The 1,153,433-nt window shown below is 44.3% G+C and overlaps 2 protein-coding genes across 3 annotated transcripts; both read left to right on the top strand.

The window, feature by feature from the left end:
• The first annotated feature begins 130,537 nt into the window (after positions 1 to 130,537).
• Positions 130,538 to 181,534, top strand: LOC146798103 (C5a anaphylatoxin chemotactic receptor 1-like). Of its 2 annotated transcripts, none has more exons than XM_085627922.1 (2): positions 130,538 to 130,670; positions 180,357 to 181,534. In XM_085627922.1, exon 2 carries the CDS (start codon positions 180,371 to 180,373, stop codon positions 181,442 to 181,444), a length of 1,074 nt encoding a protein of 357 aa, XP_085484048.1. In that variant the 5' UTR covers positions 130,538 to 130,670; positions 180,357 to 180,370; the 3' UTR covers positions 181,445 to 181,534. The 2 variants fall into 2 exon arrangements, with proteins under 2 accessions (XP_085484048.1, XP_085484047.1); XM_085627921.1 differs by having other exon boundaries at positions 130,601 to 130,730.
• Positions 181,535 to 517,166: 335,632 nt separating this feature from the next.
• On the top strand, positions 517,167 to 1,127,879 carry LOC146798102 (cytochrome P450 2G1-like). The gene is made up of 9 exons (XM_085625317.1): positions 517,167 to 517,679; positions 644,970 to 645,132; positions 648,476 to 648,628; positions 673,348 to 673,508; positions 696,074 to 696,250; positions 861,773 to 861,914; positions 1,075,133 to 1,075,320; positions 1,119,550 to 1,119,691; positions 1,127,551 to 1,127,879. The coding sequence occupies exons 1-9, from the start codon at positions 517,500 to 517,502 to the stop codon at positions 1,127,733 to 1,127,735; spliced, it is 1,491 nt and encodes a 496-aa protein (XP_085481443.1). The 5' UTR covers positions 517,167 to 517,499; the 3' UTR covers positions 1,127,736 to 1,127,879.
• Positions 1,127,880 to 1,153,433: the final 25,554 nt, after the last annotated feature.

Below are 1,153,433 nucleotides of genomic sequence, written 5' to 3'. Positions count from 1 at the left end.
GGTGAGCACAGCAATACAATGAAGTCATGCCACCTCTTGTTTACCCTGAAAGAAACAGTAGTGGTGCACCCAACGTAAACTGACACACCTCAATACTCAAGGTGTCACCACACTCAGAGACCTGTAAGTACTTTGGAACACAAAACGAAAAAATGTTGGTACCTTGGGACTCACAATACTTTACACAATCGACATGTTTGGAATGGGCCAATTTGCCATTTCGTGAAAAGAACACTCATGTGCCTGCATGAAATATGTCTCACAAGGCAGTGCACACAACACTACATTTACACTGTCATTGAAGAAGCTGGCATCTTTTCTAAGAAGCCACTGTTAGAAATGAATGGTGTTGCAGAAAGTACATATACATGGGCCCAGGGAGGTCTGGATGTCTTGAGACTTGTTAGTTTGTATCACCAACAACATAGGAGTCTCACAAAATCAAGACCACGTATATGGAGAATCTGCAACACCATTTTTATTCTAACAGTGGCTCGCACAGGTCAAAAGATAACACTTCATCACTCATCTGATTGCAACACAGAGGGGGTAATTTATGCTATCAAATGCCCATGTGGACTCGTATATGTAGGGAAAACCAGTCGAAAAATTAAAACAAGGATAATCGAACACAAAAGTAGAATTCGTAATAAAAACATGAGTTCTTCTTTAGTCGCACATTGGGCTAATGCAGCACACACAATCCCCCAATTGAGATTCACTATTCTTGAACGTATCCACATGTCCACGGGTACTGATGTGAACACAGTTCTAGCATGCAGAGAGACCCATTGGATCAAGTTCTTGGGAACTGTGATCCCTGGGGGTCTCAATGACCAATATGAATTGTTATGCTTTGTTTAAATTTGATACTGACTGTGGCATCTTTATCATCATTTGCTCTTTATTGAATTTGTACAGGATTTGCACTCACTATTTTCTTAGCATTTCTTAGCACTTCTCTCTGCTTTTATCTCATTTCATCGTAACTCTTTCACACACTTCGAAACACATCCTTTTCCCTTGTTTTAAATATTTTTCCTCTTTGTTTCATTTATTAATTTTCCTTTTTTTTAAAAGCGCAATCTTGTGTTTCTTCTTTTCGAACACCGGTATTTTTACAGACCGAGCCAATTCCATTACTCCTAGCGAGTCTGTTTTCCATTTCCTATTTCTGTTGCGTATAAACAACTCCCCGCCCATTGTTTAAACGCACGCAACTTCACGTATGCGGTCGTATGGGGTTTCCCACAGAGAATCTGGGCGTTTCACTATTCAGGTGAGACGCGGAGATGCCTTTCTGAATTACGAGTCTTTTACCATTGTTTGAACCTCATGAACCGTAGTTTGTGACACACTTTTGATGTACTTTCAGAGTACGAGGTGACTTTTGGTAAAGTTTGCAGATGAGGTTTCTGAATTTTGATCGGCTGATTGCACATGGTAAGCTGAGTTTAGATATTATTCTCTCACAACCTGCAGTGACCTTTTCAAAAGACTCAATGTTTCTCGAGTGCTTACCATTGTGTTTACTTTCAGACTGAAATACAACAGTTGAGTCTAGCATTTTTCTTTCGTTGGTAAGCCGACATTTATATTGGAAATGGAACACTCAATAGCATGTATCACATAGTTTGTTAAACACCTTAACTCGGATTCTTTAAATCAATGGGGCACACTAAAGCGTCTCGTTGTGGTTCACGGTTTTTCCTTAATGCTCCTTGGAGTGGAGATGATTTATTCAGTATTTAGATTGATACAATTTTCATTTTCTTGTAAACTCTTATCATCCATCACCTAAGGACACTTAACAGGATACACCACGTTGTTTCTTTATACATGAGCACAAACTGTTTTAAAGTGGACAATCGAGCACACTGATGTCTCCTACCGGGGCCTTTTGGGTCTTTTCTTTGAGTGCAAATCCTATAGGCAAGTTTTGTAAATTTGCATTTTTGTATTTTATTTTAATTTCTTCATGGATATTCATTAGATTTCTTGTTGTTGTAGCTCTTGAAGATGATTATTTGGAAACGACTACACACATTCAAATGATTAATGAGATTTACACACCCCCTGACAAAGGGTTCTGTAAAACCCGAAATGCATTGGGATTGTCCATCTTTTTATGTGTTCTGACCTTTAAGCAAGGCACAAATACAGAATTGCTAAATGAATAATGTGATGAGTAACATATTCATATGTTTATGTTTCAGTAAAATACATACAGTTTACATTCAAAGGCTTTGGCTTTTTGATATAAATATTTGATGACTATTGAGTTTCTATGCACATGATTGACTTTGAAAAAATACTGAGCAAATTGTGATTTTTTGGATTTACACTTGTTGAGACCTCTGCGTCCACGCGGTGCTTCACGCAGGTTAGGGTTTTTCCTTGACCTCTTTACACTAACTCATATTAATTAGGGATGCAGGCTCACATCCCCCACGTGTATGCACGCTAAAAAGAACCATTATCTAGCTTTATCATCTCTCACATTTCTGAATAATTTGTATACGCAAGGTGTGCAGGCTCACTCCCCCCTCTTTCTCATATGTACATTTGACATTCCATGTGACCTGTGCGTGTGCCTTGCAGTCAACTGTCTGGATGAGATGACATCCTTCCAATGCAGCTATGTGGATGTGTGTCACTCCGGTGATATCTCTGGCTGTTCACTCAGACTTGCCCCCAGCTCATTTCAGGGCCTATAATGTTGACTTGACAATCAGCAGGTGTATCTGGCTTTTCGTAGGAGTGCATGCAAGGTGGCATATGTGTCCTGGATGTATTGCACACACCAGACTCCATAGTTACCTGATGTGTAGTAGCAGTTTAGCATGTGCTATGTTCAATGACATTGATGTTGGCAGACTCTCAATCTTCATGATTCCTAACAATGTCTTGCAGGGCACCGCCTGTCCCCAGAACAATGCCAGACTTGGCTGCCATGAGGGAACGTGCCTGCATCCGACGTTACAGATTCACAGAACAGTTGATTGAGGACTTGACCGACAGGCTGGCACCACACCTCCAACCGCGACACAGGTATCCTACTGCGCTGACCCCAAAGATGAAGGTGATGGCAGCCCTACATTTTTTTGCCACAGGTACGTTTCAATTGACCATAGCTGATGTTGGTGGGATGTCACAGACAATGTTCAGCCGTGTCCTGCGTGATGTTTTGGCAGCCATGTTGGAGCACCTTGATGAATTCATCAAATTTCCTACTCCTCAGGAGTTGACAGATGTCAAGGGTGATTTCTATGTCCTGGGAGGGATGCCCCATGTCATTGGGTTCATTGATGGGACACATGTGGCTTTGGTACCACCACAGGCACAGGAGCAAGCCTATCGCAACCGTAAACATTACCACTCAATAAATGCCCTTGTGGTGTGTCTTGCTAACATGCTGCTTTCCCATGTCTGTGCTCGTTTTCCAGGATCAGCACACGATGCCTACATCATGAGGTGTAGCAGGGTGCCACAAATGATGCTGCGGCTGCACAACGAACGAGCATGTCTTGTTGGTGGGTATACTCTGTTGGTCCTGTGTGTTGCATTATCTTTGGCTCTGACGGCATCTCCTGACCCACTTATTTACATGATGTTTCCATGTAGGGGACTCTGGATATCCCAACATGCCATGGCTAATGACACCTCTCTGCAACCCAAGAACAGCTGCAGATCACAGGTACAACAATGCACACGGGCAGACCAGGCGAGTGATTGAGAGGACGTTTGGCCTCCTGAAGAGCCGATTCCGGTGCCTTGACAAGTCAGGCGGGTCCCTCCCATATGCACCAGAGAAGGTGTGCAAAATCTTCATTGTGTGATGCATGCTGCACAACATGGCCGTTGAGAAGGCAGTGCCACTCATCCTTGATCCTGATGAGGAGCAACACCCACCCGTGGAGGATCCAGGGCTTGGTCACGAGGCAAGTGATGAGGAGGAGGAGGATGATATCCGGAGTCAGCTCATACGCACCTTCTTCTCATAATGGTGAGTCACTGGGTATGAGTGTGCAAGCTTGTAGCATTGAGTGGCATGTGTTGCAATGTGTGTGTCCAGCTGACTGAATGCAAAGTGACTTTGATGTGTGTACTGATGTGCCACTCGAGTGATGATGTCATGCCACACAGTTTTGCGGAGAGACTTTCTTTGAAATTTGCATGTGTCCAACATTGTTCATGTTTTGTAAATGTCCATGTGTGCGGTGAGAATTGTTTTAGGTGACTTCTTGTGTGTCTGTCATTCCCAGGTATTTAGCGCCTGTGGTCTGCTTGTGTCATCGTTGTCCTCCTGCTATTCCTCATGAGGATTGCAACGTGTGCTGAATCAGCGTTCCATGCACGGACATTTGGAAATGTCAGTTTGGGTAAGGATTGCAGCAAGGCTTTTTGGTGTTGGTACGGGTTGGGAATGTGTGGGGACTGCTTCTGTGCATGTTGTGGTACCATGTATACATGTCTTCTCACCATGGAGCATATAACATGTAGCATCACTCCCATGACATGATAGTCACCCTTCTTGACAGTCATCTGTAGTGGAGTGTGGAGTCTGATGAAGGCATCAATGTGCGTAAACCTTGCCTCTGAAACATTGCTGATGCTACGGGTGGACATAGTGTGGGACATCACAACAACTGGCTCTATGGTGATTTGCAGCATCTCCGTGTGCAGCAGGATGTGTTTGGCTCATCCCCTTGACTTGTGTGCCAGTTCATTGGGATTTACAACATCCGTGTTGTGAAGGGGGGGTCCAGCGTATGTCTCACATGTTCTGTCAACTGACCTGTGGGTCTGTTCATATGGATGCATTTCCCTTTGTGTGAATTTGTGCAATAAAGGTGTTCTGCACAATCCAAAGTGCGTCATCTCTGTCACTGCAGATCTCTTGCCAGTTTGCATGCGTCATCTATGGCATAATTGTCAAAGATTGAGCATATGAGTGTATGTGTACTTCGGCAACATGCATGCATTTCTTCACGGCTAATAATCTCTATTGTGCATGAAGTACCTGGTGGTGTATGTATTTGTGCAGGTTGCTCCCCACAACGGGACGTCAACGCCTGCTGACGGTGTGTCTCCTGGGCGCAGCTCCGCATTTTGTTGCCTGATCCTGTGGCTGTCATTTTTGTTGATTCTTCATACATTTTCTCGGAGTGACCCATGACTAACCTGACACTCCTTCCTTTACATACACCTGTTGCACTGTGCCTTTCTGACCTCCTTGTCTTTGTGTGCTACTTTTTGCCATGTTTCTCACCCCTTCCGCCTGCTGCTGCCTCACCGGCGGCACCGCCCCACCGAGTGCCCTGATTCGGCAACCCACACGCCTACAAAATGCTCTTCCCTTCCCCCTCCACCCATTCTAAATGCAGGCAGCAGCTTGTCTGTGCCACCGTTGCACCAACGCCGTGCCAAAGGCAGGACCATCTGCGCCTGCAATGTGCACAGTGCACGACCTTCTGGTCCTTGCATGACCCACGTCACACAACAGGCTCATGCTGCAGCCACCCTCCAAGCAATGTCCTCCAGACAATCAACCACCTGCTATCAGGCAACCCCTAAGCGCACACACGACACCTTTGCATGCTGAGTGTGCAACTCCAACTGCCTACACAGCACTGCCCCGCCTACCAGACCCTGTCAGAAAAAACAGGTCATGTGCCTCCTACTCCACACCCGCTCCGTCCACAAGCACGCCATTGGACTCTGTTGCCTCCTCAACACAACGGCCCCACACATCACCTTCATGACAGTAACCTGGTCAAAAGCATCCTCAGCACACAACTTCTTCATTGCCATCTCAGACGGATACAAGATCACCCGCAGGGACGGCAACAACAATCCCGGAGGATGAATTGCAATTTATTCCCAAGTACATCCTCAGAGTCACAAATCCGGTTTTGCTCCAACCACCTGGCAACCCTCAGAGTAACACTCATCTACAAATCTCCAGGCCTACATCCACAATTCCACGAAGCCATCAACACGTACATCTGCATGCACACCCTCACCTCCACAGGTTACATGTGGCTGGGGGCCAGTAACTTCTTGCTGGAGGAGAACCACACCACCATCCAACATTGGTCCATCAACATTTGCATCCATGTCTCCGACAAGTAACACACTGCCCCACACCCCGCTACCAATCCCCCAAAGATGCTTGATGTAAGTCACGACAGACAAGCTGTGTGGGATACTCGAACCAACACCACCGCCACACCCTGCAACCTCACACACCAGATCAGCTACTGATCCAACAATCATGCCACATTTACGGACTTTCTTGTGAAGCACAACAACAGTTAAGCCACCTGGGACAAGGCAGACCTACTGGACTCATACAGATCGAGCCGGACTCTTGTGCAAACCTTGCAACACAAAGTACCTTCATTTACCTTACAGCCCTGGAAAACGCCACACACAGTCATCACCATATCATCAGCAAGGACAAGTGGAGATCCTTCAGATAGGGCCGAGGCACCAAAACACACGACATCAAGGAGCTCATCAGCATTGTGAGTGAACTGACAGCAGATCTCCATCCAAAAGACACCCCACCCTTGCAAGGCAGATCACATCCCTTGCAACTTTCTACCACTGCAAGCTCATGGCCATACACAACAGCCTTGGCACACAGAGGCAGACAGCACTATTATCCACGTGACAAACCCCCCTCAGGTTCTGGACTCCCGTCAGCAACAAATACACCACCTGGCTCATGTGCACCATCCACTCTGGCTCTCCATCAGGCCCCTTCCCACACAACATCTCAACCACATCATTCCCCATCCTTGAAGCCCACGTCCAGGGAGCCCTGAATGTCTCATTTGAGTTTGCCACATTCCATGGGTGCTGTAGGCATGCAGAGACCCAGGCCGTTCTTCAACAACGGATGGCAGTACCGCAGGATCTCCTGGAACATCACCCTGCTTCCCTACCCAGCAAATGTCATCAGGAAGACACTCAATGAGCGACTGACAAACTTCCTCCGCGCAAACAGCTCCAGACAACCGGCACCAGAACATCTTCCACAGTAATCACACCACTGCAACCGTCATCATTGCCACCACCAATGACAACTTAGCCCTACTCAACAATGGTGAGACCAACCCCCTTGACCTCTCAATGGCATTGTACACCATGTGCTACCACACTGTCAGCTCACACATCTCCAAAACTGGTATCCAGAGGAGGGCCCAGGATTAAATCACCAAGTAGCTCACCAGCAAGGCCCAGGGAGTCGGCCTCCACCCTGCAGCATGTAGTACACTGGGGTCATGTGGCCCATGCCCCAGGGCTAATCTCTCAGTGTGACAATCTTCAATGTCTCCATGACCCCCCTCTCCACCATCACATGCGCACACGACCTCATCATCATCTCGTATGCCATTGACACCCAGCTGCTCCTCAACCTCACCTAAAACCCAGCCATTGCCAGATCCAACCTTCAAGATGGCATGAGATCCGTTGACGAATGGCTGACCATCAGCCACCTGAGGCTGGACTTGGACAGGACTGAGGTCATCATCTGAGGATTGTCCCCTTACGGCTGGGTCAACTCCTTGTGTCCCACCGGCCTGGGCACCGCACCAGCACCCAGTGGCCACGCACGCAAGCTGGTGTGCATCATGGACTCATCGCTCACAATTACCATGCAACTCAACACCATCTGTGCCTCATGCTGCAACACCCTGCGCATGCTGCAAATGATCCACAGATAGATCCACTCCAAGGCAAGACAGACCGTCCCCCAGGTCCACAACACTAGCCGGGTCAACTACAGCAATGCCCTCTATGGAGGAACAACAGCAAAACTGCAGGAGTAGTTGTCCACATCCAGGGTGCATCCGCACACCTCATCTTCAACATCCCCTGACCCAGCCACATCACCGTCCACCTGAGATAGCTAGAATGGCTCACTGTCTGCTGCAGGATCACCTTCAGACTCCTGAACCACACTCAGGAGGCAGTCTACAACCCCAGACCCAAAACCGACCTTGGACGTCTGTCATCCAACACCCCGTTGGCCCAACTCCGTGCAGCCCACCTTGCCCTGGCCACCATTCATCACATACACACAACAACTGCATGCAGGAGATAGTTCTCCCACCTCGCAAAACAGACCTGGGACTCCCTCCCCGGGCACCTCAACATGACCCATGACCTCTACACCTTCATGATACTCTGGCAAATTGGTCTGCCTGAGCAGTATTGCAAGCCCCCACTCAGCAGCTTGAGGCCATCACGGGTGAGAATTGGGCTCCATGTCTGTAGTTGGTGATACATTGTGACCCATGTATGTCCTCGACCGGACTCAGATCCAAGTGTATGGATGGCTGGAGTTAGTCCCACACTCAGGCATACTTTGACATATGTTTACCACAAAAGAGCTGCTCCTAGTGTGATAACCCAAACGAGTTACAAGAACGTCGTGAGTGTGGGCATCTTACAAAAAGTTACGGACTGGTCTCACACACCACCTGGTGTCATGCTTCATCATTCACCAGTCCTCACCCTCTAAAACCTTCATTTGATAGAGGGCGGGCATACACTTGGCGACAAGGATGCACTTCTAAATAACTAAGTGGGGGCCCGTGAAATTGTGAATGAGGTTAAAAATCATTATAGTAATCAGGAGTGTTTTTAATGTGACTGAAAACTATATGATATTAAAAAATATATGTGACGGTGATTGGGGTATTTAGTGTCCCCTAACCGTCTTGTGAATGGTCCACATGGTTGACATATCCCCACACGTATGTTGTGGACTCATGCTAAAGGATTGCAACATAAAATTACAATTATAATTTTTTTTATTATAGGTCTGGGGCGTGATTTGTGCACAGAAAAAGGTGCAATACAGGGACCATAGAATCCAAAGTTCACAGGGGGAGATGGGATCCTTGGCATTTGAAGTCATCAGAGTCCAGGCCACACTGTTTGGCATCATTGGTCAGACTGTGACCAGCAAGTCCATGTGGCAGATGATGTCAGTCAATGAGGTGATGCTGTCGCACATGGAGGCCAGGTGGCCTGGGAGATGTGGATGGTCCGCTGCCTCTCACGGTCTTTTCCGTGGACGACCCACCTTCCTCCGGGGACCCTCAGATGCAGGCCTTGACGATGCCTGGGACGCTCCATCGGACGAATCCTCCTCCTCCTCCCTCCCTGTGGCTGGTGGTGGTCTTCGCCTGGTGGCACAGGGAGGGTTGCCCATGTTGTCGGCGATCCGACGGAGTGCCATCCGTCCTTGGTGTTCTTGTTGACTGGCGTGTTGCTCGGCCTGCTAGTTCTTCATCTCTCTGAGGGTCGCCACTACCAGGCTGAACCCCCTGGTGTCACGCCGGTATGCATCCATGATGTTGTCTATGTGTGACATACCGGTCCCTTCAGCTGGCTGGTCAGGTTCTCGCCTCCACCTGCCTCCACTCCCACCACCCCTGCCCACATGAGCCTGGGCTGCCGTTGTGGGCACATCGGGTCTACGGGACCCCTCAGGGATGGCAAATGCAGTGTTGTCTGCCTCCTCCTGGGTGCCCGGCGCACCTTGTTCCTCCTGGTCAGACTGGCTCAGGTTTTCACTGCGGGCAGGGCTCCTCGGTGTCTCCTGGGACGTGGCAGTGTTAGACCTAGGGTGGTCTTTCCCTGTGTTTTTGCCCTTGCCTCATTTTTTCCACCCTCTTTTTCATTGGCCTTAGGTCTCCGGGCGCCTTCCCATTGCTAATCAATGCTAAGGTGCAGGTGCTCTCTTCTCCCAATATGGCTGCCACAGGCCCCTGCTACTGCGGAGTGGTCTTTTTAGTAGCACCCTAGTTGCCAGGAGCTGGCTGGGATCCTACAACATTGTTGCGACATCAGCCCGCCTTTTTCTCCCATAGCTAGAGTAGGGAAGCTCCTGGAACCTGCTGGAACCTTCTAGAATAAGGGTGGGGTCTGCTTTTGCCGCCTTAGAGAGAGGTCACCTGACCTGGGGATACTTAAGGAAAGGAGGGAAACTTTTCAGTCAGTTGGGGCGACGCTGACCTGGGGGAACCTAGGCAGAAGATTGAGGCGGTAGGGCCTAGTCAGGGACCTATACCACTGGGAGTGACAGGGCTTAGGTGCTGCCTTCTATGCTGCGTAAGGAACACTGAACTTGCCCACTGATCTGGCCCGGCGTGAGGGGAGCCCAGGGACGACCTGCAGAGACTGACTAAACTATCTTCAGTCACCCACTCAAACTACCCCCCCCTCAAGAAACTAACTCCCAAGGGCGCAGGAACCAGCAAGCGCCGAAGAAAACCTAGTCCCTTCACCTAGAACTGCTGGGGGATTGACCAGGTACCAGCGCTGCATCACCCCTGCGCTCCCTGACTCTCCCCCCCCCTGGGGCCCCTGAACTGATCTGCCCCAGCGTGGGTGAACTGACCTGCCTGTAGTGGAGCTGCTGCTGCCGCGTGGCCTGCCCCCCTCCAGCCTGCACTGCCCCTGCCACAGGAATGTGTGTGGCCTGCTGGGCCCACCTGGGAGCGCTGTAGTAAACTCACCGCTGCAGCCCGGCTCGGCCACCATCTACTGGGCCCCAAGGGTGTGAGAGGCCCCCGCCATCGCGACCGGGGTGCCCCCCTGGTGTAGGCCCAGAGCCTGTCTGCCCCGCGGCGGTCTTCCGCAAGGAGAGGGCCGCTGGAATCCTGAAGAGGCCTCGCTGGGCCTGGAGGCCGTCGCCTCAGGTCACGTGACGGGGCGGACTGCGTAACGCCGCCCCCGCCGACTGCCGAGTGGTGTGGGAGGCCGCACCCCCACAGGCCGCGCTGCTGTTGGCGGCTGCGGGCGCGCCTCCACCACAACCTTCACCGCTGGTCCCCGGGTTCCAGGAGCCTTCAGAGGGCCCAGGACCGACCTCCACTCAGCACGGGGCCCACCGGCCGGCCCCGAGACCCGCCGGAGGCCCCACAGCTCTTCGCTTCCCCGACGCCCCCTCGTAGCCGGGCAACACCGGGAGGCGAGTACGGATACCGGCGGAGGAGGCTCAGAGGAGAGCGAGCCCCCGCCAACTGAAGACCGTCGCAAGGGCCCCGAGGAGGTCGAAACCACAGGTAACCCCCGGGGAGGAGGGCGGAAGGCCGGAGAAAGGCCCAGAGTTCCCCCCTCCCCCGGGGTAGTCTATCCTTGGGCCCTGTTGGCCCCCACTTGCCCCAGGACGGGGATATTACTGGCCAAGGGAGCTACTGTTTGTCCCTACCGCCCAGGCTGTGGATGAGGTGTACTCTTGCCGGACAGACAGTACTTCGTACATAAGGGGGTGACGATTGATTAATGCGATGCCATGCTCACCCCTAATGGAACGCTGATCCTTGCTTCCTGAACTGTTCATTTGAGCCTCAGGGGATATTGTGCTAATGCCTAATAGTTGAATGGTGGCCTAGTGGCCATGTTTCATGCTTTAATGGAATGCCATGCTTCACGAACTAATGAACTGCCCTACTGAAATGCTCTTCGGAAATGCCAAGTTTAAAGCCCTGAAGAAACGTCATGCTGGATGCTTTAATGAAATGCTATGTGTAATGCGCTAGTTAAAGGCTATGTGCAGCGCTTTGATTATCTGCCATGTTGAGCGCTTTGATTGTGTGCTATGTCTAGCGCTTTGATTATCTGCCATGTTTAGCGCTTTGATTGCATGCTATGTCTAGCGCTGTGATTATTTGCCCTGTGTAGCGCTTTGATTAATTGCCCTGCCTAGCGCTTTGATTAATGGCTATGTGTAGTGCTCCAATGTCAATGCCATGGTTCGTGCTCTGACTGACTGCTATGTTTAGCCCTAATGCTCATGCCGTATTTAGTCCTCTAATGAAATGTTTTGATGAGAACCTGACTCTGATCTAGATAAAGCAGTCTTGATTTTAACTCGACCTCACTGGTGTGGTGTCAGTCATTGCGTGCGTTTCCTGTCTCAGTGGATGTGTGTGCTGTATGGTCACTTTACACTTAAGCCTTTGGATGCCTACCTGCTCGCGCCAAGCTACCCCCAGAGGGACTGGTGACCCCAGTTCCTGCAGGCAGGAATGGGGGTGGTGGGTGGCACAGATGTTCCTGAACCAGGTGCTGCAAGGGCTTGGACACCAGAGGGTCCAGGTCGGTCAGGGTCATCCGCGAACTGTTGAGAGGCGTCGCTGCCGGTGGGATCAGGTTCCTCCCGAGCCTGGGACTGTGATCGTTCACCCCCATTGTTGGGGGGAGAATCATCACGTTGATCTGTGTGTGAGAGACAGACAATGTTAATGCTGTTTCATGCAACATCCATGTTTCATACACATTCAAGTTGGCAATGTTCCTCCAGGTAGTTGTATGTGCCTAGCATTCTCCTCAATGTTCACTTGTGGATGGGTATGTTGCGGGGGAAAGATTGATATGTTCTCCTGAGTCTTTGACATGTAGATTTTTGGCTTGGATGCTTCTTCGGCTATGTATTGGTGTTGTTGTGTTACATGTCTATTGTGACAGTGGGTAAATCCATTGCCTGTCCTGGGGGTGTCTGCTTGTGTAAGGGGTGTGTGTGACAGGGCCTTCTGGTGGGTGTAGTGTGATTTGGCACTGGGGCTCCCAGGTGATGTAGCAGTCCCCCCATGGAGCATGCTGCCATGACAGTGAGTGTGAGTTCCTGTCCTAGATATCTGACCTTGTTGTCTTGGTGTTTGTGTTTGCACTGGTCACAGGAGGGCCTTGTGCTGCCTACAACCGGGCCAAGCGTCAGCTATCTTGTCAGTACTTTCCCAATCCCTGTGCATTGTGCATGCTGCATGGGTATGTACCTGGGCCATATGGGATGAGGGCAATTGTGTCTGATTTGGAGTTCAACAATGCGTTTTGTGACACCCACCCTCCCAGCATACGGGACATCCATTCTTGGGTCGGTGCTTCGTGTAGCATGGGACATAGCATGGCCTTGCTTTCTCAATGGGGCATACACATGTTATTGGCATTAGAGTTGTTTTTGACTGTGGTTGTGCCCGGTGAGGGCTTGGGGGTGGTTGCGTGCATTTTGTGTAGTTGGGGTGTGGATGCCATTACCCCCATGTTACGTAAGTTGTTTGTGTACTCACCAGGCTCTAGAAGTCCTTGAAGTCCATGTACTCCCACCTACGGAAGCAGGGCCATCACCTTCTCCTCCCAGGGATGGAAATGTACTGGTCTGCGGGGCCCATCCCCTCCAGTGATGTTGCTCTGGGTGTAGTCATCATTCATTTTTCGCTTGACCGCCCTCCGCAGATCGTACCACCTAGCTTGACATTCAGTCCTGGTCCTTCTGATGGGTGCAACAACATTCATCCTATCTACGATCCTCTGCCACAGGCGTGATTTTTCGGCTATGCTGGTCTGTCTGACCAATGTTCCAAACAGCTGTGGCTCGACTCTGATGACTTCATTGACAAGGATCTCCAGTTCCTCCCTTGTGAACTTTGGATTCTTGTCTGTGGGCATGGTGTGGGGTGAGGGTGTGGATGGTTGTGGGTGTGTGGGTGTGAATGTGAAGTTGTGGGTCTGAATGTGAAGAGGGGGTATGTGTGAAGGAGGTCGTGTGAAGGTGTATATGTTAAGGTGGATAGGTGCAGCTGTTGGTGTGTGCTCTCTAGCCGTAGGGAGTCTGTTGCAAAGGCTCATGGTGTGTGTGTGTGGGCCCTTTTTATTGGTCTATTTGTGGGTGGGCCTCAGTTTGAATTTTTGGTGGGTGTGTTATAAGGGGTGGTTGTGAGTTTGCCCCTCTGTTTGCCTGTTTGGATGTGGCCAGGTCACTCATTTCCATGTGTTGTGCACTGTAGACGTGTTTTGTGGTGTTGTGCGAGTCGAATAGACCCTCCTAGTGCGGTTTTACATTGCCTATGTACGGTGCGTACATACGCAATGTTGTTGTGCTGTGCGTACATACGCGATTTTGGGGTACGCACCGTACATACACGTTGATATTGTTGTGAGGTGCGTACATACGTGATGATGTTGTTGTGGGGTGCATACATACGTGATGTTGGGGTACACACCGTACATACGCGATGATGTTGTTGTGAGGTGCGTACATACGTGAGGATGTTGTTGTGGGGTTCGTACATACGTGATGTTGGGGTACGCAACATACATACGCGATGATGTTGTGAGGTGCATACATACATGAGGATGTTGTTGTAGGGTGCATACATACGTGATGTTGGGGTACGCACCGTACATACGCGATGATGTTGTTGTGAGGTGCGTACATACGTGATGATGTTGTTGTGGGGTGCGAACATACGCGATGTTGGGGTACGCACCGTACATACGCGATGATGTTGTTGTGGGGTGCGTACATACGCAATGTTGGGGTACGCACCGTACATACGCGATGATGTTGTTGTGGGATGCATACATACGCGATGTTGGGGTACGCACCGTACATACACGATGATGTTGTTGTGGGATGCATACATACGCGATGTTGAGGTACGCACCGTACATACGCGATGATGTTGTTGTGAGGTGCGTACATACGCGATGTTCGTGTACGCACTGTACATACGCGATGATGTTGTTGTGGGGTGCGTACATACGCGATGTTGGGATACGCACCGTACATACGCGATGATGTTGTGATGTTGGGGTATGCACTGTACATACGCGATTATGTTGTTGTAAGGTGTGTACATACGCAATGTTGTTGTGAGGTGCATTCATATGCATAGGGGGGCCTGTACGACTCGCACCCCGGGAACTACTTTTCCTGGGATACGAGTCGTACAAAGTTTACTTTGTAGCGGGTAAAGCCATTCCCCGTGTACGGGACGTTTTCCATACGAACCCTAAATTGGAAAGCCGGTCCGGATCGTACTTGTACGGTTGGACTGTATTTTTAGGCTTCGTACGGAAAAGTGTCCGGGTCCGTCTCGTACAACTTTTCCCGATCGAATTCATACGGATCGGGCCGATCCGTATGTATTTTTCCCGTACGAATCGTACTTCACGGGTGGGATGGGACTTGTACGATTCGTACAGGAAAAATTACGGATGCGAGACGTACGGAAAAAAAAAAAATACAGGATCGGATTCGGCCCCTTGATTGTTACAGACAACATACAGCATCATGGGTTCAATTCTGATGCCTTTTAAAGATAAAACAATGATGTCTTCTTTTGCACATAGTTTTCATGTTGTATGAAAAACTTACATTATTACATATTTTTCTGATAAGTAAAGCAAAGAAAGCAAAACATCCAGAGATAATGTAATTGCCTTCATTACAGTTAATGGCAGTGGTTTAGCAAGAGTGCCAAGAGCTCTGGTACAAAAAAAGAACAAGAACCCCCTACCCATGGGTTTAGCCCTAGTAGCTCATGATTGGTGTGCAGCAGGTTATTTCGGCAGATTACAACATCAAGCAACATGCATTATTTGAATATGATTCAGTTTACTTCTTAATTATATATCTCCTCCAGGTACGTGCAGACAGCCAAATTTGCAAACTCAGTGTTCTCTACGTGCTTTATTGTATCTAGAGTTGCCTTCACTCTCGGAATGAAGTATTGAACTTATCAGACACAGCTTCAAGGGGTGAGCACTGTTGCCTGCATAAGAACAGTCTAGCCCTAATACATCAATGCATTTCTCCATAGACACAGAATGGATAAAACCCTTTGGAACATCAGGCCCAATGTTCTGTAAGTGCCTAATTCAGCACAGTGAATAAATATATCTTTAAAATAAGGGCTAGTCATATAAAGTGTTGTGCTCAATCAGCAACAATTCACAATAATGTTGTAATGCAGTTATCAAATGTGACACATGGTAGCTTCACAAGAACAATGCATTGTGGCGTGAGTCATTGAAGATAGAAAAACTCTGAGTGATCAACCACTAACCAGTATGTCATGTTCTTGTTTCTGAAAATGTGTTTGTTCCAAGCTTTTGGAGGAACTGTTGTAATATGAGTACAATCCATGCAACCCAAAATGTTGGGAAATAGTACAATGATGTAAAAGCCAGCCTTGGCTGCATGCGGACAAGCACTGTTCTTAGGGAAGTTTGTTTAATAAGTCATCATGTAGCCAATTATTTGTTTCAAATATTGTTAGCACTTAGGCAGGGGCGTAGATTCGGGGGGTGTTTGGGATGTGACAACTCTCATATTAATAAATTCTTCGCTTGGTCATTGGTTACGAAAAGTAATGCAATGCAATGGATTGTGCTGCTTTGCGCTTCTTTGCATCAGGTAAGCGGTACATTGGTGGCACATGGTCAGTCCTGTGCATTCACTCATATTTACAAAGAGTTGTAGACATGAGTTTGCACCAAAATGGTGTTCCTCCCTGGGCTGGTGTAACTAGTAGAAGTATCTTTATTTTGCCTTATTATTTCCTCTTTGCATGTGTACTTTATCATGCAACACACGAATAAAGAGCAAACAACCTGCAAGGATAGCTTTTTGTGCAGGAAGGTGCCCCTTTCTGCAACAAACACTATCATGACCATATCGCAGGTACCTTAGCACTATAGCGCAAGGGTGCCTGCTAGGTAGGCCAAAGTTCCCCAATGCATGGAGAGAGCAGGACTGCATGATGAGTTATTCTTGTATTTGTTGTTTTAAGTTCATATTTCTAAAGGCACAAAGTGTCGACTTTTACTGATTTTCACATACCGGTAAAATACCTGTCAGGTGGCAATCCTCTATGTGCAGCATCAGTAATCTGTGGTTTTTCAGGGGCAAGGGTGATTTTAGTTATTAGGCCTTTACTAGTTCCAAACAAAGGGAAAGAGATGCATTTTTTCTAAAATATATTTTAGTACAACGGGTACAAAACCCACATCTAAACACTGTTATAAACTGATACAATGAAAGAAATCTCTTATGTGTGATTAAGAATAGAAATGATCCATGTTTTTATTTGTGTTTTTTTTTAAACAAGTGAAAGGGACAGAAATGGCAAGAAAATGTGATATGTGCCACAAAATTACGACTAGTTGCACAAAAATGTAGCAACTAACAAATGTTAGTTGGATAACATAGAACACTTTCAGGCATACTTTACTTCCTCCAGGGCAGTCGACATTTAATATAGCTTTTAGAAGAATTCAAGAAAATACGAGGAGTATTTCAATTCATAACATTTGAAATCCTTTCCCGAACTTCGATTACAGAATTCCAACCTACCCCGAGTGGGGTATGCCTTTCAAGGCCATCTTGTGTTGAGAGTTTGCTTATTTAGTCAGCTATAACGTGCCAACAAGAGCTTGTTCAATTAAAAAAAAAATCCTCAGCCATCCTAACAGCCTTTTGGACCCACAACTGTGCAAGATTACATTGTTCGAGTCTTTTGGGTGCATCCTTGAAATACATTATTTGTAATGAAATATTGACTATTCTTGGCCACTAACAGACTACTTCGTTTCAACATCGAGTTCCAAAAAGCTAATGTTGTAGAACACTGCAAAGGCATGTGTCTGCACTTCCAACAAAGACTTGACTCCTGTATTTTCAACTTTACAACTTTGCCGGTGACCAAAGTAAGGGACAGATCATCAAGGCAGCGCTATAAAATTATCGCCGCTTTTGCATCCGTTTTCGGCCGAAAAGCAGCGATAAGTTTATCGCTTTATCAGCAAGGTCACGCTATCGCGTGAATCCTTGCCTTAGCACCCTTAACGCGCAGCTTTGCATCTCTAATGAATTGCAAAGTGGGCCTTCCTTCACAAAAGAACATGAGAAATATCGCTAACCGACATTTCTACTATTATCTAGCCTCACGCTAACCTGCAGAGCGATAAGAAAAGTAGCGCTAACCGCAGTTATCGCTACTTTGCTTACGCCTGCTATTCATCTGACTTAGCCATGATTTCCAATGGAAGGTGGATATCATGGCTGAGTCTGCCCTGCCCTATCAACAAGCTATCGCCAAATGTTGTGCGATTATCAATGGATTTCCAGCGATAATCGCACATTTGGCAGCTTGCGCCTAGCATTTTATCGCTGTTGAGATAAGCGTTGCTGATAGCAAGCTAGCTCAGCGATAAAATTCAGTGTTAGCCGGCAATAATTATCCTCGCGCTAAGCGCGCTGAGCGATAATTATCGCCGGGCCTTGCTGATATGCCCCTAAGTAACCAGAACGGAGATTTTGCTGACTTAACCCTCCCATCATATCCAGCTGTACTCTTAGGGTTGAACTTAAAAAACGTCCTATTTGTCCAAAATATCAATGTTCATCTCAATAGACAACACCTCACAAACACTCTCTTTGGAGTTTGCCTGAGACCTACTTAAGTATTAGATCAAACACAATCTTGTTACGCCTGTATTAACCTGCCTAGGACCTATCTGATCATTTTATCACAAAGGGCCATCCTGCACAGGACCAAACATTTTCACAGTACTCTTTCTGAGAATGCTGATCCCCCCTCCCCCCCATCCTCCCCGCTGACCCTGGCCCCCTATCACTTTGTGTGAGATCTGTGGAAGCGCTGGGGGCTGGATCACCAGCATGAATGATGGATGAGTGAATTCAACATTTATTTTGACACTTCCAAAGAAAATTAAAAATAAGTAGTATTAGGATGCTGGGTAATAGTATTAAATAATTACATTTACAGGTACATAGTGGCAAAACAGTGCCTCCGCAGGCGGGTGAGAGATGGCAGGCAGGTAGGTGGCATTTGCACAGATGTTGGAACATAAAAAAAGCTGGAACAGATGCACTACTCCGGTTGTAGCCTGACCAGTATTTTACTGGTCTGGGTGGAATTTTGAAGCCAATAGCTCTAAAAAACAGAAACAAAATCACAATTTGGTATTTTTTCACTCTATGATTTATATAAACCTAAAGCAAAAAATTCAAAATGGCAAACAAAAGTATTTTTCAGCTGTCTAATCTGTTCTTAAAATATTTTGAAACTAAACCGAGGCAGTATTTCTATATTAAAAACGATCAAAAAGGATAGTACTCAAATTGACTATTGTGTCCTGGCCCTTCTAGATCCCTAAAATAAGTACAAATGGTGGGTATTAACCTGTAAAAAAAGTGTCAACTCTGTATTCTACAGAAATAAAAAGAAAATTCTGACAAGTGGCAACAGACACAATGCTACCAAATGAGATATAGCCTTATTTAGAGTGGGGTGTGGCATACTGTCTCACAAACGTGGCATTTGTCCCATTCACCCTATTTCAACTGCATTATAGCCGATAGCATTTATAATACTGCAAGTGGCGAGTCCATCATGTTTTGATAGAGTTTTCATTAGGCCTTGACAAAATTCAAATTACGCTGTTGTAATTAAAATTATTTCAAGAATTTCGCATTAAGCTTGTTACGTGAAATTCCCCAAAAATGCAACTACACCACTTCACATATTTATTTGGGTTTACTGTAAAAATTCACAGTGAATTGTGCAATTTGCTGTAAAATCCTACAGCAAACAGACAGAACGCGAACAGCTGTGTTAAATGCAGCTCTTGTTAAATGCTTCCCTGTACCAAAATTGAAGCGCAAATGCATTTCACGCTAAAAAATAGTGTCAAATGACGAATTTACATTCTGCGGACCTATTTTTTTGTAATTTTGTCAATATTTTGAATATTTAAGAGAAAACAAATTACACAAATTTTGCACACTTCTAAATTACATCCACCAAACTCTAAATAAGCTTCATTGGCCCTGATTACGAACAGCCTTTTTAACTGTGATATGTGTCGTAACTTCTGTTACTGCGCATATCGCAATTATGAGTTTTCAGGTAACTATTAGTAGGTCAAAATCTGCTGATAATTATTGGGTGAAACTAGCCGTGGTCTTGCATGTGAATTAATGTAAAGTCTATTAGTGACAGAAAGAGTCCCAGTCAGGTGCCTTTTCTGTCACTTAGGTTTTCATGCAGTTATATTTGTGTTTGCATTTTAAAAACTCTGGTATCAAGAGAAGCGGGACTGGAAGAAGCCTATTTGAGGGTGGGCGGGTCCATAGCCAAGGACATCAGCACTGTAATGATAGTGCACCCCTGTTGCTAACTGAGTGAACATGGGAAAAAGTTTCAATTTAGATTTTTCAAGTCATAGACAGCACTGCAGAAATTTTGGTTACAACCCACTGCAACATAAATTATAATTAAAACCTTAGTTGGGAAATGGTTTGCCTCCCTGCTCCCAAATTTCTTTGTGGGAAAGTTCTGGAATCCATGTGGATCCACAAATTTCCTACCACCCAGCGTTCCCTCAGGTGTCCTGATAAAAATGATAACTCACTCGCGCGGGTGAGGCAAGTTCCTGCGTCAGGCAAGGGCCCAAAACGTATTGAGGAGACATCAAAATGACCTATCACAAAACAACCTCGTTTTGCGAGTGGAGTCACCTGGGTTTTTGGCCCCGGGTTTGGTGGCTATCTTGGAAAACTACCAAACCCACACATTTCTGTAAACTAGACACCCAGGGGAGCCCAGCGAGGTATGGCTTGCGCAGATCCCCTAACGTTTTCCTACGTAGAATGCCCTGCAAACCTAAAAATGGAGCTGAAGAAAACACATTTTCCTCATATTTTTGGATGGAATCAACGTGCTGGCACAAATGTCCTACCCCACAGCATTCCCCTCAGTCTCCCGAGTAAAATGCTACCTCACTTGTGTGGGTGGGGCAACGGCCTGTGACTGGGAAGACCCCAAAACACAGGGGGAAAGTGTATAACACCGAGAATTCTAAACGCTACATTTTTTAAAAAAAATACATTTTTAGTCAATTCTGCATTTGACATCCACACAAGTAAGGTACCATTTTACCCGAAACACTAAGGAGCACGCTGTGGGGTAGGACATTTGTGCCACCACGGTGATTCCACATAAAAATATGTTGAAAATGTGTTTTTTTGCAGGTAAATATGAGGTTTGCAGGGGATTCTGGGTCGGGAAACATTGGGAGATCCACGCAAGCCATACCTCAGTGGACTCCCCAGGGTGTCTAGTTTTCAGAAATGTGTGGGTTTGGTAGGTTTCCCTAGATGGCGGCGAGCCGGGGCCAATACCCCAAGTGCCACCCCAATACCAGGTAGTTTTGTTATAGGTAATTTTGAGGTCTACACAGTATGATTTGGGACATTTCCTGTTGCAGCCACTATGCCTACCCATACAAGTGAGGTACCATTTTTATCGGGAGACCTGGAGAAACGCTGGGTGGTAGGAAATTTGTGTCAGCCCAGTGATCCTACAACTTTCCCCCACAGAAATGTGGGAAAAATAGATTTTTTCAACAAAATATGAGGTTTGCAGGGGATTCTGGATAGGGAAATGTTGGGGGACCCACTCAAGCTATTCCTTGCTGGACTCCCCCGGGTGTCTAGTTTTCAGAAATGTGTGGGTTTGGTAAGTTTCCCTAGGTGGCCGCCGAGCCCAGGGCCAAAAACTCATGGAACCCCCTTGCAAAACTAGGTCGTTTAGTAATAGAGAATTTTGATGTCGCCTCAATAGGTTTTAGGCCCTTGCCTGTCGCGGGTACTTGACCCACCCACGTGAGTGATGTACCATTTTTATAGAGAGACCTGGGGAAATGCTCTGTAGAAGGAAATTTGTGGATCCACGCAGATTCCAGAACTTTCCCACACAGAAATTTGAGAAAAAAGTGATTATTTCAGCTAAATTTGATGTTTGCAGGGGATTCTGGGTAGGGCAATGTTGGGTAACCCACGCAACCATACGTTGCTGGACTCCCCCGGGACCCCCCTTGCAAAACCAGGTTGTTTTGTGATAGGTAATTTTGAAGTCGTCTCAATAGGTTTTGGGCCCTTGCTTTCGCTGGTACTTAACTCACCCACACAAGTGAGTATCAGTTTTCTCCGAAGACTTTGGGGAATGCAGGCTATGTGGAATTTTGTGAATCCACACAGATTCCAGAACTTTCCACCACAGAAATGTGAGGAAAATGTGTTTTTTTGGACAAATTTTGAGGTTTGCAAGGGAATCTGGGTAACAGAACCCGGTGAGAGCCAGACAAGTCACCCCATCCTAGATTCCCCTGGGTGTCTAGTTTTAAAAAATGTATAGGTTTGCTAGGTTTCCCTAGGTGCCAGCAGAGCTAGGATTCAAAATCTACAGCTAGGCTCTTTGCAAGAAAAGGGTCAGTTTTCACAGTGAAAATGTATTGTGTTCATGTTGCGTTTTGGGCTGTTTCCTGTCGTGGGCACGAGGCCCACACACACAAGTGAGTTACCATTTTTCTCTGAAGACTTTGGGCAATGGGGGGTGTGTGGAATCTTGTTGATCCACACAGATTCCAGAAGTTTCCACCACAGAAATATGAGGAAAATGTTTTCTTTGGACACATTTTGAGGTTTGCAAGGGATTCTGTGTAACAGAACCTGGTGAGAGCCAGAGAAGTCACCCCATCCTGGATTCCCCTGGGTGTCTAGTTTTCAAAAATGTATAGGTTTGCTGGGTTTCCCTAGGTGCCGGCAGAGTTAGGGATCAAAATCTACAGCTAGGCACTTTGCAAAAAAAGGGTCAGTTTTCACGGAGAAAATGTGGTGTGTCCACATTGCGTTTTGGGCCGTTTCCTGTCACAGGCATGAGGCCTACCCACAGAGGTGAGGTATCATTTTTCTTGGAAGACTTGGGGAATGCAGGGTGGGTTGAATTTTGTGGATCCACGCAGATCCCAAAACTTTCCATCACAGAAATAGGAGGATTTTCTTTTAACTGTTCCAGGTCTGCAAGGGTTTCTGGGTAACAGAACCTGGTGAGAGGCACACAAGTCACCCCATCCTGGATTCCCCAAGGTGTCTAGTTTAAAAAAATGTACAGGTTTGCTGGGTTTCCCTATGTGCCGGCTGCGCTAAGGCCCAAAATCCACAGGTAGGCACATTGCTAAAAATAAGTCGGTGCCTTGTGGGCTTTCTGCCGCCCTGGGGGGGGGGGGGGGGGGGGTTATCCCGATATGGCCCCAAGGGGGGCAGAAAAGACAGTGGCTATTTTTGGGGGAGGTGGGGGCATTGGTGTGCCCATGCATAAAAAAAGCCAGCGTATTCGCTGGCGCCTTGTGGGCTGTAAGCCCCCCCAGGGGGCAGATCAGGGGCCATTGCTCCCCCCGGGGGGCTGAAAGACTGGAATTTCTCTGGGGGGGTATTGTCATGCCCATTTTGGGCAGCCCCCACCCCGACATGAATACAAAATAAATCCTGGTTTGTAGTGGGCTTTCTGCCCCCGGAGGGCAGATTGGGGGCTACTGCCTCCATCTGTCCCCCAGGGGGTACAGAAAGACTGTAATTTGTTTGGGGGGAAGGGGGCATTGACATGCCCATTTTGGGCAGCCCCCACCCTGATTACATTTTTAGGGATAAAATCCCTTGTGCTAGTGGGCTTCCTGCCCCCCTGGGAGGGCAGATTAGGGGCTACTGCCACCATCTGCCCCCCGGGGGGGGCAGAAAGACTGGTGTGCCCAAAACACAATGGGGGAGCAAAGGCCCTTGCCCAAGGGGCCGCTACCCCCTCCCTGGTGCTAGTGGGTAGATCCCTGCTTGGGGATCACCCTCCTGGGATTATCCCCAAGCAGGGATCCAGTAGGGACCCATTTCCAACGAAACCTCTCCCAAGTGTTTCGGTGCTCTGGGGGCTGAGATAGCCCCACGAGCACTGAAACACTCAAACTGAAACTAAGTGTCATTTTTGTTTTCAATGTAATGACGACAGCGCACCACAAGCGTGATCGTCATTACTTTGAAAACCAGGGATTGGCCTCGGGAGGTTGGGAAAGCTCTTCTCCACCTCCTGAGGACCCAAAAAAATGGAAATCCCTCTGCTGTTTACAGTGGGTAGATCCCAAGCAGGGATCTACCCACTAGCACCAAGGAGGGGGGAGCGGCCCCTTGGGCAAGTGCCTTTGCTCTCCCCATTGTGTTTTGGGCACACCAGTCCTTCTGTTTACAGCAGAGGGATTTCCTGCCCATGTCCTCATGACGGAATGGTTCCGTCATGAGCACAGCAGCACCGGTGCTCATGACAGAACCATTCTGTCATGAACACCGAAGGGGTTACCATTAATACGCTGAATTACAGATGGTTATGATTAATGTTTATATTTACATATGAATGATGGTGTTTTTAACATGTGGTTTGTTCACCTTGAACTTTTGACCGAGCCAACAGACTTATCTTATATGCTTTCAGTGGTCAAATGTGATTAGGCAATGTCTTCTATGGTATTTTCAATCTGCCAAATCTACATATTTGTAAATTAATGCGTAGTATTTAGAAGTGAATGTGTAATGAATGTACTCTTACTATTCTAAAGAAATAGCACTGACTGGACAATCATTGATTGAGTATTATTTTTGCGTACCAGTGAACTGTGACTACTAGCCCACACCACCTCCCTTGAGTAGTCCTTGGACTGCTCTGCATCACTACTCTGAGAGAGTCAAGTGCTACAATGGGGTACTTGCTTCCCAGTAAGGGGAAATTGTGACCTATTACATGTGAAGGCCACATAACTAATAACCTATATATATGATATATTAGGATGTTTGAGCAGTGAGCTCTTAGCTGGTCCCAACAGGAGACAATCCCCTTCTGGTTGTACTGCTTACCTGAATACTAGTATCAGGCAACTAGGCTGTGGTGGCAAAGCAGTATTTCTAGGTTAGAGATAAGTTGTTTTGATGGAGCCAGAGATGGGCAAAGAGGTAGTTGCCTAGAACAAGCACCCTCCATGAGGCCATCTGGTGAAGTGATCAGGACATTCAGAAAACACTCCCTACTCTGTGTTTCAACCTCTTTCATTCTCTTTGCCTACCTCTACCTCTTAGTCTGTCACTCTCTAATCAACCCTACCTCACCACTATATAGCTTTCTATGTATCTCTCTTTCTCTACCATACCTATTGGTTGCTCTGTTATTTCTTTCGCTCTTCCTTCCTTACCCCCTTACCTTCTTGCCACTCTTTCTACTTCTCTGCCCATCTCCTTCTCTAACCTCCCACTACCTTGCCTTCCTATCTATGCCTTCCCCCCACTTTCTACCTCTCCTTTCTCTACATCACATTTTCTCTTGACCTCTCTAGCTTGTTGTATCTCATCTCTTTCTAATCTATTACTAATTTCTAGTCCTTCTCTCACTCTTATTTGTCTATTTACTTCTCTCTTGTGTAAAAAAAAAGCAGGATGGGCAATCAGCGAACAACATAACCTTAAGTATTGCCCGGCGGTAATCGCCTCTTATACCATTCGATGATTAACCAACAAAAGAGGCAGGCGCTGGAGACTGGAAGGCAGGAAACAAAGTTTTATTCTCTCCAGAGGAGAACACATCAGATCAGACCAACAGGGAATCTTCTCGAGGTGCTCTAACCACGTCTCTGAGGCCTGGCCTCTTATACACAGGTTTATTGCTTTATTACACGTGACACATTCTTGTTAAGACTTTGAGGTACGGAAAGACATCCTTGGAATCCCCATTTTAAGCTCGTTCCCACACATATCTACAGTAGAAGTCCCCACCCCACTCATTGTAAGAGATGGCTATCACACAGCTGGACATTCCGCCAATTCCCGGGGGGTGTGTGCGACGGGTCGGGTCTCAGGGGGTGGGGGCCTTGGTCTACTGTAATCCCTTTGATGTGAGGTGTTTTCCTTACAATAGGGGCAATAAACTGCATCCGCAGGGCTAGGTGATGGCCTGGGATCGGTTCGGGCAGTTGTGCGCAGAGGAAGGGAGTTATCAAAAGGGCGTATGACCATGTATGGGATGAAAAGGAGGTGTTGGTCAGGCGCGGGATGTGGTTCCATGGCAGGGTAGCGCAGAAGGAGAGGGTTTATGGCCCATGTATGAGAGAGCGGGGGTGGCCGGCGGGGGGGGGGTGTTTGCAGCGCCAAGGCAACGCGCAGGTGATCGGCGAAGGGGCAGAGGGGCCATGGCGCTTTCAAAATGGCTACTGCTTAAGAGAGCGTACGGGCCTGAGAGGGGACAAGGTGGCGCCGATTATGTTGACATCGCAAACAAAATTTTAACATCTTGCACTACAGCTGTTGTCTCAATCACCCACTTTCTGCCTCGGGTCTCTCTCCATCCTTCACCTCCCTTCTTTAATCCCACTCTCTTGCTTTTCATCTCTCTTTGTCTGCATCTCATTGTCCTTCTCCTATCCCTTTATTTCTACTTTATCTACCTCCTCTCTGTCTACCTCACCTCTCTACAGGGTCCGACTAGGATGGAAAATAGGACTGGAGCACCAAAATACAAGTGAGCCCCAATAGTGAATCACATAGCTAAAAATATTGCCCACCTTTGCATGTAAGAAAAGTATAAAACATCTTGTAAGGATAAGCTGTTGTTTTGCAAGGTATAGGAGACTGCACGAATTTGTGCTTGCTACATGCAATGTTTTAGCTAATAGAGAAGTCTACAGTAAAAACCAATCCACTAGACCATACAACAGGCCCAGAAACAGCCAAATTTATCAGCACATATGTGAATCTGTCAGAACAGCACTTCAGGCACTGCCACATTCCCTATAGACCAGGTTGACCCTGACTCTCTAACCACTGCGTTCTACCTCTCTCTCGTGACCTCATCATTACTTATACCAATCTCTGTACCTACCTCTAAATCTCCACCCTATTTCTGCCTCAGTTCTCTCTAACGTATGCCTCTCTCAGAACCTCTTTACTCTGTATTCACCTATAATTATTGTATCTTTTCTCAACCTACTTTACCCCTCCCTCAATATCATCTCTCTTTGCCTTTCCTCTCTGTTTCTCTCTGTACCTTGGCCTCACATCTATTTCTCTTATCTTCCTGCCTATCTCCACTCTTACGACCTCATTTCTCTAGCAGACATCCCTCTGACTACATTATCTCCCTCTAGCCTACCTAGCTGTCTCTGACCACCTAACTTCTCAATTTACCTCTCCATTTGTTCTCTACCTCACCTCTCCACACCCCCTCTTTCTTTTAACCTGTTCTGTTCTCTCTCTCGCATTTCTCACTAATATACTCCTTTTTGCTACCTCACTTTGTGTACCTCTTTTTATCAGTACCCTCACTCACTCATCTCTAGCAACTAACCTCTGTACCTCACCTCTCAATCTACTTCTGTTCTTTTAATCTTATCTCCAACTCCCTCACTATCTCACCAACCTCTCTCTATAACTGTGTCAACCTCACCTCTCTTTGTGTACCTCACATCGATTTCTGTACTTTTCCACTTTCATTCCACACCTCATCTTTGTTTCTACCCATTACAACCCCCGCTGTTCATTACTTTCTGCTTCACTACTCTTTACCTGACTGCTTTCCTGTGCAGCCACAAGGGTGTAGGACGTGAGAGAAGTATAGAAATGGCGATGTTGGTGCACACACTGTTTATAAAAAATGCACTCACCAACAAATTGTGGCATGCTTCCTCATCAGGCTTGCTAACAACCTCCCTGCACAGATCAACGCTTGGGATGGAGCATAGGGGTGGGGAAGACAATACAATCATTTAATAAAAGGCATCAAAGAAGTGCAGAAATTTAACATAAAACTGACTCAGGAATGTCCTCTCTATATTTTATTCCTGGATTCCCAGGTCAGGATTCAAAGATATTATATAGAATAGGGGTGAGGGGGCAAATTATTAGCCCGACATATCTCCTATCTACATGCTCCTCAACATGTTTAAGCCAATTTTCTAGCCCAAATTGGTCATCCAGCTTTCTACAGGACTGGAGATCCTGTGTAAACCCTACTCTCCTACCTTTCTTATTTGGTAGATCGAGGCCCGACCAAATCCGATCTAGTTACGTGTAACCACACTGCTCTCTCACTGAGTTTCAAGAGATCAATTGCTCGTATTAGAGTGCGAGTGGGAGCATCTCCCTATAGTCATACATTCGTCAAGGTGAGGCCGCCACCACTATGAACCTCACTGCACACCGCAAAGATATTCTATACCTTGCTTTTCATTTCTTATCTTCCTTGCATCTTTTTATACTTCTTTAACATCCTCTTGTTTGTCTAACTTAGCTCTCTTTCGACATTACATCTCTACTACTTCACCCCAAAGTAACTAACACTCCCTCTGCATTTCTTTCTCTCTATCTATAGCTCTCCCTGTCTTTCTACCTCACTCTAAAACCATACCTATCTAACAGTCCCTCTTCTTCTAAATACCACTTCCACTTTCTGCCTCTCTGTGTATTTCTTTCTGTTTACCTTAACTTTCTCTCTTTTCCTTATGTTTCTCCATAACTCAGCTCTTTCTATTCCTCAGCTCTCAATCTAGTTCCTTTATCCCTCTACTTCATCTCTCTCGCAATACCGTTCTCCTCACCTCTATGTCATTTCCCTGTTTTCTGTTTGCACTTGTGGCAGCATAGCACTAATGCAGGCATCCTTGTACAGTGTCCTGCAGGACACATCATTCAGAAGCCTCTCATTAGGGGCTTTGCTAACACCCACCTCTCACCCATCAAACGCAAGCGACACCAGTCAGGTGACCCTGCTAATAGAAGGGTCCAGTCGCAAGTACCCTGGGCCAGTTACCTACCCCTAATATAAGAATCTGTGTCTCCCTTGAATGCACCATGTGGGCCCAGGGCACACAACACCCCAACTTTGACCATGGTGCAAGGGTGGCTGCATTACAAACAGGATTGTTTTGTGCAAAAAGGGACACCTTCCTGCACAAACACTATTGTTTGTGGCATTTCGTCATTATAAGTGTGCTACTGAATGCAGCATGCATAGAAACAGAAAGTAATGAGGAGTAAAAATATATTTCTGCTTGTTATGCGTCGGTCGGGGTGGCTCATCATTTTGGCACAATTCCAGGTTTACTAACTTTTGTAAATCAGGGTTTGAGCACTAACCATTGGTGGATGAGTGGGAATGCCCACCCCCCACCTATGGAACACCTCTCTGCCGCAAGGTAACACAAGGCCGTAATATGTACTGTCTTCCATTACTTCTGATTTACTAAATCACGCAGTGTCATGCAAGGGGGATTTGCGTGGCTTAGTAAATACCCTTTAAGGACTTGCGTTGCTTTGCAAGGACTTGTGTCAAGCAAGGGGAAATCAAGCCATTATTAAACATACCCGTTCATGTTTAAAGAGAAGAGGAGGTGCAAGAAAGGAAAGAGAATTAAGGAGAACCTTCTCAGATTTTGCCTGAACGAATTGTGACTATCCATCAGCAGAGAAGGCTAGTTGTGAAGCAAAATTAATGTGCAATTACTAATATCCAGCAATGAATGCTGCAATTTCAAAAGCTATATGCCTACGTTATATTTTAATACTATGCGATGGTCCACTCTACAGCCACAAAGTCACCATTACCACTTCATTCCTGTGCTCGTAGGAATAGGCAGGCTAGATAGTGAATTCCATGTAAATTATTGTGGCAAGATTAAATAATCCAGACCCAGTTTCAAGAAGAACAAAGTGGAATGCTAACACTTCTGAATAATATAGTGTATCAAATTACATGATAAGCATTACAAATTCACATAATGAACACTTGCCGATTAGCTGTCATAATTGCACAAATAAATAAATTTATTAATGCTTGTTCAAGATTTTGTTTGATACGGACAGGCCAGTGGACTCCGGGCAGTTATTGTCGTGTGTCCTATATCTAAAGGTTTAACTATAATTCAATATTGTTTGGCATCGTGAAAGCTTGAATTAGCTAAAAGTGGGCAAAAACATAAGAATGGGGATCCCAAAGCATGTCTTACCCATGATGTCAAAAATCCTTCAGAGGGCCCAGAATGGAGGGGTTTTTGAGGTCTCTGTTTTGCATTGCAGAAGTACAGAGCGGAAGGACATATTCAGGACTATAACTCTGTCCACAGTCTTTTGAAAATGCCAGTTTGGGATCATCCCACTAAAGGCACAGGGGCACTGTTGAGAACGGTCAGTCCTTTCCCCTTCAAAGCGTGGCCAGAACCTCCAAGAACTGAGGGTACCTTCTCACACTGCCCACCAGTTTGAATTTTCCCTACTGGGGATCCAGAGGCAAAAAAGGAGCGCTACCCATTCAATCCGTGCATCCTCTGGTACAGGTAAAAAGAGAGAGGGGATATTTTAGAGGTGATGTAGAGAACACTGAAGAGGTATATTGGGAAGTTAGGGGCATATTATCAAGCCAGGCGATAAAATTATCGCCGCTTTAGCGGCACAAAACGGCCGCTAAAACGGCGATAATGGGCTTGATAATATGCTCTATGGAATTCCAATTGAAGCCCATGTTAGATGTGAAGGACATCTAACATGGGCTTCAATTGGAATTCCATAGAGCATATTATCAAGCCCATTATCGCCGTTTTAGCGGCCGTTTTCTGCCGCTAAAGCGGCGATAATTTTATCGCCTGCCTTGATAATATGCCCCTATGTTAGCAAGAGAGCGTAAGGCAAGCTATTGAAATATAATGTGGTAAGAGAGATGTGAGATAGAGAAATGAAAAAGAGGTAAGTTAGACAGAGGGATGAGAGGGATAAACGTGAGGCATAAGGAGATTGGGAGAGAGGTAGAGAAGCAAAGAGTTGATATATGGAGAAAAGGTACAAGAAAGTGAGATAGAAAGAGGATTGAGGTGCACAGAGAGAGAGGTAGGATAGAGCAAGTTGAGGCAGAAAAGAGGTAGTAAAGTAGAGATGTTGAGGTCGGCACAGAGAGTGGTAGAGAGAAAGGTGAGGTAATGAGAGAGAGGTGGTAAGGGGTGGGGTAGAGAGAGAAGTGAGGTAGACAGAATGGGGGTGACAGAGTAGTAAAAGAGGCATGAGTTGGGCACATGAAGCTGTAGAACAATAGACATGAAGCAGTCATTGGATCATAGAGGTGACAGAGGTAATTAGAGAGAGGAGTAGATAAAGAAATGGCGTAAAATGAAGGGCTGGAATTTAGTTATTAGATAGCGAGGGAGATGAGACACATCCATATATAGAAGCAGAGAGAAAGAGGCTAAGTAGAGAAATGTGAACCATATAGAGAGGGAAGAGGTACATAGAATGAGAAGCGAAGTATTCATAGCGAAGTAGGCAAAGAACTAGAAAGAGTGGTAAAGGGGGTGAGCAAGAAAGGGAGGGAAAGGTGATAAAGTCATGGGTAAGGCAGGGAAAGAGAGGAAAATGGAAAGGTATAGAATGGTGAGGTAAGGTTGGGTCCTGATCACTAGGCGGTTCCTTGGTAAGTGGGGGCCTTGGGCAATTATCCAATTTGCCATGCCTTAAAAAAGCCTGTGAGTGCTGTTCTATGCTACAAACACCATTGTTGCCATTTAACATACTTACAACAGGATTGACCACAAACAAGAAATAGAGCAACATAAGACGCGATGACCCCGATTACAGGTGGGGCTATCAGCGTCCTATCCCAGTCCGGGTACATTTAAATGATCATGCCACACACAGAGCTTGGTGTTACCCATCTTTAATAGCATGTACCTGTGAACTGAACATTCTGTATCATGAATTCTATGACCCACAACCACTCATTTATGTCAATTTTCTACGGAGCCCGTCAGGAACTAAAAAGGTCCTGTCATTTCTAAATCACTACACACTACAGGGCTAAACCGAGATTCCTGAGTTGAAATATAAATGACCACCTGCGTGCCCTTGGGGTACATAATAAGATACACAATGTCTTAAGACACACAAGGGTACAATCTGGTTGCTTAAAGAAGCTATGGATGAATGTGTACTTATACCCGAATGATTCCTCTGAGCGCTAGTTGGTAAAAAACACTTTTTTGGATCCACTCCTTGGCTAATTGGAACTACCCCTTAGAATTAGAAAACTACAAATATTTTCACCCAAAGTAGTTCCATCCTGATACTACTCAGACAAGGATGATCTGTGCCTTATAGCATTCTTATAGCCTTTGTGTGACAGCTATACCTGATTTGTGAAGTTGAGATCTATTTAGATCAGTCAACGAATCTCATGGCCCATTTCAACTTTTAGAAGGGGTAATATCATTATGCGCCCCAAGGAGTTTACTGTGCAAATAAATGGTGAAATCCTTGGCATATTCTGCTACTTGGCGAACATTTCTTGCAGTCAGTGGTAGAGCTAGGCACTTTGCTGCCCGTGGCGGTCTCTGTCTTTCTCGCCCCACAGCTGCGCTGAAGAGCCCCTGCTGCAATCTCATGTAAGAGCGGGGGGAGGAGCCGTCGCCCCAAAAATGTATGCCACCCGGGGCGAACCCCCCCCCCTTCCTACGCCACTGCTTGCAGTTGAGGGATCAGTTGGCGATGTTGCTTTTATAGTAGTGGGATTCACAACACATTCAAATAGAAAAAGGATACCCCTACCAAGCAGTAGAAACCCCCGACTCAGAGGAACAGAGTGAAAATGGAAAGAAGATAAAGAGTCTTGTTGCACGTGCCTATGAACCCCTATCATTATCTGATCCTAGCATAGTGGACAGACTCCCCTTCAACGAGGATAACCGCAGATGAGGCTGCCTTTCAGCTGGGCTTTACCTGTGCTGTGGATGTGCCTGACTGCATGAGGCTGCAGTGAGCAAGGCCTACCAGACTTGTCAAGTAATGCTCTGCCTTACCTGGCAAGGAGGCAATGGTGCTGCTCGATACGGGTTGGTACAAGAAGCCCCGACGCCCCAATTTGTCCTAGTGATGAAGGAGCGCGCCATGAAGGCATTTGGGGAGCATGTGGAAAAGAACCCCATATTATGTCCTTTCCCCTCAAAACCACAGATTTGAAGGAGTAGCTACTGGTAACCTCACAGCATTCAAGTGGTGCTAGGGTAAAATCTCTACTTCTAGTTAGAAAGCGTCAAAATGTCCCATCTAGTAATCCATGCTGACTGTTGGCAGTGATTGGGGCTGAAAACCAAAGGGCATCACACAATTTGCAACCCCTGATGTTCCAATAGAGCCCTGTTCCCTCCAAGGCACAGATGTTAATACGTACGAACAACGTGAACACATACTTACATTTATTTTTCCACCAAAAACCAGTAACCAGTAATTTTAATGAATTTGTGTCTTTCTCCTAGATTTAAAAAATCTAAGGCCAGATCACACTATATGCACTTGGTCAGTGTCACTTTTCACCATGCTTCTTGCTGTGGTTTTGCTCCATGCAGAGAGCAACGTCAGCATTATGCAGTTCTGCGCGTTCGCTGTGTGTAAATTGTTGTTGTTGTCATGCCTTACTCAACCTCCGGAACTTTGAGAAATAAGGAAGTGGCAGATAACAGAGCGTATTGCACAACCCACGTAAACTAGGGAGGGTGCTGGTATAAAGAACAGATTTTCGGAACAAAAAAATATTTTAATTGTTTTTGGCGATCTGGGGGGCTTCCAAGAGAGCCCGACAAGGAACGACGTTTTTTTTATAAGGTTTTGGTTATCTTTCGTTTATGTCGTCTAGTGTCAACAGTAAAACATGCGCGAGAGGAATGTACACAAGTAAAAGGTAGGTCGAGTGGGTAAACTCCATAGCTGATAGGAAGATGTGAGACTTTTACAGGTTTTTAGTTTCTTAAAGTACATTGAAAAGTACAATACTTCCGTGGCAAAACCAACGTATTCATGAAGTGTGCAAAGAAGCAAGGTATTATGAATACAAATTAGAAAATACGAAATTTCTAATGCCATGAAGCATGCAAACATATACTTTCTTTACCAAAAATGTATTTAAACAATTTTGTAGTACAGAGCCTGTACCGCTATATGACAAATTTAAAGTATAATATACAATCTGGAAGAATTTTCAGAAAGTATATGACACATATTTTTTATTCAATTTTCCGAAGATTATCCCTTTTTTCCTAGCCTCCTGCTTGACACTCAGGCCCAGATTTACAAATAATTCATGAAAAGCAGGACAGCAGGCAAAGTTGGTGCAATGAGTTGCGTGAACTGGAGAGAAACAAAGTTAGCCTATAAAGAAAGGGTGCAGTTCTGCTCTCTCCTCATGTTGGTAGACTTTGTGCAGGCTGGTGCCAATGCAGGCACCCCTACGCCATAGTGCAAGGGTATCAGCGTGGTGTTCAGGATAGTTTTTGTCCCGAAAAGGGGGGCCCTCTTGCCCAAAAACTATCCTTTGAGGCTATTTCCTCAATGTATGTGTGCTGCAGAATGTAGCATACACGTAAAGCGGGAAAAAATGATGAGAAATGAAAATATGTAAATGTTGTAAATGTTGTAGACTTGTAAAGCGCACAGCTGCCCCAGCAACGGGGCGTCCCGGCGCTGTAGACCGCTGGGGAACCCGTCCTGGCTATCCCTGTGAGATGGTCCCTTTCTGGGTATCTCCAAGGTGAAACCAGGCATCCCCGGCGTCTGTGGGGGGCCGTTGTAGAGATGAGGCAAGCTTAATGCCCAGAGTTGCCGAGTGTGTTCCTGGTTAGAGTAGGTACTGAGGCGAGAATTATCGAGTCCGTTTTGACCCTGGTCCACGACCCTGCCGCGTCGGGAATTGAACCCTGGTCCCTGGCCGATTCTCTGCTTACAGGTCTGCCGCCTCTAACCAGTGAGCCACACCTCTCCATGTCTCCTTGTTATGCTAGCCTCAGGCAGTCACAGGATTATGGCATAAATCCATGTCTTTACATTGTTGTAGATATGGATTTGCTTCAAAACCCATGCACCACCCATAGAGCACCCGCCGGAAGCAAAGTAATGCAAGGCAGTGAAATACATTGTGTTATGTTACGTTAGGTTAGAAACCAACGCAATCATTATTTGCATTAGTTAGTAAATACCACAAGAAAATTTTGTGTCAGTTCTGCCGCAAAAAATGTAACACAAACCAGACACAAAGAGTTTGTAAATATGTGCATTAATTTCTGGTTTTGATCTAATGACCGATGAATAGTTGAATGTACGGCTGTGTTCATCTGTTAGTAAAAGATTCGAAGTTGAGCTATGGAAGACTGCTGCCATGTGACTTGGGCCAGTTCTGTGGCTTCCTTCCTTCTTTATGAATGCGCGAAAGAGTGCGCAGATTCTTTCAAATTGTCCATTTCGCCAAAAGAAGAATCACTATGTCCTGCAAATCTTCCACAGTACCATGTGTTGGCTGAGGACGAAACTATTATCAAACAGAATTGACGAAATGACAGTTTAACTCATTGGATGGAATTTTATTGACCTTAATCAGTAAATGCAATATAATGCCACCCTGATCTACATGTGCATGCTTGCTTCCCATGATCTCCCAGGCTCTGTAGAGAGCCACCCGGGCTCTCCCGACAATCTATCATACATGTACTCCTTGGGGCGAGCTCGACCCGAGGAGATATAAAATAACTGGTGAGAGACCGCTCTGGGTCTTACCGTCAGCATAGAACATACTGTGTGGTGTGTCTTTACTCCAGCGCTGCGCAGGCCCCGTCACCCCGGGCCCCGCTACATTGGGGACGAGGCTGGTTGAACTTCGGTGCAAAGCTGTGCCCGCCCGCGACACTCCTTCATCCAAGAGACGGTGGAACACCACACACTTCATGTGCCTGCTGTCGGTGGCCTGGGCTTTGTTTCCTGTGCCCTGCGCTGCCATCCCGCTGTGTGGCACCTCGCCTCCGGCACGTCTGGTGCTGCCCTGTACTGGCCGCATTGAACACTGACCACGCAACACCTCAATCCAGCCGCGGCTCTGTGCCCTGCCCTGAGCGTCGCCCTCCGGCACGTCCCACACCCTGCCGGCACGATTCCCAAAAGGAGATGGGGAGCGTGCTCAAGGCGGCGGTGCGCGCCCGAGAGGAGATGCATCACTCACACTCTGGTGAGTCGGCCCAGCAGGCCTCAAGTGACTATTAATTCAAAGGAGGTCGCCCCACGTGGCCAGCGCCTCCCAATCTGTGCCACAGGGAGACAGTCAAGCACCACAGGGAGCCAGTCAGGCCCAGCAGGCCTCAAGTGTCTAGAAGTGCTCAGCACACCTTCAGCCCACACTAGGGGGAGCCCTCCAGGCCCATCCCTAGGCAAGACCACGCAAGGGGACACCCCCTTTTTCCACACAGCCTACCTGGCTGCAGAGCCACCTCACCCAGGAAAGAAGGCCCAGTACATCGTGCTTCCTTAGGCCCGCTAGTCACATGGCTACACGCCACCTCACACCAAGTTTCCAGGCCCCTAGTGGAGACACTGCGCCACCGAAACTGCGCCTAAGTGCACCAACGCCATGAGCACGCCATCCACAGCAGGTGCAGATGGCCAGCAGGCCGGAGCGAGCGGACCACACAGAGGTGATGATGCCCCATCACCGGGTCACAGCCATACGGTCATCTCCCCACTGCCGTCTTTCAGTGAGACCGCTGACCCTGCCACGGCTCCCCCACAATGGAAAGCGTGGATCGGATGTTTGAACCACTACTTTAGGGATACCAAGGAGACAGACGGCACTGTAAAAAGGTCGCTGCTCATATACTACGGCGGTGCTGAGATCTACAATCTGTTTGAAACATTGCCCAACACAGGGAAAGATGATGACTATGAAGCTGGTATCACCACGCTTAACAGGCACTTTGACCCCCAGCTCAACCCTGACTTCGAGTGTTTTAAGTTCAGACAAGTGTCACAGTCAGACACAGAGTCTGTGGACATGTTTTATGCGTGGCTGCATAGGCTGACAGGCATGTGTGCTTTCACAGACCAAAGGGAAGAAATACGTGGCCAAGGCATCCAAGGGTGTCGTTCAGCGATGCTACGGAAATTGATCCTTCGGCAACCTGGGATATCGCTGGACGAGATCCTCATTCTGGCCAGGTCTCACAAACTCTCAGATGCCCATGCAGACGAAATGGAAGGCGCCTTACACAGGACAACCGCAGCGCCGCATGCACTGAAATATGTACCCCCCAAAGAAGAAAGAGTCGAGGCCATACAATGGCGCCCAAGCACAGCTGCCCAGCCCAGCGGCCGTCAACAAGTAAGATGTCCGGCCACTGTGGGGTGGAACACCGGCCAACGGCAGTGTGCGGAGCAAAGGGTAAGACATGCTCCCGCTGTGGAAAGGTGAATCATTTTGCCAAGGTGTGTAGGAGCAGATGGTCTCGACAGACCTACAACAGGCCTCAGGGAATGAAGCAACATCTGCGCCAGGTGTCACTCGATGATGCACAATCGCAGGATGACGAAACAACATGTCGGCGCTGCATTGCGCTTGAAGAAGATGTCGATGAGGTGTTTGTCATATCCTTCGCCAGCAGGTCGGATAAACACCGAAGACTGCCGCCGATGTGCTCTGTCCTGGTAGGAGTGTCCGCTGTCCAGGTGCTCATTGAAACAGGCGCATCGGTCAACGTCATGGACTCAGAGCAGTATGAACAGCTGTCACCAAGACCCCCTCTTGCACCCACCAAGGCCAGGATCTACACCTATGGAGGTACGCACCCTCTACCCCTCAGAGGGGTAATTGAGGCAGAAGTCACCATTGACAAACATGTTACGAGGGCCCGATTCCACATCACAGAAGGGAAAAAAGGCACCCTTCTCTGTTGCCACACCGCAGAGGATCTCGGGCTGGTCTTTTTCACGCATCAGATCCATGACTCCCACGCTGACTCCATCCTGCAAGAATTCCTGGTGTTGTTCACAGGACTCGGCAAGCTGAAGGGGAAGCAGTTCAAGCTCCACATTGGCCCCACCATGAGGCCCACTGCCCTGAGACATCGAAGGGTGCCGTTCAACCTCCGACTGCAGGTGGAGGTGGAATTAAAGAAAATCGAAGATCTCGACGTCATCGAAAAGGTGTCAGGCCCAACTCTGTGGGTGTCCCCGTTGGTTGTGGCCTCCAAGCCAAAACAACCGGATGCCATACAGCTTTGTGTGGACATGAGGCGCCCAAATCTAGCAGTCAAAAGGGATCATCATCTTACCCCCACCATGGATGACATTGTGGCAGACATGAATGGAGCCAAATGGTTTTCCAAGTTGATCTGAACGTGGGGTACCACCAGCTGGAACTCGAGCCTGAGAGCAGGTACATCACCACGTTCTCTACCCACACCGGCCTCAGGAGGTACAAGAGACTGAGCTTCAGGGTGTCGTCTGCAGCCAAGGATTTACAGAATGCCATCCAGGAAGCACTGTCCAGCCTGCAGGGCATCATCAATCTGAGCGATGACATATTAGTATTCTCGAACACCTTGGAGGAGCATCACACCCACCTATGGGCCACCCTCCAGCAGTTCGAAGACTGCGGATTGACCCTTCATAGGGCCAAGTGCTCCTTCTACCAAGAATCAGTCAACTTCTTCGGGTACATCTTTACGAGAGAAGGTTTAAGGGTGAATCCCAAGAAAGCAATGGCCATCCGGGCAGCAAGCACCCCGAAGACTCCCACCGAAGTCTGCAGTTGCCTCGGCATGGCCACCTACTGTGGCAGGTTCATACTGAACCTGGCCTCTCTGTCGAAGCCACTCCGTGCCCTTACACGCAATGACCATCAGTGGGAATGGATAGTGGATACCAACACAGCGTTCAATACCATCAAGACAGTACTCATGGACAAGACGGTGATGGCCTACTTTCACCCGGGGCGACGCACAGAGTTGGTTGTAGATGCAAGCCCAGTAGGCCTAGGAGCAGTCCTCCTTCAGGAACATGACCAGGAAACGTGGAAGCCAGTCGTCTACGCCAGCCGGGCACTATCGGACACCAAAACCAGATATGCCCAAATCAGGAGGGAGGCCCTAGAAATAAAATGGGCTTGTCAGCACTTCCATCTCTATCTGTATGGGCAGGAGTTCCACGTGGTGACGGACCACAAGCCGCTGCTCCCACTCTTTGCAGAGTCATCAAGACTAGCACCTCCCAGAATCGAAAGGTGGGCCATTCAGCTGCAGGCGTGCAACTTCAAGGTTGTGTTCCGTCCGGGAGCACATAACCCAGCGGACATCCTCTCCCGGCACCCTAAGCCTTCAGCCGTTCGAGCTCCTCCTCCAGAAGTGGCGTACAAGACATTGGAGCATATTGGCCAAGCGACGGCCGATGACGAGACACTAGCTAGGGTGTAAGGCACCTTGCTGAACAACGATTGGACCCACTTCCTGGATGGGGCTCAGTCGCTCCGGGAGGAAGACAGCCATGCTCTGCAACAGCTCTGGCTGATTCGCCACGAGCTGAGCGAAGGAGAACAGGGAGTTGTCCTGAGAGGGCATGTCATTGTGATCCCCAAAACACTGCAAGACCACATCATCCAGCTGGCGCACGTGGGGCATCAATGGATGGTGAAAACCAAAGCTCACTACGAAACAAAGTCTGGTTCCTGGCGATGGATACCAGAGTTGAGAACATGGTGTGACAATGTCACTCAAGCACCATTATGGGCAGTGACCCGGCGCTGGTGCCATTCATCACAGAAGAGCCAAGTGAGCTCCCATGGTCCAAGGTCAGCATCGACTTGGGGAGTTTCCCCAATGACTGCCAAACGCTGGTTATCGTTGACTCATTCTCAAAGTTCCCAGTGGTAGAGGTGGTAGCATCAATGGCATTCATGCACTTCAGGAAAATCCTGGACAAGATCTTCACCCTCATAGGCCTGCTGGATGAAATCTGCTCAGACAACGGACCCCCGTTCCAAGGCCACGAGTTCCAAGAGTACCTGGAGAATAATATGATTCACCACAGGAAGATCACTCCTCTGTGGCAACAAGCCAATGGGGAGGGGGAATGTTTTATGTGAACCCTCAACCGTGTTCTGCAAAGCGCAGTGGATCGGGGGAAGATGTCGAGTCGGCACTCAACCAATTTCTAAATGCATACCGCCAAAAACCCCACAGCACCACCAGGTATGCTCCCGCCCAACTGCTTTTACAAAGAGCCCCGCGAGACAGCATTCCAACTGATTCAGCATGGAAACCTCCAGATAAAGACAACGTAGCCACACAGGCTGGGAGTACTGTGACCAACCAGAAGGCCAGTGCCACCAGAGGAGCAAAAGAACCACAGCTGAAATTAGGGGACAGCATTGTGGTTAAAGACAGACACCCTGGCTGGAAATTCAGAACGCTGTACAAACCGGAAGAAGGGACTGTTGCCAAGGTGCAAGGGACCATGGTCACAGCTCAAAGAGGACAGCAAATGGTCACCAGGAATGTATCTTGTTTCAAGAGGGCCCATGGGCTGGACACTGGCTCAGGGGAGACGGAAGATCTGGGTGAGGCTCCGTGTCACACGCCCGTCTGCTCGCCGGGGCCTGTGACCTCCCACCAAAACACCCGCAGACAGGAAGTGGAGAAGCTGTGACTGCCACTCAAAGGCCCAGCCAAGACATTGTGACTTAATACCCCCAAACACCCAGGCAGATGCAGTGGCCAGTTCCAACTCCCAGAGCCAGAGGTATGGTCTCCGGCCGAACCCTGCACCCAGCCAGAAGCTGAAGGACTTCATGTGCACATCCCCTAGGCATGCGGACTATGGTGGACAATCACTAAAGAAAGGAGGTATGTAGAGAGCCACCCGGACTGTCCCCGACAATGTATCATGCATGCACTCCTCGGGGTAGGCTCGACCCGAGCAGATATAAAATAAACGGCGAGAGACCGCTTGGGGACTTTTCGCCAGCGTAGAATGTACTGTGTGGTGTACCTTTATTCCAGCGCTGCGCAGGCCCCGCCACCCCGGTCCCCGCCGCGCTACAGGCTGCTCAGAGCATGGTAAGCGATAACAGTGGCCACTGCCCCCTAATATTAGGGAACTTACACTTATGACTGCATAGTTAAACCTTATTAGAGAAAGAAAAGTACTGATCATTAGTGTTGCTTCCCCCATTATGCCTGGGGCAACAACGATCGCAGGCTAGACGGGATGTAATGATGAATGCATTGAAATCAACAATTCATGGCTACCCTAAAGTAAAGATTTGAGGAACGCATGCCATACAACATCTTGTGTGGAGAGCACTGTACTGACAATAAATATTTCAAATGTTTTTTTTCTTTCTTGGCTGAAGTAAGAGTGACACTGCTGTGAAAAACAGTTGAGTGATAATTGAGCACAGTGGTTCAGCAACTATACACTTTTGTACTTAATATAGATAAATAAAAAGTATGTGAATCCAAATTGTGCTTGACTGAGGAACACTTAGGGGCATTATTGAAAGAAAATGTCAGAGCGCGGAGCTGTGTCAAATTTAGCAGTGCCTTGCTCTGAAATTTTCAAAATGCAGGGATGCACCATATTCACAAGAATAAGGCGCATCCCTGTGTTTCCCATAGCGCTGGCACAAAAAAGTCTGCCTAGCACCAGCGCAGGTGCCCTGCCTTGAAGTTGCAGTGGTGCCTGAGCTGCAAGGATTATTGTTTATGTGCAGGAAGGTACACTTTCCTGCACATAAACAATGAATAATGGAATTTTGCAGCTTCTATGTGTCCTGCAGAATGCAGCACACACGGAAAGAACAACAAACAAGGAGAAATTCATAATTTGTGCCATTCTAATGTCTGGTATTCCATGGCATTAGTTTTTGGCGCTGCCTCAGCCTTGTAAATCTGTCATAGCATCAAAAAGCAATGGGTGCTGCAGTGGAACGCCCACAGCCACACCCATTGGACGCCCCTTTGCTGCAGAGGACTGGGGTGGGAAGGGGCATATTTACAAGGTGACATCAAGCCATGTAAAGTGTCTTAGCGCCACCTTGTAAATATAGAAAATGGTTCTGTGCCACCGGAGCGTCAAAAAAGTGATGCTCTGGTGGCGTGGAGGACTTGTAAATATGTCCCTTAGTGTTGGGCATCATGAGAGAGGCGCCACCTCTGCAGTGACAGACTAAGACTAGAGGTTTTGCACCAATGTGCTTTGTTTTCCTGGATGTTTTATTTGCAGCTCAAACTTCACTGTTTTCATTTGCTTTTGGGTGTTTGTCACCTTGGTAATAATCATTTAGTTCAGTTATTGTTTAGTTCATGGTCCTGAAGGACATCAGTGCACTTTCTGGAGCAGGTAAATAATTTTATATTTGAGAGGTACATTAATTATAGACGTTGGGACAAGGAGAGCAGTACATTAATTTAGGGATTACAACATGGGGGAATATGATTTTCCTTGACAGTCTAATTTATCATGAAGTGATTAGACCATAGTGAAACATAAGCATTAAAAGTAAAGTTTGCTAAACGACAAAGCATCATAGTGCAAGTGTAGGCATCATAGAGGACAAAGGTTGCAGAAAGAACAGAACCAATTGGCTTCCATAGACAAGGGGCCGATTAAAGGCAAAGAGAATACAGAGCAAGTGTGTGAGAGGGGTTCACGGCATAGGAATACTGTGAGGCAACATGAATGTACCATCACTAGGGGTCAGACGCCAAAGGTATTTCGGGGGAAATGATGGACAAAAACCCCAACCAGCAGAACATCCTAATTTCATAGTGGACCTGCAGTTGGTTCTTAGGGGCTTCAGTTGTAGGTGCTCCTTGAGACAGGTTTTGAATGATAAAAACAAAGGTCTTGCCTAATACTGATGGAAATATTGCTCTAAATTATTGGAGGAAATCCAAATAAGGAGTAAGCTAGAGAGATGGACTTGTATCATATGGTTTCTAGGTGGAAAACACAGGTACTACTCGAGGTCTCCAACGTAGAAGAAGGTGTCCAGCAGGATGGCTGAGGATTGTGGAACCCATCAAGATACCCCCTACCAGTCCCACTGAGACAATCATCGAGGGGACCCTGCAACCAGAGAGGGTGGTGGAAATGTGTCTGTAATCAACGCCTTTAATCCATAAGGCACCAGCAAGAGTAAGTCATCTTCCCTTTATTTACCTAACATAACATAATATCAACTACATATATCATACTTCAGAGCAGAAATAACTCCATTGAGATGCTTCCCTCACCCTGGCAATGCATCATGGGAGTTGTAGTACACATCAGTTGCTTTCTGTACTGTCTGCTGATGATCACATCAAACATATCTATACAGCATCAACATTTCACAAACACATGAAGCACAGTTACAATATTGTGTAGGAACAGTAACCATTTATGAACACTAATTAAATGCATGCTTATCCACAGACCACAACCTGGACATGTCAGGAACTAGCGAAGCTGAAGGGCTACTGAGACTCATGCAGCAATTGAGGACACAACATCACCATCCACTCAGCCCATCACCCCAGCTCCAACTGCCAGAAGAGCAACCTGCTCACCACTGCGCAGGGACCCCACAACATAGGAGGGCAGGACACACAGACAGTGCAGGGGCCAAACATCAATAGTCCGCAATGATAAAGTTTCAGACAAAATGTCGGAGAGTTCTCCTTTGTATTGCGTCTTGGAGAGGTCCTTTTTCTCCGTACAGCCCCTGGAAACAAAACAAATATGTACTGTCAGTAGGGATCTACTAAGAATGTCTAGGTTGATGCAGAAATTAGAGAAATGGCAGGACCAGTGGCTAGCTGCAATGGAGAAGGAGCACCATGTGCAGATACTGAGTCAAAGGGAGTGCATGGCACGGTTTGATTTGTTCACCTGTTCCATCAACGGATTGGCAGTAGACACAACACTAGCAAGGTGGACTGTGAACATACAGGCTGACTAGGGGTACTGCTGTCAGGACGTTGCATGTAGCCTAATGTAAGTGACCACAGAGTTTGAAAATATACATACCCACATCCTCTGTATCCCCAACATCCTACCCCACATGAGAGTGAAAAGGGCTCTCGCCTCAGTAGCACATCCATTCAGGAGGCATGCAGATCCAGATGTACACGCCAACACACTTCTGGGACTGACATGTCAACAGACCCATAGCCTGGTGTTGATGACAAGGCACCCGACCCCGGATGCAGAATGATGCAAAGCACTGAACACTCAGAGGAACGAGTCGCCTTTGTTTTGTTTGGCATTACAAACCTTGTTGTTTATTTTTCACAATGTTACATCCACAAGAATACAGTTGATCCTTAAGTAAAATAATGTTGCAACCTGAATAAAAAGTGGTCTCTCAGTTATGCACCAATCATTATCATCACTTGTGATGTCTCATTATTAGATGTTTTAATTACTCTAACCTCAAAAATCGTTATGGATGATTGCTGTACATTGTGCTTGTTCCTCTGCTGTATGTGTAACCTCTTGCTGCAGCTGTAGTGGGGATGATTCATCATCAGACTCGGAATCAGGCTCTATGAGGATGTCGTGCACACCCTTCTTCATTGCGATATTGAGCATTTAGGCACATGTTGCGATGATCTTGCAGCACTTCTCTTGTCTGTACAGTAGTGTTCTGCTGGTCTTGTGTAGGCAGTGAAACCGGGATTTCAGGATCCCAAAGGTCCTCACTTTTATTGAATGAGTTGTCCTGTTTGCCCTGTAGTACTGCCTTTCACTTCTTCTCCTTCGAGTCAGGTATGTCGTGAATATCCAGGGATGTACAACATATACAGTGTCACCTTAAAAGCATGAAAAGGGAAACCATTAGGTCACATCACAGATACTGTCCTGACCACTGTATTTATTGAATCTGTGAATCTCTTGCCTAGTAGGAAACCATCACCAAATTCACCCTGGGACTGTCGGTTTTGTATTCTATGGTGTTGGAACAGGAATGAGGCATAGGTGCTGCCTGGAAATCTTGCCGCAAGGTCTGGTATGATACAGGAGACATCACACACTACCTTCACATTGAGTGAGTGTGAGCTTTTCCTGTTCCCGTATATGTATTCATTTGCTGAGGGGGGATACATGGCAATACGTTTGCCATCAACACAGCCAATGACATTGGAAAACTGTGCTACCTTGTAGAACATCAATTTAGTTTGTTGCAATAATTGGGGGGTATTGGGGAAAGATATATATTTTGGTTTGCTTTCCTAACCAAGATATTCAAGAACCTGTGAAAGAACCTAGAAAAGACACTCTGTGACATCACCCTGGCACTGCTATGACCTCCTGTTAACTGCCAGAAGCTAAGAGGTGTAGGCCGCACAACACCTGCACATGTGGTGGGATTGTGTTGCTTCTGATTGTTGAGGTCTGTAGCTGAGGTTGTAACTCTGCACTTAAATCAAGAATTACCTGACTACTGCTTCTGTACCCCTCATAAATCTCCTCTTCAGTCAGTTCACACAGGGTTACCATCCCCCTAAACATCCTCTCCTGTCTCCTCCCAGACAAAATCTTTATCCTCCACACCAGCACGTATAAAGCCGCCATTGCAAAAGGGCCTGAGGTATTTTGGGTGCCTTTTTATATTTTGCATCTGATTACCACCTGATCTGAATCAATGGTATTGCATTTCCTAAATAGCCATTCTGTGATTTGTCACAATTAGGAAATCTGTTGTACATGCTGTTAGCAATCGCAATTTGGACATCCCTATTTGCGATTTCCTATTTAGCGATTTCCAAAATGCGATTTCTACTAATGAGAAATCGCAAGTTCAAACAGGCACACTGTATTTTATATAGGGCACATGCTCTGTTTGACCTCATTAACATAATTCTGAGCAATACAGCTAACCCATTCCCATTACAATCTTATAAGGCATTTTAAGGGGTATGACAGTAAGTGGAAAAAAGTACTTTTGGTATGTTGAGACCAAATCTCTTCCAGAAATAAATCAACCTTGTAGTTTACTATATATGCACTACAGTTCAAGTATAGTATCACATTAACCATGTCAAGTTGAGAATCAATGACACAATCTGTTTAAACGTCCTCCTCTCTGCACTTAGTGACCATGTTTTCTGTGATGGAGCCTCATACTTATACAAGAGTAGAATTTATCAAGATTCTCTGGGCCCGAATCACAGAACTAACTTAAGACAAAATCCTAAACTTACTACCATTTTGGTATTCACAGAAGGCACTTACTCATTTTGGTATTTACAGAAGGCACTTACTCATTTCGGTAATCACAAAAGTTAGGAGTCCTAACGTAAGGACTCCTAAATGCCTTCTGTGAATACCGAAAGTCCTAAAATTAGGATTTTTCTCAGTTTAGTAGTAGTATAGTTAGGACTTCTAAATTTAGGACTCCTAAATGCCTTCTGTGAATACCGAAAGTCTTTAAATTAGGATTTTTCTCAATTTATTAGTAGTAAAGTTAGGGCTCGTAACTTTAGGACTCCTAAATGCCTTCTGTGAATACCGAAAGCCTTAAAATTAGGATTTTTCTCAGTTTAGTAGTAGTATAGTTAGGACTCCTAACTTTAGGACTCCTAAATGCCTTCTGTGAATACCGAAAGTCTTAAAATTAGGATTTTTCTCAATTTAGTAGTAGTAAAGTTAAGACTCCTAACTTTAGGACTCCTAAGTGCCTTCTGTGAATACCGAAAGACTTACAATTAGGATTTTTCTCAGTTTAGTAGTAGTAAAGTTAGGAGTCCTAACTTTAGGACTCCTAAACTGAGAAAAATCCTAATCTTAAGACTTTCGGTATTCACAGAAGGCATTTAGGAGTCCTAAAGTTAGGACTCCTAACATCTGTGAATACCGAAGTGAGCAAGTGTCTTCTGTGAATACCAAAATGAGTAAGTGCCTTCTGTGAATACGAAAATGGTAGTAAATTTAGGATTTTGTCTTAAGTTAGTTCTGTGAATCTGGCCCTCTGTTCCTTTACTACACTCACTTTGATAGACCTTCATGTTCTGCAGCTACTCTCATCACCAGTCTCACATAGTTCAGTCTTTCCTCACATTCTCTTACTCCGACCCTTGTGTCTTCTATAAAATAAGAGAAAAAATTAACAAACTATGTTACCTCACTGCTGCAAACACAAGGAATCTTGATGGGCATTAGTTACATCACCTCCTAACCTCCAGAGCTCAAACTGGGGAAAGGAGTGTGGATGATTAAAAAACAAGGTTTGTGTTCATGGGTCCTGGAGACATCTCCCAGAATAAACCTGAGTGGTGTCCAGGGTAAAATTATAATAGTTACTCACTAGCTACCTGTGTGATGCATCTCAAGGGTCATTGTAACACATATGTGGGTCCTGCCACTCCAAATCTTTTTAATTCTTCAAGCCCAGCTCCGGTCAGACTGACCTCCAACTTCCAACTGACAAGCATTGTCTTTGACATCAGCACCAGCTTCAGCATTCCAAAGATAGCAACTCAAGAGGCATCAGCTCTAGCTGGCACTGGAGCGTGCTGTGCAACAAAATACATACATGTGCATATTCTGCAGATAATCAATAGAGCCCTGGTGAAATGTGTTTTGAATCCTGTTCTGACTAAATGATACTATATTTGGAAAACAAGGCTTCCTAAAGCTCGAGTTTGCTTGTATCAGACATCAGGTAAGAGTGCTATAGGTTTCGATATCCCTCAAGAAACGTTTTGTTTACTAAGTTCTCTTATCTCTCTTACCTTAAAGGCATGCATGTCAGGCAACAGGCTGGCACATTGAAGATAATGAGGACTGGTCAGACAGACCAAGCCTCCTAATGTGTTAGTGATTTTTCGCAAACGAGAGAGAGCTACCAATTATGTATGGACAAGTAGAAGGCAAAATTGGTCTCTGGTTGGTTGGTAGACTACTGATTTCCATGCTGCTCAAAAAAATCGTTTATATGCCAGTGTACTGTTAGACCGGGCATCTTTTGCTGTGTTTCCCCTGTCTTTTTGCTTTCTGACTTCCTGGTTTTGACTCTGTTTTTGTTGGTTTAATATCTCTGCTCACTTTCTCACTGCAGCTCAGATTTAAAGTGCAAGTGCTCCTATTGTACATTGGATTTTGGATTGTTGTTTCCATGATTGCCATATTTGATTTACTGGTAAGTCCCTAGTAAAGTGCACTGAGAGTGCCAGGGCCCGTAAATTAAATGCTGCTAGTGGGCCTAGAGTACTGATTGTGCCACCCACATGAGCAGCCGTTCAAAGGCTTCCCAGACCTGCCACTGCAGTGTCTGCACTCAGTTTTTACTGCCATGTAGACTTGGCAAGTGCACACACTTGCCAAGCCCTAACCTTCCCTTTTATTACAAGTGAGTCAGCCCTAAGGTATTCCCAAGGCATCTCCATGGGCAGGGTGAAAAGTATTTGAAAGTTAGAACACGTACTTGTGTGTGCTACATGTCCTGATAGTGAAATACAGTACATTTCGTTTTTCACTGCTGAAAGTCTATATGTCCCAAAGGATCAAATGGAGAACACGTGGTAGCTTTTTACAAGTATAGCTTCCCATTGGGACAAGATAGAGAAATAACGTTTAGTTGGCCTGGACTCAGAATGTAGAAATTCATCTTTTAGTAAAGGTGATTTTAATGTTCTGTGCTTGAAAATGCCACTTTTAGAAAGTAGGTATTTTTTGCTTAGCGAGATGTGTTCTGCCTTTCCTGGATGAGTCAGGGCTGGGCTGAATTGTCCTGGGCTACATTTAGAGTAGTGGGAGCAGATTTCCTTGCACCTGAATGGGCCTGGTTTGCCTTGGACAATGCTGTCTTCACCTCCTGCCGGGAAGCTGGGCCAGAGAGGACACAACTGGTTTGGACTGAGCACAGACACTCTCTGCCCAAGAGAACTAAGAGAAACAAAGTATAAATATTGGGGCCCAGACCCCAGAACTTTAGAACTAGCTTGGATCAAGGAACCTGTCAAGAAGAAAAGCTGGAAGAACTGCCAGGAGGAGTACTGCCCCTTTGCTGTGTTGTTGCTTTGCTGAGTTGGCCTGCAGTTGCTGCTTCTGCCTTGGGCAGGGAAAGGACTGGACTGAACTTTCTTCACTTGTCACTGAATATCTCCAAGGGCTTGAAATAGAGCTCCTGTTAACGAAGTCTCAGGGACAGCAAAGTCGTCACTTAATTTTGAGGGTAATGCCTCTGGAACCATGGGTTTTACTTGCCACAGAGGGGGAAAGCAGCCAACACTGTCACCGCTGCGGGCTCTGTTTCTTAAAGGCACTGCAGAGGGAACTGCTACACTTCACACAGTAAACCTGGTCTCACCGATGACGACGACCGCTGCCACCACTGAGTCTCTGCATGCACCACGACCTGTAGACGCGCCACTCTGCAGTGCCTCGCTTCACTCCGCTGCCCTGGTCTCACCAACGACGTCACTGCCAGCTGACCTCAAAATCTGTGACTGCACTGTGGTTTGGGGACACCGCTCGTAAGTCACATGACGCACTGCCCTGTCCCACACTGCAGTCTGGGCCTACCGACACCAGCTCCCATCAACTGGCACTGTCTCTTGCACCGTGACCTGTCAGCATCGCCTCACTCCGCATCGCAGTCCTGGTCTCACTGGCGTCACTGAAAGACCATCGCCTGCACTGCAGCTTGCGGGCACCACTACGCTTCCCATCGAAACTGTGACGGTTGCCATGACCCGCCAGCCCCGACATGGTCAGATGGAATCAAAGTTACTGTTTACGAGTATGCTGACACTAACGCTGGTCCGCACCACAGAAGTTGTCTTGAACTTTTGGATTCTGATGTTTTCAGCACGGCTGTAGCCCCAATGGAGCTACATGCTTCAAAGAACTGTATTTCAAAGTTATTCTTGCAAAGTGCATATTTTTCATTGTTGGTCTTTTATCGTTTTGGTCTTGTTTGCACAGATAAATATTGTTATTTTTTCTAAAACTGGTGTGGTGTTCTTTTGTAGTGTTTTCACTATATTACTGTTGGTTATGTGCAAATGATTCACACACTGCATCTGAAATAAGCCTGACTGCTTGTGCAAAGCTACCAAGGGGGTGAGCAGGGGTTATTTCAGTAGTGTATCCCATGCACTCTTTGCAACACTTGTGCTTAAATTAAATACGCACACCCCCGCCTCCACACACACTATAAAAAACATATGTATCCACTCAGGTCTGCTATTAAAGCAATAGGGCCCATTTATGAAGAATTCCAAAATTGAGAGTCACATCATATCAGTCATCCATGAACCTCTGATTCAGAACAACAAGATCTATGCATGCACATTCCCAGAAAACATGAAGAATATATTTCATATCTAAATAATGCATTAATTCACATGTCATGAATCGGTTGAAACTTGCGCCAGCAGTGCTTAATTTGTATAAAAGTAAATGCCAGGGCCTAAGGGATTTTTCAAGTGGTCATTCAGCTTACACCTCCCACTGCCGTTGCCACATGCCAGTAAAAAAAAATAAACAATTGATGGACGAAATGCTGGACAATGCAAACATTCATCCACACTCACAAGGTTCTGGGTTTAATCCATCATTCTTTTTCTTACCACACCACCCCAGTTTGGACCCAGCCATATGCAAATCAGTCTTGATCCTGTTCCTTGTGGGAATAGTCCAGCCCGAACTGTCAAGCCAGGTCCTCCCTGGATCGGAAACAAGGATCCTGTGACCGGTTTCAGGGCATCACCCTTCATCATGCCACTGGAGTCAAGCTATCCTGGCTGATGAGGGGTGAATCTCCAAAACTGGTCCTAGGATGCTTGTTTCCAGTCCCGGGAGGACCTAGCCTGGCAGTTCAGACTAGACTGTTCCCATTGGGCGCAGGGTCAAGACTGTTTTGCATATGGCTGGGTTCAAACTTGAATGGCATGGTGAGAAAAATACAACGGATTTAGACCCAGATCTCTGTACTGGGGTGAATGTATGACATTGTTCTGCATTCTGTCCATCAATTGTATTTTTTGCACATGCCAGTACCAGCGCATCAACATCATCATGTCCCTACAAATTCAACAATTTGGCCCAGACATGCAGTTATTATTGATTTTTTCATGTATGTTTATTGTTAAAAACGCTGCTGATAAGCTTGGTTCAAACCTCAACAAACAAAAACCATTTGGTAAACTGTCATAAGAGCTGGGAAAACTCAGGGACTACTTTACAATGATTTGGCAGAGGACAGCGCTGCCCTACGCCAAAACAAAAGGGCAGTAATGCACCATTTTTACGAGATACGGTGCATTCCAGTCATTTCAGCCAGGGCCGGTGCACGACATGGTTCCTAGCGTCACCCTGGCACCTTAGTGCAAGGGTGTCTGCATTGTTGGCAGGATAGTTTGTGTGCAGGGAGGGCCACTTTCCTGCACAAAAACAATCCATGAAGGTGTTTTCCTCTTTCTATGTGTGCTGCTTCTTCTTCTAACTTCTTCTAAGAATGACAGATTTTTAAAAGCAAATTTTTGTGCCATTACATCCGCTGGACCCTTCTGGTTGTGGGGATATAAAGGACTTGAAGTTCACCTGGAACCCGAGGAACCCAGAGGCAGTAACTGAGCAGCGTCTTGCAATAGTTTTTCATGTGTACTGACTATATAGCAATTAATTTGGTAAAATATAAAGAGTGAAAAATAGGTATGAAAGACACCTATGTATTTCCAAAATGGGAATTAGAAACAGTAGCTATTTGCATATCGTGGAAAGTGTTCTTACCTATACTAGCATGTGAATTATAGGACATTTTTCAAAGTGACTTCTTTTTTACACATTGTCTTACATATGGAAGGCAGAAATGCATTGAAAGTCAATAGGTAATACTAGTTGCTCAACAAATCTGTGTTTGTCTAAGTCCCTCGATACAAATGGTGCCTCACTTGTGTGGGTAAGCCTAGTGCCCGTGACCGGAACCGGCCCAAAACGCAACATGAACGCTCCACATTTTTACAGTGAAAATAGACCCCTTTTTTGCAAAGTACCTACCTGTAGATTTTGAACCCTAGCTCAGCTGACACCTGGGAAATCTAGCACACCTATAAACATTTTTTAAACTAAACACTGATAGGAATCCAGGATGGAGTGATTTGAGTGGCTCTCACCAGGTTCTGTTACCCAGAATCCCTTGCAAACCTCAAACTTTGTAAAACAAAATCAAATTTTCCTCACATTTCTGTGATGGAAAGTTCTGGAATCTGTGTGGATCCACAAAATTTCACCCACACCGCATTTTCCCAAGTCTTCCGATAAAAATGTCACCTCAGTTGTGTGGGTAGGCCTAGTGCCCGCAAAAGGAAATGGGCCAAAACGCAACATGGACACAGCACATTCTTACAGTGAAAACTGACTCTTTTTTTTGAAAAGTGTCTAGCTGTAGATTTGGAACACTAGCTCTGCCGGCACCTAGAGAAACCTAGCAAACCTATATCTTTTTTAAAACTAGACACCCAGGGGAATCCAGGATGGGGTGACTTGTGTGGCTCTCACCAGGTTCTGTTACCCAGAATCCCTTGTAAACATCAAACTTTGTAAAATAAAACACATTTTCCTCACATTTCTGTACTGGAAAGTTCTGGAATCTGTGTGGATCCACAAAATTCCACCCACCCTGAATTCCTCTAAGTCTTCCGATAACATTTTTACCTCACTTGTGTGGGTAGGCCTAGTGCACGTGACAGGAAAAGGCCCAAAACGCAATGTGGACACACCACATTTTTACAGTGAAAACTGACCATTATTTTTGCAAAATGCCTAGCTGTAGATTTTGAACCCTAGCTCTGCTGGCACCTAGGGAAACCTAGCACATCTATGCATTTTAGAAAACTAGACACCCAGGAGAATCCAGGATGGGGTGACTTCTGTGGCTCTAACCAGGTTCAGTTACACAGAATCAATTTCAAACATCAAACTTCTGTGATGGAAAGTTCTTGAATTTGTGTGGATCCACAAAATTCCACCCACCCAGCATTTCCCAAAGTCTTCAGATATAAATGGTACCTCACTTGTGTTGATAGACCAAGTGCCCATGATAGGAAACGGCCAAAAATGCAACAAAGACACACCACATATTTATTGTGAAAACTGACTGTTTTTTTGCAAAGTGCCTAGCTGTAGATTTTGAACCCTAGTTCTGCCGGCACCTAGGGAAACCTAGCAAACTTCTAAATTGTTTAAACTAGACACCCAAGAGAATCCATGAGGGGGTGACTTGTGTGGCTCTCACCGGATTTTTGCTACTCAGAATACCTTGCATTTTTTTTTTTTTAAACACATTTTCCTCACATTTCTGTGATGAAAATATTGGAATCTGTGTGGATCCACACAATTCCACACACCCCACATTCCCCAAAGTCTTCTGATAAAAATGGTACTTCAATTGTGAGGGTAGGCCTAGTGCCCGTGAAAGAAAATGTCCCAAAACGCAACGTGGACACACCTCATGTTTACAGTGAAAACTGACCCTTTTTTTGCAAAGTGCCTAGCTGTAGATTTTGAACCCTAGCTCTGCTGGCAATGAGGGAAATGTTATACCTGCTGCTCAGCCAGTGTGAGTGTGTTGTGGAATGTTGGTGTACATGGTGATGTAATGGAATGTGAGGATGCCTGGATGTGGAGTTTCAGTTGGAGTATGGGCTGAGCAGCAGGAAGGCTGCTCCTGGTGGGGCCCTACTTGCGATCATCTTACTAGAATAAAATTACCTGCTTAATACATAGACTACCTGACATCTTCATTACTACATATTTTGGCGACAAGGGTTGGGCTAAACACAGATCTACTACTAAGACCATCCAAGAACTAAGGGGTTGATTATGTTGGCGGGCGGATCGCCACCCCCCATATGGAGGTGGCGATCCACCCACCAATGATCACTGCCCGCCTACCATTTCCCCCCCCGCATTACGATGGCGGGGGGGAACCTGGCAAACGGAAAGACCGTCCAGCGGTTTTCCACCAGTCGGACAGGCGACCGGGTGGAAAAGGGCTCACATGTGGTGGCAGTGGCTGCAAGACACCGCCATCCATTATATGATGTGCAGCGGTGCAGGGCTTTCCACGGCGGAGACCCTGCCATGGAAAGCCAGGTGGAGATCACTGTCGGGGGCCCGTTGAAGGCCCCCAGACTGTTGTGGGTTTGGGGGTGCACATGGGGGGTGCCTATGGTACCCCCCTGCATTTGCAGACACAAGGTGCTTTGCCTGCCATGTTGTGCATGCAAATGCACAACATGCCTTTTTTACATTGTGTGGCGGGCGCATCCTAATTTGAATTGCCGGACCGCCGCACATATGGCAGGCGGTCCCTTTTGCCGTTACTGTCGCCATCGTAATGGACCCCTAAGATCATTAAAACTTCATCTTTATTCTACATCTCGGCTACTGGACTTATTACATTACAACAGGGAACCTAGCAAACCTATAAATTTTTTAAAACTAGACACCCAGAGAAATCCAGGATGGGATGACTTGTGTGGCTCTCACCAGGTTCTGTTTCCCAGAACCCCTTGCAAACCTCAAACTTTGTAAAAAATAGCACATTTTTCTCACATTTTTGTCTTGAAAGTTCTGAGATCTGTGTGGATCCACAAAATTCTACCCACCCTGCATTCCCCAAAGTCTTCCGATAAAAATGATACCTCACTAGTGTGGGTAGGCTTAGTGCCCGTGAAAGGAAACGGCTGAAAACACACCGTGGACATACCACATTTTTTTTGTGAAAATTGACTCTTTTTTTGCAAAGTGCCCAGCTGTAGGTTTTGAACCTTAGCTCTGCCGGTACCAAGGGAAACCTAGCAAACCTTTACATTTTTTAAAGCTATACATGCAGGGAAATCCAGGAGGGGGTGATTTATTTGGCTCTCGCCAGGTTCTGTTACCCAGAATCCCTTCTAAACCTCAAACTTTGTGAAAAAACACATTTTCCTCACATTTCTATGATGGAAAGTTCTGGAATCTGTGTGGATCCACAAAATTCCACCCACCCCGCATTCCCCAAAGTCTTCTGATGAAAATGATACCTCACTTGTGTGGGTAGGCCCAGTGCCCGTGACAGGAAATGGCACAAAAAGCAACGTAGACATACCACATTTTCATAGTGAAAACTGACTTGTTTTTTGCAAAGTGCCCACCTGTATATTTTGAACCCTAGCTCTGCCGACACCTAGGCAAACCTAGCACACATAGAACATTTTTTAAACAAGACATCCAGGGAAATCCAGGAGGGGTGACTTGTGGGGTTCCCCCCAGAATCTTTTACTCAGAATCCCTTGCAAACTTGAAAAAAAAGACATTTTCCTCACATTTCTGGGATGGAAAGTTCTGGAATCTGTGTGGATCCACGAAATTCCACCCATCCCGCATTCCCCAAAGTCTTATGATAAAAATGGTACCTCACTTGTGTGGGTAGGCCTAGTGCCCTTGAAAGAAAATGGCCCAAAATGCAATTTGCAAAGACAATGTATCCCTGTGCACACAATGTAGACAATGTTTTTAAACATTCATTTCGGCGCTCCTTGTGACCCACGGAGTCCGACCGTGGCAAGAAATTGTAGAGAATGTGGTGGGGAGTGTCACCTTCCCACTGGAACAAGTGCGCTCTTTAAACAATGAAACACTACGGTTTCTTCTCACAGTTCGACAAATTTATTGAAACGAAGAAATTTGATCAATGAATTTTGGTTCAAATCCTCATTGAACACTTAAACATCGTGTCCATAATCCATTTCTTATAGAACGAACATAGTATTCAAAATGATATATCCACCCAATGCATTTCGGGTCACATAACTGACCCTTCTTCAGGGGTCTAAAATGAAATGAGAGAGGGACCATTAAGTTCACAACACTTAATCAGCTTTCAGAAAGCTTAAATTGCCAATAAACATGTATGTGTAATAAGAGCTCAAAAATCATCAAATAAAGGATGATAAACAAGTATATAAATCGCATAATAAGTGAAAAATACAGTACATGCACATTTTAGTTGAAGTGAATGGGAGATAATACCAAAGAAATACCGTAACGGAATCGAAAAGGCATAACAATGTTAAGCAGTACATAAAAGCGTGTGGGGGAACGGTCTTAGATGACAGAATGCAAGCAGCGCAAAAGTGGGTGCGAAGTGAAGCATGATGTAAACTGTGGGAAATATAAATGGATATCGTGCGCTAATAACCCTATAGTTACACTTACTGTGGACCGGCGGGTCTCGATTGCCGTGGAGATGCTGTAGTCAGAGTTGAATTTCGCGCTAGCGTATCTTACAGGGAATATAATAGGTCTAATGGTTTCATGACATCATGATCACCTGATGTGGGAGGAGGAACGTAATTGTGACGTGTGGATGAAGGGCCAATGAGAATGTATCTAGTGCGAACGTAAATGTCACATGATCGCGAGAGGATAAACTACGGCAAATGTCGCCGTAGTGGGTTAAATAAAGAATAGAAAAAAGTGTTGGGAGAATGAAGAATGCAAAAAATAATAATGGAAACAATAGAAAAAATAAGAAAGTTGAATTGTGCATGCTGTGGTGTAAAGTCAAGGCAAAATACAAATCATTATGCTGACAATCAAGTTGAATTCAACTGTTCAGGCCAGAATCTTCCTCATTACCAATGTCATATTATAAAAAACATGATAGTTCAATCCGATCATTCATCCCATGCGGATGGGAACTATTCAGTTTTTTGATCCAAAAGTATTCTGCTCTCAGTCTTTGTTTATGGGGATCCAGGTCTCGGCGTTGTGTGATCGTCTCAATGATAGTGAAGCGAAGTTGGGAAATTTGATGTTTGGCCTCAATCCAGTGGTTAGCTACAGAAGACTTCAAATTCATGAGTCGAATGTTACTCTTGTGTTCTGTGATGCGGATTTTTATTTTTCTTTCTGTTTGACCCACATATATTTTGCCACATGGGCATTTGATGATATAAATGCAATTGGCCGTGTCACAAGTGCTGGTATGATTAAGAGTTATGGGGTAACCTTTAGTTGGATGATTGATTTTATTCCCGACAATGACATTACTGCAGTGTGTACAGTTATGGCACTGTAGCATCCCATGCCATTTCTTCATGATTTTTTGTGGAGAATTCAATATTTCTTTCAAGTTTTTCGATCTTTGGAATGCAAAGGTAACACTCTCTTGATATAGATCTTTCAGATCAGGTTCCAATTGTATCATCCGCCAGTGCTTGTTGATTGCTTTTTTGATCTTAGATGACTCAGTTGAGTATTTCAAAACACATACAGTTTTGTTCTTAGGAATAATCGTTTTTTCTTTGAGTAGATCATCCCGTGCAAGTTTTGACACTTTGTCTAAAGGAGTCTTTAATACATTCTCAGGGTAGCCTCTTAGGCGATATTTCTCAGTTTGTTCATCAAGAGTTCGCTGTAAGTCTTCTTGCTTTGATGAGATTCGTTTCATTCTGATGTATTGAGACGTTGGTAAATGTTTCTTCAGAGCCTCAGGATGAAAACTTTGGAATAACAGGCAAGAATTTTTATCGGTTTGTTTAGTGTGGACTTGAGTGATGATTTGATTCTGATCGAATTTCACTTTCACATCTAGAAAAGCAATGGATTTCTCTTCAATAGTATGAGTGAACTTTATGCGGTCATTATAAGTATTTAAAGTGTAGATGTTATTTTCCAGTTCTTGACGAGATCCTTTCCATATTACGAATAAATCATCAATGTATCTTTTGTACATCACAATCCCCTTTGTCCATATAGGATTCTCGAGGATATGGTCCATCTCAAATTTATTCATAAAAATATTGGCGTACGAAGGAGCTCCTCCGAATCCCATGGATGTACCACTGGCTTGGTTATAAAACTTTCCTTGCCACTCAAAGTAACTGTGGTATAATGCGAATTGCATAAGTTCCATGATGAGTATTTTTTGTGACTCCTCCAGGTCGCTTTTCAGTAGAATCCATTCGAGTGCTTCCAACCCCTCGTTATGGGGGATCGATGTGTATAACGCTGTTACATCAATGGTGCACAGCGTGTAGGTCTCATCCGTTTTTAGTTCAATCGATTTCAGTAAGTTCAGAAATGCAGTTGTGTCTTTGATGTATGTTACGGTTTGTTGAACAATGGGTTGTAGAAATTTATCCACGAATTGTCCAATAGGTTCAGAAATCGACCCACAGGCCGAGACGATGGGTCTGAATGGAGGGTTGGTAATGTTTTTGTGAATTTTTGGCAGCATGTATAGCTGCGGTCTTCTGGGAAATTTAGTGACGAAAAACTGTTTGGTTTTGTCATCAATCCAGTTCATTTCATGTGCGTGTTCAATGATCTTGTGTAGAATTTCTTGATATGCATGAGTTGGGTCAGAATCCAAAGGAAGATAGATATCTTGGTTTAAAACATGATCATTCACACACTTTACATAGAATTCAGTATCCATTACGATGAGAGCTCCACCTTTATCTGCTTTTTGAAAGGTGAGTTGTTTGTTGTGGCTTAAATTTTTCAAAGTGTGCCATTCTTTCACTGATAAGTTCATCTTTTTTGGTTTAATGAACGGAATGTCGTGGACATCAGCTAGCACTGATCTTTCGAAGGCTTCAATGGTCTTATGTGAAAATGGCGCACAGAAGGTGCTCTTCGGTTTGAAAGCTTTATCCCAAGTTTCCTCGCAATAAGGTTTTTGTATGTCCTTAAAGAAGAATTTGAGTTTCAATGATCTGAAAAATTTGAAGAGCGCAATTTCAGTTTCGGCCAAGTTTGAGTGATAAGTCGGGACAAAGGTGGTACCTTTGCTTAGTAAGTTGATTTCGGATTTGGTAAGAGTCTTAGATGAAATATTCACTATGAGGTCACTTTCGACAGTTGGCTCCTGGTCCTTACCGCTATATTTTGGTCGGTTTCTTTTGCCCCTTCTTGTTGCTCTGTTGCGCTCGGTGGAGAGTTTGCTGCCGGACTGATATCTAAAAAAGCCGATTGTTGAGTAGTGCTTGTGGATGGTTTAGCAGTGGGTATGGTGGTCTTACTTATGGGGCCTCTTGATGCGGAGATGTCCGAATCTGATACAACGCTTTCCTGAGATGAAGATGACGGTACCTTTTGTGACTGTTGTTGTGGTTGCCATTTTCTTTGGTTATAGACTTCTGCCCAGGAGTACACTTCTTCCAATTTGTAATCCAATGTGTCTCTTCGATATTTACGGACTTTTCTCTCATTAACTTCTCTGGCGTATTTTTCTAGTTTTAAATTAATGTCTTCCAAGGTTTTTGTGAGGTCTGGATTTTTGTTGATTTCAGTTTGTAAAGTTTTTATTTCTTCTTCCAACTCAATCAGTACTTTGGATAGTTCTTCCACAATCAGTAAGATTAAATCAAGTGAACACTTGTTTAAAATCTGGTACCATTTTTCCACAAATTTTTTGCTGTTTTTACATAACATTGGCTTGAGGGCAATTCGAAGGCCCCTAGGAATACGTTTATTTTTATGGTAATGGATCAATGTGGTGGCATGCATCCTTTGGTTGATTTCTTTTTTGCTCATATATTCAAATTGTCTCAATAGCTGTGCTGTAGTTGTTTTGTGTGTGGTGAAATTTCTGGTCTCCTGAATCAGATCATAAATTTCCAAAGCGGCTTCTGGCGTGAAGCCCAGAGTTTCAGCCTTGTTGGTTGTGAGAGACGCTATATCGTCGAGTTGCATGATTGCTTTATGGTGCAAACGGGGATGAGGAGGACTGGTGTATCACATGCAAAGACAATGTATCCCTGTGCACACAATGTAGACAATGTTTTTAAACATTCATTTCGGCGCTCCTTGTGACCCACGGAGTCCGACCGTGGCAAGAAATTGTAGAGAATGTGGTGGGGAGTGTCACCTTCCCACTGGAACAAGTGCGCTCTTTAAACAATGAAACACTACGGTTTCTTCTCACAGTTCGACAAATTTATTGAAACGAAGAAATTTGATCAATGAATTTTGGTTCAAATCCTCATTGAACACTTAAACATCGTGTCCATGATCCATTTCTTATAGAACGAACATAGTATTCAAAATGATATATCCACCCAATGCATTTCGGGTCACATAACTGACCCTTCTTCAGGGGTCTAAAATGAAATGAGAGAGGGACCATTAAGTTCACAACACTTAATCAGCTTTCAGAAAGCTTAAATTGCCAATAAACATGTATGTGTAATAAGTAGGCCTGGGCAAAAATTTCGTTCCGTTCGCGGAAATTGCGATAATTTGACATTTTTTGCGTTCCGCGGAGAGCGCGAAAATGTCAAAAATTCCGGTTTCCGCAGCTTGGCGATAATTTGTTTCTTGCTCGTGCTGTAAAATGATACATTCTCGCGCGCGCGCGATCGCCTTACCTGAATCCCTGCGTTCGCCGACAAGTTTTCTTGATCCGGTCGCGTTCTCCATGAGATGTTGTATTGTTTTTAGCCATTTGCGCTGTCTCGCGACAGTTCGCGCCCGCAGTGACGTCATGCGTCGCGCGATCACGTCTTTCTTCTCGCGATCATGCACCGCGAGAACAACTCAAAACAAGATGGCCGCGCCCGCAAGCAACCACATGGGTAAGTTGGCGACCCGCAACCATGCAGAAAATCTCGCGAACATGCCGGAAAAAAACTTCCGCATCTTCGCGATATTTCTGCTTGTTTGCGATAATTTTAAACATTCTCGCGATAATTTGCGAAGGTTAATTCCGCAAATTCCGCCCACCCCTAGTAATAAGAGCTCAAAAATCATCAAATAAAGGATGATAAACAAGTATATAAATCGCATAATAAGTGAAAAATACAGTACATGCACATTTTAGTTGAAGTGAATGGGAGATAATACCAAAGAAATACCGTAACGGAATCGAAAAGGCATAACAATGTTAAGCAGTACATAAAAGCGTGTGGGGGAACGGTCTTAGATGACAGAATGCAAGCAGCGCAAAAGTGGGTGCGAAGTGAAGCATGATGTAAACTGTGGGAAATATAAATGGATATCGTGCGCTTATAACCCTATAGTTACACTTACTGTGGACCGGCGGGTCTCGATTGCCGTGGAGATGCTGTAGTCAGAGTTGAATTTCGCGCTAGCGTATCTTACAGGGAATATAATAGGTCTAATGGTTTCATGACATCATGATCACCTGATGTGGGAGGAGGAACGTAATTGTGACGTGTGGATGAAGGGCCAATGAGAATGTATCTAGTGCGAACGTAAATGTCACATGATCGCGAGAGGATAAACTACGGCAAATGTCGCCGTAGTGGGTTAAATAAAGAATAGAAAAAAGTGTTGGGAGAATGAAGAATGCAAAAAATAATAATGGAAACAATAGAAAAAATAAGAAAGTTGAATTGTGCATGCTGTGGTGTAAAGTCAAGGCAAAATACAAATCATTATGCTGACAATCAAGTTGAATTCAACTGTTCAGGCCAGAATCTTCCTCATTACCAATGTCATATTATAAAAAACATGATAGTTCAATCCGATCATTCATCCCATGCGGATGGGAACTATTCAGTTTTTTGATCCAAAAGTATTCTGCTCTCAGTCTTTGTTTATGGGGATCCAGGTCTCGGCGTTGTGTGATCGTCTCAATGATAGTGAAGCGAAGTTGGGAAATTTGATGTTTGGCCTCAATCCAGTGGTTAGCTACAGAAGACTTCAAATTCATGAGTCGAATGTTACTCTTGTGTTCTGTGATGCGGATTTTTATTTTTATTTCTGTTTGACCCACATATATTTTGCCACATGGGCATTTGATGATATAAATGCAATTGGCCGTGTCACAAGTGCTGGTATGATTAAGAGTTATGGGGTAACCTTTAGTTGGATGATTGATTTTATTCCCGACAATGACATTACTGCAGTGTGTACAGTTATGGCACTGTAGCATCCCATGCCATTTCTTCATGATTTTTTGTGGAGAATTCAATATTTCTTTCAAGTTTTTCGATCTTTGGAATGCAAAGGTAACACTCTCTTGATATAGATCTTTCAGATCAGGTTCCAATTGTATCATCCGCCAGTGCTTGTTGATTGCTTTTTTGATCTTAGATGACTCAGTTGAGTATTTCAAAACACATACAGTTTTGTTCTTAGGAATAATCGTTTTTTCTTTGAGTAGATCATCCCGTGCAAGTTTTGACACTTTGTCTAAAGAAGTCTTTAACCCCTTCGGTGCTCATGACGGAATGGTTCCGTCATGACCCACGGTTGAGCTGTGCTCATGACGGAACCATTCCGTCATGACCACACCCGCGCAAGATTCCGTCAGCACAGCGGCGGAATCTGCGCAGCATCGAAGGGGTTAATACATTCTCAGGGTAGCCTCTTAGGCGATATTTCTCAGTTTGTTCATCAAGAGTTCGCTGTAAGTCTTCTTGCTTTGATGAGATTCGTTTCATTCTGATGTATTGAGACGTTGGTAAATGTTTCTTCAGAGCCTCAGGATGAAAACTTTGGAATAACAGGCAAGAATTTTTATCGGTTTGTTTAGTGTGGACTTGAGTGATGATTTGATTCTGATCGAATTTCACTTTCACATCTAGAAAAGCAATGGATTTCTCTTCAATAGTATGAGTGAACTTTATGCGGTCATTATAAGTATTTAAAGTGTAGATGTTATTTTCCAGTTCTTGACGAGATCCTTTCCATATTACGAATAAATCATCAATGTATCTTTTGTACATCACAATCCCCTTTGTCCATATAGGATTCTCGAGGATATGGTCCATCTCAAATTTATTCATAAAAATATTGGCGTACGAAGGAGCTCCTCCGAATCCCATGGATGTACCACTGGCTTGGTTATAAAACTTTCCTTGCCACTCAAAGTAACTGTGGTATAATGCGAATTGCATAAGTTCCATGATGAGTATTTTTTGTGACTCCTCCAGGTCGCTTTTCAGTAGAATCCATTCGAGTGCTTCCAACCCCTCGTTATGGGGGATCGATGTGTATAACGCTGTTACATCAATGGTGCACAGCGTGTAGGTCTCATCCGTTTTTAGTTCAATCGAATTCAGTAAGTTCAGAAATGCAGTTGTGTCTTTGATGTATGTTACGGTTTGTTGAACAATGGGTTGTAGAAATTTATCCACGAATTGTCCAATAGGTTCAGAAATCGACCCACAGGCCGAGACGATGGGTCTGAATGGAGGGTTGGTAATGTTTTTGTGAATTTTTGGCAGCATGTATAGCTGCGGTCTTCTGGGAAATTTAGTGACGAAAAACTGTTTGGTTTTGTCATCAATCCAGTTCATTTCATGTGCGTGTTCAATGATCTTGTGTAGAATTTCTTGATATGCATGAGTTGGGTCAGAATCCAAAGGAAGATAGATATCTTGGTTTAAAACATGATCATTCACACACTTTACATAGAATTCAGTATCCATTACGATGAGAGCTCCACCTTTATCTGCTTTTTGAAAGGTGAGTTGTTTGTTGTGGCTTAAATTTTTCAAAGTGTGCCATTCTTTCACTGATAAGTTCATCTTTTTTGGTTTAATGAACGGAATGTCGTGGACATCAGCTAGCACTGATCTTTCGAAGGCTTCAATGGTCTTATGTGAAAATGGCGCACAGAAGGTGCTCTTCGGTTTGAAAGCTTTATCCCAAGTTTCCTCGCAATAAGGTTTTTGTATGTCCTTAAAGAAGAATTTGAGTTTCAATGATCTGAAAAATTTGAAGAGCGCAATTTCAGTTTCGGCCAAGTTTGAGTGATAAGTCGGGACAAAGGTGGTACCTTTGCTTAGTAAGTTGATTTCGGATTTGGTAAGAGTCTTAGATGAAATATTCACTATGAGGTCACTTTCGACAGTTGGCTCCTGGTCCTTACCGCTATATTTTGGTCGGTTTCTTTTGCCCCTTCTTGTTGCTCTGTTGCGCTCGGTGGAGAGTTTGCTGCCGGACTGATATCTAAAAAAGCCGATTGTTGAGTAGTGCTTGTGGATGGTTTAGCAGTGGGTATGGTGGTCTTACTTATGGGGCCTCTTGATGCGGAGATGTCCGAATCTGATACAACGCTTTCCTGAGATGAAACTCTGGGCTTCACGCCAGAAGCCGCTTTGGAAATTTATGATCTGATTCAGGAGACCAGAAATTTCACCACACACAAAACAACTACAGCACAGCTATTGAGACAATTTGAATATATGAGCAAAAAAGAAATCAACCAAAGGATGCATGCCACCACATTGATCCATTACCATAAAAATAAACGTATTCCTAGGGGCCTTCGAATTGCCCTCAAGCCAATGTTATGTAAAAACAGCAAAAAATTCGTGGAAAAATGGTACCAGATTTTAAACAAGTGTTCACTTGATTTAATCTTACTGATTGTGGAAGAACTATCCAAAGTACTGATTGAGTTGGAAGAAGAAATAAAAACTTTACAAACTGAAATCAACAAAAATCCAGACCTCACAAAAACCTTGGAAGACATTAATTTAAAACTAGAAAAATACGCCAGAGAAGTTAATGAGAGAAAAGTCCGTAAATATCGAAGAGACACATTGGATTACAAATTGGAAGAAGTGTACTCCTGGGCAGAAGTCTATAACCAAAGAAAATGGCAACCACAACAACAGTCACAAAAGGTACCGTCATCTTCATCTCAGGAAAGCGTTGTATCAGATTCGGACATCTCCGCATCAAGAGGCCCCATAAGTAAGACCACCATACCCACTGATAAACCATCCACAAGCACTACTCAACAATCGGCTTTTTTAGATATCAGTCCGGCAGCAAACTCTCCACCGAGCGCAACAGAGCAACAAGAAGGGGCAAAAGAAACCGACCAAAATATAGCGGTAAGGACCAGGAGCCAACTGTCGAAAGTGACCTCATAGTGAATATTTCATCTAAGACTCTTACCAAATCCGAAATCAACTTACTAAGCAAAGGTACCACCTTTGTCCCGACTTATCACTCAAACTTGGCCGAAACTGAAATTGCGCTCTTCAAATTTTTCAGATCATTGAAACTCAAATTCTTCTTTAAGGACATACAAAAACCTTATTGCGAGGAAACTTGGGATAAAGCTTTCAAACCGAAGAGCACCTTCTGTGCGCCATTTTCACATAAGACCATTGAAGCCTTCGAAAGATCAGTGCTAGCTGATGTCCACGACATTCCGTTCATTAAACCAAAAAAGATGAACTTATCAGTGAAAGAATGGCACACTGAAAAATTTAAGCCACAACAAACAACTCACCTTTCAAAAAGCAGATAAAGGTGGAGCTCTCATCGTAATGGATACTGAATTCTATATAAAGTGTGTGAATGATCATGTTTTAAACCAAGATATCTATCTTCCTTTGGATTCTGACCCAACTCATGCATATCAAGAAATTCTACACAAGATCATTGAACACGCACATGAAATGAACTGGATTGATGACAAAACCAAACAGTTTTTCGTCACTAAATTTCCCAGAAGACCGCAGCTATACATGCTGCCAAAAATTCACAAAAACATTACCAACCCTCCATTCAGACCCATCGTCTCGGCCTGTGGGTCGATTTCTGAACCTATTGGACAATTCGTGGATAAATTTCTACAACCCATTGTTCAACAAACCGTAACATACATCAAAGACACAACTGCATTTCTGAACTTACTGAAATCGATTGAACTAAAAACGGATGAGACCTACACGCTGTGCACCATTGATGTAACAGCGTTATACACATCGATCCCCCATAACGAGGGGTTGGAAGCACTCGAATGGATTCTACTGAAAAGCGACCTGGAGGAGTCACAAAAAATACTCATCATGGAACTTATGCAATTCGCATTATACCACAGTTACTTTGAGTGGCAAGGAAAGTTTTATAACCAAGCCAGTGGTACATCCATGGGATTCGGAGGAGCTCCTTCGTACGCCAATATTTTTATGAATAAATTTGAGATGGACCATATCCTCGAGAATCCTATATGGACAAAGGGGATTGTGATGTACAAAAGATACATTGATGATTTATTCGTAATATGGAAAGGATCTCGTCAAGAACTGGAAAATAACATCTACACTTTAAATACTTATAATGACCGCATAAAGTTCGCTCATACTATTGAAGAGAAATCCATTGCTTTTCTAGATGTGAAAGTGAAATTCGATCAGAATCAAATCATCACTCAAGTCCACACTAAACAAACCGATAAAAATTCTTGCCTGTTATTCCAAAGTTTTCATCCTGAGGCTCTGAAGAAACATTTACCAACGTCTCAATACATCAGAATGAAACGAATCTCATCAAAGCAAGAAGACTTACAGCGAACTCTTGATGAACAAACTGAGAAATATCGCCTAAGAGGCTACCCTGAGAATGTATTAAAGACTTCTTTAGACAAAGTGTCAAAACTTGCACGGGATGATCTACTCAAAGAAAAAACGATTATTCCTAAGAACAAAACTGTATGTGTTTTGAAATACTCAACTGAGTCATCTAAGATCAAAAAAGCAATCAACAAGCACTGGCGGATGATACAATTGGAACCTGATCTGAAAGATCTATATCAAGAGAGTGTTACCTTTGCATTCCAAAGATCGAAAAACTTGAAAGAAATATTGAATTCTCCACAAAAAATCATGAAGAAATGGCATGGGATGCTACAGTGCCATAACTGTACACACTGCAGTAATGTCATTGTCGGGAATAAAATCAATCATCCAACTAAAGGTTACCCCATAACTCTTAATCATACCAGCACTTGTGACACGGCCAATTGCATTTATATCATCAAATGCCCATGTGGCAAAATATATGTGGGTCAAACAGAAAGAAAAATAAAAATCCGCATCACAGAACACAAGAGTAACATTCGACTCATGAATTTGAAGTCTTCTGTAGCTAACCACTGGATTGAGGCCAAACATCAAATTTCCCAACTTCGCTTCACTATCATTGAGACGATCACACAACGCCGAGACCTGGATCCCCATAAACAAAGACTGAGAGCAGAATACTTTTGGATCAAAAAACTGAATAGTTCCCATCCGCATGGGATGAATGATCGGATTGAACTATCATGTTTTTTATAATATGACATTGGTAATGAGGAAGATTCTGGCCTGAACAGTTGAATTCAACTTGATTGTCAGCATAATGATTTGTATTTTGCCTTGACTTTACACCACAGCATGCACAATTCAACTTTCTTATATTTTCTATTGTTTCCATTATTATTTTTTGCATTCTTCATTCTCCCAACACTTTTTTCTATTCTTTATTTAACCCACTACGGCGACATTTGCCGTAGTTTATCCTCTCGCGATCATGTGACATTTACGTTCGCACTAGATACATTCTCATTGGCCCTTCATCCACACGTCACAATTACGTTCCTCCTCCCACATCAGGTGATCATGATGTCATGAAACCATTAGACCTATTATATTCCCTGTAAGATACGCTAGCGCGAAATTCAACTCTGACTACAGCATCTCCACGGCAATCGAGACCCGCCGGTCCACAGTAAGTGTAACTATAGGGTTATAAGCGCACGATATCCATTTATATTTCCCACAGTTTACATCATGCTTCACTTCGCACCCACTTTTGCGCTGCTTGCATTCTGTCATCTAAGACCATTCCCCCACACGCTTTTATGTACTGCTTAACATTGTTATGCCTTTTCGATTCCGTTACGGTATTTCTTTGGTATTATCTCCCATTCACTTCAACTAAAATGTGCATGTACTGTATTTTTCACTTATTATGCGATTTATATACTTGTTTATCATCCTTTATTTGATGATTTTTGAGCTCTTATTACACATACATGTTTATTGGCAATTTAAGCTTTCTGAAAGCTGATTAAGTGTTGTGAACTTAATGGTCCCTCTCTCATTTCATTTTAGACCCCTGAAGAAGGGTCAGTTATGTGACCCGAAATGCATTGGGTGGATATATCATTTTGAATACTATGTTCGTTCTATAAGAAATGGATTATGGACACGATGTTTAAGTGTTCAATGAGGATTTGAACCAAAATTCATTGATCAAATTTCTTCGTTTCAATAAATTTGTCGAACTGTGAGAAGAAACCGTAGTGTTTCATTGTTTAAAGAGCGCACTTGTTCCACCAAAATGCAATTTGGACACACCACACTTTTACACTAAAAACTGACACTTCTTTGCAATGTGTATAGCTGTAGATTTTGAACCCTAGCTCGGTTGGCACCAGGATGGGTGACTTGTGTGGCTCTTACCAGGTTGTGTTCCCCAGAACCCCATGCAAACCTCAACTTTGATTTTTCTTAGATTTATGCCTCGAAAGTTCTGGAATCTGTGTGGTTCCACAAAATTCTACCTTCCCCGCATTCCCCAAAGTTTTCTGACACAAATGGTACCTCACTTGTGTGGGTATGCCTGATGCCCGTGACAGGAAACTGCCCAAAACGCAACGTGGACACACCACATTTTTACAGTGAAAACTGACTCTTTTTTTTACAAAGTGCCTATCTGTAGATTTTGAACCTTAGCTCTGTTGGCACCTAGGGAAACCTAGCAAATAAATACATTTTTTTAAACTAGACACCCAGTGAAATCCAGGAGGGGCTGACTTGTCTGGCTCTCACCGGGTCTGTTACCCAGAATCCCTTCTAAACCTCAAACTTTGCAGAAGAAAACACATTTTCCTCACATTTCTGAGATGGAAAGTTCTGGAATCTGTCTGTATCCACAAAATTCCACCCACCCCGCATTCCCCAAAATCTTCAGATAAAAATGTATCTCAGTTGTGTGGGTAGGCCTAGTCCCTGCGACAGGAAACAGCCCAAATGCAATTTTTCTTAGATTTATGCCTCGAAAGTTCTGGAATCTGTGTGGTTCCACAAAATTCTACCTTCCCCGCATTCCCCAAAGTTTTCTGACACAAATGGTACCTCACTTGTGTGGGTATGACTGATGCCCGTGACAGGAAACTGCCCAAAACGCAACGTGGACACACCACATTTTTACAGTGAAAACTGACTCTTTTTTTTACAAAGTGCCTATCTGTAGATTTTGAACCTTAGCTCTGTTGGCACCTAGGGAAACCTAGCAAATAAATACATTTTTTTAAACTAGACACCCAGTGAAATCCAGGAGGGGCTGACTTGTCTGGCTCTCACCGGGTCTGTTACCCAGAATCCCTTCTAAACCTCAAACTTTGCAGAAGAAAACACATTTTCCTCACATTTCTGAGATGGAAAGTTCTGGAATCTGTCTGTATCCACAAAATTCCACCCACCCCGCATTCCCCAAAATCTTCAGATAAAAATGTATCTCAGTTGTGTGGGTAGGCCTAGTCCCTGCGACAGGAAACAGCCCAAAATGCAATGTGGACACACCACATTTTTACAGTGAAAATGGACCCTTTTTTTTTGCAAAGTGCCTAGCTGTGGATTTTGAACCCTAGCTCTGCCAGCACCTAGGAAAACCAAGCAAACGTATATATTTTTTTTAACTAGACAACCACGGAGATCCAGGATGGGGCGACTTGTGTGACTCTCACCACCTTTTGTTACCCAGAATCCCTTGCGAATCTCAAACTCCGCTGATTCGGGGTTTCTCACTTCCTGTTTTTTGCCGGTGTGCCAGCGAGAGACGCCATTTTGTTTTGGTCGGGCGCTCTCTAGTCTTCTGGCCACAGGAGCTACAAAAATGCACGCTGCGTGTTCACACAGCAGACGTGCCGCTGGCGCGCCGAAGGAGCGCCTAAGGCAAGCCCGTCTGCGCCCGTCAGCGTCCCGTTGGTGGCTAGGGCCAGTTATGCTGTCCCTCAGTCCATTTTCTGTGCCGGCTCGGCGGTGCTTCTTCAGTGAGTCTTTAAAACTGTTAAGGGTAGCTATTTGCAACCATCAGGCCTATCCTAATCTGTTGGGGAAGCATAATTTTGTGTGTTCGGTTTGTGGGTTTCGACTCATTTTTTGATTCAAATTCCATTAGTAGGTCTGCTAGGGTGCCTACTATTTCAGTGGCTCTGATAAACGCTCGCTCACTGAAGAAACACCATTCTGATGTGTTTGAGCTACTGTTTGATAACTCTCTGGATCTTCTGTTTATCACGGAGACTTGGTTGGATAGCTCCTCTGATCCAATTATCCCACTGGCTACTCCTGGGGGGTATAATATATGTAGATTGGACCGTCCGTTGAGGAGGGGGGTGGGGTGGCTATTATTTTTAAAGATAAGTGGGAGCTTTGCAAGTGTGACTTTAGTACCTGGGGCGGGTGCGAAGCCCTTGATTTTAGCATTCGCTTCTCGCCTCATTTCACGTTGGGGGGCTCTCTGATTTATCGTCCTCCAGGCCCGGCAAAATCTTTTCTTCAGGCCTGTGATGAGGCAGTGACCGCCCGGGCTCTGCGTTTTTCTCATTATCTGATACTAGGCAATTTTAATATACATCTGCATCAGAGAGATTCTAGGGACTCATTACAGTTCCTTGATACTCTTCAACTAGCTCATTTTTCTCAATGTGTCACTCAAGCGACCCATCAAGGGGGCCATATTCTTGATCCCATCTTTGCTAATTTCTCCATCAAAGCCAATGACCCCGTTCTAGTCTCGTTTTCGGAACATTTTTTTACCTTCTTTTCTTGGGAGGTGGCCTTTCCTAGTTCAATGGCCTCTGTCTCCCGTAAACCACCATTTAAAAGAATTGAGGCCGCCAAATTTGCTATGGCTTTATCGGCCGGTAGGCCGCTTCTCCCTCAGGACTTGGATGAGAGCCTCTTAGCTTTCTCTCATTGGATTCAGGATTCCTCGACTACTATCGCCATCCCCACTCCGACGAGGCGCTCTAGGGAGTCTTCCTCCAAACCGTGGTTCACAGTAGAGTTGAAACTTTTGAAGCAGGATTGTAAAAAATTGGAATGTTTCTGGCGCCTCAGTAAATACTGCTTGGTGGCAAAGGGTATGCTTAGGCAGAGCTAGAAAATCTATTATAAGGCTATCTCACAAGCTAAAAAGGATTACTAGGCTGTTCGTATCGACCAGGCGCATAATAACTCAAAGGAGATCTTTGCTATTGTACAGAGCTTTATGTCACCTATAGCTCAGATTAGCGCCCGGCCAGTGACGGATGCCTGGTGTGATATGCTATCTAATTTTTTGGGGGATAAAATTAGAGGGATTCAAGATAGTTTCATACTGTGTCTATCCAATCCCCTTCCATCCATTTCCGATTCTATTACCGCATCCATTTCTGATTCTATCTCCCCATGTCACTCTTTGGCTAATTTTTCCCCGGTCGACTTGTCTTGTACGTTGAGGATTATGAAGGGACTGAAATCTGGTTCACCTGTTGACCCCTGCTCTGCAAGACTATTGGTGTCAGTAGCGGAGGTTGTCAACTTCGAGGTGAACAGTATTATTAATCGTTCCTTGCTGGATGCATGTGTCCCTAGTGCTTGGAAGCAGGTAAAAATTCTTCCTCTATTGAAGAAACCTGCCCTCAATCCCTTGATTCCTGGGAATTATAGGCCCATTTCTCTTCTTCCTAGCCTTGCTAAGGTTTGTGAGAAGATAGTGAACAGACAACCGACTGAGTTTGTGGAGAGGGAGGGGATTCTGCATCCGGCTCAGTCTGGTTTTCGCTCCTCTTACAGTACGGAAGGGGCGTTGGTGGAAGTGACTGAGGCGATTCGAGAATGCCTCGATGCCGGCGGGAGAGCAGCCTTAGTGCTGCTCGACCTGTTGGCTGCATTTGATACGGTCCCCCATTCTTTATTACTTGACCGACTTGCGGAGATTGGCATCTCTAGATCAGCCTGGGGTTGGATTAAGTCCTTTTTGGAGAGCTGGGTTCAGCAAGTCTGGCTTCCTCCAGCTGCATCTTTACCTTGGTTGGTCTCCACGGTGGTGCCACAGGGATCATCCCTAGCCCCCTTTTGTTTAACATCTATCTTACTCCTATATTCACATTGGCAGAGGATTTGGGGGCTAAGGTGATCGCATATGCCGATGACACCCAGTTACTATTTACTTGGAATAAAAATGAGGAAGCCGTGGCCTCTGTTCAGTTCTGCCTGTCTTCGGTATTCAAGTGGCTTGTGAAGGCCCAATTAAAATGTAATGAAGATAAGTCAGAGATACTTTTGTACGGTAATTTCTCCCTTGGTTTTAGAGATATGATCTGGCCATCTGAGTCCCCGCCCCAATCGTCTAACAGCTGCGTGGCTAGAAACCTCGGAGTGTGGTTTGAAGATAATCTCTCTTTTGCAAATCAAGTTAAGAGACTCGCTGGATGCTGTTTTGGCCTCCTTAGAGTCCTGAGGAGATTTCTACCACTCCTTCCTCGGGTGGCGAAAGAGTCAGTGGTCCGTGCACTCATTCTCTCCTGCCTGGACTATGCCAATGCGCTGTACGTGGGGATCCCGGCATATTCCCTTAATAAACTTCAAGGGGGAACAACCTTTACAACGCAACTGTTACAACGCACTACACTTACAACACATTTTTTACAACGCATAATCCATTACAACGCACTACACTTACAACGCATGACACTACAACGCATTTTTAAAAACTACCTTTACAACGCATACCATTACAACGCCTACCATTACAATGCATAATATTACACTACACTATCCAACACTTACCCTACTGTTGCACCCCCTGGAGTTAGAATAGTAATTTTTACCCCCATACTATCCAACACTTACCCTACTGTTGCACCCCCTGGAGTTAGAATAGTAATTTTTACCCCTATACTATCCAACACTTACCCTACTGTTGCACCCCCTGGAGTTAGAATAGTAATTTTTAACCCTATACTATCCAACACTTACCCTACTGTTGCACCCCCTGGAGTTAGAATAATAATTTTTACCCCTATACTATCCAACACTTACCCTACTGTTGCACCCCCTGGAGCTAGAATAGTAATTTTTACCCCTATACTATCCAACACTTACCCTACTGTTGCACCCCCTGGAGTTAGAATAGTAATTTTTACCCCTATACTATCCAACACTTACCCTACTGTTGCACCCCCTGGAGTTAGAATAGTAATTTTTACCCCTATACTATCCAACACTTTCCCTACTGTTGCACCCCCTGGAGTTAGAATAGTAATTTTTACCCCTATACTATCCAACACTTACCCTACTGTTGCACCCCCTGGAGTTAGAATAGCAATTTTTACCCCTATACCATCCAACACTTTCCCTACTGTTGCACCCCCTGGAGTTAGAATAGCAATTTTTACCCCTATACTATCCAACACTTACCCTACTGTTGCACCCCCTGGAGTTAGAATAGTAATGTTTACCCCTATACTATCCAACACTTACCCTACTGTTGCACCCCCTGGAGTTAGAATAGTAATTTTTACCCCTATAGTATCCAACACTTACCCTACTGTTGCACCCCCTGGAGTTAGAATAGTAATTTTTACCCCAATACTATCCAACACTTACCCTACTGTTGCACCCCCTGGAGTTAGAATAGTAATTTTTACCCCTATACTATCCAACACTTACCCTACTGTTGCACCCCCTGGAGTTAGAAAAGTAATTTTTACCCCTATACTATCTAATACTTACCTTAAATGCAATTAAATATTATGCGTTGTAATGGTATGCGTTGTAATGGTAGTTTTTAAAAATGCGTTGTAGTGTCATGCGTTGTAAGTGTAGTGCGTTGTAATGGATTATGCGTTGTAAAAAATGCGTTGTAAGTGCATGCGTTGTAAAAGTGTGCGTTGTAACGTCATACATCCAACTTCAAGTGGTGTAGAATGCGGCTGCTCGCCTTTTGGGAGAGATTCCCTTAAGGAATAGCGTGCAAGGTTATGTACACTCTCTCCACTGGCTTCCTATGAAGGCTCGGGTGAAGTTTAAATCTCTCACTATTGCCCACCGTGCTCTTCACGGCCTGGGGCCACTCTATTTACAGAAACGGTTTTCCTTTTACGTTCCAGGGAGGCTACTGCGTTCCTCTGCTCTTAGGTTGGCAAAGGCTCCTCGCTTCCACCGGCACCGACTAGGTAGTGCTTCCCTTGCCGTTCTGGCGGCGCGGGCTTGGAATGCCCTACCGCTGGCGCTTCGCAGTGTGGAAGATCCGGTGGCCTTTAAAAAATTGTTAAAAACGCATCTTTTTGTCTGAGTTCTGTTATGCTTTCAGTTTCCCTATGCTCGCGCCGGGACACTCCTTGGAGTAGCTGTGCGCGTTAGAAGACCAATTAACATAACATAACAACACCTTTTGTTACCCAGAATCCCTTGCAAACCTCAAACTTTGTCAAAACACACACGTTTCATTAATGGAAAGTTGTGGAATCGGAGTGGGTCTACAAACTTCCACCTACTCGCATTCTCCCAAGATAAAATTTTTATCGAGAGACCTGGAGGAACGCTGGGTGGTACGAAATTTGTGTGTGCTCAGTGATCCCACGACTATCCCACACAGAAATTTGAGAACAATTTGATTTTTTCAGCTAAATTTGAGGTTTGCATGAGATTCTGGGTAGGAAAACGTTGGGGAATCCACGTAAGCCATACCTTGCTGGACTGTATAGTCTTCAGAAATGTGTGATAGGTTTTCTTAGATGGCCGCCGAGCCCGGGGCCAAAAACCCAGGTGACCTCCCTTGCAAAACCAGGTTGCTTTGTCATAGGTAATTTTGATGTCTCCTCAATACGTTTTGGGCCCTTGCCTGTCGCGGGTACTTGACCCACCCAAACGAGTGAGGTATCATTTTTATTGGGAGGCATAGGGGAGTGCTGGGTGGTAGGAAATGTGTGGATCCATGCAGATTCCAGTACTTTCCCACACAGAAATTTGAGAAAATTTAGATTTTTTCATCAAAATTTGAGGTTTGAAGAGGATTCTGGGTGGGATAACGATGGGGGATCCGCGAAAGCCATATCTCCCTGGACTCCACCGCATCTCTAGTTTTCAGAAATGTATGGGTTTGGTAGGTTTGCCTTGATGGCCGCCAAGCCGAGACCAAAATCTCATGTGACCCTCCCTTGCAAAAGCAGATCGTTTTGTGATAGGTAATTTTGATGTCTCCATAATAAGTTTTGGGCCCTTGCCTGTCGTGGGTACTTGACCCACCCACAAGAGTGAGGTACCATTTCTATCGGGATACCTAGGGAAATGCTGGGTGGTAGGACATTTTTGTCAGCCTGTTGATCCCACAACAGTCCCACACAGAAATTTGAGAAAAAGTAGATTTCTTCATCAAAATTTGAGTTTTGCAGAGGATTCTGGGTGGGATAACGATGGGGGATCCGCGAAAGCCATATCTCCCTGGACTCCCCCGGGTCTCTAGTTTGCAGAAATTTGTGAGTTTAGTAGGTTTCCCTAGATGGCCGCCAAGCCCTGGACCAAAAACTCATGTGACCCCCCTTGCAAAAGCAGATCGTTTACTGGTAGGTAATTTTGATGTCTCCACAATACGTTTTGAGTCCTTGCCTGTCGGGGGTACTTGACCCACCCAGTGAGTGAGGTAACATTTTTTTGGGAGGCCTGGGGGAATGCTGGGTGGTAGGAAATGTGTGGATCCATGGAGATTCTAGTACTTTCCCACACATAAATGTGAGAAAAATTAGATTTTTTCATCTAAATTTGAGGTTTGCAGGGGATTCTGGGTAGGAAACTGTTGGGGGGGTCCACGCAAGCCATACCTCGCTGGACTCCCCCTGGGTGTATAGTTTTCAAAAATGTGTGGGTTTGGTAGTTTCCCAAGGTGGAAGAAGAGCCCGGGGCCAAAAACCCAGGTGACCCCCTTGCAAAACCAGGTTGTTTTGTGTTTCGGTGCTCAGTTGGCTGAGATAGCCCCACAAGTACTTAAACTATGTTTCAGTTTTGTTTTAATTGTATTGATGACAGCGCACCATGCATGCAATCATAATTGCAATGAAAACCCCTAACAGATCTCGAGAGGTTGGGGAAACTCTACCTCACCTCCCAAGGCAAAAGAAAATATGGGAAATCTCTCTGCTGTCTGCAGCAGAGGGATTTTCCTAGCCTGTACTCATGACGGAATGGTTCCGTCATGAGCACAGGAGAACTTGTGCTCATGACGGAACCATTCCATCATGAGCATCCAAAGGGTTAAAGAAAATTCTGACCATACATTTTTTCGATGAAGCCTGTTTTATGATTAGGCTTCCATGATGGGCTTAGTGATAAAGACAGTGTTTCTTTAACACCCCCTCCCACCCTCCAGTTTTTTGGACCCCTATACACATGATGCTGACACCACCATAGGTCTCAGTATTTTATTTGTGTTTTATTTGTGTTATCAAATATAACTAAAGCAATACTTTCTGCAGACCAGCCTTCTCGATTAGTAAATCAATAATATATTTCTAATAGTTTCTTCTGTATTGTGAAAAACTAGTACTGACTCTGTATTAGCAGAGATATCAGTTGTATAAACTGCTTGGATAACCATGTGACCAATGCATCTCTATTTCTGTTTAATAAAGTATCTGACAACCTCCAGTATAAAGTCCAACAAAATATAATATCTTCTTATGTCCAATGTACAGGGATTCTGAATACTTTTAGAAGTGCCTTTAAATGCTGTTGCACTTTTAGCTGTCATGCACATGCTAGTATCAGTCACAACTTCTTGTTGATCTATCTCTTGTGATATGGCCTTGCAACTATCTGGTGAGCTGTTCTGTGGAGCCTGTGGATTATCTTTCTGCTGAGTTCCTTTCTGGTGCTTCTGATGAGCTCCTCCCTGGTACCTAATGATAAAGTAACTGCCAAGTTCCTCTCTGGCCCCTGTTTATAATTAAAATATAATGTAAACTCTGGGGCTTATTTACACGCACCTTTGGACCCTCAATGTGCCACTTTTTATATGATAAAAAGTGATGCACCGGTGGCACAAGGGGCTTGTTAATAAGCTCTTTTGGGTCTAGGTGCTATTGCATATATACAGATATCAGTAAAAAGCTTGCACATCCTAAATTATTGATGTGCCCAGGAACTGAAGTGTACACGTCTCATTTCAGTGGTAGATTACCCCACTCTACTCAAATGAGAATTTACAAAAAACTTGGGGCCAAATTTTCTAATATTTGACACAGCACAATGCAGCAAAACAACTTTTTGCTCTGTATCAAATGGTGAGAGCAGGTGTGAGCTATATTTTTTTAGATTTGGCACATTTCTGCTCTCTTTCTGTGCTAGCGCAACATGTGCAGCCTAGTGTCAATGCAGACACACTTGTGCCATGGTGTAAGGGTGCCTGCAAAACAGGCTGCATTGTCCTTTGCAGGAAGGGACACCTTCTAATTCGTTCCATATTAATTGACAGCTGCTGGGTAAAAGAAAGGCATTACCATCACCAGTCACATTGCAGTCCTGGAGTGTTTGTACCAAATATATCCTTTTAAGAATGCTGTTTAGTGGCATGACTGACAAAAAGTAAACAACTGTTTATTCCAAACTTTCAAAATATTGAACAGTTAGGCTTGCACAGATGGCCCCATAAAAACTACGACAGATAAATAATTATAAAATACAACATTTGTCACAAGAAAATTGCTGGGTTAGAGAGGAATTTGAGTTTATCAAACTAAGCCAGGCTGAAGAGGCTATATATGGAACCCGTTGTATGCTGGAGACACACAGCTGCTTTGGATTTGGTTGAGCTGACGGTTAATCAGATCATTCAGCCCTGTAAGAAGTCCTATGGTAGTTGTGAGGATGTGGGTGTATTAAATGGTATAACTGTGAAGCCTTAAAGTGGAATACACTCTCAAAAACTGTCTTGTGTCCAGTCAGGCTTGTTTGAACAACCTTAAGCTCAACCCTGGGTACCTGTGGCTTTCGATCAGCAAGACTTGAACAACGGAACTTCGTGTACACCATTTAACAGCACCAAACAACGAAATAAGAAAACCACACAGCAAGAAAGAAACTCTACTCCAATTTGTGAAAGTAGATTATATTTGTATTCATTTTTAGAGTACAAGATGAGCAATTTCCACAAGAAGGTGTTGACGATATGAATTTTTAAACGTTTTATCAATTTAAATTTCAGCCGTAAACTAGTAGTGGTCAACAAAAAATGTGAAACCTTTCAAACGTTTGTAAAATGTGGTTTGGCTACTCTGTCTCATCTTTGGTGACCAAATCTGACAGGATAAAGGTCTAGGGGGCTAATTGGGTAGATCTCGACAGTTACGTGGCCACCAGAGCGTTTTCCAGTCCAATTTCAAACTTTACAGCATGGCCGCCACAGACTTTAATGGAGAGGTCCTGATGCTAGGAATACAAGATGAAAAGATGCTCAAAGATCCTCTGATTGCAATGGGTGTGTTTTGTGGTGATTTGTCGGTCCACAAGTGATCTGGGGTGGCTTGGACCACAGAGGCGGGCCCCATAAAGTCCTCTACAAGACAGTAGAAGGCCAGCTGCTGCTCGGCTACTGGTCTCTGAGCACAGTGGTTCAAGTGACATTCTTTAGTGGAAACTAGGTTCCCTTTTGAGTGACCAATCCAGATTTGGAGACACTCCTGGGTCTAGCTGACTTAGGTGCAACCTTTGGACATCAAGGATCGGTCTCTTGGGGTGCCCAGCGGCAGTCCGTGTCGTATTTCTGGAAGTGGCTACCAACTTGCGGTTTGGGATACTTCAGCGCTTATGTCCATGGAGCTGATTCCAATTGGTCAGTCAACTGATCCTTGGAGTCTCTGCTTTGGTCTGAGGCTAGGGCATGATTTTTCCCCACACCGGGAGCCAAAGTAACAGTCCCCATTTTACTAGCCCAAAGTGCAGCAGGTGCAGTCGAGCAGATGGTGCAGCCTCTCTTAGTGAAGTCCAGGGGTCAGCAGGGCAGTCTTTCCTTAGTCCAGTTCTGACATGATCCGAATTTCAGGGTGCCAGGGGTGCCATATTTATCCCAGGAAATTGCCTAAAGGGGGCCTCACGGTCACTAGACAATGGGCTACTAGGTCCTCTTTCTTCCGGTGATGACATTCAGGCAATGTGTGGTACCTAACAATCCCAAAGTGCACTATTCTGCCTACTCCCAAGATGTCAGCACCCTTTCTCCACTGTTAGGAGCTTGGTTTCTCACCCTAGAGGTGTGGCTACCTGTGGGCTATACACCCACTGGTTATAACACTGGTATTCTCTCTCTGTCCATGTCTCCAGCCTGTCTACATAAACATAGGGCAACCCCTCTTGAGTGTTGTCTCAATTTGCTCAACAAGGCGGCTTCACCTTTGATGCTTGAATCATTTTGGGCTAACACCCTGAGTGGCTTCCTCCAAAGGGGAGGTGAACCTCTCCCTGCAGCGAGCTGCTGTTATTTCTAAGCCTGAAAGTTGTTCACACCACTCCCAAGGCATGCAGAAAACTGTCATGTTGACCTTGGTCAATCTGGGGCAACTTGACCAGCTGGGTCACAGAGTGGCAACTTACTAAAAGTTGCATTACTTTAATACTGATATTAAATTCGACCTGGGCATCAGGTTGGGTTCAATGCCACAATTAATGTGATGCCTTACAGTACCCAATTAAGTAGTCCCATTAGGAAGTTAGCCAGGCTGGGGTGAGAAGCGGGTATCCCTGGTTTAGCCAATTGGCCTACTAACTTTTCCACAGCAAAATGGCAATTTGGAGGTGTTTCTGCTAAGACGTATAAACATATATATCCTACTTATTAATAAACAGCTCCTTGTCATGGAGTTCTTGAGGCCTTCTGTAGGGGAAATTTACATGTAAAAGGGAACTGGTTTATTTGCCATTGGTTTGAATGGAAAAGTCAAATTAGCAATGTAAACACTGCTCTACCAGTCTGCAGTCGATGGCTGGGAGCCATTTTGTACTTTGTCACACACAGGTTAGCACAATCAGTGCTGCAGCCTTGGGCTGACACTCTTCCTGGTTCCCTGGGTGTCATATGCTAGGGACATATAAATGAACCCCAGGCGGAGCTGGCGGAGCAGGACTATGCGGAGGTCCACTGAGTTGGGAACAAACTCCGTGAAACTCCTCTCTGCTCTGCCACCCACCTCCACCACCTATTAAAAATGTATTATAAATTAATAAAATCAAGAAAATAAACACTTACCTGTACTGCGGCGTCCCCGGGCTGCCCTCCTCCTCTTCCTCACCGTCTCTCTCCTACTTGGGTCCATCATCTTGCAAAAATCTGTGCATGAGCACGCGCACGCGCATGCGCATTTCTTTACTTTAGGTTCTTTAATGGCAAGTTGTGTACTGATATGCCAAGAAGGGGCTTAAAAAGACGGGGCTCCCAAAAATGACTTTTCACATTTTAATTAGCATTGGATTCTTTGCTCATTGATGCAGAAAGAAAGCTAAACCGAATTTCGTTAAACTTACTCTGTTAACAGAATACTCATGGAAGTGTCTTTCTTGGAATAAATCCGTTAAGCAATTTTTGAGAAATTTGCATTTCAAAAGGCATGCTGGTTTGGGTATGAAGATATTAAACTTTAGAGATATCTGGACCACTAATTCATGGATACTCAAGAGAATTCTCAAATCCAATTGAAAAAATAAAGTCACACCTTAGGACTAGGAAGCTTGATCTTCCATCATACATTTGCAAATCCACTGTGATCTGATAGGCTGGCCACAACACACACAATTCTGCTGAGCCCACCATTGCCTACCAGGGGGCACTGTGCAGTTTGTTGGAAAATAAGCAAAGAAAAAGGGCATAAGGGGGCAGCATGAACCTATCTGAACCCAAGCTCCAAGTGGGGGGGTCCCAAAGTGACACCAAAGTCACCTTAGTAGATTAGATTACATCACTGCATTACCTCTACGTCCCTCGTCCTCGACCCAGTCATAACTAATGAGGTATTCCACATGACAGGAAACAAAACAGGAAACGCTTTTAGGCTCCACCCACCCTCCCGTCAGGGGCTATAAGTACATAGCCAACAGAAAGCACATCCTATTTTGTTTCCTGTAAGTGGACCTGATGGGGACGCTGGGGTAGGTGCTGGGCACTTACCTGCTTCATGGTGTCCTGTGGTTTCCTCCTCTGCTGGGCTTTGGGGGCACTCATGGACCTTCGTGGGAGTTCCTCGAGTCGGGCTGCTGGGCTTCCTGGACTCTTCAGGCTCCTGGATGCCGATTCTGCTGGGCTGCGCTGGCTTCCTGGGATCCTGCTGCTGCTACTGATGTCGGAGTGAGTCTGTCCCTGCTCTGTGTGTGAGCTTCATCCTGGCCTCCTGTTTGTGGTCTTGGGCTCTTGCTCTGTTGATTGGGGAGCCTCTGTCCCCGGCTAGTGGAGCACCCGGGGTGGGGTCCGGGCGCTCCGTAGGCGGACTGCCTGTGTGGTAGGAGCGCCCGGATTGGGTTCCGGGCGCTCCGTGTTGTTTTTCTCTTGGGAGCACTCGGGTTGCTCCGAGTGCTCCGCTTGTACTGTTGGCGGCTTTTGGTAGTAGAGCGCCCGGTTTGGGGTCCGGGCGCTCCGTGTGCAATTTCCTTGGAGCACTTGGTTTCCCTGAGTGATCCGTGTTCGCGCGCTCCGGGCGGGGCCTTTCTTGTGGAGCGCCCGGGGTGGGATCTGGGCGCTCCATGTGGAGCTGTGTCTAGGGAGCACTCGGGTTGGGTTCCGCGTGCTCCGCTTTCTCTGCTGCTGCTATGGATGTGCCCGGATGGGCTCCGGTTGAGCTTTACTTTCGTGTGCCGGTTGGTGCCTTCGGTGGCCGTGCACTGTGTTGATTTATTTTGGTGTTCGGGCCACGCGCCCTCCCGCCTAGCTTTCGTTTTCTTCTCAGCTGTGTGCTTGGGGGCGGTGTCCTGTTTCTTTTTTGTTTAAAAGCAAGGGGGGGTCACTTTCACTTCTGTTCTACCTGTGTTTGGATTGCTGGTTCCTGCCTTTGGTGTTGCTTCGTTTGCTGTTGGTTCTTGATGGAGAAGCATCACAGAAAGCGGAGGCATGGGTCTCCTGTTTCCTCTTCCTCTTCCCTTGCGGACAGTGGGGATTCTGTCCCTGCGGGGAAGCGCCCAAAGTTGGATGACGACAGGTTGAAGTGCCTGATTTTGGAGTCATTGTCGGACCTGAAGTCCTCCAAGAAATCTACTGGGAGTCGTTCTGGTGGGGGCGTTGCCCTCTATTCGGACATTTCTTCTTCCGATTCTTCTGGTGACACTTCCTTGGGGGCAGTGGATCTGAAAGGCAATTATATTAACTGTTGCCTGACTTGCTTTCTCATGTGCGTGAGAAAATGGAGTTTCCTGATGATGCTGTGGCTAGTACTTCCTCGGATGCTGTTTTGCCGCAATTTCGGAAGCCTGTTGCTACTTCTCTCCTATTCATCCCTTTGTGAAGGATGTCCTCTTGAATGAGTGGAAGGACCCGGAACACATTAAGTTGCCGCGCTTCATGTCGAAGCTTTATCCTTTGCAGGACATGGAGGAGTCCTTTCCTGAGTCTGTGCATCTGGATTCCATTGTCGAGAGTTTAGTTGGTGGTCCTTCGATGGCGGATGATAACATTATTCGTGATGGGGTGGATAAGAAGATTGACTCTGCATTGCGAAAGTCTTATGCTGGTTCTCACCCTGCCATCCGTTCTGGTGTCTATGGAGCTTATGTCACTCAATCTCTGTTGACTGACTTTAAGACTTTGTTTTCCACGATGCAGGAGGGTGGCTGTTGCCTGGACTTGCTGGAATCTATGGAGCGTCAGGCTGAATTCCTCTCGGATATTGCGTTCGATTTTGTGCGCGCTTCTGCCTTGTCCTGTGGTTCCTCTATCGCTGCTCGTCGGAGTCTGTTGTTGAAGGGTTGGAATACGGATGCCGCCCAGAGGTCCATGGCTTTGCGTTTGCCCTTTACTGGCCCTTGTCTCTTTGGGGACGCTCTTGAGGATAGGCTGCATAAGGTGTTCAAGGAGCGTAAACATTCCTTTTCCTTCCGTCGGCAGCCTTCTCGTAAGGATTTTTCCTTTTCTCAGGCCAAGACTTTTCGTCAGCCTTCCAGGTTTCAACAGTCCTCCTTTAAAGGCCTGAGGGGTGCTGGTAGAGGTTTCCCTCGGAAGTTCCAGAAGAAGCCTCCCCGTGATGCTGGACCGGGGCTGCAGCGTTCCTGACTATGCCACTCCGGTCGTGGGTCCCGCTGGTGTTGCGCCCGAGGTTGGTGGGAGGTTGCGGTTGTTCCTTCCCGCTTGGTGTCTAATGACCTCCGATCAGTGGGTTCTGGAGGTCCTGGAACGGGGGTATCGGATCGAGTTTCAGTCCCTTCCTCCTCCCTCGGGCATGGTGCGGACTCCGATTCCATTGTGCCGGTCCCATTGTCAGTCCTTGGTGGCCGGTGTTCAAGCTCTGTTCTTGAAGAGGGCGATTGTGCCCGTTCCTCGGTTGGAGTGGGGTCGGGGGACCTATTCGATTGTTTTCCTTGTTCCGAAGGTCACAGGGGGTTTCGGATTGTCATCCATCTTAGGTGTCTGAACTTGTTTGTGCGGAAGATCTCATTCAAGATGGAGACCTTGCAGTGAGTGGTTCCTTTGATTCAGGCCAGCTGGGTGTTTGCTAATCTGGATCTCCAGGACGCTTATCTTCATGTGCCCATGGCTCTGAAGGATCAGATGTTCCTGCAATTCTGCCTGGAGGGTCATCACTGGCAGTTCTGTGTCCTTCCGTTTGGTCTCAGGTCTGCTCCCCGAGTGTTCACCAAGGTGGTTGCTCCCTTGGTGGCCCATCTTCACCTCCGGGGAGTGTCTGTGTTCCCCTACCTCGACGATTGGCTGCTCCAGGCTCCTTCCCCGGGGCTCCTGTCTCAGCACCTGTCCTTGACCATCCTTACGCTAGAACAGCATGGGTTGCTTGTGAACTTTCCGAAATGCCAGCTCCTTCCTGCTACTCGGCGGACTTTCATAGGGGCCGTCTTCGATTTAGTCCTGGGCAAGGTGTTCCTGCCGGATTCAAAGATTCAGCGTGTTCAGTGCCTGTTGCGGAGGTTGTTGTCCCAGGCTGCGGCTCCCCTCCTTCAGTGGCTCGAGGTTCAGGGTCATATGGCTGCTACTGTCTTCACGGTGCCCTGGTCCAGGGTTCATCTTCGGCCTCTACTGTGGCATCTTCAGCGTTGGGTGCCGTTTCCGGTTCAGGACTATGCTCTCTCTGTGCCGGTGTCTCTGGAGGTGGTGTCCGCTCTCCAGTTTTGGCTGGATTCCTCAAATCTCTCCAGGGGGATGTCGATTCACCTGCCGCCTCCTTTGGTGTTGACGACGGATGCCAGTGCATCCGGTTGGGGGGCTACTCTGTGTCAGTGGTCTGTTCAGGCTCATTGGCTCCGGGTGGAGTCCCACCGCTCGTCCAATTGGAGGGAGCTGTCTGCTGTGGACCGTGCTCTTCATTTCTTCCAGGCCCCTCTGCTTGGGTGCAATGTCCTGGTGAGGTCCGACAACACCGTGACTGGGGCTTACATCAACCACCAGGGCAGTACTCGCAGTCCTTCATTGAATTTGGTGGCCTGTGCAATTGCGGGTTGGGCGGAGTGTCATCTTCTGGCCCTCTCTGCTCAGCATATCCGGGGTGTGGACAATGTGGTGGTGGACACCTTGAGTCGCAGGTTTCCATCTTCTCTGACCCTGTGTCTCTCCCCAGGATTTTCCAGTGGATCTGTCAGAGATTCGGGATTCCCCTGCTTGACTTGTTTGCCTCTCGGGCCGATGCCCAACTCCCCCTCTTTTGTTCTCGGACTCCGGAGTTGGGTGCTTGGGGGGTGGAGGTGTTGTCTCTCCAGTGGCCACCTTGGCTGCTGTATGCCTTCCCCCTGATTCCTGCCTTCTTGCTGAAGGTCCAGCGGGTGGGTGCCCGGGTGGTGGCGGTTTTGCCTCACTAGCCGCGGAGGTCCTGGTTCCTGTTGTTGTTGGCCTGGCAGTGGGCACTCTTTGGATTCTTCCCTGCTACCCGTCTCCCCTGAGGTCTCCATCCTGGTCCCTCTCACCCTGGCGGTCTGGAGGTTGAACGGATGTCTCTTGGAGTCCGGGGTTTGCCTGATCTCCTCATCACTGTGATGCAAGGATCCCGTAGGAGTTCCACTTTGTGCTCCTACTCTAAGCATTGGGCTTCTTTCTCCTCCTGGGGTTCGGGGCTTGGTCTCTCTCCTGTCTCTTGTCCTATCACTTCTATCCTTCAATTTTTCTTGGATGGGTTTCAGAAGAAGTATGCCTTGTCTACTCTGAAGGGGCAGTGGGCTGCTGTTCGGGCTTTCCGGGATCCGGCTTCGCTCCCGTCTTCGAATGGGTTGTTTGTTTCCCGGTTGTTCCGGAGTTTCTCTCTGTCATCTCCTTCTGCTCGTTCTCCGGTTCCTCCTTGGGATCTTTCTTTGGTCCTGGGTGCTCTGCAGTCCTCTCCTTTTGAGCCCTTGGAGACTGTGGACCTTAAATTCCTCTCTTTTAAGGTGGCTTTTTTGGTTGCTGTTACTTCTGCTCGGCGGTTGGGTGAGCTCACTGCCTTGCGTTGTTCTCCTCCCTTTTTGCGTTTCTTGGATGACGCGGTGGTCCTTTCTTTGGATCCTGGGTTTGTTCCAAAGATTTGTTCTCGTTTTCATTGCTCTCAGGAGTTGATTCTTCCTTCTTTCTGTCCTTCTCCTTCCTCGCCTGCTGAGTTGTTGCTTCACTCCCTGGATGTGAGACGTCCGTTGTCCGTTTATGTTGCCCGCTCTGCGGGGTTTCGCTCTTCGGACTCTCTCTTTGTGACCTTTGTCCTGGCTGGTCGGGGTAAGGCTGCCTCCCGTCTTACTCTGGGTCCCTGGATCAAGGCTGTCATTCCTCTGGCTTATCAGGGCTCTGGTTTGCCTTGCCCTTCTGGGGTTCAGGCCCATTCCACTAGGGGTGTTTCTGCTTCCTGGGCTGCTTTTCATGGGGTTTCCTTGATGAGATCTGTTGGGCTGGAACTTGGGCATCTGATTCTACTTTTGTACGGCACTATCGTCTGAATTGTGCTTTGTCTGACCGGACCAATTTTGGTTGTGGTGTGTTGCGTGCAGTGGGGGTTGTTACCCCCCCCCTGATTCTGTTTGTTTATTAAAGTTTTCACTTTCTGCACTCCATTTTTGTGTTCGGTCTCTGTTCTCTGTGTGGTTCACCAAAGGCCTGCTTGTGGGGTTGCTTTGGTATGCCTCATTAGTTATGACTGGGTCGAGGACGAGGGACGTAGAGGTAATGCTATGATTACTTACCGGTAATCCCCATTACTCTTAGTCCTACTCGTCCTCGACCCAGTCATACTTCCCACCCGCCCTCCCTGTTCAGGCCTTTGTTGCTTGGTATGTCAGGATGTGCTGTCTGTTGGCTATGTACTTATAGCCCCTGACGGGAGGGTGGGTGGAGCCTAAAAGCGTTTCCTGGTTTGTTTCCTGTCATGTGGAATGCCTCATTAGTTATGACTGGGTCAAGGACGAGTAGGACTAAGAGTAATGGGAATTACCGGTAAGTATAACAACATGAGCAACTATGAGTCTCGCCTATATGAAAAACTTGACACAATCGTAAGGGTAAAGCTAGTGTTGTGAGTTCATGTGTACATGTGTGCGTGTACGCATGTGTGGAGAAGTGTGGCTCAGGGGTTAGAGGCGGCAGACCCGGAAGCTGAGATCGGTCCTGGACCAGGGTTCAATTCCCGCCTCGGCGGGTCTTGGGCTAAAAATTCCACGGACTCGATAATTCTCGCCCCGGTGCCTCCTCGACTCACGGGTTCACACTCTGCAACTCTGGGCAATAGCTTGCTTAATCTCCACAACGGCCCCTCGCGGCGGGATGCCTGACTTTCACCTTGTGGATACCCTGCTATCTCACAGGGGAATACCAGGACGGGTTCCCTAAGCAAGCGCCGGGAAACCCACAGCGGGTAGCTGTGCGCTATATAAGCTCAACTACATTTACATTTACATTTACATTCCCATCATCCACCCGAAGTGGTTTGCTTCATCATCTGGGAATTGAGGACTAATTTAGAGAACCATCTTCTACTGAGCAAGTCGTAGATATTGGTCTCTTATTTGTCCCAACGTGGTGGAAACTAGTTTTGCTAGATGATGATTGGGTGTGATGGTCGCAGTGCTGGTGTGTGGTGATGGTGTATAAGTGCTGGTTAAAAATGTCTAACAAGGTACTAAAACAACTTTATTAGTAGCTACCTTGTTGACAAACTCTAAAAACAGTGCTCTAACAGTTTCAAATATAATAACTGTGTTGAAGAACGGTCAACATGTTTCTGCTAACGGATTTGAATCATCCTAGCTTTCGTCAGGACCTAGAAGCTACTGCGAAAAACTGTGTAAAATAATAAAGTGATTGATACAACCTGGACCCTGATAGGTGTCCAAGAAACTCCGTGGGCGGTAGTTTATATTCACTGACCTGCATAAATGGAAAGAAAAGATAAAAAGAACACAACATAGCAAAATACCCTTCACATAGTGTAATTCTCAAGATTTTACAAATAGCATCCGGCACAATGTCCGATAAACCAAATACTCTTGGATGTATTAAGACTGTGATAAGTCTAAGAACTCAAATCGAAATTAGACGACTTAAAGGCACTTACCCTATCTGTGATGGGTGTGCGCCTCACCTCACCTGGCTACTGCTCAGGTATAAGGAGGCCCCGCTCTGTAGAGAAAATCAGAGGGTTCAACAATGTTAAAACCTAGTGGTTGGTTAAAATTTAAACGCTTAAGCCCAGCCGCGTTATGTCAAGAAACGCCTAATTGCACCGGGAATCATCCGACCGCTACAACAATGGTCTCTGGAAAGCGCTCGATCTCGGTGATATTTTTAAAGATAATGGTTAAGGCCTAAGCAGAAGGCCGACTTGTACCACTAATGTGGTGCGTGTCACGTAGCATCAACTTATAGTAGAATGACAGCTCACCTGTCCGTCGGTACCTCTTGTCAGTACTGAGCTCGTAGGGGAGGCAACCTACGAGGTGTCCGAACACGGCAGAAATAGAGAATGCCGATCTAAGTTGTCATGGCAACTAGGGGAAACCGAGGCTGACGTGCGTGCGCAGATGTTGCGTCATCGCGTTCCGTGTTAGAGTCTGGGAAATGTAGTATTTGACTCAATATTTGTCAGGGGCTGCCGTAGTTAGAAAGCAGGCTCCAAACCACCGCTCGTATAGGATTAAGAGATGATGGATGTTTGTGGGTGATATTATAATAAAGTACCGTATATCATAACAAACAGATAAACTGATAATAACAGCGAAACACCTGGTGTTATGATATTAAAAGCATATGGTAAACAAGAAGGCCATTCCTTTGTAGAGCGGAACATTAAAGAATTCAGCGCCTCCTAGTACATCATTACCATACATATGGAGGGTACTAATAGATGTCTGCTCTTAGAGTGAGGCCCAAGGAATATCATCATTCAGCCCATTGCGATCACTCTGGAGTTTGAAGACCCATTTCTGTTCCTTGTGGAACAGAAAGTTAGTGATGTCTGTTATATGTGATGGAATGAATGGTTGTTCGAGGACTAACCACCTGATGTCTTCTGGTTTATGATTAAGTGAGAGAAAGTGGTTAGACATTTTTGTTGCTTGTTTCTTGCGTCTAATAGTACTCTTGTGCTCGCTTATTCTCACTTTGATTTTTCGGGTGGTCATCCCTACATATTTCAATGAGCAGGGACATGTAATCAGATAGATGACTTTCTCTGAATTACAGTTAGTGTGTTTGTTGAGAATCCAAGGTTTTGAGGTGCCAATGTCAACCGATTTAGTGGGTTCTGTTTGAGGACAAACCGAGCAAGAACCACAAGGATAGTGGCCTTGAACCGGTGGAAGGTGCCAGAGTGTAGATATGGCAGGATCCTTCTTTGCTTTGGGTCGTGTGTGTACCAAATTGTCCCTGAGGTTAGTACCTCTCTTGAACGAGAAAAGTGGAGGAGGGATTTCTTCATTGTTCAAATTGAGAATCCGCCAATGTTTTCGTACCACTTTTTGCACGTCATTTGACAGTGTGCTGAAGGTGTTTACAAATGTAAGTCTCTTAAGTGGTGGTTTGGGTGTAGCTGGCGCAATGAGAGCGTCCCTATTATTGTTAGCTGCTCTTTTTTTGGCTTGTCTGACCAAGTGTCTGGGGTATTTCTTGACCTGCAATTGCTGTGACAGATCGGCTGCATGCTTGTCAAAAGTCTCTTTCGTGGAACAGTTTCTGCGTATACGCAGGAACTGACCGACAGGCAAGTTGTTCCTAAGGGACTTAGGATGGTGGCTCTGGAAATTCAACAGAGAATTCTTCGCTTGGGGTTTCTTGTATAGTTCACTCCCCAAAGTCCCTTGTGAGGGATAAATGACGATGTCTAAGAAGGGCAATCTGCATTTGTCGTGTGTTACAGTAAATCTCAAGAAATTGTTTTGTGTGTTTAACCAAGCATGGAAATCAAGTAAGGTGGTCACACTGCCACGCCAAACCACAAGAATATCATCGATATACCTCTTCCATATGATAATTTTGTCACGGAAGGGATTCGTATTGGTCAAACTTTAGAGGGCCAAATCAAAGCCACCATCACTAGTGCTTTATTCAAAAGGAATCTTGAGGATACCAACAAAGCTAACAAAGAGCACAAAGACACCATCTTATTGACGAAGATAGAGAAATTTAAAAAAGATCTGGCTAAGTTCTCCTTCGAAAAAGTCTACCCATATACTAGCGACACTTACATCCCTCCAGAATATAACAAAAAGGGCAAGAGGTATGGCTCAAACTATTCTTCATCAGGGACAGACACCCCCTCATCAGACTCAGAGGGCTCCACCACAGGGACACCGTCGCAAAGACAAAACTACCAGCGTATACGCAGAAACTGTTCCACGAAAGAGACTTTTGACAAGCATGCAGCCGATCTGTCACAGCAATTGCAGGTCAAGAAATACCCCAGACACTTGGTCAGACAAGCCAAAAAAAGAGCAGCTAACAATAATAGGGACGCTCTCATTGCGCCAGCTACACCCAAACCACCACTTAAGAGACTTACATTTGTAAACACCTTCAGCACACTGTCAAATGACGTGCAAAAAGTGGTACGAAAACATTGGCGGATTCTCAATTTGAACAATGAAGAAATCCCTCCTCCACTTTTCTCGTTCAAGAGAGGTACTAACCTCAGGGACAATTTGGTACACACACGACCCAAAGCAAAGAAGGATCCTGCCATATCTACACTCTGGCACCTTCCACCGGTTCAAGGCCACTATCCTTGTGGTTCTTGCTCGGTTTGTCCTCAAACAGAACCCACTAAATCGGTTGACATTGGCACCTCAAAACCTTGGATTCTCAACAAACACACTAACTGTAATTCAGAGAAAGTCATCTATCTGATTACATGTCCCTGCTCATTGAAATATGTAGGGATGACCACCCGAAAAATCAAAGTGAGAATAAGCGAGCACAAGAGTACTATTAGACGCAAGAAACAAGCAACAAAAATGTCTAACCACTTTCTCTCACTTAATCATAAACCAGAAGACATCAGGTGGTTAGTCCTCGAACAACCATTCATTCCATCACATATAACAGACATCACTAACTTTCTGTTCCACAAGGAACAGAAATGGGTCTTCAAACTCCAGAGTGATCGCAATGGGCTGAATGATGATATTCCTTGGGCCTCACTCTAAGAGCAGACATCTATTAGTACCCTCCATATGTATGGTAATGATGTACTAGGAGGCGCTGAATTCTTTAATGTTCCGCTCTGCAAAGGAATGGCCTTCTTGTTTACCATATGCTTTTAATATCATAACACCAGGTGTTTCGCTGTTATTATCAGTTTATCTGTTTGTTATGATATACGGTACTTTATTATAACATCACCCACAAACATCCATCATCTCTTAATCCTATACGAGCGGTGGTTTGGAGCCTGCTTTCTAACTACGGCAGCCCCTGACAAATATTGAGTCAAATACTACATTTCCCAGACTCTAACACGGAACGCGATGACGCAACATCTGCGCACGCACGTCAGCCTCGGTTTCCCCTAGTTGCCATGACAACTTAGATCGGCATTCTCTATTTCTGCCGTGTTCGGACACCTCGTAGGTTGCCTCCCCTACGAGCTCAGTACTGACAAGAGGTACCGACGGACAGGTGAGCTGTCATTCTACTATAAGTTGATGCTACGTGACACGCACCACATTAGTGGTACAAGTCGGCCTTCTGCTTAGGCCTTAACCATTATCTTTAAAAATATCACCGAGATCGAGCGCTTTCCAGAGACCATTGTTGTAGCGGTCGGATGATTCCCGGTGCAATTAGGCGTTTCTTGACATAACGCGGCTGGGCTTAAGCGTTTAAATTTTAACCAACCACTAGGTTTTAACATTGTTGAACCCTCTGATTTTCTCTACAGAGCGGGGCCTCCTTATACCTGAGCAGTAGCCAGGTGAGGTGAGGCGCACACCCATCACAGATAGGGTAAGTGCCTTTAAGTCGTCTAATTTCGATTTGAGTTCTTAGACTTATCACAGTCTTAATACATCCAAGAGTATTTGGTTTATCGGACATTGTGCCGGATGCTATTTGTAAAATCTTGAGAATTACACTATGTGAAGGGTATTTTGCTATGTTGTGTTCTTTTTATCTTTTCTTTCCATTTATGCAGGTCAGTGAATATAAACTACCGCCCACGGAGTTTCTTGGACACCTATCAGGGTCCAGGTTGTATCAATCACTTTATTATTTTACACAGTTTTTCGCAGTAGCTTCTAGGTCCTGACGAAAGCTAGGATGATTCAAATCCGTTAGCAGAAACATGTTGACCGTTCTTCAACACAGTTATTATATTTGAAACTGTTAGAGCACTGTTTTTAGAGTTTGTCAACAAGGTAGCTACTAATAAAGTTGTTTTAGTACCTTGTTAGACATTTTTAACCAGCACTTATACACCATCACCACACACCAGCACTGCGACCATCACACCCAATCATCATCTAGCAAAACTAGTTTCCACCACGTTGGGACAAATAAGAGACCAATATCTACGACTTGCTCAGTAGAAGATGGTTCTCTAAATTAGTCCTCAATTCCCAGATGATGAAGCAAACCACTTCGGGTGGATGATGGGAATCTTACACTCATGCGTACACGCACACATGTACACATGAACTCACAACACTAGCTTTACCCTTACGATTGTGTCAAGTTTTTCATATAGGCGAGACTCATAGTTGCTCATGTTGTTATAGTTTGTGGATCTGGGGATTGCAACTATTTGAGTCCTTAAACTTTATCCCTAGGACCCCCACTCTTTTTCAGAGATATCTTTATTATAATTACCGGTAAGTAATCATAGCATTAATAACTATTGAAACGTTCCCACGCCTCTCATACCATGACAACATTGCCATAAGTAAATCAAAAGATGTTAGTTTCTCATGTGCACTCTATCTGTTGGCAATACGAGTCTGGCGGATGGAGCAACATTATCTTCTAAAAAAACATACAGAATTGAGACTCCACTGCAGCGCTTCCTGGCTCCAACCACTACTGATTTAACTCCATCTGTCCGGGAAACAACCATTACAATGCGGTCATTACAATGCACTATATTTATAACGCAATCATTACAATGCAACATCCTTTATATTGCATGCTATTACAACGCAGCCATTACAACGCATGTCACTACAACATATGCCATTACAACCCATGCCACTACAACGCATGCCATTACAACACATTATAAGGTGAGTAATGGGAAATAGTAATTTTTACCCCAACACTATCCAACACTTACCCTACTGTTGCACTCACTGGAGTGGGAATAGTAATTTTTACCCATACACTATCCAACACTCACACTACTGTTGTCCTAAAAGTATTATGCATTGTAATGGTATGCGTTGCAATGGTATGCATTGTAATGGAATGCGTTGAAAGTGTAGTTTCTAAAAATGCGTTGTGATGGCATGTGTTGTAAAATCATGCGTTGTAATGGATGTTGCGATGTAAAAACTGCATTGTAAAGGCATGCATTGTCAAAGTTTTCATTGTAGCGTGTTCTATTCATCTGTCCCCACCTCATTATAGGGTGGGGTAGGGTGGGCAATACTTGCTGATGCCATCCCATCCCACCCCACCCAGTGATGAGTTGCAAAAGGATTAGATGTCATGATTGCTTCAGTCAGTGATGAACAATGATAGCATGTAGCCCTGGCACTGCAGGGCTGAAGTGATCAGAGCTAACGTTATCCAAGATAGTCGTCCTTCAGCTCTGGGACAATGGCATTTCTAAGCTTATGACAACACAGACCGTAGGCCTGTAAGATCGCCAGTCAAGCAATGGCTCGTGTACTACTGGTTTGTGCATGTACAAAAATGCTTCTCTCCTCCGTTCACCCAGCAGGCTCCAGATAGGCAGCGTATGGCTGATATTTGCATCTTTTTAAATTGTATTATTATTTTCTGCAGAACAGTAAGCACTTCATAACCTCAATGCCCACATTCACCATCTTCCACCAGTTGCACGGACACATACCGTCTGTCACATTCAGTTGCACTTGCATGCCATAAAATGAAGAGGTTCCGTATGATATGGAACAGTCACTTGAAAAGCGCATATCTAACGCGTAGCATACGCAACTTAGAGCACTTTAGCTGTTAAACTGATTTTTTTTATTCTTTTAAGAATGACCCTTTTTGAGTCTGCACTTTACATGAAACACACACCCTTTCACTGTTACATATGTTAAGATGATTATTGTGTGCCTGTCTTTTGCCTCAATGGCTTCTTAGCCATGCAAATAGGAGAGTTTGTGTCCATAAGACTGTGTAAAGCATGTTCATTTAGTAGCCAATGTTTTTCACATATGATCAAGATAGACATTTATCTCTGATTAAAGTGCCCGCATCACATGATGGACATATCTCTTGTAAAACAGGTATGGCGTTGACAGATGGGCATATGTGGGAAAAACATTGGCTAAACCACCATTGGCTAAGCTACCTTAATTCGCGATTCACGCAAATATAGGCTTGCACTAATGTTGTTTGCATACGTTAGTACACTGAATCCAGACCTGTTGGCTTTGCATCAGCTAGTTTTAATTGTCCACTCTACTCTGGTTTGCACCACATAAGCAGTTCCCCTGTGTGAAGTGAAGAAGCACGCTATAATACGGTGTTATTGTGCTGCTGCGAAGCATCCACTGAAAGATTCAACCTCAGCGAAAGTAACAAGGCTTTATCAGGTAATGCCAAAATGGAAGATTTTGCTAAAATGTCTGCATTTTGACACAAATGTCACAGTTTCTCCATTTCTGCTCTTATATAAACCTTAACATTCCTAAGTATGGTAGTGCACTGCCCATGAGGGTAGACGCTCGTCTAGTCCTAGTGTAGTGCGAGCATAAAGGGGCTGATGAGTTTGTAAAGAGCAAAATTTTGTTTGCAAAGAGCATAATTCAAGTCTGAATTCAACATGCAAGGATGTTCCATCTGAGTAATTCTATTCCTATACGTTTGGAGTGGATGTTCCAGGACCTGCTTTACTCCTGCCAAAGGTAGGAGTAAACTTCTTTCGAATGTGTAAAGCAGATGGTACCACATCCGCATAATTGTGGGGTATACAGTAGGCCTGGGCCAAAATTCCGTTCTGCTCGCGGAAATTGCGATAATTTGGAATTTTCGCGTTCCGCGGAAAGCACGAAAATGACAAAATCTCCGCAATCCGCATCTTAGCCGTAATTTGTTTCTTGCTCGCGCTGTAAAAAAATACATTCTCGCGTGCGCGCGATCGCCTTACCTGAATCCCCGCGTTCGCCGACAAGTTTTCCCGACCCGGTCGCGTTCTCCACGAGATGTTGGATTGTTGGTAGCCATATTGCACTGTCTCGCGACAGTTCGCGCCCGCATTAACGTCATTTGTCGCGCGATCACGTCATTTGTCACGCGATCACGTCTTTCTTCTCGCAATCATGCACCGCAAGAGTATGAGAAGATTGAGATCTCAAACATGTCATTCTCCACCGCGAGCGAGAGCATGAGGACGCGGACACGTCTAATCGAATGCGAAAAGGAGAAAGAGACCCCGAACACGTCATATCCAACGCGACAGGGAGCGAGAGAACGCGATCAAGTCATTTTGGACACGCCATCGACATCCGGCGGAAGTAATGTGAAGCTCGAGAACTCGAACATGTAAATTTTTCAATTTGGAGAAGAATATCAGCTCTAGCAGCATGAAACCTTCTGCAAATGATGATTTTGGATGAAAACAACTCCTCAGATTGACATTAGGCTGTCCTTTTTTGTGCAAGGATTCCTTTTTTAAAAAGGTGGGGAGAGGGAGGAAGTGCCACAGAATCTCCAACTTCCTGTTCTTGTCCAGCAGGCTCCTTCCAGTGCTTTGTCCATCTCCTGCTCATTCTGCCTTTGGATTTTGAGCTGGAAAGATCACTCTTTTTATCTGCTGCATCATTGCAATTGGATTTGAGGATTTTTTATTCGGATATTTTACAAGTAAGTGGTTGTTGTGTCTGTTTGATTGTGGGCATTGCAGTTGTTGTAACTACAATTTATTTTTGCTAACTATCATCATTCCTTTTTTAAAAAATGTTGTGGGTAGTAGTAGTCAGTAGTAGGCCCGAGCTAGTCATGGCCTCATGGGTGTTTGCATGATGAAGCAAATGTTCCTTTGGTGTTTTTTTAATGTATTTCATTTTCAAGCATCATTCAGGGCCTGGATGGCATTGGAAATAGTTGGGAAATGTGTTTTCTTGGAGTGGGCTTTCTGATGTTGTTGGGCCTGGCCATGTGGCTGGTGGCCATTTGAATCCTAGGCCTGCAAGTTTGCATGGCCTTGTCTGCCAACAGGCCTGCTTTCATCCACTAGGATCAGAGCAGGTAGCCACAGCTTTATTAATCAAGTGTTTTCTGTGTGGTCTGTTGAATTTAGACATTATTTAGGGCATGGATGGCATTGGATTGAGTTGGGGAAGTGTGTTTTTTTGGGGTGGGCTTTCTGATGTTGTTGGGCCTGGCCATGTGGCTGGTGGCCATTTTGAAGCCTAGGCCTGCAAGCTTTCCTGGCCTTGTCTGCCAACAGGCCTGCTTTCATCCAGTAGGATGAGAGCAGGTAGCCACAGCTTTATTAATCAAGTGTTTTCTGTGTGATCTGTTGAATTTAGACATCATTTAGGGCATGGATGGCATTGGATTGAGTTGGGGAAGTGTGTTTTTTTGGGGTGGGCTTTCTGATGTTGTTAGGCCTGGCCATGTGGCTGGTGGCCATTTTGAAGACTAGGCCTGCAAGCTTGCCTGGCCTTGTCTGCCAACAGGCCTGCTTTCATCCAGTAGGATCAGAGCAGGTAGCCACAGCTATATTAATCAAGTGTTTTCTGTGTGGTCTGTTGAATTTAGACATCATTTAGGGCATGGATGGCATTGGATTGAGTTGGGGAAGTGTGTTTTTTTGGGGTGGGCTTTCTGATGTTGTTGGGCCTGGCCATATGGCTGGTGGCCATTTTGAAGCCCAGGCCTCCAAGCTTGCCTGGCCTTGTCTGCCAACAGGCCTGCTTTCATCCAGTAGGATCAGAGCAGGTAGCCACAGCTTTATTAATCAAGTGTTTTCTGTGTGGTCTGTTGAATTTAGACATAATTTAGGGCATGGATGGCATTGGATTGAGTTGGGGAAGTGTGTTTTTTTGGGGTGGGCTTTCTGATGTTGTTGGGCCTGGCCATGTGGCTGGTGGCCGCTTTGTAGCCTAGGCCTGCAAGCTTGCCTGGCCTTGTCTGCCAACAGTCCTGCTTTCATCCAGTAGGATCAGAGCAGGTAGCCACAGCTTTATTAATCAAGTGTTTTCTGTGTGGTCTGTTGAATTTAGACATCGTTTAGGGCATGGATGGCATTGGATTGAGTTGGGGAAGTGTGTTTTTTGGGGTGGGCTTTCTGATGTTGTTGGGCCTGGCCATGTGGCTGGTGGCCATTTTGAAGCCTAGGCCTGCAAGCTTGCCTGGCCTTGTCTGCCAACAGGCCTGCTTTCATCCAGTAGGATCATAGCAGGTAGCCACAGCTTTATTAATCAAGTGTTTTCTGTGTGGTCTGTTGAATTTAGACATCGTTTAGGGCATGGATGGCATTGGATTGAGTTGGGGAAGTGTGTTTTTTTGGGGTGGGCTTTCTGATGTTGTTGGGCCTGGCCATGTGGCTGGTGGCCATTTTGAAGCCCAGGCCTGCAAGCTTGCCTGGCCTTGTCTGCCAACAGGCCTGCTTTCATCCAGTAGGATCAGAGCAGGTAGCCACAGCTTTATTAATCAAGTGTTTTCTGTGTGGTCTGTTGAATTTAGACATCGTTTAGGGCATGGATGGCATTGGATTGAGTTGGGGAAGTGTGTTTTTTTGGGGTGGGCTTTCTGATGTTGTTGGGCCTGGCCATGTGGCTGGTGGCCATTTTGAAGCCTAGGCCTGCAAGCTTGCCTGGCCTTGTCTGCCAACAGGCCTGCTTTCATCCAGTAGGATCAGAGCAGGTAGCCACAGCTTTATTAATCAAGTGTTTTCTGTGTGGTCTGTTGAATTTAGACATCGTTTAGGGCATGGATGGCATTGGATTGAGTTGGGGAAGTGTGTTTTTTTGGGGTGGGCTTTCTGATGTTGTTGGGCCTGGCCATGTGGCTGGTGGCCATTTTGAAGCCTAGGCCTGCAAGCTTGCCTGGCCTTGTCTGCCAACAGGCCTGCTTTCATCCAGTAGGATCAGATCAGGTAGCCACCGCTTTATTAATCAAGTGTTTTCTGTGTGGTCTGTTGAATTTAGACTTCATTTACGGCATGGATGGCATTGGATTGAGTTGGGGAAGTGTGTTTTTTTGGGGTGGGCTTTCTGATGTTGTTGGGCCTGGCCATGTGGCTGGTGGCCATTTTGAAGCCCAGGCCTGCATGCTTGCCTGGCCTTGTCTGCCAACAGGCCTGCTTTCATCCAGTAGGATCAGAGAAGGCAGCCACAGCTTTATTAATCAAGTGTTTTCTGTGTGGTCTGTTGAATTTAGACATCATTTAGGGCATGGATGGCATTGGATTGAGTTGGGGAAGTGTGTTTTTTTGGGGTGGGCTTTCTGATGTTGGTTGTCTTACAGACATGTTTTTGTTGTGTGTGTCTGGTGTGTGTTGGTGTGCAATGCATGCACCCTGCAGACCTTTTTGAGGCCTGTGAATGTTCGTATTTGCATTTTGTTGCATTAAAAGGCAGAGCACTGTGCTTTATCATGCATCCTTTACCTGGCTTTTATAGGCCTTTGGTCAGCTCCTGGTGTTTCCCAGGCCCCCTGTTTGTTTGTGATTTGTGAGTGTCCATGTGACTGGTGGCCTTTTTTTGTGTTGGGAGTTATTAGTGTCCTGCTTTTGCCATATTGGTCTGCATGGTTTTCCTATTGGCTTACTGCTTCCATCCATCCACCCCCTTTGCCAGCAGCAGCTCCATGGAAGCTGAGATGCTCAAATAATTTAATGGCAAATAGGGTCCAGCCCACTTCCATTACATTTGTATTTTGGTCGTTCTTATTAACTTTCCTATCCTTCCTGAGAGTGTAGTGTGTCACTGACTGTACACAGTAGTATAACATAGCCCTTGTTAAAAAAAAATCATGAATGGCTAGACTATATCTTTTGTTTGCACTAGTACAGTAGTAAGTAACTGAACCACAACAACAAATGCAACATTTCACTGATGTTCTTCTCCTGGCTTATTTGCTTTTAGGCGCACAAAAAGCCAGAGGAGGAGGTGTCCTCAGCATCACCCGGCTACCCATTGAATTGCCAGCCAGACAGAAGTCCTGCTGCACACCACGTTCATGTGTGACCAGAACTTGTTGTGCATCTGCATCCTGCCTGACATCTGAAGAAGATGGCCCCAAAGAAAGGTACCAGGTCCAGTACCAAGAAAGTTGCAGCTGAGAAGAAGGAACAGAAAAAGGAAGTTCCATTAACCACGACTGGTGGTGTGCCGGTCAATGTTTTTTATGGCACTAAAAAAGTTACGCCTGCAGCAGCGTTGTCCGGGAACCAAGCTGGGAGCAGCACCTCAGCACCAGCGGTCTAACCCCACAAACCTAGGCCCAAGGGCTTTAGTTTCGCAGAGGTAGCCAGTCTACTAACGAGCAGTAATGTTGAAGAAATGTCATTATCGCAAAGTAGTACACAATCAACACAGGCGCAAACTCAGCAGATAAGTGTGCAGCCGCAACAAGAACAGCAGCAGCCGCAACAAGAACAGCAGCAGCCGCAACAAGAACAGCAGCGGCCGCAACAAGAACAGCAGCGGCCGCAACAAGAACAGCAGCGGCCGCAACAAGAACAGCAGCAGCCGCAACAAGAACAGCAGCAGCCGCAACAGTCCACCATAGTAGTTGTTGCTCCTGACGTAGGGGCATTTCAGGAACTCGAGCTACCTGCAGACAAAGTGGAGCAAAGTCAAACCACTGATTCAGAAGATCTATTGTCTTCTAGACCACCAGCAAGGAAAAGGAGGCTTAGTCCATCATCTTCTTCTTCAAGCCCCGCTTCTGATGATCGTAATGCCACTTGGCTCCTACCAGCTCAGTCTGAGAGTGATATACGCCACAAGACAATGCTTCTGAAAAGGAAGGTCCCAGAAAAACTTAGAGTTATGGAGGTAGATGTAGAAGAGGGGGGTGATGCTGATGTTGATGAAGACGAGCCAGTCATCACGCACATTACTCCCACACCAAAGGGATTGGAGACCAACATTCTCACCCTATGCAGAAAGGCTGCTACTGAGCGGGATGTAGCACAGATATCACCGACACAGGTTACACCACCCCTACCTCCATCTGCCATATTTTCCAAGGCCCGGCAGGGACCTACATCCAGCTCAACCATCTCAGTAGGTAGTGGTAGTAAAAGTCACAGTCTAGGTGCACAGGGTGACATTTCAAGCACACCCTCCAGTTCATCTGGTATTGAAAGTGGCACATCCAGCAGTGCCAGAAAGTTCTCCTCCCCAGTTTGGGACTTCTTTTCTGTTGGCACCAAGGAGGAGAACGTTGCTATATGCTCAATTTGTCGGCAAGGTGTTCGGCGGGGTAAGCTTGGTACAAACTATGGTACCAGAGGCCAAGCAAGTCATCTCAGAACACACCACACTATCGTGTGGGAGAATCACCTACTTCAGTTAAAAGAAAGTAGAAAAACTCAACCCATTGAAGTTGGTCAGGAAGAATCAGGGAGCGATATTATTGCGGTGGAAGGTGAAGAAGAGGGAGGCATTTCTAGCCCTGTCCCCAGTAGTGCAGTGGTACCGCCCACATCCTCCTCAGTAACATCTGAGTGGCACCGCAGTAAGAGCCATACTCAGAGTCAGGCTGAGACTCCAAGGCGACCGAGTACCGCAATGAAACAAACTGTGTCGTTGAGCCTAAGTGGGTTAATGAAAACAGCACCACAAAGGAAAGTAATCCAGCCTACCATTGAGAGCATGTTTAGGTTGGAGGGGCAGTTCCAACGCAACCACCCAACCGCACGGTTGTACAATGCGAAGTTGGCTAAAATGTTAACGCTGGACCTTCCTCCTTTTTCATTTGTGGAAGGAGTGGGTTTCCTTGAATTTGTGTCAGCCATCTGCCCTAAATGGAAGGTTCCCAGCCTATGTCGCAAGAATTGCTGTTCCGGCACTACATCATGATGTGCTGGAATTGGTTGGACAAGCTTTGCAGCAGAGTGCTGTTCACAATATCCACCTGACAACAGACATGTGGACCAGTTGCCAAGTCACAGATTACTTGTGCATCACTGCACACTGGGTCTCTTATGTGGGGGTTAGAGATAAGCTATCTGCACGAGGTGCTGTTGACACAGCTGCGATTTGTAAAGGTACTCGGAAACATGCAACTGTAGCCATGTTCGCCATGGAGAAATCTCATACGGCTGAAAACATTTTAGACGAGTTTCACAGCAAGGTTTTGGAATGGCTGCGGCCAAGAGGGCTTAGTATTGGTTTTGTTGCCACAGACAATGGCAGTAATGTACTTAAGGCCATGGAACTTGGTTCCTATTTCAGGGTTCCGTGTTTGGCGCACTGCATAAACATTACAGTTCAAGACATTCTGAAAGAAGAACCCATAGTCAGCAATTTACTGGCCATCTGCCGAAGAATATGCACTAATTTCAGCCATTCTTTTAAAGCTCGAAAGCAGCTGAGGTTCATCCAACGTGAACATAGGATGCCAGTCAAGGCACTTATCCAGGAGGTGGCAACACGTTGGAAATCAACGTATTACATGCTTGATCGTCTGTATGAGCAGTACAGGTCACTCCTTGAATATGTCTGGAAAAGAAGAGGGGATGCTACTGTTAAAGGCATGAACCTTGAGATGGAGCCTAATTAAATGCCTGACTGAGATGCTTTGTCCTTTTGAGGTCTTCACACGTGAAGTCAGCAAGGAGGACTGTACAATGGGCCAAGCTATCCCATTATTGCAAATGCTAGAGCATCAGCTGAAGAATGTGTCTGAATCATAAAAAGGTGTTGAGGACAAAAGGGAAGCCTATGACTTGGTGGGGAGCTTAGCCCGTCGCTTAGCTGAAAATGTAAGGATACAAAATAAAATTTTGTCACAAGAACATTACATTTGTGCCACAATTCTGGATCCACGTGCAAAATTTGGACTAAAGACATTCTTTGCTTTTTCCGAGATTGATGTTGCCCGCTACAAAACTTGTATAGCTGAAGCAGCCAGTAAGTTGGAAAACAAACGGCTGCTAATTAAAAGCCCACAAGATCAACCCACAATAAGTACTGCAGCAGGGCATGGAGGATCAAGTGCAACTTCGTCGGCTGAGGGCAGTGCGTTTGGATCACAACACTCACCATCACTATCGACAACAGCAACAATAACTGGATCATTAGGCCCAGTACAATCATTAGATGATTGGTATGTACAGTTAGGCATTAATAAGCACAGTGCTGATGCACAGAGAAAAGAGCACAAAAGCTTACCAGCAGCACCCCTGAACATTGAGCGGATGGTCCAGGCCTATCTGGACGACCCAACAGAGGTGTACATTGATCAAAAAAACCCATTGCAGTATTGGTATAGGAATAGGTCTGAATGGCCACTGCTCAGCAGGCTGGCGATAAGCTATCTGGCTTGCCCTGTCGCAAGTGTCTCTTCCGAACGTGTTTTCAGTATTGCTGGTTCCATTGTAACATTGAGAAGGACCAGTCTCTCGGACAAAAACGTGGAGAGGTTAACAATGATGAAAATGAATCAGCACTTCATACCACCGAATTACACAATACATGAAGCAATGGAGGAAGATGAGGACAGCGGCTCAGGTGACGGAAGTAGTGTGTCACATGATGATTACCTACTACCGGCTGACCCCCCCAGAGTTTGGGGACGAGCTATACTTCCCTGACAATTAGGCTTGCACTTATTGTCTTCCTCCCTTTTTTCCCCCTTTATTTGTGTGTCTGTCGTTCCGGTTACAAACTTGTGAATCACAACAAATCCATTACCACCGTCTTCTACTCTTCTTATTTCATATACAAGTTTCAGGTGTCTGCAATTTGACAGTACAGTCTTCCGAATCCAGCTCCTCCGCTCCATCATACTGAATCTCCCGCCCAAATCCATTGCCCTCATGAATGATGATTGGATGATGGTAAATACTAGAAGAACAAATTCAAACTTTCCTAGTCCTGCCAAAAGAAGTGGAGCATGAATCAGATGACTACTATAGCTATCCTCCTTTCAGTGCCGAGAGAGACTGCCCATTAACTGAAAATAAGATGGAACAGGTAATGATTGATGCCATGCATTGGACGCAGAGTCGCAGACTGAATGATTTTGTTGTGTTTGTTGTGCATGAAGTTATGTAATTGTGCACTAATCATCTTTCTACAGAACACACTAAACTTAACTCAAGGTGAATTCAATTTTCCCCTTTTTGCAAATGAGAAATTTGTACTTCTCCTGCAGCTTGGTGATACATTGCTTTTAATTAAATACAGGAAGGGGACTCACTCAATCTGCGCAATGAGTATGATTGAGACAACAGCACCGTCCATGATGATGATGGCGAAATAGACGGCCCGTTAACTTAAGATGAGAAGGAACAGGTAATGACAATTATTGGCATGCATTGGACACCTGACTCTGAGCGATTGGTGTTTGTGTTTTCGTTGTTTGTTTGTTGTGCACAAAGTGAAGTCAAAGTGTACTAGTAATCTATCTTTCTGTACACACTAAAGACTGACTCAAGTCAATAATATTTCTACTCTTGTTGTGTAATAACAATTTTACTTCTGCTGCAGGCCGAACTTCACAGTCAGTCAGTAAAAGTATCGGAGATGATGGTGAAGTCAGGAGGACGTTTCTTGAGTGGCATAAAAGAAAAACTTAAAAGCCTAAAGGTAAACACGTCAACAACAACCACAGCAGACCCAAATGTCTGTGTAGAAGTGGAATAGAGTGTAGCGGTGGGATGACTGCGGTGCATTGATTTACTAACTTAAACTGTAAAATGCTATGTTTGGAATGGATAATGTGCATTGCCTTTGTCCAACTCTTTAAAAAAAAAAAAAGTACTCTAAAGTCTAAACATAGGATGTGCTACTGCTAAGCAACGTGCCGTCAGGCCTGTCACTGTGGGCCTGCTCTCTCCTGTTATTGTTGAGGGTCAATGCTGGAAACAGACTAGAGTAGAGCTGATGCATACATGCCACCTCGGAAAGTGTTACTACACCATAACTTGTGCATTTGTTTCAACTTTGTTTCTCAATATCCCCTTTGGTTTTCCATCTACAATTACAGGCCGGGCCTTGCCCTGTACTTTGGAAAACATTACACTGCACACTTACCTTACCAATAAATCGGAAAAAAAAATCCAGCCGGGCAGTGGCGAGTGGCGACACTCCCAAGATTGATGGACGAGAGGACCAAGAGGAATGCCGAGATGCAAATCCAGTCCACATTTTTTACCAGGATAACACAGTAACAGTATCAACTTTTATCTTCTTTTAAATAATTTGAATAATTTTTTTGTATACAATCTTTACAACAGTGTGTTCTTGTTGTTGTTATTATCATCATTAGGTTTGCTCTCTGTTTACGATTCTTCCCTATCAATATTTAAAATTTCTATTTGCTATCTGTAAAAGTATTAAGGCCGGAACAACAGAACAAGAAGTGTATGTAATCCGGGTCTCTCATCATCATGCATGCATTTCCTTTTTCTCCCTTAACATATGGATATGTTAGTCTTCAAAGATTGTTGTTTGTTTGTCCATGCATACTGTTTTTCAATGTCAAACCTTTCCCAAAACCCCCTTCCCATCCATTCAACAAACCCTAACCCTCTTCCCCCGGGCTGTGTGACTTATTGTCGGTGTGACTAAATTAAATGTACACCAATACTTAATCACACACTTGCTGGGGCGGATGTGGCGAAAGCAACAGTACTTCAATTTCAAGGCAGAGCGATGATCTTCTTCTGCTTGCCCACCCATGAGTAGGATATTTTAGAGGTTATTTTATTTAACAAAGGAACATATACCTCAGCATTAATTGCCGGCATTGATTGGATTTGTTTGTTGTCATTCCTCATACACAGCACTAACTGTTAGGCTGTAGGCCTAGTAAAGTGACTCGAGTCGACACAACTATAGTTTGTAACTCTGTCTAGTAAGCTATCCCAACCACCATTATGTTTTGTTGTAAAATATTTTAGCATATTATTGTTGCTCGGTAAGTTCTGTACTGTAGTTCATTCTACTACTCCTCTAACAGTCTCTCAAAGGCGATTGACTGTCTCCTTTTCTTTTTTTGTAAAAGTTGCCGCCCTGCCAGTGTCTACTACTACTACTATACTACCACCACCACCACCCCAGTCATGGCATGTTAGAAAAAGGAAACCATCTTCACCATGCAGCCATTGCTGTGCCTAAGTTAAACATAAACATCAAGCACAGGTAAGAGAGAAGTTTGGGGGAGGCAGAATTAATAATGGACATGTTTTCAATGAATTCAATTTCACACACCAGTCCAGATAAAGAATGCATAGACTAGAGGACAGACTGAAAGTACTAGTAGGATAAGTCAATCAGTGAGGTGTGTCGCATCTATCTGTTTGTGTCTTACACAGTCAGCCAATTATTTAAATCAAACACAGGCTATGGGCAGCCCTGCACCAGCAAGGAAACAGTGTGATATAAAACAGTAACCCCACCTACAAAACATTAACAACATTGCATGTAACATAGAAAAATATATTTAATTTACCCTAACAAAAATAATCTAAAAACCCACAAAAGCTGACCCACCCCCCTCCCTAACCCCAACCAATGTCCGTAGGAAATTCGAGGAGAAAATATTAGTCCGAAAACCCAACGCCCAAACCAGTTCCCACCCACCCAAACAAGAATTAAAAAAGGGGCAGAACTTGAAGACAGGGACTAAGGTGTGGGCAGGACTGAAGGAGGACACGCATCTGCCCCTCTAAACGGGCGACACGGCATCTGAGGGCGCGGCAGTTGCAGCCACAGTGGGGGGGCACCAGAGTTGGCACTGCAGTGGGCAGCCACCAGACGGTGGCGCCGTACCGCTGGAGGGCGGTGACTGGGGCCCGGGGCACTGGAGGAGGCTTCAAGTGCTGCTACAGTCTCCTCCTCCTCCTCTGCCAAGACCACCAGCAGCCGGTATTCACGCTGGATTGCCTCCAGCTTCCGGCGCCGTGCCTTGGCGGCCAACTCCTTTCGATTGAGTTTCAGAGAAGCTGTTTTTCAAAAAGAAAAAAACAAGACAATTGTAAAATATACTCTTAGAAAAACAGTAAGACAAGTTAATTATTTATACACATAGTGGCATTGTAGAGTAGCACTATAAAGCACAGTAGTACATAACATTTTAAATCTCGCCCGTCCTTCTTCCTTCCACCCGTCTTTCACTTTTTAGTTGAACAGTGCACCGGGTGCTCTTCTCCATAAAACTTTCAAAGCGGAGTTGAAATCAGATAGATGAGGCCATTGGTTACTCAATACTCCCGCTCCTATGCCAATTAAATGGATTCTAGTCTTCTAGTTCACTCTAGTCTTCAAACGTTCACAACAACTCATACTTACTTAGGACATCAGATGGCGGGCAGACTTTGTCCGCCCTTCATCCTCACGCTAAAAAGGGTGGGGGTCCCATGGGGACAATTAATAAGGAGGATGCGCCCGGCACAGTGGCGGGCGCATCCTGTTTTTTTTTACATTCTGGTTGGCGGTGCCGAAAGCAATGCTAAAAATACATGTTGTGCTGCTTTTCCAAGCACAACATGACAGGCCCCGCGCGGAGCCTGTCACGTTTTGCTTTGAAAAGCCGGGGGGGTACCATAGCATAGGTACCCTCCATGGGGGCCCCCAAGCATACTCTGCAGTGTCTGCATGCCTTTCCGTGGCGGACGGCAATGCCGCCACACAAAGGCATTCCAAAATGCAGATTATATGGCTGGCGGTGTGTTCAGAGAGACACCACCACCATATTGGACCCTTTTCCGCCTGGTCGACATGTGGGGGGTCTGACTCTTTTCTACAGGGATGGTGGGAGGTTTGCCCCTGCGGTGTCGGCGGTGAATACTGCCGGCCCGGCGGGGCAATATGCCCGCCATCCTAATGGGGCCCTAAGTCTCAACAGTACAGTATACATACGTTACACCCTTGCAGTGAGTGTACTGTCAAGTTCAACAATAGTTAAGGACTATGAATCTAACTTACCACCGCCCGCCACTGGTGCTGCCACTCCCCCTACCGCTCCATCGTCTGTATCTGCAGCAACTGCCGCATTCTCTCCCTCCGCGTCGCCTTCACTGGCCCCGACAATGGTGGTCGGTAGTGCGCCTAGAAAACATTACACATTTATTAGGCGTCATATACACCTCCCCCTATTGATCAGTAGCAAGGTTGAAAAATGAGTTAATAGTATACTAACATACATCACTAGTACAAATCAGGTAGTAGTAGAGTAGACCTTAATAGTTATATATGGTCATTCTAGCCTTTGCTTAGTTAGCCCAGGCCATGCAACCATTTTACCTTTTTGTCTTTTATTTTTGCACATGTGACGTTACCTTGCAGCTTTTTGTATAAGACACCTTTGAGCCCACATGACCTGCCTCACACTGCTACTGTCTACGCGCTGCGTACAAGCGGTCAACAAAAACATTAACAAGCCACTTTTTTAAGGAGCACTGGTGTACTGTTAGTCCATATTGCTTATCCATAAATGCTACACTTGTTGGCACGGCTGAGAAATGCTTGCAAGTTGCAATATACTAACGCGCACCATTTAATTTTTCGCATTACAGATGGAAGATTCCCTTCTACGAACCAGAGCTTTGCAGAGCTTATGAATGATGCAATAACTACCAGTACTAGGTTCTTCTAAGGTGAGGGGTCCCTTCACTCAGATCTTCATTTGTAAATTTATATAAACCAAATTCCTAGGGGATGGTGGTGCTACCTTACACCACTGTTCAGTTATCATGATTTAATTCCTAACTGTAAGTAAGTGTAACAATGTTTATTGTTTTAATGTTACGGTTGGTGCTGCATTTTATAATAGAACAATGTACAGAGCTTCTCAATTCAAAATAAACATTTTGAACTTACATAGACTTGGTGGTATTTGGTGTGGACTAACTTACACGAGTGAGCAAATTAAAGTAAGGGTGTGCATGTGCATTGCTTCCACAACTGAGAGGTTGGGTGTGTTATGTTCTGGGTTGTCTACTTGTTGGGTATCTTGGGGGGAGGGTTCGGAGACCTAATAGTTATGACAAGACAGTACTATAGTCGAGCAGGGGATTGGGGTGGGTTCTGAATTTCTGATTGAGGTGTGTGAGGAAGGTCCAACCTACCATCACCAACATCCTATTTTCTTGTGCAAAGGCCTGTATGTGCACGATCTCTACAACAGTAGTAGTATGTCCTATAGGCTATCATATCAAAATAGTAATAAATCTGGTTGGGCATTTGTTGCTGTGAATTGTCAAAGACTCAAGATTAACAAAGACTCAAGATCAATAAGACTAGAAGTAGTACAAGAGGACGACCCAAAGGACTGGACTCAATGGCTAGAGCTACTGGTGAATCTGAGTTTTATTACAACCTTTCACATAAAGAGTGGCACTGGCCAACTGGGCAAGCTTAGCTACTACAGTACAGACAGACTGGTAGTAGTAGTAGTACTGAGAGTCATCATAGCAGAGGCGGATAACAAGATTTTTGAAACCGTACAGATCGAAGGATAATTGTTGGTAAAAAATAGCATTGGGAAACTGAAACAATAGTTCGTGAAAAATATGGTGCAGTAAAAGTTGTGGAATAAGAAATATTATTAAAAAACAAGAAGACTTACTGAGGCCAGCAGAGGAGCCCTCATTGGTGTCCTCCTGGTGGTGGTGTTCGGGCTGTTGTCCAGCCGACTGCCCACTCCCTGTCTGTCTGCCCCTGGGTGCTGATGAACAGGAAAGATATAAGAAAGAGGCAAACATTGATGGATGGTGTCAAACAAATACAATATTTTTAAAGAACGGTCAAAAAACACTTATGTAAACAACAATTGCAATAACTAAATTGACAGATCTCATCTGGTCAACAAGTAGTATCGGGGGATTCGCGGATCGACTACTTAAGTTACTATTTATCAACAGTAATCCAGTCTTCCATTCTGATTCCAGAATACTAAGTTACAACTAAGCCTAAGTATGACGTACCACCCGACCTAGCCCACCTATTCCAGGCATGCCAATTGTACATTAAGTATGCATTTCCACTTCTTTTATTCCTCAACAATGCATATGGTCAAATGGAGGACACATGACTACAGTTTTTGTATACACCAAATTTTGGGTTGATTGATTGATGCTAATGTTCTGCTAGTGCTAAGCCAATTACCACCACTCATTGAACTAACTAGAAAAGGTTCTAATAAAGACTGCCGTACTAGCAGCACATCACGTAACTGAGGGGGCATCACGCATACCACTTACAAATTAGAAACTCATACAAAGTACCTAAACTTAAGTATCAATCCATCCCTATCTCTTAGTGAGAGGACAAAGTTAGAAGTGGACTAGAGTCACTGTAGCATTACGTAACTTAATTTATCTAAAATAAACTCTTACAGAATCACGCTAAGCGAGCGCAAATGCAAAGTTGCAAACAAGTAAGATTAGTAGTAGCGCAGAAGAGCACCTGTGTCATAATCACAGAAGACTTTTAAACGTAATTAACCTGGAATGTAAGCAGCAACATTCTAGCTGGTTGGAAGAAAAAAAAGATATTCTCAATATATAACACAGAGCAGAAGAACAGACACAAAGTAGTAATAATTAAATAATTACTCACCAAGCCCCGGGACCTCCACTCCTAGCAGGTCAAGCAGGTCTTGCTCACGGTCCAGGATGTCAGACCACCGGTGCGTCAGCTGCGCCTGGGTGCGCCGGACCCCAGAGAAGCGCGACACTGCCCTGCGCACCTTCCCCCACTGCTACCGACGCTCCCGGAGGCCGGACCCGGACCCAGGCCTGACACCTGCTGCCAGGGTTGAGGGGAGGTGGCACTGCACAAAGAAAATGAGTGCATCCAACTCCACCTCCCCAAATAAGGCCCGTGCCTGCACCCCTTGTGTGCTTCGCCTACCTCAAGGAAGGCGGTCGCGGCTCTGGCTGCGACGACCAGCCCTACCCTTTAACATGGTTCTGGGACGGGGCGGGAAAGAAAAGGTAATAAAATTAAAGAAGTAAAGGAAATAAATAGCAGGCAATAGAAAGAGAGAAAAAGTAGCTAAAAAAAAAAAAAAGTAGACAAAAACCAAAAATATAGAAGCAGGAAAATAGTTAGAGAAATAATAAATAAGAAAGATAAAAAAAAAGTGCCTTTAAACAAAGGATTGAAAAGATGTAGGGAGGATTCAAAATCAGGCCTCAGAACCATGCAATAGAGTTAAAAACAAGATGGCCGCGCCCATTGCGACCACGTGCCCAGGTTCACGCGATATTTTCTCCCCGAGCAAGCTAAAAGCAACGCGATCAAGTAAAAGCGGCCGCAAACAGGAAATATCTACCGCGAACGGGCCAAACATGCATTGCGTGACCCGGAACAGGAAGTAAGCATCGCAAGAAGGCGGGACAAGTGAAAACAAGATGGCCGCGCCCGTGAGCAACCGCATTGGTAAGTTGGCGAGCCGCGATCACGCAAAAAATACCGCAAACAGGCGGGAAAAAAACGTCCACGTCTTCGCGATATTTCCGGCGTGTTTGCGGAGATTTTCAGCATTTTCGCCATAGTTTGAGAAAGTTAATTTCGCAAATTCCGCCCAACCCTAGTATACAGACAGGGGTTTCCCTTGGGGGAAATATATTTTTATTGTGGAGAAAAAAAAGTTTATTGGTGCATTTACACTTGCTCTATGTTTTTATGACAGTGCAAAAATATACTTCTGTATAATCTGACCTCTGAAAAAGACGTTCAAAAAAACGTTTTCAGGTGCTGTGACTGGAGCAAGTGACCAGGCGTAAGCTGAGAAAGCTGTATGAATTCCAAACAGTTGGACATCTACACCCATGAGAGGTTGGAAACGAGCAGGTGCAGATTACATACTGTTTTTAGGAACTGGCTCATGACAAAAAAATACATACAGGCTAGGAGAATTTTGATTGGACCACCACATATATTCTCCATCTCAATACTCCGAAAATAAAAAAAATTTGACTTTCCATAGTGTTACCCACAGCCTAACACCCAGCTAGGGCTAAAACAGCAAATGTCATATATGAAGTGTCCTAATGAGTATTGCACTTATTTACTGGACATCCCTCCATTAAGATGTTGAACCCTCACCCACCTAGCGGGCATGTTTCATCATCAGGTTCAGCTCCATGCTAGCTTGGTGCTGCACTGCCTAGTGACCCCCAGTGAGGCTGCAATCACTTTTGAGGGGAGATCTTTTCTATGCCTGTGCTTACAATATGTGCATCAAAAGTCACTAATTGAACCTGTGCTTAACCCTGGGTAGCCTGGCACAAAAGAAGTCAGGCTTAACTTAGAGGAAATGTGTAAAGTATTTATGCAGCACCCAAACAGTAATAAAGTGACAACACAACTGAAGAAGACCCCCACACTAATTTAGAAAATAGAGCAACTTTTAATAAATAATTTGAAAACAAAAATTTAATCAGGAGAACCAGAGTTCTGCATTTTTAAAGTTTTCAGTAAAATCTACCGCCTAAAAGATCAAAGTGACTACCGCAGACACCTAGTTGCGCGAAACCGGGACAAAGTAGGAATATATGGCCAACCGTGATGGAGCAATGGATTGGGCTGGGTCTGCACTTAGCTTGGTACTTGGAAGAAATTTTGATGACAAACTTCTGAGAAGATAAATTTCAGTGGGGCAAACTTGCAGGCGGTGTCTGAGGAGGAGGTGCCGTCATTGGGGAGCCATTGGCCGAACTTGTGTGAAGTTTTCTATGTTCAAACGTAATCTCTATTTTTGATGTTGTAAATCTCCAGCGGGATGAGGCTGTAGCCCACTATGGTTCCAGGAGGAGAATACTCCTTTGGCAAAGGCCTGCTGCACAAGATTTTCTGTTGCAGAGAGAACGTAGTTGGAGCTACCTCGAAGTCAGGCCGACCAGCGATACATTTTGGGCAGACAGACAAGCAGGTTGATCCCGGTCTTACTTCGGTTCTCAGAGTAATTTTTAGCCAAAAGTCCCAAGTTTGTGATGCTGGCTATCTGGGCACCTTTAACACCACTACTAAGAGTCCCGGGCTGCAAGGGCATCACATGGGGGTTCAGGACTCACTCGGGGTGGGTACAGGCTCATATTCAAGATAGTGGGAGCCTGTTATGTCCCAGTGGCACTGAACAGAAGGTCAGCAAACTATCCCTTGAAGTCACTCTGGTAGTCCTGGGTTCAAGTGATGAATCAGGGCTCAAGCAGCAGGGCAGGCCTCTGAGGGTTCAAGGCATGCTCCAGGCAGCAAAGCAGTACTTTCAGGTGCAGCAAAGCAGTCCTGTGGAGTACATTCAGTAGCAGGTAGCCATCTGAGAATCCTTCTGCAGGTCCAGAAAGTGAATTGAAGAGTGCGTCTAAGGATTCTATTTTCATACCTGGTGTCTTCTTAAAAGTAGGAGGAGTCTCTAGAGGTTTTTCTTCGAAGTGTTTGGATATTCCCAACTCCCCTGCCCTGAATCCAGGCTGACTGCAGGGAGAATGCAGTGGTGACAAACCCTTCATGGGAAGGCAGAGAACATACTTTTCAGTTGCAAGTGGGGCTGTGCCTAGCTCAGCCCCTCGACACTGCTAGCAGATGGCCCATTCAAACACACCTAATCCCTCTATTGTGTGATCATCTGGGAGGAATTCACAAAGTCCAACTGCCAACTACACCCTGTCATGTGCCCCAGGGAGGCTGCAGGCACCAAATGGCAAAGGGCGGGAGAATGCTAACTTTCAAAATAATAATCTAAAATTCAACTTTACTATTGAAGAGGGTATTTAATTACAATTACATAGATGCTTACCTGTTCCAAATCAAATGTTAGCACTTATTAAATGTAATAAAGCAATCCAATACTATACTATAAGGCAGGTAGGCCTTACAGTAGTGCCAACCAAATGTTTTAAGTTTTTCACAACCAGGATATGCAAAACCTAAAAGAACATGAACAAACTTTTAATTACAATGCACACTGCCCTATGGGCTACCTTAGGGGTTTAAGGTTTGACAAGGGGGTTAAATAGTCAAGTACGATTGGTAGCTTACAACTGGATTCAGGCTGCTGCAATGGCTGGCCTGGGACATGCTTTAAGGGGCTTCATAAGTGGGTGGCATAATAAGTGTTGCAGACCAACTAGTAACATTTAATTTACAGTGCCTGGGGTGAATGGAATATCACTCCACAAGGGACATATAAGTAAATTAAATGTGCCAATTAGTTTGAAGCTAATTTTACCATGTTTAGGAGAATTAGCACAAGCACTTTATCACTGGTTAGCAGTGGTAAAATGCACTGAGTCCTAAGGCAAAAAAAAAACGAATTTGAGCAAAAATGAAGGGAAAAAGGAAAAGGTTTGGTTGAAGACCATCCTAAGTCTGTCAGGTCTAACAGTGAACTAATAGTAGTCTTTAAAATTGACTTAGAAAACCTTCATGTAATCACTTTATTGGGAGTTGACTCATGCCAAGATTAAAAACAAAAACAAAAGGAACCAATAGAAACGTATTTGTTCAGTGGTTCCTCTTAATCAGTCTACAAGTTTCATGCTTCGGGGAGACCAAATGGGTCATGTGGCATTTCTTCAGAACATTCATGCGTACAGTAAGTGGCCCTTACCTTACTCAAAAAAAGACCAGGACCCCTGTTGAAGTCTAGTGGAGTCTGGCGACCACTTCCTGCAGAGTAGAGAAGTGTGGGTTGTAAGCTATAAGGTATGAGAAAAATAAGGTATGTCCCCCAGACACACAGTTACAGTGTAATACCCCATGTCCTGTGTCCTCAGAGCTGCTGATCCTGTTACCTACTCTTGTTCCCCAGTCCCGAATCGTGCCCTTTCAAAGTATTATAAGATGTTTTTCTTGTAGTACTTTCGATGTTCCAGTTTAGTTCATAGATCCACTAAGAGCATCTTTTATTTAACAACATGAACCCTTACCCAACTCGGTGGCATGCTTCATCATAGGCTTCTGCCCCATGCCAGGTGGGCTGTGCAGTGCCTAGCAGGCCCTTCAAAAGAAGTTCTTTTTTCTAGATATTTTCACTGCCTGTAATCAATGGAGGTGCATCATTGATAATAGTGGGAATCAAGGGCAAAGAACAGAAAACTTGATGTGAGAAGCTGGCCTAGTATATGGTGGACACTTATATAAGTGGGCACCCTGCACTAATCCACACAACCCTTGTGGTGATTTTAGTGGTCTTAAACAACCTTAGAAAGCTCTCTAAGTGGTAGCTGTGGACAGCAGCCTTCAGGTTTATTCCAGAAGGAGTGTAAAGCAGCTTGTTTTTTCAGAACATAATCTTACTGGTATAGATTAAGTGAAAAAGAACCGCACAATGTATTTATAAAAGTATGTATTTATTATAAGACACTCACTAACACATACAGATATCTCCTACCCAAAGATATACACAATGCACACAATACTTTGCAATAAAAATAGTTAAGAAGCACAAATACACAGTGGTTGCCACGGGAGACCAAACCATATGCTAAAAGGAACCACCCAAGGTAAATAACCAGAAACCCCATGGAAGCCTTGTGCAGAGTGGGAACATGACCGCAGGCTCAATACAAGTCAATTTGTAAGTCGCAATTGCTATTTTAAAGAAGAAAGACCCTTCCCAGTGGACCCTGAAAAAACCTTGTGGAAGACAGAAGGTTGGAGAGCCACCCCAGCCGTGGATACCCTAGGAACCAGGATACCTACACCAGGGAAGCCAGATGCATAGGTGTGAAGTGGCGTCGGAAACCGCCATTGAACTCAATGGATGACTTCAGGAAGATGCCGCTGCTGGAGAAGGCGAAAGTGTCCACTGGAACCCAAAGGTGTATTTAAGATGAGAAGTACCTGCAAGCAGAGGGGACAGAGTCTATGACACTCAGGAGTGACCAGGAGCCACGGAAGATGAATGCCCACAGATGTCGGATGTTGCAGGAGAGCTGACGGTGACTTTGGAGCTGCAGCTGTGCGGACCAGGCAACGCTGAGGAAGACCAGGAGCCATTCATGAGCTGTCCCACATTTGATGTCGAGAGTTGAGGGGTCGGTGTGGATCAGTAGCACCAACAAGCCTTGGCAAATGCAAACAATGTGAAAAGTGAAGAAGGTGCAGTGTTGGAACCAGCAAGATCCAGGTGACTCACCACAAGCAGGAGCAATCAGGGGAGCCCAAAAAATCCAGCGAGGTCCAGAGTGCACAGATGGTCGAAGAAGAAGTGGTGTCTTGATAAAAATCTTGTCCCACAACGAATCTAGTGACTCACCTACAGGTGAGCCCTTAAGTACCCTAAGGAAAGGGTTGGGACGATTTAGGGTTCCCTCCCAGGGGAGGTGTTAGATTTGGGGGTCTCTAGTTGGCAGAGGTAGGTACCTTTGACAAATAGGGACCCTTGCATCTAGTCAGGGTAAGGGGGATACAACCTATTAATAACCCCTGCTCACCCCCTTGGTAGCTTGGCACGAGCAGACAGGCTTATCCCCAAGGCAATGTGCAAAGTATTTGTACCAACACTCACAGTAATATAGCGAAACACCACAAATGGACACTACACCAGATATTTATAAAAATATAAATTACTTTATATAGATTAGGCAGATCAAAACATCATAAAAAGCACATACACAATCACTCTTGTCTTAGAAATGTTTCTCTGGAAAAATGTTCACTTCAGCAATGTTCTTTTATGGCAGAAACTCATTTAGGCAGTGTTATGGCAAAAAGAAATGTTCTTGGGGCAAAGGGTCACCGTAGCAATGTTGCAGGTATTCTGCTTATGCACAGAACTATGCACAGGAAACCAGGACCTCAGTGAATTGTGGAGTACCAAAAACTCACCTCAGAACCCAGAACCCCTTATCCGACCAGCATCAGTGTCCCATTTGTTATCCGAGTTTTGTCTCAGCGGTCCCAATGTATAGACAACCCAGAACAAGCGACTTAGGGTATTCTCAGGAATGGTGGGAATCAGAAATACCTGTTCGTAATTATTCTCATATCAGTCCACAACAGAATAAACAGAGACACGGTAAAGTTTAAAGAGTTTATTTTATAAACCTCGTGTCCTAAGATGCAGTAAATTCGCTAACATAAGCAGACAAATGATTAAGATCAAAACCATCAGCATAGTTACAATACCATAGAAAATGAAAGGAGTAATCATAATAAAATGACAGTGGATGACAGCCACCTTCCTTTTGCTAGTAAACTAATATTATTATTATTAGACTAATAAAAGGTCTCTAGGCTTGAATGGGGAACCCCATATCGTAAAGATCAGCTTAGTGGAATCACATCACAGGATCAGCTAGACTCTGCTCCTGGGAAAGCTCTTCTTCCGAATGTGTGTAAAACATGCAGCACTGCAATATTAAAAGCACTCGACATTCAGGTATTTGCAGCTGCTTGTGTGTTATGGCTAAATAGTGGGCCGATCAACCTGAACCCTACAACATGCACCGTCTAGCGACCCAGACTGTTTCTTTACACAATGTTCAGACCAAGGTCGCTGCTCACTGTTAGGGATGTGAACAACAGACAGTTCTCATGTGAAGCAAAGTTGAGCAAGCATTTCTCAATTAACAACATGTAACTACAGTGTCATGTGCAAAAGCAGCAAAAGTGGCAAGATGGCTTTCTAACATCTAACGCGGTTGTGCTAACTTAGCATTGTACGTATATAAATAGCAGTCTTCACTACACCCCCCCTTGATCGGACCACTAACCAGTAGGTGCGCACTTTCAAGAACGCAGAGTTCAAGTTTCATATAACGGAACAAAGGGCATAAATTGTGAGTCCATATAAGGTAAGTGAAAAGTTCGAAGAAAAAAAGGAGAGAAAAAAACCATTTAAAGGGGAAAAATTATATCATCGATGGATGTTCAACAAAATGAAGGGGGAGAAAGAATACAAAGTCATTCCACAGGAATTCTGGATCACCTCCAAGTTAATCCATCAAGTTATAAGCACAATACGTTGCAACAGCTTCCAAGAGGAAATCATTGGAACGTTCTGCAAAATTATCTGCCATCCAGTTTAGCAATGGGAAGGAACACACATGTTCCTCGACAACCAGAGCCTCTAGCACCATCAGAGGACAACTGGTGTGTTCTTCAAGATAACTTCTTGCTAAGAATTCAGCTGCAGCCAATCCGATGTCCCAATTCCCTAGGACTCCATGTGCTGCTCCACAGGCCATAATCCTGACACCAGAACAGTCCAACTCATGAGCCACTAAGGGGCTCATTAGCCGATCATAATCCGGGGCAGGAGACACCGAGTTCGACAAGCACAAATCCAGAGCCCATTGGAACGGACAGTCTAGGCAATGAAAGACAGGCTGCACACAAGTAAAGTAGGGAAACCGGAAAGACAATCCATAGGCTATGCTTAAAGTTGCCAGTGGTAAAGTGCCATAGTATTCAAGCATCCGGTTACGAAGATGGAGCAGCCGGGACATGCTGTCGTGTGACGCAAGTTGTGCATCCATAGCGTAGTACGCAGATCAACAAAAGCACCCCAGCTACGAGGGCGAGAATCGAAGAGAGACCTCCGAAGACGCTGGAAAAAATAGAATGAAAAAATGCCGGGATCACACCAAAAATAGTTTGAAAGGAGGTCACGAGGCCGGAGTCCACAATTTAAAAAAAATGTGCCAGGCCACTTGTTGACGAGGCATTAAAGAAAGTCTGAATCAGGGCCCCAAAATGAAGTGGGAGATCAGTATTCAAAAGCGCTTGCACCTCTGTGCGCGTATTTGCTACGTGAAGGACAAATGTTTCCCGGGACGAAGTCAACGCGACTTCTTTTTGAGACAATAGAGCCCTTATTCTGCTCATCTTGTTGAACTCTTCTTTCAAGGTTGGAATGGAAGGCCAGATGGATAAATCGAGCCGTCCATGCGGGGGTGGGAAAAGGACGTTATTACAGCAGACTACTCTCTGTGATACAGTCACTATGTAGGGAATTCCCACTAACATCCCACAGCAAGCTTCATTATTTAATAGCGAATAACTACCGTTAGCAAGCAGCGTAAAAGATGGTGTTATAACTGGCACCGGGATCCCTTTCAGGACGCAAGCTAAATTAGGAGCGTGCACATTACATGCACCATGCAATTGAATGTGCCTACACACCACAGAGTGATCTGGAGTGGAAGTGCACTCTTCACCTTTTAAGTAAACCTCTTTTCCGTCCCTCACGCATCTGTACATGAATGGGAGTGACAAACTTCATGCAGGAAGGCAGTACCCAGTTTTTCATATCTGCCAAGGGCATAATGTTTCATGCACGAACTGAACTTAAACAGGGGGAATCGTAATGTGATCAACCCGTGGATAAGCCACACAGCGGAGTTTAATTCGGCAACAGAGAACGGTAAAGGTTCAAACTTTTCAATGTGCAGCAATGAGTATGTTGCATCTTTCATGGACATGAACTGTTGTTTCGCAGTTAAATTAAAAGGTAGGAACAAAGATGAAGTTTTCATGTAATTCCAAGGGACTTTCCCAGCCTTTAACGTTTGCAACGTCCACGCAAACTGCATAATTGAACGCAACTGCTTTTGACCATGATACAAAACAGACAAATCATCCTGCACAATGTCCACCACAGATGAAACAATATTACCTAAGGTATAAATTCTGGAAGACAGGGTGTTAATGCTATTATCTATTACAGCCAATACCTTCTCCATATTGGCTTGATCAATAGCTCGTAATCTGGAAGCAGCTTCAATCTGTGATAGCTTCCAAACTTCGTTGTAAACAGCATATACCCATCTTTTGGACCTGCCAACTGCAGGACCCTTAACAAAATCATTCAAATCTATTTTGTCGTTCAATTATGATAAATGAAGTTTAACAGATGCTAAGGTGGAATGTTGCAGCCAAGACTGGCATAACTTCCCTACTGAGTATTTAGTTACCGTGTGAGAAGGTTCAAAACGGGGGTCTACACGAACTTGTGTATACCCCGGTGCCAAATCCAGAAACCGATGTTGACAGGAATCTGAGCTCGTTTGCCATACTAACCACCCTTCCGGATTTAATTCAGAAATATTGAAGGATGTGTTGGAAATGTATGACTGCAACGTAGCAAGGGACAGATCCGTATGATTATCCCAATTAGGATAAGCACCCAGACCCGGAGTGGAGGGAGAATTTAATTTTTTAGAAGTAGCCAATCCAAAACAGGTGGTCTAAAAAATTGCCGAATTCAAAAATAACATGTGGTTCGGGATGAGGCTGGCACGATGCAAAGCTTCTGTTCCCTGTACCTGCCACGGTTTAGAACCCCAAACCGATTTAAGATCGATAGTAGCTTTCCACAGATCATATCCTCTGATTGCCAACTCGTCCATAAAGGACTTGGAATACAACAATTTGGTGTGTGTCAGTCTAACTTTAGAAGCAGACTCAGCCTCAACCTTAAAATAAAAGGAGGCCGGATTCGACACACTGAAATCAGAAAAATATGTGAATTTGTCCACTAACGTGGTGGAGCTGCCCAGCCTAGAGGCTGGACAGTGTTCCCATTGTGTATAATTTACAAAATTTCTAAACGTATTTGCTTTGTGTAGGAAATGCGTGCCATAATGTTGATAGCAGAATTGCTCATCATAATTAGCAGTATCTAAATACATATCTTCAGCATCAAATGCAGCATAATATTTCAAATCAGAAAACAGTGCTTCTATTGCTTGTACATCCCTATCATCCGAGTGGATGTTCTGCTTAACCACATCACCCATAGAAACACAAAATACATTTGGCACATTGATAACTTCAGTGGGACCATGAATTTGAAATTTTACAGCATCCCAAGCGATCCCATCCAGTACCGGCCAGGCAGAAATGTTCACAAAAATCTGGTCCCTTTTCATAATATGTGATGAGGAGTGGGGGGCCAAAGTTCCATCAATTAGTCTAATTGTAGATATTTCTTTCAGGTAGTGTCCATTTATAAGTCTAAAAAACACTACCACAAAACCAATGGACATAAACAAAAAAATACATATGAGCACCAGCCAAATGTAAGTCCAAGGGGGAATTAAAAAATGTCTTTTGAACCAGGCAACAAAAATCGAAACTTTCGATGGGTGGAAGTCATTGAATTAGTGTCAAAGGAGTAACGCGACTGTGTAACTGTGGTGGATTGTAAAACAGGCAACGGGACATCCACAGGATAAGCATACTCAATATCTTCAGGTAGACCACCAGGTGTCGGTGGCAACAAAGGACCAGTAACCGTATGCATCTCGACGGCAACATCAGGCAAGGTGTTAGAAGCTGGGGCCACAACCCAATTTCTCAGCATTGAAGGGCAAGAAACCGCTGGTGTCATGCTAAGAAGAATCGGCCACTCGCTGTGGCTTGATATTGTCAATAGAGATGTACCTGTTATCCTTGCGACCAGGAACTGGAGGTAAAATGACTGTACGTGTACCCTGTACTCCAAGCACCGGAACTGGTGCACGATAAGAGGGGCCGAACTCCTTCTTGTTCTCCACCTTCTCACGGACCAGATCACCAACTCGAGGTAGCCAGACGACTACCGGAATCTGAAGCGCAGCATCAGATGTGGAGGGTACGTGTTCCTTCGCTAGACTGTCTCTGGCTTCTTGTAGATTCTGCAATACAGCACAGTGATCATCTACGTCAAAGGGTGATAGACCATCAAGTTCCGGGACAAACATTTGTATGCCAAAGAGCATCATGTATGGGGTCCGCCCACCCAGAGACCTTCTAGGGAGATTATTTAGTGCACGTTGTACGTCATACAAGTGGGCTAGCCAGTTCCGGCCAGTACCTAAAACCCTGGCTGTCAAAGATTGCTTTAAGTCACGGTTCATTCGCTCCACCACACTATTACCCTCAGGTCTGTATGGAGACGAAAATTTGACCTGGACCCCCAAATTTCTCATGGCTTCTTTGTACGCCTTAGAGGGGAATGCAGGGCCCTGATCAGAATGAAAGGTACCACATGCAAAACTTCCAACAAAGACACGCAAATCCTTGATGACAGTACGGGCATCAGCACTCGTTTGTGGCCACACCCACAGAAAACGTGTGTACGAATCCGCTGCAATCAAGATATATTTGTACGCAGTATCAGAGGTGAATGGACCGCAATGATCTAAATAAACACAACCCCGTGGTTTATTAGATATGTACAACTGAGTTTGTGGTGGGCGCGCCGCAGTTGAAGGTTTTATCTGCTGGCAAATGTCACAATTAAGAACATAAGTACAAGCTTGTTTATATAAACCACACCACCAGTAACGTTGTTGTAAAAGAGATACAGTAGCTGCAACGTTGGCATGCGCAGACGCCATGCCCTCGTGAGCCGCTAATATCAAAGATGGTCTGCAGTCCGCGTTGGGAATCAATCTGTCACCAACGTCGTTAATCCACACTAATGGGACGTTATCAGGACTTAAGCGATAATGGTAACGAGAAGGGAAACCTCACGGATATTTTGTTCCCTTCTCTGTAGCAGCAATAGCTGCCAGGATGTCATCATCGATCTTACTTTGTGATCTTGTAACTGCTGCTACTAAGTATGTTGCCACTGCTGTTTTTGCTGCCTCGTCAGCTAGGCTGTTGCCGACAGCATGGACACCAACTCGTTGGTGACCAAGAGTGTGAATAACATTCACGAGAAGCAGATGTTCTTTAAGTTCTGCCACTCAAACCCAAAGCGTTTTATGCTTAATTGTGCTACCTTTGGAATCACGATAGTCATTTTGAGACCAAAAATGTAGATTGCCGTTGTAAGTTGTACACAATAAAATGAATCACTCACTATAAGAGTAGTGACTCGAGGAACAGCAAACTCCAGTGCAAGCACCAGAGCACGAAGCTCCACCAACTGTGCGGTACAATCACCCAATGACTGCGTATGCACGACATCGGATTGGAATTCACCATTCACGAAAGTACCGACCACAATTGCGCAGGCCGCTGAATAGGCATGCTTCAATCCAGTAGCCGGTTGCACAGAACCGTCAGTGTAAATGACACAATGGTAATCCTCGAGCGGGCACAAGGACAGAGGAGCTGGATGAACAAATTCATACTGTAAGAACTCCTGAGTCTGTAGAGCCGCGTCAAAGATATATGTGACGTCGGGCGATGTCAAGGAAGTGGCCCATTGTATCCACCGTGGATGCAAAGCCTTAGAATTTGGTACACTCGCTTTCGTCACTGCCTCAAGGGCAGGATATGGTGTTACCACCAACATGCGCTTTCCTTGCGATAGCGCTCGTTCTTTCAGAATCGCCATCTGCACTGCCATCAGCACTTTCTCGACAGTGGAAAATCGCATTTCAGCGAATGTGTACAGGTGTGATTTGTAGGCAATGGGGACGGTGTCGCCCTCATTGAACGTTAAGTACGTGAAACCCACTGCGCCTGGCACAATTCTTATGACCAGGTTAGTGTGGTTGTCACGCATCAGTAAGTATTTTGAAGCAAGAAGATCAGCTTGCAACGATTGCAATATAGCTGAATGCTCCGGCAGCCAGCATGATTTGGAAAAAGTAGGTTGTACCAAGGCATAAAGCGACTTGATACGCTGGGCATAATCAGGAATGTACGTTCGACCGAAATTCAGAAAGCCCAGCAGAGATTGTAATTTCTTCAGTGTCGTAAAAGCACGTAGGCATGCGCATTTCTCTAGGAAGTGTGGAGCCAATCCTCGACCTTCAATGTTGAGTTCGTATCCCAAAAACAACACTGTATATTCCGCAATGTGAGACTTCGCAAAGTTGAATTTGTAACCGAAGTCTGCAAACAAAACAATAATGCGATCAACGCGACACAGATGCGGCCACAACTCGTCATCTGTGAGATAAATATCATCCACATACGAATATGCATCACGGTCTATGCTCTCTAACAGAGAGACTGCACGAGCGGCAAAGACACCAGGGCTGTTTTTATAGCCCATCGGTAATCTTTTAAAATGTTTTTGTTTGCCACCCGAGGTAAATGCCGTCCACTCACTACTAAGAGAGGACAGGTTATGGCTGTAAAAGCATGGTTTTAAACCATTTTCTCACGAGACTATCGACGAGAGCCGAACTGTGGGTATTCTGTACTGTGCATGTCCGGCAATGAGAGTTTAAATGCCGGTAATCCAAAACCAGGCGGTACGACCCATCAGGCTTCGTCACAGTAAATAAAGGATTATTCATTTGTGACACACATGTTTCAATTACACCTTGATATTCCAATTGTTCAAGGATAGCAGCGACGTGAGGTCTTGCTTTGCGACACATGGGATATTGGGGTTGTGGCTGGGGTGTGGACCGCAACGTAATCTCATGGCTGGGGGACAATTTATCCCAGCCTACCTAATTACGATACAAAGCAAGTGCAAGCACCAGAGCCCACTCCTCGGCGAACTTCTTAGCTTGATCCTTTGGCACAGTGTGCGCAAAGGACGGGAGGATCGTCTCCTCCCCTCTAGGAGCATCTAAAATGAAAGCCGGGGGCCAATCAGCCTCTGCCAATAGAATATCATAGGAAGAGGTCAGATTATCCCAAAAAATCCCTTGAATCGTGTGTTGTATGTCACCTTCAATTAAAAGGACTATATTATACAGTCTGTCAGGGGGAGCCACTCTAGTGTCAGCAGTTTCTACAGTTATGAACGTATCAGTTGCTGTCGCCACCAGATATGGACGCAGTGCTAGTCGCACTACTGTATTTTCCGCCGCGCTGTCGAGCAGCGTTAGTGCCCATGTCAGGTTCTGAAGCTGCGTCTGCACCATCTGTGGCCTACCTCGCTGTTAGCGCAGCAACTTTCTTCTTCTGAAACGGGGGTCGTTGACGTGCAGACTCATCCTGCTTGCCTTTGCCGTCAGCCTGACGGGGTTGCTCACGACTTTGGGCACCCCTTCCTTTCCCACGGTCTCTGCCACCGGATTGTGAAGCCGATGTTTCCTGTGAAGAACGAGGAGAGCGTTGTTCAGAAACCTGAAATCTATCAGGTGACTTAATACTAGATCGATCGCGCAGATCATATGTGCGTTCACTAGACGACTGTACGGGGGAGGCAGGATGAGACCCCTGTTTCTGTTGCTGCTTCCCCTATTTCTTTGCTCGCCAATTTTGTTTAGGAAAACTTGGGCGTTCGTCTTTAGTAGACGAGCTCACCTTAGTTTGCTGTACTATATCAGGAATTATTACAGTTGGTTTAACACCTAAGGCACTGCGGCCTATGGTCCTATAGGCTTCCGCAATTATCTTAGCGAACTCCTTAGGCCTGTCGAGTTCGTCCACGCGGTCCAGTTTATTAGCTACTTGGAACTGCATAGCATCGCCTTTGAGGTTGCCCATTACCATAGAAGCCACCACATGGAACACTCCGACAAGCCTCATTCCCAATTCAACAGCAGCCTCCGCTCCGTGATTCTCTTGAACACGTTTAATGACGGAGGGTAGTACAGACATAGACGGAGTGCCGAAGCACTTCGAGTAGGTTGCGGCAAAGACCTTGCCCCAGTTTGCGCAATCGGCCATATCTGGGACAAAGTCTTTTGGCAAACTAATGGTGAGAATCCTGTGTTTCTCCACAGGAGAGGTATGCGGAAAAACCGGCTCCAGTTGGTCAAATTTATCAGCAAGCCAATAAGGTAAATCATCCTTACTTTGGGGGCGCTTGCCCATCACCGATTTAACCATAACAGGACGAATAACCACCGCATGGTGGTCCGTTGGTTGTCCCGCAACAGCAGGTGCCCCCACCTTCACGTTGCGTGACACGTACTGCACTAAAGCCCTATGAACTGTAATCAGGGCTGTGTGTAGCACCCGCAACTCAGCCACCGCCACCGTGAGATAGCAGGGATGAGGCGTAAATCCGGCCAGCTCCGGCCATGTGGCCCCTGCAGTAGACATCGGGCCCATTCTAGCCGGTGCAACCGCATGGGGAAGGGCGCCATTAAGCCAAATGGTATGCTGCCAGGCAGAAATAGGAATTTCTTGTGTCCTATACGGCGTATAGATCGAAGGTAGCTGCGTGGGAGAATAGGAATGAAACGTATCATCATCTGCATCCACCACCGGAAAGGTCACCCAAGAGTAAAACAACTCTTAAGGTTAAGACGCATCAGCGCTCACCACAAAAATAACAGCCATCCCATCATCCGGCACCCCATACTTCGTCAAATGACGGTGCAGAGGAGCAAAACTATGTGCAGCTATGTCAACCGCCATAAGGACACACTAAAGAGTATCAACGATATCAACAGTAGCACTGGGGTTCAGTAAAAATAACCTTTTTAATGATCAAGCTTGAAAGAACCTATTACTCGAAACACAGGTAGGTTAAACCGTCACTCCCGTTAACCGGAAACCAGAGTGAGGGTGTTGTGGACTAATATAAGCACTACTAAGGCGTTTCAAATCAATCGACCAAACGTTAGGTGCGCCATGTTGCAGGGATTCTGCTTATGCACAGAACTATGCACAGGAAACCAGGACCTCAGTGAATTGTGGTGTACCAAAAACTCACCTCAGAACCCTGAACGCCTTATCCGACCAGCATCAGTGTCCCATTCGTTATCCGAGTTTTATCTCGGCGGTCCCAATGCATAGACAACCCAGAACAAGTGACTTAGGGTATTCTCAGGAATGGTGGGAATCAGAAATACCTGTTCGTAATTATTCTCATATCAGTCCACAACAGAATAAACAGAGACACAGTAAAGTTTAAAGAGTTTATTTTATAAACCTTGTGTCCTAAGATGCAGTACTTTGGCTAACATAAGCAGACAAATAATTAAGATCAAAACCATCAGCATAGTTACAATACCATAGAGAATGAAAGGAGTACTCACAATATAAAATGACAGTGGATGACAGCCACCTTCCTTTCTCTAGTAAACTTATATTATTTTTATTAGACTAATAAAAGGTGTCTAGGCTTGAATGGGGAACCCCATACCGTAACGATCAGCTTAGTGGAATCACATCCAAGGATCAGCTAGACTCTGCTCCTGGGAAAGCTCTTCTTCCGAATGTGTGTAAAACATGCAGCACTGCAATATTAAAAGCACTCGACTCTCAGGTGTTTGCAGTTGCGTGCGTGTTATGGCTAAATAGTGGGCCGAACAACCTGAACCCAACAACATGCACCGTCTAGCGACTCAGACTGTTTCTTTACACAATGTTCAGACCAAGGTCGCTGTTCACTGTTAGGGATGTGAACAACAGACAGTTCTCATGTGAAGCAAAGTCGAGCAAGCATTTCTCAATTAATAACATGTAACTACAGTGTTGTGTGCAAAAGCAGCAAAAGTGGCAAGATGGCTTTCTAACATCTAACGCGGTTTTGCTAACTTAGCATTGTACGTATATAAATAGCAGTCTTCACTACAGCAATGCTCTTGTGGTGAGAAAACAGTTTATTTTTATCTCCAACTGGTGCTCTTATACGTAGTCACCGCCGTAATGGTCTCTCTGCTCTACACGCCATAATGTTCTCTTTACTCTACATGCCATTCACTGTGTGCGCGTGCCGATCACCAGCAGCCCATACTCCTGCACAATTTCCCCCCACCGGGCCGGCTGGTTCTACTAATGCAGCCGGTTACCTTAATTTGCAGAACAGGACCGGGTTAGTCACCTCGCGCTGATCTCCGGTGGTGCAGCTCTCTCCTGCATCAGCGGTCCTTCTACTTCCAACGAAGCCCGGCTTCCGTGCATGAGCGTGAGGCAGCCCCGGTTGCTAGAGGACGCCTTGCGCTTCCAACGACGTGACGTGGTTCTGCCAGGACAAGCCCCTCGGTTGCTGGGAAACTCTCGGCGTGGGAGCCAATCCCAGCATGGCTCAGTGGTGACGCTTTTCCCTGCCTCCGGGCCCGCGGCGGTGAATACCGATCTCGAGCACTCACGTACCCCCGGGCTGGCGGCGGTGAGCAAAATGCCCGCAAATCCAAAAGAGTTGCAATGCAGGCAAAACGGGGGCCGCTGGAGATAAAGTACCAGCCCTCTGTATCTCACACTGGGCCAGTTAATTACCGTGCACGTCAGGCAGGCTGCACGAAGAGCCTCAGTGGTGTCCTGGGGTCACAGAGGTCAGCCCGTGACAGCAGGGACAACGGAGCACAATGTAGGGCGAGTTCTGTAGGAGTCCTTGAGCAAACTTTTATGTCCCTGAGTTTGAACAGGAGGCCAGCTCTTCCCAGGCCCTTGGAGATAGGTGGTCTTCAGAGGGGGGCAAAGCACTCATAACAGCTCCTCTTCAAGCAAGGGGGACACAGCACACAGCAGAGAGTCCCTTGGTCTGTCTTCCCAATTTTAACAGCAACTGCAGGTCAGCTTCCAGACACTCAGCAATGGCAGCACTTTTCCTCAGTATTCCTGGCTGTTCTTCTGGGGCAGGGATTTCTTCTTGATCACAAAGTTTCCTAATCTAATTTTACTGGGGTTCCAATCCTACTTTTATACCCCAAACTTCTTTGTTCTTCTTGTGTGAGGGGTCCTAGACCCAGTCTAAACAAGTTCTGGGTGCACTCTGCCAGTGCACCTCTTCTTCCTTTGTGAGTGTGGGCCAGGGCCATCAGACGCACCACAGGAGGTGGAGCCAGCATTTTGACAGGCAAGCACAGCCTTATTGAGACCCAGGTTCTACTCCTCCCCACCACTCTACATGCAGATGGGGCTATTCAGCCTAGTGCTGGCTCACCCAGCCTCCTGGAGCCACCCCCAGCCCCTGTCACTCACAAACCAGACAGTCAATACACAAAGAGGCAGAGGCACACAGAAAGGTTGAACAGGAAAATAGCCACTTTCTAAAAGTGCTATTTCCAAACTTAGAATTTAAAAACAATCTTTACTAAAGGATGTGTTATTAAATTCTGAGTTCAGGGATACCAGATTCCATATGTCTATCTTGCCGGGAAGATATGCAGGTAAACATAGTACACAGCTTTCCTATGTTATCCTAAGGGCAAGATAGCCTTTCAATAGTGAAAAACGAAATTGGCAATATTTCAATATCAGGACATGTTACCCACACTTGTACATGTCCTACCTTTCACATACACTGCACCCTGCCCAGGGGGGTACCTTGGGCCTACCATAGGGGTGTCCAATGTGTAAGAAAAGGGAAGGGTCAGGCCAGGACAACATAGCAGTTCACAGACTGCGCATAGTCACTGCAGTGGCAGACCTGAGACACCATTTTAGGGCTACTCATGTGGGTGGCACAATCAGTGCTGCAGGCCCACTAGTAGTATTTGAATTACCCGCTCTGGCACACTTAGTGCACATTACTAGGGACCTACTGGTAAAACAAATATGCCAACCATGGATAACCAATCACGGTAATACTTTAACCAGGGAGCACTTGCACTTTGACACTGATCAGCAGTGGCAAAGTGCCCAAAGCATCTAAACCAGCAAAACGAAATCCATCACAGTGTCAAAAACGTAGGAGATAGAGGCAAAAAGTCATGGGAAACCACGCCAAAGATGCCAGGTCCAACAGGAGGGGTCGGACAGTGGGAAGGATACTCCCATGTCTTTTGTCAAGTTTTGCGCCAGAGTGGGAGCCAACGGTTTCCTGAGCTAGTTTGAACTGGACTATCCAAGGAGGGCACCAAATGTGCTCCTCAAACAGACTGAGTGGCGCTGGCAAGCGCTCGCACATGGCCTCAATAACTAAACCCTGTCTGAGAGGTGGTCCCTTTTGAAGGAAAAAGGTAATAATATGTATATGCATTGGTATATATTTGTACATTTAGAGCGAAAAGGATTTTACCAGTTGACCATGCACTATCTTTATTGCCTCAAACAACAAGCACAGTGAGAGCTTACACACAAAAATGTAGACACATGCGATTCACTTGTGGCCTCAGCACTCTTTCTTTCTTAAAGTGTGGTTTACCATTATATCTTGCATAGTTGTTAATAAAGTGGGTGCAAACAAATCTAAATAAATGTGTGGGTCCCTATAGGAATACGGAAGAGCATGGCACTCAAGTCACTCAATAGCAAATAAGTTTAAAACCCTAGCAGAGTCAATCCTCTTTCTGAGAACTTTAAAAAGTCCCAGCGTCAGTTTTTCACCTGTGGGTCCTGAGCAGAGCACCATCATCATGTTTTTTGTTATCAGGAGAGAGGGCAGTTTGCAAGACAAAGAGTTGCTCTGCAACTCTCATACTACCTTCTTAATTGCCTTCCTATATAATTTGGGGATCAATTCTACAGTTATTGATAGATCCAGTGTAAGGCATAGTCATTGACATTACCTTCATGTGTCTTCTATTTTGAGGATTGCTCATCTTCATGGACGGCGATCATGTGGACTTTGTATGCCACTGCACTACTCTGGTGATGCCACCTATTGTTCTACCTTACCCTGCTCAAGCTTAATCATCATCAGGAGGGCAGAATCGTGTCTCTGGTCGGCAGCAGCCATGTTGTGCTGTCCGGGTCTAGAAGACTGGTACTGGGAGCACTGAGGGCAATCATACTTCCCACACCCTTTACGGTGTGGAGGTTTGATTTCAACATGTTTGATAGCAAACATGACAGGGTTGGTTACAGCCAGTTTAGAGATGGTCATTGCATAATAACACATGGCCACCCAATGTATCGTAATGGCTGATGCACTTACAACCCGGGAGAATTGACTTTGAAGGTTGCAGGGGTATCCTGCTCATGCAGTTGCACCCTCATACTTAGAACCAAACACCCTGCCTTCAGAATTGAAAGGCCTGCCTTAGGGGTGACTTATAGGTTTTAAGTGCAGTGACCTCAGATATAGGGAAACCTATATCTGTCATAAGTGGTGCTAGCACCAGATTACACAGGTTGCAATGGCAGGCCCGTAGTCACAATTTAAGTGGCCTCTCATTGGTGGCATAATACATTCTGCAGCCCATGGGAGACCCTTGGTGTACCTATGCCCTGGGTACCTCAGTACCATATACTAGGGACTTTTAAGGGTACACCAGTAGTCAATCTGGGATGTACCTAAGCACTCACCACAATCAATTTAGGGGAGAAAGCACAGAGACTGGGGTCCTGATTAGCAGGATCTCAGTCAGACTAGTCGGAAACAGCATAGCACCAGGCAAAAGGTGGGGGTAACAATAAAAGCAGATCCAGCTTCCCTACACTTGAGTTTTAAAACTATCTATGAACCGCTACAGTAAAACGTTTATTGACAAGGATTCATGACAAGGTTAAAAGGACTGTGAGGATCAATTGAAAGCAAGTCGATATGGGATCCCTCTACTTCGATCTACATGTTTCATGTTGAGCTACCTCCCAAGATCCACTGGCATTTCTTCAGGGCGAAATATTTCTCTCAAAGTTTGCTTTACCAGTATATCTTGCATAGTTGTTAATAAAGTGGGAGCAAACAAATCTAAATAAATGTGTGGGCCCCTATAGGAATACGGAAGAGCATGGCACTCAAGCCACTCAATAGCAAATAAGTTTAAAACACTAGCAGAGTCAATCCTCTTTCTGAGAACTTTAAAAAGTCCCAGCGTCAGTTTTTCACCAGGAGAAAGGGCAGTTTGCAAGACAAAGTGTTACTCTGCAACTCTCATACATCTCAAAAAATGGGGGCGGCGGAGATTCAAAGATTGTCGTTGGAGCCCACTGCGAGCTCTGTGGAATGTCGGGATTGCCAAATGCTAAGGCTGCCTGGACTTATTTCCACTGGCCCTCACTGTTCCCATTACGTCTTTATATCACTCTTGATCCTTTTTCTTCCCTGGTTTCCCCGTTAGTTACAGTTTTCCCATTGTCCTCTTCCTACTTCTTCTCCCCGTTTCTGTTATTCTTTTTCTTGCCCTGGGTCAAAGTTCGACGATAAAAAAACTTGGGGGCATATTATCAAGAAACGGCGTTAAAACGCCGTGTGTTGATAATATGCCCCACACTTTGTCCCAAAAAATGAACACAGGTGCCCGCTGGCAACAACCACCAGCACAGATAAAAACCTTCCCTCTATCTCTTGCGAAGGGGCACGTCAGAAAGGAAAACAACGAACCGTAAGCAGACACCACGGCCATCTTTCTACATTTTTCACAGAGGTCCCAGTGCAGTGGACGTCGTAACCTCGCCGAGCAAAACACAATGCGCAATACTATGAAGGAGCCAGAATTAAGGGCATTCACAATTAAGATGAAGGTGCTGTTGATTTCGGTAGAGCTCATTCCGTGGTGTGCTCGTGAGGCTTTGGGTGCATAGGGGGTGTGGGCGAGCAGATAGGGATCTGCTTTCCTCTTTCGGAGAGCTTTCTTACAAGTGACCTAGAGGAGAAAGTTCCAGGAAATGAATAACCGCAGGAAATTAATAACACAACTGAGGCAGAAATGGTTTCAGTTACCACAGAGTGACAACACATGCGTTGCCTCAGAGGCTCTGCTCTTGACGGGGAGCTGCTGTTGTGAGTTCTCCTCCTGCAAGACGGCAGGGTAAGTACTACCGCGCGTGCACCCGGACGCTGGGGGACCTTTCTTCAACCTGTTCACAAGGTAGGTTACCAGACATCTCTTACCCGAGGGCGTAATAGTGAGAATTTCTTCACCTGGAGAACTGATGACGTCACAATACCTGAACATAGTACATAAGGTTGCAATTAGATACTCTCTTCTTTATTTGAATAAGTTATGGATTTTAAAATCCGTCATTTACTTAACAATGCAGCAATCGCTTTACTTTGGCCAAGACGATGCTATTATGTGCTTCACTAGTGAGCAGCTGCCTCGAACTTAACAAATACGAACCCACATGCTCGAAAGCACAAAATGATTTGTACATTTATTGACCAGAGGCTGGCTGGACGCTCTAATAGCCAAAAAACAATAACAAACAATAACCAAGTGCACCACAATTCACAGAGAAGAAGGCTACTGATGTTTATTTAGTATAACCAATTTCAATACACCCATTTTTTCTACGTTGGGAGGAGGCATGGATTCCATTTGTGCATGTTTGCTTAATTGTTCGCGCATTACTTCAGGCATTATTATTTACAACCGTCAGGGGCACAGCCAAGCCTGGTTCTAGTGGTTGGGCTGGGTGGTCCAGGCCCACCCAAACATGAGCCTTGGGCGTTGGATTGGCAAGGCGGGCATTCGGCCGGTACCTGAGGCTCAGTGCCCGAGGCTTGATGTGAGCCGGTTTTTCGCCCACATCAGTGTTCGGGCTGGCTCTCCTGATCCGAATTCAAGAAGCTGCTGCAGCCTTCCTCGCAGCCCAGCACAGATTATCGCGGCCCATTGTCACATATAGAATGACAATGGGCCAAACCCAGCAGTCACAGCATGTGGTGGGAGCTCCCGCCCTGACCTTAGGGTATGACAGTGAGGCCTCACCACGGTAGATGCTGCTACTGCGGGCCAGAGTTTTCACTCCCCTTGGAACAGGAAGTGGTGGGGGCAATAAACAGGGTTCCGCTCCCTCCCTCCTCGCAGTGGATGGCTGGCCTGGCTCCAATGCATGCTGGTCAGGCATGGCATCCTCACTGCTCTACCAATCTCCCATATCAAACTCAGAATTTAACCAGAAACCTACCGCCGCCTTACCTGTCTCTTTGAGATGTGGCACTTATTTTAGAGGGTTTGTCAGCAGATGCCCTTGGCAGCGAGTTTCCTGTGCCTTAATGCTTTTAAATTACCCCAGTCAAAGGAGGGCCACCACAGAAACTGTTATGGTTTTTCTGAGAGACCAAATGTTTGAACATGTACTCCTTCATTGGAAAAAATATAAAGCCCTTTCAATCAAAACCAGCAAAACTGAAAACGTTTACACCTGTGGTTTATTTGTTCAGACAGCACAGTCATTAACTGCTGCCTGCTGGGGTGTATTAATATAACCAGGGCCACTAGAATTATGCAGCATTGGAGGGCCAAGTTATGTAGCAGGGTTGCAATTTAGAGCTGGCTCCCTTCCAGTTAAGGCATTTACAAGTAACTGGTCTCTAACTAAAGATGACAGATGCCATAACTATTTAGATTTGTGTGAATCTGTAGCCCATGTCCTTTTTGTATGCCCTCTCTATGCTGCCCCTCGTCGTAGGTGGCTTAGACCCATTTGTCTTAGGCTGGCAACTCTAAATTGTAAAGAGGCACTAAGGATATTGAGCTCTGATTGTTCACCCTATATAGCGGTGGCAGTGGCAAAGTTCCTAAGCTGGTCCTGGATAGTACGCACTCGAATTCTTACCCAATATGCTGTCAACTAGTATCTTTTATGAGATTAGATTCCTTTTAAGTTCAGTGAAATATTAGCTAATTGTATTGTTTTTATCACATTTTCGACAGAAATTAATTGGATTTAATGGATTTCTTAAAGTTTGTAAATAGTTTTATGATATTTATTGTGTTGCATTTTATGTACCAATGTGCTTTTAAGACATACTGTCGAATAAAGCTTTTTGAATTGAATTGTAGCAGGGTTGCGTAAATTATACTGCAAGAAAAGGAAAATTATGCAGTGTAATGCTGCAAATTTAATGATAGTATTACTTTAATATTTTCTCAATTTTACACTTGTTGATGGTCTGGGCATTGGTTGCACATTATTAGTACCAGTTTAACACTCAAATATAGAAATAAGCGACAGAAAGGTGACCAGCCCAGCTTTGCAAAGGGCCTTCTACTGCGCAGTCACACGTGCAGTTGCGGTTTAGATTACTTTTGAATCGTTTGAGCTGGGAACAAACTTTTTTTGTTAAAACTGCAGATTATGTGGCAGATGATGGATTATGTGGCAAATGCAACAAATCTACATGCAAAAAATGCTGCAGCCACACAATCACATAATTACAGTACACATTTATATAACCTGCAGCCTTCATTCTGGATAGTTCCAACCCAACTATTCCTCTTTCTGAAAAAAATGGATCATTGTATTAAAAACACCTGTTGAGTAGAGTGCTACAGAATGGCAGAAAATTCAGTGGAATGCACTATGTAACAACTCAAATTGTATGCACCTTTCCTTTTCTGCCTCTTTCAACAACGCTCTGCCTTTTGACTCAGTTCCACCAATGTCTGTAGCTCACTTTATTTGCCCTCAATGAACACATCACTGTTCTTTTATCACAACATCAACACACAGTGCTTAATTTGTGCAGATCGTTGGTAGCGGTTGGCACAAGCACTCATTTTAACATGAGATTTTGACCAGCGTAAGAGAAAGAAAGGCAGAAAATGAGGAGAACACAGTCATAGGAAACTACTGACAAAGGAAGAAAGGAGAGAAAAATGAACCTGCAATAGTGAAATAAAGAGACAGGAACAGTAGGATGGTGGAAGGAAGCGGGATAAGGTGAAGCCAAATTTTTGGTGGTTGCCTTGGTACTGAGCAGCACTTCATTCAACAATTCCGACCAAGAGCTCCTTAAAGAAAATCTGAGCACTGACACACAAATAAAGTGTGTGTGTGTGTGTGTGTGTTTGTGTGTATAAAACAACACATTTTGTTTGTGTTAGAGGTTTGCCTCTTCTACTACAGAGCTAATGGTGAGGGCCTACTTCCAGCCTTTTGTCCATGATGTCTCTTCCACAGAGCACTCACAATGAGAATCTCTCTCTTGCATTCCAAAGGCCATGGGCAGAGTTTGTCTTTTCTATCTTTTTGTCCATGGTAAGAGTCTTTGCTCTTTTTACATTAAAATTGGGCATCTCTTTGCATCTGAAGAGTATCTAGTCACTCTTCTTCAAATCGTATTTCAATATTGATAACACTCTCATCATTACTTCTCAACTGATGATTTCATGCTCACAATTTCAGATATATAAATATCTACCTTTACCCCCATTATTAAATTGAAGAGAATCATTGATATCACTGCATCTTTTTGCCCTATAATAACAAATACATTTCACACTAATTTTAAATAGTCACTGGCTATTTACATTTTCATCATCTTTTCCTATCAAATAAATACCATTTAGTACACAGCATATCTATGAAAATATTTAAATAAGTAAAATACTATTCCAGGCTCCTCTTCTCATGTACACATATCTACTGAATAAGTCCTGATAAGGGGAGACAAAAACACCAAGCAACATGAATTTCATCCAGTAGTTCCCTCTCCTTTCCAGACACTTTTTCAACAATTATTAACTTGTACACAACGTTTTGGCTCATCATCTGTTTCCTTCATCAGGGTGTATATGGATAATGGCCTAATAGACAGGAGGGGGCTCAGAGATATGAAGGGGAGCATGGGATATGGGTGATTCATGGACCTCATGATGAGCTTTAGGAGAATAGTGAGTGAGTTTCAGTGGAATAATGGACTTCGCAGTCCTGACCAATGTCACTGGCCAGGTAAACAATAGAAGGCTTACTTTACCATAACATTATCATAAAATTATCCCCCTCATACTAAAAAGTCAATGCTTCTCAAAAGGTTGCAATTCGCAAATGTGGGCCACTTTTTTATTGGGTGCCCGGGCCTATATCTGGTCCCAATCCGACTCTTGGCCCTCGCAGTGACGGCTTGAAGGCCAATAGAAAATGGCCACGTTAATTTGTTCCTGTTCTGGAAGTTGCATGATTGGGCTGTGTTGTGCAGGTACAATAGGGGCATGGTGATGGGGAAAAATTATTTCTTTTACACTGGCTGCCTGGATATTTCTTTTTCTGTTCTGTGCTGGAGAAAATAAGTTTGTTTATCCTAATTCACCTTTCGGGACCCCTGCAGCTGCTTATCAGATCTGACTGTGAGGCAGAATTCTATGTACCAAGTAGGAAAGACAATCTGTGACTATTTGTTCTTATTTTTAAAATCTTCAAAGGCCCAGCAAGACACATACTTTGTGTATGCTTCATTTAAATCGTTTTTATCATTATCATGACCATGGATGCAAGGCCAAAATAAAAATGTCCAGATAACTGGTGATTAATGATCCTGCTGGAGAGCAATCCTTTGATGGTAGCTTTGAAATGCAGATAAACTGTATTGTATGTGGATAGCTCAGTGGGTTACTGTCTTTGTCACAGTGATTCTTGTGGTACTTGCAGTTCAGAAGTTACAATCCTAACATAGGACAGTGACATATGAACTGTCATCAATGAGCTGCATACAAACCTGAATGGTTTAGTTAGGACTTCACATGTTTTTTGGTGTTGCGATATAGTTAGGCCTTCCTCAGTCTTTCATTATTCTAATGTTGCTAAAAAGAGTTAGCTTGGGCAGATATACATTTTTATTAGTAAAGCCAACCCACCAACCATTGGGGTATGCTTTAAATCCTGAGTTTGTGCTTCTCCAGACCACACCCTCTTAAAATATACTGCCCACCAGTATGGATGACATGAGTCCTACACCTTATAATCCTCATTGGTTTATGTGACATTCCCTATACACTGATTTACCTACTTGTATGATTCATTATCTCTGTATAATGTGTGCGTGATGTAAAGTACTGTGACACCCTATACTGATAGGAGTAGCGCTATACAACACATGAAATGCATATGAGAGAGGGGCTACAGAGAGATGAAGGGCACTGTTGGAGGGTGGTAGTAATGGTATCTACGGAGAAAGAGATCATTGGTGGGGCGCTAAACAAGACTTTCGCACTAGTGCTAATACCGGCCCTCTCATGCCCTTTCTGTTTTTTGTTTATTTAATTAGCAGTCAGGTCATGAGTGCACAAAGACTGTTTGGTCGGCCCTCTGGGGCCGCCCAAACAAGTCATTTCCACTCTGCTCTCCTTCATGCAGGCTGCATTGGCTGCAATGCAGCCTGCATGGAGAACATGGCCTCCACATAAGCCCCTGGCTGGGCGGCGTCCCGACCAATCACAACACTGCTTGCAGTGTTGTGATTGGCTTTGCGGAGGGAGCCTGGCTGCCTGCATCCTGTTCCTGCCAGAGGCAGGAGAGCAGGAGTCGATAAGACGTGGGACCCGGCCAGCGGAAAGGTAAGCTGCATTTAAAAAAAATGAATATTAATAAATTAAATCTACCGCGTGACCCCGCCTGCGTGAACCCCCTGCCCCCTCTCCCGGCGAGTCATGCCGGCAGCGACTGCCGCAGTGGCCCAACCGAATGCACCATTGGCCTACCCAAATAAAAATTCCTGGAGCCGGGCCTGGGCACAGCTATCAATAGTGCAGCTGATGCAGTGTCACCAGGGCCCAAGTATGTGAGGCGTCCACTGAACCCTAGGTACGGCTGTCTTTTACTATTCAGCAGGGGTATGGGGTGGCAGAATCCCCATGCTTGCATTTTGGCACACACCACCTTTGCCAGATACTGTCTACAATGATAACTCTGTCACATTTCATCAGGTGACAGAAACCTGAAGTTTTTTGAGTTACAGTGACTCGAATAGACTATGGGTAAATTAATGCGAAATCATATGTTTAAAGAATCCTGTGGTTTGTGGGCGTTAATGTTGCAAATCAATGTAATTAGCATACACAGTTTTTAAGTATATAAACTCATCCCATGCTGTTCCTGTAAAACTATAGAAGTAGAACATCCGACATCAGTTAAAGAACGTGCCTTGAACTGCCATTATTAAGCAGATCAAATATGACATTAGTTTACACGCCATGTCCTGAGTTGCCATGTTTCAGCTTTACTGTAATTCTACTGTCTTCATCAGGAACAGCTATTTCTAGAACAACATATTTCAAGATCATCCTTATTTCCATTTATGTGATCAGATCTTATACAAAGGATGCTGATGGGCCTGCAATGGAAAGGGACGTCACGAGGAGACTCGGCAGAAAATTGATGCAGCCTAGATCTGAATCTTCCACAATATCTATTGCCATTCAAGCCACAGTTTTGAACGTATACAAATCCACTGCCACTCATGCCACTGTAAGCTGTCAATTTTTTTCCAGGCACAACTCAGTTCTACCAATACTGGGACCATAAGTAACGCTCATAAAGCAGAATTTTATTGTAGTTTCTCTGCTAAGGAAAGCTTTGGCTTGATAGTGGGTCAAAGGTTCACAAAACAGTGATGCAGTACTAAATGCGAAGGGGTTCAGTGTAGGTGGCTTTATGTCAGCCTGCCAATTGGGCATTTGCCCATGAACAGTATTATCCTGTAGTGGATTATTTCTAATTTTGTTTAATTCTGCAGTTTTATATAGCGTCAACTTGAACCCAAGGTATTGGAGCACTTTACACGAGCAACAGTTACATTATGCAAAGACACATTAATTGGGTCTTGCGTCTAGCGTTGCAGTTTTCAGCACTGCTCGCGCTGCGAGAGACCTCTTGTACGGGGTTCAGAAATCGAGCCAGGAATCGCACACGCTTGTGCGTGTGTTTTTCCTTTTGTGGCCCGCTATTGGCCTTTGCGTGCGTCTTTTTATTAAAGACAGCAGGCAATTGGCCAAAGGCGGGTGCATTGCTCCTCCCATGGCCTATTGGTGTCTATTACGCGCACCAAAGGCCATGTGGTTTCAATTATCATGCCCAGACATGGGCGCGATTATTGAAACTACATGGCTCTCTGTGGTGTGCGTGCGCTCTCGCGCCTAGCGGTATTTTTTTTTTTAAATCTCCCAGTCAACGTGTGAATGTGCACATACCGTTGGAAGCGTTTTTAGGAGATGCCCGGAACAGTACTATCCTGACGGTGGACTAGGTAGAAAAGGTATGCATTTTTATTTAGATTATGTATTTGTGCTACACTTACTTAATAAAGTTTTTGGTGTGTGTTTTTGACATACTTGTTTTTTAGATCCAGTGACATTAATTTATTTGACTAGAATGACAGGCTGTTGAGCCAACGCGGAGACTCGAGCCTGGTTTCTCAAATCCAAAATCGGCAACTCTGGCCGTAACACCAATTTTAAGATATCACTTTCTGCTTCCCATTGCTTCTGTACACTGGCAGATGCCATCGTGCTACTTGTCATTAACTACTTTAAAAATATATCTTGCTGTTTAATGTTTCAATACTCCGGCAATGGATTGTCAATGCATGCCTAAACTTTAATGAATAAGTGATTCAATTTAATTTGAAAATACCACACTAATGACATCTTATTTTCCCCAAAATACCTTATTTGAGAAGTTGTGTTTTTTTCCGAGGGCCCATACAATAATCACTGTTCTATACTTCCCAATTCTGAGAATTGCTAAATGCATCTCATTGTTGCAATCTCACAATTCAATAATAAATTGAACAGGCCAGACCATCTTTTCTTTATGACATGCATTGCACATCTTTATCAACAGTTGCAATACTGGAGGCTTACATAAAGAAAGTTTCACACAGGCAGACAGCCAGACACAGTTAGAGACTGTAAAACATGTAGTGATACACCGGTACAGAGCCCACCCCTCACGGTCGCACACACTATTATTAAACAATGAAAGAGTCCCACACAAGCAGACAGTCATACTCCAATGAGTCTCACCAGACACATTTTCAGATAGAAACCAAGGGCCTGATTACGAGTTGATGCGTTATTGATCACCCCTGAGAAATACTGATACAACGGGGTGCGTTATTGATCGGCTGCGATAATTAACACCCTGATATGAGTTTTTGGGGAATAGCATGCGGTTTCTGGCATTTAACGCACATAAGTGCAAACAATTCCTGTGGTAAACAGGGATTTACACACAGGATGGAATTTAATGAGACACTCATAATTAATCCCCAAGTCTCATAACAGGCAGAACGTCTCACATAGGTGAAATCTTACCCAGAGAGCCTCAAACAAGTAGAGCCCTACAAAGGGAGTGAGCAACACATAGGGGCGTTTAACGCACATAAGTGCAAACAATTCCTGTGGTAAACAGGGATTTACACACAGGATGGAATTTAATGAGACACTCATAATTAATCCCCAAGTCTCATAACAGGCAGAACGTCTCACATAGGTGAAATCTTACCCAGATAGCCTCAAACAAGTAGAGAACTATAAAGGGAGTGAGCAACACATAGACCAAAGATCTTCAAACAGACAGGCGCTCGGCTATGGAGGCCCGGGAAGTTTCCAAGGGAGTGTACATCCCTCAGCAAAGTTGGTGCCTCAGCAAAGTTGGGCCAGAAAGTTTTTGGAGGTGTTGGAGGAAGGCGGGTGTGCCAATCCATTCAGTTCAAGATACCTTGGCTTGCAGCGATGTTTGTTATGTGAGTTTCTAGGCTGTCATCATTTACACAGACAGACCATCATTCAAAGTGTGCGGTGGAGATGAGCATGCTGGACTGGTGCACCAGGCTCACAGTGGTGTCATTCCAGAGCAAAGATGCCCAAAGCTCGACTCCTGGGGCATTTGGATTGATTACAAATGAATAGAGGAGACTCTTTGGGTTGAGGTTCATTGCTTTTGATTCCTTTTTTCTTTTACAAACAGACAAAGGTTATTGCGTGCTGGAGAACTCGCAGGAGGGGCCACAGGGGAGAGGATCAGATATGTGTGCATCTCTTAAGGAAGGAAAAGGAAAAGCAGCTCTTAAATCTGCATCTACTGTTCACCTGTGGATGCTGCCTACATCGTGGTGGGACTGTGATGGCCCGTGCTTGCGTTTATTTAAATTACACAGTGCAGGTTACCTCTGTGTGGTTATATTTCGGTCAGAGTTTCATAGGAAGAGCATTTTTTCTTTCACTAATAACTTTGGTGCCCATTGAAACTAATCCGCACCAAACTTCCCAAAAAGCAATATAAATCATCCACCTCGGTTACTTCCTTGAACGCACGGGATGATCCGCCAAGCGGGACTAAAAGAATTGTATGTCACATAACATTAATTTGCCATGTTAATTCTCATTGGAAACTCATGTTGCAGCTACAGGATAAACAACTTAATAGAATTACACGGAAATTGCAGAACTTTAGACGTTTACACAGAAAGTCTGCTTTTTGTGATTTGATGTAAACCTGTTCAGCCATAATTCAGGAATTAGCATTTAAAGAGGTGGTCGTGAAGGTTTTAAAAATTGTATATCTTTACTGTTAGTCCCGCAGGAGCTCTGCAGTTCACACATATAAAATGTAGTGATCTCTGATTGCCCAAGGATTTTTTTTTCCTGTCTGCCCTAAAGTACCACAGATTGATTGGCTAGCCCCAATCGAAACAAAATGTTTGTGGCAGCCATTAAAGGACTCGCAGAATAGGTCCCTGTTTCATAAATAATGTTTTGTAAAACTAGTATATGAGGGTAGAGTAGGGACATCATGTCTCCCTAGCACTTGTGTGTTTGGGACGCCCAGAGGGACTCCAACAGAGCCTAAAAATAAAATTTCAGCAAACACATATATATATGTGTTGAGGGAGGGTGGCAGTTGCAAAGTGATACCAGGCCACTAACTTCCTTTTTGCTCAACTGCACACTTTGATTTTCTGATGATTTCCTATGCTTATTGGTGTTTGTCCACCACGGTCATGCAATAAATATGGCACAGTAACAAGGATGGTTACTGTAAGATGAATGAACATGTAAAGCATAAATGTATAGTCATGTTTACAGTTACAAGGGTTTGGCTACAGGGAAGTGCACGCCTCTCCTTTGATCAGTGAAAGTTTAGTTAAGCTCTGATATTGGGTAAGTTGATGAACAAAAGGGTGAGTGATATGCATGTGATACACAAAGTCTGTGTACAGTGCTGTGTTCACGCATTACATCTTGCATTCAATACACGTGTGGATTTGCTGTGTTCACTTGAGGGTGTCCAGTTACACAAATCTGTAATGTGAAACTTATGATTTTTTCCCCACAGAAATTAGAATTGCTTTACATTTTTGTCACAAGTGGAAATTACCTGATCCAAGTACCAGGCAGGAGAGCTTTTTACCTCCATATATATGTTGTATGCCAGTGGGTGCTCATGTGTTCAGGATCCAGCCGCGGTCGGTAGTAGGAGTACCTGCAGGGCGGTGACGCGGGGAGGGGGAGTAAACTATGGATTACGGAGGTTTACAGGTAAGTAAACATATAAATTAATACAACAAATTTCGTTGCGTGCACTGCATCGCATTTGGGGATGCAGCGCACGCAACAAAATTCGTTTTATTAATTTATATGTTTATTTACCTGTAAACCTCCGTAATCCATAGTCATAGTTTACTACCCCCCACCCTGCCCCTTCCCCTCCCTATGTCACCGCCCTGCAGGTACTCCTACTACCGACCGCGGCTGTCCGGATCCTTCATCACAGAAGAACACTGCTGCGATGCCATAAATGACATATACATTATTTTCATTTTAAAATTCCTTCTTATCAGGTGTGTATGGAGAAAAGGAGACCACCATCTTGAAGCTCCTGCAACTGAGAAAATGCGATCTGAGATGAGATTCTATACTTCAGGAGATACTACAGAACCTAGGGACCCTGGCCCAGCAGGAATCCATCAGTGAAACACAGTGGAGTTGGGGGGGGGGGGTGATATTGCCATTGGAGTGGTAGCCAGTGCCCAGCACCCAGAGAGGCACCACATTGCTATGGAAGTTCAAACTTGAAGGGGAGGCCATGAGAGCAACTGGCTAGGTCCCACCCCTGAGACATAGCTAGAGGAGCCCTAGACAATGGGGCCACCAACAACTTGACGGAGTCTTGGCCTTGCCTACAAACATAGGAAAGAGAGTTGAGAAGCTCAAGACACTGGCCTGTGTTGACTGGAGTGACGGTTATACCCTCATATGTGGAAGAAACACGACGTAAGTGCCAAAACAACTCCAAGATAATGAGAGGCACATCTCAGTCCCCCTCAGGTGGTCTTTCAACCCAATATCAAATTGTGAGGATCGATACTCCTGCACGAGAGACATGTCAAATGGAAAGGGCAAGAAAGACCCCTCATTTAAAGTAATGTGGGTCAAACCAGGGTTGTGTAGTAACACCGCAGATGGAGACATTAGAACTAGAGGGGTTACAGTGGGTGCAGAAGCAGACAACATTCTAGAATGCACCCACAGAGAGATACCATGGAGCACCCAAACGTAGTTGCGTCTACAGATTCTTATGAAAGTGCTTTTCATGGAGAGCAAAGACCAAATTGTGCAGCATGTCAGGTTGAAAGATGTCATGATCCATAAGGGTTCCAATCTCCAATTATTCCATGCATGACCTCTCAGGAATCACATTGAGAACGTATAGAGACTTCCTGCCTGTCACAGACCATCACAGAGAACAACAAAATTATTACCAGTGGGATAATTCTTTATGCATACTGCTCCCAAGGGAAGGAAGGTTTAAGAGAGTCTGATCCAAAAGTAAGCAAAAGACATCCTGCAGCTAAAAGAAAATCAAGACAAGCAGAAGGCTAGAGCTGCTCCTCTGTCTGTCTGGCAGACGGTCAGGCACAACGGGAGTGCTAGAGTGATCCCCAGGGATTCAGCTGAAGCACAAGGGGTCCCCCAGAGAAAAGACGCAAGAGAAAAACTAGCGATTCACCAGAGGAAATTTGGTGAAACACTGACCCTCCAGTGCTAACACAACAGTGACCTTAAGTCTAGCTTCACTTTGAGGACTGGGATTCATTTGCAAGTTGGTGGGGACAGTCCAAAGGGACCCGTAGCAAATATTACTAGACACTATTCGAATGTGCACTTTGTGCTAATGTTTATCTCTAACAAGGGGAGGATTGTCACCTCGTGCGTTCAGCTATGGACAACTATGTCACTTGAACGAGAGATAAGGGTTGGGTTCGGATGCCCCTGGTTCAGTTTGATTTGGGGGCAGGTGGGGAGATTTCTCAGTTACCTGAAAGTTAGAGATGATGTAGAGTTTCCTAGGGCGGGTAGCGCAAGCTTGCAATAGCAACATACCATTTAATCTCTTATCCTTTAACAGCAAATGGTTACATTCCTCAAACAAAAGGAAACCGCTCTGGAGTTGCATCAGGAAAAGAGACCCATCTGCTATAAAGCGACCAATTCTGCATGCATCAAACTATGTCCCAATCAATTCTGGGCATCCTCTGACATGCAGTCATTGAGGATGGCAATTTTCACAAAACAGGAAACGGGATCAGGGTCAAAAGAGATAAGGAGGAATGCCATTTCAGACTTTCAACTCACACTCCACCACAGACCTTACATCTTCTTGAACCTTTACACTCATAAAACAACCTTTATATTAGGTCTGCTTGCAGAGGTTGAGGGCCACCTTATAATGGGAAACAACTTCATTCTGGAGTGGGATCTTGAACTTGAAAGAATCCACAACCCTTCGGACCAGGACTTTGTATGATAGATTTAAAAAAAGTGGTCAATGGACCTGGAAATAGTGGATGCTTGAAGAAAATTCCATCCTTAATCTTCTCCTTTTCTAATTATGTCCACTCCACATTCTCACACATTGATTATATCTTTGTGTCACTCTCCACTCTTACCTCCGTAGTTGGGACAGACATCTCACACTCCAATCTCACCCACACAGAATTATACTGAGGGGAAGCCTTAAGGGGTGGACAATGGCGTTTACAGGTTAACATCCTCAGGGAAGCTGATCTAAAGAATGGACTGGCAAAAGAAATAGGAGAATTCTCTCTGGCTAACACCCCACACAATGACGACGCAGTGATCACCTGGGACACCTAATTTGGCAACAGGTGTGGCTAAGAGGATAGTCAAGTACTAGCTCATAACGGAGCATAAAGAATTAGAAACACTTTACTAGAAAAATCAATCGTGGAAGATCCTGCCCTTCCTGACCATGATAACAGGCTAATTAGGGTTCACAGGGTGACTAGGAAAGAAGCAGTCCTCTTACCATCAGGCCAGATATTTTGTGGGGTCAGGGAAATAAAACGAGATACCTTCTTGTCAGAAAGAAGTGACATAAAAAGGCAAAAAAACACATAACCAAAATTAGGAGCCCTGATGGCTCTTGGGCAATCTGGGAAAGGGCTAAATATGCAGCTTTTAGGGAGTTATTTGAATCCTACCATGCTGCAGCCATGCAATGTGGTGAAGACGTTCAAGCCTACCTAGAGAGCAACACATGGCCAGCCCAGGCGAAAGAGCCTAGGGACTCCCTAGAGGTGCTCATAGGCATGGAAGGAATAAGGTAAGCCCTGAAAACCATGTATCTTAGTAGAAGACAGGACCCAACAGCTTCCCGGTACTCTTTAACATATCATGGCTTCATCATTTAGGCAGGCCTCTTTAATACCTCCATAGAGGCTTAATCCCTGATTCATACCATGTTTGGAGCTGATGTGTACCTTATGTCTACTCCTGAGATGCCTTTTGAGGAATGCTTCTCACATAGGCAAATAGCCCTCCTTTACTCTGACGCAAAAATATTTTGCAAAATCTTGACAAATAGATTACACAGGCTACTAACAGCCTTGATTGATCCAGATAAAGGCCCTCATTTACTATATTTTGATGAAAAGGAGTGCCGCAAGCTTTCCTGCTGTGCTACAGTGCATCAAAATAAAATAGCAAAACGGTGTAATTTCTACAAGATACGGTGCATTCCTGTCCTTCTCCCCTGTGCCGATGCAAAAACAGCAGCTGTGTGCCAAAGTAGACAACCGTGCCTAATTTTGTAAGGGTGCCTGTGTTGCTGAATGAATGTTTTTGTGCAGGCCGGGACACCTTCCTGCAAAAACAATAACTGATGACATTTTCCTCTTGCATAGCAAGAGGAAAAAGGAGGAGAATTCAATTTATTTCTCCTTGTTGCGCCACTTTCACGCCTTCCCTGGGGAGACGTAGGATTCTGATGCATTCTCAGCTTTACAAAACGTAATTCTGGAAATGTGTCATGTTTCATGAATGTTACGTAGGGTAACCACAGCAATACCCATGTAATGCCCTTCTCACACACAGTAATGCGTGAAAGAGGCCCATATTTCCAAGGCTACAAAAAGTCACGTACAGTGACTCTAGATGGCCTTGTAAATATGGGCAAGCCCATTGCACTGCCACTGCATCAAAAAAGAGGGATGCACTGGCGGTGCAATGGGGTTGTAAATGAGGCCCTAAGTTTGCTTCATAATACATAGACAGGGGACTGTCCATACCAGATAGGTGGCTGCCTAGTGCAGAAGGTAATTAGCAAGATATTTGTATCGCTGGATGCAGAGAGGGCACTGATGAGGTAGCTGGGGGTTTCTCAAAGCTGTCCTTGATCGAATCTGGCTAAGGATCAGGAAGAAAAACTGTATTCTTGCAGGTTATAAATGACATATAGCATCATTTCGAAATAAAGGCCAAAGATCACTCCTTTTCCCCTCCAGTGGTACCAGGCAAGGCTATCCACTCCCTCTTCTTCTGTTTGCTCTGATGGTGGAAACACTTACCATTACATATTGGAACAGAACAGCAATTAGGGCAATCTCTCTTACCAAAGAAGAATATTTGCATGCAGTGTTGGAGGAACCTAACCATTTTGAGAATGTATCGGCTTTAAAATTAGCAAGAAAAAAGCCGGTAATTCTCCTCTTGATAGTTCTACTAGAAATAGTATCCAGTCTACATCTACTCTCTGACTGGGGCATGCAAGTGTCCTCAAAATAAATATATTACCAAAAGTCGTATACCTGCTTCAGCCGCTCCAGTTAGTTTCTCAAAATCCAGTAAATAAGTCCTACAGAGGTGATTGATGGCCTTAATGTGGAGAGGCAGACATGCCACTGTCCCATAGAGGATACGGGTGGCTCCACAAGAAGGGGGAGGGGATTATGGGGGTGCTGGCCTGTCCCAACTACTTCAATACTAGTGGTTGGTCCACCTCTGCAACATCCTTAAATGGACAGCAAATGAAAGCTAGAAAAAATGGCTCTTTATGGACTGGGCAGTGGTTGGATTCTCACTTTGGGTTATGGCTGGGGTTTGGCGTAACTTGTGTAACGCTTTGTAGTGTAATTACTAGTAATTATAGAAAAATAACTCTTAATTATGCTTAATTATGTGAGAAGCATAATCCAGCATTTAGTGCTACTCTCCTAGTGCAAAATGCACCCTCGTGTCCAAAATGGGCCCAAGGATGCATTTTGCTCTAAGAAAATAGCACTAGATGCTACAGGAAAAGAAAAGCAGTACCCAGCAGTGCCTACTCTCTCTTATATGGTTGTTCCTGTGCTCAGGTTTTTGCCCCAAATTACTCATTATTAAAGCTGGCATAATTTAGGTAATTTTGCAGCCCCAGAGTAATGAGTAATTAGTGAAGTGACTCTTATTACTGCAGCGTAGTTGAGATTTCGCCCTGGCCTAGTTGAGGAGAGAGTACCTTGCAACTCCAGTTAAAATTATGCTAGAGGTGTTTGATCAAATAGCTGATAAAAGGGCCAAACGTCCTTTACCACTCCACAAACCCTGATTCACTCCAATGCAGATTTCTCCCTGACGTTAAGGGAAGTATTTTTTCAAAGGTGGGAAAAGGGGAGTGCTGGACCCTAACAGACGTCTTCTACTGAGAAAAATAGAACATTCCTATGGTGTAAAACATAGTATGGAATTCAGAAATCCAGCATGATCCAACTTTGCCCTCTTAGGCACTGGACTCTCTACTACTTATAAATGTTAGCAGACACCAGGGATCTTCCTCAGTTTGCAGCCTTTGACTGGCCTTGTCACAATTTGGCACTGCCAGATGGACCAGCTTGAAAGGGCCAGTGTGTGGGACGTTATGTTTGGTTCTGTCACTGCCCATAAGACCACAGAACCAGCCCACACACTTGCCCTTACAAACTGGCCCATCTGGCAGTGCTACGCTGTCAGACTGCCCAAAATGCCCTACTGAGAAGCTCACACTGATCCATAAGCCTTAATTCCAATGACATAGGAAACTACAAGCAAGTGGACAAAGGGAGAAATGGTTCTATCAGCTTGGATGGGTGGACCTCCCTCTTGTCAGCTATTCCTAAGACATAAAGAAGCATCCCCACAGAGAGTCAGCGTACATTTTAATGCGCCAATTATACATGACTCCAATAGGTCTTATCAAATCAACCAAAATGCATCCTCACTTTGTTGGTGGTGCCGAGAGGACGGGGTACCTTTCTCTATGTATTGTGGTTCTGCACTGCCATCCAGGTATTCCGAAAGAAAGTCAGAAGCCATATAAAAGCAGTACTTGAATTCCCGATCAAGACAGACCAGGGACTATCAATCAGGGCCTGCACTCAGAGACTCTTGAGGGATTAACTCATGTGACTGGTGTAGGGTCGTGAGACTATATGTGCTAGGACACTTGAGGTTCTGGGCGGACTCAACAGAGGAAGTACATAACTGGTTGGGAGGTTTTTAAAGTGTGATGATTAAAGGTTATGATGTAATTAGAGAACAGTGTGTTATTGCATGTGGAGGAGTAAAGACGTATAATGCAGAGCTGCATGTGTGGTGTAATCATTTGCATTTCCCAGGCTGGGGAGGACGCTACAACTGGGACTTGCTCTCCCCTATGCTGAGAATAGTTAGCAACTTATTGTCTCATTTTGGAAGAATGGAGAATCCCCATCCATTGCACTGTTGTTTGCTAAGCAGTGGCATGTCTTCGCCGTGAAGCAACTAATATGCTGCCCCAAGACACACCACTTCCCAAAGTTGAGAGCTCTTCAGTTGTTTCAACTGGATATTGGGGGTGGGGATTCAGTGGGGAACAACTGAATAGGTGGAACCCAGTGGAGGGTTCGTCCCTTGTCTCTTTTCATCTGAATAAACACTCAAACAAATGCATTGGAAACTGATGTAAAGCTTGGATATACTACAGTTTATTTCCAACCTTATTTCTACTGGCTACATGTACATGATACCTTTCGTAAAGTTATTGCATGATTAAGCACTATGGATGCTTGCTTTAAGTTCTACAGGTAACATACAAAAGCTTTGTACTCTAATTAAAATTCAACAATTAGAATTTGGCAAAAAGGGGCCAGCCTGTCTGTCAATGCATGTATACAGGTGTGTCATGTCACACTTGTCACATGAACACTGGCATAAAGACGCATGCATGCACATCGGTGGCCATCTTGGAATGAGTTTTCATTAATAGAAAAAGCATTACAGCTATGTGTGCTATGATGCACATGTTCCAATGCCAGTAAATAGAAATCAAAAAAATATTGAGAAAACCAATAACTAAGCCTTTTAGACCTGAGAGATATTGGTTCTTACCAATCCTTGTTTCACTATTGCTGCGCCTTTTCTGTATCCCATAGCCTCTCTTATGTTGTGTCAAAATGTGAATGTATCTAAATGAGCCTTCATTTCCATTTACTCTTGACTGGTTGCAGTTTCCTCTATTGCCTTTTGCACTATGTGTCGGTGAATCAAAATCTTTATTCGGCTGTATAACAGCCATAAAAGAATGCATCATAAATACATTTCAGGGAAAATGATACAATAAAATTAATAAAATACAAACTGTAAGTGATGATTCCATGACAATAAGAATTACAGATATCCAAATATCGGTCTCTTAGAGCAATTTGTCCACAGACAGGGAGCCATAATGCCTTGGCGCTGCAATATTTCAGTCAAAATTAAAAGATGGATAAAAAGGAGAGCATCTATATGCAAATTCCCTGTAAATAGTTGTCACTTTCAATTGTCAAAATTGATCATTGTAATATATTAGGTCATCCTAGGAAAATCTTAAGACCTAAGCACATAATCATAATAAACAGACATAGAATCATTTCCCAACAATATTCTGGAGCCGAACAGCAGAAGAAATATACTTTCAGACCATAAGGCAAATTAATTCATCTTTTAAAAGCAAAAAATAATTTAACACGGCCCAACACTTTCTTACATTTAGAACTCTTCACAGTGGTTTTAAAAAAGCATGTCTTGGGTTAATATAAAGTTTACAGAAAAACATAAAATGCAAGGTACTCTGGACTGACTCTGAATCACATGGGCACAAATCCAATTTGGCATCACAGTACACATAACGAGAATATGAAACCAGTAAGTGGGAGATGCCCATCCTGAAACTTATAAGATAAAATATTTTAACATGGGTAAATTAAAAAGAATGATAGGGCTCAGTGCCTAGAGAGCAAACTAGCAATGAGTGCTCAACAACCCTTTTCTTTACCATCTCTTCGTTGTTTCTCAAATAGGAGTGTGTTAAAAATTCTCTTTTCAGCTTCGCTCTTGATATTTTAGCTATGGTTCCGGGGCTGTCGAGACAATCCGACAGTCCCAGTATCTCCAGCTGATCATTTATATAGGTAATCCAGGGGATTTGTTTTACACAATCCAATTTTAAACAATCTAAAATGACAGCGCGATTCAGAACTGCTTCTTCTTTTGCCCAAATGTTGTGCCATAGTAATAAAGGTGCTAGTTGTATACGAAAGGACAGCAGGATGACACCAAGTTCGCTATGACAGATAGTGGCAGAAGTGGCTTTAGTGACTGTCAACAATCATTTCATAAACGTATTCTCAGCTCTCTGTAAGCACATGATATTACGAGAGCCCCTGACTTCAGCACCATACAAAGTAACAGCACGCGTACGGTGTTTATAGATATCTATGATGGCTTTTATGGGCCGGGAGCCTAATTTTTTAGTAAATCTGAAGATAGCCTCCATGTTTTGATTGAATCCCCTAGTTCTTGCCTCTACTAAATGGGACCAAGAACTTTCTTGGTCAAAGAGAATTCCTAAACAGGAAAAGGTAGGCACGTAGGACAGTTTTTCATTATTTACAAAACATATCTTTAAAATCTTGGGAGATTTACCCATCACCATGATGTGAGATTTCGCTACGTTAGTTTTTAAGCCAAGATCATTCATAAAATTATTAAAACTAGTTAAAAGCCTCTGCAACCCCACCTCAGTTCTAGATTTTAAAACACAATCATCTGCAAATAATAATGCTGGTAGGGGCCTGTGGTCTATCAAAGGAGCATCCACATTCCCGTTTTTAATATGGCTTTCTAGATCATTTATATATAAACAAAATAGGAAAGGGGCAAGAATGCAGCTCTGACGGACCCCGCGATCCAGCTTTATTAGGGCAGTGAGTTCACCACCAGCTCCGTATTGAACTCTTCCCGTCACTCCCTGGTGCATTGCTGATAAGAATTGCACCATAGGCAGTTCAATGCCCATGGTCAACATCTTCTCCCAGAGTCTTCCTCTCGGCACCCAGTGAAAAGCAGATGTCAAGTCCATGAACCCAAGATAGAGGGATCCAGGCTTGGCTAAAGTGTACTTGCTTATGACCAGGTGTAGATTGAGGCACTGTGTCATCTGGACTTTGAAAGAGCTGAGTTTCCACATTCTAGATTTGCACTAGAACCTCGAGTCGATGATATTTTTTTTCAGCATGAAAGCGTTGGGGGAGAGAAATCGTTAGAGAGGCAACCATTTAAATTCCAATTCATTATGACTCTTAAGAATCACAGACCACCAAATAAGCTTAGTTGGTTTATTACAAAGCCAAAAACAACAGAACGTACTTACACCTCAAGATGAGGGTGTAGAAATACATTGGGACTAATACAAAGCCAAATCTACGAATGAAATTAAGGCGGTGCAACATGCACAAAATGATTATTTCAAGGATCAGGATACAAAAGATTAAGGAACAAATGTCCAAGTTCCTCTGCATTGAATGTTTGTGGGAATAAAGCATTAGTCTGTCCCTACACTAGCAATAACGTCACATCCCTAAATAGGCACTTTAGCGGGCAGGATCAGTTAAGGTGTCAGCGTGTGAGGTCTTTCTTAGAAGTCTCCCCACATCAGTTGGGTCAAGCAGCATGAAGCTACTAAGACAGAGCCTCTCTCTCTCTCGGCAGAGTAGAAATTTGTGGGGCTCTTTCCCTAGTTACAATATATCAATAGCACATGTGGCTTCCCAGGATCCTTCATGAGCCACGCCACATCTTCATAGGTACTTTTCAATTGGGTAGTGATGCTCCCAAGCAGTGGTGAGATGACCTTGATTGCCAGGCTCTCTCTCCAGTGAGAAAGTACAGCAGTTCTCCATTATCAGTATCAATGCTCAATATATCCCCTTCTCTCCTTGCTTAACTCCTCAAACAAAGACATTATTCTAGCTAACAAGAATGATTCTTCCACCTGCAACAGAATTATGAGAAAGAACAGAATCCAATGCGCACATGAAATGTAATTATCAATTCTAATGCAAGAGCTTCCGGGAAAAATTAATTTCAGGCCTACAGAATTCAGCCTAAATAAGAAAAATGGAACATGAGCTTTATGTAGTTACATAGAAATTGAATCATGTACAGTTAATAATTTCGCCTACAAATAAAATAACACAATTAATAAGTACATCCAATAATAAAATGCATATCAATGGCACTACACGTGTGTTCAGTTAATATTCTCTGATAGTTACATTAATTTTCCACTTAATTTTCTACATGTATTCTACATTTTGGCCTAAATACATCACGTTCATGTTATCACGTTACAAGATTCTAACACTTAGGTTAACAGCCAAAGATTATATGCAGATGCAGTCTACACGTGTGATTATAATACACCCCTACAATGAAAAATTTATTTTTGCACTGCATCATCTTCTATAATGTAATTGCAGTTTTTAATTAATATAATATTAAAACAAAATGCATAACCCCAACTTTTTTCTAAAGTGCCCATCATTGGCTCTACTGAGTGCTTATGAACAATGCTGCCTAATCTTCAATCGCCCTCATGCCATTTTCTTCCCCTGCTCTGCACTTTCGGTCTCTGAATCTCACTCTTGCTTGTTCCTTTTCAAGTCTTCTCTCTCCTTATCTTTTTTCTGCATATCTCTTTCTAATTCTTCCTCTCTTTTCTTTCTTTCTCTGTCGCTTTGGTTCAAAGTCTTATGAGGACAAATATGCCCCTCTCCCCGAAACTGAGGGGTGTATTTACAAGCCACTAGTGCCACCAGAGTGTCACTTTTTTTGACCCTCCGGTGGTGCTCTATGCTAGCCCATATTTACAAGGTAGCGCTAAGCCACTTTGTGTGGCTTAACACAGCCTTACAAATATAGCCCTCTGCAACATACTTTTCTGCATTGAAGGGGCATGCAATGGGTGTTACTGTGGGTGTTACCAGCATAACCCATGGCTTTTGGCACTGCTACAGATTTACAAGGATACGTTAATCTGTGGAAGCGCCAGTAGTGCCTGCTACATGGCTGTAGTGAAGGGGCGGGTTTAAAAAAAAAAAAAAATCCACTTACCTGCCAGCCGCCGCCACTCTTCTGTATGATGCAGGAAACCAAAAGCACACAGGCTCTCAGACTACCCTAGCCAATCACAATGCTGCTGTCACCAGCATGACAGTAGTGTTATGATTGGTTTGAGCACCATGTGTCAGCGCTTAGAAATAGACTCGGAGCCTGTGCATCTTCTCCACCTAGGCTGTGCAAGACAGCTGGGTGGAGAACATGCTATTTTCACAAGGCGGTTTAGCTGGGCCAAGACTGCCACCCAAACCATCATGCGCACTTAGAAAGTACCAACCACTCCTCCCCTTTCTCTGTAGGCAGCCCAGCCCCACCCCACCACACCCCACCCGCACCTGAACAGAGCCACTTATGAAAAATAAAATGATATAACATGGTGTCATTGTTAGATCGGGGGTCTCTAGTTGGCAGAGGTAGGTACCACTGTCCAAATAGGGACCCTTGCTTCTAGTTAGGGTAAGGGGGACACACTCTTTAGCTAACCCCTGCTCACCACCTTGGTAGCTTGGCACGAGCAGACAGGCCTTTCAAAGGCAATGTGTTAAGTATTTGTACCAACACTCACAGTAACACAGTGATAACACCACAAATGGACTCCACACCAGTGTAGATAAATAAAGTACTTTTATATAAACTACACAAGACCAAAACGACAAAAATCCAACATACACAGTTCAAGAATATGGTTACAAAAGAGTTCTTAGCTTAGAGACAAAATAATACACATTAGCGTTGATTTTAGCCAACAGTACCTGGTGATGCGATAAAAGTTCCTAGCGGCGCTCAGGCATCGAAAAACAAGCAACAGCGTCAGTCCTGAGACCCTGGGGAGGCGATGGGACAACCCCGCTGTGCGCAGCGGGCGTGTGCGACGAATCCGGTCTGTATGGGGAGTGAGGCGATACTTGCATGGATTCCAAGGCATAGCTTCTCCAGTAGAAATTTACTCGCAAAGGCCCGATGTGATGATCTTCGATGGCTCTGCGCCGATGTTCGCAGCGACAAAATGCGGCCCGCTAACGAGCGGTGCGACGATCTTTGATGGCTCTGCGATGATGTTTGCAGCGACAAAATGCGGCCCGCTAACGAGCGGTGCGACGATCTTTGATGGCTCTGCGACGATGTTCGCAGCTACAAAATGCGGCCCGCTAACGAGCGGTGCGACGATCTCACTCAGCGGCGGCAGGCTCTGCGACGATGCTCGCAGCGACGGGAATCTTCCTGCTCCAGGGGCGATGCGCTCTGAAGACGAATGCGGCGTTGACTTTGCAGCGGCGACAGGCACTGCGACGATCTTCGCGGCAACGGAAATTTTCTTGCTAAGCCGCGGTGCGTGAAAAAGTTGCAGATCTTTTACTACTTTTCTCTTGGTCAGCTTCCCAACAGCAGGCGCAACTTCCAGAGGCCCCACAATTGAATCAAGCACTCTAGGAAGGGCAGAACTCACACAGCAGAGTTCAGGGTGCAGCTGGGGGTGAAGTCCTTTTGTTCCTGGGACTTCTTAACAGGAGGCCAGCTCTACTCAGGCCCTTGGAGATTCCTTCAAGCCAGGGGACACAGCACACAGCAAAGTCCTTCCCCTCTCCTTGGCAGCAAAGCAACTGCAGGTCAGCCTTACAGCAGGTCAGTCCTTCTTCTTCAGTCTTCCAGCTTTCTCCTTGGCAGAGGTTCCTTCTTGATTCCAGGATGATCTACTTTTATGTAGTCCGGGTCCCAATACTTATACCCCAAAATCCTTTGTCCTCGGAAGGCAGAGGGGCCTTGGCCTAGTCAGAACCAGTTCTGGCCAGTCCTGAAGCACTCTGTTTACTTGGTTTCTTCTTTCCTTTGAGAGAGAGGGGCAGGGTCGTCAGCCGCCCAGTAAGGGGTGGAGCCAGTATTGGGGAAGGCAGGCACATCCCTATTCAGACCCAGATTCTACTCCTCCCACCCATCTACAGGGGAATTTCCCTATTCAGCCCTGGGCTAACTCATTCAGCCTCTGGGAGCCACCCCTGTCCCTGTCACTCACAAACCAGACAGTCAATTCACAAACAGGCCAAGGCACACAGAAAGGGCAGAAAAGGAAACAGCCACTTTCTAAAAGTGCTGTTTTCACACACAGGATTTAAAAACATCTTTCCTAAAAGATGTGTTATTAAATTCTGAGTTCAGGGATACCAGACTTTAATTTTCTATCTTGCTCCTATGGGAAGATATGCAGGTAAAGATTATACTCAGCAATCCCCATTATAGCCTATGGGCAAGATAGCCTTTCAATAGTGAAAAACGAAAATGGCTGTAATTCACTAAAAGAGCATTTCACCTACACCAATACATGCTCTACGTTTCACATACACTGCACCCTGCCCAGGGGGGTACCTAGGGTGTCCAATGCGTACAGAAAGGGAAGGGTTAGGCCTGGCCAGTGTGGACACTGGTCAGGTCAGCATGGTAGTTAGCAACTGCACCCAGGCACTGCGGTGGCAGGCCTGTGACCCCATTTTAGGGCTACTCCTGTGGGTGGCACAATCAGTGCTGCAGGCCCACTAGTAGCATTTGAATCACCATCCCTGGCACACTCACTGCACTCTACTAGGGGCTAACAGGTAAAACAAATATACCAATCATGGATAACCAATCAATTTAACAATTTACCTAAGGAGCACTTGCACTTAGACACTGATCAGCAGTGGCAAAGTGCCCAAAGCATCTAAACCAGCAAAAACGAAATCCAGCACAGCATCAAAATACAGGAGGTAGAGGCAAAAAGTCAGGGGAAACCACGCCAAAGATGCCAGATTTAACAGTCATTGTCAGATTTTTCTTGTGGACCAAGGGTGCCTGCGTTGGCACTAGCAGCTTTTTTAGTGCAGGGGTGAGCAAAGGGATGCACCGTAATATGGCGCATCCCTGCATTTCGAAAATGACACAGATCGGCACAGCAAACTTGCTTGCGGCACTGCGCTGCGCCATTTCCATGTAAATATGGCCCTGAGTGTGCAGTGGTTTGCTCTCTGAGGTCTCGGTGAACTAGTACTCTACAAATACACACTAACTAATTTTTTTCCCTCTAGCAAGGTAACTGTTGATGCACTGTAGATCTTTATCACAAAACAGATGCACTGTAGATCTTTATCACAAATTGGAAAATTAACAAAACTCTGAGGAAGTAACTTCTTCTGTTTTTTAGTTTTCTCTTCCTTGCTAAAAAAAGAGAATGTAGTTATTGAAAAAATCGTGGCCACATTTGTTAACAAAACGGAAGGTATGAAAAATGATGACATTTCAGGGACTCCAGCTTGGTAACACGTGTGTGAGAAGTTGGCCTGATATATGCTGTCCACTAGTTATAGTGGGCACCCTGTATCGGTCCAAATAACCTCTTATGGTGATAGGTTAAAGACAACCTTTATTGAAAGCTTTCCTAGTGGTAGCTATGGAGAGAAGCCTTCAGGCTAAGTCTTGAAGGAATGTAAAGCAACTTGTTTTACCAGTCTATAATCTCTTGAATGATCAAATGAAAGGACAACCACACCAGGTATATATTTAAAATATATGTATTTAAGATAAAACACACCCCTCTAGTCCCTTTATGAGGCTAGAGTTCGAAGTACTTAAGTTACAATCAGTATTCAACAGTAAAAGCACAAATACACGTTTGGGCCCTAGGGGCATACCAAACCATGTACCAAAAAAGTGGTATAAGAACCACGACTGAACTAGACACAAGGCCTAGAGCCTGCAGAAGTGCTTGGACCACAAGGAATCACCCAAGGTAGTGACATAGGGGACCCATGGGGGACGCGTGCAGTGTGAGAACACAGCCGCAAATCGCAGTTAACTTCTATGGGGAAAGTCGCGGTTGGAAATTAAGAGTTTAAGGACACTTAGAGGATGTTTACCAGCAAACCCTTTTGGACTTAGAGGTGTCTAGGGCCAACACCCACGGGAGCACCAGAGTACTCGAGTTACCTCACCCAGGGAAGCCAGGTGCATAGGTGTCAAACGGTGTTGGGTCGCGGCTTTGTTTTCAATGGAAGCTGCTCAAGAAGTGCTGCTGCCGTGAAGAGGAGAAGTGTCCGAAGTGATCCAAGCCTGGATTGAGGATGGAAGGAACCTGAAAGGAGAGGGGACAGAGTCTGGATCACTAGCCAGTGACCAGGGGCACGATAGTCGAATGCCCACAGATGTCGGGTGCTTCAGGTGAGTTGACGGGTGTCTTGACTCTTCGGCCACGAGGTCAAGGAGGTGTTGATGATGACCAGGAGCTGGATTTGAGCTGTCCCACAAAGTTTGCCGAGTGCTGCAGTATCGGCGACCGGATTGGACCCAACAAGCCTTGGCAACGGCAAGTCACTTGGAAACAGAGAAATAACTTTGGTGCAGACCAGCAAGGTCTGTGGGACTCACCCAGCAAAGGTAAGTCAGGGCATGTCTGGAGCACCCAGGAAAGCCCAATCAGGAGAGGAGTTGCCTTCGTGGGTACCCACTAGCAGTGCTTAATTTGTAAAATATGAAGTGCAGGTGCTCACATTGTTTTAGGAGGCCACACCCACTTCCTCAGCTCCGCCCACAACCTCCAGTGGCCCCACCCACTTGCTTTATTGGCTCCAGCCACATCCACAAACCTAAACACATTAGAGCTACCTCCTCACTTCTTGAGGTCCGCAAGAAGCTGAAGACCTAGTTCTCCACATAAGCACCTCGAGGACCTCACACCTGCACACCTGCCCAAGGGCCTGGATACCCTCTAACATGACACACATGGCAAAAATCAGGAGCACCGTGACCCGTGCTACTGGGTTTGATGGAACAGGCGACACTGGGAAAGAAAACTGTAAAGTATTCCAAGAGTAACCGAGTAGGCGCCGCAGCAGTCACGCGACCGCGAGAGAAGCAGGTTCGCATCCATTTTGTCCTATGATCGCAAATCTGAGCAATTCCTCTGTGACTTAAAAATGAAAGAAATAACAGTGCTACGATCAGAAAACATTATTACATCAGTGCACTTTGAATCCCATTTGCATGCATGTGGCTTGTTAATTAAAAGCTCAATCAAGCTGAAAAAAAATCAGCTTGGAGTTCAGACAGAGCACGTATTGGAAACCAAGCCTTTGCATTTTGAAGACATCGGTTCGACTCTAAAGTTAAGGGAAGAAAATGTGTGCTGGATGCTTCAAAGTTAAAAGGTCAATACACAGGTTTTTAATAAACACTGACAAACCCCATAATAGGCCGAGCATGCGCGCTCATTTATACAGACAGTCAAATCCAAGCACATCAATTCTGAGAGTATATAGTTTTTATTGTAATATCCATTCTATCTGTATCACTCGAGTTTTCTTCGCCAATGCCACTTAACAGCCAGCTTTCGGAACCACGGAAGTATGGCCCACAGACAGAAACAAGATTCTGAACTGTGTAAATCATTGTTGTTCATCTCTGCGCTGCATCTGATCATTGATATACAATCAGAACAATGTAGAACAATCCAAACGTTAAATTAACAAAGGAAATCACGTTACCATTTTTCAATACAAAATCAGTGCTAAGTAAAAGAAGCAGTTGAACTGCAAAGGGGCTTTCTGGCTCCTTTGTGGGAAGGGTCCGGCCCCATAAAAGCACCAGGCAAAGTACAAGAGGCTCAGAGGCACAGCCCTAGTCCATGGTCCCTGGTTCTGCGTTAGTGTCAGAGGGGCCAGACGCCAGTGTTGTGATAGCACCAATGCACAACACTTGTGGCTGTTTTACTACCAAAGAGGGGATACAGGAGCCATTTTGCTTGCTTCCATTAGGGTCCATGGCACCCATAAAAACACTAATGCAAAGTGGGCCAGAGTTGTAAGACAGGGAGGGTACAGGCCCCAAGAATTTTAAGGAATTAAAAGCCCGGAGGAGGGAGGCTTGGGGTGCCATTATCATTAGTGCAGCAAGTGTGGCAGTAAATAGGCCAAGGAGTGTAACAGGCCCAACCGACCCCACTGAAGCTAGCCTTTTGTTAACCCATGACACCCTTGATGTGCCAGTGACCTCCTGAAATGCAGGCATTAACGGTACAATGTTCAAGACAGAAGCCAGAGGAAGATGCCGAACTTAGTGGTGGCAGCGCATTCTAGCTGATGGAGTGAACTTTGCCTCCCAGTGGCCGGATGTGCTGAATGAACCCGAAGCCCTTCAAAGCCCTACGTCAGTTGACTCAATAAACCCCCCCCCCCCAGGTCTGTCCCTCCAATTATCAACAACCTATACCCCCTTCCTAATAACAGTGTAATGGAAAAGGAGCTTAGTGGACGAGTAGGACAGCAAACCACAACAATTGCTTGTCCATAAGTAATCGATCTATGTGTAATTCCTCCCAACCTCAGAACTGACTGAAAGATAAAGCCCCATCATCACTTCTATCCACATCAGTGTCTCCAAAAATAGATCATCCATCACCTCTCTCTCTCACTCGATTTACCAACCCAGCCTGTCTCACCTCTAGAAAGTTGTATGCCACACCCACTGGTGTGAAGACTTCTGATGTCCATCGATTTGACCCCTGAGTTTCGGAAGATTACCGTCACCGGAATTACACCATTTTGAATATCAGATTATGTGTTCCCCTCTTTTTTCTGCTCTGCAATTTTTGGCTCTCACTTCACTGACCCATGGAATAATAAATATCACGTCAGGATAGCATACAATCTATGTGCCTGAATAAACGTTTGGGTGTACGTGTACCCATCAAAATGAAAAGTTCTTGGATTGCAGAGTCACCTTTGCAAAGGGTAGCACTCCCTTTAAGATATACGATAAACATGTTGGTGCTAATAAAGAAAATTACTTTGTCAGGGCAGACGAAACAGAGTGAGACAAGCCTGCAACAATCGCTAAAGTATTCTTTAATCTGCTTCATGATTAACGTTATTTGAAAAGCGGGAAAACAATGCATGATGAAAAAAAAAATAAGAAAATGCCGAGCATCAAGTGAACCAGCAACACTTACCCTGAGCCAAATTTATGACTGGGGCAGCCGCAGCTTGTGGGCCGAGGACAGATTGGAGGTTTAAATTAACAAAGGCTTGAGGTACTAGAATGCCGCCAGATGCACCAAGAAAGTGCAAGCGGTGCGCTTCCAGAAGCATCGGCAACCAATTCGAGCCTCCTCTGGATTCTAGTTCAGTTAAGAGTGACCCCCCTCCGCCGCAGATTTGTCGAACCAAATACAGCCTGAGCCCGGGCCGGCAACACCGGACTAACGGCCGCCACGACATTAACATAAATAGAATAGTCCGATTTGAGATTCATTCATGAATCTGTCTCCTCTTTGATCAGCCAGGGCAGGCCAGCCTGAGGCTCCCAGGTGCGCCCGCAACACACTTAGCTGGGAGTGAGTGGGATGGGACCAGACAGTACACATTGAGTGGGTCGTGGGACTGAGTGACTCACTCGGGACTCTATGCACTGCCTTAGGCTGCTGCGCACTTGCACAGCTTTATCTTAATTGATTAGGACTTACCAGGCCCTGTCTCACCTGGTGCAGCTGTTACCAGTACTGGCTGCTACTCAAGGCTCAACGCCAATGTCCGCCGGGTCGCGCTCAAATTTGAAGACAGTGAACGGTTGTTTGAACCACGATGTCTCGGTGGTCGGATGCGGCCGTGCTGGGGCGTGGCAATGAGGGGAATGCGTGCTCCAATCATCAATCTGAAAAACTCTGCGCACTCTGCCTGCTGCCACGCAGAGCTCTAACCCCTGCAGAGAACCAAAATCAGCCCAACTCAGTGTCCCGCGGACTGGGCCGGAAACACTGAAATAACAGCTGCCAGTGCCACTGCATCAAACATAGGAGAGGATCTGGTCTGTCGGCTTAAACTGCCGCCTCTGGTGCAGGAAACTAGGGTTCGAGCCTCGAGGTCGCATCCACATCCTGTGATTCTGGGCACATCACTTAATCTCCCCGTGCCTGAATGTGTTATGTAAATACGGTGCTCATGTACAGCGCTTCAATACCTTTGGATCGAGTTTGCGATATATCAATATGCAAAAGAATAGAAAAAAAACTTAGAGATCTCTGAGAAGTCAGACAGACTGACTCATGACTCGGAACTCGGGTCCGACGATGTCGACGAGCAGGCAGAAGACAGCACTACGGAGTCTGTGGACGAGAAGTAGTTGAACACTAGTTCAACAGTACCACTCTGTGCCAAGTCCCGTAGCGAAGACCCGGCCCTGATAATTAGGTGCCGGTGCTAAGCACCGGAAAGCACCGGCACAAATTAAGCACTGCCCACTAGCCAATGGGCTAGCGACCGCAAAGGAGCCTCAAGCAGTCGCACTGGAAACTGGCCCTGGGGTCATTCGTGGAGTGGAGGTCAGAGATCTTCTGTGCTATAGATGCCCAAGGGTGGGTCTACTGGGAGACCAAAGCACAACTTTGTGGAAGACCAGGAAGATGATGAATCGGCAAAAGATTACGGTGTCCAGGGGTCACGGTTGCATGTCATCCACGATAGCCATGTGCCTCAGCTTTGCTGTGGATTCAGGGTAGCCTCGGGGAAGTCTGGAAATCCACCTCTGGTGATGCAAAGACTTCGGCATCCGGCAGGAGCTTCAGCGATGCAGACCGGTCAGTTGCTTCTTTGGTGCCTGCCAAGCAGGGGAGTCACTCCTTGATCCCAAGGGAGATTTCTTCCGTCTTCTAGTCGAAATAGAAAGTTGAAGGTCCAGGATATATGTTGCAGAGTTTCGTCCAGGGTAATCTAAAGTCTCAAGGACTGGGTTCCCAAACTTATACTACGTTTGGGGGTTGGACATACTCTAGGGACCCACCTATGGGAGGGTTTGGAAAGAGGGGTGGTTAGACCCATTTCCTTTGTCCAGTTTCACGCCAGAGCAGGGGCAGGTAGCCCCTGCAACCGGTTTGAACTGGACTATGCACAGGGACACCAAGTGTGCCCCCAGTTCAGGACTTCAAAGCACTAGAGAGTGCTCCCGCCCAGCCCAAAAACACACCTGCCAGTCTGGGGAGGTGGTCACACCTCCCTGGGACAGGAAACCTATTGTTCAGGCCTCCCCTGCTGGAGTTTCGGTCAGCAGCAGGAGGCCAGACCCGCGTCTGTGGCAGTGGCCTCCATTTTGTGATGCCAGGGCTTTAGAAAGTCTTAACCGGGTAGACGAATGTGAACATGTCTCTCCCTCTAGAAGAGTGGAATGCTACCTCCGCCACCAGATCTGGCGGGGGGGGGGGGGTAGTATTCCAAAGCGTTTGACACCAAACACGACATGTTTCCGTGCAGCCAGTCCAAATTTAGCATTTACTGCGAGGTTATAATGCACTTAAGAGTATATGGTCAGGCTGCACCACAAACAGCATCAGAGGAGGTACTCCGAACGCTGCAGAGGGGCTCTGCTCATGCAGGGGCACCCTCTCACATAAAAACCAAGCACTCTGCCTTCAGGATTGTTAAGGCCTGCCATAGGAGTGACATACGTTTTATATGTGTGTGCAATGGTAGTGATATAGTAGCCTATACCACAGTAAGGGATGCAAGCACCACCTTACCCAGGCTGCAGTAGCAGACCTGTGGTGTCATTTTGGAGTGCCTCCCAGGGGTGGAATAATACATGCTTCAGCCCCTGGTAGGCCTCTGAGGTACCCATGCCCTAGGTACATAGTATACCATATACTAGGGGCTTATAAGGCACTCCAGAATCCAATTAGAGATGCACCTAATATACATGGAAACCATTTTAGAGAGGAAGCAGCTAGGCAGGGGTCCTGATTAGCAGGGCCACAGCCAGACTAAGGTCGAAAAACAGTGAAAAACCAGCAAAAAGTGGGGGTACCCATGTGAAGCAGATCCTACTCTCCTACGACGTGCTACTAATGCAATTCTGAAGGCTGGTGATGATAGATAGCCCATTATAATGAGAGGGCTTTCCAGGGCAGTGGAGTGGAGTGTGCCATGTAATCGGGGCAAACAAAAGCAACATTGTGTCAATGGGGTTTGAGTATAATGAGAAGGTGCAAATTGAGGGAGTACAATTGTTGGGACAATGAGCAGTAGAGAAAGTTTCTGCTTATCAGGGGAGTTGGGAGATCACAAGTTCTACTGAAAACGAGAAACTTGATTTTTCTCTAGGGGTTACTAAGAGCCCGTCCATATGAATGTATGGAAAGTGGTGAAGGTGGAGTGTTGTTTGTGAAGACAAGTGTATTCGGGTTGCAAAGTTAATACCATTGTTGAGCACTGCAAAGGCATTTGGGAGGCCAACAGTCTGATCCAATAATCTTACCTACCAAATTATAAGGGACTTATTAATGGCGGACTGTTCTAATATTCTTTATCAGATATCTAGCTAAAATGCCTTTCATGGAGATAAAGAAATCTAAGAATATGTAATGTCAAATATGACCCAAAGTTCCTTTAGTACATAGGAAGGTAGCAGTAATTTCAGGAGAAAAGAAAAGAAGGTTAATGAAGACACGAGGGATATGTTTGAGGAGGCCGAATATTAAATTAATGCCATTTTCACTTAATTGAAAATAAGGTCACACAGCTAGCCAGCTCCTTAGAGCAAGAAACTAGTTAATATATTTATGTATAGGGTTTAGGAGTGAGAGGAATATTGTATGTTCTTCCTAGAAGTGGTAGGTGAAGCAAAAAGAAGACCATGTCAGAGACAGGAGGAGTAGAGCAAGAATAGTAGAGGGTATAACACTGAGCCTTGTGGGAAACCTTTAGGAAAGGATGAGGAATGAGGCATGAGCTGAGCACATTGAAATAAAGAATAGAGAGGGTATGATTAGAGAAGGAGGAGCAGAATCATTGAAAGGCTGTGTCAGTAATGCCGGGAAAGTTAAGGGTTCTGAGTAAAACTAAGGAATTGATTTAGAGGTTGGAGGACAGGGTACTCCATGACTAATGTGATGGAGTACTCTCTCGGTCAGCCCACTTAATAATGAGTTGTAAGGATTTTCAGTTTTCTGACGGCGGTGCCTTTCTGGCTCTGCTATCAGACAACTTACTGCAATGGCCGGACAGAGTAGGAGTCATCAGAGTCAGGTCATGAGGTTCCCAGCCCCATTTAGAGTGGGCAGTCTGATGTAATTTATTTCTGCCAGACTCAAACAGAAAATAAAAATAATGAGCCCCCACACCCTGGGAGAAATCTACAAGGTGTAGTTGGCATTATATTTTTGTGTTTCAGAAATAAACTCCTGCTTTGGGAAATTGTTTCTGAAAACAAAAAACGTTTGCTGCCCAGTTGACTACAAAAAGTGGTGGTCACTCACCAAACTTTCAGGGCCTTCACAGGAGGCAACATGGCAATGAGCACAGGGATCACTACAGTGCTTGTGGTGATCTCGTAATTTGGCTGTCTGGGCTGGTGGTGGAGATTACCTCTGTCACCCTAATAGATGGTGGGCCTCTCAGCAGGGTCTAAAATCAGGACCTCAATCAAAAGTTGTAAATTAGGACAATATGGTTTAATTATAAAAATAAAACTACAAATAAGGGTGGAAGCTATTGAGGTTTTTTGCACTGATAAAGTTTTAGACATTGGAGAGAGAAGTGTCAGTTGAATGAACAGCACATGGTAGAGATAGGAGAGGAACAAGTTAGTTGTTAGCAGTGTTGTAAAGAGTGAACTTCTTGAACACCAAGCAAACAAGGCTTTTAGAAAAGAACAGCAGCTGGCAGAGAGGCAAATAATTAGAGGGCAACAAGGAGTTTTTTTTTTTAGAAGTGGTAGCAATGCAAGATAAGTAGATGTCGGTGGTATGTCAGAATGTTGAATAGTCTGGAAAAAAGATAAGGATACAGAAGTAGAGGGCTAGAGGTTTGATGATTTAATATTTGAATGCACACAAGTGTGTTAACTGGTTTGGGTAGAATGAACACATTCAGAATGTGGCAAAGAAGGAAGTGAAGGTATCTGGGTAAGTGAATGGAGACACATTGATAGCAAGCATTGGAAAAGCAAATATGTCTTGCTTTTTAATAGGAGTGCTAAGCTATTGAATTTGCCACAGTTTTTTTTAAAGCATTGTTAAAAAGCAGGAAAAAGAGAATGACGTTTGAAAAAACTGGAGAAATGTATAACTCAAAACTGAACATTGAATACAGTTTTCTCAATTTTTATAAGCACCATGTTTTATTTTAAAATGTAATCTGGGAAACTGAATCAAATGTAATTTGTCTGTTGCATGTGATCCGGCTTAAAAATAATATAAAGGACTAGTTTCAACTACTTCAATGAACATAACAGCTTTCTGAGAAAGTGTCAGACCCTATAAAAATGCTTGCCATTTACTTTGTAAATAAATTGGATCTGGAACAAATGCTCTGACCATTTAGTGCTCTGCAGCAGCCCATGGAGCAGATTCAATGGCATCTGCCACAATTGCCTTCTACTATCCAGTCATTCTAGGTAAACCTTCTACATCAAATGCAGTGCAACAACCTGCCCCTCCCTCAGCATCACAAATGCTAAATTTCTGTGCCAAGGCCTGGGCTTTCATGCATCAAGAAGAAGTCATGGGGTAAAAAAAAACTGATAAAGTCTGTTCTTTATTCAAGCATGGCAAAATACTTTTTGCTGTGAGTGTATGGATGAGCTGTGAGGGGTAATAAGCAACATGGGTAGTGTATGGGTGAAGAGGGGATGTAAATAGAAGATGGATCACCTCAGGAAAGAGCAAAAACAAATGTACTCCCATAGAGTGCTCAAAGATAAAGAAAAAAGTAGTTCCATAATATGAGCTGTGGAAGTATACAAGACATCAAGTCTATGTTCCAGGTGGACAAACACAAGAATAGGAAGGAGAGCTATTGAATAAGAAGGAAACAAAACATTTGTCAATAACCCAGCAAATGCTAAACAACGGCTTGACCCAAAGCCTATTCTAAGTTATGGTATTGTACTGCTACAGGACACCCTTGGGTATTAGTGCGCTCTACAAATTGATTTAACATAACATAGCATAACATAACAAAGTAGATCTTCAACAACAGATAGCCAAGCGTTGTTTGTAGGTAAAACCTAAAAAAGGACATGAGTAATGTAGTGGCAGGGACTGTAATATTTTCAGGATCTGAGAGCGGAACCTTTTGGTGAGGTCATTGGTCGACAGTTTAGAGTGGAGTGGGTGATTCTGCAGCAAGTGGGAGTAGTAGTGATGAGATGGATGGGGGCACATCTCTTGGGTGAAATCTGAAAGATGTGATAATAGCCTGGTAATAGATTGTATTGGCTTATTCGAGGGAAGTAGTGGGGGCATTAAGCACCTACTTTTATTTTGCTAGATCTTCTAGGGTTTAAGGCTTCCTAAGTTTGCAGAGGTGTAAATGCAACTTCGCTTTAGATATGTTGAAAATAATGGTTGGAAGTGGAAATTAGTGGGTAAACTGTGGGTGGGTAAATGGTTGTCCACTGATGCACATGCAGTGCTAAATCATTAAAGAAATTTGAGTTTTGCAGTGATCATTTTGGCAGTGGATGACATCTGTAAGCGTGTTAAAGCAAGCCATGTCTATCATAATCAGACATTCTAAAGAGGTTGGGGGAGGACCAGATAATATGAGAAGGCTAGTTCTGATGTGATCAGTGACTTGTTTAAAAGAAGGCGAACACTACTGCTCATGTGGGACCCACAAGAGAAAGAAAACAAATGTTGTAATCTTTGATATTGATTTAAGGCTCAGTGATGGCAGTGACAAGGAGTGAGGGTGACTGAGAGCCAAAATTGCCTGTCATGAAAGCTGATTTACATGAAATGTATCCCACAGTAGTATTTCTAGAATGAGAATGAAAGCTATGAAGTTTAGAACCTCCTCATCATCGTCAACTACTTTTTCAAGAAAATCTACCCAGCCTAGCAATATGCGTTACCCAAGTTACCCTTTAATTTGATCTGTTGTTAAAATGCCTGCTTTGAGTTATGGAAGCAAAAGACACACAATAGATGGGCGGGATGCAGAACAAATCAAAACATTCACCCGAACTGCCAAGTCATCAATTGTGTGTCTTTTGCTTTCTCGCCCTAAGTGCGCCAGGAATGCCCAGACGTGGGTCCTGGGCTCACTGTGCCACTGGAATCAAGCTATGCTGTCTAATGAGGGGTGAAACCCCAAAACCGGTCCTAGGATGCCTGTTTCCGGTCCAGGGAGGACATGGTTTGCCATGAAGCACAGGGTCACGACTGATTTGCATATGTCCAGGTCTAAACTGGGGTGGCATGGCGAGCAAAAAAATGATGGATTTAACCCAGATCTCTTGACTCTTGGGGGTGAATGTTTTGATTAGTTCTGCATTACATCCATCAATTGTGTGTCTTTTGCTTTCTCGCCCTCAGTGCGCCAGGTATGCCTAGACGTGGGTCCTGGGCTCATTTGAAATTGATTACCTTTATCTGTGTGTCAGGTATACATTTTCTCATTTTTGATCTTACTCAGTTTTTACTACTTGATGCTTAAATCTCAAACAGTGCCACTGGAATTTGTGGCTGCAGCCACCCAGTGTCAGACTCTTTGCTAATCTTAACTAGTCACCTTTCTTGTGCTGAATGCATTATTCTTGCAGTACAACATAGATGAAATAGAAGATTTAGGTAGGAAGTCTATAAAAGAGTGTTCAAATTGACTTATTACACCATGGGATCCTTGGTGAGACTTGAATTTGGCCTGGAGGGTATCGCATGGTCCACTATGGAGTCCTTTCTAAAGTACTTCTATAGATATGTCACTGCATCGCCAGGCACCATGAAATTTGTCCTGCAAAATATATTCAAACACAACAACAATCTGTGGTCCACCTACCTAACAACGACGGCAGCCTCCCTTCACATTGACTTGACCGTCTTGAACACCCCGCTACTCATGCACACTGCAGTAAAAAGCATATTGAAAAAACAGATCAAATTTCTCTCAAAGTCTGCGGACTTGGAAAACATTAAATCCACCCCGCCATTAAGGGCCCTGGCTCGATCATATAACCACGACAGCCAAGTCGGCCTTCAGGCTCAATCTTACCTCAATTGCACAATCGAGAAAGCTTGCCTGACCCAAATTCTGGCTGCAAGGATCCTGGCATTACACATTAAAGACTTCAACCCCAACTGGCCAATACTTTCCAAGATAGTCAAGTGCAGACTTTGTGGCTACAAATCTGAAACTTTTTTACATCTACTTTGTAGTTGTCCGATGCTGCTCAAGCTTCGGCGAACACTATTAAATCCACTTTTTTTTAATTTGCGGCATAAGAACGTGCAACAACACAATGAACTGGACTTTTAGTACCATGGTTCCACTTGAACTGGCAAGAAAAGGCAAATTTCTCAAAGTTGTGCAGGACCTTCTTAAAAACACACAACCAAGCATAAAGATGTTTGTGGATTGACAATCCCCAGCTTCTGAACTCTTTGACAGCAGTAGTAACCACTGAGGTTTCTACAAAAATACAATTATTTGATCTACATTTACACATTGCGCTTAGAGAGAGGTATATTATTCCTCTGTGCTACTTTATGATGTACTGCAGAGATAGTGCATGGGGGGAGTTTTGTTGGGTACATATTATTATTTTTTGTGAAAAATGTTTTTATTAAATGTCAATGCAACTTTTTGTACTTCAAACTGTAGCAGACAGCCTCTGAGTTACAGAATTCTGCATTATATTTGACACTGGACGCAATAAAAATTGTTTAAAAAAATGGGACTATACACAACTCAGATCTCTCTAACAGATAACATTAATCACCAGAGTTAAATTGACATTTTTATCATTGCCTGAAAATTGCTGACATACAAGGAACTTTGAAGTCCCTGCCTTTAACCCCATAAGATATTTCAAAAAGCATGAGAAGTGACATTACTGTTTTCCTGCCACAACCATCTATAAAAGAAGAAAACAAACAAGAAGACTTAATTTCCCATCTTCCATCTGCACAAGAAATGACATCACTAGATTTCCCATCAGCCACTTCTCAGAAAGTGACATCACTGGTTTCCCTGTCAAAAGATCTTCCAATGAAGAAGCCAAGCAAAATGATTTATTTTCTCATTATCCATTTGCACAGCAAGTGACATCACTGTATTTTTTATTATCCATCTGGACACACTTAAAGTGATACAGCATGTCACACAACAAACATGTTACATCCTCAAGCTTGTTTTCTCAACATCACCAACAATCCAATGCAATTACTCATTCTTTTGGACTAAACTGACCACTTTGTCATCTCTTTAGTGTCCTACCAACAAACCAATGTAAACACAAAAGACAAATTCAAACCTTCAAATGCTTCAAAGAATTCTTCATAGACAACATAATGCTAGAACTCATCTGTTGCCCTAACAACTCAATGTCCAATGGGATAAATCTTCTAAACAAATTTGATACTTTTTCGGATAACTATGTAACATCCATGCCTCAGTTCAAACACGCAAGTGCAAGCCAAAGCGTTCAGCACTCATACTCTAAATACCTTGCTGACAATGAACAATCCATCCACAGGCAGGAAAGACAATGGAAGAAAAAAAGACCTCTCAATGACTCCATGATGCTTAATTTCCTCTGTGCGACAGACAGACAGCTCATAACATCATCCAAATCAAAGCACTGTTCCAACATAATCATTGGACTATCAAACGCAGAATGCTTTCCCAGACAATCAAGCAATGCCATATATGGACCCACCTATTCCTCACACTACAGAAAAGGGCAATGCCATCAACCTCTTCTTCAGTGAAAAATCACAGAAGATCCAAGAGCACATTCACCACTTCGAGCCTGCTTAATCTCTTACATCTACCCGCTCTCAAAGAATTCTGCAATGGTCATCTTTCAAAACCCTATCTCTCGCAGATCCCACCAACACACTCAACTCCCTCAAAGCCACTATTTATGAAGATGAAGTCTTACTGTCATCTTCCATCAAAGCTCTTTCTAGTGACAGTCTGTAAGTCCTACCCACCACTGTCAATGCCTCTCTCACTGAAGGCTAATCCCCAGAAGATCAAAAGACAGGCCAGACACTGCCACTCCTAAAGAAATCTAGGCTAAACTCTGATGACCTCACCAACTACTAGACCATCACTCACCTTCCATGCATTTGCAAAATCATAAAAAAAAGCAGTCTAAATGAAACTCTACTATCACATCAGTGAAAACTAACTCCTGCACGACTGCCAGTCTGGCTTCAGATCTCTATGCTATACAGAGACCACTGCCTTACAAGTTGTAGACAATACCTCCCTGACCACAGACAAAGATGCCCTGTCACATGTTATTGCTGGACCTCTCTGCTGCTTTTGACACAGTGGACTATCCAACCCTGTTATCCACCCTGGAGACTTGAACGGGAATCACTGAGGCGCCTTTCACTGGTTCTCCTTCTTCCTTTCCAACTGACACCAGTTTGTTAACATGGGCACCACCAGATCCCAAAAGATCCCTATGACCTGCAAACCATACATTCTCCTGCAATATTCAGCCCTGATATCGAGTCATTAGGTGCTGTAATCACAGATAACAGCATTAAGAGTCACCAATATGTTGATGATACAAAACTCTACTTGAAAGTTTCCTTTGCTTAGGGTTCCAATGCCTCAAACACTGTCTGCATATCATTCAGGCATGGACTGGACATCGCTTTCCTGAATTTCAACTCAAATAAGACATAAATGCTGTTATTTGTCAAGCACAACTAACAAGAAACAGTACAAGCCTGGCTAGGTGTCATGAACCTTGACAGCTTTGAATCCTAACTTTCACTAAATGCCAAGTCACTTAGATGCACCCTGGACACCAATCTCACCCTCAAGGATGCATTACCAAAAAAACAAAGATAACCTACTGCTAGATCTCTAGTCTAGAAAAGGAATTTCAGCGATTACAGAATTGCTATTCAAGCCCTTGTTCTCTTGCAATAGATGGAGGGATGGGTGGTAAACTCTACTCTAATGGCGGAGCTTACAGTTTTGACACTCCATGCTCTACTTGGAGTACAGAGTTTAGCAAAGATTCCACCAACCCAGCATGGCGGACTTCACCGACATCCACCGTTACTATAACCACACCCAATGCCCCCCATCTACAGACTCACAAACGCACACACCATGTCATCAGACCCGAAACTGAAAGAACGTTTCAGTTCCTACAACAGGATAGATCACTAATCCTGTAGCAGCAGCAGGCGAGTGTGCTAGAATATTCACAGCAGTCCTTGCAGGAGACCTTCAGCGACAGCTACTCTGCAGCGCTAGGAAGAGTCAGCCAATCAGCCAATCAAGGATCATGATGGGAAATATGTGGCCAATCAGCGGTCTTTGTGATGGTGAGTTCCACTCCTTGAATGTAGTAGTTTCCAGCTAGATTACTAAAGCAACTGGAAGGGACTGTTGGACTACAGTTCCTGACATGCAAAGGGATGACAGATCGACACACCGACCTCCTCCTTGGCCTGAGTGGCCAGTGAATTCTACTTTAAGGTTACAGTGGCCTACTGAATGGTGCTGGCAGGCTAGGATTTGGAGGACACATCTGAAGTTGACCCCAGGTTCCTTTCTGTGACCATCAATGCCAGTCTGGCCGTAGACCCGAAGTGCATCACTTTCCTGGGGTAAGTGCTCTGCTTAAGCATACACTCCTTTCATTTTGCAAGGTTAGGGTCTGTTGTTTCGCTTCCCAGGCCCAACACATGACTTGCCAATTCCAAGCTCATCTCCGGCAAAGGCAAGATTTAGATTTAACTTCCACCGATTAACATTACATTGAGTTATTCATGGTGTTTCATTGCAGATCTAGTAATATGGAGAAAGGTTACAGACAGAGAAGCAGAACGTTGTACATTTTATTGACCGTTGTGCTGAAATTGAGCTGTCCTTGGATTGAATTTGCAGCACTCTTGGCGAGAGGAAGGGAAGAAATGGCTGGTGAATAAGTCATAAGAGTTAACTTGGAATGTGTTAATGCTTAATAACTGTATCTGGCGAGGCATAATAGAGCTGTACTGCACAGCGTATCTGAGGGTGCTCGGTGGGTATATTCCAGCTGATGGTAACTATAAGATTAGATGCTAAGCTTTTGTTAGGCAGTCTAGGCTTAGCCAGCGTTCATCAGGAGCATGACCCTTATGATAGCTCTGGCCATTAGCGGGTGGGGAAGAGGAAAGCTCAGCTGCCGATTCACAAATTGCAGCACTTATTGCTGGCTTAAATTGAACCCCTGATATTTATTGAAGTATTGAATGTAATTGTTTCATGGCGCTCCCTTCTGTGCTGCTGTATATTAGCCGATGGACCACATCACAACAATGTGTTAGGCTGATGCAAGCCCATTGTCTTTTGGGAGCAGCAGATAGCAATTTATGCTGCAGCATACTAGTTCTCTGTTTGCTGCCTATTGCGGAATAATCATGCAGGCAGATCAATTCACAGACTGACCACTGTCTGCTCAGTTCTTTATTAGCTCCAGATACAGATTTTCTGAAAGTTTCTAAAATTCTCACCACCACTTTGAGCCCATCTTGTCCAACAGTTAGTAGGCAAGTGGTAAGGCAGCAGAGACCCACTTCCTGGGATCTGGATTTACTCCTCTAGCACCCCATTCTAAGATATTGGCAGTTAGGCATCCACAAGTTGTCTTAACCCTAATGCGTTTTCCTAAGGCCCTCCTGATGAGGAGTCAAAACGCATGGAAACCATCCCCACAAACATGTTGTCCTCCACCTGCCATGATCTCAGATCTGTCAATAGTACTTGCTTGCGGGGGGCACTTGCATGTATTGTGGGACAGAGTGGCAGAATACTTGCCATCTGTCCCAGATGACACAAAGCCAACCATGCAACTTCTCATCATTGATGGCCAAGAGGCAGCAAAGTACTCTATTTCCTCAGGCCTGCATATAATCAAATATCTGGGTAGGGCAATTGGGACCGGTGTGTTGCTTCTAAGCCACACCTGGATTTGTTCCAAGGCCTTATCCTCAGACATCCATTAATCCTTGATGGACACAGCGTTTGACAGCTCTAGGCTGTTTGTAGCGATGCTGGACTTGCCCTTGGAAATGTTTAAGGAGAGCAAAGCCACTGCTTGCTCTGTAGGCCTAATTCAGCCGGTTCAGCAGGTCCCCCAGTGCTACCTTCTAACCAAGCCCAGGGAGTGTATGCTTGACAGGCAGTCACCCGCGAGTACATATGTACCTATAATGATTGCAGTTGGGCAGCCATTGTCCACTTTCTGGTGAGAGGTAAATGCAGATTTTTGGCAGTCTGAGATAGTATTTGTGGTCTCCTTTGGCCAACAGGCAACTTCCACGCAAGCAAGAGCAATAATGGTAGCTGAACAGACTGGCAGAGGTTGAGCAGGTCATTAGGGTAAACCGAGCCCAGGGGAAATGGAGAGAATTCAGTTGTAAGTACCCAGGGCATGGGTGGTAAAGGGGTCACCAGGGCCTGAAGCACTGTTTATGCCACACTGAGTGACCCAAGTAAAACATTGAAAGCAGGCCTGCCATTGCAGACTGCAAGAACAGTGCAAACTGCTCAAACTCAACTTTGCCCTCACCATGTGTGGCAAAGTCAATGCATTATTTTTAATACATGCCATAGGAAGAGATGGGAAAACTCTGTTTAGTCCACGATTCAAAAGGCATCCTTAGCCAAGGACGCCAAGTCCTTTTGGAAACAAGCGGCCTATTGGCTTAATGGTAGGGAACCAAAACTGGAGTATACAGTCCAACCTGAGGAATGGGTGACTCACTTTGGGAGGCTCTACGCTCAAGGTGACTGTGAGCAGGTGATACCACCAGGAGATTGGGGGGAAAACGAGGGTGAAGCAGTGGAGGACCTGGTGTTCTCCATGGAAGAAACCCAGGTGGCACTTTGTTCGAAGTATTGCAGCTAGAGACCCAGGACCTGATTGTATCCCAAATGATTTGTATAAAGAGGATCTAACTGCCCAAATCCCCTATAATAACATGATTACTAATGCAATATCAGCAGGAATGGACATTCCTCCCTCATGGATATAGCAGAGATTGTTCCAATTTTTAAAAAGGGTGTTGCAAGGAGTACAGGGGGGATCACGGAGCATCACATCTTGAGTCATCTACAAGCAGGTTTTCGTGCTAATATTAGCACGCTGGATCAGGTCTTTCGCTTCATGTGTATTTATTGGACGGAGGTTAACATTTGAGGAGGCAAACTATATATATGTAGATTTCATGAATTTATGAACTGCATTTGACCTGGTACCACGTGCAAAGCTGTGGAGAGTGTTGGTCGAAATGGGGCTGCCGCACCATTTATTAGAAATTTTAATTTGGCTTCACTCTTCAAACATTGCACAAGTTAGGTGAGGGGATAACATCCAACTCACTGAGCAATTCCCTGTCAACTCTGGAGTGAGACAAGGGTGCGTTTTAGCACCCACCCTATTTTCTCTTTTTATTAACGGTGTGATTGACTACCTAGACAATGATGGATGCGACGCACCAAAGGTAGGGGAGTGAAGAGTACCATCCCTACTCTTCGCAGATGATACTCTATTAATCTCCAAATCCCCCTTTGGTTTTCAAAAACTACTGAATAACTTTACTGATTTCTGTAAGGAGTATGGCCTGGTACTAAACGAGGCAAAAACCAAATATATGATTTTTTTGAAGGGGAACCCTAAGCAACCCAAGAGGCAGATGTATGTAGGAGCTAACCCCCTTGAACACGTTTTTGCATTTGATTATTTGGGTATCCACCTAACTTCAAATTTAAGTTGGGCATCACAAATTGAAAAATCCCAATTCTCATTAATTCAACAATCTGCCACCTAGGCAAGATACATAAAAAAACAGTTTCCAGGAGCGTGGCCCCAGCATTGGAATTATATAACACCAAAATATTGGGAGGAACCCCTATCGGGCTTAATTGTGGAGCACTGGAAACACCAACTTCCTTACTTGAGTAGAAAATAGGTTAATTCTATCAATGCTAAATCTCCCCACTAGCACTCCCCTGTTTTTAGACCTAGGTCAGACCATGTTACAGCATAAGATGGGCTATAAACAGTTAATGTTTTGGCACCGCCTGTGGTCGGTAAATTAACTTACTCCATATAGAGCAGACGACCGATCTACTAAAGCAACCCCAGGTCAACATTATCCCATGGTTTATCTGTATGAAGAATTTATTGAAGAGCCTTGGGATGGAGGAATACTGGTTTACCCCTTAAAACCTGAGTCATATCCCAAAATGTAGACTCAAAAAGACATATTGGGATACTATTATGGAGAAGGAGGCGAACAAACAGGTGGGTTCCCTGACCCACGATTTTAATAATTTTAAACTTGTCCCTTTTTAAGAGGAAAGTATTGATGAAATTATACCGCCGCTGGCACGGAAATTATTTATTCAATACCGTATTAAAACTTTGCCAACAAAAGTATTCTGCAAAAAGTGGTGTAGTAATCCCTCCGCTGACGATGAGCGCCCTGCATGCAACACTTCCCAGGTTCAATAGTCTACTTACTATTTTTTTGCACTTATTATAAAAACCTGCAGACTAAGTGGATTGTGCCATTATGTAGATTGGTAGGACCTGGTCACTATTTGAAGGTGATGAGAATCTTAGCCACTGATATGCGCAGGGTGGTGGTCTTTGGACAGGCCAGATTCTGCCATGCATTATGGATCAGGTGTTCCAAATGTATTGTACAGTTCTCCTAAATCTTTGTATAGGGCTACTTTTACTGACTTTTAACATTGTACTGTTTTTGGTTATTGCTGCATATTGCACCGTGCATATTATTTTTATTGTGTGTACTATCTTTTTTCTGTATGACACTTTGCACTTTATAAGATCTCTGTGATTGAAAATAAAGTATCTGAGGATGATGATGAATATATGCCAATCACACCTAAGGAAGGCCTTCTCAGCCCAGGTGGCAGGGTGCAATATTGTAAAGTTGTGAACATGTACGTGCAAGCTTATATGTCCCTAAAGTGGCCTTTACCATTAAAAGACACTATAAGTGATACACGGTCCATAGGATAACATTGTTTGGCACCTGGGCAGATCCGATGATGGCAGTTCGATTATGGTAGCAACTTAATATGTTGTGTTTGGTATCAAGTAATGTGCCTAAATCACCCCTGACATGAATCTGGTGTCAAGGACGATGTGCCGTGCACCCAGGGGGCTACCTTAGAGGTTACCCCAGCCTTTCCTGTGCTCTGGCTGCCATCTGGCACTTGCTGCTACCAGGACAGGTATTTGACCCCCTGCTAGGGGGTGTGAACTGTACCAGGAATCAGAAACAATAGATTGGACTGGAAGGAGGACACACCTCTCTCCCTGACAGGCTGACAGGCTGGCTGGAGAAATGTCACATCAAGGCTGTGAGCTTCAAAGGCTACACTGCCTGTGATATGGAACTAGGCTACCTTCCAAAGGAGGAAACAGCTCTGCACCAGTCACATTAGCACCCAGGCAGGCAGTAAAATTAGGTAGTCAGGAGGTGTACAGCCCCAGAAGGCTAGCCACACCTGTAGGTTTGGCTACCTGGTCTGTACTACTGAGGAAGACTTCTGCCATTTTTTAAAGTGGTAGAAAAGAGGTAGAATAGTGTATACTGGGTAGAAAAGATGGCCCACCCATGAATGTGGTCACCTCAGGGGCAGATTAGCTGCAGGGCTAGTAGCCCATCATCCACCTGCACTCACACCACTAGCACCCATAAATCTAGGATACAAGGGTCACCTCTGATACCAGAACCACAGTTCTGATCTGATTTGCAACAATGACAAAATAAGAGCCCCTTGTCTGCGACAACAGGAACTGCACAAATCAAAGGCGTGATACTATGCACCAGAGACAACATTCCCGGCACTGCACGAATAATGCTTGTCCTGGACCAAAAATCAGTTTGCCAAGACAGAGAGACCCTTTTGAGAGCCAAAGGCATCACCAGACTCCCCTGGACTAGTAGCACTAGTCCTCTGGAACTACAGGTAAAAACAAAATACGGGAATGGAAGAATCGCTGGCCATCCTTGGCCATAGGGCCCTCACAGGGATCGCCCAGAAGTAGATGTTCCTGTACATTGTTGGAAATGTAGTCCTCACCTCCTCAAAGTTTTCAGGAGGCTATTGTGTTATGTCCAGGACATCTTGACGTCAAATTAACTTTCTACTGGGCTTACCGGAGCCAATGCGTGTTGGTCGCTACTCCGGCAACCACCCCCTTTACTCGACGATCACTTCAACAGAACCCTGCTAAACCTTCTTCTGACATTAGGAGATGCTTTGTTGTCAACTTTTTGCACCCTGTTCTCCACCAGTGACTGTTTCACAGAGAGTAGTCTGCTGTAATAACGTCCTTTTCCCACCCCCGCATGGATGGCTCGATGTATCCATCTGGCCTTCCATTCCAACCTTGAAAGCAGAGTTCAACAAGATGAGCAGAATAAGGGCTCTATTCTCTCAAAAAGAAGTCGCGTTGACTTCTTCCCGGGAAACATTTGTCCTTCACGTAGCAAACACCCGCACTGAGGTGCAAGCGCTTTTGAATACTGATCTCCCACTTCATTTTGGGACCCTGATTCAGACTATCTTTAATGCCTCGTCAACAAGTGGCATAGCTCATTTTTTAAAAATTGGGGGCTCCGGCCTTGTGACCTCTTTTCAAACTATTTTTGGTGTGATCTCGGCCTTTTTTCATTCAATTTTTTCCAGCGTCTTCGGAGGTCTCCCTTTACTTCTCGCCCTCATAGCTGGAATACTTTTGTTGATCTGCGCCCTGCGCTATGGATGCACAACTTGCGTCACAAGACAACATGTCCCGGCTGCTCCATCTTCGAACCGGATGCTTGAATACTATGGCACTTTACCACTGGCTACTCTAAGCATAGCCTATGGATTGTCCTTCCGGTTTCCCTACTTTACTTGTGTGCAGCCCGTCTTTCATTGCCTAGATTGTCCGTTCCATTGGGCTCTGGATTTGTGTCTGTCGAACTCGGTTTCTCCTGCCCCGGATTATGATCGGCTGATGAGCCCCTTAGTGGCTCATGAGTTGGACTGTTCTGGCGTCGGGATTATGGCCTGTGGAGCAGCACACGGAGTCCTTGGGAATTGGGACATCGGAACGGCTGTGATTGACTTCTTAGCAGGAAGTTATCTTGAAGAACACGCCAGTTGTCCTCGTCTGGTACTGGAGGCTCCGGTGGTTGAGGAGCATGTATGTTCCTTCCCCGTCCTGAACTGGATGGCAGATAATTTTGCGGAACGTTCCAATGATTTCCTCTTGGAAGCTGTCGCAACTTATTGTGCTTATACATTGATGGATTGACTTTGCACTTTAATTTCGTCCTACATCTGTTAATGAGTTTTCTTTTTAATCCTTTACATGGGTTTTTTCACTCCTTTTAAATTTTTTCTTCTTTATTTTTTGTTCTTCGAACTTTTTCACTTACCTTATATGGACTTACAGTTCATGCCCTTGGTTCCGTTCTATCAAACTTGAACTCTGCGTTCTTGCAAGTGCGCCCCTACTGGTTAGTGGTCCAATCAAGGGGGGGTGTAGTGAAGATTGTTATCTACATATGTACAATGCTAAGTTAGCACAACCCCGTTAGATGTTAGAAAGCCATCTTGCCGCTTTTGCTGCTTTTGCACACGACACTGTAGTCACATGTTATTAAATTGAGAAATGCTTACTCGACTTCGCTTCACATGAGAACTGTCTGTTGTTAACATCCCAAACAGTGAGCTGCGACCTTGGTCTGTACACAGTGTAAAGAAACAGTCTGGGTCGCTAGACGGTGCATGTTGTTGAGTTCAGGTTGATCGGCCCACTAGTTTAGCCATAACACGTACGCAGCTGCAAATACCTGAAAGTTGGGTGCTTTTAATATTGCAGTGTTACATGTTTTCATTACATTCGGAAGAAGAGCTTTCCCAGGAGCAGAGCATAGCTGATCCTGTAATGTGAACTCACTGAGCTGATCTTTACGGTATGGGGTTCCCCATTCAAGCCTAGAGACCTTTTACTAGTCTAATAATAATATTATTAGTTTGCTAGAGAAAGGAAGGTGGCTAAGATCCACTATCATTTTATTATGATTACTCCTTTCATTTTCTATGGTATTGTAACTATACTGATGGTTTTGATTTTAATCGTTTGTCTGCTTATGTTAGCCAAACTGCTGCATCTTAGGACACGAGGTTTATAAAATAAACTCTTTAAACTTTTACCGTGTCTCTGTTTATTCTGTTGTGGACTGGTATGAGAATAATTACGAAAAGGTATTTCTGATTCCCACCATTCCTGAGAAATATACTAAGTCGCTTGTTCTGGGTTGTCTATACATTGGGACTGCCGAGCTAAACCTTGGATAACCAATGGGACACTGATGCTGGCCGGATAAGGGGTTCTGGGTTCTGAGGTGAGTTTTTGGTACACCACAACTCACTGAGGGCCTGGGTTCCTGCGCATAGTTCTGTGCATAAGCAGAATCCCTGCAACAGTAAGAGGTAAAACCAGCTGTCCCACAGCTCCTGCTTCAGCACCAAGGACAGCCAGGACAACTCTGCACCCAGGCTTCTCGAGCCAGGTAAAATTGAACTGATGGTCGTGGCTTGCTCCTGGGACCCGCAACATCCTTACCCTGCTTGGTCTCCACGCAACTCAACCTGCAAGTGATTGATTGTCACTACCACTATTTCCCATTGACCGCAATGCAAATGTTCTGCAGTGGTGAATTTCTGAAATTTATGTTTTCTTCAAAAATTCATAAATCTGTTTATATGTATTTGAACCCGTTCATTTTGGTGTCTAAATTAAGATAGGGATGTGCTTTATTTTAATAAATTGGTACTGGATTTCTTGCGAGTCATGTCAATTACTTATCGTCCATGTTGGTACTCTGAAATGTTTAACACATGTTCCTCTAGTAAAGCCTGACTGTGCCTTGCCACTCTGCGAGGACTGGGCTAAGGATTTATTATTGTGAATCCAGGGACTACTTCTGGGGTATTGTGAGAGTATTACATGGGGAAGCTTAACCAGCATCACTACATATTGCTCTTCCTTCCTACATTGCTACATTATATTAAGACTAAGGACTCTAACTTTGTTGCCTTACCTATCTACTATTCTAACTCTAACGGATCCACAATGAAGCATCCAGAATGCTACTTTCTACAAAACAACAACCAATAATACTTCAGCACAACATATCACATTAAATCAAAACAGAGCACTCAAGAAACAAAACACCTAAAAACAAAGGACCTCATTTAGAGTTTGGCAAAAACTGGATACCTGCCGTAAATCTGCAGATGTCCCTACCTGTCCACCTCACAGTTCGCTTGCCTCATTTAGGTGGTAAGATTGTTGGGTTCTGACCACAGAGCCCCATCCAGTTCCAACCTTGAAAATTCCAGCAATAATAACATGTATCATAAAATACCAGAAAAAAACTAATTGTTTGTAGTTTTTAACCTCAGCATTGGCTATATCTTCCTTAAAAAACAGGATGATTACATTTATCTAGCAAGAGTTAGGCTTAAACAAAAGTGATAGTTATATCGAGACTTAAGCTACTTCAACTCCAAGACATATGAAATAAAATCTATTCCCACTGTTATTACCAAGTACCCAATGAGATCCCAGATGGACAGGCCTAATAGACAATAGGGAGCAGTGTCTTTTAAAGGCCAGTGATGCTTTCAAATTTTTGATCGTGTACCAGGCTCTTTTTGAAATGCGACCATCTCTGTTCAAGCGCTAGTGGTGTTTGAGGGGCACATTTGTGGTGAAAATATCCAGAGATCCCTTTAAGTCTCTCCAGTTTACCAGTTATATTTCGTCGGTAGGATAATATTCATATTCAAAGATAAAGGTACAAATCTCAGGATGGACCTTGAGGGCTTTTTAGCAGGAAGAATCAATCTCTTTGGCTAATGCTCCCCTCATTCCCTTTCTCTCCAATTTGTTATGTATTTCTTTGTTTGAGACCAGCTGTAACCTGAAAAATTCTAAAATATGATATTTTCTTTTTCTGTGCAGGAAAGAAGTATACCATGGCATACGTTACCGAAGTCTATGACGACTATGAAAATTGGCTCCTCCATCAAAATGAAACTTTATCCAATGTTACTGCCATTAATCTTCCAAAAATAAGGTCTCAAATCCACCTTCCAGTGGTTTCCATTGTGCTTTACTGCCTCATCTTCTTTCTCGGGGTCCCCGGCAACTTAGCTGTTATCTGGATCATTGGATTCAAGGTGAAACGCACAGCAGGCAACATCTGGTTCCTCAATCTCTCTATTGCTGACCTCCTGTGTTGCCTGGCCTTACCATTCGTCATCACAAAGCACGCAATGGACCTCCACTGGCCCTTTGGAACCATGGCGTGCAAAGTAATCCCTTCCCTTGCCCTTCTAAATGCATATGCCAGCATCCTCATCTTGGCCATGATCAGCATTGATCGTTTGATTCTTGTTATGTGGCCTATCTGGTGTCAGAACAAGCGGACCATAACCAAAGCATCAGTGGCCTGTGTGGCAGTCTGGTCTGTGGCCCTCCTCCTGACCAGCCCTTCTTTCATCTTTCGTGGCCTTTCCTCTCATGTGTACAACGCCAAAGTGACGTGTGACCTTACGTATGGGCGCTGGCACAGTCTTGAAAGGTTTATTAGTATCTTTCGATTTGTGTTGGCATTTCTTATTCCTTTACTGTTCATTACCATCTGCAACTGTCTGATCTTTGTGAAAGTCCAAAGGAGTTGGCATTCACGCTCAAATAAGACGCTTAAGGTGATTCTCACTGTGGTATTTAGCTTTTTTGTGTGCTGGTTCCCTCATCAAGTCGTACTCCTCATCTTGGGACTATACCCTCCACGTTCTCACCTCTACGAGCAAACATACAAGTTACATTCCTTCGTGGTGGGACTGGCATACATCAACAGCTGCATCAATCCCATCATTTATGTCATAATGGGCCATGACTTCAAAGATCAGTTCAAAAAGTCCTTACGAAAAGGACTCATCCGAGTCTTGGCAGAGGACTACAGTCAAGTTAGGGCAAGTGATGCCAAAGTTAGATCAAAAGCACCATCTGGAGAGGAGAAGTCAGTAGATTCTTCTGCCTTGTGATTGAATAGTCTGATTTTTATTAATAAAGATTGAACATTTGGAGAAGTGTTTGCTGGTCGACAATTCCCTTGGCAAATGGAACAAATTGACAGAGTGTCAAGGAGTGGTGGATGGAGAGGAAATGGGGTAAACACTTCAAGCTGCAAATGGGGCCAAATTAGCACTTTTTCTATTAGTACTGCATCAGGATCTGTGCAGTCTCCACAGCGGGGGGAACAAATTACCAAAAGCGGTCACTTTTGTAGTCCTTACAAACAATAACAGCTAGGAGCTCACGTCATTTACTCTCCAAGGTACCACTGCAGAATTACCATCTTTAAAGGCAGCACTCTAGCAGTTGGAGCACCAATTTCCTTGCCCTCACTACCTGAAAAGCAAGGAAATCACTCTTTCAATTGCACTATGCCGTGGGTGCCCGAAGTGAACACGTCATTTGGGCACCATAGGCAAGTCCATCTATGTCCGTCCGAGTCTATATCGCACAAAGTGCTTCAGGGACCCTGGCTCCTCCCTCCCCCAGAACACCCATTGGAAGATATACTCCAGAGAGGAATTATTTACTATTTATCTGCAAGGCACACAGGGAAACTGTTTATCCCTTGATCCCAGTAGCATTACCAACGGCCAAATCTCACGCTGTCAAGATCGTAGGGCTTCGCTAATCTTCAATTAGAAATCTACTTCACTAACAAACGCCACCAACTGGGAGCATAACTCCAAAAACATCAGAATCTGCTGTGCCTTGGTCAATGCAAGGTCCTTAATTAAAAACACAGTAGAATTTGCTGACTTTATAGACAATGACAAAGTAGACCTGGCATTTGTAACCAAAATCTAGTTAGATGCCTTATCAAGCCCAGCTCTAGTATTAGCTATTCCCCCAGGATACTCCTTACTTAAACTGGGCCATCAAAGCAGGAGATGAGGGGGTTTAGCAACCATGCACCCAAAAACACAGACCAACCTCTTTTTTACCAATTCCTGCCCCAGACTGTGAAGCACCCTCATTCAAGACTGAATTCACAAAAGTCAATCCTTTAACGGGTTACTTCTTTATTGTCCTCCAGGCCAGATGGCCTCCTTTGAGAAAACTATTTGCAAAATGATGAAACTATACCTTCATTTGGCGAACGTTGCTGTTTTTATAATTTCAACTTCCACTTAGAAGTTTCTGATGACAAACACGCAAGCCATTTAATAGATTCCATGGCTAGTATGAGTCTAACCCAGCTCACTCGAGAACACACTCACAAAGCAGCCACACCCTGGAAGGTATCTTCTCGAATAATTGAGCTCTCTCGGTAACCACTACACTCCCCTTAATGTGTTCAGACCACAAGGTCGTCATGCTCAACCTATCATTCACTAACTTTCGGCCCGTAAACAAAATTTAAGGCACACACAAAAAACCTGAGCCTGGCATAGACTGGAACCATCTCAGCTCAACCAGTTTCTAGCCCTAATGTCCAGAAGGACTTAGACAACACTACATCTAACTACACCAACTGGGTGTTTTCAATGGTGGACAAATTGGTTCCCCAAAAATCATTAAACAGTCACAGAGATAAAACAGCAGCCCCTTAGTTTAAAAAAAACTCCAATTAAAACAAATCTGTTGCCAACCGGAACGTAGATGGTGAGACAAATATAACCCCAACATAAAACAAAAATACAAACAACTCATTTCAGTACATGAAAACATGATACAGGAAGAAACAACTTTGTATTTCTCTGTAAGAATAACATCTGTACAAAAAGTCAGGGATAACTCTTTTTCGAACAATTCTATCCCTAACTAATCCCAACAATACTGACCTGACAATAGGCAACCAATCATTCTGTGATGATAAATCAAATTCTTTTTAGCAGAACAAGGTAGCAAATGTCTACAATAAGTTTGCATCTAACAAGGATTGCAACCAAAACTCTAACAAATCTCCCCATGCACCTCCAATTAGCAATTCTCCCCTCTCACACCTGAACAAGTCAGCAAACTACTTGACTCAGTCAAATCCGGATCGCCCAATGACCCGTGCCTCCCAGCAACAGTACAGATGGCTTTAGAGACTGTAGTACCCTACCTCACAGAGATCTTTAGCAAGATGTTTAAGGTTGGATAAAAATCTGGAAAACTGCATCCATTTTACCCCTCCTTGAAACTAACAGCTACCGTCCAATATCCTGCCTCCCATTTCCATCCCAAGTGGTGGAGAAGTCTGTAAATAGGGAACTTATCTCCTTCCTGGAAAACAACTATGTAGTAGGACTTTACCCAGTTTGGTTTCAGAAGTGGGCATATTATGGAGACAGCTCTTATTGACAGCACAGAGAAAATTAGAACCTGCATCAATCAGGGAGGTAAAGCTGTCCAGATCCTTCTTGACTTATCAACAGAATTCAAAACTGTCATCCCCAAGGTCTTACTCAACCACCTAAACAATTTAGGAATAAAAGACATAGCTCTGGCTAAACTCCTATCATTTCTCTCTGGCAGAAAACAGCACATCTCCCTTAGTAGATATGTCTCTACCTCTTTCTCCATACCTTATGGTGTACCCTAGGGGTCATCTTTGAGACCAATGCTGTTTAAGATTTATATTACACCTCTTGCAAGTTTGATTAGATCATTTGGTTTCTCCCTGGTTTCGGATGCTGATGACACACAAATCATTATCTCGGTCTCCAGTGATATGCATGAAACAGCAGCAAGATTTGACAGTTGCTTGGAAGAGGTAGGGAGATAGATGAAACAAAATGACCTAAAGTTAAATTCAGGAAAAACCGAGGTCCTCCTTTTCGGCAACAAACCCACCTTTCGGTCCTCTATCTGTTGGCCACAGAATCTAGGGACCCTCCTGGCTCCGGTTAAGAAGGTCAGAAACCAGGGCATCATGTTTGATGACAAACTGACTTTCGGAGTACAGGTGAACATGCTCACTTCCTTCGCATTCAACATCCTCAGAACAATTTTAAAAAGGCTTTCTTTCGTTCCCCATGAGCTCCAAATATTTGTGGCCATTACCTTAGTCCAATCAGAAATCGGTATCTTTTATTTCAACATGCAACAAAGACTGCTAAGAAAGCTGCAAACACTACAGAACACAGCTGCTCGAATGCTGCTTGAGATTCCAAAGTTTCAGTCAGCTTCTCAGGCCCTCCACAAATTTCACTGGCTGCCCGCAAAAAAGAACATCACCGTAAAAGGCCCTATGTATTGCCAGAAGGCCCTATCAGTCAGGGCAATAGACCTAAATACTTTAAAAAGAACCGTCAATGGTACACCCCTACAAGAGCACTACACTCCTTCTTGACCAAAAGCACTGCAAGCTGGCAAATTGCGGTGGCAGGAGTTTAATTGGGCCCGCCTCCCTCTATACCTTAAATCACAGACCACCCTGCTCAAGTTCAGGAAGGACCTAAAGACTTGGCTCTTTACTAGCCAATCTTAACCCAGTCCTCCTCCTTCTTCCCCACAGAAATCCGTAAGCTCCATGATTTTTAGAGCCAAGATGCATTTGGTCATTTGTGCATTTGTGTGCTTTACAAAAATAAATCAACATTAGCAAGGTTTAAAGTAATTAACAAGTGAAGCAAATGTGGGAAACCTGACAGTAATACCAATACATTTAAATGAGTAAGTTAGTTGACTTCAATATCCCTATGGAGTAAGGGGCGTGACTTCCAGTGGTGCATCAGGTGCAGTGGCAGCAGGACCCAGAGGCCCAAGTAACCCACAGAACCCTGATTATTGCTGTACCTTATAATTCAAGCAGCAGCCAGGAGGTAATTTCCTTCCTTGTATTAGGGCCCATGACACTCAAGCTACATTACTGCTAAGGAGCATTTTGCACCCGCAGTGAATACACTTATGCTAGCTAGTGGTTAATACATTGTATACATGAGCAACATCTTTGAAGCCGAATCACAATGTGAAAAGGATCTTGGCAAGCATGCGCTAATTAAAAAAAATTGTGCTTGTGCGAACTCATATACATTTTTCTGCTACTTGTTTAATGAATGAGATCGAAATCTTGTGCTGTTGCTGATACAGATCAAAGGTTTATTAGGTATGATGTGTAATTACAGAGGCACATAAATAAATGTTGTATCCTAGCTGTATGGTAGTTTATGTCACCCATCGCTCCACCAGTGGAATTCTGTAAGAATGATGTAATACAGAATGTTTGTGTCTGGAAACAACAGTTGGAGAAGGGCTGAGCAGCTTGCTGGCTGCTCCTGGTGGGGCTAGTCCTGGACTTAACTACTGGGCATGTAACTACTTCAATAAATATACCTGAAACTCTACATCCAGCCTGGAGTCAGTTACTACAATTTTATGGCGACGAGTTGAAGCAAAGAATCTGCGTGTGCTACCTCTAAAGGCCTTCATTTTCAAGTCTGGAGTATCAGAGAACCTACTCTCAAGTTGAAACAACTCCTCAATCTACAGCTACGTGTATTCAACCAATTGGCACACCACAGCCCCCCCCCCAGTGACCTCCACATCGGTCGCCCTCTATGCTACAGTGCCAGCTCCTTTCTAAACTGCAGCTCAAGTCTGTTCCTGCTGTCCCTACAGTGTCTGTTTCAGCTACAGCCCAAGCCTGTCTCCATTACAGCTCTAGTCTCTGAATGCTGTTCTTACAGTGTCTCAAAAAGTCTGTTCAAGCTGTTCCTACAGCATCTCAAAAGGTCTGTTCTTGCTGTCCCTACAGTGTCTCAAGAACTCAGTTCCTGCTGTCTTTACAGAGTCTCTGCAACCAAGGTAATTGGTCTGCCTTTTGTGCAGAGTGAGTTGTTCCTGTCTACAGTACCTCAAGCTGTCTGAGTTTCTGCCTCCTCTGTGGAGTGAGATATTTCTGTTTTCAACAACCCTGCTTTTCTGTGAGTTCATTTACGTCTTCCTATTGTCTGGACGCTGCTCAGCGAGAGCTACTTCTGTATTTCAGTCCCTACAGCTTTCCAATGAATTCAAGTTAATATTTGTCTTTTATTGCTGGGTTTGTGTGAGAAACTATACATAACGATCTGCTGATTTATCGTGCTCTTCACTGGCGGTGTCTGGCAGAGTGAAGTCTCGAGGCTGTGCGTGTTTGTCACACAGCATAATTCACACGTGGCAAGGTGAGCCTTATTTTGTCATTAATTTATGGTCTACTTTGAGACCTGACTTTAACTGCCACTTTCAATTTCAAAATCCAACTCGGCATGGGGCAAGCATTGCTTGCGCATTTATGCGTGTCAAAGGTAGCTTGCGCCCACCTACCTCCTTCTTGATTCCATCTGAGGATCCTCTATGACGTTTTCCTTTTCGAACCACAGTTCACTACTGTGCAACGTTGGGCTGCACGTCTTTGCCGCAAGCCACCCAGCGCAGTCGTCCCTGCGTGCCGCCATCTTCTCTTGTCTTCACTCCGCTCTTTGCATCTCATCGGACGCTTCCCTGGGAAGATGACTCCTGCCACAGACTGCTTCAGAACATGGACACTCTTGGTGCCGTCTACCACGTATAACTGTTTGACGTTTGTCTACGCATAAATTTGTTTTCACACACAAGGTATATTTTTATTGCGTTGCCTTTGGTCTATGTTTATTTTGGAGATGACTTTGACCAAGCGTGTTTTAAAGACACTTTGTTCCTCAATATGGTCATTCTTCCGCCATGTGCTATTGCTTGTTTGTTTGGATTCTTAATATCTGGGCGCACAGAAGCTACATACACAGTATGTTTTCTCCTATGCTAAAATGACCGTTAGGCAGCACGGTCAGTGGCTTTTACATTACAGTTTACTTTGCAGGCTGTCATTGGTCTGCGCAAGTTGGGGTCTCTCACTCTGCTCATGTGAGGCTTTCGCTCACAACATGTCTTTACACTGAGGTCTCAGTCCTTACGTTTTGGAACACTGCTAGCGACCTTTGCCATGCTTATGTCTTACTGTTACCCTTCATAGGGTGTTGTGACGTTTCAAGTCACATCACTATAGTACTACGTTTTTGCCTCTACCAAGGATGTCTGTACACTTACCTCTCACTGTGCACAATGTCTGTTTACTACAGTGCATGTTTTTTTTGTTTGCTTCTAGGTTTGAGTCCTGATGGTTTTGCTGTCACCACAGTGCACAACAATGGACCTCCACATGGTCATCTTTTCTCGTTCTGTTAACCTACGACAACTTCGACGAAGACAACCAACACACTGAACGCTCACCAACCACCCCCGATACCCTGAAGCCAGCAATCAACAACTGGACAGCCCTCACCACTGAAGATGATGAAGTCAATCCACTCCGGGGCCCCCACGGACCCCTGCCCCCACCACATTTTCAACAGAGCCACCGACACCATCGCACCCATGCTCTGCCACACCATCAACTGCTCCCTGGCAACTGCCTCATTCCCTGATGACTGGAAACACGCTGAGATCAACCCCCTCCTGAAGAAACCCTCGGCGGACCCCACTGACCTCAAAACCTACAGACCCATCTCCCTGCTCCCGTTCCCAGCGAAAGTCATCGAGAAAGCCATCAACAACCAACTCACCACATTCTTCGAAGAGCACAACATCCTTGACTCCTCCCAATCCGGCTTCAGAAAAAAACACAGTACGGAAACCGCCCTCCTCGCTGCAACGGACGACATCCCTACCTTACTGGACAAAGGAGAAACAGCAGCCCTCATCCTCCTTGACCTCTCAGCGGCGTTTGACACGGTCTCTCACCGCACCCTAATACGCAGACTCCACGATGCAGGGATCCAAGACAAGGGCCTCGACTGGATCCGCTCCTTCCTCTCCGGCAGAACACAGCGGGTCAGACTCCCCCCTTTCCTCTCAGACCCTACACCTACCACCTGCGGATTCCCCCAGGGGTACTCCCTCAGCCCTACGCTCTTCAACATCTACATGGCTCCGCTCGCCCCCATCGTCAGAACCTACGGACTCAACATTGTGTCATACGCAGACGACACCCAACTCATCCTCTCCCTATCCAACGAACCCAACACCGCCAGATACATCTTTCGAGAAGGCATGGAAGCCATCGCCAAATGGATGAAAAACAGCTGCCTACAACTAAACACCAACAAAACGGAAGTACTCATCATGGGCCCAAACCCAGACGCCTGGAATGACACCTGGTGGTCCCCCACCCTCGGAAGCCCGCCTACCCCCACGGACCACGCACGCAACCTGGGAAACATCCTGGACTCAGAGCTCAAAATGGACCGCCAGATCAACTCCGTCTCGTCCTCCTGCTTCCACACCCTCCACCTCCTACGTAAGACCTTCAAATTGATCCCCCTCGAACACAGAAAGACCGTCACTCACGCCCTGGTCACCAGCAGGCTCGACTACAGCAATGCACTCTATGCCAGAATAAACAAAAACCTCACCCGCAAGCTACAGAACATCCAAAACGCCACCGCAAGACTGGTCCTCAACCTGCCAAGACACTGCCACATCTCCCAGCACCTGCGAACACTCCACTGGCTCCCCATCGAAGCAAGAGTCACCTTCAAGATGCTAACCCATGCTCACAAGCCCTCCACGACACCGGACCAGCATACCTGAACAGCCGACTCAAATTCCACACACCCAAAAGGACCCTACAAACCGCCCAGCTCTCCTACGCAGTGGTCCCCCGCACCAGAAAGACCAGATCGGGAGGCCGCTCATTCTCCTTCCTCGCAGCCAGAGCCTGGAACGACCTTCCGCTCCACCTCAGACAGATAACATCGCTCCCTGTCTTCGCAAGCAACCTCAAAACCTGGCTCTTCGACAGACCCCGTCCTTGATGGACTGGAACCTGTGAACCCCCGCCCCACACCCCCAGCGCCTTGAGACCCTTACGGGTGAGTAGTCGCGCTTAACAAACACCTGATTTGATTTGAGGGTGTGCCTTACGGGCATCACACCCATTGTTACAGTGCACAATGTTTTACCTCAAAGTACACGAGGTGTTTTGCGTGGACTGTAGTCTCGCTCTTACAATGCACAATTCTTGACCTCTCCATGAGGTGTGTCTGTTGGGTCTTCTCCCATCGTTAAGTGCATACCATTTGACCTCCACTAGAGGTGTCTCGCATGAGTCATTTTCCCATTGCTTAGTGCATGTTTTCTGTACCTTTCCACGAGGTATGTCCTTACACATGGTGCACAACATGTGACCTCAATTCGAGGTGTTTTCGCTCTTGTACTCACTCACATTCATTTATACCCTTTTCTCAAGTTTCTTAAGGTGTGTAGTGTGAGTTGTACTCTGTTTCTAATAGTGCACAACATATTAATCTCCACTTGAGATTGCCTTTGCAAATTCGAATTGTTACCCTTTTGGGTGTGAAGTTTGGGTTCTAGTCCCATTTCTACAGTGCATGGGTTATGCCACACTGGGTGTTTTATGCTTCTTGTCTCGTCTTTAACTTTTTAACCCAGTGCTCTTTACAATTTTGTGTTAATTTTTCCTATTTGTGATGGGGAAGTATGTGTAATCATTTGTATTTCTCTGCTTCTCTGTTTTCTTGTTTCCTCCTGCTTTGACTTGCTTTCGCATACCTTTCTGGCCAATGGGTGTGCAGGTCATAGTCATTGATGGTTTCTCCTTCCACTCTTTCTTTTCTTTGGTTATATAAGAAGGGAGGATGGGTAATGGTTCATCTTTATCTGTTTTGTTCTAAATTCTATTGTCTCCCACTTTCTATGGGAGGATGGGTAATAGGTTATCTGTATCTGTTTTGTTCTTAATTCTATTGTCTTCCACTGCTCTTCTTGTCCCTCTCTGATATCTCTACTCTTTTCCGTTCATTTAGCTTCTATTTTCTATCTAAGTCCACTACGGTGTTCTTTTCTTTTTTCCTTTTTGGAAGAAAAGAGGATAAGTTGTATCCTAGCTGTATGGTAGTTTATGTCACCCATCGCTCCACCAGTGGAACTCCACAGTTGGAGAAGGGCTGAGCAGCTTGCTGGCTGCTCCTGGTGGGGCTAGTCCTGGACTTAACTACTTCAATAAATATACCTGAAACTCTACATCCAGCCTGGAGTCAGTTACTACAATAAATGATGAGGAGCCATATCATGATGCAGTTTTCTTGCACAGCACAGAGCCAAGCTCCTGCTTCTTTGCTTTATTTTCAGATAGGAACGGATTCTGAGCTGTACTATCTGAAAATACAGCACTAACTCAAATAAATATTTGATTAAGTGAATTCACTTTCACTTTGCAGGCACATAACACAGGCAGTTGACTCTATGCTGCACTTAAAAAACAGATCATGATACGGCCCCCATATGTTTAAGCCTTGACCTTTGTTGCTTTTCTCCCCTGTAATTTCTCTTAAATGATCATAGACTGTGTAGCCCCTTTACAAACAATGATCCTTAATACCCTCTTATCTCAAGTACCAGGCCATGCAACTTCCAGTCCATTGTTATGTCTGGCGTTAGCCAAGGTCATTTGATTATACTGAAATAATAATTATAACATACTTATTTAGCTGGCTTTCAGCTGCCTCTCTTCACCCATTGGTCTGTTGTTGTGTCATTCCCATTGGGCTCCCGCCCACTACAGCATACAGCATGGGGGAAATGGGTGAGCCTACTTAAGCTTCTGGTTGATGCCAATTTTAGTGACTGCATTTTGCTCCTTCACATGGTGCATATCCACACACTAGGAGTTCCCTTTAGTTTCAGTGTTGCCTGATGCAATTGTAGGGCCCATTTGAAGTGAGCACAGGGCTCATTCCATATTTATCAGTTCTTATCTCCTTCCGAAGCTGTTATAAAGTCCTTTTGAAGTTGACTGCTGCTATTTCACAGTTTACCATATTTTGTTCCTAGACTTGGTTTTACCAAAGGTTCTTTGATAAGCTTTGCCCAGGAAGAAAACAAAACTTTATGGTGTTTAATTTGCAGCACACTTGTAAAAGATTGATCTAAACATAAATGCAGTGTAATTTGTGTTTTAGTATTCAAAATTTTAGAAAGGGAACTTTCTTTCTTTCTTTCTTTCTTTCTTTCTTTCTTTCTTTCTTTCTTTCTTTCTTTCTTTCTTTCTTTCTTTCTTTCTTTCTTTCTATCTTTTTTCTTCATCCCTTCTTTCTTTCTTTTCTTCTTACTTTTATGTCTACTTTCTATTTTTCTTTATTTCTTCTTTCTTTCCTTCTTCCTTTATTTTTGTACTTCTTTCCTTCTTACTTTTATTTTTGCCTGCGTCCTTCTGTCTGTTTTACCTATATTTTTTCATGCTTTCCTTCTTTTTGCTGTCTTTCTTCTTCTCTTTCTTGCCTTCTTTCCTTTTTTCTTTCTTTCCTTCTTTCCTTTTCAATCTCCCTTCCTCTCTTTCTTTCTTTCTTTCTTTCTTTCTTTCTTTCTTTCTTTCTTTCTTTCTTTCTTTCTTTCTTTCTTTCTTTCTTTCTTTCTTTCTTTCTTCCTTATCTTATTTCTTCATTTCTACATTCTTTCTTTTTGTCTTCTTTCCTTCTTCCCTCCTTGCTTCCTACTTGCCTTCTTTCCTTCCTTCCCATTTGTCTCCCTCCCTTCTGTTTTTTTGTGGCCAAACTTCCATCCTTTTTGGCCCTGCTTCCTTCCTTTTCAGTCTGCTTTCCTTTCTTTTTTCCTCGCTCCCTTCCCTTCTTTCTTGCCTTCTTTCTAATAGGCAAGGCTCGTAGCCAATGCCAGACCAATGCCTTTATTAAGTATGTGTTAGCAAAGTCCTTTTGATGTTACTAAAAGTATGTATAACATAGTTCCGCCAGAATTCATTCGTTAGCCTGTGATTGTGTCATTCACATTGTTCTTCTACCCACTCCAGCATGCATCAAAGTGAAATGTTAGCCCACTTTATCCTTAGACTGACTTCACTGTGAGTTATAGGATGCTGCCCTTTCACAAGGAGCACATCCACACACAAGTGCCGGAAGTACTATGGTAATGTATACTCTTTGGAAACCAGAAAAATACTTTTGCTTTTAGCGCTTCATTTTTTTTCTTTTATTTAATGAGGACCCGTCAGCTTTCTAAACATAAAGGTTTTGCAAAAAACATGACAAGCCAAAACAAGAATTGCCAAAACTCTGACAGTCTATGCCAAACCTATTGGCTTTGCCAATGCTTGTGAATAATGTTACCTTTTTTACTTGCATAACCTTTGCGTTTCCTGTTTTTTGTCTTGAGAGAACATCATGCCAAGAAAACACAATGAAGCTGCTTGTTCCACTCTATGCGCACCTAGAATACATGCAGTTTTCATTTTATGTCTACTAGACAAAAAAACAAAGGGGCATATGTACAAGCAAATTTTGCAGTGCCCCGCCATTTCTCAAATTCAGGGATGCAATGTATTTACAAGAACATGACGCACCCCTGTGTTTTTCCTACGCTGGTGCCAAAAATAGCTGCCTAGCACCAACACAGACACCCTTGCACCATAGTTCAAGTGTGCCTGCATTGCAGGGATGCTAGTTTATGTGCAGGAAGGTGTCCCTTTGTTTTTGTGCAGGAAGGGACACTCTCATGCACAATAATAATCATAAATGGCATTTTGCTTTTTCTATGAGTGCTGCAGAATGTTTGCTCCAAAAAGCAAAAAAAAAGGAGAATTAAAAGTATTTCTCCTCGTTGTTCCAATTTAGTGCTTGCCTTTGCATGGTGTTAATTTTTGGCACTGCTTCAGATCCTAGTAAATCTGAGGCAGCGTAAAAAAGCAGTAGGTGTTGTGGTGGAACATCCACAGCAGCACCCATTGCATGCCAATTTCACACAGATACCTGCATGAAAGAGTACCATATTTCCAAAGCAGTGTTAAGCCACAAAAAGTGGCTTAAATCCACTTTGCAGATATGGGGCAGGGCATTGCGACACCGGAACGTCTGTAAAAGTGATGGTCCGGTGTCAAAATCCCCTTGTACATATGCCCTAAAGTTTTTACACTACCACAATTATTAAAGATTTTGCTTACTTTCTTAAAACACTAAGTATGTCATACAACCTCTGATGTCTGTTCATGTTGTACTGGTCAAAACAGTGTAATCGCATTACTGGAGGACATTGATTGCTGATACTGTACCTGACCAAGTTGCGGTGAAAAACATTTTATATGATCAGCTTTGTGGGCATATCCAACAGATAAATACTGAAGAGCAGTGGAGCAAGAATGCATCCCCACAGGATCTCAAAAGTAATCAGAGTGACTCAAAAGGGGACAGCCTGAATGTACTATATTGTACACCAGGGTCCAGATTGTCAAAGAGCTGATGCAACTCAGGGCAGTGAGCAAAGTTGCTGTGCTGCATAAACCTGAGAGTACAGAAGTGCGTCATATCTAAAAAAAAGTGGAGCAGGTTCTGCTGTCTTCCTATGCTGGTTCACTTTCAGCAGCCATGCGCCAATGCAGGCAGCTGTGCACCATAGTGTGTTATTGTCAAAATCGTTTTTGTCCAGGAAGGGGTTCCTTCTTGCACAAAAACTATGCTGTAAGGCAATTTCCTCTTTCTCTGTGTGTTGCAGAATGCGGAACATAAGCAAAGAGGCAAAAACAAGAAGGAATACAAATATTTGTCATTGTTTCACAGCCTTTAGGGAGGTGCGTAATTTTGGCACACACCAATGTCTATAATGTGCAGATCAAGATTTGCATCAGAATCCATGGGTGGATGCATGGTGACTCCAATGCATGACCTATGCAACACTCCCTTGACACAAAGTAATGCAAGGCAGCGCATTGTGCTGTGTTGCATTAATTTTGGTTACAAACCAATGTAAATCGCCATTTGCATTGGTATCTAAATACTAATCAGGATTTTGCACCAGGTTTGTGTTAAAAAAGTAACACAAACCCAAAGCAAAATCTGAGTCCCTGTGTTTCTATACCAGTGCTTCACAAACCTTTTAGAACCATGAACTTTACAGGCAATGAGTTGGGCGATTTACAGAAAAGGTTTTATTGACATGGCCACTAAATTTGCACAGACATAGAGTTAAAACTATATTGCACACAAAAGATTAAGGGCCAGATGTACGACATGATTTTGCATGCGCGAACAGGTTTGCAAACCAGTTTGCGCATGCTAAATCACTGATGGCCATGTACAATTCCTAAATAGTGAGACATAGTTTATTTGTGAATCGCTATTTAGGAATTGCGAGTCACAATTAGGAAGGGGCGTTCCCTTCCTAATTGTGCCCGCAATGTTTTTTTACCTCAATTGCAGTAGCAAAACACTTGCACATTACCACCCTCTTGAAGAGGGTGGTAATGCATTTGCAATGGTCCTTCCACTTTGTGACTGTCTCTAAAATTATTTTTTAAGGGCAGGCAGTGGTCCTAGGGACCACTGCCTGCCCTTAAAAAATGAAACGAAAACATTTCATTTCATTTGTTTGTTTTTTTGCATCCCGTTTTCCTTTAAGGAAAAAGATCTGCTTTATTAAAAAGAAGTCCCAGACACGGTGGTCTGCTGAGCCCAACAGGTCACCATCCCTGGGAGGGCTGGCATTCCCAATGAGCTCGCAAGTTGCGAGAGGCTCATTAATATTAATAAGCCTCGCAATTTGTGACCCCATTGGGAATCGCACAACAGTGTAATGACACAACTGTACATTTAATTTAACGCCTCGCAATTTGCGCCTCGCAATAAGTCGCAAATTGTGAGGCGCTAAAGGGAAGGGTCGTACATCTGGCCCACTGTGAAGAGATCAGCTTTCAGTGCATATTCATAATTTGTGCATCACCAAGTAAAGTATCTTGATTTGTTTTCATCCTATTAAATTATTTGCATCCATCAAACTTCAGAATTACACAATATGCAATTCATTTTTGCTTTCCTATCTGCTGAAGGTGAACAGTTAATTTACAAGTCTTTACATCTTCCTGTGTTGCCTTTCCGTCTCACTCTCTGTACCCCAGCAAGATTGACACGTAATTCACTTTACTTTTCTTTCCCTGACTGTAAAGTGAGGAGTTTGTAAACACCAGTCCACCTGTTAAAAAAATATAAGCAGCAGTTTGTTCTATAGCTTAGTTTGACATTTGACCGATGTCTTTGAGTTCAGCAAATGTTCAAAGTTAAATACAGAGTTTAAAGATATCTTTGTGTATTGCTTGGACTTTCATGACACACCAAAAATCATCTCCAGTCCCACTAGTAGGTCATGACCCACAGTTTGGAAAACACTGCTCTATACTATTCTTTTCACACCATCAAAAACTGCCTCAAAATCCATGAATCAGCAGTGCAATCTATTTATCCTCCCTCCTTCTAGACCTACAATCCAAATGTTCTAGCACCAAACATTTATCAATAGTATGGTTTTGTGAGAAGCTGGCTTAGTACATGATGCACACTTGTCTAGGTGGGCACCCTGCACTAATCCAGACAACTCTGTGGTGATTTTAGGAATCCTGGACAACCTTAGAAAGCTCTCTAAGTGGTAGCTGTGGAGAACAGCCTTCAGGCATAGTCCAGAAGGAGTGTAGAGCAACTTGTTTTCCCAGAACATAATCGTATTGCTATAGATTAAGTGAAAAGGAACCACACAGTGTATTTATAAAAAATATTTGTTTATTATAAGACACTCACTAACATATACAGATATCTCCTACCCGGAGATATACACAATGCACACAATACTTTGCAATAAAAACAGGTAAGTAGCACAAATACATAGTGGTCACCAGGGGGAGACCAACCCATATACTAAAATGGTGGTATGCGAACGACGACTCAAGTCAAGTTTATACCCAGAAGACGAAGAAGTGCAGGGGACCCAATGAACCACTGGAGGTAAGTAACCAGGAACCCTACGGAGGCTGTGTGTAGAATGGGAACAGGACTGCGGGCTCAATATAAGTCAATGGGTAAATCGTGGTTGCAATTTTAAAGAAAAAAGGCCTTTTCCAGTGGATCCAGAAGAAATCCAATGGAAGACAGCAGGTTTGAGAGCCACCCCACCCGTGGATACCCTAGGAACCAGGATACCTACACAATGGAAGCCGGGTGCATATGTGTGAAGTCACGTCGGAAACCGCAGTCGAACTCAATGGAGGACTTCAGGAAGTTGCCGCTGCTGGAGAAGGCGAAAGTGTCCGGTGGAAACCAGAGGGGGATTCAAGATGAGAATGACCTGCAAGCAGAGGGGACAGAGTCTATGCCACTCAACAGTGACCAGAAGGCACGAAAGAAGAGGTGCTGGTTACCTTGGAGCTGCAAGTAAAAGTATATATTCCCGAGACGGTCGAAGAAGTGGTGTCTTGAAATGAATCTTGTTCCACAATGAATCTAAGGACCCACCCACAGGTAAGCCCTTAAGTACCATAAGGAAAGGGAGGGGTAGGACAGTGAAGAGGACAATCCCTTGTCCTTTGTCCAGTTTCACGCCAGAGCAACAGCCAACGGCTCCCTGAGTTAGTTTGAACTGGACTATGCAAGGAGGGCACCAAATGTGCCCCTCAAGTAGACTAAGTGGTACTGACATGAGCTCCCACCCATTCCCAATACACTAAACCCTGTCTGAGAGGTGGTCAAACATCCCTGCTACAGGATACCTATTGTTCTGCCTTCCCCTGCTGGAGCTAGGCTCAGCAGCATAAGGGCAGAATCGTGTCTCTGGTCAGCAGCAGCCATGTTGTGCTATCTGGATCTAGAAGACTGGTACCAGGAGCACTGAGGGCCTCCTGGAGGAGTTTTACAGAGCATGGAGTCATACCTTCCACACCATTTATGGTGTGGGGATATGATTCGCACATGTTTTATACCAAGCATGATAGGGTTAATTACAGCCAGTTTAGAGATGACCATTGGGTAATGGCGCATGGCTACTCTATGTATCTTAGTAGCTGATGCACTTACAACCCGGGAGAATGGACTCTGAAGGTTGAAGGGGTGTCCTGCTCATGCAGGGACACCCTCACACTTACAACCAAGGACCCTCCCTTCAGGATTGAAAGGCCTGCTTTAGGTTTGACTTATAGGTTTGAAGTGCAGTGACCTTAGATATAGGGAAACCTATATCTGTCGTAAGTGGTGCTAGCACCAGCTTACGCAGGCTTCAGCCCATGGGGGACCCCTGATGTACCTGTGCCCTGGGTACCTCAGCACCATATACTAGGGACTTGTAATGGTACACCAGTATCCAATCTGGGATGTACCTAAGCACTTACCATAACAAATTTAGCAGAGAAAGCACAGAGACTGGGGTCCTGAATAGGAGGATCCCAGTCAGACTAGTCAGAAACAGCATAGCACCAGGCAAAAAGTGGGGGTAACCATAAAATGAGATCCTACTTTCCTACAGGTGTGTAGTTCATTCCAGTCCAGATCAGTTTGTTTGACTCATAATAATGGTTTTAACAAAATAATCCTACAAAAGGTCTTTCCAGGATGATAAAGCAATGAGATCTGTGTTTAGGATTACTCATGGTTCAATTCAACCTTTTTCAAAATCAGAAATGCAGAGCTGCACTTCTGGGAATCTGGTACTGCTCTTCCCTCATGAAATTATTATGCAGTAACCTTGCCCATTGTTCAGCAGTGTCTTCAAATGTGCATTCAGTGTTCCACCTAGAACTCATTTTCCTTTAATAGTGGCAATTGACATTGACCCTCTTTCTCAATTTGCTCCGGATTTGGCTGAAGCAATCTATAATACAGGCAGAGTGTGTACAGCCACCTTAAAGTGCCTTATATTATTTTCTGGAAAAGGACATGGACATGTGTGTTCATCTAATACATTTTCTATAATTTTTTTATGATAACTAATTTGTCTATCTTTGCTAAAATAAGTGTATCATTTTCTTCCAAATAATTTATGAATTACAGACATGGCAAAAAAAATAATGACCATGAGTGTTCATGGTTATTGAGTGGACACACCACTATGACAATTGATACACACTACACCTGTCACCAAACCTCACACAATGAGCATTCATGGATTCTCCAAAATATTTGTGTTGTTCAATGGGAAACTACAGATTCCTAAGTAAGCACCATATATAGTTATGAAAAACCAAGCTCAGGAACAAACATACGGGCTAAATTAAATGTTGAATTAAAAAACATTACTCGTCCAGCTACCTGAAAAAACTGCAGCTCATGCTGTAACCACTCAAGAGTACACTATATAGCAATATGATTTCAGCAGGAACTCCTGTCAACCATCATGTGCCCCCATTGCAGAAGGTTTAACTACACTCTCTCTTTACAGCGAGTTCAGTTACACACACAATGATATTCAAACACACTACACCAATTCTACAGATGCCAATGGCTCCCCCTGTAGGTCAAATTAAAATTAAACGTTGCCTTCCGAACACACAAAGCTATACGCAAGAGTAGACTCAGCTACCTAGTCACATTCTTGACATTCTTGGAGGGCTCGAGTCTCCAGAACCAACAACACCAATCAGATCCTGTAGAAGTAGTGGAAAGAAGCCTATGAAACTCTCATCAAACAAACCTGAGACAGCAGCCAGGTCCACTCATCTTCTGAAGGAGGTGAAAAACATTCTTGTTCAAGAGACAAGACACTAAGATTTTCTAGCGTGTGGCTGAAGGGAAACATGGTGGCCGGCTGAAGTATGCCGGTCAGAAGCACATCAAGGGAGTGCTGCTAAATGCAGAGATATCAAACAGCACTTATGTCCACTCACCGCTCGATGCTGTTCCCTTTTTGCCCAGAGTAAATTTGATTCTGTCCTCCCCCGGTGAATGGTGGCAGCGGGAACACCGTCCTGGATCGCAGGGGTGCTGTGGGAGTTCGGAGCGGCCCAGCACGTAGTGCTGCTGTGAGGAAACGATGCGGCTGGTGGGGGCAGAGTCAGCACAAGTTGTGTGCATTGGGGGAAGGAGCTGGCAGGCCTGGAAGGTCTGGAGGGCCCATGGACGACAGCCATAGGTGAGCAGAAGGCTGTAACTGGTAAGGAGCTGAACCATGGAGAGCACAGCATCCAAGGTGTCCAGGTGGATATTAACAGCTAGCAGTTAGGCTTACAGAGTGATAGCCAAGAAGGGTGCAAGCAACTCAAGGTACAAATTATAGGAAGAGCACATGCATGAACGGGCAATCGCTACACACTAATATACCATAATTGCCCCCCCTGGGTAGTAGAAGACGATGGAATTGGTGGCAAAATATCCCCTCAGTCACCAGTAAAACTGGAAGCTACACAGAAAAAGCCCTGAGGCAACACTGGTACAGTTAAAGACTCCCCAAAAAAAAGTCCACGATAAATCTGGCAAACATAGTACCACTAAAGTTGAAAAAAAATAGCTTGGCCATAAAGGCTCAGAAAATTACCCCCTCAGATCATACTTTAAGGTTAGGACAGACACAATAATTTGCAAGGAAGTTGTGGAAGGTAGCAGGCCCACCCCTGAACAAAGATGTCCAGAGAGTAGAGTGAATGCACTGAATGAAATAAGGACACACATCCAGAAGACCCTGGCACTTCCTTAGTACACCCTGCGGTCCCAATACAAAATCCTTTTCTGGACCTGAAAGTGGAAGAACTAAACCTGTGGATAGTAGGAGCCACCATGGATGGGCATAGTAGTGTTGGTGGAACCCCAAGTACAGAGGGTGTGGGTATTGGTGCCAGTAACCCAAAAGGGTGGGATGTGGTGCTGGAGATGCTTGGCTGCCTAGCCCAAGAAATTAAAGAATGATTTACTACCCCTGAGGCAAATCAAAAAGAGATGCAAGTAACATGTTCTAGCCTGGAGGGTAAGATAGAAGATCTTACTCTGCAAACACAGGAGTTGGAAGGCAGAATGCAACATCTACAGATAAAAATTCAAAGAAATACTCAAGAGGTGGTACGTTTGAAGCAGAGCGAAAGGGTACTAACTGAAAAGCTTGAAAGGCTGGAAAATATTGCCAGGAGGAACAATATCAGTATTTTGGGAGTGGCAGAGTGGTTGGAAGGTTCCGAACTTAAGCCTTTCGAAAAATCTCCTTCCCACTGGAGGTTTCATCTTTAAATCTGGATATAGAGATTCAACGAGTACACAGAGATCCCTTTAAACTAAACCCAGGCCGGAAAAAACACAAAACATCCTAGAGAATGTTTTATCGTACTCTGTGAAAGAAAAAATGTTGGGGGTTAGCCTTAAAAGAAAAATCACTGTAAGCGTAGGGAGTAACCTATAGGATCAGGTCAGAGATATCCAAAGAAACAGCAGACAGACAATTAGAGTTGGGAAACAGAATGGATGAGTTGCAAAAGCTGGGGGCATCTGTACAAATGAGGTTTCTCGCTATTTTAAAGGTGATGTGGCAGAACAAAATGCAGAATTTTTTAGATGATGAAGAGGTGGATAAATTCATTGTGGAAGCAAAACAGGGGAATCCTGACAAGTGATAATTGATAAGCGGAGGAGGGAAAGACATTGTGGGCACTCCCAAAGATGAGCTCAGTAGGCAGTAGTGAGACCTAACAATTTAAATGGGAGGGTTTCTATGGGGGGTGCACTTGTGGAGGGTAGTGTGGGGTAAAAATAAAAACAAATCTTATCCTAAAGTCAAGAAAGAAAATTTAGAGAGAAAACATCTACTAAGAATGTAAGGTTAATGAGATGCGGAAAGAGAAGGATTAGGGAATATGAATAAGAAGGACATTCTGGCAATTTTATGTTGGAATGTGAATGGGTTACTAATATAAAAAAGGAGGAGAGTAATAATACAATATTTAAAAGATCATAATGCCCAAATATGCTTCAGGAAACGCATCTCCTGAGACAAGAATGTAAGGACCTCTTCTCAAAACAAAGATGGATATAGCGTTGGGTCTCCACAGATCAATTACACTGTACCAAAGGTATAGCTATATTACTGAGAGCAAAAGCAGGGGTAGAGTTACTTAGGTATAGAGCAGCCGAGGGTGGACGCTGGATAATTGCCGAAATAAAAGTACACCTCATTTGAATACACTAGTAAGCTATTATGGTCCAAATATAGATGATGTTACTTCACTGACGCAACTCTTTTCTACCCTGGTAGACTTTAAATCGGGTGGTCGGATTATGTTTTAGCATGCTTAAGAGCTTAAGGAAGATTCTTGACCTACTTCCAGTCAATGCCAGACAGACCCTTGTTCATGCTTTGGTCACCTCCAGACTTGACTATTCTAATCTTCTGTATCTGGGTGCCACAGAAAGAAGCCTAAATCGTCTTCAAGTACTTCAAAATGCCACAGCCCGGCTGGTACTAAGGCTTCCTAGAAGATCATCCTCTAAAGCTGCCTTGAAGTCCCTCCATTGGCTGCCGGTCAGGGAGAGGATTGTCTTCAAGGCACTCTGCATGTGTCATCGTATCATAATGAGCAGAGCGCCCTTACCTCTTTCTAATCTCATTACCCTCTATAGACCGAAGAGGAGGCTTCGATCTTCAGACACGGGACCTGTAGTTGTCCCCACAATTCGTAAAACTCGGATGGGAGGGAGATCTTTTAGATTTCTGGCAGCCAAGAATTGGAATTTGCTCCCCATGGAGCTGCGCCTCGAACCCTCAGAGACTACATTCCGAAAAAGATTAAAAACTCACCTTTTCCGCTCTGCACTGATGTGATTTCCCTGCACTGGCTGCCTCTCTTTTCTTCTCAGCGCGGGGATAGCCGGTGTGCGTAACCATGCGCTTTATAAACTTCCATAATAATAATAATAATAAAGCTCCTATTATTTTAGGTGGGGATTTCAATATTTTATAGGATAATGACCTTGACAGATCCTCAGTAAGGATCCAGATTACTTCCCCCCAAAGATGAGAGCATATTTATTGGACATGATGGAGAATTTTAATGTCTGTGATGTTTTTCGCAGAATGAAAGGGAACTGCAGGGATTATACCTTCCATAGTAAGAAGAATGGGCACTATTCTAGATTAGATTACCCTTTCATGGATAGGAAAGAAGTGGAGATCGTAGTGGGGATAGACCATCTTCCAAAACATCTGTCAGACCACACAGCACTACTTTTAAAAATTGAGATGAGGGACATTTGCAGTACTGAGAGGTGGACGGTTAAAAGAAGGATAATGTTGCAGACAGAGATAATGGCAAAAATACAGCATAGTAGAGAGAATTCTTTTGTCCTGGAACCTGTCGTCTGCTACCCTGCATTTGGTATGGGATGCATATAAGGCCTGGTTAAGGGGAGTCATTAAAAACCTGACAGTGAATTGGGCAAGAGAAGAGAAAAAATATTTTGCTAGCCTAGAGAAGGAAATAGTTAAAATGGAGGATTTATTAAAGGCTAAACTACTACAGGAAGAATAAAGGAAGGAGTGGTCAGAAAAGCTTTGAAGATATGCAACTGAAGTTTAGAAGTAAAATGTAAGTGAAAGTGATACAGTAATGGCAGGTTAGTAGAGCAAGGGACATCTTACAAGGGGAATGTTGCAGTAAACTATTGGCATGGAAGTCAAGGCGGAAAGGAATCAAAACTACGTAAGGAAGATCATAGATTGGAAGACTGGGCTGATGGTTGAAGAGAGCAACAAAATTAGAGCTTCAGGGGTTATATACAAAAGACTTAGTGGTCATAGAGGAAGAAGTAGAAGGTTGGCTCCAAGAAAAACACCTCCCCAAACTTACTGATGCTCAATCCCAATATTTGGGTCAAGAAATTAGTGGCAGTGAAATCTTGAATATAGTGAAAAAGCAAAAAAAAGGTAAGGCCGCTGGTCCAGATGGGATCCCGAGCTAGTTGTATTCTGTACTATGGGAGGAGATCATCCCTATCTGTGTTAAGTTATTTAACTCTATACTGATAAAAGTTATGTCAATCCCCTCAACATGGAATGAGGCTGTAATTTCCCGAATCCCGAAGCTAGGCAGGAACCCAGTACACTGTCAATCTTACCGTCCAATCTCCTTACTCAACTGTGACTATAAGATCTTCACCAGTGTACTTGCAGTTTGTTTGAACAAAGTGGTGGCAATCAAAAGGGTTTTATACCAGGGAGGAATATGAGAGAACTCAATTATACCCTGATAGGTTCTACAGACCTAGCTACAATGCAAGAGACTCCTCTCGTGATTGTGACTCTGGATGCGGCAAACGCTTTTGACCGTGTTAACTGGAGATATCTAAGGACCATCTTAGATCATTTCAGTCTAAGTAAAAATATGATAGATACAATGTTCAAAATTTATAGTACCCCAATGGCCAGGATCTTGGTGAATGACATTACCAGTAAGAATAGAGGGGGGACAAGACAAGGTTGCCCACTTTCTCCCATAATATTTGATCTTTGTATTGAGACCTTTGCTCAAAGTTTAAGATTAAATGAGGGGATCAAGCCTTTTGAAGTTGGTGCATATTGAAGGAAGATCTCCCTTTACGCAGATGAATTAATGGTTTATACGTCGAAATTAGCATTTGCTTTGCCACACCTTATGGTTGAGGTTAGGAAATTTGGTACATTGGCAGGATATGCAGCTAATGAAGAGAAATGGAAACAATGGTTTGGAACCAAAATGGTGGAGAGATAACAAGCATCCAGGAAATGAGCTATATGGGGAACAAAATAACTAAAGACATTGGAAACATCACAGCTGTTAATCTTGAGAGAACAGAAAAAGAGATAGGAGGGTTATTTAAAAGATGGCAGAACCTTCTACTTTCAATTTATGGCCGGGTTAATCTGGTGAAAATGTCTATCCTTCCCAAACTTCCCTTTCTCTTTGATAACATTCCAACACACTTCCAGAAAAGAACACTCATGAAACTGCAAGGGAAAATAACATATTTTATCTGGGCTAGTTGAGGAATATCCCTTTTATAGAAAAGGTTGAGACAGAAAGCCGAACTAGGAGGGTTGGGTGTTCCAGATTTGCAACTCTACTGCTGGACCTTCCAACATGAAAATAATAGAATGTTTCTTCTACTACCTGATGAGTCCTTATTAGGAGTTATTTTTAAGACTGTGTTGGTAGGCCTACCCGAGGAATGGTTTTCTTACAAATATGGGGCTTCATATTCTTTAAAAAGGTCAGACTGAAATGCTTCCAGAAGGCCGCAAGAACTTGGTATGAGATAAGATCAATCCTGGGTATAGCCCACAATGGCAGGTTGTCCCCTATATGGGACTCTCCAGTCACTCCAGAATGTCTACTTGACCATCTGGCAAAACCTCTGAAGCAGGGGATATCACTCATTGGGGTAGTTAGTGTACAATGGACAAAAGTTAACCTGGAGATTCTGGAACAATAAGACGAATGGTGCTATAGCTAGGTTTAAAATCTATCAACTAATGCATGGCTTAAAAGACAAAATTGGTTGGGAGCTGATTCTGGACAAATGGAACTGGATCTTCAGGATAAAGTGTCTAGGAAAAGAGAAGTGGCATATTGGTACAAATATCTACTGATGACAGAGGAGGACAAGATGAAAACTCCACATGCCGCATTGGATGGATACAGAAGCGAAGCTGGCTGAGTTATGGAAAGTATCGTGCACTACGCTTTATTTGGTGATTAAACCTGCTGCACTAAGAAAACATCCTTTTTTTTACCCTGCATATAATCTACTGGACCCTAATAATCTTGAGAAGATAAGGGGAAGTGACGACTTAAAGTGTAAGAGGTGCGGCAATTGCGAGGCATATGTTTGCCACTTGTCCAAGGTTAGAAGAATTTTGGTCAGCAGTGGGTAAGACTATCTCTCAGTCCGTGGGAGTTAACATAGAGGTAAGCACCGATTTAATTATGTTTGGGGTAACTCAGCAGAATGAACATATACGCAATTTGCCGGTAAACTGTCACTACATGATCTTTTTTTTAATATTAATAGCAAGAAGAGAAATTTGTAAGCTCTGGACTCAAGCAGGGGTCCCCTTGTGGCAGACCTGGAAGAGATCTGTGGTTTTCTTTAAGGAACTGGATGTAGGAGAGTAGGATCTACTTCACATGGTTACCCCCACTTTTTGCTGGGGTTTCACTGTTTTTCAACTTTAGTCTGGCTGGGTCCCTGCTATTCAGGGCCCCAGCCTAGCTGCTTCCTCTCTAAATTGATTCCATGTACACTAGGTTCATCACAGATTGGATTCTGAGGTGCCCTTATAAGTCCCTAGTATATGGTATACTATGTATCTAGGGAATAGGTCCCCCAGAGGCCTACCAGGGGCTAAAGCATGTATTATGCCACCCCTGGGAGGCCTTCCAAAATGACACCACAGGTCTGCTACTGCAGCCTGGGTAAGGTGGTGCATGCACCCCTTACTGAGGTGTAGGTTCACTATACCTCACCTATCACTGCACATAGAAACCTATCAGTCACCCCTATGGCAGGCCTTATCAATACTGAAGGCAGGATGCTTGGTTATAAGTGAGAGGGTACCCTGGCATGAGCTGAGCCCCTCTGCAGCCTTTGGAATCTCCTCTCCGGGGTTGTCAGTGGTGCAGCCTGACCATATACTCTTAAGTGCATTATAACCAAACGGTAAATGCTAACTTTGGACTGGCTGCACGGAAACATGTTGTGTTTGGTGTCAAACACCTTGGAATCATACTCCCACACCAGTAACTGGTGTGAGAGTATGATACCACCCTTCTAGAGGGAGAGACATGGCAGCACTGGTATACCCGGTAGAAACTTAACATAGCCCTGGCATCACAAAATTAATGCTGCAGCCACAGACACAGGTCTGGCCTCCGGCTGCTGACTGAAACTCTGGCAGGGGAGGCCTGGACAATAGGCTTCCTGTCACAGGGAGGTGTAACCACCTCCCAGACAGGCTGATGTGTATTGGGGCAGGGTGGGAGCACTTTCAGAGTACTTTGAAGTCCTGCACTAGGGGTATATTTGGTGTCCCTGTGCATAGTCCAGCACAAACCGGTTCAGGGGCTTCCAGCCCCTGCTCTGGCATGAAACTGGAGAAAGGAAATGGGTGTAGCCACCCCTCTTTCCAAATCCTCCCATAGGTGGGTCCCTAGAGCTAGACCAACCCCTTCCTTAGGTATAAGTAAGGAACCCCTGGCAACAGGATTTTAGATATCCCTGTATGAAACTCTGAAGCTGAATCCTGGAACTTCGATGCTCTACTCAAGACTAGAGGACTGATGAAATCTCCCTTGGGGTCAAGGAGTGACTCCCCTGCTTGGCAGGCACCAACGAAGCATTTTGCCGGTCGGCATCTACGAAGCTCCCGCCGGACTCCGAAGTAATTGCAGCCCAGGAAGAGGATTTCCAGACTTCTCTCAGGCCGACCCGAGTCCCCAGCAAGGCTGAGACCCACAGCCCTCGTGAGTAATGTGGAACAAGAACTCCTGGTCTCCGTGCACATTTGCAAGTGCATTGATGTCTTGACATCTCTTGAAGTCGTGCTTGGGGTTACTTGTAGCCCCCACCTCAAGCACCATCTGCACTGAAGATTGGGGGCCTACACTACACGAGTGTTCCGTGAGCCCACTTCTTGCATTTCAGCTCGAGACTCCTTCGCGATCCCTGGTCCATCGACTGGTGGGTCCCTGAGAAGGCAACTCTGATTTTCCTTGGGCTTCCATGGTTGCTGCAGACGTGCCCTGACTCCCCACCGCATGGTGAGTCCCTCAGACCTTGCTGGTCTGCACCAAAGCATCTTCCTCTTTTCTGCATTGGCTGCTGTTGCCAAGGCTTTTTGTGTCCAATCTGGGCACTGATGGTGCAACACTCGACATTCTTTGTGGGACAGCTCGAATCCAGCTCCTGGTCATCCTCGATGCCTCCTGGTCCTCGTGGCTGAAGAGTCAAGCTTCACCTTCTTCACCTGAAATCACCCGACTTCGGTGGGCATTCGCCTATCGGGCTCCTGGTCTCTGGCAAGTGACCCAGACTCTGTCCCCTCTGCTTTCAGGTTCTTCTTGACTTCGATCCAGGCTTGGATCTCTTCGGACACTTCGCATCTTCCTGGCAACAGCACTTCTTTGCCAGCTCCCATTGAAATCGACGACGCGACCCGACACCATTTGACACCTATGCACCCGGCTTCCCTGGGTGAGGTAACACGAGTACTCCGGTGCTCCTGTGGGTGTTGACCACCCTAGAACTTCCTAAATCCAAGAGGGTTTGGTCCTAAGTCATTTCTAAGTGCCCCTAATCTTTAAAAATCTAACTGCGACTTTCCCCATAGAAGCTAAAGGGGAGCTCGCGGCTGTGTTCTCACACTGCACACGGCCCCCATGGGTCCCCTGTGTCACTACCTTGGGTGGTTCCTTGGGGTCCCAGCGATTCTACAGGCTATAAGTGTAGTTAAGTCATGGTTCTTATACCACTATTTAAGTATATGGTTTGGCTCGCCCCAGGGCCTGACTTGTATTTGTGCTATTTTACTTTGATATTTGAAGTGTAACTTATGTGTTTTGACCTCTAGCCTCATAAAGAGACTAGTAGGGTGTGTTTAGAAATAAACACATATATTTTATCTGTATACCTGGGATGGTTGTCTTTCATTTAGCCATTCAAGAGATTATAGACTGGTAAAACAAGCTGCTTTACATTCCTTCATGACTTAGCCTGAAGGCTGCTCTCCATAGCTACCACTAGGATAGCTTTCAATAAAGGTTGTCTTTAACCTATCATCAATAAGGGGTTGTTTGGACTGGTACAGGGTGCCCACTATAACTAGTGGACAGCTTATACCCTCAGAAAGCAAGCTGATTATGAGGCTGCTGGGAATGCTAGTGGCACCAATAAAATGTATTGGGATGATGGACTTCTTTATTCAGAGTGTAGAGACCCCAAGCCTGGTGCTTCCAGGATGTTGGTTATACCTCTGAATTTTAGGGGCTTCCGATTGACACAAGCCCATGATATTCCCTTAGAAGGACACCTGGGCCAGAACAAGACTTGGGACATAAGTGTTTCTCACTTTCACTGGCCCCACATGTCTGAAGACACTAAGGAGTTTTGTCGCTCTTGTGTGACCTGCCAAGCCAGTGGCAAGGCAGGTGAAACCACAATGGCCCCCCTGAAACCACTACCTATGGTGAGGGTTCCCTTTGAGAGGGTAGGGATTGACATTGTTGGTCCCATGGATCTTCAAACTGCATCTGGGCACAGATTTATCCTGGTGGTGGTGGACCATGCCACTAGGTACCCAGAGGCCATTCCACTTAGGACCACTACAGAACCTGTGGTGGCAAGAGCTCTTTTGGGTGTATTCTCAAAAGTGGGCTTTCCTAAGGAGGTAGTATCTGACAGAGATGCAAACTTTATGTCAAGGTACTTAACTGCAATGTGTAAGGAGTGTGGAGTGAATTACAAATTTACCACACCCTATCACCCACAATGGTTTAGTTGAGAGATTCAACGAAACCTTAAAGGGCATGATCAAAGGTCTCCCAGAAAATCTTAGGCACAGATGGGACATCCTTTTGCCCTGCCTTTTGTTTGCCTACAGGGAGGTGCCATAAAAGGGGGTTGGTTACAGCCCTTTTGAACTTTTGTTTGGCCATCCTGTTTGGGGTCCTTTGTGTCTGGTGAAGAAGGGATGGGAGTTAGCGCTCAAACCCCCTAAACAGGACATAGTGGACTATGTACTTGGTCTCCACTCCAGGATGGCTGAATACATGAAAAAGGCAACTAAAAACCTTGAGGCTAGCCAGGAATTACAAAAGGCCTGGTATGACCAAAAGGCTGTACTGACTGTTTACCAGCCAGGACAGAAAGTGTGGGTGTTGGAGCCAGTGGCCACAGCAGCCCTCCAGGAAAAATGGAGTGGCCCCCATACAATTGTTGAACAGAAAGGGAAGGTCACCTACTTGATAGACCTTGGAACCCCTAGGAGTCCCCATAGGGTACTTCATGTCAACAGACTTAAACCATATGTTGACAGGGCAGACATGAGCTTGCTCATGGCTACAGATGAGGGAGAGGAGGAAGAGAGTGACCCAGTCTCTGACCTGCTCCCTCAGAACACTGATGATGGATCAGTAGATGGTATAGCCTTGGCAGGCAGCCTCACTGTCCAGCAACAAACTGACTGCAGAAAACTTCTCAGCCAGTTTAACATATGTTTTCTCTGACTCCAAGTCAGACCAACTGGTGCACTCATGAAGTGGACACTGGGGACAGTATGCCTGTGCATAATAAGATCTACAGGCAACCTGATCATGTCATGGACTGTATAAGGACAGAAGTCCAAACGTTGTTGTATTTGGGAGTCATTGAACCCTCAGATAGCCTTTGGGCTAGTCTAGTAGTCCTTGTACATAAACCTCACACCAAAGATGGCAAGAGAGAGATGAGGTTTTGTGTGGACTACAGGGGTCTCAATGCAATCATTAGGACTGATGCACATCCCATCCCAAGGGCAGATAAGCTAATAGATACTTTGGCCTCAGCCAAATTTCTAAACACATTTGACTTGCCAGCTGGCTAGCGGCAGATCTGACTAGCTGATGATGCAAAGCCAAAGACACCATTTTCTACCCCTAGTGGGCACTATCAATTTGTGGTAATGCCCTTTGGTTTGAAGAATGCACCTGCCACTTTCCAAAGGTTAGTGAATCAAGTCCTTACAGGCCTAGAAGACTATAGTGGAGCATATCTAGATGATATTGCTGTCTTTAGCTCCACCTGGGAGGATCACCTGGTCCACCTGAGGAATGTTCTGGAGGCCCTGCAAAAAGCAGGCCTGACTATCAAGGCTACTAAGTGCCAGATAGGGCAGAGTCAGGTTGTGTACCTGGGCCATCTTGTAGGTGGAGGCCAGGTTCAACCATTGCAGAGCAAAATCCAGACCATAATGGACTGGGTTGCTCCCACTACCCAGACTCAGGTGAGAGCCTACATAGGCCTGACTGGGTATTACAGAAGATTTGTCAAGGGGTATGGTTCAATAGTGACACCCCTGAATGACTTGACCTCTATGAAAATGCCCAAAAAGGTTCAGTGGACAGTTAGCTGCCAAAAAGCATTTGATGACCCGAAGCAGGCCATGTGCACTGCTCCCATTCTGCAAAGTCCTGATTACTCCAAAAGGTTCATTGTGCACACAGATGCATCTGAGTTGGGGGTAGGGGCTGTACTGTCCCAGTTGAATGATGAAGGTCAGGATCAACCAGTAGCTTTCATAAGCAGAAGGTTGAACCCCAGAGAGAAACGTTGGTCAGCCATTGAGAGGGAGGCCTTTGCTGTGGTTTGGGCTCTGAAGAAGTTGAGGCCATACTTGTTTGGTACTCACTTCATTGTTCAGACTGACCATAAGCCCCTCTTATGGCTCATACTGATGAAGGATGAAAACCCCAAACTTCTCAGGTGGTCCATTTCCCTACAGGGTATGGACTATACAGTGGAACATAGACCTGGGAGTAACCATACCAATGCAGATGGACTCTCCGGATATTTCCACTTAGAACATGAAGACTCAACTTGTCAAGGTTTATTCAATGTCCCTGCATTTGGGTGTGTGTTTAGGAGAGTAGGATCTGCTTCACATGGTTACCCCCACTTTTTGCTGGTGTTTCACTGTTTTTCGACTTTAGTCTGGCTGGGTCCCTGCTATTCAGGGCCCCAGTCTAGCTGCGTCCTCTCTAATTTGATTCCATGTACACTAGGTACATCACAGAGTGGATTCTGAGGTGCCCTTCTAAGTCCCTAGTATATGATATACTATGTACATAGGGCATAGGTACCCCAGAGGCCTACCAGGGGCTGAAGCATGTATTATGCCACCGCTGGGAAGCCTTCCAAAATGACACCACAGGTCTGCTACTGCAGACCGGGTAAGGTGGTGCATGCACCCCTTACTGAGGTATAGGTTCCATATACCTCACCTATCACTGCACATAGAAACCTATCAGTCACCCCTATGGCAGGCCTTATCAATCCTGAAGGCAGGGTGCTTGGTTATATGTGAGAGGGTGCCCTGGCATGACCTGAGCCCCTCTGCAGCCTTCAGAATCTCCTCTCCAGGGTTGTCAGTGGTGCAGCCTGACCATATAATCTTAAGTGCATTATAACCAAACGGTAAATGCTAACTTTGGTCTGGATGCACAGAAACATGTTGTGTTTGGTGTCAAACACCTTGGAATCATACCCCCACACCAGTAACTGTTGTGGGAGTATGAACCCAACCCTTCTAGAGGGAGAGACATGGCAGCACTGGTATACCCGGTAGAAACTTAACAGAGCCCTGGCATGACAAAATGGATGCTGCAGCCACAGACACGGGTCTGGCCTCCTTCTTCCGACCGAAACTCCGGCAGGGGAGGCCTGAACAATAGGATTCCTGTCACAGGGAGGTGTAACAGGCTGATGTGTATTGGGGCTGTGTGGGAACACGCTCAGAGTGATTTGAAGTCCTGCACTGGGGGCACATTTGGTGTCCCTGTGCATAGTCCAACTCAAACCGGTTCAGGGGCTTCCAGCCCCTGCTCTGGCTCGAAACTGGACAAAGGAAATGGGTGTAGCCACCCCTCTTTCCAAACCCTCCCATAGGTGGGTCCCCAGAGCTAGTCCAACCCCTTCCTTTGGTATAAGTAAGGAACCCCTGGCAACAGGACTTTAGATATCCCTGGACGAAACTCTGAAGCTGAATCCTGGAACTTCAACGCTCTACTCAAGACTAAAGGACTGAAGAAATCTCCCTTGGGGTCAAGGAGTGACTCCCCTGCTTGGCAGGCACCAATGAAGCATTTTGCTGGTATGCTTCTACGAAGCTCCCAATGGACTCTGAACTAATTGTAGCCCAGGAAGAGGATTTCCAGACTTCTCACAAGGCGTCCCGAGTCCTCAGCAAAGCTGAGACCTGCAGCCGTTGTGAGTAGTGTGGAACCAGAACTCCTGGTCACTCTGCACATTTGCAAGTGCATTGACTTCTCGACATCTCTTGAAGTCGTGCTTGGGGTTATTTGTAGCTCCCACCTCGAGCACCATCTGCACTGAAGATTGTGGGCCTGCACTCCACGAGTGTTCCGTGAGCCTGCTACTTGCATTTCAGCTTGAGGCTCCTTCTCGACCACCGGTATGTCAACTGGTGGGGCCCTAAGAAGACAACTCTGATTTTCCTTGGGCTTCCCTGGTTGCTCCAGACGTGCCCTGACTTCCCACCGCATGGTGAGTCCCTCAGACCTTGCTGTTCTGCACTGAAGCATCTTTCTCTTTTCTGCATGGGTTGCTGTTGCCAAGGCTTGTTGTGTCCAATCTGGGCACCGATGCTGCAGCACTTGACATCCTTTGTGGGACAGCTCGAATCCAGCTCCTGGTTGTCCTCGACGCCGCTTGGTCCTCGTGGCTGAAGAGTCAAGCTTCACCTTCTTCACCTGAAATCACCCTATCGGGCTCCTGGTCACTGGCAAGTGACCCAGACTCTGTCCCCTCTGCTTTCAGGTTCTTCTTGACTTCGATCCAGGCTTGGATCTCTTCAGACACTTCGCACCTTCCCGGCAGCAGCACTTCTTTGCCAGCTCCTATTGAAATCGACTACCCGACCCGACACCATTTGACACCTATGCTCCCGGCTTCCCTGGATGAGGTAACACGAGTACTCCGGTGCTCCCATGGGTGTTGACCCTAGAACTTCCTACGTCCAAGAGGGTTTGGTACTAAGTAATTTCTAAGTGCCCCTAATCTTTAAAAATCTAACAGCGATTTTCCCCATTGAAGCTAACGGGAGCTCGCGGCTCTCACACTGTACACGGCCCGGTGGGTCCCCTATGTCACTACCTTGGGTGTTTCCTTGGGGTCCCAGCGATTCTACAGGCTCTAGGCCTTATGTCTAGTTAAGTTGTTTTACTTATACCACTATTTTCGTATATGGTTTGGACTGCCCCTAGGGCCTGACGTGTGTTTGTGCTATTTTACTGTAATATTTGAAGTGTAACTTATGTGTTTTGACCTCTAGCCTCATAAAGAGACTAGTAGGGTGTGTTTAGGAATAAATACATATATTGTATATATATACCTGGTGTGGTTGTCTTTCATTTAGCCATTCAAGTAATTATTGACTGGTAAAACAAGCTGCTTTACATTCCTTCAAGACTTAGTCTGAAGGCTGCTCTCCATAGCTACCACCAGGATAGCTTTCAATAAAGGTTGTCTTTAACCTATCATCAATAAGGGGTTGTTTGGACTGGTACAGGGTGCCCACTTTAACTAGTGGACAGCATATACCTGGCCAACTCCTCACACTGGATAGAAGCAGTAACAATGAGAATGGAAAAGGAAGGTTTTGGGAATTGTTGACAATCTGATGATTCTTCTGTCCAATGATTACACCCTCTCAATTCAGTAAAGCTGGGGGGCTCTGCATACTTAATATAAACCCAGTAGATCTGATTGAACCAGAGCCAATATTGAGCACAAAGAAAGGGCGAGCCGGATTGGGGCCAACCGGTGATGATATGAGGACAAAAAAAAAAAGAGACAAGTCACTTTAACAAAGTACTATCCAGAATCTTTGCACATTTTACTGCTATTGAATCAACATACACCTATTGTTTCGAGCCACGTAATTAATCGATACACATAACCTTCTCAACAACCAAAGTTTCTGCCATTCACTTGCCTTGATGCAGGTATGATTTAGCACACATAGTTCCTTCTGCTGTTGTTAAAACTGTAAAGGAGCACTAATGTCTCTAGGTGCAGTTAGCGCTATATAAAAATGCCATCTAAATAAATAGTTGCAGTATCATCAATTTGATAGCTTTCATGAAAGCGACATTCTTATTGCCAATCTTTTTCTGTACTTTATCTTTTAAATATACTGTGGTACTTTTTTCAGTTTTCACACAGATTGTCTTTACAAAAAATGTGTTATTGATATTTTTGGTAAAAAGGAGGTGACTGTTTATTCATAAGAACAATGGTGTAAATTGGATTATAAAACTTGAATTGTATATGACTTGTCTATGGACAGTTCCTTTGGGCCTTCTGTGGTCTGTTGGAAATTACGTACGTCTGCCCAGAATTAAATCCAGCATTGATAAAGCCTGCAGGTTTAACAGTCAAACTCGAAGAATGAAAAAAAACTATAAAAAATGCCTTCTGCTGCACAAAATATTTTTAAACAAGCATTTGCAAAGCCACTAGGTCTGTTCTTTAGTGAAAATATTTGGTATTAGTTGGTGACTTTGCTTGTGTATCCCTCCATCTATTCTAGAAAGCAGTCCTCATGATGAAGTGACATTTTTGGCTTTAGCAATATGGAAGAAGGGAGTAGGCCCCATTTCCTCAACAAACTGCACTATTAAAAGTTACGCTTTGCCTCTAAAATAGGAGTGTTAAGAAAAGTAGTCAGAATATGAGTTTTGTGTTGTTAGAGATGACCTTAATAGGCACAAGCTGCACAGTATTACACAGTAGATATTTTAGGCAAACCCCTTACCGCCCTTTACCATGGCCGATCCCTAAACTCTAAAATTTCCCTTTCTTCCCATTACTGCTGCCCATCCCAAACCATAAAATTATCCCTACCTCCCCTTATCACTATCCTCCAAAACCCTAACATTTTCCTTAACTCCCTTTACCACTATCCATGCCTAAACCCTGTAAAAAATTACAAAATAATTATGTTATTTAAAAAAATATACTTATCTGCTTGATAAAGGCATGTGTTTTCATTTACTCACTACCACCACACCCCCTAAACACTAAAGTTAGTCATACTTCTGTTTACCACTACCCTCGCCTAAAATCAGTGTTTGGTCCTATTACCACTGCCCACTCCTAACCCTTAAAATTACCCTTACCTTCATTTACCACCACACGCCTCTAAACCCTAAAAATACCCTTACCTCACTTTACCACTACCCACCAATAAACCCTAAATGTTTCCTTACCTCCCTTTATCACTGCTCACCCCTAATCCCTAAAATTACCCTTAACTTCCTTTACTGCTACCCATCCCTGAACCCTAAAATTACCACTACCTCCCTTTAGAACTACCCACCTTAAAACTCTAAAATTACCTTTACCTCACTTTACAACCGACCCACAACTAAAATAATTATGTTATTTAAAACCTATGTGGTAAAGGCATGCGTGAAAAATACACAAATGCTTACCTGCTTGGTACTTACTTGCGTGGTAAAGGCTGCATTGTAAAGGCATTACATGGTAAAGATGCATTCTAAGGCTGTCTCTTTTGTGAATGCAACATCATGTTATCATGACAACAAAGTAATACAGGGACCATTACTGAAGAGCATTACGTCTTTTTAGTAAAAGACTTAACCAGCCAAACAAAAATGCTTCCTAACCAAAAAAAAGCCATAAAAGAGCTATATAAATGTCAATGTGTCACCAAAATAAATCCATAAGGGCCCATTAGGATGGTGGGTGGATCGCCCCCGTCGGGGCGGCGGTAGTCACCGCTAGCTCGGCGGGGGCGATCTGCCCGCCATCCACACTTCAAAGACCCCCCGCCATAATAGGATGGCTGGGGGGTCCGCGGCAGACGGAAAGACCGTCCGCCGCTTTTCCACCAGTCGACTTGTCGACCGGGCGGAAAACATGTTTAATATGGTGGTGGTGTCTGCAAGACACCACCATCCATATTAGGATATTGGCGGAGATCAGCCTTTCCATGGCGGCGTTGCCGCCATGGAAAGGCATGCGGTATTTGCCTTTGGGGGCCAGTAGCGGGCCCCGGGGTGTTGGGTGGGTAGGGGGTGAACATGGGGGATACCTATGGTACCCCCCTGCATTGGCATGGATAAAGCGACAGGCACCGCGCGGTGCTTGTCACCTTGTGCATGTCAATGCACAACATGCATTCCCAGAATTGTGGCAGGCGGTGCTGTGAGCTCCGCCTGCCACAATAATGGGAATGGGGGATGCCACCACCACGGTGGTGGTGGCATCCTAATTGCAGGTGCGGGACCGCCACACCCCTGGCGGACGGTCCCACATTCCATTACGGTGGTGGGCAAATAGACCCCATAGAGTGCACACTAGCTATTGTCCAACCAAAGGACTACTTTGAGCCCCCAACCTAATTGAAAAGCACATGCAGCAATGTAACCACTATGAAATGTCTTGGTCGTGATGGAAAGCCTATCCAAGCAATGACAAATCATGAAAACCTGAACATCAATGGCTGAAGGGGGCTTATCCATAGTGTACACTGTCTGTTTGCACTTGTTATTGTACATCTTTGAAGAATTGCTGATGCCATGAGGTCTTCCGCTCAGCTAAAGCAACAGTTACGAGCAGGTTTTCTTCTTGCTATACTGGTTTACAATTACAAAAATCGAGTGCCCACGTTTAGATGAGTGGCTGAATCTCTGCAAGTAACAGCGTATTAAATACACTCTAAAAGGCCTCCATTCTCTTACCAGTTCAAACAACGATCAACTCCAAAGTCTTTTGGATCATTCACAAAGCATACTGGAGCAAGAGTCCAAGTTATCTACAGAAGCTGGCTTCTCATTATACAATGGCCTGAAATCTCTACTCAGCAGCATCTGCAAATTTGATTAACCACTAATCTTACAATAATCTTACAATGGGATAGAACACAGAGGCAGATGCATAGGAGGTCAAGAGCCAATATTTTGATATGCTTTTGATCACAATCTGAGATCTGAACCTAACTGGATGAAGCTATTTAGATATGTTCTTAGCTCCAAGAAGAGAATCATACTTCTAATACAAGCGATAGGGGTCCTGAAGTTATTCACCACCTTAACCTTCTCCATATTCCCAGCTTCTGTGATCTTATCTTCATAAAACAATTTATTTTGCTTACCTTAACTGAGGCGTGATATTTTCTTGAAGTGGCCCAATAGGCCACATTATCAGCTTCTTGGTATCCCGTGCACCTCTACCTTTCTACTATTTTGCAAAGTTTCCTGTCAGTGGCAAGTGTTTTGGTGTACCAAGGTGCAGATGGTCTACATCTCCCAGATTTCCGTATCTTGATAGGGGCCACATCATTAATTGCTATGTGGATCAATTTATCCAACATAAAGGCGTCAGCTTCAATGTTTCCCACTAGCTTGAGAGAGTAGATTCTAGTAGGGAATCCACTCGATCTCCTTGCCTAACTTTTCTATAGGGACTGAATGAGAAGGGGGCCTCACCTACCTGTTCAGCCAGCTGTGCAGAATAAATCAAACATTCACACCCTTTTGCAGATCTGGGTATAATCCATTGTTTTCTTGCTCACCACACCACCCCAGTTTGGACCCAGCCATATGCAAATCAGTCTTCACCATGCTCCCCATGGAAGCAGTCCAGCCTGAACTGCCAGGTTAAGTCCTCCCTGGACTGCATCCAGAGACAGGTTTCAAGGTATTACCCATCTGCAGTCAGGCTAGCTTGAATCCAGTGGTATAGTGAGCACGTGGCCTAAGTCTGGGTATACCCTTCCCACTTAGGGCGACAAAGCAAAAGAACGCACAAATGATGGACAGATTGAAGAACAAATAAATCATACACCCCCTCAAGACTGATATGCTTATGGCTGGGTGGGGACTGGGGTGGCATGGTGAGCAAAAACACTAAGGAATTAATCCAGATCTGTTTCTTGGGTTGAATATTTGTTATTTTCAGCGTTCTGTCCATCATCTTGTTGTGTTGTTATGTTTGCATTAGACATTGATAATAAACATTTGTTATGCTGTTACTTGTGTCTGCACTTCTCAGGGTCACCATTTCTGAGTTTCTTCATTTAATCACCTGCAGTGCTAGTTTTCATACAAATGAGAGTAGGACAAGTTACACCTGTTTGTTTCCTCTTCTTATTGCTAGAGTGGTTGTCATATGTTTTTGAACTAGCCTCCTATCCTGGGGAGGCTAAGAAATGTATCCATGGGTTGCCCCCTCCAAATGGGGTTACTATGGTGTAGGGGCATCACAATTCTATCACAACAAAAGGCATTCATTTGGTAAAATTGATTACATTCTTGGTTGTTCACTTGGCAAAACTCACACTGAGATCCTAGCTGTAATCTTCCATACTTCCAAACATCAAAGCTTACTAGCCACTAATCTATCTTTGCTAAAGCTGATAACATCTTGAAACGTTAATAGGAAATTCCTTCAGTTTATATTACAGTCAACGTGTTTTCCAAGCAAATATACACTGTGATTCTAGTACTTTATAAGTCAACACCTGCTAGGTAGTGCATCAATCAAGGTAGTGGCCAAAGCTTTTTAAACTGTCAGTGATCTTGCAGGGATATGCACTTTCTCCCACCTAATTTTGTATTTATATTGAGTAGCTTGCTATATGTACCTCAAGGAAAATCCTTCTTAGATAAGCTTGCAGGCTGACGATCTCCTATTATGATAGAAGTGGGGGAATTTACTATTCCCACTCCATCTGTGCTACAGGATGGAAAGCTTTGGACACCGGAGGGGAAGAATTTACAATTCCCACTCCAGTCTATGCAGCCAACAGTACAGAAAGTGTTGGAATACAGAGGGGAAAATATACTATTCCTACTCCAGTCTGTGCAACAATAGGAAAAGTGTTGAACTCCGGAGGGGAAAAAACTTACTATTCCCATTCCAGTCTGTGCAACAGTAGGGAAAGCTTTGACCCCAGAGGGGTACAATTTACTATTCCAACTCTAGTCTGTGCAACACTAGGGAAAGAGTTGGACTAAGGAGGGTTGGAATTTACTATTCCCACTCCAGTCTGTACAACAGTAAAGAAAGCTTTGGATACCGGAGGGATATAATTTACCACTTCCACACCAGTCTGTGCAACAGTAGGGAAAGCAATGGACTCCAGAGGGGTAAAAAGTACTATTCCCACTCCAGTCTGTGCAGCCAGCTGTATGGAAAGTGTTGGATTACAGAGGGGGAAAAATGTACTATCCCCACCCCAGTCTGCGCAACAGTAGGGAAATCTATTCCTTGACCAAAAACATAAAACTATTAATATAAAACTTTTATATGTATGTTTAAAAAAATATAAATATTTATTAAAATAATTAATAATTATTTTAACATTTTAAATATTATAATTATTTGACCATTTATTTAACATTCCACATTATACTCCCACAAAGATAGCAACACCCAATTAAAATATAACTAAAATTAAGAAATAACATAATTAGCATATAAAGAAATATATAAAAAAATTATTATTAAATGATTACATTTTTGTTAATTGATTACAATTGATTAATTTCCCACCCTATTAACTTTAAAAATACAACAGCTACTAAACTTTTAAATAATTGACATAATTTTTAATAAAGTAAATGTAATTAAAACGTAATATTTCATTGATAATTATTACTTCATTAACCTCCCAACCTATACCCCTAGAAACCCAACAACCTGCACATAAAGAATAACATTACAAATAATGATTACACAATTATCAGTTACATATTTAATATTAAATTAATAATTCATAATGATCTAATATTACTTAATTAACTTCACACTCTATAATCCCTCCAAACTCCAAACCACACACACAAAATATCACTAAAAATATATAATAAAAATACAAATTTTACATCATTATTTATCAATTAACTAATTAATAATTGATCAATTATTACTTAATTAACTTCCCACACAAACAACCTAAACCTAAAATATCACTTACAAATATAATTACAGAACTTACATATTTAATTATCAATGAAATAATTATTATGAATCCAAATGTAATTATTAATTAATTATACTTAATTGCCTTCCTACCTGTACCCCTGCAAACCACACAACCCGCTACAACACTATCAATTATTATTAAAAAATTATACATAACTTAAAATTAAAAACTATAATTAAAAGTTATTAACAATGATTATACAAACAATATAGAACATATACAATTAAAATATGAATTAAAACACGTACAAATAATTAAAAAACAATATTTTTACAACAATATTATTGCAAACGATATTAAAATCACTGATATTCTTGTACATGATATTTCCTATCTGAAAATCGATATTTATGTCCATAATATTTCTGCATCATGAAATTATAGTGTCAAGATATTAAAAACTTGAAATTTCTGTACATAAATATGAATGATTTGATATTATGTCCAAATACCAATGAGGTGGATGACAGGAGCGCTTTTTTTTCAGCTTGTGTTATTTGGGAGGTTTAAGTAACCTAAGAGGGTGGTTGGGGCATGTTGGATGGAAGAGGCAATGAGGAGATCTGAGAATTCATCAATTAAGTACTTGCTTGCTGAGTTGCAGAAAGTTGGAAGTGTATATTAACAGCCTCATTTATGGTGTTACTTGCTTGCCTAGTGTGTAGGACGAGAAAGACTTCTGAATGACTGCAAGTCCTTCTCCCTTCATACGTGCACATTCCACACTATGGATGCTGCAGTCTGTGGGAACAAGGATGCCTAGGGTTTGGGAAGATTTAGGCATGAACCATGTCTCTGTGATGCAGAGGGGCGTCAAACTTGTGATAGGTGGTGGGATCTGTGATGTCTATTGTGAAGTACTGCAGAGTGAGTATTAATGAGCGATCATTGGAATGTGTGGTCTGTAGTTTGAGGATGTATGATGTGTGGTGGTTACTGGGATGTATATGAGGTTATGTCTGTGTGCTGTGTGAATGCTAAATGACTGTCTTGGTTGTCTACAAATAGGTGTGATTGCGGGGATTGGCAGAATGGGATTCTGTGTGATGTACATGATTATCTTGGAAGTTTCACTGGCTCAAGGGTTCCAGCCAACGGTCCTTCCTTTCTCTAACAGGTCCAAACATGCTGTGCCTGCCCCTGGGTTGGGGCGTCTACTTGTTTGGAGGCCAGAAGAGTTGATGGAAGAAGGGAGAAGGCAGGAGGTGATGCCCTTTTCTGTGCAGATGTATGATGGAAAATGCAGTGGTGTCACTTCCTGTGCAGATAAATGATGATACATGATGTCCTCTTTGTCTTTGGAATATGAGCTTGGCTTAAAAATAGTGATTTCGCTACCTGTGCAGACACATGATGGGAATTCCAGTGATGTTACTTCCTGTGCAGATGGATGATGGGAAATGCAGTGGCTCAACTTCCCACGCAGATGGATGATGGGAAATGGAGCCTCATTGCTTGGCTTTTTCTTTCAAAGGTGGTTTTGGAGGGAAAACAGTGATGCCAATTCCTGTGCGGATGTGTGATTGATTTATGTATGTATGTTCATAGACTGCTGTTTGAATTTTTTCCTCTTTTATCTATTTTGTACTACAATGCTCCTGAAGTTTAGTTTCTAAATGTAATTCCAATCGTATTTAAAAGTCAGGTGAAAGATTTAACGAGATTTATGCCACATGTGACCACATTTAAAACTTTATTTTTACATCTAAAATGACATCCTAAAACTCCAATTGGAAAAATACTATTGTCCCAGCTGTTTTTTTTAAATAACTTCTAAAAAATACATGTAGGTTTTGTCAATAAACAAATTTCTAACCTTATTGCGAAAAAAGGCACTTTAATTCCCTTTCTCAAATGAGAATCAAAGTAGGTAGACCAGTCGAAGTTTTTTGCAGGCAGTTTGCACATTTTTTTCTAAACCAGGATCACACCTTTAAACCAAAATCCACCCATTCTGCAAACTCTTTAGTAGACCATTTTAAGTTCAAAATGTATCACACCCCTTCATAAAATGTTGCTGTCATTTAGTTCACCCAATAAATAAGGCTTGTAAACATTGGTTGCTCTAAATTAGAGATGTTTTGAAAGAATGATTATTTTCCCTTCAACATATTGGTACAAATAGATTTATACCCAAGTTGAATATTGATTATCTTTGGCTCCAGTATATTGACTTTCAGACTTACCCAAAATAGTCAACTTTAAATCTTTTGCCTTCATTATTTCTTGTCTGCTATATGTTTTTCAAGCTCTAAGCTAACCAGAAATCACTTCCAATTTGTCAGTGGCTTGATGAAATCTGACAATGCATGTTCAATAATTTAACATCATATTTTGATGGCAAAGCACCAAGGCAATTATCAAACTCTTCAGTGCAATAGATTACTGTACTACCCTTTTAATAAGATTCAGATTTAATGAACTTTTATTGTTTCTATGAGGCTTAGGAATCTAATCAAAGTCAACTTCAGCCGTGTCTTCCAGTCTCCCTTTTCCACATTAGCTGCTTTGGGTGTTCTCTCTGTTTTTTACTTCTGATTCTCGTCTTTCTATTTTCCATTATTTTCCCCTATTTTCTCAATGGGCGCAAGCTAAGCCCTTGCATGTTCCATTTCCAATACTCACCTGCATAATTGAAAAATGTTTGGGGGTTCTGGGTATGCTGATTCGTTCTTTTGGTGAAGGTGGTGGTCTTTTGTCTCTGAACTATGGAGCATATTATTAGACCATATCCACAAACAATCAGTTTACATTCTCCAAATGTGGATATACTAATGATGATTCAGAAAAACATAACACCCCATGAAGATAATATACGTCCAGCACCCTAACTTGTGACCTGATAGGAAAACCCTATTTGGAATCTAAGCAACCTCTTTGACCTATTGTATGAGCTTCTGGAGCCTTGAGTTGGAAGCAACTTCTAAGTAGTCACACTCTGCTGAAACAAAGGAAGAGTGGCAGGATGATGTAATGCCTAGCACAGTGCAAGGTCCATCCTGGGATGTTGCAGAGTGAAGGACAGAGGGTTCACAGCTAAACCTCCAGGCAAGAACCCAGTCACTGTTCACAATAGGCTCACAGTAACAGCCCAACGGAAGAAGATTCAAGTAGTCTGAAGAAGGCTACTTCTCTGTCTACTGCGGTTTCTCCGCATTGGCCTATATGAGCAACAAGAACCAGATTACATAACAATGCCTAGATTAGATTCAGCCTCTACAGAGGGAATGTTGGCACTGCTCCTCTTTGAAAGTTGCCTCTGCACTGAATGCACTTTCTTGTGGATAGTACCTAGAAATGGGACTCTGTGTTCAATTCTACTCAGTTTTGCTTTGCAACCCCTTGTACTGGGTCAATGGGACTCAACATAAAATTCCTGACTTTTCTCATCACCTTTGCTGTTGCAGAGTTGCATTTCTACTAATTTGCGGTTATAGACCAAACCCGGGTGCTTCATACAGTATGTCATTTCTGAAAGATAAGCAGCTCTATCAAAGGTGCCCAATGTCAACCTCTCACATCCCAAAACCACAATTAAAACATGCAAACATTGGGCACTCCTGCTAGCAGGCTCGGCAGAGAGGCTAAAGATTGAATGTGTAAAAAGTCTAAACTAATTTCTAATTTACCAAGTTTGATGCTAGCTGTTAGGATTGTTGAGAAACTCTCTCTAGTCTGTAAGATTCTGAAATCCACTGCTTTGCAAGCAAAATCTTCAATATTCATGATTCTTCACTCAGTCTTCAGTGTGCATTAACAACAAAATGTGTTGTTCCACCACACACTCTGATCTGATATACCAGCCTGTTATATTCCGACTGAATCATTGAAAAGCTTCAGGTGCTGAAAATGGAAAAATATGAAGTTTGTACACACAATATCATGCAGTTGGGAGCCCAGGGCACACTAATAGGTCATAGTGACAGGTCGCTGATAATCTTCTTAAGTGAAGTACACTTCAGAATTCAATGAAGAAACTCACACTGTAATGATTTCACATGGCAACACAGCTTTAAATCTTACATTGCCATCATTTCTTGGTATTTCTGCTCTGGCAGTGATGTGCAATGTCAGTACCTCTCAGGAAGCAGATATCAGAAAAGTAAATGCACTATCCTCATACATTTTTTCAATGCTCAATCATAAACAAACACACACAAAGATTAGAAAGTACATGTACTTTATTTTTACAGTTCAATTTATAAGAGCAGAAGATATGCATAAACCTATTTTTCAAAACTAGACTTCATTTGAGAATACTTGATATCCCTTCATTGAAACACCAAGCACGTGGATTTAATGTATTAACTCATTTGGCAACTGCAGCATTCTAAGGAATATCTGTATATGTAGGACAGTGGATAATTTCTATTGTAATGATCAAAACTGATTACAATAAATATACGTAAAATGCAATGACTAAAGCAATAAGAGTGGATTATAAGAAGGTACAATTTAGTCATGAATAAAACCAGACAAACCGGCATAAGAAGATTCTTGATGGGCTAAACATTTAATATTTAGGTCTTAAAAGACTGTAAGCCAAGTCTAAAAATCATGTTAGTACATTATAAAATGTGGGCGCTTGATCAGGAAAGCAAAATCCAACTGCTTTCTTAATTGTTCTGACATTAGCCTCACTTAAACATGTTCATAGAGTAAACTTCCACTAGGTTACCGGTTTAGGACAGATACATAAGATATGGTCTATTGTTTTAAGTTTATAGCCACACAAATGACAAAAACTGTTATTCCTGAAGGTAGGATTCCATGATTTGTCAAATTGAGCCAAAGAGATATAGAGTAAACTCTGCTTCGCCGGCGGAGTTCGCAGAGAATTGCCCACTCCACTTGGAGTGTGGAGTTCAGCAAGAACTTCGCCAAGTGCCGCGCGGCAGAGTTTTTCTTGTGCGGTGCTCACCAACGCTACGTTGTCAAATGCGAGCAGAAAAAAACTAGCGCTAGACTGCCTTGCTTCGATCAAGATTTCTCAATGCAGGTGGTCATGGCAAGTCGTTACCGCTTGCTTTAAGAAAGTTTCCACTCGCATTGTGAAAGCTGCTGCTCGGGTATAAAATCTTCTCAATGGGTGAAAAAAAGCGGTGCCCTCTTTTGTGCCATGTGGTGCAGTTCATGATGACTTTACAGTGCAGGACAAGCTCCCAGAGCAAAATATCTGTGCAAGCAGCATGACTAACCGGAATTCTGCTGCTCGCGTAACTCAGTGAAATCTTGCTGAGTTTTTAGGTAACTCTGCAAGTTCCACCCATCCCTAATTCCAAGTTGGAAAGATGATATAGTTACTTGATGTTGAGGTGTGAATTCTAAAGTAAGTCATTGTTCTTGTACTTTGGCAGTGTCTTCGGATCCTCAGTGTCGTAATTCAGCTTCAGGTTTTTTTTAACCAAGTTCTTCCATTCAATTTGAGACATGGATAACAACGTTTGCAAATCTGGAAGGGTACTATGTTTATTTACTTTAATGACATCATCCAGTTTGAGTGTAAAGTCTTTTTTAACAGTTTTCTTTCAAATACTGAAAAATTTATCCATGTAACGTGAGCTACTAGCATTCGCACAGACACATATGTAATTTACTATTGAGAGGTTATGAAGACTATGCACAGGATTTATATGTGGTTCCAGGCTTAGTTTTCTTTGGGGGGGTCGAGATTTGTAAGTTGGAAAGTTGGTGAATGCTTTGCATATAGATTAGTTCCATTGGCATTCATGTTTTCTGATTGAATATGATGGATGCATATATATATGGTAGGAGAGGGGTAAGTTTTGATGTTAATGCTTTAAAATATTGACTTAGAGCTCTCCCTCTAGAGACTTTCCAAACCTTATCAAAGCATTTACAGTGTGAAGTGCTTTTTCTTCTTAGTTCTTAGATGAGTTAATCAGGAAAGCGCTGACTCAATGGTTATTCCCAAGTATACGTAGCTGTCTTGCTGCTCTGTAATTGTGTTTCACAGCTCCCAAACCATTGGTTTTACTTTTTATTCGAATGTTACTACTTTTGTTTTTGCAAAGTTGACATGCAACTCTATTTAAAAAATGTAAGCATTGAGCTTAGAAAGCTGGATCTTAAGGCCTTTTTCAGTTTGGGTGAGCAGGAAAATATCATCAGCATATGCAAAATGGGTGATACCATAATTATAAAGTTTTGGAGGCAGAGCCTCTCTGCAATCAAAATATTTTGGGAGGTCAGGGAGTGCAGCAACAATATCAGAGTAGTAGTAAATCCTAGGGCTTCTGTAGATACTGCAACCATACTCTTGCTCACCTTATCTACTTGCTTGAGCACACATAGCACTCACTTACATACACACTCACTCACTCACTTTTATTCTAGCTATGGCTTGCACCTAAAGCATAGACGCTAAGCACTTATCACAGGAATTAGGGAGAAGTACGACTGAACTTCTTCAGGATGCCCCACATGCCACACATTATCCCTTACTTCTCCGAAAATCTAAAGGCCCAGACAAGGTCAGTATACAGAAACATTCTCTAGTTTAAAATAATCCTGTCGACTGTTGCTCAATGAAATCCCCTTTGTTGTAATTACCACATTCTTGCTTGAATTTTCTAGGTCTGCCAACATGTTTTCGTCTGGCTTAAATGCCCACAAACTTTTTCAAGTTTAGTCCTTTATGAAAATAGATGTATTTGCTGGCATTGTTTTTGGAGTAGCATAATTTTAGCTCCATCCATCGATGTTTGGCTAGGACATATGTATATTACCTACTGGCGGTCACCGGTAGGTAGTTATAGTTAGGACCTATTTTCCATAGGAAATCTGCAACATTCTATTTGGTATAACTTTGGCGCCCGTTGACGAATCTTGGCGAAATTTTCAAAACTTTTGACCAGCTCCGGTCCACTCCTATCATGAAAGTCTCGGGATGATTTGTGTAGCGGGGGCTGAGAAAAAAAGGGGGTCCCAAAACGTGTTTTCCCCATGCAATTTCCCATAGGACCTTTAGCCGCAGCTACAGCCTGAACTGCTGAACGGAATTACACCAAATTTGGCAGAAAGGTAGACCTTGGTTCAGAGTCGTGCATTTTGCTTAAATGGTGTAAATCCGTTCATTAGATCCTGAGAAAATCAAAATCACATATATATCTGGGCGGAGCCTAACCACACATCTCATCGTGAGATCTGATTGGCTGTCAGTACTTCATCCAAGAAGTGTTGGCAGCCATCTTGGGACCAATATACATGATAGCACCTCATTAAGAAGCATTGCAGTTAATAGAAGGTTTTAAGACTTTACATTATAAATCATTTGTTGATGGAACCATACTCATTTTAGGAATTGTGGTGTGTTCTAAGGTGATTTTACCATGTGGAAAAGCCTTCTGCTGTGATATCATTTATCATGTTTGAGAGAAAACTATTTTCTCATGCTTTTCCCACAGAGGTTTGGAAGGTGATCTATAAGCTAACCTGAGAGCATATTTTCTGTAAATTCACATTATCTTTCTCAGTCATGTGAGAATGAAGTCTGACATTCTCAGTAAAACATGTACATCCAACAAGGGCAGAGACTGTCAGTTGATTCCTTTGTGTTCTACTGCAGCTTCCCAGAGTGTTCTAAAGAACAACTAGAGCGCTAACAGTCCTACTTATGAAAAACGTATTGTACACCTGAAGCCATCTTGATTGGAACAAAGTGTTAACTCTTAAAACATTTAATTTAAAAAGGAACAACATGAGGCGGTTCATTTTGCCATAGAAAGTATGATTAGTGCTGCAGAAAGAAAAATTAGGGCATATTTTGAGTGACTTCTCAAATCCTCCTCTATTTCATTCAAAAATTCCTACACGCAGACTGAAACATGCACTTTCAATACCAGCAGCAGACTTCCCTGGTGAGCAGTAGTTTTACTACAGTGATCTAATGAGCAACTACAGTGGTAACATTCAGAATTTATGGCAAATGTGTGACACATCTGAATGCCTTCTTGATGGAATCAAAGTAAAAAACTGAAAGAATTTCCTACTGAGGAGACTGTAGTAAATGAGGAAATTAGAAAACTTAATAACAAATAAGTCTCCCACGATGGCCACCAGAGACAAAAGAGCTCAAATGGAGCACAAATATCACCCAGATGTAGCCCAACTATAACCCAATGACAGAATGTCCCAGAGTGTTCTAATGAACAACTAGAGCGCTAATAGTCTTACTTATGACAAAAGTATGGCACACCTGAAGCCATCTTGATTGGAATAAAGTGGTAACACTTGAAACATTTAATTTGCAAAGGAACAAAATGAGGGGGTTCATTTTGCCATAAAAATTATGATTAGTGCTGCAGAAAGAAAAATTAGGGCATATTTTGACTTCTCAAATCCTCTTCTATTTCATACAAAAAGTCTGAAATGCAGACTGAAACGTGCACTTTGAATACCAGCAGCAGACTTCCCTGGTGAGCAGTAGCTTTACTACAGTGATCTAATGAGCATCTAGAGTGCTAACTTTCAGAATTTATAGCAAATGTGTGACACATCTGAATGCCTTCCTGATGGAGCCAAAGTAAAAAACTGAAAGTATTTCCTACTGAGGAGACTGCAGTAAATGAGGAAATTAGGAAACTTCATAACAAATAAGTCTCCCAAGATGGCCACCAGAGACAAAAGAGCCCAAATGTAGCCCAAATATCACCTAGATGTAGCCCAAGTATAGCCCAATGACAGAATGTCCCAGAGTGTTCTTAAGAACAACTAGAGCGCTTACTGTCTTACTTATGACAAAAGTATGGCACACTTGAAGCCATCTTGATTGGAATAAACTGGTAACACTTAAAACATTTACTTTAAAAAAGAACACAATGAGGGGGTTCATTTTGCCATAGAAATTATGATTAGTGCTGAAGAAAGAAAAACCAGGGCACATTTTGAGTGACTTTTCAAATCCTCTTCTATTTCATTAAAAAATTCTGACATGCAGACTGAAACATGCACTTTTAATACCGGCAGCAGACTTCCGTGGTGAGCAGTAGCTTTACTACAGTGATCTAATGAGCAACTAGAGTGCTAACATTCAGAATTTATGGCAAATGTGTGACATTTCTGAATACCTTCCTGATGGATTCAAAGTGAAAAACTGAAAGCATTTCCTACTGAGGAGACTGCAGTAAATGAGGAAATTAGGAAACTTCATAACAAATAAATCTCCCAAGATGGCCACCAGAGACAAAAGAGCCCAAATGCAGCACAAATATCACCCAGATGTAGCCCACATGTAGCCCAATGACAGAAGTGTGCAAAACACATATTTTTTGTGTTTTTGCAGCTTTATATAGTGCAGACTTGTCAGGTATTGGAGTGCTTTACGTGAACATTAGTTACATCACACAAGATAAAATTCATTTTGCTTGTAGACATGGAGAGATTAAGTGATTTGACCAGAATCACAGAATGTTGATCTGAAGCAGAAACTCCAACCTGGTTCCCCAGTTGCAAAGTCTGCAGCTCTGGAAGTAACACCACATCCTCTCCCCTAAGTGCAACATTTAATAAAGTGGCCAACTGGATAAGAAAACATAAAGATAAATAATTTAAAAGTGCTTTGTCGCTATTTGAAAACTCAGGAAATATGTCCTAATTTCAGTTTTTTAGAGCACTAACCATAATTTTGATGCAAACAAGACCCTCTCATATATGTAATTTCTAGGTATTACAGTTTTGATTACATCAAGATGACGTCAGGCGTTCCACACTTTTGTAATACATATAAAATGTTAGCAATCTAGTTGTTCATTAGGATACTGTTGAGAGGCAGAGGCCAGGGGCACGGACTCTGAAAATTGAAGGCAGGTAGGAGGGTGCAGAGGCAAAAAGTTGACCACACTGGGCAGGCAGGAAGGGCAGTGGCAGCACAACAGACTATGGAGGGCAGTGGAAAGGGGGGCAGGGAAACAAACCAACAATACAGGACTGGCAAGAGAGGCTGTGGCAATATGATAGACCATTGTGGGCAGAAGGAAGCGGCAGTGGTAGTACAATCATACATGCCAACAGACCCGATTCAGCACGGAAACGTCCAATGTTTTTAAGCTAAAATGGGCTTTATTTGATCTGTCTCCTGTTTACAATCTCCTCTTTTTCAATGTAACTCAAAGGAGAAAATCAATACCCCAGATTTTTTTCAAAATCTCCCTCTTACCAAGTTGAAAATGTTCGCAAGTATGGTACATTGGATCATGGAAGGCAGGAGGAATTGGGGTAGGGACATGGATTCGGATAACAGAGGACAGGAGAGACATGGAGAGGTACACCAAACTGACCCTACAGGGCAGGCATCAGGGTTTGCAGCAGCACAATACACCACACAGGACATGCGAGACAGGAGTGAAGCACAACAATCCATAGAAAGCAATAGGGAGGGGAAAGGACTATGAACATGGATAACAGACAACAGAGGGGAAAGAGGCAATGGTAGCTAGCTGACGATAATGGACAGACAGGAGAGAAAGCTGCAGCATAACAGACCATAAAGGGCAGAGGGACGGATCAGGGGCATTACAATGGAACAGACAAGCCAGGAGGGAGGGAATAGGGGTCTGCATATGGAAACAGAGGGCGGGGGTGAAGGAGGCAGGGTAGGAGCAGCAAGATGACCATAGAGGTCAGGCAGGATGGGCACTAGAAACAAGACACACCATGGAGAGCAACAGTGAGACTATGATGGCATACCCACAGATCATGGAGGGAAGGTGGGAGGGGGTCAGGGACAGCTAGCTGACCACACAGGGAAGGTGGGAGGGGCCATGGCAGCGCAGAAGACCATGCATGGCAAGTGGGAGGGGTGGTGGCAGCACAATGGCTATGATGGGCAAGAAGGAGGGTGCAGGGGCATGCACAAGGGACCATGGAGGATAGAAGGGAGGGTCAGGACCTGGGCACAGACAAGAGAGTTCAGGGGAAGGGGCCTCACAACAGACCGTGCATGGCAGACAGGAGGAGCAGTTGCAGCACAACAGACCAGGGAGGGCAGAAGGGTGTGGCAGTAAAATGGACCATGGAGGACAGGAGGAAGGGGATAGGGGCATGGCATGTGGACAGGCAGGGTGGAGGTGGCAGGGACAGGTTACAGTCATCTGACAATGCTAGGCAGGTGGGAGGGGAGTGGCAGCTCAACAGAACACTCAGAGTAGGTAGGAGTGGCAGGTCCATGGAACATGGTGGGCAAAAAGGATGGAGCAGGGGCATGCACAAAGAGTATCGGAGGGCAGGGGGAAGGAGAATAGGGGCAGCAAGCTAAGCACAGAGGCTAAGCAGGAGGTCAATGATAGGGCATGGAATTGGGCAATGGAGGGCAGGAGGAGTGGACTGGTACATCATGCTAAATGGAGGGCAGTGGCAGCACATCAGACCATGCATGGCAGGAGGGAGGTGGCTAGTCCATGGATTAAGACAACAGAGGATAGGGAGGAGGTGGATGGGGCAGCAAGCTAATGGTTCAGAGAAGGTGGGTATTAGGAACTTTATTGTTTTTAAAATGTGTGTCTGTGCGAACTACTTAAAATATGAACAAGTATGCAGCATAATCTCACTTTTATTCAGGAAGAAGAGGACGTTTGTTATTGTGACTCCGGGCTCACTTGGCGGAAACATCCCCTGACCCTCCACCCCATCGCAAAATCGCAAAATGTAATGCCCGTGAAAAGGGTAGGTGAACGCAGTGTTATATAGAACATAGTCCTGAGAGCACGATTGAAAATGAAAACTAGAAACAGTGTATGGTATAAACTATGCACCAAAAAATGTGATATAAGATGAACCGGGTGTGAGAAATATAATATGCAATATATTGTGGGCAATGACAGATTCATTGGTGAGCGCGAGATAGCACAGGCACTAGCGCGTGCTATGCGATATGCAATGGACTATTTATTAAGGGAACTGAATATATATTTTGTTGTTCATATCACTGATTTCTCTGGATGGGACCATGACCTTAAGGACATCATCTTCTTTATACCCTTCACTATCTATGGAGGCTCTTTGACTTTCGTATCTAACGGTAGGTATATATTCTACCAATTTGTTTTTTCTATCAAGCTATACCTTCTGCTTGATATGGCGTGAGCATGCCGTGGCCAGATACAATTATGATATCTCCTATATGTTGGCCTGGCTACCAAGAATGAATTAGACTCTATACAATGCAGAACAAGGTCCTTTCAAGCCTCAAGCATTCTCTCATGTCCTTAGGGAGCTCCCCATAAGGGACAGTTGTCTTTGAACTTCATTTATTATTTTCCACTCCTGTATCTCTGTCATCTCCCTTGCTCTCTTGTCTTACTTTTCTCTCTATCTCCTTTGCAGTTGCAACTTTGTGTTGTTGAAATAATTGTGATTCAATCAAACACTAACTCTTTTTAATTTTTGTCACCACAAGTACCTTAGAGTGAGTAGTAGGTAGTCACTAGTTAAATAAATAAAGTAACAAACAGAAATGATAAAATTAAATACTATGCCTTCTCCTGTTAGTCCCGAGAGGGACTGTTGGCCCCCATGAAATATATAAGAATTATTTTTTTTTGTAAAGTTTTTTAAAACATGGTGTTAGAGATCTTTCTGGAACATTGAATCTAGAAAAACTACAACTGTCCATCTGTCTCTAGGTTGTTGTATATGTGATGTACAATATAAAATGATAAGGTTTGGATCATCATGATATGATATTGCCTTTTAAAAACAATAGTTTCTGTTTGAAATTATTACCCTTACCAGTCTATGTTTCATGTTTTATAATTGTTGTAAGTGTTCTTATATATGTATGTATATGTGTCTTTAACAGCCCTGAAGAAGTCCTGTATCAGGACAAAACGCGTCAGCTGTGTTGTGTTTCTATTACCACATAACAAGAAAATGGAATAAAGAGATAATATCAAAGAACTCTCTCCTTTTTATTGACTGGATTTGGACTGTATAGCTATCCCAATTGGCCTGATTGATGTGGTATGGTGCACCTGTGCTTTTGTTTGAAATTATTGAGTTCCTAGAGGAAAAAGCATTGTTATCGTGGGTGCTGTTCGGTGTGCACATTCACCCTTGGAAGGAAAAAAAAAAAAGGGGATTGAAATTTGGGAGTAATAGTGGGTTAGGTGCTGGCAGTGAGAAGGTTCCACTGTTATTTTTGTTTGGACTTCTGTTGCTTCTTTATGCATTTCTTTATTTTTCTTTCTGTGCGTTTTTTCTTCTTTCTTCACATGTCCTATCTCTGTAGGTATAGTTAAAAATTAGCATATTGAAAAACTTTGAAATTCACTGAAAAAACCATAGGTTTCAGGCACGTTATAGTTAGGAACTAGCATTTAAAAAACCTTAGACATTCACTGAAAAAAACATAGGTTTCAGGGGCGTTACTTATAGTTAGCTGGACTTTTCACTCGTACAAAACCATTGAAATTCTCCCGTTATAGTTAGTTCAGCTAACTATAACTCGCGCGCCCGCAATGCACTGCTGATGACGTCACATATTGCATCACTCATGACATGGTCAGTGACATCACTCATGACATCACTGATGACATCTCAAATGACATCACTGATGACATCATCCTTGTGATAGAGTGGCAGACCTCCTCTCACCCTAATATAACCTTTGATACACACATTCAAAAATAGAAACTAACATTTTCAAAACAATGGACATAACAATACCAGTTACAACAACCTATTCAGTAATTCGAAGATCCACACACTCATCCACTCATTCACCAACAGTCCTATACAGTCACTCATACATGTACTCACTCCTTATATCTATTCATACACCTATACATCCTGTTACACAACGCCACTCATCCATAGATTTACTCACACACATAGTCACTCATGCTAATAAAGAATCAAACATCCATTTACTTGCACATACAGTTACACACACACCACCACACTTACTTATACAGAAACTTACACATACTTAGTCTTTTAAACAATCACTTATAGAAACACATACTTATTCATACAGGAACTCTTCCAATCTCTCACTCTCACATATACTCACTTATATACACCAATAGTCACATATACTAGTTTAAAACATATGTAGTTACTCATAAAGACACTATTGAGACAGTCATTCACTCACTAACACACCCATGCACACACTCATCTACCCATACAGTCCTGCACACATGCTGTCTTCAACACATACAAACAGTGAGTCACTCATTCATGCACCTATGCACTACGTAATACCCCCCACCGAACCATACAGACACTCAGACACTCATACTGATACTCAAAAAACCCAACTAATAACCTATATAGACACTCATGTAGCTACTCACCAACCCATGCAGCCACTTATACACAAAGTGAGAGACTGATGCAGGTATTTACATATTTAAACATTACTCACTAAGCCATGTATTCACTAAGATACACTTAATCAGTCAGTTATACAATCAATTTTTCAAAAACAAATCATCCATTTAGACACTTATATACCCATTTATTCTTCCATCGACCTTAAGATATACATACATAAAACATATTTATTTTTCAGAAGAACACACATTCACTGGATGATGTCATCAGTGATGTCATCAGTGATGTCATTTGAGATGTCATGAGTGATGTCACTGACCATGTCATGAGTGATGTAATATGTGACGTCATCAGCAGTACATAGCGGGCGCGCGAGTTATAGTTAGCTGAACTAACTATAACAGGGGAATTTCAATGGTTTTGTACGAGTGAAAAGTCCAGCTAACTATAACGCCCCTGAAACCTATGTTTTTTTCAGTGAATATATATATATTTCAATTTTATTGCTTTATTTCAGCAACTTGTGTCATAAAAGCTTCGTAAGATGTTTAACAAAGAATTTACAATAGAGCAAATTTGACTTAAAATACATAGTGAGGCAGACAATGTAAACAGTTGTTTTAAAAGGATACTCTAATACGCCACAATAGTACAGTTGTCGAAATTACAATTTAACATTTTTATAAAAAGATTGTGCGTAAAAAGAGATGTAAATAGTTATGTATAAAACATTTTAAAAACCATTTCAAAGATATGAACTCAACATCCTGCCTTGTGCAGTCATCATAAGAAACATGATGTGATATCCCAAGAAACATAAACACTGGTTGCTATTTAGAGCCATATTTCTAATGTTGGGTAGTCTAATATAAAGTGTCAGTGAGTAAAATGTGATCTTGTTCGTGGGTCGGACAATCATTGTGTGCTACGGGGATTACTTCACTGCATCGCTGTCACATGCCCAGTGGAGTTAAGCCTCTCTTTCAGTGCTTTTTGCCCAATTAACCAGGCATGGCCAAAGAATTTGGCCAAGCCGCACACAAAAAGTGCTCTTGAGTCCGACCTAAGAATACGCAAAGCTGCCCAATGGTCCAGTGTGCCCAATTGGCAGCAAATAGGTTTTAGCCATTTGGACCTTGGTGCTTTGTATGCTGGACAAAGAAAACATAACATGGGCGACACACTCTAATGGGACTCCACAACAAGGACAGTCTACTGGTGTCTGTTTCAAGGGGTGCCTTATGTATATATATATTTGCATTTGACTTTATGTACTCATGTGATGTAATAATATTGACGAGTTGTAGTGCACCAACTATATGGCAAGTGCCTTTATTGTGTGTTGATATATAAACGTGTGTGTATTAGCGTTTTCCTTTTCAGAAAACATCTTTGATAGGTTTAGATGGTAAGGTGGTGCGCTAAAATGCATTTAATGCAGTGCATTTGCCAGCGATTAGTGAAAAAGAATCATACATGTGTTCAATGCTTACTTTATAAATTCTGACCAGTTGTTACCGTTTAATAATACATGTATCAGTTATAGTGCACCATATAAGAGTAATGTAGAAGATGGTTTGATTTCCATATCAACGATTTCTGTTTTTGCAATATATGTAGGTTGCAGAATAAATCTGCATCCAAAGAGAAATGTTAATTTTGCATGATTGTGGGTTGAAGCTTACAGTTGGGACAAATAATACTAATGTGAAAGTTGTTTTTCTACATATTTTCTCCTCTGCAGGCGCAGACCAAAGGCATTCATTAATTAGTGAAAACCACTTTGCATTTCTGAGATAGTGAGGAAAAGAGGAACGGTCAAAGTTGAACAATTTAAATGAAGAACAAAGGGAGTGTACTAAGTCGTACTACAGATGATAGAAGAAATACACGGATGCCTTGGAATCGGAGACTAGAATATGGGAGTAGGGTTCAAGTCATCAAGTTCTTTCTTGGGAACAGAAAGATACTGATATGTGTATGAGGTCATTGATCACTGAGCTCTTCTATGAGTAATTCTGAGGGGGCGACCATCACACGGAAGGAGGGTTCGCCCGGCGTGTCTGCTGGTCACTATGACCTCTCACTAAACGTTTTTGTTACTGGCTGGAAGAGGAGCTTTCCTGCTTCCCGCGGTTTGCAGCGTGTCATTTTCAGGGCAGCAGTTAGAGCGGAGTAGAGCGGAGCTGTGGTCAGGATTGACCCGAGGCGAGAACAGGCGGCAAGAATTGGTGGGCAGAGGTACTGGGGGCTGAGCAGGCCTAGCAGAGCCAAATCGGGTAAGGTCGGGGGGTGGAGCGGCAGCCGCGCAATCTCCTGCTCCCCCGCTCCCCACTCGCTTCTCGTCCCCATGGCCCCCGCGGCTCCGGCGGCTCCCGTGGCTCCTGCGGCTCCGGCTCTGGCGGCTCCCATGGCTCCCACGGCTCCGGCTCTGGTGGCTCCTGCGGCTCCTGCGACTCCCTTGCTTCCTGCACTAAGCGCCAAATTGAGCTGGGCAAGCTGGTGACCCAAACCAAGCATGCGGAACCGGCGGAACTGGCGACACAATTATACATCACCGGCAAGCCTGATCAAAGGGCACCTCAACTGTTCTCACTGCCTGATTTTACTGCCTGGTGAACCTGATGAGGACCAGATGAGTGGCAGGTAACGGGCACGGAGGAAGAGCTAAGCAAAGCAGTAAGCATTGAGCATTAGACATTAAAGTTCATTAAAGTGCACTAAAGCGCATTAAAGCGCAGGCAGACAGGCACCACGAATTTCAACAGGCTAACAGGCATGCACATACGAAGTTCTATTGCAGGGTTCTTAAGCAGTGTAAAGTGTGAGCGTGAGTGCGTGAGCGAGACCTCCACTTGAGGTGGCTGCGGAGTGTTGTTCCCGGGAGTGCCTATAGAAGTGGGCCAACTAGGCTGGGTGCAGTTTTTGGCACCCCCAGTGAGCCCTGCTCCCGCACTTCCAGCACCTCCAGCACCCTCAGCTTCCCCTGCTCCTGGAACCCTACAGCCCAGGCCTGCAAGCCGGAAATACGTTCAGGAAAAACCAGAGGAGCACCTCTACCTAAACTAAAGCACAAGGTTAAGGAGAAACTTATGGCACCCACAACAGCCCTTCCCAGTAAGCTCCCCTTAGGACCCGGCCCATCAAGCAGCGAAGATCCGGACTTGCTGTGTGAGTCAGCAACCTTAATATTCCTAACAGCCACAGCTGACGCAAACCAACCCCAGGAAAGTGTTGAGTCAATAGTAACTCTGAAAAAACCTACAGCATCAACCCTGGACGCCAAGTGGAAAAGCGGTACCCCAGCTTCACGCACGACCCATACCAGGCCCCACTCAGTCCGAAACAGTAGCACATGGACCCTGATCACTGACTTTTTAAAAATCATCACTAAAACTACTTTAGAAAATCAAAACCTCAACGACCACAAGACTCCGAAAGCAAATATTTCAACTCACCCTACCACAGTCTCCGTTAGTGAGGCTCCCACGAGTCCCTCATGTGACAGAACCATCAGAAGAAGTGAGACTGACAGGAGCGGCCCTCTGACCAATGGCTGGGTAGCTACACCCAAAGCAACCACCGCAGTCCCAAGTCTCCAAACTCTATCATCAAAAGCACTCCATCCCCCGGATCTGCATCAATGGCCAAAATCCATAGTAATCGAGGCACAAATCCATCATCACTTCCAGGCCTTTCAGTCTCTTTCAGCCCCCCCTGCTTGCAGTCACCATTTTCACCTTCACTTTCATCAGGCTCCCACGACTCTAAAAGACTCAAGGATGGCGCCCCCAATCACCAACCGATTCAAACATCATGAGTCCATTTGGCAATTTGATCATGCTATCAGGAGGCCCACACCTCGAAGCGGAAAATCCTGCCAACCCTAAAACAAACAGCAGAGACAAGCCCGAACAATCTCCGTACAAGCTGGAAGCTACACAACACAAACGCCAGCACTTCAGCCAACCTGAATCACTGGAGGAGTCGTTCTTTCAGTTTGAAACATATAGACCCATCCCTGCGATGCCACCCCTTCCTGCACGTCCTCTGGATGTCAGAGCGATCAGCTTTCAGCCCTCATAAGCAATATGGAACACCAAGCTCAGGCTCCCTCCGGAGAATCCAGTTGTTCCCCAACATCTTTTGTCTGGCCACTCCTGCTCAATACCTTGGACACAATCGGCAAAGCCATGACCCTCCAAGCTGACAAGCTAGATACTCAAGTAGATCTCTTAAACATTCTAGCAATTCATGTCCAGGGGGTCGAACAAAAACTACACAGCTTCAATGAGATGATCACATACCAATCGTGCCACTGACGTTGTACTCAAATCATTGACAAACTAGCCATAGTTCCAACCTTATTGACAGACCACCTGGGTACCACCATGGAATACCTATTAAATACCTCTCCCAAAGCAGGGAAAGTTCACGAGGCCCCACAGGAAAAGGAAACGGCTTGCTCCAGGCCCACGGAAGGACAAATTACTGGTAGCATGGGTATTTCCACAACACCAATACAAGTAAATACATCTGCATCCATGGCCGCATGCGCCTATGATAACTCTAACATTTTGGCCTCCCAATCCTTCGACAACTGTGATCAGTCACCAGGAAGGCTGTCTAAAGAACACAAGCCATTAACCAAGCGGGAGAAAAAACGCCTCAGAAAAGCAAACAACTAAGACAGTCAATTAACGCAACTCCCATCAAACTTGAACAGGGAAGGATACAAAGTGAAAAAGACGAGGTCTCAAATGCTCTGGAAGCAATAAGCACCAAGGAATCTTCAACCGCCCCATCTGATTCCCCCACTACACTTAGTAGCCCAAACCACACCAAAAGGGAACAACCGTCGTCAGATAAACTATATAGTTTATTTAAACTTCCAACCAGGAAAGAGAAGCAACATCTTAACACCTCGGTCACACAAACAGGTAGACCCGTATCCCCACCCAGGATTGAAATGAAAGAAATAACCATAACGTGCCCTAGAGAGGCCAATACGACAAAGGACAATGCCTGGAATTACTGCCACAACCTGAGATAACCAACAAGTCAAGCCTGGGAAGCAATGACACCGCCACCATAAAGGTCCTCAAAATTCCCACTCAAAACAACATCAACGTCTCTCCGCATCCACTCTTGATGCACTCAGGGCCCAAAGGGGCCGCTACAACAATGAAAAAGGGTGCTGATCACGCGCTGCAGCTTGACACCTTTCTAAACAATAAAAAAACTGGACTTTATTCCCCACTATGTCTCAAGGGACAACCACGACAGCCTCAACAGAAGCGTTCTGTTAAAACTATTCAAAGCACTCCCTCCTTTGAGCCACATTAATTCGAGGGACATTGAAAGTATAGAGTTCAAACAGAACCAGATTTAGGGCTGGGATGGGCACTCTCATGAACATTTCTACAGTAACCCTCCTAGCTAATCAAGCCCTCGTAAAATCAAGGCCACTGTATGCATGTTTCATCGACCTTAAAGCGGCCTTTGACAAAGTCTCAAGAGCCAAGCTATGGGCAAACATGTACAATTGGGGGGTCCCAGCCAAGTTGCTGGAGGCCATAATCAACTTGTATTCTCAGACGTGGGTCCAGATCAGGAAAGGAGACGGGCTCAGCATAACTAAGAAGATCCACACTCTCAAGGGGTTAAAACAAGGGTGTGTGCTGGCGCCCTGCCTTTTTAACATTTACATCGCTGATCTGGACGAGCACCTTCGGTCAATTCAATCTGACCCTCCGAAACTTGGCACAATACATACATCTAGCCTTCAATATGCGGATGATATCATTTTACTAGCGCAAACGCCAGTTGGTTTGCAACGACTAATCACTGAACTTGGAGCTTATACCACCTCGGTCCAACTAACCATCAATCACCAAAAAACAAAGGTGATGCGCTTTATCAAACACCATAAAGCCGACCGTAAATTCACTTGGACCTTGGACAAGCGACCTTTAACAGAGGTGGATTCGTATACATACCTAGGCTTTCAAATTGACCGCAACCTTAACTTCAAGGCACATCCAGACCAAGGTCGCACGAAATTTAAACAGCTGCAGTTTGCCTATAAAATCCTAAAAAACAAGCTCGCAGGCAGCTCCACTGGTCACCTATTAAAGGTTATAGCAGCAAAATTCTTGCCCTCCATCTCATATGGTACAGAAATCTTGAACGACAAAGACGCCGCAGGTCTGAACCTAGCACAATCAACCCTTTTCAAGAAACTGTTTGCAATCCCCCTCCACATTTCGCAAGCTCAAATCCACCTTGAATATGGTCTAAGAAACCAGATCCCGATAGACAAGGTGCACTAGTCAAATACTATTGGAGGATGCGGGTTGCAGAGGATAACACAGTCGCCCATTATTGTTGGGTAGAAATTGAAAAGCAAGCCAGGCTTAAAAATTAAATCTTTGAAGTTTTGAAGGCTTTGCTCTCGGCACGGAACCTAGAGGAGGCCTGGCTCACTGCTCCTACCCGCCCTGGCTTTAAATCTGTGGTCAACAAAGCCATAAAACGGTATTCTTCATCATTAGATAAAACAGCCCAATCAAACAAATCCCACACCTGGACCGTGATACAGACATACCAGAGGTTGCAACCCCAACCTTATATGCTAGACTATTTACCGTATCAAAAAAAGCACTTCTTCAGGCTACTAAGGCTGGAGTTATATTCATCAAAGGACCTAACCCCGAAATGGAAATACCCATGGCAATAAAAGGAATCCCGCCTCTGCGGAGTAGGGGATGAGTCCTTACTGCATCTAATATGCATCGGTCCTGCTCTACTAGAAACACGCAAAACGGGCCTTCGGGAGGTCTTCAGGAAGGAACAAATAAGAACTTGTAGAGCAGCAGTGATTCATTGTCTCAGGGGCTCATCAATCCCACTGTCCCGCAGAGCTATAAACATTTTAGAAAAATGCGGCAAAAGAAATGCCAAAATAGAACCCACCAACCTACTCAAGTAGTGCTAGAACATTTGGCTCCGAAATCCTTCTACTGCCCTGCTTACATGTTAATACTTTTTAAAATTCCGCTTTTCTACATTTAATTATTTGTTTTTTTAAATAATTTTGCATGTTTTCCACCCTTTTATGATTTTTTATGAAATCAAATAAAAGTATATTTGACTTGACTTGAGGTCATGTTTCTCAAATGTTCTTTCTGAATTTTGATTAGTGAACTCACCTTGTGTATAGTCAGATGCCCCTTTAGAAATGGAGAGGTACAGACTCACTCTCACTTTTCATATTGTGTAGCTTCGTGCTATATAAGAGTATTTTCCTAAATAACTTCTAATGAGTTTCTAATGCAGGCACCTTTCTTGATTCCTTGATTCAATAGGGTTTCATCCATTGTTAGGTTTCTGGAGAGTTTGTTAGATGCTGCAAATCTTTCATATGTGTGGAGAGAAGGATTATAATCATTTGTTCAGTCAATAAGCTCTTTCCCTCAAATTTTGTCTTGCCGCAACAGAGGCACTTATATGCTCTTTGTTGTTGAAGACCAATATTGTAAGACATGAGAGCCTTCCTTTAAAAATCTTATATTTCTACTGTGTGACCCTAGACCTTCGGTCCAGGTCAGCACTCTCCCCAGGTGCTCCACGAGTAGCTCCACCTAGACTCAGTCCTTGAGCCCGCCCTGCTTGTGGGTTCGCGCCGGCAGCCCGCCCGCCCACCTCAGCTCTGTAACTGCTCCCTTGTCCTTGGGTGGCAGGTTAATCCTTGCAATAGTTGGGTAGTATAATTTTCACACTCTTCTCTGCTTTTGTGTTATTTTGTTGTGTTGTTGCATCTCACGCTTCTCTTGCGTTTTGTTATTGCTCAATTTCACGCTTAATTTGAGTTTCACCCTTCCTGCCGCTGCGGCCCCTCCCCCCACATAGCCCCGCCTCCCTACCCCAGTCCTGCCCCTCCCATACATAATAGCGGCCTCTGAGGGGGCCCGGGTGTGACCCTAGACCTTTGGTTCAGGCCAGCACTCTCCCCAGCAGCTCCGCAAGCAGCTCCACCTCGCCTCAGCCCTTGAGCCTCCCTGCTTGTGGGTTCGCGCGGGCAGCCCACCCGCCTGCCTCAGCTCTGTAACTGCTGCCTTGTCCTTGGGTGGCAGGTTAATCCTTGCGATATTTGGGTAATATAATTTTCACGCTCTTCTCTGCTTTTTTGTTATTTTATTGTGTTGTTGCATCTCACGCTTATCTTGCGTTTTGTTATTGCTCAATTTCACGTTTAATTTGTGTTTCAGCCTTCCCGCCATTGCTGCCCCTGTGACCCCTCCCCCGACACAGCCCCCGATCCCACCTCCCTATCCCAGTTCCACCAACCTTCCCAACATAATGGCGGCCGCTGCAGGAGGAGCGGTGTGACCCTAGACCTTCGGTCCAGGCCAGCGTTCTCCCCAGCAGCTCCGCGAGCAGGTCCACCTCGCCTAAGCCCTTGAGCTTGCCCTGCCTGTGGGTTAGCGCCGGCAGCCCGCACACCTCAGCTCTGTGACTGTTCCCTTGTCCTTGGGTGGGAGGTTAATCCTTGCGATATTTGGGTAGTATAATTTTCAGACTCTTCTCTGCTTTTGTGTTTTTCTATTGTGTTGTTCCATCTCACGCTTATCTTGTGTTTTGTTATTGCTCAATTTCACGCTTAATTTGCATTTCAGCCTTCCTGCTGCTGCTGCCCCTGTGGCCCCTCCCCAACACAGACCCCGCTCCCGCCTCCCTACGCCAGTCCGCCCCCTCCCCTACATAATGGCGGCCACTGCAGGGGAGCGCGTGTGACCCTAGACCTTCGGTCCTGGCCAGCACTCTCCCCAGAAGCTCCACGAGCAGCTCCACCTCGCCTCAACCCTTGAGCCCACCCTGACTGTGGGTTTGTGTCGGCATCCGACCCGCACGCCTCAGCTCTGTGACTGCTCTCTTGTCCTTGGGTGGCAGGTTAATCCTTGCGATATTTGGGTAGTATTATTTTCACACTCTTCTCTTGTGTTTTTTTATTGTGTTGTTGCATCTCACGCTTATCTTTCATTTTGTTATTGCTCAATTTCATGCTTCATTTGCGCTTCAGCCTTCCCACCGCTGCTGCCCCTGCAGCCCCCCCAACACAGCCCCTGCTCCCACCTCCTTACCCCAGTCCCGTCCCCCCTCCCCCACATAATGGCAGCCGCTGCGGGGGAGCGTATGTGACACTAGACCTTTGGTCCAGGCCAGCACTCTCCCCAGCAGCTCTGCAAGCAGCTCCACCTCACCTTTGCCCTTGAGCCCGCCCTGCTTGTGGGTTTGTGCCAGCAGCCCACCCGCCCGCCCGCCTCAGCTCTGTAACTGCTCCCTTGTCCTTGGGTGGCAGGTTAACCCTTGCGATATTTGGGTAGTATAATTTTCATACTCTTCTCTGCTTTTGTGTTATTTTATTGTGTTGTTGCATCTCACGCTTATCTTGAGTTTTGTTATTGCTCAATTTCACGCTAAATTTGCGTTTCACTCTTCCCGCCGCTGCTGCCCCTGCGGACCCTCTCCCGACACAGCCCCTGCTCCCGCATCCCTACCCCAGTCCTGCCCCCCTCCCCTACATAATGGCGGTCGCTGCGGGGGGAGCGTGTGTGACCCTAGAGCTTCGGTCCAGGCCAGCAGTCTCCCCAGCAGCTCTGCAAGCAGCTCCACCTCGCCTCAGCCCTTGAGCCTGCCCTGCTTGTGGGTTCGTGCCAGCAGAAGCTCTGTAACTGCTCCCTTGTCCTTGAGTGGCAGGTTAATCCTTTCGATATTTGGGTAGTATAATTTTCACGCTCTTCCCTGCTTTGTGGTATTTTATTGTGTTGTTGCTTCTCATGCTTATCTTGCATTTTGTTATTGCTCATTTTCACGCTTAATTTGTGTTTCAGCCTTTCTGCCGCTGCTGGCACTGTAGCCCCTCCCCCCAACACAGCCCCCGCACCCCTAACCCAGTCCAGACCCCTCCCCTACATAATGGTGGCCGCTGCAGGGAGCGCGTGTGACCCTAGACCTTCAGCCCAGGCCAGCACTCTCCCCAGCAGCTCTGCAAGCAGCTCCACCCCGCCTCAGCCATTGAGCCCACCCTGCTTGTGGGTTCGCGCCAGCAGCCCACCCGCCCACCTCAGCTCTGTAACTGCTCTCTTGTCCTTGGGTGGCAGGTTAATCCTTGTGATATTTGGGTAGTATAATTTCCACGCTCTTCTCTGCTTTTGTGTTATTTATTGTGTTGTTGCATCTCACGCTTATCTTGGGTTTTGTTATTGCTCAATTTCATGCTTAATTTGCGTTTTAGCCATCCTGCCGCTGCTGCCCCTGTGGCCCCTCCCCCGACACAACCCCCGCTCCCACCTCCCTACCTCAGTCCTGCCCCCATCTCCCTCCAAAATGGCAGCCGCTGAGGGGGAGCGTGTGTGACCCTAGACCTTTGGTCCAGGCCAGCACTCTCCCCAGCAGCTCCACGAGCAGCTCCACCTCGCCTCAGCCCTTGAGCCTGCCCTGCTTGTGGGTTTGCGCAGGCAGATGCTCTGTAACCGCTCCCTTGTCCTTGGGTGGCAGGTTAATCCTTGAAATATTTGGGTAGTACAAGTTTCACGCTCTTCTCTGCTTTGTGTTATTTTATTGTGTTGTTGCATCTCACGCTTATCTTGCGTTTTGTTATTGCTCAATTTCATGCTTAATTTGCGTTTCAGCCTTTCTGCCGCTGCTGCCCCTTTGGCCTCTCTCCCCGACACAGCCCCCTCTCCTGCCTCCCTACCCCAGTCCAGGTTCCCTCCCCTACATAATGGCGGCCGCTGCAGGAAGCGTGTGTGAAATTGGACCTTAGGTCCAGGCCAGCACTCTCCCCAGCAGCTCCGCAAGCAGCTCCACCTCGCCTAAGCCCTTAAGCCCGCCCTGCTTGTGGGTTCGTGCCGGCAGCCCACCCGCCCCAGTTCTGTAACTGCTCCCTTGCCCTTGGGTGGCAGGTTAATCCTTGCGATATTTGGGTAGTATAAGTTTCACGCTCTTCTCTGCTTTGTGTTATTTTATTGTGTTGATGCATCTCATGCTTATCTTCCCTTTTGTTATTGCTCAATTTCACGCTTAATTTGTTTTCAGCCTTCCCGCCGCTGCTGCCCCTGCTGCGTCTCCCCCTGACACAGCCTCCGCTCCCACCTCCCTACCCCAGTCCAGCCCACCTCCCCTTCATATTGGTGGCCACTGCGGGGAGAGCTTGTGACCCTAGACCTTCGGTCCAGGCCAGCATTCTCCCCAGCAGCTCCGCAAGCAGCTCCACCTCACCTCAGCCCTTGAGCCCACCTTGCTTGTGGGTCCGCGCCGGCAGCCTGCCCGCCCGCCTCAGATCTGTAACTGCTCCCTTGTCCTTGGCTGGCAGGTTAATCCTTGCAATATTTGGGTAGTATAATTTTCACGCTCTTCTCTGCTTTTGTGTTAGTTTATTGTGTTGTTGCATCTCATGCTTATCTTGTGTTTTGTTATTGCTCAATTTCACGCTTAATTTGCATTTCAGCCTTCCCGCCGCTGCTGCCCCTCCGGCCCCTCGCCGACACAGCCCCCGCTCCTGCCTCCCTACCCCAGTCCCAGCCCCCTCCCGTACATAATGGCGGCTTCTGCGCAGCCGCGCCAAAGGTGCATCTAAGGGAAGCCCGTCTGTGCTCGTCTGCTACCCGACCGTGACCTGGCTCTCCTAGGACCACCACTACGATTCCACTACCTTCCACGCACTCAATCCCGGAAGACACACTGACTGCGTAAGATCCTCGCCGGACACCATCAATGGACAGTTTTCGTGCAGACACTGCCGTAGATCCTTTACCATTGGCAGAGCCCCCACTACCACTGAAGGCCCGCCCGAGTCTCGCACCACCGAAACCCTGACATGCATCCTCCTCAGCATGCACTCCCTGCACCAACACGCCACAGAAATCTGGGACCTGATCAACACCCTCTCGCCCAACATCGCCTTCTTCACGGAAACCTGGACCAACGCCACCTCCGGCCCAGACATCACCACTGCCATCCCCGATGGCTACAAGATCCAGAGAAAGGATTGCACCCACCACCCAGGAGGAGGCCTCGCCATCGCACACAAGACCCTCCTCCGACTCTCCACATCCAACGAGAACAACCCCACTCCAACACAGAACACCTCCACTTCCAGATCCTGACCAGCCCCAGGACCATTCTACACGGCACGCTCATCTACAGACCACCGGGTCCTCGCACTCAGTCCACAAATAACATCCCCAGCCGTCGCACCCCACGCCATCACCTCCACAGACTACATTCTACTTGGGGACCTGAACTTCCACATCGACAACGACCCTGACTCCACCACTCTCCTCGACAACCTCGGCAACCTTGGGCTGAAGGAGCTGGTCAACACGGCCACTCACAGAGCAAGACATACCCTCGACCGAATCTTCACAGGAGGGACAAAAATCCGCTTCAGCCACACCACCCACCCCCTCTGGATGGATCACCACTGCATCCATTTTACCTTCAACACCACCACAGCACCCAAGCCCGCCCCGCGACTGCCATGAAGAAACTGGAGCAAGGTCACAGAGGAACACCTGAACACCACCCTCCTCCAAGACCCCCCCAGCGCCACGACCGACACCAACTCCGCAGCCAAAGAATTGCACCACTGGATCTCCTGCTGTGCCGACAAACTCGCACCCCTCCACCACCCCACCAAACAACGCCCTCTGAAGGCCACATGGTTCACCACCGAACTACAAGAAGCCAGGCACTTCTGCAGATGCCTAGAGAAAACCTGAAGGAATACCAACAGTGCATAAAAGACACCAAACGGACCTTCATAAGAGACAAAGTCCAGATCAATGTGACCAACGCCAAGGACATGTTGAGTGACATACAGCAATTCATCAAACCCCCCAGCGAAGCCACTGACATCACACCATCTCAGGAACTCTACGACAAGCTCAGCTCCTACTTTCATCAGAAGATCAAGGCCCTCTACAACAACTTCAGTGAACAGATGCCGGGACACCACCCTCCTCGGCACAGCGTCCGATAAGCCAACCATCAGGTCCTGGAATCCCGGCAGCGTCAAACACATCATCATGACCATGAAGAAAAACCCACTCAGGAGCCCCTATGGACCCCTGCCCACCACACATATTTCACAGGGCCGCAGCCGCCATCGCACCCTAACTAGGCCAGACCATCAACGCCTCCTTCAAATCTGGCATCTTCCCGGACGACTGGAAGCGAGTGGAGATTAAACCCATCCTCAAGAAACCAACGGCCGATCCAACGGGCCTGAAAAACTACCGACCCATCTCTCCTCCCCTTCTCGGCCAAAGTCACCGAGAGACTCGTGAACGCCCAGCTGACAGACTTCATCGAAGAGAACTCCACCCTAGATGCCTCCCAGTCTGGATTCCGCAGCAACCACGGCACCGAGACCACCCTCCTTGCCGCCACTGACGACATCCGCATTCTACTCAACCAGGGACACACTGCAGCCCTCATCCTCCTATACCTCTCCGCAGCCTTCGACACCGTTTCACATCGCACGCTTACAGCCAGACTCCATGACGCAGAACCTAGAGGATCGGACTCCCTCCCTTCCTCTCCAAACCCACCAATATCAACTGCGGAGTACCCCAAGGATCATCGCTCAGCTCCACTCTCTTCCACATCTACATGGCCCCCCTCGCCACCATCGTCAGACAGCATGGGCTCAGCATAGTATCGTACGCCGATGACACCCAGCTCATCCTCTCACTCACAAAGAATCCCGGAGACACCAGACTCTACTTCTATGAAGAAATGAAGAACATCGCAGCCTGGATGAAGGACAGTTACTTGAAGCTCAACTCAGAGAAGACCAAGGTCCTCATCCTCGGACCAAGCACCACTGCCTGGGACAACACCTGGATGCCCTCCACCCTCGGAAATCCACCCTCCCCCAGAGACAATGCACGAAACCTCAGCATCATCCTCGACTCCTCCCTCTCCATGAACTGGCACATCAATGCCATCGCCTCCACCAGTTTCAAATGCCTGCACATCCTACACAAGACCTTCAAATGGATCCTTCCCGATTGCAGAAGGACCGTCACCGACGCACTCATAACCAGCAGACTAGACTATGGCAACGCCCTATACACTGGAATCAATAGAACTCTTCTACACAAACTCCAAACCATCCAGAACGCCATAGCCAGACTCGTACTCGGGACACCGCATCAAGAACACATGACCCAACACCTACAAGACCTCCACTGGCTCTCTGTTGAGAAGAGTGTCACCTTAAAACTCCTCACCCACGCCTACAAATCTCTCAACAACATCTGACCTAAATACCTCAACGAGAGGGTCTCTTTCCCCGTACCCAAGAGGAACCTCTGCTCCACCGACCTCGCCCTGGCAGAGGTCCCCCGCATCCGCAGAACCAAAGCAGGCAGGAAAACTTTCTCCTACATCGCGGCCAAGACCTGGAACGAGCTCCCGGTTAACATCAGATGCTCCCCAACCCTGCACATGTTTAGGAAGGACCTCAAGACCTGGCTCTTCGACTGATCCGGAGCTGCCCCATGCGCCTTGAGACCCTCGCAGGTGATTAGAGCACTTTATAAACCCCTGATTGATTGATTGATTGATTGATTGATTGATTGATTGATTGATTGATTGATTGTATGTTTTTGAGATTGATTTATATTAGTCTGGCTTTGAGTTTGTAGTAAATCTTTAAACTTCAACTTACTGACTCAGAGTTTTATTGTTTGGGCCTTAATGATTACACAATACATGGAGATTCAAACTGCTGTTTACCCCTTTTCCTCTCAGGCTGCTAAAATGATCTATTGACCCGAGCTGAATTGGAAGAAAATGACCCAGAGAACTCTCATTTCGTATTTGTGAACTTCTACCTAGAATTTCCAGATGTGCTATTTACCTGTTCACTGGATACAGTATTTAGGCATATGGCACACACTTTTGAAATCTTCACTGACTGCATGTACATTTCCTTCCCCATTCACATTCATTTCTTTAATGCATTCTGCGGTATGCTCCACACTCTTAGCAATGTCAATTGCATTTTTCAAATCTGGGTTACCTACTAACAATTTCTCTTTTCTTGTTGTTGGTGCAACGCACCATTTGATCACGAATCACTGACTCTGTCAGTTCATTTCCTACTTTCTCATTCTTTCCTTGTACTCTTCCAAAATACTTATGCCTTTCTAAAACAACATTTATTTTGTCTGCAAATTGTAACTCTAACTTCCTGATGCTGTAATCATAAAGATCTCTTTCCTCAATTCCAATCTCTTCTTCATCTAAATCAGGAAGACTGTCGAAAACTTTCCTACCTTCCGTACCTACGTTAATTAGAAGTATGTGTTGCCTCCTTATAGCTGAGAATCCGCTTGCGCCTATGGCTATAAGATAAGATTCAAATCCCTTCCTCCAATCCTTCCATGGCACAACAGGTTCCCCTGCATCAGAAAGGAAAGGCGAGGGTTGACTAATGCTAGCTGCAGCCATTTTGATAAGGAGATATATATACTCTGAGAAGGAATGAGTAAGAACATTTTTAATATGTTTCACATGTACATTAATATCCAGAATCACTTAAGCCAGAATGTACTTGAATTCTTAATAACTGTTCAACTACTAAAATTACAGTTTGCAGTCTATGCATCAATTATCTTGCTGATTATGTATATGCATATACCATTCACTGGAAGTATAATTTAAAATTTTATACATGCTTCGGTTTTGGACAATTGTGCTGCTGTTAGTCACAACAATTCATTTTCTTCCGTTTCCATTTCAAATTATTCCACTCACCGCCTTCAATCCAAGTCCTCCTTACACTTGAGAGATTTCTGCACCAATTGCTGGTCAATTACTGCAGTAATGCATACAAAGCATACAATTTACCCACTGACAGAATTTTCCACTCTGTCTAAACTTCGCGCTGCCTTCCTGTTAGTTCTAAAAGACTGCTGACAGGAATTCTCCACTCTGGTGCGATTACCACGCAGTTGCGTACTAGTCTCTGTTAGTGCTGGGTGACTGGATTTCTTCACGCTGAGGCGATTTCCTTCTAGTTTGCTAATGACTTTCCTCTATAACGAGAGTAGCGTTGTTCTGCCTCAGCGCCAATCCGGATATGCTGATGGGCCGGTATGACACTTTTCCTCTTCGATGGCTCAGAAGTTCGAAGGTGCAGTGCGCTACTGCCAATATTCCTCTGAAATGTTCACATCACCTCAAACTTCAACCACGAACACTCCCGCTACTGTTCCTCCACAACCGCTGTCTACACGGATGAACAGTCGACAACTCTCTCTATGAAAAAGGCTCACAAGTAGGGGTGGGCGGAATTTGCGAAAGCGACTTTCGCAAATTATCGCGAAAATGTTAAAAATCTCCGCAAACAAGCGGAAATATCGCGAAGATAAGGACGTTTTTTTCCCGCCCGTTCGCGATATTTTTTGCATGGTTGCGGGTCGCTAACTTACCCCTGCGGTTGCTCGCGGGCGCTGCCATCTTGTTTTCAGTTGTCTCGCGGTGCATGATCGCGAGAAAAAAGACGTGATCGCGCGACGCATGACGTCACTGCGGACGCGAACTGTCGCGAGACAGCGCAAATGGCTAAAACAATACAACATCTCATGGAGAACGCGACCGGATCGGGAAAACTTGTCGGCGAACGCGGGGATTCAGGTAAGGCGATCGCGCGCGCGAGAATGTATTATTTTACAGCGCGAGCAAGAACCAAATTATCGCAAAGCTGCGGAATGCGGAAATTTTGACATTTCCGCGCTCTCCGCGGAACGCGGAAATGCCAAATTATCGCAAATTCCGCGAACGGAACGGAAATTTTGCCCAGGCCTACTCACAAGGACAGAATACAAGAATTTCACGGAGGACTCATAAATGGTGAAGCGGCAAGCTGCGTTCCACCAAACGATAAGTCTATCAGTAACTTTGAAGCACTCTCCTTTCCGCCATATAATATTCCGAAGATAGCTATTAACTTTCTCTATTCCACTGTTGTCCTTAATGTGATTCCCTGAACTCCTTCTCACTTACTACCAGTAATGTTTTCCAAGAATCCTATGTTCCTTTCATTAATTCACTTGCTCATCTCTCCTGGGTAACGTCTGGAGGGAATGTCGTAGCTTTGTCCTCCTCACAACTCTCGTCACCAGTGAAATAAGTACTCTTGCACTTGATGTACTCTAGAGTCTTTATTCGCATGGGTAAACCAATGACATCCATAACCCAGTGACAGAAAAGCGTTCTGTCCCCAGGAGTGCAGCATAGAATGTTCACAGCATTCTTAGGAAATACCAACTTGGTAGAGGGGGGGAAAGAAGGAACCAATTAAGGAAAGAAACTACAACACTGGCATTACCTATTTTTAGCTTTGGATTGACAGTGCAACTGTTACCTGATCTTTTAACATATGCCAATACTATTCTACAATTCTTTGCTTCCACACAGCTGCAGATCTGTTCGCATGATATTTACTTGTAATGCTTCACGTTACCATACAACATTTCTTTAAAGCCAGACATATTGTTATTGTCAATACTTGTTGTATTTGCATCCACAAAGACAGGTGTGTTTTCAAATTCAGCAATTTCTTGAATGCTAGTGATACAAGGTGTCTGCTTTGATAATAAACTAGTTCTAAATTAGTAGTTGGCAAATATGATGATCTTATTGCATAAATCTGTAAAAAATCTGAATTTTTCTCTTTTGGCTTCCCTTGCAAGCTTATGTTTCTGTAATGAAATTATTTTTTATATGGCAATGTATTAAGATTCTCTTGAAAAGATCATACTCAAGACAAGAATAGAAACTTAAAATGTAGTAATACGTGCAGGGTCGGACAGACCTTTTATTCTGTGGAACATTTCCCCTGTGTACTGGAGCCCTACAAGGCTAGTTTTAAAACCTCAGGTTCGCTCCTGATGACTCGGTCACTTTCCCCAGCTCCCCAAGGTTAACTGCTGCAAGTAGGAGAGAGAATGAGAGAGAGGGAAGGGGAAGGATGATGAGAAAGGTAGAAAAAAAACAATCAGAGAGGGAGAAGAGAATGAGAAGACAGTTCTGATTTTCCTATTTTCATCAAGAGGCACTATCTCTGAACATATCTGTTATCAAAGCTTAATGACCAAGGAAATCTTTACTATTAAATCTGGGCCACAGTGACAATGAAGATAGTCTTTCATTTGCCTGGGTGTAGTTTGCAGAGTTTTGCTATGCGGAAGTCCGCAAAGTTACAAAAAAACTCTGCCAAGTTCCGTGAGGGGCGGTGTGCATGGCGAACTACAGTTTGTGCTGGTATTCCTGCCGCTCGGGAATACATTCTACGCCCTACACTTTGGGTTTGGGGAGATAAGTGCTCTTACCCACACAGCAAAAACAGCTATTAATTATCCCCCCGTTGATATGTGCCTTGGTCTGCCGCTTGGACCCATAATTATGGGAGCAGGTACTTCACCTTCAGGTGTGGCAAATAGCAATTGTATTGGAAGTAATTGGCTTATATTATCTTTTGGTGGACAGTTTATATTTGTATGATTTCATTGTTAGTAGTGACCTGTTACCATTTTCTTTTTTCATTTTATTTTAGGAACTTGATAAAGCTTAAGCCCTACTCAAAAAAGAGCACAGTAGTTTTTTACACAGCATCGTTTATTTTTATAATTTAAAAGTTAATTATTTAATAGTTTCAAGCAAAAAATACTGTCAGAACCCCGTTCACAGGGCTAGAGGGCAAGCAGGAGCTACTAGACCCAACCATGGGGGTAGTGGCTCTTTACTCCTGATGTCTCTGAGCATGACTCATTATGAATCCTGAGCAACTGGGTCAAGTATCCCTTCAGCACTTGACTCTCAGTAGTAGCTCAGGTCTAACAGTCCTAGGCTTCTCGTGGGTGGAGATAGCCACAGGGGATAACACAGGAGCTCAACTCAAAATATGTTCAATAGCAGCAACTAATGACTGTCCAGTTAAATCATTACTTGTATGACAAAAAGATTATTTATCTACAACCACAAAGTGAAATACGGCATACCCAACCAATACACACAATCCCCTGAGGCAATGGCCCTAATATTTTAATAGCAGTTCCTGATCCCTCTCACTAGCAGTAGTAGTTATTCCATATTTACTTTACGGGACATTCAGGTTAGGCGACAGTAGCAGTCAGAGTCTCAGGAGTCCCATTCCAACTCTGTTAGAAAAGTAGAAAGAGTTTCAGGGCCGAAGTATTGCTGTCTAAAAAAACAAGTCCCCCTGGGGCCTATTGGCCCCTTCACTCTGTCTTTTCACATTAGCAGGGGTTGTCCGACCAGAGTCTCTGAGAGTGTCTCTCTTTCTGCACAGCGGCTGCTGTGGCTGCCTTGGAGGAGTATCACAAACACAGCTCTGCAAAGAATGCGGCTAGGTGCCTTCAATGCTCCTCCAACATAACTGTAAATTTTCTTCGTTCTTCCCCAGGAGAGGGTATTATAGTGGCTTCTGGTTCCAATCCCCAGTCAGGGCTCAGGTCCTCATGGATCACCACAGTGGCGTCTCTTCAGTATGATGGCATCCACCAGACTACAGTCCTTGTCTTCCTCTGGTGGCCCCCTCTGCCACATTTGGCCCGATCGGCACAGCAAGATGTCCTTCTTCACAGCCCTCCCGTCTGGCATATGGGGTTGGTGACATACACAGCACTCAAAGACGATGGCCAGATCAGCACAGCAATCTTGACAGCTGCCACCGCTGGCATACGGTGTCACCGACTTACACACCATACGAGGGTGATGGCCCAATTGGCATGGCAAACTTCATGGTGGCCCACTATGGCATAGAGGGTCACAGACTTACACATTTCATAAGAGCGGCAACCTGATTGCCATGACAAAATTAACTGTGGTCCCCTCTGGCATACATGATCACTGACTTGAACCTGCTCACAGACTATGACCCGGTTTGAGCAACAGCTGTCTCCTCACAGCTCGCTGCAGGGATCCCCTCGACAGCATCCTCCACTGGAACTCGCTCCCTCCAGCGCTCTCCTCTTCCTCACAGGGTTCGCTGGTCTTAGAAAGCAGGCGGGCACTGGGGCTTCAGGCCATAAGCACAGATGGTCTTGGATGTCCCTGCAGGATGTTCCCTCACCCAGATGGGAGACTGGCAGGCCTTCAGCACATCCAGAAGGCTTGCAGAGCTTTCCCTCCTTGAACAACTTGTCTGGCTGCTTTTCGGTTGCCATTTTTGGGTTCCTCAAGCTCCCCTTATAGTCCATTTAGACACCAAATGTTATTTAGGGTCTGAGTCTTTCAAATTTCTATTGGGACCCTGCTTTCTTTGTAACAGCCCTCTCCTCTGCAACTGGACCTCATGAATACCATATGATTAGTGAATCTTCGCTTGCCAGCAGAAACATCACAGTTATTAAATGCATATACGTTGATGGTGTGTGTAAGTAGTCAGAGATGACCTTAAGGAAACATAGGGATCCCAGTTTTGGCAAAAGCCCTGGAACCCTTTTGGGCAAAAGATATGGGCTGAAAGATGTTAACCACTTGAATGTAAGAGCAATAAATTCTCCTGCACATCTGTATGCTTTTAGCTTTCTCATTACCATCCACTATTAAAGAGGAAAACATACCTAGGGTAGATGAGTGCCATTTTTTATTCTTACTGTCTGTGTCCTCATTTCCATGAAAGTACCCTTGACACAGCTGTTGGCCCACCTGCCATTAGAGAACACTTTGGCGAGCTCGAGATGACCAATGATGAAGCAAGACCCTCAAAAGGGACATAGTTAAGTCTTCAGCAATAGGGTATTTACCCATATGGAGAACTCAGGAGATTTTTCTTTAGCTTCCTATTTGATATTTTGATTCTCTTATTCTCCTGACTCATTTAAGTTTAAGTGCCCATTTTTGCTAAGAGGTAATGAAAAGATCATCTAAAAAATTCACAGTCAGTTCAACACTGGTTAAATCACGACAGCATGCCATCCTATCTAACCTTTTATCCATTTTCAGAGAATGGGAAACAGTCATCAGTGATGTTCTTGAGGTTCGCTTGTGCATTTCCACTCAGCCTACATTGAAATTTGTCATTGTTTATATGACTCAGAAAACAGAATCTTTTATTGAAACAACGACAACTTAGACATGAAGTGCTATAGATAAAACAGAAGGGTGCGCAGGTCATGGTGAAATTAGGGAACAGAAAGCAGGTTGTGATGGGGAAGTGGTAGCTGCAACATGTGTTTGGGACTGTACTAGACAGCATAGCGTGTGGTCAATTGTAGAAGCTTCCATTACACATATGTGTTACACAATCCTAAATATATATAATTGAAATATAAAAAAAATAATGTGATTTTCCCAGAATCACATGATTTTTTTGGTCGATGTAAAACAGATTACAATCCAGGACTCTGGTTCTATAGTGAGTCCTCGGTATAATGGGTAGAGCAATTGCCAGTCTCATTTATTGCTAGTTCTCTGAAATTGCCAGTCAGTAATGGTGTCTTGTTGTCAAATCTTCCCATATACATGGAGCAGGGGGCGATGTCCTCCGGCTCCGTTGATGGTGTTAGACCATTCTTCTGAGATTGCCCATCTTTTTTAAGATTACACCCTCAAGGTAATTCCTCCAACGTTCTGGTGGTCTGTGGTGTCCCTAAGGAGACAATAGTGGCTCCCACAATTTTTAATGCCCACATCTTGACTGACCTTTCAGGATACGGGGAAAAAAACATTACAAGCTAGGGGTATGGGTCTGCTTTTTGAGCTTGATGAGTTGAGGGTGAGCAAAATTCAAGTAATTTGGCAAAATTATGTGAAATGCAAATCTGACATCTATATTTTACAATGAAATGCATCCTTTTGTTAGTTTCGTGTGAGGTTGCAGGTTGCGCTAAAAAAAACTGTAAAGAAACAAAAGCACCGCAGACAACATCTACTCCCGTTCTGTAGTTCCTGTGCATTTGCAGTACATTTTTACTGCGACTTACCTATTTGCAGTACATTTTTTATTGCAAATGAGATGCATTTGTTCGCCTTGGGGTAATGCTGTAATTTTTGGAAAATTCACATAACACGAGTGATGCTAAATTCCCAAAATGATATGATTTATGCCGTTGTCCTTTAATTTCACCCAAGCATAGCAGTGAGGTCTCTTCATTCCCGGTGGCCCGCTGAATTAGTAGGTAAGCCCACAGCATTATGTGCTGTTACTGAATTACAAGAAATTCATTCCTAACAGTTTGGCAGATCTGTATTATTTTCTGTATTTGCAGTTTTTCTAATATCATCTTTGTTCACTCTTACATTGTGATTGGTTTCATAATGACGTTGATGATATATACGGAATATTCTACATCATGTTAATAAAAATTAAAGGTGCAGTTTGGCAGCCCTTGCTAGTTATTTTTTTTTAGCAACAATCACTATTTTACTTACATGATGGGGGTCTCTAAGTACATTTTCATTCCTCTCTCAGATCCAGCTATCTAAGTGCTTTCCAATTGGAACATGGGAAGGTGAGATTATCACTCAGTTGTGTTGCCCTTGCGCCATTCAAGGGGGAGCAAGACGACTCAACTACTAAGTCAGATTTCTCAAACCACGAAAGGCCACCTTGCCTGGCCCTGCATGGCTTGATAAATCTAGAATAACATTATGCAGTGCTAATGATCCAGTTGCTACCAGAAACTGATCCAGCGGTAATTTCACGGTAATTTCTCAATGCAAAACCTCATTTACCTCTAGTTTACCGCTGTTAAGGTGATGGACCTTTGTCAGCGTGTATCAACTTCAGGAGACTTTACATAAACATGGAATATCAAAATGCAATTAATATTTAAGCCAATGAAGAGAGTTGTGAGTATTTTTAAAGAGTTTTATTTTCTAGTTAAAAGTTAAGGTTCTCTGACCCTTTATTCATCAGTCAAATATCAATCAGGTTACAGAATTGAAAATAGGAAAAATAGAATTAATGCAGAACATATTACAGACTGAATAAAAGGCAACTCTTTAAAGAATTTCAGGTAAAATATAATTCAAGAGTGAGTTTTGCAAGGCTAATCAATAATTAATAATTAGCAAAAATCTCCCATAAAGAGAAATAAATGCATAAGACAAAAACCTGTCCTGATCTCTCAGCTGTACTTTCTTCTCTGGTCTGTTTATCTGTCTCTCTCCCTCTCCATTGTCTGACAGAGAGGCTGCTCCTTGAAAATGCCCCTCCTTCACAAGAACTCAGAGGAATGTGATCTGCCTTGCCAAAAATATGACGTGCAAGGACTCTCTTAAAAAAATATGAGCAAGACCCCCACCTCCCTCTGTCTCTCCTCGGACGATATCTGCTCCTATGCTGCACCCGCCACGTTCCCTTACCTAACCCATATGATGTCTGTGTCAGAGCAGCTTCTTCTCCTCTCCTCCCTGTAAGACTTCTAAGGCTGACATGCCCCCTGTGGGGTCATTTTTATACTTTAATTCTTGGCTGACTATACTAATAATGTGGCAGTTTCAGTAGAAACTCGCACTGTGATTGGTTAGCATAAATGACATAAGGGTCTCACCATCCTGTTCTCATTGCAAATCCAACGCATACCAGTTCTGACAATAAGGGCTTAATGCTAAGAACAATATACATAACATGTATCAGTAAGAAAATGTCCTGCAACAAAATGTATCACTCAATTTCCTGTCTCTCTTACACATTGCAGACAGGGATGACACTTTCCCACAAGCACTGGTACATTGGCACAATGACAGTAGTTTACAGTGCATTGTGGCCTTGACCCATGTGTCTTTACTTGAGGCACTTGGCAGTTCATGCAGCTGGAAGAATCTTCTACGCATGCGTCTCTCATTCAGCACACTGCTAACAATTCTCAGCCATGCTGGATTCCCAGGCAGCCATTTTATGGTGGGCCCAAAAACAAAACAAACACAAAAGCGTATTAATTTATAAAATAAACCCATTGTGTTTACCTCCCCCATACTAGAACCCTGTATTAGTTATTACCTAGCAAAAGCTATTAGTTTAAAGCAGTTTTTCTAATATTTGTGCACATCATGCAAAAATGTGCAATGTACAACATAGCGTAAACATGCACTAGTTAACATTTTAAAAGCGCAAACAGTTAATACGTACTCATAGCAACATGCTCTAATGTTTTAGATAGCTTTTCATGCAAATTGCATTTGCCCCACGTGTAGTGTTGGTGCATGGTTGATTAATGGTTTAAAATGAAAGCATTTCAGACTGAAAGCATTTTGACCAGGCCTCCTTTCATGTCTTTCACTTTGCATGCACCAAAAGTGCCACTTTTAAAAACCTGATGACTAGGCCTCATTTCATGTTTCATATGCCATGTGTTTTCACTTGCACCAAAATCTGCGTGCCATTTTAAATGCAGTCTGTGAGAAACACAAGACAGAGCGAAGCTTAATCTTGATGAAATCTAGCTCCATAACTAATCACTATGTTACGTTACTCTGCCCCAGGTAGGTGTTCCACAGGTGGAGCGTGGGTGTTCCCACGCATCCACCCATAGATTTTGGCGCATTCCCATATTTATAATTAGTGGTAGACCTGGGAATGGGTCAAAATGCTACTCCTCCCCAGGTGAGATGTAACAAAGAGAAATTTCTTTATTTCTCCTCGTTTTTCTTCTTTCTATGTGTGCTGCAATCCAAACTGCAACGCAGGCACCCTTGCACCATGACACAAGTGTGCCTGCATCGGTGCTAAGCTGCACATTGTGCACCAGCCCGAACAAAGGACAGGAATATGATGTTATATATGGTGCATTCCTTTCCTTTTACGCAGTGGGGGTAAACAAGGTGGCTTGCTGCGCTTTGAGAAATACTGATAAATCTGCCTCAGGTGAGAATAGAATACAGTATCTTATTGAATTGCGCAAGACTGGTTACATTATGCTGGTAAAGACACTGACAGGCAGACATTTATAAAGTCTACTTTCTTAAGCTGCAGTAACTCATTACAACATTATAAGCTGACATTAGTTTCAAATGATTTGTCACACTTTGAATTTGGTTTCATCGTGCAGCTCAAATGAATGCTTTTTACTTTTGACAATGCAGAGTGTTAGAAATTAGATTTCTGGTTGGCTAAGGCATGCGCCAAAGCCAGGCAGAAACACCCACTCTAGTCAGGGCAATGGAGTTACACGCCGAAGATAACCCCTGCTCACCCCCTTGGTAGCTTGTCACGAGCATTCAGGCCTATCCCGGTGGCAATGTGAAAAGCTTTTGCGCAACACACACACAGCAACAACATACTAGACACACCACAAAAAGGACTCCACACAAGGTTATATCAAAAATAGCCTTTGTATTATCATAAAACACATTAGAATAGTACTCTCACAATATACACTGAGCCAACTGGCACTGGGCAATATTTACAGGGAATTATATACACATGACAGGGCCACTTGGACCACTGTCAGAACCATCACAAAGTGAACTTAGTAAATGTAGAACATATAATAAACGTAGAACACAACCAGTAATTACTGGCAAACACTGTACTCAACATAATCTCCTGCAACATAAATCATATTATGCAAGCAGCATCACATTTAGGCATGAAATACATTCTGCGCCAATCTCACCAGCATAAACACATTATGCAGTCAACTCATAAGTCTAAACACATTAGACCATAATCTCACAAGCATGAATACATTATGCAGTAGCACATAAACAGAACTTTTAGATTAGGGAATAACCTCCTAAACATAAATCATAGAATGCAAATCACCTCATAAACATAAACCACATTAGAGGCATAAATCATGGTGCATAACTCTCAGGACATGAATCACATTTTCTAGCACCACATAAATCACATCAGGGCCTGGCGCCCTATCAACCCCATAGTCCCCCTGGTCAACTGGCCTTCTCAGATAGCTCAAATGCCCTATGTCCCAAATGTCAGGGTAGCTACCAATGCAGTAGAATCCATGTGCGCAATTGCCCTGGGGCTGAGGAGTGCATCTCACTCCTATCTCACAAGAAATGCCCCAAAATAAGAACTGTTGGCCTTAATGCAGCAGCTGACGCTAATTGCCGTGTGGCTGGGAGCAGAACGTGGGCCTGGGCACTCACTGTGCCCTCTGAACAAATGAGCAAATATGCCAGAAACATTGCAGCTGCCTGTGCTGGTGCGGTGCAGCTGTGGACAAAGCAAATGGGCCCTGGCATGACTGTGCCCTCTGGGCCCCACTGGGCTCTCTAAATAACTCTGCCTCCATCGTTGCAGCTGCCTGCACTCTCACAGGACAGCTGGGATCAGCCATAAATCCACAGGCACCACTGTGCCTCTGGACCCCCACTGGGGCCCAACGAATAGATTATGCCCAACGTTGGAGCGGCCCTCTATCAGGCGGGCCGCTCATGAAATGGGCACTGACACTGTGCTCCGACCCCCCCCTAGCCATCTCCACTCACCGAGCTGCAGGGCAGGCTCTACACGCCTCACCGGGCCTCCTCCTGGGACCCAGAACTTCTCTTACAATACCCACAGCTTCTCTTGGAATACGCAGAGTTTCCCTCAGCACATGGGAGCCCTGCGTTGCCATTGGTGGCCTCAACCGCCTCACCTTACTTCACCTGGGCCCCCTCCTGGGACTCGGGACTTTGCTGTGGAGCCCGGGAGGCTCCAGGCGGCTCTCCCGGCGGCGGGCGGGACTTCCTGTCCTTGCTCCACCCATCGTCAGGCAGGGCAGCCTGACTTCCGGTTTTGGTGCCCTTGGGCCGCGGCGGTGATTCTCAGCCACTGGACGTGGGGTGGGCGCCCGCAAATAAAATAAAGCGCAAGCGGGGTGGGCACCCACCATTTTAAGTATACATAAAGCGGGGTGGGCTCCCGCTCAGAAACACGCAATTGCAGGGTGGGCACCCACTCGGCACAGTATCAATATCACAATCTCTCGGAAGCTCTCCATTGCGGGTATGCTGATCTACAGACCACCCACTTCCAAGTCTGCAGAACTATGGGAACTTTGCGAGCAGTTGGCTGACCTCTCATTAAAATACACCAACTTCCTGGGGATTTCAATGTCCATATGGACAATGACACATGTTCCTTAGCTAGTCAACTAACAGAGATGCTAATCGGTTTAAACCTCAAACAACTAGTCTTTAAACCCACACACAAGGCTGGACACACCTTGGACCTCATTTGCACCAATATCCCCAATTTAATAATCGAAGATCCCATCCCTCTCCTCTGGTCGGACGACTGTCTTGTTCCTTTCTATCTAACTACGTCTATTAACCATAATGCCAACAAATTTGAATACGATACTAAAAGAAACTGGAGGAAAGTTACCCCTGAAACATTAGGACCTGTATTATTAAACACCCCTCTGCCATTTACTGGAGACCCAAACTATGACGCTGTAAGTCTTAATCAATGGGTTACAATGGCTCTTGACCAGGTCACACCTATGAAATCAATGGAACAATCCAGAAATACACCCTCGGCTCCTTGGTTTACACCAGCACTTCAAGTAGAAAAGAGCCAATGTAAGAAACTTGAACGGCTATGGCGCTTAGCCTACGACCATAAAGCCAAAAACACATATAGAAAGGCAATAAAACTGTTTCACAAATTAAAACGTTCCGCGATTAAAGACTACATCACTAACCAAATAAAATCAGCTGATAACTGTTCTAAAGAAATTTTTAAAATTGTGCAGGTCTTTCTCAAACCAGAGGCATTGAGAAGTAACATTGTCCCCTCTGCTGCACTCTGTGAAAATCTTTCAGCGTTCTTCCAAAAGAAGATCAGGACATTTATGCAACCTTTCCGGCCAAGGATCCGGCCATCACGTCATTGCCCCGCCTATCCCCCACAACAACTTGGTCTGAATTTAACCCCTTTGATCTGGCCACATCTCTCAAGCAGTTGGATAAAACTACATCCGGCTCCCCTCTTGACCCCTGCCCACCCAGGTTTTGTAAAATATTAGTACCATTGCTCAATCCGGCCCTAAACCAGCTCTGGAACACCTCGCTGGAAACTGGCATTTATCCATCTAGCTGGAAGACTGCTATCGTTTAACCAATTCTAAAAAAGGAGAACGCAGACCCCACAATTTTGAAATTTTTTAGACCTATTTCCCTCCTGCCAGAACCCGCTAAGATACTCGAAAAGGAAGTACAAAATCAGTTATCAACATTCTTGGAATCGAATAAACTTCTTCATGACACCCAATCAGGATTTAGAGCGGGTTACAGCATGGAAACGGCCCTACTTGAGGTAGCTGAAACTGTCAGGGAAACCATGGATAAAGGGGACTGTGCGATGCTGGTGTTATTAGACCTCTAGGCAGCATTCGACACAGTTTCTCATAAGATCCTTTTGGACAGGCTTCAACACTTAGGAGTAACAGGGACCGTCTTGGCTTGGTTCAGCTCCTTCATGGAAGGCCGCACACAAAGAATACCGCTACATCCCCACACCTCTGGCTCACGCCCTCTGATATGTGGTGTACCTCAGGGTTCGGCACTCAGCCCAAACCTTTTTAATGTCTATCTTGCCCCCCTCGCTACGTTGGTAATGAAACACGAAGTCGTTGTCATCTCTTATGCTGATGACACGCAGCTCGTGTTTTCTTTCGCAGCCTGTTCAGAAGCCGTCTTCTCAAACTTTAGGCAGTGTTTCTTGGACATCGTAACATGGATGTCAGCTAACTGCCCTTTGTGGGGAAGGGGTAGCGGGACAGTCTCAGTATCAGCCTGGTACGGGGGTACCCTGCGCCCAGGTATTAAGCCTCAAGCTGGGAGGGACTCCGGGAGTCGGAGCGTCGGGTGCCGGACACAAAGGCGGCTCGAAGAGGTCGAGCCGCGACGGAGTCAGCAGGGCTCGGAGGGTCAGTTCAGCTAGCTCGAGCCGCGACGAAGTCAGCAGGGCTCCGATGGTAGTTCCGCTAGGTCGAGCCGCGACGAGGTCAGCAGGGCTCCAATGGTAGTTCAGCAAGGTTGGGCCGCGACGGCGTCAGCAGGTCCCCGAGGTTTCCGTGAGGATCTTATTCTCAGCAAGGTGGAGCCGCGACACAGTCAGCAGGGCTCGAGGTACAGTTCCAGGCAAGAGTCTTTCTCCGTAGGGTCAGCCGCGATCCGATCAGCAGGGCTCTCGACTCCAGGATACAACTACTGTCCTGGTGCGGGTTCGCCCACGATATATGTCTGGAGCCCTTTGATGTCCGGACCCTTGCGTCCGGGGGGCGGAGAGGCCGGGCTGGGAGAGGCCAGACGCCCAGCGGGAGAGGTGTCAGTGCCCAGGGAGGCCGGAGAGCGATCGCACCCAGGCGTTGGGGGACGGTTGGGGGTCCCATCGAAACTCCCCTCCTCCGGGATCGGGGGATTGGCCACGTGGTGCCCCCTGGCCGGATCTTGGTGCCTCGATGTCGGGGTTTTCGCTGGGGCTGCGGCCGGGGGGGCCGGGTCACGTTGGCTGGTGCGGGTAGATGCGTACAATCCAGGGGGGACCCCGAAGGGTGAAGAGGTCCCCGGTCTGCCTGAAAAGGGGGCCAGGACCACGCCACGAGGCCGGGTCCAACAGGCGTCCCCCCGAGCCGAAGGCAGGGAGAGTCACCCATCTCCTTGGGGGTTCTCCTCGCCAAGGCGGAAGAAACGGGACAGGCCGTCGGCATTTGCGTGGTCGTTGCCGGGCCGGTGTTCCACTGTGAAGTCCATCCCTTGCAGAGAGATGGACCATCGCAACAACTTCGGGTTCTCTCCTCTCATTTGCATTAACCACCGCAAGGGCCGGTGGTCGGTTTGGACCGGGAAGTGGGTGCCGAAGAGGTAGGGCCGGAGCTTTTTGAGGGCCCATACCACGGCGAAGGCCTCTCGCTCGATGGTGCTCCATCTCTGCTCTCGGGGCAGCATTCGCCGGCTGATGAAGGCCACTGGTCTGTCAAGGCCTTCCGAATTTACTTGGGACAGGACCGCCCCAACTCCGTACTCCGAGGCATCGGTCTGTACTATGAATTCCTTGCTGTAGTCGGGGGCTTGCAGCACAGGAGCGGTACAAATTGCTGTCTTGAGGGTCTCGAAGGCCGCCTGGCAGCGGGGCGTCCAGTTCACCTTTTTGGGTTGCTTCTTGGACGTAAGCTCCGTGAGGGGTCCCACAATGCTCCCATAGTTTTGGATGAACCGCCGGTAATAGCCCGTGAGGCCCAGGAAGGCCCGGACAGCGGTTTGGGTGGCTGGGGGCTATCAGGCCTTGATGGCAGCAACTTTTGGCTGGAGGGGAGCCACCTGGCCGCTCCCCATTTGATGACCCAGATAGGTCACGGATCCCTGGCCTATCTGGCATTTGCTGGCCTTTATCGTGAGTCCGGCTCTCTGGAGGGCGGCCAGAACCTCCCCGAGGTGCCCCAGGTTCTTGGCCCAGTGGCTGCTGAATACAGCAATATCGTCCAGGTAGGCGGCGCTGAACGCTTCCAGCCCGGCCAGGACCTTGTTCACTAGTCTTTGGAAGGTTGCCGGGGCATTCTTCATGCCGAAGGGCATCACCCGAAAGTGGTAGTGCCCATCGGGAGTGGAGAAGGCAGATCGCTCACGGGCGCCGGGGGTGAGCCTGATCTGCCAGTATCCGGCAGTGAGGTCGAAAGTGCTTAGGTAGCGGGCTGCTCCTAGGCGGTCGATTAGTTCGTCTGCCCGAGGAATGGGATGGGCATCGGTCTTGGAGACGGCATTCAACCCTCGGTAGTCCACGCAAAATCTGAGTTCCGGGGTGGTGCCTGGGGCGGCGGCCTTCGGCACCAGGACCACTGGGCTGGCCCAGGGACTGTCGGAAGGTTCGATGGCCCCGAGGGCTAGCATCTTGGCGACCTCGGCTTGGATGCAGGCACGCACTCGGTCGGGCACCCTGTAGGCTCGGTGTCACACGGGGGGCTGTCCCCGGTGTCGACGTCGTGGACGCACCAGGGAGTGACCCCGGGAGTGAGGGAGAAGAGGGCAGCGAAGGGTTGCAGCAGCAGTCGACAGTCGTGGCGCTGTTCCGAGGTCAGGGTGTTGGAGAGTTTGACGCCCTCTATGGAGCCGTCTTGGTCGGAGGTCCTCAGGAGGTCGGGTAGGGGCTCGGAGTCGCCTTCGCCCCCATCGTCGGTAGCTAGCAGCAGGCTTAGTTCCGTTCGGGCAAAGTGGGGTTTGAGCCGGTTTGCGTGTAGAACCCGGAGGGGGTTCCTGGGGGACTCCAGGTCGACTAGGTAGGTGACGGGGCTCTTCTTCTCCACCACCTTGAAGGGCCCAGTCCATTTGTCCTGGAGGGCACAGGAGTCCACAGGCGACATGACCCAGACTTGCTGGCCTGGCTCGAACTCAATGGAGGAGGCGTTCTGGTCATACCAGCGTTTCATGTCCTCTTGGCTGGCCTCGAGGTTGGCCTTGGCCAGTGCCCGGAACCTCCGGGTTTGGTTCCGCAGTGTCAGGAGGTACCGGTAGACGTCGGGAGGGGCATTTCGGATGTTCGTCTCCCAGCCTTCCTTGACCAGGCTGAGGGGACCTCGGACAGGGTGTCCGTACAAGAGTTCGAAGGGGCTGAACCCCAGAGACTTCTGCGGGACCTCCCGATAGGCAAATAGGAGGCAGGGCAGCAGGACGTCCCATTTCTGCCTCAGGTGCTCTTCCAGGCCCTTGATCATCCCTTTCAGTGTTCTGTTAAAACGTTTGACTAGTCCGTTCCCCTGGGGGTGGTACGGGGTGGTGAACTTGTAGGTGACCCCGCATTGTTGCCATAGGGACCGCATGTATTTTGATATACAGTTCGGACCTCGATCGCTCACCACTTCCCGGGGGAACCCCACTCTCGAGAAGATTCCCATCAAGGCCCGGCCCACCACGGGGGCTGTCACAGTTCGGAGAGGGATGGCCTCAGGGTATCGGGTGGCGTGGTCGATTAGAACGAGGATGAAGCGGTGACCCAGGGCGGTTCGGGGGTCCAGGGGCCCCACTATGTCGATCCCTACTTGCTCGAACAGGGTGTTGACTGCCGGGAAGGGCTGGAGAGGGGCTTTGACCCATCCCCCAGTCTTCCCGCTGGCTTGGCAGGTCTGGCAGGTCCGGCAGTGATTGTCCACGTCCTTACGCATTCGGGGCCAGTAGAAGGGGGTCACCAGGTGGCTGTATGTTTTGTCTTGCCCCAGGTGCCCGGCGAGGGGCACATCATGTGCCAGATTGAGGAGGAAACCTCGGAATTGGAGGGGGACCACCAGCACTCGACCGGCCCCTAGTTCTGCGATCTTCTGCTCGCTGTAGAGCAGGTCATTGTCCCAATAGACCCAGTGAGTTCCCGTTTGGTCACCGGCGGCCTGGGCGGCCGCCTGCTAGTGGGTCCCCTTGAGGGAGGGGCAGGTTTTCTGTTCTTGCTGGAACTGTTCCCTTGTGGGGCCCCCGTCGGGGCGCCATTGTGCAAGTTCAGGGAGTTTGCCGAGGGAGGCGATCTCGTTCTGGGGAAGTTCGGACGGCCCGGCATCCGCGTCGGGTTCCTCCTCGACAGAGGGAGGTGGTGGTTCGGGCCCCTCGGGCTCGTCGGGGGCCGTCGCTACGGTTGGTCGGTGGGCCTGAGCGGTCATGGACCGGGTGGTGGCGCAGGCCCATTCGGGCAGTCCCAGCATCCCTAGATGCTCCCGGCGCTCAACCTGGGCCCAGGGGGAACTTTCCAGGTCGTTCCCCAGGAGGCAGTCCACCGGGGCGTCGTCGCGGACGGTCACTTTCAGCGGGCCTGACACTCCTCCCCACTCGAATGGAATCCGGGCCATCCGGCACATGCTCTCGGTGTTGTCGGCCGTCCGGACGGGGCACAGTACATGAGGCAGGATCTGTTCAGAGGTCATCAGGTGGCAGCGGACAGCGGTCACGCTGGCTCCAGTGTCACGGAGGGCTTCGGTCCGGCGTCCATTAATGGTGACCCACTGCTGGTATTTCTGGGTGTTGCTCGGGATGGGGGTTTGGGGCACCATTTCTCGGCTGCCCAGGCATACGAGGGACATGGCGGCCGGCTCCCACTCGGTGGACCCGGCGTCGGTGTTCTCTTCCTCCTCCTCCCCTTCCCCCAGGGCGGCGGCCGCCAGCTGTCGGGGTGGGGGCCCGGTGGTCCCGCTTCGTCGGTTCATGGGGCAGGTTGGGTCACTGGCATAGTGCCCTGGTTGTTGGCAGCTGTAGCAGGTTACCATTGGCCGAGGTCCTGGTCGGGCTGGGGTTGTCCCCCTTCGTGCTAGGGTCGGGGACGTGCGGTTCGAGGGCGGACCCCGAGGAGGACTCCGGGACGGCCCTGCTGTAAAGTCTCGGTTCCGGTTTGACCCTCCTCCTCCGCCGCGCTGGCGGGGGGGGTCCTGTGGCGTTCCGCTGGTACTCCCCCATCGAGTTCCGGGGGACCCGGGTGTTCACCCACCGATCGACCTCGGCGGCGAGCTTCCGCGGCTCGGTCAGTTTGCTGTCAAGGAGGTGCTGTCTTAGCTCGACGAAACAGTTGTTGGAGAGATGCTCCCAGACAATGAGGTCGAACAGCTGCTCGTAGGAGGTGACTTTGCTGCCCTTGACCCACCCTTCCAGGGCCCTGCTAAAAAAGTCGACATACTCCACCCAAGTGGTACCGGGGAGTTTCTTGCAGTCTCGGAAGCGCTGGCGGTACATTTCTGCGGTGAGGCCATAGCGGGTGAGCAGGGCCTCCTTCATGTGATCGTACGAGGTCATCACGTCGTCCGGGAGCTGTAGCAGGGTGTCTCGACCCTCGCTGAGGAATCGTCCCCATAGGCCGGCACCCCAATCCTTCCAGGGTACCCGATGGGAGGTCATGGCCACTTCGTAGGCTTTGAACCATTGTTGGATGTCGTCGTTCTTGTAGTATTCTTTGACGACATCCTTGGGGATATGTACCTTCACCTCTGTCGGCGGAGGGGTGTCCTTGTTTCCGGGGATGCCGGTCTCCCCCTTTTTGGACTTAAGTTCAAGCTCCTTGAGGCTCCGCTCGTGCTCGAGGGTTAGCCTTTTCTCCTCCAGTTCTCTGTGCCGTTTTTTTTCCTCAATCTCTTCTTGCAACCGTAGTTGCTCTAGGGCCAACTTCTTTTCCGCCAGCAGGAGTTCTCCGTCCAGCCGGAGTCGTGCGAGTTCTAACTCATGGGTCCGGACCCTCTCCCGCTCCCGTATCTCTTCTGGGGAAAGGCCGGCTTCCATGCTGTTTCTTCCCCCATTTGCCGGGGCCGTGGTTGGCTGTAAGGCTATGTTTAGTTCTGACGTTCCTTCGCTTTGGGGCGACGCTACTTCGGACTCTACCCAGGCTCTTAGGGCTTTCTGCATGTCCTCTTTTGAGCCTAATCCGGTGGTCGAAATGCCTTTGTCTTTACAGAACTGTTTGAGTTCTTTGTGGGTATATTCCTCCAACCGTTCTTGTTGGAACCCCGCGGTCGTGGTGGTCTCCTGGCTGCTCATGGTTATTCTGCGTCTGGTTAGGTAGCGGGTGAGTTACTTGCTGTACGATTTGCGTCCAGCTCGGATCCCGTCGCTGGCCACCAAATGTTGGAAGGCGGACCTCTGGGGAGTCGGCGGGACCACCCAGTGGGCCTCCTTACTGCAAGGAAGTAGCCGAGCGCCGCTGAGAAGCCTCCTAGGAGAGGTCCTTCCCCTATAATCGTACTAGCCCAGTAACACCACCACACAGGACTCGACACTGGTATCAGTTCTCATATATTTTTATCGGTAATTATCGTAGGTTTCTTTGGCAAATATGTACAGGTGGATCGAGGGATCTGAAAAGAGTCTCAATGTCTTTGTGGGGACAGTCTCAGTATCAGCCTGGTACGGGGGTACCCTGCGCCCAGGTATTAAGCCTCAAGCTGGGAGGGACTCCGGGAGTCGGAGCGTCGGGTGCCGGACACAAGGGCGGCTCGAAGAGGTCGAGCCGCGACGGAGTCAGCAGGGCTCGGAGGGTCAGTTCAGCTAGCTCGAGCCGCGACGAAGTCAGCTGGGCTCCGATGGTAGTTCCGCTAGGTCGAGCCGCGACGAGGTCAGCAGGGCTCCGATGGTAGTTCAGCGAGGTTGGGCCGCGACGGCGTCAGCAGGGCCCCGAGGTTTCCGTGAGGATCTTATTCTCAGCAAGGTGGAGCCGCGACGCAGTCAGCAGGGCTCGAGGTACAGTTCCAGGCAAGAGTCTTTCTCGGTAGGGTCAGCCGCGATCCGATCAGCAGGGCTCTCGACTCCAGGATACAACTACTGTCCTGGTGCAGGTTCGCCCCAGATATATGTCTGGAGCCCTTTGATGTCCGGACCCTTGCGTCCGGGGGGCGGAGAGGCCGGGCTGGGAGAGGCCAGACGCCCAGCGGGAGAGGCGCCAGTGCCCAGGGAGGCCGGAGAGCGATTGCACCCAGGCGTTGGGGTACGGTTGGGGGTCCCATCGAAACTCCCCTCCTCCGGGATCGGGGGATTGGCCACGTGGTGCCCCCTGGCCGGATCTTGGTGCCTCGATGTCGGGGTTTCGATGGGGCCGCGGCCGGGGGTGCCGGATCACGTTGGCTGGTGCGGGTAGATGCGTACAATCCAGGGGGGACCCCGAAGGGTGAAGAGGTCCCCGGTCGGCCTGAGAACGGGGCCAGGACCACGCCACGAGGCCGGGTCCAACACACTCAGACATCGAATTTCCCCCCACTTGGCTGCCTGTCAAAAGAAGATCAGAATTTAAGGCTCTAACTCTCGCTTATAGAGCACTCAATGATATTGGCCCACACTACTTAAAAAAGATAGTTTGTAAATATCAGCAGTCCAGGACCTTAAGATCCAACACCTATGAATACCTCATCATCCCCCGTTTCTCTAAATCCAGAATTTGTGGACGTTCTTTTTCCGTCAAAACTGCATTCTTATGGAACTCCATGCCCGACCATATTAGAAAAGCCAAATCTGAACTTATTTTTCGGAAGACCTTAAAAACTTGGCTCTTCAGCCTCCTGCTTTAAACTAGGGTCTGATAACTCTCACAAACTCTGACAATTATACCTCTATAACACCTCTCACCGTGTCCGCAAGCGCCGGGACACCCCCGTTGGGGTAGCTGAGTGCTATACAAGAATAGAAAACAAACTCGGCACAGCATTATGGGGGGAATCCCTACGCCGGGAATTCCCTCCACCATGGGCAGCTTCGCGCTGCAAAACCCACGCATTCTTCTTCTGGGAAAAATCCACATAAAGCACTCACAGGGCGCAAAATACAGCAAGCAGGTCCTGAAGGTCCTGGACTATCAAAGCAAGTATCAGGGTCCAAGCAACACGTTCTTTCAAGTTCAAGGGCCATAGCTGGGTCCAGGGAGGCCAGCACACAGGGCCCTCCAGCAGGGAGGTAAGCCCCCCATGGTGTTTCCTCCTGGGCCCCATCAGCAGCATGCCCCCAAGTCAGGAACAGCAAACCAGAATAAGAACTGAACAATTTCATGGGGTCACAGCCCCCATATTTATACCACATAATCCTTTGTCTGTAGTGCAGGGCATGGGGTAACCAGATGCAACTGGTTCAGGGGGGATTTGGAGCACTTTGTTTTCCGAACTCCTCTTCCCCTTTGTCAGGTGGGGACTAGGTGATCAGACACACCACAGGGGGCGGAGCCAGCATTGTCCAGGCTGGGCACAGTCCTATTCAGGGGATTACTCCTCCCACTACTCCCATCAGAGATGTCCCATTCAGCCTAGTGCTGACTCACCCTGCCCCTCCTGGAGCCACACACACCTCCCAGTCCCTGTCACTCACAAGCCAGACATGCAATTCACTTCAGGCAGGCAGACACATAGCACACAGAAATGCCAATTTCTAAAAGTGCATTTCTCAACCAGTCACCATAAATCTGCGCACACCATTGCGTAGCATTTATTCTCATAAATTCATACATATTAAACTTTACCATGCTGCTCCTCTCATACCAGGAATTACCACTGACACACCTTAGCAGGGAATCCCAATGCATTCCTATGGGAGGGCAGGCCAACTTCATCAAAGCTACACAGAGAGCGCACACATTTTACAATGGACCATAGTGCTAAAGTGCCCAGAGGCCTAAAACCACCAACACCATGCCAGAGAAAAGGCAAAAAGTTTAGGGGTGAACCTGCCAAAAAGGGCCAAGTCCAACACAACATCCTTCCAGCCAAAAACACTGGGTAGACCAATCAGTCCCATGATGAGCCTCCCTGCTTTGGGCGATAGAACACGGACACGGGCCTGCACTGCAGGGACACCCTCAGGTTCTATGCCACTCTGAACCCATGTGGTTCCCTCTGAAAAAAAACCTCTCAGGCCCAACTAGACTACCACACTGGTACTCCCTAGTTGTCCAAGGTCAAGACTAGGCCCCAGGCCATCCAGAGACCTCCGGTCCTTGCTAATCCACAGATTGGGGGGCAGTAACCCCAGGCACATAATAGCAATTCTCCACTCTCTCTCTCAGTGTAGTTCCAAACTGTCACTGATCCTCTAACCTAGGGTCCGCACCCTCAGGCTGATCAGAGGTCATGGGCAAAGAGTCTCCTCACCCTACCTCCCTTCTGGGGTTCTGAACTCTCCCAGGAGAAGCACCCTGAGAACACAACTCTCCCACCAGTACAGGACCTCTCTCCATCAACTGGTCTACCACCTGGGATCTAAACTCTCCGGCCGCACTGGGGTCAGAGGTGAGTACTCCCTCCCTTTGTACCCCCTTCCAGAGCCCTATACCCTCCCAACTGGAGTGGTACCCCTAGAAGGCAAACCGGTCAGGACATTGATTACAGTTGCACTTCCATCCAGGACAGGAAACACCTGAACCTGGCTCTCCAACCCAGGGACGGTACACTTTGGTCAGACAATTGCCCGACGAACCAGGACTTTCTGGGTATTACATATACCCTCCCGAGGGTAACACATAACTAATGTGTCGTGTGACAGTCTGCCTGGAGAAGAGCTCACGACCTCCTGTCCCACTGACAGTATGCGAAGATGCCCCAGGACAGAAGGGGCGTTGCCATGGTCACTCATTGGTGGCTCAGCCCTTCTGGCTGGCCCCCGGCCCAATGGTTCTTCCACTGGGGACTCTTTCCCCCTCTCACCCCTCACTCTGGACCTCGGCACCCTCCACTTAGGAGTGGCACTGCCAGACACCAGAACTGATGGAGGCCTGATTACAGACACTCCCAGCTCACCTAACAAGGGGAGATCCCCCTCAAAAACAGTCCGACAGGACAGACTTGGCTCCCTACCTGGTGTTCCCTCTAAGAACCATCCAGTACTGGAGACTGAGGTGCGGCCACTTCAGGACACAGCCCAATCTCACTCCTTCTCCTGCGAGACAGTATATGAGTCCCTACAACCTTCTCACTATAAAGGTACCTAGCTGGGCTACTCTCAACCATCTCAGCCACTCTGGGTTGGGAGAAACCGATACCTGTACCATTCTTCTAGGATCACTCCCCAATGCAAGCTCCCTAGAATCAACGAACTTACACACTCCAACCGGTGTTGGCACGACTCCAAAAACAATTACGGGGCAGATTCTCTCCAACAGATTGAAGAGCCCTTTAACACCATTTACCGTGCTAACCAATCACCCAAACGTCCAGTGCACCACAATATTCATCCACACTCCCCCCAAGACTGGTGAGACAGCATCTTACTGCCCCTGAATCTCAACCTGTCCCCTTCTTAACCGGGAACCAGGTACCATACTTTGGGAAATGGGAATGCGGCTACCTGCACAGGACTCCATATTGCTTCCACCACTGGATCCCACCCTGACTGGGAATTCCAGAAAACTAAAGCTCCCCTTAGGGGATAATCTACCTTCCCAAGCTAGTTACTCTATGCCAATTAAGTTACCACTGTAGGCCAACCCTAGAAATAGCAGACAGCACATGGGCAGTACAAAACTCCTTTAGCTTGCGCTGCAGGCCAACCCCATGAATAGTAGTCTGCACAAGAGCAGTCACTCCTCCAGATTCTCTGGTTTCTGTCCTTGGCAGGACCCCCAACTCATAGTGTAAAAAGAAAACACCTTTTAAAGGAAATGATACTTAAAACAAAATCTGAAAAATAATCCCCATACATGTGACTATCTAAATGCAGAGTTTGTAGTGCAGCCAGTTGTCGCTGTGGTACTGCGCAAATGCAAGTCCTATCTTCACTGTTGCCAACCAATGTTAGAAATGGGATTTCTAGTTAGCTAAGGTTTGCGCCAAAGTGAGGCAGAAACCACCACTCTTGTCAGGGCATGGGAGTTACACGCTGAAGATAACCCCTGCTCTGGGAGGGCAGGCTAACTTTATCAAAGCTACACAGAGAGCGCACACACTTTACACTGTACCACAGTGCTAAAGTGCCCAGAGGCCTAAAACCACCAACACCATGTCAGAGAAAAGGCAAAATATTTAGTGGTGAACCTGCCAAAAAGGGCCAAGTCCAACACCGAGCAATGGTGCTTTGAGACCTAATGAAAGCAATGAAAATGAGCCTCTTAACTTCTGGTTGGGTACTAAAATAGAGTAATAATCAGTGTTCGGTGGACCCCTTAGGCCTCTGGGCTCTGGTGCCACAACAACTGCTTTATGAGGTGAATACAAGACTACACAGCTTTGGTATTCAGCTTGCTGACATTCAATAGTGCCTGCAGCAGGCTTCTGAGCAGGGCTTTGGGCGCCAGTACTCATTATTTTACAAATTAAGCACTGAGTGAGAATTTGTGTTGGTGGTTGCAGGTGGTTTCAACTGTGTGCCAATTTTAGGAAACTGAGAAAAATTATTCATCAGATTCTGATTCAGTGGAAGAGAGAGAAAGGCATAAAAAGGGAGAAAAGACGGAGTAACAGAAAGATAGATAACAGTGGCACCGGAAGAAAACATGGATGAAAAAGAACCAAGAAGACTGAGATAAAGAGACCGTTAGTGTAGAGTCGTGAAAGCAAGAACCATGAGGAGGTAGAATCAAGACTAAGTAAGGGTTTTCAGAAAACCCTGCATTCTACAGTGCCACAGGTGGGCTCCTAGGGAAATCCTTTGAACCCATGTAGCCCCCGGCCCCAGAACATATCCATTTTCCCCCCATTGTTCCCCAGGTTCTCGATTTATCATTATAACATGTGCTCTCTGTCCCTCCCTGGGACTGTCAGACTTCTGTTGCCTGTGACCGAGACTGCACTCAATGATTTCAGGTTAGTGAGGCCTAGAATATGAGGTGCACTGTCGGCAGAAGTCTTATATGACAAGTACCAAAACAGGCCTTGTCATAAGCCTAGTATAGCGAGGGGAGCAATACCTGAGGCAGGAGTTAGCCGTTTCTTTTAACACGGAGGAAATGGGTTGCATCATTGCATCACTCTATATATGTCTCAGGCTCTAGGAGCTATCTTTGAGCTAATGTCCTGGTGCGGTCTGTTTGCCCTCCACCCCCTAGTACCACAAGCAGTTTTACAAATTCCGATGTCCCCTTTGGTTGCTAAATCAATAATCTGTCTGAAACCTGGTGTTCTAAACTGGTGAAAATGATTGGGAAATATAAACAAGGTAATTGAAACAGTCAAGGCTTAAAAGCCAGGCTGCTCTGAAGGGGCAGAATGGCTAGTTCATTAGCAGATAAATGAGGGAGGGGGCATAAAGACCATTTACTTATACTTTTCTCACCAAGGGTTTGCTTCTTTAAATTACTGTGAAATATTTTTGGAGGAGGCAAAGGCTCAAAAGTCCAGTGGTGTGAAATGTATATTTACCAGGTAAAAATAAAAGGGATTGTTTACAGCATATGGCAGTGCATCCACCAACAAGCATTTGCAATGCAATAGGTCTCGCATTTACGAGAGTTTGAGCTATTGGCAATGCAATAACTTAAACTCTCACAAATGCGAGACCTATTGCATTGCAAATTACATGTGGCGCTTTCACATTCATGGAGGCCACGCGCCTTTCTTTAGACAAGCCGCGTCTAAAGAAAGGGGTGTGGCCGACATTAAAGTGTACCCGCGGAATGGAGCGCTTTTTGACAAAAAAAACATCTGTTTGTCAATTTGACAAACAGACTTTTGTTTTCTAAAATCGTCCATGCCACGCTTTCACTTTAATAGCGGCCACACACCTTTCTTTAGACGCAGCTTGTGTAAAGAAAGGGGCACAGCCTCCATGAATGGGAAAGCACCGCATGGGCGCTAGTAAACACACCAAAAAAACCACAAAAATAAGTATGCGCAGCCTCTATACTTAAAGCGGACCACGCTGCTAAAATAAGGAAAGAAAGAAACACGGCCACTATAGTTAAAGCGGACCACCGTTAGTAAATACAAAAATAAAAGCGGGTGGCGTGCTGCGACGTAGTAGGTGGTGAAGGGGCAAATCATTAAACAAAATAGTGTTCACAGCCAAAATAAAGCAGACCGTATAGCAAGACAAGTAAAAGGTCGGGTCGTTATAGGAGGCAACAATTGCAGACAAGGTGGTACCAAGGAGGGACTAACAAGCCTAATACCAACTCGGAAGCCAGCGTTTATGAAGGACAATGACCCAAACCAATTAAAAATATGGAAGTAGAGTGGACGGGGCTTCAAAGCCATACTCCAATACTGCATGCCTCGCAGCAGCGCATGCGCTGCCCAGGCTTGACCTAAAAAGGAAGGCTATTGACTAACATAGGCTGACAAATTTATTGTGAAAAGCATAGCTGTCTTTCTCATAACTTTTCATAATAAAAAGATCAGGCCAATAACCTTGATCAATGGCCTGCCATCTTACACAAAACCGTACTGCTATATTGAGCATTAGCTTTTCCATCGGGTGAAAGGTAAAATAAAAGGACATTTTTTCAGAGGGAGCACACATTGGCCCAATCAAATGCTGTACTCAAGGTAATCAAAATCTCTCTCAGTAGTACTTCTGAAAGCTCTGTTTATGTTGTTCACCCAAGGTATGGTGATAGCTCCGCTGTCAAGCTAGACATAAAAAGCACTGAGCACAGGGACCAAATTATTGGGCACACTACCACACAGGAGCATTGCGGGGTACAAGCTGTGAAGACTTCCCCAAGAAAGGATGGGCAGCCAGTCTTGGCTTCCCACTAAAGAGTGGTAGATTGGATGAGTGCGTCTCTAACTGCATGTACCAAGGCCCCCACCTGGCTTAAGTTATGCATAAGAGAGTACTCCCTGTCCCAGTCACTGGGGAGAGGCAGAAACCCAAAATGCAGCAGTGTTAGAGTCAGTGACCATACTCACCCCCACTAAGTGTTCATGAGAAAAGGCTATTATAGTGCTCATTTGAAGACCTGCAGCCACTGCAAATGCTTAAAAACATCAAGCTGAAGTAGGAATTCATTTATCATTCTCCTCTATGCAGCCTCTTCTTACCTGTTCATAATATGGCCTGTGATCCTTATCCCTTACTTTTCTCAAATGATTTTGAACCTCCTTTAGAGCAATACTGACTTGGTTTTGAAAAACTTGGCATTATAGTTGTGCATGGCTGCACAATATGTCTGCCATTCAGCACGCATACATAAGGGAGGAGGATGTGAGCTAACGGACAGAGCTGCCCACTCAGGAACTGGGAACCCAGGTTCGAGTCTCGGTGTCGTCTCAACATCCTGTGATTCTGGCCACATCACTAATCTCCCCGTGACCACTTAAAATGAATGTGTCCTTGTGTAATGTAACTGTTGCTCACCTAAAGCGCTCCAATATCTTCAGGCGAGTTTGCGCTATATAAATACTGCAACAACAAAAATTAGCACTGGTCGAGTCATTTACTGTTGCCCTCTGTGAAAGTCAAAAAACGATCTCTCGCACACGTCATTCCGTTTAATCTCTGGATGCAGCAAGGTCGCTCCGCGGCAGAGATGGATGCGCGCGCTTTTCTTCCACCCCTGCTTAGCCTTAAATTAATGATTGTTGAACACGGTCACTTGCTCACCACCAGATGAAACTCCTGACAGAGCTTTATTGTACCAAGAGAGCTTTTGCTTTTCTGCTTCTGACACCAAACCTGACAGCAGGGGGTAGTATGCGCTCACTAGTTACTTGTCGACCGGAGAGATTTCCAGGAGGTGTTTTTTGTTGACTAGCTTCAAAGCGATATATCTTGTTATAACTGTTGATACTTTAAAAAAAACAACACGTCTTTCACAATACTCGCGAGTCACATCCTAGTCAAGATAAGTGAAAAAAGTTTGCTTCTTATGCGCATTCTGGTGTAGAGTCAGTCGTTCAGTGCCAGACACCACACAGGGCTCAGGTTTGGGGAGATGTAATCCGAGAATGTCTTAACTCTAACAAATATCAAGGCCTGATATTGAAAGGGTTACGAAGTGACATCTGTGAAAATAGGCGCTACATACTTACAGAGTCGGAATGGGAGAGAATATAGGACCAGGCACTAAAATAATCAAGCATTAGCCGCGCGGCCGCAAAAGTGAAAGTGATCGCGATCCCGCGCTGCTAGCGCTGCGCTTAATGAGCATGACGAGGAAAGATAGATGGCGGCTCTGCTCGTAAGCGCGCGCAAGCTCTAGGCTGGCCATGGTAGCATTTTCTGAGCCCACTTACAAACAATCTCGCCAGAGCAGCCTATGCGCTCGCTCAAGCGAAACCTAAAAAATGGTGAATGCACTGATCACTGGCCTTGAGGTCTAAATCGTCTAATTTAGAGGAAATGCTGGGTTCCTGCTGGCTCTGCCATTAGAAACCATTGGCCCAGGGATCCTTTTTAGGTCTCGGACTAGGCAGCGCATGCGCTGTCTCATCAGAGAGATGCTGTATACAGTATAATGGGGAAAGATCCGCCCACTTTCCGCCTATCTTTTTGATTGCCCGAATTCCTAAATGCTGCAATCTCATTGGTTTTCCTCAGCTTAATCCCGCCTCCTGACGGCCATGTCGTAATTTTTCTCCTTCCATAGTTATCAGCCCCTTTACTTTTAAAACTGTTTTGTTGCCCTGCCTCCCCCCCTTCCCTCCTGCAGTCCCTCACTTCTCTGCCCACCACAACCCCTCCACCCACTCCTGTTCCTGTATTCTTGGAGGCCCATAGTTTTATTTACAATGCAATGAACTCGCGCAAATACGAGTCCTATTGCATTTGTAAATGCTTTTTTCCCCTCTGATTGGCTGGCTTCATAGCTCTTTATTTTGCCTGACCTGTCCGTCTCGCATGCATGCGATGCTATACATCATACTCATGCGCGCCCAAAGTCTGCTTCAACCTCTTGTTACTTTCTGTTTCCCAAGTGCTACTGCTGATTTGTGGTGTTTCTTGAAGCATGGAGTTATAATCGGGTCTGTTTACATTCTTTTTCTCGATGAATTCGTGGAGTGTGCATGCTAAAGTGGGGCTCAGTAAAATTCCGAAGCCAGTGTCCATGGTTTGGTAACTCATACACCCGCAATGCCCTACGTGATCGTGCCCTGCTAACATGCAGCGTCCTGCAGGTGCTACGCGCACACCTTTTTATTTATTTATTTTTGTTTGGGGACACATTTCCATGTCTTGTTTGTTGCAGTGCTTGACATTCCTCGAACGCTATGGTCTGTGTTAATGATGCCTACAGCCTTTCCTAGTTTCTGACAGGGAGGCGTCGGTGTGGAGTAGGATAGAAGAAGCGGGCAGGTGGGGCGGCTACGGAGCGAGACCAAACGGAGGCGGTCACTGCCTACTGCAGTCTGCCAGGCTTACTCTCACCCGGGGTCGCTGCAGGGGAGGCAGCTCTGTCTTCAAGATGAGACATAACCCTGCAGCAAGACCCGACGCGCCCTTCCACACGCCCACAGGTGGCAGTGTAACCCCTGCCCATCTTCCCTCTCGGCTCCATTATAGGCACCATTCGTCCAATGGGGGTGGGAGAGTTAGGAAGTCTACAGGGTGCGGGGTTGAGGACACTTACCCCCAGATGCTGGGCTTGGAGCTGTAACAGCAGGGAGCTGGCTCCCACCCCTTTGAAGCTGGTCCGGGCTGGAGGAAGTGACGGGCCTCCCTTAATGGAAAGAGAAAGAGCCGCGGGGAGGGCAGAGCAGACCGTCCCAGATCTCACGGCAGAGCCAGCCCCCGGGACAGAACAGCAGCCAGTCCTGGGACAAGAGAATCACCAACCCCCAGAGTGCTGCCCTCCCGCGCCAGACTCTGGGGGAAACTTTCTGCAAACTTTAGAAATTTCAGAAGGAGAGCAGGTGGGGAGTTGTGTGTGTTTTTGGAGAACAATAACCAGTACAAGTAATGATAAAAATTTCCAAGCACTAGAACAACAACCTCCTTTATCTCACTGAATTTGCTGACCTTGGAAGGACTGAACGCTGAGTTGCTCTTGTGAGAGCTCAATCTGGTGCCTGTCACACGTGTCCAACTCACGTAGCATCCCTGCTTGCCTAGTTCATGAAAAAGCGTGTCTTTCATCACCTGGTATCAACAGAGGTGTATTTTCTTATACCAGATGAATCGCCCAGTCCAAGAGAAACATAAAACAGGGGTAAAAAATATTCAAAAGGATGAAAAGACGTTAAAGTCAGTAGTTCTTACCGTGGCAACGTAAGGTCTGTGGCCCCCTCCCGCTCTTCTGCCTTTTGTACGGCATACCCTGCCTTCCCCCATTCCCCTGCACTTCCTCTCCCTTCTTTATTGTCCCGTCTCTGTCCTTCACTTTCCCCATTTTGCTTTTCATTTCTTTCTTCACAAACCGCGTCTCCTCCTTTCTGTTCCCAATGCTAGCTCTCCCGTTTGTTCGTTGTTCTATTCCTCTCTGCTGGTCTTCACTGTGCTTCCCTGTTCTGCTCTGCCCTGTTCTGTTGTGCACTATTCTGTTATGCCCTGTTCTATTTTCCAATGTTCTGTTCAGTTATATGCTGCCCTGTTCTATTATGCACTGTTCTTTGCTGCCCTGCTCTAATTTGCATTGTTCTGTGATGCCCTGTTTTGCCCACTTCTCTGCTGGCTTTTTCTTTTGGGCGCTGTTCTGTTCTATCCAGTTTTGCGCTGCCCTGTTCTGGCCACTTCTGTGCTGCGTTTTTGTGTTCGGCACTGTTCCCTCCTGCTCAGATGTTCTGCCCACTTCTAACTGGCAAGATGAAGAAACTGGGGGGGAGGTCTCTCAAAGGGCAATAGCCAATCTAATAAAGGGCGTGGCTTAAAACACGTAAGCTAAACATCTGTGTTTAGATAGTGTGCCACACTACTGCTATTTTGCTGCTTCTGTCATCGCATCCACATATATGATATAACAAGTAACATTACACCTACAACAAACCAGGACTATTGGGTTTGTCAATGGCTGTTTGTTGCATATTACTAAGGACAATTAAAAGATGTACTGCTTCTCTGTGCTTGTTTTATTTTAATAGCATCATAGTGTTTCAGGCCACGTAATATCTAATACTAGATTGGCATCTAGTCTCCTTGGGACTCACAAACTTCTTCTCAACCATTTCCCTATACCATCCTGGATAACTTAGCATAGGAACATTCTTCTCATACGCGAGTTTGAGCTATTGACATTGCAAAGAACAATGTCTTTTATTTTTGTTTTGGATTTTAAAACATACATTAAAGGCATTGCCGTTTACAATGCCAATAGCTTAAACTTGTGTAAATCCGAGACCTATTGCATTGCAAATCCTTGTTTCATTGGACTGCCAGATCAGAGCAACCATCGAGATGGCCGCCCCTGGTATTTCCTGCCAAGATCTTCCAATCGAGGCATAGAGGACACCGGCAGGAAAACAAATAATGGCCCTGATACGCAGAGAGACAAGTTCTGAAACGAAATCCCTCATCTGGTCTTCAATGCACCCGTCATATTGGATTAAAAGGCATAGCGATGGGGGCGTGGTCTGCGCGCCGAAGCGTAATGGCGGACCCGGTGTACGCTCCGCACTGCAGCAGGACTTCGTTCCAGTTAAGAACCTCCTGCAGCCTTTATTCCTGCTCTCGGATGGCGGTTTGTGCTTTGCAATGTTGCGGTGAGTCCCGGTACCGCTTTGCGAGGTTATTCCTCCAACAACGAGCCCATACGCCGTGGCGGTGTTTTCACCTCAGCGAGTCGCGGGCGCCCGCAATTTTACATCGCGGCGCTCGCGTTCTCATGAATGCCGTTTTCTATGCTTCAGGCATCTTTTAACGTACGGCACCAGCTCAGAATGCATTTGAATTGGAGGTGCTACCCTGGACTAAAAACTCAAATATTTTTTACTATGCTGTAAGGGTCACACTTACTTCTTTTGCTCTAATGGCGGTTGGTTGCTTGTGTTGCCAGGTGTTATATGCTATGTGTCAGAAACGAGCTGTATGTTGCACCACTCGTCTGGATTAGTGATAGCCATGACAGAAGGAGCCTGACTACAGAATACTCACCACAGTCAGTACCACTACTCAGTGCTCCTGTCATTTTGTATTACAGCAAATTGCTTTTTCTATCTTTTTATATTATCTCATCCAGAGGTGCATTTCGTCATCAGTATGGCTAGTGATCCGCATACTGCTAGATCTTCCTCTTCTGGCACTAAACCAAAAAGACATAAAAATGATCCACCGTCTCCTATCCTCTCCTCGCAAAACCCTGTTCTTGACTCTATATTAGACGAGGTGCATGGCCTTCAACCTTTTATGTCAGCAACCAATGAAAAGCTCAAACAAATTGAGGAGAGATGGATTGTCATGGAAGGAAAAGTTTTGGACCTTGAACAGCGCGTAAGCGACTTGCAGGATGTTTCCTCTAAGATCCCAACGTTGGAACAAGAAATCCACAAGTTAAAAATACATACAGAGGATCTTGAAAATCGCAATCGTAGAAATAACCTGCGCCTTTATGGACTTCCGGAGAATATTGAAGGTCCTGACATGGTGGCATTTCTACAGAAATTTCTTCCAGAGCTTCTGGATCTTCAGTCATTGTCAAGCCCTCTTAATATACAAAGAGCACACCGGCTGGGTCGTCTTCATCCTTCTGCTAATAAACCACGTGGTGTCATAATGCTTTTTTTGGAATTCACTGAGCTTATGCAAGTCCTGAAAGCTGTAAGACTTAAACGTCGTCTTATCTGGTCAGGCCATAATATCTTCATATCGCAAGATTTATCCAATGCTACAAACGCCCGACGTAAAGAATTTCTTGCTCTTCGTCCTCGGATGAGACAGCTTAACATCCAATATGGCATTCTCCATCCGTGCCTTTGTAAAATTACACACAATGGTCGGTCACGTTCATTTGATGATCCGGATAAACTTAAACTCTTTCTTCATGATCTCTCTTCCCATGGCATGGATACAAATGTTTGACTGCCCTTCTCTTTCAGATTCATCAATTTGACTCCAAAAGTTTGTTTCATCTGAATTAATTTGACTATTTGTTCTCTGTTTACTAATTAGGTTTTCGTTTTATCTATTTTCTTTTTTTTTTGTTTTATTAATGGGGTCCGTGTCCTTCGGTGTAACTATGCTCCTCTTTCTTCGATCTTTTTTCTCAATACAGATCTGGATGTTCATCCTTGATCTGTTCACTTGTTTTTCCCTCCTGTCCTTTATTCCCCTTTTCTCTTTTCTTTTCTTTTTTTTCTTTCTTCCTTTTCATTTCTGTTGTTTCATATTACTTACAGTTATGTTTTATGATGATTGTACTATTCTTCACAATGCCTTTTCCTCATCACATATTAAACACTGTCTTTCCTTTCTTCTCTCTTTTGTTGCTTATGCAGTATCGTATTCCTGTTCCCTCATGTACCCCCTAATCCGCCATCATGGTTAATGTGGTTTTGTGGAATCTGCGTGGTCTTGGTCACCCTGTCAAACGTCAAAAGGTATTGCCTCATTTAGCTAAACTTAATGCTCAAGTTGCTTTTTTACAGGAAACCCACTGTAATGATGCAGAATCTCTTAAGCTCAAGCGCCAATGGGTTAATCAAATTGTTTTTTCTCCTGCTATTGATCGTCATGGTGGTGTTGCTATATTGTTTCATAAGTCTACCAATGCCCAAATAATTTCTTCAGAATGTGATTCTGATGGTCGCTGGGTGCTGGTTGACACTATCATCAATAAATTGCACTTGACCTTTTTTAATATTTATGGCCCTGTTAAACCAGATCCGGAATTTTGGCATTCTATAAAAGTGAAACTATTATCTATCTCTAATTCTAATATTGTGGTTGGTGGTGATTTCAATAATTGGTTAGATCCTTTTTCAGACAGAAAATCCAATTGTAAATTTAAACCCGATAAAACTCACAAATCGTTCCAAGCTGCCATTTCATCTCGCCCTTTATTTGCTGCATGGAAAACATGTAACCCAGATGTCTCAGAATTTACTTTTTTTTCTCCGGTACATCATACAAGGTCGCGTATTGACTATATTTTAAATTCCAAATCACTTTTACCTTGCCTCCACTCATCTGAAATTGGTTCTATTTTTATTTCTGACCATGCTCCCATTTCTACCATTCTTGATACATCTATCAATACGCACAAACAAGGTCGCTGGCGTTTTAATTCTTACCTTTTAACAGATCGTACTTTTATTTCAGAAGCGATCGCTTTTATTAATGATTTTTTTGTTTTCAACAATTCTTTAGATACCTCAATTCACAATAATTGGGATGCTTTTAAAGCATCCTTTAGAGCCTTCACTATTGCTTACTCCTCCAAGAAAAAAAAGCTAATGAGTGCTACATATAAAGATACCCTAACACTAATAAAAACCTTGGAACATAAATATTTTTCATCCAAATCCACTTCTTCACTAGAAGAGTTAATTAAAGCTAAGTCCACCCTCAACAAAATTGCTACGATAGATGCTTGTAACATTCTTCTTAAGGTTAAATCGAAATTTCGCGGAGGCCAGAACAAAGCAGGGAAAATGTTAGCTAACTATTTAAAAATTAAATCAGAACGTAAGAATATTGGTCCTCTTCACTCAGAAACGAATAATAAACTCCTTTCATCTGATTCTGATATTATTAATACATTTCAATCGTATTATAATCTTTTATACACAGAATCTACTAATCCCTCTGAGGAAAATGTTATATCTTTCTTCCAAGATACTCCTAAACCTCAGGCCCCTCCAGATATCTTCGCACCATTGGAAGAGGATGTCTCTCTCCAAGAAATATCCGATGCTCTTAAATCCTTGAAAAAATCTAAAGCTCCTGGCCCTGATGGCATTTCAGTTGAATTATTTTTAGCCTTTTTCTCAATTTTTATTCCTAAATTATTAGAACTTTTTAATTCATTCCTATCTAATTCTAAGGCTTGTGGCTCTTTTTTAGAAGCCCTTATTATTGTTATACCTAAACCAGACAAAGATCCCTCTTTTTGAAAAAATATCGTCCCATATCACTCATTAATTATGATTGTAAAATCTTTGCAAAGATTTTATCTACTCGCTTGGAGAGAGTTATTCCCCTTCTCATTAATCCAGACCAAGCTGGTTTTGTCAAGGGCCGTTTAGCTTCTGATAATGCCAGAATGTTTTCCAACATTCTCACCCTTAGTGCAAAATATTCTTCTCCATTAGCCGCTTTATCCTTAGATGCGGAAAAAGCCTTTGATCGAATAAATTGGGAATTCATGATTCACACTTTACGATGGTTTGGATTTGGTCCAAAGTTTTTTTCTTATGTCAAACTATTATATACAGATCCAAAAGCATGTGTTTCTCGTTAATGGTCTTTTTTCCCCATATTTTTGTCTACAAAGAGGTGAAGTACTTAAACAAAAATCCCAAGGGCCACACTTACCAGTGGCCCGCAATATCTTTCCAAATAATTGTCACTTGGCAACGGAGAAGGTTCAAACTCTTTATTGGCCAGAACACACTCTATAGGAGCATCATTTGTTTGTTGTAACGCTTTTCGCCCTAAGTGGGATGGGTATTCCCAGACGTGGGACCCGTGCTCACTACGCCACTGGAGTCAAGCTATCCTGGCTGATGACGGCTGATAGCCAGAAACCGGTCCTAGGATGCTTGATTCGGGTCCAGGGAAGACATGGCTTGGCAGTTCGGGCTGGACTGTTCCCATGAGGCACAGGGTCAAGACTGATTTGCATATGGCCATGTCTAAACTGGGGTGGCGTAGTGGGCAAAAGAACGATGGATTTAACCCAGATCTCTTGACTGGGGGAGAATGTCTGCATTGTCAACATTCCGTCCATCATTTGGTTGTTGTAACGCTTTTCGCCCTAAGTGGGATGGGTATTCCCAGACGTGGGACCCGTGCTCACTACGCCACTGGAGTCAAGCTATCCTGGCTGATGACGGCTGATAGCCAGAAACTGGTCCTAGGATGCTTGATTCCGGTCCAGGGAAGACATGGCTTGGCAGTTCAGGCTGGACTGTTCCCATGAGGCACAGGGTCAAGACTGATTTGCATATGGCCATGTCTAAACTGGGGTGGCGTAGTGGGCAAAAGAACGATGGATTTAACCCAGATCTCTTGACTGGGGGAGAATGTCTGCATTGTCAACATTCCGTCCATCATTTGTTTGTTGTAACGCTTTTCGCCCTAAGTGGGATGGGTATTCCCAGACGTGGGACCCGTGCTCACTACGCCACTGGAGTCAAGCTATCCTGGCTGATGACGGCTGATAGCCAGAAACCGGTCCTAGGATGCTTGATTCCGGTCCAGGGAAGACATGGCTTGGCAGTTCGGGCTGGACTGTTCCCATGAGGCACAGGGTCAAGACTGATTTGCATATGGCCATGTCTGAACTGGGGTGGCGTAGTGGGCAAAAGAACGATGGATTTAACCCAGATCTCTTGACTGGGGGAGAATGTCTGCATTGTCAACATTCCGTCCATCCTTTGTTTGTTGTAACGCTTTTCGCCCTAAGTGGGATGGGTATTCCCAGACGTGGGACCCGTGCTCACTACGCCACTGGAGTCAAGCTATCCTGGCCGATGACGGCTGATAACCAGAAACCGGTCCTAGGATGCTTGATTCCGGTCCAGGGAAGACATGGCTTGGCAGTTCGGGCTGGACTGTTCCCATGAGGCACAGGGTCAAGACTGATTTGCATATGGCCATGTCTAAACTGGGGTGGCGTAGTGGGCAAAAGAACGATGGATTTAACCCAGATCTCTTGACTGGGGGATAATGTCTGCATTGTCAACATTCCGTCCATCATTTGTTTGTTGTAACGCTTTTCGCCCTAAGTGGGATGGGTATTCCCAGACGTGGGACCCGTGCTCACTACGCCACTGGAGTCAAGCTATCCTGGCTGATGACGGCTGATAGCCAGAAACCGGTCCTAGGATGCTTGATTCCGGTCCAGGGAAGACATGGCTTGGCAGTTCGGGCTGGACTGTTCCCATGAGGCACAGGGTCAAGACTGATTTGCATATGGCCATGTCTAAACTGGGGTGGCGTAGTGGGCAAAAGAACAATGGATTTAACCCAGATCTCTTGACTGGGGGAGAATGTCTGCATTGTCAACATTCCGTCCATCATTTGTTTGTTGTAACGCTTTCCGCCCTAAGTGGGATGGGTATTCCCAGACGTGGGACCCGTGCTCACTACGCCACTGGAGTCAAGCTATCCTGGCTGATGACGGCTGATAGCCAGAAACCGGTCCTAGGATGCTTGATTCCGGTCCAGGGAAGACATGGCTTGGCAGTTCGGGCTGGACTGTTCCCATGAGGCACAGGGTCAAGACTGATTTGCATATGGCCATGTCTAAACTGGGGTGGCGTAGTGGGCAAAAGAACGATGGATTTAACCCAGATCTCTTGACTGGGGGAGAATGTCTGCATTGTCAACATTCCGTCCATCATTTGTTTGTTGTAACGCTTTTCGCCCTAAGTGGGATGGGTATTCCCAGACGTGGGACCCGTGCTCACTACGCCACTGGAGTCAAGCTATCCTGGCTGATGACGGCTGATAGCCAGAAACCGGTCCTAGGATGCTTGATTCCGGTCCAGGGAGGACATGGCTTGGCAGTTCGGGCTGGACTGTTCCCATGAGGCACAGGGTCAAGACTGATTTGCATATGGCCATGTCTAAACTGGGGTGGCGTAGTGGGCAAAAGAACGATGGATTTAACCCAGATCTCTTGACTGGGGGAGAATGTCTGCATTGTCAACATTCCGTCCATCATTTGTTTGTTGTAATGGATAAGAACAAAGGCACAGCTATCTATTACTGGGGAGGACAGGAGGGGTGACTCCCTGTCGTCTCTGTGCTTGGGAAAGGAGAGGCGGCGTCTTCAGGAATGCTCTAATAAATCCCAAAGCCAGATGCAACCTTGAGTCTAAAACAGTAAAGTGAACAGGATACCTTCAGCTGCCACCAATAACTCAGATGAACAGGGAGCTTGAAAACAGCACGTGATCAGCACGTGATCAGCATATGTTAAGAAAATGGCGTTGGTATGGTTCTTGGCCTATTCGTCTGAAAGCAGATTTACATGGAGGGAAAGGGGGTTTCTTCCTAGCAAAAGACATGAAAGTATACATATAGATGCATCATGCTAACATAACATAGGTTCAATACCACGTGTGCACGGGAAATCTAATTTTTATCCCTCAGAGGTACACGCCAAGATTGCCCTCTGTCACCTCTACTTTTTTTGTTATGTTTGGAACCCTTCCTTGAAAGAATTAGAAATAACCACCTTATTACTGGTTTTACACTGAAATCCCACCAAATTAAACTATCTGCATATGCAGATGATATTCTTATTTATATGTCTAACCCTATTTCCTCTTTACCCCCCTTTTTACATGAAATCTCACTATTCTCAAATGTTTCTGGTTATAAACTAAATTTTTCCAAGACTGAGATTTTGCCTTTAAATTCCTCATGTTACCAACACATGTTTGAATCTACCAACTTTACATGGTGCACTCAAAAAATTAAATATTTAGGAACATGGTTTTCCTCCAATATCCGTGATACCTTATCTCATAACTTTACTGCTCTAAAACTCAAAATTAACAATTTACTGACCTCTTGGTCTCCTTTATTTTTATCTTGGTGGGGGAGACTAGATACAATTAAAATGATGATTGTTCCCCAGATATTATTTACATTGTCGATGCTACCATTCAAAATCCTCAATTACTATTTCACACAGATTCATTCTATTTGTACTAAATTTTTATGGAATAATAAACATGCACGTATTGCCCTATCCAAATTAATTCGCCCAAAATCCGAGGGGGGGTTCGCTTTCCTGACTTTCGTCTCTATCATAATGCTTTTTTGATTCGTCAATTTTATGCTATGTCCAAAGATTACCAAGACTTACCTAAACCTTCTTGGGTTACTGTTGAATGCTCACTGTTAAATGAATTTTCATTACAGGATGTTGCTTTTATGTCTAATTGTACCTTTATTTCTAAATATCCAATTTTGAAATACTCTCACTATCTTCTACACTCACTTTTCTTCAAACACTTCGACAAATATCAATCTTTCCTAGCATCCTCACTATGGTATAACAAATACATCAAATTTCGTCACAAATCCTTTTACTTCAAGCATTGGAAAGAAAAGGGTCTTTTTTATGTCAATCAAATGATTGATGATAATGTGATCTTGCCTTTCCATCAATTACAAGTAAATTTTAATCTTCCTGATTCATGTATTCAGCAATATGACACTTTAGTTCCTGTACTCCAGAGTTGCTTGCAGAATTTTATCTCCCAGCCAGTCCCAATTTCATTTACTCCAGATACACCTTTATACCATGTTTCTCATGATATCATTCCAAGTGCTTCGTTCATATATAAAACTCTATCCACAGTTAATGGTACATGGAATAAATCTTGTATCGAGCTAGAATGGGAACAAGATTTATCCCAAACATTACCTATCTCTCAATGGGAAAAATTATGGCAAAAACTTTTCATGACATCCAAAGCAGCAAATATTACTCAATCCCTGTACTTTATTTATAATAGAGTTGTTATTACTCCACTCCTTCTGCATAAATTCAACACATCACTCTCCCCCTCTTCTTGGTCATGCCTTACTGCTGAAGGCTCTCTACTACACTTACTTTACTCCTGTCCTAAGGTACACGTGTTTTGGAAAAATGTTTGGTCAAAATGTCTTATGATCTTTTCTTGTAGTATTACACTCAATATCCGCAATGTATTTTTAGGTACTTTGTCACCCGACTTTGACCAAATTTCCTCCAAATCAATTTTATTCGACTTATGTATTGCAGGTGCTTTTAAGGTTATTTTAACTTGCTGGAAAGACAACTCTAAGTTATCTTTTTTACATTGGCGGAATTTACTTTGTGATGAACATAGAATTGCTTCTGTATCTCATGCTTCAATTCACTTACAGATCAAATCTGATCTATTATGGTTACCGTTCACTACTTATCTGTCATCGAACTCACCTTCTCTATGATTTCATCTTTTTTTCTCAATACTTCCGTTTTCTTTCTTTTTTCTTTTCTTTTCTTTTCTTTTCTTTTCTTCTCTTCTTCCTAGTTTCTCCCCCTTTTATTCCTCTCTCTTGCCTACCCCTTCTTTTCTCTTTTCTTTATTTTCCTATAAAACTTCTGAAACATAATATACTATGTTATATTTTCACAGATATACATTGTTTTTTATCTAGAGTTTAGTTCTATATTGTTTATGTATTATCTATCAATGATTTTTAACAAAAATGTCACTACAGTTCTTATGCTATTTAATGCTCCTTGTGTTTTTAGTTCATTTGCTAACCATTGTTATTATTGTTTAAGTATATACTTATAGTTTCATCTGAATGATATATTATAATGTATTTCTGTGTTTTTATTCTTCAATAAAAATTATTTAACAAAGGCATAGCGATCCCAAACGCGAAGGTAGGGATTTCCAAATATGGTGGGCGGGCATCGATGTCAAGGCCTCTGCTCACCTATTATGCAGTGTGCCCAATGGTGCCCAACAGGCATGTGCTGCCACTTTGTGAGCTCCCGGGGCACTATGTATTACAGGAGGGTTAAAGACACTGGTGCAGCCATTCTAATGATGATAGTCAGTGGACATATAGCACCAGCACAATCCTGCGGGCATTCCCTCATTTACATGGGGGCATGGCCCCATGCAAATGAATTAATCATTTTAATCTGTACCTGTACCCTATTATGGACGTGGGTGCAGAGGCAAACAGGTCCATAGAAGGCGTGTGCTACAAAATGGTAGCTCAATGTATGCCCATTAAGGACAGCTCTCTGGAGGAGTGAAAATGAGTCAAATGGACTCTACATACATACCCCTGGAGGCAGGTGCAGTCCCTCACTGCCCCCACCTGCAGGAGGATCTCTGATCCCTTTTTGCAGTGCAGACGGCTGATGCGTGCTCTCTGAAACACAGACCGGCTTGTCAGCAGTTGCTATGAATTTCAGTGAATGCGCTGCCCCCAAGGCAGCTACGACTTAGGGGCTTCCCTGGGGACAGCGCATTCATTGTAACAGGGTGCACTGTCTTTGTTGAGCTTGGCATACCTCCTTAAATGTATGCTGTGGAGCAAACAGTGACCGTGCTCCCATGACATGATTCGTGCCTCGGTTGGCCACCCACCAAACATTAAGGGCCTCACTTACAACAGTTTGACGCAGGGCAGGACTGCATGTCACTTTGCTGAGCTGCCCTGCATCAAAAGAAAAGGGCAGGAATACACTGTATCTATGTGATAAAGCACATTCCTGTCCTCTCACAATGTCCTGGCACACAAATGGCTACCTAGAGCCAATGCAGGCACCCTATCACCATGCCAGAAGGGTGCCTGTGTTGAAATCAAGTTGTTTATGTGCAGAAAGGGACACCTTCCGTCACAAAAACAACCATTACCCCACTCCTGGGGAGGAACTGGGTTTCGATTTCTGCTATGTTGTAAATCTGGGAATGTACCAAAAACCATGGGCGTTGAGTAGGAACACACACTGCAATGCCCATGACACGCTTCCCTGAGGCAGTGTGAGGCAACAAACTCAGGGTGGCTTCCCGTGGCCTCGTAGATATGGGTCTGCACGGAACATCAAAAAAGTGACAAATCCGGTGGCGCACTGGGCTTATAAATAAGCCCCTAGATGAGGCCCATGGTTCACATCCTCACCAACAACATACAATGCTAACATTACTAAGGTTTCGCTGTTGATGGGCCACTTTGCACCACTATCAGTGATTTGCATTTACCGGCTGATGTAAAAACACATAGGTGCTTATTTACAAGCCCAGTGCCCCACTGGATCGTCACTTTTAATGATGTTCCGGTGGCGCACTGGGTGACCCATAGCAACGAGGCCAAGGAAAACCACACTGTGTGGCTTTTCATGGGCTCCTAGATATGGTGTGAGGCAACGCAGTGGAAGTCGCTGCACTGCCTCACACTGAGATGGAGAGGCATGCCCTGGACGTTATGGTGGGTGTTCCCACGTAACACCTATGGCATTTGACACATTCCCAGATTTAAAACAAGCTGTATCCCTGGGAATGTGTCAAAAGCATACGCCTTCCTAGAGGTGGCATAAGTGTTGTTTTGTGAGGGAAGGTGTCCCTTTCCCCACAAAAACAACCTGATTTCAACACATACACCCTTGTACCATGTTGCAAGGGTACCTGCATTGGTAGCCATTTGTGCGCTAGTGCTGTGGAAGAAGACGGGAATGCGTTGTATCTCATAGATACAGTGCATTTCTGCCCTTTTCTTTTGATGTTCGGCAGCACCATAGGAAGGCTTGCGGCGCTGCCCTATGCCAAAATATACTAAATTAGCCTCCTAGTATCTTATTGATTAGTACAAAAATGACATTTTGCACCCAGTGGTCACCACAAATGTCCACCATACAGTCAATGAAAAAGATAATGCAAAATAACATGAAATTGGCTCTACCAGTTTAATTCAGCCTCTAATATTAACTTCTCTTGAGCCAGGATTATCACTTCTTCATTTGAGTGAAGAACACTTGCCCTTAAGGTATATACGTGCATTAAAAAACATATTGATTGAAAGAATGCGATCTAGCTCTCTAGATATGTTGACAGATTTGAGAGGGACAGGTCCCTTGCTTTCCCAAATCCATCAACGGTTACTCAGCATGACCATTCTTGCTGATGTGGTCCAAACTTGAAAGCACCTACGGATAATCGTCACAGAAGAAGTTTGGTTTCTGTGATTTGCTAAATGAAGTAATTTAGCTGGAGTAGATTGAAATCTTCATCAATTTGATAAAAAGGAAGCGAACAAACTTCTGAAAATAAATTAGCGTTTGATGATACTTTGCAAAAACAGTCTCCTTGGAAGTTGTTGCATGTGACAAAACTCACGCTAATGCCTATTTCCTAACTCTTACTTCCCCACCCGCTTCCCTTCCATCTGTATTTAACACACGATTCAGCAACAGCTGTGGTCGATATGCAACACTTGTGGTCAATTGTGGGTTGGTTGGGTTTGTTTTCGGCATATTTAGAGATGCTACACACACATTTATTTTACAACAATGTCAGCTATGAAAACCAGCCACCCCCAAGATCCTTGTTGTTTGCTGTGAGTACTTCGGAATATGGCAGTTTAGATTAAATGTGTGGTTTAAATACTCGTCATCGTCCTCATTTTAGGCAGCCTCGTGTTTACCAAAACAAATACATGAAACATACACATAGAGGAGTTTTTCTTGACCCCTCTTAATCTATTAAAATATCAGTCACATAATGCTTCCTACCGCTACAGTGCCCAGCGTAGAACAATGAGCCAACCAACGTGGGGGCATATTATCAAGACAGGCGATAAAATTATCGCCGCTTTAGCGGCAGTTTTCTGCCGCTAAAACGGCGATAATGGGCTTGATAATATGCTCTATGGAATTCCAATTGAAGCCCATGTTAGATGTCCTTCACATCTAACATGGGCTTCAATTTCAATTCCATGTTTTGATAATATGCCCCTTGGCTCTTTTTGCTGTCAGGGACTGTTGTTTGCTACTGCCCTTGTATACATTCACCTAATAAGTGATGCCCAGAAGTTACTAATTTGAAGTCAGTTGTACTTACTAGTGACTGATAGTACCTTTGTAAAGCAAAGTATAATCGAGTATCTCCCAACAGTGAAGACGTATTGAAAGCTTCAAAATAAATTTTTCGTATTTATATAATTGTTAGAAATCACACAGATTATTAAAGTAACAGATTATTTATTCGCATTTGCACTTTTGCTACTCTAAAATTCAAATCCATAAATCCAGGGTTGGACTGGCCTATAGGTCATTCAAGCAATGCCTGAAGGGCTGCTCTCATAGGTCAGGGAGTGTGCAGGGCCAGACTGGCAACTGAAACCGGCCCTGCCAAACTGCTCTGACGGCCCCAGGGGAGGGGGGGTGCTAGTGGAAAGCACCACTCCTGTCTCACCGATGCCGTTTTTGTTAAAGGGGGAGATATTACAGGCCCCTGGTACAAAAACTACCCCCCGCAGTCCAAAATTGGCCCTCACCTTGGCAGCCCACCTGGGAATCCCTGGTGCCCGCCACAGCCAGTCCGGCCCTTAGCGTGTGCCAGTTTTTGGGCTGTTTGTGGGACTGTTTTATGGTCTTGTGGGCCAGATTTTACTGCTGATTTCCCAGATATCCCCACACACATAGCCTGCAGCAAGCTCAAATTCATGCAGGCTTCCATACCTTGCAAGCCACTTATACAGCATGTTTTTGCAAGTCTTTTACAAGTTCAAAACTGTCCAAATTTGCAAACATAGGTTATTTATTTAGCTATCTAAATTTAATTCACTAATGAGGCTACTTTTATTTTGGTTCCCTCTGCCTATTTTCTGTCCCAGTCCAATGCTGTTAAAGCCACCCTCCTCTGCTCTGTGAAAATCGTATTCGACTTGAGATGGTCATCTAAGGACTACTTAAGGTACGGCAACTTTGTGAAGACTTCAAGCAGTTACATCTGACTCCAGAGGGACATCTAGCAAAGCCTTGGGGCACTGCAGTTTTGCCAAATACTTTTCAAGCTGTTCATTCTGACTCCGAAAAGGACATCTAATCATGCCTTTTGAGAAGGCAGTTTTGTTAATGATTTGAACCTCTTGCTTCTGACTCAAGAGAGGTATCTAGCTATGACCTGAAGGTACTGCAGCTATGCAAAAGCTTGTCCATTGTGTTAGGAAGGCCCCAAGGCTCAGTACCTAAATCTTCTGATGATCTTGTCACGGTAGCCTACATGCAGGCTGCTTTATTATCAACTGTTTCCAATTGGTTAAAAATGAAGACAGGCCTTCTATGGGAATACGTATCTGAGCTGAAATTTACTTGCTCGAATTCTCTGAAACAATCAGGAATTTCTGAAAGTTAAAAATTGCTAAAATGTACTCTTTTCTATTGCTTTTACAGACCTCATTAATGTACGTCTATTTTGTGAAAAATGATGTGTTTATGAATTCACTTCCAATATTAAATCTTTTGTGCAAGCAGACAAGCCATTTTCACATAATTTCCATTCGAATTGTACCTCCAACCGTATGATTTATTGTGTATGGTTTCCCTGCTGCTTGATCTCTATTGGGCAAAATAGCCAGAAAGTTAAAAACCCAGCTGCACAAAGTGCGAACCCCGTTCAAAGAGCCACGTGGCAAGCAGGAGCTGCTGGGCCCAACCGTGGGGGTTGAATCCTCTTACTCCTTATGTCTCTGGACCCAACCTACTATGGATCCTGAACAACTGGGCCAACCAAGTACCCCTTCGGTACTTGACTCTCAGTGGTAGCGTGGATGAAGTCCAAGGCTTCTCTGGGGGGGCGGTAGACACCAGGGCTCACACCTCATAATGTGTTCAGCAGCAGCAATAAATGATTATCCATTCAAATACTTGCTTTTATGAAAAAAAGAGTATTTATTTACAAACAGAAAGTAAAATCCAACATTTACAAACAATACACACAGTCCCCTGAGGTCCGAGCTTCAATGTTTTACAAGTGGATTCCTGAGTCCTACCCCCTTTCGCTAGAGGTAGTGCTTAGTCCCCATTCACTATAGGTGACATTCAGGTTAAGCCCCACAAGTAGTCCTACTCTGAGGAGTCCCACTCAGACTCTTTATTAAATTCAAAAGTGTTCCAATGCCAAAGCTCTATATTGCAGGCAAGTTCCCCCGGGGCTGTCTGTCCTGTAAATCATTCTTACCTGCACCAACAGATTCTGAGCAACCAGAGGCATGTAGCATGCTCCCTTCATGGGTGCTGCAGCTGCAGTTTCTGACTCCAGTAGGTTCCCAACACACGGCCCGGAAGGGAAAGCAGTTGGGTGTCCTCGAGTGTTCACAGCAGGAGCAACACCAAAATCTGATTGCCCTACAGCACAGACCAAGGGTGCGACTAGATGTTCACACCTGGATGTCAGCCTTGGTGATATGTGTGTCAAGAGGTTACCCCAGGCCCTCAGCCTTACTCTGTATGATTCTCTTATCAGCACCAATACTTCCTGAGATGCACCCATACACCTTCCCAGTGACGGCTCCCTGAATCAAAGAGCGTCCTTTGAAGTGTACTGAAGAGCATGGCTTACCCTTTCTCCAGTTTGTCTCACCCAGCACACAGGAATGCAGCAATCCACAAAACTGTCTGTGGGGATTTCTCTACCTCTGCATGTTCCTCCAGTTAGCCCTGGGTCTCCCAAAATGGAAACCTGAATCTTCTTTGAAGGCACAAATACATCCAGCAAATATATAATACACATTCACTGTGCAGCACTACACACCAACCAGATGTACACCAAGGGTGAGTTAAGCACACTTTGCATGCGTGAGACTGGAGTCCTCACTCCATTGACAAATGTAAAAAGGACTGTTGACTCCTTCGGACCACTACACGTAACGGTGACACCACCATGCTTGTGCTGTTTAACTTTTTGTAAAGGCAGTAGACTTTCACCACCATGAGGGTAGTGCTTTCTGGCCCACATGGCCTTAAAGACCACAATCCTTGAGCCAGGCATATGTCACTCATGACAACTAAAATCAGCAACAGTGATCGAGAAATCATTATATTTGGGGCATGCAGGGGAGGATGTAATTCACCATGTGAAACCCCAGTTGGCTTACAGAGGCACAAATGACAACCCAAATGCTCTCTTTCGTGGTAGTGTGGGAAGGCAGTTAGGCATATCAGAGAACAGTGCTAAGAAATTGCTGACACACACAGAGGCAATAAAAGATTCACACACTCAAGAAAAAATCCATGACCAATTAAAAAAATAAGTCATATTTTTATATAGATTTTGATACCAAGAAATTAATTTTCAGGTTAGTACTTTTTAAAATATCGATTTTAGCACGTAAGTAAAATGTTCACTCAAATGCATCTTTATGCACAATGCTTTCCTATTTGAGAAAACGCATGTATAACATATAGTTATTTGTGTCCGGTTTTTGGGGGTCTCCTTCCGGATTTAAGGTCTTAGGGGGCTGAGGTTCAAAGTACCACCAGCAGTCACTCATTACCTGCCCTGGGGCGGCCGATTGCAGAGTTGGTCATCAGGTTGGTAGTGCACACTATGCCAGTATACAGAAGAGGGGCCACCTAGAAACAGGCTGCAGAGGCAGACTTGTGGACAAGTACCGGAGCTCCCAATGGGGGGGGTTGAGTCACAAGGGTCCTGGGGACAAAAGAGCACAGTCAGTTCATCGGTACCTGGGGTGAGGTGCTTGGGTACAGAGTAAAAAGTTTGGCTGGGCTCTGTGCGCCTCGGAACTGCTCGGTCGTTGGTGTCACTGGCTGAGGGTGAAAAATCAGGACAGCTGGGCCACTCTGGTGTGGGTCTCTGCAGTGCTGACATCCCTCGATGGCTGCTTTGTCTTGGAGTAATTTGAATCTCAACTGGACTCTCATGGTCTCTGCTTCTTGCAAGAGGTCCGGTACACTGGGTATTGGTCTTGTGTTGCTCTGATTGGTCCTGCTGCCCTGTCACTTGGTGGGGTGAAGAGATCTGACCTTCAGGAGCACACGTTCCTCTCCCTGCGAGCTGCTGCATTGGACTGGCCAGGGAGAGGCAACATAGACAACCGCACTTTGCATTTAAGTACCTCTTGACTATAGGGTAGTAGCTCCTCAACTCCAAGTGAGATTGTTAGGCAATTGTTAAAGGGCTGGCAGTCTCCCAGGGCTCTTGGAAGATGGTCAGCTGCAGTACGGGTCGCTGGGTTGCGATTGTCGAGACTTAGTGCGGGAGGCAGGGTTTGGCACCAAAAGCAAAGAGCAGCCTTCAGGTCTTGCTTGTTTTTCTTGCAGCTTTGTGTGTCCTCGTCTTCTTGAGCCATTAAATCTGAGTTCCTGGTGTCAGGGGTGCCACCTGAATACTCAATTTAGGGGTGTTACAGGGAGTGACAGGTAGTAGCCAGTGGGCTACTTACCTTTAGGGTGTCTACACCCTCTATATGACCACTTCCTGTGGGAAGTGGGCATAACCCTGACCCAGAGATCCTAAGTCCACCAAGAAAAGATGGTGGAATTTAAAATGCCATGTCCAAATTAGGCAGACAACCTTAGAGTTGTTACTAGACTGAGAGGGGGCCATGCCTCCTGACTAGCTAATTTTCCCACCTGTCCAAGTGCCAAACGGGCCTAGGACAGGAGGTGGGGCATTTCTGCCATCTGGGGAAGCCTTAGGTAGCATATCAAAGGTGGCAGGGGCCTTTCAAGCTTCCTGCCTTGATATGCTCATCACTTGGTCATCCTGCTTGGAGGATGTTGATACACCTCTGGTCGGAGCAGGCATTGTTTCTGCCCCCAGAGAGTGAGGGCTCTCAGAAACCTGTCTGTGGTGGCAGGCTGGTCTACACCCATCATTCAGCACACTATTAGTTGGTATGTGTTCAGCAGGCACCTCTAAGGTGCCCTCAGGGGGCATGTATCAATAAATCAATCACTGGAATCAGGTTGGTTATTATTAGAGATGTTTGATACCAAACATCTCTGGGTTCAGCAAAGCCGTCATGTAGCCAGGGAAATCGTGAACATCAGCGTCCAGCACATGTACTCAAAATGGCTTCTCTGTTCACTTGCAATATCGAAGAATCGACTTAGACATCCCAGGGGGATATCTGCTCATGCAGATATGTCTACAAATGTAGTATAGTGCACATTGCTTTGGGGCTGTAAGGCCTGCTTTAGGGGTGACTTATCTATACTACATGCAGTGTCTGTAGAAATGGTACACAGAAGGTATGCCATGTTGTGTCGTCACTTTTCACTGCACCCTGCCATGCAGCCTGCAATGGCAGTTTGCATGTTGGTGCTTGGGTGTCCCTTATGGTCCCACAATACATGCTGTAGCCCTTAGGACCCTCTTTAGTCACCTTGTCCTAGTTACCAGGGAAACCATTTACAAGGGACTTACAGGGGGTGCTAAAGGTATTGCCAAATGAGGGAACAATTTTACAGTTTAGGGAAAGAGATCTGGCACTGGGGACCTAAATGGCAGGAACCCAGTGCACTTTATGTCAAAAGTGCTTCAGATACCAGACAAGAGGTGGGGTGACCATGTCAAAAAGTGGCCCCTTCCTGCAGTCAGATTGGTAAACACTAGGGGTGGGCGGAATTTGCCTAATCGCGTTTACGCAAATCTTCACAAAAACGTCACAAATCTCAGCAAACACGCGGAAATATCGCAAAGACGCGGAAGTGCTTGTCCCGCCTGTTCGTGATGTTTTTTACATGATCGCGTTGGAAATGTGTCGCCAACTTGCCCATGTGGTCACTAATGGGCCGGCCATCTTGTTTTTCACTCTATTGCTATGGTTCTGGGGTCTGCTTTTCAATCCCCCCCCTATCTTTTCAATCCTTTGTTTCTGGAAACTTTTTTTTGATCTTTCTTATTTATTATCTCTCTCTCTGTTTTCCTCATTCTATTCTTTTTGTTTTTGTCTACTTTTTGTCTGTTTTTTAACTATTTTTTCATTCTTTTTCTATTACCTGCTTTTTTCATTTCTTTTACTTACTTTTTAAATTTTTACCTTTTCTTTTCCGCCCGCCTATCCCAGAACCATGGCAAAGGGACACAGGGTTCATCGCAGCCAGAGCCGCGACCGCCTTTCTTGCGGAAGGCGGCACCCACAAGGGGTGCAGGCATGGGCCTTATTTGGTGAGGTGGAGTTGGCAGCACTGGGTTTTTTGTGCAGCGCCACCTCCCCTTAACCCTGGCAGCAGGCGGCAGGCCTGGGTCCACGTACGGGCTCCAGGAGCATCGGCAGCGGTGGGGAAAGGTGCGCCAGGCAGTGTTTCTCTGCTCTGGTGTCTGGTGCAGCCAGAACCAGTTGACGCACCAGTGGTCCGATATCCTGGACTGGGAGCAGGACCTGCTGGACCTGCTAGGAGTGGAGGTCCCGGGTCTTGGTGAGTAGCTATTTAATTATTACTACTTTGTGTCTGTTCTTCTGCTCTGTGTTATATATTGCGAATATTTTTTTTTCCTACCAGCTAGAATGCGGCTGCTTAAATTACAGGTAAATTACGTTTAAAAGTCTTCTGTCATTGTTATGACACAAGTGCTTTGCGCTACTAATCTTACTTATTTGCAACTTTGCGTTTGCGCTCGTTTTGCATGATTATGTAAGAGTTTATTTTAGAGAACTTAAGTTAGGTAATGCTAGAGTGACTCTAGTCCTTCCTTTGTCCTGTCACTAAGAGATAGGGGTGGATTGATACTTAGGTTTAGTTTCTTATTATGAGTTTATAATTTTTTAGAGGTCTGCGTGACGCCCCCTCTCATACGTCACGTGCTGCTGAGTGCTGCTAGTGCTTACCCCACTCCTTAGTAGAACCTTTTGTAGTTTGTTCAGTGAATGGTAATAGGCTTAGCACTAGCAGAACATCAGCATCAACCAACCAACAATTTGGTGTATGCAAAAATGTAGGCATGTGTCCTCCATTTAGGCATTTTTGAGGACTAAAAGAAGTGGAAATGCTTACTTTATGTACAATTGGCACGCCTAAAATAGGTGAGCTAGGTCAGGTGGTACGTACTACTTAGGCTTAGTTAGTATTCTGGAATCAGAATGGAACACTGGATCAGTGTTGATAAATAATAACTAGTCGGTCCACGAATCCCCCGATACTACTTGTCAGCCAGATTAGATAGGTCAATTTGTTTGCAATTGTTGTTCACACAAATGTTTTTTTGACCATCTTTTAAAAATATTTTATTTGTTTCACACCAATCATCAATGTTTGTCTCTTTCTTTCTTATATCTTTCATGATCAGCACCCCGGGGCAAGATGACGGGGTCAGAGTCGGCGGGAGCAGTTGAACACCAGGGACAGGAGGACCAGGACGAGGGCTCTTCTGCTGGCCCCAGTAAGTCTTCCTGTTTTTAATATTAATAATTCTTATTCACTAATTTTAACTGCACCATATTTTTTCCGAACTATTTTTTCAGTTTCCTAATGCTATTTTTTACCAACAATTATCCTTTGATCTAGATTATCTGTTTCTAAATTCTTGTTATCCCTGCCTCTAACTGCCTCTGCTATGACTCTCTGTACTACTACTATTAGTCTGTCTGTAGCTAAGCTTGCCCAGTTGGCCACTCTTCATTTAAAAGGTTTTAAATAAAACTCAGTTTCACCAGTAGGTCTAGCCATTGAGTCCAGTCCTTGAGGTTGTCCTCTTGTACTCCTTCTAGTCATCTTAATCTTGAGGCTTTATTAATCTTGAGGCTTTCGACAATTCCCACCAACAAAATGCCCAACCAGATTTTACTATTTTGATAGAATAGGACATACTACTACTGTTGAAGGGATTTTGCACATACAGAACTTTGCACAAGAAAATAGGATGTTGGTGATTGGAGGTTGGACCTTTCTCACACCTCAATCAGAACCCACCACAATCTCCTGCCCGACTAGTTATAGTAGTGTCTCATAACTATTAGCTCTCCAAACCCCCCCAAGATACCCAATGAGTAGACAACCCAGAACATAACACTCCCAACCTCTCAGTCGTGGAAGCAATGAACATGCACACCCTTCCTTTCGCTTGCTCACTCGTGTAAGTCCATCCACACCAAATACCTCTGAGTCTATGTAAGTTCAAACGTTTTATTTGCAACTGACAAGCTCTGTACATTATTCTATAATGCAGCACCAACAGCAAAATGCATAAGATTAAAACAATAAACATTGTTACACTTACAACAACTGCAAGTCCATAGAACGAAGAAAAGAAAATGCAAAATCATGATAACTGAACAGTGGTGGAAGCACCACCATCCCCTTGGTAGGAATATAGTTTATATAAAATTATAAATAAAGATCTCTGAGCGAATTCTGGGGACCCTTCACCTTAGAAGAACCTAGTACTGGTTACATCATAAGCTCTGCAAAGCTCTGGTTCGTAGAAGGGATTCATCTGTCTGTTATGAGAAAAATGGTGTGCGTTAGTCTATTGCAAGCATTTCTCAGTCGTGCCAAAAAGTGTAGCATATTTATGGATAAGCAATATGGACTAACACCAGAACTCCATAACAAAGTGGCTTGTTTTGTTTGATCTTGCATGCAGCGCGTAGACAGTAGCAGTATGAGCTCATGTGGGCTCAAAGGCATTTTATACAACAAGCTGTGAGGTAACATGTGCAAAAATAAAAGACACAAAGGTAAAATGGTTGCATGGCTCGGGCTAAGTAAGCAAAGACTAGAATGACCCTAGGGACCATATAAGTACTAGTGTCTACTCTACTACTACCTGATTTGTACTAGTGATGAATGTTGTATATGTATGTATTACTATTAACTCATTTTTCAATCTTGCTAGTGAAAAATGGGGAGAGGTGTATATGACACACTAAAAAATGTCTAATGTTTTTTCAAGGCGCACTACCAACCACTAGTGCCGGGGCCAGCGACAAAGGCGACGCGGCTGGTGACGGAGGAGAGGATGTGGCAGTTGCAGGAGGAGCTGCAGGGGGTGAGCCAGCAGCAGTGGCGGGTGGTGGTAATTTAGATTCCTAATCCTTACTTATTGACACTACACTCACTGCAAGGGTGTACTGTATACTGTACAGTTGAGACTTACTAAGTAAGAAGTTGTTGTGAACGGTTGAAGACATCCTTTACTTAGCATTAGTAAAAGCATTAGTGGCGGGAGTGTTGAGTAACCAATGGCCTCTTCTATCTGATTTCAACTCAGCTGTGAAAGTTTGTATGGGGAAGACTAAAAGACAGATCAGATGACTTTGATGGATGGGTTGAACCAAAAGGGAAAGAAGAGTGGAAGGAAGAAGGACGGGCGAGATTTAATATTTATGACTGGCAGAGAAGGATACGTGGGATGCATGCATGCATAGGTGGCTGATAGGAATCAGATGCATGGTTGGTTGAATGCCTGAAACTCCCACAAATGTTAAAGTCCAAGAAAGTGGGAGGATAGATACATATCACAAATGTTATGTACTGTGCTTGCTAGTGCTACCGTGCCACTATGTGTAGAATTTATATTTTACAATAGTCTTGTTTTTTCTTCTTGATATATAGCTACTCCTTCCAAGGAGAAACCTGACAGGAAGGAGTTGGCAGCCAAGGCCCGGCGCCGGAAGCTGGAGGCCATACAGCGTGAATACCGTCAGCTGGTGGTTCTGGAAGAGGAGGAGGAGGAGGCGGCAGAAGCTGCAGCCTCCTCCAATGCCCCAGGCCCCAGCCACCGCCCTCCAGTGTTACGGCGCCACTGTCTGGCAACCACCCACCACTGCCCCTCCTTTAACATCACTGCTGCCCCCCCTGTCAATGCAACTGGCATGCATTGAAGCGCCGTGTTACCCGGCTAGAGGAGCAAGTACGTGTCCTCCAGAGTCGAGCCCGCTGAGCATAAGACCCTGTTCATTGCCCCTTTTTATTTATTCTTTTGTTGGGTGGGAATCGGGCGTTGGGGTTTCTTTGGGCAATTGGACATTTCGTTGGACTTTTTCTTTACGGACATTGGTTGGGGTTAGGGAGACGGTTGGGTCAGGTGTTGTGGGATTTTTTTACATAGTTTATTTTTGTTAGGTGATTAAATAATATATTTCTACTTTATATACAATGTTGTTAATGTTTTCTGGTTGGGGTTACTGTTTTACATCACACTGTTTCCTTGCTGGTGCAGGGCCGCCCACAGCCAGTGTTTGATTTAAATAATTGGCTGACTTTGTAAGACACAAAAAGATAGATGCTGCACCCCTCACTGAGTGGCTTGTCCTACTAGTACTGTCAGTCTCTTCTACTCTATGCATTCTGCAACTGGACTCAAAGGGGTGTGTGAAATTGAATTAATGAAAACATGTCCATTATTAATTATGCCTCCCCAAACTTCTCTTACCTTTGCTTCATGTTAAACTTAGGCACAGCGATGGCTGCATGGTGATGATGGTTTTCTTTCCTAACATGCCATGGTTGTGGTGGTAGTAGTAGTAGTAGACACTGGCAGCAGCATTTGCAAAAATAGAAAATGAGACAGTCAGTGGCCTGAGAGAGACTCTTCGCGGAGTAGTAGAATGAAGTACAGTATAGAACTTACTGCCAAACAATAATATGCAAAAATACAACAAAACGTAATGGTGGTGGGGATAGCCTAGTACACAGAGTGATAAACTTTAGTTGTGTCGAGTCACTTGACTAGGCCTACAGTACACAGGACACAAGCGTAACTGTTAGTGCTGTGTAGGAGGAGGACAACAAATCCATTAATCCAATCGATGCCAGCAATTAATGCTGATGTATTAGGTTCCTTTGGTAAAAAAATTACCTCACAAATATACTGCTCATGGGTGGGCAAGCAGAAGAAGATCCCCGCCCTGCCTTGAAATTGAAGTACTGTTGCTTTTGCCACATCCGCCCCAGCAAGTGCGTGATAAATTATTGGTGTACATTTAATTTAGTCACACCTCAATAAGTCACATAGCCCGGGAGAAGAGTGTTAGGGTTTGTTGAATGATTGGGAATGGGGGTTTGGGGAAAGGTTTGAGAAAGAAAAACAGTACGCATGGACAAACAACAAACAACAGAATCTTTGTAGACTACCATATCCATATCAATATGTTAAGAGAGAAAAAGGAAATGCATGCATGATGGTGATAAGGAGACCTGGATTACATACAGTTTGTGTTCAGTTGTACCGGGCTTACTTTTACAGATAGCAAAGACATTTTTTAAATATCTGTAGGGATGAATTATAAACAGAGAGTAAACCTAATGATAATAATAACAACAAGAACACACTGTTGTAATGATTGTAGACAAAAAAATTAATCAAATTACTTAAAAGATGATGAAAGTTGATACTGTTACTTTGTTATCCTGTTCAAGTGGGTAGATGCATCTTGGCATTCCTCTTGGTCCTCCCTTCGATGTATGCTCCGTCCATCAATCTTGGGTGACGCCACTGCCTGCCTGGCAGATGTGGATTCATCGGTAAGGTAAGTGTGCATTGTTTCCCCAAGTATAGCACAGGGTAAGGCTCGGCCTATAATTGTAGATGGAAAAACAAAAGGGATATTGAGAAACCAAGTTCAAAAAAATGCACAAGTTATGGTGTAGTGCAACAAGAACACTTTCCGAGGCGGCATGGATGCATCATCTCTACTCTAGTCTGTTTCCAGCATTAACCTACAACACCAACAGGACAGAGCAGGCCCATGGTGACGGCACCCTTTGCACATTCTCTATTTAGCGTACATTTTTGAAAGAGTTGGACAAAGCACATATCCAGCAACATAGCATTTTACAATTTAAGTGACTAAATCAATGCACCGCAGTCATACCACCGCTACACTCGACTCCACCGCTACACAGACATTTAGGTCTGCTGTGGTTGTTGTTTACTTGTTTACCTTTTATGCCACTGATGAAACGTCCTGACTTATTCCATCAATCATCTCCGATCCTTGTACTGAGTGACTGTGAAGATACTATGTCACTGTGGTCATCATGATGGCGTTGTTCAACTCAGTCTACAGTGTACCGAGTAAGTCCAGATTACATATTCAAAAATGCAGTGGATTGGCCTGCAGTAGAAGTCCAATTTTGTTATTAAACAACAAGAGTGGAAATATTGACTTGAGTCACTGTTAGTGTATAGAGTAAATACTAGTACACTTTGACTTCACTTCATGCACAACAAACAACAAAAACACAAACACCAATCACTCAGAGTCGGTGTCCAATGCATGCCATTCATTACGTGTTCTTTTCATCTTAAGGGAAGGGACTGTCTCTTTCGCTATCATCATCATGGTGTTCTCCTACTCAGTGTGCAGTGTACAGATTGAGGCCCCTTCCTATATTCAAATGCAATGTATTGGCCTGCAGTAGAAGTACACATTTTTTATTAAAAATACAAGAAGTTAAAAAGTGCCTTGAGTTACTTTTAGTGTGTAGATTATTACATATAGTACACAATGAAGTAACTTCATGCACAACAAAGAACAACAAAATCACTCAGTCAGTGTCCAATGCATGGCATCATTCATTACCTGTTCCTTCTCATCTTCACTTAATGGGCAGTCTCTCTCGGATCAGAAAGGAGGATAGCTATAGTAGTCATCATTATGCTCCACTTCTTTTGGAGGGACTAGGAAAGATTTTCTTTTTTCTTCTATTTTGCATCATCCAATCATCATCTGTCTTCTTGAGGGCAATGGATTTAGGGAGATTCAGGAGGATGGAGGAGCAGGATTCGGAGGAGTGTACTATGAAATGCGTACAGCTGAAACTCGTATATGGCAATAAAAAGAGTAGAAGACGGTGGTGATGGATTTGTTGTGAGTCAAAGTTTCTAACCAGAAAGACAGACACACAAATAAAAGAAAATAAGAGAGGAAGACAGAAAGAAGTGCAAGCCTAATTGTCAGGGAAGTATAGCTCGTTCTCAAACTCTGGGGGTTCAACCAGAAGTAGGTAATCATCATCAAACACACCACTTCCGTCACCTGAGCCGCTGTCCTCATCTTCCTCCCTTGATTCATGTATTGTGTAATTCAGTGGTATAAAGTGCTGAGTCATTTTGCTCATGGTTAACCTCTCCACGTTTTTTGGCGAGAGACTGGTCCTTCTCACTGTTACAATGGAACCAGCAGCACTGAAAACACGTTCAGAAGAGAAACTTGTGACAGGGCAAGCCAGATAGTTTATCACCAGCCTGCTGAACAGTGGCCATTGGCCCCTTTTCCCATACCAATACCGCAATGGGTTTTGATCAATGTACACCTCTGTTGTGTCGTCCAGATAGGCCTGGACAATCCGCTCAATGTTCAGGGGTGCTAAACCTTTTTGGGGCTCTTTTCTTGTTGCATCAGCACTGGACTTACCAATGCCTTGCTGTAAATACCAATTGTTTAACAATTTTACTGTGCCTAATGATCCAGTTCTTGCTGTTGTTGATAGTGTTGGTGAGTGTTCTGAGACAAACGCTCTGCCCTCAGGCTCCGAAGTTGAACTTGACGCCAGATGCCCTGCTGCAGTACTTGTTGTGGGTTTATCTAGCGGGCTTTTAATTAGCAGCTGTTTATTTTCCAACTTACTCGCTGACTCAGCTATCCAAGTTTTGTACCGGGCAACATCCATTTCTGAAAAAGGAATTAATGTCTTCAGTGCCCATTTTGTCTGTGGATCTAGAATTGTGGCACAAATGTAATGTTTTTGTGACAAAATCTTATTTTGCACCCTTGTATTGTCAGCTAAGCGACGGGCTAAGCTCTCCACCAACTCATATGCTTCTTTTTATTCCTCTACACCTTTATATGCTTCAGACACCTCCTTCAGCTGATGCTCTAGCATTTGCATCAATGGTATAGCTTGACCCATAGTACAGTCTTACTTGCTGACTTAACATTTGAAGACCTCGAAAGGAAGAAGCATCTCAGTCAGGCATTTAACTAGGTACCATTGGTCCATCTGAAGGGTCATGCCTTTCACAGTAGCATCCCCTCTTCGCATGACATATTCATTGATTGGCCTGTACTGCTAAAACAGACGGTCAAGCATGTAATAAGTTGAGTTCCAATGTGTTGCCACGTCCTGGATAAGTGCTTTGACTGGCATTCTATAGTCACGTTGAATGATCCTCAGCTGCTTCCGAGCTTTAAAAGAATGGCTGAAATGAGTTCATATTCTTCGGCAGGTGGTCAGTAAGTTGCTGACTATGGCTTCTTTTTTCAGAAAGTCTTGAACTATAATGTTAATGCAGTGCGCCAAACACGGAACTCTGAAATAGGAGCCAAGCTCCATGGCCTTAAGTACATTACTGTCATCATCTGTGGAAACAAAACCAATCTTAAGCCCTCTGGGGCGCAGCCATTCAAAAACCTTGCTGTGAAACTCTTCCAATATGTTTACAGCAGTATGAGATTTCTCCATGGCGAACATGGATACAGTTGCATGTTTCCGAGAAAGTTTAACAATCTCAGCTATTTCAACAACACCTACTTCAGATAGCTTATCTCTACTAGGCCTGGGCTAAAAATCTGTTCCGCTCGCGGAAATTGCAATAATTTGACATTTTCGCATTTCGCGGAGAGCGCGAAAATGTCAAAATTTCCGCAATCCGCATTTTACCGGAAATTTCTTAACCAATTATATATATTGACAATAATTGGTCCTCTGTTACTTTGCCTATCCGTAATGCAGCTCTCTTTTGAACCTTATACAGAATCTCCCTTACTATTGACTGGAGTTTTGGAAATATCGTTGGCAAAAAGGTTTAAATAAACGACTGTTACTTGAGTTGTCTCTACCAACTTATATTAAAAGGTTGGTATCTATGCTCGATTTGGGATAATTGCTTAGTTACTCTCAGTAAATGACCCACTTCTTGCACATTCGGCATGGTGATGGGACAAACAATATCCTTTCTCCTCACTGCTTTCTTGTCTTTCTTATTTCTGATCGTTAGACATCACTTCTTTGGTCTTGCTTCACATTTAGGAGGTTCTTTTTAACTATATTTTCTCTCTCTAGGGTTTCTGTTCTTTTCCCATTCATCTTTTTATTAATATCCAATTCTATATCAACTATTCCCTTTTTTAAGATTAGCATAAAACTAGAAAAGTAAATGTTTAAATCGCATGATGTATTCTGCTCAGTCAACTAAGATCTTGATATTTTTTCTACAGCCCTGAGGAAGTCACTATACGTGACGAAACACGTGTCGGCTGTTATCCATCTGGAACTAAGATTTGGAGACCATATGGTCTCTTTTCATGAAATATTGAATGTTAACTATTGTATTAGGGATTTCTGAAGTGTACTCATGACTGCGATTCTTTCCTATTTCTGTAAACATTTGTAATTAAACTATCCTTTTTTTACATACTACTGTGAGGACCTAATCTGTTCTGCAGCCAGTTTCATTGTCAATATTCTGTTCTACGCTTCTGTGGTTAACAACCACATAAACTGTAACTGTAACTTTGGAGTGCCGGGATACCGTTGTTTAAATATTGCCTAGCACGGGGATTGCTTGCATGACCCATGCACTTCAGCACCTAGGTAGTAGGGTGCTTTCTTATCCCGAGTGGCACCACTAATTGATCTTGCTATGTGACCTATTCTCCTGTTCTGACAATTATTACTGTATACCCAACTCGAAAACACTAACCTTCTTTGATGTGCGCTCTCATATGCATTACTACCTTAGATTTTTCATGTTTACAGCAGTATGAGATTTCTCCATGGCGAACATGGATACAGTTGCATGTTTCCGAGTAGCTTTAAAAATCTCAGCTGTTTCAACAACACCTACTTCAGATAGCTTATCTCTACTAGGCCTGGGCTAAAAATCTGTTCCGCTCGCGGAAATTGCAATAATTTGACATTTTCGCATTCCGCGGAGAGCGCGAAAATGTCAAAATTTCCGCAATCCGCATTTTACCGGAAATTTTTTGCTTGCTCGTGCTGTAAAATAATACATTCTCGCGTGCGCGCGATCGCCTTACCTGAATCCCCATGTTCGCCAGCAAGTTTTCCCGATCCGGTCACGTTCTCCACGAGATGTTGGATTGTTGGTAGCCATTTGCGCTGTCTCGCGACAGTTCGCGTCCGCAGTAAAGTCATGCGTCGCGCGATCACGTCTTTCTTCTTGCGATCATGCTCCGCGAGACAAGTGAAAACAAGATGGCCGCGCCTGCGAGCAACCGCATGGGTAAGTTGGCGAGCCGCGACCAAGGAGAAAATACCGCGAACGGGCGGCAAAAAAACTTCCGCATCTTCGCGATATTTCTGCGTGTTTGTGGAGATTTTTAACATTTTCGCGATAATTTCCGAAAGTGAATTTCGCAAATTCCGCCCACCCCTAATCTCTACCGCCCACAAAACAGAACCAGTGTGCAGTGATGCACATGAAATCAGTGGCTTGGCAACTGGTCCACATGTCTGTTGTCAGGTGGATATTGTGAACAGCACTCTGCTGCAAAGCTTGTCCAACCAATTCCAGCACATCATGATGTAGTGCTGGAACAGCAACTCTTGCGAAATAGGACCGTCTGGGAACCTTCCATTTCGGTCAGATGGTTGACACAAATTCCAGGAAACCCACCGCTTCCACAAATGAAAAAGGGAGAAGGTCCAGCGCTAACATTTTAGCCAGCTTTGCATTGTACAACCGTGCCGTTGGGTGGTTGCGTTGGTACGGCCCCTCCAACCTAAGCATGCTCTCAATGGTAGGCTGGATTATTTTCCTTTGTGGTGCAGTTGTTTTCTTTAACCCAGTTAGACTCAACGACGCACTTTTTTTCATTGCAGTACTACTCGGTCGCTTTGGTGTCTCAGCCTGACTCTGACTCTTACTGCGGTGCCACTGAGATGTTGCTGAGGATGTGGGCAGTACCACTACACTACTGGGGACAGGGCTAGAAATATCTCCCTCTTGTTCACCTTCCACCGCGATAATATCGTCCCCTGATTCTTCATGCCCAACAACAATGGGTTGAGTTTTACTTTCTTCTAAGTGAAGTAGGTGAGCCTCCCACACGATAGTGTGGTGTATTTTGAGATGACTTGTTTGGCCTCCGGTACCATAGTTTGTACCAAGCTTACCCTGCCTAACAGCATGTCGACAAATTGAGCATATAGCAATGTTCTCATCCTTACTGCTAACCGAAAAGAAGTCCCAAACTGGAGAGGAGAACTTTCTGGTGCTGCTGGATGTGCCACTTTCAATACCAGATGAACTGGAGGGTGTGCTTGGAATGTGACTCTGTGCAGCTACACTGTGACTTCTACCACTACCTACTGAGGTGGCTGTTGAGCTGGATGTAGGTCCCTGCCTTTCCTTGGCAAATGCAAATATGGAAGCTGGAGGTCATGGTGGTGTTACCTGTGTTAGTGGTATCCGTGCTACATCCCTTGCAGACATTTTGGATAAGGTATTAATGTTGGTCTCCATCTCCTTTGGGCCGGGAATGATGTCCGTGATGACTGGCTCGTCATCATCATCATACTCCTCTTGTACATCTACCTCCATAACTCTAAGGCTTTCTGGAACCTTCCTTTTTACTAGCCTTGTCTTGTGGCGTGCATCACTCTCAGACTGAGCTGGTGGCTTCCAAGTGGCATCTAGATCATCAGAAGCGGGCTTGAAGAAGAAGATGATGGAATAACCCTCCTTTTCCTTGCTGGGGGTATGGAAGACAATGGATCTTCTGAAACAGTGGTTTGCTCCACTTTGTCTGTAGGAAGCTCGATTTCCTGAAATGCCCCTACTTCAGGAGGAACAACTACTATTGTGGGCTGTTCTTGTGGCTGTTCTTGTGGCTGCTGCTGTTCTTGTGGCTGCCTCTGTTCTTGCGGCTGCTGCTGTTCTTGCAGCTGCGCCTGCTGCTGCACACTTATCTGCTGAGTTTCAGCCTGCGTTGATTGTGTACTACTTTGCGATAATGACATTTCAACATCGCTGCTTGTTAGTAGACTGGCTACCTCTGCGACACTTATGGGCTTGGGTCTAGGTTGGTGGGGTTGGCCCGCTGGAGCGTAGGTGCTGCTCCCAGCTTGGACAACGCTGCTGCAGGCATAGTTTTTTTGGTCCCAAAAAACACATTGGTCGGCACACCAGTCGTGGTTAGTGCCACTTGCTTTTCCTGTTCCTGCTTCTTCTCACCAGCAACTTTCTTGGTAGTGGAGGACCTGGTACCTTTCTTTGGGGCCATCTTCTTCAGATGTCAGGTAGGACGCTGGTGCACAAGTTACAGAGATGTCTGTGGTCACACGTGGACGTGATGTGGTGCGCAGCAGGACTTCTGTCTGGCAGTACAAAGGATGATGTTGATACATCCTCCTCTGTCTTTTTGTGCACCTAAAATCAAATAAGCCAGGAGAAGAACATCAGTGAAATGTTGCATTTGTTGTTGTGGTTCAATTACTACTAGTACAAACAAACAAATAAAAGATATAGTGTAGCCATTTGTGAGACTTTGGCAACAAGGGCTATGGTATACTACACACTACACTCTCAGGAAGGATAGGAAAGAATAAGAACAACAACAAAAATACAAATGTAATGGAAGGGAGCTGCTGCTGGCAAATGGGATGGAAGCCAATAGGAAATCCATGCAGGCCTATACGGCAAAAGCAGCACACTAATAACTCCCACCAGAAAAGGCCACCAGCCACATGGACACTCACAAACTAATCACAAGCAACAAGTAGGAGGCCTGGGAAACAATGAACTGACAAAAGGCCTATAAAAGAAGCCAGGCAAAGGATGCATGCTAAACCACACTGCTTTGCCTTTTTAATGCAATAAAATGCAAATACGAAAATACACAGGGCAAAACAAGGTCTGCAGGGTGCACACCAACACACCAGGCACACACAACAAAGGCATTTCTTTCACACACACCCAAAAATAGAAATACCCCCCAAAAACACATTTTCCAACTCAATCCAATACCATCCATGCCCTTAATGATGTTTAAATTCAACAGAACACACAGAAACACTTGTTTAATGCACCTGTGGCTACCTGCTCTGAGCACACTGGATGAAAGCAGGCCCGTGGGCAGACAAGGCCACACAAGCTTGCAGGCCTAGGCTTCAAAATGGCCACCAGCCACATAGCCAGGCCGACCCAACTACAAGAAACAGAAGATAGACAATGCAGGCCTATTGCAAAAAGCACACTGCCTGCTTTCAAAATGGCTGCCAGCCTCATGGCCAGGCCAACAACAAGAAAGCTAGGCCACAAAGGAATACCATGCAGGCCTATATGGCAAAAGCAGCACACTAATAACTCCCACCAGAAAAGACGACCAGCGACATGGACACTCACAAATCACAAGCAACAAGCAGGAGGCCTGGGAAGCAATGAACTGACAAAAGGCTTATAAAAGAAGCAAGGCAAAGGATGCATGCTAAACCACACTGCTTAGCCTTTTTAATTAAATAAAATGGACTGGCCTATAGGTCATTCAAGCAATGCCTGAAGGGCTGCTCTCATAGGTCAGGGAGTGTGCAGGGCCAGACTGGCAACTGAAACCGGCCCTGCCAAACTGCTCTGACGGCCCCAGGGGAGGGGGGGCGCTAGTGGAAAGCACCACTCCTGTCTCACCGCTGCCGTTTTTGTTAAAGGGGGAGATAATACAGGCCCCTGGTACAAAAACTACCCCCCGCAGTCCAAAATTGGCCCTCACCTTGGCAGCCCACCTGGGAATCCCTGGTGCCCGCCACAGCCAGTCCGGCCCTTAGCGTGTGCCAGTTTTTGGGCTGTTTGTGGGACTGTTTTATGGTCTTGTGGGCCAGATTTTACTGCTGATTTCCCAGATATCCCCACACACATAGCCTGCAGCAAGCTCAAATTCATGCAGGCTTCCATACCTTGCAAGCCACTTATACAGCATGTTTTTGCAAGTCTTTTACAAGTTCAAAACTGTCCAAATTTGCAAACATAGGTTATTTATTTAGCTATCTAAATTTAATTCACTAATGAGGCTACTTTTATTTTGGTTCCCTCTGCCTATTTTCTGTCCCAGTCCAATGCTGTTAAAGCCACCCTCCTCTGCTCTGTGAAAATCGTATTTGACTTGAGATGGTCATCTAAGGACTACTTAAGGTACGGCAACTTTGTGAAGACTTCAAGCAGTTACATCTGACTCCAGAGGGACATCTAGCAAAGCCTTGGGGCACTGCAGTTTTGCCAAATACTTTTCAAGCTGTTCATTCTGACTCCGAAAAGGACATCTAATCATGCCTTTTGAGAAGGCAGTTTTGTTAATGATTTGAACCTCTTGCTTCTGACTCAAGAGAGGTATCTAGCTATGACCTGAAGGTACTGCGGCTATGCAAAAGCTTGTCCATTGTGTTAGGAAGGCCCCAAGGCTCAGTACCTAAATCTTCTGATGATCTTGTCACGGTAGCCTACATGCAGGCTGCTTTATTATCAACTGTTTCCAATTGGTTAAAAATGAAGACAGGCCTTCTATGGGAATACGTATCTGAGCTGAAATTTACTTGCTCGAATTCTCTGAAACAATCAGGAATTTCTGAAAGTTAAAAATTGCTAAAATGTACTCTTTTCTATTGTTTTTACAGACCTCATTAATGTACGTCTATTTTGTGAAAAATGAAGTGTTTATGAATTCACTTCCAATATTAAATCTTTTGTGCAAGCAGACAAGCCATTTTCACATAATTTCCATTCGAATTGTACCTCCAACCGTATGATTTATTGTGTATGGTTTCCCTGCTGCTTGATCTCTATTGGGCAAAATAGCCAGAAAGTTAAAAACCCAGCTGCACAAAGTGCGAACCCCGTTCAAAGAGCCACGTGGCAAGCAGGAGCTGCTGGGCCCAACCGTGGGGGTTGAATCCTCTTACTCCTTATGTCTCTGGACCCAACCTACTATGGATCCTGAACAACTGGGCCAACCAAGTACCCCTTCGGTACTTGACTCTCAGTGGTAGCGTGGATGGAGAAGTCCAAGGCTTCTCTGGGGGGGCGGTAGACACCAGGGCTCACACAGGTTCACACCTCATAATGTGTTCAGCAGCAGCAATAAATGATTATCCAGTCAAATACTTGCTTTTATGAAAAAAAGAGTATTTATTTACAAACAGAAAGTAAAATCCAACATTTACAAACAATACACACAGTCCCCTGAGGTCCGAGCTTCAATGTTTTACAAGTGGATTCCTGAGTCCTACCCCCCTTTCGCTAGAGGTAGTGCTTAGTCCCCATTCACTATAGGTGACATTCAGGTTAAGCCCCACAAGTAGTCCTACTCTGAGGAGTCCCACTCAGACTCTTTATTAAATTCAAAAGTGTTCCAATGCCAAAGCTCTATATTGCAGGCAAGTTCCCCCGGGGCTGTCTGTCCTGTAAATCATTCTTACCTGCATCAACAGATTCTGAGCAACCAGAGGCATGTAGCATGCTCCCTTCATGGGTGCTGCAGCTGCAGTTTCTGACTCCAGTAGGTTCCCAACACACGGCCCGGAAGAGAAAGCAGTTGGGTGTCCTCGAGTGTTCACAGCAGGAGCAACACCAAAATCTGATTGCCCTACAGCACAGACCAAGGGTGCGACTAGATGTTCACACCTGGATGTCAGCCTTGGTGATATGTGTGTCAAGAGGTTACCCCAGGCCCTCAGCCTTACTCTGTATGATTCTCTTATCTGCACCAATACTTCCTGAGATGCATCCATACACCTTCCCAGTGACGGCTCCCTGAATCAAAGAGCGTCCTTTGAAGTGTACTGAAGAGCATGGCTTACCCTTTCTCCAGTTTGTCTCACCCAGCACACAGGAATGCAGCAATCCACAAAACTGTCTGTGGGGATTTCTCTACCTCTGCATGTTCCTCCAGTTAGCCCTGGGTCTCCCAAAATGGAAACCTGAATCTTCTTTGAAGGCACAAATACATCCAGCAAATATATAATACACATTCACTGTGCAGCACTACACACCAACCAGATGTACACCAAGGGTGAGTTAAGCACACTTTGCATGCGTGAGACTAGAGTCCTCACTCCATTGACAAATGTAAAAAGGACTGTTGACTCCTTCTGACCACTACACGTAACGGTGACACCACCATGCTTGTGCTGTTTAACTTTTTGTAAAGGCAGTAGACTTTCACCACCATGAGGGTAGAGCTTTCTGGCCCACATGGCCTTAAAGACCACAATCCTTGAGCCAGGCATATGTCACTCATGACAACTAAAATCAGCAACAGTGATCGAGAAATCATTATATTTGGGGCACGCAGGGGAGGATGTAATTCACCATGTGAAACCCCAGTTGGCTTACAGAGGCACAAATGACAACCCAAATGCTCCCTTTCGTGGTAGTGTGGGAAGGCAGTTAGGCTTATCAGAGAACAGTGCTAAGAAATTGCTGACACACACAGAGGCAATAAATGATTCACACACTCAAGAAAAAATCCATGACCAATTAAAAAAATAAGTCATATTTTTATATAGATTTTGATACCAAGAAATTAATTTTCAGGTTAGTACTTTTTAAAATATCGGTTTTAGCAAGTAAGTAAAATGTTCACTGAAATGCATCTTTATGCACAATGCTTTCCTATTTGAGAAAACGCATGTATAACATATAGTTATTTGTGTCCGGTTTTTGGGGGTCTCCTTACGGATTTAAGGTCTTAGGGGGCTGAGGTTCAAAGTACCACCAGCAGTCACTCATTACCTGCCCTGGGGCGGCCGATTGCAGAGTTGGTCATCAGGTTGGTAGTGCACACTATGCCAGTATACAGAAGAGGGGCCACCTAGAAACAGGCTGCAGAGGCAGACTTGTGGACAAGTACCGGAGCTCCCAATGGGGGGTGGTTGAGTCACAAGGGTCCTGGGGACAAAAGAGCACAGTCAGTTCATCGGTACCTGGGGTGAGGTGCTTGGGTACAGAGTAAAAAGTTTGGCTGGGCTCTGTGCGCCTCGGAACTGCTCGTTCGTTGGTCTCACTGGCTGAGGGTGAAAAATCAGGACAGCTGGGCCACTCTGGTGTGGGTCTCTGCAGTGCTGACATCCCTCGATGGCTGCTTTGTCTTGGAGTAATTTGAATCTCAACTGGACTCTCATGGTCTCTGCTTCTTGCAAGAGGTCCGGTACACTTGGTATTGGTCTTGTGTTGCTCTGATTGGTCCTGCTGCCCTGTCACTTGGTGGGGTGAAGAGATCTGACCTTCAGGAGCACAGGTTCCTCTCCCTGCGAGCTGCTGCATTGGACTGGCCAGGGAGAGGCAACATAGACAACTGCATTTAAGTACCTCTTGACTATAGGGTAGTAGCTCCTCAACCTCAAGTGAGATTGTTAGGCAATTGTTAAAGGGCTGGCAGTCTCCCAGGGCTCTTGGAAGATGGTCAGCTGCAGTACGGGTCGCTGGGTTGCGATTGTCGAGACTTAGTGCGGGAGGCAGGGTTTGGCACCAAAAGCAAAGAGCAGCCTTCAGGTCTTGCTTGTTTTTCTTGCAGCTTTTGGTGTCCTCGTCTTCTTGAGCCATTAAATCTGAGTTCCTGGTGTCAGGGGTGCCACCTGAATACTCAATTTAGGGGTGTTACAGGGAGTGACAGGTAGTAGCCAGTGGGCTATTTACCTTTAGGGTGTCTACACCCTCTATATGACCACTTCCTGTGGGAAGTGGGCATAACCCTGACCCAGAGATCCTAAGTCCACCAAGAAAAGATGGTGGAATTTAAAATGCCATGTCCAAATTAGGCAGACAACCTTAGAGGTGTTACTAGCCTAAGAGGGGGCCATGCCTCCTGACTAGCTAATTTTCCCACCTGTCCAAGTACCAAACGGGCCTAGGACAGGAGGTGGGGCATTTCTGCCATCTGGGGAAGCCTTAGGTCGCATATCAAAGGTGGCAGGGGCCTTTCAAGCTTCCTGCCTTGATATGCTCATCACTTGGTCATCCTGCTTGGAGGATGTTGATACACCTCTGGTCGGAGCAGGCATTCTTTCTGCCCCCAGAGAGTGAGGGCTCTCAAAAACCTGTCTGTGGTGGCAGGCTGGTCTACACCCATCATTCAGCACACTATTCGTTGGTATGTGTTCAGCAGGCACCTCTAAGGTGCCCTCAGGGGGAATGTATCAATAAATCAATCACTGGAATCAGGTTGGTTATTATTAGAGATGTTTGATACCAAACATCTCTGGGTTCAGCAAAGCCGTCATGTAGCCAGGGAAATCGTGAACATCAGCGTCCAGCACATGTACTCAAAATGGCTTCTCTGTTCACTTGCAATATCTAAGAATAGACTTAGACATCTCAGGGGGATATCTGCTCATGCAGATATGTCTACAAATGTAGTATAGTGCACATTGCTTTGGGGCTGTAAGGCCTGCTTTAGGGGTGACTTATCTATACTACATGCAGTAGAAATGGTACACAGAAGGTATGCCATGTTGTGTCGTCACTTTTCACTGCACCCTGCCATGCAGCCTGCAATGGCAGTTTGCATGTTGGTGCTTGGGTGTCCCTTATGGTCCCACAATACATGCTGTAGCCCTTAGGACCCTCTTTAGTCACCTTGTCCTAGTTACCAGGGAAACCATTTACAAGGGACTTACAGGGGGTGCTAAAGGTATTGCCAAATGAGGGAACAATTTTACAGTTTAGGGAAAGAGATCTGGCACTGGGGACCTAAATGGCAGGAACCCAGTGCACTTTATGTCAAAAGTGCTTCAGATACCAGACAAGAGGTGGGGGTGACCATGTCAAAAAGTGGCCCCTTCCTGCAGTCAGATTGGTAAACACTAGAGGTGGGCGGAATTTGCCTAATCGCGTTACGCACATCTTCACAAAAACGTCACAAATCTCAGCAAACACGCGGAAATATTGCAAAGACGCGGAAGTGCTTGTCCCGCCTGTTCGTGAAGTTTTTTACATGATCGCGTTGGAAATGTGTCGCCAACTTGCCCATGTGGTCACTAATGGGCCGGCCATCTTGTTTTTCACGCTATTGCTATGGTTCTGGGGTCTGCTTTTCAATCCCCCCCCTATCTTTTCAATCCTTTGTTTCTGGAAACTTTTTTTGATCTTTTTTATTTATTATCTCTCTCTCTGTTTTCCTCATTCTATATTTTTTGTTTTTGTCTACTTTTTGTCTGTTTTTTAACTACTTTTTCATTCTTTTTCTATTACCTGCTTTTTTCATTTCTTTTACTTACTTTTTAAATTTTTACCTTTTCTTTTCCGCCCCGCCTATCCCAGAACCATGGCAAAGGGACACAGGGTTCATCGCAGCCAGAGCCGCGACCGCCTTTCTTGCGGAAGGCGGCACCCACAAGGGGTGCAGGCATGGGCCTTATTTGGTGAGGTGGAGTTGGCAGCACTGGGTTTTTGGTGCAGCGCCACCTCCCCTTAACCCTGGCAGCAGGCGGCAGGCCTGGGTCCAGGTACGGGCTCCAGGAGCATCGGCAGCGGTGGGGAAAGGTGCGCCAGGCAGTGTTTCGCTGCTCTGGTGTCTGGTGCAGCCAGAACCAGTTGACGCACCAGTGGTCCGATATCCTGGACTGGGAGCAGGACCTGCTGGACCTGCTAGGAGTGGAGGTCCCGGGTCTTGGTGAGTAGCTATTTAATTATTACTACTTTGTGTCTGTTCTTCTGCTCTGTGTTATATATTGCGAATATTTTTTTTTTCCTACCAGCTAGAATGCGGCTGCTTAAATTACAGGTAAATTACGTTTAAAAGTCTTCTGTCATTGTTATGACACAAGTGCTCTGCGCTACTAATCTTACTTATTTGCAACTTTGCGTTTGCGCTCGTTTTGCATGATTATGTAAGAGTTTATTTTAGAGAACTTAAGTTAGGTAATGCTAGAGTGACTCTAGTCCTTCCTTTGTCCTGTCACTAAGAGATAGGGGTGGATTGATACTTAGGTTTAGTTTCTTATTATGAGTTTATAATTTTTTAGAGGTCTGCGTGATGCCCCCTCTGTTACGTCACGTGCTGCTGAGTGCTGCTAGTGCTTACCCCAGTCCTTAGTAGAACCTTTTGTAGTTTGTTCAGTGAATGGTAATAGGCTTAGCACTAGCAGAACATCAGCATCAACCAACCAACAATTTGGTGTATGCAAAAATGTAGGCATGTGTCCTCCATTTAGGCATTTTTGAGGACTAAAAGAAGTGGAAATGCTTACTTTATGTACAATTGGCACGCCTAAAATAGGTGAGCTAGGTCAGGTGGTACGTACTATTTAGGCTTAGTTAGTATTCTGGAATCAGAATGGAACACTGGATCAGTGTTGATAAATAATAACTAGTCGGTCCACGAATCCCCCGATACTACTTGTCAGCCAGATTAGATCGGTCAATTTGTTTGCAATTGTTGTTCACACAAATGTTTTTTTGACCGTCTTTTAAAAATATTTTATTTGTTTCACACCAATCATCAATGTTTGTCTCTTTCTTTCTTATATCTTTCATGATCAGCACCCCGGGGCAAGATGACGGGGTCAGAGTCGGCGGGAGCAGTTGAACACCAGGGACAGGAGGACCAGGACGAGGGCTCTTCTGCTGGCCCCAGTAAGTCTTCCTGTTTTTAATATTAATAATTCTTATTCACTAATTTTAACTGCACCATATTTTTACCGAACTATTTTTTCAGTTTCCTAATGCTATTTTTTACCAACAATTATCCTTTGATCTAGATTATCTGTTTCTACATTCTTGTTATCCCTGCCTCTAACTGCCTCTGCTATGACTCTCTGTACTACTACTATTAGTCTGTCTGTAGCTAAGCTTGCCCAGTTGGCCACTCTTTATTTAAAAGGTTTTAAATAAAACTCAGTTTCACCAGTAGGTCTAGCCATTGAGTCCAGTCCTTGAGGTTGTCCTCTTGTACTCCTTCTAGTCATCTTAATCTTGAGGCTTTATTAATCTTGAGGCTTTTCGACAATTCCCACCAACAAAATGCCCAACCAGATTTTACTATTTTGATAGAATAGGACATACTACTACTGTTGAAGGGATTTTGCACATACAGAACTTTGCACAAGAAAATAGGATGTTGGTGATTGGAGGTTGGACCTTTCTCACACCTCAATCAGAACCCACCACAATCCCCTGCCCGATTAGTTATAGTAGTGTCTCATAACTATTAGCTCTCCGAACCCCCCCAAGATACCCAATGAGTAGACAACCCAGAACATAACACTCCCGACCTCTCAGTCGTGGAAGCAATGAACATGCACACCCTTCCTTTCGCTTGCTCACTCGTGTAAGTCCATCCACACCAAAAACCTCTGAGTCTATGTAAGTTCAAACGTTTTATTTGCAACTGACAAGCTCTGTACATTATTCTATAATGCAGCACCAACAGCAAAATGCATAAGATTAAAACAATAAACATTGTTACACTTACAACAACTGCAAGTCCATAGAACGAAGAAAAGAAAATGCAAAATCATGATAACTGAACAGTGGTGGAAGCACCACCATCCCCTTCGTAGGAATATAGTTTATATAAAATTATAAATAAAGATCTCTGAGCGAATTCTGGGGACCCTTCACCTTAGAAGAACCTAGTACTGGTTACATCATAAGCTCTGCAAAGCTCTGGTTCGTAGAAGGGATTCTTCTGTCTGTTATGAGAAAAATGGTGTGCGTTAGTCTAGTGCAAGCATTTCTCAGTCGTGCCAAAAAGTGTAGCATATTTATGGATAAGCAATATGGACTAACACCAGAACTCCATAACAAAGTGGCTTGTTTTGTTTGACCTTGCATGCAGCGCGTAGACAGTAGCAGTATGAGCTCATGTGGGCTCAAAGGCATCTTTATACAACAAGCTGTGAGGTAACATGTTCAAAAATAAAAGACACAAAGGTAAAATGGTTGCATGGCTCGGGCTAAGTAAGCAAAGACTAGAATGACCCTAGGGACCATATAAGTACTAGTGTCTACTCTACTACTACCTGATTTGTACTAGTGATGAATGTTGTATATGTATGTATTACTATTAACTCAGTTTTCAATCTTGCTAGTGAAAAATGGGGAGAGGTGTATATGACACCCTAAAAAATGTCTAATGTTTTTTCAAGGCGCACTACCAACCACTAGTGCCGGGGCCAGCGACAAAGGCGACGCGGCTGGTGACGGAGGAGAGGATGTGGCAGTTGCAGGAGGAGCTGCAGGGGGTGAGCCAGCAGCAGTGGCGGGTGGTGGTAATTTAGATTCCTAATCCTTACTTATTGACATTACACTCACTGCAAGGGTGTACTGTATACTGTACAGTTGAGACTTACTAAGTAAGAAGTTGTTGTGAACGGTTGAAGACATCCTTTACTTAGCATTAGTAAAAGCATTAGTGGCGGGAGTGTTGAGTAACCAATGGCCTCTTCTATCTGATTTCAACTCAGCTGTGAAAGTTTGTATGGGGAAGACTAAAAGACAGATCAGATGACTTTGATGGATGGGTTGAACCAAAAGGGAAAGAAGAGTGGAAGGAAGAAGGACGGGCGAGATTTAATATTTATGACTGGCAGAGAAGGATACGTGGGATGCATGCATGCATAGGTGGCTGATAGGAATCAGATGCATGGTTGGTTGAATGCCTGAAACTCCCACAAATGTTAAAGTCCAAGAAAGTGGGAGGATAGATACATATCACAAATGTTATGTACTGTGCTTGCTAGTGCTACCGTGCCACTATGTGTAGAATTTATATTTTACAATAGTCTTGTTTTTTCTTCTTGATACATAGCTACTCCTTCCAAGGAGAAACCTGACAGGAAGGAGTTGGCAGCCAAGGCCCGGCGCCGGAAGCTGGAGGCCATACAGCGTGAATACCGTCAGCTGGTGGTTCTGGAAGAGGAGGAGGAGGAGGCGGCAGAAGCTGCAGCCTCCTCCAATGCCCCAGGCCCCAGCCACCGCCCTCCAGTGTTACGGCGCCACTGTCTGGCAACCACCCACCACTGCCCCTCCTTTAACATCACTGCTGCCCCCCGTCAATGCAACTGGCATGCATTGAAGCGCCGTGTTACCCGCCTAGAGGAGCAAGTACGTGTCCTCCAGAGTCGAGCCCGCTGAGCATAAGACCCTGTTCATTGCCCCTTTTTTATTTATTCTTTTGTTCGGTGGGAATCGGGCGTTGGGGTTTCTTTGGACAATTGGACATTTCGTTGGACTTTTTCTTTACGGACATTGGTTGGGGTTAGGGAGACGGTTGGGTCAGGTGTTGTGGGATTTTTTTACATAGTTTATTTTTGTTAGGGGATTAAATAATATATTTCTACTTTATATACAATGTTGTTAATGTTTTCTGGTTGGGGTTACTGTTTTACATCACACTGTTTCTGGTGCAGGGCCGCCCACAGCCAGTGTTTGATTTAAATAATTGGCTGACTTTGTAAGACACAAAAAGATAGATGCTGCACCCCTCACTGAGTGGCTTGTCCTACTAGTACTGTCAGTCTCTTCTACTCTATGCATTCTGCAACTGGACTCAAAGGGGTGTGTGAAATTGAATTAATGAAAACATGTCCATTATTAATTATGCCTCCCCAAACTTCTCTTACCTTTGCTTCATGTTAAACTTAGGCACAGCGATGGCTGCATGGTGATGATGGTTTTCTTTCCTAACATGCCATGGTTGTGGTGGTAGTAGTAGTAGTAGACACTGGCAGCAGCATTTGCAAAAATAGAAAATGAGACAGTCAGTGGCCTGAGATAGACTCTTTGCGGAGTAGTAGAATGAAGTACAGTACAGAACTTACTGCCAAACAATAATATGCAAAAATACAACAAAACGTAATGGTGGTGGGGATAGCCTAGTACACAGAGTGATAAACTTTAGTTGTGTCTAGTCACTTGACTAGGCCTACAGTACACAGGACACAAGCGTAACTGTTAGTGCTGTGTAGGAGGAGGACAACAAATCCATTAATCCAATCGATGCCAGCAATTAATGCTGATGTATTAGGTTCCTTTGGTAAAAAAATTACCTCACAAATATACTGCTCATGGGTGGGCAAGCAGAAGAAGATCCCCGCCCTGCCTTGAAATTGAAGTACTGTTGCTTTTGCCACATCCGCCCCAGCAAGCGCGTGATAAATTATTGGTGTACATTTAATTTAGTCACACCTCAATAAGTCACACAGCCCGGGAGAAGAGTGTTAGGGTTTGTTGAATGATTGGGAATGGGGGTTTGGGGAAAGGTTTGAGAAAGAAAAACAGTACGCATGGACAAACAACAAACAACAGAATCTTTGTAGAATACCATATCCATATCAATATGTTAAGAGAGAAAAAGGAAATGCATGCATGATGGTGATAAGGAGACCCGGATTACATACAGTTTGTGTTCAGTTGTACCGGGCTTACTTTTATAGATAGCAAAGACATTTTTTAAATATCTGTAGGGATGAATTATAAACAGAGAGTAAACCTAATGATAATAATAACAACAAGAACACACTGTTGTGATGATTGTAGACAAAAAAATTAATCAAATAACTTAAAAGATGATGAAAGTTGATACTGTTACTTTGTTATCCTGTTCAAATGGGTAGATGCATCTTGGCATTCCTCTTGGTCCTCCCTTCCATGTATGCTCCGTCCATCAATCTTGGGTGACGCCACTGCCTGCCTGGCAGATGTAGATTCATCGGTAAGGTAAGTGTGCATTGTTTCCCCAAGTATAGCACAGGGTAAGGCTCGGCCTATATTTGTAGATGGAAAAACAAAAGGGATATTGAGAAACCAAGTTCAAAAAAATGCACAAGTTATGGTGTAGTGCAACAAGAACACTTTCCGAGGCGGCATGGATGCATCATCTCTACTCTAGTCTGTTTCCAGCATTAACCTACAACACCAACAGGACAGAGCAGGCCCATGGTGACGGCACCCTTTGCACATTCTCTATTTAGCGTACATTTTTGAAAGAGTTGGACAAAGCACATATCCAGCAACATAGCATTTTACAATTTAAGTGACTAAATCAATGCACCGCAGTCATACCACCGCTACACTCGACTCCACCACTACACAGACATTTAGGTCTGCTGTGGTTGTTGTTTACTTGTTTACCTTTTATGCCACTGATGAAACGTCCTGACTTATTCCATCAATCATCTCCGATCCTTGTACTGAGTGACTATAAAGATACTATGTCACTGTGGTCATCATGATGGCGTTGTTCAACTCAGTCTACAGTGTACCGAGTAAGTCCAGATTACATATTCAAAAAAGCTGTGGATTGGCCTGCAGTAGAAGTCCAATTTTGTTATTAAACAACAAGAGTGGAAATATTGACTTGAGTCACTGTTAGTGTATAGAGTAAATACTAGCACACTTTGACTTCACTTCATGCACAACAAACAACAAAAACACAAACACCAATCACTCAGAGTCGGTGTCCAATGCATGCCATTCATTACGTGTTCTTTTCATCTTAAGGGAAGGGACTGTCTCTCTCGCCATCATCATCATGGTGTTCTCCTACTCAGTGTGCAGTGTACAGATTGAGGCCCCTTCCTATATTCAAAATGCAATGTATTGGCCTGCAGTAGAAGTACACATTTTTTATTAAAAATACAAGAAGGGAAAAAGTGCCTTGAGTTACTTTTAGTGTGTAGATTATTACATATAGTACACAATGAAGTAACTTCATGCACAACAAAGAACAACAAAATCACTCAGTCAGTGTCCAATGCATGGCATCATTCATTACCTGTTCCTTCTCATCTTCACTTAATGGGCAGTCTCTCTCGGATCAGAAAGGAGGATAGCTATAGTAGTCATCATTATGTTCCACTTCTTTTGGAGGGACTAGGAAAGATTTTCTTTTTTCTTCTATTTTGCATCATCCAATCATCATCTGTCTTCTTGAGGGCAATGGATTTAGGGAGATTCAGGAGGATGGAGGAGCAGGATTCGGAGGAGTGTACTATGAAATGCGTACAGCTGAAACTCGTATATGGCAATAAAAAGAGTAGAAGACGGTGGTGATGGATTTGTTGTGAGTCAAAGTTTCTAACCAGAAAGACAGACACACAAATAAAAGAAAATAAGAGAGGAAGACAGTAAGAAGTGCAAGCCTAATTGTCAGGGAAGTATAGCTCGTTCTCAAACTCTGGGGGTTCAACCAGAAGTAGGTAATCATCATCAAACACACCACTTCCGTCACCTGAGCCGCTGTCCTCATCTTCCTCCCTTGATTCATGTATTGTGTAATTCAGTGGTATAAAGTGCTGAGTCATTTTTCTCATGGTTAACCTCTCCACGTTTTTTGGCGAGAGACTGGTCCTTCTCACTGTTACAATGGAACCAGCAGCACTGAAAACACGTTCAGAAGAGAAACTTGTAACAGGGCAAGCCAGATAGTATATCACCAGCCTGCTGAACAGTGGCCATTGGCCCCTTTTCCTATACCAATACCGCAATGGGTTTCGAACAATGTACACCTCTGTTGTGTCGACCAGATAGGCCTGGACAATCCGCTCAATGTTCAGGGGTGCTAAACCTTTTTGGGGCTCTTTTCTTGTTGCATCAGCACTGGACTTACCAATGCCTTGCTGTAAATACCAATCGTTTAACGATTTTACTGTGCCTAATGATCCAGTTCTTGCTGTTGTTGATAGTGTTGGTGAGTGTTCTGAGACAAACGCTCTGCCCTCAGGCTCCGAAGTTGAACTTGATGCCAGATGCCCTGCTGCAGTACTTGTTGTGGGTTTATCTAGCGGGCTTTTAATTAGCAGCTGTTTATTTTCCAACTTACTCGCTGACTCAGCTATCCAAGTTTTGTACCGGGCAACATCCATTTCTGAAAAAGGAATTAATGTCTTCAGTGCCCATTTTGTCTGTGGATCTAGAATTGTGGCACAAATGTAATGTTTTTGTGACAAAATCTTATTTTGCACCCTTGTATTGTCAGCTAAGCGACGGGCTAAGCTCTCCACCAACTCATATGCTTCTTTTTATTCCTCTACACCTTTATAGGCTTCAGACACCTCCTTCAGCTGATGCTCTAGCATTTGCAACAATGGTATAGTTTGACCCATAGTACAGTCTTACTTGCTGACTTAACATTTGAAGACCTCGAAAGGAAGAAGCATCTCAGTCAGGCATTTAACTAGGTACCATTGGTCCATCTGAAGGATCATGCCTTTCACAGTAGCATCCCCTCTTCGCATGACATATTCATTGATTGGCCTGTACTGCTAAAACAGACGGTCAAGCATGTAATAAGTTGAGTTCCAATGTGTTGCCACGTCCTGGATAAGTGCTTTGACTGGCATTCTATAGTCACGTTGAATGATCCTCAGCTGCTTCCGAGCTTTAAAAGAATGGCTGAAATGAGTTCATATTCTTCGGCAGGTGGTCAGTAAGTTGCTGACTATGGCTTCTTTTTTCAGAAAGTCTTGAACTATAATGTTAATGCAGTGCGCCAAACACGGAACTCTGAAATAGGAGCCAAGCTCCATGGCCTTAAGTACATTACTGTCATTATCTGTGGAAACAAAACCAATCTTAAGCCCTCTTGGGCACAGCCATTCAAAAACCTTGCTGTGAAACTCTTCCAATATGTTTACAGCAGTATGAGATTTCTCCATGGCGAACATGGATACAGTTGCATGTTTCCGAGAAAGTTTAACAATCTCAGCTATTTCAACAACACCTACTTCAGATAGCTTATCTCTACTAGGCCTGGGCTAAAAATCTGTTCCGCTCGCGGAAATTGCAATAATTTGACATTTTCGCATTTCGCGGAGAGCGCGAAAATGTCAAAATTTCCGCAATCCGCATTTTACCGGAAATTTTTTGCTTGCTCGCGCTGTAAAATAATACATTCTCGCGTGCGCGCGATCGCCTTACCTGAATCCCCATGTTGGCCAGCAAGTTTTCCCGATCCGGTCACGTTCTCCACGAGATGTTGGATTGTTGGTAGCCATTTGCGCTGTCTCGCGACAGTTCGCGTCCGCAGTAAAGTCATGCGTCGTGCGATCACGTCTTTCTTCTCGCGATCATGCACCGCGAGACAAGTGAAAACAAGATGGCCACGCCCGCGAGCAACCGCATGGGTAAGTTGGCGAGCCGCGACCAAGGAGAAAATACCGGGAACGGGCAGGAAAACAACTTCCGCATCTTCGCGATATTTCCGCGTGTTTGTGGAGATTTTTAACATTTTCGCGATAATTTTCCGAAAGTGAATTTCTCAAATTCCGCCCACCCCTAATCTCTACCGCCCACAAAACAGAACCAGTGTGCAGTGATGCACATGAAATCAGTGGCTTGGCAACTGGTCCACATGTCTGTTGTCAGGTGGATATTGTGAACAGCACTCTGCTGCAAAGCTTGTCCAACCAATTCCAGCACATCATGATGTAGTGCTGGAACAGCAACTCTTGCGAAATAGGACCGTCTGGGAACCTTCCATTTCGGTCAGATGGTTGACACAAATTCCAGGAAACCCACCGCTTCCACAAATGAAAAAGGGAGAAGGTCCAGCGCTAACATTTTAGCCAGCTTCGCATTGTACAACCGTGCCGTTGGGTGGTTGCGTTGGTACTGCCCCTCCAACCTAAGCATGCTCTCAATGGTAGGCTGGATTATTTTCCTTTGTGGTGCAGTTGTTTTCTTTAACCCAGTTAGACTCAACGACGCACTTTTTTTCATTGCAGTACTACTCGGTCGCTTTGGTGTCTCAGCCTGACTCTGATTCTTACTGCGGTGCCACTGAGATGTTGCTGAGGATGTGGGCAGTACCACTACACTACTGGGGACAGGGCTAGAAATATCTCCCTCTTGTTCACCTTCCACTGCGATAATATCGTCCCCTGATTCTTCATGCCCAACAACAATGGGTTGAGTTTTACTTTCTTCTAAGTGAAGTAGGTGAGCCTCCCACACGATAGTGTGGTGTATTTTGAGATGACTTGTTTGGCCTCCGGTACCATAGTTTGTACCAAGCTTACCCTGCCTAACAGCATGTCGACAAATGGAGCATATAGCAATGTTCTCATCCTTACTGCTAACCGAAAAGAAGTCCCAAACTGGAGAGGAGAACTTTCTGGTGCTGCTGGATGTGCCACTTTCAATACCAGATGAACTGGAGGGTGTGCTTGGTATGTGACTCTGTGCAGCTACACTGTGACTTCTACCACTACCTACTGAGGTGGCTGTTGAGCTGGATGTAGGTCCCTGCCTTTCCTTGGCAAATGCAAATATGGAAGCTGGAGGTCATGGTGGTGTTACCTGTGTTAGTGGTATCCGTGCTACATCCCTTGCAGACATTTTGGATAAGGTATTAATGTTGGTCTCCATCTCCTTTGGGCCGGGAATGATGTCCGTGATGACTGGCTCGTCATCATCATCATACTCCTCTTGTACATCTACCTCCATAACTCTAAGGCTTTCTGGAACCTTCCTTTTCACTAGCCTTGTCTTGTGGCGTGCATCACTCTCAGACTGAGCTGGTGGCTTCCAAGTGGCATCTAGATCATCAGAAGTGGGGCTTGAAGAAGAAGATGATGGAATAACCCTCCTTTTCCTTGCTGGGGGTATGGAAGACAATGGATCTTCTGAAACAGTGGTTTGCTCCACTTTGTCTGTAGGAAGCTCGATTTCCTGAAATGCCCCTACTTCAGGAGGAACAACTACTATTGTGGGCTGTTCTTGTGGCTGTTCTTGTGGCTGCTGCTGTTCTTGTGGCTGCCTCTGTTCTTGCGGCTGCTGCTGTTCTTGCAGCTGCGCCTGCTGCTGCACACTTATCTGCTGAGTTTCAGCCTGCGTTGATTGTGTACTACTTTGCGATAATGACATTTCAACATCGCTGCTTGTTAGTAGACTGGCTACCTCTGCGACACTCATGGGCTTGGGTCTAGGTTGGTGGGGTTGGCCCGCTGGAGCGTAGGTGCTGCTCCCAGCTTGGACAACGCTGCTGCAGGCATAGTTTTTTTGGTCCCAAAATACACATTGGTCGGCACACCAGTCGTGGTTAGTGCCACTTGCTTTTCCTGTTCCTTCTTCTTCTCACCAGCAACTTTCTTGGTACTGGAGGACCTGGTACCTTTCTTTGGGGCCATCTTCTTCAGATGTCAGGTAGGACGCTGGTGCACAAGTTACAGAGATGTCTGTGGTCACACGTGGACGTGATGTGGTGCGCAGCAGGACTTCTGTCTGGCAGTACAAAGGATGATGTTGATACCTCCTCCTCTGTCTTTTTGTGCACCTAAAATCAAATAAGCCAGGAGAAGAACATCAGTGAAATGTTGCATTTGTTGTTGTGGTTCAATTACTACTAGTACAAACAAACAAATAAAAGATATAGTGTAGCCATTTGTGAGACTTTGGCAACAAGGGCTATGGTATACTACACACTACACTCTCAGGAAGGATAGGAAAGAATAAGAACAACAACAAAAATACAAATGTAATGGAAGGGAGCTGCTGCTGGCAAATGGGATGGAAGCCAATAGGAAATCCATGCAGGCCTATATGGCAAAAGCAGCACACTAATAACTCCCACCAGAAAAGGCCACCAGCCACATGGACACTCACAAACTAATCACAAGCAACAAGTAGGAGGCCTGGGAAACAATGAACTGACAAAAGGCCTATAAAAGAAGCCAGGCAAAGGATGCATGCTAAACCACACTGCTTTGCCTTTTTAATGCAATAAAATGCAAATACGAAAATACACAGGGCAAAACAAGGTCTACAGGGTGCACACCAACACACCAGGCACACACAACAAAGGCATTTCTTTCACACACACCCAAAAACAGAAATACCCCCCAAAAAACACATTTTCCAACTCAATCCAATACCATCCATGCCCATAATGATGTTTAAATTCAACAGAACACACAGAAACACTTGTTTAATGCACCTGTGGCTACCTGCTCTGAGCACACTGGATGAAAGCAGGCCCGTGGGCAGACAAGGCCACACAAGCTTGCAGGCCTAGGCTTCAAAATGGCCACCAGCCACATAGCCAGGCCGACCCAACTACAAGAAACAGAAGATAGACAATGCAGGCCTATTGCAAAAAGCACACTGCCTGCTTTCAAAATGGCTGCCAGCCTCATGGCCAGGCCAACAACAAGAAAGCTAGGCCACAAAGGAATACCATGCAGGCCTATATGGCAAAAGCAGCACACTAATAACTCCCACCAGAAAAGGCGACCAGCGACATGGACACTCACAAATCACAAGCAACAAGCAGGAGGCCTGGGAAACAATGAACTGACAAAAGGCTTATAAAAGAAGCCAGGCAAAGGATGCATGCTAAACCACACTGCTTAGCCTTTTTAATTAAATAAAATGCAAAAACGAAAATCCACAGGGCAAAACAAGGTCTGCAGGGTGCACACCAACACACCAGGCACACACAACAAAGGCATTTCTTTCACAAACACACAAAAACAGAAATGCCCCCCAAAAACACATTTTTCAACTCAATCCAATGCCATTCATCCCCTAAATGATGTTTGAAATACATTCAACACACACCAAAGGAACAGTTGCTTCATCATGCCGCCACCCATGACAGGCTCTGGGCCTACTGGCTACCCGCAACAATAAAAAAACCAAAAAAGAAGGATAAGTACCAAAATTGTAGTTGCAGAAACTGCAATGCCCCCAATCAAACAGACATAACACCAACTTACTTGTAAAATATCACATTCAAAAGTCCTCAAATCCAATGATAATGATGCAGCAGACACAAAGAGTGATCCTTCTAGCTCAAAATCCAAAGGCAGAATGAACAGGAGATGGACAAAGCACTGGGAGGAACCTGCTGGACAGGAACAGGAAGTTGGAAACTCTGTGGAACGTCCTCCCTCTCCCCCCAAAACGACTCCTTGCACAAAAATGGACAGCCAAATGTCAATCTGAGGAGTTTTTTTCATCCAAATCATTACAGAAGGTTTTATGCTGCTGGAGATAATATTCTTCTCCAGATTGAAAATTTGGCGTGTTCGCGATCATGTGCTTCGCCACACTTCCGCCGGATGTCGATGGCGCGTTCAAAATGACGTGTTCGTGATCTCATGCTCTCTATCGCAGTGGAGATTGACGTGTTCGCGACCTCACGCTCTCCCCCTCGGTGGAAAATATTGTGTTTGCGATCTCAGACTCTCACGGTGTCTGATGGCGAGGTGACTGACGTGATCGTGATCGTGAACTCTTGCGGGATAGCGCGACCGGCTATCAACATCTCGTGGAGCACGCAAACGTATCGGAAAACCAATTGGCGAACGCGGGGATCCCCGTAAGGCGATCACGCACGCGAGAACGCATTGTCAAAGCACAAACATGAAAAAAATCTACGCAACGCTGCGAATCGCATACATTTTGGCATTTTCGGGCTCTCCGAGGAATGCGAAAATGTCAAAATATTGCAAATTCCACGAGCGGAAGGGAATTTGACGCCCAACCTTAGTTTAGGGTAGTACAGTGGTGTTTGTGTAGTGTAGGGGGTCGAGCTGGGGGTAGTGTTTTAGGGTTTTGGGTAGTGCAGTGGTGCTTGTGTAGTGTAGGGGGTCGTGCTGTGGTAGTGTTGTAGGGTTTAGGATAGTGCAGTGGTGTTTGTATAGTGTAGGGGTTCGTGCTGGGGTAGTGTTTTAGGGTTTAGGGTAGTGCAGTGGTGTTTGTGTACTGTAGGGGGTCCTTGTGGGGGTAGTGTTTTAGAGTTTAGGGTAGTGCAGTGGTGTTTGGGTTGTGTAGGGGGAGTTGCTGGGGGTAGTGTATTTGAGTTTAGGGCAGTGCAGTGCAGTGTTGTTTGGTTAGTGTAGGGGGTCGTGCTGGGGTAGTGTTTTAGGATTTACAGCAGTGCAGTGGTGTCTGTGTAGTGAAGGGGGTCATGCTGGGGGTAGTGTTTCAGGGTTTAGCGTGGTGCAGTGGTGTTTGGGTAGTGTAGGTGTTTGTGCGGGGAGTAGATTTAGGGTTTAGGGTAGTGCAGTGGTGTTTGGTAGTGTAGGGAGTTATGCTAGGGTAGTGCTTTAGGGTTTAGGGTAGTGCAGTCGTGTTTGTGTAGTCTAATGGGTCATGCTGGGAGAACAGTCTTCGGGTTTAGAGTAGCGCAATGGTGTTTGGGTAATGTAAGGGGTTGTGATGGGGTAGTGTTTTAGAGTTTAGTGTAGCGCAGTGGTGTTTGGGTAGTGTAGGGGGTCATGCTGGGGGTAGTGTTTTAGGGTTAAGGTAGTGCCGTGGTGTTTGTGTAGTGTAGGGTGTCATGCTGGGAGTAGTGTTTTAGGGTTTAGGGTAGTGCCATGCTGTTTGGGTAGTGTAGGGGGTACTGCTGGGAGTAGTGTTTTAGGGTTGAGGGTAGTGCAGTGGTGTTTGGGTAATGTAGGGGTAGTGCTGGGGATAGTGTTTTAGGGTTTAGGGTAGTGCAGTGGTGTTTGAGTAGTGTAGGGGGTCATGCTGGGGGTAGTGTTTTAGGGTTTAGGGAAGTGCAGTGGTGCTTGGGTAGTGTAGGGGTCATGTTGAGGGTAATGTTTTAGGGTTTAGGGTAGTTCAGTGGTGTTTGTGTGGTGTAGAGGGTTGTGCTGTGGTAAGTGTTTTAGGGTTTAGGGTAGTGGAGTGGTGTTTTGGTAATATAGGGGTCGTACTGTGGGTAGATATAGGGTTTAGGATAGTGCAGTGGTGTTTAGGTGGTGTAGGGGGTTGTGCTGGGGGTAGGGTTTTAGGGTTTCGGGTAGTGCAGTGGTGTTTGTGTAGTGTAGGGGCTCTTGCTGGGGGTAGTGTTTTAGGGTTTAGGGTAGTGCAGTAGTGTTTGTGTAGTGTAGGGGGTAATGCTGGGTGTTGATTTAGGGTTTAGGCTAATGCAGTGGTGTTTCGGTAGTGTAGGGGGTTGTGCTGCAGGTATTGTTATAGGGTTCAGTGCAGTGGTGTTTAGGTAGTATAGGGGGTCATGCTGGGGGTAGTGTTTTAGGGTTTAGTGTAGTGCAGAAGGGTAGTGCAGTTTGTGTAGTGTAGGGGGTCATGTTTTAGGGTTTAGGGTAGTGCAGTAGGGTAGTGCAGTTTGTTTAGTGTAGGGGGTCATGTTTTAGGGTTTAGGGTAGTGCAGTGGTATTTGGGTAGAGTAGGGGGTCGTGTTGGGGGTAGATTTAATGTTTAGGATAGTGCAGTGGTGTTTGTGTAGTGTAGGGTGTCATGGTTGGGTAGATTTAGGGTTTAAGGTAGTGCAGTGGTGTTTGGAAAGTTTAGGGGGTTGGGCTGGGGTAGTGTTTTTGGGTTTAGCGCAGTGCAGTGGTGTTTGGGTAGTTTAGGGGATCGTGCTGGGGGTAGTGTTTTAGGCTTTAGGGCAGTGCAGTGGTGTTTGGGTAGTGTAGGGGGTCGTTCTGGGGTAGTGTTTAAGGGTCTAGTGTAGTGCAGTGGTGTTTGTGTAGTGTAGGGGGTCGTGCTGGGGGTAGTGTTTAAGGTTTTAAGGTAGTGGTGTTTGTGTAGTGTAGGGGGTCGTGTTTTAGGGTAGTGCAGTGATGTTTTGGTAGTGTAGGCGGTTATGCTGGGGTTTGCGTTTTAGGGTTTAGGGTAGTGCAGTGGTCTTTGGGAAGTGTAGGAGGTCCTGCTGGGTGTAGTGTTTTAGGGTTTAGGGTAGTGCAGTGGTGTTTGTGTAGTGTAGGGTGTCATGCTGGGGGTGGTATTTTACAGTTTAGGGTAGTGCAGTGGTGTTTGTGTAGTGTATCTTGTCGTGCTGGGGTAGTGTTTTAGTGTTTAGGATAGTGCAGTTGTGTTTGTGTAGTGTATTGCAGTGATATTTTGGTAGTGTAGGGGTTCGTGCTGGGCATAGTGTTTTAGGGTTTAGGTTAGTTCAGTGGTGTTTGGGTAGATCTACAACAATAGATCCCGCCATGCGAGCAGCGCATGTGCTGCGTCGCTAGGCGAGACCTAAAAGCTTTGCACCAAGATGGCTGCCAACACTTCCTGGATTGAAGTGTTGTCAACCAATTAGACCCAAGCTCCTGCTTGTGTAGTTAGGAGCCACCCAGATATTTAAACACATTTTTCCTTTAATATCGCAAAAACTACTGAATGGATTTACACTATTTAAAAAATGGTCTCTTTCTGAACCAAGGGCTACCTTTTTGCCAAATTTGGTGTAATTCCGTTTCAGCTGTAACCGTGTCTTAAGTTTACTATCGGAAATTGATTTTCGGAACTCTATTTTTTGAATTTCTCAGGAACTACCGAATGGATTTACTCCATTTAAAAAAAAGGTCTCTTTCTGAAACAAGGGCTACCTTTTTGCCAAATTTGGTGTAATACCATTCAGTACTTCAAGCTTTAGCCGTTTCTACAGTTTCCTATAGGAATTAACATGGAGAAAACGTGTTTTGGAACCCCCCTCTTTTCTCGGCCCCCGCTTGGCGAATCACCCAAAACTTTCAGGATAGGAGCGGACCGGATCACCCCACAAGATTTAAAATTTCGCGAAGATTCGTCATCCGGCGCCAAAGTTATTAGGAAAACAAAAAATGCTTTTCCTATGGAAACTTGGTCCTAACTATAACTAACTACTGGCAACCGCCAGTAGATAATATATATATTACCTACTGGCAGTCGCCAGTAGGTAGTTATAGTTAGGACCTATTTTCTATAGGAAATCCGCAACATTTTATTTGGAATAACATTGGCGCCGATTAATGAATCTTTGCAAAATTTTCTAAACTTTTGGCCAGCTCCTGTCCGCTCCTATCCTGAAAATTTCACGGTGATTCGTCAAGCAGGGGCCGAGAAAAAAGGGGGGTCCCAAAACACGTTTTCCCCATGCATTTTCCCATAGGACCTGTTGACGCAGCTACAGCCCGAACTGCTGAACAGAATTACACCAAATTTGGCAAAGAGGTAGTCCTCAGATCAGACTCCGGCTTTTGCTTAAATGGTGTAAATCCGTTCAGTAGTTACTGAGAAAATTAGAGTTAAAAAGATATATATATCTGGGCGGAGCCTAACCACACATCTCATCGTGAGATCTGATTGGCTGTCAGTACTTCATCCAAGAAGTGTTGGCAGCCATCTTGGGACCAATATACATGATAGCACCTCATTAAAAAGCATTGCAGTTAATAGAAGGTTTTAAGACTTTAGTTACATTATAAATCATTTGTTGATGGTACCATACTCATTTTAGGAATTGTGGTGTGTTCTAAGGTGATTTTACCATGTGAAAAAGCCTTCTGCTGTGATATCATGAATCATGTTTGAGAGAAAACTATTTTCTCATGCTTTTCCCACAGAGGTTTGGAAGGTGATTTATTAGCTTAACTGAGAGCATATTTTCTGTAAATTCTCATTATCTTTCTCAGTCATGTGAGGATGAAGTCTGACATTCTCAGTAAAACATGTACATCCAACAAGGGCAGAGACTGTCAGTTGATTCATTTGTGTTCTCCTGCAGCTTCCCAGAGTGTTCTAAAGAACAACTAGAGCGCTAACAGTCCTACTTATGACAAACGTATTGCACACCTGAAGCCATCTTGATTGGAATAAACTGGTAACTCTTAAAACATTTAATTTAAAAAGGAACAACATGAGGGGGTTTGTTTTGCCATAGAAAGTATGATTAGTGCTGCAGAAAGAAAAATTAGGGCACATTTTGAGTGACTTCTCAAATCCTCTTCTATTTCATTAACAAATTCTGACATGCAGACTGAAACATGCACTTTCAATACCAGCAGCAGACTTCCCTGGTGAGCAGTAGCTTTACTACAGTGATCTAATAAGCAACTTGAGTGCTCACATTCTGAATTTATGGCAAATGTGTGACACATCTGAATACCTTCTTGATGGAATCAAAGTAAAAAACTAAAAGAATTTCCTACTGTGGAGACTGTAGTAAATGAGGAAATTAGGAAACTTCATAACAAATGAGTCTCCCAAAATGGCTACCAGAGACAAAAGAGCCCAAATGTAGCCCAAATATCACCCAGATGTTTCCCAACTATAGCCCAATGACAGAATGTCCCAGAGTGTTCTAATGAACAAATAGAGAGCTTACTGTCTTACTTATGACAAAAGTATGGCACACCTGAAGCCATCTTGATTGGAATAAACTGGTAACACTTAAAACATTTAATTTACATAGGAACAAAATGAGGGGGTTCATTTTGCCATAGAAATTATGATTAGTGCTGCAGAAAGAAAAATGAGGGCACATTTTGACTTCTCAAATCCTCTTCTATTTCATAAACAAATTCTGATATGCAGACTGAAACTATCACTTTGAATACCAGCAGCAGATTTCCGTGGTGAGCAGTAGCTTTACTACAGTGATCTAATGAGCAACTAGAGTTCTAACATTCAGAATTTATGGCAAATGTGTGACACATCTGAATGCCTTCTTGATGGAACCAAAGTAAAAAACTGAAAGTATTTCCTATTGTGGAGACTGCAGTAAATGAAGAAATTAGGAAACTTCATAACAAATAAATCTCCCAAGATGTCCACCAGAGACAAAAGAGCTCAAATGTAGCCCAAATATCACCCAGATGTTGCCCAATTATAGCCCAATGACAGAATGTCCCAGAGTGTTCTTAAGAACAAATAGAGAGCTTACTGTCTTACTTATGACAAAAGTATGGCACACCTGAAGCCATCTTGATTAGAATAAACTGGTAACACTTAAAACTTTTAATTTAAAAAGGAACACAATGAGGGGGTTCATTTTGCCATAGAAATTATGATTAGTGCTGAAGAAAGAAAAATTAAGGCACATTTTGAGTGACTTCTCAAATCCTCTTCTATTTCATTAAAAAATTCTGATATGCAGACTGAAACATGGCCTTTTAATACTAGCAGCAGACTTCCGTGGTGAGTAGTAGCTTTACTACAGTGATCTAATGAGCAACTAGAGTGCTAACATTCAGAATTTATGGCAAATGTGTGACATATCTGAATACCTTCTTGATGGAATCAAAGTAAAATACTGAAAACATTTCCTACTGAGGAGACTGCAGTAAATGAGGAAATTAGGAAACTTCATACCAAATAAATCTCCCAAGATGGCCACCAGAGACAAAAGAGCCCGAATGCAGCACACATATCACCCAGATGTAGCCCACATGTTGCCCAATGACAGACGTGTGCAAAACACTTATATTTTGTGTATTTGCAGTTTTATATAGTGCAGACTTGTCAGGTATTGGAGTGCTTTACATGAGCATTGGTTACATCACACAAGATCAAATTCATTTTGGTTGTAGACATGGGGAGATTAAGTGATTTGACCAGAATCACAGAATGTTATGCTGAATCAGAAACTCCAACCTGGTTCCCCAGTTGCAAAGTCTGCAGCTCTGGAAGTAACATCACATCCTCTCCCCTAGGTGCAACATTTAATCAAGTGGTCAACTGGATACAAAAACATAAAGATTACAAACAATTTAAAAGTTCTTTGTCGCTAATTGAAAACTCAGAAAATATGTCCTCATTTTAGTTTTTTAGAGCACAAACATAATTTTGATGCAAATAAGACTCTCTCATATATGTAATTTCTAAAGGAAATGCTCTAGGTATTACAGTTTTGATTACATCAAGATGACGTCAGGTGTTCCACACTTTTGTAATAAATATAGAATGTTAGCAATCTAGTTGTTCATTGGGATACTGTTGAGAGGCAGAGGCCAGGGGCACGGACTCTGAAAATTGAAGACAGATAGGAGAGTGCAGAGGCAACAATTTGACCACACTGGGCAGACAGGAAGGGCAGTGGCAGCACAACAGACTATGGAGGGCAGTGGAAAGTGGGGCAGGGGCAACAAACCAACAATACAGGACTGGCAAGAGAGGCTGTGGTAATATAATAGACCATTGTGGACAGAAGGAAGATGCAGTAGTAGTACAACCATACATGCTAAAAGACCGGTTTCAGCCAGGAAACGTCCAATGTTTTTAAGCTCAAATGGGCCTTATTTGACCTGTCTCCTGTCTACAATTTCTTCTTTTTCAATGTAACTCAAAGGGGAAAATCAATACCCCAGTTTTTTTTCAAAATATCCCTCTTACCAAGTTCAAAATGTTCGCAAGTATGGTACATTGGATCATGGTAGGCAGGAGGAATTGGGTTATGGACATGGACTTGGATAACAGAGGAGAGGAGGGACATGGAGAGGTGCACCAAACTGACCCAACAGGGCAGGAATTAGGGTTTGCAGCAGCACAATACACCACACAGGGCATGCGGGACGGGAGTGCAGCACAACAATCCATAGAAAGCAATAGGGAGGGGACAGGACCATGCACATGAACAACAGAGAACAGAGGGGAAAGAGACAATGGTAGCTAGCTGACCTTAATGGACAGACAGGAGAGAAAGCTGCAGCATAACAGACCATAAAGGGCAGGAGGGACGGATCAGGGGCATTACAATGGAACAGACAAGCCACTAGGGAGGGAATAGGGGTCTGCACATGGAAACAGAGGGCTTGGGGCAAGGGGGCAGGGCAGGAGCAGCAAGGTGACCATGGAGGTCAGACAGGATGGGCACTAGAAAAAAGACACACCATGGAGAGCAACAGTGAGACTATGATGGCATACACACAGACCATGGAAGGAAGGTGGGAGGGGGTCAGGGGCAGCTAGCTGACCACACAGGGAAGGAGGGAAGGGCCATGGCAGCACAGAAGACCATGCATGGCAAGCAGGAGGGTTAGTGGCAGCACAATGGCTATGATGAGCAAGTAGGAGGCTGCAGGGGCATGCACAAAGGACCATGGAGAATAGAAGGGAGGGTCAGGACCTGGGCACAGACAAGAGAGTTCAGGGGAAGGGGCCTCACAACAGACCGCACGGGGCAGGCAGGAGGAGCAGTTGCAGCACAACAGACCAGGAAGGGCAGAAAGGTGTGGCAGTAAAATGGACCATGGAGGACAGGAGGAAGGGGATAGGGGCATGGCATGTGGACAGGTAGGGTGGAGGTGGCAGGGACAGGTTACAGTCATCTGACAATGCTAGGCAGATGGGAGGGGAGTGGCAGATCAACAGAACACTCAGAGTAGATAGGAGTGACCGGTCCATGGAACATGGTGGGCAAAAAGGATGGAGCAGGGGCATGCACAAAGACATCGTAGGGCAGGGGGAAGGAGAATAGGGGCAGCAAGCTAAGCACAGAGGCTAAGCAGGAGGTCAATGATGGGCCATAGAATTGGGCAATGGAGGGCAGGAGGAGTGGACTGGTACATCATGCTAAATGGAGGGCAGTGGCAGCACATCAGACCATGCATTGCAGGAGGGAGGAGGCTAGTCCATGGATTCAGACAACAGAGGATAGGGAGGAGGTGCATGGGGCAGCAAGCTAACTGTTCAGAGAAGGTGGGTATTAGGAACTTTATTGTTTTTAAAATGTGTGTCTGTGCGAACTACTTATAATATGAACAAGTATGCAGCATAATCTCACTTTTATTCAGGAAGAAGAGGACGTTTGTGACTGTGACTCCGGGTTCACTTGGCAGAAACACCCCCTGACCCTCCACCCCCATCGCAAAATGTAATGCCCGTGAAAAGGGTAGGTGGACGCAGTGTTATATAGAACATAGTCCTGAGAGCACGATTGAAAATGAAAACTAGATATAGTATATGGTATAAACTATGCACCAAAAAGTGTGATATAAGATGAACAGGGGTGGGAAATATAATATGCAATACATTGTGCGCAATGACAGATTCATTGGAGAGCGCGAGATAGCACAGGCACTAGCGCGTGCTATGCGATATGCACCTTGGAGTGTAAGATGCACAGGGCAGTGTTGTGTAACCTAGCTAGTCTCTAGTTGTAATATAAAATATGTGCTGGGGAGTGTAACATTGCATATGCACTGTGACAAAGATATGGATCCCAGATTGTAATATGTATGGCAATGCGCTGTGCGTTATAACATAGGCATTGAGGAATGCACGTTAGATGGGGCAATATAACCCGTGCGAAGGCAAGTGTGGCATGACATATTCACGGGGTGGTGTTACAGTGCACATGGGTTAGAGAGTGTCATAGCATACGCACTAGCTGGTGGAATACAACACAGAGGTGTGTGGCAATCGGCGGGCACTGGTGGGTGTAACACAGCATTGGGCTCAGCCAGGAGCACGCTGTGACTCTCAAGTGAGGTTCGTCTCCTTTCCAGAGAGTAAAATAAAAAGTATTACACATCCGGCGGTGGATGTGTGTTTTATTAACCATGAGGGGGGTTTCTTGAATAGTTTGGTCGAATTTTTGTCGAATCCCCTTTGAATTGCTTGGTGTGCGTGTGTATTAAATGTGCACGTCAATAGCTACCCATGTTTATATAAATAAATGACAAGGGTGTCTACTTGGAGAGTACCCACCGGCGGGGGCGCCGGGATTAGGCAAGGTAGGGCGTCAGACATGTCAGAGCTTCACTAGCGGTGTAAATACATTCCACATGGATTCATTGTATGCATAGTCGCCTTTTAATGAATATCACGCAAATCGTCATGGTGATAGGTACATACGGTATGTCCAGCATGTCCTGGGTGTTTCTATAAATATATATTTTTAAAAATAATAAAAAACAAAGGCCTGCCCCGGGGGATGGGGTCCCCGGGGCCATAAGTGGCCTGAGGAGGGGGGCAACGCAGCCCCCCTCCTAAAGAATTAAAAAAAAAAAAAAAAAGGCCATGACCCGGGGGTTGGGGTTCCCGGGGCCGATTAAGGCCTTGGAAGGGCCAAATTAATTTTTTTGAATAAAAAAAATTAGGGTGCAGGCCCTGGGGGATGGGGTCCCCAGGGCCAATAAATTAGAAAAAGAAGGGGGGGCACACAGCCCTCCTTCTTAAAAAAATAAAATAAATAAAATACCGGCATCGCACCGGAGGCCACGCCCCCTCCTTGCAGCACTCTGCAAACGCGCCCCCTGGCCAGTTGTAAGTTGGGGAATTAATTCCCCTTCAATACTGAGGGTCCCTGAGGGCCAACTAGCCCAACAGGTATCTCCAGTATGCGCCAGGGAGCTGCGTTGCAGACAGGTGTTCTGAGGCCACGCCCCTATTTACACCTCTATGCAACGCAGCTCTGTGGCGCTTACTGGAGGTAGTGGGCTAGTTTGTCCCTAGGGACCCTTAGGATTCAAGGGGACTTAATCTCTCAACTTAGAACGACCACAGGGCCTGTTTACACTAACCCTGGGCGTAGTGGACATAGTGAGGCTACGTGAAGCAATACAGAGTGGGGGCAAATCTACACCCACCCGCACACTTCACGTAGCCCCACTACGCCCCTGCCCGCCTCCCTCCCGCCCTCATTTTACAATGATTAAAATCGTTAGATAAAGAAAAATGACTTACCTGAGCTGCGACGTCTCCCGAGAAATGCGCATGCGCGGGCGTCCGCGCATGCGCATTCGTGAGGAAGAAGATATGCAGGAAGCAGAAAGATGGAGCCCCGGGACGCGGCAGCTCAGGTAAGTCATTTTTCTTTATCTAATGATTTTAATCATTGTAAAATGAGGGCGGGAGGGAGGCGGGTGGCGGGCAACTCTGCTCCGCCGCGGGGTGTGCGTAGTCTGCCCCTGCTACGGCTACTTTGTGTAGTGCGAAGTGGGCAGTACTACGCACACTCCGTGCACGGAGCGGAGCAAAGCGCCCACCCTTAGTTTACACAGTGGGGAAGGGACGGGACGGGGCCTGAGGTGACGCCCTGTGGCGTGTTTTAAGTTGGGGAAATAATTCCCTTTCAATCCCGAGGGACCAGGAAGCGCCACTGCTCTGCATTGCAGAGAGGTGGTGCAGGCCGTGCTCCTTTTTACATCTCTCTGCAATGGCGCTTACTGGACGTACCTAGTGGGATATTTTGCCCCTAGGGACCCTCAGGATTCAAGGGGACTTAATCTCCCAACTCAAAAAACGGCCACAGGGCGTGTTTACACAGTGGGGAAGGGAGGGGAAGGGGCCTATGGTGACGTGTGCAAACATGCCCTATGGAGCGTTTTAAGTTGGGGAAATAATTCCCCTTCAATCCTGAGGACCCCTGGGGGCTAACTAGTCCATCAGGTGCTTCCAGTAAGCGCCACTGAGCTGTGTTGCAGAGAGGTGTTCCAGGCCGTGCCACTTTTTACACCTCTCTGCAACGGAGCTCTGTGGCGCTTACTGGAGGTACCTAGTGGGCTAGTTGGACCCTAGGGACCCTCAGGATACAAATGAACTTAATCTCCCAACTAAAAACGGCCACAGGGCGTGTTTACACAGTGGGGAAGGGAGGGGACGGGGCCTATGGTGACGTGTGCAAACATGCCCTATGGAGCATTTTAAGTTGGGGAAATAATTCCCCTTCAATCCTGAGGGACCCTGGGGGCCAACTAGCCCACCAGGTGCTTCCAGTAAGCGCCACTGCGCTGCGTTACAGAGAGGTGGTCTAGGCTGTTCCCCTTTTTACATCTCTCTGCAACGCAGCTCTGTGGCGCTTACTGGAGGTACCTAGTGGTCTAGTTGGACCCTCAGGATTCAAGGGGACTTAATCTTCCAACTTAAAACTGCCACAGGGCGTGTTTACACAGTGGGGAAGGGAGGGGACAGGGCCTGAGGTGACGTGTGCAAACACGCCCTGTGGCGCGTTTAAGAGGTAGTTTTAATACCCTGCCCTATTATATACTAGGGGCTTACAGAGGAGGTCATGCTAATCACATGGGGACCCCAACGCATAGTGTTCCCTAGTGTATGTAGGTGTTTTCACTGTATTCTGAGTGTCTTTTAACATGGCGCTGGCTCTAGGACTGGTTAGTCAGACTCAGTTACCACCAGTATCCGTTTGAAAAAGTTGAGGGTACAGGATGATTTTGCAACAAGGCTTCTTTCTGCTCTTCTGTTTGTTCTTTCTGCACGTTATCCTTCTTTCTGCACTTTTCTTCGTCTTTGAAGACTTCTGTTGCTTCTTTCTGCAGTTCTTTTTTTTCTTTCTGTGCGTTTTTCCTTCTTTCTTCACATGTCCTATCTCTGTAGGCATAGTTAGAAATTAGCATTTAAAAAACCTTTGAAATTCACTGAAAAAACCATAGGTTTCAGGCACGTTATAGTTAGGAATTTGCATTTAAAAAACCTTAGAAATTCACTGAAAAAACCATAGGTTTCAGGGGCGTTATAGTTAGCTGGACTTTTCACTCATACAAAACCATAGAAATTCCCCCGTTATAGTTAGTTCAGCTAACTATAACTCGCGCGCCCGCAATGCACTGCTGATGACGTCACATATTACATCACTCTTGACATGGTCAGTGACATCACTTATGACATCACTGATGACATCTCAAATGACATCACTGATGACATCACTGATGACATCATCCTTGTGATAGAGTGGCAGACCTCCTCTCCCCCTAATATAACCTTTGATACACACATTCAAAAATAAAAAATAACATTTTGAAAACAATGGACATACCAATACCATTTACAAGAAACTATTCAGTAATTCTAAGATCCACATACCCATCCACTCATTCACCAACAGTCCTATACAGTCACTCATACATGTACTCACTCATCATATGTACTCATACACCTATACATCCTGTTACACAACGCCACTCATCCATAGAGTTACTCACACACATATGCACTCATGCTAATAAAGAATCAAACATCCATTTACTTGCATATACAGTTATACACACACCACCACACTTACTTCTACAGAAACTTACACATACTTAGTCTTTTAAACAATCACTTATAGAAACACATACTTATTCATACAGCAACTCTTTCAATCTCTCACTCTCACATATACTCACTTATATACACCAATATTCACATATACTAGTTTAAAACATATGTAGTTACTCATAAAGACACTATTGAGACAGTCATTCACTCACTAACACACCCATGCATCCACGCATCCACCCATACAGTCCTTCACACATGCTGTCTTCAACACATACAGTGAGTCACTCATTCATGCACCTATGCACTACATAATACCCCCCACCGAACCATACAGACACTCAGACACTCATACTGATACTCAAAAAACCAACTAATAACCTATATGGACACTCATGTAGCTACTCACCAACCCATGCAGCCACTTATACACAAAGTGAGAGACTGATACAGATATTTACATATTTAAACATTAATCACTAAGCCATGTATTCACTAAGATACACTTAATCAGTCAGTTATACAATCAATTTTTCAAAAACAAATCATCCATTTAGACACTTATATACCCATTTATTCTTCCATTGGGAGATTTCTGGTGAGTCCGAGGAATACAGCGTCATTTGCACAGCCCCTGGGCACCTTGAATTGCACCTTGCACTTTTACTACGGCCCCTGGCGGAGCCCTTATCAGCAGAGAGGAGGTCCCGCAGCGCGGGAGACCTCTGGTGAGTCCGAGGAATACAGCGTCATTTGCACAGCCCCTGGGCACCTTGAATTGCACCTTGCACTTTTACTACGGCCCCTGGCGGAGCCCTTATCAGCAGAGAGGAGGTCCAGCAGCGCGGGAGACCTCTGGTGAGTCCGAGGAATACAGCGTCATTTGCACAGCCCCTGGGCACCTTGAATTGCACCTTGCACTTTTACTACGGCCCTTGGCGGAGCCCTTATCAGCAGAGAGGAGGTCCTGCAGCGCGGAAGACCTCTGGTGAGTCCGAACAATACAGCGTCATTTGCACAGCCCCTGGGCACCTTGAATTGCACCTTGCACTTTTAATACGGCCCCTGGCGGTGCCCTTATCAGCAGAGAGGAGGTCCCGCAGCGCGGGACGTGCGCGGGCTCGTCCCGGGCGAACACAGGCCCAAGACGGGCCCGTCTTAGCCCGTCATAGCCAGGAGTAGACTGGGCTGGGCCACAGACTTTGGCACTTTGGTTCCACATGTTCGGATTTTCGCTAGACAAGGTACTGTCATTTATCACGCCAACGTATCAGACATTATATCGGACGTGAATAGTTTGTGTATTTATACTAGTCCGTCTAATGACTATTGCCTACTGTCTGTGACACTGGTTTTACTACCTTATTTTTAAAACGAAAAGTTAACATCTAGGCACTAAGTCCCCCCCCAAGTGGTATTGTTTTGCATTGTAGATCTGCTGCCTCTAGGTCATTGTGCTAATATAAGAAAAATGATGAAAAGAAAAGCCTCAAGCTCACAGCCTCAGAAGCAGCCCAAATCGGGGGAGGGACCATGTGCCTCTATTATAAATTATTTAACGGGAGCAATGGGAGCCTTGGAGGAGCAAATTGTGTCAGTGGAAGAAGCCATCTCCTGTGATAACAAAGCTGGTACAGCCGGTTCTGGGGACTTACTCCCGAATACGAATAAACAAATATTATATGATTTAAATGTAGAAAGTAATGGGTGTGTTTTGAATATTTCAGATCATGTCTCCTGTACCGATCAGGATGTAGAGTTTCAACCACCTACTAAACGCACAAAAAATCCGAATTCTGACCTAGATATAGCGGCAGAAACCACTGTAAGGACTAAGGTGGCCCCGCAGAAGGTAGTAATAAAGGGCACTAATAAGCCTCCCCAAAATCTAAAAATGCAACTCGGGGAACTGAGTCAACTCCCCTACAAGTACTTACACAGAACAACGTGACGGCAATAAAATGAAAAATCGAGGCTATGGATACATTTTTCAGAGACTCTTTAAGTAATATTATAACCATACTTGGAGCAATTGAAGAGTCACTATCTAACCATTCCAAATCTTTAAAAATCATTGAAGCACCAGCATTAAATCCCGGTGCCATTAAACCCAGGACTAATAAGGACCAGTCAAAGCCCATATCAAACCTAGGGAGTACACAGGTGAACCTTGGGCATACCGGTGGCCACGCTCCAGCCCCTCAGGATAGTATCATAAATCGATTACACTGTAGGCAAACCGTGACGAGTAACCACATAGAAGGTATTAATCTATGTAGTGTAGATCCGGCCATAAACTCAGAGTATGAACTAACCGCCCTTCCATTGGACTTACCACCTTCCGCTACCCCATACACAGTGATTTTAACTAATGTTCCAAGACTGAGAAATTATGTTTATGAACCGTGTTATGTGCTGAGAAATAAGTCATTAGCCTGGCTGGGGACTAGGGTAGGTGAAACAGACAGACTGTTTGCGGAGTTTAAAATGGCAAGAAGGGTAAGCTGGGTGGGGAGAGACATAAAAGAAATACCAGGTGATTGCGTGATCTTGAACTTTAAAACCCCGCAATTAGTTCACTGGATATTGAGTAAAATGGAACATCACCCCATGGCTTCAGGTAACATCAGTGTGGTTCCTCTGGGCTTCTTTTATAAACCTAATGTGTTGGAAAAAAGGGCCCTAATTAAGGAACATGGTTGTAGGTATTCTGTACAAACACACAACCGCTATGAGCTCCTACCTTCTCTAGAGGAAGTTGAAGAACCAGAACCTTTTGGGTCTGGCGGCGCAGGGTACGCCTTGATCTCCTAGGTTCTCCTGCTCAGCTACACAGAGACACAGGGACACTCCGTCGGCGTAAAAGATCAGATTTTATTAGCTGCAGCTAGTACAGTTGTCCTAGAAGTACACACGGTATGTTCTCAGGAGACTGCCACTTCACTCCGTGGCGCACAATCTTATATAGGTCATATGTGAAATATACATTAACCAAGAACACACCTAAAGTAGATAGAAAGGACCAATAAGAAAAGTTGGAAAACAGATCAGAACCAATAGGAAAGGTTTGAAAACAAAGTATCGGGTAACTCGAAGAGCCTCTCCTCCAACTGTGTTTGTCATCCCTCCCCACGAACTAATTCATTAACAGGTCTGCGGTCGACTCGCAGGTGACGAGATACGTTTGTGTGGTTTGGAGGACAGTTGTGAAACGAGGGAATACGAGCAGAGGACAGCGAAGGCCAGACGATAAGATAAAGTCAGAAGAGAATAGTGTGAACCAACAGATAGTTGAGACAGGGATTAAGAAAACCAGACAGGGATTAGTGTACTCGGCCAGTGCTAACATCAGCTTTGCAAATAGAGGCAGAAGGCTTATTTCGACACAAAGCTGCAGAAAAAGCAGAAAAGACTATGTTCGCCGTGATGCCTCAGTGAGGGCAACACAAAATGGCGGCGGAGCACAAAATGGCGGGTCGATTCGATCACGATCGAAAATCGAATTTCCTCAGACCCTCCTTTTGCCAGAACTCAGGCAAGATACATAGACTCACGTTAATCTGAGTCAATGTCGATGGCCATGAGGTCATCGAGCTGTTGCTGTAACATCATTCTAATATTCTCTGTTACTTGTGGTTTGGGTTTAGGGATGCACATAGTAGCACACAGGTCGCAGATGGCGGGACCACAGTGCATACAAAGGCAACAAGAGAAAATGATGGTCAAAACTACTCCAAGGAATGTCAATACCTTCCAACCCCATTTGGACAGTAGTCCCCAAAACCACTCCAATAATGACCAATCTCCTTCGTCCTGATGAATCGACTCAGAGATTATATGTAACTTAGAGATAGCTTGGAATACTGTCGGAGCGTCATCAGGTATGAAAATACAACAACTTGACCTGATCAATTTGCACACTCCACCACGATCCGCAAGAACAAAGTCTAAAGCAACTCGGTTTTGTAACGTCATAAGACGATCTGCCTGTAGTTCTGCCGTGATATTACTTAAGGCTCCTACAGTGATGTCTATAGTGGTTTCTACGACACAAACCAGTTGCCTTATATTTCTGCTGTTGGCCATCGGACCCCAAAAAGGAAGAATTCCTTTGAGGAAGTCTCCTCCCTCTTGTCCTGCTGTGTCTTTAGAGTCAATAATCCCTCTGCCATATCTGTTTCGATGATGAGTTGCAGAAGCGGTGTATGTAGGGGGAAGAAGGAAAGCTATATAACAGGTACCAGAAAAACCAGTTGGCAACCACGTGTAAGCCCTATCATGGCAGATAAAATACGTGCCTTGGGATGGTACTAGAGGAGGCGAGTTCTGAGAGGAGTAGACGTATATGTGGGTACAGTTGTTTCTTTGTACGGTGTCAGCAGACGGACCATTAAGTTGCAGACAGAAATTTCCCTGATGAGGAATAGTCCAAATCGGTGGAGATTTCCCTTGTTTAACCTTATCACTAAGGCTAGTGACATAATGGGTGACGTTCCAATTGGTGTACGCTTTTCTTTCGGCATCGGAAATCTTACTATTCTCCATCATTTTAGCCATAGCTACCATCTCCTTTATCAATGAGCTGTGACTGAAATCCGGACCACCAATATATGAACTAACGGGTCGTCTGAATTTGCTTTGGTAGGCATTGGAGAAGATAACAAAATAAGCCCAAGCGGAACCTTCATAAGAAAACAGAAGAACTAAATACGGCATTCCTTTCTCTGTGGTATGTGGCATAAGTCCACACACCCAACAGTCAGTGGTATTGATCACTAATTGGTGTTGATGTAATAACTGGACAAATGAATTGTTGTGATATTCGGTTCTCCTAATGAGTTCATGCTGAGGAAGGGTATGAAATAGATGTGGAGAGACAGTAGAAGAAGACAAAGAGGTAGAAGGAGAGACAACTTTTTGCTGCAGAGCATAAATAATCCAACTTATACACGCCAAAAGAATACACAATAATATAATGATACACAAGGTTACACTAAAACAATTGTACATTAATCTACAGAATTCTTTCTTCATTTTATCCTTTCTCTCTCTTTTTCCTAATTTAGTTTCCATCTTTCTAATGGATGCTCACGGCAATCTTCCTCAATCACTTAATTATGATTATCTGCCGTCCTATGACACTGCACATCCTGCAGGCCTATTGCCACTACTCAGGTCACAATCAAGACTCCTACCGTGACCCTGCAACCGGGATAGAATACTACATAGGAGAGAGAAAATCTTAAGTGTTTTTTAGTCTAGGTCTTAGGTTATAGTGTTCTTTGTCAGGTACAGTTTGGTCTCGGAACAATGTTCTCGGATTTGTCGTATTCAAGCGACGATGTGGTGTTATTGCTTCCTGAAGAATATCGTCGTCCTCTTTCTCAGACAATGTTCCATTCAGGCGTACATCACTGAAAGGTACAAATCGTGGAATCTTCTCACTCTCAGTCACCAATGCCTTTACGCATCCATTGATCAAAGGGTAAGGGCAAAGGCACTTTCTTACAATGCACGCCGTGAATCCAATTTTTCTTTCCTTTGACCTTTACTGCTGTTCTCGTTGTGAGGAGAACCAACCGAGGCTCCCTCCACCTGGGTTCCAAATTTTTCGTCCTTTGGAAGTTCTTTATACAGACCCAGTCACCTGGTCGGATGGAATGACCTGGGTCTGTGGAGGCCTCCGGCAAAGCACTCTGAACCTGTTGATGGAGAACACGCAATTTAGTTGTAAGTTCATGCAAGTAATCAATCAACATTGGATATGGCAGGTCTGAGTATTTCTTAGGGCGAGGGACTCCCCATATATTAGCTGGGCGTCCAAACACCACTTCTTAAGGGCTAAGTCCCAAACGAGAGTGTACAGCAGTTCTGGTGGAAAGAAGAGCCAATGGTAAAGCATCGGGACAATTAAGTCCTGTACTAGCCTGCACTTTCGCTAGCTTTAGCTTTAAGGTTCCATTGTAGCATTCTACTAAACCCGCTGATTGTGGATGGTTTGCCGCATGAAACTTTTGCTTGATACCAAGACCCGCACAAACGTTTTGCATGACTTGGCCCACAAATTCGCTTCCATTGTCACTCCAGACAATGCGCGGCAAACCAAACCTGGGAAAGAATTATTTTAGTAGAATTTTGGCTGTGGATAAGGCTGTATTGTCTTTTAGAGGGTATGCTTCTATCCACCTAGAAAAGGTGCATACTACCACCAGAACATATTTGAGGTTATTGCATCGCTCCATATGAATGTAATCGATCTGCAACACTTCAAATGGATATGTCGGAGGAGCAAAGTGACCCGCTGGAGTTGGGGTTCCCTTTCCCGGATTGTACATCAAACAAACAATACAATGTTTCACTACATTGTCTGCACACTTTGGGATTCCTTTATTTTGCCACACTGGAGCCAGAAGCTTGCATATACCTTTCGCACTTAAGTGGGCTGGACCATGCGCCATAGCAACTACTGGGAGTACATAGGCGTCTGGTAGCAGCCAACGTTGATGCTCAGATAATTCCACCCAACATCCCATCTCATCTAACATTTCTGTACTTTCTTTCCACTTGCTCAATTCTTTCTCTGTAGCCTCTTCCTGAATCGACCTTACACTTTCTACTGTATCCTCATACATTCCTCTCTCTCTAACCCAATTCGCAGGACCCGCAACATACATTCGACTTGTAGCATCTCTCGCTGTCTTTTTCGCTACTTCATCTGCAAACGCATTTCCTCGACCAACATCATCTGTAATCTTCTTGTGTGCACTACACTTCACAATTGCAATCTGGAAAGGTAAAGAAAGTGACTCAAGAAGATCAGTCACCAGCTGACCATCTTGTATTTTAGTGCCATGTGAAGTAAGAAATCCCCTCTCTTTCCAAAGACGTCCAAAATTGAACGCCACACCAAACGCATACTGACTGTCAGTATACACATTCACTCTTTTTCCTTTTGGCAACACACATGCTCTTGTTAAAGCTATCAGTTCTGCTGCTTGAGCTGATTTGTGTCTGATACGGGCTGTTTCCACAACTGTATGTAAAGTAGTAACAGCATAGGCTGAAACTGTATCTCCATTAGGAAGTTTAAAGCAAGAACCATCCACCCATTGAATTCCATCTGGATTTTCTAGCGGCGTATCTTTCAAGTCAATTCTTCCTTTTGTCTCTTCCTCAGTACGAAGGAAACAATCATGTTGTATTTCATCGTTTTTATCTACTGGAAGAGGCAACAAAGTAGCTGGATTTAAAGTGTTACATCGTTTGATATGTACATGACCAGCCAAAAGTGTCAACTCATATCCAGACAAACGCGCACTCGTAAGATGCTGCGTTTTCGTTCGGTTTAGTAAGGTATCCACTGCATGCGGCACCATAACAATAAGTGTGTTTTCTAACACTACTCCAGCAGACTGTCGAATAGAAATTGCTGCTGCTGCTGTCGCTTTAAGGCAACTTGGTAATGCTTTAGCTACCGGATCTAACGTAGCTGAAAAATATGCACATGGTCGCTGTTTGTCTCCAAAACGCTGCGTTAAAACTGACAACGCACAACCTTCTTTTTCATGAACATATAGAGTGAATAGCTTACTGTAATCGGGAGTACCCAATACAGGAGCAGAACATAGTGCAGCACGTAAGTCAGTGAAACTCTTCTGACATTCGTCAGTACATGGAAGGGGCTGAGGTGTATCTTTCAAGGTAAGTGCCAACAGAGGTTTGGCCAACAGAGAGAAGTTAGGGATCCATTGCCTACAATAGGAGGTAATGCCCAGGAAGGCACGTAACTCCCTTTGTGTGGATGGCACAGACATTTGCACAATAGCTTGGATTCGTTCTGGGGTTAACCGTCGTCCCTCCTTTGATAGGAGATGACCCAAGTAGGTAACCTCTCGACAGACATATTGTAATTTGGAAGGTGAAACCTTATGATTCAGATTAAACAGATGGCGTAACAATGCAACAGTCACGTTTTTGCTAATATTTTCTGAATCAGCAGCGATCAACAAGTCGTCCATGTATTGGATAAGAGCAGCACCAGACGACAAATGAAAAGTATCAAGATGGCATTTTAAAGCTTGGCTGTAAATAGGGGGACTTTCACAATAGCCCTGAGGTGCGCGCTTGAACCGGAAACTTCGGCCTCCAAGAGAGAAGCCAAAAATATCTCTACTCTCTTCTGCAATGGGAATACTAAAGAAGGCATTCTTAAGATCGATAACAGAAAACCAAGTCGCTGTGGAAGGTATCGTTGTCAACAGAGCAGTGATATCTGGGACAACAGGAAACTGTGGTACAACAATTTTGTTTACCTCCCGAAGATCAATTACGAAACGATATACAGGAGGCTGAGAAGGATCAGTGCGTTTAAGAACAGGAAGAATAGGACTATTGCATATATTTCCTCCCGTTTCTTCAACCACACCCTTCTGAATCAAATCATGAATGATTTCCAAAAGCGCTTTTTCACCTTCAGTGGAAATTCTATACTGTGGAATACGAGGCAATTCAACATTAGGCTTGAGAGTGACAACATAAGGTGGAATCTCAAGGCAGCCCACATCATTCGGACCCTTGGCCCAAAGCGTTGACGGAAGAGAAAGCAATTCAGGTGGAAACTGATCTTTGGACAAATACATTGGAGAAATTAATTTCTGACCTAAAGTAAAATGTACACCAGAAGGAGAACAATATATCGTAGCATGCATTCTTTTCAATAAGTCCAAACCCAACAGATTCTCACCGCAACCATTCGCTAAAAGAAGCGGAGCTTCCAAATCATAAGGGCAATTGAAATGGGCAAAGGACAAGAAACCGGATTACGAACAGAGGCGCCAGAAAATCCTACAGATACATTCGTTAAGCCAGACAAAGGTGCCCCAGGGAGTTTTGAATGAATGATAGAACTTCTCATCGCACCAGTATCAAAAAGAAATGGCTCTGAAACACCCATTGTAGTGACTTTAACATAAGGTCCATTCTAATCTACTGGAATCGACACAACTCCCTTACTTTGTCCATGGCTGTCCTAGTTAGCATGAAGACTTTCATTCCCGTCTTCAATGTAATAATCCTCATTGTGATATTGTGTAGATCAAATGTTTTGCTGATCAAAGTAATTCACGGAATTAGAAGGGGGAGGAGAACGCTGTTCTTGAGTCAACATACCTCGACCTCTACCTCTGTTTGCTGACTGGAGACCAGCACGACCTCGTGAAGCAGATGGTCAACTATTCTTGAAGTCACCTTCCTCTCTACAATAGGCACATTGATTAGGTCCTAGCAAAGGTCGCGGAATGTATGGCTCAGGCTTTTGATACATCCTCTGAAACTGCGGAGGCTGTTAAAACTGAGGTTGAGCATGACGAGGTGGATAAGCCTGTTGCAAGAGAACTTTCGTTTTTAATTCTTTAGTCTTTTTCTCCTGCTTATCTCTTTCTTCTTTATCTCTATTTTCATAATATTGAGCAGTAGCCAATATCTGGGATGAAGAAGAAACAGCCCATGAACTTTCGGAGTCTTTCAACTTATGTGACAGCTCGGGAAGCAGATTAAATACGAACTTATCCACAAATAACCACTGTCCACCTTCCGTAGTCATGTCCTGACCACTGTGATCAATGAATGTCTCCTCGAAACGAGTAAAGAAATCGGAGACACTCTCATCTTTCTTCTGTTTACATGCGGCTAGCTTATCCCAGTTAACTCTTAAGGCAGGCATCATCGTTTTCATTAATGTAATAATCCTACCAGGGAGTTCTGAAATCAAAGCATCAGGCTTCGCACCACCCACTTGGTTTCTATCTGCGGCAATGATAGCATCCCAATTTCCACCTAATTCTTGGGCATGATTTTCTTTACGAATCCTAGCCCATAATGCTTGCGGAACTACATTCCCCATCAACATATCAATATCTGCTAAATTCATGATGCAGGCTTCAACAGTTTGTGACAACTCTTTATAATAACCTGCAGGGTTCTTACGAGGATCCGGTAGTGACTGTTTAAGGGCTAAAACTTCAGATCTTTTCCAGGGGACATGTACCCATATTCGCTGGAAGTGAGCAGGAATAGCTTGTTTAGCACCTGCTGCTGGAACCGCTTCTCTCCATACCGGAGGAACCTCTCTCATTGGATAATTTTTCAGTGTCAACCTCAATGAAGGATCGGAATCTAGAAAAGTCTGTGAGGAAAATAAGGTCCTAAAGGAAATAAGTGTCTTTACAGCGTCCTCAACCTTAGAACCCACAATGAGACCTTTATCAAAATCAGCCTGAATGTCTAACAGACCCTGAGGAACCGAACCCAAGTCCATATCCTCCCATCCTTTAATAAGAGTATCGCACATAGCATTGAAAACATATCTCTGTGTAGGTGCATTCCATTGTGAGAAGGTAGGCATAATATCAGATACACTAAACCGAGGACCTTTTTCAATCCATTTACGAGCATGAGAGTCCAACACTTCCCGTTCTTCGGAATCTGGGAACTGACTACGAGACTGTCTTTGAGAAAATGCCGGAGACACATTTAATGCCTCAAAGAAAGGTGATAAAAGACCAGAGACCGTTTCTGTAAGTCGTTTTCGCTTAGACGGAGAATTGGACATAAGAATAGGGGGCAAAGTATTAGGCAAACTAACTGAAAAGGAATCGGTAATTACCGGAGGAGCAGAAGGCAAAGAAGACGAAGGCAAAGGAGTCGAAGGCAAAGCCGGCAGAGGCGGCAATACTTGAGGGGGCAAATGTGGAAGAGCCGGAGCAGGCGGAGGCGCAACTGGCGGCTGAACAGCTTGTAACAACGGGGGTGCATTAGCACCTTGTGCATAGGGCGGAGGCAATCTCAATAGATGAGACATCAAGGAATCCTCTTCTAAATCCTTTCTTTTACCAGAGGGGGAAGCTGGCAACATAGGATAGCATTTATCTATTGTCATACGATGTTGTCTTTCTGAAATTTCCATCGCATTATCGACTTCATCATCTTTAAATTGCTGAGCAGCCTGTATAATAGTCATACCCTGTGCTTTCTTATCTCGTTTTTCTTGCTTAATTTTCTTCTGTTTGGCTTCCTTACGCCAAAGGCGGAAAGAGTCAAACATTGCCGGCCGGGCTTTTCTTTTAAATAAAACTGCTTCCAAAGTATCTAGTATATCAGGCTCAAAACTACCATTTTCTGGCCATTTTAAAACACCATCATTCTTCGAGTATCGGATCCATACCTCGTTAAAGGCGATGGGGCAAACACCATGTTTAGAATAGAGCTCATAAGTGGGAGTTCCAACCGAAGGAATCGGACAAGAGTCCTCAAGCCGGGAATCCCTATTACAACCAAAGCAACAAATTCTTCCAAACTTAGTCAGACCAGGCATCTCGTGATTTAACCGGGCTGTTCACAAACATCAAGGGGGCAAACTCAGTTTACGCAGCACAAATGCACTTACCCTTGGCTTTGGCTATTGCAATAGTCAAATCTAAGGACCAGAGGAAAACAAAGGAACCAAGAAAACTAAGGACCAAAATTGTGGGCGCGACCCACCAAATACTTAACTAAGGATGTCTTCTTACACCAACAGAGGTCCCGTCTATCGTCTCGCCTTACCATACATCATCGAAAGAGGGCCAAGGCAGGGCGGCAGTCAGGGCAGCAGTCATCAGTAGCCGTCAGAAAGGAGTAACCGCACAGCAAAAGACCTTCGGACCACTTTCGACATACAGGGGTCGCTTGACTTGCTCGCAGGTGACGAGATACGTTTGTATGGTTTGGAGGACAGTTGTGAAACGAGAGAATACGAGCAGAGGACAGCGAAGGCCAGACGATAAGATAAAGTCAGAAGAGAATAGTGTGAACCAACAGATAGTTGAGACAGGGATTGAGAAAACCAGACAGGGATTAGTGTACTCGGCCAGTGCTAACATCAGCTTTGCAAATAGAGGCAGAAGGCTTATTTCGACACGAAGCTGTAGAATAAGCAGAAAAGACTATGTTCGCCGTGATGCCTGAGTGAGGGCAACACAAAATGGCGGCGGAGCACAAAATGGCAGGTCGATTCGATCACGATCGAAAATCGAATTTCCTCAGAGTAGATTGACTTAGTAGCATGGATAGAATAGGGGGTAACTTGATCCAAGACATTGGGGTGATGTCACATGATAACAATAAAGTAACCCACTTGGCGGACCCTACGAAAAATTCTACCCTAAATCGTACCCATAATGAGGCCGGGGGTAAAAGAACCAGTAAGGCTGTTATCATGACTTGTTCGCCTAACACAACTGGCAGTTTTGGTTTTGAATTCACGACCCCTATAATGCCTCCTGAGATAATTACGAATAACAACAATCCTCATGAGTTACAAAAGTTTTTACCTGCCAGTGTTAATATTGCGCCAATTTCTAGTTCGGGGTCTATACTCATCCCACATAATAATTTTTCTCCACTGATACCCTCAATAACTTTAGAAGCCATATGCGGGGGTGATAATTCCAGAACTAGGTCTGAGGGACTTCAAATTGTTTACTGGAATATTGCGGGTTTGAAATCGAAGTTGTTAAATGATATATGGCTGGATTTCGTAAGGAATTTCGAAATCCTTTGCTTTCAGGAAACATGGTCAGTAGAGGCTATTCACCTGGAAGGATATAGAACTTTTCACACCCCAGCAGTTCCATCTCCCTGTGGTAGAGCGAAGGGGGGTCTTTGTATATACATTTCAAACTTGTTGAATTATGATAAATGTAATTTCTTTGATGGTCCTTATTATCAAGTTATGTGCTTAACCCGTGATTCACTTTTAATGTTGATTATAGTTAATTTTTATAATAATGTCCCACAGTCACAGTTTGCAAGTATCCTAAAGTCTTTGATGGGTAGACTAGTATGGCTTCAGGATTCAACGGACAAGGATGTAGTTATTTTGTGGGGGGGAGATTTTAATTGTTCACTATGTCAATATTCAGGAAAAGGGATTTGTGGCCTAATGCATGACGTTAATGATGAAGAAGGCTTTCTGCATTTTGCTCACACAATAAAAGGGGATCTCTTTAACGATATGCTACTAACACAGGACATGGGCTTCGGTAACATGCTAACTACTCCTATGTGACCCTTCTGCCAAACTTTTAACGGTCGTGGTGTCTTCTCCACAATAGATTTTATTTTGCTGTCTAATAGACATTCTTCTAGGGTGATGAATTTTCACACACACGATTTAGCCTTAGGTGAACATTTCCCATTAAGCATAAGTCTGATGGTGCAACGCCAACGCATTAGAAAGAAGGATAAAAAAATAATAATGTTGATAATATTAAACTCAGTAGGCAGAATGGATATGCACTAAGTTGGGTGAGTGTGAACCAAGAAGAAGTTATGGGTAAAATCGTCAGAGATTGCTATGCTAACATTGTATATTGCCTAAACGACCAGGGCGATCAAGGAGATATCGTGGAGAACTTTGTAGTAATCGCAGCATCTATTGAGAAGGCCCTTTTTGTTGAAACTATCAGAAGCAAACCTACGACGTCAGGATGGTTCGATCACCAATGCACCCAAGCATATTCAAAGTTGAAACATGCGCTCCATGCCATAAACAAAAATCAAATTGATATTAGTAAAGCAAGGAGGGAGTACAAATTGGTGCTGAAAAATAGGAAAAATGAGTTAAAAAGGGAGATGTGGTCAGCATTGCATGATGAATCCGTGTTGCGTGACTCCTCAGCTTTTTGGAAGGCCGTGAATGCTCCGTTCTTGGTCGATATAGACAGGGCCAGTATAGAGATAGCAATCCTTGAACAAGACTGGATCAGTCATTATACAAATCTCTATAACTGTCCAACTGTCGCCTCGGAAGTATTAGGGCTACCTGCAATCGAGCCGCCATTTCAGGGGTTAGAATCCACGGAGTACTTAGTTTTTGAACTTCAGGAAGTAACTGATGCTATATTAGTTAGTCAAAGGGGTAATGCGCCAGAGCCGGACGGTATTCCAGCAGATCTTTTTAAATATAACATTGAGTTGTGGGGACCGCTTTTAACATTATTTTTTAACGCATGTAGTTTGTATGGTTTCCCACCAAGTTGGTTAATTTCTATTTTAGTCCCCATTTTTAAAAAAGGAGATAGAGCTAACCCGGCCTGTTACCGCCCTATTTCCCTGTTAGACTCTTCCGTGAAAATTGTTGGAAGAGTCATACTTAATAGGTTACAAGAATGGGCAGAGGATTTGGGAATAATTTGTGATACACAATATGGATTTCGCAAGGGTATGGGGACAGTGGATCAGGGTCTTAATTTAAATCTTTTAATCAACAAGTACACGGAGGCAAAAAGGGGTAATTTGTATTTAATTTTTGTTGATTTATCATCAGCGTTCGACTGTGTTGTCCACACTAAGTTGTGGAAAATTTTAGAAGATTTAGGCGTGGACACTTTAATAGTTTCTTTCCTTAAACAGCTTTATGCAGGGGCCAAGGCAAGGGTACGCTATGGGGTAGGGGGCCAATGTACTACTGATTTTAAGATAGGAAAAGGAGTGAGACAGGGCTGTGTTCTCGCTCCTTTCCTTTTTACCTTATACATTAATGGCCTGGAAAAACATTTAGTACAAAATTGTAGAGACCTACCTCAGATAGAAACGAGATCTATTCCGGCATTGTTATATGCCGATGACGCCGTGTTAATGGCTCGCACGCCTCTGGCTTTACAAAGACTAATGTCTTCTTTTGCGAATTTCATGTCAAACCTAGGTCTGTCTATAAATTTTTCCAAAACTTTTGCTATGATCAGTGGTAATAGTAAGAAGAAGAGGCCAAAGAATATGTTTGTATACAATAACTCCATTGAATACACTAAAACGTTCTCTTATCTGGGCATACTATTTGACCACAATTCTAGTTGGCAACAAGCAGTGAAAGCTAGGAGGATCCTGTTTGCTAGAACTGTGATTGCCCTTTCTAATTTTAGCAAGAAACTGGGTAGGAGGCCCCCATTCGAGTTGCTAAAAATTTACAATGCCAAATATGTGTCTGTTGCCACTTATGGAGCTGGTGTCTGGGGGATTGTTGATGTTACTTCTTTATAGGTCGTGGAAAACAAATTCCTAAGGTTTTTATTGGCCGTACCAGACTCCACATCAACATATATATGCCACGTAGAATTGGGTATCGTTTACTTGGAGGATACTATAAAAATACAACCGATACTAGAATGGCATAGGATCTGGACTTCGGAAAATTTGTCTCTGAATCGCTCTATTATTTTAGACCTCATGAAGCTAGAAGGGGTGTTGAGGATCAGATGGCTAGTATACATTAAATCCTTTTTTCAGAACCTAGACCATCAGGAGTTTTTTAATGATCCTACCACTTTACGTTTAATTGCAAGAAGGGACTTGAAAAAATTGTGCATGGGCCATTTAAATGACCGTAGATTGGTAACAGAATTGAAGAAGACCTCTGTACAGGCACACCAGCTGATACTCACCCACTTAACGATTCAACCCTACATTACAATTGTTTTAGGCGATTTTGATAGATTTTTGTTACTTCGTTTCCGCTTGGGAATTATTCATAGGCTACTAAGTTTCCCTGTGCAGAACGATTGGTCCAAATTCCTATGTAATTGCCCATGTGATGAAGAATCGACCCAATCTACATTACATGTTATGTTCTTGTGTAAATTTTATTCTATCCCTAGGAAAAGGTGGATCCTCCCGGTTTTGAAATCTTTTGGCTTGAGGCACTGTCGACCAGCGATTATAGCCCTGCAAATGTTAGAGTCAGTCTACATCATGGCCTCTGTTAGTGCATTTTTAAAGTCTATTTGCAAACTTAGGAATCAATTTTAATGTCATTTGTGTATTGTTTTATGTATTGTGTACTCTTGCTTTTATGATTAATTACTTTTAATCGAATAAAGCTGATTTGATTTGATTCTTCCATCGACCTTGAGATATACATATATAAAACATATGTAATTTTCAGAAAAAACACACATTCACTGGATGATGTCATCAGTGATGTCATTTGAGATGTCATCAGTGATGTCATGAGTGATGTCACTGACCATGTCATGAGTGATGTAATATGTGACGTCATCTGCAGTGCATTGCGGGCGTGCGAGTTATAGTTAGCTGAACTAACTATAACGGGGGAATTTCTATGGTTTTGTATGAGTGAAAAGTCCAGCTAACTATAACGCCCCTGAAATCTATGTTTTTTTCAGTGAATATATATAGTGCTGGGGGTAGAGTTTTAGGGTTTAGGTTAGTGCAGTGGTGTTTGTGTAGTGTAGGAGCTAATGTTTTAGGGTTTAGGGTAGTGCTGTGGTGTTTGTGTAGTGTAGAGGGTCGTGTTTTAGGGTTTAGGGTAGAGCAGTGGTGTTTGGGCAGTGTAGGGGGTCATGCTGGGGTCGTGTTTTTGGGTTTAGGGTAGTGCAGTTGTGTTTGGGTAGTGAAGGGGGTCATGCTGGGGGTAGTGTTTTAGGGTTTAGGGTAGTGCAGTGGTGTTTGTGTAGTGTAGGGGTTCATTCTGGGGGTTGTGTCTTAGGGTATAGGGTAGTGCAGGGGTGGTTGTGTAGTATAGGGGTTCGTTCTGGGGTAGTGTTTTATGGTTTAGGGTAGTGCAGTGGTGTTTGGATATTGTAGTGGGTTGTGCTGGGGGTAGTGTTTTAGAGTTTAGGGTAGTGCAGCAGTGTTTGGGTAGTGTAGGGGGTCATGCTGGGGGAGATTTATGGTTTAGGTTAGGGCAGTGGTGTTTGTGTAGTATAGGGGGTCGCGCTGGGGTAGGGTGTTAGGGATTTGGGTAGTGCAGTGGTGTTTAGGTAGTGTATGGTGTCACGCTGGGGGTAGTGCTTTAGGGTTTAGGGTAGTGCAGTGGTATTTGTGTAGTGTAGGGGACGTGCTGGGGTAGTGTTTTAGGGTTTAGGGTAGTGCAGTGGTGTTTGTGCAGTATAGGGGGTCATACTGAGGGTAGATGTAGGGTTTAGGTTAATGAAGTCGTCTTTGGGTAGTGTAGGGGGTCATGCTGGGTAGTGTTTATGGGTTTAGGGTAGTGTAGTTGTGTTTGGGTAGTGAAGGGGGTCATGCTGGGGTAGTGTTTTAGGTTTTAGGGTAGTGCAGTGGTGTTTGTGTAGCGTAGGGGTTCATGCTGGGGTAGTGTTTAGGGTTTAGGGTAGTGCAGTGCTGATTTGGTAGTGTAGGGGGTCTTGGTGGGGTTAGTGTGGGAGGGTTTAGAGTAGTGCAGTGGTGTTTGTGTAGTGTAGGGGGTCAAGCTGGTGGTAGTGTTTTAGGGTTTAGGGTAGTGCAGCAGTGTTTGTGTAGTGTAGGGGGTCATTCTGGGGGTAGATTTGGGGTTTAGGGTAATGCAGTGGTGTTTAGGTAGTATAGAGGGTCATGCTGCAGGAAGTGTTTTAATGTTTAGGGCAGTGCAGTGGTGTTTGTGTAATGTAGGGGGTCATGCTGGGGGTAGTGTTTTAGGGTTTAGGGCAGTGCAGTGGTGTTTGGGTAGTGTAGGGTGTCGTGCTGGGGGTAGTGTTTTAGGGGTAAGGGCAGTGCAGTGGTGATTGTGTAGTGTAGGGGGTTGTGCCCGGGGTAGTGTTACAGGGTTTAGGGCAGTGCAGTGGTTTTTGGGTATTGTAGGGGGTTGTGCTGGGGGTAGTGTTTTAGCGTTTAGGGTAGTGAAGTGGTGTTTGAGTAGTGTAAGAGGTCATGCTGGAGGTAGTGTTTTAGAGTTTAGGGTAGTGCAGTGGGGTTTGGGTAGTGTAGGGTTTCAGGCTGGGGGTAGTGTTTTATGGTTTTAGGGTAGTGCAGTGGTGTTTGTGTAGTGTAGGGGGTCATGCTGGAGGTAGAGTTTTAGGGTTTAGGGTAATGCAGTGGTGTTTGTGTAGTGTAGGGGGACGTGCTGGGGTAGTGTTTTAGGGTTTAGGGTAGTGCAGTGGTGTGTGGGTATTGTAGGCTGTCGTGCTGGGGAAGGGTTTAAGGGTTTAGGGCAGTGCTGTGGTGTTTTGGTAGTGTAGGGGGATCGTGCTGGTGGAAGTGTTTTACGGTTTAGGGCAGTACAGTGGTGTTTGGGTAATGTAGGGGTTCGTGCTGGGGGTTGTGTTTTAGGGCAGTGCAGAGGTGTTTGTGTAGTGTAGGGGTCGTGCTGGGGTAGTGTTTTAGGGTTTAGGTTAATGCGTTGGTATTTGTGTAGTGAGGGGAGCCGTGCTGGGGGTAGTGTTTTAGGGTTTATGGTAGTGCAGTGGTGTTTTTGTAGTGTAGGGGGCCGTGTTTTACGGTTTAGGGTAGTGCAGTGGTGTTTGTGTAGTGTAGGGGGTCGTGCTGCAGTAGAGTTAGGGTTTAAGGTAGTACAGTGGTGTTTGGAAAGCTTAGGGGGTGGGGCTGCGGGTAGTGTTTTTGGGTTTAGGGCAGTGCAGTGCAGTGGTGTTTGGGTAGTGTAGGGGGATCATGCTGGGGTAGTGTTTAAGGGTTTAGAGCAGTGCAGTGGTGTTTGGGTAGTTTAGGGGGTCATTCTGGGGTAGTGTTTAAGGGTTTACTGTAGTGCAGTGGTGTTTGTGTAGTGAGGGGAGCCGTGCTGGGGGTAGTGTTTTAGGGCCTCATGTAGGAAGCCTAATACCGGTCGGTAACGGACTATTTTCGGTAAATATACCGTTACCGACCGGTATTTAGGCTTTTGAGATGTAGGGGGAGAATTTCATGATTCGGTATTTACCGAATCGGTAAATTTACCGAATCGGTAATATTACCGAATCGGTAATATTAACAATTCGGTAAATACCGAATCATGAAATGAGATGTAGGTGTGGGTGTTGGGTGGATTCGTTATTTACCACCAAATAAAAGTTGGTGGTAAATAACGAATAGCTGCAAAAAAGCATTTTTATGCACTTTGAAGTGTGCAATGTGGCAGACATACATGCCCTTAGGGCATGCATGTGTGCCACATGTGCACACATGTAGGAATCAGGGGTGCAACAGGGTGTCACTGTGACACCCTGCCACCCTTGATTGTGCTCCCCCCATTACCGAATCGGTATTTACCGAATCGGTAATGAGGCATACCTTCCCATTGATTCAATCAATGGGAAGGTATGCCTCATTACCGAATCGGTAAATACCGATTCGGTAATTACCGAATTTCTACGAATCGGTAATTTTTACCGATTGAATACCTACATAGCATTTACCACTTCATAAATACCGAATCGGTATGATTCGGTATTTATGAAGTGGTTAATGCCAGGCCACCTACATGAGGCCCTTAGTGTTTAGGGTAGTGCAGTGGTGTTTGTGTAGTGTAGGGGGTCGTGTTTTAGGGTAGTGCAGTGATGTTTTGGTAGTGTAGGGGGTCATGCTGTGGGTGGAATTATAGGGTTTAGGGTAGTGCAGTGGTGTTTGGGTAGTGTAGGAGGTCCTTCTTGGTGTAGTGTTTTAGGGTTTAGGGTAGTGCAGTGGTGTTTGTGTAGTATAGGGTGTCATGCTGAGAGTAGTGTTTTAGGGTTTAGGGTAGTGCTGTGGTGTCTGTGTAGTGTAGTTGTTCATGCTGGGGTCATGTTTAAAGGGTTTAGGATAGTGCAGTAGTGTTTCTGTAGTGTAGGGTGATGTGTTTTAGGGTAGTGCAGTGGTATTTGGGTAGTTTAGGGGTTCATGCTGGAGGTAGGGTTTTAGGGTTTAGGGTAGTGCAGTGATGTTTGGGTAGTGTAGGGGGTCGTGCTGGGGTATTGTTTTGGGCTGTAGGGTAGTGCAGTTTGTTTGTGTAGTGTAGGGGGTCATGTTTTAGGGTTTAGGGTAATGAAGTGGTATTTGAGTAGAGTAGGGGGTCGTGCTGGTGTTAGTGTTTTAGGGTTTAGGGTTTAGGGTAGTGAATTGGTGTTTGTGTAGTGTAGGGGGTCGTGCTGGGGGTATATTTTGGGTTTAGGGTAGTACAGTGGTGTTTGTGTAGTGTAGGGGGTCGTGCTGGGGTAGATTTAGGGTTTAAGGTAGTGCAGTGGTGTTTGGAAACTTTAGGGGGTGGGGATGGGGGTAGTGTTTTTGGGTTTAGGGCAGTGCAGTGGTGTTTGGGTGGTGTTTGGGTAGTATTGGGGGTTCGTGCTGGGGATAGTGTTTTAGGGTTTAGGGCAGTGCAGTGGTGTTTGGGTAGTGTAGGGGGTCGTTCTGGGATAGTGTTTAAGGGTTTAGTGTGGTGCAGTGGTGTTCGTGTAGTGTAGGGGGTAGTGCTGGGGGTAGTGTTTTAGTGTTTAGGGTAGTGCAGTGGTGTTTGTGTACTGTAGGGGGTCGTGTTTTAGGGTAGTGCAGTGTTGTTTGGGTTGTGTAGGGGGTCATTCTGGGGGTTGAGTTTTAGGGTTTAGGGTAGTGCAGTGGTATTTGGGTAGTGTAGGAGTTCCTGCTGGGTGTAGTGTTTTAGGGGTTAGGGTAGTGCAGTCGTGTTTGTGTAGTGTAGGGTGTCATGCTAGGGTGTTTTACGGTTTAGGGTAGTGCAGTGGTATTTGTGTAGTGTAGGGGTGGTGTTTTAGGGTTTAGGGTAGAGCAGTGGTGTTTGGATAGAGTAGGGGGTCATACTGGGGTCGTGTCTTTGGCTTTAGGGTAGTGCAGTTGTGTTTGGTTAGTGAAGGGGGTCGTGCGGGGGGTAGTGTATTAGGGTTTAGGGTAGTGCAGTGGTGTTTGTGTAGTATAGGGGTTCATTCTGGGGGAGTGTTTTAGGGTTTAGGGCAGTGCAGTGGTTTTTGGATATTGTAGGGGGTTGTGCTGAGGGTAGTGTTTTAGAGTTTAGGCTAGTGCAGTGGTGTTTGGGTACTATAGGGGGTCGCACTGGGGTAGTGTTTTAGGGTTTAGGATAGTGCAGTGGTGTTTGTCTAGTGTAGTTTTTCATGCTGGAGTAGTGTTTCAAGGGTTTAGGATAGTGCAGTGGTGTTTGTGTAGTGTAGGGTGTCGTGTTTTAGGGTAGTGCTGTGGTATTTGGGTAGATTAGGTGTTCATGCTGGGGGTAGCGTTTTAGGGTTGTAGGGTAGTGCAGTGGTGTTTGGGTAGTGTATTGGGTCGTGCTGGGGGTATTGTTTTGGGTTGTAGGGTAGTGCAGTGGTGTTTGTGTAGTGGAGGGGGTCGTGCTGGTGGTAGTGTTTTTGGGTTTAGGGTAGTGCAGTAGTGTTTTTGTAGTGTAGGGGTAGTGTTTTAGGGTTTAGGGTAGTGCAGTGGTGTTTGCGTAGGGTAGGTGGTCTTGTTTTACGGTTTAGGTTAGTGTGATGGTATTTGTGTAGTGATGGGAGTTGTGCTGGGGGTAGTGTTTTAGGGTTTAGGGTAGTGCTGTGGTGTTTGTGTATTGTAGGGGGTCGTGTTTTATGGTTTAGGGTAGTGTAGTGTATTTGGGTAGAGTAGGGTGTCGAGTTGGGGGTAGTATTTTTGGGTTTAGGGCAGTGCAGTGCAGTGGTGTTTGGGTAGTGTAGGGGGATCGTGCTGGGGGTAGTGTTTTAGAGTTTAGGGCAGTGCAGTGGTGTTTTGGTAGTGTAGGGGGTCGTTCTGGGTTAGTGTTTAAGGGTTTACTGTAGTGCAGTGGTGTTTGTGTAGTGTAGGGTGTCGAGCTTGGGGTAGTATTTTTGGGTTTAGGGCAGTGCAGTGCAGTGGTGTTTGGGTAGTGTAGGGGGATCGTGCTGGGGTAGTGTTTTAGAGTTTAGGGCAGTGCAGTGGTGTTTTGGTAGTGTAGGGGGTCGTTCTGGGTTAGTGTTTAAGGGTTTACTGTAGTGCAGTGGTATTTGTGTAGTGTAGGGGGTCATGCTGGGGGTTGCGTTTTAGGGTTTAGGGTAGTGCAGTGGTGTTTGGGTAGTGTAGGAGGTCCTGCTGAGGGTAGTGTTTTAGGGTAGTGAAGTGGTGTTTTTGCAGTGTAGGGGGTCATGCCGGGTGTAGATTTAAGGTTTAGGGTAGTGCAGTGGTGTTTGTGTAGTGTAGGGGGTCATTCTGGTCTAGATTTAGGGTTTAAGGTAGTGCAGTGGTGTTTGGAAAGTTTAGGAGGTCGGGCTGGGGGTAGTGTTTTTGGGTTTAGGGCAGTGCAGTGCAGTGGTGTTTGGGTAGTGTAGGGGGATCGTGCTGGGGGTAGTGTTTTAGAGTTTAGGGCAGTGCAGTGGTGTTTTGGTAGTGTAGGGGGTCGTTCTGGGTTAGTTTTTAAGGGTTTACTGTAGTGCAGTGGTGTTTGTGTAGTGTAGGGGGTCATGCTGGGGGTTGCGTTTTAGGGTTTAGGGTATTGCAGTGGTGTTTGTGTAGTGTAGGAGGTCCTGCTGGGTGTAGTGTTTTAGGGTTTAGGGTAGTGCAGTGGTGTTTGTATAGTGTAGGGTGTCATGCTGGGGGTAGTGTTTTACGGTTTAGGGTAGTGCAGTGGTGTTTGTGTAGTGTACCTTCCTGTGCTGGGGTAGTGTTTTAGGGTTTATTAAAGAGCAGTTGTGTTTGTGTAGTGTAGAGGGTCGTGTTTTATGGTAGTGCTGTGATATTTGGGTAGTGTAGGGGTTCATGCTGTTGGTAGAGTTTTAGGGTATAGGGTATTGCAGTGGTGTTTTGGTAGCTTAGGGGCTTTTGCTAGCGTTAGTGTTTTAGGGTGTAGGGTAGTGCAGTGGTGTTTTGGTAGTGTAGGGGGTCGTGCTGGGGTAGTGTTTTAGGGTTTAGGTTAGTACAGTGGTGTTTGGGTAGATCTACAACAATAGATCCCGCCAAGCGTGCAGCGCCTGCGCTGCATCGTTATGCGAGACCAAAAAGCATTGCACCAAGATGGCTGCCAACACTTCCTGGATTGAAGTGTTGTCAACCAATGAGACCCAAGCCTCTGCTTGTGTAGTTAGGTCCCGCCCAGATATTTAAACACATTTTTCCTTTAATATCTCAAAAACTACTGAACGCATTTACACCATTTAAAAAAATGTTCTCTTTCTAAACCAAGGGCTACCTTTTTGCCAAATTTGGTGCAATTCCATTCAGCAGTTCGAGCTTTAGCCGTTTCTAAAGTTTCCTATGGGAATTAACATGGAGAAAACACGTTTTGGAACCCCCCTGTTTTCTCGGCTCCCGGTTGGCGAATCACCCAAAACTTTCAGGATAGAAGTGGACCGGATCGCCCCACAAGTTTTGAAAATTTCGCGAAGATTCGTCATGCGGCACCAAAGTTATTGGGAAAACAAAAAACATTTTTCCAATGGAAACTTGGTCCTAACTATAACTAACTACTGACAACCGCCTGCAGATAATAATTATAAATATTGCTGGGGGTGGTGATTTAGGGTTTAGGGTAGTGCAGTGGTGTTAGTGTGGTATAGGGGCTAATGTTTTATGGTTTAGGGTAGTGCTGTGGTGTTTGTGTAGTGTAGGGGGTCGTGTTTTAGGGTTTAGAGTAGAGCAGTGGTGTTTGGGTACAGTAGGGGGTCGTGCTGGGGTCGTGTTTTTGGTTTTAGGGTAGTGCAGTTTTGTTTGGGTAGTGAAGGGGGTCGTGCTGGTGGTAGCGTATTAGGGTTTAGGGTAGTGCAGTGATGTTTGTGTAGTGTAGGGGTTCATTCTGGGGGTAGTGTCTTAGGGTATAGGGTAGTGAAATGGTGTTTGTGTAGTATAGGGGTTCGTGCTGGGGAAGTGTTTTAGGGTTTAGGGCAGTGCAGTGGGTTTTGGATATTATAGGGGTTGTGCTGAGTGTAGTGATTTAGAGTTTAGGGTAGTGCAGTGGTGTTTGGATAGTGTAGGGGTCATGCTGGGGGTAGATTTAGGGTTTTGGGTAGTGCAGTGGTGTTTGTGTATTATAGGGGGTCACGCTGGGGTAGATTTTAGGGTTTAGGGTAGCGCAGTGGTGTTTGTGTAGTGAAGTTTTTCATGCTGGAGTAGTGTTTAAAGGGTTTAGGATAGTGCAGTGGTGTTTGCGAATTGTAGGGTGTTGTTTTTTAGGGTAGTGCTGTGGTATTTGCGAAGATTAGATGTCCATACTGGGGGTAGTGTTTTAGGGTTTAGGGTTGTGCAGTGGTGTTTCTGTAGTGGAGGGGGTCATGCTGGGGGTAGTATTTTAGGGTTTAGGGTAGTGCAGTGGTGTTTGTGTAGTGTAGGGGGTAGTGTTTTAGGGTTTAGGGGGTAGTGTTTGTGTAGGGTAGGGGGTCTTGGTTTACGGTTTTGGTTAGTGTGGTGGTATTTGTGTAGTGATTGGAGTCGTGCTGGGGTTAGTGTTTTAGGGTTTAGGGTAGTGCTGTGGTGTTTGTTTAGTGTAGGGGGTCATGTTTTAGGGTTTAGGGTAGTGTAGTGATATTTGGGAAGAGTAGGGGGCCGTGCTGGGGGTACTGTTTTAGGGTAGTGAAGTGGTGTTTTTGCAGTGTAGGGGATCGTGCCGGGGGAAGATTTAGGGTTTAGGGTATTGCTGTGGTGTTTGTGTAGTGTAGGGGGTCATGCTGGGGTAGATTTAGGGTTTAAGGTAGTGCAGTGGTGTTTGGAAAGTTTAGGGGTCGGGCTGGGGGTAGTGTTTTTGGGTTTAGGGCAGTGAAGTGCAGTGGTGTTTGGGTAGTGTAGGGGGATCGTGCTGGGGTAGTGTTTTAGAGTTTAGGGCAGTACAGTGGTGTTTGGGTAGTGTAGGGGGTCGTTGTGGGTTAGCTTTTAAGGGAGTAGTGTAGTGCAGTGGTGTTTGTGTAGTTTAGGGGGTCATGCTGGGATAGTGTTTTAGGGTTGAGGGTAGTGCAGTGGTGTTTGTGTAGTGTAGGTGGTCGTGTTTTAGGGTAGTGCAGTGATGTTTGGGTAGTGTAGGGGGTCATGCTGGGGGTTGCATTTTAGGGTTTAGGGTAGTGGTGTTTGGGTAGTGTAGGGGTTCGTGCTGGGATAGTGTTTTAGGGTTTACGGTAGTGCAGTGGTGTTTGGGTAGATCTACAACAATAGATCCCGCCAAGCGTGCAGATCATGCGCTGCGTCGCTAGGAGAGACCTAAAACCATTGCACCAAGATGGCTGCCACCACTTCCTGGATTGAAGTGTTGTCAACCAAATAGACCCAAGCTCCTGCTTGTGAAATTAGGTCCCGCCCAGATATTTAAACACATTTTTCCTTTAATATCTCAAAAACTACTGAACGGATTTACACCATTTAAGCAAAAGGTCTCCTTCTGAACCAAGGGCTACCTTTTTGCCAAATTTGGTGTAATTCCGTTCAGTAGTTTCAGCTGTAACCGTGTCTAAAGTTTGCTATGGGAAATTGATTTTCCGACCTCTATTATTTGATTTTCTCCGGAACTACTAAATGGATTTACTCCATTTAAAAAAAAAAGGTCTCTTTCTGAAACAAGGGCTACCTTTGTGCCAAATTTGGTGTAATTCTATTCAGCAGTTCGAAGCTTTAGCCATTTCTAAAGTTTCCTATAGGAATTAACATGGAGAAAACACGTTTTGGAACTCACCTGTTTTCTCGGCCCCCGCTAAGCAAATCACCCAAAACTTTCAGGATGGGAGCAGACCGGATCGCCCCACAAGTTTTGAAAATTTCGCGAAGATTCGTCATCCAGCGCCAAAGTTATTGGGAAAACAAAAAACGCTTTTCCTATGGAAACTTGGTCCTAACTATAACTAACTACTGGCAACCGCCAGTAGATAATATATATATATATATATTGCTGGGGGTAGAGTTTTAGGGTTTAGGGTAGTGCACTGGTGTTTGTGTAGTGTAGGGGCTAATATTTTAGGGTTTAAGGTAGTGCTGTGGTGTTTGTGTAGTGTAGGGGGTCGTGTTTTAGGGTTTATGGTAGAGCAGTGGTGTTTTGGTAGCGTAGGGGGTCGTGCTGGTGTCGTGTTTTTGGGTTTAGGGTAGTGCAGTTGTGTTTGAGTAGTGAAGGGGGTCGTGCTGGGGGTAGTGTTTTAGGGTTTAGGGTAGCGCAGTAGTGTTTGTGTAGTGTAGGGGTTCATTCTGGGGTAGTGTCTTAGGGCAAAGGGTAGTGCAGTGGTGTTTGTGTAGTATAGGGGTTCGTGCAGGGGTAGTGATTAGGGTTTAGGGCAGTGCAGTGGTGTTTGGATATTGTAGGGGGTTGTGCTGGGGTAGTGTTTTAGAGTATAGGGTAGTGCTGTGGTGTTTGGGTAGTGTAGGGGTCATGCTGGGAGTAGATTTAGGGTTTAGGGTAGTGCAGTGGTGTTTGTGTAGTGTAGGGTGTCATGCTGGGAGTAGTTGTTTAGGGTTAAGGGTAGTGCAGCAGTGTTTGTGTAGTGTAGTTTTTCATGCTGGGGTAGTGTTTAAAGGGTTTAGGATAGTGTAGTGGTGTTTGTGTAGTGTAGGGTGTCGTGTTTTAGGGTTGTGCAGTGGTATTTGGGTAGTTTAGGGGTTCATGCTGGGGGTAGTGTTTCAGGGTTTACGGTAGTGCAGTGGTGTTCGGGTGGTGTAGGGCAGTGGTTCCCAAACTTTTGACTCCTGAGGACCCCCATTGAGTCACCACTGGAAGCCGGGGACCCCCAAGCAATTTGTAGGATTTAAATTTCAAACATTAAAATAGTAATTAAAAAAAAAATAAACACACGTGTGCACAAAGAACAAATACTCAAATTACTAAGGATTTTAGGGGCATATTTACAAGTCCCGATCGCCATGGGAACGCCACATTTTGTGATGTTCCTGTGGCAGTAGGGGCTTCGCCTTATTTACAAGGCAGCGTTAAGCCACTTATTGTGGCTTAACGCTGCCTTATATATAAGGCCCCCTTTCAAGCAATGCTTAGCATGAAAATGGTGGGCAGTGGAGTTGCAGTGGGCGTTACACTCAAACACCCATTGATTTTGACGCTGCCCTCTATTTACAAGGTCAGCTGAAATAGGAGACCGCACCAAAATTAAGACCATGAAAAACCTGGTCTTAACTTGGCGAAATGAGGAGGAATGCCTTATTTCTAATAAGTTTTTGCTTTGATTGTTTATGTTCAAGAAGGTGACCCTTTCTGCACATAAACAATCTTTAATAAAAAATGACGTTTTGTAACTTCCATGTGTGCTGCATTAGACAGCCCACAGAGAAGTAACAAAACGGCATTACAAAATTGTTCATGTGCAGGAATTGGGAACATAGCAGCATCAGGATAATGATAGACTGGGAATAAACATATGTTGCTAACTTTTACCATGCAGTTTGCAAGCAGCTATTTGATGACAGTTTATAGGACACTGCTAGATTACGATTGTCCCTTATGAACTGCACAGTGACAAAAGAATATCTGTGACAAAATCAGTAACCCACTGACCTATGCACATAAAATATTGTTTTTTAAAATGCATTGTACACTTTGCAGTAGGCATATTAACCCTCTGTGTCACATTAGATAAGTCAAAGCTGCCACTGGACAAAACTCTCATCTCTCTCCAGCAGGTACATGAATCACTGGCATTTTCTTGACACTTTTATAGTTGCTCGAAATTTTACATGGAACTTTGCAGTGCTTTTAAAACTGCTACCTGGGGGTCGTGTTTTACGGTTTAGGGTAGTGCAGTGGTGTTTGGGTAGTGTAGTGGGTTGTGCTGGGGGTAGTGCTTTAGTGTTTAGGGTAGTGCAGTGTTGTATGTGTAGTGTAGGGGGTCATGTTATAGGATTTAGGGTCGTGCAGTGGTGTTTGGGTCGTGCTGGCGGTAGTGTTTTAGGGTTTAGGGTAGTGAAGTGATGTTTATGTAGTGCAGGGGGTCATGCCGGGGGTGGATTTAGGGTTTTGGGTAGAGCAGTGGTGTTTGTGTAGTGTAGGGCGTCGTGCTGGTGTAGATTTAGGGTTTAAGGTAGTGCAGTGGTGTTTGGAAAGTTTAGGGCGTCGGGCCGGGGGTAGTGTTTTTGGGTTTAGGGCAGTGCAGTCCATTGGTGTTTAGGTAGTGTTGGGGGATCATGCTTGGGGTAGTGTTTTAGGGTTTAGGGCAGTGCAGTATTGTTTGGGGAATGTACTGGGTCGTTCTGGGGTAGCATTTAAGGGTTTAGTGTAGTGCAGTGGTGTTTGTGTAGTGTAGGGGACGTGCTGGGGGTAGTGTTTTAGGGTTTAGGGTAGTGCAGTGGTGTTTGTGTAGTGTAGGGGGTCATGTTTTAGGGTAGGGCAGTGATGTTTGGGTAGTGTAGGGAGTCATGCTGGGGGTTGCGTTTTAGGGTTTAGGGTAGTGCAGTGGTGTTTGGGTAGTGTAGGAGGTCCTACTGGGTGTAATATTTTAGGGTTTAGGGTAGTGCAGTGGTGTTTGTGTAGTGTAGGGTGTCATGCTGGGGGAAGTGTTTTACGGGTTAGGGTAATGCAGTGGTGTTTCTGTAGTGTAGCTTGTCGTGCTGGGGTAGTGTTTTAGGGTTTAGGATAGTGCAGTTGTGTTTGTGTAGTGTAGGGGGTCGTGTTTTAGGGTAGTGCTGTGGTATTTGGGTAGTGTAGGGTTTCATGCTGGGGGTAGTTTTAGGGTTTAGGGTAGTGCATTGGTGTTAGTGTAGTATACGGGGTCATGCTGGGGTTAGTGTTTTATGGTTTCAGGGTAGTGCAGTGGTGTTTGTGTAGTGTAGGGTTTCAGGCAGGGGGTAGTGTTTTATGTTTTTAGGGTAGTGCAGTGGTGATTGTGTAGTGTAGGGGGTCATGCTGGAGGTAGTGTTTTAGGGTAGTGCAGTGGTGTTTGTGTAGTGTAGGGGATGTGCTGGGGTAGTGTTTTAGGGTTTAGGCTAGTGCAGTTGTGTTTGTGTAGTGTAGGGGGTCGTATTGGGGTAGATTCAGGGTTTATGATAGTGAAGTTGTGTTTGGGTATTGTAGGGTGTCGTGCTGGGGAAGGGTTTTAGGGTTTACGGCAGAGCAGTGCTGTTTTGGTAGTGTAGGGGGATTGTGCTGGTGGAAGTGATTTAGGTTTTAGGGCAGTGGTGTTTGGGTGGTGTATGGGGTCGTGCTGGGGATAGTGTTTTAGGGCAGTGCAGAGGTGTTTTTGTAGTGTAGGGGGTCGTGCTGGGGTAGTGTTGTAGGCTTTAGGTTAGTGCAATGGTATTTGTGTAGTGAAGGAAGTCGTGCTGGTGATATTGTTTTGGGTTGTAGAGTAGTGCAGTGGTGATTGTTTAGTGTAGGGGGTCATGCTCGGGGTAGTGGTGTTTGGGTATTGTAGGGGGTTGTGCTGGGGGTAGTGTTTTAGCGTTTAGGGTAGTGCAGTGGTGTTTGTGTAGTGTAGGGGATCATGCTGCGGATAGTGTTTTATGGTTATAGGGTAGTGCAGTAGTGTTTGTGTAGTACAGTGGGTCATGCTGGAGGTATTGTTTTAGGATTTAGGGTAGTGCAGTGGTGTTTGGGTAGTGTAGGGTTTCAGGCTGGGGGTAGTGTTTTATGGTTTTAGGGTAGTGCAGTGGTGTTTGTGTAGTGTAGGGGGTCATGCTGGAGGTAGTTTTTTAAGGTTTAGGGTAGTGCATTGGTGTTTGTTTAGTGTAGGGGGACATGCTGGGGTAGTTTTTTAGGGATTAGGGTAGTGCAGTTGTGTGTGTAGTGTAGGGGGTCGTATTGGGGTAGATTCAGGGTTTATGATAGTGCAGTGGTGTTTGGGTATTTTAGGATGTCGTGCTGGGTGAAGGGTTTTAGGGTTAATGGCAGTGCAGTGGTGTTTTGGCAGTGTAGAAGGATTGTCCTGGTGGAAGTGTTTTAGGGTTTAGGGCATTGCAGTGGTGTTTGGGTTGTGTAGGGGGTCGTGCTGGGGGTAATGTTTTAGGGCAGTGCAGAGGTGTTTGTATAGTGTAGAGGGTCGTGCGGGGGTAGTGTTTTAGGGTTTAGGGTAGTGCAGTGGTGTTTGTGTAGTGTAGGGTCTCATGCTGGGGGTAGTCTTTTACGGTTTAGGGTAGTGCAGTGGTGTTTGTGTAGTGTAGCTTGTCGTGCTGGGGTAGTGTTTTAGGGTTTAGGATAGTGCAGTTGTGTTTGTGTAGTGTAGGGGGTAGTGTTTTAGGGTAGTGCTGTGGTATTTGGGTAGTGTAGGGTTTCATGCTGGGGGTAGTTTTAGGGTTTAGGGTAGTGCAGTGGTGATTGTTTAGTGTAGGGGGTCATGCCCGGGGTAGTGTTTTAGAGTTTAGGGCAGGACAGTGGTGTTTGGGTATTGTAGGGGGTTGTGCTGGGGGTAGTGTTTTAGAGTTTAGGTAGTGCAGTGGTGTTTGTTTAGTATACGGGGTCATGCTGGGGGTAGTGTATTATGGTTTTAGGGTAGTGCAATGGTGTTTGTGTAGTGTAGCGGGTCATGCTGGAGGTAGTGTTTCAGGGTTTAGGGTAGTGCAGTGGTGTTTGGGTAGTGTAGGGTTTCAGGCTGGGGGTAGTGTTTTATGTTTTTAGGGTAGTGCAGTGGAGTTTGTGTAGTGTAGGGGGTCATGCTGGAGGTAGTGTTTTAGGGTAGTGCAGTGGTGTATGTGTAGTGTAGGGGATGTGCTGGGGTAGTGTTTTAGGGTTTAGGGTAGTGCAGTTGTGTTTGTGTAGTGTAGGGGGTCGTATTGGGGTAGATTCAGGGTTTATGATAGTGCAGTGGTGTTTGGGTAGTGTAGGGTGTCGTGCTGGGTGAAGGGGATTAGGTTTTAGGGCAGTGCAGTGGTGTTTTGGCAGTGTAGGGGGATTGTGCTTGTAGAAGTGTTTTAGGGTTTAGGGCAGTGCAGTGGTGTTTGTATAGTGTAGAGGGTTGTGCTGGGGATAGTGTTTTAGGGTTTAGGTTAGTGCGATGGTATTTGTGTAGTGACGGAATTTGTGCTGGGGGTAGTGCTTTAGGGTTTAGGGTAGTGCAGTGTGTTTGGGTAATATAGGGGGTTGTGTTTTACGGTTTAGGGTAGTGCAGTGGTGTTTGGGTAGTGGAGGGGTTTGTGTTGTGGGTAGTACTTTAGTGTTTAGGGTAGTGCAGTGTTGTTTGTGTAGTGTAGGGGGTCATGTTTTAGGGTTTTGTGTAGTGCAGTGGTATTTGGGTAGAGTAGGAGGTCATGCCAGGTGTAGATTTAGGGTTTAGGGTAGTGCAGTATTGTTTGTGTAGTGTAGGGGTTCATTCTGGGGGTAGTGTCTTAGGGTATAGGGTAGTGCAGTGGTGTTTGTGTAGTATAGGGGTTTGTGCTGGGATAGTGTTTTAGGGTTAAGGGCAGTGCAGTGGTGTTTGGGTAGTGTAGGGTGTCGTGCTGGGGGAAGGATTTTAGGGTTTAGGGCAGTGCAGTGGTGTTTTGGTAGTGTAGGGGGATTGTGCTGGTGGAAGTCTTTTAGGGTTTAGGGCAGTGCAGTGGTGTTTGGGTTATGTAGGGGGTCGTGCGGGGGGGTAATGTTTTAGGGCAGTGCAGAGGTGTTTGTGTAGTGTAGGGGGTCATGCTGGGGGTAGTGCTTTAGGGTTTAGGTTAGTGCAATGGCATTTGTGTAGTGAAGGAAGTCGTGCTGGGGTAGTGCTTTAGGGTTTAGGGTAGTGCAGTGGTGTTTTTAGTAATATAGGGGGTCGTGTTTTATGGTTTAGGCTAGTGCAGTGGTGTTTGGGTAGTCTAGGCGTTTGTGTTGGGGTAGTGCTTTAGTGTTTAGGGTAGTGCAGTGTTGTTTGTGTAGTGTAGGGGTTCGTGCTGGGATAGTGTTTTAGGGTTTAGAGCAGTGCAGTGGTGTTTGGATATTGTAGGGGTTTGTGCTGGGGGTAGTGTTTTAGAGTGTAGGGTAGTGCAGTGGTGTTTGGGTATTGTAGGGGGTCATGCTGGGAGTAGATTTAGGGTTTAGGGTAGTGCAGTGGTGTTTGTGTAGGTAGTGTTTTAGGGTTTAGGGTAGTGCAGTGGTGTTTGGGAAGTGTAGGGTGTCACGCTGGGGTTAGTGGTTTAGGGTTTAGGGTAGTGCAGTGGTGATTGTGTGGTGTAGGGTGTCATGCTGGGGGTAGATTTAGGGTTTAGGGTAATGCAGTAGTGTTTGGGTAGTGTAGGGGTCATGCTGCAGGAAGTGTTTTAGGGTTTAGTGCAGTGCAGTGCAGTGGTGTTTGTGTAGTGTAGGGGGTCATGCTGATGGTAGTGTTTTAGGGCAGTGCAGAGGTGTTTGTGTCGTGTAGAGGGTCGTGCGGGGGTAGTGTTTTAGGGTTTAGGTTAGTGCAATGGTATTTTTGTAGTGAAGGAAGTCGTGCTGGGGGTAGTGCTGTAGGGTTTAGGGTAGTGCAGTGGTGTTTGGGTAATATAGGGGTCGTATTTTGCGGTTAGGGTAGTGCAGTGGTGTTTGGGTAGTGTAGGGGTTTGTGTTGGGGGTAGTACTTTAGTGTTTAGAGTAGTGCAGTGTTTTTTGTGTAGTGTAGGGTGTCATGTTTTAGGATTTAGTGTAGTGCAGTGGTATTTTGGTAGAGTAGGAGGTCGTGCTGGGGTAGTGTTATATGGTTTAGGGTAGAGAAGTGGTGTTTGTGTAGAGTAGGGGGTCGTTCCGGGTGTAGATTTAGGGTTTAGGTTAGTGCAGTAGTGTTTGTGTAGTGTAGGGGTTCATTCTGGGGGTAGTGTCTTAGTGTATAGGGTAGTGCAGTGGTGTTTGTGTAGTATAGGGGTTCATGCTGGGATAGTGTTTTAGGGTTTAGGGCAGTGCAGTGGTGTTTGGATATTGTAGGGGGTTGTGCTGGGGATAGTGTTTTAGAGTGTAGGGTAGTGCAGTGGTGTTTGGGTATTGTAGGGGGTCATGCTGGGAGTAGATTTAGGGTTTAGGGTAGTGCAGTGGTGTATGTGTAGGTAGTGGTTTAGGGTAGTGCAGTGGTGTTTGGGAAGTGTAGGGTGTCATGCTGGGGGTAGTGTTTTAGGGTTTAGGGTAGTGCAGTGGTGTTTGTGTAGTGTAGGTAGACTTTGTGGGGTAGTGTTTTAGGGTTTAGGGTAGTGCAGTGGTTTTTGTACAGTGTAGGGAGTTGTCCTGGGGGTAGATGTAGGGGTTAGCATAGTGCAGTCGTGTTTGGGTAGTGTTTTAGGGTTTAGAGTACTGCAGTGGTGTTTGTGTAATGTAGGGGTTCATGCTGGGGTAGTGTTTTAGGGTTTAGGGTAGTGCAGTGGTGTTTTGGTAGTATAGGGGGTCATGCTGCGGGTAGTGTTTTAGGGATTAGGTAGTGCAGTAGTGTTTGTGTATTGTAGGGGGTCTTGCTGGGGTTAGTGTTTTAGGGTAGTGCAGTTGTGTTTGTGTAGTGTAGGGTGTCATGCTGCAGGAAGTGTTTTAGGGTTTAGTGCAGTGCGGTGGTGTTTGGGTAGTGTAGGGTGTCGTGCTGGGGGTAGTGTTTTAGGGTTTAGGCAGTGCAGTGGTGATTGTGTAGTGTAGGGGGTCATTCCCGGGGTAGTGTTAAGGGCACAGAAGTGCTGTTTTGGTAGTGTAGGGGGTCATGCTGGGGGTAGTGTTTTAGGGTTTAGGGCAGTGCAGTGGTGTTTGGGTAGTGTAGGGTGTCGTGCTGGGGGTAGTGTTTTAGGGTTTAGGCAGTGCAGTGGTGATTGTGTAGTGTAGGGGGTCATTCCCGGGGTAGTGTTTTAGGGTTTAGGGCAGTGCAGTGGTGTTTGGGTATTCTAGGGGGTTGTACTGGGGGTAGTGTTTTAGCATTTAGGGTAGTGCAGTTGTGTTTGTGTAGTGTAGGGGGTCGTATTGGGGTAGGTTTAGGGTTTATGTTAGTGCAGTGGTGTTTGGGTATTGTAGGGTGTCGTGCTGGGGAAGGGTTTTAGGGTTTAGGGCACAGCAGTGCTGTTTTGGTAGTGTAGGGGGATTGTGCTCTTGGAATTGATTTAGGGTTTAGGGCAGTGCAGTGATGTTTGGGTAGTGTAGGGGTCGTGCTGGGGGTAGTGTTTTAGGGCATTGCAGAGGTGTTTGTGTAGTGCAGGGGGTCGTGCTGGGGGTAGTGTTTTAGGGTTTAGGTTAGTGCGATGGTATTTGTGTAGTGAAGGAAGTCGTGCTGGGGATATTGTTTTGGGTTGTAGGGTAGTTCAGTGGTGATTGTTTAGTGTAGGGGGTCATGCCCAGGGTAGTGTTTTAGGGTTTATGGCAGTGCAGTGGTGTTTGGGTATTGTAGGGGGTCATGCTGGGGGTAGTGTTTCATGGTTTTAGGGTAGTACAGTAGTGTTTGTGTAGCTCAGCGGGTCATGCTGGAGGTATTGTTTTAAGGTTTAGGGTAGTGTAGTGGTGTTTGGGTAGTACAGGGTTTCAGGCTGGGGGTAGTGTTTGATGGTTTTAGGGTAGTGCAGTGGTATTTGTGTAGTATAGTGGTCATGCTGGAGGTAGTGTTTTAGGGTTTAGGGTAGTGCATTGGTGTTTGTGTAGTGTAGGGGGACATGCTGGGGTAGTGTTTTAGGGTTTAGGGTAGTGCAGTTGTGTTTGTGTAGTGTAGGGGGTCGTATTGGGGTAGATTCAGGGTTTATGATAGTGCAGTGGTGTTTGGGTATTTTAGGGTGTCATGCTGGGTGAAGGGGATTAGGTTTTAGGGCAGTGCAGTGGTGTTTTGGCAGTGTAGGGGGATTGTGCTGGTAGAAGTGTTTTAGGGTTTAGGGCAGTGCAGTGGTGTTTGTATAGTGTAGAGGGTTGAGCTGGGGATAGTGTTTTAGGGTTTAGGTTAGTGCGATGGTATTTGTGTAGTGACGGAATTTGTGCTGGGGGTAGTGCTTTAGGGTTTAGGGTAGTGCAGTGTGTTTGGGTAATATAGGGGGTTGTGTTTTACGGTTTAGGGTAGTGCAGTGGTGTTTGGGTAGTGGAGGGTTTGTGTTGTGGGTAGTACTTTAGTGTTTAGGGTAGTGCAGTGTTGTTTGTGTAGTGTAGGGGGTCATGTTTTAGGGTTTTGTGTAGTGCAGTGGTATTTGGGTAGAGTAGGAGGTCATGCCAGGTGTAGATTTAGGGTTTAGGGTAGTGCAGTATTGTTTGTGTAGTGTAGGGGTTCATTCTGGGGGTAGTGTCTTAGGGTATAGGGTAGTGCAGTGGTGTTTGTGTAGTATAGGGGTTCGTGCTGGGATTGTGTTTTAGGGTTAAGGGCAGTGCAGTGGTGTTGGGTAGTGTAGGGTGTCGTGCTGGGGGAAGGATTTTAGGGTTTAGGGCAGTGCAGTGGTGTTTTGGTAGTGTAGGGGGATTGTGCTGGTGGAAGTCTTTTAGGGTTTAGGGCAGTGCAGTGGTGTTTGGGTTATGTAGGGGGTCGTGCGGGGGGTAATGTTTTAGGGCAGTGCAGAGGTGTTTGTGTAGTGTAGGGGGTCATGCTGGGGGTAGTGCTTTAGGGTTTAGTTTAGTGCAATGGTATTTGTGTAGTGAAGGAAGTCGTGCTGGGGTAGTGCTTTAGGGTTTAGGGTAGTGCAGTGGTGTTTTTAGTAATATAGGGGGTCGTGTTTTATGGTTTAGGCTAGTGCAGTGGTGTTTGGGTAGTGTAGGCGTTTGTGTTGGGGGTAGTGCTTTAGTGTTTAGGGTAGTGCAGTGTTGTTTGTGTAGTGTAGGGGTTCGTGCTGGGATAGTGTTTTAGGGTTTAGGGCAGTGCAGTGGTGTTTGGATATTGTAGGGGTTTGTGCTGGGGGTAGTGTTTTAGAGTGTAGGGTAGTGCAGTGGTGTTTGGGTATTGTAGGGGGTCATGCTGGGAGTAGATTTAGGGTTTAGGGTAGTGCAGTGGTGTTTGTGTAGGTAGTGTTTTAGGGTTTAGGGTAGTGCAGTGGTGTTTGGGAAGTGTAGGGTGTCACGCTGGGGTTAGTGGTTTAGGGTTTAGGGTAGTGCAGTGGTGATTGTGTGGTGTAGGGTGTCATGCTGGGGGTAGATTTAGGGTTTAGGGTAATGCAGTAGTGTTTGGGTAGTGTAGGGGTCATGCTGCAGGAAGTGTTTTAGGGTTTAGTGCAGTGCAGTGGTGTTTGTGTAGTGTAGGGGGTCATGCTGGGGGTAGTGTTTTAGGGTTTAGGGCAGTGCAGTGGTGTTTGGGTAGTGTAGGGTGTCGTGCTGGGGGTAGTGTTTTAGGGTTTAGGGCAGTGCAGTGGTGATTGTGTAGTGTAGGGGGTCATTCCCGGGGTAGTGTTTTAGGGTTTAGGGCAGTGCAGTGATGTGTGGGTATTGTAGGGGGTTGTGCTGGGGGTAGTGTTTTAGCATTTAGGGTAGTGCAGTGGTGTTTGTGTGGTGTAGAGTGTCATGCTGGAGGTAGTGTTTTAGGGTTTAGGGTAGTGCAGTGTGTTTGGGTAGTGTAGGGTGTCACGCTGGGGTTAGTGTTTTAGGGTTTAGGGTAGTGCAGTGGTGATTGTGTGGTGTAGGGTGTCATTCCCGGGGTAGTGTTTTAGGGTTTAGGGCAGTGCAGTGATGTGTGGGTATTGTAGGGGGTTGTGCTGGGGGTAGTGTTTTAGCATTTAGGGTAGTGCAGTGGTGTTTGTGTAGTGTAGAGTGTCATGCTGGAGGTAGTGTTTTAGGGTTTAGGGTAGTGCAGTGGTGTTTGGGAAGTGTAGGGTGTCATGCTGGGGTTAGTGTTTTAGGGTTTAGGGTAGTGCAGTGGTGATTGTGTGGTGTAGGGTGTCATGCTGGGGGTAGATTTAGGGTTTAGGGTAATGCAGTAGTGTTTGGGTAGTGTAGTGGTCATGCTGCAGGAAGTGTTTTAGGGTTTAGTGCAGTGCAGTGGTGTTTGTGTAGTGTAGGGGGTCATGCTGGGGGTAGTGTTTTAGGGTTTAGGGCAGTGCAGTGGTGTTTGGGTAGTGTAGGGTGTCGTGCTGGGGGTAGTGTTTTAGGGTTTAGGGCAGTGCAGTGGTGATTATGTAGTGTAGGGGGTCATTCCCGGGGTAGTGTTTTAGGGTTTAGGGCAGTGCAGTGATGTGTGGGTATTGTAGGGGGTTGTGCTGGGGGTAGTGTTTTAGCATTTAGGGTAGTGCAGTGGTGTTTGTGTAGTGTAGAGTGTCATGCTGGAGGTAGTGTTTTAGGGTTTAGGGTAGTGCAGTGTGTTTGGGTAGTGTAGGGTTTCAGGCTGAGGGTAGTTTTTTATAGTTTTAGGGTAGTGTAGTGGTGTTTGTGTAGTGTAGGGGCTCATGCTGGAGGTAGTGTTTTAGGGTTTAGGGTTGTGCAGTGGTGTTTGTGTAATGTAGGGGGACGTGCTGGGGTAGTGTTTTAGGGTTTAGAGCAGTACAGTGGTGTTTGGGTAGTGCAGGGTGTCGCGCGGGGGGAAGGATTTTAGGGTTTAGGGCAGTGCAGTGGTGCTTTGGTAGTGTAGGGGGATTGTGCTGGTGGAAGTCTTTTAGGGTTTAGGGCAGTGCAGTGGTTTGGGTTATGTAGGGGGTCGTGCGGGGGTTAATGTTTTAGGGCAGTGCAGAGGTGTTTGTGTAGTGTAGGGGGTCGTGCTGGGGGTAGTGCCTTAGGGTTTAGGTTAGTGCGATGGTATTTGTGTAGTGAAGGAAGTCGTGCTGGGGTAGTGCTTTAGGGTTTAGGGTAGCGCAGTGGTGTTTTTAGTAATATAGGGGGTCGTGTTTTACGGTTTAGGCTAGTGCAGTAGTGTTTGGGTAGTGTAGGCGTTTGTGTTGGGGGTAGTGCTTTAGTGTTTAGGGTAGTGCAGTGTTGTTTGTGTAGTGTAGGGGGTCATGTTTTAGGGTTTAGTGTAGTGCAGTGGTATTTGGGTATAGTAGCGGGTCGTGCTGGGGTAGTGTTTTAGGGTTTAGGGTAGAGAAGTGGTGTTTGTGTAGTATAGGGGGTCGTGCTGGGGTATATTTAGGGTTTAATGTAGTGCAGTGGTGTTTGGAAAGTTTAGGGGGTCAGGCTGGGGAAAGTGTTTTTGAGTTTAGGGCAGTGCAGTGCAGTGGTGTTTGGGTAGTGTAGGGGGAACGTGCTGGGGTAGTGTTTTAGGGTTTAGGGCAGTGCAGTTGTGTTTGGGTAGTGTAGTGGGTCGTTCTGGGTCGATCTGGGATAGTGTTTAAGGGTTTAGTGTAGTGCAGTGAGGTTTGGGTAGTGTAGGGGGTCATGCTGGGGGTTGTGTTTTAGGTTTTAGGGGAGTGCAGTGGTATTTGTTTAGTGTAGGAGGTCCTGCTGGGTGTAGTGTTTTAGGGTTAAGGGTAGTGCAGTGGTGTTTGTGTAGTGTATGGTGTCATGCTGGGAGTAGTGTTTTAGGGTTTAGGGTAGTGCAGTGGTGTTCGTGTAGTGTAGTTTTCCATGCTGGGGGCAGTGTTTAAAGGGTTTAGGATAGTGCAGTGGGGTTTGCGCAGTATAGGGTGTCATGTTTTATGGTAGTGCAGTGGTATTTGGGTAGTTATGGGGGTCGTGCTTTGGATATTGTTTTGGGTTAAAGGGTAGTGCAGTGGTGTTTGTGAAGTGGAGGTGGTTGTGTAGGGGGTAGTGTTTTACGGTTTAGGGTAGTGCAGTGGTGTTTGGGTAGTGTAGGGGGTTGTGCTGGGGTTAGTGCTTTAGTGTTTAGGGTAGTGGAGTGGTATGTGGGTAGAGTAGGGGGTCGTTCTGGGGGTAGTGTTTTAGGGTTTAGGGTAGTGAAGTGGTGTTTTTGTAGTCTAGGGGGTCTTGCCGTGGGTAGATTTAGGGTTTAGGGTAGTGAAGTGGTGTTTGTGTAGTGTAGGGGGTCATGCTGGGGTAGATTTAGGGTTTAAGGTAGTGCAGCGGTATTTGGGTAGTGTAGGGGGATCGTGCTGGGGGTAGTGTTTTAGGGTTTAGGGCATTGCAGTGCAGTGGTGTTTGTGTAGTGTGTAGGGGGTTGTTCTGGGGTAGTGTTTAAGGGTTTAGTGTAGTTCAGTGATGTTTGTGTAGTGTAGGGGGTTGTGTTTTAGGGTAGTTCAGTGATGTTTGGGTAGTGTAGGGTATCGTGTTTTATGGTTTAGGTTAGTGCGATGGTATATGTGTACTGAAGGGAGTCGTGCTGGAGTAGTGTTTTAGGGTTTAGGGTAGGGCTGTGGTGTTTGTGTAGTGTAGCGGGTCATGGTGGGGGTAGTGTTTTATGGTTTTAGGGTAGTGCAGTGGTGTTTGTGTAGTGTAGCGGGTCATGCTGGAGGTAGTGTTTTAGCGTTTAGGGTAGTGCAGTGGTGTTTGGGTAGTGTAGGGTTTCAGGCTGGGGGTAGTGTTTTATGGTTTTAGGGTAGTGCAGTGGTGTTTGTGTAGTGTAGGGGGTCATGCTGAAGGTAGTGTTTAAGGGTTTAGGGCAGTGCAGTGGTATTTGTGTAGTGTAGGGGGACGTGCTGGGGTAGTGTTTTAGGGTTTAGGGTAGTGCAGTTGTGTTTGTGTAGTGTAGGGGGTCGTATTGGGGTAGATTTAGGGTTTATAATAGTGCAGTGGTGTTTGGGGATTGTAGGGTGTCGTACTGGGGGAAGAGTTTTAGGCTTTAAGGCAGTGCAGTGGTGTTTTGGTTGCGTAGGGGGATTGTGCTGGTGGAAGTGTTTTTGGGTTTAGGGCAGTGCAGAGGTGTTTGTGTCGTGTAGGGGGTCGTGCTGGGGGTAGTGTTTTAGGGTTTAGGTTAGTGCAATGGTATTTGTGTAGTGAAGGAAGTCATGCTGGGGGTATTGTTTTGGGTTGGAGGGTAGTGCAGTGGTGATTGTTTAGTGTAGGGGGTCGTGAAGGGGTAGTGTTTTAGGGTTTAGGGCAGTGCAGTGGTATTTGGGTAGAGTAGGGGGCCGTGCTGGGGGAAGTGTTTTAGGGTTTAGGGTAGATAAGTGGTGTTTGTGTAGTGTAGGGGGTCATGCTGGGGGTAGATTTAGGGTTTAGGGTAATGCAGTGGTGTTTGTGTAGTATAGGGGTCGTGCTGGGGTAGATTTAGGGGTTAAGGTAGTGCAGTGGTGTTTGGAAAGTTTAGGGGGTCGGGCTGGGATAATGTTTTTGGGTTTAGGGCAGTGCAGTGCAGTGGTGTTTGGGTAGTGTAGGGGGAACATACTGGGAGTAGTGTTTTAGGGTTTAGGGCAGTGCAGTTGTGTTTGGGTAGTGCAGAGGGTCGTGCTGGGGGTAGTGTTATAGCGTTTAGGGTAGTCCAGTGGTGTTTGTGTAGTGTAGGGGGTCATGTTGTAGGGTAGTGCAGTGATGTTTAGGTAGTGTAGGGGTCATGCTGGGGTTTGTGTTTTAAGGTTTAGGGTAGTGCAGTGGTGTTTGGGTAGTGTAGGAGGTCCTGCTGGGTATTGTGTTTTAGGGTTTAGGGTAGTGCAGTGGTGTTTTTGTAGTGTAGGGTGTCATGCTGGGAGTAGTGTTTCAGGGTCTAGGGTTTTCAGGGTTTAGGGTAGTGCAGTGGTGTTTGTGTAGTGTCGTTTTTCATGCTGGGGTAGTGTTTAAAGGGATTAGGATGGTGCAGTGGTGTTTGTGTAGTGTATGGTGTCATGTTTTATGGTAGTGCAGTGGTATTTGTGTAGTTTAGGGGTTCAAGCTTGGGGTGGTGATTTAGGGTTTAGGGTAGTGCAGTGGTGTTTGGGTAGTGTGGGGGGACGTGCTAGGGGTATTGTTTTGGGTTCTAGGGTAGTGCAGTGGTGTTTGTGTAGTGTAGCGAGTAGTGTTTTAGAGTTTAGGGTAGTGCAGTGTTGTTTGTGTGGTGTAGGGTATCGTGTTTTACGGTTTAGGTTAGTGCGATGGTATTTGTGTAGTGAAGGGAGTCGTGCTGGGGGTAGTGTTTTAGGGTTTTAGGGTTTAGGGTAGTGCAGTGGTGTTTGTGATGGGGTAGTGTTTTAGGGTTTATGGCAGTGCAGTTGTGTTTGGGTAGTGTAGTGGGTCGTTCTGGGATAGTGTTTAAGGGTTTGGTGTAGTGCAGTGGTGTTTGTGTAGTATAAAGGGTCGTGCTGGGGTAGTGTTTTAGGGTAGTCCAGCTGTGTTTGTGTAGTGTTGGGGGTCGTGTTTTATGGTAGTGCAGTGAGGTTTGGGTAGTGTAGGGGGTCATGCTGGGGGTTGTGTTTTATGGGTTTAGGGGACTGCAGTGGTGTTTTTTTAGTGTAGGAGGTCCTGCTGGGTGTAGAGTTTTAGGGTTAAGGGTAGTGCAGTGGTGTTTGTGTAGTGTATGGTGTCATGCTGGGAGTAGTGTTTTAGGGTTTAGGGTAGTGCAGTGGTGTTTGTGTAGTGTAGTTTTCCATGCTGGGGGTAGTGTTTAAAGGGTTTAGGATAGTGCAGTGGTGTTTGCGCAGTGTAGGGTGTCATGTTTTATTGTAGTGCAGTGGTATTTGGGTAGTTATGGGGTTCATGCTGGGGGTAGTGTTTTAGGGTTTAGGGTAGTGCAGTGGTGTTTGGGTAGTGTAGGGGGTCGTGCTTGGGGTCTTGTTTTGGGTTATAGGGTAGTGCAGTGGTGTTTGTGTAGTGGAGGGGGTTGTGTTGGGGGTAGTGTTTTAGGGTTTAGGGTAGTGCAGTGGTATTTTTTGTAGTGTAGGGGTAGTGTTTTAGAGTTTAGGGTAGTGCGGTGTTGTTTGTGTAGTGTAGGGTATCGTGTTTTACGGTATAGGTTAGTGTGATGGTATTTGTTTAGTGAAGGGAGTCGTGCTGGGGGTAGTGTTTTAGGGTTTAGGGTAGTGCAGTGGTGTTTGTGTAGTGTAGGGGGTCGTGTTTTATGGTTTAGGGTAGTGCAGTGGTGTTTGGGTAGTGTAGGGGGCTATGCTGGGGTAATTGCTTTAGTGTTTAGGGTAGTGCAGTGGTATTTGGGTAGAGTAGGGGGTCATGCTGGGGGTAGTGTTTTAGGGTCTAGGGTAGTGAAGTGGTGTTTTTGTAGTGTAGGGGGTCGTGCTGTGGGTAGATTTAGGGTTTAGGGTAGTGCAGTGCTGTTTGTGTAGTATAGGGGGTCATGCTGGGGTAGACTTAGGGTTAAAGGTAGTGCAGTGGTGTTTGGGTAGTGTAGGGGATCGTGCTGGGGTAGTGTTTTAGGGTTTAGGGCAGTGCAGTGCAGTGGTGTTTTTGAAGTGTGTAGGGGGTCGTTCTGGGGTAGTGTTTAAGGGTTTAGTGTAGTTCAGTGATGTTTGTGTAGTGTAGGGGGTCGTGTTTTAGGGTAGTTCAGTGATGTTTTTGTAGTATAGGGTATCGTGTTTTATGGTTTAGGTTATTGTGTTGGTATATGTGTACCAAAGGGAGTCGTGCTGGGGTAGTGTTTTAGGGTTTAGGGTAGGGCTGTGGTGTTTGTGTAGTGTAGCGGGTCATGCTGGGGGTAGTGTTTTATAGTTTTAGGGTAGTGCAGTGGTGTTTGTGTAGTGTAGAGGGTCATGCTGGAGGTAGTGTTTAAGGGTTTAGGGTAGTGCAGTGGTGTTTGTGTAGTGCAGGGGGACGTGCTGGGGTAGTGTTTTAGGGTTTAGGGTAGTGCAGTTGTGTTTGTGTAGTGTAGGGGGTCGTATTGGGGTAGATTTAGGGTTTATGATAGTGCAGTGGTGTTTGGGGATTGTAGGGTGTCGTACTGGGGGAAGAGATTTAGGCTTTAAGGCAGTGCAGTGGTGTTTTGGTAGTGTAGGGGATTGTGCTGGTGGAAGTGTTTTTGGGTTTAGAGCAGTGCAGTGGTGTTTGGGTAGTGTAGGTGGTCATGCTGATGGTAGTGTTTTAGGGCAGTGCAGAGGTGTTTGTGTCATGTAGGGGGTCGTGCTGGGGGTAGTGTTTTAGGGTTTAGGTTAGTGCAATGGTATTTGTGTAGTGAAGGAAGTCGTGCTGGGGGTATTGTTTTGGGTTGAAGGGTAGTGCAGTGGTGATTGCTTAGTGTAGGGGTCGTGAAGGGGTAGTGTTTTAGGGTTTAGGGCAGTGCAGTGGTGTTTGGGTATTGTAGCGGGTTGTGCTGGGGGTAGTGTTTTAGTGTTTAGGGTAGTGCAGTGGTGTGTGTGTAGTGTAGGGGGTCATGCTGGGGTTAGTGTTTTAGTGTTTAGGGTAGTGCAGTGTTGTTTGTGTAGTGTAGGGGGTCATGTTTTAAGGTTTAGGGTAGTGCAGTGGTATTTGGGTAGAGTAGGGTGCCGTGCTGGGGGAAGTGTTTTAGGGTTTAGGGTAGAGAAGTGGTGTTTGTGTAGTGTAGTGGGTCATGCTGGGGGTAGATTTAGGGTTTAGGGTAATGCAGTGGTGTTTCTGTAGTATAGGGGGTCGTGCTGGGGTAGATTTAGGGGTTAACCTCTTCGCTGCGGTACAAATTCCGCCACAGCGCTCCTGCAGTGCTGACATTCCAATCGCGGGCGTGGTCATAACGTCTCCCGGCCGTCGTCCGCACACGCCCATCGTGACTCATGACGGCCGGGAGACGTCATGAGCATGGAAGAGGTTAAGGTAGTGCAGTGGTGTTTGGAAAGTTTAGGGGGTCGGACTGGGGTAATGTTTTTGGGTTTAGGGCAGTGCAGTGCAGTGGTGTTTGGGTAGTGTAGGGGTAACGTACTGGGAGAAGTGTTTTAGGGTTTAGGGCAGTGCAGTTGTGTTTGGGTAGTGAAGAGGGTCGTTTTTAAGGGTTTAGTGTAGTGCAGTGGTGTTTGTGTAGTATAGAGGGTCGTGATGGGGGTAGTGTTATAGCGTTTAGGGTAGTCCAGTGGTGTTTGTGTAGTGTAGGGGGTCGTGTTGTAGGGTAGTGCAGTGATGTTTAGGTAGTGTAGGGGGTCATGCTGGGGTTTGTGTTTTAGGGTTTAGGGTAGTGCAGTGGTGTTTGGGTAGTGTAGGAGGTCCTGCTGGGTATAGTGTTTTAGGGTTTAGGGTAGTGCAGGGGTTTTTTTGTAGTGTAGGGTGTCATGCTGGGAGTAGTGTTTCAGGGTTTAGGGTAGTGCAGTGGTGTTTGTGTAGTGTAGTTTTTCATGCTGGGGTTAGTGTTTAAAGGGATTAGGATGGTGCAGTGGTGTTTGTGTAGTGTAGGGTGTCATGTTTTATGGTAGTGTAGTGGTATTTGTGTAGTCTAGGGGTTCATGCTGGGGGTGGTGATTTAGGGTTTAGGGTAGTGCAGTGGTGTTTGGGTAGTGTGGGGGACGTGCTAGGGGTATTGTTTTGGGTTCTAGGGTAGTGCAGTGGTGTTTGTGTAGTGTAGCGAGTAGTGTTTTAGAGTTTAGGGTAGTGCAGTGTTGTTTGTGTGGTGTAGGGTATCGTGTTTTACAGTTTAGGTTAGTGTGATGGTATTTGTGTAGTGAAGGGAGTCGTGCTGGGGGTAGTGTTTTAGGGTTTAGGGTAGTGCAGTGGTCTTTGTGTAGTGTAGGGGGTCGTGTTTTAAGGTTTAGGGTAGTGCAGTGGTGTTTGGGTAGTGTAGGGGGTCTGCTGAGGGTAGTGCTTTAGTGTTTAGGGTAATGCAGTGTTGTTTGTGTAGTGTACGGGGTCATGTTTTAGGGTTTAGCGTAGTGCAGTGGTATTTGGGTAGAGTAGGGGGTCGTGCTGGGGGTAGTGTTTTAGGGTTTAGGGTAGTGAAGTGTTGTTTGTGTAGTGTAAGGGGTCGTGCCAGGGGTAGATTTAGGGTTTAGCGTAGTGCAGTGGTATTTGTGTAGTATAGGGGGTCATGCTGGGGTAGATGTAGGGTTTAAGGTAGTGCAGTGGTGTTTGGGTAGTGTAGGGAGATCATGCTGGGGGAAGCGTTTTAGGGTTTTGGGCAGTGCAGTGGTGTTTGTGTAGTGTAGGGTGTAGTCCTAGGGTAGTGTTTAAGAGGTTTAGCGTAGTGCAGTGGTTGTGTAGTGTAGGGGGTTGTGCTGGGGGTAGAGTTTTAGGGTTTGAAGTAGTGCAGTGGTGTTAGTGTAGTGTAGGGGTTGTGTATTAGGGTAGTGCAGTGATGTTTGGGTAGTGTAGGGCGTCATGCTGGGGGTTGTGTATTAGGGTTTAGGGCAGTGCAGTGGTGTTTGTGTAGTGTAGGAGGTCCTGCTGGGTGTAGTGTTTTAGGGTTTAGTGTAGTGCAGTGGTGTTTGTGTAGTGTAAGTTTTGAAAAATTTACGAAGATTCTTATCCGGCGCCAAAGTTATTAGGAAAACAAAAAACGCTTTTCTTATGAAAACTTGGTCCTAACTAACTACTGGTAACCGCCAGTAGATAATATATATATATATTGCTGGGGGTAGATTTTTAGGGTTTCGGGTAGTGCAGTGGTGTTTGTGTAGTGTAGGGGCTAATGTCTTAGGGTTTAGGGTAGTGCCGTGGTGTTTGTGTAGTGTAGGGGGTCGTGTTTTAGGGTTTAGGTTAGAGCAGTGGTGTTTGGGTAGTGCAGGGGGTCATGCTTGGTTAGTGCTTTTGGGTTTAGGGTAGTGCAGTGGTGTTTGTGTAGTGTAGGGGTTCATTCTGGGGGTAGTGTCTAAGGGTATAGGGTAGTGCAGTGTGTGTTTGTGTAGTATAGGGGTTCCTGCTGGGGTAGTGTTTATAGTTTAGGGCAGTGCAGTGGTGTTTGGATATTGTAGGGAGTTGTGCTGGGGGAAGTGTTTTAGAGTTTAGGGTAGTACAGTGGTGTTTGGGTAGTTTAGGGGGTCATGCTGGGGGTAGATTCAGGGTTTAGGGTAGTGCAGTGGTGTTTGTGTAATATAGGGGGTCGCGCTGGGGTAGTGTTTTAGGGTTTAGGGTAGTGCAGTGGTGTTTGGGTAGTGTAGGGTGTCACGCTGGGGGTAGTGTTTTAGGGTTTAGGGTAGTGCAGTGGTGTTTGCGTAGTGTAGGGGGACGTGAAGGGGTAATGTTTTAGGGTTTAGGGTAGTGCAGTGGTGTTTGGGTATTGTAGGGGGTTGTGCTGGGGGTAGTTTTTTAGCGTTTAGGGTAGTGCAGTGGTGTTTGTGTAGTGTAGGGGGTCATGCTGGGGGTAGTGTTTTAGTGTTTAGGGTAGTGCAGTGTTGTTTGAGTAGTGTAGGGGGTCATGTTTTAGGGTTTAGGGTAGTGCAGTGGTATTTGGGTAGAGTAGGGGGCCGTGCTGGGGGAAGTGTTTTAGGGTTTATGGCAGAGAAGTGGTGTTTGTGTAGTGTAGGTGGTCATGCTGGGGTAGATTTAGGTGTTAAGGTAGTGCAGTGGTGTTTGGAAAGTTTAGGGGCTCGGGCTGGGGTAGTGTTTTAGGGTATAGGGCAGTGCAGTTGTGTTTGGGTAGTGCAGAGGGTCGTTCTGGGGTCATTTTTAAGGATTTAGTGTAGTGCAGTGGTGTTTGTGTAGTATAGAGGGTCATGCTTGGGGTAGTGTTTTAGCGTTTAGGGTAGTCCAGTGGTGTTTGTGTAGTGTAGGGGTCCTGCTGGGTATAGGGTTTAGGGTAGTGCAGTGGTGTTTTTGTAGTGTAGAGTGTCATGCTGGGTGTAGTGTTTCAGGGTTTAGGGTAGTGCAGTGGTATTTGGGTAGTGTAGGAGGTCCTGCTGGGTATAGGGTTTTAGGGTTTAGGGTAGTGCAGTGGTGTTTTTGTAGTGTAGGGTGTCATGCTGGGTGTAGTGTTTCAGGGTTTAGGGTAGTGCAGTGGTGTTTGTGTTGTGTAGTTTTTCATGCTGGGGGTAGTGTTTAAAGGGTTTAGGATAGTGCAGTGGTGTTTGTGTAGTGTAGGGTGTCATACTGGGGGTGGTGTTTTAGGGTTTAGAGTAGTGCAATGGTGTTTGGGTAGTGTAGGGGGACGTGCTAGGGGTATTGTTTTGGGTTCTAGGGTAGTGCAGTGGTGTTTGTGTAGTGTAGGGAGTAGTGTTTTAGAGTTTAGGGTAGTGCAGTGGTGTTTGCGTAGTGTAGGGTATCGTGTTTTACGGTTTAGGTTAGTGCGATGGTGTTTGTGTAGTGTAGGGGTTGTGCTGGGGGTAGTGCTTTAGTGTTTAGGGTAATGCAGTGTTGTTTGTGTAGTGTAGGGGGTCATGTTTTAGGGTTTAGGGTAGTGCAGTGGTATTTCTGTAGAGTAGGGGGTCGTGCTGGGGTAGTGTTTTAGGGTTTAGGGTAGTGAAGTGTTGTTTTTGTAGTGTAGGGGGTCGTGCAGGGGGTAGATTTAGGGTTTAGCGTAGTGCAGTGGCGTTTGTGTAGTATAGGGGGTCATGCTGGAGTAGATTTAGGGTTTAAGGTAGTGCAGTGGTGTTTGGGTAGTGTAGGGTGTAGTTCTAGGGTAGTGTTTAAGGGTTTAGTGTAGTGCAGTGGTGTTTGTGTAGTGTAGGGGGTCGTGCTGGGGGTAGTGTTTTAGGGTTTAGAGTAGTGCAGTGGTGTTTGTGTAGTGTAGGAGGTCGTGTTTTAGGGTAGTGCAGTGATGTTTAGGTAGTGTAGGGGGTCATGCTGGGGTTTGTGTTTTAGGGTTTAGGGTAGTGCAGTGGTGTTTGGGTAGTGTAGGAGGTCCTGCTGGGTATAGTGTTTTAGGGTTTAGGGTAGTGCAGTGGTTTTTTTGTAGTGTAGGGTGTCATGCTGGGAGTAGTGTTTCAGGGTTTAGGGTAGTGCAGTGGTGTTTGTGTAGTGTAGGGGTAACGTACTGGGAGAAGTGTTTTAGGGTTTAGGGCAGTGCAGTTGTGTTTGGGTAGTGAAGAGGGTCGTTTTTAAGGGTTTAGTGTAGTGCAGTGGTGTTTGTGTAGTATAGAGGGTCGTGATGGGGGTAGTGTTATAGCGTTTAGGGTAGTCCAGTGGTGTTTGTGTAGTGTAGGGGGTCGTGTTGTAGGGTAGTGCAGTGATGTTTAGGTAGTGTAGGGGGTCATGCTGGGGTTTGTGTTTTAGGGTTTAGGGTAGTGCAGTGGTGTTTGGGTAGTGTAGGAGGTCCTGCTGGGTATAGTGTTTTAGGGTTTAGGGTAGTGCAGTGGTTTTTTTGTAGTGTAGGGTGTCATGCTGGGAGTAGTGTTTCAGGGTTTAGGGTAGTGCAGTGGTGTTTGTGTAGTGTAGTTTTTCATGCTGGGGTTAGTGTTTAAAGGGATTAGGATGGTGCAGTGGTGTTTGTGTAGTGTAGGGTGTCATGTTTTATGGTAGTGTAGTGGTATTTGTGTAGTCTAGGGGTTCATGCTGGGGGTGGTGATTTAGGGTTTAGGGTAGTGCAGTGGTGTTTGGGTAGTGTGGGGGACGTGCTAGGGGTATTGTTTTGGGTTCTAGGGTAGTGCAGTGGTGTTTGTGTAGTGTAGCGAGTAGTGTTTTAGAGTTTAGGGTAGTGCAGTGTTGTTTGTGTGGTGTAGGGTATCGTGTTTTACAGTTTAGGTTAGTGTGATGGTATTTGTGTAGTGAAGGGAGTCGTGCTGGGGGTAGTGTTTTAGGGTTTAGGGTAGTGCAGTGGTCTTTGTGTAGTGTAGGGGGTCGTGTTTTAAGGTTTAGGGTAGTGCAGTGGTGTTTGGGTAGTGTAGGGGGTCTGCTGAGGGTAGTGCTTTAGTGTTTAGGGTAATGCAGTGTTGTTTGTGTAGTGTACGGGGTCATGTTTTAGGGTTTAGCGTAGTGCAGTGGTATTTGGGTAGAGTAGGGGGTCGTGCTGGGGGTAGTGTTTTAGGGTTTAGGGTAGTGAAGTGTTGTTTGTGTAGTGTAAGGGGTCGTGCCAGGGGTAGATTTAGGGTTTAGCGTAGTGCAGTGGTATTTGTGTAGTATAGGGGGTCATGCTGGGGTAGATGTAGGGTTTAAGGTAGTGCAGTGGTGTTTGGGTAGTGTAGGGAGATCATGCTGGGGGAAGCGTTTTAGGGTTTTGGGCAGTGCAGTGGTGTTTGTGTAGTGTAGGGTGTAGTCCTAGGGTAGTGTTTAAGAGGTTTAGCGTAGTGCAGTGGTTGTGTAGTGTAGGGGGTTGTGCTGGGGGTAGAGTTTTAGGGTTTGAAGTAGTGCAGTGGTGTTAGTGTAGTGTAGGGGTTGTGTATTAGGGTAGTGCAGTGATGTTTGGGTAGTGTAGGGCGTCATGCTGGGGGTTGTGTATTAGGGTTTAGGGCAGTGCAGTGGTGTTTGTGTAGTGTAGGAGGTCCTGCTGGGTGTAGTGTTTTAGGGTTTAGTGTAGTGCAGTGGTGTTTGTGTAGTGTAAGTTTTGAAAAATTTACGAAGATTCTTATCCGGCGCCAAAGTTATTAGGAAAACAAAAAACGCTTTTCTTATGAAAACTTGGTCCTAACTAACTACTGGTAACCGCCAGTAGATAATATATATATATATTGCTGGGGGTAGATTTTTAGGGTTTCGGGTAGTGCAGTGGTGTTTGTGTAGTGTAGGGGCTAATGTCTTAGGGTTTAGGGTAGTGCCGTGGTGTTTGTGTAGTGTAGGGGGTCGTGTTTTAGGGTTTAGGTTAGAGCAGTGGTGTTTGGGTAGTGCAGGGGGTCATGCTTGGTTAGTGCTTTTGGGTTTAGGGTAGTGCAGTGGTGTTTGTGTAGTGTAGGGGTTCATTCTGGGGGTAGTGTCTAAGGGTATAGGGTAGTGCAGTGTGTGTTTGTGTAGTATAGGGGTTCCTGCTGGGGTAGTGTTTATAGTTTAGGGCAGTGCAGTGGTGTTTGGATATTGTAGGGAGTTGTGCTGGGGGAAGTGTTTTAGAGTTTAGGGTAGTACAGTGGTGTTTGGGTAGTTTAGGGGGTCATGCTGGGGGTAGATTCAGGGTTTAGGGTAGTGCAGTGGTGTTTGTGTAATATAGGGGGTCGCGCTGGGGTAGTGTTTTAGGGTTTAGGGTAGTGCAGTGGTGTTTGGGTAGTGTAGGGTGTCACGCTGGGGGTAGTGTTTTAGGGTTTAGGGTAGTGCAGTGGTGTTTGCGTAGTGTAGGGGGACGTGAAGGGGTAATGTTTTAGGGTTTAGGGTAGTGCAGTGGTGTTTGGGTATTGTAGGGGGTTGTGCTGGGGGTAGTTTTTTAGCGTTTAGGGTAGTGCAGTGGTGTTTGTGTAGTGTAGGGGGTCATGCTGGGGGTAGTGTTTTAGTGTTTAGGGTAGTGCAGTGTTGTTTGAGTAGTGTAGGGGGTCATGTTTTAGGGTTTAGGGTAGTGCAGTGGTATTTGGGTAGAGTAGGGGGCCGTGCTGGGGGAAGTGTTTTAGGGTTTATGGCAGAGAAGTGGTGTTTGTGTAGTGTAGGTGGTCATGCTGGGGTAGATTTAGGTGTTAAGGTAGTGCAGTGGTGTTTGGAAAGTTTAGGGGCTCGGGCTGGGGTAGTGTTTTAGGGTATAGGGCAGTGCAGTTGTGTTTGGGTAGTGCAGAGGGTCGTTCTGGGGTCATTTTTAAGGATTTAGTGTAGTGCAGTGGTGTTTGTGTAGTATAGAGGGTCATGCTTGGGGTAGTGTTTTAGCGTTTAGGGTAGTCCAGTGGTGTTTGTGTAGTGTAGGGGTCCTGCTGGGTATAGGGTTTAGGGTAGTGCAGTGGTGTTTTTGTAGTGTAGAGTGTCATGCTGGGTGTAGTGTTTCAGGGTTTAGGGTAGTGCAGTGGTATTTGGGTAGTGTAGGAGGTCCTGCTGGGTATAGGGTTTTAGGGTTTAGGGTAGTGCAGTGGTGTTTTTGTAGTGTAGGGTGTCATGCTGGGTGTAGTGTTTCAGGGTTTAGGGTAGTGCAGTGGTATTTGTGTTGTGTAGTTTTTCATGCTGGGGGTAGTGTTTAAAGGGTTTAGGATAGTGCAGTGGTGTTTGTGTAGTGTAGGGTGTCATACTGGGGGTGGTGTTTTAGGGTTTAGAGTAGTGCAATGGTGTTTGGGTAGTGTAGGGGGACGTGCTAGGGGTATTGTTTTGGGTTCTAGGGTAGTGCAGTGGTGTTTGTGTAGTGTAGGGAGTAGTGTTTTAGAGTTTAGGGTAGTGCAGTGGTGTTTGCGTAGTGTAGGGTATCGTGTTTTACGGTTTAGGTTAGTGCGATGGTGTTTGTGTAGTGTAGGGGTTGTGCTGGGGGTAGTGCTTTAGTGTTTAGGGTAATGCAGTGTTGTTTGTGTAGTGTAGGGGGTCATGTTTTAGGGTTTAGGGTAGTGCAGTGGTATTTCTGTAGAGTAGGGGGTCGTGCTGGGGTAGTGTTTTAGGGTTTAGGGTAGTGAAGTGTTGTTTTTGTAGTGTAGGGGGTCGTGCAGGGGGTAGATTTAGGGTTTAGCGTAGTGCAGTGGCGTTTGTGTAGTATAGGGGGTCATGCTGGAGTAGATTTAGGGTTTAAGGTAGTGCAGTGGTGTTTGGGTAGTTTAGGGGGATCATGCTGGGGATAGTGTTTTAGGGTTTAGGGCAGTGCAGTGGTGTTTGGGTAGTGTAGGGTGTAGTTCTAGGGTAGTGTTTAAGGGTTTAGTGTAGTGCAGTGGTGTTTGTGTAGTGTAGGGGGTCGTGCTGGGGGTAGTGTTTTAGGGTTTAGAGTAGTGCAGTGGTGTTTGTGTAGTGTAGGAGGTCATGTTTTAGGGTAGTGCAGTGATGTTTGGGTAGCGTAGGGGGTCATGCTGGGGGTTGCGTATTAGGGTTTAGTGTAGTGCAGTGGTGTTTGTGTAGTGTAGGGGGTCGTGCTGTGGTAGTGTTTTAGGGTTTAGAATATTGCAGTTGTGTTTATGTAGTGTAGGGGATCGTGTTTTATGGTAGTGCTGTGGTATTTGGGTAGTGTAGGGGTCCATGCTGGGGGTAGAGTTTTAGGGTTTAGGGTAGTGCAGTGGTGTTTGGGTAGTGTAGGAGGTGCTGCTGGGTGTAGTGTTTTAGGGTTTAGGGTACTGCAGTGGTGTTTGTATAGTGTAGGGTGTCATGCTGGGAGTAGTGTTTTAGGGTAATGCAGTGGTGTTTGTGTAGTGTATTTTTCGTGCTGGGGGTAGTTTTTAAAGGGTTTAGGATAGTGCAGTGGTGTTTGTGTAGTGTAGGGGGTCATGCTGGGGGTAGGTTTAGGGTTTAGGGTAGTGCAGTGGTGTTTGTGTAGTATAGGGGTCGCACTGGGATAGTGTTTTAGGGTTTAGGGTAGTGCAGTGGTGTTTGGGTAGTGTAGGGTATCACGCTGGGGATAGTGTTTTAGGGTTTAGGGTAGTGCAGTGGTGTTTGTGTAGTGTAGGGGGACGTGAAGGGGTAGTGTTTTAGGGTTTAGGGTAGTGCAGTGGTGTTTGTGCAGTGTAGGGAGTCATACTGGGGGTAGATGTAGGGTTTAGGATAGTGCAGACATGTTTGGGTAGTGTATGGGGTCGTGCTGGGGTAGTGTTTTTGGGTTTAGGGTAGTGCAGTTATGTTTGGGTAGTGAAGGGGGTCATGCTGGGGGTAGTGTTTTAGGGTTTAGGGTAGTGCAGTGGTGTTTGTGTAGTGTAGGGGTTCATGCTGGGGGTAGTATTTAGGGTTTAGGGTAGTTCAATGGTGTTTGTGTAGTATAGGGGTTCGTGCTGGGGTAGTGTTTTAGGGTTTAGGGTTGTGCAGTGGTGTTTTGGTAGTGTAGGGGGTCATGCTGGGGGTAGTGTTTTAGGGTTTAGGGTAGTGCAGTAGTGTTTGTGTATTGTAGAGGGTCTTGCTGGGGTTAGTGTTTTAGGGTTTAGGGTAGTGCAGTGGTGTTTGTGTAGTGTAGGGGGTCAAGCTGGGGGTAGTGTTTTAGGGTTTAGGGTAGTGCTGTGGTGTTTGTGTAGTGTAGGGGGTCATGCTGGGGGTAGATTTAGGGATTAGGGTAATGCAGTGGTGTTTTGGTAGTGTAGGGGGTCATGCTGCAGGAAGTGTTTTAGGGTTTAGGGTAGTGCAGTGGTGTTTGTGTAGTATGGGGGTCATGCTGGGGGTAGTGTTTTAGGGTTAAGTGCAGTACAGTGGTGTTTGGGTAATGTAGGCTGTTGTGCTGGGGGTAGTGTATTAGGGTTTAGAGCAGTGCAGTGGTGATTGTGTAGTGTAGGGGGTCGTACCCAGGGTAGTGTTTTAGGGTTTAGTGCAGTGCAGTGGTGTTTGGGTATTGTAGGGGGTTGTGCTGGGGGTAGTGTTTTAGCATTTAGGGTAGTGCAGTGGTGTTTGTGTAGTGTAGGGGGTCATGCTGGAGGTAGTGTTTTAGAGTTTAGGGTAGTGCATTGGTGTTTGTGTAGTGTAGGGTTTCAGGCTGGGGGTAGTGTTTTATGGTTTAGGGTAGTGCAGTGGTGTTTGTGTAGTGCAGGGGTTCATTCTGGGGGTAGGGTCATAGGGTATAGGGTAGGGCAGTGGTGTTTGTGTAGTATAGGGGTTCCTGCTGGGGTAGTGTTTAGGGTTTAGGTCAGTGCAGTGGTGTTTGGATATTGTAGGGTGCTGTGCTGGGGAAAGTATTTTAGAGTTTAGGGTAGTGCAGTGGTGTTTGGGTAGTGTAGGGGGTTATGCTGGGGGTAGATTTAGTGTTTAGTGTAGTGCAGTGGTGTTTGTGTAGTGTAGGGGGCTGTGCTGGGGGTAGTGTTTTAGGGTTTAGAGTAGTGCAGTGGTGTTTGTATAGTGTAGGGGGTCGTGTTTTAGGGTAGTGCAGTGATGTTTGGGTAGTGTAGGGGGTCATGCTGGGGGTTGCGTATTAGGGTTTAGGGTTGTGCAGTGGTGTTTGTGTAGTGTAGGAGGTCCTGCTGGGTGTAGTGTTTTAGGGTTTAGTGTAGTGCAGTGGTGTTTGTGTAGTGTAGGGGGTCGTGCTGGGGTAGTGTTTTAGGGTTTAGAATATTGCAGTTGTGTTTATGTAGTGTAGGGGGTCGTGTTTTAGGGTAGTGCTGTGGTATTTGGGTAGTGTAAGGGTCCATGCTGGGGGTGGAGTTTTAGGGTTTAGGGTAGTGCAGTGGTGTTTGGGTAGTGTAGGAGGTGCTGCTGGGTGTAGTGTTTTAGGGTTTAGGGTACTGCAGTGGTGTTTGTATATTGTAGGGTGTCATGCTGGGAGTAGTGTTTTAGGGTAATGCAGTGGTGTTTGTGTAGTGTTTTTTTCGTGCTGGGGGTAGTTTTTAAAGGGTTTAGGATAGTGCAGTGGTGTTTGTGTAGTGTAGGGGGACATGCTGGGAGTAGGTTTAGGGTTTAGGGTAGTGCAGTGGTGTTTGTGTAGTATAGGGGTCGTGCTGGGATAGTGTTTTAGGGTTTAGGGTAGTGCAGTGGTGTTTGGGTAGTGTAGGGTGTCACGCTGTGGATAGTGTTTTAGGGTTTAGGGTAGTGCAGTGGTGTTTGTGTAGTGTAGGGGGACGTGAAGGGGTAGTGTTTTAGGGTTTAGGGTTGTGCATTGGTGTTTGTGCAGTGTAGGGAGTCATACTGGGGGTAGATGTAGGGTTTAGGATAGTGCATACCTGTTTGGGTAGTGTATGGGGTCGTGCTGGGGTAGTGTTTTGGGGTTTAGGGTAGTGCAGTTATGTTTGGGTAGTGAAGGGGGTCATGCTGGGGGTAGTGTTTTAGGGTTTAGGGTAGTGCAGTGGTGTTTGTGTAGTGTAGGGGTTCATGCTGGGGGTAGTATTTAGGGTTTAGGGTAGTTCAATGGTGTTTGTGTAGTATAGGGGTTCGTGCTGGAGTAGTGTTTTAGGGTTTAGGGTTGTGCAGTGGTGTTTTGGTAGTGTAGGTGGTCATGCTGGGGGTATTGTTTTATGGTTTAGGGTAGTGCAGTAGTGTTTGTGTATTGTAGAGGGTCTTGCTGGGGTTAGTGTTTTAGGGTTTAGGGTAGTGCAGTGGTGTTTGTGTAGTGTAGGGGGTCAAGCTGGGGGTAGTGTTTTAGGGTTTAGGGTAGTGCTGTGGTGTTTGTGTAGTGTAGGGGGTCATGCTGGGGGTAGATTTAGGGATTAGGGTAATGCAGTGGTGTTTTGGTAGTGTAGGGGGTTATGCTGCAGGAAGTGTTCTAGGGTTTAGGGTAGTGCAGTGGTGTTTGTGTAGTATGGGGGTCATGCTGGGGGTAGTGTTTTCGGGTTAAGGGCAGTACAGTGGTGTTTGGGTAATGTAGGCTGTTGTGCTGGGGGTAGTGTATTAGGGTTTAGAGCAGTGCAGTGGTGATTGTGTAGTGTAGGGAGTCGTACCCAGGGTAGTGTTTTAGGGTTTAGTGCAGTGCAGTGGTGTTTGGGTATTGTAGGGGGTTGTGCTGGGGGTAGTGTTTTAGCATTTAGGGTAGTGCAGTGGTGTTTGTGTAGTGTAGGGGGTCATGCTGGAGGTAGTGTTTTAGAGTTTAGGGTAGTACATTGGTGTTTGTGTAGTGTAGGGTTTCAGGCTGGGGGTAGTGTTTTATGGTTTAGGGTAGTGCAGTGGTGTTTGTGTAGTGTAGGGGTTCATTCTGGGGGTAGGGTCATAGGGTATAGGGTAGGGCAGTGGTGTTTGTGTAGTATACGGGTTCTTGCTGGGGTAGTGTTTAGGGTTTAGGTCAGTGCAGTGGTGTTTGGATATTGTAGGGCGTTGTGCTGGGGAAAGTATTTTAGAGTTTAGGGTAGTGCAGTGGTGTTTGGGTAGTGTAGGGGGTTTTGCTGGGGGTAGATTTAGTGTTTAGGGTAGTGCAGTTGTGTTTGTGTAGTATAGGGGGTCGCGCTGGGGTAGTGTTTTAGGGTTTAGGGTAGTGCAGTGGTGTTTGGGTAGTGTAAGGGGTAATGTTTTAGGGTTTAGGGTAGTGCAGTGGTGTTTGTTTATTGTAGGGGGACGTGAAGGGGTAGTGTTTTAGGGTTTAGAGTAGTGCAGTGGTGTTTGTGCAGTGTAGGGAGTCATACTGGGGGTAGATGTAGGGTTTAGGATAGTGCAGATGTGTTTGGGTAGTGTAGGGGTTCATGCTGGGGGTAGTATTTAGGGTTTAGGTTAGTTCAATGGTGTTTGTGTAGTATAGGGGTTCGTGCTGGGGTAGTGTTTTAGGGTTTAGGGCTGTGCAGTGGTGTTTTGGTAGTGTAGGGGGCCATGCTGGGGGTAGTGTTTTAGGGTTTAGGGTAGTGCAGTAGTGTTTGTGTATTATAGAGGGTCTTGCTGGGGTTAGTGTTTTAGGGTTTAGGGTAGTGCAGTGGTGTTTGTGTAGTGTAGGGGGTCAACCTGGGGGTAGTGTTTTAGGGTTTAGGGTAGTGCAGTGGTGTTTGTGTAGTGTAGGGGGTCATGCTGGGGGTAGATTTAGGGATTAGGGTAATGCAGTGGTGTTTTGGTAGTGTAGGGGGTCATGCTGCAGGAAGTGTTTTAGGGTTTAGGGCAGTGCAGTGGTGTTTGTGTAGTATGGGGGTCATGCTGGGGGTAGTGTTTAAGGGTTAAGGGCAGTACAGTGGTGTTTGGGTAGTGTAGGCTGTTATGCTGGGGGTAGTGTATTAGGGTTTAGAGCAGTGCAGTGGGGATTGTGTAGTGTAGGGGGTCGTTCCCAGGCTAGTGTTTTAGGGTTTAGTGCAGTGCAGTGGTGTTTGGGTATTGTAGGGGGTTGTGCTGGGGGTAGTGTTTTAGCATTTAGGGTTGTGCAGTGGTGTTTGTGTAGTGTAGGGGGTCATGCTGGAGGTAGTGTTTTAGGGTTTAGGGTAGTGCAGTTATGTTTGGGTAGTGAAGGGGGTCATGCTGGGGGTAGTGTTTTAGGGTTTAGGGTAGTGCAGTGGTGTTTGTGTAGTGTAGGGGTTCATGCTGGGGGTAGTATTTAGGGTTTAGGGTAGTTCAATGGTGTTTGTGTAGTATAGGGGTTCGTGCTGGGGTAGTGTTTTAGGGTTTAGGGTTGTGCAGTGGTGTTTTGGTAGTGTAGGGGGTCATGCTGGGGGTAGTGTTTTAGGGTTTAGGGTAGTGCAGTAGTGTTTGTGTATTGTAGAGGGTCTTGCTGGGGTTAGTGTTTTAGGGTTTAGGGTAGTGCAGTGGTGTTTGTGTAGTGTAGGGGGTCAAGCTGGGGGTAGTGTTTTAGGGTTTAGGGTAGTGCTGTGGTGTTTGTGTAGTGTAGGGGGTCATGCTGGGGGTAGATTTAGGGATTAGGGTAATGCAGTGGTGTTTTGGTAGTGTAGGGGGTCATGCTGCAGGAAGTGTTTTAGGGTTTAGGGTAGTGCAGTGGTGTTTGTGTAGTATGGGGGTCATGCTGGGGGTAGTGTTTTAGGGTTAAGTGCAGTACAGTGGTGTTTGGGTAATGTAGGCTGTTGTGCTGGGGGTAGTGTATTAGGGTTTAGAGCAGTGCAGTGGTGATTGTGTAGTGTAGGGGGTCGTACCCAGGGTAGTGTTTTAGGGTTTAGTGCAGTGCAGTGGTGTTTGGGTATTGTAGGGGGTTGTGCTGGGGGTAGTGTTTTAGCATTTAGGGTAGTGCAGTGGTGTTTGTGTAGTGAAGGGGGTCATGCTGGAGGTAGTGTTTTAGAGTTTAGGGTAGTGCATTGGTGTTTGTGTAGTGTAGGGTTTCAGGCTGGGGGTAGTGTTTTATGGTTTAGGGTAGTGCAGTGGTGTTTGTGTAGTGCAGGGGTTCATTCTGGGGGTAGGGTCATAGGGTATAGGGTAGGGCAGTGGTGTTTGTGTAGTATACAGGTTCTTGCTGGGGTAGTGTTTAGGGTTTAGGTCAGTGCAGTGGTGTTTGGATATTGTAGGGCGTTGTGCTGGGGAAAGTATTTTAGAGTTTAGGGTAGTGCAGTGGTGTTTGGGTATTGTAGGGGGTTTTGCTGGGGGTAGATTTAGTGTTTAGGGTAGTGCAGTTGTGTTTGTGTAGTATAGGGGGTCGCGCTGGGGTAGTGTTTTAGGGTTTAGGGTAGTGCAGTGGTGTTTGGGTAGTGTAAGGGGTAATGTTTTAGGGTTTAGGGTAGTGCAGTGGTGTTTGTTTATTGTAGGGGGACGTGAAGGGGTAGTGTTTTAGGGTTTAGAGTAGTGCAGTGGTGTTTGTGCAGTGTAGGGAGTCATACTGGGGGTAGATGTAGGGTTTAGGATAGTGCAGATGTGTTTGGGTAGTGTAGGGGTTCATGCCCGGGGTAGTAGTCAGTCAATTATCTTTATTCGATTATTGAAAATCATAAAAGATCGAGCAAAAAAATACATAACAACATTTCATCAGATCATTGAATTTGCATACAATTATCAGAAAAAAAGAAACAATTAAATTTGTACATTTAAAACATACATAAATATTTTTAAAAGAATAAAAAGAAGGGTATATTACAAAAGAGAGGAAGTTCATTTTTCACAGATAAAGTGCCTATGCCTTATTTGGAACTTATTCAAACGTGCTCCTGCCACTAGAAAACTAGCGACAGCGAAGGCTACTTTTATATTAGGAAAAAGTTGCAAGAACAGCAGAGCTGGTTTTACCTGAATAAAGCCCTGAGTGCGTAAAATAGGAAGCAAGTACCTTTTTCTAATCTCAATATAATGACCGCAGAACATGATAAAGTGCATCGTATCCTGAACCGAAAAACAGTCGCAATCGCAAGGTTCAGCGTCATCAGGTCTGGCCCAGGTTCCAAAATTACCCAAAATAAAGTGAATTAAATCGAAACGAAATCTCGTTAAGAGAAAACAATGGTAAGGGTTTGTTACCCACAAAAGGTATGGTTCCATTCCAGGAACAGAGGTGAGCAAGAAGTGTTTCCTTACCATGGGTTTTTTTAGCTCTTGTGCTTCCCTTTCCAGAGCGTATAGATTCAACAGGGTATTTTTAACTAATTTTAAATCTTCGTAAGTTATTTCAACTGGAGATGAGAAGAGCTCCGGTCGGCCTGCTAAGGACAGCTGAGTTCTCACATATCTTACCCATGGGATTTTAAGTGCTCTGTCCAGGGCTAAACAATCTTTTAAAATGATGTGATTTAATGTAAGCTCTTGGTTAAGCCAGATTTTTAACCAGCCAATCACTGGTGCTAATTTCAAGGTGTCAGATATATAGCCCAAACCTACCTCTGTATGTAATGCAAATGTCGGGGTTGATTGGGGAACAGAAAGAAGAGATCTTAAGAATTTATTTTCTACATTCTGTATTTTAATGGGGTTAATATATCCCCAAATAATGGAGCCATACTGGGCGACTGACAAGCATTTTGCTTTATAAACTTTAATTATGCTTTCCATAGGACGTGCGCCCAGTTTTTTGGCAAAACCCAGCAGCCCTGCGGTCGCTCTAGCGACAGCGTTACTTTTAACCAGAAGCTGGGGGCCCCAGGAGCCCTTTTCATCAAAAGTCACACCTAAATATGGGAAAGAAGGAACTCTCTTTACCTCCTTCCCTGCGCAGTGAAATGTTAGCGTCTTTTTTTTTCTGCCTGCGTGTCCAGAGATCATTACATGTGATTTATCTGTATTGATTTTCATATCCAAAGATACCATAAAAGCTCCAAAAGATAAAAGGAGTTTATTCAATGCAACTCCAGAGCGTGCAAGAAGAACAGCGTCATCCGCGTACAGGAGGACAGGTATCTTTGTCTCCCCTGCTCGCGGAATATCACTGTGTGATGTTTGCATTACTGTCTCAAGGTCATTAATGTATAGGGTGAATAGTAGGGGGGCGAGTATACACCCTTGTCTAACCCCCCTCTCAGACTTAAAGAGGCAGGTGCATCTTCCTTCCCTAGTGACTCTAACTGAGGTCATAAGATCCTTATGTAGCTCGGCTAAGTAATCAACTAAGGGTGGGTCAAGGCCCATGGCCAAAAGGATCCCCCACAGCCTTGACCTGTTAACCAGGTCAAAAGCTGAGGAGAGGTCCATAAAGGCCATGTACAGTGAACCACCCCTAGCGACCACATATTTGTTTATAATAAGCTCTAGGTTTAGGCACTGATCTAAAGTTCCTCTTTTGGCTCTAAAGCCATATTGTGCATTAGATAAAATACCCTTACTTTCTAAAATCGTGGACAATCTGCCTAACAGGACTCTCCCCAAGATTTTGACACTTGAATCAATAAGAGAGATGGGCCTGTAACAGGCCGGATCTGTCCTCTGTCCCTTCTTGAAGATTGGCACAATGGTCGAAATAGCCCAACTGGGGGGGAAAATAAATTCCCTAGTGGCGTTAAAAATATTAGTTAAAATTTTTGAGCTGAATTGAGGAGCGGTCTTAAAGAAGTCTGCAGGGACCCCGTCTGGCCCCGGTGCCTTTTTGCAAAGTGTATCTTTTAATGCAAGTATCACCTCTTCCTGAGTGAAGGGAGGAATTTGAGTCAATGATTTTAATGCTGTTGTTTCACAATCTGTTGTGGTGTGAGTTTGACTATAAATGTTACTAAAGTGTGACACCCACTGTTCATCTGGGATAATACAGTCAGCTCTTTGATTATCTAGTCCCACAAAATATGGGTGGTTTATGACTGCCCAGAATTTAGCACTGTCTTTCTGTGTCTCGGGCAGTAACAAATCATTCCAAGCCTCATTTTTAATCTCAGATTTCCTCTTCCTAATAGCAAGATTGTATTGTTTCCTCAATGATGCTATCAGTACTCTATTTCTAGGTTTACACTTTAGAGCCTTAAGAAGGGCTGAATGGGCCCTAGAGCAGTTTGTGTCAAACCATCTAGGGCCAATTGTTTTGTTTGACTTTGCCTTTACAGTCAGATCTAAATTAACTTGATGGCATATGACACCAAAGGCATCAACCATTTTGGCACTCGGGTTTTCGTTATCTAAACAAATGGCAATTTCATCAACAACTTTAGCCAATGTCTCCTGTAAAAAGGATGTTGGGATAACTTGGTCCCATTTCAGCCTGCGATTTTGATCTTTAAGCTCAAGACCTGTCGCGCACAATGTGTCAATCTTCCTATTTTCCAGGACTCCATATGCTAAAACCTCTAAAATCACAGGATTGTGATCGCTAAAAACAGAAGTTTCTACCATATAAACGAATGTTTTAGGTAGAATACTTAAAGAAACAAAAATGTAATCTATGATTGTACCAGAATCATGACCCACATATGTTGGTAGCCTCAAATCGTTTGAGCAGGTACAAAATTCATAAAGATTGAGGGTAGCCAAAAATGATTCCAAAATCTCTCCGCTTGGAGTGTGTTCAAAATGCGGAGATGAAGGATGAAAAGGAAGCATCTCAGTTTCCCTCTGACAACCTGCCAAACAGGGATGGATATTAAAATCTCCCATAAGGATTACCTCAAATTCGAAACAGCTATTCTCAATATGAGTAGATAAGAGATCCTGTAAGGCTAACAAATGCTCGTTAGGAAATTGACTGGTCGAAGAATTATAAAAATTTACAAATAAAATAGGGTTACAGTTTGATAAAGTCAATTCAACCATTAAGCAATTTTTGGATTTAGACTGGATATATCTGGGTTTACCTTTAACGTCAAGAGAAATATACACAACTAGCCCACCCCTAGCTCTTCCTGCTTTACTAGGGACTGCAGGCACTGAGAAATGAGAGTAGCCATCTAGGGGCAAACACTCTGACGTGTCCCAAGTTTCTTGGAAAGCAAGAATGTCATAACTCCTGATTTTATCCAACCACATTTTGTCTTTAAATTTGGTTCTGAGTCCAGCAATGTTCCAGCTCAAAATTCTACAGGCTCTATTGCCTGCGGAGAACTGGAGAGGTAAAACGAGAGCCGGCTGTGGTTCCTCAACATCATTAATTTGACTTGGCAAGAGTCAATCATTTTGGTCCATAAAAGAAAGTGGCGCAAAACGGTTAAACAGTTCCAAAGGTTGTGTAACAGGGTTAAATACAAAGGGTTGTTGTCGTTGGGCTGGTGCGTTATTCCTTATATCTTGACCCCATCTAGAATGAAGATCCCAATTTGTATTCCATCCTAAAACAGGAGTCCTTGGGATTGATACATTCTGTTGTTCCCCGTAAAAGAATTTCAGAGTAAGGGGAACCACAGTGCCTTGTCTTCGTTGAGGGGGAAGGATATTTGCAAGGATATTAGGAAGAACATGTTGGTTTGAAAAGCTCACAGCCACACAATCACATTTGAATTTTTTTGGACGGTTTCCCAGCCAAGAAACCCTAGATGCTGATTTGATTACACTTGCGAGATGTTGCTGTCCTCCTGGAGCTAGCCGCACATTGCTGGTTAACCAATGTAAAGCTTTGCTACACAGTGAGTTAGAACTTTCCACCGTGCCTCTTTCTAATGGAGGAACATTTGCAAGGACTAACACCACGGGTGTGGCTTCAACAATAAATTGCAGGGGATCCGACGTAGAAGTATGGGGTTGTAATGTTTGCATGTGGGTAACATTCGCCGCAGGGATTGGGTTTACTGGGGGGCACTGGAGCGTAGAGGTCCCAACAACGGCGTTGGAAATCAGTGACGATGGATTCTCCCCAGAGGGCTCTGTTCCCTCTCCGACACCCAAAATAGTTCCATCAGCGGCTTCCCCATGATTATTGTTCAGCAGAGTAACTAGCGTGGTTAAATTTTCAATGCCACTTGCAACTGTATTTTGATGACCACCCAGCTTCTTGACCTCTGCTTGTAATTTATCTATCTTGGATATGAGGGGTTTGATAATGAAATTAATTTTAGTCTCAATAAAGTCCGCAATTTTGTCTAAGAGGGCTTCTTCAATAAAACGAATAGAAGGATCCTCAGCATGATTAATTTGTGTACATTTTGAGGTATTAACCCTCTTCCCTTTAGCCCCAGAACGTAGACCACCCCGCTTAAGAGGGATCTTGGTGCATTGACGTTTGGGTCTAACTTCATGAGCTGTAGGAGTTAAGTCAAGAATAGGCACCTGGGATGTCTGAGACTGTGTATCTTGGTCAGAATTAATGTCATTCAAATCATTTATATCACCCTCAATAAACGAATCTTCTGAAGCGGGATTTGCATTGTCCGGAATATCAGGTATGACTTGTGAAACAGTGTCAGCTGACATGGTGGCGCTAAAAACATCTTGTGTGTTAATTTCATCAGACGAAGTAATAGCAAAAGTGGGTGGGGACAAGCAGAGTAAGTCCGGTGATTGGCTCAGCCCCAATGACTCCCTCCTTTGCGTATTAATTTTCTGTACAGTCTGAACCAAATAATTGTTCATCTTGTTATTTTGGACTGTAACTGCTTTTTTAGGCATGACTTATACTGTAACCGCAAATCGTGCGAAAAGATGAATGTGGGGACTTCTATGTGCTCAACTTACTTGCGCAATGATGTCCGATATGACTCCGGCAGCGTGTGTGGCCCTGCCCCTGCCTCTTTCTGCCGATGAGGGCCGTAGAGGGCCCGCCCTTTGCCCGGGCTTCGCTCCGGGCGTCCCGCGAAGCGGGCCTGACGCTGATTTTATGCGCCTCCTGGCGCCGTTGATGCGTGCGTGCTGTGCGCCGCCGCAAGTGCTGCCGGGATTCGTAGTCCCGTGCGGCGGCGCGGGATCTGGCTGGCGATGACTCCTGGCGGTGGCGGCACAAGCGCGTGGTCTGTACGGACTCTTGGCGATGGCGGCGTTCAGGTAAGCTCGGTTCCCCCCGCTCCGCCGGCCTGACGCTGATTTTATGCGCCTCCTGGCGCCATTGATGCGTGCGTGCTGTGCGCCGCCGCAAGTGCTGCCGGGATTCGTAGTCCCGTGCGGCGGCGCGGGATCTGGCTGGCGATGACTCCTGGCGGTGGCGGCACAAGCGCGTGGTCTGTACGGACTCTTGGCGATGGCGGCGTTCAGGTAAGCTCGGTTCCCCCCGCTCCGCCGGCCTGACGCTGATTTTATGCGCCTCCTGGCGCCGTTGATGCGTGCGTGCTGTGCGCCGCCGCAAGTGCTGCCGGGATTCGTAGTCCCGTGCGGCGGCGCGGGATCTGGCTGGCGATGACTCCTGGCGGTGGCGGCACAAGCGCGTGGTCTGTACGGACTCTTGGCGATGGCGGCGTTCAGGTAAGCTCGGTTCCCCCCGCTCCGCCGGCCTGATGCTGATTTTATGCGCCTCCTGGCGCCGTTGATGCGTGCGTGCTGTGCGCCGCCGCAAGTGCTGCCGGGATTCGTAGTCCCGTGCGGCGGCACGGGATCTGGCTGGCGATGTGGCGGTGGCGGCACAAGCGCGTGGTCTGTACGGACTCTTGGCGATGGCGGCGTTCAGGTAAGCTCGGTTCCCCCCGCTACGCCGGCCTGACGCTGATTTTATGCGCCTCCTGGCGCCGTTGATGCGTGCGTGCTGTGCGCCGCCGCAAGTGCTGCCGGGATTCGTAGTCCCGTGCGGCGGCGCGGGATCTGGCTGGCGATGACTCCTGGCGGTGGCGGCACAAGCGCGTGGTCTGTACGGACTCTTGGCGATGGCGGCGTTCAGGTAAGCTCGGTTCCCCCCCGGGGTAGTATTTAGGGTTTAGGTTAGTTCAATGGTGTTTGTGTAGTATAGGGGTTCGTGCTGGGGTAGTGTTTTAGGGTTTAGGGCTGTGCAGTGGTGTTTTGGTAGTGTAGGGGGCCATGCTGGGGGTAGTGTTTTAGGGTTTAGGGTAGTGCAGTAGTGTTTGTGTATTATAGAGGGTCTTGCTGGGGTTAGTGTTTTAGGGTTTAGGGTAGTGCAGTGGTGTTTGTGTAGTGTAGGGGGTCAACCGGGGGGTAGTGTTTTAGGGTTTAGGGTAGTGCAGTGGTGTTTGTGTAGTGTAGGGGGTCATGCTGGGGGTAGATTTAGGGATTAGGGTAATGCAGTGGTGTTTTGGTAGTTTAGGGGGTCATGCTGCAGGAAGTGTTTTAGGGTTTAGGGCAGTGCAGTGGTGTTTGTGTAGTATGGGGGTCATGCTGGGGGTAGTGTTTTAGGGTTAAGGGCAGTACAGTGGTGTTTGGGTAGTGTAGGCTGTTATGCTGGGGGTAGTGTATTAGGGTTTAGAGCAGTGCAGTGGGGATTGTGTAGTGTAGGGGGTCGTTCCCAGGCTAGTGTTTTAGGGTTTAGTGCAGTGCAGTGGTGTTTGGGTATTGTAGGGGGTTGTGCTGGGGGTAGTGTTTTAGCATTTAGGGTTGTGCAGTGGTGTTTGTGTAGTGTAGGGGGTCATGCTGGAGGTAGTGTTTTAGGGTTTAGGGTAGTGAAGTGGTGCTTTTGTAGTGTAGGGGTTGTGCCGGGGGTAGATTTAGGGTTTAGGGTAGTGCAGTGGTATTTGTGTAGTGTAGGGGGTCGTGCTGAGGTAGATTTAGGGTTTAAGGTAGTGCAGTGGTGTTTGCAAAATTTAGGGGGTCGGACTGGGGGTAGTGTTTTTGGGTTAAGGGAAGTGCAGTGCAGTGGTGTTTGGGCTGTATATGGGGATCATGCTGGGAGTAGTGTTTTAGGGTTTAGGGCAGTGCAGTGGTATTTGGGTATTGTGGGGGTCGTTCTGGGGTAGTGTTTAAGGGTTTAGGGTAGTGCAGTGGTGTTTGTGTAGTGTAGGGTGTCATGCTGGGAGTAGTGTTTTCGGATTTAGGGTAGTGCATTGGTGTTTGTGTAGTGTCGTTTTTCATGCTCGGGGTAGTGTTTAAAGGGTTTAGGATAGTGCAGTGGTATTTGTGTAGTGTAGGGTATCGTGTTTTAGGGTAGTGCAGTGGTATTTGGGTAGTTTAGGGGTTCATGCTGGGGGTAGTGTTTTAGGGTTAAGGGTAGTGCAGTGGTGTTTGGGTAGTGTAGGGGGTTGTGCTGGGGGTAGGTATTTAGGGTTTAGGTTAGTGCAGTGGTGTTTGGGTAGATCGACAACAATAGATACTGTCAAGTGGTCAGCCCATGTGCTGCGTCGCTTGGCGAGACCTAAAAGCATTGCACCAAGATGGCTCCCAACACTTTCTGTATCAAAGTGTTGTCAGCCAATTAGACCCAAGCTCCTGCTTCTGTAGTTAGGTCCCGCCCAGATATTTAAACACATTTTTCCTTTAAAATCTCAAAAACTACTGAACGGATTTACACAATTTAAAAAAATTGTCTCTTTCTGAACCAATGGCTACCTTTTTGACAAATTTGGTGTAATTCCGTTCAGTAGTTTCAGCTGTAACCGTGTCTAAAGTTTCCTGTGGGAAATTGATTTTCCGACCTCTATTTTTTACATTTCTCAGGAACTACGGAATGGATTTACTCCTTTTATAAAAAAGGTTTCTTTCTGAAACAAGGGCCACCTCTTTACCAAATTTTGTGTAACTCCATTCAACAGTTTGAGCTGTAGCTGTGTCTAAAGTTTCCAATAGGAATTAACATGGAGAAAACACTTTTTGGGACACCCCTCTCTTCTCGACTCCCACTTGGCGAATCACCCCGAAACTTTCAGGATAGGAGCTGACTGGATCGCCCCACAAGTTTTGACAATTTTGCAAAGATTCGTCATCCGGCACCAAAGTTATTTGGAAAACAAAAAACGCTTTTCCTATGGAAACTATGTCCTAACTGTAACTATCTACTTGCGACCGCCAGTAGATTACATATATATATGATGCTGGGGTTAGTGTTTTAGGGTATAGGGCAGTGCAGTGGTGTTTGTGTGGTGTAGGGGGTAATGTTTTACGGTTTAGGGTAGTGCCATTGTGTTTGTGTAGTGGAGGGGGTTGTTCTTTAGGGTTTAGGGTAGTGCAGTGGTGTTTGTGTAGTGTAGGGGTTCGTGTTTTAGGGTTTAGGGTAGTGCAGTAGTGTTTGGGTAGTGTAGGAGGTCGTGCTGGGGTGGTGTTATTGGGTTTAGAATAGTGCAGTTGTGTTTGGGTAGTGAAGGGGTCATGCTGGGGGTAGTGTTTTAGGGTTTAGGGTAGTGGAGTGGTGTTTATGTAGTGTGGGGGGTCAGGCTGGGGGTAGTGTTTTAGGGTATAGGGTAGTGCAGTGGTGTTTGCGTAGTATTGAGGTGCTTGCTGGGGTAGTGTTTTAGGGTTTAGGGTAGTGCAGTGGTGTTTTGGCAGTGTAGGGGGTCATGCTGGGGGTAGTGTTTTAGTGTTTAGGGTAGTGCAGTAGTGTTTGTGTATTGCAGGGGGTCTTGCTGGGGGTAGTGTTTTAGGGTTTAGGGTAGTGCAGTGGTGATTGTATAGTGTAGGGGGACGTGCTGGGGTAGTGTTTTAGGGTTAAGGGTAGTGCAGTGGTGTTTGGGTAGTGTAGGGGGTTGTGCTGGGGGTAGGTATTTAGGGTTTAGGTTAGTGCAGTGGTGTTTGGGTAGATCGACAACAATAGATACTGTCAAGTGGTCAGCCCATGTGCTGCATCGCTTGGCGAGACCTAAAAGCATTGCACCAAGATGGCTCCCAACACTTTCTGTATCAAAGTGTTGTCAGCCAATTAGACCCAAGCTCCTGCTTCTGTAGTTAGGTCCCGCCCAGATATTTAAACACATTTTTCCTTTAATATCTCAAAAACTACTGAACGGATTTACACAATTTAAAAAAATTGTCTCTTTCTGAACCAATGGCTACCTTTTTGACAAATTTGGTGTAATTCCGTTCAGTAGTTTCAGCTGTAACCGTGTCTAAAGTTTCCTGTGGGAAATTGATTTTCCGACCTCTATTTTTTACATTTCTCAGGAACTACGGAATGGATTTACTCCTTTTATAAAAAAGGTTTCTTTCTGAAACAAGGGCCACCTCTTTACCAAATTTTGTGTAACTCCATTCAACAGTTTGAGCTGTAGCTGTGTCTAAAGTTTCCAATAGGAATTAACATGGAGAAAACACTTTTTGGGACACCCCTCTCTTCTCGACTCCCACTTGGCGAATCACCCCGAAACTTTCAGGATAGGAGCTGACTGGATCGCCCCACAAGTTTTGACAATTTTGCAAAGATTCGTCATCCGGCACCAAAGTTATTTGGAAAACAAAAAACGCTTTTCCTATGGAAACTATGTCCTAACTGTAACTATCTACTTGCGACCGCCAGTAGATTACATATATATATGATGCTGGGGTTAGTGTTTTAGGGTATAGGGCAGTGCAGTGGTGTTTGTGTAGTGTAGGGGTAATGTTTTACGGTTTAGGGTAGTGCCATTGTGTTTTTGTAGTGGAGGGGGTTGTTCTTTAGGGTTTAGGGTAGTGCAGTGGTGTTTGTGTAGTGTAGGGGTTCGTGTTTTAGGGTTTAGGGTAGTGCAGTAGTGTTTGGGTAGTGTAGGAGGTCGTGCTGGGGTGGTGTTTTTGGGTTTAGAATAGTGCAGTTGTGTTTGGGTAGTGAAGGGGTCATGCTGGGGGTAGTGTTTTAGGGTTTAGGGTAGTGGAGTGGTGTTTATGTAGTGTGGGGGGTCAGGCTGGGTGTAGTGTTTTAGGGTATAGGGTAGTGCAGTGGTGTTTGTGTAGTATTGAGGTGCTTGCTGGGGTAGTGTTTTAGGGTTTAGGGTAGTGCAGTGGTGTTTTGGCAGTGTAGGGGGTCATGCTGGGGGTAGTGTTTTAGTGTTTAGGGTAGTGCAGTAGTGTTTGTGTATTGCAGGGGGTCTTGCTGGGGGTAGTGTTTTAGGGTTTAGGGTAGTGCAGTGGTGATTGTATAGTGTAGGGGGACGTGCTGGGGTAGTGTTTTAGGGTTTAGGGTAGTACAGTGGTGTTTGTGTAATGTAGGGGGTCGTGTTTTAGTGTTTAGGATAGTGTAGTGGTGGTGTGTAGTGTAGGGGGTCATACTGGGGGTAGATTTGAGGTTTAGGATAGTGCAGTGGTGTTTGGGTAGTATAGGGGTCATGCTGGGGGTAGGGTTTTAGGGTTAAGAGCAGTGCAGTGGTGTTTTGGTAGTGTAGGGGGATCGTGCTGGTGGAAGTGTGTTATTGTTTACGGCAGTGCCGTGGTGTTTGGGTACTGTAGGGGGTCGTGCTGGGGGTAGTGTTTTAGGGCAGTGCAGAGGTGTTTGTGTAGTGTAGGGGGTCGTGCTGGGGTAGTGCTTTAGGGTTTAGGGTAGTGCAGTGGTATTTGTGTAGTGCAGGGAGTTGTGCTGGGGGTAGTGTTTTAGGGTTTAGGGTTGTACAGTGGTGTTTGTGTAGTATAGGGGGTCATGTTTTAGGGTTTAGGGTAGTGCAGTGGTGTTTGCGTAGTGTAAGGGGTCATGCTGGGAGTAGTGTTTTAGGGTTTAGGGTAGTGAAGTGGTGTTTGTGTAGTGTAGGGGACGTGCTGGGAGAAGATTTGGGGTTTAGGGTAGTGCAGTGGTGCTTGTGTAGTATAAGGGGTTGTGCTGGGGGTAGTATTTTAGTGTTTAGGGTAGTGCAGTGTTGTTTGGCTAGTGTAGGGGTTGTGCTGGGGTAGTGTTTTAGTGTTTAGGGTAGTGCAGTGTTGTTTATGTAGTGTAGGGGGTCATGTTTTAGGGTTTAGGGTAGTGCAGTGGGGTTTGGGTAGTGTAGGGGGTCATGCTGGGGGTAGAGTTTTAGGCTTTAGGGTAGTGAAGTGGTGTTTGTGTAGTGTAGGCGGTCGTGCTAGGGGTAAGATTTAGGTTTTTGGGTAGCGCAGTGGTGTTTGGAAAGTGTAGGGTGTTGTGCTGGGGGTAGTGTTTTTGGGTTTAGGGCAGTGCAGTGGTGTTTGGGTAGTATTGGGGTTTGTGCTGGGGTTAGTGTTTTAGGGTTTAGGGCAGTGCAGTGGTATTTGTGTAGTGTAGGGGGTCATGCTTGGGGTAGTGTTTTAGAGTTTAGGGTTGTACAGTGGTGTTTGTGTAGAGTATGGGGTTGTGTTTTAGGGTAGTGCAGTGATGTTTGGGTAGTGTAGGGGTCGTGCTGGGGGTAGTGTTTTAGGGTGTAGGGTAGTGCAGAGGTGTTTGGGTAGTGTAGTAGTCGTGCTGGGGGTAGTGTTTTAGGGTGTAGGGTAGTGCAGTGGTGTTTGAGTAGTGTAGGGGGTCTTGCTGGGGGTAGTGTTTTAGGGTTTTGGTTAGTGCAGTGGTGTTTGGTTAGATCTACAACAATAGATCTCGCCAAGTGCCAGCGCATGTGCTCCAACGCTAGGAGAGACCTAAAAAATTGCACCAAGATGGCTGCCAACACTTCTTGGATTGAAGTGTTGTCAGCCAATTAGACCCAAGCTCGTGCTTGTGGAGTTAGGTCCCTCCCAGATATATAAACTCATTTTTCCTTCAATATCTCAAAAACTACTGAACGGATTTACACCATTTGAAAAAAAGGTCTCTTTCTGAACCAAGGGCTACTTTTTTGCCAAATTTGGTGTAATTCCGTTCAGTAGTTCCAGCTTTAACCGTGTCTAAAGTTTCCCATGGGAAATTGATTTTCCGACCTCTAGTTGTTGAATTTCTCAGGAACTACTGGACAGATTTACTCCATTTAAAAAAAAGTTCTCTTTCTGAAACAAGGGCTACTTTTTGCCAAATTAGGTGTTATTCCATTCAGCAGTTAGAGCTGTAGCCATGTCTAAAATTTCCTATGGGAATTAACATTGAGAAAACACGTTTGGGACCCCCCTCTTTTCTCCGCCCCCGCTTGATGAATCATTCCGAAACTTTCAGGATGGGAGCTGACCGGAGCACCCCTCAAGTTTTGAAAATTTCGCGAAGATTCGTCATCTGGCGCCAACGTTATTGGGGAAAACAAAAAGCTTTTCCTATGGAAACTATGTCCTAACTATAACTATCACCTGGCGACCGCCAGTAGATAATATATATATATATATATATATATATATATATACATATATTGCTGGGGGCAATGTTTTAGGGTTTAGGGTAGTGCAGTGGTGTTTGTGTAGTGTAGGGGGTAGTGTTTTAGGGTTTAGGGTACTGCTGTGGTGTTTGTGTAGTGTAGGGGGTCATGCTGGAGGTAGTGTTTTAGGGTTTAGGGTAGTGCAGTGGTGTTTGTGTAGTGTAGGGGGTCATGTTTTAGGGTTTAGTGTAGTGCAGTGGTGTTTGAGTAGTGTAGGGGTTGTGTTGGAGGTAGTGTTTTTGGGTTTAGGGTAGTGCAGTTGTGTTTGGGTAGTGAAGAGGGTCGTGCTGGGGTAGTGTTTTAGGGTTTAGGGTAGTACTGTGGTGTTTGTGTAGTGTAGGGGGTCGTGCTTGGGGTAGTGTTTTAGGGTTTAGGGTAATGCAGTGGTGTTTGTGTAGTGTAGGGGTTCATGCTGGGGGTTGTGTTTTATGGTTTAGGGAAGTGCAGTGGTGTTTGTGTAGTATAGGGGTTCATGCTGGGGTAGTGTTTTAGGGTTTAGGGTAGTGCAGTGGTGTTTTGGTAGTGTAGGGGTTCGTGCTGGGGGTACTGTATTTGGGTTTAGGGTAGTGCAGTGGTGTTTGTGTAGTGTAGGGGGTCTTGCTAGGGGTAGTGTTTTAGTGTTTAGGGTAGAGCAGTGGTGTTTGTGTAGTGTAGGGGGTCAAACTGGGGGTAGTGTTTTACGGTTTAGGGTAGTGCAGTGGTGTTTGTGTAGTGTAGGGGTCATACTGGGGTTAGATTTAGGGTTAAGAGTAATGCAGTGGTGTTTGGGTAGTGTAGGGGGTCATGCTGCAGGTAGTGTTTTAGGGTTTAGGCCAGGGCAGTGGTATTTGTGTAGAGTAGGGAGTCGTGCTGGGGGAAGTGTTTTAGGGTTTAGGGTAGTGCAGTGGTATTTGCGAAGTGTAGGGAGTCGTCCTGGGGGTAGTGTTTTAGGGTTTAGGGTAGGGCAGTGGTGTTTGGGTAGTGTGGGGTGTCATACTGGGGTTAGTGTTTTAGGGTTTAGGGTAGTGCAGCGGTGTTTGTGTAGTGTAGTGGGTCATGCTGGGGTAGTGTTTTAGAGTTTAGGGTAGTGCAGTGGTGTTTTTGTAATGAGGGGAACGTACTGGGGGTAGATTCATGGTTTAGGGCAGTGCAGTGGTGTTTTGGTAGTGTAGGGGTTCATCCTGGGGGTAGTGTTCTAGGGTTTAGTGTAGTGCAGTGGTATTTGTGTAGTGTAGAGGGTCATGTAATAGGGTTTAGGGCAGTGCAGTGGCATTTGGGTAGTGTAGGGGGTCGTGCTCGGAGTAGTGATATAGGGTTTAGGGTAGTGAAGTAGTCTTTGTGTAGTGTAGGGGGTTGTGCTGGGGTAGATTTAGGGTTTAGGGTAGTGCAATGGTGTTTGGGTAGTATAGGGTTTGTACTGGGGGTAGTGTTTTAGTGTTTAGGGTAGTGCAGTGTTGTTTGTATAGTATAGGGGTCATGTTTTAGGGTTTAGGGTAGTGCAGTGATGTTTGGGTAGTGTAGGGAGTCGTGCTGGGGGTAGTGTTTTAGTGTTAAGGGTAGTGCAGTGTTGTTAGTGTAGTGTAGGGTGTCATGTTTTAGGGTATAGGGTAGTGCAGTGGTGTTTGGGTAGTGTAGGGGGTTGTGCTGGGGGTAGTGTTTTAGGGTTTCGTGTAGTGAAGTGGTGTTTGTGTTCGTGTAGGGGGTCGTGCTGGGGCTAGCGTTTTAGGGTTTAGGGTCGTGCAGTGGTGTTTGTGTAGTGTAGGGGGTCGTGTTTTAGGGTAGTGCAGTGTTGTTTGGGTAGTGTAGGGGGTCGTGCTGGGTGTAGTGTTTGAGGGTTTAGGGTAGTGCAGTGGTGTTTGTGTAGTGCAGGGTTTCATGCTGGAGATAGTGTTTTAGGGTTTAGGGTAGTGCAGTGGTGTTTGTGTAGTGTAGCTTTTCATGCTGGGGGTAGTGTTTCAGGGTTTAGAATAGTGCAGTGGTATTTTTGCGGTATAGGGGGTCGTGTTTTAGGGTAGTGCAGTGGTATTTGGGTAGTGTAGGGGTTCATGCTGGGGGTAGTGTTTTAGGGTTTCGGGTAGTGCAGGTTTGTTTGTGTATCAAAAACTACTGAACGGATTTAGACCATTTTAAAAGAAGGTCTCTTCCTGAACCAAGGGCTACCTTTTTGTCAAATTTGGTGTAATTCCGTTCAATAGTTCGAGCTGTAGCCGTGTCTAAAGTTTCCTATAGGAATCAACTTTGAGAAAACACATTTTGGGACCCCCATCTTTTCTCGGCCCCCGCTTTGCAAATCATCCCGAAACTTTCAGGATAGGAGCTGACTGGAGCTCCAGACAAGTTTTGAAAATTTCGCAAAGATTCGTCGTCCGGCCCCAGAGTTATTGTTAAAACAAAGAAGCTTTTCCTATGGAAACTATGTCCTAACTATAACTATCTATTTTCGACCGTGCTGGTGAAAGTGTTTCAGGGTTTAGGGCAGTGCAGTGGTGTTTGGGTAATGTAGGGGGTCGTGCTTGGGGTAGTGTTTTAGGGCAGTGCAAAGGAGATTGTTTAGTGTAGGGGTTCATTATGGGGGTAGTGTTTAGGGTAGTGCAGTGTTGTTTGTGTAGTGTAGGGGGTCATATTTTAGGGTTTAGGGTAGTGCAGTGGTGTTTGGCTAGTGTAGGGGGTTGTGCTGGGGTAGTGTTTTAGTGTTTTAGTGTTTAGGGTAGTGCACTGTTGTTTGCGTAGTGTAGGTGGTCATGTTTTAGGGTTTAGAGTAGTGCAGTGGGGTTTGGGTGGTGTAGGGGGTCATGCTGGGGGTAGAGTTTTAGGGTTTAGGGTAGTGAAGTGGTTTTTGTGTAGTGTAGGGGATCGTGCTGGGGGTAGATTTAGGGTTTAGGGTAGTGCAGTGATGTTTATGTAGTGTAGGGGGTCGTGCTGGGGTAGATTTAGGGTTTAGGGCAGAGTGGTGCAGTGGTGTTTGGAAAGTGTAGGGGGTTGTGCTGGGGTAGTGTTTTTGGGTTTAGGGCAGTGCAGTGGTGTTTGGGTAGTGTAGGGGATCATGCTGGGGTAGTGTTTTAGGGTTTAGAGCAGTGTAGTGATGTTTGGGTAGTGTAAGGGGTCGTGCTGGGGGTAGTGCTTTAGTGTTTAGGGTAGTGCAGTGGTGTTTGTGTAGTGTAGGGGGTCATGCTTATGGTTTAGGGTAGTGCACTGGTGTTTGCGTGGTGTAGAGGGTTGTGCTGGGGTTAGTGTTTTAGGGTTTAGGGTAGTGCAGTGGTGTTTGTGTAGTGTAGGGGGTCATGGTTTAGGGTAGTGCAGTGATGTTTGGGCAGTGTAGGGGTCATGCTGGGGGTTGTGTTTTAGGGTTTAGGGCAGTGCAGTGGTGTTTGGGTAGTGAAGGGGGTCGTGCTGGGTGTAGTGTTTTAGGGTTTAGGGTAGTGCAGTGGTGTTTGTGTAGTGCAGGGTGTCATGCTGGGGGTAGTGTTTTAGGGTTTAGGGTAGTGCAGTAGTGTTTGTGTAGTGTAGCTTTTCGTGCTGGGGTTGTGTTTTATGCTTTAGGGTAATGCAGGGGTGTTTTTGCTTTATAGGGGGTTGTGTTTTAGGGTAGTGCAGTGGTGTTTGGGTAGTGTAGGGGGTCGTGCTGGGGTAGTGCTTTAGGGTGTAGGGTAGTGCAGTGGTGTTTATGTAGTGTAGGGGGTCGTGTTTTAGGGGTTAGGGTAGTGCAGTGTTGTTTGGGTAGATCGACAACAATAGATCTCGCCAATCGTGCAGCGCATGCACTGCGTCACTAGGCAAGACCTAAAAGCAATGCACCAAGATGGCTGCCAACACTTCCTGGATTGAAGTGTTGTCAGCCAATTAGACCCAAGCTCGTGTTTGTGTAGTTAGGTACCGTCCAGATATATAAACACATTTTTCCTTTTAACATCTCAAAAACTACTGAACGGATTTACACCATTTTAAAAAAGGTCTCTTTCTGAACCAAGGGCTACCTTTTTGCCAAATTTGGTGTAATTCCATTCAGTAGTTTCAGCTGTAACCCTGTCTGAAGTTTCCTATGGGAAATTGATTTTCCGACCTCTATTTTTTTACTTTCTCAGGAACAACCACCGAGATGGCTGCCAACACTTCCTGGATTGAAGTGTTGTCAGCCAATTAGACCCAAGCTCGTGCTTGTGTAGTTAGGTACCGTCTAGATATATAAACACATTTTTTCTTTAATATCTCAAAAACTACTGAACGGATTGACTCCATTTAAAAAAAGTCTCTTTCTGAAACAAGGGCTATCTTTTGCCAAATTTGATGCAATTCCATTCAGCAGTTCGAGCTGTAGCCGTGTCTAAAGTTTCCTATGGGAATTAACATTGAGAAAACACGTTTTGGTACCCCCCTCTTTTCTCGGCCCCCACTTGGTGAATCACCCCAAAACATTTAGGATAGGAGCTGACCGGAGCGCCCCACAAGTTTTAAAAATTTCGGGAAGATTCGTCATCCAGCGCCAAAGTTATTGGGAAAACAATGAACGCTTTTCCTATGGAAACTAGGTCCTAACTATAACTATCTACTGGTGACCGACGAAGATTGCACACAAACCCATTAGAGGGAAATAAATGTTTAAAAAACCACACATACCGCAATGCCTTGCACGAACACATGAGCGCCTAATTAAATAATAAAATGAAAGATTGTGCATGAGTGCGCAGGAGACTTGGAAATCACAGAGAAGGCAGAATTTTGGTTGGAAAAGTTTGGTGAACTTCGCATCGCCTTTGAGAAAGGAGATTGTGTCTCTGAAACGTGTCAGGCAGTGGAAAAAGGGAGAACAGTGGACTAAAATTCCCGCTTTATCTTGAATAAAAATTTGCTGTGCAACTTACCTGATTTGGAGTGCAGACTTGCTTGCAGGGCAGGGTTTTGGAAATATTTACACGGCAGGTCCAGCCGTGAAGTCGACGCACCACCGAGTAATGAATGGGTCCCGGGTTTGGAATCAATCCAGATCGACGATGGCAAATACAGGTATTTTCAATTGGATGAAAGCGAGACTTTCAGTCCTAAGCCCACCGGAGGGCTGCTCCTTGTTTGAAATAACGAAGATTGCACACAAACCCATTGAAAGGAAATAAATGTTTAAAAAAACAGAAATACAGCAATGCCTTGCACGAACACATCAGCGCCTAATTAACTAATGAAATGAAAGGTCATGCATGAGTGCGCAGGAGACTTGAAAAGCAAAGAGAAGGCCTAATTGTGGTTGGAAAAGTTTGGTGAACTTCGCATCGCCTTTGAGAAAGGAGATTGTAACTCTGAAACACGTCAGGCAGTGGAAAAAGGGAGAACATTGGACTAAAATGCCCACTTTATCTTGAATAAAAATTGCTCTGCAACTTACCTGATTTGGAGTGCGGACTTGCTTGCAGGGCAAGGTTTTGGATATATATATATATATATTCACTGAAAAAACCATAGGTTTCAGGGGCGTTATCGTTAGCTGGACTTTTCACTCGTACAAAACCATTGAAATTCCCCCGTTATAGTTAGTTTAGCTAACTATAACTCGCGCGCCCGCAATGCACTGTTGATGACGTCACATATTACATCACTCATGACATGGTCAGTGACATCACTCATGACATCACTGATGACATCTCAAATGACATCACTGATGACATCATCATTGTGATAGAGTGGCAGACCTCCTCTTCCCCTAATATAACCTTTGATACATACATTCAAAAATAGAAACTAAAATTTTCAAAACAATGGACATACCAATACCAGTTACAACAACCTATTCAGTATTTCTAAGATCCACATCCACTCATTGTAGTGATGTAATATGTGACGTCATCAGCAGTGCATTGCGGGCACGCGAGTAATAGTTAGCTGAACTAACTATAACAAGGGAATTTCAATGGTTTTGTACGAGTGAAAAGTCCAGCTAACTTTTCCAGTGAGTGCAACAGTAGGGAAAACGTTGGATAGCATAGGGGTAACAATTACTATTCCCACTCCAGTGAGTGCAACAGTAGGGAAAGCATTGGATAGCGTAGGGGTAAAAATTACTATTCCCACTCCAGAGAGTGCAACAGTAGGGAAAGCGTTGGATAGCGGTTTTGGAAAAATTACTATTCCCACTCCAGTGAGTGCAACAGTAGGGAAAGCGTTGGATAGTGATGGGGTAAAAATTACTATTCCTACTCAAGTGAGTGCAACAGTAGGGAAAACGTTGGATAGCATAGGGGTAAAAATTGCTATTCCCACTCCAAAGAGTGCAACAGTAGGGAAAGCATTGGATAGTGGGAGAGTTATAATTACTATTCCCACTCCAGAGAGTGCAACAGTAGGGAAATAGTTGGATAGCGGGAAGGGAAAAATTACTATTACCACTCCAGTGACTCCAACAGTAGGGAAAACATTGGATAGCGTAGGGGTAAAAATTACTATTCCCACTCCAGAGAGTGCAACAGTACAGAAAGCATTGGATAGCAGGACGAGAAAAATTACTATTCCCACTCCAATGAGTGCAACAGTAGGGAAAGCGTTGGATAGCGTAAGGGTAAAAATTACTATTCCAACTCCAGTGAGTGCAACAGTAGGGAAAACGTTGGATAGCGTAGGGGTACAAATTACTATTCCCACTCCAAAGAGTGCAACAGTAGGGAAAGCGTTGGATAGCGAGAGGATAAAATTTACTATTCCCACTCCAGAGAGTGCAACAGTAGGGAAAGCGTTGGATAGCGGGAAGGGAAAAATTACTATTCCCACACCAGGTAGTGCAAGAGTAGGGAGAGTTCGATAGTGTAGGGGTACAAATTACTATTCCCACTCCAGTGAATGCAACAGTAGGGAAAACGCTGGATAGTGTAGGGGTAAAAATTACTATTCCCACTCCAAAGAGTGTAACAGTTGGGAAATCGTTGGATAGCAGGAGGGTAAAAATTACTATTCCCACACCAGTGAGTGCAACAGTAGGGAAAGAGTTGCATAGCGGAGGGTAAAAAATACTATTCCCACTCCTGAGAGTGCAAAAGTAGGGAAAGTAATGATTTAAATGTAAAATAAGATTACATTAATTATCAATATCAATAAAAATGTTAATTAAAAATAATTGCGTGTAACAAGAGGGAGAGAGAGGACTAGTTAGCTAGTCCGAGTCCCCGAGGGTTTATATGTGATTAAACAAAGAGGACTAGCTTAAGTTGACCAAAGTGTTACAGTACTCAAATTAGTTCTGTCACGGGCACCTTGTTGGTGTATTCATGAAGCCCTCACCCACCAACCTAGTTGGTGGCATGCTTCATCATCAGGCCCACCCAGTGACACCTAGTATGTCCCGGGTGTGCTAAGACGCCTGATTACAGTGGAGCTGGTATATTGCTGAGAGTGCAGTGAGGTTGGGTGAGTTGTGATTTAAAACGGCTTGGTGGTGGTCCCAGTACCCGAGGGTAAATTAAATTTTAATAACTGGGCCGTCACCAGCGGTTAAAAGTAAGGCTACAGGACGCGTGTTGTTGGCGAGTTACTGCCCCCTGCGTCCTTCAGATGGTCCACATGTTTCAGCCAGTGCCTTAGAGTGTTCTGTCTTTCCTCAGGACCGTTTTTTTAAAAAGGTGTGGTGAAATAAAACAGACTTAGTGTTGTGGTACAGACTATGTGATACACTCACTAAGGCGTTTTTCTATATGTGAGAGAAGGATTCCCTTCTCATGCATTTCTGTACAAACAAACATTAAGAACACGGACAAAACATTTACAGAGAGAGTCAGTAGTCAATTTAGACATATGGTCAACAATGCTTAGGTGGCCGGATCTATAGTGCAAGGTGAGAGGACTATAGTCAGCTAGGTGTGATGGTACTGGTGGTGCCATCAGAGTGAAAATACGGAGACTAATTAAGAGCGTGGTGTGGCTAAAACACGGAAATCACACTGAAAGGAGTTGACTTAGTGTGGCAGGGCGCAAGAAAATTGTTCTTACGCTTTGGGTTATTAGCCAAGGCTTCCTGGAGGGAAGCGGTAAGGGCATGACCCTATGCGAGAAAAAGAGATAGGCTGTAGGGGTTAGGGACCTGTGAGGAAAGAAGCGCTTACCCAGTTTGTTGTTTGGAGGCTTGTCAGGTTTGTCATACTCACAGTCTTTCTGGTCAGTGCCTGCCTTGTACCTGTTGTCCCGCCGTCGTCCTCCGGTAGAATGAGCCTGTCGGCGTGTTGGCTTTTATACTATGGTTAACAAGGTAATGATGAGCACCTGTGGGAATAGTAAGGGTGGAAAGACTACCCCTTTGTGTTGTTGCTGCTCATGCTCGTGGTTTGCACACTAGTCTCTCGTGCATGCTCAGTATATCAGCGCGATTGCTATATTGTTGCTCATGCTCATGATTTGCACACTAGTTTCTCGCACATGCTCAGTATGAATGCGTGATTATAATGCAGGTAATTTGTACTCTAGTCTTTTGCATATGCTCAGTATGATAGCGCGATTGCGTTAAGGTACATGTAGCAACTAAAATATGCCACCGTTGGTACGGGGAAAGGGGCAACACCCGTGTTAGGTGTGGCGTGGTCTTATCTGCGCAGGCGCGAAGGGATCAGCGTTGGCTATGTATGCGCTAATATTGAGGAAACATGCCTGTGGGACGCGCCGCCTCCCAGAGTGGTTCGGCCCGTTAATCACCGCTTAATGCGCATGCGCTGCTAGGCGCTGCGCGCTAAAGTTGACATGGCAGTATTAGGGGGGTTGAAGCATGTGCCCATGATAATGGCAGCCTAGTGGTACACACAAGGGGGAGCATGATCTATGTCTATGTACAGAGGGACTATGGCACAGGGGACTGACCACTGTACACAGGCGAGGTAATTGTGACTAGTGTAGGTCTAGGGTGTGACTGAATTCCACGGTATGGCGTCGTTGAGGCCATTGGTTTGGGTGGATAGGCGATATCTCCAACGTTGTTCCTTGCTGAGTAATTTCTTCTCATTATCCACTGCCAGTTCCGGTAGTTGTTCGATGATGGTCCAGGTCAGGTCATTGGGAGAGTGTCCCTGGGTGATGAAATGACTGGTCAGTTTACTAATGTTCTTCTTGCACCTGATTGTGCTCCTGTGTTCTGTGGCTCTAGTTCTTATTTTGCGGGCGGTCATACCGATGTATCGGAGGCCCCAGCTGCAGGTAAGTAGATAGATCACGTTACGTGAATTACAGTTTGTGTGGCTGCGTTGAGTCCACACTTTGTCTGGTTCTAGTATCAATATTTTCGTATGGCTGGTAAGATTGCACACGCTACAGTCATTGCATGGATAATGTCCAGAGATTTTAGGCAGGCCTCACGCATTCAGGATAGTGTTGGGTTCTCTATTGGTCAGGGGTCTGGGGCGGGTGCTCACGAGTTGGTCTTTCAGGTTGTTTCACCTTTTGTAGGCAAACCTAGGGGTTTCCCATTGTCGTTGTCCAGAGTTTGGGATTTTCCAGTTTCTGCGTATGAGCTATGCCACCTCATTGGAGGCTGTGTTGAATGTGGTGACACACGTGATGGGTTGTACACTCTTGTCCTTGGGTACAGTTTCCAGGAGGGCCTCCATATTTTGGTTCCTGGCTCTTTTCTTGGTTAATGATGGCCCGGGAGTAGCCTCGTTCCTCCAGTTTCTTAGACAGGTCTGCCGACTGATTTTTATAGTCGGTTGCTTGAGTGCAGTTTCTGCGTATACGCAGAAATTGCCCAAATGGTAAGTTTTCCCTTAAAGGGCGGGGATGGAAACCTGTGTAGTGGAGGAGTGAGTTCCTTGAGGTAGGCTTGTAATAGGTGGTAGTGATCAGTTGGCCATCTTTGGCCCATATGTTCAGATCAAGGAATGCCAAGTGGCTTGCACCCGAGGTGCTTGTGAATTTCAGGTATGGGTCTCTTTCATTGAGCCAAGTGAGGAAGAGTTGTAGAGTTATTTCTGATCCCTGCCAGATCATAAGGATGTCGTCTATATATCGACGCCATGTGAGAATATTCCTGGTATAGGGATTGGTGTTGTGGGTGATGTGGGTCTGCTCAAAGAGGTGGACATAGAGTCCTGCCACGCTGGGGGCGAAGACGCTGCCCATTGAAGTTCCGTTGGTTTGCAGGTACAGGCTTCCCCCATACTCGAAATAGTTTTCCTTTAGTGCTATTGTGGCACATTGGAGGATGAAGTCTCTGGGTGTGCGGTGCGGCCATGGGGACTCCATAAGTACCTGTCTCAGGACTTGGATGGTGGCGTCCAGGGGGATACTGGTGTAAAGGCTTTCAATATCCAGGCCCACCGGGAGTTGGGTTTCTGGGTTGAATTCAGTGTCGTTGATGACTTGTAGTAAGTGTTTGGTGTCCTTGATGTAACTGGGTGTTTGCTGGACCAGTGGGTTAAGAAAGAAATCACAATAGCGAGAGAGGGGTTCCAGAAGGGAGTTGATGCCAGACACTATAGGTCTGCCCGGGGGGGGGGAATACCTTTATGTATTTTCGGTACTGTGTAAAAGTATGGTACTTTTATCTTTTGGGGGCAGAGGTACTCTGCTTCTTGTTTGGAGATGTGTTCCGCCTGATGGGCGGTCTTCACTAGTGCCTGAATAGTGCTTTGTAGTGAGTTGGTTGGGTCATGTTCCAGTTTCTTATAGTTTCTTTGGTCGCTTAGTAGTCGGCAGCATTCGGTGTCATAGTCCTGTTTATCTAAGAGCACAGTGCCTCCTCCCTTGTCAGCAGGTTTTATTTTGATAGAGGGATTGTTTTTGAGTTCCTGGATGGTTTCTCTGTCTTCCTTCGACAGGTTGTTGAAGTGGTTGGTTGGTTCTAGGTTCTCGACATCATTGTAAACAGGCCTGAGGACTAAGTCCACCTTCACCCCGCCACCCTCCACAGTGCCCCCAGAGATCACCACTTTTGAATTGGCTGTTTACAATGATGTCGAGAACCTAGAACCAACCAACCACTTCAACAACCTGTCGAAGGAAGACAGAGAAACCATCCAGGAACTCAAAAACAATCCCTCTATCATAATAAAACCTGCCGACAAGGGAGGAGGCATTGTGCTCTTAGATAAACAGGACTATGACACCGAATGCCGCCGACTACTAAGCGACCAAAGAAACTATAAGAAACTGGAACATGACCCAACCAACTCACTACAAAGCACTATTCAGGCACTAGTGAAGACCGCCCATCAGGCGGAACACATCTCCAAACAAGAAGCAGAGTACCTCTGCCCCCAAAAGATAAAAGTACCATACTTTTACACAGTACCGAAAATACATAAAGGTATTCTCCCCCCCCCCCCCCCGGGCAGACCTATAGTGTCTGGCATCAACTCCCTTCTGGGACCCCTCTCTCGCTATTGCGATTTCTTTCTTAACCCACTGGTCCAGCAAACACCCAGTTACATCAAGGACACCAAACACTTACTACAAGTCATCAACGACACTGAATTCAACCCAGAAACCCAACTCCCGGTGGGCCTGGATATTGAAAGCCTTTACACCAGTATCCCCCAGGACGCTACCATCCAAGTCCTGAGACAGGTACTTATGGAGTCCCCATGGCCGCACCGCACACCCAGAGACTTCATCCTCCAATGTGCCACAATAGCACTAAAGGAAAACTATTTTGAGTATGAGGGAAGCCTGTACCTCCAAACCAACGGAACTTCAATGGGCAGCGTCTTCGCCCCCAGCGTGGCAGGACTCTATGTCCACCTCTCTGAGCAGACCCACATCACCCACAACACCAATCCCTATACCAGGAATATTCTCACATGGCGTCGATATATAGACGACATCCTTATGATCTGGCAGGGATCATAAATAACTCTACAACTCTTCCTCACTTGGCTCAATGAAAGAGACCCATACCTGAAATTCACAAGCACCTCGAGTGCAAGCCACTTGGCATTCCTTGATCTGAACATATGGGCCAAAGATGGCCAACTGATCACTACCACCTATTACAAGCCTACCTCAAGGAACTCACTCCTCCACTACACAAGTTTCCATCCCCGCCCTTTAAGGGAAAACTTACCATTTGGGCAATTTCTGCGTATACGCAGAAACTGCACTCAAGCAACCGACTATTAAAATCAGTCGGCAGACCTGTCTAAGAAACTGGAGGAACGAGGCTACCCCCGGGCCATCATTAACAAAACCAAGAAAAGAGCCAGGAACCAAAATAGGGAGGCCCTCCTGGAAACTGTACCCAAGGACAAGAGTGACCAACCCATCACGTGTGTCACCACATTCAAGACAGCCTCCAATGAGGTGGCGAAGCTCATACGCAGAAACTGGAAAATCCTAAACTCTGGACAACGACAATGGGAAACCCCTAGGTTTGCCTACAAAAGGTGCAACAACCTGAAAGACCAACTCGTGAGCACCCGCCCCAGACCCCTGACCAATAGAGAACCCAACACTATCCTGAATGCGTGGGGCCTGCCTAAAATCTCTGGACATTATCCATGCAATGACTGTAGCGTGTGCCATCTTACCAGCCATAGGAAAATATTGATACTAGAACCAGACAAAGTGTGGACTCAACGCAGCCACACAAACTGTAATTCACGTAACGTGATCTACCTACTTACCTGCAGCTGCGGCCTCCGATACATCGGTATGACCGCCCGCAAAATAAGAACTAGAGTCACAGAACACAGGAGCAAAATCAGGTGCAAGAAGAACATTAGTAAACTGACCAGTCATTTCATCACCCAGGGACACACTCCCAATGACCTGACCTGGACCATCATCGAACAACTACCGGAACTGGCAGTGGATAATGAGAAGAAATTATTCAGCAAGGAACAACGTTGGATATATCGCCTATCCACCCAAACCAATGGCCTCAACGACGCCATACCGTGGAATTCAGTCACACCCTAGACCTACACTAGTCACAATTACCTCGCCTGTGTACAGTGGTCAGTCCCCCGTGCCATGGTCCATCTGTACATAGACATAGATCATGCTCCCCCTTGTGTGTACCACTAGGCTGCCATTATCATGGGCACATGCTTCAACCCCCCTAATACTGCCATGTCAACTTTAGCGCTTAGCGCTTAGCAGCGCATGTGCATTAAGCAATGATTAACGGGCCGAACCACTCTGGGAGGCGGCACGTCCCACAGGCATGTTTCCTCAATATTAGCGCATACATAGCCAACGCTGATCCCTTCGCGCCTGCGCAGATAAGACCACGCCACACCTAACACGGGTGTTGCCCCTTTCCCCGTACCAACGATGGCATATTTTAGTTGCTACATGTCCCTTAACGCAATCGCGCTATCATACTGAGCATATGCAAAAGACTAGAGTACAAATCACCTGCATTATAATCACGCATTCATACTGAGCATGTGCGAGAAACTAGTGTGCAAATCATGAGCATGAGCAACAACATAGCAATCGCGCTGATATACTGAGCATGCACGAGAGACTAGTGTGCAAACCACGAGCATGAGCAGCAACAACACAAAGGGGTAGTCTTTCCACCCTTACTATTCCCACAGGTGCTCATCTTTACCTTGTTAACCATAGTATAAAAGCCCACACGCCGACAGGCTCATTCTACCGGAGGACGACGGCGGGACAACAGGTACAAGGCAGGCACTGACCAGAAAGACTGTCAGTATGACAAACCTGACAAGCCTCCAAACAACAAACTGGGTAAGCGCTTCTTTCCTCACAGGTCCCTAACCCCTACAGCCTATCTCTTTTTCTCGCATAGGGTCATCCCCTTACCGCTTCCCTCCAGGAAGCCTTGGCTAATAACCCAAAGCGTAAGAACAATTTTCTTGCGCCCTGCCACACTAAGTCAACTCCTTTCAGTGTGATTTCCGTGTTTTAGCCACACCACGCTCCTAATTAGTCGCGTATTTTCACTCTGATGGCACCACCAGTACCATCACAACTAGCCGACTATAGTCCTCTCACCTTCCACTATAGATCCGGCCACCTAAGCATTGTTGACCATATGTCTAATTTGACTACTGACTCTCTCTGTAAATGTTTTGTCCGTGTTCTTAATGTTTGTTTGTACAGATATGCATGTGAAGGGAATCCCCCTCTCACATATAGAAAAACGCCTTAGTGAGTGTATCACATAGTCTGTACCACAACACTAAGTCTGTTTTATTTCACCACACCTTTTTAAAAAAACGGTCCTGAAGAAAGCCAGAACAATCTAAGGCACTGGCTGAAACATGTCGACCATCTGAAAGACGCAGGGGGCAGTAACTCGCCAACAACACGCGTCCTGTAGCCTTACTTTTAACCGCTGGTGACGGCCCAGTTATTAAAATTTAATTTACCCTCGGGTACTGGGACCACCACCAAGCCGTTTTAAATCACAACTCACCCAACCTCACTGCACTCTCAGCAATATACCAGCTCCGCTGTAATCAGGCGTCGTAGCACACCCGGGACATACTAGGTGTCACTGGGTGGGCCCGATGATGAAGCATGCCACCAACTAGGTTGGTGGGTGAGGGCTTCATGAATACACCAACAAGGTGCCCGTGACAGAACTAATTTGAGTACTGTAACACTTTGGTCAACTTAAGCTAGTCCTCTTTGTTTAATCACAATTAAAAATAATTACCAATTAATAACAACTAATTACCAATCGAAAAATATTAATTATCAATTAATAAAAATTAATTACCAATTAATATAAATTAATTACCAATTAATAATTAATTATCAATTATCAATGCACATAAATAAAAAAAATATTATTTACTTTATTACAATTAATTTACTTCCCACCCAATTCCCCTATAAACCCACAACCCACTCCCAATAATAAAAAATACAATTAACATTATTATCAATTAATAAATTAATAAAAATAATGTTGCAATTAATAAAAATTAATTAGCAATTCATACAAATTATTTACCCATTAATACAAATTAATTACCAATTAATAATTAATTATCAATTATTTATCCACACACATAAATAAAAAAATAATTATTTACTTTATTACAATTAAATTACTTCCCACCCAATTCCCCTACAAACCCACAACACACTCCTAATAATAAAAAATACAATTAACATAATTAACAATTAATCAATTAATATAAATTAATTACAAATAATAAAAATTAATTACCAATTAATAATTAATGATCAATCAATTAATTATCAAAACGTATAAATATAATTAATATTTAATTAACCATAATTAAATTACGTCCCATCCTATTCCCCTATAAACCCACAACCCGCTACGGAATTAAATTACGCAAAAATTAAATTACACAACGTTCATTAGTTTAAATAAATTAAACATACATTACAAAAATAATACATAATTTTAACACATATAGTACCATACATAACACTAAAAAAAATTCGATATTATGGTAATCTATATTTTAAAATTCGATATTATGGAATTCTATATTTTTATATTCTATATTATGGTTATCGATATTTTGTACCCCAATTTCGATATTCTGACCTATCTATATTTTGATAATTCGATATTCTGTCCACTCTATATTTAAACTTCGATATTCTGGGCAGTTGATATTTTGGAATCGATATTTAGGGTGTTCACCCCTACAGAGATAGGACATGTGAAGAAAGAAGAAAAAACGCACAGAAAGAAAAAAAAGAAATGCAGAAAGAAGCAACAGAGGTTCTCAAAGACAAAGAAAAGTGCAGGAAGAAGGATAACTTGCAGAAAGAACAAACAGAAGAGCAGAAAGAAGCCTTGTTGCAAAATCATCCTGTACCCTCAACTTTTTCAGACGGATACTGGTGGTAACTGAGTCTGATTAACCAGTCCTAGAGCCAGTGCAATGTTAAAAGACACTCAGAATACAGTGAAAATACCTACAAACACTTGGGAACACTATGCGTTGGGGTCCCCCTGTGATTAGCATGACCTTCTCTGTAAGCCCCTAGTATAAAATAGGACAGGGGATTAAAACTACCTCTTAAAACGTGCCACAGGGCGTGTTTGCACACGTTAACTCAGGCCCCATCCACTCACTTCACCACTGTGTAAACATGCCCTGTGGACGTTTTTAATTGGGAGATTAAGTTCATTTGATTCCTGAGGGTCCCTAGGGTCCAACTAGCCCACTAGGTACCTCCAGTAAGCGCCACAGAGCTGCATTGCAGAGAGGTGTAAAAAGTGGCACGGCCTGGACCACCTCTCTGCAACACAGCTCAGTGGTGCTTACTGGAAGCACCTGGTGGGCTAGTTAGCCCCAAGGGGCCCTCAGGATTGAAGGGGAATTATTTCCCAAACTTAAAACGCACCATAGGGAGTGTTTGCACACGTCACCTCAGGCCCCGTCCCCTCCCTTCCCCACTGTGTAAACACGCCTTGTGGCCATTTTAAGTTGGGAGATTAAGTCCCCTTGAATCCTGAGGGTCCCTAGGGGCAACATAGCCCACTAGGTACGTCCAGTAAGCACCATTGCAGAGAGGTGTAAAAAGGGGCACGTTCTGCACCACCTCTCTGCAATGCAGAGCAATGGCGCTTAATGGAAGCACCTGGTGGGCTAGTTGGCCCCCAGGGTCCCTCAGGATTGAAAGGGAATTATTTCCCCAACTTAAAACGCGCCACAGGGCGTGTTTGCACACGTCACCTCAGGCCCCGTCCCCTCCCTTCACCACTTTATAAACGCGCCCTGTGGCCGTTTTAAGTTGAGAGATTAAGTCCCATTGAATCCTAAGGGTCCCTAGGGTCAAACTATCCCACTAGGTACCTCCAGTAAGCACCACAGAGCTGCATTGCATAGAGGTATAAAAAGGGGCGTGGCCTCAGAACACCTGTCTGCAACGCAGCTCCCTGGCGCATACTGGAGATACCTGTTGGGCTAGTTGGCCCTCAGGGACCCTCAGTATGAAGGGGAATTAATTCCCCAACTTACAACTGGCCAGGGGGCGTGTTTGCAGAGTGCTGCAAGGAGGGGGCGTGGCCTGTGGCGCAATGCCGGTCTTTTATTTATTTTATTTTTTTAAGAAGGAGGGCTGTGTGGCCCCCCTTCTTTTTCCTGGACCCTAATTTTTTTGTTGAAAAAAATAAATTTGTAAGGGGGCCGCGTGGCCCCCCTCCCAAAGCCTTAATCGGCCCCGGGGACCCCAACCCCCGGGTCATGGCCTTTTTAAAAAACAAATCTTTAGGAGGGGGATGCGTTGCCCCCCTCCTCAGGCCACTTATGGCCCCAGGGACCCCATCCCCCGGGGCCGGCCTATATTTTTTATTATTTAAAAAAAATATATATTGATAGAAACACCTAGGACATGCTGGACAAACCGTATGTACCTATCACCATGATCATTTGCGTGATATTCATTAAAAGGTGACTATGTATAAAATAAAACCACGTGGAATGTATTTACACCGCTAGTGAAGCTCTGACGTGTCTGACGCCCTACCGTGCCTAATCCCAGCGCCCCCGCCGGTGGGTACTCTCCAAGTAGACACCCTTGTCGTTTATTTATACAAACATGGGTAGCTATGCACGGGCACATTTAATACACACAAACACACCAAGCCATTCAAAGGGGATTTGACAAAAATTCGACCAAACTATGCAAGAAACTCCCCTCACGGTTAATAAAACACACATCCACCACCAGATGTGTAATTCTTTTTATTTTACTCTCTGGAAAGGAGACAAACCTCACCTGAGAGTCACAGCGTGCTCCTGGCTGAGCCCAATGCTGTGTCACACCCACCAGTGCCCGCCGAGTGCCACACACCTCTGTGTTGTATTCCACCAGCTAGTGCGTATGCTATGACTCTCTCTAGCCCATGTGCACTGTAACACCACCCGGAGAATATGTCATGCCACACTTGCCTTCGCATGGGTTATATTGCCCCATCTAACATGCCTTTCTCGATGCCTATGTTATAACGCACAGCGCTATGCCATACATATTACAATCTGGGATCCGTATCTTTGTCACAGTGCATATGCAACGTTACACTCCCCAGCACATATTTTATATTACAACTTTAGAGACTAGTTAGGTTACACAACACTGCCCTGTGCATTTTACACTCCAAGGCGCATATCGCATAGCACGCTAGTGCCTGTGCTATCTCGCGCTCTCCAATGAATCTGTCACTGCGCACAATGTATTGCATATTATATGTCACGCCCCGGTTCATCTTATATCACACTTTTTGGTGCATAGTTTATACCATATACTATATCTAGTTTTCATTTTCAATCGTGCTCTCAGGACTATGTTCTATATAACACTGCATCCACCAACCCTTTTCACGGGCATTACATTTTGCGATGGGGGGTGGAGGGTCAGGGGGTGTTTCTGCCAAGTGAGCCCGGAGTCAGAGTCACAAACGTCCTCTTCTTCCTGAATAAAAGTGAGATTATGCTGCATACTTGTTCATATTTTAATTAGTTTGCACAGACACACATTTTAAAAACAATAAAGTTCCTAATACCCACCTTCTCTGAACAGTTAGCTTGCTGCCACATCCACCTCCTCCATATCCTCTGTTGTCTGAATCCATGGACTAGCCTCCTCCCTCCTGCCATGCATGGTCTGATGTGCTGCCACTGCCCTCCATTTAGCATGATATACCAGTCCACTCCTCCTGCCCTCTATTGCCCAATTCTATGGCCCATCATTGACCTCCTGCTGAGCCTCTGTGCTTAGCTTGCTGCCCCTATTCTCCTTCCCCCTGCTCTCCGATGTCTTTGTGCATGCCCCAGCTCCATCCTTTTTGCCCACCATGTTCCATGGACCTGCCACTCCTATCTACTCTGTGTGTTCTGTTGAGCTGTCACACCCCTCCCACCTGCCTAGCCTTGTCAGATGAATGTAACCTGTCCCTGCCACCTCCACCCTGCCTGTCCACATGCCATGCCCCTATCCCCTTCCTCCTGTCCTCCATGGTCCATTTTACTGCCACACCCTTCTGCCCTCGCTGGTCTGTTGTGCTGCAACTGCTCCTCCTGCCTGCCCTGCGTGGTCTGTTGTGAGGCCCCTTCCCCTGAACTCTCTTGTCTGTGCCCAGGTCCTGACCCTCCCTTCTATCCTCCATGGTCCTTTGTGAATGCCCCTGCACCCTCCTTCTTGCCCATCATAGCCATTGTGCTGCCGCTAACCCTCCCGCTTGCCATGGATGGTCTTCTGTGCTGCCGTGGCCCCTCCCACCTTCCCTGTGTGGTCAGCTAGCTGCCCCTGACCCCCTCCCACCTTCCCTCCATGGTCTGTGTGTATGCCATCATAGTCTCACTGTTGCTCTCCATGGTGTGTCTTGTTTCTAGTGCCCATCCTGCCTGACCTCCATGGTCATCTTGCTGCTCCTGCCATGCCCCCTTGCCTCTGTTTCCATGTGCAGACCCCTATTACCTCCCTCCTGGCTTGTGTGTTCCATTGTAATGCCCCTGATCGGTCCCTCCTGCCCTTTATGGTCAGTTATGCTCTAGCTTTCTCTCCTGTCTGTCCATTATGGTCAGCTAGCTACCATTGCCTCTTTCCCCTCTGTTCTCTGTTGTCCATGTGCATGGTCCTGTCCCCTTCCTATTGCTTTCTATGGATTGTTGTGCTGCACTCCCGTCCTGCATGCCCTGTGTGGTGTATTGTGCTGCTGCAAACCCTGATGGCTGCCCTATAGGGTCAGTTTGGTGCACCTCTCCATGTCCCTCCTGTCCTCTGTTATCCGAGTCCATGACCCTACCCCAATTCCTCCTGCCTACCATGATCCAATGTATCATACTTGCGAACATTTTGAACTTGGTAAGAGGGAGATTTTGAAAAAAAACTGGGGGAGTGGTTTTCCCCTTTGAGTTACATTGAAAAAGAGGAGATTGTAGACAAGAGACAGATCAAATAAAGCCCATTTGAGCTTAAAAACATTGGACGTTTCCTGGCTGAATCGGGTCTGTTGGCATTTATGGTTGTACTACCACTGCCTCTTCCTTCTGCCCACAATGATCTATTATATTGCCACAGCTTCTATTGCCAGTCCTGTATTGTTGGTTTGTTGCCCCTGCCCCCCTTTCCACCGCCCTCCATAGTCTGTTGTGCTGCCACTGCCCTTCCTGCCTGCCCAGTGTGGTCAAATTGTTGCCTCTGCACTCTCCTACCTGCCTTCAATTTTCAGAGTCCGTGCCCCTGGCCTCTGCCTCTCAACAGTATCCCAATGAACAACTAGATTGCTAACATTCTATATTTATTACAAAAGTGTGGAACGCCTGACGTCATCTTGATGTAATCAAAACTGTAATACCTAGACCATTTTCTTTAGAAATTACATATATGAGAGGGTCTTATTTGCATCAAAATTATGGTTAGTGCTCTAAAAATCTAAAATGAGGACATATTTTATGAGTTTTTAAATAGCGACAAAGAACTTTGAAATTATTTGTAATTTTTAAGTTTTTTTATCTAGTTGACCACTTGATTAAATGTTGCACTTAGGGGAGATGATGTGGTGTTACTTCCAGAGCTGCAGACTTTGCAACTGGGGAACCAGGTTGGAGTTTCTGCTTCAGCTCAACATTCTGTGATTCTGGTCAAATCACTTAATCTCCCCATGTCTACAACCAAAATGAATGTGATCTTGTGTGATGTAACCAATGCTCATGTAAAGCACTCCAATACCTGACAAGTCTGCACTATATAAAACTGCAAATACACAAAAAATAAGTGTTTTGCACACTTCTGTCATTGGGCTATACTTGTGCTACATCTGGGTGATATTTGGGCTACATTTGGGCACTTTTGTCTCTGGTGGCCATCTTGGGAGATTTATTTGTTATGACGTTTCCTAATATCCTCATTTACTGCAGTCTCCTCAATAGGAAATACTTTCAGTTTTTTACTTTGGTTCCATCAAGAAGGCATTCAGATGTGTTACACATTTGCCATAAATTCTGAATGTTAGCACTCTAGTTGCTCATTAGATCACTGTAGTAAAGCTACTGCTCACCAGGGAAGTCTGCTGCTGGTATTCAAAGTGCATGTTTCAGTCTGGGGGTTCACTTTGCCATAGAAATTATGATTCGTGCTGAAAAAAGAAAAATTAGGGCACCTTTTAAGTGACTTTTCAAATCCTCTTCGATTTCATTAAAAACTTCTGACATACAGACTGAAACATGCACTTTCAATACCAGCAGTAAACTTCCCTGGTGAGCAGTAGCTTTGCTACAGTGATCTAATGAGCAACTAGAGTGCTAACATTCTGAATTTATGGCAAATGTGTGACACATCTGAATGCCTTCTTGATGGAATCAAAGTAAAAAACTGAAAGTATTTCCTACTGAGGTGACTGTAGTAAATGAGGAAATTAGGAAACTTCATAACAAATAAGTCTCACAAGATGGCCACCAGAGACAAAAGAGCCCAAATGTAGCACAAATATCACCCAGCTGTAGCCCAAGTATAGCCCAATGACAGCATGTCCCAGAGTGTTCTAAAGAACAACTAGAGCACTAACAGTCTTACTTATGACAGAAGTATGGCACACCTGAAGCCATCTTGATTAGAATAAAGTGGTAACACTTAAAACATTTAATTTGTAAAGGAACAAAATGAGGGGGTTCATTATGCCATAGAAATTATGATTAGTGCTGCATAAAGAAAAATTAGGGCATATTTTGACTTCTCAAATCCTCTATTGCATTAAAAAATTCTGACATGCAGACTGAAACATGCACTTTTAATACCAGCAGCAGACTTCCCTGGTGAGCAGTAGCTTTACTACAGTGATCTAATGAGCAACTAGAGTGCTAACATTCTGAATTTATGGCAAATGTGTGACACATCTGAATGCCTTCTTGATGGAAGCAAAGTAAACAAGCATTGAAAATGCAATAGGTCTCACCATCGTTTAAGTTAAAGCAATTCTGTTTGTAATTAGGTGACTTTTTAGCTTTACTTTTATTAGTGTTTTTTCAAACTTTCATGTACATAACATGCATATGTATGCATATATGTATATGTATGCATGCATTTATATTTGTATTTATATAGATATGCAGATTATATATATGTTTACATATGTATGTACATCACCTACTGGCGGTCGCCAGTAGGTAGTTATAGTTAGGACCTATTTTCCATAGGAAATCCGCAACATTCTATTTGGAATAACTTTGGCGCCCATTGACGAATCTTCTCAAGATTTTCAAAACTTTTGGCCAGCTCCCGTCCGCTCCTATCCTAAAAGTCTCAGGATGATTTGAGTAGCGGGGGCTGAGGAAAAAGGGGGTCCCAAAACGTGTTTTCCCCATGCAATTTCCCATAGGACCTTTAGCCTCAGCTACAGCCAGAACTGCTGAACAGAATTACACCAAATTTGGCAGAAAGGAAGACCTTCGTTCAGAGTCGTGCCTTTTGCTGAAATGGTATAAATCCGTTCAGTAGTTCCTGAGAAAATCAAAATCACATATCTATCTGAGTGGAGCCTAATCACTAATCTCATCGTGAGATCTGATTGGCTGTTAGTACGTCATCCAAGAAGTGTTGGCAGCCATCTTGGGACCAATATACATGATAGGACCTCATTAAAAAGCATTGCAGTTTATAGAAGGTTTTAAGACTTTAGTTACATTATAAATCATTTGATGATGGTACCATACTCATTTTAGGAATTGTGGTGTGTTCTAAGGTTATTTTACCATGTGAAAAAACCTTTTGCTGTCATATCTAGGCCTGGGCGAAGCACTACGCTACGCTCGCGTAGTTTGCGAAGTTCGCGCTACTTCGCACTACGCGAACTGCACGTAGCACAGTGCGAACACGCGTAGCGTAGTGTTGCGTAGTGCTGCGGTCATTTTTTGCTTGCTCGCGGTCCTCAACGTCAAGTTGGCGACCGCGAGCAAGCAAAATGACATCCCGGCGAGACTTTTTCCTTGTTCGCGATCGCGAGCATGGAAAATAAACCTCCCGGCGAGATTCCCAACGCGAGGAGGTCAGATTTCTCATTGCGAGGGGTCGCGTATGTTCGCGACCGCTCGTGATGAGAAACTACCAGTTCGCGTTGAGAAAGCTGCTGCTCGAGTAAAAATCTACTCGAGCAGCAGAAAACTACAGCTCGCACTGTGCAAGATGCCATTTTCAATGATTGCACAGTGCCGGTTGCTTGTCCGCACTGTGCAATCATTGAAAACAACATCTTGCACAGTGCGAACATGTTACTACGCAGTTCGCGAAGTGCTACGCGTAGCTCGCGTAGTACGAACTTCACTTTGCGTAGCTTTGCGAAGTGCTACTTCGCGAACTACGCCCACCCTTAGTCATATCATGAATCATGTTTGAGATAAAACTATTTACTCATGCTTTTCCCACAGATGTTAGGAAGGTGATCTATAAGCTAAACTGAGAGCAAATTTTCTGTAAATTCACATTATCTTTCTCAGTCATGTGAGAATGAAGTCTGACATTCTCAGTAAAACATGTACATCTAACAAGGGCAGAGACTGCCAGTTGATTCCTTTGTGTTCTACTGCAGCTTCCCAGAGTGTTCTAAAGAAGAACTGGAGCACTAACAGTCCTACTTATGACAAACGTATTGCACACCTGAAGCCATCTTGATTGGAATAAAGTGGTAACTCTTAAAACATTTAATTTAAAAAGGAACAAAATGAGGGGGTTCATTTTGCCATAGAAAGTATGATTAATGCTGCAGAAAAAACTTCTCAAATCCTCTTCTATTTCATAAAGAAATTCTGACATGCAGAGGGAACCATGCACTTTGAATACCAGCAGCACACTTCCCTTGACTGCAGTAGCTTTACTACAGTAATCTAATGAGTAACTAGAGTGCTAACATTCTGAATTTATGGCAAATGTGTGACACATCTGAATGCCTTCTTGATGGAACCAAAGTAAAAAACTGAAAGTATTTCCTATTGAGGAGACTGCTGTAAATGAGGAAATTAGGAAACTTCATAACGAATAAGTCTCCCAAGATGGCCACCAGAGACACAAGGGTTTGGTCCTGACTCGATTCTAAGTGTCCCTAATCTTTAAATTACCAACCGCGACATTGCCCATAGAAGCTATCGAGAACCCGCGGTTGTGTTTACACACTGCACACGGCCCCCGTGGGTCCCCTGTGTCACTACCTTGGGTGTTTCCTTGGGGTCCCAGCAATTCTACAGGCTCTAGGCCTTGTGTCTAGTTCAGTCATGGTTCTTATACCACTTTATTGGTATATGGTTTGGTACGCCCCTAGGGCCCAAACGTGTATTTGTGCTATTACTGTTGATTGCTAACTTGTAAATTAAGTACTTCAAACTCCAGTCTCACAAAGAGACTAGAGGGGTGTATTTTATCTTAAATACATATATTTTAAATTTATACCTGGTGTGGTGGTCCTTTCATTTGGTCATTCGAGAGATTATAGACTGGCAAAACAAGCTGCTTTACATTCCTTCAAGACGTAGCCTGAAGTCTGCTCTCCATAGCTACCACTAGGATAGCTTTCAATAAAGGTTGTCTTTAACCTATTCACCATAAGGGGTTGTTTGGACTGATACAAGGTGCCCACTATAATTAGTGGACCGGATATATCAGGCCAACTTCTCACACAGGGGTTATGATGTGTCCCAGGAATTCAACGGAAGTGGTGTAGAAAACGCTCTTCTCTAATTTCACGTACAAGCCATGCTGCTGCAGCCGCTGTAAGATGGTGCACACATGATGAACGTGCTCGGGTATGTTGTTGGAAAAAATCAAGATGTCATGTATATAGACAACGCAAAACAAATCAAGGAATTCCCTTTTTATCGAACACGGTAGCAAGGTCCGAGTAGTCTTCTGGCACTCCTCCTTGGGAGGCCATACCCATTCCAGTCAGGGGTAAGACATGGACCTTTACCTCCATGGTGCTCGGAGAGTTTGTCTGCGGGTAACAGGATGCAGAACAGTGGGCCGAATCCAGTGACATAACCCTGGATGCCCAATCAATTCGGGGGTTGTGGTACATCAACCAAGGAAGGCCTTATGTCAACCGGAACTGGGGTGCATCAATCACGTTAAATACAAGAGTTTCCATGTGGTCGTTATCAAACGTCATCCTCATGTCCTCAGTCTGAAAGCGGATAAGACCAGAGGTAAGGTCCGTGCCATCAACTGCTTTTACCGTTTCGGGCGTTTCCTTGTGTACTGTGGCCATACCCAGCTCTGTCATGTATCGAGTGTCGATGAAGTTTACGGTGGCTCCTGAATCGATAAGGGCTGTCACCTACCATCTCTGGCCTTTACAGAGACTGTAGTGTGACACTCACATCCAAAAGATGGTTGTTAACACACAAGGAAGGGGTTGGGGTTGTGGAATGCGAAGAACCCAGTAGGCGGACCCCACGGTCTACCGGGTTTCCTCGTTTCCTGGTCTGTCTCCTTTGGTGATCGGAAGCGCAAACGGTTTCTTCCCTCTTGGTCTGCTTGGCTTTACAGGGCATTCCCGAACAAAGTGTCCGCTTTTGCCACAATACAGGCACTGGTTCTGTTTCCTCCTCTTTTCACGTTTTTCCCTGGAAAGAGGCCCCTAGATACCGTCGATCTACATCGGTTCAGGAGTCTCAGGGGATGAAGCCGCTTCCTCTGTATATCTTTCTTTGTACGCCAGGAATCGGGAGTTGCTTCCCTTGGTTTTTCCGGTCCTACGCTCCTGCACCCGGAAATTAAGCTTGACCACCAGATCGATGAAGAGACCTATTTCTTCTGGGGGTTCCAGTATCTGGGAAAGCAGGTCCTTGAGTTCATCACGTAGGCCTCGATAGAACACGGACACTTTTTTGGTTTCGGGCCAACGCGCTTCGATGACCAACCTACTAAACACTGTGGTGTAGCAGGTCTGAGTTGCCCTGTTTCAAACCAAGGAGCTTGTTGTCTGCTGCTTGCATGAAGGTATGATGGGCGAACATCCTTCGCATGGTCTCCTTGAACACTGGCAGGTTATACAGCATGGGGTCATCGTTCACCACCAAGGATATGGACCACTGGGAAGCATCACGACCTAAGTAGGTCAGTATAAACGTAACCTTGGATGCATCGTCTGGAAAGGCTGAGGCTCAGGCCATGAAGTGCAAGTGACACTGATGCAGGAAGACACTGTATTTGGTGCTATCCCCATAAAAGCGCTCTGGTGGTGCTAACTGTACTGTGTGAGGGGCTATCACCTGTATGGTTGTGTCATGGGAAGCATGTGAGGCAGAACCCACCGGATAGAACAAAGGTAGTCTCAATAACCCTTCCTGCCTAACCCTCCTGGAAGGAGATGGACCCCAAGGCCCTGTGAGACCGCCTGCCACCTGGTTCTGTAACATTATGTCCTGCCGTAGGCAAAGGTTTTCTGCCTGCATGCTGGTAAGCATGGCTGCTATGTCCTGGAGGGTGATCTCAGGATCACTCATGTCACCTGGGCGAGATAATCAACTTGGGCTTTGGATTCTGTCAGGACCCCGCTCGTCTTACCGTAATCTAGCGGGGTGATCTAGCAGAGATGACATGAGCATCCACCACCGTCTCCACCTACCCCTAGTAGAAGCGGAGACTAACAAGGATGTAGATGGGACCGGGGGAAGATGCCAGGGAAACAAAGGGTTGGTTGTGGAATGAACGGGATGGTGACCTCTTGTTCCTTATGACCCCTTGAGCGACGCCACCTGGAAATGGAGAGGAGGGAAGGGTTACTACCAATGAAACATGCACACACCCACTCTCTTCCTGAACACAATCTTACAGATTCATCCGCATAATCACATTGTGGAAGGTACTAGGGAATATCATTAGCAAGGTCAACAAGTCGTCAACGTAGGCTGCACAGCATACTAGCGCTCCTGCGCATAGGAAAACCAGAAAAACAAGCAAGCTCTCCTGCGCGTAGAAAAACCAGAAACAAGCAAGCGCTCCTGTGCATAGAAAAGCCCCCAAACTAATTTAGTGCTCCTGCGCATGGAAATCCCTGACCCCAGCAAGCGCTCCTGCGTGTAGATAAACCCAAAAGTAATTTAGCGCTCCTGCGCATGCAAAAGCCCCCAAAAGTATTTAGCACTCCTGCGCATGGAAATGCCCCCAAAAGTAATTAGCGCTCCTGCGCATGGAAATCTCTGACCCCAGCAAACACTCCGGTGTGTGGAAGCCAGGAATTAACCAAGTGGTCCTGCGCTGTGCTCAATGGTCACAGGATTCCTTTACAGCGAGTTACAAGATGTGACAAGAACCAGAAGCGTACCTTAAAAATCAGACACACGGCGAGCGCGATTCTCTCTGTCAGGAAAAGTAACAGGAGCTGAGGTTCGAGGCGTCCTGTGCGGCGAAGGCGTTAATCCAAAGCACGGATGCAACGGGAACCGTGTTGGTTATGCGGATTCCCCGGATGCGCTGTGATCAAGGTGACGTCAACTTCCGGGCTCTTGAAGGTAGTCCGCTGACCTTGCACCGTACACCAGGAACGTATTCGGCCTCCCGCATTCATTCAGGTAGACGGTAGAGCCGGAATCGTGACATTGTAGCTGCATTTTTGGTAACGTTTGAGCTAGAAGCAAGGCGTTTTGGTCAAATTTGCAGATTATGCAAAAGATGATTGATTATGTGAGAAATGAGGAAAATGTATAACTATGAAAAAATTGGTACAGCTGAACAGTAACATAATTCTAGCGGCTCTGCTCCTATCTCTGACCAGGTCTAGGACGAGGTCCAGAAGTGCTCCTCTATGGTCGTTTCCTTTTTTGTGCCTCATTGAGTTTATAGTTTGGCTTGTATGGAAACGAGGAAGACTAAATCTGAGGTTACCACTCCACAACACAGACTACGACACCACATAATTACTCTCCATAACACATAATTCCACGTCACATAATTCCTAAACCCTAAATACCACATGTGAGAAGTTGGCCCGGTATATGCTGTACACTAGTTATAGTGGGCACCTTGTACCAGTCCAAACAACCCCTTATTGGTTGTAGGTTAAAGACAACCTTTATTGAAAGCTATCCTAGTGGTAGCTATGGAGAGCAGCCTTCAGGCTATGTCTTGAAGGAATGTAAAGCAGCTTGTTTTTCTAGTCTATATTCTCTTGAATGGCTAAATGAAAGACAACCACGCCAGGTATATATATAAAATATATGTATTTATTTCTAAACACACCCTCCTAGTCTCTTTATGAGACCAGAGGTCAAAACACATAAGTTATACTTCAAATATGACAGTAAAATAGCACAAATACACGTCAGGCCCTAGGGGCGAGTCAAAACATATACTAAAATAGTGGTATAAGAACCACAACTTAACTAGACACAAGACCCCAAGGAACCACCCAAGGTAGTGACAAAGGGGACGCACGGGAGCCGTATGCAGTGTGAGAACACAGCCGCAAGCTCCCATTAGCTTCTATGGGGAAAGTTGTGGTTAGATTTTTAAAGATTAGGGACTTTTAGAAATGAGTCAGGACCAAACCCTTTGAGACTTAGGAAGTTCTAGGACCAACACCCACGGGAGAACCAGAGTACTTGTATTACCTCACCTAGGGAAGCGGGGTGCATAGGTGTCAAATGGTGTCAGGTTGCGTCGTCGATTTCAATGGGAGCTGGCAAAGAAGTGCTGTTGCTGGGAAGATGCAAAGTGTCCGAAGAGATCCAAGCCTGGATCGAAGATGAGAAGAACATGAAAACAGAGGGGACAGAGTCTGGGTCACTCACCAGTGACCAGGAAGACGATAGGTGGATGACCACTGATGTTGGGTGTTTCAGGTGAAGAAGGTGAAGCTTGACTCTTCAGCCAAGAGGACCAGGAGGCATCGAGGACAACCAGGAGCTGGATTCGAGCTGTCCCACAAAGGATGTCAAATGCTGCAGCAATGGTACCCAGATTGGACACAACAAGCCTTGGCAACAGCAACCCACACAGAAAGGAGAAAGATGCTTCAGTGCAGACCAGCAAAGTCTGAGGGACTCACCAGGTGGTTGGGAGTCAGGGCACATCTGGAGCAACCAGGGAAGCCGAACGAAAATCAAAGTTACCTTCACAGGGACCCACCAGTCGACGGACCAGGGATCGCGACGGGACCTAGAGAGGAAACACAAAATGGTGGCCCACGGGTCACTCGGGATGACTAGGCCGACAATCTTTAGTGGACTCTCTGCTCGAGGTGGGGGCTAAAAGAAAACCCAAGCATGACTTCAAGAGACGTCGAGAAGTTAATGCACTTGCGAAAGTGCACAGTGACAAGGATTTCCGGTTCCACGCTACTCACGAGGGCTGCGGGTGTCAGCTTTGCTGGGGACTCAGGTCGGCCTCTGAGATGTCTAGAAATCCTCTTCCTGGGCTGCAAATACTTCGGAGTCCGGCGAGAGCTTCCGAAATGCAGACAGGCAAATTGCTTTTTTGGTGCCTGCCAAGCAGAGGAGTCATTCCTTGACCCCAAGGGAGATTATTTGAGTCCTGTAGTCTTTAGTAGAGCGTCAAATTTCCAGGATTTAGCTTCAGAGTTTCGTCCAGGGATATCTAAAGTTCTGGTTACAGAGGTTCCTTACTTATACCTAAGAAAGGGGTTGGACTAGCTCTGGGGAGCCACCTATGGGAGGGTTTGGAAAGACGGGTGGCTACACTCATTTCGTTTGTCCAGTTTCACACCAGAGTCGGGGCTGGAAGCCCCTGAACCGGTTTGAGCTGGGCTATGCAGAGGGACACCAAATGTGCCCCCAGTGCAGGACTTCAAAGCACTCTGAGAGTGCTCCCACCCAGCCCCAATACACAAAATCCTGTCTGGGAGGTGGTTACACCTCCCTGTGACAGGAAACCTATTCTCCAGATCTCCCCTGCTGGAGTTTCAGTCAGCAGCAGGAGGCCAGACTTGTGTCTGTGGCTGCAGCATCTGTTTTGTGATGCCAGGGCTCTGTTAAGTTTCTTCCGGGTATACCAGTACTGCCATGTCTCTCCCTCTAGAAGGGTGGGATCATAACCTCACATCAAGAACTGATGTGGGGGTGTGATTCCAAGGTGTTTGACATCAAACACGACATGTGTATGTGCAGCCAGTCCAAAGTTAGCATTAACCGTTGAAGATATAATGCACTTAAGAGTATATGGTCAGGCTGCACCACTGAGAACCCCGGAGAAGAGATTTTGAAGACTGCAGAGGGGCTCAGCTCATGCCTGGGCACCCTCTTACATGTAACTAAGCACTCGACCTTCAGGATTGTTAAGGCCTGCCATAGGAGTAACTGATAGGTTTGTTTGTGCAGTGATAAGTGAGTTATAGTGAACCTACACCTTAGTAAGGGGTGCAGGCACCACCATACCCAGGCTGCAGTAGCAGACCTGTGGTGTCATTTTGAGTGGCTTTCCAGGGGTGGCATAGTACATGCTTCAGCCCCTGGTAGGCCTCTGGGGTACCTATGCCCAGGGCACACAGTATACCATAAACTAGGGACTCACAAGGGTACCTCAGAAGCCAATCTGTGGTGTACCTAAAGTACATGCAATCCATTTAGAGTGGAAGCAGCTAGGCTGGGGCCCAGAATAGCAGGGTCCCAGCCAGACTAAAGTCGAAAAACAGTGAAACATCAGCAAAAAGTGGGGGGAACCATAAGAGGCAGATCCTACTCTCCCACACAACCCCCTCCCCCCCAACCACAGGGACATTAAACTAACCTTGACCAGTTGAGTCTACATGTTCTAAGTGGAGTGGAAATATCTGGAGAGTCCATCTGAACTGGCATTGTTACTCCCAGGTCTATGTTCCACTGTATAGTCCATCCCCTGTAGGGAAATGGACCACCTGAGAAGTTTGGGTTTTCACCCTTCAAGTGTTTTAGCCATAAGAGGGGCTTATGGTCTGTCTGAACAATGAAGTGAGTACCACACAAGTATGGCCGCAACTTCTTCAGAGCCCAAACCACTGCACATGCCTCCCTCTCAATGGCTGACCAATGTTTCTATCTGGGGGTCAACCTTCTGCTTATGAAAGCTACTGGTTGATCTTGACCTTCATCATTCAACTGTGACAGTACAGACCCTACCCCTAATTCAGATGCATCTGTTTGGACAATGAACTTTTTGGAGTAGTCAGGACTTTGTAGAATAGGAGCAGTGCACATGGCCTGCTTCAGGTCATCAAATGCCTTTTGACAGCTAGCTGTCCACTGAACCTTTTGGGGCATTTTCTTAGAGGTTAAATCATTCAGGGGTGTCACTATTGATCCATACCCCTTGACAAATCTTCTATAGTACCCAGTCAGGCCTAAGAAGGCTCTCACCTGAGTCTGGGTAGTTGGAGCAACCCAGTCCATTATAGTCTGGATTTTGCTCTGCAATGGTTAAACCTGGCCTCCACCTACAAAGTGGCCCAGGTACACAACCTGACTCTGTCCTATCTGGCACTTAGTAGCCTTGATAGTTAGGCCTGCTATTTGCAGGGCCTGCAAAACATTCCTCAGGTGGACCAGGCGATCCTCCCAGGTAGAGCTAAAGACAGCAATATCATCTAGATATGCTGCACTATAGTCTTCCAGGCCTGTAAGGAGTTGATTCACCAACCTTTGGAAGCTGGCAGGTGCATTCTTCAACCCAAAGGACATCACCACAAATTGATAGTGCCCACTAGGGGTAGAAAATGCTGTCTTTGGCTTTGCATCATCAGCTAATCTGATCTGCCAGTAGCCAGCTGTCAAGTCAAATGTGCCTCGAAACATGGCTAAGGCCAAAGTATCTATTAGCTCATCTGCCCTTGGGATGGGATGGGCATCAGTCCTTTTGACTGTATTTAGACTCCTGTAGTTCACACAAAACCTCATCTCTCTCTTGCCATCTTTGGTGTGAGTTTTAGGTACCAGGACTACTGAACTAGCCCAAGGGCTAACTGAGGGTTCAATGACTCCCAAATCCAACATATTTTGGACTTCTGTCCTTATACAGTCCCTGACATAATCAGGTTGCCTGTTGATCTTATTCTTCACAGGCAGACTGTCCCTAGTGTCCACTTCATGAGTGCACCAGGTGGTCTGACTTGGAGTCAGAGAAAACATATGTCTAAACTGGATGAGAAGTTTTCTGCAGTCAGTTTGTTGCTGAACAGTGAGGCTGCCTGCCAAGGCTACACCATCAACTGACCCATCATCAGGGTTCTGAGAAAGCAGGTCAGGGAGTGGGTCACTCTCTTCCTCCTGTCCTTCATCAGTAGCCATGAGCAAGCCCATGTTTGCCCTGTCAACATATGGTTTAAGTCTGTTGACAAGAAGTACACTGTGGGGACTCCTAGGCGTTCCAAGGTCTAACAAGTAGGTGACCCCCCCTTTCTGTTCCACAATTGTATGGGGGCCACTCCATGTGTCCTGGGGGCTGCTGGGGCCACAGGCTCCAACACCCACCCACAACACCCACACTTTCTGTCCTGGCTGGTAAACAGTCAGTACAGCCTTTTGGTCATGCCAGGCCTTTTGCAATTCCTCAAGGTTTTTAGTTGCCTTTTTCATGTATTCAGCCATCCTGGTACGGAGTTCAAGTACAAAGTCCACTATATCCTGTTTAGGGAGTTTGAGAGGTAACTCCCTTCCCTCCTTCACGAGACACAAAGTCCCCTAACAGGATGGCCAAAAAAAAGTTTAAAAGGGCTGTATCCAACCCCCTTTTGTGGCACCTCCCTGTAGGCAAACAAAAGGCAGGGAAAAAGGATGTCCCATCTCCGCCTAATCTTCTCTAGGAGACCTTTAATCATGCCCTTTAAGCTTTTGTTGAATCTTTCAACTAAACCATTGCATTGTGGGTGATAGGGTGTGGTGAATTTGTAATTCACCCCACACTCATTCCACATTGCAGTTAACTAACTTGACATAAAGTTTGCATCTCTGTCAGATACTACCTCCTTAGGAAAGCCTACTCTTGAGAATACAACCAAGAGAGCTCTTGCCACCATATGTGCTGTAGTGGTCCTGAGGGGAATGACCTCTGGGTACCTGGTGGCATGGTCCACCACCTCTTGGACAGTTCCTTCTTCAGCCTCTAGATCATCTCCCTGAGGAGACTGATCTGCATTCTGAGTCAGGGGAGAAGGCACTGCCTTAACCCTACTGCTCCTCCTCTTGGAAGGTACCTGGTCCATTCTTCCAGAATCCAGGGCCTGTCCGGTGTTTGACATTTTCACCTGTGACCTAGTCACAGCAAAGACATGAGCAGGAATCCCTAGCATTTCTGCATGTGTCCTGAGCTCCACGTTAGCCCAAGCTGAAGTTTCCAGATCATTGCCAAGCAAGCATTCAACTGGTAGGTCTGCACTTCCCACAACCTTCTTAAGGCTAGTTATTTTATTTTTTTATTTATTTTTTTATAATGGCTGCAGCTTTCTTTATGGTCTGAACACTCTGTAGAAGAACTGACGCTTAGTCAATAGCCTGTTGAATGCCAGAAAGAATTCTGAAGGAGGTCACGGGACGCGACACGCTTCTAACGCAGCGTACGGGCCGGGCGGCTCTCCCCGACGGAAGTCTGGGCATCGACTCCGGTCCTGTTTACATCTACAGCTGCCTCGGGCCGGGCGCGCCCTGAGCGAGACAGGCAGAGTCGGGACCCCGTCAGCGGCCGGAAGGCTGGGCGCTCAGCAGTCCTTCATGTGTGGATGTAGATCCATGGACTCTAAGACACTGACTCTGCTGCCCTTTTGCTGAGGAAGAGAGGTGAGGAGTCTGTTCGCAGCGTGGGTGCCACGATCCACATTGAGGGGAGGAGACGAGGTTAAGTGCCTTCCATGCTGTGAAGATCCTCGAGCCGTTTTCAGTGAGGAATCTGAACTCAGCGCGTAAGCTGTCACGACGCTGCTCAAGGTGTATTGACATACTTTTTCCCCGTGAAAGATTGAGCGGTGGGAGGCAGAGGAGGCTTGCGAGTGGAAAGTGTACTCAGCCCCTTTATCTCCACTGTTGCTTAACGCGTAACGCGTAACGCATGACAGACGTTGGGAGCAAGTCGAGCCCACGCTGTCATATTAAGGTTACCGTTCGTTTAGCGGAGAGACCAAAGTAATTTTTCCCGCATAGTTAAGTGAACGTTGGGAGCGTCGTGTGCTCACGTTCACATGCTAAAACTCGGTTAATAAACAAAAGACATTTTAACTGACCTCCAAAGCCACGCCAGGGGTTCTGCTGCTTTGCTTCTCCATTACGGATCTGGAATCACAGGACCTTTTTGAAAAAGAGTCTTCTTGCCATTTGCATGTTTCACGTTGATCGCCCCATGCTGGCCTAATGTGAGGTTGTGTACTGTTTTTGAACAAGTAGCTCTTCTTTCGTGATTGTAAGCAGTTGCATCCTATTATTACCAAGCCTTGAACAGGTTACAGATTGGTGAATTGAGGGCGGGTAACGAAGAAAGGAACTAAAAGATGGCACCAGCCAAAGCAAGAGCCCGTAAGGCCCCAAAAAAAAATGGGAAAAAGAGTGAAACGAACATTCAAGCAGTAGGCGAATTGAGCAGTGTTTGTAAGCCAAAGGGGGCGACAAGTGAGCCAACTGGAAAGAAAAAAACTGTATGTAGAAACACTAAATCCTTGACGCTAACACCGCAGTCAGTAAAATTAGCAAAATCAAAAATAATAAATGGTGGTTCATCAGTGTCTAACTCAATTAAAGATTTTTTGGGAAGACATTTTAAGGGGAAGGACACGATGGATATGATGGATAAGGAAACAGGCGCCGTGGTACATTCAACCTCGGAGCTCATAGTCGAGGTGGAGTTAGGCTCTTCAATGCAGACCATCTTCAATATTTCCAGAGCTACTTTGAACCCACGGCTGTCCTCTTCACCAAAAATGTTTCAGCAGTTATTTGAGCATGAAACAGAGAGCGAAAGTGAAGATGAAACACCACCCTGCTAGGAACTGAGTATAAAAGGCAAAGATGGGACAACTGCTCAAACCAAGGAGAACGCTGGCATAGAGTGCTCTTTTGGTATGGGGAGTGAATCTCTGCACTCTCTGCACTCTCCATTGCATGGGTTGGAGGTCACAGCAGCCTCGAGTACTTCTATGCTCGAGGTTATGTGGATCTTCCAAAAAACCCTGCAAGGCCTATTAGAGGTATCTGTAGTAAATAATGAAATTTTAAAAACACAAGGGGAGCAGTTTAAAGCTATGTTGGGAGAGTTGACACAAATTAAAGGATTAATGCCGGCATTAGTTAGACCGGTTGGTGATGAACAGGACAGGGTAGGCAGTAAAGGGGAAGAAGAAGTTGCGCTAAGGGCCCCCAATCTACAAAAAGAGGAACTGAGTGTTTATATATCTCGACAGCCCATGATTGTAAGGAAATGGGGAGAAAGAAGATATAATATGAGGGGCTTCTCAAGGTTTAGGGGGGAGGTGGTTGCCTCTAGAAATAGACAACTGTTAAAACAACCAGAAAAGAAGGGGAGAAGAGGGAAAGAGGAAAGGAATAAAAAAGAAGATCAAGAGAGGAAAGTGACGCAAAGAGCAAAGCAGAATAAGGTAAAGCCCCTATTTGAACAAAAAGAATACGGGAATCCGTTTGAAAGATCAAAGAATAGTAAAAGAAATCTGATGCCAGCATCGAATAGAAAGGAGGGGAAAGACACAGAAAAGATGATAATTGCCCAGCTGGGATCTAGAAGCCCTAGGTGTAGCAATGTCCTTATGGGAAAAGATAAAGAAGACGTCCTGTCAAAGAGAAGAGAAACCGGATTAACAGGGGCCCAATATGGTGTAAGGCAAGGATGTACCCCCGATTTAAGGGTTTTCCTGGAACCTTCCGGACAGGGTAAAGGCGGGAAAAAAGCTAGGAAACTAAACCCATTAAATCGTTCACAGCTCCTATTCTCCTTGTCAAAATGTGCAAGCCTCTGCAGCATTGGCACAGAGGACCTTAGAGAAGTAGGGTTTGTTATGAGTAGTAAAGGGGGGGAAGTAACCAAGGTTCTCTTTTACTCTGCCTTGGTAAAAGCCGCGGTGGAAAAAGCAAAAAATGAGCTGAAAAAGGAGGGGTTTAGATTGGTAAGAATGGAGGAAATCCAGGGGCAGCACTTCCTTACGAATCATGCAGGATTAGGGTTACGGCAAGTAAGATTAATCAACTCAAGTTGGAATTAGAAGGAGGATCTTGCAATAACTATAACTGATAATGAGATTGCAGGATATGAAACAGACATACTTACTGGAAATAGGTATAATGCCCTAGCAACCCCAGAATTTAGGGAGTATGATGAGGAGGGGTTCCTGAGCGAAATTGACTAGGAGCATGGGTCGTCACACAGCTTATCAATATCGATTCAAGATAATGCTGATAAATTCATCAAAAGTAACGATATTGTGTGCTTGCAGGAGACTTGGCTGGGTGATGATACCCTAGAAACCCTAGTTATGGAAGGATTCACCCAACACTCTAAAGCAGCAAAGAAAAACACCTTGGGGAGGCCATCGGGGGGGGCAACTAACGCTGATCTCTATACAAATAGTTAGGAAGGTCGAAAATGTGAAGCTAAACTGTGTTTGGGCACTAGGCTGTAGGGCTCTGCTACAGAAGTCAGATCCCTGTTATGAAGGAATATGCATTATAAATGTATATATACAGAATGGAAAAGACTATGAATATAAGGAGAACCTGAGGAAGCTGAAAGAAGATATAGCGTTCGTAAGTGAAAATTATCAGAAGGATATATTATTGGTGCTAGGTGATTTTAATCATAGATTAGGTCCCAGAAGGGTGGATAGCTGGTACAAGGAACTACTAACATCTTATAATATTGAAGTTGCCAACTTCCCTAGAGGAGAGACCTCTCCACAGGATACGAAATTTTCTCAGTTGATGGGTTCATTAGGAATGGTATGTCTAAATGGGAGAATGCAGTTGGATAGGCCAGCAAGTCGCACTTTTATGAAGGGCCAGCAACTTTGCCCAATAGATTATGTGTTCGCTCATGCTTGGCATTTTGGGCTAATCAAAAATTTTGAGGTGGTGAAAATGGAAGGCAGTGACCACTACCCTCTGAGGACAGAATTATATTTAGCAAGCAGTAAGAAGAGAGAAAAGGTTCTACAGGTACATGTGATTTACCCTAAACGGCTGACAACCAGGATAACAGAGGAACACATTGAGAAATTAGAACAAACACAGCTGACGATCCCGGTAGAAGAAATCCATTCTAGAAATGGAAGCATCTGGTTCGAAACCATAATAAGTAAGCTAGTGGACACCCTAAAGATAAAATGTAAACCAAGAAAGTCAGGGCTTGGAAGCCAGAGAGCTAATAAAAATATGCATGCCTGGTTTGATGATGAATGCCAAGTAGCAAAGGCTCAGATCAGGCAGAAGGAAAGAAGGCTAAGGGGTAGGTTTAATGTGGAAATAGCTCAGTCCCTCCAGTCACTCAGGGTAAGATATAAAACAATAATTAGAAATAAAAAAAGAACTTATAAAGATAACTGCTGGGCAAATATGTTGGAGGTAATTGAAACCAGAGATGTAAAAGGTTTTTGGAAATTGGTCCAAGAAAGTGCGGGTAGAAAAGCAGGATCCCTAGACTGTATGGTCCCTGAGGACGACTGGGTGGGTTATCTGGGAGAGATATATGGGAACTGGCCAATACAAGATAAGGCTGAGATGCCAGCTTGACCACTGGTGAGGGACGACCTAAAAGAACAATTTTCCTCCAGTTATATAAAGAAAATAATAGCAAATTTGAACCTCACCCGTGCTGCTGGCCCAGACAATCTTCCAGCAGTAATAATAAAGACTAGACCAGAATGGTGGGCAGAGTTTTTCACAAAGATGTACCACGTGATCTTGGAGACAGGAATTGTACCAGAAAGTTGGAGGGGTGCAATTATAAGACCAATTCATAAGAAGGGCGATCGGAAATTACCGAAGAACTATAGGTTGATAAATCTCCTAGATGTAGGGGAGAAAGTTTTTGCAAAAGTCATTTTGGGACTACTTAAAGAGTGGACGGAGGAAAATCAGATTATACCCCCAGAACAGGGGGGTTTTAAAGCGGGCCATTCCACAATTGACCATTGTTTTGCTCTCTCGTCCATAGCGCGGAAGTCGATCGAACAGCGGGGAAATTTATTTTGTTGTTTTGTGGACTTCCGTGCAGCTTTTGATCTGGTGGACCGGGAGCTATTGTGGGAGGCCCTAATTAGCTATGGTATCCCAAAAGATTTGCTAAGTCTGGTTCAAATGCTCCACACAAAAAATTGGGCCCAGATAATTTTAGATGTGGATGGAAGTTTAACTAGGAAGATTGAGATTGGAAATGGATTGCGGCAGGGATGCATATTGGCTCCCCTGCTGTTTTCCTTGTTCTTGGCAGATTTGCCATCGACCCTAGAGACTGCCAACGGGGCAAGCCCAAAACAAGATGGTAAGCATATTGCATGTTTGCTCTATGCGGACGACCTGGTGATCATGGATCAGACAGAAATCGGCCTGCAGAGGAAACTAAAGATATTTCATGATTATTGATCCAAGAAAAAACTTGTGGTTAATATGGACAGGACTAAAGCCCTGAGAGTTTGCCGGAGGAAAGCTGGGTTTGTATGGTTTTTGGGGACTGAGAAAGTAGAAACAGTCACAGAATATAGGTATCTGGGAATGTGGATTGAAAGAAATTTGAAATGGCATACCCATCTAGATGCGTTAAAATTAAGAACATCAGCATCAATTAGCGGTTTGAAATTGTTTAACAAAACCTATGGTGCGATGTCAGATAGACCAGTGTTAAAAGCTTACTCTGCCATGGTACCTCCGCAGTTTCTGCATGGCGTGGAACTTCTATACTTGAGCGGCAAACAGGGCTGGGATATTGAGGAAGGCAAATGTTTAAAAAACCTATTCTCACTCCCCTTGTCGGCAATGGTACAGGCCACAAGACTTGAGTTAGGACTGACCTCATGGGGCATTCTAGCCAGTATGGCTCTTCTCCGTTTTTGGCAACGCCTAGGAGTAGGTGAGAACACCAAAATATCACAATGGTGTAAAAACGAAATTCAGAACAGTGAATTAAAATGGGCAAAAGAGTCTAGAGCTATCATGACAAAACTATGTTGTACGATGAAGGTCAAATTGTGCCCCATCACTTATACGATTAATTGTGATAAGAAGGTACTTAGGATGTTGGGGAACGAAATATCGCAGGCACAGGATCAAAACTATCTTGCGAATAAAACCTCAGTACACTTAATGAGTATGGCATGGAAAAATGAACAATCCTTTCCCTACGTTGACAGGTTACCCGATTGCCGTTTGCAAAGAGAGGTTTTAAGGGTAAGAATTGGGGTAAACCTGTGTTATGTAAATAATGTGGTAAAAAGTTCAACGATTGATAAGATGGGAAGATGTACTTGCACTTTGGGCACGTCATGTGACTTGTTACATATTTTAATAGATTGCCAGAAGTGTTTTGATATTCGAATTATGCTTTTAAGACCTATTTTTAGGAAATATGAGATAAAATCTAGGGCCCAGGCTGTAACGTTGGTGACTGAAATGAGCCACTTAGACATTGCCGTTGCTATTGGGAAGTTTATGAAAAGAGTGAAGGCACTTCCTCTTATTGGTTTTAAATGAGTTTTAAGCCACCAAGAATTAATTAATTAATGGAGGGTGTATTAATTGTATGCATTTTAAGATGTGTTTAGTGTATTTAAGGTTATGCAATTTTAGATGTATTTTAATTATATATGTAAGGTTTGAGGACCAATGGTATAAATAAGCGTAAATTGAACTGAAAAAAAAAAACTGCATGGTCCACCACCAGTATAAACCTGTGCCCAGATGCAGTTTGAGGATCCATGGGACCAACAATGTCAATCCCAACCCTCTCAAAGGGAACCCCCACCATAGGTAGTGGTATCAGGGTGGCCTTTGTGGTTCCACCTGCCTTGCCACTGGCTTGGCAGGTCACACAGGAGTGACAAATCTCCTTAGTGTCTTCAGACATGTGGGGCCAAGGAAAGTGAGGGACAATTCTGTCCCAAGTCTTGTTCTGGCCCAGGTGTCCTGCTAGAGGAATATCATGGGCTAGTGTCAATAGGAAGCCCCTATACTTCAGAGGTATAACCAATCTCCTAGAAGCATCAGGCTTGGGGTCTCTACTCTCTGAGTAAAGGAGTCCATTATCCCTATAAACGTTATGGGTGCCACTAGCATTCCCAGCAGTCTCATCAGCAGCTTGCTTTCTGAGGGGTTCAAGAGAGGGGCAGGTTTTCTGCTCCTGGCTCAGATCTTCCCTGGAAGGGCCCCCTGTCCCCAAGAACTCAACCTGGTCAGGTTCAAGCTCCTCTTGGACAGTTCCTTCTTCAGGCTCTAGATGATCTCCCTGAAGAGACTGATCAGCATTCTGAGTCAGGGGGGAAGGCACTGCCTTAACCCTACTGCTCCTCCTCTTGGAATGCACCTGGTCCATTCTTCCAGAATCCAGGGCCTGTCCAGTGTTTGACATTTTCGCCTGTGACCTAGTCACAGCAAAGACATGAGCAGGAATCCCTAGCATTTCTGCATGTGTCCTGAGCTCCACGTTAGCCCAAGCTGAAGTTTCCAGATCATTGCCAAGCAAGCATTCAACTGGTAGGTCTGCACTTCCCACTACCTTCTTAAGGCCAGTTACCCCTCCCCAGGAGAAGTTAACAACTGCCAGAGAATGGTCTGTTCTCACACTGCTAGCATTGGTCACTTGGTACATATCACTAAGTATAATCTGCCCAAGATCCACAAGATCTGTTGTCACCATTGTGACACTTGCTCCTGTGTCCCTGAATGCCCAAGCCTCTACTAAATTTATTAAAGGCTGTTGCCTATATTTGCCCAGGTTACTGGGACTCACAAAGGGGAACATATCCATGCCCCCAATACAGACCAGGACAGCCTGAGTTGGAACTCTGACTTGGCCAGAGTCCATCTCAGAACCCAGGGTCAACCCTACTACAACCTTATTCTGAACATTACCACCACCAATAGTAGCTGTACTAGGGGGAACAGTTGCCTTTGGGGAAATGGTGGCTTTAGTTGAGTCTTTGGACTTGGTGCAATCACTTGTCCAGTGAGTCTTCTGTTTACAGATTTTGCACCATAGTTTCTTTTGGCATTTTCCCTTGTTAGACTGTGAATCCCCACCTGAAGAAGATTTTTGGGGACCTTGTGAAGACTTCTGGTCTTTACCCTTCTCCCCACCCTTGTCAGAGTTTTTAGGATCTTGCATCTTTGGTCCACCACCTTGGTTCTGTACCTTCTGCCTCACCCTGGTTCTGATCCACTTGTCTGCCTCCTTTCCCAATTCTTTGGGAGAGTTCAGATCTGAGTCTACCAAGTACTGGTGCAAGAGCTGATTTTGACAGTTATTAAGGATCTGCTCCCTCATAATCAAATTGTACAATCCTTGGAAGTCATGCACTTAGCTGCCAAGTAGCCAACCCTCCAGAGCCTTAGTAGCACAATCTACAAAGTCTACCCAGTCTTGATTCTGTGCCTTTTGGGTATCCCTGAACTTTAACCTGTATTGTTCAGTGGTTCGGCCAAACCCTTCAATTAATGCACTTTTCAGACTGTTATAATCATCTGCCTCCTCCTCTCTAACAGCGAGGAGCTTATCTCTACCTTTGTCTGCAAAGCAGAGCCATAAGATTGCTGCCCTCTGCTCCTGGGGCACCCTTTGAACTTTACAGGCCCTTTCCAGTGCAGTAAGCCATTTGTGGATGGCATCCCCACTCTGGTAGGGAGGGACAATCTTTGTCAGGTTTCTATGGTCATGAGACTTCTCCCTATCTCTAGGGATGTTGCTGCCACCATGGGACTCTAGTCCCAAATTGTTTCTAGCTCTGTAGAGCTCTAGGGCCTCCTTGTCTAGGGCTACCTGCTTTCTTCTGATTTCAAGCTGTGCTTCCTCATACTTGAGCAGTCTCTCCCTCCTCTCCTGAGAGGTTTCCCTCCTATGAGAGGAAATAGAGGTCCCTATAGATGAACCAGAGTGGTTAGACTCCACTGAGGGAGATCTAGACCTTCTAGGCCCACCACCAACCCTTCCAGAAGGGACAAAGAGGGGGCCATTGTGGCCCTCCCCCTCATCTTCCAGGGGAGCTGGATTTTCCAGGTTAAGATCATTGTCATCTTCCTGGCCAGCATTAGAGGTCAGGTCATGGGGAGTTTCACCCCTAGGCCCTTCCTCATGTGCTGCACCACCCACTCTACCTTCCCTTCAGACACAATAGGTCTTCTGAGATCATCCAGCCTGAGTACCTCTATGAGATGCTGGGTGGTTGGACTTTTGCCTGTTTTCAGTTTCCTGGCTGTGCACAATGCTCTCAGTTCCTTGAAAGGGAGGTTATCATACTTGGAAACTAGAAGCCCATTGGCTTCTGGCAGGGACCCACTGGTTCCTGGCCTTGAAGACATTACTAGTGAGGTGTGGTGTATTGCACTACCTACTCTAGTGTGGCCTACTAAACTGTCTTGAGTTGGAAACATATCATCTGCTCGAACACTGATGCTCCCTCGAGGCCCGAGATATCTCGGGTCCGCAGATGCAGAGATCACAGTGAGCTCACCCCATTGGTTGCTGGTCTCCATTCCAGGTGACCCAATGCCGAACAAGTGTATTTAATTCTGGGCTGTGATTTTTGCTCTCTGAATTGGTTATTACCACGTGTTGCACAAGTGTTTATGAACTGAGTACTTTGCCTGCTACCAGCCTGGGCCTGTTGTTGTCTGAGAGGAGTTAGCGATCTCAAACTGCAAAAGCACTTCCGGCATCAACCGAGACTACCGACGACAGCCTCAGCAGAGAGGCTTTGTTGGCGCTCTGTTGGTGCTCCCTCGCTGGCTGTGGGCTGTCACGCTGACCGGACCGGAGCGGGGAAAAACTTCAACTCCCAGGTGCCCCGGCGCTCCCTGACGACATCGAAGCGCCCGGAGGCGCATAAAAGATCGCTGCTTCCTTGGTGGGGCGGGAAAACGCAAAATTTAAAATCCTACCGGACTGTCCTGCTCCTGCTCCTCGACGGGGGTGCCGTCCTCGCTCTCCCTGTTGCGCCGCTGGCTTTGTTGGCGCTCTGTTGGTGCTCCTTCGCTGGCTGTGGGCTGTCACGCTGACCGGACCGGAGCGGGGAAAAACTTCAACTCCCAGGTGCCCCGGCGCTCCCTGACGACATCGAAGCGCCCGGAGGCGCATAAAAGATCGCTGCTTCCTTGGTGGGGCGGGAAAACGCAAAATTTAAAATCCTACCGGACTGTCCTGCTCCTGCTCCTCGACGGGGGTGCCGTCCTCGCTCTCCCTGTTGCGCCGCTGGCTTTGTTGGCGCTCTGTTGGTGCTCCCTCGCTGGCTGTGGGCTGTCACGCTGACCGGACCGGAGCGGGGAAAAACTTCAACTCCCAGGTGCCCCGGCGCTCCCTGACGACATCGAAGCGCCCGGAGGCGCATAAAAGATCGCTGCTTCCCCCGCGTCGCGGGACGCGCGCGGGTGGGCGCCGGGAGAAGCCCGGGACAAGGGCGGGCCCTCTTAGGCCCTCAGAGGCCGAGTGAGGCTGGGCTGGGACCCTTCTCTTTGGCGTGTGACTTTGGGACACCAGCTGTTATTCGAGAACGGACTGCAAGAAGTGGGTAACGCTGTGTCAGTATTTCTGTTATTATTGAAGTGGTGATTTCAGGGGGCTGGTTGTGTTTCTCACGGCTCGTTATTGTACACTACCATAGTAGAAAATGAACCCTAAAACATGCAAAAGGACCGTGGGTTTGGGGACCCTTGATAGCTACCTGAAACATGCTGAATCTGCAATTGTTAAAGAAATTGCGTCAGTGGAACGTAGATTATCGCTTGAACCACCTAGGTTAGCTGCGTCCCGTACTACTCCCACGACCATTGCTGTTGATGCACCCCCCGTTGTTGCCAACCCTTGTATGCCCCAAAATGGGTCAGGAACTGTGGAGACTTCTATAGTTACACCTGCCTTGTTACCCAATTTGAGTCCTGCCCCCTCTCCTGTGGCTGTTAGAACAAGACAATCAAGAGGCATTTCCAATCAGCCATCAAACGGGGGCAAAATCATGGCAGGTAAAAGAAAGGCAAATAACTCCATGGGAGCACGGAAACAGGCAAAAATCCCTAGAAAGAGCAATTTCGCTCAGGGGTTGGCTCAGGTTAATCTTAATGTTCCCCAATTTGCTGGTGAGTCAACGTGTGGGGAAATTAATAACTGTATAACTCAGGGCCCCGATATTGGTAATAAAAGCATAGGGCTAGAAATAGCGACAATTATCGACGCCCGTCTTAAGTTACTAACTGTACCGCTAATGGCTACATTGAAACGAATAGAGGATCGCATTACTAAAATCGAGTTACACCTTCAAACCAAGGTTTTAAACGTTGAGCCAAGCTCCGCGGCAGTTGATTCTCTAATTACGTGTACAGCTACAGTTGATAATATGTTGGATTCTATGATTACTATACATCAACAACCAACACTTCCCTGCACTACCTCGGCTATAGGTTCTACTACCTTATCCCGACCTCCAATTGCTGCAGAAATTGCTCAGGGTAGGGAAACACACAAGCAGAACCCAAGAGGGAGGATCTCTTCTCCGGATCGGCCCCTAGGGAGGGACTCGACACTGCACTTACCACCAGAGGCCTGCCCCTACTCTATTGTTTTAGCCAATGTCCCAAAGCTTGTGGATGGGAATAGGGAACACTGGTCTTCATTAAAAAATAAAGCCCTCCACTACTTATCGAATAAAACTGTTTTGGGCCAACATTTACATAGTAATTTCTTGATGATAAGACGAGTTCCATGGGTGGGTAAGATTAACAAATGTTTAGATGGTGACTGCATTGTCATAAGTTTTAGATCCCCCAGGTTGGTTGAGGACATTTTGAGGCAGGCAGGTTCTGCTAGAATTCATCATGATTATGTTAATGTCCTCCCTTTGGGTTTTTTCTATCCCCCAGCTTTTGACATAAGGACGACCAATAACTTCCCAAAGAGTTGTGCCCCCCTTGATTATGCTGTCCCTATCTCTAATAGATACTCTGCCCTATCCACCTTGGATGACAATGAGTGACTAGGGCGGCAAGAATTAACTATAGCGCCTGGAACTCAGCCTGCAGTCCCAGATATAGAGCCATTGATAGTCAACAGCCCTAGCCACGGACCCATGGGTCCTTTAACTAAATTGGTTACCTGGAACATAGCAGGGCTGAGAAATAAGACAGATGACCCAGCCTGGAGAGACCTTATCTGCTCAGGCGAAGTAATCTGTCTCCAAGAGACTTGGGATACGGATAACACCCTGTGTATAGATGGATATAAAAGCTTCTTTGCGTCTGCTGTACCGTCTAACATGGGGAGGGCTAAGGGGGGGTTGGTTACCTTGATTTCAGCTAGCATCTCTGGCTCGCTGACCCAACTTGACACTGGCTCATGTAATTGTTTGGCAGTCCAAATTTCCCTCAACGGGGGCAGTAATTTTTTAATTGTAAATTTTTATAACTCTTATCACAGAGATACCACGGTTGATCATCTCACCGCATTAAATTGCTTTTTGGTTAAATTTAAGGAGGAAACTGAGATTATTTGTCCCATTATTATCATGGGCGATTTTAATATCCATAGATGTCCAGAGAAATGTCCTTTGATGGATCCCTTAGGCCCAATAGAATTACGGGAGGTCCATTTTGAGCACTCACCTCAGGGTGCTCTTTTGGAAATAATCCTTGCTGATCATGGCTTGCTACTCCCCGCCATGGTGGATGAAGATACACCAACATTCAAAGGGAACGGGAAATACTCTGTGATTGATTATATTTTCATCAGTTCAGTATTGAGGCACAGGACTATGGAATATTCAGCAGCCTGGACATATTTCAGCGACCATAATCCTGTGGTGCTCATTTTGTCTGATCTCTTTTTACAACCTGTTATGGCCCCTGATAGAACGGACAAATCTCACATTCGCCCCACAGACCAGGATCGCAGGATCAGATGGAACAAAGTTATTCCTGATGATTTTTTTGCCAATTTGAAAAAGAAGGTTGGCCCTGAGTTGACCATGTGCCTTGACTCAGAAGCAGGGAACGTGGAAGTACTAGGGGCGTATTCCGTAATCTGCTCCCAGATCTCAGCAGATCTTCGGTGTCCAGTCAAAACAATGGACAAGGCAGAGTTAGGTTGGTTTGACAAAAACTGCTCATTGGCCAACAGAAAGCTGAGGGCGGCCTTGAGCAGTAACCCTTTGAATCGGTCTAACATAGCCCAACTCAGGAAAGAATATACTAAAACCTTGGCAATCAGGAAAAAGGAGATCCGGGAGGACGCGTGGGAAGAACTCTCTTCGGTTGACGTCCTTCGCAATAGTGCAAAGTTCTGGTCTGTCGTCAATAAACCCTTCTTTCGTGATCCCTGTAACAATCAATTAGATTGCGGTATCGGGGTACACCAGTGGTTTTCTCACTTCAAGTCAGTCTATGAAGTGGGTATGAATGGTGGATCAAACCCTCCTCTTCCCACTGTGAAACAATATACTTTATTCGTAACCAAGGGCGAGGTGGTTGAGGCCATCGGCAAGATGACGAGCAATAAGGCTCCAGGACCCAATGGCGTCCCATCGGACCTTTTTAAATCAGACATTGAGACTTGGTCCACAGTTTTAACGAATATTTTTAATAGGGTCTGTGTCGCAGGCATCCCGGACACATGGTCCGAGTCCGTGATCATTCCTATTTTTAAAAAGGGTAATAGAGGGGACCCTAGTTGTTACCGCCCTATCTCACTCATTGATTCCGCAGTAAAAGTCCTGGGGCGAGTAGTTTTGGGTAAATTAACAGAATGGTTGGAGGATACCAACACCCTTTCGTGCCTACAATATGGGTTTCGTAAGGGCCGTGGCACTATAGACCAAAGCTTGAATCTTTACCTTTTAATAGGTAAATACACTATAGCTAAGAAAGGGACGCTATACCTGGCCTTTATGGACTTATCCTCGGCCTTTGACCGAGTGAACCGGTCGAAACTGTGGGAACTTCTTCTCAAGCAGGGACTAGATGAAAACCTCGTCTATTTTTTAGCAGATCTCCATAGAGATCTCTCTGCTACTGTTAGATTCGACCGATTGGGCAACTGCACTGGCAAGATCGGAATCTCTAATGGTGTTAGGCAGGGTTGTATTTTAGCCCCCCTGCTTTTTACACTTTATATCAACGACCTAGCCACTGCCTTAACTGAGTCTTGTAAGGACATTCCTAGGGCAGGGAAGTACCAAATTCCAGCATTATTGTATGCAGACGATGCTGCACTGTTAGCCCGTACAGCAGTAGGGCTTCAAAGTCTTTTAGACACTTTTGCTGACTTTATGAAAAGACTTGATTTAAGCGTGAATTTTGCTAAATCTCATGTTATGACTGTAGGTTGTAAACCCAAGAAAACCAAGACTATGCTTTGTGAAGGCCATGTCTTATCTAGAATCACCAGTTTCCCATATTTGGGGGTTATTTTTGATGATAAGTCATCCTGGGTCCCTCAATTAGCCGCAAAACGAAATGCCTTTGCCAGATCAACCATAGGTGTGTTGGACTTTGCTCGTAAACTGGGGGTGAAACCCATGCAAGCTATATTGAACATTTATGCAGCTAAATGTATCTCTATAGCTATGTATGGTGCGGACCTGTGGGGATTTAAAAATGTGAAGGAACTTCAGGTGGTAGAGGACAAGTTCCTAAAAACCATTCTATCACTTCCCCAGGCAACCTCTGGTTACATTGTACATCAAGAATGTGGGGTTGGCTATTTAACTGACCGGATAGCATTAGCCCCCCTTTTAAAATGGTTATCAATCTGGCAAAACCCGGAACTCGAGCTAAATCGTGAAATTATAATAGATTGCTTATCGCTTGAGTTCGGAAAGGCTATTCCTTGGCTGCGCTATGTTAAGAACCTAAGTGACGAAATAGGTCGCCCAGACATATTTGATAATCCCAACAATTTATCAAAGGGAGACTTTAAATGGGTAAAAGACACACACAAGCTTAGAACTACTTTAGCCAGAGAAGAAAAGGAGCTAACAAAACCTACAGTAAAGGCCCATCAGCTATTAATAACTACAGGCAGCATAGAACCTTACTTGACCATAGTGAATAACATGAATCATCGCTTTTTATTGACAAGGTTTAGACTGAACAAATACCATCTTTTGCTCACTGATTCTGTTGGTTGGATGAAGGACAGGGACCTGGAGATATGTTCTTGCGACAGATTCTCCCTTAAGGATACTGCCCACTTTATTTTCTTTTGTAAACACTTGTCCCCTCTCCGCAAAAAGTTCATCATCCCTCTTATTAAGAACAAAGGATTCAGACAAGTCAAACCTGCTCTTTTGTATCTCCAGCTGCTAGGTACTACTTGGGAGATTTTTAATATTGCAAATTTTTTGGCAATCGCGATGAGATTAAGGAAAAAAATCAAGTGGACATAGTGTTGTTTAAAATTAATTGTGAATTTTGATTAAACTAGACCTAGTCTTATTTTAAGTAGTGTTTTAAAATCATGTGTAAATGCTCATTTTAAATGTTATTTATTGTATATATTGTGATGTTTTGCACTTTTATGGTTCTTGATATGAGCCGAATAAAGTAATTTTGACTGACTGACTGACTGACTGTCTTGAGTTGTAGAAAGGGTGTGCTAAGGCCTTAACACACAACTCTAAGTTCAATATAACTTACTGTATTCTAAAGCTTGTATTATATATACCTAGGGTACCTTTCGTGGTTTTCAGTTAGTCACTCAATTGAGATTATCTGGTAAAACAATTGCAAGCTGGAATCCCACACGCTGCACACCAATGTGAGAAGTTGGCCTGGTATCTGCTGTCCACTAGTTATAGTGGGCACCTTGTACCAGTCCAAACAACTCCTTATTGGTTATAGGTTAAAGACAACCTTTATTGAAAGCTATCCTAGTGGTAGCTATGGAGAGCAGCCTTCAGGCTAAGTCTTGAAGGAATGTAAAGCAGCTTGTTCTACCAGTCTATATGAATGGCTAAATGAAAGACAACCACACCAGGTATATATCAAAAATATATGTATTTCTAAACACACCCTCCTAGTCTCTTTATGAGACTAGAGGTCAAAACACATAAGTTACACTTCAAATTTGACAGTAAAACAGCACAAATACACATCAGGCCCTAGGGGCGAGCCAAACCATATACTAAACTAGTGGTATAAGAACCACAACTTATCTAGACACAAGGCCTAGAGCCTGTAGAATCGCTGGGACCCCAAGGAACCACCCAAGGTAGTGATACAGGGGACCCACGGGGGCCGTGTGCAGTGTTGGAACACAGCCACGAGCACCAGTTAGCTTCTATGGGGAAAGTCGCGGTTAGATTTTTAAAGATTAGAGACACTTACAAATGATTCAGGGCTAAACCCTTTAGGACTTAGGCAGTTCTAGGGCCAACACCCATGGGAGCACCAGAGTACTCGTGTTACCTCACCCAGCGAAGCCGGGTGCATAGGTGTTAAAAGGTGTCAGGTCGCGTCGTCGATTTCAATGGGAGCTGGCAAAGAAGTGCTGCTGCCGGGAAGATGCGAAGTTCTGAGGAGATCCAAGCCTGGATCAAAGATGAGAAGAACCTGAAAGCAGAGGGGACAGAGTCTGGGTCACTAGCCAGTGACCAGGGGCACGATAGGTGCATGCCCACCGATGTCGGGTGATTTCAGGTGAAGAAGGTGAATCTTGACACTTCAGCCACGAGGACCAGGAGGTGTTGAGGACAACCAGGAGCTAGATTTGAGCTTTCCCACAAAGGATGGCGAGTACTGCTGTGTCGGTGCCCAGATTGGACACAACAAGCCTTGGCAACAGCAACCCACTCAGAAAAGAGACTTCGGTGCAGACCAGCAAGGTCTGAGGGAGTCACCACTTGGTGGGGAGTCAGGGCACGTCTGCAGCAACCAGAGAAGCCCAAGGAAAATCAAAGTCGCCTTCACAGGGACCCACCAGTCAACAGATCATGGATTGCAAAGGAGCCTCAAGCTGAAATGTAAGAAGAAGCCTCATGGAACACTCATGGAGTGGAGGCCCACAATCTTCGGTGCAGATGGTGCTTGGGGTGTGGGCTAAAAGTAACCTAAATCACGACTTCGAGAGATTCGCATTACTCATGAGGGCTGTGAGACTCAGCTTTGCTGGGGACTCGGGTCAGCCTCTGTGAAGTCTGTAAATCCTCTTCCTAGGCTGCAAATACTTCAGAGTCCGTCGGGAGCTTCGGAGATGCAGACCGGCAAAATGCTTTGTTGGTGCCTACCAAGCAGCGGAGTCACTCCTTGACCCCAAGGGAGATTTCTTCAGTCCTCTAGTCTTGAGTTGAGCACTGAAGTTTCAGAATTCAGTTGCAGAGTTTCGTCCAGGGATATCTAAAGTCCTGTTGCCAGGGGTTCTTACTTAAGAAAGGGGTTGGACTAAATCAGGGGACCCATCTATGGGAGGGTTTGGAAACAGGGGTGGCTACACCCATTTCTTTTGTCCAGTTTCACACCAGAGCAGGGTCTAGTAGCCCCTGAACCGGTTTGAGCTGAACTATGCACAGGGACACCAAATGTGCCCCAGTGCAGGACTTCAAAGCACTCTGAGAGTGCTCCCACCCAGCCCCAATACACATCAACCTGTCTGGGAGGTGGTTACACTTCCCTGTGACAGGAAACCTATTGTCCAGACCTCCCCTGCCGGAGTTTCGGTCAGCAGCAGGAGGCCAGACTTGTGTCTGTGGCTGCAGCATCCATTTTGTGATGCCAGGGCTCTTATAAGTTGGTACCGGGTATACCGGTGCTGTCATGTCTCTCCCTTTAGAAGGGTGTGATCGGTATGATTGGGGGTATGATTCCAAGATGTTTGACACCAAACACGACATGTTTCCATGCAGCCAGTCCATAGTTAGCATTTACAGTTTGGCTATAATGCACTTAAGAGTATATGGTCAGGCTGCACCATTGACAACCCGGAGGATAGATTACGAAGGCTGCAGAGGGGCTCAGCTCATGCATGGGCACCCTCACACATAGAACCAAGCACCCTGCCTTCAGGATTGATAAGGCCTGCCTTAGGGGTGACTAATAGGTTACTATGCGCAGTGATAGGTGAGGTATAGTGAACCTATATCTCAGTAAGGGGTGCAGGCACCACCTTACCCAGGCTGCAGTAGACCATAATACATGCTTCAGCCCCTGGTAGATGCAAAAACAACAATTGATGGACAGAATACAGAACAATGTCATACATTCACCCCAGTACAGAGATCTGGGCCTAAATCCATCGTTTTTTTGCTCACCATGCCGTTCCAGTTTGAACCCAGCCATATGCAAATCAGTCTTGACCCTGTGCCTCATGGGAACAGTCCAGCCCGAACTGCCAAGCCAGGTCCTCCCTGGACTGGAAACAAGCATCCTAGGACCGGTTTCAGGGTTTCATCCCTCTTCAGCCAGGATAGCTTGATTCCAGTGGCATGGAGAGCAAGGGACCCACGTCTGGGCATACCCTTCCCACGCGGGGTGACAAATGCAAAAACAACAATTGATGGACAGAATACAGAACAATGTCATACATTCACCCCAGTACAGAGATCTGGGCCTAAATCCATCGTTTTTTTGCTCACCATGCCGTTCCAGTTTGAACCCAGCCATATGCAAATCAGTCTTGACCCTGTGCCTCATGGGAACAGTCCAGCCCGAACTGCCAAGCCAGGTCCTCCCTGGACTGGAAACAAGCATCCTAGGACCGGTTTCGGGGTTTCACCCCTTTTCAGCCAGGATAGCTTGATTCCAGTGGCATGGAGAGCAAGGGACCCACGTCTGGGCATACCCTTCCCACACGGGGTGACAAATGCAAAAACAACAATTGATGGACAGAATACAGAACAATGTCATACATTCACCCCAGTACAGAGATCTGGGCCTAAATCCATCGTTTTTTTGCTCACCATGCCGTTCCAGTTTGAACCCAGCCATATGCAAATCAGTCTTGACCCTGTGCCTCATGGGAACAGTCCAGCCCGAACTGCCAAGCCAGGTCCTCCCTGGACTGGAAACAAGCATCCTAGGACCGGTTTCGGGGTCTCACCCCTTTTCAGCCAGGATAGCTTGATTCCAGTGGCATTGAGAGCAAGGGACCCACGTCTGGGCATACCCTTCCCACTCGGGGTGACAAATGCAAAAACAACAATTGATGGACAGAATACAGAACAATGTCATACATTCACCCCAGTACAGAGATCTGGGCCTAAATCCATCGTTTTTTTGCTCACCATGCCGTTCCAGTTTGAACCCAGCCATATGCAAATCAGTCTTGACCCTGTGCCTCATGGGAACAGTCCAGCCCGAACTGCCAAGCCAGGTCCTCCCTGGACTGGAAACAAGCATCCTAGGACCGGTTTCGGGGTTTCACCCCTCTTCAGCCAGGATAGCTTGATTCCAGTGGCATGGAGAGCAAGGGACCCACGTTTGGGCATACCCTTCCCACTCGGGGTGACAAATGCAAAAAGAACTATTGATGGACAGAATACAGAACAATGTCATACATTCACCCCAGTCCAGAGATCTGGGACTAAATCCATCGTTTTTTTGCTCACCATGCCATTACAGTTTGGGATGCCTCTGGAGTACCTATGCCCTGGGTACATATTATACCATATACTAGAGACTCACAAGGGTACCCCAGAATCTAATCTGGAGTGCACCTAAAGTACATAGAATCAATTTAGAGAGGAAGCAGCTAGGCTGGGATCCTGAATAGCAGGGCCCCAGCCAGACTAAACTCGAAAAACAGTGTTACAGCAGCAAATACTGGGGGTAACCATAAGAGGCAAATCCTACTCTCCAACAACCTGTTACCCCTGATGGGTGTTGAAGCGCTTTTCTGGCGAGGAGCATGCTACTCCGGAACCTATAAAGGGTTAGTGCTGAAAATTAGTATAGTGAAATATGAAGTAATTTGTGTGGTGGATATGTTATTCAGTTATTTGGATAGAGAAGGGTAGGTGGCGGGATACAAGAGGGAAAGAGGTTTGAAGTGCTTTTGTGGCGAGTAGCACACTACTCTGGAACCCATAAAGGATTAGTGGTGAATTAGTATGGTGAAACATGAAATTAATTTGAGTGGTGGATATGTTAGTCAGTTATTTGGTTTGAGAAGGGTTGAGGAGGGGTAGAAAAGGGAAAAAGGTTTGCATTTATATAGCACTTGTAACCCTGAAGGGGTGTTGAAACGCTTTATTGGCGAGTAGCACGCTAATCTGGAACCCATAAAGGATTAGTGGTGAATTATGGAATTTGAGAAGTGAACATGTTAGTCTGTTATATTGATTGAAAAGGATAGTGGAGGGATAGAAGAGTGAAGGATTTGTTTTTTTTGTTTTTTTATTTGTTTTTTTAGGTCAGAGTAGTAGGAGGATGGTTTTCGATGAGTAAAACGTGTTTTTGGAGGGGAAGAGTCTGAGGGAGGAGTTTAGAAAGGTTTGTTTTGGGGGATTGGTATAGTAAAAGAGGTGTCAGATAATGCAAGGAGGGATAGAGTACGAGAGAGTCTAGAAAGGGTTATTTTGGGGATTATAGTTGTGGTATGGGGTTTGGGATAAATGAGAGAGTGGATATAGAGGATAAATTGATAGATGTTTAGGGTGAGAGATAGGATAGTGCATTGGAAAGAGTAGGAGAAAGAAGTTTGAGATGAGTTAGAAAGCTGGGCTAGAAGATATATTGAGAGAAGTATAGGCTGAGAAATAGGGTAGTGCATTGGAAATGCTAAATTAGAAGAAAGTGATAGATATATAGATCCATAAGTACATTGAAAGTATATAGATGCATAAAGGAGCTAAGTATATAAGAAATTGGGTAGTGCATTGGATATGCTTTTTCAGGAGAAAAGTAACAGACACACGGATCCGAGTACATGGAGATACATAGATGCACAATGGAAGCAAGTACATGTAGACATGTAGACCAAAGATGACCATAGATGTTTTTTTAAAATTTTATTTATTTATATATTTTTTTATAACATAATTATTCTACATGTTTATACAAAGCAACACACATAGATAGGTACATATCTATAGTGAAAATAAATGCTTATATATAGAGGGATATGCTGTAAATTTCTGTTTGCGTATGGTGCTTATGTGGGGAAGAGCCAATTCTTGAGTAGTTTTCTGAAGAGAAGGTGGTTGTCGGTGGATCTTATGTTGGGGTAAAGATTTCTATAGTTTGGCTGCTTGAACAGAGAGGATGTGCCATTCATGTTTTTCTTCTTGTGTCTTAGGATTTTGAGGCGAGATGCCCCTTTAGAGCGGAGGTTCCTTTGTTGAATGTGTTTTTATTCCTGATGAACAGCGGTCCCATTCCATGTATTGCTTTGTGGGTGATACAAAGCAGCTTGAACGTGGATCTTCTGGCAACCCGTAACCAATGCAGGGCTTTCAAGGCAGGTGAAATGTGGTCTTGTGGTTTGATATGCAAGAGTAGTCTGGCAGCCGAGTTTTGAATCCGTTGTAGTCTTTTCATGGTTGTTATAGGTAATCCATGGTAGAGGCTATTGGCATAATCGAGTTTGGACAGAACAAGGGAGATGGTAGCTTGAACTTTGTGTGGAAATCCCAAATGAGGGAACATTTGTCGCAGCATTTTTATAGGGACAAAGCTTGATCTTGCTAGTTTGTCCACTTGGGCATTCATCGACAGCTTGGAGTCCATGGTCATTCCGAGGGTTCTTACTACCTTCAATACTTTAGCCGGTGATCCCAGTTCATCAGGCCAGGCGGCAAGCGGGTCATAATGTTTCCAATTGCCACACGTGAGTTTTTCTGTTTTGGAAGCATTCAATTTGAGATGGCTCCAAGTCATCCACTGATCCATGGCTCTGAGACAACAGAAAATTGGGTATTTTTCAATGTCTTTGGGGCATTCCAGTTGATGGAGTATTTGTGTGTCATCTGCACAGTTATAGCACGTTAGGTGAAATTGATTGATCAGTTATGTTAATGACTTCATGTAGATGTTGAAAAGCATGTGCGAGATGATAGAGCCTTGAGGGACCCCTGCTTTTGTGGAGTATGGTTTGGACGAGAAAGGTGGTGTATCAATGACGTTAGTTCTGTTTCGAAGGTAGGATGGGATCCAGTCTAGAGCAGTTCCCTCTATGTGGCTTTATAGAGTCTTTGTTTCAGAGTGTCATGGTCAACCGTGTCAAAGGCAGCCGAGAGGTCCAAGAGGAGTAGCGCAGGTACCCAGTTGCAGTCTACTGTATTCTTCAGGTCATCCCAGATGGCAAGGAGGGCAGATTCAGTGCCTCTTCCTGGACAGAATCCTGTTTGGAAGTCTGAAAGTATGTCATTCTATTCAATGAATTGTGACATCTGGGCAAACGCTGCTCTTTCTATCAGTTTGCCCAGGAAAGGTCCATTTGTATTGGGTCTGTAGTTGTCAGGGATCAGCGTGTCCAAGTTTGTTTTCCTCAGTAAAGGGCGTATGCGTGACCTTTTGAGTTCTGGAAATATTCCGGTAGGTAAGGATATGTTGATGAATCTTCTTACTGGAGTGGCATCAGAGGTTGTTAAAAGAAATGTCTTAAAAGTTTGTGGTGGACAGGGTTCAGACGAGCTGCCGGCAGGCCTGCATGCTTTGACCAGGTCCATAAATTCATTGTGTGACATGCGTTGGAAGGAATGGAGTGGCTGGGTTAGTGTATTCTTGGATTGTTGTTTTGTACAAGTGTTAGTGCTGATGCTTTGTTTCTGTTTTAAGTACGAGTCCAATGTGTTTGCTTTGTCCATGTAATGATTTGCCAGTTTGTCTGTGAAATGTTGAGTAACAAAATGAGTTCCTTCTAGACAATTTGGTTTGCGAAATTCATTGAGTATTTTATAGAATTTTTTATTCTATTATTTGCACATTTAGCATTTTGAATTCTGTATTCTGTCTGAATATTACATTTTCTTAGCTTTTTTGATACCTGACTTGCATAATCTGTTAATTTTCTGTGGGTGATGTTTGTCTTGTTGGGCATTTATTTTGAGCCAGGTACATTGCAGCTTTCTTATTTGTTGTTTTATGCCTTTTATGTTAATCCAAGGTGCTTTTTTTTCTTGTTCTGTTGTGTGGTTTTGAGTGGTATCAGGATGTCAAAATCTTCCTGCAACCACTCATATAGATTTTGAACAGATATGGTACTAAGGTACCCAGGGCATAGGTATCCCAGTGGTTCCCATGAGCTGAAGCATGTATTATGCCACCCATGGGAGACCATTCAAACTGTAACTACAGGCCTGACATTGCAGCCTGTGTAAGCTGGTGCTAGCACCACTTACGAAAGATATAGGTTTCCTATATCTAAGGTCACTGCACTTAAAACCTATGAGTCACCCCTATAGCAGGTCTTTGCAATCCTGAAGGCAGGGTGCTTGGTTCTAAGTGTGAGGGTGCCCTTTGCATGAGCAGGACACCCCTACAGCCTACGGAGTCCATTCTCCCGGGTTGCAAGTGAAGAGCGATGACCATCTCAAAACTGGCTGCAACTAATCCTATCATGTTTTATATCAAACATGTTGGAATCATAGCCCCACACCATAAATGGTGTGGGAGGTATGATTCCAAGCACTGGAATAGGTCTCCGTTAGGCTCTCAGTGCTCCCGGTGCCAGTCTAGACCTGTACAGCACAACATGGTTGCTGCAAACAGAGACACCAATCTCTCCTTCTGCTGCTGAGCCAAGCTTGAGTACAGGAAGGCAGAGCAATAAGTATCCTGTCACCTGGAGGTGTGACCACCTCCCAAACAGGATTTAGTATACTGTGGCCAGGTGGGTGCACTTGCCAGTGCCACTCAGTCTGCATGAGAGGCACATTTGGTGCCTCCTTACATAGTCCAGTTCAAACTAGCTCGGGGAGCCGTTGGCTCCCGCTCTGGTGTGAAACTAAACAAAGGACATTGGAGTATCCTTCCCACTGTCCACTCCCTCACCTGGGAGGGAACCCTGAATCATCCCAACCCTTTTCCTGAGGTACTTAAGGGCTTACCAGTAGGTGGGTCTCTAGATTCATCGAGGGACACAATTCAATTCAGACTGCACTTCAACTTCTACCATCTGGGCACTCTGGACTCTGCTGGACTTCGTTTGGACTCTACTTTGTCCCACTTTCAGTCTGCTGCACCGTCTGTGCCTGTACACCATATAGGAACCTTACAAGGCCTGTGGGCTTTAAAGACACATGAAGGAATCTCCCTTGAAGTAAAGGAGTCACTTCCTGCATCTGCAGGCACGCAACTAAGCTGACTGGTCTGCTGATCATGAGCTCCTATAGGCTCCGAAAGATTCAATAACACAGGTGGTGAGTCACCACAGCTCTCAAGGCCTGCCCTGCTCTCTCACCAAGTTTGAGGCCAGTATCCCTCATGGGAGCCACAGGAACCAAACCCCTGTGCACTATGTTGACTTGCTGCTGCAAAGGCTTGTTGGCTTCCTTCCACAAAGATCTTCGGGATCCAAGTAGCCCAAACCTGATGCATCTCAGGTGACCAGAATCTTTGTCTAAACCACATTCTCTGCATCATGGCCTGCATCTTTTGTTGAGCTGCTCAAGGTCCTCTTGTGACTCCAGTGCCTCTGCCCTGTGGGTCCATTTGAGGGTCGCATTTGATTCTTTTGGGCTCCCATGACTGCTTGGAGCCTACCCTGCCTCCCCTGCTTGTGGTGTGTCCCCTGGACCTTGCTGGTCCCGACATTGCACCTTATTCGACATCCACGTTGGTTAGAGTTGCTAAGACTTGGTGCTTTCGACAGACACCGACCCCTCAGCTCTCAACATCTGATGTGGGACAGCTCGTACATGGCTCCTGGACTTCCACAAGACATTTTCTCCTTCTTGAGGTTCCGTGTGAGACGGAACGACACTTTTTGAGTGGTGACGAATATGGATGAGTTTGGTGTCTACGAACCGCAAATGACGAGTATAGTGGGTGTACGCAGTTTCGCTACGCAACCACGTATGGTTCGTCTCATTTTTGGGTTTGTTCATCCGAACCCTCGGGTTCCATTTTAGATACGGCATCCATTTTGTTTCTTGCCCTCAAGTAGCCAGCGAACGGACGTTGCCCGCTTCGTGACCCTGGGACTCCCAAGCTTACACGAGGGACACGTGTTTCTTTGAGGGTGACTTTTACGATAAGGGAAATGACACGGCGAAGGCAGATGGCCCCGCTCGAGACTCATCTTGCCGTGCTAGCCTATTGTTTCAGTCATGCATGCATTGGACACGAGGTCTTTGATCCTGTCATCAAGTTTCCTTTATTACTCCCGACACTCTTTTCTAACCTGTTGTGCATCCTTGTCCTTTCTTTGCATCTGTTTTTGTCCCCTCTCCTAATGTGTTTACGGTCAGAATGGAATGTGTTTTATTGCGGGGTAGATATGTTTTTACAGTTGGGAACCGGCAATGCTGCTGTAATTATGTTCCAAAAGTAGTGTGCCAACAAGGGATTTTGTTTAGAAGGGTTAAATTTCTTTGTACATAGCGAAAAATTAATTTTTAGATGAGTTCAAGGCTGATACTCAACCACATATTATTTGATTGAATTTAATCAAAGATATGCAACACACACGGGGTATCTTTTTAGTGAAAAAATCACTGACTTTTTATATATAAACAATCAATAAAAAGGAGTACAAATAGACAATTGAATGTGCAGTGTAACATGAAAGGAGAAAACAATTAAATATTATCCACAGTTCATGACACAAAATATCCAATCCAATAAAGAACACAGAGATCTATCTCATGTTTGGAGAGCAATCAACTGCACATAGATGACGTGGAAATGGATAATGTAGTCGACGTTTCGGTCTGTAAGGGCGTCAATCCGTTAGACCATCTTCAGGACAGTAGAGGTTTCAAAAGGGGACTCCTGTATGAACATAGTGTCAATTAATTACAACAACTAAAACATAAAAGTTCTCTTCATACTCGATAGAGAAAAGAGGGATAGCCCGTGTGTGAAAGAGCGATCATTTTGAATTAATGTTGTGAGAGAAAAACACCACATTCCAATGGTTTTCGCAGCATTTATAATTGCCGCATGGCTAGGTGAAAGAGTGAAAAGCATGCTATTGGTGGTAGCTCAATAGAGTCTAACATTCAGATACTATGCTTACTTATGAATCATTGAATTCAATTAGAGGTGATTTCATCTCCTCATCGATTTTGGTTATGCTCGTTCTATAAAGCAATAAACAGATACAAAATAGTAATGAACTTATCTCTTGGAGGATATGCGAGCTCATTTATAGTTCTCTTATTAGGACCTACCCGATCTTAGTTGGGTCAGAGTATTCCTTTATGATGTCTATGAAGTAATAATACAGCACTGAAAGTCAGTATTCTGAATATACTGTTCTCGTGCGTCAAAGGGGCCAAATAGTCCTTCCTGGATTGAGGTTCTTAATTCTGCACAATCTAAAGAGCGGAAGGGCAACATGATGTCAGTTTAAAAAGTCGACAAACTCAATGCTACAATGTCAGAGCGTTTGGCCAAGCATTGAACTATTCATTAATTCAGATCGTAAGGCGCTGTATCAATGGGTCTTGAACAATAGTAACAGGTAGAGTTTGTGCAATCGAAATACATCATTTAGGCACAAAATTATAGTATGTTTGTCATGGAGTTCAACTTCATGGGAGTGAAACTCAGTTCTAGGTTGAAGGTCTAAAAACCTACCGCGATGTTATGACTATAAAATGAAGCAGGAGGTCTGAAAATATATCACAAGTAGTGCAGTTAAAAAGCGACCGCTTCCACTTAAGCTAAACGGTATGTTAACCTTCCGTAACCTAATAAGGAACAAGTATGTTCTTGATATTACTCACGTTTTTGTCAGAGAGATGTGTTGCATATCTTTGATTAAATTCAATCAAATAATATGTGGTTGAGTATCAGCCTTGAACTCATCTAATAATAAATTTTTCTCTATGTACAAAGAAATTTAACCCTTCTAAACAAAATCCCTTGTTGGCACACTACTTTTGCAACTATATCTGCCCAAGCCCTCAAGGGTATATTGGGTGTTACCCTAAGACTATACTGTTTTAAGCGCAGACAATTGTCTGCTGTGGGTCACTTTTTCAAGTGGTTAATCGGAATAGTGATTGAGGATCGTTTATCCTTAAACAACATCTTTTTCAGCTTCATCCATGTCTGAAGCTGAAACCTTATCGTACACAGATGAATATATGTTGAAAATAGCTGCAGGTCCTTCGCTACTTGGCACGCGAGGACCCACCACATTCTCACCTTGTGAGACTGATCTTAACCATCTAGAAAGATTGAAAAAGAAACTGGTGCGTACTGAACTCCATGCCAAGTTCTTAACCGACTGCCTTAATGCGAATATTATCCCAACGGGTCTTCAAATAAAAAACATACCCATTATCTTCATTGAGGATGAAGATTTCAAAATAGGTTTCAGCTTTGCATCCAATAAATGCTCTCGTACTTGGATGGTGCTCAGTATAGAAACGGCGATTAAACACATCAAGATACTCTCTAAAGAAATTGAAGGTTTAGAGAATAAGATCAACACTGACTCTAGCATCACCAATGCGAAAGCACTACTCGAGAAAATTGCTTTAACCATAAAAGACTTTGAAGACTTTAATTCCCACAAAAAAACAGACAAATTGCAAAAGGACATCAGGAAATACAGTAAGGAAAGAACCTATCCTTACCTTAACAAAGACTTCTATCAAACACAGGGTTCTAATCAAGGTCCTAAAAACGAACAACGTAAGAAAGTGACCTTCTCCGACACCGCTTCTGATACCGATAGTGATCAGGCATCAGAAAATACTCATAGACACACTTACGATCAACAACCCTCTACACCACGACAGTCTTTTTTAGGACAGGACCGGAGAGGGTCTCCTTACCCACGGAGATCACGAGCAACCAAGAGAGGTTGGTTCCGGAACCAATATACACCAGGGTATCGCCAGACCCGGAACCAATATTACGAATGGTAAACCCCACCCAAACAATGCCAATCTTTAACTTATCCAAACATCAACTCTCGGAGGCGGAAATATCAGTACTCTCAGCAGGACTCTCTTTTGTTCCCACAAATAAAAACAATCTCTTTCAAACTAAACTGGAGCTGTTTAAATTCTTTCGCTCTGTAAGACTGAGAAATTACTTTGCTAACAAGGATATACCACGTAATATTGACACAACATAATCGTTCTACCTTTTTTCCCCCTAATACAATGATAGCCAAAGAAATTGTCACTTTCGAAAATGCCATCATCACAGAAATTGACAACTTCTTTAACACACCAGCTCGCGTGAAATACAACCTTACCAAAGAAGAACATATGGCCCTTAAGAATCTTCAGGCCCTGTCCGACACCATCATAAAACCAGCCGATAAGGGTGGTGGCATTGTCCTATGGGACGCTGAAGCATACAACACCGAAATAGCTAAACAACTTTCAGTAGAGTCCCACTAAAAAAAACTATCTAGCAATCCCACCCCTCGACTAGAGAAAACAATCGCAGAATTAAGCAAAATAGGATTCGAAGGTGGTTGGCTAAGTGAAAAGGAGGCAGCATTCTTGATAAACAAATCTCCTACTGTTCCGGTAATATATATATTACCAAAGATTCACAAGAATACCTCAACACCCCCAGGTCGACCCATTGTATCGGGCTGCAATTCTATCCTGAAACCCTTAGCACAGTACGCCGACTTCTTTATTCGACCTTTTGCAACAGAAACCATCACATATATCAGGGACACCACAGCAGTCATCAATGTGGTTGACAAACACAGCTTTGACCCTACATGCGAGCTCTTGGTATCTATGGATATCGAGAGCCTGTATACAAACATTCCACAGTTAGAAGTACTTGAGATCATTGAGAATTTACTAAATAATAGACCCAGGCCACATAGGGTACCAACTGAATTTATTGTTGAATGCATCAGAATTTCATTATGCGAAAATTTCTTTCTCTGTGAGAAAACATTCTATCAACAACTCAAAGGTGTCGCAATGGGGGCAGTTTATGCCCCCGATATAGCGAATATCTATGTCTCAGATTTTGAACAAAGACACATTTATGATTTACTCAATCCATTTGCAGCCAACATAACTTGTTGGTTGCGATACATAGATGATGTCTTCCTAATCTGGAAGGGTAATAAACACCTCCTTACTGAATTTCATAAATGGATTAACTCCAGAAACCCTAATTTACAATTCACACTTGATTCAGATAATCAATGTATGAACTTTCTTGACATCTCGATTAAGGTAGGGGAAGACAACACACTCTACACCACCTTATTCACCAAACCAACGGCACGTAACACTCTTCTAAAATATGACAGCCACCATTCACAGTCATTAAAGGACGGTCTTCCGTTCGGACAGTTTCTCCGGCTTCGGAGAAACTGCTCCAGAAGAGAAGACTATTTTCTCGAGGCAAAGAAACTGAAAGAAAGATTGCATTCACGAGGGTACCCCAACAAACTACTCAAGAAATCTTTGAAAAGAGCATGGTACAACGATCGGAATGCTTTACTAGAAGTCAAACAAAAGACACCAGACCCAATGCTAGTTTGTGTCACCACATATGGGACTGCCACAAATAAAATCAAAAAAATCGTAAAAAAACATTGGACGCTTCTGGCATCCCTCCCCGAATTGTCAGATGAACCACTTTTTTCGTTCAAGAGAGGGCCAAACATCAAAGACCGGCTAGTTCATGCATATAAAATGCCACAGCAACTTCTTGTTGACAACATGAAACAAATAGTACCTCTGGTGGGACACCACAAATGTGGTAACTGTGCAGCATGCTCAAGTACCACTAAACTGAAATCTTTTGACCTTAATGGACAAACAGTGTTGTTTAAATCCTTCTCCAACTGCAATACTAAAAACGTTGTCTATTGTATCCAATGCCCATGTGGATTAAATTACATAGGCAAGACAACGCAAATGATAAAAAGTCGCATCTTACAACATCAGTCTAGAATTAGATGCAAAGTTGAAAATGCCCCACTTGTTGACCATTACACACGATTTGGACACACAGAGAAAGAGATGCTGTGGTTGGTCATAGAAGTGGTGAGACCCACAATCAGACAGTCTAACGTGGATCACATACTAACGATCAAAGAAAACCAATGGATCTGTAAAAGCGATAACATCAAAAGGGGTTTAAATACAGCAACGGAATGGCACAACTTGGCATGCCTCACTTGAGTCTGTATCCCTCTAGCTAAAAATTATCCTTCTTTAACTGGTTCTATTGAAAATACATCTCCTTTCACTGCACAAAAACTGTTGTCTATTCTGTATAATTGTACCTTTAAATATGTACTATAAGATTACAATGTGTCAGTTGTTTCGCATTGATGCATAAATGTAGCTACAGTGTTTTCAAATCGAACCATAATACGACATAGAATATCGATGACTGTCTTATGATAGTATTCCTGCTTGTAAATACACGGTACAATTACAACTCCATATGTATGATTTCACATCTATTAATGAGTTGAAGCAGCATGATGTATTAATTGTGATACTTTTGATTTACATGCCATAATCATGTTATATACTGACATATACTATGTTCACAATGTTACATGTACTATTAATTTGAATCTGTATGATATGTCAACTGTGACTTTTCCGATTCACTTTCTGTTTCTTTCTTTTGCTTACACATAGTATAACTACAAAATCTATCGAGTAGTATTGATTTTGCCAATCAGGTACGACGAGGATTTCATCTCGATCTGCCACAATGCAACAAGTTGACTGTAAAATTAGACGTAATTCACTGTTCTAATATGGCCGCCGACTTCGGCAATATCTTCTGTATCGTCGATATTGTCAACGTGAATTATAGAATACTACAGCGAAGTGAGAATACCGTAGTAGGGCTAGAAACTGCTTTTTGTGCAACCCCGGGATAGCATACTACCCCTGACAACAGGCACATTCACCCTATTAAAAAACACCTTACAAGATGTCTGCCTCACCTTCGGTAGATTCGCTCCCCTATTGCCCGTTTCAATTGCAAACAGCTGTTTGGCAGCTCGCTAATGCCTTTAAATAAACGCCGCCAACCTTACACTCTGCTCGAGTTCCCAATGGCGGACGGGATTTGAATTCGTCTTCTCTCTGACAAAAACGTGAGTAATATCAAGAACATACTTGTTCCTTATTAGGTTACGTAAGGTTAACATACCGTTTAGCTTAAGTGGAAGCGGTCGCTTTTTAACTGCACTACTTGTGATATATTTTCAGACCTCCTGCTTCATTTTATAGTCATAACATCGCGGTAGGTTTTTAGACCTTCAACCTAGAACTGAGTTTCACTCCCATGAAGTTGAACTCCATGACAAACATACTATAATTTTGTGCCTAAATGATGTATTTCGATTGCACAAACTCTACCTGTTACTATTGTTCAAGACCCATTGATACAGCGCCTTACGATCTGAATTAATGAATAGTTCAATGCTTGGCCAAACGCTCTGACATTGTAGCATTGAGTTTGTCGACTTTTTAAACTGACATCATGTTGCCCTTCCGCTCTTTAGATTGTGCAGAATTAAGAACCTCAATCCAGGAAGGACTATTTGGCCCCTTTGACGCACGAGAACAGTATATTCAGAATACTGACTTTCAGTGCTGTATTATTACTTCATAGACATCATAAAGGAATACTCTGACCCAACTAAGATCGGGTAGGTCCTAATAAGAGAACTATAAATGAGCTCGCATATCCTCCAAGAGATAAGTTCATTACTATTTTGTATCTGTTTATTGCTTTATAGAACGAGCATAACCAAAATCGATGAGGAGATGAAATCACCTCTAATTGAATTCAATGATTCATAAGTAAGCATAGTATCTGAATGTTAGACTCTATTGAGCTACCACCAATAGCATGCTTTTCACTCTTTCACCTAGCCATGCGGCAATTATAAATGCTGCGAAAACCATTGGAATGTGGTGTTTTTCTCTCACAACATTAATTCAAAATGATCGCTCTTTCACACACGGGCTATCCCTCTTTTCTCTATCGAGTATGAAGAGAACTTTTATGTTTTAGTTGTTGTAATTAATTGACACTATGTTCATACAGGAGTCCCCTTTTGAAACCTCTACTGTCCTGAAGATGGTCTAACGGATTGACGCCCTTACAGACCGAAACGTCGACTACATTATCCATTTCCACGTCATCTATGTGCAGTTGATTGCTCTCCAAACATGAGATAGATCTCTGTGTTCTTTATTGGATTGGATATTTTGTGTCATGAACTGTGGATAATATTTAATTGTTTTCTCCTTTCATGTTACACTGCACATTCAATTGTCTATTTGTACTCCTTTTTATTGATTGTTTATATATAAAAAGTCAGTGATTTTTTCACTAAAAAGATACCCCGTGTGTGTTGCATATCTTTGATTAAATTCAATCAAATAATATGTGGTTGAGTATCAGCCTTGAACTCATCTAAAAATTAATTTTTCGCTATGTACAAAGAAATTTAACCCTTCTAAACAAAATCCCTTGTTGGCACACTACTTTTGCAACTATATCTGCCCAAGCCCTCAAGGGTATATTGGGTGTTACCCTAAGACTATACTGTAATTATGTTCCGGCCTCTTGAAATATGAACACGACTCTTTTGAAGTTTATTGTGGGAACTGAGTTGTAACCTTTGTTCGCCATACTGCGCAATGGCAAAAACGTGTATAAAAGGAGCGATCCACTTTTGCAATTCGAAGCAGTCTCCGAGAACCTACACGTTGTGTACTTCTTGTGATTTCTGTATCCCTGCAGTAAATAAACGCTGATCTCTGACGTCGCTGGAAGTGTCCCGTGTCTCTGTGTTTTGTACGCCAGAACAGGTAACCCACGAAGGTTTCAGGTGTTGTCCCCTGGCACCGCTGGGTCTTAGAATAACCCAGTCCTTCAGTTGGCGCCCAACGTCGGGCGACATCAGCGGTACCGGTCCAAAGCCCGACGATCGTGAGGAACTTCGTGTGAAATCTCCGAGGGAAGGTGCACCCCGCTTCATCGATCCAGTTGTCGAAATAAGTGGCCCGACGTCTTTTCCCGCGAAGATCCCCGCCTCCTGACGGCTGCGACGGACTGATGCCCTGACTGTCGACCTGTTTTGGCGCCTGGCGTAGTCCTTTGTATGGCGAGACGATAGACGGGCCTTCCTGGTGACGCCATTGTTCTTTCAGTTAAGTATTTGTGGGTCGCTCCCAGTGGTCCTTTGTTGTTTGCATGGTTCCATAGCATTTGTGGTTCTTAGTTGTTGGGTTTTATTTGACGATTGCAATTGCCAAAACCGAGGGTCTTGCATTTTTGTGCGAGGACATCATAATTCGATAGCCCTTGAAGTTTGTAAACTCGGTTAGTGTGCATGATGCCTGGCCGTAGTACTTTGTTTGGGTTTCTTAAATGTTGCAGAATGGATTCCCGGCTGGAGGATTCATGTCCGATACCTCCGGTTGGAACTCCAATTTATGAGCTCTATAGTCGCCATGGCGTGGGTCCTATCGTATATAACGAATATTGGGTTCGTTACACTAAAAATGATGGTGTTCTTAGTTGGCCATCACATGGTAGTTTCGAAACTGCCGTTTTAGATAATTTGGAAGCTAAACTGTTTAAAAAGAAGGCTAGGCCAGCCATGTTTGATTCTTTCCGGTTATGGCGTAAAGAGGCCAAGCAGAAAGAAATCAAACAGAGTAAGAAAAATAAGAGAGAAGGTGTCATTACGGTGATGCGAAATGCTGAACAGTATCAGCGAGACAAAGATGAGAAAGAGCAGGAAATTAGTGCTCGACTTCATCATATGGCGGTGGATAAATGTTATCCGGTGTTACCGTCTACTGCCGATAAGACGGGAGAAGAAGCGATAGAAGATTCGCTACTATCTTATCTGTTGAAATCACCACCTCCCTATGCTCCAGATACTGTGGGTCCTGTGATTCCTCCTATTCCTCAACCTGCTGTTTTGGTGGCTGCTGGTCAGCCCGTCGTTCCTCCCGCTCTCTCGAATCCTCTTGTGCCGCAAATTGTTCATCCTCCTTTACCGGCTTTTCTTCCTACTGCGCTTTTCCCAGCCCCTCCTCAGCCTGTCGTTCCCGCTACTCCTGGTGCTGCGTCCACTTCTACTGTTTCCACTCCTACTGTTGTTGCTCCTGTGCCTTCTTCTTCCTCTCCTTCTGTTCGTAGCCGTCTCCTGAATGCTGTTGCTACTCTTTATTCTCCGCTTTTTGGGCCAACATTTGGATCGACTCTTTCTGATGTTGCTCAGAGGCGCAGCCAGCTTCCTGATGGTAGGGAACGTGAATCGTTGGTAAAAATGGCACGTAAATGGATTCGTAATCCTGTTAAGTACACTTCGCGTATAGTGTTTGAAACATTTTCCCAGTTTAATGCGCCCACGCAACGATTCGTGTTTGAGGAAATGTGTAAATCGTTGAAGGAAGAGTGGGATCATGATGTGGTCGATAGTTTACCGTCTGAGGTTTCTGAGCTCCAGCATCAATTTACAACTGGTGTGATTGTAGGTGATAAGGTTCGAGCTGCTCTAGAACGCCTGTTATCCTTTCGATGTACAGTGCAACCTCGAGCACTGTTTAAAGACGAGACCGAAGAGTGGATGGCAAAACCTGGTCAATATCCTATGCGGGAAGTTCCCCCAGTGTGGATGCCAGGTGATCCTAATGCTAATCCTGCTGTCCCAGGACGTTTTCAGAGAGTGTGGATACACCTCCCTTGGAAGCGATCGGAAGTTTTGCAGGTGAAGCAAACTTTGCCCGATCCCCGTAAAAATCCTGCATGTTATTATAAGGAGTTTTCCCAACTAGTGGATGCTACTGTTATGAATCTTGCTGATATCGACATGTTGTTTGGCAATGTAGTGCCTCAGCCGATTTGGGCGAAAATTCGTCACGAGAATCACGCGGCTGAGTTAGGCAGTGACTGGGCTGCCCTTACGGCGGCAGACGCCCAGCAAGTTGGTGGGGCTAAACCTGAACAGCTTATTGTGGATTTGCCCCAGAGGATAATTACTCTTATGAAAACGCTTATGCCAGCAATGCGCGTCAATTGGGACAAATTGTCCGCGTGTAAGCAAAAGAGGGATGAGAGTGTCTCCGATTTCTTTACGAGATTTGAGGAAGCATTTGTTGATCATAGTGGTCAGGACATGAGTTCGGAGGGTGGTCAGCGGTTGTTCGTTGATAAATTTGTATCGAACTTGTTGCCCGAACTCAGCAACAAGTTGAAGAATTCTGAGAGTTTGTGGGCTGTTTCTACCACTGCTCAAATATTGGCTACGGCCCAATATTACGAAAACAGAGAAAAGGAAGAAAGCGAACGTGCAGATAAGAAAACTAAGGATCTTAAAACTAAGGTCTTATTGCAGCAAGCGTATCCTCCGCGCTCAAATTTCAATGACTCGCAACAGCCAAATCGCTCACAATCTCAGTTTTCCAGATCACAGGTGCGCAATGACTCTCCCGCACCTCGCTTTGTGTTGGGGTATAATCAATGTGCATATTGTCCAGGGGAGGGCCATTTGAAGTTTAATTGCCCAGTTCTACGTGATAGGAACAATGGTGTGTCGGCTTGAGGAGGTCGTAGTGGTCCTCAACAAGCTTCACGTGGTAGAGGTTGCGGTGTTACTCAGAATCAGGCCGAGCGTCTTGCCACTTCCTCAGACTCGCAGAATTGTTTCGATCGACGCGATCTCTCGTCTGGTAGATCTGCACAGTATCATGTGGACGACTATTATGTTGAGCGTGATGTTGATACGGATGGTGTCTACTAGGACAGCCATAGACAAAGGAAGGGAGAAGTATCAGTTCCGGTAGATCAGAGAGGGCCTTATGTCGCAGTTGCCACATTGGGCGTCGTTGAGCCTTTTCTGTTGGACACTGGTGCAGCAAAAAGTTCCATCATGCATTCGAAACTCCCTGGCGCGCCTTTGTCTGGCTTAACGAATGTTTCCGTTGGATTCTCTGGCGCCCCCGTTAGCAATCCAGTTTCTAGCCCCTTGCCCCTTACGATTGGGTCTCATGAGTTAGAAGCTCCTTTGATTTTGACTACTGGTTGTGGTGAGAATCTTTTGGGCTTGGATTTGTTGAAAAGGTTACATGCGACTTTGTACTGCTCTCCTACGGGAGTGGAGCTTACATTGGGTCGGAGAGTGATTTCCCCTATGTATCTATCGATCAACAAGCTCCCACCGGAATTGAGTTCTCTTCCGGCTTCTTTGTGGGCGACAGGTCCCAATGATGTGGGCCTGCTGGAAATACCACCTTATGTTGTTCAATTGAAAGTTGATGCGCGATTACCGCGCATACCCCAGTATCGTATCTCCCTTGATGGTGAACGGGCACTATTAGCGATCATCTATGATTTGATCGATAAAGATGTTATTGAGGAGACACGAGGTAACGTGTGTAATAGTCCTGTGTTGCCTATTCTGAAGCGAACTGATCCCTCCAAGCCTCCCGTGTACCGTCTAGTTATTGACTTACGGGAGGTAAATAAAATTGTTGTCCCGCAGTTTCCTGTGGTGCCTGACATTACAGCTTTACTGACTCTGATTCCAGCCTCTGCATCATGGTTCTCGGTAATTGATCTGAAGAATGCGTTCTTTAGCATTCCGATTGCTGAAGAATGTCGAGATTTGTTCGGTTTTTCATTAGGTGGTCGTAGCTTCCGGTTCAAACGTGCACCTCAAGGCTATTGTGAGAGCCCATCGATCTATAGCCAAGCTCTCAAGAGCCAACTTGATGCATTCGTGCTGCCAGCTGGTGCGGCCTTGATTCAGTACGTTGACGATCTGTTGGTAGCTGCAGACACTGAACAAATTTGCAAGACTGCTACTGTGTCACTGTTGCAGCATCTATGCGACTTACACCACAAGGTGTCACCTTCTAAATTGCAATATTGTTGTCAAGAAGTTACCTACCTAGGTCACTTATTGTCAAAGGCGGGAAGAAAGTTGACCCCTGAAAGAATCGCAGCAATTGCTCGAATGACTGTGCCGACGACCCAGAGAGATGTGCGTGCCTTTTTAGGTATCACGTCATACTGCAGACAGTGGATTCCGAACTTTTCACTGTTAGCGAAACCATTGATAGCTCTCACGTGCAAGGATGTTTCGACTCCTTTGCCATGGACGGAGGAATGTCAGAAAAGTTTTTCTGAACTTCGTGATGCGTTGTGTTCGGCTCCTGTGTTAGGTACTCCTGATTACAGCAAGCCATTTACACTATACGTCCATGAGAGGGAAGGGTGTGCGTTGAGTGTTTTAACGCAACAATTTGGTGGCAAGCAGCGTCCGTGTGCATATTTTTCCTCGACCTTAGACCCGGTAGCTAGAGCGTTGCCGAGTTGCTTGAGGGCGACGGCGGCAGCTGCGGCATCTATTCGACAATCCGCAGGTCTTGTCATGGATAATATGCTCATAGTGATGGTTCCGCATGCAGTTGATACTCTCCTGAATCGTACAAAAACTCAACATCTGACGAGTGCAAGGTTGTCTGGGTACGAGCTGACCCTTTTGGCAAGTCACATACAGATCAAACGTTGTAATGTACTGAATCCGGCGACATTGTTGCCGATTAATATGGAATCAGATGATGTACCACCACATGATTGTTATTTACGAACTGAGGAAGAAACAAAGGGTCGTGTGGACCTGAAAAACACTCCTTTGACAGATCTCGATGGTACTTTGTATGTTGATGGATCTTGCTTTAAATTGCCGAATGGCGATGTGACGACTGCGTATGCTGTAGTGACGTTGAGCACGGTGGTGGAAACTGCGAGATTGAATCAGAACTCAGCACAAGCGGCAGAGTTGATTGCATTGACAAGAGCATGTGTCTTGTCTAAGGGAAAGCGAGTGAATGTGTTTACCGACAGCCAGTACGCATTCGGCGTTGTGCACAGTTTTGGAAGACTGTGGAGAGAAAGAGGATTTATGACATCGCATGGGACGAAGATCCAACACGGGCAGCTCGTGAATGATCTTTTGGATGCACTTACATTGCCTAAACAAGTGGCGATTGTTAAATGTAGTGCACATCGGAAAGTGACGGATGATGTTGGTCGTGGTAATGCATTTGCGGATGAGATTGCTAAGGAAACGGCTAAGAATCTTACAACTCGAATGTACGTGACAAGTTCAGTGAGATGGCCGACGGAAACTGGTATGTGTGAAGACACTGTTGAGAGTGTGAAAGCAATTCAGAACGAAGCCACTGAAGCTGAAAAGATCAAGTGGAAAGAAAGTACGGGAAGGTTGGATATGCATGGATGTTGGGTTGACTTGACGGAATGTCAGAGGTGGATGTTACCAGATGCGTACGTATTAGCTGTCGTGACGATGGCTCATGGGTTGTCACATATTAGTGCAAAAGGAATATGTAAGTTCTTGTCCCCTGTATGGAAGAATGAGGGTATTACTAAGTGTGCTGAGAGAGTGGTTAAGAATTGCATGGTGTGTTTGATGCACAATCCTGGCAAGGGCACACCAACTCCACCTGGTCATTTTGCTCCACCTGTTTGTCCCTTTGAGGTTATCCAACTGGACTTTATCCATATGGAGAGATGCAATAACCTGAAGTATGTTTTGGTTGTGGTTTGTGCGTTCTCTAGATGGATTGAGGCCTATCCTCTTAAGGATAATACTGCCCTGTCCACAGCGAAAATCCTGCTGAAGGAATACTTTCCTAGGTATGGAATGCCACGAATCGTGTGGTCATATAATGGAAGTGAGTTTGTGGGAAGTGTAATGCAGAGCGTGTGTAAGGGCCTTGGAATTCGTCAAAAATTCCATAGCGCTAATCATCCTCAGGCAGCGGGTTTGGTTGAAGGGTACAATGGTACCCTGAAACTGAAACTTGCAAAAATACAAGCTACGACTGGTCTATCATGGCCTGATGCCTTGCCTCTGGCTCTCCTATCAACCAGAGCGACTGTACACTCTCGAGTAGGGCTTAGCCCATATGAGATTGTGTTCGGCCGCCCTGCGAACATTTGGGGAGTCCCGAGACCTAAGGCCTTTGATAGTCTTGAGTATCCAATGCTAATTAATTACCTTCATGATTTGACCACTAAACTACGGTTAATCCATCAACAGGTCTTTGAAGCTCTACAGGTGCAGACAGAGGGTCCTGGACATCAGCTCCGGCCAGGCGATTGGGTCGTTACCCGAAATTTTGGTCGGAAACGTAACTTGGAGCCAAGATTCGTAGGACCCTTTCAAGTCTTGTTGACAACGAGGACTGCGGTTCGATTGGAGGGCCGGAAAAACTGGGTTCATGCCGGCCACACGAAAAAGGTACCGATCCCCTTACCAACAGACGGTTGGGTGAGAACTGGGATTTCGGCAACGGAAACTGAGACTCCTTTAAACTTTGTGCCGTTCAGTGACGCTCAACTTGTAGGGGATGATTTGTCGCTGCCAAACCCACTTGTGGAGTCATCAGTAGCAGAGAACCCAAGGTCTGACTCGTTGTTCACCTCATCGAACACTGTTGCGCCAGCTGAACATTTGTTTGTAGAGCAAACTCGACCTGGAAGAAGTCGATACTTTCTTCGTTCAAGGACTAATAAAAAGTAGTCGTATATTCGTTTTCTCCTTCTCCTGGTGTTATGAACATTATGGACAATTATATCCTTTCTTTTTGAGTTCTTATGTGCTTTTCACTGCTAAGAGATTTGTATTAAAACTGAACGTTTTGAGAAAACCCTACCATCCGGGTTACCGTAGGGCCGTGCGGGTACTCCTTTCTGTTTAGCAGGTTTCTGACGCTAGGTCGGTTACTTTTGTCGATTCCTGGGAACTCCTGGGGATTGATAATCGCTACTCAGAACGAAGTGCGTCAAGTACGTCACGGACGGTTTGTAGAGGATGGCATTCTCTAAGCTGTTGGAAGTAGAAAGGATGTCGGCGCAGAGATCAGAGTTACATAGGGTTGTACGAACAAAATGTTTTCTGTTTCAGGTGTTCCTACTGTTTCTGACTGTGTCTATGCTATTGGTGGGTGGTGTGTATTTTGGAATACAGTTGTTATTTCCTTCTGTTTCACCTACCCTTTCTCCTAAACTAAGTTCCATCACCACTGTTTCCCCACATTCTTTTCATCCCTTGCCTCAACACGAACAGGTTAGACGTGCGGAATTTATGAATAACTCCTTCGTTCAACTCCTACATCAGCATCAGTTGGTGATGAATACTACCAACTGTTGGGTGTGTGGGTTAATGCCACATATCATGGATAGGGGTATTCCGTATTTGGTCCTTCCTTACAGCTCCCAGGGTTCCGCTCGAGCATTCCAAACTATGTTTCGTAGTGCACTAGATTCCTACCCCAGTCGAGAGCCACGCTCTGTTGATTTTGGTCCTGGTCCGTACCACAAGCCTTTGACGATAGCGATAGCGGATTTAGATAGAGATGTTTTTGATGCATCGCTTATCCCAGATGAAGAGGTGCAAGCCTATAAAGATCTGAGTGAGGCTGAGTATAGTACGTCAGTGGGTGACAGACAGTTTAAGAGCTCGTCCCCAATATGGATTGTACCACACCTCGGTAATTTCTGCTTGAAAGGTTTGGGTCGAAATCCGAGAGCACAACTTGGGAACAGTGCTTGTACTGACACGTATGTCCTACCGATGCTCTCTTCCCCTGTTTTTCTGACTGCTAAGGGCACTTATTTTGTATGTTATGAACGCGCATATACATGGTTACCCCGTGATTTTTCGTGTACCTGTTATATTGCGAATCTTTTACCACCGACTTTCACAGTTGCCTCAGACTATCACAAGACTAGAGTTGTGAGAGGCGTTATTAGCAAGGAGGATACTGCCGGTCAAGAAGCAGGAGATTTCTTTAAGGGTTTCTTGCCGTTTTGGGGACCTATGGTTAATAGTAGGAACCTAAGACAGTTGACCCGTGTAGTTGAGTCAACTGCTAATATTACCGCGAGTGCCCTTGGTAACTTAACAGCTGAACTTCAGGCGGATAGACTCATGACGTTGCAGAACCGTATGGTTCTAGGCGTTGTTCTTGCAGATAGAGGTGGTGTGTGTAAAGTTATCCATTCGAGCTGTTGCATTTTCATTCCTGACAATGCTCCAACTGTCTACCAAGCCATCTCAAAGTTGCACAAGATTTCCGAGTCCATACACGTGGACGAAGGTAATTGGACGCTTCTAGGATGGTTTTGGGGTCTGATGTCAACTTGGGGTTGGAAGATTCTGACGATCGTAGGGGTTGTTGTAACGTTTCTATTCACATGTTGTCTTTGTGTACAGTGTGGTCCTGCCTTATGTGGCCTTTGTGCTACAACGTGTATAAGACGGCCATCTGTTACCAAAGAGACATTGATGAATAGAATGATGTTCCAGCAGCAGGTGAACGATCTGATGAATATTGAAATCGATTCCGATCTTGACTAGTGCTTGCCTACATGAGGGCAAAAGGAGCATCTGAGGTTCCGTGTGAGACGGAACGACACTTTTTGAGTGGTGACGAATATGGATGAGTTTGGTGTCTACGATCCGCAAATGACGAGTATAGTGGGTGTACGCAGTTTCGCTACGCAACCACGTATGGTTCGTCTCATTTTTGGGTTTGTTCATCCGAACCCTCGGGTTCCATTTTAGATACGGCATCCATTTTGTTTCTTGCCCTCAAGTAGCCAGCGAACGGACGTTGCCCGCTTCGTGACCCTGGGACTCCCAAGCTTACACGAGGGACACGTGTTTCTTTGAGGGTGACTTTTACAATAAGGGAAATGACACGGTGAAGGCAGATGGCCCCGCTCGAGACTCATCTTGCCGTGCTAGCCTATTGTTTCAGTCATGCATGCATTGGACACGAGGTCTTTGATCCTGTCATCAAGTTTCCTTTATTACTCCAGACACTCTTTTCTATCCTGTTGTGCATCCTTGTCCTTTCTTTGCATCTGTTTTTGTCCCCTCTCCTAATGTGTTTACGGTCAGAATGGAATGTGTTTTATTGCGGGGTAGATATGTTTTTACAGTTGGGAACCGGCAATGCTGCTGTAATTATGTTCCGGCCTCTTGAAACATGAACACGACTCTTTTGAAGTTTATTGTGGGAACTGAGTTGTAACCTTTGTTCGCCATACTGTGCAATGGCAAAAACGTGTATAAAAGGAGCGATCCACTTTTGCAATTCGAAGCAGTCTCCGAGAACCTACACGTTGTGTACTTCTTGTGATTTCTGTATACCTGCAGTAAATAAACGCTGATCTCTGACGTCGCTGGAAGTGTCCCGTGTCTCTGTGTTTTGTACGCCAGAACAGGTAACCCACGAAGGTTTCAGGTGTTGTCCCCTGGCACCGCTGGGTCTTAGAATAACCCAGTCCTTCAGTCTCCATCAGCTGCACTTTCCTGAAGTTCTCCATTGGGTTTGACTGCGCTTTCCGACACCCAATGGAAGGCTCTCCAACCTTCTGTCTTCCATGGTGATTTTTCAGGGTCCACTGGGAAGGGTCCTTTTTCTTTAAAATTGCAACCGCAACTTTCATTGATTTGTACGGACAACGAGGTCATGTTCCCACACTGCACACCATCTTGGTGGGGTTCCTAGTCACTCACCTTGGGTGGTTCCTTGGTGGCCCGGCACTTCTATGTCCTCTGGACATTGTCTTGACACGAGTTTTGGTTCTTATACCAGTTTCTTAATATATGGTTTGATCCCCCCTGGGGTTCACTGTGTATTCTGTGTTATTTACATGATTTCCATGCAAAGTATTGTGTGCATTGTGCATCTCTCAGAGTAGGAGATATTTAAACATGTTAGTGAGTATTATATAATAAATACATATTTGTATAAATACCTTGTGAGGTTCGTCTTCATTTAATCTATACCTATAAGATTGCATTCTGTTAAAACAAGCTGCTTTACACTCCTTCTGGACTAAGCCGGAAGGCTGCTACCATTTGAAGAGCTTTCTATGGTTGTCTAAGGCCTCCTAAAGCACCATAAGGGTTGTCAGGACTGGCCCAGGGTGTCCACATACTTAAGTGTACATCATATACCAGGCCAGCCTCTCACAATAATATTCTAGAGAAAAGCTTATAGAGGTAAAGAAATATAAGCTTGAGTTTCCAAAGGACATGAAGCACCATCATTTTAGGAACTTAAAACCCATGGGGGGCAGCCAAAATCGCTGTTCTCAAATGTGGTTAATATATCTGTCTAAACAAAAGTAGAACACCAGGGTCTCATTTTGAACCATAATCTAGATCTGCTAATGATCACTGAAATGTGGTTGACAGATTCCTCAAAACTCAAACAAAAATGGGGGTGTCACCACGATATGCAAATCAAAACTTAACCCTAAGTAGCTTAAACCCTGAATCCATTACAATAGCAGAAACACTAGCAAACAAAGCTGAGATTTCCCCTCACCAAATATATAATATATTTGCTGGTATAACAAAAGTCAGTTGATTGCACAGCTGTTAACCTGGTTGTATCCAGGAACTTTAATAACAAGCTAGGCTGTGATAATTCAAATACTAGGAATGATTTTCTAGAAACCTTAAGTACTGTAGGCCTATCCAACTGACAGACATCCTACCCATATTGTGGGGCAGTGATTAGGTCATATTTTACAAACTCAGGTTCCTTGGACATTTGCAAGGTAATGCCAATGGGGTTGACAATTACCATTCTTTCTGACTGAATTGCATTTAGAAAACATACAGGTAATGACTGAATCAATACCCAAAGTGATAACTAAAGATGAACTACCAAAATAACTAAAGAAGCCATAAATAATAAACTCAACAAATTTATATTACCTGACCTAACCACTAAGTTAAGTTCAGTCACTAAATTGACATATCAATGGTTAACAGATGCAAATAACTGTAAGAAGTCCTACAAAGCATGGTATATCGAAGAGTTGAAGCAAAAAATGTGAAAACAAAGCCCTGGAAAACATTTGCCAAAAGGACACAAGGATTATAATCTACAGAGGGAAGCAAACTACACGGTGGCAAATAACTAGTAAAATAAACTAAATCCACCTTCTAAGGCAATAGTTGGCACCCACACTACCTGCAACAGGCCCACACGTCTCAATAAGCCCTAAGAAACACAAAAATCCTGTTCTACATCTTTTTGAACTGTTCCCAGCCATTCCACTCTCAACAGGAATACCCATCTCCCTAAATACTTACAAGACACTAATTCTATTCTACAACTAACCCACCTCTTCCCACCCACTCCAGCTACACCAGCCCTACTCCCCTACCTATGTCAGTTCAAGTATGGAAACAACTGCTCCCATCCGCCCCACCTGCAACACACTCTCTAGTTATGATACCCCTCTAAAACTGAAAGTCAATTTACAATGTCCGTTTGGACTTTATTATTCTCCCGTATGCTGTAAGGATCTCCGAGATGAAGACCTCTGTGGTTGAGAGGAGAGCGGTGGTGGTTGCTGTGTCGTACAGTCAGCTCAGCTGCCTGCATTGACTTAGGCAATGGTGGTGCATCCTTGCCCTTAGTTCTGCCGGCTGGTTTATGGTTGTCAGTACTCAGCACGTTAAAAAATAAAGGACAAACATTTTACTTAGTTCAGACAAGATTGTAAGAGTGTAATACACCCACCCTTACCCATTAGTAAAAATTATTTCAGTTACTGAGAAAGGTATTGTCAGAAACTCAAACATTGTGAGTGCAGGAAGGGGGAAAAGGATGTGCATCAGCTGAATGTCTTTCAAGTAACATCTTTGGTGGAAGAGACTGGAGAAAGGGGCATAGTATATTGGAGGTTTATCAAAGAAAACTGTTTAATGATCTAGGAGTTTTGTTGGTATTTTCCACACTTACCTGAGCTGCCATACACAAGGAAAGGACAAAACTTCCTCTCCTGATGAACATCTACAGTGTGTCATTGAGAGTCCACTGGCACTACTAGTAACAAAAAAGGTAGGGTTCTATTCCTGTCTTGTTGTACTCCCTTGAACTTCCTCCCCTGAATCACTTGAAAAATACAAACAATTACCATTAAGATGAAGATTGGTTGGTGAGGGCAATTCCTTAGCTTCATACCCAGAACAATATATAACTCAGGATATGTGACAAAACATAGCAGCCTCTACTGTGGTACTACTGCCATAATAATACCTCACAACAGAAGAAGAGGAGATACACTTATTTATAGCAATTAGTAACTTTAAGAGTTGGTACTCCACACACTTCAGGGGCTACAGTTGCACAACTGGTGAAAAATAGAGTCTGCTTTCAAGAATCACTAATAGATAAGGAAGAACCAGGTAATGGTTAAATTTAACTCCACACATTGCCCCAAATACTATCTGGTAAAAGGGTATTCTCAGGATCTTAACTCACCGACAACAGCTCAACTGAAATCAAATCAACTCACAACACATGGGAAATAAGAAGTCGCGCATGCACATCTGCTCGCCCAGAGACAAAAGGCAAGCAACTAGCAGTGAAAACGCTGCTCAGAAACACAAGTCTGGGTACCTCCAAAGCAGATAATCCCTGACAAAGCTTATCAACAAGCAAAGGCTACAATGTTAAGATGTGTGATTCTAAAGTTTAAGATCTGCACAGACAAGCAGTGCCATATCTCTTAGTCAAGTTTATACATTTTCAAGCCAGCCTTTGCTCCTGATGTTGGCTTACACATGGAAGGGACATAACTTATTTTTCTGATGAACAACTAGACAGTGTCTTTGATAGTCCACAGGCTCTTCTGGGAACAATATACAGTGAATTGTGGCACTGAAAGAAGCCTCCACCACTGCCTCCTCCTCTTCCACTGAGATCACAAAATTACAGGAAGGCCACCCCAAAGGCCTCCGGCGTCTATCACCACAGCCGAGCAGCTATCACCTGCTGCCACATGTAATCGTCTCTAGTCCAGGACTAAAGGGGTGGGCCTCTAATTGGAAAAGTGGGATCTTCTAAGGAAAGAGTGAAAGAACATGAATTGTAGCACCCTCTGCAATCACAGCTTTGTATAGTCAGACTGTCAGGTAACTGGTTCTCAGGAAACAATAGATTTGTTTATGTGATTTTGTGATTCTGGGGCTTAGTTTTATGCATTATTCACATAATTAACATTTGCTATACTTGACATTAATGAATCCACAAGCATCTACATAAATAGAAATAATGCACTCAAACGAATAAAAAGTTAAAAAAGAAAAATGTAAATAAATACATTCACAAGGCAACACCTTCACCAGGAATTTAAAATGTGTCAGAGTCTGCCGGTGCAGCTAAGTACCTATCTCCTATTGATAGCCATCACCCTCTTTATTTTTTTAGGACCCCAGAGCAGGGCATCCAACTGGAACAGTAAGATTTTCTGAGGAAAGAATAAAAGAACATGAATTGTAACACCCACTAGAAGCACATGCTTGCATAGTCAGACAGTTAGGTACACAGTGTTGCTGATGGTACTCTAGAGCCAGAGATTTTTTTTTAAAATGATTCTGTGTCTCTGGGAATTATCTACATTATTAGCATATTTGCTATTTCAAGTGCTTGGTAAAAATTCATCCATGAGCAGATGCATGATTAAAATCACAATGCTAATATAGTAGAAAAAGATAGGAAAGTTTAAATAAATGAATGCATGGAGTGACACTTTCAACAGACACTTAAGATGTACTTAAAAAATGACGAGACTACAACGTTGTATACTTGTATTCACAATCGAAAATTGACACCTTAAAGTTATGCTGCACAGTTAATTTTACTATATCATATAACGTTAATTGAACTAGCCTGGCGGGACCGCATGAATTTTTGACAAATATTCACACATAACAAAAAATCCAGTGACCCTACTGTTGGAAAGTGTACTTTTGGGACGGTCATCCCCCACTTTTTGCTCTAGATGTTGTGGTTTTCGAACTGAAAGTAAACTGAAACCTGCTAACCAGGCCTCAGTGTCAGTGCTTGTTCCCTCAAAGTAATGTAACTTGGTAAACCCAATTGTCAAGATACCTTAACATGCCTCATAAGTCCCTTGTATATGGTACCAGTGGTACCCAGGGCAGGTATGTTAAAGGGATCACCAAGGCTGCAGCACTATATGTGCAACCCTGATTGACCCAAGTAAAAGTAATGTCTGCAGGTCTGCAATGGTAGCCCAAACGAACAGTCTCGCTGCTCGAGAGCGACTGTACACACCATGTTGCCAGGGTACCCTCAATGCCCATAACATAATTAAAACACCATTAAGGCAGGCCTCCTCTAGCCCAGGAGGCAGTGTGCATTATATTAATGATGCAGACATATATGTGGAAGTATATATGTCTCTACAGTCACCTTGCCATTCAAGATCACTGTAAGTGAACGGCGGTCCATAGGATAACATGGATTGGCTACCAGGCAACCCACAGATAGCCAGCTCCATTATAGAGCTACTGAATTCTACCATGTTTGGTATCAAACACCGTGTTTTTTCACCCCTGATAGGATTCTCTTGTCGAAGGCGAACTGGCATGTACACAGGTGGCATCCTTAGAGGTTGCCACCAAGAGGCCTCAGTCTTCCTGTGCTTTGGTAGGCTTTCTCAGCCGTTTGTCTCCAAGACAGAAGCTGTACCTCCTACTGGGGAGTGCTATCACTCCCAGAGGATGAAGACAAAAGGCCTGGGTAGGAAAGAGGTCACACCTACACCCTCCCATGGTGCTAGTGAATGGTGTATCAAGCCAGTGAGCTTCAAGGGCTACAATACACCACCTCTGATATGCAAGTGACTTAGCCCCCAGATGAGGACAAAGACTCCTCCTGACTCCAGGCACCTCTGTGTGAGAGCAGGCAGGAAAAATACCCAGTCAGGAGGCATACACCCCCCAAAAGCTAGCCACACCTCCAGGGTGGACTAGCTGTACTGTACAGCCGAAGATAGGTCATGCCATCTTGAAAAGCCCAAGAATAGTGAGTTATGGGTAGTTAGGTGACATACATCCCCTGTGTGTGATCATCTCAGGGGCGGATTAGCCGCAGGATCAGTAGCCCATTGACACTGACCCTCACATCCCTAAACACCCGCTAAATCCGGGGTTTAAAGAGACACCCCTGACACCAGAAGTCCAGATCTGTTCTGATGAAGAAACAACAAAAAGAGACCCATCCAGCACAAGGCAAGGACTTCAGAATGACAAGGCACAAAGTTCTGCACATGTGGCAGCCCCTTTGCACCTGCTGGATTGCGACTCGTGCCGAATCAGAGGCCGGTCCCAAAAGGAAGGTGAACCCCTTTGCAACCGAAAGGTGTCACCAGAACTTCTTAGGACTAGATGTACTTGTCTCCTGCAGTCAACAGGCACAAACCACACTTCAGAAACCAAGTACCGTTCCCAAGAATTCTGGAAGAAGATTTGCTTCACCGCTGCACTTGCCTCAGTCAAGCTTTGTTGGTGGTCTGGCTGACTACTGACTGCTGACTATATTACTTGATGCTCCAAGAAGAGGGAATCAACCGACATCATCAACCCTCAGCTTCTGTGGTGCAGCTGTTGCGCATTTGTATCCCAAACCTGCCTGCATTGGCACACCTTGTGAATCCATCTTTTGCAGCTCCCGTTCAGCTCCATGGATAGCCAGTTACACCTCTTCACCTGAGACTCCCAAGCTAGGTAGAGATTTTTTGCAGATGATTTCTGGTCCAGGGGCTCCTCCAAGCTTTCCTTCCAAGGGGCTCCTCTGAACTCAAACTACAAGCGATGTTTTGTCACAAGTGCTGCTTTTTGGCAGCAACCTCGGCTCCCGCTTTTCAGCACCAAGGACAGCCAAGTCACCTCTGCACACAGACCCCCTGGGCAAGGTAAAATTGTTCTGACTGTCGAGAATTCATCTAGGGACCAGCAAGACCTTAACTCCAAGTGGGTTTCGTTGACCTCACCCTGCAAGTGACAGAGTGCAATAGTAAAGTTTGGCAGCTCTGCAAAGTCTTAATTTAATTCACATTGAAAAATCTATAACTTCGGTTATACGAAATGTATGTACTTCGTTTTGTTGTCTAAATTTATGTAAAAATTAGCTTTATTTTTTATAAATTGGTGTCGGATTTCTTTCTAGTTGTGTCAATTGCTTATCATTATTGTCGGTACTCTGAAATGTTTAACACATGTTCCGATAAGTAAGCATGACTGCTCTTTGCCACACTACCAGGATTGAGCTAAGGATTACTAGTGTGAATCAGAGGTCCACTTTTGTGTAGTGTGTTAATATAACATGGTAAGGCCTCCCAGTACCTCCCATCATACCACATAATATTTCCACCTTGCTACACCTACTCTTTTCCTGCTCCTGAATCCTACCTGAGTGCCAAACACTCATACCACACCTTCACTGCTAACTCATTACCAGTCAAACAAATATTATCCCTGAGTTAGGGAGCAAGTGAGTATTAGTTAATATTGACGTTTTGAGTCCATGCTTACGCTATATCTAGGTTTGGCTATGGAAAGGTTGCGTAATTAACAGAAGATGAAAGGCAGACCAGTTTAAGAGATGGCACAAGAAAAAGAAACTTAGAATTAAGTTGAGGGAGAAATTTGTGTCACATCTTAGAATGGGACAGAATGGGAAGTTGGAGGCATGGATAGGCAGTAGGCTCTGGATGATACACCTCCTCCTCTTCCCTTAATTTAAATGACTGAGAGGCAGTGAAATAAACATAGAAAGATGGATAAAGTAGAAAGTATTGAGTACCAGGCCTAGCAGCAATGAAGCAAGTGTAGCAGATATCATTGAGAATGGAACTTGACTTACCACTTCCCGTAATCCCTCTGTTTTTCTCTCCTCTTGATGCAGTTTTTCCACCTCATGGTTTTCATCAATGTTGGTCCCAGTAGGTTTTGGAAAAAAACACAAAATGAACTTATTTAGTAATATCACTACCAACTGTACTATTTGCAGAAAAGGCAAAATAATACCTAATGAATCTGAAATTATCGATAGTCAAAGTAACACCTTAAAAAAGGAGTACTTCCACATTTTAAAAATCAAACAGTCAAAAGTTTAACTGTATAAAAGTTTAGTTCTAATATTTAGTGGAAATGTCTAGGAAAGGGCCAAAAGAAATGGAAGAATTGTAAGAGAGATGTTTAACGAGTATATGATGTTACAAAGCATACCATTACAACGCATACTTTCACATTGCAGTTTTTACAACACAAATACCATTACGTATGTTTTTCTACGCAAGCCATTACAACGCATGTTCATTGAGATATATTAAAACTACCATTACAACTAATTCCATTACAATTCATAGTAATACCATGCATATCATTACAATAATAAAGAATAATATGTTTTCAATGTTTATTACTAAACTTTTAGTAAGTAACATTTTTTGCATCCATCCCCTGGGACGGGATGCAAGGGAAATAAGGGTTGTGGGTGGGGGAGAGTATTAATACCCAGGTATTAATTTTAATACTTGTACTTGTGTACCAATCCATTAAAATACCTAGGTATTAATAATAAATTCTAAAAATATGTTAGAAAAAACTGCAAAATTGACACATATTTACAGCATTTTTTTAAAATACACACTAATGTCAGAGACAAAAAGAGATTATACATACAATCAATTTGAAGTACATACAACAGCAATCCTTCAAATATTTTTTATTACAGCCCCTGACCCACCATCTACTCAAAATAGCTGACATTCTGCAAAGGAACATATAAACGAACATTTTTATACAAGATAAAATAAATATACAATCTGTCAGGTTGTGAATCACACAAAAAAATTGTTTCCAAAACATATTTCCTTTTAAACTCTCGTTGACCCCCAAAAAAACTTATAAAAGAAGCCGTTCACCATTTTGTGCTCAGTGGTACACTAACTTCCATGGTGACGGTAGGAAGTTGGAATATGACTACATGGTTGCCCCCACTTTTTTCCTGGTGTTTTGAAGGTTTTTGACTTAGTTTGGCTGGGAACCTGCTATCCAGGTCCCCAGCCTATCTGCTTTCTCTTATAAATTGATTCCATGTACTTTAGGTACACTCCAGATATATATGGTATACTATGTACTCGGGGCATAGTTACCCCAGAGGACTACCAGAGAGCTGAAGCATGTATTATGCCAAACATGGAAAGCCCTCCAAAATGACACCACAGTTCTGCTACTGCAGCCTGGGTAAGGTTTTGCATGCACCCCTTACTGAGGTATATGTTCACTATACCTCACAAATCACTGCACATAGTAACCTATCAGTCACTCCTATGGCAGGTCTTATCAATCCTGAAGGCAGGGTGCTTGGTTATATGTGAGAGGGTGCCCAGGCATGAGCTGAGCCCCTCTGCAGGCTTCGGAATCTATCCTCCGGGGTTGTCAGTGGTGCAGCCTGACCATATACTCTTAAGTGCATTATAACCCAACGGTAAATACTAACTTTGGACTGGCTGCACGGAAACATGTCGTATTTGGTGTCAAACATCTTGGAATCATACCCCCATACCAGTAACTGGTGTGGGAGTATGATCCCACCCTTCTTGAGAGGAATAGCAGTATTGGTATACCAGGTAGAAACTTAACAGAGCCCTGGCATTACAAAATGGATGCTGCAGCCACAGACATGGGTCTGGCCTCCTGCTGCTGACCGAAACTCCAGCAGGGGAGGCCTGGACAATAGGTTTCTTGTCACAGGAAGGTGTAACCACCTCCCAGACAGGCTTATGTGTATTGGGGCTGGGTGGGAGCACTCTCAGAGTGCCTTGAAGTCCTGCACTGTGGGCAATTTGGTGTCCATGTGCATACTCCAGTTCAAACCGGTTCAGGGGCTTCCAGCTCCTGCTCTGGCATGAAACTGGACAAAGGAAATGGGTGTGGCCACCTCTCTTTCCAAACCCTCCCATAGGTGGGTCCCTAGAGCTAGTCCAACCACTTCCTTAGGTATAAGTAAGGAACCCCTGCCAACAGGAATTTAGATATCCCTGGAAGAAATTCTGAAGCTCAATCCTGGAACTTCGACGCTCTACTAAAGACTAGAGGACTGAAGAAATCTCCCTTGGGGTCAGGGAGTGACTCCCCTGCTTGGCAGGCACCAACAAAGCATTTTGCCCATCTGCATCTCCGAAGCTCCAGCCAGACTCTGAAGGATTTGCAGCCCAGGAAGAGGATTTCCAGACATCTCAGAGGCCGATCCGAGTCCCCAGCAAAGCTGAGACCCGTAGCCCTCGTGAGTAGCGTGGAACCAGAACTCCTGGTCAGCGTGCACTTTCGCAAGTGCATTGACTTCTCGATGTCTCTTGAGGTCGTGTTTAGGACTACTTGTAGCCCCCACCTCGAGCAGAGAATCCACTGAAGATTGTTGGCCTAGTCACCCCGAGTGACCCATGGGCCACCATTTTGTGTTTCCTCTTGAGGTCCCTTTGCGATCCCTGGTCTGTCAACTGGTGGGTCCCTGTGAAGGCAACTTTGATTTCCCTTGGGCTTCCCTGGTTGCTCCAGACATGCCCTGACTCTCAACCAAGTGGTGAGTCCATCAGACCTTGCTGGTCTGCACCGAAGCATCTTTCTCTTTTCTGTGTGGGTTGCTGTTGCCAAGGCTTGTTGTGTCCAATCCAGGCACCGACACTGCAGCACTCGACATCCTTTATGGGACAGCTCAAATCCAGCTCCTGGTCATCCTCAACACCTCCTGGTCCTCGTGGCTGAAGAGTCAAGCTTCACCTTCTTCACCTGAAACACCCGACATCGGTGAGCATCCGCCTATCATCTTCCTGGTCACTGGCAAGTGACCCAAACTCTGTCCCCTCTGCATTCTGGTTCTTCACATCTTCGATCCAGGCTTGGATCTCTTTGGACACTTCTCATCTTCCCGGCAGCAGCACTTCTTTGCCAGCGCCCATTGAAAACAACGACGCGGCCTGACACCATTTGACACCTATGCACCCGGCTTCCTTGGGTGAGGTAACTCGAGTACTCCGGTGCTCCCATGGGTGTTGACCCTAGAACTTCCTAAGTGCCAAAGGGTTTGGTCCTGACTCCTTTCTAAGTGTCCCTAATCTTTAAACATCTAACTGCGACTTTCCCCATAGAAGCTAGCGGGAGCACGTGGCTGTGTTCTCACACTGCACACGGCCCCCGTGGGTCCCCGGTGTCACTACCTTGGGTGGTTCTTTGGGGTCCCAGCGACTCTACAGGCTCTAGCCTTGTTTCTATTTAAGTCGTGGTTCTTATACCACTATTTGAGTATATGGTTTGGCGCATCCGTAGGGCCTGGCGTGTATTTGTTAGGGGTGGGCGGAATTTGCGAAAGTGACTTTCGCAAATTATCGCGAAAATGTTAAAAATCTCCGCAAACAAGCGGAAATATCGCGAAGATGCGGAAGTTTTTTCCTGCCTGTTCGGGGTATTTTCTGCGTGGTCGCGGCTCGACAACTTACCCATGCGGTTGCTCGCGGGCGCGGCCATCTTGTTTTCACTCTTCTCGCGGTGCATGATCGCGAGAAGAAAGACGTGATCGCGTGACCAATGACATTACGGCGGGGGCGAACTGTCGCGAGACAGCGCAAATGGCTACCAGCAATCCAACATCTCGTGGAGAACGCGACCGGATCGGGAAAACCTGTCGGCGAACGCGGGGATTCAGGTAAGGCGATCGCGCGCGCGCGAATGTATTATTTTACAGCACGAGCAAGAAACAAATTATCGCTAAGCTGCGGAATGCGGAAATTTTGACATTTTCGCGCTCTCCGCGGAACGCGAAAATGTCAAATTATCGCAATTTCTGCGAGCGGAACAGAAATTTAGCCCAGGCCTAGTATTTGTGCTATTTTACTGTCATATTTGAAGTGTAACTTATGTGTTTTCACCTCTAGTTTCATAAAGAGACTAGGAGGGTGTGTCTTTCATTTAGCCATTCAAGAGATTATAGATTGGTAAAACAAGCTGCTTTACATTCCTTCAAGACTTAGCCTGAAGGCTGCTCTCCATAGCTACCACTAGGATAGCTTTCAATAAAGGTTGACTTTAACCTATTAACCAATAAGGGGTTCCTTGGACTGGTACAAGGTGCCCACTATAATTAGTGGACAGCATATACCAGGCCAGCTTCTCACAGTGACCACTCGCTGCAGGAAAAGTGCTGGATGGTGGTTGGAGCAAATTTACCATTCTTACTCTGACCAGTGCTTGCCTTAGGGAAAGTTTTGGATGTTGATGGGGCAAATGTACTATTCCTACTCCCACAGGTGCTACCCTCAGGGAAAGTGATGGATGATGGTGGGGGCAAATTTACTATTCCTATTCCGACTGGTGCTTGCCTCAGGGAAAGTGCTGAATGGTGGATGGATGTGGTGGTTGGGACAAATTTAAAATTCCTACTCCGACTGTTGCTTGCCTCAGGGAAAGTGCTTTATGGTGGTGGGGGCAAATCTACTATTCCTACTCCGACCGGTGCTTGCCTCAGGGAAAGTTCTGGATGGTGGTGGGGGCAAATTAACTATTCCTACTCCAACCGGTACTTGCCTCAGGGAAAGCGCTGGATGGTGGTGGGGCACATTTACTATTCCTACTCCGACCAGTGCTTGCCTCAGGGAAAGCATTGGATGGTGATGGGAGCAAATTTACTATTCCTACTCCGACAGGTGCTTGCCTCAGGGAAAGCGCTGGATGGTAGTGGGGCGAATGTATTACTCCTACTCGGACAGATGCTTGCCTCAGGGAAAGTGCTGGATGGTGGTGTGGGCAAATTTACTATTGCTTTTCTGACCGCTGCTTGCCTCAGGGAAAGTGCTAGATGATGGTGAGGGTAAATTTCCTATTTCTACTCCAACAGATGCTTGCCTAAGGGAAAGTTTTGGATGGCTGTGTGGGCAAATTTACTATTCATACTCCTACAGGTGTTTGCCTCAGGGAAAGTGCTGGATGGTGGTTGGGGCAAATTTACTATTCCTACAATGATCAGTGCTTGTCTCGGGACAACTGCTGTAAAGGAGGTGGGGCAAATTGAGTGCACTTAAATTAAAAATTAAACATTTTCATTTCACATTTTCATTTCTGTTCTTTGTCAAGCATGGAATTAAACAATTTTTACAATTCTCAACAGATAAAATCATATTAACCCATCAGTGTAGAGGAACACATCCTTCACTACAATAATCAAATCAAGCCCATCAACACTGAAGAAGCCAAACTATACAAGGTAAAAATGATCACAAACCACAATTATTCTTTTTTTTTGCAGGTTTCAAGTTAAGAAGCATTTTTTTTTCAAAGTATAATTGCATTAAAAATTAGAGCCAGGTAAACAAAAGCAAAATGACTTTTTTCTAGTACAGAAGGACTAAACGTTTTCTTTGCAGGCTATTTGCAAAACTAAAATTTTCACAGCAAAAAAGTAAGAGCATTTCTTCACTTTTTACAGAACCAAAGAAGCTAAAGCTCCAAACACCACAGAAAGAACAACTGAAAGAAAAATTCAAAGAAAACCAGCATCTACACCAGGACTTTCCGACCACACAACAGAAAAACCTAAAAAAGGTAACCTGTTTCATTCTGTCAAGTCTCTCCAAAAATAACCTTTTTTTCATCAAAGGTATCAAGGCAGCAAAAAATTCCAAACCAACAATAACTAGTGATATTTGGATGATGGATGGGACGTTTAAATCCACACCCCACCCATTCACCCAAATATACACTATTCACGCCTACATTAATCATACAGCAGCGCCCTTAGTGTACAGTTTACTCCCTGATAAACAAACCTCAACATACAATGAATTTTTGTCAGTGATAAAAGCTAAAATCATGAACAAAAGTCCTATTAATGCGTTAATTGAGTTTGAATTACCTATGATTAACACAATTACCAAAATGTACACAGATACGCAAATTCAAGGATGTTTTTTCACTTTTCACAGGCTTATTGGAGAAAAATTAAAAAAACATCCTTAGTTGAGGATTACATATCGGACATTAAACTGCAATTTGAATTGAAGAAACTAACAGCACTTTGATTTATTCCTCCTGACAGTGTAGCTGAATATTACACATCTATTACTGAAACTGACTATTTTACTGCAAACGAGGACAAATTGGCACCACTTCTAAATTACTTTGAAGACACATGGATTGCCCATCTAAGCGGGTCAGGTCACAGGAGGAAGCCATGTTTCCATGTGAAGTGGTGGAACTGCTACTTGACCTGCTTAGACGGCGGATCACATATAAATAATGCCATAGGGGGATGGCGCAACTCCTTCAACAAATCTATAGGCAAACCACATCCTAACTTCTATCATTTTTGAGAAATTTTGAAAAAGGAGCAAAGTTTCCAAGAAAGAAAAAAATGAAAGAAATCAGAATTGCGCAATCATTGACTGATTGTCTGAAACCGTGTATTTCAAAAAGAACAACAGAAATATCTGAGGGATTATTGGGTGCAATTTACCAATTTTCATTGATGGTGGCTTCAGACTACCTAGACAATATTTCACACATCCTACTTTTCTAATCTACACTAAACCCTAAAGCACCTTACTTGCCTGTTTTGACAATGAATTTCCCTAATTCATTTGTCATTTTTAAATTATAAATTTAAAGTCGGGTTTCTGACCTTCATTTGTCTTCTTTTTTCAACTCTTGAACTTACGTGACATCCCACATTTCACCAAGAGTCTTGTGCAGTCCATTAATCCATAGTAAATAATCCATAATCCGTGATGCAAGCCATGTCCTGAGTTAAACTATCCAAAATGGACACAGTTTGGCAAAGCCAATTTTTTTTACTGCAAAAATTGTGCTGAAAACTGTACTGTGCTCTCCTACAAAAAACACATTCCAAAAAATAAATCTAGATAAAAAAAATTGTTTGGCAAAAAAGGCACCAAAAAATCCATTGTTGCTATCCTCTTTCGATTGAAATCAAGCAAAAAGGACATGAAAAACAAAAACTGTTTTCAAAACTTTGCTACAAAAAATCCATTGATGCAATCCTCTCTTGATCGAAATCCAGCAGAAGTTCCCAAAAAATATATCCATGTTTTAAAAATGTCCCAAAAAGTCATCATGTGATCCATGAAATCTGGGTTCATGTTCCTTTGATCTATCTGAAAAACAGTGGCGACGCAATACCTTAATTTCTAAACCCGTTGCATCAAAAATATTAAAAAACTATTGCTTTCACAAGACTATAGTTTAATAGAAAAGGTAATCATTCTTTTTAAATATTACTATTAAACCAAAAGTGTTATGAAAGCTATCAACCCGACATGCTCCTACAACTGCTACCTGCATAGGAATTTTGTTTTGGGTTAAAACATACAAAAATATAAAAATACAACTACCCTAGTTTTTACAACCTGCCTCCTCTCGCCTTACAATAAACTATGCCACCCTAAATCTATTTTTAATAATTTATGTTTGCCTTACCTGTATGCAGCTCTTCCTTGCTTCTGATCCTGACCGCGATGATCCTCGCACTGACGAAACTTATGTACAAGTGGCAACATCATCTCTTTTTGTGAAAAGGAAAAAAGGACAATTTCTCTCATTTATTTGAACAGGAAACCATGGGAAAGCTCACCAAAAAATAAAAAGAATATGTTACAATACAGTTTCTATTTTAGATACATATATTGTTTTTAATTAATAACAACTTAACTACATTTTTAATAATACTCAAGTATTAAAAATAATTCTGAGTATTAATACACTACACCCGACCAAAACCCCTGTTCCCATTCACCCCATCCCACAGGATGGGTGCCAATCCCTTTCAATTTTTTTTATCTTTATCTTTTTTTAAAAACTACAAACTTGTAAACTAAATATTAATTCATTCTCAAAAATTAAAATTAATATCCGAGTATTATTACACTCCCCAACTCAAAACCCAAGTTTCCTAAGAATCCCGTCCCAGAAGATAGGTGATAAGCCCTTTTAATTAATTTTTTTATATATGTTAATTTTATAAAAATAAAAACAACTAAACTAAATAATAATTAATACTCAAAAATTTAAATTAATGACTGAGTATTAATACACTCCCCCACCCAAAACCTCAGTGTCCTAAGCATTGCGTCCCAGGGGATGAGTGCCATACCTTTTTTTTTATTATTAGTTAATAACAGTGAATTAAAATATTTTTAAAACTTGTATAATACCCAAATATAAAAAAAATATAAAATAAAAACTTACCTCACTTACCTCCATTACTCAGCATAAAGTGCGTTGTAATGGCACACGTTGTAATTGCACATGTGTTGTAATGGCATGCGTTGTAATGTCACCTGCATTGTAAAAGATGCGTTGTAAAGGTATTACGATGTAATGCCTACGTTTTAAGGGACATTTCCCTGTTTTTCCCTATAGAAAGACAAAGAAGTGAGGAAAAGGAGTAAAATCCTGGAGACAGGATGGAGTATGCTGGAGAAACAAAATGGAGTAAAAAAGGAAACGCAAGTAAGTGTTTGAGGTATTCGGACTAGGAGTGTGTGAAATTAAAGTAATATTCTTTTGTGTAATTACAAACAATTATGCCATGTTACCCACAATTATGTGAAATGCATATCTGCCATTTTGCATTTTATTTTAGAATGAAATAAGTCCTCCTGTCAATAGTTGATGTGCGGATGCATTTCATAAAAGCACCGCAAACAACAGACATTCATGCTCTGTTATTTTTGTACATTCAATTTACATCAAATGACACTTTTGCAGTAAATGTTTACAGTGAGTGATGCATACTTATGCAAGGTGACATAATGGTGTAATTTCAGGAATTTTGCATAAGAAGCGTAACTCGGAATTCCGAAAATTATGTGAATTACACCACCATAATTTTAATTTCACCTAGGTCTAGTACTGCTTGTAAAGTAAATAAACGGGAAATTAGGAAAATGTTAAGAAACATGCAGCAGTATACTAAGGTAGAGGCTATCGGCTAGCTACAACAAACATCGCTGCCTTCAGTAATAATATGGTGAGCAGATAGGGAAAGTTTTGCCGCACCAACTGGCTGATAAAAGAGCAAGGAGTCAGATTAAGGTGATTAAAAGTGAGGATAGAGTTTTACACACACAGATGCAGTCAATATTGGAACAATTTGCTGGGTTCTATCAGAAATTATACAGTCAAGTTAGCGAGTTTGATGAAATGGTGTTTAGTCGATACTTATCGGGGTGCACCATTCCAAGGCTTAGTACTGAACAAGCAGAGACCCTTCAAGAGGGAATCACCAGCAAATAAATATTGGAGGCCTTGGCTTCATTTCCCAGTGGCAAAGCAGCAGATGACAATTCAATACCTGTAGAATTTTATAAAGATTTTAAGGATTACATCGTGCCACTCCTAAGAGACGTCGGACGATCTTAAGGGGACAACGGGGATCTCCCTAGCTCATTGAATATGACAAATATCATCTTTTTCTTAAAAAAGGGAAAGGCTTCAGAGGAGTGTGGGTCATATCGACCTATCTTCCTTATAAATGCGCATGCCAAAATCTTTGCTCGGATCTTAGCCATGCAATTGGCTCCTCATTATGCCAGGACTGGTATCTAGACCGCAGCACAGCTTTATACTGGGTAGGGATACGTCGGCCCATGTTAACACAGCAATTGTGGCTTTTGATGTGACAAAGAAACCGTGTATTAATTTGGGGATGATATTGTTGGACGCCGAAAAGGCTTTTGATCGCATAATCTGGGATTGTCTCTGGCCCACACTCTCTGCCTATGAATTGAATGCTCACCACTGTAATTGGGTATAGGCTCTATCTAACAATTCTTGGGCTCAGCTGACATATGGGGGGCTGGTATCTTCTCCTTTCCGGATACAGTGGGGAACTCGTCTGGGTGCCCACTGCCCCCTCTTTTATTTGCTTAATATATTGAGCCGTTTTTACCCTTTATGCTACAATATTAACATTTTGCCAGCTAGGGTAGGAATATGCAAGCTGAAAATGACTGCATATGCTGCTTATGTGGCCGTGTATTCGTCTGCCCCAGTATCCACACATAATCACATTAGAGATGAAGCTAACAGATTTGGTACTTTCTCAGGATACAAACTAAATGACAGTACAACCCAAGTTCTTCTTAATTTTCAATCTTCCAGACTAGTTCCTGGATTCTGCTCATTAGTCTTATACTTGGGGTGCAGATATCTTCACAGGTCAAAAGGATTGTTGCTTTAAACTATGAGACTCTTTTACAGTGTGTGGTCCAAAGCTTTGGAAATTGGCATAAGTTGTCCATCAGTATCGTAGGCAGGTGAAACATCATTAAAATGAATATATTACCCACATTTTTACATTTTTCATTCAATACCTTTACGGGTTCCAAATCTTTGTTTAAAGAAACTCGAAGGGGCTCTCAGGAGCTTTATTTGGGGGTATAGACAGCAAGGCACGTAATACGGCATACTAAGTTTCCTTATAATCAGGGTGGGTTACAGCTTATGGACTTTAAGTTATATTATTGGGCGGCGTTTGCAGGATGTCTTAGTAAACTATTGGCCGGACACAACTACGACTTAATAATATGATGTATCTTGAGTTATAATTTGTCTTCATTACTTATCTCATGGCTTATAATTTGATTATTTATGATAGATAAGCGCTTGCATGACTGTATAGTCTTTTGACTTATGTATTTTCTATACTTTATATATGTGTATTTTTTTAATTCCTTTTTTCCTTGTTTGTTTCTTAAACAATTTGACATAAAAAGAAGAAAAAAAGAAACATGCAAAACAATAGAAAATATAGAGAGCCATGCTGCATATTGGGTAAGATTAGTCAAATGTAGGAAGAGTAAATAAACAAAATTGAGTTAGAAGCACCACAAAAAGTGCCTCCCATGGTGGCGGCATCAACATCTCCCTGGACCTTAGAAGTAAACTTGCTTGCTAGGGTCTCCTCTGCTTCTTATTTGGTACTGAAAGGAGGAAAGACAAATAAGACACTGATTGGTAGTGCTATCTGCCATAAAATTAAACCACCTTAAAAAATCTACAGGCAAAAAAATCTATTGTTTGAGCAACCAATCCGATACTTCCTTTATTAACCTCCAACCCAAAAATAGTACCCTGTACTCCAAATTATTAACTACAAAATATTATTGACCCTCCACTGGCTTCATATATTCTTGCTATCTTCATATCTAAGCCATCCACAAAGCCAGTAATCATCATCATCATCAGCTTTATTTTGACACAATAGTCATAAAAGCACATACATGTAACAAAAACAGTAAAAGACGAATTGTAAAATATTACAATGAAAAGGCAAACATATGCAAAGGATATTTCATTACCAAAGCATAAATGGGAGATAAGAGATATCTGATAGCACATAGATTATATTAAACATAGGACCAGCAAAATAGGATCAAATAGCGGGCACATTTAGTCTTCTTATCCTCCACATTGATGCAAGAAATGAGGATACTGCAAACACTATTTGTCTAGATAAATCAGTCTTAAGGACTCTGTAAGCTTCCCTACAGTGTATGAATCCAAGATTCCTACAAATAGGTATAATCCAGTATTTCCTGCTATTCTTATAGGCCGGACAGAAAAACAGTATATGTAAATCAGACTCTGATGCAGCATCGCAGCTAGGACAATTTTCCAGAGTGGAGACTGACCAATTGGCTGTGTATGCTCTTACAGGAAGTGTGCCAAATCTCCACTGGATAAATAATTTCTTATTAAGATGGGGTCTAATCTCACTGAGTGCCTCTTCAAAGTGAAAATCATCTTTTGAGGTTAAAAAGTTTTTGGCTAAAGTAGAAGATTGAGATTTTGTAATAGCATTAGCTAATTTAGCCGCATAGTAAATAAAAGTCAATTTTTTTGCGGAAATAGTGAAACAGGCTGTCGCTGGAGTTGACCAGAGATCAGAAAGTCCAAGAGCATCAAATTGGGTCCTAATATACTGAAACCAGGGAAATTTGCCTGCACTCGGGAAACTCAATATTTCCGCTAATTCATTCCTATAAGGCTGTAACTCCGGGGTTGTCCACATCCTTCTCCAGAAGATCAAGGGTTTCAGACCGAGGACTTCATCTATAGGACGTACACCTAAGTCAAGTCTTAAAGGAAGTAAAGGAGTGCTTTGAGGAAGTAATAAAAGGTGTCTTAAAAACTTGCATTCCGCACGTACAATCTCTGGGCAACATTTCGATCCCCAGAGTTCAGCGCCGTAAGAAATACGACCACGTGCTTGAAGTTTATATATTTCGAGTGGGGGCGCTAGTGGTTTTGCAGATGAAGAGTTATAAAACTTCATAATCCCACCAATTGACTGAACTAGCTTTAAACGGGCCTTGGTTTGATGAAGGGCCCAAGAGAATCCTTCATTTAGAGTGAGACCGAGATAGTCGAAGGTATTAACTCTCTCCAAAGTTGTACCACCTATAGAGGGGTTTGAACGTGTTTTAGAAGGTGGGTTGAAAATCATGAATTTAGTTTTCAATGTGTTGATTTCCAGCCCATGATCCAAACAAAATATTTCAAACGCGTCCAATATCCTCTGTAAACCAAAGGGGGATTTCGAAAGCAGGAGGGTATCATCAGCGAACATTATCGCCGGAACCCTGCTGCTAGCTAACTTAGGAGCATCGCTGTCTATAACCTTATCTAGGTAGGTGAAGGCTCCATTAACGTAGAGACAAAATAAAGTAGGGGCCAGGACACATCCTTGCCTGACTCCTTTCTCTACAGCAAATCTTGGAGTAAGTGTTCCAAACTTCCCATGCCTGACTTGAGCAAAATTCGCTTGGTGTAAGCGAATTAAGATATTCAACAACGAGGCAGGTACACCCAAGTTAGCTAAGACAGTCCATAACTTTGATCTTGGGACAAGATCAAAAGCCGCCCGCAGGTCGACAAAGACGGTATACAATGATCCCAGCTTAGCATGTACAGTTTTCCAATGTAAAAGCATAAGCCGAAAGATTTGATCTGTCGTAGAGACCTTCTTCCGAAAACCAGCTTGATAGGGACTAAGGATGGAACACTCTTCCATCCAGTCTTGGAGATGATTTAAGATCAAGCGGGCGAAAAAATTTTGAGGTACATCTATCAGACTAATCGGCCTGTAATTTACTGGAAGTAGAGGAGAGCCTTTTTTAAAAATGGGAACTATCTCAGCTCCGAACCAAGTGGTAGAAATTGCCATGCCCTTTAAAATGGTATTAAATAGTGCCGTTAGGTAGGGAGCCCATATTAACGGTTCGTTTTTAAAAAGGTCACCAGGGAGCTTGTCTAGTCCCGGGGCTTTTCCAGTGGGGAGAATGTTCAAAATATCAACAACTTCAAGAACCCCAAACTCTTCCAAAAACTGGGGTGCAACGGGCAACTCTAAACTAGCCTCTGTACTCACACCGTCAGAGGGAGGAGCGCAAGCATAGAGCGCTGAAAAATAGGCCTCCCAGACTCCTGCAGCTATGTTGGAAACAACTGCTGGTGTACGGGCGGACGAACCCATGTTAACAATTTGCCAAAAAGTTCGCGGGTCATTACATTTAAGTGCCTGCGTTAGTTTAACCCAATTGTCAGTGTCCCAATCTGCTTTAGCATGTGCAATTAGTGTGTTGTATTCCCAACGTCTCTGCTTTATTAACGATTTATTCTTGGTGGATTTCAGTGCAGTCAGGAGTTGGATCTTTGCCTGCCTGCATTGTGCGTTATACCACTTTGGTGGAGCAGAGCTTTTACTTTCCTTAGTTGTTACAGGATTGAACACGCTAGCTAGTATGGTGTTTAACTCAAGGTTCAAATTCTCAAATTTTTTGAGTGTATCCTTGGTGGGATATTGGAGAGGAAGGTGTCCTACTGCTTCCAATAACGGAATTACCTTTGAGTACAAATCCTGAATTGCACCAGGGATGTTAGACAATTTCTCCCATCTCACCCTTCTTCTGTTACTAGATAGGATAAGGCCTGTATCAGAAGTATTCAAATCATTTCCGTTATCAAGGGTTGTGAAAACCTCCTGTAAGGAGAACCATAAAAACAAGGGGTTATGGTCACTATCGGTCCTATGAAGGACCTTAAAATCAAGTACCTTGTCCCAGGAGCGTGTCTCAACAAATATATAATCCAAAAAGGATTCTTGGCCGGGCTTATTAAAAGTACACTTAGCTGGGGCATCAGAATTAGAACGTCCATTACAAGCCCTGAGAGAAAGTTGCAATGTTAGGGCCGTAATCTGGAGTACTAACGGAGACCAAGCCCTCGGAGGCTTGCCCATTATAGGAGGTATTTTCCAATAATCATCCTCCTCTTGGATGTCACCGTCTATTATTCCCGGAAGCGGCTCAAAGTGTCAGTTAAAGTCGCCTCCTATTAACAGGTTAGAACACTCGGAGAGAGTATTCAGCCAAGACAAAAGCTGGGCAATAGTTTTTGACTTCGCGGTCGGATTCACTGGTCTCGAGTAAACGTTAACCAAAGTAAGGGTAACGTCTTTCGGCCAGGTCAAGATCACACACTGAATATCTGGAGATTCTGTATTCACCTCGGTTGCAATGCATCCGAGGTGCGTACGAACCCAGATAGTCAGTCCCCCCGATGGTCTGCCCCGTCCGTGCCACTGTGCTGGAACTGAGAAGGAGGCAAAGCCGCTACGGGAATATAATTCCCTTGCCCATGTTTCTTGGAAGAGGCAGATGTCCATGGAGTCAACAAAGTTGCCCCAGTCCGAGCAGCCCAATTTGTTGGGCAAACCCGCTACATTCCAAGATAATATCCTTAATTTCAGAGGGATGGATAATGAATCTGAAATGACCGTTTGGACATCGCCTCGAGTTGCATGATCAATAACGCACTGATCAATCAAATTTTCTCCGATGATAGAGACTGGTAAAGAGTTCACATGGAGAGAATTGTTGATTGGAATTGTAAACAACTCAACCATTGGGGCCTATTAGTTGTTTCTTTTTGGTGGGATTAGATGCTGGTTAATGCTTACTGGGATTGGCAAAAAGGTTTTAGCCAGTCCCAGTCTGGTTACGCATGGGGATAGTGTATTACTATGGTTTGATTTAAATAATGAAATTTGACTATTATCTACAAGTAAGTCAGTGTGAGAGTCCGTAGGTTTTAGTTAGTCAATCTCACTTAGACATCTGAACCGGTTACAGTCCCCAAAATACGATAAAGTACCCCCGAAGTCATTGTTAATTGGGTTGTTAGTAGCAAAACCTCTTCGTCCAACCCGTGTCCAGCCTTGATGAGAATCTAAATCCATATTTCTTACATTAGGAGGATAAAAGAAAGCTAGTGGGAAAATCCTAATAGTGGCTGGTAGTTCCCTATGAGGGGAATTTAATATAAAAGAAACAGCACCCCTGTCCCTCATATTTATAACCACACAGTCCCCATTAATACCTTTCTTTGTTGGTCCCACCCACTGAACCCTTCGGACCATAAGAATTTTACCCCTATATTTTGGTGGGAGTGGTCTATGTTTTGTAAGCCAACATACCACTTTATTCTTAAGTGATACGAAAGATTCCTTTGCGCCCTCTGGAAGTTTGGGAACTCCTGCGAGGACAACAACCAAGGGTGCTGCCTCCGGGGGAAGACTTAAGATTTGGAATTCTCCCGTGGGTTGAAGGACTATGTTCGTATCCGGGTGCTGTTCTCTCTCTACCCTAGTAGGTGTATTAGGCATTGCCCCTGAAGAGGAGGTAGAAATAGGAGGGTTAGTTGAAAGAGTGGATGCCTGGTGATGAGGAAGAGAAAGTTCAGGGACTTGTAAAGATGGTAAGGAACTGGTATCGTGTCGTTCATTATTTAGAGCAATATTTAACTGACCCCTTCCCGCTAAAGATTGAGTAGGGCGAAAATTCAACTCAATAGCCCTTTCCAAATTTGCCAATCGATCTTGTAAGAGATCAATTTTAGTACAGAGGGGATTCAATGCAGATTTAAAGAGGGCCTCTATGTCCTGGACTTGAAAATCCGTCATTGTGCCCATATTAACAGTATTAGTTGTGCTATTAGAATATTGCACAGGGGATACCTGATCAGAATGAATAGCCAATATAGACTCAGGTTCGTTAACAGCAACATGAGACCCCATCGGGTTTACACTGGTCTTACAAGGAGAAACTGAGTGTGTAGTGAAGACAGGTGCCCTATGGACTCTGTTCCTCTTTGGTGGAGGGCCCTTTTTCCTCTTTTGGATTGCCCCCTCCCTAGCGTCTCTAGGGCGCTTCTGGCCAGCCTTAGAATGATGACTTGGGACAGAAGTAGGGATTGGGCCATTTGCGGGAGATGTCACAGAAAGGATAGAATCAGGAAAGGACTCATTATCTGGGAGAGAATTGGCCTGGGGGTTAGCAGTAGGAGAAATATGCTTACGGGGTCTGGATTCGTTAACAGGCGTTCTTGCGTTAGCAATGTGACCCAAAGAAGATCTTTTAGCGTTTTCTATGCCCGTTGAAAGGCGTTTCTCGAGGATAGTTATCTCGTTAGACAACAAAGAGTTAGCTCTTATTATAAAAGAATCTAACGTGCCAGAAACGGAAGCGCTGGGCAGGGTACATTTGCTACGAGTTTCCCTGGCTGACATTCTAGCAATGAACTGGAGATGAAAACAGTCAAAAAAAAGAAAAGTACAGTTACAGAAAGCAGCAACAGGGACGAATCATACGACAAACTCAATAGGGGTGGCCCGGTCCGGTCTCATCCGGTCTCGAACGAGCTAAAACGGGCCCGCCCTTGGCCCGGGCTTCGCCCGCGCTGCGTTCCACGCTGCGGAAGTGCGTGAACGGGATTATAAGGATGCAATAGGGGTGGGTCCGGAGGAAGAGGCGGCAGCAGGAAGGTGGAGGGCTGCTGGGCCTCGCAGTCCTTGAATGCACAAGTCTGTTTGCACCAAACACTCCCACTCGAGCGGCTCCCGCGAAGAGGGGGCCGCGAGGATTAAAGTGCTAACCAGGGGCGGGTCCGGAGGAAGAGGCGGCAGCAGGAAGGTGGAGGGCTGCTGGGCCTCGCAGTCCTCGAATGCACAAGTCTGTTTGCACCAAACACTCCCAATCGAGCGGCTCCCGCGAAGCGGGGGCCGCGAGGATTAAAGTGCTAACCAGGGGCGGGTCCGGAGGAAGAGGCGGCAGCAGGAAGGTGGAGGGCTGCTGGGCCTCGCAGTCCTCGAATGCACAAGTCTGTTTGCACCAAACACTCCCACTCAAACGGCTCCCGCGAAGCGGGGGCCGCGAGGATTAAAGTGCTAACCAGGGGCGGGTCCGGAGGAAGAGGCGGCAGCAGGAAGGTGGAGGGCTGCTGGGCCTCGCAGTCCTCGAATGCACAAGTCTGTTTGCACCAAACACTCCCACTCGAGCGGCTCCCGCGAAGCGGGTGCCGCGAGGATTAAAGTGCTAACCAGGGGCGGGTCCGGAGGAAGAGGCGGCAGCAGGAAGGTGGAGGGCTGCTGGGCCTCGCAGTCCTCAAATGCACAAGTCCGTTTGCACCAAACACTCCCACTCGGATTTCACTTGTGCAGCGAGATGAACTCCGGACCGGGGAGCTGCAGGGAGACGGTGCGCTCCCCTCCACGGCAGAGCCAGTAATCAATATTGCACTGCATCTCACAGAGATAGAAACTGTGTAGCTACTGAAGAGCTATGGCAGTTCTCACCACCCTTTTTTTTTTACAGAGTTTTATATAGCGCGAACTTGACCCGGTAATGGGAATCAAAGCACTTTACATAGAAACAGTTGCTTTACATGAGGACACATTCATTTTTGTTAGGCACAGGGAGATTAAGTGATTTGCCCAGAATCACAGGATGTTCATCGTCATTGCAGAGACTCGAACCCGGTTCCCCAGATTCGAGGTCAACTCCTCTCCCCAAGACCCTTAAGATCTATCCTCCTCACTTCCTACCCATAAACCTAATGCTAAGCATACCTGGCTCCACAATGCCTGTCCTGACTTCCTAGGACAATTCTACTCACTGTGGTACATACATCCAATACCTGGCAGTATGACTCAGTTGATGGCCACTCCCAGACCTCCTGATACCCTTCCTGACAAGCCTCATAAGTCTCTCTGGACCACAAGCACTCCCCACTTAAAATCTGAATCATAATAAATGTATATGCACTCATTTATGGATACATATAAAGAAGTATTTGGGTAATTGTATACAAAACTATGTGGCAAGTGCATTAGGTTTAGCACTGTAGAAAAGGTTAGCTATGTTTTCTACACTGCCTGACCACTTTTTAAACTTACATTTCTCGAAAATGGCTAAACAATGTAGACTGGAAGGGGTTAAAAAGTTAGGTATGTCTGGATGGTTAGTCCCCTGGTACAGAAAGTTGGGCCCTCTGATTGGTCGAGGAAGCTGTTTCTCCATCAGTCATTTCAGTACCACGGTACTGTACCGAGCCATTTTCTTGAATTTTCTTAACAATTAAATTATATGATTGGCAGACCGCATCAATTAATAAAATGTTGCAGGCACCATTACTGAACTCAGTCCTTGTTGCATAAAATCTTTTTCAGAAAAGGGCATAAAAGGGCAGAGTAGAGACACCCTGAACCCCCAGGCACCTGTGGCGGAGGCTCATAAGGTCCGCCCCAAGGTTCAAATAAAAAGCCAAAAACTTGGACTCTGAGTATTGTGGAATTCCCACAGGATGCTCTGCACAAGCTTCAACTCCATGGATCCGCGGTACCATGCCAGGTTCCTCATGTATGCGTGCATGGTACCTCAGTACCATTGGGTGGAAGCTTGCAAGGCGGGTAAGAAGGAGAACAGGTGAGCATTGCAAAAAGAAAAAGAAAATGCGGGTCGGCCACCCATGGGGAGTTGAAGGCAGAGCCTGCAGTCTTGCATCGAGGGAGTTGGGCATCCACTGCCGGGGAGGGTGCAGCAGAGTCTGGCTAGTAGCCAGGCCCTGCAGCTAACCCTTTGCTGCATATAGCAGAACAAAGGTGATTCCATTTAAAATGTGCTGGCAGCCAAGTTCCACTTTAGGAGCACTTCAGCCTCATGGTCTAGAAGTCCACCAACATTTGTTTAAAACCGGAATAAAAGTTTTCCAACACATAAGTGTAATTTAAGAGTCCCATCATGTATGGATGTTGGTGTTATATAACATGTGAGAAAGCATTCTCTGGTGCGTATACTGTGGTAAATGCTTTTCAGTTTCTACTTCTTCATCGCCACTGGGCTCCTTCCTCAATAGTTCAACTTGTTCATAGAATGCGTGTGAAGATTCTGTCCCGTCACCTTTCTGAAGGGTTATCGTCTAATCTTACATCTTGAGCGCCGCTCGGTTTAAGGTCGGGAGGCCATCAGATAAGGCCTTTCTGCTATGTGTTGATCACTGACAGCTGCTCACAGCTGTTCCTTGTTTCCCCACTCCCTGTAGTTCGGCACACTTTTCGTCTTTCTGTAAACACAACATGTTGTGCCCCTCGTAAGGCACATTGAGCCCGATTCACAAAAGCAAAATGAGACGAAAGTCTAACTTTACGAATGTCGGGGCATATCATCAAGCACCGGAGATAAAATTATCGCCGCCTTAGCGTCCGTTTTTGGACAGAAAGCGGCGATAATTTTATCGCCTAATCAGCAAGGTCACGCTATCGCGTGAATCCTTGCATTATCGCCCTTTCCACCAACGCCCATCTTTGCATCTCTAATGAGATGCAAAGTGGGCGTTCCTGCCCTGACATAACTGACATTTCTCCAATTATCAATGGGCACGCTAACCTGCAGAGCGACAAGCAGAGCGCGATAACCTCTGTTATCACTACTTTCCTTACGCCTGCTTCAAAACTGACTTAGCCATGATATCCTATGTTAGATGCATATCATGGCTAAGTATGCCTTGCCCTATCAGCAAACTTTCGCCATACCTTGTGCGATTATCGCTGTATTTCCAGCGATAATCGCACAATTGGCAGCTTGCGCTCTGAATTTTATCGCTTTGGAGATAAGCGTTGCTGATAGCACGCTATCTCCGCTATAAAATTCAGAGTTGGCCGGCGATAATTATCCTCGTGCTAAGAGCGCTGAGCGATAATTATCGCATGGCCTTGATGATATGCCCCCTAGTTATTCACAAAGGGCATTTACTACTCGTAAATGCCCTTTGTGAATACCAAAAGTCGTAACGTTCAACTTTTGGTATTTACATTTGGTATTCAAAAAGGGCATTTACGAGTAGTAAATTTCCTTTGTGAATACTGAAAGTCGTAATGTTAGAACTTTGTGAATCGGGCCCATTATCTTGATTTTAATACTAGCATTCTTTTTTTTTTGCAGATTTATATAGCGCGAAATTCGACCGAAGGTATTGGAGCGCTTTTCATGAGCACCGGTTACGTTACACAAGGACACATTCATGTTTTTATTTTTATTTTTTTGGTAGGCACGGGGAGATTAAGTGATTTGCCCAGATTCACGGGATGAGGACGCGACCCTGCTCGAACCTTGGGGGCTTATTTACAAGCCCCTTGCGTCACTTTTAATATGGCAAAAAATGACGTATTGTTGGCGCAAGGGGCTTGTAAATAAGCCCCTTGTTTTCCATGCCAGCACCGAGTTCGGCAGTCTCGCCGTCAGCCAACATCCCCTCCCTTTTTTCATTCTTGACATTCCCAAGGCATGTCCGAACAGCACATCGGAAGGCTACGGGAATATAGCAAGTTTATTTTAGTAATTGAGAATATTTTCTATATGTGTTCATAAATTGAAAATTAAATGTTTTTCCCATTTGAATTAAGTGAAGGGGAGAAAGAGGGTTCTAGTGTGCGACTGTTGGTGTAAATTATTTTCTTCATTCGGGTGCTAGGCCAGGTTTCCACCGCTGCGTGGCTCCCTATTCAATCGGCAGTGTAAACAAACAGTTGAGCAGATACACCTGGACAAGCGAAGCCGAGCTAAGATTCCAAAGACAGAGTAAGTGTGAGTGAGCACCGAGAAGGCGGACGCTGTGCTTTCCCAGGATGGATTTTGCCACAGCAGTGACGCTTGCCCTGCTCCTATGGATCTCAGCACTGCTCCTCATTTCATCATGGAGTAAAATGTATAAAAGAAGCAACTTGCCCCCCGGACCCACTCCTCTCCCTTTGATTGGCAACTTGCTTCAGATGAAGAGCGGTGAAATTGTGAGCTCTCTGATGAAGGTGAGGGAGTGAGAGAGTGAGTGCGTTTCAAGGCAGCCTTTCTTCCAGAAAGTATATGCACTTAGAACATTTTAGAAACATTTGAGAAATTAAATAACGTTCGATGAAAATATGTTTTCTTAATTTCTTATTATGAAAGGAACATTCAATGTTATTTATCAGTCGTGCTTTACAATGTTTTACTGTATTTTTCCACAGTTGTTTTTTTCCATTAATAACAAATATTTTATGAAATAGGGCAAACTGGTTTGAAGTAGTGCTGTTCCTGGACGAAGGAATCAAGCAAATATATTTTACTATTCTAGTATACGTTTTTTCATCAGGTAAAAACGAATTATGGCTAGCACTATTAGCGCATTTTCAATTGAAAAGCGTGATCCAATTAATGAAATTAAAGAATGAGGAACTATTTTGTTTGAGCAGATAGGAGTGACTTGAAAATGTATTTGTGTGAAATGGGTCGAGGCTGCCCACAAGCTATGCAATTTCATATTATTGAAAGAAGCTCTTATTAAATGCTATTGTTTTATTAATAATAATAATAATAATAATACTTTATTCGAGTTCAAGATTCATGAAATCATAAAAGTAACATGTTCATACATAGACAAAAAGTAGACCACAATAAAAATATTGTTAAGCAGGACAAGATAAATTACCTAAAAATTGATTAAACTTTTCCTTTTTCTTAAAATACTTTTTAAAAAGCCCAGCATTATTGACACACAGTATTCATCCTGTAAGGATACTAAGAACAATAAAGCGGGCCGGCAGTGTCTCCATGAACCATGTTTTTTAAAAATGGCTTAATCCATCTAGATCTTTCCATCGAATAAAATTTACAGAAACAAATTACATGCAAAGTTGATTGGGTAGACAGATTGTCACACAGGCATTTTATTATTTTGGGGTGCTGCAAGCAAGAAATGTCAAGAATTCCCAGACACACAGCGAGTCTCCTAGGGTTTTTTAAAGTTTATGTTTCTTTTGGAAAGAGTTGATCACACCGCAGCCACGGCAGCGATCCACTTTAAGGACATGTGACAAATGCACTCCTTGTGAGATTACCAAGAATCCAGAGAATTTTGATGGAAATTGAAGTTTTGGCCTCAATCAGGATTTCAATATTTCTGTTAAATTTCCCTGTTACTGCAGAATGTATCCAGAAAAAAGTGCACCGAATGAAGGAAAAATATCTTGGCAGGCAACAGTGGTGTAACAATTGTGCCATGAGCCCTAATTCAAGCAAAAAATTCACACTGGAAAGGAAAAAGCAGCAACAATTGGGGTACCATTTTACTTGCCATTGTAATGATAGCTGCACCCCTTAAAGGCAGCAATTCCTTCTTCTATACTTTGATGTTGACAAAGTCTTCTCCAATGAGAATAATAGTTCATGGTCATCCGTAGCCCAATGTTGTTTTCTTGCTTCTGGCCCGACAGTCACTCTCTGTCCTCCCTCGCATATCCTGGTAGTCTCACTGACATGGGTTTGGTAGCAGCTCACAAGAAGCAAAGCCCCTACAGACTTCACCTGTGTCAGCATTACTCCCAAGCTGCAAACAGATGCGTGTCGGAAACACACAGAGCTCCAGGGGGTCATGGGAATGGAAAATACAGCACTAAATAAAATTCATGCAGTTTTACATACTATGACTAACCTTGGTGAATATCTCAATCAGGTCTGGATTCCTTTTTGCATGCAAGTTGCATGTGATGCCATTGATCAGTCATATTTAGCCAGTTTGTATTTATTTTCTGTGCTTACTCATCATTTGCATAATTTCCCCTTTTCCCCCTCCTTATATCTGAAATATCTCTGTTTAACATTGAGCATTACATTAATTTGCGCTCCTCTCACTCATGGTCTATATATGTGCCTTTTGCTGTTCACACTGTGGGCCAAGATCTTCATATGGTCTACTTCTGTGCTTCAAACTCCTCATGTTATGTGCCATCAGCTCTTCGCGCTGTTTATGTGCCTCAAGCTCCTCATGTTATGTGCCATACGCTCTTCACACTGTTTATGTGCCTCAAGCTCCTCATGTTATGTGCTATCAGCTCTTCACGCTGTTTATGTGCCTCAAGCTCCTCATGTTATGTGCCATCAGCTATTCACACTGTTTATGTGCCTCAAGACCCTGCAACCACCTTTTAATGTACCATAAGCTCCTCACACAGTCTCTCTGAAGGCAGAAGCTCCTCAGGTAAGACGTCTTCCTCACTGACACCAGTGTCTTGCCGTGGTCTGTCCATGTATCTCAGATAATTTTCAGACTGAGACAGGCCCTTTGATAGGTGTCTGGTAAGGAAGGAGAGAACTCATTTCATTTCACTCCCTCCCCCACTTCTAATCATCTATGTTCTATGAAGAGCCATGGGTAGTGTTAATAACTTTGTAAAATAGGGATGGGCCTCAGTTTATGGAATAAACGAGTACTCTCTTATTTGGGGCGACTGAGGGCTCTGAACACTTCATGAGTCCTGGGACTACTTCTTTATTTCTTTATAGTATTTTATGTTATGACTATATGTCGCCTTTAGTCAATCGGACTCTCACAACGATGAATGGAGACAGAGAGACAGCAACAAGAGGAAGACAGAGGCAGCGAGGACACAAGTGAAAGGTGAGGGAAAAGGTGGCAAGGGAGGAGATAGGCTCAGAGAGAGACAAACGGAGAGAAAGAGAAAGAGGCTGAAATAAAAGGCAGAAGTAACTAGAGCAGAAAAGAGAGGCAGTGAGAAAGGTGGGGTGGGAGAGACCAACAGAGTGGAGATGTGAGAGCGAGGAGAGAGCATAGATAGATTGAGAAGGAGGGAAAGGAAGAAAGGCTACACTGACTACGAGCAAGGGATGGGCCAGTTTATTAAAACTCTAGGCCAGGCGTTTTGTCTACAGTACAGTACAAGAAGATGACTCATAAGAAATCTAAGTCATGTTAGAACACGTTTATGCTGTATGTTTGTAACCATCTCCAATTATGATTTTAAACCATCCTTAATTAGAAAGACGGAATGTGTGATAACATTCGACTTGTGCTGCTCCTTATTAAATCTAACGCTACAGCCTGTGTAGGAATAGTGCTTTCCAAATTCTATGCCACAGAAGGAGAGCGTGGAGCAGAATTAGATCTTCGAAATGGCTGATGCCCAACTCTCTTTAGCAAGCATAAGTGGAGAAGCCATATGGAAATTGCCTGCAATCTTCTTAGGCAGGAATTTTCAGAAACCTGTAGATTAGTTGAACCCGTATAACCCCAGACTCCAGCCCTGTAAATAACCACTGACATATACTTAGCCTGGTACATTTTGCCATTTTCTTTTATGGGTTTCATTCTAAGTTTAGCGAATAATCTAATTAATGTGGTGATTGGCTTTGTCAAATTGATGTTTCCTAGCCATCATTAATGGCTTCCATATACCCTGTCAATCAAATTGGACCTCCAAGTAGGAAATGGAGCCAGTGGCGGCTGGTAGGGAATGGTCGCGGAGCAGTGGGGTTAAAAAAAAAAGAAGACGAACCTGCTGGTCACTGGTTGCCAGCCGCCGCCTCACCTCCATCCTTGCTGTTTTACTGGCTCCCGGCAGCACCCAGGCTCCCAGAATCCCCTAGCAAATCATGATGCTACTTTCACGAGTATGACAGCAGCGTCGTGATAGGTCTTAGCGCCCTGGTTTGGCCCTCAGACCGGCAGGTTCTCCACTCGGGATGTGCAGTACAGCTGGGTGGAGAACATGCTAAGTGCGCCTGACAGTTTGTCCAGCCCAAGAATGCCGGCCAAACTATCATTCGCACTTATGGTGCACCATCCACTCCTCCCTATGATGCTAGTCCAGCCCGCCCTAACCTGGCTCCATTATACTAAAAATTAAATGATAATAACATTCTGTTATTATAATTTTATTTTTCCTTTGCACTACTCATAGAGCAGTGGGGCTACGCTTCTCTGCCTTAGTGGAAGAGTTGCAGCTGAATGGAGCCAACCTAAATTAAATGTTGATTATGAAGTGGCGATGTTTGCTCTGAGTGGCCCACAGTTCATAATAAAAGATATACTAAGCTTGACTTTAATGTCAAGCTATTCTATAAAGTCAATAAAGGGGTTAATCAATAACTGTAAAACCTTTGGTGCATGTGCCATTAATACAGCATCATCAGCGTATTAGAGTGTTGGGACAGGGCTGCATCCTATCTTGGGCATGTCCTTGCACCTGTCCATCAAGACCCTCTTTAAATTGTTAATATGTAGTGTGCAGAGAAAGGTGCAAGCTTACAGCCTTGCCTAACCCCCTTGCAATACAAATGGCCTCAGAATATTCTCCATGAATCCCATACCTGTCCTTTGCTGGGAAAACTGTGCTGATTTGCCTGAGGAGGATAACAATTGGAAATTCTCCTCCATCAAGCACCTAAGTTTTGCGTGATTTACACAATCAAAACAGCGACGGCCCGTATAGGGCGTGTTACCGGGGCGGTGACGTGGGGCAGAGGAGGGGCAGGGTGGGGGGTTGCAAAATGCGGCATACAGCCGATTGCAGGTAAGTTACGAAAAAAATGAAGAAAACAAATTTTGTTACACGTGCTGCATCGCATTTGGCGATGCTGCGCGCGCAACGAAATTCGTTTTTTTTTTTTTTCGTAACTTACCTGCAATCGTCCGTATGCCGCATTTTGCAACCCCCCACCCTGCCCCTCCTCTGCCCCACGTCACCGCCCCGGTAACACGCCCTATACGGGCCGTTGCTGAATCAAAAGTGCTTAACAAATCCATGAAGGCCATATCAAGAGCCCCTTTTTGGCCACAATATATTTACTGATCAAAAGGCTTAGAATCAAACATTTGATTCCTCCGTGAAAACCATATTGAATGTCTGATAATATAGTGTATTTCTGAGTGCAAAATTCCAATTTAGATAGCAATATCCTCCGAGTCACCTTGAAAAGGGCGTCCAGTAATAAAATTGGGTGGTCAAATTCTGGGCCCCAAAGATTTCCCCTTTTAAAAATTGGTACAATAAGGGAATGTTACCAAGTGTCAAATTTTCCAGACTTTACATGCTTAACAGCTTACATTGGTAAGAAGAGGGCCTCATAAATCTATGTTCACATTAAAGAGATAAATGGGCACTCCATCAGGGCCCGTAGCTTTTCCTCTCCTGCTCTTTGAAATTGCTCAAATAACTTTATCTAACGTAAAAATCACTTTGGCTGTTGTATGAACTCCAAAATCCTTAACAATATTAATGTTCAAGATATATGTGCTCCCTGATGAAGTCCTTGTTGAAGGGCAAAATGCTTTGGCTGTGCTGGATTTTTCTATTTTGTGAAGAATAAAATGTTTTAGAAGACTCACCCCTACGTCTTCTCATGTGTTTATGGTTGAATGGTAGAATTTCTTAACCCATCTGGATAGACTTTGTTATGTTTGAACTGCCTTTTTGTTTTTAAAATGGATATTAATATAACGCTCCATTAAATATTTTGGTAGCGCTCCCAATTGCAATTTTTGCTCTGGATAAAAGTGTCTGTTTTTGTCATCATAGAACAGTTTGATGTGCTAAAGCAGGCTTCCACAACGAGTAGCCTGTGAGCTACTGGCAGCTCTCCAGTTACCTGTGAACAGCTCTCCTGTGTGCTACTCAGCCTACTAAATTAGAAGCTTTTATTTGGCTACATTCATAAACGCATGTCAAAATTTAAAAACATGTATTTTTCAGAACTCATAAGGTGATGTTTGAGAAAAAAAGCTTTTACTTGGCTGAATATATTTATAACAACATTGAAAAGTGTGTATTCAAGCAGAAAACGTGTGCATTATCAGATCTCATAAGATATTTGGAGGAAAATGATTGCATTTCCCAAAAATTTCAAAGCTAATATTTAAATGATAAATCATGTAGCAATGGAGACACTTTTTATGAATATTATTACCTTGGTGTTAAAAGAATAGCAGATACAGCTGTAGGCATTCCAGATTGACAAAACTTATTTTCCACATTGCTACTGAAAACCCTTCCTGATGCACTGAGGTGATCATTACTGGTAATGTAGAGTAGCGTGGCCAGTAATGTAATCTTGTCTGGTGTGTTCCCTATTGCAACACTGGTAATACTAGTAGCTCAGGAAATCTTTTAACATAAGTAGCTCTTGTTACAGAAAAGGTTGGGGACCCCTGTGCTAAAGCCACCATCTTCCCAGCTTCATAACCATGCAAAGCTGGATAAAAAAACTATTTTTTTAACACAGTTTTGGCATCTTTCAGAGAAGTAGCCAATTTTTCCTATTTTTTGTGCTTTCAACATACTTCCAATGTGTGGTAAAACCAGTATGAAACTCATAGTTAATCCAGGAAAGTAATATATTTCTGAAAAGTAGACAAAATTACAAATTCAGCAAGTGGTCATATATGGAGATCTCTCAAGGTTTTCCAAAGAAAACTAACTGCTGAAAGAAAGCAAAATTCAAAACGAGCATGAAAAAACAGGCAAAAAACTTTTTGTCACGATGGATGATTTACAAAAGCAATATACCATTACGTCCACTAGACCCTTTTGGTTGCAGGGCGGGCTATATAGGGTTTCAAGGTTCTCCAAAAACCCAAGGTACCCAGAACCAAAACCTGAGCTGCACCATACAATGGTTTTTCATTGTTTACTGCGTATAGACCAATTCATATTCTGAAATATGTAAAGTGAAGAATAGGTAACCTCTCCGAAATGGGCACAAGATATGGAGTTTAGGAGCAGTGGTTATTTGTACATCTCTGAATTTGTGGGTGCCAGAACGAGCGTATGATTTAGAAGACACAAATGCAGCGAAATCCAGTTGGTAATAATAAATATCTTACTATTCTATGCTCCCACATATCTTGTGATAAAAAGGGTTCCTCACTTGTGCAGCTAGGCCTAGTGAACACAATAAGAAACACCTAAAACACAACAAGGTTAGATCATATGTTTCTACTCAAAATGCAAAGTGGGTAGCTATGGATTTTGGGCCCCAGCTCACCTGGCACAAAGTCAAACGTAGTAAACCTGTGCAGTTGTGAAAACTAGACATTTAGGGGAATCCAGGATGGGGTTACTTTTGTGCCTCTCACTAGGTTGTTTTACCCAGAATCCCATGCAAACCTTAAACTTTGCCTAAAAAACACACACATTCCTCACATTTTTGTGATGGAAATTCTGGAATCTGCAGAGAGCCACAAACTTCCTTCCACCCAAGATTCCCCAAAATCTTATGATAAAAATGGTGCCTCACTTGTGTGGGTAAGGCCTAGTGCACGCAACAGGAAAGGCTCCAAAATATATTGTGGTACATTAACATTTCCTTTCACAAAAATGATTTATTTTGCAATGGGGCAGCGGTGTTCCTTTGGCCGAGGACTGGCGGCCACCCAGGATAAATTACCAAACCCAGACATTACTGAACACTTGAAAGACGGAGGAGTCCAGGGGAGTATACCATGTGTGGGTCTCATTAAGTTGTCTTACCCACAATGCCCTGTAAACCTCAAACTTTGCCTAAAATTGCACATTTTCTTTGCATTTCTGTGACATACACTTCCAGAATCAGCAGAAATCAACAACATTTCTACCACCCAGCATTTTACCACTTGTCCCGATAAAAATGCAACCTTACCTGTGTGGCTGGGCCTAGTACTGACAGGCAAGCATCAAACCAAGTTCAATGGGAGTCTTGCATTGGCACTATCATTGACCCTGGTTTATTTGTGCCTGTCCGGTAATCCAACCGTTTGTCAAGAACATCTATCACACAAATTGCACCAGGTTTAAAAAGATTATTCTAAAAGTTCACAATAATAAGAAACAAGCATTGGCATAGCCAATAGGTCTCGCCTTTGGGACCTTATAAGTATTTAGTTATGCAGCAGGTTTCAAAGGCGAGACCTATTGGCTATGCCAATGCTTGTTTTAACTTACAGTTTTTAGGACCCTGTGGCTACAATTTGCTACCAGAATTCTCGTTTTTACAAAATGTATTTATGTGCATTTTTAACAATGAATACAAAATAATCATAAAGGAGACTGCGGTATGCCTGCACATATATCAACATGCTGGGCAGCACTAGCATCATGACACATATACATGCATGCAGGCATGAGGATGCATGAAAGCGTACACTTCATTGAGTTTATTTGCTGATGCGGCACAACATTGGCAAACAAAATAGACCTGCATTTGCCAATACTTATATTTCTTGTTGCTGGTGCTTTTCGAAATCAGAAACAATCTTTTTTTTAAAAATTATTATTATTGCCGATGCTGCTCAGCATTAGCAAAGCAAAAATGTTGAGTAATGTCTTTCAAAGACAAAAATGCTTGTTTAATAAAGGTGACAGTGCTTTAGGGTTGATCATACACGTTTATATTGGATCACTGACATAATATCGACTACAAAAATATAGACTTACAAAAATATCGATGCCAAAATATAGAATACCAAAATATCGACTCCCTATCTCCAAACAGGAAACTACAAAAATATAGAATCCAAAATATCGTTGTAAATAATATAGTTAGTCAAAATATCGAATTTTTTAAATGTTTTAAAAGTAATGTAAAATAATGAAATAATACATATAATTAACTGACACATACTTAAAAATACTTAAATAACATTAAAATTAATAAATAATTAATGTAAGTAAAAAAAAAATTTTATACTTATATTTTAACGTAATATTTATTAAAATTATTCAATATTTTCTGCGTAGGATAGCGGGCGGGTAAAATTTACTATTACCACTCCAGTAAGTGCAATAGTAGGGAAAGCGTTGGATAGCGGGAGGGTAAAAATTACTATTCCCACTCCAGAGAATACAACAGTAGGGAAAGCGTTGGATAGCGGGAGAGTAAACATTACTATTCTCACTCCAAAGAGTGCAACAGTAGGGAAAGCGTTGGATAGCGTAGGGGTAAAAATTACTATTCCCACTCCAGAGAGTGCAAACGTAGGGAAAGCATTGGATAGCGGGAGGATAAAATTTACTTTTCCCACTCCAGTGAGTGCAACAGTAGGGAAAGCGTTGGATAGCGTAGGGGTAAAAATTACTATTCCCACTCCAGAGAGTGCAACAGTAGGGAAAGCATTGGATAGCGTAGGGATAAAAATTACTATTCCCACTCCAGAGAGTGCAACAGTAGGGAAAGCGTTGGATAGCGGGAGGGTAAAATTTACTATTCCCACTCCAGCGAGTGCAATAGTAGGGAATGCGTTGGATAGCGTAGGGGTAAAAATTACTATTCCCACTCCAGTGAGTGCAGCAGTAGGGAAAGCATTGGATAGCGTAGGGGTAAAAATTACTATTCCCACTCCAGAGAGTGCAACAGTATGGAAAGCGTTGGATAGCGTAGGGATAAAAATTACTATTCCCACTCCAGAGAGTGCAACAGTAGGGAAAGCGTTGGATAGCGGGAGGGTAAAAATTACTATTCCCACTCCAGAGAGTGCAACATTAGGGAAAGCATTGAATAGCGTAGGGATAAAAATTACTATTCCCACTCCAGAGAGTGCAACAGTAGGGAAAGCGTTGGATAGCGGGAGGGTAAAATTTACTATTCCCACTCCAGTGAGTGCAACAGTAGGGAAAGCGTTGGATAGCGTAGGGGTAAAAATTACTATTCCCACTCCAGAGAGTGCAACAGTAGGGAAAGCGTTGGATAGCGTAGGGATAAAAATTACTATTCCCACTCCAGAGAGTGCAACAGTAGGGAAAGCGTTGGATAGCGGGAGGGTAAAATTTACTATTCCCACTCCAGCGAGTGCAACAGTAGGGAAAGCGTTGGATAGCGTAGGGGTAAAAATTACTATTCCCACTCCAGAGAGTGCAACAGTAGGGAAAGCATTGGATAGCGTAGGGATAAAAATTACTATTCCCACTCCAGAGAGTGCAACAGTAGGGAAAGCGTTGGATAGCGGGAGGGTAACATTTACTATTCCCACTCCAGTGAGTGCAACAGTAGGGAAAGCGTTGGATAGCGTAGGGGTAAAAATTACTATTCCCACTCCAGTGAGTGCAACAGTAGGGAAAGCATTGGATAGCGTAGGGGTAAAAATTACTATTCCCACTCCAGAGAGTGCAACAGTAGGGAAAGCGTTGGATAGCGTAGGGATAAAAATTACTATTCCCACTCCAGAGAGTGCAACAGTAGGGAAAGCGTTGGGTAGCGGGAGGGTAAAATTTACTATTCCCACTCCAGCGAGTGCAACAGTAGGGAAAGCGTTGGATAGCGTAGGGGTAAAAATTACTATTCCCACTCCAGAGAGTGCAACAGTAGGGAAAGCATTGGATAGCGTAGGGATACAAATTACTATTCCCACTCCAGAGAGTGCAACAGTAGGGGAAGCGTTGCAAAGCAGTAGGGTAAAAATTACTATAACCACTCAAGTAAGTGCAAAAGTAGGGAAAATAATAAATTAATATTTTGTTAACAATTAATTAATTATTAATACCAAAACAAGTATTACAATTAATTACCAATCACACAAGATTTAATAATTGATTATTTATAAATACCAATATATTTTTGTTTAATTAATTACCTATTAATAATTAATTAACAACCAATTGTTTTTCAATAACAAACATTAATAAATGCTAATAATACCAATTAATCATTAATTAATAATATATTGATTAACGATATACACAAATTATTTAAATAATTAATTTTTGACAATTATATTACTTCCCACCATATTCCCCTATAAACACACTACCCACTACAAATATTAAATAAATACAATTAATATAATTATCAATTAAACAATTAATACAAATTAATTACCAATTAATACAAATTATTTACCAATTAATAATTAATCAACCACCAATTAATTTTCAATACCAATTAATAATTAACTAATAACAATTAAATTACTTCCCACCCTATTCCCCTATAAACCCACAACCCGCTACAGAAGTTAAACGCTAAATTAAATTAAAGATATATTAATTAACAATATACACACATCAATTAAATAATTAATTATTTACAATTATATTACTTCCCACCATATTCCCCTATAAACACACTACGCACTACAAATATTAAATAAATACAATTAACATAATTATCAATTAAACAATTAATACAAATTAATTACCAATTAATACTAATTATTTACCAATTAATAATTAATCAACAACCAATTAATTTTCAATACCAATTAATAATTAACTAATAACAATTAAATTACTTCCCACCCTATTCCCCTATAAACCCACAACCCGCTACAGAAGTAAAACGCTAAATTAAATTAAAAATTATTAATAATTCCAATAAATTATTATTTAATGTATTATAATTAAATTACTTCCCACCCTACTCCCCTATAAACCCACAACCCGCTACGGAATTAAATTACACAAAAATAAAATAACATAAAATTCATTACTTTAAAAATATTCTAACATACATTACAATATTAATACATACTTTTAACACATATACTAACACTTAAAACACTATAAAAAATTCGATATTTTTAACAACTATATTATGACTGTCGATATTATTTACTTCTATATTATTGCAATCGATATTTCTTACCTGTTTTTCGATATTCTTCACCACTATATTTTGGTAATTCGATATTCTGTCCATTCTATATTTAAAACTCGATATTCTGTCCACTCGATATTTTTTTTTCGATATTATGTCTATTTACCGTTTATATTATGTTATCTTGGGCAGAGAGAGTGAATAATAGGTAGTTTGGGGCAGAGTTGAATTTGGCAGCATGTTAGATAGAGACAGATATTCGACTGACTCAGCGAAACCATAGCTGCTTTTCATAGGCACCAATGTTTTTGTGACATCTCTAGATTTCAATGAGGCCAACCCAGTCCTGTTATTTCGTATATACATTCCAAATACATATTTGGATCTGAAAGCGTCAAGTGTATGAGGGTGCATATGCTTCATCGTTCTCTGAAGCAGTAAACTGGGCAGTGCAAAAAATCACTATGTAAAAGAAAAAAAAACGAAAGTAACCCAAAAAGTAAAAAAAGGCTCTACCTGTCACAAGCCAGGGGAAAGGACAACTCTTCATTAACAGATATGAGGAACTGGGCAATGAGCAAGAGATGTCACACATTCCCCAGTTCTAAAATATACAGAGTATTAATACTTTTGTTTAATTTGCAGAAGTGGGGAGAGTGAGGGCTATTTTAGTGGGTGATGTGGAGGTATACTAGGGGATGTATGGGTGCATGCTTCTTTCTGTGAGATGGAAGCTGGGTCTGGGCCGATAGAGTGGATACAGAGGAGAGTGCGCGCACACACACACACACACACACACACGCACGCACACACAGACACACACACACACACACACACACACACACACTCATCTGCACACAGACACACAGACATCTGTTTGGACATAGACACTCACATGACTCCACGCACTGACACACCACACAATGCTCAGAGTATACACAGAAACACACACTAACAGACACACCCTGGCATGCATCTGCTGTCACACATCTGTTCGCACACACAGGCTCACAGTCTGCGCTACAGACACGTGTGCTCACACTTAGGCTGTGAGCTGCCTGCTCTCTGTCAGCATCAGTGCCAGAGGGGGCTGCTCCCTGGCAGCTGCTTCCAGCGAGCCCCACACTGCATGCACTGCACAGAGGCTCCCACGAAGGAGGAGCGCGTGCACATCTCAGGGGAGCCCTGGGCACCCATGGGCACCCATGGGTGCTCTCCCAGCCCTGCTGCTGGGCCTCCTCCTGAGCACCCCCATGCACCCCGCAGCCAAGAGGAGGGACTTCGGGCACAGGTAGGTGAGTGCTGCGGCGCCTAGAATCCCCGGAGATTCTGCAAGTCTTGGTTTACAGGGGCAAATGTAATGTAAAAGGACCTGGTGGTGAGAGTATGCGTGAGGGGAAGTGTACCCCATTGAGTGTGTCATGGGAATGTGCGGGGTAGTGTGTGTGCAGGGAAACTATATGCGATTTCAGAGTGTATGAAATGGAACAGTAATGAGTGTTTGTTAATACCACAGCAGTGTATGAGTGAGTGTCAGGAGTGTAAGGCTCCCCACTTGATGTGATCTCTCCTAAGCATTGCAAGGGGGTCCTAAAAGGCATGATTGATCAGATCGATCACCTTATCACCCTATCTTTTCAGGAGTGCTATGTGCCAGATGTATGGAAAAGGGCTCAAGTAATTCCCTTGAAGAAAAAAGCTTCAATGCATATTTCCCAGCTTCAAAATCTTCGCCCTATCTCCCTTCTCCCTTTTTGTGCGAAAGTGGTAGAGAAGGTAGTAAACATAAAAATTATGAAATTTGTTGAGGAGAATTCTCTTCTCCAATCAACACAGTCAGGATTCAGAGCGGGCCACTCCACGGAATCAGCGGTTCTCTTCTCTACTGAGTGTCTGAGACAACTAGTTGACGAGGGGCAGACGGCAGCGTTGGTTCTATTAGATCTAAGTGCAGCCTTCGATACGGTGCTGCACTCAATGCTGCTGTCTCGCCTCTCAGACATGGGAGTGATAGGATCTGCACTGGAATGGATGAAATCCTTTTTAGCAAACAGGAGTTTCCAGGTGCACTGTCCCCCTTACAAATCCTCCCTACGTTGTTCAATCTTTATATGGAGCCTCTGGCCCATATTGTGGAAGCCTTTGGAGTGGATATCGTCACATATGCTGACGACACCCAATTAATAATCAAACTCACTCACAACCAAACAGATGCGGCCACCAATTTTTCTAACTGCATGCTCTCCGTGGCAGGGTGGATGAACAACAACTGTTTGCGCCTTAACGGCGACAAAACAGAAATTCTAGTTGTTGGTAAATCCCCCTCCGCTTGGTCACAGGCCTGGTGGCCTACGGAACTTGGAGTAACTCCTCATCCGGTGGAGTCTGTCAGAAACCTGGGGATCATGCTGGATACGGAGTTTTCCTTTAAGCATCAGATTAGCAAAATCACGGGCAAATGCTTTGGAATACTTAAAACACTCCGTAAAATTCTCAAATTACTCCCCATTAGTGCTAGAAAAACACTCATCCATGCCTTAGTCACGCCTCATTTGGACTATGGCAATGCTCTCCTTCTGGGCCTTAGCAAAAAAGGTATTCACCAACTTCAGTGCGTACAAAATGCTGCTGCACGTATGGTGTTAAACCACCCACGTAGAGCATCAGGTAAAAAGGCACTTCATGAACTCCATTGGCTTCCCATTGAGGAGCGAATCAGGTTCAAGGCTCTCTGTTTTGCTTATCGCATCGCCCAGGGTAAAGGCCCTGGCTACTTGCGTAACCTTCTCACTCTCCATCGTCCCATCCGCAACCTCAGATCTGCTGGAGCTATGTTGTTCCAACCTCCCCGCGTTCGCAAGACCAAGATTGGAGGCGCTTCCTTTAGGTTCTTAGCCTGCAAACACTGGAACAGGCTTCCTCTTGATTTTCGCATGGAGCCTTCTGAAGCAAGATTCCGATTAAAATTGAAAACCCACCTATTTCTGTGTAAAAACTAACCTTTTTTTGTATTTGGATCCGGGCGTGCCCCGGACTTTGGTCTTTTAGGGGAGCAGCGGCATTTGTTAGCGCGGGGACACACTATGTTAGTGTAACCAGGCGCTCTAGAAATGGTTTTATTATTATTATTATTAAGGGGGCTGTAATAAACTACATTAAGTGGGTCGTACTATGAGGGACGTTTATCAGTGCGTGGGGTGTACCTGCACGCAGAATCAGTATATTTATAAGAAACCGTACAGCAATGTGTAAGTCACAGTATGCAGGGGCGTTATATGACTGGTGTAGGGATTTGCATATAACAGCAAACAAGCAACAAAGCTAACAGAAGCACGAGTGACCTTTTGGAATCGGTCACCTCTTTTCAAGCACTCGTGCGGGAGCGAGCAGACGCGCACGCGTCTACGCTAATTGGAAACAGATGGCCCCTGCATGCCGCTGCTTGCTCCCACAAGGTGGATGCCGCCACAAGCACGAGTGCTTGAAAAGAGATGACCGATTCCAAAAGGTCATCTCCTAGGGCAGCACATGCGCGCTGTCTAGGTGAGACCTAAAAACCATTTGACAGCAATATTCCATTGATCTGATAATACGGATATACAACTGTACTGAGAATTCAGTTGAAATAAATGTGCAAAGCCCACTTTTAGTTCTACCTGCATTAGATGGAAGAGCTGTATGTGATAAGTCCTGCATCCATGTGTAGCAATGTTATTTATAGGCCATGTCTTATGGAAGCAGACAACAGAGAGCACCTTTGCTACACTTGTCATCCTAAGGGTGGTCTTTCCTCAAATGTTTTGCCTGCTTACCTACTGTGTTTGCTGATTCTTATCGTTGGCCTTAGGACTCTGAGCACTTTTCCACTGCTGTCCAGTTCTAAAGTGCATGTGCTTCTCCCCTAAATATGGTGAAATTGGTGTATACACAAGTGGCATATTTAATTTACTTATAAGTCCTCTGTAAAGTGGTATACCATATACCCAGGGTCTGTAACTGAATGCTACCAGTGGGCCTGCAACACTGATTGTGCCACCCACACAAGTAGCCATTTTAAGGCCTGTGTGTGCAGTTTACTGCAACTTTGACTTTGCATTTAAAACCCCTTGCCAAGCCTTAAACTCCCCTTTTATTACACATAAATCACCCCTAAGGTAGACCCTAGGTAGCCCATAAAGCAGGGTGTTGTGTAAGTAAAAGGTAGGATACACTTTTACATTTTGTATGTCCTGGTAGTGACAAACACTAACATTTGTTTTTCACTACTGTGAGGCCTACTGCTCTCGTAAGTTAACATTGGGAATTCCTTCATACATTTTTAAGATGTAAATGCTGATTAGAAAGTGGTAGCTGTATCATGTTTCATAACTTTGGAATGGTAATAATAAATTCTCTTGACTGGCAATGTTGAATTTATGTTACTATTTTAGAACTATCACTTTTAGAAAGTTGGCATTTCTCTTTTCTTACAGTTCTTTGTGCCTGCACCCTGTCTCTAATACATGTCTGGGTTGGGTGACACCTACACTTTGTGCATTCTCTCTAGACAACCACGAACACAGAAAGGTTAGGTGTGTGTTCATCTGCATTCTGATGGCTCTTCCTGAGCAGGAAGGGAGGGCATGACACTCACACCTAAATAAGTAGTGTCATGGCCCCATACAAAGGACTGATTACCCCCCACATATTATCTGGAAACAGGGCTGAGAATGAAAGGATACTTGTGCACTTCAAAGAGCCTTCTTTCAAGTGACCCTCACTTTTGGGTATAAGCACTTGGTCTCTGACCCCAACAAAAGAGACACTTGTGGACCTACAGCTGGACTCTGTAAGAAGAACTGCTATGCTGCAACAAGGCTGAAACTATGCTGGATTGCTGACCTGGAAGGCCTGTTTTTCTGCAGTGCTGCCCTGCTTCATGCTGCTCTCTGTCCCTCCTGAGGAGAGCTGGACTCTGCCTTGCAACTTAAGTAATCTGCAAGGGCTTGTTGGCGTGCCTCCTGTTGTTTGAGACTCAGGGATATCAAGGTCTCTACCCCTTCTCCTGTGCCTGGTTCACTGGAAATGAACCCAGATACTTGCACCAGAGAAATCGATGCATCTACATTCTGCATATAACAGAACCAGTGCATTGATCTTCTTGCGAGGGCAGAACCCGGTGAACGCACTTGGAACTGCTGCATCGCATCTGGAACTACCACTTCAGAACCAAAGCCTCGCCACTGCTGCATTGCCCTCCAGAATGGATATACATGGTGCATTGTCTTCAGAACCACCGCACTGTGAACCAGCACTTTGCTCAACAGACATGATGCATCGCCACCAGTTCATGAAGAAAATTGATACATCACCTCAACTGCGGGCCTGACATCGACGCATCACTCATCTGCATTTCGCATCTCGCTGCTTGCAACCAGGATCAAGGTACTATGTTCATCAGGGCTGTGTGGCTCTTGTCCCCAGCCTGCACTCCATCACAGTCAGCTTGAACTGTTGACTTTGCCCCGGTCCAGCATGACTAGATAATCCATATTGGCAGTTATTGCTTCTAAGCGCTAGAACTCTTTTTATACTTTAAAGATTCATAACGGATCTTCTACTTAATGGATTTTTGTCAATTTCATCTATTTCTCTAAACCTGTGTAGAGTGTTTTTTTTGGTGTTATCATTTTGTTACTGTGTGTATGTGTTTTGCACATTCATAACTAAACTTCAACTTATTGGATTTTGTCGTTTTGGTCTTGATTTATTTATAAAATCACAATCTATTTTTCTAAACCTGTGTGGAGTCTTTTTGTGGTGTTTACATTGTGTTACTGTGTGTGTTTCCTGCACAAATACCTTATACATTGACTCTTTAGATGAGCCTGACTGCTCTGTGTCAGGCTGCCAGATGGTGAGCACAGGTTATCTTTTAGTGTGTATATGAATTACCCTGATTAGAGTGGTGATTCCTACTTGGACAGGGTGCATACTATGCCAACCAGACACCCATTTCTAACACGTTCGTGAAGCTTAACGAATCCTGATAATTCGATATGTACTTAATTCCAGCTAGGTTGCAATAGATGAATTTATCTTTGCTCCTGTCAGGACAGCTAGAGGCATAGCACCCTTATTATTATGGGATCTACCCCTGCGACTGGATCCCTTGAGACCATAAGCCGTAAATAACCTGACATGGAGGCACCCCCCCAAAGGTACTTGTTGGGAGTTTCGGGAGTCAGAACCAGTTGTTGTATCAACATACAATACAGAGATCTCTAAATTGTCAGAATGATCAATTATAAAGGAACATGTCAATTGAATGGCATCAAGTCATTCAACATCACCATTTACACTTAGAGGTAAAAACGTATTCATTGTTTCAACATTATACCTGACAGTTGTAGAATTATGTGTGTTAGCACCAAACCACGAGTTGGTTCCCTTTTTTTTTTTTTTTTTTTTAATATTTATTGTTTTTCGAAAATAAGCACAGTATCACTTACATTGAACAATTTACAATATTCTCCTTCATTTCTATTAAATAAATTCTATCTTTAGAGTATGCCACTCATAAAAAAAACAAAAAAAGAAAAAAGATAAGGAAATCTTAAATAAACATTGAGAAAAAACAAGGAATAAAGGAAAGCCAGATTCTACCCATCCCCCCCCCTAATCGTCCTTACTTTGCTTCTCCTTCCAGTTACTTAATGGCTCCCAAATCCTTCTCCCCAAGCGTCTTCCTTTCCTCCCTTTCCGGGCATAGATATTTTGCTCCATATTGTATGCGTATAACGTGTTTGCTAACCACGTTTGAAACTTTGGGGGGTTTTTGTCTAACCAAGCCCTAGCTATTGTCAATCTATAGACAGCCATTATTACAAACAAGAATTCTGCATACTGCTCTTGCTCCCCTTCAGCCACTCCTAACATGATCCAAGGTGGTACTAGAGAGATCACTATACCCAAGGACCTTGCTAAAAACCCCTCTATCTCTTTGATCAATGTTTGTAACTGGGGACATGTAGCGAATATATGTACACTATCTGCCTCTAACGCATCGCAGCGAGGGCAGTTAATTCCTGAGCTCCCCCCCCCATTTTGCTATTCTTGCAGGTGTAAAATAAAGAAAATATAATGTTTTATAGTGTTGCGACTGCAAAGGGGCTGCGCTTAATATCGTGCGTCCTAAGTTCAGAGATTCGAAAAACAGATTGCACTCAACTCCTATTTTATCTGCCCATTTCATGCTAAATTTCTCTAAATCATCCTGGCTTTCTTTCAGCAGGGCAGCATAAAACGACCTTATTGAACAATCACCCATCAACTTAATTTTGTCCATTATTTCTATTTTATTAAAGCCTACAGGGCCTCCCGTTTTGTTTTTAAAGAAGCTTCTAATCTGCAAATACTTGAAAAAACCCCTATTGTCTATACCATATGTAGTTCTCAAATCCGAGAATTGCTTAAAACCATCCTGAGAGAACAAATCTCCTACTTGTGTAACCCCCCTCACCGCCCACTCTGCCATTGTCTGATCAGCAAATATTTCCGCTGGAAGTGATTTGTTATTAATTAAGGACACATATCTATTATACCTCCCCATCTTAACTTTCTTTGAAAAAGCGTTCCATACCGTAACTGCTGCCTTGACAGTTTTAAACCTGGTTCTCTTGAAATAACTGAAATCTGTACATTTTAAAAAACAATTGTAGGCATTTGCCCCTAGTACAACAGCGTAAACCTCAGTAGACATATTCTGCATTCTTACATTATCAGTATTCCCCCCTATTAATCCTTATATATATTGTAAAACAGTTGCCATATAATACAATCGAAAATCAGGTGCCCCCCATCCCCCATTTTCCTTAGATAGTGACATAAACCTATAGGCCCTCCGGGTCTTACCGTGTGCCCAGATGAACCTATTACATATGGTCTCTAGACCATTAAACCAACTGGCTTCAAACAACAGGGGTATAGACCTGAAAAAGTATAAAAATTTAGGTAACACCAACATCTTGATGATGTTTGTACAGCCTACCAGTGAGAGATGTAGATTATTCATTTTTTCCAAATCCTTTTTGACTTGAGCTATTAAAGGTGTCATATTGTTTTTAACAATCTTATCTACCTCTGCTGTAATTTGCACCCCTAGATACGTTGCCGCTCCCACCACCCTGTCATCGTTACATATTACCCACTGGTTTTTTACTATCTGAGTTTTACCATTATTCAGGCTGTATCCTGAGAACTGTCCAAATCGCGCAGCTTCTTCTTCAATTACCCCGATAGCATCTGAAGGTTCTGGAGTCAGGATGGCCACATCGTCAGCATATGCTAACGTCTTAAATCTACAACCATTTAAAACTAGCGATGGAATCTGAGCATTGCTTTCTAACTTACGTATGTAGGGATCAAGGTATAGAGCAAAGAGAAGAGGGGAAGAGGGGCATCCCTGCCTTGTTCCTCTCTGGATCTTGACTGCGGATGATTGTCCTCTGTTGACCTTTATCTTGGCCGTGGGATTTATGTATAAGGTCTGCAGGGCCTTGATAAATCCTGCCCCTATACCATACCATCTCAAGACTTCCCACAAGTACCTCCAAGAGACCCTATCGAATGCTTTCTCAGCATCTAGGAACAAAGCTGCCATAGGGTCTCCTAGAGTGCCTGCCGCATCAAATGCCGTAATTACTTGTCTGATATGTTGAGTTGTTCCTTTACCCGGGATAAACCCATGCTGAGAAGGGATTACCAATGATTCGACTACCCTAGATAACGTTTTCGCCAAGATTTTGGAGAACACCTTGACATCTGCATTCATTAAAGTAATGGGGCGGTAGGACCCCGGGATGTCTGCAGGTTTACCCTTCTTCGGTATTACGATGATGTCTGCGCCGCCCCACGATTCTGGAACAGACTCGCCCTTTTGGGCTAACAACATAACGTTAAACAATTCTCTTACCAGATCCGATTGAAAAGTTTTATAAAATTCTACCGGGATCTGATCCGGACCAGCTGCCTTCCCAGATGGTAAATCCCTCAGGGCCTGAACCAGTTCATCCAGCTGCAGTACCTCTTCTAGCCCCTTCCTATCCTCCTCTGGTAGCACTGAGGCTTCTATCTCGCTAAAATATGCCCTTAAATCGTCCTCTCCCTCAAGACCATCCTTTGTGTAGAGCTCCGTATAGAATTGTTTGAAAATCTCTCTTATCTGTTGAGCTTCCTTGACCCTGATTCCCTGAAAATTCTTAATCTCCTTTATATCAGCCAACGCATCCCTTTGCCTAGCTCGCACAGCTAGTAAATGGCCAACTCTTTCACTGAGTTCATATACCTTTTCTTTATTTACTAAATATCTCTCTACTGTTTTTTTCCCCATCTCGTCCATAACTTCAGCCTTAAGAACAGCTATTTTCAGTAAGATCTGGTCAATTGGCGAATGTGTATATATGGCTGTCATAAGTGCTTCCTCTGCTTCCATGATTGACTTATTAATTTGTTCAGCTTTTGCCTTCACCATTCTTTGATCATTAATTATATAGCTCAGGGTTTCTCCTCTTATTCCTGCTTTAAAAGCATCCCATACTATCCCTGGCGATGATGTACCCCTGTTTATCTCCCAGTATTCCTTAATCCAATTATTCAATCTTTCCCTATACCGTTGATCCTGGAGCAATGTTCTATCAAATGTCCATTGCCTTAACTCTTTATTTCTCCTTTGCCCAATTCTTACAGTTAAGACTAGCGGGCTGTGATCTGAGACGATCCTTGGTTCCCTATCTATTCTAACTCCATCCAGCAGTCCTCTTGTTATTAAAAAATAATCCAGCCTAACCATTATCTGATGAGGAGCTGAAAAAAAGGTGCCCCCATCTAGATTTGGGTGGCATTTTAACCAAGGATCTTCCAATAGGTTATGTGTTACCATATCCGCCAAGGCTATATAAGTCCTCTTTTTCCTCCCTGAATATTTTTTGGCAGGGTCTAAAAAAACTGCTGTCTACGTCGTGTATATTCAGATCTCCGCATAGTATAATAGGCTCCGGCCATTGTGCCAATTCTGTATCTAAAAATTGAAAAATATCCGGATCATCTCCTGTAGAGCCATACACCGAGACAACCGTGATAGTTTCTCCCCTAAAGCTTAGTTCTGCCATAACCCATCTGCCCCACTGATCCTCCTTCTTTTTCTTAACCAACGTATCTTGTCTCCTACCTAGAATCGCCACACCTCTCGTTTTTGTGTTTTGAGTAGTTTTTGCTAATACAGTAAAGCCAAGCTGGTCCAGTAAATAAGCCTTAGTGCCTTCGATATGTGTTTCCTGAAGGCACACTAAATTGAGATTTAACGATTTTAGCAGGGCAGCGGTTTTCAGCCTCTTATTTAGCTCGTTTAGACCACAGATGTTTATTGAGGCTATCCTACAAGTCATTATAATTCATGTTTTTCCCTACCCTCTACTATTAGAAAATCTAGACGAGTGTCTAGAAAAACAAGTGCACTACTCGATGCCCAGGTGGGGCATATTCGTATTTAAACATGAAAAAGTGGCCTAACTGTAACAAATATCTTATTAGACAGTTGTACAATTATTCACAAAGGACACCATGATGCAACATTGGAATCATCAACATAGTTAATTCTCCACACTTAGGAAACAAATTAATAGCAAAGCTGGATCCATGTGTCCGTATAATTTTTAATCAGTGACGAAAAAAAAGCTTGACAAAACGTTGCTTCTTCTCAGCAAAAAATCACAATTTCAGCGTGCAGACTATGCATGAATTCAAGGAAAAATTTCTAGCTAGAGGCTATCCCTCTAAATTGGTGAATGAGGCAGCAAGCCGAGCAATGACTAAGAGCCGTGAATCACTTTTGCTCAAGCAGGACAAACCGGTTTCCTCTAGCCGAGAAGTATTTGTATCCACTTTCTCTAGAAACTCCAATTACATCAAAAAAAGTATCCTACAACGTTTGGATTTACTTCAAAATGAAGCTGATTTTGGAAAAAAAATTTCTGAGCAACCACTATTTGCGTACAAACGATCTAATATTTTAAAAGAGATGCTTAATCAGACCTCAGTCAAACCAACCACGTCATTTAGAGGTATGACTACTTGCATGAATTGCTCACATTGCCACAATGCCGTTACCGGCAAATATATAACTCACCCATGGACAGGAAAAAAGATTATTCTTAATTTTGATGCTAATTGTAATAGTCACCATGTTATATATTTCATCAAGTGTCCATGTGAGATGTTTTATGTTGGCAAAACCGAAAGGTCAATTCGGGTTCGAATGACTGAACACAAGAGTAGAATTCGGACCAAAACTACTAGTTCACCTCTTGCAGTCCACTGGCTGGAGAAAAAGCACTCTATTGCGCAATTGCGATTTGGTATTTTAGAGAAAGTGACAGTACGTCCTGATAGAGATACCACCAAGTTTCTGTTACAGCGTGAAGCCTATTGGATTTGGTTCATGCAAGGCCTCTTGCCAAAGGGGCTTAATGATAAGTTCGAATTGGCCTGTTTTCTCTAAAGTTCATCATTAGGTTCATGCAAATTGTTGATTGATTGTTCATTCATGTATAATGCTCATTGTTTATTGTTGTAATAATACCCGTACTTGCTGTAAAGCATTATAGGTCTTGCATCAGTTGCTTCTTTTTCCTTTTGCTTTGCTATTTCTGTCGTCTATTTTGATCCAGTTACTTTGGGGTTTGTATTTCATTAATTTAACTTCGTTGAATTTTTTCAACATGGCGGCCTTGGGATACCGTTTCGGTACAGTGGAGATGCCAGTCCTGTTTCTATGATCAGTTCAGGTTAAAACACGCCGACGCGGGCGGCTTTTTCGAGGAGCCAGCGTTGTTGGTGATTTGGGGTGGAGCACAGTTGGTTTGGGTAAGCGACAATTTTGTTTCTGAAACAGACTCTCAACAAACTTGTTCGTTTGACTAGTATGCTGAAATTTGCGTTTCAACATTTTCAGAGTTAGCACGTTGGTTATGACCGCAGCTGTATCCGAAAACTTCCCGTGGGTTTATAATTTGGATTAATCACATTTTAGTGAGAAATAGTGGTAAGCTTTGTTTTATGGGTGATTCTGCACTCACGTGGATGTGATGTTACTATGAGGCTTTTGGTTTGATTTACTTATTTTTCACAGCGTAACTCCAGGATTGTTGCAGATACATTTAGTTCTTTGCTTCTGGCACGTCATTCGTGTTTCACCCATCGTAGTTTTTCAGGTACGCATTGTCTTTGTGAAAATAGGATAGTGTTTTTACGTAGTGTCACACATTGGTTTCTTTTGGTGGTGGTATCTTAATGGTGTTACACGCATAGTAGTTTCTGTAGGCATGAACTAGGTTTGTTTTGAGCACCGATGGCTTTCTTTAATTCGCACATTTTTTAGGTATATAGCACCTTGATCTTTCGGTTCCTTTGGTGGTGGTACTATGCTTCTGTTGCAATGACCATAATGTTATCCCCTTGCGTTTTCCTTGAACAGCAAAACTGTATTTATTCAGTACGACGATTGATGATGTTTTTTTACAATTGATATACGTATTGTTTGTTTCTATAGATTCCCCTGATGAAGGGCTGAATTGTAAGCCCGAAATGCATTGGGATTTGCCTTCTGAAATTGTGATTTTTTGCTGAGAAGAAGCAACGTTTTGTCAAGCTTTTTTTTCGTCACTGATTAAAAATTATACGGACACATGGATCCAGCTTTGCTATTAATTTGTTTCCTAAGTGTGGAGAATTAACTATGTTGATGATTCCAATGTTGCATCATGGTGTCCTTTGTGAATAATTGTACAACTGTCTAATAAGATATTTGTTACAGTTAGGCCACTTTTTCATGTTTAAATACGAATATGCCCCACCTGGGCATCGAGTAGTGCACTTGTTTTTCTAGACACTCGTCTAGATTCTCTAATAGTATTGTTGTACTCAGGTGGCTGGCAGTGCCACCTTTCAGGTGCACACTAAATCAGTTGAAGTGTCATTTACTTTTGAGTGACATTGAGATTACAGTTGGAGTTTGATATATTGAGTGCATACTTAGCTGCTTTTGTTTAATCTTTCCCTACCCTCTAAGCATACCTGTACCAACAATATTTCAATATTCATTATTTCCTTACCTATAGTTTTTATTACTAAGCTACTGCATAACCTACATCGCCAATCTTCCTTACATATACTGTGCTTGCAACCACCTCCTAAGCATGTGTCTATCCCCCCCACCTCCATCCCCTTCCCCCCCTCTGCCCCCCTCCCTTCTGGATCCCACCCCCCCTGCCAACAGGCAAATAGGTCAAACCTGACCTATGCTTGGCACCTGCAGCCTGTAGTGTCGCTACTCTCTCCTACCCTATCCTCTCACCTGTTAGTTATATCTTGCGGCCTTTACGGGGTTTTTGGCGGGCTATTTGATGTCGTTTTCGATGGAGCTCTTCCTTTGTCTACCTCCGTAATCTCTGCTAGATACTCTCCCACTTTTATCTCAGACATAAACATATTAGTGTACCCCTTCCTGATGACTTTCAGTCTTGCCGGGAACAACAAATAGGCTTCTGCACCTTGCTTTTGAAAGGGTGCAATCATCTGCCTTAACTTCCACCTTCTTTCTACGGTAACGTGGCAGAAATCTGGCCTGGCAAAGAATGTATTTCTGTCAGCAGTCTTTCTAGAATCTGGTCTAGCTTGATCAATTATTTCTTGCCTTGCTAAGAAGTTCCCTAAGAAAACCAACATTGCCCTTGGGAGTGCATTCTCTTGAACCCCCCGATTTTTCTTTGCAAACAGAGGGTATCTGTGAGCTCTTTGTACTTCTAGCTCCCAGTGCCACTTTGATTCTGGAAAGGCTTCTTTTAATATCTTAACCACATATCCTCTTGGGTCCTGACCCTCCCGTCCTTCCTCAAGTCCCAAAAGTCTTACGTTGTTCCGCCTTTGGCGGTTTTCAAAGTCCTCTAGTTTCCATTGTAAGTCTTCCACTACCTTTCCTTGTTCCGTTCTAAAAGTCTGCCAATCTGTTACCTCATCTTCCACTCTGCTAGTTCTTTCTTCAACTTGTGTTACTCTCTCCTCAACCTCTTCATACTTTCTGTTTACTCTTCTTAGTGAAGCTTGTAGTTTTTTTGTATCCCTTTTTGCTCTTCTACTTTCTGCTCTGGCCTCTGACTGCATCTGCTTTAGTGTTCCAAATAGCATTTCAAGAGTTACGTTTTGAGGTTTTGGCCTCCCAACATTGTCTCCTTCTCCCTGAACATTTTCCTGATAAGTTTCTGATGTAGCAGAGTAGTCCCACGACAGCTTTTTATTCATATTACTTCTAGACTCTCGTCCATCTCTTCTAGTTCCAACTCTTTTTTTCGGAGTCACTTGGTCCCTGGAGCCCCCACTTGAGTCTGAGCCCGAAGTGTTTTCTGTGCAGCTCTGCTCCTCCTCATTTTCGGGATCACTAATATCCGTTGTGTCAGAGCCCTCATTGACTGAGAAAAATTCAGGAGAACCACACCTCATACCTCTGTCTTCTCTGCCACTTTTAACGCTGACCCGATCGAGGTCTTGGTGCTCTTCGAGGCTCTGAGTGCTCCCCCAAGTCGGGTCAAGATGTTGCTCAGAGTGTTGTAGACTTCTTTTGTTCAACCCTGCCTCCACGTTTAGCAGTGCGTCTAGCATTTGCACGTTGTTGTGCCTCTCCAGCTGCTCTAGCGCGCTGCAATCTGGGTCTGGGTCATCTCTCTGCTTCTCCCCCTCGTTCGGCTTCTTGGCTCCGGCGCTCTGCACCTCTTGATGCGTGCTGTTTCCTTCCGCGTTCAGCGGTTGCCCAGCAACCGGGACTGCCGAGCTTGTGTCCTCGCGGTCTGTTGTTTCTTCGGCTCTCGCGTTCAAGGCGGCTGAAAGCCGCGGGGCTCCTGCTCCGATCTGTGATGCCGTTGGGTGTCCGCTCGATGCCCCAGATTGCCGAGGGTCGTCCGCTTGCTTCTGAGACATCGTGGCTGTCTTCAATACGAAGGATTCAGGTAGTGTTGATTGCCGCAACTGCTCCTTTAAAGTCGCCGTTTGCAGGCGCTGTGTTTTCCCTTCTGACTCCAGTGTCAGATCCCTTGCAGCCTTGCTTGCTGCTGAGCGGGTCTCTGGTTTTGCCTCAATTATCTTTCCTTGCTTCTCAATTTTTCTCGGAAGGGCTTCCTTTGTGGACCGATTGAGACGCTCTGTTTGTTTTTTAGCAGTAGTGACTGGTTCTTTAGGGATCGCTCCAGAACGATTTTCTTCTCTTATTGCTGGGCCTTTCGTGGAGCCAATTGCTTTGTCTTTATCTCTATCACTACATTTGTTCTTGTCTCTGTCCAGCTTACTTCTCTGCGACATCTTAAAAGGTATTTTATCTCTGTTGAATACTCGTCTCCAGCAGCCAGACAAAGTTCTCCTCACCACAGTTGAAGTTCTCCACAATAAGCCTAACCTTGATTCCCCTGTCAAGATGTTAGATAAAAGCCCACCGAGGAACCACATCCCAGTATTCACGAGCCACTTGACATCCTAGGATAGGAGAGAGGCGGTGTAGCGACTTTCGCCTACAGAGCTACGGTAGCCATCTTGCCCTTAAACCACGAGTTGGTTCCACTTGGGCAAACCCGTGGTTTGTAAAAAAATACTAAAGGAACCAACTCTAATCTGAAATTTCAAGGTCATAATATGACTTGATTTAAACAATATAATTTCCACTAACCTGGGGACCTAAAATGTAATGCAACATGATCACTCCCATATACGCACCATGATGATGTGTTGAAATAGGTCTTTAGTGTGTCATGCCTTTTACCCACCTAATGCACTGCCTTGTTTTATAGCTATTTCCAGTGTTCTTTCTGGTTAATTTAATTGGGGACACATTAAATAATACCAGTACATAGGGAGAGACAACAGGAGGCAAATCTTGATTTAGGCAGTCATCATGACACAGCCTAGTGATTGGTGCACCTGCAACTCTGTTTCTGGATCACCCTACCTCACTAATTCTTGAATCTGCCCCAATCGTAGCTTGAAGGTTAAAAATAAAATTAGGTTAAATAATTGACCCCTCGATTTCCAGGGATGGAAAGATGATATTTGCCTCATTTTAATGTGATACCACCTTGGTCTTAGACCATATATTTTGGAGCTCAGTTCAGAGTTCATAGTGTTGATCACTTGAGCTGTCTCATAGCAATTAGACATAGTAGTGACTTCTAATGCCTTTAATCTACTAACCACAGAAACCATCGAGTCCCTTACCACTGTGTCAATAATTACGTTTTAGAAAATGTGGATCTCTTCTTTCCGAAAACCTCTTATGAGTCCAGCACACCAAGATGCACTGGAGTTCTTCGAAACCGTTTTATTGCCCACCCGTGAGAAACTTGTACATGTTTTCTTTTTCTTTTTAGTGGGCTTGAGGTTATTCATAGATGAAGGGGAAGCTGGGAGAATTGCTAACGAGAATGAGACATGAACATTCTCTACATCTCCATTCTGGGTTATAGCTAGTCCCCTCATTTTCTCCTGCATTGAGTTAGTGAACAGTCCATTAAATATCCTCTAACCTCTCCTAAGCATTTAGATTTTTGTTTTAATAGCTTCAATAGCGCTCAACAGGAAGTTCACTTTATTATTGGCAAGGTATCCAACCCTGCCTTCCAAGAGGAATTTTCTATTAGCCGTTAAGGTGGTTATTTAGTGCACAGTTAGTCACTAAGATGGTGGAGTCTAAAGCACTGTGTAGTATCCTGTTCATGTTGATGTTCTGCCATTATCTCTCCCCTTGCCCAGCCAGTGTGAATGTGCTGTGTGCTGCATGGAATGTTGGAGTGATGATGCGTATTGGAATGTTGGGTGCCTGTGAGGTGAAGTGTGACAGTTGGAGAATGGGCTGAGCAGCAGGCAGGCTGCTCCTGGTGGGGCTGCTTCACAAGAACTTATCCACTTGTAAAAGACTTCAATAAATCATCTTAATATACAACTTACCAGCATGGACTTCTTTACTACATTATTTTGGCAACGAGTTGGTGACTACCTACATGCTACAACAAGATTTCAGGGACCTGGAAAAAAAAGGAGGACCTCAAGATGGAGAAAACTACAGTACCTACAGATGCTGGCAACTCAAAGTACAAGAGGAGGTATCCACAGGAAAGAAAAAACTCCAAACACGATACTAGGGTGTTCTACACAAAACAACAAAGAGATCTACAGGAAAGAAAGAAGTTCTTCACAGGAAAGCAAAGAAGACCACAAGAAACATGTAAAGTTGAAGCACGACTCCTTTCAGCCCCACCAGTGTCATCACCATCTGACAGCCCTAGCCCAGGCGTTCTGTGCTCATCTGGGTTACTTTCTTTGGACTTTGAAGTTCACTAGCAGTGATTCTTTCATACAACCCTTCAACATACTGCTTGACAACAAGGATACAAATAATGGCCTCCTCCCACATTCTTCAAGAGCAAGTGATGCAGAGCATATGAATCCTGTCTACTATAGAGTGTTTGCTGCTGGCTACAACCTGCCACTACGGTGCTTCAGTGTATGGGTGCCATGTAGCTCCTTAGAGCCAAAATGTGTTTTTGGATGTGAGTAAGCTTAAATGCTATGTCAACATGTGTGAACTCAAGTACTTCAGCCCACCCAGGCTGGAAAGCAGTCTGTGTTGATGTTTTTGACTCCAACTTATTTTGTTGGTGTTCAACAATATTGTTGTTGCACTAGTGAGGCATTTTTTTTCTTGCTTGCTCTAGATTTTTCAAAGGAGCTGTCTTGGTCATGTCCGTCACCATGGGACATGGTGTGTCTGACTTTCTGCCTGGGTTTGCAAGGTAGTGGTGGCGCTTTATTTTCTGCCTACATTGCGTCTGTTTTGCATGCTTGGTTTTCACACTGTTGACACGGTACCGGTGTCTCGGGCGGGACATGCTGGTGAGTCCGTTTTTCTTTATGTCAGTTTCTCTCATCTGAGACCCGGCTCCTGTGGTCGTTTAACCGCTGCTCTGTAGTTTGGAATCCTAACAGTTTAACAGTCATAGCGTGCGCATCTTCTCTCATCGTTGATGCCGCGCGTATTTCCCCGAGTGTGCCCTATGACGACACGAGGTCCCACCTCTGTGAAAGAACTCGCTGAGTGACAATGTGTGGCACCAGAGCGCGCCATGAGCCATTTGGCACGGCGTGCTGCCATCTTTAGTTTGGCACTGTTGGCTCCCATTTGTGCAAACTGTAAAAAGCAAACTGGATAAAGCACCATATACTAGCCCCAACCGGTCATCGGTGTGTGTTCACCCCAATGCTGTTTCCATGTTTCTTGTGGACACTTGCACATTTGAGGAACACGTATACAATACTCACACAGATGTATGGTCAATTCTGTGACTACATTCTGTGCTAGGTTTTCCAGTCCACTCAGTACAGCATTGGTTTCAAGACCATATATGCCCGTTTTACCACTTCTTATACTGGCAGTCCACGAGGGGGATCCCAGATGTTCTTTACACGTTTGCTCTTTGCATGTTATTTTGTTCACAAATGCTTGTGTGTGTCACAAGATTACTGTGACAACCACCTTAAACTTTAAATGTCAACAAACTTAATGTATTGTGTTTACTTAAGCCTACTTTTTGCTTGGCTTTTATCACACAACTTTCACGTTTGCTGTGGTTTTGTGACTCCCTGTTTTACACTATGAGATTGTCTGGTGTGATTCGTTCAAACATTTTGTTACATCCTGACATGCCATATTCATTCATGGTTTCACTGTGTATATCCCATTTGTTCATCACATTTGTACTCTCCCTTACATTAGGGATGGGAATGGGTGCTTGCCCCACTTCCTTACTGCACAGTTCTCTTTATGAGTGTTTCTCCTACCTTTACGGGTTTAACCTCTCCACCCTTCTCTCAGGGTACCTGCTTATGGGTTTTAGTCCCATCTATTTTAGCTGTTCACCCTCACATTAGGGGGTTGTCATTGAGTGTCAGTCCCATTCATGTTAGCTTTCATACCCTGTGGCTGGGTGTAGGACATGGATTCAGTCCCATTTACAGTAGCTACTTTTTTTTCTGGGGTAGGTCATGGGTGTCATTCCCATCTACATGTACGTGAGTAAATTTTTACCCTTACAGAGGGGGTGTCTTGTTGGGTGTCAGTCCCATGTACATAAGCTACCCACCCTTATGTCGGGGTAGGTCATGGGCTTTAGTCCCATCTATATGTACTTATAGTACATTATTACACTTACATAAGGTGTGTTTTATGGTGTGTTAGTCCCATCTCTGCTATTGGTTACCCTCACCTGAGGGTTGTCCTAAAGAGTGCCATTCCCTTCTTACATTTTTCTCCCCACGGTATGCTTATATTATATTACATTGTCAATTTGTAATCGCAATGTTATGTTTATATTATATTTACATTTTCAAATTGAAAATGGGGGAGGATGAGTAATACTATATTTTTCTTCTCATCTTCTATGTTTTCTCGCTTGTTCAGTTTGCCTCATGATGTCTTATCTCCTTGTCATCCTTGGAATCTGGACTATATTTGGTTGTTAGTCTTCCTTTGTCCCGAGTCTTTCCCTCATTGTAGTTTTGTTTTCTTTCTTCCTTGTTAGGAGGAGATACTTCCTTCACTTCTCTGTGTGTCTGGGTGTTAGGCTGGTGTTTAGTTTGTGTCGTACTATGTCTTTCCTTCTTGCATACCTGTCTGGCCAGTGGGTGTGTTTGGAGGTAGTCATTGGTGTTTTTTTGTCTATCTTTACCTTGTTGTTTCTTGTGCCTTACATCTGTATTATATTCTATTGAAATTTATAAAAGGGGAGGATGGGATATTCATCTGTCTGTGTATTATTACCTATTGCTCTCTCATCATATACTCCCACCTATCTTTCTGCTCTCTCCTCTTTGTTCTCTTCTTTGCATCTTTTCAGCTGCATTTGTGTTCCTCTCTCTTCTTCCTTTTCTTTGTTCACATTGTTTTATCTTCTTTCAGGTAACCACACTTATGCTTCTGTTATATAAGAGAGGGGGATATGTAGTATCCTGTTCATGTTAATGTTCTGCCATTATCTCTCCCCCTGATCAGCCAGTGTGAATGTGCTGTGTGTTGCATTGAATGTTGAAGTGATAATGCGCATTGGAATGTTGGGTGCCTGCGAGGTGAAGTGTGACAGTTTGAGAATAGGCTGAGCAGCAGGCAGGCTGCTCCTGCTGGGGCTGCCTCACAAGAAATTATTCACTTGTAACAGACTTCAATAAATCCTCTTAATCTACATCCTACCTGTGTGGACCTCTTTACTACAGACTGGCTCTTCAGTCGACCAAATAATCCAATATAGGATTGGTTTCAGTCTGGTCCATTTACTTATCTTATGCAGGCCTAGATCTAGGCTCAAAGATAGAAGAGGAGAGCTCTGGGGTAGCGTCAACAAAGTTCTTATAAAAAGTTGCTCAGGCAAAAGTAGATCTTGCACCACAGCTTGCACCACAAAAGGGAGCCCAGCCCACAGCCACATCGGAAGGGCAACAGATGCCATGGAGCCGTTGGTCATGCGGCCCGGACACCCAAAAGGGCCACAACACCCACTGCCAGCACAGACAAAGACAGCGGATCACCAGGAAACGCACCATCCACAAAGACCCAACACCTGACAATGTCATTGCCCACTACAGGCTCAAAAGGACAACCATCGTACGCATCCTGACCAACAATGCCCAACAGGCCGATGGCACTAACACAGCGGACAACCAACATCCCACCCCACACAAAGCTGCTGGCTGTGCTGCACCTGTTGGCCCATGGTACCCCCAACCAACACCCGCCACAGCCGGAGGAGTCACACAGCCAGCCACATCCAAGTCCCTCACACCTGACCTGGACATCACCATCAGCCTGGTACCCCAGTCCCTATACATCTAACACAATGCGCAGGATCAGCTGGACACCAAGCAAGGCCCATACGCCATAGCTGGATGCACGCACATGTTGGGGGCAATCCACAGCACACATGTCATACCTGTGCCATCTGCCGACACAGCACACAATCACCGCAACAGAAAGCACACATCTCACATCAATGTGCAGGTGTAGGAGAATAGGATCTGCCTCTTATGGGTACCACCACTTTTTGCTTGTGTTTCACTGTTTTTCGATTTTAGTCTGTCTGGGACCTTGCTATTCAGGGCCCCAGCCTAGCTGCTTCCTCTCTAAATTGATTGCATGTACTTTAGCTACACTCCAGATCGTATTGTGAGGTACCCTTGTGAATCCCTGGTACATGGTATACTATGTACCCAGGGCATAGGTACACCAGAGGCCTACCAGGGGCTGAAGCATGTATTGTGCCACCCCTGGAAATCCCTCCAAAATGACACCACAGGTCTGCTACTGCAGTCTGGGTAAGGTGGTGCATGCACCCCTTACTGAGGTATAGGTTCACTAAACCTCACCTATCATTGCACATAGTAACCTATCAGCCACCTCTATGGCAGGCCTTATCAATCCTGAAGGCAAGGTGCTTGGTTATATGTAAGAGGGTGCCCAGGCATGAGCTGAGCCCCTCTGCAGCCTTTGGAATCTCTTCTCCGGGGTTGTCAGTGGTGCAGACTGACCATATACTCTTAAGTGCATTATATATTAAACGTTTAATGCTAACTTTGTACTGGCTGCACGGAAACATGTCGTGTTTGGTGTAAAATATCTTGGAATAATGCCCCCACATCAGTTCCTGATGTGAGGATGTGATCCCACCCTTCTAGAGGGAGAGAAATTGTAGTACTGGTATACCCGGTAGAAATCTAATAGAGCCCTGTCATCACAAAATGGATGCCGCAGCCACAGACACGGGTCTGGCCTCCTGCTGCTGACCAAACCTCTGGCAGGGGAGGCCTGGATAATAGGTTTACTGTCACAGGGAGGTGTAACCACCTCCCAGACAGGCTTATGTGTATTGGGGCTGGGTGTGAGCACTCTCAGAGTGCTTTGAAGTCCTGCACTGGGGGCACATTTGGTGTCCCTGTGCCTAGTCCATCTCAAACTGGTTCAGGGGCTTCCAGCCCCTGCTCTGGCACGAAACTGGACAAAGGAAATGGGTGTAGCCACCCCTCTTTCCAAGCCCTCCCATAGGTGGGTCCCTAGAGCTAGTCCAACCACTTCCTTAGGTATAAGTAAGGAACCTCTGTAACCAGAACTTTAGATATCCCTGGAAGAAACTCTGAAGCTGAATCCTGGAACTTCGACGCTCTACTAAAGACTAGAGGACTGAAGAAATCTCCCTTGCGGTCAAGGAGTGACCCCCCTGCTTGGCAGGCACTGACAAAGCATTTGTCCGGTCTGCATCTCCAAAGCTCCCACTGGACTCTGAAATAATTTCAGCCCAGAAAGAGGATTTCAAGACATCTCAGAGGCCGACCCAAGTCCCCAGCAATGCGGAGACCCACAGCCCTCGTGAGTAGTGTGGAACTGGAACTCCTGGTCATCAGGCACTTTTGCAAGTGCATTGACTTCTCGACGTCTCTTGAAGTCATGCTTGGGGATACTTGTAGGACTCAAATCAAGCAGAGAATCCACTGAAGATTGTCAGCCTAGTCATGCTGAGTGACCTGTGGGCCGCCATTTTGTGTTTCCTCTTGAGGTCCCTTCGCGATACCTGGTCTGTCGACTGGTGGGTCTCTGAGGGGGTACCTTTGATTTTCTTTGGGCTTTCCTGGTTGCTCTAGACGTGCCCTGACTCCCAACCAAGTGGTGAGTCCCTCAGATCTTGCTGGTCTGCACCGAAGCATCTTTCCCCTTTCTGCGTCGGTTGCTGTTGCCAAGGCTTGTTGTATCCAATCCTGGCACCGATGCTGCAGCACTCGACATCTTTTGTGGGACAGCTGGAATCCAACTCCTGGTTGTCCTCGACACCTCCTGGTCCTCATGGCTGAAGAGTCAGGCTTCACCTTCTTCACCTGAAATCACCCGACATCAGTGGGCATCTGCCTATCATCCTCCTGGTCACTGGCTAGAGACCCAGACTCTGTCCCCTCTGCTCTCAGGTTCTTCTCAACTTCGATACAGGCTTGGATCTCTTCGAAAACTTTGCATCTTCCTGGCAGCAGCACTTCTTCGCTGGCAACTCCATTTGACACCTATGCACCCGGCTTCCCTGGGTGAGGTAACACGAGGACTCCGGTGCTCCCGTGGGTGTTGGCCCTAGAACTTCCTAAATCCCAAAGGGTTTGGTCCTGACTCATTTCTAAGTGTCCTTAATCTTTAAAAATCTAACCGCGACTTTCCCCATAGAAGCTAACGGGAGCTCGCGGCTGTGTTCTCACACTGCACACGGCCCCCTTGGCTCCCCTGTGTCACTACCTTGGGAGGTTTCTTGGGGTCCCAGCGATTCTACAGGCTCTAGGCCTTGTGTCTAGTTAAGACGTGGTTCTTATACCACTATTTTAGTATATGGTTTTGCTCGCCCCAGGGCCTGACGTGTATTTGTGCTATTTTACTGTCATATTTGAAGTGTAACTTATGTGTTTTGACCTCTAGTCTCATAAAGAGACTAGGTGGGTGTGTTTAGAAATAAATACATATATTTTATACATATACCTGGTGTGGTTGTCTTTTATTTAGCCATTCAAGAGATTATAGACTGGTAAAACAAGCTGCTTTACATTCCTTCAAGACTTTCTCCATAGCTACCACTAGGATAGCTTTCAATAAAGGTTGTCTTTAACCTATTACCAATAAGGGGTTGTTTGGACTGGTACAAAGTGGCCACTATAATTAGTGAACAGCATAACTTCTCACAACAGGCATCAACTGAACACCGTGGAACCACTACCAATCTCGCCTCCGAATACCCAGCCAGTGTGCACAATTTCTCCATCCTCTGACAGTCTATCAGGAACCAGCAACCCCAGGATGGCACCAAGGGAAATGCACAGTCCCTTGGCAAGTTCCAAATGAACACACCACTCACCTAAACTCCACAACCGTGCAACCACAACTTTGGCAATGCACATGTCACAAAATCAAAACCAACATGCTAAACAACACCCACCAGACACGACAGAGCAACTCACAATGGTAACCTGGGTAGGCCATGAACATGAACCATCAACGGCATGGCACCTCAGTCACACACTAGCCCAATGTGGGGAGAGGTGGCCACCAGGCATGTGTGAAGGAGGCAGGAGAACCATGACTGGGAAAGCACACAATGCCAAGAGTGGCGGAGATGTGCTGGACAGACCGCACCCATATCCATGGCGACATACACCTCTGGTGTATGGAGTGTAGTGGACAGTGGAAGCAACCATGTCACCCCAGCCAGCTGGGGAGTTTGCGGAAATGTTGCCTGTTACACCCCCCCCACGGAAACATGAGCAGAGTGGGATGGTCCAGTGTACGCCAGGCCAGGGTAGGGGTGTGAATAAAAAGCATATAGACCTGGGCATGGTCCTCTTCCGAAAAGCCCAACGTCTCTGCCAGGGCGGTGCCTCTCACCATGCCATGAGGCCTACGCCATCCTCCTGAGCGGAGTTGCCTGCAATCCTGTGCGCCTGCCGTACCCCAGATCGCTGGACCCCGAACCCGTCAGGCCCACCCCTGTGCAGCCAGGCCACAGTGATCACCTTCCGACACCGGCGTGTGTCAAGGAGGGTCCACCATGCACCTGTGCAAGCTCCAAGCCTGAGGCCCGCAACCTTGGCAGCCTCTCAGACCATTACGGCCTCCACGACACAGGCCCGCTTTAGAACTTTCTCATTGACGTACTCTACTGCCGCCTACACTGAGGTCAAGTAGGTCACACATTTGGAACTGAGTCTTGATTACATCATGGCAGTGAACATTATTTAAGGCAGAGTTTATGTCACTATACTCCCTTTGATGTGGTGCCACCAAGTCTGTGCATAGCATTACAACCACACGTGTCTGTGGGCCTACACGGACTACTTCCCTCGGCCAACGCTGCACAAGAGTAGGTCACAGAATTGGAACTGAACATCGAATGTTCAAAGGCAGAAAACATCGCACGAAAGGCGAGGCACGACACGTTGCAGTCTGGAGGGAATAGGATCAGCGTTACGAAGGTGATCGAACACTACCAACAACTGCCCTGGTGTCACTAACTCTGTGCATCGCGAGCCAACGACAGGTGGGTGTGGGCCACTGCTGACTGCTGCCTCCGGCCTACACTGTGGTCCAGTAGGTCACAGAGTCTTGATTTAGCGATGGCGGAGTTCATATCAGTGTACCGGCATCCTCGCAGACTGCATCCCCTCTCAGCACCGGTGCCACTACTTCTGTTCCCTGACATTCATGGACACTCTCTGGTTGTACATTTGTGGCATCTGAGTCTATGGACTAGGGGCTAGTTTTCATCCTCATGTAGCTGATACCGAATTGGTGGTGTAAACGGGGCTGTCACTTTACACTCCACATTTTCCTGCTTCCGGATAACATCAGACCTTCTGCATCACGCCCTGGAGGACACCTTCCTCTGTCCCCCACAAGCCTCTGCAACATTCACCTTAGACATCGATGAGGACCCACTCATTGCACGTGGACCTACCTCAGTGCACTGGAAGGCACTTTCCCGTGGTAGGGTGCCTTTGCCGGCCGCTGTGCGTCTGGGGCCACTAACTCTGTGCTGGTCAGGTCCGGGACCCCTTCTTCTGAGATATTGGATGGCCTCTGAGGCGATGGCCTTAGGGTCATCAACACCATGTGTCTGTAGCCCTGCGCTGTCTGTTGCCTCCGGTCTCAACTGCGGTCCGCCCGGACTCACACACCAAATCGAGTACTGACCGGCCCGGACGTCGCATCACCGCAGGAGGCACACGCCACCACCTCCAGGACCACCTCTAACCGCCATCTGCCAGAGTCAAAACTGTGGTCCTGACAGACTTATGGATTTGCTCACAGCTGTCATGGATGCCATCATCAGAATTATACCCTGCTAAGCACTCCAGGTGCTACTGACTCAGTGCACCGCAAGCCATCGTCCATTACTGATTGAGTTTTGTGCTGTGGAGAGGTTGCGCAGCAATGTCATCACAAGCTGTGTGGGAGACCGGAGACGTTGATGAGGAAGATGATCCAGGTGTAACACACCCCACTGCATCTGCATCAGGAATATCTCTAAGGGACACAGTCCGAGACTTTTGCTTCACATGGGCACGCTCAGCTGTAGTGGCCAGACCTCAGTGCGCTGCAACTCACTGACACTTCTGTTTGCACATTGTGTGCCCTCTGGAACTGCTCAGGCTACCTCCAAGATTCTCCCCAGCTGTCCCTGTGATGCTGGTGTTGTCTGTTTACATATTCATTGTGTTAACTGTTGTATTTGTTGCCAGCACCAACAACTCCCTGAGGGCTGGCTTGCACCTACCCCACACACATCCAGCACAGGTGTCACTGTACATGTGGCCCTGCCAATAAAGGGGCCGGGCACACGTGCCAGTAGCCAGTTCAACATCATGTCTGCGTGTGTCCCTGTGGTCATGTTGTATGCTTGGGGGCCCAGGGCCCTGCAACATTACCTTGTGCTGTGTACAGCGGATGCAGGCTTGTCACTGCAGGCATCGGGTTTGAGCTTGGACATGTAGCTTTGTTGTCACCCACTCAATTTGTAAGGTGAGTGGCCTGGGCCATCGTATGCAGGGCCAAGTACGTGTGTGACTGATATGTGCGTGCCCCTGGGCGTGGTTGTGTACTGTGAATGTGCATCTGAATGTGTTCCTTTGGCAGTGTGGGTCTCCTTTGTGGGTTGTAGGTGGTCCCTGAAGGGTAATAGACACCAACATATGTGATCTGGTTCGCCTTCCATGGGTTGGGACCCCAACCACACCTGTTGGGCCACCTCCTTTTGGTGTGCTGACACATGGCTTTGGGGTGCCATGTGTGGGTGGGCGAAGTGTTGTGAGCCAGCTGTGCTTGTGGGTGCTTCCTGCTGTGTGGTCTGTTGCAGGCTCTGTGTTCTCCTCTAAGTAGCTTGGCTGCCCGGGTCCTGGTGGTGCGTTGCGTGGAATGTCCATGGGCTGTTGTAGGGCATCGGTGTCGAAGGTGTGGGGGTCCTCTCCGGCATCACAGATGTGTTGTCTTCCGTGCTCTGCTGGAGGTGTTGTGTGTCCCTCCGCAATGTGAAGGGGAGATGCATGTTGACATTGTGTTGACATGTATGTTGGTGCATTGTTCTGCATTTCATGCAGACTGTATGACAATGTACATTGTGACTGGGCGGTGCTGATTACTGCTGCGGGACAGTGTACATTTGGACTACATGACAGATGTGATGTTGTACGCGTACATTTCAATTTCACAGTTTCCTGCTCTGTCAGATGTAGTAGGCATGTTTCTGTGCATGTGCAGAGCCAGTTGTGTCCTCTGTTCTGCAGTGTCGGCTTTGTGCATTGTACCACGTTGTCATCAATGTGAGTGTGCTGTTCTTGCTATGTGTGTGTGCTGCAGTGTGCCAAGGGGATGGGGGACATGGTCCAGGGTGATTGTGGGTGTGCAGTGTGCTACACCTCGTTGTGCATGTGTGCCATTGTGCCCATCTCCCCCCAGTCCTTGGTCGTTACTCACCCTGTTGATGTTGTGTCAGGTCCTCTCGAGCTGTGTCCGTACTCCCTACTCCTTGCACCGTCTCCACACTGATGACTGTGGCCTCGGTTTACTCCAGCTCCTCCTGTGGCACAGGACTGCCACCTCTTGTCGCTGTTGCAGCCTTCCTGTTGGCAGCGAGTTCTTGCCTGGTTTAGGTTGTCACATCATGCCAGCGCCTCTTGGCCTACTCGATTGGCCTCCTTGGCACTCCGACTGCATTCCAGGTGGTCTACTTGTGGGTCAGTTGCTGGTAGTGTTCTTTCACCTCCGTGACGCTGATCTGGTTTTGCTGCAGACTGTACGCCGTCTTCCTCTCCCTCTTCTCCTCGGCCGTCCCCATCTCGTTGTTCCTTGCTGGTGGTCTGTGGGGGTTGTGGGGTTCGCGTTGGCCTCTGCGCTCGGTCAGGGTGCATCAATGTTGCTACGTGCTTTGTCTTGTTTGTGGTGTGTTGTTTCTGTGGTTTGTATGGTGCATTTTCCCACCAGACGCTTGGGATTTGCAAACATGCTGGTTTTCGCTTCTTTTTGTACCGCGATTGTCCTCATCGCATGATTTTTTGCGTTTGCATTTTTGCGGCGTGGCATTGATTTTTGCGCCGCTATTTGACGCGTTGTCTGGTGACTATCACATGCTACCGCCACGTTGTGAATACTTGGTTGGCACAGTGTAATTTTCCAGCGATAGGCTGCGATGTTGAGAGTTGCGTTATGCTACTCTTGTGGTAGTTATCAGACATTCTTGTGAATATACCCCTTAGTATTAATGTCAACTTTTTAACTTGTTTTGGAAATATTTGTGAAGCAAATAATATTGTTTTAAGAAATAGGATATTTAGTTGTAGGGATATGGAGATTTACTGCAAGGGGTAGGTTGCTAGGCAAGGGACAAAACAATTACATTTAGGGATGCATTGCAAGACGGTTAAGGGTTTGGGGCTGTATTAATACTTTGGTACTAAGTAGAATACCTGTATATTACTCTGAATATTTTTTATTTTAGAAAAAAAGTAAGTGATAATTAGTTTATTAGTATTTAAAAAGGACACTTACTTTTAGGAGTGGGATGCCAACAGTAAAAGGGGATTTGAGTAGGGAAGTGTATTAATATTCAGGTACTAATTATAATACCTGAGTATTAACCAGATTTTTGTTTATCTTAAATCTTTTTTTTTTAAAAGTATACATTTTAAATAGTTTAAAAAAAACACTTGCCTTAACGTACTAGACACTTATTTTTAGGAGTTTGATGTTAGAGGAAAAAGGGGTTTTGGGTGGGGAAGTGTATTAAAACTTGGGTACTTACTTAATGCCTGGCCATTAATCAGAAATTTTATATAGCATGGAATTTAGAAATAAAGAATGAACTTTATTGTAATAAATAAAAGGAAACACTTGCCTTAATGGATTATACCATTACTTTTAGGGACGGTATGGCGGAAGAAAAAGGGGTTTTGGATGGGGAAGTTTAATAATACTCAGATTCTAATTTTAATACCTGGAATTTTATATGGCATGGGATTTAAAAATAAAGAGAGCACTTAAATGTTATAAGAAAAAGGAAAAACTTGCTATAATGGATTAGATCCTTACGTTTAGGGGTGGGTTGCAAGAGGAAAAGGGGGTTTTGGGTGGGAAAGTGTATTAATACTAGGGTATTAACTAATTACATTTTACTTTAAATTTAGAATTAAAGTAAGAGCTAGCTTTAAAAAAAAAAGGGAAACACTTGCTATAATGGTTGAGACACTTACTTATAGGAGCAGGATGCCAGAGGAAATAGGGATTCTGGATGGGGAAGTGTATTAATACTTGGGTACTAATTTTAATACTTGAGGATTAATGTAAAATAATTATTACCTTTGAAAGCAAAATTCCCCATTGTTAATCTATCAAACAAACTGTTGATACTTATGCTCTGAGTCAGGATACCTTAGGAAAGAGGGATTTTATATACAAACACTTACCTTTTTAAATTACCTAAATGATTTCTCTGGGAGTCTATACATTTACAATAGAAAAACAAATGCAAATTCAAAACACAGTTCTCCACAATTAAACACAAACTTTATTAAACTTATCCTTTTTAAACAACTATATTTACAAGAACAACGATATTTATAGAAGAGCATCGTCTTAAGGTATGAAAAAAGACACATTGATTGCAAGTCAAAATCTTAATGACTTAAAATTGTAAAAGTAAAAAGGAAGATGTAATTTATTTACATGAAAACACTATCAATAAAGTGAACAATTTATGTACAACTCTAAAACCAATATACATTTTTTTTTAATTTAAATTTTATCAAATGATAAACAATACTGTTTTTCAAAAACAAAAAACATGCCTCAATAACGCCTCTAAATGGTATGTAGTTCAATAGGGGATGCTTTCAACATAAAATGGAAGGAAAACAACAGTATTGGTAGGTAACAAGGTGTTTAGGCACATGGTTATAGTGCATTACTGGCTATCTTTACTGTAAGGCAGAGGTGGAGAGGTTTTTAGTTTTCCAGTGTATTGTAAAATTATGCAAAGCATGTCATAACCATAAAGTAACATCCCATACATTTTGTAGCAGTACACCCTCACAACATAGTTAAAGGACTTTTTTTTACAAAGCAAATATACAAAAAATAAAAATAATATAGTAGACGTAAACCACTAATAAAAAAAAATTAAATTTATTTTACATTGTTTTTGAAAATGACAATTTAATTGTGGGGGAATATGAGAACAGGGAAGTAATCTACTGGTAAGAGTAGCAGTCTTAATAATGTAGGATGAATGCAGGACTCTTCAGGTAGTCTGAAGCCACCATCAAAGAAAACTGTTGTAACTTGGCCAAATGTAGTTCAGACATTTCCGTGTTTTTTTTTTTAAATACGTGGATTCAGGCTATATGCAAGTGAATGCGCAATTCTCATTTCTTGGAAACTATGTTTGTTCTTCAAAATTTCCAAGAAATGGTACAGGTTGGGATGATGTTTGCCAGTTGCTTTGTTAAAGGGATTGTGCCATCTCTCGATGGCATTGTTAGTTTTAGCGCTTTCAGGAGGCACAAACGTTAACGCGGTTAGCTTGCATAATTCATATTGAAGTTTAATGTTTGAAAAGTAATCCTCAACTAAGGATGTTTTTTGTATTGTATGCCAAAAGGCCTGAGAAAAGTGGAAAAAACATCCTTGAATTTAGCATTCAGGGTATAATTTGGTTATTGTGTTTATCATTGTTAATTCAAAGTCAATAATCCCTTTTCTAGCAACTTTACTCGTTATTTTTTAGCTTTCACTACAGAAACAAATTCTAAATAGGTTGAGGGTTGCTGATCAGGGAGAAAACTATACACTAATGGTACAGTGGGAATATTAATGTTAGCATGAATAGTGTAAATTTGAAAACTGGATTGGGCGTGGATTTGGCGCTTTATAAATATATATTAACATAACATATTTCTTATTTACTGAGGCCTTTGGATAAGCTTCCCCAACTTTGCTCGATCAGCTGGCAGTAGGGGACTTCTGGGTTTTGGGTCAATGTGGTAGCACTTAGAGACCATTGGTGATTTGGCGCTTTATAAATATATATTAACATAACTTAAAGATCCCATCCATCATCCAAATTTCATTAGTCTCAAGGGTTATCAGGTTATGGGCTGTGGTAAAAATATGTATTTTTTAAGAGGGTTTTCATTGTCATGCAGAAGAAATTGTTGATTACTAAAAGCTAAAGTTAGTTCAAAGGGGTGTGTTAATGTCAGAGTATGTTTATGTGGCTAAACGTTGCAGATTACTTGTGTGTTTTCTTCTTTGAACCATTCTACGGAGATTAGAAATGGAGGGCATACTGCTAGCAACATGCATGGGAATGTTTTGTGATACCTCCTGCAAACCGAGCCACAGGTATCATTAGAGGAGGATGCATGCATTTTTATTTGCTGAACATGTTCTTTCACTTCATTCTCCACTGCAGAGTGGTTTTCCTGTGTTCTACAAACAACAGTCTGCTTCAGAGTAACGGCACTGTCAATGCAATGGGATAAGTGATAATGCTCACACCTCCAATAATTCCTGGGCTCAGTTATCTTCTCCTTATAGTAAAGATAGCCATTGTACTACAAGAGTCTGTTTCTATGCCTGGATTCAACGTAACTTGTTTGGTGGGAAGATGCCATTTTGCTCTGTTCTGCAAAAACAAAAAAATAAAAAATTACAGAATTTTAAATTACAATTCAGTTTTTCTTTACTTTTTTACCTGCTGTAAGAGAGGAAAACAAAGCAAGTGCTTACAGTCTGCATGAGATGGAACATGAACTAAAGACGAATTGATTTTGGAAGGCTGTAAATCAGTTTTTGACATCTGCAAATTGCCTAGTGGGAAAGAAGGGTCACATAATTTTTGTCCTATAAAATAAAGAATTAAGGAGCTGATTAGGATGGCGTAACAATCGCCTCGACCATCACCCCATCGTAACCTGATTTACCCACCGCCAGATTACGATTGGCGGTGGGTAACACAGCGGATGGAAAGTCCGTCTGCCGCTTTTCCGCCGGTCGGGAATCGTTACGATTGCCGGCCAGGCAAAGCTGGGGCACATCCATGGTGGCGATGCCTAGCAGGCACTGCCATCCATATTATGATGTGTGGTGTTCCAGGCCTTTCCATGGCAGCGATGCTGCCATGTTATGTTATGTTATGTTATGTTATGTTATGAGGAATTTGTAGAGCGCACGGCTACTCAAAAGAGTGTCCCGGCCCTAAAGAGGTACCTCGAAAGAAGAGAGATCCTGCAAGCTTCCATTCCTACCCGGCAAAATTATTGATGAAACATCCAGGTCTTAAGTAGGCGTCTAAAGCGAAGGAGTTCAGGTTCAAGTCTGAGGGAGAGAGGCAGAGAATTCCATAATTTGCCTACGGTCACCTGAAAGGAACGTCCTCCCTTCCTTGCTAGAAGAAATTTTGGCACCGCTAACAGATGTTGGGTTGAAGATCTTAGCGTCCTACCCGGACAGTAGGGAGAAATTCTCTTTCTGAGATATTGGGCCCCGCTATCATGCAAGGCCTTGAAAGCTAGTACCAACGCCTTAAAATTAATTCTGTTTTTCACTTGTAACCAGTGTAGAGTTTTCAGGTGACTTGCCCGATGGGTCCTAGGCCCGACCATCAAGATAGCCCTGGCAAGGCTGGTGAGGATTTGCGTTGGGGGCCCGTTGCGGGCCCCTGGGTTTGTGAGGGGGTGGGAGACTGCACTTGGGGGGTACCTATGGTACCCGCTACATTGCCATGCACAAGGTGGCAGGCACTGCGCAGTGCCTGCCATGTTTTGCATGGCAATGCACAACATGGCATTTTACCATTGCGGCGGGTGCTGCAGCTAGCAGCACCCGCCGCAATGTTAAAATGCCAGATGTGACCGCCGTGGTGGCGGTCGCATCATAATTGGGGTGGCGGGACCACCACATGGCAAGCGGGCGGTCCTGTTACCACTAGGGTGGCAGGCGGACTTTCCTAATAACTCCCTTAGTATTGTGTTTACCTTCCAAATGTTTTGCTTTGAAAAAATATTGAATGAAGATTGGTTGTAGAGCCTCTACTTTAGGCTTGTTGAAGCAAGACTACAAGTCTTCCTTTGTTGTTTTGGCAAGCGGTTTGTGGGTTTTGGAGAAGGTGGAACTTGGTATAACCAATATATTTCTGTGTACCAAAAATTAAGTTGATTTTTGAAAAAAACAGTCAGTATTTATCTACGTGTGCCAAATCAAAATAGTCTACAATCCAACAACAGTCCCGAGGAAAGTACCTAGAAAATTTAGAATAACTATGTGGGGGCCAGTTAGTCTCCAGCCCCTGCTTTGAGGTACACCACAGGTGGAGTGAAAATAAGTATTAAGAGCCCAGCCATGCATCTCTGCATGCCACAAGGAATGTTCCTTGTGGACTGGCAAAAGTTAAATTCAACCACAGTCCCGACTCTGCCCCTGTACTGACTATTGTCCCATGCAGAGTTAGAATACTTATTTATGCCCCCATTACTGACCAGCACCTGTCCTGTGGTTTGTCCCCAGTGGAGTTTGAATAGTAATTTATAACCCACATCATGATCCAGCATCTGCCCTGTGTTTTGACCCCAGAGGTGTTAAATTGGTAGTTCAGACCAGTCCCTGGTACACACAAGCGCTAAAAAGTCCAAATCTAGAATGTAGACATCTAGAAAAGCAATGGAGAATTTCTTACTCTACATTAAAAAAATCTGAGTATAAAGAAAGTCTCATAAAATAATATAAGGAGATTAAAATAGCTAAAAAAGTATACTTTGAAGCTAAAATCTCAACTTCTGGCAATTGCTCCAAGGAGATGTTTACAATAGTCAAATCTTTCACTACGCCTGAAGTATAAACTAACTCTAAACCATCTACACAAAATGGTGCAAACAACTCGCTAACACCTTTCAGGACAAAACATCCTCCATTCAACTTAGCCTCCTTTCTCTTAAATCGTACAATTGTGGGGATAAAGAAAGTACGAAGGAACTAACAAGGAGATGGACCAGATTCCTCCATTGCATACCCTCAGAAACCCAGTCAGCTGTTTAGACTCTTTCACTCTCATTTCCGTGGTAGAGACTTTTTTAGCCAAAAGTCACCTAAAATTTGGCTCTCCCTCTGACCCGGGCCCTGTCTCTCTTTTAGCTTGTGGAGCGAAAGCTTTCACCCCACTAGATCATTAGTTGTTTAATGTGTCCCTGACATCAGCTAAGATGCCGTTGGTTTGTATACAAGCTAACATTTTACCACTGCTGAAATAAACGACAGGCAGATCCAAATGATCCAATAAACTATCGGTCCATCTTCATTCTCCCAGCCCTTGCAAAAGTACTTGAAAAACATGTTAATCATCAGATCTTTGCACATTTAGAAAGAAAGCAATAATCTGTTGCATTCAAGTCAATCTGGCTTCTGACCTCACCATCGTACAGAGTCAGCATTATTAGGAGTACTTGACTCCATCCGCCTTTGTACTGACAGAGGTGACAGAGGGCTGCTGATACTACTCAACCTATCAGCAGCATTCAACACTATATCTCACTCCATTCTCCTAGCACGTATAAAGGCAATGGGGATCATTGGGTCGGCGTGGCAGTGACTTGTCTCTTTTTCGGAAGACAGAGGGCAATAGGTCTGGTGCGACCCTTTTTCTGCCATCTCCTGCAAGCTTAAGGTTGGAGTGCCACAGGGCTCTACTCTAAGCCTGGCACTATTTAATATCTTCCTTTGTCCCTTGGCCCCCTTGGTAGAACTCTAGGGTGCAAAAATTGTGTCATATGCTGATGACACCCAACTCCTTTTTGCCTGGGGTAAGGATGAGGCCTTCCCGGGAGAGAAAGTCAGCCAGTGCCTGAATGCAACATTTAGTTGGTTATCAAATAACCAACTTTACGGTAATGCGGGTAAGATCAAGCTCCTTTTCTTTGGCCTAAGACATTTTGGGAACTTTCTGACCGAAGGATGCCCCCTCTCCCCTATTAACAAGTCATGCGGTAAAAAACATGGGCTTTAAATTCGATGAGCAACTTTCATTTCACACTCAAATCAACTCTCTGGTGGGTATGGGCTTTGCCCTCTTTCAAATCCTTAGGAAATGTTTTTCTCTCCTTTACTTTACAGGCTAGACAACAGGTGTCCCAGGCCTTGATCACCTCAAGACTGGACTATGGAAATAGCCTGTATGCTGGGTTGGTCAAATACCTGATAGACAGGCTGCAGTTAGTTTCAGAAAGCAACAGCACGTACCATCTTTGGGCTCCCATGCCACTCACATTTCTCCGTTCTCTTTCATAGCCTACACTGGCTTCAAGTTAGGAAGAGGATAACTTTTAAAATACTGCTTTTAACCCAGAAAAAACTTTACGGGACAGGTCCTGGGTATCTTCAAGATAAAATCAAGCCTTGCACTCCCCAGAAGAACCTTCACTCCGTAAATCTCTGTCTGGCCATAGTCCCACGGATTAAGAAGGCGATGGCAGGGGGCAGATCCTTCTCATTTCTATGCCCCTTTGGAATGAGCTGCCATTGGCAGTCAGGGCCATAAAGGAAATATCGATCTTCTGGAAAAAAACTAAGACTTGCCTCTTTTTCTCAGCTTAGTCTTTTCTCTTTCCTGCATGCAGACTGCTCCATTGCGCCAGTACACTCCTCGGAGTAACAACCATGCTTTATAAATCACCTACACAAACATAAACATATGCTCCCAGTCACTGTCCAACACCTGCCCTGCGCTTTGCCTCCAGCAGAGTTAGAATAATGTTTTAAACCACCTGTCACAGTCCAAGAGCGGCACTGAGGTATGCTCCCAGTGGAGTCAGAATAGTAAATTATAACCCACAACTTGGTTTAGCACCTTCCCTGACTTTTGCCCCAAGGGGAGTTATAATAATAATGTATAACCCGCATCATGGTCCAGTGCCTGCCCTGAGTTTTGACCTAAGTGGTGTTAGAATAATAGTTCATGCCCCCTGTCACTGTCCAGCATCTGCCCTGAGCTTTTCCCCCAGCAGAGTTAGATTAGTATTGTATGCCCTCTTTCAGGGTCAAAAAGCTGCCCTGAGTTTTGCCCACAGTGGAGTTAGAATAGTAATTTATGACTCACAACATGGTCCAGCATCTACACTGAGTTTTGCCCTCAGCGGTGTTAGAATAGTAGTTTATGCCCCCAGTCACTTTCCAGTGTCTGTCTTGAGCTTTGCCCCCAGCAGAGGTAGAATAGTAATTTATGGTCCCTGTAATAATCCAGCCCCTGGCCTAAGTTTTTCCCCAGCACAGTTAGAATTGTAATGAATGCCCCCTGTCGTGGTCCAACAAGTGCAATGAGTTTTGCCCCCAGTGAAGTTAGAATAGTAATTTATAACCCAGATCATGGTCCAGCACATGCCCTAAGTTTTGCCCCCAGCGGTGTTAGAAAAGTAATTTATAACCCACATGATGGTCCAGCATCTGCCCTGAGCTTTGCCCCCAGCTGAGTTAGAATAGTGATGTATGCCCCTGTCATGGTACAACAGCTGCCCTGAATTTTGCACCCAGTGGAGTTAGAATAGTAATTAACGCCCAACGTCATGAACCAACACCTGCCCTGAGCTTTGCCCCGAGCAGAGTTAGAATAATAGTATATACCCCCAGTCACTGTTCAAGAGAGGCCCTGAGTTTAGGTCCCAGTGGATTTAGAAAAGTAATTTATAACCCACAACATGATCCACGACCTGACCTGAGTTTTACCCTGAGCTGTGTTGGAATAGTAGTTAATGCCCCCAGTCTCAATCCAGCTGCTGCCCTGAGCTTTGGCCCCAGTAGAGTTAGAATAATAAGTCATGGCCCCTGTCATATTCCAGCACTGGGCCTGAGCTTTGCAACCAGTGGAGTTAGAATTCTAATATATGCCCCCTGTCATGGTTTAACAGCTGCTCTAAATTTTGCCCCAGTGTAGTTAGAATAGCTTGAATGCTCAATGTCATGGTCCAACACCTGCCGTGAGCTTTGCCCCCAGCAGAATTAGAATAGTAATGTATGACCCCTGTTACCGTCCAAGAGCTGCTCTGAGTTTATCTCCTAGGGGCCTTAGAATAGAAAGTTATAACCCACATCATAGTCCAGCACCTTCCCTGAGTTCTGCCCCCAGTGGAGTTAGAATAGTAATTTATAACCCACATCATGGCCCAGCAACTGCCCTGAGTTTTTCCCTAGCAGTGTTAGAGTAGTAAAGAATGCCCTCTGTCACGGTCCAACAGCAGCCCTAAGTTTGCCGCCAGTTGAGTTAAAATAGTAATTTATGCCCCACATCATGGTTCACCACAAGCCCTGAGTTTTGCCACTACTGGAGTTAGAATAGTAATTTAAAACCAACTTCATGGTCCAGCACCTGTCCTGAGTTTTGCCCCCCAGCGGTGTTAGAATAGTAGTTTATGCCCCTATTCACTGTCTCACGTCTGCCCTGAGCTTTGCCCCGAGCAGGGTTAGAGTAGTAATTAATGGCCCTGTCATAGTCCAGCATCTGCACTGAGCTTAGCCCCTGCATTTTTAAAATAGTAATGTAGGCCCGCTGTCATGATGCAACACCTGCCCAGAGTTTTGCCCCCAGTTGTGTTAGAATAGTAGTTTATGACCCACATCATGGTCTAGCATCTGCCTTTAGTTTTGCTCCCCAGCGGTGTAAGAATAGTAGTTTATTTCCCCCAGTCACTGTCTAGTGTCTGCCCTGAGCTTTACACCCAGCAGAGTTAATATATTAATGTATGTCCCCATCACATTCCAACAGCTGCCCTGAGTTTTGCCCCCAGTGGAATTAGAATAGTAATTTATAACCCACACATGGTCTGGCTTCTGCCCTGAGCTTTCACCCCAGTAGAGTTAGAATTGTAATGTATGCCCCCTATCACGGTCCAACACCTGTCCTGAATTTTTCCCCCAGTGGAGTTAGGATATTAATTTATTCCCCCAGTCACAGTCCAGCCCAGTGTCTGCCCTGAGCTTTGTCCCCAGCAGAATTAGAATAGTAATGCATGCCCCTGTCATGGTCCAACACCTGCCCTGAGTTTTGCCCCTAGTGGAGTTACACTCCAGGGAAGTGCCTGTGGTGTTATAGTAGGTACATTTCATCCAAATGCATTGGTCAACACCTGCCTGGAGAGCTGCTTTAAAATTACATAGCTTTAGAAATAGTACAACTGGTCCAATAATGTTCAACGCAAATCCACTGTATTTGTTTGTACTTGCGAATTACTACAACTGAATACTTGCAATGGCAGCACCCCTTTTTACTCTTGTGAGAAGCAACACTGTTCCCTTTGCAAGTTGGTGTTTTACTACACATTTTGAACAACCATTATCTGCATTCAAACAGTGCCATTTTCCTTTGGGAAGCCTTCTTTCATATTGTTAGACAGAAAGGTAGGACTTTTAGGCTTTCCCCTTACTGTATTAATGCGTCCAGATTAAGCGTCCTCATGGTGTACACTACAGCGAATTGAATTTTTAGCTTCATGTACTTCTAAGGATTGCAGCGGTATATTGTAAAAATGTACACTCACCACGTTCCTTTCCTGCAATATGGGCCATTGCATACCATTATTCAATGTAATGGTACTCATCAAAAACGAACGCGTAAACATGCTGATCGTCCTAATTGTTGTTCGTTGTAAAATACCTCGTAATAAAAACATGTGGGGAAATGCCGGTATCGTCATTAAAACTTCGTTGTAAATGCTGTTGGGAAAAAGTATGCCATGATTCTGACATATATTCAGTAACCATAGATCACAATAAGAGCAATAAAGGTCAGCTGGTATTTAATGAAGGCCAGGGGCCTTTCCAGATTTTTAGGACTTCAGGGTGTATTATTGTCAGCTAGGAAAAGGGTTAAAGTTTGTTCAGTGCTGATTAAGGATCAACAGATAGTTTGAGAATTGTCTGGAAGCAAAAAAGCTCTTTACTTTGCAAGAGTAGAGTGCTCAAATATGGTTCTCCTACTCACTAGCTAGCAGGTGAGCCTCTGGCATTTGTGGCCTGTCTTGCCCTCGTGCGTAATCAGATGCCAAAAAAGCTTGGAGCCCTTACCATTGCCCGCGTCAAGGAATTTGCCCATGGTTGACTTTGCCCATGCTTTGTTAGCAATCCGTATTTTTCTCTATAGTACCTTCTAGCTTCCTTTACAACTCTTCTATTCCCTGACCTGACAGCTCTTATGAGATCTTGCTTCTTAAGCCAGAAATTGTACCAAACCATTAGCTTTTGGTTGGTTAGCTTTTCCAGATTGAGATTTAACAAACGACATTCTGATTTCCTCAAAAAGTGCAATATGTATTTCAAAGATGTTACAAGGGCTGGTCATATGAGTTTCAAAAAAGGCGATGTCAATACAGGTTCTGGCAAAAATAGAATTTAATGCTGCACCATTAGATTCTAGAGTGGACCATCTGACATTACTCAAATTATTATATGTAATTAAGTCATTGCTTCCCATGTCTGAGTCTATGCAAATGTTGTTTGTTAGTGGCTCAGCAAAAGGAGCACTAAGGGATCACAATCACTCTCTGTTCTTGGTGCCACATTGAATTCAACCAGCTCATTCCCCAGTCGTAAGTTAATAAAGCAGCAGTCTAAGTGGTTTCTGTGACTTCCCCTCCTAAATTTGGGTGTAGATTTACCATCTGAAATTGAATGCCCATTGCATTCATGAATCCCATGAGAGAACATTACGCCAACCACTAGAAAGGCTACATTTGTTAGATGCTTAACTGGGATAATATCAATTGCCGAAATACCCCAATAAGTTACATCAAACAGGTTCAGCCCTATCACCCGAACCTGGGAAAATAAAGTATATGAGTATAACAATGGTTCAAGCAAATAATTACACAAAAAAAATGTAAGTAAAAACCAAATGCATGAAAATGATACCCGTGAACCAACAAACACTTAATATTGCAAACAAACATATTTACTAAAGCAATAGAACAAAATGACAATAAAGCAATAAGACAACAGGTGCTCATACAGTTACACAACCAACAATACAAAAAGAACAAGTCACAGTGTAATCTGTAAAAAAATGGCAGAGGTAATTTACTAAAGCAATAGAACACAATTACAATAAAGCAATAGCACAATAGACTAACAGGTGCTCATACAGTTACACAACCAACAACACAAAAAGAACAATTGATAGTGTAAACAATAAAACAATGGCAGAGGCAAAATATATAGGGACAACTGAAGCGAAGAATTGCAAAAACAGAAATTGCAATAGATGCTTCCTCTTCAATGTATGTCAAAGATGAGCACCAACAGCGTTTCAACAAAAACAAGTAATATGTTCATCATCAGCGGACGCGACCAGCGGACGCGCCGGACCTGCGCCGGAGTCGTGCCAGAGTCCTGCCCGTCTGCGCCCGTCCGCGTTACGGCAGCGACCGGCGCGGCGGCAGACTCTGGCTTTAGGCTTACCTACTCCGCAACAGATTTATTACCCTATAACTTGAATATTACGTCCTGTCGGCCTGTCTTTCCAGGTCGTTACAAAGGTAAATGTCGCTGCCCTGGTTGTGGATGGTACCCTAACATCTACCGGGTTTCGGAGGGACCCCACTTACTCCCCGTAAATAATTTTAAGTGTTTACTGTTAAATACCCGTTCTCTGCATAGACACGCTCTGGACATTTTTGAGCTATTGTCCGTTGAGAAACCACTTTGTCTAATGCTTACAGAAACCTGGCTCAATGAGTCCTCTAACCCTGATATTGCGGCAGCCATTCCTCCCGACTATATAGTCTATAGACAGGATAGGGCACTGGGTAAAGGTGGGGGTGTGGCTCTTGCAGTTCAAAGATCCTTTGCTTGTGTAATCATTCCTTCCTCACCGATCTCTGGCTGCGAATCCCTCGCCTTCTCTATTACACTTTCCCCACACCAATCATTCTCAGGGTTCCTAGTTTATAGACATCCTGGTCTGCGTGGTTCCTCCTTCGATGAGCTTCAATCAGCTATTTCCACTCTATGCCTGAAGGTGGAACATTGCATAATGCTTGGGGATTTTAACATTCACATGGATGTCGAGTCGGACAGTGAAGCTATTAAAATCATGGACATCACTGCTCCCCTTGGTCTAACTCCCTACATCTTTAGTGCAACCCATGATATGGGTCACACTCTTGACCAAGTGTTCTCCACCCCTCCCCTCGTTATGTCCCGTCCCACTCCTGTTTTGTGGTCCGACCACTCCCTGATCAGCTTTCTAATTCAAGGTAGAAGCAAAGCCTCTTGTCCTAACTCTGACCAACTGAGGCACCCCAGTAGACCCTTTCATAAAATTACTCAGGAGAGCCTTGTTCAAGCGTATCAAGAACATCCTTGTATCCTATCCGGCCATCTCGAAAGAGACCTTGAAGCTTTTCAGAAATGGCTTACAGATAGGCTTGATGATCTTGCTCCTCTTTCTACGCCTCGCTCATCCATTAAGCGTAGCTCGGCCCCTTGGTTCTCTAAATCACTGACTCTTGCTAGGCGAAACTGTAAGTTAGCCGAAAGACTCTGGTGGAAACAGTACGATCAGGAAGCTAAGTCCGCTTACAAAGCATCTATCAAATCTTATCATGCGGCTATCCTAGAGGCTAAAAAGAATTATTTCGCCAACAGAATTGAAGCTGCATCAAACTCGTGTAAAGAAATATTTTCCATTGTCAAAGAGTTTGTTTCTCCTAAATCGTGTTCAGTCCAGCATAAGTTCTCTGAACCTTGGGTAAAGGAGCTGGCCATCTTTTTTAACATGAAAATCAAACTCATCCAAGAATCCTTTCCTCCAGCTGTCTCGAATGTACCTATGATTCATTCTAATCTGCTGTCTTTTCCATCTGACACGTGCCCCACTCTATCAGAGTTCCCACCTTTATCGGAATCTACTTCTTTGGATCTCCTACTCAGAATTAAATCAGGCTCTCCGCTTGACCCCTGTCCGGCGAGTTTTCTAGCTAGGAATGCCAAGATTCTTAATCCCCTGATTTACCCTGTCTTGAATTCATCCCTGTCCAGTGGCATGGTTCCGCCAGTATGGAAGAAGGCAATGGTTGTTCCCCTTCTAAAAAAACCAGGCCTTGATCCAGAGATACACGCGAACTATAGGCCCATATCTCTCCTGCCCAGTCTGGCTAAGATCGTCGAGAAGCACGTCCACTCAGTGCTTTCTTCCTTCTTGGAAGATCAGGGGTTACTCCACTCTACCCAATCCGGCTTCCGCTCCAATTTGAGCACCGAGACCGCTCTTTTGGAAGTAAACGAAGCAATTAAGGAAGTTCTCGACGCAGGGGGAAGAGCTATGCTGGTGATGTTGGATCTGTCGGCGGCCTTCGACACCGTCCCGCATGAGGCCCTCTTGAGAAGACTTCACGAGATTGGTCTCCGTGGAACGGTGTTGAGCTGGTTGAGATCTTACCTTGCGGGTCGTCGACAAGTGGTCTGGGCCCCGCCGTACTCCGCAGAGGTGCCGCCTATGGATGTTGGAGTCCCACAAGGGAGTCCATGGGTGCCCAGATCATATCATACGCTGACGACACCCAGCTTCTTTTCACCTGCAAGAAGGGCATGGAGTTTGACGGGGAGAGCATCCGTGGTTGCCTGGGGGCTGTTTTCGACTGGTTTCAGCGAAGCAGCCTCAAATGCAACCCTGATAAATCTGAGGTGCTTTTCTTTGGCTGTCTAGCTGATCCACCGTGGCAGGAATGGTGGCCGGTGTGTATGTCACCCCCCTCCTCTTCCTCGGTGGTTGCAAAAAACTTGGGGATCAAAATCGACAACACCCTTTCGCTGAAAACACAGATCACGGGTCTCTCCAGTACCTGTTTTGGTCTGTTAAAAATGCTGCGAAAATTTCTTCCTCTGCTCCCTTTAATCCACAGGAAGCTGACGGTACAAGCTTTGATTTGCTCCAGGATTGATTACTCAAATGTCCTCTACCTGGGTTTACCGGACTACCTCTTGCACCAACTTCAGGTAGTTCAAAACTCCGCAGCAAGGGCGATTTTTGGCCTACCCCGACAAGCTCGGGCTTCAGAGCTGCTTACTTCCCTCCATTGGCTCCCAGTTAAGAAGCGGATTACTTTCAAGGCTCTCACTTTAGCCCACAAGGCACTCCATTTGGTTGGGGCCTCTTACATTCAGAAACGGCTTCTTTTTTATAAACCCACCAGATCTCTCCGATCTGAATGTCTTGGCCTGGCAACGGTTCCTCCCATTAGAAGGGTCAGGATAGGTGGTCGTTCCTTTACACATCTTGCCCCAAAACTATGGAACTCCTTACCTGTGGATCTGCGCCGTACGTCTAATCTGCTTGCCTTTAGAAAGGCCCTGAAAACTTGGCTTTACAAGCAGTAACTTGTTATGTTGGTGTTTTCCTCCATCTTCCTTCTCAGTTTGGGGTCAGAAAGCGCCGGGACACTCCCTGGAGTAGCCGTGCGCTATATAAGCAACCCCAATAACATAACATAACATAACATCAGGACAGACAAGACCAAATTGAGAGCATCCAATCTGTAATTTCTGAAAAAGGATATATGGATATCAAGGTCATACAAGTAAAGTTAACATATTCATCGCACAAAGCCAAAAAAGGTCCGTGTCTTGCAGTTTAAAACTCAGTAAGTGCAAAAAAGAGACCTTCAATATGACTTGAAAGGACCCACGCAAGGTCAACACAACAGGAATAAATCAAGATTCCTGGTCATCATAAGAAACCAAACAGAAGTCAAAAGTAAACCAATCCAGAAATTCGCCAAAATCATTAAAAAGACTATCAATATATGTGAAAAACTCGCTGCCCAACAATGTGGTTGAAGACTGTAAGAAAAATTAAAACAGGAAAATAGAAAAGAAAAAGGGGGGAAGAGGATGGAGAAAGGTTAAGAAAGATAAACAGGGTGTGTCAGGTACGCATGTCAGCAAGTCAGGACACTACTTTATGTTTCAACGCGGACCTTTGGCATTCAAAGGGCAGAAGTGCACATCAATAATCAGATAGAGAAGACCGTAACATTTCAATAAGAACTCGTAGCATAGAAAAAACTAAGAATGCACGTTATCATTATGGTGTAATATAAAAAGCAAGCAGATAAAATTGTGCTATATTATTTAATCAATAAATGGGAAAGAACCTTTTAGAAATTGGGATAGTATACCAAAGGTAATCCAAAAGGACTTTTATGCATAGTTCATATAATACAAAAGTACTGTAGATAGAGATACCATGAAAACCAACATAACCAATATGTTCCTCTTAATGCATTATAACCCTTATGGAGAAATTAAAAAATATATGTCACAAAGGGCTACGATATCATGGTTATACTTTTCAGATATATGAAAACAGGAGTATCACAGAATAGAATCGAACCAAAATATCTTCATTATAAAATCATAATGATAACGTGCATTCTTAGTTTTTTTTAATGCTACCAGTTTTTCTGTACTTCTGTTATACACTTTATATGTATTACCAAATTGTATCCCCAATGGGTGGTTCCCCATTGTGGATTGATACACATAGCACAATGCCAAATTTCCCTTCTTCCCTATCTGATTATTGATGTGCACCTCTAGCCCTTTGAATGCCGAAGGTCCGTGTTGAAAGGTAAAGTAGTGTCCTGACTTGTGGACATGAGCACATGGCACATTTTGTTGTTCTTTCTTAACCTTTCTCCTCCCTCACTTCCCCCTTTTTTCTTTTCTGTTTTCCTGTTGTTTTTTTTTGTCTTTTCTTTTTCCATTTTTTCCTCATTGAAATTAATTTGGTATTGGTTCTTTAGAGATATGTATATTATTTACCTTTAACTAAGCATTTTTAATTTTTCTATCGCTGAAGCAGTTCTCCTTGTGACGCTGCCGTGCTCTCCTGTTTTTTTGCTTACTCCTCGCTGGAAGTAAATTATATTGTTCCTCCTTTCTCTAGCGTTGCAGAGGATTTCTCCTGCACTCGCTTCTGACGGGCCATTAAACTTGTACCGGTCCGCATTTGATTTGCTTACAGTTTCCCACCACATTGTTGGGCGGTGAGTTTTTCCCACTTATTGATAGTTTTTTTTAAAGATTTTGGTGAATTTCTAGATTAGGAGTTTACTTTTGACTTCTTTTTGGTTTTTTTGATGACCAGGAACCTTGATTTGTTCCTGTTGTGTTGACCTTGCGTGGGTCTTTTCAAGTCATGTTGAAGTTCCTGATTTACTTCTGACATTGAGAGAGTAAGTTGAATACCACTTGCAATTTATACACTTGAGTGGCCTCATTCCACAAACGATTGGGGCATGGATTTTGGCCGGCAGTGGAATTAAAACCCTGGCATTTCCCTAAATGTGGTTCATTTTGTGATATGTGATATTTATTCATACAGTATTTGCACTATGCATGGCTTTGATAATGCACTGGATTTGACTTTTTCTCTTTAATTTATGGGACTTTAAAATCATTCTCCCTTCTTTTCTTCACTTTTTTGCAGTTACTGAGTTTTAAACTACATGACACAGACCTTTTTTGGCTTTGTGAAATGCGTATATTAAATTTACTGTATGACCTTGATACCCATGTAACCTGTTCAAAAATTACAAATTGGATGCTCTGAAATTGGTCTTGTCCGTCCTGATGATGACCATATTACTTGCTTTGGTTGAAATGCCGTTGATGCTCATCTTTGGCATACATTGAAGAGGAAGCATCCATTGCCATTTCTGTTTTTGCACTTGTTCGCTTCAGTTGTCCCTATATATTTTGCCTCTGCCATTGTTTTATTGTTTACACTATCAATTGTTCTTTTTGTATTGTTGGTTGTGTAACTGTATGAGCACCTGTTAGTCTATTGTGCTATTGCTTTATTGTAATTGTGTTCTATTGCTTTAGTAAATTACGTTTTTTTTTACAATATTACGTTTTTGTTGGTTCATGGGTATCATTTTCATGTATTTGGTTTTTACTTGAATGCTTTTTTGTGTAATTATTTGCTTAAGCCATTGTTATTATGATATACTGAAATACCCCAATAGGCATCCCCTTTTCTACCAATATCATCAGTTATTGGAGAATGTTCAAAACGAACATCAAAGTTGCCACCCATTATAATCAACCTATCTTTCTCAACAGATTTTCCAAGAATGTCCAAAAAACGCATTGTGGGAGATTCCCTATGGCTGTTCACAGGCCTATTATATACATTAGTGAACAATTATTCTTTACCATTACGCAGGGTTACCTTCAAATAGGTATACCCTGACACGGAGAAGCAATCTCTTTGACCAGACCCTAAATCACCTCCGTGAATAACCCAGCCCCTGCGCGAACTGCTGTGGAACTCTTAGCCATAGTTTGAAAACATCTGGGGGTGAATGTGCAGGCAGTCATCTAGGTTTCCTAGAGGAAACAATAGTCAAAACCATCGATAAAAAAAAAAACAATCGCTATCAGATAGCCTAGTTTTTAGTCCAGCCACATTCCAGGAAACAGACTTCAGGTTTCCTGGCTTGAAGGTTTTCAAGTTTTCTGATGTCCAAAAGTGTGCTGACACAGCCCATAGTAAGTCAAGAAAATACAGGACTTTCTGTATACTCAGGAGGGCTAGCTGGAAGGTGTTTAGCAAAAGCTAGAAAGTTAATCTTAATGCATTATACAACTATCCACTACAGCAGAGTTCTCATTCAAATAGGAATAGGGATCCAATTTGCACTCCATCTTGCCAGAAAGGTAAGCACTTGAGGTTTGATGCTTGACAATCCAATAGCTGGCGGTGGAAGTCATTTTTTTTTATTATTCTCGGTGCATCCACTGAATTTGAGGGAATCACCTGCAGTTGAGTAACCTCTCTTCCAGTTGAATCAAGCAAAGGTAAACTAATCAGTGGAGCAGGTTTAAATTGAATCTAACTACTTGGAGGATTAGATCTAAGGCTGAGTGATAGAATGCTATTTGCAATGGCAGCAATGGACAAGATGATTTTGATATGGTCCCAATTGGTGCATGGGTGGGGGTAGTGTTTACACTCAGTATATCGTCCTGGATCACCAAATAGCTATGCCGCACACTCCTAATCCAATGGATTATTTTGTTGGTTAATGATTCCATATCTTCCAATGATTTTCGGTTGTGTGATAGCTTGGGACTTTAACCATGAAAATCTCACTTTTCTTAAAGACAGGGGTGTGTGACAATGATTTGGAAAAAGGTAAATCCTGAAAAAATGGCACCCCATACGACTCAGTGAAGTTTCTTTGGGGAGCGAAACGGTTTAGTATCGTTACTCGTTTTTCGAAGATTCGCGGACATGTTTCTATCACTGGAGCATATCAACCCTCTTGAAGTACTCATCAGATGGAAATCTGTTCTAGGCAAATTAGGCTGGAAAACAGAAGAGATAACAGAATGTGAAGGAGGCACTAGAAGGATGACATGGATAATAGATGCGTGAGGGCTGTCACTAGGCAGAGGACTCAGCTTGTAATAGGTGCTTCTATACCGGCATAAGTAGTAAGCAAGTGCAATAGTCCCCTGCACTTGAGTCACCTATAATGGGTAGGGATATTCTCCATTGTTTAAGCACCTCACTACATCCAGTAGCTTAGTAACCAAAGACTTGAGTTCATTTATCTCTGACTGCAATTGCTGCATTAGGGCGTCTTTAGGTCCATAAATAACAGCGGTGTCTAGATATACTAGAGGTTCGGTTTGCGATTTGGGTCTCTCAGAAAGGACTTGTCTACGGGCCAGGGTGGATGACCATGTTGGTTCGAGTGGTGTATATCAGTTGCTCCACAGGACCTGTGGGGATGATGTCAGGGCTAACCCTGTGGCATTGATGGAACTAGAAATACCACAATTAGAAATTTTAGAATGGTTTTTCCCCCTGGACACTAGCAACTATGTTTTCATATTTTTCAAACTTCTTTGTTATTTTCTCTGGTCCATGGAACTCCTTTGAGGTAGGAGATGGTCTATCCCCCAACATTGATTCCACCTCTTCTCTTCTTTGCAGTCGGTTCCTTCTTCTGCTAGTTTGCTGCAAAACACTAGGCTCCTTTACTCTGTTTTCCAACTGCGGAGAGACCCTCTTGTCTCAACTCAATTCTGTCCCTGCTTTGTTCCCGTACAACAGTGCTCCAAGCTGAAACCAAAGGGGCTGCCACCCTTCCAGGTAACCTACCCCTGGGGAGGTAGTAGCAGAGGAAGCAGGGAGGAGAAGAAGCCCACATAGACTGGGGACCAAAGCGTGAAGTGCACTGCTAAGAAGGTGAGTACATGCTACTGGGCAGCAGAGACACAAGGGCTGACTAGGGGCTGGAGCAGGCAGTGCAAAGTGGATAGTTAAAACATTAGGTTGCAGGCACCAACCATTGCACGGAAGCGGCTGGCTTTGGGCCGGTGCAGTTTGTGCACACTCTGGTGCCTGGCACTGCCACTGTCACTGCCGCTTTTGTTCTCCTCATATCAAGGCTGGGGACAAACTAGTCACCACCCTTAACTCATTAGGCCTCAGAATCCTCAATGGAAGAAATACTTTTGATCACCCATCATCCTGCTCACACATAACGAGCTTGAGTTTATCATTAATTGACTACATTTGGGTATCCATCCAAACTTCCCCACAGATAAACAACTTTCAAGTCCAGCCCAGCCTGACCAGTGATTATTTAATGCTAGTTTGCACTCTTTCTATGTAAATAACAGACTCCCACATATCCAAATCATAGGCAATGAAGAGGGAACCTTTGGATTTCGAAAAGTGAAATGGTCTACGACTCCGTTGGATGGAAAAAAGGAGGCATTGATAGAATTTCTAACTTAAGTAGCAAGGGAGCAGTTGCCCATAACCCAGCATTGGTCTGAGTTCCTGGAGAAGCTCCTTAATTTCCCAATAAGGTGAGCACTGCAGGAAAGAGACAAACAAGGAGCTGCCACCTGGCTCTAAGGGACCTTAAATGTAAACTAAACAAGCTTCTGAGAAAAGCATGTAAGAACAGACTAATCCCAGCTAGAACCAATGAGATTCAGAACTAGAGGAAGGCCTACAGAATCAAAGCATGGGAAGTAGCCAGGCAAGAGGAAGAAGCACTCTGGATGGACCTACGCGAAGCAGCAAAAACTAAAAACTCTGCAAAATTCTGGACAATAGTACAGAAAGGAATGAGCGAAAATAATCTGAGAGTCTCCCTCTCAGTTTCTGTCAGCAAGTGGACAGAATACATCTGGAATCTTTACCTTGCTGTTGAAGATGGATCAAGCATAGCCCTCCATCGGACAATAAACTGGAACCCCTGCATGAAAATCAAGAGCAATGGAGGGAAATGATGGTGAAAAAAGATAAAATCGCATTAATATTGGCCTCATTTTGGTCAGCAGAAGCACCAGGACCAAATGGTCTACCAACTAGAATATTGAAATCAGTGCCAGAGGAATGGGCCTCTTTGCTAAGCCTTTTAAAAAAGAATTGCAGTGCAACAAATTAAGTGCCGGACAGCTGGAGTAGTGTCATAATATTATCAATTCATAAAAAGGGCGTAAACAACTAATCAGCTAGTTTTAGGCTAATTGATCTCTTAGACATAGGGTGCAAATGCTTCGCAAAATCTCTTAACAACGAGCTAGAGGATAGCCAAACTTGAAGGCTCTAATCCCCATTACTTAGTCTCGTTTGAGGCATGGTCATGGATCTGAGGATAACCTAATTATTCTCTCCACTCTAATCCAGGCTGCTAACATCAAAGATGCCTTGCCACTGTAGGTAGCATCAATCGACTTCACAACAGCATTTGACAAAGTGGACAGAAAGGGGCTCTGGCAGAAGCTGTCCAACTAGGGCATCCGTGGAAACTTACTCAGCAATCAGGAACCTCTATACCAGAACCTGGGTGCAAGTGAAAACATCAGCAACTAAAGTTATGACCCAAAAGATTTAGGCTACTGGAATCAACAAGAGAGGAAGGGAACAATACAGGAGCACTCCTACTCCCCTCAAATTAAATCAAACAATCAACAAAGGAGTGTGCCAAAAAAGATGAGAGAAGAGCAAGCATGTAAAAAGTCACAGTGAGAATCTACTGTCGAGAAAACCCGCTAGGTTTCTAGAAAAGCCCTCACTCACCAACCTAGTTGGTGACATGCTTCATCATTGGGCCCCACCAAGAGTGGCCGAATGCCACCCTAGTGTGCTGCGACGCCAGTTTACTGCGGAGCTGGTAATAGGTGTTCAGTGAAAAGTGAGTTGTGAGATTGAAAATGTCTAGATCGTGTCAAAAAATACTTTATTCGTTTTGCCAATCAAACATGAATAAAAAATGTAAAGTGTGGGATAAAGAACTAAATTAAAAGTTCAGTTTTATCCCTGGGGGTGTGGTCAACATGTTTCTGCCTATATTTGAGCGTTAGTCAGGCGTTCATCAGGACCAAAGGTGTGGTGGTGAACCCCGGCGGAATGGGCGCGCTAAGGCCCACCCTAACCAGGGGTTACTAGTGTTAAAAATATTAAAAAACACTGAGTGTAGATTCCCTCTAGAGTACCAGAGTTTATTCTTGTTAAAAAAGTGACAAACAGTGACATACAAACATAGAAAACTAAGAAGACAAAGAGAGTTTGGTCAGTATGCTCCTAGAGGTTGTCACAATTGAGAAACCATGCAGATGTGCTCTTCGTGGTGCACTTAATAAACAGTATCAAGTTCACATGTGCTGCTATTAGTGAACTCATGCACATAAAGGACTAAAGTCGAAATCCTAGTGACAAAACGGGAGACAAAGATCCCCTGTCTGACCCATATAACGTGGTTGTATAGCTAAGAGACTGGAGGGCAAAAAGGTGTCCATAATGCCCATATAGCGTTACTAACTAACAGGTGAACTAGGGGAAAAAAGTTCGATCAAGCTAACATAATTGTGCTGCTGGGCAAAAGATAGGCTGAGGAAAGCTATATAAAGTTCTTACAATAGGTACAATCATTCAGTGCACCATGGGTCACGGGAGGGAGGTGGTGGCGATATGGCACACCATAGAAATGAAAAAAGGGGTAGGGATAAACAACGTGGCCAGTTGTAAAAGAAGCTTGTACTTAGCTGCTGGTAGATGGCTGTACTCACGCCCACGACGCCAGGCACCCTGTCGGAACTAAAAGATTTAGTGCCATGTGTATGAAGCAGTTTTGCGATCACAAACACAGCGAATCACAAAAAAACGTGTATGCGATCGCAAAACACAGCTTCGCTATGTAAGAGACAAATTCCATTCGCAATATTGCTAATCGCAAAAGTAGCGATTAGCAAATTTGCAAATCAAACCTCATTGCGATTAATTTGCGAAATCGCAAAATGTGACACAACAAAAGCGAAACTCGCAATTGTCGAGCTCGCAGTTTGCGATTTCACTAAACGGAATGCATGAAAAAATCGCAATTTGCGAATTGTCTAAATTCACTAATTAGAGAATCGCAATTACCACCAAGTCTGAGCAGGTGGTAACCAGGTGCAAACTATTTAAAGAGACCCGCAATGCAACAGATATTTTCCACAATGGCTGGGCTGTATGTGATAGCCAGGAGGCTGCGACTCAAAGCTGCTGCACAGAGAAGGAGAAGCCAGGAAAGGATCTTTCGAGCGTGCATAACCCTGTTCCAGCGGACTGAGGAGGAGATGCATACAAACTACAGGCTGGATAAAGAGAGCATACTGGATTTAATAGCGGAGCTCAAACCTATGCTTGAACACCCCACACGCAGGACACACACCATCCCCACCCATATCCAAATCCTGTGCTTACTGCACCTCTTGGCATCAGGTAGCTTCCAGGGGGTGATAGCCACAGCAGGAGGGGTCTCACAGAGTGCATTGTTGCGCTTTTTCCACACATTCCTTGATGCCATTGTACAGAGGCTGCATCACCACATCCACTTCTCCAGCACACCACAGGCACTAGACCAGACCAAGCAGGAGTTCTATCAAATTGCACAATTTCCCCACGTCATTGGATGCATTGATGCGACCCATGTCGCCATATCCCCCCCTCCCAGAAGGAGTATGTGTTCAGGAATCGCAAATCCGACCATTCCCTGAACATACAGGTGGTGTGTAATGCCAAGCACATTATCACTGACAGGCAGCACACACAACGCTTTCATCTTCCGCCACAGTGGGATACACCGTCGACTCACAAGTGGGGAATTTGGTGAGGGATACCTACTAAGTAATTGCATTCGGAATACTCAAGAGTATATGCCTACATAAGAGTAGAGGGGCATTACAATACAGCCCCCAGACCTGTTGCGAGATAGTGGTAGCGTGTGCCATGCTGCACAACATCGCCACCAGGAAAGGCACACCAGTGGAGCTCACCGAATCAGAATCATCAGATGAGGAGGGGCCAGCTCCAGGACGCATGCCAGCCGGTGTAATTGGTGCAGCTGTTGGGCGCCGGAGGCGAGATATCACACAGAACTATTTCTAGGTAAGAAAAGATGACACAATGCTAAACATCTATTACGAGACTGTGTTTAATTTCCTTCAGAACAGGATATATAACGGCACACAGCCTGTGTAGCACACAATGTATTGTCCAATGTCCAGCACATGTTAGATTCACAGTGCAAATGAACAATCTTGACCAAGTGTCTGTGTACACTGGGTTGATGCACCCATCTCCATGTCTGAGCACCTCAACTGCGGAGCTGTCGGCCCCTAGGCCCTCGCTGTGGGTGCACAGTGCCCTCTTCACCTGTTTCAGAGGCCCTGCTGTGATGCACACTAGGGCGCCTGTCCGGTGGGGCTGGGGGTGTAATGCTGTTCCTGCCAGATTGGGCGTCCTCGTCTGTTGGAGTGAGGACTTCTGGGCCAGAAGTGGCAGCTGCCCGCAGCTGATCCACAGCACGTCACCTGTACCAGGACCCTTACCATGTCCTGGCTGCAGTGTACCACCTCATGCTGCATACTGATGCTGCGCCTTGACAGCACAGAGGTTGCTGAGGAAAGGTGGTTGACTGCCCTGGTGTAGAGGTCTAGGCGGATGTGTAGGCGCTGCCTCTCCCTGCGCCTAGCAGCACGATCCGCCCTCAGTTCAGCACAGAGTGCCTCGAGGGCACCCGTCAGGCCCATGAAGCCAACCCTGATTTGCCTCTGGATTGACCGTATGTTTCTTGCCTGCAGGCACTGGACTTCTAACATGTGGTCCTCCAACCCTCTGAAGACTGTGTCCTCTCCTGTGACTACTGCACTGGTGGATGCACGTGCCCTGCGTATTGGCGGTATTGGATCTGCATGTGCTCGAGCACGGGGTTGTGGCACTGACTGTCCCTGGACTTGTTGGACATCGACATCGGTGTCCTGGGCTTCCTCCTCCAGCGAGGGCAATGGTGGCACTGCAATCTGCCTGCTGCGTTTTGGAGGAATAACTGGGCTGCCCTCCTCCTCCTCTTTCCCTGTCGCCTCTGGGTTGGGGGGTTCATCCTCGCCTCCACTGATTGTTCCCTGTGTTTCTGCTGATGCTGTGGACGTAAATGAACACATTAATTTTCTGTCCTGCCTTGCATTTGTCATGCATTAAATTTCACTGTTTGGAGTTATATGGGTCCTTTCTGTATGTATTTAGCCTTTCATGATGCGCACATACTGGTTGAGACTGGCTGGGTGTCAATGCTCCACTGTTAGGTGCATATGACTACGTCTCCCATAATGCATTGCTGTGTGTGCTTGTGTACCTGCACTGGACTTATAGTTTTGTTGTGCCCCTGGGTGTGTGGGAGAAGTAGGGAGGTATTAGGGGTGTGATGGCATGCTTCTTACCTTGTCTTGGTTCCGGGGGGTCGGAGCTGTCCAGGTCTGCCACGCCCATAACACTCTCTGGAAGCATGGTCCCCTCAAACATTTCCTCGAGTGGTGTTGAAGCAGTGGCAGTAGAGGTCCCACCACCAGTCTTCTTCACCTGCTCCAACCTGGCAGCAACCTTTTCCTTTGAGCGCTGGCGCATGTCATACCAGCGCTTTCTTAGGTCTTCCATGCTTCGGTGTGTGACTCCAATTGTGTTGACTTTATGCTAGATGTCTGCCCAAATCCTTCTCTTGCATGTCTCAGGCACACACAGTGACTTCTTGCCAAATAGGAGCTCATGGCTGACAACCATTTCCTGAATCAGGACCTCCAGCTCACTTTCTGAGAACTTGTTTTTTCTTTTTCTGGGTGTCTCCCCCTGCTGCTTGTCCTTGCTGGCCATGTCTCCAATCTCTGCCATTGTGTGTAGCAGTGCAGTGATGCCTCACCTCAACTCCTAGTCTCTCACTGTGCTTCTGAAACTCAGGTGCAGCATGGGTAGTCACACTTCCTGGTTGTGATGTCATCAAGCTGCTCCTGAGTTTACGATTCTCAAATTGCGAAAATCACTATTTTGCGATTTTTTTGTTTAAGGAATCGCTATTTGGCATATTGCAATTGAAATAGCGATTTTTACGGAATCGCTATTTTATTGCGAGTTTTTATTTACATACCGTTTTGCGATTCTCAATTTGCGATTCGCTATAAATCGCAAATTGGGAATCGCAAAAAGGGAGTTTGATACATATGGCCCTTATACCACTACTAGGGTGAAACATGGATGCACATTTGATGGAGTAAGGATTCAAAGAAAAGAAACTTGCTCGAATCAACCTTTCGTTAACATATACTAACAAGTAGGAATAGATATTTAAAAGAAAATTAAACATACATAGGACATTCATACTTGAGGAAAAGGCTTTCTGCTTGCTTAAATAACAACAAATAATTTGCCACGTAACTGAAATCCCGCTTGAAACCGAAAATCGTATGCGCATGTGCGAACCCATCCTGCGTAAGTAACCACGTGATTAACCCATGTGAGAGGAAAACTCTCACACATGCGTAAAGAATTGCTAACTGTAGGTCTCGAAGTACCACATGTCTGGCATATGCTTGCCTGAATCTTAACAGAAGTTTTTCGCTACTAACGCCTTGCTTAGCAAAGAAGAAAATAACATGGGATAGAGTAGAAGGGAGAGGTAAACAGTGATAATAACATATTTAAGAAATTAACATCTGTTTATGATTCTCGTCAATAGTGAACGTTTTTGGCCTGGTATGCTAAGCCGAAAGAAAGATGGCGGGTTAACATAACGCAAGTCGAGTCTGCGCATTAGAGTCCTGGAATGACCTGCTGACCGGGACATTGATCATCTGCCAAGACCCAAAGACGAGTGCTTGGAAAAAGATACGCAACTGAAGAAATTATATAAAAATTGTATCTATCTATTGTGTGAGATGTATGTGAAAAGGAATTGTCATGAGAATTGAATAAATTAAGTGGGAAGGGTTTACTAAACAAAGAATTAGTTAAGAATTTTGGGATGACCACATGAGGTGATGACAACTCCCCTGCCCCGGCCCAATCACAGTTCAGGATTCACAGACATTTACAACCTTTGAGGGTGGGTTACAAAGGGTATAAATTGAGCGACTTAAGGAGAGTTGCTGCTGCTAAGATGAGTCGTTGATGCTGAGTGAGGAGTAGGCGAGAACTGGTATTGAGAAGAACAGACTGGGAAGATTCAATACTGAAAGACAACCCGATTAGATTGAAGATTTGTGGAAGAATATCGAGAAGGGAGAGAGTGTAAGAGAGGGATGTGCTCCGGTGCATCGGGTTCTAGAGAAGTGTAGTAAGTATAAACCTATCCAGCACCTGTCCTACAGTCTTTTTCTCCTGACTTTATCAGGTGACCCGGAAATCAATGAGGTGGGAGAAAGAAGGGCTTAGATCCACTCAGCTTCCTTGTCTCAATATTCACAAAAATCAATGGTAGAGCGGATCACTGGTCCTGGGAAACCAGGGTATTGCATGGACAGTACATTGTACCGTATAAAAAACCCTCATTCACGTCTTTGCTGGGATCGAGATTAGCGGTATATCTTGATTCTCCGCTGACTGTGGTCTTTAACGTGATCGCATAATCATTGGGTCAATCCAATGCTTCCTCCACCCGGAGGCTTTTAACCACTGGTTAATCACAGTAGTGATCGTGAATCAAAAAAGAAGGGTGAGGTGATCGTGATAAAAGGAAAAGTGTATTAAAATTCTCGTAAAACCAGTAGATAATTTATTGGTACTGGGTTCGAGACCAAGATAAAAAAGTATTGTCGTTGTGCACGGGTCTGACTGATTATGGTCAGGTGCACTAGTTAAAAACTGTGTCCAAAAAAGGTCGACATGTTTCAGCCCTCGTCAGCCCAAAAGGGTCTAGCGGGCTTTCTTCAGGACCTGGTGCAGAATGGGGGCCCGTGTTATGGGCTCCCTTGTGGATGTGCAGGGAACTTTATCCTATTCGAATGCACATTCAATCTTAATCCAATGGATTGAAAAAATGGTTGTGGGGGGAAGGAAAGAAAGAAAGAAGGAAAAGGCATAAAATCATTGCGAATTCATTCTGTATGCAATCATAAAAAGGCAAAGCTTTGTTTAAGGGAGACCCCCAGTGGGGAACCCCTGGTATGGCAAAGTTCGACCCTCCTTTACTAGTAAGATGCAGATCTCGTACACAATCCATTTTGTCATATCCCAAGGCAATAGTATTTAGTACTCCGACCAACTCCTCATGTCACAAACGATGTGTGTGCTCTGTACACCCCTATGCGTCAAGTGAGGCTGAGGGGTTTGAGAGAGTAGCACCTACAAACGTCTGGTGAGGGCGGTAGGATCTCTGTTATCGCTTGGGATCAAGTCATTAATCAAAAAACGCGTTAGCCCCCACGCAGAGGTATCTCGTCTATGCATTTAGTTAAGACAGTTTAAGCTAGGTGGTATATTCATGTCAGATATGAGTTCCCCAGTGAAAGCATGGGGCAGGGTGAGAAAATTTCGTCATTACCTTGTCTCCTATGTTGCTAGGATCCAGTGTCTTCACCGGGTCCTAGGAGGCAGAGTCAGCACAGGTCCCAGACCGACGCCGAAGAGGTAACTGGCAGGAGATCAAGAACGCCGAGAGCCGGAATCGAGATCACACAACAAAAACGTAACGTATTGCCCTAACAACTCTCTATTCAAGCATTGCTCTCTCTTTAAACACAACTAGAGCGTGATGCGACTCCCCTAGAGTACCCGCTGTGGCCTGCAACATAGGAGACAAGGTAATGACGAAATTTTCTCACCCTGCCCCATGTATCACTATGTCTCATTATGATTTATAGCCGCTTGACAAAAACAAAATAATTGAACTGCACTAGTCAACAAATCTTTCCTATCTGATTTTCTCGCTTTCACTGGGGAACTCATATCTGACATGAATATACCACCTAGCTTAAACTGTCTTAACTAAATGCATAGACGAGATACCTCTGCGTGGGGGCTAACGCGTTTTTTGATTAATGACTTGATCCCAAGCGATAACAGAGATCCTACCGCCCTCACCAGACGTTTGTAGGTGCTACTCTCTCAAACCCCTCAGCCTCACTTGACGCATAGGGGTGTACAGAGCACACACATCGTTTGTGACATGAGGAGTTGGTCGGAGTACTAAATACTATTGCCTTGGGATATGACAAAATGGATTGTGTACGAGATCTGCATCTTACTAGTAAAGGAGGGTCGAACTTTGCCATACCAGGGGTTCCCCACTGGGGGTCTCCCTTAAACAAAGCTTTGCCTTTTTATGATTGCATACAGAATGAATTCGCAATGATTTTATGCCTTTTCCTTCTTTCTTTCTTTCCTTCCCCCCACAACCATTTTTTCAATCCATTGGATTAAGATTGAATGTGCATTCGAATAGGATAAAGTTCCCTGCACATCCACAAGGGAGCCCATAACACGGGCCCCCATTCTGCACCAGGTCCTGAAGAAAGCCCGCTAGACCCTTTTGGGCTGACGAGGGCTGAAACATGTCGACCTTTTTTGGACACAGTTTTTAACTAGTGCACCTGACCATAATCAGTCAGACCCGTGCACAACGACAATACTTTTTTATCTTGGTCTCGAACCCAGTACCAATAAATTATCTACTGGTTTTACGAGAATTTTAATACACTTTTCCTTTTATCACGATCACCTCACCCTTCTTTTTTGATTCACGATCACTACTGTGATTAACCAGTGGTTAAAAGCCTCCGGGTGGAGGAAGCATTGGATTGACCCAATGATTATGCGATCACGTTAAAGACCACAGTCAGCGGAGAATCAAGATATACCGCTAATCTCGATCCCAGCAAAGACGTGAATGAGGGTTTTTTATACGGTACAATGTACTGTCCATGCAATACCCTGGTTTCCCAGGACCAGTGATCCGCTCTACCATTGATTTTTGTGTTTATCAGGTGACCTCCACTATCCCTTCTGGCCAGGGGTTGGGTTTCCCATTCCACTATTAGGTAAATAGAATTCTGTCGCAAATTTAAATTTTCATTATAAAGTATGAGATACTATGTCCTTTTCTCTCTTCATCTATCACTCCTAATGAGTTGAGATTGTTGAATGCATTTGTATATGTTATTTGATAAATGACAAGCGCTGGCAGTGTGGAGTGAATGTCATGCTGACAAGTTTGTCCTTTTAATTTAGTGACTGCACACATTTTAAGCTTATTGTTTAAATTGTAAAATTGTTCACTTACTCACACTCTTGCATCACAACACCCCTCCCCGGTCCACCGCGAGGCTAGCTCGTTTGAGTGGAGGGAGGCAGGTCTCACTTCCAGGAAGAAGGGAGGTTAGCGCTCTAGTAGCACAACCCCCTCTCCAAAACCGGATGGTATCCTCGACGCAAGCGGACGCGCGCTGGCAGTGTGGAGTGAATGTCATGCTGACAAGTTTGTCCTTTTAATTTAGTGACTGCACACATTTTAAGCTTATTGTTTAAATTGTAAAATTGTTCCCTTACTTGCACTCTTGTATCACAACACCCCTCCCCAGTCCACCGCGAGGCTAGCTCGTTTGAGTGGAGGGAGGCAGGTCTCACTTCCGGGAAAAAGGGAGGTTAGCGCTCTAGTGGCACAACCCCCTCTGCAAAACCGGATGGTATCCTCGACACGAGCGGACGCGCGCTGGCACTGTGGAGTAATTGTCATGCTGACAAGTTTGTCCTTTTAATTTAGTGACTGCACAAATTTTAAGCTTATTGTTTAAATTGTAAAATTGTTCACTTACTCGCACTCTTGCATCACAACACCCCTTCCCGGTCCACCGCGAGGCTAGCTCGTTTGAGTGGAGGGAGGCAGGTCTCACTTCCGGAAAGAGGGAGGTTAGCGCTCTAGTGGCACAACCCCCTTTATAAAACTGGATGGTATCCTCGACGCGAGCAGACGCGCGCTGGCAGTGTGGAGTGACTGTCATGCTGACAAGTTTGTCCTTTTAATTCAGTGATTGCACAAATTTTAAGCTTATTGTTTAAATTGTTAAATTGTTTACTTACTCACACTGTTGCATCACAACACCCCTCCCCGGTCCACCGTGAGTCTAGCTCGTTTGTGTGGAGGGAGGCAGGTCTCACTTCCGGGAAAGAGGGAGGTTAGCGCTCTAGTGGCACAACCCCCTCTACAAAATCGGATGGTATCCTCGATGCGCAGCGGCACGCTGAAGGCACACCAAAGGCATGCCCGTCTGCACCCGTCCGTGCCCGGGAGTCACCAGGAGCCAGGGTGCCAGATAATGGCCCCCCATTGAGATTAGTATATTCTACTAGAGAGTTGCTGGAGATAAGATCTAATCCCTGCCCTGCCGACCGGTTTGACACCTGGCCATCTCTGGAGGGCCCTTTCGCATGCCTAACTTGCCAGTTTCAGGGCTGTCTGGGCAAGAAGGCACCAATCCATCATGCTACTGCCAATATGCAACCTTCTGGCCCTACTCAACTACTGGAGAGTTTCCTCCCGGTTACACAGGTAGAGGTAGAGTCACTGCTTCGTATTGTGAAATCAGGCTCCCCTCTGGACACCATCCCGGCTAAGATCACCACCTCCCTTGCTTGTCATCTGTCTCCTTCCATTGTGCATCTTCTTAATCTCTCCCTGAACGAGGGCCTTGTTCCTTTGGAATGGAAAGCAGCACAGGTCATGCCTATCCGCAAGAACACCAAGGCCCCGCTGACTGAGTTTTCCAATCTCCATCCTATTTCTTTCCTCCCATTCCTGAGCAAGCTATTGGAGAAGCACATAAACACACATCTCTCCAATTATGTCGAACGGACGGGTAGCCTTGACCCTTCCCAGTCAGGTTTTCAGCCTAATTACAGCACAGAATCAGCCCTACTAGCGGTCACCAACAACATCAGGATGACCCTAGATAGAGGCCATTCCACGATTCTGGTGCTGTTGGACCTATCCGCAGCGTTCAACACGGTTTCCCATCAGATACTGCTCAGGAGACTGGAGAAGATTGGACTTAGAGACTCGGCTCTTCAGTGGCTGACGAGTTTTTTATCCTCTCGTTCACAGGCTCTCAACCTCGGCCCATATCGCTCAGCCCCAACAGAATTGACCAAGGGAGTACCCCAGGGCTCTTGTTTGAGCCAGACTCTGTTTAATATCTACGTGGCTCCCTTGGCCAACCTGTTAAGGAGTTGTGGGTTTATTCCCATCTCCTATGCTGATGATACTCAGCTGCTTTTTCTGTTTGCAAAGTTCACTCCATCAGTGCAGGAAACCTTCTCTTCAGGAATGAGAACTCAATGGATGATGAGTAATCTCCTTCAGTGCAACGTGAGAAAGACGGAGATCATGCTTTTCGGGGAGGCCCAATTATTATGGACCCCTAATTGGTGGCCAACTGACCTGAGTACCCCTCCCATTCTGAAAACCTGTGTCAAATATCTTGGTGTTCGCCTTGAACAGACCCTCACTATGAAGGAGCACGCTGCTCAGACTGCCGGCTCCTGTTTTCATGTGTTGGGTCTGTTGCGTCGCATCCTCCCTCTGCTCCCTGATTCGACCCGGAAGACACTGACCCAGGCACTTATCTTAAGCCATCTGGATTATTGCAACGGTCTGCTGGCCTCTGCCAACGAAGCCGCCTTTGACAGACTGCAGGTTGTCCAGAATACTGCAGCACGCCTGATCGTCAATGCCCCCCTCAGGACTGCCTCCCACCATTTGCTTTACAAGCTCCACTGGCTCCCTATACAGGAGCGAGTGAAGTTCAAGGTCTGTTGTATCATATATAAGGCCCTGGCCAACTCTGGTCCTACTTACCTTGTGGACAAATTCATTAATTACATACCTCGGAGGTCTCTCCGCTCAGAATCCAAATCCCTACTTGAGGTACCTGGAATTAAAAGGGCCAGACTGGGCGGCAGGTCCATATCTTATCTGGACCCCCGCTATTGGAATAAGCTTCCTTTGCAACTGAGACTTCTGTTTTTGATTTATAGCAGACAGTTCTCCACACGCTGCCTGTCCAAGCACAGAGATACCCCTTCGGGGGTCGATTATAAATAAATAAATAAATACATAAATTATTTTTTCTCTCCCTTGAAAGTTGATGGAGTTTGCACTGTGAATCTGTACAAATGAGCGTTCAATTTGGTTGAATTATTAGATAAATCTATTGAATCTTACCTGGAGTCTGTGATTATTTTTACTGTGAAGCTATAAGATAAATTAATGAATTTGTTAATATCACCATTAACTACTCGACTAATGGTCCATTGACCAAAGGAAGAATGTTGATCTGTGAAGATTAGTTTGGTATATACTAATTCAGATCAAAGAAAATAAAACTTGACCTCCAGTGAAACAGTCAGGAAATCTGAGTGTGGATATGGGCCCATTGTAAGTGATACGTTGATGTGTGAAAAGTTTATCCTGGCCTTTTGTTGGATCACATTAGCCCTCCTTTTGTTTAATCTGTCCATGATAGATATAAATGACGCATTAGCCTCAGCTTGAGATTTTCCTCCCAAAGTGGCTGGCACACATAGCCATTGTCTTCAATATGAAGATGACACACTGCTATTTGTCCATACTGCAGTGGGGCTTAAACAATCACTGGAGGTTCTTGCCTAATACTGCGAGAAAAACAAATTAGAAGTGAACCACTTTAAAACAAAAATGATGGTCTGTGGCATCAGGAGTAACAATGCTTCCAATAGACCGATGTTTAAATTTACTATGAATGATGTAGCCCTGGAGGTAGTCCCAACTTTAAAGTATTGAGGCATCTACTTCATCCAGCAAGCCTCACATGCAACTCATCTTGCGTTCCTGAAAGCTATCTCCATGTACATTGTTAGGAGTTTTAAGAAACTGTCAAAGAAAATGCATAGTTGAAGCTAAGTTCATGCCAACTTTAACTTAAGGGTGCCTGATTTTTAAAGATCAAGTTGACTGGATAAAGCGCAAACGAGATCATTCAGAAAATTGTTTCTTCTCTCTACTGCCACACAATCATCCCAAATACGATTTGAATTTGGACTGAAGAAACAAGCCGTAATGATGAAAGCTCGATTCTTGAGCTACTTTGTCAAGCTCATGCTGGCCCCGAATGAATCCCTCAAGGAACTGATAAACCAGAGTCTTCAGGATAAGAAACATCACTGAGATCACTTTGTGAAAACTGCACATTTAGGAGCCCAGAGTATACTCACACAAAAGCTGCTGCAAAAAACTTATTTCCAAGATTTTAGTCAAAAGTGCAAAATTAATAATGTGGGAAAAAGACTGACAAGAACTAGCACAAAAGGCCCATGTAGGCCTATGTATGTTGTTTTATCAGGACCAGGGAAAAGCCCGATACCTACCCAACTCTATGAACCCGGCTCTCAAAAAAAATCCCTTGAGGATGAGATGTGGTTTCATTCCATTAAAAGCTTACAAATGTGGACGCATATGCCCCACCAACTACAACTGTCAACTGTGCAATTTCAAGCAGGAATCACTGATGCATAGAATCTGCATTAAAGAAAACTTAAGATGCTATTTGCTAAAACCAATATTCAGACGTCTGAGCATCATCCAAGGCAATATGGCTGTTACTGCATGTTCGAGCAGATATGAATGAATGAATGAATGAATGAATGAAATTAAATTTATATAGCGCATGGCTACCCTGAGGCCTCCCAGCGCTGTAGGACGGACGAGGCAGGTCAGCAAGGTCGATTAGAGCGATGTCTTGAAAAGGTGAGTTTTTAGGAGTTTACGGAAGGGCAGCAGGTTTTTTTCCTTCCGTAAGGTATCAGGAAGCATGTTCCAGAGTTTTGGGGCATTAAACGAGAAGGAGCGTCCACCCCATCTTGATCTTCGTATTAGCTTTGGAGTGGCCAGAAAAGAGGAGCTGGATTGAGGGTTGATAAGGAGTGACAAGGGAATGAGTAATGACCGGGCCAGTTTTCCATATGGCTCTATGGGCCAGGCACATAGCTTTGAACTGTATCCTGGCTGAGATTGGGAGCCAATAGAGGTTCCTAGAGCTGGCTTGGCAGATTGCTATCGGGGCACTTGGAGGAGTTGATGGGCAGCACAATTCTGAATTGTTTGCAATTTGTGAATAGTGAATTGGGGAACTCCCAGGTATAGAGCATTCCTGTAATCAAGGCGGGAAAGTATGAGGGCCTGTACCATTATCCTTCTTGCCTGAAAGGGCAGAAGGGGGATGATTTTCCGTAGCATTCTCATCAGGCTGTAACAAGTGGCTGATAGCTTAGTGGCCTGATGGTTAAAGTCGAGGGAACTGTCCAGCCACACGCCAAGACTCTTGATCTGTGCCTTGGGAGCTGGGGCCAGGTCAAGACAAACTGCCCATAAAGGAGTAAAGATAGAGGGAATGGAAACATGAGGGTTGCCCAGGAACATAATCTCGGTTTTGTCCCCGTTGAGCTTAAGGCACGAGAGTTCCATCCACTCGGCTACCGCCTCTAGGCAGGGACCTAGGGTGCAAGACGACCCCTCAGGATTGTTTAATGCCACTACTAGCTGAGTGTCATCTGCATAGGTGATGATCTTAAGGCCGAATGGATGGACAATCTCCGCCAGGGGACTCAGGTAGATATTGAATAGCGTGGGGCTCAGAGCGGAGCCCTGAGGAACCCCACAACTCAGAGGCAACCGAGTGGAAGCCACTTCTCCTTCGAAGATTTGGAAGAACCGATCACTGAGGAAGGACTGAAACCAGGATAGTGCCGTACCTGTCACTCCCACGTTTTTAAGACGATGAGACAGAATGTTATGGTTGACGGTATCAAAAGCGGCACTGAGGTCCAGAAGGATGATTGCTGCTGTGCCTCCCTGGTCCAGTAACCTCCTAGCCTCCTCTGTTACTGCTAATAAAGCAGTCTTTGTCCCAAGCTGGGGACAAAAGCCTGTTTGAGAGTCATGTAGCAGATTATTGGATTCCAAATAATCTACAAGTGTGGAGTTAATGTGTTTCTCAATCAGCTTGCTCAGCCAGGGGAGAAGGGAGATTGGATGATAGTTGGCCAGATTAGATTGGTCTAGGTTAGGTTTCTTCAGTAGGGCCCTAACCATTGCACATTTCCATGTGGAGAGTACCATACCAGTGGTAATGGAAGAATTCAAAATATCAAGGATTACTGGGCGAATGCAGTTGATGACTAGGGTAAGAGATTGCGGCGGGGCAGGATCAGAAGGGGAGACTGATGTAACCCTAGAAATGATTAGGTCCAGTGATTCCACATCTAGGAGGGGAAATCGCTCTAACGAGCATTGAAAGTTGGCATGAGGACCTCTTGTTCTGGTTGCCATGGGTCTTGTCAATGTGGTTGGAAAGGACATATAAATCTTTTGGATTTTTTGGTGAAAAAAGACTGCCAATTTATTGCAACGAGTGAGTGGTCCATCAGTTGTGGGAGGTTTCTGAGGTAAGGCGGTGAGTGATTTGGCTATACAAAAAATCTCTTTGGGAGAATTAGCGGCAATACCTATTTTCTCCGCATAGAATGCAGTTTGGGCACGTTTGATTTCTAATTTGTAAAACCTTATTGCCTCTCTATAGATAAGTTTACTAGCCTCTGAGAAGTTGTGTCTCAATTTTCTTTCTAATCTTCTGCATGACTGTTTTAAATCCCTCAATTTGGGAGAGAACCATGGGGCTGTTTTCAGTCTGCATTTTCTATGGGTGGGTTCTTTGGGGAGTACTAAGTCAAGGGCACTTTGGATCCAAGTATTAAAGTTCTCGCTAGCCAAATCAAGGTTGGAATTACTAAGTGGTCTAGTGGCTTTGAGGACTGTGGTCCATTTGTTAGACACAAGTCTAGACCATTTCCTTTCCAGGGTTGGCACTGCTCTCTGGGTAAGGGGTGGAATAGAGGTCTCCCAACAAAGGGGAATCAGAAAGTGATCCGTCCAGGGAAGTGGGGTAGGGGTACCTACGACAAGATTGCCCAGGTTACTGAGCACATGATCAAGAAGATGACCTTTGTCATGTGTAGGGGCAAATACTTTCTGTCTGAGTTGGAATGCTTGTAGGCTCAGCAAAAGCTCACTGGTTGCATGAATGGAGGGATCATCTAGATGAATATTGAGATCTCCAAGCACCGTGAAGTTAGCTGGGGCCAATGCTAGATTGGCGACTGGCGTCGATAGATTAGAGCAGAATTGCCCTCGGGGACCCGGGGGGCGATAGAGCAGTAAACCAGAGAAAGTGCTCGTTGATGATAATTCCAGAGAGAAGGCCATGCTTTCACAGTCTGGTATCGTGTTCATGATGGTTCGACAGTTCAAAGTGTATTTGAATATAATGGCTAAGCCCCCACCTCTGCCGGTCTTGCGGTCGGCTCTGAGTATTGAGTAACCCTGGGGAAGGGTTTGGATAATATCAGGATCAGCTTCCATCTGAAGCCATGTCTCAGTCAAGAAAAGGGCGTCTGTCTTAAGCTCCTCTATTAATAATGCTAATTCAATTGAATGTTTAGGGAGTGATCTACAATTTAAAAGAAACATCCTGAATGAGATCTTGGCCTGAGGCGCGTGGATATTGTGAGGTTGGAGTCTAAAATATGACAAACAACTTTCCGCTAGATGTATGACATTTCTTCAGGAAGTGTTTATGGTCTTGAACTTGAGCCCCTTGGACTTGTTAAAGAATGGACTGTCTACTAGAGTCCCAGGCAAAGTTTGTATCATATTTTACCAAAGTATCCAGCCAGGCCTAATGTAGATGAGGTGGTAGGCAACTCCCCATTATGCTCAGCAGTTTATGATCTGGCCGGGAACCTTTGAGCTCCAGAATGTTATTAAATTGATGTGGGCCTGCATCCAAGCAGGCTGACTGCTCCCTCTTTAAGGCAAGCTAGAATTCATATGAGCCAGTCTGGTCTGGCATTGAGCAATGGTCTATTGCACTAACAAAGCTGGTTATAAACTTTATAAAGATACGCAGAGATGGGCATACAAGCAATTACCACTATTATCAGAAGCCACTGTATACCGCACTATACAAAATTGTCGTACAGGGGTGGGGGTACGACTCGAACGTACAGGGGTGTACATTGACGGTGGTATGACACGTACAGGGGTGGGGGGTGTCCATGAGGAATAGCAGTGCCACAACAATGCAACCAGCAGACGGCATGCGCAAGTACCTGGGGAAGAGAGACACACAAGAAGTCAGCCACAAAAAGCACAGCCACTTGCATGTGCATTTACTCGACACATGTATGGATGACAACATGCTAGGTCACAATTATGACTGGGGAAATACAACCATCACTGCCACCATCACTCCAGTGACACACCCACACACACCTCTGACTCACGTGCCATACATGCAGGTGGACACACGCATCACAACACATGCCACACGGGGACACATGCGTGCACACTCAGACACTGGTACTCACCACTAAGCAAAGAAGTCGCGTATGAGCCGAGTCCGGATGTCCTTCTGCGGCTCCACATCCTCCACATCACTAGCCCCATTGCCAAGGCCTTCGTCCTCCACGGGTGGATGGTCCTCGTCATGTTGATCCAGGATGAGTGGCACAGCTTTCTCAACTGCCATGTTGTGCAGCATACAGCAGACCATGAAGATTTTGCAGACCTTCGCAGGGGCATATGGGAGGGCGCCGCCGGTCTTGTGGAGGCACCGAAAGCGGCTCTTCAGCAGGCCAAACGTCCTCTCTATCACTCGCCTTGTCCGGCCATGGGCGGTGTTGTAGCGGAGCTGGGCCGGCGTGATGGGGTTGCGGAGAGGTGTGAGCAGCCAAGGCATGTTGGGATAGCCAGCGTCCCCTACATGGGAAGCACATGGACATCGTTAGAACTGGTGAAGCGGTCGTGCTGGTAGGCTATGCAAAATACAGGACAGACAGACTGTACCCACCAACAACACATGCTCTTTCGTTGCGCAGCTGCATCATCATTTCAGGCATCCTGCTACACCTCATGATGTAGGCATCGTGTGCTGATCCTGGAAAACGAGCGCAGACATGTGAAATCACCATGTTGGACTGACACACCACAAGGGCATTGATGGAGTGGTAGTGCTTCCGATTGCGGTACGCTACCTCCCGTGCGTGTGGTGGTACCAAAGCTACATGTGTCCCATCTATGGACCCAATGACATGGGGCATCCCTCCCAGGGCATAGAATCCACGCTTGACCGCAGTCAACTGTTCAGGGGTTGGGAACTTGATGAAGTCATCCAGGTGAATCAACATGGCCTCTAAGAAATCATGCAGCACACGGCAGAACATGCTCTGGGACATGCCACCAACATGAGCTATGGTATATTGAAAGGTACCCGTGGCAAGAAAATGTAGGGCAGCTATTACCTTCAGCTGGGGTGTCAGTGCCGTAGGATACCTGTGCTGCGGTTGCAGGTGTGGTGCCAGGTTCGCCGTCAACTCCAGAATCAACCGTCGTGGGAAGCGGTAGCACCGGATCCGATCATTCTTCCGCATGTCAGCCAAGTCCGGCATTGCTCGGGGAAGAGGCGGCGCTCTGCAGTAATTTGGAAGTGACAAGGAAGAGTGAGTGCACCACAACAACAAATCATTTGTACTGAGCACATGTTAATCTGTCAATACACATATGCTACATAGGGAGTCAGGTATGTGCTACATGCCCAGGACAGGTATGGCTGCCAGGTGACACTCCTACCAAGACCCAGCTACACACGGAGATTGAGAACCGCCCCATGCCATGCCATGGGAATAGCTGTGTCCCATTGCAAGTGAACAGCCAGACGCAACACAGGAGTGACATACGCCCACACATCAGCAGAAGTAGGATGCCGATTGCAGAGACTGGTAGCGGAACACTAGAGCCACAGGTCACATGACATTACACTAGGACAGCCCACACTCCTTGCCATGAAGGTGCACATGTCATGACTCACCACACAATCATTGTGAGGATGCAGACATGTCCTTGTCACGCTACTCTGTGTCCCATGCATACATGTGCACCTCACATCCGATACCACATGTGGCATGGTGTGCGGAACAGTGTGCAATGTCCATCTACACACAGACACATGTTGGTTGCCGCAACAGCTGCAGCTTTTGAGGGTGCTCCAACATCAACCTGATGGGAAGCCCCCACACATACATGACATAGTCACATTGTGCACCGTGGGTAGTGTCAAGGCAGGTGTGGTAACCCCTGTACCGGGCATCAGGGGACACTTCCGTGTGTTGGTGTCCGTGCCATGCCAGTGACGCTCACCCCAAGTGTGCAGTACGACATGCACACATGTCAAAGGAGTCAAGGGCATGCCTGGCACACATTGCACCGTCACACAGTACACCTGTACACATCTCATCATACATCTGGTGCCTTCTCCACTCCGGAGTAATGTTCCACATCACAGCCTGTCACACCTGTGCCCCACACATGTAGTAATGCACAGACGATGCCTTGATGTCCATTCCTGGACAAGTATGTCCATCCATGGACAAGTATGTCCATCCATGGACAAGTATGTCCGCCCTATTCCTACCTGTGTGCCGCCTATCACCACTGTGATGTGTGAAAACCGCCGTACTGCTGCTAAGAGGGCCTGTGTACGTTCCCAAATCACTATGGGAGGGCTGCCGTATGTGTACCCATCGTGATGGCGAGCGTACAGGCATTTGTACGGTCCGTACCACTACGAGTACGCATACGCAAGAACACCCATAGTGGTAGGGCCGTACGCACGCATGTACGCTCACTATCACTATGGGTCTCCTCGCGTATGCGTACTCGTAGTGGTACGGGCCGTACACACGCATGTATGCTCACTATCACTACGAGTACGCATACGCGAGGAGACCCATAGTGATAGGGAGCGTACATGCGTGTGTACGGCCCGTACCACTACGAGTACGCATACGCGAGGACACCCATAGTGATAGGGCCGTACGCACGCATGTACGCTCACTATCACTATGGGTCTCCTCGCGTATGCGTACTCGTAGTGGTACGGGCCGTACACACGCATGTACGCTCACTATCACTACGAGTACGCATACACGAGGAGACCCATAGTGATAGGGAGCGTACATGCGTGTGTACGGCCCGTACCACTACGAGTACGCATACGCGAGGACACCCATAGTGATAGGGCCGTACACACGCATGTACGCTCACTATCACTATGGGTCTCCTCGCGTATGCGTACTCGTAGTGGTACGGCCCGTACACACGCATGTACGCTCACTATCACTACGAGTACGCATACGCGAGGAGACCCATAGTGATAGGGAGCGTACATGCGCGTGTACGCTCACTATCACTATGGGTCTCCTCGTGTATGCGTACTCGTAGTGGTACGGGCCGCACACACGCATGTACGCTCACTATCACTACGAGTACGCATACGCGAGGAGACCCATAGTGATAGGGAGCGTACATGCGCGTGCACGGCCCGTACCACTACGAGTACGCATACGCGAGGAGACCCATAGTGATAGTGAACGTAGGCACGCGTGTACGGGCCGTTGCAATGCATTTGGGGTGCCCTAGGGCCCCGAAACGCACCGTACCTGTGTGTGACGCTCCAAATTACATAGGGGACAAGTATTAAGGCCTACATTCATGCTGGTTGTCATGGAGACCAAGTTCAAATTTTGAAATTGTTCTGGAAGGTGCACAGCAGAAGTCAGTTGGAATTCTTCTACTTTGTTGCAATGTGTTTGTGGGGCTAACATCATGCAGGAGAATGAAACCCATAGAGAACCCACAGACTGCTAGGTTTGAAGGGATTGGAGGAAACATAGGATGCAAATGTGAGTGACCAATCACTCTGTACTCCTGTGCATGAGATGGGCCAGCAAGGCAGATATAAGGCAGCCAGGTCCCATGAGGGAGCACTTGCCTGCACATCTCTGTATTCCACGAACCAGCTGCTGCTACTGATTCCCTGGAACCATGTCAAGGGCTGTGGAGAGGTCACAGCCATTCACCCTGGAGGAGAACATGGCTTTGGTGGATGTGATCCTCCCACGGTACCCCATGCTGTATGGGCGACCAGGTTATCAGGTGAGTGCAGTGTCCACTGCCACAGACTGTGTCCCTTTTTTGTGACTGTGACTCCTGCCATTGTGTCCAGGTGTGACACACATGCTATGTACTGTAGGGGGGGTCCCAAGGGGGGGGAATGCCTGATGTCTCCCAGCAGTGCCCTGAGACAGGAGGGGTGGGTGCAGAGTCCTCCCAGCAGTGCCCTGAGACAGGAGGGGTGGAGGCATATCACTCCCAGCAGTGCCCTGAGATAGGAGGGGTGGGGGCCTATCACTCCCAGCAGTGCCCTGAGACAGGAGGGGTGGGGGCATATCACTCCCAGCAGTGCCCTGAGACAGGAGGGGTGGGGGCATATCACTCCCAGCAGTGCCCTGAGACAGGAGGGGTGGGGGCATATCACTCCCAGCAGTGCCCTGAGACAGGAGGGGTGGGGGCATATCACTCCCAGCAGTGCCCTGAGACAGGAGGGGTGGGTGCAGAGTCCTCCCAGCAGTGCCCTGAGACAGGAGGGGTGGGGGCATATCACTCCCAGCAGTGCCCTGAGACAGGAGGGGTGGGGGCCTATCACTTCCAGCAGTGCCCTGTGACAGGAGGGGTGGGGGCATATCACTCCCAGCAGTGCCCTGAGACAGGAGGGGTGGGTGCATATCACTCCCAGCAGTGCCCTGAGACAGGAGGGGTGGGGGCCTATCACTCCTAGCAGTGCCCTGAGACAGGAGGGGTGGGGGCATATCACTCCCAGCAGTGCCCTGAGACAGGAGGGGTGGGGGCATATCACTCCCAGCAGTGCCCTGAGACAGGAGGGGTGGGGGCCTATCACTCCCAGCAGTGCCCTGAGACAGGAGGGGTGGGTGTGATGCACAGTGTGAGCCTGGATCTTTGATTGTGTCGTTGCCCTCATTCCACCTGTGTCCTTTCAATGGCACGTACTGCTTTAGCCCTTCCCCAGAGGATCATGTCCCTATGACAAAGGTGCAATGCGTTGGATGCATACTAGGCCTTGTTGTAAACAGCGAATGTGTTCTAATCTGTGTCCCTGTGACATGTGCCAGGTGTATTGATGTAGTGTCACTTGTCCATCCTCACAGGTAGACGCCTCTGCCAAGGAGCAGATATGGCTGGACGCCGTCAGCGCCGTGAGGAGTGTGGAAGGTCGGAGGCGGCGCATGTCCCAGGTGAGGAAACGCTGGCAGGATATCCGATGCTGGACGCGGAGGATCGCACGTGTCCTGCTGGGGGACTCACCTGAGAGCCACAAGAACCGCGGGCGCCGCCGTCTCTCCCACATCCAGAAACGTGTGCTGGCGGTGGTCTTTCCTGACTTGGACAGGCGTCTACAGGAGATGCAGCAGCCGGAAGGGGGTAGGTACATGTGTGTGTTTGTTGTGTTTCACCAGCATTTGTAAGTGCACTGTTCCATGGATACACTTCCAGGATTTATGGTGCTGTGCAGATCCTATTCCCCACAGTATTGCAGTGCTCTCCTGCCTCCCTTCCCCTCCTTGCAATGTGTTCCCTGGTCTGTGTGTAGTCACTCCATCACAAGGTTATGTAGCCTGACACCTTCTACAAGTGTACAATGCCTGCAGCATCATGTGTGGGGGTGGTGTGTAACAGGATTTTGGACCTTGCCTGTGCCCTGTCCAGTTCTGGACTTGTGGGTTCCATGTCAGTTGGCACTAATGCTGAGTCCAGACATGGGAGTTAGTCTCTCAAGTGTGAGGCCTTACAGCACGCATGTCCTATGTGGTGGCCTGTGACATGATGTGCATGAGTGTGCGGTACGCATAGTGCAGGGATGTTAGCGTGTGTTGCAGTCATTCCCATTCAGGAGCATGGAGTTGTGTGGCCACTACTGTCCCCAGGGGCATATTTTCCTAGGTATCATGTGTGTAATCCGAATATGTCGACAATCTCTGTGTCTACAGCATAGGTTGTGCTCTGTGCCATTGTCCCCTGGCAACATGTATATTGACGTGCAATGTATTACAAGTGTCCACTGTACAGCCTGACCTGATTTTCCTATTACATACTCACGGTGGCCATTGCCTTTGTGTCTTGTTGCAATCATCTGATGCTGCCCATTTGTACCTGATAATTTGCACAGCCGCACCTTGGGTAGTTTGTGTGCAATATAGAAGTTTTGCATCCCATGTGTATTTCACCCAGACTAAGAGATGTACCTGCTTCCTGTGTCTCCATAGATTTGTCTCATGTAGGGGGTGGGTGGTGCGGGCATGTCCGACATGTCAAGACCTGATATCTCCTTGCTAGGACTGGCCAGTGTGTAATGTTTGCCTGGACATACACTCAAGGTGCAGTGTGCCAGTCAGGGTGGGCATGTTATCTGTATTACCTATGCTGCATGTGCCTGTGGTTCCTGCCTATGGTCCCTGCTCATCCCTATTTGCTGCCACGCTATGTGGTGCAGATGCAGTGCTGGATTGTCCCCAGGGCCTTTCTCCTCAGTCAAAATTCCATATCATCTCATTTGCTAGTGTGTCATGCTCTCCATAGTTTTTCAATGGCATGGTGGGTCGAAAAACTGTGTCTTGCATGCCCTACATATGTACCTTGTTTTGTAGATGTAACTCTTCCTTTGTTTCAGGCTATGCACTGTAACCTAAGTAGATTGTACTCATGTGACATATGTATACAGGTGTATGATTACTTTCTGTCTCTTCACCCTGCCCACAGCATCGTCGGGGGACACGGAGGGAGACATGGACACAGACGGCGCGGAGGGACGGAGCACCAGTGCCAGCGGTGACATCGGGGCTGGCACTTCGAGTGGGACTGATGCGGTGGAGAGTGAACCCGGGGACCTGTCGACTGGCACAACAGAGTATGAAGCCGACGGGTCCGAGGAGGATCACTCCGAGTGGGCGGTGGCTGCACCACCATCTGACAGCAGCCCTACATCTGGCACCGCCCCCTCCATTGGCATCAGCCGCCTCCCACGTGCTCGTGTCCCTTCCCAGCGTGCCCGGTCACCACATGTCTCCTTCCTGCCAGGCACCGCACCCCCTGCCCCTGTCTCCACTGCTGCCGCCAATGCTGAGTCTGTGGACATCCAGCGGCAGTTGCAGATTGTTCAGACTGCGATCCTTAATGTCCTCCATGGCCACAGCCAGGTCCTCAACAACATGAAGGCATACTTGGAGGGCATTCATTCATCGCAGGCTGACCAACGCAACTTGCTGAGGTCCATAGACTCCACACTGACTGCAACAGTGGGTCTCCTGCAGCGCTACGTCCCACCCCCTACCCCTGCTCCTTCCACAATTCCCACTCCCATGCCTGTCCCACATACACCCAGACGTAAGCATGCACCCACCACAACAGACACAGGCACCACACCAGCAGGGAAGGTCCGCCGCACACCTCCTGACACGCACACACAGGGTGCAGTAGGCACACTCACTGGGTCGGGGGGCAAACGTGTGACACGCAGCCAGAGTGGGAGTCCGCATTCCACCCAATCCACTCCCTCCAAATCCCCTCCCCTCAGCTCTCCTGGCCACATCTCCCCCAAAGACTCCTTCATGGCCTCTCTGTCCCTGAGCCCCACAGTGACACCACCCCGCAAGCGGTCAAGGAAGTCCCCGGTCAGGGTGCTTGAGTCCCCCCCTATCCACACCCTCCCCCAGTGGCGCTGCGACCCATCCCTCTGACCCCTCCCCCTCCTTGGGGCCTGTGGTTCCTTCGGGTGCAGGGGAGTCCCTGGAGGACCTTGCCAAGGTGTGCAGCGCGCTCCTAGAATCCACCTTTGGCCCTGCCCCACCCCCTGTGGTGGAGTCCTCCATCCCTGCACCCAATTCGCCTACCCTTTGCCCTCCTGTCCCTGCGGTGCCTGTTCCTTCCCCCCCACATGATGCCCTCACCCCTGTGGAAGACGACGACTTGTAACTGTGCAGGCAAGCTAGGGGACACGCATCCCACTGTGTCCCCCATCCAGCTGGGACTCCTGGACTGCCCTATGGCCTTTGTTAATATTGGACTTACGTCATACTAGTTTTTTGCTCATGCTGAATAAAGCTATTTATTTTTTGCCCTTGGAACACTCCTGCATTGCTAGCATTGCTGTTGGTGGGGCTGCTACATGGTTGTGGGTGTTGGTCATGTGTTGGGTGTGTGGGAAATGTAGTAGTGTGCTGCTCATAGGGGGGACCCTGGGATCAGTGTGCCTCACACGGTGTTAGCTACCTTTCTCCATTCATGTAAGCAGTTGCTGCATGTTGCAATTGTCCCAAGGTGTTTTCCTTCCTCTGTGTACCCTGACTTCTTCCCTGCAGGGTGTTCCCAATATTTAGTGCAGAGCTGTGTGTACATTAGCTGGGTGTGTGACGGACTCCTTCAACGTTGCACATGTATGCTGAGCCATTCTCCACCTGCATCATTCGTGGCATCCTTGGTAGTCATTGTACTTGTGTATGTGGACTATTGACATGACTTCATGTGTAAATGTTTTGTTTTTGGCCCTATGCATGCGTATACTTCCAGCCTCGCACACATGTGGTACATGTACTGCAGGGTCTTTGTGCACCTGACTGACATATATGGGCATGGTATATGTGACTACTCCACCCTTTGCGTTCCATGGGCACTGCTGGGAGTGATAGGCACCCACCCCTCCTGTCTCAGGGCACTGCTGGGAGTGTTAGGCACACACCCCTCCTGTGTCTGGGCACTGCTGGGAGGACTCTGCACACACCCCTCCTGTGTCTGGGCACTGCTGGGAGGACTCTGCACACACCCCTCCTGACTCTGGGCACTGCTGGGAGTGATAGGCCCCCACCCCTCCTGTCTCAGGGCACTGCTGGGAGTGATAGGCCCCCACCCCTCCTGTCTCAGGGCACTGCCGGGGGGACTCTGCACCCACCCCTCCTGTCTCAGGGCACTGCTGGGAGGACTCTGCATCCACCCCTCCTGTGTCTGGGCACTGCTGGGAGGACTCTGCACACACCCCTCCTGTGTCTGGGCACTGCTGGGAGGACTCTGCACCCACCCCTCCTGCGTCTGGGCACTGCTGGGAGGACTCTGCACCCACCCCTCCTGCGTCTGGGCACTGCTGGGAGTGTTAGGCACACACCCCTCCTGTGTCTGGGCACTGCTGGGAGGACTCTGCACACACCCCTCCTGTCTCTGGGCACTGCTGGGAGGACTCTGCACCCACCCCTCCTGCATCTGGGCACTGCTGGGAGGACTCTACACCCACCCCTCCTGCGTCTGGGCACTGCTGGGAGGACTCTGCACCCATCCCTCCTGCGTCTGGGCACTGCTGGGAGGACTCTGCACCCACCCCTCCTGCGTCTGGGCACTGCTGGGAGTGTTAGGCACCCACCCCTCCTGTGTCTGGGCACTGCTGGGAGGACGCTGCACCCACCCCTCCTGCGTCTGGGCACTGCTGGGAGTGTTAGGCACCCACCCCTCCTGTGCCTGGGCACTGCTGGGAGGACTCTGCACCCACCCCTCCTGTCTCTGGGCACTGCTGGGAGGACTCTGCACCCACCCCTCCTGCGTCTGGGCACTGCTGGGAGGACTCTACACCCACCTCTCCTGTGTCTGGGCACTGCTGGGAGTGTTAGGCACCCACCCCTCCTGCGTCTGGGCACTGCTGGGAGGACTCTGCACCCACCCCTCCTGTGTCTGGGCACTGCTGGGAGGACTCTGCACCCACCCCTCCTGTGTCTGGGCACTGCTGGGAGGACTCTGCACACACCCCTCCTGACTCTGGGCACTGCTGGGATTGATAGGCACACACCCCTCCTGTCTCTGGGCACTGCTGGGAGGACTCTGCACTCACCCCTCCTGTCTCTGGGCACTGCTGGGAGGACTCTGCACCCACCCCTCCTGTGTCTGGGCACTGCTGGGAGGACTCTACACCCACCCCTCCTGTGTCTGGGCACTGCTGGGAGGACTCTGCACACACCCCTCCTCACTCTGGGCACTGCTGGGAGTGATAGGCCCCCACCCCTCCTGTCTCAGGGCACTACTGGGAGTGTTAGGCACCCACCCCTCCTGCGTCTGGGCACTGCTGGGAGGACTCTGCACCCACCCCTCCTGTCTCTGGGCACTGCTGGGAGTGTTAGGCACCCACCCCTCCTGTGTCTGGGCACTGCAGGGAGGACTCTGCACCCACCCCTCCTGTCTCAGGGCACTGCTGGGAGTGATAGGCCCTCACCCCTCCTGTCTCAGGGCACTGCTGGGAGTGTTAGGCACCCACCCCTCCTGTCTCAGGACACTGCTGGGAGGACTCTGCACCCACCTCTCCAATTTCACAATATGTACGCTCATGACATGCACGGATGTGGGTACGCTCCATGCATTCGAGGTGGGGGTACGTGTCGTACTTACACTGTTGGGGTGGGGGTACGCTCCATACGTACGCGGGTGTGGGTACGGGTCGTACTTACACTGTTGGGGTGGGGGTACGCTCCATACGTACGCGGCTGAGGGTAGGGGTCGTACTTACACTGTTGGGGTGGGGGTATGCTCCATACGTACGCGGCTGAGGGTGGGGGTCGTACTTAAACTGTTGGGGTGGGGGTACGCTCCATGCATTCGAGGTGAGGGTACGTGTCGTACTTACACTGTTGGGGTGGGGGTACGCTCCATGCATTCGAGGTGAGGGTGCGGGTCGTACTTACACTGTTGGGGTGGGGGTACGCTCCATACGTATGCGGCTGAGGGTAGGGGTCGTACTTACACTGTTGGGGTGGGGGTACGCTCCATGCATTCGAGGTGAGGGTACGTGTCGTACTTACACTGTTGGGGTGGGGGTAAGCTCCATACGTACGCGGCTGAGGGTGGGGGTCGTACTTACACTGTTGGGGTGGGGGTACGCTCCATGCCTTCGAGGTGAGGGTACGTGTCGTACTTACACTGTTGGGGTGGGGGTACGCTCCATACATACGCGGGTGTGGGTACGGGTCGTACTTACACTGTTGGGGTGGGGGTACGCTCCATATGTACGCGGGTGTGGGTACGGGTCGTACTTACACTGTTGGGGTGGGGGTACGCTCCATACGTACGCGGCTGAGGGTAGGGGTCGTACTTACACTGTTGGGGTGGGGGTACGCTCCATGCTTTTGAGGTGAGGGTACGTGTCGTACTTACACTGTTGGGGTGGGGGTACGCTCCATACGTACGCGGGTGTGGGTACGTGTCGTACTTGCACTGTTGGGGTGGGGGGACGCCCCATACGTACACGGGTGTGGGTACGGGTCGTACTTACACTGTTGGGGTGGGGGTACGCTCCATACGTACGCGGGTGTGGGTACGGGTCGTACTTACACTGTTGGGGTGGGGGTACGCTCCATACATACGCGGGTGTGGGTACGGGTCGTACTTACACTGTTGGGGTGGGGGTACGCTCCATACGTACGCGGGTGGGGGTAGGGTCCGTACATATCCGTCCCCACGCTATGTGATGCTTGTGCGGCCCGTACCCAGGCCTTTGCCACGTGGGTACGAGCCGTCCCGCCATTGTTGGGGTGACGTGGGTGTGGGCGTGGTATGACTCGTACCCACACTCTTCAGGCATGGGTACGGGACGTACATGTCTGGTTGTGTTGCCGGTTCGCGTCGTGACGGACTTCCGTTGTGGCGGTCGCTGGCTTAGCTGGACACGCCCCCACCCCCTCGTAGTGACCAGTGCCTGGGAGTCAGGTATGTCCAGGGCATGTGTGCTGTGTGACTTTGGTGGGGGGTTTGTGGCCTGCCCTGGTCCTGCCACCCCCCACACCCCACTTTCCCCCCTCCCTTAGTTGTTCTGACCTTCTGCGGCGTCTGCGTCGGAACCTGTAGAGGAGGTCGACTGCTATGAGGGCCGGGATGACACGTAGGTTCGGGTCCATGTCTGTCCGTCGCGTACGGGTCCTCCTTGTTCGCGTCGTCCTGTGTGTCCGTCGCATACTGGTCCTCCTTGTTCGCGTCGTCCTGTGTGTCCGTCGCGTACTGGTCCTCCTTGTTCGCGTCGTCCTGTCTGTCCGTCGCGTACTGGTGGTCCTTGTTCGCGTCGTCCTGATTTCCCGGCAGTTTTTGGCAGCCGGAAAATATTCACCGTGCGGGATGACGTCGGTGCGAATCGTAATTCCTGGTTCGTGAATGGCAGCCTGCGAGCGTCCCGACGTCAGGTCTGTGCTTTCCCGGATCGCATTTGTAGGTTTATTTTGTTCGGTCGGGGTTTTTTACGATTCGTATGGAAATGGTGTTCCCGTGCGAATCGTAATTCCATGTTTGTATTTTTTTATGACCGGGTACGCGTTGGACGGAGAATATGCTCCGTCCGACGGTTCGTACCCGGTTTTTACAGGATCGTAATTGGCACCAAAGTCTGGCCGCCATCGTAATAGGCCCCTATGTTGGGATCAATACAAATCTTCTGCAGAGACTTCAGACCATACAAAGCTCCGCCCGCAGACTCATCCTCAATCTCCCCCACCTCTGAAAACTCCACAGGGCTGCCTATACGGAAGAGATGCCAATTCAAGGTAATGACCCACGACTATGGTGCAGCGCTCTGGGCCAACCCACTTACCATTTTCCCTCCGATGGACCTTTTCTTCACTGCCTGATAGATGAAGGGAGTTAGCATTAAATCAGTCAATTTTAATTAACAGTGTAACCCATTTGGAAACAGAACAAGTACTAGGAATCAGTGACTAGAGTTAAGAAGGTTTATTACAAGTTAGCAGTCATGTTAAGCTAAACAAATGTCAGCACCATGCTGTAAAGGTACAGAATAACAACAGGGAAACCAAACCTCCTATAGAAGTTTAGGCGTACCAGTATAAGGCACTTATGTAGTTCGGTCACCGCAATACAAAAGATCAACAATAGGATTTGATGCCCAGAGAAGAGTTTCCGCTTCTCTCTTCTATACATGAGTAAAATCTAAAATCATCTATGTTAAAACTAAACTAAGGAAAATGGTTTGAAACCCTAAAGGATCTAAAAAATCAGGGAAATACAGAAAAATAGGAAAATTGTGAAGAAGTGCAGAGAGGTGTCAGCATTTCAGAAACTCGGCTAAGGGTCTTCTTGGAACAGGGGAATGAGTGTTAGCCTAAGCCACACTCAGCAAAGAAGCAGGAACAAAGATAGAGGTCTAAACCTCTCTAAGTGCAAAAGAAAGTGGCAGAGTGGCACTCTGACAGTGTGAACACTAGGGGGTCAATTACGATCCGCCAGCCACCGTAACGGTACACGGTAACGACCGCCAGAGGTGCGGCGGTCTCGCTAGGCCCATTAGGATGCGACTGCCACCCTGGCAGTCACATCCCGCATATTTTACATTGCGGTGGGCGGTGCTGTAAGCAGCACCTGCCGCAATGCAAAATATGCATGTTGTGCATTAGCATGCACAGCGTGATAGACACAGCGCGGTGCCTGCCACCTTGTGTATGCCAATGAAGGGCGGTACCTTAGGTACCCCTCAAGTGTAGCACCCCAGCCCCCCGGGGGATCGTAGCAGGCCCCCAAAGCAATTTCTGCCGGCCTTTCCATGACGGCATCGCCGCCTTGGAAAGGTCTTTAAAATTGCACATCCTAATATGGATGCCCGCCACCATATTTAGGGCCTTTTCCGCCCGGCCAGGAATCCGACCGGCAGAAATGCGGCAGACAGTCTTTCCGACGGCCGCGGTGCCCCTCGCCATACTGATATGGCAGGGGGTGAAAAGGAAGGATCTGACGGGCGGATCGCCACTGCCAGGCCGGCGGTGGCGATCCGCCCAATATGCTAATTGGCCCCTAGATATTTCCATAAGATTCTCCAGAGCAACACCCCTCTGTTCGCATGATTGGGGCTCCATAGTCCTTTCCATTCTTATATTGTAAGCTCGCAACATTCATAAAATGTTCCAGGCTGAACATGGGAATGACATTTTCCATGTTTACCTGTTGTTACACTGCAAAAGTGCAGAATAGAACCCTTCAGTTAATGCTAAGGCTCTCCATGTTCCTTGTCAAGGTCATTTTCTCAGGCTTTCTCTCTATCTTTAGTACAATGTTGCAGGTATTTTCAAACTAACAAACCACGTGAATTGCACCTGCAAGGAAAAAACATGCAAGCAGAAAATGAAAAACTGGATTCTATGCGAAATGGAAAAGAGGCCTAGTAATGATTCACATTCAATATGTGTGTTCATTTTCAATTGAATGTAAAATGTCAATACATTAGATTCATGTGCATGTGGCATACAGCAAAAATCTTGAATACGTGTGTATAAGTATGACTAAGAACAACATTTAAATGCAAAGGTGAAACTTTAGTGCACACATTGCATGACTCATTTTAATTTCCAGAGTAAATACAATCTCAAAGTGTAAGGATGGTGTCTATTCATGTCATTTGATGAGTTTAGGCACACAGTATATTTGAATCCTCTTATTCTACAGTGAATGAACTGCAATAATGATGTCAAGTGTAAAACACTGCATTAATGTCATTAGGCCACACAAAGAACATGTGCTAAGAGCATGCTTATGTTATGTATTTGTGATGTGTAAGGGTGGAGCCAAAATTACCCTCTCCACCTTCAAAGCACTGCACAACCAAGGATCAGCCTACATCAACCACTGCCTGAATTTCCACCACCCTACCAGACTACAACGCTCTGCCTTTCTCTCACTCACCCACACCCCTTACATCCACCAAAGCAACAGTGAAGGGCACTCCATCTACCTCGCAGTGAAAACCTGGACCAACCTCCGTCTTCCCCAACAGACCTCAACCTCTCTACTGGAATTACGGAGAGCACCTAATATCTGGCTGTTCAATTGATTCACCTACACTATCATAGTCATCAAACATCTGTATACCCTCCTGGGTGATTAGTCACACTGTCTAACTCCACTGATTTATTGATTTGTCCTCTTGCAATTTTAAATGCTATCTCTCCAGTTTGGAGTTGTCAGAATCTTGAGTACCATGAGTCTCTTGGAGAAGCATAATTGCCTGAAGTCTTTATCAATTAATTCCAACAGTGGACCCCACAGATCTGTAAAGTATTTCTCCTTGACTTGAGCTGTAGTAAATAGTTTTCCATCCCCAGGAATGACCATAGGCATTCAGTCCACTTATTTTCAGCGGGAGCTGTCTGTTGACCGCAAAAGTGATAGGATTACTTGTTTTGCTGCCAATAGCAAATGAGAAAGGAGATCCATTCATGAAGTGACTAAATCTCCTCAGCCGGCCATCCCAACAGCACCAACTCAGGATATTGCACCAATTCTTTGCCTGTTATTTCCTTAATGTGCAAGCACCGAGTACCAAAAGGGCTGTATCTGAGATCAGGACCAATGTGTGTTGCATTATGTTCTTTACTGCAAACCCAATACAATGTGTTGTGGTGAGATTTACAATCCAACAAGATTGTACCCCAAATTAACACAGGCTGTGCAATGCACTGCATAATGTTACTTTGTGCCAAGGGGACGGTCCATGGGTGGTGCATGGTGAAACCCATGAGTTTTGACACAATTCCTTATCAATAAAGAAATGAAGACAGGGATTTGTGTCACAAACCTTCGCCTCCTTGAGGCAGATGTAGCAAGGAGAAATGTTTTATTTGCCCTTGTTTTCCACTTTGCAAGTGTCCTGCATTGCTTAAAGTATAGTTTTTGTACTGAAAAGGATCCCCCCTCCAGCACACAACCTATGCTTCTCACAACTCAGTCACCTTTGCACTATGGTGCAAGGGTGTCTGCATTGGTGCATGGGAAAGCAAAACAGTGCCATATCTTAAAAGTAGCAGCTGGCAAGTCCCAAAGGTGGTGAGGCGGGTAGCACAAAAATAAAATACATTAAATTAAATAAACACAACTTACCTTCTTGCAAAGGCCCGACATCTTCTCTCCTCAAGGCAGGCTCCCAAGCCAATCCTGGTCTGCTCTCAAGCTTTTAACCAGCATAAGAGCAGTGCCCTGATTGAAGGGAGCGGCCTGTCTCGGCACTCAATAGCACACTGGAGACCTCACTTACTCTCAACCTAGCTGTCTTAAGACAGCTGGGTTAAGAGGTTTAAAGTGCGCAAGTGTTGTTGGCTGTCGCAAGACAGCTGGCCATAGAGACATGTGTACTTTAAACAACTGTACAGCCCACCCTCCCCCTGCTGCTGCTGCCATTCAGCAGGCCCTGCCCCATCCTGACACTTTGTTCAGGACGGGGTGACAAAGAATAATATGGCAATAAATTACATTTATTGCTATTTTATTTTTCATCTCTGGAGGTGTTTCAGTGGGGAGACGCTTCTCTACTATAATGGAAGAGCCGCCCCTGCATCTTAGTAGATATGGCCCTGTTCTGCTCCCTTTCCTGAAATGCAACACAGCATCTTTACTTGCTGCTCAGCATTGCGTGACATCTGTGTAAATATAAGCATAAGTGCATTTTGCATGTGGTAAGCTGCAACAAATTATTCCAAATCACTCCACTTAGAAGTTATTTTGTTTTTTGTAAATTGTGAAAACAAAACTACTTCATTAAAAAAGTGAGTATCTTGAAAGATCAAAATAAAATTTAACATATTACATTATTTTTGGAGCAGTGGACCTGTTCATCTTTCTTTGCTCATTTACAAATGTTTCCATATCTCTAATGGAAAGAGATTTACTAACTATTAGGGCGCCTTTTTATGTTTAAATCTGTTTCGCTGAAATCCCTCAAACTAAACAGAATCACATTGTATTACAAAAAATACCAACTTGGAGGACTCAGTATTTGCAGAACAGCACCTTCTTGCATATGAACCAATTACAAACGGGTCACATACAATAAACTGAACATGTTTCCACAGGGGCGTAGCTTAGTCAGCGAGATTCAGGGGGGTATGAATTGCAAATTACCCAACTTAAAAACAGGATGCCAAAGGCATGGTCATCGGTTGATCAAAATGCCAAGGGTAGCAAAGTGACATCACAGGCTGTGTGACCCCTGCCTGATGTCACAGGAAGTGACATCGTACAAACTTTGACCTGGTAACATCACAGAAAGTGCCATCATCTGCCCTTTTACCTACCACGATGATGTCGCAGGAAGCAACATTGCAAGGCATTTGACCAGATGACATCACAGGAAGTAACATCACGTATCAATAGGACCCCCATGAAATCAAAGGAATCAACATTGCATGATTTTTCGCTTGATTCTATCACAGGAAGTTATGCATCTAACGTTTGGTCCCTACATCACGCAGAGAGGCTGGAAAATCTTTACAGATACAAAATAGGGACCCTATAAACAGACATACTTCAAAATTATTGAAAATGCAGCTACATACATTGTTTCAGGTAGTATCTTCAGATATACAATTAACATAATGTAGCATTGATTAAGAACCTATGAAACATTGTACAACAATGGAAACTAAGCTAGTCAAGTTGAAATCAACCATTATCAATATCAAATAACTTAAAAAAAGGGAAGGTTGATAGACGTATAACGTTCAAAACAAGTTCAGTTCAGCATTTCGTTTAGCAACTAAGAGCCCATGTGATTAAGTCTGAGTTTTGGAACATAGATAAGAGTACTGTTTAATGCAGGTCAAGTTCTCACAGCAACCTTCCTTTCCATGACACTGTATACATACTAGGCCTGGGTGTAGGTCGCGAAGTTTTGCTACGCGGAACTCCGCGTAGTTACAAAAAACTCTGCGAAGTTCCGCGAGTGTTGGAGTGCAGTGAGAACTGCAGTTTGTGCTGGTTTTCCTGCCGCTCGGGTAGAAATTCTACCCGAGTGACAGATCACGCTCGCGAACTTACTGTTTGCGATCGGAAGCGGGGAAAAAACTCCGCTGCACAATGCGAAGCGGAGTTTTCTGCACTCCACGAGCTCCGCGGAGTGCAGAAAAGTCTGCAAACTCCGCGAACAGAGCAAAGTTCACCATCCAGGCCTAATACATACTTCTAAACCTCTGGAGCCATTGAATCTTTCCAGGTTTACTATCATTAATTTCTTCTCCTGAAAACACGCACATAACTAGTACAGTACTTGTGTTTGTACTTGTATACAGTACAAGGCATGAATGTTTGCTTTACAAATGCAGATGTTACAGTCCACATTTAAAAATGGGTCAGTTAATCACTGCTCCTAAAGCAAAACTTTCCACATTTTCAAAATCCATCACACACACATACAGTGACAATAAATCATATGTGTGTAAATCAGTATATGAAACATGTTAAGAAGGCAAAGGAGACTATAAGTGTAGGATTCACATCATCCCTACTGTTGGGCACTTTATAAGAGTGCTTGTTCTGGAGAAGCACATCCTCAGGATTCAGAACACAACACAGTGTTTACGGTTAACTTTAACAATAAAATGTATTTCTACTCAAACAAATCTTTCTTAGCAAAATCATGATAGAAAGACTTGGGAAAGAAAACATAATTTTCTAACCTGTACGATGCAGCTTGCATGCAGCACTTAGATGGCAGTTCAGAGCTCTCTGTGCTAGATTATGAATGTAACTTATGAACTACACAATAACAACAAAATCACTGTAACAAAAGCAGTAACCCATTGAACTATCCACATAAAAGTTTGTTCTTTGATATGCATGGTACACGTTCTTTGCACCAGGCGAATAGCTGTTGTTACCCCGCATGCCAAACCATGCATGGTTTAACAACGCAGTCAGTACCACAACTGCATTATCAGTACCTCCCTCAACCCCACACTCTTCATTGTCTAAATGGCCCCCCTCACAACCATCATCAGAAACCAGGGGCTCAACATCATCTCATACGCCTCGACACCCAGCTCATCCTCTCCCTCACCAAGAAACCCGACATCACCAGGCACAATTTCCAAGAAGCAATAAAAGCTGTTGTGACCTGGATGAGTAACAGCTGCCTGAAACCTGCCTGAAACTCAACTCGCAGAAAACCGAAGTCCTCTTCCTTCGCTCCACCTCCTCTGCATGGAATGACACCTGGTGGACCCTCATCCTTGGAAATCCACCCATCCCTATGGACCATGCTCGTAACCTCTGCATCATTGTAGCCAGATCAACACTGTTTCCTCCGCATGCTTCAACACCCATTGCATACTACATAAGATGTTCAAGTGGATCCCCCTCAACTCCAGGAAAACCGTCACTCACACACTCATCACCAGCAGACTGGACGACCGCAACGCCCTCTATGCCAGAATCAACAAAAAACTCCTCTGCAAACACCAGACTGTCCAGAATTTTGCAGTCAGACTGATCCTCGATATCCTATACGCACAAACCACATCACCCAACACCTCTGCAACCTCCACTGGCTCCCGGTCAAAAGAAGAAAAACTTTCAAGCTGCTCACCCATGACTTCAAGGCCCTCTGTAACACCAGATCCCAATACCTCAACGACCAAATCTCCTTCATGCCCCCCAAGAGAAACCTCCACTCTGCTGACCTCTCCCTAGCTACCGTCCTATGGTTCTACAGGACCAGAGCAGGTGGAAGTTCCTTCTCCTACTTCGCAGCCAAGACCTGGAACAAACTCCCCCTTCACCTCCGATGGAGCACGACACTGCACCAATTCAGGAAAGACCTCAAGACCTGGCTCTCCTAATGACCCCAACAGAGCTGCTCACACCCACCCCCGCACCTTGAGACCCTCATGGGTGAGTAGTGTGCTTTATAAAACCCTGATTGATTGATTGACTGTGTCATTACCATGAGTTACATTACAGCGCAAGTCATTCCAGCGACTTGCTTTAGGGAAGCGCTGGACTTTGGAATAGTTTAAATTACTGTTCCAACTGCAGTCGGTTTATCAGAAGGGAAGGTGTTGGACTTAAAATCCAACACCAGTCTAAAATCGCATTCCCTAAAGCAAGTTGTTGTAATGACTTGCGTTGTAAAGAAACTCGTGGTAACATCGCAGTACTGACTGCATTGTAAAGGCACAACGATGTAGTACCTGCGTTGTAATAGATGTTTTCCGCACGAGGCATATTAACCCTCTGCGCTACCTAGATAAGTGAAAATTTCCACTAGACAAAACTCCCATCTCTCTCCAGCAGGTACATTAACCACCACAGTTAACATACTTTTATTGTTGCCCAAAAACTGCTGACTATACAAGGAACTTTGCAGTGCTTTTAAAATTGCACTGCTATAAAGCCAGCCCCAACTAACAAAACTTGCCCCAGCCCTTCCAGCCTCCTGGGGACAAGCCTGCCTGTCGCCCTATGCCTGGCATGGCCATTCCAGCCTTGGTGGTGTTCTAAACAGACAATGTCTTGTTGGCCAGTCCACCAGCACTGACTGGCGTGCCATCCTGTGGCTACAGGATTCAATGTTCAACATAAAACAATGGCAATTAATGTATTATTCACATTACCCAGAGCAAATGTATTCTTCTAACCATATTGACCCTAAACAAGTTGCTTGCAGCCATGCAAAGATTCTGCTTGGTAGTACAGCTACCTGCCCCTTGGCCTGCCTGAGGTACAACTGACCGATTAAGTCAGAGAGTAACAATTAAGTAAAGCAAGTCACTCACGGCCTGGTTGGGACTGGAAGTCTGATCCTGAACTTGCGTTGAAGTCAGTCACTCACTCTAGATACTAGTGACAACCAGCACCCAAGCTCCGCGGCAGCCACGAGTCCACCTTTGACTCCGAGGCTGTGGATCACATGTTCTTTGCAGCAGGCATATTAAGCCTCTGTGCTACCTTGGATAAGTGAAAACTGCCACTTGACAAAACTCCATCTCTCAATTCCAGTAGGTACATTAATAAATCACCAGAGTTAACTTGACTCTCATACTGTTACCCAAAAACTGCTGAATATACAAGGAACTTTGCAGTGCTTTTATAACAGCTGCACTGCTACAAAATCAGCCCCCAGTAACAAAACCTGCCCCCCATTCTTCCAGCCTCCCAGGGAAATGCCCACCTGTTGCCCGATGCCCAGTACAGCCATTCGAGCCTTGGTAGTATTTAAAACAGGTAATGTCTTGTTGGCCAGCACTGGCCAGCGTGTGCATGTTGATGCTACACGGATGTAGTGTTCGACATAAAACAATGGCAATTCATGTGTTTTTCACATTACCCAAATGATGGCTAGACTGCTAGAAGGGTTGAACCTTAAATGTTTGCCCTTTAACAATCATTTCTGAAGTTTTGCAGGGCATTTGAAAATCTTGTGTCAACTCCAAAAATAGATAATCTTATCATACTTTACTTGTTACTTCTGTTAGAGGTTTGCCCAGGGCCCGCAGTTTACAGGAGTCACAAAGACTGGAACCGCCACATGGGGATGACAACTCAGTCTGTCTTACTCTCACACTACTTGCCCCACAGCCCGCCCGAGGTCCACTGGTCCAACCATCCAACTCAGTCAGAGAGTGACAATTAAGTGAAGCAAGTCACTCACGGCTCGACGGGACTGTAAGTCTGTTCCCAAACTTCTTTTGAAGTCAGTCATTCTAGAGAATAGCAACACCCAGCACCCACACAGCAGGCACAAGTCTGACTTGACTCCAAGGCCGTGCCGTCATCACAGCTTTTCTACTGCTGCAGGGGCTGGCCAATAATCTTTGCCAGGGTCGTCATCATTGGTAGCGCTTTCACGCACTACCAGATTTACAGCCCTGGTACCCTTTCCCAAACACTGTGGTACACATAACTCACCAGGCACCACTTGACATTCTCAGCTACGGTAGGGTGTGCAGCAGGTGCATGCTTGCACTTACACACGTGTGCAGCTAGCTGCCGCACATATAGTCACTGTCAGACATGCTGCAGGCTTCGTGCTTATTAGCTCAGCTTATATTATGGGACACTGACAGGTGTATGCATTCATCGTTATTCGCTACTGCACCTAACCAAAGTCCGCAGCAGATCCATATAATCTATCAAATCAAGGATTGCACCTGCCAGCCAGGGGTCACCAAAGCAATGAGGAGTGAGACAAGTGCTTTTTACACCCACGGCCAGCTTACTGGTCATCATGATGTCTCTGCAGGCAGAGAGTCAGCACAGCAGTGCAATCAGGCACTGCTCACACCGGCTTATTTTACGACATCAGAGCACTTGTCATGGATTAGAAACAGCCAAGTGTTGCAAGCAAAGTGGCAGGGATCGCAATGGGTGGCTTAAGGGTCGTCGTTGCGACCCCTGGCAGCCCCTAATTGATGTCCATTGCTGAAGGGTGGGGGGGATGACCAAGGATTGCAATACACTGTTCCTAGGAGTAACAGGTTCAATACTTATATGCATTAGGTGGGCCTCTGTCTACGTTCCTTTATAAACAAAATGATGAGTTAAAACCTTTTAGTCAAACAAAAACCAACAAAGGCATAGAAGACCCGACTTGCGGTCCCTAACCCAACTCTCAGGCAAAAAGGCATTTCTTTGGGTAGGGGGGTGTCACACCCCAACCCCCCCCCCCCCCCCCAAAGCTACACCCCTGTGCATCAGTAAAAACAGGCAATGGTCAACCATTCTCTCTCTTTGGAGAGTAAAGGGTGAGAGAAAATGGAATGACAAAAGTAAAAGAACAAAGATTCCCATCGAGACCCAGCTTCAGGTAAACATTTCAACAATTTTCAGAGGCAATCTACATGTCGGTGAAACTCATATTGTTAAAAAAGCCTTTGGTGGAGATCACTGACGATAACAATACTTTTGCTGGGGCATATGTCAAATGCCAGACTGGGGCTGCAGCACATTCTCTACTTTTTACCCTGCAGTTAAACTCACTGGTAACCTACGGATGCTATGAGTCCTCCATTTTCTATTTCCTGTCTAATTGCCATATTTTTGTTTCCTAGACAATGCTCATGGACTCCAATAGAATGAACCACGTAGCACCCTATCCCATTTCCTTCCACAATATGGCCACCCTCAGGATTCGGTCTCACATATCTAGTGATTAAACTGCAGCCATTACTGTAGCTTTTAAACTCTCTTTTCATCAATCTGTATTTGGGGAGAACCGGAAAGCTTTTATTATAATATTACCATAAAAACATCACATACAGTAGTTCAGCAAAGATTCTCACAAATATTGTCCTATAAAAATACTGTGCCCTATATATCTGCCCAATCACCCATCTTAAAGTATAAAGAAGTTTTACCTTTGGACATGGTTTTGCAAGGAAATGGTGCAGCACTAAATTCTATGAAAGTTTTCTTGTACAATAGTGTGCCCGACTACAACTTTCCAACACATACATTCTAAAGTAAACTTGGAAGAAGCTAGTATACTGTGAGCCAGATTATTGCAATAGAGATGATCGATCACCAATCCCCTTGCAGTTTCTTATTAGAGAAGATATTGGAGAGGCTATGGATATAATTTCCCTCTAAGCATTTACTCACACTTTATCTTAAAATATCGGTTTCTAGATGCCTGTTTGTATTGCAGTTCATACTCTGTTTAGATCAGTTAATTGTGACAATCTCCTAATGTATATCTGCTTGACACATTCACATCCTTATTCACAAATATTTTACAGTTTCTTCATTGTCTTTTTCATAAGTGGAATTGATCTTGACTAAGGCTGACTAAAAGTGGTGGCCAACAGTCTTACTTAAATGTTAGAGGAATGCAAGATTTTAATCACTACATAACTAGTGCCCCAAATATTTATCTCATTAACTTTATGTTTCTTTCAAAGAAGACCCCCAACAGGGCTAAGCCCTTGATAGAAATGAAACCAGAAGATTGTTGTCAGTATTTGCCCTGAAGCAAATATTGTATCCAAAATAATGCCTCCAAAACTATCAATTCATTTAGAACACAATATTTGTATTAGACATTATTTTTGCATACAGATAGTGAATCAGAATGTCGAATAGGATCTAAATAAAGTGACACTAATATCATCAATTGTTTTCATGAGGAGTCGCGCATCCTAACGCGTTGGGTGCACGATTTCTCTCGCGTAGGGTGCGCGGTTCTTAGCGCGTTGGGTGCGCGACTCCAAGAGAAAAAAACTGAAATTTTTTGGAGATAAACATCAAGCTTAAGTGTTTCATTCTTGAGTGGCTCTAAAAAGAGCTGTTGTGTTCATTGCATTGGTAAGTACCTATACAGAGTCTAAAGTTGTTGAGGAAGACTCTGTTTCCTTCATCAGTAAAGTGTACTCCATCTCTCCTTTACATCTCTTGCATATGAAAGCGCAAATTGTTATTGTAAATGGACCCCATTCTATAGTCTTGGGAAAAGCAGAGACAGATTTATTCTCATGTTTCCTAGCTTTCTCAATCTGTGGACAAAAATGATTGGACCAGTTCCATTTCTGCCTTTGGCCTATGTTAGAATACACAAACGCAGTTTTGGGAAAAAGTGAAATCAATTCTGCAAAGGTGTCCTTCATAAGCATTTCCAGACCTACCCCAGTCAAAGTGCCTGGGTCATTGCCACCACAGTGCACTATTATGAGGTCAGGGTGTTGGAGATGTATAAATGATTTTACCAATGGCATCAATTGGTGCCACTTTTACCCTCTCTGTCCTATCCAAGCAAACTTAGGTCTTTATGAATGCCTTTGTTTTCTGCATACCTTTGGCTCCAGAAAATATAGCTGTGTCCCACAATCCACACTCTAAGCATCTTGAAGGGAGGTCTGGATGCACTCAGATTGTCTCTGTAAATGAAATGGCAGTTTGAAAAGTAAGATTTTTCTAAAATGGTGGCTAAGGTGCAGTTTTGAAAAAAGACAAAAAATCATTGGTTGTTTGACAACCTTCTACACTGAAAAAAGTAGGGTGCATGTTTCTGTTTTTTAAAAGCATGATTCTTATTGGTTAGCAACAACTGATTGAAAGGAACATTATATATGATAAGCTGATATGTTGAAAAGTCAAGCACACTTGCTGTTTTGATTAGCAACATTGTGTGCTGAACTTGTGACCTGTGTGCTCAGTTAAGTGTTCCATGACCTGTTTCTATGGTAACAGGCAGAAGGCAGCTTGGGGCTAGGGTTCAAATTTATGTCATTTGGAAAGGGTTGAAATGTTTAACCAATAGAAATGTGTGTTAGCTTTTGAATTAATGTGGGAAGGAATGTGATTTGATGTATATGTGTGAAAATGAGAGGGAAACTTTGCCATTCTTTGGTTTTGCTGACAGGTGCAGAGTGCAGAGATTCTGTACAGGAAAATCTGGTGTGTGACTGATATACTTCTTAATCTACAAAGCAACTTGAAAGGTGAGTTATTTAATTGAGAGGTGATGTATGTGGTCTATTTTGATTTTAATCAAACTAATGTATTTCTCCTGCTAATGTGCAGGGAGTACATTTTTTGTCTACTACCTTATTGACAGTGTGTGTGCATGTAGAAACCATTCTGTGATAAGCATTTGTGTTTTTCATGATATTGCAGACAGATAACTGTTCTGTTTTTATGTTTTGGTAGAATTAGAAACCAGTCATTGTTTATGAATTTGCAAAATGAGTCATGTTTCTACACTAAAATGTAGTACTCGTAGATTAAGAAATGTGTTTTGGTATAGTGCAAGGGATAGTGTTGTTTGTGTACAATCACACAGTGAGTCTGTGTGCATTTAGGAGTCATTTTGAGAGAAACATGTTGGTACTAATGTGTAGTAGAACATTTTCTGTAATGTGTGCAGTCACCATAGATCTTATAGACTAGTAAATATATTTTGTACAAGGGATAGTTGGCTGTCTACAATCACACTGTGAGTCTGTGAGTATTTGTGTAAGCATTGCGAGAGAAGCATTTGGTAACATGTATTTGCAAGCAGATAACTGTTTTAAAAACGGTCATGTTGTCGAGTTTTAGTAGCATTAGAAGCAAGTCTTTGCTTATGCATTGATAAAATGAGTCAGGCATTGACAGTAAAGTACAGTACTGAAATATGTAGATTGTGTGCAGTCCCCTTACCCCTTGCAAAGTAGTGAATGAGTTTTGGTAAAGTCCAAGGGATAGTGCTGCTTGTCTAGAATCACACTGTGAGTCTGTGTGCATTTGGCCAACCATTGTGAGAGAAGAATTTGGTAATATTGTGTATTTACTTGCAGATAACTGTTTTAAAACCTGTCATATTATCAAGATTTAGTAGCATTAGAAGCCAGTCATTGCTTATGCATTCATAAAATGAGTCAGGCTTTGACACTAAAGTGCAGTACTGAAATATGTAGATTGTGTGCAGTCCCCTTACCCCTTCCAGAGTAGTAAATGAGTTTTGGTATACTCCTAGGGATAGTGTTGCTTGTCTAGAATCACACTGTGAGTCTGTGTGCATTTGGGTAAGGATTGTAAGAGAAGCATTTGGTAACATCATGTATTTGCTGACAGATAACTGTTTTAAAACCTGTCATGTTGTCAAGTTTTAGTAGCATTAGAAGCCAGTCTTTGCTTATGCATTGATAAAATGAGTCAGGCTTTGACACTAAAGTGCAGTACTGAAATATGTAGATTGTGTGCAGTTCCCTTACCTCTTCCACAGTAGTGAATGAGTTTTGGTAAACTCCTAGGGATAGTGTTGCTTGTCTAGAATCACACTGTGAGTCTGTGTGGATTTGGGTAACCATTGTGAGAGAAGCATTTGGTAACATCATGCATTTGCTGACAGATAACTGTTTTAAAACCTGTCATGTTGTCAAGTTTTAGTAGCATTAGAAGCCAGTCTTTTCTTATGCATTGATAAAATGAGGCAGGCTTTGACACTAAAGTGCAGTACTGAAATATGTAGATTGTAAGCAATAACCTTACCCCTTCCACAGTAGTGAATGAGTTTTGGTAAACTCCTATGGATAGCGTTGCTTGTCTAGAATCAAACTGTGAGTCTGTGTGCATTTGGGAACCACTGAGAGAGAAACATTTGGTAATATCATGTATTTGCTGACAGATAACTGTTTTAAAACATGTCATGTTGTCAAGTTTTAGTAGCTTTAGAAGCCAGTCATTGCTTATGCATTCATAAAATGAGTCAGGCTTTGACACTAAAGTGCAGTACTGAAATATATAGATTGCATGCAGTCCCCTTACCCCTTCCAGAGTAGTAAATGAGTTTTGGTATACTCCTAGGGATAGTGTTGCTTGTCTAGAATCACACTGTGAGTCTGTGTGCATTTGGGTAAGGATTGTAAGAGAAGCATTTGGTAACATCATGTATTTGCTGACAGATAACTGTTTTAAAACCTGTCATGTTGTCAAGTTTTAGTAGCATTAGAAGCCAGTCTTTGCTTATGCATTGATAAAATGAGTCAGGCTTTGACACTAAAGTGCAGTACTGAAATATGTAGATTGTGTGCAGTCCCCTTACCTCTTCCACAGTAGTGAATGAGTTTTGCTAAAGTACAAGGGATAGTGTTGCTTGTCTAGAACCACACTGTGAGTCTGTGTGCATTTGGGTAACCATTGTGAGAGAAGCATTTGGTAACATTGTGTATTTGCTGACAGATACTGTTTTAAAACCTGTCATGTTGTCATGTTTTAGTAGCATTAAAAGCCAGTCATTGCTTATGCATTGATAAAATGAGTTAGGCTTTGACACTAAAGTGCAGTACTGAAATATGTAGATTGTGTGCAGTCCCCTTACCCCTTCCAGAGTAGTGAATGAGTTTTGGTAAACTTCTAGGGATAGTGTTGCTTGTCTAGAATCACACTGTGAGTCTGTGTGCATTTGGGAACCACTGTGAGAGAAGCATTTGGGTACTTCATATCTTTGCATACACATAACTGCTTAAAAACCTTTCCTGTTCTCAAGTTTTGATAGAATTAGAAGGCAGTCATTGCTTATGTATTCACCCAGGAACTGTCCTTGCAATACTGTAAACATTCAGTTAATATCCAAGTAGTAACGGAGTGAGGTAGGCCTTAGCACATGCATTGATTCAAACGCCTATCCACTATGCATGCTGTCCTCTAACCATCTACACAGTTCTCTTTCACACCTTCAATTCCCCAGTCAGTATCAATACACTTCCAGCAAACACCCTGTCACTCCCCTTGCACTCCTCTAGTGACCCATTCAGCACCATGTAATAATTCATTCACTGCGCCAAAACCCAACCACTTATAAATTCACCCAGGCACACTCCTTGCAGTACTCCAATCATTTAGTCAGTACCCAAGTACTCATGCAGTGAGCCAGGCCTTAGCACATGGACTGCTTCAAACCCCTATCCACTATGCATGCAGTCCTACTTGTCTTTCACACCTTAAATTCCCCAGTCAGTATCCATACACTTCTAGCAAACACCCTGTCACTCCCCTTGCCCTCCTCTAGTGACCCATTCAGCACCACGTTCTAATCCATTCACTGTGCCAAAACCCAACCACTTATAAATTCACCCAGGCACTCTCCTTGCAGTACTCTAATCATTCAGTCAGTACCCAAGTATTCATGTAGTGAGCCAGGCTTAAGCACATGGACTGCTTCAAATCCTATCCACTATGCATGTAGTCCTCTAACCACCTACACACTTGTCTTTCACACCTTCAATCCCCCAGTCAATATCTATACAATTCCAGGAAACACCCTGTCACTGCCTTTGTCCTACTCTACTGATCCATTCAGCACCATGTACTAATCCTTTCACTGCGCCAAAACCCAAACACTTATAAATTCACCCAGGCAGTGTCCTTGCAGTACTCTAATCATTCAGTCAGTACCCAAGTACTCATTCAGGGACCAGGCCTTAGCACATGGACTGCTTCAAACCCCTATCCACTATGCACGTTGTCCTCTAACCATTTACACACTTGTCTTTCATACCTGCGATTCCCCAATCATTATCCATACACTTCCAGCAAACATCCTGTCAATCCCCTTGCACTCCTCTAGTGACTCATTCAGCACCATGTACTAATCCATTGACTGCACCAAAACCCAACCATTTATAAATTCACTGAGGCACTCTCCTTGTAGTAATCTAATGATTCAGTTAGTACCCAGGCACTTATGTAGTGAACCCGGACTTAGCACATGGACTACTTCAAACATCTATCCACTATGCATGCTTGCCTCAAATCACCTACACTATTGTCTTTCACACCTTCAATTGCCCAGTCAGTATCTATATACTCTAATAAACACCCTGTCACTCCCCTTGCTCACCTCCAGTGATTCATCCAGCACCATGTACTAATCTATTCACAGCGCCAAAACCCAAAAACTTAAAAGATTCATGCAGGGACTCTCCTTGCAGTACTCTAATGATTCAGTCAGTACCCAGGTACTCATGCAGTGACCCACTCCTTAGCCCATGGAGTGCTTCAAACGTCTGTCCAGTATGCATGCAGGCCTCTAGTCACCTACACACTTGTCTTTCACTTTTTCAATTAACTAGTCAGTATCTATAAATTCCAGTAAACACTCTTTCAGTCCACTTCAACACCTCTACTGACTCATCTGGCACTATGTAGTAATCTATTCACTGCACCAAAACACAAAAACTTAAAAGGATTAACCCAGGCACTCTCCTTGCAGTAGTGTAATGATTCAGTCAGTACCCAGGTAATCATGCAGTGTGGGAGGTCTTAGCTCATGGACTGTTTAAACGTCTATCCACTTTGCATGCAGGCCTCTAGTCACCTACACACTTGTCTTTGACTTCTTTAATTAACTAGTCAGATTTATATACTTCAATAAACACCCTGTCACTCATCTTGCACTCCTCCAGTGACTGATCCAGTACCATGTACTAATCTATTCACTGCGCCAGAACCGAAATACTTAAAAGTTTCATCCTGGCAGTCTCCTAGCAGTAGTTTAATGATTCAGTCAGTACGCAGGTACTCATGCAGTGAACTGTGCATTACTACATGGACTGCTTCAAAGGTCTATCCAGTATGCATGCAGGCTTCTAACCTACTATACACTTGTCTTTAACAGCTTGAATTCCCCAGTCAGTATCCATGTACTTCCAGCAAACACCCTGTCACTCCCCTTGCACTCTTCCAGTGACTTATTCAGCACCATGTAGTAACGCATTCACTGCACCAAAACTGAAACACTTATAAATTCACCCAGGCACGCTTTTTGCAATAGTCTAATCATTCAGTCAGTACCTAAGTACTAATAGAGTGAGGCAGGCCTTAGCACATGTATTGATTCAAACGTGTTTGCACTATGCATGGAGGCCTCTAAGTGCCAACACAATTGTCTTTCAGACCTTCAATTTCCCAGTCAGTATCTATAAACTCCAATAAACACTCTGTCACTTCAATTGCACACCTCCACTGACTCATTTGGCACTAAGTACTAATCTATTCACTGCACCAAAACCCAAAAACTTAAAAATATTCACCCAGTCACTCTGTTTGTAGTACTCTAATGATTCAGACAGTACTCAGGTAGTTTTGCAGTCATCCAAGTGTTACTCTATGGACTGTTTCAAACGTCTATCCACTATGCATGTAGGTCTCTAGCCACCTACTCACTTGTCTTTCACACCTTCAATATCCCAGACAGTATTCATACAGTTTCCGCAAACGCCCTGTCACTCTCCTTATACTTCTCCAGTGACTTATTCAGCACCATGTACTAATGTATTTACTGCACCAAAATACAAATACTTATAAATTCATCCTGGCACTCTCCTTGCAATACTCAAAACATTCAGTCAGTATCCAAGTATTATTGGACTGAGACAGGCCTTAACATATGGATGGATTCAAACACGTATCCACTATGCATGTAGGTCTCTAATCACCTACACACTTGTCTTTCACACCATCAATATCCATACACTTCTAGCAAACACCCTGACACTCACCCGGTGTCTCTCCTTATAGTACTGTAATCATTCAGTCAGTTAGCATGTAGTCTTTTAGTGAGGCAGGCTTTAGGGCATGAACTGCTTCAAAGTAGTATGCACTATGCATGTAGTGTGTTAACCATCGTCACACTTGTGCTTCAGGGCTATAGTTTCTTAGTTAGTATTTATATAAAATGTGTTTGTACAGTAAGAGAATAGTATACATTTGAAAGTTATTAATATACATTTATCTGTGAATATTTTTTACAGATACTGTTTTTCACCATTAAAATAGAGAAATCATGCCAGAAAAAAAAGAAAAAGAAAAGAACAGAGATAGGAGAATTACTTGAAGAAACATCAACCACAAGTATTGAATGAAGAACATAATGTGGCTAAAAAGAAAAAATCTTCTGGTAAGATCACAAAGCAATTTATTAAAAATGTTGGTAGGACCAGACAGAATGTACAGAATGCTGAAACCTCTGAGAATACTTCAACTAGAAAAAATATTCAAAATAATAGGAAAAGCAAAAAAGCAAATGGACCGTCAAAGGAGACGAAGTATGGTAAAAGAAGGCAAAATCAGTATAAGGAAATACGCAAAAAAATATTTTACAAGAGAGTAGTACATAATTTGTTGAAAGATGTGAAGAAATATAAAAAAGAGAGCTCTATTTTATAAAAAAGAAGAAGCATATTGAAACCATTGTTGAAAAGGCTTTTGAAGTAAAAAGGACACTATTAATTTTAGTGTTAAACAGAATTCGATCACTAGATAAGCCAGTCCATTTAATGGACGCCAAAAGTAGGAGGAAAAGAGTAATTAATAGAAAAAAAAATTGTGCTATTTTTTGGGAGAATGGAAACACAGTTCCAGTTCAGAGCCTTTCTTTAATCAAGAGAGTTATTTACAGAGCAATAAATTATTGTATGAAGTTGACACCAGTGGTCGAGGTTATGAGGTTAGAGATGGTTGTCCAATTGACAAAGAGAAAATGGTTGAAAGAAATGCAGAAGGAGTGATAGCTGATGAAGTTCTAGGGAGACGCCCTAAACACCCTGTGTACACTTGGGATTGCAGTAGTATTTGTAGTGTACAACAAGAATCTATTGATAAATTATGTCGTTTTTTTCGAGCATATAGTAAAGAAAGTGTTAAACAAAAGATTAAGGTTTTGCAAGGACTAGACCCTTGCAGAGTGAGAAAAAATACTGGTTTGCAAGGTCATTCTCTGGCTTGTCTTTTTAGGAAAGTTTGTCAAAGTGTTTTTCACCATTTTAGGATGTTGGCAGTACATCATACTCAAATGCGGAAGTTAGTGAGAAGATTGTATTATGCAAAAAGTCCAGCACTAAAGTTAAATGAGTCGAACAGTGCTCTTTTGCGTGGGTCAGTATCAGATGTGAAAAAGGTTTGTGATGATATTGAGTTTTGTTACTTTGGTCCTCAGCAAGAGAGTGCAGAAACTGACACATTAGTAGAACAAAATGTTCAAGACAATGTAGAACCCGTGATTGATTACAAACAATTTTGAGGATGAAATCACAAATTTTAAGGTAATTTCAGGTGAAAGACCAAATGTTTCTTGTATTTGTTGTCGTCGTAGTCACTATAAAAATCAGACTAGGGGTGTCAATCTGTATTTAAAAAGTGAAATAGAAGATCATGATAAGTGGAAGGAATTTGCAACTTATTTGTTGGTAGAGGATTGTTTTGATTTGGGATCTGAGCAGCGTATTTGCAAATATTGTTATAACAAATTAGATGAGAATAAAATGCCTGCTAGAGCTGTTCATAATAATCTAGAGTTGGTTGATGTTCCTCCAGAGCTGATAGATTTAAATATGTATGAGTCTATTCTCATTCAATGTGTGCACCCATTTCAGGCTATTGTTCTTATGGAGCCTAAAACAGGTAAATTACCTCCATCAGAGTTACAAAGAGGATTGAAAGGAAGAGTTGTGTATTTACCGTTAGATTTAAAGAAAAATATTGAAACTATTGGTGTAGACCATGCAGAAAATGAACCACTAGTCATTCTAGTTAATGGTGTTCCTACTAAGAATAAAAAAATCTGGCAAGAGTTAGTGGATGTTAGAAAAGTGCAAAAGGCATCATTGTATCTGGTAAAAAATAATGAGAACTATAGAAATGTGTTTGTAGGAGAAGAAGAAATAGATTTAGCAGAAGATACTGAAACATTAAGTGGACAAATTGAAAAAGTGGACATGTCCAGATGTGAAGAAATCTCTGAACATTACAGTGTACATCGACTTCATTCCAAAGAGGTGATGGGGAATACGATTGAGTTGTTCCCAATGAAAAAAGCAAGAGGAAGTCCCATGAGTGTATGGGAAGAGAGCTTGGAAGCTCGTTGTTTCCCACAGTTGTTTCCAACAGGAAAAGGTGGACGATATGATGAACGTCCTGTGCAGATTCCTGCATCTGAATATTGGACAACAAGATTATATGCAAAAGATCCAAGATTTCGACAATGTATGCCTTATATGTTTCATCTTCTGTTTGAAAGTGACTCGTCTGGACTTTCATATGCAGTAAATCACATTTTAAAAACTGGAATGCATCTGCAAAATGTAACTGCAAAGGATTATTGGATAAAGTGCATCAGAGAGATGATCATTTAGAATCTCAGTTGATTAATCTGATGGCATGTCAGCGTGGGACTAATGAATATTGGTACCGTCGTCATGGAGAACTGAAATGTATGCTACAGAACTTGGGAACTCCTGCATGGTTTGTTACACTAAGCTGTGCTGAGTATGCTTGGGATGATTTACTTGAATTTCTTCGAGAGGCACATTCCAATATAAAAAATATTGAATGCAAGACACCTGGAGAATTGTCCTCTTTGGATCCTGTTAATGTATGCAGATATTTCAATCATAGATTTGAAGCTATGATGTCTTTCATCTGCAATAAAATGAATCCTCCTCTTGGGGAAGTTGTGGATTTCTTTTGGAGAAAGGAGTATCAAGCAAGATGTGCTCCTCATATACATATGTTGTTATGGATCAAGGACGCTCCCAAATTTGGAACAGATTCCTATGAAACTGTTTTGTCTTCCATTAAAGATTATGCTACTAATAGCAGAGAATATAAAAACTTAAAACAACAAGTCTTATGATTCCAAAGCCATAGGTGTGGAAAATACTGTCGACGAAAGTACAAGTCAAAGGATAAGTTCTATACCAAATGTCGTTTTGGATTTCCTCGTCCTGTATTATCCAAAGGAAGAGTGAACAGTTTTATGTCAGCTAGGCGACATACCATCACAAGAAAGTCTCCCAAAAATACCTACAACTTAACCCTTTCGATGCGCATGACGGAGCGGTTCCGTCATGCGCATCGGTCGCGCTGTGCGGATGACGGAATTGCTCCGTCACGGCCCCGCCCGCGCAATGAACCTTCAGCACGGCGCGGTAATCCGCGCCACGCTGAAGGGGTTAAGAAGAAGCGAAGAATCAAAATACATAAATGACTACAATCCAGTTATTTCATCCATGTGGAACGCTAACATGGATATTTAGTATGTTGCGGACAATTCCATTGCTGTTGCTCGATATGTAACGTCCTACATTACTAAATCAGAAAAGACGTAATTGAAAGAAATGTGGGAAGAGATTTCTCACAAGAAGACTCTAAGTAAGAAATTATACAGTTTCAGCTTGAGGATGTTATCGCATCATGAAATTGGAGCATAGGAATGCTCAGATCGGTTATCATCTGCAAGTCTATATTCCAAAAGTAGAAGAATCATTTGGGTGAGTCTAGGTCTTGCAGCAATGCGAAATCGGGTACTAAAATCTGTTCAAGAAATTGAATATTTAGCAGAAAAAGAACCAGAATGTACAGATATTTTGAAAACGAATATGTTGGACACATATTACCCAAACAGAAGTCATCATCTTGAGAACATGTGTCTCTATGAAGTGCTGCAAAACTACACTTTTAAACGGAATACTACAGAGAACATCAATGATGGAAAATATGCAGTGATTGGTTCTGAAGGATGTCTGGTGAAACAAAGGAAAGGAAATTTAATTAATCACAGGAAACTGAGTTGTGACACTGCTGACAAAAGGGAATTTTACTATTTAGCCCTTTTGCAAATGTTCAAACCGTGGCGTTCCAAACTGGAATTACTTGGAGATTTTCAGAGCTATGAAGATTCATTTAATGCTTGTAAAGATACCATACAATGCAATGCTTTTGCAAATTATGTGAAAATGTTGAATGATGAAATTGATCAAGAAGCCACAATTGCAGCTGAGATTGCTAGAGACAGTTCTCAAGACAGTCAAAGTTCTGCTGCACTGAGTCAAGATCCACTAGGAGAACCAATTGTTGAAAATGAAGCAGCAATTGCCATGAATGATGTGGAAACAGCAATGTATCAAGCTCAAGAAGATGTAATACAGTTAGGAAACTTGGAAGAACAACTAAATGTTGAACAGAAACAAATATATCAACAAGTGAAAGAGCAGATTGACCATGGATTACTTCATGAAAAGAAAGGGTGCTCACGTACATCATTTCAACCTATCCAAATGTATGTGCGTGGTCAAGCTGGAACAGGAAAAAGTTTTTTAATTAAAGTAATTACAAGTTATCTGCACACAACAACTGAGTCGTATTTGTCTTGTGTTGTCACTGCTCCAATTGGGTTGGCAGCACATAACATTTAAGGAATTACTTTACATCATTTACTAATGCTACCAGTAGAGCATGAGAACACATTGGAATACCACAAGCTATCTGGAGAAGCTTGTTGTGAAGTTTCAAGAGTCCTGAAGAAAATGAAACTTCTCATTATTGATGAGGTAAGCAGGGTCTCAAACTTGATGCTTGCCTTGGTGCATTTAAGAATGCAGCATATTCTTAAAACAGAGTATGATGTTTTATTTGGAGGAAAACACGACATAGTTTTTGGAGATCTACTGCAACTGACTCCGGTAAAAGTTCAACCGGTATTTAAAACACTTGCACATGAAGATACCAGAAAGTCTCTTGGTAGTGTTGGTAACGTGAACATTTGGACATATTTTGAATACAAAGAACTGACAACAAATATGCGACAGGCAAATGATGCTGAATATGGAAGTATTCATCAAGATATAAGAATTGGAATTCTGACAGAACATGGCAAACAAGCTTTGGAGAGTCGATTACTTTCCAATTTGTTTTCAAATGAAAATGTAGTTCCTGAGAAAGTGTACATGAAAATTGCAGAAAAGAAATCAGTGATCTGCTTAATTCCAACACTGCGCAAGTGTTCTATATTCAACGAAGAACTATTGAAACTGGAAAATGAAGAAATTGTAAAAATGGAAGCCATCGATAAAATAGAGCATGAAGCAATCACTATTATTTTGACAGGAAAGTTGTAAACAAAACTGGATTCTTTAGAAAATAAATATCTAAAACAGCTGGTTTAGAAAAGACACTATATGCATGTGTAAACTGTCGGGTATTTTAAGGCGTAATTTGGATGTAGAAAAAGGTTTAGTTAATGGAGCAATGGGTAAAGTGGGGGATTTTGTTAATTATCAGAAAAAAGAAGGAATTGAATTTTAAAAAATGCAATTTGATCAGATTGAAGAAGTTAAAGAAATTGATCATTGTTCAGTTCGTTTTTTGCTTGTTAAAGATTTATATGTCCGTAGGAAACAATTTCCATTTTCTCTGGCATATGCAGTGACTATTCATAAATCTCAAGGATTAAGTGTAGACAGTACATTGGTAAACATTGGATCTACCGTATTTAAAGAGGGTATGGCATAAGTTGCTTTGTCGTGAGTCAGAACATTATCTGGTTTGTTTTTGATTGATTTTGATGAGACAAAGGTTACTGCAGATGCAAACTGTGTAAAAGAGTATAATAGGTTAAGAGATGTCATAAGTGATGTCATCAGTGATGTCACTGACCATGTCATGAGTGATGTAATATGTGACGTCATCAGCAGTGCATTGCGGGGGCGCGAGTTATAGTTAGCTGAACTAACTATAACGGGGGAATTTATAGGGTTTTGTACGAGGGAAATGTCCAGCTAACTATAACACCCCTGAAACCTATGTTTTTTTCAGTGAATACATATATATATATATATATATATATATATATATATATATATATATATATATATTTTAAAGCTGTAAGAGATAATGCTGTAGCTTATTATATTGTTATATAGTGGAGAAGTGTGGCTCAATGATTAGAGCGGCAGACCCTGATGCAGAGGTCTAGCCCGGGACCAGGGTTCAATTCCCCGCCTCGGCGGGTCTTGGGCTCAAAATATTTCCACGGACCTGATAATTCTCGCCTCGGTGCCTATTCCAATCATGGAGTCCCACTCTGGGCAATAGCTTGCTTAATCTCCACAACGGCCCCCACAACGCTAAGGATGCCTGGCCTCCACCTTGGGGGTGCCCAGGAGTGGACGCCTCACAGGGAAGGCCAGGATGGGTTCCACAGCGGTATTCGTACAAGCGCCTTGAGACCCTTGCGGGTGAGTAGTGCGCTATACAAGTATCAAATTTACATTTATTATTTAATTTTATATCACGCAAACTGGGAGGAGTGAGTGCCTGAATAACCCTCCTGTGTGATCGTGGAATTGGCCCGGAGGCATTGTCGCTGATAACAAAGGGGATACTGCCGTAGTTGAAGTGAGCATCATGAAGATAGAATTGGAGGAAAGTGGTGGGTGGAAAAGCGACGGACAGACAACAACTTACTGTGCACACCGTCTCCTCCTGTTATATAACACGAGCAGTCAGCTGCTCGGACGTTTAGACTTCTGCAGCCAGTCCTTCCAGCTGCTGTGCCAAACGTAGAAGCACACACAATAGCAATCTGCCTTCTAGCCACTGTCCTGGACCATGGGGCAGCTAAGTTGTTGTGCTGGCAGTAGTGAGGTTTTATACTTTTCAGGTGATTGTCCAGACAGCCTTCCGTTTCACTTTCACAGAAAAAGATGCACATTCACACGATCTGTCAGACCTGCCTTTCGGGAATTGTCGGATTGCCCTGCGGGCCAGTGCAGGGCAAGCGCCACAGTGCGAGGAATCCAAGGAAAGCACGTTGGATGATGTAGATGGGGATCGCTGGTAGGGTCCTGGCATAAGGGGTCGCACCCAAAATCGGGATCCTGCTTCTGTCCCCTTCAATATTATTACAATTCTCAGCCTCCAGGATAAAGCCTCCTTTCTCCTCATTCCCATCGCATCGACTTTATTCTCTTCCACATCTCTTGAAGCGGCTAACATTGGGAGGTAGGAGACGGAGCTTTGAAGCTGAAAGCGCCGCACTGAATAGTTGAAAGTTATTTACGCTTACAGTGGGAGGGAGGAGATGGAGCTTTGAAGCTGAAAGTGCCACGCTGAATAGTTGAAAGTTATTCATGCTTAAAGTGGGAGGGAGGAGACGGAGCTTTGAAGCTGAAAGCGCCATGCTGAATAGTTGAAAGTTATTTATGGCGCTTCGGGCTCTGACCAGCACTGGCACACAATGGAAGAAGGAGGGGCCCGACAGGGGGAGGGAGGAAAAGCGAAAGCGCGCCATGCTCGCATTGTGCTCAAATGCCATGAGCCGTACACATGCACATCGCTTGTCCGGGCTCATGCACATCTCCTGTACCCCTTCGCTAGCAAAACCGACGACAATAGATGTCGCCAAGGCGAGCAACGCATGTGCTGCATCGCTAGGCGAGACCTAAACAACAGTGCCCATAGAAAGGACTCGAAGGAATGCTTGATGTTAAAAATGGGGTCTCTAGTTGCCAATGGTTTGCACCTTTGTCTAAGTAGGAACTCTTCTTCATAGTCTGGGTCAGGGAGTTACATTCCTAAAATAACCCCTGCTCATCCCCTTGGTTGAATTCGCACATAACCAACAGTAATACAGTGAAAACTTTACAAAAGGACACACACCAGTATAAAAAAAATCCAATATTTTTATATATCCATAACAAGACCAAAACTATAGCAGTCCAGCATACAGTACTTAAAAAAATATACTTTGCAAGATATCCTTTAAAATTGCAGAAATATCTCAAAAACACTGTTCTTCCAAGTCGGTAGCTCCATTCCGGGCTACTGCGATACTGAAAATGACAGACTCCAGCATTTCTAGCTGACTGGGTCGGTCAGGGGTGTTGGCAGACTCGTAAACAGTATCTTTTGTGTTGCGGCTGACATATTTGTGTGCCAGTTGTTGCAACCGTCGCAGTTGCAATGTGAAGTGAAGCTGTGCAGCGTGCGGTGCCCTCAATGCGCGGTGCAGGCAGCAGCTCGGTGACAGTAGTCCAGCAGCGTCAGTGAGACCAGGGCTACGATGCAGAGTGAGGTCTTGCTCATTGCTGTGCTGGCAGGTCACGGTGCAAGGGACAGAGCCGGTTAGCTGGAGCTGGCGTTGGTCGGCCCAGACTGCAGTGTGGGATGAGGCAGTGTGTCATGAAACTTACGAGCAATGCTTCCAGCCACGATGCGGTCACAGGTGTTGAAGTAAGCAGGCAGCAATGACATTGGTGAGACCAGGGTGGCGAAGTGAAGCGAGGTGGTGCGTAGTGCGGTGCCACAGGTGAAAGCAGCGACTCGGTGGCGGAGGCATCAGTCATCATCGTCTGTGAGACCAGGGTTGCGGTTCAAGATGCAGTTGTCCCCTTTGCGGTGCCTTCAGGACACAGCCAGCGATGGAGTCGGTTGCTTTTTACCTTCTCTGTGGCAACTGAAACAACAGTTCCAGCAGCGGTACCTAGAGGTTGGTGCAGTCTTTGCAGTCCCTGAGACTTTAGAACAGGAGGCACGCTCTACTTCAAGCCCTCAGAGATACTCAGCACAAGTAAAGAAAGTTCAGTCCAGTCCTTTCACTGCCCAAGGCCCAAGGCAGAAGCAGTTACAAGCTGCACGCAGACTCTGCAGAGGCAGGTCTGAGATACCTTTACAGGGCTACTTCTGTGGGTGGCACAACCAGTGCACCAGGCCCACTAGTAGCATTTGGTTTACAGGCCCTGGCACTTACAGTGCACTTTACTAGGGACTTACTAGTAAATCAGATATGACAATCATGGAAACACTAATCCATAATACAATTTGCAACAGGAGCAATTGCACTTTAACACTGAACAGCAGTGAGAAAGTGCACAGAGACACAAAACCAGCAAAAACAGAGTCAAAACAGGGAGGTACGAAAGCAAAAAGACTGGGGTAACATGCCAAAAGATGACAGGTCTAACATTTTTTTCAATTAAATATTTTCTCTAAAATGAACCTTTAGTGCAAATAAAAGGGAAGAAGCATCATAAAGAAGCCACACATTGAAATACAACACACCCATCAGACAACAATATATACACCTGTGGGTAGGGTTATCGGAGAGAACATGGCGGCCACGAGTTGAGCGGCCGCGGCACCTTTCCCGTATGTGGAACCCTGCGTTTGAGCTTTCTTTTGACGATATGGTAGTCTAATGCCGGCTTACTTGCGGAAAGCCTAGTGAAACCTTAGTGATCCCGGGGGCGTCTTCAAGATGGAAAACTTGTTCGGTCAGTAAAGTTTTCTTCCCTGCCCTGCTTTGTTCAAACTCGGAGCTGAGTTTCTTTTGGATTGCGAACTGCTTCCTTACCGATGTGTGGGCTTGGATCCGGGTTTTACATTCAGCCCGCTGTTCTCTCAGGCGCTCTTCGCTGGAGTGTGGCGTCTCGAGAGCTTCAACGTATGCGAAGCGCCTGCCTCAGCTCTCCGCGAGGTAGGGGTCTGTTTGGGGGCATTGTGGAGTCTGTTGTCGTGAGACGGGTCACCCTGGAGGGATTACCGAAGGGGGCATCAGAGGTTCCGGGGGTCGATGAATCGCATGCTGGACTACCAAAAGGGGTGGCCGTCTCAGCTCTGGGTGATGAGTCAGACCCTGAGCCTGTTGTAATCGCTTCTGCGAACCTTAGACCCAGACGCCAGGTGATGCAAGCTACTTTACATGATCGCTTGGAAGTTAAAAAATCAAAGAAAAGGGGGAAGAAAGTTGTATTATAAACTTACAACCTAAGCAAAACTCCTCTATTAAAAATCAGAGTCAGCCGACGCCAGTTGGCTCAGAGGGGTTTTCAGAACCCAATAGCGCTCTGATAAGAAAGGAAGAAGGGCATTCATCGCCTTTCCTAGCTGGCTCTACTTCACGGAAAACAAGTGACGCTAAAAAACAAAAAGCCCACAAGGGGGGTCCATAAAAATAACACCTTCTTTGAGGTCTTACTTTAAAGTGTGCCCTCAAACATTGGAGCTGACTAAAGGAGAATCTTCCCCAAGTAAGCCAATGGAGGTCATTCAAGATCCTATATCTCCTTCCCCTACAGGGTTACGGGCTCTGTCTCCCTTAGGGGCTCTTAGCCCTGAAAACTTGACAAAATCAGGACAGGGGGAGATTGAGCTTTCTTCTCCGTCTTCGGACAGTGTTGTTGAATTACATCAGAACACAAATGGACCATGCGATTTAAAAATGCAGGAATACCAGCACATATCAGATGATCATCCGGAGTACTCTGTTGGAGAAATGCTTAGGGCTTTATCCCAGGATATCAAGCAGGGCTTTCAAGCTTCTACAGCAAACCAAGTTGAAATTAGAAGTTTCTGTGAGACTCTTGGATCAAAAATAGATCTCCTAAATACTAGAAAGTTCTTATTAGAAGATAACGTTACCAACCTTACAGCTGACTTAGAACTTTTTGAGGCTGAAATAAAATTCCTTAAAACAAGCGAGACAGCATTATCTGAACGCCTAGAGTCCTTGGAAAACAATGCTAGGAGAAATAATCTCCGAATCCTTAATGTCCCCGAGGATAGAGAAGGAGGAGACCTTAAACAGTTAGTTGTCGCCCTGTTAAAAGAAGCCTTGGGTTCCGAGCTTTCAGATGAGACGATATTCAAAGATATCCAACGAATACATAGAGATCCGTTCCGTAGAAATTTGCAAAGGCAGAAGCCTAGAAGGATTCTAGTTAACTTCCAGACATATGCCCTTAAAGAACAAATCCTCACTTTAGCACTAAAGCAAAAATCTCTCACCGCTAAGGGTTTTACCTTCCAAATTAGATCGGACTTGTCTAGAACAACTCTCGAAAGGCAGTGGGTGCTGGGTAGAAGACTAGACGATTTTAGGAAATTGGGCGCAGTGGCTCAGCTGAAATTTCCCGCAGCTTTAAAGATAATGTTTAACAACAAGATGCACAATGTGATGACAGTTGTGGCAGCGGACGAACTCTTGAAAGATTTAAGCAAGAGCTGATGCTTTAGACACTTTAATTACTTCAGATATCTTAATGACAATTAATATAGATATTGCACGCATAATTATGTAGTTTAGGGTCACATACGGCCAGGTGCCGAATACTGGACAAGGTCCAGATTCTTGGGGCAGGGGTTTTCAGGGAGGGTGGGGGGGGTTGCTGGGTCACAGGGGATAGGGGTAGAGATAGGGGCTCTTGGGAGAAACAGGGTGGGGTGTTGCAAGGGGAAAAAACCAAAACAAAAAATGTTCTCCTTCTCTTTGCCAAAGCCTTTTTCTTTGTAGTTTAAAAAAAAAAGGGTGAGTGTTTGTATCATTGTTTCTTTTTTCGTTTTGAGGCTGACTGGGAGGTGGGACTGTATACAAATTGGGCAGTCTTAATATGGTGTGGGTGGTTCTCTCATGAATAGTATTTATGTTCTCTCCTGGAACGTTAATGGTCTGTGCACTAACCCTAGAAAACATAGGATTTTTCAATATATATGAGATAGTAGTGCGCAGATCATCATCCTGCAGGAGACACATTTAATCGAGCACGAGCTATCTGCTTTAGCCAAGAAGGCAAGATGGATTGACTTTGTAATTTGTACCACACAATCAGTAAACACAAGAGGGGTGGCAATTCTGGTTAAAAAAACTGCACAAGCAACTCTTAGATCAACAACGGGGGACCCAGGTGGCAGATGGGCTATCGCAGAACTCCAGTTAATCGGTCTGAAAGTTATGATTGCAGGCTATTATGGTCCGAATCAGGACGACCCCTCTTCTCTCAAAAATATGATATCAGCCTTGTTGGCTTTCCCTGAACCAGTTATTCTAGCCGGGGATTTTAATATAGTATTAGATCCTTTAGTTGATAAATCCACAAACAATCGTGCAGTAACTTCGCGCAAAACAAGGGCCTGTCTCCTGGGTGTTATGAAGCAAATGGGGTACTTGGATATATGGAGGGTTAGGTCGGGTCCTAGACGAGAATATTTGTTTTGCAATTACAAATATAAACATCAATCTAGAATTGATCTTGTACTTGTCAGTCAATCGTTGAAGAAGTTGGTAAAAAAACATATCTTACCTCCCCTCCCATCTTTCCGAACATTCGGCAGTGAGCCTGGTTATTGAAAGAGCTGTGGCGCCTATGCTGAGGACGTGGTCTATGGACAGTTCACTATTGACATTGGACGATGTCTCACTTGCCCGCCAGAAAGAGACCGAAGGCTTTATGGTGAGGAATCTGGATACTGCTTCAGTGGTCAATGTATGGGAATCATTTAAAGCTTTCCTTAGGGGCAATATAATAAGTATTTCGGTCTATAAGAACAAAAATTATAAGGAAGAAATCTCTGAGATCGAGACTAAATTTAAAGCTACGCAATCATTGCTTGATTTACAAAACCCGCGCTCTCTTGAAGGGTTGCAAGCTAATTTACGTGATCTTAAGGGACAGCTCGAAACTGTACTGAGCTCACGTCTAATGCAAAGGTGGGAGGCTAGCAAAACAGCCCACTTTGAATATGGTGAAGGTGCAGGGAAACTTCTTGCTTGGAAAGTAAAATCTGACCAAGCAAGAAATTATATTAACTCGGTCTTCAAGGATGGTATGTCCTATACTTCTGATGTGGATATCAGAGGGGTGTTTCACTCTTTTTTTCAGGAAATTTATAGGGAGGATGGAGATATAGACCTCTCAAAAACTCAGTCCTGGTTAAGAAATATAAATATCCCTGCACTAAACCCGGAACAACAAGAGGCGCTAGATCAACCGGTCACCCATGAGGAGGTATATAGAGAAATATTGAGGCTAAAAAAGGGTAAGGCAGCAGGCCCGGACGGCCTTCCTTCTGAGATATATAGATGCATTGTTAAGGAGGTCGTCCCAGTTTTGACAACCCTATTTAACCAAATTGCCAAGATGGAATTGCGCCCCCGCCCTCTTGGAATAATGCAACTATGACCTTAATACTAAAACCGGGAAAACTGGCCACTAGTTGTGAATCATATAGGCCAATTTCTATATTAAATGCGGATTATAAAATCTACGCCTCAATAATGGTTACCAGGCTTGGCAGGGTTGCGGGGTACCTTTTACACCCGGACCAAAGGGGCTTTGTTGGGGGCCGTCACCTGTCAGATTTGACCTACAACTTGATTGGCGCTATAGATCTGGCCTCAACATGGTCTCTTCCAATTGCAGTGATGACCCTTGACGCAGCGAAGGCTTTCGACAGGGTCAATTGGTTGTTCCTGTCGGAGGCCTTGGCTAAGTTTAAGATCGGGAATAAGTTTAGGCGTTCTATTGCACTTCTATATAGTAAACCATCGGCAAACCTTCTCATAAATGGCTCCCTTGCAGAACCCTTTGAGATCTCTAGGGGCACGCGTCAGGGTTGTCCCCTTTCCCCATTATTGTTTGATCTATATATTGTACCTTTCGCCCAAACGTTGCGAGATGAACTTAGAGTATCTTCGTTCAAATATGGGGAATGGGAAAAAAGTGGCTCTTTATGCCGATGATATCTTGATATTTACATCAGATTTGAATAGTGCCTTCCCCGCTGTTATTAAGTTAGCACAAGAATTTGGTACAGTCTCAGGTTACAAGGTCAATACATCTAAAACCGAAATAATGGCCTGGAATATGCAGACCCAGCACCAGCTTCCCCTTTTGAAAACTAACATGAGATATCTGGGTATTCACATTCTTCAAGACATAGATAAGATACCCACTTATAACTTAACACAGATTGCAAGAGAAACAGGGAAGCTAATGAAAACTTGGGCTTTATTACCTTTGTCTATTCTGGGGCGAGTTAATTTAATTAAAATGTCTATTCTGCCTAGATTTACTTTTCTTTTTAACTCTATTCCTTTATTTTTTGACACTGTCGCCCTGACTAAATTACAAAGTGAATTTAACACATTTGTATGGGCTTCCCGGCATTCCAGGATAGCCTCAAAGAAAATTAGAAGGCGTAGGGAGAAGGGAGGTCTGGCAGCTCCCGATTTACAGATGTATGCCTGGGCGTTTCAACTGTCCCACTCGCGTATGTTATTAAAGATACCTACTAGCAAGGGAGCGGGTATTATGTTTTTGGCCATGCTGAGGGGGTCTGGTATCCCAGAGGATGGCTTCTTCTTTAAACACGGCGACCCTAAGCTCTTTAAAAAAGATAGGTTGAAGGTACTACAGCGGCTGTTAAAAATGTGGGTCAAGCTGAGGGTTTCGCTGAAGTTGGGATATTTCTCTAGTCTTGCTCCAATCTGGGACTGTCCAGGGACTCCAGAATGTCTGTTAGACAGTCTATCTCTGCCCCTGAGGACGGCTGGAATTGAGAGGTGGGGAGATCTCTTTGTGGACGGTACATTAGTCCCCTGGGAGGTCCTCAGGGAGAAAATAGGTACATCTCTTTCCAGATTTAAATATCTGCAACTAACTAGTTGGGCTACCTCAGTTAAAGCTTCCCGAAATAAATATCTAACGGGTAGTGGCAATCCATTTGAGCATTTGATTATACAGAAATCTCCAGTAAAGAAAGAAGTTGCTTTTTGGTATTAGTGTATTATGGAAGAGGTGGACGGTGTATTTCAATTGCCAACTTCACTCTGGGAGAGCTGCATCCCACAGCAAGATCTCCAGTCAATATGGTTAAATTCTTGCAAAATGCTGTGGGACATTGTAAAACCAGCTTGGCTCCGCAGGAACCACCTCTTCACAATTCATAGAGCCTACCTTTCACCTCAGAGGCTAACAAAATTCTCAAATGGTCCACCAGTTTGCTGTGCGAGATGTGGGGAAGTCGCAGCATCCGATATTCATATGTTCTTGAACTGCCCTGTCCTTGCAGATTTTTGGGAAGGAGTGGGCAATATGCTTTCAAGGTCATTAGGGACACTCATTGTTTTTAATTTACCAATGCTTATTTTTGGCCTAGCAACAAATCTGGAAGGCCAATCTCAGAAACTCCTATTCTATGCCATTCTACTCGCTAGGAGAGAGATCTGCATGAAATGGAAAGACCCTTTACCACCTACAAATCAAGACTGGCAGTCATCTCTATTGAGGGTTTCCAGGTTGGATCTCTCAAGGGCAGGAAACAAGAAGAAGCAAGACTTCTGGAAGCTTTTGAAATGGTACTAGGGTTTGTTTTTTTCCCCAGTCCAAGGATTACACAGCTCTCTTTCTCTGGTATACCCCTTACCTTGCTTAAGGGTATGATTGAGATGTTCCGGCATTTTAAGCTGAGTTACGGGCCTCCCAAGTGGGTATTGTTTCCAGATTTGTTTGATTGAGAAGACACCGGCAGGCTGTGCCTTTTCTAGGTACAAGCCTGCAGATCCAGTGTACTGAGACAGTGGAATTTTCTCTTCATCATCAGTTTGGGCATACCTAAATGGGTTGAGAATGAGGACAAAAAATAAAATTAAAAAAACAATATATAGAGAGGAGGAGCGCCAGAAAGTTTCAGTTTGTGTCCCAATCAATTATTGAAATCCTTCCAATAATAAGTCCTCAGGCAGTAGATTCAGTTCAAAGATCTTCTTCTCTATTATAAATCAACAACAGTTCATTTCAAACTTGCTGGACTTTATTTCCAGTAGCTGAGCTGCGCTCCATAATTTAGATCAGACTCCACATATTAAATCAGCCAGAGCGTTTCATCCTCAAAGGACATCATCAGGGCTGAATTCATAAGACTGATAAGAAAAGAAAATATATCAAAAAACTGTTCTTGTACTGTCTTCATAATCACAAAAAAGAATCCAAATTAACCTGTCCATTGTACATTCTTATAAGAGCAACATCTCCTGCCTATATCCATTCGATAGTATCTGCTCAGTGAAGATGGGGAAAAAACAATGTATCCAAACTTGTTTTGTGGCCTATACTAAAACATTACAATCCCAGTATCATCCAACATTTGCCACCCAATTCATGTAAATACAGAATTGTTATAAAGCGACGAGATAAATCTCAACTGCACATCTCTCCAGTACCCTTACTCAACAGTGGACGTTTGAGGGTTCCTCAAAGAAAGTTAACAATAACAAAGGTTTATTGAAATCCAAACCTCACTGACTACATACCTCGAATTATAACAAAAAGCAAAAAGCGTGCTGTCTTGATAATCTTCAATCACCAGTTTTATGGCTCACACAAGTACTGTTCCTACTAGTCTTCACCAGTGGTTACCAATAGGTAGTCTGCAAATTTGAGGAACATTTATAAATGTAGTGTGACGTAATGTCGTGCCCAGGTCCTTTTTAATACGATCTAATTATCTAAAAAATCTCACCTGTGATTCTATAGTGGCAAGTCTGTAATTCTTCCTACTTCATTTTTTCTTGGTTATTCACTTTGCTTTGGTTTTGGTCTATGAGCATAATAAAGGAAGAGTATTACTCTATATTTCTGTGATAAGTAAGTGTTAAGTAAAAAATATATCATAAGAAGGCCAACAGGCCAGTTGAAATCCCTTTATTTACGGGTACTTCCAGTTCCAAATAAAGACACAGTTTGAGCAATTGTTACCCCTCTCTATTTTTTATTGTAGAATACCACTCACCTATAATCTAATGCCTGTTTTGTGATCTGAATTCAGTTCATTAGTCCATTGTCTTCCTATAAATATTCTAAAATCAAAAAAGCCAAAATAAATCAGATAGAAAAAACCTTATGTTATATTTAAACTTAAATCTCTAATATCATACTGCAGTAAGCGCGTCACTCACCAATGTATAAATTCCATCTCCGCCTATTCCTTTCTTATTAGTTTGTCAAAATATCCTCCATTTAGTTTTTAGGCTACAAGTATAAGTACTGCCTGAGGACTTATTATTAGAAGGATTTCAAACATTTGTAAAATAATATGTGCAAGGGCTCAAAGTTTTGCACAGACCACCTCGGCGTGCACTATCGAATGTCAGGGATGCCAAATACCAAGGCTGCACAGTCTTGATTCTGCTTCATGCCTCTTTCACCTGCGACCAGACACTCCATGTCCCTTTAACTCAATCATTTCGGTTCTTTTTCACTCCTGCTGTCTTTCTTTACCACTGGTTTTCTGTCTTTCTCTTCCTCTTTCTTTCGCCCTTTTGTTTTTTTCTCTCTCTCTTGTTCTTGTTCAAAGTCCAGTGAGGAAAAATAAGCGCTGGTCCCAAAATATTAGTTTTGGTGGGTTCCACCTACAACAACTGGCACAAAGTAAACATTGCTATTAGTATTCATGCATTGTAGTGATGGATGTACACATGTCGGTACAACTTATCCAAACCAAAATTATACACGCTAATAAAAGAATGATGGTCGCAAACATGAATGACTCCAAGCATGTCAGGGAGCTGTGGTCTTATTATAGCACTGCACAAGGAATACATTTTCAGGTTAAAAACATCAAAGCTGGCAGAACTGCATGTGTAAAAAATTATGGCCGGTGGCATGTTGCAGTGAACACAAATTAAGGTAATGAGGAAAATGAAACACACTGTCAAAAAATACAGATGGGCATGCTTTAGCTAAACAATATTGAGAGCATTATAAGTTTCCAAATTTTAGTAGAATTTAAAAAATGTGAGAAGTCGAAGGAGAAGGGTTTACGACTGCTGCATTGACAACCATGTTTAAAAGAGCATGAAGATGGAGAGATGTGAGAATACATTTACAGACATTCACAATTGTTGTAAAGTCAATGAGAAAATTCAACTACAGCTCCGTTGGCAACCTTGCATCAAAAGAGCATTAGGATAGGCCAGTGCTTCGTAGGCTATGCCACTAAATGTATCTGGTGATACAGTGTTAGGAAAAATCACTCACTAGGAACATAGTGCCCAAATGCTGCCCTGAACCCTAAATGCTAATCCATCGGAACCAAACTAACTAATGAGTTAGGGGCATCACACTTGCACATAAAAACACACCATCACTAAGGGTGCAAAACTCAAAGCCAGACTGGAAATCCCTCCCATCTAACAGCCCCATTTCTCCCAAATGTACATTTTCATTCCTCCTAATCTGCAGACCCCCATACCACAACCCCAAATTCACAGACACGTTCACCATCTTTTTGGCGCACATTAGACTTGATCACCTTTGCCTCACCAGAATGGGATACTTAAACATATTGTTTAACACCTCCAACAAAAAACATGACTATAGAAAAAAGTGTTTGCACAGAATATTGGAGGACTTAATTGTTTATTTTCATTTTTTTTCACACAGCTGAGAAAAAAGTACGGGGACTTGTTTACAATTTATTTGGGCCTTCGACGAGTTATTGTGGTATGTGGATATGAAAACGTCAGAAAAGCGCTGATTGATCAGGGAGAAGATTTCCTTGGGCGAGGAGCGATGCCAAGCGGTGACAAGGTCTACAAACAGTATGGTGAGCAATAAATACATTGGATCGGCTATGTTATGTTTTCTCTCAGGGCAGCACAGTCTGTATGATTCTGACCAGTCCCCAGCTCAGAACCATACAGTTTGTGCTGCCCCGTGTGTAGGGTATGCCTAAAAGTTATAATAAAAAATCACAAGGAGGGACAGAGGGCAGATAAAGGTCCAGCACACAGGACCCAGGAATGTAGGTATACGTGAAGGGTGCAGTTCCTGTAGGAAGGTCGGTCAGGGAATGCCTGAAGGATAACGTCAGAGAGATCTGGTCCTTCAGGAGCAAGAGCCCTCACACACTCTGAGGGGTGTCTTGCTTCATCATTGGGCAGCTCCTCGTTGGGCCAGCACTGCAAATGCCCAACGGCCCCCACAGGGGGGCTCTTTGCTGAAGTTCTTTTAAACTGCAGTTGTGAAGTTTGAGTGTGAAGGTGAAGGTGCGGTGAATGAGTAGAGTGGTGAGTTTAAAAATTAACTTATTAGGGATTATAAATCAAATTTTAATTTGTAAGACCCTAGGTAATGTTAAAAATAAGTGCAGGCCAGAGTGGATATAATGGTCCACATTAGCTCAAAGTGTAAATATTGGTCAACATGTTTCTTGCCGGTAAAGTCATGAAAGATCCAGGCAATTTGTCAGGACCCTGGGATAATAATAAACTAAACTACTCAAGGGCACTCAGAGGCACATGTGTCATCTAGTGCCGTGCCAACCCTAACACATCCCCACAGACAGTACCCAGATCAGGCCAATGTGATGATCATAGTAGGTGTAGCCCTGACAAGGCCAATGCCAGTCACAGCCTAGATGAGGTCAATGTGATAATCACAGCAGGTGCAAGCCCAACCAGGCAGATGGCATTTGCATCCCTGATCAGGCCAGGAACCAGTTTTGAGAGACCGGAGAGACCATGTGCAGAGTCGTTTGCTCCTAGGCTGATCTCACATAATAGCCTCTCTCTCTGGATATCCTTCAGTCACTGGGATATTTAGGATTTTTTTTCTCCTGGACAGTCTCTTCTCCTGAGGGCCCAGGTATACTCCTTCCCTCTCTCTGCAGACAGGCTGGTTGTAGACTTTCAGTAAGATCCTCAGCGAAAGTACAGATTTCAGGTAATGTTCTCTCAACTTCAGAAAACTGGCTGTACAGCAGACACTAGCTCTGGTTGCAGAGCAGTCCTTTAAGTATTATGTGAAGCATTCCCTTTCCTGGTTATGAAGGAAGTGGAATTGGAACAAAGTGGAACAGTTATAGTTAGCTTTTTATACACATTTCCTAGACAGGGGGATCTGGATCCACTGTCTCACACTGCAGAACTGGTTTGGGACGTTCCTCTTTTCCAGAGTCCGCCCTAAGCTGCTCTCCAGACATTGCCTTTGAGTAGAGTGAGGCATTCACACCAGCTAGCACTGGGACTGTCTCAAGAATGGAGGTCCACAATATTGGCACAATGAGGTGTGAGGTTTCTGCACCTGGCTATCATCAGTCCAATTGAAGCAGTATTCAGGTGGGCAAAAGTGCATGCCTGACCTAGAAATCTCCCATTCTTTCACAACAGAAACTGCAATCGTGTTCCTTGCTGTTACCATCAACCAAATGACGGTGCTCAGGAAGTATTATTCTGTAGGTCCTTCCTAACAAAAGGCCTTTAAATATTTCTAAGGGTAGCTCAGTCTCCATCCTCCTCACTTCAACATCAACACTTTCACTGTTTGGAAGAGCTGCCATCACCCTCCATCTTGTGCAAAGCCTGTACAGTTGTATCAAAAATAGAACCCACTGGACTCAGTATTTAGCCTCATTCACACATATGCTAAACACGCTACACATGCACTCACTCTCAACACACACATAGAATTCCAGCACAAGGTCTGTTTATACATATAGCAATGGAATGTTCAACAAGTGTGCTGGTAAGCCTCACTCCCAGTGATATAGGGAAAATATCTGACCACACTGTTAATGTTCCAAAACAAAAGACAGCATCCTGGCACCACTGCATTATGTACTACACCCAAGACAATAAGGATACACTTAGTGTGCCCCTCCAGTTTATTGCATAGGTCCAGAACCTTGCACAGTCAAGGGCACCCCAAGGTCTCTGCCTACATGCTAGTTTAATGTCATGCTAGGGCAGAAATATGTCAGGCAAAAAAATTTAGGCACTGTTTGGCACTCAAGAAAGGGGAATGCATCCGGTATTCTATGAAGGAGACATAGCTGGCCCAACAAATGTTATGTTATGTTATGTTATGTTATATGCATTTGTTACGCACACAGTTACTCAGGAGTATCCCGGCACGAGTCTATAGAGGTACTATACTCATCGTCAAACAAAAATATAGGTTTTCATTTTTTTCCTAAAAAAAAACAAATCCTGGATGGTGCGCAGGCTCAACAGGAGAGTGTTCCAGGCAGTAGCTGCCTTCACTGTGAAAGAGCCACCCCCGGTCCTCTGTCGCTGAAAGCAAGGAACATGAGCAAGATACAAAGAAGGGGAGCGCAATGCCCGCCCAGGTACATAGAGAGAGATCCGCTTTTGAAGATAGAGAGGCCCGCTTCCATGAAGTGCCCGATGGGCCAGGATCAGTAACTTAAATGTAACTCTCGTGGCTACTTGTAACCAATGGTACAAACGAAGCTGGCTCTGCACACTGTCCCTAGATGACAGCCCGGATAACAGTCTGGCAGCAGTATTCTGGACTACCTGTAATTTCTTTAACAGATAGCCCGGAATGCCAGAAAAAAGGGCACTAGCATAATCCAAACAGGACATAATCAGTGCACATGTAATTGTTTGTCTCGCTGCTATTGGTAGAAGGGGGAAAACACTTCTAAATGATTTAAGCAAACCAAAGCAGCCACCAGCCAACTTCTTAATGTGTATCTCAAAAGAGAGACTTTCATCGAACCAAACCACAAGATTCTTTGCCGATTTCCCGGAGGAAATTGGACTGGGGTACTCAGGTGGCCAAAGCTGCTCTCGGAAATTCGGAGGAAACATGCCGAATAGCAGAACCTCCGATTTCCCCTCATTACATCTAAGTTGTGCCTCCGCCATCCAGCTAAAAACAGAGGCCAGGCAAAGGTGTGCCTGAGATACCGAGCCCACCTCTCTCTTTTAGGTAAATAATAGCTGAGTGTCATCCACGTACGCCATCATCTTAGCCCCCAGATCCTCCGCTAAATGGTCATCATAATATGTTGTTTGAAGCATAGTGGTCAAATATCTTATTGCCAGCAGCTAGAGAGAACTAACAGCACTGTATGTAAGATATGGTCTTGCTTCAAAGCCACTAATGGGTCAGTAAATAAAATGTGTTGACTTGTGTTCTAGGAGTTGCATTCACCAACAACATGGCACGTTGGAAGCAGATGCGCCGCTTTACCCTCATGACTCTGAAAGATTTTGGAATGGGGAAAAAAAGCACTGAGGAGCTGATCCTTGATGAAATACATTGTCTTTTGGAAGAGCTGAGAAAGATGGAAGGTGGGTATTGATGGTTTTAAAAAGAGGAAAACTAAACTGCTAACAGGTGCATTATATTTTGAGGGGCTTTTGGTGAAACACAATGGAATTGACTGGTTCTCCTAGGACTTTGCTTTGATAATGAATAAGAAGCCATACATTAATGGGCCCATATTTACTAAATCAGTGGCTCTTACCTGTTTGTCTTCTGAGTACCCCCACTTAATCATTACTGGTTTGCAGGGTTTCCCACCGAATCGTTTTTGGAACCTGGCGACCCACTGGGTCATTGTTGGTATCCGGGGACCTGGCCTGAGCAATTTTGATGATTTGATTTGGAAAACTGTACGGAAAATAGAGCTACAAGGATTCATCAAAAAATACACAAATAGTGAAATATTTAATTTAATTTGGAAACAAATGTCAATTATTATTTTTAATGGGAAGGTTCGAGATTTTCCAAATTCAATTTAGAACCCATTGCCTATACTATATTCCGTTTGATGCACGTGTATTGCTCTCACAAATCAATGTGACAATACTAACTTAATTTTTAGCCTTCAATTTCATCTCCTTTACATCTACAGAACATTTAAAAAACGTCATTCTTATATTTTACTTTTTGATTTACCCAACTTATTAATTTGTTAATGTTATTTAATTTTTTGAGCAGCCGTGAACCCCCTTGAGTAAGCGTCGTGAACCCCTAGGGGTTTCTGGACCATGGGTTAAGAACCGCTGCTATAAATTATTTGAATTACAATACTTGCTGTATAATATGCATTATCTATACCCATCTGTCTGACAAAATAAGCCTTGTAGACGTTTGAATACCATGAGTAAAATATTTAAAATATTAACCACTTACATAAAACATCTTAAAAATGTAGGGCCTGATTTAGATCTTGGCAGGACTCCAGCCGCCCCTCCACATCTAAGCTGACAAAATCCTGCCTGCCATATTTAGATGTGTGATGGATGAATATCGATCCATGTTGAGAGAGTGTTTACCGTCATGTAAGCAGCAGACTCCTCTGCTGGCAAACAGTATTCAGTCACCTTCATGAGTCCAGGGATAGTGCCTGGGTGATTGGTAGACTCATACAAAGTAGCCTAATCACAAATCCCCCTGCAGTGGGTTTGCGTCTTGCCTATTGTCCTGGTGTTGTGTGGGAGGGATTCTGTCGTGGGACACTTACACTAAAATAAATCTTTTAAATATTTTTTAAATGGTAATACAGGTGTGTTTATCTTAATTTGGTAAGTGATCAAAATTAACTCATTTGCATTACACCGTACAATCGAAATTTATTTAAATACAGGAAATGCACCAGCCAAGGGAAATATTACATGAATAAATATTTAACTGATCCAAGCTTGGAATTAACATTGATTTTACAGAAATTTACAAAAGCGTTACACCTTGTCTAGTTCAATTTCTACAGTTTGTTACATTTATGTTATCCCAATAATGTGTAATAAACATGTTAAGGATTTTGCAGTTTACGAAAATAAATTAAACACACCGTATGGTCACTTTTCTTTTTTAATTGATGTCAATTTTTGTGTTAGTGTCCATTATCATGAAGGCAGCTTTAAAAAAAATAGAAAATAAAATGACATTATTCAAGTGTGTTTCTTTAAATTTCTTAAACAACAACATTACACACTTATGCATTACAAATTAGTTAAATATTGGGTGACAGAGAGATTTCAAAATGCATGATTCTAGAGCTAATGGAAACAGACAATGCAAACAGAAACAACTAAAAAAGAAGTTTACCTTTGATTCCGGCGATGACAGGGTTGATTGGCTTGTGGTCAAGAAGTAGCAGCAAAGGCATGATTGGCATGATATGGCTCTTGTCGGCAGCAGAGGTGAAAAACAAAAAAAAGGTATTTTTCTACCTTATAAACACTGCGGGCCCGATTCACAGAACTAACTTAAGACAAAATCCTAAACTTACTACTTTTGGTAGTCACAGAAGGCATTTAGTAGTAGTAAAGTTAGAATTTTGTCTTAAGTCTGTCTTAAGTCTGTCCTAAGTGTGTCTTAAGTGTGTCTTAAGTCTGTCTTAAGTCTATCTTAAGTTTGTCTTAAGTCTGTCTTAAGTCTGTCCTAAGTTTGTCTTAAGTCTGTCTTAAGTCTATCTTAAGTCTGTCTTAAGTCTGTCCTACTACTTTTGGTATTCACAGAAGGCATTTAGTAGTAGTAAAGTTAGGATTTTGTCTTAAATTTGACTTAAGACAGATTTAAGACAGACTTAAGACAGTCTTAAGACAAACTTAAGACAAACTTAGGACAGACTTAAGACAGACTTAAGACAGACTTAAGACAGAGTTAAGACAAACTTAGCACAGACATAAGACAGACTTAAGACAGATTTATGACAGACTTAAGACAGACTTAAGACAAAATCCTAATTTTACTACTACTAAATACCTTTTGTGAACACCAAAAGTAGTAAGTTTAGGATTTTGTCTTAAGTTAGTTCTGTGAATCGGGCCCTGCCAACTCAGGTGTGGAGGTTTACCTGCCAGAGTTACGTCGGCGCTAAGGCACATTGTAATTGTCTCAGTGCAGCTGCTTTTGCCTATGATGCCGTCAGAAAACTCTAGCAGAGACAGTGGCACTCAGACGGACTATCGTCCATTGACCTGCCTATAACTTAATAAAGTGGGCGGTCCCCCTAGCAGGCAGGTGGGGAATCTAATGGAAATGTGACATTGGGTCCAGATCCACCAAGATCTAAATCAGGCCCCTAGTTGTCTATTGCCACTGTTCCACTAATACCTACATGTTTTTGCTTTGTAACGTTCCACATTTGGCTGTGAATGACCAGAAAGAGCAATAAACACTGTCATGCATATATCTTTTTTGAGAGTGCTATGATAGACAAGGAAAGCCTAGCTTAAAAAGGTGTCTGATTATAGGTCAAGTAATAATGAATATTCTCCCACTTGGCACAAAAACCGGCCACGAACTGGTAAAAAAACCAGTCACACACTGTTCTGTCATATAAGCTCATTGGGCACTGGCTGGTTGCCCTATGTGTCAGTTTGACGCACCACTGCTGTGGGGTTTTTAATGCGTTCATAGGTTTTGAGTGCCTCAGAGAATGTGATTAGTCCATTCTGTAGCGAACTGTGGCTAGTACAATGTACATATATTGGAGTGGACATAATGGATAGGACCATGTTAGATGGTCAATTACTCTATAGCAATTTTTTAACAGGTGTTGTTACTAAGCATGGGTTTTGCTCCAGGTAACTTCATAGCTCTCTACAAAGGTTTGTATGCCAGAATATCCAGTATGGGCTTCACTCTGGGTAACTGTATAGCTCTCTACAAAGGGTTGTACGTCAGAATATCATTAACCAAAATATGACCAGGCAGAAATATTGTATCCTAAATACTGTTTCTAAAAAAGACTGTCCTATTGGGTTAGATGCTCTATTATTAACACATATCGGGATCTATTTTTGTAAACGATATGTAGGACACAATATTTCTATTATTATGGTTACAAAAATTTGCTGCCCCACCTGAGAGAACACCATGGAGAGTCAGTGGACTATTTTATTAGGCATAGGTGGCCATAAACAATACCTTTGCATAAACAACGAAACTATGTGGTGCTGGTCTTAGCTATATAGGGCTTCATTCTCACAGTAAATGTACACTTTGGTGCAAGTTTACTTTTTTGGGCATTCACAAATTATGAGTTAATAGTAACTTTACAACTGCAGTTGGGGGGCGAGAACTCCATACAGAACAAGATAGGCAGAATGCAACACACATAGAAAGGAAAAAGATTTCTCTCCTTGCTATGGCATCATATGGCAGGTGTACTGATTTGGCAAGATCCCAGGTTTACTAACGCTTCTAAATCTGAAATTGCATCATATCTATGGGTGGATACACGGGAACGACCATGCTCCTCCCATGGAATGTCTCACAGTTCTAAACTTAACGTATCACAGAGCACGTAGCTGCATTGCATAATAGTCCTTCCTTAGCATAGCTCTGTAAATCTGAATTGAGGAATTGCCCTGCCTTGCATCACCTTGTTACTCAAAAGGGAGGAACCAGGAGCTTTTACGAAGGTCCTGCACAATGCTCCTGATAAAAGGTGGGTGTGCAGTTCCTGAGGTGAGGGAGTGTTCAGGTCTCTTATGGATTGCCCTCACACACCCCGAAGGATGTAATGCTTCATCATTGGGCTGTGCTCCTGGTCGGGCTGGCGCTGCAATGCCCGACGGGCACCCGTGAAGGGGCTCTTTGCTGGAGATCTTTTAAGAGGCAGCCGTTGGGTGTGTGTAGGTATGTGGTCAAGTTAGTGAAGTGAGTGTGCTTTGTGGTTTTAAAATTCGTTTAGTACTGCCCTATGTGGAACAATTTGGGGTATGCTAACATGCTAAGATCTTATCACAATACTGCATTTATCATATGGCCATAATACTGAACATATGTATCCTCCCAGACATTTCGGCTAACATGGCCTGTGCCAATTAAACTGCCTGCAAAATAGTACTATGTAATGTGCACAAAGAAACTAATGATTTTAACACACTAAGAGCTTAATGTGCTTACAACCAACCCCCTTAGGCACCAATGAGTAGTTGATAAAAACTGTCCTGGCGTTTGGGCTAGTATGTTACTGTTAGAACCGGCGGTCTCTAGTTGGCAGAGGTATACACTTCTGACAAATAGGGACCAACCAACTCTAGTCAGGGAAAGGGGATTACACACTCAGATAACCCCTGCTACCCCCTTGGTAGCTTGGCAGAGCAGACAGGCTTATCTCAGAGGCAGTGTGTTAAGCATTTATGACCACATACAGTAATAAAGTGAATACACTACAGATGGACACGACACAGAAGTTATTATAAAAATAGTATTTTTATATAAGGCTTAGCACAAGACCAAATAACGACAAAAATATACCACAGACTTAATAAATACTCTTTGGAAGGAAAAATAATAGTTCAAGTAAGGTTTCTTCTTGGCAAATAGTTCTTTAGCAAAGTATTCTTCTGAGCACAGTCTTTGGCAACAATGTAACCCCCACAGGAGTCACACGACGTCGAGTCTACAAGATTCCCAAGGTTCGGCGTCGACCGCGAGGAGCGCTACGTCAAGCCTGGAGTCGCAACAGACCCCACAAGTACAGTACCTTGAGAAACGAAGAAAACGATGATCCACGGCGTCGAGATGTCGGCGTCGAGGTCGGCGTCGATCGTGCCTCGGAGTCGGGCCAATCCACAGCGGCGTCGAGGGATGTCGGGCCGGAGCAGCGCTCACGGCGTCGAGACGGGCGTCGAGTCGATGCGATCAGCAGCGGCGTCGGGACGGGGTCGCTTGGAGGCAGAGCCGATACTCACTCCTCACTGGCGTCGATACCGGCGTCGAGACGGGGTCACTTGGAGCCGGGGCCGATACCCACTGCTCACTGGCGTTGCTGCTGGCGTCGAGACTGCAGATTTTCCCTTGTGTACTGGAAACAACACTTTCCAGCAATTCAGCAAATGGTGAAGTCCTTTGGCCCTGTGACTTCAGCAGGAGACTGGCACTCTTCCAGTCCTTGGAGATTTCCTAGCAAGTGTTCAGAGAGTACACACCAAGTTCCTCTCTCCTTGTTCCTTGGCAAAAATAAAGAAGCAGCTTTCAGGTTCCTCCACAGCAAAACAGCACTCTGGCAGAAAGGGGAGGCAAGTCCTTAGATCAGCAGGCTTCTTGTCCTTGGTACAGGTTTCCTTGTCAGAAGTGATCTGAGTTCTTGGTTCAGGGGTCCTTCTCTTATACCCCTTTTTCCCTTTGTTCCCTTTGTCCAAGCAGGGCGATTCCCACCATCTCAGGTTTGTTGTGGGTGTTGCCAGGCAGAGGCACCTGGCCTATTCACTGGGCAGGGCAGAGTCCTCAGCCGCCCAGCAGGAGGCGGAGCCAGTATTGTCACTGGTAGGAGCAGGGCTATCAGTCGCCCAGCAGGAGGCGGGGCCAGTATTGTGTCAGGCAGGGCAGGCTACTCTTCCCTCACTCTACGTGTAAACGCCCCATTCACCCCACACTGACTCACTCAGACCTCTGGAGCCACCCAGCCCCTGACACACACACCAAACCAGCAGAGACCGGTAGATAGTTGGACAAGAAAATAGCCACTTTCTAAAAGTGCTATTTTCAAACATAGAATTTAAAAACCATCCATCCTAAAGGGTGTGTTATTAAATTCTGAGTTCAGGGATACTAAACTCGACTTGCTACCATGCTCCCTGAGTCAGATAGATTATAATGGAGTTAATAATCAGTCTGCCCAGTCTGGCCTATTGGAGGCAGGTAGCCCTTCAATAGTGAAAAACGAAAATGGCTGTAATTCACTATTAGGTCATGCCACACACATCAGGGCATGACCTACCTTTTACCATCAATGCACCCTGCCCTAGGGCCTACCATAGAGGTGTCTGAAATGTGGCAAAGGGAAGGTTTAGAGACTGGTAAGTAGGTTTCCTTACCAAGTCGACATGGCAGTCAGGGACTGCACGCAGGCGCCGCGGTGGCAGGCCTGAGACACATTTTGCACGCTGCTTCTGTGGGTGGCACAACCAGTGCTGCAAGCCCACCAGCAGCAGTTAACTTACACGCCCTTGGCACGCGCAGTGCACTAGACTAGGGTCTGAACAGTAAGTCAACCAAGCCAATCATGGTAACACCAATCAATGTAACAATTTAGCATAGGGAGCACTTGCACTGTGGCACGGATCAGCAGTGGCACAGTGCCCAAAGCAATAATCCAGCAAAACATCGTAAACAGAGGAGGCAAACAGAAAAAATGGAGGAGAGACTCATGCCAATGATGCCAGGTCTAACACGTGTCCCCTCCAGCTGAAATGTGGGGAGAACTACCCTTCACCCAGGGAGTCCTCATCACTAAGGCGGAAAAATCTGGACAGACCATCAGCATTGGCGTGATCTGTACCAGGGCGGTGTTCCACCGTAAAGTCCATCCCCTGTAGGGAAATGGACCACCTCAACAGCTTTGGGTTCTCACCCCTCATCTGCATTAACCATCTGAGGGGCCTGTGGTCCGTCTGAACCCGGAAGTGAGACCCAAACAAGTAGGGTCTTAGCTTCTTCAGCGCCCAGACCACAGCAAATGCCTCACGCTCTATCGCACTCCACCTTTGTTCCCTGGGAAGTAACCTCCGGCTGATGAAGGCTACAGGTAAGTCTCGGCCCTCCTCATTCATCTGTGCTAGAACAGCCCCCACACCATGCTCTGAAGCGTCCGTCTGGACAATGAATTCTTTTGAAAAGTCGGGTGCCTGGAGGACCGGTGCTGTACACATTGCAGTTTTCAGGGTGTCAAAGGCTTTCTGACAGGCGTCAGTCCAGATCACAAGTCTCGGCTGCTTCCTGGAAGTCAGCGAGGTCAAGGGGTGCACAATGTTGCCATACCCCTTGACAAACCTCCTGTAGTAACCCGTGAGACCCAAGAAGGCTCTCACCTGAGTCTGGGTTTTGGGCGGTTCCCAAGCCAGGATGGTATCTATCTTGGGTTGCAGGGGGGCCACCTTGCCGCTCCCTACTTGGTGCCCCAAGTACACCACTGAACCCTGCCCAATCTGGCACTTACTGGCCTTGATTGTGAGGCCTGCTCTGCGCAGGGCCAACAACACTTCCTGGAGGTGGCGCAAGTGTTCCTCCCAGCTGGCGCTGAACACTGCTATATCGTCCAGGTAGGCGGCGCTGAAATCTTCCAGCCCGGCCAATACCTGGTTAACCAACCTCTGGAATGTGGCAGGGGCATTCTTCATCCCAAAGGGCATCACCCGGAACTGGTAGTGCCCATCTGGTGTGGAGAATGCAGACCTCTCTTTTGCCCCATCAGTCAAGGCGATCCGCCAGTACCCAGACGTTAGATCAAACGTACTAAGGTACCGGGCAGCCCCCAACCGATCGATGAGCTCATCAGCTCTGGGGATGGGGTGCGCGTCAGTCTTGGTGACCGAATTGAGTCCTCGGTAATCCACACAGAACCGAAGTTCTGGTGAAGCACCAGGCGCTGCAGCCTTTGGGACCAAGACCACTGGGCTGGCCCAAGGACTGCTAGAGGACTCAACCACCCCTAAGGCAAACATCTTGGAGACCTCCTCCTTGATGTATGCTCTGACCTTGTCAGTCACCCTGTAGGCCTTGTGCCTCACAGGAGTGCTGTCCCCGGTGTCCACATCATGGACACACCACTGAGTGACACCAGGGATTAAGGAGAACAGATCAGGGAATTGTACCAACAGATGGCGACAATCTTGCTGCTGCTCAGGGGTCAGTGTGTCAGAGAGGACAACACCATCCACTGACCCATCTTTTTCTTTTGCACACAGGAGGTCAGGAAGAGGCTCACTCTCCTCCTCCATCCCAGCATCTGTGGCAAGGAGCATGCCCACTTCGGACCTTTCTAAGTGGGGCTTTAACCGGTTGACATGCAGGACCCTTAAGGGGTTCCTGGGAGATTTCAAGTCCACCAAGTAGGTGACATCGCTCTTTTTCTCCACAACCTCAAACGGTCCAGTCCACCTGTCCTTGAGCGCACAAGGTTCCACAGGGGCCATGACCCAAACTTTCTGACCAGGTTGAAGCTCAACCAGAGTGGCATTCTGATCGTACCACCGCTTCATCTCTTCCTGGCTGGCCTCCAGATTTGCCTGAGCAAGATCTCTGAAGCGCCGAGTCTGGTTCCTAAAGGCCAGCATGTAACTATATACATCCTGGGGAGGTTTCCTGGGAGATTGCTCCCAGCCTTCTTTGACCAGACTCAAAGGTCCTCTTACCGGGTGACCATACAAAAGCTCAAAGGGGCTGAACCCTAGAGACTTCTGGGGCACCTCACGGTAAGCAAACAGCAGGCATGGCAAGAGGACGTCCCATTTACGCCTCATTGGTTCTTCAAGACCCATGATCATGCCTTTTAGGGTCCGGTTGAATCTCTCAACCAGCCCATTACCTTGAGGGTGGTAAGGAGTGGTAAACTTGTAGGTTACCCCACACTCCTTCCACAGAGACTTCATATAATTCGAAATGAAGTTGGTGCCCCGGTCTGACACCACCTCTCTGGGGAACCCCATGCGGGAGAAAACACCCATCAGTGCCCGTCCCACCACGGGGGCCGTCACTGTTCGGAGAGGGATGGCTTCCGGGTACCGGGTGGCATGGTCCACCAAGACCAGGATAAACCTGTTGCCCATGGCTGTCTTGGGGTCCAGTGGCCCCACAATGTCAATTCCCACTCGCTCAAAGGGGGTACTGACGACGGGAAAAGGTTGGAGGGGAGCCTTCTGCTTCCGCCCACTTTTCCCACTTGCCTGGCAAGTTTGACAGGTCCTACAATGGATATCTGAATCCCTTCTCATCTGAGGCCAATAAAAATGGGTGACAAGCCTGTCATAGGTCTTGTCCTGCCCCAGATGTCCAGCTAACGGAACGTCATGAGCCAACCCCAGTAGGAAGGCTCTGAAGCGCTGGGGTACCACCAGCACACGGGCTGACCCAGGTTCAGCAGCCTTAGGCTCGCTATACAGGAGGTCGTTCTCCCAGTAGACCCAATGTGATCCTGACTGATCACCTGTCGTTTGGGCTGAGGCCTGCTGCCTCATACCCACAAGAGAAGGGCACACTTTCTGTTCAGCACAAAATTCCTCCCTGGAGGGACCACCATCCTGCTGCCAATGGGTCAGCTCGGGCAGGTCTCCCAGTTCGGCCACTTGTTCTCCTGTCGGTTCCAGGGCATCCCCCTCAGGGTCTGCTCCCTCCTGGACCGCGGGAACGATGGGGGACGGTTTCCCGCGCCCCCTGCCTCTTCTCTTCACGGTTGGGACCTGGGCCATACTTTCAGGCTCCGGGCCCCCATCAACACCCTTACTGACTGACATGGACCGGGTGGTCGCACACACCCACTCAGGCAGACCCAACATTTCCAGATGCGCTTTTCTCTCCACCTTAGCCCAAGGGGAGTCCTCCAAATCATTGCCCAAGAGACAATCAACAGGCATGGCGGGCCTCACAGCAACCTGAAGAGTACCTGAGACCCCCCCCCACTCAAAAGGAACTTGAGCTACCTCACACTTACTCTGTGAGTTGTCAGCAGCTACAACGGGGTAGAATGCATGAGGGACCACCTGCTCTCTGGACACCAAGTGACACTTGACAGCTGTCACACTCGCTCCGGTGTCTCTGAGAGCTTCCACCCTATGGCCATTAATGGTCACCCACTGCCTATATTTCTTAGTGTTACTAGGCAGAGGGGTTGGAGGGACCATTTCCACGTCTCCTAAAGAGACCAGGGACATTTCTGCGGGACCCCACCCACCGGGGGCACCCATCTCATCCCCTCCCAGGGCTACACTCGCTACCTGACGAGGGGGTGCACGCGGCGGTGCATTCGAATCCTTCATGGGACACTGGGGATCATAATAACGGTGTCCCACCTGCTTACAGGCATAGCAGGTCATGGGGCCCCTGTGAACAGGTTTACCTGTCGGGGCCTCTGGTTTCTTTACAGGGGGAGGCTGGGAACCCTTCCCTTGGTTCCCTTGGGGACTACTTTGGGGCCCTTTCTGAAACTCCCTCTGTTTACCCCTGTCCCCCCCACTCTTCTGCTGGGGACCCTGCCCACCTTTGGCTGAGTCTCCCACTGGACCCTTGTGGACCCTGGTACTGACCCAGCGGTCCGCCTCCTCAGCAAGTTTTCTAGGGTTAGATAGCTTGCTGTCAACAAGGTGCTGGCGTAGCTCTGGAAAACAGTTATTAGACAAGTGCTCCCAAGCAAACAAATCATAAAGAGCATCATAACTATCAACCTTGCTACCCTTTATCCAACCATCCATGGTTCTGCAGAAAAAAGACACATATTCAACCCACGTAGTACCAGGCAACTTCTTACATTCTCTAAAGGTTTGTCTGTACTTTTCTGGAGTTAAGCCATATCTCAGCATTAAAGCATCTTTCATATGAGTATAAGACATCCTATCCTCAGCAGGAAGGCTCAACAAGGTATCTCTCCCCTCGTTTGTAAAGCGGCTCCACAACCCCGTTCCCCAATCCTTCTCAGGGACCCGGTGGGCCAACAATGCTAACTCATATGCTTTAAACCATTGGCTAATATCTTCATTCTTACTGTAATCTTTGATCACATCCTTAGGAAAATAAAACCTACTTTCTGCAGGCACGGATGGAGTGCTGCCACCAGAGGGATTCAACTCTAAACTCTTAGTTTTAAGCTCCATCTCCCTCACCATCTTCTCACGTTCAAACGCTAATTTCTCTCTCTCAAAATCTAATCTTTTGCTCTCCATTTCAGCTTCTCTCTTGCTTCTTGCATTCTCTAATTCCAACTGCCCTCCTAATTTAAGTTTTGCCATTTCCAACTTGTACCCCCTCTCCTTCTCCCTGTCTTCTAATTCTTCGGGGGAAAGGCTCCTAGAGGACGCACTACTGCCTGGAGATGACACTGGCCCACCTGTGGGCTCTTCCTCTTCCTCTTCTTCTTCCTCTTCCGGTACCACCACCGGATCAGAGGGATTTCTGGCCTCTAACCAGGCCTTCAGCGCTTTGAGGAAGCCCTCTTTCTTTGAGACACCTGTGGTAGGAACTTTAAACTGCTTGCAAAATCCTTTTAGATCTTTTAGCGTGTAGGAATCTATCTTCTCCTTATCAAATTCCCCCACAACATTCTCCACAGGTGTAGCAGCTCCGGCATTCTCCATGGTCAAAACTGGCAGTGTTTAAGAAAATAAGCTCCAGGAAAGCGGAGAACAAAAATAGGCAATCCTACCAACCAGACTGTGGCTGCGTTATGGTCTGCTTTCACTATGTAGCGTACACTAGTCACTGCACATGAGTCATAAATGCAAAGTTCAATCCTCACCGCTGACCACCAATGTTAGAACCGGCGGTCTCTAGTTGGCAGAGGTATACACTTCTGACAAATAGGGACCAACCAACTCTAGTCAGGGAAAGGGGATTACACACTCAGATAACCCCTGCTACCCCCTTGGTAGCTTGGCAGAGCAGACAGGCTTATCTCAGAGGCAGTGTGTTAAGCATTTATGACCACATACAGTAATAAAGTGAATACACTACAGATGGACACGACACAGAAGTTATTATAAAAATAGTATTTTTATATAAGGCTTAGCACAAGACCAAATAACGACAAAAATATACCACAGACTTAATAAATACTCTTTGGAAGGAAAAATAATAGTTCAAGTAAGGTTTCTTCTTGGCAAATAGTTCTTTAGCAAAGTATTCTTCTGAGCACAGTCTTTGGCAACAATGTAACCCCCACAGGAGTCACACGACGTCGAGTCTACAAGATTCCCAAGGTTCGGCGTCGACCGCGAGGAGCGCTACGTCAAGCCTGGAGTCGCAACAGACCCCACAAGTACAGTACCTTGAGAAACGAAGAAAACGATGATCCACGGCGTCGAGATGTCGGCGTCGAGGTCGGCGTCGATCGTGCCTCGGAGTCGGGCCAATCCACAGCGGCGTCGAGGGATGTCGGGCCGGAGCAGCGCTCACGGCGTCGAGACGGGCGTCGAGTCGATGCGATCAGCAGCGGCGTCGGGACGGGGTCGCTTGGAGGCAGAGCCGATACTCACTCCTCACTGGCGTCGATACCGGCGTCGAGACGGGGTCACTTGGAGCCGGGGCCGATACCCACTGCTCACTGGCGTTGCTGCTGGCGTCGAGACTGCAGATTTTCCCTTGTGTACTGGAAACAACACTTTCCAGCAATTCAGCAAATGGTGAAGTCCTTTGGCCCTGTGACTTCAGCAGGAGACTGGCACTCTTCCAGTCCTTGGAGATTTCCTAGCAAGTGTTCAGAGAGTACACACCAAGTTCCTCTCTCCTTGTTCCTTGGCAAAAATAAAGAAGCAGCTTTCAGGTTCCTCCACAGCAAAACAGCACTCTGGCAGAAAGGGGAGGCAAGTCCTTAGATCAGCAGGCTTCTTGTCCTTGGTACAGGTTTCCTTGTCAGAAGTGATCTGAGTTCTTGGTTCAGGGGTCCTTCTCTTATACCCCTTTTTCCCTTTGTTCCCTTTGTCCAAGCAGGGCGATTCCCACCATCTCAGGTTTGTTGTGGGTGTTGCCAGGCAGAGGCACCTGGCCTATTCACTGGGCAGGGCAGAGTCCTCAGCCGCCCAGCAGGAGGCGGAGCCAGTATTGTCACTGGTAGGAGCAGGGCTATCAGTCGCCCAGCAGGAGGCGGGGCCAGTATTGTGTCAGGCAGGGCAGGCTACTCTTCCCTCACTCTACGTGTAAACGCCCCATTCACCCCACACTGACTCACTCAGACCTCTGGAGCCACCCAGCCCCTGACACACACACCAAACCAGCAGAGACCGGTAGATAGTTGGACAAGAAAATAGCCACTTTCTAAAAGTGCTATTTTCAAACATAGAATTTAAAAACCATCCATCCTAAAGGGTGTGTTATTAAATTCTGAGTTCAGGGATACTAAACTCGACTTGCTACCATGCTCCCTGAGTCAGATAGATTATAATGGAGTTAATAATCAGTCTGCCCAGTCTGGCCTATTGGAGGCAGGTAGCCCTTCAATAGTGAAAAACGAAAATGGCTGTAATTCACTATTAGGTCATGCCACACACATCAGGGCATGACCTACCTTTTACCATCAATGCACCCTGCCCTAGGGCCTACCATAGAGGTGTCTGAAATGTGGCAAAGGGAAGGTTTAGAGACTGGTAAGTAGGTTTCCTTACCAAGTCGACATGGCAGTCAGGGACTGCACGCAGGCGCCGCGGTGGCAGGCCTGAGACACATTTTGCACGCTGCTTCTGTGGGTGGCACAACCAGTGCTGCAAGCCCACCAGCAGCAGTTAACTTACACGCCCTTGGCACGCGCAGTGCACTAGACTAGGGTCTGAACAGTAAGTCAACCAAGCCAATCATGGTAACACCAATCAATGTAACAATTTAGCATAGGGAGCACTTGCACTGTGGCACGGATCAGCAGTGGCACAGTGCCCAAAGCAATAATCCAGCAAAACATCGTAAACAGAGGAGGCAAACAGAAAAAATGGAGGAGAGACTCATGCCAATGATGCCAGGTCTAACAGTTACCAAGACCAGGTTCAGTTACTAACGTAACTGTAATTGTTTTTATCCCACTTTGTTTTATTTCAGGTCTCAATGAGTCCAGGCCTATTGTCCTGAAACCACTTAATCAATGCTGGTGACAATACGATAATCAGCACCAGCATTGTGGTGGTGTAAGAGTTAGGACTACCTTAACTACTTTTTAGACACCGCTTCTGATGAATTGCCGCTTGACCCATTAGGGGCTGAAGGCAAGAAACATGTCGACCATTTACACCCATCAGACCCTGTAGGATCATTGGCTCCAGACAGGGCTCAATCACTTTTAGTTTGGTTAGTACACCGCCAGAATAAAAATTGTTCCACATAGGGCAGTACTAAACCCATTTCAAAACAACAACACACTTTCACTTCACTAGCCTGACCACATACCCCCACACACCAAACAGCTGCCTCTTAAACGATCTCCGGCAAAGAGCCCCTTCGCGGGTGCCCGTCGGGCATAGCAGCGCCGGCCCAACGAGGAGCACAGCCCAATGATAAAGCATGATATCCTTCGGGGTGTGTGAGGGCAATCCATAAGTGACCTGAACACTCCCTCACCTCAGGAACTGCACACCCACCTTTTTCATATTGCATCACCTCGTGCAAGGACAACACAGCTCCTTAATAAATCTGGTGCTAATTGTCCTTAGAAATTGGTTAGCACCACTATTCAAAACCTTTGATATTAAATGTACTGCTTATATACTCTTTTACAGGATTGACAATCCTCCTATCCTCTTAGCTGTAGGTGCAGACATGTTGTCTGATTGAATAACAAAAGATTGGGGCAAATAGGTGCAAGACTTAAAAGGCCAGTTAGTTAGCTCCCTTTCTCATTTTTATGCATTTAACAGTCTAAAACTGCTGTTTGATGAGGATGTGCCATAGTTTATCAATGTGTGTGGGGGCCAAGTTCCAATGGGCAACTTGGACAAAAGCATGCACATAAATTAAGACAATATGTCAACAATGAATCCTTTTTATACACCATAATTATTCTCATCACTCCATATTTATTTTTTCATAATGCAATTTCCTTTGTTGCTTTTTGCATTATTTACAAATGTAAGCATACAAAGAGTCCCTTTTATAAGAAATCAGAATTGAGATTCACATGATTTATAATACAAAATATGCAGAGATATCATGAATCAATCACAACATTAAGTCTCAGCGCCCAATGCTTTCGGGACTGTCTCCTGGATGATAGGCAATTCCGGGTGGATTGGAGTTTCATCGCGAATAAATGCACCCGGGCTTAGCTTATTTTGATTATTCAGACTGCCAAGAGATTGAGTGATGAGTTGTTAAAAGAAATTGTCGACCTAGAGGAGACTATAAAAAACGACACAACTATCACTGATGCTAAAGAGCAGTTGCAGAGGATACAGGAAGACTTAGCGGACTATAAGAACTATATGGTGAATCAAAAAATCAAAGGACTCAGGAGGGACTTGGAGAGGTACTGTCATGAGTGGGCATTTCCATATACTGAAGATAAGTATTATCAGTCAGGAATTGAACAGGCACCAGTAATTTGACATCAAAGGGGTGGACGTCAACAGACTAGACGGACTCCACAGAATTGGACGTTTGACAACACGTCAAGTGAAGAGGAAGAAGGGTCACATCCAGCAGATCAAGGGAGGGTCAGATTCAACCCCCAGGCTCAGTCTAATAAGGATTTGGGAGCTCTATTACGCTCTTTTTTAGGACAGGGCCAGCGGGGCAAAAGAGGGGGAGGACCCAGGGGCAGAGGCAGGGCCATGCAGAATCAGACACGAACATGGCAAATGTTCTCACCACGTCTGACCCGCAGTCGGGTCAGGACCCCGAATTAAACAACATTGTGGATAACCTCTCTGACTATCAGTTGACGATAAGTGAATTGAGTGTCTTTAACAAAGGTTTAGGGTTTGTGCCTACCCCATGCCATGATCCATTTAAAGGCAGGATGGAGGTTCAAGAGGTAATGAGGAAAATCAAGATCAAAACATTTTTTGCTAATCAAGAACAGTATCCTCCCTCTGTCTTTTCTACTAATCTCCATCGCCCATCTCATTTTTGTCCATCGTATTCTTCATTGGGCCCTGAAGTCTTGGTATTTGAGCAAAAGGTACTAGATGAGATCAAAGTGCTGGAAGAAGCAGAGCATCGAAAGACCTTTACCAATATGAGTAAGACCGACTGGCAGGCAGTTAAATCATTACAAGATAATATATTTATAACTATCAAGTCTGTCGATAAAGGCGGGGCCATAGTATTAATGAATACATGTGACTTTGAGGCGGAAGTATTGAGACTGTTGCACGACAAGAAAAATTACCAACCCCTGCCTAGGGATCCATCAGTCGAACTCTTGGGCATAATTACAATGATGTTTTCCCAAGCAAAAGAGAAAAAATTGATAATGAGTAAAGAGGCAGACTTTCTGATTAATGTTAAATCTAGAACACCGGCGTTTTATAATCTGCCCAAAATTCATAAGGCCCAACGGCCCCCTCCAGGACGCCCAATAGTTTCGGGTATTGAATCTGTGCATGAACCATTGTCGCAATTTGCAGACTTTTTTCTGAGAGAATCGGTGATTAAGCAAGTATCTTATTTTCAGGATACCACCGATATTCTGAATATGATTGATGACATGTATTTTGACCCTTCTCAACAATTTTTAGTCACAATAGAAATTGAGTCCTTATATACGAGCATACCCCAAGAGGCGACGCTGGTGGCAGCAGCTCGGGCTCTTGGGGCTCAGGAGGGGTTTTACGACACTCCCCGGTCATTTGTGAAGCAATGTGTTGAATTGGCATTGACTCGTAACTATTTTTGTTACATAAATGAATTCTTTTTGCAAATATCGGGTACTTCAATGGGCGCAACTTTTGCGCCGAGTCTGGCTTGCATTTATGTAGGCCAATTTGAGGAATACCATCTGTGCCAGTCCTCTAACCCCTTCCAGAGGCATATTTGCCTCTGGAAGAGGTTTATTGACGATGTTTTATGCATCTGGTCTGGACCCCTACAACTGTTATGTGAATTTTTGGAGTGGTTGAATGGTCGAGATAAATGCCTTAAGTTTACCTGGCAGATAAATAGTGAGAGAGCCACTTATCTCGATTTGAACATTAGAGTACTAAATACCAAGCTTAGTACAAGTGTACATCAAAAACCCACCGACAAAAATTAATTGTTACATTATCAATCATTCACCCGAGGGCCCTGAGGGATAATCTCCCGGTGGGCCAGTTTCTCAGGTATCGTAGGAATTGTTGCTCGACTAATGAATTCTTGCAACAATCTGAGAGCTTGACTGAAAAATTGGTTCAGCGAGCTTATCCAAGAATAATTGTCACCAGGGCTCGAAAGAGGGCCCATAATACACCTCGACATGTACTTCTCGAATGAAACAGGAAAGAATCTAAGGATTGCTTACCAGTGGTATTAACGTTTGACCCCCTCTCTACTAACATCCGTCAAGCAATAAGAAAACATTGGTCATTATTATCTACTAATGAATTTCAAATGCTGCAACCTCGATTCGCGTTCATACGTGCTCAGAATTTAAAGGACAGATTGGTCCATACAAGACCGGTGCACTGCACTGTCAGTAACCCCATTCCATTGGGTCACTACCCCTGTGGATGTTGTTCAGTCTGTGAGTTAACAGAAAAAATGACTGAACTTCAGATGCTCAATGGGAAGACGTGGTACTTAAATAAGTTCAGCAACAGTAACTCTACAAATGTGATCTACAGACTGACCTGCCCTTGTGGGTTGCACTATATAGGTCTAACTTCTCGCAAGGTTAAGGTTCGAGTACAAGAACACCTTAGTACAATCAAGGCAGGGAAACTGACCACACGTTTGGTACAACATTACAAGGAATACTCACATCATCATGAAGCACTAAAATGGGTGGTACTGGAAAAGGTAGTGGGTGACTTAAACAGTTTGGACTAGAGACTTGCTGTTAAAGAAGCACGTTGGATTTGTTTTTGAAAAGATAGATCAAATTGGCCTCAATGATCAGATTGAGTGGAATAAGATCAGTAGATGAGATTATGACTGATGGAGTAATGTCATTGACAAATAGGGGTGTGCTATGAGCTCACTGTGAGTCAACACAAATTCAGTATTATTAGTGTTGACTGTTCTAAAAGCTGTGTGAATTATTGCAGGTTGCACTATGTATACAATTGCGTACTTGTGCATGTGGGTTGGCATCTTTCCAATTTTTTATCCATAGTGTGGACTGTTCTATGTGATATACGGGTAGTGCTAACTCCAATGAGGGAGGCCTTTAGAAACTTGGCACTAGTTATTACTAGAGGTTTTGAACCATTGTAGCACTCGACTCTCTATTTAGTATGGGCCTGTTTCTTTCTTTCTCAATGTACATTGCAGCATTATAAGCAGTGCAGGGCATGTTCCTCTATTGATTGAGGGTTTTCATCATTACAAGATGGCACCCGTACATGTAATTTCAATCCTGAGGCCGGAGCGGGGGTCATGTGATCAGGGACGTTATGAGATGGAGTGTGCCACATCATATTAAAAATCGTGATGGTTGTTTATTAACATGGCACAATGTGGCATTTTAGTTTTAGTAGTGCTGCATTGTACGACCTTCAATTTACTGTGTGCACCTATAATTTTAATTGTACAGTGTAGGATACATTATTTGATTCAATGACGTTCATTTACCATTCCAAGATGGCGCCTGTACCGGGTCGATCATTGGTGAAGCCAGTGTCGGGATCACGTGATGATGGACGGTGCAAGGGTGAGCGCGTCCAACTCGGATAAAAAAGCTTTAGGTGGCGTAGGTGTTGCCGGGTTGATTCACCGATCGGAGTCCCTATGGAGCAGTAAGAGTATGTGGGCTGAGTCTGGGTGGCCGCATGACTTAGGAGAATTACGCTTTTAGGAGGGGTTGGTATGTACAGATGAAGGGTAACGAATGCACTTTGTCCATTGCATGAACTTTGACAACATGATTGTCGTGAGAGGTGGTGTTATACACTCTATTGTAAGAAAGACACCTGAATAGATGAATGCTCCTAGAACTGCTGGAGCTTTTAGATGAGCAAGCACAAGCAATAAGGCATAGAGAAGCTATTTGATGTTGTGTTGAGGTTCTAAAATTTTGGTGTGAAATCGTTTGAGTACCTATTGGAGTTACTAAACGTGATCTTTTAAATGCCAATGAAAATACAATAGGTTGTGTGTGTACACGTGAAAGGTAGCTCTAGATATAGTGTGCTATTGACCTTCATATATTCTAGATGGAATATATGGTATGTTTTCTCTTTCCACAGATAAAATAACAAGCAACATAAGTGCTATTTTTAGGGATAAAAGCTGTATATGATACACATCCCTGCGACATAGTGGGAGCTGATATGCAGGCCCATAGCTCCTGCTAGGTAAATATTTTAATGATAAATTAAGGGCCATGTGTCAATCTAGACGGCCATGGTATACAGGCTCAGTTCATATCTGTACTGAAGAGAGCCTGTTGGGTCTAGTAAAAATTCCTCTAAATGTTTTTGTCTTTTTTTCTCTCTCCTTGATGTGTGTGTCTGTCAGTCACTCGCTTTTTTGATATTAGATGTCCAGGGAGGTGATTGTTGACCTTGGTTGCCCTGATGAATTTGCCACAATATAGTTGGCAATGAAACTTGTTGGCCGTCATTAAAGTGGTTCACAACTAAGGGTGGGCGTAGTTCGCGAAGTAGCACTTCGCGAAGCTACGCAAAGTGTAGTTCGCACTACGCGAGCTACGCGTAGCACTTCGCGAACTGCGTAGTAACATGTTCGCACTGTGCAAGATGTTGTTTTCAATGATTGCACAGTGCGGACAAGCAACCGGCACTGTGCAATCATTGAAAATGGCATCTTGCACAGTGCGAGCTGTAGTTTTCTGCTGCTCGAGAAGATTTTTACTCGAGCGGCAGCTTTCTCAACGCGAACTGGTAGTTTCTCATCGCGAGCGGTCGCGAGCATACGCGAGCCCTCGCAATGAGAAACCTGACCTCCTCGCGTTGGGAATCTCGCCGGGTGGTTTATTTTCCATGCTCGCGATCGCGAACAAGGAAAAAGTCTCGCCGGGATGTCATTTTGCTTGCTCGCGGTCGCCAACTTGACGTTGAGGACCGCGAGCAAGCAAAAAATGACCGCAGCACTACGCAACACTACGCTACGCGTGTTCGCACTGTGCTACGTGCAGTTCGCGTAGTGCGAAGTAGCGCGAACTTCGCAAACTACGCGAGCGTAGCGTAGTGCTTCGCCCAGGCCTATTCACAACATGCTGTGTTTTTAACTTTGGTGCTGACTCACAGTTCGGAATAAAAGTGACCAGCTGTTGTGAGTTTAATCCAATTTTAAGTGAGATTCTCTGAGTCTCACTGTTTTCACAGGGTCTTTATCTTTTAGCACTCCTCTATTTATTGGACACATCACACATTATTTTCTTTGAGAAAGTTATCGATGATGACATAAACGTGGGCAAGCTGGTGAGAACCGACCAGTAGCTCCTCTGGTGGTGCGCACGTGAGATACTTTCACTTTTCTCCACACATTTTTGAGCACATATATACTTTTAATTGGAGGTATGTGTCAATTTGGGTGCACTGACTGACCACTTTCTTTTGTCTGTCTTTCTTCTTTTCTGTAATTTTTTTTTTAATTAAAGGGCGCTGAGGATACGGCCAGACTATGCTATAATGATAGCCGTCTGAGGCTTTAGATAAAGATATCTTCCCTCATTGGTATTCTATAGATATATAGATTAATTTGAGAAAGTGCCTATATTTGCCAGATCCTTTGTTGGATGAATAGATATTGTGTGGAGGGTGGTCTGGCAGATTTTTTCCCTCTAGAGCTCCTTATTGAAATGATGACTTAGATATATAGGGCCTGATTCTCACAGTAAATTTACACTTTGGTGCAAGTTTACTTTTTTAGGCATTCACAAATTACGAGTTAATAGTAACTTTACAACTGCAGTTGGGGGGCGAGAACTCCATACAGAACAAGATAGGCAGAATGCAACACACATAGAAAGGAAAAAGATTTCTCTCCTTGCTATGCCATCATATGGCAGGTGTACTGATTTGCAAAGATCCCAGGTTTACTAACTTTTCTAAATCTGAAATTGCATCATATCGATGGGTGGATGCACAGGAAAGACCATGCTCCTCCCATGGAATGTCTCACAATTCTAAACTTAACGTATCACAGAGCACGTAGCTGCATTGCATAATAGTCCTTCCTTAGCATAGCTTTGTAAATCTGAATTGAGGAATTGCCCTGCCTTGCATCACCTTGTTACTCAAAAGGGAGGAACCAGGAGCTTTTACAAAGGTCCTGCACAATGCTCCTGATAAAAGGTGGGTGTGCAGTTCCTGAGGTGAGGGAGTGTTCAGGTCTCTTATGGATTGCCCTCACATACCCCGAAAGATGTAATGCTTCATCATTGGGCTGTGCTCCTGGTCGGGCTGGTGCTGCAATGCCCGACGGGCACCCGTGAAGGGGCTCTTTGCTGGAGATCTTTTAAGAGGCAGCTTTTTGGTGTGTGTAGGTATGTGGTCAGGGTTGTGAATTGAGTGTGCTTTGTTGTTTTAAAATTGGTTTAGTACTGCCCTATGTGGAACAATTTGGGGTATGCTAACATGCTAAGATCTTATCACAATACTGCATTTATCATATGGCCATAATACTGAACATATGTATCCTCCCAGACATTTCGTCTAACATGGCCTGTGCCAATTAAGCTGCCTGCAAAATAGTACTATGTAATGTGCACAAAGAAACTAATGATTTTACCACACTAAGAGCCTAATGTGCTTACCACCAACCCCCTTAGGCACCAATGAGTAGTTGATAAAAACTGTCCTGGCGTTTGGGCTAGTATGTTACCAAGACCAGGTTCAGTTACTAACGTAACTGTAATTGTTATTATCCCACTTTGTTTTATTTCAGGTCTCAACGAGTCCAGGCCTATTGTCCTGAAACTACTTAATCAATGCTGGTGACAATACGGTACTCAGCACCAGCATTGTGGTGGTGTAAGAGTTAGGACTACCTTAACTACTTTTTAGACACCGCTCCTGATGAATTGCCACTTGACCCATTAGGGGCTGAAGGCAAGAAACATGTCAACCATTTACACCCATGAGACCCTGTAGGATCATTGGCTCCAGACAGGGCTCACGCACTTTTAGTTAGGTTAGTACACCGCCAGAATAAAAATTGTTCCACATAGGGCAGTACTAAACCAATTTCAAAACCACAACACACTTTCACTTCACTAGCCTGACCTCATACCCGCACACACCAAACCGCTGCCTCTTAAACGATCTCCAGCAATGGGCCCCTTCGCGGGTGCCCGTCGGGCAAAGCAGCACCGTCCCGACGAAGAGCACAGCCCAATGATAAAGTTTGATATCCTTCGGGGTGTGTGAGGGTAATCCATAAGTGACCTGAACACTCCCTCACCTCAGGAACTGCACACCCACCTTTTATCAGGAGCATTGTGCAGGACCTTTGTAAAAGCTCCTGGTTCCTCCCTTTTGAGTAACAAGGTGATGCAAGGCAGGGCAATTCCTCAATTCAGATTTACAAAGCTATGCTAAGGAAGGACTATTATGCAATGCAGCTACGTGCTCTGTGATACGTTAAGTTTAGAATTGTGAGACATTCCATGAGAGGAGCATGGTCTTTCCTGTGCATCCACCCATCGATATGATGCAATTTCAGATTTAGAAAAGTTAGTAAACCTGGGATCTTTGCAAATCAGTACACCTGCCATATGATGGCATAGCAAGGAGAGAAATCTTTTTCCTTTCTATGTGTGTTGCATTCTGCCTTTTCCCATGTTAAAAGTGATGCAAAAGTGGTGCAAGGGGCTTGTAAATCTGCCCCTGTGTATCTAACTGGCACATGCATCAACAAAGACTTTTGCGATTCCTTAATTGCGATTTTTAAGGAATCACAATTAAGGAATTGCAAAAGCCTATGCATGTAGGAATCGCTATAAAAATAGCAATTCCTACAAATTCCTTAATTGCGACTCGCAAATTGCGAGTCGCAATTAAGGAATGCCGTCCCATTCATTCCTATGAGCCTCCAGGCCCATAGGAATGAATTGGAGATTGCATGAGCAAATTGCGAGTACCAGTAGGTACTCGCAAATTGCTCATGCAATTTCAAGGGTGCAAGGGTGTCAAAATGACACCCTATTGCACCCCTGAAATTGATCTGTGCACATATGTTGCACACACACATGCTCTAAGGGCATGTGTGTGCGCAACATGAAACTTTGAAAAATGCACAAAAGTGCATTTTTCAAAGTTTTTGCAAATTACCATGAAGTTCAACTTCATGGTAATTTGCTCCCCCTATTAGCGAAATCGCTAATTTTTTAACTTTAATGCATTGCATTTAAGGAATCTCAATTTGGGATTCCTTAAATGTAAGCGCAATTTAAGGAATCGCTATTTAGAGATTCCTTTGGGATGATGCATCCCAGATGCAAAAATACCGGTCGCAAAGGGGAATATTCTGCTAATCTGCCCGTTTGCGACCAGTTTTCTCATTGATGCATGTGGCCCTAAGTGATTTATGGGATGGGTGATGGTGTGCCCTCATATTATGAGGCATATAATAACCCCAACCCTGCATTCTAAGGATATTGCAAGTGAATTTAGTGTTCCATGAAAGAAACTCGGTCTTTGCTCTCGATCCTCTATTTTGACATGGAACTCCTCGGTGAATCGTAATTTCCTTATAATGTACAGCAGGGGTACTTTATCCCATTTTAATTGTTATGGGTAAAACGGAATACAATAAAATTTTGATTTCATTTGATTTCATTTGCATAGTGATCATTGAATGCATTTGAAATGAAATCTGCATTTCAGATGGCAAAGGTGACTGCTTGCAGAGTGACTAAGGAAGGCTCTGAAGCCCGTCTGAATTTCTTTTAAGTGTTGGATTTATTGTTGTAGGTTTATCTTTTATTTCACAATAGAAAGTCAGGCTTGGGATAGAGTATTAATGCTTCACTACAGCCTTCCCTATGGTGTCCTTCTTTAGACGGCAGAAATATGCACAGCTTTAAATCAAAGCAGAATTTATCATGGAAGAGGTTATTATTGGAGGACAGCAGTAAATAGTACCAGGTAAAGGAATTTGGTTTTAGTGGAGTAGAGATTGATGTCTCTATTGATGTTGCATTTCAGGTAGTTCATCATGTAGGTATGACTGATCAAGACAAGTTGTTTGAATATGGGCTGTTGTGGTACAGGATGTGGAAAATGTGTTGCTGCCACTCTAGTTACTGACAGCTGACTCTTCAAGATCTAGGTGAGGGCCTAATTGATTTAGCATACACACTACAAGTGTGTTATGATAAATAACAATTGAAATGGAATGTCTTAGAGCTCTGTTATTGACAAATGACAGTACCTGTGAGTTTGCAAATTACCACACAATTCATAATAAGTGAGACCTAGCATACGTAACATGGGCTGTGTCTAAGTAATGACAACAATGTTTTCTTCCCATGAACTAGGGTTACCTTTTGACCCAAGGGAACTTTTTGGATGTGTCACTTCTAACGTTGTTTGCGCCATTATGATTGGAAAGCGATATGACTTCAAAGATCCTGAGCTTCATTCTTTGATACATATGATCAATGACTGCTTTCATGGAATGAGCAGCTTCTGGGGACAGGTAAGAACCGGTGGTGGTAAGAAATGAGAACAAACGGTAGTGTTATTATGCATCAAGCTCATTTTTAGTATCATCATATGAGAAATTACATATATGCAGCAAGACAGGTCAAAACAGTTCAAAAAGGCATTCATGAGAGATAATCACCATTTGACACAAGGTACTAGACTCCTCACTTCTTCTTAATCTAGATCCACAATCACCTCAAAGCCTGCTCAGTGGCAGAGTCGACTGTGGACCCTGTATGTGCTAACATTGCTTCACTACCCCTTATTTAGTAGTTGTCTTCACAATCAATGTCAATACCTATGTCAGTTTTTGAGGTCAAATTCAGTTGATTACCCAAGAGATAATGATCTCCCTTCTCCCTTCTCCTAATCCAGCTTTTTCTTTAGCAGGTTTTAATTTGTAGTTAGCAAAGAAAACGCGCAAACCAGATGGTAAAAAATAACCCCAGAGGATAGCAAAACAGAAACAAGAATTGTTTAAAAAATATTTTTATTGAGCAGATACATAAGGTGTTCAAAAACCAAAAACATTAATTACTGATAGACATTCAAAAATTATACATCATAGATTGTATCTTTGAGATCATATGTTGTTTCAGCTAGTAGATTGTATCTTTGAGATCATATGTTGTTTCAGCTAGTAGATTGTATCTTTGAGATCATATGTTGTTTCAGCTAGACATTCATTAGCGATGTTAATCTGTCGGTAAACGTACATTAAGGAGCCGAATACGATGTTGTTTGGGAACTGTCCCGAACAAATCAGTTCCGTAATAGTTTCCAAATGAATTGGGTCCTGTGAGTCCATATGACTGATTAAGATGCCTACCAACATCATTCGGTCGGACTCGCATTGACTTCAATGGGAGCCTATGTTCCGTATGTGAGCACAGGATTCCATTGAGAAAACGGGTGGTTGGGGAAAACCTTGCACCCTATGGTGCCTGCCACATTGTACATGGTTAGGAAGAGGAGATCCCTTGGGTACTACCATGGGCCACATTCAGCCACCTCCAAGTAAAAGAGGGCCCGCAACAGGCACCCAAACAGCGATTCCGAAAGCTGTTTCGTCTCAGGCAAACAGAATCTTAACGGCTGTCCGAATCGGTCATCGTGATCGCTCGTCCAGAACCTGGGTTCATAGAGCTGTACGAATTGGCTCTGAAAGACTCAGGCTGCCCGGATGCCTTTCTGAACAGATTCGGTCTGCTTGAATGGGTTTCGGGCATCATAATCTGTCGTTGGGATAACAGTGCAATTCGGTAGGAAACTAGGGTTCTGAATCGGATTCAGCAATACCGAATCCCATCCGTAGCCCCTCCTAATGACATCGTAGTCAGCCCCTTAGTCGGGTTCCACTCTCCAGCTTACCATTCCCAGAAAAAATAATCCCTATGCTTTTTTAAACTATTTGTTCTCAGAAAGAAATGTATTCGAAATTCTCTACAAGGTGCAAATGTGCCTAAAATATACATACTATCATATTTGTGCAAGCAATGCTTTTCTATTGATAAATAAGGTGCAATTTGCCGGATTCCACTCTGGCTTACATTGGAAAATCTCTGCAAAGAGCGAACATGCCTAGATTAAACATATTGTTATGTTTTGTTGCAAACAATGTTATTCTGTTCACAAATAAAGTGCACAGAGTAAATAAAGTGCATTATGGCAGATTCCACTCTCTGATCTGCCATGTAAACATTCTACAAAGTTAAATCGTGCATTAAATATACTCCTACCAAGTTCCACACCTAACATTTTTATATAAAATTATTGCAGGGTCTATGATATAAAATATATTTTATACAGTGACTAGTGAAAAGTGATGATCAGTAAAAGTGCAACCGTGCCTTAATACTTTTCCTACTATCTACTCATACTCTATGCTACACACAATATACCACAGTACATTTTGCAGAACCATATGTTGTTGCATTTTCTATTCCCTTCATAAACTGCCATGAACCAACAAGATTTTTGATTCCCCCAACCCTTTTTGCAAATGCCTCTGAAAAAAGTTATTTGTTCAAATCATTTTATTATGCCACTCTTGATAGGTTTGGCACTCTAGATGTCTTCCAATTCTGCAGAATCAGGGATCGAGCAACTAAAGAGGCAATCACACTACATTTTTCACTCTCTTTAGCCAATGGCATATTCTGCCCCCACCTCAAAAACCCAAAGAGCACCACACTTGCCTCCGTTTCTATCCTACGCTGCAGTTCAATGCTTATGGCAGAAAATATATTTCCCCAAAATTGTACAACCTTTGGGCAGGTAGAAAATCATGGTGCCAGTCCCTCATCCCCTGCTGCTGTCAACGGAAGCAACGATCTTCCATTCCTGGATACATGGAATGGAGGGGCTTAGGATTGTAGAATGCCATCCAGCGTGACAAAGAAGACATCATCTTAAAGTACGCTAGTCTTAAGGCCATATTAACTTATTCCGAAATCGACTGCCACTCCACTTCAGAGAAGTGTATTGTGTTACCAGAGTGATCTTATCTAAAAGGCCTTTCACCATCTGGCACTCTCCCTGATTCCACAGTTATCTGTACCAGTTACCCAACCCCCTTAAGTTCATCCTAAATAAAACAGCCATTACTGAGGAGGAGACTGCACTTGACAGAAGTCAAAATGTTTCCAAAAGGTGCGTTATTTGCTGAAACTCAAAGAAAAAAGTTCACATAGATTGCTGAACCTTTCTTGGAGATCTTGCCAGGCAATACATCTCCCTCTCACCAAGAAATGTCCCAGTTCTTTAAATCCATTGTGTTCCAAAATCTTACATGACTGTTTGGTATTTCTAAACCCAAAACTTTGCATTCATTAAGCTGCAAATATTCATACCCTGCAGACAGTGTGCTCGAGGAATACAATGCTTGAAGTCTAGCACACTTTTCCTGAAGTGTTTTATATCTCGTTTTTTTGGGAAGTTTGGCCATCTTGATAAGATCCTGGAGCTGGGATCCAGCTTCCTGCACCATCTTGTCCCCAAAAAAACAGTCCAGTGACCCCTTGCCGTCTACTTTTTGAACTATAAGAGAGGCTTCATAGTAGGTGTATACTTGCGGCAATGCCAATCCTCCCTGACTTATGTATAGTTGAAGCACTGAAACACCGAAAAAGCATTTCTAATCCTTTGAATAGGTCATACTAATTTTGATGGTAAAGTTAGTAAAAAAAACATAAACATGGGTAAAATGGACAGTTTGATAAGAGCTAACCGTCTTATTAGCGTAAGAGAAAGGAGCTTCCACCTGTCCAATAAATGCTTGATCTTTTTCATCATAACCACATAATTCAGATGGTAAAGCTCTGCATAACAATTGGTGACATATATCCCTAAATATTGAATTAGTTTGGACGATAAAGCCTGCTGCTAAAGATTAAGAGAAAGACTGCATAAAGAGGTATTCAATAAAAGAAGTTCCCTTTTATTTTGGTTAATTTTATATCCACCAATCTATTGGAACTGCTCAAATTCCCTCAATGTCATTTTAATATTTTGTTCTTCTGGCCTTAAGTATAAAATCTTGTCATCCGCAAATAGTTTTAACTTAGACATTCCCACAACGGGTGCTTCTATATCTGGATTGGCCCTGACCCAGACTGTCAGGGTTCGATAAAAAAAGGTAAATAAAATGGGGGACAAAGAACACACCTGCTGAGTTTCACTATTTATGTCAACCATGCCTGCTAAATTAGAATTAATAAACACCTTTATTTGAGCCCCCTGATATATACTGAGGAGCTTAATGATGAATCGAGCAGGAAAGCCAAACTTCGCAAGGCCATAAGAAAAGAGCATCCCAATTTACTGGTTCAACGTTCTCTGCAACAACCATCATTATTAGTGTGGGTGTCTGATTCCCATAAAAAAAATCTAATACATGCACTAAAAACCAGTATTAAGGGACATCAACTTGCCAGCCACAAACTACGTCTGATCTTATTGAATTACTGTCTGGGCACTGAAGTAATACGATTTTCATTAAACGTTTATAATCAGTATTCAATAAGCTGATCGGGCGGTATGAAGTTAGCTCCTCAGGGTTCTTTTCCTTCTTTACAAAACTTACAATTACTGATTCTTTAAAAAATAATGGAACCTCTCCCCCTTCTTTTATAAAGTTAAAAATTTCTATTAGAAAAAGTGCTAATTTTGTAGAAAATGCTTTAAAAAATCTCTGACGGAGGGCCATGATTGCCACAAGCCTTCCCACAGGGCATTGAGGCCAAGGCTTGATGAATTTCTTACACTGCTATATCTGCTGCTAGTATCTCTAACTGTATGTTTGAGGATTGTGGTAGTCTTATAGGCCGTAAATTTAGTAGCATACAGAATATTATAATGCTGTAAAAAGAGTTTTGACACCTCATCCTTTTCAGAGACCAAGACCCCTGACTCAGGCTCCTGTAACTCGATGATCAATGCGGTCTCCTGCTTGACCCTGGTTAACCAAGCGAGGAACTTCCCCACCATATGGCTTTCATCATACACCTGCTGTTGGAACAGCTGCAAGCTATTGATTTCCTCTAAAATGCAGAATTCTTGTAGCTCAGCTTAGCTTTGGCCAACTGTGTTTCCTTTAACGCTTGTGGCCCCGCAGAACAAGTCTTCTTCTGCAAAGCTGCATCAACTGCAGATTGGAGCTCTGTTATATGCAGGGGCGGCTGGTGACATTTGAAAATGGCGGGGCATAAAAGTGCTGGAGGAGTGCCCCGTAACATAACCTGGACGCTAGCTTACCACTTCGGCGCAAAGGTGGAAGATAAAGCTGCCAAGCCAGAACACCCTAAATTAACATCCCAAACATGTGCATTACCGCCAGCTCCCAAAGGCTTAAAGTCGCGTCAAAACGCACTCTGAAACTAGGCCCAAAACACACCTTCCCCTCCATGGAGTTTCTTCAAAACACTTGCAATCAAAATTAGACCTTCCCAACTCTGATCCCAGCTAAGCAAATCCACTCGGAACCACCTGCAACATCCTACAATCAAACCCCAAAAACATGCAAAACTCACGTTTAACATAGGCTCCTATGGCAGCTCTTTCCCTTCCTCGACTTTGCCAAAAAACACCCTTCCCATCGATCGATTCCTCCCAAACTTCCTGCACACCCATGAATTCCCCCTCCCCACCACTCACAGCAGCCCCGTTCCTGTCGATCAACTGGAACCCCCTAAAAACCACTTCTCCACCACCCCAACACCGCCCATTGGATAACATCGCACTTCCACTACTTCGATCATCTTCAAACTCACTGGGACACTAGTTCCAGCCATTCCAAAGAATCTCAGCAAGAATTACACAAATCCATCCACTGGAAGGGGTATGAATTTTCACCCAAACACAAGCCCCCCGCAAACCCACAAAAACACCACCATTATGCACAAACCTGTATCGGGCCCTGAGCCCTAGACTCCGGGAACCCTAGCAAATTTCAACCCTAAACACCACCCCAACCCTACCACCTAACCCTAAACACCACCCCAAACCTACCACCAGCAGCGGGAGAAGTGAATAAAATGAAAAGAAAAACTTACCTGACCGCCTCTGCTCCTGGTCCGCCGTCCACATTGGCGCCTCTGCCACCTTCAAACTGGAACACCACGTCACGACGTCAGCACTGGTGTGGCAACCCCTCAGCCAATCCTGGCGCTCCTGAGGTCAGACTATAACGTAGCCACATACTTTTTGATTTTTGGTTTCCAAGGAATATCCATTTTTTGAAAAATCATGCCTGGTTCAGTCATTGTTGATTAAGCGCCATCTGTAGTCTATGAAAGCGAAGAAGTAGAATGGGAAGAGGAGAGACTAGAGAGCTACACCAAGGCCCACCTGAAGGGCTTCTGCAAAAAATTAAAAGTCCCTCATGTTGGATGTAAAGTCAAAGCAGACCTACTCAAGGCGCTGAGGGCTTGGATTGAGCCAAGGTCGCCTGGAGATGTGGTAGTAGTTGAACCAGCAGAAAGCATCCATAGCTTTGGCAGAGGCCTGTCGCCAGAAGAGTTGGCAGACAGGAAAGAAACCAGGATGCATGAGATGGAGTTGGCAAAGCTCAAATTGAATGGACAACTGGAGCTGGAAAGCAAAAAGCTGGCTCTGGAAGAAAGAAAAATCCAAATGGAACATGAAATGAAGTTGAGGGGAATTAGATCTAAAGGCTAAGAGTTTAGAGTCTACTCCCTCTGGTGGCAGCACACCATCCGTGCAGGTAGAATCAAGGGTGTACATACCAAAAGATGTGGTAAAGGAGTTCTTTAAAAATTATGACATAGGGCAGTGGTTCAAAGCCTATGAGGTAGCTATGTCTTCCCACATGGTCCCTGAGAAAGATTGGGGAGCGGGGTTGTGGGGACGGTTCCTTAGTGAGGGGCAGGACACACTGCTAGAATTACCCTCAGATGTTCATAATTTTTATCCACACATGAAAAATGCTTTGATGGCCAGATATGGGTTAACTGCTGAATTGTATAGGCAAAGGTTCAGGGGTTGCACAAAGATTTCAAACAGTACGTATGTTGAGTATGTAACTTTTTTCTGCAGAGCACTGGATGGTTGGGTGAAGGCTAGCAAGGTTGATGATTTTCAAGGGCTTCTTGATTTAATGGCATGGGAGCACTTGTCCAGTAATTGTTTTCCTGAGCTACGCCAGCGCCTGATTGATAGTAGGCTGACCAACCCTAGGAAGCCTGCTGAGGAGGCGGACCGCTGGGTCAGTATCAGGGTACACAAGGGTCCAGTGGGAGACTCCGCCAAAGGTGGGCAGGGTCCCCAGCAGAAGAGTGGGGGGGGCAGGGGTAACCAGAGGGAGTTCACAAGAAGGACCCAAAGTAATCCCCAAGGGAACCAAGGGAAAGGTTCTCAGCCTCCCCCACCCCAGAAACCGACCGGGGCCCCGACAGGTCCACCTGTTCAAAAGGGGCCCATAAAATGTTACAAGTGTGGTAACATAGGTCATTTTGCATCTGATTTAAAGTGTCCTTTGTTTGGTAAACCAGCACCCACTGGTGCTCCACCCCGGCAGATGGCTAGTGTAGCCTTGGGGGAGGAGAGGGCAGTCCAAGGTTGGTGGGGTCCCGCAGAGATGTCCCTTGTCTCATTAGGAGACTATGAGATGGTCCCCCAAACCCAGCTGCCTGATAACACTAAGAAATACAGGCAGTGGGTGACCATCAATGGCCATGGGGTGGAAGCTCTAAGAGATACAGGAGCCAGTGTGACAGCTGTCAAGTGTCACCTGGTGTCTCAAGAGCAGGTGGTCCAGGAGCATTCTATCCAGTTGTTGTCGCTTACAACACAGATAGTCACTACAAGGTGGCTCAGGTTCCCTTTGAGTGGGGGGGGGGTCTCTGGTACTCTTCAGGTAGCTGTGAGGCCCGCCATGCCTGTAGACTGTCTGTTAGGGAACGATTTGGAGAGCTCACCTTGGGCTAAGGTGGAGCGGAGTGCTCACCTGGAGATGTTGGGTATGCCGGATTGGGCGTGTGTCACCACACGGTCCATGGCAGCAAGTAGAGGTGCTGAAGAGGTCCTTGAGCCTGAGAGGGAGGCCCAGGGACTGGCCTTAGAGAGAGGAGGCAGGGGGCATGGGAAACCGGCCCCTGAAGATCCCACGGTCCAGGAGGAAGCAGACCTTGAGGGGGATGCCCTGGAGCCGACAGGAGAACAGATAGCTGAACTGGGGGACCTGCCTGAGCTGACCCATTGGCAGCAAGAAGGAGGCCCCTCCAGGGAGGACTTTTGTAAGGCGCAGAAAGAATGCCCTTCTCTCGTGGGTATGCGGCAGCAGGCTGCAGACCAGGCCGCAGGTGATCAATCTGGGTCACATTTCATTTACTGGGAGAAGGACCTCCTGTATACCGAGCCTAAGGTTGCTGAGCCTGGGTCAGCCCGTGTGCTGGTGGTACCCCAGAGCTTCAGAGCCTTCCTACTGGGGCTGGCTCATGATGTGCCATTGGCAGGACATTTGGGGCAGGACAAGACCTTTGAAAGGCTTGTCACCCACTTTTATTGGCCTCAAATGCGCAGGAGTTCAGACACTCACTGCAGGACGTGTCAGACTTGCCAGGCAAGTGGAAAGAGTGGGAGGAAGCAGAAGGCTCCTCTCCAGCCATTCCCTGTGGTCGGTACCCCCTTCCAGCGAGTAGGGCCACTGGACCCCAGTACAGCCATGCGCAACAGGTTTATCCTGGTCCTGGTGGACCATGCCACCCGGTACCCGGAAGCCATCCCTCTGAGGACAATGACGGCCCCCGTGGTGGGACGTGCACTGATGGTAATTTTCTCCAGAGTGGGATTCCTTCTAGAGGTGGTGTCTGACCGGGGTACCAATTTCATATCCAAGTATATGAAATCCCTTTGATGGGTCAGTGGATGGTGTCATCCTCTCTTCCACCCTGACCCCTGAGCAACAGAATGATTGTCGCCAGTTACTGGGACAATTTTCTGATCTGTTTTCCCTGGTTCCCGGTGTCACTGATTGGTGCATCCATGATGTGGACACTGGGGATAGTACACCTGTGAGGCACAAGGCCTACAGGGTGACTGCCAGGGTGAGGGCGTGCATCAAGGAGGAGGTCTCCAAGATGTTTGCACTCGGGGTAATTAAGTCCTCCAGTAGTCCTTGGGCCAGCCCCGTGGTCTTGGTCCCAAAGACTGCAGCGCCGGGAGCCACACTCGAACTCAGGTCCTGTGTGGGCTACAGAGGACTCAATTCAGTCACCAGGACTGACGCACACCTTATCCCCAGAGCTGATGAGCTTATAGATCGGCTAGGGGCTGCCAACTACCTCAGCACGTTTGATTTAACGTCTGGGTACTGGCGGATCGCCTTGACCGATGGGGCCAAAGAGAGGTCAGCATTTTCCACCCCAGATGGGCATTACCAGTACCGGGTTATGCCCTTTGGGATGAAGAATGCCCCTGCCACCTTCCAGAGGTTGGTCAACCAGGTGTTGGCTGGACTGTATTCGTTCAGTGCTGCCTACCTGGATGACATCGCAGTGTTCAGCTCCACTGGGGAAGAACACCTGCGCCACCTCTGGGAAGTGTTGATGGTGCTGCGGAGGGCTGGCCTCACGATCAAGGCCAGTAAGTGCCAGATTGGGCAGGGTTCCGTGGTGTACTTGGGGCACCAGGTTGGGAGCGGCCAGGTGGCGCCCCTTCAACCCAAGATAGAAACCATCCTGAATTGGGAGTCACCCAAAACCCAGACAGAGGTGAGAGCCTTCCTAGGTCTCACCGGGTACTACAGGAGGTTTGTCAAGGGGTATGGCAACATAGTTGCCCCCTTGACAGCGCTGACTTCAAGGAAGCAGCCCAGGAAAGTGATTTGGACTGACACCTGTAAGAAAGCTTTTGAGGCCCTGAAAACTGCTATGTGCACGGAACCCGTGCTCTTGGCTCCCAACTTCTCCAAAGAGTTTATCGTTCAGGCAGATGCTTCAGAGCATGGTGTGGGGGGTGTTCTTTCACAGATTAATGAGGAGGGCCTAGATCAACCTGTAGCCTTCCTTAGCAGTAGGTTACTTCCACGGGAACAGAGATGGAGTGCTAATGAGCGTGAGGCATTTGCTGTCGTCTGGGCACTGAAGAAGTTAAGACCATACCTGTTTGGGTCTCACTTCCGGGTTCAGACAGACCACAGGCCCCTCCGATGGTTGATGCATATGAGGGGTGAGAATCAAAAGCTGTTGAGGTGGTCCATTTCCCTACAGGGTATGGATTTCACAGTGGAACATCGCCCTAGTACAGATCACGCCAATGCTGACGGTCTGTCCAGATTTTTCCACCTTAGTGATGAGGAACTCCCCGGGGTAGGGCAGTTCTCCCCATATTTCAGCTGGAGGGGACACGTGTTGGACCTGGCACCTTGGCGTGAGTCTCCCTTCCACTTTTTATCGCTGTGCCTCATGTATTTTGCTGGTGTTGGCTGCTCAGAGCACTGTGCCACTGTCAACCAGTGCCAGAGTGCAAATGCTCCCTATATAAAATGTATATGTTGGTTGGATTCCATGATTGGCTTATTTGGTTTACTGTCAGACCCCAGTAAAGTGCACCAGGAGTGCCCAGGGCTTGTAAATACAAATGCTGCTGGTGGGCTTGCAGCACTGATTGTGCCACCCACAGAAGCGGCCTGGTAAAATGTGTCTAGGTCTGCCATTGCAGGACCTGTGTGCAGTCTGGTACTGTCATGCTGACTGGGCAAGTGCCCCCACTTGCCAGTCCCCAAACCTTCCCTTAACTTCATATTAGTCACCTCTATGGTAGGCCCAAGGGCAGGGTGCATTGTAAGCATAAGGTAGGACAAGCCCTGATAGATGTGGCATGTCCTAATAGTGAATTACAGCCATTTTCGTTTTTCATTATTGTAGGGCTACCTTTTCTCCTTAGGCCAGAATGGGCTGCTGGAATTATTACACTCTATAATCCTAGTGGACTCAGGGAACATGGTAGGAATTTGAGTTTAGTATGCCTGAACTCAGAATAATAAAATACATCCTTTAGCAAGGTTTATTTAAATGTTCTGTGTTTGCAAATGCCACATTTAGAAAGTTGGCATTTGCTTGCCTAACCATTTCAGCCCGCCTCTGCGCTGATGTCTATCTGCTGTCTGGTTTGTGTGAGTGACAGGGCTGGAGAATTCCAGGAGATAGGCTGGGCAGCCAGGTGGTGAATAGGAAGATTACACCAGGATGGGTGGGAGGAGTACACCTGGACTTTGAATAGGGCTGTGCTCTACGACCACAATGCTGGCTCCACCTCCTGTGGAGCGTCTGATGTCTCTGTCCTGCACACTGAAAGCAGCAGCCTACATCATGCTCAGAAACCGGACCGAACTAGGCAAGGGCCCCCCTGGCCTGCAAGAACAAAATAATTGCGCTATAAGTATTGGGACCCTGCTCCTAAGAAATTAGATCCTGCTAACAAGACAAACCTTTGCCTGAGGAGAAGGAACCGGGAAAGCTGTAGGAGGAGTACTGTCCCTGACATGGGGGATTGGCCTGCTGTGGTGGCATTGCTGCTGAAGTAGAGGAGAAAGATTGCAAGGAAACTTTATTTCAACTTGTGCTTTTAAGATCTCCAAGGGCTTGTGACTGAGCTTGCCCCCTGAACGAAGTCCCAGGGCCAGTGGACTTCCCCGCCTTGAGAAACGCCGCTGAGAACCGCCGTTCTCACCGTAGCGCCGAAGCTGAGAGAAGTGTGCGTCTCATAGATCGACACGTACACTGGAACGCCTGTGCCAAGCTGTCCGGCCCAAACAACGCGACTAAGGTCCCCCTACGAGCTGTAGCTCGCACCTTGAATGAAGGACTTCGTGCCGCACCTTGATTTCCCCTCTTCGCATCGTACTGCTCAAGCATGCTCCCTTACCCCTGTTGTGGGCAGGCTGTGGCGCGTAGCATGGCTGGGTACGTCACTCACAATCGGAGCGTACTGCCTGCTTCGCACCGCGCTTAAGACAAAAGCGCCGCTCTCAAGGTACGGCTCGTACGCCGCAACAAACATCAAGAGCAGCGTACCTACGCACCGTCCCCTCGAACAACGCGACTGAGGCCCCCCAACGAGCCGTAGCTCGCACCATAACAAGAGGACATCACACCGTACAACGCGTTTGGTTTCACCGCATTGTCCATGACGAACCCCCAAGACAAGGTACTGTGTACGTTCTAAGCACTGCAGGGTGTACGCTTCGCACCGGAGCGTCTGCAGTGCTGTGAGACCCGTTCTTAAGCATCTCTTATCCCCGTACGAACCGTACAAAGAGGAACGAACCGCACAGAACCTTGAAACTACGCTTAAAACAAGAACTGCTTATTGCCACTAGTATTGTGGACCTTTTTATCATTATTTGGTCTTGTGCTAAGTCTTGTTATATAAAAATACTTATTTTTGATAATCCCAGTGTGGAGCTCATTTGTGGTGTTGTCGCTGAGTTACTGTATGTGGTCACAAATGCTTAACCTGTAACGCCCTGAGATAAGCCTTGTCTGCTCACGCCAAGCCACCTAGAGGGTGAGCAGGGGTTGTGTTAGGAGTGTAACCGCTTACCCTGACTAGAGGAGAGGGTCCCTGCTTGTCACAAGTCTCTACCTGTGCCAACCAGAGATCTCCAATTCTAACAGTTTCCTTATACTAAGTGCAGATTTGTTAAAGGTTAAGTCAGCGTAGCAAATGTCAGGGAAATTTCATTTCTGTAAATATGATTCAGAAGTACGATGTTGTCTAATATGAAGCACACACAAATGAGGTAGCAAAAATGTCTGCGTGGAACACTGTAAATTGTACAAAATAACATAAAATGACTGATGCTTTGAGGCAGGGATCAGTCACAATGACAGATGTGAAGTGAATCAAACTATCTGCCCTGTATCGGAAGATAATGCAAGGTATTACGTCTAAAACGAGTGAGATTGAATCTCTATTAAACATTTTGAATAAGATTCAAGTACAGTTCAGGCCCTATAGAAACACATAACGCTGAATGGGTAACCCCTGTCCTTTGAGAATCTGCATGTAAGTTACACAGCCTAGCCTCATATGTTAGATACATTGTTTTCATGGTACCCTTGGAAACTACATCTAAGACTTCAGGGTTATTATAATAGTGAGGGATATACATTGCTAGGAAAAGTTTGTTTCAAATATGAAAACCATTATTGTGAGCAAAACCATCAATCAAAAACATTTTTGATAATTCAGATTCTGGTTACTGATACATTTGATGACACAACATAATAGGGGCCAATCCGATCAAGTCCTCTAAATAAGTCATCCCTACTACAGCATGACAGATTATCCTGGCTTTGCTCTTAGGTACTGCCAACAATTTATGTAAGAAACCATCCTCAGTTCTCTGTAATATTGGAGAGCTAATAAGTCCCAGGACACCAGCTTCATATAATGGTTCTGTAGAACACTTGGCCTTATAAATGTGAATAAGTTCCTTCACAGGTCTATATTGAAACCTTGATGCAAATCTAAAGACTGTGTTGACATCTCCCTGAAACTGTAAAGACCTAAAATAGGTTTATTCCAAATCCTCAACAAAGGAAATACCCAAATAATGAAAGCTTTTTACCCTCCTTATCTAAATGTCCCTAATCACGTGTTTTAACCGTAGTTTTCCGGGGCCCTGAAGCTATGGTATAAGACTTTGACATGTTTACTTTTAGTTCCAACAGATTCATAAAAGAGGTAAAACCATCCAGCAAGGGCTGTAACTTATTTGCCGTTCACGCTATAAGAATTTTGTCATCGGTATATAAGAGTACTGGGATTGATCACTTTCTAATTTGAGGCATATCCTTACAGCAGGCCATTAACTAGTTATGCAAGCCATTTACATAAAGTAAGAATAAAAAGGGAGCCAAAATACATCCTTGGTGAACACCCCGAAAAAATGTAATATATGAGGTACAATCTCCATATTGGGAAAACGGACCTTCACAAAAGTATCCCAATGCAGGTGACAAAGAAGGTCAATTAGGGCTTGTTCAGCCTCCATGGACCTTAACAAGTCCCATCATTTTGCACGCTGTACAGTGTTGAAAGCACAGGAGAGGTCCATAAACGCCATACGGATAGCAACTCCCCTGATCAATGACAAATTGAGGCACTGCTCGGGCATCCCAATAACTCGGCAAAAACCAAATTTAACATCAGAAATTATAGTATTGTCCTTTACCCATTTCTCCAATCTGGACAATCAAACTCGACCCAACACTTTGGAAAACGCGTCGAGCAGAAATATGGGCCAGTAAGAAGAGGGATGGTTTCTATATCCCTTTTAAAACTTTGGGACAATTGCCCCTTTCCAAGAGTCTAGAAGCAGGCCAAATATTATTGAATGTAAAACATTTGTCTATAAAGGCATCCATGAATTCAAATTAGCTTTAAAAATGTCAGCTGGAGCACTATCTGAACCAGGAGCTTTTTCTTGGGCACTTGATAATGGCATCACTTACTTCCCTGAGGTTGATTTGTCTGACTTAGAGCATATGCAGATGCCATAAGCCTCACCCTCATTTAAAACTGAGTTTTCCGCACCAGCATACAAAACTGTTCTGAAATGTTCCTCCCAGCTGTCCACACTAATATGGCAAACGCTTTTAGTTTCCTCATAATTTGAAAAGAAAGGCCTTTTCACAACCGCCCAAAAACTCCTACTGTCCCTTGCATTCATTCTCTGCCGCCGCTACCAAATCATTCCATGCTTTCTGTCTGATTTCCTCCATCCTAGCTTTTAATGTTGTTTTATAAGCCTTGTTTTATAAGCCTGTCGGGCTCTCCTCATGTCATGGGCACACCTGGGGAAGGCTTTCAGGGCTTTTATCAGGCCTTTGTGGGCTGCTGAGCAAGACTTGGCAAACCATCAAAAATAATAAGAAATACCCGATTGCCCATTAAGTACCAGCATGCCCGCAATGCTCTGGCATGAAAGAGAAAAATCTTTTAAGATAGTACTTATATCCTCATTGGCTGACAATTAGGCTCCAACAGTGGGGGAATTAACTGCAATCAATGTACTTAAAAAATCCAGTCTGGGTCTATGCATTCTAAGCTGTTGCACAGGACTATTTTCGTCATAAAATGAATGGGTCTGTTCAGTAAGGGGTCACGTGCCTCGATCAAATTAAGATTGATAACCAAAAGCATTGGATTATGTCACTCAGACAATGGTTACTTTGAGCTCTACAAACAGAGCTTTCATACTTCTAGATATTAGGAGAAAATCAATTATTTTGAAAGACGTATTACCTTGGTAAAAAGGTATTACCTGAGTAACAGAGGGGTCGATGTCATGTGGCATTACAAGATTTCTTCTTAAAATTACCTTGTTTAAGGCATCCCCATATGGAGAGAGATTAAAATGTAGAAATTCCTCCTCAATTGAATTAGTTAGACCACATACTCTTTGGTCTATACATTTACATGATGTGATATTAAAATCCCCAACCCATATAATAAACATTTGTGAGCTAAATGTGCGCACACACTTGGTTAAAAAATCAGCAAACAAATCTACAACCTCTGTGTGTCTATTCTTAAAAATATTATAATAATAGTCCATTAATATATAATCAAAATGGTTAGGACATGCAAAGTGCAACATTTGGTACCACAGAGTACAATTAATAACTTCCACCTTTACACAAAACAAAACGGTGGCTTATGCTATAGGGTTCGCTCATCAGAAACGAGGTTGAAGTAGAAGAAATAAAGAAAAGCAGTTGAGGATTGTCCCAATGGTGGTGCTCCCTTGGTACCTGTGCCCTGCCACCGCGGGTGTAAAATCTGTCCTGGAGCAAGTCCAAACACAGTATGTATAAGAAAAAAATGGTACAAGAGCACACAAAAATCAATCAATCAGGGAATTTTGAAGCGCACTACTCACCCATAAGGGTCTCAAGGCGCTGGTGGGGGTGCAGCAATGTAGGAGAAGGCTCTTCCAGCCGCTCTGGTTCTGCATATGCGCCGGGTTTTTGCAAGGGCAAGGTCGGCAGAGTGGAGGTTTCTTTTGAGTACGTTGAGCTATTGTATTATATATGGGTCTGGTGTTGTGGAGGGATTTGTATGCGTGGGTGAGTAGCTTGAAGGTTACTCTCTTCTCGACGGGGAGCCAGTGGAGGTCTCGCAGGTGTTAGGTGATGTGCTCATATCGTGGGATGCTGAGGACGAGTTTGGCCACGGTGTTCTTGGTGGTCTGGAGTTTTCATAGCAGGGATTTGTTGATTCTAGGGTAAAGGGGGTTTCTGTAGTGCAGTCTGCTTGTTATGAGTGTGTGGGTGATGGTCTTTCTGGCTTCGGGGGGGTTCACTTGAAGGTCTTGTGGAGGATGCGGAGAATGTTGAAGCAGGTGGAGGCGATGGCGTTGATTTGGTGGGTCATGGTGAGGGAGGAGTCTTAGACAATGATATGTCAAAAGTAACGGGTCTGCAGAGTATATCTTTTTATAAGTATCCTTGACTTTATTCTTCACTGTTAGACCTGGCATCTTTGGAGTGTTTTTCCCCTGTCTTTGTTGCCTCTGACCTCCTGTTTTTGACTATAAGCTGATTTTTTTTTGCTAGTTTGGGAACTCCGGGTACTTTACCAATGCTGATCAGTATTAAAGTGCAAGTGCTCCCTGTGTACATTATGATCGTAATTGGTTATCCATGATTGACATATTTAAGTTACTGATAAGACCCCAGTAAAGTGCACTGTGTGTGCCAGGGCCTGTGATTAAAATGCTACTAGTGGGCCTGCAGCACTGATTATGCCATCCGCATGAGTAGCCCTGCAAACATGTCTCGGTCTTGCCACTACAGTGCCTATGTGGGCTGCTTTACACTGCCATGTTGACCTGGCAAGTGCACCTACTTCTCAGGCCCAAACCTTCCCATTTGCTACATGTAAGGCACCCCTAAGGAAGGCCAAAGATAGCCCCATGGGCAGGGTGCAGTGTATTTAAAAGGTAGGACATGAACTGGTGTGTTTGACATATCCCAAGAGTGAAATACTGCTCATTTCATTTCTCACTATTGCAAGGGTTATCACTCCCATAGGTTTTTATTGGAACTGCCTTGTAACCTCTTACATGTATAATTCCAATTGGGAAGAGATAAAGATTCTGAGTTTGGGGTCTCTGATCTCACATTTTAAAACACATCTTTTAGTGAAGTTGGTTTTTAAATTGCATGTTGGAAAAGGCAATTTTTAGAAAGTTGCCATTGTCTTGCTTTACCGTTCTGTGCCCTGCCTGCCTATGGAATCCACGTCTGAAGGAGGGAAACAGATGGTCTGTTTGTGTATTCACTCTAGACAGTCACACAAAGGGAGCTGTCCTGCAATTCCCAATGGCTAATCACCAGGATGATAGGTCTTCATGAGCTAGTGTGGTGGGAGGAGTTGTCACTGACATCTGAATAGGGCTATGCTTGTCCTCACACAAAGCTGTCTCAACCCCCTGTAGAGTGTCTGGAATCAGGTCACAGAAAGGCAGGGTCTTGTGCACTACTAAGCCTTTCCTTTGTAGTATCCCTACTTTAAAGGCAGAAACTGGTATAAGTACTGGAGTTGTGACACCATAACTTCAGAACACTACTGGACTAAAGGACACTCGGCTAAGAAGGAGAGCTGGCAAAGCAGTCAGGAGGGACTGCTACTTTGCTGTTCTGCTTTGCTGTTTTGCTGTGTTGGCCTGCTTCTTGCTGCTTCTGTATTACGCAGTGAAAGGACTGGACTTTGCTTTCTACATCGCACTTCCAAGATTCTCTATGGGCTTGTGTGTGCTTGCCTCCTAGTAAGAATCTCATGACCAACAAAGATGTTATCTGCAGCATCTGAACTCCTCTGCTGGGAGTTCTGACTAGCCTGGGCGAACATTTTGTTCCGTTCGCGGAAATTGCGATAATTTGACATTTTCGCGTCCTGCGGAAAGCGCGAAAATGTCAAAATTTCCGCATTCCGCAGCTTGGCGATAATTTGCTCGCGCTGTAAAATAATACATTCTCGCGCGCGCGCGATCGCCTTACCTGAATCCCTGCGTTCGCCGACAAGTTTTCTTGATCCGGTCGCGTTCTCCATGAGATGTTGTATTGTTTTTAGCCATTTGCGCTGTCTAGCGACAGTTCGCGCCCGCAGTGACATCATGCGTCGCGCGATCACGTCTTTCTTCTCGCGATCATGCACCGCGAGACAACTGAAAACAAGATGGCCGCGCCCGCGAGCAACCACATGGGTAAGTTGGCGAGCCGCAACCAGGCAGAAAATCTCGCGAACATGCGGGAAAAAAACTTCCGCATCTTCGCGATATTTCCGCATGTTTGCGATAATTTTTAACATTTTTGCCATAATTTGAGAAAGTGGATTTCGCAAATTCCGCCCACCCCTAGTTCTGACCTGCCAAGTGGTGCCAAATACAGTTCTGGGCACTTAGAGGTGGTTTCGCTGCTAAGAATCAAGAAAATCCATGCATCGGCTCTTAGTGCCTGTTTTTATCGATGCATCGCTGACGAATATCAACCCATTGCCACTACCTGCACTGAAGCCAGGGTCACCGCTCATTTGAAATCGACGAATAAACATCAAAAACATCACAGGCTCCAGCACCGCAACCGCAGCGTGTCAGGATAATCACTGCAGATTCAGTTTCGAGCAAGACATCCCGGAGGTCTTGGATGCATGCTCAGGCTCCGTTGCAGCACCCGCTTCGCGGGTTAGGAATCGGCCAGCACCTCTTTGCTACTGCCACATTGGAGCATCTTTATGGATTTTCAATACATCATCAAGGCATCGTCCTTGGGTGCCATTTTCTTCATCAACAATGCACCACAGTAAGGACCCAAGGCAGCGTATCCAGAAACCGATGCATCACCTCCCTTGACAGTAAGGAATCAACGCATCACTTCCCCTGCCTAGCAGTAAGAAATCGATGAATCACCTCCCCTGGGAGTAATAAACCACCGCATCACTTTGGTTTTCTGACAACTCATATCTCCTGCGCCTCGCATCATCTTTGTTTTTGATGTATCCCAGGTACTTTGGTATAAAAGTGGCTCACCAATAGTTTCCAATGGACTGAAGTGTTTGAAGCTTTTCAAAGGGATATCTTTACTTGTGTATGTTGGATTTTTTGTGTTTTGGACCTGTTATAATCAGATAAATATTGGTTATTTTTCTAAACTGGTGTGGACTCATTTTGTACTGTTTTCACTGAATTACTGTGTGTGTTTGTGCAAATGCTTTACACATTTTTTATTTTTTTTTGCAGAGTTTTATATAGCGCGAACTTGACCCGAATCCAATCAGGTATCAGAGCGCCTTACATAGCACCAGTTACGTTACACGAGGACACACATTGCCGCTGAGATAAGCCAAGCTAGCAAGGAGGCGAGCAGGGGTTATCTTAGCTGTGTGACTCCCTTACCCTGATTAGAATAAGGATTCCTACTTGGACAGGGTGCAAACCCCTGCCAACTAGAGACCCCCATTTCTAACATTCTCCAATTCCTCATATCACATATAACACATATCCAAAGATGAGTTACTATTTGGAGATGTGTTATATGTGAAACAAAGAATTAGAGAAGAATATAGTCAAAGATACTTATAAAAATAAAAACTCTGCCAACCCTCTAGTATTGACATATCATAGTCTAAGATACTTGTTGGGACTCTTTTGTGTGCTTTAGTACCATTTTTGTCCTAATATCCTAATAGCTTTCACCTTTACACAGGCTAGCTTAAGTCAAAGAAGCACTGCCAATCCTCCTTTCACTCATCCTGTTTAGGACTGTACTGCTACTAGTGAGGGCTGAATGTGGAAATGCGCAAAAATGGAACTGCTATCATTGCCACATAAACTGAGACTCATTGTTCGACATTGTGAAGAGTTTCAATGAAAAGGTTGCAAAGTCCAATCATTTCACAAATTCCTTTCTCGGGGCTATATAATGACATAAACCCATTGATCACAAATGTTTTCAGCATCTCTGTTTTCTGACAACAAACCATATCAAAATAAGAAATGATATTCAACCAATCGGTGTTAGATATTTTCAATCTAGCTGCAGCTATATTCAAAGATTGAATCTTAAGACCTTTGGCATCACCTTTTCCATGTATAGTTGGAAGGAAAGCCCCCTTAATACATCAGGCATGATATCATGATCTATTTTACAATGCTCATGTCAATCAATGTCTGTAATACCGTTCAATGGAGTGAACTGATTACATGTTGGAGCATTATAGTGAGGGGCCCTGATCACTCTGGATGTTGTTTCTTTCTGGAACAGAAGACAGGGAATTTGGTTTATAAAAATATTCAAGAGGATGTGTGTGCATTCTCCCCGGCAATGAGATAAGGTATTTAAGGTGGTACAACATGCCTTTCACAATTGCTGGGTTCATAAAATTAATTACCACCCAGTCACCCATGTGAACTCCAAAGGCAAACTATTTTATGCCACTCACATGAAGGTGCTAGCACGTGGGCAGCATCCATGTACCTATATTTATCTCCATTGCCTACACATTTACCAGGTTTATCTTGTGCCTTAACCCTCATATGTTGAAATTTTAGTGACTGGCTATGCAACTACTGCCAGGAGAAGCACACTATAAGACAATGAACAATCCAGCTACAAATATTCATAACGCCCACTGGAGAGAGCCTTGTTCAAGAAGGACTTTCCGAAAACCTGGGATGACATATATACCATGGGCAGCAACAAAACAAAACATTTTTTGTGAGAATGTTATTTTTCTACTTTTGAAGACTCTTTTTGAACTACATATAGTTCCTTATAAATGGCATACACTAGAGAACATCTATTTTTTTTCTAGGAATAAAGGCAAATGCTTTGAAAACCTTCATGGAGGATTCCAGAATTAAAGCTGGTGAATTTTGAGCGTTTTATTGATAGCTGACTATAGGAAGACCACTCAGTCATTTCAAGAAGGTCAAAGTAACCCACACCTTCATGCAGAGGAAAATCATGCATCAGTAGTTTCACTTTATGGCATGCATAGGTTTGAGCTAGAAGATGATTTTAGCCAGAAAGGAGAATTCTAATGCTGCACACATCTTCATGTCTACTGCATCTTGTTTTCTAAAAGATAAAATAGGAAAGGATAAAAGCAAATCATATGTTCATTTATAGAATCTGATTATCAAAGTAAATTTTGAAATTGGGGAAAAAATATTTAGGACACACTGTAGTTACCCACGCCAATGTACATACCTATAATATTGTGTTTAAAAATATTCATACAAAAAAAGGACAAATACTGCAGGACAGATGATGGAGAGGCATGAAAAATAGAATGTAAAGAAAACAGCAAATTGATAGCTTGGTTCCCTATGCTCATGATGCCCAATGCTCTTCGATCTCTGACCTTTCATGCTATTGAATTTGGATGACAATAATAAACCAATTAGACAATCTTTTGAATCTTCCTTGATTTCCAAATTTTGAGCATCTCCTTCTTCAGTACTACTAATACACATTCTGGTACATCTACCGAGCAAATTTCGCCTCTGCTGCCAGTGAGGGCTGAACAGGAAAATATCATTCTGCAATTTCTACTCCCTAAGAATAACTTCCTGGAGGATAAGGGGTCATTGTACCAGAGCCTGCTAAACCACAGTGGTAGACTAAAACACTAGCATTCACAGCAAAGGAATTTCTGACTCAAGACTGCTTTTGGCTGAATGTTTGCCAACAGCTTTTCTGGATCTTTCATATAGACATTCTTCCCACATCTATCAATCCTCCAAAGACGTATAGAGACCAAAGAGTTATAAACCCCAAGGATGGGATGGGACTAGTTTCTGGAGTTAATCCTAGTCGCATGATCTATTGCTGGTTGTGTGCCTAACACTGCAATCAGGAGGAAATATTGGGAGTCAAGCTATAACTATCGTTACTCAGCCTGCAACAAGCACTGTGAACATGGCATTGTACCTCATCCCTTCCAAACATGTCAATGGACAATTTATCCACTAAAGAGAAATACCCTGGCTTTTCTGCCACCCCACATTGTTCCATACAGCCACAACTGAATTCTGATGGGGCCTCACAGAGACATGTCACCGACACTGCTCTCTCTGAACAACCACCTCACAGCAAACATAAGAATGGTAACGCAAGCATGGTGAGGGGCAGGTAAAGGCAAACTTGCATTTCATGCACAGTGTTCACTTCTACCTTTGACAAGAGAATTAACAATATTGTATCAATCTGGTATATTGTAGGGTTATACTCGGGTTAAACTAGACACTCAGCTGCGACATGGCCATTATTACAAACGGTCACATTACTGATATTGAGGACAATTACTAAAAGTAGCAATTGAAAAACTGGCCATGTTCCACATGGCCAGCTTCATTGGAATAGACAACAGGAAACAGGTTCATTCCAGGTGTAATGAGGATATTTCTAGTCCAGGAAGTGAAACTGGCTTGTCTTTGTTCATAAAGGGTCTAATCACAAGGGCATTTTGGTGTACGTACTGTAGTACTCCTGGAGGATTCTTGTATGTAGTCATATTTACTTTTGCAAATTGACCCCAAAACATCTCAAATGGGAATATTCAGGAAATATTCATTTATATTTCATACAAACAGAAACAACTGCACCCTCTTTGTACTTTTACTTATACAGAGTTGGTAGTTTCAGGGTTGATTCATAAAGTAATGTAAGAAAACATACAAGAGTACTCCTGTAGCAGTACTTCCTGTAATCATAAATGCTTTTGGGAATTAGCCCTTGTGCATATGTTTTGATGTTCATGTATATTTGCTTGTTTTCAGAGGTGCTATGAAACCTGGGGGTTTCTTGCTATGCATGTGGCTGGCGACCACACACCAAGGCAGATTTTCTTAAAAAAGAGAGCCGCTGCCAGATAGCTTTTTTAAAAGAAAACTCAGGTAGCTTAGGGCAGCATTATTCATTAGAATCCTCTTTAAAATAACCATTGAGTAGACTCACAAACCAGGGTAAATGTGCTGTGAATAACGGCTGTAAATAATGTCTCATTTGTCATTCCTCTCGACAGCTATATGACACATATCCTAATATTATGGACTACTTGCCAGGTCCCCACAACAAAATATTTAAACATCTTGAGAATCTTCTGGAGTTCGTTGAGAAGAGAGTTAAAAAGAACCAAGAGACACTGGATCCCAGCTCACCGCGAGATTTCATTGACTGTTTCCTACTCAGAATGGAGCAGGTATGTGTGTCAGATAATCTCTTGTTTGTAGTCTACTGCAACATGAGTTCCGGCAATCCAAGAATTTGTTAAATCAAAAGCGAGTGTCTGTCATGTATGTATGTATGTTTTTTTTAGTTATTCTAAACCTTTAGCCTAGCTTGCTAGCAATGGAAGGATATACATTGGGAAAGTAACAGCATGGATGCATGGAAGGAGAGGACAGTACAAAGCTTCCCTTGTACACATTGCTTCGTAGCATGTTCCTCAAAAACTTGGCATAATCATATACATTCCCATCTAACCAGGTCAGATGTACAAACCATCTAATAAACAAGACCTCTTCTAGCGAATATAAGTGTGTTTAGAGTCCTTTTCATGCTCGAAATCAAGCAAAATACAAGCTTCTGAGCAGTAGGAAAAGTCTATAAAAATGGCAATTTCTGTCATTGTGAGGCCTTAAAAAGTGGTTATTCAACAAGAGGTGTGATACAATTGACATTTTGAATCACTTTTTGGAATGTACACAAATCCATTTTCCGGGGAAAAACGATGACAACGGACCTTATGAACTGTCTCCAAATGTCAGTAATGGTGTTTTTAACATCTAGGGCCAGATGTATCAAGCGTTTTTCCCGTTTGGGTATGGGAAAAAGCCTTTTGGGATGTATCTTCCCAAAAGGCATTTGCAAAATAGTGAATCACAAAAATTGCAATTCCCTATTTTGCAAATGCATTTAAGGAATCGCAAGTTGCGACTCCTTAAATGACATGCGGGAAACCCCAAAAATGTGCGACCTGCCTATAAGGAATCGCTAATTACCACCAACTTCAAGTTGGTGGTAATATGCAAATTCCATGAAAAATGCACTTTTTTGCATTTTTCAAGGTGCCAAGTGGCTTACATACATGCCCCTAGGGCATGTATGTGCGCCACATGTTCACACATGCATATTCCAGGGGTGCAACAGGGTGTCCATTTGGCACCCTTGAAATTGCATGTGCAATTTGCGAGTACTTATTGGGTACTCGCAAATTGTGCATGCAATTCCCATTCATTCCTATGGGCCTCTAGGCCCGTAGTAATGAATGGAAAGCCATTCCTTATTTGCAACTCGCAATTTGCGAGTCGCAAATAAGGAATATGTAGGAATCAAATGTATTATTGCAAAACCTAGATGCATTGCATTTTGCAATTCCATAATAGCGAATCAGTAAAATTCTCTACTATGGAATCGCAAAATCCAATATTGATACATCTGGCCCAAAATCTTTTGACTGTAAAGGACTGTTTGAGGTAAATTATCACTTTTGGAACTAAAGAAAGTGTGTTAAGAGTCATTTTCATGCTCAAAGTTGGACAAAAGTACAACCTTCTGAGTAAGAGGAAAAGTCTATAAAAATGACAATTCTGGCCATTCTGAGACCTTAAAAAGTGGTTATTCATCATGAGGTGTGATACAATTGACATTTTGAATAATTTTTTTTACAGTCCAAAAAATCTGTTTTCTGATGAAGAACGATAACCCCTAACCATGGTGCAAGGGTGTTTGCGTTGCGGGCTGATTGATTTTGTGCAGGAAGAAACACCTTCTTGCACAAAATTTATCAATTAAGGTGATTTCTTCTTTCTATGTGTGTGGCAGAATGCAGCACACATAGGAAAAAGTGAGGAGAAATGAAAACATTTCTCCTTGTTGCACCTCCCTTATGCCACCCCTGGGGTGGCGTTAGATTCTGATGTATTCCCATATTGACAATTTCTGATAAATCTGGGAGTGCTTCAGATTCCATGGGTGTTGTGTCGGAACACCCACAGCAACACCCATGGAACTACCCTTTCACAAAGTGCTCTGCGTGAAAGGGGCACATATTTACAAAGCCATGAAAAGGAGCGTAAAATGGCTTTACGTGGCCTTGTAAATATGCTGGGGCACATTGCGCCACCGGATTGTCAAAAAATGACGTTCTGTCAGTGAAGAAGTGTTAATAAATGAGGTCCTAAGTGTATACTATCTGACTATCTATTTTTAAATATTATACTATCAATATCATAGCCTAAATTTGATTACTGGTCAGCCGGCTGGCAGGCTAGGTGTGAGTGTCATTATTTTCTAAAATCCATATCGTAGGAATGTAGTCCAGGCGCTTGTGGGCTCCCGCCTGGACTATGCTAATGCACTCTTTGCAGGCCTACCTAAGTATCTGTTATCCAGACTGCAGATTGCCCAGAATTCGGCGGCCAGAGCCATCTATGGGCTGCCCAGGAGAGCTAGCGCCTCTGCGCTCCTGGCTAGGCTGCACTGGCTGCCAATTTCGGGGAGAATCAGATTTAAGCTCCTCACTCTGGCATTTAAAGCCCTCCATGCGATTGGCCCTAACTATCTGAGGAAGCGTATTGCTTTCTATGTGCCGCGGAGGTTGCTGAGGTCGGCGGACCTGGCTAAAATGGAGGTGCCTGTGGTCAAACGTGTTCGGATGGGAGGTCGTTCCTTCCAATACGTGACAGCCTGCTTGTGGAACGAGCTCCCACTTTCCCTTCGGAAAGCGAACAACCTCCTGGCTTTCAGGAAGGAGTTGAAGACTCTGCTCTTTACCAAGTAATCCGCTGTGACTGTAGTAGGTTTGCCTTTGGTTTCCTGTTTCTCTGGGCCTCTTTGCTAAAGCGCCGGGACACCCTTTTGGGGTAGCCATGCGCTCAAAAAGTTCGGCTTAACATAACATAACATATCGCTCGACAGTGCATATAATAATTTTGAAATATTTTAACGACTTTCTTTTTTAAGACCATTCAGACCTTTCTTTTTAAACTTTATTTGCCTTCCTTCCCCTAATTCCCTGATCCACCACGGCAGTTCTGACGATTGTGCGTAGGGAAGCTGGACCTCCCATCTCACCACCGCAGCACTTCCGGCTGGGTAAGCAGCCCAGTGTTTCAGGTGACTCAGCTCTCAAAGCTGACATGTTGGGCTAGACACGGTTAGCTGGCTGTTAGGCTAGGTGTGACTGTCATTATTTCCTTAAATCTATATTGCTCGACATTGCACATATTACTTACAAAATATTTTAACAATTTTCTTTTTTAAGACCTTTCAGACATTTCTTTTTAAACTTTACTTGCCTTCCTTCCCCTGCTTCCCCGGTCTGCCGTGGCAGTTCTGCAGATTTTGTGGAGGGAAGCAGGACCTCCCATCCTGCCACTCCAGCACTAGCAGCTGAGTTAGAAGCCCAGTGTTTCAGGTGACTCAGCCCTTAATGCTGACATTCTGGGCTGGACGTGCAGCGGACCTGAACAGTGAGCACCCTGGTGGCATGCCGAAGGTGCGCCTAAGGCTAGCCCATCTGAGCCCATCCACGCCTAGACTGCGCCTGGCGCCAGGACTCCTGGCTCTAACACCGGGAAAAAAGATTAATCTCTGGCCTAATCTAAAGGCCAGCTCTTAGACTTACAGGGGCAGGAGAATGCTGATTGTCATTTCCTCTTAAAGTTGGAAACTGATTTGAATGAAAACCTCCTTGCGTGCCCAATTTGTAATCTTCAGTTTTTTCCCCACAAACTGAGCTGCACGCCCTTTCAGGATCCGCACCTCCCCTGACCCAAATGAAAATACCCTCTCTGGTTTTCTAATTAACGTTAGATCCCGGATCAAAAATAAAATTGAGTTTTTTTAATTTGTCTCCTATCAAAAACCAGACTGGGTGTTTATCACGAAAAATTGGGCCGAGGACTCATCCGGTCCGGACCTGGTAAACGCCATCCTCCAGGGATTCTTTTTAAGGATTCTTACACCTGCTATACTGAGCCACAGATTCCTATAAACCATTATTTTTTTCACTAAAAGTACTCCTTACAGAAACCTTGGCCTCCATAGGCTAGGTCATCTTTTATTCTGGACTTTACTAATCGTATAAAGCTCTATCTGGGAAAACAAAATTTAACATTACTGGGAGACTGTAACTTTCACTTAGAGAACTCTTTATGTAAGATATCTCAGACCTTTAAAGAAACTTTGGCATGTTGTGGTTTTCCCTCAACTAGTAAGAACATCTACCCAGGAAGCAGAACATACACTTGACGGGATCTTCTCTAATGATCCTCATCTTACAGTAACTGAACGTCTTCGCCTTTCCTGGTCGGATCACTTTACTGTCCCTTTTTTCCCTCTCATCCTTAGCATCACAAAAGAAAATCATTAAGGGAAACAACAAGGTTCTAAAAACAGATTATAAACACATTAGCAAAGTATCTCTCCCCTGTGCCCTTAGCAGCAAAAATTGGACAGAGCGTAATGACCGGAACTTGGCAGCAACTGAGTATTCAAACTGGCTCACGGCATCAGTTGACTCTCTTGCCCCAATCAAAGAATTCTATGTAGGCCGAAAAAAGCCTACAGCTCCCTGGTTTTCAGATAAACTTTGAACTCTCAGACAAGCCTGTCGTCACCAAGAGCGTATCTGGTTGAGACATTTGGATCCAATTGAAAGAGAAAATCATAAGAGGAAGCTATCAGAATATAATGCAACTATTAAATTAGAAAAATCAGCATTTTATATTCAGAAGACTGAATCACTTAAATCTCCTACTGAATTTATCAAAGTGATTTATCTGCTATCATCACTGCCTGCCCCATTATATATTGACTGTTCATAGGATTTCTTTGATAAAATGGCCAAATACTTCCACTCAAAAATGCTTGAGATCCATTCCTTTGTGGAAAAACTTAACTCTGAACTCTCTATTACCACCCAACTGATTAATTTCCCATCTCACTGCTCTCACAACATTGAAAAGAGAGATATAGGTCTGACCACTTTTCTTCTTCTATCTCACCAACAGACTGACTATTTCTTAGGTGGAATTAAATCGGGATCTCCACTGGAACCCTGTTCCCTGAAGCTTATGAAGCTTGGAAGGGAATATATTTTTCCACGCTTAACATCTATTCTCAATATGGTCATCTTCTTTGGAGATTACCCTACCAGCTAGAAAACAGCTGTATGAAGCCATTACTTAAGAAACACAACTTGGATCCATTAGTGTCCCAAAACTATTGACCCATTTCCTTGCTACCTGTTCCTAACAAGTTCCTGGAAAAACACCTAAACACTCAGCTAAGCACCTACCTTAAGCAACAGCATCTGCTCAAGCCCTCCCAATATGGATTCAGGAAAAGCCACAGATCTGAGACTGTGTTAATAGTTGCAGTAAATAACATTCATACCCAAGTAGATGCTAGGTACACTTCATTGCTGATACTGTTGGACTTAACTGCCGCCTTCAATACCATCTCCTCAACAAGGCTGACTGATCATCTACAGGAAATCGGGGTGACAGACTCTGCTTTAGAGCTTTTTGTTTTATTCCTCATATATATCCCTCCCCCCTGACCAAGATGATCAGATCCTTTGGGTTGGAGGCCCTATCCGATGCTGACGACACACATATAATTGTGTCCATTACAAAAAACTTAGAGGCCTCAGCAGCTAATTTCAACAGCTGCATGCAGGCTGTTGCCTCCTGGATGGCAAAAAATGTTCTTCGATTTAATGGGGACAAAACTGAGGTTATGGTCTTTGGCCACCAACAAAATATATGGACACACTCATGGCAGCCAGAAATTCTTGGATGATGCCCTCGCCCTGTCGCTTCAGCAAAGAATGTTGGGGCCATAGTTGACAACATGCTTTCTTTTGACCCCCAGGTCAACAGAACCGATTCATCCTGTTTCTGGGTTATTAGGTTCCTGAGGAAGATCTTTCCTTTTCTATCTCTTTCATCGTAAAAACAGGCAGCGGTTGCCCTGATTTTGTACAGATTGGATCATTGTAATGCCCTCTACCTGGACATTAACAGGAGATTCATTCATAATTTGCATCTTGTCCAGAATGCTGCAGCGAGACTGATTTTTGACCTTCTGAAATCTTATTCAATCTCCGCTGTCATTTGAAAACTGCATTGGCTTTCTGCCGAAAAGCAAATCCTGTGTAAGGCCCTATGTATTGTTCATAGGGCACTTTTTAATGCAGGCCCGGAAGGAACTAAACACTTGTTCCAATGCTATGTCCCTGCCAGACAGCTGCGTTCTGCCACCAAAAACTGGCTGGTAGTGCCTAGGTTTAGGAAGGCAATGTGGTGAGGAAGAGCCTTTGCTATGGCTGTATCCAAACTCTGGAACTCTCTACCTACATTAATTTCTTGTCTAGAGACACATACTCTCTTTAGTAAATCATCAAAGAACTTGGCTTTTTGGCCATTAATCTTTCAAAGTATTGATACTTCCCTCCTCCTGACCGGGCTCCAACTATCAGCGCCTTGACGCCCTTGGGCATTGGTTTGCGCTCTACAAGTCAATCATTAATTCATTCATTACCAAAATAACGTGAAGTTAAAATAAAGAAGGAAATGTACACTTTTTAAACTGTACTCCATGTGAGTACCTTGATCATATATATATAGTTATGTATATAGTAGCTATACCTAGGATCAGGTTTCCACAGGAAAAGTGTAATAAAGGCATTTGTTTTCCTAGTAACTTTGGCTCAGTTTGACACATCTTCACAAAACTTTCTCAAAAGAATGTATTTCCACTTCAGCTCCTAACTGGCAAGTTTCAGGGTGATTTGTCAAGCAGGGATTGTGGAGAAAAGGGAAGGGCGTCCAAAAACATGTTTTCCCATGTATTTTTCCATAGGAAATTAAGACATAGCTACAGCCCAAACGGCTGAACAGATTTACACTAATTTTGGCAGAAAGCTATATCTTGGTTCAGATAGCATACTTTTTGTGATTTGGTGTAAATCATTTAAGCCTCAATTTTTTTATATTTCACACCTCGGAGGCCAAATGAGATCTGATTGGCTGTCACCACATTAACAACAAAATTGCAGCAGCGCAGCCAACTTAGGACTTGGGACTCAGTCCCTAGTCCTAGAAAACAAACGGACACAATATATATAAGAGGGCAAGGTAGGGATATCATGCCCCTCCCTTGGTCTGGAGGGACCCCGATGGTACAACATATTTTTTTTTTAAATCCACAAATTTGCTGTCGGCCTGTCAACAATCACAAAAAAGTCGAGGCTTCAATGCTACAAAAATCCCCCCTGGGGGCTGGTGCAAATAAATGTTTAGGGCAGGGTGACGGTTCCCCTCCTTCAGGCTTAGGGGACCCCATCCCCAGGGGCCACATAGAAAATAAAGTGGAGGGGGTGCATGGTCCTCCTCTCCGTGCCCTGAAAGGCCCCAGGGCACCCCTCTACCAGGGCTGCAACATTGAAAATGGGGTGGTGGCTCCTTTTAAAACCATTCAATGGGTCGGGGTCCCGAATCTTCACAACACCATCTTTTCACTGCCTGATAGTGCGGGCAGGGAAGGTGTTACGTTCACCCTCCAGGGGGAGTATGAAGCTGCACTAGTCAGATATGAGCACAAAACCTTTTCCCTACCCAGGTACTTGGGCAGGGAAAAACTCAGAATTGTTCCCTTCAGACAGGAACAGAAGACAGCTGCTCCATGGGGTGGGAGCAGTGCCGGCTCTCTCTGCACCCAGGGAAATGACGGGGCTACGAGGGTATTAGGACTAGGCCTGGGCGGAGCACTACGCTACGCTCGCGTAGTTCGCGCTACTTCGCACTACGCGAACTGCACGTAGCACAGTGCGAACACGCGTAGCGTAGTGTTGCGTAGTGCTGCGGTCATTTTTTGCTTGCTCGCGGTCCTCAACGTCAAGTTGGCGACCGCGAGCAAGCAAAATGACATCCTGGCGAGACTTTTTCCTTGTTCGCGATCGCGAGCATGGAAAATAAACCTCCCGGCGAGATTCACAACGCGAGAAGGTCAGGTTTCTCATTGCGAGGGGTCGCGTATGCTCGCGACCGCTCGCGATGAGAAACTACCAGTTCGCGTTGAGAAAGCTGCAGCTCGAGGAAAAATCTACTCGAGCAGCAGAAAATTACAGCTCGCACTGTGCAAGATGCCATTTTCAATGATTGCACAGTGCCGGTTGCTTGTCCGCACTGTGCAATCATTGAAAACAACATCTTGCACAGTGCGAACATGTTACTTCGCAGTTCGCGAAGTGCTACGCGTAGCTCGCGTAGTGCGAACTTCACTTTGCGTAGCTTCGCGAAGTGCTACTTCGCGAACTACGCCCACCCTTAATTAGGACTCCCCCTGCAGCCTCTAATGTAAAATATGCTGTGGGGTGCTACGGCTGGGCACCTCTTACCCCAGAATAATATTTTTTTTAAAGGTGGCTTTTGCATGGCCCGGTGAAATGGGGCTCCTTGCAGGGACCTGGTGGGGTCGCATAGCCATGGGGCTCCCTCCACAGCCCCCAATAAAAAATAAATCTGTAGGTCACCTAGGTGGGATCAAAAAGATATAAGGGAGCAGGGTAGGGATACTCTGCCCCCAAGGACTGGTGTGGGGTTCCAAAGGGAATCCTACTTGGGGTACAAAAATGATTTTTTAAAAAGATTTCTGTTGATTTGTAGATCCGCCAGTAAAATTTGAAAAAAGTGTGTGGGGGGAGAGCCCAGGGGAGCAGCATATTACATTTCATAGAAGTGTGGCATGCGGCCCCTTCTCTGAGCCTCCTTGAGGACTTGGGACCCCACCCACTGGGAGCAGTACTTATATTAAGGGTAGGAACCACATGGCACCCTTCCAAGCCCTCTGCAAGGCCCCGAACACCCCATCACATGGGGCTGCATGTAATTAAAAGGTGATGAGACACTCAGCCTCCCTCCAAAAGCCTTAGAAAGCCCAGGGGATATCATCCTCCATGCCCACAAGTAACTAAAAGGTGAGGGGTGTGTAGCCCCCCTCTTTGAGCCTCAGAAGACCCCAGGAATCCCATACACTGGTGTCGCTATTTTAAAAGAGCGGGAGCACCTTGAACCCTCTCTCTGTTCCTCGAAAGGCCCTGAGGACCCCACTTCTGAGGCTGGTGCAATGCTTGTGCCCAGGGAAGCCCACCCATAGGACACTGTTTCCTGAAGACTTGAATACTCCTACCCTGTTGGGTGAGAACACACATTGTTTTCCCTGCCTGCACTATTGCACATAAAAAACCAAATATTGTTACCGTTCAGCAGGAGCAAACATAAAAACCTAAACCCGTCAAGTAGGAGCACAGCCAGCTCCTACTGTGCCCAGGATGGGCACATGCAGGTGAGCTGGTTTGGCCATGGGGGCCATAGGCCTCTGCCCATGGCCCCCAGTGTTGTGTGTCTTGTGGGTGCCTCAGGTGTGACCCGGGTACCCACCCTAGGCCCTGAGAGATGTGGTTTCCAGGACCAGTACTAGATTGGGGAGGAAGCCACACACAATCTCCCATCTTAAAGAATGTTGGCCCCTGGGAGAGGGCATCAAATACTTTTCCCATTAAAAAGAATTTGCCGTGGGAGATGGGGTCTCCGGGGTCAGCCATGAACCCCCTCTCCAACATTAAATAAATAATATATATATATATATATATATATATATATATATATATATATATATATATATTACCTACTGGCGGTCGCCAGTAGGTAGTTATAGTTAGGACCGTGTTTCCATAGGAAATCCGCAACATTCTATTTGGAATAACTTTGGCGCCGGTTGACGAATCCTCGCAAACTTTTCAAAACTAATGGGGCGCTACGCTCCGCTCCTACCCTGAATGTCTCGGGGGGATTCGTCAAGCGGGGGCTGAGAAAAAAGGGGGGTCCCAAAACGCGTTTTCCCCATGCATTTTTCCATAGGACCTTTAGTCCGAGCTACAGCCCGAACGGCTGAACAGAATTACTTGTAATTTGGAAGAGAGGTAGTCCGCAGGTCAAGGATGTGCCTTTTGTAGGTCTGGTGTAAATCTGTTCAGTAGTTCCTGAGAAAATAGCATTTAAATCAATATATATATCTGTAAGCGCGCTCCGTGCGCTTACGGTAAGCTTACCGTACGCGTACGGTGCCGTGCGCGAGCTCAAATCTGATTGGTTGTCACATGACTGTAAACATTCGATTCGGACGAAATCAGGAAGTGTCGGCCGCCATTTCGTGTGTTTCACACAGAAAAAAAAGGGAGATAACGTGAAAAGGGGGCAAGGAAGAGAGTTACAGACCCCCTAACATTTGAAAGGGGGTCAAAGAAGGACACAAAAGTACGAAAAATAAATTTTTTAATTTAAAAAAAAAAATCGCGGAGTACGCGTACGGTAAAAAAATAAAATAAAGGCCCCGAACACCCCATCACATGGGGCTGCATGTAATTAAAAGGTGATGAGACACTCAGCCTCCCTCCAAAAGCCTTAGAAAGCCCAGGGGATATCATCCTCCATGCCCACAAGTAACTAAAAGGTGAGGGGTGTGTAGCCCCCCTCTTTGAGCCTCAGAAGACCCCAGGAATCCCATACACTGGTGTCGCTATTTTAAAAGAGCGGGAGCACCTTGAACCCTCTCTCTGTTCCTCGAAAGGCCCTGAGGACCCCACTTCTGAGGCTGGTGCAATGCTTGTGCCCAGGGAAGCCCACCCATAGGACACTGTTTCCTGAAGACTTGAATACTCCTACCCTGTTGGGTGAGAACACACATTGTTTTCCCTGCCTGCACTATTGCACATAAAAAACCAAATATTGTTACCGTTCAGCAGGAGCAAACATAAAAACCTAAACCCGTCAAGTAGGAGCACAGCCAGCTCCTACTGTGCCCAGGATGGGCACATGCAGGTGAGCTGGTTTGGCCATGGGGGCCATAGGCCTCTGCCCATGGCCCCCAGTGTTGTGTGTCTTGTGGGTGCCTCAGGTGTGACCCGGGTACCCACCCTAGGCCCTGAGAGATGTGGTTTCCAGGACCAGTACTAGATTGGGGAGGAAGCCACACACAATCTCCCATCTTAAAGAATGTTGGCCCCTGGGAGAGGGCATCAAATACTTTTCCCATTAAAAAGAATTTGCCGTGGGAGATGGGGTCTCCGGGGTCAGCCATGAACCCCCTCTCCAACATTAAATAAATAAATATATATATATATATATATATATATATATATATATATATATATATATATATATATATATTACCTACTGGCGGTCGCCAGTAGGTAGTTATAGTTAGGACCGTGTTTCCATAGGAAATCCGCAACATTCTATTTGGAATAACTTTGGCGCCGGTTGACGAATCCTCGCAAACTTTTCAAAACTAATGGGGCGCTACGCTCCGCTCCTACCCTGAAAGTCTCGGGGGGATTCGTCAAGCGGGGGCTGAGAAAAAAGGGGGGTCCCAAAACGCATTTTCCCCATGCATTTTTCCATAGGACCTTTAGTCCGAGCTACAGCCCGAACGGCTGAACAGAATTACTTGTAATTTGGAAGAGAGGTAGTCCGCAGGTCAAGGATGTGCCTTTTGTAGGTCTGGTGTAAATCTGTTCAGTAGTTCCTGAGAAAATAGCATTTAAATCAATATATTTATCTGTAAGCGCGCTCCGTGCGCTTACGGTAAGCTTACCGTACGCGTACGGTGCCGTGCGCGAGCTCAAATCTGATTGGTTGTCACATGACTGTAAACATTCGATTCGGACGAAATCAGGAAGTGTCGGCCGCCATTTCGTGTGTTTCACACAGAAAAAAAAAGGGAGATAACGTGAAAAGGGGGCAAGGAAGAGAGTTACAGACCCCCTAACATTTGAAAGGGGGTCAAAGAAGGACACAAAAGTACGAAAAATAAATTTTTTAATTTAAAAAAAAAAAATCGCGGAGTACGCGTACGGTAAAAAAATAAAATAAAAAAAGAAATAAAATTCAGATTTAAGTGTTTAGATATTAGGGGGCTCTAAAAAGAGCCGTTGTGTTTATGATGTGATTTTTTAGTGGTACCTACAAGTAAGTACCGATGCAGAGTCTAAGGTTCAAGAGGAAGACTCTGTTCCCTTCATCAGTGAAGTGTACACCATCACCTCTATAAATGTCTTACATGTCTTGCATGTTGTAACGCAAGTTGTTGTGGTAAATGGAACCCATACCATAGTCTCGGAGGAAAGCAGAAACAGATTTGTTGACGTGCTTTCTTGCTTTGCTTTGTCAATCTGTGGACAAAATTGATTGGACCAGTTCCATTTTTGCCTTTGGCATATGTTAGAATATACAAAGGCAGATTGAGGAAAAAGCGACATCAATTGCACAAAGGTGTCCTTCATAAGCATTTCCAGACCTACCCCAGTCAAAGTGCCTAGGTCATTGCCACCACAGTGCACAATTATGAGGTCAGGGTGTTGGATTTGCATGAAGGATTTCACCAATGGCATCAATTGGTGCCACTTTAACCCTCTCTGACCAATCCATTTAATGTGTACATTTGGCAAAGCAAGGTCTCTCACCATACCTGTTTTCTCTGCATACTTTTCACTCCAGAAGACATAGCTGTGCCCTACAATCCACACTGTGAACATCTTTCAAGGAGATCTGGATGCACTCAGGAGGTGTATTTCAGTAGAATGGGAAAAATAAATGAAAGACAGTTTGGAAATGGAGGCATACATATTTATTTAAATTAAAAAGAACTCATTGGCTGTTTCATACCATTCTACACTAAAAACTAGGCTGTATGTGTAAATTTATAGAAGCATGTTTTGTATTGGTACAGAAAAATGTGTTACCAAAGAACATTACTATGGATTTGCTGTAAGGTTAGAAAAGTCAAGCACTCTTGCTGTTTGGAAATGAAACATTGTGTGGTGAACTTCTGACCTGACTCCACACAGCAGTGTTCCATGAGCTGTTGCTATGGTAGCAGGCAGAAGTCAAGTTGGGGGAAGGGTACTTTTGGAAAAGGGTTGGGAAAAAGAAATGAAAGACAGTTTGGAAATGGAGGCATACATATTTTTTTTAATTAAAAAGAACTCATTGGCTGTTTTATACCATTCTACACTAAAAACTAGGCTGTATGTGTAAATTTATAGACGCATGTTTTGTATTGGTACAGAAAAATGTGTTACCAAAGAACATTCCTATGGATTTGCTGTTAGGTTAGAAAAGTCAAGCACTCTTGCTGTTTGGAAATGAAACATTGTGTGGTGAACTTCTGACCTGACTCCACACAGCAGTGTTCCATGAGCTGTTGCTATGGTAGCAGGCAGAAGTCAAGTTGGGGGAAGGGTACTTTTGGAAAAGGGTTGGTTTTCAACCAATAGAAATGTGTGATTACATTTGAAAAAAAGGGGGAAGCACTGAGATTTTAAATTAACATGTAAATGTGTGGAAAAAAAGAGGGAAACATTGCCATTATCTGGTTCTGCTGAGAGGAGAGAGGTGTACAGAACAGAGATCCTTGCTCTGATAATCTGCTGTTTGAGTGCCACATTTTTTTCACAACTAACTAATTTTAAAGGTGAGTTATGAGTTTGAGAGGGGGTGTTTGTGGTTAATTTAGATATAAAAAAAGAATTGTGATTATTTGTTTAAAGTTGTGATTTACATTTTCTGTTTTGGGAGATATTTAACTGTTTTGAATATGTAAAATATTATGGTGTATGTTTTCAACATAAGTTAATGTGTACTGGTAACAATGTGGAATACTGTTTTGTGACTACCATCAAACCATGAGTCTGTGTGCAGAGAAGAATTGTTGACAGAGATTTAATTTGTGTTGCTGTTGAAAAGTAAGACTTAAAGTTGAAAGAAAAGGACAGCTTCTTTTTAATTGTGATGGTTAGGATTTAGCAGAAATCACTTTGAAAGAAAAGAGAGGAAAATGGCAACACATTTGAAATTAGCATTAGTTCTGTAAGAATTGCAGTCCCAGGAAAGGGGCAGCCTGTGTTTTGTGCCTACCAACACAGCATGAGTCTGTGTGCATATACGAATTGTTGTCTGAGATTTAATTTGTGAAGTTGTTGTTCTGTAAGGATTGCAGACCCAGGAAAGGGGCAGCCTGTGTTTTGTGCCTACCAACACAGCATGAGTCTGTGTGCATATAGGAATTGTTGTCTGAGATGTAATTTGTTTTGCAGTTGTTCTGTAAAACATGCACTTGCAGGAAAGGGACAGCTTGTTTTCTTCAAATGTGGTGGTTAGCACTCAGCAGAAAACACTAAAACGCAAATGAGAGGTAAAAGCTAAAACATTTGAAACCAACAGGGTAGATTTCCCTTTCAAAATAGCAAAGGCACAGGTAGTTGCCATATGTTCTGGTAACAATGAGGAATACTGTTTTGTGCCTACCATCAAACCATGAGTCTGTGTGCAGAGAAGAATTGTTGACAGAGATGTTTCAAAGGTGTGCTGAAACTATGCACTGTTACATACATCCCAGCAGTCTTCATGCATTTCTCTTGCACCAGACAAAAAACAGTCTCTGTGTGCTGTTTCAGATGGCACTGTGTAACGCAAACACATTCAATGTCACCAAGGCACATTTCCTTTGCTCTAGTGTAGTCACTCACCCAGATTGCACATGCTCATGGTATGAAGTAGCTGTTAGGACATGTGCTCTTTTCTGCCTCTGTGATCTACAAGGAAAATGTGTCAGGCTGTAACAGTAATTATCACTTGCTCTACCACAGTAGTAAATGTGCTTTGAAATTGCCAATCAAATTCTGTTTTCTGCTTAGAAGCACACCATGAGGCTGTGTGCGCACAGGAATTGTGGCCAGAGATGTAATTTGTGTTGCAGTTGTTTTGTAAAACATGCAATTGCAGGAAAGGGACAGCTTGTTTTCTTAAAATGTGGTGGTTAGCAGTCAGCAGAAATCTCTAAATCGCAAATGAGAGGCAAAAGCTAAAACATTTGAAACCAACAGGGTAGATTTTCCTTTCAAAATAGCAAAGGCACAGGTAGTTGCCATATGTTCAAAACTGAAAATAACCCTTAGCACACATGCACTGTTACATACATCCCAGCAGTCTTCATGCAGTTTTGGGAGTCTCTTTGCTCATCTGTCTTGCACCAGACAATACACAGTCTCCATAAACACACTCTTGGCACACACGCAGCAGCTTCTCCAACACTCCCATGTGTAGTACTCAGCTCTGTGTGGTGTTTCAGATAGCAGTGTGTAACGCAAACACATTCAACGTCACCAAGGCTCATTTCCTTTGCTCTAGTGTAGTCACTCACCCAGATTGCACATGCTCATGGTATGAAGTAGCTGTTAGGACATGTGCTCTTTTCTGCCTCTGTGATCTACAAGGAAAATGTGCCAGGCTGTCACAGTAATTATCACTTGTTCTACCACAGTAGTAAATGTGCTTTGAAATTGCCAATCAAATTCTGTTTTCTGCTTAGAAGCACACCATGAGGCTGTGTGCGCACAGGAATTGTGGCCAGAGATGTAATTTGTGTTGCAGTTGTTCTCTAAAACATGCACTTGCAGGAAAGGGACAGCTTGTTTTCTTCAAATGTGGTGGTTAGCAGTCAGCAGAAATCACTAAATCGCAAATGAGAGGCAAAAGCTAAAACATTTGAAACCAACAGGGTAGATTTTCCTTTCAAAATAGCAAAGGCACAGGTAGTTGCCATATGTTCAAAAATGAAAATAACCCTTAGCACACATGCACTGTTACATACATCCCAGCAGTCTTCATGCAGTTTTGGAAGTCTCTTTGCTCATCTGTCATGCATCAGACAATACACAGTCTCCAGAAACACACTCTTGGCACACACGCAGCAGCTTCTCCAACACTCCCATGCGCAGTACTCAGCTCTGTGTGATGTTTCAGATAGCAGTGTGTAACGCAAACACATTCAACGTCACCAAGGCCTCATTTTCTTTGATCTAGTCTAATCACTCACCCTGTAACACATGGTCATGGTCTCAAGGAGCTGTTAGGACATGTGCTGTTTTCTGCCTCTGTAAATGATAAGGAAAATGTGTCAGGCTGTAACAGTAATTTGGTACTATCCAGGAACACTGTTTTGTGCCTAAAAACACAGCATGAGTTTGTGTGCATAAAGGAATTGTGGGCAGTGATTTAATTTGTGAAGTTGTTGTTCTGAAAGAATTGCAGTCCCAGGAAAGGGGCAGCCTGTGTTATGTGCCTAAAATGACGGCATGAGTCTGTGTGCGCACAGGAATTGTGGGCAGAGATTTAATTTATGAAGTTGTTGTTCAGTAAGAATTGCAGTCCCAGGAAAGGGGCAGCCTGTGTTATGTGCCTAAAATGATGGCATGAGTCTGTGTGCGCACAGGAATTGTGGGAAGAGATTTAATTTGTGAAGTTGTTGTTGTGAAAGAATTGCAGTCCCAGGAAATGGGCAGCCTGTTTTCTAAACTCAAATTATCCCTTAGCACACATGCACTGTTACATACATCCCTGCAGTCTTCATGCAGTTCTGGAAGTCTCCTTGCTCATCTCTCTTGCACCAGAGAATACACAGTCTCCAGAAACACACTCTTGGCGCACACACAGCAGCTTCTCCAACACTCCCATGCGTAGTACTCAGTTCTGTGTGATGTTTCAGATAGCAGTGTGTAATGCAAACACATAAAAACATCATCAAGGCCTCATTTTCTTTGCTCTAGTCTAATCACTCACCCAGTTTGCACATGCTCATGGTATGAAGTAGCGGTTAGGAAATGTGCTCTTTTCTGCCTCTCTAAATGATAAGGAAAATGTGTCAGGCTGTAACAGTAATTTGGTACTATCCAGGAACACTGTTTTGTGCCTAAAATCACAGCATGAGTCTGTGTGCGCACAGGAATTGTGGGAAGAGATTTAATTTGTGAAGTTGTTGTTCTGAAAGAATTGCAGTCCCAGGAAAGGGGCAGCCTGTGTTATGTGCCTAAAATGACGGCATGAGTCTGTGTGCGCACAGGAATTGTGGGCAGAGATTTGATTTGTGAAATTGTTGTTGTGAAAGAATTGCAGTCCCAGGAAAGGGGCAGCCTGTTTTCTAAACTCAAATTATCCCTTAGCACACATGCAATGTTACATACATCCCTGCAGTCTTCATGCAGTTCTGGAAGTCTCCTTCCTCATCTCTCTTGCACCAGAGAATACACAGTCTCCAGAAACACACTCTTGGCACACATGCAGCAGCTTCTCCAACACTCCCATGCGTAGTACTCAGCTCTGTGTGATGTTTCAGATAGCAGTGTGTAACGCAAACACATTCAACGTCACCAAGGCCTCATTTTCTTTGATCTAGTCTAATCACTCACCTTGTAACACATGGTCATGGTCTCAAGGAGCTGTTAGGACATGTGCTGTTTTCTGCCTCTGTAAATGATAAGGAAAATGTGTCAGGCTGTAACAGTAATTTGGTACTATCCAGGAACACTGTTTTGTGCCTAAAAACACAGCATGAGTTTGTGTGCATAAAGGAATTGTGGGCAGTGATTTAATTTGTGAAGTTGTTGTTCTGAAAGAATTGCAGTCCCAGGAAAGGGGCAGCCTGTGTTATGTGCCTAAAATGACGGCATGAGTCTGTGTGCGCACAGGAATTGTGGGCAGAGATTTAATTTATGAAGTTGTTGTTCAGTAAGAATTGCAGTCCCAGGAAAGGGGCAGCCTGTGTTATGTGCCTAAAATGATGGCATGAGTCTGTGTGCGCACAGGAATTGTGGGAAGAGATTTAATTTGTGAAGTTGTTGTTGTGAAAGAATTGCAGTCCCAGGAAATGGGCAGCCTGTTTTCTAAACTCAAATTATCCCTTAGCACACATGCACTGTTACATACATCCCTGCAGTCTTCATGCAGTTCTGGAAGTCTCCTTGCTCATCTCTCTTGCACCAGAGAATACACAGTCTCCAGAAACACACTCTTGGCGCACACACAGCAGCTTCTCCAACACTCCCATGCGTAGTACTCAGTTCTGTGTGATGTTTCAGATAGCAGTGTGTAATGCAAACACATAAAAACATCATCAAGGCCTCATTTTCTTTGCTCTAGTCTAATCACTCACCCAGTTTGCACATGCTCATGGTATGAAGTAGCGGTTAGGAAATGTGCTCTTTTCTGCCTCTCTAAATGATAAGGAAAATGTGTCAGGCTGTAACAGTAATTTGGTACTATCCAGGAACACTGTTTTGTGCCTAAAATCACAGCATGAGTCTGTGTGCGCACAGGAATTGTGGGAAGAGATTTAATTTGTGAAGTTGTTGTTCTGAAAGAATTGCAGTCCCAGGAAAGGGGCAGCCTGTGTTATGTGCCTAAAATGACGGCATGAGTCTGTGTGCGCACAGGAATTGCGGGCAGAGATTTGATTTGTGAAATTGTTGTTGTGAAAGAATTGCAGTCCCAGGAAAGGGGCAGCCTGTTTTCTAAACTCAAATTATCCCTTAGCACACATGCAATGTTACATACATCCCTGCAGTCTTCATGCAGTTCTGGAAGTCTCCTTCCTCATCTCTCTTGCACCAGAGAATACACAGTCTCCAGAAACACACTCTTGGCACACATGCAGCAGCTTCTCCAACACTCCCATGCGTAGTACTCAGCTCTGTGTGATGTTTCAGATAGCAGTGTATAACGCAAACACATAAAAACATCATCAAGGCCTCATTTTCTTTGCTCTAGTCTAATCACTCACCCAGGTTGCAGATGCTCATGGTATGAAGTAGCTGTTAGGAAATGTGCTCTTTTCTGTCTCTGTAAACTATAAGGAAAATGTGTCAGGCTGTAACAGCAAGTATCACTTGCTCTACCACAGTAGTAAATGTGCATTTAAATTGCCAATCAAATATTGTTTTCTGCCTAGAATCACACCATGAGGCTGTGTGCGCACAGGAATTGTGGGCAGAGATTTAAAGTGTGTTGCAGTTGTTCTGAAAGACTTGCACTTGCAGGAAAGGGGCAGCTTGTTTTTTTTTCAACTGTGGTGGTTAGCACTCTGCACAAATCAGTAAATCACAAATGAGAGGCAAATGATAAAACATTTGAAATTAATGAAAAGCTTAAAACATATTTTAATGAATTATAATTACAAAAAAGAATTTTTTTAAAGTTTCTTGCAGGTATTGCTGAGCAACAGTGAAAAAATAAAAAAATGCCTTTAAGGACAAGAAAGAGGAAAGAAAAGCAACAACAAGTATATCTGGACAAAACTGGGAAAAAAAAATAGGAGGAAAAGCTTGTGATGGAAAAAATAAAAACTCTACTGGTAAGAAAACTAAAGTTTTCTTTAAAAATATCTTCAAAAAAACAGAAAATGGCAAAAATAAATGTAAAACAAACAGTGTTTTATGTACAAAGCAACAACAGAGTCAACAGCAAAAAACAAAAGCTAATGTACAATCAGAAGTAAGTAAAACTGATTTAACACGAAAATTAGATTTTAAAAACATTCGTCGAAAAATGTTTCAGAGAAGAGTGATGTTAAATTTGCTAAAGGATGTGAAAAAATATAAGAAAAAATCTAAATTTATTAAGAAAAAAAAATGTATAGAAAATATTGTAAGTAAGGCTTTGGAAATAAAAAGAAAACTTTTTATTCTAATTTTGAATAGGATGCGTAGATTAGATAAATTAGTCAATGCAATGAAGTCAGAAAGCAAAAGGAAAAGAGAAGTGAAAAAAAGTAACTTTTGTAAAGTGTTCTTGGGAGAATGGAAGCACAGTTCAAGTACTGAACCATTTTTTAATGAAGAGAGTTATCTTCAAAGTAATAGTTTGTTGCATGCAGTTGACACCAATGGTAGAGCATATGAAGTTAAGGATGGTTGTGTGATGGAAAAAGAGAAACTGGTCCCAAGAAATGAGGAAGAAGTAATGGCTGCTGAGGCTATGGGGAGACGTCCAAAAGCCCCAGTGTACACTTGGAACTGTAGTAGTATTTGTACTGTGCGTCAGGAATCTATTGATAAATTACGTGACTTTCTAAGAGAATATAGTAAAAAGAGTGTAAAACAGAAGATGAAGGTGCTTCAAACACTAGATCCATGCAGAGTGAGAGAGAATACTGGTTTGCAAGGACATTCTCTGGCTTGTCTATCTAGAAAAGTGTGTAAAAGTGTTTTTCATCATTTTAGGATGCTGGCTGTTCATCATACTGAAATGAGAAAGTTTGTGAGAACATTGTATTTTGCTAAAAGTTCAGCAGTAAAGTTAAATGAGTTAAATAATGCTCTGTTCCGTGGATATGTATCAGATGTAGTGAAGGTTACCGATGAGATTCAGTTTTGTTACTTCGGTCCAGAACAAGAAAGTGCAGAAAAGGACACAGTTAATGAGGAAAATGAGGAACAGAATGTAGAACTCGTTATTACTAAAAATTTTGAGGATGAAATGACAAAATTTACTATCATCTCTAATGAAAGACCAAATATTACTTGTATTTGTTGCAGCAGAAGCCATTATAGGAAGGATTTTGCAACATATATATTTCTTGAAAATTGTTTTGAATTGGGTGAAGATCAGCGTATTTGTAAATACTCTTATAATAAGTTAGAAGAAAATAGAATGCCGACCAGAGCTGTTCAAAATAATTTTGAATTGGATGCTATTCCTGCCGAACTTTCTGATTTAAATACATATGTGTCTATACTCATTCAATGTGTTCATCCGTTCCAGACCATAGTACGTATGGAGCCCAAAACTGGTAAATTACCTCCTTCAGATTTACTGAGAGGTTTAAAAGGAAGAGTGGTGTATTTGCCCTTGGATTTGAAAAATAATATGGAAACTATTGATGCAGATACTTTGGAAACTGAACCATTAGTTATTCTGGTTAATGGTGTACCTACAAAGAATAAGAAGATTTGGCAGGAGCTGGTAGATGTACGGAAAGTACAAAGAGCAAATTTATATTTGAAAAGGAATAATAAATGGTATGAATCAATTTATATATATGAAGAAGAAGAAGATTTAGAAGAAGACACAGAAACACCAACTGGACAAATTGAAAAAGTGGACAAGTCAAAAGAAGAAGACATTTATGAACATTTTAGCGTACATCCTCTTCATTCAAAAGAAGTTATGGGAGACACTATTGATCTGTTTCAGATGAAGAAAGCAAAAGGAACTCCCGTGAGTGTATGGGAGAAGAGCTTGGAAGCTCGATGTTTTCCTCAGCTGTTTCCTACAGGAAAAGGTGGACGATACGATGAACGCCCAGAACAGATTCCAGCTTCTGAGTATCGGACTACAAGACTATATGCTGAAGATTCAAGATTTCATCAATGTATTCCTTATTTGTTTCATCTTTTATTTGAAAGCGACTTGTCTGCATTATCTTATGCAGTAAATCACATTTTAAAAAGTGGAGTACATCTACATAATGTGTCTGCTAAGGATTTTATGGAGAAAGTGCAGCACCGAGATGATCATTTGGAAACACAACTGATCAATCTGATGGCTTGTCAGCGTGGGACAAATGAATATTGGTACCGATGCCATGGAGAATTAAAATGCATTTTACAGAATTTAGGAACTCCTACATGGTTTGTAACCCTAAGCTGTGCCGAGTACGCTTGGGATGATTTATTGGATTTTCTACGAGAGGCAAATTCAAACATTAAAAACATTGAATACAAGACAGCAGGAGAACTGTGCTCATTGGATCCGGTTAATGTTTGCAGATATTTCAATCATAGATTTGAGGCTATGATGTCCTTCATCTGCAATAAAAAAAATCCACCTCTTGGAGAAGTAGTGGATTTCTTTTGGAGAAAAGAGTACCAAGCAAGAGGTGCTCCTCATATTCATATGCTGTTGTGGATCAAGGATGACCCAAAACTTGGAACAGATGCTGATGAAGCAGTGTTATCTTTTATTGAAGAATATGCAACATGTGCTATACCTAAAAGCACAAAAGAGAAAAAGTTAAGAGAGCAAGTTTTACGTTTCCAAAGTCATCGGTGTGGAAAATACTGTCGACGGAAGTACAAGACCAAAGATAAATTCTACACAAAGTGTCGATTTGGATTTCCTAGACCTGTTCTTTCAAAAGGAAGAGTCAAAAGTTTTATGTCAGCTGTGCGACATACTATAACCAGAAAATCTAAATTTATAAATGACTACAACCCAGTCATTTTAACCATGTGGAATGCTAACATGGATGTTCAGTATGTGGCAGACAATTCTATTGCTGTTGCTCGGTATGTCACATCTTACATCAAATGAAGGAAATGTGGGAAGAGATTTCTCACGAGAAGACTGTCAGTAAGAAGCTGTACAGTTTCAGTTTAAAGATGTTATCGCATCGAGAAATTGGATCCTACGAATGCTCAGATAGGTTATCATCTGCAAGTCTTTACTCGAAATCCAGAAGAATAATTTGGGTCAGTTTAGGCCTTGCAGGAATGCGAAATCGGGTACTGAAATCTGTTGGAGAAATTGAATATTTGGCCGAGAATGACCCAGAAAGTACAGATATTTTGAAAACAAACATGTTGGACACATATTACCCAAAAAGAAGTCATCATCTTGAGAACATGTGTCTCTATGAAGTGCTGCAGAACTACATTTTTTCACGGAAAGCCACAGAAGACATCAACAATGGAAAATATAAAGTCATTGGTGAGGAAGGATGTTTGGTGAAGCAAACAAAAGGAAGTTTGATAAATCACAGGAAGCTGAGTTGCGACACTACTGACAAAAAGGAATTTTACTACTTGGCTCTTTTACAGCTGTTTAAACCATGGCGTTCAGAGGACGAACTACTGGGAGAATTTCAAAGCTATGAAGATTCTTTTAATGCTAGCAAAGACAGCATAGAATGCAGTACTTTCACAACTTATGTCCAATTGTTAAATGAAGAAAATGAACAGGAAGCAAAAATTGCAGCTGAAGTAGCTAGAGACAGTTCTCAAGACAGCCAAAGTTCAGGAACACTTAGTCAAGATCCCCTAGGACAACCAATCATAAAAAATGAAGCTGCAGTAGCCATGACTGAAGTAGAAACGGCTATGAATCAAGCACAGGAAGATTGAATAGACTTACTAAATCTGGAACAACAACTGAATGAAGAACAAAAACAAATTCATGAAGAAGTCACCAAAAAAATTGATCATGGATTACTACATGAAAAAAACCAGTGCTCATGCACATCATTTGAACCAATCAGGATGTATGTGAGTGGACAAGCTGGAACTGGTAAAAGTTTCTTAATAAAAGTCATCAGAAGCTACCTACAGCAAAAAACAGCTTCAAATTTGTCTTGTGTGGTAACTGCTCCAACTGGGTTAGCAGCCTATAACATAAAAGGAATTACCTTACATCGCTTGCTAATGTTACCAGTGGAGCATGAGAACAAAATAGAATACCACAAGCTAACTGGAGAAGCATGCTTCGAAGTTTCAAGAGTGTTGAAGAAGATGCAAGTTCTCATTATTGATGAGGTGAGCATGGTATCAAACTTAATGCTTGCCTTTGTGCATTTAAGAATGCAACACATTCTTAAGAGAGACTATGACGTGTTATTTGGAGGTAACACGTCATAGTTTTTGGAGATCTTTTACAGCTCACTCCAGTTAAAGGACAACCCGTGTTTAATACTGTCACACATGAAGATACAAAGAAGTCATTAGGAAGCATTGGTAATGCGAATATTTGGTCGTTCTTTGAGTACAAAGAACTCACTACCAATATGAGACAAGCAAACGATGAAGATTATGCAAGTATTCTGAAAGATATCAGAATTGGACTACTCACAGAAGTTGGCAAAAAAGCATTACAGAGTAGGATGCTACATAATTTATTTCCAAATGAAGAAATAGTTGCAGAGAAAATATACAAGAACATTGCTGAAAAAAATACTGTAATCTGCTTAATGCCAACACTACGTGAGTGCTCAATATTCAATGAGGAACTTTTGAAATTGGAAAAGGAAGAGATTAAGAAAATGGAAGCAGAGGACAAAATTCAGCATGAAAGAATTACTATTACATTAACAGGCAAACTGAAAAATAAATTGGATTCACTAGAGAAGAACATTTCCAAAACAGCTGGATTAGAAAAAAATCTATATGTTTGCATGAATTGTCGAGTGATTTTAAGGAGAAATTTGGATGTAGAAAAAGGTTTAGTGAATGGAGCTATGGGAAGAGTTGTGGGTTTTATTAATTTCCAGAGAAAAGATGGAATTGAATGTTTAAAAATAAAATTTGATCAGATAGAAGAGGTTAAAGACATTTGTCGTTGTTCAGTTCGTTTCATGCTTGTGAAAGACTTATATGTGCGTAGAAAGCAGTTTCCATTTTCTCTAGCATATGCTGTAACTATTCACAAGTCTCAAGGATTGACTGTAGATAGTGCTTTTGAAAACATTGGTTCTACTGTGTTCAAAGAAGGTATGGCATATGTTGCTCTGTCACGAGTAAAAACATTATCTGGTTTATTTATGATAGACTTTGATGACTCAAAAGCTAGTGCTGATACAAACTGTGTAAAGGAGTATAATAGATTAAGAAGAACCTATGCTCCTCATTTAGGTCAGTATCCTGTGATTGAAAAACATGTTGTTTCTCGGAAAAGGAGATTTGAAAATATCTGTAATGTGGATGAACAGAACAAAAAAAAAAGGACAGTGATGTGATAGCAAGGAAAAAGAAAAAGGACAGTGTTGAAGAGGTTGTTGGTTGCCATTTTGAAAATAGCTCTGGTGTCAACTGCTATGCAAATGTAGTGCTGAATGTTGTATTTTATCTTGAAAAGTTGCAAGAACAGATAATAGTAAATCATGGAAAAAGATTGTGTTCTCTGCTGAGTCTCCTTTATGAGAAGCTGAGTAATGATAAAACTAAAATAGAAAGTGCTTCTGATGTTAGAAATCTTTTAGATGTATGTTCTGGATCTACACTGTTTAAAGAAAATGTCCAGCAAGATGCACAGGAATTCTTAATATATATACTGAGCGTACTTGAAGATGAAGGAGTAGAAGTAGAAAACTTATTTGGTGTCTCTTACAAATGGGAACATTGCTGTGAAAACTGTATGAACACATGCAGTAGTAATGTTGATTCTGAAAGGTTCATATTTTTACCATTACCACAAAGTAAATCAGTAACTTTTAGTAAATTAGTTAAAGATGCCAATCACAACATGGAATGTTCTGAATGTAAATCTGACATGTTTTCCACGTTATTTTTACAGAAATATGGTCAGTATGTAATTTTAATGATGCAACGTTGTAGAGCTGATGGTTCAAAATTGGATACTTTAATAAAGAAGTTTATAGGACAACAATTATCAATTTCTGGAAAAACTTTTGTTACAGTTGCAATAATTTTTCATGAAGGACCTACTGTAACTTCTGGACATTACACAGTTTATCTTAAATGTGAAAAAGGCTGGACACTGTGTAATGATTCCCAATTGATTTTCAAGCAACGTTTGCCTTATGATTTACCCAATTCTTACTTAATTTTTCTGAAACCTAAATTTTGAAAATTAAAAACTGCATCTGAAGAAAGCATTTTTTGTAATTTTAAAGGATTATAATTGAAGATATCACTTAAAAAGGATTTTGAAATTACTATTTGGCCTAAAGGAAAAGTAATAAAAACAATTGTGGACTCCTTTGACAGAAATTATTTTGGCATGTGTGCTTTTGCGACAAGGTTTAAAGACGGTTTATCTAGAAAATTTTTATTCATCTGGAAAAGTATTTGTAATATATATGTAATATTTCTAACAAGGTATATTTTAGTGAGGATAGTTTTTGGGCTTTTTTTAAACAATCTTTCAGATTGTTTTTTTTTTGCCCGCTGTTAAATGATGAATACAATTGTTTTCACTATTTTAAGTGAAAATTAAAAAATTCTGAAAACAGCAAAAAAAGGGCAAAAAATTGCTTTGTAAAATATGTAAAAACATGTAATGCTTTTTGAAATGTATGATTGAATATGAATATTTTTTTTCTTTTTTTGCAGAACTAGAAAGAAAAATAAAAAAACGCAATTCTGTTCCCTTGCAAAATACAAAAAAATTATTTTTTCAAAATAAGTTATTTTTTTTTTAAATAAGTGAAAAATATTTGTATTTCTCAATCCTCCCTTTTCATGCTTCCATTTCTTCACCTCTCTTTGTACATTAAATTAAAAAAAAAAAAAAAAAAATTAAAAAAACACCATAAAAAACACCCTAAAAAAATAAAATCAAAAAAAAATCCCCCCAAAATTTTTGGGGGTTTAGTTTTTAAGTGGCTCTTAAAAGAGCCCTTGAGTTAATGTAGGGAAACAGGAAGAGAAAAACTAAAAAAATGAAAAAAACATCTATGGCCTACTGCACTCATGCACATCAAATTTTCTCTGAATGAGATCAAGACTGGTCTCACCCACAGAAATAAGTCGACCGCAATCAGTGCAGCGTGTGGACAACCTCGCCAAACAAGGTGGTCCAATAAGAGGTGTGGAAGAAGGCAAAGGCACCACTGCAGAAGAAGTGCTCGCCTGAGCTGCCGAAGATGTGCTCGGCTGAGCTGCTGCAGATGTCGTTGGCTGAGCAGGTGGAGGGTTTGCTCCAGAAGCTCGACGAAAAGATACTGGATGCATTGCCTCAATATGCCTCGTCATTGTGTGTATGCTAAAAGAATACTTCTTGTTAGCATTCCCACGTGATAAGACTTTTTGACACAATGTACAAGTAACTTTCGGTGCATTTACCTTTTTTTGTCCCTCTGGGAAAGTAAAAAACTGCCATATAAAGCTGTCTTTCTGCTTCCTGTTCCTCTGCCTCTCAAGAGTGTCCTGGTCAGTGTCTGAAGATGGTTGCTGTTCAGCCATTGTCTCTCAACAACAGAATAGCTCCTTCTCCAAAGGAATCAGAACTAATAATGAGGGGAGTAAGTGTGGTTTGGGAAGAATCTGGAACTGAAAGTACTTCAAACCAATCAAAAGTGATGATTCTTGATCACATGACTTGCCATGAGGGGATTGGGTGCGGTGTTGAAACAATCAGAAACAGAAAGTAATGATAACCAATTAGAAGTGTTGTTTTATTATGCATATAACCCGAGGTGCGCGCACTGCGCAAGCTCCGAGCGCGCACCTTGTGATTACGCATGCGCGAACGCGTAGGAGCGCATGTGCATACATCATATGCGCGTACGTAACGCGCATACGTTGCACACGCGTATACGCGAACGTAAACGCGCGTAATTTAAGCGTATGTGGAAGTGAACCGCGTGGAGCGCGTATGACGCACGCACGCATACGTACGTACGCATACGTACGTACGCATGCGTACTGGGTGCACGCTCTCAGCGCGCACTAAAACGTATGTATGTGTACGTAAATAACGTACGACGGTATTCATAAAAAACCTACGAAAACGTACTAGGTGCGCGCTCTGAGCGCACACCCCAAGAATTTATATTAAAAAAAAAAAAAGTGGAGAAAAATTAATTGCAAAAATTAAATAAACTGTTCAACTTTATCCTAATTGAAAGTTTAAAAAAAGAGCAAAAACAAATAAAAGGATACAGATAATATATAAATGAATACATAGGAATTTTTTTTTTATTAAAAAAAATATATAATTTAATAATTCAAAAATTAGCATTTAAAAAACCATACAAATTCACTGAAAAAAACATAGGTTTCACACACGTTATAGTTAGGAATTAGCATTTAAAAAACCTTGCAAATTCACTGAAAAAACCATAGGTTTCACACACGTTATAGTTAGCTGGACATTTCTCTCGTAAAAAACCAATGAAATTCCCCCGTTATAGTTAGTACAGCTAACTATAACTTGCGCGACCGCAATCCACTGCTGATGACGTCACATATTACATCACTCATGACATGGTCAGTGACATCACTCATGACATCACTGATGACATCTCAAATGACATCACTGATGATGTCACTGTTGAAGACATCAATGTGATAAATTACCACATCTTCTCACACCCTTATAAAACCATTGATATACCAACTGAAAATTACACAGTTCCATTCTCAAATCCATAAATAATGCAATACTAATAACTGCATACCCAAAAAATAACTTTTAGATCTTCATTCACCTCCACACACTCACCTGTACAGTCACACATAGTTACATTCAGTCCATAAAAAAGTATCATATGAATTTATACACATATCTATATAGACACTCACACACTAACAATCATCCATAGAGGTACTCTCACACCTAGTCATTCATACAAATAATCACACTGCCATTTACTCATTAATGCAGTTATACACACTCAAGTTCACTCAGTCACAAAAATAGTATCATATTCTTATGCTCAGTTAGAATCATTGACACAAGCACACATTCATCCATACAGTCACTGTCACAATCACACACTCTCACATCTAACCACTTATATACTCTTACACACATATATAATGCCTTTTACATATTTAGTTAGTCACAAATGTACCACTAAGATATACATTTAAACCATAACACAGCCATACATACACTCACTCAACCATACAGTCCTTCAGAGATGCACTTTTAATAACATCCAGTCATAGAATCACACACTCACTCATCTATGCAAACTCACACACACTTTACCCACACAAACACGTAGGAACTCATACAGATACTGAGACAAGTAAACAATAACCCATATAGACACTTATATAGCTATTCACAAAACCATGCCACGACTTATACACCAACACACAGACACATACAAAACATTTATACAGTTTATGCACTATTCTGAAGTAAGATGTAGTTAAAGGACTCACTTGTCGAGTCAGTTACACAACACAGAAAATCATCCCTTTACACACTTGTACACCCACTCATTCTTTAACAGGCCTTTCTCTATATTTATAAAATTTTTTGCAAATTAAACGTTCACTGGATGACATCATCAGTGACGTCATCAGTGATGTCATTTGAGATGTCATCAGTGATGTCATGAGTGATGTCACTGACCATGTCATGAGTGATGTAATATGTGACGTCATCAGCAGTGGAGGGCAGTCGCGCAAGTTATAGTTAGCTGTACTAACTATAACGGGGGAATTAAATTGTTTTTTTACGAGAGAAATGTCCAGCTAACTATAACGTGTGTGAAACCTATGGTTTTTTCAGTGAATTTGCAAGGTTTTTTAAATGCTAATTCCTAACTATAACGTGTGTGAAACCTATGGTTTTTTCAGTGAATTTTAGATATAGTTGGGACCTATTTTCCATAGGAAATCCGCAACATTCTATTTGGAATAACTTTGGCGCCGATTGACGAATCTTTGCGAAATTTTCAAAACTTTTGGCCAGCTCCGGTCCGCTCCTATCCTGAAAGTTTCATGGTGATTCGTCAAGCGGGGGCTGAGAAAAAAGGGGGGTCCCAAAAAGCATTTTCCCCATGCAATTTCCCATAGGACCTTTAGCCGCAGCTACAGCCCGAACTGCTGAACGGAATCACACCAAATTTGGCAAAGAGGTAGTACTTAGTTCAGACTTGTGCCTTTTGCTTAAATGGTGTAAATCCGTTCAGTAGTTCCTGAGAAAATGACATTTAAAAGTACATATATATCTATGGCGTCAGAGGATCCGCGCACCCTATGCGCACCCAGTGCGCACCCTGCCGTGCATGAGCTGTATTCTAATTGGCTGTCAACATTCCAAATCAGGAAGGGTTGGCAGCCATCTTGTGCCTCGGTAGAACCGAGGCACAAGAAACCTAAAAAACAAACGAGAAAAAGGCAAAAGGGGGCAGGATAGAAACACCCTGACCGCCTAGGCCTGCTCAGGGGGTCCCACAAGGACCCCCAGTGCCAAAAACAGCATTTTTTAAAATAAATTAGGCGAGATTTGCGCACCCAGTGTGAATTATGTCCGAAAATAAAAAATAAAAAAAAAGAAGCGCGGGCTCCCGCGCTTCTTTGCTAATTGGCCCCCGGGGGGGCCAAATCCCGGGGGCAATAGTTATGTAAAGGGGGAGCCCCGGGGACCGCCAACCCCCAGGGCTTATTTCAATTGTGTGGGGGGGTTCTCAGGCCCCCCCAGCCCCGGGGATCGCCAACCCCGGGGCTTCTTAATATTCATTGGAGGGGTTCTCAGGCCCCCCCAGTCCCAGGGACCACCCGCCCTGGGGCTTCAATTTCTTTGTTGGAGGACACTCAGGTCACCCCAGCCCCGGGGACCGCCACCCCAGGGGCTTAAAAAATGAATGGGGGGCTCACGGACCCGACAGCCCCGGGGACCGCCACCCCGGGGCTTTATTTAAAAAAAATATACCCTATGTGGGGGGCTCAAGCCCCCCCACATGCCCTGGGGACCGCCACCTCCCCGGCGCTCTTAATATGTAAATTGGGGTCCGTGATGGACCCCCCAGCCCCGGGGACCACCACCCCCCGGGGATTTGAAACAGGTGGGAGGGGGGCCGCGCGGCCCCCCTCCTGAAACCCTTGATGGCCCTGGGGACCACCACCCCCCAGGGCCGGCTCCTGCAGTGTCCCGGGGTGCCCAGCCCCGGGACACTGCCATTTGCAATGACAGGACATGTTTTTTTAGTGAATATATATGTATATATATATAAAAATATATATATTATATATTCACTGAAAAATCCATAGGTTTCAGGTACGTTATAGTTAGGAATTAGCATTTAAAAAAGTTTAGAAATTCACTGAAAAAACCATAGGTTTCAGGGGCATTTTAGTTATCTGGACTTTTCACTCGTACAAAACCATTGAAATTCCCCCGTTATAGTTAGTTCAGCTAACTATAACTCGCGCGCCCGCAATGCACTGCTGATGATGCCACATATTACATCACTCATGAGATGGTCAGTGACATCACTCATGACATCACTGATGGCATCTCAAATGACATCACTGATGACATCACTGATGACATCATCCAGTGAGTGTGTGTTTTTCTGAGAATTACGTATGTTTTATATATGTATTTCTCAAGGTCGATGGAAGAATAAATGGGTATATAAGTGTCTAAATGGATGATTTGTTTTTGAAAAATTGATTGTATGACTGACTGATTAAGTGTTTTTCGTAGTGAATACATGGCTTAGTGAGTAATGTTTAAATATGTAAATATCTGTATCAGTCTCTCACTTTGTGTATAAGTGGCTGCATGGGTTGGTGAGTAGCTACATGAGTGTCTATATAGGTTATTAGTTGTTTTTTGAGTATCAGTATGAGTGTCTGAGTGTCTGTATGGTTCGGTGGGGGGTAATATGTAGTGCATAGGTGCATGAATGAGTGACTCACTGTTTATATGTGTTGAAGACAGCATGTGTGCAGGACTGTATGGATGGATGAGTGTGTGCATGGGTGTGTTAGTGAGTGAATGACTCTCAATAGTGTCTTTATGAGTAACTACATATGTTTTAAACTAGTATATGTGACTAATGGTGTATATAAGTGAGTATATGTGAGATTGAGAGATTGAAAGAGTTCCTGTATGAATAAGTATGTGTTTCTATAAGTGATTGTTTAAAAGACTGAGTATGTGTAAGTTTCTGTAGAAGTAAGTGTGGTGGTGTGTGTATAACTGTATATGCAAGTAAATGGATGTTTGATTCTTTATTAGCATGAGTGACTATGTGTGTGAGTAACTCTATGGATGAGTGGCATTTTGTAACAGGATGTATAGGTGTATGAGTACATATGATGAGTGAGTACATGTATGAGTGACTGTATAGGATTGTTGGTGAATGAATGGATTTGTATATGGATCTTAGAATTACTGAATAGGTTGTTGTAACTGATATTGGTATGTCCATTGTTTTGAAAATTTTAGTTTCTATTTTTGAATGTGTGTATCAAAGGTTATATTAGGGGGAGAGGAGATCTGCCACTCTATCAGCAAGGATGATGTCATCAGTGATGTCATTTGAGATGTCATAAGTGATGTCTTGAGTGATGTCACTGACCATGTCATGAGTGATGTAATATGTGACGTCATCAGCAGTGCATTGCGGGCGCGCGAGTTATAGTTAGCTGAACTAACTATAACGGGGGAATTTCAATGGTTTTGTATGAGTGAAAAGTCCAGCTAACTACAATGCCCCTGAAACCTATGGTTTTTTCAGTGAATTTCTAAGGTTTTTTAAATGCTAATTCCTAACTATAACATGCCTGAAACCTATGTTTTTTTCAGTGAATTTCAAAGGTTTTTTAAATGCTAATTTCTAACTATGCCTACAGAGATAGGACATGTGAAGAAAGAAGAAAAAACGCACAGAAAGAAAAAAAGTAATGCAGAAAGAAGCAACAGAAGTCCTCAAAGACGAAAAAAAGTGCAGGAAGAAGGATAACGTGCAGAAAAAACAAACAGAAGAGCAGAAAGAAGCCTTGTTGCAAAATCATCCTATACCCTCAACTTTTTCAGACGGATACTGGTGGTAACTGAGTCTGACTAACCAGTCCTAGAGCCAGTGCTATGTTAAAAGACACTCAGAATACAGTGAAAACACCTACATACACTAGGGAACACTATGCGTTGGGGTCCCGCTGTGATTAGCATGACCTCCTCTGTAAGCCCCTAGTATATAATAGGGCAGGAGATTAAAACTACCTCTTAAAACGCGCCACAGGGCGTGTTTGCACATGACACCTCAGGCCCCGTTCCCTCCCTTCCCCACTGTGTAAACACGCCCTGTGGCCGTTTTAAGTTGGGAGATTAAGTCCCCTTGAATCCTGAGGGTCCCTAGGGTCCAACTAGCCCACTAGGTACCTCCAGTAAGCGCCACAAAGCTGCGTTGCAGAGAGATGTAAAAAGGGGCACGGCCTAGACCACCTCTCTGCAACGCCAGCACAGTTGCACTCACTGGAAGCACCTGGTGGGCTAGTTGGCCCCCAGGGTCCCTCAGGATTGAAGGGGAATTATTTCCCCAACATAAAACATGCCACAGGAATTGTTTGCACACGTTAACTCAGGTCCCGTCCCCTCCCTTCACCACTGTGTAAACACTCCCTGTGGCCGTTTTTAGTTGGGAGATTAAGTTCATTTGAATCCTGAGGGTCCCTAGGGTCCAACTAGCCCACTAGGTACCTCCAGTAAGCGCCACAGAGCTGCATTGCAGAGAGGTGTAAAAAGTGGCACGACCTGGACCAACTCTCTGAAACGCAGCTCAGTGGCGCTTACTGGAAGCACCTGGTGGGCTAGTTAGCCCCCAGGGGCCCTCAGGATTGAAGGGGAATTATTTCCCTAACTTAAAACGCGCCATAAGGCATGTTGGCACACGTCACCTCAGGCCCCGTCCCCTCCCTTCCCCACTGTGTAAACACGCGCTGTGGCCGTTTTTAAAGTTGGGAGATTAAGTCTGCTTGACTCCTGAGGGTCCCTAGGGGCAAAATAGCCCACTTGGTACGTCCAGTAAGCACCATTGCAGAGAGGTGTAAAAAGGGGCACGGCCTGCACCACCTCTATGCAACGCAGAGCAGTGGCGCTTACTGGAAGCACCTGGTGGGCTAGTTGGCCCCCAGGATCCTTCAGGATTGAAAAGAAATTATTTCCCCAATTTAAAATGTGTCACAGGGCGTGTTTGCACATGTCATCTCAGGCCCTGTCCCCTCCCTTCACCACTGTGTAAATGCGCCCTGTGGCCGTTCTAAGTTGAGAGATTAAGTCCCCTTGAATCCTAAGGGTCCCTAGGGTCAAACTAACCCACTAGGTACCTCCAGTAAGCGCCACAGAGCTGCGTTGCATAGAGGTGTAAAAAGGGGCGTGGCCTCAGAACACCTGTCTGCAACGAAGCTCCCTGGCGAATACTGGAGATTCCTGTTGGGCTAGTGTGCCCTAAGGGACCCTCAGTATTGAAGGGGAATTAATTCCCCAACTTACAACTGGCCAGGGGGCGCGTTTGCAGAGTGCTGCAAGGAGGGGGCGTGGCCTCCGGCGCGATGCCGGTCTTTTATTTATTTAATTTTTTTAAGAAGGAGGGCTGTGTGCCCCCCCCCCCTTCTTTGTCTAATTTATTGGCCTTGGGGACCCCATCCCCCAGGGCCTGCAACCTAATTTTTTTTGTTGAAAAAAATAAATCTGGCCCTCCCAAGGCCTTAATCGGCCCCGGGGACCCCAACCCCAGGGTCCTGGCCTTTTTTTCTTTTTTTATTTTTTAGGGGGGGGCTGCATTGCCCTCCTCCTCAGGCCACTTATGGCCTCGGGGACCCCATCCCCCGGGGCCGGCCTTTGTTTTTTAATATTTAAAAAAAATATATGTTTATAGAAACACCTAGGACATGCTGGACAAACCGTATGTACCTATCACCATGACAATTTTGCGTGATATTAATTAAAAGGCGACTATGCATACAATGAATCCACGTGGAATGTATTTACACCGCTAGTGAAGCTCTGACGTGTCTGACGCCCGACCGTGCCTAATCCCGGCGCCCCGGCCGGTGGATACTCTCCAAGTAGACACCCTTGTTGTTTCTTTATACAAACATGGGTAGCTATTGATGGGCACATTTAATACACACGCACACCAAGCCATTCAAAGGGGATTCGACAAAAATTCGACCAAACTATGCAAGAAACCCCCCTCACGGTTAATAAAACACATATCCACCGCAATACTTTTTATTTTAATCTCTGGAAAGGAGACAAACCTCACTTGAGAATCACAGTGTGCTCCTGGCTGAGCCCAATGTTGTGTCACACCCACCAGTGCCCGCCGAGTGCCACACACCTCTGTGTTGTATTCCACCAGCTAGTGCGTATGCTATGACACTCTCTAGCCCATGTGCACTGTAACACCACCCCATGAATATGTCATGCCACACTTGCCTTCGCACGGGTTATATTGCCCCATCTAACGTGCCTTCCACGATGCTTATGTTATAACGCACAGCGCTATGCCATACATATTACAATCTGGGATCCATATCTTTGTCACAGTGCATATGCAACATTACACTCCCCAGCACATATTTTATATTACAACTTTAGAGACTGCCACTAACCCTCCCGCTTGCCATGCATGGTCTTCTGTGCTGTCACTGCCCCTCCCACCTTCCCTGTGTGGTCAGCTAGCTGCCCCTGACCCCTCCCACCTTCCCTCCATGGTCTGTGTGTATGCCATCATAGTCTCACCGTTGCTCTCCATGGTGTGTCTTGTTTCTAGTGCCCATCCTGCCTGACCTCCATGGTCATCTTGCTGCTCCTGCCCTGCCCCCTTGCCCCCAACCCTCTGTTTCAATGTGCAGACCCCTATTCCCTCCCTCCTGGCTTGTCTGTTCCATTGTAATGCCCCTGATCCGTCCCTCCTGCCCTTTATGGTCTGTTATGCTGCAGCTTTCTCTCCTGTCTGTCCATTATGGTCAGCTAGCTACCAATGCCTCTTTCCCCTCTGTACTCTTTTGTCCATGTGCATGGTCCTGTCCCCTCCCTATTGCTTTCTGTGGATTGTTGTGCTACACTCCCGTCCCGCCTTCCCTGTGTGATGTATTGTGCTGCTGCAAACCCCGATGCCTGCCCTGTGGGGTCAGTTTGGTGCACCTCTAAATGTCCCTCCTGTCCTCTGTCATCCGAGTCCATGATCCTACCCCAATTTCTCCTGCCTACCATGATCCAATGTACCATACTTGCGAACATTTTGAACTTGGTAAGAGGGAGATTTAGAAAAAAAACTGGGGTATTGATTTTCCCCTTTGAATTTCATTGAAAAGGAGGAGATTGTAGACGGGAGACAGATCAAATAAAGCCCATTTGAACTTAAAAACATTGGACGTGTCCTGGCTGAAACGGGTCTGTTGGCATGTATGGTTGTACTACCACTGCCTCTTCCTTCTGCCCACAATGGTCTGTTATATTGCCACAGCCTCTCTTGCCAGTCCTGTATTGTTGGTTTGTTGCCACTGCCCCCCTTTCCACTGCCCTTCATAGTCTGTTGTGCTGCCACTGCCCTTCCTGCCTGCCCAGTGTGGTCAAATTGTTGCCTCTGCACTCTCCTACCTGCCTTCAATTTTCAGAGTCCGTGCCCCTGGCCTCTGCCTCTCAACAGTATCCCAATGAACAACTAGATTTCTAACATTCTATATTTATTACAAAAGTGTGGAACGCCTGACATCATCTTGATGTAATCAAAACTGTAATACCTAGAGAATTTCCTTTAGAAATTACATATATGAGAGGGTCTTATTTGCGTCAAAATTATGGTCAGTGCTCTAAAAAACTAAAATGAGGACATATTGTCTGAGTTTTCAAATAGCGACAAAGAACTTTAAAATTATTTGTAATCTTTATGTTTTTTTATCCAGTTGACCACTTGATTAAATGTTGCACCAAGGGGAGAGGATGTGGTGTTACTTCGAGAGCTGCAGACTGTGAAACTGGGGAACCAGGTTGGAGTTTCTGCTTCAGCTCAACATTATGTGATTCTGGTCAAATCACTTAATCTCCCCATGTCAACAACCAAAATGAATTTGACCTTGTGTGATGTAACCAATGCTCATGTAAAGCACTCCAGTACCTGACAAGTCTGCACTATATAAAACTGCAAATACACAAAAAATAAGTGTTTTGCACACTTCTGTCATTGGGCTACATGTGGGCTACATCTGGGTGATATTTGGGCTGCATTTGGGCTCTTTTGTCTCTGGTGGCCATCCTGCTAGATTTATTTGTTATGAAGTTTCCTAATTACCTCATTTACTACAGTCTCCTCAGTAGGAAATGCTTTCAGTTTTTTACTTTGATTCCATCAAGAAGGTATTCAGATATGTCACACATTTGCCATAAATTCTGAATGTTAGCACTGTAGTTGCTCATTAGATCACTGTAGTAAAGCTACTGCTCACCACGGAAGTCTGCTGCTGGTATTAAAAGTGCATGTTTCAGTCTGCATATCAGAATTTTTTAATGAAGTAGAAGAGGATTTGAGAAGTCACTCAAAATGTGCCCTAACTTTTCTTTCTTCAGCACTAATCATAATTTCTATGGCAAAATGAACCCCCTCATTGTGTTCCTTTTTAAATTAAATGTTTTAAGGGTTACCAGTTTATTCCAATCAAGATGGTTTCAGGTATGCCATACTTTTGTCATAAGTAAGACAGTAAGCGCTCTAGTTGTTCTTAAGAACACTCTGGGACATTCTGTCATTGGGCTATACTTGGGCTACATCTGGGTGATATTTGGGCTACATTTGGGCTCTTTTGTCTCTGGTGGCCATCTTGGGAGATTTATTTGTTATGAAGTTTCCTAATTTCCTCATTTACTGCAGTCTCCTCAGTAGAAAATACTTTCAGTTTTTTACTTTGGTTCCATCAAGAAGGCATTCAGATGTGTCACACATTTGCCATACATTCTGAATGTTAGCACTCTAGTTGCTCATTAGATCACTGTAGTAAAGCTACTGCTCACCAGGGAAGTCTCCTGCTGGTATTCAAAGTGCATGTTTCAGTCTGCATGTCAGAATCTTTTTATGAAATAGAAGAGGATTTGAGAAGTCAAAATGTGCCCTAATTTTTCTTTCTGCAGCACTAATCATAATTTCTATGGCAAAATGAACCCCCTCATTTTGTTCCTTTGTAAATTAAATGTTTTAAGTGTTACCTCTTTATTCCAATCAAGATGGCTTCAGGTGTGCCTTACTTTTGTCATAAGTAAGACTGTTAGCGCTCTAGTTGTTCGTTAGAACACTCTGGGACATTCTGTCATTGGGCTATACTTGGGCTACAGCTGGGTGATATTTGGGCTACATTTGGGCTGTTTTGTCTCTGGTGGCCATCTTGGGAGATTTATTTGTTATGAAGTTTCCTAATTTCCTCATTTACTGCAGTCTCCTCAGTAGGAAATACTTTCAGTTTTTTTACTTTGGTTCCATCAAGAAGGCATTCAGATGTGTCATACATTTGCCATACATTCTGAATGTTAGCACTCTAGTTGCTCATTAGATCACTGTAGTAAAGCTACTACTCACCAGGGAAGTCTGCTGCTGGTATTCAAAGTGCATTTTTCAGTCTGCATGTCAGAATTCTTTTATGAAATAGAAGAGGATTTGTGAAGTCAAAATGTGCCCTAATTTTTTTTCTGCAGCACTAATGATAATTTCTATGGCAAAATGAACCCCTTCATTTTGTTCCTTTGTAAATTGAATGTTTTAAGTGTTACCACTTTATTCCAATCAAGATGGCTTCAGGTGTGCCATACTTTTGTCATAAGTAAGACTGTTAGCGCTCTAGTTGTTTGTTAGAACACTCTGGGACATTCTGTCATTGGGCTATACTTGGGCTACATCTGGGTGATATTTGTGATACATTTCGGCTCTTTTGTCTCTGGTGGCCATCTTGGGAGATTTATTTGTTATTAAGTTTCCTAATTTCCTCATTTACTGCAGTCTCCTCAGTAGGAAATACTTTCACTTTTTTACTTTGGTTCCATCAAGATGGCATTCAGATGTGTCACACATTTGCCATAAATTCTGAATGTTAGCACTCTAGTTGCTCATTAGATCACTGTAGTAAAGCTACTGCTCACCAGGGAAGTCTGCTGCTGGTATTCAAAGTGCATTTTTCAGTCTGCATGTCAGAATTTTTTTATGAAATAGAAGAGGATTTGAGAAGTCAAAATGTGCCCTAATTTTTCTTTCTGCAGCACTAATTATAATTTCTATGGCAAAATGAAGCCCCTCATTTTGTTCCTTCGTAATTTAAATGTTTTAAGTGTTACCAATTAAATTCCAATCAAGATGGCTTCAGGTGTGCCATACTTTTATCATAAGTAAGACTGTTAGCGCTCTAGTTGTTCGTTAGAATACTCTGGGACATTCTGTCATTGGGCTATACTTGGGCTACATCTGGGTGATATTTGTGCTACATTTGGGCTCTTTTGTCTCTGGTGGCCATTTTGGGAGACTTATTTGTTATGAAGTTTCCTAATTTCCTCATTTACTACAGTCTCCTCATTAGGAAATACTTTCAGCTTTTTTACTTTGATTGCATCAAGAAGGCATTCAGATGTGTCACACATTTGCCATAAATTCAGAATGTTAGCACTCAGGTTGCTTATTAGATCACTGTAGTAAAGCTACTGCTCACCAGGGAAGTCTGCTGCTGGTATTGAAAGTGCATGTTTCAGTCTGCATGTCAGAATTTTTTAATGAAATAGAAGAGACTTTGAGAAGTCACTCAAAATGTGCACTAATTTTTCTTTCATTCTCACATGACTGAGAAAGATAAAGTGAATTTACAGAAAATATGCTCTCAGTTTAGCTTATAGATCACCTTCCAAACCTCTGTGGGAAAAGCATGAGAAAATAGTTTTCTCTCAAACATGATTCATGATATCACAGCAGAAGGCTTTTTCACATATTAAAATCACCTTAGAACACACCACAATTCCTAAAATGAGTATGGTATCATCAACAAATGATTTATAATGTAACTAAAGTCTTAAAACCTTCTATTAACTATAATGCTTTTTAATGAGGTGCTATCATGTATATTGGTCCCAAGCTGGCTGCCAACACTTCTTGGATTAAGTACTGACAGCCAATCAGATCTCACGATAAGATGTGTGGTTAGGCTCCGCCCAGATATATCTATCTTTTTAACTCTAATTTTCTCAGGAACTACTGAATGGATTTACATCATTTAAGCAAAAAGCACGAGTCTGAACTGAGTACTACCTCTTTGCCAAATTTGGTTGAAATCCGTTCAGCAGTTCGGGCTGTAGCTGCGTCAACAGGTCCTATAGGAAATTGCATGGGGAAAACGTGTTTTGGGACCCCCATTTTTCTCGGCCCCTGCTTGATGAATCACCGTGAAATTTTAAGGATAGGAGCGGGCCGGAGCTGGCCAAAAGTTTGGAAAATTTTGTGAAGATTCGTCAATCGGCGCCAACGTTATTCCAAATAGAATGTTGCGGATTTCCTATATATATATATATATAACCCAGTATATATAAAACTCAGTAGAGACTGCTATTTGCGTCATGTGATCAAGGGCCTGTGGGCTCAAAACGCGTAATGGCTGTGCTGTGCTTGTGAGCAGACAATAAAACGAATCTTAAGCACTAAATTGTGGTCCGAGCTCCTACCTGCAGCGGCAACAACGATTGCGTGAATGGGAGTAGAAGGCATATGAAGCAGTCGGTTTTGTCTCCTCCGGCGCAACTCGGACCCCCTCTGGTTAAGTGGCGAAGCTTTTGTCAAGGGAGACGCCGCTCATCGAGCTTGAAACCAAGTAATCCGGGAGGATTAACAAGCGGAAGCCCCCCAGCATAACGGCAAGAGGACACGCGATCGCTGCAACACTCAGAAGGTAAGCGAACACACATCTTGAATGTGACGGGCGCAATTACCGGCGAGTGCAAGCGTATCAGCAGTCCGTAATTGTAGACAACGCTGGGTCAGAGGTGTGCAAGGCAACAGTTGCATTCAAACCACAACGAAATTAACTTGTGTGTATACTACGTGCCGTATTTTAACGTTATACAAGTCTAAACTCCAAGCCAGTAATTCCATCATGTCAGCAGACGCGCTGAAGGACAGAGAGGCAGCAGCAGCAGACATTTTTGAGGACTCCAGAACGCCCACCATGCACTCAACCTCCCAGCATGCAACAGAGGGGGCAAAGAATATCAGCCTAAAAGAAAAAGTAAAGATACTGGAGAAAAAAATGAAATCAGAGCAAAGCAAATGGTGGGAGGCAAAATCCCTACAACGATATTTAGATGTAGGAAGAATACCCAGAGGATTACGCATTTTACCAGCTCCTAGTTATGAGAACCCCGATCCCGAGATGATGAGAGAATGGGCAGAGACTAACTTGGACTCATCAAGAAAGCTTGTAACGATTTTGGTTAAATATGCCGAAAAGGATCGTATCAAACTACAAGAAGAAATTGTCACACTTAATACTGAATTAAACATAATGGGTCAGAATGAAGAACTAATTAAACTAAACGAAGAGATGACCAAAAGATTAAAAAAAGAGGAGGAAATCATCCGTGAAAGGAAAGCATTCAAGTTCCATAGAGACCGCATGGACTATGAATGTGGTCGTATTTTCACATTTGCAAGGAAATTTGACTCCATTAAGGCATCCAAGTATGGTACGATACAGGACCTCAAATCAAATGCAGGTGGTAGCACTAACAATATGGGAACAGTCTCCAACTCGGATCTTGGCTCTGCGATAGAAAGTGAATCAGAAGCAGAGGCTGGTGGCCACATCACAAGACAAACACCTATACAAATCTCGATAGTAGAAGAAGTGGATTTTTTATGCAGAGAACGCAGACAAACATTACGCCCCAGAAATCAAGGGAAACCCCACGGAAAAAATCAACCACAAAACGCCGAGAGAGGAGAGCAGCAAAATCCAAACACTGCCAAGAACAGAGGACCACCACGCAGGAATTGGAGACGACAGAACCAACACTAAGTCCCACAATAATCAATTTGGCCAACATAGATTTAACAAAAGCGGAAGAACAACTACTATCCTTAGGACTATCATTCTGTCCTGAAAGTACTTTCAACTATGCCTCAACACGTATGGATATATATTGAAGCATACGCAAATTGAAACTCAAAAAATACTTTATGACATAGAAACCAGTTGAGGCAATCGGACAAATAAGGGGACCATCAAAATCTCCGTCGCTAGATATGACAAATGCAGATATACCAACGTTGAATACATCGCAAACTTTATTAGATGAGAATATGACTTCAACTCAATTTTTACAAGATCAACAGGCATTGAATATCACCACGGTTGCACATAAGGTAACTACCAGGTTTAAACCAACCTCTACCTTCAATCCAATAATGCCCCGTGATGCAATCGAAATATTCCATGAACAAGTTGTGGGAGAAATAAAGAAACTCAATCACAAAGTACAAAGAACAATGAGAACTAAGAAAAATACCAATGAGATTCAATATCATTCACTGATGAAGAAATTAAATAACAACCCCGACCTTGTAATTCGCAACTCAGACAAAGGCGGCAACTTAGTTCTATGGACAAAATCGGATTACAATAATGAGGCCATGAAACAATTACAAGACAAAAACTGCTATTGCAACAGTGATCAACTAACACTCAGAAATATTACAACATCTACAGAATGAAGTTGATTGCGTGGAAAAATGCAGGACTATTGACGCAAGACGAATATTCCTATTTACGCAATGATCATCCGACAACTCCGATATATTTCATTCCTAAAATACATAAAGAACCCAAAAATCCACCGGGGAGACCCATTATCTCGGCACGAAACAGTTTATTGGAACGAACTTCCATATATGTTGACTATTTTCTTCAACACTTTGTGCAACAGCTACCATCTTATATTCGTGATACGGGTGACTTTTTATCTAAGATTAAGGACTTCCATTGGAACAATGACTATTTGTTAATTACATTAGATGGTTCCTCGCTCTACACGTCAATCAATCACCATGATAGCATTAGGGCACTACAACATTACTTTGATCAGAGACCCTCACATTGTTTACACCATAACAAAATGCTTAAAGATATGACAGAATTTTGTTTGTGCAACAATATCTTTATGTATAGAAACACTCTGTATCAACAACTGCGAGGTGTTGCGATGGGGGCCAGCTTCTCCCCCAGCTATGCATGTCTACACATGGGTTGGTGGGAGGAGCTGGTCCTCCTTAAAAAACATGAACACACAGTCAATACCAAGATTAAAATCTGGCTGAGATTCATTGACGATCTTTTCGTCATCTGGCAGGGGACCCGGCCGGAGGCGGAGAAGTTCGTAGATGATCTCAATTCCAAAAATCTAAACTTGGAGTTTACAGCCAACATAAGTGCTCATGTGGTGGAATTTTTAGATGTACAGGTGTACATAAAAAATGGAACTATAGCCACCAAACTACATCGCAAAAAAACTGCAGGTAATGCCATTTTACACGCTACCAGCGCTCATCCTAAACATCTCATACAAAGTATACCCTAAGGTGAGATGCTCAGATTAAAAAGCATCAGTAGCAATGAGGATGATTTACATAAAGCCCAGGTAGCCAGCACCAAACGTTTTTTAGAGAGGGGGTTTTAAAAAAAAACTATAGATATGGCTATCAAGAGAAGCAGTAAAATCAGCAGAGATAGCCTTTTGACAACACATATCATTAATGACATCACAACTGATAGTAACACCCAACGAGAATCTGTACATGTGGATACATTCAGATTCATAATGGAATACAGCAAACAAGCGAAAGCCATCCACAAAATCATTAAGAACAACTGGCCTCTCATACTAAGTGATCCTATTATCGGTCATATTTTGCCAACCAAACCAGCCATTACTTACAGTAAGGGGCCCTCCATGAAAGATGAACTGGTCAACAATGACCCTTGGGATTGCAAAAAACCCACTTGGTTAAACCAGCGAAAAGGCTTTTTTAAGTGCACATCATGCAAAGCTTGTCAACAAGGAGTAAATAAAATCTCATACAGTACTCCTTTCAATGACAAAGAGATTTCTATACATAGAAATCTGACATGCAAAACTGAATATGTGGTCTATGTGCTGGAGTGTCCATGTGGCCTTCAATACGTTGGGATCACGGTTCTCCAAGGCCACAAAAGGATACTCCAGCACTTGAGAGCCATAAAAAACAAAGATCACACATACCCCGTTGCGCGCCATTTTGAAGAAACACACAATGGGGATCCCAAAGGCCTAAAATACTTTTTGATCGATTGCGTGCCATATAACAAAAGAGGGGGCAACAGAGAAAAAGCCTTAAGACTGCTAGAAACCAGGTATATTTTGCAATTAGACAGCAAACAACCTTTGGGTCTCAATGGAACGGAGGATCTCTACACCTGTTTATAACAGTTACAGGAGTAAGAGTCTCAATTTCATTCTGAAAAGAGAATTAAGAAATATTGCTGCTAATATTAAAAAATATTAAACAATAAAAAATGACAACTGCCTCTCTGAACCTATCACAGTCACACTTATGGGTTTTTAATAGTAGGTGATATTAGTTTATTTATTTATTCACAAATGCACACGTTACAATATATACACATGTATAAAAAAACTTCTTTAGTGATATTGGTTATGACTATGATGCAAAATCAGGATAGGGACATAGCAAATACAAACATCTTGTGAATGATTCTAATCATACAGATCATTTTATCAACATAGTTCCATCTATTAATATTCAATTTTATTGTTGGCAAATACCCACATTATACACAAGGGCTAAATGTTTCAAATTATGACACTATGTCAGATACAAAACCGCAGCCCAAAAGGGGATTAGCCACAAGACATTTTAAGCAGTTCTTAAATTTTTATTTATTTATTATGATCAAGTGTATAGCAGTTTTTATATATTTTATATATTTTTATATTTACATATTTATTGTCACACTGATTTTATAACAATGAGTATTAATTCATGTATTGTAATTATGGGTGTGTGTATTAAGTAACTCCTCTATGTCCATAACCATTTTAAATGCGATACCACTAATGTTTGTTGAAAGCACTTGTCACTTTAAAAGAGAAAAAATTCACTTTTTTGAAAAAAAGAAAAAAATGGTGAAAAACCCAGTAGAGACTGCTATTTGCGTCATGTGATCAAGGGCCTGTGGGCTCGAAACGCGTAATGGCTGTGCTGTGCTTGTGAGCAGACAATAAAACAAATCTTAAGCACTAAATTGTGGTCCGAGCTCCTACCTGCAGCGGCAAAAACGATTGCGTGAATGGGAGTAGAAGGCATATATATATATTCACTGAAAAAACCATAGGTTTCAGGGGCGTTATAGTTAGCTGGACTTTTCACTCGTACAAAACCATTGAAATTCCCCCGTTATAGTTCAGCTAACTATAACTCGTGCGCCCACAATGCACTGCTGATGAAGTCACATATTACATCACTCATGACATGGTCAGTGACATCACTCATGACATCACTAATGACATCTCAAATGACATCACTGATGACATCACTGATGACTTCATCCAGTGAATGTGTGTTTTTCTGAAAATTACATATGTTTTATATATGTATATCTCAAGGTCGATGGAAGAATAAATGGGTATATAAGTGTCTAAATGGATGATTTGTTTTTGAAAAATTGATTGTATGACTGACTGATTAAGTGTTTTTCGTAGTGAATACATGGCTTAGTGAGTAATGTTTAAATATGTAAATATCTGTATCAGTCTCTCACTTTGTGTATAAGTGGCTGCATGGGTTGGTGAGTAGCTACATGAGTGTCTATATAGGTTATTAGTTGTTTTTTGAGTATCAGTATGAGTGTCTGAGTGTCTGTATGGTTCGGTGGGGGGTAATATGTAGTGCATAGGTGCATGAATGAGTGACTCACTGTTTATATGTGTTGAAGACAGCATGTGTGCAGGACTGTATGGATGGATGAGTGTGTGCATGGGTGTGTTAGTGAGTGAATGACTCTCAATAGTGTCTTTATGAGTAACTACATATGTTTTAAACTAGTATATGTGACTAATGGTGTATATAAGTGAGTATATGTGAGATTGAGAGATTGAAAGAGTTCCTGTATGAATAAGTATGTGTTTCTATAAGTGATTGTTTAAAAGACTGAGTATGTGTAAGTTTCTGTAGAAGTAAGTGTGGTGGTGTGTGTATAACTACATATGCAAGTAAATGGATGTTTGATTCTTTATTAGCATGAGTGACTATGTGTGTGAGTAACTCTATGGATGAGTGGCATTTTGTAACAGGATGTATAGGTGTATGAGTACATATGATGAGTGAGTACATGCATGAGTGACTGTATAGGATTGTTGGTGAATTAATGGATTTGTATATGGATCTTAGAATTACTGAATAGGTTGTTGTAACTGATATTGGTATGTCCATTGTTTTGAAAATTTTAGTTTCTATTTTTTAATGTGTGTATCAAAGGTTATATTGGGGGAGAGGAGATCTGCCACTCTATCAGCAAGGATGATGTCATCAGTGATGTCATTTGAGATGTCATAAGTGATGTCTTGAGTGATGTCACTGACCATGTCATGAGTGATGTAATATGTGACGTCATCAGCAGTGCATTGCGGGCGCGCGAGTTATAGTTAGCTGAACTAACTATAACGGGGGAATTTCAATGGTTTTGTACGAGTGAAAAGTCCAGCTAACTACAATGCCCCTGAAACCTATGGTTTTTTCAGTGAATTTCTAAGGTTTTTTAAATGCTAATTCCTAACTATAACATGCCTGAAACCTATGTTTTTTTTCAGTGAATTTCAAAGGTTTTTTAAATGCTAATTTCCAACTATGCCTACAGAGATAGGACATGTGAAGAAAGAAGAAAAAACGCACAGAAAGAAAAAAAGTAATGCAGAAAGAAGCAACAGAAGTCCTCAAAGACGAAGAAAAGTGCAGGAAGAAGGATAACGTGCAGAAAAAACAAACAGAAGAGCAGAAAGAAGCCTTGTTGCAAAATCATCCTATACCCTCAACTTTTTCAGATGGATACTGGTGGTAACTGAGTCTGACTAACCAGTCCTAGAGCCAGTGCTATGTTAAAAGACACTCAGAATACAGTGAAAACACCTACATACACTAGGGAACACTATGCGTTGGGGTCCCGCTGTGATTAGCATGACCTCCTCTGTAAGCCCCTAGTATATAATAGGGCAGGAGATTAAAACTACCTCTTAAAACGCGCCACAGGGCGTGTTTGCACATGACACCTCAGGCCCCGTTCCCTCCCTTCCCCACTATGTAAACACGCCCTGTGGCCATTTTAAGTTGGGAGATTAAGTCCCCTTGAATCCTGAGGGTCCCTAGGGTCCAACTAGCCCACTAGGTACCTCCAGTAAGCGCCACAAAGCTGCGTTGCAGAGAGATGTAAAAAGGGTCACGGCCTAGACCACCTCTCTGCAACTCAGCGCAGTTGCACTCACTGGAAGCACCTGGTGGGCTAGTTGGCCCCCAGGGTCCCTCAGGATTGAAGGGGAATTATTTCCCCAACATAAAACATGCCACAGGGATTGTTTGCACACGTTAACTCAGGTCCCGTCCCCTCCCTTCACCACTGTGTAAACACTCCCTGTGGCCGTTTTTAGTTGGGAGATTAAGTTCATTTGAATCCTGAGGGTCCCTAGGGTCCAACTAGCCCACTAGGTACCTCCAGTAAGCGCCACAGAGCTGCGTTGCAGAGAGGTGTAAAAAGTGGCACGACCTGGACCAACTCTCTGAAACGCAGCTCAGTGGCGCTTACTGGAAGCACCTGGTGGGCTAGTTAGCCCCCAGGGGCCCTCAGGATTGAAGGGGAATTATTTCCCTAACTTAAAACGCGCCATAAGGCATGTTGGCACACGTCACCTCAGGCCCCGTCCCCTCCCTTCCCCACTGTGTAAACACGCGCTGTGGCCGTTTTTAAAGTTGGGAGATTAAGTCTGCTTGACTCCTGAGGGTCCCTAGGGGCAAAATAGCCCACTTGGTACGTCCAGTAAGCACCATTGCAGAGAGGTGTAAAAAGGGGCACGGCCTGCACCACCTCTATGCAACGCAGAGCAGTGGCGCTTACTGGAAGCACCTGGTGGGCTAGTTGGCCCCCAGGATCCTTCAGGATTGAAAAGGAATTATTTCCCCAATTTAAAATGTGTCACAGGGCGTGTTTGCACATGTCATCTCAGGCCCTGTCCCCTCCCTTCACCACTGTGTAAATGCGCCCTGTGGCCGTTCTAAGTTGAGAGATTAAGTCCCCTTGAATCCTAAGGGTCCCTAGGGTCAAACTAACCCACTAGGTACCTCCAGTAAGCGCCACAGAGCTGCGTTGCATAGAGGTGTAAAAAGGGGCGTGGCCTCAGAACACCTGTCTGCAACGCAGCTCCCTGGCGAATACTGGAGATTCCTGTTGGGCTAGTGTGCCCTAAGGGACCCTCAGTATTGAAGGGGAATTAATTCCCCAACTTACAACTGGCCAGGGGGCGCGTTTGCAGAGTGCTGCAAGGAGGGGGCGTGGCCTCCGGCGCGATGCCGGTCTTTTATTTATTTAATTTTTTTAAGAAGGAGGGCTGTGTGCCCCCCCCCCCCTTCTTTGTCTAATTTATTGGCCTTGGGGACCCCATCCCCCAGGGCCTGCACCCTAATTTTTTTTGTTGAAAAAAATAAATTTGGCCCTCCCAAGGCCTTAATCGTCCCCGGGGACCCCAACCCCAGGGTCATGGCCTTTTTTTATTTTTTTATTTTTTAGGGGGGGGCTGCATTGCCCTCCTCCTCAGGCCACTTATGGCCTCGGGGACCCCATCCCCCGGGGCCGGCCTTTGTTTTTTAATATTTTTAAAAAAAATATGTTTATAGAAACACCTAGGACATGCTGGACAAACCGTATGTACCTATCACCATGACAATTTGCGTGATATTAATTAAAAGGCGACTATGCATACAATTAATCCACGTGGAATGTATTTACACCGCTAGTGAAGCTCTGACGTGTCTGACGCCCGACCGTGCCTAATCCCGGCGCCCCGGCCGGTGGGTACTCTCCAAGTAGACACCCTTGTTGTTTCTTTATACAAACATGGGTAGCTAATGATGGGCACATTTAATACACACGCACACCAAGCCATTCAAAGGGGATTCGACAAAAATTCGACCAAACTATGCAAGAAACCCCCCTCACGGTTAATAAAACACACATCCACCGCAATACTTTTTATTTTACTCTCTGGAAAGGAGACAAACCTCACTTGAGAATCACAGTGTGCTCCTGGCTGAGCCCAATGTTGTGTCACACCCACCAGTGCCCGCCGAGTGCCACACACCTCTGTGTTGTATTCCACCAGCTAGTGCGTATGCTATGACACTCTCTAGCCCATGTGCACTGTAACACCACCCCATGAATATGTCATGCCACACTTGCCTTCGCACGGGTTATATTGCCCCATCTAACGTGCCTTCCACGATGCCTATGTTATAACGCACAGCGCTATGCCATACATATTACAATCTGGGATCCATATCTTTGTCACAGTGCATATGCAACATTACACTCCCCAGCACATATTTTATATTACAACTTTAGAGACTGCCACTAACCCTCCCGCTTGCCATGCATGGTCTTCTGTGCTGTCACTGCCCCTCCCACCTTCCCTGTGTGGTCAGCTAGCTGCCCCTGACCCCTCCCACCTTCCCTCCATGGTCTGTGTGTATGCCATCATAGTCTCACCGTTGCTCTCCATGGTGTGTCTTGTTTCTAGTGCCCATCCTGCCTGACCTCCATGGTCATCTTGCTGCTCCTGCCCTGCCCCCTTGCCCCCAACCCTCTGTTTCAATGTGCAGACCCCTATTCCCTCCCTCCTGGCTTGTCTGTTCCATTGTAATGCCCCTGATCCTTCCCTCCTGCCCTTTATGGTCTGTTATGCTGCAGCTTTCTCTCCTGTCTGTCCATTATGGTCAGCTAGCTACCAATGCCTCTTTCCCCTCTGTACTCTTTTGTCCATGTGCATGGTCCTGTCCCCTCCCTATTGCTTTCTGTGGATTGTTGTGCTACACTCCCGTCCCGCCTTCCCTGTGTGATGTATTGTGCTGCTGCAAACCCTGATGCCTGCCCTGTGGGGTCAGTTTGGTGCACCTCTAAATGTCCCTCCTGTCCTCTGTCATCCGAGTCCATGTCCCTACCCCAATTCCCCCTGCCTACCATGATCCAATGTACCATACTTGCGAACATTTTGAACTTGGTAAGAGGGAGATTTAGAAAAAAAACTGGGGTATTGATTTTCCCCTTTGAATTTCATTGAAAAGGAGGAGATTGTAGACGGGAGACAGATCAAATAAAGCCCATTTGAACTTAAAAACATTGGACGTGTCCTGGCTGAAAAGGGTCTGTTGGCATGTATGGTTGTACTACCACTGCCTCTTCCTTCTGCCCACAATGGTCTGTTATATTGCCACAGCCTCTCTTGCCAGTCCTGTATTGTTGGTTTGTTGCCACTGCCCCCCTTTCCACTGCCCTTCATAGTCTGTTGTGCTGCCACTGCCCTTCCTGCCTGCCCAGTGTGGTCAAATTGTTGCCACTGCACTCTTCTACCAGCCTTCAATTTTCAGAGTCCGTGCCCCTGGCCTCTGCCTCTCAACAGTATCCCAATGAACAACTAGATTTCTAACATTCTATATTTATTACAAAACTGTAATACCTAGAGAATTTCCTTTAGAAATTACATATATGAGAGGGTCTTATTTGCATCAAAATTATGGTCAGTGCTCTAAAAAACTAAAATGAGGACATATTGTCTGAGTTTTCAAATAGCGACAAAGAAATTTTAAATTATTTGTAATCTTTATGTTTTTTTATCCAGTTGACCACTTGATTAAATGTTGCACCAAGGGGAGAGGATGTGGTGTTACTTCGAGAGCTGCAGACTGTGCAACTGGGGAACCAGGTTGGAGTTTCTGCTTCAGCTCAACATTATGTGATTCTGGTCAAATCACTTAATCTCCCCATGTCAACAACCAAAATGAATTTGACCTTGTGTGATGTAACCAATGCTCATGTAAAGCACTCCAATACCTGACAAGTCTGCACTATATAAAACTGCAAATACACAAAAAATAAGTGTTTTGCACACTTCTGTCATTGGGCTACATGTGGGCTACATCTGGGTGATATTTGGGCTGCATTTGGGCTCTTTTGTCTCTGGTGGCCATCCTGCTAGATTTATTTGTTATGAAGTTTCCTAATTACCTCATTTACTGCAGTCTCCTCAGTAGGAAATGCTTTCAGTTTTTTACTTTGATTCCATCAAGAAGGTATTCAGATATGTCACACATTTGCCATAAATTCTGAATGTTAGCACTGTAGTTGCTCATTAGATCACTGTAGTAAAGCTACTGCTCACCACGGAAGTCTGCTGCTGGTATTAAAAGTGCATGTTTCAGTCTGCATATCAGAATTTTTTAATGAAGTAGAAGAGGATTTGAGAAGTCACTCAAAATGTGCCCTAACTTTTCTTTCTTCAGCACTAATCATAATTTCTATGGCAAAATGAACCCCCTCATTGTGTTCCTTTTTAAATTAAATGTTTTAAGTATTACCAGTTTATTCCAATCAAGATGGTTTCAGGTATGCCATACTTTTGTCATAAGTAAGACAGTAAGCGCTCTAGTTGTTCTTAAGAACACTCTGGGACATTCTGTCATTGGGCTATACTTGGGCTACATCTGGGTGATATTTGGGCTACATTTGGGCTCTTTTGTCTCTGGTGGCCATCTTGGGAGATTTATTTGTTATGAAGTTTCCTAATTTCCTCATTTACTGCAGTCTCCTCAGTAGAAAATACTTTCAGTTTTTTACTTTGGTTCCATCAAGAAGGCATTCAGATGTGTCACACATTTGCCATACATTCTGAATGTTAGCACTCTAGTTGCTCATTAGATCACTGTAGTAAAGCTACTGCTCACCAGGGAAGTCTCCTGCTGGTATTCAAAGTGCATGTTTCAGTCTGCATGTCAGAATCTTTTTATGAAATAGAAGAGGATTTGAGAAGTCAAAATGTGCCCTAATTTTTCTTTCTGCAGCACTAATCATAATTTCTATGGCAAAATGAACCCCCTCATTTTGTTCCTTTGTAAATTAAATGTTTTAAGTGTTACCTCTTTATTCCAATCAAGATGGCTTCAGGTGTGCCTTACTTTTGTCATAAGTAAGACTGTTAGCGCTCTAGTTGTTCGTTAGAACACTCTGGGACATTCTGTCGTTGGGCTATACTTGGGCTACAGCTGGGTGATATTTGGGCTACATTTGGGCTGTTTTGTCTCTGGTGGCCATCTTGGGAGATTTATTTGTTATGAAGTTTCCTAATTTCCTCATTTACTGCAGTCTCCTCAGTAGGAAATACTTTCAGTTTTTTTACTTTGGTTCCATCAAGAAGGCATTCAGATGTGTCATACATTTGCCATACATTCTGAATGTTAGCACTCTAGTTGCTCATTAGATCACTGTAGTAAAGCTACTACTCACCAGGGAAGTCTGCTGCTGGTATTCAAAGTGCATTTTTCAGTCTGCATGTCAGAATTATTTTATGAAATAGAAGATGATTTGTGAAGTCAAAATGTGCCCTAATTTTTTTTCTGCAGCACTAATGATAATTTCTATGGCAAAATGAACCCCTTCATTTTGTTCCTTTGTAAATTGAATGTTTTAAGTGTTACCACTTTATTCCAATCAAGATGGCTTCAGGTGTGCCATACTTTTGTCATAAGTAAGACTGTTAGCGCTCTAGTTGTTTGTTAGAACACTCTGGGACATTCTGTCATTGGGCTATACTTGGGCTACATCTGGGTGATATTTGTGCTACATTTCGGCTCTTTTGTCTCTGGTGGCCATCTTGGGAGATTTATTTGTTATGAAGTTTCCTAATTTCCTCATTTACTGCAGTCTCCTCAGTAGGAAATACTTTCACTTTTTTACTTTGGTTCCATCAAGATGGCATTCAGATGTGTCACACATTTGCCATAAATTCTGAATGTTAGCACTCTAGTTGCTCATTAGATCACTGTAGTAAAGCTACTGCTCACCAGGGAAGTCTGCTGCTGGTATTCAAAGTGCATTTTTCAGTCTGCATGTCAGAATTTTTTTATGAAATAGAAGAGGATTTGAGAAGTCAAAATGTGCCCTAATTTTTCTTTCTGCAGCACTAATTATAATTTCTATGGCAAAATGAAGCCCCTCATTTTGTTCCTTCGTAATTTAAATGTTTTAAGTGTTACCAATTAAATTCCAATCAAGATGGCTTCAGGTGTGCCATACTTTTATCATAAGTAAGACTGTTAGCGCTCTAGTTGTTCGTTAGAATACTCTGGGACATTCTGTCATTGGGCTATACTTGGGCTACATCTGGGTGATATTTGTGCTACATTTGGGCTCTTTTGTCTCTGGTGGCCATTTTGGGAGACTTATTTGTTATGAAGTTTCCTAATTTCCTCATTTACTACAGTCTCCTCATTAGGAAATACTTTCAGCTTTTTTACTTTGATTGCATCAAGAAGGCATTCAGATGTGTCACACATTTGCCATAAATTCAGAATGTTAGCACTCAGGTTGCTTATTAGATCACTGTAGTAAAGCTACTGCTCACCAGGGAAGTCTGCTGCTGGTATTGAAAGTGCATGTTTCAGTCTGCATGTCAGAATTTTTTAATGAAATAGAAGAGACTTTGAGAAGTCACTCAAAATGTGCACTAATTTTTCTTTCATTCTCACATGACTGAGAAAGATAAAGTGAATTTACAGAAAATATGCTCTCAGTTTAGCTTATAGATCACCTTCCAAACCTCTGTGGGAAAAGCATGAGAAAATAGTTTTCTCTCAAACATGATTCATGATATCACAGCAGAAGGCTTTTTCACATATTAAAATCACCTTAGAACACACCACAATTCCTAAAATGAGTATGGTATCATCAACAAATGATTTATAATGTAACTAAAGTCTTAAAACCATCTATTAACTATAATGCTTTTTAATGAGGTGCTATCATGTATATTGGTCCCAAGCTAGCTGCCAACACTTCTTGGATTAAGTACTGACAGCCAATCAGATCTCACGATAAGATGTGTGGTTAGGCTCCGCCCAGATATATCTATCTTTTTAACTCTAATTTTCTCAGGAACTACTGAATGGATTTACATAATTTAAGCAAAAGGCATGAGTCTGAACTGAGGACTACCTCTTTGCCAAATTTGGTTGAATTCCGTTCAGCAGTTCGGGCTGTAGCTGCGTCAACAGGTCCTATGGGAAATTGCATGGGGAAAACGTGTTTTGGGACCCCCATTTTTCTCGGCCCCTGCTTGATGAATCACCGTGAAATTTTAAGGATAGGAGCGGACCGGAGCTGGCCAAAAGTTTGGAAAATTTTGTGAAGATTCGTCAATCGGCGCCAACGTTATTCCAAATAGAATGTTGCGGATTTCCTATATATATATATATATAACCCAGTATATATAAAACTCAGTAGAGACTGCTATTTGCGTCATGTGATCAAGGGCCTGTGGGCTCAAAACGCGTAATGGCTGTGCTGTGCTTGTGAGCAGACAATAAAACGAATCTTAAGCACTAAATTGTGGTCCGAGCTCCTACCTGCAGCGGCAACAACGATTGCGTGAATGGGAGTAGAAGGCATATGAAGCAGTCGGTTTTGTCTCCTCCGGCGCAACTCGGACCCCCTCTGGTTAAGTGGCGAAGCTTTTGTCAAGGGAGACGCCGCTCATCGAGCTTGAAACCAAGTAATCCGGGAGGATTAACAAGCGGAAGCCCCCCAGCATAACGGCAAGAGGACACGCGATCGCTGCAACACTCAGAAGGTAAGCGAACACACATTTGAATGTGACGGGCGCAATTACCGGCGAGTGCAAGCGTATCAGCAGTCCGTAATTGTAGACAACGCTGGGTCAGAGGTGTGCAAGGCAACAGTTGCATTCAAACCACAACGAAATTAACTTGTGTGTATACTACGTGCCGTATTTTAACGTTATACAAGTCTAAACTCCAAGCCAGTAATTCCATGATGTCAGCAGACGCGCTGAAGGACAGAGAGGCAGCAGCAGCAGACATTTTTGAGGACTCCAGAACGCCCACCATGCACTCAACCTCCCAGCATGCAACAGAGGGGGCAAAGAATATCAGCCTAAAAGAAAAAGTAAAGATACTGGAGAAAAAAATGAAATCAGAGCAAAGCAAATGGTGGGAGGCAAAATCCCTACAACGATATTTAGATGTAGGAAGAATACCCAGAGGATTACGCATTTTACCAGCTCCTAGTTATGAGAACCCCGATCCCGAGATGATGAGAGAATGGGCAGAGACTAACTTGGACTCATCAAGAAAGCTTGTAACGATTTTGGTTAAATATGCCGAAAAGGATCGTATCAAACTACAAGAAGAAATTGTCACACTTAATACTGAATTAAACATAATGGGTCAGAATGAAGAACTAATTAAACTAAACGAAGAGATGACCAAAAGATTAAAAAAAGAGGAGGAAATCATCCGTGAAAGGAAAGCATTCAAGTTCCATAGAGACCGCATGGACTATGAATGTGGTCGTATTTTCACATTTGCAAGGAAATTTGACTCCATTAAGGCATCCAAGTATGGTACGACACAGGACCTCAAATCAAATGCAGGTGGTAGCACTAACAATATGGGAACAGTCTCCAACTCGGATCTTGGCTCTGCGATAGAAAGTGAATCAGAAGCAGAGGCTGGTGGCCACATCACAAGACAAACACCTATACAAATCTCGATAGTTGAAGAAGTGGATTTTTTATGCAGAGAACGCAGACAAACATTACGCCCCAGAAATCAAGGGAAACCCCACGGAAAAAATCAACCACAAAACGCCGAGAGAGGAGAGCAGCAAAATCCAAACACTGCCAAGAACAGAGGACCACCACGCAGGAATTGGAGACGACAGAACCAACACTAAGTCCCACAATAATCAATTTGGCCAACATAGATTTAACAAAAGCGGAAGAACAACTACTATCCTTAGGACTGTCATTCTGTCCTGAAAGTACTTTCAACTATGCCTCAACACGTATGGATATATATCGAAGCATACGCAAATTGAAACTCAAAAAATACTTTATGACATAGAAACCAGTTGAGGCAATCGGACAAATAAGGGGACCACCAAAATCTCCGTCGCTAGATATGACAAATGCAGATATACCAACGTTGAATACATCGCAAACTTTATTAGATGAGAATATGACTTCAACTCAATTTTTACAAGATCAACAGGCATTGAATATCACCACGGTTGCACATAAGGTAACTACCAGGTTTAAACCAACCTCTACCTTCAATCCAATAATGCCCCGTGATGCAATCGAAATATTCCATGAACAAGTTGTGGGAGAAATAAAGAAACTCAATCACAAAGTACAAAGAACAATGAGAACTAAGAAAAATACCAATGAGATTCAATATCATTCACTGATGAAGAAATTAAATAACAACCCCGACCTTGTAATTCGCAACTCAGACAAAGGCGGCAACTTAGTTCTATGGACAAAATCGGATTACAATAATGAGGCCATGAAACAATTACAAGACAAAAACTGCTACTGCAACAGTGATCAACTAACACTCAGAAATACTTACAACATCTACAGAATGAAGTTGATTGCGTGGAAAAATGCAGGACTATTGACGCAAGAAGAATATTCCTATTTACGCAATGATCATCCGACAACTCCGATATATTTCATTCCTAAAATACATAAAGAACCCAAAAATCCACCGGGGAGACCCATTATCTCGGCACGAAACAGTTTATTGGAACGAACTTCCATATATGTTGACTATTTTCTTCAACACTTTGTGCAACAGCTACCATCTTATATTCGTGATACGGGTGACTTTTTATCTAAGATTAAGGACTTCCATTGGAACAATGACTATTTGTTAATTACATTAGATGGTTCCTCGCTCTACACGTCAATCAATCACCATGATAGCATTAGGGCACTACAACATTACTTTGATCAGAGACCCTCACATTGTTTACACCATAACAAAATGCTTAAAGATATGACAGAATTTTGTTTGTGCAACAATATCTTTAATATGTATAGAAACACTCTGTATCAACAACTGCGAGGTGTTGCGATGGGGGCCAGCTTCTCCCCCAGCTATGCATGTCTACACATGGGTTGGTGGGAGGAGCTGGTCCTCCTTAAAAACATGAACACACAGTCAATACCAAGATTAAAATCTGGCTGAGATTCATTGACGATCTTTTCGTCATCTGGCAGGGGACCCGGCCGGAGGCGGAGAAGTTCGTAGATGATCTCAATTCCAAAAATCTAAACTTGGAGTTTACAGCCAACATAAGTGCTCATGTGGTGGAATTTTTAGATGTACAGGTGTACATAAAAAATGGAACTATAGCCACCAAACTACATCGCAAAAAAACTGCAGGTAATGCCATTTTACACGCTACCAGCGCTCATCCTAAACATCTCATACAAAGTATACCCTACGGTGAGATGCTCAGATTAAAACGCATCAGTAGCAATGAGGATGATTTACATAAAGCCCAGGTAGCCAGCACCAAACGTTTTTTAGAGAGGGGGTTTTAAAAAAAAACTATAGATATGGCTATCAAGAGAAGCAGTAAAATCAGCAGAGATAGCCTTTTGACAACACATATCATTAATGACATCACAACTGATAGTAACACCCAACGAGAATCTGTACATGTGGATACATTCAGATTCATAATGGAATACAGCAAACAAGCGAAAGCCATCCACAAAATCATTAAGAACAACTGGCCGCTCATACTAAGTGATCCTATTATCGGTCATATTTTGCCAACCAAACCAGCCATTACTTACAGTAAGGGGCCCTCTATGAAAGATGAACTGGTCAACAATGACCCTTGGGATTGCAAAAAAACAACTTGGTTAAACCAGCGAAAAGGCTTTTTTAAGTGCACATCATGCAAAGCTTGTCAACAAGGAGTAAATAAAATCTCATACAGTACTCCTTTCAATGACAAAGAGATTTCTATACATAGAAATCTGACATGCAAAACTGAATATGTGGTCTATGTGCTGGAGTGTCCTTGTGGCCTTCAATACGTTGGGATCACGGTTCTCCAAGGCCACAAAAGGATACTCCAGCACTTGAGAGCCATAAAAAACAAAGATCACACATACCCCGTTGCGCGCCATTTTGAAGAAACACACAATGGGGATCCCAAAGGCCTAAAATACTTTTTGATCGATTGCGTGCCATATAACAAAAGAGGGGGCAACAGAGAAAAAGCCTTAAGACTGCTAGAAACCTGGTATATTTTGCAATTAGACAGCAAACAACCTTTGGGTCTCAATGGAACGGAGGATCTCTACACCTGTTTATAACAGTTACAGGAGTAAGAGTCTCAATTTCATTCTGAAAAGAGAATTAAGAAATATTGCTGCTAATATTAAAAAATATTAAACAATAAAAAATGACAACTGCCTCTCTGAACCTATCACAGTCACACTTATGGGTTTTTAATAGTAGGTGATATTAGTTTATTTATTTATTCACAAATGCACATGTTACAATATATACACATGTATAAAAAAACTTCTTTAGTGATATTGGTTATGACTATGATGCAAAATCAGGATAGGGACATAGCAAATACAAACATCTTGTGAATGATTCTAATCATACAGATCATTTTATCAACATAGTTCCATCTATTAATATTCAATTTTATTGTTGGCAAATACCCACATTATACACAAGGGCTAAATGTTTCAAATGATGGCACTATGTCAGATACAAAACCGCAGCCCAAAAGGGGATTAGCCACAAGACATTTTAAGCAGTTCTTAAATTTTTATTTATTTATTATGATCAAGTGTATGGCAGTTTTTATATATTTTATATATTTTTATATTTACATATTTATTGTCACACTGATTTTATAACAATGAGTATTAATTAATGTATTGTACTTATGGGTGTGTGTATTAAGTAACTCCTCTATGTCCATAACCATTTCAAATGCGATACCACTAATGTTTGTTGAAAGCACTTGTCACTTTAAAAGAGAAAAAATTAACTTTTTTGAAAAAAAGAAAAAAATGGTGAAAAACCCAGTAGAGACTGCTATTTGTGTCATGTGATCAAGGGCCTGTGGGCTCGAAACGCGTAATGGCTGTGCTGTGCTTGTGAGCAGACAATAAAACAAATCTTAAGCACTAAATTGTGGTCCGAGCTCCTACCTGCAGCGGCAAAAACGATTGCGTGAATGGGAGTAGAAGGCATATATATATATATTCACTGAAAAAACCATAGGTTTCAGGGGCGTTATAGTTGGCTGGACTTTTCACTCGTACAAAACCATTGAAATTCCCCCGTTATAGTTCAGCTAACTATAACTCGTGCGCCCACAATGCACTGCTGATGAAGTCACATATTACATCACTCATGACATGGTCAGTGACATCACTCATGACATCACTGATGACATCTCAAATGACATCACTGATGACATCACTGATGACATCATCCAGTGAATGTGTGTGTTTGTAAAAATTACATATGTTTTATATATGTATATCTCAAGGTCGATGGAAGAATAAATGGGTATATAAGTGTCTAAATGGATGATTTGTTTTTGAAAAATTGATTGTATAACTGACTGATTAAGTGTATCTTAGTGAATACATTGCTTAGTGAGTAATGTTTAAATATGTAAATATCTGTATCAGTCTCTCACTTTGTGTATAAGTGGCTGCATGGGTTTGTGAGTAGCTACATGAGTGTCTATATAGGTTATTAGTTGGTTTTTTGAGTATCAGTATGAGTGTCTGAGTGTCTGTATGGTTCGGTGGGGGGTATTACGTAGTGCATAGGTGCATGAATGAGTGACTCACTGTTTGTGTTGAAGACAGCATGTGTGCAGGACTGTATGGGCGGATGAGTGTGTGCATGGGTGTGTTAGTGAGTGAATGACTGTTTTAATAGTGTCTTTATGAGTAACTACATATGTTTTAAACTAGTATATGTGACTATTGGTGTATATAAGTGAGTATATGTGAGAGTGAGTGTCACGTTCCACTGTGGCTCCGGCCGATTCGAATGAAGCACAAGGGTTCCACCTCCCGACGTCCCCGGCTCTGGTTCGAAGACACACAGAGTACCAGGGCAATCAGGCGAGGGACTATGAATATAAGGGGTACAGTTGAATAGGTGGGAGTCCTGCAAAGTAATTACACGAAAGAAATTACAACAAAACACAAGGTAACCTACTCTCAGTTAAGTCTCACTAAGTGTGTGAACCAAGTGTGTCTCTTCAGGCACGCCATGCACTCTGTATTTCAGGAGCCTTAACCTCAGACTCGAGAGGACCAGCCCTCTCACATACCAGCATGCTCTGTCGGACCGTTCTCTCCCCTTCGTTCCCTTATCAGCTTCCCCTTGACGCTACTAAGCGCCAATATGATTTATACCCCTGAGCTCTAATCCCAACGTCACTACTCCACCATTGAAATCATGTAGAGTTGGATATGGGCTTCCCCTGCTCTCGACAGAACGTAAGTAATAGATACACAAATGTCTCGTACTTCTATTCCTCCTCGCTCCTCTGGCCAAACAATACTGTCCCGCAATGAGACTCCCTTCCCGGGCTCCAGAGATACCTGATTCCTTCCCGGTTCCCAATGCGTCTCCTTTGCCGTCCGAAGGAACGCTCCTGCTCCCAATCTCGTTGCTTCCAGCGATTGAGAAACGCGGCGACGCTTACGTCAGCGTCCCGCGTGAAGTTTTCTAGAAGTCGGAACTGACTTCCCGAAGCCGCGTACCTCGCGGCTAACCTCTGCCACAGCCAGGTACTTGCTTCCACAATGGTATTAGACGCGAACACCCGCGTCATCCTTCTCTCCGATGAGCTTCCTGATCAGCATCAAACCACCTTCCAGTATTACGCACCTCGATTGGCTCGCTTCGCTCGTATTTACCCTTTCTTGGCCACGCCTCCTTACAGCCGGGGATTCTGGGGGATGTAGTCCTCCTTTGACTGTATATGCGGTAGGCGCCCTAGATCCGCGCCTGACAGTATGCCCCCCTCGCCGTGCGCCTCCTAAGACCAGGCTTGCCCGGGCAGCGGGCGTGAAAGGAACGGACCGCCTCCGGAGCGTTGACGTCCGAGGCCGGGACCCAGGAATCCTCCTCCGCCGAGTACCCCTTCCAGGACAGAAGATACCACAGACGACCCCTCCTCAATTTGGAATCCAACACCTTCCGTACCTCGTACTCCACATGGCCATCCCGATATATCGGCGGGGCTGCCACCCTCCTGGCCCCCACCGCCGGCTTCAGCAAGCTGCAATGGAACACCGGGTGGATGCGCAACGAGGCAGGTAAAGCCAATCGATACGCCACCAAACCCACGCGACGAACCACTGGGTATGGGCCGATGAAGCGAGGATGAAAGATGCTGCGCAGTTTGAAGCGGAGGTATTTCGTGGATAACCACACTTTGTCGCCCGGAAGATAGGACGGGCCGTCCTGTCGACGGCGGTCAGCCCAAGCCTTGTAAAGGCCCTTCGCTCTCTCCAGATTCTTCTTGAGGTGTCTATGCAAGTTCCCCAGAACCCGCAGCTGGGCAGCCAGAGCGGGCTGGTCCCGCACCTCCGCGGGGAAAGACAACGGAAGAATCTTGGCGTGATATCCGTAGGTAGCCCTAAAGGGTGATTCCCTGATGGAGCTATGCCACACATTATTGTAGGAGAGTTCAGCCAACCAGAGGAGCGATACCCATGAAGCGCATGCTTCTTTGGAGTAGCAACGGAGATACGTCTTGAGTGTTTGATTAAGACGCTCGTCTGGCCATCCGTCTTTGGGTGGAAGCTGGTTGACGTGGCTACCTCCACCTGCAGGGCCGTACACCACGTTTTCCAGAAGCGTGCAATGAACTGCGGGCCTCTGTCCGAAACGATGACCCCAGGAACTCCGTGCAGTCTCACCACATGAGACAGCAATAACTGCGCTGTTTGACTGGCCGAGGGTAGGTTTTTGCACGGCACGAAATGACCCAGCTTGGTGAGGCTGTCCACTACCACCATGATCGCATTGCATCCCTGGTCCATCGGTAGCCCCGCGACGAAGTCGATACTGATGTGCTGCCAGGGCCCTGCTGGAGTTGGCATGGGAACCAACTTGCCCTTGGCTTTCGAGCGGTCGCCCTTGGCTCGGGCGCACACGTCGCACTGTTGTATCCACCGTCGGACGTCCTCGTTCATGTGTTCCCACCAGAAGTAACGTTGTAGGAGATGAAGAGTCTTTGTACACCCTGGATGACCCGCTATCAGCGACTCATGACACCATTCGAAAGCCTGGTGCTGCAGCGCCACAGACGGAACAAATAACCGGTCTCTAACAAAAGGCAATCCTCCCTTCATTCGCCGATCTGAACCTTGTTCCTCCCATTGTAGCCATTGCACCAGGGTACGTTGTTTTCTTACGGTGTTCAAGAATGTGTCCGCTCTGATCCCACATATCACCTTTTCTGGGGGAATGATGGCCTCTAGGACTTCCCTACGAGCCGGATGGTCCCCCTTTTGTCGAGATAGTGAATCAGCTTTTCGGTTCTCCGAACCCGGTCTGAAAGTGATGACAAAGTCAAACCCTGCAAAAAACAGCATCCACCGCATCTGCCTTTGCGTGAGGTGCCGGGCTGTTTTCAGGTATTGCAAATTGCGATGGTCCGTATACACCGTTACTGGGTGCATAGCCCCCCACAGGTAGTGCCTCCATTCCTGAAACGCCTTTCTCACCGCTAGCAACTCCTTCTCGGCGATCGTGTAGTGTGTTTCAGCCGGGGACAGTTTCCGAGACAGAAATGCTATGGGGTGCAGTTGGCCGGACAGCGCTTCCCGTTGCGAAAGAACCGCCCCCACTGCTATGTCAGAAGCGTCTGCTTCTACTATGAACGGTGAATCGGATCTGGGATGCTGTAGAATCGGTGCGGTGGTGAATGCTTGTTTTAGCTCACAGAACGCCTGCATAGCCTCTTGAGTCCATGAAAACTGGTGACCTTTTCGGAGCAACCGGGTAAGAGGAGAGACGAGCTGTGAGAAGTGAGAGATAAATCGCCTGTAATAGTTAGAAAAGCCCAGGAAACACTGTACATCTCTCACTGTCTTTGGTATAGGCCACTCCTGTACAGCGGACACCTTCCTCTCAGCCATACTCAATCCTGAAGGACTCAGGATCACTCCCAGGAACTCCACTTTCTCAACATGAAATTCGCATTTGCTCAACTTGCAAAACAAATTGTTCTCTCTCAACTTCTGTAGTATCTGCGAAACATGTGTGCTATGGGTTCTTCGTTCTGTGGAATATATCAGTATATCGTCTATGTATACCACAGCTGTTTTGTCGATATACTCCTTGAGAACGTCATCGAGAAAGAATTGGAATGCCGCCGGGGCGTTACACAGCCCAAACGGCATTACTCTATACTCAAAGAGACCGTATCGCGTCCTGAACGCCTTCTTCCACTCATCCCCCTCCCGTATCCGGACCAGGTGATAGGCCCCCCTCAAGTCCAATCTTGTATAAATGGTTGCCTCCTTCACCTGGTCCAGCAATACCGGGATGAGTGGAAGAGGGTAACGGTTGCGAACCGTGTTTTTATTCAAGACGCGATAATCGATGCACGTCCTCAAGTCGCCATTAGCCTTCTTGATAAAGAAAAGAGGCGACGCTGCAGGGGAGCGGGAAGGTCTAATGAACCCGATTTCTACAAAGTGTTCTAAGTACTTTCGCAGATGTTCTGTTTCTGGCTCTGATAATGCACACACCCTACACGAGGGCATGATAGCCCCAGGGATTAGCTCTATTTGGCAGTCATAAATGCGGTGTGGTGGCAAGTCTTCCGCCTTACTCTCGCTGAATACGTCCCTAAACTGGGCATATACTGCGGGAAGTTCCGTCTCCTTCTCAGCTGCCGTGAGAATGTGATACCCATGGGTGAGGGCAAGGAGATGGGTTCGGTGCGCGTTAGCGCATTCCCCTTTACAAAACTCTGTTTCGAAGTCCACCGTTTTTCTCTTCCAATCTATCTTGGGATTATGAGTTGTTAACCAAGGCATCCCTAGAATCACCTCATACTGGGGAGCCTCGATGATATTCAGGGCTACTTCTTCCACATGATCCCAAAGAGGTCCCGGTTTGGTCAGGGTCAGTGCTTCTGTAACCTCCGTGATAGGCCCAGAAATGAGAGGTTTCCCATCAACCGCCCATACCGTTTCGGGACTAATTCTCGGGATGTGCCTCAACCCCAGCATCTTCACCAACCCGCTATCCACGAAATTCCCGGTGGCCCCTGAGTCAACCATCACTCTGACCTCATGGTCTTGCGTTCCCACCGACAATCGCATGGCTAACAGAACGTGTGATTCAGAAGCAACAGATTCTATGACCGCCAAAGAAGGCAACTGTAACGCTCTGGGTTCGGATACCTGTACGCTCTGTTCTGGAGCCAGAGCGTCTGGGAGGGAGGAATGCATCGTGGTCACCGCCACTTTCTTCATACCCGCGAACCCACTTTTCTTGGGTTTTATGGGGCAGTCCCTGACATAGTGTCCCTTCTTGCCGCAGTACATGCATAACCCTGCTAGTCTGCGGGATTCTCTTTCTGCCCTAGATAATGGGGCCCGGATAGCCCCCACCTCCATGGGTTCCGGCTGGACCTCAGAAGGGGTTCCAGCGTGTCTGTTGCCCTTCTCTGGTCTCTCTACATGGGCATACACTCTCTCTCCCCTTCGTTCCGACAGTCTATGATCTAGTCGCAACGTGAGATTCATCAAATCCGTGTACGTGGAGGGCTGCGGATCTATCTGGGCCACCACGTCCTTCATGTCATCGCACAAGCCTTGGTAATAGAGGGACATCCTTTTTTCCTCGGGCCATGCGGTTCCAGCTATGAGCCGATTAAAATGGGTCAGATATGATACCAAATCTTGTTTACCCTGGCGGAGAGTTAACAATTCTCGGTCAGCCGAGAAAGTGGTAGCCCTTCGATCAAACACCCGCTCGAACTCGCTACGGAATGCGTTCCAATCCGATAACAGAGGGTCGTCGTATTTGACCAAGGGCACCGCCCAATTGGCGGCGTCCCCCGTCATATACGAAATTGCAAAAGCCACTCATGAATGGTTAGAGGGAAAGGAAGCGGGTTTGCAAGAGAAATGCAAGGCTATTTGCGTCAGAAAGGTTTGGATCTTGAGGGGATCCCCCGAGAACCTCTCCGGGCTAGCCAGGGGTATGGGAGGAGACACGTTCACCTGTATAGGCGATGAAGACAGAGTGGCGTCAAACGGATTTCTACCCTGGCGATCCACCCTGTCTCTTAGGGCGGCCGTTTCTGCTTTTGAGGCGGCCAATTCCTGTTGCACTACCAGGAGAGCCTGCAACACGTCGTCTAACGACGCCATGCTCGTGCTTTATTCGAACCCACCGGAGTGTTTTCTTGGGCGCGTAATTCTGTCACGTTCCACTGTGGCTCCGGCCGATTCGAATGAAGCACAAGGGTTCCACCTCCCGACGTCCCCGGCTCTGGTTCGAAGACACACAGCGTACCAGGGCAATCAGGCGAGGGACTATGAATATAAGGGGTACAGTTGAATAGGTGGGAGTCCTGCAAGGTAATTACACGAAAGAAATTACAACAAAACACAAGGTAACCTACTCTCAGTTAAGTCTCACTAAGTGTGTGAACCAAGTGTGTCTCTTCAGGCACGCCATGCACTCTGTATTTCAGGAGCCTTAACCTCAGACTCGAGAGGACCAGCCCTCTCACATACCAGCATGCTCTGTCGGACCGTTCTCTCCCCTTCGTTCCCTTATCAGCTTCCCCTTGACGCTACTAAGCGCCAATATGATTTATACCCCTGAGCTCTAATCCCAACGTCACTACTCCACCATTGAAATCATGTAGAGTTGGATATGGGCTTCCCCTGCTCTCGACAGAACGTAAGTAATAGATACACAAATGTCTCGTACTTCTATTCCTCCTCGCTCCTCTGGCCAAACAATACTGTCCCGCAGTGAGACTCCCTTCCCGGGCTCCAGAGATACCTGATTCCTTCCCGGTTCCCAATGCGTCTCCTTTGCCGTCCGAAGGAACGCTCCTGCTCCCAACCTCGTTGCTTCCAGCGATTGTGAAGTTTTCTAGAAGTCGGAACTGACTTCCCGAAGCCGCGTACCTCGCGGCTAACCTCTGCCACAGCCAGGTACTTGCTTCCACAATGGTATTAGACGCGAACACCCGCGTCGTCCTTCTCTCCGATGAGCTTCCTGATCAGCATCAAACCACCTTCCAGTATTACGCGCCTCGATTGGCTCGCTTCGCTCGTATTTACCCTTTCTTGGCCACGCCTCCTTACAGCCGGGGATTCTGGGGGATGTAGTCCTCCTTTGACTGTATATGCGGTAGGCGCCCTAGATCCGCGCCTGACAGTGAGAGATTGAAAGAGTTCTTGTATGAATAAGTATGTGTTTCTATAAGTGATTGTTTAAAAGACTAAGTATGTGTAAGTTTCTGTAGAAGTAAGTGTGGTGGTGTGTGTATAACTGTATATGCAAGTAAATGGATGTTTGATTCTTTATTAGCATGAGTGACTATGTGTGTGAGTAACTCTATGGATGAGTGGCGTTGTGTAACAGAATGTATAGGTGTATGAGTACATATGATGAGTAAGTACATGTATGAGTGACTGTATAGGACTGTTGGTGAATGAGTAGATGTGTATATGGATCTTAGAATTACTGAATAGGTTGTTGTAACTGATATTGGTATGTCCATTGTTTTGAAAATTTTAGTTTCTATTTTTGAATGTGTGTATCAAAGGTTATATTAGGGGGAGAGGAGATCTGCCACTCTATCAGCAAGGATGATGTCATCAGTGATGTCATTTGAGATGTCATCAGTGATGTCATGAGTGATGTCACTGACCATGTCATGAGTGATGTAATATGTGACATCATCAGCAGTGCATTGTGGGCGCGTGAGTTATAGTTAGCTGAACTAACTATAACAGGGGAATTTCAATGGTTTTGTACGAGTGAAAAGTCCAGCTAACTATAACGCCGCTGAAACCTATGGTTTTTTCAGTGAATTTCTAAGGTTTTTTAAATGCTAATTCCTAACTATAACGTGCCTGAAACCTATGTTTTTTTCTGTGAATTTCAAAGGTTTTTTAAATGCTAATTTCTAACTATGCCTACAGAGATAGGACATGTGAAGAAAGAAGAAAAAATGCACAGAAAGAAAAAAAAGAAATGCAGGAAGAAGGATAATGTGCAGAAAGAACAAACAGAAGAGCAGAAAGAAGCCTTGTTGCAAAATCATCCTGTACCCTCAACTTTTTCAGACGGATACTGGTGGTAACTGAGTCTGACTAACCAGTTCTAGAGCCAGTGCTATGTTATAAGACACTCAGAATACAGTGAAAACACCTACATACACTAGGGAACACTATGCGTTGGGGTCCCCCTGTGATCAGCATGACCTCCTGTGTAAGCCCCTAGTATATAATAGGACAGGGGATTAAAACTACCTCTTAAAGCGCGCCACAGGGCGTGTTTGCACACGTCACCTCAGGCCCCATCCCCTCACTTCCCCACTGTGTAAACACGCCCTGTGGCCGTTTTAAGTTGGGAGATTAAGTCCCCTTGAATCCTGAGGGTCCATAGGGTCCAACTAGACCATTAGGTACCTCCAGTAAGCGCCACGGAGCTGCGTTGCAGAGACGTGTAAAAAGTGGCATGGCCTGGACCACCTCTCTGCAACGCAGCTCAGTGGCGCTTACTGGAAGCACCTGGTGGGCTAGTTCGCCTCCAGAGGCCCTCAGGATTGAAGGGGAATTATTTCCCCAACTTAAAACGCACCATAGGGCGTGTTTGCATACGTCACCTCAGGCCCCGTCCCCTCCCTTCCCCACTGTGTAAACACGCCCTGTGGCCATTTTTTAAGTTGGGAGATTAAGTCCCCTTGAATCCTGAGGGTCCCTAGGGGCAAAATAGCCCACTAGGTACGTCCAATAGGTGTAAAAAGGGGCACAGCCTGCACCACCTCTCTGCAACGCAGAGCAGTGGTGCTTACTGGAAGAACCTGGTGGGATAGTTGGCCCCCAGGGTCCCTCAGGATTGAAAGGGAACTATTTCCCCAACTTAAAATGCACCACAGGGCGTGTTTGCACACGTCACCTCAGGCCCCATCCCCTCCCTTCACCACTGTGTAAACGCGCACTGTGGCCGTTCTAAGTTGAAAGATTAAGTCCCCTTGAATCCTAAGGGTCCCTAGGGTCAAACTAGCCCACTAGGTACCTCCAGTAAGCGCCACAGAGCTGCGTTGCATAGAGGTGAAAAACAGGGGCGTGGCCTCAGAACACCTGTCTGCAACGCAGCTCCCTGGCGCATACTGGAGATACCTGTTGGGCTAGTTGGCCCTCAGGGACCCTCAGTATTGAAGAGGAATTAATTCCCCAACTTAGAACTGGCCAGGGGGCGCGTTTGCAGAGTGCTGCAAGGAGGGGGCGTGGCCTGATTAAGTGTATCTTAGTGAATACATTGCTTAGTGAGTAATGTTTAAATATGTAAATATCTGTATCAGTCTCTCACTTTGTGTATAAGTGGCTGCATGGGTTTGTGAGTAGCTACATGAGTGTCTATATAGGTTATTAGTTGGTTTTTTGAGTATCAGTATGAGTGTCTGAGTGTCTGTATGGTTCGGTGGGGGGTATTACGTAGTGCATAGGTGCATGAATGAGTGACTCACTGTTTGTGTTGAAGACAGCATGTGTGCAGGACTGTATGGGCGGATGAGTGTGTGCATGGGTGTGTTAGTGAGTGAATGACTGTTTTTATAGTGTCTTTATGAGTAACTACATATGTTTTAAACTAGTATATGTGACTATTGGTGTATATAAGTGAGTATATGTGAGAGTGAGAGATTGAAAGAGTTCTTGTATGAATAAGTATGTGTTTCTATAAGTGATTGTTTAAAAGACTAAGTATGTGTAAGTTTCTGTAGAAGTAAGTGTGGTGGTGTGCGTATAACTGTATATGCAAGTAAATGGATGTTTGATTCTTTATTAGCATGAGTGACTATGTGTGTGAGTAACTCTATGGATGAGTTGCGTTGTGTAACAGGATGTATAGGTGTATGAGTACATATGATGAGTAAGTACATGTATGAGTGACTGTATAGGACTGTTGGTGAATGAGTAGATGTGTATATGGATTTTAGAATTACTGAATAGGTTGTTGTAACTGATATTGCTATGTCCATTGTTTTGAAAATTTTAGTTTTTATTTTTGAATGTGTGTATCAAAGGTTATATAAGGGGGAGAGGAGATCTGCCACTCTATCAGCAAGGATGATGTCATCAGTGATGTCATTTGAGATGTCATCAGTGATGTCATGAGTGATGTCACTGACCATGTCATGAGTGATGTAATATGTGACGTCATCAGCAGTGCATTGTGGGCGCGTGAGTTATAGTTAGCTGAACTAACTATAACAGGGGAATTTCAATGGTTTTGTACAAGTGAAAAGTCCAGCTAACTATAACGCCCCTGAAACCTATGGTTTTTTCAGTGAATTTCTAAGGTTTTTTAAATGCTAACTCCTAACTATAACGTGCCTGAAACCTATGTTTTTTTCAGTGAATTTCAAAGGTTTTTTTAAATGCTAATTTCTAACTATGCCTACAGAGATAGGACATGTGAAGAAAGAAGAAAAAATGCACAGAAAGAAAAAAAAGAAATGCAGGAAGAAGGATAATGTGCAGAAAGAACAAACAGAAGAGCAGAAAGAAGCCTTGTTGCAAAATCATCCTGTACCCTCAACTTTTTCAGACGGATACTGGTGGTAACTGAGTCTGACTAACCAGTTCTAGAGCCAGTGCTATGTTAAAAGACACTCAGAATACAGTGAAAACACCTACATACACTAGGGAACCCTATGCGTTGGGGTCCCCCTGTGATCAGCATGACCTCCTGTGTAAGCCCCTAGTATATAATAGGGCAGGGGATTAAAACTACCTCTTAAAACGCGCCACAGGGCGTGTTTGCACACGTCACCTCAGGCCCCATCCCCTCACTTCCCCACTGTGTAAACACGCCCTGTGGCCGTTTTAAGTTGGGAGATTAAGTCCCCTTGAATCCTGAGGGTCCATAGGGTCCAACTAGACCATTAGGTACCTCCAGTAAGCGCCACGGAGCTGCGTTGCAGAGACGTGTAAAAAGTGGCATGGCCTGGACCACCTCTCTGCAACGCAGCTCAGTGGCGCTTACTGGAAGCACCTGGTGGGCTAGTTAGCCCCCAGAGGCCCTCAGGATTGAAGGGGAATTATTTCCCCAACTTAAAACGCACCATAGGGCGTGTTTGCATACGTCACCTCAGGCCCCGTCCCCTCCCTTCCCCACTGTGTAAACACGCCCTGTGGCCATTTTTTAAGTTGGGAGATTAAGTCCCCTTGAATCCTGAGGGTGCCTAGGGGCAAAATAGCCCACTAGGTACGTCCAGTAAGCGCCATTGCAGAGAGGTGTAAAAAGGGGCACAGCCTGCACCACCTCTCTGCAACGCAGAGCAGTGGTGCTTACTGGAAGAACCTGGTGGGATAGTTGGCCCCCAGGGTCCCTCAGGATTGAAAGGGAACTATTTCCCCAACTTAAAATGCACCACAGGGCGTGTTTGCACACGTCACCTCAGGCCCCGTCCCCTCCCTTCACCACTGTGTAAACGCGCACTGTGGCCGTTCTAAGTTGAAAGATTAAGTCCCCTTGAATCCTAAGGGTCCCTAGGGTCAAACTAGCCCACTAGGTACCTCCAGTAAGCGCCACAGAGCTGCGTTGCATAGAGGTGAAAAACAGGGGCGTGGCCTCAGAACACCTGTCTGCAACGAAGCTCCCTGGCGCATACTGGAGATACCTGTTGGGCTACTTGGCCCTCAGGGACCCTCAGTATTGAAGGGGAATTAATTCCCCAACTTAGAACTGGCCAGGGGGCGCGTTTGCAGAGTGCTGCAAGGAGGGGGCGTGGCCTCCGGCACGATGACGGTCTTTTATTTATTTTTATTTTTTGAAGAAGGAGGGCTGAGTGGCCCCCCTTCTTTTTCTAATTTACTGGCCCTGGAGACCCCATCCCCCAGGGCCTGCACCCTAACTTTTTTTGTTGAAAAAAATGAATTTGGCCCTCCCAAGGCCTTAATCGGCCCCGGGGACCCCAACCCCCGGGTCATGGCCTTTTTTAAAAAAAAAAATCTTTAGGAGGGGGCTGCGTTGCCCCCCTCCTCAGGCCACTTATGGCCCCGGGGACCCCATCCCCCGGGGCCGGCCTTTGTTTTTATTATTTAAAAAAAATATATATTTATAGTAACACCTAGGACATGCTGGACAAACCGTATGTACCTATCACCATGACGATTTGCGTGATATTCATTAAAAGGTGACTATGCATAGAATGAATCCACATGGAATGTATTTACACCGCTAGTGAAGCTCTGACGTGTCTGACGCCCTACCGTGCCTAATCCCGGTGCCCCCGCCGGTGGGTACTCTCCAAGTAGACACCCTTGGCGTTTATTTATACAAACATGGGTAGCTATTGACGGGCACATTTAATATACACGCACACCAAGCCATTCAAAGGGGATTCGACAAAAATTCGACCAAACTATGCAAGAAACCCCCCTCACGGTTAATAAAACACAAATCCACCGCCGGATGTGTAATACTTTTTATTTTACTCTCTGGAAAGGAGACAAACCTCACTTGAGAGTCACAGCGTGCTCCTGGCTGAGCCCAATGCTGTGTTACACCCACCAGTGCCCGCCGAGTGCCTCACACCTCTGTGTTGTATTTCACCAGCTAGTGCGTATGCTATGACACTCTCTAACCCATGTGCACTGTAACACCACCCCGTGAATATGTCATGCCACACTTGCCTTCACACGGGTTATATTGCCCCATCTAACGTGCCTTCCTCGATGCCTATGTTATAACGCACAGTGCTATGCCATACATATTACAATCTGGGATCCATATCTTTGTCACAGTGCATATGCAACGTTACACTCCCCAGCACATATTTTATATTACAACTTTAGAGACTAGTTAGGTTACACAACACTGCCCTGTGCATATTACACTCCAAGGCGCATATCGCATAGCACACGCTAGTGCTTGTGCTATCTCGCGCTCTCCAATGAATCTGTCATTGCGCACAAGGTATTGCATATTATATTTCACGCCCCGGTTCATCTTATATCACACTTTCTGGTGCATAGTTTATACCATATACTATATCTAGTTTTCATTTTCAATCGTGCTCCCAGGACTATGTTCTATATAACACTGCGTCCACCTACCCTTTTCACGGGCATTACATTTTGCAATGGGGTGGAGGGTCAGGGGGTGTTTCTGCCAAGTGAGCCCGGAGTCACAGTCACAAACGTCCTCTTCTTCCTGAATAAAAGTGAGATTATGCTGCATAGTTGTTCATATTTTAAGTAGTTCGCACAGACACACATTTTAAAAACAATAAAGTTCCTAATACCCACCTTCTCTGAACAGTTAGCTTGCTGTCCCATCCACCTCGTCCCTATCCTCTGTTGTCTGAATCCACGGACTAGCCTCCTCCCTCCTGCCATGCATGGTCTGAGGTGCTGCCACTGCCCTCCATTTAGCATGATGTACCAGTCCACTCCTCCTGCCCTCCATTTCCCAATTCTATGGCCCATCATTGACCTCCTGATTAGCCTCTGTGCTTAGCTTGCTGCCCCTACTCTCCTTCCCCCTGCCCTCTTTGTGCATGCCCCGGCTCCATCCTTTTTGCCCACCATGTTCCATGGACCTGCCACTCCTATCTACTCTGAGTGTTCTGTTGAGCTGCACTCCCCTCCCACCTGCCTAGCATTGTCAGATGACTGTAACCTGTCCCTGCCACCTCTACCCTGCCTGTCGCCATGCCCCTATCCCCTTCCTCCTGTCCTCCATGGTTCATTTTACTGCCACACCCTTCTGCCCTCCCTGGTCTGTTGTGCTGCAAATGCTCCTCCTGCCTGCCCCGTACGGTCTGTTATGAGGCCCCTTCTCCTGAACTCTCTTGTCTGTGCCCAGGTCCTGACCCTCCCTTCTATCCTCCATGGTCCTTTATGCATGCCCCTGCACCCTCCTTCTTGCCCATCATAGCCATTGTGCTGCCACTAACCCTCCCGCTTGCCATGCATGGTCTTCTGTGCTGCCATGGCCCCTCCTACCTTCCCTGTGTGGTCAGCTAGCTGCCCCTGACCCCCTCCCACCTTCCCTCCATGGTCTGTGTGTATGCCATCATAGTCTCATTGTTGCTCTCCATGGTGTGTCATGTTTCTAGTGCCCAACCTGCCTGACCTCCATGGTCAACTTGCTGCTCCTGCTGGAGCAGAGTTTTCTATTGAAAATTTATTGAGATTTTTTTTTTTTTTTTTTTTTTTGAAACCGTTTATTGCAATCTCAAGAATATACAAGTATGGGCCTACAACCTTCCGGCCGGCCGCTAGAATGACAGGAGCATATGACATACGTACAAAAACACTTGGCGTTGCAGAGAAGCAAAATCAGGAGGTATCAGCGTCGTGGGCCACATCACTCTGACCCCACAATACGGTTTCATTTTATACAAACAACACAAAAACCACACCCGCAAGGCAACCCGCAATCGAAAGTAACAGCACGTGCTCCCCGAATGGGGGACCCCAGCCATCCACAGGAGTCTAAAGAGGGGAAGGGGAACAGATCGAGGACTGGGGGAACTCCGTGCTCGGGGCTATGGAAAGGAGTCAACTAAGGGGACGGGGCTGGCGAGGCCGCAGGCAGCAGTGGTGGCGCGCAGATACCCCCGCGGTAGGCGTTCCAGGGGCCCCATACTTTCACCCATGCCCCAGGCTTACCCCTCGCCACATACACCACCTTTTCTCGGAACATGCACCAATCCATGTGTTCTTTCCAGGCCGACACCGCCGGGGGCCTCTGGGATCCCCACAGTTGAGCAATGTCACGCTTAGCTATCATATATCCCAGAGTCACCCATCGCGTCTGCGGAACCGAGTAGTCAGTTGGTTCCCACACATTCAGCAGGCATCTCCTCGCTTCAGGCAGCAGCGCGACATGCGTAACCACTCGCAGGACCTCATGCACACCACGCCAGAATCGCTCCACCTTCGGGCATTCCCACAAAATATGCAAAAAAGTCGCCAAAGCACCACACCCACGCTTACACAACCCATCCTCAGCATAGCCCATACGCAGAAGCCTTGGCCCCGTCATGTAAACCCGATGGAGTATCTTAAGCTGGACGAAGCGAAGGCGAGCCGGTATGGCCACCTCCTTCGGAGAGGCCACCGCGGAAATCCAGTCTTCGTTGTCCAACTCCAGCCCGTCGGCAACCCAAGCCTCGCGGAGGCCAGTCAGCAAGCCCGAGCGATCATTAATCAATTTTTTGTAAATAAGGGAGATCGTGCTGTCCGGAACGTGGCCATCCAGCACTCTATCCTCCAGGGGGGAAGACTCCGGGATGGAGGCGACGTCTGGGAAGACTGAGCCCAGCGCGTGACGGACCTGCAAGTACCGAAAGTATTCACTGCCCTGCAGCTGAAACTCCGTCTGCAGCGTCTCGAATGTTTTAAATCCCCCCCTCGTCCAGAGGTCCCCCACTTTACTGATGCCGATCGTGTCCCACTTCTCGAAGCCCTTCGAGGTCCACAGGGAGCCCAATCTCTCAGACGCGTACAACGGTGATGCCCGGGTCAAACGGTCCTTCCACCCCATAGCTGCGTTAGCCGCGTGCCATACTCGTACCATGACACGCGTAGGTCCCGTCAGGCGGGGTCCAGGCGCGCCAGAGTAGAGCACTCGATTATAGTCGCCACCAGGCAGGAGCATCTTGTCCATTTCAAATGCCGGGTTTAAGGCGGGCCCGTAAAGGCCATGATTAATTGCAGCTAGCTGGGAGGCCCAGTAATACCGTTTAATATCCGGGAGGGCAATCCCCCCGTCGTACCATGGGAGCGTCAACTTCGCCAGGGCAATACGCGGCCTCCCGTCCCAGAACAGGCGGCGCTGTAGACTCTCCACCTCACGGAAGTAGCGCGCCGGGACTAAATCCATAGTATTCTGGAGAGCGTACAGGAAGCGTGGCAACGACATCATCTTAAACAATGCCGCCCGGCCGAGCGGCGAAAGCGGCAGGCGCCGCCAGCGCGCGACGTCCTCCTTCAAGCGCTGGAGGGGGGGAAGCAAATTCTGCTCGTAGCGGGCCTCCGGGTCCAGAGTAATGTAAACCCCCAGGTACCGAAACCCCTGTGAGGCAATCTGGATCGGACAGCCCCGCGGGAGGACGGGAGCCTCCCCGGAAAGCACATACACACATGATTTAGCCCAGTTGATGACAAGGCCTGAGTTGCGGCCGAATGAGCGCAAAACATCAACCAGGACAATCAATGATTTACGCGGGGAGGCTAGGTACAAAAGGATATCGTCAGCGTATAGGGACACGCGGTCCTCATACTCGGGGGTCCAACGGAGACCACGGATGGAAGGGTGCCACCGCAGCCACTCCGCCAGGGGTTCCAAGGCCAGCGCGAACAGGAGCGGCGACAAGGGACAGCCCTGTCGCGTGCCCCGTCCCAGCTCGAATGGGACCGATACTCTTCCATTCACCACCACCTGCGCCAATGGGCCCGAATACAACAATTTGAGCCAGCTGATGAACCCCGGGCCAAATCCAAACTTCGCCAGCATAGCCCAGATGTATGGCCACTCGAGCGTGTCAAACGCCATGGTGGCGTCTAAGGAGGCCAATATGGCCGGCTCCCGCACAAACGGGACACGCGCGAGCACCCCGTGCAAGCGCCGCAGATTAAGGGCCGTGTTGCGATGGGGAATAAAGCCGGACTGGTCTTGGTGGACCAAATCGCCCACCACGCCGACCAGCCGGTTGGCTAGCACCTTGGCGAGGATTTTGGGCTCCGCATTCAAGAGCGAGATAGGCCGGTAGGATGTAACCCGGTCTCGAGGTCTCCCTTCCTTGTGGATCACCACGATTGTAGCCAGACGTTGGTCCGGCGGGAGGGAGCCCATCGAGTGGGCCGCCAGGAACATCGCACGGAGGTGGGGTGCCAGTACATCCGGTCGCAGCTTATACAACTCGATAGGGATGCCGTTCGGGCCCATGGCCTTGCCGGATGCGACCGAGCGTATGGCGAGGGCAATTTCGTCGGAGGTAGGAGCGGCATCTAACGACACCCTGTCTTCCACCGAAAGGGAAGGCAGCGCGATATCCCTAAGCAGGGCATGGGAATCCTCCTCCGAGCAGGGAGAAACCGGGGAATACACCTCGCGGAAATAATCCGCGAAACAAGAGACAATGTCTTCTGGCTCGGTGACACGCACACCATCCATCCTCTCAATCAGCGGGACCACACGACTCGCTCTCTCCTTTTTATCCAACCATGCAAGCAGTTTACCAGCCTTATCACCCACATCATACAGTCGCCCCTGTTGCTCTCTATGGAGGCCCCTGGCCGCCTCCGTGACGAGGGCCCTGTAGGCCGCCTGCTTAAGTTGTAGGACATGTAGTGCAGCGTCCGTCACCCCACCCTCCAGATCACCCTCCAATTCAGCGATTTCGGCCTCCACCCGGGTCACCTCCTCCTGCTCGCGCCTCCGGGCATGGGAAATAAAGGAGAGGGCCTCCCCTCTAAGAACTGTTTTGAAGGCTTCCCACAGGGAGATAGCCGAAGGGACGGACCCCACATTCTCATCGAAATACCGCTGCAAGGATTTAATCAAATCAGCGCGAATAGTGGGGTCGCGCAGGTACCAGGCATTGATTGGAGCTACCCTGCCCTCCCCCCTCGGGAAGACATCAACGTGCAACAGGAGCGGGGAGTGATCTGAAATACCCCGCGCCAAATGGCGCACCTCTCCTACCCTCCCAACATAGGCCGCAGGGACAAGGACATAATCAAGCCGTGAGAGGCTACCATGGGCACCCGAGTGGAAAGTGTACTGCAGCTGCGTGGGATGTTTTAAGCGCCAGCAGTCCACCAATCCCAGTGTATCTAAGAAGCCGGACAGCCACGCCTGCGCCCGGGGGAGGTCCCTAGGGGGGTGACGATCCACGGTCCCAGAAACCACCGCATTGAAGTCCCCCCCAACCACCAGAAGCCCCCCCGGAAGGTCAAGGAGGAGGCGCCCTAAGTCTGCAAAAGTCGTAGACTGTAACCCCGGTGGGACGTACACTGATACAAAGACAACTACTTTACCCTCCATTCTCCCCACTAAAACAGTGTAGCGTCCCCTCTCATCATGGCGCACCTCGTCTATTTCCAACGGGAGCGAGTTCTTCACCATGATGCCCACCCCCCGTGAGCCCGACGTGAAGCCCGAGTGGGCCACCAAGCGATAGCCACGCCGATTCATGGCACAAAAGGAATTACCAATAAGGTGTGTCTCCTGCAGAAAGACCACATCTGGCGAAAGTCGTTTCAAATACTGCAGGACCACACCTCGCTTAATCCTATCCCCCAGTCCGTTAACGTTCCAGGACAATAAAGTCAGGTCCCTTTCCCCCATCACATACGGAAGCCATCATTCGTCCCCCCGAGAGTACCTTAAAAACACCAATACAATAAAGGGTTTGCCTTGCGGTAAAAACGAACAACACCCCACCCCAACCCACCCATCCCAACAGAACTCCCCCCTCCCTGCACCCCTGCATGAGCCCAAACAGCCCCCCCAAAGTGCAGTGTGCCTGTCGCCCCATGAATGATTAAACTAACTAGTCCCCCAGAGGAGGAGGGAGAGCCCCCAAGAGACCCCGTACCACCTCCACAGGAGGGAGACTTAACGAACAGTCGAAAATGACGACAATGTTGTCCAGAGCGAGGCCTACTATTAATCCCTCAGTCCTGATCCGGCGAGCCCTCCCCTCCAACCGCGCCCCCCCCACCCCCCCGGCCCCGATCCCCGGGCAAGGAGTCCAACCAGTCCCCGGCCGCCTCGGGACGATCAAAAAAGTGCGTGCGGCCATCCACCTCCACCCGCAACTTAGCTGGAAAAAGCATCGCATACTTGAGGTTCAAGTCCCGTAGACGACGTTTGACTCCGAGAAAGCTCAGTCTCTGCTTCTGGACCGCTGGGGTGAAATCAGGATAGAAGTTTACGTCCATATTGTCAAGTCTGACCGGTCCTTGTTGCCTAGAAGTCTGAAGGATAGCGTCTCTGTCCCGAAAGTTGAAAATCCGGGCAATGAGAGGCCTCGGAGGGGCTCCGGCCTTAGGTCTTCCTCCGGGAACCCTGTGGGCACGTTCCACCGCAAAGAATTTACTCAGCCCCCGGGGCTGGAGATGGGTGAGAATCAGGTCCTCCACAAACAGGTCCGCCGCCGCCTCCTCACGTCCCTCCGGCACCCCGACAATGCGGACATTGTTCCTCCGGGCCCGACCCTCTGAATCCTCCAGTCGACGATCCATCAGGGCGCTCGCCTGGCCAAGCCGGCGCACCTCCTTTTGGAGGGCCGCCACGTCCGCTGTAAGGCCCGAGGTGGTGTGGGCCAAAGAATCGACACGGTCATTGGTCTTGGATAAATCAGCCCTCACCAGGCCAACATCCACGTGGACCGAGTCAATCTTTTGCGCCAGTGTGTCAAAGCGCTGGTCCACCGAGGCCTTCATCTCGGCGATAGCGCCCATGACATCTCGCAGGGTCAGATCCGCGGGCAGCGCAGGAGCATATTTATTGAGATTTAAACTCCAGTTTGCGTTATATGTCATGATTAAAATTACTGATTTATAATCACTAAAATACTAACCTTGTTGGTGTCTTTAATAATCAACATTACTAATGAGAGAAAATTACTCGCGGAAATGCATTTATGATGCTTTATTGATACGTGAACTAAATTGGTGTGCAATTTAATTAAATGAGTGTCGCAAAAGTGCTATTTGTTTCAAGTTTGCGCTTTAAAAATAACGTGTGCTAATGCTTCTTTGTGTTGCAGACGGCTAGGTAATTACATACACATAAGGGTATTAGTGGGGATTAACACTGTATAATCATTATGATGTGGTAACGTTGTTTTGTGTTTCTTTTAATTAAGATGGTCCGTTTTGGCCTAAACCAAGATGGCTGCTATTTACAGCCTGCGCTCGAGTAATTGAATTTTGACGAGAGGCCTTGCTGAACATGGTTGAAAGTCACCTGACCACAGCCTCTGTCTGATTTAAAAGTTTCCGTGAGGACAGCAGCTGTGGGCATGCTTCCTATTGCCCTTGGAAAAGAATAAAGCCACAATGAACTACAATAAACCTGTGGTGGCTTCGCTATGGTACCAAGGAAGAGCATTCATAAATGTATCGCTTGCAAACTCGAGTTTCCTTCTTCCGTGTTTTATTTTTGTGATTTTTTCTGAGCGGAGGTTTTCTGAAATGTTACCAAGTGACATCCCTTCCTGCTCGCTCTGCTCAGCGGCTCAACGGACATTCAGAATTTGTTTGTTACTTTTATTGTGCTAGTTTTATTATAAATAATGTTAGACTAGGGAGGTCTAAGGCCACTTCTTCCTGAACCTATGCTCGTGAGGATCGATGTGGATCGAGAGGACGGCGACTCGGGAGACTTTACTGAGAGACCTGTCCTGACCCATTTAGCTAGAATAGGTAACTATGAGAATAATGATCTTGCTTTGATTGACTTTCATTTGAACTAATTTAGATAAACAATAATTTGTTTGAATTCCAGTGTCGGGTGGTTATTTCTTTGTCATTTATTGAATTCCAGATGTATTTCTTATGTTTTAAATCATGACTCAGGATGATATCTTTATGGTCGCATTGACCTCGTTTAGATGCAGATTGGTTTAGGTTTCTCTCCTATATACAGTGTGGATAGAGTAATAGTGTGAATTTCAGTGTGATGGGCCCTAGCGTATGATGAGTGTATGTGTGTGTGACTGTGGATTTACTCTGTCCGTGGAAGTAGGGAGAATTTATATGCACCGATCTGCAGCAGTTTCCTGGTAGCAGTATGATGGTTTTAGATTATTGTCTTGATCTGATAGATTGCTTGTACATAGGCTTTTGATTCATTGATTTATTGGTTGATGATGGTATATGTACTAATACTATATGTTGAGGTCGTCGTATTGAGTTCTATGTAGTGAGTACGGCTTCTGGAACGTGGGGAGCTGGTGACGGTTCCGTAGTAGGGCAGAGGGAAGTGAGTGCTGCTCTCGGGAAAAACGGGATTGTTGGCCCTGTACGTATGCGGGGAAAAACGTGTGACAATTGAAGTTGCGCGTCACATTGTCTGGGTTCGGAATCAGTGACATCGTCGTGTGTTACTATTAGGGACATATTTTCGGTATAAAAGGAGTGTGTATGGTAGTGAAGGTTATCTGTGAAACTCTGGTCTTAAGTCCCAGGGATCCGTAAGGTTTACCGTTAAAGCTTATCGCGGGAGAAATAATAGGTATTCTCTGAGCTTGTCTGAAGGACTGGGCAGAGGTAAGCGCTGCTTGGTTAACGTGTGTTTTAATTCTGTAGTGGGACAGACTGTTCGCTGTTCTCGGGAAAGGCAGGATTCTGTGTGGTTGTGCTATATTTTTCTGGTGTGAAAATGTGTGAATGTATGAGCATTTAATTGATTGTAAGACTCTTTGGAGCAGTCCTGGAGGAAACAGTAAATAGATGCATGTTAGAAGGGCAGAGTAGAGGGATGTGCTACTGTGTCAACGAAAGTAATTATTCCGTGGTAGAGCAGAGGCAAGCGCTGTTCTAGAGAGAATCGGGATTCTTGTGAGAGAGTTTTTCTTTACTATTCTGTGGTTAGCGAAGCAGACAATGGAGATGTTTATATGTTGTAACTAATAGATTTTGTAGACGAGTGACAGGAGACAGGAGCAGAAGCGACTGCAGCGACTACTGACGTCATACAGACCGCGCTGTGATTGGGTAGTGGATCAGGACAGTGCTCGTGCTAGGATTGTTGCGTTGGTGTGAGCCGCGCAGGGATTGGAAGGAGTACAGGGTGACGTAGATGCTCCAGGATTGGTGCGTTAGTGTGAGTCGCGCTGTTATTGGACAAAAAGATCGTACAGTTGCGGAAGGGACTAAAGAATATTGGTAAACGTTAAAATTTATTACCAACCTGAGGAAAAGAAGAAGAAATCCTTGTTCGGTAAAATTAAAAGGTGGTTCGACAAGGATAAAAACATAATAACTAGAGAGGGTGAATTGCTACCTCCGACGAGAACTCCTGCATCCTTCATGGTTGCGAAATATGGGTATCATACATGTATATGGTTAGATAACTGGGCTAAGTACACTAAGGACGATGGTGTTTTAGCGTTCCCGGAATATGGTTCATTTAATCTGGCCGTGTTGAGAAATTTACGGGAAAAAATGATGTGTCTAGAGCCTAGACCAAGGCCGACAGAGTTCAAGGCGTTGGTAGAATGGGAAGATGAGGTGCATGAGCGAGAAAAGCAGAGGAGTGGAGGCAACTATAGGTATATGTTCGGGAGGAAATATGATCGTGAGACTCATCATGATCGAATGAGGAGATGCCGAGATGCTAGTATGTCAGAGGGATTATATCCTATGAGGACAGTTGATGAGAAGGAAGAGAGGAAGGCTACAGAAAGGGTGCCTGATGCAGAAGTGAGAAGGTATGGAGTTAATGATAACGATGATGAGATCTTGGAAGACATGATTTACAAGAGACCACCTCCATATAGACCAGAACCAGAAGAGAGCACGCCAGTTGCTACTCCTGTAAGAGATACTTTGCGAATTATTAAAACTGAGGTTGTGACACCTGATCTGAAAAGTGGTAGCTCTTTCACGGAAAGGGAAAGAGAGAGAGAGCGGGAGAGAGAGAATCGAGTCAGTGACGAGAAAACAAGAGAATTAGCCAGAACCACATATGAGCTGACTGAGAAAATTAGAGAGCTGACGAAAAATCTAGAAGCTGTTACAGTGCCTGTAACGATAGGTCCGGTTGTGCCTATTTTTGATAAGCAAAGAATAGGTGAGAATGGTTTGACAGTTCCCTATGTTGGAAATGGTTTGGTTGGTACTTGTACTTTGGAGGAATCAAGAATGAGAACGGGAGAAAATAATTTGAGACAGTCAAGACATGACACATGTAGTGGAGGATTAGATGTACAGCCTAATTCAGGATTGAATACTGGTTGTTTGGGAGGAACGATTTTGGAACCATAGAGGATGGCAGAACAAGTGGGTGCAGTGAAAAGGTCTACTGAAATAACAGCTGAAGATTTGAATGATTGGTTGAAAGTTCTCCAAAAGAAGGATAAAGATTCACAGGCGATTGATGTAGCCAAGTTGCGCATAGAATTGGAGGAGCTTATTGCAGGAACAACTCCTACAGATATATTGAAAACCCATCACGATGGAGAGTTGTTATTCATGTGCAAGAGTATCACCTGGAGGGCTAAAAGTACACATGACAGGTTAAAAACAATAGCGAGTGAACAAGGAGTTGACATGGATAAGGTGAAAGCTTTGCAGAAGCCTTATAGGGTGGATTTCTCTGACAAGGATATTGAGAATCTAAATGGTGCTGGCAGAACAGGGCAGATTAAGGAAATGATTGCCTTATTGCGAAAATGGGGTGATGTGGAAAAGTGGAAGGATAGATGGAACAAGAAAAGGGAAGATTCAGTGGACAGGACTTACTCAGCTTTCCCCATGAGAGAAAAAGAGAAAACAGTGGATGCTTATCCCATGAGAGAGATTCCTGGAGGAGGATATGTACATGTCCCATGGACTAGACAGGATATTTTGTCATTTACGAAGGATTTCCCTCGACTGAGAGAAAAGCCCGTTGAGTGGTATAGGCAGGTAGACAGGTTTGTGAAATTGTCAAAAGTGCTGTGGATTGACCTGAATAGTCTGTTTGATATAATTGTTCCAGCAGACTTGTGGGCAGAGTGTAAAATAGTTGTAGATTGGCCTGCTAAGGAGTATCCAAGAGATCCGAAAACAGGAGCACCAGATCCAGAGGTTATGAAGAAATATGATCAGGTAATTGTGTTCCTGAAAAATAAGGTACCCCCGAAAGAGACAGACTGGGTTAAGATAGATCGAACACATCAGGAAGCGAAAGAATCAGTTCATGCTTTTTACGAAAGGCTGATACTGGCTTTTAAACAGTTCAGTGGAGATGAACACCTGGGTGATAAGGATTTGAGTCATTTTGTATACAGATTTGTATATGGCTTGAGACCTGAAATCAGTGAAAGAATACGAGAGCATACAGTTGATTGGCAGAGTAAGAAGATTGATGAAATCATGAGACATGCAAAGTACTTCAGTGATGAGATTGAGGCAAAACAGAGAAAGCTGAAAGAGAAAGCAATGTGGGCACAGGTGAAAGTTGCTGAGAGACAAGAAGCACAGTTGGTGGAACAGGCAAATAATCCAGGAAATAGGCCCAGATATGCAGGAAAAGGGAAGGGAAATCTGGAAGAAGCAAAGAAAAAGTTCCCTTGTCACAACTGTGGACAATTGGGGCATTGGAGATCCGAGTGTACCAATCCACCATTAGTGAGTAATGAAAATAAACCCTTGAATCAACAGGTGCAGAACGAGGGGTGTAATCATCAGCAGCAACAGCAGAAGGTTGTCAGACAGCAGAGTCAAGAGCCAAAACCGCCCTTTGCCGCAGAATAGAGGGTCCCAAAATTATAACCAGGACTCAGGATTCTACAATGATGAGCAGGTAAACAAACCGAGACGTTCAAACCCGGTACAGCAGTACTGGTTAAAGAATGAGGGGAGTGAGTCTGAAGGGGACTATTGACGGTGCCGAAGAGAGGAGGAAGAGTGCATACTTGGTGCAACTCTAGAAATAGACCAGGCAGGACCATTTGTAGATGGGAAAATAAATGGGGAGAGTGTTACTTTTTTGGTAGACACAGGAGCGACAAGATCAACTGTCAGGTCAGCAGATATTAGAAATCTTCCTCTCTCGGATGAAGCAATCCAAGTGGTTGGTGTAGCCAATACACAGATTAAGACTCGTCTTACCGAACCAGTAAGGGTAAGAATAGGGAAATTCTCAGACATGCACAGGTTTGTAGTCTGTGACACTAGTCCAGTGAACTTGTTAGGTAGGGACCTATTGTGCAAGATGAATTGTACAATTTTTTGTACTCCGGATGGAATAGCTTTTGAGACACCAGATGAGGATGTTTTGTACCGGATGACTCTAGATAATAGAGAGAGTGAGATTGTTGGTACATATGCAGTGTTTAACCCATATGATTTGCCTCAGGAGTTGAGACACACAGTGAAAACAGCAGTTTGGGATTTTACTGGAGAAGATGTGGGATTGATGAATAATGTAGATCCAGTGAAGATTTCAGTGAAAGAGGGGATTGTTTATCCTAATATTCCTCAGTACAGATTGACACCAGAGATAATTGAAGGAATTACTCCTATAATTGACAAGATGATTCAACAGGGTGTTTTGAGAGAGTTACTGAGTAGCCCGTGTAATTCACCAATAATGGGGCTAAAGAAACCTAATGGAAAGTTCAGGATTGTACAAGATTTGAGAAAAGTTAACAAAATTGTGGTGGCATGTTGTCCCATTGTGCCAAATCCGTCAGTGATTTTGTATCAGATTCCTCATGATGCTGAGTGGTACACGGTGATTGATTTGTGTCATGCTTTCTTTTCAATTCCATTGCATCATGACAGCCAGCCGATTTTTGCATTTCGGTTTGGACAGCGTATTTTAGCATGGTGTCGTATCCCACAGGGGTATACAGAGAGTCCTTCGATATTCAATCAGTTATTGAAGAAGTCATTGGAGAGTTTGATCATGCCTGAAAGCTCAGTACTAGTGCAGTACATCGATGACTTACTTGTGGCATCGAAGACACGTGAAGCTTGTGAAGTAGATACCATAGCTTTACTGAATCATCTGGCAGATGGAGGGTTAAAGGTATCTCCAGCCAAATTGCAATTTTGCAAGAAAGAGGTGCATTATCTTGGACATAATATTGAGAAAGGTCTGAGAAAAGTGACCGATGACAGGATCAAAATTATCAGAGGAATGAGAGCCCCAATGACCCAGAGAGAGGTGAGGATGTTTCTGGGGATGGTGGGTTATTGTCGTCAGTGGATAAGTAATTTCTCCCTGATAGCAAAGCCACTGGTTAGATTGACCAAAAGTGAGGTGAGAGACCCATTGGAACTGGATGGAGAACAAATGGCAGCATTTGAAGAGTTAAAGAGCAGAATGTGTGAAGCTCCTGCTTTGGGAATGCCAGACTATGAGAAAGAGTTTGAGTTGTACTGCAGTGAGAGGAATGGATGTGCACTTTCAGTGTTAATTCAGAAACATGGACAACTGAGAAGGCCGATTGCGTACTTCTCATCAACACTTGATCCCGTAGCTGTGGGTTTGCCAGGTTGTTTGAAAGCAGTAGCTGCTACATGCAGAAGCTTGGAACAGAATGAGGGCATAATAATGGGATATCCTGTACGGGTATTCGTACCTCATGATGTGGCAATTCTTTTGACAAGAAGCAAGACTCAGTACATGTCACATAGTCGGTTGACTAAATATGAGAAAATCATTTTGGGAGCATCAAATGTGACTCTTGAGAGATGTGTGAATGTGAATCCAGCAACGTTGTTACCAGATGCTGACAATGTAAATGTGGGAGATGATGTTGATCATGATTGTTTGGATGTGCTTGACTACTGCACAAAACCCAGACCAGACATAAGAGATTTGCCATTGCCTGAGAGTGATCATGTGCTGTTTGTGGATGGATCATGTCTAAGAACTGATGATGGTGTGCTGAGTGCAGCATATGCGGTGTGCAAGGTTTCAGAAGTTATGGAAGCTTCGCCTTTGAAAGGAGTAAGATCTGCTCAAGTGGCTGAACTGGTGGCATTGACAAAAGCTTGCAAAATTGGGAAAAATCTGAGAGTAACTGTGATGACTGATAGTCAGTACGGATTTGGAGTCGTTCATGATTTTGGCCAGCTTTGGCTACAGAGAGGTTTCTTGACGTTGAGTGGGACTCCAATAAAGAATGCTGAAGTGATTGGAAAGTTGCTTGAGGCGATACAGCTGCCTAAAGAGTTAGCAGTTGTGAAGTGTGCAGCTCATGGACAAGGAGATGATTTTGTTACTCTTGGTAATCGTTTTGCCAATGACATAGCACAGTATTGTGCAAAGAACAATCATTCGTTTAATAGGGCACGAGAAAGGGAAATGTCTTTTTGTTCTGTGATGTTTACAAATGTCCTAGAAACGTGGGATGAAGTGAAACAGTTGCAGGATGAGGCAGGAGATGAGGAAATTAGAGATTGGATTAAGGCAGGTTGTGCCCCAAGAGAGACAGATCATGTTTGGATCTATAGAGATGGTAGACCAGTCATGCCCAATTCCATGTTGTCGCAACTGCTGCAGATCGGCGCATATAAATTCTCCCTACTTCCACGGACAGAGTAAATCCACAGTCACACGCACATACACTCATCATACGCTAGGGCCCATCACACTGAAATTCACACTATTACTCTATCCACACTGTATATAGGAGAGAAACCTAAACCAATCTGCATCTAAACGAGGTCAATGCTAACACAGAAAATAATCAAAGTAGATGTGCCTTCTTGAAAAGATGGTGTAGAATGTGCTGCTGCTGTACTGGATTATTAATGCTATTATGGGGTGTACTAGCTTTACTAGTTACTTTTAGAGTTACAATAGACACTTTTGGAATACATACTGAGAATGTGACCAATGTAGAGAAGAGTTCACAGAAAGTAGTTCCAACTAGAATTAGTAACATTTACATACATAAAGATAGGTCAATTAATGATTTTTCTAGCAATGTTTTTTCAAAGTTGTTGTACGAATACATAAAGACAATGGAATTTAGGGATTGCTACGTTTGTATGCAATTACCTGCATCCGTTTCAGAGGGTGTTACTTATCACCATTTACCAGCTACGTACGGGATTTCATGTAGTGTGCTAAGTAGTGTTTTTTTATTTGTTAGGGAAAATAGATTACGAGATGTCTAACAAAGATAACATTTTTGGGCAATTGCCTATGAATAAAAAGCTGAATCCAGCTAAAGAAGCTAACATTTTTGGACAGATTTTTATTGAGAAAGAAGAATTAACATTAGATTACATTTTTAGAAACAATTTAACTTGCAGTTTGAAAGAAGAGGAGAAGGCTTTCCTAAACATGGTAGAGGAAAGGAGAGTGTGCATGCATGAAAAGGCAGGGAAATATAAAATGAGTGAGACAATTTGGGATATTGAGATGGGAAAGGAAATGAGGAATGGGGCCAGTCCAACTTTGGCTTTAGATGCACCACAGAAGGGTAAACTATGCATTACCAGAAAGAAATCCCAATATGATCATTATTTTGTTGGGACTAGTGAGTGTCATGATACATACTTCATTGCGACAGGATGGGGTTTTAAAGGTGGAGAAGATCCAGTTTTCCCAGGAGTGTATTATGTTTGTGGGAACAAGGCTTATTACAAGTTGCCTGACCATTGGTATGGCACGTGTTATGTGGGCCTGGTCTTTCCAAAGATTTTTCATATAGATAGGATAGAAGTTGTAGAACATATTAATTTACTAACATGTTTTAAGAGAGAAACTTGGTCAGAAATCGTTGGTGAAATCTTTGGAGCTTTAATTCCAGCAGTGGGAATTTCTTTAAATGCATATGGAATTCGGAAACTGTCAACAGTGGTGGATCGCTTATCGACAAGTACCGCTGGAGGGTTTCTTTTGGTAAATACGGAGATGATTGCCGTACGTGCCATGTCTATGCAAAATCGACTTGCCCTTGATATCCTATTGGCCAAGGAGGGTGGAGTCTGTGGAATGCTGAAAGTTCAACATTGTTGCACTTACATTCCTGACGAAAGCAAAGATCTGAAGGTCTATATCAAAAATATTACTGATTTGCATGAAGAATTAGTACCACTGGAAGCTGAAAGTATCTGGACTAAAATAGCTAATAAGATAGTTGCTGTTAAGAGTTTTATTTGCTAAGATAGGTAGTACCATTATTGGTAGAATATTATTTCCATTGACATGCGTAATAGTTGCTTTATTGATACTAAGATTGGGGTGTTTGTGTTGTAAAAACAGGGGAGGGAAAAAGAGAATAATTAGAGGAAATGCTGAAAAGAAACAAAAGAGGTCAAGGAGAGACCCACAAGAAATAGAATTAGAAGAATTGAGGGAGAGTGTTTACTTGGAGTTGAAGAGAGATGATGTGAGAGAGTCTGGTGTTTAATGTTGTGTCATAAAAGACATTTTCAATTTCTCCTAAAAATTGGGACTAAATTTTTTTTTGGGGTTGGTTTTTGTGGTAATAATATATCACCAAAGGGGGGATTGCTGGAGCAGAGTTTTCTATTGAAAATTTATTGAGATTTAAACTCCAGTTTGCGTTATATGTCATGATTAAAATTACTGATTTATAATCACTAAAATACTAACCTTGTTGGTGTCTTTAATAATCAACATTACTAATGAGAGAAAATTACACGCGGAAATGCATTTATGTTGCTTTATTGATACGTGAACTAAATTGGTGTGCAATTTAATTAAATGAGTGTCGCAAAAGTGCTATTTGTTTCAAGTTTGCGCTTTAAAAATAACGTGTGCTAATGCTTCTTTGTGTTGCAGACGGCTAGGTAATTACATACACATAAGGGTATTAGTGGGGATTAACACTGTATAATCATTATGATGTGGTAACGTTGTTTTGTGTTTCTTTTAATTAAGATGGTCCGTTTTGGCCTAAACCAAGATGGCTGCTATTTACAGCCTGCGCTTGAATTTTGACGAGAGGCCTTGCTGAACATGGTTGAAAGTCACCTGACCACAGCCTCTGTCTGATTTAAAAGTTTCCGTGAGGACAGCAGATCTGGGCATGCTTCCTATTGCCCTTGGAAAAGAATAAAGCCACAATGAACTACGATAAACCTGTGGTGGCTTCGCTATGGTACCAAGGAAGAGCATTCATAAATGTATCGCTTGCAAACTCGAGTTTCATTCTTCCGTGTTTTTATTTTTGTGATTTTTTCTGAGCGGAGGTTTTCTGAAATGTTACCAAGTGACATCCATTCCTGCTCGCTCTTCTCAGCGGCTCAACGGACATTCAGAATTTGTTTGTTACTTTTATTTTGCTAGTTTTATTATACATAATGTTAGACTAGGGAGGGTCTAAGGCCACTTCTTCCTGAACCTATGCTCGTGAGGATCGATGTGCATCGAGAGGACGGCGACTCGGGAGACTTTACTGAGAGACCTGCCCTGACCCATTTAGCTAGAATAGGTAACTATGAGAATAATGATCTTGCTTTGATTGACTTTCATTTGAACTAATTTAGATAAACAATCATTTGTTTGAATTCCAGTGTCGGGTGGTTATTTCTTTGTCATTTATTGAATTCCAGATGTATTTCTTATGTTTTAAATCATGACTCAGGATGATATCTTTATGGTCGCATTGACCTCATTTAGATGCAGATTGGTTTAGGTTTCTCTCCTACATACAGTGTGGATAGAGTAATAGTGTGAATTTCAGTGTGATGGGCCCTAGCGTATGATGAGTGTATGTGTGTGCGACTGTGGATTTACTCTGTCCGTGGAAGTAGGGAGAATTTATATGAACCGATCTGCAGCACTCCTGCCCTGCCCCCTTGCCCCCAGCCCTCTGTTTCCATGTGCAGACCCCTATTCCCTCCCTCCTGGCTTGTCTGTTCCATTGTAATGCCCCTGATCCATCCCTCCTGCCATTTATGGTCTGTTATGCTGCAGCTTTCTCTCCTGTCTGTCCATTATGGTCAGCTAGCTACCATTGCCTCTTTCCCCTCTGTTCTCTGTTGCCCATGTGCATGGTCCTGTCCCCTCCCTATTGCTTTCTATGGATTGTTGTGCTGCACTCCCGTCCCGCATGCGCTGTGTGGTGTATTGTGCTGCTGCAAACCCTGATGCCTGCCCTGTAGGGTCAGTTTGGTGCACCTCTCCATGTCCCTCCTGTCCTCTGTTATCCAAGTCCATGTCCCTATCCCAATTCCTCCTGCCTACCATGATCCAATGTACCATACTTGCGAACATTTTGAACTTGGTAAGAGGGAGATTTAAAAAAAAACTGGGGTATTGATTTTCCCCTTTGAGTTACATTGAAAAAGAGGAGATTGTAGACAGGAGACAGATCAAATAAAGACCATTTGAGCTTAAAAACATTGGACGTTTAATGGCTGAAATGGGTCTGTTGGCATGTATGGTTGTACTACCACTGCCTCTTCCTTCTGCCCACAATGGTCTATTATATTGCCACAGACTCTCTTGCCAGTCCTGTATTGTTGGTTTGTTGCCCCTGCCCCCCTTTCCACTGCCCTCCATAGTCTGTTGTGCTGCCACTGCCCTTCTTGCCTGCCTAGTGTGGTCAAATTGTTGCATCTGCACTCTCCTACCTGCCTTCAATTTTGAGACTCCGTGCCCCTGGTCTCTGCCTCTCAACAGTATCCCAATGAACAACTAGATTGCTAACATTCTATATTTATTACAAAAGTGTGGAACGCCTGACGTCATCTTGATGTAATAAAAACTTTAATACCTAGAGTATTTCCTTTAGAAATTAAATATATGAGAGGGTCTTATTTGCATCAAAACTATGGTTAGTGCTCTATCCAGTTGACCACTTGATTAAATGTTGCACCTAGGGGAGAGGATGTGGTGTTACTTCCAGAGCTGCAGACTTTGCAACTGGGGAACCAGGTTGGAGTTTCTGCTTCAGCTCAACATTCTGTGATTCTGATCAAATCATTTAATCTCCCCATGTCTACAACCAAAATTATTTGATCTTGTGTGATGTAACCAATGCTCATGTAAAGCACTCCAATACCTGACAAGTCTGCACTATATAAAACTGCAAATACACAAAAAATAAGTGTTTTGCACACTTCTGTCATTGGGTTACATGTGGGCTACATCTGGGTGATATTTGTGCTGCATTTGGGCTCTTTTGTCTCTGGTGGCCATCTTGGGAGATTTATTTGTTATGAAGTTTCCTAATTTCCTCATTTACTGCAGTCTCCTCAGTAGGAAATGCTTTCAGTTTTTTACTTTGATTCCATCAAGAAGGTATTCAGATATGTCACACATTTGCCATAAATTCTGAATGTTAGCAATCTAGTTGCTCATTAGATCACTGTAGTAAAGCTACTGCTCACCACGGAAGTCTGCTGCTGGTATTAAAAGTGCATGTTTCAGTCTGCATATCAGAATTTTTTTAATGAAATAGAAGAGGATTTGAGAAGTCACTCAAAATGTGCCCTAATTTTTCTTTCTTCAGCACTAATCATACTTTCTATGGCAAAATGAACCCCCTCATTGTGTTCCTTTTTAAATTAAATGTTTTAAGTGTTACCAGTTAATTCCAATCAAGATGGCTTCAGGTGTGCCATACTTTTGTCATAAGTAAGACAGTAAGCGCTCTAGTTGTTCTTAAGAACACTCTGGGACATTCTGTCATTGGGCTATACTTGGCCTACATCTGGGTGATATTTGGGCTACATTTGGGCTCTTTTGTCTCTGGTGGCCATCTTGGAGATTTATTTGTTATGAAGTTTCCTAATTTCCTTATTTACTGCAGTCTCCTCAGTGGGAATACTTTCAGTTTTTTATTTTGGTTCCATCAAGAAGGCATTCAGATGTGTCACACATTTGCCATACATTCTGAATGTTAGCACTCTAGTTACTCATTAGATCACTGTAGTAAAACTACTGCTCACCAGGGAAGTCTGCTGTTGGTATTCAAAGTGCATGTTTCAGTCTGCATGTCAGAATTTTTTATGAAATAGAAGAGGATTTGAGAAGTCAAAATGTGCCCTAATTTTTCTTTCTGTAGAACTAATCATAATTTCTATGGCAAAATGAACCCCCTTATTTTGTTCCTTTGTAAATTAAATGTTTTAAGTGTTACCACTTTATTCCAATCAAGATGGCTTCAGGTGTGCCATTCTTTTGTCATAAGTAAGACTGTTAGTGGTCTAGTTGTTCGCTAGAACACTCTGGGACATTCTGTCATTGGGCTATACTTGGGCTACATCTGGGTGATATTTGGGCTACATTTGGGCTCTTTTGTCTCTGGTGGCCATCTTGGGAGATTTATTTGTTATGAAGTTTCCTAATTTCCTCATTCACTGCAGTCTCCTCAGTAGGAAATACTTTCAGTTTTTTACTTTGGTTTCAACAAGAAGGCATTCAGATGTGTCACACATTTGCCATACATTCTGAATGTTAGCACTCTAGTTGCTCATTAGATCACTGTAGTAAAGCTACTGCTCACCAGGGATGTCTGCTGCTGGTATTCAAAGTGCATGTTTCAGTCTGAATGTCAGAATTTTTTTATGAAATAGAAGAGGGTTTGAGAAGTCAAAATGTGCCCTAATTTTTCTTTCTGCAGCACCAATCATAATTTCTATGGCAAAATGAAGCCCCTCATTTTGTTCCTTTGTAAATTAAATGTTTTAAGTGTTACCGCTGTATTCCAATCAAGATGGCTTCAGGTGTGCCATACTTTTGTCATAAGTAAGACTGTTAGCGCTCTAGTTGTTCGTTAGAACACTCTGGGACATTCTGTCACTGGGCTATACTTGGGCTATATCTGGGTGATATTTGGGCTACATTTGGGCTCTTTTGTCTCCGGTGGCCATTTTGGGAGACTTATTTGTTATGATGTTTCCTAATTTCCTCATTTACTACAGTCTCCTCAGTAGGAAATACCTTCAGTTTTTTACTTTGATTCCATCAAGAAGGCATTCAGATGTGTCACACATTTGCCTTAAATTCAGAATGTTAGCACTCTAGTTGCTTATTAGATCACTTTAGTAAAGCTACTGCTCACCAGGGAAGTCTGCTGCTGGTATTGAAAGTGCATGTTTCAGTCTGCATGTCAGAATTTTTTAATGAAATAGAAGAGGATTTAAGAAGTCACTCAAAATGTGCCCTAATTTTTCTTTCTGCAGCACTAATCATACTTTCTATGGCAAAATGAACCCCCTCGTTTTGTTCCTTTTTAAATTAAATGTTTTAAGAGTTACCACTTTATTCCAACCAAGAAGGTTTCAGGTGTGCCATACGTTTGTCATAAGTAGGACTGTTAGCGCTCTAGTTGTTCTTTAGAGCACTCTGGGAAGCTGCAGTAGAACACAAAGGAATCAACTGACAGTCTCTGCCCTTGTTGGATGTACATGTTTTACTGAGAATGTCAGACTTCATTCTCACAAGACTGAGAAAGATAATGTGAATTTACAGAAAATATGCTCTCAGTTTAGCTTATAGATCACCTTCCAAACCTCTGTGGGAAAAGCATGAGAAAACAGTTTTCTCTCAAACATGATTCATGATATCACAGCAGAAGGCGTTTTCAGATGGTAAAATCATCATAGCACACACCACAATTCCTAAAATGAGTATGGTACCATCAACAAATGATTTATAATGTAACTAAAGTCTTAAAACCTTCTATTAACTGCAATGATTTTTAATGAGGTGCTATCATGTATATTGGTCCCAAGATGGCTGCCAACACTTCTTGGATGAAGTGCTGACAGCCAATCAGATCTCACGGTGAGATGTGTGGTTAGGCTCTGCCCAGATATGTATGTGAATTTACTTTTGATTTTCTCAGGAACTACTGAACAGATTGACACCATATATGCAAAAGGCACATGCCTGACCTGAGGACTACCTCTTTGCCAAATTTCAAGTAATTCTGTTCAGCCGTTCGGGCTGTACATTCGACTAAAGGTCCTATGGGACAATGCATTGGGAAAATGCGTTTTGGGACCCCCATTTTTTCTCAGCCCCTGCTTGACGAATCACCCCGAGACTTTCAGGGTAGGAGCTGAGCGGAGCGCCCCATTAGTTTTGAAAATTTCACGAAGATAAGTCAACCGGCGCCAAAGTTATTCAAAATAGAATTTTCAGATTTCCTATGGGAACTCGGTCCTAACTATAACTATCCACTGGCGACCGCCAGTAGATAATATCACTGAAAAAACCATAGGTTTCAGGGGCGTTATAGTTAGCTGGACTTTACACTCGCACAAAACCATTGAAATTCCCCCGTTATAGTTAGTTCAGCTAACTATAACTCGCGCGCCCGCAATGCACTGCTGATGACGTCACATATTACATCACTCATGACATGGTCAGTGACATCACTCATGACATCACTGATGACATCTCAAATGACATCACTCATGACATCACTGATGACATCATCCATTGAGTATGTGTTTCTGAACAATTTTAATATGTTTAATATATAAAGGGACAGGCCTGTTGAAGAATAAGTGGGTGTACAAGTGTGTAAATGGATGATTTTCTGTGGTGCGTAACTGACTCTATAAGTGAGTCATTAAATGTATCTTACTGCAGACTACTGACTAAACTGTGTAAATGTCTGTTTGTGTCTGTATGTTGGCGTATAAGTGGCTGCATGGTTTTGTGAATAGCTATATGAGTGTCTACATAAGTTATTGATTGCTTGTCTGAGTATCTCTATGGGTTCCTGAGTGTTTGTGTGGGTAGGGTGTGTGTGACTCTACGCATAGATGTGTGAGTGGGTGATTCTATGGGTGCATGGTTTTAAGAGTGCATCTGTGATGGACTGTATGTTTGAGTGAGTGTATGTGTGGGTGTGTTAGGGATTGAATGTATATCTCAGTGGTATATTTGTGAGTAAGTACATGTGTGAAAGGCAGTATATATGCATGTAAGAGTATATGAGTGGGTAGATGTGAGAGTGTGTGATTGTGACAATGACTGTATGGATGATTGTGTGCTTGTATCAATGATTCTATAAGAGTGTAAGAATGTGTTACTATTTTCATGAGTAAGTGAACTTGAGTGTGTTTAACTGTACAGGTGAGTAAATTGGACTGTGTTTAATTACTTGTACGACTGACTAGGTGTTTCAGTACCTCAATGGATGATTGGCGGTGTGTGAGTGTCTATATACGTGTATAAATGCATATGATAGTCTTGTATGGAGTGACTGTAAATATGAGTGACTGTACAGGTGAATGAGTGGAGGTGTATGTAGACCTAACAGTTAATAAGTGGGTATGTAGTTATTGGTATTGGAGTATGTATGGTTTTGAGAATTAAATTCTGTAATTTTGAGCCGGTGTATCAAAGGTTATATTAGGGTGTGAGAAGATGCACTAATTTATCACATGGATGATGTCATGAGTGATGTCATTTGAGATGTCATGAGTGATGTCATGAGTGATGTCACTGACCATGTCATGAGTGAGTTATAGTTAGCTGAACTAACTGTAACGGGGGAATTTCATTGGTTTTGTACGAGTGAAATGTCCAGCTAACTATAACGTGTGTGAAACCTATGGTTTTTTCAGTGAATTTGCAAGGATTTTTAAATGCTAATTCCTAACTATAAAGTGTGTGAAACCTGTGGTTTTTTCAGTGAATTTGCAAGGTTTTTTAAATGCTCATTCCTAACAATAACGTGTGTGAAACCTATGGATTTTTCAGTGGATTTCAAAGGTTTTTTTAAATGCTAATTTATGAATGTATTATTATATTATTTATTTTACAATATGCTACCTATGTATATAATTATAGATTTACTGTATCCTGCAATATGGAATGGCTCACCTTTTTGTAATTTTTTTTAGATATAGTTGAACAGCATAGTTAATATCTTCTACAAACCTCTAAACATTTTATTTTGATTTTTTTTAAGGGTTTTTGACCAAGCGCGCACCGTGCGCTTACCGTGCGTGCACGGTATGGTACGCGTACAGTGCGCGCACGTGGCTTGCATGCGTACGTGCTCCGTGTGCGCATGCGTACATGATTTACGTACGCATGCGTACTTCGTGCGTGATGCGTACGCGCATGCTCCGTACACGCATGCGCACGTGCTCATTTCGCGCATACGCGCGTGCTTCGTACGCGCATGTGCATGTCCTACGTACGCGCATGCGTGCTTGTACCGTGCGCGCACCGTAAGCGCACGGTGCGCGCACGGTAAGTCATGTGATCAAGAAACAACACTTTTCATTGGTTTATATTAGTTTCAGTTCCAGAAACTTCCAACACCACACCCATTCCCCTCATTATTACTTCTGATTCCCTGGGAGAAGGAGCTGAGCAGCTTTTCTAGTACTTCAGTACTTCAGAATGGCAGAGCAGCAGTCATCTTCTGGGAGTGAGCAGGAGACCCTTGTGAGACAGAGACAGAGGAAACAGAAAGATTCTTTTATCTGGCAATATTTTACATTTCCACAGGGGCAGAAGATAGTGAATGCTCCCAAAGTCACCTGCATTCTTTGTAATCGTGTCTTATCTAGAGGAGATCCTAATAAGAAGTACTCTTTTAGTATCTTCACTATGATCAGGCACGTTAGAGATGTACATCCTATGGCTTATGCTCGAGCTGCTAAAGAAAACCCTCCAGCAACTCAGCCGAGCACATCCGCAGTAGCTCTGCCGAGCACATCATCGGCAGTTCAGCAGAGCACTTCATCTGCGACGGCAGCTTCACCTTCTTCGGTACCTCTGGATATACACCCTCTGTTTGAGAGGGTGCATATGCGGTGTAACTTGTGTAATGCTCTTATCTGTTATGCGGACACCAGCATTCCGCTAATAGAGAGGAAGATACAGCAACACACGTGTGACACCCTATAAATTTTGCCATGTTTTTTTTTTCCTCTGTCCCTCTATTAACACAATGGCTCTTTTTAGAGCCACCTAACATCTAAACACTTTTTTTTAAAATTCTATTTTTATTGTTTTTTTCCCCACGTGCGCGCACCGTGCGCACACCGTAGGATTCACACGCATCTCCAGGGTTACGATTTCTCTTAAACATGGAGATCTGTCTAGTTCTTTGAGTGTTGCGTGGGAACACCCACAACAACACCATTGGAACGCCCCTTCAACGCACAGTGCTGCGTGTGAAGTGGCTGTATTTATGTGGAAAGGAAAAGTCACGAGGGTGGGTTTTCCTCTCCTTGTAAATATGGAGGAGCTCCCTGCGCCACCAGTACGTTATGAAAAGTGACATAGCGGTGGCGCAGGGGCCTTGTTAATTTTCCCCAGAGATGTTAAGCAAATTTAGGGTAAGACAGACAAAGGGAGAGAGACAGAAACAGAGACAGAGAGCAAGGAACTGAGAAGGAGTAAGGCAGTTAGAATGACTGAGACACATGGAGACAGGGAGAGATACATGGTTGAAAAAGTAGTGATGGAGGCAGTAAACCTAGGGGAGTAGTATAGAAGGAGTGAGGGAGTTACGAAAGAGCAGTAAAGGAAGAAGAGAGAGAGAAGGGGAATGAGAAAAGCAGAGTGAGGAGAAGTGAAGAAAAGGAAGCATGAAAGTGAAGGGGTGAGAAATACAGATATTTCAAACTTACCTGACCAACAAAATAATTTACATTTCCTAAATTTTCTTTCTCGATCTGAAAAAAAAGAAAAAAAGTAGTAATATTTAACAATACATTTTAGAATACAGTACACATATTTTCACATTTAACAAAGTAATGTTTTGCCCTTTGCTGTTTTCAGAATATATTGAATTTCACTGCAAATTGTGAAATCAATTGCATTCATCACTTAACAGCGGGCAAAAAAATTACCAATCTGAAAGATTGCTTAAAAAAAGCCCTGAATCTCTACTCATTAAAATATACCTTGATAGAAATGTAACATATATATTAAAAATATCATCTAAGAACAATAACTATTTGCAATAAATAACGTCTGTAAATTTGGTTGCTTAAGCTCATACACCAAAATAATATCTGTCAAAGAAGTCCACAATAGAAACAGTTACCTTTCCATGAGGCCAAATGGTAATTTTTAAATTCTTTTTTGGTGAAATATCTAATGGTAATCCTATAAAATCGAAATAATGGTTTCTTCAGATTGTGCAATTTGTATCTAAAATTTGGGTTTTAGAAAAATTAAGTAGGAATTTGGTAATTCTGCAGGCAAACGTTGCTTGAAAATCAATTGTGAATCATTACACAGTGTCCAGCCTTTTTCACATTTTAGATAAACTGTGTAATGACCAGAAGTTATAGCAGGTCCATCATGGAAAATTATTGCAACTGCAACAAAAGTTTTTCCTGATATTGATAATTGATTTCCTGTAAACTTCTTTATTAAAGTGTCCAATTTTGTTCCATCAGCTCTACAACGTTGCATCATTAAAATTAAATACTGTCCATATCTCTTTAAAAATAATGTTGATAACATTTCTGATTTACATTGAGAACATTCCATGTTGTGATTTGCATCTTTAACTAATTTACTAAAAGTCACTGATTTACTCTCTGGTAATGTTAAATATATGAACCTTTCAGAATCAACATTAGAGCTGCATGTGTTCAAACAGTTTTCACAACTATGTTCCCATTTATAAGAGAGACCAAACATATTTTCTATTTCTACCCCTTCATCTTCCAGTACCATAAGCATATACATTAAGAATTCCTGTGCATCTTGCTGGACATTTTGAGTAAACTGTGTACATCCTGAACATACATCTAAAAGATTTCTAAAAATCAGAAGCACTTTCTATTTTAGTTTTATCATTTCTCAGCTTCTCATAAAGAAAACTCAGCAGAGAACAGAATCTTTTTTCATGATTTAGTATTATCTGCTCTTGCAAACTTTCAAGATAAAATACAACATTCAGCACTACATTAGCGTAGCAGTTGACACCAGAGCTATTTTCAAAATGACAACCAACAACCTCTTCAACATTGTCCTTTTTCTTTTTGCTTGCAATCACATCACTCTCCTTTTGATTTCTCTTCTGTACATCCTCATTACAGATATTCTCAATTCTCCTTTTCCGACAAACAACACGTTTTTAAAACTCAGGATACTGACCTAAATGAGGAGTATAGCTTCTTCTTAATCTATATATTCCTTTACACAGTTTGCATCAGCACTAACTTTTGACTCATCAAAGTCTATCATGAATAAACCAGATATTTTTTTCACGCGTGACAAAGCAACATATGCCATACCTTCTTTAAACACACTAGATCCAATATTTACAAAAGCACTATCTACAGTTAATCCTTGAGATTTGTGAATAGTTACAGCATATGCTAGAGAAAACGGAAACTGCTTCCTATGTACATATAAGTCTTTCACAAGCAAGAAACGAACTGAACAATGACCAATGTCTTTAACCTCTTCAATCTGATCAAATTTTATTTTAAAAAATTCAATTCCATCTTTTTTCTGGTAATTAACAAAACCCACAACTTTACCCATAGCTCCATTCACTAAACCTTTTTCTACATCCAAATTATGCCTTAAAATTACTCGACAGTTCATACATACATAAAGATTATTTTCTAAACCAGCTGTTTTCGATATGTTTTTCTCTAGAGAATCCAATTTAGTTGTCAATTTGCTTGTCAATATAATAGTTATTCCTTCATGTTGTATTTTATCCACAGCTTCCAGTTTTATAATCTCTTCATTTTCCAATTTCAAAAGTTCTTGATTGAATATAGAGCATTCATGTAGTGTTGGCATTAAGCAGATTACAGTATTTTTTCCAGCAATTTTCTTGTATATTTTCTCTGGAACTATTTGTTCTGTTGGAAACAAATTACATAGCAATCGACTCTGTAAAGCTTTTCTTCCATGTTCTGTGAGTAGTCCAATTCTGATATCTTTGAGAATACTTGCATAATCATCATCATTTGCTTGCCGCATATTGGTAATGAGTTCTTTGTACTGAAAGTATGTCCAAATATTCACATTACCTATACTTCCTAACGACTTTTTTGTGTCTTCATGTGTAAGTGTATGAAATACTGGTTGTCCTTTAACTGGTGTGAGCTGCAGTAGATCCCCAAAAACTATAACATGTTTTCCTCCAAATAGTACGTCATAGTTTGTCTTTAGAATTTGCTGCATTCTTAAATGCACAAAGGCAAGCATTAAGTTTGATACCATGCTTACCTCATCAATAATGAGAACTTTAATTTTTTTCAATACTCTTGAAACTTCAAAACATGCTTCCCCTGTTAGCTTGTGGTATTGTATTTTGTTCTCATGCTCTACTGGTAACATTAGCAAACGATGGAGGGTAATTCCTTTCATGTTATACGCTGCTAACCCAGTTGGAGCAGTAACAACACAAGACAAAGTTGAATCAGTTTTTTTCTGTAGGTAGCTTCTAATTACTTTAATCAAGAAACTTTTTCCAGTTCCAGCTTGTCCACTCACATACATTCTGATTGGTTCAAATGATGTGCATGAGCACTCTTTATTTTCATGTAGTAATCCATGATCAATTTGTTTTGTGACTTCCTCATAAATTTGTTGTTGTTCATCATTCAGTTGCTGTTCCAAATTTGGTAAGTTTATTAAATCTTCCTGAGCTTGATTCATAGCTGTTTCCACTTCAGTCATGGCTATTGCAGCTTCATTTTTTATGATTGGTTGTCCTAGGGGATCTTGACTGAGTGTCCCAGAACTTTGACTGTCTTTAGAACTGTCTCTAGCTACTTCAGCTGCAATTGTTGCTTCTTGTTCAATTTCTTCATTTAACATTTGTACATAAGTTGTGAAAGTACTGCATTCTATGGTATCTTTGCATGCATTAAAGGAATCTTCATAGCTTTGAAAATGTCCAAGTAATTCATCCTCTGAGCGCCATGGTTTAAACAACTGTAAAAGTGCTAAGTGGTAAAATTCCTTCTTGTCAGTAGTGTCACAACTCAGGTTTCTGTGATTAATCAAACTTCCTTTTGTTTGTTTTACCAAACATCATTCCTCACCAATGACTTTATATTTTCCATTGTTGATGTCTTCTGTGGCATTCCGTTTATAAATGTAGTTCTGCAGCACTTCATAGAGACACATGTTCTCACGATGATGACTTCTCTTTGGGTAATATATGTCCAACATGTTTGTTCTTAAAATGTCTGTACTTTCAGGTTCATACTCTGCTAAATATTCAATTTCTCGAATAGATTTCAGTACCCGATTTCGCATTCCTGCAAGGCCTAAACTTACCCAAATTATTCTTCTGGATTTGGAGTACAGACTTGCAGATGATAACCTATCTGAGCATTCGTAGGATCCAATTCCTCGATGCGATAACATCTTTAAACTGAAACTGTATAGCTTTTTACTGACAGTCTTCTCGTGAGAAATCTCTTCCCACATTTCTTTCAATTCCGTTTTCTCAGATTTAGTGATGTAAGATGTGACATACGGAGGAACAGCAATAGAATTGTCAGCTATACTGAATATCCATGTTAGCATTCCTCATTTATATATTTGGACTCTTCTTTTCTTCTTAGGTTGTAGGTATTCTTAGGCGATTTTCTTGTAATAGTATGTCGCACAGCTGACATAAAACTGTTTACTCTTCCTTTTGAAAGAACAGGTTGTGGAAATCCAAATCGACATTTTGTGTAGAATTTATCTTTACTCTTGTACTTTCGTCGACAGTATTTTCCACACCGATGACTTTGGAAACGTAAAACTTGCTCTTTTAAGTTTTTTTCTTCTGTGCTTTTAGGTATAGCACATGTTGCATATCCTTCAATGAAAGATAAAACTGCATCATCAGAATTTGTTCCAAATGTTGGAGCATCCTTGATCCACAACAGCATATGAATATGAGGAGCACCTCTTGCTTGGTACTCTTTTCTCCAAAAGAAATCCACAACTTCTCCAAGAGGTGGATTTTTTTTATTGCAGATGAAGGACATCATAGCCTCAAATCTATGATTGAAATATCTGCAAACATTAACCGGATCCAATGAGCACAATGCTCCTGCTGTCTTGTATTGGATGTTTTCAATATTTGAATTTGCCTCTCGAAGAAAATCCAGTAAATCATCCCAAGCATACTCTGCACAGCTTAGGGTAAGGAACCATGTAGGAGTTCCTAAATTTGGTAACATACATTTCAATTCTCCATGGCATCGGTACCAATATTCATTAGTCCCACGCTGACAAGCCATTAGTTTATCAATTGAGATTCCAAATGATCATCTCGCTGTTGCACTTTGTTCAGAAAATCCTTTGCAGACACATTATGTAGATGTACTCCAGTTTTCAAAATGTGATTTGCTGCATAAGATAGTGCTGATAAGTCACTTTCAAATAAAAGATGGAACAAATAAGGAATACTTTGACAAAATCTTGGATCTTCTGCATATAATCTTGTAGTCCGATACTCAGAAGCAGGAATCTGTACTGGACGTTCATCATATCGTCCACCTTTTCCTGTAGGAAACAGCTGGGGAAAACAACGAGCTTCCATGCTCTCCTCCCATACACTCACGGGAGTTCCTTTTGCTTTTTTCATCTGAAAGAGATCAATAGTGTTTCCCATAACTTCTTTAGAATGAAGAGGATAGATGCTGAAATGTTCATAAATTTCTTCTTCTTTTGACTTATCCACTTTTTCAATTTGCCCAGTTGGTATTCCTGTGTCTGCTAGTAAATCTTCTTCATCTTCATCTATATAAATTGATTCATACCATTTATTATTTCTTTTCAAATATAAATTTGCTCTTTGTACTTTCGTACATCCTGCCAAATTTTCTTATTCTTTGTAGGTACACCATTAACCAGAATAACTAATGGTTCAGTTTCCAAACTATCTGCATCAATTGCTTCAATATTTTTTTTCAAATCTAATGGCAAATAGACAACTCTTCCTTTTAAACCTCTTTGTAAATCTGAAGGAGGTAATTTGACTGTTTTGGGCTCCATACGAACTATAGTCTGAAACGGATGGACACATTGAATGAGTATAGACTCATATGTATTTAAATCACTAAGTTCTGCAGGAATATCAACCAATTCTAAATTATTATGTACAGCTCTAGCTGGCATTTTATTTTCTTCTAACTTGTTATAACAGTATTTACAAATACGCTGATCTTCACCCAATTCAAAACAATTTTCCAGAAACAAATATGTAGCAAAATCCTTCCACTCATAATTATTTTCTTTTTCACTTTTTTTTATAGAGATCAACATTCCTTGTTTGAGTTTTATAATGGCTTCTCCGGCAACAAATACAAGTAATATTTGGTCTTTCATTAGAGATGATAGTAAATGTTGTCATTTGATCTTCAAATGTTTTACTAACAGTGGGTTTTACATTCTCTTCCACATTTTCTTCAATAACTGTGTCATTTCCTGCACTTTCTTGCTCTGGACCAAAGTAACAAAACCCAATATCCTCACAAACCTTCTTCACATCTGTTACAGATCCATGGAACAGAGCACTATTCAACTCATGTAACTTTAGTGCTGGACTTTTAGCAAAATACAATCTTCTCACAAACTTTCTCATTTCAGTATGATGAACTGCCAGCATCCTAAAATGGTGAAAAACACTTTGACAAACTTTCCTAGAAAGACAAGCCAGAGAATGTCCTTGCAAACCAGTATTCTCTCTCACTCTGCATGGATCTTGTCTTTGAAGGACCTTAAACTTCTGTTTAACACTTTTTTTTACTATATTCTCTTAGAAAGTCACGAAATTTATCAATAGATTCCTGTCGTACAGTACAAATACTACTACAATTCCAAGTGTACACTGGGGCTTTAGGACATCTCCCCATAAACTCATCAGCTAAAACTTCTTCCTCATTTCTTGGAACCATTTTCTCCTTTTCCATTACACAACCATCCTTAACTTCATTTGCTCGACCACTGGTGTCAACTGCATGCAGCAAACTATTACTTTGAAGATAACTCTCTTCATTAAAAAATGGTTCAGTACTTGAACTATGCTTCCATTCTCCTAAGAACACTTTACAAAAGTTTTTTTTTCCACTTCTCTTTTTCTTTTGCTTTTTGACTTCATTACATTCACTAATTTATCTAATGTACGGATCCTGTTCAAAATTAAAATGAATAGTTTCTTTTTAATTCCAAAGCCTTTGCAACAATTGATTCAATATGTTTCTTTTTCTTATAACATTTGGCTTTCTTCTTATATTTTTTCACATCCTTTAGCAAATTGAACATCACTCTTCTCTGAAACATTTTTCTACGAATGTTTTTAAAATCTATTTTTCTTTTTAAGTCATTCTTTCTTACTTCTGATTGTACATTAGCATTTAGTATATTCTGTCGATTGTCTTGTTGCTTTCTACTTGAAACACTATTTCCAGTGGATATATTTTTTACATTTTTTCTTTGCTTGAGGATATTTTAAAAAAAATCCTTAGTCTACTTACCAGAAGGCTTTTTCTTTTTTCCAACATGAGGTTCTTCAACTAATTTTAGTTGTCCAGTTGTCTTCAAATATAAATGTTGCTGTTCTTTTCTCTTTCTTGATTTTATAGGCATCTTTAATTTATTTCAGTCTTGTTCAGCAATACCTGAAAGAAACTAAAAAAAAAATACCTTTATGTAATTTATATATATATAACTATATTTTTATGAGCTTTTCAAAACCTATCATATGAGCTATCCCTTTCCTACGACTGCAAGTCTTACACAATAAAAGCTACACAAATTAAATATCTGACAACAATTCCTTTGTGCACACAGACTCATGGTGTGATTCTAGGCAAAAAACGATTTCTGATTGGCAATTTCAAAGCACGTTTACCACTGTGGTTTTGCAAGTGATATTTACTATAACAGCCTGACACATTTTCCTTATAGTTTAGAGAGGCAGAAAAGAGCACATGTCCTAACAGATACTTGAGACCATGAGCATGTGGAACCTGGGTGAGTGATTAGACTAGAGCAAAGGAAATGGGCCTTGGTGATGTTGAATGTGTTAGCGTTACATACTGCTATCTGAAATACCACACAGTGCTGAATAGTAAGCATGGGAGTGCAGGAGAAGCAGCTGCCTGTGTGCTAAGAGTGTGTTTCTGAAGACTGTGTATTGTCAGGTGCAAGAGAGATCTGCATGGACGCTTGCACAACTGCATGAAGACTGCAGAGATGTATGTAAGAGTACATGTGGGGTAAGGGTTAATTGGAGTTTTGAACATGTAGGATCTACCTCACCCATTACAGGAGTGTAAGGAAAATCTAACCTGTTGTTTGCAAATGTGTTAGCATTTGCCTCTCATTTGTGAGATATTGATTTGTGCTGAATGCTAGCCATCACAGTTCAAGAAAACAAGCTGCCCCTTTCCTACGAATGCAAGTCTAACAGAATCAGACCACCACGAATTAAATCTCTGACAACAATTCCTGTGTGTACACAGACTCATGGTGTGATTCTAGGCAGAAAACAATATTTGATTGGCAATTTCAAAGCACATTTACTACTGTGGGTTTGCAAGTGATAATTACTGTAACAGCCTGACACATTTTCCTTATTGTTTAGAGAGGCAGAAAAGAGCACATATCCTAACAGCTACTTGAGAGCATGAGCATGTGGAACCTGGGTGAGAGATTAGACTAGAGCAAAGGAAATGAGCCTTGGTGATGTTGAATGTGGTAGTGTTACACAGTACTATCTAAAATACCACACAGTGCTGAATAGTAAGCATGGGAGTGCAGGAGAAGCAGCTGCCTGTGTGTTAAGAGCGTCCTTCTGGAGACTGTGTATTGTCAGGTGCAAGAGAGATCTGCATCGACGCTTGCACAACTGCAAGAAGACTGCACAGATAAATGTAAGAGTACATGTGTGGTAAGGGTTTATTGGAGTTTTGAACATATAGGATCTACCTCACCCATGGCAGGAGTGGAAAGAAAATCTACCCTGTTGTTTGCAAATGTGTTAGCATTTGCCTCTCATTTGTGAGATATTGATTTGTGCTGAATGCTAGCCATCACAGTTCAAGAAAAGAAGCTGCATCTTTCCTACGAATGCAAGTCTTACAGAATCAGAGCAACACAAATTAAATCTCTGACAACAATTCCTGTGTGCACACAGACTCATGGTGTGATTCTAGGCAGAAAACAATATTTGATTGGCAATTTCAAAGCACATTTACTACTGTGGTTTTGCAAGTGATAACTATTGTAACAGCCTGACACATTTTCCTTATAGTTTAGAGAGGCAGAAAAGAGCACATGTCCTAACAGCTACTTGAGAGCATGAGCATGTAGAACCTGGGTGAGTGATTAGACTAGAGCAAAGGAAATGAGCCTTGGTGATGTTGAATGTGGTAGCGTTACGCAGTACTATCTAAAATACCACACAGTGCTGAATAGTAAGCATGGGAGTGCAGGAGAAGCAGCTGCCTGTGTGTTAAGAGCGTCCTTCTGGAGACTGTGTATTGTCAGGTGCAAGAGAGATCTGCATCGATGCTTGCACAACTGCATGAAGACTCCACAGATGTATGTAAGAGTACATGTGTGGTAAGGGTTTATTGCAGTTTTGAACATATAGGATCTACCTTACTCATGGCAGGAGTGGAAGGAAAATCTACCCTGTTGTTTTCAAATGTGTTAGCATTTGCCTCTCATTTGTGAGATATTGATTTGTGCTGAATGCTAGCCATCACAGTTCAAGAAAACATGCTGCCCCTTTCCTGCAAATGCAAGTCTTACAGAACCAGACCAACACTAATTAAATCTCTGACAACAATTCCTGTGTGCACACAGACTCATGGTGTGGTTCTAAGCAGAAAACCATTTTTGATTGGCAATTTCAAAGCACATTTACTACTGTGGTAGAGCAAGTGATAATTACTGTAACAGCCTGACACATTTTCCTTATTGTTTAGAGAGGCAGAAAACAGCACATGTCCTAACAGCTACTTGAGAGCATGAGCATATGGAACCTGGGTGAGTGATTAGACTACAGCAAAGGAAATGAGCCTTGGTGATGTTGAATGTGGTAGCGTTACACAACACTATCCAAAATACCACACAGTGCTGAATAGTAAGCATGGGAGTGCATGAGAAGCAGCTGCCTGTGTGTTAAGAGCATCCTTCTGGAGACTGTGTATTGTCAGGTGCAAGAGAGACCTGCATAGACGCTTGCACAGCTGCATTAAGACTGCACAGATGTATGTAAGAGTACATGTGTGGTAAGGGTTAATTGGAGTTTTGAACATATAGGATCTACCTCACCCATGGCAGGAGTAGAAGGAAAATCTACCCTGTTGTTTTCAAATGTGTTAGCATTTGCCTCTCATTTGTGAGATATTGATTTGTGCTGAATGCTAGCCATCACAGTTCAAGAAAACAAGCTGCCCCTTTCCTGCGAATGCAAGTCTTACAGAACCAGACCAACACGAATTAAATCTCTGACAACAATTCCTGTGTGCACACAGACTCATGGTGTGAATCTAGGCAGAAAACGATTTTTGATTGGCAATTTCAAAGCACATTTACCACTGTGGTTTTGCAAGTGATAATTACTGTACAGCCTGACACATTTTCCTTATTGTTTAGAGAGGCAGAAAACAGCACATGTCCTAACAGCTACTTGAGAGCATGAGCATATGGAACCTGGGTGAGTGATTAGACTACAGCAAAGGAAATGAACCTTGGTGATGTTGAATGTGGTAGCGTTACACAACACTATCCAAAATACCACACAGTGCTGAATAGTAAGCATGGGAGTGCATGAGAAGCAGCTGCCTGTGTGTTAAGAGCATCCTTCTGGAGACTGTGTATTGTCAGGTGCAAGAGAGACCTGCATAGACGCTTGCACAGCTGCATTAAGACTGCACAGATGTATGTAAGAGTACATGTGTGGTAAGGGTTAATTGGAGTTTTGAACATATAGGATCTACCTCACCCATGGCAGGAGTAGAAGGAAAATCTACCCTGTTGTTTTCAAATGTGTTAGCATTTGCCTCTCATTTGTGAGATATTGATTTGTGCTGAATGCTAGCCATCACAGTTCAAGAAAACAAGCTGCCCCTTTCCTGCGAATGCAAGTCTTACAGAACCAGACCAACACGAATTAAATCTCTGACAACAATTCCTGTGTGCACACAGACTCATGGTGTGAATCTAGGCAGAAAACGATTTTTGATTGGCAATTTCAAAGCACATTTACCACTGTGGTTTTGCAAGTGATAATTACTGTACAGCCTGACACATTTTCCTTATTGTTTAGAGAGGCAGAAAAGAGCACATGTCCTAACAGCTACTTTAACGCATGAGCATGTGGAACCTGAGTGAGTGATTAGACTAGAGCAAAAGAAATGAGCCTTGGTGATGTTAAATGTGGTAGCGTTACACACTACTATCTGAAATACCACACAGTGCTGTATACTTAGCATGGGATTGCAGGAGAAGCTACTGCCTGTGTGCTAAAAGTATATTTCTGGAGACTGTGTATTGTCAGGCGCAACTGAGATCAGCATGGACGCTTGCACAACTGCATGAAGACTGCACAGATGTATGAAAGAGTACATGTGTGGTAAGGGTTAATTAGAGTTTTGAACATATAGGATCTACCTCACCCATGGCAGGAGTAGAAGGAAAATCTACCCTGTTGATTTCAAATGTGTTTGCATTTGCCTCTCATCTGTAAGATAGTGATTTGTGCTGAATGCTAACCATCACAGTTCAAGAAAACAAGCTGCCCTTTCCTACGAGTGCAAGTCTTACAGACCAAGAGCAACTCAAATTAAATCTCTGACAACAATTCCTTTGTGCACACAGACTCGTGGTGTGATTCTAGGCAGAAAACGATTTTTGATTGGCAATTTCAAAGCACATTTACCACTGTGGTTTTACAAGTGATAATTACTGTAACAGCCTGACACATTTTCCTTATAGTTTAGAGAGGCATAAAAGAGCACATGTCCTAACAGCTACTTGAGAGCATTAGCATGTGGAACCTGGGTGAGTGATTAGACTAGAGCAAAGGAAATGAGCCTTGGTGATGTTGAATGTGGTAGCGTTACACACTACTATCTGAAATACCACACAGTGCTGAATACTTAGCATAGGAGTGCAGGAGAAGCTACTGCCTGTGTGATAAGAGCGTGCTTCTGGAGACTGTGTACTGTCAGGTGCAAGAGAGATCTGCATGGACGCTTGCACAACTGCTTGAAGACTGCAGAGATGTATGTAAGAGTACATGTGTGATAAGTTTTAATTGCAGTTTGTAACACATAGGAACTAACTCACCCATTGCAGGAGTGGAAGGAAAATCTACCCTGTTGTTTGCAAATGTGTTAGCATTTCCCTCTCATTTGTGAAATATTGATTTGTGCTGAATGCTAACCATCACACTTCAAGAAAACAAGCTGCCCCTTTCCTACGAATGCAAGAGTTACAGAACCAGACCACCACAAATTAAATCTCTGACAACAATTCCTTTGTGCACACAGACTCATGGTGTGATTCTAGGCAGAAAACAATATTTGATTGGCAATTTCAAAGCACATTTACTACTGTGGGTTTGCAAGTGATAATTACTGTAACAGCCTGACACATTTTCCTTACTGTTTAGAGAGGCAGAAAAGAGCACATATCCTAACAGCTACTTGAGAGCATGAGCATGTGGAACCTGGGTGAGTGATTAGACTAGAGCAAAGGAAATGAGCCTTGGTGATGTTGAATGTGGTAGCGTTACGCAGTACTATCTAAAATACCACACAGTGATTAATAGTAAGCATGGGAGTGCAGGAGAAGCAGCTGCCTGTGTGTTAAGAGCGTCCTTCTGGAGACTGTGTATTGTCAGGTGCAAGAGAGATCTGCATCGACGCTTGCACAACTGTATGAAGACTGCACAGATGTATGTAAGAGTACATGTGTGGTAAGGGTTTATTGGAGTTTTGAACATATAGGATCTACCTCACCCATGGCAGGAGTGGAAAGAAAATCTACCCTGTTGTTTGCAAATGTGTTAGCATTTGCCTCTCATTTGTGAGATATTGATTTGTGCTGAATGCTAGCCATCACAGTTCAAGAAAACAAGCTGCATCTTTCCTACGAATGCAAGTCTTACAGAATCAGAGCAACACGAAATAAATCTCTTACAACAATTCCTGTGTGCACACAGACTCATGGTGTGATTCTAGGCAGAAAACAATATTTGATTGGCAATTTCAAAGCACATTTACTACTGTGGTTTTGCAAGTGATAATTATTGTAACAGCCTGACACATTTTCCTTATAGTTTAGAGAGGCAAAAAAGAGCACATGTCCTAACAGCTACTTGAGAGCATGAGCATGTGGAACCTGGGTGAGTGATTAGACTAGAGCAAAGGAAATGAGCGTTGGTGATGTTGAATGTGGTAGCGTTACACAGTACTATCTAAAATACCACACAGTGCTGAATAGTAAGCATGGGAGTGCAGGAGAAGCAGCTGCCTGTGTGTTAAGAGCGTCCTTCTGGAGACTGTGTATTGTCAGGTGCAAGAGAGATCCGCATCGATGCTTGCACAACTGCATGAAGACTCCACAGATGTATGTAAGAGTACATGTGTGGTAAGGGTTTATTGCAGTTTTGAACATATAGGATCTACCTTACCCATGGCAGGAGTGGAAGGAAAATCTACCCTGTTGTTTTCAAATGTGTTAGCATTTGCCTCTCATTTGTGAGATATTGATTTGTGCTGAATGCTAGCCATCACAGTTCAAGAAAACATGCTGCCCATTTCCTGCAAATGCAAGACTTATAGAACCAGACCAACACTAATTAAATCTCTGACAACAATTCCTGTGTGCACACAGACTCATGGTGTGATTCTAGGCAGAAAACGATTTTTGATTGGCAATTTCAAAGCACATTTACTACTGTGGTAGAGCAAGTGATAATTACTGTAACAGCCTGACACATTTTCCTTATTGTTTAGAGAGGCAGAAAACAGCACATGTCCTAACAGCTACTTGAGAGCATGAGCATATGGAACCTGGGCGAGTGATTAGACTACAGCAAAGGAAATGAGCCTTGGTGATGTTGAATGTGGTAGCGTTACACACTACTATCTAAAATACCACACAGTGTTGAATAGTAAGCATGGGAGTGCAGGAGAAACAGCTGCCTGTGTGTTAAGAGCGTCCTTCTGGAGACTGTGTATTGTCAGGTGCAAGAGAGACCTGCATAGACGCTTGCACAGCTGCATTAAGACTGCACAGATGTATGTAAGAGTACATGTGTGGTAAGGGTTGATTGGAGTTTTGAACATATAGGATCTACCTCACCCATGGCAGGAGTGGAAGGAAAATCGACCCTGTTGTTTTCAAATGTGTTAGCATTTGCCTCTCATTTGTGAGATATTGATTTGTGCTGAATGCTAGCCATCACAGTTCAAGAAAACAAGCTGCCCCTTTCCTGCGAATGCAAGTCTTACAGAACCAGACCAACACAAATTAAATCTCTGACAACAATTCCTGTGTGCACACAGACTCATGGTGTGATTCTAGGCAGAAAACGATTTTTGATTGGCAATTTCAAAGCACATTTACCACTGTGGTTTTGCAAGTGATAATTACTGTAACAGCCTGACACATTTTCCTTATTGTTTAGAGAGGCAGAAAAGAGCACATGTCCTAACAGCTACTTTAACGCATGAGCATGTGGAACCTGAGTGAGTGATTAGACTAGAGCAAAAGAAATGAGCCTTGGTGATGTTGAATGTGATAGCGTTACACACTACTATCTGAAATACCACACAGTGCTGTATACTCAGCATGGGAGTGCAGGAGAAGCTACTGCCTGTGTGCTAAAAGTATGTTTCTGGAGACTGTGTATTGTCAGGTGCAACAGAGATCAGCATGGACGCTTGCACAACTGCATGAAGACTGCACAGATGTATGAAAGAGTACATGTGTGGTAAGGGTTAATTGGAGTTTTGAACATATAGGATCTACCTCACCCATGGCAGGAGTGGAAGGAAAATCTACCCTGTTGATTTCAAATGTGTTTGCATTTGCCTCTCATCTGTGAGATAGTGATTTGTGCTGAATGCTAACCATCACAGTTCAAGAAAACAAGCTGCCCCTTTCCTACGAGTGCAAGTCGTACAGAACCAGACCAACACGAATTAAAACTTTGACAATAATTCCTGTGTGTACACAGACTCATGGTGTGATTCTAGGCAGAAAACGATTTTTGATTGGCAATTTCAAAGCACATTTACCACTGTGGTTTTGCAAGTGATAGTTACTGTAACAGCCTGACACATTTTCCTTATAGTTTAGAGAGGCAGAAAAGAGCACATGTCCTAACAGCTACTTGAGAGCATGAGCATGTGGAACCTGGGTGAGTGATTAGACTAGAGCAAAGGAAATGAGCCTTGGTGATGTTGAATGTGGTAGCGTTACGCAGTACTATCTAAAATACCACACAGTGCTGAATAGTAAGCATGGGAGTGCAGGAGAAGCAGCTGCCTGTGTGTTAAGAGCGTCCTTCTGGAGACTGTGTATTGTCAGGTGCAAGAGAGATCTGCATCGATGCTTGCACAACTGCATGAAGACTCCACAGATGTATGTAAGAGTACATGTGTGGTAAGGGTTTATTGCAGTTTTGAACATATAGGATCCACCTTACTCATGGCAGGAGTGGAAGGAAAATCTACCCTGTTGTTTTCAAATGTGTTAGCATTTGCCTCTCATTTGTGAGATATTGATTTGTGCTGAATGCTAGCCATCACAGTTCAAGAAAACATGCTGCCCCTTTCCTGCAAATGCAAGTCTTACAGAACCAGACCAACACTAATTAAATCTCTGACAACAATTCCTGTGTGCACACAGACTCATGGTGTGGTTCTAGGCAGAAAACGTTTTTGATTGGCAATTTCAAAGCACATTTACTACTGTGGTAGAGCAAGTGATAATTACTGTAACAGCCTGACACATTTTCCTTATTGTTTAGAGAGGCAGAAAACAGCACATGTCCTAACAGCTACTTGAGAGCATGAGCATATGGAACCTGGGTGAGTGATTAGACTACAGCAAAGGAAATGAACCTTGGTGATGTTGAATGTGGTAGCGTTACACACCACTATCCAAAATACCACACAGTGCTGAATAGTAAGCATGGGAGTGCATGAGAAGCAGCTGCCTGTGTGTTAAGAGCATCCTTCTGGAGACTGTGTATTGTCAGGTGCAAGAGAGACCTGCATAGACGCTTGCACAGCTGCATTAAGACTGCACAGATGTATGTAAGAGTACATGTGTGGTAAGGGTTAATTGGAGTTTTGAACATATAGGATCTACCTCACCCATGGCAGGAGTAGAAGGAAAATCTACCCTGTTGTTTTCAAATGTGTTAGCATTTGCCTCTCATTTGTGAGATATTGATTTGTGCTGAATGCTAGCCATCACAGTTCAAGAAAACAAGCTGCCCCTTTCCTGCGAATGCAAGTCTTACAGAACCAGACCAACACAAATTAAATCTCTGACAACAATTCCTGTGTGCACACAGACTCATGGTGTGAATCTAGGCAGAAAACGATTTTTGATTGGCAATTTCAAAGCACATTTACCACTGTGGTTTTGCAAGTGATAATTACTGTAACAGCCTGACACATTTTCCTTATTGTTTAGAGAGGAAGAAAAGAGCACATGTCCTAACAGCTACTTTAACGCATGAGCATGTGGAACCTGAGTGAGTGATTAGACTAGAGCAAAAGAAATGAGCCTTGGTGATGTTAAATGTGGTAGCGTTACACACTACTATCTGAAATACCACACAGTGCTGTATACTTAGCATGGGATTGCAGGAGAAGCTACTGCCTGTGTGCTAAAAGTATATTTCTGGAGACTGTGTATTGTCAGGCGTAACTGAGATCAGCATGGACGCTTGCACAACTGCATGAAGACTGCACAGATGTATGAAAGAGTACATGTGTGGTAAGGGTTAATTAGAGTTTTGAACATATAGGATCTACCTCACCCATGGCAGGAGTGGAAGGAAAATCTACCCTGTTGATTTCAAATGTGTTTGCATTTGCCTCTCATCTGTAAGATAGTGATTTGTGCTGAATGCTAACCATCACAGTTCAAGAAAACAAGCTGCCCCTTTCCTACGAGTGCAAGTCTTACAGACCAAGAGCAACGCAAATTAAATCTCTGACAACAATTCCTTTGTGCACACAGACTCGTGGTGTGATTCTAGGCAGAAAACGATTTTTGATTGGCAATTTCAAAGCACATTTACCACTGTGGTTTTACAAGTGATAATTACTGTAACAGCCTGACACATTTTCCTTATAGTTTAGAGAGGCATAAAAGAGCACATGTCCTAACAGCTACTTGAGAGCATGAGCATGTGGAACCTGGGTGAGTGATTAGACTAGAGCAAAGGAAATGAGCCTTGGTGATGTTGAATGTGGTAGCGTTACACACTACTATCTGAAATACCACACAGTGCTGAATACTTAGCATGGGAATGCAGGAGAAGCTACTGCCTGTGTGATAAGAGCGTGCTTCTGGAGACTGTGTATTGTCAGGTGCAAGAGAGATCTGCATGGACGCTTGCACAACTGCTTGAAGACTGCAGAGATGTATGTAAGAGTACATGTGTGATAAGTTTTAATTGCAGTTTGTAACACATAGGAACTAACTCACCCATTGCAGGAGTGGAAGGAAAATCTACCCTGTTGTTTGCAAATGTGTTAGCATTTCCCTCTCATTTGTGAAATATTGATTTGTGCTGAATGCTAACCATCACACTTCAAGAAAACAAGCTGCCCCTTTCCTACGAATGCAAGAGTTACAGAACCAGACCACCACAAATTAAATCTCTGACAACAATTCCTTTGTGCACACAGACTCATGGTGTGATTCTAGGCAGAAAACAATATTTGATTGGCAATTTCAAAGCACATTTACTACTGTGGGTTTGCAAGTGATAATTACTGTAACAGCCTGACACATTTTCCTTATTGTTTAGAGAGGCAGAAAAGAGCACATATCCTAACAGCTACTTGAGAGCATGAGCATGTGGAACCTGGGTGAGTGATTAGACTAGAGCAAAGGAAATGAGCCTTGGTGATGTTGACTGTGGTAGCGTTACGCAGTACTATCTAAAATACCACACAGTGATGAATAGTAAGCATGGGAGTGCAGGAGAAGCAGCTGCCTGTGTGTTAATAGCGTCCTTCTGTAGACTGTGTATTGTCAGGTGCAAGAGAGATCTGCATCGACGCTTGCACAACTGTATGAAGACTGCACAGATGTATGTAAGAGTACATGTGTGGTAAGGGTTTATTGGAGTTTTGAATATATAGGATCTACCTCACCCATGGCAGGAGTGGAAAGAAAATCTACCCTGTTGTTTGCAAATGTGTTAGCATTTGCCTCTCATTTGTGAGATATTGATTTGTGCTGAATGCTAGCCATCACAGTTCAAGAAAACAAGCTGCATCTTTCCTACGAATGCAAGTCTTACAGAATCAGAGCAACACGAAATAAATCTCTTACAACAATTCCTGTGTGCACACAGACTCATGGTGTGATTCTAGGCAGAAAACAATATTTGATTGGCAATTTCAAAGCACATTTACTACTGTGGTTTTGCAAGTGATAATTATTGTAACAGCCTGACACATTTTCCTTATAGTTTAGAGAGGCAAAAAAGAGCACATGTCTTAACAGCTACTTGAGAGCATGAGCATGTGGAACCTGGGTGAGTGATTAGACTAGAGCAAAGGAAATGAGCCTTGGTGATGTTGAATGTGGTAGCGTTACGCAGTACTATCTAAAATACCACACAGTGCTGAATAGTAAGCATGGGAGTGCAGGAGAAACAGCTGCCTGTGTGTTAAGAGCGTCCTTCTGGAGACTGTGTATTGTCAGGTGCAAGAGAGACCTGCATAGACGCTTGCACAGCTGCATTAAGACTGCACAGATGTATGTAAGAGTACATGTGTGGTAAGGGTTGATTGGAGTTTTGAACATATAGGATCTACCTCACCCATGGCAGGAGTGGAAAGAAAATCTACCCTGTTGTTTGCAAATGTGTTAGCATTTGCCTCTCATTTGTGAGATATTGATTTGTGCTGAATGCTAGCCATCACAGTTCAAGAAAACAAGCTGCCCCTTTCCTGCGAATGCAAGTCTTACAGAACCAGACCAACACGAATTAAATCTCTGACAACAATTCCTGTGTGCACACAGACTCATGGTGTGATTCTAGGCAGAAAACGATTTTTGATTGGCAATTTCAAAGCACATTTACTACTGTGGTTTTGCAAGTGATAATTACTGTAACAGCCTGACACATTTTCCTTATTGTTTAGAGAGGCAGAAAAGAGCACATGTCCTAACAGCTACTTTAACGCATGAGCATGTGGAACCTGAGTGAGTGATTAGACTAGAGCAAAAGAAATGAGCCTTGGTGATGTTAAATGTGATAGCGTTACACACTACTATCTGAAATACCACACAGTGCTGTATACTTAGCATGGGAGTGCAGGAGAAGCTACTGCCTGTGTGCCAAAAGTATATTTCTGGAGACTGTGTATTGTCAGGTGCAACAGAGATCAGCATGGACGCTTGCACAACTGCATGAAGACTGCACAGATGTATGAAAGAGTACATGTGTGGTAAGGGTTAATTGGAGTTTTGAACATATTGGATCTACCTCACCCATGGCAGGAGTGGAAGGAAAATCTACCCTGTTGATTTCAAATGTGTTTGCATTTGCCTCTCATCTGTGAGATAGTGATTTGTGCTGAATGCTAACCATCACAGTTCAAGAAAACAAGCTGCCCCTTTCCTACGAGTGCAAGTCGTACAGAACCAGACCAACACGAATTAAATCTTTGACAATAATTCCTGTGTGTACACAGACTCATGGTGTGATTCTAGGCAGAAAACGATTTTTGATTGGCAATTTCAAAGCACATTTACCACTGTGGTTTTGCAAGTGATAGTTACTGTAACAGCCTGACACATTTTCCTTATTGTTTAGAGAGGCAGAAAAGAGCACATATCCTAACAGCTACTTGAGAGCATGAGCATGTGGAACCTGGGTGAGTGATTATACTAGAGCAAAGGAAATGAGCCTTGGTGATGTTGAATGTGGTAGCGTTACACGCTACTATCTGAAATACCACACAGTGCTGAATACTTAGCATGGGAGTGCATGAGAAGCAACTGCCTGTGTGCTAAGAGCGTGCTTCTGGAGACTGTGTATTGTCAGGTGCAAGAGAGATCTGCATGGACGCTTGCACAACTGCATGAAGACTGCACAGATGTATGTAAGAGTACATGTGTGGTAAGGGTTAATTGGAGTTTTGAACATATAGGATCAACCTCACCCATGGCAGGAGTGGAAGGAAAATCTACCCTGTTGTTTTCAAATGTGTTAGCATTTGCCTCTCATTTGTGAGATATTGATTTGTGCTGAATGCTAGCCATCACAGTTCAAGAAAACAAGCTGCCCCTTTCCTACGAGTGCAAGTCGTACAGAACCAGACCAACACGAATTAAATCTTTGACAATAATTCCTGTGTGTACACAGACTCATGGTGTGATTCTAGGCAGAAAACGATTTTTGATTGGCAATTTCAAAGCACATTTACCACTGTGGTTTTGCAAGTGATAGTTACTGTAACAGCCTGACACATTTTCCTTATTGTTTACAGAGGCAGAAAAGAGCACATATCCTAACAGCTACTTGAGAGCATGAGCATGTGGAACCTGGGTGAGAGATTAGACTAGAGCAAAGGAAATGAGCCTTGGTGATGTTGAATGTGGTAGTGTTACACAGTACTATCTAAAATACCACACAGTGCTGAATAGTAAGCATGGGAGTGCAGGAGAAGCAGCTGCCTGTGTGTTAAGAGCGTCCTTCTGGAGACTGTGTATTGTCAGGTGCAAGAGAGATCTGCATCGACGCTTGCACAACTGCAAGAAGACTGCACAGATGTATGTAAGAGTACATGTGTGGTAAGGGTTTATTGGAGTTTTGAACATATAGGATCTACCTCACCCATGGCAGGAGTGGAAAGAAAATCTACCCTGTTGTTTGCAAATGTGTTAGCATTTGCCTCTCATTTGTGAGATATTGATTTGTGCTGAATGCTAGCCATCACAGTTCAAGAAAACAAGCTGCATCTTTCCTACGAATGCAAGTCTTACAGAATCAGAGCAACACAAATTAAATCTCTGACAACAATTCCTGTGTGCACACAGACGCATGGTGTGATTCTAGGCAGAAAACAATATTTGATTGGCAATTTCAAAGCACATTTACTACTGTGGTTTTGCAAGTGATAATTATTGTAACAGCCTGACACATTTTCCTTATAGTTTAGAGAGGCAGAAAAGAGCACATGTCCTAACAGGTACTTGAGAGCATGAGCATGTGGAACCTGGGTGAGTGATTAGACTAGAGCAAAGGAAATGAGCCTTGGTGATGTTGAATGTGGTAGCGTTACGCAGTACTATCTAAAATACCACACAGTGATGAATAGTAAGCATGGGAGTGCAGGAGAAGCAGCTGCCTGTGTGTTAAGAGCGTCCTTCTGGAGACTGTGTATTGTCAGGTGCAAGAGAGATCTGCATCGTTGCTTGCACAACTGCATGAAGACTCCACAGAAGTATGTAAGAGTATATGTGTGGTAAGGGTTTATTGCAGTTTTGAACATATAGGATCTACCTTACTCATGGCAGGAGTGGAAGGAAAATCTACCCTGTTGTTTTCAAATGTGTTAGCATTTGCCTCTCATTTGTGAGATATTGATTTGTGCTGAATGCTAGCCATCACAGTTCAAGAAAACATGCTGCCCCTTTCCTGCAAATGCAAGTCTTACAGAACCAGATCAACACTAATTAAATCTCTGACAACAATTCCTGTGTGCACACAGACTCATGGTGTGGTTCTAGGCAGAAAACGATTTTTGATTGGCAATTTCAAAGCACATTTACTACTGTGGTAGAGCAAGTGATAATTACTGTAACAGCCTGGCACATTTTCCTTATTGTTTAGAGAGGCAGAAAACAGCACATGTCCTAACAGCTACTTGAGAGCATGAGCATATGGAACCTGGGTGAGTGATTAGACTACAGCAAAGGAAATGAACCTTGGTGATGTTGAATGTGGTAGCGTTACACACCACTATCCAAAATACCACACAGTGCTGAATAGTAAGCATGGGAGTGCATGAAAAGCAGCTGCCTGTGTGTTAAGAGCATCCTTCTGGAGACTGTGTATTGTCAGGTGCAAGAGAGACCTGCATAGACGCTTGCGCAGCTGCATTAAGATTGCACAGATGTATGTAAGAGTACATGTGTGGTAAGGGTTAATTGGAGTTTTGAACATATAGGATCTACCTCACCCATGGCAGGAGTAGAAGGAAAATCTACCCTGTTGTTTTCAAATGTGTTAGCATTTGCCTCTCATTTGTGAGATATTGATTTGTGCTGAATGCTAGCCATCACAGTTCAAGAAAACAAGCTGCCCCTTTCCTGCGAATGCAAGTTTTACAGAACCAGACCAACACAAATTAAATCTCTGACAACAATTCCTGTGTGCACACAGACTCATGGTGTGAATCTAGGCAGAAAACGATTTTTGATTGGCAATTTCAAACCACATTTACCACTGTGGTTTTGCAAGTGATAATTACTGTAACAGCCTGACACATTTTCCTTATTGTTTAGAGAGGCAGAAAAGAGCACATGTCCTAACAGCTACTTTAACGCATGAGCATGTGGAACCTGAGTGAGTGATTAGACTAGAGCAAAAGAAATGAGCCTTGGTGATGTTAAATGTGGTAGCGTTACACACTACTATCTGAAATACCACACAGTGCTGTATACTTAGCATGGGAGTGCAGGAGAAGCTACTGCCTGTGTGCTAAAAGTATATTTCGGGAGACTGTGTATTGTCAGGCGCAACTGAGATCAGCATGGACGCTTGCACAACTGCATGAAGACTGCACAGATGTATGAAAGAGTACATGTGTGGTAAGGGTTAATTAGAGTTTTGAACATATAGGATCTACCTCACCCATGGCAGGAGTGGAAGGAAAATCTACCCTGGTGATTTCAAATGTGTTTGCATTTGCCTCTCATCTGTAAGATAGTGATTTGTGATGAATGCTAACCATCACAGTTCAAGAAAACAAGCTGTCCCTTTCCTACGAGTGCAAGTCTTACAGACCAAGAGCAACGCAAATTAAATCTCTGACAACAATTCCTTTGTGCACACAGACTCGTGGTGTGATTCTAGGCAGAAAACGATTTTTGATTGGCAATTTCAAAGCACATTTACCACTGTGGTTTTACAAGTGATAATTACTGTAACAGCCTGACACATTTTCCTTATAGTTTAGAGAGGCATAAAAGAGCACATGTCCTAACAGCTACTTGAGAGCATGAGCATGTGGAACCTGGGTGAGTGATTAGACTAGAGCAAAGGAAATGAGCCTTGGTGATGTTGAATGTGGTAGCGTTACACACTACAATCTGAAATACCACATAGTGCTGAATACTTAGCATGGGAGTGCAGGAGAAGCTACTGCCTGTGTGATAAGAGCGTGCTTCTGGAGACTGTGTATTGTCAGGTGCAAGAGAGATCTGCATGGACGCTTGCACAACTGCTTGAAGACTGCAGAGATGTATGTAAGAGTACATGTGTGATAAGTTTTAATTGCAGTTTGTAACACATAGGAACTAACTCACCCATTGCAGGAGTGGAAGGAAAATCTACCCTGTTGTTTGCAAATGTGTTAGCATTTCCCTCTCATTTGTGAAATATTGATTTGTGCTGAATGCTAACCATCACACTTCAAGAAAACAAGCTGCCCCTTTCCTACGAATGCAAGAGTTACAGAACCAGACCACCACAAATTAAATCTCTGACAACAATTCCTTTGTGCACAAAGACTCATGGTGTGATTCTAGGCAGAAAACAATATTTGATTGGCAATTTCAAAGCACATTTACTACTGTGGTAGAGCAAGTGATAATTACTGTAACAGCCTGGCACATTTTCCTTATTGTTTAGAGAGGCAGAAAACAGCACATGTCCTAACAGCTACTTGAGAGCATGAGCATGTGGAACCTGGGTGAGTGATTGGACTAGAGCAAAGGAAATGAGCCTTGGTGATGTTGAATGTGGTAGCGTTACGCAGTACTATCTAAAATACCACACAGTGATGAATAGTAAGCATGGGAGTGCAGGAGAAGCAGCTGCCTGTGTGTTAAGAGCGTCCTTCTGGAGACTGTGTATTGTCAGGTGCAAGAGAGATCTGCATCGACGCTTGCACAACTGTATGAAGACTGCACAGATGTATGTAAGAGTACATGTGTGGTAAGGGTTTATTGGAGTTTTGAACATATAGGATCTACCTCACCCATGGCAGGAGTGGAAAGAAAATCTACCCTGTTGTTTGCAAATGTGTTAGCATTTGCCTCTCATTTGTGAGATATTGATTTGTGCTGAATGCTAGCCATCACAGTTCAAGAAAACAAGCTGCATCTTTCCTACGAATGCAAGTCTTACAGAATCAGAGCAACACGAAATAAATCTCTTACAACAATTCCTGTGTGCACACAGACTCATGGTGTGATTCTAGGCAGAAAACAATATTTGATTGGCAATTTCAAAGCACATTTACTACTGTGGTTTTGCAAGTGATAATTATTGTAACAGCCTGACACATTTTCCTTATAGTTTAGAGAGGCAAAAAAGAGCACATGTCCTAACAGCTACTTGAGAGCATGAGCATGTGGAACCTGGGTGAGTGATTAGACTAGAGCAAAGGAAATGAGCCTTGGTGATGTTGAATGTGGTAGCGTTACGCAGTACTATCTAAAATACCACACAGTGCTGAATAGTAAGCATGGGAGTGCAGGAGAAGCAGCTGCCTGTGTGTTAAGAGCTTCCTTCTGGAGACTGTGTATTGTCAGGTGCAAGAGAGATCCGCATTGATGCTTGCACAACTGCATGAAGACTCCACAGATGTATGTAAGAGTACATGTGTGGTAAGGGTTTATTGCAGTTTTGAACATATAGGATCTACCTTACCCATGGCAGGAGTGGAAGGAAAATCTACCCTGTTGTTTTCAAATGTGTTAGCATTTGCTTCTCATTTGTGAGATATTGATTTGTGCTGAATACTAGCCATCACAGTTCAAGAAAACATGCTGCCCCTTTCCTGCAAATGCAAGACTTACAGAACCAGACCAACACTAATTAAATCTCTGACAACAATTCCTGTGTGCACACAGACTCATGGTGTGATTCTAGGCAGAAAACGATTTTTGATTGGCAATTTCAAAGCACATTTACTACTGTGGTAGAGCAAGTGATAATTACTGTAACAGCCTGACACATTTTCCTTATTGTTTAGAGAGGCAGAAAACAGCACATGTCCTAACAGCTACTTGAGAGCATGAGCATATGGAACCTGGGTGAGTGATTAGACTACAGCAAAGGAAATGAGCCTTGGTGATGTTGAATGTGGTAGCGTTACACACTACTATCTAAAATACCACACAGTGTTGAATAGTAAGCATGGGAGTGCAGGAGAAACAGCTGCCTGTGTGTTAAGAGCGTCCTTCTGGAGACTGTGTATTGTCAGGTGCAAGAGAGACCTGCATAGACGCTTGCACAGCTGCATTAAGACTGCACAGATGTATGTAAGAGTACATGTGTGGTAAGGGTTAATTGGAGTTTTGAACATATAGGATCTACCTCACCCATGGCAGGAGTGGAAGGAAAATCTACCCTGTTGTTTTCAAATGTGTTAGCATTTGCCTCTCATTTGTGAGATATTGATTTGTGCTGAATGCTAGCCATCACAGTTCAAGAAAACAAGCTGCCCCTTTCCTGCGAATGCAAGTCTTACAGAACCAGACCAACACGAATTAAATCTCTGACAACAATTCCTGTGTGCACACAGACTCATGGTGTGATTCTAGGCAGAAAACGATTTTTGATTGGCAATTTCAAAGCACATTTACCACTGTGGTTTTGCAAGTGATAATTACTGTAACAGCCTGACACATTTTCCTTATTGTTTAGAGAGGCAGAAAAGAGCACATGTCCTAACAGCTACTTTAACGCATGAGCATGTGGAACCTGAGTGAGTGATTAGACTAGAGCAAAAGAAATGAGCCTTGGTGATGTTAAATGTGATAGCGTTACACACTACTATCTGAAATACCACACAGTGCTGTATACTTAGCATGGGAGTGCAGGAGAAGCTACTGCTTGTGTGCTAAATGTATGTTTCTGGAGACTGTGTATTGTCAGGTGCAACAGAGATCAGCATGGACGCTTGCACAACTGCATGAAGACTGCATAGATGTATGAAAGAGTACATGTGTGGTAAGGGTTAATTGGAGTTTTGAACATATAGGATCTACCTCACCCATGGCAGGAGTGGAAGGAAAATCTACCCTGTTGATTTCAAATGTGTTTGCATTTGCCTCTCATCTGTGAGATAGTGATTTGTGCTGAATGCTAACCATCACAGTTCAAGAAAACAAGCTGCCCCTTTCCTACGAGTGCAAGTCGTACAGAACCAGACCAACACGAATTACATCTCTGACAATAATTCCTGTGTGTACACAGACTCGTGGTGTGATTCTAGGCAGAAAACGATTTTTGATTGGCAATTTCAAAGCACATTTACCACTGTGGTTTTGCAAGTGATAGTTACTGTAACAGCCTGACACATTTTCCTTATTGTTTAGAGAGGCAGAAAAGAGCACATATCCTAACAGCTACTTGAGAGCATGAGCATGTGGAACCTGGGTGAGTGATTATACTAGAGCAAAGGAAATGAGCCTTGGTGATGTTGAATGTGGTAGCGTTACACGCTACTATCTGAAATACCACACAGTGCTGAATACTTAGCATGGGAGTGCATGAGAAGCAACTGCCTGTGTGCTAAGAGCGTGCTTCTGGAGACTGTGTATTGTCAGGTGCAAGAGAGATCTGCATGGACGCTTGCACAACTGCATGAAGACTGCACAGATGTATGTAAGAGTACATGTGTGGTAAGGGTTAATTGGAGTTTTGAACATATAGGATCTACCTCACCCATGGCAGGAGTGGAAGGAAAATCTACCCTGCTGTTTTCAAATGTGTTAGCATTTGCCTCTCATTTGTGAGATATTGATTTGTGCTGAATGCTAGCCATCACAGTTCAAGAAAACAAGCTGCCCCTTTCCTGCGAATGCAAGTCTTACAGAACCAGACCAACACAAATTAAATCTCTGACAACAATTCATGTGTGCACACAGACTCATGGTGTGATTCTAGGCAGAAAACGATTTTTGATTGGCAATTTCAAAGCACATTTACCACTGTGGTTTTGCAAGTGATAATTACTGTAACAGCCTGACACATTTTCCTTATTGTTTAGAGAGGTAGAAAAGAGCACATGTCCTAACAGCTACTTTAACGCATGAGCATGTGGAACCTGAGTGAGTGATTAGACTAGAGCAAAAGAAATGAGCCTTGGTGATGTTAAATGTGGTAGCGTTACACACTACTATCTGAAATACCACACAGTGCTGTATACTTAGCATGGGAGTGCAGGAGAAGCTACTGCCTGTGTGCTAAAAGTATGTTTCTGGAGACTGTGTATTGTCAGGTGCAACTGAGATCAGCATGGACGCTTGCACAACTGCATGAAGACTGCACAGATGTATGAAATAGTACATGTGTGGTAAGGGATAATTGGAGTTTTGAACATATAGAATCTACCTCACCCATGGCAGGAGTGGAAGGAAAATCTACCCTGTTGATTTCAAATGTGTTTGCATTTGCCTCTCATCTGTAAGATAGTGATTTGTGCTGAATGCTAACCATCACAGTTCAAGAAAACAAGCTGCCCCTTTCCTACGAGTGCAAGTCTTACAGAACAAGAGCAACACAAATTAAATCTCTGACAACAATTCCTTTGTGCACACAGACTCATGGTGTGATTCTAGGCAGAAATTGATTTTTGATTGGCAATTTCAAAGCACATTTACCACTGTGGTTTTACAAGTGATAATTACTGTAACAGCCTCATACATTTTCCTTATAGTTTAGAGAGGCATAAAAGAGCACATGTCCTAACAGCTACTTGAGAGCATGAGCATGTGGAACCTGGGTGAGTGATTAGACTAGAGCAAAGGAAATGAGCCTTGGTGATGTTGAATGTGGTAGCGTTACACACTACTGTCTGAAATACCACACAGTGCTGAATGCTTAGCATGGGAGTGCAGGAGAAGCTACTGCCTGTGTGATAAGAGCGTGCTTCTGGAGACTGTGTATTGTCAGGTGCAAGAGAGATCTGCATGGACGCTTGCACAACTGCATGAAGACTGCAGAGATGTATGTAAGAGTACATGTGTGATAAGTTTTAATTGCAGTTTGTAACACATAGGAACTACCTCACCCATTGCAGGAGTGGAAGGAAAATCTACCCTGTTGTTTGCAAATGTGTTAGCATTTCCCTCTCATTTGTGAAATATTGATTTGTGCTGAATGCTAACCATCACACTTCAACAAAACAAGCTGCCCCTTTCCTACGAATGCAAATGTTACAGAACCAGACCACCACAAATTAAATCTCTGACAACAATTCCTTTGTGCACACAGACTCATGGTGTGATTCTAGGCAGAAAACAATATTCCTGGTTGATACCAGTACACCTTTACTTATGGTGAAGACATACTCCATAATATCTGACAAGTTCAAGGCAGTTAAATATCTTCCAAAACATAACATGTAAAACACAACTTTAAAACAAGAATGTCATTTCTAGTTTTTTATATCATAATGCACCTCATACATCCCCTTTCAAATTCATAACTCACCTTTAAAAGTAGTTAGTTGTGGAAGAAATGTGGCACTCACACAGCAGATAATCAGAGCCAGAATCTCTGAACTGTACACCTCTCAGCAGAACCAGTAAATGGCAATGTTTCCCTCTCTTTTTTCACACATATACATGTTAACTTCAAATCACAGTGCTTCCCACATTTTTTCAAATGGAAACACACATTTCTATTGGTTGCAAATTCCAACCTTTTCCAAATGATCCCTAACCCCCACATGACTTCTGCCTCCTACCATAGCAACAGGTCATGGAACACTGGTGTAAGCAGAGAGGTCAGACGTTCAGCACACAATGTTTCTAATCCAAAGAGCAAGAGTGCTTGACTTTTCAAACCTAACAGCATATCCAAAGTAATCTTCTGTGGGAACACATTTTTCTGAACCAATACAAAACATGCTTTTAAAAATTTAAACATACAGCCTAGTTTTTAGTGTAGAATGGTCTGAAACAGCCAATGAGCTCTTTTTATTTAAAAAAAGTATGTAAGCCTCCATTTTACAACTATCTTTCTTTTCATATTGCCATTCTACTGAAATACACCTTCTGAGTGCATCCAGATCTCCTTCAAAGATGTTCACAGTGTGGATTGTAGGTCATAGGTATGTCTTCTGGAGTGAAAAGTATGCAGAAAAAATAGGTATTTTGAAAGACCTTGCTTTGGCAAATGTAGACATTAAATGGATTGGTCAGAGAGGGTTAAAGTGGCACCAATTAATGCCTTTGGTGAAATCCTTTCTACATCTCCCACAGCCTGACCTTATAATTGTGCACTGTGGTGGAAATGACCTAGGCACTTTAACTGGGGTAGGTCTGGAAATGCTTGTTAAGGACACCTCTGTGCAATTGATGTCACTTTTTCCACAAACTACCTTTGTATATTCTAATATATGCCAAAGGCAAAAGTGGAACTGGTCCAACCAATGTTGTCCGCAGATTGACAAAGCAAGAAAGCACATCAATAAGTCTGTTTCTGCTTTCCTCAGAGACTATGGTACGGGTTCTATATACCACAACAACTTGTGTTACAACATGCAAGGCATTTATAGAGGAGACGGTGTTCATTTCACAGATGAAGGCAACATAGTCTTCCTCTTGAACTTTAGACTCTGCATCGGTACTTACTTGTAGGTACAAAAAAACACTCAATGAACACAACGGCTCTTGTAAGAGCCAACCAACATCTAAACACTTAAACTTGATTTTTAATTCTATTTTTTAATGGTTTTTTTGCCGCCGTGCGCGCACCGTACGCGCATCGTGCGCGCACCCCGTGATATATATATTTTTTTTTGAGACCTAAGGGGTCTTTCATGGTCTCCCTGAGAAGGCCTACGGGGTCAGGGACTCTCTACCCTGCCCCCTTTTCCTGTTCTCCACTTGTGTTTTTACCTCTCTTCTACCTCTAAAACTCAAAATGGCCATCTATCCCTCAGTCCGTAGGTCCGTGTGCCACAACTGGGGCACGAGACACGGAACAACGTACCTGTTCGCAGGGGCATCACTACAGCAACGAACTCAGAAGGGGACCACCGGCGACCCGATGGGCAAGAATCACTGAGGGATAGATGGTAGTGGCATCCCCTATGGACTCTCATCATTACTCTGGACCACATCTACCAGGGTGCTTTGCAACAAACACGCCCACTGGGGCGGGATTAAGACCTGCTCATCACCTGTGCAAAATCAATGGCCATGCTTCCATTCTCCCGACCAACACCATGCCATGAGGAAGAGATTGACTCTCGAAACGCGTAGGCAAGTGGTGTAACATTGCGCTGTGAGGTCCTCCCTGAGTCCGCTGCTGCCTCCCGAATAAAGAAGGTTGAAACATAGCGTTGTGTGGGTATCTTCAATTGCGGAGACAAAAGAGCCCAAATGTATCCCAAATATCACCCAGATGTAGCCCAAGTATAGCTCAATGACAGAAGTGTGCAAAACACTTACTTTTTGTGTTTTTGCAGTTTTATATAGTGCAGACTTGTCAGGTATTGGAGTGCGTTAAATGAGCATTGGTTACGTCACAAAAGAACAAATTAATTTTGGTTGTAGACATGGGGAGATTAAGTGATTTGACCAGAATCACAGAATGTCGAGCTGAAGCAGAAACTCCAACCTGGTTCCCCAGTTGCACAGTCTGCAGCTCTCGAAGTAACACCACATCCTCTCCCCTTGGTGCAACATTTAATCAAGTGGTCAACTGGATAAAAAAACATAAAGATTACAAATAATTTAAAAGTTCTTTTTCTTGCTATTTGAAAACTCAGAAAATATGTCCTCATTTTAGTTTTTTAGAGCACTAACCATAATTTTGATGCAAATAAGACCCTCTCATATATGTAATTTCTAAAGGAAATGCTCTAGGTATTACAGTTTTGATTACATCAAGATGACGTCAGGCGTTCCACACTTTTGTAATAAATATAGAATGTTAGCAATCTAGTTGTTCATTAGGAAACTGTTGAGAGGCAGAGGCCAGGGGCACGGACTCTGAAAATTGAAGGCAGGTAGGAGGGTGCAGAGGCAACAATTTGACCACACTGGGCAGGCAGGAAGGGCCGTGGCAGCACAACAGCTATGGAGGGCAGTGGAAAGGGGGGCAGGGGCAACAAACCAACAATACAGGACTGGCAAGAGAGGCTGTGGCAATATAATAGACCATTGTGGGCAGAAGGAAGAGGCAGTGGTAGTACAACCATACATGCCAACAGACCCGATTCAGGAAGGAAACGTCCAATGTTTTTAAGCTCATACGGGCTTTATTTGATCTGTCTCCTGTCTACAATCTCCTCTTTTTCAATGTAACTCAAAGGGGAAAATCAATACCCCAGTTTTTTTTTCAAAATTTCCCTCTTACCAAGCTCAAAATGTTCGCAAAGTATGGTACATTGGATCATGGAAGGCAGGAGGAATTGGGGTAGGGACATGGACTCAGATAACAGAGGACAGGAGGGACATGAAGAGGTGCACCAAGCTGACCCTACAGGGCAGGCATCAGGGTTTGCAGCAGCACAATACACCACACAGGGCATGTGGGACGGGAGTGCAGCACAACAATCCCATAGAAAGCAATAGGGGGGGACAGGACCATGCACATGGGCAACAGAGAACAGAGGGCAAAGAGGCAATGGTAGCTAGCTGACCATAATGGACAGACAGGAGAGAAAGCTGCAGCATAACAGACCATAAAAGGCAGGAGGGATGGATCAGGGGCATTACAATGGAACAGACAAGCCACTAGGGAGGGAATAGGTGTCTGCACATGGAAACAGAGGGCTGGGGGCAAGGGGGCTGGGCAGGAGCAGCAAGGTGACCATGGAGGTCAGACAGGAAGGGCACTAGAATAAAGACACACCATGGAGAGCAACAGTGAGACTATGATGGCATACACATCAAACAAAAGAGGGGGGGACGGTAAGCTATTAGGAAGAAAGGTCCTGTACCAGAGCTCCCAAGTTGCGGTAGCAAAATAGGATGGTAACAGTTCCTATGGGCAAAGAGATGCAAATAGACAGCCAGGTAGACTGAAGAGAAGTGTAAGATGTCTCCAAAAGAGTTCGAGTGTGCAGAGAGAGAGTAAGGTACTCCTGTGGGGATCTAGAGGTGCCCTCACACACCCTTTCAGGTGTATAGCATCATCATCGGGCTGGTGCTCCTCGTGGGGGTGGCGCTGCAGTCCCTCACAGGCCCGTTTGACGGGGCTCTTTGATGGAGATCTTTTAGGAGTTTGCCGCAGTTGTGCATGGGGGTGTGTGGGACAAAGTGATGGTGGTGAGTGAGATATAAAAAGAGCCCAAGGACACTGACACTTTATTGAGGATGTCCCTGGAGTCTGGTTAAGATATGTCACGGGGGATGGAGAAGCAAGGTCACTTGCCTTTGTGAGAGGGGAATTCAAACAAATACATTCCCTCTTCTCTCACCCGTGTAGTGAAGAAGGTGGATATAAAGGGTCGACATGTTTTGCGCTTTGATGAGTCCCTAATGGATCTAAGAGTGCTTCATCAGGACCTTAAGAAAGAATTTGCAACATGGGAATCGGGAAGAGACGCCCTATAATCCCAATAGTCCTATATTTTAGGAAATCAAGTAGATAAAGTAGGAGGGGAACACGTCGATTATGCGTGTCCCTAGATGCGGCCTATGTAGGAGACATAAACACAAGAGGGGAGGGGGAGAGAAAGAACACAATGACACGAACATTATCATGGTCACAAGTGGTCTTGTTAAATAGTCTGTGCAAGACAATAGAAATGTGTCTATAAGTGCCTCGTGGGGAGATTAGCTGAGTATCTGCGTTCGTGTGAATAGGCTATGGTGATGCGGGTGGGTTAGGGGATCTCTGGCATGCGCCGTACATTCATCCGTGGTCTTGGTCAAATGCCTGTGCATGGGGTGGAAGCAGCCCCTCGCAAGGAAATCACCCCAGGGGGGAACCGTGGTGCTGAGTTTGTGCATGGGCCATCTTATAGTACAAAATCCAGACTATTAACTGTGAGGGGAAGTGTTCATATAGTGCGGAATAACACACTTGTACAGCGTCTTGTTTAATAACTGTACCTAGTGTAGGGAAAAGACTTAAAAAGGGCAGATCAAACCAGGGGGACCGTAGTACCGGGTAAGTACACCGACTGCCTAGCGGTAAAACATAACTCTGTTTAGCTGAGGGCGGAGGTGCTGACATAGTGCAGAATAACATACTATTGTAACATATAGTCGACACCGTGACTACAACTACTTGCATCTGTCATACATAGAGGTGCACATAAACATAGTGATTATCAAGAAATTCGCATTGCCTACCCTCCTTAGCTAAAGGATGGACCTCGTCAGCGTAGCCGTGCGGAAGTAGAGGAGGCTGAGGAAAAAAAGGGGGCAAACAAGGCAATGGATTCCATAACAGTAAACTAGAGTGAAGTTAAAAACGGGCAGGAAAAATTACCGTTAGGGAGGTAATGATTAAAAATATACACCGGGATGGGGGCACTTACTTCACGATCTTCCTCTGTACTCCGGAACACCTACCCGGTTGCCGCGGCTGCTGGACGGGAAACATAACGGCTGTGTCCGTTAAATACAGACATAAAGCCATGGGGATAGGTGCAGGTGAGCGGGTAGGCGTCAGGACGTTGTTGTGACGTCAGGGCGGGATCCACGTACGATGTAGAATGGTGGCCATCTTAGAGCGGGACAACAACCGGCATTACTAACGCTGCTCGTATCTAATAATAAGTGGTAGGCAAGCCGAGGGAAGTAATTGCCACGGGATTCCTGACACAGCATAACAGACCATAAAAGGCAGGAGGGATGGATCAGGGGCATTACAATGGAACAGACAAGCCACTAGGGAGGGAATAGGGGTCTGCACATGGAAACAGAGGGCTGGGGGCAAGGGGGCTGGGCAGGAGCAGCAAGGTGACCATGGAGGTCAGACAGGATGGGCAATAGAATAAAGACACACCATGGAGAGCAACAGTGAGACTATGATGGCATACACACAGACCATGGAGGGAAGGTGGGAGCGGGTCAGGTGCAGCTAGCTGACCACACAGGGAAGGTGGGAGGGGCAGTGGCAGCACAGAAGACCATGCATGGCAAGCGGGAGGGTTAGTGGCAGCACAATGGCTATGATGGGCAAGAAGGAGGGTGCAGGGGCATGCACAAAGGACCATGGAGGATAGAAGGGAGGGTCAGGACCTGGACACAGACAAGAGAGTTCAGGGGAAGGGGTCTCACAACAGACCGTGAGGGGCAGGCAGGAGGAGTAGTTCCAGCACAACAGACCAGGGAGGGCAGAAGGGTGTGGCAGTATAATGGACCATGGAGGACAGGGGGAAGGGGATAGGGGCATGGCATGTGGAAAGTCAAGGTGGAGGTGGCAGGGACAGGTTACAGTCATCTGACATTGCTTGGCAGGTGGGAGGGGAGTGGCAGCTCAACAGAACACTCAGAGTAGATAGGAGTGGCAGGTCCATGGAACATGGTGGGCAAAAAGGCTGGAGCAGGGGCATGCACAAAGACATCGGAGGGCAGGGGGAAGGAGAATAGGGGCATCAAGCTAAGCTCAGAGGCTAAGCAGGAGGTCAATGATGGGGCATAGAATTGGGCAATGGAGGGCAGGAGGAGTGGACTGCTACATCATACTAAATGGAGGGCAGTGGCAGCACATCAGACCGTGCATGGCAGGAGGGAGGAGGCTAGTCCATTGATTCAGACAACAGAGGATAGGGAGGAGGGGGATTGGGCAGCAAGCTAACTGTTCAGAGAAGGTGGGTATTAGGAACTTTATTATTTTTAAAATGTGTGTCTGTGCAAACTACTTAAAATATGAACAAGTATGCAGCATAATCTCACTTTTATTCAGGAAGAAGAGGACGTTTGTGACTGTGACTCCGGGCTCACTTGGCAGAAAAAACCCCTGACCCTCCAAACCCATCTCAAAATGTAATGCCTGTGAAAAGGGTAGGTGAGCGCAGTGTTATGTAGAACATAGTCCTGAAAGCACGATTGAAAATGAAAACTAGATATAGTGTATGGTATAAACTATGCACCAAAAAGTGTGATATAAGATGAACCGGGCGTGAAATAAAATATGCAATACATTGTGCGCAATGACAGATTCATTTGGAGTGCGCGAGATAGCACAGGCACTAGCGCGTGATATGCGATATGCGCCTTGGAGTGTAATATGCACAGGGTAGTGTTGTGTAACCTAACTAGTCTCTAAAGTTGTAATATAAAATATGTGCTGGGGAGTGTAACATTGCATTTGCACTGTGACAAAGATATGGATCCCAGATTGTAATATGTATGGCATAGCGCTGTGCGTTATTACATAGGCATCTAGTAAGGCACGTTAGATGGGGCAATATAACCCGTGCGAAGGCAAGTGTGGAATGACATATTCACGGGGTGGTGTTATAGTGCACCTGGGCTAGAGAGTGTCATAGCATACGCACTAGCTGGTGGAATACAACACAGAGGTGTGTGGCACTTGGCGGGCACTGGTGGGTGTAACACAGCATTGGGCTCAGCCAGGAGCGCGCTGTGACTCTCAAGTGAGGTTCGTCTCCTTTCCAGAGAGTAAAATAAAAAGTATTAATCATCCGGCGGTGGATGTGTGTTTTATTAACCGTGAGGGGGGTTTCTTGCATAGTTTTGGTCGATTTTTTGTCGAATCCCCTTTGAATGGCTTGGTATGCGTGTGTATTAAATGTGCCGTCAATAGCTACCCATGTTTGTATAAATAAACAACAAGGGTGTCTACTTGGAGAGTACCCACCGGCGGGGTGCTGGGATTAGGCACGGTTGGCGTCAGACACGTCAGAGCTTCACTAGCGGTGTAAATAAATTCCACGTGGATTCATTGTATGCATAGTCGCCTTTTAATGAATATCATGCAAATCATCATGGTGATAGGTACGTACGGTTAGTCCAGCATGTCCTAGGTGTTTCTATAAATATATTTAAAAAAAAAAAAAAAAAACAATGGCCGGCCCGGGGGATGGGGTCCCCGGGGCCATAAGTGGCCTGAGGAGGGGGGCCAATAAATTAGAAAAAGAAGGGGGGCCACACAGCCACCTTCTTAAAAAAATTAAATAAATAAAAGACCGGCATCGCGCAGTAGGCCACGCCCCCTCCTTGCAGCACTCTGCAAACGCGCCCCCTGGCCAGTTGTAAGTTGGGGAATTAATTCCCCTTCAATACTGAGGGTCCCTTAGGGCACACTAGCCCAACAGGAATCTCCAGTATTCGCCAGGGAGCTGCGTTGCAGACAGGTGTTCTGAGGCCACGCCCCTTTTTACACCTCTATGCAACGCAGCTCTGTGGCGCTTACTGGACGTACCTAGTGGGCTATTTTGACCCTAGGGACCCTTAGGATTCAAGGGGACTTAATCTCTCAACTTAGAATGGCCACAGGGCGCGTTTACACAGTGGTGAAGGGAGGAGACGGGGCCTGAGGTGACGTGTGCAAACACGCCCTGTGGCGCATTTTAAGTTGGGGAAATAATTCCCTTTCAATCCTGAGGGACCCTGGGGGCCAACTAGCCCTCCAGGTGCTTTCAGTAAGTGCCACTGCTCTGCGTTGCAGAGAGGTGGTGCAGGCCTTGCCCCTTTTTACACCTCTCTGCAATGGCACTTACTGGATGTACCTAGTGGGCTATTTTGCCCCTAGGGACCCTCAGGATTCAAGGGGACTTAATCTCCCAACTTAAAAAACGGCCGAAGGGCGTGTTTACACAGTGGGGAAGGGAGGGGACGGGGCCTGAGGAGACGTGTGCAAACAAGCCCTGTGGCACGTTTTAAGAGGTAGTTTTAATCCCCTGCCCTATTATATACTAGGGGCTTACAGAGAAGGTCATGCTAATCACAGGGGGACCCCAACGCATAGTGTTCCCTAGTGTATGTAGGTGTTTTCACTGTATTCTGAGTGTCTTTTAACATAGCACTGGCACTAGGACTGGTTAGTGAGGTGTTGTGTGCAAACACGCCCTATGGCGCGTTTTAAGTTGGGGAAATAATTCCCCTTCAATCCTGAGGGCCCCTGGGGGCTAACTAGCCCACCAGGTGCTTCCAGTATGTGCCACTGAGCTGTGTTGCAGAAAGGTGGTCCAGGCCGTGTCACTTTTCACACCTCTCTGCAACGCAGCTCTTTGGCGCTTACTGGAGGTTCCTAGTGGGCTAGTTGGACCCTAGGGACACTCTGGATTCAAATGAACTTAATCTCCCAACTAAAAACGGCCACAGGGCGTGTTTACACAGTGGTGAAGGGGGGGACGAAACCTGAGTTAACGTGTGCAAACACACCTTGTGGCGCGTTTTAAGTTGGGGAATTAATTCCCCTTCAATCCTGAGGGACCCTGGGTGCCAACTAGCCCACCAGGTGCTTCCAGTAAGCCCCACTGCGCTGCGTTGCAGAGAGGTGGTCTAGGCCATGCCCCTTTTTACATCTCTCTGCAACGCAGCTCTGTGGCACTTACTGTAGATACCTAGTGGTCTAGTTGGACGCTAGGGGCCCTCAGGATTCAAGGGGACTTAATCTCCCAACTTAAAATGGCCACAGGGCGTGTTTACACAGTGGGGAAGGAAGGGAACGGGGCCTGAGGAGACGTGTGCAAACACGCCCTGTGGTGCGTTTTAAGAGGTAGTTTTTATCCCCTGCCCTATTATATACTAGGGGCTTACAGAGGAGGTCATGCTAATCACAGGGGGCCCCAACGCATAGTGTTCCCTAGTGTATGTAGGTGTTTTCACTGTATTCTGAGTGTCTTTTAACATAGCACTGGCTCTAGGACTGGTTAGTCAGACTCAGTTACCACCAGTATCCGTCTGAAAAAGTTCAGGGTACAGGATGATTTTGCAACAAGGCTTCTTTCTGCTCTTCTGTTTGTTCTTTTTGCACGTTATCCTTCTTCCTGCACTTTTCTTCGTCTTTGAGGACTTCTGTTGCTTCTTTCTGCATTTCTTTTTTTTCTTTCTGTGTGTTTTTTCTTCTTTCTTCACATGTCCTATCTCTGTAGGCATAGTTAGAAATTAGCATTTAAAAAACCTTTGAAATTCACTGAAAAAACCATAGTTTTCAGGCATGTTATAGTTAGGAAATAACATTAAAAACCCTTAGAAGTTCACTTTTCACTCGTATAAAACCATTGAAATTCCCCCGTTATAGTTAGTTCAGCTAACTATAACTCGCGCTCCCGCAATGCACTGCTGATGACGTCACATATTACATCACTCATGACATGGTCAGTAACATCACTGACATCACTGATGACATCACTGATGACATCTTCCTTGTGATAGAGTGGCATACCTCCTCTCCCCTAATATAACCTTTGATTCACACATTCAAAAATAGAAACTAAAATTTTCAAAACAATGGACATACCAATACCAGATCCACATACACATCCACTCATTCACCAACAGTCCTATACAGTCACTCATACATGTACTCACTCATCATATGTACTCATACACCTATACATCCTGTTACACAATGCCACTCATCCATAGAGTTACTCACACATATAGTCACTCATGCTAATAAAGAATCAAACATCCATTTACTTGCATATACAGTTATACACACACCACCACACTTACTTCTACAGAAACTTACACATACTTACTCTCTTAAACAATCACTTATAGAAACACAGACTAATTTATACAGGAACTCTTCCAATCTCTTATTGTCACATATACTCACTTATATACACCAATAGTCACATATACTAGTTTAAAACATATGTAGTTACTCATAAAGACACTATTGAGACAGTGATTCACTCACTAACACACCCATGCACACACTCATCCACCCATACAGTCCTGCACACATGCTGTCTTCAATACATAAAAAACAGTGAGTCACTCATTCATGCACATATGCACTACGTAATACCCCCCACCGAACCATACAGACACTCAGACTCTCATACTGATACTCAAAAAACCAACTAATAACCTATATAGATACTCATGTATCTACTCACCAACCCATGCAGCCACTTATACACAAAGTGAGAGACTGATCATCCATTTAGACAATTATATACCCATATATTCTTCCATCAACCTTGAGATATACATATATAAAACATATGTAATTTTCAGAAAAACACACATTCACTCGATGATGTCATCAGTGATGTCATCAGTGATGTCATTTGAGATGTCATCAGTGATGTCATGAGTGATGTCACTGACCATGTCATGAGTGATGTAATATGTGACGTCATCAGCAGTGCATTGCGGGCGCGCAAGTTATAGTTAGCTGAACTAACTATAACAGGGGAATTTCAATGGTTTTGTACGAGTGAAAAGTCCAGCTAACTATAACGCCCCTGAAACCTATGGTGTTTTCAGTGAATATATATATATATATATATATATATATATATATATATATATATATATATATTCACTGAAAAAAACATGGGTTTCACACACGTTATAGTTAGGAATTAGCATTTAAAAAACCTTAGAAATTCAGTGAAAAAACCATAGGTTTCACACACGTTATAGTTAGGAATTAGCATTTAAAAAACCTTAGAAATTCAATGAAAAAACCAAAGGTTTCACACACGTTATAGTTAGCTGGACATTTTACTCGTAAAAAACCATTGAAATTCCCCCGTTATAGTTAGTTAAGCTAACTATAACTCGCGCGCCCGCAATGCACTGCTGATGACGTCACATATTACATCACTCATGACATGGTCAGTGACATCACTCATGACATCACTGATGACATCTCAAATGACATCACTGATGACATCACTGATGACATCATCCAGTGAATGTGTGTTTTTCTGAAAATTAAATATGTTTTATATATGTATATCTCAAGGTCGATGGAAGAATAAATGGGTATATAAGTGTCTAAATGGATGATTTGTTTTTGAAAAATTGATTGTGTAACTGACTGATTAAGTGTATCATAGTGAATACATGGCTTAGTGAGTAATGTTTAAATATGTATATATCTGTATCAGTCTTTCACTTTGTGTATAAGTGGCTGTATGGGTTGGTGAGTACCTACATGAGTGTCTATATAGGTTATTAGTTGGTTTTTTGAGTATCAGTCGGAGTGTCTGCATGGTTCGGTGGGGGGTATTACGTAGTGCATAGGTGCATGAATGAGTGACTCACTGTTTGTATGTGTTGAACATAGTATGTGTGCAGGACTGCATGGGTGGATGAGTGTGTGTATGGGTGTGTTAGTGAGTGAATGACTGTCTCAACAGTGTCTTTATGAGTAACTACATATGTTTTTAACTAGTATATGTGACTATTGGTGTATATAAGTGAGTATATGTGAGAGTGAGAGATTGAAAGAGTTCCTGTATGAATAAATATGTGTTTCTATAAGTGATTGTTTAAAAGACTAAGTATGTGTAAGTTTTTGTAGAAGTAAGTGTGGTGGTGTGTGTATAACTATATGCAAGTAAACGGATGTTTGATTCTTTATTAGCATGAGTGACTATGTGTGTGAGTAACTCTAAGGACGAGTGGCATTGTGTAACAGGATGTATAGGTGTATGAGTACATATGATGAGTGAGTACATGTATGAGTGACTGTATAGGACTGTTGGTGAATGAGTGGATGTGTATGTGGATCTTAGAATTACTGAATAGGTTGTTGTAACTGGTATTGGTATGTCCATTGTTTTGAAAAGTTTAGTCTCTATTTTTGAATGTGTGTATCAAAGGTTATATTAGGGTGAGAGGAGGTCTGCCACTCTATCACAAGGATGATGTCATCAGTGATGTCATCAGTGATGTCATTTGAGATGTCATCAGTGATGTCATGAGTGATGTCACTGACCATGTCATGAGTGATGTAATATGTGACGTCATCAGCAGTGCATTGCGGGCGCGCGAGTTATAGTTAGCTTAACTAACTATAACGGGGGAATTTCAATGGTTTTTTATGAGTAAAATGTCCAGCTAACTATAACGTGTGTGAAACCTTTGGTTTTTTCATTGAATTTCTAAGGTTTTTTAAATGCTAATTCCTAACTATAACGTGTGTGAAACCTATGGTTTTTTCACTGAATTTCTAAGGTTTTTTAAATGCTAATTCCTAACTATAACGTGTGTGAAACCCATGGTTTTTTCAGTGAATTTGCAAGGTTTTTTAAATGCTAATTCCTAACTATAACGTGTGTGAAACCCATGGTTTTTTCAGTGAATTTGCAAGGTTTTTTAAATGCTAATTTTTTTTTTTTCTTCTATTTTTTTAAACATATTTTTAATTTAATGTTCTAACCTTTTATAAAGACTATGGTTAAATTTTTAAAATTCTTTAATATGTTTTTTTAAATATATTTCATAAAATAAACATGTTAAAAATTTTTGCAGTACATTTTTTCCTTTTTTTTTTAGTACGCGTACCGTAAGCTTACGGTAAGCGTACGGTTTACGCAATGCCCGTAATTTATCTACGCTGTTTGCGTATAGTTACGCAATTTGCGTAGCCGCGCGTACTCCGCGTGGGACGCGTACGCGTGTACGCTACACGCGCACGTTACGCGGAAGTGTCGGGTAGTGACTGTTATGCGCATGCGCGCAAGCGCGTGTCTTTTTTACGCGCATGCGTACTTTTGCCGTAAGCGCACCGTAAGCGTACCGTAAGCGTACGGTAGGTCATGTGATCATGAAACACAACTTTTGATTGGATGAAACTACTTTCAGTTCTAGAACTCTCCTACACCACACCCATTCCCCTCATTTCTGCTTGTGATCCCTTAGGAGAAGGAGCTGGGTTGTCTTTGTGATACGATGGCAGAACAGCAGAGCCCTTCTGAGAGTGAGGCTAGCACTAGCAGCACTACCTTGAGGCAGAGAGCGAGGAAACAAAAGACCTCTTATGTATGGGAATATTTTACTTTTCCTGAAGGCCAGCTAAAGGTAAATGCACCCTTAGTGACTTGCAAGCTGTGTCAGCGTGTACTTTCAAGAGGTAATCCTGACAGGAAGTATTCCTTTGGGAATCATACCATGATGAGGCACCTCAAGGATGTACACAAAAGGACACATGCTCGACTTTTTGGAGGTAACCCTTCAGAAAGTCAACCAAGCACATCCACAGCAGCTCAGCCTGGACCATCATCTGCAGGGCTGACTCCTTCTTCTGCAGGTCAGGTGAGCCCTTCATCTGTGGGGGGAGCATCTCCTTTTGCTGGCCCTCTGGAAATTAACCCTCGATTGCTGAGGGTTGATATTCGATGTGCCTCTTGTCATGATCTAATTTGTCATAGGGAGACCAGTGTTTCCCTAGTGAACCTCAAAATAGATCAGCACACTTGTCACAGAGACTAATTTTCCCATTCTTTCTTTCCTCTCTCCCTGCATGAACACAACGGCTCTTTTAAGAGCCAACCTTATCTTTCATCTTTTTTTTATATATGTTTTTTTTTACCGTACGCGTACGGTGCGCGTAATTATTATTTTTTTTTTTTAAAAACACTAAAAATCAATTATCACATTACAAGGTCTTTGAGACACTACAATTATTATTATTGACTTACCATACCCACTCAAAAAAATATTTATTCATTTGTTTTTTTTTAAAAAAATTGCTTTAAAAATGGTTCTAGTTTTCGAAAATTTTCTATATCAATCTGAAAAAAAAGAAAAGAGCTGGGTGTGTGCTAAGAGTCTGCTTCTTCCCCCAAAAAATCGCTCCCCCTTTTTCCTACTAATGCAACTGTGAAATCACCAGAGCAAAACGCAATAAATCTCTGCCTGTAAATCCTATTTGCACACAGAGTCATGTTTTCACATTAGTCACAAAACGAAATTTCTTTGCCAATTTGAATGCACACTTACTGCTCTTTTTTTTTGGCAAGTGAAAATCACTTTTACAGACTGACACATTATGAAACCACTTTTCAGTTTTTTTAAAAAGCCCATGTCCAGACTGCTTTTTCAGACCACCACCATGTGTATCCTCGGTGACTGCCTACACTCCAGCAAGGGCAACCAGCCTTAGTTATGCTGAATGTATTTGCATTACAGACTGAAACCTCAAAACCCCACTCGCTTCTAAATACTGTGCATGATTCCACATGGTAAGCAGCTGGGTGTGTGCTAAGAGTCTGCTTCTTCCCCCAAAAAATCGCTCCCCCTTTTTCCTACTAATGCAACTGTGAAATCACCAGAGCAAAACGCAATAAATCTCTGCCTGTAATTCCTATTTGCACACAGAGTCATGTTTTCACATTAGTCACAAAACGAAATTTCTTTGCCAATTTGAATGCACACTTACTGCTCTTTTTTTTTGGCAAGTGAAAATCACTTTTACAGACTGACACATTATGAAACCACTTTTCAGATTTTTTTAAAAGCCCATGTCCAGACTGCTTTTTCAGACCACCACCATGTGTATCCTCGGTGACTGCCTACACTCCAGCAAGGGCAACAAGCCTTAGTGATGCTGAATCTATTTGCATTACAGACTGAAACCTCAAAACCCCACTCGCTTCTAAATACTGTGCATAATTATACATGGAAAGGAGCTGGGTGTGTGCTAAGAGTCTGCTTCTGCACAAAAAAATCGCTCCCCCTTTTTCCTATTAATGCAACTGTGAAATCACCAGAGCAAAACGCAATAAATCTCTGCCTGTAATTCCTATTTGCACACAGAGTCATGTTTTCACATTAGTCACAAAACGAAATTTCTTTGCCAATTTGAATGCACACTTACTGCTCTTTTTTTTTGGCAAGTGAAAATCACTTTTACAGACTGACACATTATGAAACCACTTTTCAGATTTTTTTAAAAGCCCATGTCCAGACTGCTTTTTGAGACCACCACCATGTGTATCCTCGGTGACTGCCTACACTCCAGCAAGGGCAACCAGCCTTAGTGATGCTGAATGTATTTGCATTACAGACTGAAACCTCAAAACCCCACTCGCTTCTAAATACTGTGCATAATTATACATGGAAAGGAGCTGGGTGTGTGCTAAGAGTCTGCTTCTGCACCAAAAAAATCGCTCCCCCTTTTTCCTACTAATGCAACTGTGAAATCACCAGAGCAAAACGCAATAAATCTCTGCCTGTAATTCCTATTTGCACACAGAGTCATGTTTTCACATTAGTCCCAAAACGAAATTTCTTTGCCAATTTGAATGCACACTTACTGCTCTTTTTTTTTGGCAAGTGAAAATCACTTTTACAGACTGACACATTATGAAACCACTTTACAGTTTTTTTAAAAAGCCCATGTCCAGACTGCTTTTTCAGACCACCACCATGTGTATCCTCGGTGACTGCCTACACTCCAGCAAGGGCAACCAGCCTTAGTGATGCTGAATGTATTTGCATTACAGACTGAAACCTCAAAACCCCACTTGCTTCTAAATACTGTGCATGATTCCACATGGTAAGCAGCTGGGTGTGTGCTAAGAGTCTGCTTCTTCCCCCAAAAAATCGCTCCCCCTTTTTCCTACTAATGCAACTGTGAAATCACCAGAGCAAAACGCAATAAATCTCTGCCTGTAATTCCTATTTGCACACAGAGTCATGTTTTCACATTAGTCCCAAAACGAAATTTCTTTGCCAATTTGAATGCACACTTACTGCTCTTTTTTTTTGGCAAGTGAAAATCACTTTTACAGACTGACACATTATGAAACCACTTTTCAGATTTTTTTAAAAAAGCCCATGTCCAGACTGCTTTTTCAGACCACCACCATGTGTATCCTCGGTGACTGCCTACACTCCAGCAAGGGCAACCAGCCTTAGTGATGCTGAATGTATTTGCATTACAGACTGAAACCTCAAAACCCCACTCGCTTCTAAATACTGTGCATGATTATACATAGAAAGGAGCTGGGTGTGTGCTAAGAGTCTGCTTCTTCCCCCAAAAAATCGCTCCCCCTTTTTCCTACTAATGCAACTGTGAAATCACCAGAGCAAAACGCAATAAATCTCTGCCTGTAATTCCTATTTGCACACAGAGTCATGTTTTCACATTAGTCCCAAAACGAAATTTCTTTGCCAATTTAAATGCACACTTACTGCTCTTTTTTTTTGGCAAGTGAAAATCACTTTTACAGACTGACACATTATGAATCCACTTTTTAGATTTTTTTAAATGCACATGTCCAGACTGCTTTTTCAGACCACCACCATGTGTATCCTCGGTGACTGCCTACACTCCAGCAAGGGCAACCAGCCTTAGTGATGCTGAATGTATTTGCATTACAGACTGAAACCTCAAAACCCCACTCGCTTCTAAATACTGTGCATGATTATACATGGAAAGGAGCTGGGTGTGTGCTAAGAGTCTGCTTCTTCCCCAAAAAAATCGCTCCCCCTTTTTCCTACTAATGCAACTGTGAAATCACCAGAGCAAAACGCAATAAATCTCTGCCTGTAATTCCTATTTGCACACAGAGTCATGTTTTCACATTAGTCCCAAAACGAAATTTCTTTGCCAATTTAAATGCACACTTACTGCTCTTTTTTTTTGGCAAGTGAAAATCACTTTTACAGACTGACACATTATGAATCCACTTTTTAGATTTTTTTAAATGCACATGTCCAAACTGCTTTTTCAGACCACCACCATGTGTATCCTCGGTGACTGCCTACACTCCAGCAAGGGCAACCAGCCTTAGTGATGCTGAATGTATTTGCATTACTGACTGCAACCTCAAACCCTTAAAGTATTCCTTATTTTTACCAGTACACCTTAATTTATCATGAAAAAATAGTCCATATTATTTTACATGTTCCTCACATTTAAATTTCTCCCAAAACAGAAAATAATAAACACAACTTCTACAAAAGGAATTCCAATTCTATTATTCATTTCTTAATTTACCATATACATCCCCTCTCAAACTCATAACTCACCTTTAAAATTAGTTAGTTGTGAAAGAAATGTGGCACTCAAACAGCAGATTATCAGAGCCAGGATCTCTGTTCTCTACACCTCTCTCCTCTCAGCAGAACCAGAAAATGGCAAAGTTTCCCTCTATTTTTCCACACATATACATGTAAGTTTCAAATCTCAGTGCTTCCCCCTTTTTTTCAATTGTAATCACACATTTCTATTGGTTGAAAACCAACCCTTTTCTTAAAGTACCCTTCCCCCAACTTGACTTCTGCCTGCTACTATAGCAACAGCTCATGGAACACTGCTGTGTGGAGTTAGGTCAGAAGTTCACCAAACAATGTTTCAATTCCACAGAGCAAGAGTGCTTGACTTTTCAAACCTTACAGCAAATCCATAGTACTGTTCTTTGGTAACACATTTTTCTGTACCAATACAAAACATGCTTCTATAAATTTACACATACAGCCTAGTTTTTAGTGTAGAATGGTATGAAACAGCCAATCAGTTCTTTTTTTTTATTTAAAAATATGTATGCCTCCATTTCCAAACTGTTTTTCCTTTCTTTTTCCCATTCTACTGAATTACACCTCCTGAGTGCATCCAGATCTCCTTTGAAGATGTTCACAGTGTGCATTGTAGGGCACAGCTATGTCTTCTGGAGTGAAAAGTTTGCAGAGAAAACAGATATGGTGAGAGACCTAGGTTTGCCAAATATAGACATTAAATGGATTGGTCAGAGAGGGTTAAAGTGGCACCAATTGATGCCATTGGTGAAATCCTTCATGCAAAACCAACACCCTGACCTCATAATAGTGCACTGTGGTGGCAATGACCTAGGCACTTTGACTGGGGTAGGTCTGGAAATGCTTATGAAGGACACCTTTGCACAACTGTTTTCTCTTTTCCCTAAAACTGCCTTTGTGTTTTCCAACATATGCCAAAGGCAAAAATGGAACTGGTCCAATCATTTCTGTCCGCAAATTGACAAAGCAAAAAAGCACGTCAACAAATCTGTTTCTGCTTTCCTCCGTGACTATGGTATGGGTGCCATTTACCACAACAACTTGCATTATGACATGCAAGACATTTATAGAGGAGATGGTGTGCACTTCAATGATGAAGGGAACAGAGTCTTCCTCTTGAACCTTAGACTCTGCATCGGTACTTACTTGTAGGTACCAATAAAAAATCACTTCATAAACACAACGGCTCTTTTTAGAGCCCCCTAATATCTAAACACTTAAATCTGTATTTCATTTCTTTTTTTTTTTTTTTTTTACCGTACGCGTACGGTGAGCTTACCGTACGCGTACCCCGTGATTTTTTTAAAAATCAATAAATGTTTTCTTTGTACTTTTCTGTCCTTCTTTGACCCCCTCACAAATGTAAGGGGGTCTGTAACTCTCCTCCTTGCCCCCTTTTCTTGTTTTCACTCTTTTTTTTCTGAGTGAAACACACAAAATGGCGGCCGCCGCTTCCTGGTTTCGGCCGATTCGAATGTTTACTAAGATCTAAGAGCCAATCAGAATCGCGCTCGCGCACGCCACCGTACGCGTACGGTAAGCTTACGGTAAGCGTACCGTAAGCTGGCTCAGATATATATATTGATTTAAAGGCTATTTTCTCAGAATCTACTGAACAGATTTACACCAAACCTACAAAAGGCACTTCCTTGACCTAGGGACTACCTCTCTGCCAAATTTCTAGTAATTCTGTTCAGCCGTTCGGGCTGTAGCCCTGTCTAAAGGTCCTATGGAAAAATGCATGGGAAAAACGCGTTTTGGGACCCCCCTTTTATCTCAGCCCCCGCTTGACAAATCCCCCCGAGACTTTCAGGGTAGGAGCGGAGCGTAGCGCCCCACCTATTTTGAGAAATTCGCGAGGATTCATCAACCGGCGCCAAAGTTATTCAAAATAGAATGTTGCGGATTTCCTATGGAAAAGGGGTCCTAACTATAACTACCTACTGGCGACCGCCAGTAGGTAATATATATATATATATATATATATATATATATATATATATATATATATATATATGCAAGCACCTAGCGCATTCTTCCACTTCCTGGCAGGCGAGGAGGAAAGCACACGGACACCAATCGTGCTTCATGAAGATTTATTAGAAGTCAGCACCGGCATGACATGTCATTACGCGTTTCGGCCACCAGGTGGCCTTGATCACATAAGGTAACCGCCATACTGAACATCCTTATATGCACAGCACTTTGTAATCACGTGATCATTAGTGATGAACGACATAGAAGAAATATATGTGGTCATGGCCAATCTATAACAGAAATCCTTATTGTGGGCTAAAATATTTATTTTTCTTATCTTGATAAATTCTTTTGAAGGTGCACAAAGACATGAACAGTAATGTTTGCAAAGTGCAAATGCTTGTTGTGCAAAATACACAAATTGAAGTGCAAATTGCAATAACATTGTTGTGCAAAATACGCAATGATGGTGCAAAATAAAAATATTCGCACGGGGGTATATATAAAAGGTGGCCATGTAGAGTCCATTCAAAGTGTTTTGTGAATAGTGCAAAATACATTTTGTAAAACATTGACATAGTTGCCTAAAAGACAATTAAATATGTAAAATACAAAAGTTTTCTTGTGCAAAATACGCAATGATAATACAAAAGCTAATCTACATGGCAACAATGTTAACCTAGTTCAAAAATTGTTCATGAATGGAGTAAAAAGCATCCTTCTAGTATTTAGCAAGAAATGAAAATATAGAACTAATAAACAAGCCTTGGGATTTCAAAAATTGATAACAAATATGTCGATCATGTAAATATTGTTTTTCCAAAAATGTGAACAGGGTGCAAAATGTGGGAAGATAAAGGATGGGGAGAGAAGGGAAAGAGAAAGGAAAATATTTTTTTTTTTAAATGCTGGAGTACATTGAAACAAGCAGCATATATACATAAATTCAGAGGCTGGTTCAATAAGCATGTATGAAGAAACAGATGTTTATACGTCTTCAGTGGCGATGGCCCCAAATACACTACGGCTGGCAGATACTGGAAGGGCCAGATTGTGTGGAACATCATTTGGAAATGCCGGAAACACCAATACCGGGAAAAATATATATGACAACCAAGAAAATGGAAAAATGGGAGAGGGAAAGAAAAGAAAAGAGAAGAAAGAAAGAAAGAAACAAGACAAGAAAAGAAGGAAGAAAAAACAAAGAGAAATGTATAAGCAAATTGTTCGCCAATCATGAGCCAATGTTTCAATATTCAAACAATCATGAAATAAAACATGTATTGTTATACATTATCTTTCTAAATGCGCATACTCTAAAATTAGTAAGGATAAAAGGACTGAAAACAAGGAGCAGTTAAACATACAAGCGAAATGTTGATGGATATCTTCTTATCGCAGATAAGGCGCTAACAAATGTCACATATAATATAGTGCCTGTTTTCAAATACAATTATGTAAGTCTTCAGTGTTGTTGAGTCCTGTAGGGGCCTTGCTGTCGAACTCAAGGATATACCTTGTTTCGAGCTGTCTTAAAAACTTTTCTCTGTTGCCCCCTCTGCGTTGTGCAGGATTACTATCAACAACAAAGTATTTGAGGCAACTTAGGTCATTATTATGACATCTCTTGAAGTGTCGCGCTACGGGGTAGCTAGAATCGTTATTAACAATAGCTCTTAAATGTTGAAGGATTCTAACATGGGCTTGGAGTTTGGTGCTGCCTATGTAGTTTAATCCGCACGTGCAGTTGAGGACATACACCACGAATTCTGATCTGCAATTGTAATGACCCTTGATTTGCCTTGTATTGGGGCTAAAGGGAACAAGGTATTCAGTGGTATTCTGGCCAAACTTTGCAGGCCCTGCAGCTTGTACATTTAAAAAATCCATTTTTAGGTTTGAGCCATGTACCACTGGAAGAATTTTCCTTGTTGGGCCTCATAAGTTCTCCTTTCATTGTTTTAGCCCTTCTAAAAGTAAGAACAGGTTTGGAGGGTAACATGGGTGCCAGAACACCATCAATAAGCAAAATGGGCCAATTTTTGGTGATAATGGCCCTGATTTTATGGTGTTGTTTGTTGTAGGTCGTAATCAAACAAGGTGCGTCCGGAAATGGGTCATCCATCCCAAGATCAGATTCATTGGGAATGGGAATGCTGGACTTGTCAATTAGTAGTGTGTCTCTGGGCATAGTCTGCACTTTCTTATAGGCATCCCTCAGAGTCCTCTCAGTGTATCCTCTTTCCTTCGTCCTCATTATTGCTTCCTCCGAGCATCTAGTTCTCTGCTCAGATATACTACAGATACGCTTAATGCGGAGGAGTTCCCCGTAGGGGATACTTTTTATAAGGTGCTGGGGATGAGCACTGCTGGCATGCAAGATGGAATTGCCAGCAGTGGGTTTTCTATAGAGGGTTGTCTCAATCTTATTATCAATAATCATAACTTTGGTGTCAAGAAACTCAACTGAACTTTTGTCAATGTGCGAAGTGAATTTGAGATTAAAAGTATTATTATTTAAAATCTCAATAAAATTCATCACACTAGTAAAATCCCTGTTCCAAATCATAAAAACATCATCAATAAATCTGAACCATGTGACGATCTGGGAATTAAACACATCCGCATGGGTCTCCATGAGAACCTGCTTCTCCCACCAGCCGACATGAAGACATGCATAGCTGGGGGAGAAGCAAGCTCCCATGGCAACTCCCCTCTTTTGAGAATATAGATCGTTACCAAACATGAAGTGATTGTTGCGTACGGCCCACTCAATTAATTCCAAAAGCATGACATTATGGTTATGAAATTTGATCGGTCTGAGGTCCAAATAATGTTTGGTGGCGGCCATACCAGTGACGTGTTCAATACTTGTGTATAGTGACTCAATATCAAGAGTCACTAACAGAAACCCTTGTTGCCATTTGATATTACTCAGTTTCCTGATAAAGTCACCAGTGTCTTTAATGTAGGTAGACAAGTCTTGGACTATTGGTTGTAAAAAATAATCCACATACCTACTAGTGTTCTCGCTGATGCTGCCAATGGGCGAGATGATGGGTCTGCCTGGTACCGGCTTTACTCCTTTGTGAATTTTTGGTATGAGACGAAGCGTGGGGATGGTGGGGAATTCATTAAATAAAAAATTGAATTCATTGTTTGAAATCAAACCCTGTCTCTTGTAGGAGTGCAACATTTTCTTCAGGGACTCCTTGGCAGTATTGTAAATCTTTGTGTTTATTTTTTCATAGCAGTTCCCGTCGGAAAGCTGCCTTCTTGCTTCAGTCTCATATTCGTCCTTGGGCCATATAACCACGTTTCCTCCTTTATCGGACGCACAGATCATCAAACCTGAGTTGTTGTTGAGTTTGCTCATCAGATTCTTATACTGTAACTCCTGTTGATTGATCTTGACATTCTTATGACTAATCGCCCTGTAAAGGTTTTTCAAATCATTGGTAACCATCTCCTGAAAAATGTCTACAGCGTCTTTGGGCATCATGGGGGTAAAGCTCGATTTCCCTTTAAATGGGCTGAGACCGGCAGATGAATCTGTGTTAATGAGGGTTGAAAGCCTGTCCTGTGTGGACCGTGTGTCATTTGACTCATTTGAGGAGTTGGCCTCGACATTGTTCAATTCAGCCATGGTGAGGAGCAGGTGGGCATCCGCTGCTGCCAAATTGTAATCAGTAGTGGTGGCTGTGGTTCCAGGAGAAGCATTTAATTTGTTGCCGCCTTTGATGGTGAAGAATTTTTTCAATTTTAATTTTCTCGAAAAGCTGAACATATCAACTCTGGTCTTACAATAATTAAAATTGTTGCTTAATCAGTCAGTTATACAATCAATTTTTCAAAAAGAAATCATCCATTTAGACAATTATATACCCATATATTCTTCCATCAACCTTGAGATATACATATATAAAACATATGTAATTTTCAGAAAAACACACATTCACTGGTTGATGTCATTAGTGATGTCATTTGAGATGTCATCAGTGATGTCATGAGTGATGTCACTGACCATGTCATGAGTGATGTAATATGTGACGTCATCAGCAGTGCATTGTGGGCGCGCGAGTTATAGTTAGCTGAACTAACTATAACGGGGGAATTTCAATGGTTTTGTACGAGTGAAAAGTCCAGCTAATTATAACGCCCCTGAAACCTATGGTGTTTTCAGTGAATTTCTAAGATTTTTTAAATGCTAATTCCTAACTATAACGTGCCTGAAACCTATGGTTTTTTCAGTGAATTTCAAAGGTTTTTTAAATGCTAATTTCTAACTATGCCTACAGAGATAGGACATGTGAAGAAAGAAGAAAAAACACACAGAAAGAAAAAAAAGAAATGCAGAAAGAAGCAACAGAAGTCCTCAAAAGACGAAGAAAAGTGCAGGAAGAAGGATAACGTGCAGAAAGAACAAACAGAAGAGCAGAAAGAAGCCTTGTTGCAAAATTATCCTGTACCCTCAACTTTTTCAGACGGATACTGGTGGTAACTGAGTCTGACTAACCAGTCCTAGTGCCAGTGCTATGTTAAAAGACACTCAGAATACAGTGAAAACACCTACATACACTAGGGAACACTATGCGTTGGGGTCCCCCTGTGATCAGCATGACCTCCTCTGTAAGCCCCTAGTATATAATAGGGCAGGGGACTACTTCTTAAAACGCGCCACAGGGCGTGTTTGCACACGTCACCTCAGGCCCCGTCCCCTCACTTCCCCACTGTGTAAACACACCTTGTGGCCGTTTTAAGTTGGGAGATTAAGTCCCCTTGAATCCTGAGGGTCCCTAGGGTCCAACTAGACCACTAGGTACCTCCAGTAAGCCCCACAGAGCTGCGTTGCAGAGAGATGTAAAAAGGGGCACGGCCTAGACCACCTCTCTGCAACGCAGCGGAGTGGTGCTTACTGGAAGCACCTGGTGGGCTAGTTGGCCCCCAGGGGCCCTCAGGATTGAAGGGGAATTATTTCCCCAACTTAAAACTCGCCACAGGGCTTGTTTGCACACGTTAACTCAGGCCCCGTCCCCTCCCTTCACCACTGTGTAAACATGCCCTGTGGCCGTTTTTAGTTGGGAGATTAAATTAATTTGAATCCTGAGGGTCCCTAGGGTCCAACTAGCCCACTAGGTACCTCCAGTATGCGCCACAAAGCTGCGTTGCAGAGAGGTGTAAAAAGTGGCGCGGCCTGGACCACCTCTCTGCAAAGCAGCTCTGTGGCGCTTACTGGAAGCACCTGGTGGGCTAGTTAGCCCCCAGGGGCCCTCAGGATTGAAGGGGAATTATTTCCCCAACTTAAAACGCGCCACAGGGCTTGTTTGCACACGTTAACTCAGGCCCCGTCCCCTTCCTTCACTACTGTGTGAACACGCCCTGTGGCCGTTTTTAGTTGGGAGATTAAGTTAATTTGAATCCTGAGGGTCCCTAGGGTCCAACTAGCCCACTAGGTACCTCCAGTATGCGCCACAGAGCTGCGTTGCAGAGAGGTGTAAAAAGTGGCACGCCTGGACCACCTCTCTGCAACGCAGCTCAGTGGCGCTTACTGGAAGCACCTGGTGGGCTAGTTAGCCCACAGGGGCCCTCAGGATTGAAGGGGAATTATTTCCCCAATTTAAAACGCGCCATAGGGCGTGTTTGCACACGTCACCTCAGGCCCCGTCCCCTTCCTTCCCCACATTGTAAACATGCCCTGTGGCCATTTTTTAAGTTGGGAGATTAAGTCCCCTTGAATCCTGAGGAACCCTAGGGGCAAAATAGCCCACTAGGTACATCCAGTAAGCGCCATTGCAGAGAGGTGTAAAAAGGGGCACGGCCTGCACCACGTCTCTGCAACGCAGAGCAGTGGCACTTACTGGAAGCACCTGGTGGGCTAGTTGGCCCCCAGGGTCACTCAGGATTGAAAGGGAATTATTTCCCCAACTTAAAACGCGCCACAAGGCATGTTTGCACACGTCACCTCAGGCCCCGTACCCTCCCTTCACCACTGTGTAAACGCGCCCTGTGGCCGTTCTAAGTTGAGAGATTAAGTCCCCTTGAATCCTAAGGGTCCCTAGGGTCAAACTAGCCCACTAGGTACCTCCAGTAAGCACCACAGAGCTGCGTTGCATAGAGGTGTAAAAAGGGGCGTGGCCTCAGAACACCTGTCTGCAATGCAGCTCCCTGGCGCACACTGGAGATACCTGTTGGGCTAGTTGGCCCTCAGAGACCCTCAGTATTGAAGGGGAATTAATTCCCCAACTTACAACTGGCCAGGGGGCGCGTTTGCACAGTGCTGCAAGGAGGGGCATGGCCTCCAGCGTGATGCTGGTCTTTTATTTATTTTATTTTTTTAAGAAGGAGGGCTGTGTGGCCCCCCTTCTTTTTCTAATTTACTGGCCCTGGGGACCCCATCCCCCAGGGCCTGCACCCTAATTTTTATTCTTGAAAAAAATTAATTTGGCCCTCCCAAGGCCTTTATCGGCCCTGGGGACCCCAACCCCCGGTTCATGGCCTTTTTTTAATTTAAATTCTTTAGGAGGGGGCTGCATTGCCCCCCTCCTCAGGCCACTTATGGATCCGGGGACCCCATCCCCCGGGGCCGGCCTTTTGTTTTTTATTATTTTAATAATATATATATTTATAGAAAAACCTAGGACATGCTGGATAAACCATATGTACCTATCACCATGACGATTTGCGTGATATTCATTAAAAGGCGACTATGCATAGAATGAATCCACATGGAATGTATTTGCACCGCTAGTGAAGCTCTGACGTGTCTGACCCCCTACCATGCCTAATCCCGGCGCCCCCGCCGGTGGGTACTCTCCAAGTAGACACCCTTGTCGTTTATTTATACAAACATGGGTAGCTATTGACGGGCACATTTAATATACACGCACACCAAGCCATTCAAAGGGGATTCGACAAAAATTCGACCAAACTATGCAAGAAACCCCCCTCACGGTTAATAAAACACAGATCCACCACCGGATGTGTAATACTTTTTATTTTACTCTCTGGAAAGGATACGAACCTCACTTGAGAGTCACAGCGTGCTCCTGGCTGAGCCCAATGCTGTGTTACACCCACCAGTGCCCATCGATTGCCTCACACCTCTGTGTTGTATTCCACCAGCTAGTGCGTATGCTATGACACTCTCTAGCCCATGTGCACTGTAACACCACCCCGTGAATATGTCATGCCACACTTGCCTTCGCACGGGTTATATTGCCCCATCTAACGTGCCTTCCTCGATGTGTATGTTATAACGCACAGCGCTATGCCATACATATTACAATCTGGGATCCATATCTTTGTCACAGTGCATATGCAACGTTACACTCCCCAGCACATATTTTATATTACAACTTTAGAGACTAGTTATGTTACACAACACTGCCCTGTGCATATTTCACTCCAAGGCGCATATCGCATAGCACGCGCTAGTGCCTGTGCTATCTCGCGCTCTCCAATGAATCTTTCATTGCGCACAATGTATTGCATATTATATTTCATGCCCCGGTTCATCTTATATCACACTTTTTGGTGCATAGTTTATACCATATACTACATCTAGTTTTCATTTTCAATCGTGCTCTCAGGACTATGTTCTATATAACACTGCGTCCACCTACCCTTTTCACGGGCATTACATTTTGCAATGGGGGTAGAAGGTCAGGGGGTGTTTCTGCCAAGTGAGCCCGGAGTCACAGTCACAAACGTCCTCTTCTTCCTGAATAAAAGTGAGATTATGCTGCATACTTGTTCATATTTTAAGTAGTTCGCACAGACACACATTTTAAAAACAATAAAGTTCCTAATACCCACCTTCTCTGAACAGTTAGCTTGGTGCCCCATCCACCTCCTCCCTATCCTCTGTTGTCTGAATCCATGGACTAGCCTCTTCCCTCCTGCCATGCATGGTCTGATGTGCTGCCACTGCCCTCCGTTTAGCATGATATACCAGTCCACTCCTCCTGCCCTCCATTGCCCAATTCTATGGCCCATCATTGACCTCCTGCTTAGCCTCTGTGCTTAGCTTGCTGCCCCTATTCTCCTTCCCCCTGCCCTCCGATGTCTTTGTGCATGCCCCTGCTCCATCCTTTTTGCCCACTATGTTCCATGGACCTGCCACTCCTATCTACTCTGAGTGTTCTGTTGAGCTGCCACTCCCCTCCCAACTGCCTAGCATTGTCAGATGACTGTAACCTGTCCCTGCCACCTCCACCCTGCCTGTCCACATGCCATGCCCCGATCCCCTTCCTCCTGTCCTCCATGGTCCATTTTACTGCCACACCCTTCTGCCCTCCCTGATCTGTTGTGCTGCAACTGCTCCTCCTGCCTGCCCCGCGCGGTCTGTTGTGAGGCCCCTTCCCCTGAACTCTCTTGTCTGTGCCCAGGTCCTGACCCACCCTTCTATCCTCCATGGTCCTTTGTGCGTGCCACTGCACCCTCCTTCTTGCCCATCATAGCCATTGTGCTGCCACTAACCCTCCCGCTTGCCATGCATGGTCTTCTGTGCTGCCATGGCCCCGCCCACCTTCCCTGTGTGGTCAGCTAGCTGCCCCATACCTCCTCCCACCTTCCCTCCATGGTCTGTGTGTATGCCACCATAGTCTCATTGTTGCTCTCCATGGTGTGTCTTGTTTCTAGTGCCCATCCTGCCTGACCTCCATGGTCATCTTGCTGCTCCTGCCATGCCACCTTGCCCCCAGCCCTCTGTTTCCATGTGCAGACCCCCTATTCCCTCCCTCCTGGCTTGTCTGTTCCATTGTAATGCCCCTGATCCGTCCCTCCTGCCCTTTATGGTCTGTTATGCTGCAGCTTTCTCTCCTGTCTGTCCATTATGGTCAGCTAGCTACCATTGCCTCTTTCCCATCTGTTCTCTGTTGTCCATGTACATGGTCCTGTCCCCTCTCTATTGCTTTCTATGCATTGTTGTGCTGCACTCCCATCCCGCATGCGCTGTGTGGTGTATTGTGCTGCTGCAAACCCTGATGCCTGCCCTGTAGGGTCAGTTTGGTGCACCTCTCCATGTCCCTCCTGTCCTCTGTTATCCGAGTCCATGTCCCTACCCCAATTCCTCCTGCCTACCATGATTCAATGTACCATACTTGCGAACATTTTGAACTTGGTAAGAGGGAGATTTTGAAAAAAATTGGGGTATTGATTTTCCCCTTTGAGTTACATTGAAAAAGAGGAGATTGTAGACAGGAGACAGATCAAATAAAGCCCATTTGAGCTTAAAAACATTGGACGTTTCCTGGCTGAAACGGGTCTGTTGGCATGTATGGTTGTACTACCACTGCCTCTTCCTTCTCCCTACAATGGTCTATTATATTGCCACAGCCTCTCTTGCCAGTCCTGTATTGTTGGTTTGTTGCCCCAGCCCTCCTTTCCACTGCCCTCCATACTCTGTTGTGCTGGCAATGCCCTTCCTGCCTGCCCAGTGTGTTCAAAATGTTGCCTCTGCACTCTCCTACCTGCCTTCAATTTTCAGAGTCCGTGCCCCTGGCCTCTGCCTCTCAACAGTATACTAATGAACAACTAGATTGCTAACATTCTATATTTATTACAAAAGTGTGGAACGCCTGACGTCATCTTGATGTAATCAAAACTGTAATACCTAGAGTATTTCCTTTAGAAATTACATATATGAGAGGGTCTTATTTGCATCAAAATTATGGTTAGTGCTCTAAAAAACTAAAATGAGGACATATTTTCTGAGTTCTCAAATAGCGACAAAGAACTTTATTATTATTATTTGGAATCTTTATGTTTTTTTATCCAGTTGACCACTTGATTAAATGTTGCACCTTGGCGAGAGGAGGTGGTGTTACTTCCAGAGCTGCAGACTTTGCAACTGGGGAACCAGGTTGGAGTTTCTGCTTCAGCTCAACATTCTGTGATTGTGGTCAAATCACTTAATCTCCCCATGTCTACAACCAAAATGAATTTGATCTTGTGTGATGTAACCAATGCTCATGTAAAGCATTCCAATACCTGACAAGTCTGCACTATATAAAACTGCAAATACACAAAAAATAAGTGTTTTGCACACTTCTGTCATTGGGCTACATGTGGGCTACATCTGGGTGATATTTGTGCTGCATTTAGGCTCTTTTGTGTCTGGTGGCCATCTTGGGAGATTTATTTGTCATGAAGTTTCCTAATTTCCTCATTTACTGCAGTCTCCTCAGTAGGAGATGCTTTCAGTTTTTTACTTTGATTCCATCATGAAGGTATTCAGATATGTCACACATTTGCCATAAATTCTGAATGTTATCACTCTAGTTGCTCATTAGATCACTCTAGTAAAGCTACTGCTCACCACGGAAGTCTGCTGCTGGTATTAATAGTGCATGTTTCAGTCTGCATATCAGAATTTTTTTTTAATGAAATAGAAGAGGATTTGAGAAGTCACTCAAAATGTGCCCTAATTTTTCTTTCTTCAGCACTAATCATAATTTCTATGGCAAAATGAACCCCCTCATTGTGTTCCTTTTTAAATTAAATGTTTTAAGTGTTACCAGTTTATTCCAATCAAGATGGCTTCAGGTGTGCCATTCTTTTGTCATAAGTAAGACAGTAAGCGCTCTAGTTGTTCTTAAGAACACTCTGGGACATTCTGTCATTAGGCTATACTTGGGCTACATCTGGGTGATATTTGGGCTACATTTGGGCACTTTTGTCTCTGGTGGCCATCTTGGGAGATTTATTTGTTATGAAGTTTCCTAATTTCCTCATTTACTGCAGTCTCCTCAGTGGGAATACTTTCAGTTTTTTATTTTGGTTCCATCAAGAAGGCATTCAGATGTGTCACACATTTGCCATAAATTCTGAATGTTAGCACTCTAGTTGCTCATTAGATCACTGTAGTAAAACTACTGCTCACCAGGGAAGTCTGCTGCTGGTATTCAAAGTGCATGTTTCAGTCTGCATGTCAGAATTTTTTAATGAAATAGAAGAGGATTTGAGAAGTTACTCAAAATGTGCCCTAATTTTTCTTTCTGCAGCACTAATCATAATTTCTATGGCAAAATGAACCCCCTCATTGTGTTCCTTTTTAAATTGAATGTTTTAAGAATTACCACTTAATTCCAACCAAGATGGCTTCAGGTGTGCCATACGTTTGTCATAAGTAGGACTGTTAGCGCTTTAGTTGTTCTTTAGAACACTCTGGGAAGCTGCAGTAGAACACAAAGGAATCAACTGACAGTCTCTGCCCTTGTTGGATGTACATGTTTTACTGAGAATGTCAGACTTCATTCTCACATGACTGAGAAAGATAATGTGAATTTACAGAAACTATGCTCTCAGTTAGCTTATAGATCACCTTCCAAACCTCTGTGGGAAAAGCATGAGAAAATTGTTTTCTCTCAAACATGATTCATGATATCACAGCAGAAGGCTTTTTCACATGGTAAAATTACCTTAGAACACACCACAATTCCTAAAATGAGTATGGTACCATCAACAAATTATTTATAATGGAACTAAAGTTTTAAAACCTTCTATTAACTGCAATGCTTTTTAAGGAGGTGCTATCATGTATATTGGTCCCAAGATGGCTGCCAACACTTCTTGGATGAAGTGCTGACAGCCAATCAAATCTCACGATGAGATGTGTGGTTAGGCTCCGCCCAGATATACATGTGATTTTACTTTTGATTTTCTCAGGAACTACTGAATGGATTTACACCATTTAAGCAAAAGGCACATGCCTGACCTGAGGGCTACCTCTTTGCCAAATTTCAAGTAATTATGTTCAGCCGTTCGGGCTGTACCTTCGACTAAAGGTCCTATGGGAAAATGCATGGGGAAAACGCGTTTAGGGACCCCCCTTTTTTCTCAGCCCCCGCTTGACGAATCACCCAGAGACTTTCAGGGTAGGAGCTGAGCGGAGTGCCCCTTTAGTTTTGACAATTTCACGAAGATAAGTCAACCGGCGCCAAAGTTATTCAAAATAGAATTTTCAGATTTCCTATGGGAACTCGGTCCTAAATATAACTATCTACTGGCGACCGCCAGTAGATAATATATATATATATATATATATATATATATATATATATCACGCTCCAAGTTCCACAAAACGAACAAAGGACCAGCACTCCGGTTAGATTTTAATCCCAATTCGGATTTATTGGTGCAAACAGACGCGTTTCAGCCGTAGCTTTCGTCAGTGTCGGCTCGCGTTCAAAAACGGAAATTGATTTATATCTTATTCTGTAAACATAAACGAGGGACCAATTCAATGTAACTTTGGTCGCCATCTTTAAACATGCAAAATTACATTTCATTCATGTTGCACGTTCCTTATAATCAAATTAAGCTCGTAATTCATTCAATTCTTTAGCTTTAAATTGCATGTTTAACAATTCATCAATTCATTCTCGATGAGGTATCTCATTATCATGATATACCAAAAGTATAAAGCCCTTGATGGGCATACCCCAAGATTGCATATTCACAATATCATTAGTGCACTTTTAAACGAGACATCTCATTACTTCATTACTCACATTTATATAAGTTTTACAGTTTTTCCTTAATTTCTATTATGCTCAAATGTAGGAACACAGTGACAAGATAGTTTCTCATAAATGGGTAATTAGTTCCTCCCCTGAATTCAGTCCCTCAGGTGTTTTTGTTTGGAGTTCAATGATATACCTGGATTCCAGGCGCCTCAGAGCTTTTTCCCTTTCTCCACCTCTGATATCTTTAGGTATACAATCCAGACTGAAAAAACTGAGGAGAGTTCTATCACTATTGTGGTGAGAGGCAAAGTGTCGTGCAACAGGGTAATTGACATCTCTATTTGCAATTGCCCTTTGATGTTCTAGGATGCGCATCTTAACCGCATTTACCGTACTACCTATATAACGGTAGTTGCAGGGGCATTCGAGGCAATATACCACAAAAGGTGTAGTGCAAGTTATGAACTTAGTAATCTTTTTGGGAATTTTACATCCCGGAATAGTGTACATGATGGTCTTTCTACTTGCCTGGCACGCCTTACATTTCCCACAGGGAAATGAACCTTGAAGGTCCCTCAGTCGCAAGGTGGAAACAGATGGGTTTTTTAGGTGACTTTGTACTAGTAGATCTTTTAGGGATCTTGATTTCCTAAAAGTAATCTGAGGATAATTAGTCAAAGAACTACCTATAGTAGTGTCCGTTTTGAGAATCCTCCAATGCCTTCGTAATATCGACCTTATCCTCATGGCTGATGAAGAATAAGTGGTAATTAACCTAAGGCTTCCTGCCTAATCTTTCTTCTTGGGACTGTCTTTTAACAAGGTTAGTCTTGTCACTTCCTTGACTTTCAATTGTGCTTCATTCAATACCTTTTGTGAATATCCTCTAGCTTTAAAGCGTCTAACGCTGTCATTAGCTGCTTGGTCAAAATCCTCATCCATTGAGCAATTCCTTTTTATTCGTAGCAATTCACCATACGGAATGCTACTTATCAGGTTTCTCGGATGGCTACTCCCGCCATGCAAAATAGAGTTGCCTGCTGTGGTCTTTCTATACAGTGATGTCTGAATCATACCTGCTTTTACAAAGACTTTTATGTCTAGAAAGTGTATTTCCTTATCACTAATTTCATGGGTGAATCGCAGGTTAAGGTTGTTTACATTGAGAGCAGTAATATATTCTTCTGCTGATTGTTTGGACCCCTTCCAAATAACGAAGAGGTCGTCAATGTAACGACGCCAGCAGACAACTTGGTCCACCCAATTGCTATTGTCATCTGCCCAGGCTACCTGCTTCTCCCACCAGCCTACGAAAAGATTTGCATAGCTGGGGGCGAAGCAGGTGCCCATTGCAGTACCCATTGTCTGTCGATACCTCTGATCTTGGAAAACAAAGATGTTATTGTTCAAGCAAAAATCAATAAACTCCAGTAACATTTCATTGTGATCTAGAAACCTCGCTGGTCGTTGCCCTAAGAAGAATTTTACAGCCATCAGGCCATCCTGATGTTTTATGCTCGTATATAAATTACAAACATCCATAGTTATCATCAGAAAATCATTTTCCCATGTAATGCCCTGCATCTGTTTCAGAAAGTCCTTAGTGTCCTTCGTGTAAGAACTTGTCTGAACCACCAAAGGTGCTAAGAAATGATCGATAAATTTGGACATGTTCTCAGTCAAACCTCCAATAGAGGACACTATTGGCCTTCCAGGTGGATTCACAGTGTCTTTGTGCACCTTCGGAAAGTGATAAAATGTAGGCATCTTTGGATTTTTGTTTTGTAAAAAACAATAATTCTTCCCTGGACAACGTTCCTCTTTCGAACCACTTTTGAATCAAATTGGCATAGTTCTGAATGCTATATATACACACATATTTATTTATTTAAAAGATTTGCCAGCTCCTGTCGGCACCCAAGATAAGTGGTAGCAGGGGAGCAGGCGGCCGCAGGGGTCCTGGGGCTTCACCTACGTCCCCCAATGAAAATAAAAAGTAGAAAGGTTATCCCAAGCAATTGTCCAATATATAAATGCCCACAAGCAGTATTTTTTCATTTATTTTCAGTCTTGAGTCTTATCCAGGGTGATCTCATTGTTAATCTTTGCCAACAAGCTTGTTATACAACCAAATGGTGTTGTAGCCAGCCAACACGTGTTTCGTCTATGATGTAAGTCACTGACTTCCTCAGGGCTACAAAAATAAACAATAAAAAATATTTAACCAACCCATACCATTTTAAATAATCCCTAATCTAACTGGCTTTGTGGAGCCCAAACTAAGCCATCATGGATTGAAACAAAGTTCTTTTATATAAATCCCAAGCAGGAACGAAAAGAGTAAAACCAAGAAAATAACATTTTCTTTTTTTGAACCTGATTTCCTTTCTTCTGGTAATGAAAAATCATCCATTCAAAAAATGCACCATTCCATGCAAAGTAGTATTCACCCTTGAGCATACCACATTCTAGTGGTGGTGAAGGTCAGAAAATTGCATGCGTGTGCTATCAAGATAAGAAAGTGGGAGGGGGAAGCACCAATCATGTTCATTGCTCCAGAATTCACCAAAATGGTATGCCAAAGTATTTACCCATGTGTGATTTCTCATGACCGAGGTAGGTAGTTTTTCCGCCTCCCCTTCACAGGTGTTCTACTCACCAAAGCTTCTTTTTGTTCTAAACAATATCATCATCAGCAACAAGGCTTAGGTAATCCACTCACCCCAAAGGAATCTGTTAAAAATCTGGGTTACTGGCTTGATAAGGACCTAACTATGTTGACCCAAGCCAAGAAATTGACAGGTGTATGTTTCAGACTACTTATAATGCTCCGCAAAGTTCTGGAGAATATTCCCTCAGAGCTCAGGAAGACAGTAGTCCACTCCTTGCTCACATTACGCCTCGACTACGGAAATTCACTTTTCTTAGGGGCGCCCAAATTCATGATCACCTGACTCAAGGTAGTCCAGAACGCTGCAGCAAGGCTACTATGCAAGGTCCCAACACAAGAATCGGCCAGGAAGCATCTTACAGCACTACACTGGCTTCTGGTGGTGGCCAAAAATAAATTCAAGGCACTCATCATGACACACAGAGCTTTACACAACAAGGGCCCAAATAAAATTAGAAACCTGTTGACCCATCACATCCCAAATAGAAGACTGAGGTCTGGCCCTGAACGACTGATAAAAAGCATAAGAATCAGGAGAGCCAGATGGGGAGGTAGGTCATTCTCCCTCCTTGCACCAAAGTTGTGGAACTCACTAGCACACGGATCTTGTTTTCTGACAACGGAAGCAGCATTCCGGTAGTCAATCAAAACATGGCTGTTCCAGCAGTATCACTAATCTATCTTTAGCCTTCGTGGAGCAGTAGTCTTGTAGCGTTGGTAAGGCCTTGGGCAGCCATGCACTCTATAAATCTATCCAAAAAGCTCCAACCTCTACTGATTAAAAGATCCACACATAATAATCACACCTACAAGGCTTACTTGGTTAAAAATAAGTTATCAATGCCGAACATAGTACCTAAATTCTGTGACCGCCTCAAATATCTATTCTGCAATAATCTCGTAATCCAATATACCATGTACCATCTGCAGGGTCAAAAGTTCATACCATTATCATTTTGAAACCTATTTTCAGCATATATTATCGCATTATCATATAAATCAAAATCGCACCCTTTGCCACATCCCATCCAGTCTTCTATATAACTTGTAAATTGTGTAGTCAACATATTCTGTCGACTTTGGCAATTCATACTCTGTACGTGTCATTGTAAAACCCTTATATTAAGTCCCAACCAGATTATCGAAAACGTGTTCCGATGCTCACAAGTCTATTAGCCAAACCCGATTCAGACATTGTCTTACCGATCTCTCTCGGAATTGTCTCCAATAAGAGTACTCCTCGTGAGTCAAGGTGTTCCACATAAGCTCCATCTTAGACCTGCATTTTATATCGGAGCACCACCTGATCTCTAAAAGCCCTAAACATGGAAAATGGACTACATCCATATTCGCACCTTACTTTAACACCATCTTGGAATACTCAAAGTATCCATATAAGTTAAGAGAAAGTAAACTATTTAGGTATTTCTACCACAAGCCAGCATCTTGTTTGGCAGAGAAAGATGTCATGTCATATGTCTGAATATATCTTGGACTTTCCTAGTGAGTAAAAACACCACTTAACTGTAAGAGAACCTATCAGTCATATATGGATGCACTCCGTATGCACTCCGTCGATTGTGTGGCATCTTTGGACAGTCGAAAGACAAAATAAATTACTTAAGTATTTTTGATCTCGAACCAACACTTTATTATACATGTGGCAATTCTTAGCAGTTCAAAAGAGCATTAGCCATGTGTCTATGGACTTCAAATAAGAGGGGAAGAAATGACAAACAAGCTATATTTATGATTCTTTATTAGGCTAACATAATCTCTGTCTATAAGGATATATCACTCAAATACGCCTATCATGGTCCAAGCCTATTCCAATATTCCATGTCAAGCAGCGTTGCACTACTTTTTACTCACTCACCACCCCTTCTCCATCTGGGTTGAGGCAGTGCCATTTATGAAGAAGCAGACCTATAATTGACTCTAGTGACAGTGGACAGTGCAGTTGCACCAATCTGTGATTGGTCCTATTTTTACAGAGACAAAATCTCTCAAAATGGTTCAGTAGAAATCCTATTCAGAAGAAGAGACAAGAAGAAGAGGTGATTGAACCCATCAAGAAGATTAGGTAAAGAGTAGTGCAAACATGATAACCACATGCCACGCTCACTCTATCAGGTGTGTAATATTGCAATTCCAGATCGATATTCAGTCCCTTACTCACTGCATGCAATTTAATGATCCGTGGGCTTCACTCCATCTCAACTTAAGTTCCTAATTTCTGCCCCTCACATCAATTGGTACAGATTCAATCCCATGTAAAACAAATTGCAAGTTCATTTTTTGTGCTTCACATTCCTTAGCATGAGTTGCAAATGGGTACCTCCCGTCCACATTTTTTAAAGCTCTAAAATGTTTAACAATTCATTCCCTGAGTGATCTGATGATACTACCCACATACATCTTTTTACACTTACAAATGATCACATAAACATATTTTGTCATACAGTCAATGTGTGAACAAATAGTAAATTTACGTGAGTTATTGTATTCAAATTACTTAACTCCATCTAATGACAACATGCACTTATTACAATTACCACATCTATATGAGCCCTTGAAAAGTCTGTGTAATCATGTTTCCCTAGTTGTTTACATCTTGGGATAACTAGGACTGAGTCTATTATGTGTTGTTTTCCCTTTGTGGTAAGTAATACATGGACGGACCATGATGAATTGTTGTATCGTCAAGTCTGATGTGGCAAGGGACCGATGTCAGCTAAGTATGTTATGCACTTTTTGTGATCCAAAGTGATAGCATGTGCCTATACTCATTAGTGGTTTTGTATTCTTATTTTTCACTTTGTCCTTAAGAGTAGAACTTCATTTTAGTCTTAATGATCTTGTTTTGGCTCTAAGGATAACATCCTTATTATATCTGTGTGTCAGAAATCGTAGTTCTATGTCCATAATATAATGCATACATTTAATATCATTATTACAGTTTCTCCTGATTCTTTGCATCTCCCCAAATGGAATTTACTGAATCTGGCATTTAGGGTTAGAGCTTCTTGTAAGTAACAGAGAATCACAATAAGTTGCTTTACTATTCATTCAACTATTAATTTTTATTGGGTTGACATATAACTAAACATCTTGAAATACAATTTTTTCATCACTATATGCCATGGTAAATGACATATTGTACACGCTGTTATTCATAAATTCAAAACAATCTTGTAGTTCTACCTGACTACCAGTCCAAATCAATATAAAGTCATCTAGATGTAGTCCATAATATACAATAAAATCATGCCACCTGGCACCTGACAGCCCCCAGAGATGCACCATCTCAAAGCATCCCATAAAGAGAGAGGCAAAGGACGGCACAAATCTGAAAGCCACCACAGTTCCGCATTTTTGTCTGTACCATTCCCCATTGAACAAAAAAGTATTGTGTTCAAGTATTATCTCAGACACCTTAATTAGCGTCTCGGTATGCTCCATGTGTTCAATAGGTCTTTTGTATAAACAGTATCTAAGAGCAATTATACCCAATTGATGTGATATATTCCTATATAAAAATTACATCGATAGTTACAAACATCATGTTACAAGTCCCATACGACATCTTTCAAGATATTCAACAGATGTTTCATATCTCTAATATGAGATGGGAGATTAGTCACAGCTGGTCGTAAAAAGCTATCTACAAATTTTGAATTTCTTTCTGTGGGCCCCCAATCCCCGATATTATGGTCCTTTAAGGAGGGCACAGCAGGCTCCTATGTATCTTTGGAAGTGCATACATACCGAGGAATCAAGGCTTGTCTACCAACAAATAGAAATATTCATCATCACTCAGTAACCTTTATGTCAACCATCATTTCAAATTGGCATTAATATTTTTGACAATGTCAAAAACAGCGTTATGGTTTAATTTTAAATATTCAATTGGCCAAATATCTCACGATCATATGCGTCTTTATCCAATACAACCATATTTCCTCCCTTAGCTTCTCCTATGAGGATGTTTTGTTCAGCACATAACTGTCTCAGTGCTACCCTTTCCCCAAGTGTAAGATTACTGTCATAGGATACATACTTTTTGCATATCATTGTCTCATTCCATCTATCAAAGTCATCAATTGCTGCTCTTTAGAACAGGTCAATATTATTACCACTTATAAACTGTGGAGTCCACTTTGATTTCATTTTCAAACTGCTGTCCTCACTTAAATTCATAAACAATTCTAAGTCATACAACATTTTAAAAACAGTGATTGGATCATAAAAAGTGGTGGGTGTCCCTGATGGGCCCGGCACATCAACAATAATAATATAAAAATGAATTTAATGAGGGGTAACATGTATATTAAATGAGCCACACGAGCTGCTCAGTTATTATTCACTGCTCCTAGCAAGGAGTAGATTCATTGCTCCTAGCAAGGAGTGCCCCTTGAAGGAATGGGGCTTTTTTCAAGCACATATTATTTTTCTGATGGTACCCCTTGAAGAGGCAGGGGCATTACCCAACATTATTCTTGTTCTGCAGGGCTGCATGGAGTGCAGCAGCCCCCCCAGCAACATTATAAACTTTAAAAACGTAAGCATCTTGGGTTATAATATTTATGGCCCCAGGTGAGATTTCCATAGTTTTTTAAAAGCACTCTGAGCTGGATCTAGCTGTTCATCATCTGAAGTGCAGGGACCTCAAGTGGTTGTTTCTATAATTGCACTTTGTGCTATTGAATAATCTTAGAAGAAAGGCTCAAAAACATGTTAACGTTTGTTTTAAAGGCTTTGTTCAAAATATTTTATGACAATCACTTTTATTAAAACTTGCAATGGGTGAATTTATAAAATATACATTTAATTGTAGTTATTGGTGATTTTTTGACAAAGCCAGTGTATCCTCCCTATGTAAAATGACAGCCTTTATATTCTTACACAGAGTCAGCCATGGGCCGCACTCGGCCAGGCCTTGAAACCAGCTCCCCACTGCACAGGGCCTACCCCAACTCCCCCTGCACATGGCCAAAGGCTGTGCACTGCAGGTGATAGGGTGACCGGCCCTACAAAGTTTTAACTTTCCCAATCCCCCACTGGTGCCCAACTTCCTGCTGCAGAAATCCAGGCCCAGTGTCCAATTGCATGTCACACACAGCAAAGGACATCTTAATTTATGTTTTAAAAAAACCTGAAAGTCACTGAAAAACAAAGGTTAAAGTGATGGTATAGTTGCGTGTCACAATATTAACTTATTTTGCATTAAACAAAAACCTCAGAAACTCAACAAAAAAACCAAAGGTTAAAGGGATATTATATTTATGCAAAATGTCAGTAAAAACATACAATTTTAAATGAACAAAACCACTGAAAGTTACCAGTTATATTTATGCTAAGTAACTATAACTCGTGCCCTAAGGTAATTCAAACATGCACCTTCACCATGAACTGCTAATTATCTGCCGTATTACATCACTCATGACATGTTGATGACATCATTGATAACATCACTGCAGCATCTGAAATGAGATCATTGGTGACAACACTGTGCATGGCAGGGGTGTGAGTTTTAATTACTTTAGGGCACAAATTATAGTTATTTGATAAATCGTACAAGAGTTGATAAGTGCATAGAGCACAGAGTGACTGGGGACCCCAGTTTCATGTTTGTATGTTTCCCTGTCTCCTGTGATAATTTTGCTAGTGAATTCTATTGAGAGAGTGTCTTTTTGTTAATGGAAGGATCATTCCTCTTCTATGCTGGCCAGCATTGCATACAAATGCAGACATCTTATTACATGAGCAATTTTACAGTAACAAACCAAGTTAGAGTTTCAAAATTTGTTTAAACTATCTGTGGCTGAAAATTAATTACAAGCCCTCTTTCTGTGTTTATGAATTAGCAATATTCCAGTTTACTGCACCCTAATATATTCCTCAATTTTCCTTTCTACCTTAGGAAAAAAATAATCCTTCAACAGAATTCCACATGACCAACTTGTTGACAGCGACTCTCCAGATATTTTTTGCGGGGCTCGAGACAATTGGCACAACAATCACATATGGCTTTCTGATGCTTCTCAAATACCCAGAAGTTAGAGGTATGGTTATGGATATGTTGGAAGCAACCTACTTCAAGGCTGGCAAACTAAGCTCAATGATTTTTTAAGCAAAGTCGTTATGCACTATGTTCTTTTTCTGTTTCATTTGAAACCCTCAATGGCACGAAGACTCCCATGGTATTTATATTCACCACAAAGCACTGCAGATAACATTGTAGTTTTTATGAACCAGACATGCTGCTTCACAATAAACCAGCTACTCCAAGCACCCAACACAGCCACACCGATTCATGATCTAATTTGCCACACTTTTTAAGTGTGCTGGATGGCTCAACCTGACTTTGGGGTAGAAAAGAATGTAGGCCAATGTGTACCTTTGCAAGTCCAGATAGAGTGTCTGGAATCTATGACCATGTTGTACGCTTGCGCCAGAAGGCCAAAGCACCACTTAAGGATGTCTGTCAAGGGGATGTTGGGATGCTTCAGGAAACCTCAATACACCAGCCATTCTCTCCCCTACAATTCTCAGTTGGAATCTGGTTTTGAATCATTCTTTTCCTAATACAAAGTTGCTACATATAAAATAAATTAAATATTAAATAGTTGGGTAAGCATGAAGGTGAGTAATGTCGGTATGAGGTCAACATAGTTATTAAGGACTTAGAGAGGTAATGATGTGGATGTTTACCAAAAGCAAGCAGTGATATTGATTGGGATGTTTTCTTTTCCTTTCCTGTCAGCGGCATAACAGACCTAATCTGTATCACAAAGAAAAATAACTCCTAGATGATACCCTCCAGGTTTCTCCCTATGGCTTAGTGATTAAAATTCACCATAACCTTTGATCTTTCCCTGAGTGGGCTTAGACATACTAGGTCATTGTAGGGCAGCATCTTGCACAGACTATTATCTCACAATGAGTGCAGTACCCTGCATCAAATGGGGACTATCAGAGTCCCATCAAAACCAGCAATTCTAGATAAGAAACCTCATCCACACTTTTGTTGCATGCTTCATCATAGGTAACATTATCCCGTCTTGCTAATACTATCAGAATGGGATCAACCTCCTACAGGACCAGCCTAATCAATTAAAACTGAATTGGTGAAGGGATCCAGATATTAAAATTACCTCAAGGTTAAAACAAAAGATATTTTTATTGAAGGTGCCCGAAGTAAGCTTAAAAGAGAAGCTATAGGAATACCAAGTGAATACTATGACTTCAACATCCTTTTTAAATGCCAATATGTTTTGGCATACATACTGTCTTTTGGTATGTTTCTCAAAGGCTTCTCTGTTGGTGCATGTCATTTGAGATGTCATCAGTGATGTCATCAATTATGTCATTAATCATGTCACAAGTAATGTGACACGAGGTAATTAGCTGTGCATCGCTGGGTTGCAAATTATAGTTGGCTCTTTAAACTATAGCTAGTGAATGTCAGAGTTTTTTTTTTAAACCATGGTTTTGAATTATCAAGAGGCAATACTATAACATCACTAAAATCTTTGTTTTTCCTCTCAATTTCTAAGATTTTCTTTTAACCTAACATAAGATATTATTACCATACCGAACTCTAACATCACTGTTACCTTTTTGTCATTTAACTTCAAGTTCTTTTGGGCAGAATTAAGACTTTAATACCACACATTATTATAATGTCACTTTAACCTCTGAATATTTAAGTGAATTTCAGGTGTATTTTGTTTATATTCACCCAACTCAGTCACTGAGCATAGCTTTTTACCATTTGCAGGAGGAGTTGGGATACCGAGCCTGGTCTGGTCTGTGCCTAAACCCCATCTGGCAGTATCACCCCAACATGCACAGCCAGACCCCATGCTCAATCCTCAATGAGCGGTCAACACACCGGCATACAAGGCCAATGGCTGTGTGACCATTTGCAGTTGGCAGTATGCCCTGCACCCAGCACCCCGAGGATAGCCAAACCCACTGCACAGAGCTGTCCTTCCCTTCCCTCTTCAACCCTCATTTTATTTTCTTCAGGACATAGGGACTGTTCTCATGGTACCGAAGCACCCAACTGGAAAAAAGAACCCTCAGTCAATCAAAAGGCTCTATGTTTTAAATTTGCAGTATCGTGCAACTACAACTGGAGAAATACGGGCCAATCATCCAGATATAACCATATTTTAAAGGTTAATTTCTAAAAAAAGGCAGAACAAACTTACACCAAATCACCAAAAGCTAACTGTCTGTGTAAAGGTCTAGCTTTCTGCCAAGTGTGGTGTAATTCTGTTTAGCCATTTTTTCTGTATCGCTTCTTAAAATTCCTATGGGAATTTGCATTGGGAAATGTGTTTCGGAACCCTACTTTTTTTCAGTCCCCGGATGATGGATCACCCAGAAACTTTCCAGGAAGGAGCTGAGGTGGATGAGCTTTGTTTTCCGAAAGATTTGTGAAGATTTGTCAAACGGTGCCAAAGGTGTTAGCAAAGCTAAAAAATCTCTTCCTATGTAAACTCTGACCTATTACTACACATTGGTGACTACCACTCAGCAATATATATATACATATCTCAAACAACGTCCTTCCGCAGGCACTCACAGCAAGGAGCCGCACCATTGGGCAGTTCTTCAATCTTATTTTATTCAGTGCTACCGCTTGACGTGTTTTGGTCGCATCGTAGCCTAGTTCACAAGCAAAGGGTACCATTTTTTCATGTATTCAAAGTGCTCTCGTGCTTACATCTAGTAAACATAGAGAACATCTCAGCAGTTTAGCTTTGCATTAGTCTCTCTTCTAATATGCTCCCTCACATACGAATTGAGTTACAATTATACTTCATGTCTACATCTGTCTTAAATATATTCGTTTTTAAACATATTTGTGACCATACCAAATTGGCATTAATTTGTGCTGATAATGGACATAGAAGACATTCTTCCACACGGGCATCAATTTGATTTATTACATGAATATTGTTTTACGGTATTCTTCATTATTTTTATAATTCACACACTAGACATTACGTACATATCTAATGTCTATCTATGCCCAAGATGCATGTGTTTAACTCCAAGCTGATAACACTTTTGTCATACAAGTTGCGCCTAATTGGGCTTATCCCCCTAAAGTGCTTTGTGGTTCACGCCTCTACTAACGGCAGCAATTAAAATGAAATATATCAAGGAATATGACTAAATAGACCTCATATAATCTGTTATAGCACTGATTTCTATAGCTAAAACCACACATAGCATGTAATAAAGCTCAAAATCTCATTAAACCCAATTGATTATTATGTTAAAACTATTCCATTATAATATTTTACACAGTGTATATCTCAACATTTCACCCAGTGGGCTTACACAAATTGTCATAGGTCACTATTCTCACTAATATAAAGTCCCTAAAGCATCACAATTGTGTTCATCAAAAAGTGCCCTGTGGCACTAAAACATATTAAAATAAAGTTACAATAATCTCCCCATTTCTGATGACTTACAGTGTGAGGTATGTTATTTGCAACATTACAGATTAGTGTGCAAATCTTCCTCTGCATTGAGCCCTGTGAGTATTTTTGTTTTCAATTCTATAATGTATCTAGACTCTGAACATCTCAGGGGCTTCTCCCTGTCTCCACCCCTTTTATTCCTGGGAATTGCATCAATTACAAAGTAGGATAAGATATTGACAATGCTAACATGGTGTTCCTTCAAAATGTTTCACTACAGGATAGTTCCTGTCTCTGTTTTTTATGGGCCTCACATGTTGTAGGATTTGTTTGTACAACTGTATTGTAATGCTTCCCACATAACAAATCACAGGGACAGGAGAGTACAAATACTGTGTGTTCTGTTTTACATTTGTACTGTCCTTTGATTTTTGTCATTCGTTTCTATAGTGGTATCTCATACTCTTTTGTATTCTTGGCATAAAGTCACACTTTGCACCTAACCAGGTTCTACTCTTAACTTCTTCAAGACTGCTCGTAACTAAATAGTCTTTCATTGACCTAGCTCTCCTAAAGGTCAACCTTGGTCTTCTGGGTACTATCTTCCCTATCACAGGATCATGTCCCACCAGGTGCCAATTGTTCTACAAGATTTTATGCATAGTGCCTTCCTCTTTACCGTATGATGTGATCATCCTAAACTTGGGACTCGTTTTAATCTTTTTTGGTTTGTACAGAATATGTTCCCTGGTGTCTTGACTAGCCTTCTCTATGGCATTTTTAATGTAGTTTTGGTGTAACCTCTTTTCTCAAATCTCTCAGAGAGCTGCTTTAATGTTTTCCCTGATTCTTCTTTGTTGCTGTGATACCTTCTCATCCTCAAGCACTCCCCATATGGGAGGCTTGACACTAAGCTTTGTGGGTGGAAACTATGGGCATGGAGGAGTGAGTCCTTCAACCTTGGTTTCCTAAACACATTTATTTCAGGTTGGTTGTTTTTGACATAGACTGAGATCAAGGAAATTCACTTGTTGTTTGCTTACTTCACTAATGAACCTCAGGTTAAGATTGCTTTCATTGATTCTTTCCACAAAGTGTTTGCCACTCTCTACCATTCATCTCCAAATTGCAAACAAGTCAACAATAAACCTAACCTTAAGACAACCGTGTTCTGCCACTCATCTGGGTATTGAATTAAGAGCACCAGCTTCTCCCACCTGCCCATATGCATATTTGTAAAGCTGGGGGTGAAGCATGTGCCCATAGCAGTCCCTTTCTCCTGCATTGTTTTGACTGATATTGCGTGCTCCTTTGTGTCTTGATGAAGCTAAACCTCTCTGAAGAGGTATAATGATTGTGAAACACATGCCAGGTTTGCTTTTATTTATGCCAGGTTGGCTTGGATTGTATTTCATCTATATATAAAGCATAAAGCAAAAAGAGCATAGAGAACTATACCACCGACAATCGAAGTGAACAAGTATTTCCATTTTTCAGGGCATTGGCTTCAGCGGTTACAGTAAGTCCATTGTGCATAAAAAGAACAATTTTGGTGAGCATTAATGGTATGATTGAGGATTTAAGCAAGCTGCAATTCTTTGCGGAGGGGCTAAGGACTACATGGACCAGCAGCCCAGGCCCCCAAGAGGCGGTCCCTGCTTCCCACATACCTGTCTAGTTCTATATAGAGCAGTCATCCGTCCCGCAGCGCGGGATTCAAGCAAGTTGCAATTCTTCACAGAGGGGCTAAGGACTACACAGACCAGCGGCCCAGGGCCCCTGGAGGCTGGCCCTGCTGTCCACACACCTGTACAGCACTATATAGCACGTTAATCCGTCCGGCAGAGAGGCTCTGTCCTGTGCCTATTGGCAACAGGAGAAGGCAGGGTGTGGCCATGCCCCTGACAGTAGAACTTGGGTTTTGGGACAATTTACCTTTGGTTAAGGTTGGGTCTCCTGCTCTGATCCACACAAGCAAACCCTTTAGGGCTAAAGGAAAGAATATGTTATTAATTAATTAACCATCCTCACTGATGGTAATCTCCAGTGCCTCACTAATAAGCAGACAGTGGTTTCTATCCCATACTTCACTGGGAGGAGTTCCAACTCCACAATTGATTAAAATGCTAGAAAAATATATATAAAAAAGAGAGCCTGGGATGACCTTGTACAAGGTAGCATATTGAACAACAGTATGACGTTTTGAGAGGGTGTCAATAGGCCTTTCTTTAAGGAATCTAGAAATGGTGTGATGGATAGTATCATCGCCCTGGATATCTGGGTCTAGCACTTTCAGGGAATTTATGATAATGCTATGGCCAAGTCGCAGATTTGAAATCAGGTTGAATGGAGTGGGGGTTACATCCTGGATTAAATTGACGAGGAGATAGCTGTTCCCATTGTTTCAATGCCTAATGCAAAGTCTATCGGCCCCAATTGGGTGCCCACAAATGTATTTAAATGTGAACCACAAGTATAGGCAAGAATATTAACTCATGTAGAATACTGTCTGCAGGAAAGGTATCCCACAATCCTGGTCCAAGGCCATGATTGTTCCCATGTTCAAAAAGGGCTTAGATCAGACCCAAAATTATATCGACCCATCTCCCTTATTGATACAACTTTTAAATTCTTGGGGAAAGTTATTCTTTCTAGGCTAATGGAGCGGTCTGAGCAGAATAATGTGTTCTCCGATCTTCAGTATGGGTTGCAGGCCAGAAAAATGCATCCTGGATCAATTCCTGAACCTACAATTGATTATCGGCAAATACACTTTGCAAAGAAAGGTTCATTCTATATAGCATTTATGGACCTTACCTCCATGTTCGATCGTATAGATAGATTGAAACTGTGGAGGATGCAGAATGACCTTGGGGTGGAACAGAATATTGAACTTCCTACGGGACTTACCCTTAATTCTTGCTGCCTCGCTAAGTTATGATCAGACAGGGCACCTCTCATAGTTTGTGAATCTCCATTAGGGTGGGACAGACAATGCTGTATCTTGGCCCCATTTTTATTTATTTTATACATTAATGATTTGGGCTCTGAATTTGATGCAGCATTTATAGATATTCCAAGGGCTGGTTTGCATTTAGTACCCGCCTCTCTCTATGTGGATGACACAGTTCTAATTGCTAGGACCGCAGTAGGTTCACCACATTTGTTTGGCGCCTTTGTGGCCTTTATATGAGAGCGTTTGATTTAAGTGCTAATTATTCCAAATCACACACTATTGTTTTTGCTTCTAGGAAAAAATGCCTTAGAGGGGGCACCAAACTGATTATGGTCCCTACTCTTTCATATTTAGGGGTCCTTTTTCATGAAACAGGCTAGTGGGACCCCCAGAGGAAGACAAAAAGGAACGCATTTCTGAGAACTGCAACCACAACCTTTGACTTTACTTAAAGTTTGAGGGCAAAATGGGTGCAGATACCCGTTAAGGTACACCAGGGTAAAATACGCTAGCGTGGGTGAGGTTTGCAGAAGGTTCTGTGGCGCTCTACAGAAGTACACTTGGAATTTGTCGTGAACTTATTTATATGCAGTGCTTTGAGGTGGAGAGATCACCCACTGCACAGTTGGATGACCAAAATCACCCAGTTTGTACAAAAAACAGGTTTCCCCAGCACAAGCTAATGTCAACGTGTATTATATAAATAACAGATATCAACAATTCTTGTCTTTCTTTGTATTTGTTAGGATTATCCTCATATGTTCTTTTTTAGTTCTGTTTTTAGTCTCTTTTTAGCCAACACGAGGTTTGACACCCATGGCAGGTGGCCGCGACTTTCTCAGGGCTTTTAATCGGTTGTAATTCCGTCCCGGTTTCCCCAAATAGTTCCTTGTCTGTGTTAGTTTTTCTCTCCCAATCGTATCAGTATTATCCCTTTTATTTGTTGTCATCCATTTTACTGCCATCCCAGTGTTTGCTCAGGCAGCTTTCTGTCGTCCCAGCGAGAACGCTTTGACCTCAAAGGTACTCGCTGGGATGACAGAGGGCATAACTACTGGGATGGAAATGAATGTATATTTTTCTTTAAATAGTTGGGCGATCTCACTGGACTCTTGTAGGGTCGTGAAGAGTAAAAAGAAATAGGTCAGCTCTCAATACATTGTGCTAGGAGAAAGGTATCCCTTCCCGTAGTTATTGAGAAGAGGTTTGTAAGGCATAAGTACTGTGATGAATAAAATGTAAAAAAATAAAATCAAGATATGTTGCAATCTCTTGGGACTCTTGCGAGATCATAAAAAGTAAAAAGGAGTAGGTGATCTCAGAATGCTTGAATGTATAAATATATATATCTCAGAGTGACAGTAGCCAGTCTGTTGTTATACTTAGGAATCCCAGAGGTAGGAATTACTCAGATTTTTGCTTGCTATTAGCTTTGCCACCATTTGAAAATGTCCACAAAACTTTGTAGACCTATTGTTTTTACTACGTAGGCTGATGATTCGGAGTTTTGCTGGGAGTTGTTAAGGGGTTGCAAAGAAAGAAAGAGGGGTTCCAAAATGTAATTTTCCACCAATACATTTTCCACAGACTTTTTAGATAGAAGTAACAGCAAAACAGACACATTTTCTTAAAAATTAGCAGGTATATAAATTATAGTGTAGAAAGGGTCCTTTTTTGTTACTAGATCAAAATTGTTTTAGTAGTTAAAAACGTATAAGGCACAAAAGCATTGGAACATGTCGATGACAAGACAGTATATGATTGGGTAGTCAAAGCCCATGGGTAAATTAAAGGCATCCATGTTGTTTAGCCCACACTTATTTTACCTTGTGGGTTTTAACTGAATATCTACTGTACTAATGGGTTATAAGTGCATTGGAAGGAGGCACTTTATCTATGTTAATAAAAGTTTATGGAGTGCCATAGTACTACCCAGAATGTACCACAGTACTTAACAAAATGTAAAATAGTAAAAAATAATTTAATATGTAAACAAATAAAACATACACTGTACTACACTATATTTCCCCTTAAATCCCACAATGCAGGCTAAGCATTGTGTAAACAAGATTTAGCCATATACTTTAGACCACACTTAGTATGTGTTCTGGGTTAAAAAGGGAAATATAGTACCTTAGTATTTTTTTTTTTTGCATATTTAATTAAAAAAATTATTAATAATAATAATTTCTGTAACTACTGGGGTTCTTGGTTTTCCATGATCTATTGTTTACTATATGAAGTAATAAAACAAGATTTCCCTATCTTTAAAGACTTAACTAAACTGCTACATTCCTTCCTATGCACTTATAATACAATATTGCACTACATGTCTACTTATAACCAAGAGCGCAAACGAAGTGTGATCTAAACATTACGCCTGCATTTGAATTTTGTAAGGGATTTTATTGCTCAATCATACACTGTTATGAGTAGTACAGCTGTATGCCTTGAAATTACAGCAGTATACCTCAGGACAATACATCACTACTTTTTGTGCATTATGTGCCTAATTTACAATGAGCAATTTACACTTTTGTGTAAGTATACCATTGTTTGGTCTCCAAAAATACATATTACTAGAAGTTTCTTTACAACTGCAGAGTCTCTGCACATAAGAAGATAGGACTGTTCTATTTTTTATGTGTGGAGAGTCTGCAGTCGTAAATATACTACTCATAAAATATCTTTAGGTACAGCAAACAATCATAAACTTACACAAAAACAACGGTGGCTGGCACGGACAGGGGTGATGAGGCAGGGGGAACAGGGGAGAGAAGAAAAAAACATTTTCAGTTACCATTAACCGCGTCTCTCCTTCGTTGTTTTCCCCAGCCAGAACAGGAAGCCGGAAGCAGGAAGTACCTAGACTCCGCATAGCCAATCACAATACTGCAATGCAGCGTTGTGATTGTTCTAAGTGCTGTAGTTTGGCGCTCATACAGGCAGTGGGAGCTTGGGCATGTTCTCCACCCAGGCTCTAATGCAGTCTGGGTGGAGAACATGCAAACCACGCATGACTATTTGGCTCGGGCCAAGACGGACGACCAAACATTAATGCACACATACAGTGTGCCCCGACTCCTCCCCCATCTCCTGCCTGAGCTGCCCAGCCCGCACTGCCCACAAAGCTACCACAGCAGGAACAAATATAATTATAATCATGTTATTATCAGTTTATTTTTCCTTTTTTTACACTGCTGAAAAGCATTTGGGCGACACTCCTCTACCTTAGTGGAGGAGCCGCCACTGCACAAAAAAGTAGATCTACTACCAAAAATGACCCTCAATACCCCATAGTCTATATTTCTACATAATTTCATCTAAATGTGTTCAGGCTTTTCATACTATGTCTGTTTAAAGAACACCCTACGACATGACATGCCACTCCACTCCACTGTATTACACACCACTCCACTCTACGACATGTCGTTCCACTCTATGACACCCTACTCCACTGTACGACAGCCTACTCCACTCTACATCACCCCACTCTATGAAATCCCACTTAACTCTATGCCACTCCAATCTACACTCCTTCATTCTGCATCACTGTACGACACCTCAATTTATGACATGCCAGTCCACTCTACTGTATGGTGTGCCACTCCACTCTATGCCCCTCCAAAGTACGCCACCCTGCTCGACTGTATGACATGCCACTCCACTCTATGGCATGTCACTCTACGACACACCACTTCACTCTATGACATTCTAATCCATTCTACAACACTCTATGCCACTCCACAATACACCATTCCACTCTGCAACATGCCACTTCACTTTACTACACCCCCACTACACTCTACGACATGTCACTTCACCTTATGCCATTCCACTCTATGCTACTCCATGACACTCTTCTCTATGAAACTCTATGCTCCTCCACTCTATGACCCTCTACTCCATTCCATGTCACTGAGCAACACTTTACTCCAGTCTACGTCACTCTACAACACTTTACTCTACCCCACTAAACTCTATGCCCTCACCACTCTCCGCCACTGCACTCTACACCTCTCCAGTGTACGCTATGACATTCTACATCACAACACTGTATGCCACGATGTTCTGCGACACAACACTCTATGCCTCTTCACACCACTATACGCCATTCCACTCTACACACGACGCCACTCTGCACTCCGCACAGTAAGATACTGTACATCACGCCACTCTATGAAATGACACTCAACTATTCTGTACGGTACGCCACACAACTCTACTCTATGACAAGCCACTCCACCATATGCCACTCTACTCTATGCCACTCCACTCTATACTATTCTACTCTATGCACTCAACTCAATGCCACTCTACGGCACTCCACTCTATCCAACACCACCTTACCCCAGTTCACTATAAGCCAATACATTCTCAGCCACTACATTCTACTCTATTCCATTCTTTGCCACTCCACTCTAGGCCACTTCACTCTACGCTGCTCAACTCTATGCTATTCCAATCTACGCCATTTCACTTTATGACTCAACTCTACTCCACTCTACTCTGCACCACTTCATTAAATGCCTCTCCACAGTATGCTCTGACACTGTAGGGCACCATAATTGTACACAAGGAAAGTTTACGCCATGACACTGTACACCAAAACATTCTACGACAAAATACTCTATGCCACTCTACTCTAGGCTATTCAACTCTTCAAAACGACACTCTGTGCCACTCCACCCTATGCACCTCCATTCTAGGCCACTCCACTCTACGCCCCTCCATGATAAGACACTGTATGACACACAACTCTATGACATTACACTCCACTCTAATGTACTACATGCCCCTTGAATCTTCACCACTTCACTCTACTCTACGTTATGCTTCTACACTCTTACAGGCAGATGCTTCAAGAAAAGCTTCTGTGAGTCCTTAATTGCGATTATAAAGGAATTGCAATTAAGGACTCTCAAAAGCCTATGCATGTAGGAATTGCTATTAAAATAGTAATTCCTAAACATTCCTTAACTGTGAGTCGCAATTAAGGAATGTCTTCCCATACATTCCTATGGGCCCTAAAGGCCCATAGGAATGAATGGGAGATTGCAGCACAATTTGTGAGTACCAATAGGTACTCGCAAATTGCGCATGCAATTTCAAGGGTGCAACAGACACCCTGTTGCACCCCTGAAATTGCTCTGTGCACACATGTTGCACACACACATGTCCCAAGGGCATGTGTGTATGTGTAACCTACAACTTTGAAAAATGCACTTCAGTGCATTTTTCAAAGTTATTGCAAATTACCATCAAGTTCAACTTCATGGTAATTTGCGCCCCCTAGTAGCAAAATTGCTATGTTCAAGTGGTTCTTACTTTACATTTAAGGAATCCCGAGTGGGACGGGTTTGCTCAGACGTGAGTCCCGTGCTCTCCATGCCACTGGAATCAAGATATCCTGGCTGAAGAGGGGTGAAACCCCAAAACCGGTCCTAGGATGCTTGGCTCCAGTCCAGGGAGTACCTGGATTGCCAGTTCGGACTGGACTGTTCCCATGAGGCACAGGGTCAAGACTGATTTGAATATGGCTGGGTTCAAAGTGGAATGGCATGGTGAGCAAAAAAACTATGGATTTAGGCCCAGATCTCTGTACTGGGGTGAATGTATGACATTGTTCTGCATTCTGTCCATCAACTGTTGTTTTTGCATTTGTCACCCTGAGTGGGACGGGTATGCTCAGACGTGAGTCCCGTGTTCTCCATGCCACTGGAATCAAGCTATCCTGGCTGAAGAGGGGTGAAGCCCCGAAACCGGTCCTAGGATGCTTGGTTCCAGTCCAGGGAGGACCTGGCTTGGCAGTTCGGGCTGGACTGTTCCCATGAGGCACAGGGTCAAGACTGATTTGCATATGGCTGGGTTCAGACTGGAATGGCATGGTGAGCAAAAAAACGATTAATTTAGGCCCAGATCTCTGTACTGGGGTGAATGTATGACATTTTTCTGCATTCTTTCCATCAGCTGTTGTTTTTGTATTTGTCACCCCGAGTGGGATGGGTATGCTCAGACGTGAGTCTCGTGCTCTCCATGCCACTGGAAACAAGCTATCCTGGCTGAAGAGGGGTGAAATCTCGAAAGCGGTCCTAGAATGCTTGGTTCCAGTCCAGGGAGGACCTGGCTTGGCAGTTCGGGCTGGACTGTTCCCATAAGGCACGGGGTCAAGACTGATTTGCATATGGCTGGGTTCAAACTGGAATGGCATGGTGAGCAAAAAAACGATGGATTTAGGCCAGATCTCTGTACTGGGGTGAAATTATGACATTGTTTTGCATTCTGTCCATCAACTGTTGTTTTTGCATTTGTCACCCCGAGCAGGGCGGGTATGCTCAGACGTGAGTCCCGTGCTCTCCATGCCACTGGAATCAAGATATCCTGGCTGAAGAGGGGTGAAACCCCGAAACCGGTCCTAGGATGCTTGGCTCCAGTCCAGGGAGTACCTGGATTGGCAGTTCGGACTGGACTGTTCCCATGAGGCACAGGGTCAAGACTGATTTGCATATGGCTGGGTTCAAACTGGAATGGCATGGTGAGCAAAAAAACAATGGATTTAGGCCCAGATCTCTGTACTAGGGTGAATGTATGACATTGTTCTGCATTCTTTCCATCAACTGTTGTTTTTGCATTTGTCACCCCGAGTGGGACGGGTATGCTCAGACGTGAGTCTCGTGCTCTCCATGCCACTGCAAACAAGCTATCCTGGCTGAAGAGGGGTGAAACCCCGAAAGCGGTCCTAGGATGCTTGGTTCCAGTCCAGGGAGGACCTGGCTTGGCAGTTCGGGCTGGACTGTTCCCATAAGGCACAGGGTCAAGACTGATTTGCATATGGCTGGGTTCAAACTGGAATGGCATGGTTGCAAAAAAACGATGGATTTAGGCCCAGATCTCTGTGCTGGGGTGAATGTATGACATTGTTCTGCATTCTGTCCATCAACTGTTGTTTTTGCATTTGAACCTTGATGCATCGGTAATGTCCTTTTTGCGTGCGCAAACGTCCGATTTTTGTGAATCGCACTGTTTGAGCTCGCAAAAATGGTTAATGCATGTACCTGTAAGGCACTTCACTCTACACCACTCTTGTACTCTATCCCACTCTATGTCACTCCACTTTACAACACTCCACCTCATGCCAGTTAACTCTATGCCACTCCAAACTCTGCTATTTCACGCTACATTACTCCACTCTGCACCACTCTACTCTATGCCACTCCACTCTATACCAATCCACTGTACACTGCGACATGCCACTCCACTCAACACTTTTCCACTGTGCGCCATTCACTCTATGTGATTCCACTCTATGCCACTCCAATCTACACCACTCCACTATATGCCAAGACATTGTACAGAACAACTCTCTATGCCATGACACTGTACACCACAATACTCTCTAGTATAGGATATTCTATAACATGACACTGTACAACACTGCACTCTACACCACTCTACTCTAGGTCACTGTACTCTATGACACTCTACGCCCCTCCACTTTACCAAACTCTACTCCGCTCTATGGCATTCCTCTGTACAACACTCTACTCCACTCTGCCACTCTATGACACTCTACTCCATTCTACACAGAATCCTCTTTGTCACTCCATCCCAATTTCCTGCACTCGACTCTGTGACACAGTACACCAGTCAACTTCACTTTTCCACTCTATGCCACTCCACTCTACACCACTGTATGTCACTCGACTCTACGACACTCTACTTTACCATACCTTACCACACTCTATCTATGTCACTCCACTTTACAGCCCTCTACACCGCTGTATGCACTCCACCCTATTTTACTCTATAATATTTTCTGACACTTTATGACATGCCACACCACTACACTGTACAACATGTTACTCCACTCTACAACACTTTACACCACTCTATGCTATCCCACTCCACTCCACTCCACTCCATGCCACTCTTCTGCATGATGTGCCACTCCACTCCACAAAACTTTCCTCCACTCTACAAAACACCACTTCACTCTACTGCATTCTACTACAATGTACAACACTATACCCCAGTCATTGCCTGTGTAAAACACTCCACTTTATACCGCTCAACTCTATGACACTGAACTCCACTGTTTACAACTCCACTCTACAACACTGTACTTCCCTCTATGCCAAGCTACTCCACTCTGTACACTCTATGCAACTCTCTCTATGCCACTTCACTCCACTTTACTCCACTCTACTGTAATTCATGCTGCTCAACTCTATTCCACTTTACTCCACTACTACACCCATCTTCACTCCACTCTATGCATATCAACTCTACGACACTCTATGCCATTACATGCCACCCCACTCTTCAACACTGTACTCCATGACACTCCACAACACTCTACTTCACTCTATGCCATTCCACTCTAGAAATACTTTCCAACACTCTACGACTTTCCACTCCACTCCTCTCTATAGCACCCCACTCCAACTTATGGCACTTTACTTGAATCTATGATGCTCCACTCTACTATACTCCATGCCACTCTACTCAACTACACGCCACTCCACTCTATGACACTTTACTCTACTCTACGTTACTCCACTCTGCAACACTTTACTGCATTGAATGCAACTCCACTATATACAACTCTCTACTACACTCCTTGCCACTCTACGACACTCTACTTCAGTCACTACCCCTCCACTCTAAGCCACTCTATTAACCTGTATGACACCCTATGACATGCCACTCCATTTCTCTCCATGACATACCACTCCACTGTATGACACAGCATTCCATTCTACAACACTCTCATTCACTCCACTCAATGCAGTCCACTCCACAAAACTCCACTCTGCAACAGTCTACCCCACTGTAATCTACTCTGTGCCACTCCACTCTACAACACTCTACAGCACTCTTGGAGACTGTACTCAACGGCACTCCACTCCACGACACTCCATTCCATGAGACTTCAATCGATGAAACTCTAGTATATGACACCCCACTCTACGATACTGCACTCTACGACACCACACTCCACTGTACACCACTCTATACTGCTCCACTGTACTCTACTGCACAGTAATCTACTCAATGGCCCTCTGCTCTAAAACATTGTTCCCCACTGTATGGCGCTCTACTCTATTGGTTTCACTCTATGACACTTCAATGTATGGCACTCCACTCTAATCTATGCTTCTCTACTCTATTCCACTCTACTCTCCTCCACTCTATAGCAATTTGCTCCACTCTGTACCACTCTATGACACTGTACTCCACAGTGCGACATTCTACGCAACTCTCTCTATGCTACTAGATGCTACCTTACTCCACTGTACTGTATGACACACTACTCTTCTCTACTCCAATCTACTTCACTACTCCATTCTATGACACTCCACTCAATGCCACTGCAAAGTAACACAGTGTACAACAAACCACCTTATGACACACCACTCCACTCTATTCCATGAGGAGCCACTCCACTCTACACCGCTCCACTCTACAACACTCTACTCCACTATATGCTCCTCGACTCTGCGCCAATCTACCCCCTATAGAACACTGTACGTCATGCCACACAATGATAGGCCATTCCACTCTACTGTACAACATGCAACCCAACTCTATGCCACTGCACTCTCACCACTCTACCCCACTCAATTGCAATATATGCGACACGCCACTCCACTCCATTCTGCCGTCACGGCAATCCATTGTTTAACACGGCACTCCATTGTTTGACACATCACTTAACTCTACGACATTCCACTCCACTCTACGATACTCCACAGTACTCCATTCTACAACAGACCACTCCACTCTATGACATGCCATCACAAAGCACTCCATTCCACTCTTAAACGCCTCCACTCTAAGACACTCTACGCCATACCACTATATGATTCTCTCCTCTACTGTACTCTACAACACACCACTACACTCTGCTCTATGCCACTCCTCTCTACTGTATCACACACCACTCCATGGTATGTTACTCCACTCTACGGTGCACCACTCCACAATGCGACACACCATATCACTCCATTCTGTGAGACTTTAGTCCACTTTACACTACACCATTCAACTGTATTCCTCTCTACTCTACTGCACTTGGCAACAATCCACTGTTTGGCACTATACTCTATGACACTCTCTTCCACTGCACTCTACCGCACTCAACTTATCGACACGCCACTTGACTGTGCTCCACTCTACAATTTGAAACACTTTTTTTCTTAATAAACTAAAAGCCATTGAAATTCAATGAAAAAAGCAAACGTTCATGCTTACTTACAGTTGAAAACTCTATTTTTTCTATACAAAACAAATCAACTACAGATACTTTAGAAATTCTAAAATTATAGTTACACCTTAAATGTAATATAAATCGCATCTTTAATAGGCACTGCTTATACCCTTTCACATTACATCACTTCTACCAAGTACATGAATGGCATTCATAGAAACACTTATGACATCTTAAATGACATCATTTGTGAGAACACTGTGCATGGTAGAGTGGGGTTATAGTTATTGTCACATTGCTGCATGCGGCTGAAGGTTGGCTACAGGGCCTGGCCTACAGTCACGCTCTAGTCTCTGCCCCACCTTCTGCACATGGCCAACTCTTACTGTCAACATTCTTTGGCCATACCCAAAGGGCATGGCTGTAGGCCCTTCCCTATGGCTAGGCCCTGTGTCCTACTATCCATAGGTGACAAGCACCAACTGCATGTGACCTTCAGTCATGCACAGCAGGAGTCAGCTGCAGAGCTTGGCCTCCGACCTCTATCCAGGTCCTGCACCCAGTCCACCATGAGATTCTCCCCCTTCCTGTACAGGATTGAAGGTTAGCAGCAGAATTTGAATGGCACTCATGCATTTCACCTAACCTCCGTGGCATAATGATTTCAGCTGTGTGCAGCAGGGAGTGGCTCACTTATGGCTATGGGGCTGCATACTACCACACACAGTACCTAACTCAACATGGTTGGTCATCCCATGCTGCAGGGCCTTACCTATAAGCAAGCCCTGTGCTCATCCCTTTATGTGTGGCACACCACTGCTGAACATTTCCATCAGCCATATTAATGGATGGTTGGGTGCAGGTCCTGACCTTAGCCCAGGCAGTGCACCCAACCCTCTGTGGGCAGTCAACCTCACTGCACATGTTATGCCTTGTTATGTTATGTGTATTTGTAAAGCATACTATCACCTGCAAGGGTATTCTGGCACTGAGCAAGTGTTTTTGTCTAGCCATGCCTGTGGTAAGTTGGTTAGTTGAAAAGCCAGGTCTTCATTTTCTTGTGAAATTTAAGACGAGAGTTGGAGTCTCTGATGTGGAATAGGAGGCTGTTCCATGCTTTAGAAGTAATGTAATGTCTGTACTCCTGATCTGGTTCTGTGCATGCGTGAGATGTGTGTTCTGCAGAGTGGAGGTGTCTGCGTGGTTGGTGGAAGTAGGTGCAATTGGTCAGGTAGGTGGGACTTAAGTTGTGTAGTGCCTTAAATGTGTGTATGAGGATTTTGAAATTAGTGTGTTTGTGTATCGGATGCCAATGGAGCTCCCTGAGGTTTAGTGTGATGTGAGCTCTGTACGGGAGGATGACGTTAAGTCTGGCAGCTGAATTCTCAATGGTTTGTAGTCTTCTAGTAAATTGTTAGTGATTCTAGTGTAGAAGGTGTTCCTGTGATACAACTTGTTGGGGAAAAGGGTGTGAGTGACAGTTTTTCCATTGATGCTTGGTTGTCATTTAAAAATCTTCCTCAGCACCTTCAGGGTGTGAACACTGGATGCAGTGATGGCGTTGACTTGTGCGGTTATGTTTAATTTGCTACATATGGCTGAAAGTTAGTCACAGAGCCTGGCGTAAAGCCAGCACTGGACCGAACCCTCCACAACTTGTCAAGCTCTGTCACCCACTGTCTTTAGCTCTGCACAGCAGGTATTAGCCACAGGGCTATGACCATGCCCAGGCCCAGGCCCCACAACTAATTATCAGCAGGCAACCAATCCCCACTGCGTGCTGCCTTCGGCTGGATTTTGACAGCATGCAAGTCACTGCACCCTACCTTCTGCATGCAGCACCCTCTACTCACATAGCTTTTGGCTGTGTGCAGCAAGAGATGTCCAAGCTGTGGCATCTCCCCACTGTGAGTGGCCAAAGGTCTTGCAAAGTGGGGGGGTAGCCACCGGGTCTGCCCACTGACCAGGTGTTATGCCAACCAACCGTTGGTGGTCATACTGTGCACAGATGGAGTTGGCAGCAGAGCATTGACTCTGGCCACTCAACAGGTGGCCAGCCCTTGCTGCATATGGACAAAGGCTCCATGCAGAGGGGGCTAGTTGGAGGGTCTGCCCTGTTTTATAGCCTGGAGCTGTACATATAAACTAGATCAGAGCTTCACCACTATCCAGTGAACAAGTTCATACAAATAATTATTTCTCAGTGAGGCGCAAAATGAGATAATTTCTTCTTTATTTTTTCGTTCCTAAAAAGCAACATCCAAACGCATTTTGTCCTATAATGTAGGACTTCTTCACGGCTGTAAGTTAAAACACATGTAAAAAGGGACATTTACAATACATACACTATACAAAACGTACAACATTAATATATAGACATGTATATAGTACTTAATAGAACTATTCACATCAAAGAGACACATATCAAACATTGATATAAGACCATACCCAAAATGAATGAATGAATGAATGAATGAATGAATGAATGAATGAATGAATGAAATGAAATTTATAAACGCGCAACTAAGCCCGAAGGCATCAAGGCGCCTAACCAAAGAAAATCATAAAAGGCAAATCCAGAACTAAGGGTAGGCTTTAGCAAATAGCCATGTCTTGAGAGCCCTCCTAAAGGCTTGCTTTGAGGGAAGGGATTTGATCTCAGCCGGCAGAATATTCCACAGCTTTGGAGCCAAAGTTAAAAAAGCTCTGCCACCCCACTTGGCTCTACGAACACGGGGGACTGATAACAAGGATTTATTGGCGGAGCGCAGATTTCTGGAAGGTGTATAAGGGGCCAACAGGTCCCTTAGGCCTCCAGATCTGTTAGTAGCCAAAGCCCCATAGATAAAACATAGGGACTTAAAAGAAATCCTGGCCTCAATTGGAAGCCAGTGCAGTGTCTTTTTAGCAGCCGAAACAGAAGCCCGCTTAGGTAGAACCAGTACAAACTTGGGCGGCGGCATTCTGCACCATTTGAAGTCGCATTAACAGACCCTTGTTAATGCCTAAATATAAGGCATTACAGTAGTGAAGTCTTGAGCCTATTAATGCAATTACAATTTGCTTTCTGGCTTGAAGGGACAGATAATGTTTGATCTTCCGCAAGATGTTTAGTAAGCCCCAACATGTGGAGATAGTCCTCTTTACTTGCTGACCCATCCCCAGGGTAGGGTCAATCATGACTCCTAAGTTCCTGGCCAAGGTAGTGGGTGTCGGACACACGCCCAACGATGTGGGCCACCATTCCGCCAACCAAATGTCCTCCTTTCCTCCGAACACCAGAATTTCTGTCTTTTCGCCATTAAGCTTCAATGAATTGCAAATCATCCATTGAGCAACTGCCTCCATACAGTGTCTAAAATTGGAGGCAGCGGAGGTTGGGCGAGAGACATCAATATCTGCGTGTCATCGGCATAGGAGACTACCTCCATCCCATAAGATCTAATAAGCCTGGCAAGTGGGGTCACATAGATGTTGAAAAGGGTCGGACTTAATGCCGACCCCTGAGGGACCCCACAATGCACAGGAAGGGATGGAGATAGGAACTCCCCCAGCTTAACTCTCTGTTCCCTCTGGCCGAGAACAGAGGCCAGCAAACTAAGTGCGGGCCCCTCCACCCCTATCTCCCTCAGCCTAGATGTTAACACTGAGGGAGACAGGGTATCAAACGCAGCCGTGAGATCTAGCAGGATAAGGAGAGTGGTCTGGCCCTTATCTACTCTAGTGCGGATGTTGTCAAGCACAATGGTAAGGGCCGACTCCGTGCTATGCTCTCTCCGAAATCCATGCTGCGAGTGATCCAGAAGGCCAGAAGTTTCCAGAAAGGCTGCAAGATGCTGGTTGAGATGGGTTTCCAGCATCTTTGCAGGGGCTGGGAGCAGCAAAATGGGGCGGAAGTTTTTGAGAACCCCCGGGTCTAATGTGGGCTTTTTTAACATAGGTTTAACCACCGCTCTTTTCCATTGTGAGGGGAAAGTCCCATCCCTCATTGCCCTGTTCATGATATCTAATAACGGAGGCAGAAGAATCTCCTTACATTGTTTAAGGAGTTTCAAGGGGCAAGGGTCTAGAGGAGACCCCGACCTAGTCTTGATCAGGAGGACTTCAAGTTCCTGAAGGGAAAGGGGTGGAAAGCTGGACAAACACCCTGAAAGCACCTCCTCGGGTGATGTTAGCGATGAGACAGGTAAGCATGTAGAGGTAGATAGTGCCGACCTCTGAAGCTCTAGTGCCGAATATATGTCCACAATTTTATCTTAAAAAAATTGAGCAACATCATTGCAGAGCTGCTGTGAGCTGACAGCGGGATCAGGCACCTTCAATGATGTAAGCGTGTCTACGATCTTGAACAGCTCTTTCGGCGAAGAGAGTGAGGAGGTAAGAGAAGTAAAATACTCTTGCTTAGTTCTTATCACCTCCGTCTTATAGTTCCTTAGGAGGATTTTATGACTATCCCTCTCACGCAAATCCCAACTAGTCCTCCAGAGACGTTCCTGTCTCCGTACTCCCTGCCTAAGAAGTCTTAACGATACCGAGAACCACGGGGCCGATGGACTTTTCCTCGCGGAGTAGCGCAATGAGGCTGGAGCCAGTTCGTCAATAGCTGTTTTGATGGCACTATCCATCCTCCCTACTGCAGAGCTTACGTCCTCCTCTGGGGAGATCGCCAAACTGGGCAATCTGGGGGCGAGCACGTCATTTGTTATGTTTTTGAGGTTACGTCTCAATTCCATTTTACTTGGCTCGTTCCCCTTGCTACTAACAGTAGCGATCATTAATTCTATAGGGATCGCATAATGGTCCGACCAAGAGAGAGGGATGGGAGTCTCAATGGTCAGCCGAGTGCCATTAGAAAAGACCCCATCCAGTGTATGGCCCGCCTGATGGGTGGGACCCTTGACTAGCTGTTTCATCCCACAGCCAGAGAAAATATCCAATAGGGATAGAGTTTCAATTGACTCCAAATTTTCCAAATTGAAATTCAGGTCCCCCAGAACAGTAAAGTGCTCACAGCCAAAATGTGGCTCTAAAATATTAAGCATGTGATAACCAAAATCTGTACTGGTCCCCGGAGGTCTATAAATGAGAAAGACAGTAAACGGAACTACATATGATCCGTTAATGGAGAACTGAAGGGCCTGAAATGTGTCTTGAGGTTCAGATAGTGGGATAATATGGCAGGAAAGGCAGTCTCTATAAAGGATACCCAGCCCTCCCCCCATACGTCCCACTCTGTCCTCCCTCACCAGCATGTAGCCTTCTGGTACCGCCTCAACCAAATCAGGTCCCGAGGAGTCCTTGGCCCAGGTTTCCGTAATGAAGACCCAGGCGGGTTTTCTGGCCAGTACGAAATCCTTAAATGCGAGATTGTTCTTAATTAATGACCTCGCATTTACGAGAAACCCCTTATCACTCCTCAGGCTAGTTCCTGATTTAAAACTCGGACCTACAGGTTTAGCGACAGCAACAGGAGCCGACACCATAGAAGAAGACCGAAAACAGTGGCAGCCGGGGGAGGTCTGAAACGCCTCCGGGGCATTCCTATAGTGGCAAGGCAGCTTAGAAGGCTTAAGAGTGAGCAAGTCCTGCCAAGAATAACTGATCCCTATGTACTCACCATCGGTATGTCCAGTCTCCCAGCCATCCAGCCCAGACGGGCTGGACTCTGGCATGACTCCGGCGTTACTGCGGCACACACGCCGCGCGCACACGCTGCGCGCCTGCATGTTAAGCCTATATAGGGCTCTAGCGAGTCAGCCTGACTGCTAGAGCGCTACCTGGACTGGCGTCCTGTCAGCGTCCCCTACCTACCCCCAAGATGGCGCCGATATTCCCAGAAAGCGCGAAACGCGCTAGGAAGGACCCGCTGAAGCCGCGGTGAAGGGCACAATTATGGTGCAAGTAAGTGACAGTGATTTTTTAAAACAGGGGAAGTGTTTAAAATAAATTTAACTAAGAAGACAAAAACGGGGTATTTTTAAAATAAAGCACAGCGCCTAAATGCCACAGCGCAGCGCACAGCAATGAAAAGCCTTAACAGGCAGACCCACCTTCCACTGCCCCTTAAGTACTTTTCGATTGTGAATGCCTCTAGCCAGTCAGCCTGACTGCTAGGGCGCTACCTGGACTGGTGTCCTATCAGCGTCCCCTACCTACCCCCAAGATGGCGCCGATATTCCCAGAAAGCGCGAAACGCGCTAGGAAGGACCCTCTGAAGCCGCGGTGAAGGGCACAATTATGGTGCAAGTAAGTGACAGTGATTTTTAAAAACAGGGGAAGTGTTTAAAATAAATTTAACTAAGAAGACAAAAACGGGGTATTTTTAAAATAAAGCACAGCGCCTAAATGCCACAGCGCAGCACACAGCAATGGAAAGCCTTAAAATCAAATACATATAAAAACATTAATCCAACAATCACAATACAAAAAGAAAATAACAAAAAATATAATGTCATTTGTGCATACAGCAATAGAACGTAGAGAGGGAAGAATAGACAGCAGCAATAAAAAAGTGTGAAACTAGGTAAAAAAATGATGTGACAAAGGTGGAATACAGGTGGGAATGCCCAATTAGACTCCTGCGTTCACATCAACAAATATCCTTATCTAGATCACATCCGCTAAATATAAGTTGCCGCCAAGCTCATAACCATTGCAAGTCGTACATGGATGAGTAAAAGGGAAATCACAATTTTTCAGAATTAAAACTCATTGCAATCAGGACCCAAGTCACATCAAAACCCACATCCTAAAAAGTGCACCTTAAAAACACAAATAAAGAACCCAAGATGTGCCCAGTAGCCCAAATAAAGGACGACACTCCTGTGTGTCAAACACCCAAAATGGTGTAAATGCCTACCATCAACAGTCTGAATCGACCAGAAGATGGAGTGCATATGGTAGTTGCCTCATAAGTGGATTTATTTCATCCCGAAAAAGTAATCTCACATCTGTATGCAGACAAAATGTCAAAAAACTATTTTAAAAAATGTGGTATATCACACTTAGATGGTTTTACACAATGTGTACCGTAAACATACCAATCAAATCTATACTAGAGAGAAGCCTACCTCATCTGTGTATCAGATAGATGATCCAAAGTAAGGACCGAAACATTATTTTATAGATTTAAGTATCAAATAGTCGTAAGGAGGTCTGTAGGAAACACAATATGATAATCACAATTATATAGGGACTGTACTGGTACATTAGAACCTGCACTTCTTTAAAGAAGCTCTTAATATTGGCCGCCGTACCTATAAGGAGCAGAGAAAGTAAATGTAATCCAGTTCCAAGTGAAATTCACAAATGAGTCCCAAAAATCACAACAGTAATGCTATACTCATGTGTAAATCAGTCACCCAGCAAGGAAAAATAACCTGGTTCCATATGCGTTCCACCAAAGACCCCGCAAGTCAGGTAACAAGAAAACATAGGTGGCACCTAATATCTCGAGCTCAGAAACCATTGCTTGAAAAGAGCTTCAGAGCCAATTGATGGTAAACCGGGAAATTCCGCCTAGCCAATGGCACTTACAACAAATAAGAATAAGTATAAATGAAGTCCACATCGAGGTGCTTAATTAATATGTCTATCCACCATATTTAAAACTGCGATGATAAGGCGGCGTCTTAATGCGTTCTAAATACTGGACCATGGCTCATATAGGTATCAGAGCAGGTTCATGACACACCAGAATATAGAACATCGCACATGGCCCACACACCAAGCAACAACCACATCAAAGTACTCTGGCGTACTTCTCCCACCCGTGGTTCAAACCGCGATGGGAGCGCTGCATCTTAAAGCTGAAAGATGCAACATCATTACACAGCGCGCGAGTCTGGGTATGGAAATGAACAGCTGGATCAGCAAAAAACCTAAAGTCGCCATCTTAGAATGGAGTTTGTGTACAACAAAGTTAATGGATCCATATATAGATGAGCTACATACAAGGCACGCATATGGTTGGAAGGGAACAGACCACAAGAGGTCTTCGCACAATAACTCACCAACCACCACTTACTTGTTAGCAAAAAAGGCCACTTTATTAAGACGGGTGCCAAATCATAATTTTCTGCAATGAAAATACTTTCCAAAGTTTGTCTTCAAATCTCCCCAAAACCTACCCCCAATGTAAAACCCCACTCCTAACCAGAATACTGACCCCTGTGTGTATCTTCCCCTAATTCTCATTTCCTGTTCACGTCACTGCTCCCCCCCTCCCCCGTTGGAGGATGGACTAACCCGCTCAAGGCTGCCCACCCCCCCAGCAAAACCCCGCCTACCCAGGACACTATCAGGCCTGAAAATAAAAGAAAACCTGTCTTAGCGTGGCAAAAAGAAATTAATACCGGCTTATTGCCAACCAAAAGGAAAAGGGGGATAAAACAATGGCTATGGAAAAGAGGGTGGGTGGGTGGGACAAAACTTCAACCAGCCCCTCCTCCCCGCTCCCGAGGGCACAGTGATTTTCCCGCCCTTCCCTCCCCTTACTTATGCCCTTCCATCGCGCCGCGCGCCATCATGATTGACTCCCCTGCCCTACACCTGGGTGGCCGCTCCATTGTGCGAAGCCACCCAGGGGGAGACCTGGCTCGCGCCCTGCACCCCCTGGGTCCCCCCTCGCACAATAACTCACCAACCACCACTTACTTGTTAGCAAAAAAGGCCACTTTATTAAGACAGGTGCCAAATCATAATTTTCTGCAATGAAATAACTTTCCAAAGTTTGTCTTCAAATCTCCCCAAAACCTACCCCCAATGTAAAACCCCACTCCTAACCAGAATACTGACCCCTGTGTGTATCTTCCCCTAATTCTCATTTCCTGTTCACGTGACTGCTCCCTCCCCCTCCCCCATTGGAGGATGGACTAACCCGCTCAAGGCTGCCCACCCCCCAGCAAAACCCCGCCACCCAGGAAAACCAACAGAGTTTTCCTGCCCCACCTAAAAGAAAAAGTTTTGTCATTGCAAAAAAACCCTTTTCAAGAGCACCATATATGTTCCTTCCAGATTTGCGCAATCAAATCCCTTAACTCCAGTAGGTAGTACGCCTGCCCCATTGTAGATAAATATACCCCATCTTCCAGAAAAAGATACCCTTCCGTGCTTTTTATGTTGGAGTGAGCGAGGACCCGCACCCCATGGCCCTCACAGAAAAGTCTCATAGTACGGTTGACCTTCCTTCTCGCTTTTTCCATAGCTGCATGATGACGTGCTCCTCTCCAGTGCAACCTCGAAATGAACTCTTTCCAGATCAACTGGGTGCTCTCCCAGGTAGACTGGAGGACCCCCAGATCATGTTTCATCAACTTTATTAGCGTCATCCCTGATAAGTCAACCAGGTCATTCTCTCCCAAATGAATAATGAGCAAATTCGGTGGTCCCCTTCCAGAACACATTGTGGCCAACACCGGAAACAAACCCTCCCAACGCATTCCCCCTTTTCCTTTCCATACCACCTAGTGGCTAGCACTTTGCAGTCCAAGGGAACGCCCGCACATCTGTTGTTCAGCATAAACTGCAGCCCATTTTACGAAGGAGTGTCCTACTATCCATGTTGATTTTTTCGAACTTACGGGCCCCGGCGCCGTACCTAGATAGAAAAATAATGATTAACCAAAGAAACGAGGATCTATGCAGAGAATTTCCTAACATATTTTTCACAACACTTGGACTTCCATCTCCCAATACGGCGTATGTCTGCCCATGACCACCCCAACCTGGCCGCCTCTGTGGCTGCCCCAATACGAAAAGAGTGCGTTCCAAAACAGAAAGGATTTTCCCCCAAACTAATGAGTACCTTTCTCATCACTGCCAGCAACTGAGCCACGGAAATTGGTTGACCCGAGGCATGGCAAAATATGTGTCCCAGAGCAAAACTACTAGAAGCCTTGAAAATCTCCCATTCCCCTACAGGACAGCAGAAACCTTCCTCACTTCTGCTTAAGAAAAACCCATTTACCCCTGCCCAGCTGATCAGTCTTTGAAAATCTCAACCAAAGGCACAACCTGTGCTCTTCGAGAAAAACCTCATCACTGTGAATACCTGGCCTATGGCGCAGCCCAAGAAGTTCCCACGCTCTGAAAGCCCCAAAAACAACCATAGGAAACATAACCTAAACAGCCTGCACTCAGACTCATCGTAACATACAAATGGTAGCTGCAGCAGCATTCTTTGTAGCAAATCATAAGTCACTGCCCTGCGTAACTGTTTCGTCCCCGCCTGCACCCTACTTAAACCCCTGAGGACCCTCATCACCAAAACCCCCGTTACCAGATCCCTCCCTCACCACAACTGCCCGTAAAAAGGAAATCCCCGCCAACTTGCCAGAAATGGTAGTATGTGTCAGACCTTTGTCTATCAAGTGTAAAACAAAACCTAGTACCAAATGAGCATCGTCCAACCTCCACCTATTCTTAGCACACAGTTTACCATAGCGTAAGAACTCGCTCCACGCTTGCTGATAGCTCCGTCTTGTAGAAGCCGCTATTGAGTTCTCTACGAAGGCGACAAGTCTCAATCCCCCCACTCCCAGACACACTGCGGGATTGGAGTCTTGGTGTGTTCCGCCCCGAGGGCCAGCCTGCGAAATCTCGCCCACTGTAAACGAGACAGAGAGTCTGCTATACCGTTATGCACTCCCGGGATATGCCGCGCCTTAAAAACAACATTGAGCTGTAAACATTTTAGCATAAAAGCGCGCAGCAAGCGTAAGACTCTCAAATCCCTGGCTTTCTGTTTGTTAATCAACTCTACCACCGTTAAATTGTCAACGTGAAAAGTACTGAACGATTCTGAAACTCGTCGCCCCAAACATACAGGGCAACCAAAAGTGGAAAAAACTCTAGGAAAGCGATACTGCGACCTTGCAATATCCAATGGCGTGGCCAACTCTCCGCGCACCAACGCCCCTCCCAAAAGACACCAAAGCCTTTAGCACCGGACACATCCGAGTAGATCTGCACTTGCCAAATCATGTCTTCATCCGCAAAAAACAAAGACACACCATTAAAATCTGCTAAAAAAGTCAACCATATAGCCAAATCAGCCCTCGTAGCTGCTGAGATACGCACTCTGTGGTGAGGAAGAAAAGCCCCAGACATAGCCATTCCCAATCTCCTGCAAAACGTTCTCCCAGCCCGGACCACCCTGCACGCAAAATTAAGATAGCCCAAAAGCTTCTGCACCTTCCTGAGCTCCAACTTGCGCTCTTCAATCACAGATGACAAACATTCGGAGATTTCCTGAACTTTCACCGCAGGCAACCTCGCTACCATAGCCACTGTGTCTATTTCAATACCCAAGAACACCATCGTTGTACTCGGCCCCTCTGTCTTATCCGGGGCCAATGGCACTCCCAGCTCTTGCGCCATTATCTGAAAAGAATGCAAAGCCTCCTGACACTGACCTGTGCCCTGAACGCCAATGAAAAGAAAATCATCCAAATAATGACAAATGAGGGCATGACCAGTAACCTGAGTGAAACGCCGCTGCAAAAACGTGCTGAACATTTCGAAAAGGGCACAAGAGATAGAACATCCCATAGGAAGCATCTTATCTACATAAAAAAACCCTGCACCTGCATTCCCAACAGTTCAAAGTCGGAAGGATGAATGGGTAACAGCCTAAAAGCAGATTGGATATCACTCTTGGCCAATTGTGCCTCTCTCCCTGCCGATCTAACCAAACGTAGAGCATCATCCACTGAAGCGTATGACACACATGCATCGTTGGGCGATATGAAATCATTAATGGAGGAGCCCTCAGGCCATGACAGGTGGTGTATCAGACGGAACTCCCCTACTTTCTTTTTGGGTACCACCCCCAGTGGAGAGACAATCAAATTGGGCATAGGACAGCGTACAAAAGGACCAGCAACTCTACCTGCCTTCACTTCATCCTGCAACTTCAGCTGAACCACCTGTGGCAACTCTTTAGCTGACTTCAAATTATCTGACCACCTACTCTGTCTCGGACCCTGGTAACCTATTTTGAAACCGTCCTTGAAACCCCAGAAGAGTCTGCAGGCAGCCTCAGCATCTGGATACTCCTGCAACCATCACACCAAAATCTCCAACTTAACTGGGGTAGGACCCTTTTCCTGCAAACTGGAAAGCATTGCCTCTTCCCCTCTGACCCCTGCCCATGTCACCAAACCGCTGGCCAGAAAAACATTGTGTGAGGGGATGATTGCTGCTACACTGTGAACACTCATGCTTCTATCTGCAAAACTGCCTATTGCAGAAACCCCTGTTGAAATTCCAACAGGCTCCAAAATTAGTTGACTGACCTCTGCCTCCAAACCCCGCCCCAGGCTGGGCGGGATGAGATTGAAAGGGCCGATAAGATATAGGTAACCCACTAGCCGTGTGCGTAGTAGCAGGCGGCTGAGAAGACGCCATCCATTGTAGCCACAGCTCGGAATCCACATCGCCCCATGGTCTGTCATGAGACACACTCAGACGAGCTCTAAACTCCTCGTCATATGACAGCCATGCAAAACCCCCAAAGTAACTCTGAGCCTTCCGAATAATATCCATGTATTTGAAAATCGCTACCGCCCTATCTGGATATTTTTCACAATAGATGCTGGCATATATCAGAAACGCAGAAGACCAGTTCTCAATAGTCTTAGGTACCCTAGGATGCCTAGCCAGCTCCCATTCTTCCTCCTTGGAGCCCTCTTTTGCCTGAATGTCACGGTGCAACAATTTGAAAACATCCACAAACTCATGACGCCAAATTCTGCTTTTTGTCTTTTCTGATAAATGCGAGCCCAACGGCATAGCAATCCCCATATAAGGCAATTTTTTGTGTATATTTTTATCTTCCTCCACTGCATCCGGGGCCCCCTTACCCTGAGCCGAAAGGGGCTGTGACCCCAGGACGGGGGCAATCCCCCCCTCCCCTCAACCATTGATGAACCTTGCTGCCCCACCTCAGAAGATACCTTGTCTCCCAATGTATCTCCCCCAATGCCAATAGACCTGGTTGCTTTCGGCGGGTGACCTCCTTGCTGCCAAACCGACCACTACCCCGTCGTACCTTTAGGCAATGGAGCTGTTCGTGGGTTGCTGACTGGCCGTTCTTCTTGCAAGCGACTGACAGCTGTAAGATCCCGCGCCTTTGCATTGTCCGCACTTGACGTCTGCAAAAAACTAAGCACCTTTTGTTGCCCCAAAAAACCCCTCTTACCCCTCACAGATTTCCCCACTTTTTCCCCAGGATCACCATCCCCGTCCCTCAATTCACCTTCCTCCAATTCATCACTGTCCAAATCCAAGCGCCCCAAAACACCAAGATCACCAGAAGGTGCTCCATTGTCCCCCATCTCATCAAATAAACCCCCTCTCCCAGAACCCAAATGCCACTGATCAGTCCTCCTAGCGGAGGGGTGACCTATCTGTGAAAGGAAATCCGCTCCAGATCGCCCTCCCTCAGTAGGCCCCCCAGACAGAGCCGCAGCGTGCTCCATCCGCCTTGCGCGCTTGCCGGCCGCAAACTGTGTGGCTAAAACCGGCATATCTTCCTGTAAGCCGCTCGAACCATGCTGTTCCTTCTCACCCACTGCAAACCCCTGGCCCTCAAATCTGCCACCCCTCCCAGCGCCCGAGGCACCCTCACTACCCACCCATACCCACTGACCATCCCGTGTCTCCTGTAACCCCTTTGGGGAAAACCCCTCCAAACTGTAAACCTGTGGATCTTGCCCTAACGCTGAGCCTGTGCCCCGATCCGCTGCCTGGCCGTTGTATTCGCCTTGAGGAACAAGGGGGCATGCGCCAACTATTTTAGGAGATCTAGCAGGCAACTGCTGACACTCCGCCCCTCCCTGCGCACTCTTCTGCCCCAAGTTGCCTCCTCCTGCGTGGACTGGACCTGTCCCAACTGTACCCGGGGCCCCCACCACACTCCTGAGTGGCACAACTCCTGACTACCCCCCTAAGGGGTACTCTTTAGGTACCTCCGGAGTAAAAACACCAGGCAATGACGGTGCTGGGCTCAAAATAAACGTCTGCCCATTCGCCTGCACCAACTGAGGGCTGCTCTGCCACACAAACTCAACAGGCCCTGAAACTGGGGAGGTGGCTTGCCTCTGAACCGGCCCGGGAACCTCCAAACTCCGTGCATGCCCTCCACTCCTAACATGCCCAGCCTGGATTCCGGCCCTGCCACCAGTGCTCCTCCCACGAAGACCGGCTGTCGCTAGGGACCGCCCCCTCCTTCCCCCCACCTTAGCGGGCCTCGCGCCCACAACAAGACGGGCGGGCGCACATACCTGCACCTCTTCTGCCACCTCCTCCGACGGGCCAGCCTGCGCCTCATTACCCTCGAACCGGGCCGATTCCAGCTCCACCATCGGACCCAGCGCGACCTCCTCTGCAGCCTCAGGCCCCGGGGATAAGCAGGCCGCCACGGCTCTAGCGACGCCACTCCTGGCCATCCGTGGGGCGAGTTCGAGGCCCACCCAGGCCTGACTTGCAACGCCGGGCTTCAGTAGGTCGCTTCTGCCGGCCTCGCAAAGCACCGGAACCGCCTCCCGAACCGCCTCCTGTGACGACATAACGCCTACGCAGATCTACGGTAGGCAAAAGGAGACAAAACTTCAACCAGCCCCTCCTCCCCGCTCCCGAGGGCACAGTGATTTTCCCGCCCTTCCCTCCCCTTACTTATGCCCTTCCATCGTGCCGCGCGCCATCCTGATTGACTCCCCTGCCCTACACCTGGGTGGCCGCTCCATTGTGCGAAGCCACCCAGGGGGAGACCTGGCTCGCGCCCTGCACCCCCTGGGTCCCCCCTGCTTATTTAAGTATCATACTTGGGACAAGGCAGAAACAAATGTTATTGCGACGTCTTCGTACTGTAGAATATGACTTCATCAGGTGACGCGCGAATCCCCATGTAGAACTGAACGGCTGGATGAATGAAAACTCAAAGCCGTCATCTTAAAATGGAGTATGAGTGAAACAAAATTCATGAAGCTGTCTGTGTTTGACTCCGTAGGTGTACGAGATATATGTAGAGCACGTATTAAGTTAGAAGAAGACAGACCGCATAACCTCCTGCTTGTGAGCATGTCATACTTCGAAAAAAGCATAAACTAATGTACCGTATAGTAGATATAGTTTTAAAAGCACTACAATAATAAACCTATTAGGTACCGCAAGCTTCCAAATCTGATTTGGGACAACCCTGTAAAGTATCACATGTATTCATATAGGTACCAGATGCATACATGTGTGTTAAAGGTAGTTTGTGTAACTCCATAGAGTACAGTAGACTATATGTGCGAGAGTACGCAAAACGCCATCTTGTAATGGGGTATGGATCAGGACACAGGGGCATATCAACAGCAACCGGCGATAAATATCGCCAGCTAGCATGGATTTTTATCGGTGAGATAGCGTGTTATTAGCAACGCTTATCTCAAAAGTGATAAAAATCCTAGCGCTAACTGCCTAACGTGAGATTATCGCTGGAAACCCAGCGATAATCTCATGAAATGTGGCGTTAGCTTGTTGATAGGGCCCCACAAACTTAGCCATGATATCCACCCTCCATAGGATATCATGGCTAAGTCAGTCCTGAAGTATGAGTAAGGAAAGTAGCGATAACAGGGGTTATCACTACTTTTCTTGCCGCTATACTTCATAGCGTGGGGCTTGATGATAGGAAAAATGTCGCTTAGCGACATTTCTCCTGTCATGGTAGGTCAGGAATGCCCACTTTGCATCTCATTAGAGATGCAAAGCTGGGCGTTAAGATTTCGTACGCTAAAGCAAGGTTTCACGCGTTAGCGCAACCTTGCTATTTAGGCGATAAAATTATCGCCGCTTTTCAGACGAAAACGGCCGCAAAAGCGGCGATAATTTTCTATCGCCTCGTTGCTGATATGCCCCAAAGTTCGGTAGAGGAATTGTGTGTCACGCAATTATAATTCAGCAAACTAGAGATAGCAACACATAGTTGAACGAAAAAGCCGTGCCATATTCAGGACAGGGCGGGGCAGGAGTGCTACGAAATCAATTTAAAATTTGAACGTCATTAAGACAATGGTCTTATATGCAAGACAATCGTCATATGTCAATATTTACAAATGGGTGAGGGGTCAGTAGGTATGCGTGTGTACTTGTAGCATATGTACGGATTAGTTTGCCTCTATAAAATATGTTCGGGGATCCTCGCACTTCATAATATGAAAATGGAACATCCACCCATGATTTTCTAATTCATGATATCACAAAAAGATTAAATGATGGCCCCAAAATTAGTGGAACCATCCTAAGACCCCAGAAGATACGTTATAGTAGACCCCCATACTCCATTGTAAATCCAGTGAGAGATACGAATTAGAATTATATTGAGGCCAGAATCTAAGAGGAAAGGGTAGAGACAAAGCTAAAAAAAGAGAATTCAAATGTACATAAGTCAACCATCAATGCTAGAATGCAAACAATGCAAGTTTGTATACTGTAAGACAGATAGTCTGAATCCAAAAGTAGTGGTCTATGGACACTGAAATAAATTAAGGACAGATGTTGCAAGGGCAAAACAGGAATCAGAATATGACAGTACCCACCCATTTATAAGTGATAATGCATTTCATCATCTGTGTTATGTTCCATTTGGATGCATCTCAAGCAGCATATCCAAACAACCTCTCTACGGCGTAGAGCTAATTCACGATTCTCACCCCGTGAGTGTATTGGGATATGGTCAATGCCATGGAACCACACTTTACAATCATCGCTATGATGTTCCCTCATATGGTAGGTCATGGGGTATTTCAGATTATTATTCTTAATTGCTCATATGTGTTCTTGTATACGTTGCATAAGTGATCTAACAGTGCTACCAACATATATTTTCTCGCATTCACAACCCAAAACATAAACCACATATTTTGTTTTGCAGTTTATAAAATGTCTTAACTCATATTCCTCAGTTGTATTATATTGGAATTTTCTGATCCTATTTCTCCAGAGGGGACACATATTACAGTTCAAACATGTGACAAAACCATTTGGAGCAGGAGGGTGCCATGTTTTGTTGGTGGCACTTTTAGTATAAGTAGGGCAAAGTCAATTTCTGACCGTTTTACCCCTACGAAATGTGACTTTGGGTGTAGGTATAATGTGCTCTCTCAGACTGGGGGTGTCGTAAAAAAGACCCCAATGTCTTCTCAAAATATTAAACAATCCAGCACTGTTATCAGTGTACTCAATGCTCCTCGGGTAGCCTACCCGTGCACAACTGAAGTTAGCAGCACCACATGGGCTTTAGCCAGGTCTGGCCTCAATCTGTCATGAGCAGCCAAGACCTACTGAGAGTTTCCGAACATTGGCCACAAGGCCTGCCTTATGGCCAAGCCCTATGCCCAACATATCATGGTCAGCCACACCCCCTGCACACAGCTGAATATTGGACACAGGATCTGGCTGACCCTAACAATCTGTGCGATGCAAACCCTATTGCCCACGACCTATGGCTACAGACATCAATGGTTGGCTGCATGGCCTTGCCTATGGCCAGGCCTGTGGCTAACCCTCAGTAAATGGCTAACAACTACTGCTTGCTGCCTTCACAGCAAGGATTTCCCAACCCCTCTGCATGTAACCATTAACTGCTGTGAGTGGCCATCTGCCATGAACAGCAAGAGTTGAGACCAGGCCCAGCAACTAACCTTCCATGGTATTCCAGCTAACTAATGTAAGGTCAGAGATTGGACATAGGGCAAGGCCTACAGCCATGCATTGTGCCAAACACACCACAGGTGATAAACCCCTAAAACATGAAACCTTCAGTCATGTGCCATTGGGATGGGCTTCATGACATTTCTGGTTCGCAACCACACAGCCTCTAGTAACAAGGAATGCACTCTCGGGAGGACACCTTTTTGTCTTTGTTTCCTCACTGTGTGAGAGAGCAAAACTTTATCCATTGTCATCATGGCATCTCAGGCCAGTGTAAAAGGCCACGAAGCAGCTGGGCCAAGAGCAGGACCATGATGTCATGTTGGTGGCAATCACATCAAGGGATTCTGCTGCACCTCATGCAGAAGGAGATAGTTTGGTGTGGAAGTTTTTCATACACCAAGATGGTGAAAAATAGTAAATGGCTACAATGTAACTTGCACTTTTGCAAATAAGTATTACAAAGAGGCCAACCCTGAAGAAAACATAAGATACATACAAAAATGTGCATTCTAAAATTGCATACCAATCAATGGTTTTCCGGGCATTAGGCAGATCTCCTAATGCCCAAACGACAGTCTTTCAGCCAAGTTGGAGGACAGATTGGGAGATGTACCCTAACATGCTAACCTGAAAGGGCCGAAAGTCAAGAATATGCCAGGGAGAGCTTATCAAAATTGTATTGGGTTGGGGGCTGTCAGGTACTGCCAATGGCAAAATTCCCCTAGCACTGTGATCAATACAACCATTCCCTCCCCTGGTTTACCCTAATCTACCAATCCCAAGGAACACAAAGCCTATTAGCTGCCAGGGAACAGTTTTAAAAAATGAATGAGACGGGGACTGACACATGCTGACACTGGGCCATAATGCCTAAGGCTGTCTTTCTAACATTCATAAGAGGTACTTGGGGGGATTGGCACCCAATTATACTCATCCTGTGACAGAAAGGGCACTAGCCTCTAAGGACTCCTTCTTTTCAGCAAAAGGCTTCACCCAGCTATAACAGGGGCCCGTAGATCTTTCCACCTATTGGGTTATATAGGAAGTTTAACCCAATCTGCCCCTCTGAAGGACAGTCAGCTGATTAGACACCAGAGACATATTTATCAAAAGGAATTGAGTGGTGACGACCTTACCCTGGGACCATTATATGCACCCCCACCCTGGGGCAGAGTTAGACCTGTGGGGAATGGCTTATAAACATCAAAAGTATACTTAAAACACAGTTAACTTTGAGTTTTCATAATGTGCTGTTTGGCAGCCTAGGAACATTCTATGCTGTAAGTTTCTCTGAAAACTAGAGTTCAAGTGGGACCCAGGGTGGTGTGACTGGCTTGGATCCCATTGCATTTTCTTATGTTGAATCTCTACAAATGACAGAACTAGGCCTAAAATAACCTAATTCCCACTCATTTTCCATTGGGGTGGATGTTGGGATTTAAGTAACCCCAAGCATTTCTGAAAACCAGGGCCAGAGGTAAATCCAGTGCAGTGTGACTGGAGTAGTCCTCACACAATTTATTACTCAGAATTCCATTCAAACATGTAACTTATGCCTGAACACACAATTTCTTATTGGTTTCAATGAGGGACTCCTTTAATATTTGAGCCTGTGGTGAGTGGTACTCATTCCCCTTAGTATACATGGGCATGTTTCAAACGTAAATTCATTGGGGGGTCTAAGACAGAGTGGCTTGTATGGATTTTAATACTGTTCATACCCACAACATCTACCTAACTATACTGTGTCTCTGTTTACTCATGTTGTAGACAAGTATGAGTGTTTGAACAAAAGAGTGTCCTTCTTCCCAAGATTCCTGGGAGGGTCGGAGTGACTTGTTCAAGGATGCCTAATCATTGGTAGCTTCGCTGTAGTACGGAGAACCAATGAGGCACTATAGCTAGTCGGATTGGGGTTCTGGGTACCGAGGTGGCTTTTTTGGTGCACCACTACACACCGACGTCCTGGTTTCCTGCTCATAGTTCTGTGTATGTGCAAAATCCCTGGAACATGGCACACCTAACGTTTGGTCTGGCTCTTATTTAGGAGGCACTTAAGTAGTACTTCTGCTTGTCCACGATACCCTCGCTTTTGTTTTCCAGAAAAACAGCTGTGACGACATAATCTACCTATATTGATGTTTTTATTGGTTTTTTCAAGCTTGATACTATTAATTGGTTTTATTATTCTTTTGAATTACTACCCTATTGCGCTGTCATGCATTACGTTTTTATTCTTTCTGAGTCCTTATGGCTGATATCGATATTGCGGCAAATAGACGCACTCCGCTCCGTCGTCATTTGACTACTTATGGAGTGCCTGACGTGGGTGTCGCACTTATTTTTGTGGTTGGAACTGATCCAGCTTTCCACTTTGAGGTGTTTTACCCTTGGGTAACCTTTCCTGCAGTGAATGGAGATGATAACTTGTTCCATGTATATACTCACACTGCAACACCTAATGAGTATCGGCCTTATAGGACTCTTGAGGTTCCGATTTTGGCATGGCAACACCGTATTTGGTTTAATGGCACCCTACCCTACTCAGTGACTCTGGCCCGTTTAGGCCCTTTATAAATTCCAGGGGCCACTTGGCCACTATTGGCCGGGTACATACCACATCCACGTTATCTAGCAGTCCCAGTAGATGAACTGCATGTCTTGCACACCTCCTTAATCGGGGTGCATAGGGCTCTAGTACATTACGTCTCGCGCAATCTCCAGGAGGGAGCACCTTGGGCTGATGCGCAACCAGCTGGACCTAGTGGACTGACTATTAGTCCCGTCATGGTTAACTCGGTTATGGGCAAGCGTCCACAGAATAAGGATGATTTACCTTACTGGCTTGCTGAGAAATTTGACCATCTGGAAGCGGTATTTCCGAATACCACTCCTGTGGAAAAACACAGGATTTTAACAATTAGTTTGCAGAAAGACTTAATACCCGAAGTAACCGATAGTGAAAATTGGGGTAAAGTGTTTGCGGCGGTGTATGCAAAGTGTTTCGGCACACCTTCTATGACTGTGCTCCCTGCCGTGATTAAGCGTGTTCAAGATGAGCACAGACGGAGGTGGCTGTGGAGTTGGGTATGAGGTTGGTTGGAGTGTTTGATGTAGTTGCTGATCTAATCCTTGCTAACGTCAATGGATATGAAGTTAACTATTAAGGGCCATATGTAGGTAGCCTCACATTTACCGATTCATAAATACCGAATTTTACCGATTCGGTACTTATGAATCGGTAAATGTGATGTAGGTAATGATTCGGTAAAGTTTACCGAATCGGAAAAATTCGGAAATTATGTATCGGTATTTACCGATTCGGTAATGAGGCATACCTTCCCATTGATTCCTATGGGCCTCCAGGCCCATAGGAATCAATGGGAAGGTATGCCTCATTACCGATTCGGTAAATACCGATTCGGTAATGGGGGGAGCATATACAAGGGTGGCAGGATGTCACATTGACACCCTGTTGCACCCCTGAATCTTGCATGTGTGCACATGTGGTGCACATACATGCCCTAAGGGCATGTATGTCTGCCACATGGCACTCTTAAATCAGCAAAATATTGCTTTTTGCAAGGTATTCGTTATTTATCACCAACCTGTATTTGGTGGTAAATAACGAATTCTTAATACTGATTTTCACTCTTTAGAGTGCTCCCTACATTGCATTTCTGGATTCGGTATTTACCGAATCGGTATTTTACCGATTTCTTAATTTCCGATTCGGTAAATACCGAATCCAGAAATCAGCCCCCTACATAGCAAATGCCTAAATACCGGTCGGTAACGGGATATTTACTGAATTTCGTCCGTTACCGACCGCTATTTGGCTTCCTACATGAGGCCCTAAGTGTCTAATGCTTTGCACCTTGTACCAGAGGAAGAGATACCCTGCGAATTACCAAAAATTATTGCAGATTCTTATAAGATCATTGAACGCAATAGTTTGGGTGTTAAGCCTTTTACTAGAATACCAGCACAACAGCAAACACAGACGGCGCAGTCTACTAAAAATAACCGTCCTATCTTTCCTAAAAAGAATTGGAAGAATAAATAGCAGGGGAAGCAACAACAAAAACAAGGGTCGCGTGCAGCGTCACCGGTACCCGAGTCTTCTGAGCACACTTATGATTTGCGTGAATTAGGTCTCATGACAGGTTTCATGTTCCTGATCAGCGTTCTCCTCGTTCTTCACAGAAAACATCGGAATCACAGGCCGGTTGCGGGAAACGCCTGGAACGCGTCAGAGATCAAGGGGCCCCGCAAGGACGTGAGCAACCTTGTCAGACTGACGGAAAAGGGAAGCAAGACGATTTTCCTCGTCAGCGCCCACAGTTTCAGAAAAATAAAGTTGCTGCTTAGACAGCGAGATATGCCACAGACGGTGAGGACCCAGCTCCGGAATCTATCATGGGCATTAACGCTGCTACACATCTCAGCGGAGGTTACCATAGTGCGGCAAGCACTGCGTCCATTTCTGGAGGTAACAGCAACTGAAACTTTCATCACTGTTGAAATGGCTGACACCCGAGTGGCTCCCCCTGACAGATTATATGATATAGTTCTTCTGATTTAAGGTGACATAGAACGTGTAATTAAAGGGATTTTTGGGGAAAATCTAACTTCTTCTTATGACATTTTGTTGGCAGAGGCAGATTGGCTCCCGCCTTTTGTTCTGGCCGCTCCATGGGGAGAAGAGGTTTTACTCCCAAGTTTTTTGCACAAAGTCTCCAAGGAACAAGCAAAGTCTTTTGCAGAAGAATGGGCTTTGGTGCTTGCACCGGCTCTGTACTGTACTCAGGTGGGCTGAAATAAAGATTCTCCACCGCATGAGATACCATTGCGGTCTATGGCACCGCCACAACCCCAGTATCCTCTTCCGGCGGGAAGCAAAAGCACCCGTTTCTGAGATTGTAGATCAATTAGAGTATCAAGGAGTGATTGAGACATGTGTGTCACCGATGAATAACCCTCATTTTACCGTGACCAAACCCGATGTGTCGTACCGCTTAGTTTTGGATTACCGGCATTTGAACTCTCATTGTCGCACCTGTGCGGTTCAGAATACCCATAGTTCTGCTCTAGTAGACAGTCTTGATCGTAAAAAATATAAAACTACACTTGACATTTCCAATGGCTTTTTCAGTCACAATCTGACCCCAGAAAGCAGTCAATGGACCGCTTTTACCGCCGACGGAAAATAAAAACAATTCCGGCGTTTGGCCATGGGCTATAAGAATAGCCCAGGTGTATTCGCCGCCCGTGTCGTCTCTTTGTTGGACGGCATAGACCCTGATGCATACTCGTACGTTGATGATATTTATCTCATGGACGACAAATTATGGCCGCATCTTTGTCGCGTGGACTGCATCATAGTTTTGTTTGCAGACTACGGCTATAAATTTGCAAAATCACACATTGCAGAGTACACAGTGTTGTTCTTGGGCTATGAGCTCAATAATGAAGGTAGAGTCATAGCGCCGCACATCCTGGAGAAATGCGCATGTTTGCGTCCTCCTACAACCCTGAAAAAACTACATTCTTTGCTGGGATTTTTAAATTTTTGTCTAACTTACATTCCCGAATATGCCCAGCGTATCAAGCCATTGTATGCTTTGATACAACCCAACTTTTCCAAAGCCTGCTGGCTTCTGAAACATTCAGCTATCCTGCAATCTTTGCAGTCTGATCTTCTTGAATCTAAATACTTGTTGACACATGATACCCACACAAACCTGGTGATACGTATAGTGGCAGGTGCGGTGGGTTTCACCTACTTGACGTTTAATGAAGGTGACACAGTGCCTATTGCTTACAAATCACATTTTTACACTTCGGCTGAACTGCGGTTTTCACACTGTTGAAAAAGTGTTGACGGCTGTCCAGATGGCGAGCCTGAAGGAAAGCGCACTGGCGCAGGGCAAACGCATTTTGGTTGTGACACCATATCCTGCTCTAGAAGCAGTGTAGAAAGCAAGTGTACCAAACTCAAAGGCTTTGCATCCACGTTGGATACAATGGGCTACTTCATTGACATCTCCAGATATCACCTTTATCTTCGACTCCTCACTGCAAACACAGGAGTTTTTACAGTATGAATTTGTTCATCCTGCTCCTCTGTCTATGAGTCCATTGGAGGAGTACCATTGTATCATTAACACCGACGGTTCCGCGCAACCGGCGACCGGGTCGAAGTATTCTTATGTAGCAGCATGCGCGATTGTGGCAGGTGCCATAGTGAACGGGGAGTTCAAATCCAGTGTTGTACACACACAGGCACTAGGCGACTGTACCACCCAATTAGCAGAGCTACGCGCTCTGGTGCTTGCACTAGAGTTTGCAGATCCAAATGTAACTACTTTAATTGTAAGTGATTCTTACTACTGTGTTCAGTCTTTCAATGACAACTTATTCTTTTGGTCTCAGAATGACTATCGTGATTCTAAAGGCAATGCAATTAAGCATAAAATGCTTTGGGTTCGAGTCGCAGATCTTAAAGAACATCGGCCTCTCACACGTGATTCATACTCTTGGCCACCAGCACGTAGGAGTACACGTGGTAGGCAATAGTTTGGCTGATGAAGCAACTAAATCGGTAGTAGCCACGTGTTCAGTTACAGCAGTTACAAGATCCATGAATAAAATTGATAATGACTTCTTGGCAGCAATAGCTGCTACAGAGTAGGGTGGCAATTACCCACAGGGTTTCCCTTTAAAATACTCTTATCATTTAAGTCCCGATAAGGTTCCTTATGTAAAAATTCATGACATTGGTAACCAGTTGATTTCCAACACGGACCACAGACTATCTCTGATAACCGCTGCACACAAAGGCATTGCTTCGGCGCATGCTGGAGTGTCTGCGACTGTTTCTATCTTACAGCAGCGTTACTGGTGGCTTGGGTTATATAAACAAACTATTATGTGCTTTCTTGTGACATGTGTCAGCAGATTAAATCATCTATGGTAACACAGCCACCACAAGCACAGCTGTGCATCTCTAATATACCTTTTGGATGTGTTTATCTAGATCACTGAGGTCCATTTTCCTCAGATACTGCCTATAAATACATCTTAGTTGCAGTTGCTTCGTGCACACGTTTTCTTTGGGTCTGGCCACAACGCAGTGCTGATGCACAAACTGGCATTAGGGATTTGCGTGTCTTTGTGGGAATTTTTACATGAGGCACATTTCATTTCGACCAGGGTCCCGCGTTCGCCTCTAAGGCGTACAAGGATGCCATGAGGTCTTTGGGGGGGGTACAGGTCCAATTTGCGTCTCCATACAGGCTTGAGGGCAACTCAGCTGTGGAGCGAATGAACCGTGACTTAAAGCAATCCTTGACAGCTAGGTTCTTAGGTACTGGAAGGAAATGGTTCGCCCATTTGTATAGCGTACAACCTGCACTTAATAATCTCCCTAAAAGATCTCTGGGTAGGCGGACCCCATACGAAATGCTCTTTGGCATGAAAATGTTTGTGCCAGACTTTGATGGTCTAGACATGGCGGCGACTGCCGCATCCTTTGACGTAGATAATCATTGTGCTATGTTATAGAACCTACAGGATACCCGGGACAGTCTTGCAAAGGAACATTTACCCTCTGCCACTGATGCAGCACTGCAGATTCCGGTAGTCGGCTGGCTACCCAAAGTCAGAGACCTGGTCCGAGAGAAGGTGGAGAACAAAAAAGAGTTTGGCCCCTCTCATCGTGCACCTGTCCCAGTGCTTGGCGTGCAGGGTACTCGTACAGTCATTTTACCACCACTTCCTGGGCGCAAAGAAAACAGATACATATCGGTGGACAATGTAAAGCTACAACGTCTGGCCGATCCTGAATAGAATAACACCAGCGGCTTCTCGTACAGCTTTGTTCAGAAATCAGATGTTGGGTGCTTCTGACAACACGCAACGTGGCACTGCCATAGAGATAGACTCTGTTACTAATCCTTTGCTAAGCCCGCCTGCTTCCAGTAATAATGGAGAAACTGAATATGCTTATCCTACTACCGAGTCATTTCCTGGTCTGCAACCGGATACCCTTAACCAGTCACGTTTGTCCTTTGATTCGTACTCCACATCATCATTGACCCCTACCACATTTTCTATCTTTGTCACCTGGTTTAAACAGACTGATTTGGTTCCGCCTTGGACATACATCTGGTTGGTGCTCATCACCATTTTTTTGTTCATGTCAATTGGATTTGTGAAATTTTTTTTTCCTTCTTTTCAATGGTCACTACCTATCTGAGCGCTCTGCTGTGATTATGGTTGATGGAACTTTGGCTCCGCATTCTTCTTCTCACATTATGAAAAGAGACCAGACTTTTGTCAACATCTCCGCCTGGCCAGTTGCGGATGGAATAGTTTGGGATGCGGTGGAGTTCCAAATTCATGGCCCTACAGAGATAATTAATGTACCAAATGTACTTCGTGTGTCAATGGGTGATGTGGTGAAACATAACATACGATCTGATGATTGGAATGTACAAGCTGTACAATTTTTATTTTCAGATTTGAAGTATTATGCTGCTTTTGATGCTGAAGATTTGTATATGAATGTTGCAAAGTATGCTGATTTGTTTTGCTACCAGCATTATGGACTTCACTACCTGCATAAAGCAGGTACATTTAGAAATGTTTTTAATTACACACAGTGGGAACATTGCCCAACTCCTTTGGAAGGCAGCTCAAAAACACTCTTGAAAAAGTTTACATATTTTACAGATTTTGATAAGTCAAAACCAGAGTCATTCTACTTTAGATTAAATACTTTGTCCAATCCTAAGGTAATGCTCACCCACACTAAATTATTGTATTCCAAAACCTTTATTGATAAGTTGACAGTGGGTGGTTATGATCTGTGGAAGGCCACAGTGGATCTTAAATCTGTTTGGGGTTCTGGATCATGGCAAGTGAGGGGCACAGAAGCTTTACATCACGTGTGCCTCATTCCAACTCAGATTTTATTTTTAAATGATTTGGTCTATCAAACTACTTGTTTTGGTTTGGCTACTTCAAAGCAAATTAATCCCCCTATGATTCCTGCTCTGGCTGAATATCTGAACTCGAGTAGCCATACCAATTATTCCATTGAAGACTTGCAATCATTGTTTACAAATGATACCTTTAATATTTCTAGTCTAGACCCCCTAGGTTGGTTGGTTTGGCAGACCAGTTTGGGTGCATGACAACTCCGTTTCCATGATCAGGCCCCTGGCTACACGCAGGATAGGCCTGATCCACGTTTTTCAAACTCCCACCTATTCAGTGGGAAAGTTATGTCAAAATTGGTTACAACAGTCAACACTATTATCAGTAAAACAACATTTGTCGTTATTATCAGGTGACATTGATTGACAGATTTCATAAAAGGGCCTGCTGGTCCTAGATCAAAAAGATGTATTTATGCTACTTACAATGAAATCTGGAAGCTATCCCAAATTGAAGCTGCTTCACGTTTAAGATAGTTACCTAAAAGGGTAAACCCGAATGAAGTCACTGGGACCTGGGTATTAAACAGTACATGGAGAAAGTGGTCCCGGTGAACAGGTACATGAGTGTAAGAGAAAACAATAAATCTTATAAAAATTTTAAAGCAAAAGATGTTATACTGAACTTAACATATCTCCTTCATCTTTTGCTTCCAAATTTTTATAAGATTTATTGTTTTCTCTCACACTTATGTACCTGTTCACCGGGACCACTTTCTCCATGTACTGCTTCACGTTTAAGGGCAATAGACCAGGCTAATCTAGAAAAGGTACTTGCAGTTGTTGATAATAGTGTTAACACACTTTCTTCCCACATTTATACATTGGATAATACTGTTTCGTCTGTTGTTGATATTATACAGGATGATGTGTCTGTTTTATATCATGGTCAAATTCAATTGCGCTCAGTTATGCAATTTGCATGGTCTTTACAAACTTTGAAAATGGGGAAAGTTCCATGGGACTATTTGAACGTGTCATCATTTGTTTTTGCCTTTTAACTTGACAGACAAAAAGCTATTTATGTCCATGAAATATGCTACATACACTTTTTTACATATTGAAAAGTTAGATCCTTTACGATTCTCTGTGGCCAAAACTGATTCTGCTGTCTGGCTCATCCATGGGGTAATAACCCTGCTGTTTTCTTTGTTTAAATTTGACTCATGCATGAAGCATTATCCACTAGGCCGCTTTGAACCATTGGGCAGTGCTTTCCTTCATGAGGTGTGGTCGTTACGATTCACATACAGATGCCTGCGGGATGACAAAGAGGTTTACCTTACTGGGAAATAATGTGATTCGACTGTAGGTCAGTCTCTGATTTGCAAGAACATACAGTTGCATGGAGCCTGTAACCTTACGGCCCCAAATCTTGCATGTGTTTTGAAGGGTAATCCAGTGCCAGCTATTACACCTACTTTCACCCTGCTTGCAAACGGTAGTTATCTGCTTTTAAATAATGAGGAATGCTGCGGCATGCTTGCTGGCATCCCTTACATTGTGACAGTCTCACAACGTGTAAGTAAGTAAGTAAAAATTTATTGTTTCTGATTAATTAAAACCATTACAAAAGTTCATATTGAGTACACATTTCATCAATTCAGAATAAAAAAAAAAAAATAGAAGAAAAAAAGAGATCTTAATTGTTACAAAAATGCAATCATAAAATAAGAGTTTAAGAAATGTCCATGATTCCTTATTTTTCTGAACCACCATCATCTGTTTTAGATTGTTTAAACCTGACTAGTTTCAAAAATTTTACCAACAGTCCATTCAATTGCGGAAGTCTTGGGTCAAAGCATGCAATGACTGCTTGTCTCAGTGTGCGTATACTAAGTTTGTTGAAGGTGGTTTTCAGGAGAGCTACTCTTTCCTCTTTTAACTTCTTGCAGGAACATAGCAAGTGTTCCATGTCTTCTTTCGCTGTGCCACACAACCTGCACATGGACCCGCAGCTCCTTCTCAGCCATGGTTGTAAGTGGGGTATGGCTGGTAAAATTCCTAGCCTGTGTTTTAAAAAGGCTTCTTTTGATTTCCTGCAATACCCCAATCCGACGTAAGCCTGTCACCCGGGCGATTTGTAGGTGCTCAGAATCATCCATGGTGGCGTCTGTGGGCAAAGGTAGCTTTGTCCTCTATGAAGGAAAGTCTCTTTTATGTTCTTGTTTACAACACGCTTAAATTGTGCATGCGGTAGAGAAATTTCCCATAGTTCTTTTAGACCTCTGGTAGCTAGTGACTCCTCTAAGTATTTTTTTGCAGGTGCAGTGGAGCTGCCACGCAGATCTTCCCAAAGCTGGCTATTCAGTGTGTGTTCGGGTGAATTCTTTATTTTGTACCAGCACTTGATATATGATCCTCGCCTTGCAAGCACTTGCTTAGTTAGTCCAAATTCTAACCGGATTTGGGCCTGTGAGGTGAATGATGGTAAGTTTAAAAGGACTCTATACGCTTTTGAAATAGTGGTGTCCAACAGTTTTGCGTCTGTACCTCTTAAGGTTTCACTACCATAAGTAATTGATGACTGAATTTTAGCTTGAGCAACACGCAGTAGTGACAGAAAAGTAGGCCCAGACCATTTAGTTTTGAGTTGTCTAAGTGTTGTTGCAATCAGCATACCTTTCCTCTTGGTGGCCTCAAGGTGGTTTGAAAAGAGGCCACCCCTGTCAACTGTGACGCCAAGATATTTATATTCAGAGCAGTTCGCAATTGCCCGTGTTCCAAGAAACCGAGAGTAGGACTTTTTTTTCAGGTTATTGTCAGTGTTTTGGTTTTTTCGATGTTGACTTCAAGCAAGTTATCCTCAGCGTATCCATGCAGTGTACTGATAAGATGTTGTAGTCCTACTTTGGTGTGACTAATCAGGACCACATCGTCTGCATAGGATATGCTGGACAGGGTTCGACCCCCAAACAAGGGGCATGTGCGTTACAGGCATCTAGAGCTGGTGGCAAATCTGCTGTGTATAGGTTGAAAAGAGTTGGTGCTAAAACACACCCCTGCCTGAGGCCTTTTGTTGTTGTTATGTGCCTCGAGAGGTGGGTACCATTTCCGAGCTTCACCTGGACCCATGTGTTGGAGTGCAGTTCAATAAGGAGATTTAGAAGGGGTGCAGGGATCCCCCAAAGGGCTCATTTCTTCCAAAGATTTGCTCGATTAACATTATCGAAGGCCGCTTTGAAATCCAAAAAGCAAAAGTGAAGACTTTGTTTGGTCGGTTTTGCTTTATCAATAAGTAATGATATTGCTAAAAGGTTTGTTGTGGTTCCGGCGTCTCTGCAAAATCCTGTTTGGCTGGGCAGAATTATGTTGTTCTTGGTAGCCCATTCGCGCAGCTGGATCAGTAGGAGCCCTGCAAAATATTTTGCCTCGATATCCAGTAAGGCAATCAGGCGATAGTTTTTCGGTAGGGCTCTGTCGCCTGCTTTGTATATTGGTGAGATGACAAAACCCTTCCATGAAGCTGGGAGGTCCCCAGACAGACTGGCCGAGATGAAGAGTGGGGTCAGAGATTCTGACCAGTATTCCGGATCATATTTAAAAAGAGCTGGTGGAATTCCATTTGGCCCTGGCGCTCCGTCTTTCCTCCCTTTAGAAATTAGTTCCCTGATCATTGCGGCACTAATTTCAAATGCAGCATCTTCGTGTGATGTTATTGTTTGCTGTGAATTGGCCGCCTGGACTTCCTGGAACCAGTTTGTTCCTACAGCCTGTTGATTGAAGTGAATGTCTAAAAAAGATTCCCAGGAGATGTGTGTTACATGTGATGTTAGACCTCCGTGTTTGGGATTTAAAAATTTGTTCAGGGTAGACCAGAAACAAGAACTATTGTTTGCTTTAATGTCGTAGTGAAGTTTGGCCCAAAAATCGTCTTCTTTGGATCTTTTAATCTCCCATTTAAGCTTTTTAAAGTCAGCCTTATGTTTGCAAAGCTGTTGGGAAAGACCAGTACCCCCCGGATATAACCTCAGCAGCCTTAGTGATTTGTTTATGGCTTTTTTATGATGTTTCAGGGCCGATTTCTGGACACTTGAGATCATCCCTGTGACCACTGGGCCGTGAGACGAATAGTGCCGAACTGTAGTTGTGTAAGAGTTCGGCAATACGGCCGTAAAGGTTTCCCACAGGGCAATTGGATTGCCCATGGGATAGTTCAGACTGTTTAATTGAAATTTTGCTGCTGAAAGTACCTCCTTTGTATTTGCTACAGAGGACTTAATTCTTTTGAGATTTATTGTGTGACATGCTTGTGATCCTGTTTGATTAAGAAAGGTTGGGTCTGGAGAAGCAAGAATGGAGACTTCCTGGTGTCGATGGTCACTGTCCCCTTTGTCTCCTAGGCTGAAGCTTAAGATGTGATGAAAAAAAGGAAGAGATACTAGTGTATAGTCTATTGTAGAGGTCACGATACCTGAGTGAAATGAGGCGACAGGTGGTGAATCGTCTGCAAATCTTCCATTTAAAACTCTCAGCCCTAAACGTTCCAAATCTTCTAGCAGCTCCTTTCCCAATTTAGGGATTTTTCCCTGGCCGTTAGTGGATTGGGTTGGAATATTCCAATAGAAGGACTGAGCTTGAATGTCCTTATTTGTGGAGGAGCCTAGAATGTATTGGTTAAAATCCCTCAACAAAATGAAATTGGAGAAAGTATGCGTAGTCATTAATTGGTGCAAATAATCCATTAGAGATTTCGACTCCTGTTTTTTCTTTTTTGGATTTATATAAGTGTTGGACACCAGCACCTCCTCAGTATTTATGTCTGGAGATTGAGAAGTCAGTTCCAGACCACTATGGATTTTTGTGATTTTGATATGAGTAGCTAGACCACTCGCTATCCGGCCGTATTTGCTTTTCCTTGTAGCTGAATAGTAAAAGCAGGTGTAGCCCTCTATTTGCACAGGGTTCTCCAACCATGTTTCCTGTAGAAGGATAATGTCAAATGATTTTATGTATTGAAGGAATACGGCGTCTGCAGCCTTGTTGTTTTGCCCGTTTATGTTCCACGAGCATAGTTTCAATAGCGTAATATCCAGATTCGGGTCTCTAGATTGCCCTGACATTGTGGATAGTTCATGGCTTCGATCGTCCTAAAAATCCAGAAGTTTTCTAAGTTGTCTGAGTAGGGAACCATTATACTCTCTTGATGGTTCAGCACCTGCATTTTTAACAATGATAGTCCTTGTGCGCCCCTAAGCACTGACGTAGTCTTTGAGTTTTTCAGGGGTGGTCCTTCTCGGGGTCTCTCAAGCAGGGGGAACGGATATCCTGTGTTGTAATGTAGGGCAGATTGGATCCCCCATGCTATAAGGGTTGTTTGCGCCTCCAGGATTTTATTAGCAATTTCAGGTGACCTCCAAGTTGCTTTTGTGTCTACCAAGTCCTGTGTTTTATCGACTTTTATAAATTCTACTGAGAGGAGGTCAGCTGAGCATAGATCGTTTATAGTTGGTATGGTGCTGAGGAGTCGAAGTAAGTTCCCCCTATTCAAGATGTCAAATGGACCCTTTGAATCGTATTCTGGAGTAAAAAGAATAATGGTGGGGTTCCTGGTTTGGTGTCCCGGCTGGCTTGTTTGATAACTACCACCCAAATGAGTTCCTCTGTTGTTTGATGTGAACTGTTGTAAAGATCTAGAATAAACATCAAGGGTAGGAGGGTCTTGAAACTTAAAAACTGTGGGAGCTTTAGGAGCCCCGTCTGGGTGAAGAGGAGGTGGAACCCAGGGACCCGGGAGACCAGGTGTTATGGGCTCCTCGCCCAATGATTGGGGTGGATGAAGGATGGTCGTGAGTTCCAGTGCCAGATCACTACCATGTGTAAGTGGCGCTTCCTTTGGCGCATTTGACGGTGGTTGTCTAGGGGAATTAGCGTCCTTCCCATTGCTGATTCCACTAAGAACCGTGGTACTTTGAGTGCCAGTGTGGCTGCTGGGCTGAGCCCTGCCGGCCCCCAATGTTAGATCCTCTTTATGAGCTACCGGTTTCCCCCCTTTTGTGGATTTGCTAGACTCAGTGGAGATTTGTTCTGTACTTGTATGAAGCGCTGTAATACATTCGGGTTCAGATGGCTGCTGTCTGGTTTCTGTCCTAAAAAGGGGGTAAACCTCGGGAGGGGCTGAGGTTAGTTTTTTGTTCCGGCCTTTCCTTCTTTGGTGACGACGCTGCTTGGTATTTTGAGTTAGATTTTGATCCTCGGAAGGTCGACGGGAGCATTTAGGCGGAATGTACACTGGAAATGGCAATACAGATTTATCGATGATTTTGGCTACAGAGGGGTCCTCCTTTAAATTATCGAGACTGATTTTTTTGCTGGTATTAATGTCAGGGACCGCTTTGAAGTGTCCCTTTGGCAGGCCTTCTATCAAAGTAGATACTATTTCCGGAAGTGGCAATAGTTTGTCAATAATTGGGCCGCAGCTGCAGATCAGCTTTGCTTCCCGCTGAGCTCTACCGATTAGCAGATTTATTTGGCCTAATTTCTCGTCGATCCGCCCCACAAAGAGGGCCAAGGTGTCAAGTATGGTCAGTTGTAAATCCATTTTATCGGACTGGTAATGTAGAGTGTCGACCGTTCGTTGCATTGTGTTTAAGAGAATATCCCATGTTTTAGATGCATTCGATGTTTGGGTCCCTAGTTCAATCCTAGATAGACTTAGGAGGCCGGGGGATTCCAAAAGGGCAGAAGAACTTTGTTGATTTGTTGAAATTAAAGGTGTTGCCTCCTGGTGAAAGGCCTGATTGGCATACTGATTTTCTTTAGTTTTGGCTGTGGACAGGGGTTGTTTAACAGGGGTGACCAACATGTCACAGGGAATTGTGTCCACCCATTCCTGTAGTCCTAGGTGAGAGAAGTCAATAGGGCCGTCGCACCCTTAGTCCTGTATGCTTTCGATATCCTACTTTGAATGCTCGTAGTGGCCCTTTTCATATACAGTTACGGTTACTTCTATAGGCAATTGGATGGTCTAAATGGTGTCCAGCGGGTGAAGGGAGGCATTAGTGGACTTTAAAAGGTCATTTAAGTTGGGGTTATTAAAAACCTCACTCTCTCGGTTAAAATCCTTGCCAGGGCTTAACGTAAAGCTGACCGAAGGTTGTCTTCCCCTCTGATTGTGTGGAATGGTTGAGATGATAGCGGACTTTTGAGGAGACGGTAGTCCGGAGGGGGACTGCCCTCCCTTGCCTTCCTTTTGCAGGGCAACTATGCTGCTGGTGCCCCTGTTGTCGAACACCTTTTTGTCTGTTTTTTCATTGGTGGACAAAAGAGCCGTGGAAAGGGACGTATTGATGGTGTAAGTGGGGACCTGACCCAGAGACGCTGATACAAGGTGGGTTTTTTGGTACACCACTACACACCGAGGTCCTGGTTTCCTGTGCATAGTTCTGTGAATGTGCAGAATCCCTGCAACACCACCACCCTTGATTTCTCTCAGTAGTCTTTCCAGCGTTATTATTTGTCCTGAAACATTATCATTTCCCACCATCTTATTGACCATTTATTTGAATATCTTCAACTAAGGTCAACTTCTCTCCTTCTTTCTTCTTTTTAATGAACAAGAAATAGGTCTACAAAAGGAATGTAAAGCCTCTATACTTCCTATTCAAAAGTTGTTTCCTCTCACACTATATGACGGCAGTGTTGCAGGGATTCTGCACAATAACAGAACAAACTCAGGATTATAGGACCTTGGTGTATAGGGATTGAGTCATCCTACCACCTTAGTACCCATGAGCCAAGGACTGACTAACTATGGTGTCTCACTTGCTCTCCTACCCACTCCCAGAGAAACAAATGACTAAACACCCCACAACATAACACTCCCAGATATCTCAGGAATCACGGTAACAAGAAACACACTTTCACTTGCAATCTTGTACTTGTCCACAATAAGATCTGACAGGGACACAAAACAGTTTAAAATATTTATTTTAACTAACGTGCCCTAACATGCAGTATACGTACCACAACAAGCAGGTAAATGCATTGTGCAAATACAGTCAGCATAGCAGCTAGTCCATACATTATGAAGGGAGATGTCATCATAAAAAGACAATGGAGCCTAACTTCCCTCCCCTTTCTAAGAAGAAGTATTATTATATAATAGAAGATCTCTGGGCTTTGTCAGCAGACCTCATACCTTATCCTATAGATGGTAGATCTACATCATAGGTGCTGTCTCACTCTTCTCCCTGGAAACGTCCCTCTCCAAGTGTGTCCCATTAAAAACCAAAGTATGTTGTCCAAACTACAGCTGCATCGGTATGTTTTGTCTAAGGACTAAGGCCTGGCCAGAACTAAATAACAAGAGGCATTGTTGTTCGACCTTGCACATAACATCCAGTTAAAATCCCAGGAACTTACAGAGAGTGAACACAGCAATGAGTTCTCATGTGAAAGCAACCATAAAAAATATTGCAAAAAAATAAAGATGTGTAGTAACGTGTGCAAAGCAGCAGGCAAGCTGCAATGAGCTCATGCTAAGTTATTGAAAAACGACAAAGTCCCTATGGGCCACGTGACAGTAGAGCCACTGGTTATAGTGTCCTATGTTGGTCAAATCCCTTGCAAAGCAACACAGATGAAGTATACTATTGCGCTAACTACTCACTGGAGGGATGTATTCTATATGCATACTAACTGAATATTTGAAAGCTTGCAAGAGAATGAGGTTATCGTTTCTTTGGTGCGTTCTTTTCTAACAATTTTTTTCAACACTTTTTTAGCCAAATCAATCAGTAGCTCAGAGCGTTAACCCCTTCGCTGCCAGGCCTTTTCCCCCTCCTGTGCCACGCCCTTTTTTGGCTTCTTGGGGTAGTGCGCGCTGAGGCCCCTGTAACTTTTTGACCACATAAGGGATCCACGCCAAATTTGAGTCCTTTTCTTCCAACATCATGGGGATTCTGAGGGTACTCAGGGTTTGTGGATTCCCCTGTAGGGGTCACAGAAATGAGCCAAAATTTAGTTTTTTGGGGGGAAAATGGGAAAAACGGGCTGCAAATGAAAGCATCTGGGTTTTTCCCTGCAAGTGTTATCAAAAAAGGGTTTGTGGGGCTGAAATCACAATTTTCCCAGCTTTTAGAGAATATCAGACTTTTGCCAGAAACCCAACATTTTTTACACAGTTTTGGCATTTTTCTGGGACATAGCCTATTTTTGCTATTTTTTGTGCTTTCGACCTCCTTCCAGTTAATGATAGAAATGGGTACAAAAGCAAAAATGGATCCTGGGAAGCTATACATTTTGGAGAAGGAGACAAAATTCTGAATTCAGCAAGGGGTCATTTGTGTAGATCCATCAAGGTTTCTTTATAGAAACTAACAGGTAAATATAGGATAAATTGAAAATTTGTTGAAAAAAAGCGCCTTTTGTGTCAACGTTTTCACCTGTAACTTCTTCTAATTTTGACAGCTCTTTGAAAAGCAATATACTGTTACATCCGCTGGACATTTCTGGTTGTGGGGATATATAGGACTTGTAGGTTCACCAAGAACCCGACGAACCCAGAGCCAAAAACTGTGCAGCAACTTGCAATGGTTTTTTATTATGTACCGGCTATATAGTAATTATTCTGTAAAAATGTGTACATGGAAAAATCGGTTTGAAAGACACCTATGTATTTCTGAAATGGGAACAAAATATAGAGTTTAGAAACAGTAGATATTTGCACATTTCCGAAATTGGGAATACTCATAGTAGCATGAGAATTATCAGTCATTTTTTAGAATGACTTCTTTTTTACACAATGTCTTTCATTTGGAAGGCAGAAATGCATCGAAAGTCAATAGGTAATAACAGTTCCTTTACAAATCTAAATTACCCTAAGTCTCCCGATAAAAAATGGTACCTCACTTGTACGGATAGGCATAGTGCCCACGACAGGAAATGGCTCAAAACCCAACGTGAACACACCACATTTTCACAATGCAAAATTACCCTTTTTTAGCAAAGTGCCTAGCTGTAGTTTTTTAACACTAGCTCTGCCGGCACCTAGGGAAACCTAGCAAACCTATACATTTTTAAAAACTAGACACCCAGGGGAAACCAGGATGGGGTGACTTGACTGCCTCCCACCACGTTCTGTTACCCAGAATCCCTTGCAAACCTAAAAAACTGCCAAAAAAAAGACTTTTTCCCCACATTTCTCTGGTGGAAAGTTCTGGAATCTGCTTGGATCCCAAAATTTCCACCCACCCCACATTCCCCAAAGTCTTCCGAGAAAAATGGTACCTCACTTGTGTGGGTCGGCCTAGTGCCCGTGACAGGAAACGGCGCAAAAAGTAACGTGGACACACCTCAATTTGACAGCGAAAAATGACCCTTTTTTGGCAAAGTTCCTAGCTGTAGTTTTTGAACCATAGCTCTGCCGTCACCTAGGGAATCCTAGCAAACCTATACATTTTTAAAAACTAGACACCCAGGGGAATCCAGGATGGGGTGACTGGACTGCCTCCCACCAGGTTCTGTTACCCAAAATCCCTTGTAAACCTAAAAAATTGCCAAAAAAAACTAATTTTCTCCACATTTCTCTGGTGGAAAGTTCTGGAATCTGCGTGGATCCACAAATTTCCACCCACCCTGCGTTCCCCAAAGTCTTCCGAGAAAAATGGTACCTCACTTGTGTGGGTCGACCTAGTGCCCATGACAGGAAACCACGCAAAACGCAACGTGGAAACACCTCAATTTCGCTGTGAAAAATGACCCTTTTTTGGCAAAGTTCCTAGCTGTAGTTTTTGAACCATAGCTCTGCCGTCACCTAGGGAAACCTAGCAAACCTATACATTTTTAAAAAACTAGACACCCAGGGGAATCCAGGATGGGGTGACTTGACTGCCTCCCACCAGGTTCTGTTACCCAAAATCCCTTGTAAACCTAAAAAATTGCCAAAAAAACTAAATTTTCTCCACATTTCTCTGGTGAAAAGTTCTGGAATCTGCGTGGATACACAAATTTCCACCCACCCCGCGTTCCCCAAAGTCTTCCAAGAAAAATGGTACCTCACTTGTGTGGGTCGACCTAGTGCCCATGACAGGAAACGGCACAAAACGCAACGTGGAAACACCTCAATTTCGCTGTGAAAAATGACCCTTTTTTGGCAAAGTGCCTAGCTGTAGTTTTTGAACCATAGCTCTGCCGGCACCTAGGGAAACCTAGCAAACCTATACATTTTTGAAAACTAGACACCCAGGGGAATCCAGGATGGGGTGACTTGACTGCCTCCCACCAGGTTCTGCTACCCAGAATCCCTTGCAAACCTAAAAAAATGCCAAAAAACCCACATTTTCCCACCATTTCTGTGGTGGAAAGTTCTGGAATCTGCGTGGATCCACAAATTTCCACCCACCCCGCATTCCCTAAAGTCTTCCAATACAAATGTTACCTCATTTGTGTGGGTCGACCTAGTGCCCGCGACAGGAAACGGCGCAAAAGGCATTGTGGACACACCTCAATTTCACAGTGAAAAATGAACCTTTTTTGGCAAAGTGCCTTGCTGTAGTTTTTGAACCCTAGCTCTGCCGGCGCCTAGGGAAACCTACCAAACCCACACATTTCTGAAAACTAGACACCTGGGGGATTCTATGGAGGTATGGCTTGCGTGTATCCTCCAACGTTTCCTTACTCAGAATGCCCTGCAAACCTCAAATTTAGCTGAAAAAATCACCTTTTTCACACATTTTTGTGCGGGAAAGTTGTGGCATCACCGGCCTGACACAAATTTCCTACCACCCAGCGTCCCTCCGGGTCTCCCAATAAAAACGGTGCCTCACTTGTGTGGGAGGCACAAGTACCCGCGACAGGCAAGGGCCCAAAACGTATTGAGGTGACATGAAAATTGCCTACATCAAAACGACCTGGTTTTGCAAGGGGGGTCACCTGGGTTTTTGGCCCGGTGCTCGGTAGCCACCTAGGGGAACCTACCAAACTCACACATTTCTGAAAACTAGACACCCGGGGGATTCCAGGGAGGTATGGGTTGCGTGGATTCCCCAACGTTTCCTTACCCAGAATGCCCTGCAAACCTCAAATTTAGCTGAAAAAATTCACCTTTTTCACACATTTTTTGTATGGGAAAGTTGTGGCATCAGCGGGCTGACACAAATTTCCTACCACCCAGCGTTCCCCCGGGTTTCCCGATAAAAACGGTGCCTCACTCGTGTGGGAGGCCCAAGTACCCGCGACAGGCAAGGGCCCACAACGTAGTGAGGCGACATGAAAATTGCCTACCTCAAAACGACCTGGTTTTGCAAGGGGGTTACCTGGGTTTTTGGCCCGGTGCTCGGCGGCCACCTAGGGGAACCTACCAAGCCCACACATTTTTGAAAACTAGACACCCGGGGGATTCCAGGGAGGTATGGCTTGCGTGGATCCCCCAACGTTTCCTTACCCAGAATGCCCTGCAAACCTCAAATTTAGCTGAAAAAATCCCCTTTTTCACACATGTTTGTGTGGGAAAGTTGTGGCATCACTGGGCTGAAACAAATTTCCTTCCACCCAGCGTTCCCCCGGGTCTCCCGATAAAAATGGTTCCTCACTCGTGTGGGAGCCCCAAGTACCCGCGACAGGCAAGGGTCCAAAACGTAGTGCGCCTCAACAGGCAAGGGTCCTAAACGTAGTGCGCCTCACTGCGTTTTGGGCCCTTGCCCGTGGCGGGTACTTGGGCCTCCCACACGAGTGAGGCACCGTTTTTATCGGGAGACCCGGGGGAACGCTGGGTGGTAGGAATTTTGTGTCAGCCCGGTGATGCCACAACTTTCCCACTCAAAAATGTGTGAAAAAGGTGATTTTTTCAGCTAAATTTGAGGTTTGCAGGGCATTCTGGGTAGGGAAACATTGGGGGATCCACGTAAGCCATACCTCCCTGGAATCCCCGGGGTGTCTAGTTTCCAGAAATGTGTGGGTTTGGTAGGTTCCCCTAGGTGGCCGCCGAGCACCGGTCCAAAAACCCAGGTGACCCCCCGTGCAAAACCAGGTCGTTTTGAGGTAGGAAATGTTCATGTCGACTCACTACGTTGTGGGCCCTTGCCTGTCGCAGGTACTTGGGCCTCCCACACGAGTGAGGCACCGTTTTTATCGGGAGACCCAGGGGAACGCTGGGTGGTAGGAAATTTGTGTCAGCCCGCTGATGCCACAACTTTCCCACACCAAAATGTGTGAAAAACGTGATTTTTTCAGCTAAATTTGAGGTTTGCAGGGCATTCCGGGTAGGGAAACGTTGGGGGATCCACGCAAGCCATACCTCCCTGGAATCCCCCGGCTGTCTAGTTTTCAGAAATGTGTGGGTTCGGAAGGTTCCCCTAGGTGGCCGCCGAGCACCGGGCCAAAAACCCAGGTGACCCCCCGTGCAAAACCAGGTCGTTTTGAGGTAGGCAATTTTTATGTCGCCTCACTACGTTGTGGGCCCTTGCCTGTCGCGGATACTTGGGCATCCCACACGAGTGAGGCACCGTTTTTATAGGGAGACCCGGGGGAACGCTGGGTGGTAGGAAATTTGTGTCAGCCCGCTGATGCCACAACTTTCCCACACAAAAATGTGTGAAAAAGTTGAATTTTTTGCCTAACTTTGAGGTTTGCAGGACATTCTGGGTAAGGAAACGTTGGGGGATCCACGCAAGCCATACCTCCCTGGAATCCCCCTGGTGTCTAGTTTTCAGAAATGTGAGGGTTTGGTAGGTTCCCCTAGGTGGCCACTGAGCACCGGGCCAAAAACCCAGGTGACCCCCCTTGCAAAACCAGGTCGTATTGAGGTAGGTAATTTTCATGTCGCTTCAATACGTTTTGGGCCCTTGCCTGTCGCGGGTACTTGGGCCTCCCACACGAGTGAGGCACCGTTTTTATCAGGAGACCCGGGGGAACGCTGGGTGGTAGGAAATTTGTGTCAGCCCAGTGATGCCACAACTTTCCCACACAAAAATGTGTGAAAAAGATGATTTTTACAGCTAAATTTGCGGTTTGCAGGGCATTCTGGGTAAGGAAACATTGGGGGATCCAAGCAAGCCATACCTCCCTGGAATCCCCCGGGTGTCTAGTTTTCAGAAATGTGTGGGTTTGGTAGGTTCCCCTAGGTGGCCGCCGAGCACCGGGCCAAAAACCCAGGTGACCCCCCTTGCAAAACCAGGTCGTTTTGAGGTAGTCAATTTTCATGTCGCCTCAATATGTTTTGGGCCCTTGCCTGTCGCGGGTAATTGGGCCTCCCACACGAGTGAGGCACCGTTTTTATCGGGAGACCTGGGGGAACGCTGGGTGGTAGGAAATTTGTGTCAGCCCGGTGATGCCACAAATTTCCCACACACAAATATGTGAAAAAGGTGATTTTTTCAGCTAAATGTGAGGTTTGCAGGGCATTCTGGGTAAGGAAACGTTGGGGGATCCACGCAAGCCATACCTCCCTGGAGTCCCCCTGGTTTCTAGTTTTCAGAAATGTGTGGGTTTTGTAGGGTTCCCTAGGTGGCCGCCAAGCCTGGGGCCAAAAACTCATAGGACCCCCTTTGCAAAACCAGATTATTTTGTGATAGGTAATTTTGATATCTCCTCAATAGGTTTTGGGCCCTTGCCTGACGCGGGCACTAGGCCTACCCATGCAAGTGAGGTACCATTTTTCTCTGAAGACTTTGAGGAATGCAGGGTGGGTGGAATTTTGTGGACCCACGCAGATAACGGAACTTTCCACCACAGAAATATGAGGAAAATGTGTTATTTTGGACACATTTTTAGGTTTGCAATGGATTCTGGGTAACAGAACCTGGTGAGAGCCAGCGAAGTCATCCATCCAGGATTCCCCTCGGTGTCTAGTTTTAAAGAATGTACAGGTTTGCTAGGTTTGCCTACGTGCCAACTGCGCTAGGGCCCAAAATCCACAGGTGTGCACATTGCTAAAAAGAATCCGGAGCCCAGTGGCCTTTCTGCCGCCCTGGGGGGGAATCGGGGAAGGGGGTTTCATCCTGATATGCCCCTAAAGGGGCAGAAAGACTGTGGCTATTTCTTGTAGGGGTGGGGGCACTGGTATGACCATTTTGGGCAGTCCCCACCACATGCATAAAAAAAGCCTGAATACTCGCTGGCGCCTAGTGGGCTTTCTGCCCCCCCCCAGGGGGCAGATCAGGGGCCACTGCCACCATCTGCCCTCCCGGGGGGGCAGAAAGACTGGAATTTCTCTGGGGGTGGGGTGGGGTATTGTCATGTCCATTTTGGGGAGCCCCTACCCCATCACTAATAAAACAAAAAAATCCATGATTTCTAGTGGGCATTCTGCGCCCCCAGGGGGGGGCCAGAGTTGGGGCTACAGCTCCCATCTGCCTCCTGGGGGGCAGAAAGACTGTCATTTTTGTGGGGGGGAGGGTGGGGGCATTGGCGTGCCCGTTTCAGGCAGCCCACACCCTAAAAACAATTGCGCAAAAAAAATCCATGGTGTTTAGTGGGCTTTCTGCCCCCCCCCCCCGGAGGGGCAGATTAGGGGCCAATGCCCCATCTGCCCCCCAGGGGGGGTAGCAGAAACACTGTAATAATTGGGGGGTGGGGTGGTGGCATGGGCCAGCCCGTTTTGGGCGGCCCCCACCCCTATTCTTTTTTTTAAAATTCCCTGGTGTCTAGTGGTCTTTTTACCCCCCCCCAGGGGGGCAGATTGGGGGCCAATGCCCCATCTGCCCTCCGGGGGGGGGCTGAAAGACTGGAATTTCTCTGGGGGTGGGGTGGGGTATTGTCATGCCCATTTTGGGGAGCCCCTACCCCATCACTAATAAAACAAAAAAATCCATGGTTTCTAGTGGGCATTCTGCGCCCCCAGGGGGGGCCAGAGTGGGGGCTACAGCTCCCATCTGCCTCCTGGGGGGCAGAAAGACTGTCATTTTTGTGGGGGCAAGGGTGGGGGCATTGGCGTGCCCGTTTCAGGCAGCCCACACCCTAAAAACAATTGCGCAAAAAACATCCCTGGTGTTTTGTGGGCTTTCTGCCCCCCCCCCCGGAGGGGCAGATTAGGGGCCAATGCCCTATCTGCCCCCTGGGGGAGTAGCAGAAAGACTGTAATAATTGGGGGGTGGGATGGCGGCATGGCCCAGCCCGTTTTGGGCAGCCCCCACCCCTATTTTTTTTTTTTTACAATTCCCTGGTGTCTAGTGGTCTTTTTACCCCCCCGGGGGGGCAGATTGGGGGCCAATGCCCCATCTGCCCCCCAGGGGGGGCAGAAAGGCTGTAATGGTGGTGAGTGGGTGGGGGCATTGGCGTGCCCATTTCGGGCAGCCCCCACCCTAAAAAAAACTGAAAATAAATCCCTGGTGTATAGTGGGCTTTATGCCCCCCCGAAGGGGCAAATTAGGGGCCAATGCCCCACATGCACCCCGGGGGGGCAGAAAGACTGTGATAATTTAGGGGTGGGGTGGGGGCATGGGCCTGCCCGTTTTGGGCAGCCCCCACCCCTATTTTGATTGTCAAAAAAATTCCCTGGTGTCTAGTGGGCTTTTTGCCCCCCTGGGGGGGGCAGATTGGGGGCTACTGCCCCCATCAGCCCCCCAGGGGGGGCAAAAAGACTAAATGTGCCCAAAATAATTTGGCGGGAGCAAAGGCCCTTGCCCAAGGGGCCGCTCCCCCCTCCCTGGTGTCTAGTGGGTAGATCCCTGCTTAGGGATCGCCCTCCTGTGGCGATCCCCAAGCAGGGATCCACTGGGGACGGGTACCATTGGAAAGGGGAGATTCTCCCCTTTCCAACAATACCTCTCCCGTCTTTCTACGTGGTCAGGGGGCTGAGATAGCCCCCTGAGCACGTACAAAATGAAACCTGAAATGAGCCTCTTGGCTCATTTCAGTTTCACTTTCACTGTAATGACGTCGGCGCGACGTGCGCGCCGATTGTCATTACAGTGAAAGGGGGGGGCCTCGGTAGCTGGGGAAGCTCTTCCCCAGCTCCAGAGGCTATTTTGGTTTAAAGGGAATCGCTCTGGTGCCCGCACCAGAGGGATTCCCTAGGGAATGCCTCATGACGAGCTGGACTCGTCATGCGCACAGCACGACTGTGCTCCATGACGATTCCAGCTCGTCATAGGCACAGAAGGGGTTAATATGAACTACATCTTAATCTGTCCTCAGTTTCTTGGTAAGGAACAAAGTGTGCTTCCCATGTAAATAGAATTGGGGGCAGTGTTATATATGCATGTGCAATTGGGCAATACAGAGGAAACTCCTCCTTTGTAAAATTGCCCTAAATTGCTAGACTTGACTAGATTAATGAGACATAATGGACAGTCTTGCCAACCTGCTCCTGGATGTCATGTGGTTTGGACGTCCCAGAGGAAGAGACCATCAGGCTGTCTCAGCCCACAGCCCTCCCACAATAAGAGGTATGTGGAAAGGAAATATTGGATAGTGCTATGTAGTGGGTATGTGAAGACTGGGTCAGTCCTGGCTGGAACAACCTTCAGGTTGGCACATAATGCCTTGTGGAGTGAGAATTTGGGAAAAGGGTATCTGTGACTTTCCGAAGGTGGCAGAAGATGGCTCTGAACAAGGATCAAGGGATGGATTTCAACTGCACATGTCTACTTGTTTCCCTGTGAAGTTCCCTGTGGTTGAAGAAACCTTTCCTGCTTCTGCAAAACATGCTCCTCCTTTTTAGGTCTGGCCTAAAGACAGATTTAGCTGTCTTGCAAACTTGTAATTTCCCAAAAAATATCATATAAAAATACATACATATAAAGTGGCTCCCAATCAATACTCGTTCACTATTGGTCTGTTGACATGTCACTCAAATTATACTCTCCCACACCCCAGCAGAAGGTATATGTCAACAGACAAGCCCACTCCAGCCATTGGGTGCCTTCACTTTTAGTGACTGCATTATGTCCTTGCACAGGAACGTACACACACCTAAAAACAGTTCCCAAAATGTAGAAGTTGTTAAACGTTTGCCCTTCCCAATGACTGATAGACCCTATGTATAGTAGGGCATCAACTATTTTCTTAACTCTAAAGACATTCATTGTAAATTACAATGTTCATTCCTCACTATAAACCAGATTTGTTATCTTTATTTATTCAACTGAAAATGAGCACAAGTCATTCGAGTAGCTTAATGTGTATATACAGATTTGTAGGCTGAAACCACACACCCTACAGGTTTGAGATTTACATTCAAACCACTTGAGAGAGCCGTCTAGTAACTAATTGTGGAACTACATCACTCCTATCGGAAATGTTCACCAACACTGTCAGTATGCAGAAAACACTTCTCACAACTCAAAGGCAAAGCTTACACCCATCGAAAAATAAACTAATAAATTAAGTTACATAAATGCACTTGTACTTAACAGTGAATAAAAGTTCCTATAAATAGTAGATGTTAGACCTGGCATCCATGGCGAGATTTCCCCTGACTTTTTGCCTCTACTTCCTACATTTTTGACACTGTGACGGATTTTGTTTTGCTGGTTTAGATGCTTTGGGCACTTTGCCACTGCTGATCAGTGCCAAAGTGCAAGTGCTCACTGGTTAAATTATTACTGTGATTGGTTATCCATGATTGGCATATTTGTTTTATCAGTAGGTCCCTAGTAAAGTGCACTGAGTGTGCCAGGGCAGGTGATTCAAATGCTACTAGTGGGCCTGCAGCACTGATTGTCCCACGCACATGAGTAGCCCTAAAATGGTGTCTCAGGCCTGCCACCGCAGTGCAGTGCCTGTGTGCAGTCTGTGAACTGCCATATTGTCCTGGCCAGTGCACACACTGACCAGGCCTGACCGTTCCCTTTTCTTACACATTGGACACCCCTATGGTAGGCCCAAGTTACCCCCCTGGGCAGGGTGCAGTGTATGTGAAAGGTAGGACATGTACTAGTGTGGGTAACATGTCCTGATAGTGAAATACTGCCAAATTCGTTTTTCACTACTGAAAGGCTATCTTGCCCATGGGGAATGCTGTGTAACATGTTTACCTGCATATATTCCAATAACGGCAAGATAGACATATGTAATCTGGTATCCCTGAACTCAGAATTTAATGACACATCTTTTAGTAAAGATGTTTTTTTAAATTCTAAGTTTGGAAATAGCACTTTTAGAAAGTAGCTATTTTCTTGTTCATCCTTTCTGTGTGCCTCTGCCTGTTTGTGGATTGATTGTCTGGTTTGTGAGTGACAGGGGCTGGGGATGGCTCCAGGAGGATGGATAAGCCAGCACTAGGCCGAATAGCCTCATCTGCATGTAGAGTGGTGGGGAGGAGTAGCACCTCGGTCTGAATAGGGCTGTGCCTGCCTTCCACAATGCTGGCTCCACTTCCTGCGGTGCGTCTGATGGCCCTGGCCCACACTCACAAAGGAAGAAGAGGTGCACTGGCAGAGTGCACCCAGAACTGGTTTGGACTGGGTCCAGGACCCCTGGCCCTCACACAAGAAGAACAAAGACTTTTGAGTGTAAAAGTAGAACTGAGACCCCTGTAAAATTAGATTAGGAAACTTCGTGATCAAGAAGAAATCCCTGCCAAAGAAGAACAGCCAGGAAGACTGAGGAAAAATGCTGCCATTGCTGAGCGTCTGGGAGCTGACCGGCAGTTGCTGGAATTGCTGAGGAAGAAGTCTAAGGGACCCTCTGCTGTGTGCTGTGTCCCCCTTACTTGAAGAAGAGCTGTGCTGTGTGTTTGCCCTTCTGAAACCTGCCTATCGCCAAGGGCCTGAGAAGTGCTGGCCTCCTGTTGGGAACTCAGGGATACAAATGTTCTCAAGAACACACCCTTCCAGCTGCTGTGTGTATGTCTCTGCACACAGCCTGTGCCTTCGTGAAGCTGCCTGTGTGAAATCTGACTTGGTGTGCTTATCGGCACACAGCTGGGACCTGTCATGAGGTCTGCTCTGCCTCAAGCGTGATCTGCCCCAGGATCGTGCCCCTCACACTCTGTGCAGACTACCGCCCCGCTGAGGAACTGCGGAGTGCCTGCTTTGCCCCAGATAGCTGTATTTGCATTGATTTCACCGCCCCGGCCCGTTGTCAAGACAGACACCGAGGGCCGGTATCTCTTCATCACTGGCCCCCGATTGCCAGAGTTACTGAATGTGGGTTTATTAATCACCGCCGCCCCTCGAGCTGTGTGCCCGAGGCCGGGTTTACCGTGGAAAAGGAGCCTTGAAAACATTCTGCCGATATTCACCGCCACCGGCCCGGGATCGTCATTGCCGAACCGCGCTCAGATTGGTCCCAGCATCGAGGGTTTCCCCAGCAACGCAGAGGCTCATCAGGCAAAGCTGCATCGAGTCCGGAGCAGCGCGAGGCGTCCCCTAGCAACCGGGGTTTCCTTGCGCGCGCCATCAAAGGGAGGAGCTGAACCTGAGGCCGAGGCGCGTTCCACCGGAGAAAGTGGCTTCACCGGAGATCAGCGCGGACCGTCTCAGGGGTGATTAAATCTATTGGTGACTGGTACGCCCCCGCACCTCTACGTAGAGGGTGATTTCCTGAATTAGAGCGTAGCAGATAAGTGTAGCACATTCCGTGCTACGGCGGGGGCATTTACCAAGAAGGGCACCATTTTTAAAGTGACTTCCACACGTTAGCAATAAGGGCCCCAGCCATACTGAGCCTAAAATGTAAATAAATGTAAATACTGTATTTTTTTGGGGTTCTATTTTTGATCTGATCCTAAACATCATCCATGCATCATGTCTCAGAAGGGTAGTGCAGCAAGTTAAAAGGCAGCATTGGAGTTCCACATTGAGGATTTGTATTCCTACAAGGTAGACCAGCTTAAACAATTCTGCAAAGATTTGGGATGTCCCAAAAGGAGTAGCGCTAAAAAGGATGAGCTACAAAAGGCCTTGAAAGCCTGGTGGGAGGCCAAAGGAGCTGCAGGAGGAGATGATGCAGTTGAGGAGGTGAATGACCCGGGGAATGGGCTTGGGCCACAGGATTTGCCTGTGCCAACAGCAACCGGCAGGGCTGCCAGCATCCATTCCGCAGGGAGTCTCTCCCGGGAAGAGCGGGAAGAGAACCAGAGGATCAGGGAACATGAGCTTGAAGTTTTAAAACTACAGAACCAAAAAGCAGCCATGGAGGAAAAGCGATTACTTTTGGAGAGTGAAAAGAGGGCAGAGGAGAGCAAGCACGCTCTAGTCCTGTAGGAAAAGAAATTGCTTTTGGCTCATGAACTGAGCATGAGGGAGCTGGATATTAAGGCCAAGCAGTTGGAGTCCAGTTCAAATGGTGGCAGAGCACAGCCAGTGCAAGGGGGTAAAGTACACATACCCAAGGAATTAGTGCCAAATTTTCAGAAGAGAGAGGATATTTATGCATGGTTTGAATCATACGAGCTTGCTTGTAGAATAAATGAGGTGCCTGAAAAGAGCTGTGGGGCGGGCCTGTAGAAACACTTCAATGCCTCTGGGAGGGCAGTTTTACCACATTTACAAAATGAGGGTTCCCTGACATGCCAAGATGAAGGAGACTTTATGCCTCAAGTATGGGCTCACCCCAGAGCAGTACAGAGTGAGGTTCAGGAACTACAAGAAGCTTGATTCAGACACTCGGGTTGAATATGTGAAAGTGTACACCCGCGCACTGGAAGTTTGGGTGAAGGGCAGCAAAGTTACTGACTATGAGGGGTTGTACCATCTAATTAGTTGGGAGCACTTGAGCAGTCTATGTGTTCCAGAGCTGAGCCAGCACCTTTTGGACAGTAAGGTAACTGATCCCAGTGAGCTTGCTAAGGAGGCGGGCCGCTGGACTAGCACCAGGGTCCTTAAGGGGATTGTGGGTACCAGAGCCAAGGGTGGGCAGAACCCTCAGCAGAAGAATGGGGGGGACAAAGGTAATCATAGGGAGTTCTCTAAAGGGCTCCAAAACAGTTCAGAGGGAAAGGAGTCCCAGCCCCCCCAGCCTAAGACATTGCAGCCCTCTAAGGGCGGGCTTAAATTCCAGGTTCCCCCCAGGTGTTACAACTGTGGTGAGAAGGGCCACCTTGCCCCTAGGTGCACCAAGAAATCCCAAGCACCCACTGGTGCTCAGACATCGGGTTTAGTGAGTGTAGGTTTGGGAGAGGAATTAGTTCCCAGTGGGGAGCAGGAGTAAGCAGTGGTGACCCTTGTCTCTTTATGAGACAGAGAGATGGTCCAGGAAACCTATCTGCCTGAAAACACTAAAAAATACAGGCAGTGGGTGACCATCAATGGGAGGAGGGTGGAGGCTCTGAGGGACACAGGAGCCAGCGTGACATCCATGAGCTGTCAGTGGGTGTCTGAGGTGCAGGTCATCCCCAATGCACTTCACCCTGTAGTTGCGACAGACAACTCTGTGCACCTCTGCAAAGTAGTGCAAGTTCCCTTTGAGTAGGGGGGTCTCAGGTTCCTTGAAGGTCATTGTTAGTGCATCCATGCCTGTAGTCTGTTTGCTAGGAAATGACCTGGAGAATTCCCCATGGAGGGAGGTGGAATGACAGGCTTATTTGGAGATGTTGGGTCTGCTTGAGTGGGTTTGTGTGACCACTTGGTTAATGGCAGCCAGTAGGGGTAACCAAGCGAGCATGGAGCCTGAAACAGTGGCCCAGGGTACCTGCCAGGAAGAGGAGGGGCAGGGGGTGTGGGAAACCAGCCCCCACAATTCCCACGGTCCAGGAGGAGGCAGAATCTGAGGGGGATGCCCTGGAACCTACAGGGGAACAGGTAGCCAAACTGGGAGACCTGCCTGAGCTGACCCATTGGCAGCAAGAAGGAGGTCCCTCCAGGGAGGAGTTCTGCAAGGCGCAGAGAGAATGCCCTTCTCTCATTGGTATGCGGCAACAAGCTGCAGACTATTTAGCAGGTGACGAGTCCAAGAATCATCTCATTTACTGGGAGGATGGGTTACTCTAAAGTGAGCCTAAGGTCACTGGGCCCGGGGCAGCCCATGTGCTGGTGGTACCCGAGAGCTTTAGGACCTTCCTACTGGGTCTGGCTCATGATGTGCCTCTCGCAGGTCATCTGGGACATGACAAGACCTACCAAAGGCTTGTCACCCACTTTTACTGGCCCCAGATGAATTCGCACGTCGGTACCCATTGCAGAACTTGCCAGGCAAGTGGCAAGAGTGGAGGGAAGTGTAAGGCTCCCCTCTAACCCTGTCCCGTGGTGAGCACCCCTTTCGAGCGGGTGGGCATCGACATTGTGGGGCCTCTGGAACCCAAGACAGCCTTAGGCAACAAGTTTAGCTTGGTCTTGGTGGACCATGCCACCAGGTACCCGGAAGCTGGCTCTCTCCGGACAATCACAGCCCCTGTGGTGGGCCGTGCATTGATGGGGATCTTTTCCTGTGTGGGGTTCCCCAGAGAGGTGGTCCCCGACTGGGACACCAACTTCATCTCGAAGTACATTAAGTCTTTGTGGGAGGAGTGTGGGGTAACTTACAAGTTCACCACTCCTTACCATCCTCAAGGGAATGGGTTGGTTGAGAGATTCAACCAAACCCTGAAAGGCATGATCAAGGGCCTTGCATAGCCCATGAGACAGAAGTGGGACATCTTCTTACCTTGCCTGTTGTATGCCTACAGGGAGGTGCCTCAGAAGTCCTTAGGGTTCAGTCCCTTTGAATTCCTGTATGGCCACCCTGTTATAGGACCTCTCAGTCTGGTGAAGGAGGGTTGGGAGAGATCCCCTGGTAAGACCCCTCACGACGTGTTCAGCTATGTGCTGGCCTTCCGCAACCAGACTCAGCGCTTCACGAAACTTGCTCAGGCAAACCTGGAAGCTAGCCAGGAAGAAATGAAAAGATGGTATGACCAGAATGCCACTCTGGTCGAATTTCAACCTGGGCAGAAGGTGTGGGTGATGGCACCAGTGGAGCCTTGTACGCTCCAAGACAAGTGGACTGGGCCATATGAAGTGGTCGAATGAGAGAGCGATGTAACCTATCTGGTTGACTTGCAGTCTCCCATGAACCCTTTGAGAGTCCTACATGTGAATCGCCTCAAGCCACACTTTGAGAGGTCTGATGTGACAATGCTCCTCGCTACAGATGATGGGATGGAGGAGGTAAGTGACCCTCTTCCTGAACTCCTGTCAGCCAAGGAACAAGACGGGTCAGTGGATGGGGTAAACCTCTCCCCCACAGTGACCCCAGAACAGCAGAGGGACTTTCACCATGTGTTGGGTCAGTTCGCCTCCCTGTTCTCCCTGACACCAGGCGTCCATGATGTGGACACTGGGGACAGCCTACCTGTGAAGCAGACATTTTACAGGGTAGCTGACAAGGTTAGGGCCAGCACCATGGAAGAAGTTTCCAAGATGTTGGCACTAGGGGTAATTGAGCCCTCAAGCAGCCCATATGCTAGCACCGTGGTCTTAGTACAAAAGGCTGCTGCACCCTGTGCCACTCCAGAACTCAGGTTTTGTGTGGACTACCATGGGCTCAATGCGGTCACCAAAACTGAAGCACACCCCATCCCCAGAGCTGATGAGCTCGTGGACCGGTTGGGTGCTGCCCAGTACCTCTGTACATCTGGGTACTGGCAGATTGCCTTAACTGAGGGGGCAAGGAGAGGTTAGCATTTTCAACGCCAGAGGGGCACTTCCAGTTCCGTGTCATGCCCTTTGGGTTGAAGAACGCTCCTGCCACCTTCCAGAGACTGGTCAACCTGGTACTGTCCGGGCTGGAGGAATTCAGCGCTGCATACCTGGATGACATTGCTGTGTTCAGCTCCACTTGGGAAGAACATTTGCAACACCTCTGCGAAGTGTTGAAGGCTCTGCAAAGGACAGGCCTCACTATCAAGGCCAGTAAGTGCCAGATAGGGCAGGGTTCTGTGGTGTACTTGGGACACCAGGTAGGGAGCGGCCAGGTGGCGCCCCTCCAAGCAAAGATTGGCACCATTCTGGCTTGGGAGCCCCCCAAGACCCAGACAGAGGTGAGAGCCTTTTTAGGACTCACCTGGTATTACCATCAATTTGTCAAGGGATATGGCACCATTGTTGCCCCCTTGACAGAGCTGACTTCAAGGAAGCAGCCCAGAAAGGTGATATGGACCGATGCCTGCCAGACCGCTTTTGATGCCCTGAAATCAACCATGTGCACGGCACCTATGCTCAAGACACCTGATTTCTCCAAGGAGTTTGTGGTACAAAAGGAGAACTGAGACCCCTGTCAAATTAGATTAGGAAACTTTGTGATCAAGAAGGAATCCCTGCCAAAGAAGAACAGCCAGGAAGACTGAGGAAGAGTGTTGCCATTGCTGAGTGTCTGGGAGCTGACCTGCAGTTGCTGTAATTGCTGATGAAGAGGACTAAGGGACCATTTGCTGTGTGCTGTGTCCCCCTTACTTGAAGAGGAGCTGTGCTGTGTGCTTTGCCCCTCTGAAGCCTGCCTATCTCCAAGGGCCTGAGAAGAGCTGGCCTCTTGTTGGGAACTCAGGGATACAAAAGTTCTCAAGAACACACCCTTCCAGCTGCTGTGTGCATGTCTCTGCGCACAGCCTGTGCCTTCGTGAAACTGCCTGTGTTAAATCTGACTCGGTGTGCTCATCGTCACACAGCTGGGGCCTGTTGTGAGGTCTGCTCTGCCTCAAGCGTGATCTGCCCCAGGATCATGCCCCTCACTCTCTGTGCAGACTAGTGCCCCGCTGAGGAACTTCAGAGCACCTGTTTTGCCCCAGATCGTTGTATATGCATTGATTTCACCGCCTCCGACCCGTGGTCAAGACAGGCACCGAGGGCCGGTATCTCTTCATCACCGGCCCCCGATTGCCACAGTTACTGTATGCAGGTTTATTAATCACCGCCACTCCCGAGGCCGGGTTCTCCGTGGAAAAGGAGTCTTGAAAACATCCTGGCAATATTCACCGCTGCCGGCCCGGGATTGTCATTTCCGAGCCGCGCTCGGATCGGTCCCAGCATCGAGTGTTTGCCCACCAACGCGGAGGCTCGTCAGGCTGAGCTGCATCGAGTCCAGAGCAGCGCAAGGCATCCCCTAGCAACCAGGGTTTCCTTGCGCTCATCATCCAGGGGAGGAGCTGAACCTGAGGCCGAGGCGCGTCCCACCAGAGAAAGCAGCTTCACCGGAGATCAGCGCAGACCGCAGAGCCCCCTTCACATCCTAAGGTAACCGGCTCCAATCCGTGACCGGAGTTTGCACGGGGGGAATTGTGATTCAACGCGCTGCTAGCGGGCCGCCTCAGGGGTGATAAAATCTTTTGGTGACTGGCACGTGACCCCACCTTTACGTAGAGGGTGATTTCCTGAATTAGAGTGGAGCAGATAAGTGTAGCACATTCCGTGGTATGGTGTGGGCATTTACCAATAAGGGCACCATTTTTAAAGTGACTTCCACGCTCTAGCAATAAGGGCCCCAGCCATACTGAGCCTACAAGTGCCTTTATTCTTAAAATACGTTTTACAAAGAGAACATTGCGAAAGGGAACTTTTTCTGCAAAAGATCATTGCTACAGTGACCCTTTGCCCCCAAGAACATTTATTTTTGCCATAACACTGCCTAAACAACTTTCTGCCTTAAGAGAACATTTTTGAGGAAAGGAGCATTGTGTATGTTGGTGCTATGTCGTTTTGATCTGCCGAAATCTATATAAAGATAACTTTATTTGTATAATTAGCCTGAGTGGTGTTCATTTGTGGTGTTTCACTATATTACTGTGAGTGTTGGTACAAATACTTCACACATTGCCTTGGGGATAAGCCTGTCTGTTCATGCTAAGCTACCAAGGGCGTAAGCAGGGGTTATCACAGTGTGTATCTCCCTTACCCTGACTAGAAGTAAGGGTCCCTATTTGGACAAAGGTACTTACCTCTGCCAACTAGAGACTCCCAGATCTAACAGTAGGGTGCGATCACAACATTTTCTGAAAAAATAGGAATGTATTGAAACCTCTAAGCAGCAGTGGTTCGATAAAGAGTGTGTACTAACTAAGAAGGAGTTTAGAAAAGTAGGAAGGGCTAGGCGATCAGATGGCCCAGTAAAGATGAATGATATCTACTGCTGTAAAAAAAGGGAGTATGAGACATTAGTAGGGAGTCTAATTGGGACCTGATAATTAGGACACTACAAGGAAAGGACATGAGAAAGTTCTAGAAGCTGGGCCAGAGGTGAAGGTGTATTGCTGCTCCACCAGCAAGATGCTTGGTGTCAGAAACTGATTGGTAGCTTATTTAACTAATATTTACAAGCCAAGGGAGATAGTGGTGAGGAAGTGTTGGCCAATTTTGGGAGTGGAAATTTTGGAGGTGTTCTCCATCTAATCCACTGCCAAATTGATAAGCTCCCTGAATTTAACTAAGGCACCAGCACCAGACAACTTGCCAACAATTGTAATTAAGTTAAATACCCTGTGGTGGGCAGGATTCTTTTCAAAAGTTTTTATATCTATAACCACGAACCTGGACAAAGGAAATGGGTGTAACCACCCCTCTTCCCAAACCCTCCCACATGTGGGTCCTTAGAGTATGTCCAACCCCCAAACTTTGTATAAGTATGGGAACCCAGTCCTTGTGACTTTAGATTACCCTGGACGAAACTCTGCAATATATATCCTGGACCTTCGACGTTCTACTTTGCTTAGAAGACTAAAGAAATCTCCCTTGGGGTCAAGGAGTGACTCCCCTGCTTTATAGGCACCAAAGAAGCAACTGACCTGTCTGCATTGCTGAAGCTCCCGCTGTACGCTGAAGTCTTTGCATCACCAGAGGTGGATTTCCAGACTTCCCCGAGGCTACCCTGAGTCCACAGCAAAGCTGAGGCCCGTGGCTATCATGGGTGATATGGAACTGTGACCTCTGGACACCGTGAACTTTTGCTGCTCCAACACCTTTCTGGTCTTCCTCGAAGTTGTGCTTTGGTCTCTGAGTAGCCCCAGCCTTGAGCACCCCCTGTACCGAAGATTCCTTGCCTACACTCCACGAGTGACCCATAGGCCAGTTTCCAGTGCGACCGCTTGAGGCTCCTTTGCGATCGCTAGCCCGTTGGCTAGTAGGTCCCCACGAAGGCAACTCCTCTTCTGATTGGGCTTTCCTGGTTGCTCCAAATGTGCCCGAATTACCCTTGCTAGGTGAGTCCCACAGACCTTGCTGGTCTGCACCGACGTCCTTTCTCTGATTCCAAGTGACTTGCCGTTGCCAAGGCTTGTTGGGTCCAATCTGGTCGCAGACACCGCAGCACTCGACAGACTTCGTGGGACAGCTTGAATCCAGCTCCTTTTTATCATCGGCATCTCCTGGACCTCGTGGCTGAAGAGTCAAGACACCTGTCAACTCACCTGAAGCACCCGACATCTGTGGGCATTGGTCCATCCTGCCCTTGGTCACTGGTAAGTGACCCAGACTCTGTCCCCTCTGCTTTCAGGTTCCTTCTACGCTAGATCCAGGCTTGGATTGCTTCGGACACTTCTCCTCTTCACAGCAGCAGCACTTCTTCGCCAGCTTCCATTGAAATCGACGACGTGACCCGACACCAAAAGACACCTATGCACCCGGCTTCCCTGGGTGAGGTAACACGAGTACTCCGGTGCTCCCATGGGTGTTAGCCCTAGAACTTCCTAAGTCCAAAAGGGTTTGGTCCTGAGACTCATTTCTAAGTGTCCCTATCTTTACATTTCTAACCCCGACATTGCCCATAGAAGCTAACGGGAACCCTCAGCTGTGTTCAAGCACTGCACACGGCCCCCGTGGTTCCCCTGTGTCACTACCTTGGGTGGTTTCTTGGGGTTCCAGTGATTCTACAGGCTCTAGGCCTTGTGTCTAGTTCAGTCGTGGTTCTTATACCACTTTATTGGTATATGATTAGGTACGCCCCTAGGGCCCAAACGTGGATTTGTGCTATTACTCTTGATTGCTAACTTGTAAATTAAGTACTTCGAACTCCAGCCTCATAAAGAGACTAGAGGGGTGTGTTGTGTTTTATCTTAAATACACATATTTTAAATATATACCTGGTGTGGGTGTCCTTTCATTTGATCATTCAAGAGATTATAGACTGGTAAAACAAGCTGCTTTACATTCCTTCAAGACTTAGCCTGAAGGCTGCTTTCCATAGCTACCACAAGGATAGCTTTCAATACAGGTTGTATTTGACCTATTCACCATAAGCGGTTGTTTGGACTGATACAAGGTGCCCACTATAACTAGTGGACAGCATATATCAGGCCAACTTCTCACACAACATTCAAACATATACACAACAAATGTGCTAGGTATGTCCCAGGTAACTATCATTTAATAAGTCTCTTGGATGTAGGTCAAAAACAGTTCTCTAAAGTTATATTAAGGGCTTTAAAGAATTGTATTGAGGGAAATGGAATTACCCCCTTGGAGCAGGGGGCCTTTAAAGCTGGGCACTCAACAGTAGACCATTATTTCAGTTTATGGGCTTTGGGGTAGAAGGCAAAGGAAACAACTGGGAACTTATTCTGCTGTTTTGTTGATTTTAGTTCAGCGTTTGATTTGGTTGGCCATAGAATACTCTGGACAAAACAAAGACAGCAGGGTATTCCAAATTGCTTAATAGAAATCCTGCAGGAATTGCCCATGTGTAGCTTGATTTAGACGGGGCCCTTTCGGGGGGAAATCTCTTGGGAAATGGGTCCCGGAAGGGCTGTCTCCTAGCCCTTACATTGTTTTGTTTGTTCCTGGATGACCTTCCAGTAGAGTTGGTAGCGACTCATTCCTTTCCCCCCAGGGTAGACATGTGTTGTGCCATGCAGGTGACCTGGAAATTTTGGACGTGGCTCAAGTAGGCCTGCAGAGGAAGTTCAATCATTATAGTGAGGCTAATAAATTGAAGGGGAACCTGGGAAAAACAAAAGTAATCCTGTTTGCGGGAAAAAAAGTAAATCGTATAAGTGGCTGGTAGGTAATAGTAGGGTTGAGGTCATGTCTACTTATAAGTATTTGGGTATGACGTTTACTAGACAGTTGAGTTAGACCTTGCATAAATATTTTGTGGAGATGATGGCAGTAACAACATAAGGGAGCCTTGTACGGTTTAAGAAGACTTTTGGTGGCCCTTCCTGGACTCCCTTTTTGATAGCTTATAATGCAATGGTCCCTATTCAATGCCTCTATTGGGGAGTTACTAGTCTTAAGTTTGGAGGGAATCTGGGAGAGTTGAGAAAGTAAATGTTTGAAAACATTGTTTGCTCTCCAGAATGTGTAATGTCCCAGGCAATAGGATTAGAAAGTAATATGCAGGCTTGGAACTTTTCAGCCTATATAGCAACCTTGCAATTATGGGATAAACTTTGGGTCTTTAAGGTACAGAAGATATCAGCCTTATGTGCTACTGAAATAGGAAAGAGTGGGCGAAGAATTTAAAATAAAAGGCTATTAGCTATAGCCGTAACCTTAAACATAGAATTAGAAATAGCCGAGGCTTCACATCTTTCTAAAGAAGAATTAAAAATGGCCTACAAAAGAGTCTAGGTTGGTTGACATGAGGTATGTATGGAACAGACCCTCAGTATATGCTAGATTCTTGGGAAAATAGGAATGCATTTCTGTATTTATCAGCACTTCCAGACGCCCCATTAAGTTTAGTACTATTAAAATGTTGGGTATCATTAAATGTGCGATATGTAAGAGCTGAAACATTTGAAGCTTTTTTAGATCCAGAGACTAATTGCACATGTGGATTGCGTTTTCAAAATTTTAACCTCCAAGTATTAATTGATTGCCATCATTTTAATAGGCTTTGTTGTTTGATTTTAAATGCCTTTTAAAAGATATGACATAAATTGCCACAATGATGCACTTGCACTTTTGTTAAATGTGCATTGCCAAAAATGTTTAAAACATGTCTGGATTAGTGATGCAATGGGTTCAGGTGACAGGGGAATGGAGATTATATACCCTAAATAAAGTAGGGGAGATGGGGGCTTCCTTCTTTTCTTCTTCCCCTTTTAAAAAAAAGTAAGATTGTATTTGGTTATAAAATGTATGTTTTAAAGACAGTGTCTAAACATTAATAAAGTATGAAGTGACCTGAAAACTGTAATTTTCACTTGATACTGAGATCCAGCTATAGCAAATAATTAACCCCATGGAAAGCAAGCACAATTAATTAAAATAGCAAAAGTGTGTGTGCACATTTTTATACTAAACGCACACCCCTCAACTTGGTGCATGTCATTTGAAGCAGGTGCTTCTGACTTGAACTGGGCATCTACTAACAACAAGTGGAAATGTAGCCTTATGTAACAGTTTCAATGCTTTTGCATTTGACTTGTTACGGATTCTTAGTAACGACTAATGGAACTGCAGCTTCATATAAGAATATCAGTACTTTGAAATTATATTTTTGATGGACACCTAGTAACTAAAAGTGGAATTGCGGCTAGATGAATTTTTTTTAATGCTTTTGCATTTGACTTTTGATGGACACCTAATGACGACTAGTAAAACTGTGGCTTTATGTAAGAATTTTAAAGCTTTTGCTTTTCACTTTTGAAAGACACCTAGTAACAGTGGAGCAGCAGCTTAGTTAAAGATTTTCAATGCTTTTGCATTTGACTTGTGAAGGACACCTAGTAAAAGTAGTAGAACTGCAGCTTAGTGTAAGAATTGTATTGTTTTTGCATGTGACTTCTGAGGGACACCTAGTAACAACTAGTGCAGGTTTCTCAGAGTACCTTGTGAGCTACTGGAGGTCTCCAGCTACCTGTAAGTATCTCTTCTGTGTGCAGCTTAGCCTACTAAATTAGAAGCTTTTGCTTGGTTGAATTAATTTCTGTATACAAGAATTGAAAGGTGTTTATTTCAGATGTAAACGTATTTTCAGAAATCATAAGCTGATGTTGCTAGAAAAATGTATTTTCAAAATGAATTTGGAACTGCTATTTGAGTGATAAAACATGTGGTGAAGGGGAGACTTATTACTATTATTATCATCTTGGTACCTGTGGCATTGCAGTTATGGCTGTTATATATTACCCATGTAAAGCATTCCAAATTGACAAATCCTTTTTACATTAGTGCCAGCAACACACCTCATGCACCGTGGTTATTACTTCTGGTAATATTGCATAGGGTAGCCAGTAATTAAATGTTATCTGATGCCGCTATTAAAACACTAATACTAGTAGCTCAAGATGATTTTCACTGATAAAAGTAGCTATTATTATTGAAAAGGTTGGAAATGCCAGGACTAGTGGAACTGCAGCTTCATGAAAGTATTTCAGGGTGTCATTTATGAGACTCCCTGCACTTTTTGTGACGTTTCGTGGCGTAGAAGTTTGCGTGATATCTATCAGGCAGCACTAAGCCACTTTTTTTGGCTTAATGCTGCCTGATCATTATCAGTCCCTTTAACACAGTGTTCTGCGTTAAAGGGGCGTGCAATGGGTGTTGCTGGGGTTGTTCCCGGCAACATCCATGGCCTTTTGACACTGCCCCAGATTTACGAGAAATCATAAATCTGAGGCAGCGTCGAAAGTTTAAGCCTTCCTAGGGGAGGCGTAAGGGAGGCATAACGAGGATAAATATCTTTATTTCTCCTTGCTTTTCCTTTTTCTATGTGTGCTGCATTCTGCAGCATGCATAGAAAGAGGAAAAGCCTCTTGTGATTATTTTTGTACAGAAAGGTTTCCCTTCCTGTAAAAAATAGTAACCCCCACAACGCAGGCACCCTTGCACCATGGTGTAAAGGTGCCTGCGTGGTGCACGGCAGCCCATTGTGCAACAGTGCAGGAGAAAAGGACGGGAATGAGTCATATCTTATAGCTATAGCGCATTCCTGCCCTTTTCTTTTGCTGTAGGGAAGTGCAGCAGGAAGGCCTGCCGCGCTGCCCTATGGCGAAACCGCATAAATGAGGCCCTCAATGTTTTTGCATTCAGCTGTTCATGGACAGCTAGAGATGACTAGAGGAACTGTGGCTTGATGTAAGAATTTCAATGCTTTTGCATTTGACTTGTGAGGGACAACTTCTAAAGACTTATGGAACTGTACATTCATGAATGAATTTCAACACATTTGCTATGTGTGGCACACATAGTAGTGACTTGTGGAACTGCAGCTTCACCAAAGAATATAAATGCTTTTGCATATAACTTAACAGGGACTTGAGGAATTGCAGTTCTTGGCAGGAATATTGAAGCTTTAACATTTGACATTTGAGAGACATCTAGTAACATCTTGAGTAATTGCAGGCATGTGTGTGTGTGTGTGTCTGAATATTTAGGCCCCATGGACCCCATACCCAGGCCAAATTCATTTAAAAGAGGAGAGGGGCTGCTGGGCCCCCTTTCCTGAGCCTCATTAGTTCATGGGGACCACAACACAGGGATACCACAGACCCCATCCCCTGCGGCTCGATTTTATAAAAAATGTGAGGGCTCAGCGCGGCCCCCCGAGCCTTCAAAGGCCACATGGGCCCCATTCCCCAGGGCTGTATTTTATTTAAAAGGGGAGGGGGCCATGCACCCTAAGCCTTGTTAGGGCCTGGGTCCCCCTCCTTCAGGTCTCTCTTTATAATAGGTGAGTGCACTGGTGTCCACCAGGGGCCCCCACCACCCAACAAGTTGGGGACCATGGAGGGAGTTCCAGGGTCCGCCTGGCCCCAGCCAGCTCCCCACAATATGCGGGTGGAAAAAACGGAGGCATCTCATCCACTGCGTGGCTCGCCACGGAACGTTTTGCTTTGACTGTGCCTCACATCTCTGTCATTGATGACGCATTCCAGATCAAGGTACTTTGGTTCAGTGTGTCCAAGTGGGTCCCTGTCTCTGGACTGCATTCCATCACGGTCTGCCATAACTTTTGAATTTGCCCCAGTCTAGCATGATCAGATTTATTATTTGAAAATGAATATCTCATCTTCTACTTGTTGGATTTGTATCATCTTGGTCCTGTTTTATTTATAAAAATTCTTATCCATTTTCCAAACATGGTGCAGAATTGTTTTGGGATGTTTTCACTATGTTACTGTTTGAAGTGTTGAACAAACACTTTAGACATTGCCTCTTCCGTTAAGCCTGAATGCTGTGTGCCAAGATACCAGAGAAAGAGAACAGGCTAATTTAGGATTGTGATGTGACTTTCCCTTACTATAATTGTGGTTCCTGCTTGGACAGGGTTCATACCTCTGCCAAATTTCTAACAATTTACATATATATATTTATATATATATTCACTGAAAAAACCAAAGGTTTCAGGGGCGTTATAGTTAGGAATTGGCATTTAAAAATTCTTAGAAATTCACTGAAAAAACCATAGGTTTCAGGGGCGTTATAGTTATCTGGACATTTCCCTCGTACAAAACCCTAGAAATTCCCCTGTTATAGTTAGTTCAGCTAACTATAAATCGCGCCCCCGCAATGCACTGCTGATGACGTCACATATTACATCACTCATGACATGGTCAGTGACATCACTGATGACATCACTGATGACATCTCAAATGACATCACTGATGACATCATCCATTGAGTATGTGTTTCTGAACAGTTTTATTATGTTTAATATATATAGGGAAAGGCCTGTTGAAAAATAAGTGGGTGTACAAGTGTGTGAATGGGTGATTTTCTAGGTGCGTAACTGACTCTATAAGTGAGTCATTAAATGTATCTTACTGCAGACTAGTGACTAAACTGTGTGAATGTCTGTATGTGTCTGTGTGTTGGTGTATAAGTGGCTGCATGGTTTTTTGAATAGCTATATGAGTGTCTATATGGGTTATTGATTGGTTGTCTGAGTATCTGTATGGGTGCCTGAGTGCTTGTGTGGGTAGGGTGTGTGTGACTCTGTGACTAGATGTGTGAGTGGGTGATTCAGTGGGTGCATGTTTTTAAGAGTGTATCTGTGATGGACTGTATGGTTGGGTGAGTGTCTGTATAGGTGTGTTAGTGATTGAATGTATATCTCAGTGGTACATGTGTGAGTAACTACATATGTGAAAGGCAGTATATATGTGTGTAAGAGTATATAAGTGGGTATATGTGAGAGTGTGTGATTGTGAGAGTGGCTGTATGGATGAGTGTGTGCTTGTATCAGTGATTGTAGAAGAGCGTAATAATGTGGTACTATTTTATGAGTAAGTGAACTTCTGTGTGTATAACTGCATAGGTGAGTAAATGGGAGTGTAATTAATTATTTGCATGACTGACTAGGTGTGTGAGTATGTCTATGGATGATTTGCGGTGTCTGAGTGTCTATATAGGTATATAAATGCATATGATAGTCCTGTACTGAGTGACTGTAAGTATGAGTGACTCTACAGGTGAGTGAGTGGAGGTGTGTGAAGACCTAAGAGTCAATGAGTGTGTATGTAGTAATTGGTATTGGAGTATCTATGGTTTTGAGAATGGAAGTCTGAAATTTTGAGTCGGTGTATCAAAGGTTATATTAGGGTGTGAGAAGATGCACTATTTTATCACATGGATGACGTCATCAGTGATGTCATCAGTGATGTCATTTGAGATGTCATCAGTGATGTCATCAGTGATGTCACTGACCATGTCATGAGTGATGTAACATGTGACGTCATCAGCAGTGCATTGCGGGGGCGCGAGTTATAGTTAGCTGAACTAACTATACTAGGGGAATTTCTAGGGTTTTGTACGAGGGAAACGTCCAGCTAACTATAACGTCCCTGAAACCTATGTTTTTTTCAGTGAATTTCTAAGGTTTTTTAAATGCCAATTCCTAACTATAACGCCCCTGAAACCTTTGTTTTTTTCAGTGAATTTCAAAGGTTTTTTAAATGCCAATTCCTAACTATAACGTGCATGAAACCTATGTTTTTTTCAGTGAATTTCAAAGGTTTTTGAAATGCTAATTCCTAGCTATATCAGGCCTGAAACCTATGTTTTTTTCAGTGAATTTCAAAGGTTTTTTAAATGCTAATTCCTACCTATAACTTATCTATGAAGATATCATGTTTAATGATTTTGATTGGATTTCTATATTTTTCAAATTCAGTGTGTCATTTCATTAATTACATTTTTGATAAAATAATTTTTTATCACCATTTTTAAATGTATTTTTTCAATTAATTCTTTTAAAAATTAAAAAATATTATTTGAACTTAATCGGTTTTTCAAACATTTTTTTTATATTTTTCAAAATATTTTTTTAACTATAAGTGCAAAACTTTATTTTATATATTTTATTCAATGTTTTTAGATCCGCACACCCTATGCGCACCATTCTCGATCCCTACGCGATAGCATCCGCGCATGGTATGCGTCGGGTACGTGGTTAGTGCGCGATTTCAATGCGACCGGTACGCGACTCCTAGCCTATACGCGACACGTTCGATGCACGTAACGCGACATTTACGTGCTTCCACGATGCGTCATCTGCGTCTATGACACGGTAGGTCCGCGGATCCCGCGAAAAATTTAACATTTAAAAAAACATATTTATGTATTGCATGTGAATATTAAATGAAGACAAACTCTAAACTAGTCTTAAAACTAATATATTTTGACATCTAATCCTATATTTCTTTTTAATTCAATTTCGGGGATGCGCGCTGGGTGCGTGCTGCGTAAGCGCACGGTGCGCGGATCCCATGTGACCTGCAAAAAAAGAGATTTGATTGGTTCATTACACTTCCTGTTCTAACTACTGAAAGACCCCACCCATTTCAATCATTCTTCTTTGAGCTTCTTTGGAGAACCACCTCTTTGGAGAGAAGAACATTTTTTAGACTAAGTTTACACTTAGCTCTAATTTCTTTCAACCATAAATGGCTTCAGGGCAGCAGGCATCACCTGCATCACCTCAAACCTCTGAGGATGAATTTTTGCCGGAGTTACCACACAAAGAACGTTTCTCTTCAGTGGTATGGAAATTTTTTACTTTTCCCGAGGGGCAGAATGAAACCAATGCCACCTTGGTCACATGCAAGATTTGCAAAAGAGTCCTATCGAGAAGGGATCCCAACAAGAAATACTCTTGCGGCAGGGCAAGTATGATGAAGCACATGAGGACCCTTCATCCAAACAATCTTGCAAAAGAAGAGTGCCGACGGATGAGAAACACTCCTGCTCCTGCGCCATCCACCTCATCGCAGCCGAGCACATCAAGAGTGCATCCATCAGACCAAACCTTGGACATCCATCCTCAATTTCAATTTTTAAAAGTGCTCTGCACTAAGTGCAATAAGACTTTGTGCTACGGCGAGCAGTCGATCGATCTGATCTGCCGCCGCCAAGAAAGTCATATTTGCTAGGTTTTTTTTTTTTTTTTTTATTGTTCCCTGAAGTTCATTCTTTGGTTTCTCCTGTTTTTTTTTTTTGTTTTTTTTTCCAGAAAACCAAAAAAATCACAAAATTGTTCAGAAAACCCCCAAAAATATATAAAAGAAGAATGAAAAAAAATAAAAGTTCTTGTAAGAACTAACTTTCCTGGTTTAAAAAAAGAGCTACATTTCTTTGTTAGTGTGTGAAAGTTTAGATGAATGTATGTGTAGTACGTAATTGACTGAATTAATGCATTAGTAGCGTATGGTGAATGTATAAGTGCAGGACTATAAGGAAGTGCTGCAGCATCACACAGTAACCTCTTTAGCTGCAGTGTGCTGTAGTACTTCCGAAGCACAGGGATGCAATATATGTACATAAATATGTTTCAAATCTATGCTTCTGTCTGCACGGCTGCTTAAACTGCAGCCATGTGGTGACACAGGCACCCTTGCACAATAGTGCAAGGATATCTGTGTCATGTGCTGTTTGTTTTTCTACAGGAAGACACACCTTCCTGTACAAAAACAATGAGAAAATGCATTTTTCTCCTTCAATGTATGCTGAACATTTCAGCATGCATTGAAGATATAAAAATGTGGAGAAATTAAAACAATTCTCTTTGTTGTGCTTTCCTACACCAATTATAGAATGGTGCACCATTCACACACATATCGAGATTTCTGATTTCTGATAAATCTAGACATGTGTCTTGTTCTATGAGTATTAAGTGCAATCATGCACAACAACACTTATAGAACACCCTTTCAACACAAAGTGGTCTAAATGATGAGGTTGTATTTACATGGAGTATAAAAAGTGCACAGAGTGCTTTTTCCTCTCTTTGTAAATATAAAAGAGTGTCTTGCACAATAACTATGTTCCAAAAAGTGACATATTTCCGTTTTTAAATTTCCTTGCGAATGATAAAAGTAAGCACAGAGTTTTGTCTGCAAAGATGTTCAAAGAAGAATGATTGAAATGATTGCGGTCCTTCAACAGCTAAAAACTTGAAATATTATGAACCCCTCAAATCTCTTTTTTTGCAGGTCACATGATATCTGATTATGGTCAGATTTCAAAACTACATAAACAGAGTGTTTTTAGAAACGTGTTTCAACTTTGTAGCTTCTTGCAGGCCTCTTCATTCTGCATATTGAGACTTAGTTAAACTTACCTTCACAGTAATAGGAATAAAAAATGGTATTCATTTTTTGCTGTTTTTCATTCAAATACAAATTGTTAAAAATTGCTTATTTTAAAATTTGGATAAAAAAATTATAACATATAATAATACATTTTTTACAACACAACATAATTTCTACAAAGTAATTTGTTTGCCTTTTTTGCTGTTCTCAGAATATATTGAATTTCACTAGAAATAGTGATTTCAATGGTACTCATCACTTAACAGCGGGCAAAAAAAATACAATCAGAAAGATTGTTAAGAAAAAAACAACATACTATTCTCAGTAAAATACCAGAAAATACAAATCATACATATATGAAATGCTTACAGATTACAAAATGTTATAACTTTAACTTATAAAAACTGTAAATGTTGCCGCATTAAAACAATCACCGAATAAATGACCACCAAAAAGTCCATAATTCAAAAATATACCTTTCCTTGAGGCCAAATGGTATTTTTGCACTTCTTCTTTATGTAAATTGTCCAATGGTAGTCCTATTAAATTATAATAATAAATTCCTCAGAAAGTGAATTCCCTAGGCAAACGTTGTTTGAAAACCAACTGGGCATCATTACAAAGTGTCCAGCCTTTGTCACATTTTAGATAGGTAGTGTAATGTCCAGATGTGGTGGAAGGACCATCATGGAAAATTATTGCAATTGCTACAAAAGTCCTTCCTGATATTGATACTTGTGTTGCTACAAACTGCTTTATTAAAGTATCCAATTTTTTTCCATCAGCTGTACAACGTTGCATCATTAAAATTATGTATTTTCCATATTTTGTTAAGAATAATGTGGATAACATTTCTGATTTACATTGGCTAAACTCAATGTTTTGAATTGCACCTTTCACTAATTTATTGAAAGACACTGATTTACAGTCTGGTAATGTTAAATACAGAAATCTCTCAGTGTCTACATTGGTGCTACATGTATACATGCAATTTTCACAATAATGTTTCCATTTGTAAGAAAGGCCAAAAATATTTTCTATTTCTACACCTTCATTTTCAAAAATTGTAAGCATATACATTAAAAATTCCTGAGCATCTTGTTGGATATTTTGTGTAAATTGTGTAGATCCAGAACACACATCCAAAAGATTACGAACATCTGAAACAGATTGTATTTTACTTCTATGTGTTGTAAATTTTTCATAAACAGAATGCAACAGAGAACAAAATCTTTTTTCCCGATTCTGCATAATTTGTGCTTGCAAACCTTGCAGATATAAAACAACATTGACCACTACATTAGCATAGCAGTTGACACCAGAACTATTTCAAACTGATAACCAACAATCTCTTCAACAGTGTCCAATTTCTTTTTACCTGCAATCGCAACATTATCTTGCTCTTTTCCCTTCTTGACATCTTCAGTACAGATATTCTCTAACATTCTTTTTCGACAAACCACACGCTTTTCAAATACAGGATATTGACCTAAATTTGGAGCATACGCCCTTCTTAACCTATTATACTCTTTTACACAGTTTGCATCTGCAGTAACCTTTGTCTCATCAAAATCAATCAAAAACAAACCAGATAATGTTCTAACTCGCGACAAAGTAACATATGCCATACCCTCTTTAAATACAGTAGATCCAATGTTCACCAATGCCCTGTCTACACTTAATCCTTGAGATTTATGAATAGTCACTGCATATGCCAGAGAAAATGGAAATTGTTTCCTACGGACATATAAATCTTTAACAAGCAAAAAACGAACTGAACAACGACCAATTTCTTTAACTTCATCAATCTGATCAAATTTAATTTTTTTAAATTCAATTCCTTCTTTTTTCTGATAATTCACAAAATCCACCCCTTTACCCATTGCACCATTAACTAAACCTTTCTCTACATCCAAATTACGCCTTAAAATTACCCGACAGTTTACACACACTTACAGTGTCTTTTCCAAATCAGCAGTTTTAGATATTTTTTTTCTAAACAATCTAGTTTTGATCTCAACTTACCCGTCAAAATAATAGTGATTCCTTCATGTAGTATTTTATCGATGGCTTCCTTTTTAACAATTTCTTCATTTTCCAATTTTAATAATTCTTCATTAAATATTGAACACTCACGCAGTGTCGGCATTAAGCAAATCACTGACTTATTTTTAGCAATTTCCACGTACCCTTTTGCAGCAACTGCATTTTCATTTGGAAAGACATTGCAAAGTAATAGACTCTCCAAAGCTTCGTTCCCTTTTTTTGAAAGAATTCCAATTCTTATATCTTGAAGAATACTTCCATATTCAGCATCATTTGCCTGTCGCATATTTGTTGTCAGTTCTTTGTATTCAAAATTACTCCAAATGTTCACATTACCAACACTGCCAAGAGACTTTCTGGTATCTTCATGGGCAAGTGTTTTAAATACCGGTTGTCCTTTTACCTGTGTCAGTTGCAGTAGATCTCCAAAAACTATGACATGTTTTCCTACAAATAACACGTCATACTCTAGAAGTACTATTAGGACTAACAGTGGAACCTTCTACCTATCAGCACCTGATCAAATGTCACCCTTTAAAGTATTCTCCCCAATAGAGTGTTATAATACATAGATTGAGGAAGTGTGTGCATTCTGAATAGCACCCACTGTTACAATGCTGGTCCCCTAGGGAACTTAAACATATAGATCAAACAAAAGCTAAGATGCACCACACATTCACGAATAACAGTGAAGTAATGACAATATATATAGTTCAAGTCCAATTCAAAAGACACATAGATATTCCTTGGTTTTAGTCTTTTTATTCCAAGTTCATTGGATAGTGGACATTACAATGCGACACAGCCGACGCGTTTCGATCTGAGACAGGACTTCTTCAGGGCTGTTAAAAATACATAGACATACAATTATAAATACACATATATACAACACTAAAATGTCACAAAATTAGATGACAATCTGACAAACAAAACCTACATTGAGCTAGACGTCTTATACATAAATTCATGATTTTTGGAAGAGTAAATATAATTTGACATAAGCATAACATGGGTGATACTCCTCATGTCCATAATATCTTGCTGAACCGTGCATTGCAAATCACTTTCTTAACATTAAGTTTCTGTATATCACATTCTCCCAGTATGCATTATGCACCTCGAACAGACATGCAAGAGATGTTTAAGACAAGAGAGGGAAGGGAAACGCGAGGGAGCAAGATATGCGATATCATATGTTTCATTTGGTGATATGTATATTATTTGTGGGGGTGGTAATGGTTTAATTAAAGACAAATTCCACCTATCCTTAAGAGGAGTGCCATAAACAAAGTAGATTAATAATATACCTACCAAGATATAAAGAAGATCACATATATATATTATTTAAGGTCATTGTTGATAAGATGAAGGAAAGATCTTCAATATAGGTTCATTTCTTCCATAAGTGTCTGCAACATGAAACCATATCTATTAGTAAGGTATGATATATGCATTGTTTATACTATTTTCAGAGGGCGGGTGGTAATGGAAATAGTCTTCCACCTCCCAAGGATTATACACATACTGAAGACATAACTTCAAAATGCATGAAGATCTGAGTCCAAATTGATTTTGATCCAACCTACATGGACCCCTTTCTCAAACCCGCTTAGAGTAAACACCTTGTTATATCGTGTCATTGGAAATAATAGCGGCATCCATAATTAATATGGAATAAAACTTAATATTTTGTTTTTATATGGATAAGAGGAAGACAAGGGATAAACATATGGTAGGTCCATGTTAAACATACCTTCTCTACGATTAGTATGTCTGTGACCATGGGTTTTTCTTCTGTTTCAGCGGCAGATTTTTTATTTATATATATCTTTCCAGTCATATGTTTGAGAGAAGGCTTTCTCCGGTCTAAAATGAATAGGTTGAATAAAATTAGGAAATAATTAAACTTCTTTCCAATCTCTTTTCCATTAGTTATGATATGCTAAATGTCTAATCAGGACAACCTATCCAACCCTCATGATGTCCTCTTTAGAAGAGGGGAATATATATATTTCCTAAGAACCCTAAGGCTGTTCTGATCTCCAAGGAATTGAACCCGCATAAATTCTAAGTTTGTGGCGTCTGAGGTGATCATATTTCATCCATTCATATTAAGGTTCTACCACTCTGCACTGCCTTTAGCTAGTCCTGGTTGCTATAGGGGTTTAAAACGCCTATTTCTAATAGCCCCCTTGATAGAATGCCACTAGTTTCCCCTAAGCAGGTATAAAGCACATATCCTAAATAATATCAAAAACCCGAGATGTGCTTACCGCAATATATTAGTTGCAACTGGAACCAATAGACGTGTGCTCGTGATACGGGTCCTCCGATTCGGTAAACTCATGGCAAAATCTGCTTTCTTTAAGTAGTCTCAGGTAGCCGGGTAAACTCTGAGCATCTGTGTCGGATCGGAAGGGCACGCCCCCTGATAGGTCACATGACAAACGTTGTGAGCGTAGCGGCCATCTTTCAATATATACAAAACCCCGACTCCCAAATGGAAGTGCGGGCTTTATATGAAACATAGCCCATCAAATGTAGATGAATGTATTAGTAATCGACATTTAAGTATGTTCCTTGGAAGAGTATGAATTAATATACTCAGAATATGTATAAGAAAAGGCACTCCTCTATTATCTATAGAACCGATCTATATTCGGCGGTCCCATAGAGTAAATTTATAGAAATTTAACGATCATTTCGAATGTATAAATGTTAATTGGTTAACGGGAAATCCAAAGCCTGCATGTGCCTCGAAATAATTATCCCGTCCACCTTCTGTAAAAACACGCTCTACTTGTACAGATCGAACTTCAAGACTTAAAATTATCTGCGTATTCAGATATTTCCTACAAAGGTGGGTGTAGATACAATTAGAAAAATATTCCACTTAAATGCTCCTTATTAATTATAGACAATACTATTTGAAGTAATCTCCTAAAGTCACGTGATAGGTGCTCCTAATATAGCGGCCATCTTAGAGTGTATAATTATGGATAAGTGTGTAATAGACTCATCATCTATAGATCCTTCTAAATAATCGACCGATCACCCTCTGTTTACGGGCACATTTTACTGATAGCGATCTCCCAAGCTCATATAATAATTGCTCGGAAATAGGCAGCCATTATTTCATATAACAGTGTTAAAACGATATACATACGGTTCGAAGTATACATAATCATGACAAAATACAGCAGTCATATTGGCATGATCTCAAAGTTTGAAAACAACAGGAAAACTTGTGAAATAAGTCTAATAAGACATCTAAAATAACCTTTTTTTTTTTTTTGAGATCTTTACACTGGGTTGCATATATCACAGAAGGTCAGAAAGGTGAAGGAGAATAAAGGAAGCCATAACAGCATATAAAACAAGTATACACAGTCGTTCTTCCATCCTGTTGTGATGTACATTGGGGTGACAAAAATGTATCATATTTATAACCAGAGAGTCTCAAATCTACCTATCTTGCAAGAAATAATGCATCTCATTATCGCTGTTATGTCCCAATTCTACGCTCCGTAGTCTACATATCCAGCCTGCTTCTTTTTTTCTCAAGGCTAGCTCTCTGTTTCCACCCCTAGGGTGGGCTGGAATATGGTCTATTCCTATAAACCAAAGGTTTTCCTCACTGGTGTGATTTTCCTGCATGTGAAAAGTGAGGGGGTACCTCAAGTCCCCGTTCCTACGGGCCCGGACATGTTCTTGGATTCTTGTTTTTAGGGGTCTCTTAGTGCTGCCCACATAGATTTTATTGCAAGGGCAGCCTATCACATATACTATATACTTTGAATTGCAATTGATGAGATGTTCTATGATGTATTTACGTTTGGTGTTAAAGCAAAAGTCTTTGGTTTTGTTTTTGCCTAGTTTACAGACATTGCAATCATTGCATGTGTAGAACCCCGTTGTCTTTGTACTCAGCCAAGTTTGCCTTTTTGGGGTTGTGACATAGCTAGGGCATAGCATATCACACAGATTTCGTCCTCTTCTGTACGTTACTTTAGGTCTCTTATCCAATAGGTCATTAAGGCTGGGTATTTCCATTAATAGATGCCAATGCTTTCTAAGAGCATTATATACCCTACTACTTCGTTCATTGAATTCAGTGTTGAACGAAATTTGGCCCTTATTGGACATTTTTTTGTGTTTTGCAGCTAGTGTAGTAGTTCTAGGTATCTTTTTCGCTTTTTTGAGTGCATTGCTAAGGATACTTTTGGGGTAACCCCTTTCCAAGAACAGCCTTTCTGTTTCCCTGAGGTTTGATGTGAAATCCTCCTCCATGCTACAATTCCGTCGCATGCGGATCATCTCACCATAGGGAATATTCGTGATCACATGTTGTGGATGCGAACTCTGGTAGTGTAAAGTGCTATTACACGCAGTGGTCTTCCTATGTGTTCTGCTATGGATATGATTGTTTTGGATAAAGAAGGTCACATCCAAGAAATCAATTTTTTCTGAGCTGTAATTTATAGTAAATTTGACATTAAATGGGTTGTCATTAAGGAAATCATAGTACAACATGAGGTCCTCCACAGGTCCATCCCAGAGTATGACGACATCGTCAATGTACCTGCCCCAAAAGATTACATGTTGCATCCATTTTGCCGCGTGTGTGCCCCAGGCATGCCCCCGCTCAAACCAGCCCATAAAGAGCCCGGCGTAAGCGGGAGCAAACCTGGAGCCCATGGCAGTGCCCTGGATTTGATGGTACCAACTTGAGTCATGTAGGAAGTAGTTCTTTGACAGGATGATATCTGTCATTTCTAATAGCATCTCGTTGTGGTGAAGGTGATCCGCAGCTCTTTGTCCCAAAAAAGTTTGTAAGGCTATCATGCCAAACTCCTTTTTAATGCAGGTGTACAGGCTTGTTACATCTAATGTAACAAACATTAGGGTTTCGGACCACGTGAAGCCCTCAAATTTCCCTAGGATGTCCTTCGTATCTTTTATATACGCAGGTAGATTCTGTACCAGAGGTTGAATATATTGATCTACATATTCAGACAGTTTTTCTGTAGGTGAGTTTACCCCAGAAATAATGGGGCGGCCAGGTGGAAACGGGCCGCCCTTATGTATTTTGGGTAAAACGTAGATACAAGGGAAGGATGGTTCTGTCACTGTGAGGTATCTACATTCTTCATCACTGATCAGACCAACCTCCCGCCATTCCACCCATCTCATGTTGATATAATCCCCCAGTGCTTTGATGGGGTTTTCTGGGATTTTTATGTAACAATTCATGTCTGTGAGTTGTCTTCATTTTCTCTCATGTAGCTCCCTCTCTCCATCACAACCACATTTTCCCCCTTATCAGGCTCAAGGATCCCAATGGTGGAATCAGTTCTTAGTTCTTTTAGGGCTTTATTTTCCCCCGATGTCATATTATAGGTGCGTTTGTTAGCACGGATGGGATTCTCCAAGAAGTTATAAAAACCTTGTGTAACCCTCTCAAAGAAGATGTCTATATTGGGATGTGTGCCAACAGGTATAAATTTAGATTTTGATTTTAAACCACTATCGATAAATACATTTTCAGCAATATTAAGTTCATCACACACCGAATCCATATCAATAGAAGTTTCCAACTCAATAGACATCATTGTTTGGATTGTTTTTATTTCTTGTACTGTATACAAAGAGGGAGATGTTTCATGGATGGGTTTGTTACAAATTGGTGGGTTACGTATGAAATGGTCTTTGAGTTTGAGTAATCTAACAAACTTAAATAGGTCTACAAAAATATCAACATCACCCCCAAGCTGGTTAGGGCAGAAGCCTAGTTCCTTATTTAAGACTGACATTTCATCTCCAGACAGCTCCCTGTCAGAAAAATGTACAATTATTATTTTCATGGTCCCTTCCTTATTGGCTGCCATTAGTTCTCTGTTCTCTTGGATCTGGTTACTCTGACCCCCAACTCTGGCCTCGATTTCTTGTTGTTGGTGTTTTTGTTTTGATTTCTGCCATTTCCTCCCTCCCCTTCTTGTCTTTGATCCTTTGGCCCGGTTTTTGCACTCAATCTCAACCTCTCCATTTCCAATAAAAAATTATTGGACCTGGTTTCAACCTCCGCAGTCCCTACCGAGTCTTCTGTGGTTACTGAACTAACTGTCGATGATATGGAAGTTATGCTGCTTGCAGAAGCTAGTTCCAAAGTTTCCTCCCTTTGTCTTTTTCCCTCCCCTGGTGTCTTAATGTTATCGTATTTGTGGGAGAAGGTGTAGACTCGACCATCTTTGTAGTCCTTGTCATCCCTTTTTATCTTCTTAACCTTTTTATCTCTAAGGTATATTTGGTATCCCTCAAGGATTCCATCCAAGATAGCATAGTTCTTTTTGACAGTTTCCTCAAGTTCTGATGTCTCAATTTCTTTTTCTAGCTCCTCAATTTCCTGTTGTAGTTTTGCTCCCTTAATTTCTGCATTTTTTATTAGAATTTTCATCATGTTAAATGATGCATTACGAAGATTACCCTCCCAATCTTCTAGCTGTTCTTTGTTTAAATCCTCAAAAGTAGGAAAAATTAGGATCCGAAGACCTCGTGGAATTTTTTCGTTTTCTATATATTTTGCCAGGGTGGTACCGTCCCACCATCTGGACATCTCATGTTTTTTTAACTTTTCTAATCGTTGGAATTTTATTTTTAAACCCTCCGTTACTGGGGCGTTTATGTTAGAACCACTCGGTTTCTGGCCAGTGGCAAATAAATCCTGGGCCAATTCCTGTCGTCTATCTTTAAATGTAGGCATGATTGAATCTCAAAAGGATAATCGAAATTCAGATTTATTCAGAGAGAACTATCTGGGGTTTAGTCAGTGCCAGAGAAGGGAAATACTACAGAAGTACTATTAGGACTAATAGTGGAACCTTCTATCTATCAGCACCTGATCAAATGTCACCCTTTAAAGTATTCTCCCCAATGGAGTGTTATAATACATAGATTGAGGAAGTGTGTGCATTCTGAATAGCACCCACTGTTACAATGCTGGTCCCCTAGGGAACTTAAACATATAGATCAAACAAAAGCTAAGATGCACCACACATTCACGAAGAACAGTGAAGTAATGACAATATATATAGTTCAAGTCCAATTCAAAAGACAGATAGATATTCCTTGGTTTTAGTCTTTTTATTCCAAGTTCATTGGATAGTGGACATTACAATGCGACACAGCCGATGCGTTTCGTCCTGAGACAGGACTTCTTCAGGGCTGTTAAAAATACATAGACATACAATTATAAATACACATATTTACAACACTAAAATGTCACAAAATTAGATGACAATCTGACAAACAAAACCTACATTGAGCTAGACGTCTTATACATAAATTCATGATTTTGGGAGAGTAAATATAATTTGACATAAGCATAACATGGGTGATACTATTCATGATTATAAACACTGAATCAACCTGGGTCTAATGCTGTGTCAACAAAAAGAAGAAAGCACACCTAACAATTCCGACATCTCTTGTTAATAGAGAACCCTTCTAGGAACAGAACCCATCAATCACAAAGGAGTAGTGTATTTGTCATCATTTGGGTCTGTATATCTCGATACGACGCCCCTGGTCCTGATTGAACGACCTGGTGACGAGTAAAGAGAAATAGCATACAAGGGTTGCTGTCAGATCTCCAACAAAAACAGAAATATGATAAGCCCTCGCATTTGTGAAAGGGGTCCTAAAAGTGCAGCACTAAATCATAAAAGTGACGATAAAAATGGCTAGTGGAACTCAAAAGTGCTTTAATTGGTAGAGTGCCTCTGCCATCGTTAAAAAGCAAAATGGCAATTTAGCATAAATAATTTGTCATTATGCTCAATGTCCATAGTAATCTGGTCGATATGTTTCTGCCCATTGAGATCTATATAGTATCAGGGGCATTCCTCAGGACCTTAAATGCTGCTACTATGTGAAAAAGTGTATTAAAGTATAATAAAAATTCACAGACAATCCTACCACACCGGTCAACTCTACAGATGTCGAAACCGGATACCCCAATACTATGGGTGATACCCTCACCTCAACCTGGTCTCTGCTCAGGGAAAGGGGCCCCGCTCTATCCGTCGGTACCCCGGGGCGGTCTTTGAGTAACTGTTACTGATACTATTCATGTCCATAATATCTTGCTGAACCGTTCATTGCAAATCACTTTCTTAACATGAAACATATGATATCGCATATCTTGCTCCCTCGCGTTTCCCTTCCCTCTCTTGTCTTAAACATCTCTTGCATGTCTGTTCGAGGTGCATAATGCATACTGGGAGAATGTGATATACAGAAACTTAATGTTAAGAAAGTGATTTGCAATGCACGGTTCAGCAAGATATTATGGACATGAGGAGTATCACCCATGTTATGCTTATGTCAAATTATATTTACTCTCCCAAAATCATGAATTTATGTATAAGACGTCTAGCTCAATGTAGGTTTTGTTTGTCAGATTGTCATCTAATTTTGTGACATTTTAGTGTTGTATATATGTGTATTTATAATTGTATGTCTATGTATTTTAACAGCCCTGAAGAAGTCCTGTCTCAGGACGAAACGCGTCAGCTGTGTCGCATTGTAATGTCCACTATCCAATGAACTTGGAATAAAACGACTAAAACCAAGGAATATTTATCTGTCTTTTGAATTGGACTTGAACTATATATATTGTCATTACTTCACTGTTCTTCGTGAATGTGTGGTGCATCTTAGCTTTTGTTTGATCAACACGTCATACTCTGTTTCAAGAATTTGCTGCATTCTTAAATGCACAAAGGCAAGCATAAAGTTTGAAACCATGCTCACCTCATCAATAATGAGAAGTTTCATTTTCTTCAGCACTCGTGAAACTTCACAACAAGCTTCTCCAGATAGCTTGTGGTATTCCAATTTGTTCTCATGCTCTACTGGCAGCATTAGTAAACGATGTAAAGTAATTCCTTTAATGTTATGTGCTGCCAACCCAGTTGGAGCAGTGACAACACAAGACAAATGCGACTCAGTTGTTTTTTGCAGATAACTTGTAATTACTTTAATTAAGAAACTCTTTACTGTTCCAGCTTGACCACTCACATACATTCGGATAGGTTGAAATGATGTACATGAGGACACTCTCTTTTCATGAAGTAATCCATGGTCAATCTGCTCTTTCACTTGCTGATATATTTGTTTCTGTTCAACATTTAGTTGCTCTTCCAAGTTTCCTAACTGTATTGCATCTTCTTGTGCTTGATACATTGCTGTTTCCACCTCATTCATTGCAATCGCTGCTTCATTTTCAACAATTGGTTGTCCTAGTGGATCATGACTCAGTGCAGCAGAACTTTGACTGTCTTGAGAACTGTCTCTAGCAATTTCAGCTGCAATTGTAGCTTCTTGATCAGTTTCATCATTCAACATTTTCATATAATTTGCGAAAGCACTGCATTGTATGTTATCTTTACAAGCATTAAATGAATCTTCATAGCAGGGAAAATCTCCAAGTAATTCCAGTTCAGAACGCCATGGTTTGAACATTTGCAAAAGGGCTAAATAGTAAAATTCCCTTTTGTCAGCAGTGTCGCAACTCAGTTTTCTGTGATTAATTAAATTTCCTTTCCTTTGTTTCACCAGACATCCTTCAGAACCAATCACTCCATATTTTCCATTGTTGATGTTCTCTGTAATATTCCGTTTAAAAGTGTAGTTTTGCAGCACTTCATAGAGACACATGTTCTCAAGATGATGACTTCTCTTTGGATAGTATGTGTCCAACATATTGGTTTTCAAAATATCTGTACTTTCAGGGTCATTTTCTGCTAAATATTCAATTTCTTGAACAGATTTCAGTACCCGATTTCGCATTCCTGCAAGACCTAGACTCACCCAAATGATTCTTCTACTTTTGGAATATAGACTTGCAGATGATAACCGATCTGAACATTCATATGCTCCAATTTCACGATGCGATAACATCTTCAAACTGAAACTGTATAAATTCTTACTTAGAGTCTTCTCGTGAGAAATCTCTTCCCACATTTCTTTCAATTCAGTCTTTTCTGATTTTGTAATGTAAGACGTTACATATCGATGGCTGCAGTATGTTAGAGGTCGCCTTACGGAGTTGGGGCGCCCGGATCTTTTCTCAAAACCGTCAACTATAACAAAAAAGGATGTGGAACTGGTTAAAAAAGCATTTATTTGCACCAGGAAGCTAGAAAGAGATGAACAGGAATTATGTAAACCAAGTGTCCGTAAATTTCTGACCCTAAAAACCCATCCATTGGCTGAGCCATACCTTTTGGGAACATTGACCACCTATGAGTGGTTTTTACTGTCCAGGTTTCGTCTCGATTTTTTTCATCTTTTAATTGCCGTTCCGAAAGGGTGCAGCAGAGGACAGGTGTTAGCACCCTGTGGTTGCGACAACCTGTCTCCACAGGACCTGCTACACTTTATGTTCCTCTGTAAATTCTATGAAGTACAGAGACATTTTTTACTCCCCCTCTTAAAGAGGCTTAATTTTAACCAGGTTCGCCCAGCACTTTTGTATTTACAGCTGTTGAAACCAGACTGTATAATCTTCATTGTAGGCTATTTGAAATCCTTGGTGAGAACCGGGGCCTGCCTGGAATATTAGTTATTTCAGGGGGAGGAGGTACTCATAGTTTTAAGGTATACCTCTTATGTGTTCTCTATTTTTATCACAGAAACATACTTATTGTACATGCCATATTTTATTTGTAATCTCTTATGGCTATGGACTGTAAATTATTTTAATGTATTTCTTTTTTTTTTCTTTTTTTTTATGGGATGTGTATATACATTGTGACTTTTATGGTTGTCACATTGTAAAACCGAATAAAGTTTTATGACATGAAATGAAATGACTCACCCAAATGATTCTTCTACTTTTTGAATATAGACTTGCAGATGATAACCGATCGGAACATTCAAATGCTCCAATTTCACGATGCGATAACATCTTCAAACTGAAACTGTATAATTTCGTACTTAGAGTCTTCTCGTGAGAAATCTCTTCCCACATTTCTTTCAATTCAGTCTTTTCTGATTTAGTAATGTAAGACATTACATATCGAGCAACAGCAATGGAATTGTCCGCAACATACTGAATATCCATGTTAGCGGTCCACATGGATAAAATAACTGGATTGTAGTCCTTTATGTATTTCGATTCTTTGCTTCTTCTTAAGTTGTAGGTGTTTTTCGGAGACTTTCTTGTGATGGTATGTCATACAGCTGACATAAAACTGTTCACTCTTCCTTTGGCTAATGCAGGACGTGGAAATCCAAAATAACATTTGGTATAGAACTTATCCTTTGACTTGTACTTTCGTCGACAGTATTTTCCATACCTGTGGCTTTGAAATCATAAGACTTGTTGTTTTAAGTTTTTTTCTTCTCTGCTATTTGGAAGAGCACATGTAGCATAATCTTCAATGAAAGACAAAACAGTTTCATCTGAATCTGTTCCAAATTTGGGGGCGTCCTTGACCCATAACAACATATGTATGTGAAGAGCACCTCTTGCTTGATACTCCTTTCTCCAAAAGAAATCCACAACTTCTCCAAGAGGAGGATTCTTTTTATTGCAGATGAAAGACATCATAGCTTCAAATCTATGATTGAAATATCTGCATACATTGACAGGATCCAAAGAGCACAATTCTCCAGGTGTCTTGTATTCAATATTTTTTATATTGGAATTTGCCTCTCGAAGAAATTCAAGTAAATCATCCCAAGCGTACTCAGCACAGCTTAGGGTAAGAAACCACGTAGGAGTTCCCAAGTTCCGTAGCATACATTTCAGTTCTCCATGTCGACGGTACCAATATTCATTAGTCCCACGCTGATATGCCATCAGATTAATCAACTGAGATTCTAAATGATCATCTCTCTGATGCACTTTATCCATAAAATCCTTTGCAGTTACATTTTGCAGATGCATTCCAGTTTTTAAAATGTGATTTACTGCATATGAAAGTCCAGACAAGTCACTTTCAAACAGAAGAAGAAACATATAAGGGATACATTGTCGAAATCTTGGATCTTCTGCATATAATCTTGTTGTCCGATACTCAGATGCAGGAATCTGCACAGGACGTTCATCATATCGTCCACCTTTTCCTGTTGGAAACAACTGCGGGAAACAACGAGCTTCCAAGCTCTCTTCCCATACACTCATGAGACTTCCTGTTGCTTTTTTCATTAAAAACAACTCAATCGTATTCCCCATCACCTCTTTGGAATGAAGTGGATGTACACTGTAATGTTCATAGATATCTTCACATCTGGACATGTCCACTTTTTCAATTTGTCCACTTAATGTTTCACCATCTTCTGCTAAATCTCTTTCTTCTTCTCCAACATACACATTTCTATAGTACTCATTATTTTTTAACAGATACAATGATGCCTTTTGCACTTTTCTAACATCCACTAACTCTTGCCTGATTTTCTTATTCTTAGTAGGAACACCATTAACTAGAATGACTAGTGGCTCATTTTCTGCATGATCTACACCAATAGTTTCAACATGTTTCCTTAAATCTAATGGTAAATACACAACTCTCCCTTTCAATCCTCTTTGCAACTCTGATGGAGGTAATTTACTTGTTTTGGGCTCCATACGAACAATAGCCTGAAATGGGTGAACACATTGTATCAGAATAGACTCATACGTATTTAAATCAATCAGCTCTGGAGGAATAGCAACCAACTCTAGATTATTATGAACAGCTCTAGCAGGCATTTTATTCTCATCTAATTTATTATAACAATATTTGCAAATACGCTGCTCACATTCCTAATCAAAACAATCCTCTACCAACAAATAAGTTGCAAATTCCATCCACTTATCATTATCTTCTATTTTACTTTTTAAATACAGATTGACACCCCTAGTCTGATTTTTATAGTGATTTCGCCGACACCAAATACAAGAAACATTTGGTCTTTCACCTGAAATTACCTTAAACTTAGTGATTTCATCCTCAAATTTTTCTATAATTACAGGTTCTACATTGTCTTCAACATTTTGTTCTACTAATGTGTCAGTTTCTTTACTCTCTTGCTGGGGCCCAAAGTAACAAAACTCAACATCCTCACAAACCTGCTTCACATCTGAAACTGACCCACGTATAAGAGCACTGTTCAACTCACTTAACTTTAGTGCTGGACTTTTTGCATAATACAACCTTCTCACTAACTTCCGCATTTGAGTATGATGTACTGCCAGCATTCTGAAATGGTGAAAAACACTTTCACAAACTTTCCTAGAATGACAAGCCAGAAAATGACCTTGCAAACCAGTATGTTTTCTCACTCTGCAAGGGTCTAGTCCTTGCAACAGCTTAATCTTTTGTTTTACACTTTTTTTAGTATAGACTCGTAAAAAACGACATAATTTTTCAATAGATTCCTGTCATACACTACAAACACTACTGCAATCCCAAGTGTACACAGGGTTTTTAGCACGTCTCCCTAAAACTTCATCAGCTATCACTTCTTCTGCATTTCTTTCAACCATTTTCTCTTTCTCCATTGGACAACCATCACTAACCTCATAACCTCTACCACTGGTGTCAACTGCGTACAATAATTTTTCACTCAGTGAATAACTCTCTTCATTAAAAAAGGCTCTGAACTAGAACTGTGTTTCAATTCTCCCAAAAAAAAATCACAATTTGTTTTTTTTATTAATAACTCTTTTCCTCCTACTTTTGGCCTTCATTACATATATTGGTTTATCTAGTGATCGAATTCTGTTTAACACTGAAATAAACAGTTTCCTTTTTACTTCAAAAGCCTTTACCACAATGCTTTCAATATGCTTCTTCTTTTTATAAAATAAAGCTCTCTTTTTTTATTTCTTCACATCTTTCAGCAAATTATGCACTACTCTCTTGTAAAATATTTTTTTGCGTAATTCCTTATACTGATTTTGTCTTCTTTTACCATACTTTATCTCCTTTGACTGAACATTTGCTTTTCTACTTTTCCTCTTATTTTGATTTTTTTTCTTACTTAAAAAATTTTCTGAAGTTGCAGCATTCTCTACATTCTAATTGCTCCTACAAACGTTTTTAATAAATTGCTTCGTGATCTTGCCAGAATTTTTTTCCTTTTAGCCACATTATCTTGTTCATTCAATACTTGTGGTTGGTGTTTCTTCAAATAATCCTCCTGTCTCTGTTCTTTTCTTTTTCTTTTTTTTTCTGGCATAATTTCTCGATTTTAACGTTGAAAAACAGTATCTGCAAAAAAGAATCACAAATAAATGTATAATAATAACTTTCAAATTTACAGTATTCCATTACTGTACAAACACATTTTATATAAAAACTGACTAAGAAACTATAGCCCTGAACCACAAGTGTGACGATGATTGAAACACTACATACACAGTGCATACTACTTTGAAGCAGTTCATGCCCTAAAGCCTACCTCACTAAAAGACTACATGCTAACTGACTGAATGATTACAATACTATAAGGAGACACACTGGGTGAGTACCAGGGTGTTTGCTAGAAGTATATGAATACTAACTGGGGAATTGAAGGTGCGAAAGACAACTGTGTAGCTGATTAGAGAACTGAATGCATACTGGATACGCATTTAAAGCAGTTCATGTGCTAAGGCCCGGCTCACTGCATGAGTACTTCGGTACTGACTGAATGATTAGACTACAGCAAGGAGACTGCCTGGATGAATTTATAAGTGGTTGGGTTTTCGCACAGGGAATGGATTAGTACTTGGTACTGAATGGGTCACTAGAAGAGTGCAAAAGGAGTGACAGGATGTTTGCTGGACTATATGGATACTGACAAGTTTTGCGGTGATCCGTCAAGCTGGGGCCGAGAAAAAAGGGGGGTCCCAAAACACGTTTTCCCCATGCAATTTCCCACACCATCTGTTGTCGCAGCTACAGCCCGAACCGCTGAACGGAATGACACAAAATTTGACAAGGAGGTAGTCCTCAGTTCGGACTCGTGCCTTTTGCATATATGGTGTGAATCTGTTCAGTAGTTCCTGAGAAAATTAGGGTAAAAAAGTTAGTGATATCTATGGCCGCGGAGGATCCGCGGACCGTACCCACACCGTAAGCGCACCCTCCCCGAACCGAGCGCGCACCCTCCCGATCGCGCGCTAAATGCTAATTGGCTGTTGAGTGTCTCTCTACATTCGAAACCAGGAACTGTTGGCGGCCATTTTCTGCCTCGGTAGAAGCGAGGCTGAAGATGCAAGGGGAATAAGTGTGTAAAACATATAAAGGGGGCAGAGTGGAAATACTCTGACCCTCTAGAGGTGCTTAGGGGGTCCCAGAAGGACCCTCTGGGGCCCCCTTTTTTAAAAAATAACAACACGGGGAAATGCGCGCACGGTGCGCGCATCCTATCGTGTTGGATGCACGGATTCTCCCGCGGTGGGTGCGCGGATCCACGGGCAACGTTTTTTGAAAAACGACAAGAAATCATTGGTTATATGACAACTTTCTACACTGAAAGGTAGGGTGTATATTTCTGTTTTTTAAAGGTATGATTGTTATTGGTTCACAAAAACAGATTGTAAGGAACATTATATATGATAAGCTGATATGTTGAAAAGTCAAGCACACTTCCTGTCTTGTGTAGGAACATTGTGTGCTGAACTTGTGACCTGTGAGCTCAGTGCAGTGTTCCATGACCTGTTTCTATGGTAACAGGCAGAAGGCAGATTGGGGGAAGGGTTGAAATTTATTTCAGTTGGAAAGGGTTGAAATGTTTAACCAATAGAAATGTGTGTTTGCTTTTGAGTTTATGTGTGATTTGATGTTTACATGTATATGTGTGGAAAATGAAAGGGAAACTTTTTCATTCTTTGCTTTTGCTGAGAGGTGCACAGTGCAGAGATTCTGTAAAAGAAAATATGGTGAGTGATTGATATACTTCTTAATCTACAAAAGAACTTGAAAGATGAGTTATTTAATTGTGAGGGGATGTATGTAGACTATTTTGAATTTAATCAGACTAATCTATTTTTCCTGCTAAAGTGTAGGGAGTACTTTTTTTCTCTACAATGTGTGTGCATGTAGAAACCATTCTGTGATAAGCATTTGTGTTTTTCATGTGTTTGTAGACAGATAACTGTGCTGTTTTTATATTTTGGTAGAATTAGAAACCAGTCATTGTTTATGAATTTGTGAAATTAGTTATGTTATGTTTCTATACTAAAATGTAGTACTACTTCTAGATGAAGAAATGTGTTTGGTATAGTGCAAGGGATAGTGTTGTTTGTCTAGAATCACACAGTGAGTCTGTGTGCATTTGGGAACCACTGTGAGAGAAGCATTGGTAACATCTCTGGAGCCCTAACTAGCTAACTAGCTATATGTTTATGTAATGGGGTCCCTGAGGGGCCCCCCAGCCCTGGGGACCGCCACCCCCAGGGCTTCTTGCTTTAATGTTGGGGGCCTCTAAGGCCCCCCAAGCCCCGGGGACCTCCACCCCCCAGGGCTCTACTTAATTTTGATTGCGGGGGGGCACAATGCCCCCCGCAGCCCTGGGTACCGCCACCCCTGGGGCTTTTTAAAAAATAAATAATAACCTGTGCCCCCCCACACGCCCCGGGGACCACCACCTCCCTGGGGCTCTATATATTTAAATTGGGGGGTCCGTGACAGCCCCCCCAGCCCCCGGGACCACCACCCCCGGGGATTTGTAGATTTTGGGAGGGGGGCGCCCCTCCTGGAGCCTTGTCATGGCCCTGGGAACCGCCACCTCCCAGGGCCAGCTCCTGCAGTGTCCTGGGGTGCCCACCCCGGGACACTGTAGTTTCCTATGGTGCATTTTAAGTTGGGAAAATAATTCCCCTTCAATCCTAAGGGACCCTGGGGGCCAACTAGTCCACCAGGTGCTTCCAGTAAGCGCCACTGTGCTGCGTTGTAGAGAGGTTGTCCATGGCGTGCCCATTTTCTCTGCAATGCAGCTCTGTGGTGCTAACTAGAGATACCTGATGGGCTAGTTGTACCCAAGGGACACTCAGGATTCAAGGGAACTTTATCCCTCAAATTAAAATGGCCACTGGGCGTGTTTGCACACATCAGCTCAGCCCCCCCTCCCTTCACCAGTGTGCAAACACACCCTGTGGCGCTTTTTAAGAGGTAGTTTTAATCCCCCTGCCCTAATATATACAAGGGGCTTATAGAGGAGGTCATGCTAATAACAAGGGTACCCCAACGCACAGTGTTCCCTAGTGTATGCAGGTGTTTTAACTGTATTCTAAGTGTCTTTTAGCATAGCACTGGCTCTAGGACCTGTTAGTCAGTGTCAGTTACCACCAGTACCCATCTGAAAAAGTTGAGGGTACAGGATGATTTTGCAACAAAGACTCTTTCTACTCCTCTGTTTTATTCTTTCTGCACATCTTCCTTCTTCCTGCACTTTTCTTCATCTTTGAGGACTTCTGTTGCTTCTTTCTGCATTTCTTTTTCTTCTTTCTGTGTGTTTTCTTCTTCTTTCTTCACATGGTCTACCTCTGTAGGCATAGTTAGAAACTAGCATTTAAAAAAGCTTTGAAATTCACTTAAAAACCATAGGTTTCAGTTACGTTAAAGTTAGAAATTAGGATTTAAAAAACCTTAGAAATTCACAGAAAAAACCATAGGTTTCAGGGGTGTTATAGTTAGCTGGACATTTCACTTGTACAAAACCATTGAATTTCCACCATTATAGTTAGTTTAGTTAACTATAACTCACGCGCCCGCAATGCACTGATGATGATATCACATCACTCATGACATGGTCAGTGACATCACTCATGACATCACTAAGGACATCTCAGCGGTCCCCAGCCCCGGGGGCCGCTACCCCAGGGGCTTTAAAACAAATGAGGGGGGCTCAAAGGCCCCCCCAAGCCCCGGGGACCACCAACCCCGGGGCTTTTTACTTTGTGGGAGGGGGGCTGCGTGGCCCCCCTCCTGGAGCAGTCGATGGCCCAGGGGACTGCCCCCCCCAGGGCCGGCTCCTGCAGTGTCTCAGGGTGCCCATCCCCGGGACACTGCTGTTTGCTATGGCAGGGCGTGAGCCGAGGCTCCCGCCCTGTCATAGCAAACTTGGTTTGGATTTTGTAATAGAGAGTAGGAAACCTGCTCTCTCTTTCAAAATGCAAACCATATTGCTTTTCCACACGGGGAGCTGCATGTTAGCAGCTCCCCGTGTGGAAAAGCAATTCCGGCTCCCGGCTCCCGAAGGACGTGGGGAGCCGGCCGGGACCATGGAGGCATTGGGGCTCCCCCCACGGTCCCCAATGTTGTATATAGGCCCCGGGGCATGGGGTCCCCGGGAGAATAGAAATTAGAGATAGGTGCTAATTTTTTTTTTCTGGCAAATTAGGAGTCGCGCACCCAGCGCGGCGCTCAGCGCGGCCCCATGGTGTGCACGCGTTGGGAGCACGACTCCTCTCGCGTTGGGTGCGCGATTCCTAACGCGTCGAGTGCGCGACTCCAAGTAAAAAAAAGTAATATTTTTCAGATAAACATCAAGATCTTGAGTGGCTCTAAAAAGAGCTGTGGTGTTTATTGAGAGATTTTGGTACCTACAAGTAAGTACCTCTACAGAGTCTAAAGTTGTTGAGGAAGACTCTGGTACCCTCATCTGTTAAATGTACACCATCTCTCCTATAGATGCCTTGCATATTAAAATGCAGATTGTTGTTGTAAATAGACCCCATCCTATAATCTCGGAGATAAGCAGAAACAGCTTTATTGACATGTTTCCTAGCTTTCTCAATCTGTGGAGAAAAATGATTGGACCAGTTCTGTCTTTGGCATATGTTAGAATACACAAAGGCAGTTTGGGGAAAAAGTGACATCAATTCGCCAAAGGTGTCCTTCATAAGCATTTCCAGACCTACCCCAGTCAAAGTGCCTAGGTCATTGCCACCACAGGTCACAATCATGAGGTCAGAGTGTTGAAGATGGAAAAAGGATTTAACCAATGGCATCAATTGGTTCCACTTTAATCCTCTCTGACCCATCCATTTAATGTCTACATTTGGCAAAGCTAGGTCTTTGTCAATACCCCTGCTTTCAGCATAACTTTGGCTCCATAAAATATAGCTGTGTCCCACAATCCACACTCTAAGCATCTTCAAAGGAGGTCTGGATGCACTCAGAAGGTGTCTGTATGTGAAATGGCAGTTTGAAAAGTAAGATTTTTCTAAAATGTTGGATAAGATGCAGTTTTGAAAAAAGAAAATAAATGATTGGCTGTTTGAGAACATTCTAGACTGAAAAGTAGGGTGCATGTTTGTATTTGTTAAAAGCATGTTTCTTATTGGTTAACAAAAACTATTTGAAAGGAACATTACGTAGGATAAGCTGATATTTTGAAAAGTCAAGCACACTTGCTGTTTGAAATAGCAACATTGTGTGCTGAACTTGTGACCTGTGTGCTCAGTTGACTGTTCCATGAACTGTTACTGTGGTAACAGGCAGTAAGCAGGTTGGGGTAGGGTTCAAACTTATGTCAATTGGAAAGGTTGAAATGTGTAACCAATAGACATGTGTGTTATCTTTTGAATAAATGTGGGAAGCAATGTGATTTGATATTTACATGTATATGTGTGCAGAATGAGAGGGAAAGTTTGCCATTTTTTGGTTTTGCTAAGAGCATTGCAGTACAGACATTCTGTATAAGAAAATCTGGTGTGTGACTGACATACTTCTTAATCTACAAATCAATTTGAAAGGTGAGTTATTAAATTGTGAGGGGTTGTATGTTGTGCCTTTGTTTTTGATAAGAGGAATGTATTTCTCCTGCTAAAGTCCAGTAGTGTTGCTTGTCTAGAATCACATTGTGAGTCTCTCTGCATCTGGGCAACCATTGTGACGGAAGCATTAGGGTACTTCATGACTTTGTAAGGGAAGAAGTGTGGTGCCACGGCCAGGGCGACTGACTCTGGAATCTGGGGATCACGGTTCGATCCCCAGCGCCAGAGGCTGATTAGCCCAGTACCATGTGACTCTGGGCAATAGCTTGCTTAATCTTCCCGACGGCCCCCAGCGCCTAGAGACCCTTACGGGTGATTGTTCGCGCTTTACAAATATGGACTATTATTATTATTTGTATACACATAACTGCTTAAAAACCTTTCCTGTTCTCACGTTTTGGTAGAATTAGAAGCCAGTCATTGCTTATGCGTTTGGAAAATGAGTCAGGCTTTGACACTAAAGTGCAGTACTGAAATATGTAGAATGTGTGCAGTTACCTTATCCCTTCCAGACTAGTGAATGTGTTTTGGTAAAGTCCAAGGGATAGTGTTGGTTGTCTAAAATCACACTGTGAGCCTGTGTGCATTTGGGCAACCATTGTGAGAGAAGCATTTGGTTACATTGTGTATTTGCTGACAGATAACTGCTTTAAAACCTGTCATGTTGTCAAGTTTTAGTAGCATTAGAAGCCAGTCATTGCTAATGCATTCACAAAATGAGTCAGGCTTTGACACTTAAGTGCAGTACTGAAATATGTAGATTGTGTGCAGTCTCTTTACCCCTTCCAGAATAGTGAATGTGTTTTGGTAAAGTCCAAGGGATAGTGTTGCTTGTCTAGAATCACACTGTGAGTCTGTGTGCATTTGGGCAACCATTGTGAGAGAAGCAATTGGTTACATCGTGTATTTGCTGACAGATAACTGTTTTAAAACCTGTCATGTTGTCAAGTTTTAGTAGCATTAGAAGCCAGTCATTTGTTATGCAATCGCAAAATGAGTCAGGCTTTCACAGTAGTGTGCAGTATTGAAATATGTAGAATGTGTGCAGTCACCTTACCCCTTCCAGACTAGTGAATGTGTCTTGATAAAGAACAAGGGATAGTGTTGCTTGTCTAGAATCACACTGTGAGTCTGTCTGCATTTGGGCAAACATTGTGAGAGAAGCATTTGGGTACTTCATGTCTTTGCATACACATAACTGCTTAAAAAACGTTCCTGTTCTCAAGTTTTAGTAGTATTAGAAGCCGGTCATTGCTTATGCATGCGCAGAATAAGAGAGGCATTCACACTAGAGTGCAGTAATGAAATATGTATAATGTGTGCAGTTACCTTACCCCTTCCACACTAGTGAATCTATTTTGCTACAGTCCAAGGTATTGTGTTGTTTGTCTAAAATCACACTGTGAGTCTGTGCGCATTTGGGCAACCATTGTGAGAGAAACATTTGGTTAATTCATGTGTTTCCTGACAAATAACTGCTTAAAAATCTATACTGTCGTCAAGTTTCAGTAGTATTAGAACCCAGCCATTGCTTATGCATTCACAGAATGAGTCAGGCATTCACACTACAGTGCAGTAGTGAAATGTGTAGAATGTATGCAGTTACCTTAACCCTTCCTGACTAGTGAGTTTCTCCGGCTAAAGTCCAGGGAATAGCCTTGCTTGTCTTGAATCGCACTGTGAGTCTGTGTGCACTTGTGCAACCATTGTGACAGAAGCATGTGGTTACTTCATGTCTTTGCTGACACATAACTGCTTAAAAACCTATCCTGTTGCCAAGTTTCAGTAGTATTAGAACCCATTCATTGCTTATGCATTCACAGAATGAGACAGGCATTCACACTAGAGTGCAGTAGTGAAATGTGTAGAATGTATGCAGTTACCTTACCCCTTCCTGACTAGTGAGTTTCTCCTGCTAAAGTCCAGGGAATAGTCTTGCTTGTCTAGAATCACACTGTGAGTATCTGTGCACTTGTGCAATATTTCTAACAGAGCCATGTGGTTACTTCATCTCTTTCCTGACACATAACTGCTTAAAAACCTACTCCCCTTGCACTCTTTTAGTGACCCATTCAGCACCATGTACTAATCCATTCACTGCGCCAAAACCCAACCACTTATAAATTCATCCAGGCACTCTCCTTGCAGTACTCGAATCATTCAGTCAGTACCCAAGTACTCATGCAGTGAGCCAGGCGTTAGCACATGGACTGCTTTAAACGCCTATCCACTATTCATGCAGTCCTCTAACCACCTACACACTTCTCTTTCACACCTCCAATTCGCCAATCAGTATCCATACACCTCCAGGAAACACCCTGTCACTCCTCTTGCACTCTTCTAGTGACCCATTCAGCACCATGTACTAATCCATTCACTGCACCAAAACCCAACCACTTATAAATTCATCCAGGCACTCTCCTTGCAGTACTCTAATCATTCAGTCAGTACCGAAGTACTCATGCAGTGACCAAGGCCTTAACTCATGGACCGCTACAAACCCGTATCCACTATGCATGCAGTCCTCTAACCACCTACACACTTGTCTTTCACACCTTCAATTCCCCAATCAGTATCCATACACTCCAGCAAATACCCTGTCACTCCCCTTGCACTCCTCCAGTGACCGACTCAGCACCATGTACTAATCCATTCACTGCGCCAAAACCCAACTACTTATAAATTCACCCAGGCACTCTCCTTGCAGTACTCGAATCATTCAGTCAGTACCCAAGTACTCATGCAGTGAGCCAGGCCTTAGCACATGGACTGCTTCAAATACCTATCCACTCTGCATGCAGTCCTCTAACCACCTCCACACTTCTCTTTCACACTTTCAATTTCCCAGTCAGTATCCATACACTTCCAGCAAACACCCTGTCACTCCACTTGCACTCCTCCAGTGACCCATTCAGCACCATGAACTAATCCATTCATTGCGCCAAATCCCAACCACTTATAAATTCACCCAGGCACTCTCCTTGCAGTACTCTAATCATTCAGTCAGTACCCAAGTACTCATGCAGTGATCCAGGCCTTAACTCATGGACTGCTACAAACCCCTATCCACTATGCATGCAGTCTTCTAACCACCTACACACTTGTCTTTCACACCTTCAATTCCCCAGTCAGTATCTATACACTGCAGGAAATACCTTGTCACTCCCCTTGCACTTCTCCAGTGACCGATTCAGCACCATGTACTAATCCATTCACTGCAACAAAACCCAACCACTTATAACTTCACCCAGGCACACTCCTTGCAGAACTCAAATCATTCAGTCAGTACCCAAGTACTCATGCAGTGAGCCAGGCGTTAGTACATGGACTGCTTTAAATGCCTATCCACTATTCATGCAGTCCTCTAACCACCTACACACTTCTCTTTCACACCTCCAATTCCCCAATCAGTATCCATACACCTCCAGGAAACACCCTGTCACTCCTCTTGCACTCTTCTAGTGGCCCATTCAGCACCATGTACTAATCCATTCACTGCAGCAAAACCCAACCACTTATAAATTCATCCAGGCACTCTCCTTGCAGTACTCTAATCATTCAGTCAGTACCGAAGTACTCATGCAGTGACCAAGGCCTTAACTCATGGACTGCTACAAACCCCTATCCACTATGCATGCAGTCCTCTAACCACCTACACACTTGTCTTTCACACCTTCAATTCCCCAATCAGTATCCATACACTCCAGCAAATACCCTGTCACTCCCCTTGCACTCCTCCAGTGACCGACTCAGCACCATGTACTAATCCATTCACTGCGCCAAAACCCAACTACTTATAAATTCACCCAGGCACTCTCCTTGCAGTACTCGAATCATTCAGTCAGTACCCAAGTACTCATGCAGTGGGCCAGGCCTTAGCACATGGACTGCTTCAAATACCTATCCACTCTGCATGCAGTCCTCTAACCACCTACACACTTTTCTTTCACACTTTCAAATTCCCAGTCAGTATCCATATACTTCCAGCAAACACCCTGTCACTCCACTTGCACTCCTCCAGTGACCCATTCAGCACCATGAACTAATCCATTCTTTGCGCCAAATCCCAACCTCTTATAAATTCACCGAGGCACTCTCCTTGCAGTACTCTAATCATTCAGTCAGTACCCAAGTACTCATGCAGTGATCCAGGCCTTAACTCATGGACTGCTACAAACCCCTATCCACTATGCATGCAGTCTTCTAACCACCTACACACTTGTCTTTCACACCTTCAATTCCCCAGTCAGTATCTATACACTGCAGCAAATACCTTGTCACTCCCCTTGCACTTCTCCAGTGACCGATTCAGCACCATGTACTAATCCATTCACTGCACCAAAACCCAACCACTTATAAATTCACCCAGGCACTCTCCTTGCAGTACTCAAATCATTCAGTCAGTACCCAAGTACTCATGCAGTGAGCCAGGCGTTAGCACATGGACTGCTTTAAACGCCTATCCACTATTCATGCAGTCCTCTAACCACCTACACACTTCTCTTTCACACCGCCAATTCCCCAATCAGTATCCATACACCTCCAGGAAACACCCTGTCACTCCTCTTGCACTCTTCTAGTGACCCATTCAGCACCATGTACTAATCCATTCACTGCACCAAAACCCAACCACTTATAAATTCATCCAGGCACTCTCCTTGCAGTACTCTAATCATTCAGTCAGTACCGAAGTACTCATGCAGTGACCAAGGCCTTAACTCATGGACTGCTACAAACCCCTATCCACTATGCATGCAGTCCTCTAACCACCTACACACTTGTCTTTCACACCTTCAATTCCCCAATCAGTATCCATACACTTTCAGGAAACAACCTGTCACTCCTCAAGAACTCTTCTAGTGACCCATTCAGCACCATGTACTAATCCATTCACTGCGCCAAAACCCAACCACTTATAAATTCATCCAGGCACTCTCCTTGCAGTACTCTAATCATTCAGTCACTACCCAAGTACTCAAGCAGTGACCCAGGCCTTAACTCATGCACTGCTACAAGCCCCTATCCACTATGCATGCAGTCCTCTAACCACCTACACACTTGTCTTTCAGACCTTCAATTCCCCAGTCAGTATCTATACACTCCAGCAAATACCCTGTCACTCCCCTTGCACTCCTCCAGTGAGCGACTCAGTACCATGTACTAATCCATTCACTGCGCCAAAACCCAACTACATATAAATTCACCCAGGCACTCTCCTTGCAGTACTCGAATCATTCAGTCAGTACCTAAGTACTCATGCAGTGAGCCAGGCCTTAGCACATGGACTGCTTCAAATACCTATCCACTCTGCATGCAGTCCTCTAACCACCTACACACTTCTCTTTCACATTTTCAATTTCCCAGTCAGTATCCATACACTTCCAGCAAACACCCTGTCACTCCACTTGCACTCCTCCAGTGACCCATTCAGCACCATGAACTAATCCATTCATTGCGCCATATCCCAACCACTTATAAATTCACCCAGGCACTCTCCTTGCAGTACTCAAATCATTCAGTCAGTACCCAAGTACTCATGCACTGAGCCAGGCCTTAGCACATGGACTGCTTCAAACCCCTATCCACTATGTATGCAGTCCTCTAACCACCTACACACTTGTATTTCACACCTTCAATTCCCCAGTCAGTATTCCTTCACTTCCAGCAAACACCCTGTCACTCCCCTTGCACTCCTCTAGTGACCCATTCAGCATCATGTACTAATTCATTCATTGCGCAAAAACCCAAACACTTATAAATTCACCCAGGCATTCTTCTTACAGTAGTCTAATCATTCAGTCAGTGCGTAAGTACTCATATAATGTCTCAGGGCTTAACACAAGCACTTGTAGGAACCTTTGTCCATCACACATGCAGATCTGTAATCACCTATACAGTTATGTATTCACCTTGAATTGCAATTTCAATTAGTGATGAGAAAAGAAAGTGGTTAAATGGTTTTTATATAGAATGTGTTTGTATAATAATTGAAAAGTTTAATTTATAAATTTATTAAAATACATTTATTTATGTTTATTTTTTACAGATATTGTTTATCATCATTAAAATAAAGTTATAATGCCTGAAAAATCAAGAAAGAGAAAAGAAGAGTTAAAGGACACTTATTCGAAGAAAATTCAACAAGTATTGGATGACCAACATCATGTGGCTAAAAAGAAAAAGTCTTCCGGTAAGACAACAAAATAATTCATTAAAAAACTTACAAAGCCAAGAAGCAGTGTGCAGAATGTGCAAACTACTGAGAATGGTTTGACCACAAAAAAAGAGTATGAATAACAGGAAAGGAAAAAAAGAAAATTTAAATTGACAAGATTCGATGTATGGTAAAAGAAGGCAAAATCGGTATAAAGAAATCCTTAAAACATTTTTTATAATAGAGTGGTTTTTAACTTGCTTACAGATGTGAAAAAATATAGAAAAAGAGCACTGTTTTATAAAAAGAAGATGCATATTGAATCCATTGTTCAAAAGGCTTTTGAACTAAAAAGGAAACTATTCATTTTAGTTTTAAACAGAATCCAATCATTGGATAAACCAATCCATTTAATGAAGGCTGAAAGCTAGAGGAACAGAGTAATTAACAGAACTCATTTTTGTCTTTTTTGGGGGTGAATGGAAACACAGTTCAAGTTCAGAGTCTTTCTTTAATGAAGAGAGTTATTTTCAGACCAATAATTTATTGCATGCAGTTGATACCAGTGGTCGAGCTTATGAGGTTAGAAATGGTTGTAAAATTGAGAAAGAGAAGATGGTTCCCAGACACGTAGAAGAAGTGTTAGCTGATGACGTTCTAGGGAGACGTCCTAAAGCCCCAGTGTACACTTGGGATTGCGGTAGTATTTGTAGTGTACGTCAATAATCTATTGATATTTTATGCAATTTCCTACGAGAATATAGTAAAAAAAAGTGTTATACAAAAGATTAAGATGTTGCAAGGACTAGACCTTAGTAGAGTGAGAAAAAATACTGGTTTGCAAGGTCATTCTCTGGCTTGTCTTTCTAGGAAAGTATGTCAAAGTGTTTTTATCCATTTCAGGATGTTAGCAGCACATCATTCTCAGATGCGGAAGTTAGTCAGAAGATTGTATTATGCAAAAAGTCCAGCACGAATGTTAAATGAGTTGAACAGTGCTCTTTTGCGTGGATCAGTATCAGATGTGAATAAAGTTTGTGATGAAATTGAGTTTTATTACTTTGGACCTGAACAAGAGAGTGCAGAAACTGACACATTAATAGAATTAAATGTTGAAGAGAATGTGCGACATAGTACTACAAAACATTTTGAAGAACAAATTACAAAGTTTAAGGTGATATCAGGTGAAAGGCCAAATTATTCTTGTATTTGTTGTCGGTGAACTCACTATAAAAATCAGACTAGGACTGTTGATCTATATTTAAAAAGTGCAAGAGAAAATAATGATAAGTGTAAGGAATTTGCAACGTATTTGTTGGTAGAGAATTGTTTTGATTTGGGTTCTGATCAGCGTATTTGTAAATATTGTTATAATAAATTAGATGAGAATAAAATGCCTGCTAGAGCTGTGAATAATAATCTAGAGTTGGTAACTATTCCTCCAGAATTGACAGATTTAAATACCTATGAGTCTAGAGGTGTGGCTCACTAGTTAGAGGCGGCAGACCCGTAAGCAGAGAATCGGCCAGGGACCAGGGTTCAATTCCCGACGCGGCAGGGTCGTGGACCAGGGTCAAAACGGACTCGATAATTCTCGCCTCGGTACCTACTCTAACCAGGAACACACTCGGCAACTCTGGGCATTAAGCTTGCCTCATCTCTACAACGGCCCCCCACAGACGCCGGGGATGCCTGGTTTCACCTTGGAGATACCCAGAAAGGAACCATCTCACAGGGATAGCCAGGACGGGTTCCCCAGCGGTCTACAGCACCGGGACGCCCCATTGCTGGGGCAGCTGTGCGCTTTACAAGTCTACAACATTTACAACATTTACATTCTCATTCAATGTGTGCACCCATTTCAGGCTATTGTTCATATGGAGCCTAAAACAGGTAACTTGCCTCCTTCAGATTTACATAGAGGATTAAAAGGAAGAGTAGTATATTTACCTCTAGATTTAAAGAAAAATAATGAAACTATTGGTGTAGAGAATGTAGAAAATTAACCACTAGTTATTCTAGTTAATGGCATTCCTACTAAGAGTAAGAAAATCTGGCAAGAATTAGTGGATGTTAGGAAAGTGCAGAAGGCAACATTGTATCTGATTAAGAACAATGAGTACTATGAAAATGTGTATGTGGGAGAAGAAGAAATACTTTCAGCAGAAGATACTGAAACGTCAAGTGGACAAATTGAAAAAGTGGACATTTCAAGAAGTGAAGAAATCTATGAACATTACAGTGTTTATCCACTTCATTCCAAAGAAGTGATGGGAATATATTGAGTAGGCCTGGGCGAAAATTTCGTTCCGTTCGCGGAAATTGCAATCATTTGACATTTTCGCGTTCCGCAGAAAGCGCGAAAATGTCAAAATTTCCGCATTCCGCAGCTTAGCGATAATTTGGTTCTTGCTCGCTCTGTAAAATAATACATTCTCGCGCGCGCGCGATCGCCTTACCTGAATCCCTGCGTTTGCCGACAAGTTTTCTTGATCCGGTCGCGTTCTCCAGGAGATGTTGTATTGTTTTTAGCCATTTGCGCTGTCTCGCGACAGTTCGCGCCTGCAGTGACGTTATGCGTCGCGCGATCACGTCTTTATTCTCGCGATCATGCACCGCGAGACAACTGAAAACAAGATGGCTGCGCCCGCGAGCAACCACATGGGTAAGGTGGCGAGCCGCAACCATGCAGAAAATCTCGTGAACATGCGGGAAAAAAACTTCTGCATCTTCGTGATATGTCCACGTGTTTGCGATAATTTTTAACATTTGCGCGATAATTTCCGAAAGTGGATTTCGCAAATTCCGCCCACCCCTAATATGAGTTATTCCAAATGAAAAAAAAGGGAACTCCCATGGGTGTATGGGAAAAAAGCTTGGAAGCTCGTTGTTTTCCACAGTTGTGCCCAACAGGAAAAGGTGAACGATATGATGAACGACCTGTGCAGATTCCTGCACCTGAATATCGCACAACAAGATTGTATGCAGAAGATCCAAGATTTCGACAATGTATCCCATATATATTTCATCTTTTGTTTGAGAGTGACTTGTCTGGACTTTCATATGCAGTGAATCACATATTGAAAACAGGAGTACATCTTCAAAATGTTTCTGCAAAGGAATTTATTGATAAAGTACATCAGAGAGATGATCATTTAGAATCTCAGCTGATTAATCTGATGGCATGTCAGCGTGGCACTAATGAGTATTGGTACCGTCGTCATGGAGAACTTAAATGTATGCTAAGGAACTTAGGAACTCCTATGTGGTTCCTTACCCTAAGCTGTGCTGAATACGCTTGGGATGATTTACTTGAATTTCTTCGAAAGGCAAATTCGAATATAAAAAATATTGAATACGAGACACCTGGAGAATTGAGCTCTTTGGATCCTGTTAATGTATGCAGGTATTTCAATCATAGATTTGAAGCTATGATGTCTTTTATCTGCAATAAAGAGAATCCTCCTCTTGGAGAAGTTGTGGATTTCTTTTGGAGAAAGGAGTATCAAGCTCGAGGTGCTCCTCACATACATATGCTCATATGGATCAAGGATGCCCCCAAATTCAGAACTGATTCCGATGATAATGTTTTGTCTTTCATTGAAGAATATGCCACATGTGCCATACCCAAAAACACAGAAAAAAACAACTTAAGACAACAAGTCTTATGATTCCAAAGCCATTGATGTGGAAAATACTGTCGACGAAAGTACAAGTCTAAGGAAAAGTTTTATACTAAATGTCGTTTTGGATTTCCATGTCCTGTAATATCAAAAGGAAGAGTAAACAGTTTTATGTCAGCAGTGAGACATACCATCACTCGATAGTCTCCAAAAAATTCCTACAATTTGAGAAGATGTGAAGAATCAAAATACAGAAATGATTACAATCCGGTTATTCTATCTATGTGGAATGCTAACATGGATATTCAGTACGTAGCGAATAATTCCATTGCTGTCGCTCGGTATGTAACATCCTACATTACAAAATCAGAAAAGACAAAATTAAAAGAAATGTGGGAAGAGATTTCTCATGAGAAGAGTCTAAGTAAGAAATTATACAGTTTCAGTTTGAAGATGTTATCCCATCGAGAAATTGGAGCATATGAATGCTCAGATCGGTTAGCATCTGCAAGTTTATACTCCAAATCTAGAAGAATCATTTGGGTTAGTCTAGGTCTTGCTGCAACACAATATCGAGTACTTAAATCTGTACAAGAAATTGAATATTTAGCATTAAATGAACCAGAAAGTACAGATATTCTGAAAACAAATATGTTGGACACATATTATCCAAATAGAAGTCCTCATCTTGAGAACATATGTCTCTATGAAGTGCTGCAAAACTATACTTTTAAACAGAATACTACAGAAAACATCAATGATGGAAAATATGCAGTGATTGGTTCCGAAGGTTGTTTGGTGAAACAAAGGAAAGGAAATTTAATTAATCACAGGAAACTGAGTTGCGACACTCCTGATACAAGGGAATTTTACTATTTAGCACTTTTGCAACTGTTCAAACCGTGGCGTTCAGAATTGGAATTACTTGGAGATTTTCGCAGCTATGAAGATTCCTTCAATGCTTGTAAAGATACCATAGAATGCACTGTTTTTGCAAATTATGTGAAAATGTTGAACGATTAAATTGATCAAGAAGCTATTATTGCAGCTGAAATTGCTAGAGACAGTACTCAAGACTGTCAAAGCTCTGCTCCACTGAGTCAAGATCCACTAGGACAACCAATTGTTGAAAATGAAGCAGCAATTGCCATGAATGAGGCAGAAACAGCAATGCATCAAGCTCTAGAAGATATTATGGACTTAGCCAACTTGGAAAAACAACTAAATGTTGAAGAGAAAGAAATATATCAGCAAGTGAGACAACAGATTGACTATGGATTTCTTCATGAAAAGAAAGAATGCACATGCACCTCATTTCAACCTATACGAATGTATGTGAGTGGACAAGCTGGAACAGGAAAATGTTTCTTAATTAAAGTAATCACCAGTTATCTACAGAAAACAACGGACTCACATTTGTCTTGTGTTGTAACTGCTCCAACTGGGTTGGCAGCACACAATATTAAAGGAATTATATTGCATCGTTTACTTATGCTACCTGTGGAGCAAGAAAACAAATTGCAATATCACAAGCTATCTTATTAGCTTGTTATGAAGTTTCAAGAGTGCTAAAGAAAATGAAACTTCTGATTATTGATGAGGTAATCATGGTCTCAAACTTAATGCTTGCTTTTGTGCATTTAAGAATGCAGCAAATTCTTAAAACAGAGTATGATGTGTTATTTGGAGGAAAACATGTCATAGTTTTTGGAAATCTACTGCAACTTACTCCTATAAAAGGACAACCAGTATTTAAAACACTTGCGCATGAAGACACCAGAAAGTCCTTGGGAAGTGTTGGAAACGTTAACATTTGGTCATATTTTGAGTACAAAGAACTCACTAAAAATATGCGACAGGCAAATGATGCTGAATATGGAAGTATTCTTCAAGAAATAAGAATTGGAGTACTGACAGAACATGGCAAACAAGCTTTGCAAAGTTGACTACTTACAAACTTGTTTCCAAATGAAAATATAGTTCCTGAAAAAATATATTAAAAAGTTGCAGAACATAGTTCTATAATCTACTTAATGGCAATAGTGCGCGAGTGTTCTATTTTCAATGAAGAACTTTTGAAGCTAGAAAATGAACAAATAATAAAAATGGAAGCCATTGATAAAATAGAGCATGAAGGAATCACTATTATTTTGATGGAAAAATTGAAAACAAAATTGGATTCTTTAGAAAAATCTATTTCTAAAACTGCAGGTTTAGAAAATAATTTTTATGTATGTGTAAACTGTCGAGTTATTTTGCGGCGTAATTTGGATGTGGAAAAAGGTTTAGTGAATGGAGCAATGGAAAAAGTTGTTGATTTTGTGAATTATCAAAAAAAAGATGGTATTGAATGTTTAAAAATAAAATTTGATCAGATTGAGGAAGTGAAACAAACTGCTCATTGTTCTGGTCGTTTTTTGCTTGTTAAAGATTTGTATGTACGTAGGAAACAGTTTCCTCTTTCTTTGGCATATGCAGTGACTATTCATAAATCTCAAAGATGAAGTGTAGACAGTGCATGGTGAACATTGGAAGTACTGTGATTAAAGAGGGTATGGCATATGTTGCTTTGTCCCGAGTCAGAACTTTATCTGGTTTGTTTTTGATTGATTTTGATGAGTCAAAGATTACTGCAGATGCAAACTGTGTAAAAGAGTATAATAGGTTAAGGAGAGCATATGCTCCCAATTTAGGTCAATATCCTGTATTTGAAAAGCGTGTGGTAGGTCGGAAAATAAGATATGAGAATATCTGTAGTGAAGTTATAGAGATGGAAAAAAATCAAGATAAAAGAAAAAGGACACTGTTGAAGAGATTGTTGATTATCAGTTTGAAAATAGTTCAGTTATCAACTGCTATGCTATGCTAATGTAGTGGTCAATGTTGTTTTTTTTCTTGAAAGTTTGCAACAGCAAATTGTGGAGAATTGGGAAAAACGATTTTGTTCCTTGTTGCATTGTATTTATGAAAAATTGAGAACTGATAAAACTAAAATGCAAAGCGTTTCTGATATTCGTAATCTTTTGGATATATGTTCTGGTTCTACACAATTTACGCAGAATATCCAACAAGATGCTAGGAATTTCTAATGTATATGCTTACCGTATTGGAAAATGAAGGCATAGAAATTGAAAATCTTTTTGGCCTTCGTTATAAATGGGAACATCAATGTGAAAATTGTATGTTGACATGTAGCACTGACATAGACACTGAAAGATTTATATATTTGACATTACCAGACTGTAAATCAGTGTCTTTCAACAAACTAGTTAAAGCAGCAAATCAAAACATGGAATGTAGCCAATGCAAATCAGAAATGTTATCAACATTATTTATACAAAGATGTGGACAATATATAATTTTAATGATGCAACGTTGTACAGCTGATGGAAGAAAATTGGAAACTTTAATAAAACATTTTGTAGCAAGTCAACTATCAATATCAGGAAGAACTTTTGTAGCAGTAGCAATAATTTTCCATGATGGTCCTTCTACAACATCTGGACATTACACTGCCTATTTAAAATGTGATAATGGATGGACATATTGTAATGATGCTCAATTGGTTTTTTAACAACCTTTACCTCGCAAATTACCAAATTCCTACCTAATTTGTTTAAAGACAAAGTTTTAGGAACATAATTCAGTGTATTAGGAATATGTTAAAATGTCTTAATATGATTACTATTGGACAATTTCAGTTTCAAGATTTCAGCAATACCATTTGGCCCAGAGGAAATGTATACATTTGAATTATGGACTGTTTGTTGCACATTCTCACAGAATATATTTTTAAGAAAAATCATTTACAGTGTACAGAAATTATAAAAAGAATTCTTTATTGAATCATTATTAGAGTACTTTCAGATTCAAGTAAAAAAAATTGCTTAAAAAGAACTATTTTATATATGTGTGATTTGTATGATATGGTTTGTTATTGACGATGTATGAATAATTATTCATCGTAATATTTGATTTCTTCCATATTCAAGTAAGAAATTTCTCTTAGAAGAAAGCATTTTACATATGGGTGATTTGTATTATATGGTTTGTTATTGAGGATGTAGTTTTGGTGGAATGTTAAAAAATAGTTGGACATATGATAAATATGTTGGATATAGTTTTTTTTTTAAACAATCAAATTGATTGGGTTTTTTTTGCCTGCTGTTATGTGATGAGTACGATTGACATCACTGTTTGTAGTGAAATTCAATATATTCTGAGAACAGCAAAAAAGGCAAAGAAAATAATTTATAAAATGTTAAAATTATGCCGTGTTGTAAAACATATATTATTATATATTATAACTGTATTTTTTCTTGTCTTTCACAGATACTAATTCTAAAATTTGAAATTTTCAAAAATTTAAATTATAAGAAACAACTGAAAAAAATGTGTAGCATTTTTCTTTCTATTACTGTGAATGTAAGTTTAACTAAGTATTAATATGCACAATGGCTGTGTTTGCACACTGGTGAAGAAAGGGGGGATAAATGGAGTAGATATGTGTGGAAAGATGTTCAGTGGGCGTTTTAAGTTACAGGATAAAGTTAGCATGAATACTGAGTGTCCCTGGGGCCAACTAACCCACAAGATATGTGCAGAAAGTGCCAAAGACTTGCATTGGAGAGAGGTATAAAATGGGAAATGGTTTTCAGAGCACCTCAGTGCAATGCAGCTGTATGGTGTTCAATAGAGAGACATGGTGGGTTAGGAGGGCCCAGGGACTTTCAGAATTAAAAGGCACTAAATTCCTCAACTTAAAACACGTCACAGTGTGTGTTTGCAGATGTGACATCAGGCTCCATACCTTCCCTTCACCACTCTAAAAACATGTCCTATCACTTTGCCAAAACCTAAGTACTTATACATTTATCTTCTTCTCTTTTTGTAGTACTGAAATTACTCTATTAGTCATATAGTTAAGGATTGGCCTAGCCATTAACCCTAGTACAAGTTATTTTCTTTATATACTATGCAAGCAGATCTGCAAGAAGCTACAAAGTATTAATACAGTCTTCAAAACACCAAGTTATACCTATGTAGTTTTGGAATCTCCCAGTCATAGGATATCATGTGACCTGAAAAAAACAAATTGGATTGGTTCACAATATTTCCCATTGTACCTATTGAAGGACTGCAATCTTTTCAATCGTTCTTCTTTGAGCATCTTTGTAGACATAACTCTGTGCTTACCTCCTATCATTCTCGTGCAATTTTTCAAACAATGTACTACCAAAATGTTCTTATTTTAATAGTCTGCCAATACGTAAGCACTTATAGGGCAATTTTAGAAGCATCCTGTGCCAAAAATATGTCACTTTTTGTAACATAGTTATAGTGCAAGACACTCTTTCATATTTACAAAGAGAAGAAAAGGCACTCTGTGTACCTTTTCTTCTCCATGTAAATACGTCCTCATCATACACACCACTTTGCGTTGAAAGGGTGATCTATAGGTGTTGCTGTGCGTGATTGCACAGAACACTCATAGAACAAGACACAGCTCCAGATTTATCAGAAATCATAAATCTCGACATGTGTGTGAATGCTACACCATCCTCCAATTGGTGTAGCAAGGCATAACAAGGAGAATTGTTTTCATTTCTCCTCATTTTTTCTCTTTCAATATATGCTGCAATGCTCAGCATACATTGAGGGAGAAAAATGCCTTTACTGATTGTTTTTGTGCAGGAAGGTGTCTTCCTGCACAAAAACAAACTCTACAGGACACAGATATCCTTGCACCATGGTGTAAGGGTGCCTGTGTCACCACATGGCTGCAGTTTAAGCAGCAGTGCAGAGGGAAGCATAGACTTGCAACATATTTATGTACATATGTTGCATCCCTGTGCTTCAGAAGTACCACAGCACACTGCAGCTAAAGAGGTTACAGTGTGATGCTGCAGCACTTCCTTATAGTTCTGTACTTATACATTCACCATACACTGCTAATGCATTCTTTCAGTCAATTATGCACAACGCATATATTCATCTAAACTTTCACAAACTATCATTCAAATAAAACTCTTTTTTAACCAGAGAAGTGAGTTCTGAAAATAACTTTTTTTTCCTTTTTTATTGTTTTATATATTTTTTTGATTTTCTGAACAATTTTGGGGTTTTTTTTTTTTCAAAAGGAAAAAAAGAGAACTGGAGGAACAAAATAATGAACTTCAGGGGAAAAAAACAACTCTAGCACAGATGGTTTTCTTGTAACCGGCAAATTAAAACCACGGACTGCTCTCCATAACAGAGCAATCTGTTGCACTTTATGCAGTGCACCTTCAGGGTGGCAAATTGTGGACATATGTCCAGATGTTCTGTAGAGGCAGATGTCCCGGAAGTTCTTGGTACTGCAGGTGGTGGATTTACACGCATTCTTCTACACTCCTCATGCACCAGGTTGGCAGGGTGCAGAGTTCTTAGATGCTTCATCATACTTGCGGTCCCGCAAGAGTACTTTTTAGTAGGATCTCCATGTGACAGGACCCTTTCACAGATATTGCACGTCACTTTGGTGGCATTTGTTTTATTTTGTCCTTCTGGAAATGTAAACATTTTCCAAACAAAAGATGTATTCCTCTCAGGGCGTGGAGGTTCAGCCACAAACCCATCATCTGATGAATGATCAGATTCAGATGATGGCTGCTGTCCTAAAGCCATTGCTTTGCAATGGAAACCAATACTAAGTGTGCACTTAGCAAAAAAAAGGTTCTTCAAAGTTCAGAGGTGCTGCTCCAAAGGAGGTCTAAAAAGAATGATTGAAATGGGTGGGGTCCTTCAATATTTAGAATAGGGAGTCCAATAAACCAATCAAATCTCTTTTTTTCAGGTCACATGGGGTCTGCGCACCCTGCGCATAGGCAGCACGCACCCAGCGCGAGTTCGCGAAATCGCATTAAAAACTCATATAGGTTTATTAAAAGTAAAATTATATTATTTTTATGATTAGCTCAGATTATGTCTTGCCTTAATATTTATATTATATACGTATATATATCTTTTTTGACATTAAAATTTTTTGCAGAACTCGCGCACCCACCGCTTCAAACACGTATATGACGTCACATGGAAAAGTGTCGCGTAACGTAAAATGTATGTGTCGCGTATGCACCTGAAGTCGCGTACGGGTCGCATAGCAATCCCGCTGGAAAATACGAACCCATCGCACACCCTACGCGCAGCCTTCACAACAATCGTAAAGTTGCGGCTAGGTTCCGCAAAGTGATCGAGAACGGTACGCATTGGGTGCACGACTTCAAAAAAAAAAAGATAAAAAATATTATACATTTATTTAAAAAAATATAAAATAAAAATACAAATAATAGTGTTTCAATATTTTTAAAAACATTTTTTTAATTTACATTACAAATTATGATTTAAAAAACCTTTGAAATTCAGTGAAAAAAACATAAGTTACAGATATGTTCTAGTTAAGAATTAGCTTTTAAAAAACCTTTGAAATTCACTGACAAAAACCATAGGTTTCAGGGGCGTTATAGTTAGGAATTAGCATTTAAAAAATCTTTGAAATTCATTGAAAAACCATTGAAATTCCTCCGTTATAGTTAGTTCTGCTAACTATAAGTCGCGCGCCCGCTATCCACTGCTGATGATGTCACATATTACATCATTCATGACATGGTCAGTGACATCACTGATGACATCACTGATGACATCATCCACATGACAATCAGATACACCTCATCATACACTAGTATAACGTTTCATCACTCACTTTAAAATACAGAGTACCATATTTGAATCCATTGACACACCAAGACAAATTTCTAAAAACCCACACAGTGATTCGTAGATCTACACACACATCTAATCACTTACCTATAGATTCACTCATACATGCTGTCAATGATCAATGGAACACTATCACATATACAAAACCTATATCGACATTACACACCAGCACACATTCTATTCAATTATGCAGTCATCCTACTCATTTATGCAAACAATGGATCATACTTACATTTACTCAGCTACACACTTATTCAAACACCACTTCATTTATTCATATAGATAGTAACTCATACTTAGTGTGTTATAAAATCACTATTACAAGTATACAGTTATCCATATAGTCACTCATGCAATCACTGAGTCTTATGTATACTTATTTATATACAACAACTGTCACATACACTGCTTTTTATTTTTCTAGTTTGTTGGACATGTACCATTGAGAGATATATTTGCTCATCACCACACCCATAAAGATATTCACTCACCCAAACAACTGTTATAACATGTAGTCTTAACCTCATATACCTACTGAATCAACTATTCACACATCTTTGGGCAGTCACACACTGCCCACCGAACCACACACACATTCACTCTCCCATACAAATACTCAATTAACTAATCAATAACTAATATAGACTTTCACGTAGCTAATAACCAACTAGTGCATCAGTTTACACAACAACTGACAAAGTGATACAGATATTCACACAGTTTAGTCACTATCCAATATATTTAGTGAGACACTATAAATTAGTCAAGTAAACAGTCAATCACACTGCTACTAAATCGTCCATCAAGATATTTATACATCCACTCATTCTTCAATACAGATTGCTATATATATAATACATATTTATATTTCAAAATAAACCACATTCACTGGATGATGTCATCAGTGATGTCATCAGTGATGTCACTGACCATGTCATGCATAATGTAATATGTGACATCATCAGCAGTGGATTGCGGGCGCGTGAGTTATAGTTAGTAGAACTAACTATAACGGAGGAATTTCTATGGTTTTGTACGAGTGAAATGTCCAGCTAACTATAACACCCCTGATACCTATGTTTTTTTCAGTGAATTTGTAAGGTTTTTTAAATGCTAATTCCTAACTATAACACCCCTGAAACCTATGTTTCCCTCAGGATTGACAAGGAGTTAATTCCCCAACTTAAACAGCACAACAGGCTGTGTTTGCACACATGTTGAACTCAGGCCCCACCCACTCTCTTCACCACTGTGCAAACGCGCCCGTGGCATGTTTTAAGTTGGGGATAATCTCCCCTTGAATAATGAGGGTCCTTGGGGTGCAACTAGCCCACCAGCTACATCCAGTAAGCACCACATAGCTGCTTTGCAGAGAGATGTAAAAAGAGGCATGGCCTCAGAACACCTCTCTGCAACGCAGCCCCCTGGTGCATCCTGGAGGTTGCTGGTGGGCTAGTTGGTCCCCCAGGGACCCCCAATATTCAAGGGGAATTCGTTCCCCCTCTGCAAACGCGCCAGGGGGTGCGTTTGCAGAGTGATGAAAGGAGGGGGCGTGGCCCCCAGCGCGATGCCGGTCTTTTTTTTATTTTATTTTTTAAGAAGGGGGGCTGTGTAGCCCTTCTTCTTTTTACAAAAATGTTTTGGGCCCTGGGGACCCCGTCCCCCAGGGCCTGCCCCCTAATTTTTTTTTCATTTAAAAAAATGTGGAAGGGGGCTGCGTGGCCCCCCTCCCGAGGCCTTAATCGGCCCCGGGGACCCCATCCCCCGGGGTATGGCCTTTTCCTTTTTTTAAATTTTTTTAAAAAAGGGCCGGCATTTCTATTTTTTTGTTTTTGTTTTTACTTTTAGGGAGGGGGGCCGCATGGCCCCCCTCCTGGGCCACTTGTCCCCGGGGGTCCCCGGGGACACTTGTAGCCCCGGGGACCCCATCCCCTGGGGCTGGCCCTCTCCTTTGGGTACCGTGGGGGGTCCCCAATCCCCCCACAGTCCCAGCCTGCTCCCCGCGTCCTGAGGGAGCCGGCATTGCTTTTCCACATGGGGAGCAGCTAACATGCTCCCCATGTGAAAAAGAAATCTGCTTTGCTTCAATGAAGTGAGAGTATGTTTCCCTGCTTCATCATCAGTGATGTCACTGACCATGTCATGAGTGATCCAATATGTGACATCATCAGCAGTGCATTGCGGGCGTGTGAGTTATAGTTAGCAGCACTAACCATAACGGAGGAATTTCTATGGTTTTGTACGAGTGAAATGGCGAGCTAACTATAACACCCCTGAAACCTGTTTTTTTTCTGTGAATTTCTAAGGTTTTTTAAATGCTAATTTCTAACTATTACGTCTCTGAAACCTATGTTTTTTTCAGTGAATTTCAAAGCTTTTTTAAATGCTAATTTCTAACTGTAACTCTCTGAAACCTATGGTTTTTTTCAGTGAATTTCAAATGTTTTTAAATGCTAATTTCTAAGTGTGATTGTAGTTATACCTATTTTCTACAGTTTTTTAACTGTTTATTTATAAGTATTTTATTAATTAAATAACATTATATATTTTTCTGAAAATTGCAAAAAAATATTTTAAAAAATTCAACATGAAATATTGATTAGTTTTTTTGTTTTCATTTTTTATTTTAATATATTTATATTATTTACTTTTTAAAAGAAATTTCCAATTTTTTTTCGGAGTCGCGCACTCACAGTGGGTGCATGGATTCTAGCTGCCATTTTAGAAAAGTTGTGAAGGATCTGCATACGGTGTGCGACGGCTGTGTGTTTTTCAGTTACATCATATACATTTAATATTACATGATGTGCGCGATTAGTATGCGACCAGTCCGCGACTCCTGCTCCTGCACATTTGCGACACATGCGCATTGCGGTACGAGATGCTTGCACGGTGGCGGGTCCTGCGTGACGTCATATACGTGCTTGGGCGCGCTGGGTGTGCGACTCCCGCAAAAAAAACTTATGTTATAAAATGATATGTATTTGTCTTTAATATATATATTAGGGCAAGAGATTATCGAAGATTTTCATAAAAATATTATATTTGTACATATAATAAACTTATATTATTTTTAAATATATTTTCGCGAAGTTGGGTGCATGCAGCGAGCCAGGTCAGCAGAGCTGCTCTAGAACCAGAGACCCAGGTCAGCATAGCTGCTCTAGAGCCAGAGACCGAGGTCAGCAGAGCTGCTCTAGAGGCTGAGAACCAGGTCAGCAGAGCTGCTCTAGAGCCAGAGAAACCAGGTCAGCAGAGCTGCTTTAGAGGGAGAGAACCAGGTCAGCAGAATTGCTTTAGAGCCAGAGAACCAGGTCAGCAGAGCTGCTTTAGAGCCAGAGTACCAGGTTGGCAGAGCTGCTCTAGTGGCAGAGAACCAGGTCAGCAGACCTGCTTTAGAGGGAGAAAACCAGGTCAGCAGAGCTGATTTAGAGCCAGAGAACCAGGTCAGCAGAGCTGCTCTAGAGCCAGAGAAACAAGGTCAGCAGAGCTGCTTTAGATGGAGAGAACCAGGTCAGCAGAGCTGCTTTACAGACAGAGAACCAGGTCAGCAGAGCTGCTCTAGAGCCAGAGAACCAGGTCAGCAGAGCTGCTTTAGAGCCATAGAACCAGGCCAGCAGAGCTGCTCTAGAGGCAGAGAACCAGGTCAGCATAGCTGATTTAGAGGGAGAGAACCAGGTCAGCAGAGCTACTTTAGAGCCAGAGAACCAGGTCAGCAGAGCTGCTCCAGAGCCAGAGAACCAGGTGAGTAGAGCTGCTGTAGAGCCATAGAACCAGGACAGCAGAGCTGCTTTAGAGCCAGAGAACCAGGTCAGCAGAGCTGCTCTAGAGCCTAAGAACCAGGTCAGCAGAGCTGCTCTAGAGCCAGAGAACCAGGTCCGCAGAGCTGCGTTAGAGCCAGACAAAAAAGGTCAGAAGAGCTGCTTTAGAGGGAGAGAACCAGGTCAGCAGAGCTGCTCTAGAGGAAGATAACCAGGCTAGCATAGCTGCTCTAGAGCCAGAGAACCATGTCAGCAAAACTGCTTTAGAGCCAGAGAACCAGATCAGCAGAGCTGCACTGTAGCCTAAGAACTAGGTCAGCAGAGCTGCTCTAGAGCCAGAGAACCAGGTCAGCAGACCTGCTGTAGAGCCAGAGAAACCAAATCAGCAGAGCTGCTTTAGATGGAGAGAACCAGGTCAGCAGAGCTGCTTTAGAGCAAGAGAAGCAGGTCAGCAGAGCTGCTCTAGCTGACACTGACTGACTGAGGCTAATTGACTGACACTGACTGATTGACACTGACTGACACTGATTGACTGACACTGACTGACACTGACACTGACTGACACTGATTGACTGACAATGACTGACACCAATTGACTGACACTGACTGAGTGACACTGACTGACTGACTGACATTGATTGACTGACACTGACTGACTGACACTGACTGACACTGATTGACTGACACTGACTGACACTGATTGACTGACACTGACTGACTGACGACACTGACTGTCTGACACTGAAACTGACTGACTGACACTGACTGACTGACCCTGACTGACACTGATTGACTACTCTCTACTACTCTACTACTCACTCTCTACTACTCTCTACTACTCTCTCTCTACTACTCACTCTCTACTACTCACTCTCTACTACTCACTTTCTACTGCTCTACTACTCTCTACTACTCACTCTCTCTACTACTCTCTACTACTCACTCTCCACTACTCTCTGCTACTCTCTACTACTCACTCTCCACTACTCTCTGCTACTCTCTCTCTACTACTCACTCGCTACTACTCTTTACTACTCACTCTCTGACTACACTCTACTACTCTCTACTACTCTCTACTGCTACTCTCTTCTACTCACTCTCTACTACTCACTGTCTACTACTCTCTACTACTCACTCTCTACTACTCTCTACTACTCTCTACTACTACTCTCTACTACTCTCTCTATACTACTCGTTCTCTACTACTCACTCTCTACTACTCTCTACTACTCACTCTCTACTACTCTCTCTCTACTACTCACTCTCTACTACTCACTCGCTACTACTCTCCAGTACTCACTCTCTACTACTCTCTACTACTACTCTCTACTACTAACTCTCTACTACTCACTCTAAATTACTCTCTACCACTCACTCTACTACTCTCTACTACTCTCTACCACTCACTCTCCACTACTCTACAACTTACTCTCTACTACTCTCTACTACTCTCTCTCTACTACTCACTCTCTGCTACTCACTCTACTACTCTCTACTACTCATTCTCTACTACTCTCTCTCTACTACTCACTCTATACTACTCTACTACTCTCTACTTCTCTCTCTACTACTCACTCTCCACTACTCACTCTCTACTACTCGCTCTCTACTACTCTCTACTACTCACTCTCTACTACTCACTCTCTACTACCCACTCTCTACTACTCAACTACTCTCTACTACTCTATCTACTACTCACTATCTACTATTCTCTACTACTCACTCTACTGCTCTTTACTATTCTCTACCACTCACTCTCTACTACTCTACTACTCACTCTCTACTACTCTCTCTCTACTACTCACTCTCTACTACTCACTCTACTACTCTCTACTACTCCCTCTCTACTACTCTCTACTACTCTCTCACGTCTACTCACTCTCTACTACTCACTCTACTACTCTCTACTACTTACTCTCTACTACTCTCTCTACTACTCGCTCTCTACTATTCACTCCCTACTACTCACTCTCTACTACTTTCTACTACTCACTCTCTACCACTCACTCTCTACTACTCGCTCTCTGCTACTCTCTACTAATCACTCTCTACTACTCACTCTCTACTACAATACTACTATCTACTACTCATTCTCTACTACTCACTCTACTACTCTACTACTCTCTACTATACCACTCTCTAATACTCTCTCTACTACTCACTCTCTACTACTCACTCTACTATCCTCTAACACTCACTCTCTACTACTCTACTACGCACTCTCTACTACTCTCTCTCTACTACTCATTCTCTACTACTCACTCTCTACGACTTTACTACTCTCTACTACTCACTCTCTAATACTCTCTCTCTACTACTCACTCTCTACTTATCACTCACTACTACTCTCTACTACTCACTCTCTACTACTCTCTACTACTCTCTACTACTACTCTCTACTACTCTCTCTACTACTCATTCTCTACTACTCACTCTCTACTACTCTACTACTCTCTACTACTCACTCTCTTCTACTCTCACTCTACTACTCACTCTCTACCACTCACTTGCTACTACTCTCTAGTACTTACTCTACTTCTCTCTACTACTTTCTACTACTACTCTCTACTACTTACTCTCTACTACTCACTCTAAATTACTCTCTACCACTCACTCTACTACTCTCTACTACTCACTCTCCACTACTCTACAACTCAGTCTCTACTACTCTCTACTACTCTCTCTCTACTACTCACTCTCTGCTACTCACTCTATACTACTCTACTACTCTCTACTTCTCTCTCTACTACTCACTCTCCACTACTCACTCTCTACTACTCGCACTCTGCTACTCTCTACTACTCACTCTCTACTACTCACTCTCTACTACCCACTCTCTACTAATAAACTACTCTCTACTACTCTATCTACTACTCACTCTCTACTACTCTCTACTACTCACTCTACTACTCTCTAATACTCTCTACCACTCACTCTCTACTACTCTACTACTCACTCTCTACTACTCTCTCTCTACTAGTCACTCTCTACTACTCTCTACTACTCACTCTCTACTACTCTCTCTCTACTACTCTCTACTACTCGCTCTCTACTACTCACTCTACTACTCACTCTCTACTACTCACTCTCTACTACTCTCTACTACTCACTCTACTACTCAATCTCTACTACTCTCCCCCTGCTACTCACTCTCTACTTCTCACTCTCTACTACTCTCTCACTACCACTCACTCTCTACTTCTCTCTACGACTCACTCTCTACTACTCTCTACTACTCTCCACTACTCACTCTACTACTCACTCTCTACTACTCTCTACTGCTCTCTCTCTGCTACTCACTCTCTACTTCTCTCTCTCTTGTACTCACTCTCTACTACTCTCTATGACTCACTCTCTACTACTCACTCTACTACTCACTCTCTACTACTCTCTACCTGCTACTCACTCTCTACTACTCTCTACTACTCACTCTCTACTACTCACTCTTTACTACTCACCCTACTACTCTCTACTACTCACTGTCTGCTACTCTCTCTATTACTCTATACTACTTTCTACTACTCACTCTCTACACTCTATTACTCACTCTCTACTCTCTACCTCTCTCTACCTCTACGTCTCTACCTCTACATCTACCTCTCTACCTCTACCTCTCTACCTCTCTCTACACTCACACATATACACATATATATATAAATATAGATGCATATGCATTTATATTTATTTATATATACATAATCTACTGGCGGTCGCCGGTAGATAGTTATAGTTGGGACCGAGTTTCCATAGGAAATCTGAAAATTCTATTTTGAATAACTTTGGCGCCGTTTGACGAATCCTCGCGAAAGTTTCAAAACTAATGGGGCGCTCCGTTCAGCTCCTACCCTGAAAGTCTTGGGGTGACTCGTCAAGCGGGGGCCGAGAAAAAAGGGGGGTCCCAAAACGCGTTTTCCCCATGCATTTTCCATAGGACCTTTAGTCGAAGGTACAGCCCGAACGGCTGAACAGAATTACTTGAAATTTGGCAGAGAGGTAGTCCTCAGGTCAGGGAAGTGCCTTTTGCAGGTCTGGTGTCAATCTGTTCAGTAGTTCCTGAGAAAATAGCATTTAAAAGCTTATAAATATCTATAAGCGCGCACCGTGCGCGCACCGTGTGAGCACCCTAACGTGCGCGAGCGTAATTCTGATTGATGGTTACATGTTAGTCAATGTTCGAATTGGTCGAAATCAGGAAGTGTCGGCCGCCATTTTGTTTGTTTTCAGTGCGAGAGTGAAAAAGGAAGGTGGCGAACGTGAAAAGGGGGCAGGGTAGAGAGTTCCTGACCCCCTAGCCTTTCTCAGGGGGGTCCCTGAAGGACCCCGAAGGCAGACATTTTTTAAAATTTGTTTTTTTTTTAAATCGCGGGGGTGCGTGCACCGTGCGCGTTCGGTGAAAAACCCCAAAAAAATAATTAATACGTAGTTTATTGTAAAATAAATATATAAAAAAATAATAATACATAAATAAATTAGCATTTAAAAAAGCGTACAAATTCACTGAAAAAACCATAGGTTTCACACACGTTATAGTTAGGAATTAGCATTTAAAAAACCTTGCAAATTCACTTAAAAAAACCATAGGTTTCACACATGTTATAGTTAGGTGGACATTATACTCGTAAAAAACCAATGAAATTCCCCCGTTATAGTTAGTTCAGATAACTGTAACTCGCGCGACCGCCACTCTATCACAAGGATGATATCATCAATGATGTGATATGTGACGTCATGAGCAGTGGATTGCGGGCGCGCAAGTTATAGTTATCTGAACTAACTATAACGGGGGAATTTCATTGGTTTTTTATGAGTGAAATGTCCACCTAACTATAACATGTGTGAAACCTATGGTTTTTTAAGTGAATTTGCAAGGTTTTTTAAATGCTAATTCCTAACTATAACATGTGTGAAACCTAGGTTTTTTTCAGTGAATATATATATATATATATATATATATATATATTACCTACTGGCGGTCGCCAGTAGGTAGTTATAGTTAGGACCACGTTTCCATAGGAAATCCGCAACATTCTATTTTGAATAACTTTGGCGCCGGTCGACGAATCCTCGTGAATTTTTCAAAATAGGTGGGGCGCTACGCTCCGCTCCTACCCTGAAAGTCTCGGGGGGATTCGTCAAGCGGGGGCTGAGATAAAAGGGGGGTCCCAAAACACGTTTTTCCCATGCATTTTTCCATAGGACCTTTAGACACAGCTACAGCCCGAACGGCTGAACAGAATTACTTGAAATTTGGCAGAGAGGTAGTCCTCAGGTCAAGGAAGTGCCTTTTGTAGGTTTGGTGTAAATCTGTTCAGTAGATTCTGAGAAAATAGCCTTTAAATCAATATATATATCTGAGCCAGCTTACGGTGCGCTTACGGTGCGCTTACCGTACGCGTACGGTGGCGTGCGCGAGCGCGATTCTGATTGGCTCTTAGATCTTAGTAAACATTCGAATCGGCCGAAACCAGGAAGCGGTGGCCGCCATTTTCTCTCTCGCACTCAGAGTGGGGCAGCATAAATGAAGGCCAAAAATGTGTAAAGGGGCAGTATATTGAGATAATAATCACCCAGCAGTGATATACGGGCCCCCAAACAACCCCCAAAGGCAAATTTTTTTTTTTTTTTTCCGAAAAATCGCCGATTGCGCTTACCGTACGCGTACGGTAAAAAAAATAAAAAAATAAAATAAAATTATCCACACTTTCCACACCCTATGTGCAAATGGTGCCCTAAGGGCTCCATTTGTGCACGGCATATCAAATAAATGAAAATAATAAACAAAACATTTCACAACGATGCGCATAATATGTCCCCCATGTGCGCACGGTGCGCGAAGCGCATCGTGCGTACATGGCCCATCCCGCATAATGTGGGCACGCGGTGCGCGCAGCGCACCGCGTGACCACTGTGCGTGCATGGCACTAACTGCGTAAAGTGGGCGCGCGGTGCGCGAAGCGCACCGCGTGCTCACTGTGCACGCACGGTGCGCGATGCTCACTGTGCACGCACGGTGCACAAAGCGCACCGTGCGCGCACGGAACGAACTGCGTTAACTGGGCACGCACGCCACGAATGGCGTAAAGTAAGTTAGCATTTAAAAAACCGTACAAATTCACTGAAAAAACCATAGGTTTCACACACATTATAGTTAGGAATTAGCATTTAAAAAACCTTGCAAATTCACTGAAAAAACCATAGGTTTCACACATGTTATAGTTAGCTGTACATTTTACTGATAAAAAACCAATGAAATTCCCCCGTTATAGTTACTGTAGGCAACTATAACTCACGCGACCGTAATCCTCTGCTGATGACATATGTGTCTTTATGAAAAAAAAATATTTGTAATATATGTATAGCTTAAATTTAATGGAAGAAGACATGGGCAAATAAGTGTCTAAATACAGTATTAGCATCAGCTGAGGATTGCGGTCGCGTGAGTTATAGTTGCCTACAGTAACTATAACGGGGGAATTTCATTGGTTTTTTATCAGTAAAATGTACAGCTAACTATAACATGTGTGAATCCTATGGTTTTTTCAGTGAATATATATATATATATATATATATATTCACTGAAAAAACCATAGGTTTCAGGGGTGTTATAGTTAGCTGGACTTTTCACTTGTACAAAACCATTGAAATTCCCCCGTTATAGTTAGTTCAGCTAACTATAACTCGCGCGCCCGCAATGCACTACTGATGACATCTCAAATGACATCACTGATGACATCACTGATGACATCATCCAGTGAATGTGTGTTATTCTGAAAATTAAATATGTTTTATATATGTATATCTCAAGGTCGATGGAAGAATAAATGGGTATATAAGTGTCTAAATGGATGATTTGTTTTTGAAAAATTGATTGTGTAACTGACTGATTAAGTGTATCATAGTGAATACATGGCTTAGTGAGTAATGTTTAAATATGTAAATATCTTTATCAGTCTCTCACTTTGTGTATAAGTGGCTGCATGGGTTGGTGAGTAGCTACATGGGTGTCTATATAGGTTATTAGTTGGTTTTTTGAGTATCAGTCTGAGTGTCTGCATGGTTCGGTGGGGGTATTACGTAGTGCATAGGTGCATGAATGAGTGACTTACTGTTTGTATGTGTTGAACACAGTATGTGTGCAGGACTGTATGGGTGGATGAGTGTGTGTATGGGTGTGTTAGTGAGTGAATGACTGTCTCAATAGTGTCTTTATGAGTAACTACATATGTTTTAAACTAGTATATGTGACTATTGGTGTATATATGTGAGTATATGTGAGAGTGAGAGATTGAAAGAGTTCCTGTATGAATAAGTATGTGTTTCTATAAGTGATTGTTTAAAAGACTAAGTATGTGTAAGTTTCCGTAGAAGTAAGTGTGGTGGTGTGTGTATAACTGTATATGCAAGTAAATGTATGTTTGATTCTTTATTAGCATGAGTGACTATGTGTGTGAGTAACTATGGATGAGTGGCATTGTGTAACAGGATGTATAGGTGTATGAGTACATATGATGAGTGAGTACATGTATGAGTGACTGTATTGGACTGTTGGTGAATGAGTGGATGTGTATGTGGATCTTAGAATTACTGAAGAGGTTGTTGTAACTGGTATTGGTATGTCCATTGTTTTGAAAATTTTAGTCTCTATTTTTGAATGTGTGTATCAAAGGTTATATTAGGGTGAGAGGAGGTCTGCCACTCTATCACAAGGATGATGTCATCAGTGATGTCATCAGTGATGTCATTTGAGATGTCATCAGTGATGTCATGAGTGATGTCACTGACCATGTCATGAGTGATGTAATATGTGACGTCATCAGCAGTGCATTGCGGGCGCGCGAGTTATAGTTAGCTGAACTAACTATAACGGGGGAATTTCAATGGTTTTGTACAAGTGAAAAGTCCAGCTAACTATAACACCCCTGAAACCTATGGTTTTTTCAGTGAATTTCTGAGGTTTTTTAAATGCTAATTCCTAACTATAACGTGCCTGAAACCTATGGTTTTTTCTGTTAATTTCAAAGGTTTTTTAAATGCTAATTTCTAACTATGCCTACAGAGATAGGACATGTGAAAAAAGAAGAAAAAATGCACAGAAAGAAACAAAAGAAGTGCAGAAAGAAGCAACAGAAGTCCTCAAATACGAAGATAAGTGCAGGAAGAAGGATAACGTGCAGAAAGAACAAAAAGAAGAGCAGAAAGAAGCCTTGTTGCAAAATCATCCTGTACCCTCAACTTTTTCAGACGGATACTGGTGGTAACTGAGTCTGACTAACCAGTCCTAGAGCCAGTGCTATGTTAAAAGACACTTAGAATACAGTGAAAACACCTACATACACTAGGGAACATTATGCGTTGGGGTCCCCCTGTGATTAGCCTTACCTCCTCTATAAGCCCCTAGTATATAATAGGGCATGGGGACTAAAACTACCTCTTAAAACAGGCCACAGGGCGTTTTTGCACACGTTAACTCAGGCCCCGTCCCCTCCTTTCACCATTGTGTAAACACGCCCTGTGTCCGTTTTTAGTTGGGAGATTAAGTTCATTTGAGTCCTGAGGGTCCCTAGGGTCCAACTAGCCCACTAGGTACCTCCAGTAAGTGCCACAGAGCTGCGTTGCAGAGAGGTGTAAAAAGTGGCACGGCCTGGACCACCTCTCTGCAATGCAGCTCAGTGGCGCTTACTGGAAGCACTTGGTGGGCTAGTTAGCCCCCAGGGGCCCTCAGTATTGAAGGGAAATTATATCCCCAATTTAAAACGTGCCATGGTGCGTGTTTGCACACGTCACCTCAGGCCCCGTCCCCTCCCTTCACCACTGTGTAAACGCGCCCTGTGGCTGTTCTAAGTTGAGAGATTAAGTCCCCTTGAATCCTAAGGGTCCCTAGGGTCACACTAGACCACTAGGTACCTCCAGTAAGCGCCACAGAGCTGCGTTGCAGAGAGGTGTAAAAAGGGGCTTGGCCTCAGGACACCTGTCTGCAGCGCAGCTCCCTGGCGCATACTGGAGATGCCTGTTGGGGGCGCGTTTGCAGAGTGCTGCATGGAGGGGGCATGGCCTCCGGCACGATGCCAGTCTTTTATTTATTTTATTTTTTTAAGAAGGGGGGCTGTGTGGTTCCCCTTCTTATTCTAATTTATTGGCCCTGATGACCCCATCCCCCAGGGCCTGTCTCCTAATTATATTTTTTTGACCCCAATCCCCAGGGCCGGCCACTGTTTTTTATTATTTTTAAAAAATATATATTTATAGACACACCTAGGACATGCTGGACAAACCGTACGTACCTATCACCATGACGATTTGCGTGATATTCATTAAAAGGCGACTATGCATGCAATTAATCCACGTGGAATGTATTTACACCACTAGTGAAGCTCTGACATGTCTGATGCTCTACCGTGCCTAATCCCGGTAGACACCCTTGTCGTTTATTTATACAAACATGGGTAGCTATTGACGGGCACATTTAATACACATGCACACCAAGCCATTCAAAGGGGATTCGACAAAAATTCGACCAAAACTATGCAAGAAACCCCCCTCACAGTTAATAAAACACACATCCACTGCCGGATGTGTAATACTTTTTATTTTACTCTCTGGAAAGGGGACGAACATCCCTTGCGAGTCACAGCGCGCTCCTGACAGAGCCCAATGCTGTGTTACACCCACCATTGCCTGCCGAGTGCCACACACCTCTGTATTGTATTCCACTAGCTAGTGCATATGCTATGACACTCTCTAGCCCATGTGCACTGTAACACCACCCCGTGAAAATGTCATGCCACACTTGTCTTCGCACGGGTTATATTGCCCCATCTAACGTGCCTTCCTCGATGCCTATGTTATAACGCACAGTGCTATGCCATACATATTACAATTTGGGATCCATATCTTTGTCACAGTGCATATGCAACGTTACACTCCCCAGCACATATTTTATATTACAACTTTAGAGACTAGTTAGGTTACACAACACTGCCCTGTGCATATTACACTCCAAGGCGCATATCGCATAGCACACGCTAGTGCCTGTGCTATCTCGCGCTCTCCAATGAATCTGTCATTGCGCACAATGTATTGCATATTATATTTCACGCCTGGTTCATCTTATATCAGACTTTTTGGTGCATAGTTTATACCATACACTATATCTAGTTTTCATTTTCAATTGTGCTCTCAGGACTATGTTCTATATAACACTGTGTTCACCTACCCTTTTCACGGGCATTACATTTTGCGATAGGGGGTGGAGGGTCAGGGGGTGTTTTTGCCAAGTGAGCCCGGAGTCACAGTCACTAACGTCTTCTTCTTCCTGAATAAAAGTGAGATTATGCTGCATACTTGTTCATATTTTAAGTAGTTTGCACAGACAAAATGTTTTAAAAACAATAAAGTTTCTAATACCCGCCTTCTCTGAACAGTTAGCTTGCTGCCCCATCCCCCTCCTCCCTATCCTCTGTTGTGTGAATCCATGGACTAGCCTCCTCCCTCCTGCCATGCATGGTCTGATGTGCTGCCACTGCCCTCAATTTAGTATGATGTACCAGTCCACTCCTCCTGCCCTCCATTGCCCAATTCTATGCCCCATCATTGACCTCCTGCTTAAACTCTGTGCTTAGCTTGCTGCCCCTATTCTCCTTCCCCCTGCCCTCCGATGTCTTTGTGCATGCCCCTGCTCCATCCTTTTTGCCCACCATGTCCCATGGACCTGCCACTCCTATCTACTCTGAGTGTTCTGTTGAGCTGCCACTCCCCTCCCACCTGCCTAGCATTGTCAGATGACTGTAACCTGTCCCTGCCACCTCCACCCTGCCTGTCCACATGCCATGCCTCTATCCTCTTCCTCCTGTCCTACATGGTCCATTGTACTGCCACACCCTTCTGCCCTCCCTGGTCTGTTGTGCTGCAACTGCTCCTCCTGCCTGCCCCGTGTGGTCTGTTGTGAGGCCCCTTCCCCTGAACTTTCTTGTCTGTGCACAGGTCCTGACCCTCCCTTCTATCCTCCATCGTCCTTTGTGCATGCCCCTGCACCCTCCTTCTTGCCCATCATAGCCATTGTGCTGCCACTAACCCTCCCACTTGCCATGCATGGTCTTCTGTGCTGCCATGGCCCCTCCCACCTTCCCTGTGTGGTCAGTTAGCTGCCCCTGACCCCCTCCCACCTTCCCTCCATGGTCTGTGTATATGCCATCACAGTCTCACTGTTGCTCTTCATGTTGTGTCTTGCTTCTAGTGCCCATCCTGCCTGACCTCCATGGCCATCTTGCTGCTCCTGCCCTGCCCCCTTGCCCCCAGCCCTCTGTTTACATGTGCAGACCCCTACTCCCTCCCTCCTGGCTTGTCTGTTCCATTGTAATGCCCCTGATCCGTCCCTCCTGCCCTTTATGGTCTGTTATGCTGCAGCCTTCTCTCCTGTCTGTCCATTATGGTCAGCTAGCTACCATTGCCTCTTGCCCCTCTGTTCTCTGTTGTCCATGTGCATGGTCCTGTCCCCTCCCTCTTGCTTTCTATGGATTGTTGTGCTGCACTCCCGTCCTGCATGCCCTGTGTGGTGTATTGTGCTGCTGCAAACCCTGATGCCTGCCCTGCAGGGTCAGTTTGGTGCACCTCTCCATGTCTCTCCTGTCCTCTGTTATCCAAGTCCATGTCCCTATCCCATTTCCTTCCATGATCCAATGTACCATACTTGCGAACATTTTGAACTTGGTAAGAGGGAGATTTTGAAAAAAAACTGGGGTATTGATTTTCCCCTTTGAGTTACATTGAAAAAGAGGATATTGTAGACAGGAGACAGATCAAATAAAGCCCATTTGAGCTTAAAAACATTGGACGTTTCCTGGCTGAATCGGGTCTGTTGGCATGTATGGTTGTACTACCATTGCCTCTTCCTTCTGCCCACAATGGTCTATTACATTGCCACAGCCTTGAAGGAGGGTAGATTTTGTATCACAGGGGGCCCCTGGCCCGTTCTGTCCACACCTGAAGTATGAGACCCTTGTCCTTGCCCTGCCAGCCGCATTTGTAGGCCGTATTAAATTGACCAGCGGGTCCTGTGTTGCTATATAATTATCCTGAGACATCCTTACCACTCAGCCAGCATAAAACCCCTGTGTAGGCCCTTCTGTTCAATATGTAGGCCTCTTTGTTAAATTGACCATAGCTCTGCAATTTTAGTGTATAGCAGTCTGAAGGCAGGTCTGCGAGGCCTTCTGCTCCAAACTAGTAGCCCCCACCCTACCCGAGTGCTCCGTGCTCGGTATCAAAGTTCAACATCCCCCTGAAGCTGTCGACATACAGTAGGCTGCATCCTGGACTGGTACTTGCTTCCTGGGCAGGTTTCCCGCTTTTAAGGAAGTGGCAACCGCAGAGCGTCAAGTTAGGAGAACTGAGGAGATTTTATACATGAATATATTGAATTCCTGTACAATACCCATTATTTTCTGCTTGCTCTATGGAACTTACGATAAGCGATTGGCCTGAGAGACTGACCTTTTCACCCAGTTCATTGTCAGCATTAAGTGGGTAAATGACGAAATGTCTGGTAAAATCTGCAGACGAAGCTTTTGGGTAGCATACGTAGGTAGATGTAGCGTGCAAAGGAGCCCACAAAATGATATAAAAAGGGAGCACCCACAGATATCGACGGACAACCTCGCCGTCTGTATGTAGGTTAACAGGCTGTGCAGGTTTTCCCCAAGAACTGGGAGCTCTTGTCTTCCTTTGCTTAAAATGTCTTGCTCGGCTTTGCTTGAAGTATCTTATTCTATTTTACCTATATGAAATGTCATGTTATGTTTAACCATTGTTCTCTTTACTTTTGCATTTAAAAGATGTTGTATTGTAATTGCAGGAATGCTTGCTCTAAGAGTAAATGTGAGTGTCCCTAGGTAACATTTTCCTTGGTGTAACTTGTTTCTCATGATGCATTTATAGATGTGTTTTCTCTCTCTCTCTGTCAGTCCATTAATTGAGATACAGAGAATATCATGACAGCTGTATGATTATCTGGATTCTGTATTTTGTACTTTAGCTCTCTATTCTGCGGTTTCTTTGAAGTTGCATCTTCTCATTAAACTGCCATTGTATTCTGCCTCCAATTCCATGTCTCATATGTCTGTTTTCTTCATTTTTGGAGCAAGCGTTCCTAGGCACCCCGGCTCAAATTAAGGTGCCCCTTTTGTCCCTGACTCACTCTCCTGCTCAGTTCTGTGGTGGCTCCCGGGGCTCTGGGGACCGCCCCTAGCTTCCTTGACCCGTAATAGATCTTCCCTCCAACAGCCTCTCTTGCAAGTCCTGTATTGTTGGTTTGTTGCCCCTGCCCCCCTTTCCACTGCCCTCCATAGTCTGTTGTGCTTCCACGGCCCTTCCTGCCTGCTCAGTGTGGTTAAATTGTTGCCTTTGCACCCTCCTACCTGCCTTCAATTTTCAGAGTCCGTGCCCCTGGCCTCTGCCTCTCAACAGTATCCTAATGAACAACTAGATTGCTAACATTCTATATTTATTACAAAAGTGTGGAGCGCCTGACATCATCTTGATGTAATCAAAACTGTAATACCTAGAGCATTCCTTTAGAAATTACATATATGAGAGGGTCTTATTGGCATCAAAATTATGGTTAGTGCTCTAAAAGACTAAAATAAGGACATATTTTCTGAGTTTTCAAATAGCGACAAAGCACTTTTAAATTATTTGTTATCTTTATGTTTTTTTATCTAGTTGACAACTTGATTAAATGTTGCACTTAGGGGAGAGGATGTGGTGTTACTTCCAGAACTGCAGACTTTGCAACTGGGGAACCAGGTTGAAGTTTCTGCTTCAGCTCGACATTCTGTGATTCTGGTCAAATCACTTAGTCTCCCCATGTCTACAACCAAAATGAATTTGTTCTTGTGTGATGTAACCAATGCTCATGTAAAGCACTCCAATACCTGACAAGTCTGCACTATATAACACTGCAAAAACACAAAATAATAAGTGTTTTGCACACTTCTGTCATTGGGCTATATTTGGGCTATATCTGGGTGATTTTGGGCTACATTTGGGCTCTTTTGTCTCCGGTGGCCATCTTGGGAGATTTATTTGTTATGAAGTTTCCTAATTTCCTCATGTACTGCAGTCTCCTCAGTCGGAAATGCTTTCAGTTTTTTACTTTGATTCCATCATGAAGGTATTCAGATATGTCACACATTTGCCATAAATTCTGAATGTTAGCACTCTAGTTGCTCATTAGATCACTGTAGTAAAACTACTGCTCACCATGGAAGTCTGCTCCTGGTATTAAAAGTGCATGTTTCAGTCTGCATGTCAGAATTTTTTAATGAAATAGAAGAGGATTTGAGAAGTCACTCAAAATGTGCCCTCATTTTCTTTCTTCAGCATTAATCATAATTTCTATGGCAAAATGAACCCCCTCATTGTGTTCCTTTTTAAATTAAATGTTTTAAGTGTTACCAGTTTATTCCAATCAAGATGGCTTCAGGTGTGCCATACTTTTGTCATAATGAAGACAGTAAGTGCTCTAGTTGTTTTTATGGACATTCTGTCATTGGGCTATACTTGGGCTACATCTGGGTGATATTTGGGCTACATTTGGGCTCTTTTGTCTCTGGTGGCCATCTTGGGAGACTTATTTGTTATGAAGTTTCCTAATTTCCTCATTTACTGCAGTCTCCTCAGTAGGAAATACTTTCAGTTTTTTACTTTGATTCCATCAAGAAGGCATTCAAATGTGTCACACATTTGCCATAAAATCAGAATGTTAGCACTCTTTTTGCTCATTAGATCACTGTAGTAAAGCTACTGCTCACCAGGGAAAACTGCTGCTGGTATTGAAAGTGCATGTTTCAGTCTGCATGCCAGGATTTGAGAAGTCACTCAAAATGTGCCCTAATTTTTCTTTATGCAGCACTAATCATACTTTTTATGGAAAAATGAACCACCTCATTTTGTTCCTTTTTAAATTAAATGTTTTAAGAGTTACCACTTTAATCCAAGCAAGATGGCTTCAGGTGTGCCATACATTTATCATAAGTAGGACGGTTAGCGCTCTAGTAGTTCTTTGGAACACTCTGGAAAGCTGCAGTAGAACACAAAGGAATCAACTGACAGTCTCTGCCCTTGTTGGATGTACATGTTTTACTGAGAATGTCAGACTTCATTCTCACATGACTGAGAAAGATAATGTGAATTTACAGAAAATAAGCTCTCAGTTTAGCTTATAGATCACCTTCCAAACCTCTGTGGTAAAAGCATGAGAAAATATTTTTCTCTCAATCATGATATCCCAGCAGAAGGCTTTTTCACATGGTGAAATCACCTTAGAACATACCACAATTCCTAAAATGAGTATGGTACCATCAACAAATGATTTATAATGTAACTAAAGTCTTAAAATCTTCTATTAACTGCAATGCTTTTTAATGAGGTGCTATCATGTATATTGGTCCCAAGATGGCTGCCAACACTTCTTGGATGAAGTGCTGACAGCCAATCAGATCTCAGGATGAGATGTGTGGTTAGGCTCCGCCCACATATATATATTGATTTAAATGCTATTTTCTCAGGAACTACTGAACAGATTTACACCAGACCTACAAAAGGCACTTCCTTGACCTGAGGACTACCTCTCTGCCAAATTTCAAGTAACTCTGTTCAGCCGTTCGGGCTGTAGCTGTGTCTAAAGGTCCTATGGAAAAATGCATGGGAAAAACGCGTTTTGGGACCCCCCTTTTTTCTCAGCCCCCGCTTGACGAATCCCCCCGAGACTTTCAGGGTAGGAGCGGAGCGTAGCGCCCCACCTATTTTGAAAACTTCGCGAGGATTCATCGACCGGCGCCAAAGTTATTCCAAATAGAATGTTGCGGATTTCCTATGGAAACAGGGTCCTAACTATAACTATCTACTGGCGACCGCCAGTAGATAATATATATAATGCTGTACATATAAACATATCTATAGATATAGGGTTAAAGCAGTGAACACTTACATGTGTACAACAAATGTCCTTTTAATCTTGCAGCCCAAACGAAAATAATTAGCCCTTGTATACCTAATGTTCCTGTTGCCCCACACACAGGTACTTATCTTAGTTGGTGTCCTGATAGGGGTTCTCTGTGCTCTTGGCAGCAGGGTAGGATCCACGGGCGTCGCTCTCCGAGCCTTTCAAGCGGCTCCAAGCGTCAGGAAACTGTGACGTAGCGGTAAACAATAATGCTCTTCAGAAGTCGGCATCGCTCTCCGAGCCTTTCATGCGGCTCCAAGCGTCAAGGAATATTAGGTCTCGGCGGTAAACAATAATAAGCTTTCAACGCAAGAGATGCCGGGATGAGTGTCCTCGCGGCAGCTATGCGCGCTTAGGCTCACTTCACTACGTTCTCCAGCGTAGTGCTCTGGGACGTAGGTCAGCGCTTCAGTGCGGTGCTGTCGGGTCAATGCTCCCGGGAATCCTCCTCCGTCACGGTGAAGATAGGTCCAGTATCTTGGACGCGCACTCTAGCGCGTTTAACACGATCACCGATGCGTGTGAGTCTGTGATGCAGCGCAGTGATGCAGGCTAATGGTCTCCGCGAGTTCTAGGAGACTCGTCAGACGCCAGGCAATTCAAGATTGACAAGCACTTGTTCGTAATCCGTTGGAACTCTTAAATCAGCCGCAGAAAGGGCTTCCGCTATGTTCCTAGGAATTATGGGAGTTGAAGTCCTTACATATGTAACCACCTTAATCCAGTTACATCGTATGCCCAGCAGGGGTATGCATCAGCGCTGATGTCTGACACTCTAAGATAATATAACACAATCAAAACTTATTTTTAAATTAAAAACTATTACTATTAACAACTAATAATACAATAATTAACATGTATTTAATACCCACCCTTTACCCCTTTAAAAGTAAAACCACACACACAAATAAACAATTGCCCAAAATGCATATCAAATATTTAACATTAATTAACAACTATTAATTTATTAAATACAAATTACTTCCCACCCTTTACTCCTATAAACACCAAAACACACGCCTAAACTTAATTACACAATTGCCATAATTAATTACAAATTAATTAATTAAAATTAATTAACATCCAATTATTAATTCATTAATTAAAAATAAATTGCTTCCTACCCCTAACACCTATAAACAACACAACACGCACCTAAAATGAATTACACAATTACCAGATTTAATTATCAATTATTTTAATTAACACTAATTATTGATTAATAAATTACTTCCCACCTTTTACACCTATAAACACCACAAAACACACCTAAACTTCATTACACAATTACCATAATTAATTACCAATTATTTAACATTAATTGACAATTATTAATTCATAAATTAAAAATAAATTACTTCCCACCCTTTACACCTATAAACACCACAATACACACCTACAATAATCACACAATTACCATAATTAATAACCAAATAATTAATTACAATTAATTAACAAACAATAATAATTCATAAATTAAAAATTAATTACTTCCCACCCTTTGCACCCATAAACACCACAATACACACCTAAAATTCATTACACAATTCCCATAATTAATTAACAACCAATTATTAATTCATTAATAATAAATTACTTTACACATTTAACACTGTAACATCTCAATCAAACAAATATTAATTAAAACAAAATAATCAATAAATGCAATATTATTAAATTACTTCCCACCCTATTCCCCTATAAACCCACAACCCGCTACGGAAGTAAAAACGTAAAACTCAAATTAAAAAAAAATTAATAGCTACTAACAATTTAACACATATATTAAAAATCCAAACAATTCTTATACAAAAAACATACAACACATACATATAAAATATTTACATAATAAAAAAACCAATGAAATTCCCCCGTTATAGTTACTGTAGGCAACTATAACTCACGCGACCGTAATCCTCTGCTGATGACATATGTGTCTTTATGAAAAAAAAATATTTGTAATATATGTATAGCTTAAATTTAATGGAAGAAGACATGGGCAAATAAGTGTCTAAATACAGTATTAGCATCAGCTGAGGATTGCGGTCGCGTGAGTTATAGTTGCCTACAGTAACTATAACGGGGGAATTTCATTGGTTTTTTATCAGTAAAATGTACAGCTAACTATAACATGTGTGAAACCTATGGTTTTTTCAGTGAATATATATATATATATATATATATATATATATATTACCTACTGGCGGTCGCCAGTAGGTAGTTATAGTTAGGACCCCTTTTCCATAGGAAATCTGCAACATTCTATTTTGAATAACTTTGGCGGCGGTCGATGAATCCTCGCGAATTTCTCAAAATAGGTGGGGCGCTACGCTCCGCTCCTACCCTGAAAGTCTCGGGGGGATTCGTCAAGCGGGGGCTGAGATAAAAGGGGGGTCCCAAAACGCGTTTTTCCCATGCATTTTTCCATAGGACCTTTAGACAGAGCTACAGCCCGAACGGCTGAACAGAATTACTAGAAATTTGGCAGAGAGGTAGTCCCTATGTCAAGGAAGTGCCTTTTGTAGGTTTGGTGTAAATCTGTTCAGTAGATTCTGAGAAAATAGCCTTTAAATCAATATATATATCTGAGCCCGCTTACGGTACGCTTACCGTACGCTTACCGTACGCGTACGGTGGCGTGCGCGAGCGCGATTCTGATTGTCTCTTAGATCTTAGTAAACATTCAAATCGGCCGAAACCAGGAAGCGGCGTCCGCCATTTTGTCTCTCGCACTGAGTGTTATTTATCAAACATGATGCCCAAAAACATGTTACGGGGCTGTTTTGACAACTCCCTCCCACATAGTCATGTTGAGGGAGTCCCCAAACATCCCCCAAGAGCAAAAACGGTTTTATTTTTTTTTCGGCAATTTCGCCGAGTACGCTTACCGTACGCTTACCGTAAGCGTACGGTAAAAAATAGAAATAAAAAAAACACTATCCACACTTACCCCATCCCCTGTGCTTTTGGTGGCCGTAGGCCACCAAATGTATAGGGCTTATTGCATCAGTAAAAAAACTATATTTTGGCAACATGAAATTATAAAATCGAAATAAAAAAAACACTATCCACATTGACCCCACCCCCTGTGCTTTTGGTGGCCGAAGGCCACCAAATGTACAGGGCTTATTAAAGTTGATAAAAACCGCGCACGGAACGCACCGCGTTAAGTGGGCGCGCACGCCTCGAATGGCGTAAAGTAGCTTAGCATTTAAAAAACCGTACAAATTCACTGAAAAAACCATAGGTTTCACACACGTTATAGTTAGGAATTAGCATTTAAAAAACCTTGCAAATTCACTGAAAAAACCATAGGTTTCACACATGTTATAGTTAGCGGAAATTTTACTGATAAAAAACCAATGAAATTGCCCCGTTATAGTTAGTGCTGGCAACTATAACTCACGCGACCGCAATCTTCTGCTGATGACATATGTGTCTTTATAAAAAAAAATATTTGTAATATATGTATAGCTAAAAATGTATGGAAGAAGACATGGGCAAATAAGTGTCTAAATACAGTATTAGCATCAGCAGAGGATTGCGGTCGCGTGAGTTATAGTTGCCAGCACTAACTATAACGGGGCAATTTCATTGGTTTTTTATCAGTAAAATTTCCGCTAACTATAACATGTGTGAAACCTATGGTTTTTTCAGTGAATATATATATATATATATATACATGCATATATACATATATATAATCTGTATTTCTATATAAATACAAATATGAATGCATGCATACATATACATATACATATATGCATACATATGCATGTTATGTACATGAATGTTGGAGCCGGCCTCGTGGTGTGGTCCTGTTCCCCCTCGCTAAGCCGCACGAGGTCCCATGCACCTCGGGGCTCCTCCATTTTGGATTATACGTCACTCCACGTGACCACCTACGTGACCCTGCTCTACCCGGCCTCGGTCCCAGCGAGGCCCGACATCGAGGTGCCAACCCCTGGCCCGGGGGATACCACGTGAGCCCTTCCCACTCCCGGCGGAGGGCAGTATCGATGGGACCCCCAACCGTCCTTCCACACCTAGGTGCGATCGCCCCACAGCTCTCTGGGGCCTGGCGCCTCTCCTGCTGGGCGTCTGGCCATGCCCTACCCGGCCTCTCCGCCCTCCTGGGCGCAAGGGTCCGGACATCAAAGGGCTCCAGACCTATATCTGGGGCGACCCGGCAACAAGACGACAGTTGTATCCCGGAGTCAAGAGCCCTGCTGATCGGATCGCGGCTGACCCTACGGAGAAAGACTCTTCCTGAAACCACACTCTGAGCCCTGCTGACGACGTCGCGGCTCCATCATGCTTACAAGACCTTCACGAACCTTTGGGGCCCTGCTGACGCTGTCGCGGCCCGACCTTGCTGAAACGTACCATCAGAGCCCAGCTGACCTCGTCGCGGCTCGACCGAAGCGGACCTACCACCGGAGCCCTGCTGACTGTGTCGCGGCTCGACCCTAGCGGAACTACCACCCGAGCCCTGCTGACGCCGTCGCGGCTCTCCACGTCCGAGCCGCTCTGAGACCAGCACCCAAGGTCTGGCGCAGAGCCTCCCGTACCTTGCTGGTACTAAGACTGTCCCGCTACCCTATCCCTCCAAGGACATTGAGACTCTTACTGGATCACTCGATCCCACTGTAAATATTGAACGTGCTCCTTTTTATATAAAGAACCAAGATAAGCAACTGATACGGAGTCCTGTGTGGTGGTGCTGCTGGGCCTAGTACGATCATAGGAGAAGGACCTCTCCTAGGAGGCTTCTCAGCGGCGCTCGGCTATAACTTTGCGGTAGGAAGGTGCCCCGGAGTAGTCCCCCCGACTCCCCGGTGGTCCTCCCTCCAACATTTGGTGGCCAGCGACGGGATCCGAGCCAGACGCAATCGTACAGGCAAGTAACGCACCCACTACCTAACCAGACGGAGAAGAAAAAGGGAACCATGGACGGCCAAGAAGCAACCGTGGCCGCAACCTTCCAGCTGGAAAAACTGGAAGAATACACCCACAAAGAACTAAAACAATTCTGCAAGGACAAAGGGATCCCAACCACAGGATTGGGCACCAAGGAAGAAATGCAGAAAGCCCTGAAAGCCTGGGCAGAAGCCGAGGCCACTCCACCCCGCACCGAAGGGACCTCGGCCCGGGACGAAAACCTGTCGCCCACAACCCCGACAGATGGGGGGCGAGGCATCCCTGAAGCCAGCCTATCCCACGAAGAAATGCGAGAACGGGAGAGGGTCCGGACACACGAAATGGACCTCGCACGACTCCGGCTGGGCGGTGAGCTCCTACTGGCAGAGAAGAAAATAGCCTTGGAGCAACTACGGCTCCAAGAGGAGATCGAAGAAAAGAAACGGCATCGGGAACTCGAAGAGAGACGGCTAACCCTCGAGCACGAGAGGAGCCTCAAAGAACTCGAACTGAAATCCAAAACGGGGGTGACCAGCACCCCCGGGGCCCGGGACACTCTGCCACTGACCGAGCCAAAGGTTCATATCCCCAAGGATGTTGTCAAGGAATACTACAAGAACAACGACATCCAACAGTGGTTCCGAGCCTACGAGGTAGCCATGACCTCCCATCGGGTACCCCGGAAGGATTGGGGTGCCGGCCTATGGGGGAGGTTCCTCAACGACGGCCGTGATACCCTGCTGCAACTCCCCGATGCAGTGATGACCTCCTACGACCACATGAAAGAAGCCCTACTCACCCGCTACGGACTATCGGCCGAGATGTACCGGCAGCGCTTCCGGGACTGCAAGAAGCTCCCCGGTACCACATGGGTCGAGTACGTGGACTTCTTCAGCCGGGCCTTTGAATGGTGGATAAAAGGGAGCAAGGTCACCTCATACAATGAACTGTTCGACCTCATTGTCTGGGAGCACCACGCCAACAACTGTTTTGTGCAACTAAGGTAACACCTCCTGGACAGTAAGCTGACCGAGCCCTGGAAGCTCGCCGCTGAAGCAGACCGATGGGTCAACACCCGGGTCCCCCGGAGCCCCGTGGGGGACTACCAACGGAGTACCACGGGACCTCCTCGCCAGCGGGGCGGAGGAGGGGGGTCCCACCGCAGTCGAGAATTCCCTGCCGCACCGCCCAGAAGCCCGCCACGAGGCCAAGCCGCCAACCCCACGTCCCTGACCCTGGGCCGAAGGGGGACCCCCATCGCCCGGCCTGGACCCCGACCACCAGTGACCTGCTTCGGCTGCCAGCAGACCGGCCACTATGCGAGCGACCTGGCCTGCCCCGTGAACCGACGGAACGGGACCGCTGGGCCCCCTCCCCGACAAATAGCCGCCGCAGCCCTGGGGGAAGGAGAGGATGGGGAGGAAAGCCGCGACGACGGATCCCCCGAGTGGGAACCAGCTGCCATGTCGCTCGTATGCCTGGGCTCCCGAGAAATCGTACCCCGAGCGGCCATCCCAAGCAACACCCAGAAGTACCAGCAGTGGGTCACCATCAATGGACGACGGGCCGAAGCCCTCCGGGACACTGGGGCCAGCGTGACCGCTGTCCGCTGCCACCTAGTGACCCCCGAACAAATCCTGCCACATGTCCTATGCCCTGTCCGGACCACGGACAACACCGAAAGCATGTGCCGGATGGCCAGGATCCCCTTTGAGTGGGGAGGAGTGTCCGGCACCCTAAAAGTGACTGTCTGCGACGACGCCCCCATGGACTGCCTCCTGGGGAATGACCTAGAGAGCTCCCCCTGGGCCCAGGTGGAGCGCCGAGAGCATCTGGGGATGCTAGGGCTGCCCGAGTGGGCCTGCGCCACCACCCAGTCCATGACCGCCCAACCAGCCGCTGCCGCGGCCACCGACAAGCCTACGGGCCCAGAACTATCACCCTCCTCCGGCACGGAGGAACCCGACGATGAGGCCGGGCCATCCGAACTTTCTCCCGATGAGGCCGCCTCCCTCAGCGAGATCCCCGAGCTGGCCCAGTGGCGTCACGATGGGGGCCCCACCCGTGAACAATTCCCTCGAGGGGGCCCGACAGCAAGCGGCCGCCCAGGCCTCGGGGGACCCCATGGGAACCCACTGGGTCTATTGGGACAATGACCTACTATATAGCGAACAGAAGGTCGCCGAACTGAGAGCCGGCCGGGTGTTGGTGGTTCCCCTCCGGTTCCGGGAGTTCCTCCTGAACCTGGCGCATGACGTGCCCCTCGCCGGACACCTCGGGCGGGACAAGACTTACAGCCGCCTAGTGACCCATATCTATTGGCCCCGAATGCGGAGAGACGTGGACCACCACTGCCGGTCCTGCCAGACCTGCCAGGCTAGCAGAAAGACTGGGGGTCGAGTTAAAGCCCCCCTCCAACCATTTCCAGCCGTCCACACCCCGTTCGAACGAGTGGGGATCGACATCGTGGGACCCCTCGACCCCCGAACCGCCCTGGGACACCGCTTCATCCTGGTACTGGTCGACCATGCCACCCGATACCCCGAGGCCATCCCACTCCGCACTGTGACAGCTCCAGTGGTGGGCCGGGCCCTGATGGGCATCTTCTCCAGGGTGGGGTTCCCCCGAGAAGTGGTGAGCGACAGGGGTACAAACTTTATTTCAAAGTACATGAGATCCCTCTGGCAACAATGTGGGGTTACCTACAGATTCACCACCCCTTACCACCCCCAGGGGAACGGACTGGTCGAGCGGTTCAACAGAACCCTAAAAGGGATGATCAAGGGCCTGGAAGAGCCCCTGAGGAGGAGGTGGGATGTCCTGCTGCCCTGCCTCCTGTTCGCCTATCGAGAGGTGCCACAGAAATCCCTGGGCTTCAGCCCCTTCGAACTATTGTATGGGCACCCCGTCCGAGGGCCCCTCAGCCTGGTCAAGGAGGGCTGGGAGGCGAACGTCCAAGATGCCCCCCGACGTCTACCGGTACCTCCTGACCCTGCGGAACCAGACTCGGAAGTTCCGGGCCCTGGCAGAAGCCAACCTCGAAGCCTGCCAAGAAGACATGAAGCGCTGGTATGACGCAAATGCCTCGACCATCGAGTTCGAGCCGGGCCAGCAAGTCTGGGTCAAGTCCCCCGTGGACCCCTGCGCCCTGCAGGACAAGTGGACCGGGCCCTTCAAGGTGGTTGAGAGGAAGAGCCCCGTCACCTACCTGGTCGACATGGAGTCCCCGAGGAACCCCCTCCGGGTCCTACACGCCAACCGGCTCAAGCCCCACTTTGCCCGAACTGAACTAAGCCTGCTGCTGGCTACTGACGATGGGGGCGAAAGCGACTCCGAGCCCCTACCAGACCTCCTGGGGTCCTCGGGCCAAGACGGCTCCTTGGAAGGCATCCACCTCTCCGCCACGCTGACCCCAGAACAGCGCCAGGACTGCCGGAGGCTGCTGCAACCCTTCGCTGCCCTTTTCTCTCTCACACCCGGGGTGACCCCCTGGTGCGTCCACGACGTGGATACCGGGGACAGCCCCCCTGTGCGACACCGCGCCTACAGAGTACCTGACCGAGTCCGAGCCTGCATACAGACCGAGGTCGCCAAGATGCTCGCCCTCGGAGTCATCGAGCCCTCAGACAGCCCCTGGGCCAGCCCGGTGGTCTTGGTGCCGAAGGCCGACGCCCCCGGCACTTCTCCGGAACTCAGATTTTGTGTAGACTACCAGGGCCTGAACGCAGTCACCAAGGCCGATGCCCACCCCCTGCCACGGGCAGACGAACTGATCGATCGCTTAGGGGCCGCCCGCTACCTAAGCACCTTTGATCTCACCGCTGGGTACTGGCAGATCAAGCTCACTCCCGGCGCACAGAAACGATCCGCCTTTTCCACCCCCGATGGGCACTACCACTTTCGGGTGATGCCCTTTGGTATGAAGAACGCCCCAGCGACCTTTCAGAGGCTGGTGAACAAGGTCCTGGCCGGGCTAGAAGCCTTCAGCGCGGCCTACCTCGACGACATTGCAGTCTTCAGCGACCATTGGGCCGCGCACCTAGGACACCTCGGAGAAGTCCTGGCCGCTCTCCAAAGGGCCGGGCTCACAATTAAGGCCAGCAAGTGCCAGATCGGTCAAGGATCTGTGACCTATCTGGGCCACCAGGTGGGGAGTGGCCAGGTAGCGCCCCTCCAGTTAAAGGTCGATGCCATCCAGGCGTGGGAGCCCTCCACAACCCAAACCGCTGTCCGGGCCTTCTTAGGCCTCACAGGCTACTACCGGCGATTTATTAAAGATTATGGCAGCATTGTGGGGCCCCTTACGGAGCTCACTTCCAAGAAACAGCCCAAGGTGGTGCACTGGACGCCCCGCTGTCAGACCGCTTTTGAAGCCCTCAAGGCGGCCATGTGTGCTGCCCCGGTGCTACAGACCCCTGACTACAGCAAGGAGTTTGTGGTGCAGACCGACGCATCAGAGTACGGGGTCGGGGCGGTCCTCTCCCAGATGGACGCCGAGGGCCTCGACTGACCTGTGGCCTTTACCAGCCGCCGACTGCTGCCACGAGAACAGAGGTGGAGCACCATCGAGCGGGAGGCCTTCGCTGTGGTATGGGCTCTCAAGAAGCTCCGGCCCTACCTTTTCGGCACCCACTTCAGGGTCCAGACTGACCACCGGCCCTTGCGGTGGCTCATGCAAATGCGGGGCGAGAACCCCAAGTTGTTGCGATGGTCCATCTCGCTGCAAGGGATGGACTTCACCGTGGAACACCGGCCCGGCAACGACCACGCCAATGCTGACGGCCTGTCCAGATTCTTCCGCCTCGGCGAGGAGAACCCCCAAGGAGATGGGTGACTCTCCCTGCCTTCAGCTGGGGGGGACGCGTGTTGGAGCCGGCCTCGTGGCGTGGTCCTGTTCCCCCTCACTAAGCCACACGAGGTCCCATGCACCTCGGGGCTCCTCCATTTTGGATTATATGTCACTCCACGTGACCACCTACGTGACCCTGCTCTACCCGGCCTCGGTCCCAGCGAGGCCCAACATCGAGGCACCAACCCCTGGCCCGGGGGATACCACGTGAGCCCTTCCCACTCCCGGTGGAGGGCAGTATCGATGGGACCCCCAACCGTCCTTCCACACCTAGGTGCGATCGCCCCACAGCTCTCTGGGGCCTGGCGCCTCTCCTGCTGGGCGTCTGGCCGCGCCCTACCTGGCCTCTCCGCCCTCCTGGGCGCAAGGGTCCGGACATCAAAGGGCTCCAGACCTATATCTGGGGCGACCCGGCAACAAGACGACAGTTGTATCCCGGAGTCAAGAGCCCTGCTGATCAGATCGCGGCTGACCCTACGGAGAAAGACTCTTCCTGAAACCACACTCTGAGCCCTGCTGACGACGTCGCGGCTCCATCGTGCTTAAAAGACCTTCACGAACCTTTGGGGCCCTGCTGACGCTGTCGCGGCCCGACCTTGCTGTAACGTACCATCAGAGCCCAGCTGACCACGTCGCGGCTCGACCGAAGCGGACCTACCACCGGAGCCCTGCTGACTGTGTCGCGGCTCGACCCTAGCGGAACTACCACCCGAGCCCTGCTGACGCCATCGCGGCTCTCCACGTCCGAGCCGCTCTGAGACCAGCACCCAAGGTCTGGCGCAGAGCCTCCCGTACCTTGCTGGTACTAAGACTGTCCCGCTACCCTATCCCTCCAAGGACATTGAGACTCTTACTGGATCACTCGATCCCACTGTAAATATTGAACGTGCTCCTTTTTATATAAAGAACCAATATATGCAACTGATACGGAGTCCTGTGTGGTGGTGTTGCTGGGCCTAGTACGATCATAGGAGAAGGAACTCTCCTAGGAGGCTTCTCAGCGGCGCTCGGCTATAACTTTGCGGTAGGAAGGTGCCCCGGAGTAGTCCCCCCGACTCCCCGGTGGTCCTCCCTCCAACAATGAAAGTTTGAAAAACACTAATAAAAGCAAAGTCAAAAATCCACCTAATTACAAACAGAATTGCTTTAACTTAAACGAGGGCGAGAACTATTGCATTTTCAATGCTTATTTTGTTTGGTTCCATCAAGAAGGCATTCAGATGTGTCACACATTTGCCATAAATTCTGAATGTTAGCTCTCTAGTTGCTCATTAGATAACTGTAGTAAAGCTACTGCTCACCAGGGAAGTCTGCTGCTGGTATTCAAAGTGCATATTTCAGTCTGCATGTCAGAATGTTTTAATTAAATAGAAAAGGATTTGAGAAATCAAAATGTTCCCTAATTTTTCTTTCTGCAGCACTAATCATAATTTCTATAGCAAAATGAACACCCTCATTTTGTTCCTTTGCAAATTAAATGTTTTAAGTGTTACCACTTTATTCCAATTAAGATGGCTTCAGGTGTGCCATACTTTTGTCATAAGTAAGACTGTTAGCGCTCTAGTTGTTATTTAGAACACTCTCGGATATTCTGTCATTGGGCTACATCTGGGTGATATTTGTGCTACATTTGGGCTCTTTTGTCTCTGGTGGCCATCTTGGGAGACTTACTTGTTATGAAGTTTCCTAATTTCCTCATTTACTACATTCTCCTCAGTAGGAATACTTTGAGTTGTTTACTTTGATTCCATCAAGAAGGCATTCAGATGTGTCACACATTTGCCATAAATTCAGAATGTTAGCACTCTAGTTGCTCATTAGATATCTGTAGTAAAACTACTGCTCTCCAGGGAAGTTTGCTGCTGGTATTGAAAGTGCATGTTTCAGTCTGCATGTCAGAATTTTTTAATGAAAGAGAAGAGGATTTGAGAAGTCATTCAAAATGTGCCCTAATTTTTCTTTCTACAGCACTAATCATACTTTCTATGGCAAAATGAACCCCCTCATTTTGTTCCTTTTTAAATTAAATGTTTTAAGAGTTACCACTTTATTCCAATCAAGATGGCTTTAGGTGTGCCATACATTTGTCATAAGTAGGACTGTTAGCGCTCTAGTTGTTCTTTAGAACACTCTGGGAAGCTGCATTAGAACACAAAGGAATCAACTGACAGTCTCTGCCGTTGTTGGATGTACATGTTTTACTGAGAAAGTCAAACTTCATTCTCACATGACTGAGAAAGATAATGTGAATTTACAGAAAATATGCTCTCAGTTTAGCTTATAGATCACCTTTTAAACCTCTATGGGAAAAGCATGAGAAAATAGTTTTCTCTCAAACATGATTCATGATATCCCAGCAGAAGGCTTTTTCACATGGTAAAATCACCTTAGAACACACCACAATACCAAAAATGAGTATGGTACCATCAACAAATTATTTATAATGTAACTAAAGTCTTAAAATCTTCTATTAACTGCAATGCTTTTTAATGAAGTGCTATCATGTATATTGGTCCCAAGATTGCTGCCAACACTTCTTGGATGAAATGCTGACAGCCAATAAGATCTCACGATGTGATGTGTGGTTAGACTCCGCCCAGATATATCTATGATTTTACTTTTGATTTTCTCAGGAACTACTGAACGGATTTATACCATTTAGATAAAGGCATGAGTGTGAACCAAGGGCTACCTTTTTGCCAAATTTGGTGTAATTCCGTTTGGCAGTTCGGGCTGTAGCTGCGATTAAAGCTTCCTATGGAAAATTGCATGGGGAAAACACGTTTTGGGACCCCCCTTTTTTCTTGGCCCCCGCTTGACAAATCACCCCGAGACTTTCAGGATAGGAGCTGACCGGAGCACCCCACCAGTTTTGAAATTTTCACAAAGATTCGTCAACCGGTGCCAAAGTTATTCTAAATAGAATGTTGCGGATTTCCTATGGATAATAGGTCCTAACTATAACTACCTACTGCAATATGTGACATCATCAGCAGTGCATTGCGGGCGCGCAAGTTATAGTTAGCAGAACTAACTATAACGGAGGAATTTCTATGGTTTTGTACGAGTGAAATGGCCAGCTAACTATAACACCCCTGAAACCTATGGTTTTTTCTGTGAATTTCTAAGGTTTTTTAAATGCTAATTTCTAACTATAAAGTCTCTGAAACCTATGGTTGTTTCAGTGAATTTCAAAGCTTTTTTAAATGCTAATTTCTAACTATAACGCCCCTGAAAAATATGTTTTTTTTCAGTGAATTTCAAAGGTTTTTTAAATGCTAATTTTTAATTGTGATAGTAGTTATACCTATTTTTTTGTATTGATTTTCTACAGTTTTTTAACCGTTTGTTTACAAATATTTTATTCATTAAATAACATTATATATTTTCCTGAAAATTGCAAAAAAAATAAAAAAATTCACACTGAAATATTGATACATTTTTTTGTTTTCATATTTTATTTTGATATATTTATATTATTTTCTTTAAAAAAAATTGTTTCCACATTTTTTTCGGACTCGTGCACTCAAAGCGTACACATCATGGTGATTGCGCGGATTCTAGACGTTATTTTAGAAAAGCCATGCAGGATCTGCATACGGTGTGCGACGGCTGCGTGTTTTTCAGTTACATCATATAGATTTAATATTACGTGATGTGCGCGATTGTTATGCGACCAGTCCGCGACTCCTGCGCATTCACAACACATGCACATTACGGTACGAGATGCTTGCGTGGTGGTGGGTCCTGTGTGACGTCATACACGTGCTGGGGCGCGCTGGGTGCGCAACTCCCGCAAAAAAAATGTATGTTCCAAAATGATATGTATGTGTTTTTAACACACATATTAGGGAAACAGATTATCTAAGATTGTCATAAAAATAACATATTTGTACTTATAATAAACTTATATTATTTTTAAATATATTTTTGCGAAGTCGGGTGCATGCATCATGAGTGCAGAGAACCAGGTCAGCAGAGGTGCTGTAGAGCCAGAGAAACCAGGTCAGCAGAGCCGTTGTAGAGCCAGAAAACCAGGTCAGCAGAGCTGTTCTAGAGCCTAAGAAGCAGGTCAGCAGAGCTGCTCTAGAACCAGAGACCCAGGTCAGCAGACCGGCTCTAGAGGCCGACAACCAGGTCAGCAGAGCTGCTTTAGAGCCATAGAACCAGGTTAGCAGAGCTGCTCTAGAGGCAGCGAACCAGGTCAGCAGAGCTGCTCTAGCGCCAGAGAACCAGGTCAGAAGAGCTGCTTTAGAGCCATAGAACCAGGTCAGCAGAGCTGCTCTCGAGGCAGAGAACCATGACAGCAGAGCTGCTTTAGAGCCAGAGAACCAGGTCAGCAGAGCTGCTCTAGAGGCAGCGAACCAGGTCAGCAGAGCTGCTCTAGCACCAGAGAACCAGGTCCGCAGAGCTGCTTTATAGCCATAGAACCAGGTCAGCAGAGCTGCTCTAGAGGCAGAGAACCAGGTCAGCAGAGCTGATTTAGAGGGAGAGAACCAGGTCAGCAGAGCTGCTTTAGAACCAGAGAACCAGGACAGCAGAGCTGCTTTAGAGCCAGAGAGCCAGGTCAGCAGAGCTGCTTTAGAGCCTGAGTACCAGGCCAGCAGAGCTGCTTTAGAGCCAAAGAACCAGGTCAGCAGAGCTGCTTTAGAGCCAGAGAACCAGGCCATCAGAGCTGCTTTATAGCCAGAGAACCAGGTCAGCAGAGCTGCTTTAGAGCCAGAGAACCAGGCCAGCAGAGCTGCTTTAGAGCCAGAGAACCAGGTCAGCAGAGCTGCTTTAGAGCCAGAGAACCATGTCAGCAGAGCTGCTCTAGAGTCAGAGAACCAAGTCAGCAGAGCTGCTTTAGAGCCATAGAACCAGGTCAGCAGAGCTGCTTTAGAGCCGGAGAACAAGTTCAGCAAAGCTGCTCTAGAGCCTAAGAACCAAGTTAGCAGAGCTGATCTAGAGCCAGAGAACCAGGACAGCAGAGCTGCTGTAGAGCCAGAGAAACCAGGTCAGTAGATCTGCTTTAGAGGGCGAGAACCAGGTCAGCGGAGCTGCTCTAGAGGGAGAGAACCAGGTCAGCAGAGCTGCCCTAGAGATAGAGAACCATGTCAGCGGACCTGCTTTAGAGCCATAGAACCGGGTCAGCAGAGCTGCTTTACAGCCAGAGAACCAGGTCAGCAGAGATGTTGTAGAGCCAGAGAACCAGATCAGCAGAGCTGCTCTGTAGCTTAAGAACTAGGTCAGCAGAGCTGCTCTAGAGCCAGAGAACCAGGTCAGCAGACCTGCTGTAGTGCCAGAGAAACCAGGTTAGCAGAGCTGCTTTAGAGTATGAGAACCAGGTCAGCAGAGCTGCTTTATAGCCAGAGAACCAGGTCAGCAGAGCTGCTCTAGCTGACACTGACTGACTCACACTGACTGACTGACACTGACAGATTGACACTGACTGACACTGATTGACTGACACTGACACTAACTGACACTGACTGACACTGATTGACTGACACTGACTGACTGACAATGGCTGACACGGATTGACTGACTCTGACTGACTGACACTGACTGACTGATTGACCAACACTGACTGACACTGACTGACACTGACTGACTATTCTCTACTACTCTACTACTTACTCTCTACTACTCTCTACTACTCTCTCTCTACTATTCACTCTCTACTACTCACTCTCTACTACTTTCTACTATTCACTCTCTACTACTCACACTCTAATACGCTCTCTCTACTACTCACTCTCTACTTCTCACTTGCTACTACTCTCTACTACTCACTCTCTACTACTCTCTACTACTCTCTACTACTACTCTCTACTACTCTCTACTACTCACTCTACTACTCTCTACTACTCTCTACCACTCACTCTCTACTACTCTACTACTCACTCTCTACTACTCTTTACTACTCTCTCTCTCTACTACTCACTCTCTACTGCTCACTCTACTACTCTCTTCTACTCTCTGTCTTCTACTCACTCACTACTACTCACTCTACTACTCTCTATTACTCACTCTCTACTACTCACTCTCTACTATTCACTCTCTACTACTCACTCTCTTCTACTCACTCTCTACTACTCACTCTCTTCTACTCTCTGCTACTCAGTCTCCACTACTCACTCTCTACTACTCGCTCTCTACTACTCTCTACTACTCACTCTACTACTCACTCACTACTAATCTATACTACTCTCTCTACTACTCACTCTCTATTGCTCACTCTCTACTACTCACTCTCTACTATTCACTCTCTACTACTCACTCTCTACTACTCACTCTCCACTATTCGATCTCTACTACTCTCTGTCTACTACTCACTCTCTACTACTCACTCTACTACTCTCTACTACTCACTCTCTACTACTCACTCTCTACTATTCACTCTCTAATACTCACTCTCTTCTACTCACTCTCTACTACTCGCTCTCTACTACTCACTCTCCACTACTCACTCTCTACTACTCTCTCTCTACTACTCACTACTACTCACTATCTACTACTTACTCTCTACTACTCTCTACTACTCACTCTCTACTACTCACTCTCTTCTACTTACTCTCTACTATCTACTACTCACTCTCTACCACTCACTCTTTACTGCTCACTCTCTACTATTCACTCTCTACTACTCTCTACTGCTCACTCTCCACTACTCACTCTCTACTACTCGCTCTCAACTACTCTCTACTACTCACTCTATCACTCACTCTCTACTACTCTACTACTCTCTACTACTCTCTCTACTTCTCACTCTCTACTATTCTCTCTACTACTCACTCTCTACTACTCTCTACTACTCACTCTCTACTACTCACTCTTTACTGCTCACTCTCTACTATTCGCTCTCTACTACTCTCTACTGCTCACTCTCCACTACTCACTCTCTACTACTCGCTCTCAACTACTCTCTACTACTCATTCTATTACTCACTCTCTACTACTCTACTACTCTTTACTACTCTCTCTACTTCTCACTCTCTACTACTCTCTCTACTATTCGCTCTCTACTACTCTCTACCACCCACTTTACTACTCACTCTCTACCACTCTCTACTATTCACTCTCTACTACTCCACTGCTCTCTACTCCTCACTCGCTACTACTCACTCTCTACTACTCTACTACTAATCTCTCTCTACTACTCACTCTCTACTACTCTCTACTACTCACTCTCTACTACTCTCTCTACTACTATACTCTACAACTCACGCTCTACTACTCACTCTACTACTCACTCTACTACTCACTCTCTACTACTCATTCTCTACTACTCTCTACTACTCACTCTCTACTACTTTCTCTCTACTACTCTCTACTACTCACTCTACACTCACTCACCACTACTCTCTACTACTCTCTCTCTGCTACTCACTCTCTACTACTCACTCTCTACTACTCACTCTCTACTACTCTCTACTACTCTCTCCTACTCACTCTCCTGCTCACTCTCTACTACTCTCTACTACTCACTCTCTACTGCTCACTCTCTATTACTCACTCTACTACTCTCTACTACTCACTCTCTGCTGCTCTCTCTACTACTCTCTACTACTTTTGACTAATCTCTACTACTCTCTACTACTCTATTACTCACTCTCTACTCTCTACCTCACTCTACCTCTCTCTCTACCTCTCTACCTCTCTACTTCTACCTCTCTACCTCTACACCTCTACCTCTCTACCTCTCTCTGAATGCACGCATATACACATAACATATATATGCATATGCATTTATATATATGTATGTGTATATGTATATATACATACATATATAAACATATATATAATATGCATATATCTATATAAATACAAATATAAATGCATGCATACATATACATTACCTACTGGCGGTCGCCAGTAGGTAGTTATAGTTAGGACCTATTTTCCATAGGAAATCCGCAACATTCTATTCCCAATAAGTCTGCCGCCGGTTGACGAATCCTCGTGAAATTTTCCAAACATTTGGCCAGCTCCGCTCCGCTCCTACCCTGAAAGTTTTGTGGTGATTCGTCAAGCGGGGGCCGAGAAAAAAGGGGGGTCCCAAAACGCATTTTCCCCATGCAATTTCCCGTAGGATCTGTTGTCGCAGCTACAGCCCGAACCGCTGAACAGAATGACACCAAATTTGGCAAAGAGGTAGTCCTCAGTTCAGACTCATGCCTTTTGCATAAATGGTGTGAATCCGTTCATTAGTTCCTGAGAAAATTAGAATGAAAAGTACATAAATATCTATGGCCGGGGAGGATCCGCGGACCCTACCCGCACCGTAAGCGAACCCTCCCCGAACCGAGCGCGCACCCTCCCGATCGCGAGCTGAATGCTAATTGGCTGTCGAGTGTCTGTCTACATTCGAAACCAGGAACTGTTGGCGGCCATTTTCTGCCTCGGTAGAAGCGAGGCTGAAGAAGCAAGGGGAATAAGTGTGTAAAACATATAAAGGGGGCAGAGTGGAAGTACTCTGACCCTCTAGAGGTGCTTAGGGGGTCCTAGAAGGACCCCCTGGGGTCCCATTTGTATTTTTTTTTTAAACGGCAGTATGCGCGCACGGTGTGCGCATCCTATCGCGTTGGGTGCATGGATTCTCTCGCGTTGGGTGCGCGGATCCACTGAATTTTTTTTTTTAAAAAGACAAGAAATCATTGGTTGTATGACTACTTTCTACACTGAAAGGTAGGGTATATATTTCTGTTTTTTAAAGGTATGATTCTTATTGGTTGACTAAAGTGTAGGGAGTATTTTTTTCTCTACAATTTTATTGACAGTGTGTGTGCATGTAGGAACCATTCTGTGATAAGCATTTGTGTTTTTCATGTGTTTGTAGACAGATAATTGTGCTGTTTTTATATTTTGGTAGAATTAGAAACCAGTCATTGTTTATGAATTTGTGAAATGAGTTATATTATGTATCTATACTAAAATGTAGTACTTCTTCTAGATGAAGAAATGTGTTTTGGTATAGTGCAAGGGATAGTGTTGTTTGTCTTGAATCACACAGTGAGTTTGTGTGCATTCGGGAACCACTGTGAGAGAAGCATTTGGTAACATTGTGTATTTGCTGACATATAACTGTTTTAAAACCTGTCATGTTGTCAAGTTTTAGTGGCATTAGAAGCCAGTTTTTGCTTATGCTTTGATTAAATGAGTCAGGCTTTGATACAAAAGTGCAGTCCTGAAATATGTAGATTGTGTGCAGTTCTCTTACCACTTGTACTGTAGTGAATGAGTTTTGGAAAACTCCTAGGGATAGTGGTGCTTGTCTAGAATCACACTGTGAGTTAGTGTGTCTTTGGAAACCACTATGAGAGAAGCATTTGGTAACATTGTGTATTTTCTGACAGATAACGTTTTAAAAACCTGTCATGTTGTCAAGTTTTAGTAGAATTAGAAGCCAGTTTTTGATTATGCTTTTATTAAATGAGTCAGGCTTTGACAGAAAAGTGCAGTCCTGAAATATGTACATTGTGTGCAGTTCCCTTATCAGTTCCACAATAGTGAATGATTTTTGGTAAAGTCCTAGGTATAGTGGTTGTTGTCTGGAATCACACTGTGAGTCTGTGTGCATTTGGGAACCACTGTGAGAGAAGCATTTGGTAACATTGTGTATTTTTTAGCAGATAACTCTTTTAAAACCTGTCATGTTGTCAAGTTTTAGTAGCTTATGCATTGATTAAATGAGTCATGCTTTGACACTAATGTGCTGTACTTAAATATGTAGATTGTGTGCAGTACCATTACCTCTTCTAGACTAGTGAATGAGTTTTGGTAAACTGCTAGGGATAGTGTTGCTTGTCTAAAATCACACTGTGAGTCTGTGTACATTTGGGTAAGGATTGTGAGAGAAGAATTTGGTAACATAGTGTATTTGATGACAGATAACTGTTTTAAAATCGGTCATGTTGTCAAGTTTTAGTAGCTTTAGAAGGTATTCTTTGCTTATGCATTGATAAAATGAGTCAGGGTTTGACACTTAAGTGCAGTACCATGTACTATACTCTTCACTGTGCCAGAACTGAAAATGTAAAAGTTTTACCCAGGCACTAAGCTAGCAGTAGTGAACCATACATTACCACATAGATTGTTTCAAATGTCTATGTTGTATGCATGCAGTCTTCTAACATTCTCTGCACTTGTCTTTCACATTTTCAATTCGCTACTCAGTATCCATACACTTCCAGGAAATACCCTGTAACTCCCTTTGCAGACCTCTAGAGACCCATTCAGCATCATGTACTAATCAAGTCACTGTGCCAAAACCCAAACACTTATAAATTCACCAAGATACTATCTTTGGAGTACTCTAATCATTCAGTCAGTGCCTAAGTATTCATACACTGAGCCAGGCCTTAGCATATGGACTGCTTCAAACCCCTATCCACTATGTATGCAGTCTTCTAACCACCTAGACACTTTCAATTCCCTAGTCAGTATCCATACAGTCCAGCAAACATCCTGTCACTCCCTTTGCACTCCTCTAGTGACCCATTCAGTACCAAGTACTAATCCATTCCCTGCGCGAAAAGCCTACCACTTATAAATTCACCTAGGCACTCTCCTTGCTGTACTCTAATCATTCAGTCAGTACCCAAGTAGTCATGCAGTGAGCCAGGCCTTAGCACATGGACTGTTATAAATGCCTATGCAGTATGGATGCAGTCCTCTAATCACCTACACAATTGTCTTTCACACCTTCAATTCCCTGGTTAGTATTCATACACTTCTAGCAAACACCCTGTCACTCACCCAGTGTGTCTGCTTTTAGTACTGTAATCATTTAGTCAGTTAGCATGTAGTCTTTTAGTGAGGTAGGCTTTAGGGCATGAACTGCTTCAAAGTAGTATGCACTATGCATGTAGAGTTTTAACCATCGTCACACTTGTGGTTCAGGGCTATAGTTTCTTATTCAGTTTTTATATAAAATGTGTTTCTACGGTAAAAGAATAGTATAAATTTGAAAGTTATTAATATACATTTATTTGTGATTCTTTTTTACAGATACAGAACAGGAGTGTTTCTCATCTGTTTGCACTCTTCTCGTGCAAGATTGTTTGGATGAAGGGTCCTTAGGTGTTTCATCATACTTGCTGTGCCGCACGAGTATTTTTTGTTAGGATCTCCTCGTAACAGAACTCTTTTGCAAATCTTGCGCATGACGAAGGTGGCATTGGTCTTTGTTTGCCCCTCGAGAAAAGTAGAAAATTTCCACATCACTGAAGGAAAACGTTGTGGGCGTGGTGCATCCTCCAAAAAATTAATCCTTAGATTCGGTGAATATTTTAAAGTGACTACATTTACAGTTTTTGTAAGTTAAACTTATAAAATTTTGTTAGCTGTATGCATTGTATATATCTGTGATTTGTATCTTGTTTTTTTTTAGAATAGCATGTTGTTGTTTTTTAACAATCTTTGAGATTGTTTTTTATTTGCCCGCTGTTAAGTGATGAATACAATTGAAATCACTATTTTTAGTGAAATTTAATATATTCTGAGAACATCAAAAAAGGCAAAAAAAGTACTTTGTGGAAATTATGCTGTGTTATAAAAAATGTATTATTACATGTTATAATTTTTTTTTTCCTTTTCTTTCAAAGATCCAAATTTTAAAATAAGCAATTTTTATGAATTTAGATTGGAATGAAAATGTGAAAAAAATGGGTACCATTTTTTATTCCTATTACTGTGAAGGTAAGTTTAACTAAGTCTCAATATGCAGAATGAGGAGGTCTGCAAGAAGCTACAAAGTTGAAACATGTTTCTAAAAACACTCTGTTTATACCTTTGTAGTTTTGAAATCTGACCATAATCAGATATCATGTGACCTGCTAAAAAAGAGATTTGAGGGGTTCATAATATTTCCTATTTTAGCTATTGAAGGACCGCAATTATTTCAATCATTCTTCTTTGAACATCTTTGCAGACAAAACTCAGTGCTTACCTTTTATCATTCGCAAGGAATTTTAAAACTGGAAATATGTCACTTTTTTGTAACATAGTTATTGTGTAAGATACTCTTTCATATTTACAAAGAGAGGAAAAGGCACTCTGTGCACTTTTTATACTCCATGTAAATACAACCTCATCATGCAGACCACTTTGTGTTGAAAGGGTGTTCTATAAGTGTTGTTGTACATGATTGCACTTAATAATCATAGAACAAGACACATGTCTAGATTTATCAGAAATCATGAATCTCGATATGTGTGTGAATGGTGCACCATTATAAAATTGGTGTAGGAAAGCACAACAAGGGGAATTGTTTTAATTTCTCCACATTTTTATATCTTCAATGCATGCTGAAATGTTCAGCATACATTGAAGGAGAAAATTGCATTTTCTAATTGTTTTTGTGCAGGAAGGTGTGTTTTCCTGTAGAAAAACAAACAGCACATGACACAGATATCCTTGCACTATGGTGCAAGGGTGCCTTTGTCACCACATGGCTGCTGTTTAAGTAGCCGTGCAGACAGAAGCATAGATTTGCAACATATTTATGTACATATTTAGCATCCCTGTGCTTTGGAAGTACTACAGCACACTGCAGTTAAAGAGGTTACTGTGTGATGCTGCAGCACTTCCTCATAGTTCTGCACTTATACATTCACCATACGCTACTAATGCATTCATTCAGTCAATTACGTACTACACATACATTCATCTAAACTAACACTAACAAAGAAATTTAGCTCTTTTTTTAAACCAGGAAAGTTAGTTCTTACAAGAATTTTTTTTTATCTTCTTTCTTCTTTTATAATTTTTTTTGAGTTTTCTGAACAATTTGTAATTTTTTTAAAATTTTTCTGCAAAAAAAAAACCCAAAAAAAAAAAACAGGAGAAACCAAACAATGAACTTCAGGGAACAATAAAAAAAAAAAAAAAAAAAAAAAACGAGCAAATGTGACTTTCTTGCCGGCAGCAGATCAGATCGATCGACTGCTCACCATAGCACAAAGTCGCATTGCACTTAGTGCAGAGCACTTTTAAAAATTGAAATTGAGGATGGATGTCCAAGGTTTGGGCTGATGGATGCACTCTTGAGGTACTCGGCTGCGATGAGGTGGATGGCACAGGAACAGGAGTGTTTCTCATCTGTCGGCACTCTTCTCATGCAAGATTGTTTGGATGAAGGGTCCTCATGTGCTTCATCATACTTGCTGTGCTGCACAAGTATTTCTTGTTAGGATCCCATCGCGACAGGACTCTTTTGCAAATCTTGCACATGACCAAGGTCGCATTGGTCTTATTCTGCCGCTCGGGAAAAGTAAAAAATTTCCACACCACTGAAGAAAAACTTTCTTTGGGTGGTGCCTCCGCCAAAAACTCATCCTCAGAAGTATGAGGTGATGCAGGTGATGCCTGCTGCCCTGAAGCCATTTTTGGTTGAAAAAAGTTAGAGCTAAATGTAAACTTAGTCTAAAAAATCTTCTTCTCTCTAGAGATGGTGCTCTAAAGAAGGTCAAAGAAGAATGATTGAAATGGGTGGGGTCTTTCAATAGTTAGAAGAGGAAGTGTAATGAACCAATCAAATCTCTTTTTTTGCAGGTCACATGGGATCCGCTCACCCTTCGCTTACGCAGCACGCACCCAGCGCACATCCGCGAAATTGAATTAAAAAATATTATAGGATTAGATGTGAAAATATATTAGTTTTGAGACTAGTTTAGAGTTTGTCTTCAATTAATATTCCCATAAAATACATATATATATGTTTTTTTAATGTTAAATATTTTGCGGGATCTGCGCACCTACCGCGTCATAGACGCAGATGACGCATCGCGGAAGCGCGTAAATGTCGCGTTACGTACATCGAACGAGTCGCGTATAGGCTGGGAGTCGCGTACCGGTCGCATTGCAATCGCGCACTACACACGTACCTAACGCTTACCATGCGCGGATGCTATCGCGTGGGGATCGAGAACGGTGCGCGTAGGGTGCGCGGATCCAACAACATTGAAAAAATATATATAAAATAAAGTTTTGAACATATAGTTAAAAAATATGTTTGAAAAACCCATTAACTTCAAATAATATTTTTTAATTTTTAAAAGAATTCATTGAAAAAATAAGTTTAAAAAATGGTGATAAAAAACGTATTTTAAAAAAAACGTAATTAATGAAATTGACACACTGAATTTGAAAAATATACAAATCCAATGAAAATCATTAAACATGATATCTTCAGAGATAAGTTATAGATAGGAATTAGCATTTAAAAAACCTTTGAAATTCACTGAAAAAAACATAGGTTTCATGCACGTTATAGTTAGAAATTGGCATTTAAAAAACCTTTGAAATTCACTGAAAAAACCAAAGGTTTCCGGGGCATTATAGTTAGGAATTGGCATTTAAAAAACCTTAGAAATTCACTAAAAAAACCATTGGTTTCAGGGGCATTATAGTTAGCTGGACATGTCCCTCATACAAAACCCTAGAAATTCCCCTGTTATAGTTAGTTCAGCTAACTATAACTCGTGCCCCCGCAATGCACTGCTGATGACGTCACATATTATATCACTCATGACATGGTCGTGACATCACTGATGACATCTCAAATGACATCACTGATGACATCACTGATGACGTCATCCATGTGATAAATTAGTGCATCTTCTCACACCCTAATATAACCTTTGATACACTGACTCAAAATTTCAGACGGCCATTTTGAAAACCATAGATACTCCAATACCAATAACTACACACCAACTCATTGACTCTTAGGTCTACATACATCTCCACTCACTCACCTGTACAGTCACTCATACTTACAGTCACTCTGTACAGGACTATCATATGCATTTATATACCTATAGAGACACTCACACACCGCCAATCATCCATTGAGGTACTGACACATCTAGTAGGTCATGCAAATAATTAATCACAGTCCAATTTACTCACCTATACAGTTAAACACACTCAAGTTCACTTACTCATAAAAATACTAACAAATTCTGAGGCTCTTATACAATTACTGATACAAGCACACACTCATCCATACAGCCACTCCCAAAATCACACACTCTCACATATAGATAGGTATATACTCTTACACGCATATACACTGCGTTTCACATATGTAGTTACTGACACATGTACAACTGAGATATATATTCAATCACTAACACACCCTTACATACAGTCACCCAACCATACAGTCCATCACAGATGCACTCTTAAAACCATGCACCCACTGAATCACCCACTCACACATCTATGCACAGAGTCACACATACCCTACCCACACAAGCACTCAGGCACCCATACAGATACTCAGACAACCAATCAATAACCCATATAGACACTCATATAGCTATTCACAAAACCATGCAGCCACTTATACACCAACACACAGACACATACAGACATTCACACACTTTAGTCACTAGTCTGCAGTAAGATACATTTAATGACTCACTTATAGAGTCAGTTACGCACCTAGAAAATCACCCATTCACACACCTATATACCCACTCATTCTTCCATAGGCCTCTCACTATAAATATATAAAACATATTTAAAATTTACAGAAACACACAGTCACTGGATGACGTCATTAGTGATGTCATGAGTGATGTCATTTGAGATTGACCATGTCATGAGTGATGTAATATGTGACCTCATCAGCAGTGCATTGCGGGGGCACGAGTTATAGTTAGCTGAACTAACTATAACAGGGGAATTTCTAGGGTTTTGTGCGAGGGAAATGTCCAGCTAACTATAACGCCCCTGAAACCTATGGTTTTTTTAGTGAATTTCTAAGGTTTTTTAAATGGCAATTCCTAACTATAACGGCCCTGAAACCTTTGGTTTTTTTCAGTGAATGTATATATATATATATATATATATATATATATATATATATTTTTTTTTTCATCGTACACATACTGAAAGGCTTCTTTATATGCTAAAAAAAAGTTCTGAATCCTACACTCTTTTTTTAGGGGGGGCGTGGGCCTTATTTCCTCATGTCGTGATGGCTGGCTCTATATGCAGGTCAAAGACAAGTGGAGTGCCTATCAGTCAGTCTGCAATTACTCTATGCTTGGTAACAGTGAGGAATTACTGAAAATCATAAAAAAACACACATTCAACTGGAGAGAAGAAGATTTACGGTGACCAAGAATGAATAACGTATTTTGTTGTACACGATTGCTCCGTAACTTTCACAAGAAGTGGCTTTTTTAATATGGAGAGATCTTCAATTGCCTGTAGCAAACTGAATACCATCCAAAATTTGTAAACTGATATTTTCATTTTAAAAAATCTGAATGTTTTTCGTATAGATTCGGAAATATAAAAAGTACCCTGCCGTTTTTTTTGTAAAATGTTTGTATTTTTGTTAGACTAAAACTTCACTTTTTAGGACTGAAATGGGAATACAACGTTCAGAATCAAAGCTTTATTATATTTTAGAATATGGACTGATGTGCAAAAAAGAATTATTTCAAATTATTCATTAAAGGAAATTCATTCGCCTTCGTTCGAAAATATATTTTTAACAATAAATTCAGTTTATATATTAATCTTTTTATACCGGTTTGACATACTCCACATGTAGCACTGCTGATGCGAACACTGAAAGGCACCAGCAAAATGCCCAGCAATTTATAATAGGTTTGTTGATATGTTTACACTCCCAGTTTGCTTTTATCCTTGTAAACTTTTAATTTTTAGGTACACGTTTCCGACCATGAACTGTATTCCGTTCATGCAAGCTAGTGTCTTTGCGAAATTTACAATTGTGATTTCTATGGTCAAAATATTCTCACCCGTCTTTTTAGTGAATGATTATATTAAACAGTATTACAGGCTGTGCCAAGGGACACGAACATGCGATTTGAAACTTCTTTTTTTATGGATTTGTCTGCTAGTGAATGCTGAAAGGGATGAAATTGCCCACGGGAGAATGGATTCCTGGTACACCAGGAATCTAGAGATGCATGCCCATGCCATGCCAGGGTAGTACCAGCCTGCCATTGGTTATCGATCAGAGAAGAACAGGGCACACCTGGACACTGCCTGCAAGAGACCTGTCCAGGATCACAACCTTCAAATTCCAGGGTGCCAATTTGTAAGGGGGACGTATCCTGCTCCCTCTTCAGCTTATTAAAATGGCAACAGTCTTCTGCAAACTGCAACAACAGCTATGTGTGCCAAAATTACATATTCAAGCCAATGGTTACAGGCGTGAAACACAACTGCTCACAAATACTGCACTAAGCCACACCCATTCCGACACTATCTTAATGTAATTGAATTTTATTTATTGGCCGATATGATACAAGAGTATGTGAAATGTACCTGCAGAGCAAGCGGATGAGGCATAAATGAATCATGGGTTTAATGCGGGGGGAGGGCAGTATCCCAAGCATGAGAAGTTAGTATTTTGATAGGAGGATGTCCAATTAATGTTCGGTGTACTTGAACATGTGCACATTTATTTTATGTATTGTTCGTATGCTATTATATATATTTCATGTATGTATATTTTTCATACGTCCTTGCTTTTATATATAGTTTGGGTACATGTTTGACATTCATGTACTTTTGGTTTATGATTTTATTATGTGTACTTTAAGGTATCCTTTTTAAAAATGTATGACTTGGGGGCCCGATATAGGTGGCGAAATACCGGTCGGTAACCCCGAAATTCAGTAAATTTCAGAGTTACCGACCGGTATTTAGCCATTCCTAATGTAGGTGATGATTCGGTAAATACCGAATCGGTATTTACCGATTTGGTATTTACCGAATCTGTATTTATTGATTCGGTAAATGCAGTGTAGAAAGCACATAAAAGAGTGTTTATGTGCTTTAACAATTCATTAATTACCACCAACTTCAAGTTGGTGGTAATTAACGAATTCCTTTAAAAATTCACTTTTGAATTTTTTTTTAAGTGCCATGTAGCACACATCCATGCCCTTAAGGCATGTATGTGTGCAACATGTGCACACAGGCACATTTCAGGGGTGCAACAGGGTGTCCTTTGGACACCCTGGCACACTTGAAATACCTCCCGGTATTACAGATTCGGTAATACCGAAAGGCTAATACAGAATGGCTTTACATTCATTCCTTTGGGCCCCCAAGCCCATGGGAATGAATGGGTAGGTATTCCTTATTACTGTATCGGTATTACCGATTCGGTAATAAAGAATATTAAGGAATCGGTATTTTTTACCAATTCATTAGCTACATAAGAAATACCGATTTCTTAATACCGAATCGGTAAAATTCGGTATTAAGAATTCGGTATTTATGGATTATCTACATAGTGTATTTGGTCTCTTATTCAATATATTATGTTGGCCCCATCTTTATTTTTCAATTTATGCGTATTTTCAATTATGCATGTTCTGTGCAGTTTTAAACTCTGGTGGTTGTTTGGGTGTGTCTGATATGCCTGCTTTTTGCAATATTTTGGAAGTATTCTTTTTTTGTACCAGTTCATCTATTTAATCCTGTCTCTGTGTTTATGGGAACCCTTTCCTGAATTTGTGAAGTATGCATTTACCTGCCTTTATTTAAGTATGCTCTCATAGGTTTACATCTTTCTAGTTCTATATGTATCCTTTGCATGCGTTAATTGTTTATTTCTAGGTATGCACGCATGCTTTGATAGGTATGTATATTGTCTTTGTGCCTTCTTAAGTTTATATGATTGTGCAGGATTTCATTTTGCATATTCAGGCATGTTTTTATGCCTATGTTCCTTTTGTGGATTTTCTATTTTCGTATGGACGATTGTCTGTGCTTTGTGTGGCAATTATTATTGTCTGTGCATGAGTTTTCTGTGTCTAAATATATCTTGTGTATCCTTTTTTATGTATGTGGGATTTTGTATGTATGCTTTTTGTTGTAACTGTATACATGTAGTCTTTCTGAGGACTGTGTCCATATGCCGTGAATATGCACTTCTGTGTTGTAACTGTATTTTGTTTTTTATGTCTGTGGGCTGTAGAGGGCCTGTTTTTAAAGTGCGCGTTCATGGTGCTTGTGGTGTCTGACCGTATTGCAGTTGTGCATGTGAAAACTACGCACTTCTGCCAACAGTCCCAGCTCAGCAAGGCTGGGATCTGCAGTGACATCAGGCCGACTTCAGAGCAGGCAGGGGGCTGTGAAGGAGGGGGCGGGCAGGGCTTCACCTCATCAGGTGAACCACTTCGGATCCCGCAATGCGCATACGCCGAGCCCCAGGCAGCCAGTAGTCCAGGTGTGTCTCTCTGACTTAGGGCGCAGTTAAGGAGGCAGCAGCTGGAGGGAAAAAAAGGGCCCCAAAACACCTGAAAACCATGGCGCTACTGGGGAAGACTGAATGGCAGGTATGTGCCTTTAAATGTGTACCCCAGGCTACCCTCCCAGCGCCCGAGAGTTTCCAACTTCCAGGGAGTGTGAAGGGACCCGTGGCAGTGGTGGTAATACCGTAATTTTGTGCCACGAGAGATGTGGAGGCGTGCAGGGACAGCAGGTCCTGTCTGTGGCCTCGGAGGCATCCGATCCTCAACTTTCTTTATTTTTTACGCAAATAATTATTTCACGTGCGTTAGTTCAGTTGCTTTAATTGAAACAAACAGACTACAATCCAAGAGTGCACTGATTTGTTCAAAGAAATATCAGGAGGGTCAGCATAGTGTCCAGGTGTGGATGTAAAGTCATCTAGCAGCACTAAAGGGACCCTGGGCTAATTCCCTTACCGTGATGTCAGCCTCGTAACTGATGTAATAATTGGGCGGTAGCAGACTGCGGCCAAGTGGCTCTGGAGATAACCTGTACCCCAGTGGTTGGTACTAGTTCAGCTGAGGATAGTTTCATTACTACGTCCCTGAGGTGGAGAAGGTAACACGGGTGCCAGTGGAAGCCCTGCAGAGAGTTCAGATGCCTTTGGCCCAGTCCATCAGAAAGCAACCCCATTCCCTTGGAAGTAATCTGGTTCCTGTAGTCCACTCCCTGTAGTGCCGTGTATTCCCTGCGGCAGTAACTTAATCTACTCCACCAGGAAGTAGCCCCGTGCCCTTCAGAGAAACCCAGTACAGGTAGCGCACCCCTCGGTGAGGTAATCTAGTCCTGTGCGTTTACCTCAATCCCTGTGGCAGTAACCTAGTGCTCATGTAGATAGTCTGGACTGCCTGGCGGTAAAATAGCCCCCGGGCCGAGAGTCAAACTTCTATGGCCCTGTCCCTCTAGAAGTAACCTCTCAATCTGTGAAGTAATCCAGTACCGGTAGTCCACCCCAGGTGGTGGTAATCTAATCCTGTGTGTTTAGTTCAATCCCTGTGGCGGTGGTAACCTAGTGATCGTACAGATAGTCTGCTCAGCCTGGCAGTAAAATAGCGCCCAGTCAATAGTCTGACATCTTCAGTCCAGTCCCTCTAGAAGTAACCTGGAGGCCTTCAAAGTTATCCGGGTCTGGTAATCTGTCACCGAGGCAGTAATCTGGTGCCCTGGTATACGGTGGAATACTTTTTAGATCCATTTTTTGACTATGAACGCTCCGTATGCTCTATACACAGAGTAGCTTGTTGTACAGCGCTGAGATGCCTCACTCGTTGCAATTCAGCAAGTCGGCCCCACGAGCAGCGCATGGGCTACCACATTAGCAGTCAATTAGTGGATCTTAATGAGCTCCCAGCAGGGTTCAGAAAAGTGCGGCAGGGATTAAACGCGCTGAGAAACGGGCACTTGCAAGCCGTTATGAGAATTACTTGCTTTTGGGTAGCGTCTTGATGTCGAGGCGCTGCAATGGCAGGTTGAAATTAACAAGCACATTCGCCATTTGAGCGCTTCGGCACTGCATAGAGGAGTGAAGCGGTATATAAATGTTACAATATGAAAGAAGTCCAAAGTACCTGCCACTGGAAAAAAATACTCTGTACAGTACTTCAGGAGGCCAAAAACAATTGTGTGGTGTGCAGACTGTGAGAGGGGTTGGGAGGGTCCCCTACTCCATATCAGTGAACGCTACATAGCACCTTATTTTACCCTACTTCCACTCAGATTTACATTGACTGAAGGACTGGAGTAATTCAGACATTTAATATAACGATGGAAGAGTGTCTGTCCGTGGCTAAATATAACGGTGTAATAACAACTCTCATTAGTGAAGTGCCCAGAGGACCTGCGGTGGGCGCTGTGAGCATGCTAACACTCCCAGGTGTTGCAAGCTTCTAGGGGGTCCTACATACCTGCACCGATAGACGCCCCTCCTTTCTGAGTAGCTTTATGTCACAAGATAGGTGCGAGTTGTTATTCTGTTTTCCCCATAGTTGTCTTCCATTCATTACGCAGGGGTTGTCTTCAGGCCTCTTTGAGCCACAGGGATCCCTCTCTAGGGGGCCGGGCTGCCCATAAATTGAAGCCCCTGGGATGTGTGAATCATTGCAGCCCAGACACATAGCCCTGCCTGCAGTATGTGTGTGGCACGGACTAGTCCTGTGTTCACTCCCCCATGCACGGGAACCTGATCGGGGACTCTCTGTTCAGGCAGTGCGCTGATTTCAACAATTACTCACCCGGCTGCACAAGCCCTTATCTGAGACAGCATCGGATAAACATATTGTGACAATGAGGGTGTTTCCGCATTGTGCAGGAGACTTCTCGCAGAGAGGGCGCATTTCCAAATCGCAGATGGAGAAACCCCCCCAAGCCCACGCTGCATATTTTTTTTTATAATTTCGGCGGGATTCGTGACCCCAGCGCGAATTCCACCGAAATTATAATATAACAAAATGCTTTTTTGTGGGATCCCCTGAGCAGGCCTAGGGGGTCAGGGTGTTTTTACCGTGTCCCCTTTTCTTGTTTTTCACCTTTATTTCACTGTTTTCTTGTGAGTCGGTAGTCACAAGATGGCTGCCAACACTTCCTGGTTTGGACTGTTGGCAGCCAATCACAGTGAAGCTCGTGGTCGGGAGGGTTCGCGAACCCACCGCTGCCCTAGATACCAAAACTTTTATTTTTTGAATTTCTCAGCAACAACTGAACGGATTTACACCATTTAAAAAAAAGGTCGCTTTTTGAACCAAGCACTACCTTTTTGCAAAATTTGGTGTAATTCCTTTCAGCAGTTCAGGCTGTAGCCTTGGCTAAAGTTTCCTATGGAAAATTGATTTTCAAAACTTTTATTTTTTAAATTTCTCAGGAACTACTGAATGGATTTAGACTATTAAACAAAAAGGACTCTTTCTGAACCAAGGGCTACCTTTTTGCCAAATTTGGTCTGATTCTGTTCAGCAGTTCAGGCTGTAGCTTTGTCTAAAGTTTCCTATGGAAAATAACATGGAAAAATGCATTTTGGGAACCCGCTTTTTCTTGTCCCCTGCTTGACTAATCACACTGAAACTTTCAAGACAGGAGCTGACTGGAGTGGGCCATTAGTTTTGACAATGTTGCGAAGATTCGTCAACCGGCGCCAAAGTTATTGGGAAAAGAAAAAAACACTTTTCCTATGGAAAATAGGTCCTAACTCTAACTACCTACTGGCGACCGCCAGTAGGTAATAGGTTTCAGGCACGTTATAGTTAGAAATTAGCATTAAAAAATCTTTGAAATTCACTGAAAAAACCATAGGTTTCAGGCATGTTATAGTTAGAAATTAGCATTTTAAAAAACCTTTGAAATTCACTGAAAAAAACATAGGTTTCAGGCACGTTATAGTTAGAAATTAGTATTTAAAAAAACAGAAATTAACTGAAAAAAACATAGGTTTCAGGAACATTATAGTTAGTTGGACATTTTACTTGTACAAAACCATAGAAATTCTGGCGTTATAGTTAGTTCAGCTAACTATAACTCGTGCCCCCGCAATGCACTGCTGATGACAAAACATATTATATCATTCATGACATGGTAAGTGACATCACTAATGACATCACTGATGACATCTCAAATGACATCACTGATGACATCACAGATGACATCATCCAGTACCTGTGTGTTTCTGTAAAGTTTAATTTTGGTTTATATATATGCCAAGCTGTATTGAGGAATGAGTGGGTGTATAAATGTCTGTATGGAGGATTTAGTAGGTACGTGACTGACTGTATAAGTGAGTGATTAAATGTGTCTTACAGAATGCCTGGGTTAGTGATTAAACTGTGTGAAAGTCTGTATCAGTCTGTCTGTTGTTGTGTACGCTGCTGCATGGGTTGGTGAGTAGCTGCATGAGTGCCTATATGGGTTATTGATTGTTTGCCTGAGTATTTGTATGGCTGCCTGAGTGTGTGTGTGGTGGGTGGGAGGTGTGTGACTCTGTGCATTGATGTGTGAGTGGTTGATTCACTGGGTGTATGGGTTCAAGAGTGCATGTGGAAACAGCTGTATGGGTGGCGGAGTGTGTGTATGGATGTGTTGGTGAGTAAATGGATGTCTCAGTGGTACATGTGCAAGTAACTACTTATGTAAAAGGCAGTATATGTGAGTGGTGGTGTATATAAATAACTATATGTGAGATTCAGTAATTGTGCGAGTGGCTGCATGGATGAGTGTGTATTTGTAATAGTGATTCTATAAGAGAGTAATTATATGTTAGTATCTGTATGAATGAGTGAGGTTGTGTCTGTATAACGGTAGAGGTGAGTAAAGGGAAGTATGATTGATTATTTGCATGACTGACTAAATGTGTGAGTAACTCTGGATATGTGGCAGTGTGTGAGTGTCTATATAAGTGTATGAGTGCATATGATAGTGTTGTATTGATGAGTGACTGCATGTATGAGTGACTGTATGGGTGGATGATTGGATGTGTGTGTAGGCCTAGGAATCAGTCAGTGAGTATTTAGTAACTGGTATTGATGTGTATATTTTTTCAAAAATGGTAGTCTGTATTTTAGAGTGGGTGTATCAAAGGTTATATTCAGGTGTGAGGAGGTGCATCAGATTTCCAAGTGGATGATGTCCTCAGTGTTGTCATCAGTGACGTAATTTGAGATGTCATTAGTGATGTCATCAGTGATGTCACTGATCATGTCATGAATGATGTAATATGTGACGTCATCAGCAGTGCATTGCGGGGGCGCGAGTTATAGTTAGGTGAACTAACAATAAAGCCGGAATTTCTATGGTTTTGTACGAGTGAAATGTCGAACTAACTATAATGTTCCTGAAACCTACGTTTTTTCAGTGAATTTAAAAGGTTTTTTAAATGCTAATTTCTAACTATAACGTCCCTGAAACCTATGGTTTTTTCAGTGAATTTCAAAGGTTTTTTTAAATGCTAATTTCCAACTAAAACATGCCTGAAACCTACGTTTTTTTCAGTGAATTTCAAAGGTTTTTATAATGCTAATTTCTAGCTAGAACGTGCCTGTAAGCTATGGTTTATTCAGTGAATTTGAAAGGTTTTTCAATTGCTAGTTTCTAACTATGCCAACAGAGTTAGGACATGTAGGGGGTCGTGCTGGGGCTGGTGTTTTAAGCTTTAGGGCAGTGCAGTGGTGTTCGGGCAGCATAGGAGGTTGTTCTTGGGGGTGTTTCAGGGTTTAGGGCAGTGCAGTGATGTTCATGTAGTGTAGGGGTCTTGCTGGGTGTGGTGTTTCAGGGTTTAGGTCAGTACAGTGGTGCTCGGCCCGTGCAGGGGGTCGTGCAGGGGGGTGGTGTTTCAGGGTTTAGGGCAGTGCAGTGGTGTTCGGGCAGTGTAGGGGTCATGCTGGGGGTGGTGTTTCAGGGTATAGGGCAGAGCAGTGGTGTTCGGGCAGTGTAGGGGGTCATGCTGGGGGGGTGTTTTAGGGTTTAGGGTAGTGCAGTTGTGTTTGGGTAGTGTAGGGGGTTGTGCTGGGGTAGAGTTTTAGGGTAGTGCAGTGGTGTTCGGGCAGTGTAGGGGTTGTGGTGGGGATGGTGTTTCAGGGTTTAGGGCAGTGCAGTGGTGTTCGAGCAGTGCAGGGGGTCTTGCAGGGGGTGGTATTTCAGGGTTTAGAGCAGTGGTGTTCGGGCAGTGTAGGGGGTCTTGCTGGGGGTGGTGTTTCAGGGTTTAGGGCAGTGGTGTTCCGGCAGAGTGGGGGGTCTTGCTGGAGGGGGTGTTTCAGGGTTTAGGGCAGTGCAGTGGTGTTCGGGTAGTGTAGGGGATCATGCTGGGGCTAGTGATTCAGGGATAAGGGCAGTGCAGTGATGTTCGAGTAGAGTAGGGGGCCATTCTGGGGCTTGTATTTCAGGGTTTAGGGCGGTGTAGTGGTGTTTGGGCAGTGTAGGGAGTCATGCTGGGGCTAGTGTTTCAGGGTTTAGGGTAGTGCAGTGGGGTTTTTGTAGTGTAGGGGTCGTGCTGGTGGTAGTGTTTTAGGGTTTAGGGTAGTGCAGTGATGTTTGTGTGGTGTACTAGGGGGTCGTGATTGGTGTAGATTTAGGGTTTAGGATAGTGCAGTGGTGTTTGTATAGTGTAGGGGGTTGTGCTTGTGGTTGTGTTTTAGGGTTTAGGGCAGGGCAGTGGTAGTTGTGCAATGTAGGGGATTGTGCTTGTGGTAGTGTTTTATGGTTTATGGTAGTGCAGTGATGTTTGTGTTGTGTATGGGGTCGTGCTTGGGGTAGATTTAGGGTTTATGGTAGTGCAGTGGTGATTGTGTAGTGTAGGGGGTTGTGCTCAGTGTAGTGTTTTATGGTTTAGGGTAGTGCAGTGGTGTTCGTGTAGTGTAGGGGGTCGTGCTGGGGGTAGTGTTTTAGGGTTTAGGGTAGGGCAGTGATGTTTGTGTGGTGTAGGGGGTCGTGCTGAGTGTAGATTTAGGGTTTAGGATAGTGCAGTGGTGTTTGTGTAGTGTAGGGGGTCGTTCTTGTGATATGAATTTAGGGTTTAGGGTAGTGCAGTGATGTTTGTGTTTTGTAGGGGGTCGTGCTTGGGTTAGATTTAGGGTTTATGGTAGTGCAGTGGTGATTGTGTAGTGTAGGGGGTTGTGCTCAGTGTAGTGTTTTATGGTTTAGGGTAGTGCAGTTGTGTTCGTGTAGTGTAGGGGGTCGTGCTGGGGGTAGTGTTTTAGGGTTTAGGGTAGGGCAGTGATGTTTGTGTGGTGTAGGGGGTCGTGCTTAGTATAGATTTAGGGTTTAGGATAGTGCAGTGGTGTTTGTGTAGTGGTGGGGGTCATGTTGGGGGTAGTGTTTTAGAGTTTAGGGCAGTGCAGTGGTGTTTGTGTAGTGTAGGTGGTGGTGCTTGTGATACTGTTTTAGGGTTTAGGGGAGTGAAGTGATGTTTGTATTTTGTAGGGGGTCGTGCATGGGGTAGATTCAGGGTTTAGGTTAGTGCTGTGGTGTTCGTGTAGTGTAGGGGTCGTGTTGAGGGTAGATTTAGGGTTTAGGGTAGTGCAGTGGTGTTTGGGTAGTGTAGGGAGTCGTTCTGGGGGTAGATTTAGGGTTTAGGGTGGTGCAGTGGTGTTTGGGTAGTGTAGGGGGTCATGCTGTGGGTAGTGGTTTAGGGTAGAGCAGTGGTGTTTGGGTAGTGTAGGAGTTACTGCTGGGGGTAGTGTTTTAGGGATTAGGGTAATGCAATGGTGTTTGGGTAGTGTAGGGGGTGGGGCGGGGGTCAGTGTTTTAGGGTTTAGGGTACTGCAGTGGTGTTTGGGTAGTATAGGGGCTACTGCTGGGGGTAGTGTTTTATGGTTCAAGGTGGTGCCGTGGTGTTTGGGTAGTGTAGGAGGTCTAGCTGGGGTAGTGTTTTAGGGTTTAGGGTAGTGCAGTGATGTTTGTGTGGTGTAGGGGGTCGTGCTTGGTATAGATTTAGGGTTTGGGATAGTACAGTGGTGTTTGTGTAGTGTGGGGGTCGTGCTGGGGGTAGTGTTTTAGGGTTTAGGGCAGTGCAGTGGTATTTGTGTAGTGTAGGGGGTTGTGCTGGTGGTAGTGTTTTAGGGTTTAGGGTAGTGCAGTGGTGTTTGTGTAGTGTAGGGGGTCGTGCTGGGGTAGTGTTTTAGGGTTTAGGGCAGTGCAGTGGTATTTGTGTAGTGTAGGGGGTCGTGCTTGTGGCAGTGTTTTAGGGTTTAGGGTAGTGCAGTGATGTTTGTGCTTTGTAGGGGTTCATGGGTGGGGTAGATTTAAGGTTTATGGTAGTGCATTGGTGTTTGTGTAGTGTAGGGGGTTGTGCTCAGTGTAGTGGTTTATGGTTTAGGGCAGTGCAGTGGTGTTCGTGTAGTGTAGGGAGTCATGCTGGGGGTAGTGTTTTAGGGTTTAGGGTAGAGCAGTGATGTTTGAGTGGTGTAGGGGGTTGCGCTTAGTGTAGATTTAGAGTTAAGGATATTCAAGTGGTGTTTGTGTAGTGTAGGGGGTCGTGCTGGGGGTAGTGTTTTAGGGTTTAGGGTAGTGCAGTGATGTTTGTGTTTTATAGGTGGTCGTGCTTGGGGAAGATTTAGGGTTTATGGTAGTGCAGTGGTGTTTGTGTAGTGTATGGGGTTGTGCTCAGTGTAGTGTTTTATGGTTTATGGTAGTGCAGTGGTGTTCTTGTAGTGTAGGGGGTCGTGCTGGGGGTAGTGTTTTAGGGTTTAGGGTAGTGCAGTGATATTTGTGTGGTGTAGGGGGTCGTGCTTAGTGTAGATTTAGGGTTTAGGATAGTGCAGTGGTGTTTGTGTAGTGAAGGGGGTCATGCTTGTGGTAGTGTTTTGGGGTTTCGGGTAGTGCAGTGATGTTTGTGTTTTGTAGGGGGTCGTGCTTGGGGTATATTTAGGGTTTAGGGTAATGCAGTTGTGTTTGTGTAGTGTAGGGGGTTGTGCTCAATGTAGTATATTTAGGGTTTAGGGTAGTGCAGTGGTGCTCGTGTAGTATAGGGGTCGTGCTGGGGGTAGTGTTTTAGGGTTTAGGGTAGTGCAGTGGTGTTTGGGTAGTATAGGGGTTGTGCTGAGGGTAGATTTAGGGTTTTGGGTAGTGCAGTGGTGTTTGAGTAGTGTAGGGGGTCATGCTCGGGGTAGATTTAGGGTTTAGGGTAGTGCAGTGCTGTTTGGGTAGTGTAGGGGGTTGTGTTTTAGTGTTTAGGGTAGTGCAGTGGTGTTTGTGTAGTGTAGGGGGTCGTGCTGGGGGTAGTGTTTTAGGGTTTAGGGCAGTGCAGTGGTATTTGTGTAGTGTAGGGGGTTGTGCTGGTGGTAGTGTTTAGGGTTTAGGGTAGTGCAGTGATGTTTGTGTGGTGTAGGGGGTCATGCTTGGTATAGATTTACGGTTTAGGATAGTGCAGTGGTGTTTGTGTAGTGTAGGGGGTCGTGCTAGGGGTAGTGTTTTAGGGCTTAGGGCAGTGCAGTGGTATTTGTGTAGTGTAGGGGGTCTTGCTTGTGGTAGTGTTTTAGGGTTTAGGGTAGTGCAGTGATGTTTGTGCTTTGTAGGGGTCGTGCGTGGGGTAGATTTAGGGTTTATGGTAGTGCATTGGTATTTGTGTAGTGTAGGGGGTTGTGCTCAGTGTAGTGTTTTATGGTTTAGGGTAGTGCAGTGGTGTTCGTGTAGTGTAGGGGATCATGCTGGGGGTAGCGTTTTAGGGTTTAGGGTAGTGCAGTGATGTTTGTGTGGTGTAGGGGGCCGTGCTTAGTGTAGATGTAGGGTTTAGGATAGTGCAGTGGTGTTTGTGTAGTGTAGGGGGTCGTGCTGGGGGTAGTGTTTAACCCCTTCGGTGCTCATGACGGAATGGTTCCGTCATGACCCACGGTTGAGCTGTGCTCATGACGGAACCATTCCGTCATGACCACACCCGCGCAAGATTCCGTCAGCACAGCGGCGGAATCTGCGCAGCATCGAAGGGGTTAAGGGTTTAGGGCAGTGCAGTGGTATTTGTGTACTGTAGGGGGTCGTGCTTGTGGTAGTGTTTTAGGGTTTAGGGTAGTGCAGTGATGTTTGGGTTTTGTAGGGGGTCGTGCTTGGGGTAGTGTTTTATCGTTTAGGGTAGTGCAGTGGTGTTCGTGTAGTGTAGGGGGTCATGCTGGGGGTAGTGCCTTAGGGTTTAGGGTAGTGCAGTGGTGTTTGGGTAGTGTAGGGGTCGTGTTGAGGGTAGATTTAGGGTTTAGGGTAGTGCAGTGGTGTTTTGGTAGTGTAGGGGGTCATGCTGGGGGTTGATTTAGGGTTTAGGGTAGTGCAGTGGTGTTTGGGTAGTGTAGAGGGTCGTGCTGGGTGTAGATTTAGGGTTTAGGGTAGTGCAGTGGTGTTTGGGTAGTGTAGGGGGTCATGCTGGTGTAGTGGTTTAGGGTAGAGCAGTGGTGTTTGGGTAGTGTAGGGGTTACTGCTGGGGTAGTGTTTTAGGGTTTAGGGTAATTCAATGGTGTTAGGGTAGTGTAGGGGTAGTGATGGGGGCAGTGTTGTAGGGTTTAGGGTACAGCCGTGGTGTTTGAGAAGTGTAGGGTGTACTGCTGGGGGTAGTGTTTTATGGTTCAAGGTAGTGCAGTGATGTTTGTGTGGTGTAGGGGGTAGTGGTTGGTATAGATTTAGGCTTTAGGATATTGCAGTGGTGTTTGTGTAGTGTAGGGGGTCGTGCTGGGGGTAGTGTTTTAAGGTTTAGGGCAGTGCAGTGGTGTTTATGTAGTGTAGGGGTTCGTGCTTGTGGTAGTGTTTTAGGGTTTAGGGTAGTGCAGTGATGTTTGTGTTTTGTAGGGGGTCGTGCTTGGGGTAGATTTAGGGTTAATGGTAGTGCAGTGGTGTTTGTGTAGTGCAGGGGGTTGTGCTCAGTGTAGTGTTTTATGGTTTTGGGTAGTGCAGTGGTGTTCATGTGGTGTAGGGGGTCGTGCTGGGGGTAGTGTTTTAGGGTTTAGGGTAGAACAGTGATGTTTGAGTGGTGTAGGGGGTTGTGCTTAGTGTAGATTTAAGGTTTAGGATATTGCAGTGGTGTTTGTGTAGTGTAGGGGGTTGTGCTGGGGGTAGTGTTTTAGGGTTTAGGGTAGTGCAGTGATGTTTGTGTTTTATAGGTGGTCATGCTTGGGGTAGATTTAGGGATTACGGTAGTACAGTGGTGTTTGTGTAGTGTATGGGGTTGTGCTCAGTGTAGTGTTTTATGGTTTATGGTAGTGCAGTGGTGTTCTTGTAGTGTAGGGGGCCGTGCTGGGGGTAGTGTTTTAGGGTTTATGGTAGTGCAGTGATATTTGTGTGGTGTAGGGGGTCGTGCTTAGTGTAGATTTAGGGTTTAGGATAGTGCAGTGGTGTTTGTGTAGTGTAGGGGGTCGTGCTTGTGGTAGTGTTTTGGTGTTTCGGGTAGTGCAGTGATGTTTGTGTTTTGTAGGGGGTTGTGCTTGGGGTAGATTTAGGGTTTAGGGTAATGCAGTTGTGTTTGCGTAGTGTAGGGGGTTGTGCTCAATGTAGTGTTTTATGGTTTACAGTAGTGCAGTGGTGCTCGTGTAGTATAGGGGTCGTGCTGGGGGTAGTGTTTTAGGGTTTAGGGTAGTGCAGTGGTGTTTGGGTAGTATAGGGGTCATGCTGAGGGTAGATTTAGGGTTTAGGGTAGTGCAGTGGTGTTTGGGTAGTGTAGGGGGTCATGCTCAGGGTAGATTTAGGGTTTAGGGTAGTGCGGTGCTGTTTGGGTAGTGTAGGGGGTTGTGCTGGGGGTAGTGTGTCAGGGTTTAGGGTAGTGCAGTGATGTTTGTGTTTGATAGGTGGTTGTGCTTGGGGTAGATTTAGGGTTTATGGTAGTGCAGTGGTGTTTGTGTAGTGTATGGGGTTGTGCTCAGTGTAGTGTTTTATGGTTTATGGTAGTGCAGTGGTGTTCTTGTAGTGTAGGGGGTCGTGCTGGGGGTAGTGTTTTAGGGTTTAGGGTAGTGCAGTGATATTTGTGTGGTGTAGGGGGTTGTGCTTAGTGTAGATTTAGGGTTTAGGATAGTGCAGTGGTGTTTGTGTAGTGTAGCGGGTCGTGCTTGTGGTAGTGTTTTTGTGTTTCGGGTAGTGCAGTGATGTTTGTGTTTTGTAGGGGGTCGTGCTTGGGGTAGATTTAGGGTTTAGGGTAATGCAGTTGTGTTTGTGTAGTGTAGGGGGTTGTGCTCAATGTAGTGTTTTATGGTTTACGGTAGTGCAGTGGTGCTCGTGTAGTATAGGGGTCGTGCTGGGGGTAGTGTTTTAGGGTTTAGGGTAATGCAGTGGTGTTTGGGTAGTATAGTGGTCATGCTGAGGGTAGATTTAGGGTTTAGGGTAGTGCAGTGGTGTTTGGGTAGTGTAAGGGGTCATGCTCGGGGTAGATTTAGGGTTTAGGGTAGTGCTGTGCTGTTTGGGTAGTGTAGGGGGTTGTGCTGGGCGTAGATTTAGGGTTTAGGGTAGTGCAGAGGTGTTTGGGTAGTGTAGGGGGTCGTGCTGGGGGTAGTGGTTTACAATAGAGCAGTTGTGTTTGGGTAGTGTAGGGGTACTGCTGGGAGTAGTGTTTTAGGGTTTAGGGTAGTTCAATGGTGTTTGGGTAGTATAGGGTGTAGTGCTGGGGGCAGTGTTTTAGGGATGAGGGTATTGCAGTGGTGTTTGGGTAGTATAGGGGGTCGTGTTTTAGTGTTTAGGGTAGTGCAGTGGTGTTTGTGTAGTGTAGGGGGTCGTGCTGGGGATAGTGTTTTAGGATTTAGGGTAGTGCAGCGGTGTTTGTGTAGTGTAGGGGGACGTGTTTTAGGGTTTAGTGTAGTGCAGTGGTCTTTGGGTAGTGTAGGGGGTCATGCAGGGGGTAGTGTTTTAGGGTTTAGGGTTGTGTAATAGTGTAGTGATGTTTGGGTAGTGTAGGGGATCGTGCGTAGGGCAGTGTTTTAGGGTTTAGGGTAGTGCAGTGGTGTTTGGGTAGTGTAGGGGGTTATGCTGGGGGTAGTATTTGAGGGTTTAGGGTAGTGCAGTGTTGTTTGGGTAATGAAAGGGGTCGTGCTAGGGCTGGTGTTTCAGGGTTTAGGGCAGTGCAGTGGTGTTCGGGCAGTGTAGGGGGTCGTGCTGTGGCTGGTGTTTCAGGGTTTAGGGTAGTGCAGTGGTGTTTGTGTAGTGTAGGGGGTCGTGCTGGGGCTAGTGTTTTAGGGTTTAGGGCAGTGCAGTTATGTTTGTGTAGTGTAGGGGTCACGCTGGTGGTAGTGTTTTAAGGTTTAGGGTAGTGAAGTGATGTTTGTGTAGTGTAGGGGGTCGTGCTTAGGGTAGATTTAGGGTTTAGGGTAGTGCAGTGGTGTTTGTATAGTGTAGGGGATTGTGCTCAGTGTTGTGTTTTAGGGTTTAGTGTAGTGCAGTGGTGTTTGTGTAGTGTAGGGGTCATGCTGGGGGTAGTATTTTAGGGTTTAGGGTAGTGCAGTGGTGTTTGGGTAGAGGAGGGGGTTATGCTGAGGGTAGATTTAGGGTTTAGGTTAGGGCTTTGGTGTTTGGGTAGTGTAGGGGGTCATGCTGGGGGTAGATTCAGGGTTTAGGGTAGTGCAGTGGTGTTTGGGTAATGTAGAGGGTCATGCTGGGGTAGTGGTTTGGGGTTTAGGGTATTGCAGTGGTGTTTTGGTAGTGTAGGGGGTCGAACTTGGGGTAGACTTATGGTTTAGGGTAGTGCAGTGGTGTTTGTGTAGTATAGGGGGTTGTGCTCAGTGTAGTGTTGTAGGGTTTAGAGTAGTGCAGTGGTGTTGGTGTAGTGTAGGGGTCTTGATAGGGGTCGTGTTTTAGGGTTTAGGGTAGTGCATTGGTGTTTGGGAAGTGTAGGGGGTCGTGCTGTGGATAGATTTAGAGTTTAGGGTAGTGCAATGGTGATTGGGTAGTGTAGGGGTACTGCTGGGGGCAGTGTTTTAGGATGTAGGGTAGTGCAGTGGTGTTTGGGTAGTGTAGGGTGTCCTTGTGGCGGTAGTGTTTTAGGGTTTAGAATAGTGCAGTAGTGTTTGGGTAGTGTAGGGGGTCGTGTTGGGGTTAGTGTTTTAGGGTTTAGGGCAGAGCAGTGGTATTTGTGTAGTGTAGGGGGTCGTGCTGTGGTAGTGTTTTAGTATTTAGGATAGTGCAGTTGTGTTTGTGTAGTGTAGGGGGTCGTGTTTTAGGGTTTAGGGTAGTGCAGTGGGGTTTTGGTAGTGTAGGGGGTTGTGCGGGATGTGGTGTTTCAGGGTTTAGGGCAGTGCAATGGTGTTGGGGCAGTGTAGGGGGTCATGCTGGGGTGGTGTTTCAGGGTTTAGGACAGTGCAGTGGTGTTCGGGCAGAGTAGGGGGTTGTGCTGGGGCTAGTGTTTCAGGGTTTAGGGTAGTGCAGTGCTGTTTGGACAGTGTAGGGTCATGCTGGGGCTAGTGTTTCAGGGTTTAGGGAAGTGCAGTGGTGTTCGGGCAGTGTAGGGGGTCGTGCTGGGGCTAGTGTTTCAGGGTTTAGTGTAGTGCAGTGCTGTTTGGGTAGTGTAGGGTGTCGTGCTGGGGCTAGTGTTTCAGGGTTTAGTGCAGTGGTGTTTGGGTAGTATAGGAGATCATGCTGGGGTGGTGTTTCAGGGTTTAGGGAAGTTCAGTGGTGTTCAGGCAGTGTAGGGGGTCATGCTAGAGGTATTATTTCAGGGTTTAGGGCAGTGCAGCTGTGTTACGGCAGTGTAGGGGTTCATGCTGGGGCCAGTGTTTCAGGGTTTAGGGCTGTGCAGTGGTGTTCGGGCAGTATAGGGGGTCGTGCTGGGGCTAGTGTTTCAGGGTTTTGGGCAGTGCAGTGGTGTTCAGGCAGAGTAGGGGTTCGTGCTGGTGTGATGTTTCAGGGTTTAGGGCAGTGGTGTTCAGGCAGTGTAGGGGGTCTTGCTGGGGCTGGTGTTTCAGGCTTTAGGGCAGTGCAGTGTTGTTTGGGCAGTGTAGGGGGTTGTGTTGGGGCTGGTGTTTCAGGGTTTAGGGCAGTGTAGTGGTGTTCGGGCAGTGTAGGGGGTCAGGGGGTGGTGTTTCAGGGTTTAGGGCAGTGCAGTGGTGTTCGGGTAGTGTAGGGGGTTGTGCTGGGGTTTGTGTTTCAGGGTTTAGGGTAGTGCAGTGGTGATCAATCAGTGTAGGGGGTCATGCTGAGGCTAGTGTTTCAGGGTTTAGGGCAGTGCAGTGGTGTTCGGGCAGTGTAGGGGGTCGTGCTGGGGCTGGTGTTTCAGGGTTTAGGGCATTGCAGTGGTGTTCAGGCAGTGTAGGGGGTTGTGCTGGAGTGGTGTTTCATAGTATAGGGTAGGACTGTGGTGTTTGTGTAGTGTAGGGGGGTGGTGCTGGTGGTAGTGTTTTAGGGTTTAGGGTAGTGCAGTGATGTTTGTATAGTGTAGGTGGTCATGCTTCGGGTATATTTAGGGTTTAGGGTAGTGCAGTGGTGTTTGGGTAGTGTAGGGGGTCTTGCTGGGGCTGGTGTTTCAGGGTTTAGGGCAGTGCATTGGTGTTCAAGCAGTGTAGGGGGTCATGCTGGGGCTGGTGATTCAGGGTTTAGGGCAGTGCAGTGGTGTTTGTGTAGTGTAGGGGGTCGTGCTGGGGCTAGTGTTTTAGGGTTTAGGGCAGTGCAGTTATGTTTGTGTAGTGTAGGGGTCACAAAGGTGGTAGTGTTTTAGGGTTTAGGGTAGTGCAGTGATGTTTGTGTAGTATAGGGGGTCATGCTTAGGGTAGATGTAGGGTTCAGGGTAGTGCAGTGGTGTTTGTGTAGTGTAGGGGATTGTGCTCAGTGTAGAGTTTTAGGCTTTAGTGTAGTGCAGTGGTGGTTGTGTAGTGTAGGGTGTCATGGTGGGGGTAGTATTTTAGGGTTTAGGGTAGTGCAGTGGTGTTTGGGTAGAGGAGGGGGTCATGCTGAGGGTAGATTTAGGGTTTAGGTTAGGGCTTTGGTGTTTGGGTAGTGTAGGGGATCATGCTGGGGTGGTGTTTCAGGGTTTAGGGAAGTGCAGTGGTGTTCAGGCAGTGTAGGGGGTCATGCTAGGGTTATTATTTCAGGGTTTAGGGCAGTGCGGTTGTGTTACGGCAGTGTAGGGCTTCATGCTGGGGCCAGTGTTTCAGGGTGTAGGGCTGTGCAGTGGTGTTCGGGCAGTATAGGGGGTCATGCTGGGGCTAGTGTTTCAGGGTTTAGGGCAGTGCAGTGGTGTTCAGGCAGAGTAGGGGTTTTTGCTGGTGTAGTGTTTCAGGGTTTAGGGAAGTGGTGTTCAGGCAGTGTAGGGGGTCTTGCTGGGGCTGGTGTTTCAGGGTTTAGGGCAGTGCAGTATTGTTTGGGCAGTGTAGGGGGTTGTGCTGGGGCTGATGTTTCAGGGTTTAGGGCAGTGTAGTGGTGTTCGGGCAGTGTAGGGGGTCAGGGGGTGGTGTTTCAGGGTTTAGGGCAGTGCAGTGGTGTTCGGGTAGTGTAGGGGGTTGTGCTGGGGTTTGTGTTTCAGGGTTTAGGGCAGTGCAGTGGTGATCGATCAGTGTAGGGGGTCGTGATGAGGCTAGTGTTTCAGGGTTTAGGGCACTGCACTGGTTTTCAGGCAGTGTAGGGGGTCGTGCTGGCGTGGTGTTTCAGAGTTTAGGGTAGTACTGTGGTGTTTGTGTAGTGTAGGGGGTGGTGCTGGTGGTAGTGTTTTAGGGTTTAGGGTAGTGCAGTGATGTTTGTATAGTGTAGGTGGTCATGCTTCGGGTATATTTAGGGTTTAGGGTAGTGCAGTGGTGTTTGGGTAGTGTAGGGGGTCTTGCTGGGGCTGGTGTTTCAGGGTTTAGGGCAGTGCATTGGTGTTCAAGCAGTGTAGGGGGTCATGCTGGGGCTGGTGATTCAGGGTTTAGAGCAGTGCAGTGGTGTTTGTGTAGTGTAGGGGGTCGTGGTGGGGCTAGTGTTTTAGGGTTTAGGGCAGTGCAGTTATGTTTGTGTAGTGTAGGGGTCACGAAGGTGGTAGTGTTTTAGGGTTTAGGGTAGTGCAGTGATGTTTGTGTAGTGTAGGGGGTCGTGCTTAGGGTAGATTTAGGGTTCAGGGTAGTGCAGTGGTGTTTGTGTAGTGTAGGGGATTGTGCTCAGTGTAGTGTTTTTGGGTTTAGTGTAGTGCAGTGGTGGTTGTGTAGTGTAGGGGGTCATGGTGGGGGTAGTATTTTAGGGTTTAGGGTAGTGCAGTGGTGTTTGGGTAGAGGAGGGGGTCATGCTGAGGGTAGATTTAGGGTTTAGGTTAGGGCTTTGGTGTTTGGGTAGTGTAGGGGGTCATGCTGGGGGTAGATTTAGGGTTTAGGGTAGTGCAGTGGTGTTTGGGTAGTGTAGAGGGTCATGCTGGGGTAGTGGTTTGGGGTTTAGGGTATTGCAGTGGTGTTTTGGTAGTGTAGGGGGTCGAACTTGGGGTAGACTTATGGTTTAGGGTAGTGCAGTGGTGTTTGTGTAGTATGGGGGTTCTGCTCACTGTAGTGTTGTAGAGTTTAGGGTAGTGCAGTGGTGTTGTTGGTGTAGTGTAGGGGTCTTGATAGGGGTCGTGTTTTAAGGTTTAGGGTAGTGCAGTGGTGTTTGGGGAGTGTAGGGGGTCGTGCTGTGGGTAGATTTAGAGTTTAGGGTAGTGCAATGGTGTTTGGGTAGTGTAGGGGGTCGTGTTGGGGTTAGTGTTTTAGGGTTTAGGGCAGTGCAGTGGTATTTGTGTAGTGTAGGGGGTCGTGCTGCGGTAGTGTTTTAGTATTTAGGATAGTGTAGTTGTGTTTGTGTAGTGTAGGGGGTCATGTTTTAGGGTTTAGGGTAGTGCAGTGGGGTTTGGGTAGTGTAGGGGGTTGTGCGGGATGTGGTGTTTCAGGGTTTAGGGCAGTGCAGTGCTGTTTGGGTAGTGTAGGGTGTCGTGCTGGGGCTAGTGTTTCAGGGTTTAGGGTAGTGCAGTGGTGTTTGGGTAGTGTAGGTGATCATGCTGGGGTGGTGTTTCAGGGTTTAGGGGAGTTCAGTGGTGTTCAGGCAGTGTAGGGGGTCATGCTAGGGGTAATATTTCAGGGTTTAGGGCAGTGCAGTTGTGTTACGGCAGTGTAGGGGTTCATGCTGGGGCCAGTGTTTCAGGGTTTAGGGCTGTGCAGTGGTGTTCGGGCAGTGTAGGGGGTCGTGCTGGGGCTAGTGTTTTAGGGTTTAGTGTAGTGCAGTGCTGTTTGGGTAGTGTAGGGTGTCGTGCTGGGGCTAGTGTTTCAGGGTTTAGGGTAGTGCAGTGGTGTTTGGGTAGTGTAGGTGATCATGCTGGGGTGGTGTTTCAGGGTTTAGGGCAGTGCAATGGTGTTCGGGCAGTGTAGAGGGTCATGCTGGGGTGGTGTTTCAGGGTTTAGGACAGTACTGTGGTGTTCGGGCAGAGTAGGGGGTTGTGCTGGGGCTAGTGTTTCAGGGTTTAGGGTAGTGCAGTGCTGTTTGAACAGTGTAGGGTCATGCTGGGGCTAGTGTTTCAGGGTTTAGGGAAGTGCAGTGGTGTTCGGGCAGTGTAGGGGGTCGTGCTGGGGCTAGTGTTTCAGGGTTTAGTGTAGTGCAGTGCTGTTTGGGTAGTGTAGGGTGTCGTGCTGGGGCTAGTGTTTCACGGTTTAGGGTAGTGCAGTGGTGTTTAGGTAGTGTAGGTGATCATGCTGGGGTGGTGTTTCAGGGTTTAGGGAAGTTCAGTGGTGTTCAGGCAGTGTAGGGGGTCATGCTAGGGGTAATATTTCAGGGTTTAGGGCAGTGCAGTTGTGTTACGGCAGTGTAGGGGTTCATGCTGGGGCCAGTGTTTCAGGGTTTAGGGCTGTGCAGTGGTGTTCGGGCAGTATAGGGGGTCGTGCTGGGGCTAGTGTTTCAGGGTTTAGGGCAGTGCAGTGGTGTTCAGGCAGAGTAGGGGTTCGTGCTGGTGTGGTGTTTCAGGGTTTAGGGCAGTGGTGTTCAGGCAGTGTAGGGGGTCTTGCTGGGGCTGGTGTTTCAGGGTTTAGGGCAGTGCAGTGTTGTTTGGGCAGAGTAGGGGTTCGTGCTGGTGTGGTGTTTCAGGGTTTAGGGCAGTGGTGTTCAGGCAGTGTAGGGGGTCTTGCTGGGGCTGGTGTTTCAGGGTTTAGTGCAGTGCAGTGTTGTTTGGGCAGTGTAGGGGGTTGTTTTGGGGCTGGTGTTTCAGGGTTTAGGGCAGTGTAGTGGTGTTCGGGCAGTGTAGGGGGTCAGGGGGTGGTGTTTCAGGGTTTAGGGCAGTGCAGTGGTGTTCGGGTAGTGTAGGGGGTTGTGCTGGGGTTTGTGTTTCAGGGTTTAGGGTAGTGCAGTGGTGATCAATCAGTGTAGGGGGTCATGCTGAGGCTAGTGTTTCAGGGTTTAGGGCAGTGCAGTGGTGTTCGGGCAGTATAGGGGTCGCGCTGGGGCTGGTGTTTCAGGGTTTAGGGCATTGCAGTGGTGTTCAGGCAGTGTAGGGGGTTGTGCTGGCGTGGTGTTTCATAGTATAGGGTAGGACTGTGGTGTTTGTGTAGTGTAGGGGGTGGTGCTGGTGGTAGTGTTTTAGGGTTTAGGGTAGTGCAGTGATGTTTTTATAGTGTAGGTTAATGTTAATGTTAATGTTAAAAAGACTTATATAGCGCTCTGTTACCCTGAGGTGTCCTGGCGCTTTAAGCTATCCACCTGAGATTGGTCTGTGAAATGCTAATAAGAAGATTTAGTAAATAGCCATGTCTTTAATTCTTTCCTAAAAGAAAGAAGGTCCGTGAGCTTCCTGAGTTTATGAGGCAGCCCATTCCAAGCCTTCGCAGCGCAATGGCAGAAACTCCTACCTCTCCAGTTAGTTTTGTTAAAGCGGGGGAGGGTAACTAGATTAGCCTGAGCCGAGCGCAGAGCTCTTCCAGGAACATACCACTGAAAGGCACGTTTCAGAAAATCAGGACCAATTCCACTGAGTGCCTTAAAAACAACGCACAGTGCTTTAAACTGAATTCGTTGCCTGACGGGCAGCCAATGGAGTGTCCTGATACCCTACCTCACAGAGACAAATCTAGGTGTCCCTGTGATCAGCCTGGCTGCCGCATTCTGTACAATCTGTAGTCTAGCCAAGTGTCTCTCCTGGATATTGATGTAAAGACTATTGCAATAGTCTAATCTAGATAGAATAAAAGCCGTGACAACTGTCTTTAGGCTATCTTCAGGGAGGAGGAATTTAATCTTCCGAAGGGTTCTTAAAATGAAAAAACAGGAAGAAACAACCCTGCTAACTTGGTCACCGAAGGAGAGTTTGGAATCAATAATCACTCCCAGGTTCTTAGCTCGAACCACAGGTAGTGGGGGTGAGCCCATTTCTGCTGGCCACCAGTCTGGAGTCCAGAGGTTAGAGCTATTCCCAAAAACAATCACTTCCGTTTTGTCAGCATTGAGCTTCAAACAGTTCGATGCCATCCAGGCAGAAATCTCCTGCATACAATTATGACAACTGGATCCAATCTCAGTTTCAGCCCCCCTTTTAATAGATAACACAATTTGTGTATCGTCCGCGTATGTGGTCAGCTGAAAACCAAATGATCTAATCACAACGGCTAGCGGCGCCACATACACGTTAAACAAGGTAGGACTAAGTGAGGACCCTTGTGGGACCCCACAGGGAAGAGCGAAAGGTCTTGATTTGTATTTACCTAAGTCCACTGTTTGAGTTCTTTTGGTTAAAAATGACCTAAGAAGATCCGAAGCCTTGCCAGTAACCCCGGCCGCAGATAAACGGTCCATCAAAACCACATGATGGACCGTATCAAAAGCGGCCGAAAGGTCCAGTAGAACAAGTATGGCGTCACCTCCCTGATCTAGAGCTTTCCTGACCTCCTCAGTGGATTTAATCAGTGCCGACTCAGTGCTATGTTCAGCACGAAAGCCAAACTGAGTTTTATCAAGCAGAGAGTTGGCTTGAAGGAAAGAACTGAGTTGCCCATTCATGGCTTTCTCAAGTATTTTCCCCGGAAAGGGAAGCCGGGAAATGGGCCTATAATTACAAGGGTCAGAAGGGTCTAAATTGTCTTTTTTTAAGAGGGGGAGGATAGAAGCTGTTTTCCAAGCACATGGAAAATGACCACTGTCACAGATCGCTGCGAACAGTGGGGTAAGAACTTCCACGCTCACTTCCGGAACCAGGTGCATAATAGATACTGGACATGGGTCCAAAGGGGAGCCGGAACGAGTCTCAAGGAATAGTTTAAAAACCTCAGATCGGTTTGGGGGAATAAAGCAATCTAATGTTGGAGTATGTATTTTACTGCCAGATGGTTGAGTTAGAACAACTTTTGTGGCTCCAGAAGATATAGAGGAAAAGGAAGAAAAGATCTTTCCTACCTTTTGTAGGAAAAAAGCAGCCAGAATTTCACAGAGTTCTGGACTACTCTCGGTTTTAGGGCTATCGGGAATGGTAAGTTTAACAATTGTGTTGAACAAAACCTTGGATGAAGGTCCGGCCTTCTTGATTTGATCTCCAAAATATGCTTTCTTAGTTACTAAAACCAGTTTTTTGTATTTGGAGAGGCATAATTTATAGATCTCTTTATCATGAGTATCATATCTTTCCCTCCACTTACGTTCGAATTTTTTGCATTCAAGTTTTTGTTTTTTAAGATTTTCCGAGTACCAAGGGGCAGATGGCACTATACGTTTAAGGATACATTGTTTGCCTGGCGCAAGTTTCTGACAGGCAGAATCTACCCATTTCGTATAAGCATTTGTGTCTGACTCCACATTAAATAAAAGAGCAGGCCGTGATGAATCCAACAAATTCTCCAATTCTCGTTTATCAATATTTTTCCAGTCCCTAGTGATCGTAGACACCTTCATGGAGGATCTAGAACAATTACGATTAGTTACTTCAAGATCAAAGAGAACCGCCCTATGATCCGTCCAGGTAAGAGGGACTGTTTTGGAGTAGGTAAGAGAGGGGTTGTTTGAGAAAATTCCATCAAGAGTATGGCCTGCCGAGTGGGTGGGGTCAGTTACTAATTGTTTCAGATCCCCGCCGCTACAAATCTGCTGTAGGCTAATGTTATCCGGGTCGGACAGGTCTTCGAGGTGAAAGTTAAAATCACCCAACACCGTGAAAGATTTGTTGCATAGCCCTTCCTCTAATAATGTGCCTATAGAATCTAAAAACTTGCCCTTAGGCCCAGGAGGTCGATATAGAAGAATGGCACTGAAAGTATCATGATCTGATATTTGCATATTAATACATGTTGCCTCACAGGCCGAATTAGAGGCCTTAGTAAAGGCAGACTTTAAGGTTTCATGATATAACACCGCCAGACCTCCTCCTTTTTTAGTCGGTCTGTCAAATGTATAACATCTAAAACCAGGGGGCATGGCATTAACAAGATCAGGGCCCGAATTTTCATTCGTCCAGGACTCCGTAATAAGAGCTAATTTAATATTGTGATTTGCCATGAATAGAGAGCATTCCATACTGTGCTTAGTTAGTGACCTTGCGTTCAGAAGCAAACACTTCAGAGATTCATACTCAGATGAGGCGGATTTACCACTAACAGGTCTGCACCCCATAGTATCTACATTTTCCCCCACCCATATGTGGTTACATTGTTGGCATAGCTCTGTCTGCAGGCCACTCATGCAATCAGGATTAATCCGGGTGCAGTTAGCCTTACCCCCCTTCGGGTCCCAGCTCAGCATTTCCTCCCTGGAGTATCTTCTAGAAGTAGATGGGAGAGAATCAGGGGAAATGGCCCTATGCCCGGACTTAGCGCGGACGGGCGCAGACGGGCTTGCCTTTAGCGCGCCTTCGGCGCGCTGTCGGCGCGTTCGCGCCAGCGTGAGTTTTATGCCGGAATCTGTCTGAGCACTAGAGCGCTAACCGCTAGCAATGACTACCAATGACGGTAAGAATAGATAATTCCCCCTTCCGGCCCCGTGACCAGAGTGCAAATCAACAAATCAAGTGTGCAAATCAGCAATTACAATCATCAAAAAACAGGTAAAGGTTAAAATATGTAAAATATGTTTAAAAGCTAATCGGCAGGTTTCTCGAGCACCAGCTGACGAGCATTGAACACAGCTTCGTCTAGATGGTAGCGCTGCGCGTTCGCGCCAGCGTGAGTTTTATGCCGGAATCTGTCTGAGCACTAGAGCGCTAACCGCTAGCAATGACTACCAATGACGGTAAGAGTAGATAATTCCCCCTTCCGGCCCCGTGACCAGAGTGCAAATCAACAAATCAAGTGTGCAAATCAGCAATTACAATCATCAAAAAACAGGTAAAGGTTAAAATATGTAAAATATGTTTAAAAGCTAATCGGCAGGTTTCTCGAGCACCAGCTGACGAGCATTGAACACAGCTTCGTCTAGATGGTAGCGCTGCGCGTTCGCGCCAGCGTGAGTTTTATGCCGGAATCTTTCTGAGCACTAGAGCGCTAACCGCTAGCAATGACTACCAATGATGGTAAGAGTAGATAATTCCCCCTTCCGGCCCCGTGACCAGAGTGCAAATCTGGTGGTCATGCTTCGTTATATTTAGGGTTTAGAGTAATGCAGTGGTGTTTGGGTATTGTAGGGGGCCTTGCTGGGGCTGGTGTTTCAGGGTTTATGGCAGTGCATTGGTGTTCGAGCAGTGTAGGGGGTCATGCTGGGGCTGGTGATTCAGGGTTTAGGGCAGTGCAGTGGTGTTCGGGCACTGTAGGGGGCCGTGCTGAGGCTGGTGTTTCAGGGTTTAGGGCAGTGCAGTGGTGTTCCGGCAGTGTAGGGGTTCATGCTGGGGCCAGTGTTTCAGGGTTTAGGGCTGTGCAGTGGTGTTCGGGCAGTATAGGGGGTCGTGCTGGGGATGGTGTTTCAGGGTTTAGGGCAGTTCAGTGGTGTTCGGGCAGAGTAGGGGTTTGTGCTGGTGTGGTGTTTCAGGTTTTAGGGCAGTGGTGTTCAGGCAGTGTGGGGGTTTTGCTGGGGCTGGTGTTTCAGGGTTTAGGGCAGTGTAGTGGTGTTCGGGCAGTGTAGGGGGTCAGGGGAAATGTTTCAGGGTTTAGGGCAGTGCAGTGGTGTTCGGGTAGTGTAGGGGGTTGTGCTGGGGTTTGTGTTTCAGGGTTTAGGGCAGTGCAGTGTGATCGATCAGTGTAGGGGTTCGTGCTGAGGCTAGTGTTTCAGGGTTTAGGGCAGTGCAGTGGTGTTCGGGCAGTGTAGGGGGTCGTGCTGGGGCTGGTGTTTCAGGGTTTAGGGCATTGCAGTGGTGTTCAGGCAGTGTAGGGGGTCGTGCTGGCGTGGTGTTTCAGAGTTTAGGGTAGTACTGTGGTGTTTGTGTAGTGTAGGGGGGTGATGATGGTGGTAGTGTTTTAGGGTTTAGGGTAGTGCAGTGATGGTTGTGTAGTTTAGGTGGTCATGCTTCGGGTATATTTAGGGTTTAGGGTAGTGCAGTGGTGTTTGGGTAGTGTAGGGGGTCTTGCTGGGGCTGGTGTTTCAGGGATTAGGGCAGTGCATTGGTGTTCGAGCAGTGTAGGGGGTCATGCTGGGGCTGGTGATTCAGGGTTTAGGGCAGTGCAGTGGTGTTCAGGCACTGTAGGGGGCCGTGCTGAGGCTGGTGTTTCAGGGTTTAGGGCAGTGCAGTGGTGTTCCGGCAGTGTATGGGGTTCATGCTGGGGCCAGTGTTTCAGGGTTTAGGGCTGTGCAGTGGTGTTCGGGCAGTATAGGGGGTCGTGCTGGGGATGGTGTTTCAGGGTTTAGGGCAGTGCAGTGGTGTTCGGGCAGAGTAGGGGTTCGTGCTGGTGTGGTGTTTCAGGGTTTAGGGCAGTGGTGTTCAGGCAGTGTAGGGGGTCTTGCTGGGGCTGGTGTTTCAGGGTTTAGGGCAGTGTAGTGGTGTTCGGGCAGTGTAGGGGGTCAGGGGGTAATGTTTCAGGGTTTAGGGCAGTGCAGTGGTGTTCGGGTAGTGTTGGGGGTTGTGCTGGGGTTTGTGTTTCAGGGTTTTGGGCAGTGCAGTGTGATCGATCAGTGTAGGGGGTCGTGCTGAGGCTAGTGTTTCAGGGTTTAGGGCAGTGCAGTGGTGTTCGGGCAGTGTAGGGGTCGTGCTGGGGCTGGTGTTTCAGGGTTTAGGGCATTGCAGTGGTGTTCAGGCAGTGTAGGGGGTCGTGCTGGCGTGGTGTTTCAGAGTTTAGGGTAGTACTGTGGTGTTTGTGTAGTGTAGGGGGGTGGTGATGGTGGTAGTGTTTTAGGGTTTAGGGTAGTGCAGTGATGTTTGTGTAGTTTAGTTGGTCATGCTTCTGGTATATTTAGGGTTTAGGGTAGTGCAGTGGTGTTTGGATAGTGTAGGGAGTCTTGCTGGGGTGGTGTTTCAGGGTTTAGGACAGTGCAGTGGTGTTCGGGCAGAGTAGGGGGTTGTGCTGGGGCTAGTGTTTCAGGGTTTAGTGTAGTGCAGTGCTGTTTGGGTAGTGTAGGGTGTCGTGCTGGGGCTAGTGTTTCAGGGTTTAGGGTAGTGCAGTGATGTTTGGGTAGTGTAGGGGATCATGCTGGGGTGGTGTTTCAGGGTTTAGGGAAGTGCAGTGGTGTTCAGGCAGTGTAGGGGGTCATGCTAGGGTTAATATTTCAGCGTTTAGGGCAGTGCGGTTGTGTTACGGCAGTGTAGGGGTTCATGCTGGGGCCAGTGTTTCAGGGTGTAGGGCTGTGCAGTGGTGTTCGGGCAGTATAGGGGGTCATGCTGGGGCTAGTGTTTCAGGGTTTAGGGCAGTGCAGTGGTGTTCAGGCAGAGTAGGGGTTTGTGCTGGTGTAGTGTTTCAGGGTTTAGGGCAGTGGTGTTCAGGCAGTGTAGGGGGTCTTGCTGGGGCTGGTGTTTCAGGGTTTAGGGCAGTGCAGTGTTGTTTGGGCAGTGTAGGGGGTTGTGCTGGGGCTGGTGTTTCAGGGTTTAGGGCAGTGTAGTGGTGTTTGGGCAGTGTAGGGGGTCAGGGGGTGGTGTTTCAGGGTTTAGGGCAGTGCAGTGGTGTTCGGGTAGTGTAGGGGGTTGTGCTGGGGTTTGTGTTTCAGGGTTTAGGGCAGTGCAGTGGTGATCGATCAGTGTAGGGGGTCGTGCTGAGGCTAGTGTTTCAGGGTTTAGGGCATTGCACTGGTTTTCAGGCAGTGTAGGGGGTCGTGCTGGCGTGGTGTTTCAGAGTTTAGGGTAGTACTGTGGTGTTTGTGTAGTGTAGGGGGGTGGTGCTGGTGGTAGTGTTTTAGGGTTTAGGGTAGTGCAGTGATGTGTGTGTAGTGTAGGTGGTCATGCTTCGGGTATATTTAGGGATTAGGGTAGTGCAGTGGTGTTTGAGTAGTGTAGGGGGTCTTGCTGGGGCTGGTGTTTCAGGGTTTAGTGCAGTGCATTGGTGTTCGAGCAGTGTAGGGGGTCATGCTGGGGCTGGTGATTCAGGGTTTAGGGCAGTGCAGTGGTGTTCAGGCACTGTAGGGGGCCGTGCTGAGGCTGGTGTTTCAGGGTTTACGGCAGTGCAGTGGTGTTCCAGCAGTGTAGGGGTTCATGCTGGGGCCAGTGTTTCAGGGTTTAGGGCAGTGCAGTGGTGTTCGGGCAGTGTAGGGGGTCGTGCTGGGGCTGGTGTTTCAGGGTTTAGGGCATTGCAGTGGTGTTTAGGCAGTGTAGGGGGTCGTGCTGGCGTGGTGTTTCTGAGTTTAGGGTAGTACTGGTGTGTTTGTGTAGTGTAGGGGGGTGGTGCTGGTGGTAGTGTTTTAGGGTTTAGGGTAGTGCAGTGATGTTTGTGTAGTGTAGGTGGTCATGCTTCGGGTACATTTAGGGTTTAGGGTAGTGCAGTGGTGTTTGGGTAGTGTAGGGGGTCTTGCTGTGGCTGGTGTTTCAGGGTTTAGGGCAGTGCATTGGTGTTCGAGCAGTGTAGGGGGTCATGCTGGGGCTGGTGATTCAGGGTTTAGGGCAGTGCAGTGGTGTTCGGGCACTGTAGGGGGCCGTGCTGAGGCTGGTGTTTCAGGGATTAGGGCAGTGCATTGGTGTTCAGGCAGTGTAGGGAGTCTTGCTGGGGCTGGTGTTCCAGGGTTTAGGGGAGTGCAGTGGTTTCTGTATAGTGGGTAGTGCTTGCGGTAGTGTTTTAGGTTTGAGGGCAGTGCAGTGATGTTTGTGTAGTGTATGGGGTCGTGCTTGGGGTAGATGTAGGGATTAGGGTAGTGCAATGGTGTTTGTGTAGTGTAGGGGTCGTGCAGGGGGGTGGTGTTTCAGGGTTTAGGGCTGTGCAGTGGTGTTCGGGCAGTGTAGGGGATCATGCAGGGGGTGGTGTTTCAGGGTTTAGGGCATGGCAGTGGTATTCAGTATGTATAGGGGGTCGTGCAGGGGGTGGTGTTTCAGGGTTTAGGGCAGTGCAGTGGTGCTTGGGCCGTGTAGGGGGTTGTGCAGGGGCGTGGTGTTTCAGGGTTTAGGGTAGTGCAGTGGTGTTCGGGCAGTGTAGGTGGTCATGCTGGTGTGGTGTTTCAGGGTTTAGGGCAGTGCAGTGGTGTTCCGGCAGTGTAGGGGGTCGTGCTGGGCGTGGTGTTTCAGGGCAGTGCAGTGGTGTTCCGGCAGTGTAGGGGGTCATGCTGGGGATGGTGTTTCAAGGTTTAGGGCAGTGCAGTGGTGTTCAGGCAGTGAAGGGGTCGTGCTGGGGCTGGTGTTTCAATGTTTAGGGCAGTGCATTGGTGTTTGGGCAGTGTAGGGGGTTGTGCTGAGGCTAGTGTTTCAGGGTTTAGGGCAGTGTAGTGGTGTTCGGGCAGTGTAGGGGTCATGCTGGGGCTGGTGTTTCAGGGTTTAGGGCAGAGCAGTGTTTTTCAGGCAGTGTAGGGGCTCATGCTGGGGGTGGTGTTTTAGGGTTTATGGCAGTGCAGTGGTGTTTGGGCAGTGTAGGGGGTAATGCAGGGGGTGGTGTTTTAGGGTTTAGGGCAGGGCAGTGGTGTTCTGACAATGTAGGGGGTCATGCAGGGGGGTGGTGTTTCAGGGTTTAGGGCAGTGCAGTGGTGTTCGGGCAGTGTAGGGGGTCTTGCAGGGGGTGGTGTTTCAGGGTTTAGGGCACTGGTGTTCGGGCAGTGTAGGGGGTCTTGCTGGGGGTGGTGTTTCAGGGTTTAGTGCAGTGCATTGGTGTTCGAGCAGTGTAGGGGGTCGTGGTGTGGGTGGTTTTTCAGGGTTTAGGGCAGTGCAGTGGTGTTTGGGCAGTGCAGGGGGTCATGCTGGGGGTGGTGTTTTAGGGTTTAGTGCACCGCATTGGTGTTCGAGCAGTGTAGATGCTCATGCTGGGGGTGGTGTTTCAGGGTTTTGTGCAGTGCAGTGGTGTTCGAGCAGTGTAGGGGATCATGCTGGGGCTGGTCATTCAGAGTTTAGGGCAGTGCAGTGGTTTTCGGGCACTGTAAGGGGCCATGCTGAGGCTGGAGTTTCAGGGTTTAGGGCAGTGCAGTGGTGTTCGGGCAGTGTAGGGAGTCATGCTGGGGCTGGTGTTCCAGGGTTTAGGGTAGTGCAGTGGTATTTGTATAGTGGGTCGTGCTTGTGGTAGTGTTTTAGGTTTTAGGGTAGTGCAGTGATGTTTGTGTAGTGTATGGGGTCGTGCTTGGGGTAGATTTAGGGATTAGGGTAGTGCAGTGGTGTTTGTGTAGTGTAGGGGTCTTGCAGGGGGGTGGTGTTTCAGGGTTTAGGGCAGTGCAGTGGTGTTCAGGCAGTGTAGGGGGTCGTGCGGGGGGTTGTGTTTCAGGGTTTATGGCAGTGCAGTGGTGTTCGGGTAGTGTAGGGGGTCATGCAGGGGGGTGGTTTTTCAGGGTTTAGGGCAGTGCAGTGGTGCTCGGGTGTATAGGGGGTCATGCAGGGGGTGGTGTTTCAGGGTTTAGAGCAGTGCCGTGGTGCTTGGGCTGTGCAGGGGGTCGTGCAGGGGGATGGTGTTTCAGGGTTTAGGGTAGTGCAGTGGTGTTCGGGCAGTGTATGTGGTCGTGCTGGGGTGGTGTTTCAGGGTTTATGGCAGTGCTGTGGTGTTCGGGCAATGTAGGGGGTCATGCTGGGGGTGGTGTTTCAGGGTTTAGGGCAGTGCAGAGGTATTCGGGCAGTCTAGGGGGTTGTGCTTTGGGTGGTGTTTAAGGGTTTAGGGTTTAGGGCAGGTCAGTGGTGTTCGGGCAGTGAAGGGAGTCGTGCTGGGGCTTGTGTTTCAGGGTTTAGGGCAGTGCAGTGGTGTTCGGGCAGTGTAGGGGTTCATGCAGGAGGGTGGTGTTTTAGGGTTTAGGGCAGTGCAGTGGTGTTCGGGCAGTGTAGGGGGTTATGCAGGGGGGTGGTGTTTCAGGGATTAGGGCAGTGCAGTGGTGTTCGGGCAGTGTAGGGGGTCATGCTGGTGTGGTGTTTCAGAGTTTAGGATAGTGCAGTGGTGTTTGTGTAGTGTAGGTGGTCATGCTTCGGGTACATTTAGGGTTTAGGGTAGTGCAGTGGTGTTTGGGTAGTGTAGGGGGTCTTGCTGTGGCTGGTGTTTCAGGGTTTAGGGCAGTGCATTGGTGTTCGAGCAGTGTAGGGGGTCATGCTGGGGCTGGTGATTCAGGGTTTAGGGCAGTGCAGTGGTGTTCGGGCACTGTAGGGGGCCGTGCTGAGGCTGGTGTTTCAGGGATTAGGGCAGTGCATTGGTGTTCAGGCAGTGTAGGGAGTCTTGCTGGGGCTGGTGTTCCAGGGTTTAGGGGAGTGCAGTGGTTTCTGTATAGTGGGTAGTGCTTGCGGTAGTGTTTTAAGTTTGAGGGCAGTGCAGTGATGTTTGTGTAGTGTATGGGGTCGTGCTTGGGGTAGATGTAGGGATTAGGGTAGTGCAATGGTGTTTGTGTAGTGTAGGGGTCGTGCAGGGGGGTGGTGTTTCAGGGTTTAGGGCTGTGCAGTGGTGTTCGGGCAGTGTAGGGGATCATGCAGGGGGTGGTGTTTCAGGGTTTAGGGCATGGCAGTGGTATTCAGGGTGTATAGGGGGTCGTGCAGGGGGTGGTGTTTCAGGGTTTAGGGCAGTGCAGTGGTGCTTGGGCCGTGTAGGGGGTTGTGCAGGGGCGTGGTGTTTCAGGGTTTAGGGTAGTGCAGTGGTGTTCGGGCAGTGTAGGTGGTCATGCTGGTGTGGTGTTTCAGGGTTTAGGGCAGTGCAGTGGTGTTCCGGCAGTGTAGGGGGTCGTGCTGGGCGTGGTGTTTCAGGGCAGTGCAGTGGTGTTCCGGCAGTGTAGGGGGTCATGCTGGGGATGGTGTTTCAGGGTTTAGGGCAGTGCAGTGGTGTTCAGGCAGTGAAGGGGTCGTGCTGGGGATGGTGTTTCAATGTTTAGGGCAGTGCATTGGTGTTTGGGCAGTGTAGGGGGTTGTGCTGAGGCTAGTGTTTCAGGGTTTAGGGCAGTGTAGTGGTGTTCGGGCAGTGTAGGGGTCATGCTGGGGCTGGTGTTTCAGGGTTTAGGGCAGAGCAGTGTTTTTCAGGCAGTGTAGGGGCTCATGCTGGGGGTGGTGTTTTAGGGTTTCTGACAGTGCAGTGGTGTTTGGGCAGTGCAGGGGGTCATGCAGGGGGTGGTGTTTTAGGGTTTAGGGCAGGGCAGTGGTGTTCTGACAATGTAGGGGGTCATGCAGGGGGGTGGTGTTTCAGGGTTGAGGGCAGTGCAGTGGTGTTCGGGCAGTGTAGGGGGTCTTGCAGGGGGTGGTGTTTCAGGGTTTAGGGCACTGGTGTTCGGGCAGTGTAGGGGGTCTTGCTGGGAGTGGTGTTTCAGGGTTTAGTGCAGTGCATTGGTGTTCGAGCAGTGTAGGGGGTCGTGGTGTGGGTGGTTTTTCAGGGTTTAGGGCAGTGCAGTGGTGTTCGGGCAGTGCAGGGGGTCGTGCTGGGGGTGGTGTTTCAGGGTTTAGTGCACCGCATTGGTGTTCGAGCAGTGTAGATGCTCATGCTGGGGGTGGTGTTTCAGGGTTTTGTGCAGTGCAGTGGTTTTCGAGCAGTGTAGGGGGTCATGCTGGGGCTGGTCATTCAGAGTTTAGGGCAGTGCAGTGGTTTTCGGGCACTGTAAGGGGCCATGCTGAGGCTGGTGTTTCAGGGTTTAGGGCAGTGCAGTGGTGTTCGGGCAGTGTAGGGAGTCATGCTGGGGCTGGTGTTCCAGGGTTTAGGGTAGTGCAGTGGTATTTGTATAGTGGGTCGTGCTTGTGTTAGTGTTTTAGGTTTTAGGGTAGTGCAGTGATGTTTGTGTAGTGTATGGGGTCGTGCTTGGGGTAGATTTAGGGATTAGGGTAGTGCAGTGGTGTTTGTGTAGTGTAGGGGTCTTGCAGGGGGGTGGTGTTTCAGGGTTTAGGGCAGTGCAGTGGTGTTCGGGCAGTGTAGGGGGTCGTGCGGGGGGTTGTGTTTCAGGGTTTATGGCAGTGCAGTGGTGTTCGGGTAGTTTAGGGGGTCATGCAGGGGGGTGGTGTTTCAGGGTTTAGGGCAGTGCAGTGGTGCTCGGGTGTATAGGGGGTCATGCAGGGGGTGGTGTTTCAGGGTTTAGAGCAGTGCCGTGGTGCTTGGGCTGTGTAGGGGGTCGTGCAGGGGGATGGTGTTTCAGGGTTTAGGGTAGTGCAGTGGTGTTCGGGCAGTGTATGTGGTCGTGCTGGGGTGGTGTTTCAGGGTTTATGGCAGTGCTGTGGTGTTCGGGCAATGTAGGGGGTCATGCTGGGGGTGGTGTTTCAGGGTTTAGGGCAGTGCAGAGGTGTTCGGGCAGTCTAGGGGGTTGTGCTTTGGGTGGTGTTTAAGGGTTTAGGGCAGGTCAGTGGTGTTTGGGCAGTGAAGGGAGTCGTGCTGGGGCTTGTGTTTCAGGGTTTAGGGCAGTGCAGTGGTGTTCGGGCAGTGTAGGGGTTCATGCAGGAGGGTGGTGTTTTAGGGTTTAGGGCAGTGCAGTGGTGTTCGGGCAGTGTAGCGGGTTATGCAGGGGGGTGGTGTTTCAGGGATTAGGGCAGTGCAGTGGTGTTCGGGCAGTGTAGGGGGTCATGCTGGTGTGGTGTTTCAGAGTTTAGGATAGTGCAGTGGTGTTTGTGTAGTGTAGGGGGTGGTGCTGGTGGTAGTGTTTTAGGGTTTAGGGTAGTGCAGTGATGTTTGTGTAGTGTTGGTGGTCGTGATTCGGGTATATTTAGGGTTTAGGGTAGTGCAGTGATGTTTGTGTAGTGTAGGGGTCATGCTGGGGGTAGTGTTTTAGGGTTTAGGGCGGTGCAGTTTCATTTGTGTAGTGTATCGGGTCATGCAGGGGGTAGTGTTTTAGGGTTTAGGGCTGTGCAGTGGTGTTTGTGCAGTATAGGGGGTCGTGCTGGAGTAGTGTTTTAGGGTTTAGGGCAGTGCAGTGGTGTTTGTGTAGTGCGCAGCACATGCGCTGCATCGCTTGGCTAGACCTAAAAAGCATTGCACCAAGATGGCTGCCAACACTTCCTGGATTGAAGTTGTGGCAGCCAATTAGAGCCGAGCTTGTGCTTGTGTAGTTAGGTCCCTACCAGATATATAAAGGTTTTTTCCTTTAATATATCGAAAACTACTGAATGGATTTGCACCATTTAAAAAAAGGGTGCTTTCTAAATGAAGCACTACCTTTTTGCCAAATTTGGTGTAATTCCATTCAGCAGTTTTGGCTGTAACCGTGTCTGAAGTTTCCTACGGGAAAAATGATTTTCCGACCTCTATTTTCTGAATTTCTCAGAAACTGCTCAACGGATTTACACCATTTTAAAAAAAGGTCTCTTTCTGAACCAAGGGCTACCTTCTTGCCAGATTTGTTGTAATTCCGTTCAGCAGTTCGGGCTGTAGTCGTGTCTAAAATTTCCTATGGGAATTAACATGGAAAAAACACGTTTTGGGACCCCCCTTTTTTCTCGGCCCCACTTGGCGAATCACCCTGAAACTTTCAGGATAGGAACTGACCGGTACCAACGTCTTGAAAAGTTGGAGAAGATTCGTCAACTGGCGCCAAAGTTATTGGGAAAAGAAAAAACGCTTTTTGAATAGAAACAAGGTCCTAACTATAGCTATCTACTGGCGACCGCCAGTAGATAATACTGGAGACCGCTAGTAGAAAATATATATAGTGAAGGGGTTTGTGCTGATGGTAGTGTTTTAGGGTTTAGGGTACTGCTTTGATGTTTGGGTAGTGTAGGGGGTCGTGCTGGGGGTGGTGTTTCAGATTTTAGGGCAGTGCAGTGGTGTTTGGGCAGTGTAGGGGTCGTGCTGGGGGTGGTGTTTCAGGGTTTAGTGTTTCAGGTTTTAGGGCAGTGCAGTGGTGTTCGGGCAGTGTAGGGGGTTGTGTTGGGGCTGGTGTTTCAGGGTTTAGGGTAGTGCAGTGATGTTTGTGTAGTATAGGGGATCGTTCTTAGGGTATATTTAGGGTTTAGGGTAGTGCAGTGGTGTTTGTGAGTGTAGGGGGTCATGCTGGGGGGAGTGTTTTAGGGTTTAGGGCAGTGCAGTGGTGTTTGTGTATTGTAGGGGGTCATGCAGGGGGTAGTGTTTTAGGGTTTAGGGCAGTGCAGTGGTTTTTGTGTATTGTAGGGGGTTGTGCTGTAGGTAGTGTTTTAGGGTTTAGGGCAGTGCATTGGTGTTTGGGTAGTATAGGGGGTCGTGCTGGGGGTTGTGTTTTAGGGTTTAGGGCACTGCAGTGGTGTTTTTCTAGTGTAGGGGGTCTTGCTGAGGGTAGTAATTTAGGGTTTAGGGCAGTGCACTGGTGTTTCTGTAGTGTAGGGGGTCGTGCCTTTCTGCTTACTCTTCAAAGAAGCATCAGAGAACCTGCTACTCCTTCAGTATTACCCTTTCTAGGTGATATAATACCAAAATTTCACCAGCGGACTCCTCGCTATCAATTTTTCTCACTAGCATACAAGACATTTTCCCTAACTTAGTGCTTCTAGTCCTGCGTAACTTTCAGCACTTTCTCGATCCAGACCAATAACCTCACTGCACTGTGGCTTCCATTTTCCACCCGCTATTCAATATTCCCGGGAATTTCCAGACAATATGAAACAATACATAACCGGTTTTGGTAAAACATAAATCAATAATTCACAATTTCAATTATACTCCTCACCTAAATAACTATACTAACCATGCCTCTGCTTCCAAGTAAAACTGATGCAGCGGAGTTTACCAGCTCAACTCATTCATACACACAAAACTCATTTGGGCCCATATACATTCATACACGCAAATGAGCTTGCAAATATCCACTGGACATCAGTTTGTTTACCCTAGGAAACCTTTACACCAGTATTCTTACCAATCCTGTCTCCAGAGTAAAATGCACTGTCGAAGGATCTAGTAGTAGATTATAATAGGGAGAAAAATACAACAATGCATTTATCTTTTATTTAAAGAACCACAGACTCAGAAGGAGATTTAAAAGTCTATCTGAATTAATATTTTCTGAGTCGAATCAAATACACATGAATATATCAGAAATCACCATCAGGAAAATAGTACAATTAGCTTATAATCAGTTACAATAATAAGTTCTTGCAATGACAGCACCTGAGGAGAGAAAGGACAGAGAACAAGTACGTAGCATTTACCCTACAGATATATTTCCCTAGAATGGTGTGAGAACCCTGACATTAGAGAGTCAAGGATTCAGGACAGGTTCGGGACAGGGAAAGGTGACCTCTTCTAGTGCAACGCCAGCGTTACACCCCTCTCTGGAGCTACTCTCTCCGGCTCGGGCACGTCCGGACCCTTCCCTAGATGTGCCTCCTCGGTTGTTCGGCGAATTTTCCCTAGTGTAGGATTCTTCAGTCAGATTGCAGCAAAATCGGGCAGCATCTCAGCATAGCATCAGCATCTCAGCATCAAGTGTGTCTAACTATCTATAACCTACCTCTGTTATACTGAATTAAAGTGTATGATCCACCCCCAAATGTTTCAATTCCATGTTCACCCGCAATTTGATTGGGCCAGGCTGTGGGTGAGGACATCACACCATACCAAGTGCAATACTTTTCTTTAGTCTATTGTCTAATTCCCCTCCCCTCAATTTTAATACCCACAATCTTTATTCCCACAAGCATTTCATATTCTGATCGATACATTTATGGTACAATGTTTCTTTTAATTTCCTCTCGTAGAGTTCAGAAAGTTGCACAGCTGCAAAGATATCCCCCCCCAAGCGACAGATGAAGGTCACACCACGTGATGTGATAGACGCATGCGCAGAAGAGTTCCCGTATTTTAGCGGCCATTTTTAGGACACTCGAGTTACTTATTAAGACAGCACATAGAAAAGCTTCCCCTAGATACGATTATGTAAAATGTGGTGCAATTTCAGTACTCACGGACAGGATGGTTACAGTATTACATGTTATTCGAGAGGATTGCATACAAGCAAGTTTCTTTTGATGTGAAACCTTGCTCCATCAGCACCCCCTGCAGCAAGTCATTCTAAAAACCTGTGATGTAAAGGTATCACCTACTAACAATGCCGTCTTTGTAACAACTGCGTTGTAAAAGCACGCGATGAAATAGCATGCGCTTTAAAATGCTATGTTCGGTAAGGGTCACGTTCCATAGGCCTAGTTCCCTCTGGGGCTTCCAAGTCCTCTCCCTGAGTAGAGGGGTTTCCCAGTCTTCTTACCTTTCCTCTTGGAAGGTTGGGACATTCTTTCAGGCTCTAACACTTCTTTTTCACCCTGATTTTGGCTCTGTGCTCTAGTCTTGACACAAACAATCACAGGGAAGTTTAGCATTGCTGCATGGGTTTTCAATTCTACCTCAGCCCATGCTGAGGTCTCCAGGTCATTACCAACCAGACAGGCAGCTGGAAGCTTTGCAGATGCCACTACCTGTTTCAGGCCAGTAGCCCCCGGTCCAATGTCACCATAGCCATGGCATGTTTAGTAGCAACACTGTCAGCGTTGGTGACTGGGTACGTTTTCCCAATCAGGAATTGCTCTGGGGAAACCAGTGTGTTTCTTACCATAGTGACACTGGCACCTGTATACCTCAGGGCTTCTATTCTAGTCCCATTGATCCAGGGGTACAGGGGTATTGCAAATACTTCTTTAAGTTGGATGGCCACACAGCTAAAGTGGCAAACTCAACTTCACCCTCTGTGACTAGAACTGCTTCAGTGTGAACCCTGGTTTGCTCTGGGCACACTAATGATCCCATCTGGAGACTGACTACACCAGTAGTAGCTGTAGGAGGACTAGAGGGCTTCTTGTTAGGAACAGTAGCCTCTCCAGTTAAGTCTACCAACTTCTTACAATTGAAACACCAGGCCTTTTACAGGACTGGGAAGAATTTTGGGACCCACCCCCCTGACTAGGCTTTTGGGGCCTTTTTGTATCTTTGGGGTTCTCACCCCCTTTCCCCTGGGGAGGTTTTGTAACTCCTTTCATTTAGTCAACCCCAGTGGCTGTTCTTCTTACCCTAGTCTTGACCCAGTGCTGTGTCTTCTTTCCCAATTCTTGGGGAGAAATTAGACCTAGGTCTACCAAATCCTGATGTAACTTTTCATTAGTGCAATTACTCAAAATATGTTTATTCATAAACAAATTGTGAAGTCCATTGAAATCATGCACATTATTTCCAGTTAACCAACCATCTAGTGTCTTAACTGAGTAGTCAACAAAGTCAATCCAGGACTGATTTTGAGTTTTTGAGGCCCCCTGAATCTAATTTAATATTTCTCAGTTATGAGTCCAAAGCCCTCAATCAGAGTACTCTTCATGAGGTCATAGGACCCAGCATCTGACCCTGCAGTTACCAATGTACAGTTCCCAAAGGAGTGTCCCCCAATGTGACTTCCTCACTTTTTACATTTCACAAGCTCTCTCAAAAGCTGTGAACCATTTTGTGATGTTGTCACCCTCCTCAAATTTAGGGACAATCCCTTTGGGGGTTTTAGGATCATAAGATTGCTCTTTATACTTATTAATTAAATTGCTGACACCATTAATGGGAGCTAAGCCCATCTCTGCTCCTTCTTTTTCTAGAGCCAGGAGTCTGGTCTCCCGATCTATTCTTTTTGTCAATCTTACTAAAAGGTTGGTCTCCTCATTGAGGCTGTCCTCAAGGTTCTCAAAAGCGCCTGACCCACCTGTGTGGGGACTAGTTGCTGAGAGGTGTATTCTTGGACTCAGGGCCACTCGGGTCCTTCTCTCCCTATGAAGTGTGGGGGATTGGCAGTTATCCTCAACCCCTCCATCTTCTTCCTCTGAGAGGTATTCAACCTTCTTTTTCGGGGGGCTGGTCCGTAGCATACCCTTCCAACAGCTCCTGGAGCTTTTATTTGGAGGGATGGGCCCCATGGTAATATTTTTAAGTTTACATAAAGACCTTAACTCCCTAAATTCTAAGTGGAGATAAGAGATGAGGTAGAGCTCCTCAACCTGGTTCTCTATGTCATTGTTGTTATCTTCACTAACAGCTGGGTTCTTGTTAAGAGACATTGTAAAAGAAAACTTCTAACCCCTCTTACCCTTAACAAAAGTGAACTTTTATTTTTCTAAAATTCTAAAGGGATTTAGCCAAGGCCCCCCCAAAAGACTTTTAGTAATTTAGAAAAAATTGTCAATTAAAAATCAGAATTCTAAATACAATTTAAGAGTTCTGCTGTGTGATCAGCTGTTGACCAAGTTAGTCCAACAAATGCAAAGTTGTATATCCCACCGCTGATCCACCAATGTAGGAAACTGGTTCTGTATACACTATACCAAAATGAGGTATAGTGTGCAAAGAGTCCAGTGGAACCCCAAAGGTAGGCAGAGGTAAATGTAGATAGCACCTTACTCTATTTGTGGTAGTGTGGGCGAGCAGTAAGGCTTTATTAGAGGGTAGTGGTAATCATTTGTTGTACACACACAAGCAGTAAATGATGTCAAACACTCAAAGACTGAACTCAGACAAATTTGTTTGTATAAAAATATTATTTAGCTATATTTATTTTCTAGAACCAAGCAAGCCTGGTACAGGTAAGTGTAAGTGATACTTTTCAAGGCAGGTTGAACAATAGAAGCAAGCTGAATGAAAATGTCTTGGTTACAGGTTTGTAAATACTTTCAATACAGTAGAAATTACTGTTAGATTACTTTTCAGATTACTTTATGAATTACTTTTTCTACTCAGCGTGATATGCCTAGATATCACACTGGTACATTTCCTAGAGAATAGGTATGTAAAGCCATTTTTAGATATTTGCAGTTTTTAAAGTTTGCATACAAAACCAACTCCACACAGAATATTTTTCAAAAGAAGCAGTCAATGCTGTCCCATGGGAAGACATGTGGTTATCAGTTTCAAGGTAAGTACTTGGGTTTGGGAGTTGGTTTTCTGGGCTTAGAACCAGGGGTAGCCCAGGGTAAAGGATGCACTCTCAAAGCACCCTAAGTGGCACTAGGGCTGCTGGGTGCAGAGTGCTGAGACCAAATGTTATCCAATGGGGATAGCGGGCCTTCGGTTGGCGCTGCTCACAAGCAGGCCACAAGGTTGTGGGAGTAAATTCTGGTGTTAGGCTCAGGGGAAAATAGGATCTGAGTGAACACCAAAGCTAAACCTGCAGCAGCGCAGGGGCAACTGGGTGCAGGGTGCTGTTTTGGCATCAGGTACCTTGTTGATTTCAATGAGGATTCTCCAGTTGCAACAAAGACTGCAGGCTCAGGGACAAAGATCTTCTGGAGGTGACCACCGGTTGGAGAGGTCTAGGGGTGGGCGGAATTTGCGAAAGTGACTTTCGCAAATTATCGCGAAAATGTTAAAAATCTCCGCAAACACGCGGAAATATCGCAAAGATGCGTAAGTTTTTTTCCCGCCCGTTCGCGGTATTTTCTGCATGGTCGCGGCTCGCCAACTTACCCATGCGGTTGCTCCCGGGCGCGGCCATCTTGTTTTCACTCTTCTCGCAGTGCATGATCGCGAGAAGAAAGACGTGATCGCGCGACCAATGACATTACTGCGGGCGCAAACTGTCGCGAGACAGCGCAAATGGCTACCAACAATCCAACATCTCGTGGAGAACGTGACCGGATCGGGAAAACTTGTCGGCGAACGTGGGGATTCAGGCAAGGCGATCGCGCACGCGCAAAAATGTATTATTTTACAGCGCGAGCAAGAAACAAATTATCGCTAAGCTGCGGAATGCGGAAATTTTGACATTTTCGCGCTCTCCGCGGAATGCGAAAATGTCAAATTATCGCAATTTCCGCGAGCGGAACGGAAATTTAGCCCAGGCCTAGTTGGGATGCTGGGACACAGTCAGTTGGGCCACCCAAGGCCGTGGGACATCAGGTGCAGGGGTGTCTTTAGGGGTCGGGTTTTTCTTACCAGCTCCGGTCATGGTCGGTGGGATTCTCCAGAAAGGTGCTGCAGACTCTGCTTGGGGATTCGAGACTGGTCGTAGATCACCAGATCTCAGGTCAGGATCACCGGGGAGACTTCCTCGTGGTGTTGGGCCACTCGAACTCGGACTGTGTGCATCAGGTGCAGACTTGCGCTTTTGGCAGGAGTCTGTGGGTGAGCAAATCCAGTGCTCTTGGGAGACAAATTATTGGGTTTGGAAGGCATAGGAGGTCTTTTGAGTTCTTGAGGCTGCTGGCTACAGGACACACTGGGATTTTGTTGGAGCAGGTTCGAGATGGGGACAGGCCGGTAGGGCTGGGCCAAGTCCGTGGGTGTCCTTCTTTTCTTATTTCTTGCACAGCTTTTTCTGTCCTTCTTTTCTTCTTCTAGCCGGTCCTTGTCTGAAGAGGCAAGGTTTGGGGTCGCCCCTAAATACTAGATCTAGGTGCATTACAGGTAAGTAAAATTTTGGACCAATGGGTCTCTTCCTTGGGATGGGTACACCCCCTATTATGCCACCCTCCAGTGGGAGGGGGGTATATTCTTCTTTCTGGTTGGCTGATGGGGTGCCATCTGCAGGATGACAGGGACTGAGAGTTGTGCTTCACCTCAACTCCCTCTCCTGAGGAGCAGAGTTGTCAAAGGTGGGCACAGCTCCCTTCATCACTTGGAATTCTCGTGATTCTCCAGCCCAAGGTGGGGGTCAGAACCGGTGGGAGCCAGATGCTGGAAGCAGCAAAGGCCTGGGGTACCTCACAAAGGTGGCAAGCATTTGAAGCTTCCCCTTCATGGGCCCTGCCCATCCTGGGGGGAGGAGGCTTGGCCCCTGGTTCCAAGATGTGCATTGTTTCAGACCCCCAAGAGCAGAAGGCCTGTCGACCCAGGGGTCTAGAAACATGTTTGGTGCTAGCAGCTGGTGAGCAGTCATTCAGCCAGGTCACTAGAGTTTGGTCATCTCTAAGATGCCCTCTGAGTGCATTTTTCATTAAAGCACACACTGGCATCAGTGTGGGTTTAATGTGCTGAGAGGATTGATACTAAACTTCCCAGTTTTCAGTAAAGCCATTATGGTGCTGTGGAGTTCGTAATGACAAACTCCCAGCACCATATACTGTAATGGCATTACTGCACTTACAATGTCTAAGAATTGGCTTAGACACTGTAGGGGTACAGGGCTAATCTGTCTTTACCTTCACCACTGGTATAGTGCATCCAGCTAGAGGGGTGGCTGACCTATGCCAGGGCAGTGGGTTGTAAGCATGGCACACAGGAATGTGTGCAATGTCGACTCTTCACTTTGTTCTGTACAAAAACTGGCAGCCTTCAATGCAGTGTGTGTGTAAGTGTAAAGGTATCTGGCCTCTAAGGGTGGCAAAATAAGTGTTGCAGCTCTTAGAGGCCTTCCCTGGCCACAGTGCCCTTGGTACCTATGGTACCATTTACAAGGGTTAAAAGATTGCCAATTGGATTTTTTCTTAATGCAGTTTTAGGGAAAGAACATAGGCCCTGTGTACCTGTTTGGCAGGAACCCATGGCACACTCAGTCAAAGTACATCAGCAGTTTGGAAAAAAGTGGGGGCAACCATGCAAAAAGAGGGCACTTTCTTACAGCATGGTGCCCTTGACCAAGCAGGACATCCACTCACACAGTAGTCCCCATCAACATTAGGGACTACTATGGTAATGTGAGCTTTTTTAAAACCTAAAAATATGTTTGGATTTAGACACTGATTTCTTTTATACATAGTTATTATGCAGGCAATGGTAGTCCTGCTGTGATTCCAAGAATCCTCATGCATAATAAATGAGGCTTGTTTTTCGGAGAAATCCCCATGTCATTTAGTGATTACCATAACTAGGTAAAAGGTCAGTACTAAGAACCTTCTTTATGTAGTGTAATGCAGGGGAAATGTAGGTGAAAGCTCTAGTTACTAACTGAGCCTATATCGGGGTACCTGTATGAAACATAACAAGATCTGTGTCTGCGCCCTTCACCAGGTCACACAAAAGCAGATGTCTGAGGAGTGCACATTGGGCTTGCCGTGGTAAAACACCTTTTAGTTTTAACCACTTTTTAGCCATGCCATTACCCGTACCTGCCACTCAACAGTGTTAGCCCCACCCACCCCTCAATGGCACTCGATGCAGTAAAAAAGTACAAGGGCAGGGAAATCATTTTCATTTATATTATCTTTTCAGAGTTCTGTGTAGGGCTTTTGTCGATCTTATGTTGCTCAACCAAACCATGGCTATGTCAGTGTTTTTGTGAAATGTGCTCCTGTTTTAGCACAATCCCAGCAAGAATAAACCTCATTTGCCCATCCATGATTAATATATATCTGTAAACACAGATTAAAATGAAACAAAACATTGTGAATTGCTCCTGGCCCTTAGGTTAAGCCTGGACAGCATATTGGCTGATTTACACACAAGAGATCCCTGGAGACAGAGGGCCTCATGTAGGAAGCCAAATACCGGTCAGTAACGGCCGAAATTCGGTAAAAGTCCCGTTACCAACCGGTATTTAGGCATTTGCGATGTAGGGGGCTGATTTTCTGGATTCGGTATTTACCGAATCAGAAATTAAGAAATCGGTAAAATACCGATTCGGTAAATACCGAATCCAGAAATGCTATGTAGGGGGCACTCAAGTGAGTGCATCATTGGTGTCTGGATTCGTTATTTACCACCAACTACAAGTTAATGGTAAATGACGAATACCTTTCAAAAAGCATTTTTGTGCTATTTGAAAAGTGCAATGTGGCAGACATACATGCCCTTAGGGCATGTATGTGCGCCACATGTGCACACATGCACGAATCAGGGGTGCAACAGGGTGTCAATGTGACACCCTGCCACCCATGATAATGCCTCCCCTATTACCGATTCGGTATTTACCGAATCGGTAATGGTAACTGGCTTCCTATTCATTCCTATGGGCCTCCAGGCCCATAGGAATGAATGGGAAGGTATGCATTATTACCGATTCGGTAAATATCGATTCTTAAATACCGATATTTACCGAATCGGTAATAATTACCGATTGGTTACCTACATTACATTTACCGATTCATAAATACCGAATCGGTAAAATTCGGTATTTATGAATCAGTAAATGTGATGCTACCTACATATGGCCCCTAGTGCTTGCATTAACCCCCCATAAATCCTCCTCGTCCCAGTCCTAACATAAGTGCAGCGATTCGGCGTGCTGACAGGCCATCTAAAACCTTAGTATTTTTTATATTTTTACTACATAAAACCCTCCCACCCACTGCCATTCCTGTTTCTTTTCCTGTACGACGGCGTGCTGTCAGAGCACTAGGTTTATTACGCTGTGTCTTCTATGGTATGTTAGGGGCTTCCTTGGAGTGTGTTGCTCCTTTGGTGGGTTGGCTCCTGCAGAGTTTTCAGCTTCATTGGCCAGTCACTCTGGTGATTGTGCCCTCTTGCGATTGGCCTACTGTTCTGCGGGGTCTCCAATTGTCCCCTTTTGAGCCTTTTTGGGAGGCCGATTTGGTGCAATTGTCTGCTAAGTTGGCTTTCCTGTTGGCCATCACCTCTGCTCAGAGGTTGGGTGAGTTGCTTATTTCTTTTTTCTTTTTGCAGTTCTTGCCTGACAGGGTATTGCTGAGGCTTGATCCGGCCTTTCTTCCTAAAGTCTCCTCCAAATTCCATTTGCAGCAGAAGGTGTTCTTCCTGATCTTCCAGGAGAGGAGGGTGCTCTTGTTCGTTCTGTCTTGGATGTTTGATGGACCCTTCAAATATGCCTCCAGCATACCCATGATTTTTGTCTTTCCCTGTGCTGTTTGTGTCCTGTGGTGGTGTGGCTAAGGGTAAGAAGGTGCCTACATCCACCATCAGTCAGTGGGTGCGTTTGGCGGTTTGCCAGTCCTATATGTCGGTGGGTCTGCTCCTCCGGCTCAGAGCCAGGGGAGTTCAACTCGGTCTGTGTCTGCTTCCTGGGCTGAGGCGGCTGGTGTTTCGATCCCGGAGATTTGTAGGGCCGCTACCTGGCAATCCCATCATATTTTTTTAAGGTATTATTATTGCCTTGATGTCTTAAAAGCCTCCGTTGACCATATGGCTGATGGTGTTATGAACACTGTTTTTTCTTAATCTTGTTTTTGATTATACTTTTTATAATGTATCGATCCTTGGTGTCATGATTTTTCTTGGTGTTTTTGCTTGTGAGGTACTCACTTATGTAAGAACTGGGGCTTGGTGGACAGATGAAGGGGTAATGTGTTGTTACTTACCAGTAATCCTAATACCCGATTAAGGTCCTCCTCTTCCCAATCCTGTTCCATACCTCCTACCTGCTGTGGTTGCATCCAGTCCTGCTAATAACTGGCATGTCGTTGGGTGGGAGGGGTTTATGTAGTAAAAATAAAAAGTACTAGCATTTTAGATGGTTTGTCGGGAGGCAGGATCACCTCACTTATGTAAGGGCTGGGACGAGGAGGACCTTAATCACGGTAATGAAGATTACCAGTAATTAACAACACATTAGTAAGTACCCTTGTACTCCACTGGAGAAAATCTATTAAAAACAAAGTTAAAGATTTGCTGCTACCCTAAATACACGGGAACACCACACAGCACCATATTAATATGATTCTGGAAAACAATAAATTAATAGATGTTTTTTGTATCAAAATTAACTTTAGGTTGTTGTACAAAGTAACTTTTTTAATCCAGAGATAGCCGATAAGAAATATAGGGAGGCTCTAATCTTTCTCACCATGTGCTGACTCACAATTACTGCAGCTTTTGCCTCCAACTCAAAAACCACATTCCAGAACATCATAACTCACTGCACCATCACTCACTCTGTCCCACCAAAACACATACCTCAGCACTTCTACAGTGCATGACATGAGTAGAAAAAAATCAGATGTAAGATATAAAAAAAGTATTTTTGTGAGCCTGTTACTTTTCTATTGTTTCAGAAAAAGTGCAGGAGGAGATCGACCAAATCATTGGCAGAGACCGCCTGCCAAACATGCAAGATCGGAGCAAGATGCCCTACACAGATGCGGTGTGCCATGAGATCCAAAGATTTGCCAACCTTATACCTTTTGGTGTTCCCAGGGCAGTTGTACGTGACACTGTGTTCCAAGGATACAGTATTCCAAAGGTAATATTTCAACAAATGCTTTTTTCAATGCTTTACAACTCGTAATTTTGCACGATATTTGCTTTTAAAGTGTTTCCGGTGGAAAGTCATGAGAAGAAAAGGGTGAGGCATTAGGCTCGATTTTGGAGCAGCACACAATTGGACATTGGTAAGTGAAGTGGTAGAAATGAATCTATAAGCAGATTCTTAGAGCAAAGAATATGACTATTACACATTATATACTCCATAGACCATACTTGCCAACATTTTGAAATAAGAAAGAGCATATATTTTTTAAAAGACGAGGGAATGTATTTTCCTCATAGACTTTTGATGATGAAGCAGGGGCAATTCCAGACAGGAGGCTGCTAAAATATAGTTGTTTTGCCTAAAAATATTGTGAGTCCCCGCCTGAATCAAGTCGATTGTCATGAGTGATATACACAAGTGCGGCTCCTCTGTTATGGCGGAGGAGCGTCGCCCCGCTGCTGAAACCAGCAGATCAAAAGATGTAAAATAAAATGATTATAAAGTAATTATTAAAACTGTTTTATTATAATTTTATTTTATGTGTAGGAGCCGGAGCTGCAGCTGAGTTTTGAGGGCAGGGCCATCAGCAGCAGGAGGATTGGTGGGCACAGGGCACCAAGTGCGCATGTGGGTTTGACCGGACATTTTATAGACCTGGGTGGTAAACTTCGCCCCGTTTGCAGAGTTTTCTGCACTCTACAGAGCTCAGAAAGTTCAGAAAACTCCGCTTTGCAATGTGCAGCGGAGTTCTTTCCCACTCGCGATCGCGAACGGTAAGTTCGCGATTGCGAGCGGTAATTTCTACCCTAGCAGGAGGAATACCAGCACAAACTGCAGTTCACACTGCACTCTGCCACTCGCGGAACATCACAGAGTCTTTTTTGTAGCCTTGCGGAGTTCCTCGTAGCAAAACTCCACAAACTACGCCCAGGCCTACCATTATAGGATTGCCAAACCTTTGCCTGGAGATATCAGCAGGGCTCAGGAGCAAAGGCTCCCAGTCCCTGTTGGAGCATGAAACTAGCCCGCTCCACTCAACCTCGGTGCTGCTCTCATGCTGGGTAATATCAGCATGAGAGCAGCATAGGTAGGGCAGGGGAGTCTAGGAGCCTATGTGCATCAGGATTCAGGAGCTGAATAGCGTGGTGATGCAGCAGGTATGTTGTACTTTAATGTTTTTTGTCCCCACGCTGCCTACCATATTTCACTGCTACCGCCCCTATAGGTCTGATTCCCAAACTATATTATTGTTGTACATTACCCTTAACTCTGCAAAACTTTGAGCTCAGAATGCAAATGTCTTCACAATGACAAGATTTCTCTACACTAACTTCCACTTACAACCATCACAATCCACTCACCTAACAGAGTGTTTGTAGTCACATTAATTCTACAGTCATAATCATAACCAATCAGGACATAGGCAGGGGTTAATGGTTGATATCCCAAGGAAAGGGCCCACTTGGAATGTTTTCAAGAAGGACGAATTTTTGAAATAGCAAGGTTTCACAAAGTATTTTAATTTTGATTACAAAATGATGTGAGGCAGTCTAGCACTTGTTGTAATTTCCGATAAAATAAGTAGTACTTTTAGGCATAGTGAGATAAAGTGATATGTCATTAGTTGGGACAGAAAAGTCCTCCTCATGGTAACGGACATGCACCCATGCCCTGAGTGCTCCAACTGTACTGATGTCTGGATCCCTAATGCTGATTTCTTTCATCATAAGCAAACACAGATCATGGATGTTATTGGACTGAGAGGTTCATCCAAATCGCTATCGTAATAGTGCTGAAAGTCCACTGCTTTTACCAGGGTTTAAGCAGCGCAAGCACACTGGTTGCAGCATACAGTGTAGTAAAGAGTAGGAGTAAACAGGTCCTTTTTTACCTGTCACTGGAGGGAAGCCTACAGGCTCACTCATTCATAGATCTGCAGCTGCGTGCTTAACTCACTCCTTGGCCAACATCAGGTTGTTGTGAAGTTCTACTCAGCACCAGAGTGGTGTACATGCACTAGGTGTATGTGTGCCTGGGAAGGGTCCAAAACAGGGATAATGCAGTGATGTGCAGTGCATACTGTAAATAATCTAGGGCAACTTCATTTTTATAGAGAAATCAGAACATGTCAAATAAAAGTAGTGACACTAATATTTAGAAAAATACAAAAACATTTATTTAATTGTGTATGATAATTTAAAAATATTCATAAATATATTTTTTATAGATCTGCACAGGGCTTTCATTTATACAGTGTCCTAGCTTCAATCATCCTTCAAGCATTCATACTAATTAGAGTGATATTTCCAAAATCAATTCTCTTATTAGTAATACAAAGTTTTGGTCAACTATACAGGATATAAAAAAGATTTAATTTCAACATATGTGCAGTGCATACAGGTTAACTGCATGTGCTGGGTGTATGTATGCCGGTAAATGGTACAGTACATGAAGAATGTAGTACTGTGCAGTGAATGCAGGTTAAATACTTGTGCTGGATGTGAATGTGCCTGTAAGTTGTACAGTTCATGAATGATGTAGTGCTGTACAGTGTGTACATGTTAAATGCATGTGATGGGTGTATGTGTGCCTATGAGTAGTACAGTACATGAAGGATACAGTGCTATGTTGTGATTGTACATTAAATGATTGTGCTGAATGTATGTGTGCCCCTGAATGGCATAAAACATGGCAGACAATGGGTTCTTTTTGGGAGAATGAGTGCTGCATGATGAAACGTTAGATGCAGAGGAATCCCCAGACAGGTGTGTGTATTGATGTATTCTTGTAAGGTGGGTGGGACACACTTGAGAAGGGATAGCCAGGCTTCTCCCATATACCTCAAAGGATGCACCTTCCTTCAGAGAGAGGTCATAAGGAAGGGGCCTGGGTACATCTCACAAACTTCAAAGACTCATTTCCTAAATCAGATTTGGTGTCTGGAAATGGACTATGATTGTGGTTCCTAACCTTTTGACTTCTGTGGACCTCTCTTTAATCATTACTGGAACCTGGGGTCCCCCAATGAATAATTATTGGAATCCAAGGACCTCCCAATGAATCATTACTGGAAGCTGGGGTACCCTGCCTAGGCATTTTTGATTATTCGAACCAAAGAATAATAAACAACAAATACAGAAACAAGCAAATAGAAAACAAATGCACAAACGATGACACATTATATTTAATTCACAAATAAATATAAAAAAAGGCTAATTTTAATAGGAAGTTTGGAGCATTTCTGAATTCAATTGAGGCCACTCATCGTCCATACCACATTCAGTTTAATGCACTGCTCCCATGAATCAATCTGAGGATACTAATTTAATTTTTCGCCTTCATTTTCAAATGTCTTCACATTTACAGAAAATTAAAACATTTCGAATTGTTTTTTATTTATATACAAGTCAATAATTGTTTGCTAATATTATTTTATTTTCTAAGTAGTTGCAGACCCACTGAGTAGGCTTTGTGGACCTTTAAGGGTCCCCGGACCACAGGATACGAACCACTGCCCTATATGAAGGGGAGCTTGAGACCACAAAAATTGTCAACGGTCAAGCAGCCAGCAGTGCATATAGGAGAAACTCTGCAAGACTTCTGCTTGTGAACTGTATTGGTACCAAGGCCTGCTAGTCTCCCTGCTGGTTGAGAAGACATTAACCAGGGAAATCAGGATCACCTGCTGTGGAGCCTGGAGCACCAGCACCTGCTTGCTTTCCAAGAACAGTGTGCCCTGTGAGGAATAGGAGAGCATTGGAGGGAGTGAGGTCCACTAGGAAATCCTGGCGAGGTGTGAGGAACCAGCTGCTGTACCATTTGAGTTGTGGCCCATGCGCAGAACAAAGTTGGAGACCCCAGTATGCCAGTAGAGGGTTGCCGTGAAGCGAGCTATAGATATCGCTGTGCTGATTTGGCTTCAGCCCGTGTTCATTGCGGTGTCAGTGACCCGATATGCCAGGAAGGGCTGCTGGAAAGTGAGCTGGAACCAACGCTGAGCCGGTCGGTTCAGAGCCTGTGTACAGTGAAGCATTGGAGACGCTATGCGTCAGGAGGGGCTGCTCTGGACTGATTGCTGTGTGGAGAGGGCCATAGCCCTTGCAGAGTGAAGAGACTCTGTATACCAAAAGGAGCTGCCGCGTAGGCATCTACTGTGCCAGTCGGGTCGGTGCCTGTGTACAGAAGCAATACAGTGATCTTGTATACTAAAGGGGGTCACTGGGACCAGCAAGAAGTCTGACCTGACCTGGAACGTTGATGGAGGAGCAAATACACCAGGATGAGGGAGCCACATCAGGATCTTTATGACCTTTCCCCTTTCCCTGAGGGATGGATCAAAGACTTACCCTGTTAGGAGGAGCTGTGAGGAGCCTCCAGTTGCTGCGGGTGCATGACTGCATGGTAGGACCTTGAGGATTGTGGAGTACATCCTGCCCGGGCCATGTGCAATGAAGTCACCTGAACTAGCCGCTGCTGCACCAGTGCCCGCAGAGGGCACTTGCCCAGGACCTCCAGACACTCCGATCCTGCAGGCTCTGATAAGACTGAATTTGAGCCAAGTCAGCTTCAAGGGAACTTGCTTGCTAGCGCTTTGGGCCTGGAAAACATTTTTACTTTACAAAAGGGTCGGAGTGGACTCTTGAGACTCAGATTACTAGTGGGGTTTACCCTGGATGTTTCCTATAGTGAATGGGGAATGACCATTATCGCTAGCGCAAAGAGGGAAAAGGCCACAGGAAACTGGCTACAAAATACAAGATTCTCGCCTTCAGGAGAGCTATGAAATTGTTTGCGGGTTTTGCATTTTCCTTTGTTCTCATAGCGGTAAAAATACATTGCTTTTTTGTTATAAAAGTGGGTATTTGGCTGGACAATAATGTATTGCTTCAACTGCGTTTAATATGAGTTGTGAATGTGTCCACCCCTCTGTATTCACCTACCACCCGAGGGAGACTTGGATTGCTCAGACCATGCTACTCCAGAGAATTAAGTGCTGAAGGAGTATTTGGCACAGATGATCAGAATCCAAAGCAGGTAGGACCCAAGGACATCAGGAGTAAAAGTCCTCAACCCCCTTGCAATTGGGCCCAGTAGCTACTGCTTGCTGCATGGCCCTCTGAAAAAGGTTCTGACATCATGTATCTCACAATGTGTTAAAATGAGGAAGGCAAAATAAGAACTCAAGTATATAGGCTTCACAGTAGAACATTATGCTGCTACACCACACTCACCCCAGTTCCTGATATAGTCTGACATTCTGATCAGTTTCCATTTCCCATCCAATTTTCTCCAAATACCATATATCAAATGTTGTATCACTTATTTTTTTAGCAACTAGCTACACTCCTTTCAATGCTAACAAATTACGTACAAACAGATTAAAGTGCTTGTATTTGATCTAGTCACTGTGCGTGATCTTTCTTCACTACCTGATCTGTGGCTCTTGTGTGATAAGTAGACTTTAGAGATGAAAAAAGAACAACAGGGGAGATTTTCAGTCAGGTGATGTGATGTGATGTTGAGGAAATGCAGCGGGATTTACACGCGAGGACTCTGGATCGGGGACATGAACGGAGGGATTGTTGTATCAAGACTTACGGATGCAGGTATAGGTGTAAGAAAGGATGAGGGCATAAGACAACAGGACTTTGCTTCCAGAGCAGTGGTGGTTGTGCATGAAAGAGGAGAAGGGAATATGAAGACAGGAAGACATAGTATGTGCAGTTGTGGAGGAATTACAGAGCAACGCTGCACTGCGGAAACACTAAAGTATCTGTTGTGCTTGCCTTGCCCTGAGGATGTCATGAGTAATTACAGATGATGTAATGAGGGTTAGGAAAAAACAAGGCGTTAAGGAAAAAATGAAGCGAAAACATCAGCTTTATTCTAAAGTGCCTGAGCCTAACAAAAAATGTATTATCGCATTAGTTGTTAATTGCAACAACACATCATGTGTCCCTCTCTCATTGGCAGACTTTCGGACTACTTTGTTGCAGACAGTAAAACATTGAGCCTCTCTCATCTTTTCCCTCCCTATATTTTGGAAAAATACAAGCTGCTGTATAAATTAAAATTTAAAGGAAGCGGTTATGCTCTAATAGGCTGTGGGTGGGAATGTTGCCTCTAAATAAATCCATTCTGAGTGTTGTTTATCTGCTTGCATTTAAGTTAAATAAAGGATAAGAGAAACTGTTGATCATGTATTCTCCTTTTGAGTTTTAAATGTTATGGTTGTGGTTTATTCTACTGCCTCTCTTTTTCTTGAAAGTCATTCCTACAATAGCAAGCATTGGCAAATGCAATAGGTTTCACCTATGTGATTAATAATAATTTGCTTTCTTTAGTAAATTTTAGGCTATGAGAAATTATGCAATATAAGTTAAAGAAACTCTGTAAAAGTGTTATAACGTTTTCTTTTTAGAATGGCAATATATTGTGCAGTATCTGGTGGTTATATAAAGTGTTCCTGAATCTTAGGGGAGATGTTTGTGCTATATAATATTGACCCTGAAAATAAAACAGTGAAAAGCAGATTTAAATGTGTAGATGGTTAGTTACCTGTGTGCTTGTATGAATTAACTGGTGGTAATATAAAGCGCTTCTGTACCTTCGGGTGATGTTGACTCTATATACAAACTGACCTCAAATTAAATTGCGAAAAGCAGGTTTGAATGTGGAGGCAATTTTGGGGGTGTAGGGAATCTCAGTGTCAGTGAATTTGTCTACTGTGTTCTGTTTGAGCAAGGCAAATTATAAGTAGATTTTGAAAAGTGGTGTGTAATAAATATTGTTGGGTGGAAGGTACTTTTTAGTAGCTCATTATGGCATACTGAAAGTGTGTTGGATGTGAGGACTGTCTACACAGTTGCGGAATAAGTCATGGATTTAGGTGATGTTTGTAGCACAGCCAGAGTCGAATGTAAGGCAAATAGGTGTTTGAATAACTGGGCAGGAATGTGTTTTCACGTGTTTGTATGTGTATGAGTGAGTGTGAGCGATATCTTCTATTTCACAATGTCCCAAACTAAACTACTCATGGGAGAATATTGTGTTTTATATCATTGCAAATAACTACTTGCCTGATAAAAAGTGGACAAGACCATGATTAAAGACACAGCTAGTGGCTGTTCAAGTTGCCAGACAAGTAGAAAACCAGCTGACACCAATTGGCAGAAACAGTTTTAGCTTGTGAAAGGCAGATTAATTGACTGTCTGGAATATAAAGGGGATTGAATGTGGACGTTGATGCGAAGCTGAGAATTTCATCGCACCACATTGAGAGAATCTTAGGCACAAACCAAGAAATCAAAAGAAAAGCAGTCTGGCAATATGTGTCCTTGCAGGCAGGTCAAGATAGGGTAGATTTATTTTTCCGGTGGGGCCTTATATACCTTAGCACTTTTAAAGTCAAACAGGTAAATAAGGTTAAAAAACAGCTTTGTGTGGTAATAAGGTGTTACTCAAAGCAGCTTCTCCACGTCAGATGTGGTGCCATTTTTGACATGTCATTTTTTGGCACAGTGCTTCAGTTCCCTGTGCTCAACAACTGATAGCACTTAAAGGACAGCATTATATAAAAGCTCACATGCACAACGTTAGAGTGTGCACGCTTTAGTCGGGATCCCTCAGTAACCACAGTGCCACCAGTCTCCCATCTCCCGCTAAGCTTAATTATTGAATTATCCTACCACCAGCTGTCTCCGGATGGCACTGCACTAACTGGCTGGCTGGCATTAGCAAAAGTGGCAGTGGTTTCCACAAGTCTGAGTCTGAGTCTGGACACAAAGGGAGAGATAGGTGAATAAGGACAGGGCAATGCAGTTGTAGCAGGGCAGTTATTCGTAGCACTTTCATGGTTTGAAGCCTTCTCAAATGTAACACTGGGCTAAAGCAAAAAAAAAGGTTTTCAGGAGAAGGTTGGCAAAAGTTGTCCATACTTGCAGACATCGACAACGGAATGGCCAAGCCAACCTGCCATCGGAGTCTCAGTCACAAATTAGGCTATGGCAATATATTAATAAAAGTGCTCATAGCACTCCAGTATGCATTATAAGTCAGTGAGAATATCTATGTTTTAAAAAAAACTTGTTAATACAGAAATTCCCCGTCAGTCGTTGTGCGCGGCTGTGACGTATATGCCAACAAGGTACTGCTTCTAGTAATGTTTCCAAAATCTTCCCGAGAAGTGCACTGCACGTAAATCTACCTTACCGGGCAATTGCTCATGTCTATATCTACTGTGGTTCTATGGCCAAATAGGTTATGTGAATAAGTACTCAAACACATTAGGCAGACATATAACGTTCACACCAAAAATTATTTTAAACAACTGAGAGCCAGTGACAAACACTGTGTTCCAACCAAATGAAAGTTTTCCCAAATGTGTGTTGTTCACAGAACGTAAGCATTTGTAGTGCTGGAACTAACCCGTGTTCGGCAGAGTACAACCCATCAATGGCAGTGAAGTTTGGCATACAGTAATGAAAAGCACCTGATTTTAAGTCTACCACACTACAAGTACTCTTCACCCATACCCCCACAGTCAACTAGAGTGTGACCCACCACGCACAGGAACGCATGCGTATAAAGTAAATCACAACCACCTGGTATATGAATTTGTCAAGAAAAGATGTCACATAAATGCCACGGCCTTCACAAAGTCACTCTATTTGTAAAGACCTGAAGCTTGCGATTTGTAAAGGTCTGAACCCTGTTTACAGCTAAATCTACACTAAACCTTGGCGCTCAGACAGCCATATCACAGTTGAACCGGACTATAAATGTGTTTAATATGTGTAATCACTCAGCTGAAGAGCACAATTGTAAACAAAAAAATTGTGTTTCAGTGTGCATTCACTTACTATATAGTCCATCAGCTGAAAGCTGTGGGAAACAAGAATTTCAGCACAGTTTTGAAGGCAGAGTTCAGAAAAAAGGTGGTGGAGAGCAAAGACAAAACATAAAAAAACATAAAACAAAACATAAAAAATTTCCACAAAAGCCTATGGAAACAGTACTTGGGCCCTGTGACGCGGATATGAAATACACATGAAGATACACATAAGGAACAACAAGAAATGCTATGCCACAGCCAATAGAAATGGAGGAATAGTAGGTGGCGAGCACACAAAGTAATACAAACTAATGAAAAGCAAGAGGATGTAAGCTCTTTTTAAGATTTACATTAAATACCATAGATTGCACAAGCACAGTGCAAGCTCTGTGCAGGTAAAACCTAACAAATGGGAACACTGCCCCTTCCAAAAGCAAAAAATGCACAGTGATTAGAATACTAGAACTGTTGTGGGAGTGTGAATTGTGTCAACCCATGAAAAAACAAGCACTGGCAAAGACAATATAATGCAGCTCTAAAACGTCGAGGTATATTGGTCTTGCCAATGATTTTCTTTCCACTGGCACATTAACACAGGGCTGACAATCTTAATGGTCATCTACTAAAGAAAATGTATTCCAAGATGGCTGGTGATGCACACAGAGGTGTTGTGAACCATCTGCATGCCTCTTTCGGAATGAGTGAGTGTTAATATTTTTTGACAGATCGCAGACACTTTTAATTTACATGTTATAACATGGCAAATGGCCATGTTGGAAGGATACAATAAAATATTAAAACATTGAAAAACATATGTGTATAAAGATGAAAAAAAAAAAGCAAGTGGTCCGGCAGTACTGTTCAACATCAAGGGATGGAGTGGCACAATAGGGTGGCGCAATGGTGTGTCGGGATGGTGAGTAGAGTCGAGAGCATCAGGAAGGGTGTAAAAAAATTGTTGTGGGTGGTAGAGCAAAAATCAGGTGAAAGAGCAAGAAAACACATGCACTCACATGCTTCTCAATCCAAATTAAAATACAATCTTCTCAAGTATGGAAAAGAAGGATATAACTTATCCAATCAGAACATTGCGAGACTGAAATGCAATGTGTCAGCAATCAAAAAGCCCCAATCACAGTGGTCATGTTAGAATAAAGTACACCAAATATTACAACACATAGTTATACTCTGTTATTGCCAACATTAAAGTGAAAGGGTCACATTCATTAAAGGGGATAGAGAGGTAATTGAGGACACTAGGGGGCAATATAGTATGATGATCTATCTATATAGCGCTTTCTACCTCTGACGAGGGGCTAAGAATTTTAGGATGTGTTACATGCTACTACTTAGGAGCCCACATCTAGGTATTAATTGTGACCTTTCCAATCAATACCATGTAGTTTGAACTATTCTTCAAATTAGTGTTGATCTCATACACATTAATTAATAGGATGCTTCACAATATTAGCAACTATTTCCATGAACATTTAAAAGAGATTATACAATATATTGTCAAGGTGCATTTTAGTCATGCTTATGAATGGTGCAATTGTCAAGACATTTATGTGCAGTATTCACTCTATGTTAGGTAAAAATTATTCTAAAATAATACATGGTGCTAGTTTTGTGTATTCATACCTGTAGTATAGAACTGTGTTTGAATAGATAGCAAAACGGTGGTTTAAGGAAAAAATTCATATATATTTGTATATTCTCTCAGGGTCTCATTTACAATTGACGAGCAGGGGACATGCAGAGTACATAATTGTTCTTTAACGAATTTACAATTTCTTAGAGGGCTGCAAAGATTTTCTGGAATCAAAAAATAATACGATCTGACATCCGGAGTGGATATCTTATTATTGTTTACTTGCTCCTATTCTTTTTTTTTATTGTATGGCATTGTAGAATTTGTTTATTGCTTTCGGTATTACTTTGTGAGGCCCAAAATTACTTTCCAAGTGGGCAATTAGGAAGTACTCAATTTTCAAGAGCATGAGTGAAGAAGAGGCTTTTGGTTGTGTTGTTAGCTCAAGTGTAGATTTTTCATGTTATGTGTGATGGCCAGAGAGTATGCTCCAAAATTATAATAGCTGTGCTATACACATCAAGTGGTATGCAAGAGAGTGATAGTGAGCTTCACAGGCAGCAAACACAAATCAGTGTAATTTGACATAATTTGTGTCACGTTTTAGGAGTGGGCAAGTCTTAACCTGGCTTGGCAGTTCGGGCTGGACTATTCTCATGAGGAATAGGGTCAAGACTAATTTGCATATGCCTGGGTCTGAACTGGGGTGGTGAATTGGGCTAAAGAACGATGAGGGATTCAGTCCACACCTGTGACTAGGGGTGAGTAACTGAAACGTTTCAGGGCTCCGTCCATCATCCCTTTGTGTTTGCTAAGTCTTTACTGGTAACATGAATAGCTCTGGCTTTGTTGATCACTTCTTTAAAAGGGTAAGTTCCAGGGTGTGCATGTTGTGCTAAAAAAGATGCTTCCTCAAGGTGCTAGATTTCTGGGTGTATTTCTAGAGGCACTGTTGAACCACCAGGAAATTGCTTTGTGGAAACCACTCAGATGAAATAGACTATCACCTGAAGGCACGCATTGGCCAATGTAGAATATTTACTACAAAGTGGTCTCTAATTTTGGACTCGGTAGAGGAAAGCTTTAAGAGAGAGATGTGAAGAGACAACTTGATCAAACTCTTATCCTCCCACCCTTTACCTGGATGCCTGGGCTGGGCACCCTATGAGAAGACTTAAGTAGATATGTTATCTAATCAGATGGGTGAGAGTGAAAGAGGGACAGAAGGGTGAACCTCTGATACAATCCGGAGTGCAGGACATTCAGAGTCTGTCGTGTCTGCTGCAATGGTTGTAGGGAAAGACAAAAAGGCAAGAATTTAGGGTAAGTCCAATAACTGGGTGAAGCTAGAAGCCTGGGGTTAAAACACATTGGGCCCGATTAACAAAGGTAAACTTAGACAAAGTCTAAGTTTATTACTTTTGGAATTCACAAAGGTAAGTTACGAGTAGTATCTTTACGCCTAATGAGTATGGAGATTCCATTTCGGGGTGGAGATTCCACTCCGGGTGCAGAGTGGAATCTCCGCATTCGGGGCAAACATTCCACCCTCAAGAGCAGAGATTCCGCCCGAGTTAAAATTCTCCACCCTAGTGTGGATGTAAAGATGCTACTCGTAACTTACCTTAGTGAATACCAAAAGTCGTAAATCTTTGGTCTAAGTTTACCTTTGTGAATCAGGCCCATAATGCAAGCAAAGGAAAGCAGTTACCTTACTTGTAGTCTTACTAGGTTCCTATATAGCTCTTAAGTCAGCTTAAAAAGAGCCTGAGAAAATTCAAACACATTGGGGAATTCCACTCGCATGTTATGCATTGGCTATGCATCTATAGCAAGCATATTACTTCATCATCAGGAAAACATGCTTAGAAAAACAGGTGCAGCCTGCCACAAAATTATACATGTGTTTTGTCCATAATAATTCAATTTCAGTTAAGAACATTATTTTCCCTAAAACGTATTCAAGCTTGCACACTTTTTCCTTCAGGGCAATGGCACAGTTACCCTAAGGTTTTTTTCAGTAATGTAGTGATGTAGCTAGTGCATCAAGGGCCCTAGTACAAAGCAGGCAATGGGAAGACTGGCTGCCATTTGAATGATAGAATACAACAATAATCTAGGTTTAGTGAGTTCCTCATGCCTCTGGGCCCCAGTACCACAGCCTCTCCTACACCAAAGGAAGCTATGTCCCTGCAGTAATGGCTAGGGCCCAATCAAAGAGGTTGGGGAGAGAGGAGGAGACAATGGTCCTGGATGTTCCTTGGCTACATCAACTTTGGGAGTCTGTCTACATCACAGCTGTCATTTCTTAACTCGCCACCTATTTAGAGTGGCTTTACAAAACACTGTGGGTTACACCGTGACAAATGTTTAGAGTTCCTTAGAAACCAACAGTCAGCTCTTAAGGTGTTCAGTTGCTGCAGAATCATTTTACTGTGTATGCAGCACTGTGGCAAAGGTTGGACTCTGATGGTAGAGTGTCAAGAACTACAAGTCACGCTGCTTCAAAGCTCTCAGGCTGTGTGCTTCTTACCCGGAAACACTAGAGGTCTACTAGCAACTGTGTCCAGTCACCATAGAAAGTTGAAAGCGCAAACCAAGAGGATGGCAAGCACTAACTGAAAAAAAGTTGTCCATAAGTCAATTTCAAAGACATGGAGTGTAGTTGGCTTCATTTTCCTTGGTGGCACAACCTGACCAAAGGCCCTTTCATATCTATCAATTAAAAGATACTGGATTTATTTATTGCGACAAAATATTGCTGACATGAGGAGAAAGATCACATTAGGACATCGTGTTAGAAGCAGTTGATGCTGCTAGAGCACTGAGCCCCATGTCCAATATTCCCTGCAACCAGCCTATTTAAGAGCCTAAAGAATACAAAAGAGTTAACATCATCCACAAGTTCAATTCACATAGTAACCAATTTGACCAAACAAAGAGGACCCAAATGTCAGTAAATGGGATCAAGTATAGATTAATAACGAATTGAAATCTAAGCTGATGTCACTAATTTCATAAATATGTTGTAAAAATACAGAATCACTACTGGCATACCAAATTGACTAACAAAGTTAATTCTCAACAACATTAAACATACAAGCCATTCATGAATGTCAATGCAGAAAATGAGAAACAGGATTTGATGAGCAGAATATAGTTTGTGCTCTTGCATGAGTAAATCGAAATTACTTAAACTAAGCCTACTCTATGTAGTGATAATTAGGGAAACCCTAATTAGATCCAGTAAAGCAGGAAGTTGTCAGCATTAAAGAGATGTCTGTAGAAGTTCTCCAAAATCAGTAGTATAGCATAGCAAAAAGCCACACATCAGCGAAAAAGCAAAGAGGTCTGTGCCCCTCTGAGTCTAAAGGTAATCTGACTAAAGTTAAAGTGTGATCACCAATTAAACCCACAAAAAGAACATTTGAGAATCCCATATCACATGTCTCATTACTTTCCACCATCACATGGTACAACTTGGCAACTACACTTGAAACTCCTTTCTTTGGTCCGCACATTAGAATGTCCTTGGATTCCTCTTGTCTCCTGATACAGCATGGGCAGTAGTACTCCCTTTCTTCATTAGCGCCTCTCATCCTCACCAATACTACTCCTCCCAAACCTCACTATCTCTCATATACAATATGCCTTTCTCTAACTGTGAGATCATACGAGTGCACCTGCAGAGTAGAGAAAAACATTACAACCCAAGCAAACTTTAATGTTAGAGGTTTAACATAAAATTCAATGCTAAGGCCAGTTAATGTGGCAAGCATCTCAGTACACATTTAAATGCATGGTTATAGATACATATATAGTTATAAAATAAATGCAGAATACTATTCAAATGAGTACATGATTATGTAAGAATTAACCATATTATTCAAACCATACAAGTGCAGATATATATGAGAACAGCAATCTGATGACATTATAAGCAAAACATTAGTATTCACACTCATATAAATGTTAAGATGAGACAGCAAATGCACTTTCTGTTCAAATACACTACATTGCATTAAAGATATTAAATCACTCAAATACGTGAGACCATGGGTACGTATATATAGCATGGTCAAAACGTAAATGGTGGAGCCAAAATTATGCTACTCCGATGTCAAGTAGGATGATGTTGGTCTGGGTTGGATTCAAATAACATAACCAGTACCTGTCGGTGTACACAACTCATTTGAATTTTCCCCGCACATCCTACAGCCTAGTCTGTCACTTTCACTTATTGGTCACCTCAGGGACGCTCCATTCTCTGCTCCAAAGCACCACCATGACATACCAATGAGAGCACTAGGCACTCATGTATTGGGCAAAAGGCAACAAGGAATACACCCACTTTTATGAGTAGCAGTAAAGCTTCCTGCAAGCCAGCAAAACCAAACACACAACACTATCAAAACAGAGCCTTCAGCTACCAGATTGGTGCATGTAGATTATGGCAAACAAGTCAGTGTTGAAGCCAGCAGCTGGACCATAGCTTGCAATTCTTCATTCAACCCTCAATATGGAAGATCTGCATTACAGCACAGTAGCTGACTACTGTGAGGAGTGTGCTGTATTATATGGTATGATTCATAAAACTGTATTGGGTCCAGTCAGGCATGTTTGCAAAAACCTTTAACTCAACCCTAGGTAGCTGTGGCTGCAAACAGCAAGGCTTAAACAAAGGAACTAGAGCAAACTATTTGTAAGCACCAAACAACAAAATGAGAAAGTCCCACAACACCAAATAAATCCAACACCAATTTAGAATATATATTATATTCACTGAAAAAAACATAGGTTTCATGCACGTTATAGTTAGGAATTGGCATTTAAAAACCTTTGAAATTCACTAAAAAAAACATAGGTTTCAGGGGCGTTATAGTTAGCTGGACATTTCCTTCGTACAAAACCCTAGAAATTCCCCCGTTATAGTTAGGTCAGCTAACTATAACTCGCGCCCCCGCAATGCACTGCTGATGACGTCACATATTACATCACTCATGACATGGTCAGTGACATTACTGATGACATCTCAAATGACATCACTGATGACATCACTGATGACGTCATCCAGTGAGTCTGTGTTTCTGTAAAGTTTAAATATGTTTGATATATATAGGGAAAGGCCTATGAAAGAATGAGTGGGTGTATAAGTGTGTGAATGGATGATTTTGTAGGTGCGTGACTGACTCTATAAACGTATCTTACTGCAGACTAGTGACTAAACTGTGTGAATGTCTGTCTCTGTCTGTTTGTTGGTGTATAAGTGGCTGCATGGTTTTGTGAATAGCTATATGAGTGTCTATTTGGGTTATTGATTGGTTGTCTGAGTATCTGTATGGGTGCCTGAGTGTTTGTGTGGGTGGGGTGTGTGGGGGAACAACCTTTACAACGCAACTTTTACAACGCACTACCATTACAACGCATTTTTTACAACGCATAATCCATTACAACGCATGATATTACAACGCAGGACACTACAACGCATTTTTAAAAACTACCTTTACAACGCATTCCATTACAACGCATACTACCATTACAACGCATACCATTACAACGCATAATATTACACTATACTATCCAACACTTACCCTACTGATGCACCCCCTGGAGTTAGAATAGTAATTTTTACCCCTATACTATCCAACACTTACACTACTGATGCACCCCCTGGAGTTAGAATAGTAATTTTTACCCCTATACTATCCAACACTTACACTACTGATGCACCCCCTGGAGTTAGAATAGTGATTTTTACCCCTATACTATCCAACACTTACACTACTGATGCACCCCCTGGAGTTAGAATAGTAATTTTTACCCCTATACTATCCAACACTTACACTACTGATGCACCCCCTGGAGTTAGAATAGTAATTTTTACCCCTATACTATCCAACACTTACCCTACTGATGCACCCCCTGGAGTTAGAATAGTAATTTTTACCCCTATACTATCCAACACTTACCCTACTGATGCACCCCCTGGAGTTAGAATAGTAATTTTTACCCCTATACTATCCAACACTTACCCTACTGATGCACCCCCTGGAGTTAGAATAGTAATTTTTACCCCTATACTATCCAACACTTACCCTACTGATGCACCCCCTGGAGTTAGAATAGTAATTTTTACCCCTATACTATCCAACACTTACCCTACTGATGCACCCCCTGGAGTTAGAATAGTAATTTTTACCCCTATACTATCCAACACTTACCCTACTGATGCACCCCCTGGAGTTAGAATAGTAATTTTTACCCCTATACTATCCAACACTTACCCTACTGATGCACCCCCTGGAGTTAGAATAGTAATTTTTACCCCTATACTATCCAACACTTTCCCTACTGTTGCACCCCCTGGAGTTAGAATAGTAATTTTTACCCCTACACTATCCAACACTTACCCTACTGTTGCACCCCCTGGAGTTAGAATAGTAATTTTTACCCCTATACTATCTAATACTTACCTTAATTGTAATTTAATATTATGCGTTGTAATGGTATGCGTTGTAAAGGTAGTATGCGTTGTAATGGTAGTGCGTTGTAAAGGTATTTTTTAAAAATGCGTTGTAGTGTCATGCGTTGTAATGTCATGCGTTGTAATGGATTATGCGTTGTAAAAAATGCGTTGTAAGTGCATGCGTTGTAATAGTGTGCGTTGTAACGTCATACATCCGGTGTGTGTGACTGTGCATAGATGTGTGAGTGGGTGATTCTATGGGTGCATGGTTTTAAGAGTGTATCTGTAATGGACTGTATGGTTGGGTGAGTGTATGTATGGATGTGTTAGTGATTGAATGTATATCTCAGTGGTACATGTGTGAGTAACTACATATGTGAAAGGCAGTATATCTGTGTGTAAGAGTATATAACTGGCTATATGTGAGAGTGTGTGATTGTGAGAGTGGCTGTATGGATGAGTGTGTGCTTGTATCAGTAATTGTATAAGAGCATAAGAATGTGGTACTATTTTTATGAGTAAGTGAGTTTGTGTGTGTATAATTGTATAGGAGAGTAAATGGGAGTGTGATTAATTATTTGCATGACTGATTAGGTGTGTGAGTACCTCTATGGATGATTGGCGGTGTGTGAGTGTCTATATAGGTGCATAAATGCATATGATAGTCCTGTACTAAGTGACTGTAAGTATGAGTGACTGTACAGGTGAGTGAGTGGATGTGTGTGTAGACCTAAGAGTCAATGAGTGGGTATGTAGTTCTTGGTATTGGAGTATCTTTGATTTTGAGAATGGCCGTCTGAAATTTTGAGTCGGTGTATTAAAGGTTATATTAGGGTGTGAGAAGATGCACTAATTTATCACATGGATGACATCATCAGTGATGTCATCAGTGATGTCATTTGAGATGTCATCAGTGATGTCATGAGTGATGTCACTGACCATGTCATGAGTGATGTAATATGTGACGTCATCAGCAGTGCATTGCGGGGGCGCGAGTTATAGTTAGCTGAACTAACTATGACGGGGGAATTTCTAGGGTATTGTACGAGGGAAATGTCCAGCTAACTATAATACCCCTGAAACCTATGGTTTTTTTCTTGAATTTCTAAGGTTTTTTAAATGCTAATTTCTAACTATAACGTGCCTGAAACCTATGGTTTTTTCAGTGAATTTCAAAGGTTTTTTAAATGCTAATTTCTAACTATGCCTACAGAGATAAGACATGAGAAGAAAGAAGAAAAAACGCACAGAAAGAAAAAAAGAAATGCAGAAAGAAGCAACAGAAGTCCTCAAAGACGAAGAAAAGTGCAGGAAAAGGGATAACGTGCAGAAAGAACAAACAGAAGAGCAGAAAGAAGCCTTGTTGCAAAATCATCCTGTACCCTAAACTTTTTCAGACGAATATTGGTGGTAACTGAGTCTGACTAACCAGTCCTAAAGCAAGTGCTATGTTAAAAGACACTTAGAATACAGTGAAAACACCTACATACACTAGGGAAAACTATGTGTTGGGGTCCCCCTGTGATTAGCATGACCTCCTCTGTAAGCCCCTAGTATATAATAGGGGAGGGGGACTAAAACTACCTCTTAAAATGCGCCACTGGGCGTGTTTGCACATGTCACCTCAGGCCCCGTCCCCTCCCTTCCCCACTGTGTAAACACGCCCTGTGGCCATTGGGAGATTAAGTCCCCTTGAATCCTGAGGGTCCCTAGGGTCCAACTAGCCCACTAGGTACCTCCAGTAAGCGCACAGAGCTGCGTTGCAGAGAGATGTAAAAAGGGGCACGGCCTAGACCACCTCTCTGCAACGCAGAGCAGTGGCGCTTACTGGAAGCACCTGGTGGGCTAGTTGGCCCCCAGGGTCCCTCAGGATTGAAGGTGAATTATTTCCCCCAACTTAAAACGCGCCACAGGGTGTGTTTGCACACATCACCTCAGGCCCTGTCCCCTCCATTCACCACTGTGTAAACACGCCCTGTGGCCATTTTTAGTTGGGAGATTAAGTTCATTTGTATCCTGAGGGTCCCTAGGGTTGAACTAGCCCACTAGGTACCTCCAGTAAGCACCACAGAGCTGTGTTGCAGAGAGGTGTAGAAAGTGGCACGGCCTGGACCACCTCTGTGCAACACAGCGCAGTGGCGCTTACTGGAAGCACCTGGTGGGCTAGTTGGCCCCCAGGGTCCCTCAGGATTGAAGTTGAATTATTTCCCCAATTTAAAACGCGCCACAGGGTGTGTTTGCACACGTCACCTCAGGCCCTGTCCCCTCCATTCACCACCGGGTAAACACGCCCTGTGGCCGTTTTAAGTTGGGAGATTAAGTCCCCTTGAATCCTGAGGGTCCCTAGGGGCAAAATAGCCCACTAGGTACGTCCAGTAAGCGCCATTGCAGAGAGGTGTAAAAAGGGGCACGGCCTGCACCACCTCTCTGCAACGCAGTGCAGTGGTGCTTACTGGAAGCACCTGGTGGGCTAGTTGGTCCACAGGGTCCCTCAGGATTGAAAGGGAAATATTTCCCCAACATAAAACGTGCCACAGGGCTTGTTTGCACATGTCACCTCAGGCCCTGTCCCCTTCCTTCACCACTGTGTAAACGTGCCCTGTGGCCGTTCTAAGTTAAGAGATTAAGTCCCCTTGAATCCTAAGGGTCCCTAGGGTTAAATTAGCCCACTAGGTACCTCCAGTAAGCGCCACAGAGCTGCGTTGCATAGAGGTGTAAAAAGGAGTGTGGCCTCAGAACACCTGTCTGCATCGCAGCTCCCTGGCGCATACTGGAGATACCTTTTGGGCTAGTTGACCCTCAGGGACCCTCAGTATTGAAGGGGAATTAATTCCCCAACTTGCAACTCGCCAGGGGGCGCATTTGCAGAGTGCTGCAAGGAGGGGGTATGGCCTCCGGCGCAATGCCGGTCTTTTATTTATTTTATTTTTTTAAGAAGGGGGCTGGGTGGCCCCCTTCTTTTTCTAATTTATTGGCCCTGGGGACCCCATCCCCCAGGGCATGCCCCCTAATTATTTTTTTTTAGAAAAAAAAATTTGTAAGGGGTTGCCGCGTGGCCCCCCTCCCGAGGCCTTAATCGGCCCCGGAGACCCCAACCCCCTGGGCATGGTCTTTTTTTAAAAAAAATATTCTTTAGGAGGGGGGCTGTGTTGCCCCCCTCCTCAGGCCAATTATGGCCCCGGCGACCCCATCCCCCGGGGCCAGCCTTTGTTTTTTATTATTTAAAAAAATATATATATTTATAGAAACACCTAGGACATGCTGGGCAAACCGTACGTACCTATCACCATGACGATTGGCGTGATATTCATTAAAAGGTGACTATGCATACAATGAATCTAGTGAAGCTCTGATGTGTCTGATGCCCTACTGTGCCTAATCCTGGCGCCCCCGCTGGTGGGTACTCTCCAAGTAGACACCCTTGTTGTTTATTTATACAAACAAACAAGGGTAGCTATTGACGGGCCCATTTATTACACACGCACACCAAGCCATTCAAAGGGGATTCAACAAAAATTTGACCAAAACTATGCAAGATACCCCCCTCACGGTTAATAAAAAACACATCCACCGCTGGATGTGTAATACTTTTTATTTTACTCTCTGGAAAGGAGACAAACCTCACTTGAGAGTCACAGCACGCACCTGGCTGAGCCCAATGCTGTGTTACACCCACCAGTGCCTGCCGAGTGCCACACACCGCTGTGTTGTATTCCACCAGCTAGTGCGTATGCTATGACACTCTCTAGCCCCTGTGCACTGTAACACCACCCCGTGAATATGTCATGCCACACTTGCCTTCGCACGGGTTATATTGCCCCATCTAACGTGCCTTCCTCGATGCCTATGTTATAACGCACAGCGCTATGCCACACATATTACAATCTGGGATCCATATCTTTGTCACAGTGCATATGCAACGTTAAACTCCCCAGCACATATTTTATATTACAACTTTAGAGACTAGTTAGGTTACACAACGCTGCCCTGCGCATATTACACTCCAAGGTGCATATCGCATAGCACGCGCTAGTGCTTGTGCTATCTCGCACTCTCCAATGAATCTGTCATTGCGCACAATGTATTGCATATTATATTTCATGCCCGGTTCATCTTATATCACACTTTTTGGTGCATAGTTTATACCATACACTATATCTAGTTTTCATTTTCAATCGTGCTCTCAAGACTATATTCTATATAACACTGCGTTCACCTACCCTTTTCACAGGCATTACATTTTGCAATGGGGGTGGAAGGTCAGGGGGTGTTTCTGCCAAGTGAGCCTGGAGTCACTCTCACAAACGTCCTCTTCTTTCTGAATAAAAGTGAGGTTATGCTGCATACTTGTTCATATTTAAAGTAGTTTGCACAGACACACATTTTAAAAACAATAAAGTTCCTAATACCCGCCTTCTCTGAACAGTTAGCTTGCTGCCCCATCCACCTCCTCCCTATCCTCTGTTGTCTGAATCCATGGACTAGCCTCCTCCCTCCTGCCATGCATGGTCTGATGTGCTGACACTGCCCTCCATTTAGCATGATGTACCAGTCCACTCCTCCTGCCCTTCATTGCCCAATTCTATGCCCCATCATTAACCTCCTGTTTAGCCTCTGTGCTTAGATTGCTGCCCCTATTCTCCTTCCCCCTGCCCTCCGATGTATTTGTGCATGCCCCTGCTCCATCCTTTTTGCCCACCATGTTCCATGGACCTGCCACTCCTATCTACTCTGAGTGTTCTGTTGAGCAGCCACTCCCCTCCCACCTGCCTAGCATTGTCAGATGACTGTAACATGTCTCTGCCACCTCCAGCCTGTCTGTCCACATTCCATGCCCCTATCCCCTTCCTCCTGTCCTCCATGGTCCATTTTACTGCCACACCCTTCTGCCCTCCCTGGTCTGTTGTGATGCAACTGCTCCTCCTGCCTGCCCCGCATGGTCTGTTGTGAGGCCCCTTCCCCTGAACTCTCTTGTCTGTGCCCAGGTCCTGATCCTCCCTTCTATCCTCCATGGTCCTTTGTGCATGCCCCTGCACCCTCCTTCTTGCCCATCATAGCCATTGTGCTACCACTTACCCTCCACTTGCCATGCATGGTCCTCTGTGCTGCCACGGCCCCTCCCACCTTCCCTGTGTGGTCAACTAGCTGCCCCTGACCCCCTCCCACCTTCCCTCCATGGTCTGTGTGTATGCCATCATAGTCTCACTGTTGCTCTCCATGGTGTGTCTTGCTTCTAGTGCCCATCCTGCCTGATCTCCATGGTCATCTTGCTGCTTCTGCCCTGCCCCCTTGCCCCCAGCCCTCTGTTTCCATGTGCAGACCTCTATTCCCTCCCTCCTGGCTTGTCTGTTCCATTGTAATGCCCCTGATCCGTCCCTCCTGCCCTTCATGGTCTGTTATGCTGCAGCTTTCTCTCCTGTCAGTCCATTATGGTCAGCTAGCTACCATTGTCTCTGTCCCCTCTGTTCTCTGTTGTCCATGTGCATGGTCCTGTCCCCTCCCTATTGCTTTCTATGGATTGTTGTGCTGCACTCCCGTACCGCATGCCCTGTGTGGTGTATTGTGCTGCTGCAAACCCTGATACCTGCCCTGTAGGGTCAGTTTGGTGCACCTCTCCTGTCCTCTGTTATCCGAGTCCATGTCCCTACCCCAATTCCTGCTGCCTTCCATGATCCAATGTACCATACTTGCGAACATTTTGAACTTGGTAAGAGGGAGATTTTGAAAAAAAACTGGGGTATTGATTTTCCCCTTTGAGTTACATTGAAAAAGAGGAGATTGTAGACAGGAGACAGATCAACTAAAGCCCATTTGAGCTTAAAAACATTGGACGTTTCCTGGCTGAATCGGGTCTGTTGGCATGTATGGTTGTTCTACGACTGCCTCTTCCTTCTGCCCACAATGGACTGTTATATTGCCACAGCCTCTCTTGCCAGTCCTGTATTGTTGGTTTGTTGCCCCTGTCCCCCTTTCCACTGCCCTCCATAGTCTGTTGTGCTGCCACTGCCCTTCCTGCCTGTCCAGTGTGGTCAAATTGTTACCTCTGCACCCTCCTACCTGCCTTCAATTTTCAGAGTCCGTGTCCCTGACCTCTGTCTCCCAACAGTATCCTAATGAACAACTAGATTGCTAACATTCTATGTTTATTACAAAAGTGTGGAACGCTTGACATCATCTTGATGTAATCAAAACTGTAATACCTAGAGCATTTCCTTTAGAAATTGCATATATGAGAGGGTCTTATTTGCATCAAAATTATGGTTAGTGCTCTAAAAAACTAAAATGAGCCCTTATTTTCTGAGTTGCAAATAGTGACAAAGCACTTTTAAATTATTTGTTATCTTTATGTTTTTTTATCCAGTTGACCACTTGATTAAATGTTGCACTTAGGGGAGAGGATGTCTTATTACTTCCAGAGCTGCAGACTTTGCAACTGGGTAACCAGGTTGGAATTTCTGCTTCAGCTCGACATTCTGTGATTCTGGTCAAATCACTTAATCTCGCCATGTCTACAACCAAAATGAATTTGTTCTTGTGTGATGTAACCAATGCTCATGTAAAGCACTCCAATACCTGACAAGTCTGCACTATATAAAACTGCAAAAACACAAAAATTAAAAAGGGTTTTGCACACTTCTGTCATTGGGCTTCATCTGTGTGATATTTGTGCTCCATCTGGGCTCTTTTGTCTCTGGTGGCCATCTTGAGAGATTTATTTGTTATGAAGTTTCCTAATTTCCTCATTTACTGCAGTCTCCTCAATAGGAAATGCTTTCAGTTTTTTACTTTGATTCCATCAAGAAGGTATTCAGATATTTCTCACATTTGCCATAAATTCTGAATGTTAGCACTCTATTTGCTTATTAGATCACTGTAGTAAAGCTACTGCTCACCACGGGAGTCTGCTGCTGGTATTAAAAGTGCATGTTTCAGTCTGCATGTCAGAATTTTTTAATGAAATAGAAGAGGATTTGAGAAGTCACCCAAAATGTGCCCTAATTTTTCTTTCTTCAGCACTAATTACAATTTCTATGGCAAAATGATCCCCCTCAATGTGTTCCTTTTTAAATTAAATGTTTTAAATGTTACCAGTTTATTCCAATCAAGATGGTTTTAGGTGTGCCATTGTTTTGTCATAAGTAAGACAGTAAGCGCTCTAGTTGTTCCTAAGAACACTCTGGGACATTTTGTCATTGGGCTATACTTGAGCTACATCTGGGTGATATTTGTGCTACATTTGGGCTCTTTTGTCTCTGGTGAACATCTTGGGAGACTTATTTGTTATGAAGTTTCCTAATTTCCTCATTTATTGCATTCTCCTCAGTAGGAAATACTTTCAGTTTTTTACTTTGGTTCCTTCAAGAAGGCATTCAGATGTGTCACACATTTACCATAAATACTGAATGTTACCACTCTATTTGCTCATTAGATCACTGTAGTATAGCTACTGCTCACCAGGGAAGTCTGCTGCTGGTATTCAAAGTGCATGTTTCAGTCTGCATGTCAGAATTTTTTAATGAAATTGAAGAGGATTTGAGAAGTAAAAATGTGCCCTAATTTTTCTTTCTGCAGCACTAATCATAATTTCTATGGCAAAATAAACCCCCTCATGTTGTTCCTTTGCAAATGAAATGTTTTAAGTGTTACCACTTTATTCCAATCAAGATGGCTTTAGGTGTGACATACTTTTGTCATAAGTAAGACTGTTATCGCTCTAGTTGTTCTTTAGTTGTGATTTATAACTTCTATGTGTGCTGCTTAATGCACACATAGAAGTTGCAAAACGTCATTTTTTTATAATTATTGTTTATGTGCAGGAAGGGAAACCTTCCTGCACATAAACAATCAAGGGCGTTTTGCTGTTTCTTTGTGTGCTGCACAACGCAGCACACATGGAAACAGCAAAAACAAGGAGAAATTAAACATTTCTCCTTGTTGCGCCAGGGTAAGACCATGCTTTTCCTGGCCTAAATTGTGGTGCTGCCCCATATTTACACCACTTTTGTAAAGATGCAGAAGTGTCAAAATCAATGGGTGTTGCAGTGGAACGCCCACAGCAACACCCATTGCCCTCCCCTTTCATGCTAAGTATAGCATGAAAGGGTGCCTTATTTACAAGGCAGCATGAAGCCACTTAACAAGGCTAAATTCTGCCTCGTAAATAAGGTGAAGACCGTATCGCCACCAGGACGTCTTTAAAAGTGACACTGTGGTGGCGATAGGGGCTTGTAAATATACCCCTAAATTCTTTCGAAATAAAGGATTTAGATAAAAATAATGCTGCTGTGGCTGTCAAGCATCAGATGAGAATTGCACTATTCACTGTTTCAGATGATTTGTAAAATGAATTTAATATGATGGAAGACAGGCCTGTTTAGAACAATTCCTACATCATGGAAAACTTGCTGCTTAGTTAAGGTACATTCTTTGTGGTGTCAGTGGGCGTGTCGTAACTAGGGGGTGGGCGGAATTTGCGAAATTCACTTTCGCAAACCATTGCGAAAATGTTAAAAATCTCTGCAAACACGCGGAAATATCGCGAAGACGCGGAAGTTTTTTTCTCGCCCGTTCGCAGTATTTTCTGCGTGATCGCGGCTCGCCAACTTACCCATGCGGTTGCTCACGGGCGCGGCCATCTTGTTTTCACTTGTCCCTCCCGCTCGCGTTCGATATGACGTGCCCACGTCCTCACGCTCTCGCTCGCGGTGGAGAATGAAATGTTTGAGATCTCAATCCTCTCATACTCTCGCGGTGCATGATCGTGAAAAGAAAGATGTGATCGCGCAGCGAATGACGTGATCGCGCGACAAATGAAGTTAATGCGGGCACGAACTGTCGCGAGACAGCTTAAATGGCTACCAACAATCCAACATCTCGTGGAGAATGCGACCGGATCGGGATAACTTGTCGGCGAACGCGGGGATTCAGGTAAGGTGATCGCGCGCACCCGAGAATGTATGTTTTTACAGTGCGAGCAAGAAAAACATTTCTGGTAAGATGAGGATTGCGGAAATTTTGACATTTCCGCGCTCTCCATGGAACGCGAAAATGTCAAGGTATCGCAATTTCCGCGGGCGGAACGGAATTTTCGCCCAGGCCTAGTCGTAACTGTTGTTGGGTTGATATTTCTCTCAAGAAAGACTTGTTCAAATGTTTATTGTTTGTCTTTTCAAGTCGTTAATATAATTTGCACACATAATTCCATGTTCAGAAGCCTGATACATAACAAGAATTTGAAATGCAATAGGTCTCGCATTTACACGAGTTTGAGCTATTGGCATTGAAATGGCAATGCCTTTTTTTTGTGTTTTTAAAACATAAATAAAAAATCATTGTCATTTACAGTGCCAATAGCTTACGCTCTCGCAAATGTGAGACCTATTGTATTGTAAGTGCTTGTATTTGCAATGCAATAGGTCTAGCATTTGTGAGAGTTTAAGCTAATGTCTTTGTAAACGACAATGCCTTTTATTTATCCGTTTTGCAAACCAACACATAAATAAAAGGCATTGACAATAGCTCAATCTTTCACGAATGTGAGACCTATTGCATTGGAAATGCTTGGTGTATGAAGGAGGCAGACAGAGTGATGGAAATGTATGCAAGGAGCAGTAAATGAAAATACAGTGTACAGCTGGGAGGAGGACGACGGGGTGGGGTCTCCCAGGGATTTTATTTTTTATGTGTTTTTATATATCGCAAACTTTACCTGGAAGGTGTCAGAGCGCTTTACCGTAGAATCAGTTACATTACATATGGACTTTAGAGTACATAAATGATAACGTTTTGGGAATTTCAAGGAAATAAACATTAAAAACCAGCCCATCACACCATAAACAGGCCACAAACAGCGAAAAAAACAGCCCACACACAGACCTGTTTTGCCAGTTCTTGCTGCGCTTCCAAATTACCCTATAGGCCAGTCTTACCATGCCAATACTCCATAGAAGAGAGTGCTTAAATCACAGTGATTTCTCATCTATTAAATTGCAGGCCACAAAGACTATCGATTTCATTTGTTGTGTTTGATAGGGCTTATTTTCCAAAAAGGAGTACATGATCAAATATTTGATCCGTTTGACAAATCCTAAGCTCTTTATCTGGATCCCTTGTAGGACTAAAGCAATTGAAAGGCTAGACTCCTAAAAGCCTCACCTTACCTTCGTTGCGCATATTAAATACTCTTTAAGCATGCGCGCTGGCTCAGGCTCGACCTAAAAATATACTGAGGAAATTACAGTGCCTCATAGGCCCTCACTAGTAATTCCCAAAACAATAACATATATATTCTGCAGTATTTTGTGTAGGACAAATCTGTCTGAAAGGCGTTTCTTGGAGTGCTGTACACCAATCTACAGCACAATTTTGTTTGTTTTATTTTTTGAGCACCTGAAGGTTAAGTGATTTTGTCCAGTATGGCAGGATAGTGAGCCGAGGCCAACAATCAAACCATTTTACCCATGTTCCAAAGTCAGCAGCTATAGCCATTTGTTCACATTTTCTTCCTGTCATTGCACCTGGGATTCCCCTAGCAGAGAACAGTACTTAATTTGTAAAATAATAAGGGGCCAAATGTTTTGCTCAGAGGCCCAGGGTGGGCGCTATTGAGTGGCGGGTGTACTGTATGCCAAGAATGTGCAGTGTTGATTTATGCCCATATTTCAAGGACTTTAATATTAATTTTTCTTATGGAATTCAGGGCATGCAGCATTACTGCATGTTTCCTAAATTCCGATTGAAGCAGAATGGTGGTTCCCCGTAAATTACGTTTACCAGGATGCTGGCAATGAGGGAAATGGGGAACAGCCATTACAATGCGGGTTTTACCACGTGTTGCTATTACATCGCATGCGTTACTTCGCATGCGATGTTGCAACGCATGGTAAAACCACGCATACCATTACATCGCTTTTGCTTTTACAACGCATGCGATGTAATGTTGCGGCGGCGGCTATCCAAGTAATTGTGAGGAAACTCAGGCTGTTTCCTCACAACGACGTGAAGCAAGCAGGAAGGAGGAAGCAGGATCAGACGGCGATGCTGGAGAGAAGAGAGGTAAGGGGGTTTGTGCTTGGGGTGGGGTTAATTTTTTGAGTTTAGGGTATTGTAAAAGTAGTGTTCTGTGTGTTTTTTTAACGTTTTAGTGTGTTTTTTTGTAGTGTAATGTAGTGTATTAGGGTTTAGGGTAGTGTTGTAGAGTTTGTGTAGTGTAGTGTTTTAGGGTTTAGGCTAGTGTCGTTTTTTAGGGTTTAGGGTAGAGTAGTAGTGTTTGCGTAGTGTAGTGTTTTAGGGTTTAGGGTAGTGTATTGTTTGTGTAGTCTAGTGTTGTAGGGTTTAGGGTAGTGTAGTGTTTTAGGGTTTAGGGTAGTGTAGTAGTGTTTGTGTAGTGTAGTATTTTAGGGGTAAAGGATAGTGTCGTTTTTAGGGTTTAGGATAGAGTAGTAGTGTTTGTGTAGTGTTTTACGGTTTAGGGTAGTGTTTGTGTAGTGCAGTGTTTTAGGGTTTAGGGTAGTGTAGTGTTTTAGGGTTTAGGGTAGTGTAGTAGTGTTTGCGTAGTGTAGTGTTTTATGGTTTAGGGTAGTGTAGTAGTGTTTTAGGGTTTAGGGTAATGTTGTAGCATTTGTGTAGTGTAGTGGTTTAGGGTAGTGTAGTAGAGTTTGAGTAGTAAAGTGCGTTAGGGATGAGGGTAGTGCTGTAGTATGCGTGTGTTGTGTTGAGTTTTAGGGTAGTGTCGGGGGGTCGTGTAGTGTAGTGTAATGTAATTGTAAGGAGAGGACTGGGGTGCGGGGGATGGTTGTGTAGGGGTTCGGTAGTCACTTACCTTGCAAACTAACCACGAATATAGCTTTACCACGCATGCCTTTGCATTGTAATGGCATGCTTTGTAAAGGGATTTTCGTGGTAATAGTTTGCGATGTAATCGCATGCGATGTCATTGACATCGCGTAGTAATACCCGCGTTGTAATGGCATCATGGTATTACTATGTGATGTAATGACATACATCCAGGGAAATAGCATTCTGCTGGATGGCAACTAACTAGCAGAAATAAGCATGCAATGTTAATTCTGTGCTTTGACATACAGCATCGCTACAGAAAAAGCCTAATGCACAATTATGTAGGGGCAAAATGTTGCATTTTAATTTTTTTATTGGCAAGATTAAAAAGAAATACAAAAACGTGAATGTATGCAGTTACGAAAAAAAAAAATAGCAAAGCTAACAAGTCTTGCCTATGCAAGAGCTATTGGCTTTGCCAATGTGTTTTAGCGATGTTGTACACCAGTTTGACTGCTGTTCAGCAAGGATAAAAGTTAGTAGTGCAGAGGAGAGTGGCGTGGCATGTCAGAGGGCGGAAGGGCAAAGAGCCGAGTAGAGTGTTGTAGAGTGGAGTGGTAGAGAGTGCTGTATGTGGCATAGGGTGGAGTCACATAGAGTGGCATACTCTGAAGTGGCATAGAATAGAGCATACTGGTGTAGAGTGAACTGGCGTAGAGTGTTGCAGAGTATAGTGGTGTAGGGTGCAGTGGCATTGAATTCAGCGGAATAAAATGGGATGTATGTCGTTACAACGCACACTTTTACAACGCATGCACTTACAACGCATTTTTTACAATGCAACATCCACTACAACGCATTCCATTACATAGCATGACACTACAACGCATTTTTAAAAACTACCTTTACAACGCATTCCATTACATCGCATACTACCTTTACAACACATACCATTACAACGCATAATTTTAAATTGCATTTAAGGTAAGTATTGGATAGTATAGGGGTAAAAATTACTATTCTAACTCCAGAGGGTGCAACAGTAGGGTAAGTGTTGGATTGCGTTGTAATGGTATGCGTTGTAAAGGTAGTATGCGATGTAATGGAATGCGTTGTAAAGGTAGTTGTTAAACATGCGTTGTAGTGTCATGCTATGTAATGGAATGCGTTGTAGTGGATGTTGCGTTGTAAAAATTTTGTTGTAAGTGTAGTGCGTTGTAATAGCTTCGTTGTAAAGGTTGTTCACCAATACAATGCAGTGTCGTAGAATGCGGAGGCATAGAATAGAGTGGTGCACAGTAGAGTGCAGTGTGCAGAGTGCAGTGGCACAGAGTGGAGGAGTGGCACAGAGTGAAGTTGCACAGACTAGAGTGGGGCAGAGTAGAGTGGGCAGAGTGCAGTGGGGTTGAGTGCAGTGGTGTAGAGTGTAGTGGCGTGGAGTAGAGTGGCAGAGAGTGGTGGAGAGTGGAGTGGCATAGAGTTGAGTGATGCAGAGGGCAGTAGCACACTGTAGAATCACGTGACAGAGTGCAGTGGCATAGAGTGAAGAGTAGAGTCGAGTGGCATATTGTGCAGTGGCATAGATTGGCGCAGAGTAGAGTATAGTACCATGGAGTGCAGTGGCATAGAGTGAAGTGGCGTAGAGTGGAGCAGCGTAGAGTGGAGTAGTGCAGAATAGAGTGGCATAGAGTTCAGTGGTGGAGAGTGCAGTGTGGCAGAGTAGAGTGTCAGAGTGCAGTTGTGTACAGTGGAGTAGAGTGGTGAAGAGAGCAGTGGCGTACAGTACAGTGACAGGTTGCAGCTGTGTAGAGTTCATTGGCATAGAGTGCAGTGGTTAAGAGTAAAGGGGGGTAGAGTGCAGTGGCATAGAGTAGAGTGGCGCAGAGTAGAGTAGAGTGGCATAAAGTGCAGTGGCATAGAAGAGATTGTTTTACAGTAGAGTAATGTGGCATAGAGTGGAGACGTGCAGGGTTGAGTTTAGTTGCATAAAGTGACATTGTGTGTAATGGCGTAGAGTAAAGTGGTGTAGGGTACATTGGTACAGAGTAAGGGTGGGCGAAATTTGCGAAATTGCCTTTCGCAAAATTTCGCGAAACGGCAACAAATCTCGGCTATCGCGCGAAATTTTGCGTGCTCGGGGAGATTTTGTGCTGATTAATGCGTTACTGAACTTGGCCTTCAACCCGGGCACCGAGTGAGCTGTCCATCATAGTGGGAAAAGGGCGGGAAGACGCTGCACACTGCTGGTATGTGGGCTGGGGCCAAACGGGTGGGGCTTTTATGCAGTTCACATGCCTCTTGTTTAAAAGGGTCAGAGACCGACCAGAGCAGCAGATGAGGAGACAGAACCTCCTGGTGTCAGGAACTACACGGGGATTGTGCTCGAGGAACTCATCATGGATGCACAGACCTCCATCTAGGATTACAGCAAATTGTTGACGGTAGATATGGGGAGAAAGCACACCTGCCTAGCCTCCACCGTACTCACGAATCTTTTGTGCTGATTAGTGCGTTACTGAATTTGAGCTTCAACTCGGGCACCTGCCTTATATCTGTTAGTCCTTCCTGGTGAGGTTTAATGACAGGAGCATCGTGCCAGAATGAATCCTGCCCTGCATATTTCCGTTCCGCCGCGGATCGCGGAAGTTTCGACATTTTCGGGTTCCGCAAAAATGTCAAAATGTCGCAATTTCCGCGAGCGGAACGGAAATTGTCGCCCACCCTTAGTACAGAGTATATTAGAGTGGCATACAGTGGATTGGAGTATAGTACAGGTGTGCAGATTTGAGCATATCAGAGTAAACTGCATTGGCTTAGAGTGTATTGGCAAAGACTGCAGTGGTGTAGAGTGCAGTATTGCAGAGTGACATAGAGTACAGAGGAGTAGAGTGGAGTTATGCAGAGTAGATTGGTGTGGCCTAGACTGGAGTGGTGTAGAGTGCAGTGGCAAACAGTGCAGTGATGTAGAGTAGAGTTGGGAAGAGGGCATTTGCATAGAGCCAAGTGGTAGTGGAAAGAGTAGAGTGGCGTAGAGTGCAGTGGCATAGAGTACAGTGGCCGTAGAGGAGATAGGCGTAGAGTGCAGTGGTGTGGAGTGGTACCGAGTAGAGTGGAGCTGCCTAGAGTGCAATACTCATGGTGTGGTAGCACACTGACTTTACATACAACGCATTTTCAATTGAAATGACCATTACATTTGCACAGATATACAGTCTTGCTAATAAAACTATACAGTGCACAGACGAAAATGTGTGGAAATTGCATCACCTAGTGTAAGATTTGCGTTGATCATAATCACGTATTTGCTCTCAACACACTTCAGAAATAACAAAACATGTGCTTCATTTGTGTTCCTAATTCTGTTATATTCTGAAATACTTACACCGTACATTTACATGATATGTGCTAGAAAAAAAACTTTCCTACCCACAGTATCCAGTAAGATTGGCACATAAATCCTCTCACTTTGAAGTCAGAGAAAAAAAGTAAACTAGCGCCCTTGGAAGACAGCGCCTGACATTTGACCCCAGACTTTGAATGCACAGAAAATGTGGCGAGATAAGAAAAAGATTTACAGGCCTGCTTACAGAAAGGGAGCACTTGGGAGGATACTGTAAATAAGGTTTGAGCAAGCAAAGGTACAAACTGAAGCCCGACACCCTAAAACAAATAAAGCCTGCAAATGGAAAGAATGAAAATGTGAGTTACAAACCACAAAGTTAATAGCAAGTAACAGGCAGAATGAATTCCTATGTAAACTTTCTGAATGTCCCCAAGATGTCTTTAGCAAACCAGACAACTGGGCTGTCTGGTAGTCTCTGACCTAAACATGGCTATCATACCTATGTCTCAGACAGAGGACTATGAAACTGTAGAATACAATTAATTCCCTCTAAAAACAAAAATGCCCTGTTGATCACGCTGAATACCTCATTGGCATTGGAAGTAATAAAGTAGCTAGAATCTTCTTGGGTTGAAAAATGATTCATGATTGCTATAAAAATGGGTAATATCACCAATGTATCTTATGGTCAATAATACATTTCCCCACGATGACTGCACACAGTGTTATTCGTTTTTCCAGGAATTTCACCAGCATTTTATAGTATGACATTAGCAATGTTATCAGATATTACGAACTACATTCACTTTCTGATTTACCTGACTTTAAGAAACTAACACTTCCCTCTCGAGAAATGGATCTTGGACCCAATGGCGAACACAGATGAAGTAAATATGTAAGTGAAGATGGTAATGACCATCCTCATCACGACTTGTTTTACTGAGAGGTTGTATTGGTATATGTTCTTTTGAACTTCCACATCTAAAAATGTAGCTTTCATGGTGCCTAGAGCATTCTCATCTAACCTTGACATGTCAAATTCTTGGAGATGCTTTTGCTCAGTAAAGAAATTCTTTATTCTCTACTATTCCATGTTGCTGAAGAAATACATCCCACATTTCCATGGTGTTATGCACCCTCTTTCAATGGTTATAATGCTCTTAAAAGTTCTGATCCCGCTTTTATTTTTAATTGATCATGCTAGAAAATTCCTTGTCTTGGCACCCCACTCATAAACCTTCTGGCAAACAATATTTTTTTAAAGCTTTCTTTCTACATGTGCCACTACCTTAGATGGTCACAAGCAAGTTCCTGCTTAGCTCAATCTTCCAGAAATCTGCTCTGGAGAGTGTCTAATTTGCTTCTTCCCACCAAAGTAAAATATGATACATGTCCTCCAAATTAATAATTTACTTTAGTTCACTGCACCTTCTCGAAGTATAACATAGATGCTTAAACAATCATTTCTCCTATATTAAAACCATAAAGGGTTTCCAGCAAATAGAAATATCAACAGCACCTTTTTTCTTTTCGAAGTAATGCACTATGACTGAGCTGACCTCCAATTCAACTCTTCAGACAGATGCACTGAGTTACCCAACTGTGAGAAGTTGGCCTGATATGTAGTGCTCACTATTCTAGTGATCACTGTGTATCATTCCAAACGACCCTTATTGATGTTTGGTTGTAAGTCAACCTTTTAGACCAGCTATCCTAGTAGCGTGGATACGAGCAGTCTTAGGCTAAACTCTAGAGGGCGTGTTAAGCCAGCTGTTTACCATCACATATACCCCTTGAACACCAAGTGAAAGGACACCACACAAGTTGTTATGAAAATAAAAGGATATTTATTTATAACAAGACTACCCTGGCTCTTTATGAGTCAGGGAGCTAAGCACACTACAAAACTCTTAGGAAAATACTTCAGTTTCACAATTTACACAAATGCCCGAGGGACACGAGAAACCATCTACACTAACAGTGAAATGCGAATGGTTAGAGTCTGGAGATACTGATTCCGGAGTGATCCGATCAGTGGGACTAAACGAAAAAGGAACTGGACACTTGTAGAGCGAACCTGCGATGGAGCACCGAGATGCTCGAGTTACCTAGCCCGGAGGCTGCGGCTGCGTGAAGTTCGTCAAGATGTCGGGAGTCCTCGTGTAGTCTCAGGAGCCTGAAAGAAGAAGTTGCTGGCAGGCGACCAGTGACGATGTTCAGAGCGATCCAAGCCTGGATCGGTGGTGAAGGAAAACCTGAAAGCAGAGGGGACTCAGTTCTCAACCGCTAGCCAGCGATCGTGTGGGTACCAGGAGGGTACCGGCTGAAGTCACCTCGACCAGGTGAGTGGGTGACGTCGGACTCGGCTGTTCCTCGGACCAGGAGGCGCGGCGGCGACCAGGATGGAGGGCGAGCTGTCCCACGAAGGTGTCTGCTGTCGACGATGCTGGGCCCAGGAAGGGGCAGCGGATCTTGGCAGTGGCCACCCAGGCGGGGGAGTCAAAATGGCGTCGGGAGTGGACCAGGAGGGTCCGTGGTACTCCTCTGTTGAAGGGGAGCAAGAGCCAGTCTGGAGCAACCAGACTAGTGATGAAACAATCGTGGTGCGTCGTGAAGAGGGCCACAAGCCGGTCGGCAAGTGGTCGAACAACGCGGCGAACAGCAAGGAGCGGAAGGGCCCCCACGCAGATCTCGGGGATGCTGGGGAGACAGACTTCGATGCTGGAGCTGCTCAGGGTTAGGGCTTCTCAAACCCTAGGTGCACTCACTCGAGGGTCCCTCGGTGGGCGTGCTAGATAAGCGTCGTGCAGGTTCTGAAGATAACCGGTCCCGCAGGTCTCGTCACACCTACGACTCTCAGCTGGGCTGATGAGGCAGGTAAAAGGTCAGAGATGGCAGGGAACTCGGGTCTCGTCGAGCTGGGCAGTCTTGATCCGTAGGAGAGACTCACAGCAAACCGCAAGCGCTTAGATGGTGCCTGCTGGTGCAGGGTGGCTACTCCTTAGCCACAAGGGAGAGTCTTCAGAAATAGTCAAGAGTTCCTTTCGTGGAAAGTAGTTCGTGATTCGGAGTTATCCGATTATCTGATTATCCAATTTGGGAAGGGGACTCGCTCCTACCTTTATTCTAAGAAAAGGGGCTGGCCCGTGACTAGGTTCTACCTATGGGTGGAGCCAGGAGGGGGGTGGTTACACCCCTAACCTTTGTCCGGCTTCGCGCCAGCTCAGGGGCTGGTGTGCCCCCGAAACTGGTTTGAGCCAGGCTATGCACAGTGAGCACCGGGGTGCCACTTGCAATCACCTTCCTTTCAGCCCTGCCTACCTGGGATACACAAACCCTGTCTGGGACGGTGCTAACACCGCCCTCGACAGGAAACCCTTTGTCCAAGCTCCCCTTGCTGGAAGGTCCCCCAGCAGCAGGAGGTCAGACTTGTGTCTGGTGGCAGCATCCATTTTGTGATGCTGAGGCTTGAGTCAACTTTAACCGGGGTTCAAGGTTACTTCCATGTCGTGTCCCTCTAAAAGGGGGGAATGCTAACCCCGTCACCAGGACTGGCGAGGGGTTCGTATTCCCATTCGTATGACACCTTACTCGACATGTATAGGTGATGCGATGCCAAAGTTAGCAAATAACCGCAAGGATTATAATGCATTAAAAGTAGTTGGCCCGCGTCACCATGGAACGGCTATTAGGACTTGGTTCCGCAAGCCGTCGACGGGCTCAGCTCGTGCCAGAGCACCGTCCCACATGCTTCCCTGCACTCTGCCTTCAGGATCGATAAGGCCTGCTATAGGAGTGACTGATAGGGATCCCTGTGTCCATTTTAGGGTTTAGGTGTAGGAATACTACACCTACAGCAACGGGTGATTACACCACGTGGCCCCAGCTGTCGTGCAGCCAGTTGTGTCAGATTTGGGCGGCCATTCCAGGGGTGGCATAATACATGCTTCAGCCCCTGGTAGGCCCTGGGTACACCGATGCCCTGGATACCTGTGGTATGCTGGGACAGGGACTGACACGGTGGCCCAGTTCCAATTAGTGGATGCACCTAACGTACATGTGTGTTAATTTCGAGAGAGAACAGCTAGGCTGTGGGTCTGATTGGCAGGCCCACAGCCGGAGAAAGTCGTAAACCAATGAAGCAAAAGCAAAAAATCTGGGTGATCATAGGATTGCAGACCCTACTCTCCTACATGACCCCCCCCCAAACTTTGGGACAATAAGCTAACCTTGACCAGGTGAGTCTTCTTGCTCTAAGTGGAAATACCTGGAGAGCCCATCTGCATTGCCATGATCAGTGCCAGGTCTATGCTCCACTGTGAAGTCCATCCCCTGTAGGGAAATGGACCACCTAAGTAGTTTGGGGTTTTCACCCTTCATTTGATTTAGCCACAAGAGGGGCTTATGGTCGGTCTGAATCTTGAAGTGAGTGCCAAACAAGTATGGCCTCAACTTCTTCAGGGCCCAAACCACAGCAAAGGCCTCCCTCTCAATAGCTGACCAATTCTTCTCTCTGGGGGTCAGCCTCCTGCTAATAAAAGCTATGGGCTGGTCATGACCATCAAAATTCAGTTGCGATAGAACAGCTCCCACACCCAGCTCCGAAGCGTCTGTTTGGACAATGAATGGTTTGGAGTAGTCTGGACTCTTTAGGATAGGTGCTGTGCACATGGCCTGCTTTAGGTCATCGAATGCCTTCTGACAGCTTGCTGTCCACTGAACTTTTTTTGGCATCTTTTTACTTGTCAGGTCGTTTAGCGGGGTCACAATGGATCCATAATTTCTGACGAATTTCCGGTAATAACCAGTCAGGCCCAAGAAAGCTCGAACCTGAGTCTGGGTGGTTGGAGGAGCCCAGTCCTGGATGGCCTGTATTTTGCTCTCCAATGGTTGAACCTGGCCTCCACCTACAAGGTGGCCCAGGTATACAACCTGTGTCTGCCCTATCTGGCACTTGGTGGCCTTGATAGTGAGGCCTGCCTTCTGCAGGGCCTCTAACACTTTCCTCAGGTGGACCAGGTGATCCTCCCAGGTGGAGCTAAAGACAGCGATATCGTCCAGATACGCCGCACAGAAGTCGTCCAACCCAGTGAGAACGCGATTCACCAGCCTTTGGAAGGTGGCAGGTGCATTTTTCAAACCAAAGGGCATTACCACGAACTGATAATGCCCACCCGGGGTAGAAAATGCTGTTTTGGGCTTGGCCTCCTCAGCTAACCTGATTTGCCAATACCCCGCTGTCAGGTCAAACGTACTTAAGTAGTTGGCCGAGGCCAACCGGTCGATAAGTTCGTCTGCTCTTGGTATCGGGTGGGCGTCGGTCTTAGTGACCGCATTGAGACCTCTGTAGTCCACGCAAAACCTCATCTCTTTCTTACCGCCCTGGGTGTGAGGTTTCGGCACGAGCACTACGGGACTAGCCCAGGGGCTGTCCGAGGGTTCAATGACTCCCAGCTCCAACATTTTCTGCACCTCTGTCTTGATGCAGTCTCTGACATGATCAGGTTGCCGATAGATTTTACTCTTTACGGGCAGACTGTCCCCAGTGTCGACCTCGTGGGTACACCACTTGGTCTGACTGGGTGTCAGAGAGAACATATGTCGAAAGGATTGAAGAACCTGTTTACAATCCTCTTGTTGATGTCCAGAGAGGCTGCCACAAAAGACAACACCATCTACTGATCCATCGTCAGGGTTCTGAGAGAGCAGGTCTGGGAGAGGGTCACTCTCCTCCTCCTGTCCCTCATCTGTGGCCATGAGCAAGCCCATGCCCTCCCTGTCGACATATGCCTTGAGCCTGTTTACGTGGAGCACCCTGTGGGGGCTCCGGGGAGTTCCCAGGTCTACCAGGTAGGTGACCTCTCCCTTTTGCTCAATGATCGTGTGGGGCCCAGACCATTTGTCTTTGAGTGCTGCTGGGGCCACTGGCTCCAGCACCCACACCTTCTGTCCAGGCTGGTACACAGTCAGGACAGCCTTTTGGTCGTGCCAAGCTTTCTGTAATTCTTGGCTCGCCTCAAGGTTTTTAGACGCCTTTTCCATGTACTCCGCCATCCGCGAGCGGAGACCGAGCACATAGTCCACAATGTTTGATGCCGGCTTTCTGAGAGGTCTCTCCCATCCTTCCTTTACCAAACAAAGGGGTCCCCTTACAGGATGTCCGAACAGAAGCTCAAAAGGGCTGTAGCCAACCCCCTTCTGCGGGACCTCTCTGTAGGCGAACAAGAGGCAGGGTATCAGGACATCCCATCTCCGCCGAAGCTTTTCAGGTAGTCCGTGAATCATCCCTTTTAGGGTCCGGTTGAATCTCTCAACCAGCCCATTGCATTGTGGGTGATAGGGTGTGGTGAACTTGTAGTTGACACCACATTCCTTCCACATAGCAGTCAGATATCCCGACATGAAGTTTGCACCTCTGTCTGAGACGACCTCCTTAGGGAAGCCCACTCTGGAGAACACTCCAAGCAGGGCCCGTGCCACCACAGGTGCTGTAGTGGTCCTAAGGGGAATAGCTTCAGGATACCTGGTGGCGTGGTCCACCACCACCAGTATGAACTTGTGCCCTGATGCTGTCTGGGGTTCCATTGGTCCGACAATGTCGATCCCCACTCGTTCAAAGGGTACCCCCACCACTGGTAGTGGTATGAGGGGGGCCTTTGTCGTGCCACCTGACTTACCACTGGCTTGGCAAGTGACACAGGAGCGGCAAAACTCCTTCGTATCTTCGGACATGTGGGGCCAGTGAAAGTGTGGAACAATTCTGTCCCAAGTCTTATTCTGGCCTAAGTGACCTGCAAGGGGAATCTCGTGGGCCAGGGTGAGAAGGAAACCTCTCAGAGACAAGGGGATGACCAGCCTCCTGGTCGCACCAGGTTTGGGGTCTCTTGCCTCAGAGTACAGGAGTCCATCGTCCCAGTACACTTTGTGGGTACCCGTGGCGTTCCCTGCAGCCTCAGCAGCGGCCTGCTGTCTGAGGGGTTCAAGTGAGGGGCAGTCTAACTGTGCCTTCCCCAGGTCTTCCCTGGAGGGTCCCCCTGAGCCCAGAAACTCAACCTGACCAGGTTCAAGCTCTTGCGGCTCAGTTTCCCTCAGTTCTTTAAGGTCAGCCTCCTCGGAGACTTGATCCACGACCTGGGGCAAGGGGGAAGGCGAAGCCTTACCCTTACTGCTCCTTTTCTTGGAAGGTGTCTGGTCCGTTCTTCCAGGATCCAGCACCTGTTCAGTGGGGCATCTTTTGGCATGTGACCTGGTCACAGCAAGGACATGTGCTGGCAAACCTAACATTTCCATGTGAGTCCTCTGCTCCACTTCTGACCAATGTGACGTTTCCAAATCATTGCCCAACAGACATTCTACGGGGAGGTCTGAACTAACCACAACCTTTTTCGGGCCACTTACCCCTCCCCAGGAGAAATCAACAACTGCCATACTGTGATTGGTAGTGACGTTGCTGGCATTGGTCACTAGGTAACTGGTACCTAGCATGATCTGTCCAGGGTCCACGAAGTTAGGCGTCACCATGGTGACACTGGCACACGTGTCCCTGTAGGCCTGAGCCACTCTTCCATTTATCAAAGGTGTCTCCCTGTATTTGCCCAAAGTATTGGGACTGGCATCAGGGGACATATCCATATCCCCTGTACAGACAAGGACGGCCTGAGTGAGCGTGCCGACTAAGTCGTCACTCCCCTCGGTTCCCAAGGTTAACCCAACTAATGCCTTGGGAGGCGCACTACCACTGCTGACTGTACTAGGGGGCGCAGGTGCCTTAGGGGCTGCAGTGGTAGGAGTTTGCCCTCCTTTCTTGGTGCACTCACTAAACCAGTGAGTCTTACTTTTACAGTATTGGCACCACCTTTTTGACTGGCCTTCTTGAGTCTTCTTCTTCTGTGAAGCCTGACCCCCACCCTCTTTGGTTTGTTGGGGACCTGTCGAAGACTTCTGGTCATTTTGTTCGTTCTTGTTACCCTTTTGGTCTGCTTTCTTCTGACCACCCTGGTTCTGATTCTGGTTCTGCTTGACCCTTGTTCTGACCCATCTGTCTGCCTTCTTTCCCAATTCTTGGGGAGAGGTCAGATCCGAGTCGACAAGGTGCTGATGCAACAATTGGTTCTGACAGTTGTTTAAAATCTGTTCTCGCATGATAAGATTGTACAATCCTGTGTAATCAGTAACCTTGCTACCCAGCAACCAGCCTTCCAAAGCCTTAGTGGCACAATCGACAAAGTCAGCCCAATCCTGAGACTGAATTTTCTGGGTGTCTCGGAACAGCACCCGGTACTGTTCCGTGGTTAAGCCGAACCCATCAATCAGTGTGTTCTTCAGGACTTGGTAGTTGTTAGCATCCTCAGCTCTTGTAGTGAGGAGCTTGTCCCTTCCTTTACCTTCAAAGGAAAGCCACAGTATAGCTGCCCACTGACTTGGGGGGACGCACTGGACAGTGCAGGCCCTTTCCAAGGCAGTTATCCACTTGTGGATGTCGTCCCCTTGTTTAAAGGGGGGCACGATTTTACTCAGGTGTCTAGTGTCTATACCCCTGTCTTTCTCTCTATTGAGAATGCTGCCACCAGTGGGATCTAACCCACTTAATTTCTGCTCTCGGGCTAAGGCAAGTCTTTCTTTGGCGAGGGCAAGTTCTTCCCGCTCGATCCTCAGATTGACCTCCCGCATCTTCGCTTCATGCTCCCTCCTCTGAGGGGAAGTCATTCCTCTCTGAGAAGGTGCCTGAGAGACATGTGTATGAACCGATCTGCCAGAGCCTCTGGAGAGAGACCTAGCTCATCCGTTCCCAAGGTTGAGCCTGCTTGAGCGTGGGCCCGGGGCTCCCCCAGTTCCATTCTCATGCCTGCTTAAGTTGGTCCTTGTAAGCCTGCCGACTACCACTGGACCTTTGTCTGCCTCGTCTCCCGATAACTCGTTCTCGTCCTCCTCCTCTGTGTGGAGGTCGAGGTCTGGGTCACCGAGGGTTCCCTCTAAGGGAGGCATGTTCCCATCTGCACTGGGGGGACCTGGGTTAGAGGACCTCCTAGCATCGTACGCCTCTAAGAGACCTATCAGTATTGCGATGGTAGGGTTAGAACCCTGGTTTAGCTTCCGGGAGGCACACAGTTGTCTCATCTCCTTGAAGCTAAGAGTTGCATATCGTGACACGACCTGTGGAGGGTCACTGACCACTAGGGGAGTCCCTGCAGACTCTCCGTGGACCGACATGCTTTTCTAGTGAGGTGTAAGTGTTGCACCTACCTACACTATGGGTTTACCTACTGATCCCTTGCTAAGAGTTGTAGTCAGGGTGTGCTAAGCCCTGTTACACTACAACAGCCGGTTCAGTAGAACTCGGAGTATTCTAAGTTAAGTTATATGTACCTGGGTACTTATGTGATCTTTCACTGCGATATTCTTAGGATACGTGTGTGGTAAAACAACAGCAAGCTCAAATCCCAACCGCTGCTCACCAATGTGAGAAGTTGGCCTGATATGTAGTGCTCACTATTCTAGTGATCACTGTGTATCATTCCAAACGACCCTTATTGATGTTTGGTTGTAAGTCAACCTTTTAGACCAGCTATCCTAGTAGCGTGGATACGAGCAGTCTTAGGCTAAACTCTAGAGGGCGTGTTAAGCCAGCTGTTTACCATCACATATACCCCTTGAACACCAAGTGAAAGGACACCACACAAGTTGTTATGAAAATAAAAGGATATTTATTTATAACAAGACTACCCTGGCTCTTTATGAGTCAGGGAGCTAAGCACACTACAAAACTCTTAGGAAAATACTTCAGTTGCACAATTTACACAAATGCCCGAGGGACACGAGAAACCATCTACACTAACAGTGAAATGCGAATGGTTAGAGTCTGGAGATACTGATTCCGGAGTGATCCGATCAGTGGGACTAAACGAAAAAGGAACTGGACACTTGTAGAGCGAACCTGCGATGGAGCACCGAGATGCTCGAGTTACCTAGCCCGGAGGCTGCGGCTGCGTGAAGTTCGTCAAGATGTCGGGAGTCCTCGTGTAGTCTCAGGAGCCTGAAAGAAGAAGTTGCTGGCAGGCGACCAGTGACGATGTTCAGAGCGATCCAAGCCTGGATCGGTGGTGAAGGAAAACCTGAAAGCAGAGGGGACTCAGTTCTCAACCGCTAGCCAGCGATCATGTGGGTACCAGGAGGGTACCGGCTGAAGTCACCTCGACCAGGTGAGTGGGTGACGTCGGACTCGGCTGTTCCTCGGACCAGGAGGCGCGGCGGCGACCAGGATGGAGGGCGAGCTGTCCCACGAAGGTGTCTGCTGTCGACGATGCTGGGCCCAGGAAGGGGCAGCGGATCTTGGCAGTGGCCACCCAGGCGGGGGAGTCAAAATGGCGTCGGGAGTGGACCAGGAGGGTCCGTGGTACTCCTCTGTTGAAGGGGAGCAAGAGCCAGTCTGGAGCAACCAGACTAGTGATGAAACAATCGTGGTGCGTCGTGAAGAGGGCCACAAGCCGGTCGGCAAGTGGTCGAACAACGCGGCGAACAGCAAGGAGCGGAAGGGCCCCCACGCAGATCTCGGGGATGCTGGGGAGACAGACTTCGATGCTGGAGCTGCTCAGGGTTAGGGCTTCTCAAACCCTAGGTGCACTCACTCGAGGGTCCCTCGGTGGGCGTGCTAGATAAGCGTCGTGCAGGTTCTGAAGATAACCGGTCCCGCAGGTCTCGTCACACCTACGACTCTCAGCTGGGCTGATGAGGCAGGTAAAAGGTCAGAGATGGCAGGGAACTCGGGTCTCGTCGAGCTGGGCAGTCTTGATCCGTAGGAGAGACTCACAGCAAACCGCAAGCGCTTAGATGGTGCCTGCTGGTGCAGGGTGGCTACTCCTTAGCCACAAGGGAGAGTCTTCAGAAATAGTCAAGAGTTCCTTTCGTGGAAAGTAGTTCGTGATTCGGAGTTATCCGATTATCTGATTATCCAATTTGGGAAGGGGACTCGCTCCTACCTTTATTCTAAGAAAAGGGGCTGGCCCGTGACTAGGTTCTACCTATGGGTGGAGCCAGGAGGGGGGTGGTTACACCCCTAACCTTTGTCCGGCTTCGCGCCAGCTCAGGGGCTGGTGTGCCCCCGAAACTGGTTTGAGCCGGGCTATGCACAGTGAGCACCGGGGTGCCACTTGCAATCACCTTCCTTTCAGCCCTGCCTACCTGGGATACACAAACCCTGTCTGGGACGGTGCTAACACCGCCCTCGACAGGAAACCCTTTGTCCAAGCTCCCCTTGCTGGAAGGTCCCCCAGCAGCAGGAGGTCAGACTTGTGTCTGGTGGCAGCATCCATTTTGTGATGCTGAGGCTTGAGTCAACTTTAACCGGGGTTCAAGGTTACTTCCATGTCGTGTCCCTCTAAAAGGGGGGAATGCTAACCCCGTCACCAGGACTGGCGAGGGGTTCGTATTCCCATTCGTATGACACCTTACTCGACATGTATAGGTGATGCGATGCCAAAGTTAGCAAATAACCGCAAGGATTATAATGCATTAAAAGTAGTTGGCCCGCGTCACCATGGAACGGCTATTAGGACTTGGTTCCGCAAGCCGTCGACGGGCTCAGCTCGTGCCAGAGCACCGTCCCACATGCTTCCCTGCACTCTGCCTTCAGGATCGATAAGGCCTGCTATAGGAGTGACTGATAGGGATCCCTATGTCCATTTTAGGGTTTAGGTGTAGGAATACTACACCTACAGCAACGGGTGATTACACCACGTGGCCCCAGCTGTCGTGCAGCCAGTTGTGTCAGATTTGGGCGGCCATTCCAGGGGTGGCATAATACATGCTTCAGCCCCTGGTAGGCCCTGGGTACACCGATGCCCTGGATACCTGTGGTATGCTGGGACAGGGACTGACACGGTGGCCCAGTTCCAATTAGTGGATGCACCTAACGTACATGTGTGTTAATTTCGAGAGAGAACAGCTAGGCTGTGGGTCTGATTGGCAGGCCCACAGCCGGAGAAAGTCGTAAACCAATGAAGCAAAAGCAAAAAATCTGGGTGATCATAGGATTGCAGACCCTACTCTCCTACACCAACTGCCACATATGTTTACATATTTCTGATCACAGTTCTGAATGTTTCATGCTTTCATAGCCTTTTTACAGTAAACAGCTTGTCAAATATAATTTGTGAATTGCTATGCGTGCACAGAACACAATTATCAATCAGATCATCTACTTGTTATTTCAGGACACAAATGTTTTCATGATGTTGCATACTGTGCTTCGAGATCCTCAGAAGTTCAAGTTTCCAGACAGCTTCAACCCTGAGAACTTCCTGGATGAAAATGGTGGCTTTAAGAGCAACGATGCCTTCATCCCCCTTTCCGCAGGTAGCAAACATTTCTCTAAAAGCACTGCATTTCCTCATGTTGATCACCTACTAGGAATACTGTATTAGATGGAAAAGGCAATTTGTGAAGACGGCTGTTTTATATTTTAACTATCTCTCCAATTATTCTTTGTATCATAATGTATTGAACCCAAACTGATGGAGACCTGCTTACGCATGACCAGTCAAGGTGACAAGCAATGGATTGGAGGCCCAAGACAAAGTCGTAATAGAAATACAATTCTCTGACTACCCTTCCTTCCCAAGAGTACCCCATAGCTGAACATCTCCATGGGACTTAGACAATAGTATAATTAGGCCAGTCATTAGCAATCAAAGGTAGAATTCTGTTGCTAGAGCACCTCCTTTTTAAACATTCTTCCATCAAGGACTTATACTCTATCATGCTCATAGCTAAGGCCGATGATATTTCAAGAGTCAAAACCATATGGGCAAACAAATTGGGAAAACAGGACGTAGATCTAAGCAGATCATTGTGGCTGTCTAAAACGGTATTTTTATCTGCTAATTTAAAAGCACAACATTTTAAAACAGTGTTTAATTTATACTTCACACCTGCGAAATTGTTTATATGGGGAAAACGGGAAAATGATCACTGCCCAAGGTGTACGTTTGGTCCAGCAGACAGTGTGCATAGGCTTTCAGAATGTTCTCGGCTTAATGACCTAAAACTGGCGATTGAATCCTTCCTGCTTAAAATCATCACAAAACCAGTTGCATTGACTCCAACTTTGTTGTTATTTGGATATGAGGAAAATCTACAGTTGGATTCATCCCACGTCCCTTTTTGTTTTATGGTAACTGCAGTTTTGCGGCTATTGATTGCTACAAAATGGAAAGATCCTGACCCCTGACTTTCCAAGCCTGGTTTGCCCAAAAATTGTATGTATTTAATTTTTAGATGGGTTTGTATAAATGTAAAGGTCAAAGGGCAAGGAAGAGGGGAATACAAGTCTGGAGCCCATTAATTGAACAATAGTTTATTTTCGGTCTTTTCGTTCTGTTTTCTCATATCATGTATGATTTCATGTTATATATATTGTTGGATGTAAACTATTGATTGAGCGCTAAGCTTTCCTGAGAAAAAAAATAAAAATATATAAAAAAAACAAAACAATCATTACTGCCTCATTGGCAGGATGCTTTAATACCAATGTCCCATCATGTCGCAACAGTTCACTGATTTTTTGGAGGCTGACAAAGCTGTTCCACAGTTTCATCATTTCCGCTAAACACCAGATTTTAATTCTGACACCATTTAAAGATGGTTGCAATTTATTTCCTCCAACCCTTAGAAAAAGGGCTTCTTAGGTTTTTTTAATAGAGTTGTTAGGCACTACCCAAGTATATGACAAATGAGCATCAGAACTGGATGGGGACTGAACTGGAGGTCTCACAGTGTGCCCTTTAAACCAGATACAGAATTTATGTGGTTAAATCCACTTTCCAACTGTAAACACTCCATCCAGCCTTGTTCAGGCAGACTTAAGTATCGGCAAGATGACTAAAGCAATGATTAGTCAATCCAATAATAAGAAGAGTTAACAACAATTCAACCTACATTGATTTTTTACATACACATAAATATGCTGGAGAGCAGAACTACGTGTAGGTTAACCTAATCTTAGTGAGTATCCAGTTGCTGTGATTTGGGGCAATATGAGCTGTGGATGCCAAGATTCTAAAGTGATTAAAATGTGTGCTTCTTAAGGAGGAGGAAGTAGTTTCTCTTCGGGAGCCTAGCAAGTGCTGGATGAGTTGATAAAACTGAATCTCATTTTAAAGTAAACAGAGTTTATTAGTGACATGCTTATGGTTATCTCTTGGTGGTTGTATGATGGAACTCTGTATGCATTTACCAAAAATGCATTTAGAATACAGTCACTACCTCAACTGCGAAGTTATCATGAGTTACGTTACCACCCAAGTCGTTACAATGACTTGCTTTAGAGGGTGCTGGACTTTGGAATAGCATAAATTACTATTCCAACTCCAGTCTACGCAACAGTAGGGAACGTGTTGGACTTAAATATCGAACACTAGTCCAACAACATTCCCTCTAAATGAAGTTGCTGTAATGACTTGCGTGAGTAAAGTGACGCCTGGTAACTTCGATGTTAGGGTAGCGACTACGTTGTAAAGGCAAGTCGTTGTTGTGACTGCGGGGTAAAGGATGTTTACCCTCTTGAAATATGTTTTCATGAATGATTGCAGCAAAAAAACAAGGTGGTGGAAGGAATGCTTGAATTTATCGCAACCACTAGCGATCATTCATGCCTGTATCTCAGTCCATTGCCCTTTTGCTCACTGCAGTGGCCAGCCATATACAAATACTGTCAGACTGCAACAGAAAATAGGCCCAAGGAACAAAACAAAAGTGTCTCATTAGCAAATCAGATCACTAAAAAGTGGCCCACTTTTGCAAATCAGGACTGTTTTTGAACTTGTAAAGGCAAGCCATAGATGTGTTTTGCCTGATATGGATGAATGTATTCAATTGTTTGCTGCAGGTATTATTCGTGGTCCAAGAAACCATGAAATAGGCCCACAAACAGACATACCGGTCCTCAGGGCACTGCCAGATTGCCCTATAGGCCATTGTGACCTTGTATGCAAAACTGTCTTGGACCTACTCTAACAGGAAAAGTCCAGCCTGAAATGACTGGACTGGCCTTACTGGAAAAGGGCGTTGGCCAGTTTGCATATGGCTGCTCCCTGTCATGGCATAGTGTTCAAACAGTGATGGATTGCAACAGCTCAAGAGATTACTAATGTCTGAGAATAATTCAAGCATTTCACGCATCAACTGTTTATTCTCGTATTTAGATAATTGACCATAAACTGGCAGACTGACAACTGAAAGTAAATGGGGAACTTCTTTATTAGAACCCATGTAAAATGATTGCTCATTGTTAGAAATTGACCTGTGCTCACCCTCTGGTAGCTTGGCACGGAGCAGTCTGGCTTTACGTAAGAGGCAATGTGTAAAGTATGTGTGCAACATTTATTACAGTAAAATAGTGAAAAACACCACACAAAAATAAACTACACCAGATTAGAAAAATAGAGCTTACTTTAATGAACAAAACAAGACCAAAATGAAAAAATTCCAAAATGTAGAACATTAGTTATGAATTTTTAAAGAATATCGTGGATTATAGCGCTCAGAGTCATAACGCGCTAACCGGGGCTTTATGGTTGCACTGGACCGAATAGTAAAGGATAAAATCTAAAAAGTCATGCCGACTGCGAAGGAGTGCGGCTTGGATACAGAATCCACGTAGGCCCTGCTGAAAACAGTAAACTTCTGGAGAATGTGTTGATGTTGAGGAGCAGCTGCATCGGCTCCAAGTCACGCAGTTGGGTAGATGCATCGTAGTCGGGCCTCGCAGACGGGTTCCACGTCGTTGTCAAACCCATTACGATGAAGAAGATGCGTTGCCGTCGAACCTCGCAGTCGGGCCCCATGTCTTCGTCAAGCTGTGCAGGGATGTCGTTGAAGCAGCACTGTGTCAATGTTGAAGGCAAATGCGTCAGTTCCGATTGGTGCAAAGCAGGCGAAGCTTGGAATTTTGAGGAAAACAGATGCAGAACCCCTTTTCAAGGCCCAGGAATGGGTTGGCACCTCTTGACAGGGCAGGACTCACAGTTGGCGGAGTCCAGCAGTTGAAGCAGCAGAGTTGAAGGAAGTCTTTGATGTCTCTGAGACTTCAGACCAGGAGGCAAGCCAGCAAACCCTTGCATTCACTTGGTCCTGGGGATGTAGCGATTCAGGTCCAGTCCTTCTCACCACCAGGAAGAATCCAGCAGAGTGCCAGTCCTTGCAGCAGCACAGCAGTCCTTCTTCCTGGCAGAGTGTCCTCAGGTCCAGAGTGTACTGAGTTGGCGGTGTCAGAGGTCCAGTACTTATAACGACTCTGAGTTGTGCCTTTGAAGTGGGGAAGACTTCAAAGAAAGGCCTTTGAAGTCCACAAGGTCCCTGCATTTCCTGTCCCGGCTCCAGACTCACTACAGGGGGTATGCAGCTCTTAGTGTGGGACATGCACAGCCCTATCAGATGCACGTTTCAGCTCCTCCCTCCATTCCAGCTCAGGAAGGCCAATCAGCCTGTTGATGGACCATCAGGATGTGAATGTCACACCCCAGCTCCCTTTGAGTGTGACTGTCTACAGGGAATGCACAAACTCCAGCTGCACCCACCCTAGATGTGAATTCAGAGAGAGGCAGAGGCACAGAATGGTTGAAGAAGGAAAATGCCAACTTTCTAAAAGTCGCATTTTCAGACATACAATTTAATTCCAACTTCACCATAAGCTGTGATTTTAAATTGTGAGTCCAGAGACACCACACAAAATATTCCTATCTTGTCCCAATTGGTAATTACACTTATGATATGCAGTAAGGCAATCCCAATGTTAACCTACGGGCAAGATATGCCTTGCAGGAGTGAAAAACGAATGTACGATTTTTTCATTACCTGACATATAAAACTTAAAAGTACATGTTCAACTTTTTAAGCTGCACACTGACCATATGTCTGTCCATGTCCTACCTTAGCGGTGGGCCTGGCAGGAGGGTAAACTTACCAGGTCGACATGACAGCTTAAATCTACACACACAGGCTCTGCAATGGCAGGCCAGGGACATATTTAAAGGGCTACTTGAGTGGGTGGCACAATCAGCGCTGCAGGTTCACTAGTAACATTTAAATTACTGGCCCTGGGCACATGTAGTTCACTTTATTAGGGACTTCTAAGTAAATTAAATGTGCCAATTGTGGATAAGCCGTTGTTACCTAAGTATTTTTAAGTATGTTTTAGTTAATTATATTTATTAATTTATTAATTTTAAATTACTTTTAAGACATCTAAAAAAATCAATATTTTGACTATATTTTTTACAACGATATTTTTGATTCGATATTTTTGTACTTACCTGTTTCAAGATAGGAATTCGATATTTTTGTATTCGATATTTTGACCTTGATATTTTGTCAGGTCGATATTTTCAGCATCGATGTTCTGTCAGTGATCCAGAAAATTGCTGTCTAAGGCCACAGCATAGAAGCTAATCAATTTATTAAACTAAAAGACTTGATGTGAGTCAATTGGGAAACAGGCAAGATGGTAAATGATGCACAGTCAAGAGTAAAACAATATCTTTGGAATAAAATATGACATTGTTCTCAATTTACCTAGAAAATCTAATCAGAGGGTGAGACCAAAAAGTCAGATAAAAATGTAAAAAACTCTACATCATATGGTTTTACACTGTACTGCTCCAGGACAGCATGTCCCCAATCCCAGTGTGTCGCACTGCGCAGTCCTGGTTTCATCCCTGAGCTGGCTTTTCGCGCAGATAAGGCACTCATCAAACTGCAGTAAAGTTGAAATCAGACGATCGATCCACAACTGCTTAGAAAATTAAATAATATTAACAAGTTAATAAAGTGCATATAAATAAAGGAGGAAAATGTAAAATTTAAATGTTCTAAACGTCCCATAAATGAGGCAGAGTTTGAATCTGGAGGCTAAAAATTAAGTTGATGTCTTCAGAATAATTTGAGGCAAATGCCTCAAACAGAATGAAGTATGGACGATGGGTGACCTAAGTTGATTTTACAAAAAGCCCCAACCTTCCCATTCAGTTGGAACTTTTGATTTTTTTTACACTTGTTTTTTAATTAAATTCAATATTTCATCACCTGTGTGTATTTTTGATGAATGATTGCTTCTGCATTTATGTTCATTGTTTTGAGGTTCAAATCATAGAAATTGCTTAAGTCCGGGTCCCCAGCTTCCAGCAATGACTATTTGGAGGGGTCGCTGGATTCCAATAATGATTCAGTAGGGGTTCCCAGATTTTAATAAATAAGTAGGGGGTCCAAAAAAGTCAAGGGCTTAAGTATCACTGCTATAGCGCAAAGAATAGGGCGACACATGGGGATATGCAGAGAAATATTAAATAACACAATGGGCCAAACGAGAAGGTGATGCCTTGATATGTAGGAATTGGTGAAATCATGGCCACAGAGAAGAGAGGATCACAATGGGGCAGATCAGTAGGTAGTATCATAGGCTTACAGAAGAGGATGGTCCTTAAAAAAAGAGGCTATGATTACAAAAAGTGACAGAAGAGAGGGTCGTTGCATGGGCACAGAGAAGAGGCTAGAGGGCAGGATGAAACAGTGAAGACATGAGCTAGGATAGGTTTGTGCTGCCATAAGCGCACAAGGGAAAGATGTTAGAGTAATACAACCTAGGGACAGCAAAAAGTGTACTATACCAGAAATAAGTGGCTGGCCCAAAGAGAAAACTATATCGATAGAAGGATATTTGAAGTGTACACATGCCTCATAGTTCTGCTTTTTGTTGCCAGATTTCTGAAGAGCTCCAGTCATTCAGAGTAATGGCTGTTGGGGTCCAACGGCACACACCAGCATACATTTACCACTTTCTGTTAGACACTTACTCCCTTTTTTCTCCATACAATTTGAAAAGGACACACCCACACATACACACACACACTCACTCACAAAACCTCTCTTTCCATTCTCTTGCTGTGGCACTGTTAATGTTTTACCAGCTGTGTGTGCCTACTGTAGACTTTCGCAGAGATCAAGGATTGGATGAGCAAGTAGTGTGAGAATCTTACAGTCGTTGCCGAGAAATCTATCCATGTTTTTGCATGTAACGCTACAGGATATAAATGGATCCAAATGTATGGGTCCCCTGCTATGAGGACCGATTTCTATATTGTCATTTCATTACTTATCGTATCTGCTTTACTTACTGGGCTTCGGGAATAGTGTGCACTGTCGTGAGTGCACCTTGGCCATGAAGGTCCAGGTGGTCTTGGGCTCTATGCTCTAGCCTGCTGAAGTGTTCTCATGTGTGCCCAGGCCTTGTAATGCAGGCTGTCCTGTTTGAAGTTGATGTGCCCTTTTTAGATAAGTAGAAGAGAATTAATTGATTGATTGATTGATTGATTGATTGATTGATTGATTGATTGATTGGTTGACTGCAGAAAATGATTGGTACCTGCACTGTTAGAATGTGATATTCAAGGGCGAAGCAGTAGGAGCTGTCAACCGTGCAGCACATAAGCTTGGGAAGGAGCCTGGGGGTGCACAGTATCAGAGGCGGGCTGCCTCGCACAGGTCAGTGTCAGCACCAGGTTCAGAGGATTGTTTGATTTGAAGCGTGCAGTTTATTTGTGTCCCTAGGATTGTGCACTAATGGAACTAGTGCTCACTGGAGGTGGCAGAATGTGTCCCAGTCCTCAAACAGGAGTGCCGTTGGGACCGACCGGCACCCACCATCGACCTAATTTAACCACTGCTGGAAACCCTCTCTGCCTGCTATGGAAATAAACTTTCCACCTGTTCCTATTTGGCGGTGGCATTATAGACCATGTAGGTAGCCCTATCTTCCATAAAATGTGGATATGTACAAATAAGTTGTTAGAGTTCAAAGACATGACTAGCCTTTAGTGTGGCTACACAAATATGCATACATGGTATTTTGGATCTGCTAGTGAAATGCTTTGCTTGTTATTCAACTTCTCTGGTCATTCCATAATGATTGCTTTTTGATGAAAATATGCCGAGAATCTAGCTAAAAACTTTCACTCATTGTGAGGTTTCTCATTGCAATTTCTGTTTGGAGTTTCCTACCCGTGGAGTACTCTTTAGTATCCAAATAACTAGGCAAAAGTCAATTAAATGCCCCCCCTAGAGGCTAACAAATAGGAAGTGATTTCATGTGTAATGTTGTTCCAGTCTTATGATGTTCATTATTGTCTCGCTCTCTCTCTCTCTCTCTCTCTCTCTCTCTTTAGGAAAACGTATGTGTCCTGCTGAGGGTTTGACACGCATGGAGATATTTCTTTTAATTGTGGCCACTCTGCAGAACTTCAACATAAAATCACTTGTTGAACCAGAGAAAATTGATCTATTCCCAGATGTCAGCGGTTTGGGAAATTTACCAAAGCCTTACCAGCTCTGTGTTGTTTCTCGTGGCTAATTCCTATTCAATTATGAACTTCATTGCTCCTCTGGTATATTAGTGTGTATGCTCTAATACTGCTATAGCTTTAAACAAATAAGACTCGAGGACCTTCACAATTAGCTGAAACAAAATAAAAATTAAGATTTTTGACATTTTAAATGCTTTGTTTATTAAGATTTGTTTCTTAATTTCTATTTGAATTAATAATATTTGTCATGATATATTCTGATTTAGGAGAAAAATATTTGGTTCTGGTACAAAACATTCTTTAGATTGCCTGTAATATGAACAGAGATACAGTACAAAACCTTAAGGGGGTAATTTAGGGGCAGATTTACAAATTTTCCATGTAACAGAGGGCAGTAAGCAAAGTTTTTGCTGCGTTGATGAAAGGGAGGCTGCAGAAATGAGCCATATCAACTAAGATGTGGTACATTTTTGCTATCTCCTAGTGCTGCCTAGTGGCAACGCAGGCACTCTTGCACCATGGTGCAAGAGTGTCTGTATTAAATGTAGGATTGCTTTTGTGCAGGAAAGGAGACCTTCCAGCACAAAACAATGCTTAGCAGTGTTTTCCTTGCAAAATGCAGCACATGTGGAAAGAGGATATAACGAGGAGAAATAAAGATATTTCTCCTCATTATTCCTCACTGGGGAAGACATAGCATTTGACGCATTCCCGGGTTTACAAGTCCTTGTAAATCTGGGAATGTGCCAAAATCCATGGATGAAGGCGTGGGAACGTCCATGGTCCATCCATGGATCGTCTTTCCAATGAATGGTAACCGAAGGCAGCGCTATCCGCTGCATTACGTTACTTTGTATTTACTAAGCCATGCAAAGTAGGTCTGAAGGGCTTAGTAAATACCACAGATTATTTTGCGTTGGTCTGCACTACAAAGTGATGCAGCCCCGATGTAAAGTCTTAGTCGGTCTTCACCTTCGGGTTTGGCAGAATAGGAGCACCACCATGGGTCGCCAGGGGCTCTGCTCTGCCAAAACCACGGTTCTCTCGACTAACTTGGAATCTGGTAAACCACTAGGTTTCCAATTGCAGTGCCTCAGCTGGCTCCACTGTCAAATACCTATGTGGCCTAGTACCCCAATCGTCACAATGCAGCTGTGTCAATGTGCATGTTATCTTTTAACAGAGAGTGAGGTGCATTTTATTAGCAATAAGAACATTCATTATTTCTACTCTAAGTGACAAGCCCGATAAAAAAACACAAAAACATGTTCATGTTTTCAATTTAATTAAAATGAAATTCAGAAATCATATTGTCTTCCTTAGAAAAAACAAACCTGTATTAATTTGACTGAAAACACTATTGGAAACAGTTTTTCACGCGATCTAAAACTGCCCACTGTGAAATAGAGTTCACATACGCACAACTGCTGGGCAATAAACTTCTCTTCATACAAGAAGTAGGCTGGTTGTGAGTGTGTTATATAAATAGACTGATAAAATGCTGCACCAAGAGTGGTGGTTAAGGAGGGGCAGAATGGAATATAATCTGTTGGAATAAAACTGATAATGAGAGCACAGTTTCTTCACAACCGTAGCAACGCCATGTGTGATCAATTAACTTGCCTAACAGTACTTCTATGGTAATGTCCTTGCAAAATATAAAATGTCTCTCTTTCAGATGTGTTCAATAGTTCGTATGGAGACAGACAGTGAATACACGTACATTTCTGTATTAACAAGTCTTACACCTTAAGTGGAGAAGTGTGACTCAATGGTTAGAACGGCAGACCCTGATGCAGAGGTCTGGCCCGGGAGCAGGGTTCAATTCCCGCCTTGGCGGGTCTTGGGCTCAATTTCCTCAGACCTGCTATTTCTCGCCTCTGTGCCTATTCTAATCATGGGTCCCACTCTGCAACTCTGGGCAATAGCTTGCTTAATCTCCACAACGGCCCCAACAGCGCTGGGATGCCTGGCTTCACCTTGGGGGTGCCCAGGAGTCGACATTCCACAGGGAAAAGCCAGGAAGGGTTCCACGGCGGTATGAGTACAGCGCCAGGACACCCTAGGGTAGCAGTGCGCTGTACAAGTACAACACATTTACATTTACACCTAACTACCTAGCTTACAACAGCCAGCAGGTGAGTATCAAATAAAACACACAATATCTTGTTGCCTGTTCCCTGAAATGGAAAGTTAAACCAGAATATTCTGTAGGTATTCATCTGTTAATGGAAAGCAACATCCTTCAACCCATGCCTGTCTCAGAGCCAAAGTTTAGGTCCCAGCTGTGATAAACTGTGCTTGACCATCCTGACAGTGAGGAGAAAGGTAGCTGGAGCACGCAATTGAACTGTATCACTCCTCCATTACAAGCCTCCCACCTGTAGTCTGAGTTGAATAGAAAAGACTTCAGGGGAAAGAGGAAAGGGAAGAGAAAGCAGGATCAGCCAGTGGCAATGAAAGGTTCACTACAGCAAGACCTACTAGGCAGACACAAAAAGTGAGTTTTTGTTTAGTCTTTAGAATATAACTCGTTCTTCTCTTTGTAATGCATCCACCTCCTCGTTTCTATCTTGGTCACCTGGTTCTCTGATGATTGTAGATTTTAAATTAAAGGACTAAAATAAGCCATTGATGAACTTCCAAATAGCATTGAAGATAGTGGGTGTGTAGGTTTGGCTTCTATTTTGCTAGTACCTTTTGGGTGCAGTTGTAGATATATTGTAAAGTGTCGTCCGACAGAAATGAATAGATCCTAATGAACGTTTCTTCACAACGTTAGCAATCGGTCATGATGGGAGCATTTTTAGTTGATGTGACTTAACTGACTAAAGTCTATTTTTCATTTGGAGGATATGCTCCATAATTTTACTTTTATGTTGCACTTTTTCATGTTCTATGAAAAATTGTAAAACTCTGGATTTTAATTATTAAAATGTACACTAAACATGCTAGCTCTTCCATCAATGGTCATCTACATTTCTTTGCACATCATCAATTTATAAATATATGCCAGATATGCCGGGGCAAAATATTATAACTTGAATAAGCTCAAAAGGAATGTTTACTTAGACCCTTGGTCCTTAAACAGAAATGTTAATACCATCACAATTTCATGAGAATATTTAAAAACATTTGGCCTGCTGTCGTCTTTCAATGGGAACCTGCAACAAAGGCCCTTTTTGCACACAGGACAACATTGCAGTACTCTCTTTAATTCTGAGTCCCCTTCCTTAGTAAATAAAATTTAGTCTTTCACAGTAGCAAATAGTTTGCAGTGCAACCAAGAACAGACTGGAACAGTCTCCCTGTGGAACTGCATCCTAGTTTCTGATGCCTACCCTTGCTAGTCGGAGTTAATGAATATGATGATGAGGTCTTAAATGACATGATTTACAAGAGACCACCTCCATATAGACCAGAACCAGATGAGAGTACACCGGTTGTTTCTCCGATAAGAGATACAGTCTGTATTATTGAGAAAGAAAAAGTGACACCTGAATCAAGAAGTAGTAGTTCTTTCAGGGAGAGAGAGAATCGAAGCAGTGAGGAAAATGCTAGAAAGTTAGCAAAAACGACAACAGAACTGACTGAGAAAATTAGGGAGTTAACGAAGAATCTGGAAGCTGTTACGGTGCCTGTAACAATAGGTCCAGTTATGCCTGTGTTTGACAAACAGAGAGCAGGTGAGAATGGACTGGTGATTCCATATGTTGGGAATAATCTGACAAATTCAGTTGGTCCTTCAGGAGATTCAGATAAAAGAGCAGAAAGAAGTGACCTGAGACAAACAAGACATGACACATGTAGTGAACTACTGGATACTAGTGAACCTGGTTGTTCAGGGATGCCAATTTTAGAACCGCAGAAAAGAGTGGTTCCAGTGAGAAAAACTGCTGAAATAACAGTTGATGATTTGAATGATTGGATGAAGGTTCTTCAGAAAAAGGATAAGGATTCACAAGTTATTGATGTGGCTAGGTTATGTATAGAATTAGAAGAGCTTGTGACAGGAACAGTTCCAACAGAAATCCTGAAGAGTCATCATGATGGTGAGCTGTTGTTTATGTGTAAAAGTGTTACCTGGAGAGCAAGGAATACACATGATAGGCTAAGAGCAATAGCAAATGAACAGGGAGTTGACATTGATAAAGTGAAAGCTTTACAGAGAACTTACAGGATGGATTTTACAGAGAAGGACATTGAAAATTTGAATGCTTCTGGTAGAACAGGACAGATTAAAGAAATGGTGGCATTACTGCGAAGATGGGGTGATGTAGAAAAGTGGAAGGATAGGTGGTATAAGAAAAGAGAGGAATCTGTAGATAGAACAACTTATTCAGCATTTCCAGTAAGAGAAAAGGAGAAACCAGTGGATAATTATCCTATGAGAGAAATACCTGGAGGAGGATATGTACATGTTCCATGGACCAGACAGGATATTTTATCATTTACGAATGATTTCCCTCGATTGAGAGAGAAGCCCGTCGAGTGGTATAGGCAGGTAGATAGGTTTGTGAAATTGTCAAAAGTGCTGTGGGTTGACCTGAATAGTCTGTTTGATATAATTGTTCCAGCAGACTTGTGGACTGAGTGTAAAATAGTTGTGAGTTGGCCTACTGAGGAATATCCAAGAGATCCAAGAACAGGGGCACCAGATCCAGAAGTAATGAGGAAGTATGATCAGGTGGTGGTATACCTGAAGAGTAAAGTTCCTCCAAAAGAGACAGACTGGGTTAAGATAGATCGAACACAACAGGAAGCAAAAGAATCAGTTCATGCTTTTTACGAGAGGCTGATACTGGCTTTTAAACAATTCAGTGGAGACGAACACCTGGGTGACAAAGATTTGAGTCACTTTGTATACAGATTTGTATATGGTCTAAGACCTGAAATTGGTGAGAGAATTGGTGAGCACACAGTGGATTGGCAGAGTAAAAAAGTAGATGAGATTCTGAGACATGCAAAATACTTCAGTGATGAAATTGAAGCAAAACAAAGAAAGCTGAAAGAGAAAGCAATGTGGGCACAAGTGAAAGTTGCAGAAAGACAGGAAGCACAGTTAGTGGAACAGGCGAATAATCCAGGAAATAATGCAGGAAATAGACCCAGATATGCAGGAAAAGGGAAAGGAAGTCTTGAGGAAGCGAAGAAAAAGTTCCCTTGTCACAACTGTGGCCAGCTGGGACATTGGAGATCTGAATGTCCTAATCCACCATTAGTGAGTAATGAGAGTAAACCTTTAAATCAACAGGTGCAGAACCAGAACGAAGGGAATAATCAACAGCAACAACAGAAAGTTGTGAGACAGCAGAGTCAAGAGCCAAAACTGCCCTTGCCGCAGAATAGAGGGGTACAAAAGTATAATCAGGATTCAGGATTCTACAATGATGAGCAGGTAAACAAACCAAGACGTTCTAACAAAGTACAGCAGTACTTGTTAAAGAGTGAAGGGAGTGAATCTGAGGGTGATTATTGATGGTGCCGAAGAGAGGAGGAAGAGTGCATACTTGGTGCAACTCTAGAAATAGACCAGGCAGGACCATTTGTGGATGGGAAAATAAATGAGGAAAGTGTTACTTTTTTGGTAGACACAGGTGCGACAAGATCAACTGTCAGGTCAACAGATGTTAGAAATCTTCCTCTCTCGGATGAAGCAATCCAAGTAGTTGGTGTAGCCAATACACAAATCAGAACACGTCTTACTGAACCAGTAAGAGTACAGATAGGGAAATTTTCAGACATGCACAGATTTATTGTCTGTGACACGAGTCCAGTGAACTTGTTAGGTAGGGACTTATTGTGTAAGATGAACTGCACAATTTTTTGTACACCAGATGGAATAGCTTTTGAGACACCAGATGATGATGTTTTCTACCGAATGACTCTAGAGAATAGAGAAAGTGAGTTAATTGGTGCATTTGCTGTGTTTAATCCGGAGGATTTGCCTCAAGAGCTGAGAGACACAGTGAAAAGAGCAGTTTGGGATTTTACTGGAGAGGATGTGGGATTGATGAATAATGTAGATCCAGTGAAAATTGCAGTGAAAGAGGGAATTACATATCCTAACATTCCTCAGTACAAAATGACACCAGAAATAATTGAAGGGATAACTCCTATAATTGAGAAAATGATTCAGCAGGGAGTTCTGAGAGAACTACTGAGTAGTCCGTGTAATTCACCGATAATGGGACTGAAAAAGCCTAATGGCAAATTTAGGATCGTACAGGATTTGAGAAAAGTTAATCAAATTGTGGTGGCATGTTGTCCTATTGTGCCAAATCCATCAGTGATTCTGTATCAAATTCCACATGATGCTGAGTGGTATACGGTGATTGATTTGTGTCATGCGTTCTTTTCAATTCCATTGCATCATGACAGCCAGCCGATTTTTGCATTTAGGTTTGGCCAGCGTATCTTAGCATGGTGTCGAATCCCACAGGGGTATACGGAGAGTCCTTCGATATTCAATCAGTTATTGAAGAAATCGTTGGAAAGTTTGATCATGCCCGAAAACTCAGTGTTAGTGCAGTACATTGATGACCTACTGGTGGCATCAAAGACACGTGAAGCTTGTGAAGTGGATACCATAGCTTTACTGAATCATCTGGCAGATGGAGGGTTAAAGGTATCTCCAGCCAAATTGCAATTTTGCAAGAAAGAGGTTCATTATCTTGGACACAATATTGAAAAAGGTCTGAGAAAAGTGACTACTGACAGGATCAGAATAATCAGAGAAATGAAAGCTCCAAAGACCCAGAGAGAAGTGAGAATGTTCCTGGGTATGGTGGGATATTGTCGTCAGTGGATAATTAATTTTTCTCTGATAGCAAAGCCACTGATTAAACTGACAAAAAGTGAAATGACAGATCCATTAGATCTGGATGCAGAACAATTGGCAGCATTTGAAGAGCTCAAAAGTAAAATGTGTGAGGCTCCAGCTTTGGGTATGCCTGACTATGAAAAAGAATTCGAGCTGTACTGCAGTGAGAGAAATGGATGTGCACTTTCAGTGTTAATCCAGAAACATGGACAATTGAGAAGGCCTATTGCGTACTTCTCATCGACACTTGACCCTGTAGCTGTGGGTTTACCAGGTTGTCTGAAATCTGTAGCTGCAACATGCAGGAGCCTGGAACAGAGTGAGGGAATCATAATGGGATATCCTGTAAGGGTATTCGTACCTCACAATGTGGCAATTCTTTTGACAAGAAGCAGAACTCAGTACATGTCACATAGTCGGTTGACTAAGTACGAAAAAGTGATTCTGGGTGCATCAAATGTGACTCTTGAGAGATGTGTGAATGTGAATCCAGCGACACTCTTGCCGGATATTGAAAATGTGGGTATAAAGATGGAAGATGATCATGATTGTTTGGATGTGCTTGAGTACTGTACGAAACCGAGACCAGACATAAGGGATATTCCCTTACCTGAGAATGACCATGTGTTGTTTGTGGATGGATCATGCTTGAGGAATGATGATGGTGTGTTATGTGCAGCATATGCGGAATGCAAAGTTTCAGAGGTCATGGAAGCATCACCATTGAAAGGAGTGAAATCTGCGCAAGTTGCTGAATTAATAGCATTGACAAAAGCTTGTGAGATTGGGAAAGATTTGAGGACGACTGTGTTGACTGATAGTCAGTATGGATTTGGAGTGGTGCATGATTTTGGCCAACTTTGGCTACAAAGAGGTTTCTTGACATCCAGTGGAACTCCAATAAAGAATGCTGAAATGATTGGAAAATTGCTTGAGGCAATACAGCTGCCTAAGGAGTTAGCAGTTGTAAAGTGTGCTGCCCATGGTCAGGGGGAGGATTTTATAACGATTGGAAACAGGTACGCCAATGATGTTGCGCAGTACTGTGCCAAGACCAATCAGTCCATTAACAGGGAAAGAGAAAGGGAAATGTCTTTTCTTTCTGTGATGTTTACTAATGTCCTAGAGACCTGGGATGAAGTGAAGCAATTACAAGATGAGGCAGGAGATGAAGAGAAACAAGATTGGATTAAGGCAGGATGTGCTCCAAGAGAAACAGACCATGTTTGGGTCTACAGAGATGGCAGACCAGTGATGCCTAACTCAATCTTGTCGTCAATGGCAAGGATGTATCATGGCCAGGGACATTTGGGGAGAGACGCGATGGTTAGGTCGTTTAAACAAACCTGGTACAATGCAAAGTTCAGGACAATTGCAGAGAGCATCTGTCAGAGGTGTTTAGTTTGTCAGCAATTTAACACTGGGAAAAAGACAATGGTGAGTCTGGGAACAATAGGCAGAGAAGGAGGTCCTTTTACAAGAATGCAGATTGATTTCATTGAAATGCCCCAAGTGAACAGACTGAGGTATGTTCTAGTGGTAGTCTGTTTGTTTTCAAGGTGGGTGGAAGCTTACCCGACTAGAAGAAATGATGGATTAACAGTGGCAAAATTACTGTTGAGGGAGTTGATTCCTAGGTACGGGTTTCCAGTTACAGTTGAGTCTGATAGAGGTAGACACTTTCAAAATGAGCTCATGGGTTTGATTTGTGAAGCATTGAAAATACAGCAGAAGCTACATTGTGCATACCGACCAGAGGCTTCTGGTGTGGTTGAGCAGATTAATGGCACAATTAAGAATAGGATTGGAAAGATGTGCTTAGCCACTGGCATGAAATGGCCAGATGTTTTGCCTTTAGTTCCGATGACAATGAGATCTACTCCAGATAGAACTACTGGTTTGAGTCCGCACGAGATAATCATGGGACGTGCTATGCGCCATGCATTCGTGCCTGTCAATAAGTTGGTGACAATAACTGATGACATGATTTTGGATTACTGTAAAGGCCTGGCTGACGCAGTTCATTCTGTGTTTCACCAGGTTGGAGAAGAAGCTACCACACTTGAGAAGAAGCAAGCCCATGATCTGAGTCCAGGAGACTGGGTGAGGATTAAGGTGCACAGAAGAAGAAATTGCTTGATTCCAAGGTGGGGAAGGCCAAGACAAGTTATTCTGACTACGACGACTGCAGTAAAGTGTGCTGGAGTGAAGCACTGGGTACATGCAAGTCATACTCTGAGAGTTCCAAACCCAAAAGAAGGGACTGGTAAAGAGTATTTTGAAGAGTCAGATTCCAGTGATGATGAAGATACTGAAGATACGGAATCAGTGAGAAAAGAAGCAGAGAGAGCTTCAAGAGAATCACTGCGAGTATCAGGGAGAAGATCAGATTCTGTAAGAGAGCCTGAAGTTTCAAACAGCAGTGAAGGAAAAAGAAAAGAAAAAAGAAATCACACAGAGACTACTCCTGAATCAGAAGAGGAGGAGATTGAAGAACCACTTGAGATTATACTTGAAGAAGTAGGGTCAGAAGAAGATAGAGAGGGACAGATTGCGGAAGACCCCCGAGGAGGTGTAGGGAACATTCATGAGGAGCTAGGTGAAGGGACAAGTAGACAGCAAGAAGATTGCGTGTCGGAGACCCGAGGAGGGACAGGAGTAGGGAAGTCTCAAACAGTGGTGAAAAAATCTGTGGAAAAGAAGAAAGCTGCTGGAAAACGGAAACAAGAGGCACTTGAAACAGATGATGAGGATGAACAAACAGAGGGTCGAGTTCTGAGAAAGAGAACTTGGATTGGAGAAAGGAGTAATAAAGAAACAAAGCCGAAAAAGGTGTTAAGAGGAGATCGTTGGCCTAACAACAGAGTTAAGAGGCTGAGATACAGAGTAATAAGAGCAAATTCATCGAAAGCTGAACAAGTGAATGAAGTTTCGAGTCAAAGTTCAAAAGCTGAAGGAGAAGAATCAAAGGAGACAAACGAACCAGTGGAAATAAAAAGAGTAAGAAGACCCAACCAAAAGTACAGATCACCGGAATGGTCTTATGTGGCACTGTCTGAAGGAGGAAAAGAAGAAACAGTGACTCGAGATAATCCGGAAGTGGTCTTGAGAGAAGTGGTTGAAGAAGATACTGGTGAAATTCTGAAAGTACTCTTGACTGACATTGGAGAAGAGTCGAGTACTGAGGATCTTGATGTTGGAGATCTGATACAATTTGATGTTGAAGAAATTGAAGTGAAGAATGACAAATATCCAAACTGAGTGAAAGAAGGATTCACTTGGATCAAGTGAACAAAGAGATCATTTGGATAAACTGAAAGCTGAAGAATTGCTGAAGAATTGAAGAAGTTCAAACAGTAGTGGAGTAGTAGGGGCTAAACTAAAATGGCTAACATAGAGGATAATAGAAATAGATGTGCCTTCTTTAAGAGGTGGTGTAGAATGTGCTGCTGTTGTACTGGATTATTAATGCTTCTATGGGGTGTTTTAGTTTTATTAGTTACTTTTAGAGTAGAGTTTGGAATGAATGTAGAGAATGTGACAAATGTAGAGAAGAATTCACAAAAAGTAGTTCCAATTAGAAGTAGTAGTTACATACACAAGGATAGGTCAATTAATAATTTTTCTAGTAATGTTTTTTCTAAACTGTTATACGAATATGTGAAGACAATGGAAGTAAGGGATTGCTACGTCTGTATGCAATTACCTGCATCCGTCTCAGAGGGTGTTACTTATCACCATTTACCAGCTACATATGGTATTTCCTGTAGTATTTTAAGTAGTGTTTTCTATTTGTTAGGGAAAGTAGATTATAAGATGTCTAACAGAGATAGTATTTTTGGGCACTTGCCAATGAACAAAGAGCTGAATCCAGCTAAAGAAGCTAACACTTTTGGTGAGATTTTTATTGAAGAAAAAGGATTAACATTAGATTACATTTTTAAGAATAATTTAACTTGCAGTTTGAAAGAAGAGGAGAAAGCTTTCCTGGATATGGTAGAAGAAAGGAGAATGAACATGCATGAGAAAGGGGGAAAATATGAAGTGAGTGAGACAATTTGGGACATTGAGATGGGAAAAGAGTTGAGAAATGGGGCTAGTCCAACTTTAGCTCTAGATGCGCCACAGAAGGGTAAACTTTGTATTACCAGAAGGAAATCCCAATATGATACATATTTTGTGGGAACTAGTGAGTGCCATGATACATACTTCATTGCGACAGGTTGGGGTTTCAGAGGTGGAGAAGATACAATTTTTCCAGGAGTGTACTATGTTTGTGGGAACAAGGCTTATTACAAGTTGCCTGACCATTGGTATGGCACATGTTATGTGGGCCTGGTTTTTCCTAAGATTTTTCATACAGATAAAATAAGAGATGTAGAAGATATTAACTTATTAACACGTTTTAAGAGAGAAACTTGGTCTGAAATTGTGGGTGATATTTTTGGGGTTTTGATTCCAGCAGTGGGAATTTCTTTAAATGCTTATGGAATTCGGAAACTGTCCACAGTGGTTGATCGCTTATCGACAAATACCGCAGGAGGGTTTCTTTTGGTGAATACGGAATTAAGTGCCGTACGTGCCATGTCTATGCAAAATCGACTTGCCCTTGATATTCTATTGGCCAAGGAGGGTGGAGTTTGTGGAATATTGAAAGTTCAACATTGTTGCACTTACATTCCTGATGAAAGTAAAGACCTGAAGGTCTATATCAAAAATATTACTGATTTGCATGAAGAATTAGTACCACTTGAAGCTGGGAGTTTGTGGACTAAAATAGCTAATAAAATGATAGCTGTTAAAGATTTTATTGCAAAAATAGGTAGTACTACTATAGGTAGAATATTGTTTCCCTTGTCTTGTATAATTGTGGCTTTATTAATAATAAGATTGGTGTGTGTGTGTTGTAAAAACAGGGGAGGGAAAAAGAAATTGAATAAGGAAAAGAAAAATAAGAAGTTGAAAAGAGAACCTCAAGAAATTGAACTAGAAGAATTGAGGGAGAGTGTTTACTTAGAGACAAAGAGAGATGATGAAAGAGTGACTGGTGTTTAATGTTGTGTAAGGGGAAAAGACATTTCTGATTTCTCCTAAAATGGGACTAAATTTTCACTAATTTTTTTTTTGGGTTTATTTGGTGATAAAATCACCAAAGGGGGGATTGCTGGAGCAGAGTTTTCATTTAGAAAATTCAGGGGCTTTTGAAGCTCTAGTATGTCTATGCGTTTTATTAATTATTAATAAATAACAAATTAATTATTTGTCTTGTGCAAGTGTGTTTTTATTAATCAATCCGTTTGTCTTAACATAAGAGAAAGTTACACGAGGGTTAGCATGTGTGTGCTGTTTTGTTTTCTAAAAAATAACGTGCAAGTTTTCATGTTTAAACGTTGCTGTGTGCTGTTTATTTTGAGCACAAAACGCTGTCTGAATTAATGCTTTTTTATGTTGCAAGAGCTAGATAAATGCATACACATAAGGGTATTAGTGGGGTTAACACTGTTTAATCATTATGCTGTAGTAATGTTTATTTTGTCTCTTTAATTAAAGATGGTCTATTGTGGCCTATGGAGGCTGTATTAAGATGGCTGAATTTTGAAGCCTGGCCTCGAGTGAATATGTGACAGACGTGACGAGGGAGACCCCTGCTGGAAATGGTCTTGAAGTTGACTGACCATGGTCCTTCTATAAAACTTTCCATGAGGACAGCAGCAGTTTTGGGAGTTCTCCAAGAGAAGTGAAAGTGTCCTTGGCAATCTCGAAAGACAAAGGAGCTTTAGAGGAAAACTCTGAACTGTGGCTCGATGGCCGAGGAGAAGCCGGATTAAATGTGATACATGTTTTATTTTCTTGGTTCCTGTTCCGTAGTCTTCGTTATGTGTATTTTTTCTGAGCGGAGGTTCACAAATGTTGCAATGTTGCATCCTTTCCTTCTCGCTCTGCTCAGTGATTCAGTGTATTTTGCAAACTTGATGAGTGTTTCCATTGTAATTTTTACTATAAAAATTGTTAGCCTAGGGAGGGCTTTGCCACTTGCCATTTTACCTTTGCTGCGGGAGATTGCGTTGCTGAGGATCGTGCTGAGGACTTCGTCTTGAAAGACTTTACCGAGAGACTTGTCCTGACCCGTTCTGACACTTAGTTAGAATAGGTAACTATGAGAAATGATTTATTCTGATTGATTTTACTTTGACTAATTTTAGATAAAGCAATATAATTTTAAACATGGTGTTGAATTTTCTTTCTTGTCAATTATTGGGTTTATATTTTTGATCATTATTGAATATGTTGTGTAGATTATGTTATTGATTAGGACAGTCACTAAACCAGATCTGATCGACCTGATATTGATGCAGGGTGTTTAGGTGTTTTCTTTCCACAGGTTTATTGCTGGTAGAGTATTTGAGCGTATGTTAGTGAAATGGGCCCTAGCGTATGATGAATGTATGTGCGTGTAACTGTGTGATTACTCTATCCGTGGTAGTGGGCATATTTAAGATACCCTGATCTCTATTACCTACATGTTGCACAAAAGCCAGTGTAACGTAGCATAGCATAGCATAACATACGATTACGTAACGTAAAGTAACATAACATAACACAACATACTTTTGTAGCATGTGTGTGATTTTATAATATGGTAAATAATTGGAATTATTGATACCTTGACTTCTGTTCTCATTGAGAAGAGTTTTAATTTTGTTTGTCATTTCTTTATGTAAAATTAATATGAAATGTAATTGATTTGTTGTGCTTTTATGACTGCTTTAAAACACAGCCGAATAAGGCTTATTTGACTTGACTTGACTTGACTTTTGTAGCATCCTGCCTTGAATGAACAAGGATGCTGAACACTCAGCATAAGATAAATTACACATTGATTCATATGCACCAGTAGTACACCCTCCATTCTGTTATTTTTCTATTTATTGTCTTTCGTAGAAGCTTTAAAAATGTGTCAATTTTATAAACTGTTGTTATGATATCTGCATTTATTAGCTGTTTTCCTGTTTATATGAATACACTTCCCTTACAATCATTCATAATTGGATAGACATGTGTCGTATCCTCAGCAGAAGTAGAATAACGGAGTCAGTGTAGAAGAAGGAACATGTAATCGTGTATCCGTTGTGAGTTGCTGGTGACCCCACAAACTTCAGTAACTGGCCAGCTCTTGTACAAACACATTTTATTTTAAACAGAGGAACTAATATTCTAACTTTAGCACATGGTAAACACCAGTGTACAAAATGCAGACGAACTTTCAATTTACAGAATACTACAACAATGTTATTTTGAGAATAAATAATCTCTAACAATAACCTAGAACATGCGCTTTGGTCTCCACAACTAGGATACAAAGTCTATAGATTGTACTGTGCTTAATATTCAACTAGTTTCAGTTGCTCACAGTGTTGGCAAAGGACCGTTCTAAATTTCACCAACATATTTTTATTCTTGTGATCCAATACCAAGTAGAATATCCATGTCACCATAATGTATATCAATTATTTCCTGTCCTTTTGTGGTCTGCTATCCCAGTCATGTCGGGCCCTTGCAGAGGTTGTTTAGTATTTCAGATTACACCAGGTCAAGTTCCCAGAAACTTCCCTCTGTCTATCATTATTCTTATAATTCTTGGCCTCAGGGTGTCCAACTCCTGATTCAAGCTAAAGGACATCAAGGAGAAGTACAGTAAAGGAAAGAGTTGCTGAGTTTGAAAATCGGATTTGAACTAGGTTCAAATCTCAGCGCTGGCTCAACATCCTGTGATTCGGAGCAAATTACTTATTCTCTCCTCCCCTAAATAAATGAATCTGACCTTGTGTAATAGAACCTGGTGCTCATGTAAAGCCCTTTAATGCTCTTGGGTCAAGGTCAAAATAAAAATAAAGAAGCTTAAGGGTGTCTTTTTTGTAGGGTCTACCCTATTTTGGTCTTTCTGCAAGACCCTGAAAAAGCCTTGGCCCAGATTCCTTGCAAGGGGTCCCCCTTTCTCATGCCTTAACATCTGCCTCTCACACCATACCTTCATTAACAGCTTCACATTGGATAACACCTTCGGCATTCATAGACACGGAGGCTGTTAACCATATGCATTTATGAAGCCCCGTCATGAATAGAACTACACCCACACTTTTAATCCACTGTCTGTTTTAGATGGTTCTGTTTTCCATAGGTTCACACATTTAACACTCCTGAAAGCAAACATATTCTTAATATATGGTGGCCTTTTAAAAATCGTCATCTTCCATATGTTCCCCCTACAAAAACATCGCCTTTATTTATTTATTTATGGTTTTATATAGTGCTGGCTAGACCCAAAGGTATCAGATGGCTTTAAAGGAGCAGGAGCAAAGCAAATATCAATAAAAACAAGTTACATGCAAAATGCAATCAAGAACAATGAATCTTAGCATTAAATAAAGAGAAAGGCACACATCTTACGATTCAAATGATTATATACAGTTGAATAAAATAAGGGAGGTATAACCTAGGAGCACTCAATAAAAAATATAACATTTAAACATTTGTAGTGGTACGAGGGAAGGTGAAAACTTAGGAAAGGTCAAGACAAGTTAACAAGAAAACAGGGGAGAATGCCAAAATTCAATTACAGCTATGTAGTGAGACCTGACATAGTACATGAGCGACCAAGGAGAGCAAGGGCAGGAGTAAACAGTAACGGAGAACACATGGCAAACGAAAGGTCCACAAGTTAGCTGACAGAAGACCGATACTGGAGATCCAAAAATAACAGGATCTATAAACATTAAGAACTCCAGTATTTGTTGAGGGGATGACATTTTAGGTCTCTTTTGAAGATAAGGTAGGAGGGTGCAGCAAAGGTCTCTCAGGAGGGCTTTCCAAATGCTAGGCGCATTTCCTGAGAAGGAACGAGACTGGGTGGATTTATTTTTTAGTAGTGGGGGAACAAGAAGAAGAGCATTGGAGCTTCTCATCAGTCTGGTGCAGCCCGCTCTTTTGAGTTTATTTGCTAAGTAAATCAGAGTTGAGTGTGAAGAGCTTTATGAGTGATGCAGCCCGTCTTGTAGATGCATCTTCCTTCAATGGGGAGCCATTTAAGGGATTTGAGGGAGGGCGAGATGTGATCAAACCGTTTGCAATCTGTAAGAAGCCTGGCCGCCATGTTGAGCACGGCTCTGAGGGGGGTCAGGTGAACTTTAGGGGCTCCGGTGAGAGTAGCATTGCCGTTATTAAGTGTAGAGAGGACTAGTGATTGAACTACCCCTTTGCAATCGTCTTGAGGGATAAAGGTATTTTTTTTTTTTAGGTGTTTGTTTAAGAGTGAAGAGAGCTCCTTTGGCATGTTATTGATATGGTCCTTCAGTACCAAATTTATTTCCAGGACAAAGCCTAAGAATTTTGCCGAGTTTGAGAGAGGGACTGGACAGTTGCGCGCTTTGAGGTCAGCGATCCAGCCTTGGATAGGGAGACGGTTGTTTTGAGGGGAGAATAGAATGATTTCCGTTTTGTTAGGATTCAAACTACGATGGTTGGAGAAAAACCAGGATTGAATCTTGCTCAAAGTGTAGTTAAGAAGAAGGACATCGCTGTGTGAATTGATTTTGTAGTAGAGTTGGGTGTCGTCAGCGTAACGGTGATAATTGATCCCGGCTTGTTTCAGAATGATAGTAATGGGTTCCATGAAGAGGTTGAAGAGAGAGGGAGAGAGAATTGAGCCCTGGGGACACCCAGGGGGACAGGTGTAGGATTGGAGAGGGAGGAGTTGATTGTTATTTGTTGTATTCGGTGTTGGAGGTAGGAAGTGAACCAGTTAAGGACAGTACCATTGAGGCCAGAGCTAGACTTGAGAGATTCCAGTAAGGATGACTGATTGACTGTATCAAAGGCTGCTGAAAGGTCAAGGAGGATAAGAAGGCACACCTCTACATTCTCTAGAGAATGATGAATGTCGTCTGCAATGTTCAGCATAGCAGTTCCAGTACTACAGCCTTTTCTGAAACCAGATTGCAATGAGTCAAGTAAGTTATATTTGTTTATATGGCTGTCAAGTTGAAGTAAGACACATTTCTCCATGCTTTTGGCTAGTAGTGGGAGGTTAGAGATGGGACAGAGGTTATTAAAATCATTAGGGTCTGCCTTTAGGTTTTTAAGAATGGAAGTGATTTGCCCAAGTTGAAGGGAGTCAGGGATGTACCCCGAAGCCAAGAATGTGTTAAAAAATGTTGACCAACATGGGGCAATGATATGGTTAAGGTTATCTACTAGCTTAGTCGGGAGTGGGTCATTGGTGTGCGAGGTCAGCTTTAATTTCGCAATGATATTAGAGACTTCGAGCTCAGTCATGAGTTTGAAATTAGTCCAGGAGGCGTTATTTTTCAATTGGGTGTTAGAAAGGATATCTCCAGACTCCAGGAGTAGATTGTTGAAGGTAAGGATTAGGAAGGTGGGAAGATCCAGAGAAAGGGGGGATATCAAGAGAAATTTGGGGGCTGGGCAATATATGCAGGAAAGATTTCCTCACATCTTTCAATAGAGGCTGTAAGTTCAGGAGGGGCAGATGAAGTTTGTTTTCTGACAATGTTAAAGAGTTTTCTGGGCCTATTTTTAGCTTGATCCAATTGTGAAAGAAAGAAAAATGCTTTTTCCATGAAAATGTGTTTCTTGTATGTTGATCTAGTGGATCTGAGGAGGGCTATATGAGAAGGCGAGCGGTGTTGTCTCCATGTTCTTTCTGCTAGTCTAAGTTGTCTTCTTTCATTATTGAGTTCAGGATTGAACCAAGCTTTAGATTAGATTGCTCTTTGTTGTTTTAGTTTAAGCAGTGTAACTTGGTCGAGGACTTCAGAAATAGCCTTGTTGAAATTTTCAGTAAGCTCGTTAGCATTTTGGGAGTGCGGGAGAAGTTGAAGTTAAGCTTGAATTTTGGACTTGAGTTCAATAGGGGGGACTTGTTGAGGTTTCTGTTGACGTCATGTGTTTGTTTTTCACGACAGGGGGATGAAAGACGCTGGTTAAAATGTGGAACAGAATGAGATGGTGGTCTGACCAGTCAATGGGGACTATGTCGGTAAGGGAGACCAGATCCGGGCAAGTGATGATTGCGTCAAAGGTGGCCCCTTTGATATGAGTAGGCTTGTTGCAGAGTTGTTTTAGGTCATTCATCTCAAGAAGGTTAGTGAGGAGCCTAACAGTGGGATCATCTGCGTTATTCCAGTGAATGTTAAAATCTCCTAAAAACAGGTTCTTCGAGGCAGAAAGGGAGAAATGAGTAAGAAGGTTGGATAATTCATCAGCAAAGGGAGGTAGCTCACCTGGAGGGTGGTAGATATTATGCAGTCTGAGAGGAGGATAGCCTTTGATAATGTGTTAAACGCCGAGGTATTCAAAGGTCAACTATTCACTTTTCTTCAGGAGAGAGAGTTGTAACTCTGTTTTGTGTATTATGGCTAGGTCGCCACCTGTTCTGTCAGGTCTGTCCTGTCTAATGATGGAGTAGCAGGGAGAGGTGAATAGGTCTAGGATGGCCATTGAGTGGTCATTGATCCAGGTTTCAGTGAGTAGAGCAATGTCAATAGCCTCGCTGAGGATGGTTTCAGAGATCTCAAAAGCATGAAGTGCTGCAGATCTGCAGTTAACAAGCATGCAAAAAAGAGGATTAGGGTTATCCTTAGCTGTTTTGAGTGTGTGGATGGCGGTGAGTTGTGCCGGAGGTCTAGGCGAGTTAAGAGTTGAAGGGATTCGATTGATGCCCACTATTACTCAGATGTTGGAGTAAGGGAGATGATCAGTCATCTGGGACTTAAGAATATGAGATATGCTAAGGGCGTTAAGGTCAGCAATGGAGAGAGAGCCAACAGCACGGTAAGGCCTGTGAGCCCATCTGAAAAGGGGATGGTCGGCCACTGGGCGCATTGAGAGAAGTTTGGAGAAATTGTGGGAGAAGTATCAGAGATGCGGGGGTGCCCGGGAGTTTAGGTTAGAGAGATCCCCTCTGAGAAGGGTTAGTTCTGTGGCCAGAGAATTGAGTTTGAGTTCAATTTTATTCCGTATCTGTACAATAAAGTTAGGGGTGAATTCCGCAGTGAAGGTGGCGGGGGATGAAGTCGGTTCTGAGTTGACTGGAGAGGGCACTCCCATGAGGAGAGGGTGATCAGAGACGGGGGAGGGAACAAAAACATTAGACAGGTGGACAATGACATTTGGACAGGTATTTAATGGGCTCTGCTTCGTAGGTGGATGGGGTTGGCATGGGAGGGAGGCTTTTTTAAGATTCACAATAAGTCTCATTATTGTGAACTTCACTGGTTGTCAGGGGGGTTGGAGGGAGGAGAGTTGGTTCTGGGGATGGGGCTGGGAGTACGGTAAAGACTAAACGAGGGTCATGGGTTGAGTTCTAAGAGAGGTGAGTTGTTGTTGCTTCTTTCAAGGGTTCTGGATACAAGTGTTGGTCGCTGTGACTCTAGCGAGATAGAGGAATCTGTGTGATCTGGGTGGTCTATGGGTTGAGTGTAAGTGTGAGCTTTAAGTGTGGAAAAGTATTTGTTGAAATGTTCTAGGTCCTTATTGGCTGCTTGGATAAGAACAGTGCCGTTTTTGTAAGAGGTTATGTTCAGCCTGGCTCTAAGGTTTTGTGAAGGTGCCGTTATAATCCTGGTTCCATAAGGAATATTTTTCTTCTCCTGGATGATTAGATGTTTAGAAAAGGAAGATCGCCATTTAGCCATTTTTCTAGTGAAAAATATAAGGTCATTGATTATTATACCTTTGTTTGCGTTGAAGGAGGGATCAAGGAACAGAGTTACGGGTTTTTTTTCTGAGAAGGTTGTGTTTGAAGGTTTTGGTAGCATTCCTAGATAGAATGGAGGGGTATAGTATGGAGTAGGATTTGCTTCCTGTAGGCTTCATAGTTTATCCCGCCATGATGTGGTTCTCCTTGTTCTATGAGGAAAGATAAGTTTGCAATCCTACTGAGGAAATGCCCAGAATATGTATTTCAGAGAGAGATATAGGGACCGTCAATGCCTGTGTAGTAGGAATAAATTTCATAGGGAATTAAGGTAGAAGGCTTCGCAGAATAGACAGATGTGCCAAGTATAACAAAGTTGTTACAAGATGGAAGCCATTTTGTATGCAGCAGCAGAGGATGTCTTATAGGCCTTTCTAATCAAGGGAGAATAGTCCTCAGCTGCTTTTTACATTTACAGGTTCCACAATTTGCACACTGGGTAGGAGGGAAATGGTCCAGGTTGGCTGCAACTTTATATTCAGCAACAGAGGGCATCTTGTTGGAGCAAAGACCTCTTTTACAATTTCTTTTAATATATATTAATTAGGGCAGGGGAGAAAGGCCCTCCAGGATCACCCCTAGTCCTCTTCCATTCACTATGGGGCTCAAAACCTACTCACCCAGAGCAGGGAGAGATAGGCCCTCAGGGATCACCACTCCCCAAAATCAATCAAACAAAAATGCAAGAAAGCTGTGATCCCCACGTCAGCAGCAGTGTCAAGTCCCAGGAAAGGACCGTGGCTCTCTCACCCCAGGGGACACGAAACAACATATCCGCCGGGACTCATAGGGAGGAGGGTGAACACCATCAGCAAGCAAAAGCCACCATGAGGGCTCTGTGGCTTCGACGCAGCTGGTCGGCCACCATGAGGAGAAGGGAGTGGCTCAAACTATTGAGCTCTCCTTCAGGGTTTCAGCAACCCGCTTGCCAAGGCAGGCTGAGGGTCCCCATCGACAGGCTCTGGTGGCAAGATGGCGGGCAGCAAAGTAAAACCAAGCAAGTTAAGCCTTCATGCAAGGTTCATAGGCTCCGCAATTGTGTGTGAGGTCGTCAGGCAGCTTGAGTCAGAGGGAGCAGGGGACTCAACGCCGGTCAATGTCTGCTCCTCACATCGTCTTCACATTGTAGGCACGGATTTTCAGTAGGCCTGGGCAAAAATTTCGTTCCGTTCGCGGAAATTGCGATAATTTGACATTTTTGCGTTCCGCGGAGAGCGCGAAAATGTCAAAAATTCCGGTTTCCGCAGCTTGGCGATAATTTGTTTCTTGCTCGCGCTGTAAAATGATACATTCTCGCGCGCGCGCGATCGCCTTACCTGAATCCCTGCGTTCGCCGACAAGTTTTCTTGATCCGGTCGCGTTCTCCATGAGATGTTGTATTGTTTTTAGCCATTTGCGCTGTCTCGCGACAGTTCGCGCCCGCAGTGACGTCATGCGTCGCGCGATCACGTCTTTCTTCTCGCGATCATGCACCGCGAGAACAACTCAAAACAAGATGGCCGCGCCCGCAAGCAGCCACATGGGTAAGTTGGCGACCCGCAACCATGCAGAAAATCGCGCGAACATGCCGGAAAAAAACTTCCGCATCTTCGCGATATTTCTGCTTGTTTGCGATAATTTTAAACATTCTCGCGATAATTTGCGAAGGTTAATTCCGCAAATTCCGCCCACCCCTAATTTTCAGACACTGCAAACAGCTCTGCAGACAAAAAAGGGAAAAAACAGTCCGCGGCTCCAGCCCTGGTGGGTCAACGGATTGCGTCTTCCAGTCAGGTAAGGGGGCCAGCAGGATCAGGCAGCACAGTGCTGGATCGCCCCTCAAGTGCGGAAGATGAAAAGGGCTGACCGGGCTATGGACAACTAACACCTCGGAGGCAGGAATGACATGTCGGAGGCAGGCACACCTTGGTCTGGATGGCACGGTCCGGAGGTGAGTCCTCAGAGAGAAGCAACCAGTGGTAGGGGCTGGGTCAATCTGGGAGTGACTCAGTGGGAGTGAGCATGGGATTCGGGGCTGAACGAAGATCTTAGCTCATTAGAGCAATCTCCAACCTCAGGAGCTTCTTCCTTGTGCTTCTACTCCTCCGGCGGCCATTTTTCTTACCACATATATTCAACACTTCAAGCCATCAAGGGGCATACTTTGTTCCCAACAAGAAGGGAACCTTGAAGAGCTCCATGTAAGTAAATAATACAAATTATACAAACACAGTGGTACAATATTTATGTAAACAATATTCTTCTAGATGATTTCCTGACAAATAAGATATACACATGCCTTGTGGGCCTGGAAGTTGCAATGAAAATAAGAGCAGCTGTGTAGACACATACACCAAAGCGTCACACCTTTGGTCAGTGGTGTAGCAAGTAAGCCATTTGGCTTTAATTCAATCAAGAAAAATGGGCCGCTGGACTTAATGTTTTTGGACCCTTCATGCATCTGTGCACTGCTGTTGCTGCTCCTGCTGCACTAATCATAGGTAGGTCCCTGCCTTTATCATGTCTGGGTGAGCCTAAAACCACTTAATACTTTCAAAAATGTGGTAGCTACTGCTTCCATAAAGTCTCACCTTCACCACTCTTTGAAGGACAAATATTCTCCTTATAAATGGCAGATTTAGGAAGCTATGTCATCCAAGGGGTCACATTTTCGTGGCTCCTTAGTGAACCCACAACTTCTTTACACCTGATAGCTTTAGAAATCTGCATCTTCAATTGGGTCTCACTTTAACTCTATATGTGGATGTATAAAGACTTGATACCTGGTGATTTTTAGGAAGTTGTGTTGCCCGTAGGGGCAAATCTTTGCCACTCCTCCTTGGTATGTCCCCAGAGCCTTAGTACTTGATGGATTTATAAAGAAATTTGAGGCCTCAATAGAGCATAAGCACAATGAAAATGCTAAGGTACAATCAAATGCATGCCTGAAGTCACGTCAAGGTAAAATAAATTGACGCCTTCAAGCATTATTTTTTCTTAGGCACTGTATCCCACTGTAACTGATGTCCATATGAAGATCGAAAAAATTACCCCCCCCCACCTTAAATGCCCCTCTATGGTATTCATCAAAGGACAGAGAGCAGTCCATGACGAAGTGATACAGCATCCTTTCCTAATGGCTTCTTTACCCATTAACTAGTGTTGCTGCATTGTGCATCATTTACCTTTCCTTCCTAAATCAAAGTGGATGGTTGGTTTAAAAACATGTATGATTATAATAAGAACTGGTATATAAAAGACATTATGCTATGTACTACTTTTTAAAATCATTTGCAAGAGAGAAAATAGTATTCAGATATGCATGTTCTCAATACAATCTAATAAGATCATAACAGACTTATATACAGATAAACTTAGCGTACACAAAAAAGGAAATCAACTTGCTATTATTGATAGTCTTAAATGCAGGAAGACATGATCTCAACTACTGTCTTAAAAAAATTGTTGTGCCTTCACAGGAAACAAATTATGGAAATAAAATAAGAATATGAGTCTCTAGTTATTGACCACACAAGCTACACAATTTTTGGTCCTTGGTAATTTGTGTGACCTGCTCTTACATCTAATGGTGGAAAAAGACTGAGGGGCATATGTCCAAGGAGTTAACTCCGCCTTAGCAGCACTTTTCCAAAGATTTTGCTGCATGATTTGTATCGCCTATGTACAAACTGCTGCTAACCTCTGTTAGCTGCAGTTTTCCTGCGAAAATGTCCATTCTAAAGATCACCACTTCGGTTAGCGATAATGATGCAAGGGAGGCGTTCCCGTGCAAAAACAGCCACTAATCCCACTCTGCAATATTTACAAGGGGATTCCTGAACTTTGGAGGACCAAAAATACCACAGCTAACTGCAGTTGAAGGCAGTTTTTGAGACCAGAAAATAGCTGGTCTTAAAAATGGAGATAACACTTGGGGCCTCTTTTCAGCAGGTTTTGGTGCTGGACAGCGCTGCAAGCAATGTTGCTGTGCTGCCCTGCAACAAAACTACAGGGCAGGAATGCACACCATCAATAAGATAGTGTGCATTCCTGGGCCTCAGTCATGAAAAGTGTTGCAGCGCTGCTACAAGACAGAGTTGCAACACTTTCACTACCCCCTTCTTGCGACACCATGAATGCACTGTATTCACTGGACAGTGCTCCATGACGCAAGTAATGACAGATACGTCTGGAATCCTGCTGTATCTGTCTGCGCCAAAGTCACGCATTGCTGCAGTTGTGTCACAACCATGACCCAACTCCAGCAATGCATAGGGCCAGCCTATCCCTGTGGCACTGTGTCACCCTTACGCCTGCCATCAGGCAGGCATAAGGTACTAATGCAGTGCCGTTCTTGAGGGGTACCATGGTGTTGGCGCAGTTGGAGATCCATCAGTGGTGGTTGCACGCTGCAGTGTCATCCTCTGTAAGAGTTGGCGAAGAGGTGGTGCTGAGGGAGTTGCTGAGACGTTCTTCGGAGGCCTTGATCCAGCTGCGAGGGTGGCGATGATGGTGGTGGGGTACGGTAGGCATGGTGAAGGTGTGCTGTATATAATGATGGTCGGTCCAGGAGAGTCTGGCGGTGTGGCTGTAATTGAAGTACCCACTGGCAGAGGAGACGTGCTCGACCGTGTGTCCTGCTATGTGGCCTGCTGCTGTGATGAGCTGATTGAGTCTGATGTTGGAGAGCTTCCCTAGGAGAGGGTGGTGTTTGGGTCACTGGGGTTGTCCAGGTGGAACTTGAATTTACCGAGTAGGATGTCGCCAGTGGATGGGAGAGCCTGGGGTGCACTGAGGTCTAAAATAGTTTCAGAGAATGGGAGTCCATGGCCTGGGGGGCCTGCAGATGAGGGTGCCACAAGAATGAGCTTGGTGTTGGTCCGGATCTGGAAGTTGAGGTGATCCATGGTCACCGTTGGGTCATTAGAGTGTGTGGTCAGTCGGAGTGTGCTTCTGTAGGTGATGGCAATGCCTCCTCCTGGATGGTCGGGATGGTCCTTGCTGGTGATTTAATAGCCGTCAGTGATGGTGATGGCGGTGTTCGGTCCGGAACAGAGGTTGGTCCTGGTAGGTGATGTGGCATCCAGGGTTGATGGTGAGGAGGGTGCTGGCGTTGTAGTGGGGGAATGTCCGAGGGGAAGGGTGCTTGGTACTGAGCGCGTTCCAGGGGCAGACGGACGCAGACGGGCTTGCCTATGGCTTGCTTTTGGCATGGGAGATGTCCATTACAACACAGACATTGCATCGTAATGCCTTTACAACGCAACCCCAACAATGCAGGTGCATTTACATCGCATTCAATTACAGCACATTGTGAGGTCAATAATGGGATTATTTTTAAGTTTTATGGTGGGTATGGTTTTGGGTGTCGGAGATGAAATTTGGGGTGTATTATGGGTTAAAATGTGAAATTTGGGGGGTGTTTTGGGGTCAATTATGAAAATTTGAGTATGCATTTGGGTCAAATATGAGTTTCAGGGTGTGTTTTGGGGGCTCAAAGATTAATTTTAGGGTTCTGGGTATGCTTTGGGGTTGCACTCACTGAAGTGGGAATAGTAATATTTACATCTCCACTATCCAACACCTTGCCTACTGTTGCAATATGCCTAGTATTAGCATGCATTGTAATGGAGTGCAATTTAATGGTATGTGTCGTAACTTCATATATACCTTTGGCACACCAGTGGTACGCCTGCTGCACATGGCCGCACAGCGGCCACCATTGAAAAGTGCTGCGGGGGACTAGACAGCTGGGCGGTGGGAAATGCTGGAAAGGACACTGGATGGGGTGTGGAAGCGGGGGGGGGTCTGAGCGGGTGTTGTAAATATTTAAATGAGAGAAATCTTCACTCGAGGCCGTGTCCCCTGCTCTCTTGAGTCTGCTTCCAGGAACATGAAGTATGCAGCCAGGCTCCCTTCCCTGAGCCAATCACAATGCTGCAATGCGGCGTTGGGATTGGTCATTGGTGCTGGGACAATGCGTTCAGCCAGGGGCTGGAGGGATTGGCATGTTCTCCTGGCAGGCTCTAATACAGCCTGCATTGTGAACAGGACAGTGAGCATGACTATTTTGGACGGCCTGAGTGGGCTGACCAAACAGTCACTGCGCACTTGAGTGGACATGTCACTCTGCCCCTGCTCTGCACTGTGAGTGGAGCAGCCCTACCC

This window comes from Triturus cristatus, chromosome 9 (genome assembly GCF_964204655.1).
Source record: "Triturus cristatus chromosome 9, aTriCri1.1, whole genome shotgun sequence".
Lineage (NCBI taxonomy): Eukaryota > Metazoa > Chordata > Amphibia > Caudata > Salamandridae > Triturus > Triturus cristatus.
This window is presented reverse-complemented; position numbering and strand designations above follow the sequence as displayed.

What these genes read in the sequence shown, in the direction of transcription:
- LOC146798103 (XM_085627922.1), top strand. Translation starts at nt 180,371, where the DNA reads ATGGCATACGTTACCGAAGTCTATGACGACTATGAAAATTGGCTCCTC.
- LOC146798102 (XM_085625317.1), top strand. Translation starts at nt 517,500, where the DNA reads ATGGATTTTGCCACAGCAGTGACGCTTGCCCTGCTCCTATGGATCTCA. An exon ending in CAAGGTCTACAAACAGTATG is followed by an intron (nt 645,133 to 648,475) that starts GTGAGCAATAAA and finishes CTTGTGTTCTAG; the next exon opens with GAGTTGCATTCACCAACAAC. An exon ending in TCCTACTCAGAATGGAGCAG is followed by an intron (nt 696,251 to 861,772) that starts GTATGTGTGTCA and finishes TTTCTACCTTAG; the next exon opens with GAAAAAAATAATCCTTCAAC.